Below are 1,128,048 nucleotides of genomic sequence, written 5' to 3' on the forward strand. Positions count from 1 at the left end.
TCCTTAAGGTGAAAAGAAAGGGCACTTAAATGTCAATGAAATTATTTGTAAATTCTAGCACTTTTGGCAAGTGTCAGACAGTAATCAGCTCCATTCATATATATAAATTCAGAGATTCATAAAGCCTAAGGCCAGCAGGGACCATTATGATAATTTCTTCAGATGTTCCCTATCAGGTAGGTCATGGAGTACCTTTTTTATATATAAATATAAATATGCATTATTGAGTGCTAGTTTATGGAGCTTGACTTTATTTTATCTGATTAAAAAATCAGACTAGTACAAATCAGGAGTAGGACCATGCAAACTGCTACAAAAACTCATCTTACAGGAAAAATCAGGTATGGGCACACATGGTTTTCAGATAACAGCACATCTGAGTCACCAGCAGCTACAAAAGTGCTTAAAACAAATCTGTGAAATGAAGGAAGCAAAGGGAGGCATTACTGTTCCGCAGGCTAATATATAAAATAGGTAAATATGTATTGTGTGTGTGCGTAAAAACCTCTGCTACAAGACATGTTAATCACCAGGGATACTTGTAACAGTGTGCAGCCTGGAGCAAAGTGTGTCAATGTATTGCAGCAGAGTATCTGCGAGGGGACCGACATCGTCCCCCTTCAGCAAGCACCCTGTGCGAGGGGCAGCACAGCCTTGGTACAGGCTGCAGTAAATGGCCAGCTTCTGAAATTTGAATTGCACCGACACAGTGCAATTTGTTTGCAATGTTATCCCGCCTGACTTTGGCTACGTGCCAAGTTTCCCTAAACTCCTAGGCAATTATTAAACCTTCTGAAGCCACAGCAGCAGTACTCAGTCATGATCACTGCTACCTACTACTTCTTTGTTTTTCATCCGTAAGGCCCATGTATTTTTAGCCTGGGTTCTGCAGTGTCCCCTCTTGTGGAATTCAGAGAGCCAGATCTGGCCATGCCCAGGACAGAGGTGACCGTGATGATGCCCATTTCCATGGCAACCCCGCACAGCCCTGTACATGTCTATGGAGAAGGTCGTTCCCATAGCAAAAGCTGACATGCACCTGTATGGGGAAGTGTAAACAGAAAACAGGGCTGGTTGGGAGGTGGCGGAGCGGGTTAGGCGCAGAAGGGATGTTAGGCAGGGGGCCGTTTTTCCAAATCTCATTGACACAGTGCCTGAGGGATTTTTCAAATTAACATCTCCGGAAGGTACAGGTGGTGAAGACTCTCACACCTAGCTTACTAGATGGTGGGGTTGCTCAGTGACACATCTCATTTGTCACCCGAGTAAACGACTGATCACAGTGGCTGAGAACTGCATTGCATCCATAAGATGTGCGCGGGAGTTTGATGAAGACGATGGGTGCGCAGGAGCCGGCACCTTTCCTTCAGCCCCTCCGGGGTGCCTATTCCGAGGTGACCTCCACGTGTGCGTTAGGGAGAGGAGAGGCCGGTACGGAAACTGCCCGGTGGAGGACGCGTTTGGTGCTGAAACGAGTAAACGTTCATCCCTTGGATTTTAACATTCCCCGAGCCGGTGTTTAATTGGCGTCCCCCGGGAAGGGCAGGTCCTGCAGCCGGAGGGGAACTCGGGGTTCGCGGGGCCGGGACAGGGCTCCAGCCGCGCCGGGCGGGGGCAGCCCCTGCTGAGCCCGGGGACGGCGGCGGGGTCACCCGGGGCGGCCGCCAGCGCCTCACGCCCGCCGGTTTGCCTCGGCGCCGGCCTTCTCCTCCCGGGCCCCGGGGCGGCGGCGCGGGCCCGGCGGGCCCAGCGGGCTCAGGGCCCGGCCTCCCCGCGCCCGGCGGCTCGCACAGCCGTGCGGGGGCAGCCGCGGCAGGGCCTGCTGGCAGCCAGGGACGGAGCGCGCCACGCTGCGCGGTGGAGAGCGGCCGGCCGCGGGGCTGCGGCTCCAGCGGGCGCGGCCCGGCCCCGGACTACAGCTCCCGGCAGCCGCGGCGCCGCCGGAAGCGCGGCCCGGTCGCGGCGCGCAGGCCGCAGCGCGGGGGATTTGGACTCGGTGCCGGCCGGGCGGCGAGGCCGTGGGGCGCGGGCCGGGCCGCCATGGCCCTGGTGCCCGAGCCGCCGTGGCCGGAGCGCCTGTCCCCGCTGAAGGTGCGTGAGGCGCGGCGGGCGGGCTGGCGGCGGGGCGGGCCGGCCCTCCGTGGCTGTCGCCGGCGGCGGGCTAGGGCCTGGGCGGCCCCCGGCACCGAGGGCCTGGTGCCGGCCTCTCGCCGCGCTCCGCGCCGTGCGGGGCCGTGGGGCACGGGGCCGGCTGGAGGCGCGCGGTGCGGTAACCTGGGCTTCCCGTTGCAGGCCGTGGATGACTTGCTGCGGTGCGGCATATGCTTCGACTACTTCAGCATTGCGATGATCATTCCACAGTGCTCGCACAACTGTAAGTACGGCCGGGGAGCGCCGGGCTGCTTCCGCCGAGCGCCCGCCGTGGGCCCCGGCTCCTGCGGCCCGGCCCGGCCTGCTGGCCCGGGTCAGACTCCGTGGGTGCCAGCTGCGTAGGAGTCAACGCAGAACTGTTACTTGCTTTTCATTGTAACTCTGTGCCTCCTGTCTTGGGGTTAACGTATTTTATGGAGGTTCAGCTAATACATCACTATTGATTTGGTGGTTGCAGTTTAAATTTACTTGAGCTGTAATAAAAATTGCACAGAAACAGCAGTTTTGATAAAAAATTGCTTGAGTAGGAGCCGAGGTAAACGTGGTGCATTTGTGACAGGTCACTAAAGAGGTGGTGGGATTGTTCTTCCCTCTATCCTGTGACCTTGTGGAATTTAGAATTGGTGTGTTTCATGTAAATGCATGCTGCTGTGCATTCCGGGGAGTACCGGGGTGGCTGTGGTGGGAGTGTGTCTTGGCCTGACTTGTCGTTCAGTTTATGGATTAAGGCAGACAGGTAGGAGTGAAAAAGCTGTACTCAAAGAAATTTTGAGTGAATGGTTTGGTCTTCATACGTCTTTCCTGGGAAACACAGGACTGGAGAATTACCTTGTGGACCCTGTGGGCTGGCAAAATCCTGTTGTACCTTAGCCGAATGACAGAAAACTATTGAAAAATGTCCTCAGAAAAGAGTTTAGTCCTTTAGCGTTTCAGAGAGAAGTTATCATTTGACTATTTATCATTTACCGGCACATAGAGCAGGGATTACTGGCCTTTTATTTCCTTTATAAACCATGCAGCTCTTCTGCTTGTGGCTTAGCCAGCAAGGACATTTGCCTCTGAGGAGCTCTTTTGGATGAAAGCTGTGAAGCAGCCAGCAACTTTTCCTCATGCGGTTACGGTTGTAGCCTTCTAGACAGCGCAAATACGTGTGGTCTGGATTAATGCATGTAAACACCACCTATTCCTACAATTCTTCATTTAAGTATCTTTTGTAACTTCTTGAGGGTGGAACAAAATGGAAAGCTGTATGGCAGAGAGCATTAAGTGTTACAAACTAAAATTTTCCATGCTGCTCTGTCTGCCTCAGGCTGATATCTTCTGGAACATGGTAGTGAAGCAGTTTAGTGAAAGTCAGATTAGGGGGAAGTATGTTGCCTTTTCTCACCTTAAAATAAATGCTTGGAACTGATTTCTTCAGAAACTATAGCACTTCCTCCTCCTTACGTGAAGGAGGATGTTGTAGTTTGGCAATGAAGTTCAGCTTGGCAAAACTGTCACCATTGAAAACAGTATATTATGGTAGGGAGCACTGGAAATTCTCTGCAGTAGCTCGTATAACAGCCTGCCTGTGACACAGCTGGGTTCAGAGGCCCTTTGAAAAGAATCCACCTACCTTCTGTTTCTTAACAGATCGTGCATTTTATTTCCCCTTGCAAACTGCAGAAGGCCTAAGTTTCCTACAGTAAATCAAGATTTCTTGAAGTATTTTCTATTTGGTTGTCTTTATGTAATCTCTTCAGGCAACAGAGATTGTACAATTGGAGTAAAAAGCTCTCTGCCATTAATGAATAATTATTTGTGAGTAGATGAAAATGAAATAAATTTACTTGCAAAATATTTTTCTGTTTCTTTTTTTCTTAATGATGTGTTACAGGGCTTCTAGATAACTCTCTAATCTGTTTGCAACTATAGCCACTTAAAATTCCTCCTCTACTCATTCTTGGGTGACTGGTAGCATTCAGTAGCTCTCTTAACAGCAGTTGTTTAACTTTCACAGTGCTTTGGATTGTACCATTCATATTTTTTTCACGTAATAAAAGCATCTGAAGATGTATGCCAAAATGAAGCTTATGGCATATTTCACCAAAGAGTCTATTGAAACATCCTGTGATGATCTATGACTTGGTTTTCCTGGGAAACATTTAAGCTGTCTCTCAGCGTTCCAGTGCTGTTTCCTATAATTTTTAGTTTTTTCCCTCAACAAGTTAGTATTGTTTTGGAAAGGGGAAGAAACACCTGGGAAAAAAGGGGATGGTTTGTCTGGGGCTATGCAGGAAGATGAAAGTGATCCAACATTAGTCATGTCAAAAAAAACCCCAACAACCCCCCCCCCAAAAAAAAAAACCAAACAAAAAAAAAGCAGTGGTAGAATGAGCAGTGCAAACACACTGCTTTTAGTGGTGGTAGCAGAGTAATGTGTTAAACTCTGCTTTTGACAGAGGGACTGAGATGAAATGTTGAAAGATGCTTGCATAAAATATGTTGGTGGCTTTTTTTTTGCTACAATAGTGATCTTAATTCTGTGGAAAAATGTATTTCCAGTATTGGTGTATTGTAGAATAGTTTGCATGTATTGTACGAAAATAAAATATACTAATAAGGATGTTGAACAGCATTTGGAATAATGCCTGTTAAAAAATCATGTATTTCCTTTTTCCAGATTGTTCCCTTTGTATACGCAAGTTTTTATCCTACAAAACTCAATGTCCAACATGCTGTGTGGTAAGTGTTTTTCTCGGCTTGCTTTTTGTGTATATTTTGGCAGATCTCAGGAGCTTTTCCCTTGGACTGTGCTAAGTAATTAATTCTGGTCGCATGTTACCACCTTTCCTTTTGGTGAGCAGCTCTTTGTGAGCAGCAATTTGGGCAACATGTGGTGGTCTTGTAACTGGAATTGTCCTGTTTCAGAGCTACTTTTTTTTTTAATGCGTAGGCAGAAGTAGATGGAGCATCAAACCTGGGTTTTGGCTCAGAGCTCTGTATGCAATCTGTTGCAAAACATTTAACATTGCCTCCTAATTTGTTAAAATACACCATCATTTAAAATATGAGTGCTGAAATTTAAGCTCTTAAATTTTCCATCATTGAGTGGCCTCACTTCATCTTTCAAGGCATCTTCAGAAGTGTCCACAGACCATCTAGTCCTAAAACTCTGTGAGTGTACAGTGTACCTTTTTGGGGATCAGAGGACTATGTTACGCACCAGGACAAGGAGGAGTTTGCCATGAGAGTTAGGTTAAATGTGAAAAGCACTAGAGGCAGGTTCAGTCTGCTCTGCAGGTGAGTGATTATTATGATCTGACTTGAAGGCCTTTTTTGATTAAAGAACACACAATGCAATTTATACTAGGCCTTAATATAAGTTTTCATTTTAAGTAAGCCAGCTGGGCTTTATTGAACTCCTAAAAATGGTAGGCTGCCTAGAAACAATGAATGACACTTCAGGAATATTGGCGAAATAGAAGTAATTTTCTTCTGTGTTTCTAAAGCACAGTTTCTAATGACCCAGACTAGACTTTTCAAGACTGGGAAACAGATCTATTTGTCGCTTTGCCAGTTTTTAAACTTTCAGACAAGTGCAGACTACTTGATGAAGTATATTTTACTACTCCCTTCTTAAAAATCACAGGTATTGATATGAGCAAGACAAATAAAAGCTTTGTAAAAGAAGAGCAGAGAGAGACAGCCAGGGTGATAAAAATCAGAAATTGCTTAAAAAGAATGAATTGAATACACAAAGCCATCTCATAATTCATATTCTGATTCTGTAATTAGCAGATTAACACTTCCCTTCATCAGTTTTCATGTCTTGTTGATTAAGGTTCTTATCATGTTCATGGGATCTTTGGTTTGGCTTTCAAAATAATTAGAACTGGGCTACAATAAAGCATTGTTGGAAGCTGAGTAGACTTGATTTTGCTGCTTTAGCTTTATGGTTCATTTTTATCTATTACCTATAATTTCCCAGACTTACAGTTCTCAGGCAGTTATTTTAGCCTGAGCTATTTTTCAGGAAAAAATGTTTACAATTTGTGCATTTTCATTCACATAACATTTTAGCAGGGTAGTTGAGGCATTTATCCAAGAAACAAATGATTGATCACTTGAACGTTTTCTGGGTACTTCTTGTTTTCACTGCATTTGAATGTTGTTTCTTTTTTCTCCCTTTTCTTTCTTTCTTTTTTTAATAGGCAGTCTCAGAATCGGACCTGAAAAATAACCGGACATTAGATGAACTAGTAAAGAGCTTTAATTCTGCAAGGTATACTGTAATTTTATGAATAATCTCTCTGGTTTGGCAGCTGGAAAGGCAGGTGTGACTCACTTTGTGTGACCAGGCTAGGAGTCCTTGTAGAGGAGCAGAGCAAGGAGCAGTGTGAGGACTGAGTGAAAATATTGCAGTGTCACAGAAATGTTGTCAAAGACTAATGTTTAAGCCTTTGGAAAAATCCTTCAGTTTTCTGGCTGAAGGTTACTGTCCACTCAGATAATGTGTGTAGGTTGTGTAAGCTTATTTTGTTTTTGCTTCTGGTTAGCTGCCCTGTAAGTTTACAGTCTCTTCCATTATGTGAAGTCAAGCAGATGTGTCAGGATTCTACAGGGAAAATAATGGTAATAAAGATTTTCTTCTAAGATCCTTCCTATGTGTGCAGCGGAAATTCTGAATAGAAAGATTTTATCTAGTGGGAATGGTCAGCTTGCAAGAGAATTATCCTGGTGAAGTCATTGGATGGGAAAAACATAGGTATTGAGGGACGACAAGTGTGAGTTTTCCTGGATAAGAGTAGTAAGGGAGTATTGTGCTTTTACCTGGATTTCTTACCTACTTTTCTGTTTTTTAATTCATTTTTGATCTCCTCATGCCTTTGAAAGACAGGAGCAAGAGAATAAGCATGACTTGGTAAACACTTACCACAGTAGATACATGAGATTTCTTGTGTTATCCCTGTTTTCTTGTGATAAGCAGCAGCTCAGGGATTTGCTAGGTATTTTGTAGGTATCCCTGTGTCTGTGGGAGAGAAACAGACTATCATCTTTTTCTCCAAAATGAACTTGGGAGCTTGAAGTCGATGATGTTCTTGGCTTCGTGAGTGATAGGCAGCATAGTTTGGTTTATGGCTTTGTTTCTTGAGAGGGTTTCTCTGTGGTGAAGTCTTCTTCTGTGTAGTCTTCTGTGTGACCACTATTAGGTTGAATTGGTTTTATTTGAAGAATTGGAATTCTACAGTTCCGTTATTTTAGCTTGAACTCTCTTTGGTGTTTCTTAGTGATAACTGGATTATTATTATTCTTATTTTTTTGGTAATGCCTAATTTTGTAGGGAACAAGTAGTGCTGACTTGGATCCATTATGATATTGAATCTTAAACGTTAATTTTTTTGACTGCTTTAATGGATCAGTATAAATCTTACCAGTCAGAGTAGTTTAATAATCTTGCCTTCTGTGATTCAAAGTTCAATCAATCTCTCAACGTAAAGATAGATCAATAAGACAAAACCTGTAGTTTCCTGTTCTGTACCGGGTGGAGGGTGAGGTGGGAGAGAGCCAGTGCAGGGTGTTTTCTGGATCTCAGTAAGAAAGACCCAACAACAAATGGCTTACTAGCACAACTAGTTTAGTAAGACAGACTCTTACAAGGAATATAGATAGTGAGTAAATCTCATGTCACTTCAGATGCTGGGCACCCCACGTTTGTGCCTCTCAGCCTGGGATTGCATTTACTCTACGGATGGTCCTGAGTTTGAGGGGAATGCTGCTTGCCTGGAAAGTGTTACGGAATATGAGTACCATTAAATCATGATGTTGGTACAGGACTAAACTTTTGTCTCCCCTCCTCCTTCCCCATCTGCTTTGTTTCCTTTTGGCCCCCTCCAAAACAAATCTAAGGTCCGGGGGTTGATTTTTTGAAATGTGCTAAGTTCTTCAAGTCTATCCTGACCTGACTTTGAGCCTCAGGTGGTTTAGCATTTATGAAAATTAGGCCTTAAATCTTTTCAGTATTTCACAAAATGCAAACACATTTCTTAAGTCAGGCCTGTAGGGAAAGAAAATGTTAATGTTGGTAGTACTTAGCAAAGTAAAAGCTGTGCACCAAGGTCAGTGTGTGCATGGAATGGAAATTGTTCTAAATAGACCTGAGTGCTGATCCCATTTATACTTCTGCTCAACATTTAGCTTATGCTCAAGCGTTTGCAAAATTAGAGCCTTGATGATCATTTGTGCTCAGTGAGTGTTGTCTTGGGAGTCCTGCTTCCTCTCTGTAGAAGTGGTGAACTCTAACGTTTCCTAGGGAAGGTGAAGATGCTGTGTTTTCACTATGGCCCATTAATGTTATATTCTGTGTGAAGGGTAGAGGAGCAGTTTTGAGCAAGCTTCAGTCGGTCTGAATTCACCTTGCCCTGCCCTTGTGTTCAGGTACACACAGATCCTGAGCAGCGAAGGAGTTAAGCATTACTCTCATCAATTACACCCATAGGCTATACTGCCAGGGTGAGAGCAACCTTTGCCCAGCTTTCTCTTTGCTGCTTGTGCTGTGCTTTGCAGGCAGAATTCATCACTCTGACCAGGTCAGGAGAGCAAGATGGCAAGTGCTCTTTGTGCCATCTTTCCTTGATGAACAATATAGTTATCAGTTGCAATGAGGCTCGTGTCTTCAAAAATAGTAAGGGTAAAGTTTTGGGGTTGTTTTGAAATTAATTTCATTGTCCTCTAAAGAGATGGTTTTGATAAAAATTGTCTGTTTATCGATCACCTAGTTAGAAAATTTAGCCACAGAAATTAGAGTTATGCTTGCATAAGTAGAAAAGTAGTCCTTGCTGAAAATGGTTTGTGGTTTTTTTCATACCTAGAGAAGGAAAATATGTTTTTATGTTCAAGTTTATATCTTAGTTTTCTAATTGGGTTTATCTGACAGCTAGTGAGTCAGAGGAATAAACATATCTACTCTGAGCATTTGAGGGGGCAGGTACTGTCATTTCTGATACTCCGATTAAACTTCCAGGAGCAGTGCAGAAGGAATTTCAAGGACAGAAATTATCCTTCAGTACCGTTAAGACTATCCTGTGTGAGCTGTTCCTAAGAATATTCACAACTCCATCTTTTCCCAAGAGTTTATTTGAAAGCACTAGATTCCCACCTTTTTTCTCTGCTTCATAGCTGCTTCAGCAAGGGAGAAGTAAACAGAGCATAAAAAAGGAACCAGGATCTCCATGGAGGAGGACACTGAAATTTTTTTTGTGGGTCTTGCAGATCTGAAGAAAAAAATTTTTTCAAGATGTTTATACTGTTACTAAAACATGCCTGGCAGAGAGCATGCTGTACACAGTGTATTAAGATGACTGTCCATTTTAAACTAAAAGAAGCATAACCTCCGTGTCCTAACCCAAGCCAGCAATTAAAGAAGATGAGTCTTCGAGGAGGATTTGCGTAGTGGTTATAACAGTACATGTTAGGACTTGCTAACATCTTGTTGATTCATCTTTCAGCCTTGCTGCTTGTGCTCTTAAACTGAGATTTGTCAGGAGTGATGCATTTCTTGTTTTTGTGCCAGGGTGGTAAAATTGTATGTGCTAAAACCTTTCAGAACTGATAGTAGCCTGTGTTAAATTGTTAGGAGTATAATAGATAACATTGAAAACTGCATGCAAAATGCAGAACTTGAAAATTGTGCTGTCCTGTGGTTTACTGAGAGAATCACTTTCTAGGTGAGCTGGACAGCCTGGTGATGGTAGAGGGTGGACTTCTCCATCAACTGCGTGCTTTCTCTCGACTCTGTGATCCGTCTCTGAATGAAGGATGAATCCCAGTCCGGTCATGCTTGTCTGAATCACTCCAGCAGCAGCTGTTGGAATTTCTGTGACTAATGAGAAATTAGAATAATTCACTCTGGTGGTGAGGGAGGGGAGTGGCAGTTGATAGAGGTACTGTTGGAGAGCCCAGGGCTGTTGGAATCCCTGAGGTGCCAGGGCCAGGGCTGGTACGTCAGGGCCACTAGATGCCATCACACAGCCAGTGAAGCTGCTTGGTGGGCCCAAAATACCAATTCTGGGAAAAGCCAGTCTAGGACTTTTCTCTCCTCTTTTGAGTTTAGTACTAGCATTTTCTGTATTTTCCCACCAGGAAAAAATAATAATAATAAAAAAGGCATACAGAGATTTCATGTGTGTTTTGGCAAACGAGTTTTCATATTCTTATCCAAGTGTTCTTTCCATTGATTCTGTGCTAAGATCAGATCCCTTCGGAAAGTCTGCTTTATGTCTTTATCCTTCAATAAGAGGAAAAACTCTGTATGATTATTTGTAGACTAATGGTGTAATTAAAGCAACCTATATTTTTAGGATATATTTTGGGTTTTGTATTGTTTTTTCCAGTTTCTTTCTCTCTTTGTTTATATTTTATTGAGACAATTACTACTATGGATTTCAGTTCAGAAGACTTCTCTATTCTGGGTGCCTTCACACAAATATTAACAACTTGCATTTGAAGTGAGATGGTCTTCTGTTTGGGTAGTCCGTCCTGTCGGCTCTGGGGCAAGTCTCCTGAGTTCAGAACTCTTACCCTTTCATACAGGACATGTTACAGAAATGTCAAGCTTTGCGCTTTGAGCCTTTTGCTATCTGCTGCCTGCATCTGCCGGCCACGGAGCTGCCTTCCTCCCTCCAGCCTTAATCGGAATTGCGCAGCTGCCCCGTGCTCGGGTTTGCAGTCTGTTGGAGTCCAGGCCCACCTCCAGTCATGTCTTGGCCTGGTAGCCTTCTGAGGGACAGAGCAGACTGCTAAGGTCTCTGTTTCAGAGAATTTGAGGTACTATAAGATGTATTATTGTGATACTTCCTGAGAAGGAGATGTTGAGAAAAAGATACCTGAGTCAGTCTTAAGTCTGGTGAAAAGATAAACTGGTGTGAAGTTGAATTTTAGGAGTGTTGTCAGCTAGTGTGAACACACTGGGAAATATGTTTTGGCTAGTGAATGCATGTTGTGGAAAAATAAACAGAAATAATTGGTGGTTACAGATAGTAGGATGTGTTACTTTGAGAAGAGGAGGAGCTCTCAAAAGCAATAGAAAATACACTGAAAAGATGAGGGGGATCAATTGTGTTCTCTAGATGAAGACAATGAATATAGGCAACTGGCTAATTGTTTAGATATTTTTGCCTTTTTTGGCTGTGTCATTCTTTATTTTATGGGCAAACTAAACTGATGTGATGCCAATTGATTGCATTTATGGATCTGTTTTATGTTATCTGAGCCATGCAGAATTTGGCTTGCTGTAGCATAGGATGCTGGGCTTTTGTGTGAAAATGGTTGCTTAACAGCCAAAAGAATAATATAAGACTATGTGTTGACTTTGATTAGCTACTTTAATGGTAGGCTGCCTGTGTGAAAACCTGGGGGAGTCTGACTAAATAGATCTTTTTTACATAACCAAAAGATTAATTCTTTGTTTAGAAAAGGGGAAAAAAGTTTTGTGTTTTGTTGTTTGTTTTTTTTTAAAAGAGTACATCATTGGTAAAACACCCAGCTGAATCCTTTTGAGGCTTAAACTTCGCCTAAGTGTATTAGGAATAAAAGGCAACTAATTTATTTGCTTTTGAACCTGACTGTAGAGTATAACCATCTGTGATATGAGAAATTTTCTGAGGTTATAGTTTGTTACCTTTATGTTGAAGAATGCTGTGCATTTATCTGCAGTAAAATGAGATACTTTGCCTGCCAATTATTGCCGGTCGTGGCCATGCTGAGCAGCGATATGCTGATAACTTTCTGATGCTTCTGGATGGAGTGTACCCTTTGTAAATGACAAGTGTGGGGCAGGAGTGGGACAGGGCTGTGTGAAGACCTCTGTGTTCCCATTAGCTAGCTCCTGAGTTGCCCATGAAGCTGATCCTATGCCAACAGTAGCTAGACAGCTCCGTGTCTGTGTCAGCCGAGGAATTAACCTCAAAAACTTCCAGTCCATATCTAGGCATGAGGAGACAGAAAAACATAGTTTTGCTGCCACACTTTATTGCACGTGTTTGTACTGCAGAAAGTCAGAGAACCTCGGAATGGATGTGAATTGCCACTGACAGATGTGGTCATTACATCCAGTAATCCAGGAAACTTAGACTCCAAATCAGGCTTCTGAATCTGGCTTGAATATCACTACTGCAGTGTGTTTGGCGTGCTGACCTTGTTGCTGTGGTTGTTCTCCAGGAAGTTAACTTAAACTTGTATAATTGTGGTGTTACCTGGTGACTTATATGAACTTGTTTTTAAAGGGTATATGTACAGACAGTTCTTAATTAGTTGTTCTTCTTAGACCTGAAAAAACTTTACCTTAAAAGACTGAACAATTTTTTAAGTAGTCACCCAATATTGAAATGTCTTTAACTGTAAAATCTGAGAGCGTAGTGCATTTTAAACTTCTAATAGGCCTTGTGTCTTCATGGAAGTATTGTAAGGAATAATTTCATGGCCGTGCATATTCTGCAGGTATATCACCCACAGACCCCTACCCCCTCTTTTTTTTTTTTTTTTTTTTTTTTTTTTTTACACAAAAGGAATAGTAATCCAAATTATTTCAACTGTTATTTAATCTTCCTGAGTTAAAAATTTTGCAAGGTGAGGACCCACAGCTGGCCTACTTTCACAGACTGTCACTTCAGGTGCAGTGAATTGTCACAATCAAAGCTGTAGAGCCATGACATTTAAATAAAGAGCATGTACTTGCTGAGCAATGGTAGTAATAAAGGTTCTAGTGCTTGAAAAAGTTAATGTGTTACAGATGGGAAGGAAGAGGACTGGTGTTACAGACTTGTTTGTGGTCTTTTGGGGCCATGTGCTCACCTCTGAGGGATCCCAGGTGTCTTGTGCAGTTGTAATTAGCAGTGCACAGGGCTTGTCTCTTGGACGAAGTCAACATCATCCTGAGTGCAGAGCTCTGGGCCTGCAGTTCCGCAGCAGCTGCAGCGAATAGTGCAGCTATTCGTGGGTCAGAAGGGAAGGCACGTGGACCTGTGAGGTACAGCTTGCCTTTCTCTGTAGAGGCTCTAAGGTAACTCGGCATCCTCAAAAGCTGTTTCTGTTGCTGTCCCTCCCTTTTGTGTTATCCTGCTATAAAGAGAGGTGAAGGGAAGGTCCTCCCTATTCCACTTAGCAGGCAGGGCCAGAGTATCTCTTAGTTGTTAACCCGTCTCCTCCATTTGTTGTTAGAGAGATGCTGCCTTTCCTTTAAGATTTTCAATTTTTTTTGTAAGCTGTTGGCAGTTTGTCAGAGCTTGTAGATGGTAAAGGTTTTTTTGCAATTGCCTTTTTTTGGTTTTTTTTTTTTGTTTTGTTTTTTTTTTTGGGTAGGACTTCTGAGGATGCAGCAGGCTTGGGCTTGGCCAGTGGTGGTTGTGAGAATGGCAGCAAGGTGGGGAGAAAGCTAATGAGCCCCTGGGCAGCTGTGCAGGCTTTGCACTCTGGGAGAGCTCCAGGGGTGAATGGTGTGCAGGTTGCCAGGGGATGTTGGAGCAGTGAATTAAAGGTGAATAGATTGATGACTGCATGCTGGCTGTTTTTGGCTGGATGATCCAAACTTCATTGTGACCCTTGGGATGTGGAAGACTCAAAGCAGTAGTGGGTAACAGTGAGACATGTGTTTGTCCATTGCTGATGTTAGCTGGGAAAGCCTTCTCTCTGCCTGTGATGAGGCAGAGAGATTGAATCGTGAGATTGAATCATGAGGTATGTGGGCAGGCTAGACAGCTGCATTGCTATGCTGTCTGCCTGCTAAGGATGCAGTCTCTGGCTTTATTTATCTTAGATTGAGCTGTGTAAAATAAACAGGATTCTGCAAAAAACCCTGGGGCAGGTGTAGGAATAAAACATGTCTTTAAGATCTTATGTGATTGCCTGAGTAGGACAACTGTGACTTTTTAATTCTTTGTTTTACCTCAAAGCTAAAAGTACTACTGAGACAGACAGGAGAGTGAGCCTTCTGCTGCTACCATGTTCCTACCGATAAAATAAAAGTTTATTTCTTTGAAAAGAGACTTCTGTGTTTAACTTGCATCTTGACATTTAACAGCCCTGAGGAGGACAGGTTGTACAAGTGGGAGGTAAAGCATGCGTAGGTGGGTGGTAAGAGGCTGAAATGGGCTGTTCTTGAGGGCAGTTATGTTTGTCCTCTTACTTTATATGAGGAAAGGATGGAGGGTTTGTGCTTTTTGGCTCATCATTGATGAAATTGTGACCAAAACAGTTTGGTTTACCTGACATTAAATCTCAAGACCTGACAAGCACGCAGTTGTCTCTTGGTGGGGTTCTGTTCAGCTGGGTGGGCAGTAAGCAGAGACTGGCAGTAAGGGGGGACAGAAGGAATATAGCAATGCTTCTGCTAAGCTCTTTGGTTTCAGGAGCCTCTGTCACAGCTGTGTGACACAGTGCTTGAAGTACTCTGACTTGAAAATGGTCATCTACCAACTTCAAGTCAGGGGGGAAAACTTTTTGTTCTTTACTGTGTTCTGTGTGATGTTTTGAGAGGCATTTTATTACACTTGCAAGATGTAGTTTATTGTCTTCAAACATTTGGAAGAGAATTCTTAGATTCTATAGAGCACGGTGAGGCTCATCTGGTGTGTTCCTGCTCCTGGTTTGTGTGGGCTAGCTGATTCCCGAGTGCTGCATGCAAGCAAGAGGGAGAGGAAGGAAGGAATGGAGGAAAAGCTCTGTTTGTTTGTGTTCTGGTTTCTTCTCAAAGAAAAAACTAATGCTTTCCAATGAAGCTAACTGCATGTTGTCTTCTGGATGCTTCTAGACAACAGCTGTTCCAGTTGGTCTTGGATACTCCACCGATTTCATCCCCATTGGCCCATAGCAGGCATTCAGCTGGCAAAAAACATGTCAGCAGTCCTGTTTCTTGGCCAGGTTTGAAAGAGGAGATGCCAGTGATTGACAGTTTCTTGAGAAAGGAAAAAGTCTGCACCTCAACAAAGGCAGACGGCCTGGCAGGAACAGATCGGAAGATTTTCAAAACTGAAGAGCATGATAACCTTTACAGCAGTTCTGCAGATGTTGATGGTAAAGACAATGAAGTGGGATCACGAGAGAGTCCTGAGAGCACCAAAAGTCATGAAGAGCCTTCTACATCTGAGGTAAAAGTAGCCAAGAAAGGTGAGATGCGCTTAATTTTTGGTTTTGTCTTGTTCTCTTCCCCAAGCTGGCGGCTGTGGCTGGTTGTATGCGTTGGAGTGCCTTCAGTACATGGCATTTTCCTCACTTCTCTGCATTGTTCTCATCTGCATTGGCATGTTCAGATGCTTCCCATTTAACTGGACTGTGCTTCATTCAGATTACTGCTTATGTGGGACAGCTACAAGCATATTCTTGAAGAGGAAGCCTGGGCTGATGCCAAGTAATTAAATGGAGTTCAATGCTTACAGATTCCTTTGCTTTGAGTAACAGCTCTAACAGACTTCCTCAGTAAAAAATTAAGTCATTTAATCCTTCCCCTTAATGACTAGACAGGCAACATCGACATTCATTCTGCTTTTGTATTCTTAAGTAACCAGAAGCAAGGTATTTTATAATGTGTTTGTTATTTGAGGGGTGCACCCAAAGTCAAAACGATCATGGCTTTAGTTTGTTGATGTTCCTATTCATACGCTCTCCAGAAGAAAGTAATCTGCTTTATTCTTCTGTAACTCTACAGTGTTAAGATTAATTTATTTTGAAGCATTAAAATACCCATTTATACTAATCAACTACAATAAAACGACAGAATCCTCTTAGTTTTGACATGATGGCAGCCATCCCATTGACCCAATTAAAAGCCTAAATTAAAGACAGTGTAGGAGTATAACACTCATTCTTACTAGTTTGTATTTATCCATTCTTTTGTCGAACAATTTATTCAACTGGAACTCTGAAGTTCATATTTATTTATTAGCCAGGAAAATACTGCTTAAAGATGTAATACAGCCAGAAAAGTAGCCATATGAAAATGACGTCCACTTAGCCAGAAGTTAAATTTTCTAGTTTTATGCATCAGACTTGCTTGTGTTCGTAATGTAAAACTCATATGAAATTTTGCTGCTCATTTATTTTCAAGCACTTAAAATTTTCTCTTACTTACCATTTCATGACCTTATTAAATGCTCATGACCTGAGCATGCATTACATTGAAATTATTTCCAACAATGCAAAGTAGTTGGTCAAACAATATAAGTGAAAGATTTGAAATGAGGCAATGCTGAAGTGGTTTTAGTAAGTATTATTTGTTCCTGTGTTAAGAATTCAGATGTAACTTCCAATACAGTAATAGACTGCTCAGAACTATTATGTTATGTTACTGTCCCAGCTTGTTTTTTAAAAAACTTTTAACTAGAACATGATGTCACAGCAGTTAGGAATTGCAAAGGAGTGTTACTGGGTAACACTCTGAATTCCCACAACTTTTCACAGTGTTTTTCATGGGTCGTTTTTGTTTTATCTTTTAAATCAAAATCTGCTTCCTTCATACTGAGGATGTCAGCTAAAGAATTCCTTCCTCATACTGTTCATTTGAAGTTAGTCCTTTGTTTTTGATATATTGTGACTGCAACAGGTGATTATTTTAAGTCTGTGGTTTTTTACTGTCTTTAAAGGTAATGTTTATAGTTGCTTCTTTAAAATATGATGCAAGAAGAATTCTGAGTTGGGTGGGACCATACTGTAGGGCATTTGTGAGCCTCTGAGCCCAACACATGGAATCAAGTTATCTGTACTAAGCAATGAGTATGAGGCATGGTTGGATCATAGGATTCCTGTGAGGCTGAGTAAACTCATGTATTGACAGTCCTGATGAGAGCCATAGATTGGGAACATTATGTTAATATGAATAAAGTTTGTGCTCTACTGTGTTATCAAAAGAAGCAGTTTCCTTTATTTAGGAGTAAAATACTGCAAAAGTGAAAAAGATTAGCATGGAAATATGTCTATGTTTATATTAGCTCCAAGGTTTCTGTGTAGTGTGTATGTTATTCTAGATTTTTATTAGAGTTGTTATTCCTTCTGACTGTTTGGAAGATGAGAGCCATTCTAATACTACATAGAAAGAGAAATAAGTGTTTTGGAATGAAAATTAGAGCTAAAAATGAAGGTTCTGGATAGACATGCCAGATCTTAAAAAAATTAAATCTGGAATTCTGGATTTTAGTTTTCTTCAGTCAATGACTAGTTTTTTAAATTAAAACATTTGCTTTTTGCTGTAATACACATGCTAGTAAATTCCTTCTCCCTTGCTTTCAGTGGATTGTCCTGTTTGTGAGGTTGCTATTCCAGAGCAATATATAAACCAACATCTGGATAGCTGCTTGATAAGAGAAGAGAAGAAGGACAGCCTCAGAAGGTAAGAAACAACTTTAAGAACTTTTACATGCATGTAGCTGTTCTTCTGCACTGCTGAATAAGGAATATTATTTGGTGGGTTGTAATACAGAGGACTGTGTTTGGTTCTTGGTTGCATGCTGTATAGATAGTTCTGAAATTTCTGTATAAATATGTTAGTGGTGATTTTCCTCTCTCAGGAAACCATGTGGATCACCAGCAGAATTACTTTTTGGCTTTTAGTGGCAAGAAACATGGGACAAAGTTTCCAAAAATTGAACACAGGGAGTAAAACATAGTCTGTATGTTATTCTCATCATGTTTCTGCTCACTAGCATTAAAATTCTATTCAGATAACACTTATTCCCATTTTCCACTCGGTAAATGAATTGCTTCCCTCAGTTCAGATGGGCTAAAAGACAGTTATTTCACTAGCTGTCAAGGTAAAAAATAAAAATGGCACCTTACTCCACTCACTGGTTCTTTTCAAGTTGCCCCAGTCAAGTTTGTTTCTTTAAGATGTGAATTTCCATAAGGTTAATGGATGCCTTGGATTTTATACCTCCACCCTAGAATTTGTCATGGTCACCACATTCACATCAGAAGTGTAGATTTCAGTTTGTTTTACTTACTAGCATAAATTTAGGCCATCATTATTTCTAACTGCTCAGACTAAAGAACTGTGAGGGACTTTGACTGCATGTGGTTTTACTGCACGCTTGTATTTCCAGTTCCTCTGAACCTTGAATTAGAAAGTAATTTTATGTTAAACCTCTTATTTTGTCCAGTCATGCTTAGAATGCAATCTATAAGCTAAAGGACTTTGAAGATGAGTAAATGGTAAATGAATATTGAAATCTGATGTTGTATTTTCACTTGGGATGTTTTTAGTGTTTTTTCTGTTCTTAATGAATGGAAATAAAAGCCAGATCTTTCTTTGGTGTCAAGCCCATGTCCCTAACAGAATTTTAAATTTTGCTTATTTTATCTGACTGCTTGGATCTTAAGAAAATATCATGCAAGACACTTCTCCCTAGGGACTGGCTGTTGTGTGTCAAATGCTGGCTTTTTGGCAATGTATTTATTTTATGGCAGTGTTGTTCGGGTTTCAGTAACAGCAGAACTCTAGTTCTTCTGTGAGGAATTTTAGCTCTGTTTATTCTCAAATCAGGAGCACATGGCATGCTATGTTAACAGTTGAGCAGTATTTCAGCGGAACTGATAATTTAGTCCCCAAAACCTGCACAGAAGTAATTACAACAGGTAAGTCTACGTTTACAAAGATCACTGCATTTCTCGAGGATGGGGAAAAATCCCACCAACATTAAGATTCAAAACTGTTGTGAGCTGTTTTCTCATAGCTGTCTGCTCACAAAGCTGTCATCACTCTTCTAAGACGTGATGCTGGTGCGTTATAATACATACAAAGCTTTTTCAGGACTTTCAAAAGATTTAATTATTCAATGATTTCTTTTTATATTTCCCCAAAGAATCTGAAAACAGTAATTTCCTGAAGAGTGTATTGTCATCTTTTTTTTTTTTTTTTTTTTTTCTGCCAGCTATGCTACAGGGGCTGTATGAAAGTAAATGAATTAATGATGATTTTTGCATGAGTATTTTTTTTTAAAAGCTTTGAAATTTATTTTCAATGTGATGAGTTGAAATTGCTGAATACAGTTTTCAAATAAGTTTCTTGCTTTCACAATGGAAAGCCGTTAATTTCTCCATAATTCAGAGCAGCGCAGCTGAACTTCATTTTGCTGCAGGAAGAAAGTATCTAAATAAATGCTGTTCTTCTGTAACTAATAAATAATTTAAGTTGAAGAAGGTGAGTGAGGCAGTAGATGGATTTCGGTACTTTTTTTGGCTAGTTTGAGTGTTACTTCACCAGGAGGTATAGGGAAGACTGAGCTAATTTGTGCAGAAAGAAACTGTTCTGCTCATCTTAGATGACAGAAGTTGTAGTAGGACTTGAATTTTCTATGACAGTTTCCTGTGTGTAAGATGTTTTCCCTAGCTATGCCAGGAACGTTGAGTTCTTCTGACATAAGGCAGTGTGAAGGAGTAAATTTTGGTTTCAGATATTATTCATCTGAGAGTGCTATTAATTCTCTTTAATGTCACTTCTCTGTATTACCAAACAACCCTTCTGTTAGATGGGAACTACAGATCGCTTGCAGGTACATGACTATCTTTCTTGAAGTTACATTCCCAGAAAGCTGAAAAATCTCCCAATTCAAGTTTTGGCTTGCAGTTTTAATGCTTTTAAAACTTTGCCAACTGATTCAGGTAAGACATGGACAGTACGTGGGTAGAAAACCTGTGTTTTGGCAATCTGAATTCAGTATGCTTCCTTTTGAATTCAGAGCGAATGTGAGGCTTGATCCTAATGAAGACAAACAATACTGTGTTTGCTGATGTGATTCTAAAGTCTTCGCTGTAGATATCAACAACTGAGCCACAGTACTTGTTACAGGAGTAGTGTTCGCATTGTTTCCTGAAGAAAATCAGACCAGACCTATTGCTTTCTGTATGTTTGAAATTTTCTTTGTGGTAGTTGGAAAAGTGTTCTGGCTTCCTAGAGCCACTGCTGTTGCATCTGCGATACACTGCATAATTCGTTGTATGTCTGCCATAGCTGAAACGATTCTTTTGGGTATTTCTTACCCAGAGTGGGTGAAATACTCTGTAAAAATGTAAATCAGTATTTGGATTTTCATAGGAGAATTAACTAAGAAATGTTTGTTTCCTTTTGCAGTTCTGCTCACAAAAGGAAGCCTATGTCAAAAGTTGTTTACAACTTGCTCTCTGATCGTGAACTGAAGAAGAAACTAAAGGAACATGGTCTGTCAACCAATGGGACCCGACAACAGCTCATTAAAAGACACCAGGAATTTGTGCACATGTATAATGCTCAATGTGATTCTCTAAATCCCAAATCTGGTAAGTTAGAAATTCTAGGAAAATTGTTACCGTTGCAAGCTGTTGGTATGCATTTCCTCTCTTAGTTCTCAGGGTAGGAATAAGTCTGAGTAATACTTGGCAAAACTGGAGCTGGAAGAATTTATCTCATATAAATCAAGATTAATGCAAAAAAAGGAAATTTAATGAAAACCAAAAATACGTTGCAATACTCTAGAAGTATCCAGCAAGGATGTAAATTTGTGTTGAAATTATTTTGTACTTCCTGGTTTACTAACTCTGTTCTGAAAACTGTTCTGTGTTTTCATTGATTTTGTATTTTAATTAGTGCTTCCAAATTAGACTCCAGGGTTTTTAGTCAAAAAAAGAAAGTGTACCCAAGGTTCTTAGTAAGTGAATGGATTACTAATTTATCTCTTGTTCTAATTTGTTCTCTTCCTCCTATACACTGAGACTTTTGTATTTTTTTAATTTGATATCATTTCAAAATCAGATATTTATTTTTTTTTAAGATGATAGGTATAGATAGATGGAGTTTATATCAATTTAGTTGTTTGGCAGCAACTTTCTATAATTAAACTCAGACTACGTACACATTAAACATCTGTATGGGATAAGGAGAATGTGTTTTAGTCTCGTGATGTGGGTGCAATATAAACTTCCTTTAAACAGCAGTTTGTTATTTCCATATGCTCAGGCTTAATGCTTGAAAAATGCCAGGGCTGGAACAGGGAGGATGAGATCTGAGCAGGGTATTTGTGCTGCCTGGTTTTGTAGGCAGTGTGGCCATTTTGAAAATTTTGACTACCTTGTATGAAGTAGAGGGAGAATTGTCCCAGCTCATCTTGTTATACTCTATTTTATACAAGATGTGAACATAAATCTTTTTGAAAGATGTGTCATTTGTCATCTCTCAGTTCAGTCCTGCAAGTGATAAAAGTAACAGTACAAACACACTGCCATGTGTGGGTGAGAGAGAGACATCAGATTTATAGCTACATTACTTTTTATTTGATTAGAAGCTTATGGCAAACTCTTTTTAAAGGAATTCCTTACAGGATCATGTTCAGATATTACTCTTCTGGGAGCTGCACAGCTGTTGAGTGTCCTGGAAATTCTCATATAGCTGGTATTGCCTGTTCTGCACTGGTTTCAGGAGGTAGGCTGCTGTTGGCTGCCTCTGTAGCGTAGGTCAGTCCTGCTGCTGGCAAGAGCTGGTCTCAGTTACTTCAGAGGTAGAGAGATGAGAAATACTGTTCCCCACCCTCAGTTTGATCTCTGATTCTCATATTTACAGAGACTTAAGTCCTGAAGCACAAGTTCACCATTTCTTCCAGAAGCCATAAACCATTCTGAATGTTTAGGTGTGTATTGAAGGGCTCGGAAACTATTTTGACCAGATAAATTTGTGGTCTTGCTGTCAGTGGAACTGTCAGGAACTGCATGAGCAAGCACTGCAAAGCAGACAGGGCAGGGAGCTGCTCGTGCACAGCTGGGTTCAGCACCTCCATGGGTCAGATTGCATACCACTGCAGGTGCACAGCTAAACTTTACATTTGCTATTTGTTGCTTACCTGTAACAGGAATGATTTGTGGCCAGCAGTGAGAAGTAGCCTTTGAGAAGGCTGCCAAATTTAAACACAGTAAAACCTACTTAATTCATCGGTTACCATATAACAAATTTGAAATAAATACTCCACTATACTATCCAGTAAATATTAAAAACTCTTAAGTTAACTCCATACACATTTGGTTTTATATATGATCAGATAGTTGGAAGTGCCAAATATCCACAACTTTTACTGTGGAATTTCAAAAATAAATCATGATTTTGGTGTTCAACTCCTTTATTAAACAGGCACAGCTGCCAGTTGTGGTGCTTTTTGAAATACAGTCAGTCACTGAGGATTATAAATGCAAGTTTAGCAGCCAAACTTTAGGCTCCTGCTTTTTGAAATCTTGATTTCACTTGCCAGCTCTTGACTTGGATTATGTGAGCAAGTAGATGAGAAAAGTGAGTTTGTAACCAACGCTATTTGTTTTTCCATTTTGCTCCTTATACCATTTTAAGAACTTGACGAGGAAGGTTGAGTGCCTAAGTGATTTAGGTGCCACGTGTCGCTGCTTAGTTTGTGCTTAAGACTTCCAAAAATGCGAGGGGTTTCACAGTGTGTGACAATGTACTTTAAGTAGTGTGCCCCAAATAATGCCAAACTTTTACTGAGTTCTGGCTCAATACCTGTTTAGAAAGGCTGTATTATTAAACTTGAACTTAAGGTGCAGACATGCATTTTCAGTGGTAGCAGCGAACCTAAGGTCGCTGTATAATACAAACAGCTAAGCCTCTGAGGAAGCACAGGTGCCACATTCCTGGATTTTGCTTAAAGCAGTTTTGAACAGGTTTTTATTCCTTCACAGCTTAATAAGCTTTTGTTCTCTGGCTACTTTACTGTCTAGTGAAAGTGTTTTGTTTTAATAAATGCCATAGCCACCTAGTACCTCTGAAAATGATGAAGTATAGAAACAGATTTGTAAAAGTAAATGTCAAAATAAATCATGCAGGTCCTGCATAGCTGTAGGTTTAGTTAAAACTTAAACACACTTATGTCTGTTCATATGCTTTTGAGGTGTCTGCCTTAATTGTTAGAGTAGGTTGTAATTAATTTTTGGACTACAGGTTTTGGACATACATCTGCAGACAGTTTTGCATTGCTTTGGAAGGTAGTCCTTGGAGGTAGAAGTAAGATACATGGTAGATGTCACTTTTTTTATCTTCTGTAGAAAGATACATTATAAAATGAAAACTCTTTTCATAGAAGCCATGCCTGTGCACCACAGAAACATTATAGTATTCTAAGGTAAGAGTCAAATATGATTTGAAAAGTCCTCATTTCCCTTGTATTAAATTAAGGGGAAAATACAAGCAGTGGCCCAGGAGGCGGCTGAGAGCCAGCTGCCGGCCAGCACCACGGCGCTTGCTGCAAGGCCCATGGCTCCAGACCTTGCCTCCTGGCCCCCAGTCTTGGGCACTGCTTCTGCTGCTCAGCTGCCGCAGGTGGGAGTGGTTCCTCTGTGTGAACAAATGCCTGCTGAGTGAGCACTGGTGTAAAACCATGCCATTTGGATTTGCCTGTTGAGTTTTCACTGTTGGAGAGAGAATGCCAGTTTGCCTCTTTATGGTTCAAATTCACGGTAGTTTCATTCAGTGCTGTTACATCTTTTTATTTAACAGCTTCTGTTTTATTGATTAATTTATTGTATTTTCAAACAGTTGCAGAGGTTGTTAAACAGCTGGAAAAGAATGAGAAGATTCGGATTCAGTTTGAATTTAACAAAACTGGTGAAAAAGTAAGCTAATCATCTTTGTTCTCAGAGTGGGGGATGGCTAGGAGAAGTTACAGACTGGGCACCGAACAAGTTTGCCTGTCGCTTTATTATGGGAATTCCCAGGTTGCATGTTGGAATTCGCATATACCATCTTATAATCAACATGATTTTCTCATACCACTCATTTGTCGTGGTCTGTGTACTGCTGATGTTTCTATGCCCAAACCATGTCAGTAGGAGCTTTTTTTTTTTTTATTACAATAAACATTCTTGAGAAATATTCCCCTTGGTCGTTTTCGATGATTTTGACCCTCCATGGCAGTGTGGGGAATATTTTGCTTCCTAGAATTCTCTAGGATTTAGCTAGCAAATTCCTTGCTTCCGTATCAGCAATAGCGCCTGTTCTTTTCCCATGACATATGATACTTCTGTGACTTTTGGAGCATGTTTATTGCACAGTATTAGGAAATATTTTATGGTCCACACATGCTGGGTTTTATATGGGGTGGCTTGGCTTAGTCCCGTTGACTTCATGACAGCAAAGCAAAACAGCATGTATACATGCCTTAAATATGTATTACTATCTGCGGATGATATGGTAAGAGCTGGGGGGAAGAACAAGAGCCAATCCTTTTTCCAGTTCTAATTCTCTAGTTTTAAAGTATGCAGCTTTATCGTGTTTTTGTTTCTGTAAATAAAGACTTGTGTGATTCTGTAGAGCTTGACCTTCACAAAGGACCAGACAGAGCAAGAAATAGATGAGATCCACACTGATTATCGTAAGTGATACACAATTTTCACTTCATTTTGCTTTTGAATTCACCTCCTTTTCCTTTGTACTAAAATACACACATGAAAGTGATGCTTTTCATGTGTGTGCGCTTCCCCCGCTCCCCATTTAATGGATCAAAGCTGGAAGTTCTCAGTTTGGGCTGAAAGTTTCTGTTCGAAGCTCAGTGTCTACTAAGTACTGATGTTTGACAAAATTCACTGCCAGGGCTGGATAAGAGTGAGATGGAAGGTGATTGCCTCCTTTAGTGCAATTTAGTGCATCTCCATTTATGCACTTTCTACTTACCTTCTTAATGGTCCTCCTATGTTTGTTGGACATAAAGAACAGCAGAGATTTTCTCTCTCCTGCATTGGATGTGTGATGCCTAGTTGTATGGTTTCACTAGGAACCCTCCAGCAGAAATAAGGAACAGAACTTCTCTGAAGGGACTCCCTAAGATGCCGGCAGTGCTGAGTGTACATGCTGACCATGTCCCCGTCAAGCTGCCCGGGCTGTCAGGTGAAGGGGGAGCTCTGTTTCAGTGTCCTGCTCTGTGTGAGACTCCCTGTGATTCTTGTGATTCCAGTTTTGAAGAACAGAACAGCAGTTGTGACTGTGGTGAAGGCCGATTGTGCTTGCTTTGTGAGATTTCACCCTTCCTTGCCCCAGATTTTTGGCACATTATCTGAGAATAATCTGAATTGCTCAGAGGTTCATGTGAATTGGTTGATTAATTTGCCAGTTCTATACTTCGTGAGAACTTGGGCTTGCAGCATATGGATGTGTGTGTATCAAGTCACTCACTGATTGGGGGGGGGGGGGGGAAAGCTTATTGCCTACAGTTGTGTCCCTGTGAACAATGGCATGTGCTTCTGAGTGTTTTTACATACAGAATTTTCTCAGTTTCAGGTTTGATATTATTTTTTCCCTTTTTTGAGGTTCTGGGCACTGTGTGAGTGCTGGTGTGCCAGCAGTTCTGCTGGCTGCGAACCCTCCAGGAGCAGCAGCCTGGCTCAGGCATAGCTGGGCTGCTGCGGTGGGAGGCATCTGTGCTGACAAGGAGGGTGCTGAGCTAGAAGATGGGGTGAATGCTGACTGTCTTGGCCCTGCACTCACCAGTGTACCCAGTAGCACAGATACCGCGTTTTCCCATTGCTCAGCATATTCCCTCCTCCCCTACACTCTAATAGTCAGACACTGACTTTATTTAAAATGTGCCTGTATTCTGGGTGGTTTTTGGTCTTCCTGAGTCTTCCAACTCATCCTGTAGCAGTTCAGTTTGTATAAATTTACTCTTTTTTTTATACCTCACTTTTCTAGGTTTGCTGTCCAGTGCAGAGTGGCATTAACAGACAAGCAATGTGGTCACAGTAGTTTATATTTAATATGACATTTCTGAAATACTCTATGGCTGCGTGTTTCCTCAACTGTGTGTTTTTTACACTTCTACGATTGTCAAGGTGGCCTTTACTGCTAAAAAGTATGTTTCAGCTGAGCCAAAAATACTTTTTCCATATTTTATTTGTATACTGTGATTCTCAAATCATTCAGGGTTTCACAGTGCTCCTCACATTCGCTCCATTCCTTTATACCCGTCTCCACAAGCACTCGTGCACTCTTCTGTGCTTCCTGCATCCTTTTCTGCTTTTCCCTCCCATCCAGCCCGGTGATTTTGAAGCAATCTCTTGGAAGGAATGTTCCACTGCTTTGGTTGTCCTCTTCCTCCCCATCCTGTGCAGGCAACTGGGATTCAGTGCAAACTGGGTGATTTCCCCCCCCACCCCCTTCTGGTTTTGTTGTTGCTTTCTGTTTCATTTTTCAGACTGTGTCCCCTCTGTGCAAGAGACCAATGCCTGTGTTATTTATTAAACCTGCTTTTGCCCTGTCAGAGTAATAGCATTTGTTTTGGGAAGTATAACTGGAATAAATAATACTTAAGGAAAAGAAGAGAAGAGACAAAAAAATTAGAAAAATATAATGGGGAGAGCTATGATTCAGTCATACAGTTTTGTTTGGTTTATTTTGGTGGGTTTTTTTTTCTGTGGGGATTTGCCTCCCCACCCCCACCCCCCGGACAGAGAACCAATTCCTGCTTAACTTGACCCTGAAAAAGTACAGTATTTTAGGCTGTCTTTCTTCTTACCATGTGCTTAAACTTGAGAATAGTGTTTTTTCTCTCCATGGAACCATCTAACCGTCTTTATTGTTGTTAGTTTAGAAGCAAATGTTCTTGTGAGAGTTAAAGGTTGCAGGACTTGACTTGTATCATGTTGTAGTAATTTAGTGCAGAAATAGCTAATGTAAACTGATTCTTACAGATGATTTTCTGACCCTTTGTGTGTTTTTACATCAGGTTTTAAATAGCGTTACTTTGTACTTACCTTCTTAGTGGTGTTTTGTTATTCATAATTTCGTTCCTGTTTCCCATTCATTTTGCTTCACCTGCACTCTGCTTCCATCCTCAAACATGGTAGTTGGCCATGTAATGTTAAAACAATTTTCACTGAACATTAAACTTCTCTGCTTTCAGCCACAGAGGAGCAAAACAATGAAGGGACAACTTGTTCTGATTATATTTAAGGGTGTATTTAAATCTGCAATATGGTCATATTTCCTGTGTTTCCTTGCATCGCTTCAGGCGTATAAATTATTCCATAATGCAGCTGGATTTAGCATTGTTGATTTTAGTTGGGTTTCTATGGTTCTATGAAGGCTAAATAAGGGCCTAAGTCTTTAGCAAATTTTTCCCTTGCTTTTTGTTGCTGTTCCTGAGAATATGTATTTTTTTTAAGTGTACATACAGCGTTTGTGGGTTTTAGTCTTAAGCATTCACCACTAATTCCAAGTAAGTGGTTAATAATTATTTTCTTGGCATGTAGAAATCTATAGCAATAACTTTTTTTTTAAAAAAAGTAATTTATAAAGTATTAATCCCAAATCGGATATTTTTCCCAGAAGGCTTTAGTAGCTGTAAAGAACAAATTTGAAGTTCAGTGACTGCAGGAGGCCCCCCAGGCAGAGCACATCCCCTGTAACTAGCTGTTTACTGCTCTGTGTGTTCACGTTCTGCTAAGTGTGGAAGCTGAGTCTGAACAAAAGCTGTCCAAGGAAGGTGCTGGAATTCAGTCAGCTGCGAGCAGGTTTGCCCTGATCCTTCTCACTGCAGGTGGGGAATGTTTGGGGGTGGAAGGGCTGGTGTGGAGCAACCCAGGAACAAAGGAGCTGCCGAGAAGACGTGCTGCCCTGGTGCGGTGCCCGTGCGGCTCTTTGTAGGGCGGTGCTGTCACCAGAGAACTGGTTCTATACAAGAAAACCACTTCACTCCTTTTTGTAAATTTCAGATATGCAGAAATTCCTTGTAAAGCTGCGTTGTTTACAGTTGGACTTGGTGACCTTAAAGGTATTTTCCAGCCTAAGTGATTATGTGATTCCTGGTTGCATTTGTGTTGCAGCCTTGCAAACAGTTGTATTGCATGACTGGGGTGGGGTGTGGAGACAGGAGCCCGTTGCCCAGTTCTGCACCAGGCTGGTGTGCGCTGCTGGCAGTGCCCACTGGGGACTCGAACTGCCCATCCTTCCTTTTATTTTCTTGACCTGTTGTACATTTTAGAACAAGAAGATGCTAAGTGTCATCTTTATTTTCCGAAATCAGGTATTTTATTGAGGTCATATTGTTAAAAGGATATGGCTTTGAAGTTATCAAGATTTCCAAGGGTATAAATTAGGCTCAGGTGGCTTAATTAAACATTTAAAAGTCTTAAAAAAAGAAAAAGGGGGGAAAAAGACAGAAAAATATTTTAATTGGAACATATAGTTTTAAAATTAGTAAGGAGTGATGACCAAAGAGGTGAATGTTAACTAGTGTCAGCAAATCATTTCTCATAAAAGCAACAGGCAAGAAATCATAAGCATGAAAAAAGATCTGTACATAAAAATTAGAGGACAGAGATAAAAAGAACTTTCATCAAATGCTATTTTTTCACTGTAGCATGGATGGACTTTAAAAAGCTTTATTATGCAATGAATGGGGTTTTTCTCTTAATTTACAACATTTGTGCCCTAGGTCCCTAATTCACAGCTGAATTAATGGATGAATTAACTCTGGCCTAAGTTCTGAATAAAAAAAACCCAAACCCAACCATATACTTTTTGTTCTGTATTTCCATATGCAGCATAGAAGACACTGGAGCTGTCTAACAATCTTGTTGAAAAGCAAGATAAAAGAGCTGTGATAAGACATTTTTTTTTTACCTTCTTTACAATTTCCCAGGCTCTTGGCGAATTGCAAATTACACTTTATCTTATGTGTGTGAAGTGTTTTTAAAATATCAGTTAATATTTTGGCTTGATGAACCTGAGAATGGTTTATATGCTAGCTGGAGGCTCTGCTTACAGGAATGCCAGAGTCCGTGCCTGGAAGGTACGATTAAATATGCTGTTGTCCCCTGCAGTAGCTTCCTTCTGCTCCTCAGGAACTCAGTGACACCATCATTCTGTTCATTTCATGGTCAAAAAACCTACAGGAAAAGAAATACATTTGTTAAAAAAAAAAAAAAAAAGGATTCTGTTGCCTTTTCTGCTTATAAATCTTTTAATTTGCAGTGTTATTCAGTGTCTTACTGGTTTATGTCTTAAATATTTGTAATTATATCTGCAATTGTTTTATTATTGAAATGCCTGTAGTTTTTAGGAAAAGTGCGTGGTATGTTGTTTCAGCACAGTGGTGATTTACAGTGTATCTGAATAGTGCCTTGTTTTGCCAGGACATTTCTTTTTTACTATAAAAGCTTTGTAGTTACACCATAAAACAAAACAACAAAAAATAGTAATACTGGAAAAACTGAAGCACCAAAGGAATTGCGTAATGAATATGCAGCGGTTCAAACACAAGCATCTGGGACAAGAACCTTTTTTTTTTTTTATTAAAGGAGTTGTTGACCTTATGTGGTGTTTTCAGCTGTGCAGGGAGAGGGAGTCAGTTTTAAATCTGTTTCCTTCTGTGGGGAAGGACTTGATAATGATTTTATCTTGGCTTTTCCCTACTCCTGTCACCACAGCAGGACACAGATCTAGGTTAGATGCAGCAATTACTTGTACGTGCCATGCTCCATCCAGTGCTCAGTGAGGGGTATCAGCTCCTTGAGGTGCTGGCCATGCTGAGCAGGATGCTGAGACCAAGCGGTGCCATCAGGAGGCTGGACGGGGCTTGGAGCAAACTAGGCTTGTGGAAAGTGTCCCTGCCCATGGCAGGGGGATTGGAACTAGATGGTCTTTAAGGTCCCTTCCAACCCAAACTGTTCTGTGATTCTATGAAACTTCCCTTGCAGATGGCACACGTGTGCTGCCAGCCCTCTGCTGCTGGTAGAGGAGCGAGTATGGTGGTCCCTTGCTGCTGTGCCGAGTCCTGCTCCCTGCAAGGACAGATTGGAAAATACTCGGGGGGGATAGACAGGGACACTGGGATTTTATTGAGTGTTGGACCCCTGGTGTGTGCACGAGCTGGCTGTCCTGACACCGTTGGGTGAGGCAGGACAGAGCCCAGAGGAAGGGCTGTGTCTGCTTCACCTTCTCATGCTGTTACAGACAGTTGCTTTGCCCCAAGGACGTTTCAGGTGCACATGGGGCCTTACTACCTCTGACACGGAGAACACTTTGAGTGCTTTTTCCGTAGGCTAAAAGTTAGGCTAAAGGTTTTAGATGAAATTCTTTGTCTCAAAAGGACAAATCTGTTTCTCTTGTGACTTCTTGTTGAAAGGTTTTCCAAATAAAGGAAATTCATGTTTGCTGCCTTCCCTGTAACATACCAGTATAAAGCCATGTGTGTGGACTGAGACTTTTATGCTGTATTAGCGGCGGGTAGCTACAGTCAAATACACCGTTGCACTAGAAGTTGGTGCGTTCTGTAGGGAAAACAAAGTGTTCCCTTCATGCCGTCTGTCTGAGGTTGCAGGGTATTTTCCCAGCCTCCAAGTGAAGAAATTGAAGCATCTAGATTAAAAACCAACATTGCTCTGACTGAATACCAGAGGATTGCTTAAAACATACTAAGTGATTGAAAGTGCAAAGAGTGTTAGCAATATTAACTGTGATTTAGAGGATCTGAATCAAAATAGTATCATATGCATGACACAAAAGCTTTCGACATTGCCTTACTGCAGGAACAGGGTAAAAACCCCAAGCAACTTTAAAGCAATTTGCACAATAGTCATGAGGTTTTACTCTTTCTCTCTCTAGCAAAGTGCTCCTTGCAGGACTGCCTGGAACTCAACGGTGTGACTAAGGGCATCATCCAGACACTCCTTGAGCTCTGACAGACTTGGTGCCGTGACAAAAGTGTTAAATGTTGTCACAGTGGGAACTGCAATACTTAACGAGTTTAGGGGAAAAAATAGATGGATAATATAAAGAAGAAACCACAGTTCCGTGTAAAAAATTAAGTTTTCATCTTTGCAAGTGTCCTGACTACTGAGTAACTGTAAGAACATAGGCACAGATTTGGATCATTTATAGAATATGGAACATATTGTAGTGATGAGTTCATTTTCATTTGCTGTAACAACATTGTTTTTAATTCAGTGTTTTGTGTTTATTTCTGTTCACATCCTTTTCACTTTTAACGGCATACCTGAAAAGTCCTGTGGCAGTGATCAGTAATACACTTACATTTCAGGAAAAAAGCACAGAAAAGAATTTAAATTTTTGGTGGATCAAGTAAATAGTCGGTGGAAGAAAAGTGGTAAGAGGAAAACAGGAAGTGCTCAAAACAAAGAAGTCGCTGTCAAAGAATCGCCAGCAGCCACAGGTTAGTAACATTGTTTAATGTAGTCCCCCTATTTGAGCCATGCTAAAAAGTGGGAAGTTTCTCAAAGGAATGTTCTTTCCTCCCACTGTTCTTCTGCTGTAGTCCTTAAGGGGAAAAAAGCACAAAAATCAAACGGAACCTAAAAAGATTGACAACCATTGATTTTAGCGTGGCATGTAAGCACAACCCATTAAAAAATATTTGTTTGATTTTTAGTGGGATTATGTATAGATGTGTTTCATTTAGGTGCATCTTTTAATCAGCTGGTTGAAATGGGATCTTAGGTTCTGATCCACATCTACTGAAGCTGCTGAGAGCGGGCATGTGATGCTCTGCGTCTTTGAAATGAAAGTGATCATGGGTATTGCTGGGTTTCAGCTTTTCCCTTTCATTAATATGATAGGGCGTCAGTAATTTGGAACTGCAAAGATATTTGTGTGGATTAGAACAAAAATTTACTTGTTCTGAGGTTGAAGCAATAAAATACTTTGGCTTCTTTTAGACTGTTTATACAGTATGCTGCCTCTGTTTTTTTAAGTCTCTTCATTTTGTGTTTATATACTTCAACACAATGAAAAGTTGGAATGCACAACTTCAGTTAGTCGGTCCTTTATGAGTTAGGAACAAAATTAGCATATGTTTGTTAACCTGAGTACCATATGATCAAAGAAATACCCATGTGTGCTTTTAACTTGTTCCCTATAAGCTTGTTCAGTCTCATTTGTTTTGTGTTACTGGTTGTTTTGGGGGTGTACATATATATTTGAATGTGTGATTTAAAAGAGCATTCCTCAACCTAATATAACTTGTGGAGTTATAATCTATTCGAAATACAGAATTTTGGAGAAAATTCCATTTTGGAGAATTGGATGGATGCACTCTTGTGTCTGTTCTTGGGAAAATCTGGCATTTTTGTTTGCATCAGCTCTCAGAAATCCCTGCTTTTTGAGTTGAGCTGAACTGATCTTTGTCTGTCCTCTGTGCTGTCTCCTCTAGCAGAGCTCTCAAAAATAAAGTACCAATATAATAGTATGAATTTTGTTGTTACAGTTTCATGCAGACCTTGGTGCAATACATAGTCCTTTCCATGTGAAGGGTAAAAATCAAGGAATCTCAAGGATAAACTTTACCTTGTTTGACCTAATTTATGGTGATGTTCTATAGCAGAAACAAAAGCAATGTGATATTAGATAACAGGATCACAGACTTTAAGATATTAATTTCTAGCTGTGCTCTGTGGAGAGATCAGCTACTATAAATTACTGGGTTTCTATCTTCTGTTTAAGCTTTTTCTTTGTGTGCTAAACTGCAGCCTTTGAGAAGCTGAAGTAAAGCCATATAGTTTTTCCAAAAGAGTGCTCTGGTAGAAAATAACTTGTATCAGGTGGATCATCCTGTATTGTGTTGACTTAAGTACATGATACCACCTGGTCTGACAAACCTGCAAAATTTTCATTATGCTTTTTGTGCACTGAGCTTTCAATAACCTTTGAAATTTCAGTTTCTAGTTTTATGCCAAACATCTGCACCTGGTTGACTGTAAACCACTTAAAAAACAAAACAAAAAGATGATTTATGGGTGAAGGAACAGATGCCTAAAGTCTGTTTCATCACTGTTCTTTAGTAACAGCAATCGCCTTTTTGTTAAACTGGAAATTGTAGTATGTGAAAGGAAGAAAGCCATCAGTGGTCTGATGATTTGCCATTTGAAAGCATAACTGCTGAGAAGAGCAAAGGCTTTGCATGCATTCCTTACCCACTTTATTCAGATTCATATGGAAGTAGTGGAATTGTAAAGACTTAAAACATTTTTTTTTTTGGTTGCATTTTTTTCTTTTAGTTTGTTTTTTTTTGTTTTGTGTGTGTGTGCGGGTTTTGGTTTTTTAAACCATATCTCCCATTGTCCTCTACTGTAGTATTGTGTGATGTAACTTAAACCTCTCTGAAAATCTCACTCTGATTTTGGTGATGTTGAGTTACCCGTTCCTGATTTACATCATCTTGTTTTGCATCTTTAAACTTAAAATGTTCTATTTCGAGCCTTTATATTTTATAGCTTTTAAGCATAGGGCCTTGTTTTGCTTAAGGGGAAGCACCATAGGAGTCTGATAAACATTTGTGATACACCTCTTCTGGGTTGCGTTATTGCACAGGACCTTTGCTATTTTTAACCTGTTAATTTCAGAGTTCAATTTCATTAGTTGGACAACTGACTCGCTGTAATCTGCTGGTTGTTTTCAACAGACAGAAAGATGCTCCTGGTATTTAATTACGCTTTTTAATGGAAAGGAAAGGGCAAGCTGTAGCTGAACTCAAAGATTGTATAGCTCCTCCACACTGTAATTACAGTTCTGTTTGGTCATTTCTGTCAAAATAATTTCTGGAGGGGTAGAAAAGTCAAAGTGGTTTGAGTGGGAGTATAGCTTGGTTCATGAGGGTGGACAGAACGCTTCTGTGAATGGCTGTAATAAGGGTTATTAATGAGATGAGTCTCTGTGTGGCTTTAATGTCCCCTGCAAATTTCTAGTTAAATAACTCATCTGAAAATATTTGTGAGTATGGCATAAGAGTAGTTTGTCTTTACATACCATACTTACTAGTCTACATTTGTTTTCTCTTTGGAGAGGTAGAAGGTATCTTTCCAGAGATACTTCATCTCTTCATAGATAAAAACACTTGACAAACGTAATGGAGTAGTTTTACAGTTTGTGACTAAGTGTTGTCTCGAAATGATTTTTCCTATTAAAAATGGAAACATCAGTTATCTAGATTGACATTGTTTTTCTTAGATGCATAGGGAAATAAATCATAGTGCTTCTCTTATTGAAAAGCAGCCTATTAAATAGATCTGTAAAACTTTAAAGCAGTCGTCTCATGCAGTGGATGAAGTGAATTGGTAGCAAGAAGCAGTGAACAGTGCTGTCTCCTTAAGCATTTATTGGTTTCTGAAATAAAGTTGTTTATGAAATGTGACAAATACCCTTACCCTTTATTTCTTTCCTTTGTTTGTGTTTGAAACTCAAAACAATTAAATGTTTTTGGTTTAGTCTCTGGTTCTTAGAGGGTGGGATGTGGTGGTTAGTTTTTTTTACTGGGCAGGAAAATAAATTAAACCTTTGAAACTGAGAGTTTTGGGAAGCAAGTAAGTGGGAATGAGGTGTTGGTACTTAAATATTTATAACTTTGTATCTCCAGGCTGCAAAAATTTAAACAATAATATTTTGATTTGTCATTCTTGCTTATCTCTGTCGTTCTTCTTGGTAGAACATAGGGAAGAGAATCACACGGCTGTTGTCCTCGGAAAAGCCCAGAAAATCAAACCAGAAACTCCTGATGGCAAAAGAAATGAATCTTCTTCCTTGGAGGAAAGCCAGAGATCAGTCTCTCCTGTGTTCTCACTGTCGTCTGGATCAACAAGCAGGTTAGTGAAGAAGAGTCACTTCTCCCTGGTTTATACCAAATCAGACCAAACATGGAAAAACTTCGTCAGTAACCTTGAGCAAAATATATATATATATATATATATATATATCTCCTGCTTCATAGGATGGGTTCCTAAGCTGTGGTTACTGATTCATTTTTCTCCGTATTTCTGGCTGTTCGGTTGCTTGAGGGCTGGAGCTGAAACACATTCAGAATTTACTTGATAGTTTTGTAATGACTTGTTAGAGGGGTGATAGTGTAAATGTCCCTCTTGATATGGAAACAGCGAGTGGAATGTCTGTGGAACCAGAACGTTTGGTGTTTCTGTTTCACTTCATCACCTTCCGTTATGTTTCAAGTTTTTTTTTTTTTGAGAGGTCCAAAAATTGATATAGCCTAAGTCTTTTAATAGCTCTTTAAGTTGAATGTTGCTTAAGGAAATAGAGTTTAAAAGACTGATTAGTTACAGTCCGTGGTAGAATGCCACTGAACCTTGAAATCCTGACAGCCACTCACTTTTCTTTCGTCATGCATTTAGATTTGCTTCCTGAAGTTGCCTTATTTGGCTTCAGAAAATGAAGGATCAGGGAAAGCTTTATAAATAATGTAAGATTTTATGCTTTTGATAGTTCAATTATAATTTTATTGGAAAAAGGCTCAGCTATTACTGCTGATAAGATCTCTCTAGTTTTTGAAAGTAGTGTTTGTATCTGTTTAAGATACTTCATGGATCATAATTTGCTGTCTACTACTGATCAGTAGTCAAAAGAAGACAATGATGAATACTTAGATAAACATCCTATTGCAGTACCGGTTACTGTGGCCCCAGTTTCTGGAGGAAAAGTGAAAAAGTTGTTGAAAACAAATACAGGAATAACTGGGTTTTGATACGTGTCTAAAAGCAAGAGAGCTAATCATGAAAATAATCTTGTTATCTTGTTGATAACAGGAATGAGAGGAGAAGACACTCTTTGCAGGGAAAACAACTCTTCAGTGCTTGCTTAGAAAGGGAAGTAACTGCCTGTGTGGCTTTGTTCCAGAGACCGATTTTATGTGCCCGAAACCTCAGCTTTCTGGTTTGCAGCTTGGGCTGTGGTGGCTCCGCTGCTGACGGGCAGCTCTGGGGACCTGGGCAGCAGGAGGGTCCTGTTGTTTGGTTTGTGTTGCGCCGGCAGACAGGAGCCTGGGCAGCAGCTTTCCCCCGGGACTAATGCAAGGCCAGCTCCTGCAGGTTTGTATGAGATGTCATATTTGACAGGTGTGCAGGTGACGGATGGAATTGCTTCATCCTCACTGTGCCTTCTGTTCTGGCTGCCCTACAGCTCGAATTGTTATTTTGCTTCCACAAAATAAATGCCTTCAGCTTGTTTATATTCTTCCTGAAGAGCTGAGGTGTTCCTATTCTTCTCTATTTTATGTAACTTTCTTTTTTGATTGCAGGTTAACCTTTTGGCATTAAGGACCTTGGAAAATTTATAAGATTAAAATTCTGGAGTGAGTTCTTGGGAGGTAGAAAGGGCTTGTATTAGCTCATCCAAAGTATCATTAAATCTCTGTTTCACTGCCAGTTTTGTGTGTGAATGATGTTACAAATGATTCTCCCATGGCCTTTGACATTGAAGTTAAACTTCTATTCTTTACCTTATTCTGTCTGCAGACTTGTGTGTATCAACTTAAAGTCTGGGTGAAAGTGTGTCTAAGAGACTGTAAGAAAGTTGCTAAAGGATGTTAGCGTGTGGCAGTTACTAATGATCGGAATGGGCTTTCATGAACCAAGTTGGCAGGTTTTGTTGGTCAGTGCGCATTAGTTTGTATTATGTCTGGCTCAAGACAAAATTGTTTATTCCTTCTTTTTACGCATTCACTCCCTCCAAATGTTTCCTTAGACTTCTTGAATCAAACAGAATCTCCCGAGTTGTACAGACCAGTGGGTATGCGTCACAGATATTTGGACTTTCTTCTAAAAAAAACATGCTTAATAGCTCGCTGTGGTTTACTCTTAAATTTGGCTCCTGTGGAAAGGAACAGAATTACTAGAGTCTGCACAGAATTACTTTTTTCAGCATCTCTCTGGGATTTTTCTCTTCATGTTCCTACTTTGTGCGTATCTCCTGGTTTGTATGTGTCCTGTGTTTTTTTATTTATTTTTCTTTAAATATAGGGCAGTTTGTTTAACCTTAAAAGCTAGCTACTGCACTGGTCAAGAAGTTCAACGAAGTAGTAGGTTTTGTTGTTCGATGGGGGTTTTTTTGTTCTTTTTGTCTGCCCTCCCCGCCGTTGTATCATGTATTAAACCCAACTGACTGGCAGTTGGGCTCTGAGTGTGCCTTGGGGCGTTACATGCTGTAGATTGTCGTCCTTTACATCCAACCCCCTGCTTTTATACTCCGCTCAAAAAGCAGTATAACCAGCAATAATAACACAGTGAAGGCTTAGCTGAAGTGACATATGATGCCTTGTGATGCATGGAAGGCCCCTCTCCTTTTGTTTGACCACAGTGTTCCTTGTGCCAAACTGTACTTTTCTGAAGAACACTCTGAAGCGTTTTCCTGTGTTTTCTGGGAAACAAAGGTTACAGGGATCACTCCCTCTCCAAATACTGATGTGGGGGAAGTGCTTATGAAAAAGAATTAAATGTGCTTTTTGTCTGTACTGTGTGTTTGTAATAGCTACTCTGGATGTCCCAGTGCAATACCCAGCTCTTTATTTGGCCCTTTGAGACATGCCAGGTTCTGCCAGGTCTGCAGATCAGCTTTGGACCGCAGAGTTCTGTTGTTGAACTGTGGCTCATACTCCCAGTATGCTCCTCACGCAATGCTGGTATAATCAAAACGGACTCAAATTATGGCAAGATTTTCAGGGATTGTAAAAAGTAGGTGTAGTCATCTAAACTGCATGAAAGAGATGTATTTTGTCAGTCTGTGGTTGTCGTGGGGTTAATGCTTTGTTAATTGTAGTGAAATAAATATAGCACAAATCAAAAAAGAATTATTTAGATTTTGAGGCTTTAAGTAGCGTTGTGCTATTGTACTAAGTAATGATTTTCTGAGGCTTGTATTTTATTTCTGATAATAAGAGGATATCCTTTGAGAAGGGTAAATATTTTTCACATTGAAATGTCAGAACTTGAAATGCATTTGGAAGTCCAAAGCTACATGCTGTCTTTTATGAAGAGAGCACTTCTAAATGGAGAGCTGGTGTTATGATAGATTAAAAGAAAATTAGGATTTTGCGCAGCATATGGAACATAACAAAGCAGTCTTGAAGTCGGAGAGTTGAAATGTTTGCTATGTAAAAGGATGCTGCAAGTAAGTTAATGATTTATGTTTTCTCCTTCATAAGATGTTCTGTCTTTCATCAATCTTATATCAATATTTGCTAAGGGAGCAGTTGGTCAATATTAGAAATTCAGACATTGTACAGTAATCACCGATGTACTGATATTAGTTGAGAGTTGATACTTTAATTGAGAAAATGAGATTTTTACACCTGCTGCAAAAAAGGTGCAGGCAGTGCATGAAGGTTATAGCATTGACCCAAACGTGTTTGGTCTCTCCATAAATTGATGATCCCACCAAGAGAACAAAATGTGCATAATGGGATAAATACCAAAACAAAACCATGACTTTTAAAGGATAATTTTTCAAAGCTGTGGAGTCATACGTAAAGCTTTCATAGACCTTTAGTCTCCATATAAGTAGTCCCAGTGTGTTTTTTTACTTTCTGGGGCTGAAGCCAAATTTTATGCAACTGCTTAAACAATAGGAAAATTAGAAAAGAAACTGGGAGGGACAGTGATAAGCCAGTTAATGAACTAGTAGAGGAAATATTCTATTAAAAGTATCTTATGTAATGGGGTAACTCATTGTTTTAAAAAATTACTTCTCTGTAAAACTTTTGTGTTAGAAGAAAATGTCAGTTCCTGTTGTCTAGAGTGAAAGACTTGCAAGAGTAAATGATGTATGTTGTTGGCCTTGTCTGAGATATTAAGGTGTGCACTGAAACACAGTGTCTTGATTTTGAACTCCTGGTAGAAAAGTGCTATAATATCTGCAGCCTGTATAAATCTCTCTGCCATTGGAATACACACAGCGACTGCAGCGTCTGCCAGGTGAGATTCATGCCGGAGTAAGGGGCCTCATTTGCAATAAGTGGGGCTTTTTGGCATTGAGTTCAGCAGCTATGGATCAGGATCTAAGATCTGGATTTAGTGGGTCACTTCTTGGATTTATATGCTTTGCAGAATTTGGGCTTTAGTTCGTCAGCGGAAAAAGACGTAGAAATAGGGAGCTGTGCTTCAGTTAGTCTGGAGTTCACTGGATAGCAGCAGTCCTCTGAAAAGCTCTCGGTAGACATCAGTTTGTCAGAGACTGCTGGCAGGGTGGAATGGTTGGAAAAGCTGTGTGAGCTCTTCCCTGGCAGTTGCTTCAGTCTGAGTTTAAAGAAAGCGTTGTCTTGATCTCTAGGCTGGCTATCACTGTCAAATGAGAGAAGTATATAAAAATGTGTTGATCAGGGGAATAACTGCCTTTTCCAGTTCTTTAATGCATTTTGGACTTAATAAATCTTGAACTACTTTGGCTCAGAGATGACGTGTATTACAGAGTTAGATAGGAGTGTTTTATATTTTATTTTTGGCCTCAAATATGGTCTTATTATGGAAGGATGATTATATTTCGCTGCTATGTTGTCAATTCATTCCTTTTTTCCAAAAACGGTGAGCTGTAACAAATGGCCAGGAGCTGTGAGGCATGGTGGAGAGAGTCCTGGAGAAGTCACTGTGAACAGTAACAGCTGATGACCTGCGGCAGGTATGGGGGGAAAGATACGTGACATGTATCCAGAAGGATGTCAGTCCCAGTCTGGAGCCATGGGGTTTAGACATCTCGGAGCCCTGAAAATGGAAGTGGTAGTATGCCAGTGCTCTCTAGTGCTTTAGCCTAGATGTCCCAACTGTTGGCTAGACTCCTAAGAAAAGCAGTTAAGATAGATCCAGTAGATCCTTTCCTTTTCTAAAGGCACAGCCTCAAAGGCATGCTCTTGGGCTGCAGAGGTGGCTGCTGAAAGTCAAGAAAGCCTGGAAAGAGTCAAGAAAAACAGTGAAACAGTGGAACCTCTGTAAAGCTTAGCATAGATGAGAGCCTTCCATGGGGAGTCCTGGGGAAGGTGCAAGGCTGGCAAACCTGCTGTCCCCCAAAGGCGGGAAGATGGAGCCATGCTCAGTGTCTGGTTTGATGAGGAGGTACTGGCAAGCCAGGGAAGACACTCGGGTAAGCAGTTAATCTTGGGTGCTGCACAGGACTTATAGCCACTCCAGCAGCAAGCTCATACTGTTTATCACAGGCAGGTCAAATCCTGGAAGCGGGATAGCAAGGTGCAGAAAGCCATTTTCCCTCACTCCTTGCAACTGCGTATTCACCTTCAAATGACATTGGTGAAATGAGACAGGCCATTTCTCACACCAGTGTTGAGGGGAAAAAGGCACAGTGCATGTGCCAGAGCTAAGTACGTAATGCACGGCATGAACTGATGAAAGGGACACGGGCTGTTCACCATGAAGCCAAGAAGGAACTTAATCCGCTTTAAAAGAAACAAAATCAAAGAGACATTCGCACCTTTCATTTTTAGAACGAGACATGTTATTCACACTTACATCAGCTTTTTACTCTATTTTAAGGTGGTGTGTTTATCTAAAAAAAAATAAATAAAGGTGGTGGTGGAAGTCATATCCAAATGGTGGTCAAGAAGGGAATAATTTACTCATGGTTTGTTGTCTGTAAGTGCTCAGAAGAAACTAATCCTGCACAGAAGTGAGGCAGAGTTGGGGAATTGCCTGAGTCACTGGAGCTGCCCTTTTGTGGGCACGCCTCGGTGTGGGGACGCGAGTAAGTCCAGGAGATGAAACCTTCGCAGGCTGTCACCTTGTCTGTCAGCCTGTTGCATCTTGAGCAGTTAAGTTTCAGAACGTTAATGATTTTGCTGTAAAAACTTACTCTTCTGGAACAGATATGTAAAATCTTAGGATAGATTAATGACCTATATTAAAAGGACAGAATTTCTTTTGTGAGAAATTGTCTTGGACTGGAGTGTGAATGAAGTCTGACAATGAGTTTGCTTTGTCTGGCCTCCGCATAGGTGGATATCTCTGAGGTATTGAGCAGGCAGAAAATATTGAAGGAATGTACAAAACTGTTATAAATTCTGTGATCTCTTTGGGCTCCCTAGGCTAAAATTTATAGAAACAACATACATAATGAGGTAGCTGTTTCTTTTTTATTTAGTTCATTTTCTTCAGTTTAAGGGCTAAGCATTCAGGGTGCATTCAGGGTAATAAGAGCTTAGGAGTTTTATTCAAGGGGAAAAAAAGAATTATTTTAAAATATTAATTCAGTTGGTGGTCAAAATTTCTTTTCCTGGGTTGAAATTGTTTTGGTTGTTTTTTGGTTTTTTTTATAGTTTGTCAGCTGTCTGGCGTATTTAAGGAGGGGTTTTATCCTTTGCAATTTTTTTTCCCCTGCATGTGGAAGAAAGGTGTATAATTACTTCAACTCATAATCAAGCAATTGCTCAGTCTTTGTAAAAGAAATTGATGTTTAAGAGAGACTAGATGAAGAGAACAATTTCATTGAGTGACTGGCTTGGGACAATGGGTTGTATGAAGAAATTCTGAAACAAAGGGCTTTTTAGCTACAGCTGGAAAGTTCATAACCCTGCAGCTTGGTTTTGTACAGTTACATACATATATCCCTGGTCTCTCAGTGCAGTTACAGTGTAAGAGTTAATTTGGTTCATTGGGAGACTGATTATTCTTGGTTTCGTAGCCCATTCACATCTACACATACGGGCTAAGGTGGTAGCTCACTCCAGGACTTTTTGTGGTCGGTTTTAAAATAATTTGGTAGGCATAGACTGTGAATTACACATGTAAATTATGAACTCTCATTATTGTTTTGGGTGTTAGCCAGGTTTTTTCACTTTTATTGTTTTGCTGGTGACAAACGGTGATAAATCATCATAATGCTACATTTGTCAAGGCAAGGAAGTACATTGTGTTCAGGCATCAAACCTGTTCTTTTTCTATTTTAGGGGACTAAAAGCACACAAATAAACCCTTGTCATCCCCCTCTTGGTTTTGGGGTTTTTTTTAATTTTTTTTAAAATGGAGTAGGATTTGGAGATATGGTAACGGCTCATTCCTTGGGCATCCAGTTTGTGTACTAAAAATGAGTTTTTGACAGATTTACAATTCTGAGAGTTAAAAAAAAAAAAGCTGGACTTTCCCTATCCACCTTTGTTTTTACAGCCTGTTTTACTATGGTTCTCATGTGAACATTTCATATTAGATTTGGTGCTGAATTAAGACATTAAGTGGTTGTCTCAGCCTGGGCTATGGGAGGAGGCAAGCTTGGTAACTGAGGAGTGCTTTTAATTTCAGGTGACTTTGTTTCCATATTAAAACTGCTTGGTCGGACAATGTTCGTAATTCAACAGATTTATTCTGCAGTTCATGAAAGTTCCTGGGGAATCATTGAAGAGTTTCTAAAATAGCATGCAAAACTTTGCAATCCATTCTGTTTCAAAATAATTTTCTCCATATGGCACCAATGCTTTGTGTGTATTTTTGGTATCTTTTTCCTTTTCATCCTTATGACTAAATGTGCATATGTTAAAGGTTTCTCTAAACTCATCTGGTGGTGATTTTCTCCCTTGAAATCCCGTTGGTGGTTCTATAGTTATTGCCACAGTAACTTCTCATGAATCTCACTTCAGAGGGGAGAAAGGCAACAGGAGGAGACAAAATGGCAGTGGATGAAAAAAATCCTGCCACCTTATAAAGGTTGCATGCCATTTATTAATTTATTTAAGAGAAGGGTTTTTTTTAAAAAAAAAAAAAAAAAAAGAAAAAATGTATGTTTGCATGTGACTCCCAGTGTGTCTTAGGAGCTGGTGTTTTCTAATGCATTACACTGATGGGGTGGAGGCCTCTGCAGCTGAATCCTAGCTCGATGTTCAGGTGGTGGAAGTGATGCTCTGTGTTCCCACTGTGAGGACATGCTGGCTGCTGTTAAGCGGGGGCAGGAGGACTGGCAGCCACTGAAAGCGTGTGTGTGGTCTGGAGAGCCCAGGGTGATGGTGACAAACTGGCTGAGCAGCAGCAGCCCCACAACGCGCTCATCTGCTGGCTGCCTGGAATAGGTGTTGTACCCCACGGGCTCCGAATGATCATGGTGTGTCCACATCGTTCTTAACATGCCCTGAGCTTTGTCAGCTGCCTGATGACATTATTTGGGTTTAAATTGCTTCTCCTGTTTGAATTGTTATCTTCTCTCTAATGGTGCAGTATGTTATGAATATTATGTGTTTTGGTGAACTGCTGACTTCTTAAAAAAAAATAATCTGTGAACCAGGTAATGAACCAAGACTTCTGTCCTGCACCTGGGGTATGAAGTTGTGTGCAAAACGGTTCTTGCTTTTTAATTTGTAACTCTCCAACAGAGAGAGTCCAGAGACAGTCATCTGCTCTTGGTAAGGAGTAAGGTAGTTCTTGGTAAGGAGTGCTGTTTGCCATATATTTGCACAGTGGTCTCCATGCAGTAAAAATGGTACTGAAGTGGTGGAGGTGGGCAGCGGAGTGTGGTACCTGCACTGGGGGGGGGTGCTGGGGCTGAAGCGGGCATCCCAGGACTGGAAATATGGATCCATCTGGGAAAAGTGCCCTGTAAAATCACGGTGTGGGTCTTCTATACAAAGACAGCCCCTCTAGTATGAGACATGTTGTTTGTTAAAACATATTTTTTTTTTTGCAGAAATACCATTTGTAAACTTCATTGTCTGTATTGTCAGGACCCTGCTTTGCCATGCTGGAATCTGTCCTGTGAGAACAAGTATTTTTGGGCTGTTTTCCTTAATATGTTTTGACCAAACATATAAATGCACTGATATCTGTGTATATAGTTATGACTTGGGGGTTGTATTTTTACAGTTTATGTCTGCTGTTTTCTACCAAACAGGGGATGAATTTTGTTGTAAAACCTTTAAAGTAAATCCAAGAGAACTGGTATCCAACTGCTGTCCTGTGGTTTACACTAAAATCTCCCGACTGTTTACATTACATAGTTTGTTATGTAATTTCTGCAATAACGTACAGACTGTTTGAGCTGACAGGCTTCTTTTTGAAAGAGAGTTTCCAGAAAACAACATTTTCCAACTTGTTAGTTGATTTCTGCAACCCTGCAATTTGGCATATGTTTGAGAACTTCACTGTAGTTTATATCACAGAGCCTGAACATGCAATAAAAGTTATTTATCAATAATTGACCAGAATATTGTGTTCAATTAATTCAGATTTTATTGAAATTTGACAAAATATTCTTATTTAAAATACAAGCTGAAATAGTCTGTGTAGCTGTTCGGGTTTTTTTAACTTTGAGCATGAGAGGTCTGAATGATGTGTCTGAGCTCATACTTGTAGTTAAATATGTGTGTGATGTACGTATGCATGAATATCTACACACACGTGAATTCTTCCAATGTTGGTGTAATAGTCATAGTTGAATTTAATAACACCCTGATTTTATGTTGCCTCTGTGGCTACTGTAAAACACATACAAATGTATGTATTTTGGCGTCTGTCTGGGTCTGCTGACAGTCTTGGCAGTTTGGATTTTTCTCACTGAATTTCAATGTTAAGGTTTTTTTCCTTTGATGTTGATTGTTTTTTTATTATGTTGTTATGTTCAAAATGTAAGTTTACACTTAAGTCTTGAGTTTTGAGGTTGAAAGCATCTTTACTCTTTGAAATGTTTTACTTTACCCACCGAAGTATCTTGCAAGTTCTCTCTGGAGAAATTGTCTGGTGCCTGTGAATTGGAAGCTATTGTAGTTACCAACAAGCAAACATGAACAGAGAGAATGGTCTTGTATGTTAAATAATGAATATGATACCTAGTAATAACTCTGAAAATTGTGTGATGTAGAGACAGAACTTTCTAGACTGTTGGTTGAAAGTACTTCTTGTTGCCAGTGCTGTGTGGAAGGGTCTGTCTCATCTACAGATTCTACTGCCTTTGTAAGTAGAGCCCTACTGCGCTGTAAGTATTGCTAAAATGACTTACATCCATTTTATTTTCCCCTTCAGCTCCAGTTCAGACATTCTGAGAGATCCGCAAGGGCCTGAGATGTGTTCAGCAGCCTCTGCCAAGTAAGTAGAGTATATGAGTGGTAAAGTCCTTGCGAGTGATTTAGATAAGTAGTTTCCAGTTTTTGGAATCCTACATGTTTTCTACAGGAGAAGGAAATGCCTCTGAAAAGTCAGGCTCTTGGAGGATCTCCACAGTTGCAAGACACACAATTTGGTCAGCATTTTTTGGATCCTTGGAAAATAATACCTGGGTGCTGCTAGGGTCCACAGATGACCAGCGGAAAATCATTGTTTTGAGGTATATTTGAATATGGATATATTTAAAAAAAAAAGAAAAAAGGGAACTGATTTTTATGGAAAATGAAGTAATTTGATCTTTTGTATTTAAAGTTACATTGTTGTCAGTCTCAGCTACATCTCTGTCAAGTTGACCATGCTGGAATTGCAACATCTGTTTCAATTTACTCCTGTTCAAAGAGAGAAGAGCACTTTCTTGTTTTTAAAATCTTATTTCTTAAAACAAAAAATCCCCTTCTGTTATATAGTGGCAATATTTTAAATTGGGGTCTGGTTGTGCAAGTTGTTGTTCAAAGAAATACTAAGGAACCATCCAAGTATTCTTGAAGTATCCAAATGAAATAGATGAAGATGGAGAGGAAATACAGGGATCTATGCAGGTGCTGAAGATGTGCAGTTATAGTGACATTTGGAATACCGTAGTGTTAGATCAACTGAAAAGCTGTGTTGTTATTCAAAGAAATACAAATGAAGACTGATGGAGTCTGCAAAAGTAGTACAGTTTACCCTTGCAGCTGAAACTGGCTTGATCTGGGGTCACTCTTCAAATATCACATCGGCTTTGGCAGCTGATCTTAGGGGTGTGATGAGAACCATATTGCATTTAATTCTGATAGTCTGCTTTTTAAAGTGTATTTATGACATAATTTTCTCTATTATCCATTACATACATATGTGGTCAATAGATTGGTACAGCTCCTAAAATTCCTGATTAATGGCAGAAGTAACATTTGAAACTCTGTTAAAATGTGTGTTTAGATAGCCTAATGGATTTTAAGGATCTTTAATGGAAGCACGGATAAGGTCTTGATTACAATGGTGTAACAGGTCAATGGTAGAGTGTACCACTGGAAAAACAAAGTAATCGTAGATCCTTTCTTGTAGTGGGAGGCATCACTTTGTGAAGGTGAGCGGTGTTTGCTGGAAGGACACTCACAAAGCACTAAAGTGTACTTTTGTAGTACCTGCAAGTGACTCCTTGAGATGGGCAGTAAAGTAAAATATTCTGGGTTGTGCGTATTGCAGATGCTAGTCTCTGTTCCCCTGGTGCTGCTCTTCTGGTGCTGCTGCCACATATCATAGAGCAAGCAGCCACAGCTATCTTTCGCAGATGTTTTTAGATCTGCTCCAAGACTTATGCGTGACCCTGACAAGCAAGGGTCAGGGATCACCTAAAGTCCTTGGTAACCACCTCATTGTGTTGTTATCCATTACCTGTGAAGCATTAAATCTCAGTGAGTTGTATTGCTGGGAACTGGGCTTCTGAGTAAAAGCCAATCCATAAGGAATTGTGATCAAAATGGGAAAAGTGGAACTGTGGTTGCTAAAGCTGGAGGACTCATGAGCAAGGGAGCCAGCAGCTTGCAGCTCCCTGTGTTGCCTTGACTAGGTGCTTGAGGCATGAAAAGGCCCAGCAAGACATGGCAAAAACAGGTGTCTGTCCCTCTGAGTGCATCTTCTGTTTGGACAGGGGTGGGAGGTGAGCGGAGAAGCCCAGCCAGCTGAGAGCTGCCCCTGCCAGCTGCAGGGGAGCAGTTCAGGGCATCTCTGTCCCGGGCAGTATGCATGTGGTGAAGCTGCTGCTGTGCCGCAGCTGTCTCTGACTTACTTGGGGGGAAACCAGGGTAGGGAGGGATAGCAGCTGGACAGCAGTGAGGCGAAGAGGATGGAGACATAAGAGGTTAGAAGTGTCTTGATTTCCTCTTGGCCGCAGTTGGGATCTTACTGCATTTATGAGCTTGGTAGTGTCCGTTGTTCTCAGTTGCTGCCAGTGCTTCCCCTGAACGCATTCTGAGCATTCTTACTTCTTGCAGCCTACTAACACTTTGAGGCTACATGTAGATTGCGAGACAGGTGCTTTTTGCCATGTTTCCTTTGGTCCTTGCTGGTGATGTCTGTGCTGACTCCTGCTGAGGAAGATTGTGCTGTGGCTCCTTGCTAGCCTGGCCAGGGCTGGCCGCAGCTGGATGTGCTGCAGGAGCAAGCAACGTGGCTCCTTCTGTGGGGCCAGCGGGTGTTTGCCTGGCAGGGAATGGATGGCATTGCTGTTCCTGGCTATCCAATGGAATATTTTTCATTTTTTAAATAAATGCTTTAGCTTCATTGTACTTTTGTACCGGCCGTGAGTTAGGATATTAAATGTGTATATTTTTCTAAAATTGTAATTCAATCTGTGTTGCTTGTCTGCTTGACTTTTTGTTTGAATGGGAAGAATCCACCTGGTTAGGTCTCAAGGCTTTTTGTTAAAATCAGTTTGGATCAAAAAAAAAATGGAAGAAACAGCACTGTAAAAGCTTGTGAGCTGTAAATTTTAGGGCCTCAAGCAAAGAAACAAGAACTGCAGCTGTGATGACATTCAGAACACTGGCCTAAGAAGCTATTGAGAAACACAGGCTTTTGTTAGATGATTTGTGAGGAAATATCACATGAGTATTGTAGAATTAATACACCTGCTTTATTTTTGGGGGGAGGTTAGATTTAGGAAGAACAATAATCAGCTGAAACTGTAATGGAAATTACAGGTGCTTCCTTTGTTAGGACTGGGCTGGAAGCCCTGGGGAGAGAGAAGACCTGCAGGTTAAAGTCTGTTGAAGGACTTGATTCCTGCGTGCGCTTGTGGGTGGACGTCAAAGACACGTTTTTCTGATTATGTGGAAGAATGGCCTGTGGCGCATACTGCCAGAAGCAGTTTTGTTGGCTGGCCTTTGGAAAAGGAACTTGGCAGGGAGAACTTGTCTGTCTGCAGTGGTACGCTGCGCGGAGAGGCAGTTCACGAGGCTGGTGGCGGAGCACCACATGAATGCCTGGTGTTCCCGTGGCTGCTGTAGCAGCATCCTGCTTTATCCTGACAAACCAGGACTTCATAGCAATCTAAAAATGTCTGGCTGGAGCCACTTCCAGTTTCTCAAACTGTACCGGTTAAAATTACTTCACCTGATGTGAATGAAGATGTGAGGGTGTCCAGTGCTGGCTGGTGTGATGAGCTTGTGTGCTTTTGCTTTTAAAGCTAGTGACCTTTACCAGGGTGCAGGCATTGGCATAAAAACAGACCCAATCAGTTCAGGTTCTGAGTATGTTAAGTGTCTGCTCTGGTGGCGGTGGGGCTGGAGGCCGTACCCAGTGAGTATGGTGGCTCTGTTTGTGTGAGGGCTCAGGAGCAGGCCAAGAGGTAACAGCCACGGGGTGAATCGTTCTGCAACAGCACCAGCATGAAGAATGGTAACAAGAGGTATATATTTTTTAGAACAAACTTGCACTTAATGGTAGAACTGTAACTACCACGGGGAACTGTGTACTTCTTCAGTATTTTCTGCAAGAATTCATTGCAACCTGTTTTCATTGAGGAAAAACGTAGGTTTTGAGGATACTGTGCTTTCTGTAGGGTATTTAACATACTTCTGATGAGATTTTAATTGGCCATGTAGTGCCTGGAGTATATGGCTTCTAATTTATAACTTTCAGCTTTAATTTTGTAGGTAGTAGCTAGTCTACCATACATGTTAAAAACATCCTGTTTAAAAGTATTTTTTTGGGAACTTTGTAAAAGTGAATGGCAAGGAGTCTTTACCTTCCCAGTTGCATTTTCTGTATCTTCGGAGACCGCCAGCTCCAAACTTGCAGATGGGGGACTTCAGTTTCTTTATCAGCAGATAGTGACTTGCAGTTCATACTGATGATGGTACAATCAAATTACTTGCTGTTCTTTTTTTGTGCTCCCTGAACTCCATTCCAGAGATGCCAGCTGGCAGAATTTTTTTCTGCAGTACAGGAGATAATAATGCTGTGAGTTACGGGTTTGGCATCTGTGGCTTCTTGCTCGAGTTGGAAAAACATGTTCCTTAGTGGAAGAAGGAATGGGAATGTCAATAATGAAAACGGTACTAGAACTTGTTACTGGAGCATTTCTACCTAGCAGTAATGGATGTTAACATCAGTTATAATATGTATCCATAGCAAAATCATTTGTGCCTTTGATAATTTCCTTCACCTAGGAAACTTCCCAGTCCTTTGGAGGGTTTGAGTGTTACTAGCGTGTGACCAGGTTGATAAGTGCAAAGGAATGTTAAGTAAAGCAGATCTACAACTGTGGTGAAAGTTACTCTTCCTGTTCATCACAGAACTGTATCCTGTGGGATGTCGAGTGGCATGGAAGGTCAGATGAGGCTTTGCTTTGGCAGGTTTGCATGGGAAGGCACAGGCCAGCATACCAAAGAGCAGGTGGATGGTGTGTTCCCATAACCAGCTGAGACTTCATAAAAGTTGAGTTATACCAGAAAGATATCATCTCTCTTACTGTATTGTTATAAGAGTTAATAATTGGATATTTGCAAAATAAGAGAACCAAGGGACAAAGAAGCTCCAGGTTTTGGCTTTGTGTTTTAATACACTTTTGAACATAAGGTAATTACCATTCTGCTGTGGAAAAATGTAGTTATCAAAGCTAGAAATGGGCAGAATATAAAACAGTAAAGCTAGCCTTAAACTAAATGAGATTTCTGCTTCATTCTGTGTCCTAAGTAATTTCTTCTTGCAAGGGTAGTCGTATTTTCCAAATTCTTGAAAACAAACAAAACGCCAAAAACAGAGGAAGGCGCAACTGCTACGGGTGCTCTTTGTAAAGTGAGACATTAGAAATATCGGTAGTTTGAATGTTGCTTGTCTTTGCTGTATGCTATGTTAATAGTTCAGCCTTCCAGATGCCTAAATAATTGGCTTTGTGTTGTCCTGCCTCTGAAGTATATTAAACGGTTATTCAGTGGGTGACTATTATCAGAAGTGAGGTTTTTCCATGTAGGACAAAACTCTGTAGCTAATGGCCAGGACTTCCTGTACTAGATATGCCTTTTTGCTAGCTGTTTGAAGTTTCTTGCTGAAACTTGAAAGATGTAGTGATGGTCTGTGTGTGGCTTAGGCTCAAATGCTCATTTTGTACTGGTGAGAATACTTTTAAGTAATACGTATTCAGGCTTTTACATCTTGTAATATCTGGAAATCCTAAATTACATTATTTGATATTAGAGCACGAGGACTGACCATTTCAAAACGTTACTGAATGCTGCCCTACAGAATCCTGCTTTTGAGGTATGTACCCACTCTGTTGGTGACAGGTCTAGTTATGAAACTCGCTGAGGCTCTCTGCAGGGCAAGACTAAAGGAAAAGGGTCATGGACATAATGGAGAATACATTTCTTTATGGTTTCTTAGTATTTTAGATGCAAATCCTTATTATTGCCCTTAGCTTTACATGCTAAAAGATAAGCCAGAATTGCTTCAGAGTATGATCCTTAAAAGCAGGATCATTTTGTTAGCTGAAATATTTTACTTTGTGTAAATGACTCATTTTTGTCAAATGTGATTTTCAGTCCTCCTAAAAAATATCCTCCATTTTATGCTTTTCCACAGTTTGGGTTTGGGGTTTCTTGTGTCTCTGGAAGGGTTAAATTCAAGCTAAAGCTTCAGTGGAAAAGAAATAGGAACAGGCTGCTCTTTGTTCGGTGGTGGAAATGCAGCTAAGTAATTTTTAATTTGTTTCATTCAGGGAGTACATTCCTAGGAGTGGGAAAGAGCTGTGCTTTTTAACTCCCCTCCTCACTCCCCAGCAGGAACAGTGACCTAGTGTCCTCTGCAGCGTGTCCAGACGATGCATGGATGCCAGGCACGTGGTAGGGGACTTGCAGTGGGAAAACTCGGTTCGGTATTCCTGCCTGTAACCCATGATGGTCTCTGTGGTGCTGTGTAAGGGCAGCACAAGCTGGGCTGGATCTATCCACTACCCATTTTGTGAGCTTTTTCTTTCTAGTATTTGCCAGTGTTCTTAGTAGGAGAGTTACAGGTTTTGTACAATTTCAGACTGAGGGCCTCTGAAAGAATTAGACGATGTAAAACAAGCTTAAAACTCATGCTGACCCTTTATTTTTCCTGCGTGGATGAAAAAATGGCAAAAGTGAGATGGCATGGCTGGGTCTCAACTGAAATCTATAGCTTTGGTTTCTGAAAGCCACTTCTTGTCTGTTCAGGTGTTAAGCTGAAGTTGGTCTGACTGTAACAGCTTCTCGAGGTGCAGTGAGGTGTTTGCAGACAGCGAGAAACTCGTGTGAACAGACAAAGTCTTGAACCAGGATATTGTACCTTTTTTGGTGGGAACAGAGATTTGTTGAGCTTTTACGTTTATGTGACTGATCTAATAAAGAAGCACTAAACATTCATATTCTGCATTTAGAATAAATAGTCTTTTTTTTTTTTTAAGCTTTTAATGAAATTGTATATGACATCCTTGCAATTTATTTGTAATAGTGCACAAATGGAGCAGTGTAGGGATATTTTAGTGGCAGTTTGGAGTGTATTTTTAGCGAGACCTCATTCCTTTCCTGAAAACTTACTTAAGCACAATTTCATGTTCTCTGAGCCTTCAAAAACATTTTTGTTTTCTTGCTTTTCTCAGCTGTTAAGTAACAAATGACTGTGGAGTCATATAATTGGGACAACTTCAGTTCATATTGCTTTGTGTCTGGTTAAATTGGGGCAGCATTTCAGGCTTTCTGTAACCTCTTGGTGAGCACTTACTGAAAGTCTCAGGGTTCTCTGATGTGGGTGTCAAACAGGCCATCGATGATGCCAACTTAACTGCAGGTTTTGGTCAGTTCTTTGGCCTGTATCAGATCCGAATGCCTGAAAGTTAATGTGGGGTTTGGTGAAAGGCTTTTATAGTGACTTTGCTGTTCAGTTGTAGCTCAGTTTCACTCCTAAATACAGCTGCAGCTTTTCCATAGAGCTTTTAATGAAATTTCAAAAATGATACCTGGTGGATATATTTCCTATATAACTTTGTGGTGTGGAGAAAATAATAATAAAAAAAGAACAAAAATAACAATCTGTCATTAATTGTGCACTGCTGTAATTCAAGATCCGTGCCTACCTCAGAGTGTACCTTGGTGCCGTGAGAAACAAGTTCACCTCATCCCTAAGGTAAGGTAGGGTGCTAGAAATGTCATTGCAACCTGTCTGTACCTGACTTGACCTGAGATGGAGATAAATGACTGTGTAGTAGGTAGTCTGGATCTTCTTGTCCCTGGACAAGCAAACCTCATTATTCCAAAATGCACCATAAGATACAGGAAGGGATCTGACTTACCAGAGTACTAACATTTGCACATTTCTGGAGAAGGTCAAGTACATTTACTTTGTGTTTTTAATATTGGTGGCACTGTGCCATGCAACCAGTGGATGAAAGTCTAGGAGTACAAAAATGTTCTTACCCTAATTAAAATGAATGTAACCCAAAGTTGAATCTATTTTAAAACCCCTGTAGTAATCAGTCTTATGTCCTTAATGCACACGGAGATGTGCATGGGAGGCCAGGGGGCTCCCAGAAGCTTCCTGACTTGCAGAGCACCTTGCTGCGGTGGCTTCTTGCCATGCAGCTCTGCAGCTGATGCCTTCCCCTTGCACATGAGCATCCTGGTCACTCACTGTGCAGTACCAGAGTCTCTGCAGCAGGTACCAAGTACCACCAAGTACCTTCCTCTGCTTGTAGATGCTCAGACCTTCCAAACTTCTGAGACCCTGGCACAGGTTGAGCGGAGCAGCTGTGGATGCCCCATCCCTGGCAGTGCTCAAGGCTGAGCTGGATGGGGTTGGAGCAACCTGGTCTAGTGGAAGGTGTCCCTGCCCAGGGGGTTGGAACTAGATGGTCTCTAAGGTACGCTAATTGTATCCGACAAGAGGATCTCAAATAAATAAAAATTGGCAAGAAAGCCCCCTTTTTCACAGCCTTGTCTGTGTATGTATTTCTGCTCTTTATAGCCAAATAATTTCTCTGGTCAAGTGCAGCAATTACTTTTAGGGAACAAAACATTAAATGTTTTATGTATTTTTAGCTTTATTTAATGCAGGTAGTTTTGGAGAAGAACCCTTAAGTTGTTTTGCCAGACTGGTCTCACCATTGGGAAGTGCTTTGCACACGATCAGGAGTTAATTTTATTCACCAGTTCATTCACCATCTGGGGCTCCTGGGAGTGGTACGGCCAGCCGCTGGGGCCGGGGAGGTAGTCTTCCTCGTAGGAAACTCCGTGTCGAGGCCATGTCTGTTCGGTACCAGATGGGTGCAGCTGAAAGGCTCCATCTGGAGAGCTGTAGGGCTGCTGTGTGCCCATGAGCCAGCAAAGTGCCCTGTGGTGGGACAGCCCGGGGTGATGAAGAGGCAGTGCGCTGCGTGGGGCAAGCTGTCCCTCCAGCTTGGCATCCCTTATCCATCAGCGACCAAAGCAGCGTGCTCAGGAGCAGTGTTAGTGTATTGCTTCCACATCTTACTCTAAAGAACATGTTTCTCCAGCGTCATCCCTCAGAGGCTTGTAGCCGCCTCCCCGCCGAGGTTAGTTACCTGCTCTGTCTCACAGCTGCGGAGCTGCGTGGGGACAGGCAGGTTCTCCTGGGCCTGGGATGGAGGGTATGGCCCGCGCACAAGGGCTGAGGTATGGTGGATATAAAGAACAACTGCTCCCTTGGATTGGGTTGAAAATAGCTGCTTCAGAGCTTAATTTAAAGGGGGGGAAAATTGTATCATGGCACTCTTAAAATATCTGTGTATCCCCTTGGGAATCCTTTGATCAGTTAGCCCGTGTGTGTTGGCTTGGCGCAGGACTGTCTTCGGCAATGTGTTACTGTACTCTGGTTTCACAAAACTCAGCCTTAGCGTTTGCATTGAATTTTGCATTAAATAATGCAAAATTGTGAACTGCAACAAGAGAAAAAGGTGACATATAGAAAGAGGCTTTGTTAACGTCTAATTTCACAGACTTTTAAAAATCTACTGCTTCTAGGTTAACATGAGTGATCCTCTCTACTGAACCAATGCAGTGGGTGGAAATAGGGTAGTGGAGGGTCCAGCTGGGAGGGAAGGGCCTTTGCCTTTTCGTCATCATACGTTGTAGAAATCACCCTGGTAAGGTTTGTAGTGTTGAGGATTGGGGGAGAGTTGGACTGGGTTACGCGTATGCATCGTCTGTGCTCTGCGCATATGTGCAGTTAATCACGCTGCATCTTCAGAGGTACAGACTAAACTGGTTGTGCTGGGATTCGTGCTGATCTTCCTCAACATGGTTAACACTCACACAGATGCAGGAGCTCCGTTTCTATCATGGTGCTGAACTGAGCTCTGAAATACAAGTTGTTCTTTTTAATCTCTTTTAGTATATATCTTGTGGCAGTCAACAGAGACATGGACTGGCTTTTGAGAGTTTTCCATTGTTATTTTCAGTTGTGAATTCCCAATTTAAGCCACAAGAATAGTCCGTGCAGGATGGATTCATCCTAAAAAATGGTATATTTTAAAAAAAAGTGTATTTATAAGGAGTGTTTAATTAGTAATGGCTATTGATGGATGAATGGTATCCTTCATGTCAACACCATGTGGAACTTTAAGTGCTGAGGCTGAATGATGGAAATTAGCTGGCTAATTTAACTATGGCTAGTTTAACTTTTTCTTTAAAATTAACTCTGTGACTAAAAAGAAAACACTTCTTTGAGTTTCCAGTGGAAAATTCTTTGTCCATAAACAAGAAGAGCGTCTGGCAAAGAGCCTGTTTAGGGATGGGAGTCCCATGTGCTTTCCTTCTTGGGTAACCGTGACCAAAGCCACTTGTACTTTTGCTTGGTGGCTGTGCCACCAAGGATGACTTCGTTTCAAGTCGACCTTTTATGATTTAATGTAATCATGGTTTCTTCAGCCTCAGGGGCTCTTCTCATTTATGGACAAGGAATTCAAAAGGTTGCTGCTGCTCCTGCCTCTTCCAAACTGGTGTCTGGTGACAGGAAGAGAGGCACCGTGACTCCCCTGTCCCTGCAGGCTCAGGGTGGATGGGGTGGTTTGTGGGTGCTGTCACCTGCTTCAAACACAGCAGAGCAGTATTTCTCTTCACCATCATCAGTAACACGTACCTGTGTGTGCGCCTGCGTGCTGCTTACAGCACTTTAGTACAGCCTTCGGTATTTGCTGTGTTTGGAGTATCTTCAGAACCCTGTTTTGTCTTGTCTTTTTTTTTTCAGCAGCAGTTTTCTGGGTCTGAGAGTTAACAAAAGTAAGTCACGTCAGCTCCAAATGCCAGGAAACGATCAGCTGCTTCCCAAGAGTAAGCGGAAGAAGAGGTAACCCTGCAGTGATGTGAAGCCTAAAACTGTGCGGAAGGCTTAAGACTGAGAAAATACTTGTTAGTTTTTTCATTTTCAGTGTATCTGGGTACTTAATAAAATGCTGAATTTTCACATAACTATCATTCAAACTGCCTTAAAATAGCCAGATCGGTGTGCTGATGTGTTTTGTTTACGGCACTGTGGGCCATTTAACTTTAGGGTTGGGCATAAAGTGCCAGAGCCCCAGCCTTGCCACGGAGGGATGAGGGTCTGCACATTGCTGCTGTTACTGCTCGCATCCCATAGAAGCTTGCTCTGCCCTCTTGGAAGCAATTGCAGGACAGTGTTTTGCCTGGGGTCTGGCAGGTGCTGATGCTCTGGTTATTGGCTTGGCTGGGGGGAGAGCTGTGGGGGGAGCTGAGGGACGGGGTGGACTTCTGTTGTACAGAAATATGCTGGCTTTTTTTCAATGTCCATGTAAACTGATTAGTGTGTGTCACTATTTCAGTTTAAAGTAATTAAATTTGAAAGAAATTGGAAGGTCGTCGCACATTAAGTATTCTAGCTTTAAAATAAATACTGATATTAAAAATTCTTGTCTGTCTTAGAAGGTGATGTAGTTTTGTAATGATATAATGCAAGAAAATTAAAGTAAACCTGAACAACAGGGTAAGTTTTTAAAAATACAGCTTGGAAGCAAAAGACATACCATACAAAATATTCAAAGGTGTTCTTACTGAGCCCTGAAGCTTTGGCCATAGCCTTTCACTGGGGACTTTGCAAAGAAAGTACAAAATCTAAGATGGAGTATTGTGTGTCTTTTGACTTTAGACTATAGCTGTAATTGGCACTGGACATTTTGCTTTCCAAAATATTCATCCTCAAACTGTGGTTCCCAGCAATATTTCTGTTTAGAACAAGCTAAATCTGTGGCAAATGTAAACTAACAGCTCCAATGAGGTAAGCAGATACAGAGGAAAAATGGGAAGCTGATTTTGTTTGTTTTTTTACTAAAAGCAAACCTTTTGAAAGAGTAATTATTGACTTCTGCTTTTAGGTCTGCCTTTTGATCATAGCAATTAATACAAGACAGATTTTAAGTTTTGTGCAGTTAGCCAAAGAAGAATTAAAATCTTTGTGTGCGTCATGGTTGATGAAATTCATGTAGAGTGGTTTGCATCAGCTGCTGAGCATCCCTTGGAGTCTTTTATTGTTATGTTTTAATTATACGTGTTAGCAGCACTTCATTTTCTGTAGTATGGTCATGATATCCACTGTCGTACACAGAAGATAGCCTCAAAAACCCTCTTGTCAGTACTGTTAGGACCTGAAACAGGAGATCTAGCTGTGGAGAGGAATGTGACTATACCTCTAACAAAGCTCGAGGAGGTGCCCATTCTGTTGCACTGCGGTTACCCCAGTTGTGACGGAGCAGCCTTGCTGCGCGATGGCTTGGGGCAAGTCGCAAACCATCCTCTGGGCAGCTGCAGGTGTCCGGAAGTGCAGGATACTGTCTTGGCTTTAAAGCATCATTACACGTTTAAGTATGGAGCTGTAAGGCTGGCAGCCCTTGGCAGCTGATTCACTGCATGATAGCCAGCTTGCTAAAGGTCAGCCTGAAAATTGTAGTCCAGGTGCCGTGTACTGCATGACATCCTTAACTATGCCAGATCATCAGGGAAAATTGGGATCCTGTGATATTTAGCTGTCTGGGAGCTTTCCTTTTTCATATAGTACGTGGGCTATAAATGTGTTGTATCAGTAGCAGATGCTTCCTGTGTAGCTTTGGAACCAGGGGCCCCTTGCAGAGTGAAATTTGTAGTTAATGACAGCTACTGATGCAAAATGAAAAGGTATTTCAACACACAATAAGGAGAAACAGTCCAATTTATTAAATATGGGCTAGAAAGTACTTTAAAAAAAATCAATACAGAAGATGAATAAAAACCTATGAAACATGAAGTATGCATTCTGTATTAGTGCAGAAAAGGCTGGCGCTGTGAGTGTTGTCCCAGGCATCTGGGGGCTGGCAAGGGATTTCCTAACCCTCTGGAGCAGAGCGAGCAGAGGAACTGCTCTTGGAGTCAAGGAGGTGCCGGGCAGCAGCGGTGCAGCCCTGACTGTCATGGTGAGTGCAGAATACGTCCCCTGACACTTGAAGAATGCAAGGAAAAGTGCTGCCCTTGAAGCTATACTCCTTAATGTATAAAAAGTCAACGGCTTTGAAAATTACTCTTTTCCTTCCATTCATTCAATCAAGTAATTATTTCTGCAAGCAGAAAGCCAGAACTTGGTCCCTCCTGGTGTGCATTTCGAAGGATTTCCTCCCTGTCAGCCTGGGCAGAATGCGAGGAGATACTAACTTTCCTAACATTTTAATCTTGCAAATATTTTGAATAGAAACCTTTCCGTGGACATTTGCAGGTCACTCGGTTCACTGCTATCTTGGATCTGTGTTGGGCTTTCAGTTAAAATAAACCCCAAAATGTTTATTTCTTATATGCATCTACTTTATTTTCTGCAAACATAAGCCTCGGGTGTTTATATTTTTATTGATTTTTGGCGTTTGGAGCTGCTGTTCAGCTGGTGCCTGCGGTGCACTGTACGACGTGGGGTGCCAAACCTGCAAACTGCACCTGCGGCCACACACCAGGCCATCGCCCGTGGCCTCGGGGCACGCACGGAGGTGGGATGGAGCAAATCCCCGCGCCTTCAGATGGGCTGCCATGGGTCGCGTGGGCTGAGGCAGCAGCTGAGCAGGGCAGCCCTGTTGGTAGCTGCTTCTCCGGGGTGGGAATGTGTTCCTGGCCGTGTTCAGTAGATACAGGGACTCTAAGGAAACCGTTTCCAAGGCTGTGTCGGCTTTACTGTTTTTATATTCTTCTTGTGTTTGTTTTCACGTAATTAAGTGTCTGGGTCAAGTGTAAAGCTTCTGCGCCTTCCTCCTGCGAGGGTGCAGTGGCAGCTGGGGGCTGCACGTTGGGAAGGACAGCTGGGAAGGAGGAATTCAGAGGGCACACGCTCTCCTTTACTCAAGGAGCAAAGCCTGGAGAGGACAAACAGCACCAAGCACGAATCACGGCCCTCACCCCCGCCAGCGCCTTAGAGCTTGGCTTGGGAAGGATGCTGAGGGAGCAAGGGCTCCGCAGGCACGGGCGGGATTCTGGAGAGATTTTCGCACTGGCTTTGCTGTTCCTTGGGAGCAGTGTGGGGACAGAGGTGTTAGTCCACAGCGCTCTGCCTTCTGAAGAAGCTACAGCAGGATCTCCATGGGCGCTGGAGACACGGTGAGTTTGGCTGGGAGGGGGCCGGGGAGGGTTGGAGCAGATCCCGACCCCTCTGCTGGACAGCAAGGGATGCCTGGCTGGGATTTCCATCCTGCCATTGAGAGCGGGACAGTGTAATAAACTGAATGAAACTAATGTGTGCAGTCTCCTGCTTGCAATAAGCAGAATTTAAGATTTCACTTTCTTTGACCATTTTATTTGTCAAAACTTACTATTCAGAGAAAACACTATAAGGCAGTGTTCCTTTCCTTAAGAAAAATTAACTTTCCAGTATAGATGGCTTTAAATAAATTATTTTAATGATCAGATAAAATACAATATCATACATAATTACAGGATATTGCCTTTGATGAGCAAAAGACTCCATTGTGAGATGATCCTGCAAGTCTGATTCCCCACCCCCACCCCGAATTCTGTTATTTTAGATGTGTGTTGGTGTCATAGAGGAATAAGAACCATCTCTGGGCTTCTGTTGACCTCTCCACCACAAACCCAAGCGGGTTTTTTGTCTCCATTTAACATGTGCTGCTTTGCACTCACAGTGCCATCCGCTAGCTGGTGTGGCAGACCCGGGTCTGCCTCTGCCCTGCGCAAAGCCCCCCCGGCACCGGCACCGGGACGGGGGCGCAGCGTGGCTGACGTGCCGGCTCGCCTGGAACAAGCAAGGCTGGAAGGTGCTGCCAGCGGCTCCTTCGGGAGTGGGGCTGCTGTGGCGCTGGGGGGTTCGGACCAGCCGCTGTGGGGCTGGTTTGTGGCAGGGCAGCCGTGGGGGCAGCTGCAGCCCGGTGCCACCTGTCCCGGCAGCTGTGCTGGGGGTCTCGCCATTGCAGCGAAGCCGTTGGCGTGGTTCCACGTCCGGATCGTGGCGGGTAATGGGGCACTGAGGCACGATGATGGGATTGTTGTCTGGGTTTAGCAAGCTCCCGAGTACTGCCTCCTTGGTGTGTTTGCCATTCTGTTTGCAGAAAGCTGTTACTGATTTCAGCCTATGGTTTGGCAAGTCACAGCCTGTGTCTGTGCCGTATATTTGGGCTCTGATGGACAACCAGATTTGGCCACATCCTGGTTTCTGGAAGGTGACCTTTCCATGCATCTATTAAAAAATGCTTGATTTTCATTGGAATATTTTGTGCCTGCTAGAATACAGCTCAGCAAAATGAAACCTTGAAACCCAGCCTCCTTCCAAACCAGCTCAAAAGGTGTGTGTAAAGGGAATTTTTTTTTAAAAAAAAGCCTGATTTATTTGTCAAAGTTGGACCTTTTTAATAACTCCCTGAAGCTTTTGGAGCCTATATGACAGCCACGAGGCAGAAACACGTGCAAATACACCTCCGGCTCAGGCACACTCCCCAGCCTTGCCTTTGGTTGCTGAGGGACGGGGACAGGAGGGCAGCTGCGCTCACTGCCGTGTCTCGCCCGTCCCTTTTGCTCTGCTGGGCATCACGCCCCTGCCCTGCAGTAAGCAAGGGAAGCAGCCCTGCTCCCTCTCCCCTGGAAACGCTGAATCCGCTTGGGCTCTGGAGGAATCTCCCCAGGATGCCCGCAGCTTCTCTGAAACCCTCTGGGAGCATCATTTATCATTTCCAGCCTCTGACGCAGCAGCCATGTCACCGCGCGCCGTCTCGGCTGCGTACTCATCAATGCTGAATAGGCCTCTTGTTGGGAAAGTGTTTGCAATGCTGCGCTTGAAACCCAGCGCACAGGCAGGAGCGCTCTGGTGGTTTTAGGGATGAGCAATCGCTTAGTGAGTCTGAGAGGGCAAGTGCTGCCTAAAAGATGATCTTGTGCCACAATTAGTTGCATGGGCATTATCAGGTTTTCTACCAACCTTGTAATTTCTCTTAAGAAAAGTACAGATTTGTGTGAGAATGGGGTGGCTGAGCTGAAAGCTGCCATCTTTTCAGGGGGAAGATTGAAGTGTGAAAGTTGTGGTTGATGCATCACAAAAGGAATGTGTTTATTTTCTGGTGTTATTTGTTCTGCCTGTTCCTCCGTGCATGCAGAGCCGGGATAGCATCACTGGGGTAGCGCTGGGAATGGTGCCGCGGCTGCTGAACCGATCCAGCTCTGGGGCAGTTCGTAATTCTTTAAATTATTGCAATGATACGTTTAGGTGAGTATTTGGATACCTTCTCATCTCTGCTGCCAACAAGTTCCAAATGTTTTGCTGTTTGTTTCCCTTTACCACCCCCACCCCCAAAACAGGCTTTACGTAAAGCCCAGTTTTGCCCAATGACGCTGTTTCCATAACTCAGCCCCGTTTTGGGTACAGCAAAATGCTTTGCTAATGAGCACATCGTGTTCTAAACGGGAGCTGCTGGGAACTTGATGGCAAGGGCTGCTGGCTTATGTGGAGCATGTGAGGTTTCCATCAATGGCTCCTCATGTTCAGGTATTAGTAACAATTATTAACAATTAACATACATTAACAATTATTAACAATTTGCCCAGCCTATTCAAATAGAAAATTACATCCTGAATTGATCCTGCAGCTCAAAGACCATATCAAGTCTTGCTGCTGCTCCCTTTCCAGGGTATTTGCACAGCTGTAAATCACTGCAGGCAGGGGAAATGCTTCAAATGAGTTTGAAATCTCTCTTTTTAGGGCATCTCTTGATACAAGATACAGATTTGAGTCCTCCTGGGGAAATCTCTGCGTCCTTCATTTGTGCCACAGTTTTTTATCACTGGCAGATTTAAAAGTTGACATTTCCAGTAAATAATAGTCTGTTAGTGGCAACACTGCTAACGGGAAAAGTTATTTGCACAGAATTGTGTGAAGGCAGATACGTGAGGAAAACTAAAACACAAAACAAAATGGAAAAAAAAAATCAGGAAGTTGTTAAGTGAAATTAAATTTTCAGGCAGTAGGAAGAAAGTGATGGTCAAGGTGAGCATTGGATAAATGCAAAGGTCTCCAGCTACAGCACAGTCTACTTGCTTTACTATAATAACAAATAAATAGAGCTACCATTTCAGTGAGCAATACTATTTATAGGCACATATGAGCACACACACCCAAGAAGGGCCCTGAGGAGTCTTTTCTTTCAAGTTGGAGTGTGAGATTAAACGAGCTCCTAATTGACAATTGGTTTCTTAATTTTACCTTGTGATTTCTCTTGCTGCCAACTGTGTTTGCACGTGTGTTGGCTTCAGATGAACAGCTGTGTAACGCTCTTGATTTACTCCATAATTATAAATCACTTGTACAGTTCTGCGCTAAGCCAGAGGCAGAATTCCAAGGCTCGGCCTGGGTTATGGGGCTGTAGCGGAGCTTTGCCTTAACGCATGTGGAACGCGGTTGCAGCAAGTGGGGTTCAGGATGGGGCCTCAGTCCCTGCCAGTGCTCGTGTCGCTGTTGCTCCTTGCAGGTGCATGCTGGCCACCCTTCAGTGGGCTTCTGAAGGAAAGCCTCTGTCAATAACTGAGCTATTGTAAATGATTTTTAAATCATTGTTTTGATACTCTGTGCAGCCAGATAGAGATCACTTCTGAAATGCTAATAGGCAAACAGTGCCTCTAAAACCAACCCGTTGCCATTTTCACCAGATCTTGAGTACTGCTCCCCGCCAGCATCCGCTCTGCCTTGCCTTTTGTTTGAAGGACGAGGTTTAGTAGCTGTCTGAAGATGGGTAAATGCAAGGCAAGTTGGGGTTTTTTTTATGTAAAGGGGTGCTTTATGCCACTGCTTTACACAGCTGAAGTGACTTGGAAGCAGGGCATCCATGGCAAAGCCTTTGGGAGTTTCTCCTGCCAGGGTAATCCCGTGTCTGTGTGCGAGCACAGACGGGTGCCCGGGGCCGGTCCCTTGCAGGCAGTTGCATTGTTGGCCACATTTCTAACTGCCTGCTGCTTTGGCACTGCTGGGGAGGTGTGGAAACAAATCACACTGGGATGGTTTGGGGGGCTGCAGGGGTGCCCGGAGTCCCCGCGGTGGTGGTGCTGTGCAGAGGGCTCCGGGACCACCAGCTGCCCCAGGCAAGGGCGAGTAGGGCTTCCCCACTGCTGCAGCCAGCCAGGTAACCTGCAGCATCTCTGCTGTGGTGACAGGTGTTTGGGCAGTCATTGCGCGGCCCGGGCACTTGAGAGGGAAAAGAAGATGTTTCCTTGTCCTGGGGGGTTTGGTCACCGGCACGGGCTGCGAGGGAAGCCCTTCCGTGTCAGCAATGGAGAGCGCTGCAGTCATAAAGCAGCTTCGTTAAAGATAGTGTTTCCCCCAAATGGCACAGAACCCTCCTCTGACCGCTGCAATCCCTGATTATGTGATAAATCTTCACAAAGCCTTTCAAAATCTTTTTCAAATAATTATGTCATTAAATACTTAATGCATCTCCAGATTACAGCTGAGCAAACAATTCGCAGAGTATTTAGGGACATTTAACTGTGTGATTTTTTTCTCACAGAACTTCAGTGTCTGCCCCATAAGTAATTAACGTTTATTGTTCAAGCTAGTTCACTGGGTTTTTAGATGTTGTATTAGCTTTTGCTGTGATGATCAGTCCTTTGATAGGTCCTTGAAACCAGTTCTCTGTGATACTGAAATGAGCTCTGCTTTTGTGCTCTGGCACTGCTGCCTGCTGATACTATTGACAGCGAATTTAAAATTTATCTGCTGGAAATATTTGCTCTCTATGACTGGAGCCCTCTGCTCTCCCTCCTGTGCTCTTCAGAAATAAAAGAAAGACCCCAATTGCAGCTGAAGCGGTTTCAGTGGATCCTGAAATGTGGCAGGAGTGCTGAAGAATGACCCGGGGGATTTCCCGTCTGCTCTCTGCTATGGGCGAGCGTGGCTGACAGCAGCAGGTATTGCTGGTGAGGCTTCCGCTGCCCTTGTGCAACAGCAACTGCTCGGGAGGAAGGAGAAAACACAGGGGAGAAAATGCATCCTATCACTCCCAAGGATCTGCATTTCAGGGGGCTGGCAGGGCCCCAGTGATGAGCAGTGATAATTATGGCTTTTACGTGTCAGACATCCTCTCAGGCATCAGAAGAGGTGCATTGTGCTTTCATTGCTGCAGACAGTGCGTATCGTAATACAAATTACTAAAAATTACAGAAAAAAGGCCAAATTAGAGTAGCTGGGCATGGGTCAGAGTTGAAACCAGAGCAGGTTGTTTCTGCCATGAGTAATTTAAACCCTTCAAAGCTGCCAGGGCCACGGGTGTCATTCCTGTGGGTGCTGCGAGAAGCAAATGAAGCTGCAGTGGCTCACTCCAACCTTCCTCGTGCTGCCTTCACCTAACAGGCATTTGGAGTGCGCCGCTCTGGGGACACTGTCTGCTCATGGAGGATGTTGTCTGCATTCCCGGACCTGTATCCACACCTCTGGCTCCTGCCAAAATCTGGTGCTTTGGTACCGGTGAGGAAGGTGGGGGGATGCTGTTGTGTGGCAGTAGTAAGACAAAGCTGAGCTGGGGCAAAGCCCCCAGCTTGGCATCACGTGAATCAGGTCTCTGACCTGCCCAAGTGGGATGATACTGTGATCCGAGCAGGAGGTATGCCATCACCTCTGGGGGCAGAGTCGCGCGTGCATGTGGATTTATTTCCTTGTCAATATGGCAAACATCAGTGCTATAAGGTTGCATAGATTTGATTTTTCCCCCAGCCACCTGGGTATGATCTGTTTTTCATAGTGCAGTCTGCTCCCTGCAAGCGAACAAACGCACCGAGAAGGTCCATCTGGTGCAGTGAGAAAGCTCTCTGGAGAGAGGCAGGAGGTGCCAGGGGCTGTGCCCTGGGCTGCGCTGGCCGGGGGGCTTTGCTTGACCAGGTGGGACTGGGAGAGGTGAGCCCAGCCCTGGCCCTGGCAGCTAGCTGTGCCCATGCATGGCATGAAGAGAGGACTTAAAAGATTGGGGTTTGCCCCCAACTTCTTGTGGAAGCTCCTTTGAGCCATCTGGAAGCTGGTCCAAGAAGTCAGTTTTCTCTTGGAGTATAGTAAGCAAGTTCTTTAGCAAATCTCTTTTGCACCAGCCTGAGCAGAAGCAACCCATCCGTGCTCAGGTATCCTGCATGCTGCTGAGAAAATAACTTCACAGGGTTATTGCTCTGAGAGTCCCTTCCGTGCTTGCCTCCCCTGCCTCCTCCCCTCCCTCACTACACTCATCTCCTCCATCAAATACCCGGTGTGATATGTGTTGCCACCTTTGCAATCCTCCGTGGCTTGGCTTCTCCTGGCCACCATCCACCAAGCGACAGCAGAACGGCTGTTCAAAGTACAAGCAGAAGAGCCAGCGGCCTGGTGAACAAGAGAATGCTCACCTGAGGTAATGGTTCAAGTAACAGAGCTGGCTGTCATCTCTTCCCTGGGTCAAGTGAGTGCCACTGAGGGAGCGGTGACCCACTGGATTCTCTGGTATGGAGAGCACAGCTGGAGCAGCTGTCCCAGCACAGAAACTGTCCCCGAGCATCCTTGTGGGGAGATCTCTGTCTCCACGAGGAGAGCGGTAACAGCAGAAGAGGGGCTGGCGGTGGCAGGAATGGACCAGAAAGCAAACACGAAACGAAGCCACGCTCCACCAGCACCCGAGGCCACTGTGAAGGGCTTCAATAACAGCAGCAGGATGGAGACCAGAGTATGGCAGCAGAAATGCCACGGGGGTGAACCGATGGGCTGTTCGTGGTGAGCTGTGTTTCCTACATCTGTTTCTTACAAAACTTTGTTAATCATCAGTATTTCAGCCACAGCACCACCATATCCAGTATGGATTTGTGGGGTTTTTTTGTGTGTGTGTGATTTTTATTTTTTTTAGTGCTGCTGGAAAAAATGCTTGACTGCTTTATTTGGTGCCATTCATAACGGCAGCTGAACGGAGGGTATGTATTTCAGTGAAGCTCTTAGTGACTGGAAAGCAAGTGACTCACAAGTAATAGTAAATAGCTGTAAAGCTGAAGATGTTTCATAGATTCATTTGCTGCTGAGAGATGATAGTTTTTCTCATGGAAATGTCATCCTGTTCCTCAGAAGGATTCCTTACAAGATGCCGCCGGTCAGGAGACCTGCGTGGTGCCGGGGCCTGCTCTGCCCTCGCTGCAGCCTGGCTCCGGTGGGAGCCCACGGCCAGGGTGTCATGGAGGCAGGAGGAGCTGGGTCCTGCTGGCTGTGGGGGACGGCTGCGAAGGAAACCGTTTGTCAGCAAATGTGCCCATCAGGTTGCCACGCTGACAGACCCGACAAGCCCCATTTCCAGGCGAGGGGCAGCCGCGTGGCAGCGGCTCACAGGTATGGGGTGGTAGGTGCGAGGCACCAGAGCTCATTGCATCACCTCCAAGCGGTTGGACGGCATGGCCGTGCTGCCTGCGCCGCACCTCCCAGTGCCACGGGGGCTGTGGGCAGAGCAGGGTGACAGCCTGTCCTGCTCCTGGCGCCAGTCCAGGGCCAGGGGACACCCCGCAGCGAGGAGCCTGTTCTCCGTCTCTCTTTGCAGTGCCCGCAGCTGCTCTGTGGGAAACTGGAGCTTTCAAGGCACGACTCCAGCCTTGCAGACAGAACAAAATCAAGATGTTTTTATTTTGTTTAGCACTTTGTTGTCTAGTAAGGCAGGGCAGGGAGCTTGTTCCTGAGCGAGAGGTGAGCGGAGCAGCGAGGGGTTCATGTTCTCTCTCAGCATCGGTGGCTTCTGCTACCAAATCCCAGCCCTTGGTGGGCTCCGTGTGGGCAGTCCTTCCTGGCACTCATCCTTCTCCAGAGCCTCCAGTTTGGTGTGTGTGATCACAAATAAATAGAGGATCTGCCTGAGAAAAGGTTTCCTAGAAATACTTTTTTACAAAATTTAGTTTATAGAAACTTAAACAAGGCTGTTTTGAATGGCTTTTGCAGGCTTAAATGAAGTTTTAGCATACCAGTGAAATTAGAAAAACATGTCAAACATATTTATAGATCCAGCATATCTTTGGGGTGATGTTTAAGTCTATGAAATAGTAATTGGCAGTGAGAAATATTACCCTATTCAAAAGAGAGGCTGCCACATTATGTTTAGCTTAAGATTTAAATTAACTAAAATTCTCAGACATTGAGATGCCTTGCTTTTAATCCATATGCTTGCAAAATAAATACTGGAGCAACAGGGTTTCTGGTTGAAAACCTCTGAATGTGGAAATTGTCTTTCCCTCAACCCATGTGCACAATCCGAGCACTCAGTGTGTGCGGGCAGAAAGTAAGTTTGATTATTAAAACTCCTTTGCATCCAGCAATCTGTCTTACCTGTGACAAACGTGTGTTACCTGGTGGCTGACGCTTTGGCAGGCAGCTGTTTTATCAATGCTGCTGTTTCTCTGTCATTGCTAAATACGTGTGGTGGTGTGGAAAGTTGTTTTGTTTCAGAAGTTACTAAGCTCCCATTTTATTAAATCAAGAACATGATTTAGTGACTGAGAAAACACACCCACAAACCAAGCTGAAAGTACCCACAAACCTGATTTCCAAATGAGGGAGACCAGCGTTATTCGGATGTCTGGACCTTGCTAAGCGATCTGAATGCCTCAAATCCCATAATCTTCAATATTTGGATAAAGTTTTTTACATCCACGTCTCAAAATTGATTTAGTGTTTACCCTTTCACCATACAACTTCTTCCTCTTACTATTGCCAGATATTGCCAACTGGTTTCTAAGGGTGAAGGTGATATCATACTTTTAAGATCAGGCCGCCTAGAGGGACAGAAGTGCCGAGCAGCTGCCCACCGCAGCCAGGTGATGAGGACGGCACCTGGCTCCTCCTGAGAGATCCGGAGCATCTCCCCATGCATTCCCAGGCTGGAAGCGGTGATGGTAACGGGAAACATTGTGATGAGCAAGGGAAGTGTGGATGGCAGCAATGACTGGTGTCATCGTTACCACAAGATGATCTGAACCATGCTGCTGCTGCATCCCTGCGTGAGTGCTGGGGGTCCAAGCACCGTGGTGGGCACTTGTGCTGTGTGCATTCAGCCTCGTCCCAAGTGCAGCCACGCGGTGCCGGCAGCACGTGGTGGCAGTTTGATGGTGAGGGGCCTGGGATCGGCATGGTGGATGTGGCATGTGAGGTCCAGCCTGGCAGAAGGCACCTGCCCAGGCTGGAATTTGGTGAGGACAGCTGGGGTCACATAGTGAGCAGAGCCGTGGGAACTGCAGCAGGTCAGGACCTTGTCCTTGTGTCCTCCCCAGAAGCAGGGGGTGTGATGGGCACTGCTACCTGCTTTCAAGAGCAGGTGTCTTATGAGACAAAAGAGGTGAGAGCAAACATACAAGTGAAGTGCAAAATGAAATCGGTGGAAACCCAAATAAATGGGTTTAAAAATTTTTTTTAAAAGAATGAAAATAGGGTTGAGATGGCTGGAAGGGGCACAAGGTGAGCACCAGGAGTGGTGGTGACCCGGCCAGGAGGCAGAAACCAGCTGCGGGATGGGGCTGTGGCTGCCTGTGTAGGCAGGTAGGGCTGTGATGGTTTTCAGGGGCTGACCGCCTAAATCCTTAAAATGATTTCAGCAGTTGTGTGCACCCACCTGATGTGGTGTCCGGGCCGTGTCAAAGGCGTGGGTTAGGCAGCACTTGGGCTGTTACACTGTGAGGGAGCATCTCCGTACAGATGTGTTGCCTGTGGGCCACACCCTAAATGTGGGGACATTTGTTTTGTGGAAGCATTCGGGAGAATGGCTCCTAATTAGCTACAGTTAATCATGCACACCCAGCGTGGAAATAAATTTCCAGAAAACACACTTGATGGCAATTACAAGGCGAGGATGGAGGTTTCCCTTGTGCGTGGCCAGACGTTTCCTTCTTCCTGCCTTTGGCCGACAGAGGAGGGGGAAGTGCCCAGAGCCACCTTTCCTTCTCGGTGCCCTGTGCCATGACTGTGCCCAGTGGAAGCTCCAGAAAATTTGTTTTTCGGCCGCACTCCTTGCCCTGCATTATGTCCTGGTTAGAATAACAAACAGCATTTAATCTGAGCACGCAGAGCGGAGGCTTGCTGGGCCTGTGGTTTGCTATTCTGGGCAGGGCTTGGTATTTTGGCTCTGAAGAGACAAAAGGGAGGATTACCGTGGGAAGCGGCTCATAAAACTGATGAAGCGTTTTCCATCTCAGGCCATAACGTTGCACCTTGAGGACCTGCTGCCGCTGGGCTGCAGGGCTCGGAGAGGGGGGGTGCACTGTGCAGCCATGGCTCTCCGGAGGTTCTTCAGCAGCAAGCCTGAGGCTGATGCTTTTCCTCCTGCCACAGTGACCAGAGATGCTGCTGGGGCAGCTGCCGGCACACGGCCCCAGCTGGGGATGCTGCTCCCACCATGCTCCCCAGGATGCCCTGTGCAGCAGGCACGGAGAGGGGTGCAGCACCACTGTACCCCTTCCTCAAGGTGACTGGGTTTTTAAAATGAAACATGAAGGCACGTTTTTAGGCATTTTGCAATGAACTGAGGACTAGTGAGAGGGCAGACCCACCAGTAGGGGAGAGGCTTGGATATGGACCTTCTTGGGTGCCTCTGTCCTCTTTGCATTTTTCTGGATTTCTGCTCATCCCTCCCAGGAGCAGAGTGCACTGAGCGCGGGCACAGATCCAGTGAGGGCGATGGGAGCCAGTGCAGGGACCCTGGCTGGGCTGACAGCAGCTCGGGGGATGCCCCGACTCAGGGGATGCCCCAGCGGGATGTGGCTGTGGAGTGCTGGGGGGTCCTGAGGGGCAGAGGACATAATGGGGTGGGGGTCTGTGGGATGGAACTATGTGGTGGTTCTGAATTGCAAAGGACTGATCTGATTAGTATTTTATTTCTTCTCTTCTGCTAAGGCCCCTCAGCTGGACCAATTTTCAATGTGCTGTTGATTTCCAGTGAGGAGATCACCCCTGCCTCTCCAGGTATAATCAAAATCAATTAACTACTGCTTTGTATTCTCTAGTGAAAGCCTTTCTTTTTAAATCCCTTGCTGGAGTAGCCCTGCAGACAAGAGTTTATTTGCAATTCGCATTGGATCTTGGCTCACAACTGCAGATGATTTAGCTACAGCACAGCTTCTGAATGGTGCTAGTCTAAATAAACAGAAATCTCACAGCAGTGTGTTTGATCTGAGCACACAGGTACCAAAAGTAAACCCATCTGCATTCTAGGAGCGTCCCCCAGGAGAGCAAATTATTTCTCTGTAGTAGAACTATGTTGTGTAGGTGACTCACAGATACCGGCTCTGCTTTGAACAAAATCTTGGAGGTTTATCCCAATTTATAAACTCTACAGTCTCTATTCTGGAAGATGCTGCATCCAAGTACCTGTGTGCCAGAAACGCAACATTCCTATCAGGTCAGGCTTTGCAGACTATGGCAGAACCCATGTAAGGTTTTTTCTCTGCAGGTGCTGTTTCCCTTCAGGGTTTGCTCTGTGCTCAGGGGGGCTGGACCGGGCAGGGGTGCCCCTGCAGCATGTGTGAGCTCACACGTGGTAGAGCTTGTGGCTTTGGCTGGGGTGGCTGCAGCTTTGTGCTCCCTGGTTCCAGCCCATGTCACCAGGCTTTGCCGACAGGGAAGGTGCAGTGGGTGCCCCGGGAGAAGGTGCGCCCTCGGTGGGGGGGATGCTCGCACCTGGCTTCGCCCACCGCAGCTCAGCCTCTGCCCGCTGGGCTCTCCTGGGGTGGTGGAGGGCAGCCTGGGGTGGCAGAGCCCAGTTCTGCCTGCCCCGGCACCGCAGCAGCTTCCGAAAGGCTGATTCCTCCCCTCCGCGCTCTTTTCCTTGGGTGAGGAACACGGCCTGGCAGTTCCTTTCTTCTGCAGGCTGGAGGAGTGGTGTCACAGCTGGTGGCCAGTGCCCTGAGCCCGCTGCCAGCCTCTGCTCACGGTGGCCACAGACAGGGACAGAAGCTGGCCAGGCCAGCTGCCAGTCCCTGCAACTCCTGCTGGTGTCCCGTGCCTTGTGCAGGGGCCAGGGTCTTGCGTGGGTCACCCCACCGCCGTCCCCGCAGGCAGGCTCAGCTTTGGCAGGCTTTGGAGCCGCGGAAAGGCGCAGAAGGAAGGAAGATTTTGCTGCTGTTGGAAAATGACTGTTCTCTCTTGTGTTACTAAAGCCTGTGCACGTGTTAAAACTGAGGTAATTCTCAAAATGTTTCATTTCCCCTAAAAGCATCGCATAACACATTTACCAGGCTGTGGAGAGCCCCCTGCAAGCCTGTTTGGCTCTGGTGACTCAGCTCCCCAGAAGCGTCTTGCCTGAGCTTGAACCGATTTTCCCATATAACTTGGGAAAGGATTTTGTAAAGGGTGAATTTCAGTTTTGCTGCTGCAAGTCAGAGTTAGGGGCACAAGGAGGAATTTTTCACCCCCGTGAGTCAGACTCCCTCTCAATGTCCACCCTGCCGGAGAGCTTGGTGACGAACAGCAGGATCACACTGTGGAAACGGCAGTTTTTAAGGCACCACGAGACATCCAGCAAGAGAAGGAATCTCCGTTGCTATCCCAAACTGTGCTGCTGTCAGTTTATAACTGTTCTGTAGCAGCAGGTGTCGGCTGGGACTCCCATTTTCAAATGTTTGTTTTGCCTTTTTATGTCAGAATTACCTCAGGTGTGGACACTGTTTGTTTTTTGTGTTTGTTTTTTTTTTAAAGAGCTTTTTCAGGGTTTTGCAAATCAGTGCCCAGCAAGCAGTTCTCGTGGGTGTTAAGGGGCTCTTGTGCCCTTTTTCCTCCCAGCCTGGTTCTTCCCTTGCACCAACGGCCGGGGCCCGGTGGACACCCAGGACTTGCACTGTCTGTGGGGCAGGGAAGGAGGGCTGCGGCGTGCAGGGAGCTGCCAGCCTTGCGGGGCTATGGGGGGCAGTGGCAGCCACCACCACGCCTGGATGCCCAGCACAGGGTCTGGTGGCTTTGCTTGCCTTGCTCACTCCCTGCTGCATTAAAGGTTGGTGTAGGTCAAACCGGCTCAGCCCCAGCAGGTCACTTACGTTATTCTGGAACACCCTGGGATGCCTTGGATGGCGATGGACCCGTTCCTGCCAAGGGACTCCCTCGCCACCAGCCTTAGGGCTGCAGTATTTACAGACCATGCAAACAGGAGATGAAGTGGAGAGCAACAGCAGAAGGTTTGGAAAGATTTGTAACACACAGGGATTATTTAATCAGTATTCTCAGAGTTAAAGGTACACTTAGGGACATGCCATAAGATCTTGTACTTGCTCTAATTATTTTCCATCTAAAAAGACTTGCTCTCATTATTTTCCTGCCGACAGTGGACACAGTTGGGCTGCTGCCTGCCCCTCTCCCTGCCCCTGCAGACCCCTCTCCACTTTGGCTGACCCTTGTCCGCAGAGGCTGGGGCATCGTGCCAGTCGTGCCAAACTAGGGCTGGCCAGCGGCAGCACAGGGAGTTGTGAAAGGGGGCAAAAGGAGGGAGAAAGGTCCCTTTTTTATTGCAAATAAATGCAGGTAACATGGGCGGGGGTTTTTTTCTAGATATGGAAAAAGATAGCGAAGGAGTAGTGAAGGACAGCTGATGGGAACTCAGAAAATAAGGAGTAATTTCTAATTCTGCAAAACCTTCAAATGCTTCTTTCCAAAGCAAGGCAGAAGCGCTGTGCTAGTGGCGGGGCTGCCCAGGGCACAGCCCCTCGCCTCCATCAGTTCTGCAGGCCAAGCGAATCCCAGGGGGAAGTGGTAGATGAACCCCCAGGGAGGGTACAGGTGAGTGCATGGGGGCACTGGAGAGCAGGAGGCGGTCCATAAAAACACGTGAGAACATGACTAAAGCACTGGGGCGTGAGGGCGGCTGGGGCTTTTTTTGCAAGTGAAGCAAGGTCAGGTTAATTCCATCAGGGGTGAACTGCATTACTCTGACTTTTACCAACCAGAGACCTGGTTTATTGTGTTCAGTGGTGAAATGAGGGAAAATGAAACTAATCTGACCATTAGGAGTAATTACTCAAAACCAAAAATTAATTGGGTGGTAATTGCTGCAAAGCTGAAGGGGGCTTGTGCACATACCTCCTGTACCTGCTGAGCTTCCAAGGCACCGTTCTCCCAATCCAGCAAAACCAGAGAGTGTTTTCGAAGGCTGGAATAACATCAGCCTGTTTTTCCCCTTTCTCTTTTAAAAGCCTAATGATGCAGGTTGGTGAAGCAGCCCAGGGTGGACGGCAGCACTGCTCCACGCCAGGGCTGTGCCTCCCACCATCCCTCTCCACGCTTGCTCTGTGCAGCCCTCCAATGTCAGCATGGCCAACAGCTCTGAAACAGGGCTTGGCACAGTTCTGTGTGTCCTGCAGCAGCTGCAGGTAATGATTATGATGATTACTATTATTATTACTATTACTACTACTACTATTATCCTCATTGCCCTCTTATGCTTAAGCAGGTGTTACCCAGCTTTAAACTCACCCTGCTAGAGAGTCTCTGCCCCATGTTAATCTTTATGCTGACACCCACAGCTTCTCTAGGGAGGACTTTGCACAGAGGAGATGCTCAGCCTGCTCTCTGCAGAAGCAGAAATCCCCACTCCTGAGGTTTTAGCTCTGACACCAGATGTCCCAGTACTGTGGGGTTAAGAAGTGAGTCAGAATCGGCTCTCGTGTGAGCTTTCGTTCCTGCCTTGCAACCAACCGACCCTGAACTGCTTTGGGCTTTAAAATAATTTGGTAGAGACTAACATGAATATTTTTTTCTGCTTCCTGAAGCAGTTTTAACTCAAAGCAGAGATCCCAGCAAACATGAGCTCACTCTGTGCCAGTGTCAGGCAATTAAACCTGCAAACAAAGGTGCAGATCAGATGTGTTTGTTTCAGGGAGTGACCATGGGCCTGGGTAATTCCTGCAGCTCATTTGAAGCCTGACGGTGTGTCAGGAGCCTGAGCATTAAGGTGACATCCCTGGGAGAGGTGCTCACCTGCTGTGAACCACCGGTGCTACCAGGTAGTGTGGGTCTCGGCACGCCAAGCTCTGAGCCAGCCCCACGGGCAGCGAGCATCTCTGCCTTGCTCTGCCAGCAGCTGCTGTCCTGGAAAGACAAGTTTCTTCTGCGGGGAGTTTTCCCATGCCACAGGAGCATCTCCAAACCGTGGGCCTGCAGGCTCCACGTGCTGGCATCGCATTAGCGATCCTTTCATGCAAATTCAGCTGTACTGACCCCTTGCCATGCGCCGCTGGGTAAACTGTTATGTCAGAGGAGCAATAATACTGTAAAGAGCTTTCTCTGAGCGATGGCAAACAGGCCGGGTTGCTGCTGTGTGGCCGCTTGGAAAGACATTTGTATGCAGAGATGAAGCAGGTCATCTGTTCTGCAGCATCTTTGATCAGTGAATTGGTGTGGCTGCAGATAATTACATTTCCATTGAAAATAACCTAAAGAGCCATGTTGCCACAATAATTGGAACATTAAGATAATGAAGCAATTACTTGGTGTAACAGAAGAGAGACAGAACAGCTATGACATGTTAAATACAGACATAAATCAAACTGGTTTGTTGTCATTCTGTTGAGATTCATTTTTGTATATCACTTATTGTTGAAGTCACCATTTTACCTTTTCAGACTTTATCTTTGATGAAGATAGAGATTTTGTATTCACTTCATGTACCTGTTGTGTCTTCACTGATGTACATACAAACTTGGAGTTTTAGAAACTGTTTAGGGATCTTTCACAGGCAGCTGGTGCATCACCTCCTCCCACAGCTGTGTGACTGTGTCACCTCCTCCCATGGCTGTGTCACCTCTTCCCATGGTTTTTCAGGGGGTGAAAAGCTTTCTGAAACCCTGAGGGGTCGTCCCACTGGAGGTGTGTGGCAGGTGGGGCAGGGCCAGCCCCAGTACAGAGCTGTGGTCCTGGCTCCTGTGCGATGATGAGCACGACGAGCAGAGGTAAGTGGAACACCAGCATTGGGCCTGAGACAGGGGTGGGTTTTTTTCTTCCCTTTGGTGACGAGTTGTGAGGTGATGTCAAAGGTGGGCAGTTTTTGTTTGTACATGTGACAAACCTGAGCGTGATGTTGGGATGCGTGAAGTGGCTGTGGAGGTGCGAGTGGAGGCTGCATGGAGCCGACACCCCTGACAATGTGAGGTTTAGGAAAAACACATGGATTTTATGGCCCAGTGCCTCTCATCCCCTTCCCGATGGCGCGGGATTCTGGGCAGGACCTGTGGCTGTGGGCAGAAGCTGTGGCAGCCCTGCCTGCATGCTGCTGGCCATGGGCAAGTGCTGCTGGCTGCGGCTGTTGCCACGGGTGTCCGCTGGTCCCTGGGTGCTATAAATGACTCCTCCGGGGCTGTTTGCTGCACATCTCTCATCAGCCCTAAATTCACATAAATTGGATAACGTAAGGGAAAAAACAACAACAGCGAAGGATACGCAGTGTCCTCACCATGCTGTCCTGTCCCCTCACTCCCTTGGGCAGCTCCGCTCCTCCGTCACCAAGGCAAGGGGCAACTGGGAGCAGTCAGGGACTTGTGAACAGCCAGGCTGGGGACAAAAGTCACAGCGAGGAGCAAAGGCAGCGCTTCAAAGTGGTGACGTGCAGCAAGATGTTGTTATGCTTCCTCCTGCCTGAGCTGCGCTTGCTGAGTATCACCCTCGCCTCAGCAGAGCCCAGCTGTGTCCCAGCCCTCGGCCCGAACGTGGGTGGTGAAGGCAGAAAAACACCCGTAATCGGGTTGTTGAAGGAAGTAATCATAAAGTGGGCTACTTCATTCTCTTCTCACCTTTTCACTGGGTTGATTTTAAATGAAGTTAGTCATATCTTGTAACCACCCACAGCTAATGCCTTGTGCTGGGCTTGTTAGTGCAGGGGGATGCGGGGTCCTGGGACCCCCTGCCCCGCTGCAGAGCCAGACCCTCTTCAGACATGCCCACGTCAGTGACTCTGGGCCAGAGCCCGGGTGCTGTGGCTTGCTGGGGCCATGGGCGAATTGCAAGTGGGACAGGAGCTGCCAGGGAGTCTATTGCTGCTGGCAGCCGGGCTGGGGGCGATGCTGGGCTATGTGGGGGGTCACGACCAGAACGTTTTGGGAACGGCTGCTTTGGGCAGAAAATGCAGCCAGGAGGAAATTAATTTAGTCACGGAGCAGTCCCTCAGGCCAGGGCAGGAGGGCAAAACTTGAAACAAAATAATCACAGACACTGTAAAAATGCATCCCTGCTCCGGCCCGTCCGTGGGAGCCGTGGGACAAGGCGGCAGCGCCCGGGATGTGGGGCAGCAGTGACGGAGGTCACCTCAGAGGGGCACGGGCTCCCCACTCGCTCCTGCTGCGTGTCCCTCCCAAACCCCAGTGTCTGCAGAAGGTCGGGAGGGTTTTGGAGGGCAGCAGTCATTGGGTTTTGCTGTGCATGGCAGGTGACAGGGAGCTGCTGTCAGATTGTTTTCCTTGGGCAGGAATGTCTGTGAGAACAAAAGGAGCCACCACAGGCTGTGACACCCATAGCTGTTACCTAAACCCCTTCCCAGGCACAATGAGCGGCCAGGGGCCAGACATCCCGGGAAAGCATCCCGGCTAAAATGCTCCGGCACCAGCTGACCTGGGGAAAATGCACGTGTTCCATTTGCATCTGCTGTACTTGCTGAAAAGAGTGATGAGGTTATTCCAATACTGCTCTCAGCCCCCGGGAACGCCAGTGTTTTGGAGGAAATCACAGGGAATCCGGCGCCCTGCCCGTGGCTCGCTGTTTCCCAGAGCAGCCGCTGCCCTGGAAGGTCGGGCTCCGAAAGGGCACCCGACCCCCGTCAGCCTCCTCGCAACTTTGATGTTCTGATGTTCTGCCTCAGGAATAATAGAACAGCAGCTGTGTTTTGTAGGTAATTTAGAGACTGAACAAGATGCAAAATGGTTTAATTTTCTGAAAATTGGTAAAGGATCAGGAGACTTGAAAGTTTTCTATCTCAACTTTTATCACAGAGGAAAGTTCATTTTCCCAGCTAATGAAAGCTCTTACAGAAAGTATTTGCTTTCTTTCACTAATGCTGATTTTTTTTTTTTCATTGACTTTCCAGCTCTAAGGTCTGGTTGAATATTTTTACTTTTTGGTGGTTCATATTTTTTAAGACAAAAAGGCAATATTTTCTGTAGCAAAAGCATATTTATTCACCAGTGCTAGGAGGGGCAGCCACATGCACTGAAGAGAAGAGGAACTGCAAAGAGGCAAATGTGTGTGTTGGCGTGCGGATACGGCTCCTTTCTCGCGCCTCAGATGAAATAGCTGAAAGCAATAGAATTACATTGAAATGCTAATGAAGAAATCAGCTAGATAAATTCTAACGTTAAATACAACATGGCTTGCGTTAAATCAAATTCAGCAAACAAACAAGCTCTTACAAAAAAAAAAGTATTTTGAATCAACACATGCCACTCTGCACTGGTTTCTGCAGGAAAGCTGGTGTGGGAGCACCAGTAATGGGGAGGGCATGAAGCAAAGGCAGCAAAGAAACACCCGGCCTGATCCCCAGAGCAGCAAGCTATGGCACCAGTAAGGCTGCCGTGGAGAAGGTGAGCAGAGGGCAGATGCAGTGGGAAAAGCCCCAGTTTGGGTGGGAGAGCCCAGTCCTGACTGGGTAGCTCTATGGCGTGGCTGTAGCCGTGTGGTCAGGCAGCGTGCCCGTCCTGTGTGAGAGGCTTCACCCTTAGAGCAACCTCTTGTGCAGGAAGCAGGTGAAGCCCAGCGGGACGTTTTTGGTGCAGAAGGGAACATCCTGGCAGGGCACTTGACAGCGATGCGATGGGTGAAGCTGTGCACAGGGGAAGGCTTCTGGGCAAAACCTTTGGTTCCCCCAGTGCTGTAACTGGGGAAAGGGCAGTAGCTGGGCAGCGCTGAGGACCTGCACTTGGGATTTCAACAGACATGGTCTCTTTGCCCCTGGTTCATCCCGTTCTGGGTGACTTCCCCTTTGGCCATATGTGGTGGGCAGTTACTTCTATGCATATGAAGTGGTGTGGTGAAACTTCAGTGAAGCATCTTTGTTAGTAAGTAATTTTCCATTATAAATGTAGCAACAAAAATCTTTTTTTTGATTCTCTGTCATCTGCGGGGCAGGTGGGTCACTGGTACATGCCTCAGGGGCAGTGGAGGCAGAGGCGCTTTGAGGAGGTGGGAGGCTTTAAGTGTGCCAGCCTCCCTAAACCAGATCATGATCCCGGTTGAGCCACCTGGGCACAGGTAGAAGTGGGCACACCAGGATCTGCAGGTGGAATGTGGATGTCCCAGGCCAGAGGCTGCAGTGTCCCCAGGGTGCAGAGAGCCCCGCTGGGTCTTGGCTGCTGATGGGACAGGGATCTGTGTCCGGCAGGTCAGGCTGGCACGCCAGCCCCATCCCATCCCATCACCGTGGGGATCTGGAAATACACTGGTAACGTGAGCTCAGTGAGCGAGTTGTGGCTGACTGTGGTTAGAAAGAACCTTTTTTTTAGGTTGACATCTGAATCATGTCTCTTTTTATAGCCAGGCAGTTGGGCTGCTGATTGCAGCTCCCAGCCCGAACCCAGCGCCTGCTTGGGTTAACGACCATCGTCATGCGGGGCACAAGAGAACATATTTTGTTCGTTTCCCAGAAAAGCGAGCCTCTCTCAGGGGATGGTCTCTGTGTGCTGGCTCTGCTCTCCCAACGGGATCCTACGAGCAGCCCTTGCTGCTGGCTGGAGATGGGCTCTGACTTGCAGGGCTGCACTAGCCAGCGCATGTGTGGTCTTGAGCCCATGCTGTGCTGTGCCGTGCCGTGCTGTGCCGTGCCATGCCGTGCCATGCTGCGCCCGTGCCAGGGGCTGCAGCTTCCCTGCCGATGCCCAAGAAAAGGCAGCAACATGACATACTGCACAGTTGTGTCTTCTAGGATGCTACATCCTCACCACTTGCAACAAAAATTGAAGTTTGACTGGGACTTCGATTGGGTCTTGAAGGCCCTGCTGTCCCCACCAGTGAGGACTTCTGTGGCTTGGGTCTGCATGGCAAACCCACGCGTGGCTCTCCCCCAGGGTCTGTCCATGCCTGTCAGGCTCCTGGTTTCCGCGTTTCATGGCAGATCGGCCATTCCACATCCCCTGTGCGCTGCAAAGCCTTTGGCAGGGGACTGCAACATGCTGTGCTCCTGTTCACACTTAGTGACAATTAATTAATGAGCTGGCTGATTTCTCTTTACCTTGATAATGGGTGACAAATCACAGCTTGGCTTTCTGATTTGCTCATTAATTGCTATGTTTGTTTGTTTAGTTTTCATTCGTGCCTATTAAGACATCTTTGGGGGCTAGCTCCTTGTACCAGCGATGAGCTGGATTCACCTGAGGACAACCCTATTGCTGACCCTGACAGAAAGGGTGCCATTTAAAAGACGGCTGAATATGTCTAGATGTGTGAGGAATCATCGATCTAAAAAAAAATATTTACTTCATTTGGCCATAGTTTGCATAAGTGGAAACTGCTGTGCATGTAACATTAGGGCTTTTTAGAAAAATTGCTCCTATCTTGTATTCCATTGTGTTGACTTTTAAAATGTTGGTCATATGTGAGAAAATTTAATTTGAGATTTTAACAAAAAACAACAAACGCATAAAACAGAGTGAAAAACTTATGATTACATAGCCTGATCTGCTTGAACGACCATTGCTACTGAACCTCTCTGTTTGTACTAGCTGGTGTAGCTCTGTGGGAATCCACAAGGAGAGTCCCACTGGCTGCAGAGCTGGAGCATGGTGTGTAACTTTTGCCTGGCACAACACATGGTTTAATTGAAATGTTTAATCAGCAGTAGTAGTATTTTTGATGTTAGGAATTTTCCCAGTTGATGCTTTTCTTTATAAAGCAGCTATTTAATGTCTAATGTTAAAAAAGCATCTGGGTGAAAGCTGTCCATGGTGGTAGGCGTTTCAGTGTCATCTTTCAATTTTGCCGTATTCAATGCAATTGTTTGAATGCAAAAGCATGTGCAGGTACTGATGTTTTAGTAGGAACAACACTGCATACAGGCTCACGAAGCAGGGATCAACCATGCTGATGGAGGCAAAGACCAGGAGCTAGTGAGGGAACCGAAGTGTGAGTTGGGAACATGGAGTGTAAAACTGTGCAAGCACACAGAGCATGAGGCCTGCAGTAACTGGGGGGGGGGGGCAAAGAAACACGTGTCATCTTGAAAATTAATGCAATAATCCTGAAAAATGCCTTTAAATCTGTCTGTTCAGTGCCTGCTGTGGTTTTGTGGGGTTTTTTTGTGTTTTTGCATAAGTGGTTTACACATTTCTTCATGCAAGGATTCAGCTGAAAGTTTCATAATAAATTATTTTGTCCTGGTTAGTTTAGACACAGCAGAAGTATTGAACAGTGCCTGCCTGGAGTAACACAGGCTGAGTAAAGGTAGCCCACAGTTCTGTGCTTATTCCCAGGAGGTTTGAGTTCTGATCAAGTCTTGCAGGCACCGTCCTGGCTTTGCAATGTTTCCCTGGAGCTGCCAAGCCCCGTCCCGCAGAGCTGGCACTGGGCGCAGGCGTGTGAAGCAGCTGCAGAGCCGCTTCCACCAGCCGGCCAAAAAGCATCCAGCGTCCTGCATCCCGCATCCTGCATCCAGCATCCTGCGTCCTGCATCCAGCAGCTGTATTTGGGGCACCCGGACCACCTGCACTGAGTGAGGCCATGAGTGTGCATGTTTACACAATGTTGACACGTAAGCAGCAGGCTGCCTGTCTCCACCTGGACCTCTGAATTTGAAAGGTCTTCACCACAGCCCTGACGGAGGGGTCGGAGCCCAGAATGTGGCTGGTGGGCTGCGCACCCCTGAAATGTACCTGCACAGGCTGGAGGTGGGCAGGGGACATGAAGGGTCTGTGGTACCTTGAGGCTGCTTCTCCAAGGCTGATGTCCTCCCTAGCAGGAATTTATAATAAATGATCCTTTGCTTTGAGGAGAGTCGGTTTTGATAGAAGAACAGATATTTTGGAATTTGAATGCCTTACCCAGCTGCAGGAATTTAAGCTAAATCATCACCGTTGCCTGTTGGGCAAGCCTAACACCAGTCACCTGCTCAGAACAAAGACTGAAACTGAACATGGTTTTTTTTCACACCCCAGCAGTGGAGGAGTCACTGCGAGTGCTCTGAAGAAGACTGAATTCAAAATGATTCTAACAAATCGGTGAGTTGGCTCAAAATCAACCACCTGAAATTAAAGAGAAGGACAAATCATTGACTTCAGGAAGGGGAAAGTGAACACATTACTGCAAATGGAAATGTTTGTATAAATGTAGCTGGTTTTCATTTTCAGAGTGAAAGCGCGCTCCCCTGGTTAATTATTTGGCCCCACAGGTGCATTCCTGGAGCCTGCACTGGTGGTTGCACGGCAGGTATTCGGTACAAGAGAAATGGTGTATGAGTCACAGTGGGGAGGGGGGATGTATATATAAATACCCACTCACACACACCTGTATGGACATTCCTAGACATATGCCTACTTATATGCTCGCACACATGCATATACACACACACATATATATACTTAATTAACCTGAGAAGGGTTGCAGTCCCTTTCATATCACTCAGCATAGATTTTGTTGAAGAAGTGATGAGCAGCAAAGCTGATTTACTTTCCTTTACATATGTGCATGTATTAATTGTATAATTTGCATATGAATATGTATTAAAATAGGCAGACGTATATATTTTGGTTTTGTTCTGGCTCCTCCATCTTTACCGTAACAAGGTAAGACGTTATGCTCAAATAGAGATGCGCCTCACTTTGGCGGCCAAAGACATTCTTCTGTGGCTGCTCGTGTGCATGAACTGAAGCCTGCAGTACAGGGCCAGTGCCTGCACATCGGGTACATGGCTTTAATAAAAGATTCGTACCTACGTGAATGGAAATATTTTGTTAATATCTGAGATGCCAGGAGGTGATGCTCAGGAATATGTGGCTTCCTACCTTTCTTTTGTGGGTGCCATAGAATCTGTATTGATGCACATGCATTTTTCTGATGGCTGTTCATCTGCGCGTGGCTGGGTCAGCGTCGCATCACCTGTGCGGTGCAGCTATGGGTAGCAGCCCTGTCCCACCGTGCGGCTGTGTTGCTGTGTTACGTTGGCTTTTTAGTTCTGCTTGTTGACTAGTGTGTGTTCAGGGCAACTGAAACAAATACCATGAAGTTACACAGAAGTACAGTAAAAGACAAACAAAAAAATTAGTAAAATTCTTAGATAATCTCCCAACAGCTTGAAATTGAAGTATCTTTGTTAAAAAGCATATGTGTGTGTATATATATATATTTCCACCATCCTGTATGAGGCCCAGCTTGCTATTCCCAGGGTCTTTGCAGGCTCCATTGATTTTTATGGACTTTGAGGCCATAATGAGATGAAGTGAGAAATATTTTAGCATGAACAACGTCATTATGGAGCCACGTACAAAACTCAGTCAGGCAGGTTCAGTTCCCACAGGGAAGTGCATGGGGAGGGTGTTTGTTACCCTTTGCAGAGGTTGTATATGTTGGGCATATACCATGTAACCCCCTGCCAGCCGCCTTCTCTCTGCGGGTGAAATGCCCTGTGGCCCCTCCAGCTGGGGAGGGACCCCGGGCGGCAGTGATGGAGGCTGTGATGCACGGTGGGCAGCCTTCTGCCCATACTGAGCTCCTCAGGGCTATGCAGCACAGCAGCCCCGAGCGATCCGGTGCAGCCATTGCTGCCCCAGTCCCCTGTCCCCCCTGCACCTGCAGCAGGTACCCCTGAGCCTGGACGTGATGGGCAGAAGATCGGAGCATGTGGGTTTCCCTATAGAAACCATGGACGTCTACCTTGCAAAGGTCTGCCAGAGCCTAAGCAGGACTTTTTGGATTATAGGATCAGCCTGGATTATAGGATCAGCATGATCCGTAGCCCGCTCTAGTTTAGATAGGTTTAAGCTCATTGATTTGAATGGAGCATTGCTGTTGTATCCCGGGGGGGAATGGGGCCCTGGAGCAGGAGATGGCATCCTTCTGTGTTCCCTGGCACCAAGCAAAAAACTAGTGCAGCTTCAGAGACTCTGGTGGGACTTCTTACTTGCAGTGTTAATGTTAATGATTATGGAAATGGGTGATGATTTAATGCCAAGAAACTCAGGCTCTCGTTCAAGACTTTATCTCCAAAAGTTGAATGAGCATGGCTTGGGCTTCTGCACCAGTATACGCAGAAGGCCACGGGAGCAGAGGCTGACAGTTTTCAGTAAGTAGAGGATTTCTTGGAAAGAAATAGTTTGAATCCCATCAACCTTACAGCATCATGATGTAGAAGGATCTCAACACTGAGTTCTTTGAGTTAAGTTCAGTGTTCCTAGATAAACAAAAAGAAGGGCAAAGATGAAACAGTCTTGATACATGGCATGAACTCATGGAAATTCTCTTATTCTGCTGCGAATGCTTTCTAAAGCTTGAGACTGCAGTATCCAAGTTGTTCCTCCTTTCTTCGTTTGCCTGTGTGCAAGCCGGCTTTTCTGGCTCTTTTTTCCCTCCTGGTAATGCTTTGATGATGTAGTTTCCAAAACAAAGCAAGAGCTCTCAGAGCGGCTCTGCAAAAGCCCCAGCAACAAGCCGTTTTGTGTGCTGGCGCAGGAATGCTTGAGATGACAGTGGGCTTCAGCTGTATTTTTCCATGAGTTTGTTTACTATAATCAATCTGAGGATTAGTTTTTGGCTGGTTTTGTGTTGGTTTTTTTTTTAGATAACTACTGAAGTGAAATACCATGGCCAGGAGCATGGTTTAAGCTGTCATGTGATGTAACTGGTGGTACAACGTTACTTAAGACTGTAACAGTATTTTACCTGCATCTTAAAATGATGTGTAGCCCTATGTTATTTTTTACCACTAATCAGCAAACTCATTAACACAATGAACTTTGAATAAGTGTTCAGGACAAAATAATTTTGTGTGTTGCTTTGATTTCCGTGTTTTATCTCCAAAGACTTGTTGACTTCAGTACAGTACATTTTACAATATTTACTGTCAGTGTGTATTCCTCTGAAAATCAGTATACCAGATGGATAGCTACATAGGAATTTTATATCATACTTAGGGATTTACTCATGTGCACACTTAAGAAACACTGGGAAACACTGATAATTTCCTCTACCCCTACTATATTCCCAAGCCTTATCTAAAGCCCACAACATACAGCAGCTTTTTATTGAAGCACTAATATACTTTTTTCAGGGATGTGCATGGGACTGTACATCTCTGTATTTTTAGTGAATTTACCAAAGTTGAGCCTCTTGCAGACTGAGTGCAGGGGCCGAGGACCAGGAAATAATTCTAGGATAAAGACAATTTCCCATGCAAAAGCAGCCAGATAAAATACCCTGGCTTTCTAGCTTGCAGTGCCTGCTGTTGGGCATATCCATACACGAGAGTTCATGAGCAGCTGCAACTCCATCTGTAGAACAGTGGCCTGCACTTGAAGTTTTGCCAGACCTCTTGTATCATGGGGACTGTAAAGTTGGGATTCAAGATAGCTATTGGAAAAACAGCTATTTCAGATGCAGCAGTAAACTGAAATGCAATTAAATTTAGCTTTATGTAGCATTTGTGCTTTTGATTATTCCAAAGCATGTATTTTTAAAATAAAAATGTTTCCAATTCTATGGCATCATTGCATTTTTGGAGCTGGGGTGACTCAGAAAACCCTTCCATTCTCACAGGACTCTTTGCTTTAAAATCACGTGTGTTTGGTTTTTAATTGCAGAGCAGCAGCAGCTTTGCCTGAATAAGGACCGAGAGGCTGTGAGGGGCTGTGAGCATCTCCTGCTGCTGCGGGGCTATGAGCATCTCCCGCTGCATCCATCCTGCTGGATGTTGTCCCAAGCCCCCAGTGTCCCCTTCGGCACAGGTGAGACATTTTGCTATGCTAGTTCCCTTCACTTTCTTCCCACCACAGACAAAGGCAGTGCCAATTAAAACCTTATGGCTGGATCTTCAATCTGACGGTGACTAGACCCCAGCGTTACCCCTGAAAGCCCACGGGGAAGGTCTGTGGGGCTCAGCTCCAGCCGTGGGGCACAGGGCTGTGCCAGTGCAGCAACAACTTGTTTTCAGCAAGTGCCTCTTTACTGAGGCCCTTGTGGGATTTCATACTTGGTAATTTATGTGAGAAAACTGACGTATGTGTAGAACGATGAAATCTTGTCTGACTCTCATGCCCCTGTGAAGGGAAACCCCCAGCAGCTGTCCCGGTAATACACTTTCCAGTTGCAGAACCAAGGCTGTTCCTCCACAGCACGGATATGGAGCAGGCAGCAACCCCACACAATTAAGAGTAAAGCATTTTAATTTCACACAGTGACAATGTTACTGTCTTCACAGGTTGGGAGGTTGAACTTGCTGCCCAGCTCCACAGGCCGCAGCCACCGTGGTGGGCCTGATCCAGGTATGTGTGGCAGGAGGGTCCTTCTCCCTCTGCACCAGCACCGGTACCACTGGCTGTGTCTGCAGGCACCACCTGTGTGGCTGTTTGGTGCTGTCATTATTTGCTCAAATTAACATTTATAGGTGCAATGATGTGAACTCCTATGGCAGCTAGCAGTGGCAGGGTGAGTTTATTTTGACTGGACTTACGAGTTTTGAAATTTTCCTTTAACAGAAACGGAGAAAACTAAAATAAGCAAGGGAAGGTTTAAAAGAAAAAAAAAAACAATACCTGAGTTTTCTGCTTATGGCACCTTTTGCTCCCTGTGCCCTGAGCACGATTTGAAGCTGACCCTCAGCAGCTGTGTGCATCACCTGTGCACCACACACAGGGCTGGGTGCTGCATGGGGCCAGCGGCATGGGGAGCTCCAGGAAGGTCAGAAAGGGGGAAGGTTTCCTTGGCAGCTCCTGGGGACACCCCAAGGGAGCCTGGACAAGTTCCCATGCCTCCTGTGCAGGCTTGGGCTCCAAGACAGGGCTCAAAATTGAGCAGTTTCCATGCAAGGTGTGACCATGAGTGCAGCAGCAGCCCTGGAGAGCAGTGCTGCAGGCTGGAGCACTGCTGGGCTGCCCTGGGAGCTTGAATCTGGTCTCCTGGAGCTGCTGAGAAGCTTGTTTGTTGGTCTAGTAAAACAGTAATTTCCTCTAAAAGCCTTGCTCTCACCCGGCACTTGCCAGTTGTCATTGGGATGCTGTCAAAGGCTGAGGGCCAAAACGAGAGCCATGTGGTGAACATGAGGGTGCCTGCACAGGCAGTGGCTGCCGTGGTGCAGGCACCTGTTTTGGGCTCGGTTTGGGCTTTTTGGCTTTCTATCAAAGTGTTAGTGGTGTGTCAGCCGCGATGTCCCCTGCCAGCCCAGGTGACAGGCATGCATGTGTCCCAGGGCTGGTTCAAGCCATTTAGCAGTTTTGGGATCTGGGATGAATTAAGCCAGGCAGTGCTCGCTGGGAGCTGGGCTGGGAATGGCGCAGGGGGGGATTTCTGGGACCACTCCATCTTGCAGCCAGCATTGTGTGGGGAGCAGCCCAGCAGTGGCATGCAGGGATGAAGCAGCCCAGGGCTGGCAGCCCAGGGCAGGGCAGGAACCTGCTACTGAATTTATTTTCAACCAAAGAGATTTCTTTTTATTTCTCCCCTTCGTGCAGAATCTTTTGGGCTTACTAAAACAAACAAAGTGTGTGTTTTAGTAACTGCCAAAGTGTGGCAGCCAAAAACCGGGGTCATAGATGAGAAAATACATGAAAGGGTCGGATGTTGTGTAACTGGTGAGGTCAGTGTCAAACCCCAGTGAACGATTTCTGTCTCCAAGCTGCCCAGGAGCGAAGCAGAACTTTGTGCAGACAGCGATGCTGTTGGTCCTGGTTTCCCTGGGTATGTCTTCATGACCAGGCAGCGGGAGCACTTGGACTGTCTTGGCCAAGTGGCAAATCAGTTGAAGCTGCGCACAAAGCTCTGACTGAAGCTGGTCTGGCCACAAATCTGAGGGAAATGGCTGCTGGGGAGGTCACAGGCAGGGTAGGAGACAGGAGAGGAAAGCGATGGCCGTGGGGAGTTGCCTGTGAGCTGAGAGCAGTGTGGGGCCTGGGGCTGGTGGGTGCATCTGCACCTCCTGAAATTCAGTCCCTTCTTTGCATGGGGAGGGGGTAACACTGCAGCCCCCTTTTATGAGAAAGCAGAGATGTTCCTTCTCACCGTTCTCACTGCGGGGCTTGGCCGCGCCTCGTGTAAGCAGCCCCTGGCTCCCTGCTGCAGCTGCAGTGTTCCTGTCCAGGCTCTGCTGCCTCTGCAAATGCGACGTGAGCAAAGAGCCTAGGCTGTAGCCAAGACACTTGAAGTAAAACTAATGAAAACCTTCCATGACTTAGCCTTTTAAATCCAAAGTTCAGTCCTCAAGGCATATGATCCTTCACCTCGACTGCGAGCAGCTCACTAAGCCACTGCTGCACTTCTGAATCAGAGCAGGCAGAGCGTTAGAAAACGCAGCCCTGGGACCAGTTTGGCATTGGCAAGGGGACAAACAGGCTGATTCCTAGGAGAGCTCTTTCACAGCTTAGCATTTATGATTCACTGTTGAAATAAAACGTATTCTGCAATTACACACCACTCTTTCAGGCGTTCGGCTGCTGCATGCCTAAGCAACGCAGTCAGCGTAAGGCTCTTTTCTGCATTAGAAGCGGTTCAGTTGTAGTCTGTGAAGGAATCGGTGTCTGTGCGGTGATGAATGACGCCTCCTCTGAGGGCAAGGAGGATCAGTGGCTGCTCTGTCTCACCTGAGGTGACTGTCTCACCAGCGCTGCCGTCCCACCTGGGCCCAGAAGCAGATTTAGCATTTCTTGGTGCACTGCAAGATGCTAAAGAAGCCACGCAGAAGCCGTGGGCAAACTTCTTGACTCTACTGGAGCCAGGATTTCACCCCCCGGTCACCTCCTCCTACAGAACTCTCCCGAAAAAGGCAGAACAATGAAAAAAAAAGAAAAGCATTGCACATGGTGAGTTGTTATCCTCAGCGATTCCCACAGCAGTTTTATTGCCTGAAGGAGGAAGAACGTGAACCCTGGAGGGAAGAACTTGCCAAAGTATTTAACATTTCTACATCTTGCATGGAGCTAAAGGTTCCCAAAAAATCTTTAAAAATAACTGCAGAGATGTTTATTCAAGGCTTATGTCTACGCTAAGTAGAATTTGAGATGTGGCTTTCCAGGGAAGGCAGCACAGGGAGTGAGCACCAGCGTGCTGGCTTTTGCCTGGAGTTGGGGGCTGCAGCGGCCAGGCCAGGCAGGCTCCCGCTGTGGCCCCCTTCTTGGTTAGAAGGCCTGGGAGTGATGCAGCGGCGGGTGCAGTGGGGCTCAGCTCAAGGTGCTGAGGTTGTTGGATGCTCTCCTGAATGCTCCCACTGGCACTTGGGTCCCTGCTTCCCTCTCGCAGGGGGCCTGAGTCCCGGGAAAACAGCGAGATGTGCTGCTGAGCTAGTGGCAGTGATGACAGACGATGTCAAACATGGCCACTTTTTCTTCTTTTGTAGAAATGCTTTAATAATACTCTAAAATAATCCTCCTGAAAGAAATAAAAAGAGCCCTTGGTGGTTGTTTTAACTGCCGATAACAGAACTGCCGATAACGATAACTGCGTGGGGCTGTGCCGGCCGGCATGGTGGGCACCTCAATGACTATGCTGGTGAAACCCAGCTCCCCCGAGGCCCTCAAAACCTGGGGGGCAGAGTGGGCACCTGATGCTAGGGGAGCAGAGCCCCTGGCTCCGCAGGCCCTGTCTCACTGCCGCCTGGCCCCTCTCTGAGCTGCTGCCAGCCAAGAAGTGTGGCCAGCCTGCAGCGCTGGGGTGTCTCCCGCATCTTGCTGCCGAACCCCACTGCACCCCAGCATCATCCCATTGTGGCTTGCCAGGCCGCGCCAGCCCCCCTGTCTATGCTCTTCCCAGCCCTGCGAGCCCGGCCGGGGGGCTGCGGGCACGGGGGGCTGCGAGCACCGGGGGCCGGGGCTGTGCTTGGGGGAGGTGAGGCCGGCGCGGGGGCTCTTCCACCCCTCCGCCTTTTACACGGGGTCTAGCCGACGGGCACCGGGGGGCTTCGGGCTGACGGAGGTCGGTGGCCATCGGGGGTTTGCAGCCCCGCCAGCCCCCGCCCATCACCGTGGGGCCGCCGGCAGCCTCCGGTCTGCCGCTCCCTCTCGCGGCGGCCGCCCCGAGCGCAGCCCAGCGCCGGCGGGCCCGATCCGGCCCCCGCCCCGCCGGGGCCGCTGCCGGCAGCGGGGCGCGGGAGAGCGGGGGCTGCCGGGGGGCCGGGGCCGGAGGTAGGAGCGGGGACCCGCCCGGGGACCCGGCCGCGCTGCTGTGCCCGGGCGCCGTCGCGGGTGGGAGCGCGGCGGCGGGGCTGCCCGCGGGTGCGTGGGCGGCCGCTCTGCGGAGGCGGGAGAAGGTGCTGAACCGGTGCGGGGGGGGGCAGTTCGGGAGGGCCCCCGAGGAGCTGGCGGCGCTGGGACGGGCACCGCGCGTCTCTGCCGGCCCCTGCCCTCGTCGTCCTCCCGCCCGCCGGTTTTGCCCGGGGGCAGGAGCCCGCGGGGACGCCGGTGCCCGGGAGGGGCCGGGGCGGAGCCGCCGCAGCCCCCGGGCCGGGAGGGCCGGGCTGCCGCGGGGGGCAGCGGGGGCCGGCCCCGCGGGCGGGTGGGCGCCGCAGCGGGGACGCCAACGGGGAGGCGGCCGCAGGATCTGCCCCAGCCTCTCCGCCGCCAGGCTCCATGCGGGACCGCGCCGGCCATGGAGAAGTTGTACTTCGCGGGGAGCGGCGTGTGGACCGTCAACGGCTCCCTGGGGAACGGCAGCCTGCGCCTGGAGAACCAGAGCGCCGGCAGGAACAGCACCGCCGACCCCCTGAAGAGGAACGAGGACATGGCCAAGGTGGAGGTGACCGTCCTCTGCCTCATCCTGTTCCTCGCCCTGACCGGCAACCTGTGTGTGCTGCTGGCCATCCACACCACCCGGCAGAAGCACTCCCGCATGTACTTCTTCATGAAGCACCTGAGCATCGCTGACCTGGTGGTGGCCATCTTCCAGGTGCTGCCCCAGCTCATCTGGGACATCACCTTCAGGTTTTACGGGCCAGATTTCCTTTGCCGGTTGATCAAGTACTTGCAGGTAGTGGGGATGTTTGCTTCAACCTACATGCTCTTGCTGATGTCCCTGGATCGGTGCTTGGCCATCTGTCAGCCACTGAGGTCTCTGCACAGGAGAGCGGACCGCGTCTCTGTCCTCCTCACCTGGCTGCTGTGCCTGCTGGTCAGCATTCCTCAGATCCACATATTTTCTCTGAGGGATGTGGGGAATGGGGTTTATGACTGTTGGGCAGATTTCATCCAGCCCTGGGGACCTAAAGCCTATGTCACTTGGATAACCCTCATGGTCTACATCATCCCTGTGTTGATGCTGAGCATCTGCTATGGCTTAATCAGCTTCAAAATCTGGCAGAATGTGAAGCTTAAGACGGCTCATGGGCCCAACGTGGCTCTGAGCTCCAGCTCCCGCAGCGGAACAGCGTTTACCAGGGTCAGCAGCATCAGGCTCATCTCCAAAGCCAAGATCCGGACAGTCAAAATGACTTTCATCATAGTGTTAGCTTTCATAGTGTGCTGGACTCCCTTTTTCTTTGTGCAGATGTGGTCTGTGTGGGATACGAATGCTCCGCAGGAAGGTATGTCCTCTCCCCTCCCGTAGCCCTGTGTCTGCGTGGACTGCTTAGCTCAGTGGCTGCAGGGGCACTGACACAGGCTCGTGGGCTGTGAGCAACAGCCAGAAATTGTGCTCTGAGCTGAGTCTCAGGGGGCTGGGAGGGAGGTGGAAAAAAGTCCTGAGCATGGGAAAACCACCCGATGCTGTGCCTGAGCTGCCCTGGTGCAGGCAAGGGCTAGCTTAGATCCCGGCAAATTCAGTGTTACCGCAGCTCCGGGCTGGGCTGTGTGGCTGGGGGTGGCTGGGGAGGTTTTCACTGTCCCCAGGTGTGTGAATTCATCCCTCCCGGGGCTGTTCTGGGTCTCTGGTGGGTCGATTGCCCACCCCGGGTGCTGGGGTATGCTAGGGCTGTGTGGGAGTTCAGCCCCACGCCAGCTGCAGGAGAAACTGCACAGTGTTAGTGCCCGACTTCTTTTCTTTTGCTCTGCTGTTTTTAACTCAGTGACTGCTTTGCTTTCTCCTCTTCTCCCCTCTTTTCCCTCTCCTCCCACTTCCATCCACCCTGTGCTGCTGTTATTTTATCTCTGACTGGGTCATGGTTCCTGCAGAGAGCCGCTGATTTATGAGCAAAGGCTCTTCCTAAAGGACACAATATCACTGATTTGCCACTTTTTATTCTTGGTGCTGGCTGCTCCTGTCATCACAGAAGTTGCAAACAGAGCAAAATATATTATCCTCCTTAGTCTCATACTCTTGTAGCTGTGCTCTGTGCTGTCCCCCGGCGGAGGCATCTGATGGTCCCTCTGCACCTGCAAGGAGAACCCGCTGGGAAAGCTTAAAAGAAAAAACTGCACAACTTTGTGAGGTGGGAGAAAGGGCAAAAAGATGCATCCAGGGATGACAGCTCCTTGGACAGACTGACCCAAGCTCAACAGGAATGCTGAGTCTGGGGATGCCGAAGACCGGTGAGGAGCTGCGACCCCCTCCCGGCACCCCTCGCAGCCTGCTGCAGCAAAGGGCTTCGCAGCAGAGGGCACAGCTTGCTTACACCGTGCATGCTTTTCCCTTCTTTAACCCTGCTCCAGCTATACATTGCTCTGGGGAAAACCTGAGGTCTCCGGCAGCCCGTGGATGACTGTTCTCATGTCAGTTGAAGCTGACAGAAGAGCTGGAGCCAGGCAGGCTCACCTTTGCCTTTCTTGCTTCTCTCCACTCCTTTTATTTCAGGTGGGGAAGTGAAACACAGGTCTTTAAACTTCCCGAGGTGCTCCAGGCAGCTGTCTCTTGGTTTTCCACCTGATCTAGGCTGCTCAAAACTTTTGGTTTTTAGATGCACCCTGGCATGAAGCAGTGTCTCTCCCTTTTGCTGTATTTTAAACCCACAGTCTCGAGGGCTTCCATCTGACTCATCAGCAAACAAACCTCTGCCGCTCTGCTGATTCCTGCGTTGTGGAGCGGGGGGATGGCCGGGCTGTTCGCAGGTCGCACCCTGCCTGCTGCTCCGGGAAACTCTGCCTTGCTCACCCTGTGCAACCAGCCCTGCGACAAACTTCCTGTTCTGCTTTGCTTTTAGGTAGCAAGGAAAGCTCCAGCCGCGCTGAGCTGTAACAAACTCCCCTTCCCCTCACATTTCTGTTGCTCGAGAGCCCATGTCTGCAGTAAAGGGTGGGAGTTTTGCCAGAGCATTTGCTGGAGGCTTTCATGGCATAGGGAGGAAAAGCCTCAGGCAGGTTATTGTGGATAGCAAATGCCCGGAGACCCCAGCCCTTCCTCCCAGGCCCACCCTCCTCCTCGCTGGGTGCCCAGAGGCACAAGAAGGGTGGCAGGGTCAGTCCTCTCTGCAGAAGGAATGGACTTTGCCTGCTGCGCTCCCAACAGTGTTGGCCTGCGTCATTCCCTTTGTACTGAGGCTTGGGCTGCCTTGGCCGGGCAGCGTTGCCGGGTGCCTGGCAGAGGCATACCCTACAGCAGAAAGGGAATTTGGCATAGGATATCATAAAGAGTGTCCCTGACAAGGGAAAGTCTGTTAATACCTAACTGAATCCTAATTCATGCTGAGCAGGGCCCCTACAGTTTTGTGCCCACACATTGCATCCCGCAGCGTGTGAGACGCAGGCCTTGGGCGTTAGCAGAGGGATGTGCAGCGCTTGGTCTGCCGTGGGTGAATCTCCGATACTGCTCAGGGTTGTGCTTTCACCTGTGCAGGATGCAGTCTGCTGCGGTTTGGCATGCATCAAGGTAAAAAGGCTGTAAAGAAAACAAATTGAAGCCCTTCTTTCTTAGTTAGCAAAGTAATAATCAGAGAGGTCGCGCCCTGTGATTACTGATCCATTTCAGTAGCTTTATACACCAGCCTTCCTCGCTTCATAAACCAACTTCAGTAACATAAGGAAAGCGAGGTGTGGAAGCTGCACCCCTGCCCTGAGCAGTGCCGGGTGGAGTGGCAGAGCAGGGCTGGGGTCCCATGCTGCTGCCCACCTGCCTGGCCCCGCTCCCCCAGCCCCACTATCGCCCTGCCCCGTGGAACCGCAGGGCCAGGCAGCCCCATTTGTGCCCCTTCCCCGTGGCTGCCATGTGGCAGATGGAGGTGCCCAAGTGTGAGGGCTGAACACCCCGGAGCCCTGCTGCTGTGCCTGCGGAGGGGCTGGGGTATCAGCCTGGTAACCCGCCCTGGGCCGGGCAGCGGTGATCCCCACCTTTGCTCGTATGCAAACCTACAGCCTCTGTAAGCGCGGGTTGGAGCTACAGGTTAGGACTCAGGTGCTGGCGTAAGCACCGGGGATCCTTCAGAGGCTGTAGGTTAGAATGAGGTTTCTGCTGCACACACCTTACAGGTAAGACACGTCATGTGTGGCATTTTGAGCTTTGAGTCAAAGTTGGCGTAAAGCTCCTCTGAAGAGAATAGTGAGGCTGTGAAACAGCATAACTGTTATATCGGTCCCTTAATCTTGGGAGCTGGTGCCCTGAAATGTGGGCTGTGACTGATAGCATCTCTCTGTGTGTGGGAATTAGTGAACAGTCCTCATTTCATTTCACTTCTGTAGCTGCATTTGCAGCAGAGATGCCTCAGCCCTTCCCCGGGCACAGCCTCCTGCCTCTGCTGATCCCTCCTGACAGCACAACATCCCTGGCCCTGCTGCAGTGGATGTTCGGAGCCTGGGGAGAGGGAACACCTGTGAGGGGCAGAGCTTGCTCTTTGCAGCACCTCTTGGGGATCTCTGGCAGTCCTGCCAGAGAGGGAAGAGATCCACGCTTAAGACCTGCCCTGCAGTAAGCTCCATGAAATTCAATTTATGTCCCACAGAGAGAGAAGAGCTGAGACAGCCATGGCTGGATTTTTTTAATGGATAGAAATACTATGATGTATTTCAGGTCTTGCACCTAGGCTTTGTAAGCCATTCCCCATGGATTTCTTTTAGCATATGCTTAAAATTAAAAGCGGTTGGGCCAGATATCACTGGAGCAGTAATTATGCATGAGTTGGCTAAGGGTGAATTCAGAAACTAGTATTCATTATTCACACTTCTTTTCTAGTTTAAAAACCTCGAGTGGATTTTTGCAGAGGCAGAAAGGGACCAGAAACAGCCAATCACACGTACGCATCCTTGCTGCTGGTGCATCCCCTGAGAGCACAAGGAGATGAGAAGATGGGCAGAAAACACGGGGAGCAGAATAAAAGCTCTGTCCCTGACCTGCAGCCGCTTCGCAGAGGTGCTGGCTTGGGGGGGGCAGGCTGCCCCTCCTTATGCTGGCTGCCATGGCGGGGCAAGTGCCACTGGCCCCTTCTCACCAAAAGGCACCGATCTGACCTCTCAGGTGGGACAGGCGGGTGCTTCGTGCTCTGGGTGTGGGGAGCAGCAGCCGGAGACCTGTCATCTTGGCAGTATGCCGTCACCATCACCTCCCGTCCCCAGCATCACGCTTGCAGCTGGGAGCCATTGCCAGGCTCCCAGACTTCATTACTGGAATGGGGATGGCTGTCATTTCCCCTGGCAAAGGGTGTGTCCTGTGTGAAAAAATAATTCAGGGGGAAAGAAAAATGCCATCGCTCCCCAGGGCTGGGAGAGCGCCGGGCGAGGAGGCATGGATGGGGCTGGGCTGGTGGGCACTGTCCAGTTGGCTGGATTTTGGTGACTGAAAGCAGATGAAAGCCACTAATCTGCCCCAAATCGGCTACTTGGTGGGGAAAAATGAGCCACCTGATTCTTTTTGTTGCCACTCTTGCTCTTTGCCATGGCAACTCCAAAAAGCCACACTCCCTCCTCCCTGCTTTGGGCACTATAAAGGCGAATTGTGCAGATGATGCTGTGGGCAGCTCTGCCTCTTGGTGAGGCATTTCTAGGGTAATGCTGAGCAGGCAACAGCGCAGGAGGCGAGCAGGGGAAATGCAGCTTTTCTGAGGGGAAAAACCTAAACCCAAGTTGCTTGAACCAAGACTCACTTTCCCCCTTTTTGTTTACCAGCTCTTCTCTACTGATGTACTGACCAGCAGGCAGGGCAGCCCATTCCTGGTGTGGGAGGAAGTGTTGCAGTGCTGGCAGAGCTCGGGGCTCTCAGCAGAGCCCACCGTGGTGTGTGCCCAGTGCCCACCTCCCCAGGGTGGTGGTTCTCGCCACCTGTGCCGTGCCCTGATGCTGCCGTGCTTTTTCTGCCTTGCAGCCTCCCCCTTCATCATCGCCATGCTCCTGGCCAGCCTCAACAGCTGCTGCAACCCCTGGATCTACATGCTGTACACGGGGCACCTCTTCCACGACCTGATGCAGCGCTTCCTCTGCTGCTCCACACGCTACCTGAAGTCGCGGCCGGCATGCGACCTGAGCGTCAGCAAGAAGAGCAACTCCTCCTCCTTTGTCCTCAGCTGCAAGAGCACGAGCCAGAGGAGCTTCATGCATCCGTCCATGACGTGAGAGAAGTGCCAGCTGGGACCTTGCACCACCGCCGTGCTGCCTCCAGCATTTCCCTGTGAAGAGCTAGGGTTCGGACAAGCAAGGAGGGGGTCTATATAAATAGGTGTATATATGTCTGTGCGTGTGCAAGCATGTCCAGCGGTTATTATTGAACTGAGGCGGGAGTGGGGGGAGGACTCCTTTGGTCCAAGTTTCAGTGCTGCCTGGGACTGGACAGCAGGAACCTGCTTCTGAGCCCCCAAACCACCGACATCAGTGGCTTTTAGATACCACTGGGAGGGACAGGTTTTGCCCCCAACAGTCCTGCACTGCAGGAGTGGATGCTCTACGTCTTTTAGCCCCGTCCCCGCATCCCTGCACAGTGCCAGCCCTGCTTCTCGCAGCCTGGGCCAGTGGCAGCGCTGGTGGCACAGAGTGGGGCAGTCCTGCTGCCAGAGGCTGGGAGGGCAGCAGGGACAGGGCTGGGGACAAACCTCCGAGGGGACAATGCTGAGGCCTGGGTGTGTGTCCCCGCAGCTGTGCTCTGTGTCTGTGTGAGGCTGTGTGCATGGGTCAGCCTGGGGAGCGGACACAACTGCAGGGCCAGGGGATCTGTGCAATGACAGGTTTGCTGAATGTGCTGAAAAGCTTCTCCAAAGGCAGGCATGTGGGATTACAGCTGGACTCCATGGGCTTTAACAGGGAAACTCCTTCTGAGTCCCCCGAGGCCGAGCTTTTGCTTTGGGTTTACCGCAGATCGTATTTAGTCTTTTACACCAATGCAATTTTTCTTGCTCTGTAACACACAAGGTCATGCTCATGGCATGGATTTTTTTATTGTTAAGAAATACCTGTAAATAAAGTTTTCTGACTGCGTCTTGATGGAAGGCGGGAGGGGAAGTGCAGGAGCACTAGACTAAGAAAATGAAGGAAACCAATGGGAAGCAGCGCTTTAAGCACAAGACCCAGGCGTAAGGATGCTTTTGTTGATAGAGTACTGCACCAAGCACTTCCGATGTGCACACTGCTTTATTCTGTAGCTTGCTGTGGAGTGTGGGACATCTGGGGTGATGTGCAGCTCTGGCTGAAGGCAGTGGGAGCTTTCCTGTGAATTCGGTGGCAGTGGGGTCTGATGACTGCAGAGGGATGCTCCTGCCTTTGCTCCCAACACCTCCTGTATCTGCAGCCAGGAGGGATGTGCAAAAGCAAGACCTGCATGCGAACGATTATATGGTTTGGCCTTACATGTTGGGAATGAATATGAAAAATGCATTTAAGTGTGTACTTTATTTTTTCACTGTTATCAACAGGCACATTTTCACCTTTCATAACCTGGCATTCCTTTGTTTTTTTGGTAGTAGCTTCAAGTGAGTGCTCAGCACATTTGCTGAATATGACACAGCATGTTCCATCTCAGCATGTTTTGCCAGGCTGGTTTAAATCCTGAGGAAAGCCTATAGCATTTTTCTCCCACGTTCACCTTCTTTCTCCTTGAGAGTAATTAGCTCCTGCACACAACAAGGAGTGTCCCCCCCATTTTATTGTGAACCTGGGGCCCTGGCGCACCCTCCATCTGCCAGGAAAGAAATGCTATGTGGCAATAGATTTTACTGGGACTGATGGAAGCTTTATGGAAGTTTCGGGAGAGGCAGGCATTGCCTTGCGAGCCCTGGTTGCAATGCTGGCTGTGGTTACAGGGTCAGGCAGGCAGGTCTGTGCCCCCAAGCATGGGGGTGCTGTGTTCTCCAGCTGAGTGATGCTGCAGCCCATGTCCAAGCTCCCGTGCCTTGCCCGGGCTGCAGTGAAATGGGGATGGGAGGAGGAGCTCCAGGTTTGTTGCAGTGGAAGGATGTTGAATGCACTGATAAAATATGTTTCATAAGGGTTAAAAGTGAAATAGGGATGCTGAGATGTGAGTGGTGTGTGCTCCGTGTGCGGGGACCCCATAGATCGCTGTGGTGGGGAGATTGGAATTTTGGAGGTCTTTTTGGGTTCAGGCCGTGAACTACTAGAACAGTACCAACAAAAAAATTAAAAAGAATGTAATCTCAATTATTGTTTTAAATTAATTTTATTCCCACAAAAAGCTTTAAAAAATTCTCATGATAAAGTGTTTTTGGAAAAGTTTTTCCCTACAAATATCTAAATACCTTTGGTTGTTTTTTGGGGTTTTTTTTTATCACTCCATCCATCTCAAGGCCTGGTGTTGCTAGAGCACGGGTGCTACATTGCTATGGATGATGGAAGTCCCCAATCCCAAGCCACTGGAAGAACACCAACAGAAAATCTGGCTCTTTCTTGTCCTTGGCATGGCACTAGAAGAGACTTTGGCTCCAAGTCTTTGTTGGAAGCCAAGGGAAAAAAGCACAAATTGAATACAATTGAGAGTAACCTCTGAACGAGACCTTCTGGGCCCTGATTCAGCAAAGCGCTTAAGGCCAGAGCCAAAAAGGGGTTGAAGTGCCTCAAAATTAAAGTACCACTTCGCAGAAGATGGACTAAACAAAGTAATTGACAATACAGGGGATGAAATAGCTCCAAATTGAACTTTTTCCCCTCGTCCTTGTGTTTTCACTGGAGCCGGAGTGGCTGGAAGCGGGCAGTGTCCCGGAGGAGGCTCCTTCCTCCGCTCTCCCCCGCACATCTGGGCGAGCCCCACGGGATGCTGTGGGAGGGGGCCTGGCTGGGGAAGGGTGCGAGGCAGCGCCTCGGATGCGGGTCTCCTCCCTGGGGGCAGAGCCCGAGGGGTCGGGGTGGTCCTGCCCCCCCACTGCCTCCGCCACTCTGTCTCAGCAGGGCAGGGCACTGAGCAGAGGGACAGCCCTCGCTGTGTAGGATAAAGGCATTGCTGCAGGCTAGAGCTTACCCAGCACCGAGGAGCAAGCACATAGTAAATATTCTCCCTGAGAAATAAACCAAAGCTTTACTTAAAGCCAAGCTTGTGATTGCTCACGCGAAGTTACCAAAAGCCGTTTGTTCTTGTTGCCCCCTATGGTGCTGCCCAGCTGCTGTCCCTGCAGCTGCAGTGCACCCACGGGCGATGCGCAGGGCAGCTGCCCACCCGTGCTGTACTGCCCCTCGAATCCTGAGCACAAAGCATAGCGATGCCCCTAATTAAGTAGTGAGTGTCAAACTGCCACAAAAGGTTTTGCAGTGGCTGATGGCCCAGAGTCAGTACATCCTCCCAGAAGGCAGACAATATTTCATGCAATAATTGATCTGGATTTCAAAGCTTTGCTGAAATGCAAACACACATGGAAAAAAATTGTTTTCACTATTCTATCCATAAAACTTTTGTGCAATGTGATTTAATACAGAAGCTTCCACAACAACAATTATTTGCAGCAAGTAATAATTCAAATGCAAGTATTTATCTCAGTGTCATGCTAGACCAGAGACATAGCGAAGCGGGTGGGGTTTGGTCTGTTGTCCAGCAGCATCTCCACACCCTTGCTTCTTGCTCTGCAGCTGCAGGCCATGGCCGAGGGCTGTGGTCCAGGAGATGCTGCTGTCCCTCCCATGGGAGCAGGGCACAATGCTGGGGGTCCTGGAGGGCAGAGGGCTCTCCCTGGGATGCTCGCCAAGCTTGATGGGCTTCTCCTAAAGCTGCTGGCTTTGAGATGGAGCAAGGGGCAGCCCAGCATGCCTTGGTCTGCAGGGAGCATCCCCCCAGCCAGCTTTGCCACAGGGTCCCACCACACTGCGCAGGTCCCTGTGCACGGTTGTCCCTGTGCCCCAGGGCAGGGCACGCTGCAGGAGCCAGGGGAACCTGCGCAGAGGGGTGGTTGCATGAGGGCTGCTTGGAGTGGCTGTAGGGACCTAGATCTCCCTTCGGAGAGCAACTCTGATGTTGCTGCAGATCTTGGAAAGTGCCTCAAAGAGTGGGTCACAGAAGGTGTGGATGCAGAGGGAGTAGATTCGGCTGACACACTGGATCTCTATCAGGTAGCTCTTGATGCAGGGCACCACTGCCCAGATGTGGCAGAAGGAGATGAGGGCAAAGAGGAAGCCCCAGACAACTGCCAGGGGGATGCCCAGGATGGCAGAGAGCAGCCGGTAGCACCAGTACTTGCTGACGGTGAAGGTGGTGTAGCTGGTTTTCCAGACGCCGTCAAAGCTGTATGTTCCCACAGGCTCAGCTATCACATCCTCAAAATCCACCTGGGAGGGGAGAAGGTGGAGGTGAGGGGGGTTTGGGGGCATTAACCAGGGCTCCAGTGCAAGGACAAGGATCTGCTGCAATGTGAGAGGAGAGCCCGAATGAGGGGGCTGGGGAGGGCAAGGGCTGTGCTGGGGGTCCGGACCCCCTGCCCCTGCTGAGCAAGCCCTGGTGCAGCAGGAGAGCCCCTGCCCTTGCAAAGGGCCAGATGAGGATGGCGCAGGGCTCGGGGCACTGCCTGGCCTCAGCCTGCAGGCAGCGCAGGCTTCACCCGTGGTGCCAGAGCCCAGGCTGGGCTGTCCTGGGGCACGTCCCCCACTCGCAGACCCCGAGCTGGGGATGGCACTTCTAGGGCTGCAGCCAGGCAGGAGCCCTCCGAACAGGAGTGCTGCCCAGCGCTGTGTACGCCAGAGGACACCAGAGCCCAGTCCTACCTTTTTTTAGCGTTCAGGGATGTGGGCTGCCTGCTCAGCAAGAAAGTGTTTTGTGCTAATAAAAATCCAACAACCCCCTTGATTTATGATTGATTTATTTATTTATATGTGCGGAGGCAAAGTGCTCAATTCTGTTTGTGTTTTCTTTCTGAAGAGGGAGAGAGGTTGGCTCAGCGATGCCCTTACAGGGACAGTGCTGTTATGTGCAGGTGTTGGGAACATCTCTGAATGACAAATACTCTCAAAGGCCGCTGAACTATGCATAGCGATCTCATTGTGGTGTAACTCATTTCTAGGGAATATGTGAGCCAAGCTATTTGTCTTGAAAAATAGCATGGTCTTTCCTTGGGAAGCTGTCTGTTTGTACATTTATGTTAAATTGCAATATCCATTCTGGTTTTGGAAGCACTTTGATCACTCTGCAAAGCACTTTGATCACTCTGAAAATCATTCTGCATCATCTTTAATTTCCTGGCGTGAGGAGGAGGTGCTGGGGGGAGTTCTGAGAGGACCAGGCAACAGCAGAGCTGGCTGCTCCTGGGGCACCTGCCAGCAGCTCCCAGGGAAGCCCTGCTGCCCAGGTGGGCTGGAAGCTGAGCAGCACCCACTGCACAGCTGCTTGATGAGCTAATCAGGGGATCAATTAGTGAAGGGAGCAGCAGGCTATAAGAGAAGAGTCTGCCTTACTGCTTCCTCTGCTAATGGCATGTCAGAAGTGGGTCTGGAAGAGTGGTGGAGGCAGGGGCTGAATCCTGAGCTGAGCCTGGGTGCTGCCCTGACGTGTTCAGGGACCAGTGAATGCAGGTACAGCTCAGTTCCTTGGTTGCTTTGCCTGGGAGGAGGCTTTTAAAGCTTTGTAAAGCCCCTGTGGCTGGTGCCACTGCTGTCATGTGTTCCCAAATTCTGGCTGCTGCATTGTAATGCTCAGGATGGGTTTATCTATGGCCACATGAGCCTTTCAGCCTGCAAAACACTCTGCTTCCCAGCTTCCCCTCTGCTGGATGCCTCTCTACCTGCTCTGCTTTAAGAGTATTGCATGCTTCGATGCCCAGGGCTTGATTGACTGTGTTGCTGCCCACCAGCGAGTAGGGAGGCTTTGGCTTTTCCTTTGGGATGCTGTGGAGCAGCAGTGAGGTGAGCTGTGCTCCCTGTCCCGGGCTGGCTCTGCTCCTCCTCCCCAGCCTTATCAGCTGGGCTATTTTTAAGGGGGGAGGAATGCTAGGTAGCTTCAGCAAACACTCTGAAAACTTCCACAGCTGATGAGGCAGCAGCATGGCCGTGTAAGTGGGTGAGCTTGAAAATCCTCTTACAGGCTTTTGGTGATCTCTGAGTGGGAGAAGGCAGGGATGGGGGAATGGGGCTGGTGTGAAGGCTTAGGGTGCCAAAGGCACTGGCATTACCCCCAGCAGTGGCTGGTGATGTCCGCAAGCTGAGGAGCGGGTAGGTGTGCCCCGCAGTGCTGCCTGGCACCAGGGGTGTGCAGGCTGAAGGCTGCCCTGGTCCTTGCTGTGCTGGCAGGGTGGCCAATAGCAGTGTGGCACTGCCCGTGGCCCAGCACCTTTCCGAGCCCTGGGCTGAGGGTGCTGAGCCGTGCTGGCATGGTGTGGCACAGATGTGGGATGTGCTGCTGGGAACATGCTCGAGATACCGAGGTGCCTGACAACTGTCATGGGCACGTCTCACTGTGCCGGAAGGGTGTCCATCTATGGCTGCTGCGGCTCATCTGGGGGGCTTTTAATATGACCATGCCACGGGTTTAGCTGTAATAGTGTTTTAACACAGAAACATAGGCTTGCATATCACCCATGTCACCCATGTCATGCCTGTTGCTAAAGCCTTTGTGAGCAGGCTCAGCGCGTGCCGTCCCTTCTGGCATGTCATCTTTGATCTCTCAAATACAGTTCTAACAAAACCATCCCATCGCCTCCTGTTCTCCTTTGAGCCAAAATTATCCTTGTCATATTGCTAACAAACCTTATGGTGACCGTATTTCAGTGGTCAGCATTCAGGAAAATGTTTCCCTGTTCAGCTAGACTGAGAGCTCCTCATGAGCAAAAATAGACAGAGGAGGTTTTGCTGCACCCTCCTGCTGCCATGTGGGAGAAACCACCTCCTTCCAGACAGGACAACACGTATCTAAACATTCTGGTGCTTGTATTGCCAGGTCTTGAGGATTAGCAGGCTTTTACCAAGGTTCCCTTTAAATCAGTGATGGGACTGACCCGGTTTTATTTTTGGCTCCCCGCTTACTGGTACGAAGAAGGGCGCCTCCATAAATTTTCAGGCTACAGCCCATGAAGTTGGGGAGTGCATTCAAGGAATGGGAAATGCTGCATTGACCGGAGCCATGCACACCACACAGCCAGCGTCCGGACACCCCTGGCCGCAGGGCTGTGGCTTGTAGCCGGTCACCTCCCACAGCCCGAGGGAATGCCACCTCTTGAGGCACCCGGGGCAGGGGCTTACAGCCCTGGCTGAGGCCAAGCCGAGCACAGAGTGGCAATGCCGATGCACCGATGGTGTGAGGGAGGTAGTGATGCTCCTGAAACACAGCACTGAGCCAGTCCTACCTTTACAACATCCTCGTTTATGTGCTTTGGGTCTCGGTTCACCAGGTCGATCTCCTTGATGTGCTGGTCCTTGATGATGATCCTCTCCTCCAGCTCGGTCTGTTCCTCTGCCATGGCTGCTCCGCTGCCAGCTTGGCTCCGGGTGGTGGGAGAGCCGGGAGCTGGGGCTTTGCTGGAGGAGGGCAGGGTGTGGAGGCACCGGCCCCCCCGCTGCCCGCAGCAGCTGCCCTGCGCCCCTGGCAGTGCTCCAGGCTAAAATTAATACCGTGCCTCCCGTGGCTGCCCTGAAGTGTCCCTTAAAGGGGCTTTGCTAGGAACAGCCCCCGCCGTATCACCTCTGCGGGGTGTGTGTGGGGCATGTGTGTGGTAGTGGTGGCCCTCGAGCTGGGGCGGGGGCGGCATGGGGTGTGGGAGGGGTGTGTGCAGCCCCCCAGCCCAGCTCTGCAGGTAGGATTTTTCCCCTCACAGCATGGGAGAAACAATGCCCAAACTGGGGTGAAAGTCCTCAAAAGCCTGAGACAAATAACTTTTTATGAGGGAAATTGTTGTTTATGGATCTGTAAAGGGAAGTGGCTCAGGGGAGACAGGAATTGTCTACAAATATTGTTCTGGGCTGGTCAGCAACCCTCAGGGTCCCTCTGGGAGCCTAGAAGGAGGCTCACGGTATCAGCTTGGATTCCTTTAATTCCAATTTTTCATACAGAGAAAGTAGAGGAAAACCAACATGCCAACCCACGGATGGGGATATCACCTTCATGAACACCAGGTGCAGTGACATTTAGCATATTAATGAAGTTTTATTTAACTTGTGCTGTATTTTGGTAATCTTCATCAATTTCTTTAGTGCTCTCTTGGTTTTTGTGAACTGAAGATTTCTTTAAAACTAATGGTTTTGTGAAAAAAAGAAAAACCCAACAAGCCACCCACCCAAAGCTTCTATTGAATCCTTGTTTATAGACACTTTGATTTGAGGTAGCGTGGGGATAACTGTTCTCCCATCATGTGTCCCTTTGGTAAAGGCTACCTTACAGCTGCACTGAGGTCTCTGAAGCACTGGGGATGCCCTTGATGACTGGCTGTGCTGTGAGGGTGACACAGCAGGTGTTGTGACAGCCCCAGCAAGCCCCGTGTGTTGGCACTGCACACTGCAGTGTTTGGAGGTGAGACCTCTCGAGGGAGTGGCTGCATGTTAAGCCCTGTTAATGCAAAGTGTTCACGAGATGCGTGTCTCTGAGCTGTTCTGGAGCCCTGTTTCCCCGTCTTCTGTGTCACGTATGCAATAGCAAAGGTGTGTGGTACCTCTGGGTAGGAATTGCTTTGGGTTTCACTGTTGAGGTGAAACATTGCCTCTGGCAAAGTCTGGCAGGGATGCTCCCATCTGCCTGGAGCGGAGCAGGCAGGGATGCTCCCCAACAGGCCCTGCTGCTGGCCCATGGGCAACACCCAAGTTTGGTGCCATGGGCAGTGCAGTCAGCCTTTTGTGCTGATATAACACAGCAAAAGTGGGAAGTGGTGGAGAGGGGAGGATGGTAGGACTGGTTAAGGAGGAAGGATCGGTGTCCTGGAGGTGTCTGCACAATGGCTGAGCGTGGAAGTGGCCACTTCAGAGTAATGTTCTTGGCTGGCATGGGGGGAGACTTATTTTAATGGCAGAAGGCTGCTGCCTTCCAAAAACATCAATGCCTGTGCAGTGCTTCTTTATCAAACCCACGTGGCTTGGTGCCTGGAGCTTTCAACGCTGCAATGTTTTTTTCCAGCCCTTTGAGCTGATATAATACAGTGCAAAAATGGGATTGTGCTCTTTTGCTTGGCTGAGGCATCACAAGTCTCTCAGGCATGTTAATTTTTTCCTGAGAACTTGTGCCAGCGAGAGCCTGGCTGAGCCTTACCACAGGCTGAGGGCTACCAGGCTTCTCTAACTCCTCCTGCTGCCCCTGGTGTGTGTTCAGTATCTTTTCTGGAGTCAGGGTGGTACTTCAGTCTGGAAACCAATTTTCTTGATTTGTGCTCTAGTGAAAGCAGATGTAGTGATGCCCTGGAGTGTGACATACCCACGGCTAGAGCTGCCATGACTGCTGCAGGGAGCGAAAGGGCAGAAGCAGAGGTGGGAAAGTAACCATGCAAACCCATGGGGTGTTGCAAAATTAAAGGAAGCACCTATGGAGAAGTGACAAGCTCTGTACAAGTTTACAAGTGTAGGTTAAATCTGGGCAGGTTGCTTCTGGAGAGTAGTGCCCATCCATGACCCTGTCCTGGCTGTGTGAAGGGATGCTGGAAAACCCTTCAGCGGCACCAGTTCCATGACCCCGGAGCTCTGGCTGGCAGGGGTCTGTCCTGGCTCCGTTCCTTTGCCTTCCTGCAGGATGAGCGGAGCAGCAGGCACAGCAGCAGCATTATAACGCACTGGGGAGGCAGTGAGCTGCTGGGGCTAACATGTGCCCAGATCTGGTCAGGGGTGGGAGTACACTGACCGTGGCTTGAGACAAGCGGCCTGCTGGTCTCTGCCCTTTGACAAGGCTTTTGGACCCGTGCTTGGTTGGCGGCCTGGCCCCCTGCCTGCCATACCAGCATCGGTGCCTCCACAGCAGCAGCTGGGAGAGCCCAAACCCAGCAGGGGCAGGCACTGCAGGCAAAAATCCCTCCACACTCCACAGCTTTGGGCACCCCCTTTAAGGCCAGACCTACTCCCTCACAGCTGAATTCTCTGACAAAGTTTTGTAGCACCACTGCTGAAATGGCTGAGTTCTTCAAAATGGATTGTGAAGGGTGTCTTTGCAAAGTGAGTCGTTTTGCCCTTACTCTGAGCTGAAGGAACCCGTTGCTGCTGAGGGGGCTGTGGGCGGAGGTGGTGTGCGTGAGTAACCTCCGTCTGATGGAAGAGCAATGCTCGCTTGGCCGGGAACCAGTGCCGAATTTAGGAGGCACAGCTGCTCCTGGCAGTGCCGTCCCTGACAGACGGAGCAGTGCGACGCAAGGTATTTGCTCTGCTGCATTTTCCTCGACCCATCCCATGTAGAAAACCTTACACCAGGAACTGGGGGGGTTTGCTGACTGGACCTCCCTGAGGTACAGGGGGGCTTGGCCGGCTGCCCCGAGCCCCGGGGGTGGGGGGGTGGCAGCGCGGTCCTGGGGCACAGCACAGGCTCACCCCTGCTTTGCTGGGCCCTGCCCCACCTTTCACACAGGATTTCTGACAGCGTGAGTCACTTGCTGTCTTTAGGCTTGGGGTGGTCCTTGCTGCCGGCGCTCGGGCACCCGGCTTTGGTGTCCCAGTCGTGGGAGTAGGAAAATGTGAACCTGTGTAGTGGGTAGTGTGCAGGCAGTGTCTCGAGTAGCAAGGAGAGAGAAGAGGAATATTCTGTTGCACTGTAGATGCTATAAATAAATCTATTTCCGAGTACTTTAAGACTGTGAATGGGATGCTGTGTAAAACCTTCTGGTGTGCAGAGGCTACAGTGGACCAACAGTAGTGTTAGTTTGTTAGTAACTAATGACAACCAGAAGTTTAATTGCTAAGTCTAGGTGATAAAACAATAGCAGTTGTAGCAAATATTAATGCTCCCCTGAGGATGGATATAGATGAGAGATGCATTGAAGGAACTCACTGGCTGTGATTTGTCTTGTGGGGACCCTCTCCCAGCCTGGCCATGCAAGAGTCTCAGCCTTTAATTTCTTGGCAGTGCCCTTCACCTGTACCAATTCACACTTCAACTGCACAGCAATAAAACCATCATGACTTTTGATATTTATTCAACTTTCATACAGCAAATGCATTCCTCTTTCCAAATCGGGGGCTTCTCTTTGCAGAAGCTTTCTTGCACCAGCCTACCCAGGCTCCAGACAAGTCCTAAGCTTCAGCAGGTCCTCAGCTGGCCCTTGCCTATGTGTCTGTCCAGCTCTGAGTGTAGAGGAAGGGGATTCGGGTTCATGCAAAAGGCTGTGCAGATGGTGTTCCTGCACGCCTTGAATGTTTTAAAACTCAGCTCCGCATCCTGATGCAGGATCTGTGTGCGCCCTGTTCAGCGCTCCACTGCTGTCATGCTTGCTTTCCCATTCTGTGAGCAGCTCCTCTGGCAACTTTGTGCCACAGCACCGACAGAGGAGAAGATGGAGCTCGGCTGCTGCTGGGCTGACCATCTGGGCCTGGAACTCACTAGAGAAGCAGGGCTTGGGCAAGCAGCCTGGTCCTCATGCTGAAACCTTCTCATACTGTCAGGCATTGCTTAGGACATGAAGGAGACTCCACTGCTTCTGTTTAGATTGCAGTGTTTTTCCTATGCTCCCTGTATGTCAAGTCTTTAAAGCCTTTTTTTTTTCTCCGAGGAAAATGGGAAGAGTTGCATACTTGGCACAGGTAGGAGAAGTGATCCAGCAGCAGCAGGGCAGGGCTCGCAGTGGAAGTGCAGGACACACCTGCTCAGGTCACTTGTTCCCTGCTGGACAAACCTTCTCCAAAAGGGATGCCATAAAATGCTTGCTTTGCCCATGCTGCTTGCAACAAGGTACTGCTCCCTGCATGAGCCGGTGTCTGGGCACCGCTGGGAGTTGAAGCCCAGCTGTGCTGAAATTCACATCTTTCATTTGGAGAACATTTGTTAGGAAACCTTGTGACAAATTTCCCTCTGCAGACACAAATAGTCACCGTTGCCGCCCTTCCCCTCCCAGCCTTACAGGTGATCTCAGTGGGGAGTATGGCTTCTGGTAAACAGATGACCAAAACCTGGGCTGGCTGTGGGCTAGAAGGACGGGGGCTGTGGATGTGGAAGCCTTCTAGAGGTGAGATAAATAACCTGCTGCCTGGCCCCAGCAAGTACAATGTATTTCACTCGAGCAGAGAAGAACAAAGCAGAAATAAAGCTTGCAGAAATCAAAGCTCCTATGAAAATAAATAGACCAGAACTGCAGTGAAGGAATAATAAAAGAAGAAGAAATTGGGAGAGTTGGCTATTGAGTGCTCTGCAAGCGTGCTATATGCTGTGGGAGAGAAGAGAGCCAGGTACAAAGTGATGCTGGTAAATTAAGTCTTAGGTTAAAGCAGGAGGAATGAGACTGTACATTAAGCCCTGACCTCAGGGGCTTTTAATCCTTCAGCTCAGTTTAGCGTGTGTAACAAGGAAAGCAAACGAATGAGTACTTAAGCAAGTGGAAGGTGCTGCTAGATGGGAATAAAAGTAAGGGATCAGTTCTGCCCTCAGTGCTTGGAGCAGAACTCCCCTTTCATCTTTTTCTAAAAAGTAAAACAAAACGTCCTTTCATGTCTCCTTCCCACGAACATTTTAGCTCCTCTGACTATCTGTTGCAGGTTAAAGCTCAATTTTAATGAACCATTCCCTAGTGTTATTTCTCCCTGAAAACAGGAGCCTCTAAGCCGCAGCGCTGTGTGATCCTGTCTTTGGTTTCTCTTGCGTGTTGCCACCGTGACATGTCAGATGGCAGAAGCTAGAGGCTGGGTTCCTCTGCTGGCAGGAGAAGGCGTGTGCAGGCTTGGGAGCAGTGGGGATGAGTTTCTTTTGGGTACAAATCTGCAAACCTGGCCAATGGATCTGCAGACACCCGAGTCTCTCCTTCTCTTCCTTTGCTGGCTTGAAAGAGCACCAGAATGAGCAGTGAGCAATGACTTCGTGCTGTGTGGGGTTTGCACCATGCAGCACCTTGTTTCATGTACAGAAATCACATGTTATTAAACAGGTTGGATTGAAATGCACAGGAGCAAAAGCCCAAGGTAAGGAAACTAATGCATACTTTTGCTGGTCAGCTTGAGAACACTTGAGGGAATTGTGTGCTTCCAAGTGAATGGGATCAGGTCTTCTCCATCTGCCTCAAATTCCCTCTCTCACAGGGACTGCAAGCCAGAACTCTCCTTGATCGCGACGGCACCTTGCCCTTTTCCTGCCTGGATCTCGTCTCTGTTGGTATGAGAAAAGAATCTAGTCTCGCTGGAGCTATTCGTGTCAGGGCCCTCAGATGAAAAGCTTTGCCCTCATAGGACGGGCCCGGAGACCAGTGCCCTGTCTCCCTGCAAGTGGCACAGGGTCCCTTGTGTTTAGCTAGTCCTCTCTTCGGCCAAGTGCTAATGAGTACAGGAGATGGAGAGGGAGATTTAATGGCATTACCAATTCAGAGGCAGCTGAAATAGGTGACTGGCAAATAAAAGTTTGAGTAGAAGCTCTGTCATGTTTAATATCGATTAAAATTAAATTTCACTGAGGAAGTAGAGAAAAACATTCATTTATCATCCAGGTCATCATCTTTGTTTCAATTCAAAGTGTTTTGCCCTTTGAGAGAGAAGGTCTATGAATACCAGGTTCATGTCCTTGTGGATACGCAACCACCTAATCTTTTTGCATTCTTGTCTCTGTTGTAAATGCTGGAATAGGAGCCTACGACCTTCTTCCCAGCAGGACACAGCAGGCTCTGGATGCTCTGGGGGCCGGGGAGTGAGTGCTTAGGGCAGGCAGGTGCTGCCACTCTTGCAGAGGTGAGCAGGAGGGGGCAGGTTTTGGGTCACAGAGCAGAAGTAGGGCTGTCCTGCTGGAAACCCTTTTCCTTACTTGTAGCAGAGCCCCTCAGTGTGGAGTAGGGAGGGAGCGCTCAGCTGTGGCGCAAAGCATGTAAAGCTGCATTTTGTCCTATGTCCACAATCAACAATCCTTCCTTTTGTCTAATTTGAGTTATGAGCTTCTCTTTGCCTTGGTCATGTTTGTCCTGAGTCTCGGAGATGCTCTTGACGCAGAAGGTGCGGCAGCTGTGCTCAGAGCTGGGTCTGGGCTGTTGGTGTGATGTGATGGTCCCTGATGGCTGGGGGAGGCGGGTCTGCCCACGAGCAGGCACCTAGCAGGTCGGTGGGAGTCTCAGGGAGATGGTATCACGTTAAGACACCCCAGGTACTGAAGAATTTTTGCTTTTAATGCTATGTTTAATGATACCAGTGCACTGGGTATTGCACAAACCATCTATGACTGCATTTCTTGTTACGCAGCTCATCAGGCACTAATTGAGCCTGTAAGTAACTGCTGTTTCCCAGTTCCCTCTTAATCACATTTTTATGGCTGTGGGCAAAGCTGCACTTAAAATGTTAACAAATGACTGTGTCCAGTATCACACTGGGGGGGGGGGGGGGGGGGGGGGGAAGCATGTGGGGTGCTGGGGTAGCTGGGACGTTTCAGCAGAGCAGCTGCCCTTCTGCAATGACTTTGCACGCTGCTGCGGGCTGCCTGCAGCCCTGGCCTGGCCAGTGTCTGAAGCGAGCCCTGGCTGGTGGCTTGGCCAGGCCAAGCAAGGCTGGGGGTCTCGCTAGCCCCCACTGAGCCAGACTCTTTGCAGTGGTGCTGCTGGAGGGTGCCAAGCCTGCTCCCAGAAAACCAACTTTGAGTAACTCGTGTGATGTTGTTCCTCCTCCGCTGAAGGCACAGGAGGACAGCTTTGGAGCAGGCCCTTTCAGCTTGTGTTTACATCTCCTCTTAATCTCACTCTTTTCTCTCACACCAGCACTCTACATTCCTTTGGATTTTAATTTTAAAATAGCCTCAACTTGGCTTTTCCTTATCAAGCGAGAGTTTCTTCTTGATTTATCACTTCTGACATAACCAATTGGGTAGTCTGATAATCAGATTTAACTAGTTGATGTGCTGCTGATTAGAACTAGGGTCCAAACTTGCCTCTGGCTACTATTTGTCCTGGTCTTATTAGGTGTTTTTGTTTAATCAAAAAAAACATGCAACAGTAGAACGATGCTTTCCCTTCCAGCAGAGACTGCTCCAAACTGCAAGACCAGGAGCCAGGTAATGAGGAGAGGCACTGCCAGCATGCAGAGGATTGCACTCATGGCTCAGAGGAGTGTTTTGCATCAAGCTACAGTGAATGCAATGGGAAATCAGGCAGTTAAAACCATTTTCTTGCCAGCAGGATGAGCCCAAATGGGGGCTTTGCAATACAGGTTTAAGGTAAGGAGAAACTGGCTGTTTGTGTGTGCCCTAGGAGAGGTGAGGCATGCCTTGGAGCAGGGGAGCAGACCCCCTGGCCCTGCTGTGCTGCCCCTCAGGCCCCCACTTGCCTTGAGCTGCCCTGACAGCGCTGCAGCAGCAGGACCACACTGATAGTTCTGGGCTCAGTGGAGGAGGCTGGGAGAGCAGAACTGCAGCATGTCTCCTTGCAGCCTGCCCCCGAGTGCAGCAAACTTCGTGCTGTTAAGAGGAAGGTCTTACTGTTTCAGTACTCCCCTTTCCTCCTCCAAACGGGCATTTGTTGACAACAGATTTGAGGAAGCAAAGCTCTTTCCTTTCTTCGAGGTGGAGGATATCACCCAAGGGAGATCAGGGAAAAAAAATCACCCTGGCACAATGATGCGAGCAGGGCACGTGGGTTGGGAATCACTAGATCTCTGACCTGGTCATCTAGGGGGGTTGCTCTAGCACCTGGAAAGCCCGTTGCTTCCCCACAAGGAGTGGCTGATGGTTTTTCCCCTTTCCCACTTGGGAGGTTTTACAGTGCGCTCTGGCTATGTACCCCAGCGTAGTGGAGAGTTAACACTGTTTAAAAAGCCAGGGTCAGAAGCCCACTCCTCCTTTGAAAGCAGCTAGGCTCCACTGGGCTTTGTCTGAGTAAAGCACTGAGTGAAGTCTTTGTGTGAGGCAGCCAGAGCTGAAGTGCAGAAAGCAATGCCTGTTGCCACTCACAAATAAGAAAAGATGCTGCTCTTTGGATGATGTCATGGCAAAGATGTGCAGGGGGATTTCTGCACGGTTGATCAATATTGCTTGGCTGTGGCACGTCCATGAGGCTCCTAGTGCCTGCATATAAAATCCTTTCAAGCCCTGGCAGGGGGTTTTGTTTCTTAATAACCCAGTGCAGAATATATATGCCTATTTCTAGCACTAGGAGCTTTACACATGAAAGGTTTCAGCTGCTCTTCCATGTCCTGTTCTTGCTCTGACCTATTGTGGTGTTCCTCTGTCTGGCAGTGGCTGCATAAAAGCTAAATATTGGGGTGGACTCAGGCTCCAATTTAACTGCTGACCCCATTTCCCCCTCAAAATAGCAATTTTAGAACTACAGTTGATGGCCAAGCAGTGTTCCTGTGGCACTGGTGGGCTGGCAGGGCTCGCTGTGGGGTCCCCACAGGTAGCATAAGCCCTTAAGTGGCAGTGGGGTTACTTTAAGCCAAAAGAAAAGACGACAAGCTTGTGAGCACCTAATATCCCAGCTTAGCATGCTGACAGCTGCTAAAAAGCAGTGTGAAAGAGACGGGCAAATATAGTAACATGAAAAGAGTTTCCCATCTCCCGCTCCTCCGGGTCAATGTTTCATCTATAGCACTGCACGTGGCAATGTGCAACTGGGAAAATACAGTCTGCTCAGGTAAATTATATATAAAAAACGTGGCCCAGTGTAAAGCCATAGTCATCTCTCAACCCTTGAAGTCTTTGTTAAACATGGAAAAGTCTTTCTATTCCATGAAAGACCAGAGTGTCAGGAGCGGGTTGCTGTTTGTGCTCTGGCTCAAGCCACTTTGCTGTTCCCTCCTGGGCTTTAGCAGGGTAATGTGTGGTGGGTTTTCTTCAGTATGGGTACCTCCCATGGTGTTCTGCTGCTCACCAGGGGCCCTGGCCACAGGCTGCAGCTACTGGGACAAATTCTAAACCTGAGCATCTTCTGCTGCACTGCAAAGGTAAGGACTCTGTGGCCAGAGACCCGGGCACAGACCTTATTCTGCTGAGAGACAGAGTTTTCAGAGCATCAATAGGTTTCATGACTTTCAGTGATGTACGGCTTGGGAAGGTGGGTTTGAGAGCAGAAATGGAAACTCCGTGGTTATTGATAGAACTTTGTGCCAATTTTGTTCTTATCTTTTTCCCTTGATAAATGACAGTGTTACAGGCATTTTCTTCTGAATTTGCCATTTTATGCATCAGTCTAAATGTGTTGTATGTCCTGCAGCCTGCCCATGGTCATGCCATTGAAGCAGTAACGGCCGATGTGCCCTGACTCCCCGCGTGTGGGGATGGCAGGTGCAGTGGAGCGGGGGCAGGTATGTGGGGGGCAGGCAGGGGCTGCGGTGTGCAGCAGGAGGGCAGGGGCCGTTACTGTGTGCTGGAGCCTCCGGCTCTCGCCATGGGAGCAGCAGGTCCGTGTCTGCAGCTGCTCTTGGCCATGCCAATGGATATTCCTTGTGTCTTGGTGATGGTTAGCATGGGAGTTGTGCAGGTGCTCTGAGAGGCTTTTGTGCTAGAAAAAATTATAACAGGGGAATTAACCCTTGCTGGTATTCCTGTGGCAGTGCACCCGGAGGCCGATTGCTGTGTGAGTGCAGGCGGAGCAGGGGACAGGTCAGGATGTGGCCCCAAGGCTGGAGATGCTCCACAGTTCTGTGAGAGCTGGGCTTTGCCGGGTGTTACTGGGGTGGTAAGGCAAGTGGGCAAAGCCTCCATGGGCAAGCACTCCATGGTGGGTTTTTTTCCAATGGGGAAAGCATGGATATTTCTAGTACTGGCCCCCCTCCAGCTTTGGAGACTGTCTAAAACCTGATGGCATTTTCTTTCCTCATGGCTGTTGCTGGCAGTGAGATGCTGCTTCCAAAGGCGCAGCCAGAGATGCATTTGCACAGTATGGAAGATGAGACTTGGGCTCCAGAACGTGTCCCAACAGGTAGTTCCCAAGGCTGCCCCTGAAGTGACCACTGGTTCTGGCTGATGCGAGCTGTGAGCTCCCTGGCTGGGTTGAGTGCAGAGTGCTGCTCCTGGGCTGCCTGCTCTGAGGCTTGGCTTTAATTTTGCAGCATCACCTGGCGAGCTGCGCCGAGCCCGGGTCTGCTGAGCAGACAATGGTGCCTTACAGGGCCAAGCTGGATCCTGCCCTAGGGAAGTGCCAGGTGCCTTCCTCCTCTGCAGCCCCCATCAACACAAAGTCTTCTTCCCCTAGCAGGTACCAAATAATGCTGAGAGGAGGCATTACCTCCATTCTGCTCCCCACCCCCACCCCCGACCTTATTTATTAAAAGCAAAATAAATAAAGTGTCTTGGACAAAAATTATAACGTTTCATTATTCACACTAAGCATGGTAAGTGAGCTGTTTTAGGGACTGTGGTACATGATTTATTTAGCTTGGATGTGGGTATAAATCCAGTCTTTGGAGGAAGCATTCTAACTCGGCAGGAATGTGGATGCTCTCATGTCCACTGGAGCATAGCCAGTACGTAATTTGTGTTGGTTTAATGTAGACAGGGCACCCAAGACAGTTTGTAACATGTTATAGAAACCAGGTGATTTCACCAGTGTCTAAGAAGAGCTAAAAAGTGGAAGGTGTGTTTCTGATCTTTAAATGGAGAAGGGAAATTCTGTTTAAGATAAACATTTTTTCAGTGCATAAAACTGTTTACTATGCTTAGGATAAAAGGAAGAAAAAAAAGAAATACACTTTATTTTGTTCCATTGCCTTTATCTTACAGGCAGCTTTTTGGGATTTCAGCTTGGACTGTCCACATCCATAGAACAAAACCCGCAGGGAAGCACGTGTCAGATTTGGAGGGGAGGCTGCCGCTGGAGCCTCGTCCCTCCCAGTATACTGATAGTGCAGATCGGGGCACTTTCCCCCAGTCCCACTGGTTTTACATAAGATGCTTGGCTGGGCAGGGGTCTCCCGCACAGCGTCCTGCCTTGGTGGGATCGGGGCATGGAGCGGGTGGTGTACCCAGGCTGATATGGTTGTTTCGTCTATGACATTTCTGTGTTAAGTTTTAATTTTGCTTCAGAGCCTGGCATGCTCTCCTAGGTCTCCGAGATGGATAGCTGTTCTATACAGCAAGCTGTGCTCTATGGAAAGAAACATTTTAGCTGCAAGACAAGATATTGAAGGCTGGAAAAACTAATAGGTTTTTCTTCACCTTTGAGTATGAAAGAGCCAAATCCTGTGAGGTGCTGGTGTAACTGCCATGGTTAAAGCCCCTTTCAGTCAGTAACCCCAGCTGGGGTTTGGCCCACGCTGGTGATCCATGAGCCTCTTCCAGTTTTATGCTGGAGTTTTCCAAGATGTAACACTGGGCTATTTTACTTTGATGGGTGTTGGCTGACTAAGGCTATCTATGGCGGAACTATATGAATTAATATTCATTGACTGCCCCTGACTATACCATATAAATCATGAAGGGTTGTGACAATGGGCCCTTGCTCAAGCCACAGCATGGCAGCTGCTTAGATGTAGCTGGACAGTCTTTGTGCACAAATTTAAGCTTTCTTGCAAGAGATCTGTTGTTGCCTTCAGGAGTGCAAGAGCAAGCGTGTGCTGGTCACAGTGATGCAGTCCTTGGAGCACACCTTGGTAATTAAGGTCACCCTTCATCCCTTGAGCTATGGTGGCAGCTGGGCTGTGGGAGTGTACCAATGGACAAGAGGCTTCTGGGCTATTGAATCCAGAGCTGGATCTGAGTGGCTTTCCAAGCATCACAGCATGGCTTTGCAGATTGATTTCAGATCTGAAGGACATTATGGGAAGTGGCATGAACATATGTATTGTAAAACTGTACAAGAGTATGCTGGCACAGCAGTGGCATGGCCCTACCTGAGCACAGTGGGGCAGGTAGGAATTGCCACCAAGACCCTGCCTGAGCTATAATAGGGCTGACCACCTCTGAGGTAACAAAGGATTCAAGGAGAAGGCTGGCAGCAACGAAAGCAAAGGATGGTGTTATTTGCCTTCACTGTAGTGCTCAGGGTGGGTGTGAGCAGGACAGGAGCATGCATGTGGCGGGTCCAAGTCCAAGGCAAAAGAGCCATTGCTTCATGGGGCTGTCCAAGAGGAGCTGTGACACCTGGATGTGGCTGGGTTGCAGGGACATGGAGATGTGTCTACCTTATCCTCGGGCTGCAGATCTGGGGTGAAGGCAATGTCCTGATGGCCCTGTCTGCACTGGGTGAGGAAGAAGTGACTGGGTGCTTGTTAGCATTGAAGGAGAAGCTGTGACTGAGCCACAGTGAAGGGAAAAGACTGTCAAAAATAGAGTACAAAAAAATGAATTAACAACATAATAGGTGGAAGGGAAAAGTAGAAGAGGGTCTAACAAGATCCCAGCTATGTCAGAATCAAAAGGGATTTTATTTGTGCATTTATTTGTCCCTCATTGGAACTGGTATCCATATGTGGAAGAAAACAATACTGCTTTTCTCCTTCCACACACTATTTCTGGTGCTCTCTAAAGTCATGCCCCAAGACTCGCTGGTATTTCATGAAGAAAATGCTCAGTCTTTAGGGCAAGCGGTTCCAGAGTCCAGAAAATAGATACTGTAATAGCCATGTGATTGAATAAATGTTATTCTTTCCCTTGTTTTTATAATAAGGAACAGAATTTGGTGAGAAAGCTTTATCACTTTGAAGACTGACATCTTCAATCATTCAAGCCTTACTATTAGATATGGAGAGGGGAAAGTGGAAAGTTACACATCCCTATAGAAAACAAGCAAAGCATGCCGGAGCCTCCAAAGTGCTGTGATGCAGCTGGTGGAGACCCTGCAAAGGCAGCTCGAGCCTCTGAGCCAGGGCTCCTGTGCCTCTGCTCGCCTGTGCTGCAGGGAGATGAGCTGGATTTGACAATTCATCTTGGCAGTGGAGGTGGAGAGCTGAGAAGTCCATGGGTGCACACAGTTGCATCCATAGCTGACCTGCCCTTCCTGAAGAAGTGTCGATAGGAGTAAGTGGCAAGATCAACCAACCCTATCCCTTGATGATAAGAAGTAGCCTGAAGCCCTGCTGTTATTGTTGACTTGGAGCCCTTTCTTGGAAAAAGCCAGAACTATTCATCCTCAGGACAGAGTGGTTATAAGCAGAAGGGCAACATTTTCCAACAGTTTTTTTTTCCCAGAAAAATATAAATACACATGATTATTTTGTGTGCTGATGTCTTTTGCCGTGTTTTTGGTTGCACATGTCCTTCCCCCACCTAATCAGAGCAACCAAAATTCCCATTTTGACATTTTCAGCTCAACTTTTTCCAATGATATCATGCAAACGCTTTGAGGACTCGTGCATGGAGAAAAGGATTGCTTTGTCCGTTTGCATGTCTTTTATGAACAGGGCAGAACATAATGGGCTTAAATGTGCTAGGGAAGAATTGGGTGTTAGGAGGAACGTGTCCGGCGGTGAAGTGGTGACATTTCTCCCTGTTATGGGTTTAACTCTTATGGCTGAGCAGAGATGGCAATGTACAGCACACTTGTAGAGCTGAGGGGGAGTAGCCTTCTCCTGATGCTAAGTGAGGTGAAACGCAGGTACAAAACACACATGTGAAACTGCATCTGAGGCTTTCTCACTGTACCCTGAAGTTACTTTCTTTGACAACAGCCACAGCTCCTGTTTTGGACAAGGGAACAATGTCTGCAGTGAGGGCGGCTGTGAGCTGCACCAACTTGCCAGTACAAAGGCAAGGCTAACAACAGCTGTTAAATCTCAGGTGAGTCTTACATGGGCAGAAAATCCCTCCTTTTCATGGCGAATATGTTGTCAGATACACTGGCAAGCAGCAGAGGAGCATGAAATGTTGGTGTCCCTTAGAGGACGGGGCATGGTTGTTAGAAGGGCAGCCATGGCAGAGCTGGGCTGCTGAGACCTGTGCTGGTGAGTGCCCCTGCGCAGGGTTTGCTGCAGCCTGGGGCTGCTGCGGAGAACCTTCATTCCAGAATCTTCACTCCGCATGATTCTACCCTGCCCTCACGTTTCTTTTATGATAGCAAGGATATTTGTTAGTCGTCCTGCCATTAGAGATGGTCTCAAACAACCTCTGCAGCTTTGGGCAGCTCCAGGTTTCTGGTTTGGGAATCCACATTAGAGCCAAACTACAAAATGTGTAGTCTGCAGTTTGTAAAGAAGCTGGAGTTGAGGCAAAGCTCCCAGATTGCTCTGTGCTGCTTTGGATTGAACTCTCGGCTATCCTTCTTTACTGTTACTGCTTTTGAGGCTGTATTTTTTTTTCCTGTTTTGTTTTGTTTGGTAGTTGCTGTAAAATGAAAATAATAACAGTAACCCTCTGAGGATTTGAGCCTAACACCTGCTGGAGTCTGCTGCAATAGGTCATGGTTTGCTTTCCAGCCCTGCCTGCCTCTAGGTTGTTATTAGGAAGCAGAAACTTACAGTGGGAAAGTGCCTACCCTGGGAAGTCCAGGAGAGGAGGAGGGGAGAGGTGCTAACCTGGGTCGCTGGGGTGGGTGGTGTGCTTGCAGCATGAGGCTGATAAGGGAAATCCTCAGCTGGATCCCACTGGGTTTCCTTTCCAAACCTAGGTGGCCAGAAGTGTGGCTGTCTTCCTAAAGGGAAGAATAATATTTTTAAATATGCGGAAGACCAAAGAGCTGAGTTTATTGACAAACTCTTCAAGGTGATCATTGGAGGGAGATGCTCCAAGCTGAGCAGCGCCTGGTAGTGGGACTGTGCTTATTAGCGCTTAAAATAGCATAGCGACAGGTCTGGAGACAGAGCAACTTGTGTAGCCTGAGGTGAAGCTTAAAAAGAATTTGAACTGTCAAAAGCAGAAAAGGGCATTTGAAAACAACACTCTGCTTTTCCAGTTACTTGTGTAACTAAAATCAGCTAACCCATGTGTCATCTACAGTCCAATTCTCCTTTTATAGTAAAAACAAATATTGGAGGGACTCGGGGCCAAATGCTGCTTTTTTTTCTGTGTCAATCTAGATAGTTGGCACAGCTGCCAGAGCTGCTGGGCTATCGCATCTTGACCAGAGAAGGGAGAAGTGATGACGGTTTGCACCTTACAGAGCTGGGCTGCATCACTGCTGCCTTCCAGGGAAGTCTTCGGGCATCCTCAGCACCATCAATCCCCGGTGTTCAGAGCATGTTTCACGTTCCCTGTGAACCGTTGCATGGACAAGGCTACAACTTTTCTTTCTTTAAAATGTCATTAATGAATTATGATGTATTACCAATGAACTGATGCTGGCCGCAGTGTTATATCCCTCCTGAAATTAATGTTTCGGCATTTTCTACTTGGTATAGAAAACAGAGGAGGGGGAGGGCAGACAACAGGTGTAAGCACTTCTGACTTTATTTTGAACAGTTTCGGTGCCGTGGTGGTCAGTGCAGGAGCTCTAGAAAATCTCTTTGAGTGTGTGCAGAGTAAGGACAGAGAGTTTAAACTTTCTCCTGTGTAGAACTCGTATGAAATAGTCTTTATTTTTAAAGACTTTATTTTAAAAGATTTTTAAATCTTTTAAAGTAGGTGACAGGAATATTTTATAAAGGTGACTGAAGAATAGATGTGCTCCTAGGAGCTTTAAATAAATACAGATGTGGTAATAGATGCGCCAGCCTTAATTTTTTTTTTATTAAACTGCAATCATTTAACTAGAATTTTGTTTTGGATCAATATAGTATGGGAGACCGTAGGAACTGGACATTGGGGATTTTGATGCTGTCAAAATATTTCAAACTTTGAAAATGATTTTCCACTTCAAAGTGTACAGTATTTTGTACTTTATGTAGCAAATAACACAAAGTGAAAAGCCTAAATATTTGAATGACATTTTCACTGGAATCTAGCCGGCTTGTTTTGGTTCAGAAGGAAGCAAAATTTTCAAGTCTTTCATCATGTTTTTCAAAATAGACACGGGGACTCTAGAGGTCGGGGGGGCCTCGCATCCTCTGTGCCTGCCACCTGGCTGTCCCTGCAGCCCTGAGCCGTGCCGCCAGCCTTACCCGAGCCCCGGCAGGGGCTGGCCCCGGGGCAGGCAGTGCGGCTGGCGGGCGGCACCGCAATGTTTTAAAATCAGGAGCGGTTCAGTGCCATGCTCTGAAGCACGGGGCAGGTTTAGGCTTATAGTTACTTTTTCCATGATAATTTCACGGCATCGAGATTGCACTGTAGGGAAACAAATGGCTCCGGAGAGCCACGAAGTGTGTGTGTGTGTGTGTGGTGTAGGGGGTTAGTCTATATGGTTTATGACAAGGAGCACCGGGGAGGAGGAGGAGGAGGATGCCCGGGACGGTGGCGCGCGGCGCTGCGCCGTGCCCGCTCCCGCAGCACCACCTAGCGATGCCCGCGCCCCGCGCCGCTTGTCCTGGGGAAAACTGGGTCCGGTGGATTTGCCTCCTAAAGGAAAGGGACAGGCGGTGCCGGGCCTTCCTCACGCTCGGCACGGACAGTTTTTCCTGCGAGCAGGCAGGGGGGCGTCCCTGCTCCTGCCCGCCTGGGCAGCGGGCGGCGGCGCGGGGCGGTGGGCTGGGGCGCGCGGGGCTTCCTCCCTTGGGTACGGGGCGGCGTGAAGGTCTGCGGGCCCTGGAAAGGGAGCGAGCAATTCTCTGAACGGCAATAATGTCAGTCTTTACATTACACCTCCTGCAGGTGTGTTTGCAGACTGGCACAGGGGGCCTGAGCGCTGGAGTTTGAAGCAGAGGAGAGTTTACGACTGACTTTGGTAAGGATGCTCCGTTCGGAGGCCTGATGCCCTGTTTGCACGTGTGCCTTTTTGTTCCCTCACTCTCCACAAACAGGGTGTGAGTAAATATGCTTCGTGGACCCGAAACCACAGCAGCGCAGCCGAGCCCGTGGGAGCCTGGAAACCTTCACGGACACAACCCTCCCTGCTGGCGTGGTGTTTCCAGCCCCAGGCATTGACATGAGATATTCATTCCCCAAGCCAGTGTCAGCTGTGTCCCTGAACAGTGATGGAGGACAGAAGAGTTGATCAGGTGAGGCTTTAAGATGTAAGAATTTATCTTTTGAGAAAAGTCCAGGGCTCAAAATACCAAGGGCAGACCGATGTGGGTTTCCGGAGCGTGGGCAGAGAGGCCGGCTGTGTTGGAGGGCAACCAGGAGGTTTATTTCAACAAAACACTTGGGGAATATTTATTAATATTTCATAGCTGGGGTTAAAAATGGAGAAAATACTGTTCCCTTCGTTTTTTAGAAGCCGAGAGGAGCAGCTACAGCAATTGGGAACGTTAATAATGTTCTTTATTGCATTTATTATGCATATTTATTATGGCATTTAAAGATGCTTTCTTTCCACATTGTGTGCTTATGAGTCACTTACAAGGTGTTTTCACCCACATGTTCTATTTTCATGGATTTTATTTCTTGGGAAAATAAAATCTATTTTGGGTTAAATATGACAGATTTATTTTCTGAGGTATGAGAAGAGAGTAGCTCTGTAAAGTGATGGCCATAACTTCAAATATGGTTGAAGGTGTTGCCTGTAAAATACTCACTTTTGGGGAAGGTTATGTTTTCACTTGAATGAAACTGTTGCCCCAGTTTTCAATTGCAAACCTACAAAATCATGTGTTTTTAAATAAGGAATTTTGTGACTTGTATAGCAAGCCACTTCATTCAAAAAATTTGTAAAACATAATTCATGTAAAAGCTGCAGCTAAGAACACTGTTCCTACAGCGCTCCCCACCCTTTTCATGGAATAATGCTGTGTTTTGCTTTGAGGGATGCTTGAACACAGTACAAACACATGTCTGCGTACTGGATAAAATCATTCAGCTTGACCTTTGAACATTTCAAATACTTCTGCTTAATCAAATAGTTTTTCCTCTATAGGCAGAATTGGTGTATTTAGAGATGTAGAATTGATATATTGTTTAATTAATTATAAAAGTATTTTTGAGTTTCTGAGGCTCAAGTGAATCAGTTTTCTGGGTGGGTGTTGCAGACATTGTGTAAACTAAATGTTTCTTCTAAAAGCAAGAGTTTTCAGAGCTGGTGTTTCCCACCAGTGCGGGGTGGGCCGCTGGCCCTGAGCTCTGCCCTGTCGCACTGGAGCAAAGGATGCTGTGATGTGAGGCAAGCTGGGAGGCAAAGCAGGACACAGGATAGTGGTGACTTTATTCCAGAAGATAAGGAGTGGGCTGATTCACAGCAGACTGTTTTCTGATTGAGCTTCATATCATATCAAAATTAGTTGCCAAACTAAGTTATTTTGGTGGTGAGCAATCTCAACTTAGTTTGGCAACTAATTCTGGTAAAAGAGTACTGAGCAAGTCTGCTTGAACAAATTCCCCTGGAAGGTGATTTTCAGATCCATTTCTTTTTCTTGTCTATCCAATATTTCAAAGCAGTGGGTAAGATGAAAAAGCTGAGTGAGAAGGCAGGGAGCCTGGGACGTGCCTTTGTTCTCTGCCGTGGCTGTGCGCTGCTTCCCAGCCGCCTTCCCCTTCATTTGATCCTGCCCGCCAGCCTGAAATGCTGCAGCCGCCCCGTGCTCCGTGCTGCCGGGGTCAGCCCAGCTGAGGATGGCCTGGTTAGTGTTTCTTGGCACAGAATGGAAGGGTTACTGTGCTGCTTTTTTTGTTTCTTTGTTTGTTTGTTTTTCTTTTTCTTTTTTTCTCTTTTTTTCCAATGTTGCTGAGCTCTGTTAACTCAAAGTTTGGGGATTTTGGCGCAGCGGCTTCCCCAGCTCTGCATTGCCCCACGGTTGTTGCTCTGTCTCTTTTCTTCTTTGATACATTTTCAAAGGTAAGACAAGGCATTTTCTGACTCCTATGGAAAGCAAAATGATGGCCGTAGAGCCGAGGTGGTCCCAGTGCTGGCAATGGGCAGTGCAGCAGTTTTCCGGAGATTTACAGGTTTTTATTCAGCATCCCTGCCAGCAGCGGAGGGCCCTGGTACTGAAGGGCACCCAGGCAGGTTTCCGGTGTCTCTATCACTTTGTATGTCCTCCTGCCTTGTTCCCCCACCGCAGGCAGTTTTGTGGACTCTCTGGAGATGGTGGTGCCCCCAGGATATGGCTGTGGACCCCTCCTCTGCTGACTGTGAGATGCACCTGCCAGTGCCTCACACCTACAGGGTCCAGGTGAGCTGCCCACCGCTGCTTTTTCACAGCATCGGGCTCTGCAGGATTGCAGTGGGCAATGACACCCATATGGTGTCCCTGATCTGCCTGGAAAGCTGCCCTGCGAGGGGCTGCACCTGAGTGTTGGGCTAGTGCCCACTCCAGCAGTGAGAACCTCCAAGCCTTTGTGGCCAGACCCTGCACCGGCTGCAGCCTGTGGGCCCTGCTGACCCTCCCGTGGGACCAAAGTCTGGCAGCATCCTGGTATTCCAGCTGCAAATGCCACAGCACACATTAATTTTAAACCCACTCGACGGTTCTATGCGGTTCTGTATTTTTGGATAAGTATCTGCTACGTGTACCTGTTTTGACAGAGTTATTTTTATTCATTAGAACAAACATTTTTCGGTGTACAGTTATATTTATTGCTTCTTCCTTTCATGATTTAACGATAAGAAAAGATAACTCTGGTTCTGGCAAGAAACATTGTTTTCCTGCTTGAACTAATGATAGTATTTTAAATAGCTTCAGATAAAGGATTAGCACTTGATTTTGGCAAGGAACTCCTTTTACTGCTTGAAATAGTCTGGAGTGTGCATTTTGAATGGGCAAGTTGCCGTTAAAAGTTATTCGTACCCACCCAAAAGAACAAGGCCCAACTATTTTTGCTCCTGGGATGAAACAAAACAAAAAAAACCCTTCAGGCAGAAAACCCAAGCCTGCCTGGGGTTTGGGTGAACACAGTCTGGCGAGAACGCCTGGCTAGCTCCTGCTGTTCACGTTCAGCGCGGGTTTGCCATGGGCCAGAGCATCCCTGGGCAGGCATCCCAGCACGCGCCTGTACCCGAGGGGCCTGCTGCCTTCACCCAACAAAGGCAGGATCTCTCCTCTGGGTCTTTTGGATTTGGCCTTTGCAGTTTTTCTCCGAGGCGGAGGGGATATACGAAACAGGGAGTTTAATATGGGATGATGAAACAAGTTTCTGCTTCTTGAGAGGAGAAAGCTGCTGTTTCTGAGGGGTTTCTCAGAAGGAAGAGGAAAGTGTGAGGGAAGAGACATAAATCACTGTACAGCAGTGTAAGAACTGAAGAATATGGGGCTGAATCAAAACCTATAAATCTCTGGAAAACTTTGACAGCTGGTGTTCAGTTGGGCCCCATCTTTTTTGAGAAAAACAAGACCCAGTTGATACTGAATTGGGTCAAAATGGCTAACACCTTAAAATGAAAACCTGGTCATGTAGTAAAAGCATTCCACATGGCTACTGAAGGAAACAGAACATCTGGAAACATTAAATAAAGGCATTTCTGACTGTATTGAGGTGCAGCAAGGCTTTCCTGGGGGTTTTGGACAGACTGATTGCTGTGCCAGTGTCCCTTCGTACAGGTTGCGTGGAGATGGAAAGATAAAGCTCCAGTGTCAATAGTGAGGTTTTAGTGCTTGTGGCTGGGGTAGTGTCAGGACGTGCCTGAGGGTCCATCATGTGAATGTGATGCTGAGGTGTTGATAAGGGCTTACATGAACCAGTTTCCCACTGAAAGTGCTTCTCTTGTATCTGTAAATATTATTTTAGCTAACTGTCCATCTGTGGTCAGCTCAGTTTTTAGTTTTTTAGTGCAAACAAAGCATCCAGAAAGGTCATCCCAAGTATTTTTAGTGCTGGGTTTGGATGAGGAGCTGTTTTTCAGCAGTTTGGAGGGGCAGGTGTTGGTGCAAGTGAGGAGGTGACATCTGTGATGGGGATGACTTATCTTTGGGGCAAATGGGCCAGGGAGATGGTTCCAGCACCTCATCCCAGCTGTGTGCGTGGTTCCTGGCCAGGTGTTGTCTTGGGAGATCTGTCCAAATAATCTGTCTGTGGGATCAGTAATGCTGAAATGCTCATTGGGCTAGTTGGTTTTGAACAAAGTGTGCCTGAACAGGCGCTGTGATATGATGGGTGATCCATCACCCTTGTGGCAGGGTGGGCTTGGTCTCGTTCCTCCTGGAGAGCTGTCCGAGCTTGCCCAAACACAGCCTCTGGGCAGCATGAGATTTGATTCTCTGGGTCAAATAATACACGAGAAATTGCCCTTGCTGGTGCTGAGGGCCAGCAGGGTGCTCGGTCCCAGGAGCCCTGCCAAGCACCAGCTGCCAGAGGAGGAGGTTTTGCCCAGTGCTGCAGTCCCTGCACTGCCAGACCCCAGCATCGGAGCAGCAGAACAGGCAGCTGGCCAAGCTGCGGCATGAGCAAATGGGGGATGGCAGGGAGCACACAGCACAGGGAAGCCGGCTGCAGAAGGCACCGCATTATAAACAGCCTCTTCCTGCTAATGGAGTTCCCAAAAGTCCTGCGGAGCGATGGTAGTGGCATTCGGACAAGCTGCGCACTGCTCTCCACTTCCAGCCATTAAGTACTTGACTGGGTGTAGGAGGCTTATTGTGAAGGTGAAACTGAGGCATGAAATCGATGTAGGGGCAGAAAGCCAGCGGGGGAAGCGCCTGAACTGCTGAATGTGAAGTCCTGAAGTGCAGCGTGTGTGCTCCCTGCACGGGGATAAACAGCCCCTGCTGAGTGCCGCTTCTGTGTGTGACCATGCGCGCAGCCGTGCTCCAGGACCCTTTGAACAGGGGGTGCTCAGGAAAGCAGCCTCAGCAATCATAAATGAAAGAACTATTTTTTATAAGTATCTTTTTATTCTTTGTTTTCTGCCTGTAGAGTACCTGTATTTTCTGTGGAGGAGAAAGTCGATACGCTCATGATGATGATATTTACAGTGGTTGCCCACATTATAAAGCTTCAGGACAGATGAGGTAAGAAATACTCAAATACCAGTCCAAGTGGCAGCTTGGTTGCTGGGATCTCATTCTTTCTCTGGAGGTGAACAAATAGATGCTACCTGCCAGCCCAGCTAGAGGAAGAACACGCACCAGCGTGCTGAATGGGGAGCATCCCTCCCGGCCAAGGGCTGCCCCCGCGCTCAGCTGCTGCTGTGCACAGTCCCGCGGACGAGCCACTGCAGCGCCGATGGGTGAAATGAGCAAAGCTTGTGCAGACAGTATATGCCAAAGAGGACACAGGATAGCGATAGTTCTTCTTGTGATGAACAGGAATTAATGCATATGTGTTGCACCTTTCCGAGGATTTCCCCTTACCTTTAGAAAGTCTCTCTGCCAGGATTTTTGAAACCATAGCTAATATTGTGTGGTTTTAACTTTTTGTAGGACCTGGGCACAAACTGCCAGATAGATCTACTGCTGTTGGCAGGCGCTGAGGCTGCTTGAGAATCACAGAATTTAGGTTGGAAAAAATCTTTAAGGTCATAAAGTCCAACCATTAACTCAGTAATGCCAAGTCCACTACTAACCCCTGTCCCTAAGCACTGCATCTCTGTGTTTTTTGAACACTTCCAGAGACTGTGATTCTACCACCTCCCTGGGCTGCCCTCTGGGCCAGGGGCACCTTCCCACCCACCCAGGAGGTTTTTGTCAGCTGTCAGTTTACAATGGGCCAGAACTGACTTAATCCAGCCTGTGGCTCAGGAAGCATCAGTTCTACTGCTATAATCTGAGACACAAACCCAAGCCACCCTGCAGTGCTGAGGAGTGATGGGTGGCCATGGTCCGCCCAGCCCACTGCTGGGATCCCCCCAGCCCCATGGTAAATAACCTGCACAATTCCCCCAGTGGTTCCCTGTGCCCCCTGTGCAGCCATAGGAATTGGAAATGTGTTCCATGGCAGGGCTGCAGGCAGACTGCAGCCTCCCTGGGTGGGCAGTGTACTGGCTGTGTGGCAGGGGGTCCCCCCCCTGAAGTGGGGAGGCTGGGCACTGTGCAAAGCAGTGAGGTAGCTGGGGCTGCCTGCTGGAAGGCAGGGAGCAGGGCTGCTCAGGTCAGTCAGCCCTTTTGGAAATCTAATAAAAGGGAATTTTAGCACATGGTGGGTGAAGCAGCTCTGTGTGTTTTGCTCCTGCTGAGGGTTTATATGTTTGGTCTTGTAAGCACAGAACAGCAGGTGCCCGCAGCTCTGTACTCCCCTTCTCAAGCAAAGGAGATGCTGTCAGCATCCCTGACCCAGCCTTGTCGTGACCCCTTTCCTTCCCACGTCCCTCATGTTTTCCACTAGGCAAAAGCACAGCTTAAGTCTTTTTTTTGAGGGAAGTTTGAGCTTTCATTAGTAGTTGGGGGTACACGTTCAAAAGACCACGCAGGTCTTTTGACCATCAAAAAGATGCTAGCTGCTGCTGCTGAATTTTATTGATCAAAGTCCTGTGTGCTGGCACCAGCGCTGACACACGTGTCTATGGGCTTGCTTGTAGGCTCAGTCCGGAGCTGCTGCTTGCCTGCTAGGCCACTGACTCCTCCAAGCTCTAACAACTCTTTTTAAATTCACTGAAATCTTCTGTAAGTTGCCTGCCTTTCAGAAACAGCATTGGCACGTACCCTCTGCTCTGATCCTTGGTTGTAAGTGCTGGGAGAGATGACAGCTTGTTCATGGATAGCTACAGCCAAGTCACATTTCTAATTGCATATGATAATCCCCAAATCCCATGTTTAATGCAGTTAAGCATAACCCATTATCCTATTCCACAGAATCAAGATTTTCCTTTGCTTTTTTGTTTGTTTGTTTTTTTGTTGTAGCTTTTTTTTTTTTCCAGTGAAAGCGGACAATTCAGGAACAATGTTATCATGATCCAACAGGCTGTTTGGTACCGCTTTGTCTTTCTTTGCATCATGTTAGTCACATGCATTTAAGGGTGTGAACACTCCTAAGAAGTTATGTTTTTGAGCTCTTTAGAATTATTCTGTGTAGTTTTTAACTGTTGACACATTTCAGAGCCTCTGATACAATATGCAAAAATAGAAAAGAAGCACTTTCCAAAAGTGTGTCTCCAGCCAAGCATGAGCACCAGCAGTAATCACCTAGCACATCTGTAAATAATGCTTTATAGCTACACAGCTGGTGCAGCCATCATAAAGGTGCTTGTCAGATGTTCTCCAGGCATTTGACGGAACAGGGACCAGGTTGTGTGTATGTAGCTGTGAGGTAGACAACGTGCAATGGTAAACACTGTATGATGGGGCTGTGTGGCTGGAGCTCGCGCTGGGATGTCAGGCTCTTGGAAGACAGCAAAGCTCAGTGATGCTGGATGGCTCAGGGAAGATGACAGCAACGTCCGTGCCAGGGTTAGCTCTGCACACTTCCTTGTAAATGGAATTAATTTTCCTTTCTGTCTCAGTGTTCACACTGTGACAGCTGTGCAGAGAAGCTCTGCTGATGGGTAACAGGACAGGTACTGACCTGGGGAATGGGAGCACCCGCATCTTGACTCGCCTACCCAGACCCCTGTTCAGCTGGATCATAAATTTCTGTTCTCCGGTGTCATTCCCACTGCTAAACATAGCTGTGTTGGTGACTGTCATTGCATAGGCTGTCTGAACATAATTAAAACCAGCTTGTGTTTGTGGTGTTGATGGTCTTAGGTACATTAATTATATCCCCAAATGAACCTGCCACTCTCTGCTGTCCAAGTTTTTAGCATGCCATGGTGAATGGCAAAGCAAATCTCACCTGGCTGTCATTACAAAAGGCTTCGACACTTGGAGCTTGGAGTTAATGTCACACCTCAGGTGCTCTTCAGAGGACTGAGGTGGTTAAGTCCCCTGGTGCTGTGGTAGGAAGGGAGTTTGTGCATGTCTCTGGAGCTGCTCTGGAGGGCAGCTCTCCCCTGCACTGCCCCTATCACTTTCCTTCATATTCTTAAGAAACTGGCCCACCTGCCAGCCCCTGGCTCTGGTGCTGGGCGGCAGCAACACCCTGTTAATGTGATTAACGCTGCCTGTGATAATGCACAGACACAGTAGCAAAGAGCAGAGCCCCTCCAGATGTATGTGACTAATGGGCTTTATTAATGTAAAATCCAATTAGGCACTTAGCAAGTCAGTTTTGGACTTAGATGAAGAAAGGATAATCTGATGTTAACAGCCGTGGCCAGGTCCTGCACATTCTGCTGTCTGGAGCAGCGTGGGGGCTGGGCGGGGGGGGGGGGGGGGGGCGGGGGAGCTGCAGTGAGTGAGCACGCTGTGAAACTCCACGTCTTGGCCCTGCTGGCTCCCCTAGCAGGCTCAAGCCCCAGCAGATGCAGCAAGGCTCTATGCTTGCAAGTAGCATGGTGTAGTTGGAACCTATGCGTGTATTTAGGATGCTTAAGCCATTGATTTAAGCTCTAAGACAAAATGAAATAAGAAATGTTATTATCAATAGCTGCACAATTTGATTTGGCAGGACCCAAAGGGACAGCAGCTCCTCCAGCTGATGTCTGTAATGGAGCAACAGCTGTCTCCAGAAATCTGTAGTCGTGGCAGTGCTTAGCTTGGCCTCGTTATCTTTGCCCTTGCCAAAACAAAGCACCCCTCTCCATGTCACAGGACCCCAGCATGCTGCTAATGGCACCTGTGCACTCCTGCAGCATTGACCGAGTTATTCAGGCAGCAACTAGGGTGGACAAAACTCTGCAGAGAAGCAAATCCTTCTCCCCCTCCCAGAGCCTATGCACACAAAACTGGAGTGAAAGGTCAGGCCTTTACAGACCTTTGGTGGGTCAAAAGTTGGTCCTTTTGGTGGAAAATGCAGCATACTCTAAGGAAATTGCCTACGTTTTCACAGGTTCTTGTGTGGCACCCCAATATGTTGGTGCAGCAAACCTCTTCTGATTATTCAGGTGGACAGCAGATTTTTGGCTACGAGAATGGCTATGGGAGACTCCTAGGGTCTGGTGAGTAGGGATAGCTCTGAAAAACAATAATTTATGATTGTCTTTTCATTGGACACCTCCTCTTGTTACCAGATTTCTGAGGCCATAGTCACTGTCTCATAAGCTTAACAGCACCACGCCGCTCCCTCTCTGTGTCCATGGGCTGGCAAGGGGCTTGAGGAGACCAAACAGAGAAAGCACAAGCATGAGAAGCCCAAGAGGCAAGTAGAAATGCTGAGGGTAACTAACTCTGCTGCCATGCAGTCACCAGCTCATTGCACAGCTACTGTGTTCCCCACCGGCTTGGCTTCAGTGATGGACAGGGCTGGCATGGGTACCCAGCCTGGCACTGAACGGCACTGAACAAAGCATCACTCATGTCTTCTCCAGCATCTGCGCTGAAGTTAGCAGGTATTCAATAATTATGCTGGCTGTAATGTGGCTCTATACGCAGTCTCTGTGACTTCTGAACAGCTTCCTCTCCAGTGGGGCTTACCTTTAGGAAGCCAGCACGGTATGCATGGGCTGTCTGGCACTTTCCTTCCCAGCAAGCTTCTTCTTAGTCCAGCTTTGACATCGGTTCATTAATTTCCAACATCTTCATTGTTTGGCACAGGGGAGTGGCTCGTGGGGGCTGGGTTTCATTGCTGTGAGCACAGAATTTGCAGAAAACAACATATTCCAGAGAAGGTTGCTGGAACAGGGTCATCTCTGCTCCTACCCTGTGCAAATGGAACAAGAAATGAACACAGACAGTAAGTAAACCCAAAAGAAATATGTTGCATGCTATGCTGATGAGTTTCTTTACTATTTTTATGCTGTTGTACTTCTTGATTAAGGTATTCATGAACTGCATTTTCAAGTAATACATTAAAAATAACTGTTTCCAGAAGGAAACTCTTTTCCACCAAACATCAGCATATGTGCTTCTCAGGTCGATGTTTGTGGAAGGAGTGGAAAGGGTCGGCAGGTTGGTTGTGCCATGTCTGTGACGTAAAGGTGTTGCACAATGCAAAGTCCACTGGTTCCAGTGGAGCCAGGACTTAACCCTTAAAGTGTGAGCTTAGTCCCTGAACTTCTGCTCCTGGGATGCTTCCTAGTTTTGTCTTTAAGGTGGGATTCCTGGAGTCCACTGTAAGCTGCCTGACATGGGTTAGAGATTAAACTGGGGGTTAGCTTTTAACAAAATGCTGCTTAATCAAAATATCTGTCACAACAGAGCTTTAATTTTAAGCCCTTGACTATGTCATTTTCATTAGATGTTAATATGGTACCTGAAGAAACTCTAATTATGTGGGGCTCCAGTGAGGTATTGCTGTTACTGATGTTACTGAAAAGTAATTGAGTTCTGAGTTTCCTTGATTTATAAATGGGAAAAGCTTTGATTAGCTTAAGAAGAAATAATGATGCTACAGGAAGTTTGTTTAATCAGATGAGGAGGGGAAAAAAAGGTTTGTGGTCCTGGAGGTGCTGCGCAGAGTGCTGACACCCAGCTCGAGCGGGCAGCAGTGAGGCAGCAGGGGAAGTGGTTGATGGGGACCAGAGCTGCAGGTTAACTGCCAGGGCTTGCCACAGACGGACACTCTCCCAAACTTTTGGCTATGAGTACAATCCTAAATGCACTGAAAGTGGGCGCCTTCCTGCTGGCATCGATGGGCTCTTGCTCAGTTACTGCTTGTGAGCTGCGGTGTTTGCTGTCCCCATGGGCTGCCTGGGGGTGTGTGTGGGGAGAGCAGTGTTTGGCCTTGGTTTATACCTGTCCCAGACTTGTCCCTCCCTGCAGAGGAATTTCCCCAAATGATAAAACACGGTTACTGCTCTGGCAGGCGGACTCCATTCCTGGTTCGCATACAGAGATGCGTTCATGCCACCTTCCCCTCCTTTATCTGGTCTTTATAGCTGACCAGTGCCCATGCTCTACGTGGTGTTGCACCTGGACATCACAAGTGCTTAGCAGACAGCACCCTTGGGTGAGAGGCAAGGGATCTTCCAGCTGAGACATGGGCTCTGAGTGCATAGAACTGTCACCCTGATTTTTTTCTGCACGTGCATAAAAGTCTAATTTTAGACACCCGAGGAATGTAAATGCTAAGTGCAGATGTGCAGTGTGGCTCTTGGGCACCTCAGGAAAGGCTTCCACCCCTGCAGGTCTTCACTCGGCTTTTGGCCTCTCGCCCTGGTTGCAGTGGATCATGCAACAGCATGCAACAGGCAGCAGCAGGGAGAGGTGATGGTGTCCCAGTGGTCCTTAGCAGGCAGGGAGCCCTTCTGTGGAAGATGCTCAAAGCTGTTGGTGTCCCCATGCAGGAAGGACAGGAACATGGCAGTGCACAGCATTGCCCGGAGAGGTTTGGTCATATTTTAACAACTATTTGTTACTAAAAGGCCAAACCTCTGATTTGGTTTGGTTTCAACCAAAGGTGAAACCAGGTTTTAGTGCCAGCTCGGATGAGCCCAGTGGGATGCTGGGCTGCCCTGCAGGAGCCGTGCAGGTTGTGTGCTCGGTGCCCAGGGTTTTAAGAGATGCTGTGATGTTGGGTTGTGCACAAGACTAATAAACAGAGCTTCGAGTCTGAGGCTGGAGCTTGCTCCTCCACTGCTGCGTGCTGTGGGAATTTTGCTGGCTGTTTTGGTTTGTTTAGAGCTGGATCCCGATGATACAGAATGAACCCTGAAATACCAGATAAGTAACAGCCTAAACTCTGAATTTCCTGGCTTTGGTCAAAGTTTGTCTCAGACTTATTGTTGTTTTAAAATGGAGCTATGTGTTCATGTTTATAGACTATTGTGATTTCCAACAATATCACTGTAGCAACAGCTGTGCAGCTGATCTATTTACTCCAAATCAGCAACATTTTTAACCTGGTCATTTAAACCATTTCCATGGGACGAATTTGGTACTTGTGTTCTTATCTCTATCTTTTGTTTTAAACAAGTTTTTGTGTAACGTTTGTACATTAAGCTGGAGAAAACTGGAGAGGAATGTCTCACAAGGGCATGTAGTGATAGACAAGGGGTAATGGCTTTAAACTGAAAGAAGGCAGATTAAGATTAGATACTGGGGAGAAATCCTTTACTGTAAGTGTGGTGAGACACTGGCACAGGCTGCCCAGAGCAGCTGTGGATGCCCCATCCCTGGCAGTGCTCAAGGCCAGGCTGGACGGGGCTTGGACCAACCTGGTCCGGTGGAAGGTGTCCCTGCCTGTGGCACGTTGGAACTAGATGGTCTTTAAGGTTCCTTCCAGCCCAAACCATCCTGTGATTAAAAGTAGGTGTTTGGATTTTCTTGGTAACTTGTACAGAAATCCATTATATTTTGTAATGAAAATAGATTTACTGTGATAGAATAGTTAGAATAAGAACCTGGGAGTTGGTGCTCCTGGAATATTTCTCTGCAGCACACTAAGGAAAGGCACGCATCCCATCCTCCCCCTGCCCTTCTCTCCTACCACGTGCCAAGCATGGCACCTGCCCCACCCGGTGGGGCTGCTCGAGGCTCAGTGAGCTGTGGAAAAGGGAGCCCTGGCCAAAGGTGTGCACCATCCTTTGTAACTGCATTTTCTGAACGAGGAAACTCACAAGGTTTTCAGGCATAGCTGTGTGTCCTGCTCCTTATGAGTATGCAGTGCATACGGACGGACAAAAACCAGCAGTGCAGCACCGAAATGGAGGGAAGGCAAAGCACCTCTCCCGCGGGTTCCCCACCCCGGGGCACAGAAGAAGCTGGAGCTTCATCATGACTGAAGCCCCAGGCAGCTCCATTGTCAGTGAGCTAAATGGCCAGTGAATCCAAAATTGTTTGAGATACACTTCACACACCACTTGAGGAAGGTATTTCTGTTTGGTCTAGACATGACCAAGATAATTGCGCTGGAGGCATCTTACCGATTCATTTTTTCATAAGGAAGTTCTCCAAAGTGTTTATCGCTCACCATTACTTGGAAACCTGTGCTCCTTCAACTCAAGGACAGTTTTGTCTTCTCCTGCACGAGGGATGCGACATTTCACATGAAGCATGTAGTTTCTTATTTTCATCAGCAGAAATGATGGAGAGATTAATTTAGCTTCCCAGAAGAAAGGCACGTGCTCTCAGAGGAAAAGCCTAGTAAATCAAGTGGATGGATGACTGCCCTCAGTGTCCCTCCGTGCCGGCCAGGCGGCATCCCGGTGCCAGGCTGGTGTTTCCTGGCTCCTCCGCAAGCTTGCTCCTCGCACAGGCTGAGTTTTCATAATCAGCTGCTGTGATGTGAAAGGTCACTGGATAAAAAGCTTAATAAAAATAATTGTTTCTGTGTTAGGCGTCAGGAGGACTAGTTGCTACCAGTGGTTATTTTTAGAGAGGTACCTAAGGAAAGAAACAGCTGATATCCCATGAGCAGAACTAAAATAAGTTGGGAACTTTTAGAAAAGGCAGTTGCTTGGAGAGCAGAGTCACTGCTGGCCAGACTAAGGGCTGTTTCAGAGGCGGCCAGGAGGTGCTGCCCTTAACCCCACGGTCATGTCCCGTCACATCCCGTCCAAGATGTAAATATGGCCAATTTAGAGAGCTCTTCAACTGCGGCTTTCTCACCTGCTTACCACAGAATGTCTCGGGGCCGTTGGGAAGTTCCCGGTGCCCTTCTCCTGCCCTGTGCGCTCCGGCCAGGCTGGGCTGGTGCCGGTGCCCCCGGCGGTGTCCCGGTGCCCCGGGCTGGGCCGCTCGGCAGGGCTCTAACGGGCACTGCCGGGCCACAGCGGGAGCCTGGGACCTGCAGGGCTTTGTCGCCTACACAGGGTGTCGGTGTTGCTCCACTTCAGCGCCGGCACTGAGCTCCTGGAAAGCAAGGCGCTGGGAAAGGACAGCAAATCCTCCGAGCGCTTGTCGTCCTGTGACATCTGTTTGGTCTCCAGATGCGCTGTCCAGCCTCGAGGCTTCCCCGTGTTTCCAAGGGCCACAGGTGACCTGGACCCCAAGCTGGAACGTCCCCTGGCCCCTTCTGCACGCCCGGGCGGGCTGGCTGGCTGCAAGCGGATCATCCAGGGCAGAGGTACGTGCGTGGCACTGGCTGCTTCTGTTTCTGACAGTTTGCACCCCCGTGACTTTTATCTTCTGACAGTAGGGAAACAACAGCAGCTGCCTAACCCGCGGTCCCGTGCAACCCTCCCCCTTGTACATCACAGCCACTGGAACGGGTGCATGCCTGTCCAGCTCCTGTTACCTCCTGGGCTGCTGTTTTTGGCCCGCTTCTTTTGCAAACAGATATATGTTGGAAAACGGTTGGCTTTGACCTCTGGCTGTGCTTCTCCCTACTTGGAAAGTCATCAAGACCTCTGCGGAGTGGGGAGCTGGGACGGCTGTGCTGCTCTGAGACAGCAGTGGCCAGAGCTGTGGGCACGACTGCCTGACTCACCTGGGAGCTGTCCCAGCGCCTTGCTGGAATGCCACTGGGATGAGCTGAACTGTCAGAAACTTCTGGCTGGCATGTGTGTAGTGATTGGTGTGAAGCAAACCACTCACCTGTGAGCACCTTTAGCTGCTACAGCTATGAATCTTCCTGCATTTGTGAGAAAAATCTGCCTTGGGTTTTAAATTGGGCTTGAACTCCTCAGTTGCCCTTTCCCACAGGAGCGAAGCCCCTGCCACCTGGTGGGCCAGCCCAGGGAACTGAGGAGCAGGTCCCTCGTCATGCAGCACAGGTAAACAGCTTTAGGGAGTGTGTGTGTGATGCATTTCCCTTGAAAGCAGCTCAGTGCAACCCCGAGGCAAGAGGTGAGCCCTTGCACCAGCCCCCTATGCCAACTGGGGTCCCAGCACACCAGAGATGGCAAAAAGGCTGCCCCTGCGACAGGCATCAACAACTTGCAGCATGCCCATGGCTGGACCTGGGGGCAGATGCAGACCCCTGTGGCACCCACAGCACTGGCATCATCCTTGTGCCATCTCCTGCTATCATCACCACTCATCATCCTTTAATACTGACCTTACTGATATTGCATGAGGATATTTTTTTAGAATGCAAATCTCTCTCTTTTTTTTTTTTTTTTTTTTTTTTTTGGTAACAAGGAAGATACCAGCTGCATTTCTGTGGAAGAGGTGAGTGCTCCCAAATGGGCTGTACTTCATTTTTTTTGTAGTAGGTTAAATACACAGAAAGTTTCCAGTGAATTCTTTAGAAGAGTATAAACCTGTTTTGCTCCTGTTGCCTCCCAGCGTGCCCCCGGTGTCAGAGGCGGTGGCTAGGCAAGCCCTCCTGAGCTTCATGGCCTCCCAGTGCTGCTACGGGAGCAGAGAAGCAGAAGAGCTGGCCGTCCAGTGGCTGTGGCAGCTGGGCACGTACCTGGTGAGTACCCTCCAACCTGGCGCCTTGGGCACCTCTTCTGAGAGGCTGGGATAATTTCCAATTACATAGTGACATTGGGCCATGAAGAACCACCCGTTCATTACATTAAATGGCTTTCATCCTACTTTATTGCAGACATACAAGTGTTTTCCAAGGAAAGCCCACCTAAGAGCTGACTACAGGCTTTTATAGCTGGAGCGTCCATCCTCCTCTACTGCAGAGCCCCTGGAAGCTGCCTCTGACAGCCTGACTTTGGCAAAAGAGCCCTTTCCTTACCCAAACCGCAGGAACCTGCCCTGCAACTTGGTATTTTGGGCTCAGGCAAGCACAGGGTGACCTGTAATGCCATTCATCTCCCCAGGCTGTGAATCTACTTTGGTAATGTTTAATTTCACAGAAAATTTGTGGGCTTTGATTCCCTATTGTCACTCCTCTTACTGAAAATAGGTGTTGCACATTTGCTGCTTGCTGTGGTTAGTAGCTGGCTCCTGAGCCAGTCCCGGTTCCGGGAATCACTGCCTGTTGGGGAGCACCCAAAAAACCAAACTGGAGGGTTCTGTGCTAGGCTTTGGGAGGGGTCCTGCCAGGGCAGCCATCTCGGGGTTTGCTGCTGTGCCCCTGCTCCCTCCCTGGGGCTTCTCGGAGGGGATAATGCAAGGATGCTGAGGAGCAGGATGCTGGGAGTGCTCTTTGATAGGCGCTGGGGGGCAGGTGCTCCTTTACAGTAGCATTTGTTCCACTTCTGCAATTATTCAGATTACTCACAAATGTTATCTGGGTCTTTCCTAAAAAATAAGCAACAGGATTCTCTAAATAATGGCAAAACTACCTTTTGCTGTGAAAGTGCCAGCCAGTTTTTCTTATGCAAACTGTACTTGGAGACAGAAGAGCCTGGGAATGCTCCCAAGGCCCATTATTAGCAAGTTGCAGTTCAAATTTAAATGGGGGCTTTGTGCAAGGTGTCTTTGTGGCAAGTGCATGATTTTTCTCTTCTAGTATCGACTGGAGCAAGGTTAAGTGAGTGGGTGTTTGAGCCCTTCACCAGTAAGTGATTCCCTGAATCCCACTGGAATAGCTCTCGTGGGGTGTGCCCCACACCTTGGAGCTGTGGCAGTGCTCACTGTCCAGGGCTGGTGTGGCTCCTGCCAATGTGCGTTTAATGTGCGTCAGGTTTATCTGATCCCTTGTGGCCATTGGGACTCTGCAGGGCCCGTGAAGCTGCAGCAAACTTCTTTCCTTGACAAACTTAGTTTGTTTTCCTCGTGTTGGGGGAGGTTTTGTGGCATGCCCTGGGAGCAGAGGCTGTTAGTTCCCTGCCTCTGCAGCAGCAGTTTCCTGCTGGGGGCCGTGGATACTTGATGCTGGCCAAGATTCGAGATGAGCACCTGTGTGCAGTGGGGCTCTTTATTGACCTGCTGAGGAGCGCGGGGGACCCCTGCTTCTGGTTTTTGGGTGACAGCTGACTCCCGGTGCCCATAGTGGGGGGAGACAGGGGCTGTGCCATGGTGGCAGGAGGGTTGTTGGGTACCTTCAAGGGTGGCATGGACCACGTCGTGTCAGTCCCTGGTGCGATGCCTGTGTGGTGATGGGGAGCAACATCAGCTGGTCCCCAGCAGCACGAGGAGCCGGCCAGCATCCAAACACCACTGCCAGCAAGGTGGGTAAGACACCATCTCCTCCTGTAGAGCATGGAGCTGCTGGACCCCCCAGAGATGCCCCCCTGGACCCCTGGGACATGGAGGTCGGCCCCTCCCAGCTCTTCCAGGGCCAGACACGGCACTGCCAGGTGTCCCGCTCAGCACTGGTCAGGGTGAGTCCTCCCTCGCCGCTGCCTGATCGTGCGACCCCTTTCCCTGGCCCATGGGCTTGTCATGGCTCAGGGGGCAGCCCCCAGGTGGGGCAGGGTCCCTTCCTCGGTACCCTCAGCTCCTTGGGATGGGGATGGGCACCTCACGGCAGTTCTCACTTTCTTGGGTTGTTCTTTATTAAATGCTAAGGGAAATATCAGAGACCCCTTCTTCCTGGTGTTTTCTTCCTCTAGAAGTTTAAGGACCAACCTTGCTGCAGCCGTTTCAAGAAAGAGCACTGGATAGTCTTTCCTCTTTTGTTAATTCTTTTTTTTTCAATGTTAGCAGAACATTTGTTTGCATGACAGTTCCCATTTAGCTTTTGTCTAGCTCTATAGCTGGTCAATTTATTTTACTTTTTAAGTGAAATGATGAATAAAGAAAAAAAATTACTTTCTTTTGCCAGCACTGCATAGACATTTGCCTTTGTTAAATAATTATTACTTATGACTCCTTTAATGGTTGTAGACCACAATTTTATGGTGTTGGATCCTGTCCTGTTAGCACCAGAACTGTATAACTGAATTTAGATGAAGGAAGAGTGCATGTGCATAATACAAGATATCAGAAATCCCTGGGCAGCTGTGTGCAGGAATAATCTTCTGATTTCAGGACTGTCACAGATGCCATGGTCACAGCCGGTCCAAGTGCGGGGTGTACCATGGGGCAGGTTGGGTAAGGAGCTGGGAAACTTCCCACCAGCAGCCTGCGGTTCCTGTTCCTCTAACCTGCGGTCCATTTGCAAAACTACAGCGCACACTATCATCTTATCACTGTACTTATCACGAGGGCTGGATGTCTGAGAGTGAGTTCTGTTTTATTGCCCCTTTGCCACCCTGTATCCCAAACGCACTCATGTTCAGTCCAGCTTCCAGCTGATGTTCCCAGGTCCTGCAGAGATGCTGGATGGGGTTGTCGAAATCCTGCCCAGGTTGAAAAGGTGTCTTACCCTGTCCTCAATCGATAGCCTATGTGTTATGGTGGTGAGAGGAAAAGGAAAAATTTCTGCGCTGTTGAAATGAGGTCAGATCTTAGGCATGAATTATGGCAAAATATTGCTGTCTTTCAGATATGCTCAGTTCTGTGTTTGGGGTCTCTGAGAGGGAGAGGAGGCTTAACCCAGGGATGTGAGTGCAGCTGTAAATCTGGCCTCCTGTCTTTATTTGTTCTTCTGCACAGATATTCCCAGACAGCCAAAAGATGTATTGTTATTGCACAAATTTGTTGCTTAATTGAAGTTAATCTGATTAAATATGAATGCTTAAATAAATGTATAGTACTAACTGCAAGAATAAATTACATTGGAAAAACACACACGCAAGAAAAAAGGCATTTCTACCTAGATCGTGTGTCTAGTTTGCATCACTGTTTGACCAGAACACCTAATTAATCCTGGGTCACAATTTATAAGCTATTTTGTACACTCTTCACTGGCAATGTACGTAATTGGCATATGCCTTTCTCTGCAAGCCTCAGTTAGCAATTATTTTGATAACATGCATCAAAGGTTTTGATTTATAAACCTGACATGCTTTTATTCTAGCAGTCACCATCTATTTTAATTCTTTGTGTATTTGTAGATGAGGTGTGTAACGTGCAAGGGATCCTGATGGAGGCTAAAGCAGCAAAAGAGATGCCAGCTTTGTTCAGGTACAGGTCGCAGAAGGTACGGTGGGCTCCTCTGCACATCACTTGGTGTGGCTCTGCTCGGAGCCTATTGCTTCCCTTAGCCCACATGCACCCACACAACAGAGTGGTTAGTAGAAACCAGTCATCCCAGTCCTGCTGGCCTGGTGGAGCTTGTCAGCTGATGGTCTGCTGGTAGGAGGAAAATACTGGAAGGTTGGTAGGGGAAGAAAAAGCCCTTCATCCAGTATGTCTAAGCCAAAATTACTTGACTTGCTTCTGGCAGAGGGTACGGTGCTGAGCTGGGGCATGCTTTTACATGCCTGTGTGCTTTTTTTATTTTGTACCATGAAGATCACCCAACAGATAAAGCAGTACAGCAGTAGCTTTATTGTCCAGGAAAAATGGTCAGAAATAGCCTTTTCCCCACTCTGATTTTTAAATGAACTTTCATTTGTAACATATATCGCTCATTCTGTGTGGCCCACCCTCAGCATTCAGAACCCAGGTTGGTATCCCAGACTTGTGAAAGAAGCTCTTAAGCATTTGGAAATGGAAAATAGAATAGAAATGGGAAAAAAAAAAACCCACAAATAAAATAATTTTTTGGCTTGGCTTTCTTCCATCTCTTTCACCTTTCTGTTACAAGACTGTTGCATTTCCCAGCTTCTCTGGGAAACTGGAGAAAGCTTTGGGTTTTCTGGTGAAAGCAGAGTTTCTTGGACCTTCAGCAGCTGCAGCAGGAAGGAGGCTTCGAGTCTCTCCAGGTCCATGCTCAACCGTCCATCCCAGGTCTCGGTGGGCTCTGCTGGGCTCAGAGCCTGGGGCAGGGTGGCGGGGCTGGAATGAGCCAGCCTGCGATGACAGCAGCAAGTTTCAGGATTGCTCTGAGGTCCAGTTCCGCAGTGCCCGGGTGGGGTTTGGCAGGTTTCGTGGCCAGCCCAGCCTGGACAATTATTACCACCTCGGTTTTTTCCAAACATCAAACATAACAGGCTTAAAAATAATCTTTAAGTGACAAAAAAAGAAGGTACTGTTCTAAAACTGTTCTGTTTATGTGGCTCCATTAAGTTTAAAATAACAGAGATGGTATTGTGCATAATCATGGCAGTCATTTTAAAGCATGAATCCACTGGGGCTAATGATGTCTTGAAGAGCCTTAATGAATCAGTTGTTAACTGCTGCTAATCTGTGTTGCATTGATGCAATCAAAATGCTCCATGCATAAGCATATGCCTCCTGCATCTGCTAGAAGCACAGGCAGCAGCATCTTCAAAGTGACACTCGCCTTCCTACCGTTGTGTGGGGAAATTGTGATTATCCTTAATTAGATGTACAAATACATTCTTTGACTAATTCCACATTTACAAATAGTTTTGAAGCTGGCATTAGTCATTTGTTTTCCCCGGCAAATATGTTATATCCCTTGAGTCACAGACCCGGGGGAAAATGTATGTGTGGTGCATTTGCTGTCATTGACTCCTGTAGCTGCTGACCCAGCCGATCTACACAAACAGTCTGAAACAAATCCCACCCTCAGGTCTGCAGGCCCCTGGAAGTGGGCAGTGTTTAAAATCTTGTTTTAGATCCCTTTTGTTGCATGCAAAGGTGCAATACCTGTTCTGGCTGGGGCAGCAAGACCTGTACAACCTGTCAGGGAGGGAAGAAGCTACAACATTTCAAGCAGCTGGTGATAACCTGGTAAGCAGCACGGGTAAAGTTCAGAGCTTCTGTTCCTGGTTTTACTGCAAGGCTCGGGAGCAAAGCTGGGAGAGTATTTGTTGCTTTTTCTCAGGCAGAAACAGGGGCTTGGAGGGGGCAGCTTCAGTCCTTAGTAAGGCACGCTTGTCCATGGGGTGTGGTGGGAGCTGAAGCTCATAGAGGTAGAGGATGGTCCAAGGTCACCCAAGTCAGGAGTGGAGATGGAGAGGCTGAGCCCCTGCCTGGTACATGCTGGCGCAGCCCCAGCCCGAAGCCCCTGGCCACCGGGGTGACATGGGGCAGTGGCTGGGCTCCTGGCTGGGGCTTCAGCGATGGTCTAAGGCTGCTGGCTGTGCTGATAAGGGGCTTCCCATTTGGGAGCTCTAGTGCCAGAGAGAACAGATGGGGATGAAAAAGGTCTTAACTTGTGAGGTTTAGGAAAAAGCCACTACCTGCCCTGCTGGGTGCTTCCTGAGCACTTTCCCATTTTTGTACAAAATGTCTTCGATTACCCTGTGTGAAATCTTTGAAAACACTGTCTCCTTCCACACTGAGAGGTTGGAAATGGCCCCAGCCATGCCAATCACACTGGTGGGACTGCTGGGGGGCCCCAGCCCCAGGGCTGTGCTGCCCCCGACAAGCACAGCTCTGCCAGACCGGCAGCTCCTTTGGAGACCATCATCAGGCACTAACAAGGTCCATGTCCCCCAGGTAATAGAGCAAAACGGGTCACTGAAATAGGAGCTGTGGCTTTGGAAAGGGAACGTGAGACTTCTCCTGCTGCAAGGACTTAATAGTTGTAGGGGGCTCTGAAAGCCATAAGGCAAGGTGATCACCATGGTGGTCTGGTTTCAGGATGCAAGAGTCATCCATGGTTGTTGCATATACAAAGTTATTAAGAAACTAATGTGGGAGTGCACAAAGGCTAGGCAGGCATGATTACTGTCCTCGGAAATCAGGGAGCACCCAAGCCTCAAGTTGCACCAAGGGAGGTGCAGACTGGATATTAGGAAGAATTTCTTCACTGAGAGGGTTGTCAAGCACTGGCACAGGCTGCCCAGGGAAGCAGTGGCATCACCGTCCCTGGGGGTATTTAAAAGACACATAGATGCAGTGCTTAAGGACATGAGTTAGTGGTGGCCTTGGCAGTGCTGGGTTAACAGCTGGAGTTGATCTTAAAGGTTTTTTTCCAGCATAAATGATTCTATGATTCTATTATTACTTGATCATTTAGAAAGAGCCTGGAAATAGCTCAGTGCCCTACAACCAGCCTCAGATCATTCAGTTGCTTTCCCTCTCTCTTGCAGGAAGAACAACATATTTGAATTTGTTTCTGAGCATCATCTGAACTTCCCAGGGGAGCTGCTCAGTAAAGTCAGTGGAGAGAATATATTTAAAGATGAAAATGTGGTGGTGAGTGTGGCTCTTGGGGCTGGAGGGGATCCCCCCTGCACAGCTGTAAAAAAGGGGGAATGTGAAGTTCCCAGTTCACATTTGTGGGACACAGCTTCTCCCATTTCTACAGTCAGGAGAAACTTAGGGAGCAATGGGATTATGGAATCCAGCAAAAGTGGGTCTTTTTTCATCTGCAGCCACTGGGAGATGGTGTCTGTGCTCCTCCCTGTGAGGGCACTGGGGTCAGGGAGCTCTCAGGCTGGAACAGAGATGCTTTGGCCAGAGCAGGGGTACCTGCAGGTGACCTGTGCAGTCTGATGGTGTGGCACCAGGACCTCTGGGTGCCTGCAAAAGTCTGGGCAAAACAGTCTGAAAATGGCTGAAGCACAGTGCTCTCCCACAACCAGTGTCATTTCAGTTCTGCCCAGTCTTCAGCTTGAGGTTGGTTGGGTTTTTTTCTTATTGCAACTGAGTGAGGATTCAACTGTACCTTTTTATTACTTATTAGTTGTTTTGAAGTAACCTGTAGAAACTTCAGCCATGTACCAGGACTGGGAGATGGCACCACGCAAGAACAGACCAGCTCTCCCCCAGAGAGCTATTACTCAGTGTCATGCACCTGTAGTGAAGATTCTGCATCTGGTGTTGCAGAATTCCGTTGGGATTTGAATGATGCTTTAGCATCTGAGTCACTCTCCAACAAATGCATTAAAATCAGTGGGCTTCTCACATAAACAGCTATCACTCCTGGCTATGTGAGAAGTAGCTGCATTCATGACCAGTTCTGCTTTGCCCACAAGCTCAGTATTTCTTCTGTAAATTGTCCACATGCTGGGGGAAACAGAGAGGTTTAAAAGACCTTTCAGATTTAACAGTGCTGTGCTGCTGAAGGATGGTGACAGTGAATCTTACTGGGGCACAGAGTCTCCTGGTGCCAGTTTTTAACCAGCCCAGGAACGGCAGCCTCCCCCCGCGCTGTGCCGGGCAGCACTAGCCTCCGCCTGGAGAGGCATGGTCCCCGTTTTGGACACTTCTACATTTTGCTGGGTGGGATGGACGTCTTTGGGACTTTGAGCTCAGCATTTGTTCTGCATATTTCCATTATATGCGCAGGTCTTTCCTTGTGTGTGCTGGTAACAGGTGGAATGAATATATTTGTGCCAGACAAATAGAGTCTCTTTTGAGCAGCTGGGTTTATTTCTTGCAGGTGTACCCCACCATCGACTTTCCTGAACCCAAGATCTCCCTGGCCTCGCAGTGAGCCATCGCAGAGCACAGTGCAGCCTTTTCCATGTCCTCTGGCATCCGCCGGCAGGTAAAGGGGAGCTCGGAGCGGGGCCACCCCCATGTCCCCGCTGCCTGCTGCGCACCCCTGCGCTGGGGGGGTCAGCTAACGATTGATTAGTTAGCTTGGTTAGACACAATCAGATGTCAAGAATAGCAACCAATCTAACTTTTTATTTAGAGGTGATCTTTAGCAAATGAAAAAGAAATTCTAATTATCACAGAAATCTTAATTATCAAGTGAAATACCAGGGAAATAATTTTTTAGAAATGTTTTGAAAGATGTAGGCAACTGTGGTTATTATTGCTCCTTTTACCTTTTCAAAGCCATGGCAAACATTATCTATTACCACTATTTTTATCTTAGAAGCTAATTTTGAATAAACATTAGGATTCCACTCCATCTGATTCTCACTAGAGTGTTGCAATCTCTGTTGCTATTATAAATGTGATTGCAAATGTGAACGTTTAGCTAGAACATACTGTCTTTTCACCCACAGGAAAGAGAAGGTTTCATGTTAAAAATGCAAGTAAACTCAAAGACCAAAATAAACTTAAAGGGAAATGGTTTGATTTTTCCATGCAGTCTGTCAAAACCAGCTCTTTGGCAAATACTGTCCTCCAACTTAATTCCAGCCTATAATTTCCACTTCTTGGCATCAGAGGCAGTTTGTTCACTAGATTGCTGCACAGCAGCCAAAGCATCCTCTAGCTGTATAGGAAAGCAGGTGCCGAAAACCTCCTGCCCTGCCAAATTGCCGGCACCACGTAGTATTTATGCCGATCCGGGCTGCCTTTTGCCGGCGCTTTCCCCACCATTGAATTTTTCATCCACTCTGCTTGTCGTTGGCTGAAGTTCTTCCACTTAATAATCAGCATCTTTTGGAGAAAGCCAGGGAGGGAAATCTCTTCTTTGTTGCTTGGCTGATGCTATTCTGGCTTCTTGCGATGCTGGCCATGTGTCAGAGGCAATGTCAGGACCATTGATAACCCCTGGGTTATGGGGGCTGGATCCCGGCAGGCTTTGCTGGGCTCATGGAGCTTTCTTTAAAACTGAGCCTCTGCCCCCGTAATGGCAGCAGGAGGTGAGAGCCAGGGTGGGCGCCCGCCCCTCGGCTCCGTGCAGGGCTGCCCTGGCGCGGTGCCCTCCCACTCTCATCCCACAGGGCTGGCGTGTGTCACTGGGTTGGAGCTGGTGGCAGTCCTGGCTGATCTCAGGTGGCAAACTCACCAAAGCTTGGGTTTCGCTGGTGTTGGGGAGAGGCAGGAATTGCTCAGCTTGTTCTGCAAAGATAAGCAAGGAGCAAAGCAGGGCCCTCCACAAGGAGGTCAGGTGCCACCCGTCACTGGTGCCAGCCTGCCTCCTGTAATTCAGCCACGAGTGATAATTACCAGGTAATTGGAGATGAAAGCAGTGTCCTTCCCCCTCAGTCAGCAAAGGCAGCAGAGCAGCAGGGGTTAAATCTGCAGCAATTCCTGCTGCAGTAACACAGCACAGTGCAGCCCATCACTGATGTCCCTTCCTGCTTCCAAGGGACAGAGGTGACGTGTGTCCACAGTTCAGCACCAACGCCTGTGTGTGCTGGTGTGCACCCAGACCCCTGCGGCGTTCACACCAGTGGGATGGGGGCAGATGCTAACACACCGAGGACTGGAAACAAGGGCTTACAGGGTTTAAGGAATTAGCTTAAATAAGTATAAATGCAGTAAAAATGGTCTAGTGTGCGAGGGCTGGAACATGCTAGCTGCAGCTGGGGGAATTTCTGATGGCTGTAGTGATGGGCTGGTGGATCCCCATCAGATTTCATTCTCCCCTTCACAAAGCAGGAACTCTTTCAGACCTGTGAGGCTTGTGGCTAAAGCTGGGGCTTTTTTCCTCTCTGCACATGTTGGTCTAAAGCAAGACACAGCACCTGCTCTGAGCTGCAGGTTTCATTTGAGCTTTTCCTTTCCTTTTCTGGCGTCAAACTATTGAGCTAACCCCCATCACAGAAGTCCACTACCAGTACTCAGGGAAGCCTTACCTCTGCTACATCTATGGGCTGGAAAACAAGGTGTACGTGCTGGACTACCCCGAGAGGTGCTGCTGTGGCTGCGCCATCGTCTGACAGTTGGTGCTGGCAGAAAAGCACGTTATGGCAGCGATCACCCAGTGACCCTGCACCCACAGGGATGCTCCAGGACCTTTCCCACTGCTCCAGGTATGCTTGCATCTGCAGCGGAGCACTGCAAACAAAATGGAGAAGGGGAAGCAAGCCATGACATCCCTCCCTCGAGACCACTTGTGTCTCTGAGCCAGGGCCAGCTCCAGGTATCCCGCTGAGTTCAGGATTTGGGTAAATTTTCCCCCCTGTAGATGTTTTCCTTTCTCGTTGCAGTGCTGCATCATTAGGGTGATGCATATTGACAGAGACATTTTCAGTCCAGCTATGCAGCTTATGACTGCTGCCTTCCTTTCCTCATTTTATTTGTCAGTTTTCCCAAATTACTACATAATCTATAATGATATATTTCAAAATCTATCCAATTAACAAACCTAACTTTAAAGGATTTAATATTAAAATACCCAGGAATGACGTCTGAGGAGTGGTTGTACCAATACACAGTTAGTGTCTCAGAATAAAAGGCTGCAGTGGTAGGCGCTGCGGGCGATGTCTTGGCAGCCACAGGGATGGGGAAAGCAGGAGGGTGTGAGGGGGAGGACAGGGAGTCACCCCTGTGTGCGTGGGCTGGGGGGGAATGAGCTGTACCCCTGGGGACAGCACCCACTCCTGGGCCTCATCCAGACAAGGGGCATTGGCTCCAGTACCTGCAGGAGGCAGTTCTGCCACATCTTCCTCTTTTTTCTTTTTTATCACCGATCTTGCAACATTTATCTCAGAAAAGAATGCATGAGAACCTTGGCTCACTTTGGGTTTAAGGCTAATTTGATTTAAGTGCAAACACTTGTGTTTGTAGTGTAGAGCTTGAGAAGCTGAAGCAAACAGACCCTCAAAAGTTCAGAAATGTGCAGGCAAACAGAAAGATGTCAACAGTCATATTTAAAAACAAACCTAACAACTCCCCTCTCCTGTGATTTTTTTTTTTTTTTTTACATAGTTCTTGTGCTCTTTGGGGGCTAATGACGGGGTTTTGCATGGGTGGTACTGGCTGCCCTCAGCAGACTGCTGCATCCATGGGGATGTGTTTGTCTGCAGCCTGATGCTCTTGTCTGTGGTGAGAGTGTGAGCTGAGTGAGCAGGCTGTCACAGCCAGATCATGGCAGAAACACCCCTCGAGGGGTTGGGGAATTTTTAAAAGGTAAAGACCCATATGCTGGCTTGAATGGGCATTATAAGGGGTGAGAGTAAGGAAAAAAATGGCTGGGGAAAGATGTTTAGCAGCCAATGGATTTTAAACAAGCGAGCTGAAAATTACTTTGTAAAGAAAGTGGTTTTAAATGTTATTTCTATAATGAAAAAACCATGCGATTTCTGCTAATGTGTAAGCAGAGAGGATGAGCATTCCTGATTTTGCTGTGGGGAGAGAGATACAGGCAGCAGCTGCTGTCCTGGAACAGAGGGATGTGCCCCTGCGTCAGTCATGGTGCAGAATGCCTGGAAGTGACAGATTGTTTTTGGCAGATGCATCTAATGCATTTTTAGTCTGGCCTTACTTGTGTTAAACTAGTCCCTGGCCTGTGTAAGGCTGGAAAATACCTGAGGAGCTGATCCTGCTGCTAATCGTACTGGGTGGCCCACGCAGTGCTGGGAAGTGGGTGCTGGCATTGGTGCTGGGGTCCTCTGGAAAGAGCTGCAGGACCCCAGGTACCATTGGCCATGGTCACGCAAAGCTCACGTGGCTTGTGTGCGGGAGCTTCATTGCAGTCTCTGCGGCCAAGCCAGGGCTTGGGTTTATCTTGTTGGAAGGGTTAAACCTGGGTGAGAGCTGAGCTGCAGCTCCCCCAGCACTGCTCCTGCACCCCCAGAGCCCCTTCACTTGTGGCTGAGCAGCAGAACCTGCAGGGAAACCAAAACTGCTGCGCATCGGCGTAGGAATGGGTATGACCTGGTGCACCTGCAGAAAGCAAATGATTGAGAAGAAGAACTACAGCACAGAGCACATGGAAATGGCCGGCAGGGGAGAAGGGAGGTGCAGGGGTGCTCAGCCCCGGGGTGCTGTGGGACCCAGGGCTGGGACTCCCCGGGGAGCTGCCCTGTCCTACAGCAACCTAGCCAGCAGGAAAATGCAGCCGGCAGCTATCCCACAGGCAGGCCCGTTCCCGCTGGACCTGAGGCTGTCAGAGGGTACTGTGCCAGTTGAAAAGACCACCTAACACCATCAGGGCAAAGAAGAAAGAAAGGTAGGTGGTTTTCTGCTGAGCCACCAACAGAAAGGGACCAGGCAGTTTGGATAAGCTTTAGAAGCAATCCAAACAGCCTAAATAGTCATTGGACCAGATTCCTTCTTGACTGAGCAGTTGCTAGTGGTTGTTCAAAAACAAATACAACCCCCACTTTGCTCTCATCGAGTCATTCTTGAAGCATGAGACAAACTTCATCCTCTCTGCTGCTGCCACCAGGGTGGAAAGGGCCAAACAGTGCCCGGACGCTGCCGTGGCAGCTGATGGGCAGAGGGACGACTGCTCAGACATCCTCTGTCTGCCATATTCCTGCTCCAGCCCTGTCCCAGTCCCAGCGGGACGAGGGACGAGGGTCACTTGCTGGAGGGGGTCACGGGAGGGGGGCACTGGGACCATTAGCCCCTCCTGCACCCACTTGCTGGGCTTCTGTCCCAGTGCTGAAGTGTTGCCCAGGCAACAGGGTGAGCATCCTGGATGAAGGCACATGTGGGCACAGGGGACCGACACCTAAAGCCAGGTGCCACCTCCCCCCTGTGACAGACTCGGGGTGGCAGTCCTGCCATTCCTGGCATTTTATTAATAGAATTTTAACTATTTTTAGATCAAAAATAAATACATTCTTGGCTCTCAAGCCACACTTTTCAATGCCTGATGAATGAGCAGGACCTCTTTCACAGGAAACTATAAAATTCCTGGGGTGATGGCTTGCGTCTGCTGGAGTGAAGGGAAGCAGAGTTCTACGCTCGTTCCGCCTGCCAGCCTGTGCTCAAATGTCTTCACCAGCAGGGAGGGCTGGTCATTACTGTTATTAATAACTGCACTACTGTGTTTATTATCAGCACTGCATGGGAACGAGGAAAGAAACTTGATAATGCTGAAACCCTTGTCCTGTGCTTTAAAAAAAGCAAAGCTTTGTAAGTCCCTGCTAGGTGGGAGCAGAGGCCCCCTGGACTGGCTGGACCATCAGAGATGCTGTTTAGGACCAGTGCCCAAGGGTGGCCATTTTCTGCCATCTCCTCCCCTCATGTTCCCCCGCACCATAACGAGGGATGCTCAGGGGCTTTGGCTAGTTCCTTAATTTGTCTTTATGGGCTTGCTGCCCAGGAATTCATCCAGCGTGCTCCTGAGCACACCTGCCCTGTGTGCCTGTGCAGCTGCCTGGGGTAACAAAGGCAGGCTGCAGCCTGAGCACAGCTCTAGGGTTGCTTGAACTCACTGTTACTTCAGTCACTGCAGCATGTGTCTGAGGAACCTGGCGGAGGGCTCATCTGCGACCAAAGCAGCAAAAATGCTGCAGGTGAGTCCAAGGTCTCCCACCGCCCCCCTGCCCCCTGCAGGTTTACAAAACAAGTTCAGTCAAGTTCAGTCTTTTGACACAACAGCCTCTAAATGCAATTTCATCTAATAAATATGATAAACTGGTTGCAGCGACCATGTTTTCAGCTCATCCTCTCCTGCTCTTGGTGGCAGGGCAGTGCAGCACTGCATAAAACAGGAGGGGGATGGATTCCCAGTGGGTTTGGCTGGGCACCATACGTGGACTCTCCCCTGCAGCCCCCCCCTGCAGCTCCATCCTGTCTCAGGGCCCTGAGCAGACTGGGATAATCTGAATTCCTCTATGCCAGGAGGGATGAAGTTCTTGCACCAAAGCCTACCAGGTACTCTCCATCCCTGGGAGCTGCAGGCAGCACCATGGGGTCTAGGGGAAGGAGCTGTGTGCTCCTCTTTCCCCCTTCCTCATCTCAGTTTAGCTTCCTCCTTGTGCTTTTGCTTCTAGCACCTTTAAAATAACATTTCTTCTATCTGCTAGAGCAGCTTCATTGCTTTACATCGAAAAGCCAAAAGCATACTCAAGAAACCCTTGAAAAAACAGTATCTTCCCAGGAAAAAAATTTTCCCCTGCATTGATCTGTCCATCTGTCTTAGCACCAAGATTCCTCACATACTGACCTCCTGACACAGCCTGCTTTTGTGGAGAAACCCACTCCGAATTAAGCTGCTTTTTCTCTCATCTCACTGGGTCCTGGACATTTTTTTCCAGTTTCTGAGGCTGTGAGGGCTGTCATGCTCTCAACATGGTAATAACATATCTGGCTGTTGTGCTTGCTAATCATCAGTCAAGCTCCCATTTTAGGCCACATTTTCACTAAAATGCTGCCTTATTTGGCCTTTTCCTCCCCACGATTCTGGTGCCATCACCCAGCAAGCAGCCGATTCAGCTATTGCCCCAGCCATCCCCTGTGCAGCGGAGAGGGGAGCTGCTGTGCCAGGGGGAGGTGGGGGGCGCGGGGCCGGTGTCCCCTCCCACCGGGGACCTGGGGATGGCATGGCTGTGAGCCCCGAAGGCAGCCCAAGCAGCTGCGGAGTCTGTGTTTGAATGAGGCTTTAAACCTTCCTCCACAGCTCAGAGCCTGGGATGCGCCGGGGCTCTGCTGCTGGCATCTGCCGGATTCTGCCCCGGCACCTGGGGGTGGCCAAGTGAAAATCTACCCCCAAGGCACCCGCTGAGCCCCCCCTTACAGATCTCCATCTCGCACGGTGTTACAGAGCACGGCAGCGACACGGGTGCCACTGAGTGCTGCTCCCCCTGGCAGAGCTGCAGCTCAGGTGACAGTTTCTGCCCTGACCCCTGCGCCCCCAAACGCCACTGCTTACCGAATAACCCGCATGAACGGCTCGGAGCATTTCCAGCCTCACCAGAACGTCACCCCCTGGGGTTTCTGTCGCTGTCCCACTCACAAAGCACTGCAGCCTGTGACCGCTCAGCAGCGGGTTGTTCTGGCCCAGCAGCTCCGGCTGGAAGGGGAATGCCACTCCTGCCAAACTGTGACGATGAGACCAGTATCTTAATTATTTACCCCAGGGAAAGAGGTGTTGTCCCATGGGACAAGCTAAGAAACTGCTACCAAAGTGCTGCTGTCACATGTTTGCAAACAGTGGGGCTGTTCTCCGTGCTGGTGCTCCCAGCTTTGCCACCTGGCAGACCCAGTGCCACATGGCACAACCTGGACGGCATGGGAGAACTGGCTTTATTTCCCTGGGACACCTTGGGACAACCGGCTTTATTTCCTTGCTCTGGAACTTTCCTCTTGCCATGTCAGAAATTCACAGCCCAACCCTATAAATCTTCTTTTGGCTGAAACCCCACTATAAAAAAAACTGTGCCAAGAGCTAATTAGAAACAAAAGAAGATTAATTTTGAAAAATCAGATGAAGTAGGATATTACAGGGTTAGGGATATTTCCTGATTGCATAAACCCAAACAAAACAAAACTCACATATTAATGACTCCTAAGAGATAAAGAGATTTATTTTGCTACATTTAAGAATTAATCTGAGTCATCTTATTACAAGAGGTGGTTTTGCCAGCTCATGCTGCTGGTATTTCTTGCAATAAAATGGCCGAGGGCTGTTCAGTTTGGGATGTCCTTTGCCACTGCCTGGGACCAGACAGCTGGGGCCATGGTCACACAGTACCCACCCCTCATGGATGGTCCTTCACTCCCACCTCAGAAAAACCCAGTTTTTCAGTGCCATGTACCTTGTGGATGATGAAACTGCTTGGGGAGGCATCCCAGGGCAAAGGAAGCAGGACAGCCTTGGGGTCAGGTTTCAGGTGGGGATGCAGGAGCTGATGCAGGAGGTGGTGGGGGATGTTCCTCTGAGCACCCATCCACATCCCCTGGCACCAGGGCATGAGGGAGATGAGAAAGATAAAGCACGTTTTCTAGTGTAAACTGCTTTGACAATATATTTATAATGAGAACCTAAAAAGTGGAAAAACAAAAATACCAAAAACCCCAAACATATTTGAGGCAATACTCATGAAGCAGCAGCAAAAATTGTGGCAGTCCCTTTGGTGACTCCATGGGTGTTGGAGTCCTGTTGACTTCTTGCATCTATTTTTGACGTGAAACAGCTCGGATGGTGAAGACATTAGCTAGCTGTGCTTGCCTTGTTTTATGAAAAAGAAGGAAGTACCTCTCCCATGTGGGAAGGGAAGGAAAAAAAACCTTACAAATGAATGCAAAGGTCAGCGCAGGAAAATCTACTGCCACCTCCGTTTCCCAGGAGGGCAAATGTGCGCTGGGGCTGGTGGCAGGGCTGGTGGGTGGCTGCTCAAAGCCAGGCAGAGCATGCAGCAGCACATGGCCAGGGCAGCTCCTCCACACGGGAACTTGCTCCAGAACTGCCGTGCTCTGCAGAGGGTTCCGCAGCTCGCCTGGGCTGGTGGCTCTCTGGGGCGATGCTGAGGACACTTGGCAGCCACCTGTGCAGTATGTGGGCGCAGGCAGGGGACAGCAGCACAGGTGCTCGAGCCGCTGCAGCAGGCTGCTCGGGCAAAGGGCTCTGTGCTGGGGGTTGCAGCAGGGTGCTGGACTCTGGTCTTTGCCTAGGAAACACACATACCAAGCCCCACTGCTGTGCAGTTCAAGACCTTGTAGCAAAACATGAGTTGTAGGCTTGCAGTTGCTGGGGAGTGCTGGCGGTCTGAGGCTTGTCCAGCCGGCTCCCTTAGGCTGGGAGGGCAGAGGCATCCCCTGCAGGCACCCAGGTGACCAGGCTTTCTGGCTTTCTCCACCGTGCCTGCTAAATCAGGGGTGAGCAACAGAAAGACCAAACCTTTAGTATTGTGCAAGGAAAACACTGATTAGACACATGCGGTAACTGACTGAAATGCAGCATTCTGAGGCCTATTTTTTCTTTTTTTTTCCCCCGCTGGCCGCGTTACTCCATTTCCCCAGACAGATGACATGTTTATTTGGCTGAGCTGTAGCTGGGAGCTTGCACAGTCTTATCATTGTCAAAGCACAGCCTAGCAGAGAAGCGATTTTATCTTTTGCTCTCTGCTGTTTTTGCTCCTTCAGGGCTGCCCTTGCAATAGAAAAGTAATTAGCAATTGGGCAGCAGCTCAAAAGAGGTTGTGTGATCGTCTGTAGAGCTCCTTGCTTTCCCAGACAAACAAATGTTTCTAACTCTTTATTTTGTGTAGTTACTGGGTTCAAAATTACTATGAATAAGTTACAGGGCTTGCTATCATAAAAGAGTATGTTTTTAAGGACAAGAAAATACATTAATTAGTTCAGGCACTAAGAACATATGAAATAAATCGAATTTCATTTTGGGATTAAGGAGGAAAATCTAGGGAGGCTCCAAGACAAATTTGAGAAAATATGATAGTTGCAGTTAATTGAAGTGTTTCAACCTCATTTTTTTCTTAACTGTTTGAAATATGTTTTCCCAGAATCGGGATTCCTCACAGAGAGCTATGAGTAGGGATCACACATCACTTTATATTTGATACTTCAAAACTAACTGGAATTTTGCATCCAGCTGCAGTTAATGCAGTGCCAGGATATGTAGATTACTGTCAGGGTGCTATTTTTACAGGGTTTTTCGGCTCGTTCTCTTCTTTTCCAGTTCTCTGCTGGCTTTTTCCCAGCTGAACAACCTGGCGGCAGTGCTGACTGGGATGCAGACCCCACTCCAGCGCCTGACCGTGGCTCCTGGGCGCAGGGGATGGATGCTGCAGGGGCTGCTGCAGGCACTGTGCGGGGCTGAAGCACCCAGGGTGCTGCTTCTGCCCATCTGGGGAGGCTCCGGGGGCACGCACCAGCATCTGAACTGCTGGGAGCACCATACCTTTGATCCAGCAGCTGTGGCTCCCATTTCTTTGCTTCCTTTTGTTTATGCTCACAGGAAAATAATAGCACCCAGGTGTCCGGTGTCCGGTGCGTGGGCAGCAGCACCCATTCTGCAGCAGGCGCTGGCAGTGGTTCTGCAGCCTCATGCAGCGTGGGGAGGATGGATTGGAGGCATGCAGCAGCAGCAGCAGCTGCGTCGGGCCCTTTGGTGGCTCCTCTGCTCCAGGCTGCTCCTTCCTCAGCTCCTTCCAGAGCGCCCTGCTGTCCCAGCTGTGGCTTGCACTTGCTGGCATTACCAGGGAAACATTTACGAGCTGTATGAAATAATAATGAAATTTTCTATTTTATTCTAAGTCACATTAAGGAAAAGAACTCCTTTCTGCATTAAAGCAAACAGAACAAAGGAGACGCTTGGCTGTGTTCACCCTCGGAGGCATGTGGTGTAGCAACACTCCTATAAAGTTAGTGCAAAATGAGGAACCTGCCTCTGGAGCAGGCCTTGGCAGGCTGCAAATTCTGGTTTATGCAGTAAATCAGAATAAAAATTCTTTCATCACTCTTACTGACATATTTGCTCAGCAGACATTAAATATTGCAGTTAAAAATGAGAAAGCTGAAATCCAGCTGGAAGTTACCTGGAGCTCTGGAACTGCTATTAACGGCTGGGCGGTCGCGGGGCTGTTCCTTGCAAAGCGTGCAGGAGCAGCAGCTGCACACCGTGCTGCCCGAGCGGTGCTCTGGGGATAAACTGCATCACATAATAACATCTGATGAAACGCAGGCTGGACCCCCTCGATGGTACCCATGAACTCCGCAGCAATCCCCAGCGCTGTGCAGCGGCGCTGGGTTTGCGGTGATCACCAACAGGGAGCTTGTACCGTGCCCGGGCAGCGCGGGCAGAGCCAGCGGCTCAGTGCACGGCAGAGCCCTGCCGGCTGCGCCAGGGCTGGGCACCGGGGCCTGGCGGGTGCTGCCCTTGGCAGCCCCAAGAACTCCACTGTGGCCAAACGCAGCCCCCCAGCTCAGGACAGAGGGGCTGGGGCTGGCTGTGCTCTCCTTTTCCACCACTGTCCCCCCGACTCTTCCTGGGCTTTTTGTGATCGCCACGCACAGCACCTCTCCTTTTCCCCGTTCCTGTCGTGCAGGTACCCAGCGCTTTTCATCTGCTGAGGGCACGCGTGGCCCCTGCAGGTATACTCAGAATTATCTTTGCATGCAAATATGGATGTGAGCTATGAGGCAGGGGAAAGGCTTAAATTAAGCAGTGTTTCAGCCGCGCAAGGGAAAGCAGAAGCATGGCTGTGCTGGCTTACAGGAAAAAGTGCTGATGTGCAAACAGCGAGCACAGCCCTAAACCTCCGGTTAGGGGCAGGGGGAGGTGAGAGGGCACTGGTGAGACCTCCCAGCATCACCCCTGTACCACGGACATCAAGGTGGATGGCAAACCAGTCTCTGGTGGCTTCCCATGCCCCTGCAGGACCCACCAGGGACCCCAGACCACAGGGGTGAGGCAAGGCCACCTGCAGCACCTGGGGCGGCCCTGGAGCGGGGCAGCTGGGGACACCAAAGGAGCCGGTAGAGCTGGAGGTCTCTGGGACTAGGGCAGAAGCCCCAGGAAAAGCTATGTGCAGCCACCTCACGTGAAGTTTTGCTAAAAGCAGCCAAAACAACAAAAGATGAGAAATCCCGTACCGCGAGCGAGGGGCTGGTTCCTCCACAGCTGCTGCAGACTCTGCCTTGTGCCAGGGGAGCGGCTGCGCGAGCAAGCGTGGGCTCTCCTAGGGCCTGCAATTAGCATTTAATACCAAGAGGCTTGTTGCCTGAGGCCATAGTCAGCCCTCTGAAAATATATTTTATTGGAGGCCCAAAGCGATGCAAGGGCTTCCTGTTACAACCAAACCCATCTGGTTTGGGTTTTCGGATTTATCCCTTGATCCCTGCCATGAGGGGCTGGTGCTTTGCCAACCCATTGTTTCTTAGCTGGAAACAGATGGTACGGGCTAAAAATCTGATGGTGTTCAAAACCAGTCCAAGGTATTTAATGTCAACCTGCTGGCCAGATGCAGTCAGAGATCTGCCCCTCTGCCTCCCGAGCTCCCTGTCCCCTGGGCAGTGGCTGCACTGTGGACCTGGGGACAAGGAGCATGACAGCCATCTCCACCCCTGGCCTGATCCCACATTTGAAATCCATGAACCCATCCATTTCTGTGCTATCTAATTTAAACTGATTTACCTCTGCCAGGATTTTTTTCTCAAGCTAAGTGAAATCAAGAACGAAAGGTGATCTGAGAACTTGGTTCTGATGGAGAGCTTACTCCTTGGAAGAGGCTGAATAGATCGATACTCACTTTCATCACCTTTCTGAGTCACACTTTTGGTGACTAAAAACCCATAAAGAGCAGCTACTTCAGGGAAGACACATTTATCCTGATACAACATTTTCATCAAAATTGGTTGAAACAGCCTCAGAGTTTTGCAAGAGCTACTGCAAAATTTGTCCTGATTAAAAAGAAAAAAAAAAAGAAAAAAGAGGACTTCCCCCAGGCAACAGCATTTGTAGGAAAACCCTTGTGCAGTCCTGGCTTTCTTTTGGTGAAAGACCCTGGGGCACATTTTCTGGTGCTGTAAATAGATATTCTTCCCTGAATCCTCTGTGCTTTGCCATGAAGATTGTGGACTACAATCCCTATCTCTCCAGGACTTGTGCTTCCAACAGCCCTGACTCTCTCCAGGCTGTTATCCAGCCTCCAAAACCTGATGCCAGAATTCTTCTCTCCTGGCACAGTGGGCCAGGTTTTCCCTGCTGCTACTCAGCTGGCTGCAGCAAGTTTCCACAGGGGAACGTGACCCAGTGAGTTTAATCAAAGGGTACTTTCATGCTGTTTCAAAGCATAGACGTCAGTCACACAGAGGAGTATTGACTGGGACACGACAACCAGAAATCTGATGCAAAATCTAAATGCCATGTCTTGCTGAGGTGTTTAAAGCCAGACCAAGAAAAAAAACAGCAATATAAAAGGAAAGAAAGGTTTCCTATTGAAGATTTAAGAGTAGGCTGCAGCCTCAGATAGATCAGTTACATTCAAACTGCCCACGGGGTATGAAAGATAAAAGGGCAGGATTTCTGGAAAAAGCAAAGCAAAACAACACAACATGGGGCCAGCGATGCTGCACCCTACTCCTTCTGATGGGAAAGAGTGTTGCCTGTGACACAGGCTTGATTTCCATACATACCAAAAGGAGGTTCCTCTTTAGGAGCAGCCTTACTTCCTACCCTAAACAAATGTCTTTGTCACAATATTATGGGCTGGGCATTTCAAACACCAAGCAGCAGGGCAGGGCAGCGTCAGTATCGCCGGCTGCCACACTGGAGGACAGGAGCGAGCGGGTGAGAGCCAGCAGGGCTTGCATGCCGCCGGCTGGTGTGCCGGTGCTGTGGCATTTGCTACAGCTAGTCGAAAGCACGTACCATTTGTTGAGCTTTAATCCTTTAAATATTGTGCCTGATGGTCAAGTAACTTCTGGTACATTTGGAACAAAGCGGAAGGTGCCGTTTCCCGGCTGGTTGCTTTCATCTGTGAACAGCAGGATCTGATTTCTCTAAACTTTTGTCCTGTTGGGGTTAAAAAAAAACACCATTAAAGATATTTGTAACTTCTTCAGTTTGTTTGTACTAAAAAATAAAAATCAAAGGGCGCTTCTTTGGAAGGACGATGACCATGTCCCTAGCATGCTGAGAAGAACAAACATGGGTGCCAGGCCCAGGCAGCGCGGTCACCCAGGCTGGAGCTTGGGCAGCTTCCAAAACCCTGGAACTCCTTGAGGCGGCCTCTCCTCAGGCACTGATTTCCTGGGCGTTGGAATATTCCCTCTTTATTTGTATTTAGTGGTGCCTTTGCCTTGGGGATTTGCCGAGTTGCTGATATAACCCAGCTTTATCAAGTGCGTTGGCATTTCCCCAGGCAGCTGCTCACTGCGCTGCAGCAGCAGGACGGCAAGGAGCAAGGGACAGGGAGAGGTCTCGGCATCCCTTTACTTCAACCAACGTGACATACTGAAACAAAGCCTCAGCCCAGGGCTGTGCACCACAGCCAGCCGGGGGCTGCGTCCGGGCTGGGTGGCACCGCTCGGGGGCTGCTCCCTGGAGCAGGGGGCTGGGATGCCAGGCTCGCCAGTGCAAGGGCACCTGGGCGGCTCGCTGGCACCCGGGCAGGCAGCAGGCGCCCCAGGAGACCAAAAGCAGGTCTGTGGGTAGGGGAACTCCCGTACCCGTGTGGGACCACAGTGATGCTGCTGCGGGGAGCCCCTGCCCGTGTGCTTTTTGGGGAGGCAGCAGATGGCCTCTGTGGCTTGGGAGGGGTGAGGAACAGCAGTGGCTGGAAACCTGGCAGGGGAGCAGGTGGGGAACAGCAGTGCTTCCAAAAACTGAATCCAAGCTTAGGATTCCCCCTACCAGCTTTTCTCCCAGCTGTATTTAATAATGCAGACATGTGTCAGGAGCAAGCAAGCCCAGCTGTCTGCAAGCCGTTCAGCTCTTCGGTTAGCATCCCACCCAGACCCAGGCAGCAGGGGCTTTAACCCCTGGGCTGCTGCTGCCGTGAGTGGGACAGATGAGGGCATGGCATTGGAGTGCTTGATCTCCCTTGAAAAGTCCCTGGAAAGTGAGTAAATGTCTCTAAGTGTCACAAATTCATATTTTTCAACCTAAAAACAGTAAGGATTTTTCTTACAAAAAATGCTAACGTCATCTAGAACAAACCAGGAACAACAGGAAATATTTCTAGTGTGGCTCTTAAAAATTATTATTGTGGGAGGCTGCTGCAAGGACAGATATGGGGCTCTGACCCGTGGTCGGCGCAGCTCTGCCGCAGCCCCGGGGATGAGCTCACCTGCTCCTGGAGCCGGAGGATGCTGGCGTGGCCGTGGTTTTAGATGAGTCGCAATGGAAGCCCTCAGAAAGACACAGTCTCATAAAGGCATCCAGGGCCAACAGGCTTTTCTTTCTGCTTGGTCCCAGCCTTTTGGATAGTTTGTGGCCAAGCTCTGCATTGGAAGAGGTGTCTTAGAGATCTCACATCTGGTGATGGAAGGTGGCATTCTGGATGCTGATACGTCACGAAAACACCTCCACATCCTTTGGGCAGTGTTAATATTTGGACAGTGTTAAAACATAACCAGCATTCCTTAGTTTAGATTAATGCACTGGCTGCATCCCAGTCCTTGCCAACCTGCGAGACACTGCCTGGGTTTCCTCCCACTCCTCAAGCAACACAGGGCTTAGGGCTTGACATTGGCACTTGGTATTTAAACAAAATACACATTAATATCTGTGGAAGTAACACCTGAGTAATAGCTGCAGGAACAGACGCGATTAAGGGCTGTGGAGAAAAACAATTAAGCTGATCAGCCAAAATATTAGGAAAGCAACTCTGCAAATAACTTTTTTTTCCTCTCTCTCAAAAATAAAGGACCCTGAAGCTGCTGGGAGCTGTGCTTTGAATATTCATGGGGTATCACTGGTCTTCAGGCAGCGCTCGTTTGCACTGAGGATAAGGGAGGCCACCAGTTGTTAACCTTTGCAATTTGGCCTGTCCTTGCCTGCATTAGCACGCTATGGAAAAAGCCGAACGTGGCGGTCACGGTGTATTAGTCCTGGTAACGGCTGTGTGGAATCAGGCTGCACTGCCTTGTTTGCCCACGGACAGGGAGCCTGGGCCTGAGTCTGGGGGCAGAAGAGGAGCTTTTTCTTACAGCCAGGGCAGGGGGAGCCACAGACCCGGGCTCGGGGGCTGTTGGACACAGGGGGTGCTCCCACGGGATGAACGCTGTGACCCTCCTGAGGGGGGGGCGACATGATGGGTCCACATGCCAACCAGCCTTGAGGGCATCAGGTCCTGCTCAGGCCATGTTTGTTTTGACTCCATCGTCTTGTCCAGATTAAACTCAGCCATTTAAAAATTAGATGCAAGGAGCTGCTGACTGAGCCTGCAGGCATTCGAGCGCATGTGCACCCCATTGCCTTCATACTGTGTCACTGGCAGGCAAATCCACTTCGGTACAAAACCTGGAGTCCTTTAGGTTCAGGTAGACCACTTGGGAAGGGTACTTTTTCTCACTAGGCTCTTGCCTTCCAGCACTTCAGGCTCTCCTGCCTGCCTGCCTCCCTCCCCCTTTACTGGGCACGTCTCCCTTTCCCCATCATTTGCAGGTTCTTCTTTGGGTCTGGTAACCAGCATGGTTGCAGGACGGATGCTGGTACTGTATGGATGGTGCTGCTGGAAGCAAGTGATTCCTCCCCAGAGCAAAACATCAAACTGCAAAGTGGCTGTTGCTTCAAAGATGGAAAACTGAGTCACCAAATGATGCAGATCTAGAATTACTCATGCGGTGCAAGTGGGAATACGGGAAGGTATTCATTTTCTGCGGGATCTGAAATATAAGCTGGCATGTAGAAACAGAATAGTCTCCTGTGGCTCACTACGAACCTAAGCTGGTGTGGAATGGGAATGACTGAATGCACAGACTGGTTTGCAGACCCAAAGAGCAGAGCCATGGCCCCCCCTTACTGGCACGCCTGGTCCCCCTGGTAGGTGCTGGCAGCCGGGATGGAGAGGCAGTGCCCACGCTGCATCCCACTGGGTTCCCCTACCCAGCAGGGCCAGGGGCACGCTGCCCTGCCGCTGCAGGTCCTGCCCCCCCTTGCTGGGCTGCCTCCACCCTCTGCTGATGCTCACTGTCTGCACTCGCCCGGGAGGTGCGGTTTGGCACCACAGGGTGTGGAAACACCCATGGAAAGAGCAACAGAGAACAGCTCGGCTCTGTCTCTCCCGCAGCCCAGCTTGCACAGCAGCCATCTGTTTGCTGGCCTCTGCGCTTGGAGGAAGCGCTGGTGAATTAAAGGCTGAGGAACAAAACAGCTGATTTTGGTTTGTGGCGTGTGCACGTGTGCAAGGGCAGCACGCAGCGTGCCGAGGGCCCGGTGTGGCTTCCCCTGCCCAGAAACAGAAGTAACCCCAGCATCGTGCCCATTTAGGGCCATGCAGACACCTTGCACCATATACGAGACAAACCAGCTCTTAGGAAGTTCCTGACCACAGCCCAGCTCAATGAGACCAACAACCCAAAAACGCGGTCCCTGTGCTACCGACTGCTGATGCTGCCCATCGCTGGGCTGGAAGGGACGGGGAGGGAAGCCCCCCTGCACTGCCAGGGGTCGCACAGCCGGGACGCACTAATACAGAGACCAGCCCGGACCCAATGGCGGGGTCTCCACCATGGGAAAGCACCTCACCCCCCTGCGCTGGGGAGCGAAGGCTCTGTGCCCACAGGGTGCAGGGGAGGTGACATCCCATGGGCGGAGAGCAGGGCGTGGGATGGCTGCCCTGCCTGCACCAGGCACGCGGCCAAGCACGACCGAACAAACCCAGTTTGTCATCACCGGGTTTGCAAGCCTGGTTGATAGGAACGCAACACCTTGGTTTTTCCAGCCTTACCTGCCACTTCTTGTCTTTCCTTTAGCTTCTCATCACATGGCTTAAAATGTCTTCTGTTGGCACAGGAACTGCGGTGTGGCATTTAGAGAGGGACGAGCACAACAGGCTCAGCAACTCTGTAATGCACCAACCAGGGAATAACTGTGCATTAGTCGTGGAGAAGCACAGGAACACGAGGGGACTACATTAAGCAGAACTCCAGTACAGACACAAGGAAACCACTGTACTTACACTGTTCATAAACTGGCTGGTGGTGTTTGCAGAGGGATCCCCTTGAATCACCACCCCTTTTCATTGTCTGGTCTCCTGCATCCCAGGTGGGCCAGCATCCCTCCTCTCCCCGGCTCGGTGGCACCCCCGAAACAGTTTGTCACAATTCCACTCTCTTCCAGCCACAGGAAGGTCCATCCCAAACCCCAGGGAATTTATGAAAACCCCTCAACATTAGGCACAGTCAGTGTATCAGGACTAGTTAATTAAGGGTGACTTGTTATTAATTTGGAGATTCCTAGAGTATGTGATTTTTTAGTCCCTATAAAGTCATCAGAAAAGAAAAATTGCTTTAACAAGTTTTCCTTGGATTTGAAAAACTACCTTTCTTTTCTGAGTAAATTCAGAGCTGCAAAACCAGAAGGCTGGTGCCTTCCAACTGAATGGCTTTTGAGTCCCGTTTCACTAAAAGGGTTGCTTTTCAAGCCGTGTCAATCTAAGGAAATTTATTTAGGCAGTCTCAAGGGAAGGTCTTGGCAAAGCATTAATAGTTTCTTTTATAAAAGAGACCTTTATTCACTGGTCTTTAAGTTGGCCTGTGTCTCGTTCGGCTTTTTGAGTTCATGTGCCGAGAAAATGCCTGTCTTTGACAGTTTCCATGCCTCAGCGCCATTGTGGGGCTCCAGAGGAATTTGCTAAACCCGTAATGAAACATCTGGCTCAACAATAACACAGCTGCACGCGACGCCTTCCCACCCTGGGCAGTGAGGTGCTGCAGCCCTCGGCACCACGGGCATCTCGACTAATGCTGCGGCTCGGTGCAGCCTGCTGCAGGGGGCACGCAGGGAGCGGGCAGCGTGGGCAGCGCAGGCAGCATGCTGGGCGACGCACCAGCGAGAGGGGCTGAGTCGTCACACAGGAAAAAACAACCAACCCTGTTGTGCATGCTTTCTTACCCTGGATCTGTTACAGCTTGTCTGCTGAAGTGGCATTGGGATAGAAACCACTTCATGGGAGAGCCCTTTTCCCACTCTGGATGGGAGTGAAGCATGGGCAGCTGGAACTCCAGAGGACCAAGTGTGCCTGTAGCGTTTGGGACCTGCAGACCTGGGCTGCCACTGTGGAGGTTCTGCCCTGTCTCACTCCGTAGCCACCTTCCCACAGCTCTCACCTGCACTAGCTATGTGCTTCGAGCCCAGTTGTGAGGGCTGGGCATGGGGTACCCAGGCAGCTCAGTGGGATAAGTCTCTAGCAAGGCTGTGGAAAGGCAACGGGAGAATGATGCTTGCCAGCGAGTGGAGCAGTGAAATATATCAGTACTTTGCACAACTAAAAAAAACCCACCCAAACCTGATTTAAAAAAAAGCATATTCAGCAGCTGCAGTGCCGGTCCTGCTGCCAGCGGAACGGTGAGGCACGGCCGCGGCTCACCCTCACATCAGAAGCTGGCGCTGGGCGTGCTGCAGAAGTCTTCATTTCTCTACGAAGGTACAGAAGCTATATCATATATATATCTCTTCTGTAACAGGGGTTACCTGTCTGCAAGATGGTTTGAGCTGACACCTGGAAGTTGCTTAAACAAGTACCAGTGGCTATTTGAACACTATCCATCAGGATTTATTCCTTAGTTGTTACTGCCTCTTCCTGTTTGATGAGAAGGGACTTCTACGTTCAAAATTGCAGCACAATGAGATGAGATCATCTCCTTATCGCTTGGCTTTCCAGGTAGACAAACCCTGTTTCCCCCCAGCTTTGCGAGCAATACAACGCGGCGCAGCCATCAGCGGGGCGCTCCCGCAGACGTGCGGGGCAGGGCAGGGGCAGCGCCGTGCCCAGGGCAGCTGGAGGCCCCCGCCTGCACCCAAAATAAGGCAACAATGCATAAAAACCTCATTGTGGAGAGGTTTACTTTTTTGGCTATTTGGCTGAAGAAGTTGAGTTAAAAAGTAAATAAAAGCTCAAATTAGATTTATATAGACATAATTAACCTCACTTTTTATAGAATAACACATAGCCATATGAACTTTATTTAGCTTGGTCCTAAAGCAGCAGCTGTTGCAAGTCTCTGGAAGAGTGTTTCCACTGAAACACACCAGCACTTCATGAATGCTTGTTTTTTCACCTCTAAATTTTTCTCTCTGGAGCTTTTAAGCAAGTTTTATTGTAGTGTTTATATAGCCACCTCGCTCTGCCTTTGGTTTATGTTTTTCTCACCTGAAGCCACTGAATTTTGAGTTTTATTTCTTATAGGTATCTGAAATCACATTCTTTTAAGAACTGACTGCACTAATAAAACTTCTTAAAAGTTTCTGTTTAAGGCAATTGTCTTCCACCCAGGTACCAGATCCTTACTGAGTTATACTCAAGGTCAACTACTTTTCTATGGCTGTTTGTTACTACAGAAGTAAACAACAAGAATCTCATCAACTCCAACAAGTCAGGACCGAGTCAATCCATTGGAGCAGTGTCCAAGCAAAATTTTTTTTTTTTCTTGAACTACACTGCAAAGGAGAACACTGCTTAGCTTTCCTTGCCCAGAATGACGTGAAATGCAGCCCATCACCGCCAGCCCAAACCTCTACCTCTGGGGCCAGAGCCGGGCAGCCTCTTCCAGGTTGAGAGGAAGAGTTCTGCAGAGCAGAGCTGCTCTCACACCCAAAAGCACTGCAGGAAAAAGTCACAACAGGGTATTTCTTCCCCTCTTTTAAGGATTTTCCTACCTTTTCTGCATGGCCCCAGGAGTGTAGAGCTGGCCCTGGGCCCACACATCATGGGTGCCCCACAGCACCCAGCTCTCACCCCATTACCGCTCATTCAATCCTCACCCTGACTCAGGCTCAGGGCCCATGAATACATCACAGTACCCAGGTGTTTCCCACAGAGCTCTGAGGGAAACCTGTTAAATATCTCCCAACCTGCCTTCCGTCTGGCTTTGCCTGCAGGAACCAGTGACGGGAGCAAGCCTTGCTGCCAGATGCCAGCCAGCTTCCTAGTGCCTCCTCAACACCGATGGGTGACAGACACCGAGCCTTGAAGGTATAGCCCATTAACAGTGCGGTACTGTCCTTCTGTCACCGGGACAGCAAATTTTCTGATTAATCTGAGATGAGAAATGTTATTACCCGTTTTATGTCTCAGGCTAGATATTGCAAATCTATACAAAGAATCAGCGCTCACTTAAGCAAAGGGCTTCAAGCCCGCTCCCTTGCTGAGGTGTATAAAGGCATTGCTCCAGCCACTGCTCACTTCTTTATTGTTTTGCTCCCCACCTCAGCAGTGAAGGCTCCCCAGGCTTACATGCAGGGCAGCACACAGGAGCCCCCCTGCAGCTGGGGCCAACTCCCCCTCTGGTCCAGGCGGTGTGTGGCTCTGGGCAGGGGATGACCCTGGTGGCAGGGGAGGGGGGGGGATGCTGTGAGAAACCTGGGAAGAGGACGGTGACCTGAACAGAGCTGCTGTCCTTAAACATCCTCTGCCTTCCCTCTGGTGAAATCCTCTCAAATCACAAACAGACGGTCCCTTTTTCTTCCTCAAATATTTTTTTTTAAAAAAAGGACCACAAATGAAACAGCACTGCAAATATTTGTAGATTCAGATCAGTTAAGCTTTGAAAAACTTCAGCTTGCAAAACTTCAGCTGAAATGTGGTTTCTGCCCCAGTCAATGGTTATTTTCTGTCTGCCGGTGGGCTCTGTGCTCCTTCCCACCCACCCCATGCTCCTGGCTGGGTCTGCAGTTGGGGGGAGCAGATGGACCCCCCTGTGCCCAGCACAGCCCCTTGCACCCCGGCTGGGGCTGGAGGCTCGCCCCTCAGCTGCCGGCGTGGCCAGACTGCGGGTTCCAGGGCTTGGGCACAGCCACCCATCCCTGCCACAGCCACCACACTCCAACAGTCATTCCTCCTCCATTAAAAGTTTAGTTTCAAAGTGCTTCCTCTCTTCCTCTCTTTGACCGTCTCAAGTAAATAACTGGGGGTAATTGCACTCACTAAGCCTGTTAAATAATTCACCTGAAATAAGTAACTGCACTGGGCAATGAGTCAATTTTATCCCGATAGAAATACTTAAGCCTCAGCAGATTTTGCAGTCAGCCAGGCTCCCCCGCAGCCGGCTCCTCGCTGGGAAAGGCTCAGTGGCTCCACATTCGTGGCATCTCTCCCTCGGCCCCTGCTCTGCTCTTCCAGTCTCTCTTACTTCGGCTCCACTGCAGCCCATTTTACCAATGCAAGCCAGCATCTGGGATGCAGGATGGCAGCGTGTCCTGCCCTGTGAAAAGCAGTAGCACTGTGGACCTTCCTCCTTCCCTCCTCCTGGCAGGAGCCCTCGCCCCACCGCAGCTCCCGTGCCCCTGCCCTTCCCTCGGGCAGCCCCAGCACTGGGGAGGGAGCTGAAGCCAGACCTGGGAGACTCATATCCAATAATTTAAAGTTTTAGGAACATTTGTGTTTATTGTCAGTCATACTTAAGATAATAACTATGCAGAGCATTTGAGTTTAAATTGGACCTGAATGTTTGCATAGGAGGCACAAAGCCCTCGTGCTCATCACCTCTGGCCATCGACAGGAGGAATTAAGTTTTGTCCTTTGCAGATTCACGAGTTAAAACACTGGTACCAACTACTGAAATACATGGTGCTAAACTGACCGTTAGACAATCTATCTTTATGCTTTCATGAAAGCACTAGATTAATGTTAAAAACTCACCAGGTGAGAAGTTCAGCCCATGGGTTCGGCTCTGACCAGCAGTGCCTCATGCTGCCGTGGTAGGAGCCTGCGCCACACAGCAGCGTTAAAGGGAGCAGCATCCACAGCAAGTTTCCACGGCAGCAGCACTGCGGGCAGCACAGAAAACATTACTAGCCCTGTGGCACTGTCACCCCCCAGAAGGTCCCTGGCACACTGTGGCACTTGACTGGTGCTGTTCCCATCCACAGCCCTCGCCCTGTCCCGGCTGTCTTGCCTGGCAGAAAGCAAACCTGGTGCAGCCAGGATGAGCAGCTTGAAGCATCCAAATGCCTGGATTTTCCAGTTCAAGAATCCCAGCGCAAAGCTGGGGAGAAACCAAACTCACAGCGCCAGCGTGCCCTGCACATGGGTCCAGCTGTGGAGCCTGGGCACAGCACGCCTCAGACTGAAGCCACTCTGAAAGTGTAACCTCAGTGCAGCATCCCGAGCAGGGAGACCCACCCGTGTTTTCAGGCCCCTATCACCCTGGCCACCCAGCCAGGGCCAGGCGAGAGTTTTTACATCCGAGCTGCACACGCCAACAGGAGCTGCTCGCTCAGAGCTTCACACAAACCTTCCCCAGCTGCCTGCCAGGCACACGGTGGGCAGCAGCACGGCCTGGAAGATGCCCGCTTGCCGCTGGCGGGGTGTGAGCATCCCATCGCCCCCCATCTGCTGCCTGCGTCTTCTTTGGTTTTTACTGCCTCTCTCCATCTGATGAGAAGGGACTTCTATGTTCAAAATCACAGCATAATGAGATGAGACCATCTCCTCATCTCACGATAGCCGTGATACAGGCAGCTCTTACCTGGGCTGCCAAGGCAGCCTGCACCAGCTCAAGGTCATGCACGCAGCCAGACAGCATACGGTGGTCTTTGCACAGGAGCTTTTATTTGAAACAATGGACTGGACACAGCTGTGGCACAAGATGCTTTTCAAATAGTCACACAACACAGTCTTTACCCTTAGCCTGTTCCCGTGATACACAGTCACCCTGGGAAATACTTCCATTTTTATCCATTTTCTGGGCAGCCCCTCCGTTCCTTGCTCACAGCTGGCTCTCTGCTAGGCCAGCACACCCCTGTGAATTTAACTTTCATGAAAACCAGAGCTCGTGACCTGCAGAAGGCAGCTGCAGCAGCCTCCTTCATTCTAGATGATAAACCATAACGAAACACAGTGTAACGTCTTCACTTGGGGTTGAGTCTCATGCTTACACTGAATTTCAGTATCAAAACTGAAGACTTGCATATCTTTTGAGCTGTTAGATGCATTAATTTCACGCTTTTGCTCCTGACACTTGAGAGGCACAGGATTTCGTTAAGCTGTTTAATTGCAGTAAATTTTTTAGCAGACAGTATTTTGCTAGCTGCAGAAATACCCAAAAGGTTTGAGTGGATGCCAGCAGTCCAAAAAGCCCGAAGCAAGCATGTGTATGCTGAAACAGGGACTTCAGACTTCAGAAGAGAATGACAACTTATAGATCACAAAATCAAAACCCAAACTAGAACACACTACAGTGGCATCTTTTTTTTTCCAAGTAGCCGAATCAAGGCATTAGCGATGGAGGACTGTGTTAACGGAGATGGACTGTGCAAGAAGTTGATGCTACTATGTGCAGGCTGCAGTCACAGTTCAGTAAAATAAGCCCAACAGAAGTATGTCACCAAGGACAGCCCTTGTACGTAAAGCAGACTCGCTCGCTCTCATTTGGAGGCTGCACCACCACAGGGGGGATGCTGCGGGTGACCCAGCTCTGGCCCTGAAGCCCCTGGGAGCAAGGACAAAGGGAGTGCCACCCACCATGGCAGGGGACAGTGACGCAGTGCTGGACGTGGAGGCAGGCTCCGGTCTCGGCGTTAGCTGTGGTGCCAGCGCTCCCTCCAAAACCCTGTCCGCTCCCCCTGCCTCCACTCTGACATTTCCTCAAGCTCCCACCACGCACATTCTTCTGCAGCAGAGAAAACAAAAGCCACCTCTTCTCCGCTGCCTCCCTTGGAGTCTCTGTTGGTTTTTAACCCTGGCTGTTTGTGAAGGGCGATCCCCTTTCCCCACACACCTCCCCTGCGCTCATTTTATCGCAAACCCCACAAGGACCACACAGCCAGCCAAGGCAAAGCAAACCAAAAACACCGAGGGAGAAGACTGCAGCTGCTGTTGAGTTCTCTGTGATGGCAGCAGTTTAGTTAATAGTGTTTCACTTTTAGAAACGTGGATATTCTGGGCTCCTTCCGCCCATTTAATTTTCTTCTAGACACCTGTGCAACGGCTGTGCACCTACCTCACAGGCAAATTACTCCAAGAGGTAACCAGCTGTGTGCACAAATGGACACTGACTTTCCATCAGGGAATGCTGTTCGGATGTTAATGCCTGTGCTGAAGTAGTGTTTCATAGGTGATTCACACTATTCTTATCACTGCTTACACAGAGCGTATGCACTTTTGGCTGCCTTAACACTGCAGGGTTTAGAACAACGAAGTGTCTTAAAAAAAATAATTACAAAGATGCAAAGACATTTCCCTTGTAATAAAATGAAGAGGCAATAAAGCTAAGCAGTGGTCTTGACTTTTCATTCCCATTCCCACTTTACTTATAACCAAAGTGCCAGTATCCAAGGCTGAACCAAGGAAACTATTATTCCTAGCACAGCTTCAGGTTTACACATCCTCTCTCCACTTGCAGCATCTGACCGAATTTACAGAAACAACACTCTGAGGCACTCAACACATCCGTTGACTAACTCCAGAGATGGACAAAGAGCCCCAGGAGCACGTCCACCACTATACCCTGCAACACACCTCTGTCACCCCTGCAGCTTTGGCTGTTGCTGCCACCTTGGGATCTTCCTGCTCTGCTCCAGTAGCAGCATTTCATTTAAATACCCCAGCATTTCCATGAATATCAACCACACAACAGCACAGGTCTGGACAAAGCGTAAGAGGCACTCACATCCCACATACAGGTATGTCTTTGCACCACATGGGTCTCACCTACTCAAAGACAGTGATGGCCCTGACCTGCTCCTCCCCAGCAGCAGAGCGGGGCGTCCCTCGATGCATATGGCAGAGTCCAGCCCACAGCTCACATGCTCTGACCCTGTCGCAGGTACAGTTTCTCCCCACTCTTACCTGCAAGTTATTTTACCATAAGCAAGCAAACATCCACAGCACGGAGCACGCTTTAAAGAGAAACCAGCGCCTTCTGTAGCAGAAAGAAAACGTAGCAATTGTGAGCTCCTTGCACACTCCCCTCTGCAAAAAATATTCCAGTTCTCTGGCAAATAATGTAGACATTTAATATAAGAAAAAAGACCAAGCACAGAGACATCTGCCAGCCTGGACTATCTGATATTTTCAGTGACTAACAGAAGCATCGCTTGATGTAGGGAACAAACACTGTCCGCAGAGACGCACCACCAGAACCTGGGATGGTGTCACCCCTACCAGACCCAAGAGGTGACAGGGACCTTCCCTAGGGCCAGGAGAGCTGCGGAACAAGAGGCAGGGCAGAGCCCAGGGCAAGGCTGCTGCCAGCTCCAAGGGGAAGGTACGGTTCCCCAGTACTCCGAGGGGGTCACTGACATATCGCAGGGAAAAACTGGCATCACAGCTTCACAGGCACAGCCTCCCCCCCACAAGAGAGCTTAGGCTGGAAAGCTGTTTTCCATAAAATTCCTCATCAAGCCCAGCCAAAATAAAGGCCCATACTTTAAATGCTTAACGACCTCCAGCGTGGTGGTCAGAACACAATGCTGCTCTGTGGAAATACACTCGCCTGCAGTAACAGGCAGTCAGAGGCAGGAGAGAGGCCAGGGAGCCTGGTCGCTGGGACCTACCAGGAATGCTTTTGCATTCCAGTTACAGGGCTAAAGCTCACATGGGCTGAGCCAGTTGGCTGCCCCAGGGCAGAGCTGCACACCCTTCCCATCTTGCCAGGATTAAACCAATCACCCTGTGTGCCAACTCATTATTTTTACATTATTGTACACTTGGGAGGAGAAAGCTACAGCTACGCGTTGCTGCAATTTTATATCATTTGCTGTCAGAAAGTAATGACCTACGTTAATCAAATTCTTCAAACCCATTGCTTTAGCACAGTTGTCAGCAGCCTGCAATGGACACTTCCAGTATAGATTTCAAGAAGTAGGAACAACCCCTGTTTTTGACTGTAGGTTTAGTATGCCAAAAGTTACTTTTGAGATGTGTTGTTTCCAAAAGACTATTGCAAGATCTTAGTCATAAAAAGCTTGGAGAGACTTTATAAAAATAAAAAAACAGCACAACACAAACCCTCCTTTTCAGTCCCTCCTAGTCAGATATGCCATGTACCTCCCACCTGCAGGCGTATGAGCTTCCTCTGCCTCCTTCCCAAGAAAATATTCTCCTGCAAGCTGTATTGGATGCAAAGGGGGCACTTAGTTGCTTGCAAGTGAATAGCCAGGCTCTAATTTTTTTTTTTAACCTTCTCATTCTCATGTACTTGTCAAATGACCCCCGTTCTGGTGGGACCTTGGGGAGCCTGCTTCGCCCCTGGGCTGCTCCCTGCTCAGAGGCGTTTGCTTTTGCTGCAGGTTGCACACAGGAGGCTGGTGTTGTCCAGAGTGAAGGGTTTGCCCGTCAGCAGCGTCTCACACTCCAGGCAGGCAAAGTGCTTCTTGTGCCAGGCCATCCCTTCTGCCTGCTGGTAGTCCTCCGAGAAGATGATCTACGGGACAGACAGACAACTGCTTATTGCCACCATCTCACCAAGCTGGAACAAGGCAGGAGCAAGGAGAGCCAGTCCCGTGCCTCCCACCAAGCCCATTAGCCATGGAGGCCAGACTTTGGGAATAGGTTAATAAAAGGTGCAGAATACACTTGAGCAACTGAGCCAGTCATGAGCTGCAGTTAAGCACTATAAAACCCTCACATTTGTAACGCAACTACAGCTGGATTGCTGCTCTGAGATAGATACAACATAGCTAGCTGAGACTGTAATTAACATCACGCTGCTTCACCCCATATTTATTTTTTTTTTTAGGCACCTCCAGCTCCCTGGGGCAGCCACAGCCCTGGTGACCAGCACCAGAAGGATGCTGCTCCCAAAGAGCATCCCTGGAAGCATGCAGGTGGGCGAGCAAGTTCAGACACACGCCAGGGAAGCCTTGAGTTAGCCTGCACCAGGACCCCGCATGGGCAGAGGAAAGCCGGCTGGTGCCTACCTCATCGCAGCCGGCGCAGCGTGGCCGGAGGCTCTCACAGTAGTGGCGCCCGCACCAGGCAGCCCCACTCTTCCAGAAGTAGATGAGGTCGACAAGTGGCTCGGAGCACTGGCAGCACACGAAACACGCCGGGTGCCACTGCCGCGAGTAGCCCGCCCTGTCAGCATAGACCACCGGGCAGTCCCCTGGCACCACCTGCTTGCAGGTCTCGCAGCGCTGCAACAGAAAGGCAGGCGAGTGAGCGTGGGGACAGGACAAATGATGTTCAGTACAAGGGACAGATATTTACTTCTCAGACATACTGATTCACAGCATCTTTTCAAGGCATCATTCCTAACCACGCAGCTGGTAAGGAGCACGGCTAGCCAAATGGAACAACACAATCCCCAAGCATGTCCTCAACGCTTCCCACTTCTATGCAGTCTGAAGGACCTACTGTGCTCCTGCTTGACATCCCATAGCACCAAGGTAGACAGTGGAAACAAAACATTTAATTCCAGGACTGCCAAGCTGTGTGGCTTAGGTTGGTTTTGTTTGAGCTCTTGTTCTGTGCAGGGAAACTTCAGAATAACAAAGCCAGCTCTATCAGCCCAGCAAACACAGCAGTCCGAAATGAAGCTACAGAAACAGCGCAGCGAGGTGGAAGAGCAAGGAAACACTAAATGGCAGAGAAAGCAATGGTTGCAACTTGAGAAAAGTGCAGGGAAAAACATCTCAGTGGTGTAGTACAGGGGTCCTCAAACTTTTTAACCAGGGGGCCAGCATGCGGATGAAGTGGCAGGGAGTCATCTGCGGCTGCTCGGTTCCCCCAACCCCTGGCGGGGGCAGGGCGGTCTGTAAATACCGGGGGCCTGATTGAGGACCCTGGGGGCCATATCCAGCCTGCGGGCCGTAGTTTGAGGACCCCTGGTGTAGTAGGACTCTGACAACACAGAGAGCATCACAGGGCACCCACTGCCAACAGAACCAACATCTCCCAGTCTACTGCTCCACATCCCATGCAAACATCTGGACAAGTGCTACCTATGGATGGTGTCAAGCTGAAGTTTAATTAAAAGTCACTATAAATATGTATTTACCAGTCTTCATCTGGAATACTGTTTACTCTCTTCCAGCCATGTCCTCGGGCAGGTAAGAACGGCACTACCCACCATCAGCTAAATGCCTGATCTTTGGGACACCCCCAAGCTAAAACCAACCTTCACAAAAATCCAGAGGTTCTCCGGGAAAGAGTTAAGACATCCCATACTGCAGAAGTGCAGCACGTCAAAGATGTTATTTTGCACAGAGATTAGGAACCTGGTTCTTTTCTCACTGTTTTTTGAATATCATGTCCATGCATAAGACAGATGTCAGTCTACAGATTGCAGCAGAGCGCTTTCAATTTATAACAGTCTGAAGAGACAGAATCAATTTGGCTAATCTGAAGATTAATTAGCATCTGTGCATATTACACACAAGACCAACTTGGTTTACTCCTTATCTGTGCCTGCAGAGTGATCCTACGATTACTTAAGAGCAAGCTTTAAAGCTCTCCTCTCCGAAGCTGACGGGCTGTTATTTAAGTTCCCATTTAGGTCTGGATAGTCCAAGTCAGGCTAATAGCTTCTGCGTCTGTGCTTTGTCACTCCTTAAAAGAAGTGCTCCTAAGTAGCAGCTGGAGTCTCTTCCAGCAGAGCCCTTGGCTGCAGGGGCAGATGTCTACGAGCAACCTCCACAGCAGTCTGGCTAAGGCTTTTATGAAACCAAGACGCGGCGTGAGGCAGCTTGCGTGTCACACGTGTTGGGGTTTAAGCTGCTGTGCCCAGCCAGAGTGTGCGCACAGTGGCATCCCCCTTCCAGGCAGCACAGGGTCTGGGGGCTGGGAATTTCCCTCTGCTTGGACAACCACTTTGCTTACAAACACCCCAATTCAAGTCAACAAGCTTCTAAGAGGCGGACAGAGGAGACACAAAAATATTTTTTTTCATTAGAAGGTAAACCAACAGTTCCTGAGCTCAGGAGGACATTAGGAATGGGGCAGGGACTGAGGAGCGGGCCCTCCCATGGGACAGCTGTAGTCCATGTCCTGAGGAACACCGCCCTGGAGGCACCACAGCCTGGGAACCCTGCACTGGGAGTACAGGACCCTGCCACAACCCCAATAAAGCAGCTGCAGAAATGGCCCCCCGGGGTGCAGAGGGAGTAGGGTTTCTCCATGAGCATTAAAGACAAGCTCCCCACTGTGTCCAGCCCCTTTTGCTAGTTCACGGCATGAGCACTAAGATGACTCTTCTTTGCATCCTGAGAGTTTTCTTAAACTCCTTTTTCCCTTTACACAGCAGAAGGCTACAGGTTTATCTACACTCATCAAGTGCCTTTTCTTTATTTTATTACTATTATTTCTAGCACACCATGCTGTGTGCTATTGCCTCCTCCTCCATTCAGTCTGGATTTTCAGTAACTGCCCCGCAGTCCCTGAAGTGGTTCCATCATGCTGATGGGCATCTCCTATTTTACCAGAAAATCTAGTATGACAGGCTAAGGAAGCACAAGAGGAGAGGCAAAACGTTTCCTGGCTTGGCTTTTCTGTGAGTCTGAAAGGGGATATGTCTGCTTACACTGCTCCCTCCGCTGCAATGGGCTTCAGGCACATTCTGAGCACTCCCAAAACCCACGCCAATGAAGGAGTAAACTCAGCGCAGTGCAGAAGCTGTTCGGTTTCTGGTCTGTATGAACACAAAAACAAGTACATGAAGCTGCTGTGCTCTGTGTGGAGCGGCTGCCAGAGCATTACTCCCGGCACCCTGGCCCTGCTGTCAGTGAGAGCAGAGAGGCACTGACAAATTCTGCACCCACCATAAAGGGCCCAAGGGCTGTATTTTTCCCTACACCCTGATACCTCCCCAAGATGATCTTTAAGGTCCCTTCCAACACAAACCATTCTATGATTTGGATGACTTGGGGCACCAGAGAGCCTGACCCTGCAGCTGCCTCCACACTGTCACCCCCAGATCCATCCATCCCAGCTTATCTTACAAGATCTAAACAGCAAGAACAAACACCGGCAGCTTTCCAACTCTGAGCTCAAGTTTCTTGCCAATAAGAACTGTTAAAAGAACAACTTATTTTGCTGTTTCTTTCTATGACAATTATTCACAGGGCTTTCCCTAAACATCATATAACTTCTATCCTCCTGTCATTTACACACTGAATCAGAAGTGGCTCTTCAGCTTAGTACTCATTTTGTATCTCCAGCATGTAGGGAGAGGAGCGAAGACTTTATTAGCAGAGTTACCAGAGGTGGTGGCCAAGAAAGTGTCCCTTTCTCCTAAGCAGTTTCAAACTTCCTTTCTCCGTGGGCTGCTATCTTCCAATGACAGCTCTCACAGAGGGTGCTCCCCAGACACCACAAGGCTTCTCCTGAGCGCTCACTACATTGCTGGCCTCAAGCTTTTTGGGACAATGGCTAATTTTGATCACTGCTTTGGGATTCCAACACCAGAGGACTTTCCAGTTCTGAGGGGGTTAAATACGATTTTATGTTCAGTAGAGAACATTCAGCTTGTAGGACAGAATTATTACAGTGATAGGGCCCCCCTCTGCAGCCAAGATGAGTTCAAAAAGCTGTTTGAGCTCAGATGCCTCGCTCATGGTGATTTAGATAGGCCCTGTATGTTTTCCGTTACACACCAATTTCAACATAGCTAGTCTAGGTGTGCAGTAAGGTTTAACAGCCTTGGCACAGAGACCACAAACATCCAAGGCAATCATTCAGCTTTGGTGCCTTCTGGGTTCATTCTCTTCTAGAACAAGGGTAGTGGTCTTTTGTTAGCTGTGTCCCCACCTCCAGCCCAACGCCATCAGACCTTCAGTAGGACTTGATGATCTTAAGGGTCTTTTCCCACCTAAATGATTCTGTGATTCATAAAGCTATAGTTCAGACTCACACCTTGATCTGAAATAGCCTGAAACCAAGCTGCTGGTGCCAATTAAGAGGCTTGGTATTCAGCAGATTCAAGTCTGTGTCCTACTTCTGATTGACTCAAAGAAACGCTGCACAAGCTGCTCAAGAATCAGGATCTCTATGTAACTAAGCTATTCAGCACCCTATGTTCCCCCCTACGCCCTTGAACCAAAGCCTTCCTCATTACAGCAGTCATGCAGGTCTGAGGGTTGGGACAGACATGCTCCCAGCCAAGGACAGCATGCCCTGGAGTGGCTCTGGGCAGGCTGGTGGCACTCATGGGGATCACCTGCAGCACCCCAGAGAGCAGCAGTGCAGGGAGGCTCAGGGGAGCTTCCTCAGGCTTGGGATCAGGGATCATATTTAAAACCCAAGTTTTAGTAGACATGTAGGAGATGGTCACACCAATACAGAAGTACCTAAACCTCCACATCTGGAGAATGCTGAACTACATTTCAACCCTGAATACATCAGCAATATACATTAAAGCTTCCAGTGTTGTTGGCTTCATGCATGTCATCATTTGTCAGTCTCTCTACATCTACTCTCAGTCTTCATATAGCTCATTTTGCTCACATCTACTTCCAGCCTCACACATATCGCAAAGTGCTATATCTCATTTTTCTATGGCAGAATTTTTCTTCCAGGGCAGTCTTGTGAAAGCCAGCAGACATTCTGGAAGCACATTCCAGACCTTAGGACACAGTCCATTCATATCAACTCAGCTGCACTAATTCCTGCATATGAGATCAAATTAAAACAGGCAGTGCTTCATTAGAGGGGGAAACAGGAGGTCTGTGTTCAGTACTTCAAGAAACCACAGTACTTCATAAGCTTGCTGCGAGCTGAGCTGGCCAGTGCGTCAAAGTGGATCTTCTGCAACTGCTTTTGAAGCAGTTCCATTTTTCAGCTAGCGCCATGAGAAAAATGATGCTTTAAACTAAGGATAATAACATCGCAGTTATGTATTTATTTGGAAGGACAAACACAGTCTAAGTAAACCTTCATTACTACAATTACTTTTATTAATATGTTTAATGGAAATCTTCCTTTTTTGGCCATTTTTTTAGCTTAAAATTCTTTGTCCAATTCAGTCTTTTTATTGCAATAGTGAAAAACCTTTACTGTAGTGCTGCACTCAAAGTCAGATGCATGTTAATAGAGAAGGCGGCCATAGCAGAGGGGAGACATTACCCAATATGGAATGAAAATGAAAACTGCTCTTAACATGTTACAATCTCAGTGCAGTAATGGCAAGAAAAATCTTGCTGTAAAAACACTCAGACACCATTTTTTTTGCAGCTTTACATCCTCTGCTGCAACTCACTCACAAGTGCCAGTAAGAAATATATTCATTCACTGTATTTTATGATAAGCATTTATTCTGCAACCACAATGGCCACTCCAGAATGTGCTGGAAGAATATAAATCTAAAAGGGTGTTAGGGAGTCTCAATCATTTCCTTGTGGAAATGTATTTTTATGCCCCAAGACACATGTGGTCTGTTCAAAGTTCCCCAAAGTGATCACAGCCCTGGGAGCACTACCTCCATATTCACAGCTTTGCACTAACTAGACTGAGCCACCACCTCCTGTCACTTGTGGTCTTTCCACTCGCACTGGTCTGGAAGCCTAGCTAGACATACTCACTAACTCGCAGTAAAAAAAGTTTCTGATCCCGAGTATTGATTCACAATCATCCAGGGGTATGTCACACTCAATCCTTCAGAGCTGCCAACAATCTAAAGCTGAGGTCACCAGCTCCAACAGCTAGCAGAGAATTTACTTACCTTGGTGGTTCAGCACAGCTTTTGCGGTGGAGGGAGGGAGGTGGTGAAGAGGAGATAAGCCACCCCTCTTCAACACTTGTGCTCAGCAGGGCTGGCAGGAGCTCATGAGGGTCCCACTGGAACATTTCACAGTGCTGTAGCAAAGCATGCTATGATGCAACTAAGCATTGCAGCACTGCTCTGGTAGTTCAAAAAAGCGCTGCAGCAGACTTGCAGAAGCCCATAGGAGCAATATTGTAAACAAGGAACAGATAACCCTGACTGGTGCAACTTCCCCCCAGCCCCAGCTGGGACAATCTGTTCTCTGAAAGCTGCCCAAACTCAGAGCAGCACCAGAATGCCCCTGCCAGCCCACCCCATCACCGCAGAGCCCCACACTTACATAGTGCCCTCCTGCTGGCACACTCTCGAGGGCCCCATTGGTGGACTCGGGGAGTTTGCTGGCAGTGATGCTCTTGTCCTGCTGCTTCCCCTCCTCTTTCCCACTGCCACCCTGGCCTGGCAGTGCCACCTCCCCAACGCCCAGTGCTTCAGCTTTGTACTTCTTCACAAAGTCTTCCATCAGCTTCAGCTCGCCCTCAGCGAGGCCACGGCACTGGGACGGGTCCTGGTCATACAGTGGGAGCTGTCTCATTAGCTGCCGCCGGCGATAGTACGCCCCATCTGTCCCTGCCACTGGCTGCATCTCCTTTGGGATCAGCTCCATGTACTGCATGGCCTGGGACAGAGAGAGCACTGACTGTTACTCTGAGCCAGCATTAGCATGCCATATTCCAAGTAATTTGGCAACAAGGCTGCTGAAACAACCAGAAACCCATAAACACCAAAACCCAAGACCAACCAGCTTCCTACTGCCTCATGACATGATGGGGAGAGCTCTGGGGAATGGGTTGGAGGCTGAACCAAGAGCACCCCTCATAGCCCTCATGGGCTGCATGCAGCATAGTTTACAGTATTGTTTAACTGATAAAAGGGGATCTTTTAGTTTTAATACAGGAAAAAGTAGTCAAATAGCAGTTGAGTCTATAGGTAAGTCAGCCACCAACTCCACCCAACTATTGATTTTGCACTAAAGGGAAGGTGTCTGGTCACAGATGCCCTGCAACATGGAAAGTAAATGCCAAGAATCTCCAAAATAAGATCTCCTACTCAACTGGTCACTACCCAACATCTTAAAAGCAGAGGAAACTGATTTTGCAAGAAGTCTGTCCCATGATGAACCAGCATTTGCAGGATGGTGGGGTCTGCACAGTTAACTTTTGGCCTGCTGCTAAGGGGAAGGGAGTTTCCCACTCAAGGCAGTGTGTTTCCCTATTGTAGTGTGAAGAGCTAAGGGGCAGCCAGTTGGCTCTCTGCCATTCCATTTTAAAGACCTGCATCCAGCTGCACTAGATTTGTTTCTTACTTGGTCAGCAGTCAAAAACTGAATTTTTGAAAAAGACAGAGAAGCAATTAACTGTTTGCTGTACATAGTCTGGTTCAGTATAGCCTTATACATACAGAAAGGTTTGCACAACACTGAACAACTCATGTCTGTAAAAACTTCAAAGCCACTTTCTACCTCAGCTACTTTCAGCCAGATAGCAGCGTTGCAGGGCAAGATTCCTGCCTGAAGATTCACAACAGCAAGAGATAAATGACTTGATGGAGGCAGGGCTTCTTCCCCATTTCTTGGATGTTAACATCGCCACACATTATGATATTACACATCAACACTCAGTATATTGTGCCTCTGTGCAATGGCAGGATTCATACCCAGGAGTTTACTGGGGAGGGCTGTTGCCCTGTGGGAGAAGGTGCTGCTCAGAAATAGCTCGTTAGAGAGCTGCAGGATGCTGTAGAAGTGATCTGGTGCACAGATGGCTTTTGCAGAAGTGAGAAATCCTAATAGGAACTACAGAAGCAAAAGACAAGAATTGGCCCAGGCCTCACACAGGCACTGTCTCACAAAATAAGGATACTGCCGGTGGTACCTGACAACTGGAAAGAAAAGCAACCAAAGCCTCAACACTGTACAACCATAAACATTAGGACCACGCAGATTATGCTACACAGACTGTGCTGGCTTGGTTCAGTCACAGCAAGAGCTCTAGCAGAGTAGTAACATGGTAGGATCTTAATGGAAGAAATTCTTAATCCATTACAAACGTGCCAACACTAATGAACACTCATACCAGAGCTACAGAATAGCATCGCACCAGCACATGCATCTGAAGCGTCTTGTTCCACTCCAGCACCAGACTCTCCATTGCCAATACTAAATTTCTCTCCCGCTTTCAGCACCGACAAGCAGAGTCTCAAGCCTTTCTTAAAAGTACAGTTGGACCGCTCAGCAGCAGGTTTCAATATCAAGGGATCAAGGAAATGCTTAAAGTTATAATTGCAGATGTCATAAAATGTGTCCAGATAATAGGTCAGGGGAAAAAAAATTCAACCCAACACCAAAAACTGACATGAAGGGTAATAGAAAGTTGTTTCTTCTGCTGCTACCATGTATTATTATGGTCAAACACTTTACTATGTTGCTTTAGCACAGATAATTGAGGAAGAACATTTTAGGGTTTCAATGTTAACTACTGGATTTTGGAGATATTTTATGATCTGTTTTTTTCCCTTTCCCCAAGGATCCTGAATATCTACTTCATGACTTCTCCAGGCACAGCTTAATGAAAACATGCTCTGAACTTCCTCCTATTATTGGACCATCCACTTCAGGACAACAATATTAAAAACAATCCCAAGTTTCCAGTCTGCCTTCAGAAGGAAATTGCTGGAGTGAGCCAGTTACGCACTAAAAGCTTTTTGGCCCAAATCCTTTTGAAACTATCCTGAGAATGGCTGACATCCAGCATTTCTCCTATAAGTTTTGTCAAGCTGATCTTCAAGCCAAATTTTATCAAGGTTGTCTTCAAATCTCCTGCATGTTGCTTACTGCAACCAAGATACCTTCCAGTCTGTTCAGGTGCTATAAAGGGCTCAAAAGATTTCACGAGGCACATAACCCCTGGGCATCCCCTTGCCAGCACTGCAGGAACAAAGGTTGCTGCTGCGGGTGGGAGAGCCGCTGGGCCCCCCAGTGCAAGGGGCTGCATGCAGCATCACCCCAAACACGCACTCACAAGGGTACACTGTCAGGGTTCAGGAAAGCAGCCCAGGAGCCTCAGAATTCAGGCATCCTTCACAGCAAGGAGCCAACTGTGCCCTGAGGTGCCGGCAGCGTCATGCTGCAGCCAGCTTGCAGAGCTGTGAAACCTGGGTTTCTGATAAATCCCAGGCTGGGCAGCACGCTTAATGAGCTGGGCTGGGTGGGAAGACTGCCATCATTGTTCTCCCCATCCCTCACAAGCTCCCCGATTCCCCCGGGGACCTGTGGAAGGCAAACACTGGTTAAACAAACATTCCTGCTGGGCCAGCTCCTACCAACGAAAAGAGAAAGGAAGAGGAGGCTGCGAGCAGTTGTGCTATGATGGAATGGCTGGGCAGTTGGGGTGTGTGGGGGTCTCGGTCCCTCATTAAAGCTTAGTGGTCTGCTTCATTTAGCACCACAGGCCCCAGCTGCATTCCCAGCACAAACTCCATGCCACCCCCAGTCAGCCCTTCCAGGGGGGTGAGGGCAACTGAGCTTTAAGAAGAAACAATCAGTCTGCCTCATGGGTCTGCAGCTGCAATTTCACATTTGTTCCAATTGTTTTTAAAAAAAATCTGGTTGCAATTTTCAGCAACTTTAAGCTATTTATTTAATTTGAAGAGCAAAAGCTGTCCACTAATGACAGTGTAATATATAATGTTTTAATACCACAACACAGTTAAAAGCCAGTTAAATGCTTTCCCTCAAAAAGTGCTCTGCTGGCTAACACTTCCACATGCCAAAACCACTTCCATGCATTCCCACACAGCAGCATTGCTTGCCCAGATGGAAACCAGCCACAGGAGGGAAGGTGGGGCTGGGGGCTTGCTTTGGGATCCATCCCTCAGCATGGGACAATGCTCCCCACCTCCCCTTTATACCTTGAGTTCTCTTAAAAATATTACTGTTTAGGTTTTGTGATTTGGACCAGACTATGTTTAGCTGTAAGGGAAAAAAAAACCCAGCTCCAGTGCTGAATCTGGGAGGGGTTCCTCAGGCAGCAGCAAGGGGCAGAGTTCATGCCCACACAGGCAGGATGCTCTCAGCCACAGAGCGGGGCTTAGCTTTCCTCCAGGCTAGCACACCTTGGCACACGCAGCTTTCCCATGACTGCTCCCTGCGGAAGGAAGCTCTGCAAGCCTGCTGGGGACATGCATAGGTGGCTGCTGCACTTCAGCAGAGGTGGTGGGAGGGACCCTGGGCACAGGGGCTCCGAGCCCACTGCTTCACTCTGTTGCCCTGGGTCACTGCTGGAGGATGTTCTCCATTGCAGCAATGCTCTTCTGCAAGCAGGAGATAGGAGCCCTGAGGCACAGCCACTCAGCTGCCCACCAACACCAAGAGAATTTAAACCCCTTTCCTCTGCTTGCCCGGCAAATCTGAGCTGAAATTAAAGAAAACAGCATTACAAAGAAGTTAAGCCACAAAGTAAGCACTGTCAGCACACTGTTATGGCATTCCTAGGGACACTCATGCCTGGGGCAGAGGTGATGCAGCACTCAACAGGAAACCAGGCTGTGTTCTAGAGAGGCTCAGGGACATTCTGTGACCGAGAGGTACAAGTGAGCACTAGCTGCACTCCTGGTTAATAAACCTGAGATGCCAGGCCTATTTTAAGACCAAGTTTTTAATTGCTATCTTAGCAAGCAAAGAAAATAATTACTATATTAAAGATGACAGTTATTTTGCCATTATCATTAAAGCCCATTTCTGTAACAGAATAATTTACAAACACATCACTGAATTTAGGTACTGCATTACTTCTTTCCACGTTGATTTAATTTCTCTGCTTTTGAGACAGACTGAAGCATAATTTCTGAAGTGTTTGCTGAAAACCCCCCTCCAGGTTAGTTGAAGTCTCCCAGCTAGCTACCTCCACCTGTGCTGGCTCTTCTTGGGGCAAGCTCACACCCAGATTTGCAAGAGATCAGACTCAACAAGCAAGGCAGGACCTCCCCCTCCAACAGGGAGGTCAAAGCCCAGGGACAACTCCTCCTACCCAAATAGCTTGTCTCCCACAAACCCAGTCAAGACCTGGCATGGATTTAAAAGCATGGCGATGGGTGTCTAGAGTTAATTTGTTGTCCTTATGCAGGCCCCACAGCTTGCACAGCTTTCTGCCTCCTGGGGGTGTTTAGGAAAACAGACCAAATCCCAGCCCAGACACCCTGAGAAGGCCTGGACAAATGACTCCCATACCCAGCCTGGGTTTTTGGAGCATGCAAACACCTGCGTGGGCTGCACAGGCATTGTACAACTGGCGGGACAGCAGAGATGGGATCTCTTCTCAGCAACGTTTTTATTGGACATGAACTTTGGTAAAGCAGCAATCTTTCCAGTTGTAAACCTGTTAAGACTTTTCCTAGAAAGGCAAGCAAACCTATAAAAACGCAAAGGCAATCCATTCCCCTCTCCTACCTACTATGGTTATTTACGAGGTTTTCCAAAATACTAAGTGTTATGTGCATTTTTGCTCTGAGGCAAACCAAGTGTTTTGCTATTTATCCAAAAAACTTCGCTCCAGACCCAAGTTAAGTTCTCCATTAAGTGACACAACTACCCACCAAACACACCATGGATTGTCTTACCAGCTTCTGGGTGAGCCCTGGTGGAGCCCACTCATACGTGATGGTGTCGAAGGTGGGGTCTTTCCGAGAGACAATGGGGTTGGTGATGATCATGCGGTTTCTTTTGTAAATGCGAATGCCATCACCTCCTTTCACCCGGGCAGTGAGCGTGGCATACTTGGAGTCTGACAGCAGGCGCCCAATTTTCTGATCATCCTCCATGTCTGAGCTCAGGCTGTGATCCTCCTGGCTGCATTTGCATGATTTACAGATTTTCCTGTGGGCGAGAAGCACGATCATCCTTTCACTGCAAACTGGGGAGGGGGAGGCACATGATCATGCAATGGCTCAGCCATGGAGCATCAGCCTCTTCCAAAGGTTAAACGCAGACCAGAGTTACGGCATAAGATAAAAGGCTCATGTGGCCTGCGCCACACACAGGAATTCAGCACAATTCATAGAATCATAGAACAGTTTGGGTTGGAAGGGACCTTAAAGACCATCTAGTTCCAACCCCCTGCCATGGGCAGGGACACTTTCCACAAGCCTAGTTTGCTCCAAGCCCCATCCAGCCTGGCCTGAGCACTGCCAGGGATGGGGCACCCACAGCTGCTCTGGGCAACCTGTGCCAGTACCCCACCACCCTCACTGTAAAAAATTTCTTCCTTGTATCTAGTTTAAATCTATCCTCTTTTAGTTCAAAACCATTACCCCCTGTCCTGTCACTACAGGCCCTACTAAAAACCTGTCCCCATCTTTCTCATAAGCCCCTTTAAGTACTGAAAGGCCACAAAAAGGTCTCCCCCGAGCCCTCTCTCTTCTCCAGGCTGAACCACCCCAACACTCCCAGCCTGTCTTCACAGGAGAGGTGCTCCAGCCCCCACCAATCACCTTTGTGGCCTCCTCTGGACTTTCTCCAACATGTCTATGTCCTCCTTATATAGGGGGCCCCAGAGCTGGATACAGTGCTGCAGGTGGGATCTCACCAGAACGGACCAGAGGGGCAGAATCACCTCCCTTGACCTGCTGGCCACACTTCTTTTGGTGCAGCCCTGGATACAGTTGGCTTTCTGGGCTGCGAGCATGCACTGCTGGCTCATGTCCAGCTTTTCATCCCAGAGGGAACAGCAGTGACATAGAGCAGAATGTTACAAGCCTGTAAGTGCTGTCCTCAGGCAAAAGCAGCTGCAGCAGCACCAGCAGACTGCTGCCTTCCACCCGTGGCAGGGAGCTGCCACTTCCTTTGAACAACCCGTACAGCATCATCACTACATCACCGATCCTGACCAGCCAAGCACTAGCCTCACCTCTTACGAGGCTTTACATGCCACTGAAAAAATTACCTCTAAAAGAAGAATTGATACTTGTGTCTATCATTTCAATTACAATAGCTATAAATCATAAAGATAAGTCTATAATGCCACTCTCTGCTGGCCAGCTTTTCCATCAAATCCTAATAGCAAAAAGGACAAACTAGCTCTGATGTAACCCCAAGTCCTTCAGCAGGATTCTGGAACAAGTATCACTCAAACCAGCCTTTAAGTGAGTCAAAAAACAAAAGCAATTCAACCCAGTGAGTGTTATAAAGTTTGGATTTCCACACAGCCAAGGTACTGAAATTGGGAACCGAAGGCTGCAGGCACAATTGCATGGCACCACCGTGAAGCCCACTGAAGCATTTCAGCAGCACAGACAGCACACCTGCAGACCGCCAGCTCCTGGGCACCACTGGGACAGGACCCAGCTGCAGTCCCCAGGAAGCAGGAGTTCTCCAGGCTCACAGAAAAGAGTCTAGTGTTTTGCAAGACAACATCGAGGGCACCAATTCTTTAATTAATAACATCTGGATAGCTCCCATTCCAAAGCCCCCTTTGCTTCTCCTGTTTTGGATCTGCATGCAGGCAGGGCAAGGCAGCAGCCCACTGTCCCTGCCCAGAGGTCAGCTCCCACCAGCTACTGATACCGGTGGCTATTTACCTAAATTTGTGTTTAAGATGAAAAACTGAACATAAAGTATCAAATAACATGACGCTTCTGGCACCAAGCATAGCATTTCAGCCATCAGGATACTCTGGACAGCCAGCAGCCACAGCCACTGTGGTGCTGCTGAGCCAGAGGCAACACTAAGCCCTCAGCAACAGCTTTGTTTCACTCCATTAGCTCTGCACCCACGCTCACCTCAGGGACAAGGGTGACAGACAGGCACTTGGCACTACTCCTACTAACTGCATGAAATCATCCTTTTGGTCAGCATTTCCCTGCCTCCAAAGCAAGCAAGGGCATTTGTTTTCAGCAACTAATTTCCAAACAATCTGAAAGACTAGGAGGCCAGCATGCAGAGGATCCGTGCTCCAGCATGCACACTGTGCAGGACATCAGGGGGCTTGTGCAAAGCACAGCATGCAGCAGCTTCAGCACCATGCCCCACTCCTGACATCCCACTGAACAGCACCAACCACAAGATTGTGCCAGGGACAGTCCTGTGGCAGGTGAAACTCTTCTGCAAGATGCACCATCTCCCACCCCAGCTTTCTGCTCTTCTCAAGCCACACCTTGCTGTCAAGACCTGCACCCAACCTAGCAGAGATAGTCTCAACTCCCAGGGAGCAGGCAACATTGGCAAAAGTGGAAAAAACAACCTACCACTGAAGCTTGGTTTAAACACTTGTGGAGTAGACCAACTCAAAAAAAAGAAGAGCAGGACCAGTGAGGGAAGGGAGATGGAGAGCACGAGCACCTTCTCAACTCAGTACTTGTCCTAGCCAGACATCATGTCCTCTCCACACCTCCCAACACCACTCAAATGCTCTGCAGTTCTTTACACTCAAAGTCACTGAAGTTTGAATACCAGCAGAACCAAAGGGACAGTGTCAAGGCAGGGCCCATCAAGGCCAAGATGTTACTTACCTCCAAGAATGTGGCTCAAAGCCCATGCACGTCCCTCTGCAACGTAAACAAGGCACACCTCTTCCCGACTGTGGCTGGCTCACTGACATCTGGAAAAGAATAGGACACTGGAGTTGGAAAGGCTTTATTCTCAAAGATTATCTGAAACTTGAGGACTAATATTCCTTCAGACATTTGTTTCTTCAGCCACACCTTATGTGCTGTAAAGCCTCTAATCTCCCAACTGCCACTTGACCACTGTCCACACAGACCTGCTACAAGTTTATTTAGGGATGTTTGGGACGAAGGCTTTCACCTTAAGGTGAGGTAAGATGGCATATCTGGAACAGCAAGAGGGGGTGGCACATCAAACACTGATCACACACACACCATCACATGCACAGAGGCTTCAGGACTCATTGAATGGTTGGTTTTATTCAGCTTACATATTGCGTATAAATCTGTGCAAGTCATAAGGTTCATGCAGTGAGACATGGACATGTGTTGCCATACCCTGATGCTAAACTTTCTTTACTGCAGCTTGGACCTCCTTGGACTTTCTACAGGGGCTCAAGTGTATTTCAGGAATGTGGCATGTTTCCACGCCTCTGGCACTGAGATTTATGGGTAGTCTCCACTATGAACAGGAAACTCTGTGGGGAAAGGCCATAGGGAGGAAAGGGGGGGGGGGGGGAAGAGGGCTGCACTTTCTGCTGCTCACCGAAAACACAAGAAAGTCACTTACACACATGGGTGCTCACTGCTGCACAGGGTCCTAAAACCTCCCAGCAGGTGATTGAAGTGCAAAAATCCACAACAGGAGACAGTAACACTGGAAAACCCCCACCTATTTTAGTGTCTGTGCCATGGATTTATCAAGCATGGCTTTTTGACTGTGAAGAATGCAGGAGGGTACAATGGGAGACAAAACCAAAGTACTGCAGGAAGCATCAGGGAGAAGTGACATCACAGGATGCTGAATTTCTCTCAGCCTGGTTGTTTTTACAGAAACTCTCAAGACTCGTGTCTGAGACGCACATTTGTTCCGTGTAAAAATGGACCTCAGGAAAACAAGGACAGTCCCCTCCCCCCAAGACACAAACACACTGCAGAAGCAATGGCAGCATCACTGGTGCTTTGCCCCATCTCAATGGATCTGACCCTGTGCAGTCAGAGACTAAGCTACAGGGTGGTCATCCACCTCCACAAAAACCTAGTAAGTCCTTAAGAAGCATTATGGAGTGTCAATCTCTTGCAATTTTCTGATCACTTTGGACCCTGCAGTCTGCATTTTCCATTAAGGCTTAACACAGAGGTCTCACACCACCTACCTTTTTTGTGCTCTCTCTCATCTGTCAAGTTTTTGTGTAAGACCTTTAATCCCTCTCAAGCTCATTCATTTGCACACACACATTTAGAGCCCATCAGAACAGTTAAGGCTGCAGAGGTTTTTAATGCTGGAGACGGGTGTTGCCTGCCTATGCAATATTGATCTAGGCCATGTGCTGCGATAGTCTTTCATTACAAGACCATACACTATTTAAAGTCAGCACTTTTCATGCCTCCTGCTGCCCTCATCCCTCGCCCATGCAGGCTGCCAGCCCTGTGTCCCCTAGACTGCAGCGAGGGGACAGCCTTCCCCAGCTTTACATGGGGATCGGCAGAGGCCATCCTTGCCAAAACCTATTTGCAAACAGAGGGATCAATAGCAGTAAAAGAACAGAGGTAATTTTTAAAGCATGCATTTAGGGGAAAGTGCTCAGCTCCATCACTCTGCAGTGCTGTGGGTGGCTAGAAAATACAAATTCCTGTTTGAGAATGCTCTGCAGGAACCCTGCATGGGTGGCCGGGCACTGCAGGCAGCAGCTTAGCTGGTGACCAGCCCTAAGCTCTGCCCAGCAGTGCAGGGCTCCACAGCTCAGCTCCAGTGCCAAGCCAGTGATGGTGCTGGCAGCTGCTCCTTCCTCCCACCCCCACCTGGAATCACCCATCCTGCTTCCAGCACCAGCTCCTGGGCTCCTCAAAGCTCCTGCATGGACCTGGGGCACCTCAAGGTCTCCTTGGACATTCAAAGTCATATTCTATAGCCTTCAAAAAGAAAAGGTTATCTGATGGCACTCAGTTAGGAAAGACATTTAATTTACTTGAGAAACCTAGTGTTGCTAATAAGGAAAAAAGCTTTTATGAGCAGATAGTTCTAGAAACAGCTGAAAGCTGACTTGCCAATTTTAAGGTAGATGACAAGCCTTTACATGCTTTTTTGCACAAAACTGTTAAGTCTCCATACAAAGCTGCTCATCCTTGAGAAACACAGCCCAAAGGTTACGGAACGGCCCATTTCAGCCTAATTTGCCCAAGGGACTGCTATTTCATTCGTGCGTCTGCTTTCACACGTAGCTTTCACCTCATTTTTCACCCACAGTTTTTTCAGATATTTTGAAGCCAGTGAAAAGACCTCTCACCCTGGGAACCCATAAAAATACATCTTAAAAACGGTCTTAAAATGCACACATACTCCACCCTGCTTCTAACATCCAGAAAAATAGGATATTTTTGATTCTTCAGCTGCGTGCCAGCTCTCCAGAACAGATAAAGACATTTAAGCCCACTTAAACTTGCCAGTTTTGGAACCACATGCTAGATGCCTACTAACTGATGGGATTTTTTTAACTGACTCTGATCTTAATGAGTCAGACAGAAGCTGAGTATAGGCAAGGGACTACACATGGTTGTTTATTTAAAATACAAACATCTGGATTAAATAAACTCATTTGGGAAAGTTTTGTTGCATACAAAGGGAAAAGCATTGCTAGTAACAAGAAGCAGTATATGAACCCCCCCAAAACAACCCAGCACTTCAGAAACTAGTGAAACGTTGGCGCAGGAACTCACAGGCATTTGAGAGTGATCACCAGCCTGTGACCTCCAGTGACACACAAACCCACTGTTTTGCTGGGCTACCTCAGTGTTCGCAAGCCCCTTTCTTAGTAATTTATTCAACTTGGTAATTTATTCTACTTGTCCAAACATGACTCCTGCTTCATGTCAAGGTCCAAGCAGTAACCAAGAGGTTAACTGCTCTTTACTTAATCTAAACCCCATGGAAGTACCACCTGACTCAGCACTCTCCAGAACACCCTTGTACCAGCTCCAGAGCAGGCTGGCACAACCCATCACCCCAGTTAGCCAGAGGACTTCTGTGTCCAGGCTGCTGGATCTGTTCCAGACACCTATCCAACTCCAAATGCTGCCACACAAAGGGTTGGGCATGACTGTCCATTGCCAAGGGCAGGGTGAGCACCCTGAATCCTACCAGCTGGCAGAGCTGGAATCAAACAGTTCATGCCCCACACAGCCACGGACGGAGCAGCCAGCTCATGGATGGACACACAAGCCAGGCAAGTGCTTCAGACCCAAGGGGCACCCTGTGGCACAGGCCACCACTGTAAGGTTTACCAGACCAGCCAAAGTGAGGCAGGGGGCACCTTCTCACCCACTGACCAGGCACAGCACCTCTGCCAGCACCCCAGGGACTGCTTTTGAACTTCCACTGTTGTCTTGTTGCAGTTACACATTTACTAAGCCCAAACAAATACAGTAAAATGGATTACATTTAATACAGCAAAGCCTCAGCTCTCATCTACCAGTATTGTTCTACTTGAAGAATCAACCCATTGGCATCGACAGGCAATCCTTGCCTTTGGGTTATACAACAAAAGCTGATAATCCACTTCCTCAAGACACAACTAAGTCCTAGCCATTATTTTTGGCCACATACAGCTTCAGACATCAGCAGAAGACCTTGTTACCAGCCCTCCTGTTTGTACACTGCTCTAGCCAAGATGGAATCACATGTCTTCGCAACCAGAAGCTCCAGATCTCATTGGGAACTCTTGTTTGCAGATGTCAGTAGCATAAGGCTCCTTACTGTGCAAGCTACCTGCAAGTCTGGAGCTATAGGAAAATATATGGGGAAACCACGTGAGACTTGAGTGGCTCTTCAAGGCAACATGTGGCTCCTGAGACAGTTCGAGTTTCTCTGCCTTTGGAGGTACTGGTCTTCAGCAGCAGGGGAAGGTGCTGAGATGGCAGCTCAAGGTGACACCAAGTCTCAGGGACATCCCTGTGGCATAGGCAGACCTTGCCAGGGCAGCAGGAACAGCCTGGGTGAATACTCATGGGGGCAGGGCAGTTACCCACCAGCTGCTGCACTGCCTTGTCCCACAGGCTCAGACCCCTCTGGGCAGCGTTTCCTCATGGCTACTCAGAAGCACAGCCACATCTATCTGGAGGACAGCATTATTCCTCACTCCGTCATAAGCAGAGGGAGGCTTGAGCCACTCAATTCCATCTCCGTGCAGGGGCCAAACACAACAGGCAGTGCTGCCTGTTCTTTGGGCTGCCTGGTCAGCAGGACTCTCTGCCCAGATATGGAGCTTCTCCTCACAGCTCCACTCTGGCTTCTCAACTATGCATAAAAGGAGATTTCTTAAAATAAATAAAAAAAGATGCAACACTACAAAACCCAAACCCAGTAAGATAATGTGAAGCAAATGCTCCCCCACTATCAGACTCCACCTATGTCCAAGGCCATTTGGGAACAGCAGTATTAAATGAGGTGATACTAAAGTTTAAGATAAGAGTTTGAAGATATTTGTAATGTCTTTAAAACAAATTTGTCAACAAACTGCTTGGAAGAAAAGCAAGTTCTGCTTACCATGACTAGATATACAATGCACTGCAAGATTTCTGGTTTGGCTTTTTGTGTCTTATAGCATTCTTGCTATTAAAAGAGAAAGCAAGTCAGTGCAGAGGAAATTCTTAGGTAGTGAAGTGATAGGAAATTGAGGCCATTCTACCCACAAAAACATCTCTGAACAATCTCAGCAATAAGCCAGTAATACCATGGTTCACTATTATACTGGCCAAAGGCAGGGCCATCCTAGACACTGGTAAGTTCACTCAGTGGCTGGAAAATAAGAGAACCTATAATGACAAATGACAAGGAAAAAACCCAAACATGGCTCCATCTTGGTTTCAGGTTTGACGACTCCTTTGGAAAGGAGCACTCAGCTTTCAAGGCAGGTCTGGTGAGATTGACTCCTTGTTAGATATTATGAGCAAGTCAGAGTCCAGCTCCACCAGCCTTCTCCATTTGCAGCTCTGTTGAGACTCCAGAAGTTTGGGTTTTTATGTACCATCATTCTCTGACCAGCCCAGCACACCTTGGCCAATGCCCCTTCGCCAAAGGGCATACTGGAACCTAGTTTGACAACTGAATTTGGTGCAAGGGGACTGTCCTCAGTGGCACATGGAGGAAACTGATTCCACATCCACATGACTTGAAAATCCTTCTGATTAGAAGTAGCTTCTTTCCACCCTCCTCACAACCTGTTCAGTGCCAGAGATTTAGTACATCCAAGAGAGGAGACTTCAGACTAAACTTAGGTGTTTCCCAGTGAGGGCTCCTCTAGAAACAACCAGGCTAATGCTACAGGAAAATGGCCCAAGCTTCTAGACTGCAGATGGGCTGGACTTAGATCTGCCAGTGCTCAACAGGCACACCAACTATCATAAGGCCCTCAAATGCCTCCTCCCTTCTAGAGCTGCACTTACACAAATACCTTCCTCTTGGGTATAACTGGCTATATACGGACACAGAGCCCCATGAGACATCATTGTTTTGTGGTCCCCCCACATGCAGCCTGAAGCTGTAGCAGTAAAGAGGCCACTGTCAAAAGCATCAGTAGCAGTATGGCTGCCGAGATCCTCCCACAGATGGTGATGAGCGGGCTGATGTACCATACAGTACTGGAGAAAAAAAAAAAAAGTGCCTTGGGATGTATTTAACATCTCTGCTTTGTAGAGCCACAGAAGTACAGGGTGGCTCCAGCACACTGCTCCTGGGATTCTCAGTTCATGAGACCCAACCGTTTTATGAAGTAGTGAGAAGAAATTTAATGTTAATACAAAATTTTCACAGAGCTTAGAAAAAGGTTAGTTGGGGAAAGCTAACATCCTAACATCCTCCACTAATAGCTGCTTTTGCAGAGAGGTTGTTTTATCTCTGGTCACTGCAAATTAGGAAGTCCCGCTGAACATCTGTAGCACACAGATTAACCCAGAGTGCCACAAGAACCCATAGCAATTTTCTGCTTTCCTTTAAGGACTTCAATGAGTTTGATATGAGAGGAAATTAAGGAAGTAACAGCAGACCAGTATCTAATGCAGCTGAGCATGTGCCTCTGGGGCGGTTTCACCACCTGGCCCGCCCCAGACAGAGGCACCCACCTTTGCTGGAGAAGTTACTACTGACACTGCATAAAAGAAATGCAGACACAAGCCTGACACTTGATTTTTGGTTATGCTTAGTTTTCTTCCTTTTCTTTTCCTATTAGGCTGCTCCTTATACCATCTTTCCTTAACTACCACAAGGTACAGAGTAAAGACAGATGATAAATTAGTTTTGACCTCCAGCAGAAGCATGCTACATGTCATGAGACCACAGCACAGACCAGGGACTTTAAGTGACAAACAAGGTGGACACAGGGAAGTGGAGCCAGCTCCAGCTGCTAAATCAGTCCCTGTAACAAAAGGATGATAACTGAATAAGGAGATCCTTATCTTATCAGGGATACTGAGACCTACTCCCTTGGAAGACCTTTAGTTCTCTTTTCTCCTGCATTTCAACAGGGACCTTGGTCTAATCACAGAAAGCTTCTAATAGTCCTGCTGATGGGAAACAGACACCCTGAAGAGCCAAGGCATCTCCTAGCAGGACAGTTTCACCACTGGCAGTATATACACCGTGTACCACAAGAAAACACAGGGCAGCTTCAGCCAGAAGACATGCCTTTGGTCTGCCACAGCACTGGCCACCATGCCAGGGAATGGATCTGTAGGGCACGAGCCCGGCTGGCAGATTACTCTAGAGCTGCATCCTCAGAAGACCTTGTGCCTGAAATAAGGTTGCATTTTGGTAAGTTTGGCCGATGTGGCTGTTAATCAAGGAGTGTTGAAGACTTGAAGCTTCCAGGAACATATATGCTCCTGCAAGAGTCCGCTTCGCAGACTGATGGGACATGAGGCAGGGCTTGGCCTGCTCCAGCTCACTGTGCTCGATGCCAGAGATCACACGTACCACCAGAGCAGGCTGAAGAGTAACCCCATGGGAGCGTTATTCCTCCCTGACATGGCTGCACAAGTCACCTGCTGCTCTCCAGCCTCTGAAAGGGCTTTTGGGACCAGCTGCCCCAGCCACAGCTCCAGAAAGGCCTGGCAAAGCAAGGCCCTCCTGCTTCTGCAGAGGTTTCTGGATCCTGAAAGCACTTATTGCACAACACCTTATTTGGAGACTAAAAACAGCGATGGAGACACGTAACTACCTCAAGTATGTTTTCTCCTCCTTTTTAGGGAGGAAAGAAGAAAAGCTGGTTTACAAAAAGTTACAAGTTCACAACAGCCCTTCAGAGCTGAGGTCCTCATTTCACCTCTCCTCAGTGAGAGTGCTCCCCAGCACCCACAGCAGGTTCAATACAAGCCCTTCTGTGCAGCCTCTGGAAGACCCCCACGGAGTCTCGGCATTTGATACTCTACCCCAATAAAACATAGCCAGGGCAGAAGAGAGCTTAAGTGAAGCTAAGGGACCACATGAACACTCTGGGTGGTGTTCATCCAGCTGCAACAATTTTTGGAGATTAACAACTCTAACTTTAAGAAAGTCCCTGAAAAATAAAGAGGGGAAAGTCATACAATATTCACATGGGTGGGACCAGTTTGCTCAGCACAAATGTTGAGGAGTTTAGGGATATGGATGGATAGCAATTAATTTGTTGTCATTATTTGACTATAACAGAGCTAAGCTTGCATAATAATAGGGAGTCAACTCAAACTTCCTTCAGGATTTCCAGTAACTGGAGGGTGTAAGCATTTACATCTAACAGAAGAGGTATCTGTATCACAGCATGGGGAATGCTGCAAGCTCTGGAAAGAGAACACCACCATCAGTTAAAGCTAAGCAATATTCACATGGGCTGCAGGAGAAAAGTCAGCCAAGCCCAACAGCAAAATATTAATACAGCCATGGGGTTCTGTTTTAGATAAAAGCAGAATAAAGCCTGACTCCGTCCACATGAAAAGCCTCTTTGGTTGTATTTTCTTTCCTATTCTGGCTCCGGCTGGGCAGATTTACCATAATTGTCTTACTATACACAACCATTTTTTGCACCCAACTGTCCCTTCTCAGCATATGTGGAGCTGCCTCTCCTCCAGAAAGGGCGAGCTACCTAGCAGCCTTTTGACCAAAGCTAGGGGCTTCTGAACTCCCTCCACAAAGTACCAGTGGCATGTAACATCAGCTGCTGGCCAGAAAAAACTTCTCTGGCATGTGCAGGGACATGGTGGCACAACTGTCCCCAGCAAAAAGAGCCAGCAAGCCTGCCTGCTGCTAGATGATGTGGGGCTGGTCATCCAAAGCAGCACCCAGTCCCATGGAAACCCTGGGCTGAACTGGGGCACTGCCCTGGCCGTGCCCAAAGCCTCCTTCAGAGCACCTCACTTGGGCAGCGAGGCCAAATACTTGGCTCGGTGACCTCTACAAATCCATGGGGCACCAGCAGCAGGGACACAGCCTGGGGCACGCACATCATTAAACTGCCCTCAGTTTAAGGCAAGGCAGGACACTTGTGCTAGTAATGAACAGAGCCCCTGCTGCTGTCCCCAAATCTTCTATACCTAGAACTAAGCTAGTTCTGAGCCCATACTGCTCTGCATGCTATTGGGAGTCTTAAATAAGGTATCAATGTATATATAGTAAAGGCAGCACCCAGACAACGCTCACTTTGAACTAACCAGAAACCTATGCCAAACAGTCCCACTCCTACTTTAATTTCCTAATTCAAGATGAAAAGCAGATGCACCAAACAAATTTCTCAGTTATCTGGTCAAGTTACCAAGATGTTTTTCTTTTCAGTGGCTCCTATGCTGCCAAAAGGTTCACATCAGTCCAACAAATCTGAACTCACAAGTGCTTGGTTCAATGAGGCCCTTTTATTTTAATCATTTGGCTAGCTCTTTATACACATTTGAGTGCAAGAGCAGTTAGCACTAACACTCCTTGGGGTATCAGTGTATCACTACCTGCATTTGCACATGCCAATGCTGAAGGCTAAGCTACCCACTAAAGCTCTCTATTCACAATGTGCAGTTGAAGTGCACGTAAAAAAAAAATATCCAACCACTTTTGCTGTAACCTAAATGCTTGTCCAGAATTTCAGATAAACACAAAAGGCACCAAAAACTTTGCCTAAACTTCCCAGTAGTAAAAGCTGTATATATCTGAAAAAATACACAGCTTTGTTTAGCTATTTAAACAATTACTCTGGATCCTGAAATACTGACTTAAGGTCCCTTTACCATGTAGAAGAATCCAAATGAATCCTCTCCTGGGTGGCAGTGATGCCATCCCACTTAATTCATCTTAAATTAACATTAAAACAACAACTGAGATGCTAAAGGAACCCAACAATCAGCCCTGGGTGGGATGAAATGCCTATGTCCCAGCTGGAGGGCACAAGGGTCAGCCTGAGTCACCTCAGGGTTTGTTTTGGCTCATCCTCTCTTTTGGAAGAGATGCTCCACAAGTCTCACATGCAAGAGCCCTGTCTAGTTTCACCCTTCTGCCATTCATTAGGGAAGATGCTTGCTGCTTCTGCTTATCAAGTTGTATCACAAGATATACCATCTCTTATGATGACATCAGTTTGACACATCAGCTCTGCTCTGCGCCCAGCCTGTGCAAGTGTCCCTCACCCCAAACATACATGGCCTGGGAGTTTGCATGCAAAGCCAGAGCATTCAGACCAGCTAAAGTATGCTAAATATTAGCTCCAGAGGTGCTCCTGGAGATGTGGATTCTTCTTTTCACTTGGTCTGTGTAAGCACTAAGGACACAGACACACCAGAGCAGAAGAGCCACAGCAGCATAACTGGCACTTCCGAAACACATCAACCCTCCCTCCTGCTGATGACCAAACATCCTCCTTAGCTATACCTGATGTCCAGTGAGGTCCAGTTTCAGGTATGCTCAGGAGTCAACTCCCAGTACTTGCACAGAAGAAAACTGTTCAAAACATACCTTGGACCAGCTGAATGCCAGAGAGGAGGGCTTACCTCTAGAGGGAAACTCAGGGCTGTGCTGGACAAACTCTCCTGGATTTTAGAAGGGGGCTCCTTGACAGTGTCTGCAAGTGGAATAAATTTGTGTAAGGGCAAACAACTACCCTTAGAAATGCATTTATCAATATACACACTTGCTACTATAATTTTGACTGAGAACAGCAAAGGTTTGTTTTGATTTATTTTCTTCTCATTTTCATAGACAGAAAACATCTATTGTAATAGTGACCTGAAAGCAATTTGTTCCCTGCCAAATTCTGAGCAAGCACAGTTACCCAAATTACCACACACAGAGGAAAAAAAAAAATAATCACTTACAGTAGACTGACTTTCTAATTCTCTCTACAGGATTTAAGTCACCAGTGAATGAGTTGCTATCATCTGGAATATTGGAAGCACTTATTGATATTAAACTTTGCAGAGTAAGAAGTTTGTTGCCTTTTATTTTACCAACATAAAGACCAGGAAAAGGCACCGGTATCTGAGAAAACTATTTCAATGGAGCTGCCAGATCTCAGCCTACAGGATGACAGAGATACAACAAACCAGAGCCTCTGCAAATATCTTGCTCTTCCAAGAGCACATAGTCGGCAGCATTCCTTTCTCCACTAACAGTGTGTGAATTAATGATAAGAGAAGGGCAAACTTTGAAAAATAAGATTAATAGATTTTTCCACAAGCAAGACAGTGCTTTAGACACTGGGTCTTAATTATAAAACCAAAGCAAGCTGTGAGTAGGTGTATGGAATAGGAAGCACCCACCCAATTTTAATTAAACAGCAGCGGTGCTGAGTTCCAGACTGCTCAGGTAAGTGTCTCACTAATCACCAGTTACCTTTGCTGAGCCAGCTTTGTCATTCCCACCTCTGGCACAAGGAGAAGGTGCTGAGTGACCATCAGGAATGGGGGTCCCTTGGTACACTGACACATAGCACTTCAGAAGCTGCTTCCAAATTTCTATACAACACAACTGATTTAGTCCTCCTAAATATCTTCTCAGCTCTACTATTCATGATTTACAGCTGAGGAGATCAAGACACAAGAAAGCTGAAGATGTGCCCAAGAGCACAAAGGCATTTAACAGCAGAGCAGACAAGGGCTGAGGCATGCCAGGGACACCATCCCTTTCCTTCAACACATCCTTCCCACACTGCAGCTTCACTGTATTAGCTCCAAGGTTTCCATAGGATCTGTCCACCATCACAAACCCCTCCAAAACCCAGAAGGCCCATCCATGCTTGGGCATGGAGCGTTTAAGAGAAAATATACAGTGAATCAGCAGCCCTGACAGCTTCGGACAAGTTGTCACACCAGCCTCTGGGGCTGTAGGCCTGTGTTCCCATCCTAAATGTCCACGACAAGTACGTTAAACTAGGAGAAATACTGCTCAGTTGTTATATCCTGATGCTCTGGATTAAGACATGTGGCTGGCAGGAGCTGGCTGGCTGTCCTCCTGTAGACTCCCTGTTGTAGCTGGCACCCGCAGATGCTCTTTGGAAGTCCAAGCAGACTTGGCAGCACATGTGATGGGAACACTGGGGATTTTTTTTTTTTTTGCCTGAAGCTTCATAATCTTCACACAAGCTACCCTCTTACATAGAGGGGAAAATGGCTTGAAGTGGTTTTGAGTGACACGTTCCCAGGTGTTCAGAAAGAGCAAATGAAGTTCAAGTTAATTTTGTGGCTAGTGATGCCCTGAACCTTAACACAGAAGCTGAAGGGCTGTGCCACCTCAAATACTGGTAGTGCACGGGTAACCGGCCACAATGCTTTTGGGTAAATTTGCTTTCCTCTGTTCCTTGGGTAAGATAACAGTAGATTTTTCATCCTATGATAAGCTCCTTCCTAATGAAACCATCTGGCATAATTTACAAAAGACTATGTAAAAGCTAATTCTGACAGAATTTAGCCCATTTTCTTAGCAGGTAAGGCAATGAACCCCCAGCATTTAAAGCTTCTAGACACATACAGCTGCGCTAGAAATTAATGAGATTTGCACAGCAGTTTGTATACAACAGCCACCCAGCTGCTTTAGTGCCTCTCTTAACCAAGGCTTTAACATTGCAGGCACAAGCAAAAGTTATTTTCCTAGAAGCATGTATTTTTGCATGTCAAAGCTACAGCAAACAGCATCCACAATTAAGTAGTAGCACAAAAAACCTTTCTATTTTCTGTATTTTCTACTACTCACCCACCCTCCTCCATTTCCCTATTATTTTTATTTACACCATTTGACCTTCAAGTGAGCCAGCCAGCTCACACTCCTGCTCACTAGTGCCTGGTTTAATTCACTGGGATCACCCACCCGCCAGGGACAAGGAAGAGCAGGCCCTCCTTGCCCTTGCCTCTGAGCAACTGAGAACGGTTGTTCCTGAGCAGGTTTGAGATACTGCACCTAGCAAGCTAAACATTAACAATTTATGATGCCGTATCTGTCAGCAGTTAAGTCAAAGCTGCTATTCACTGCAGTTGCTATCAACTGCTTTTAACACATTTTGCATTTGACTCGTGAAAGCACGGACACAGACAAAACCAGCATACCCAGCAAGAGGAAAGAGCTCCCCATTGCAGAGGGAAAGAACTGCTCTGGAGCAGTTCAGAGGTTGTCAGTAACTGGATGAAGAGTTTGGAGTAGGTGAGGTGGTAAGAGCATGAGGAATCCGGCTGGTAACCAGCATTAGGAAGCGTTTACTCCTCCAAAAATTGCAAGTAGCCTCCCTGAAATCTTCCCCTTTCTCTGAGCCCCATCTTTAAATGGAGCAATAGTTGCAAGCTAGGACATCTGAATACCTCTTTTCCTGAATGGCTGAAATACAATATTTCCTTTTTGAGAAAAAAAAAGAAAAAGAAAAAAAGAAAAATCCTCAGCCTAAACAAATACTCCAGACACTGCCTCCCTGCAGGAGGAGAGGGATTTTGTAACTTGTAAATTGTATTTTATGGGACTCTACTTAGCTCCGAGTCCAAGTCCCAAAATCAGCTCTTTAACCCATGTGCTGCTTTATGATTTCATATCTATAAATACTTGTTCAGAGCTAAGTAGGTTTCTCCATCAAGATCAACATCTGTTTCCCCATGACAGCTGCAGCAATGCTTCCTCCCTTGGGCTCCAACACAAGGATGCTCTTCTTGGAGCAGGGGTTTCAGACCCACAAGTATAAACCAGCTTTCTAAGAAGGGCACACGGGGTGATCCAGCCACCTCCCCAGACCACCAGCCACATATAACCTGTCACCGACACAAGGACCAAACCCCTTGTCCATCAAAAGGAGGCTTTACAGAGAAGGCACCAACTTTTCATAGCAAAACTCTGAGCTTCTGCTAGTGGAGACCATAACCAGAAATGGTGAATGTGGAAGAAGTCTGCAAGGGATAAATAACTTTCAGTGGTCTAATTGTTAAAAATGCTGAGATTTTAAAATATTAAAATATTAAAAACAGCAGAGATGCCACTGCTTGTAGGCTAACCAACAGTGTTTACAAACATGAGCACTAGCACCTTTTAAATTACCAATGCAATGGCTTTGCAGGCATGTTGACTGCCATTACAGCCCTTGCCGTCTTCATCACTGCATGGCCAAATTGTTTAGAAGCATTTTTGGACAGAATAGAGATTTCACAGATGTGTCCTGCAGGAGACTACTTCTGGGCATAACCCCATTATTTAGGAGCTGAGTGTCTTTCCACACAAAGCCAGCCATCTGCCCAAGCACTTGCCATGCTGAGGGGAACACAGCTAGGGGCTCAGCTAAGTATCCTGGTCACCTCAGTCAGGGGATACAGTTTACAAGAAAGCTGAGCCTCCAATGTACTCCTCAAGTTTTTAAAAAAAGCTCTAGATTTTTGGGCTTTACAATAAGTTCCCAATCCTTAATAGCATTCCCATGCATGTCCACAGATAAATATGGGGGAATCTTCAAAAGTGTCCAGACACTTTCCTGATGGAAAAGGGAGGCTTCTGCCTCTGAGCCACCCAGACCCCTGCATACACTGATTTATCACAGCAGCAATACTTTTTTTCCTGTCCTACAGTCTACTTTGGCTGTTTGTAAAAACACATCTTAAGGAACTGAAAAAAGAAGAAGTTAAAGAACCGAAATTTGTATTAACTCAGTAAGCTTTACCTTGGCTTTGAACGGTGCTTTTAGCTTAGTGGGTTATTTTCTTCTCCTGACAAAAATGGACTGAATTTAGTGAGAACAGTACACAAATCCTGCTGCCTGCACAGTCCAGCTGAACCAGCTCCAGTAACACACAAAATGCCAGCCATCACGCTTTATCTTTGTTTCGAGTTTTAACTCTCCATTTAGAATTTAATCTAAACAACTCATTTGCCAAAGAGAATGCTGTCCCACTCATGCTGTTTTAATTTCCTCAGAAAGAATCCCATAATACGCTAGGCAAGACATCAAGAATAATTAAAACCAACAGTGATTGAAAATCAAATTTTCAGGGCCTTGCAACAAGCCCTAATGAGTTCCAGACTTGCCTTCCCCAACTTGCTCAAACTGGTTGTGTGACACTGCCAAGCCAAATTAAAATTTGACAGTATTCCACCCCATGCCCAGAAAAAGTGGCCTTCTTATGATTCAGGAAATTAAACAGCCGTCTACTGCAAAGATGCCCATTTGTCTTTGGACATATATTATTCAGACAGTGATCCAGGGTCTGTATTTTTTTTTTATTTCTTGTTTTTATTATGTCATTCCATATCCCTTTTGAAGTGCAAGCTAGCTGGAACTTTTTTATACTACCAAGCCCAGTTCAGGTGACAGGCAGCTTGCCAGAATCATGGGGACAAAAGGCATCACCCCTCCCTCGCCCCACACAGGGGTGCTATGCTCTGCACTGCCTGCCCATGAGATCTCACAGCAGAACTACACCCTGCCACTGCAGACTCTCTGTGCCATTCCCTTCACAGATTTAAATGAAATGAAAAATGACATCTTGCCTTTTGCCTTTCCAAGGGGAGCTACACATTTAGCTACACATTTAACTACACATTTTGGAAAGGCTTGGATGGTTTCTGCATTTGCAAGTCTTTCAGGGTGCACTGTAAGCCCTCTGATGTACCACTATGCAGCCTCGCTGCTCCATCCCCTGTGCATGATGTTTGAGAAGCTCCTGAGAGATGGGTCTAGAGCAGAGACTGCTTTGCCAGGGCATATTTCTGCTCCACAGCACAGACTTGCTCAGCCCTCCTCTGTGTCCATGTCTAGCCCTGCTTCTCTGCTTCCTCCCACAGGGACCCCCAGGCTGGGGCTGCTGGCTGGGGCCCTGCTCCACTCAGGCCCCACACACCCTGCCAGCAGTGCTCTGGACATGGCAGGAATTGAGCTGCTGTCTGATAAAAACAGATTGACCACAGCCTGCAGCTGCAGTTGGCCATGAAAAAGGATCACTTTTCACTCTTGTGGGATCAATCTCCATTCAGTGCCTGGCAAGAGCTTCCCAAGGGCCTCCAGCTGGCACCCAAAGGTGCTCCCCCCACAGAGCCTATGGCAACCAGGACACTAAGGACAAGCCCAAGGGTTACCAGCAACAGGGACACACCGGCAGAGGACACATCATTCCAAGTCTCCAGGGATGACACACCAGAGGAGACCTTCCTGGCAGGTCCTTGCCAAGCCATTGCCACCCCCCACAGGACCCTGCTCTTGCCAGCAAGCACTGACAGGGTCAGCAGGGACAGGAAAGATGGAGGGAGGAAAGGAAGAAGAAATCCCGCCATCCCACCTCAAAGCATCAGGTATTTCAGGCAGGGCACACTGACAGCAGGAGCATCATGACACAGGGAGTGCATGGCACAGCCCCTACCACCCACGCCACAACACAGCAAGCCCTGCTGCGAAGCACCAAAATGTCCCTGGGACAGCCTGCAAGGAGCACCCAGTCTTCAACAAAACCCAGCAGTTTTCTTTGGGATCCAGCACTGGCACAGTCCAAACCTAATGAGACAGAGGGAGCTACCGCCTCAACAGCAGATGGGCTGAACTCCTCATCCTGACATTCAGGGAGGAATCCCCAAGCACAGCATGGGCAAGAAACTTCTCACTCAACAAGAGTGCCTGCCATTCCCCACCAGGAAGGTCTGGGAGTGCCCCTGTGCAATGGTAGACCCATGGAGGCCAGTCGTGGGGCACAGCACTCGGCACTGGCTGGTCAGGGCCATCTGGCATGGAGAGATGGGATTACAACAATGTTGAAACCCAGTAGTGCTGATGTTAGGTGTTTAACTCATCTCCTAATTATGCAGCGACAAAGGTAGAACACATAAGGTCGTAAGAGCAGCTGCTCCCTGACAACCCATTCCACATGTTTTATTTAGCAGTTAAAATCCCTCCTATTCAGCTTAACGCCATGCCAAGAGGGCCTTTCAGTTATTCTGGTTCTTTCGCTCATGAGAAGACACTGTGGCAGAGCCCCAGGACCTCCTGGGGAAAGCAAGCCTCCAACAGCCTGAGCACGAGGCGCAAACACCTTCCAGAGGGTCTAAATGGAGACAAGCAACTCCCTCCAAGGCCACAAGCTCAGGGCAGTGATGGCCCGAGTCTCACAGAAGTGACCTTAGACAACAACCATTGGTTTTCCAGCAAAAGCTTTGCTGAAGTGGATTTCTGGTCTAGAAATATGAACAAACCCAGATGCATCACAGGACACTGCGATGCTGTGGCTGGGCAGACCCCGACTGCGGCCACACGGCCACAACACACAGCTAGGCTTGCTCCGCTAAGGGGTAGGAAAAATGCAAGTACTTCGGAGATCACTTTTGCCTGCTCTTAACCCCGAGCACTTAACAATTCGCTTAACAGTCACGTTCTGTGACATCGCTTCCCTGTGACTTGCCTTTGCTCCACATCTGCTGCCACAGCTGCTCGCCCCCCGCCGGCAGAGGGCCGGTGGCGGGGCGCCCTGCGCCGGGGACTCCGCGGGTCCGGTGGGGCCGCGCAGGAGGCAGGAGCGGAGCGGGGCGCTGCCGCGGAGCGGGGCTGCAGGGGCGCGCACCGCCCGGAGCCGCGGGGCCGGCAGCCCCCCGGGTGTATCTGAACAAGCAGAATTTTGGAGGTGAGCAGCTGCACTGACGCCGGTCCCCACCAGCCTGCGGGACAGCACGGGACACGGCGAAAAAACATTAAAAAATACAGTTTTCGAGCCCTGCCTGTGCCCGCGGTTCCCAGGTGGCGCCTACCGCCCCGCCGCGCACAGCCCAGCGCGGTCTCCCGAGCACGCAGCCGCGCCCCGGGCTCCTCCGAGCCCTGCCCGGGCGGGGAGCACACAGGAGGCGCGGAAGGGGGTGTCTCGGCCGGTCGAGACACAGCCGCACACCCACCTCGCACGCCGCCGTCTTTCACGCTGCTTACGCTCCGCTGTAGCTCCACTCTGTGCTGCGCTCCCCTCTACGCTGCGCGCCCACCGCTCGCCCGGGCGCGCTGCCCGACCGCTGCCTTTCATTGGCGGCGGCTGCTGCCCCCAGGCGCCCTCAGCCAATCCGCCACCGGAGACAAACTTTTCTGCCCAATGGCGTGCGGCGGGGCGGGGCTCGCTGGGTAAGGCGCGCAGCGCGCGCGAGTGGTTTCCCCTGCTCTCTCTCACCGCAACCCCGCCACGGCGCCCGGGGCTCTGGGAGGAAAAAAAAAAGGGGGGGGGGGGCGGGGAGGGCAAAGAAAAAAATTAGTGATTTTAAAGCGTTTTCGTCCCAAAGCGGCGGTGCTGGGGAGGAGTGTGGAGGGGATGGAGCCTCAGGCGTGGCGCCTGGGGGGTAGGGAACGGTATGCAGGCCTGGCCTGGCCTGGCCGGGCTGGAAGGGAGCTGGCAGCTCTCAAGCCAAGTCGCCTCTCCTGGCTGAGCAGGGGCTGTCCCTCTGTCCCAAGCTTAGACACTAAGCGCAGGGAAAACGGATTTCCCGTATCAGACAGGAATGTCCTGGGTAGTTTATCACAGCAGACAGATGTGAAATGTTTTTAGCAGAAGAAACTCTGAAACTGTGTTTCTCTTGTTATTTCAATGCATATCAAGCATTGAATGACCATCTATCACCTTTTGGGCTCTTTTTTTCCCATGAAGTGGCAAAATCTACAGCTTTCAACAGTCATTGCTGCCAGCTCCTGCTGGGCCTGAGGCCTAGTACAAAGTCCGTTTGTGCAGGTGAGGCCCGAAGGGCTCCTCCTGCTCCTGGTTTCCCCCTCTCTGCTGTCCCCCACCTTTCTCCCTTCCGCATCGTGCCTGAGTCCAGCAAAAAGAAACCAGGATCCAACTGCCTCCTGATATTCTGTGATCAAAAGAGAGTTGCCAGAAGCAGGGAACACAACCACAGCTCAGGACTCAACTGTCTCTTTACAGCTGTAATTTGAAAAAAAAAAAAAAATATCATAAACTCTCGTGTTGATTTATTATCTCACATATACATTTTTCTGAGGTTTCTTGCATATATTCCTGCAGAGAAGGGAAGCATACCCCAGGCTCATTTTGACCTGTATTCAGTTTCTGAGAGTGTGTCAGAAGCCATCTGCTCCTGCATTGGCCCTGACAGGATTTATTAGAGCTCACATTGCATTTTGTCCCCAGCACCTGGATATGTTTTTCCAAAATTAAGGAATACAATTTAAAGTGGCTGTGTGGGGAGGAAAATGAGTGAACAGTGGCAAGGGCTGGTACCTCACTGGGAGGAAACTGGGAACTCAACACAGGTGCCTGTATTTCCCAGCTCATGGTCCAGCCATGCTCTGCTTTGATTCCTCTGTGGTTCCTCAGTTTTCAGAAGAAGATAAGGACTTTCTGCTGCTTCCAGCTGTGGGATGAGTTGCCTGAGTCCTTGCGAAGAGAGGTAAATCTGCCCAGTGCCTCAGGGGGAACTGGGTTGCTAAATTCTCCAATTGTGCTTCAAAATGATCCAGAGATAGTGATGACTTCGTGCTACAGCTGGTGAATACTGAGCTCTCCTTTGCAGCTCTCCCTCTACAGTACAGGACAGAGTGGCCGATGCCTCCCAGGATCCAGCCCAGGGAGAAGGGATTCACTCTTTTCAAGAGAAATAATTGGGCTGGAGGGGCATAGGTGATACTGGCCTTATAGAGCAAACAGGCCAGAGGCATCAGGAGCTGGCAGCCCTCACCTCCAGAGAGCAGGAATGTGCCCTGACATGGCAGAGCCAATGTCTGCATTTTTCTATGAAAGGTATTTTAACATCTGCAAAAAAATCTGGGTTAAAAAGCAATAGCAGGAGAGAAATTCTGGAAAGATAAAGTCCCTCTAGGGAGGGTGTTTGAACTTGACCTTCCAGAGGCATTTTGGGAGCAAGCAGGGGGAACAGCACAAGGATATTGTTTTTCAAACCCATGCCACGAAGGGCTTGGCAACCCCAGGAAACATTTGACGTGGCAATGGGGTGACATTATCTCACTTTCCCAATGCACACACACAGCAACCTGGGGAATAGGAAAAAACTTACGAAGGGATTTCTGGGAGCCACGAGACACGGGGTGATGGGCCAGCACCCAGCAGGAAGCAGTGACTGTCCCACTGCCAACTGGCCCCAGGGAGAACGGCGCCTGGCCCCAGTCAGCTCTCATGGTCGGCCAGAGCCATGCTTCGGGCAAGCATAGAGAGAAAGCAATCTGTTTATGGGTGGCGGGGAGATGGTACATGTAAAAGTGCTGGGTTTGAAGTATTTTTGTTTCTGGATTTTAGTTTTAAATTTAAATATATTTAGTTACTTTTAAATTTAAATAAAGCAGTTGTAAAGCTGTGCACTAGCAGGCTCCACATGCCAGGGCAGTGACTAGGGTCTCTCCATGTAGCGAAGGCTTTTCATCAGCATGGAAACAATGTCTGACACAGTGTGTAATTAGGCTGTGTGATTTCTTAATATTGGAAGATAATAAAACCAAGGCTAGAATAAGACTTAAAAACATCCTAGATGCTTATATTTGCAATAAAATACATCTGGAATTGTTGTAATTAATGATAACACAAATAAATCATGGCAAGCAATAGCTAACTGTAGCCAGAGCAAGAAGCCAAGTGAAGCGGAGATTATTTCTGATGTTCAGAAATCCCTTGAGAAGCACCTGATAGTGGGTGGCTCTCAGGGATGGGGAACTCAGCCAAGCTGGGTGGTGGCTATTTTAGTTTCTAGGTTTTAGCCTGCTACCAGGAATAAACAACCATAAATATTGTCTCTGAGGATGAGGTCTGCTCCGGCCTCACATCAGGTTGGGAAGCAGAGCAAAGCGCAGTCAGGGAGAGGCAAAGGCAAGTTAAAGTCAGCTCTGAGGTGGACCCGGCTGCTCAAACTGTGCCTCGGGAATGATGCCAACACCAGTTATCACTGACGGCCTCTGAATAATGAGTCTGTGCTATACTTAGCTCTTTGCTAGGAAGAGACAAAATCATCCTATGACTAAACACAGCTAAATCTCTGCAGTAGTCATTCCCCATAAATTGCCAACAAATGAATAAAGGAGAAAGATGCTCAATTAAGAGAAACAGAGATTTCAGCTTCCTGTTGATTCACTGGCAGCTTTTATCAGGACAAAACCATCCTTGCAGAGGTGTCATCAGACTATTGCTTCCTTGGTGGTCAGCTGAGTTCTGAAGGCAGAAGCTTGTACCATGGACCAAAAAATAGTTGCTAGCTGATATAATGGCAGTAAGAGTTTGGCATTGGTAATCATTCCTGAACCAAGCAGAGCTGCTTGCTTCTTCTGACAAGATGCTGAAGGTGAAGCCAGACTTCCTGTCTCCTTGGAGTTCCTCTTTATTGGTCTGCAAGGTCAGGAGTTTATTGGAGTCACTGAGGACAGGGGAGGAAAAGACGTATTAGGTCATCTGTGGAGAGCTGACTCTCCTAGTGCATCACTCTCTGTGATTTAAAGCATCTTTAGCAATACCCATTTCTCAGGTCAGAATCCGTACTTTCTAAGATGGATTTTGCAAGGTCTAACTCAGTTGAGTTTGCAGCTTTATTCCTCATTTATTTTCCTGCCACTCGTATTGTTTCAGCTGTGGCTTTGAAGAATGGAGCAAGCTGCTTTCCAGCCCTTCTGACTTTTGAATGTGGAGAATGAAGGCCACGTCCTCCCTGCCCCTTCCCCAACCCTGCACACTCTCACCAGACTCTGCTCAGCAGAGAGGGAGAAGCTTGCCAAGCCCAGCTCTCTCATGTGTGCATCAGGCAAGCCTAGCTCAAAGGCTTTATCCTCACATAGCAGAGACCCACTAAAATGTGGGAAGCAGAGAATGAAAAAGGAGGAGCTCATCAGGTGCTGAGTTGCAGACAGGACTGTCTGAATTAAGACAAACTCCCAGGGTTGTTGCAGCTGGTGGATAATTTACTAGACCAGCTCGCTGGGCTTCCCTGTCCCCTCCTTCACCACCACCCACGTACCATCCCTGCCTGTGGCAAGCACTCCCTGCCGCATGCTGAGAGGCACACGGCACAGACCTTGACAGGATCCGACCTTGGCACGAGCTGAGCTACAATGTGCTTGGTGCGGTCCTTAGTGCCAGAGTGTGGATCTGGATTGCCGTCATGGCAGGCACAAGCCCATGTGCTCCTGCCTGTGCATCTCCTGGAGGTCTTGCCCATGGGGAGTGAGAGCCCTGCCTGGACACCTGCTGCAGATGCTGTCACACTCACACAGAACTTTATGGATGCACGATATACATCAGCTATAAGGACTGATGGGAGACTGGTACCTGAGTCACAACTTCCATTTCACTGCCTTCGCATGTGTGCAGGGATGAGTGCTGGTGCCCTGCTCTGATCCCAGCCACTCTCCCTGCTCGGCCTTCTCAGGGGAAAGGGACATGTCCCAAGGGAGGTGGAGAGGTGATATGGAGCAAGGTCAGCTGGAAGCTGCCTGGCTGTGGCATCGAGGTTTAAGGGACCAGGTGTGTACGGAGCAGACGAACAAGGCTGGAGCCCAGCCACAGGATAGAGGCAGCGCTGTGGGAGCAGAAAGATTTCCTTAAGAATTTCTTTATTTCTTCAGGAATCCCACACAGAGGAAAGGGCCAAATTTCTGCCTGGAGCTGATGCTAATCTGCTTTGTTTTGAAGAAAGGGGAATGAAACCTTGGAGCTGAAAATGAATTTTGCTGTTAAGCAGAAGGCTGATGCAGTTGGCTGAGAGCTAACCTGAGCCTCACTGAGCAGTTGATGCTGCTTTGCCCCCCAGGGCAGATCCATGCTGATACTGTTGATTTAAAAGAGCTGCTTGAGTTGCTCCTTGACTGATGCAAGTGAAAATTTGGCCCAGAGACAACAGAAATGGCCAACAACTATGAATATGTATGATGCCATGAACTAGCTGAAGTCACAGGCAGCACACTGCAATGTGCTGGTGTGGACCACTGCAGCCTTGGTGGTACAGGGGTCTGCATGGGCTGGTGAAGTCTTTCGCCTCTTTGAGAGCAGTTTGTGCACTGTGGATCAAGAAGCTAATGCTGTGGTGAAAGGGATTACTGCAAACTATGCTGTGTTTTCTAGTGAGAGAATTTGTGGTATTACAGTCCTGGCTAATTTTCAATTTTTCTCTTTTGTACAAACATAAAGGGATAAATGAAGTAGAAAATATGGCTCCGCAGCTGCTTTTGGTTAAGTTTTCCCCCCTCTTCCATGTGCATAGTAGTAAAACTAAAGGTTTGGTTGAAATATTTTTGAAGAAATTATCATGTCCTGGACTCTCAATCTGAGCAGAACAATCAAAGAAAAATGACAGGAAAATAAATGGAAGATACTAATAAAAAAGGCAGGCAAATGACAATTAAATTCATGCAGCTCCTTTTCTATTGATTATTGAATAAAACAAGCCAAATTCCTGTATGTGCTGATTTTGCCCATGGTTGTTTGTAAGGAGATATATGGTTGCAGTGGGAAGAAAAAAAAATACTGCATAAAGTCTGAGACATATTTTGTGACAACATACTATGGTTTTTTCACTAGTCGTGATCAAATGAGTCATCTAGTTTGTAGTCAAAAATAGATCCAGTAATGTAGATTAAAAAATAAAACAGCAATACATGTGGTTGTGAACACAGCTGTTATCATATGGGTTTCCTAATTTGGCTATATTCATGCAAGGTCTTTAATCCAAAGCTTTACGTAGTTAGCTTCATCATCAAAAGATTATTTGTAGTGAGTAAGGCTCTTAAAATCATGTACCAGTCTGAGTCTCTGAATTCTGTAAGCCTATCTATAAAGTAAGAAATGACATACAGCATTTATGAAGAAAATGAATCATTCTTTTTGCCCTTTTATTTTGAATCAAGGACTTTTTTTACTCATGCCTTGGCCATGCTGCTCAGGGGAAGTTGTTCCAGTGCAGGCAGACCTGTTGAGAAGCGGCTGTCCAGCACAACCAGCTTCTGTGCTGATCCAAAGCAGACACTAAGAAGGCATCGTGTGAGTGCAGCTGGGTCCTGCTGGCCCTGCGCTGTCCCAGGACCCAGCTGGAGGCGAGGGTCACAGCAGGCTGCCGGCCATCTGCTGCTCAGGGGCTGCAGGACCCGCTGCTGGGCTCTTGAGGGACTAGCGCCATGATGGGCAGAGCTGCGTGAGTGGCATTAGCTTTGCCCAGTGCTGAGAGCAGAGGGTGTTACGGGGCTGCCGTGTCATACCTCTATCACCCGGTTAGCATCCTTTGCCCAGTGGCCACGCTGCTGCTGAAGGAGTGGCTCTGTCCCACCTCATAGAAAGACAAATCTGGGAAGGGAGAAAATTGAATCTAGATGAGGCAAAGCCCCTTGAGAAAGCCGTGGGCGTACACAAAGTATCTAAGAAATGTCCGAGAAAGGATGTCTCAGAGTCAAGGGCTGCATTTAGCTGACGTATGTGGCTGTAGAAGGTCAGCAGACGGATCCAGAGGGCACTGGCCAGACATGCGGTTGGACAGGCAGTAGAGATGGTGAGGGCAGACAAAGACCAGCCATTAGAGACCATGCCCATGGGAGCCAGTTGTGGTACCTGAGCCACGGCAAAGCCATCCTGGAGCCAGAGCAGTTTAGTTCAGGGCTGTAAATCTTTTAGCCTACAAATGGCAGAGACCGATCCAGCAACCCTCGTTCCTTATTGTACATGATAAGCACATGTAAATAAAGTAGTGACCTTCTGTTTTGGTCCTGCATCACGTATCTTTGTCACTCTATCTGTATGTGGCTGTATCAGGCTGTTTGAGTTGTCTTTGAGGACTGACTTGTGATGGCATTATGACCTTTACCACTGGTGTGAGAAGTGCAAGAATACAAAAGTAACAAAGTAATTTTACAGATCATTGTAGTTAAAAAATAGAACCATTGACAAAGCAGAACTGATCTTATCTGATGCTACTCTTTAGATTCTGGTACGTAGTTTTATGGATTAAATACCTTTTCATTTTGACACTATGAGTCCTCGTTTAACTTTTTAAAAGGCATATCTGAAAACAACTCGGGAATCTCAAAAAGAGAAATACTGTTAAACAAAGGTTCCTTCTCTGCAAGTTATCTTCTTACTTGAAACACAGCCCCAAAAGTCTCTTGCCTAGCTCCAGCTTCAACCCCTCTTTTGGAAGAATTTAAGAGTAGCCTTTTAGAAACTTCAGTAATGCCCACCAGCCCTGCCAGATGCATCCCTACACCCCTAGGGTGGAGAAAGGATGAAGGACTTCTCTCAGTATTCTTCAAAAGGAGAACACTGATTTTCATGTTCAGGTTATGACTCTTTTCCCATGTTCTTATTTTTTCATTGCGGCTCACAGTGCATAACCTAAGATGCCTCACTTATTGATTTCCCATGTAATTATATGTACCAGTTGGAATGATCTGCTTCTGCATGGTAACATGTTGCCATTTAAATCGGTATCACAATGCTTCAGTAATTCCTTTTAAAAGATTGCCATATCACCACCATTATTCACTGTAGAAGGACCCATTGTAGTTTGATAGTATGTGTCCTGTTTTCTTAAATTAATGACATACTGCAGAACTGCTAGCATATATTTAAGTTGCCATTTACTATAGTAATAAATATTAATCAGCCTCTAAAAGAAGAAATGTGCCATTGTTGGAAGGAAGTAAAAGAAAATTTTATGTTACCCTGGGCAGTCTTGTTTTTGCAGGGACACAAGAGAAATGGTGTATATCATTTGGTATTTCAACAGAAAAACACTGTAGGGCCTTTCTAAATCTGTCTAGCTTAACTCATTGCTCACAAGTTCAAAAAACAACTATGAATTGAAAAGAAAGTATTTATTTCCCTATAGTTTAGCTACATTATCAAATGTTCTTGCAAGTTGAAACCATGCAGCACTTAAAAATGAAAGGCATCTCTGTACCATACAGGCTGTTTCTGAGCAGCGGCAGACAAAATCACAAATGTAATAGTTTCCATTATTTGCTCAAACGGTTGTAAGGACACCAAGCGACACCAAAGGATTTCAGTCCAAGTATGAGCTTACATGCCTAAAACGTCAGCCCAGCTCCAAATGACAAACTCTGCCTTGCAACAAGACCTTGGCAAGCCCATTCACTAGCATGGCTCCTGTGTAATCAGCTCTGTGTCCATTTCTGCTCTCACATTGCTAATTACTGCATTTGTGCCAGTGACACAAGCTCTGGTAGCTCTCCAGGTCTCAGGCAGAGCTCTGAACAGTGCACTACAGGCTTTTTGCCACTTCGCAGCCCTTCGAGACCCTGTTAACATCTCCTCTCTTGCTGTTCTTCAGGAGTGGATGCTAATAAAAAAGTAATTGACAAGTGCTGGACTGTAACCACATGTTTGCACAGTCACACTCAATAGCTGCAGAGGAGCGGGGAAATAACCCTCTGGTTATGCCCTGATGGTCTGGGGACCGAAGGCAGGAGGGTTTGTGAAGAGAAGGTAAACCTCTCCAGACCCATCAGTATATCCGGAACCTGTGGAGCAGATAGAGCTGGGATCTGATGAAGTCTGTTAGTTCAAAAGCTTGGCTCCTTTTTCCTAATGTATCAGGTCACATAATAAAAGATACTGTCTTTTACCTTATCCAGATTTTGTCCAAATGAGTTTGAAGGACAAGGAACTCCACAAGACCTGCTTACACTAACAAGGAAAGTCTGCATCAGAGCTGCAAGGGTTTGGTCTTGTGCTGTAGCCAAGAAATCATCTTTTCCTTTGGAGAGGTTTTGTACTCTCTTAGTAATAAGTCCACTATTAACCAGTAAACTCTTTTGTTTAATTAATGTTTAACCAAAAATTATAAAGACTTCAGACCATGTGAAATATTTATGGACCCACAATGCAGGTTCATGGGTTGGTGTAGGTTATCATAGCTTTAGAAAGGCATCCACTCTGACTGACAGGGAAGGAATGGGACATTTTCCATCTCCTTATGGTCTTCGTAGGTAATTCAGAACCAACTCATCAGTGTAAATATCCCCCTTTTTTTTTTTCAAAACAACAGCTTTGGGAGCTATTTTTGTGGCACCCTGAGCCCACTGACTTCTTCAGGGGCATCTTTATAAAGCTGGGGGACTGAATGCCATGTGCACACCTACCTGCATCATCAGGCAGCTGAAGCCCTTTTCCAAACCTGGCTCGAACAAAAAGGAGCAGCTTAGGTTAGCAGCTCTTTTTGTCACGAACAGTGAATTTCCTTTCTTTTTCCCATTCATTGCAGAGCAGATCATTCATGTTCTGTTAACACAGCATAAGATTTATGGCTGTGATTTAGTAGGTATGAGTTACCTACTCCTGTCTCAAACACATTGCCAGAAGTCTGGCATGCAACCCTCCCTGACATTACATGGACATTCCCTGTATTTATCTCTATTCTGCCATTAGTTTTGTGTTAATCTTGTTTATTACCTCGTTGTTACTCTTTAAAAACTGCCAGCTCGTTCATCTCGCAGAGGCTCCCACTCAGATGCTGTCTACTAATTTGATTTAAGGGGCTGTAACTCTTTCGACCTGTCACTGGAAAACATGCCCTCCTTTGGCTTACAGCTGCTTTAAGAAACTCGTGGTCTGAATCGGCATCGAGATGGAGGGGTTATTAAAACACATCTCTGTCCAAAGAATCAGGATGGGAGGGAAGCATATCTGAAAATAACACTTCCCAACAAGAGCCTTTGTGGCTTTAGTCAAGTTTGGTCAACTACTGTGGGGATGTACAAACACCAGGGTCAGACACTCCTCTCCTGCTCTCATGGGAAGGGTCACAAAAATTCAGAATGTTGTGGGAGGGGGAAAGCAGACCTTTTCCAGTCCCCAGTCGAGATGTGGGGATACTGTAAAACCATTATTTCCCATCAATGCATTCGTTTCCCTCCATCTAGGTTGTCTCAGAGACTTCTTGGGTGATTATCTCTCTGTGGTCAAAGTGTATGCACATACCTGAGTGCTGCTGGAAGCCAGCAAATGCATCTCACCGAGACAGCATAACAGTTTTGTGTATTCTGGGAAGTGTAAACTACTTCTTGAGATCTCTGTGAATCACCTTTGAGGTTCTCCCAGCAGACCATTTCCTAACAAACCCACCTGAACAAGTCTGCACCCTAACGCCCAAGTGCCGTCTCTCCTTTACCCCCAGAGCACTGGGAAGGTGATGGAAAAACAGCCCAGAAACAGGGAAAGGTGGGAGTGCTGAACTGGGAAACTATAAATGGATCAGAGAGAGATGGCCAGAGGTCCTGAACAGAGGACACGGGATGACTGATGTGTGCTGAGCACGTTGTTGCTGATTTCTGAGGGATATGAAACCTATAATCAGGGGTAAAGGAGAGGATACTTCATGATTTTAAACGATAAAGTTATTTCTGTTTTCTGATTGGGTCTTTGAAACATCTCCCTCCTGGGAAATTCATATAAATGAGAGACATACTCAAATCACCATCTAAATAATAGAATCCTGGAATGGTTTGGGTTGGAAGGGACCTTAAAGACCACCTAGTTCCATCCCCCTGCTGTGGGCAGTGACACCTTCCACTGGACCTGGTTACTCCAAGCCCCATCCAGCCTGGCCTTGAGCACTGCCAGGGATGGGGCACCCACAGCTGCTCTGGGCAGCCTGTGCCAGTGTCTCATCACCCTCACAGTAAAGCATTTCTTCCTAATATCTAATTTAAATCTACCCTTCTTCAGTTTAAAGCCATTACTCGTTGTCCTCTCGCTACATACCTTTGTAAAAAATAATGCCTGTATATTAATATTTTAATTCAGTAATGTAGGCTCAGTAAAATAAACAATGCCAAAATGTGGAACTCAGTGATGTGCAAAATAGAAAGTCTCTTCTCATTTGCTTGAAGCAGAAGCGATTGTGTTTCATTTGAGCTAGACAGCTTACTCTCAGAATGGTGGTGCAGAACATTTTTCTGTGTGTGCATCATGAACGGAGCGGAAATACTCTTGAATAATAGAAGCTGATCATAACATACTAGGAAAAATGAGAGAATGATGTTACAGCTTGCAGCATATCTGGATCCTACACAAACAGACTTAATCTGCTTTGCAGGCAGGGGCTCCGCAACCATCACTACAAAGTCTGTGTCCTTTAGTCAGACAAAACGTATAGATTTGATGTACAGCACAGATGAATCACCCAGTTAAACTCCTAGTACTCTAGCCAGCACGCTAAGTTGATACTAATGTTGACGTTTTTCTACTGGATGTGAGATAACAGGCGATACCTGATCTATTATAAAGCTGACGTAGCGTGGACACAATGCACGATCTGGCAGAGAGCGAGGGGGGACAGCCTTCACAACAAATTCGAATCTGCTGAATGTATTTGTAGTCGATGAGGGTATTGTGTGCCCATGGTGCTTATGTTAGGACAAGGAACTCTAAAGCTTGCTTTACAGAAGCATCACATGATGGTCTGAGTTATAATCTGGAGAAGGTGCTGTGGGATATTAAAATTATGTATGAAGTACTGGGAAAATTTGGGAAGGAAGGAAGGAAGGAAGGAAGGAAGGAAGGAAGGAAGGAGAGAAATAAATAAATAAATAAATAAATAAATAAGGAAAGGAAAAAAGAAAGAAAGAAAGAAAGAAAGAGAGAAAGAAAGAGAGTGAATTGCTGGCAATGGTCAGTTGTGACCTTTGTGTGTGTATCCATCCATCACAGCCTGACACACACACACATTCACAACAGGATGTTGGAATGTGGCTATCGCCTGCTGATAAAGCCAGATTTATAGCTCCTAGTTGCATAGCAGCATGTGGAAGTAAATCTAGGCAAAGGAATTTCCTTGTACCTGTCATTATAAAGATTTTATACAGCATGGTTCCAGTGGAACTCTTTATCTGTATAATCATATCAACAGCAGAGGAAATGTAGTGCTACGTAAGCATTATGAAAAGAGATTGTTTTGCAGCTGATACTCATTTGACTAAGAATATGATAATGCAGCTCCAAACCTGCATAACTGGACATTGGCATAAAAGAGCACCAAGACAGACGCAATTACCATAGTTCCCAACAGGCGACCAAAACTTCAGCTCAGCAGACATATGTGAGTAGGAGGGCAAGAGTGAAAGCCTGAAGGGACAATGTTGGGTAGACCAGTACATGGGTAAATGGAGTTTGCCATTCCTAAGAGGACAAGTTTATTTTTTATAAGTGATAAAGTAATAAAATAAATGACGTTGCTAATCTTAGTGTTACAGCTTGAGCTACTGTTTGATCATTATTCTAATGCTTTTAGAGAATAGATCTTCTGCCTTTTGGTGAATTCCGGTCTTTTGGGTTGAGTTAGGTAATCAGTAACTGGGATTAAATTAGGGATATTTTTCTGTTGCTAAATAAAATAAAATGGGATAGGGGAACACATTAATGCAGCACATACATGCTCTGTAAGTAATATTCTTATTTGCAAGGGAAGTGGCAATGTAGCCTTATGCAGAAATACTGGGGAAGGAAAGTGAGGAGTGACACAGCTGAAGAGAAATCTTGAACCAGAGTTCATGTCTCAGTGCTTACAAAAGAGGCCACACGCGAGAGAAACCCCAGTGTATATTCCTAGTGCCTTAAACGATACAAACTCTGGCTCTGTTCTCTTGGTCAGAGTTATAGTCATAACAGAGGTCTTCCCCTCTCTGCCACTCACCCGGGGGCACTCTCATGCCTGAGCAGAAAGCCTGGGACATCAGGTTTAGGGACTGAGGGCCCTTCCAGCCTGTGAGAAGGCAGAGCTTTGCCCAAGCCTTTGAGGGCTGCTGTAATGGGTCACTGACCTCTGTCATATTTGCAATTGCTATTTTATGAGGAGCAGAGAACTGTGCAGTCTAAGGAAAAAAAAAAAAAAAAAAAGGCAAGTAAGCATGAGTATGTTAGAGCTACCCAGGGATTTTTCTAATTCATTTTCAGGCCTCAGTTATGGTTTTATGTGTCTCTTTCCTTTAAGCAGTCAATAAAACCAGTCCTTGCTATGGCAACTACCTCTTTCATCATTTAGACAGACACAACGCACCGTTCTAGGGATGCTTATGCCAATTAGCACTGAAACTTTTATAGACAAAGTCTTTTAAAGGAGCTACTCAGTTACATTAGCATTTTCCATTAACATTTTTATTTTTAATCATTCAACACATGCATTACTGGTCTGATTCCAGCCCTCTATGGGGATAATGAACAATGGAAATTTTGCAGGGATGGTGCTTCCTTGAGATATATGCAGTGGGAAGGAGCGTCCCGGCCGTTGATACACACACTGAGCATGTCCATAGGCACTCGCACTCGGAAGTCCCAGCAGAGACAATCCTGAATCAAAAGACAAACCTGCTTTTTTTAACTTTCAGCTGCAGCATGGTACATACCATTTGCAAAACAGAGCTTGGCGTGCCTGCATAACTCATTGCTGTGGAAAGAGTCATCAGGATGATGTATTGAAACACAGCCATCTCCATTATGGTATGCCATGTATGTTTTTAAAAGCTATTTTTAAAATTAATAGTACTCTGTAATGCTGATAAAGTAGAAAGCATTTATAATTTGTTGCACTCCCAACCTCTTTCTAAATCCACATTAGTCTGCTTTCCACTTGACTGAAGTACATTTTTTTTAAAGAGACGATGGCTCAAAATTTATTAATAGTGTATTTCGTGAACAAAACCTTTGTTATTTAATGGGTACCTCATTTAAAGTGTTATATAAAGGCTGTTGTGCTTACTTTCCAACACTAATTTACATCTCAATATTTTATGTTAATGCTTCTAGTGCTCACTGCCACATGGACGTTCATGCTTATCTCACAGGCTTCTGTTGCACAAGGGGTTGCACAAGGTATGCCTACACTGTGCAAGAACACACCTCCAAAAGCTCTAGGTGGTTCATGTGCCAGAAAGAAACCACAAACATTAATGTGAATTTCAAGGCCAGATATTTACTTCCACTGTGAAGGCTCCAGGAAAGAGCACTTTGCAGTACATTGAACTTTACGGATATACCTTTGACTTTTTTTAACCATCAGGTCTGAAAGACCTGGATTTCCAAGAAACTGAGATCCAAATGGTGTGAATTGTTCTTAAGGTTTCTCCTTTAAGTGGGCATATCTCTCCCTGAGCCTGCAACTAACAGAAAGAATGGGACCTTCTGGCAATTTACTACTTTTCTAGCTTATGAGGCCAGGACTTGCAGGAACTGATCTGACCTTAGCAGAGCTACTTGCTTCCTGCACGTCCCTCTGTGTTTCTTCTTCATGCTTTTGCCATGCACCTTGCAGCTCACAACACCCTGTTCTCTGTCTCCATCCCCAAAGGCTTTGCAACTAAAGAGCACTGAGAATTAGCAATTATTTTTCTACCAGTTGCTACTAAGGAGCTGGACCAAGCAGAAACCATTCTGCTCAGGAAACACCTTGAGTGAGAGTATTGCTCCCAGGAGGGAGCTGCACATCTTTGGTTTCAGGAGATTCTCCAGACATGTCCCTAAATCTGGGGCAGTTGCCCCAGATCCTCTGTGCTAGCCCCACGGGGCTGGTGCAGGCTGGGCGCTGCTGGCAGCTCACCTCCTGGCAGGGGGAAGAGTGGGGCTGACAGGGGCAAAGCACTTCCCCAGGGATGCGGCACATGAGACTGGCTGCCACCGGGGCACAGTTAAACTGACTGGTCTTGTCTGCTGCCAGAATCGCGCCTTGTAGGAGGACACTTGATGCTGTTGGACAAAGACTAGGGCATAAATATGCCTGAAAGAAACTTTCAATATTATGAATGGTGTTTTTCTAACCTTTTTAATGAGGAGATACTCACTTCCAACAGCACTGCCAGTGTTGGTATTCTTGATTTTTTTTTTCCCCGAAGAGGTTTAATTGAGCTAGGTATAAATAGCATATCAGTAAACAGGACCTTTTGGCTCTGTGAATCATGTCTAAAATATTTGCAAGCCCTCCACAGCCTCTCTGATGGTGAAGAATGTGCTCATTAGGCTGGTCCAGATGCATTCTGCAATCCAGCGAGACCCTCATTCTCCAGTAGATAAATCACTGCAATATTAATGTACTTGTTTGCAGACAACAAGCACTACAAGGGTAAGGCAGCCACTTGAAGGACCTTGGTGTGTGTGTCTGTTTGGACTCCCCAGATTTTCAGAGTTCCACCCAAAAATGGTTTTGACACAAGAATCACAGGAACCTGTGTTTATTTAATTCCATTTACTTTACTCCTTGCCTCTGACTATTCCAGAATGACTCTAAAATATCCCATAAACAAACCTGTGCCGAAAGCAAAATGGGCATTGGAAAAAATAGCAATTTTTATTCTGAGTTTACTTACTTGGGGATTTCTCAGCTGACCATTTATATGACAAACATCTCTATTTAATCTTGCTTTGGTAATGTAAGTGAATGGTCCCCATCGTCTTCAGGAATGCATTTTGTTTTCCTTCAGTAATCCCCATGGAATTAATTATGTATGTTTGCAGCATTGGAAACACCACTGTCTTTATTTCTAAAGTCAAACTAGGCATGAAAACATGTATACAGGTGGATACATACCTACATACTACCCAATGAATTACCTAAATTATAAAACAAACTTGTAAAGCTCAAGTAAAAAAGTAGAGACAGAATACCTCAAAGGTGAAGGGTACACAGAGTGTTGCTTTGACCTGAATAATAAAAGTGAAATGGCTAGATCTAAAAACATTCTGGAATATACTTAGGTCCCAGATTCTTCAGATTTTCTTAAAATGCAAATACAGGGATTGGAACTTTCCTTATCTTGCCTCACTCCTCTTGGAAATTTAATTTGTTGCATTTATAGACTGCCTTTTATCTGAGGATTTCAAAGTGCACTGCTGGTCTTAATGAAAATGATTGCGTGTAGGGTTGCATAAGGTTTAAAACACTTGATTAATGTAAGGAAAACAAGTTGGTTAAAAAAAAATAAAGGCAAGAAATGCGAAAAGGTGGTAGTATACAGTAGAACTGAGTCCAAGTCACCTGCCCAAGAAACCTGCTGATAATGCCTGTCATACACTGACGGCATCCTTACTGTCCAGTTCCACTTTTAACTGAACACTAGCCTATAAAAAGACAAAACCAAGTGCTATGCTAGCTGTGATCTCTGATGATAATCCCCAAGCTGACATGTATTTTACTGGCTGCGACTTTTAAGTCTTCTGTCCCCTGAAAATAACACACATAATAACAGCAGTATATATATTTTATAAAGCTTCCCAGCTCTGTTTCAGAGCAATTGCAATTGCATCAGTACATCTGATATTTTACCACTTCTGGTGGGGATTTAATAGGTTAAAACTGGAACCATGCATGGCATGAAACACGGCCCAGATGCCTTTCAGGGACAGGTGTTTGGAGGTTATTTTGTTGTGGGCATTTTCTTTACCTGCGCATCTCCCCATTGTGTGGAGCATGGCCGTAGCTGTGTTGTCTCACAGTGTGAAGGGGCATTTTGCTCCATGTGGAAGTAACTCATGAGCGTTAGTGAGAGTCTTCAGACCTATCTGTTTTATTCTGAAATCTAAAAGAGCAGAGTACTTGCTGCATTCAGGAAACGCACCTATGAGTTCTCACTGATGTAAAATATACCGAGCGTCACACCAGTTCTGCTCAGCACACTTCCAGATCCCACAGCCTGAAGTAATCTCCCTTTTCTTTTGTCAGTTCTTAGATTAGGAGCTAATGAAAATCTCAAGTGCAGTGGATGATTTTATTTTGGTAGTCTTAATGCAAAGTAAACTCAGAGATAAGAAATATGAAGACAGGCCATGATCTTAAACTAGAAATTAAATTATTCTTTTTTGAGTATTTTATAGGCTAAGAGAAGAACAGCAGCTACTCCTAGATTTTGATTCCTCAGAGAAAGCCAAAGCACCGGTTTTACTCAGAGGATGAAATGGTCACACATGAACTAAGGGTTGTTTGAGATTTGCTCATTCATAAATCTCGGTTTGTATTTGCAGTCAGAAAAACACAGACTGAGACTCTTTTTTGGAAAAAGTGGAGAGGTTGAAACAAATGTTCTTGACCATTTCACATTTCCCTGCTGTCTAATTGCTGGTAACAAAAGGTCAAGTACTGGCACGGGCTGCCCAGGGAGGTGGTGGGTTCACCATCCCTGCAGGTATTTAAAAGACGTGTAGCTGTGGCGCTTAGGGACATGGATTAATGGTGGTCTTGGCAGTGCTGGTTAACGGCTGGAGTCAATGATATTAAAGGTCTTTTCCAGCATAAATGATTCTATGATTCTGTGATTTCCCCTGCTCTTTGACATACCCAAGCACACAGTCTCCTTAGCCAGCAATCTCACAACCTGCTGCACTGATGCTGGCTGGAGGGGGCTGGCTGGTCAACCTGGGCAGGGGCAGCTCCCCCCCTCCCCCGAATGGGGCCCAGACCCTCGTGCCATGCACGTTCACGTTCAGTCCACTCGTGCCACGGGAAGACCTGGTCCTGCAGCTGAGCTGCAAGGATTAGTGCATCCGCAAAGCCATGGGCAGGGCTTAATTTCAGATTTCAAGCCAAGCCCCACAGGAGGGCCGGCTGCCCTTGATTAAGGCACAGAAAGGTAAATTGTTATATATTATGAAATTTCAGATGGCATAGAACAAAGTAGGTATTCGTTTATTACTGTTGTGATCTTTGAGTGCATTTAATTGTGTAGTCTCAGAATGCACATCATCATGTACCACTTTTAAAAAAATAAAAAATGTATTTTAATTCTATTGCCCATTTCCAGGCACTGCATTTTCATGTGCTGGGAAAGCTCATCTATTCCAATGATTCACAAGCTTTTTCTTGTATAATCACCAGATTCCTGAACTGGCACGGTAGTAACAATTCACTTAAACTATTTGTAATCATAGGACAAGTTCCTTGGTGTCTGTAAATCAGCACCTCTCTGCTGACTCTACTGAAACTACACTGATTTACTCCAGATCTGAAACTACTACATTCATTTTTTTTTAACTGAACCTTATTCTTTGTTGATGTGACATCTGTGAAGGTCACAGATAAGTCTGCGTGATGCTGTATGAAAGCAGGCAGTACAAGGAGATAGTCTTCAGTAAAAAACCCAGACAGTTGATTCCAATTGATTCAGAAAAAGTCCCTGTACTGCTACACATGTCCCCGTGTCCCTCCATCACTTTCAGAAAGCATTGACCATAAATCTGTGAGTCCAGCCATGGATGTACAGTTCATTCATCTCCGAATAATTCTGCTGAGACTGTCAAAAAAGTGGGCTTTTAGTACAAACCGTGGTAGTGCCTTCTGTGATTTGGTCACAAGTCTGCTAAGAGCCATTTTCAGGTTTGTTTTAGTATCTCAGAATTACTGGCTTTGTATAAATCTTGAGAAAACAGGAATCTGATTAATACTCTTAATACGCAAATTGCATTTTACTGATATCCATCAAACTGCTTGTAGACTGGAGAACTCTGAGTAAAGCAGGGAGGGTCCCTGCTGACTCTAAATAGATCTGTTATTCACCATTTTCCTTATTGAACAAGAGCTTCTCTTCTGTATTAATAAAAGGACAACATCTGGTTACTTATTCATAGTGCAAAGAGTTCCCCAGACACAGAAGGGTAAACTTGGCACTGATGTGAAATAATCCTGTGGTCAGGAGCTGAAGATGGACACACAGACTCACCCAGCCTCAGCAGCATCCCAGGGAGCCCGCGGGCTCGGCCTCCATCCGCAGCCCTGGCTGTGCTGGCTGTACTCCGGCTCGGAGTGTGCCTCTTGTCCAAGGGGTCCTGCCAAAGGGAGAAGAAAGACTGGATGGGGATGTACTCCTCTATGGATTAAATGACAAAATCTAGCCATATGCTCATACTCAACCTTCAGGTGTAAATTAGGATCAAGAAGCACACACCCAAATATTAAGAAAATAACGATTGAATAATAACTCCATTCAGTAAGGTACCATCCGCCACCTAGGGCGTCACGCGAGAAATGCAGAGAAACACTTCAGCGATTAAAAATGTAAATACAATTTTCCTCTTAAGTGCAGACAGCTCATACCCATTTGACCTTCCCTGTACTCCTGCACTTGCCATGATCTCTGTGCTGATGGCCCATCACTGGGGAGGGGAAGCCACCCTTCCTCCCACAGAAAACTCACCAAAACTCATCACCTCAATTTTCTTTTTGTGGTGAATATGGTGGTTTTAACATTGAAAGAGAACAGAATGTGTGTCTGAACAGGATGTGTGTCTACATGTTGCCAGTGATGTCCAGGCAGCAGTACCAGCTGCATGGAGAGCAGTATACTGGAAGCCACCAGAGATCACTGCTTTGGTACTTGAGTCCCTTCTCTAGGAGCAATGCATACATGCTGTTTTAGTTTTCAAATGTTTCAATAAAAGATCCTCACCTACTCATATAGCAAAGCAACGAAGATGGAGACTATCATGTGAAGTCTCTGAATGAGGAATGGGCATCAGCTCAAACCCATGGGCACCGCATGGGCTGGGGCAGCTGGGAGAACCGCATAGCAGGCAGGGCAGGGACTGTCCCACCACACCTGAGCAAGATACACCTCCAAGGTTATACACTGCTGGATCTCGTTTTTTGGTTAATAGTCTTTACTTCTGCTAGATGTTTTTAAGCTGATGTTACTCTTCCCCCCCCCCCCCCCCCCCCATCTATCTCTGTCCATTTCTGACCATCTTGAAAAATAAACCAATCATCACTGAAAATGCCAGGTCAAGAAATAAGAACAAGCAGTTTATTCCTACAGTAAGAGCACAAGTCCTACTGGTAGACTCAGCCCAAGAATCTCTTGACCGCCACTACAGCAAAACCACAAGTAATTTATTCAATACATTCTGCCTCATTTTCTTGTCACAAATTGCCAGTACACACTATTCAGTTCATCACAAAGTAATTTCTGCAGACAATTCTTGATCTGAAGTTCATTTGTAGTTCATCTTCAGAATTAATTTCTTTTTGTTGGACACATTAATGGCATATTACTTGTAATTCTTCTAATAAGGCTTCCAGCATGAAAACTTGCATTTGCAAGTTCAAAATAGGTTTTATGAAAATATTCTCCACTTGGTTAAAATTGATTTACAAAAATGTCCAGGTAAATTGCTAAATATTCATGAGAAGGGGATATAAACCACCCCTGAGCAAATATGAAATCAGCTAGCCAAGTATTCTGGAGAGCCATTTCTGGCTGGGAGAAAAGGCAAACTGGCTCTAGGGCCCCCCATTAGTCATCCTGTCCAGGGGAACCCCGCGGGGATGGACTGCTCTGTCAGCATCACAGCTACCTCCAGCCTGGTAACTTCCAGGTTTTAGGTCTTCCCTCAATTGTCTTTATAATTCCTCCATCCTAATTATAACACGGTCACAGTTCACTGGATCAGACATGTAAGAGCTCAAGGCTGTGCACTGGTTCCCCCTCGCAGTCTTGCTCTGTGACTGGTTTAAGTTCAGTGGCATACCACGGAGAAAGCAGGCTGACTAGAAGCCTTGTGAATGAGGGGGAAGACAAATTCTTTTGTCTTCTGGATAAGAGAGGTGTGTGTAGGCTGCAGGAGATGCCAGCTGGGTCCGAGTCTTTCTTCTCACTGCTTTCTCACTGCCTAGCCCCAGGAATGGGACTCTGGAGGCAAGGTTGGCAGCTGAGAGGTCTCTGTGCATCTGTAGCAGCTGCTCGCTGCTCCTGCCGTCAGCAGGCTCCCCCGTCCCTGGCTTTCCATGGAACAATTCCAGGGCTTTGCATAAACCTAAGATTTTGTGGTTTCTGGCATATTGTTTCTTTTTGTGGGTTTCCTTTGCTTCATCTTTGACTCATGTCATGCCATCGCTGTGTTCAGCCCAAGGAATCTGCTTCAGCCTGCAGCAGCTGAAGCTCTGGCGCTGGTGAGCACTCTTCCCTACCTTTGTTTTCCCAATAACATTCTAGGTTACATATTGTCTCTTAGCAGACTCATTTTTACATGCTTTTAATTTTATCTACAGTTTCTCATAAAAATCTACACTGACTTTTTAAGCCACTCTGTCAGAGATGTTGACTACTCTGTGTTAAATGAACAGTGAGTTAATGAGTGGCTCTGTATTGAATCTTCTTGACTTTTTTTAGTTCAAAACTAGAATCAATAATCTCTTGATCAAGAACATGGAGGTGTTTGACAATAATATTTTTCATGGCTCTATTGAGAACAAATGTGTTTGATGTTTCTGTAGGGATGCCAGAAGCAAAAGCAGGGTTATTTTTATTGGAGCCTTTGCCAGATTTCTCTGAGCTCTGTGTTTGTCGGAAAATAAAAGGCCTTATTTAAAAGATACAGCCTTCACTGCTGTCTCCTGCAGGTGAAGCTTTTGTCCCCTGAAGACAAAGGCAGAGCTCTCATTAAGATCTGAGTCAATACACTGGCTCTGGGGGATGAGGGGTTGCTGGCTGTATCTGCATCTCTTTGAAAGCAACCCAGAAGCTACCCTCAGGTTGAAACACCAGTGCCCTTGCCTAGGTTTGTGTAGGAATGCTTCTACGATGGCTTGGGCACCTGACATCTCCTCCTGTAAAGGCTGGTGGGGCTGGTGGTGGGAGCCCAGCCCAGGTGCAAGCTACTGGCGGGGGCTGCGGGGGCTGCGGGCTCACCCCGCATCCTGAGCAGAGCTGGAGAATCCTCCCGGGCTGAGAGGAGCGAACCTCAGTGCGACCGCCGAGCTGAGCAGGGCTGTGCTGGCCAGTCGGGCTGTGCTGTACCTGCATTGCTGCTCCCAAAGTTTCTCTCCTCAGCCCTGACATGCTGATGTTATCCTTAACTGGCAGCATAGCCTGTGCAGCCAGGAATAAATACCATCTGGCTCATTAAGATTTCGTGCTGCAATATCAGAGATTTGTCCCCGTGGAAGACTGTATATGTAAATGCGATGTGCGCTTCCCCGGCTGCCAGCAGCCGGTGGGGAACTTTGCTCCAGTAAAAATAAAATCAGCTGAGCAAGTCTCTCCCTAATCCTCTCTTATTCTTTGAAACAGCCAGGGCTCAAAGGGATTTGCAGCATGTTTCTGAGGATGAAATACTGGCGATTAACATTCATGCCAGGGCTACTCCTCGCACGTCTTTAATTTCAGTTACACAAAACAGCGGCCAGATTAAGGGGAAGTGCCAGGATCAGTGGGGAACAGGTAATGTGTCTGGAAGACCTGGGTCCTGCAGCCTGGAAACTCTTCCATCAAGTTCTGCTTGAGGCAGAATAGCTTACAGGAGATCTGTTATCATTTGGGGTACATATATTAAAATAAACTGCATAGAAATAATCCCAGATCGAAGAGAACCAACAGCTCTGTGAGGAGGTTAAGGCCTTACACTGCCCTGTCGTGCCACAGGTGTCAAAAGAAATTACATTTTCTGGAGGAGAACTCGTGTGAGCTTGTATTGCCCTAATTTCTGAAAGAATCAAGCAATATGGTGAAGGCTAGAAAACTGCCAAGGCTTGTTCCAGAGCGACTTGGGAATTCAGGGAAGCGGTGACATTACTGCAAGGCAGCGGACACAGCCCTGATGTTTGGAGCACCGGTGCTGTGCCATCCCACGTGGGAACAGGCAGCCCATCAGCCTGAGGCTGGGGGGCCATAAATCTCCTCTTCCCCCTCGGTAAAGCACTTGGTGGGGGGCATGTTCGGCAAATTGGGCACCCCAGAGAAATGCTGTGTTTGTCGTGTGATTACACCAGTGATATTCAGAAAGCAGATTTGCCAAGCAGCAACAACATTTCTCCAGTCAAACCTGGCCAGTATTTCACATAATAGCTCATCCTCTGAAGAGCTTTCATTAATATTTTAAACTTGGCCTTAATCCTATTGTATCTACTTAGTTAAAATGAGTAATGACAGATCAATTGCAATGTTGATTGAGAAAGTACTGAAAGGTTTGGCTCTGAAAATGGAAAATCTGACCATCTGACAACATAATACAGAGACTTCTCCTTAGATAGTAATGAAAAAACATCCTGTAAGCGAGCCTGGGTGATTCTTCACATATTTCTTGTTCACTCCTTAGAGAATAATCTCTGTCCCTTAAAAACAGAAGACAGAGGAGAAATGGGAGAAATGTTCCCAGAGCAGAGCTCCAGCTGGAAGCAGACCCTCACCCGCTCCTGACCTGTGCCTTGCACATCAGGATTGAGAATGGCTTCAGTGCAACTGCTCTGATTTCACACCAGCCTGTGATGTTCCTGATGTGCAGGAGTCATTGCATATTCCATAACTAGGTTTTCACTTGGTCCAGCGAAGGCTGCAGTAATTCTATTGATTTCAGTGGGTAAAGAAAGTGTCCACTGACTTCAGCAGAAATTAGCTCAAGCTGTAAATTGGCAATGTCAAAACATGAGCCCATATATTATTAACTTTACAGATTTATATAGTTTATTCACATATTTTATAGCATAAGCCTTTTCTATAATTAGATATAAAGAGTTTTGCCTTTAAGAAAGTGACAAAATAAATCAAATGTCTTGATAAAATTCAGCAACTCATGCTTATCCATGATTAAGTACATGCTACTTTTAAAGAAAAAGAAAACCACAAAATGAAACCAAAAGAAGCTGTTTGTGTTATGGGGAAGAAAAATGTAACTATTTTCTTTTAACAGAGTGCATTTTTAACATTGATTCAGAGAAATTTCTATAGTTTTTTACAAAGACTCATCTCTGGAATTAAAGGAATTTTTAATTTTGTAGTGAAAAATAAATTGGTTAGAAAGGAATGTTATAACCACACAAGAAACTTCTTGCCCTCATACAAGACTGTTGCCTATGTAGGTTCTCCAATAATATTTTTCATGTCTGTGTTCTTCTCCATTCAGAGATCATTTTGATACTCCCAGTAATTAGCACGTGTATATACCTGTCTTTTCACCAGAAATACCCACTGACTGGCATCAACAGTTTAGAAATTGGGAAAAAGGGGCCAAAATACAAATCATCCCCAGATCATGGGAATCACTCTTCAGAAACAGATAACAGTATTCCACAGCACCTATGCTGTAAGATTGATTGCTTCTCTCTAGGAGAGATGGCAGTGTAACCTTCTGTAATTACAGCAGTCCCTGAAAGGTGAAGCTCTTCAAGCTGGGGCATCTTCCAATTACCGCGAGGAAGCAGGGGCTGTCAGGCAGGACCTGTGAGCAAAGAGCCCTTGCGTCTTTTGGGGCTGAGGGCTAGGGGACTGATATATGAGGGACTGATTAGGCAGAGAGCTGGCTGTTGAAGGAAGTAGAGCTGAAATGTTTTGTTCTCTCCACTGAAAAATGACCCACGGGGGCCATCAGGATGGCTTGCGCCAACTGCAAGCTCAGCTTTGCAGTGATGCAGCGTCACCGTCCTGATGTGAAGACATGAGAGGGCAATATAAGTAATACACAGCGACTCTGGGACCTGTCAGAGCAACCGTAAAAAATGAAGTAGTGCCAGCCATAAGAATAAAAACCCACTAGCAATCTACAATTATAGTGCTGCAGAAACAACCAGGAGTTTCTCAGTTCAGACATCCCCGAGGCAAAGGGTTAAAGGAAGGTATGGTAGCCATGATGCAACAAAACTCCGGTGGGTTCACATCTGGGATTTTTACTTATTACCTACCTCCTGTATGTGTTGGATGTCAGGCAGCTCTTTACACAAACAGCAAAACACAACATTAAGCGCAATAAATTATAGAACTGACATTCATTTCTGTGGCTTTATACTGCTGACACTTGCTGTGAGCTGATATTTCCAGCTGCTGCTGCTGTGCCATACCTTTGGGATCAAACCTTGTCCTCATTTCTATTCAGCAGGTCCTCTGATATTATCTCCTAAAACTATCTTTTGATCCCAAAAGTCAATATCTAAATCCACAGTACCATGGGTGAGAAGCTTAATATTTCCTTACACTGCAGAGCACAGCGCATCAAAGTCTGGGCTACCAGAGGAGAAGCGACGGTGGGACCGCAGGCAGCTGGAAGGGCAACGATGGCCTTAGGGGCTGCAGAGCCGGAGGGATATCAAACATTCTCTCTCCTGCTAAAACGCATTTTAGACAGGAGCCTAGTATTTCTGAAGAGAACAGGAAAGAAAGAAAGCTTATGGGTCTGAATATGATTGAAGCTTTATTGATGGAAGGTAGTGCTGAAAAAGTTTCTGTGATATATCTGGAGAGACAGAGGGATTGCTTTGGTGAAGGCTGCGACCTAGTGCTGAAGAGTTACGCATGGAAACTACTACTTCTGTCACAGGTGGTAGTGGGCATGTTATTTACTTCTTGCACCATGACTCCACAGTGTCCATTGCAGCACTGCTTCCCCTCCCGCCAGTGCTGACCTGGTTCATGTGGATTTGTGCCTCTCTGGAGCAGGAGGTTCAGGGCAGACATGCAGCAGACTGTCACATGTGGGGGGAAACGCATTTTCTTCTCACACCAGATGTTAAACACCGAGTAGGAGTTCAGCAGGAGCTGCTTGGTGAAGCATCAGCATCCTCTAGGTGAGAAGGTGGCTGTTGGCTGTCCCTGGGGTCAGTGCCAGCAGAGCTGGGCCCCTGTGCGGGTGCCAGGGCTGGTGCCAGTCCTGCCATGTGCCACATGCCACACACTGCCTACCTTGTGCCAGTGCTCTTCCGTGGTGCCCTCCAGCATCCCTGCATGGGCTGTGCTGGGCAGGCATAGCAGGAGGTGCTCACCTGGGTGGGACGTGTGACCACTGCTGCAGTAACAGTGATGGGGAAGGCAGGGGGGGTGAGGATGCAATTCCTGGATATCTGTCCCTTGCTGGTCCTTTTCCTCAGCACAATGGCCCATCAGACGTACATCTGAAACCTTATCTGTTCATCATAGGGAAACCTTCTGCTTCTTTATCAGTTTACTCTGATGCAATTGGAAAAGCTGACCAAGAGGAGATACAGGAGCTTCACAAGTGATTCATCTTTATTTCAGCTTCCCAGAGTGACGTAACTCACTGTGACAGGCTCAGGGAAATATGAAGCATGAGGCATCCACTGGGAAATGTAAAAAGAAGTTGCTATTCCTGTCACTAAACATCTGTAAATATAAAATGGGCTTTCAAGTATTTTCCTAGTTGCTGAACAAATTTAAAGCTTGAAACTTTTAAAGGAAGGAAGGGCAGAAGGGGGCATAATACTGACACTGGAAACTTTTTTTCTGTGTTCCTTTGAAAAGCAAACACATTTGCTTAGGCTTTTTATATGCCACCTGCAAAAGTGAAGTGGCATCAGCCATTCTAGGATTTGTGGCTTATTTGGCCTTTCACTGCAAATTAATTATATGGTTGTTAACATCTTTGTGTCACGTTATTTTTATTAGTAATATTAATTCATGTATTCTTAACATGTGATTTTGTAGGTCAAGAAGAGAAGTGGCCAATAACACTCAGCGAACAAAATTAGCTTCTCTGTACAGTAATGGAAAAGCTAACGTTACTCTCCAGCATAAAAAGAGGAACTACAGAAAAAAAGGGGGAAAAAGCAGTGACTATAAAATCTTTCTGATCTGTTTATAATAGTTTGCTTCCACTACTGGAGTCTACTGATTTGGTTTTGAAAAGTTATTAATAGGTACAAGCGATGGTTAAAGGATTCAAACTGAAAGCTTTCTGTAATCACACATAGATAAACTGGACCAAAAACTAGCTAGTTCTTACAAAGAAGAAAAAAAAAAAAAGTTTTGTGGGTTTGGACCTGCGCAGTCAGCCAGCGGGCTCTTTAGGACAGGCACTGTCTTTTTTCTGTCTTCAGCATCCCCTCTTGCCAGCATCGGTGATAATACCAGATCTTGGTTGAAGCTGGTCCCTGGTCCGCCCAGCTCCCCTTCACAGGGGATCAGATGTTAACTCCCCTGAACTGGTGGTGGAAGTTTTCCTGGTGTAAAATCCTTTCCTTACAGGATGAATCCCATCCTGACACTGCAACTTGGAATATCCTTGTTCCTCAGAGAAGCATACAAGTGTAAAAGCAGGGATATAGCAAAGCATTAGTGTCCCCAAAGCTATGACTTTCTAAAAAAGCTGATATCCAGATAATAGGAGGAAGAATGCAGGAGCAAAGATATGCAGGATTATTAAGATATATAGCAACAGGCATTAAAGAGATGAGAGCCAGACAGACTAATGTAGGGATGATATCTATGTTTGGAATACCTGAACTGAGTTAATCTTATCTTTTATTAGAACTCTCTATTGAATTTATCTATCAATAATTGAATCTTGACAAGACCCATCTGTCTCCACAAATAGGTTCTAACTAATTTGAGACACATGAAAGGGGTGAATGAGGAGATCAGAGCCTGTTCCTGCCAGGCAGCCAGTGGGGACTGCTCAGAGCTTGGCTCCTACATCTGTTCTTATGCACAATGGCCAGGCCTAAATTTGGGGAATTAGCTGTCATGGGGAAAGCACATCCATGTCCTGCTGCATGCCCAGGGGTATGGTGAGTCTGTAAAATGAGGGGCTAGGATATTTAAACAAGTATTTCAGCTCTTTATCCCATACCCTGCTACAAAAAAAGGCTGGCAATGGCCGTCCCCATTTGAGCAGCACGGGCCAGATGGAGGGCTGGCATGTGTCAGGAGAGGCACAGGAGTTTTTCGGTGGCACTAAAAGCTTGCTGCTCTGCATTAAGACCTTGGGGTACAGGCTTGAGTAGCAGGAGACACTGGGAGGGTTCAAACGGTGCATTGATCCTGTGCTGAGCCAGGGATCAAGCACTGCGTATTCCAAAAGGAGAGTGTGAATGCCCAGGATGAGCATTCAGACCTAGCTCTTGGTCACTGCTTGGTCACGCCTTACCCTCAGGGCACCATTAAATTAAGGTTTTACCTCCAGGACAGCTCTGAGATGAGCTGCCACTTTAGCGAGCTCCCACCTTCCATCCTTGACATGCCTTCCATTTCAGTCATAATTTTCAAAGGAGGGGGCAGGGGCAGGGGCAGAGCCCTGCCGCACTGTGCCGGGCAGGCTGGCATCCCCCCGAGCAGGTACCACAGGGCTGCTCCTGCTGCCAGTAGGCAACAAGCTGGCATCACTGGGATCCCACCGGCCCTGCCATACAGCTTCTGTTCATTGCTGCTCTCTTAATTAGGCTGTAGCCCCTTACAGGCAGGACTTATTTATAATGTTATATTTTGTGTTTATTTATTCTCACTACATGTTAAATGATAATAACAGGTAGCTTAAGGACAGATTCTGTTGTTTCCTATTCCTTACTCCCATTCCAATGCCCTCTCTTAGGCATTATCTAAATTAATTCTTTATTCTTTACCCAGCAATGATCAAACACAGATGTTTCATAGAGGAAACCCTGGAGCAGGCAGCTAGAGCTTGACACGAGTCCTTTTTAAATCAATAGGCAAACTCCCAGAGAATTGAGCCTAAAGTAATCTCTACATAAACCCTCTCCTTAGTCTTCAACAGTTAAGAGGTTGATTTACAGCCTGAAGGCTGAGATGTTTCACCTATTATAGTGGCTACTTAGACTGTCTCCTTGGCTCCTTAGAAAAGGTTGCCTGATAGAGATACAATGTATGATTTTTTTTTTTTTTAAATCAATCTCTGTACAGTTAGGTTCTTTTCTTTCATACTGATCAGTTGCCTCCTCTTATAGTTCACAGATAACACACAGATACTCAGTTTTTTTAACTAATTTGCATGAGTGTGAATATTTTTATTGCCTCACTGGAACATGTAGATTTCCTGAAGCCAAATTCAATTTAATATGCCTTTATTGCCCTTTGTGAGCAAGCACAGCCATATTCAGATGAGTAGCCAATAGTGGGACGATATTAAATTGCATCAACTTAATGTCCAGAACGACTTTGCTGTCTAGACCACAAATGCTAACACTGTCGCAGGAAACAGGGCGGTTTATGGTCCCGGTCTGTGTTCAAAGGGAGTGGCTCCCACATTCCACAGACTGCCCACAGATCTTCTAGCCCTGGAGCACAATTTTGTAGGCAGCTCCTGGGATGGGTATGTGAGAATACAGCTGGGTGTCTGAGTCTGTATTCAAGACGAGAATTTCCCTTTTATTTTGTGTGGCAGAGGAAACCAAGGAAAACAGTCAACTAGTGCTTGGGTGCACCTCCTGACAAGTCCGAGTTCTGCTGAGAAGAAACAGAAATTATATCGATCTATAAATTCAGGAAGGTGCTCCAGCTGAATGCATGAACTTGGCTTTTTCCTTTTATCTGAAAGGCCTTTGGGAGGACCAAAGCGATCTCCCAAGTCAGCTACAGATGTATTTCCAACACCTCAGTCGCAAGTAGATTCATTCTGGAGAGGTATGAAAGTAGTACTTCTACTTTACACGTACAGATTTGAGGCAAATGCTGACATATTTGGGCAAAGTTGCACAAAACATCTATAACAGGATTGTAAAGTGAAGCACAACATCCTCAATATTAGACTAATGTTTTCATTCTTAGGTAATCCTTCTCAGTATAATTTCTACAGAAAAGAGTAATAGTAAATGGGAGAAAACCTTCTACAAACTGACTTTTCTTGTTGCTGTATGAGCCAGCATCACACAAAAAAGACTCGAAAGTATCTGTTTGATGGATGATTTTTCATAGCAAAGATGAGAGGAACAATAATTTCGTGTGAGGTGGGACAGATATACAGAGTTTCCATTATTGAATATGTGACAAAATCATTCTTTTTGCCTCAAAAGCATAGCTGAGAAAATGTAGGCAGTGGGCACTGGCATGCTGCAAATGTAGGTGTAATGAACTAAGTGTCTTTTGTGATTTGTAAGAACAAGCAACGCTGTTTGTTCATCATAATGCAATGCTGGAGCCTGGAAATACAAAAAGAAGCATTGTTATTTAGATTATTTCTACACTATGAAGTACCACAGTGCAATAGGTGTCAAACAGTGGGTTCTGAGGCTGTGACATCCATTTGAAACATATTTGGTTTTTTTTGCTGGACTCATCTAGTAGATGCTCTATGGACTAACACATTGGCAGCTGGGGCACATACAGGAAGCTCCTGGAACACATCTTCTGGTTTAGTTTTATTGGAAAGTAATTGACATTGACTTCCAGAAACTGGTCTGTGATGCAAACCAAAAGGGATTAAGTGAGAATGACTGGGAGACTCAGTTCAGAGGTGGTCTAATTTGAATGAAAATGCAAACATGGGTGCACTTATTCCATGGTCAGAAAGGAGAAACATCCAAGGGCTGAGACCCCAAATCATCAACACCATTGCAGGTTTTGCATCCAAACCTCAATATGAATGAAAGTGAGATTTCACTCACCTATTGCTGTTCAGACTTCAGTTGTGCTCTTGGGTTCCAGCTCTGAACAACCAGGAATAATCCAAGCTATTCTCCGGGCAGTTTCCAGCCCCATGGGCACTGTATCTATGCCAGCCTCCTCACACCAGAACCTGAGGGGGAGTACAGAACATTACAAGTAACGATTTAAACTTGCATGCTTGACTTGTATGTCTGTTAGCACAGTATAAATGTTATGTTTTAAGGACATCTTAACTGAATAGAGGTACCCTGTTAAAGCTGTAACACTTGTTAATGTATATACCTTGTGTATCTCTTCTTCCTCTTTACTTTCCTGTAATTGCTGTGCAGTATTTTTCCAGTATTCCCTCTGCTACTGCTGTACCGCTTTCTTTGTGACACTGTGTTTATTTTGTCCATATGCTAAGACTGTAGGCAGTACTGAAGAACCCAAATCCCTTGCACGTCTGCATTTCTTCCTTGCGGGGAAGGTAGGGCTTGTGCTCCTGTTTCTTCCAAAACGTCTGTTAAAGCCCAGCCAGCCTCCCAGTGAAGGAGCTCTCATTTCTAGACCCCCACCGGGTGGCACTGTGGTAAAACACTTAATTTCAGAAAACTGTGAAAATATTGACCAAGTGGCTGCATAAGCATAAATGCCAAATTTTAAGGGATCTTTAGAGTTAGGAAAGTAGGTTGGATTTATGGGAAGAGTATTGATCGCTAATGGAACTGAGTCTGCTGTAAATAATATTTTAGAGGATTTGCCTGTTACTACAACTCTGAAAAGTGCATTTAGTGCTGATATACATTTTAAAACTATCTGAAGCTTTACAGCTAATGAAGAAACCCCAAGGTGACTACAGTGTTTATGAATAAAACCTCATTACTCAATGATTTAGAATTCTTGGGACACAACTTGATTTAGAAACTCACAGCACTGCATGCAATTATGTACCGGCAGAGTTATGTAAACCTGCCATGTTCACAGGCGTGGAAGGGGAAATGTGTGGAAGGGGTAAATGTGTGAGGATTAGTTCAAAGATTACCCCAAGCTGCTTTGTTTCCTTGGACAGACACTTCAGTAGGTCCCCTTTTTAGTTGAGTTATTGTTCTGTACTTCTTGTGACTAAAAGCAGAACCACTTGTTTTTAAATGTCAGTTTTAAAAGCCATAATGTTAACATGAGACATCTGAAATTTTAAAACACCAATATGCATTCACAATAGCAGGATAATTAATATTAGTCTTTATGTAGTATCTCTCATTGCACAAGATCTCAAAAGGAGTTTGCAGATAATATGCTGCAGAAGCTATTGTAGCTGTAATACAAAACATCTGGTTCACATCAGTTTAACATTTCCATTTTAATTCCAGCTCTGCTCACCCCCTAAAGTCAATGAACTGTTTTGCCTTCCAGAGTGGAATTAAGCCCTTTGTTTACTTTTGGCCCTTGAAAATAAAAGATAAATGAGTTACAATAGTTTTGCTCAGCACCTCTTACAGAGACCAAGTTTTAATTGCACGTGCCCTGCCCAGACAGCTGACTGGCCCATGCAGGGAATGTGGCTGGGGTTTCCAGATGACATACAACCTAATTAGAAATACCCTTTCAGGGTACTGTGGGACATCTGGAAATTCCAGATAAGTGTTACAAGACTTCACAGCCTTGACAAAGACCTGAGCATCTGAGTAAACCTTGCTGCATTTGGTAACCTTATGAGTGGCAGTAGGAAACAGCTCCCAAAACTGTTCACTCTATATTCACAGAATCATGCAAGTCACGAGAAGTTGATTAGGCTGATGAACTCAAAAAGCAGAATTCTCCAATACCACTTCTTGACCACACAGGACCCACCAGTGAAGAACAAGTGCTGGGAACAAGCTAGGTGTCTATAGAAGGAATGTGATTTCTCAGGCTGGTTTTAACCGGCCAGGGATGCACTTTGAACACTGCATCTTGTATATTTCCAGCTTGTGTTATGTGCTGGTTTGTGCCATAGCTGGAGCCTGAGTGGAGCTGGTGCCATCGCTGTGGGCTGGGAGCTCTTGGGGATGCTGGGACCTGCCCCCCCTGGGCTCCCCAGAGCTCTTCAGCAGTGCTCCTGTGGTGGGTAACCGCACTGCTCTGTTTTGTGTTTCCACCACTTTTCACTCTGTTTGAGGTTGAGAAGACTTCCAGGACGCTTTGGTCCTGACTTGCAGCCTCTGTATGGCAGGGCTGGGGAGGGGACTCCATCAAGATAAAAACCGCACACATGGGAGCATGGAAAATTGAAATAGAAAGGTTGCTCTGGCAGCTTCAGTGCAGTTGTTCTAAACCAGAAATACCAGCTGGATGGAGCCCTGCTGATAAAGGGTTTCTTTCTTACATGGTCTGTGTCATCTCCTCAGACATCCAGCCAGGAGCACTTTTCAGCAGGACAATGACAGATGATATTTGTATGCTGCTCCTGCCTTTGTCCTCGTGTTCAGCATGGTGGGGTGAGGAGCTCTGCTTTCAAGCTGCCTGCCCCCCAAAATGCAGAGTATGGAACTGCAACCCTTGGAAGTCCCCAGGATGAAGAAACAGTAATGTTGATATAAATTGTTTTCTCACCATCACTAAGAGATGCTCAAAGCCTAGGCATTTTATTTGACAACACTGAGGCGTTTTCTTGAAAGGTGCAAGTTAAATCTTCCTACTTTACAGTTAAAGGATGTAAACAGCTTTTTAGGGTAACACAAGGGCAGAAGAGCACAGAGTTGTGTCAGAAGCACAAAAATCTCTGAAGTCTTTGAGGAAAACTTCTTTATTACTCTGTGCTGTAAGCCACTATGTATATGAAAGAAGATGGAGGATAAGGGGGAGAGAGTTGTCAAGGAAGGGATGGGAGCGGGAAGAAAGGAAGCTGGATTGTGAGGAGCAAGATAGTATATGATTTATGTAAGGAAAAAAGGCAGAAAATGAAAATAGTAAACCAAAGAACAGGCTGGCAAACTTTGTTAGAGCTGCAAAGCGTTTCTGTTTGAATGTATTTTTGAAGCGAAAGATGAAACGCATGCTAAAGCCCTCCATCCTTCCGCATGGTTCACGACCATGAGCTACAATGAACAGCTCCAGTGGCACCTGACTGCTTCAACTGAGAATCTGTCCCACGGAACCGAGTGTAACCCCCTCTGCCTTCCACAGGCGATTTCAGTCATGCAGACAGACAGGACAGCTAGCTGGAACAGACAGTGTATGACTTTCAATGATACCATCTGTATCACCCCCTAGAATTTTTCAGATTGCTCTTAATACCTCAAGCAGTAATGCTATATCCCTACAGACAGTAAACCAAATTAATTTTGCTTTTCTGGACATTTTCCTTTACCGTCTTGTTTTGAAAATGCTAGAGGCCATTCACAGAGTTTGCTGAGGGCAAGCGCTGCTTCAGTCGCATTGCCTTTGCTACCAGTGATTTTGAGGCAATATAGAAGTCATCTTCCTTGTGTCCTTTTACATCTTGTAGATTGTGAGTCTCCACAGCACTGATTTAGAGACAGCATATTCTTTGCCTTTGTGTTGTCAATGATGAAATGCCTCATTCTGCTTCAGGGGATTTTGCTAGAGGACTCTCGAGGGAGGTATTTCGACTCTCATTCCTGCAAACCACTCCAGCAGTGCCCAGAGAATGTAAGTCTTAAGTCAGAGGCAGGACCACCTCAGCAGCAAAGTATTAACTCATCCAAATTCCTAGCAATATCACTTAAAGGATTAAACTTCCCCTAACTCTGCTAGAATCTTACTGGTTATTAAAGGACTATCATGAAATTATCCTCAAAATTACTTCTAATTTTATATAAAGCATATACAACACTTTTCTTGGCAGTGCCATTCAAATCATGTTCCGTATCAGAGGTTGAGTTTAATTGTGAATTTCTGTGGTATTCATGAAGGGGAGAAAATCCTAGCATGACACTCTTTCTGGGAATAAATTAGTCAGCCCCAATATCTTCAAATGGTTTAAAATGCCTTCCTGTGAATTTCTATCAAATATGTGTCCACATTTAGATGAAAAACCTTCCAGGAAGCTTTGACATGAAGATCAGGGATTACAATAGATGCTTGTATTGCAGCAATAATATACAGGAACATACATAGCTACAAAGAGATACTAAAGGCTTGGGAGAAATCCCGCTGCTGTTGCAGTCAATAGCAGAACTAATTTCTCCACTTATTTTACTGGTAGCAGCATTTCACCTTGAAGCTGCGGTTTGTATGTTAAAAATGCTTGTGTCCCCTTCACCACAGTTAGCGCTGGCAGTGCCGGGGGCGGTGGGAAGCCCTGCGGCAGGGCAGCCTGTGGGTGGGCAGGGGCTTGCTGTGGAGCGCAGGTAGGGCACAGCTCTGCTAGAGCGCAGGACCAGAGACCTTCCCAAAGATCCTGTTAGATCAAAAATATTAACCATGCTTTCAGACCCAAGGGTTAGAGACTCATGAGATATGTTTGGGTTTGTTCTGCAATTTTTCATCTTTTTTTTTTTTTTTTTCTTACACTTGTCAATTCCCTATCCACCTGACATGAATATGAACAAGCACTTAAAATAAGCAGCTATACCCTGAGCTGGTATACCTGCAAGGAATGTGCAAGAGAAACATCTTGGAAAGGTTTAAAGAAAGCATTCATGTGATAGCATTGTACTACTTCTAATTAAAACACTTCTGTAGCTGCACACTTAGTTGTGTTCTGAAGTTTTCTGTCGCTGGACAAGTGCCTGCTGAGCAGAGCTGAATAGACCTGATTTAAAGACATTTACTTAAGCAAGTTACTTGTGTGTGAGCATACTTTTGGGGGATGGTTATTTATAAGACTTTCAAAGGAGTCTAAGGGCTGCAGTCATATAAATCCTGTTGAAATTCAGTAGCTGTTGAGTCCTTCTGTGTTTGAATTCAAATAGAGTTTGAACTTGTCTTTACATTTTATCTCCTTTTCTATTTAAAAGTACCTACTGCATTTGACCTTGTGGATCATAAACCCCCTTGGGCTGATGTGAATTTGTGGTACATCCAATACTGCCCCCTGAATCTGGTGGTGTTTGCTAGACTCTGGTAGGTTTGTACCCAGGAATATTTTAATCTCTTCCTCCAAAGCAACTTTTTCATACCCCAGGGGCACCTTTTATTTGGGGCTTTTACATTATCTGGACAACGTGATGCTACTAGGAGATCTGGAGTGTCAGCACATTGTGAATTTTCTCATGAACATGCCACTGATACATAGCTATAACTTTGCTTTAAAACCGTCTGTCCCCGAGGTGCTGTCTGTCTGCCTGTCACATACTGGCAGCTGGATGAGCTGCAATTTTCTATAGCTGAGTATGGCAAAGATGCAGGGAATTCTCTTTGGCTCCATGGAAGCAATTAGCTGCCACAGCTCTCAGTGATGGGGGAGGATTTTAGCAACTTGTCCATTTGATGTTCGGACCCAGAAATTATTCAGGTTTATTTTGTTATCTAGATGAAATTTAGCTTATCGGGTGCTTTCATCTAGAAGTAGCGCTTGCCGCAGAGGAGGGGCAGAAGCCACACTGATCCCGCACCCTTATAATTCACTACTGGCTGAATGTCCTGACATCATGAGGAACTGGCTGCTGTGGAAAAACAACTCAATCCAGACAGACATGGGCTCGGCCAGCCTCCTCCTGCTTGCTTACAGGAGATACAAACCTCTCAGTTTCTGCATCAGAAGTGGTACCGAAAATGCCCTTTTAATCTTCATTCCAGTAAAGAGCAGAGCTCCATTCTGGGATCGGGTGGCCTAGTGCCAACAAAGTAAGAAATTAATAGTAAGATATATAGTTGTGCTTTAAATTCTTGATATATCATTGCCAAAGTAAAGCGGCTGTATTGATGAGCGTATTTCAAGGCCTGGCCCTGAGCCTTTCAGCATCAGTAAGAAGATTTCCATTTATTTCCTTTGGCTTTGGAAAAGGTACCTACAGAAATAAGCCAGGAATTAAAGTGGATGCAATTTGATTTATACCTGAATGACTCAAATCTACAATGGAGAAATCCATTGAAATATTAGCAGCATGTAGTCCATAAAAGCATACAACAGCTCTTTAAAGTCGCAGCAGGCATACACAGGAGTGGACACCTCGAGCTGCACGGAGGACACTGAAGGTCTGGGTCCTTTCCTGACTCTTTTACCTAAGACAAAGTTAGGTTCAGAGTTAAGATACAGCCTCACACCTTTTCCCTGAAGTGAACAGTGCTGGGCTTATGAATTTTGGTTCATTAAGACATTTGCACATTATTATTTTATATAATATGGGTATACACACACTGGAGATGAGCTGGATTGTTAAAAAATGTTTCATACTCAATACCTCAGGACCGGTTGAAATTGTAATATTCAGGTGTCTGCACTTTGAGAAATGTTTCAGGGACAGCCTGCATCATTCCTATCCCTGCAAACTATGTTGAGCACCACTTCATTGATGGGAAAATTCAGGAGTTAATGAATGACTTAGGCTCTCTGCTTTAGAGATTCCCCTCCCTCTGCTGCCATAGCAGAGAAGTTGTGATATGCAGTTACTAGAATGAACACTGATGTCACAGCATAAAGGGGAAGAAGTGAATTCTAGAGCCACCCACATCAAACCTGCTCTAGAATTCACTTCCCAAAGTGGCCTAATAAAGTGCAGATCTCATCACCCGCAGGTCATTCCGCCGCACCCAGCTGTCCTCCCAGTCATCTTCTGTGACAGGGAGACACCATGGGAAGAGAAGGAATGTAAGATCAGGAGTCTGATGGTTTGGGGATTTTTTGACCTTGATGCAGTGCATTTTGTACATGTTCCTGCAACTTTCCATAGATACTTTTAATGTAAAAATTGACTACAGTTAGCCATTCTTTATTTGCACACACTGCATTTCTTCAGCTTTTGGAAGAAGAAAAGCTAATCAGTAAAAAATATAACAAACAGGCCTGTCTGGTGAGATTATATTAGATGTTATTTGACTCATAACACCTTTCTCCTTGCAAATGCTATTACAGCAGGTACATCTGAAGTGGAACATCCCGTATGCTTCTATCCTGCCTCACTAACCTCTTTCCAAATACTGTCGTTGTTCTGCCCCCTTCTAGCACACTGGTTCATCCCTTGCCTCTTCCAAGTTTAGCATTAGGATCATAAAGATACCTCAAAATCAAAGAGATCCAACTGCCAGGATTCCCAGGTATGAACATGATTCCTTTACCATTACAGGACCCACCTGTTTAGACGGCAACTCTGCAAAGTGCAGAGCATGTGCATGTTGAACAGGGGTCTGGTGATCACAGGGATGAGCTGTAGCTCTGTTTGGAGACTGTCCATAGTCTGAAGCATTTGTTCACGGAACAAGCATGAAAATGGTCCGCATATTGAGTTTCAATCTCAATACACCTAAGCTGTGATTGTACAAGTAATTCTGCAGGTGAGAGAGGCAGCCTTTGTAACCTTTCTGCTTAAACTGCCAGCAAATGAGGTAATTGGTACAGGATAAATTGAGCTGCATGTGAGTCTGACTACCAGTAGTTTCTTCCGAAGACACATCAAGTAAATGGAAAAGCTCTTACTGACCACAATGAGATTTGGACAAAGTATTTATGTCCAAAGATCCATCGAATGAATAACCCTAAGATAAAAATAACCTTTAGCTATTTCTGACTTGAGCCATGTTTCAACCAGAGATGCAGGGAGAAGTTCTAGATTCCACCCTGTCGCCTGAACTATGCTCTTTGTGCTAAGTTTGTAGTTTCTGCTTGTGTTTTGTGCAGTATGATTATTGGTGTCACAGCTCAGTTTAATTATAGATACTCAGTTATGTAACTCCCCTCTCTTGAAGGACTTACTTCTTTTCTGTTAAGGACTTCATAAGCAGAGACTGTGACCCTGATGGCTGGGAAGTACACATATGTCCAGGGGAAAGAATGTCTGAAAGCTTGTTTCGGAGAAATGAGTCTCCAAGAGACTTGAGTAGAGTAATGGCATTTACGCATCATGCATGCAGACATTTCACACAGAAGCATGAAGCTGTTATCCCTTTCCCATAAGATTTACTGTTTGCTTCAACTACAACATTGAATTGTAAATTTAATTTTAAAAATCTAAGGTTCTTTTATCTTCATATTAAAAATCAAGCCCCCAAACCCCCACTCCATCGCAGCTACAGAAGCAATACTGTAGGGCATCCTGCTAGAAAGAGCAGATTTGTTTGATAGCCAGGAATCTGTTTTTGCTAACGACGTCCATGCAGCAAACCTGGTGGATTTCATTATGGGAATTTTCTTTCTCCCTTCTGAAAGATGAAGAACATGACCGGTTCCTTTATCTACTGGATGTTTCCTGCCTCAAGAAGTTTTTACTGTTTTTAACTGTGTAAAGGCATAAGTATTTGACAAAAGATGCATTCGTAACTAGCGGGAGGAACTTAGCACAGGGTAGTCTTCGTTATTCTACTAGACCCTTTGTCCTACAGCAGCGCGGGGTTGATCTCACCAGCAGCAGGACCCTGCTCTGGCAGCCCTGGGCTCTGCCCACCTGCCCCTGCTCTGACAGCACCTGAAAAATTACACAACATCCCTTCACGCTGCTGCCATTACCTGCAGTCACTTAGCCTGCCTCTCCTGATTCTCAGCCCAATGAATCATCAGACCATGCTGTCTGTGCTGCTTGTGTCATTTTCTGTTTCATTAGTGGCCAGTGCCTTTCATAGGTATATTCCACACATAAATAACCAGAATGCAAGAACCAAACTAACATAAGATGTCACAATTCCTTATGCACCGAGTGAGTATCTCAAACCAATGGAAAACCTGCCTTCTTGCTGAAGGCAGCTGATCTGGAATTTTGTCCAAAAGCTAATACAACCCAGAACAGTTTCTGCAGCACTGACCACTATGTCCTATCAAATACTGAGTGCTATTGTGTGTTCTGTAATGGGAAGACAACATAAATCTGGACTGAACAGTTCTGATTCTTTCTCCATCCTTGCACAAAGGTTCTCTCCTGATAAAAACTCCAAATATATCTGGTTTCTAGATTTGCAAAATGCCTTCTGTTATCCCATATGGCTACACACTGCCAGCAGTATGAATTTCTCTAATGACAGACAGTATCTCAAAAGGTATACGTGAGCAAAGCCATCCTACCTTTTTCAATGCTTTGAATTACAGAAAACAAAAAAAAAACCAAACCAATTAGGAAGTCCTAGAACACAAACCCTTATTCCTCTACCACAGAAGCAACCCCCCCCCCCACATTTGATTTTAGGAAGTACTGCTGGAGATTCTAAACAAATCACCTATTTTTAATACCTAAGCATTTTACATTACCTCCTGGTAGGAACAGTGAACTGTGGTGTCCAAGTTCTCCTGTCATTTGTATTGCTCAGCGCTGCTCGTGTTGCTCTGTGGAATGCCTGGATGGTCTGTAGTTCTCTCAGTAACAATGGCTTATTTGTTTCATTCTTACGTGGCAAAGACACGAACAAATACATCTTGTACTTCATCATAAGCATCCAGAAACCCCTTGTACTAAGGGCATTTTAATTCTCATGATGGGCAGGTTGTGTGTTTAGAAAACAATAGGAGTGTTCTCCTCTTAGTAGTGCAGATGGTGTGTTTTTCTGCTGAGGCCTGAGTGTGAAAGAAAAGTAAACTTTAATTATTAAATTAATTTTAATTTTAATTATCTCAATAAATTATCCAGTTATTTAATTCACAATTTCTACTCTTTTTAATTCAGAACCAGATGGGAAATAACCAGTTTACATTCAATTCAATGCTTATTACAGCTGGTGGCAGATACTTTGCAAGGGTAAAATCAGTTTTTGATGAAAACAGGCTTTTTGCATGCAAATACTGTTACTTCCACAAAGCTCTGGAGTCTAGTAACCAGGCACAAATGGAGCATGTTGGCAGCACATTCTAACAAGTTCACAGGTATAAGGATGTAAAATATGATTAAATTACTTCATTTGCTGCAGACAACTCAGAATTCATACATTTATTGCTTTGCAACCATACTGCTTGTGATAATCGCCCATTCTTTCTGAAAGGGAGGTAGATAGGTATTTGAAATAAGCATTGGAACCAATAACAGTAATATCCTTTCTCCAGAACACATTCTTTATTTGAGTCAATCGGTGATAAAAGATTTAACGTTGCACCTGCAGGTCACTGTTTTCAATCTGATCTGCGTCAGTAGTGACCAAGCACACTCATCCATCTTCTCCTAGGCAGCCTATGGAAAGTAATGAATGGATGGCGTTTGTGGAGTCCCCGGAAGACATTTTCTATCCTAGAGCAGCTACTACCAGAGTTGCCACCGATTAACTCTTACTGGCAGTCTCAGAATGGAAGGGAAAAACTGGACTGGCATAGAAAATGAAGTGTCTCTTTGTTATCGTGACTCAGTTCCTTTGTGTAAGACCTGAGTCACACTTATGGTACTGCCTTCGGGGATTATATTATGCATGAACTAAAAAGCAGATGCTTCTTCCCCAGCAAAACACAATCTTTCTACTCTTCTACAAATATTTTCATGACTCCTACTAATTAAGAGTTCCTAGTCTTTAGATTTGTCCTTGCAATAGCAACATTTGGCTTCACAAAAGTAAGGAGAAGAAAGACCCAGTATCTAGATGAGTTGCTAAGTTATGGAATCTTTTTTGGTTTTGTTAGACCGATGATCGCTAGTGTGCCAAGGTGTTTATACTATGTTCAAAGTACGCTGCAGTTCGATTACCATTCTACACACACATAACATAGCGCATGCTGGCATATTCAATATGAAGCAGAAGAAATCCTTAAGAAAAGATAATCTTCCTGGAGAACTTCTTATGAGTTGTTCAGGGCCCGAGAAATCCACTTTTATCACTTGTTGTGTGCCGTACTGCTGCTGTTCTCATGCCTGTTTCACATTTTTATTCTTTTGCAGATTTCTGTGCTAGGTGGGTGCCTAATGATTTCCCTAATAACAGAAATGATGATACTGAAACGCCTCTCAGTATCTCTTCTGAACGGAGAGCTCGTTGTCTGGCATTATTGTTTGTATCAGAAAGCTGCCTGTGCAGTTGTCACTCAGTGGAAAATGTTACATCTGTCAGATTCTTCTTTTTAACATTCCTCTCCTCCTCTGAATCCCCTACGTATTGAGTGCAACATATTTCAGAGACATTTCACTCCTTTACTTACATACTGAATATGAAACTCGATCAATTCAAGAGTCAGTCTTTGGATTCAGCCAAAATTCAGTCGCTGTCTTGATCAATTCAAATTTTATTTTCATTAGCATGAAGTGTGACACACGTGAGCCCTACAGGGAACGGGGAAAGGAAAGTTGTCTTTAAAAATAAGTTTCTTGAACTCTGCATTCTCTGTACTCTTTCTGTCATGTGTGGAAACCTCAAGTTCACATCCCAAAGAACAATTTGAGAACGTTTACTCATTTCTTTCTAGTTCTCTAACATTCAAACATATATGCATGAAATATAACATAGATATATGAATCAAGGAAAACCTGGGTTTGTCTCTGCAATGTGTGCTGACACTGAAGGGCATATGAACTTTTCAATGTTATTCTGTTCTTTTCATAAACCCATCGATTCTTCTTAAATACTGTACCACGACCCACCAGCTTCTTTCTCAACATTAAGGTCACTAGATGCAATGATCTCATTCTGGAGACTTCCCTGTTATCAACACAGTAGCTCACTCGCACCCCGACATTTAATTTTTTGATGGATTGGTGGTACGGCTTATGAGACCATTTTATAATACATATTTATATATTAAGATTTGTGTTCACCTGAGGCTTAACGACCCTGCTTGAGTTCACAATGTCAAACCATCCCATGCAGAGAAAGAAGCCTCCCACCCTGCTAGGGAAGTGTTGTCTGCAGCAGAACATCAGAGATTTCAAGATCTGTCTCCCCAGATTACTACCCTGTTCTTTTATTTTCTCTTGCTTGTCTTTGACATTTCACTTATCATGGTAATGTCTGAGGTACTGGCCTTCTGCTGGGACAGGCACCGAGGAAGAACCCATGATCTAAACCCCAGAATAGGGTAATAAATTACTGTGCTTCACAGCGTGAGCAAAAAGCTTCATGCCATGGCTACCGTCACATAAGAAGATTATATATTAAAATTTGTATTAAAAAATAATTAAACATTGTCTTCATAGAATCATTTTCATGAGAAGAGACCCTTAGGATCATCTAGTCCAACTGTATTTCTGGATAATCTAGCTTCAAATTGTTCTGTGATGTGGAGAAATAGTGTGAAATGGGGACAATGGACATCGATCGTGATTGTATATGTCTACTCAAGGAATGTGGGTATGGTGACTGGTCATGGGTGCAGTGTCTGGTCACGTAGGCACACAGCCTTGGGGAGACGACTACAGTTTTGAGGAGACGCCTGCCCCTCTTCCTCTAACAAAGGGGCTATTTAAAAAAAAGAATGAGAAAAGGATGAGAGATATTTCAATGCTATCTAGAGGGAGGGAGTGCTAAGTCTCCTTGCTGGAGAAGATCAGATGGTCACAAGGACATGAATCACCTACAAACCTGCAAGACCACCACATTCCAGGCAAAGGACTGATAAGCTAATTAACATACGAAGCGGGATTTAGGTAACGAATATGTATAGGCGTTAATTGAATATTCATTTGTTTTATTGTATAAATGTGAGATGGTTTGTCACTTCGGGCATGCACGCTTGTGGAGGAGCGATCCCCCGTGCATCTGCGCGCAATAAACATACCTACTTTATAACTTTCGAGTTATAGAGTCTAATTCTGCACATCACTGTGCAGAGCAAGAGCAAAGGAACTAAGGGTTATCCATTAGCAAATCTGAGTCCTTGCAGCTTTTTTTTTAAACATTTTAAGCATTTAAAAAAAAATATCCAGGATTTGCAATGATGGCTTGTTTAGTTTGGGGTTATCTTGTGGTTTTTGTTTTTATTTTTTTTTTAACTTACGGCTCACAGCAGTGGCTTCAGTTGCCTCTGGCGGGTTCTCCCCACCTGCGCCCCGCGCAGCCCTGGGGCACGGGGATGGTGGGTGCCCGCCTCCGCTCGCGCCAGTGCCGGGCCTGCCAGGGTGACCGCCAGGGTTACGTCCCAGGGTGACCGCCAGCTGTGACTCCGCAGAGCCCACCCGGTCAAGCAGGAGGGTTTCGGCTCGTTTCCGCCAGGGCCCGGTGCTCCCGCAGCACCGACAGCAGCCGTGCGACGCTGCAGCGGTGCCCGGGAAGCCGCGGCCGTGCGCGCTCTGGCCGTGCAGCGCCACGTGCCGGCCCGGGGCGGGAAACGGGCCCGCCGCGTGCCCCGTGCCCACCGCGCCCCGCCGCCCGGCCCCGGCGCAGGCGGGTGAGGGGCTGCGGCAGCGCCGGGCGGGCGGGACCCCCGGGACCCCCGCCAGAGGCTCCCCCCCGCCGGCACCGACAGCCGCCCCCGGGGGAAGCTCGCCCGGTGCCGCCCGGCGCTGCTGCCCCGCGGTGCTGCCCGGTGCTGCCGGGTGCTTCTGCCCCGCGGTGCCGCCCGGCGGTGCTGCCCGGGCCGCTGGTAGCGGAGGAGCCGAGCGGGCGGACGGACGGGGCAGCCGGTACGTGTCGCAGCGGCCTCGGTGCGCCTGGGCTGCGGGGGGCGGTGGGCGCCTGCCCTGGCCCGGGGGGCGCGGCGAGGCAGCCGCAGGCTTTGAGTGTAAAACTTTAAAAACCGAGTTGTTTTTTCTTTTCCTAGTGGGGTGCCCCTCCAGCCAGCCAGGTGGTCCCAGTGGTCCCACCCAGTGGTGGGTGTCCCCGGGCACGCAGCCCCCCGGTGCTGAGGTGGGCGGCCCCCAGGCCCTGGAGCAGGATCAGCGCTGTGCAGTGCCAGTTCCCCCCCCCCGTTGCGGTACAGGTGGTGGGTTTGTGCCCACGGGAGAACAAAGCAAATGTGAGGCGTGTGGCGTGTGCTCGTTTGTAAAGCACTGTATGCAAAACCCTGGAGTTCATCTGCTATAAAAATATGACAAGGCTTCGCCTGGGAAGAGCTCTGGGTGGAAGCCGGGGGTGGAAGCCAGGGGTGACGGCCGGCGTGACGGGGGGCGCGCTGCTGCGGGCGCGGGGCGGCAGTGCGGGTGCCCCTGTGTGCGGGTGGCCGGGCAGCCCTCCAGCCACCATGGGGGCCCGGACATTGCGCGCGGTGGCAAAGTCCTGCGTGGGGTTGTTGGCGTTTTTCCTTTCTTTCGGAGGTGGAACTGTCTGGGCAGAGCTCTAAAAGGCAGCTGGCCTGTCGGAGGGACAGGCTGTGCAATCACGAGGCCCGCTTTACCGTTTTCCTGGTGCTGAGTCCCGCCGCTCCACAGGGCGTTTGCTTTTGCTGTCAGATCTATGTGCCTGACTTACACTTTTGTGGGGTGAAACTGCTCTGCTCCAAGGACACCTGTTAAACAGACACAGCTCACAGAGAAAATGTGTTTCAAAGAGGTCAGTGAGTGATGGTTCCTGGTACTTCCATAGCCTCTCTGCTCTCTCCTGGCCTTCAGGTATCTGTGCAAGTATTTCTGGGATGCTCTTTAAAACGTTTTTTTTTTCTTTTTTTCTCACCAGGAAAGTAGCAATGTGGCAAGAGAGCGATGTGTGCGTGGATATTGATAGCTCTAGGTCACTGTAGTTCTCTGGCATTCAAAAGATATCCCTGCTGTAGAAGGCCTAAATTAGAAGCAAAATGTAGATTGCCAGGGCTGATGATTAAGTGGTGGCAAAAGTCTGGTTCATCTCTCCGTATCGTATTTGGTCTTGTATGTCCTGACAAGCTTAATTTGGCCAGTATTTATAATCTAAGCTACAGTGAAGTGAGAGGTGGAAAAGCTGCAGGTTAGATCTAAAAGATGTGTCTTTTGTGCATCTCACAGTAGCCGCTGTTGCTTTTCACAGCAATACCCAGCGGAGTTCCATAGTTCCATAGGAAGCATCTCGGGATTTTTTGTCAGCTCCAGCGGTTTTCGATTTGGCTTGAATGATTTAATTTCAACAGTAGTTTCTGCCGTATTAGTGAAACTGACAGGGCTAGGTGTGTAACTCAGCAGATGCGTGGCATGAGAGGGAATGTCACCATGTTTTGTCAGATTTCTGGGTGACACTTTGAAGCCACAACAGATTCTGACTTCTTGTAATGGCAGTATGTGGCACTTCCACTTTTCTCATCCCCGCTCAAGGTTATAAGATTAAGTTTGAAAAGTGGGTCTTTGTTATCCATTAAGGAAAGAAATAGAGCCAAAATCTGCTTATGCTCATCCGGAGAGTTTGGCCTAAGAGATGTGTGCTCAATGAAGGTTACATCTGTGGTTTTTGAGTTGGTACCTGGTCAGTGCTTTGCCAACCATCTCTGCAAAATTCCTGTGACTGCCAAGCTTTAGCACTGGCAGACTATTGAATAGTCTTTTTCATAGGCATGAATTTCATACTAGATACACACGTTTTCCAAACTACTATGTCACGCAGTTGTATATCTGCAAAAGCAAGAGCCAAAACAGTGCTCTGTATTTTTTGCTCCTACTTAAACTGCATGCCCTGCTTCTGCAGGACTTGACTGTAGGGCTTCCCTTGAGGTTTACTTTGGCTGCATTTGAAACTAGGAGCAGCTTGGGATTTCTTGTAACATGCATTTTGGAGGAAGAGGGAAGGTGAATTTCTCAAAACTTTAAATTCTGTAAGAGGTAGTCAATGACTTGGAAGTATAATTTATACTTCCACCTACAAAATTAGAGGACAAAGGGAAACTGCTGTGTGATTTGAATAAAGACCTTGGCAAGCAGCAGAATTTTTCCTGATACTGTCCTGGCCTGTTGATGAGCCTCAAAAAAACAATCAAGAAGTAGGAAAAAGTCATAAATATTGGAGCTCTCATTCCCAGTGCTTGAAAAAGCCCCAGGCAGAAGTAATTGGAAAATACTTAAGATCTTATTGTTATAAGATGGCCACATTTTCTTTTAAAATTATAGTGCAATAATCTTTACTGGTGTGGAGAAGCTTGGTGAACGTAAAAAAATACTAATAAAGAATAGTTAGGAATGGTTCTGTTTTCAGTGGAAATAATCACGTTATTCTTGCATGTAATGTTGTGTCTAATATTATAGCAAGCTGCTGCAGTATTCCTGCCTCTTGGAGAAACAGCATGGAACAGTCTCCATCAAGGGTGCAGAGCTTCCATGTTAATAGTCAAGGTGCTGTTATCAGTGAGGAGTCTGAAAGAATTGTAACAAGTCCTAGTATTTGGTGCAGGGAAAAAAAAGGTGTGTAACAGTGTGGCTGGGTATGGGAGGAAGGGTTTTATGTAGAGGAGTGAAGGCAGAGGGTTGATTAGTATTGATAACATGCAGCTGTGGCCTTGCCTCGAAGGCAGTGGGTTGATGACATGGATGATGTGCAGCTGTAGCTCATTCCTGCTAAGTAGTTAAATAGCCCTGAGGAGTGAGGTGGTTGGGTGGGGTTTGGTTGAAGGAGAAGCAGCATGGATGGGTGAATTTGACTGATGGTAAGGTTTTGTTGTGGTTGGCTAGTTTTGATAGTGCTGTGATAACGGATGCCCTGTGTGAGGCTGACTGAGTTGGGTTCTGAGTACAACAACTGGTGTCCAATGTAGCTGAGACAAGCAGGAGAATCTGTACTCAGTAACACTGTGAGAGGTGAGCTGTTGCAATTAATTGATATGGGTGTGTTGTGATGTTTGTTGTCCATCTTAACTTAATTACAACTGTTTTATATGCTATATTGAGCTGATGTGGGCAAACTGAAAATCTGTAAGGCTGAATTTGCTTGCAGAGCAAAAGAAAGTAGGTACTGTTCTGACTTCTGCTGTGACTGAAGAATGATGGTATGTTGCAGGTGGTAAATGCTATTTAACTTCTCTCTCTTCTTTTGTATTGGGGTCTTCTAAATTGGTCCCCAGGATGAGTTACTTTAGATGTGTTATTCTGAACAGGCTTGCAGTTCCCAGCAGTGTTGTTATGTAGGGGAGGAGCACTTGGTTTGATGTGCTCCTGTGGGCCCTCCTGCCTTGTTTCAGCGTGCTATCTGTAGTTACTTTGGTAGTGGGGTGCTTTCCTAACAGCATTTAGGATAGGCTCCCTGTGCCTGCAGGGCCCTCAGCACCTGCCAGAGCCAAATGCTGCACAGGGATGCTGCAGGGCTGAGCTGTAATTCCCTGTGGTGCTCTCAGGGGCATCTGAAGCAGTGTTGCCCATCTGTTTTCCTGAGGTCCTTTTCAGCTTTATGTTTCTGTGTTTCCATGATGCTACTTGTTTTACTGCGTTTCCTTACAAGGGTCTTAAATAATTCCTTACACTTACATTTCTATGACATTTTTGCTAACCAGGTGGGAGTTCATGGAAGGAGACTGAGAAAAAATTTATGTACTTTCTGGCAGGTAAATTCACCTCAAACCCCCAAGAGATTCAGAGGAAGGAAGGGGGCTAATTATCTTATTGGGAATATGTAGGCTGAGAGCACAGAAACTTTCATTTGCATGCTGTTTCATGTGAAAGGGAGGATAAAATCTGCATCTTCCTGCATCAGAGACAATGATATAACTGTAAAACTTCAGAGACTTTGTGGTGTTCCTCACAGGTATCTTGTGTTCCGATGCTTCAAGTACTGTAAGAATTTGCGAATTGGTTCATCATCTAATTGGATAAATGATTAGAATATTTACACTTAGTTTCTAAACACCTGTATTTTATGGCTTGGCAAATAACATGTTTCTGAATATTTCTGTGAGTAGCATGTTAATGTCACAGCATATATTGCTTCATTTTTTAAAGTTCTGTCTTTAATCTGTTCATTGCATTTTGTTAGTACCTCTAGGTCATTAGTGAAGTGACACCCAGGGGGGAAGAGAGAAATCAAATGACAATGCAGGTGATGTCTGACATTAGCCAAATGTCAGGTTTTCTGATGGAAGCATCAAAATTAATCTGAAAATGTTATACCAGTTTTAGTCATTTTCCTAAGAGATTGAAAATACAAGAGGCAGGCTGATGACATTTTGATTATAGTCTCAAATTGCAAAGACCTTACAGAACATACCTTCTCCTCTCACATAATTAAAACCTGCTGTCACCTTGATCTTTATTATATTTTTTTATGTCCTGGAAGGTCTCTTGAGTTTTGCGTGCTATCGATCCTTGTTGTTTGAGTAAATTTGACATGTCAATATTGCTCAGATGAGCAAATGGCTCTTTTACTTTGTATTTAAGGGTAAAGATGGAGGTGGGGGAATACATAGTAGAAGCAGCACTGTAAGATTATCAAGCAACTGGTACCCAAATCAGTGCAAGAAAGAGGATTGAAGCGCGTGTCTAGCTTTAAGCCCTTGGGTTAATCCCACTAAGTGTGATTTCTGGGGGTACCCTGAGGTTGTCCTTAGGATCAGTTATGCTGTTTGTAAATACAGCGAACCTACAGCAGCAGCCCCGGGTCACCTGCTGGTGCATGCCAGGCTCTGCAGGGCTATATGGGCTCAGCTGCTCGCTGTGTCACCAGGTGGGTCCAAGAGCCTGCCTCTGGCGGCTTGAGAGCCAGCTGGGCTGGGGAGGGAGGCAGGGTCATTGGTGCTTTCAAACTCACTTTGAGTGTTACGGATATAGTCATGGGCTACTGTGACTCCTTGAGGGCGTCAGCAGACTGCTGAATCCAGACCCAAGATCCATCTGAGCCAGAGAAGTTATTCTTGTTCTCCATACTGGAAATAAGGATCACCACCCCCCCTGCAACTCTTCCCACTCCCCCCCCCCCCCCCCAACTACCCTATATAGTTACTGTTTAAGCTACTCTAAATGCATCCCCAGCATCTAGTTAAGTCTTATCAGGTTGCCCAGAGCAGCTGTGGGTGCCCTATCCCTGGCAGGGCTCAGGGCCAGGCTGGATGGGGCTGGGAGCCACCTCGTCTGGTGGGGGGTGTCCCTGCCCATGGCACGGGGTTGGAACTAGAGGATCTTCAAGGTCTCTTCTGACCCAAACTGTTCTATGATTCTATGAAATATATAAGCCAGTTGATCTTTGGATTGGCAGTGTCTCAGAACAAAAAAGTGAAATTAATCATTGCCTTGGTGATCCTTGTGTGCTGCTGACTCATCCAGTTTATGGTTGAGTAGCCAGGGAGGGCAGAAGGAAAGCTGGCAGGTGCAGGCGGTTGGGCACTCACAGCAGCTTGTTGCTTGAGCCCTGCTTCAGGCAGACTGGCTGGTCCTCCTGCTGCAGACCTCCCTGTTCGGGTGCTTTCTCTGCAGTGATGTTCAGTCTACTGCTGCCTCATGAGGACAGCTGTGCTGAGCAGCAGCAACATGTTAAGTTTTGTGAACTGAGGTGCAGCACTTTCAAGAAAAGCTTGCCCTTCAACAGATGCCTCATCTTAGAGGAGCTGCTGCTGCTTTAGCTGCACGCTAACCCAGAAAATGAATGGTGCAGTAGCCAGAGAGAGGAAGATCTTTCCCAATTTAAACCATTTTAAAGCATATTTAGTTCTGCCATCTGTCGTAAACAGTAAAGCATCCTGCCTGAGTGTATTGTAAAGTGGCATTTTTATGGTGACAGAGTATAACCGGCTCTAATGTAGTTGAAGGGTACTGTATGCAGCTCTAGTGGTAATTCTAAGTGTGATGCAGTGGAAGGGCTTGGGAGCCCCTGGTTCAGCTGCTGAACAGGTGAGGTGCTTTGCAGAACAACTCTCTGCAGATCTTTGAGAGAGGTTCAAAGTATTCATTTCCAAAGCAGGCTTTCTGGCCCCTGCTAGGGAATGTTTGCCAAACCTTTGGCTCTAGCAAGGTCTAAAGTTAGTCTAGTGGTCCTAAAAATGAGCAGCTTCAGAGGGAAGGTGTTCCCTGTGTCACAGAATACCTGAGTGTATCTGCTTTTCCTGTACACACTGCTCTTTGCAATCTCTGAGTTTTTAGCTTTTTTCTGTCACTAACATACGCACGTGAGGACTAAAAGGATTAACTTTTAAAGTTTTGATTTAAATCTCAGAATCTGGAAGCTGCTGCTTACGTTCTTGAGGATGTTTATACCATTTGTGTGGAAACAGAAGATTCTGTTGTGTCTAGCTCCTGACACTGAAAATGCTGTTTAGGTAGATGCTGTACAGCTGCAGGTGCCAGTAGATTGTTTTAGTTCAACTGCCTTCAAGTAAGATCTTTTGTTGTTTCAGATGTGCTTTCCTACTTTATTTGCTGCACAAATACTTCCTCTGGAGTTTTTGACACCGAATAAAGGTGATGGAAGCCTGGCAAGGTTCAGTCCTGCCACTGCATTGCGTTTGTGAAGTCTGACATCACCAGCTCTGGCAAGGGGCGTTCTTGAAAAAGGTTTTATTACTGGATCCTCAGCTGAAACCCCAATTAGCGCAACTGGTGCAGAGCTGAAGTATTGCAAAACACAGTGAGCCTGTGGATGAAAACTTATATAGGAATATTGTGAAAGTTTAGGCTTTTGTTTGAAATCAGCAGTTAATACTGCGTGCCCCCCGCCCCTTCTTCCCTTCCTTTGTAGCTACAATCATCTTAGTGCAAACGGATTCCTTTGCAGGCAGTAATGATCCTGTTTCCTGCGGTTTTCTCTGCAGTCGCACAGCTGAAGCTGTGTGGGGTTTTACCACAGGGATCATTCTTGGGAAAGAAGAGGTGCCTCTTCCCTCCCACCTCATTGGAACTGCCATGTGTGGGTGCCGAGTAGCTCATCTGATGTTCCTGGAAAGCACTGGATGTATTGAGAGCGCCAGGATCTGCTGCACTGTCTTACACATGGGTGTTCCATATGAAGAGTGGGTATGGGCAGTGTTATTTGTAGCCGTGGTGTGCTGGGGTTCAGAGCACTTCAACCTGTTGTGGGGAACAGAAGTGAATTGTGGCTGGTAGGGTTTGGTCATTGCCAGCACTGAAGTGACCACTCTGTGTTACAGATGCAGTGCATGTCTACTTCAGGACCAGGAAAGCACCTCTGTGCCCAGGAAACCTGTCAAATCTCCGAGTCATTAGGATTCCTACCCAAGTTCTGGGCAAGCGTGCCCAGGAAAGGTGAATGGAAATTGAGATAGCTGCAGTGGAGGACTGTTAGGGTGATTGTGGAACGTAGAGCCTTTTGTCTGTGAAAGAACTAGACTTTCCATGGAGAATGTCCTCATCCTGGTTTTTGTGGGGGAACACATCCTAATTAGGGGCACGGGATTTCTGGCACCACTGATAAGTGGTTTTCTGCATAGCTCCAGTTAGAAGGATGAGTAGCCTCATAAAAATCAAGTAAGATCAAGGCTAGTTGAAGTGACTGTAATGGGAGGGCGGCTTAACGCTGCCCAGCCCAAGAACTGGAGTACATGCTGAGTCTGGTGAAAGGAACAGGTTATGGCATCTGCAAGTCCTTACTACTTGTCTCTTGAAGTGAACAAAAGCTCTTATGTCAATTGACATAACAAAGAATTCTGTGGCAGATTTTTTCTGGCTTTAAATGAATGGCAGGGCATGTAAAACAAATGTGTGTAACATAAGATTATTTTAAAAATAGCAGATGTTTTGACTGTTGACTGCAAACATGATTTTCAGTAGTAAATTCCACTGCAAGGGGGAGCAAGGGAGACTGTCCCAAGAGGTTTTTCTGGACTGTCTTATCCTAAAGATTTGCACAGGGTTTCCTGTCAGTGGCTTTTATTTGCTCGTGTTTCTCCTGATGGATGCTTTTTGAAAAGTGGTCTTTAATTCATATGTACTAAAATTTGCATTCCCTTAATGTAAAACAGATGCACTGATATCACCAGTAACAATGAGTTAAGCTCAGTTCAGAGTTTTCTCAAGGATATTAAAATGTTATGGAAGACTAATGCCCAGACAAGAAAAATCCCACAACAGTCCTAAAGCAATCGTGGAAAAAATGATGTGGATATTTGGACTTTACATTTTAATGAGACTCTTTGGAAACCTTAAATCCATTTTAGTTTCCTCTTCTAGGCTTACAGAAGGGAGAAGACAATGGCTGTAAAGAGAAAATTTGGCATTAATGTCGGTGAAGAAAAGGGTTATGCTAGAGTATTAAATTCCTTTGCAGATACCCTCTGCATATAGTGAATAAGTAGAAATAGGTTTAAGAAACACTGTAAAATTAAACTTTATAAGATTACTTTTTTATGGAATATGCAGTGGCTGCCACATAGAATAAATGTATGTTTTTCATTATATTTTTATTATGCATTTAAAGCACATTAAGGAGCAAACAACCATCAAAGAAAAAGAAACTTATTAGATTTAGCAAGTAATCATATCAGTTTTATGTATGGTTATATTTCTTGAAAACAGGGAAAGATGCATGTCAGATGTCCTTTCAGGCTATTTAGTAAGACATTTTTCTTTGGCAGAACAATATTAATGGCTCTTTTGCTATGTTCATGCTGTATTGCATGAGCATTTTGTCTTTTTTATTATAGTTTCTTATAAGTGTGCCATTACAGCTTGAGCAATCCAGTAGAGCATGTGGAAAAAATATATTACTTTGATTTTTGTCTCTAAATGGGCATTAGTTTGTATGTGAGCTTCTAAATTGTTTAAACATTTAGGCAAACATTTGCGGTTTTGTGGATGGTCTTGAAGAGTCATTTCACATTGTCCTCCAGAAATGAAATTTGTGCAGTTATGATAGTTTAACATAGGTTTGGAATATTTAGTGATCCAAGGTTGGTTTTGTCTTTTGGTTTATCTTTTGTGGATAACGTTATTTGTCATCTGTTCTTCATCAATGTTAAATACGCCTCAGGTTTTGGTCTCTGCCAGGCAAACCTCCACTGACTGCTTTCCCCGCCATCCCCCAGCCCTGACTGGGGCTGCCTCCTGCCCATGCTCAACGTTTTAGCTTCAGGACACCAGCTTGCCTCAGCTGGTTACTGGTGCTTTGGGAGCTCTATGTGTCCTGGCTATGTGATTTATGCTGTTGGAGGGCTGGTCCTTGGCTATCACTTCTCAGTGTTGGGGGTGTGTCTGTATTTCAGTTCAGGAGGTGCTTTGAGGCATCTGTGCTGTATGCCATGTGTTGAGTACATCGGGCTGCCCACGCTTCAGGAAATGTATTGGCGATGGGTATTTTTTTAGTGCTTGCATATATCTGAGTTCCCCTGATCAGTGTATTTTTTGAAAGGATGACATTTGCAATTGCTGGTCCAAGATGTTTGGAAATGTCGCAAACAAATTGCCCTTCAGTGATCTTCATTTCAGTCCTGCAGCTTCTTAGCAGGGCTGCTGGGCGCATGGGTTTTCTTCTAGAGCCTGTGGTCCCCTCAAGCCTCCAGCCCCCTGGTTCAGACACCATGACTAGATGGGCAGGGGTGACGTTGGCCAGTTCTTGGATGGGTAAGTGGCCTCCCAAGAGGTACGCCTGAGTCTGGGCTTAATTACTGCTTGTCTGAGGCTTTGTGGGCTGGTTACAAGGCAGATGTTATGATGAATTTGTATCAGTGCTAGAAGGAATTTAACATTGTCTAGACTTGGATAAAATACTGGTTTTGTTGGCCTAAGTAATACCATTGTAGTAAAGTTAATGTGAGTATTGAATGGGCACTTTAATGGAAGTGCTGAAAGCCAAAAGGGCAATGCTTGTTTTCATGGTGAATCGCTACAGTAAATTTAGCAATGAGACTTGACATTCTCTGCCTAATAAGAGCAATTTTTATGCTCAAGTTGTGACTCTCTTTATACAAAGGAAAAATAATGTTAAGCAGTAGTGTATAGCTTTAGCAGCTTCACAGTTTCTACAAATGTCAAAGTACTTAGTCATTTAGTTGACAAATGTCACTTCAGAAAAAAATAATTTCTTAGTGGCAACCTGATTTATATTTGTGTAACACAATCCTTTTTTTTGTAAAAAGTAGATTTCTTTTAAACAATTGTTAATCTAAGATTCATTTCACTGAGTTTTGGGATACCATATTTTTATGCCATCTATTACTAGAGCAACATCCTTGAATTTCTTTTTATACAGAAGGTCCTTCAGCAACTTTTTCATCATGTATTAAACATTATAGGTATGTTAACTCTTGAATTATTATAGGAAAATTAGTTAAGGGTATGTATGCAGTAGTGATCTGGGGCATCCTAGACAAAGTGGAGCTCTGTTGCTCTGGGCAATGGGCATAGGTGAGAAGAGGCCACAGGCTTTGCACAGTAACAGTGACGAGGAGTTTCACTGATACGCAGAGGTGAAGGATGTGGCATGGTGAGTGACTGCTGTTAATCTGACTTAGAGCCCTGTGTTGGGTACCTCTGTGACAGCCAACTCAAGTTTTTATTAGTTTGGTGCGAAAAGTCTGTGCATCTGTGAATTAAACTAACTCAAAGCTAGATTACGCAGTTGGACAGCTTTTTGTGACCCACTGCGTACTTCATGCTGCATTTAATGTGGTATAAGCCAAAATTTGTTAACGTCAAAGCATCTTCAGCACTTAAGTTTGGGAACATACTCAAAACATGAAAGATAGCCTTAAAAGCTACAAAGAAAAACAGTAAAAAAAATTTGTAATTAATAGATCACTTCTTCCTCAAGCACCGTTTAGGGTTTTTAGGTTTTGTATTTGCTTGTAATTTGCACCACACACACACACACCCCCCATGCTGCTAGGAAAGCATTGTTCCTTTCTTGCTCCTTCTTTCTGCATGAATTCTGTGCTTTTTTTTGAAACATTTAATCAAAATCTGTGTCTAGTTGCATTAAGCTGTTTCTGAAAGTGTTCAGAAAAATGACTACTGCTTTTGCAGCAGGATGTCTTTTTGTTGGGCTCAGTCAGCTGTGGGATTGTATGGTTTAAGTGTTTAAATAAAGATATCACATTTCTTCATGTCTTCAGGAACATATGCTGTAAGACCAAGAAATGCCAGAGAAGGATTTAGGAAAATTACAGAAACTGATATGCCATTGTTTATAGTACTGAGTTGTTACCTTGTTTTACAGTTACATTGTTCCAAAATTTAAAGGGTTTCCTTGTTTATTTGAATGAAATGACCAAGAAAGAATAGTAATCACGGGGAGGAAATTAATTTACAAGATTAGAGATAAGTGTGCTTTGCTTGAGTGATAGGATACACCAGAGTGAGCGCAGTAATGTACAGCTGGCTTGTAAAAACAACCATCCAAATGCTGCCTCTCCAGCAGAGTAAGTAATGTTCATTTGCTGCAGCTGCTTTCAAAGTTATTTGGCTGAAGATTCAGCTGAATTATCTGAGACAGGTTAGCCTTGCTTGGGGGAGTGTTATTTTGTAGAATTCTGGACTGATGAACAACTGGAAAAGTTTCTTCTAGATTCTGCGTGGTTCACATAGAACAGTAAAGACTTGTGGTTTATTTCCAAATGGGTATGATCCTCAGATAGATGCTGTTTATTTGAGCATAACTTCAGTTTAAGGAGCTTCCACTCTTTGGGGGGTCTTGGCCATCAAATAAAGGGAGAAAGGGTGATAAGCACTTATAGAGATAATACTAGTGCTTATTTTCTGTCCCAGATGGATGGGATAGTACAGGGATGTGCCTTTGTAGAAATGCTAGAGGATTTATTAATGGCTTTAAATTTTAATCTGTGCAGTCTGTTTCATGAAAAACTTCCCTCATACTGTGCAACAGATCCTGTTTTTGAGTCTCTGATCATGTGTGATTTTTTTGCTGTATGTACAGTAGGGCTGGCCCTGGAGATGTGTGACGAATGTGACTTCTGGTCACATTTGTGCTGTGTGTTAGCTGGCTGCATACAGCTGCTTCCCCAAAACTGACTGAAGTTGTCATCAGTGAGCTTGGAGTGGTACTTAGTCAATATCTAAATATTGTTTCCTTTATGCTTTTGTTTGGGGTGTCTATTATTATTTTCCCATCATAAGCACCTGTATTTTTATATATAATTTTCTGACAATTGTGCTTTTCATGTTAGGGTACACGTGTAATTCTGTCATTAGGACAGTCAATTGCACTGTTTAATGACGTTACCTCAATTTCCTTACAAAGCATAATTAATAAAGTGTGACAGACGTGCACACCGGCAGTTTTGAAGGACTGGTTCCTTACATGATAGCTTCATTCCATTAAGGAAAATGACAGAAAAGCATTTGAACTGTATTGCAAGGTGATTCTAAACTGGCTCTGATCAAAAATGTAAACTGAGTTTTGAAAAAGGGAAGTAAAAGAAAGTAAAAACTTGGCATTTAATTCAATAATTAATTTAAATTTAAACATTTAACCCTGAGAGAAGACTGACTAGATCGACTGTATAAACAAGCAGATGGCAATTGAAGGAGCTGCACTGCTGCCACCTGAGTTCCCCACGCCGGGTGCTGCTGCAGAGGGTAATTGGCTTTTTTGGTTGGTGACCCAGGGTAATGATAACTTTCATGAGCGAGGATGCCCCTTCAGAGCTGGAGGAGTGTGACATTCAGTTGATTGAAGATGTGGCTGCCAGAGATTGAAAGTTCAACCTAGTGTCTGATTTCGATCTCTGCTAATGTTGGTGTGTGCTGTTGCCTGAAACTTGGGCAAAACTTGAGGCTGTCTTCAGATGAGTGGGTAAGAGGTCTTTTCCGTAAGCTGATAATGGAGCATGATTAGTGTGTTTGAAGACCCCTGGTGGGTGTGAGCAAGGAGGAGAAACTCTGGTGTCCTGACTGAACAGGATTGTGAGTTAAGAGACCACCCAGAAGCCCAAGGAAGATGAGATGTCAGTGAGGGGGGAGTGATCAGTAGTGTCAAAAGCAATGGGAAGGCAGGAGGGAGAGGCTGGAGGAGTCGGGTGCAGAAATGTCAAGAAAAGGAATGTTTTCCTGTTATTCCCTTAAGGTTATTAGCTGTAATGTTTCCAAAAGGTTAAGTTGAATCTATAGGAACAAAGATTAAGGGTGTTTGTGGGAGGCCTGAAAAGTGAACTGCTCTGATGAAGAATTCCTGTATGATTTTTCTTGGTTCAGTGTGTTTATGCAGATGATGCATTGTGTAACACTTACTAATGCTGAAATACTTCAGAATTCTGTCATACCCAGTGAGATAACATCTTTTTTTTTGAGGGATGCTAAAATTTCATTGTTTTCCAAAATCCTCCACAGAACAGAATGAATTTGTGCTGAATTATAGCAGTTTATGGATGCACATAAAGTAGCCTGGTGTGACACCAGCAGGGCCACATCAGTCACGGCGAGGAGAGTGCCTCTGAGCAAGGCAAGCCACAGAAGTAGCTTGTGTTGTTTCTGATCCGTGTAATCTAGTTTGCTGTTTCTTCAGAGCTGATGCTAACGGAGGGAAGGCAGGCTGTTGTGGGGAATGTTTGGCCTCAGTCCCTTTGGGGGTAGTAACTCCTTCCCCACCACGTGGGATGGGATACTTGCCCCTTGTTTGGAGAGGGTGGCGTGGCCTTGCTCCTGTGTCCCCATCCAGCTCTGCAGGGTCCAGCGAATAAATCTACAAGCCTGTCTCTCAGCTGGTGAAGGGGCTTGGTCTGCTTTGGGCTGCGAGGGGGAAATAGCCCCTTGTATTCCTTCTGCCTGGGAAGCGGCTGTTGGCTCCCAGCCCTTGAGTGGTGGCTCCTGGTTAGAGCAGTGTGCTCTGCTGTTTAATCCAATGTGTAAATTCACCTGGGGTGAAATTCTGCCATGCACCTTCCTAAAACCTTCAATATGAGCAGTGTGCTGTGCTGGTGCTCCAGTAAATTGTGGGGAAGGGGGGGTTTATTGAACTTCGTGGGCCATGGGCTATTTTTTTCTTAGCAACTGAGAACAGCTCTGGCCCACGTGGATTGGAAAATACTGGTCAAACTAATTATCATTTGAATGCTGATTTCTACCTCACTTTTCTAAAGCAGAGTCAAAGATTTCCTTTTATTCCTTTTGTCACATAAAATTGGTGTTATTTTAGTGCCTAACAGCCTCTAATCGTGGGACCTTGGTGTGCCTGGCTGCATGCAGACATAGTAGGAGTAGTCCTTTGCTCTGGAGCAAACCTACAATTTAATGGCAGAGATGGATGTGGGTTGGTGGGAGGAATATAGCATGTAAGCAAGATGAATAATGTGGAATCAAAATTAGCTCACTGTCTTCAAGTACTTTAAGAATTACAGAATTAAACATATGTGCTTTAAACTACACATGTGGGTAAGTGCTGTTCTAAACTGGGCTAAATAACGCACCTGCTTGCTGTCTTGCATTGACACCTCCAGGCATGGACGCACTAAGTGTGTTTTGAGGTTTTATATTTTTTTGACTTCAGTTTGACAGAATGTGTTTGAGAAAGTTAACATTGCGTACATGCTGGGTGGGCTTTCTCCCCTTGAAAAGCTGCTTTGAATTAATATCTCCAATGTGTTAAGACTTATAAAATGTGTCGTATGACTAAGATGATGTAGCTGATCCTGTCACCTATGGTAAGCTTCTGTTCCAGACATCAGAAAGGGTATTGTGTGCTCTAAACTGGCCTGTTCTCTAGATTTTTGGGGTGGAAAAGTTTGACATTACCTAAAGGCAGAGTCTACAGATGTCACCCACCCACATGGTTCCTTAAGCATGTAGGCTACTGTAAGCATTCGGTACCGTTTGAGTGATCTCTAATGAGGATAACAAAGCAGAAAGAAAAGGACTTATTTTGTGTTACTCTTAGAAGCCAAAATATGATTGAATTTTCTTCTGCCTTAGGATCTGCAAAGTAGTTACTAGAGACTTCAGTGCGGTATTAAAGACACAAACAGATTTGACAAAGTCTTCTTTTCCCCATGGAATTTGTAGTAAATAGAGATAAATTGTTTCATCTGTTTTCTGTTTATTAACCAGGACTGTATCAAATTAAGTTCCTCTAGTATTGGTGTAAGATGGAGATATAATCACTACAGCTCTATTTAATCATTTCTCTGCCAAAATGAGCTCATAGGCAGTGAGACTTGAAGAATTTACAGGCTCCATGTTAGGCCACGTGTGTGTGCATGTGCAGAGATGATATTTAAAGGTATAGCTTGGGAATATCTGCTAGAATGCTCTTTTATTCTCTCTTGCTTCATTTATTCCTCCTTTTGGTGGTACTTGTCTCACCTACAACTTTGATACAACATGATCATTTATTACCATTTTTTGTGCAGAGAACTGTTTTTGGAAACAAAAATGGATGTTTGTCTAAACAAAGCTTTTTAGAGCTGTGGTATCAGGTTGGAACGTGGCTCTGGAGGCGGTCTGGATCCATTCTCCCACTTGGAGGGGGCCAGCCAGGTTGCTAAGGTTGCATCTAGTTGAGCTTTGAGGTTCTCCAATGCTGGAGATCACACAGCTCGGGGTAACCTGATGTGAAAGCTGCAGTTGTTGTTGAGAGTCATCTAGAGAATGGAAGAACCCCCTAAGACAGGTTAGAAATGCACTGCAGTTTCATGTATGAATTTTAAGTTTAAGTAGCATCCTCCTCGCTGTTTTTGCTGAGTCTAAAAACTGAATAGTTTTGAACAACCAGTTTCAGAAAACAGTACGTACTTGGAGAGGTCTATGTCCCAAAACTGGTTGGTCCTTTTTGGCTTGTCTGTAATCACTAACTTATTTCAGAGTAGCACACAGGATTCAAAGAGTACTTTAGTTGTATTAATGTGGTAGATTCATTTGATCAAGTTACCTTTAATCTTTTGTTCACACACACACCCCTCGCAAACAAACTACCTTTGTCCTTTGTCACTTTTCCCATATCACCTTTTTGAAGCCTACATTAGCATTTAAAATATAGCTTTTCATTATTGTAGGCTTTCCATTCATTACCAGCCTTTGCTTGGGAGGGTACTAGGGCAACGTGTGTGTTACTGCTCAAGGGCAATCTGTTTTGTTAAACTTTAATGATATTTCAACAGCTCTCAGTAGGCTTGTCAAAACAGTGTAGCAATGCTTAGGTGCTCAGGAATATCCAACTTGTGACAATAGTCCTTTAACGATGGAAGTGCTTGTCTCCTATAAAGGAGATGGATAGCAAAGATCTTTTATTTCATCACCTCATGGTAGTGGAGAACAAAGCATTTCTTAGAGCTGCACTTAAGAGGTAAGTAGTGGCTGTACTGCTAGATGCAGAGTTTTGTGTAGTTTAGCACAGCCATATGGTTGTGACCTGGGTGATGCTTTCTCTTTGACATGGCTTGTAGGCTGCTGTTCTACTGACAATCTTGCAGAGATTTAGCCAGCTTTCTTCCCTCTTACGTGCAGGAGCGTGCAAATCCTGCCTGTGATAAATGTTTTGTGATGCCTTTGAATATTTAGGCTGTTGCAACTGCCTAACTAAGTAGAAACTGACTTTAGTTCTGTTTTGTTTTAGTTCCCTTTTAAGTGCAGGTGAGTATTCCACAATTGGTGGGTTCTCAAATAAGACTTCCCATAAGGTTTGTGTATTTTTTGTTTTGTTTTTTTGTTGGTTATTTTGTTTTTTCCCCCTAATCACTTTGTTTTCTTTCTGTAAAACAGCTTTGTAACATTGTAATTTTTTTGTAACATTACATGTAACATTTTTTGTAACAAAAGTTTGTAACATTAAATGTAACATACTGGAAGCTTGATGATCCTCATTGTGCTAATTATATTTCCTTTGCTGGAACGTCTTTCTCTACCTTCCACAAGTCATAGGTTTAGTAACTAAACTAGGCAACAGTTTCTGAATCAAGTAGTGTAGTTTTCTGCAGTATGGAACTCTGACAGTGATCATCATGGGTAGCACTGTGATGATAATGATAGTCCATTGCTAAGTGCCTTCTAGAAATGATTGAAACCAATTCTTCATGGAGAGCTTGCAGTCTAAATTAAAGCTGATGTTTAGAGGGAGGTCCTGTTCAAGAAGATGCCATTGCTGCAGAGGTGATGGCTATATTATACTAATATCTGTGTTTTTTCTGTAATTCACTTTAAGGCAATCTGCAGAACTACAGAAATAAGTGTGTTTAAATGAGACAGGCTGTGGTTTGACAGCAGTGTAGGGAATACATGCATATTAATCCTCAGGGTTCCTATTGACTTGAATCTTTCAAGTCGTTTATATTGCAAGTAAACATTACACAGCTTGGTCTTTTATAGTTTACAACTTGCATTAAATGTTGCACATGCAGAATTTAAATCAGCTGTTCATTGTTTCTCATGTTTGTGTGCCCACTTGTGTGGCAATGGGGGTGGTAATTAAGTATTTGTTATGTACCCTAGGAATAGAACAGAACATAAGCATATGTTGCAAGGAGGTTTATATCCGCTTATAACCAAAACGTTGTAAGCAGGAGGCACATATTGTCACTGAATTTTGTAGAATCCCTGGATCTCCCTGTCTCTGGATTTTTTTTGGGTGATGGTGTGTTTTTTTCTTTTTAAGAACAGGTTGTGCTAGCATACCTTAAGTATAGCTGATTTTGCTTTGTGTCAGTACGGTGGACTGGTGAAATATTTTACACCTATTTTTTTTAATCATGATATGACAATTCTATGCATATGAGACCCTTAGGAAATCTTTGTGGGAAGTGACTTAAAATGTTTCAGTTTAATACCTATCACATGATTAATAAGTATCCAGAGTGATCCTTTTACATGTGCTATATTTAAATAAAATGTTGCTGGAGTGTTGACCTATTTTAAATTGTTCCATTCAGTGTTTGTATTGTTACTGATAATGTTTTTTTTTGCATATGTGTGTTGTCAGCTACTAAAATGTGGTTTAGAAATCCAATACTACTAATGTGCTGAAGAAATACGGCTATATTCACTGAACAGGAATAACCCTGTAAAAGTATCGCTTTAATTTTAAAGCTGACCTTTTCTGTTTAGTAGAAAAATCCACAATTCCAAAAGGAGACAGACTTTTTTTTTTCTGGAGAGGATATATAGCCTACAGGAATAAAAGATTGAGGGGCTGTAATACTTCCACTGTGCTAATCCAATAATAATAAGGATGTTTTTGATTAACTGACATGTTAGTACTGAGGCATAAGTAAAAGCTGCCTCTGCAATTGACACCTGATATAGTGTTCTCTGGGCAGAAGTGCCAGTGGCCTTTGGCACAGCACCTGGAAAGACCCCTTGTCTGGAGGTCTTGTTCTATTTTATAAATTGAAGTTGGAGCCTTTGGGGATAAACCTTATGTTCACGTTTCTGTGGCAGAGCTGAAGTGACGCAGCACTTCTGTAGCTGCTGTTGGCCTTATTTCAGATGACAGCACGGGTGGTGCTGTACCTGTTGTGGACACAAAAGCGTTCTCTGAAGATAAGACCCACCTCGCAGTGATCCATGCAGAATGGAGCTACCTCAAGCTGTGGGTGCAGTGAAGGCTCTTTTGTGAATAGAGTGTGGTGTTCAACATGTGGTGGGTTTAGGCTGCATGAAATTAGTAATCAGCATCGCTGCAGTGGATGCAGTAAGGCCAAAGAGCAGTGTGAGTACTGCCCAGGCGAGTGGGGAAGCAGGGAGCTCTGGAGGCTGCGGCACCTACAGCGTGTGCTGGCTCCGCTGTGTTGTGCTTCATCCAGCAGTGTTGAGATGTTAAACCTGGATATTGAGACCACAGACTTTTCTTGCCGGTACTTCCTTTTTGAGCAGGTTATCAGGGATTCAGTGAACAGTTTTAAACTGTTGTATAAAATTGTAAATGTTTCTGATGAAACCTTATTTATGAGAAAATAAAATGAATCTTTTTCTAATAGGTTTATATGAGATGTGCCCCTATTGTCTGTTGTGAAAAAGCTCCATCAAATTTAGTATGATTTTATAACCATTGGGAAGCCTTTTGAAATCATCCTATAAAATTTAATAAGAAACCTAACATGTCAATGAAATTATGCAAAAGGATGCAAAGTACTCAAAAGCAAAGGTTCACTTTTTCTGTTAAACCTAGTATTGAGAATTTCCAAGCTGTCTATAAAAATATGCTTGTATTCTTCTATAAATATCATGTACCACTTTATAAATATTTTATGAAAAATATTAACACTTTACTTCAAAGCAAAGCTTTTGAAGCTTTTCTTAACAGGCACATAAGAATTGCATTTTTTCAGTCCTCCTACACATTATAAATTTTCCCTACTAGGTTTGTCACATAGAGTGTATTCACAGTTCCTGCTGAAACAGGAGTACCTTAAAGTTCTCAATGAAATGAAGCTAAAACTGAGGATGTTCTTTAGTGTATTGTGCTATCAAAGCCTGAAGGACTATTCTGGCATAATGGAAGGTATTATTTGGGAATAGTATGGCTGGTTAGTGAACTACGTTCCAAAAAAAAAGTCTTGTTGTGAGGGCTGGCCATAGTTTCCCAGTGTGGAGCAGTAAGTACTTTCTTATTCAACTGATCTGTTTTAGTTTCAGATCAATCCTCTGCCCCCAACAGCAAAAACAAATAAATAATAATGTCTTTTAATGATTTCCAGCCTTAGAGGTGAATTGGGGAGAGGGCTGTTAGTGGTACCTGATACGAGCAGGGAGCTGAGCAGCTTCTGCAGCGTGACAAGGAGATGGATGAGGAGCTGAGTGCAGGTCTGCTGGTGCTCTGCCCAGCCCTGGACCGTGCTTTTGCTCCCTGCCTTGAGCTGCAGGGAAAGAAAAGAAGAAAACAAGACTTCTTGATTATTGTTTTTAAACTTCTTAGAAGAAGAGGAAAAAAGCAAGCCAGTGTTATTGAATGTCTTCTTACTTACCTTCTGGAAGGAACATACCTGCCAATGAGACTTTCTTAGCGGTTCAGTTACAGATGCCCTGTTCTATTTTCAATCAGGTGGCTTTAAGGACACTGTATTATGTCTCTGTCACTGATTCTGGAAATGTTTGATGAACTCTAGCTTAAATCAAGACAGGGCAAACACTAGTATGTACCCTTTACAGGAAATTGAATTACTCTTGTCTCAAGCACAGCTGTCGATGTAACTTGACTCTTGGTATCTTGAGAACACACTTTTATGATCATATTCTTCCAGATAGACTGTTTTGCTGTGTCTTACTCACAGGTCTGGAGACAGTATCCTGTTTGGTTTAGGGGTTTTAAATTATTCATTGGTTATGCAGTAGTGATGCTTTAGAAGAAGGATGTAGCTAAGAATTGAGTGTGTAGAAAGACATGAACAAACCCATAGGGCTTTTTTGTCGCTAAGGCTACTGGAAGTTATTAAGCAAAGCATTCATTTCCAGACTTTTTTCTTAATAAGAACACTTTCTGTTTTGTAACTGAAGAGTTTTAAATCCCTAACCCAAAACCCCCACAAAAATGAAATGCTGTAAATTGGCCAAGGCCAGAAAATGTGCTGTTGCCTGTGGATCATCAAAGTGTTCCTCCGGTGCACCCATTGGTTCATAAATAAGCTGTTCATCCACTTTCACTTACTTATTCTGTAGCTGTGAAGTAGGTGGTTTAAATGCAAAAATCTATAGAAACCAAACCCTTAGTTGCCTGGTCTCTGTGGCTGTTTTTTCTTTGTTTTGGGTAAGGATAGCCTGTGAGGGTATGAATCTGTAGAAATGTGTTAATTCAATATAAACACAAATATGTCACTCAAATGTTTATTTCCTAATCTTTCCCATTACTCATGCCATTAGGTTGGGGCCCATTATCAGTAACTAGTTAGTAATTAACCACATGTAGCTTGCATGAAATACCATAGGCTGTTTTACTGTGACTGCTCCTCTCAATCACTCTTGCCAGGTACGACATAGCAATGAACTAGTTGGGTTAGATATTTTTTTAAGTTACACTTAAGATTAAGACAAAAAGGCCTGATTCATCCTCTGGTGGTACCAGCACTGACGAGTACTTCTGCTTGGCCCATGAATGCGGTAGATACATATGGTGGATATGAAGAGTGAAGCATGCAGGTATATGTGGGTGGTGGTAATATGGAGCATCAAGCCTGGAGGGGAGACTTTCTCTTCTGGCTCTATGCTGAAAAAAACCTTCTGACGTGAAGGCTTGGAGCTATTTCTTCATGTTTGTTGAAGATCACACAGTTGGTATAAATTTCTAGTATCTGGTAGAAATAACAATGCAGTTGTTTCACATACATAGTTGAAGGAAGTCCATTAGCTGTGGTAGTTTACACCAGCTGGAGATCTGCCCCACAGAATGTCCCTTTGTCCTATGCTTCCGTGCCTTTACATACTTCTCAAATATTCATTAATATGTATTTGCTTGAAAAGAAGCCATTATTTGGAATTTGTCTTTTGAAAACTTAAAGATTTATGCTCTAAGCTTAAATGTCAAGTTTATCTTAGTGGTAAATACTTCCCCTTTTGTGTATATTCTGGGGGGAATGTACATGCACATTCAAACCACTGCTCCTTTTGGAAGTTGTGCCACTGAGACTTTACATCTCAAAGGGGCATAATAACCAACAGTCCATCAACAGTGAGATAATTAATTTCATATGGAATATAGTACCTATTCTAAATAAAAGGATGTCTGATGAATTTAGGGCTGTGTAGTTGGCAGTTAAAATATAAAATAGGCACTTACATGCATATGACTTCTATTTTTTTTTTTCCAGCTAATGTAGCTCAGTAATTAGATTTGCCAGTAGGTCTTTTTCTAGACAAATGCAAAACAAGTTGCAACCACAAAGAACAACTTGGTGACCTGCTTTTTTTCATCCGGAAAGCTTGAAAGCACTACTAGTCTGTGAAATTATTAATGTCCGCAGTTAATTGCTGTTATAGTGTTGACCTCTGAGGAGATTAGCTGGTCTAGCAGGTTCTTCATGATCTGTATTTACTGCTGTATTTCTAGCACACTTACTGGGACGCATTTTATTACCTGCTGTTGATGGGGAGGTAAAAGGTATTTGGTTATCAAAAGTGGTATTGGTTGCCTTCAGGTACTAAACTGGCAGGCACTGAAGAGAATAAAGGCTGAAAACCTTTACGTCACTGTGAAAACCCCTGTTGTATTGAACGACAGTGAGACCTTTTGATAGCAGAGTATTTTTTTATGATGATGAGCATCCTGAGGTAGAAGTTCACTGATACTTTGGATCCTGGCCCTCGCTGTAATTCCAATTAGTTTCTCTGACTCTGAATTCGCATCTACTGCGAGGTGCCTTTTGGCAGATTTAAAGGTACAATGGCAGTGATGTAGACCAGGTTGGTTTCATAGAGCGAGACCAGAGGAAGCTTTTAAGATTGTAACAGGTTTCTCCTATGCAATGTAAGTTATGTGAATTCACCTAGTGAATTCTGTACCTGGACCAGCAAATTGTGGGTGGTCAAATATTTTTAAAAGTATAGTGTCTAACTTTAAGTATTAAAATGGTTGAGAATCTTCCCCTGATAGTTTCTTTGACCTCAAAGATAAGAAACCTCTAAAATCTTGCATTGTATTTGAGGTTATATTTTTACTGAGGTTATCAACTACTGGTGTGGAAATTAGGATATGACCCATCATGTTGTTCTTCCACACATATAGCTTCCATACTTGTACCTTCATGGTATGTGTCTCAGTTTCATGGATCACAGGATAACTCGGGTTGAAAAGGACCTTGGGATGTCTCTAGTCTAATGTCCTGCTGTGAGATCGGGCCAGGTTGCTCAGGGTATTATCCAGTCTGGTTTTGAAAATCTGCAAGGATGGAGATAATCCTATTTTAATACCTCTGTATATGTATATGTTAGAGAGGGTATTTGTTTGGTAGTCAGTAATGCATTTTATTTCACCACACATGAATGTGTTTATGGTTTGATGATGTTTCTACCCATGCATACTAGCAGCAAGTTAAATAGCACACGTTTTGCTCTCTGTCCCTCTCCCCTCCCTCCATCAGTATGCTAAATTGTTCGACCGTCTGATCCATCATGAAAGGAGTTGCTGTACAGAATCGCCTGCGTTGAAGTGTTGAGGAATCAATACAGACGGTGACCTTTACTGAAGCTGACATTTACTGGGGTGGATCAGCTGCACACACAGTGCATGACTGCTCGCTTGCTTGCTTGATATCTCTCCCGAGTTCTGCTACATGATTTTTCTCCTTTTGATGTCTTGCTCTGCCTAATTTTTATCTAGAGTTTTTTTTTGCTTTTTTTAATGTATGATTGAAGGGATGGCAACTGAGTGTCTTTGACCTAACAGACCCTTTAAAGGAGACCATGCAGGCACAATAAAATGAGCTGGGGTTAGACTTCTAAAACTGAGGAACGAGAAAGAATCAGGTCTCCTGTGTAGGATTTGTCCTGTGCTGTTGTTTCTCCCTCCTTGCGTGTACCTACTCCTGCTTGTTTTCAATTATTCCATTGTCTGTTCCCCCCACACCCATTATGTTTTTGCCTGGTGTGAAGTCTGTAAGCAGTAAACATCCCCCGGTGTCTGATATTTCTCTTCTCAGCTGGATGCTGGATATTCTCCTTCTCATCTAGCTCAGTTTACCACCTGATACTTATGTGAAATTTTGACATGGGTTTGACCTGTGGAGGTTGGAGGATAAGCCACACTGCAGTAAAAGGAAGCATAGTTGTATTTTCTTACAGATATTAAGGCATAATGGAAGAGTGCAGCACCAGTGAGAAACCTGAGCATGGCTGTTACCTTGGCTTCAGCCTTGGAGTTAAGAGCTTGGACTGCAGTGCTGGTCATCTAAACTGCTGCCTCCTGTGAGAAGTTCTGAGACACCCTGGAATCCAGGAACTGCTTCTGGCCTCTGCCCTGGGAGCATCTCCCTCAGCAAATGTTTCTCTTGGTGTCCTGTTAGTCTTGGTGATGGGTGAGACTTTGCTGCTGTCTCTCCCAGTGACCGTGCAGTATTTTGTTTGGGGCATCTTGTGAAAGGAGTGTTGATTATGCTTCCTCCCATAAAATTCAGAGACAGGCAAGTAGCCATCTTTGTCCTGGGGTACAAAGGTAGTCTGAGCAAAGAGGATAATAGAAGTGCCAAACAGCCTGGCATGACTGCCAGCTTGTGCTCTGGGGAGGCTGGAAGAGATGCACCAGGTCATGGTAGATGTGCTTCAGCAGCTAGTACGGAGTAACTGTCTTGAGTAAAAAGACCTGTCTTGAGGCAAGGCAGCACTATTCAAACAGAGCAATATGTTTCTGCATTATGCACTGATTGCAAGTGCAACAATAAGGGTTTGTTTGACTGTTCTTGTGTTCTTAGGTATTCTCTTTGAGTTTCTGAGTGGCAGAAGGAATACTCTAAATAGTATACTACTTAAAGTGTGTGTATCTTAGTATTACATCTTAGTATTATCTTAATGTGCATATATATAAGTACACAGAGAAACAGTATTATGAGTTTTGTTCTCTTCTTGTAAAGTTTGACAAGGTAACCTTGCTAATTTGAAAACAAATGTTCTGTTACTTTTCAGTTAAGTAAACTTAGTTTACTTAATTGGGAGTTCCTGATGTGCAGCCTACGTAGACCTGAAGTGTTGTCTGCTCCTCCTTTCTTGCCTTGCCCTTTTTTTCCTTCCCTCTGCCAAAAGCAAAAGCACAACCATCCTTTCTTTGGTTAGGAGTTTCTTCATCTCGCTTGCTGCTGCTCTGTAGGAGAACTTGTACCTGACACGTTCCTTCTGCTCATAATGAGCTTTCACTCAAGTCACTGATCAATAGCAGAAACCAGCAGGTCTGTCTCTACTGCTTGTTTTCTCTATCTTAAATCTGCCAAGATAGATTAGACTATTGCCAAGGTCACTCAGTATGTTGCAAGTGAATGAAAAGATATCTAGTTGACTTTTTTAGGACAGGACTGCAAAAAGGCGAGATTGGAGCTAAACTGAGTGTACAATGACAGATTAAATCTGCATCAAGGTCACAGAGTGTATTTTTAAGTGAACCTTCGACACAGCTGAGCAAGATACCCATCTCCTGTCAGTGCAGAGGTTATTACACTGCTTGCTAAGGTAAAGTATCTTGGCAGTACATGTTTGGGAAGGAACAAACAAGAAATTCAGGAATTGCAATGAGAGAAACTGTGGTGTAGCACTCTGAAAATCAATAGGGATTTTGCATGTTTTCCTGGTGGCAAAGACTGAGCTGTGGGGAGTCACAGGGACGGGAGCAGCCTTATGCTTTCTGCCCCAGAGGCAGTGGCATCCTCCTGCTGATGCAGCTGGAGGCAGCAGTGACTGTGAACAGCGAATGCAGCACTGGTGCCAGGTTTAAGTGTCTGATGTGCTCCAGCAGTCTCCTGTGTACTGGAGTTCTTGTGTGGCTGATGTGTAACTTTTCAGAAAAGGAGAAAATTAAAAAAAAGTATGAGTCACTTAAAAAGTTTTTGCATTAGCAATGATGAAAATTACAGAGAAGGAAGGTTTATAGTAAGAAGTAATATATTTTATTAGACTGACTGTTGTAATGGGGACAACTGTCTGCATGGCTCATGTGTCTAAGAGCTTGTCTTTTTTTTTTTTTCTCCCCGGTTTCAGTACTTGATCTAATAAAATATACTGTCTGTATAAATCTTCTAGGCTCAGATCATCATGTCTGCCTCAGAACAGCTAATAAAACAGCAGACATATTTTCCTAATATAGTTGCTTCATTTAATGGATTGTCATGGCCACTCAACACAGAATAGTGCTTTTCCTTAGACTACAGTATCTACATATGTTACAAAGTCTTCCAGTAGAAAAGTCTGACTCATGAGTTTAGCCAGTTTTACAAATAAAACTGAAAGAATTGCTTCCATAGAAACTAAAAAGAAATCTCCACTTTCTGTTCATTCCTAGATCTGGACTTCAGACTTTTCCAGATTTGAAAGCTATTTGATCTTTAGGAAATGAAATTCAGTTTCTTTGCACTGAGATGAAATGTAGCTGTGTCAAAGATATAAACTATGCTTTTATACTTACTAGATTAGTTGTTTTGTTTAATTTCAGTGTGTTTATCCCTGCGCTTTTAAATAGCAGCGTGCACTTAATTGCTTTCTCTGCCTGGAACCAATATGACTAGGAAAACAGTGATGAAAGTACCGGGAGTCTTGGATTTTTCAAGGTTTTTAAAGATAACAGGACTCTTATGGTTTCTTCTGTTTCTCCATCTCCACGAGGGCACCCTTGCAGGGCTGAGGCCAGAGTATCAGTGACATTAATGGACAAAGGAAGTTGTGTAATTAGTTGAACTGTAAAAGAGAATCTCTTATAATTATCTGTAAGAGAAACCCCAACAGATAACTATAAACTGCCAAAACTTTCAGTCTGCTACAGTTGTTCTCTGTGTGACGGGAAGTCTTCAAAGGTCTGCAAGATTTAAAACCTATTTAAGTAGTCTGACTCTATAGTGACAAACTGTTAGCTGAAAAAAAGCAAATAGAAAAGTCTGCAGCTTTGAGTATGTCTGTACTTATGGCTTTATCTTTGTTTCTAGTTGAATTTTAAAGATGCTGATCATGAGTCATTGGATGAGGCCAGACTAAAGCTCCAGTCCAGATGAAAATGGAGTGGTGGGACTGAACTTGCCTTAGAGCTGCCTTTTGGCTTTGAAATACATGGTGTTCTCCTTACTGAAGCTTATCAAATCAATGCTGCAATTGCCCCATCTTCAAGTGTGCCAAGCTTTGGTGCATCAGTTGCTCAGGCAGCAGAGCCACCCAACAGCAGCCACCAAGCACAGCCTTGAGCTGGAGAAACCATCTTGCTCGGAGTTTAAGGCAGACCGATGGTTTCCCAGTAGTGCAAGTCCTTGCCCAGCTGGCCCTTCCCTCTCTTTTCCTGCTTTTGCTTCCAAGCTGCTGGAAGTTGGATTTTGAATTCCAGGCCTGGTTTGGCATGGGGTGAAGTAAGCGTTAAAAGCTGTTGGGGTCAAGAGTGCTGGTCTTGTTCCTTTCTCATCTGGGAGGCTAGATTTGCTGTGGAGTGCAGAATCTTCTCATGGGTCTGGCAGAAGGATCTCACCTGAAATCGGTTTAATAATTTGAGGAGTCTTTTCTGTTCTCAAACCAATGTTTGAGATAATGTCCACCCATGGATTTGAAATGCAGCTTTGAGCACTTGTTTTGGCCTTCTGCAGCATGGTGTTCTTTGAGTTTGGGGAGATTTGCTTTTCTTTAGAATCTATTTTTTTCCCTCATTGTTAGGCTGTAAGTCTCCCTACCTGGCTTCTAGTGGGAATTACGGTGATTGGCCTTTGTCTCCTTACCCTGTATACTGATTGAACTCCTCTGACTTTCTCTACAGAAAATGGAGATGGAAGAAGACTGGCAGCTACAAACGAAGGGCTAAAAGAAAGGCAGAACGGGATCGATTCCCACACTCAGCGGGACTGTGCTTGTGCTGGCTTATGATGATCTTGTCCACAAGCAGTGGATCAGGCTGTCAGAATACTGCTACGCTACCGCTCAGCCCTGCACTGTAGGAGTCGGAGGTGAGTCTATGCCACACAGAAGCCTGCATGTTATTTTCCACCCATAATCAGATTAAGATAAAGCAGTCTTCTGCTCAATTGTAGCAGTGTCTGCCTGCTCAGTCCTCTGCTGCGCCATGGAGACCTGCCGGGTCTGTTTAGTGTGGGGTTAGGGTCAGGAGAATGTTCAAATAGGGTGTGAAAACCTCTTTCCAGGAGGGAGCGTATCCCACTCTGGGTTTTCTGCTGGGTTTTCGGAGATGTGCTTCTTAGAATGCCAGGGAAGGAGCATTTGGCAGTTATCTCTTTCCTTGTTCATTACCCCTCTGGAAACACCCATGTGCTGGACCATCTCAGGAGGATCACTGTCAGCTGGGATTGAGTTTAGGGTCTTGTGGATCTTGAACCCCAGCCTTCTGCTATGGTTGTGCTGCCTGTGCCAGGTGAGAGTGGTCCCTGAGACCCCGCTGGCACCAGAGGACCAGGCAGTGAGCGCTGGTGGCTTATTACCAAGCTTTTAGTATCTGCTTTTCTACAGTGAATTCGTTGTCACTGTGACACACTGTTTTACCAGGTATGCTGTTGGCCTCACTTCAAAGCATAAGTTATTCTCTCTCATTAGACTTAATGTTTGGCTTCTGAAGCTCTTTCTCTGCGTTGTAGGGGTAGCAGTGTTGGTTCAAGCCGAAGGTCTGTCTGTTAGTCTGCAGTCTCTTCTGTTTTATCTTTTTATGTGCGGTGTCTAGTACCATATACCTGAGGAAGGGTATAGATATGGAAGTAGTATATAGTGATACCTTCCCCAAACAGTCTTTAGCATGTGGTGGTCTTTGCTCATGTTGCTCGATATCTTGTCTGCTGTGTGACTGCAGCAGCCTGGCTCAGATGGGAAGAGTGAGGTTGACTGCTCATGAGGCCAAGGATGTGTGTGCATGGCTGGGTGGCATGTGCAAAAAAGCAACTATTGCATACTTGATACTTTAATTCTTTCAAGTATAATTCTTTCCTAATCCAACTTGTGATTTTGCAATCCTAAGACTTAATACAGAATTGTCCTGTGGTTAAAGAGGCTTGGCTAGCAGCTGGGGAAACAGTGCTCGCAAAGGCTTTTTGTTTGACTTTGGATATATCCTTTAGGCTTCCTCTGTTGCTTAACCTCTTGTCTGTGAAATGGGAAATGGTTCTACTTGCCTTACAGGGCTGCTATAGGAATGTTTTACTTAGAAAGTCAAGAGAAATGCAAATACTAGGGCAATACCTTGGCCAGGTATATAGAAAAAAAACCTTTCAAACAGTCAGCAGAGGGGGATGGGTTTTCCTTCTATATAAAATGTTCTGAACTTGCTAACTAACTTGATATCAAGTAGACAGGCTTGTTATCCTTTGTTTACTAATTTGTCATGTTGTATTACACAGTATTAAATCGGTTTAAGATGTAGTGTAATGGAATGACACGTACAACTTCAGATCTGTTAACGTAATATGGCAGCATGTTTTAATGCGTTTGTTTCACTTCAAGTAACCACAATTAAGTTTGACAATGATATAGCTAGCATAGAGGCTGAGACAGGCCAATAACATATACCATGCTGTCATTGATCTTTGGATAAACTTCCTTTAGTTGTAAGCATCATCTATAACTGATTGTTTAAAAAAAAAAAAAATTATTTTTTGGTGTGCTTGAGGTGAAAAATTGAAGTCCAACTGAAGTATCATCTTTTTTCCATTTTCTCACCTGTAGCAACAAAATCTGTTGGGGTTTAATTTAATATCCTTTTCTCTCACTACTGTCAAAACTTTGGTGCAGGAAGCAGATTGAGATGATTTTGATACTTGGATAATGGCAATTTGTGTTTTGTTTTCTATTGTCTGTGCTTTGTTTGATGTTCTAAATGCATTTCAAATGGCTATCTCTGTTACAAGGAGAATAAATATTGTGTTAAATAAACCTTTATCAGTATTTAGACAGGTGTTGCAACAGTGTTGTAAACTTGTTTGGATAACTGCACCCATACGTAAATATTGGGGAATCTGGAGAAAATCTAGCTCTGTTAAGTTTTGGAAGAGAAGATTAGGAAGTGTGTTAAAGCCTGTTGTTCTGCAGAGTTTCTTCAAATGTCTGATTCGAGATACTGCTTGTTTCATAACCCGTGTGAGATTACCGGAGCACGTCCACTGGGTAGTGTTTATGCAAGACTCGGGGTTCTGTGGATGGGTGGTGGATATGGACTGACATCAACTATTTTTTGCTGTAACCCAGCCAGCCAAACACTCTTGATGCACAGTTTCTCGTTCCTTTGTCCAGTCTAGACAGTCTATATAGGCCTGGTTTCAAAAGGTCAGCAATTAAAAGCTTGATTTATGGAATACTTTGCTGATTTTTTTGAGCATTAATTTAAACATACAATTTTCAGTTTTAGATGATTGCTCACTGTGACTGCTATTTTAATCATCAAGCCCAGTAACATCACTGACTTTTACTTTCAATTGGCTGGAGATGTCAATTCTTAAGTTACTCGTGACATTTCTGTGATGATGACACACTCTGAAGTGCAGGGAGAGGATGGCTGCGGGTGAGCCGTGCTGCTGTTCCAGCTGTCTGGGCTTATTTCTTCTTACTCAATGTGACTAAATGGCCATCAAAGTAAGAAGCTGCTCTGGAACCACTTCCCAGTCTTGGCAGCAAAGGATGATGACACAGGCAACTGTGGCTGGTCTTAATCTTTTTTTTCCATTTACCCAACCGAGATGTTATTAGCTCTGTCACCTGTCTGGAGATTAATTGAATACTGTAAACATTGATTTTACCTCTGAATCACAAAAGTGAGATTATTTAGACCTTGAGAAGGAGTTGGGAGCTGTCTGAATACTTTTATTAGGTTGGAATAAAAAAATCTTTGCGTCTTTGCAGATGGAAAAATAATTTGAGCAAATGGAAAATGTTTACCTTTTCTCTTTGGAATGTGTCATCAAGTTGTTGGATTTGGTTTTATTTCAAGGGAAGATAGCAATTCCTTCCTTTTTATGACCTTGTATTATGATTTTTTTTTAAAAAAAATTATCTTGTGTATCTCATACAACTGAATTTCTCGTATCTTTTCTGGAGCAATTTAATACTAATAATTTAAGGCTTTAAGAGTAACTAATAATTTGTTACCTTCTTATTAATGTCAGGAGTCTTTCTTGCACAAATAGATCTGCAGAGCTGAAGGTTTCCAAACTACCTCAAGCAATTCTGAGTTTGAATTTCTATTTTGTGAAGTACAGCTCGTGAAAGGCTACTTAAAAGAAACAATAAAATCTCTGGAAGCCTGATAGGTGGGGGATAATGTGTTTTTATTCATGCTGTACTTAATTATTTAGTGTGGAAGATGGACTGGGTTTGCACATTTTGCCTAACGTGGAGAGGCAGAGCAGAGGGAAGCCCTAGGGAGGCTGCGCTCCGAGGGCAGGCTGGCTTCCCCGACAGAGCCCTGCTCGGAGCAGGTGTGGGCTGGGAGCTGCTCCTAGGAGCAGAGTCTGAGGAGCGAAGAGCAGGACAGGCTCAGAGGAGAAGAAAACCGTTCCTGAACTTCAGGATCCAAGTTATTTGGTTTTGCTATTTGTTTCTGCCTCTGATTTTTCTGTGTTAATTCTGTTTCTCCTGGTTTTCTTGTCTGTCATCAAGTTTTCTCAGGGTTTTGTAGTACGTTGCTGTCTTTTGGGGCCCCAGGCTGTCTAATATAGCTTCTATATTTTTAGCCTCTGATCCTAATTCCAATACCTTTTATCACACTTGCTGTGCAAGAATTTATTAATTATATGAGTAAATATTAATTATACTAATTAAGCATAAATATTACTAAAAGGGGAAGTAACATCAAGCTCCAGAAAAGATTTTTGTCGGCTTAAAATGGTTGACAATGGGTCGGAGTCTGAGAATCTGCTCTCCTGAGTTCAACAGACAGCACTCCTTACATTCAGTTAATAATTGAGGAGAAAATAGGTTTTGTCATTTCTAATCTAAATGTTGGAAGTTTAAAAGTACAACTGTGAGGTTATGTAAACTTTAAAATTCTGATGGAAGGAGGATTCTTGGCTCCAACATGAAGATAATGTACTAATTATGCAAACTACTTCAATATTTTCAGTTTTATCACTGATCTTATGATATTTAGTGTTTCTTTTTGTAACCAGACAGTATGAAAACCTTTATGACCTAAAGGGACTTTAGAAGCTTGCAAAGCAATTAAAATGCAATTCAAACACTGTGATCCTTACAGAGAATGACTGGTGATTTTTCAGGGTTCAGGGCTGTCAATATTGCTATCCATCTGTTGGGGTGTTTTTTTTTTTTTTGTTTGTTTGGTTTTGGCCCTTAGTCTTCTATTTTCGTGATTACCAAAAACAAAGCTCTGAAAAAAGCTTTGCTCCATGTCACGATGGAGTAGGGGTAATTAAATCCAAATACCAGAGCTTAAATACCCTTTCACTTTATGCTTAGTACACAGCTTTGCTAAAGCGTAGGATAAAGCAAGGATAATAGCTTTAAATTTGAAGAGACTAAAGTAAAACTCTACTAAGCAGTCTCAAAATTTGTGATATGGCAGAATTTGGGTCCTGTTTCTCAGAGGGAAGCAGTGCTTCACAGAGTGACATGCTGCCCTGGTTTTGGCTGGGATAGAGAAGGGAAAGGTGGAGGAAGATCTCACCCACAGATTGGCTCTGAGGAGAAAAGGTAAAAGGTGGTGTTATTAGTTTCTGAGGGTTTGTTCCTGAAATACAGAGATGATGGCAATGCTTGAGTACAAATACCAGATTAGTCTTACAAACAGCAATTTTATTATGTCATAAGCCACTGTTACAAACTACAACAAAATGATAATGGTAGCCCAGCCTCTGGAGGTGATGAACATCTCAACAGAGAACATAAACAGTGAGTAAGGTGTTACATAACGCAACTTGTAACAAGCTTGTTTTAACATGCTGTGGTCAGATCTGGTCTCACCACTACAGGCCCTGTGTTGGGTGCCAAAAAGACTGTCCCGGCAGACAGCTCATGGCTGCTCGCTCACTTCCCTCACTCTGTAGGATGGGGGAGAGAATTGAGGGGGAAAAAAGTGAAATTTGTGGGTTGAAATAAAGGCTATTTAATAGGATAGAATATGAAGGTAATGATAAAAGAATTAAATATACAAAACAAGCGATGCATGGTGCAGTTGCTCACCACCTGCAGACTGATGCCCAGACGGTTCCTGAGCAGTGGCCTCTGGCCAGCTTTCCCCTGGTTTATATATAAGCATGATGTCAAATAGTATGGGGCATCCCTTTGGCCCTTGGGTCAGCTGTCCTGGCTGTGTCCCCTCCCAGCTCATTGTGCCCCCCCCAGCCTGCTTGCTGGCAGGGCAGTATGAGAGGCTGCAGTCTTTGACCACTGCTCAGCAGCAACTAAAACATCAGTGTGTTACTGACGTAAATCTCATCCTAAATCCCAAACACAGCACTATCAGCTACTAGGAGGAAAATAAACTCTATCCCAGCCAAAATCAGGATGCATGCCTTGACACACTTCACAGATCGAGGAGGAGCACTAAATGCATGTACACAGCTGATACTTGTTCCCTCTTCAATGCGATGAGCTGCTTCTGTCTTCTCTCCCGTATTGCAGAGGCTGTGACCTCAGCCTGGCAGGATTTCACATCAGAAATGCAGAAGGAAAGCAGAGATGCTTCCTCTGGTCCAACAAGTTCAATGTTTTCTCTTGCAGTGGGGCATTCTCTCCCTCCTCACCACTGCCTGTGTGCAATGGCAGATGCCTTCTCCTTGGAAATCTCTTTTTTCCTTTGGCTTTTTAACTGTTGAATTTCCAAGGTGTGCGGTGTCTTCTTTCAAGCTGTTCCTTTACTGGTAAAGGTCGTTTTTATTCTCTCTCAAGGCTTTCCATTAACCTTTCCTGCACCAGTACTGAAACAGCTGGTGTCTTGAGATCAGTGCCTCTCATGATAACCACTTTTTTGCCTTTGTATAGATCTGTCCCTGTCTGTTTACCCATATGCTGTTTTACCCGTCAGCCCCAAAGGTACAGAACTCTGTGAACTGGCTGAGGAAGCCACTAACTTTTGTTTTCAGTTTGTGTGGAGCTTTCTTACCTCCATCCCAAGGACTCATCAGTACAGTAGTAACAATAGGAATTTTGAGTAATATATGAAAGAAGAATTTCACCAGACATCATTTTCAAGAGTTGCTATTAATTGATTTAAGTAAAAGGGTTCATATAATGGAAATTTGGGGAAAACTAAAGCACAACATTTTTACTTTTTAACATAGCAGTTGAAGAGTAATTACAATGAAGAAATGGCTAATATGCAATAATTATCTAAATTGTGAAGAAAAGCATAACTGAACACATATTTCACTTTCCAAAAAAATGGGAAACGGAGGCTGTGCTTGTAGAAAAGAACTTATCAAAGAGATTGCGAGAGCTCAGCATGAGCTCTCGGTGTGGTGATGTGGCTGAAATTGCCTTTAAAAGTGAAATAAGTATATACTGCGTAGAGGCCCCATACACATGAGAACTGTGTATGCATGAGTCTGGAACAGGAATGATACCTCTGCTTCTGTTTGCTTGAGAAACAATGATGAAGTGTACTTAGAGAATAATTACAGAAGTGATTTAAAAATGGAAAATGTGGAATACAGAGAGGCTCAAGAAGTCTAATCCATACAGTTTATCAGAGAAGGTATGGTATAATGTTATCAGAAGTCAAGCTGAATTCTGATTCAGAATCTCTCACAATTGAAATGTTGGTAATTGTCAATAACCAGAGGGGCAGTTGAGGTTTTTTTCTTTTAGCGTTATCATTGGCAACTTTAAAATCACGTTTACTTGGAATTCTTGTCTTTCCTCTCTTCCTTCTGTTTTGCCCCATCTCTAAAGTGCTTGACCTAATTCAATCAGAATTACTGTGTTTACAGCACAAACTGAATTTGCGGTGCCTGTGTTATGCATAAGACCTGACCAAGTTCTTACTGCTTAGTGTTGTTCCTATGGCACTTCAGACAAAATGCTGTTTTGTAATGCCTTACCACCACCCTCACCAACCCAGGATCAGTAACTGTTCTGGATCAAAGATGTTACAAATTGCTGAAAACTATCTTTTTAAACAATAGGTATTTTCTGAGAAACTTTTCAGTATTTAATTTCTTTGCCAAAGCACAGAGAAATGGACAAAATCTTAGAAATAAGAAAATGATTCAGGGAAAGAATTTTTCAAGAAAATATCAAGGAAAAAAATGATTCAAGGAATAAATGTTCTTAAAAAGTGGATTGTCTCATTCTAAGGATGCCTCTCCTGTGACCTGCTTTATTTATCTCTTTAAAGGAACGTGTTGAGCATCTCCATAGCAAGTAGTGGGCTGAGCACTAGCTCTGTCACTTGAACAGCCCATAATTTGAGAACCACCGCATTAGTTGGGGAGTTTCCTATGCTGCAAGGAAGACCAGCCAGTTCTGAACTTTGACGTGAAGCATCAAAAACCCAAATAAAAATAATCCCAATGAATAAGCTTTGATTTCAACAGGGGGAGCTGCATAGCTTCAGCAGAGCCTGTGGGCCAGAAAATGCTCTTGTGCTGCAGCCTCTGCTTGGGCTGGATACGGGCTGGCTCCGCGCGGGGTGCCATGCTGCTTCGCATCCCTCCCCCATGGAGGGCAGTGTGACCCACCTGCCCCTCCAAGCATCCTCTGGCCTTTTGGGAGGAATGGGCCGAGCTGCTGCTCATCTGGAGCGTCGGCACTGCGGTTCCCACCAGCTCCTTCCTGGGTGGCAGGATGGGGATGGAGAGCTGGCTGCCCCAGGGCAGCTCCCCATGTAGCTCTGCTTCGCGATGGCATAGCGGTGCGAGGCGTGGGTGCCTTTGCCCAGAGATGTGCCACCCGCGAGCAATGATGTATAGCGTGGAGGTTTTTAGTGCTGTTGCCTGCTATTCCCAAACGATAACTCCTGAGCCTTGGAGCCTCAAGCCTCATACAGAATTACAGAGACAAATTAATTCTTGGTGCAACTTGATCAAAAGGAAACATTTGGGATGAAATTGGCCCTTAAAGTCACAAAGTATGGAAAGATTTACTTGATTGATCAGTGTCTCTCTTTCTTAGCCAACTATTTAATTACTGTACACTTGCTGCTGTTTTGCCTAGTTGTGTGTTAAATTCCGGGTCTTGTCATGATGTCAGCAAACATTTTCTAACTCTTAATCTCACTAGTCCCTTCTCTTCCTCTGTACTATCTCTTAATTTGTTTGTAACCTTCTACAGGTTTTTCCTCTATTGAATTCTCATGTGTTGCTGTAGTTCTTTCTCTTTCAGGTCTATAATTTGTGTTTCTGGTGTCTGACATTACTGCCATCCTTTGGTCACATGTACCAAAGAGCTTTTCCAGTTTATGTGAGGACATGGGGATACGTTGTAGAGACTTGATAACTGTTCAGTTCAAAGACCAGATTTCTGTTATACCTCTAGGTTTCCTTAGCCTTTTCACGTCAGTGTTATTTCTAAAGTAATGCCAGGCTTGTAATCCTCTAACAGGCATCTTGTATTTTCTCCTGGTTTTATATTAACTGTATTTCAGACTGGTTATTCCGTAGTGTGCTCGCCTTTATTTTTGCAGCGCAGTGAATATGTGCTGGTCGTCCTGCCCCAGGGCCCCTGAGCATGGCTGCTGGTGAGCGGCTGGAGCTCAGTGGCATCCTCAGCTTTGATTTTGTTTCCAGGTCTTTGACTTAGCCAGGACCATGCAGATAACTTGGTAAATGAAAGCAAGTTTCCTATTGTTTCCTTAACCATTCCTCTCATTTCTTAAAATGTAAGACTTCTCACTTTGCTTTCAGTTTGACACCTGCAAAGCAGGAATAATTCTTCCTTTCCCTGTGCCTGTTTAAACCGTAGGGGGTGTGGAGAGGGGCAGCTCTGTGCAGGGGGTCCTTACTGCTGCATTATGATTTCAGGTGCTGCTGAGTAGAGCTATGAGGGAATAGGTTGGAATGGAAAACTTAAACCTTCTGAGATGCATGTGTAACACAGTGAGATAGGCAGCTTTTCAACAGTGAAGGTGCAAGATTAAATACAGAAAAGAAACAAAAAGGGTCATGTTGTAGTCATAAAGATCCTTGAGTTTATTTTGAATTACACTGAGCATGTGAAGTGCTGAATGGTTGTAAGATTCTCTATAAAGTGTGATAATTAACTGATTTGGAGATGGCTTTTACAGGGGTGTGGTTTTTCTATGCCAGATCCTGGGGATGCAGTGAGGCAGTCTCCCAGGCAGTGCTAGTGTGTCAGCAGCGGTGTAGGATTATAACCTTTACCAAGTGCCCAGGAAATCTTCACTGATGGGATATCGATCTTGGTCTTGTTGTTGCAACGGATTCTGGAATGAATTGCTATAAAACAAGCATGTGCTTAGTTTTATAGGACAGTTTTCTACCCCTAAATTTCTTTTTACATGTAACTTACTTCAGCATGTCTTTGAAAACATAGTGTTTCTCTTCTAAAGAGCTTTGCATGTTTATGGAACTATGGAAAGACTTAAATATAACTGATGGTAGGAGTGATCAGATGGTAATACAAATGGGAGCTGAAGCTAGAGGCAAACTGTGAGAACTGGGACCTGTTGCAGACTTTTAATAGCTAATTATTGAACTATAATTTCATTAGAACAAAACAAATGGTGTTTGAATAATTAAGAATTTGCTTTGTTCTTGGCATGCTTTCTGTCTCTTGTTGATCAATTTACTTTAAATTGAAGCATTCAAAACTCCAGAAGGATTTGGGTGCCTTCAGTTCTCTTGGGAAAAGGTAGGAAAATCTTCAGCCTGTAGAAGATACTACAACCCAGCTGGCTTTATTAGTGTGAAGAAACGTGGTGCAAACATATTATTCACATTTCCTAGGGTTTGTTAAAGATGACTCTCAGCCTGGGCTTTATTTTCTTTCCTTTTCAACTTCTGCATGTGCATTTGCAGTATGGGATTTAAGGTGTCATTAGTGGGATACAGAGGTTTTATTCCTTTCTTTTTCTTCCTGTGACCATGCTTACGTCCACTGGCACATTTGGCTGAGGCTGTTACTTTCAGCCTCCTTAAACCACATTGAAAGGCTTTTCCAGCTTGTAGTGGTGTGGAGATCCTCCATCAGAGCAGGGCTGCAGAGATGGCTGTCAGAGATTCTCAACCGTTCTCTGACTTCTCATATCACAATTTGGTGCTTCCCTGTCTGGCCTTATTTTGGGTTCTTTCTAGACTCTGCCTCTCTTCATAGGGATTGTTAATGCTGTGGGGACAAGAAATACGCACCTCCTGGGTAGAGGCTGGAAATCTAGACTGGCAGGAGGAAGAGGGAGAAGAATCAATGCTTCTGACACAAAAGTCGGTGGGCACTTAGGTGTGTTTGCAGCCTCCGTTCTCTAGCAGTTTGCTTTGCTAATTGGCAGTGAAACACTTTTCCTTGGCTAAACTGGTGTAAGCAGATACTCTGCAACAGGAGAGACTGTTTCTCCGTTCTTGAGGAAGGTGTGAGAGAGAGTGTGTGGTTAGGTGTTAATAGCTGGCTCGTAATATTTACACTTGTGTTCCCTTACACGTGTTTAATTACAGAAATCAGAGGCAGAACATATGACCAAGAGGTACAGTGTGATCTAGTGGATTCCATGCTAGGAATGAAAGAAAACGTGCTCAATTTCACTTTACATATTTGTTTTCTTTCAGGCAGGTCAAGCCTGCCTTTTCCTTCTATGCCCATATGTAACAGATGAGATGAGCAAAATAGTGCAGGGCCCGTGTTGCCTGCCCAGGCTTTAATATACCTAAGAACTGAAGAATCTTCCCCTTCATGCCTTAATATAAAATAATGTCAAATAAAAATGGGGAGAATATTTTTATAAGAATGTAAAAGTTTCCAATAATACTAGATACATGCATTTTCATTGGGTTTCACAGTGTTATGATAATAATTTTCTTTGGTGCGTTTTCTTTTAGTGAGGAGAAGAAATTGTAATGCTGGATCCTCTAATTTCAGACAGTTTATGTACAGCAGGCTCTGAATTAATGGCTGGTGCATCAGGAAGATGTATGCATTTGTAAATGCTGTGGGAATGTTCCTGAAGTCTGCTCATTTCCTTCTTCTAAAAGATGGGTCTTTTTCTTGCCCACTGCTGGTGCCTGGGGCTGTATTCCGTCATGAGCACTGTATTCTTGTTGATGAGCTTACATTTTCTTGGAATGGAAAGTGGAAAAGTGGTTTGGTTTAGAGCAAAATAAAGATGATGGGAGGATGAAATTATGTAAAGTTGAACAAGCACACATATATACATGTATACTAAATTTGGAAGTGTCTATTGTCTTGTTTTCATGGCAAATGAAAAAGGTGAAGTGAGAAAAAAGAATCACAAAAGCTACATGAAAACACCATGGAATTATATTGTGAAGCTGATATTTTTTTTGGGGGGGGGGTGGTGGTGTGCAGAAAGGAAAAAGTTGAGGATACCTGTCTTTCAAAACCAGTTACTTGGGAGAACAGAGAAGTACAGACCTGAAACAATTACAAATTGTAACCTTTAAAGATAGTTAAATATTTCCTAACAAACCTGCCATCTCTTCATTATCACAGACACTCATTAACTGAGATATTTATTTGGGATTATGGGAAGTTTAAAAATGCAACAGCTGCTTCATTTGGTTTTTCCTTTCTGAAGATGTGATTTATGTAATGTTAATTTCTGATGCCTGCTGCAGTTGATAAATGCTCAATGCAAAGATAAGGTAACGTTCCATTTGCTGGGTAAGGACATGAGCTGTCGGAAATGAAGTTGGTTTCTGGAGTAGAAATAAAAGATGTGAGTTGTGCATCAGGAGCGCAGCCTGTGTGTACTGTACTGCTGCTTCACATCCCTGTTTTTCAGCAGCAGTCTGCAGACACTTTTGAGGATAACTGCAGAAAATAGTTGAGGAACACACCTGTGGGATCTCGTATCCAACTGGAAAATTTTTAGGAACTATTAACTTGTGAGACTAAAACTGTTACGGTATTATGGTAATTTGTGTGTATGTACCTGAGAAACATGAGTTCTGCCAGTTATAGTAGTGTGAAAGTATCTTTTTCTCTAAAGTTGAATGCAGCTTGTGTGAACACCTGATGTTGGGCAGAGTAGATGGGAACAGGACAGATCCTGAAGTCCTGCTGTTCATACTAAGGCAACTTTCCTAAGGATCAGGGCACTGCAAAAAGCCTCCTAACAATTTCTTCCCCCCTTTTTCCAGCAGCAGCTTTTTTGAGAGCTGGATTTGTTTTGCAGTGCTGCTCCTTTTGCAGCTAACAAAAGATTACTGGTATAAGCTCATGATCAAATGCAGTGCAATAAACAGTTCAGTGTGTTACTGTTTGTCAGCTCATTTGGGGTAACTAGCCAAGTGTGCCCACTTGGCACAGCTGAAATGCAAAGCAAAGCGCACTTGCTAAGCAGAGAGGGGGGAAAGCAATTGAGCTGTTGCCACTGCCAGCTTTGTGCATTGTGCGAGCAGCTGTGTTGAAATGACCAGCCAGTGTGCTGCAGCTACACACCTGGTCTGCTGCCCCTCCTGCAAGAACAGCAGCGAGGTCTCCTTAAATCACAACCTTGTGGCTGGCATGTAAAAGGAGGACCTATTTACTTTAACAGCGTGGGTGTCATAGGGGAAGTCAGGCCTCATCCCTTGCTGGAAAGCCCAGGGTGGCTCTTGGTGATGTAGGTTCTTTCCTGGGGGTGGGAACTGGGTGGATGCGGGGGTGCTGTGGAACATTTCTGTTCAACCAAACCATAAGAATCAGTTTTCAGCTCTCTGGGTTTGTCTTTTGGTGAGTTGGGCTTCTTGAAAATGCTGCGAGCTGGGAGATTGGGCATTAAATCCTGTTTCCATAAGGTGAAGGGCAAGATGGCTTGTTAGTTCAGCGCGGTTGCAGTTTCAGGATTTATTAAGGTACTCCTCCCTGAGGCCTGCCATGGGGATGTGCATAGGGTCTACACCTCAATGAGGCTGCCACACGTGGAAGTCTGTTCTTTCCAAGTTCATCCATGTCCTGTTCTTTCATCTATGTACTGAGTTTGATACATCTGGAATGCTCAATAGTTGCCAGAGATTTGGGATTTCTGCCATAGAAATCTGACAGAATGTATAGAAATTAAATTTAAGTGAAGTTATGATGGGTCTGTGTTCTCAGGCGGTGTAGCTGCATTTCCATCAGTGAGTCAGAGCTTAGCAGAAATTCCACTCCCTGCATTTTATTTTATGTTTTTAAATAGAAGTGAGCACCTGATTTTTTTTTTTCCCAAATGATGAGATGCCTTTTGATCAGAGAGGTAAAGGTTCACGTAAAAGTACTGCAATTTTTTGGCATCTTGATAAAAGAAACACCCTCTCTGAGGTTTTAGAAAGATCCCCTTCAATAAACAATAAAAAAAGGTAACATGCAATTAATTTCAGAATGCTCTAAGCAGTTTATGAAATCCAGCTGGTTATATCTTCCTCTTATACAGACTGAGACGACTATAACTTAAAACTACAGGTCTTGGAAAGTCCTATTGAAGAGATGTACTTAACTAGGAAAAAGAAAAATTAACAGGATATCTCTTTAGATGAAGCAGAAGCAAAAGGCACCTAGCAAAGTGAATGGTAAAGTTCCTGTAGAATTGCCAGTAAAAGCCTCTACTTGTTTCACATGCTCCACTTGAAGAGTAACAGGCTTTTTTAGCTCAATACATAATTTTCCTGTTGGCATGTTTTTGATGTTGTACAAGCTTGCAGACTGTAGCTGGCAAGCATCAATATTGTCATCATCATCGTCATTACCTCCTGCAGTGGCTGAGGCCTGGCCATCTCAGGGGTGTCATTTGGTTGGAATCTTATTTGTCTTGTCTGCAGTAAGCCTCCCACCGGGCCCTGTCCGGAATATTCAAAGACATGAGAATAGTCTCTTGCTGTCTTATGGACCTTGTCATGTCTCTGGCATACAGAACACACATACACTGTTTGGAAGAGGGTGGCATAGGAAAATGATAATTTATTGACACTACAAAAAAAACTTATAGCGTGGTTCATGTGTGGCAATACCAAGGAGTGAAAGCAACAAGCTGACCTAAGGTATCGGAGCTGGAGGAGCTAGTAGTATTTTTTATGTTTAATAGTTTTGGAGCTTTGATCTGAAACTAATGTACATTTGTTCTGACAGACGCAGGCATGGTAGGCCAAGTGTTACACCAAAGGGACATCTGTTTATCTTACAGAATGCTACTTTCTTTTCTGTCTAGGCAGTTTCCTCTGTTTATATTGCTGCTGGAAATTGCTACTTCAAAACTTACTTGTGATGAATGGGTTAATTAAAGGTAATACCATTATACCTAAAAGCCGTGAATCTGTCTATTTTTGAAGTGTTCTTTCTGCAGTGCTTGGTCTCCGAGCTGGTCCTGGATGATGCGGGATTTGTGGCCGGTGGGTGAGCTGCCTGCGGGATAGCTGCGGCGCTGCGGGTGTGGGAGCAGGAGCGTGTGGGTGCAAGACAGTGCCCTGTGCTGCCTCTGCCCTTGGGGCTGCACTCGGTGTGTGGCCCTGCTGTGTGCGGTGGGTTTGCTGACAAGCAAGAATTTATCAACTGAAGAGACGGAGCTATCAGGCAGGTTGTGGAAGGTGGTGGGGGAGGAAGCTTAGCTGTGCACCAGGGGAATCTATTGCCTCTTACTGCCTGATTAAAGTAAGGTTTTTACAGCAGAAATGCTCCCTGGAGGCTGAGCTGTCAGAAAGGATTTCAGTGTGCTCCACAAACATTCTGTGGTCGTATCCTGTAGGTAATGGTAAAACTTACACTGTCTCTAACATCAGTGTTGTCTTTGCTGGAAAACCTTTTTTTTTTTTTTTTTTTGATAGCAGCTAGCATTCCTAAAGGAAGAAAAAAAAAAAAGGCATAACTTATTTAGGTGGTAATTTTTGAGTAGGTTTGATATAGGTAGCTATACAAATCTGGGAGAATGCTGGTGAGAGTTTGATTATCAACTGTCAATTTAATTGTAACAATAGTGTGCAAGACAGTGTCATTGCTGTGTACAGGATGAAGTATGATGTTAAAAAGCATAGCAGGGGATAACTTGCTTTGTACCTGTTGTATGTAATATTAGATAGCATTCAGCAAATACTTTATAAAATTTAATTATGTCTCTATTAGGATAGAAGAGAGGAAGGGATATCTGGAGAAAGGGGAAAAGGTACAGTTTTAAAAACCAACCAACCAAAAACCAGAAGTCAAACCCTGAAAAAGCAAGCTGACTTCCCAGTTTGCATTGACAAAACTTCAGAGAATCTACAAACAGGAGTCTGTAAGCTGTAATATGTCTGTAGGGGCTATTGTACCAAACCAACTGTAAGCATATGTTAGTCATAATTGTTGACAATGGCAGGTTTGTGTACTTGTCTGTCTTTTACTGCCCGGAAATAAAGAAAATGTAAATGACTTTTTGAGGCTGTTGGAAGAGCTAGAAAAGGTGAAAGGTGAACTGCTGTAAGCAAACTTGTATCTCAAGCTGAGGAAGCAAACTAGAAATGCTGACGTGACCTTGGTGTTGGCTACGGAGGGATGCATCTAGAAGTAAAATAAAATACCTGATGGGTGCACAGAGGGGGGAGGAATCGGTTCTTTTCACTAGTGTGTCAGAGCTGCAGGGCAGTTTTGCTGCTGGGCACGGGCGTGAGTAAGAGTTGGTGCGTCTGGCTGGGATCCCTCACTGTGCCAGGCCAGAAAGTTGCCTTTGACACAACCTGGGGTATTGCTCCTGTCAGCACCCCGGCTGTAGCTGCCCAGGCAGGGGGTGGGTTCTCTGCTCACCTCCCCATGTTCAGTGTGTTGGTGCAGGGGCCAGGGCTCGGCTGCCCACGAGAGGAAGGTGCCTTCCCTGGCGGTTCAGTGTAGTGCGTGAGAAACCTGAAAAATCTGGGCTGTTGACAAGCTATACATCCATAGCTTTCACATAAGCTGAGCGTAAATATTAGCCTGTCAAAACCACATAAGAAAGAAATTGACCTCATTTGCAGATAGCTGAAAAGAAATTTCTTCTCAGATTCACAATATTATGGACATTTGTTGTTCACAGATGTCATCAGGTGTGACACAAACTTTATATACATAGGAAAAAACACTTCTCTTTCATTTTCCTCAAACAGTTCTTCCATTTTCACTATATCAAAATGTGAGTGGAACAGACAAATCCTGCCTGCCTGCCTTCATGGTTGGGTTTGGGCTGTTTTGTAAGTTGAGTCATCCAAAAAGGACTTTGCGTTTGGGGTATTGCCTAGGTGGATCCTCAGATACTGAACAGAATTTAATTCAGTGGGAGCACTAATGCAGGCTCCTACTCCCAACTGGCTGATTCTTATATCAGACCTGTCCAGACCTAATAACAGACTGTAATAACGCAACCTCTGCTGTGTTTCACAGAAATTGGCCTGCGAATAGGCAGGAAAGCTGAGGATGCTTGTGGGCATAAACACGTGCAGAGAGATGGTATTGCCTGCATTTCTGTGGGAAACAGGCAGAATAGTTCTCTGGTGTCTGGAGCATCAGGGGATCAAGGAAGGTGACAGGCAAGGTTTGAGTGGGTTGCTGAGGGTAAGCGGTTTGCTCAATTACAAGAGATTCTTCCCCCAGACCAGGAGTGTTTGGGCTCCAGGGGATGCTGCTGGTTCCAGAGTGCCTTAAATAAGCCCAAGGGGGCTGGTGCCTGTGGGACCTGTTGCTGATGTGGTGTAAACAGTCTTTTGCTTCAGCTGCTGAAGAGGACAGTTCAGCAGATGATGTTCAAATGGAGCTGAATTCAAACCTTTGGATGTTCTTTCACCCTGAAACAGAAGACAAACAATTTTGTGTCACGTTGAATAAAATATTTCATAAGCACTGATGTGTAAGAAAGCAGTAGGTGTGAAAGTTCATTTTCCTGTTGTTGCACTTTTTGTCCATTAGGCTTGCGGATAGGGAACCTGACAGAAGAACCTGGAGGAGCAATTCTGAAAATAGTTGCATCTTCTCAGGTTTTTTTTGAGGATGGATCACCCTTGGGATCCTTCAGTTTAAGTATTTACTGGGAGTTGGGCTTGATCCTTATGGGTCCCTTCCAACTTGAGATATAATGTGTTTTATTTCTTGAAATACTGATGCATAACCTAAACTTTCATGTTTCTCTCTGTTATTGCTGATTAACATGAAGCAAATGCTGAGGCAGGAGGGCTACCTTTGGATAGAGAGCTCTGGCCATGTGGAATTACAGAAGGGGAGAAGATGGTGAAGTTGAGATCTGTAGGGTAAATCCCCTCTATACTTCCCATATGTCTGTAATTTACATCACTGCTAAATTTTTTTCCCAGATAACTTGTGGGTTATGGTCATTGAAAATATTATAAATAGCAGTTGGGACATCTGAAAATGAAGACTGTAACTCTGTAGCCAGTTGGCTGGCACTTTGAAGCGATATGTGAAATACAAAGATTAGCAGAATTAAATACCAAATTTGTCATTAAAATATTGCCTCTGAAAAGCTTAAGATACAAACAGACGATTAATTGCAGAGAAAAAAGCATTTTTAAAGTCTTGAATGGAAGTGGCCAGACTGAGTCTGTTTGACTTAGAGGGAGCCAAGTAGTTTAAAACAGAAACATGAAACTTAGCTGCTATGGGTTGAGTATAAATGGATCTACTTTCTGTAAATAAGTCAGTATTGGAAGAGCTTAAAAAAAAAAAAAATCCCTTGCTATTAAGTGTTTCAGAAGCCAACAAAAAATCATTTAAAATATTTAAAATCTTTTGTGATCAGCCCTATAACCTACAGTCACTGAGCATGTTCAGGATTTGTAAGATTGATCCCAAAATGGCATAGAAGAACAACAAAAAATTAGACATCATAAGATGCCAGAGAAAAGTGTTGCAGACTTGTATCTTGGTCTTATGAAAAATGTGTCTAGATGTGTACAACCCTAGCAAGATTTAAGATAATGAAGTAGAATTAGTCAATTCTGAATCATCCATGTAGCAAATAATACTTTGAAACATAGAAATAGCAGCTGAAGGCACCCCCTGAGATGGGTTCCCTTCTAGTTCAAACAAAAGAATGATTCTGTCAATCTACAAAAATGTCTTTTAAAGTAAGATGGTGCTTGAGAGAGGAAAATAAGTCTTACACAGTGTATTTCCTTTGTTATCTGTTTTTTTGTGCTTAATGTGCAGTTGCACACGAAAATGAAGAGGTGGAAGACTTTTAATGGTTAAGTTTATCATATAGCAGAAGAGTAAATCTTTGATTCCTTTGTGTTGTGTTACTACTTGGCTCAGTCATGTTTGCCCATTTGAGCTACCCTGATGGAAATGATTGTTCTTTCAGTACTTGAACAAATAAAAACTACAAAGGTTTGCCAGTAGACTGACTTTGTTTGAGCCATTGCACTTGAGTAGCTAAGAAGTCAGCATCCTCTATGCAAGTGTTTTAGTTTTGCTTATTTTAATGCTAGACAGAACTGCAGGAAAATGTATTATCTTTAATTAGGTGGAACCAACATAGTTCAAAAAACAGATGCACTTTCAGGCTTAGGTCTGATGGGACTATCGGTCTGAAAGCTTGTCCTTTTTTTCCAACTGTCTCAGCAGTTTGAATATCACCTCTCGTCTTTCCTTCCCAAGCCTTGCTTCTCTTGGAGGTTGTTTCAGAGCAGTAGTCTAGTTAGTACTTCTTTTATGAATGTCTAAGTAGGAACCCAGATTTTTTTAAGGCGTTGCAAGGTTGTGATACGTACTACTAGTTCTGCAGTGCTTGTGCTGTGAGATGCATCTTGTGTTGAGCCTTCTGCATCCTGGCTGAAAAGCCCCTGGGTGCAGATTATTTTTAGGTTTGAGGGTTCAAGACTTGATCTTGTATGAATACGTGCTGTTGTCATTCTGACTAATTCTCCAGATAGGATCCTAAACTGGTGTAAATTAGCGCAGCTGCAATGATGCTACCTCAGTTGAAACTATGAATAGGGTTTTTTTAGAGAAATATTGTTATTACTTATCTTGAGATGCCACAAGCCTTAGAAATATAAGGTACCTCCACATAGTGCAGTCAGATGCAAACTCTTTTCCTAAACTCCCAAGTGAGCTAATGTGACCCATGCTCCCATGAAAAAGTAATGCTGCCTTCCTTTTTTGCAGTTGATAATCTCAATTTCTTAGCAGAACCTATGAGGTCAAGCACAGAGCTGGGGTAAATGGGGCTGTACTGTTTCAGAGTCTGCGTTGGCTTGTCCAGGGAGTTTGGAGTATGACCAAAATGAACCCCTTACAGACCTACCTGTTTTCACTGACATATTATCTTCATTTTCTGCAGAAAACAGGCTCACGTACTGGCTCCGTTGTCATGAGATAAAATTTGCTTTTATTTATGTCTTAGCTGCATGACCCAGCGAGTCTGCTAGCTAGTGCCTGTCACACATAATTCAAAGTAAATAAATCCCATGATAATTAATCATATATTGGACACAAATCGTATACAAATTCAAACAGAATGTTCCCTTTTCTGAAGGTTTAGCAATGGGGAAACTGAAAACCAGAGTATTTGAGCTGAGTGTCAGGTTTAATTTTCACTCACTAAGAATATTAGTTAAGACGATATTTAAGAGTTTTGACATTAAGAGTTTATTCATAGCAAATGCAAGTACCTTTGAAACCTTTATTCTCTGTTGAAACAAAATGCCTTGTGGAGTTATTAAATGCTACTCTGAGCTTTGAATTTCAAATAAGATTTGGGTTCAAAAGCATCCCAGTGGATTGAAGAGTGGATGTAAGAGAGCAACTATGGATCTGCTGTCTGACCTTGAACAAGTGACTTCAGTGCCTAACACTTCAGGTTGCACCTTGATCTGTGCAGTAGGGATAATTACGCTTAGCTGGCTTTGTGAAGATGGAACCAGGATTAATTTTTATTCTCTGCAGCATAACTTCAGAATACCTTTGTTTGTGTCAGAAGTATACAAGACCACTTTTGCAGTTAGTCTTGTATGTTGAAAGCAGCGAGTCTGGATTTGATCCTTGATTCTGCCACAATTTTCCTGGGTTAATTATGACAAGATCAGGCGTCTTTCAATCTTGATGCCCATTGGTGGTTTTTTTTCCCCTCTTAACCTTTCCCTTTCTTGTATCTGGAAATTGTGGAAGGAAGAGATGGTTGGACACAATTTGGTTGGACACAATTTGTGAGAGCAAAGTTGAAGCTACGGTATTTTTGATATCCCAGGCATATTGTTAGTGTTGAATCCACTTCACCTCTCAGTTTTGCACTTCAGTGACCTCCTTTATGTTATTACAGTTCAATTAAAAATAAATAGAGTTCTCCTCCCTCTTCAGTATTAGTTAAATTCTCCATATGCTGGTAGGTTAAATGGGTATTGAACTGTTTAACTTTAATTAAACAGCAAGGTCTGGGGGGAAGCCAGGAGCACACTGTCAAATTAAGGCAGTTGCCTGTGTAAACAGCTGTCCATAAATCAGATTCTCTTGTATACATAACAATTGTTAATTGAATAATTACCTAAATTTCATCTCTTAATTTTTTCCTCAGGAAATGCATTATGTTTACTTGGAGGTATTGGATTTTTTTAGCATGTTTTGATTTAACAGAGCTGAAGGCACAATATACATGCTAGCAGGTATGCAAAACTTTCAGGAGCTCATGGTTGAGTCTTAGAAGTCCTCAACAGGAGGGTGATAATGTGCGTACAGCAGTGCCAAAACCTCTGTCAGAGCCATTTTGTGTGGCAGTGGTTAAGGCAGTATTCTGGTTGTGGCTTGTGTTGGTCAGAGCCTGGATATGGTTTGCAAGTCAAGAAATAGGACCCACTGGAATCTCTGCAAGTCTCCCACAGATTTCAGTAGCAGTTTTCCTGCCTATTGTCCTGAATGGCCTCCCCAGGGCAGCCCACATTGTACTTGGGTCCTTCGGCAATCCTGGCAGGACACCAGGAATAAATCTGTGGGATGCCTTCTCTATTAGAACAGGTCACTTGGAGAGGTCTGTGTGGTGTAAGACCTGATGGAACAGGGAGCCAGATGGAGTCTGCTCTTACGTGAAGTGAGGTAAATAACGAAGAAATAAGTTAGAAGTGCTGTTGTCTGTCTGGAGATGCGAAAAGGGCTCGGTGCTGCTTTTCGTATGGAATGAGGGAATGTGGGCTAGTTTGCAGTTCAGAGCAGGTTTCACTTGCGTGGCAGTGCCCTTCCCTTATGGCAGGCTTATGGATGTTTTCTGTAGTCAAACCTACCTTGACTGCAAAGGTGTTTCTTCCTAAAAATAGAAACTATTTAACAATTTTATTTGAAGAGTGGAGTTCATAAACCAGTGCTAGTACAGGAAGCATTTGCTTTGTATCTTCTGCACTAAAAAAAAAAAAAAAGTACTGGAAATACTTGCCTTTCTCTATTGATAAGCTTTCATGACTCTTCCTGGGTTGAGTAAGAGCTGTCTTCTGCAGAGCTGTTGCTCACAGGCTGCTGTTGCCAACCTGGAAATAATCTCTCATCCATGTATACATCTTTAGACGTATACACGGAATGCAGTGGGCATTTTTGCAGCACAGTTTGGCTCTATCCCAGCCAAAACCAACACAGCAATGAACTCCCATAAAGGGAGTCCAGCTCATCATTAGCATGACTGCTGGAGAAATGTCTGTCTGGTCAGATGAATCCCATACATAATTTTTTTTTTCTTGGGGAAGTGGTTCAGAGCAATCCATCATGCTGCAGACCATGGCAGCCCAACATGGGCATCAGGCCTGATGTCTTCCAAACACTAGCAGGTAGTTCTCCACATGCACAAAAAATATAAAACCTGATCTTCATTGAGCTGTTCGTGTTTGCTGTTTTCCCCTAGACAGAGGGGAAAAGCTGTCTTTATGTTCAAGAGGAGAAAATACATGTCTTTTCAAAGCTTCTTGCCTTCTCCAAGGCTCTGTCTCTGTCCTGAGGCTTTATAAATATAAATATAAAGTTGCTGTGAAATCTCTCCCTCTCTGGGGAGATACTTTTATTTGCTTGTATCTGCTGCGTGTCAGTCCTTTGCAGAGATGTGGTTTGGATGTGAAAGCCACAGCCTTGGGGACCAGACTTAGTATATAGCTTTGCCAGTGGTTTTTCCCAGGCCCGCTGGCTCACAAGGTGCCATCTGCCCCTCCTGCCTTAGGGGATAGACCAGAGGATTACTGCTGGCTTCCTTCCCCACCAGTTCCACAGGTACATTTCAGGCTACACCATCTACAAAGCATCGAGGCGAAATCTGAAGTTAGGAGGGTGTAGCCCCGCTGGCTGTGTTTGTGGGAGGTCCCCAGTGTGTGGCTGAGGAGCTGCAGCCTGGATGCAGCTGGCTGTGGAAGCATGCCTTATGGCTGTGAAGGGGTATGAGTAAATGAGAGGCAACGATCTGAGCCGCTGTGGGAGAAATCAGTAGGGAGGCACTACTCAAAGCATCAGGCACACAGGCAAAGTATACAACAGGGTAGCATGGCCTTGGGAAACTAGCTGAGGAGAGACACTTGAATCTGCAAGCCCTGCAACATGTCTTTCCATAGTTTTGGGCACCAAAAGAAAAGCAACAGGGAGGAATATAAGCTTAGGAAAAATGACTTATGAAGAAGATTAAACTAGCATCAGTTCTTTATAAAAAGTGAAGGCGAGTTTCAGCAAAGTGAATGTGATCAGATGCCTAAATACTTCAAGGACAACACCACCCTACCCACACCCTGGGTGAGTAGGGCAAGGGGTTGTAAGCTTCATAGGAGACAACAAAAGGGCTAGGCATTTCTTAGTCTCCAGCACTGGAGCTCCTTGAGCACAGGTTAGGCAGGCACCCATCAGGATTGGCAAAGGTGTGCTCAGAGTGGCCTGCGGTGGAGGAGAGTTTGCCAGCCCCTCTTTGCTGCAGCTGTGGAAGTCTCTTCTGTTCAGGTTGACAGAAATTCCTTCTAGCTCTCACTTCTGTCTGTTCAGCATGCAGAGGAAGTCAGAAACCTAAAATGGCACACCTTTTGTGGGTACACCACAGAAATCTCACAAGCTTGCCTGAAAGAAGCTCTCTGAAGCACAAATACCAGAATGCTTTTGATGTATGACGGAAATAAATGTCTTATGGAGCATAAGTGTGCTCCTAGGATGAGCCTTTTTTCAGGGGCAATGTGGCATTTTTGTAGCATGAAACTGCAGCAATCGATCTGACTTGTATTCCTGGTTGCCTCTTAACATAGCCAGCACCTTCTCCTGTTGCACTGGATTTGTGGTTCAGTACTTACACTTAAGAATCTTGCATAGCAACAGAGATTAATAACTCTTATTTCAATATATTGACATGCCCACCAATATTAACGTTCCCTTAGCCAGCCCAGGCAAGATTTGACATTAGAGAAGTATCTCAGCTCCTGCTATTTGAACATGTGTGTGGTTTTTTTTCTGTCACTGTTCAAAAATTCTGAGTTTCTTTAAGCTCAAATTCAAAACAATGACTTACTGCAACCAGATTCTTTTATGTAATTTGGGAGAAAAGTGTCAGCTTCTGTTTGTTCTTGGTGTGCTGGATGCGGCTCCTTTGTGTACCTCAGTGAGCTTCTGGCACTGTGTGGAAGAGCACCCCAAGGTTAGTAAAGCTTTTATCTGTCCTATTTGTTTCATAATATAAAAGAAAAATCAGAGTCTGTGTCTTTAGCTGCTGTAAGTTTGTGGCATTCCTTTGCAGTTTGCTTTCTAGTACGCATATATAAAAAGTAATGATAATTTTAGTGAAAATCTACTAATACTGGTGCTTTCTTCTTTATAAAAAAAGATGAATTTTGATCACTCCTAAACAAGATCAAAAGATGTCAGCCTCTCCTCTTTGTTTTATCAGAATAATGAAAACAAATACACTTAAAACACTTCAAATGGTTGAGCACGTCGTAGCTGAAAGAAACCTCAGATGTCTGAATTATACATTAGTATTGGGCTGTGATAACCTGGATTATCTGTGGTGTGTGTATTTTGCTGAAAGGGAAAGTACTAACGGATGAGTACAGTAAATCCAGCAACATTTTCTGCAGCGCTTGCAATAACAAACGTGCATCGGTGTATACAGCAAGCAAAGGTCTCTTTCTTGAAATCTCCCAGCAATGGTAAATAAGAGGGATTTCTCACTTCTGATGTGGGTAGCAGAAATATGCGCTACTGGTGATGGTGGGCTTTGTACTGGGCTGGCGTGGCCATGGAGTGGATACCATTCATGCTGATGGTCCCGAGCAGCGGTGGTGGTGAGCTGGGAGGGAGCCCCTTTGGAGCCACAGGTTGACTTCTAAGCATGGCGTCTTCCCCGGTGGCAAGTGCTGCTCCAAGTAAGCCTCAGCGGCGGCTGGCTTGGCACAGCCCATGTCCGCATTGTGAGCAGGGAGGGGCAGCACCCTCTGTGTACTTGCTGTTGGGCGCCTGGGGTGCCTTTGGGGGTGGGAGAGCATTCTGGGTGGTGAGGTTTGGATCGGGTTCTGGAACATCCTGGAAGTTATGGAGTAGAGGATTGATTGCTGGTAAACTATGTGAACACCATGCTTACAGGCCTTTTAACACTGATCTTGCCACTCCAGAGGAAAGTGGGTGTTTACAGACATTGCCCAGTAACATGCAGTAAATTTTACTCCCATGCTCAAGTTAAATTTGAAAAGATAAGGTGTATTCCTCCTGTCAAAGTTCAGAGCAATACTGTACACTTTCACTCTTGAACGTCAGATTTCCCTTGTTATTTTTTAATAATTACACAGTCAAGAGCAACTGTGGAAAACAATATGCATATTTTTTGTGTTAAATTTTTGTGAACAGCTGAGAGCAGTGAAAGGTAAGCCATACTTAAGCTCATAAACCAAGATTTTAACAATTCTGTACAATTTATAGGGTTTATTTAATGAGATTGCATGATATGGAATGGAAATTGTTCCCAATGGGCCCCAATCAACTAGAATATTGAACTGGAAAGCAGGCTGTAAATTGTGTTTTAACAAATGCTATATGGCTATACGCTTTTTATGGAATACAGTTTCCATTGTGGAGAAGGAGCATTGCAAAGTGTCATTATGCATGTACCTTGAGGCGTCTGACCGAACAACATGTTTTGGTTTGGCCGAGTCCATTCGTGACAGTGTGAGGCTGTGACTGTGAGCGCGGTAGGTGGTGGGCTTAAGGAAGAATGTGTCTTCCAAGCTCTTGTAACTTTCCCCTTGCTGCTGTGGGTTCAGCCACGTGTTTGGATCTGTGCACTGTGGAGCAGGGAGGCTTTGCAGAGGAGTAGTTAGAATGGCTGCTGCTCGCTCTCCCTGTCTGCAGCCAAAAGGCATTTCAGTTACCCAGCTGACAGCTCTTACAGAGCAAGCTTCACCTGAAAATTGGACAGGGAGGAAAGAGGAACAGTGAATACGAATCACAAGACATTTTTCTCTGCAAACATGGAGCGCAGTTGACATTGGCGGGCTTTTTGAAGTGTGAATTTTTTGCTAATGCGGGGAAGACACACACAGTAGCTGCACCGATGACATTTTACACCTGAGACCATGACTAGGACAGTATATGAACAAGGGTAGCTCTCTGGGCTTTTTCCTGTGATAAATATGAGTATTTTTCAGAGAAAGGCATTTTTTTCAGCCTCTGTTTATTTCAGTCTTCTCCCAAGTCTTACTTCTCAGACTTGGATCGAGAACAGTATAGGAACATTTCAGATTAAAGAGTAAAAAGTGCAGGAACAATATCAATATTACATGTGCTCATGTGTGTTTAAGTGTAAAGCCAAATAATAATGAGAGCACAGTTGGAGGAGTTTGAGATCAGTTTTCCTTAGAGATGTTTTTGATTTTTATTTCTAATTTTTAAAAATATTTTTTTAGTCTGAGTTCAGCCATGAGATGCAAATGTGAATCTTTGGGAGATACAAAGTGTAATTCTAGTGGTGTTGCATTGGGCTTCACTTTTTCTGGCAACTTACTCTTTGTATTTGTTCCCTTAACTGATGGCAGATATTGAGTAACAAACTGAGTAAAATGAACTTGTATGAGAAATTAAATGAAAGAAGATTATGTATTATTTAGGTCTGCTGATATTTGGGGACTCATCGTTACACATCTAACATCTCGAAATGAGTAAATGTAATCTAAATAATCAAGTATGCGATTCAGGTCTAATCGAAATCAAATGAAACTGAAGTCCCATTGGCCTCAGTGAATAGAAACAACAGGGCACTTCCATGCAAGTGAAAAGAGAAAGATTTCTTAAGGGTAGGGTGAGCAACAGGAGTACTTGTGATACTGTCCAAATAGCGTTAATACAGTGGAGGCATGGCTCTGTCATATTTTCCCTTGAGAAACTGAGTCTTCCGAGTCTTGTTTTCTCCCCCATTCCAGGGTCTCCTGTTCCCAGCAGATCTGCAGCAGGGGAACTGAGCAATGTCTAGGACTGGAGTGTTTTTCACTTTCCTAGCCAGGTCCAGGTACCTTTGCAGAACGGGAAGGGCACAATGGTCCAAGGTCTGTGCATTTTGCTATCTGGAGGCTGTCCAGCCCCAAGGGAAGGTGCTGGCAATGAAGCAAACCACCGGCACTGTTTTGTTTTGCCACAGGCCACCTGTTTTGGATGAATCTGTCTAATGTGGTCTCAGACAAACCTTCACTGGCTAAATGACGCTCTGGTTGGTGGCTAGGTGAGATGGCAGTGTGATGGGCTCTGAACTATTTTCTCTGAAATTCCATTAGGAGGGATGTTGTGGCATTTATATTTAATACAGACATGCTGGACTATGCTGGCAATAGTGAACTGAATGTGGTGGAGAAAATTAGCACGGTGACAGCTGCATGCCAAGTGCCCGCTGCAAATGCATCTCTGTCAAAGACACAAGGCAACTCTTGTCACCCTCTCATCAGATGTAATTGAATGCCTGCAGAGGTGGTAATTACAAATACTATCCCGGCTGCACAGGCTCATTTGTCTTTGTTTATCATCAGAGCAAGTATATTGATCATTACTAAAGCATTAAATATCTTTGGAGAGGAACAGGAAAATCAGATTAATAAAGCCTGACGTGCATTGTGAAATGTGCTTCTCCATGAAAGTCAGGTTTGGTAAGTACAGAAATGACAAATGAAATTACTCTTTTAGCGCTCCGTTGACCTAGTGGTGTTATCTTAGGAGAAACGGCATCACAGAGTAAGCCACTTTGGATTTTTATTGCTCAGGTCTTTCTTTATATTTTGAAGCCAAGTCACTTTGTGTTTAACTATGTATGTACAGCTCTGAAATTTAATATACTCTCTGGATTATGAGCCTGACTGCAGTGGAGTTAGTGGTATGAAACCAGTGTGATGGAATTGTAATTAAAATTTGGTGAATAAAACTACAGTGGAGATTCTGGTTCAAAGCATCCTTAAGGAAAAGGGAGGGTACTACATGCTTGAAGTATGCCAGGGCCAGTCAGGAATTCAGTGGGTGGAATTACTGGAATGATTGCTGATTTACATTGGTGTCAAGAAACACCATTTGATCTTTTACACATTGTTCTAATGTAAGATGTATTCTTATCTCAGGCAGCAGAACATGGGCATTTTTAGTCCAAACTGGTATTTCCCTCACTGTACTCTTAGAAACATTTAATTTTACCAGTAGTTTCACTAGTAGCTCTTAACTAACAGCTAGTGGTTACCAATTTGACATATAACCTGTTGTCTAATAATAGGTTGGGTTTGTTTGTTTTTTTTTTTTTTTTTTTTGAGAAATGGCCAGGAATGTACCATGCAGGCTCAGTTTCTCATGCCAAATTTTGTGAATTATTGATGTGCTATAGCAGGGAACAAAGTTTCCAATATTCAGTTCCAGCGAGCCTTCATCAGTGCTACATATACAGAAGAATTAATTTACAGTATGTCAAATTACTTTGAAATCTGGCTTAGCACAAATATGGTTTAAAAAAAATTTGGCTGGTTATCAGATGCTTAGCAAGTCCTTCCTCGCCCCAAATTAAGACTTATTGTCACTAATACCTACTGCATCTGAATAAACTTACTCATGCAGATATTCCCATTTGATAGATCAATCTGTTAGATTATTTGCTTAGCATTCGGATGAATCCAGCAGGAAAAAAATGAAGATTTCCAATTGCTATTAAATTGGCATTTTCTTAAGCTTCTCCTTACATTACAAAGTAGGAAATCTTAAGACTCATGCTCGGGTGGTAGGTAGGTAGCATCATCTCTAAATTGTCCTCAGTAGTTCTGTGTTACTTTACACTTGGCTGAAGATTTGGTACATTTAGTTTTTCCCTGTGGGCTGTTTTTTTAAGCACAATATGTCCAGTTTGTCTTCCTTCTCAGCTATTTTTAAAGAATTTGGATATTGATTTAGAAAAGGACCCAAGTTCATGCTTTTTCTTCAAATGAATAGTGAGATTGCCTGACAGGCTTGTATCTCACTTCCAGAAACACCTATTATTACAGGAGCTAAGTCCAGATATTAACTGTCATATTTAGCGTATTCCAAGCTGATTTATGAATTACTTCTCAGAACTAGTGATAGAAAAATGTTAGAGGTGTTCAGGTTGCACTTGGTATCTTTTGAAGTTCAGTTGTGCGGTGATGGTGGTTTGTCTGGGTGACTGTGCGGTGATGAGATGGGTTCCTGCAGGTCTGTAACACGTGCCTACTTGCCATCATTGTCAGAGCTGGAGACACAGCTGACCTGTGCACCCTTCCTTTAGGATGGCTAGCTTCTTTTAAAACTCTGCTAAAATCTCCATTACTTTGATGGGATCTTTCTGGGCAAGGGGCACCACCAAAAAGCTGATGGGAACTTGGGCAGCCACCAAAGCCATCTTTTTTGGGTTTGATTTCAAGCGTGCTCTTTGTTGTCTTGAAAATATGTGGAGCATCTCTCTTGGGCTCAAGTATTCCCTAACAGATTGTTAATTAGAAGATACTGGCATCATTCAGTTGGGTAAAAAAAGACCCAAAGCCCCAACTCTCCTAGGTGCCTAGGTGCAAATCTTCAGGTATGGCTGCTATAAGTGCCCATGTAGTCGGTGGAATAGTCAGAATTGACTGTCTTCCAGAGCGGGAGACCCAGCTTTGCAGATGGAGTCGCTTTCAAATATCCGTAATCAGAAAGCCTTTAATCACTGAGTTATAGCCTCAATTTAGATTGTCATGCATGCCAATTAGTAGAACCTTGTTTTCTAAAGATACAATCTTTCCTATTTTGAAAGCTTGACAGTTCTAATGCTTTAAAATTATTGAAGCTGACATGTCTTCTCAAGAACTGTTTAATCTGTCAGATTCTTCGTTCTTTTATCATCTCAATCATTTAATGACTGGCGAAAAAAAAAGAAAAACCTCCCAGTGAGGTTTTTTACCTTTCTTTAACTCACCAATAATTATAAAGATTTTCACTTGTAGAAATTTCTCTTTAGAGACAGAAGAGCTAATTAAAAATGTCCAGTATCCTAAATTATGAATTATGATGGAGTGCAGAGTAGTTTACAGGTGGCAATGTCAGCCTGGGTTGGAGATATGATTTGCTTGTCATACTGGATGCTGGATAGATACCAACAATTTATTATTTTTGTTTTCAATTGAGGTCCCAATCAGTTTGCTGGAATGAATTGGCAGGTTTGGCACTAACTGGCAGTCTCTTCTCTGGGGAGGGCAGGAGGTGAATGAGCAGAAGTGTCTTAGGTGGGCACCCCTTGGGAACATCACTGGACACCTCACAGCACAGGATGAGAGCAGCACCTCACCTGCCTTCTCCCTTTGCCAGTGCGATGTTGTCTCTGAGCTCGGCACCTGCTTTGCTAAGGGATGAGTCACATCTTCCTCACAAACTGTCCCAAGAGCAGCGGGATCTCAGCTGTGCGTGAGCCTGTGCTGGGGCAGGGCAAACTTCTTTCCTACCCAGATCTCCAAGGAGATGTTGCTCCCTGGGCTGTGGACTGGTGGTGGTGGACCCAGCAATAGCTGGGCGTGCAGCAGCTTAGTTACTTGACATCAGCTCTGCCAAGTTTTATTAAATTCTATGCAGGTAATTACCTTATAACTTCATAATTGTTTGCACCAATTCGAAGCAAGGCTAGAAGAGTGGCCTTTGGATTTAATTGTGCTTTGTAGTCAACTTTGCAGTCCTTGCTGACTGGTATAAGTTGTAACAGGAGCATCACCACAGTAGTGGGAAGATTTTAAAGTGTCGTAGGATCTGCTGAGATGAAAGAAAATACATGAATGGATATCAGTACTATTAGTTTTCTTTTGCTCCTTAAGTGAAACCAATTATTGATTGCAGTGGGAGTTTGACTGAATAATGGATGAGGTAAAATGGGTGAGAGTAAGAACATCCAGATTTGGTTTTAGCCTGCTCAGATAACCAGTTGTAGTCCACGTGGTGTTTTGCTTGCTTAGTCATAGCAAGGAGACTGTATTTATTATTCTGTGAAGGGATAGCAACAGGATATTATGCATTAACGATCTAGATTCCTAATTAAAACCAAACAAGTGATGCAAACTCTCACAATCAGAAGTGTTTAATCTGTGGAGGTTTAAGTTTTTGAAGCTCTTAATCCTCCACATCTGCATATATAATGGCAGGTAGATACCGCTTTGTAGATGACTGATGTGAAAATATAAACAAAAGCAACTTTGATGTATGTCTTAAAATGACTTGAGTGATTTAAAAAATATACCCTCCTGTCATTGCAAAGGCACCAGTATGGACTGCAAGATTTCACTGTTGCTTCTCACTGCTGTTTCAAAAATAAATTGGCACAGTTTGCCCATATTACATTCATGTAATTTTAGTGTTTTCCATGAAAACAGAGGGTCTTGCAGATGGGGCTATGAGAGGATGGGCAGTTGTGCCTGCTTTCTTTTTAGTCCTCTGAGAAGATGCCAAGGTAATCATAGCCACCTAAAATGCATGCTTTTCCAGTGGGAAGAATCTAGAGAAATGTAAAATTTTGCTGTTTGCTCCCTCGGAAATGCAGTGCCTGTCTGAGCTGTGTTTGTGTGTCTCGGTCCTGTTCAGAGAAGACAATAAAAGGTGGGCATCAGAGGAAAGCATGGTTACCTGGGTCTTCTCTCCTGTAGAGTGGCCGGAGTAAGGCACACCGCTGCATGCTTTTTGTCGCTGGTGCTGGTCTCACGAGGCTGCTCCGTGAGGGACCATGTTTGTACAGTTGGGCAGCTCTTGCTCCTTTGAGCTGTTTATCCAGCACCATGTTTCAGAGCAGAGGCTGGGGGAAGTTGGCAGATGCCCCTGTGGATCAGATACCCGTAACGTGCCAGTAGAAACTCCCTGGTGTGCCCCTCCAGCCCCTTCCCTCCCTGCAGCTGCCTGCCCCGCTGCTTCTGGCCTTTCCCCCGTGGGCGAGGAGCTGGCTGCCAGCACTGTTCACCGCCCTTCCACATCGGTGCGCCTGGCCTCGCACACCTGTCATGGTGTCACTGTGCACAACTAAAAATTAACTTCTTATTTTGACTCCCAGTTCCAAATCTGAATGGAGCTTTGCTGTACAGGGTTACCAGAACTCCTGTCTTTCCTTAGTAGACCCCAATGCTTTGTTGGGAATGGGGCTGAGGATGGAGGGGTGCTGGAGATGTGACATTTGCACACTCATAGTAGTCCCCCAGCCCAGCCACACTGTGGGTTACCTGCTGATTTTTATTTTCAAATTGTCCTCTGGGGCTTGCGCTGTCTAATCCGAGACCTGTTGTCAAGCTTTATGCTGTCCCAGGCAGCTCCCCAATTCCTGTTCTGCTCTCCTGAGCCTTCTACTGAAACTGTTAGTACTAGATACACATCCTTTAAATACTCAAGAGACTCACCATCAACTCTGGTCTCTGAATCAGACCCAAGATGAACAAGGCATTGCAGCGTTATCTGCTAGATTGTCAGTGGATATAAATGGGTGTAGTCAGTGAATTTAGCCTCACATCACCTGAGGATCAGCCCTTGTTTGTTCTACAAGAAGCTGTATTCCATGTTTACTCATTAGAAATAACAAGAAATGTGTATTGTGGGACAAAATATAATGGTACAAAAGTTCAGAGCAGAATAAACAATGCAGAGCTGTGTGCATGTACTCAGTTGGGAAATGCGGGATGATAAAGACATTTATGCTGGGGAAGAATCCTAATTGCTAAGAGGAGCTGCGCAGACAGTATAAATAACCAGGCCTTGCCATCTCAGAGCTAATAAAATCGTAATCCGCACCCAGGGAAGCCAGTGTACAGTGTGCTCACCGCTGCTCAGCAGCTTCTAAATTTTCACCTTTGAGAACAAGGTCCAAAACCTGTGTTTTTTGAAGCAAACAGGAAAGTTACAGCCACTTAATGATTGAAGGTGGCCGAGGGAAGGTAAGCTTGGTGTTTTTAATCGGTAGTAATGGCATGTGGGCATGGAGATCTCCCTTGTGTGCACACCTTTTGTTTTCCTGCAGCACCAGCACAGTGGAAGTGACTTTTAAATATTTTATTAACATGGACATTAGACAATGGAAGTCTATTAAAACAGAAATTCACATCAGTTTGTACATCACTTTATTGTGTAACAGGAGTAATTTTAGGTAGTAGTATGCCGTCGCTGAGCAAAGTGTAATACTCAGTTTGCATACTGGGGCCCAGGGGTAAGAGGACTGATTCTACTAAAAACACATAAAAGGGATTTAGGACAGGATCCAGGAGAAGCGCCCTAGAAATAACCTGCAGGACAGAAGCAGTCACAACCCAGCAACCTAACTGATAGTAAGAATCAAAGATCTCTGTTTTCTTCTTAAGTAGATTACCAGTTGCTTATTCTTTACAGTCATTAATCATGCTTATGATAATATAACAAGGCAAACACAGCACTCTGCAACTGTAAGCAAATAGTTGAGCCTTGCTACTCCTGAGGCTGAGTAGCTCATCGCAGGGTATAATCTCAAAGTGTCATGGAGCTGTTTCTCAGTGGCTACCTCTTTGGTGTTTCACTGACATGCCAGGTGAAGCTAAGATCACAGTATCTTCTCCTCCCACTGACCTTTTCACCTTGTGGGCAGCTGTGTCTGACCATGCATGCTTGATTTGGGAATGAGCCTGGTCCTGTCTTTATATATGGAAGATCTCTGTGGGGTGTAAAGAGGCTGGTGTGTGGAGAAATGTTGTACAGTGGTGCACAGGAAATCAGTCATTAAGTAGCTTGGAAAGCGTCTTCATTTTCTGAAGGAAGATTCTGTCTAAGGATCAACTGTAGTATGGAGATGGTCTTCCAACAGCCCTCTTCACTATTCGACCAAGAGAAACAAAAGCGGAGCACAAGAGAGAGCATGAAAAGAACCTGGTGTTTCCTAGAAGCATGGCAGTGATAGACCAAGTCCTGTTGCACCCACGCGGGCCAGATCGTGCCACCAGCTCATGCTTCAGCTATCACACAGGGCAGGTCTTGGCAAGCAGTGACCAGTCTTCGGATCTGATTCTTATCTTTACTGCTTTCTTTCCCTAATTTCCTCAGCACCTCCCTCCCCAAACTGCAGTGCTGCATGGGGTACAGGGCCTGCTTGGTAAAGCAGGTGAAGAGGGGAAACGGTCTCTGAGTTCCATTGCATAACTGGGAGAAGAGGGAAGCCCCCCCCACTGAATACAATTGCTGACAAACTGTACAGATACGATGTGACTCGTATGATAAAACCAAAAAATGATGTGGGATCCAGGTAGCACCAGAGGGGGAGCATCCAGACAGCAGGACTTGGTGCTAGATTCTAGTTTGTAGTGGGGGGGATCCCTGCAGCATCTTAGTCTAATATTCTGACCCCTATCAGTTATCTTGTTTTATCTCATCCTGAGTGTGAATCATTATGGTGGTGTGTGATAGCCAGCTGCTGAAAATACGCCACTTTTGAGGAATTCAGTACAAGTTCAAGAGTAAAAACAATGTAAAGATTTGGAATAATGCAGCTGTAAATCATTTAAGGGAAAGAACAGAAAAGAAAATGATGTCTTGTTTTCTGTAACAGTCTGTGACAGGAGGTACTTTTTACTGTTCTTGCATTATGAGGAGAATGTGGTTCAAGGGCTGCTAATGGAGTTTTGTTTGTGCTGTCTTCTCCACAGAGGTGCTTTTTGCAACAATTTGCTAGATTCTGCTCCTGTTACTTGCACGTGTAGAAAAATGAGATTCTGAGACTTAGCTTGGAGTCTTACGCTGCAGGGAAAAGGAACACTAATAGCATATGAATAATTACTGTGTTTTTCTAAGTTCATATTCTTGGTTAATGCAGTTAGTGCATATCTGTGTTATCATGGAGATTAGATGGCAGCTCTGGTAGTATTACCTCTTGCTAAGGTTGCCTGACACTGCTCATTAGAAGAATACCTTTTCAGAAATAAAACTTAGTGATATGAGTTGCATGCCAAATGTAGGCATATGAGATGTTTTCAAAGTGCCACAATTCTCCCAGCAAAAATGCATTTCCCCCACAGTACATCTTTCAGCTTGCACTTCAGTTGTAAGCTGCTTTTGCAGAGTGGTTTGGTCAGATGCAGAAGGGGTCATTTGCATAAGTGGATCTCACAAATACTCCTGTCAGGTGACAGCACCAAAGCAGACAGTGTAAAAATGTGTTTTAACCAATTTTTCCAACCTGTTGTTATGGATTGCATTAAACTGTACTAGGGCTGACAGCTTCTCTGGAGGAAAAATGTGAAGATCAGGTAAACCTTCACCAAAGTACAGCCCACTCAAGAAAGGAGATGGTGCCCTTGGGGCAAAGGGGCTTTGCTGGTCAGTGCATCTGTGAAAGTGAGTGGGACAGAAAAGCTGCAGGAGAAAACCAGCAGAAATAATGTGAGGAAAGATCCAAAAACGGCTACGTGGCCTGAGCGAGTGGCAGGAGCGTGGTCCTGCCAGCAGCCTGGTGACAAGGGTCTGCAGAGTGACCAGGGCTGTTTGCAGGGAAAGGGCTTTGTACGTGTCCTGTGTTCAGGCGTACCAGCCACACCGCCTGTGGGTGCTGTGTCCTGGGCTTCTGCAGAGGCAGAGTTTCTCTTCTAGGCCTTTCTCTAGTAAATGGGTAGTTTAGTTAGACACACAACTCCAAGCCCAGTGAAGGCTGAAAAGGGGGGTCACAGAGTCGCAGCATGGTGGGGGCTGGGCGGGAGCCCCGCCGATGGCGCAGCCCAGCCCGTGCCGGAGCAGGCTCTCCCAGGCAGGCTGCGCAGCGCTGGCTTCGGGATGTCTCCAGAGACTCCAGCACCTCTGGGCAGCCTGTGCCGGCGCTCTGCCCGCCTCGAGGGAAAGCAGTTCTTCCTCTTATTCAGAAGCAACTTCTTGTGCTGCAGTTTGTGCCATTGCCCCGTGCCCTGTCGCTGGGCACCGCTGAAAAGAGCCTGGCCCTGTCCTCTTGGTGCTCGCCCTTAAGTGTTTGCGTGTACCGACAAGGTCCCCCCTCAGCCTTCCCTTCTCCAGCTGAACAGACCCGGCTCTCTAAGCCTTTTCTCAGCAGGGACATGCCTCAGTCCCATCATCATCTTTCTAGCTTTCCGCTGGACCCCCTTCAGAAGGTTTCATTGTTTTATTTGATTACATTTCCTTAATTACCATGGGCCAGACTGCATCCTGAATCTGTACTTGGGCGCATCTCTACTTGTTCCTTTCCAGCCGCAGCTACCACCCCTTTCCCTTCAGGCTACTGGTCCTTTGGTCAGGCCTTTTGACTGCATTGCCTTAGTCCTAATGTGGAGCATGTGTGGCCAGGCTACTCGTATCCTCCTGTCATCTTCAGGTACTGTCAACAGCTGGTGTGAAATTACTCTTTCACCTTTCTTAATTCACCCTTCCCCCCAGGGTAATTAAGATCATCTCAAGGTCAGGTTGGTGCAAAAGATGGCTCCATGCAGCTTTGCACCACCTCCTCTGAACAGCGTACCGCTTCACAGCGTGAGCAAGAAGACTGGCTGATGCGATTTGGCGTTTTTGCAATGAATGCAGGGTGACATATGGAAGTGAATATACTGAAAGAAGCTTGTGTGCTGGGCTGTAACGGTCAAGCTGACTGCTGTTTGGATTCTGTAACCCTACTGAAAATTATTTGTGCAGCAGCTATCATCTTTTAAAGGCAGAAGTTACTTGTCAGGGTCATCATCTTTTCAGTGATACAGCTTGCTGGGCTTGGGTAATGTCTGCTAAGCCCTCTGAGTCACAGTCTAATGATTGTGTCTGTGACACTTTACAACACATCTGGTATGAAGGGCTAGTAGTCACATTAGACCAAATCAGTCCAATCTATCTTAATCATACTTGAACAAGCAATTATGAATGCAGATGCCTGGCCCTCCTGGTTATGAGACACAGCTGTAAGCTCTGTAGTGACTAAAGTGGTTCATGTTTGATGAAGGCGATGCCTCAGAAAAGCCGTAGCAGATAGAATAAAATAGCTGTACGAGGGACTTAAAAGCTGCTTGATAGTTTTTGACTTTTTAAAAAAATTCTAACCTGAAATGTGATGTGTTGCTTAAAATTGGTTCTAGAATCACTGAATTTCAAGCTCTAAGTTATGATCAAATGTACCATCAGTGTAGTGCCTGCAACCCATGTACACCACACTTCTTAGAAGAATGGCAGGGTTGGAAGCAGAGCTGGGTGGGGGTGTCTCTGCAGTACCCACTGAGACCTTTGGTGTGCTGTATACAACATACCATAGTTTTTGATTTCCAGGCTTCTCTGGGCCATTTGTCCTTATGGTCATCTTCATCTTCTGCAGCTCGACCTCATGTTCTATTTTCATCTCAGATGCTTATGGCTGCACAATTCAGGAAAGGGGAAAGCAGAATAAGGTGAGCATCGAATGAACAAACAAGTCTGGTTCTCTGTCGAGAGGGTGTCCTTGGCCACCTTTAGAAGGCAGACAGGCCTTCCTTTCCTTTGAATCACTATCAAGTGATGAAGGTAACTCCTGACGATCTTTGGTGTAATGCTTGATACTTTGACATTCAGCAGCTGTACTAATACTTTAATTCCTGTTTGTCCTTCAGCTTCCCAAGACCCCTTACTCATCATAGCTCCTAACTTTTTTTTTCAATTGGCCCTTCTTCCACCCTCATTTCATGCTTTCATGCTGATGGAAGGCAGGTGATTCTTTGATGGCCTGCAACTATTTAACTTTGACATCCAGACTGAGAGCAGTTCATCCTGCCATTCATACCTCCTTGCCCTCTAGCCCCAAGCTTCTGATTTTGCTCTTGATCCTTATTTCAAAAGGATGTAATTGATGCAAAGGCCATCTGTTAGTCACTTGTGTAAGGAAGAAGTTGAATTTGCATTGAGTTACTTAATTGTAACTTAATTGTAAGAATTTGCTTACCCTGATTGCTCTCATTGAATGTATTTGTTTATATTGAACAGTGTAGTCAAAAGAAAAAGAAACTGTTATAATAATTATGTTGTTATTCTACTTAAATGGAAGCTGTTACACAGTGTAGGAGTAGCTAGGGGAAGTCCATGTGCTATAGTCATTACTTTGCCATAGGCTGGTTCACTGCCCCAGTCCCATTGTATTGTGCACACACAGTAGCTACATGGCTGTGCAAGCCATGTTTGTGTGACACATTTTGTTCTGCACATGGAAAGAAACTCTACAGGGGGGAGAAGACATCAGATACAGAGATCAGACGTTGGCTCCTGCCTACCCTACAGACAACCAGCTATGACTTTCGTCAGTTCAATAAGAAAAACATCAGCAGTGATTAAAGTACTTGTAAAGTCAGAGAAGGTTGTGTGTCTAGGTAAAAGAAGCAGAGTGAGCAAGCCTCATCAGAAGTGAGAGAGACAAGGAGGTAATGCAATGTGTAAAGGCTGATTTACATTATCTTGCTAGATAAAAAACCAGATCATCTGCAATTTGTTATTTACAGTTCAGTGCTGTGAAATCAATTACTGAGATGCAATTTAATTAAGACAGGTTAACGCTTAATCTAAGGCACTAAACCTATAAGATGTAATTTCAGTTTACTAATCATTGTAATGCTAATGGCTATTTGACATCTGTTCGGTTAAATTGGGCAATATGTTTTGGTGCCAGTTTACTCGGTAATCTCCCCCCCTCCCCCCTAGTTCACCAGGAGCAGTGCTCTTGATCACAGTGAAGGATTGGGCACTAGTAATGGAGAGTCGTTTCCTTGTTTAATTCTTGCAGCTGCTAATGTTTCCGATAAATCTCATCTGGGTTACAGTTAACCTTTCTGTACATTTACAGTAAGTAATTTTTCTTGCAGAGTTGAGTGCTTCTCCTTGGTTGTGTCATTGACCTGTTAGGTGACTTTTGGCAAGTTCTTGGCTTGTGAGTTATTCAGTAAAGACTTTTGGCTTTGAAGCCAGTTGTGTCTTTGTTCTTTACATAATAACAACTGCATGACGGACCTCCCAGATCTAGCAGGATTCTGAGAAACTGCTCTCCACTTCATTATTATTCTGCTTTTGTTTCTCATCGTCCTGAGATGGCTGTGCTGTAATAGAGACAGGAGTGAGGAAGAAGGTGGGGAGTCCTCAGTATAGCAGTGCTACGGTTAGGAGAGAGCAAGCTGTCACTGGAAGGGCACTTTGGTGGAAGGATGTTAGGATTGTCTCTGCGCTGTTGCATTGGTTCTGTCCCAAGGGCTCCTCCGAGAACGTTCATCTGCAGGAAACACCCAACAGGCTGCTGGAGCATGGCTGGGGCTCACCCTGGCTGCATGGAGCGCTTGGGCATGGCATCAGCCCACAAGCCCACCTAGCTCCAGCTCCACCAGTCCCACCAGCACAGCACACCCACGGCACTGACCACGCAGCCCCTGTCAGTGCCGTGCCTCGGTCTCAGTGTTCCTCACTGCTGCCTTGTAGCAAAAAGGAGGGAGGTATCAGCCTCAGGCGGGCGAAGGACTCTGTGTGTTTCAGAAATATTTGTCAGCCAGGGTGAGCGCTCTGAAGTGGAGGTTTTCAGTCTCTAATCACTTAAAAAGGTGTAGGCTTCTTAAAGCTTATGTAAGCTCTGGTGATTCCTGCTGGGGCAGTTTCAGCTCTCTTCCATGGCCCTCTGTCAGCCAGGTATTGTTGTGCAAGACCAAAACAACTTGACTTGTGCCCACTCCTCCCATTTTGCCACCCCACAGGTGATTTTGAATGGGGACAGGCATCTGGGGACTGTGCTCTTGCAGACCACCAAGGCTTGGCTCACTGGAGCTCATGGGTCAGAGCCTTTGGGCTGTGAATGATCACACCTGCTCTGGCACGGGTTCAAATACACAACCTGAGTGTTCTCACCTGTAAAAAGAAATGATCTGCAGGTTTTTTCTGCCTGAGCACTTGGTTCTGTGGATTTCAAAGGCACTTACTTGCTGTGTAAACAGAAGACTTCACAGTGTCAAGTTGTTCTCTTCTAAGGGCAAGGAATATTTATTGAATTTCTTTCTAAGTCTTCTCAAACATTTTGCTGCGAAGAGCAAATTGAGCTTGAGCACTTCCCTAGACTCTTTTTTTCTTCCACTTGGGCACTACTGAAGAGAAACTCAAGCATAGTCCTCAAGAGAAGTATTTTTTTGTGTGTGCAGGACAGTTATTTCTTAATCCAGCAGTGTGTGAACCTTATGTGTAAAGAAACCCATAAACTCAACTTTGGTCCATTTTTATCAAAATGAGAAGCAAAGTATTAAAGGAGATTTGAATGTTGGGAGCTGAATTGCAGGTGATGGTTTAAGGAAACTATAGAACTGCTGGGTTTGTTCTCTAACATATCCGTTTGAAGGCGAGGGTCTGAGCACTGTGGCTGGCGGCAAGGCCTGGGTGAAGGTTGGCAGTGCCCCCCGTGCCAGGCAGCGGGGCTCAGGTGCCAGCCTGCTGCTGCCAGGAGGGTGAGCCCTGCTGCAGTTCGGGGGGTGCTTGCACCAAGTGCTCTTCCCTCTTGTGGGATGGATGGAGCATTTTAACCTTTTACTTGGATTGTACCAGAACTGTGGAGTTTATGAAGACTATATGTGACTTAAAAATGTCTCACATCCAATGGCATTTCAATGAAAAGTTAAATATTTAACACCTGGTAGCAGAATGTTCACTGGAATATACTTGCAATTTGTGGGCTCTAGCGGCGATGTGGCACAGTTAGCAGTATTGTTAACATCAATGCACAAGTATCTTATTTTTCCAGATTTTTAGGGTGCATCTCTCAACAGGGCTGACTAACAAAATCTTAACCTCTGTGAGAAAGTGGACAAGATCATCATCATCATCATCCAAAGGTGTTTTTGTTTTTGTCTTGCCTGTTCAGATAACTTCTTCAAAGCTAGAAAGATTTCACTTTTTTCCCATTACTATGACTTAATATAAGTAAGAGAAATTAAATGTAAGAATAATTCAGTGTCTTTAAGGTAGGAAGATAAGAGAGCTTAAATTTGTGAAGCATTTACCTGCTGCTGTGCGTAAGGCTTTTGCATAAGCCTGATAATGTTTCCTTTGTTCAGTGAAATCACACTTCGTTGGCAGCACAGTCTTCCAAGGATGTGCTTGTCGGGTTTTCTGCAGAGCTGCCTCTCTCTGTGAACCACATACAAAACTGGTGTTAGCTAGTTTGTACTCCCATGGCAATCTGATGGGTAGGCAGTCCTTGAAGTATCTTGTGCTGAACAATGATCCAAGTTATTGCAGTTATTTTAGGGTCTCTGATTACAGAAATGAATTCTTCATTTATAACCCTAACAATTATATGTATGCTGAATTCTGTGTGACTTATACAGTTAAAAACCTAGCTCTGCTGCCCTGCAAAGCCCTAGGAGTCAGGCTGACCAGCCTTACTGAGGGCAACCATATGAATATCTCCCTTTACTAATCCCAAGGTAACTTGTTTGTCTGCTCAGATCCAATATAATTATCTTTTATTCACGTTAAAGGAACAGTCATTGTCGACTGTGGTGTTTGTGTGAGTGGGGACTGAGAATTGGATCTCTTCCTAGCTTCAGAAAGTTTTTATACTATAATTTCAGAACTGGCATTTGTAATTACACCATGAAAGAAGGTAATATGTGAAAAGAGTTCAACTGCTTTTACCAGAATAGAAAATATATATTGTAATGCATTCAGAAAACATTCCAAGGGTAGAGGATCAAGTTGTATTTGATTTTTCTCATTCTCTATAATAATAATTTTTGTTGTCTTGCAAAGCTCCAGCTCTGAAGCGCAATGCATAAAAATTCTGCAATACCAGCAACTGTTTCTCTTTTAGTTATTTTCCAAGTGATTTGATTTCCTCAATAGCATTAACTATATGGAAGTCTAACAAGTTGTAATTAATGTATTCAGACATTTTCTTTTGTGACAGGCTAGAATGTGAGTGGCGGCACAGAGGGGGAAAAAGCAGAATAAAATTGGATGCTTGAGAAGATTATCATAACATAAAAACTGACAACTCTTTGGCTTTTGAATAACATATTGTATTACATTGAAAAGGAAGGAAAAAGCTATTTCACAAACACCACCCCACCCCCTGTGGCTTAGAAAATTTTTTGAGGGGAAGGATTTTCAAAAGCCTTTTTAATATTAGACAGATTTGAGTGCTAAAGTACACAAATAGTTTATCATATGCCACAGTGTGTGTGAAGTGTGTACATGTGTACGTGATAGAATAAAATCTCCTAGAGCCAGTTGTGGTTTTGCCGTGTGCCCTTCGTGGGGTGTGGGAGTGTTTCCCATGCTGGCTGCAATAGATGGTGGCAACCAGCACCTGAAGAAGGTGGGAGGCATGAGAGCAGGAGTGGAGCATCAGTGTGTTGCTGGAAAACAGCACTCCCCAGTTCGTACCTTGGCACAGAGCTTTGACTACAACTTTGCACCATTGGAACTGGCCTTAGGGGAAGCAGGAGCAGGGGAGAGAGGAAAGGGGCTTGTATGTAATTATGTCTGCATATCTCGGTGATCCTTATGGGTCCCTTCCAACTTGAGATGTTCTGTATTCTGCTCGGTCACAGAAGCATTGTAATGAGAGAGTCTGTCTTTGTACAAGTGTGTTCACAAAAGCAGTTGGAGTGCTTTGCCCTGGTGCAGTCGTACAGCACCAGTATCCCTCCTTCTGAGCCTGTGGATCTGAGTGGGAAAACCAGCACAGGTGATGATGGCTGGCCTGCGTGGGTGGTGGACAGCCCCAAGCTGCTTGGAGAGGGGTGTCTCACAAAGCAACCATGAGAGAGGTGCCTGGGGTGTTGTGTGTTGGTGGCACATCAGTCTTGGGGACATTAGTCCTACTTCTGTCATACACCTGCATGGTGCTCCTCACAGGAGGATCTTTCATGTGGTCATTCTTGTGTGAATGTTTGCAGTGCAGTAAGAATCAATTGTATGCTGTGGGAAAGATGCTCTGAGTGTGGAAACTCAAAACATTTCATTGCACACCTTGTCACTTCATCCTTCTCATGATAAAAAGGCATGAGAATGCTTTGAGGAGACAATCTATTTTCTAAGAGACACTTAGTTTTGCTTTATCTTCTGTTTTGAAATATGTGTCAAGGAGTATGCACAGAGAGACAGCATAGTGTGTAGGTGACAAAGGTGGGAGTTCAGCACCATTTGTTGAAGGGCAGCAGCAACATCAGAACCACACTGAATACATACTGGGTGCCCACTTCCCTATTCTGATCTTTTTTCAGGCTGCGTTTCACAATGTCTGTTTTGAACTGGGCATGGCTTTTGTATGTGAGATGTTCTCTGAAGCTTTATGAGGAAGGTCAAATACTTTGGTGATGAACCTGGCCAAAATATCTACATGGAACAGGCGGGAAAGGAGGAAGAAAAACCAAAACAAACCCCACGCAAAAATAAAACCAAAAAAACCACCCAACAACAAAATCCCCAAAAAACCCCAAACCCCTGATTTGCCTAGGTTTGTAAGTAGCTTTTGGGAGAGGGAGACGAGTTGAGTAGTGTGAATCTGAGTCTGGTCTGAAGGCTGTGATGGAGCATTACTCCTGTATCGCTTACTGGAAAACACCATGTCAGCAAGCCTTCCTGCACAGGTGGAGGGCCACTGCTGTCCTTCCTGCTGTGCCCTTCCAGGTGGTACATAGCTGTCTCCTGGCAGTGGCCACCAGCCTCTCTTTTCTTGGCAACCTCAGCCCATCCCCTTGGGTTCAGCACCAGAGGTGGCTGGGTGGCGTTTTGGAAGCTGGTATGTCTCCTTGGGAAGGTGCGTTGGATAATCAAAGAACGGTGCCAGCAGCCTTTCCTGCCTCGCTGCCATCCATCCACCCACCACAAGGTCATCTGTACTCTTGCCCCTTCATGTGTATTTCTGAACCAATACAACTCCTGTTTGCTCTGGTACATTTTGTAATCCACAGCTTTCAGACCAGAGATTGATTATCTGTATTCTTAGATAAAATCAAAGTGCAGTACTTAAAACAGATTTCCTCTCAATTATTTCCCCCAGACAGCTTAAATGGTGCTTTAAACCCAAGATTAACTCAGTAGTGACTGAGAGATACATATCGGCATTTTCCTTCTGGTCTTGCTAAATTTTGTTTTTTAAAGCAATTTTAATGCTAGCTCTTTAATATCTGTAAAACAGTGGGCTGGTGTTTGAGATTCAGAATGGAGTCCGTGTGCGGTATCCGAACCAGGTGAACTTAGGTCAATCAAAAGCAGCTTGATTTCAGAGCCTGGCCCGCTCCTTGCAGAAGTCAGTGCAAAACTACTAGAGCGGAGTCTTGGCTGGTGCAAATCAATAGCTTCGTTTTCTGGGGAGGTCAGCCAGTTCCCAAGGAATTCATAAGCTGTTTCATAACAATTTGCATTTGCTGCAGCAGCAAGGATGAATGTGTGTTTTCTGGCATGCTAGAGCTGCCTTCTCTCAGTTTCACTTAAGCAAGAACTGAATCAAATACATGTTATTTGAGCTTCTATCCAGTTTGTATTTCCTGCAGTTGTTGGGCATGTTTGGGTTTCTTTTCTTCCTGCGTAACCACTTCCCTGATTTTTTTTTTTATTTTATTTTATATATTTTTTTAAAACTGAGCAGATACTGATTTCTTTGGAAACAGGTCACCAGGAACAAAAGGCGGGTAGAAGCTGGGAAGCGTGGTGCCCATGTTCTTGCTCCTGGCTACAGCCTTCTCATGGATTTCCCTGGTGTGAAGCCAAACAGTGATAAACACAATGAACATTATTTTATTGCAGCTTGTCTCTGTGGGATGTCCCCACGTAGCCTGGCTAATAACTGCATTCTTGGGTTTTATCTTCCTCATTTTCTAAAATTTCCTATGCCCTTTAAATAGGCTGCTGTAAACCTCAAGCACCATGCTATCACGGCTTACCTGGCTTTTGTCTTGGTGAGATGCTGCCAAACTGTTCCTCTCCCACCGGAGATATGCTGGCTAGTGAACCAAGCCCTTGATGAAAGAGTGCAAGTATGAAATATGTTGGCTGAAAAGTAAAATATGGTTTTGAAACAGAACCAGAGTTCCTGGTGGGAGCTGTTTCCTCTGCATGCCTTCCAGTTTGGATCAAGATCATATTCAAGGAGCCTCAACTTAGCCATTTAAATACGTGGAAGTGAAATTCCTAAGGATATCAGGAAGGAAAAGATGTCATTAAAGGAGTATGTTAGAAGTTAGGATTGGAGAACTTCTTGTTAGTATTTGTTCTAATATTTCATTTTGGAACTGGAGAACATTTTTGCACAAAAGTTTTTCAACAAAATTATGAATTTAATCCCAGCACTATTTGAAAAGTACATTCATTTTGAGTTATACAGCATGGATGCTTTAAAACTATATTATTTTCCTTAGATTTTTTTGATGTCATCTTTAGAATTTTTAATTGCCATCTTCTCCTGAAAAGAATATATGGTGTTACATTGATAGGCGTAAGACTGAACGTTGCCAAGAGAAAAAAATAATTTAGCCCAAACGAGGTATTTGATCTCTTTGATTCATCAGTATGTTAACATTTCTTTTAGTTAGGCTTTTTTCTTTTTTGTTTTAACACTTCTCAGAATGATCAATGATTCCAAAGTATCTTTTCCTTGCCCAGTTCTACTTGAAACCAGGGCAACGTGAGTTCTTCAGTTTTGTAATCTGGAAAATTGAGATGCTGGTCAAGGAAGAAGACATCCTTGATCTCTTTCTTGCTGATAACAAAGTGTAAATGGAAACTGTGACAGCAAAGTCCAGTATCAGTTATAAAAAATTGCAGCTGTGTGTAGCATGAGATGGGTTCATAGCTCACAAGCAGATCACAGGTAGGAGATAAGACAAACAATCGGGAAGGAAACCTACAGCCAGATCCTTCAGCTGCAGCCAGTTACCTGCAGTTACCCTGTAATTTCAGTGAAGTTATGCTGGCTATTCTGATTTACAAGGATAACTGAGATTAGAAGGCTTTGCAAATGAATATGATGGAATCAAAAGAGCTGCTGCAGTGTGTGAGTCATCAAGGAGATGCTCTAAAAGGCATTACAATACAGGGTGGTGACATTTCTCCTTTTGGGATTTTTTTTCATTTTTAGTTTTGGTCCATTTTCTTTTTTTTCTTGGAGTGCCATAGTACAGGTTAGAGTGCGCTCTACAAAGCAGCATGTGGAGCAGCTGTGTGATTTTTGCAGTTTTGTGTTAAAGCCACTGCACATGTAACTCATTTAATGGAAGTTCTACCACTTTTTTTCCCCTTTTACCGTATCATATTTGAAACTCAATAAACGTCAAATAATTCTGTATATCATGGAAGATTCAAATCCCTGCAACTGAACCCATATTCTCTAAAGTGCTGTTTATGAGCAATGTTATTTTAATCTAGTGGTAGAAGTAAAAACAAACATTTTGACAGTGTTTATGTTTGCACCCCTGGGACAAGTGATGGAGGAGTTATTTGCCCCAGTCTTTCATCAGTTTTAGGTAAATGGCCCTAGTCTACCTTGAACGTCCATATTTTCTAATTGGCTCCTTTAAAAGTGAAGTCTCCCGTAATTCACTGAAGAGATTTACAATGGAGGGAGAGCGGGGAGCAACCAGCACGTACCAGTTGTTCCTCTGATGAATCTGATTCAGCAGTGAGAATGGCAGTGTGGAGTCATGAGCTACAGCTTGTTTGCAGATCAAAATGCAAAACATGGGTGATTTCCCAGCTGCATTTGATTCACTGCCCTGCAAATCTGTATCCACACTAACAGTGGAGACGCACAAGCAATACTAATACTTGATTTAGCACAACCAAATCCATTTTCTCTTGTGCATGGTAGATTCTTTAGGCAGAGTCAGTTTATGTTACTCATACAAGGAGTTGCGGTAGGATTCAGAGGTTGATGACTCTGGGTTTTGTGCTTCCTGCAGTTGAAGGGGGGTGTTTGCAGCAGCAGCTACAGGAGGTCACTTACAGTGAGTTGTGAGATGAGGCAAAGGTGGAGATGAATCTTGTTGTAGGACTGCATCCAAAATTGCACAGGACATGGCAGGCAGTACTGAGTAGAGGAAAAGCATGAGAAGAAAAGAGTGATGGTAAAAAATGGCTTGTGCTTTTTTAAGGTGTTGGATCCTGCTTGGCTTCACTCGGAGTCTTCCACAAAGCTCTGTAGACCTCAGGCTGGATCAAAGTCCCGTGTCCATGCGCGTAAGTAAATCTGAAGGAGGGTGTAATGACAGAGTGTTAACAACAATGGGCAAGTAACTGATGGCGGTTTGGAGAGTGATGTTAGGTATGTAGGATTTGAGGTTGCGATGATATGCTAGGATTTAATTAGACCTTGCCCTGTGAGTTTGACCCTTGTAAAATTGGTTCAGTCAAACAAAAGCATTTTAAACCATTGTGCCCTGAAAGCATACAGGTATTGATGCCAGAGCATCAAACGGGGTCACGTGGCTGGAAGGGAACCTGGCAAGGTTCCTGTGGATCCACTGCTGAGGTCGTTTAGAGAAAAATTAAACCCAAGTGTACTGCAATTGTATCTTGCCTTTATTTGCAGTGAGTCAGGGGTTTTACTGTGATATCAAATTAACCAGCTGGCTAACTGTCAGGGAAGGTACAACACCTTGTGAAAGGCATTGTAATATCAAAGAGAACTTGAACATCACCTTTTTGTTTAGATGATGTCCTTATGTCACACTTCTGAGTAGTTTGTTATTATTATATTAATCCATTTGACGAGAAAGATCTAAAAGAAAAAATCATTTTCTGATTTATGGCTAGACTAGATTATGTTCACCTCCTAGTAGGAAACTTTATAATGATTTAACAGCAAAGGCCCTGAACATTAATCAAAATAATGTATTTGTGCTTATCAATATTGATTAAAAGTCTGGCATTGTCTTGTTTATTATTATCCAGTGAGGAGGGGGGCTGCCTTTGTCTTTTTTAACTTATGGTTTACTCCAAACTAGTGTATGTGCATGCTGTGATTCTGGGAGTTGGACACTGCTTCCTTACATGTGTGCTTGTGTATTTTCCTGTATTTGAAATGTGAAGACAACATTCTGTTCGTGAAGCGCACAGTTCAGTGACATACCTTTTCATTTGGACTCCAAATGTGCTAACATTAATTTCCTAATAGTAATTCAGTTTTAAAAAAATAATTGTGTGTTTTTACTTCATCAGATACAGTTAAATTCTGTAATAAATAAATAAATGTATACTTGGCCATAAAAAAAGTAAGCAAGGTGTAAAATCTGACACAACTACGATGTGGTTGACTTTAATTTCTTCCATGGTGGTAAAATGAGGAGTAACTCAACAGTATCATGAGGTCATGGCTGACTTCTTCTGGAGTAACTACACTATCCCTTGGTTACTGCAACCAGTGTCTTTGTCTTCTCCCTGCTGAAAAGTACCAAAACAATCTGGGAGACAAAAAGGTAAAAACTTAATTTTTTTCTCTTTTAATTTCCATGTTACCTAAATACCGTAGGGTCTGGAGTGGCCAACATCTGGAGCTCTAATTCCAGTTGTGATTCCATGCTCTGCTCTCCCAGCTTTGACGTCACCTCTAGTCTTGATGTCAAACAGTGACCACCATGGTTCCTGTTGGCACCAGCTATCAATTCCGATGCTTCAAATACTCTTCTGGTTTTCCTCATTTTAAACTTTGTCTATTGAGATGAGTCACGGGAGCCTGGCAAAGCCTAATAACTTAGAGATGAGGTTTTGTTAAGGGTCACATTTCTGAAGTGCAAGTCAGTCTTGCAGCTTTTTCACCTGTGACAGCATACACCGATAGCCCTCTTGGAGGCAACCTCTTTAGCACATCTTTCTTCACAATATTGTGCATTTTCAGCAAGATAGGACACCCTTTCTTTAAGATTCAGAATTCATGCACTGATTACTTCTCTGCTATGGCTTAACTTCTCTGGCATGGCTTAACTTTGAAACCAAGTGAAAGAAAATCCAATAAAGATAAATGAGATGTCTTTAAAGGATCCAAAAGGAAATACGGTGTAGTCAGCAAAGATTTTGAAAATACAATGTGTTGAGGAACTTGAGAGTAATGGTTTCTTTATGAGGTTAGATCTGTTCACAAAGGCTTGGAGTCATTGGAGATAATGAATTGCTTTAGGAGCAGCACTTTTTCAGACTATCATGGCTGTGATATTCTCTACATGCTCCTGCCTAGCCACAGAAGTATTCTGAACTGGATGCATAAAATAGTAGTTTGGAATTTATGTCAAGCAGTGAACAGTAAGCAGCAACCGATTCGGCTTCCTGTAGAATTCCTTATGGAAAATGCATTTAATATGCTTTCTCAACAATTGAATTTGTTAACCTCTTTTAGGTCTCCTGCTGCCAGTGATGACCAGAAGTTTCTACAGTTTGTGAGAGGCAGGTAAGTTGGTTGAACTGTTTTTCAAAATACTTCACCAGTGGTGGATCAGCACTTGTACGTTACCCAGGAATGGTCATCTTCAGGCATATTCCCTGTATTTTAAAGAAATTAATTCCTTCCAGACTTTGAGTTGTCAGTGTTGGCTTCTGTTTGACTGCGCAGGGTCCCTGACAGTAAGAGTGTGATACAGGTGAGGAACCAGAGAGCTGTTTTTTTTTTTTCTTCCTTACTGCGTAGTTGAAGCTCAAATATCTGATGAATCACAAGTGCAGAAAACAATGTGCACAAACAGAGATTTGAACGACTATATGTAGTTGAGTGCTGGTGTACCGGTAAGATAAGGCAAACAAGTTTTATGTACTGAGATCATTGATATTCCCATTTGTTGCATTATTCCTGTCACCTTGCTGGGGTGGGGAGGATGTTGAGCTGCACAGTGGGGTCTGCTGGGGCCCGATGCTGAGCTGCCGATGGTGTGGGACTGTTAGAGCAGCCAGCCCACCTGCGTGCCCTGCGCTGGTGCCACCCTGCTGGGTTAACGGCACTCAGCTCATTAGCAGCTTCATTGCCCTCAGAGCAGCTCATGTGGGAAAGGATGGTGCTTTCTATTGTTTGCTTGGGAATTGGAGCTGGGATTTTGAGGGAGCTGAAACAGTCTTAAGTGTGGCTGGTCTGTAAACTGTCAGAGGAGTTCAGTTGGTGTTAAAGGCGAGTCAGCCTGGGCGATCCGTTCCCTGAAGCTGGGCCGTTGAAAGCAGAGCATCCCTGGTATGGTCAGCATAAAAGGCTGAACACTGTCCATCCTTTCTAAGCACAAAACATCTGTATTCACATCTGAACAAGTTTGGAGGAAGGGGCTGTTTTACAGTTGTGGCAGGGCAATGGGGACGTGTGAATTTGTGCAGAATTTTTTAAAATATACATGTACAGCATTGCTGAGTATGCAATCAATTCTGTGTTCGGTTCTGCTGAAGTAATGTGGGTGCTGTAGTTTTTGGTGTGAAGTGTCAGACTTTCAGCTTGAGATGGGTGAGACCTTGAGGATCTGTTTCATCCCAGCTTCACTGAATACCGAGCTCTTTGAAGCTATGTATGCAAGGTCAGAATATTTTGTTGGGCATTCCATGACTGTTAAGGAAAAGTACTCTGAACTTGTGTAAGGCTTATTCAAAGAGGAAATACTTCAGATTTCAAGGTCAGCTGCTCTTGATGCAGACTGTGTGACATTTCAGGAATGAGTCATAATACTTAGGATTTTGCTATGTTTACTCTTATGTGGCATGTGGCTCGAACAGCTTGCTCCCTGCATGCTATTTTATAAAACTCTGCCTAAACTTTGTATAAATATCCCAAATTCTAGGACTTCTTAGTTTCCTTATAAGCCTGTGCTACAGTATCTGTTTAATAATATTTGTGCTTGAGCTGTCATTTCTGATGACACGTCACCCTTAGTTTATATTGCTTCCTTCCCAGTGGTCAACAGTACTAATGTCTGTGTGAATCTTAATGCATTTCCTTTTTCTTCTAATGTATAATTGTCTGAAAATTGATCAAAACAACCATCCTACTTTGGTTGTGTATTTTATTTCTGCTGAAAGGTTCAAGTGTAATGAAAATAAAATGTTCAATGAGCATTACACAGATCTTCCAGAAGGAACAGGCACATTCAACTTGTTTTGAAAGATGAATGAATACTGTTAATTTTGATATATTCTATATATATCTTCTCACTTGACAATTTTTATTTAAAGATTTTGTGCTAGGTTATTGTTGCACTTATGTTGTAGCGTCATTTCACACCAATGCATGGATCAGTAACTTAATTATAAATAGGTGGGTTTACACCAATTGTAATAGAAAGAATGTCTGCTTAGTCTCAGATACAGCGATGGTCTGGTGGCACGGTGTGTGTTCCACTTCCATTTGCCACACTGGGGCAGATTTTCCTGGGGTATTGAACTGGTGAGAGTTTTGCTTTAGGTCACATTGCAGAAGCCATGCAGCTTGGTGCAACATGGTTTGAAAGTCATGGCGGCCAGTACCAGTGCCAGCCGTGACGTTTTCAGATGTTATGCCTCTGCCGCAGAAGTTGTAATGAACACTTGCCTAAATTTGAGCAAAGATATAGATGAAAATCAGAGGGAAGTTATAAACAAAGCTGTATACTGAACTGGGCATTTATACTGATGAAAATTTCATTACTTGTATCTATCTAACCAATATCAAGAGTAACTGTATTTAATACTTATTTTTGATCAGTGACGAGACTGTTTGTAACTTCTTAGCCACTCATGCCTGTTGAAATTCACCTTTGAATTTGAACCAGTGAAGGGCTGTCTGTGTTAATTAACACTGAAAAAGGGGGCCAAATAGGAGCTGAAGAGACTTGAGGTGGTTGTGCTGATGACATCCACAGACCTCAGCGGCACTGGCCGAGTAGATCTGCATCCAGGAAAAACATTCACTGCCTCACTGGGACTGCTTCAGGAGTAATGCGCAATTCTGTGCAAGTAAGGAGTCGTAACTTAGGGTTTACAGTCATAAAGCAGGGCCTCGGGCTCCTTGCTGAGACTCTTCTCCATTGAAACCTGATGAAAAGCAACAGTATAAATCCAGCCTTCCCTGTGATCACATGCTAGAGGCAGCACACAAGGTGCTGAGTGATGTGTAGCGCTAGGATTGCCTTCGATCCTTGTGCTCTACCTCCATTTATCTTTGGTTCCCTGTCTAATTGTCAGCTTATTAAATCAAAAATGAGTTGGGAGTGCCACGCTGGGAGGAGGCAAATGCCTGATGTCCCTTCGTACCTGAAAGAAGGCGGTGCGGAGCTGGCGTCAGGCATGTTCCCAGGAGATGACCGTCTGCAGATAGATGCACAGCATCAGGAAGGTTCACCAAAGCTGTTGGGAACTGTTTGCTTGATAGGATTATGAGGGGGGAGGATTTAGAGATGCTGTGCACAGCTATTCAGAGGTGTCTGCCTAGCCTAGAAGAGTAAAAAGGGGTGCTGGTATAAAACATTACAGGGTATTAATTTTATGCTTTATTCTTAAGCAGAAAAAGTGATAGGCATTGTTCAGCCTGAGCCCTTCGATGCATACTATTGTTAACATTAATTTTAAATCCTTTCAAAGCAGTCTTCAAAATGTCTATTAAAATATTTAATTGCAAGGTGCTTTTTCTTCTTTTCTTGCTTCATCACTCTCAAGTATATTGTTCTTTATCTCAGACTTTGACTTTGACAGCCCATGCAGGGAAGGGAGATGATCAAAGGATGCAGGAGAGTAACAGCAGCAAATCATTCAGAGCCCTGAGTCTGGGAGGTTAACTTTTGTTTGTTAGAGGATTTGTAGGGCTTGGAAAAGAAACTGGCTGCTTGTAATTCAGAATTACTACCTGAAAGCTTCAAGTTATCTTTATTGATTGTCGTTGTTATTCTCAGCATACCAGCGGAGGGGGAAGGAGCAGAAATATTTACTGGCATCCAACCTGAAGGAGATTCCTCCAGGCTATGAAGGGTGTTTAGGTACTTGCCTGCCATTGACTTTTAATGGAAAATAAATACTGTGCTACTCTTTGGGACTTTCAGAAGTTCTCTCTTACATTTATCCTAGTTTTCTCCTTTCCACACTCATTGGATTGACTCTTAAGAGCTGTGGATGCCCTTGCCTGGAGGGTTTAATCATAGGGCTTCTTCAACCAAAGAGCCCCAGGTGGGTGGCAGAGGGGGACTAGAGCAGCTCAGGAGCCCGTGCAGGGGGTGCATGCCACGGCCCGCGTAAGCCACCCGGTGACGCCTGGTGCATTGCTTACAGCTGGTGCTGAGGCCAGCAGATCTGTGCAGCAGATCTGCCTTCTGCTACACAGAGACGATCCTAGGACCAAAAAACCCCACCCTGTCATCATTCGTGGGGTATGAATATCTCTGAATCTGAATACCACCTTCTGTCCATGCCGCCTGAGGCCACTGAGGGCTGGCACATGTGGGGAGTGACACTGTGACTGCTCCTTCCCTGTGGCTGCCCGAAGGGTTTCTCACCACAGAGAGGAGAGGAGTTGAGGAAAGGCTCTGTGCGCGGTGTCCTTCTGATTGCTGGGGAAGAATTGGTGGAGAATTGAAGGTAGATGGGAAATTTTGGGGGGGACTGACTATGAAATGACAGAGGTTGCTGCTGCAGGGAAGGAAGAAGCCTGGGCAGGAATTTAAATTAGATAAGCTCTGGAGAAGGTGGCCTCAGCAGACACAAGTTGCTGGGAGGTGGGATCCCTTGGGATGGTGGTCTGAGGGATGGGAAAGGGCAGGTTCTGAGAGAGAGAACCAATAAACACACAGCAGCTGAGCATCCTCCTGCACAGGGGTGGTAGGAACACAATTAAAACCATTAGAGCAGAATGAGGAGCTCCTTTAGGAATTCAAAATCTAAAGAAGTGGTACAAGAGCAGAGACACTTGAAAAGAAATGAAGGTGAAGGCATAGCACAGGCATATAATGGTAAAATGAAAAGCCTAAGGCAAAAGATGTGTTTCATTTAGCAAGTGAGTTAAAAAGCAGGAGGAAGTAGTGTTATAAATACACTGGAAATAAGGAGATAGAAGAGGAAATACAGACCTAGTGCTTGACAGAGAAGTAGCTGCTTACAAAAGTATCTAAAAGGCCTGATAACACGGTTAATTTTGACCAGAGTGTAGCATAAGGGGCCAGAACAGAAAAGAAATGGGCAAGAGTTTACTTGGATCTGCTGGATAGGTCAGGACACAGTATATGAGGAAATTCTCCTTAGAATTAGAAAGAATTAATCAAAACTATTTTTGAACAAGGAGCAATTATTTTTAACAGCTTGTGGGGCTCAGAGGAGGTCTCCAAACTATCAAAATGCAAATACAAATCCTAACTATAAAAGGAAAAAATACAGTCTAGTGTATTATTGACTAAAAAGCCTAACGAGGTTTTGGAAAGGCTCTGAAATTAATTAGTGAAAAGAATCAATCCATAACACTTGGAAGAGGTGACCAAAATCGAAACAAAACAATTGTCATGGATTTGTGGAAAGCCTATCAGATTAGTCTAATAAACTGACCTGGTGGGTGGCAGGGGAACAAATAGTTATGATGTACTTTGACTCTGGTATTTCCAGGCAAGCTGGAGAGACATGTCTAAGTGTAAGATGCACATATAGCTGTTTGAGAGACTTGTTTTAGGTAGTAGCTACCGTTATTTGCCTGCAAATCTGGGAGAGCTTTTCAAGGGAGAGTCCCCAAGGGACCTGTCCTGCTCTCGAGTCTGTTTTAATTGGTGATTTGTGTGGTGGAAAACTGATAACATTTGCAGATAACATGGAACAGAGGGGGATCACAGGAGCTCTGGGGGACAGAACTGAAATAAAAAAATATTTGAAAAACTGAGGACACGCTTCTGAAAACCCCAGGGTGAAATGCAGTGAAGTAAAGTATGAAGCAGTGTAGAGACGGGGGGAGTGAGTGGGGAATTCAGGAAAGGACTTGGGGGTGTTGGAGTGGCCAACAAATTAAGCATGAGTATGAAGTGCAGAGCTCTTGTCAGGGAGGGAAAGTGTTGGTATCTGCAGCGCGTTTAAACAACAGGGTCATGGGAGAAGAGAACCCGGGAAGTCATCCTGCCCGGCCCCCCCCCCAGCCCCCCCCTCCGGTGACTCCAGCCTGGCTCCGGGGAGGGGGGAGGCAGCTGAGATGGGCAGACGTTGTCTTCTCTTTAGTCATTTGATCGGTTTAACTTACTAGAAATCTGGGCAAGGTGAGATTTATTTACCATCCTTGAAAAGTTTGCAACAAAGTTTCATTGTATAAACTAAATCAGCCTTGGGAAGATCTGCCGCTGTGTACCATGTGCAGCATCAAAACACCGGTAAGTGCCCGCAATGAAAAGCAACGGACCGCAAGCAAAAACAAGGGATCAAAATAAGGCTAGTTAGTGAAATCTCTTAATTTTTAACCTGCTATAAATAATAATTCATTACAACTTTAACCTGTCTGTGACTGCAGTTTTGCTCAATTTCAAAGCAGAGCCAGTCTTCATCACCAGTAACACAATGTACAATGACTGGCAACAAAAATTAGCATCTTGGCAAGGCGATATGAATTCATCCAGAAAATAAAAGGGGTGTCATTTGCACCATCTGCTGCACATGAATCAAAAGAGAAGAGAACAGCTGAAACCTGGAGATGTCAATATTGAAGTGCTACTGGGAGGCAAAACAGTGGCCAAGTAAACAGAGGGGCTGCCCGGCCAGTGGGCTGGGATGGCAAGGAGATGTGATCAGGCACCACCAGAAATGTTTTCCAAACATTTTCCTTCACTTGCCTTTCTTCCTTTCCATATTTTAGAACCATTAACTTGCAGGCGTGTTGTGGAAGGCAGAGTTGTAAGTGTGATCTATCCTGCAGTGCGGACTCCTCGAGGCTTGAAGGGACAAGTGCTGCCATGTGGCAGGTTTGTGCCCTCCAGAGCTGGGAGTAAAGGCAGTGTCAGGGGTTTAATTTCTGCCCTCTGGGGCAAGATGAAACTGTTGCAGAGGAAAACCAATCAGACCAGCGTGGCTATTGGGATTCAGTTTTCTGGGTTGCATGTATGTGTGTTTGTATATAAAGGCAATACAAAATAGGTGCCTGCATGCAGCTGAAGGGGGGTGGGGGTACGTGTGCACCGCAGGGCAGCCCCACGTGTGTGTGCAGAACAGGAGTGTTGCTGTACGTACAGCCAGTGGAGCATGTCCCTGCTGTGCGGGGAGCCTCGGCCATCATGTTGCTGAGCTGTATTTCCTTAATGATTGCAAAAAATGTGATGGCAGATGTGGGCTGAGAAGTGGTACCATGTGTTCCCGGGCTGGGAAGGGGGCAGAGCGTGACATGCTGCCTGCAGCCAGTCTGCCTGATCACCTTAATAAACTGATCAAGCACACATTTCCATCTTGGCTCCCAAAAGCGTTCCCTAGCCAAATCTGTTAGAAATCTCTGTGCTTCCAGCCCAAACGTACTTAGGGCCAATTTATATTTACCCGTTCTTAGCCAATATTGTCACAGGATTCTTCCACTGTCCCAGGGCTCATCCCTGGTATGTTTGCAAAGAACAAACATTTCCCCCTGGAGCCATCTTTTCTCTGGCTAAACAAGCCATGTTACGCTTCGGTGTTGTCTTTAAGGCACTGGGCTAGAGTCTCTCAATCTTATTTACATGAAATAAAACTATACTGCACAGTTGGCTCTTTTAATGTCAACTGGACATTCACAGGGAGAAGTAACTAATCAATAGGTCTGCTCCAAAGCCCCCAGAGTCAATAGAAATTTTATTTTTACATCATTGCATGCTGAACTGAACCCAGCCAGGGGGGTGATGGAAGGAGCTGGGTTTGAGAATTTATAAATGCACACTGAATTCACGCTTGTGAAATTGAGCTTGGAGGAAAACAGATGAAGCTCTGGCATTTTAAAAGGCAGTGCCACTTTCTAATAGTAACTGGCTACCTGGGCGTTGGGCAGAATCTGGAAAAAGGCATTCTTTAAAAATCACATCAGAAGGGGTGAATACCCAGCTACAGATCCTCGTGGTCCCCAGAGCAGCTCTTCTCACAAAAAAAATAAAATAAAATAGTTTTTAGGTGTAGCTGACACCCAAAAGTTCTTGCTGGATCTTTTGGCAAGGCGAGTGGTGGTGAGAGGCAGTGGGCGGGTGACCTCTCCTCTTCCTCTGCAAGCATGTGGAGCCATAGAAAACTTGTTGGAAACTGGGGAGATGTTTCTCCAGCTCTGAGACAGAAAGCTCAGCTGCAGAGGGGAGACTTCCAAAGTGAGAAACCCCCTGCGCCGGCCGGCAGCAGCTGGGGTGTCGGGAGCAGCCCTTGCCTCCCGTCCCACAGGGACTGGCTCCCGTGCCACAGCCGACTCGTCCTTCCGAGCCTGTTTGACCCTCTGAGGAGCTGTCTGTCCTCCACCAACCGTGACATCTGGCAAATCATGAAATCTATGAAAAATGGAACTTCAGTCAGAAGACTGATGGAAACAACTTTTAAAAAATGTTACACCCTTGGTGCTGACATTTGCAGCAAGGAACTGCTTGCCTGGATGCTTTGAAGTGGCGCTTTTCTTCCTAAATACTGCCTTATATTTTTATAATGAGAGCATGGTGACAGTTAACTGACCCGAAAACAAAGGAGAAAAAGAAGTGATCTCATGTGGAATGAAATGTTTTATTTGATTGAAACACTGAAGCCACAAGATTTCATTTTGTGTCTAGAGCCAAGTGCAGCTCCAGGTGTTGAACCCAGCAGGATGAGCCCTTCTCAGCCCGCGCCTGCCCAGATGCTGACACCCAGTCCACAGGTGCACGGGGACCTTGTCTTCCTCCACTCTGGTAACATTCTCGCTACATCTTGAACTGCACCACAATAAATTAATAGCAGCACTGGGGTTTACTCAAAGAATGCATGTGTTGTCTTAGCGGGTGCTACCTGGCCCCTTGAGGCCGCCCTTGTGTGGTGCGTCGCGCTGTGCTCCTGCTGGCCAAGCATCCCTGAGTCTGATGGACGGGACATTACAGGTGGGGAGGGACGGGTGGACTTTATACCTCTGGAATAAAATATGAATTACTTAAACACCCTTGTATTTAATTTACAAGTAATTACCTCTTGCACAGACAAAATCGCCTCTGATTGAAAGCCAGCAAGATAAATGGTAACTGGAAGTTGGTGTAGTTTTTTTACCAGTTCACTGAACCATTTTAAACAGGTATTGATGTCTACATTATCATAAATTGTTATATACAGTGAAGGAGCCAGGCTGTGGGGTTGGGTGATTAACGGTGAAAGCTGGGACTGCTGCAGACTGAAACTTCATATCCCGTGGAATATTTATTTGTAGTCAGTGCTGTTGGTTTTGGTACTGTTCATAGCTTCTTCCGAAGGAAGCCTGTAGCATGAAGAGTTGCACACCCCGAGGGCTGGCTCTATTTGGTGCTGAGGCTGGGAGCGGGGCCGGAGGCGCTGGGGTTAGCTGCCTTCTCCCACATGAGTGTTCCTGAGAGCACTTTAGGACAGCATGCAGGATTAAAAACATGGTAGATTAGGAAGCTGGGATTCATCTCCCTCAGTTTTTGAATGTAGAACTTCAGTGTTTTGTCTTCGGTAAGGACTTTGCTCTCCCTGTGATCACAGTAGCAGACGGGTGATGCTCGCAGTGCCCATCCCCAGCGGCGCATGGAGCACAGAGGGGTGCCCCGTCCCTGTGCCCACCCTGCTGGCAGTGATACCCTCTGGGGCTTAACTGAGGTGAAGTGCAAGGGTCACCGGGTGCTCCCCAGCACAGGTTATGAGCTGTGTCATGTGTGAGCAGCCAGGGCTGTAATAGAGTAAGGGATTCTGCAGGCAGGTGGCAAGGCGATGATGGCGAACTGTAAAACAGCATCATAAAAGCAACCTCATAAAAAACTAAAGATGCTTGAGAAACTGCTGGTGTGTTGTGGTTTCCTGCAGGAGAACCAGCCCTGCTCCACTTGGTTCGGGCATTGCTGCGGTGCGGGGCCGTGCTCTGCATGCCTGGCTCAGTGCCGGCGGGCATCCCACCATCCCACCGCTCTCCTGCACATGCGGGCAGGTTTGCTGGCGTCACAATGCCTTTGTTTTGTGTTTTAGAACAGAATCACCAGTGAAATGTAAAATACAGCAAGGACTATACATTTGAAAACTTAGAGCTGCAGCTGATATAAGCAATCAGGTACCGTGGTTTCAGTCACTTTTTATTCTAGAGGAACAGACCTGGCTTTAAATCTTTTTGTGTAAGTTAGAGAAGCTGGGGGGCACAGGGAGGGAAGGTTACTTGTTTTCCAGACCTCTCAGTGAGAGCATTTCCTATTGTACGGAAGAAGGAGGTCCTGACACCAGCTAACTGGGAATTACAGCCTAGGTTTTGCTGCTGTTTTTTTCTGCTGATATTCCCACGGCTGGTGCGTATCTGTTGTGTTCATTCTGGAAGTATTCTGAAGTGGATCTGGAATCCTACTTTATTAAGAAATGTCAGTTTTTGCACACATACGACATTTCTGGTGTACGTCCCTTTCCTAGCAATCAGGGCATTTACTGTAGAAATCAAAGGTACGGTTACTGAAAGCAGGTAAGAGCTGAGTACGGTACGAACGGTGGGCGAAAGAAGCAGGAGTGCTCATGTTTGCAATGGTTTTTCTGTTCTTATGCAGAGCAGCGAAATGTCAGTGCTCCCGTGGGACTTCAGGCATCGTGGAGCTAAGCCGTGTCTGTAACAGGGAGTTGGTCTGGCTCGCTGGATCCAGGGCATGGGGAATAATCCTGTCTCCCAAACTTTGCAGCGCTGCTGGTTCTCGTGGCTGGTGCTGTCCTCAGGGATGTCAGACCCTCAGCCTCCTGTGCTGCTCATTTCCTTGGGTCTTCTAGCTGTTTGTATGCCTTTAGTCCTTAATTGTCTTACAGTAATAAAGTAATGGGTTCATGCAGTTGCTAATAGGGGCACCATTATATTTGCCCTTTTTAGCAATTGACACATTGCAGAGTCCTCAACTGTGCCAATTTTTCACAGGGAGAACGTTCCATTGTCCAGGTTCTGGAATCTGCAATGAATACATTTAAATTCATTACTTGTGCACAATCCCCATCAGCCCATCGACTTGATTATTGCTCTTATTGTGACACTAATGTTTCTTGTCCCGTTTGAGTTTACTCAGTTTTGGACTCGTTACAGGATTAGCATGGATGTTTCCTTGCCTTTGATTGAAAGCAACAACTCGTATGAAAATTGCTTTCAAAATTCTGGTTTTGTGAATGTTATCTTGCAGCACTTTAAAAAAGATACCACTGGAGGCTTATAGAGATTACACATTAGAAAAAGAGTCAATGGTTTGATTTTTAAAACAGGAAACAGTTAATCTGCAGTTTTACTTGCCTGTCAGGTTAGCCTGAGTACTTCACCCAGTTGCAATGTGCTGGCAGTCACACCGTAATATTAAATATTGATGTTATTACAGAAGACTTGGTTTGATGTTACTACAGAGTATTTGACTTTTTCTTTTATTATTCATTGTGCCTCCATGTTTAGTAGTTTCTCCAGTGGTTACAGCTTTGTTATGTGGGCAGGTGGGATGTGACTTGCAGGGGCTGGCTTTGCTGGTCTGAGAGAAGGCGATGAAGAACGTGGAAGTTACTCCAAAGGGAGGGCTTTCTAGGATGTTGGTGCTGAGGAGATGAGGATGGCGGGATGTCTCAGGGCCATTTCTCCAGCTCTATTTTCCACAACCTTCACAGTTTGGATCAAGCAGCCTGCGGCAGCCGAGGGCACCGGCAGTCCAGCGGTGACTGCCTGGCAGGACCACGGTGCTGGGCATGGCCATGGCATCACCACAGCCCGGGGCCCCAGGGCACGGCATGGGGTCCTCCCCTGGGTGCTCCCAGCATGGCTCCTCCGCCACCCCTGGCCGGGCACTGTCTTCTGCCATCGGAGCTTTTAGCAGCGTGCTCCCTTCTTAGTTCGAGTTGGCTACTCTAAATGCCAAGAAGAGGAAGCAGCTTCTGCTAAATTATTTTCATTATTAGAATTCTGAATACATTAATATCTGCAAAACAATGTATCTTAGGTAATGAATTGGACATTGAGAAATTAGGACTATGCAGAGTTACAAATTTTAACTGTCATAAGCACAGCCCCCCAAATACTTTCGATCAGTTCATGCTGTGATTTATGCAGAAGACATTTAATGCTGATGAAAATGTCATCATAATAGGTTATATTGCTGCTTATCATCCTGTCTTCTCATGTGAAGAGCACATCCTATTATAATGTAGATGGTGTGAACACTTGAGTGGACACAGAGAGTACCCCTCAAAAGGCCGTGTCTTATCCCAAAGAGGAGGCTGTATGCAGAAAACCCACCGACGCTTGGCACCTGAAGATCCAGGTGAAGCAAGTTGTGGTCAGTGCAGGGTTGTACGGATTTAACAAGGCTTTGAGAACCTGGTCGCTGCCCGAGGTGCAGGACTTCTGCAGACACCACAGAGGTGCGGGGGGTGGGAGGCAGAGGACCCTCATCCTCCTTGGCACTAGTTTGTCTCGGTGCCCAGGTTCTGCCTGCCTGAGGGCAGTTCTCACAGCTTCGAGGTGCCTGGTGTGGACCTCAGCTCCTGCAGTAACTTCCTCTGTAGTTATAAAGTGCCGTATGGTGATGGTGAGGCTGGAGAGCTTTCTGACCAGCCTCGAATCTGCCCTTTTGCAAATTAAGTTACAAAATTCCTCTGAATTTCTGAATCAAGACTGTAATTCTCTTTGGCCAGAAATTTAAAGGGAATTGATAAAAGGATAGAAAGAAATCCAAACCGACAATGTTCCTTTCAAGCAGTTCCCATGGTACATACCCCTGCCTGGTAAAAGCGAATGCCTGTTTCTAGTCTGGTTTTGTTTAGTTTCTGGTCCCCTGTGCCTTGTTATGCTTTTTACTTTACATTTAAAAGCTACCTATCCTCAGAAACGCCTCTTCTGTGTAGATTTTGGACTCAGCCATCTCTTGGAAAAAGCGAGTAGACTGAGATTCTCGAGTCATCGGTCTCAAATGATTTTTTGTGACTGATTTCCTGAGTCTTTTTCTGTGTTATTCCTTCAGGCTGCACAGGAGAAGAGCCCCCTGCCCCCCCTCTGCCACCCAGGCTCTGCAGCTGGCGAGGTGCCGCGTGGGTTTGCGGTGGGTGCCATGCCAGCGGACACGCTGCCCTCGGCTGCAGTGGGCTGTGCCGGGCGGGCCGAGCATCACCCACCAGCACCCAGCCGGATGCAGGCACACGCTGCTGTCTGGCCATCCAGTGTGGGGCACATGGGGTCTGGGGGGTGCAGCATCCCCTGTACCACGCTCCCGACCCACCAGGCCGTATGCTGGGTGCACATGGCGAGCTGTGGAGGCAACAGAAGTTGTTCCAAGCGCATCTCTCCTTTTAGCTAATCGGGTATCCAGAGAGGCTGTTCCAAGTTTAACAGATAATGTAATGTAGCAGACAGGAAAACACAGACACGGGCAAAAGCATTTTTGCCTTTTTAGAAAACCTTTGAAATGGCAGAAGTCCAATGAGATAAAGGATGGCCAGCATTAATTTTACATTTTACAGTTTGGAGAAAAAAGGAGTAGGAAAGCAGAGAGCCAACTCACGAGGCTACAACAGCATTATTTTCCTCCTCCATCTGTTTTTTTTTAAAGGAGGAACTCACTGTCTCCGTGTAATTGTGCAGCCCTTCCTGCTTATGTGCTGAGACTTTCAATGCCCTCGGAACGAATGCTGTCGCTCCTGCAGCATGGGCTCGGGAGCTGGTCTGCTGCTTCCCTCTCTCCCTGAGGGTCTTCGGTATATTGTTTATCCACACTTCGTGACTTGGTCAGCTCTGCGCCAGTCCTCTTGGTAGAGGGTTCACTGAGCTGTCCTCGTTGTGTGCCGGCTGGTGGGGAGCCCCCGAGACCCTCTGCCAGGGTCTGTGTCTCAGTGCAGCACAATGCAGTGGTAGAAAACACGCAGCGTCCAGCGCGCCTCTTCCCCTTGCAGTTTAGTGCACTCTGTTGCAGCGCCAGGAAAACAATAATAATGATTAATTATATATATTAAAAAAATCCTGTCATTTAAATAATTCATAGACTGCTTTCTCATAACTAGCTCAAACCTGTGGCAGGACTGGGTCTGCCAGACTCACAGCAGTTATGGGCTTTGGGGCTCGGAGCAACCAGGTCCAGTGGAAGGTGTCCCTGACCATGGCAGGGGGGTGGAACTAGATGATCTTTAAGGTCCCTTCTGACCCAAACAGTTCTGTGATTTTATGATTCTGTGATTTTATGTTACATACACCAGTGTCTGGAGGAGTCTCTGTCTTACGTGGGGCAGGCTACTCTAACTCCTGTGCACATATTACCAGGTGGTGCCTATATTTCTACTTAGAACTAGTAGAGAAGGATGTTTGTAGCAACACCTTTTAGGATGACAGCTCAACAGCTTTACAGTTGGTCAAAATATTTTCAGTGCTTGTAATTAAAAAAAAACAACAAACAACAGTTCTTTCAAAAGACTTGCACGCTTCCCAGCCAGCAGCTGTGAATACTCTCACCAGGTTCAAAGGAACATGTCTGAGTGCCTGGCTGAGTGAAATCTTCATCTAAAAGTACACAAGATGCCAAAGGAGAGGTCTGCAGAGATGTGAATAATTACACTCATAATTAGTTCAAAGTGTTTCCACGTGCTTTCTGGCAAGGTCATTTCCAGTGTAATCTGTGGAGGTCTCATCTCCTCTCTGACCACACAACACAAAGCCTTTAGTTGGTCTGTGAGCTGCTGGGGAAACCAGCCGTGCTCTGGGCTGCGCGTAGTGTAGGTGCAGCTAAAGGTGCTCCTGGGCTTACAGCAGTGTCCATGTTTGCAACAGCAAGTTTTGTCCGATCTCTGTTGTGTTCACCACACTGTTTTCCTGCTAATTTTTCCCCAGTTTCTTTGTTTCTTCCTTTCAGGTTTGGATTTATTTTCCTTTCAGTTGTAGATTGCTGAAACTTTCTCTGGCTGAATTTTAGCAACCTTGGAAATCTGGCTGAACCTTTGTTTTACTTTGGCTTCCCTTTCTGGATCCTGTTTGTAAGGTCATTTCTTCCCAGCACTGCAAAAATCGCTTTCCTTAATAGATTTAGTTGGCCACATTTATTTTTTGTTCCACCACTTTTTACTCAGGCTGGACTAACATGAAGTGTTGTAACAGTGTCTCTGCACACGTGGATTTGACATTCAGAGTGACAAAACCCATTAGGAAATTATATCCCCTCTGAAACTGATACACGCGCAGTTCTACCAGTCATTCTGTGTCATGGAAGAGTGTGTTCTCTTGCAGCAGACACAGAGCAGATGGTCAAATCTATAAAATAGGCAACGTCCAGCCAAGTCTAGATCCCAGATATCCTTGATTAATTGTCTCATCCATCTCTGGCTGAGCAGAGGTCAAAGGAACCCTTTCTTAGGCAGCAGCTTCCTTCTCAGTTAGCCTGCACTGGTGTGGCATCAAAGCAGAACTCCAAAGGAGAGGTGGGGGTGGGGGAGAAGAGCAAAGGGTGAATGAGCTGGAAAAGGCAGGAAATTCTGGTGCAGGTACAGCCTGAAGTTTGCCTGGAAGACCTGAATTCCTAACCTGCCCCCGCCCCCCTGCCTTTACTGTCCTCCTGCTCCTCTACTCCCCCCCCCCCCCAAAAAAAAAAAAAAAAAACCACCAAAAAACCCACCAAAAAACAAAACAAATCAAAAAGAGGTAATTTTGCACAGTGGAGCTTTTTATGAGAATTTTTTTTTATGATTCTCCTGAGCCAGAAAACAACGTAAGCCCAACTTTATTGTGATAAATTGCATTGCTATCCCCAGCCACTAATCAAATGGGATATATAATTAGGGATTTGTAGAGTTAACTGTTAGAGGTGAAGCTGAATCCTCTGAAATGACTGGCAGAGTTTGTCACTAGCCATCTCTCCAGCTGCTGAGGTGGCACAGGCGGGATGCACACATGTGAATGTTGCTCCTAGAAGCATGACTGACTGCAGCGATGTAGCAAGCGGTGCACTAGGCTGGGCCTTCAGGAGTACAACAAGGATGCTTCTCTTATTCTCCATCCTAAGCTGCCCTATGTTCTTACAGTCTTTAACGTGCCTGTAATGTGCTTTGATTTTATTGGCACAAACTTAATGAATGGTGCATGATTTGTGTAGAAGAGAAGAGTAATACCTGTCCCTTTCTCTTTTCTCTGATTCAGCATTACAATGCTTTAGTGACAGATCATTAACCCAATTCTGCAGATGCTGCAGGAGCAGAGAACCAAAACACGTCACCTAGCCCTGTGCCCCACTGTTGAACAACAAGCAACAAATAGGTGTAGATGGGATGGGGGAAGAAATCCACGGGCTCTGGACGGTGCAGGCCAGTGTCGGAAACCCTAGCGTCAGCAATGATCTCATGATGGAGGTGTTTTTATATGTACTGTACAAATGCAAATAGTTGACATTGGTTTCTTTGCCTGTTTTTCAGTGGTTTGCATGAAATCATTGGTATTTACACAGTAGGAGAGACAGGGAGAGAAGTTTCATGGTTATATGTGGACAAAGGAAAAACCACCAAGATACCTGAATGCAGAGGTGGAAAGCAGGGCATTAAAACAAAAGTTGCATCAGTTTCCCAAGGTTTGAGTTGACATTTTCAGCCACTCAGAATCATACGGCAAGCTCAGCAGGCCCCCATTGTGGGCTGCATATGACACGAGTCACATTTTGTGACATGCCCAAGCCATATTCCTTCAGGCTTTGTGCCTGCCAGTCCATTTGGCTTGTCAGAATTGACAATAAAAAATTCAGGCTGGTGTGAGCAAAGTTAAAATGTTTGTGTTGTCCAAACTGACACATCCTGACTCTTCACCAAACTGATGTTCAGAAGAATAGCAAGTCTTTCAGGTATCTGGAAACAGTGATGCTGGAGGGCCCAGACTGTACAGCTTGCTGCTATCTTGAGGGTGATACTGATAAGTAATATTTTTTTAAAAAGGGTTAAAAAAGTGTTTTTCATTGGGACGATCTATGAGCATTTGTACCGGCAGAGCTTTTTCCAGGCAGTTTTCGAGAACCATATGTTCTCAGCATTTCTGCTCTTGACATCACCCGGGGCTGGTGCTTCATTTCCAGCTTCCCTGGCAGGCTGTGCGAAGTTACCACGTCAACAAATGTGCAGGCATGTTAAACGTTACTTTTCAAGCCATCTCTCAGAGCACTCTGTGATTGTTACTGATAATCTCATATTATCTTGTGATGGAGTGTCGCAGAGGATGTGCAAGAAGTACTGGACAGCAAAATCACTAATTCAGCTTTTTAAAATAAGTCAGGCCAAGAGTCCCAGGCTTGGAGCAGGGACTGATGTAATTGCAGTTAGCGCTTTATCAGGCCTATTGATTCAACCAAAATTCTGGCATCGGTGTTTGGACACTCTTTAATTTGCAAACAGATGCCCCCACCAGCTGCTTTCCCTGTGCAGATGTCTCCGCCTCGGAACGTGACGGCAAGGTCGTACGAGCCGTGGGAGCGTGGGGCTGCTCAGGCTGACTGGGGGCACCGCCGGCTGCAGGGTACTCAGAGCACACCTGGGGGTACGTTTGTATTGATTCTCCCCCTGCAAGGGCTTATTCCCACCGACGGAGCCCAGCGCAGCCCGCCGTGCGCTCACAGGCATGCAAGGGACGGGTGCTCAGTGGTGAGCGGCAGCGGATCCTGCAGCTCGCACAGCCCCGCCGCTGGGTGCCCAGCCCAGACACTGCTCTCGTTTTCTCGGCCCATGAAATAATTTCTGTTGCCCGGGGAGAACAGCAGTAAACCCAGAAATCTGTTTGGCGACGGCTCTCCATGACGGGATCGATGCTGCCAGCTGTGCAGGCTGCAGTGCCCAGAGGAGTGGCTGTAGCATGGGCGGGAGCTGGAGCAAGTGCCAGGGCTCTGGGCACATCAGTGGCATGAGAGTCAGGCTGGGCGTGAAGCTCCTTGCGGGGCTGGGACAGTGACGGAGAGACTCCTAAAATCTGGGAAGCGTCATTATTGACAGCTGGAATCAGGATGGAAAACAGGCCCATGCGGCCAATAAAACCTGCTTCCATTACTGATGTTCAATTCAAACACTCTGTTTGCTGGTGCACTAGTCGAATGCATTTGTAAGAATTTTCGAACTCTTCAGTCCTGGTTTTAAGTGAATATAAGTGAAATGAAGACTTAAATCAGTTATTCTTTTCTACCTTACTGATTGTTTCCTTTTTAAAATTTACTTGCACATAAGACATCATATTTGCATCTGATGAATTTTCTAATTGTTTTTTCCTTTTTCTCCCTTAAATCAATCAGTTGTATTTTCATGGTGCAAATAACAGCCATAAGCAGGTCTTCACAACCTGAAGTATCGCTAGTTAGTGACATTTCTATTTACAGATTAAAATGTCATTTCAGGTATAAACATGTCTGCCTTGTAAAACCATCCCAATGATTATTGCTCAGCACTGTTTACAAGTTTTGCAACTACAAATGCGTTGCATTTAATTTCTTCCAGATCTTTCCAAGCAGGCAGCTGTACAGTAAGAGCACTGATGCAGTTTTGCATGCTGTGAAATTATTGCTATTCTTGCCCGTCTCTCTGCAAGGTTTCCTTTTGCAGTCACTATGAATAATCTCTGAAGTCTGTACTTTAAATAAAAGAGGTCATTCTGCTTTCCTGCCAACATAAACAAGAGTATGATTTGCATGTCTAAATAAACAAATCTGTTATGCACAACAACTCCTGTCAAACAATGCATCGCCTGCTCCGATTTTCAGCTAGCAATTGCAGGATAAATTGATAAATTGAGAGCTCAATCCTGAAAGGGTGTTGGGATTTGAAGTCTCTGACGAGTTTTGCTGGAGGTCTGAAGATCTGAAAGCTGATGAAGAAAAGTGAATTTCTGTACTGAGCGTGACAGCCAACCTCTGGGAATGCCTGACAGCAGCCTCCTCCCCGGCCGTGGGGAGCTGATCAGCCAGCTGCGGGGAGGTGGGCGCCCCGGGGCCGCACGCAGCCGGCAGGAGCGAGCCCCTGCTCTCAGCACCAGCGATGGGGAGGAGGAGGAAGGAGGCGTGGGCGCAGCGGGGTGTGAGGGCTCAGCACAGAGAGAACAAGAGATGCTCACCCTGCCAGAGGCTCCACCTGCAGCAGTGCAGGAGGCGAGGCTGTGCGAGCTCTGCTGGCTTCTCCCAGCACCACCATGGTGGTGGCTCCATCAAAGTGATCGTGGAACCATGGAGCTCCACGGCACACAGGCAGAGGACATGAGTGGAAACAGCAGCACACTTCAGCATGGCAGGCGATGCCTTTGGCTGTAGAGTCTTTGTCCATTGTAACATTTCTTTATTGAAACTGATATATGTAAAAATAAAAATCCCGTCTACGTCAAGGGCACATTCAACCATCGCTTCCACCAGCTGAATGTTACCTCAGGCCAGGGTCCGTCTGGTGCAGACAGCTGGGTAACTTCTCTGGAAATAACACTGGAGTAGGAAGAAACTAATTTGCCTGCCTATTCCCTTGTGCCTTTCCAGATATTCAGGAATGTTCACAAGGTTTTGTTGTTTATCAGCCTAGAAACTGTGTGCTCCTTTGAAATAAACTAGGAAACCTCTGCTGCAGCGTTCTCATGTTGAGATGGGACTTTTGTAGGATTCTTTGTCACGCAGCATGTGCTACTGCAAAGGAAAAAAGGAGTATGAAGAAATTACGCATGAAACAGAAGAAATCCTTTTATTCCCATCAGTTTTGATTGAAGGTGGGAGGTAGTGGAAGCAACACAAGTAAAAGCTAATTCAAAATATTGCTGCAAATAACTCCCGGCTTCTTTTTTCTGCAGAGGTAAAATATCCCCCTTACAATAAATAAATAAATATTTAAAATACTTAGCCCGGTTCAGGGGCAGACAGCAAGTGGATTGGAGTGGAGGTCTGGCTGAGCTGAACAGTTTGGAGAAAACTACAGCAGACAGGAGCATGCCTTTGCAAATGATCTCCGGTTGGTTTATGTTTTCACATTTGAAAAATATTGAACTGTTGGGCAAAAATTCTTCAGAAGGTAAAACCTCGGGTTTGTTTTGCAAATGTTGACTGAGGAGAATATTACCGAAATGGCAGGCTTGGCAGCAGGGACCGTGGGTTGGCGCATGCTGGGTGCCGTGCCTTGACTGACTTCCTTGGGCAGAACTTCCATTTCCAGGGAGAAAATCTGATATTCCTTCCTAAAGGGACAGTTGGTAACGAGTGAGGGCACAATGCTTCTTCCATGTTTCCTCTGTTGATGTACGGCATTTGGTTGCAATTCCTGTCTAACAGAAACAGTCCATTTCTGGAGAAGGGAGCAACAAGTGGACAGAAAACATGCCTGTGCTGCCGCGTCCTTCCTGCAGTCTCCTCTTGAGTCAGCGGCAGCCTGGCTGCGTTGCCTGGTGTAACACACCGCGCTTGTCATCTCATGCTACCAGAAGGTGACTGACAATCCCTGTGAAGATGCAGGAAGGATGTAGGAGGAGAGCACACGAAGTCCTTACCTAGAAAAAGGGGTGAAAGCATCCTGGGGGTGGTGAAGGCGGGGGCTGAGGTGGCTCGCTGCCAGGAGTCTGCCTTCACCAGGGCTGTGGCCAGCTCCTGGGAATGAGCGTCACAGCCTCTGCGCCCTGGAGCTTAAACTAATTAGCCAAGAAAAGGTACAGTTTTGGGGACAATTCTGCAAGAAGGTGGAGGGGAGAGGGAAAAATGGCTCTCAGAGAATATACTGACATGAACTGAAAAAATCCATCACTATACGCATGATGATATTATTAATAAAGGAATATAAACAACATGCTAGCCCATCATGATTGGTAAGACAATAAAAGTCCTTCTTACAGCTTCTGAGCTGTTAATTATAGCCAAGCAATTCACTGTAAACTGCTCTCGGGGGGGGGTGCCGAGCTTGCCCTCTGCTGAAGTGCAATGCTGCTGCGCGTGCTTATTTCTGTACATACTTCGGGGGCAGCAAACAAGCAGGCGGCTGAACCGTTCTAATTTAGGGGAGGGGGCAAGTACACGGGAAGTGTGTCGGTTTGGGGTTATTTTCTGCGCAGTTACCGACGGGAACAGGCTTTGTTTTGAAAACATGTGTGTCTCCCAGCCTTGAGGTAGGCAAAACTCTCATTCAGGGTGTTGGTTTATTCGGAATCGCTTCCCTGCATGGCTGCTGGCGGGTCCGCAGCCCCCCCAGCCCGGGGAACACGGGGGGCTGCTCCCCAGTACTCCTGCTCAGCACGCACAGCGCTGGTCTTGCTCCCGGTCTGAATAACTTAAGGGCTAGCTGTAACAGCAATAATGTAAAGTTCAGTAGTAACAGTGATACTTAATGTGTGCTGTTACTATTTCAATTGTATCTGCTTAAAACTTCTTTTTTTTTCCCCCCACAAAACCCACAAGCATTTGGTTTTGTCATGTTGTTTTTTTAATGAGAGTTAAATGCATACATAGGGAAACTCTTCTACATAAAAAAGACTATATTGCTCTGTGAGCTATTTCTGGGAATGAATACGTTTTCCTTAAAACTTATTTTTCTGTAAGTGCTTTGAGACCTCCAGGAACATTAAAGCAAGAAGAGGTTTCTCCGACCGTTCCATGATGTGTGACAGGTGGTGGTCACCTGCTACCACGCAAGCCCAAAGGCAACATCCCAGCTCGGTGACCTGCAAAAAGCATAGTGTGATTTAAAAAAACGATGCAATGTATGGGACTACTAAAAAGTGGTACCACTGGGTATTATTTTAGTTAAAAGTCTGAGTTGGAATGAGTAAAGCATTTCTTCATTTAAGTGGGGAATTGGTAAGGGGTACATTTAGGAAAGAAAATAAGCCCCATTTGTCCGAGTGTGCTGTTGGGCCAGCTCTGTCTTGCTCTCACTGATGGAGCTGAAATCCCTCTGAAATCTCCGCCACTGCTAGCAGAGAATGCAGAATCTGGTAAAAAGTGTTTGCTTTATCTGGCTAAAGACCTGAACTGTTATTTTCCCAACGGTGTTTAGGCCTCCTGTGTCCTCAGGAATGTGTTATTCTAGCTAAGCATATGGTTGCTATAACTACCAGTTTGCCTCTGACATACTCTTCAGTATGGCATATATGCCTGATCTAGCAATGAGCTTTGCACATAAATTCGTACCTCCTCCATTATATTTTATCTTTCTGCTTGCTGTTCAAAATTAGAATGGCTTATTTATTTATTTAGTTATTTAGTTATTTATTTTACATTCCAGATTGGATGATATAGGACTAAATCAGGGAATAGATTAAAAAATTAAAGAATAAATCAGACATTATAACGTAGAAGCAGATGAATAATAAATTAGAGAATAAATCAGGCATTAAGACATCAGCAGTGCTCTATCATCTTCATATGAAAAAACATCGAATGAATGTTGTTGGATTCTTTTGTTTGCATAATAGTCAAAAGAATAAAGGCACACTTGCAAATAGCAAATCCTGTTGCGCTTTGCACATAATTTAAAGACCTGAAAGTGAAAGAATCTTTTGATTTTCAGAAAAGAGAGGGAAAATTACTAACAATAGTGAGCCTAATTTGAGTCACAGGCTGGGCTCCGATGAAGCTTTCCTTGGGCTCACTGTTTTGTCAAATCCAGTTTCTACCTGACAGTAAAGACACTAGCTACATTTTCAAAAGAAAAAACCCCAAAACAAATAGCAGTTACTCATCTAATTAGTCACCAAGGACACCATGCTAGTAATATTTACATGAATTCTCAACATGTGAATAGTTCTGAGGTTCTTCCAGACTGTCGTAGAGTTAATTCACTGTCATCCACATTGTTTATTCCAGAACTTTGTTTATCACTGGCTCAGATTTCTCTGGATTGAATTTGTACCCATCACTAGGCATTTGTAAAAATATTGACAAATCACAGACAACTTTCAGGTTTGAGTGACTGCACAGCCAAATGCTGATGCTGTGGCATTCACTCTTCTACTATTTAAAAGATCTTCTTCTCTGATCTGTATTGTGTAACTCATGCAACTGATAGTGCACAGTGAGTGCTGAGCGGCAAGCAGAGATGGAGAAGGGCTGAGGGCTCTGCTGGGTGCTGCCCTCTGTGGGCAGGGATGTGGGCATGGACGTTTCAGCAGGTACTGGTGAGGAGTGAGGGCATGGGTAGAATTCAGGAGACATTCATTTGTACGTGCGGTGTGAATGAAAAAATCTAGCTGCTTTCTAGATGACATGAAACATTGGCCACTGTTCAACCTGTAACGGCTGGACCTTGCCGAGGGTTGGAGGTCTGAAGTCTCAGCCAAACTTTGAGAAGTCTTTAGTAGCATCTAAGAAAATGTTTAGAAAAATATGCTCTCTCCCCAGATGCCAGAAAGCATTCCTTGGGGACAGGAGTTCTTTTGCCCTATAAAAATGAATTTGTGCTGATGAAAAGCCATACTCTAATATGGTGATGACAATCACCATAGCCCCTGCCCTAGCACAGCTTTGAGCTTTTGCTAAGTTAGTGGTTGCCCTAAGTTAGCTGCCTGTACCTTGTGGCTCCATCACTTCCTACGCATTTATTGGTACAGTTACTGGCATTGTATTTCTACTCATCTCAAAATAGAAATACATGATACAATCTAAGAATTTAACTTTAAAATCACGGAGGAGTGAATTGTTAAAAGCAAATCCTGTCCTTCAGAGGCTTCAGCTATGTTAATAGCACTAGCTTTCGCAATACTAGGTGAATAAATAACATGACATTAACAGTCTTAAGAGGAGATAATATTGGACCAATATGTGGGTTGCTTTCCTCCTTCTTCTGTTTTCATCTTAATCAGACACATTTAAATACTGTGTTTTTCTAAACAGATTAATTATTTTTTTTCTCCATCACTCTGTATTGCTAATGGTCTTGTCCACACTCTTTCTTGGACGGACATGGAAATGCAGACCTCTCTCCTTGAAAAGACTGAAGTATCAGGTCAGAGCTGAGCTCAGACGTAGCGCCGGGTGTTCCTTCAGCTGCTGTTGGAGTTCCTGGCGGACTGAAGTTGGGTCAGGCTGGTTTTGTGGGTTTTTTTCCTTCGTGTGTTCAATGATCAGCTTTGCCCCCACCTTCAGCAAGGTGCAGGGCAGGAGGGCTACCCTGGGGGGGGAGGCTGCCCCAATTCTGAGCCCCTGCATGGTTTGAACACACCCCGCTGTTAACCACCAGCTGGGTACCATCTCATGGTGCTTCAGCATGGGTCACTTGAAGAAACAAGCTTCAGCCAGCCTGGAAAAAAGAACGCTATTTAAACAGCAGTGTCACAGGCCACCTTGGGGTGACATGTTGAGAAATGGGAGGCTGTACCTGCAGGTAGATCGGTACAGCAGAGCAGCTTGTTAATATGTGACACTCTCAGAAATAAAGATGTCGGTGTGGGATGATACCTACGAGAAATCGTTTTTGTGGCAGCAGCGTTGTTTGAAAGCGTTGCACGCTGTTGGGCCCACCCCACATCTCTACGACTCTGCTTGTTTGTTCACACACACTTTCAGAGTGAAGCTGTCAAAGCTGTCAAACTGGGGCGGCTGTGCCGTGGTAAACCTCTTTAATGCTTGGCAAAGCATGCAATCGGAATTATACAACATGAATACAGTCTTTCTTGGGATATGTAAATAAATGCACGAATAATGCCTTTATTCGTAATTCACTTGTTCCTCATATTTGTTTGTGTGGAGGATAATAAAAGTGTAATCATTGTTAAATTCATAAATGAAGTTAATCCAATCCCTGGTATCTGTCATAAATATGGAAATAATTTGAAAGCTGCTGAGTCCGAGTCTTGATTGTAAGTGTGTCCTACTTGAAACTGGAAGGAGATCTTCCACAAGGCTTGGTCTGACACTGAGGAGCCAGCCCTGCATTAGGGGCAGAGGGTTGTGATGGGGGTGCCCGTGTGCTGGCTGAACGGGGCTCGGGGACCTTCTGGGATGGACAGTGAAACCTTTTCCTCTCTAAAGGCCAGTCCTAGGGCAAGTATTTTGAAAGCAGTGCTTTTAGGGCAGAAGAGATCCATAAATCATTTCTTGTGCTCTCTCGGTATTACAGAGAAGAAAGTCTCATCGCCTGCCCTGTCCCTCACCCACCTCGCCCTTTGGTGGCTGGTCCCCTTGCGGGAGGGCACCTGGCTTGGTCTGCAGAGAGCTGGACATTGGGACGCTGCTTCCCCGGGCGCTCCTTCCCACCCTGGGCTGCCTTCACCGTACTTCCAATCTGTGTTTGCCAGCTTTCAGGTTCCAGCATTTGCTTCTCCTCAGGCCTTTTTTCATGAGACTAACACCCCCATTTGTGCCCCGTGCTGGTCTGATGGGTTTCCATCGTCAGCAGCCTCAGGGTCGGGGTTGTACCCAGGTGAGGCCGGGGCAGCAGCAGGTGGGGAGGGGGGAGCTGCCTGTCCGCTTTGAAATCCAGGTGCTTATGAGCCCCATCATGTTACATACGCTGTTACTTCTGTAACGAGCCTGTTGATTGCCTGCATCAATCCGTGGCAGCCTGGGCACTGTCACAGGGAAGGAGGCATAAAGCAAACCCATTTTGTGCAGGCAGTGTACAGAGTTTGAGAGAGGTTTTGCTCCAGAAGGTGGGAAGACAGGTATATTCATCAGTAGGATCCACTGAAAAAGGTGCCATGCGTTTGTAACGGGCTCTTTCTGGCTCACTGGCGTAGGCTATCGCCAAGCTGCTCAAACCCGAGCTCTGGCAGGACCGTGGCGTGTGTGGAGCATCCTCCCGAGCTTCTCCAAGCACCAGGCTTCAGCCCTCCTGGAGTGACTAAATGAGAAGTGAATATCAGCACGAGTCATGAGGCTGCAAGACACCCCTGAAATAAGAAAATAAACAAGTCTTCCTCTTTGAGTGATGTTGCTGGGGGTTCTCTGGAAGGTGAATGTCTTTCCTTGCTGAAGAGCAATTGGAATGGTGCATGCTGGGAGGACAGAAGGGTTGGGGCCTGGGAAGGAGTTTTAATGAGAAAAAATGCCATTCAGAATAAATAATACACGTACCCTGTATAAACCCTGCTGGGGTAGGAGCCCCCCATCTCTGCTCTCCCGTTTGGTAGGGGCAGGGCCCTTCCCAGCACTCCCACCTTGTTCCTGAGCATCCAAATCAGCTGCCGTGCGACTGAGGTGCCGTGTGGGCATTGTCCATTGGTTCGATTGCTCCTGCTGCCTTCACCAAGGGAAAACACAATTGCCAAAATTAAACTTTAAAAACAAGCATGTAAATACAGCCACCTCACAGATACTTCAAAATTGCTTGTCACCAACACAATATCTGTTCTTATGTGTCTTCATGCTTTGCTTGCCCATCCATAGTGTCTTACCTGCGGGTGCAGGAGACTCACATCTCAAGCTGCGGAGGTGCCTTTAGACAAAGCCTGCATTGGTATTCCTGTGATCAGCAAGGACGCCTGGCCCTTTACAGCACTGCTGGATTTGCACTGAAGATTTGTCATATGCCTATTCTTAGCCCTTAATTAAAAAAACTTTAGTAAGCTAAACAGTAATATTTTCAAATGTTTGGCTTACCGTTTTTAATTGCTAACCCACAGATATCCAGATGGCCACAGATACAAACTGAACCAACTGGAGCAATTAGAACCCCCTGGTACCTGTAGACTCCTGTTCAGAATAAATGCCAGCCTTCTGAGGTTGAAAGCAGGTGGCTCACTTTCTTCTCATCATTTTTCTTGTTTGTTTACCTCCGTATTCTCAGATACAGGCCAAGAGTGAAAATGGAAAAGCTAGAAATACCAGGGAATAGGGTCTAGCGAAAAAGGATTATTGAGACTTGTCCTCTCCTTGCGTAAACCTCACCGATGTTTTGCCTCTGCAAATAATAATGAACACCATAACATTTTGGAAGCTTACTCTGATGACTGAGTTACTGATGGTAACACTTGTGTAAATGCTAGTTGGTGCCTGCTCAGAGGTGATGCTGCCTTTGGGGTCTAGGTCGCGCACCCAACATTCGTCCTGTTGCCTTCAGAAAACTCCTGTGCTTCCTCCCTGCATGTGCCCTCACGTCTTTCCGCAGCACAGGGGGCCTGGAGCCGGCCTGGGGCAGGGGGGGCGTTTGGCAGCTGCCGCCACTGCGTGTGCGCCTGCCCCTCGGGACACATGTCAGACCGTGGGCTCGGTGTTGGAACTCTCGATCTCGGAATGGAAGGCTGTGAATATTAACAAAACTTCTCACGGTTGTTAAATCTGAACAAACAGCACTTTAGGCAGATGCTTAATGGTTCAGGGAAGTCTGTAAAGGCAAAAATCTGCTGGTAGTTTACAGAAATTCACTACCTGTCAGTTATTTTCTTTTAAATTTACATTTACAGATACCATATTCTACAACCACGATGCAAATGCTGAAGGAATTAAATGAGCTGGAATTCTGTACTCTAGCCAGAGGAGTAGTCCCATATTGTGCAAATTTAGCATAGCATGGGCCATCTTTTTTTTGATGTTAATTAGGTTATCATCAGTTAAATGCAGATGACAATATATATAGTAGCATTCAAATCTCACTAAAAACTTTTCCTTCCTCTCCCAGATGCGGAGGGAGATAATCTCCATATTGCTGTTCAAACACATCTTACTGTAATGAATACGGGTGTCATTAAACCCCAGCATATACATGTATGTGCACATACATTTTATATGTGAACACGTGTTTGTACCGGGGGCCTACACCTTGATATTCTCTGTGTGAGTAGGTGCCCATATGTTCATGCAGATTAACAAAGAGAAACACCATGAATGTACAATTAAGTGAAAGTACAAGTCTCTCACTGGCTTTTATGTATATTTGATCATTTCGCAGTACTGGAATAGCGGACTGCCACACTAGGAACAGAAGCAGCAAGTTGCTGGACATGGAGCAGTTCCTTGTCGGAGAAGGTTGCAGGTGGGTCACGACGCCACCAGCTGCAGCTGAGACTGAGCAAAGGCAGGAGTGTGGTCGGGGTCTGCCTCGGGTGCCGCTGGGCGCTGGCCGGTGCCAGGTCGTGGCCATGGCTCTGGGCTGCCGGCATGGTCCGTGGCACAGGAAATTGGTGTCCAGCTGCCTGGAACTCTGGTGCTTTGTACGCGTATAACCATGGAGACGCGGGAAAACCCAAGTGGCAGGTGTTGACGGAAAGGCAGTGTTTGCTGGGGAGATGCAGCCCTCAGCTCAGGAGCCGTGCTTTGGCCGTGCTATGCTCTGCCAGCGGGGTTATTCACAAGGCAGAAAAGCCTCTGGCCCTCCAGCCTGGCACTCAGATCGCTCACCTGAGCGGGGAGCAGGCATGGATCCCACTCTTTTCTCCAAAGGTTGTTTAGCATTTCATCTCCATGGCTCTTTAATATAAAATGCTGGAATAGCCAGAAAATCATATTAATTTTCACTTTTTTTTTTTTTTTTTTCCTGGCCCAGTGACTATCTAATTAATCATGTCAGCAGTACTCCAGAGCAACAACTGGTACTTAATGCGACCAGCTTGTTTTGGTTTACTATGTAGACACTGGAGCAGTTTTAGGATGAAAAAAGAATCAGATTTTGCATTGTTTTGATGGAAAAGCTGTATTTTTTTCATCCCCCTCCTGCATACATGAAAAATGTCTTTTTCTTCCTCTCTGTAATTTAGATTCATAACAGGCTGTTGATTTCATGGTTACAGTAATGAAGAATGAATATTACATGATTACAAAAGTTTCATTGAACTCTAGTCGAAACTCCTGACTGGCGTAAGAAAAAAAAAAATGTAATCTTCTTACTTTTGTTTGTCTTTAAATGGTGCTAAACAGGTATTTAGAGAATCTGGGCTTGCCCTTTGACTAGTTCTCCCCAACAGAAACTGCAAAAATGACACCTGTAATTGAGGAAGCCATCCAGCTCCTGGAGCCTGGCAGGTGTGTGGGGAGGATGTGCTGGCAGGTGCCCAGGCAGCCACGGGCTGGGGGGAATTGTCTGGCACCGAGTGGACGTTCCTTTGTAGGTCTTGCTGTAGGACTAAAATTTTAAGAGAGCTTGACCTGTTAAACTTGGGTTTCCAATTTCTCAGTTCCCTCATTTTTTATTAGCTTGAAATTTTGCATTTCAGAATCTAAAAATGCCCAAACACCAAGTAACCAGGCATATGTAAACAGAAGGAAATCTGTCATTGATGGGGAAAGATACTCTGAGCTCTGCCATTAGACCACCACTCCAAACAGGTTGCAATGTGAAATATTATTACCCTTTCCTGATACTAACCTGTATTGCCTTTCTTTTCAAGTTGATATTTCACATGGAACACTTTTTAGATGTTGTGCGTGTTTGTACACGTAATACACCAAATGAAAAGACAAGCATTTGTTATAAAGCAAGGTTACTAGGAGGCACTTGACATTAATAATCTTTTCTGTTCAAAAGAAGCAAATTTCTATAAACATTTGCAGTTTGGTAAAGGGTTAAGAAAGAACATATTAACAAAAGAAAAAAAAATAATCAGATTACTTGGTATTGTGAAAACCATGAACAGTGTTTGCTCTGCTCTTTCTGTATGGCCACAATAGACAAATAAAAAACTAGTCTGTGTGGGAACCTCTAGTATAACCTCAGAAGGCCTAGGAGAATACTTGAAGTTGGAATTTCAACCCAGTTGAAATTTCTGCAGCCTGTAAAAGCTTATATTGTAGCAATAACAAGAACTGTAATAAAACTATATACCTGTTCACCTGAGCTCATTGTAGAATCCCTATGAATTTTATAAACATCAAAGGACATATTTGCTGCTGGGACACCATTATTTTCATCATTATCGTTATTCAGTTCAGAAGTATCTGCCATTGCCTTGCTTTCCTTGCTGTCCCCTGTGCAGCTTTATACCTGACCCTAGGCAGGCGCTTGCTTTACAGTATCTGGACATCTCTTCTTTTTCCAGCATGACCTTAAGATCTAGCAGAGCACTTTAGACACACACTTCTCACTGAAATTATATGATCCATGGAAGATTAAATGCGATGCCTAAATACAGTTATAATGCTTTAGCAATTACTGTTCTTACAGCACTGCACTGTGCAAGTCCAGAGGGCAACACAAAATTATACTCTAGAGTAGGACAATGAAAAGGAATGGATGCAACAGAAGTAGACAAGCTATTAATGTCCATATTAATATTTTCATTCCCACTTAATTCTGTAAGTACTCTTAGTTGCTTGGTTATACTACTCAAGGAGTATATTAATAGTTAGTGTAAAAAAGTAACTTCATCCTTAAGTAGATAATTTTAAAGTAATTTGGTTGGGACCCTGAGATTAACAGCCCTGCTCCAGTGAAACAGCATGAGGAGCGAAGAGCTGGAGGTACCAATACTTTTCCTTAATGTCAACAAACAACACTTCTGGTAGTATTATTATTTTCTGTGGGAAACTTTTCATGTGAATATACCTATTTTGGGCATTTGGAAGAGAGATGATGTACAGTGGGCAGAGTTGCAAATAGAATAATCTGGCACATGTCATGTACCACTGCGTTGGCGTAACACTGGTTTCTGTGGTCGGTCAGCACAAAGCATTTGCAAGAGGAAGAAGCCGGGGTTTTTCCTGCCATGGGCAGTGGGCTGCAGGCTGGCTGAGCCCTGTGGCACAGCGACCTGGAGCTACTTCAGTGTTTCTGGGCTCCCGGTGTGGCTGGAAAGGAAATCTTCTGAGGATTGCTAAGTACAGAGGAAGCACATTTGGCCCTGGAGATGCAGGTGGTGGCTGGGAGGCCAGGGGACGAAGCGCTGGCCTCGCATCACACCGATGTGCCCCCCTGGCTTGGCAGCCAGCAGCCTGCCGTGGCTGCGGTGCCGGGAGGGATGCTTTGCTCATGCTCCGCGCACCCACTCCTGCTCATTGCGTGTTGGTTAACCAGGGGTGACCTGTAAACGGGAGTAAAATGTGTTGTTTCATACTCTTGTGTTACAGCCTCCAAATAAAACGTCAGGTGTAAATCCCCCTGGGGAAACCAGTGGGACAACCCGGGAAAGGTGCCGGCTGTCCCACGGGGGTGGCAGCCCCCCCTGCCTCCCTCCTGGCCTGGGGGTCCTCACTTGGAGGAGGCTGGTTCCTGGTTCACCTCACGTTTGTTCGCGAGGGAAGGCCTTGGGTCTGCTTGCTGCAAGTGCAGCTGCTTTGGAAGCTGCTGTGGCCGGCGTGCCGCCCTCGGGCTTTCACCCCTGGGTCTGCAGTGACAGTATCGTCCAGTCAGTCTGTGTGTCTGAAAGGGACCTCCTCTTGCTGCTGTTCCTGTGCACACTGTGGGCTTGTGAAACGGGAGTGTGTAAAATGGGCACCATACAATTTATTTCATGTCAGGTGACAAATAACATCTCAGGAAGGGAGATGGAAACGGAGGTCATTTTCTAGGCACAAGAGGCAGGCTTACCTGGCTAAACAACACTCCTAGCTGCTATGTAACCTTTGGAAATATGTTTTACAAGTCACAGCTAAGAAGCAGCACAAAGAGGTTGTCCCTTGTTTCCTTGTCCCCTGTTGCTCTGTGCTTCTGGCGAAGGAATTAGCCTCGTCTAAGCAAAACCAATATGAACTTTTCAGAGACAGCACATTAATCTTCTGACATTTACATAGGCATCTCGCAGTCCTTGGAAAATTGAAGTCCATGTAGAGAAAAAAAAAGCTGTATTCAATTTGTCTGACTTTGAGTTTTAGTGCCAGCTGAACTGTGAAACCATTGCAGCTGCATCTCCATGCCCCCGAGAGGCAGCCCTGCTGCTCCGCCGGCTGGCAGGGGTGGCCAGAGCACCCGCCGGGTGTGGCTGCGGGGACAGCAGCACCAGCCTCTCCTCCCCCCTCCTCTCACCCGGGGCATCCCTGGTCTGAACCCACCTGTGCCATGCCTTCATCCGCGCTGCTGCCCCTCGGTTATACGAACAGACTGTGTTGAGTTCAAGTATGTCTAGCAAGTCACCAAAAGGAAATTGCAGAGCTTTTTGTTTCTCCCCGCCACACCCGCCCCTGCATTGCACTTTTTGGAAGTGTCTTAACGTGAGTTTGCTACTTGTGCTGCCACGTGGGCAGCATCCTTCTGAGCAGGCACCTCTGCTTCAGCACACAGTCCTGCAGCAGCAGGCTGCTCTGCACCCTCAATAAAGGCAGCATTAAGCAGCTTTTTTGTTGCCACCAATTATTTTATACATGTATATGTGCATGTGTACATCCATATATATATATATATGCACACATGCATGAAGAGATGTGTGTGTGTATATTTATAAAAAGATACATACAAGATATGGATCAGTATATATATGTGTTTCATTTCCTGGCAACAAGCACAAGTATAGCCTTGGTGGGGTGCAAGCTGAAGGTGCTGGTCCCCAAGCACGGTCCCAGTGGGTGCCGTGGGCTGCGTGGTGGGAGGCACGCAGGGGCAGGGGCTGTGGCAGTCCCACCGGCTGCAGCTCTGGGCATCTTCTGCGTATGCTGGTGGGGCAAAGCTGAGCTGCACGGTGTGTCGGTGGGGCTGCGGGCTCTTAGCTGTTGTGGTGGGCTTTGTACCACGCCGCAGCTTGCAGCAGCAACCCCACATGTCCGCAGCACAGCTGCAGCCCCAGCGCTGTGACACTGAGCACTCTCCTGATAACCGGGCAGTGCCTTGCTGCAGATTTCCCTTTCCAACCAGCAATGCTCTTGAGTTGTAACTTCCCTGCAGGGTGAGAATTAATGCACCGAGAGAAAGCCCAGTGTGCATATCTGGAGTAGGGCTTACGAATCTGCAGCTGTCTGAGGTGCGATACAGAATGACGTAGAGAAGAAAGAAGAGTTCCTGTTGGTAGGGACCTACAACACCATCTAGTCCATGGATTTACACCAGCAGCAGGGAAAAAGTTAACTCTTCTCTGCAGAGCGGTGCTGGGATGGGTACCCCAAGCTGCCCACCCTGCAAGGGGGGTGGGCGAACACTGCTGCCAGCCCCGGGGGCCGTGGTGTGTGGCACAACCCAAATGGCTCTTCAAGAGAAGAGGGGAGCATGGAGAAACACAGCCTCAAGCTTCAGGGTGGCGTGCAGGAATTACAGGGGAAATTATCTAGCTGTTATATGTACAGGATTAGATTGTCTTTTAGCAGTGAACCCTCTGGGCCTAAGTAATTTTTAAATTAGCTTTGTTTTACCAAATTTGTAGTTACTATTCAATAAACTCGACAGCAGTTGCTAACATGACTTATGCACCTCTGGTTTCCATAGGAAAGGGAAGGACTGCAGGCGTTCTGCATGGGGTCCTCCCCTGTAGTTTGCATATCCAAATACCAGGGAGCAGTCAATAAAAAGCACTGGGGGTACCCCACACCCGTCACGAGACACTCTTTCACTCTTTCTAGCCTAAATGAAACCATTAGAACCTGTCAAGTTGGTGGGAAGTGAAGCCGTGGGGGGATTTGCATGTCACCACTGTGAAAGCCTCCTTGAAACTCATCTGTGGATATTTTTACCTGCAAAATCTTTTTGCATTGCTTCTGATCCTGGCTAGTTCCATGTAATGTTACATCTCACTGTGTTCAGCGACAGCCTAATGTGATAAGGCGTGATACAATATGATGCTTTCGAAGATGTTAAATGCACACAAGGTCATAAATTCAAAACAACGCTTTGGAATTAGAGTTTGTTGTATTCTTTTAAAACACAGACCTGATCGTGAGCATCACTTCAGCCAAGTTGCTGCTGTGCTTGCTGTTGGCTGTACGTTCCCAGGGCTCTGCTGATCCTCCAGACTTTGGTAGTGCTTGTCCGTGTGGCAGGATAGAGCATCCCGTTAGAATAAGCCTAAGGCAGAGATACCAGTGCCCTTTGTGTGGCTGAAGCAGCGTCCCCACCACACCTTCTGTCCAGTACAGTGCTCCAGCTTTTGTAAATGCACACTGCTGGCTAAATACTCCCTTTCATCCAGATACTCGGTAGCTTTGACAGTGCATGACAGAGGTCATTAGTAAAATTGAAACAAAGTGATTTCTTGGTTTAGCTGCATTTCAAAGAAAAGAGGATGAGAGGTTGGAAAGCCTTCCTTGAAGCTGAGGGTTGTGACTCTTCTCCATAATAATGTCAGCCTTTCCTCCCATGCAGTGGAGTTGTGTTGCTTTCCCTCTGGCTGGTGCCCCTTGCCAAAAAGTGTGTGACTTTCACCCACCCCGTTAACCCAGACCACCGTCCCTGGGCACGGGCTGCTCTGTGCTGCTGCATTGTGCGGGGCCAGGGCAACTGCGGCGTTTGCAGTGCCGTGACTGATGTACCCAGGCAATGCATCTTGCCCACGTGAGGGTTGTGGAAGGTCTGAAAGCAAACAGAGGGTTAATGCGGGATGTTCTCCCCGGGGAGCACACGCCCCGGGATGTGCCCAGCGCACCTCCCTGGCAAAGACTGCAGGTGTGGGCGAAGGACTGTGGCTGCTGCGCTGCGGTGGGCACAGGGGTGCCAGGCAATCACAGCTGTGTGCAATTAAATTCGAGCTCGGTAGCTATAGGAATTGGAGGGAGGGTGATGGGGGAGGGATGTGCCCTGGAGACCCAATACACTGGGTTGGCTCAAGCGACTTTTCTTCTCAATCCCAGCCCACCTGTAAAGCCGGGTGTTTCTGTTCGGCTGCTAGTTGCCTGTCAGGTCTCTCCAGATTATCTCGTATCTGGTGCGTAACCTGCCTCTCACTAGTTCTCTTCTAGACCTCCACGGGGAAAGGGCTTTTATTGTAATGTGTAGATTCAGTGTAAGAAAAGGAACCTGGTTATATAACTGTATGGTGACAAATTCAACTCCTACTTAAAGATCATTAACAAAGGTGGTAATTAGCCATGAGAACAACCTGACAGCAGAGTGATGGATTCTCTGCCTCACCCTGTTTGAAACCAAGATGGGATGTTCCTGGAGGTGAGGAAGGGGGCCTGTCCTGGCGAGCAGAAGCCAGCCGTCGCAGGAGGACCAGCCTTGCTGTGCACATGAGGTACGCAGCAGTACTTTTGCTCTTGCCACTTTGCATGTGGAAACTGCACTGCATGCTCACACCTTGCCACCGTGTCCCGCAACATTTCAACAAGAATAAGCCTCAGGGGCACAGCTTTGTTCACGTTCAAATATAAGTCCCAAAGGACATTATGGGACGGTAGAGAGCCATGGAGGGCTACATCTTCCACTGGTGCGCCATGTAATATCCCCATTGACTTCAATCAGAGCAATGGTTACTGGAGAAACCTCGCAGAAAGACCTACCAGTAACTAATGATGAACATGGTGAACTGCAATGCAGGCTGGCTCTTAGTAGAAAAGTAACTGTATCAAATTAGCATTCTCGTTTTAGATTAGCTTAAACAGTGGAAATGGCTAGTGTTTTATTTCAGATAGCCTGTCTCCCAAATAAAAGGCATTTGACATACATACACCATACACATTTACATTGAAAATGCTGTCTGCAGATTGGATGTATACTGTAACGGCGTTGCTGTTTTCCTTGGAAGAAAACTTTCTTATTTAGTTCTTACTTTGCCTGAACCACCCCCAGAAGAATAAATGTCAGCCCTTATTTTCTAGTAACTCTTCTGCTCTTCTCACTTGGATGGGCCTGCAGAAAAGATGTGTTACAGTGGGATGGCCACCATCGTGCAAGCCCATGGAAAGAATCTATTTGGAAGTAAGGTTGTGGAGATTAGAGAAGGCAAAAGAGGCAAGGGAATCTCAGAATGAAGCCTGTTTCTTTGTTGTTTATTGTGCCTCTTGTACCTCAACACCACGGGGAATCCTAAAGCAGTAGCTGATCTGTATGTGATCTGATACGGTCTGTGTGATTTCAGGTACCTGAGCCAAGTGGAAATGGCTCATTGTGGATTGCCGGTCTATTAAAGATATATTTTGCTGCCTTTTAAGGACAACTTAGCAAGAACAATAATTTAAATCCAAATGGCATTGGATCAGTTAAAACTGGATAGGCTATAACTAGACAGAGCCATTATGATCCTTGAGATAATATTGTATATCCACCTGGCTATTAAATGATATGATTTTGCACTGTGCTATGGCAGCTCGGTTCCCAGGGGGGCAGCGGAAGGCAGAGCTCGTAGCCTGGTTTCCAGCCAGGCTCTGTTGTTGGCAGTGTGATCTGATAATCATAATTTATACAGCTAATTCTGGCTGGGAATCTGATTGTTTGTTGTGCATCGTTTAGACTTGGTATCACAGAGCCTCTGCGAAGCAAGCAATGGGTGTCATCCCCTCTGTTGTACATGGGAAGCACCTTGTTGCAGCTCCTGCTCTCACACAGCCTGTGGAAGGGCAGCAGCATGTCTAAAATCTCTGCAGCACATTTACTCCAGCATTTCTTAGTGGTATCGTGCCTGGGAGAAGGGTAGGGGTGAAGGATACCTCTGTCCAGCCCTGTGCTTCTCTTTCATCTATTTTAGGCAACAAAGAGTTTACCTGGGTAAAGCTTTTTCACATCAAAATCTCAAATGCTTTCTGTATTCCTGTATGTTACTGTATACGTAGCTATTTTTTTCTGCACAGTGCTACAGCCAGGGTTGATGTGTACATGCTGTCAGTGAGTGCTCATGAGGAGCAGATGCTGGGTGCAAGGTCCTGCACCTCCTCGCTCTGTCTGCGCCTATCCATCGGTCTGCTGATACGCTGTGTATCACCAGCATCCCACTGCAGCTGATCCTTGCCCGCAATCGGTTTTAGAAGACAGGAGCATGTCTCTCTTCTCCAGCAGCAGCGTAAATGCAGCCATGATGCAGGGCTTGCAGTCCCCAGCATGTCTCTGGGGAGGGCCGTGAGGATGCCCCTCAGCCCTGCAAGGGCAGACCCTGCCCGTGGGTACCTGGGTCCAGCTCTGTGGCCTTCTCAGGCCTTTTCCTGTCCTTTTTCCCCACGGGCAGTGGTTCTTCCATGTACTCCAGTGGCATGAAGGCACGCTCAGAGCTGTTAAAATCCTTGCATCCAGCCTTACATACAATATTTTTACTGTTTGGAAAGGAAAAGGTGGTATTTCAATCCTGCAGCATTCAGCAGCCACAGCTTTGGCATTGCTGATCAGCCCGCTCCTTTCACCTTTCAGGAGGCCAGTACCTAAACAGATGCCCGGGCTGGGGAGCCGTGCCCTGGGCTGGTGGCTGGGCAGTGGGGTGGTGGGATGGGAGGGCAGCGTGGCCCCAGGAACCGGCTGGCCGCTCCTTCAGCAAGAGTTGGTGGGATTTGTAGTGGCACCTTAATCTTATTTAGAACATAGATTACTCCACTTCATGTTAAGGAAGGGGAGGAGTGGAGCAATTTACACATTTGTATATTTAGCGTGAATTACGTACAAAAGAGAGCATCCCTCCCAATGTTTGGTGCACACAACCTGCACTTTGTGCAGGAATTCACTGCCGTGCTCGCAGGGGGAGGCCCTCCATAATGTACAAGATCATTCAAAATACTCCTCCTGCTCCCAGACCTATCAGTTTGCCTTTCCAAATACATTTTAGCTCATAATTGGGCGAAACTGCCCATTTGATTATCGTCGGGCTTCTGCTGGGCTCTTTCATCCCTGAAATCTGTTTTTTAAGTGTGGAGCAGCCCTTGCACCAGCCATGCCAAGCTTTTCACACAACGTCTTGGCAGAAGCTCTTTGCCTAAAAATATTTCTATTAGTTTGCATTTATTAAAACAAACACGTACGGTGAAATCTTTGTTTAGTTAGGTTATGAATTATTTGCTTACTTTGTTCCATATTTGTGCAGCTGCCAGTACTACATATTCGTAGTTGTGGCTGAGCCCAGCTTGTGTCATTCAAATAAGTAAAGCTGGCAAATTTAATTAAATAAGATAATACTGTTTTTTGTCGTGATCTGACATGGTTATTCCACCTAAACTGCAAGAAGGGAGGGACCAGGCTCCGAGGGGAGTGTGGTACGCCACACGCGGGATGTGGCGCTGCCTTGCCGTATGACACGTGGGTAACTGTTACCCCAGTGTGCATTTACATAATGATTTCTTTGAGCAGTGCGCTGACAAGTTGTGAGAAATAGGCTGTAGGAGTAAGAGAAATTGCAGAGCTGTGTGATCTCTAATCCCGGTTTGAGAGCTGTTTATAAACGGCAGCTACCTTTAGCATATCAGATGTATTTCATTTCTGAGGGTTGTAATAATGGTAAATAATTTGTCGGATTTATGCAGACATCCCAGGTAAACCTCTGTTTGGAGCGTTCAGGGGGAAAAAGGGAGAAGGCAGGAAATCCAGCCTTTCCTCCTTGGTTTTGTCTTGGGGTTTTTTTCCTTGGATTGGGAACTCGCTGACGGGGGGCTGGACTGTCTCTCATTCAGCCTTTTAATGGCACGCATCAGATGGGTGGTCAGATGTGCTGCACAGTAGAGGCTAAAGCCTAGGTACAAGGATTTGTATTGCCTTGGAAGTGTTAAGTCGGTCCAGGGAGCAGAATCTGGAAATCTGTTTACAAAATAATATTTAGCATCCTTTATTTCTTCTGTATCTTCTTTGGGCACAGAATGCAGAGTTGCATCTTCCCCAGCAATACAGTTTGAGGAATGAGATGCTTTTTTACCAAGGTCACTTCTTTGGCCTGATAAAAATCATTACGTTCTTTCTAAACGAGGCTGGTGTGCTGGCTTTGATATGGGCTGAGGAAACACTGGCAGTGCCACCCCCTTGCCTAGGGTACCCAAAGGAGGTGCGAGTCCCTGGTAAAGGCTGGTGTCACTGGGTATAAGGAAATGTCAAGGGTATTGATGCCACAGTGAGGGACATTATGTGCTTGATAAATAACCCGTGGATGTGCATACAGAAAATTCCTCTGCTGTGTAAACAAAGTCACATTCAGATTGGGGAAAAAATGGGCATGTCACAGGTGAATTGGTTGTGTGGTTGTCTCCAGCATTTCCCTTGGATACAGTTTCCTTTTCAAAATTGGATAGAGTGGTTTAGCAGGCATAAAAGTAACCCAAAGCAAAGTTGAATCAAATTCACAAGCAAAAAAAACCCAACCCAACCCAAACCACCTCAAAGGCTTAAAATATAACTACAAAAGACCTTCTGGCTTTATAGCGGTGTAATTGAGAGCATGTAATAATCCAGTGACAGCATGACCAAAATAATACACATTTAAAACAAAGGAGAGAGAATAGGCAAAAAGAAAGAAAAAGATATGAGATAAGAGTCTTTACAATCATTGCCTGTTGTTTTTGTGGCCCTGGTTGTTTTCCTCCTAGTACCATTAAATTATGTTTATACTGGATTATCATAAGGAAAAAGGTATCATAAAGTTTTATTATGAGAGTCTTTGAGAGGATGAGTATTTGCAGAAGGCTGCTGTTGACTGTCGGAGCAATTCATTTCGTGGCGGTTGTCTAAGAGGACCTGCTGATAGAATTGCTGCTTGTACGAAGATGTCGGGGAAGTCATTTCAGAGAGGACAGGCAAGGTGATACCACCAGAAGTGACAGCCTCTCATTCTGGGTGAGAATGTAATTCATGTGCACCTTAGGACTTGACCTCATCAAAGCGATGTAGCTATAAATGATTAGGAAGATTGATCTATCTGTGAACTTTACTGATCACTTGCCCAGGAGATGTAGGCACTATCACAGGGAGGCCCCAAAATGCTTCTGTGAGCTGTTGTAAAAAAATAACTGCCAGCTCTCCATCAGTCATCCATGGCCAGTAACAAGTTTCTTATCACAAGGCTGTATTTACTGGTCAGCTCAGGCTTCCTTGTGAATGATCAAAGGTCCCTGCAAGGTTGCAGTGGGGTAATTGAGAATTTCTGCTCAACAAAGACCTACCCTCTGCTGCGCCTCTAAGGGGAATATTGTTCCCTAAACCATGCAGTGTCCTGATCAATCATATGATAAAATGCACGACACTCATTTTCCTAATGCCCTTGAGATTATCAACAGTTGAAGATTGCTTTGGCTGCCCGTGTCCAAATGGCTATTCTCCTCTAGTCTTGCAGCAGAGGGCAGAGGTGGACCTTCAGGCAGACTTCCAGTGGTGCAGCTCGCTGGGGATGCGAGACGCTGATTTTAGGGGCCAGTTCTCTGCACCACTTGGAAGAGATGAGAGTTAAAGATGAGAAACCGTGGAGGCTGAAGGCAGTAGTTCTGCCAGGGGCAGCCTGGCAGGGAGCAGCACGGGGTGCGGGTGGGGGAGCCCTGTCCCACAGTGAGCTGCGCACTGACACGGGGGCTGTTCAAACCCCAGGACCCCACCATGGTCCCCGCGGTTTTTACGGGAGAGCAAGAGCATCCAAGGGGCCAGTCTGTTTCTTCGGATGGCGAGGGTGCAGCAGGAGAGTTTGACTGGCAGATACATCAGCGTCCCCGGTTTTCTAGTCACTCTTTATTCTCTGAGAATCAGTGAGAACTAACCAGATTTTTGAAACAAAGCTAGATCCCCAGGGTAGGAGCAGCCACTTTTGAGGAGAGAGGAAGGAGCGGCTTCTTCAATAATCAGTACCATCTGAAGGCAATAGTAAGGGCTGAAAGGATGAACAAGTTTTGGGAGTATTTTTGTAGGCAGCATCTATCTTCCAAAGATGTAATCAGGCCAAATTATGTAAATCAACATGTTTAATGGTAGTTTTCTGTGCAGGCAGCCTCCTGAGCACCACTCTGCACAGTGGTTCCCCATCTCCATTCATTAATCCAGCAGTGCCCATTTGTTACGTGCACAAGGCATCTTCAACAATTCCCAAACTGATGAAGAAGATGGTTCAGCTTCCTCTAAAGTAGGTCTTTGGGCCTGATCCTTATCGCATAGGAGCTGTGCTGAAAATGGTGCATCTTTATCAGTGTCACTGGCAAAAGTATAGGGCCTCTGGACGGGAAAGACATGGGAACAAACTGGGTCTCTTTAAATCTGAGATAAATCGGAGTTTAAAAGATCAGAAAGGAAAAAGAATTTTCTAATAACCTGATAGTTAAATTTCATTTTCTGGGGTCAGAGGACAGATAATGGGGGTTGAGGGCATCACACGACTCACAGAAAAAGACATCATTTAGAATCGTCCCGTCATTTCCACATTCTCCCCATGAGAACCATTTCCACAGGCACAGAACATTCTGCTGAGTACTTTACAGTGATGAGCTCCCTGAAATACCATGCAGTCGTCTTTCCAAAAAAAAAAGAAAGAAAAAAAAATTAAAAATTGCCCTGCAACTGCAAAGACTGTGAACTTAATTTACCAATGCAAACAGGAGCCTGCCAAGTTGCCAACATAGTTATCTAATTTGTTGACACAGAGATCACAGGCGACGCTTTATTTAGTTCTATACATCTGTGTTTGTTTGCCATCTGATCAGGTCTATAATCCAGCCACTTCTGCATCAGGGAGAATCGCTTGGTGTCCTTCCCGGCTCTCTCACAGCAAAGTGCAGCTGGGTTATTTTAAGCTGTGTTCCTGACTCTTTCCGATGCCTGAATCTGTTGACCGCAAGGGCACGTTGTGAATGCTTTTTGCTTTTGGGAACATCTGCGGAAGGCGGCCAGGGGCGGCAGTGAGATGTGGAGAGATGACGGCCGCATGGACGTGCCTGTGCTGTTAGTGTGAATAATGGGGTCCTCTGTGCTTTGAACTGGGGGTGACTTTGTAAGCGATCCTTCCAAAGAAATCCCTGTGTCTGTGAAAGTTTAACTGGAGCCAAAGCAGCCGGCTCTAGTAATGGGGCTCTTGGCTTCGGGTCCGACATCAGAAGCCTGCTCGCACCCAGTGCGACCCAGGATCCAGGGAATTGCCCCAGCCCCTTAACAGTTTGCCCAGACCCAGTCAGGGGGTGCATTCCCTGCCCAGGAGAACCTCCCTCTCACTTTCAAAGTTAATTGACCTTTTCCTTCTGCTCTTGCCCTTCCATCTGCTGGTGCCCGTCCTTGTGTTGCTGCTGTCGATTCCTGTATCTCACCAGGTCCGACACGGCACCATGCAAACCCTTAGACTGAAAATCCCCCAAACTCTTCAGACCAACTGCTAATAGATGTCTGTGAGTATCTGCACTTTTCTGGCATGGAAATGAGAGATGGAGAAGAGCAGAGAGGTCACTCAGTCTCTTACCTATTGCCAATGCAAGTTTACCTTCAAGAATCAATTTATCATACTCAGGAAATCGTTTCACGTGAGTCTGGGTGGCTTGAGGGACTGGAAGTGGTCGTTCTGTCTCAGGAAGAATCTCATTTGGCATTAAAACATTGTGATCCTAAATTTTGTCTCCTGACCTCTGAATAATTCTAGTCTCACAGTGATATTTTACTCTTTTCCTGATCTTCTCTCATACATATCCTTCTGGTGACCTCTTTAAAATCATGGCTCACCTATGCCATACCAAATTTACTCCTTTTTAATCTTCCTTCACGAGACAGTATCCCCAGTCACTTAATCATTTTGTTGCTTGTGTCTGAATTCTCTCCAATTTGTCCAAATGAATGGCTCCTAGCAGTTGGGGATGATGAGAGGGCAGAGGGTGTATTTAATGTGACAGGTTTTTATTCTGCTGAGAAAACATCTTTGTTTTCCTTTTCAGAGAAATAGGGCTTTACATTTTCATTGCATTAGAGGCACAGCTTTCTCGCGTACTTACAAGGCGTTACACAGAAATGCTTTCTTTTGCAATAGTTTATTCTTTCTTCTTCTTGCTCTGTGCCTGGTGGCAGGAGATATTTGAAGTATGGGTATAGGTTTTAATGGCTTAGAAGGTTTGTTTTTCCACAGCTGAGGTTTGGGATCACTGTTTGCTATTTTCCTAAAAATAATTGATGTATCATCACATTTCCCTGCTATGTAAGTCTACATTGAAAGTGTTTGCCAAATTAGATCTCAAATTTAAAAAAAAAGCAGAGAGGTGAAGAAAAACATTTTTCACTCAGAAACACAGCTGGAAGTCGTTCCAGTGTATGGTTGCTTTGAGTGGTGCAAAGTTTTTACATGTACCTTGTAAGAAAGGCTGAGGGAATACATCTGGGAGAGTCATTCCTTCTAGCCTGCACCCCCAGGTCGGTGGGCTCCTCAGACCCCCGGCCAGGAACGGGGTGCAGCTTCTTGTGCTTTCAGGGACTGTTTCGCTGTCTTAAGCCCTTGGGCTGCTCAGGGTGGCTTTAACCACGCTTCACCCTGCTTGCTTTGAGCAGGGAGGGGAACCGTCTCCCACCACCAGCACACAAACGTCCCTTGGTGTCTGCATCCATGCACCCATGGTGATCCAGAGGGAAAGAACTTTGAAAAATTACTGGTTTCATTAAGACGGTAAGATGATTTTTGAAGCAGTGAATTTACTATGGGACAGGTTTAATTAAAGCTACGTGTGTCTTTCAAAACATTTCTAAGGTTTTTGATCTCTAACTAAGGACGTTCCCGTTTTTTTACCTCAATTTATCATTTAACCTGTCAGGGCAGAATAAATAATCCGACCGCCAAAAAGAGCTTTCTCTTGTTATATGAATAAATGTGAATAACTTTTTAAAATATAGAATAATATTATTTAGAACTCCCTAAATATTTGTAAATAATGCTTTCACCCTAATGACAGTTGGTAAAACTAATCCTTTCAAAAACTACAATATTTTTTTAAAAAGCCTGTCTCCCAGCAGGTCTACAAATACTTATGCAATGAATTGAAGCCCAGAATAACCTTTCTCCTTTATAGGTATCCTAACGTAATCCATTCAGTTTGGGAGAGAAGCGCCTTGGGATGAACCATCCCTTATTTCTGGACGGATGGCTTTATACCCTCACCCGACTGCTAGGCTGGACCAGCGCTTCCCAGATGTCTCATTTGTGTCACCCAGCATCTCTGCGAGGTCATGCACATGCACACAAGAGTGTCCCCGGTTTTCTGGGCACCCCGAGGGCTGGAAGGGCAAAGTGGGGGGATGCTGCAAACATGCTCTGCTCTCAGTGCTGCCTCACATCAGCTGCTGCAGTCATTATCATGGCTCTGTCTCTCAGCCTTTATAGACCTGTGACTGTCATGAAGAATTGCAAAAATAAAACAAGACCAAGTAGTATTTGCTCAAGATCACTGCCAGGTGTCCTGTGTCTGTGGGGACAGACTTTTTATTAGATCTGTAGTGACAGGACAAGGGAGAATGGCTTTAAACTGAAGAAGGGCAGATTTAGGTTAGATATTAGGAAAAAATTCTTTACAGTGAGGGTGGTGGGGTACTGGCACAGGCTGCCCAGAGCAGCTGTAGGTGCCCCATCCCTGGCAACGCTCAGGCCAGGCTGGACGGGGCTGGGAGCCACCTGGTCCAGGGGAAGGTGTCCCTGCCTGTGGCACGTTGGAACTAGATGGTCTTTATGGTCCCTTCCAACCCAAACCATTCTCCAGTGGTATGATTTCATGGAGCCTGCTGCGATGAACACAGCATTGCCAGCTGTGGAAAGCCCCTTCTCTGCCCACGGGGAGCCCTTTGCTGCACCTGGGAACCAGACTTTTTGATACATCTTTGGGCTGTTTTAGGTAAAATGTTGTCTGGTGTTCTCCAGGACTAGCAAAATGGACCCTGAAATCTATTGTTGGTTGAGGCAGCTTGCCCAGCATGAATTGCACAGCCTCCAGCAGCCAGCAAGGAACATGAGTATGGAAGTCTCTGATCTGAAATCTCATGGCAAGTAAGATTGCCTAAATACTCATTTTCCTGGGAGCAGTAGGTGGGAAGGGTGTAATTCAGAGCCGCTTGGTGTGAGCGGTGCAGGTGGCACACAGGCGAGGGGCTGTAGCTCGCCTGCCAGCCGTGGCGCGGCTCTGACCCTGTAACCGGTTCCATGGAGTTTCGACTTCCAGTGGGATACGGCATAGGCAGTAACTCTTCCCCTTACGGTGTGAACCCCAGCAGGGTGCTCTGAAGAGCCTGAGGGTTTCTTGATGGTCCTTACTCATAGATATTTTCTCCTGATAGCAGAGCAGTGTAGAAGTCCCCAGGTGACCTCTGCCTAGAACATCTCTTCCCTGCCTGGGGTCGCCAGAAGCATCCCAGCACTGGGCAGCTGCACGTTGTTAGTAAATATTAGTTCAGGTTGTGGAGTGATTGTTCTTATGAAAAGCTGCAGTAATATATCAGGTTTTTACTTAATGATAACAGATTTTAACTCTATTTTCCCACTAAATGTTTGATAAATGGAGTCTTATGTCTGCACAATATTTTGTGTTTGAAAGGCAACATTTGTTTGGACTTCCTAAAGCAGGGAATGTATTTTAACATCTTACTTCATACCACTGAAACATTACTACTACTACTACTACTACTACTACTACTGAAAATAATAGTATCACTTAATTGTTAAAGTGCCTTTCATCTTCAGGAATATCAAACTGTTTTACAAACTCCTCCACCCTGGAAAGCTTCCAGAGTCCCCCACTACTTCGACGCTACATTGTGGGGCAGAAAATGAGAACTGTGCTTTCCAAAGAAAACAGCATGGGAGTTTTACATAACAATAGTGAAAATCCATCTTCACAGTGCCTTTTCGATGATGATTGAAGAGATGCAGTTTCAGAGTTTTGCTAACATTTGCCTTGTCTCCCTTTGAGCCGTTTATCTGGTATCTGTAAGGTTTACTATCATCTACCCTCTCCTTGCTGTACTACAGCGATACGTCTGAGTTACTCGCCATGTACCTGTGAGGGCTGTGATATGCCCCCCCTTGCATCCTGCTGCTCACAGGACCAGTTGAAGCAATTGGGCAGGTCTTTGGCACGAATATATCGCAGCTCTGCTCATTATTTGGCTGAGAAATTTACCCTGGCTCGAGCCTTTCTTCTGGGCTTTCTTTTCATAGCTCAGTGAAGCAAAACCCATTTGTTTCATTGATGCTTCAGTTGAACCATGGTGATTTTCCAAACATCCATTAAAATATAGCCAATGCCTTTCTTTTCCGGAAAACTTCCATTTGGCTCTGTGATTGGAACAATGACGTCAGACTGGAGTATTTAGAATTTCCAAATTCCCTGCCACAAAACAGGAGTGAGCTAATCAGAGGGACAGACAGGCTAATTATAGCAGAGCGAGCACTTCTATTTATTCCCAAGTATCTTGTTAATCAGCAATAATGGAAAAGGAAATAGCAAAAAATTACATGGCAGTTAAGTCAGTTTTTGGTAAAATATATATTCTTAAATTAACCTAAGCATCTCTGAATCAGGAGAATGTAATTTAATTTAATCCATTAATATTATATGCAACTTGGATCCTACTTCCCATCACATTTTCAAGAGTGGAAGTAATGAAATGTTTAGTGGCGAGTAGGTAATGGTATTATTAGAGACCTAATTGCTTGAAGGTGGCGTAATATCCACCCAAATATTTAATTTTGAGAGGTTAGACTTACTTTTAATGTCACCATTGGAAAAGAATGAGGAAGAAGTGCTGGGCAGTTTCTAGTGAAGCCTAATGAAACAGCTCGCCATCTGATGCATGAGCTGCAGTGAGGTGTGGTGGGGTAGGAGCAGGAGCAGAACCTGTCCAGCAAAAATACATGTACCTGGCTGTACCACAAGAACATTTATACAGACGTCAACATTAAAAAAAGCAATTACATCTTAGCCAATTTCTGAGCCTTTTAAGAAAGGGATCTAAGGGCAGTAAGAACATTCCTATCCAGGATGGGTGGCCCCTTGCTGCTGGAGTGCCTTTAGCAGGAGCGATGCTGGTCCAGGGGATGCCCTGCAGGCACCTGGGCTCTCCTCTGCATTGCTCCAGCAGCTCAGACCTCAGAACCGTGCTCTCTGGATCTTCTCCTCCACTGCAGTATTTAAATCCAAGAAATGTTATCTACCCATCTCTGGGCAGGATTTAATAACCAAATACAAATACTCATTGCTGCCTTGCTGGTGCCCATGGCATCTCGTACTGACCGTGTCCAGGAGCTGGTGGCGAGGGCAGCAACGGCTGCTTTGTGGGGGCTTCCTCGGTATCGCATGCTTGGACACGAGGAGCTGCAGATGCGGTTTGTCCTGGCCGTGTTGTCACCAAGAAGTGACCTGACCCCCTGTGACAGTCCTGTTGCTCTGCCCAGGTCTGTGTGTCAAAGGGAACAGCAGCTGCATGATTGCTGGTATTTTCTGGAGCAGCCACTGTTGCAATCCTCGGTCCTGTTCCTCCGAATCAGCCCCATCCCTTTGCCTTGCCCTGCTGCTCACGGGTCTGTCCTCCTCAGGGATCAGGAAGCAAATAGCACAGTTTATTAACTGCAAACTGCAAACATCTCCTTTTCTTGGATGGGTTTTTTAAACAGCAAGTTCTGTGATGATCTCCTTTTTGGGCAAACTCCCTTTTGGGATCAAGACTTCAGTCTTCAGTACAGGGTGGAAAGCAATGGGATTTGATCCCCATTCTGAGTCTGTTTGAGGAGGTTTATGTTTATGACCATACACAGTTTCCTGATTGGGGGTGGGGTAAGCACTGTTAAAAATCAAACTTTGATCCCCTGGAGTCACATAGGGACAGGCACTAAAAGCATTTTATGAGCTGAAAATTGAATCTTAGAGCTCTTCAATCAAGCAGTCCTAGAAAATTAGGATTAGGACTGGAAATAGGAGAAATCAGCATTAAAGGTTATGTATATATGTATTTACATATATAATTTATATATGCTTTGTGTAGTAGCCATGGTGACCAAAACCCCCTGAATTCCTCGACCCTGCAGATAAACAAACTTTGGTTGCAGGACAGATGTAGGAGGAGAGTGGAGGGGAGGTCCCGGCGTGGCCTCGCGCAGGGGCTGGCAGCCATCCCTCCTGGAGAAGGCAGGCACCAAGGCCGGGAACGCGGGGAGCCCTGGGCTTGGGGACAGCATCAGGGCGGCGGGGCTGGCACCTCCTGCCTCTGGGATTCACCGACTCAGAGCCGAGGGGTCTGGGTTCACATCACTCCTGTGCTTTCCTTGTCGGTGGGGAGTGGGCTGTGTGATAATGTTGTGGCAAATGGTTATTTTTCTGCAATTGTCTTGGATTTTTGCTGTCATCCCTCACTCCCTTCGGTGAGTAAAATTTATTTTGCTTAGTTGCGTTTTATTTTTAAAAATTCTGCAGTTTCCACTTGAGCTACTGTGATTTCAGAAGAGCAGTGCGGAACATTAATCATCTGGTTAATGATTGTCTAATATTTACGTGAAGCATCTTTCACAGCCTGTGTATGACTTTACAAGGAGAAGGTCCTGTTGATTTTCCCGCTGCAGCCAGAGCCATGGTGTGCATTTGCCTTGAATCATCGATAGGATGGAAAAGAGTCCAGGTGGCTGTCGCTACCTTTTGCAGCCTCCTCTCCCCAGCCACACAGTCATCTTCAGAAAATAGTTCTTCAAATATTCATGATTTCATCTTTTCCCTGTCATTTCTGATGGTACAATGCTATTTGAAATAACATCTTTTATGAAGATAACCTTTAAAATTCAGTAGAGAAAGAAGAAGAAAGAATGATGCTTATAGAAGTCCTGAAAGAAAAACTAGCACCGGCTCTTTTTCATTTGTATCAGGTTGGACTTTTAGTTAACCTGCACATGTTCTCTAAATATGCATGCCTGAATGTCGTGATGATGAAAAAGCTGCTTGTTTACCCAGGACGCAGACTGACATGTAACTCTCCGGCACTGGAATCCTTTTATCTGCAATCCTTTGTTTTGGAAAGGGCAGAAAGTTAAGCTCCCACCAACAGACATCCGAAGCAGGTCTCTTGGGGGTCGGTGGGGCCATGCCGCTCAGCGTGCTCCAGAGCGACTCACTGACCTGATGGGTAATTGATTATTAATAAGACAAGCATTCCGATGGCAGTGACTGGAATTGCTCATGCACAGAGGAGGAAGCAGGGAATTGGCCGGGAACCGCAGGGCTGGTAGCACTGGTGGGAGGAGAGGCCAGGTCTCTGCCTGGAGGAGGAACAGGCACGTGTTCTGCTGGTGGCAGATCACTACGAGGGGTGTCTCATGGAGAGGATGTGCATCAGGGCATCAGTGCCATAGACCTCAGCACTGTGTGCTTCTCCCAGTTCGTGGCACAAAGTCAGGCTTCGCTTTTTCTTATCTGAACCCTACAATTAACAAAATTTGAGCAGTGTAAAACTCCTAGAGTTTCAGTGGGCTTAGATAGCTAGGTCTCATTCTCACTCCCTGCCCTCTTACATATCTGCTTATTATTTAAGAAACTAGACAAACTGTGGTCCCCATGGGGCTCTCTCATTCAACCTTCTCATTTTGGGTTTGGCGTTTTTTTCGATTTCTGTTGTAACGAAGCAATCCAAACCAGTCTCAACTTGATGATACAAAACCTGAACTGTTACACTGAAGCTGTTACTCTTTAAAAAGGCTGACAACTTTTTAAGGGTTGTTGACATTTTCTGTGTCAAGAATAATAGAAAGCAACAAGGTTCAGAGATCCCTCAAAGATGATTCCTCTTACTTTCCTGATCGGCTCTGGTGTATTCATACATACTTACAAGAATAAGTATATTCCTCTATACTGGTCCCACCTGGGGACCGGGGAGAGGGCAGAGCTGGGTGAAGGAAACACTTGTTGTGTGCTGCAGGGACTGGGACATTGCTGGCGATGCTCTGCTGTGCTGGGACACCAGTACCATTGTGGTGCTAAAAATAAAGCAATCAGACTTGCTTTGCTACCATTCTTATTAAGATAGACTCTGTAATCATTCTGGTAGATTTGGGTTGTAACATTTTATTTCAGTCAGAAGCGTTTTTTCATAAGATATAATGAAACTTACAAAGCTTAATGTCCATGTCAAATACAAAATTTTCTTTTTGACATATTTTATCTCAGTGTCGCCATAGAAAGTATTGGATGATCCACTTCTAGCTGAATATTAATGAAGTAAATTATCTTAGAAAATTTCCTACTGTGTTCAGACTACAGGAACTAACATGCCTCATTAGATGCCTGTTGATTAGAAATGTTAAAGTGGCTTTTCTTTCTTTAAATTGTAATTAAAATTAATTTGATAGACTTAACCCCTGCCCTTGTAACTGGATGTCCACTGAATCTTTTAAGCTGGAAGAAAAGTGTAGCTCTGCTGTCTGTAGTTTGTCGGGGGCTCAGCTCTGCCCCTGTGCTGAGGCTCAGTGCCCACCCGAGTGCCGGCGGACGGTGGGATGGGTGTCCTGGCATGTCCTGGTGATGGGAGCTCTGTCGGGATGGGGCCAGGCTGGCCATAGGTGGTTGGTGGGCTCGGTGCCCCCGGGCAGGCATGCCTGCAGGGAGCAGAGTTCCCATTGTTAATCCAGGCCAAACACGGGCAGAGAACTCAGAAAAGTGCTCATTTTATTCATGTCTCAATTAGGGCAGTTTTCTCATGCCAGAGCTGCATCTCAGAATGCTTGTGTCTCCATGTCCTCGCTTGGTTCTGCAATTCGTATCCTTATTTTGCCTTTGCAAGTTATGTCTTGGATTGTGCTTTCCTTGTAACCCTTCTCCAAGTGGTGAAATATTGTTTATATCGTTAATTGAGGTAGAGAGCCAAGAACTGTGCTGAATGCAGTGTTGCCTTCGCAGCCCAGTAAGCAGCAGTGAAAGCACATTGTAATAACGGAGCATTGCCCGTTATCATCACCAGATGTACAACACAGAGTGATTGTAACTCTCTGAATCACAGGCACAGCGGGGACTGGAGGGTTAGAAAAAGTATTTAATCACTAGTCCCTTTAGGATTAATGGGCAAGGCAAGGGATAACATTTGTAATAGATTATATCTTTCTGAGAGCAGAATCAAGGCAGATTAAATACTGTATTCTTTACAGTTTTTTTTGTTCTCAGGATGTATATTTGGGTCAGAAAGGTCCTTAATGCTGTAATGGAAGTGCATTATGTGGTAGAGAAGGCTTTAGTCGTCACTGCTAAAATGAGAAAGCAAGTCACCTCACTCTGCTCCCTGCTAAGTACATGAAGTTTAATTCCACCACTGCTCAAAACAAGTCAGAGCAGGTGGGTAATTAAACTGGAGGAACACAGGTCAGGAATTCCATGCTTTCTAGGCATTCAGACCTGTCCAGCTCTGTCTGTGTCTGGACAGCCTTTCCCCATTGCTGGGACCCCCACCCCAGGAGCCGGCCCCCGCTGCATGCTGGGGTGCTGCGTGGGTGCCTGGGCACAGACACAGCCCTGGGCACTCGCTTTGCACGGTGGAAGGGACAATCTGAAGTGCTTCCCCTTTGGCACCTGCTGAAAGTGTCTCGGACCTTATTTTAGTATGAGTCTTCAGCTGTGCCATGGTTGCTGGATAATTCACTGCGTCGGGGGGAGGGAGGGGAAGCCCCCCCCCAGCAGAAGTGTTGCAGCAGCAATCTTGAAAACGTTGTCTTAAGTAAGGTCACAGAGAGGAGCTGCATGGCTTGAGGCTGTGTTTTAATTACTGAGCTCTAATTTCTTTCCTACCACGTGTATTTCTTTCACGTTATGTATAACGTAGCACAATTCTCGTACTGAAGGGCTCCGGGAGAATCACTGGAAGCGCGGGAAGGCTGGCTGTGCCCGGGCAGCAGAGCTGTGCTCGAGCCCTGGCCGCCGCAGTGCCCTGCCCGTGCAGCCTGGCAGTGCCCCGGCTCTGGGCTTGGCTGGGCATGGCCGCGCTCCTGGCAAGGGCTCCTGGCAAGGGCTCGCCTCCGGGGGCCTGGAGCCGCCAGCCTGCGTCACACCCAGGGATGCTCTAATGCAAAGCAGCCGTTATAGTAAGGAGAAAAGCTAAACCATGGAACTCCAGGATACACTGGGGATAACCCATGGCCAGCTGCAACGGACCTGGAGATGCCGTGTTCATCTGTTCCCTGGGTGCTGGTGACGTTTAGAAACCCTGCAGGTTCTGCACTACAGAAACTTACGCTTCCCACAGGAGCAGTTGTTCGCACAGCCCTGATTTCGTTCCCTCTGTGGATGGAGCCAGGCAGATGTTTCTGCTCCAGGCTTTCCCTGGAGTTGAGGACTCTGAAACAGAAGACTTGTCTTAGCACACACACACCCACCCCAGTTGTCACTTACATTAAGGTACGGTGGTGTTTTCCCTGCACCTCTCCAGCATGCCCCAGCTCTGGAGGGGACTCAGGAGGCAGGCAGAGAATGTAGGCAGCTGGATCTTAAGGGTGCTTGAAGCAGCAAAACAAACTGATCCAGGTGTGAGCCTGAGGGGCAAATTGAGTTTTTCCTCCAGGGCTCCTGCAGGGATGGGCTTGCAGGGGTTGGAAACTTTGCAAAGGGCTTGTTACAGCCCTAGGAGACATCCACTTCTGTCAGTGTTTGCCCACCACCTTGCCTTCCTTCCCACACCTGCTGCTCCTTCTGTTTTGGTGCTGCAGGACGGAGCTGCCAGGGCTTGAGCAGTGCTGGGGAGCCCTTCCCGGCAGCAGGGTCAGCCTTGGGGCACACCTGGGGCTGGTTTCTCCAGCCTGCTTAAACAAAGCAGCATTTCTTACCCAGTAAGTAACTACACACATGCACCTGGCTGAGACTCAAATGCTTAACAGCGATGCCTTAAAGGAATGCCTTGTGGCACGTGGAATGGGAATGCCAGACTGGCTGTATTTGCAAGCCAAAATGCTTACGCAGGCAGCGCAGCCTTGGCCAGCAGCCACAGGCGGCAGATGTCTAGCTGGGTCCTGTGTGCTCCTGGAGGAATAGTGCACAGAGGAAAAAGAACAGATTTTCTTTAAGTAAAATGAAACAGTAGGATTTGTCTCTCCTAAATGAGCTGTTTATAAAGGGCTTATATGGTTAACTCGCGTAAGTGATTTATTCCTCTTTCCCCTCCCTTACATCTCTTCCTTGTACTCCCAGCATCTACTGAATGTCTAAATTAATAATTGTCCTGATTTAGACATAAAGAAGTTCTCAGCTGTCTGACGCCCCAGTTGGGCATCAGGATTCCTGTGAAGGGATGAAAACTGCAGCCACAGCATACAAAGCACTGATTTGGGAATAAGCTCTCCCTGAGTTTCAGTATGCTGATTAACTTTGTGCCAGCCATCTTTGTTCCAGGTCAAGCCTGTCTGCCCCGCTCTCATTTGGTGCTGTAATTCTGTGACCAAGTAATTTCCTGGTTTGGCATTTAAATAGATCACTTGTGGCTCCAACAGCGGAGGTGCACGTGTGCAGGGCTCCGGCCCTTCCTGCCGGCGCAGTCCCCGCAGGGACATGGACCCTCACCTTGTCTTGAGATTTATCAGGACCGTCTTCCTCAGTGCCACCCGTGGTGTGCTGTCAGTGTAGGTCAGGATTAGTCCCGCAGGCATAAGCTGGCACTGGGAGAAAGCACTGCGGTTTTTTGTGCTGGCTGTGGGCTTTCACAGTGGCGAGGGACGGAGGGGAAGCAGGGGTGCTGCAGCTGGGAGCTGGGACGGTGGGCAGGGGAGCTGGGGGTAAGGACAAAGCACAATGGAGTCATTAGCAGGCGAAAAGGGAGAGGGATCAGGCCCTGCTGAGAGCTGAGCTCTGCCCTGGGGAGCTGGGAGGGGCTGTCGGCAAGTGGTGCGGCGGTGGCCGGAGGGCACCGCTCACAGGCAGCCACCACGCCGGCTCTGCGGTGTCCAGGCAAACCGGCCTCCGGCAGGAGCTGCAGGACTGAGTATGAGAGGAGGCTGAAATGCCTGAGATTTTGGAAATCTCCAATGGACGCTTCAACTTTCTGTTACTCATGGATGAGGATCTGTGGCACAAAGTACTGCTTCAGTCTGAAAACAGGTAGTTCCCATGAGCCTTGATGTGGGATAGGGTATATTCCTTCAGGTCCTCATGGAGAATGCCTGGGGTGACGGAGTCAAGAGAGGGCAATACCTGCTTTAGTATTTGCTGTCTCTACATGTGAAATCCTTAGAGGAACATCAGGCGCTTCACCCATCCCACAGCAGCGTTGGGAGTCCTGTGGCCAGGAGAAACTGCAAGGAGTTGGGCTGGAGCACATACCCTGAGGAGAAGACACTGATGTATTTCCCAGATCAGAGCTGACCCTATTTGTTATTACTGAAGCCAAAAGAGCTCGGGTTTGCAGTGGTTGCATTAGGAAGGGGTTGTTGGTGAGGGAATCTCACCATTATCCTGGTGCAAAATGCCACTACAACATCTTTTGATCCTTTTGTAGTCACAGCTGACGTGTTACACACCCAGAGTACTTATGTCTCTTCCATGGAAAGATGTTCAGCCAGTTCTCACCATTAGCAACTTCATGTCATTAACAGTAATATTTGCTCTTAAAGTCAAGGGGTAGGAGGGTTCTGCAGGGGTCCCTTGGGAACGTCTGCAGAGACATTTGTGCCCCTGCCGGGCTGGGCAGGGCTGCACCAGCTGGGGGGTGGTTTGGTGTTGCTGGGGGGAGAGCCCAGGCGGTGGTCAGTGCCCGGCTGCTCTCTGGACAGATTCAAGTTGCTGGACGGTGCAGGGGCAGTGGGTGCTGAGCGAGCAGGTGTGAACTCCAGGGCTTCAGCCCTGCAGTGGCACCCCCAGCTTTTCCAGCTTTCAGCTTTCTCAGCTGCCCGTGTTAAATCTGGTTCTAACCCAGCCCGCACTGCAGAGGCTATCATGAAAAATAATTCTCAAAATAAAAACAAAAAGGAAATTTCTGTCTCTCCATCGCTGTAACTTGCAGGCAAAAGTAAAAATAATGCAGGAATTGTGGATGGATGTGATTTAGGCCAAATTCATTCACCCAACTTTCATACTCCTTTCCGCACCATATTTGCAATCAAAAGTCCATACTTAATTAATCAAACGCACATGAAAATCTGCAGGACAGTGAAGACTTGTGCAAAATGCCTCCCCTGGTGCTGGCAGAGCGGTTACTCCAGAGCCAGGTTTCTAAGCTGGCTCCAACAAGGCATCGCCAGACGCCCGGGCTCCTCTGGCCGGCAGGAGCCGTGTGGGCACAGCCGGGGCGATGCAGGGTGCGCTGCCCGCACAGCCCGCTGCCAGCACCCTGCCCCTGCCCCCTGCTCACTGCCAGCCTCCCCCAGCAGCCTCCCACTGGGCCGCTGAGGAACGGCCATGGGAAGGACCGGGAGAAACATGTCTTTCCTGAAATAATTCCACATAAGACAACCAAAGCGTATTTTTAGAGCAACAAGTTAATATGGGCTTAATAATGCGCTTGGGCTGGATGTGTGGTTCCCCTCGGGAGGGGGAAGAAGCCCATGCTCATCTTTCAGGTTTGTTCTTTTCATGTCCCCTGTGCACAAGGAAGGATTTCTTAAGTCTGGGTTTCAGGACAATATCCCTTCTCCCAAAAACACAAATGGTTGAGCACTGCGGTGTAATGGAAACAGCAAATTGTTTCTACAGCCTGTGCAGATGCAGTGACAATAGGTATTATTCACTATCAGCCGGGTCCCCAAGAGCACTTTATTAAATTGCCGCTAAGACTCAGAAGTGGGGTTAATTATTTAGGTACCTTAATTTTCAATACATCTCTGTCTTTTGCCTGCAGTACCAGAAATCTAAAACTCTTGGTTCCAGAGACAGAAATACAAGAAACTGTGAGCAGTATTTATTTAAGTGCAATCACTGCCATGTGAAGGAGGTGTGATTTACAATGATTTTCGATGCCTAGAATGCATAAATGAATATTTAAACAAGACTGATAATTTCTCCTGGATGTACAAGACCCCAAATTCTCACCAGCTGCTTTTGCCTCTGTTAGTTAAATATTAATACATGTCCCAGTTGATGCAATTCATTCTGTTCCGTGCCATCACCACTGTGCAGCCGCGGCACGTGCAGGGTGAAAGCCCATCTGCTCAGCCTGGCCCGTGCCAAGGCTAAATGTGGCTCTGGTGGTGGCCGGGGCAGAGGAGCTGAGGGGCTGCGGTGCACCAGCAGCTGCGGTGGGTGGGCAGTAGCTGATAAATGGGGATCATTATGATGAGCGCAGGTCGTGAATGTGGGCTGTGGAACGGATGGTGGCGGGGGTGCTGCTCGTTAATCCAGCAGCTACTTGGGTTAACGGGGAGCGATTGCCTTCTGCATGCGGTCACCAGGGGCAGAGGTGCTGTGCTACATGTTAAGAAACTCCCCGGGGAGGCTGCGGGTGCCCAGGGAAGGGAAGGGCTGTGCTGCCGGTAGGTGCGGCGGGAGGGATGTGACAGCTGGCAGACAGGGGAGGCACGGTGGGTCTGACCCGTGGCACCCAGCCTGCCCAGGGCAGCACCCAGGGGCTCAGCCTCCTGCCCGCCTCCGAGCATCATCAGCCACTGGGACCTCTGCCCCTGCCACCAGGACCTGCGCCCCTCCTTGGGGGCTCCGCTTCTGCCTCCCGCCTCCCTGTGCATGCCCCTGTCAGACTGTGCTTGGCTGCGAAGCAAACCAGCCGTTACTGGGATGGCGGCTGTTTTCCCAAGGACCTTCAGACACTTGGCAGGTGTCATGGTGCATGTGGCAGAGGTGGGTGGCCCCACTGAGCACCCGGTGCAGCGCAGCATCCCTCCCACCTGCCGCCCACCCAGCCGCTTGCCCGCCACAGCCAGGGCTCTCGGGCAGTCCCGGGCAGCCCCTGCGCTGCCTCTGCGGCATGTCGCCTGGGTGCTTAGCTAAAAACCCAATAAAACAGCCTTACTCTCACCTGGTCCTTTGCTAAGCAGTTGGAATCTGGGGTTCATCAATTTAAGGAGCAGCATTTTAGTATAAACATACACTCAGGCAAAGTGACAAGAATGATTTTCTATTCTCATTTATTTAATAAATAATCACAGAAATGGAAGAATTTGCCTGACTCGGTCTACCAGCATGAATTAAAACATTCAATTACACCACTGGGGGGAAGTTTAAATATTTACTTATTCTTTAGGGGATTATAAATTAACCCTAAGGACCTCCATAAACCTTAGTCACGACATTGACAAAAAACTTGAATTCAGACCTTAATTAATCTCGGGGAAACAGCGCGCAAGCCCCAAGAGATGTTGGATGGGGGAGAGCCCCAAGGGCCGTGCTTGCCTGTCAGCCGTGTAGAAACAGGCACACCCAGCTGTAAATAATTCAGATTTAGTGAAACACTGTTGTGGGGATAATTAAAACCCACTGTACCTGACACGTTTCATAATGGTCCCTGAAGTGGGAGCCTTGGCTGTTGCCATATAAATCAGGCGCTTTGTGGGCTCATTAACATTTCACGATTCAGATATAAAGTCCTTCCCCTTGGTGGGACGTGTGCTGTGAGCACGTTCACGCTGCTGCCGTGGGCAGGGGGATGCTTGAACACCAACCATTCCTTCATTAACTTTCAGCCAGGGAAGTGCTTGCTTGTAAACAGATTCATGATCTCCATGAGGTTGCCTTTTCTCTTCCCAAAGGAAAAATAGGAATTGAAACTTGCTTACCCAATATATTCACTACCATTCTCGAAGGAATTAAATTAGTGCTGTCAGAGTGTAATATATTATCCAGAAAGAGTTTTGATAAGGAAACAGCAGTATGGGGAGGTACAGTTCCCAGTGAGAAGAAGGTGGAAGGGCGGTCTGTATTTTGGCTAGACCTCTGAAAGGGCTCATTTTTCATGGTCTGCAAGAGTGTTATTACCAAAATGTTCTGCTTGCTATGATTTCCCTTTGCAGTAATTCCTTCCAAGCAGGCGCATTTCTCCAAGGCAGAAAAATGGGCCATTTGCTGAGATCCCGCTGGAGCACCTCGGGCGGCATGCGGCACCCTTCTGCCCCGAGTGTGCTCTGCATCGCAGGTGGCAGCTGATGGGTTATTTTGGGAGAAAAGCAAAATTCTGTGTAAGAAAAGGTTGGCCCCACTTGGCTCTCATTTTGCTTTGGACTGGTGCAGAAGTCCCTCTCTGATTTGGATTTATTTTCTTGGATTATATTAATATATAGGAAGGCTGTTTTGAAAATCACCTGCCCTCCAAAGATTATCTTGTGCTCCAGACACCACTGAGCTCCTGAAATGAAGGCACCACATCTCCGCAGGGCAGGTGAACCTCTCAATAGAAAGGACTGTAAATTGGGCCAGTCCTGGAGGGAAAGCAATTCTAGGGATAAAAGCAGATATAGTAACTATACTTCAATGACCTACTTTTTCCCAGCCTTTACTCGCTATGCAACAGCTCGCGTGCGCAAGAAAACCCATCCATGTGTCACGTACACATGAAAGCACTATTTAGCCTGAGCCAAAACTGCAAGCAGAACAAAGTGACAAAATTAGTGGAGTTGTGGCTGAGGAGAAGGATATATGTCATTCCATGGATTCTGTAGGCTTTGTAGAGAACCTGCTCAAAACGCCTGGGCTGAGCTGCACCTTCTCCTGGCACCCTGCTGCCACTGGGTCAAGGCATGACTGCAGAATCAATTTGAGGGGAAATTTATATTTTGCAAGCTGTTTTTGTCTTTTTCGTTTGTTTGCTACAGGTTTAGGCACCAGCAGGCAGAGCCCTTTCATTTTCCCCATGGGCCACTCTGGCAGAAAAGCTCCCCACCCAGCTCTGCCAGATTCATAGTGTGAAGCCCAAGTGAACACAGTTAATTTTATTTGGGATATGTTGTTTCAGTGGTGACAAAATCTCAATTAAAGTGGCACAGGGCAATGGCAGTCTTGGCAGGTAAACAGCAGCTTAAGTGGCCTGAGCTTCAGAAGGGCTTCTTGTCCCTTACAGGTGGGGGGAAATTTTGGGTTTTTCCCGGCTGAGTACCGAGAAGGGTTTATTTCCACACGGGACGCATCTTGACCAATGTCGCACCTCCATGGCCAGCTGTCCCTGCTGGGAGCCCCTGGGCAGCACCTCTGCACCCAGGAGCATCTCTGCCGCACGGCCACCCCCTGCCAAGGGCTGAGCTGCTGTGGGGCAAGGCAGGCAGCAGGCTGGGGCAGCAAGCAGGGCGGAGGTGTTGCTTTTCCCTTACTGCACAGACCAGGTTTCAGCTGAAGAAGAGTGTCTGTTCTGTGCGATCTGAGCACAGCCAGCCTTCAGACTGAATAAAAATGGTGCCAAATATTTTCCTTTAAACTTGCACCCATTCCTCCTGCTCGCTGTAGCTCAAGCCAAGATCAGGAGACCTTCGCAACGCGGGGTGACAGCTGCAGCTTCACCCAGGTTCACGCCTTGTCTTCAGAAGGTGCCGGATACTCACCAGTCTTGGCATCTGGCTCAGCAGCATGTTTGCTTTGCTTCCAACTCCCGTGAATCAAATATTTGCAGGGTTTGCACAGCTCTTCTCTGTTTAAAGTCAAAGGAAATAATTTTCCTTTTCCTCTACTCTTTAACAACCTCCATAGATTGAGCTAAAAGGAGCTAATTACATAGGACTTTAGCAAGTGGTGTGGTCATGTGTGGTCAGAGTCTTTGCTGTGCTGCTGTCTTGGCTTTTCTGAACTCAGTTAATGACTTGGCCGGCTGGTTCACTCGTCCGCCCCGTGTTTGGTAAGAGGGTGGAAACGGGCATCATGGAAACCTTTGCTCCAGGTACCGCTGACCGATACTCCACACTTCGAAGTAGCACTGAAGAGTCATCCATAAGGAAACCCAGCAGCAACTGAACATTGGAAGAGGAAAGAAAGCAACAGCTGGAGGCAAGTTGGAGACAAGAAAACAAAGAGCTTTCCCTCTCTATTTTAAAAGATGGAACAAATATTTATTTGCACTGTGACTGCTCTGCTTTCCTTTAGACTGGCTGTTCCAGGCCATTGCTCTGCTTTCAGTTATCAAGGGGGTATCACTTACTGACAATCAGCTTGTGCTAGATTTGGTTTATGCCTCATCTCACTGCAGAGCAAGTTACGTGGCACATTGCCACAGCTTGTGTGTCATTGGTTGTTTCCAGCCCGCAAGGCCCGACCGATGCCAGAGCCGTGCAGTGCGCTGCCCAGAGCGGCCAGAGTGCTGGTGCGGGGCTCAGGCACTGCATCACCCGGCTGCTGGCGCTGCTGGCGTGGTGCTGATGGCCTCTCCCGGCAAGCATCTGCGCTGGGTGAGCTGTCGCCTGGGACAGTGACAAGGAGAAAGGAGTTGGTGCAGAAAACGACAGCGGACACAAATTACTGAATCAGTCTAGACTAATATTTACCCTTCCATCTCTCCTGATTCACCCTGCTCCTTATTGACACCTCTCCTGCCCAAGCCGCAGCAGGAGGAAGAGGCCAGCCTTAACTAACAGCTGAAGAGTGTTTGCATACATGACACTGGGGTCCTGATTTCCAAGAAGCAGCTCGCATCCACAGTCAGGGTCCCCAGGGCAGCTGGCAGCTTTCAAGCTGCAAGTAATGTGCTTATTGTTCAATCTTGCAAAAAAACCCAAAGCAGCACAACCTACCCACACCTCACTGGCTGTGTCTGAGGTCACAGGCTTTTAGCTCATTGCACTCTAGGGAGAGTTTTATTGTTGTCAGGTGCAAGCAGACATTTATTAATTGAGCAATTTCTCCTGACCTTGATGGAAACCATAACTAACAGTCAAATAAATAGATTAGTATCATAATTTTTCAAGGCTAGGCTTAGAAATTAATTGTATTTATCTGATTTTGGCTGTTTTGCCACGGCAGTGGTTTACATTTTTTTCACGTTTTCTTTCCAATTTGCACAGATGCATATATCATACTGAGGACAATGCTACACCTAATTTACTTCAGCAAATGAGACCAATTAAAAATAACTCAGTAAAAATGATACTGAATCTTCAATTACTTGTGGAAGATGAGGAGCGGGGCATTCTGTAATTGACTTGTTCATCTTCTCGTCCTCTGAAACTCCAGTATGAACATTAGCCAGGGTACTTCACTAGCTGGTTGCCATTAGTACTGACTACTATTTCTACTCTATGGCCAACATAAATCACATATTACTGTTTCAGTTTTCTGGTTGGATGAAGGCTATTATCTATATCTATAGGAGATACAGGGAAGATGGGGCATTTTTTTTCATCAGAACTGCTGTTTTCTTTGAACTCTGCTGTACGTGGTGTGTTCTGACACCTCCTGCTGACACCGGCATACACAGCTCCGGATGGGTTATGATGATGAAAAAAAAACCCTAGTCAATATAAATGAAGCATTGTGCTTCCACTTAAGGATTCGGAATTGCAGATGCACTGCACATTACACCGGTTTTGCATGATTTTTAGGTAATACTAGATTTCAATAAGTAGCAAAAATAAAATGCCATGAAAGTGATCAAAACTCCTGCCCTTTGTGGATACCTGCCTCTACAATAAGATGCTACCAAACTTGCTGTGGTAAATTCATTTCTACCAGAGAAATTAGCAGCTCTCGTGTCACTAATTACAAGGATTTTACAGAGAATGCACATCTCTAATTAAGGCTGTATTACACATGCTACTCATTCACAGCTAAACTCACTTTGATGAATAGTGAACAGCTGTTGCTGATAATGGCAAGATATGGATCTTCTGCCTTTTAATTTTGAGAGGCGGCCTCAGCTGGCTTTTTGAAGGGTGTCAACAGGAAGGTGGAAAATTCACATCAGTGCTGTGGATGTTTCCAGACAGGTAAGTGATGCCCAGCCCTCGTGTCTGCACAGCTGTGGAGGGGAGGGCTGGGGTCCTGCTGTGTGGTGGGTGCTGGGGGCTCTCAGAGCAGTGGGTCTCCTCAGCCCTGGTGTGTTTGGTGTTTTATCAGTCAAAGCTGGCTGCTGGCTGGGCAGGAACCTGGGTTTTCCCAGGGCTGGTGGAACAGCTAGCTCTTTTTGGGTACCTCTTGCAGGAGGGTGTAGCTGAATCTGTGTCCTGGTGAGGGGAAGGGTTTCTCTCTGGCCAAGGCTGTGTTCAAGGGTGATCTGCTGGAAAGCTGCTGGCCAGGCTGGGTGCTGAGAGCTGCCTTTCCCGGAGCGGTGTATGGCCAGCTGGTTGGTGTCTCTGCTTTTTTATTCCACCATTTTTCTTTTATGCTTTGCCGGCCCTGTGAGAGATATAAAAAAGTTTAATTGATGAGTGAGTCTAAAATGCTTTGAAGTCCTTGGATGAAAGGCATTATACGTGCGTGATGTTCTGCAGTTGCTTGTTTGGAAGAGCATATTTACATTTCCTTTTTCTGTTACTGAATTCATGTCCCTTTGTTCGCTTCGAAGGCAATATTTCAAACTGCATAAAAATGGAAAAACTTGCTTTCGTATTTAATGCATAATAAGATCATGTAATTAGAAATGAGCCTTCATCATGATACATGAACACTGTCAGTACAATCACCAAGGAGGACTCTTTTCTCTCTTTTCTCATAGCAGCCAATGTAATCTTAAGGCCACTGTATGTATTTACTCCCTTTGATCAATAATTTAGGGTAATCATTTTGTTCTGTAAAATTTCCAGAGTCCATATATATTGCATAAAATGCAGAATAGCAAATCCCGGACTGGATTTTAAAAAGCTTTTCATGAAAGGTTTGGGTTTTTTTTCAACTCGGAGGAGGGGAAAGAAGTGGGTCTAGAGATGTGAATAAATCTGTTTGTTTGGCGACTTTGATTCCTGAAGATTTATTTTCTTAATACTGTTGAGTAGCATTTAGACTGTCTCCAGCTCCTGTGAGCTTACAGAAAAGCTATTTTTCTGTTTTATTTTAGCCTCTAGCCTTCCAGTGTCAGTCAGGAGAAGAGAAGGGGGACTTGCACATCACACTGCCTTGCACAGTGCTGGGTAGGGAACGTGATGCTGTGAGAAACTGTGGTGTGAGCTCTGCGTCATGTGCTGACGTTACTGGGTAGAGACGCTGGTTGTTGCTGTGTTGTAAATAGCTGCCAACACGTGTTCTCCACCTCATGCGGCATTAGGGTCAGAGGAGAATATTTAATTTCAATTATTGTTTGGTGGCTGAGGATACGTGTATCTGAGAAATAGCTGAGGTGGCTACAATCAGAGTTTTCGTCTGTTTGGAGCAGTGGAGATCTGCTAAAAGACAAAGCTGGGTGGAAGGAGGGAAAAAAAGTATGTTAAAGGTTGGAATTTCTGTGGTGAGCATTGGGCAGAGATGAACAAGAGGAGGAAGAGAAAAATTTTCCAGGCTTTTTCGGGGCCAGGGCCTGATTTATTTGCAGCATCGACTAAGGTCAGAGAAGATTGATGGGGAGCTGTGTTCATGCTGTGAGAAGCTTCTACTGCAGAGGCAGTCTTGAGACCCTGCTGTATTTATGTATTTACGTATTTGTTTAGTGGTATCTTTTTCTTCCTTTTCAAAAATAAACAGCTGTGGGGAACAGTGTCACATGTTGTATCCATGACTCCATAAATAATGAGGCGTAGGATTATAACACATAGGGAGTGAAACCTTACTTGAGTCTAATATTTTTGGGACTTTCAGGTTTTACTTCCAAGAGGAAACATTTAAAAATGGCTCAGGCAGTGTGAGCTGTTGTGTTATTCCCTGTGGAAATTGAATGCAAAATCATATTTATTGCTGCTTGTAGGAAAACTGAGACTTTCTCTATGCAAACATTTCCATCTCCAGAGGTAAAGCGAATACCAGGGCACGTTTTAAAACATCTGGCTCTGGGTCATTGTTGAGAAGCAGCAGGACAGGGATTAATTGAATCACTTTGAACTGCCAAGCAGAAGTTAGATGTTCGGGGATGCGGTTGTCTTGGAGGCTCAGTGGAGTTCGGCACTTGATGGATGACGTGCGGAGGAAGGACTCTGCTGCTGGCTGCCCGACGGAGGTCGTCAGCCCCTGCATGCCCACCCTTGGGCGAAGGGGGGGCTGAACAGCGGCTGCTGGTCCCTGGCGGGGTGTTTAAGGGATACTCGAGGACCCAGCCAGGCTCAACCCACCATGCCATCTTAATTGTAAAGGCTGTTGTAATTGTTTCATGAGCAAAGGGCAGCAAACGGCTGAAAGGGTTTTGCTGCAGATGACAGGCACTGCACCAGCCTTCTGCTGCACTGGGATTGTGCAACTGGTGTTTTTTGCTGGAAGTAATTCTCTTTATGAGGAATTACTCATTTCCAGGGCTTTCCCTTCTGCACTTTACATTGCCCACCAGTTCACTGTAACTCACGGTTCTGTCAGTGACAAGAACACCATAGGAGGCTAATTTGTCACCTGGATGTGTCACTTTCTTGTTACCAGGCTGGGTTTCTTCATGTAACCTGTGGGTGAGCGTGCATGTCAGCGCGGATTTTGCCACCTGTATAACGCTGTTATTAAAGTTGAATATCTCAAACAAAGCAAGCTGAACAAAACAATGAAAAATTGTTTCCTGAAATATTTTCCAGCATTAAATTATCTATGAGGTGTTATAATTAAAACCAAAATATGTATAGGACAGAAAACTTTATATTGTTCTGCTCTTTTAATTAAATTATGTTCAGATGGCCACATGTCATCTCTAGGATAAAATTGGTTGCTAACAGCATGTTTTCAACTCTCTGAGGAATAGAGCTATTTCACAACTGAAACATTAGGAAACCTCTTTGGGAATTTATCAGGTAACAAGTGCTTATTAGGCAGCAGTCAGGTCTGCTGAAGCTGGTGCTCTTATGCAATAGTTTGTGTCCCGCTGGCACTCTCCATTTAGTGGTAGGTTATTCTGGAGTCTTCTGTGCTCCTGAAATAGGGCAAATTAAACCTCTGAAAGGACATGATGAAAGGAACCTTGAGAAACTGGGAGGAGGGGGCAGAGGAAAGCAAAGGCAGGGCAGGTGTTTTCTGTTACTAATGTTAAAGCTTCGCATGTATTGGCCAAAAAGAAATTGGTAAAACTGTGATTGTATATACTATAACATTAGTCATTAGGGATACCACAGCCTACACATGTTAAAATTCCTTCCATGTTCAGCAGTAGAGAAAAAATTAGATGTGAAGCTAAGATCACATATAGGGGCAGCTGAGGTTGTGCCTGGTGATAATTGTATTCAGTGTAATTCGTGTTCACTGGGGGCTGGCAAGTTTTGACAGCACTTCTGACACAAACAAAAAACCCCCTCAATTTCTTGACATCTAAGTAGGTGTTTTCCCTCACCTGTATTTTTTTATTCTGGAACCTAGAAGGAAAAATAATTGGATATATGGAGAAAATAAGTCTTCAAATGCAATGTTACCATAATGTATTCTGGCAGTTCAGGCAATGTGTTCATTTTTTTAATCCTGACGTGTATGAATAAAGCATAACAGTACATGGCACAGTTCATGCGTACTGGAAATAGGGGCAGTCTCTGGGTGCTGTGGGTGCCCCATCCCCGGCAGTGCTCAGGCCAGGCTGGATGGGGCTGGGAGCCACCTGGGCTGGTGGAAGGTCTCCCTGCCTGTGACCTTTATGGTCCATTCCAACCCCAACCATTCTGTGGCTCTATGAAAGAGCAAGCCAAAGGTGCTGGCGCTAAAGGCTGTCCAAAGTTTTATCTTCTGCGGCATTAGACTATAACCTTCAATCTCCTCTAAAACTTCTGGTAGCTTCTGGTGAATGCAATGTTGTCTTTCTGATGTTTGTTCTTTTTAAAGATTTAGTGCAGTACTAGAATTGATAAAGATATTTTATCGCCTGTTTGCAGGGACCTGTATACAAAAGAGCTTTGCAGTAGAGGAGAGCCTGGGGGACCATTACAGGGAGGTGGCACCTCTCCTCTGAGTGTGCCCTCCAGGAGGGGGAGGAATGCCCATGTCACACAGTGCGGCTCCCGTGCCTAGCCTGGTTGGTAGCACTTTCTGCTGCAGCAAAACTGTACACACTGTTTTCAAATTATACTTACATATGTGTGTGTTTCTGTGTGTATATATAAAAGCGAGTGTACTATTTGGTCTCTATTGCACAGTGGACTTAAGGGATTTACATTAGTTAAATTTGGATGATCATAATTAATTTTGAGTCCTCTTGTCTGCCACTTCTCTGGTTGCTCCATGGAAGTACAGAGATGACAAAAAATGACTTTGCTAATAAGTTGCAATAAGTAAATGATGTTGTATTGATCTAAGCATTTGGAGCAGACTAAACAATATATTCATTACATTTCTTCCAGGCTACTTCCAAATAACACTTACTATTAAAATATGAAATGTGCATCTCCAGTACTGGATCAGCTATTAAATTATGCTCACAGATATTAATAATACAGGACCTAAGGCTTGTCTTTATGCAGGGAGAAAAAGAGCAGCATTTCAGTGGCAAATGGGATGAAGAATGTATTTTTATGGTACACTTAAAGTTTATTCCATTTTAAGACATGTAGCTGTTTAAGGGAGATTTTTAAAATTCTGACCTTCCCATGCACAGGTAGGTGTCTTTGGTTTGTTTTTTTCTTTGTTTTGTTTTGGGTTTTTTGTTTGGGGTTTTTTCCCCCCCTTTATCTTAAGAGTGATGATTTTTGCAACTTGTTTTCTTTCAAGTTTCCAGCAGATTAATGGCTTGAACTCTTGAAACAGGTATGATGAGATTTTGGGGCGTTGAGGGACCAGCCTGATGGGCTCATCTGTTTTAGCCCAGAGCAGGCAGAGACATCGCTGCTGAGCTTGGGCCGTGCCGCTTGTCTGGCGGCACATCCCCTCCACTTCCCTAGCAGGTGATGGATGGGGGAGAGGAGGCCGGTAGCTCTCCTGTTCCACTCTAGATAGATGGCAGAAGAACATATTCATAGCTTTAATTATTCAAAACAGAGTAAGAACATGAGCCCTTGCAGCCTCCATCTAAGAGGCTGTGACACAAGAGATGTGTCACAGGCACAGAGTGCTCTGGGTTGAAGGGGCCGTGCTGCTTTGCCCTGTCTGTCGGAGAGGACAGGTGATGCAGGCAAAAAGATTCATTTTTACTCGGCACAAAGTAAGAAGTTTCATTGGGTTGTCTATGTGAGAATGGCAGACTTTCACCTGAAGCTGTAAAATAACTACTGCAGCAGAAACACTGTGTGCCCAACCTGAATGTCCATTCTGGTCTTCAATCCTTGATGAGAGAAACTGCCCAAGTCCCTGGTTCACCATTCCCATCACAGTTTTACCACGCTACCTGGATTTTTCATCATTGCTGTGCACTGAGCAGGGGTCCTTGTTCTCCCCTGCTCTCCTCCCACTGCTGCTCTTCAAAAGTTACTTGGTCTCTCTGCAGATTTAGCCCAAGGCTGAGGATTATGTGGGATAATTACAGGATGATGCATTTTAAATACTGTTTAAGTACTGAGCAGTATTTAGTAGGTACGAAAACTGATCAAATGCAGCAGGAACCCGAAAGAACTGAAGGTCACCTTTAAAATGTTTCCCAGCTTTTAGTTCCAGTGGGGAGGAAATGAGGATTTGGCTCTCTGTTCTGGAGGCACATCTGAACATTTTTACTCAAAATGTGGTCAACTTCAGGGACATTATTTTAGCAGCCAGTGGGATAGCTGTGCATTTGAAAGTTCAGCTTAATTATAGCAAATTTTCACTGTTTTTAAGGTTCCTAGGAATCTTGCAATAGACTCTAATGCCATCTACAATCGAGAAAATCATATTTACATGTAGAAACAAAGCTCCTGTTGTTTTTCAGTCTGCAGAAGAACTAATCTTTCTCAAGCAGTTTCCCTGAAATTGCTGTAGAAACCCGCCCAACATAGAAATGAAGCTGTAATTGCAATAATAGGCTTTAGGACATAACTTACTGCGCTGTAACTCATGCTCAGGTGTTTTGCAGACAGTAAGTATTTCAGCTTTTAGTACATCAGCCGTGGTCATTTTGCATGATGACAGTTTGCTTGGAAGAGTGCTGTGAGGCAGCGTCAGGAGCCTTCCTAAAGCCAGTGCGTTGCTCCAGGTCTTGGCTGAGGTTTGCTTCAGGAGGGATGGCCAGGTACGTAAACTGTGGCTGACCTGATGTGGTGGGGGTGGCCGTGAAAAATGAAACTGTTGTAAAAACAGCACAGGAAAAACAATAATCTGTGATACTTCCCACACTTACTTTATATCCCTTGGTGTCCTTTGAGGGATGCAAGCACGGGTCGCTTCTGGTGGAAGTATCTTATACTGATGCTAACCGGTTTGTGGGAGAGTACAGCTTGGTGAGGCTGTCTGACAGGGGGATAGCTGTCTGGCAGAGATACAAATCTGCCTGGAAATAAGCAGAAAAATGGCACTGAGGGAACATCAATATTGAAGCAAGAAACTTTCAGAACTCTTATCCAAGTATTAAGATTTGTGAGGAGACAGCAAAGAGAGGGTTAGTGATAGAGCATGATTGCACCTGATAGGGCTCTCAGAGGGATGAGAAAGCTTTCATCCCAATAAAGGCTGCCCGAAGAGACATGGGGGGAGGACAGAAGCAGATCTGACTGATGGATGATGCATGCAGGGCTGCGCTGGCCACACTGGTGCAGGAGCTGGTGAGTTCCGTTGTCCAACCATTCAGAGGGGTCGCAGCCATGGCACGCTGCAGCCAGCGCTGGCTGTGCATCCCTGCCGTGGGTGCAGGGCAGCACTGAGCCACTGCTCCCCACAAAATCAGAAAGCTACAGATACTTTGGCTTTACATTTTATTTGTGGCTCTGCATTGTGAAACTGAGCCAACCCGGTGAATCCAGCTTGAAAAACTGGACATAGGGCTGGGTGATCATCCTGAATTTTGGTAAACCAGGAGCCAGTAAAGATGTAGGTGTGAATTCGAAGTGAGAACAGAGTCAGAGCATCTTGAATTTCAGGAAGTGATAAGGATCAAGCTTTCTCTGTTTCACTTAGCTTTCCATTTATGATTATGTCTACTTTTAATAGTGCATTGAAACATTGTGTTGAAAATGCACTATTCAGAGTTACTGCCAGGCATTTTGGTATCTCATAGACAATCTCAAGTTGGGAGGGACCCACAGGGATCATAGAGTCCAACTCCGTGCTCCTTGCAGGACTGCCTAACACTAAACAGTATGATTAAGAGTGTTGTCCAGAGCTGAACTCTGACCAGCTTGGTGCTGTGACACCTCCTTGGGGGGTCTGTTGTGGGAACTGGCCACCCACTTGGTGAAGAACCTTTTCCTGATGTCCAACCTGAACTTCCCCTGATGCATCTTCATTCCATTTCCTCATGTTGTGTCGCTGGTCACCAGAGAGCAGAGATCAGGACATCCCCCTCAGCTGCCTGCCTTGAGGAAGGCACAGACTGCGATGAGGACCCATCAGCCTTCTCTTCTCCAAGCTGAACAAGCCAAGTGACCTCAGCTGCCCCTCTACATCTTGCCCTTCAGGCCTTTCACCATCTTGGTCGCCTTTCTCTGGATGCACTCTAATAGTTTGATGTCCTTCATACACTGAGGCGCCCAGACTGCACACAGAACTTGAGGTGGAGCCGCACCAGTGCAGTGTAGAGCGGGGCAGTCGCCTCTCTGGACCGACTGGCTATGCTGTGCTTGAGCACCCTAGGGCACACTGCTGACACACCCAACTTGCCACCGACCCAGACCCCAGATCTCTTTCCACTGGGTTGCTCACCCACCTCTTGTCCCCCAGTTTGTTCCTACAACCAGGATTACCCTGTCCCAGGTGCAGGATCCAGCACTTGTTCTTGTTAAATTTCACACAGCTGGTGGCTGCCCAGATCTCTCTGTAAGGCACTCTATGCTCAAGGGAGTCCACAGCTCCTCCTAGTTTAGTATCATCAGCAAACTTAGTTAACATACACTTGATTCCTGTGCCCAGATCACTTATAAAAAACATTAAAAAGCATTGGCCCTAAAATTGAGCCCTGGGGAATCCCACTGGTGACTGGCCACCAGCCTGATTCAATGCCATGTGCTGTAACTGAGCCCAGCCTGCCAGCCAGGTGTTCACCCATCGCATCGTGGACTTGGCTAGCTGTCAGCTGGGCATTCTGTTCAGAAGGATACTGTGATTTCTTGTTTTGGATACAATACATACCAAATCAGATAGAAATAGGGAAGGGGTGAGCACTAGCTTTTATAGCATTACATGATAGCTTCTGTCTTGTATGAAAAATGCATTTCCATTTCCACTAATGCTGAAGGAATGTTCTGGGTTTTGTTTTAACCCCTCACTACCAAAGACCTGTGCATCAAGCAGGTGGAGCTCTACTGCCTGGAGCTGTAACCCCCGTATTCTGGGGGTGCAGTGCCCTACCAATGCTGCTTCATCACGGCAATGTTTGATACTTCTTGGGCTGCAGTTTTTTAGCACATGAACATTTTCACTGTGGTACCACCTGTATAGCGTACAGTGAAATTTAAATGTGCATGTAAAATCTGTTGCTGAGCAGTGCTGCTGATTTAACTGCAGTATTTCTGTGTAACCACCTAGCACCCCTTAAAGTGGAGAGTTTTTTTTAGAACTTCTTATTTCTTTAATTTCTATTAAAGAAATATGACTGGTGGCCGTTTTTCACCCAGGCTTTGTTTTGCTGGGCAGGAACATGGCAGGAACATGACAGAAAGACTTCTTACCCGTAGACTTTACACTGGCGTTCGCTTCAGGGGTCACTCTGCTTTCACTGTACTGCATTACACCTAGATCTGCGGGCTCGGCAGCCTCACAGAGTCAGTGGGTTTTGTTAATGTTGAGATACGGCTTCTACATCAGCCTGAAAAAGGAAAGCCCAAGCTGAAACATCAATACAATCTGAGGACTGTCAATACCTGTCGGGGTAGAGGGATCAAAATGCTTTGGAGCTGTCTTTGGGCGTTACGGTTATCCATTGCTGAAGCTTTTGAGTGACCTTCATTGTTCCCAGCCTTCATTAAAGATTAAAAGGTTAGAAGAAAGTTAGTAGCCGGTTTGAAGTGGTGAATATCTGCTTCCACTGAAATAAATAGGGGTGTCTCTGCTTGTGTAGCACATTTTGTGTTGCACAACAAAAGACAAACACGTAGCTTGGGTGCACAACAGCAGGGGCACTATTACCTGTGTGATTGCAAGCTGCGTGATGCCTGTGATGGCTGTGCCTGTGCCTCCCTTTTCCATTCCTATGCCCCTGGCGCATGAATAAATATTCCCTGATGGGGAGAGGTGCTTTGTGCTGTGCATGTCCCACCCTGCTCCTGGGGGGTTGCATTGCTTCAGGCTGCCACAGCAAGTGTGGGGACCCAGAGAGATGATGATCTGCCATAAACATCGGGGAGCGGCAATCAGCAGCCCTTCTCTCCGAAGTGCAGTAGAGAAACTAGGCTGTTACTAAATAATGTTCTGTGGCTCATTATAATGACAGAAACTATACTTGCAATCTCTAGGTGGATCCGATCATCAGTCATCTCCAGTTATTAAGTTGCTAAGAGAGATGAGAGTAAGAGTGCATTTAGTTCTTTCCATTTATAAGCCCAATTACCAGACCCATTTCTGCCCAAGCACGATGCTTGTCAAACTTCAGGGAGAATAAATATTGCAGGAAGAAATAGAAGATGGCCGGTGACAAAAATATCAGCCCGCTACCAAGGCTGAGTTAAAGCCCTGGTGCGTGGAAATCCTGCATGTGTGTTGTTAATGGCAGGGGAGGTTTTACCGGGCTGACTGATGATCGGCACCTGACAGCATCCTTCCAGTTAATGGTCCATGGTGCTCCCCCAGCAGCGTGCAGGGCGCGGGTCTTTCCTCCCTTCTGCGTGCTCGCCCTACCTAGGGTGTTTAGTGGGTTAAGCTCAAAGCTTATCACCACAGGTGTGGAGGTTTTTAGGTGTCTCTTTGTCCCCCTTCAAGAGGTAAAATAGTCCAGGTCCAAGACATCATCTGTGTCTAGAGGAACATGGCAGTTGTCAGTCCTCTCTCTTTTTCTTTTTTCCCCCAGGGTCTGCAATTTATTTAAATTTTGATGAAGTATGTTGTGTTTTGATAGTAATGCTTTGAGATTGTTTGGGTAGTGCAGACAAGAAAAGAAAGGAAGGAGAGAATGAAACGGGTAACACTTTAGTTCATCTTGATTTCTGAGCGTGATCAAGTCTGTTGCAGAGCAGATGGGCAGTGCAGACCTGGTCTGTAAGGAAGGCGGGATGCAGCAGCCCCAGCAGTGATGTAGGTTTATACACAATGCTAACTGTGGTGCTAATGAGGGGTGTGCACTTCGAGGTCCCCTGGTACGTCTGTGCTTAGCACAGCAGAGTGCTTTTGGGAGAGGCAGGTTTTCATCATTCCAGCTCTGCTGTGCTCATCTGGAAGACAATCTAAATTGGCTGAGATACAGATGTATGACTGCGGAACAGGACCCAGGACCTGGCATGAGTGGCCATGGTGTTCCCACTTGGCATTTCGGTGTGGAACCGCAGAGGGGTGGGCAGCAGCTCTCGCCCGTTCCTCAGCCACAGCACGCTGCCGGGCTCTGCCCCGTGTTCACAGAGGGGGAGACCAGTAAGTGCAGAGGAATGGTTCCTTTGGACGCTTGCTAAAGGCAAACATTCAGCTGCTTGAATGCATTAGGAAAATCGGCCATTGAAAGTAGGACTAATTATTCAGGAAAATATGCTGTGTAATTAGACGCAGATTGTTCTACTCTCCTTTTCCAGGCAGGGCTTGGGAAGAGGTGAGGCCATTATAATTACGGATATTTATGTCCACTCTTACTTACCTCTAGAGGTAAGACTGTGACCAGATGGACTAGAAAATAATTCTCAGTGTTCTCCCTTCTTCTTCCAAAAAAATTCCTGTGGAAAAATATTCTGAGTTTAAGGTAATTTGTACTTCTCAGCTGTACCCTTTAAAATCAGAATGTTGATGGTTAAAATCTTTTTAAACAGGTTTTATCTTTACATATAACTTTTTCCTGGTGGTGGTTCAGAATTTGAAAGAGCTTTAAGTAGCAGGACACTGATTGATGATGGGGAGCATCACTGTCAAAGGCGGTGCCGCTGCCCTGGCCCCAGGGAAGCCGCGGTGGCTCACGCCCGCCTGCTGCCAGCCTGGGGCTCTGCTCTGGCCTTCCTCTTCATCAGTCGCGTTTCAAGTCAGTTGTGTCAGTGTATTTTTCACATTCACTCTCTCTGGTGGCTCTGTGTAGGCAAGTAACAAATTTCCAGTTAAAGTTTTTAGTTTTCTTTCCTGTTGGACAAGGGGCTGGGATGATTTAAAACTTTAATTAAATTTCCCAATTCTATATATAGTTAAGGGCACCTTTCCCTTGCTCTTTACTCATGTCTAAAGCAACAGATGAGCTCCTTACAGGGCCTATAACGGAGAGATTTCCATGGTGTATTTCTCACTGTATGCACGGAGGGGAATACTGGATCTTTTCTTTAGGATCGTCCTTTGAACTTTTCCTGTGGGTCACAGAGCTGCCATCGGCGCTGCAGGAACAATGCGAAGAACCAGTGCTGGGCACAGCTTCGTGGACTGCAGGGGGCAGAGAGGGGAGGGGGGGCACCTGGAAGGGAGAGTGAATGCTTCCACAAAAACCGCTGCAGAGCCGTGCCCCCTCCCCCCAGACCCGGGCCCGTCTGGGGAGCAGCGCCCTGCGTGCCGTGCCGTGCCGTCCGCAGCAGCTGATGGCGTGAGCAGCATTCGCTGAGCCAGACCCACGTTAGGTCCTTCTGTCCTCAGCTGGCATGTTCAGGCACAGGCTTAATTACTGGTGTTACTTTTAGTAGATTAATTGCATCTGTGGTGGGAGATGCTGCCTTCATTGTGAGAGATGAATCTGAATGCTGCACACACCAGCGTGGGAAGGCAAGGTAATTCTCGGGCACAAGACCTGAAACAGTTAATGTACACGGTGTTTGGATTTAAGCCCCTTACATTTACTGTCTTACACTAATAAATGTAACTACAGCCATCCTATGCCTCATTCACGCAGGGTAAGTTCTACCTAGAACTAGGATCAGCTTCTGTTTGTGCAACACCCCAATCAGCGTAGTAACTCAGTAGAGCCAAGATTAATGGGATGGCAGCAGAGGTTCACTGCGAAAGAGGCGTTCGTTCGTGCGCAGAGGGGTGCTGGGCTCGCGCTCAGACGGCGTTGTCCCTGCGCCGTGGGTTTCCCTCTGCAGTGCTGCCTGCCCTCGCCCGGGCTGGGGTGGCTGCGGGGTTGGGGAAGCTCGCGGCTCCTCTCGATGCCGGTGCTGCAGGGCTGCTCGGGGGTCTCCGCAGTGTGTCAGGCTGCGTTGTAGTTAGGGGGTGAGAACGCAGCAAGCAGGGATTCAGCACGAGCATGCTGCTTGGCGGATGGAGGCATGGTATCGGGGGATTTTACAGTTTTTGGTAAACATTTAAACCATGGTGCGGTTTACGTAAGCGGGCTAGGGCAGTGGTGGCAGTCTGAAGGAAGAGTGGTAGGAGACGAGCCACTGCAGGGCTGGGTGGGAAGAGGGGAGGCTGGCTGAGCCCCTTCCTACTCTCCCCCGTGAGCTGGGAGCGGTGCCGTGCCCCAGCTCCTGCAGCTCTGCTTGGGCATGGGTGGGCTCAGCGCTAACAGAAGCGCTGCAACTGGTACCCGGAGGATGCGGCTCGACCGTGCTTTCCCATGTCGCGGCTGAGAGGAAGGTTCTCGGCAGCTGCAGTCCCACACAACCAAGTGGGTGAAGCTCTGCTTTTAGCTTCAGATTGTCAGGGTTTCACTCACATCCTCTCACAGGCCCGTGTCTGAGATGTGTTATAGGAGAGGTGACTTTCTCCTTCATTCAGCTTGGCTTGTAAGCATCAAAAGTACTCTATTACCTTTATTTCTTTTAAAACATGTTTAATTCATCATTCAAATAGTGCTTTGACTTCAATATCTTAAAAAAAATTGAGACTTCATCTCACTTTCAACGTATGATTTAAATATTCATGTTTGTATCAAATATCAAAACTTGCTCTTTGAGTAAAGAAATAAAATAAAATGGTTAAAAAAATTATCAAGTTAGAATTTAAAGCCACTTCTTAATTTCTTGTCATGATATGTCGACGCATCCAGGCGCAGACTTATTTATCAGTGTTACTTTTAGTAGATTAATTGTTTCTGCAGCAGAGAATGCTGCCTGTTCACGTATTTGCTTAGATTGAAAATGGATAAAAGTATCTGTAGATGGTGGTGTTGATGCTGTCTTGGACAAAACACGTGCTTGTTCTTTGCTGGCTGGGATATGGTTGGGGATGAGACGTTGGCTGCGGTCTGCTGAGCCCGTGGCGAGGGACAGCAGTGCCGACCGCGGGAGGCAGCGGTGGAACTGCGGCGCCTGGGCTTCTCCGGGTGCGTAGGGGCAGGAGGGGCTTCTTACTGGGTAAATATAAATGAAGACAAGTTTGTGGAAATGGCTCTGAGTCAGGATTCACAGATGGAGGAAGATAATTACCTGCTTTCTGTGTACCACAGATTTCTTACTTCTCCTTCTTCTCCGAAGTTGCTAGAAAGTAAACTTTTTGTTCTCCTGTATTTATACAAGAAATACAGTAAAAATAGTAAAAGAGGTAGAATAGAAAAAAACCCAGGATTATTTGTGTCCTTATAAGAAGCCTAGCAAAGCAAAGTAATAGGCAGGAAAACATCATGAGTGGGAGAGATGGAGGCACAGTAAATATCCAGAACTTCTCCGTGGTTCAGCAGCTGTTCCAGTGTTATTAGTCCCAGCCCATCTGTATTTTCCTCTCTTTCTTTCTCCCTCTGTCCCCCCGGTGCAGTATGAACAAAAGCAACTGTTATTGCCTTTTTATGAAGGAGTCAAAGTCTCTGCAAAGAGTAAACAATTTTTCCATCAGTGGTGCTCATGGTTTATGACACACAATGTCAGTAAATAGTTGTTTTGGCAATCTGACGGGCTGTTTCCCGGGGTTAGTGCTTTCCTGCACCGTTGTTCTCCCTTGCTCTGCTGGGGAGCAGTGCCGTGTCCTGCAGCACTGCCTGCTGCTGCCACTGCTGTGCTTCTGTGACGCTTGATGGATGCTTGATTCCATGGTGCAGCGGGAGTGTGGGTAGATCTCGCTCTGCTTGGTGGCAGTAGCTCCGATAACTCTGATCACCATCTCCTGTGAAAGTGACGGACCTGAAGCGATGAGCAACTGTCAACAGCGATTGTATTGCTGCTTGCCGGGCAGCGGGTGCTGCACAGACTGGTCGCTCAGCAAGGCTGCTGTGTTGTAGGAGCTGGCAATCAAAATCTAATGCTTCTCTAGTATTTCATGACTTTGTAAATATTGATGATTATAAAAAATACATGCAGGAAGGGAAGGAGGGGAAACCACCGGTGTATTGCAGTAGTGACAACAGGAAAACATCACCGCCTTTGCAGGCTCGTTTCTGGAGGTGCTTGCCTTCTGCTCCCTTCCTGGCATTGTAAGGGGATGACCCTCGAGTCCCTGGGTTGTGAACAGGCATGTGGTGCTGGGTGGGTCAAGATGAAAGCGTTTCCTTTGTGCCATGAATTATAAAATGTCCTTCTCTATTCACTTTAATTAGCGTGTGTCAGACTGACTGCCACATTGCTTGGTATCGGAGAAAGCCGCATTCAGGCTACTAGAGATAGCTCTGGGTAAGTCATGGGTAATACTGTAATTGAGCGACATTCATTGTGTTCCCTTTTACCTGACACCAAGCAGGACTCTCCACCGCTGCTGGAGGTGGTGTCCTTTGGAGGGACAGTGTGAAAACAAGGTCTCATCTGCATCCTCTCATTAAAAAACATCCAGCACTTTTCACACCATGTTACAGATGTTAATTGGGGTGTTCTGGCCAAAGTCCAGCTGACCGGTGGAAGCCCTGTCTGTTTCAGCATTCCCTGGGAAGGGTTGCTCTGCTTCTTTTTTTTTCCCGAAGAGCACCATGGAGTTTTGAGAGTGGCTTTGTCATGTAAAACACCTGCTCATGTCCCCTCCACACGGCAGAGCTCTGGTGTGGGGTAAGCAAACACCACGTCCTACGCTACTGCTTTTCATGGAAAGTATAGTTAATTCTTCCTCTCAGTATGGTGTTACAAAGCTGAGTTAATATTAATTGCACAAGATCCTCAGGCAGAAAGAATGTGTGATACTGCAAAGCATCTCTTGCAGGGCTCGGTCTAAGGAGGCAGCACTGAATGCGGGGTCACAGACCAGGTACCTCCATGGATCCACATCTTAAAATCAGTGGATGACATGGTTCTTTCCTTTGCTGCACTGAGAACATTTAGGGGGACTTCTTAACAACCACCTTTGCTGTCTGAACTGTTAGAGTGCACCACAGTGAGCTTCCTCGGCTTTTCTCTAAACTCTGGAGGAATAGAAACACTCATTTCCATCAGCAATGTTGATGTTCCTAAATATACCCCACACCTCTACAAGGTGGAGATTAATGAAAACACCAGGTACCGCTGTGTTTGCCATCCGTCTGCTCTCCTTCCCATGGCGAGTCTCCTGCACTACAGCTCTTCTCTCAGTCAGCAACTCGGGTAGCCGCTTACTCCGAGACCAACCTGAGATGTGTACCAAACATGGTCAGGCTCCTCGGGATCCAGTGGGCAAGTCTGCTTGCATTTAGCACAGATAGAACTAAGTGTATTGTGCCTCATTAAGGCAGCTGTAATTAATTTACAATGGAATGAAATTAAATTGATGGGCATAAACCAGCAGCAAATGTAAGTAATGTAACAGTGACTCAAATTCAATAAAAATAAATATTTAGATAGGCTTCTTCTTACGAGTTACAAACAAAACTCATGTGGTGCCCTCCACTGAAATCTGTAATTGGTTTTGATAGTAATATATTCAGCTCATAATTGCTTTATCTTTCTTAGTGACGTGTTTGTCTTTGCTGCATCTTTGTCTTTATGTAAATCTGTCCCTTTTCGATGGCGTTACTCCTCCTGCCTGCGCGGTAGCACCAAGGCACCCTGCACAGCATTGTCGTCGCATTTGCACGCGCCCAAAGCCAGCTACAACTTCTGTAACACTATTTTTTTTTTCTTTGCACAACTGATTATCCAGTAGAGGCACGTGGGCATCTCTCTGCTCCCATCTCAGAGCCGGTGGTGAAGGTTGCAAGCCCCTAGCAAGCTGCAGAGCCACCGTGGGTGCTCATAGGGACCCGATGTGCCCAGGCGCTCCCTCTCGCCCCAAACTTCCCTGATATTCTGCAAGGAAACAGGGAATATCTGACAAAGAGCAAAGATTGCACCTCACCAGGGGGCCTGTTCTGTGCTCTGTCACTCCACTGATTACAAATGCATACAAATTAGACAAAGAGAAGAAATTATTTTCTTTTATGCTAATTTTGGCCCGGCCACCTGCACGTATACTAGCGTTGCATTTAATTGCAGAGAGATGATTTGTGGCAGGTTAGGTGAAGTGGATTTGTTTTGCTTTTGCACTCTTCTTTGTTTTAAAGCCTTATTTCTGTTTTGCTGGTGTGTGCTTCAAATGTTAATCAAGTGTTTAACAAAAGGCCTAAATGAAAGTTAAATTAGGTTTCATTCACTTCCTAATCTGGCTCTAAGGAAACCCAAAAGCCATTGGGTGGAAAGTGGAATATAATGGCAAAGTTGTGTCTTTTTTTTTTTTTTTTTTTTAAGTTATTTTGCTGTACATCTCTCTTCGTACTTGCTTTTGTTATGTTCAGTTGTAGGTTACTTATCCCTAACTTCTAGATACCAAAAATCTCTGAAACCAGTACGACTTTGTTAGAGTTGATGATTATATTTTTAAATACACATTTTGGTATTGTAGTGTTTCCATCCATGTGACTAGCTCTTCCTTCTCCTCCTGGTGTTTGCACAGGCATTTTCCCGTACCCGTCTCACAGCCCAGTGTGCAGGGAGCACGTGCTTGCCCGCGTGGCCCTGGCAGTGGGGTGGCTAGGACCCCTCTGTGCGGAAGTGCCCAGGGACGTCCCCTCCCCTCCAGCGGTCCTGGCACCCGCTCCTTGCGCAGGGCTCTGTAAGCAGGACCCGGTGCGTCTTCTCGCTCCTCTTAGCCTTAATGTTTGCAAATGTAGACAAAGGTAATACGTAATGTACAGTCTATACTTTACTTTTCGTTTAGATTTTATTCCCAAAGCAATTCCATTCTTCTGTGATTTCAAGTTACTGTGTTGCTTTGAAGATCTTTCAGCCAGTTTTGGTTTAATAAATTTTAATTAATTCTGCCTTCTCTTTTAGGTCTACCCTCAGGAGCTAATCTTTCTATGCTTAATGCATTCTAAAATGAGGTGTTTACAATAATATGCAGAGTGTGTAATAACCAAAGGTTGTATCATGCTTACTAAAAGATCTTGCTATACTGAGAATGAAAGAGCTGTTTTTTCCATGGATTTATACTGATAATTCTTTTGTACAGAAAAACAAACGTACAAGCAAACCAAACAGTCTTGCTGTTTTTTTGGGATGCACTGAGATGCAGTGCCTAGCTGGTGTGGAGGAGCAGCAGGGGGGTGGTCCGTGGTGGTGGACTGCAGCACCATTGCACCCACCTCTCTCTATTCCATGGTTTTCATATGGAAAACAACTGCACAGCAACTGGTCAGCCTCCACGTGATGTCTTGGCCTGATCCTGTCCCTGCGGTTGGGTTGATGCATTAGTGGGGTTCGGTTAAACAACAGAAAATCTCTCACATTTGCAGGTGGGGTCTCTCTCCCTGATCCCCTTTGCAGCAGAACAGGGTGGTTGTTGCCAGACGTGGGTGCTGCTCTTTGAAGGGTGCTTTCTGCACTTACTTCAGAATGTGTTCCCCTCCCTGGGGGATAATGTACTTTTATCATCCTTGGTAAAAGAGTAAATATTTCCCTTGCTGGACAAAAAGTAAAACAGCAGCAAAATCCTTCCTAATTTTCCATGCAGGGGTGTGTTTCAGGTACAGCTGCAGCCATGGCACTGATCTGACAGAGCCAGGCACTTCTTGTGCTGGAAAATGTTTTAGTAGGAATCAGTCTGGTTTGTCAGTATTACAGCTTACTGTGTATGTGTGCCTTTAGCTTGTGTACCGCTTCCCTCGGCTGTCATGCTTGCTAGTGAGGGCCCTTCCATTTGGGCTGAAGTCTTAACCAGTTTTTAAGCTGGGGGGGGAATGGGAAAAGTGGGGAGGATGGAGATGTGATTTAAAAAAAAATTAAAAAAAAGAAAAAAATTGCACTTAAATCCTTTTGCGAGCAGGTCCCTAAAAGTACTGGCAATATCAAGAAGCATGGTTGCAAATAACTTTCATATGTTTTGTTTGTACAGGAGATACACTGATCCTTAAGGATGGTCGTGATCTGGTAAAAAGCTGATAGTTCGTTTGCAGTTGGCAGTGAATACTAATGACTTTGAATATGGCTGATATTCATGGAGATATGAAAGGAGGAAGAGTAACAGACGTTACAGTGCTTTTATCCATACCTCGGAGGAAGTCTCACCATTCAGTGTAATGTCTTGGATCAGTCTGTAAGCGGCACAAGAGCACGTGAAGGAAGTGATGGTGCCTTGCACAGCAGCTGAAGCGCTTTGTGTGATGCCCATCGAGGTGACCAATGGAGGAGCGCTGCCCTGAGCATCCCAAGGGACCACGGCTGTGGGAGGCATGAGGGACCCGGGGTGCCAGGCTGTAACCTCGCCTGAGCAGGTTGCCCCCGTAGCTGCGGCGTGGGAGTGGGGCGAGCTCAGCCCTGCCGTGGGTCTGGCAGCATTTCACCTGGTCCGTGCGGGAAGGAGGAAAATCGAGCAGGAGTAAGGGTTGGCAATGTCCAGGCCAGGTCCTTTCTTCTCATAAATGGCTTTTCCCAGGGGGGAGGGGGCATGAGCTCAGTGGCACTGAACTTGCAGTGATGACTGCGATCTAGCCACACATGTCAGAGATACCAAATGATAGATCTTAAAAATCAATTACCAGAGAAAATGTAATATTTTTTATTTTTTTAGTGGATTAAAGAAAAGTTTCAGCTATTTCAACAGATTTTCAGGAGTCTTGGAGAAAAAGAGACTAATTTTCAGGGCACTGCTCAAAAGGCAGTGTCTCTTTTCTTTCTCAGCCTGCTGGTAGAAGGAAACATTAAATGGATTACTTGTATAATTACTTATTTATTATTTATTGGTCTTACAGAATGAAAAATCTGCTGGTGACTCAGTTCTGACTGCAGATTTCTCTCTGGCAAAAATGCAACTTGCAATCACCTAATTGAAACAATCCTCTCGGTTCTCGGGGGCCGCTCGGTCCTTACCAAAGCTTTTTCTGTACATTTTATTTGTGCAGGGTGAGCCTGCACAAGGAACGGAGGGTTCCTGTTGTGCACTTCAGCCCTTTCCCGTGTGGACATCCAGTGCCACTTCTGAAAGTGCTTGGGGAAATTGGTGTGTGAAATCCCGTGTGTTTCTGGAGATGGTGCATCCCTTCAACCCATTGCAGGGGCATCAGGTGGACGTTCAGGTTCCAGGCAGATGTGAACAGAAAACAGACCTTTAACTGTTGCTCTGGCATGTTTGAAGAACTTTTTTTCTAATTTAAGACTGAAAAATTCAACTGTCCTTACTAGTTTTGCAGCCCAGATTCACGCTGTTACAATCTTGCTGCTTTTGATGGGGCTTTTCCCGCTGGCGGCGGTGCTGGGCAGAAGACAGGCACCATTCGCACGGCTGCATGAGCTGTCACTGCGATTTCAGGAAGAAGGGGTGAAAAACAGCGCATGCCTTGTGTCATGGAGTAATTAATTATAGAGTCTAGATAAGGAGATCATTAGCCCTTACCTTTCCTTTTCCTTGGAGGATCATTTGCTTCCTTCCTGGCGTCCGAGGGTGGCATTCCTTTTCTCCCTCCATTGCCATCACCTGTCAGTGGTGCCACCCTGGCTCCTGCTGGTGAGCCTGCAAAGCAAGGGGCGCTCGAGGTCCTGGAGCAGCTTCTGTGTTGTCCCAGAACTGACCTGTGTGTGAGTTCCTGTCACCACCGAGGCCAGCTCTGGACATTTTTGCAAGGGGGAAAGTATTTCTTTCATTTTAGGGAATGCATGCACTAATGCTGCAGCTTTGCAATACTCAGTCCCTTTGGGTTTCAGTCAAACTCTCAGGATCAAGGCAGTCAGTGTTTTAAAGCAGGCTGTTTGTCCAGCAGCACGGTATTGATTGCTGCCCCACAGTTACGTGGGAGGAATTTATTTGGGTTTTTGAATTGACTGGATGTAACTGGACTGCATTTATGAATCCCCCTTCTGCCAGAGAATGTGTGTCTGAACTGCCCCTTGTTTATTTATTTTTTATTTTTAATTCCCTTTCTGGCAGTTCATAAGTGATGGTGACCATTATCTTAAGAGCTCTTGGTGTTTCGAGCAGAAGGCCCAGATACTGGGTCAGGCTGGACCCATTGCTTGGTGACCCATTACTGGGGGATCGTGTGGGGTGTAACAGTTTGTTGAGTCATGGCATTTACATTGTGCTTATTCCTAGAGAATGCTTGCTGACTTTACTAGGCTGTGCTGGTGCCTGGCTGTGTTAACAGCAGAATTAACTTCTCAGTATATAATCTTTCATCTGAATGATGATGCATGAACCCACAAAAAGGAGACAGCTTGTCCCTCAGCATTCCCTGCCGTGTTTGTGTGTACCACAGGGTGCAGTGTCCCATATTCAATCTCAATGAGAAGCAAGGAGTCCAAAGCAGAGTCAAATGTTTAGATCGGATTATCTTGCTCTTTTTATGATTTTTTTAATAGCAGTGGATCCATACCTGTTGTCGTACCTGGTAACTTCTGGAGGAATGGCTGTTATTCTCTGGGTTTCCTCAGATTCGATTGGAAGTGAAAGGTGGAGACAATATGAGAGACTTCATTTTCACTTTATTATTTACTTTTGAGGTCATGCAATTATGTTACTGTGTCAGCAGGACTCCCTGCCACAAGGCATACAACAGAATGTGCTTGATCTGATAGATCTACTACGTCGTGTATGGGCATCACTCAGTATGCCAGCAAAATCCCAGGTACAAATTAATCCATAAACAGCCTCAAAAATGAGCCTTGTTAAAACAATGATTCTCCTGTAATTTGTGTAACAATATTGATAATAGAAAACTGCTGTGAGTAAATAACTCATTACGTTTTTTCCGTGAAACCTGGAATTATGCTTAGCTACATTGTAATGCGTGGGACAAAGACTTGCTTCTAAAACATAGCTGGGGGTGTGAAGAGGAGACTAGAATCAGAAGAGGAGTGGAACACGTTTGCACTGGTGTGGGTGCCTTCCTCGCCCCGGGCAGAGCCTTCCCTTCCCCACGTGCTGGGGCGGGTGCATGCGGCCCTGGCTAGAACCGGGATGCGCGGCCTGGAATTCACAGTCCACATGGACTTGGGCTGGGGGTTGTATTTTGGTGGGTGGCTTTATTTGATTTTGTTGTTGTTGTTGTTGTTGGTTTTTTTCCCTTTGGTCGTTTTATATGTTTTCAGAAACACAAGTGCTGGGAAAGGCCCGAGGCGTGCTGATCCAGCTCGGTTCTTGGGTGACTCATCCTTGCAAAGCAGCCGGCAGGGAGGAGCGGCTCATCTCCCCACAGGGATGGCAGGGTCAGGCCTGGGAGCGCCTGGCTATGAAATGAGCATCTCTTGGCAGCAGCAGCTGTAGCCTTGTGGTGCGCTGGTAACAGCAACCGTGCGTGCCTTTCACGTGGGGTTAGAAGCACGTGGCCGGTGTCTTACACTCTGCAGGCTAGGCAGCTGCCTGTTGAGCCCAGCACTTGCTTTCACTTGAAGTTGGACTTGATGATCTTGAGGGTCTTTTCCAACATAAATGATTCTATGATTCATTTGAGCCCCAAACAGTGTCCACAGGTTACCAGTGTAAGGGACAAGAAGATGGCAAGGCACATTCAAGGTGACCTGGGTAACTGTGCACCCTGAATCTGCTTTCCCATCATCTCCTCCTTCACCATAAACACCTAACAGTTAGCAGCTTCAATTTTTATTTCATTTGCTAAAGTACACTTTCCAGATCTTATTGGAAAATAACAAATTTCCCCCTTTAATTACTGTATAAGTGGTCTAAGCAACTCACTTGTGCCTCTTTGGCACTGATGAAACCTCCCATTTTTCTTGTGAGACTCTTCTTTCTAGTTCAATATTGTCATCTTTGGTTTTTCAGGCAATAAGTTTTATGGGAAAACAAACAGAACCACAACAACACATTAAAATGGGAGCAGGGGAACACTATTATCTGGGAAGCAGAAGCTGAAACAGGTGGTTTTTTATCTTGTAGTATGCAAACCTATGTTTCAGCCAAGTGGTCCGCAACCTAACTTACTCTTGTTTTAACCTTTGAGAGAAGATGTAGAATTCAGTCACGTAATCATCATGGTTATTGGTATGACTCGTTAGGACCGTTACAGTAGGGTTGGCTGGATTCAGACAGAAGAGCAAGGGAAGGTTTTCAATGAAGATGTGTACATGGAGGTGAAATCTCAGTATTTCAAACCAGTAAATAATGGCAAAGAAATTGATGACAGCAGAAAAAACAACAAGTGGTGTCTATCGCTAGTAAAGCCAAACACCAATTCTGTTTGGTTCCAAAATAAGTGATGTCCCATCGTCTCTAATCAGCGTTCCTATCGAATTTCACGCTACGACAATCTGTTTGAACTGTTTGTGATCCAGGTCCATGAGTGTCTCATGGCTCTGCCTTGCCATCCAGTGTCATTTTCACTGCAGACTGGCCCCATGCAAAGCACAGCCCCCGCTGCAGCCCACTGAGGGGTGTCAGTGTCCTCAGTGCCTGGCGGGGCAGGCGCAGGCATGTGCACAAACTCATAGACAGCCTGGGCAGGATCTGTCCGAGGGGCGTGCAGAGCCTGCACGGGCACGCCTGAGCCTGTGAGGAGTGCTGAGCGTGCACCAGAGGTGTTAGATAGGTTTATCCAAAAGCGGTGAAGATCCTTCCTCGCTTTAATTGCAAAGTCATCGAGGCACGAGCAATGGAAATGTGCTTCGAAGGTGTTTCATGGAAGGAACAGATGCTGCAGGAAGAGCTCTTGCATGCAGCGTGTGCAGGCACGGCAAGAATCCAAAGGGGGGGCTGAACCAGGGGAGTGTGAGGGCTGAGCAGGGCGGAGGCTTGTGATTGGAACAGAATACCAAGCAAAAAGTGTGAATGTCTGTGTTTCTTAATGAAGGTTGTGTGCTCTTCTGGAACATCTGTTTTGCCCAGCTTCAAGTTAGTGGCTGAAACAGAGAGAACAGGGTCAAGTTCTGTAGCTCATGTAACACAAATGGCCAGCAAGCAGATTTATTAGAAAATTAGATGATCTGCCCTTGAAAATTTTTTCATGTATCACCTTTTATTTTTTTTTTTTTGGGTGGCTAGATTGATCTGTCTCTATGCATTGGCTCCAGCCTGAATGGAAAGAGCTGCTGGTTTAGGGTGGCTTCTGTAATATAATAATTGCTTTGAAGTGTGGCAAATTAGTGTGAAGAAAATTGTCTCTTGGTTTGTCTCTGCCTTTGAGAAAAACTAGCCAGAGTACATGTACCCAGCTGGGGGGCGATGCAAGGAGAAAGCGAGAGGTGGCTCAGTTCTCCTTTTATTTAGGCAGCTTTTATTAACGCCTTGACATACTAATTCCGTGTGTTTCAGGAAACAGTAATTTTGCATAAACACGTTACCCTTCTTACCAGGACTCAAAGCTGCTTTTTCTTCCTTGTCCGTGTTTTATATTGATATGCCATCACCTGCGTGACTCGTGTCCTCTTGGTGACAGGTGGAAGCTGTCCGAGGGCCGGCTCTGCCTGGGGAGGGGCTGCAGATCGCGTCCTCCCTCCCTCCAGCATCCTCACCCACCAAGCGCAGAGATTGTCTCCGAGAGACTGAACGTGTACTTAGTAGCTAAGGGAGAAAACTTAAAAACACTATCTGGTGAATATTGCCATAACAATAGCGTTACAACTATTTTGACAGTGATTTGCAAGGAGGGGGGGATGTTTGAGAATGAGTCAGATTTCCCAACACCCTGAATATACTTTTCCACAAGATGCTTTCTGGTTTGATAACAGGTGATTATTTTCTTACTGGGTATCTTTACTCCAGGAATAAATTTTAGTTTTGTTTTGGTTTAGATTTTTTTTTTTTTTTTATAAAATGTATCTACGGAAAATAACTCTTTCCTACAGTACAGCAATGAGAGTACTTTGAAGCAAGGACAGAAAATAAATGCATGAGCAGATCTGGACATACACTTAAAAGACGTGTGTTAAACAAAGAGGCAAGCCCAGATTTATTATTGGATGACTCCATTTTTATCTCATGTAATTCTCCTTAATAAAGTTACACCAAAATAAAATTGGAGTAATATACTGCTGACGCTGTAAACAGCAGCAAGTAAGAAGGGCATCTGTACCAGTGTGTAACTTTGTGCTTGGATGTGCAAAGAATTTGTTAAGAAGGCGAACAGCTCAGCTCCCTGTGAGTTGCTAATGCACTCCTCTTCCTTTTTTTTTTTTTGTTTGTTTGTTTGTTTGTTTTTGTTTGTTTTCCAGTGAAGAATAAGCCAAGCGATGTGCCTGCCTGGCAGATTAGATTGGGTCTGCCCATCTCAGTTCTGTAGTTGCCCATGGGTGTACCATGCTGGATCACTGTGCTCCCGTTACCTGGAATGGGGCAAGAGATGGGGAGCGCAGCAGCCCCCACCCGCAGGTGAGTGCTTGCGGGGGGCTAGTGCTTTCAGTGCAGCGATGCAGTTCTGCAGCCGAAGTGCTTCGCCTGCCTCTCCGTGCCCGCCCGCTAACAGCCTGGGTTACTGATGCTCCATGCATGACTCCTTCCCGGGGTCAGCCACCATCGCATTTGCAGCCAATACAACATGCTGGGGTCATGCGGTGCCTCAGCGGGCCAGCATGTGCCGTATCGTGTTCTTCTCTCATTAGTTCTGAAGAAAACCTTTAGTGTCTTAATATCACATTAAATTCTTAAACCCCAGCAAAAACGGTGCCCGTGAATGTCTGAAGAAATGAAACTGCCACAGGAATTGTGAAGTTATTAAAAACAGCAGCAGTAGTGAATAAATTTAGTGTCCTTCCATAAAATGCAACATAAGGCATAATAAATACAGGAGCTAGTGAAGCTGCTGGCATGAGGTGCCTGGTCCTTCCCCTTCCTTCGCATGGCTGGTGGCCGGGTAGCTGTGTGCATCTGCAGCCAATGTGTGCTGGGGCAGAGGGACGGGTGTCCCCGTGTGCCCCAGCACCTGCAGCTGCACGCACTGGGGTTGTCTGGTGGCAGAGCTCCTTGCTCACTGTGAAGGTGGGAGGGATGCCTGGCCCCTATAAACAGGTTACTTTGTTGGCATCTCAGCCCTCAATAGTGAGGAAAAAAAAGTATTAACAGCATGGAAACAGTTTAAGTACTTCAGGTAATTAGAAAATATGTTAGCGCTTTCAAATAAGTTAAATTAAATGTGTATTAAATAAGTACCAAAAGAAAAGCAAGTGCCAGGCATTAAACAAGTTATGAATAAAACATTCTTGCAACGCTACCCAGTAATTTAGATAACTTCACTCAGTGCATAGGTGGGAAATGGATTCAACTGAACAAGCCTTTAATGTCTTCCCAAAGCATGAAGCAGGGGATGGGTGGCCCTGAGCTGGTCCAGGGGGGCTGTTACCTGTCCCTGGGGGTGCCCAGCACCTGATGGAGCAGGTGGCCTTCCCTGAGGAAAACACTTGCATTGGCCATGGCCATGATGGAGGGGACAGGCAGGGTTGCCCGTCCCAGGGGAGGCTCCTGCTCCTGCACCCAAACAGCTTCTTGAGAGCCCAGGGGTGTGATGGCCGAGCCCACGGCTGTGCCTCTCCGGCCCTGTGCAATGCAGCGCTCAGCAAAGGGCGCCTGCGGGATGGGTACCGGCCCCAGGATGGAGACCGGGATGTGGGGTGAGAAAAACCTGGGGGGTTGGAGCCACTGGGTTTCAAACAAGCTCCTGCAAAGGAATTCAAGTATTTTAATATTATGATAAATAGTTAAATGTGCTAAATGAAAGTGTGCATGGGTGTTGGTTCATTGAGCATCTTTGAAAAGAAAATAGTGAAACAAATAACCCCTGCTAAATAAAATAGTGGCCTCAAAAGCTTTGCTGTGTGTGGTTCAGCTATGGAGTCTTTTGACAGAAAACACTAACTGTAGGAGCGAGTGCCGGGGTCGGGGCTAATCCTCGGGAACACAGAGCCCTCTGAGTTTGAAAGTGCATTTGATTGCTTCAAAGGCAGCTCTTCAAATAAAAAGAGCAGCCCTCTTCCACGTTCTTCCCTGTCTTTAAATGCATTTTTCAGAATCAGTGCTGGTGTTGCTGCCCCCAGCAACTCTGCTGCAGCCTGGGGGGAGACACAGGGATGATGCTCTGAGTCCCTGGGGATGCTGAGAGGGATGGAGGGATGCTGGGAGGGATGCCCTGCTGTCCCACAGCCCCTCCCAACCCAGAGCGGTTGAACAAATCCTGAGGTTTTCATAGCTTTTAGTCATTTCTTGGGCAAAATCACTCACACCCCCTGCTCCTATAACATGCAGTGTGATGTGCTGTCTTCCCCTAATCCAATTACATTCGATATGTAACTTGTACCGTTTGAAAATTACCTCTATGTGCTCCCCAGACTTAACTAACCAGTAATGAATCATAATTTTATTGTACTTTGGGCCATAAAAGTGTATTGTATCTTGCCGTGAAATATCTTTATACGCCTCAGCAGCTGTTTCATATCCCCTTTTTGCTTTATTTTATTTCATTTCAGCAGCAATTCATACAGAGCATGCACACCGAGGTGGCAGCACAAAGCTGTATTATCTTTCACCGGTAAATATTTCTTAACTAATAATTTGATACCTCCTAGAATGGTAAAGCATTAACAGAAATTAGAGCAAAAGCCTGGTTAATTGGAGGATGAGGGGCAGCGTGCCCCCGTGCAGAGCTGCGAGCAGTGGCAGCAGAGCAGGAGGGGAGGCGAGGTGAGGGCTGCTGCAGCCTGCACGGAGCAGGGCAGTGCGAGCGCTGTAGCCTGGTCGTTTTTCTCTAAGTTGTACCTTAAAAGTAATTTTACGACTTCCCTCTTTCCTAACTTGCTGCAGAGTGTATATATCTCCTCCGTTGCTCATTGAAAGCAATCTTCCCAAACTCAAATTTCTAGATTTATATGTAAATGCACTGTAGATCAATTAAAAGATAAACCCAACTTTTATGTGGGAATATGGAAGGAATAAGCTCAATGAAATGCAATTCTCATACTCCAATCTTTGTATACAGTGATCAGAAAGCAATTAATCAGATTATTTTTATCCCCAATAATAATTTTCCACTTTGTGGTCAATTTTTTGTCTATAATTTATAGCTATAAAATATTTTTATATCAGAAAAGATAAGCTCTGTGTAGTGAGTCTGTTTTGATCAAAGAGGCAGACTAATGAATCAAGCCTCAGAAATACAACCCAGGGTGACCCTTGTATGAATAATACTGTCATCAACACAATGATTTCTATCTGTGTTTCATAGAAAAACCCTGCTGTGGGAAGGCACCAGGTTTGCTGGGCTGAAGAGGTGGGTGAAGGGCTGGCAGAGAAGGGGAGGGGGCAGGATGCTGCCCGGAGCAGGCACCAGCATCTGCAGGAGCCCCCCTGGCTCCAGGGCTGAACCCCACCGAGCTCTGGAGAGTGGGAAGGGGTTGCTGATGCGGAGCTGTGGGTTATTCATAGCTGCGGGTGGCGTTTGTCCCAGCAGTGCTGGGTTTATAACAAAGCGGGTTGCAGCTGGTGCGGGTGTCAGGAGCTACGGGCGCTTGCATCCAGCCGTGCCGGTTGGCTGCATGGAGCTGGGTGCCGTCTGCCCGTCCTGCCGGGCTGGGGACCCTCCACTGCCCCCCAGGACCCTGCCACCAGCGTCGCTGTCTGCAGAGCCACCTGGGAGCCCTGGGTGTGGGTAAGTCAGACGGGGCTGAGCTGATGCCTGTCCCGTTTGAGTGGGTGTGATGTGTTTAAGGTAGACTGGCAAGCGAGCTGAGGGCGCTTAGCAGAAGGTAACAGTGGTCAATGTTAATACATAACTAAACTGCAGACTGCTGGATGCGACCCACCGTGTCTCTTAGCATAAACCAACTTTTGATTCTGTATCTTATCGTAATTCTCACACATGACAGGCTCTGAGCATGGGGACAGGGCATTTGATGTTATTAGGGCACTTGGCCTGTAGCCAGCAAATCGCTTTGCAGGGGTGTCGTTGTTTTGTGCCATACTGAAATAACATTGGGAATCATAATAAAAAAAAAAATCCATATCTCATCACAGTATAATCACACAAGCTACCTTTTCTTCTGATGAACAGTCCTACAGGCAAGATAAACTTTCCGTTATCCTTGAACTTTACATGTGCTACACATTGCAGAATTGAACTTTGGCTGGGAGATGCATATGCAGCCTGAGCCGGGCTTTCTGTAAGTGCCAGGCAGATCTAATACTGCGCACAGCGGGTCGCTTGGTCTGTGCATAGCAGCAGCATTTGAATAAAGGTCTCCCAGGTTGACTTCCATTAGAGAAGCCAACATATTTTAAAAATAATATAGGCATAAGCATCTGCCATACTTGAAAATAAGATGTTGGCTTTCCAGGTAATTAGCAGACCTTACCAAAAAAAAGAAAAAGAGTACCTAAGTCAACTTCCAGGGGCTGTGTACCCAGCTGCGGGGAGCAGGTAAGCAGGTTGATGGGTGTAGCATGTACTTCCCTTGTCATGTAGGAAATCAACGGAGAAGAGAAAGGCACAGTGTATAATTAAAACTAAGCAGCAGCAGCAGCAAAGAAAAGGCTGGTAAGGCAGCATTTCCCAGGAGGAGAAAAGAGGAACTCATTTGATTGCTACTTAATTTAGACATGCTTAGGGACTTCTCTCACATACGTTTAGATTTTTGTGACTGTTTTCTGGAGAATTTTTAAGAGGGTCTTGGCAAGTTGCCATGGCAACGCCTTTATTGCAAGCGCTGCATCCACTGCCTGGACGGTGTAGCTGCTTTCCTGGAGAAACAGGAATACACTTGGTGTTTTTTTTTTTATTCTATTTTGCAGCTTTACAGGTAGAAAGTATTAGTTCAAACTCTCGGCCTCAGCCCCATGTGGTTTCTAGACTCCTCTGGAGCAGTTCTCTTCTGTGCAGGGTGCAACAGGCTGGAGGGGGGGCAAGACTTGCTCCGTACCCCCGGTGTCTCAGCCTGGCAAATGGAGAATAATAATAGTGACCTGTTAAAGGAAATTTTCAGAGTGAAAGCTGAAATAACACTCACTTTATAAACCCTAATGACAGGCTTTTGGGGGAAAATCAAAGGATTATATAGACTTTTTTGCTTCTTTAAAGCGGGAGGCACAGCAATGCTGTGCAATTTTTCCCGTGCTCCGCAGAGGAGCGGACATGGCCAGCTGGGTGCTTGCGCTCTGCATCCATTTCTCAACTGCTTTGCTGTGCCAAGCAGGGATGTTCCTGGGCCTGAGCAGAAGGCAGTATGGACACAGAACGTGAGACTGAAAACTGTGACATCTCGAGAACCTGCATTTGCAGGGGTGTCCCCGAAAGGAGCAAGGCACGGGATTCCGGCAGCCGGTACCTGCCGGCGCAGAGCCTGAAGGTGCTCAGCAAAGGCTGCCCTCTGTGCACCCTGGCTACCAGGTCTGCAGCTCCGCTCTGCTGGCTGGGGGGAGGTGGGGGGAAATGTGGCAGGGCTGGTCTCTGCCCCCCAGCTCGGAGGGAACAGCCAAGGAGAGCCGGTAGCTTAACACCGAGGATGCTGGAAGGGCTCTGAGCAATGCCATGAGAGCTTGGGGAAGGCTCTGAATTACCAAATCGTCAAGGTTTTCCTTCCCTTCCTCTGTAAAATAGAAAAATACACTAGGAGGGAGGTGTCTACCGGTTTTCCTTCCCTTCCTCTGTAAAATAGAAAAATACACTAGGAGGGAGGTGTCTACCGTGTCTGGATTCTCATTTAATAGTAGCTGCAGAAACAACCCCACAAATTCCCACAACCTGCTGCTGTTGAGGTGTTAGACTGTGGGACCTGCATCTGCTGGAGCCACGGCCATGGCTGAAATGATCCTCTAGGCTGCAAAGGTGTGAATGGAGCTTTTTGATCCCTGATCTTGATTTTTATTTCAATTTTCAAAAAAGTGTACCTCAGCTCTTAATGTTAATGCAGAAAAAAACAAGTATTCATTTTTAATTACTTTTTACCTGCTTCAAAAGAATTTTTTTAGTACTTCGTTTTTGAAACGTGAGGTTTGTGGAAGTTGTAAATAATTTTTTGTGGTGGTCATTAAGAACAGGGTTTTGCTTCAAATTCACATCATCACATATATACCTTGTATTGCTGTGCAAAGAAACCCCCGAACTATTTTTAGGGAGTTGATTTGGAACTTAAAACCACATACATCAAACAAATGCATACAGATGGTGCTTCATTTGCTTTACTTTTATTCCATATCAATCAAACCCACCAACGTATCTTGGGTATTAGGAACACAGCCTGTTCAACTGCGGAAACACATTTTCAGTTATATCGTGGCTATTGATCAAAACTCAGTAATCTGTATCTTAGAAGATATTAAGAGTTCTATCTGAAGATCAATCAGTTTTCTTAATCTTAATTGCTCACTGTAGCAAAGGGGTTTGCTTTGAGCAAACTGCAGACGCTGGGCTAAACCTGGCTGAAGTACTGCAGGCGGGCTGCATAGGCCAGACAAGCTCAGGAAGCGTGTGTGCCAAAAAGTGATGGGTTTGTCCACTTTTGCAGGTGGGACACCTTACAGAACCCACCCTGGGTGTGAGAGCGGTGCTGCATGAGGCTCAGGGCAGGCAGCCAAGCTGCCCCAGCGCAGCACCCTGTCCTTGCCGGTCTGCGGGCGGGTTCGTCTTCCCTGGGGACTGCAGCGACGAATTTGTCGCTGGCATTTTGGCGAGGAGCGCATCTCTCTGAAAATGTTGACAAAAGCAAGGGTAACTCTGGAGATGCTCCGATTGCTTAAGGGTTGTGCTGATGCATATCAACATTTTGAGCTTAATCATTACTCGGGCATTAGCCAGTAATTTACAAACTTCAGTCACAACTTGCAGGGCATTTTTTTATCCATGAAGCACCTAGAAAGGCGCTTGAATCCTTGTTTCCTCTAGAACTGTCTCCAGAGGGCACTGCGTATTCAAAGCGTGGAATGTACGAATGTGCTGTGGGATGGGGTTGCTGGCAGTGTCCGTCATGTGTCTTCACAGGGCTCTCATGGTTCTGCTGCCTGTGTTGCGGTGAGTAACGCCATTGAAGTTGAATGTCTGAGGCGTCTCTTTGTAGAAGAGGAATTTGCAGTGTTCAGGGAAAGCGTACGTTGTTGGTCCTTTAGGATCAGATGGATTTCAGAAAGGGCCTCTTTGATCATTGAATAGTTTCTTGGGCAGCCATAGCAGACAGACATAAACTTCTCCAAAATCCCGTTGGTTTTGCTCTGTCTGTAAGACCGTTCCAGTCCCACCCAGTAACTTCTGCTCTGAGTTGGTGCTTGGGAGTCGTCTCTGTGCCTGTGCCTCTTGCCGCGTTGCTCGCAGCGATGGAAGCTGCCAACCAGGGCCAGCTAAAGTCATGCTACGGCAGCTTTTGAGTCCTGGCTTGTCCGCAGGGTGCCCTGGGGACAGCCGCAGTCAGCCTGGTGGCCTCTGTAGGGGGACGCGCGCACAGGCTGCACAGAGCCGAGCTGCCCGCTGCAGCCTCTGGCCGTCCCCACGCCAGCGCCCTGCCGCCCTTCTCAGGCAGTTTGATTTAGAGCTCATCGGTATTCCCGATGACGGTGGTAGGAAAACTTTCATTTATCATGAGTTGTGCCTCTAATGAAATATCCATTTCCCAAATCAACTGCTCAAATTTCCTGTCACTTGAATGACTTGATATAGCATTGGAAGTATTACTTTCGAGTGCTAACAACCACTGAGCACTAATGCACAGAGGAAAGGCTCTGAGCCTCTAAAAGCCGAGTTTCCTTGCCAAAACTAAGTATATGACTGGCAGGGAGAGTTTTTCTAATATTTATGCACTCTTAATGGTGTTACCTCTATGACTGTGCTTCTACATTAGTGCTGTCCTGCCATAATTTTTACTCAAATAAGCTCTAGGTATGGAGACTGCAACTTTGATTCAAGCCATTGATGAAAGGAGTCCTTTCCACCTTCTCTCCTGGCTTTTTCCACCCCTGGGCTGCCTATCCCTGCCCTTTCCCCTGTGCTCACATTAATCTTCTTTTGCTCTGCCAGTCTGTACTCTGTTTCCCCTCTTCCTGCTGTCTTCTGGGCTACCAAAGCCAGAGCCTTCTAATGAGCGGTGAGTAGCGTTCACGACTCTTAACGGTCAGGGGCTCATTTCATGGACTTCGCAGCGCTTTTGTATTGGCAGTGGTCTCGTAAAACCACGTCAAATGATGTATCATCCTTCTGACTTAATGGTAAAATGCGATGTTTTCAGCATTTCATCTAAAATGTGAGGTTTCAAGCCAACACTCGTTCGGTTTGGCAGTTTGTTTAATTACATTGGAGCTCATGTTAGATGGCGTTTGCAGATGCTGCCATCACGGGTAGGACTGAGCTGGCCATGCCGCCGGTGGGCTGGGAACAGCATTAGGGTGTTGGCGGTGGTCCAGGAAACCCTCTGGCAATAGATATTGAAAAAGATGGTTTAGAGGAGCAATATCAGTTCACAATGAGGGTGCAAAGCCTAACAAAGAATGCCAAGCAAGCTATGGAAAACAAAAATCGTGTAAGATGCATTTGCTTTGGAGGCACTGGAAGAAATAGAAGAGATGATTGTAAAGGTTGATTGTGAAATGATGGGTAAGGAGAGGGATAGAAAGCTTTGCCTCTAAGAAATATGCAAGAGAAACAGGAGGGGAACCACCATGCAACATGTTTCCTTGTGTTTTCTAGCAGTGATAATATTACTAAGAATATGAAAAAATAATTAATAGTTATGGTGTTAAGAAGGGCAAAAATTAAAGACATTTTTTCTATGAGGTTACGTTCTGTCTTCTATCTACTCTAAACATAAATAATTTACTATTTGTGATTTATGTTGTTAATCTAAATTACATTTTTCTTGGGTATGAGACTGCAGTAGATTATGATGTTTGCAGTGCCAAAGGCTGTGTTATGTCTTTTATAGAAGATAAAGTCCTGGCTCATGTGTTTTGTGATTCCAACTTCAAATTACATTATTCACCTCTGCCTCTGTGGTTTTATACCATATTCAAGATGCGTGCTAGCAGTGCCTTCTTGTATGCCAGGAAGATGTTTCTGTTTTTTATCTTTATGAAGGACCACATTATTTATTTGGAACACACCAAATGCCAACAAGTACTCATGCAAGCAGCAAGCAAAACCTCACAGCAAACAATGTGACACTAATCTGTTGTTTGTGCTAAAATACAGAAAGGAAATTACTGTTTGGCTGTCATGAAGCTCATAAAGGAAAAAAAAAAAGAAAAATGCCACTGAAAAAGAATAAGCTTCAAAAGAAAGTTCCATTATCAGTTTGTTTCATGCCTTGTAGCTCCAGCTGCAAACAATCCCTTTCATAAGTACACCCTCAAGATAAATGGCAGCACAATTCTGGTGGTATCATTGAGATAAAACCACAACTCTTCTCCATCTGGGGGAGGGAAGATCTGCTGAGACTACTGCTTTATTTTGTTACATCTCATCACCATCTTGGGGGAGAAAATGAATATGTATCGTCTGTTATCTTGTCATTTTTGAGCCAAACATCTTAAAATACATTTTCTGTGAAATAACCCTAGGGATTTCAAGACCAGAATAAATTATTAGAGCAGTTTGAGCTTGGAGTCCCTGTACTTGCTTTAAATGTGGCAAAAGCTCTTCCTAGTGTACAGATGAGACTTGCTTTTGCTTAGTAACCAAAGAAAAGAGAAAAAGGAGGAAAAAAAGAAAACCCAACCCAAAGTTTACTTAGCCTAGGTGCCAAACCAGGCAGCTGCTTAAAACTTAAAGCAGAAGAGGAAACAGCCTCAAGTTGCGCCAGGGGAGCTGCAGATTGAATATTAGGAAAAATGTCTTCACTGAAAGCATTGCCCAGCATGGCACAGGCTGCCCAGGGAAAGTGGTGGGGTCACCATCCATGGGGGTATTTAAAAGACATGTAGATGCAGCACTCGGGGACAGGGGTTAGTGATGGCCTTGGCAGTGCTGGGTTAACAGTTGCATGTGATGATCTTAAAGCTCTTTTCCAACATAAATGATTCTGTGATAATGCACAAGCTGATGAGAGCATTTAGTGAAGCTCTCCAAGGGCTTGAACTGCAGATTGAGTAGGTGTGGTGTGGACAGATCGGATGTCGAATGCACTTTGAGATCCCAGCACTAATCCTCTATTTATTGCATTGGAATTTGTTAATGCTGTCTGGTGGCTGTTTTCCTTAGGCTCAGTAGTAACTTTACAAGAAAATGCCTCCGAGGCCCTTGCCTGGCTGAAGGATCCCCTGGCCATCTCCAGCAAGTAGTGCTGGGCACAGCACCCGTACAGTACCACGCAGCAGAGCAGCAGCGCCCATGCAGCACCATGCAGCAGCACCCATGCAGCACCACGCAGCAGAGCAGCAGCACCACGCAGCAGAGCAGCAGCACCACGCAGCAGAGCAGCACGGGCTGTGCAGCCGCCCGTCCCCAGCCTGCCCTGCCCGGGGACGTCCAAGCTCCACTTAATTTGGCCAAGTGCTCTTCCTGGACGGGGGTTCCCAGCAGGCAGCCAGGTCTCTTTTCTGATAGCTCTTGTGAATATATAATAACTGTCTGACTATAACAAGATCATCACACTGCCCCTGGAGTCAGTTCACTATGAAACTGCTTTATGGTATTCAAACTGAAAGAAAATTGATAGCTTGTCCCAGTGGAGATGCTGCTATAAATTCTATATAGCAGTGTAAATCAACCCCAGGAGAGCAAGGTCAGCAGCCTGCTGCCTGCTCCCCTGCCCTCTGTCTGGAGCAGCCCGAAGGCTCTTGCAGGGAGCTGGTGGCCCAACCAGGGTGGCCCTGGACTCCTGCCACCCCAGGGATGCTGCCAGCAGCTCCGCAGGGTTTGCTGGCACGCAGGCAGGCGGCAGCGCATCCCGGGAGCCTGTCCCTGTGAGGGCCTGACATGGTCTGAGGGCTTAAACGTGATGTGTGTCAGCAGAGCAAGGGGTTACGCTGGGTATTGTGTAACCCTGATAATTATAAAAACCCATTTTGGAGAGATCTGTTCCTCGCCACCGCATTGTGTCTCATTGCTGAGAGATGGTTTCCAATCTGAAAGCACTTAATGAGATAATTTGTGATGAGCTTTAATGAGTTTCAGTCATTACTTGGCTTGCTTCCACCACCACAGTGCTGATGCCCTGCAGCCACTTTCACACCACTTTCACAGGTAGAATTTAGTCCTAAAAATTGGGGGGGTGGTTTGTTGGGTTTTTTTTTTTTAAAGCACTGCAGTCTAAATCATGTCATATTCTCAGTGAAACATTCAAAGAGTAAATGTGGTGTCCTGGAGAGAAAAGTGTTATTCCCAATTTTCACATAATGGAGCTACAACATAAAAATGCCCTGTGCTGCGTAATTCTGAAAGTGGAGCCAGAAATAAAAACCCAGATTTTTTCCCAAAGTGAATTTCAGTCTCCCATATCCACAGCAAGAATAAAAGTTTGATTTCCTTCAATATAAAAGAATTACAGCTTAGATTTGCATAGATTGTCATACTGCTGGGTTATGCCAGCTGAAGTTTCTGGATCCCGCCTTGGTGCAGGAGGTGAGCCTATGCAGTCAACGGTAAGAGCAATGGTAAAATCTAAAAAGCTACTTTTACTTTCCTTCGTTTTGTCCTCACTGATGTACATGTTTACTATTGTTTTAGGTAGAAATTACAGATGTATTAAAGGATTTATTTCTTTTTCTTCTAGTGGCAATGAAAGAGCTAAATCTGTGACCAGAGCCACAACCGGGGGTCTCTGTGGCCAGCGCAGGGCTCAGCCACGACCCTGCTGCTGCTCGGATCTGTGCTTGCCATTTCCGGGTACGTTACTGGCCCTAGGTTTGGGGCAACTCACTCTGTTTGTGCCGACTCTTTAAGACATATAAATTATATACGATGAGAGATACTAATGATACAAGGTCCTTGGTGTAGGCATGTGCATGGTGTTTGAGCACAGATAAAGGCTACTTTTGAGGTGCATTGCCAAGACAAGTGATGCCCTGCAACCTTGGATAGACTTGAAGAAAGTCTAAATTGCAAACACAGGTCACCATAATTTTCCCAGTTGCAATGCAGGAAATTCCATTTAAATACAAGAAGAAATCCTTCCTCTCTGAGGGTGGCTGGACATCGGTGTAGGCTGTGCAGGGGGGCTGTGTGATCCCCTGCCCAGGCGATGAGGGTGCTGTGTCCTTGCCCGGGCTAGGATACAGCCTGACACCCGCCAAGACCGCTGCAACCTGCCTCCAAGAGATTCTAAATGTTTTTTAAACATACGCAGGTGATTGATGTTTATGTGTCTCCCCTGTAGCAAACGAAACCTTCTCTTCACAACTATTAACTGTTAGTCGTAAACTACCCTTAGCTGAGCTGTGCATTTCAGAGGTCTTACAGTAATGGGTGACATTCAGATGTATTTGGAAAAAAAGTAATAATCCTTGTTTCTAGGAAAGCTCTTAAATTTAGAGGTGTTTGTGATTGCTGGGAAGTAAAGTATAATTTTTTTGTGTATGTAGGTTATTGTATTTTAGGAATGGATGAGCAATATCAGGTCTCAAAGCTAATGGTATTTATTCTGGAGGGCGTTCGGGGATGTTTGCTGTGAACGGCTGGGGTCAGGACAGGGTTGGGGCTGGAGAAGAACTAAAATTAATTTATTCTGAAATTTCCCAGTGCGGCTCAGTCTGTGACTCTCCACTGCCGCCCTCTCCACAGCATCCCCCTTCTCCCTCTGGGCAGTCAGCCCTGAGGCACCATGACCTCGCTCCTCCCCGGAGACATTTCTCACCCCTCTATTTAGAAATGACTGTTCTGAATAATTTAGTACATTGGAAATCTTTGTTCTGTACCTCCAGGCTGATGTGGAAATTTGTCTCGAACTTGAAGGCTATCTGAAATCAATAATATCATCAACTTCACCTGCATTTACAAAGATAATATTTCCATAATATTGCCAGATTTCAAAGGGAAGAAGAAAGGCTGTGCAGTAGGAAAAAAAATCATAAGTATTGCAGTGAAGCAGCATTAAATTTTAGAAAACTTTTCCAAGACCATTAATTGAACTTTCTTACAAGATTTAAATGAGATATTGAAAATCAAACACTGTGGCCTAGTTTTAATTGCCTGTTCTCCGATACAGCCTAATCTTAGAGGTGTAGTTTCTATTTTGTATCTGTAAAGAAAGATTCAGCAACCCCCAGAGAACTGGTGTCATCTCTTTACTGCTTCAGAGATCGACATAGCATTTAAAATTATTTATCTTGCGTGTATGCCAGTTTCTCAGCTGAACTCCTGTGTGCCAGCACGCTTCGGAGAGCATTTGTTGTGGGTACTTAAATCCAGTTCCATGGTGCTGCTAAAAGCAAGTCTTAATGTAAATATTGTTAGGAGTGACTTAAAACTATTGCTTATCACTGCTCTGGTTCAGCACTGCCATGTCCCTCCCAGTAGCTTCCAGCCTCCCGTGTGGGGTTACCCCCCTGCCCATTACGGAGGGGCTGCTCAGGTCGCTCTGGGTCTCGGGAGCTGTACCTGCGCGAGGGGCAAGGCTGGGGTTCTGAAACTTCACTTTTTTGGGTATGTAAATGGAGTTTCACCTTTCAGCCTGGTCCCTTCCCAGGCTTCACTATTTCTCATTGTGAACTCAGTGCTTAATGTTATTGCCTTTTTTAAATTGTTTTTGCGGTATGTGAAAGGCAGATACCAACAGTACATGTACTCTAAACCCACATGTGTTTCTTGACGTTACTCCCGTGTACTCTTGGACGAGGCAGCTGCCGACTTGGCCCCCAGGGTGGGTTGCTGTGTGCTGTACAGCCCTGCATCCTGCCTGGACACTGACACCCAGGACCCTGGGCTGAGCCGGGGTACAGGGATGCCCAGGCAGAAAGCCAGGTTTTACCCTCTGCCTGCATGAGAATGAATTGTCTTTCAGAAAGGAGGTGTGTCATTTGCTATTATTCACTGTCTTTAAAGAAATCTTTAAGGCAGGAGGATAGGAATATTCCAAATGCTTGGGCTGAGCTGGCAGTAACTGGAGCTGCAGTGATTTGTTGGGTTCCCAGCCCAGTGAAGACCCTCGATTATGCAGACAGGGCTTGTCGAAGGTGGGCAGATGCTGGACCAAGTCAGCACAAAATTGCAATAGGGAAACATTTAACCTGGTAGGTTCTGCGTCTAAAAACTCTGCTGCTTGGCACCCTTGCCTTATATGCACACTCTACTGCATTTCCAGTGTCTGTTTATTCGGACAGTAACCTGTGAATACTTGATCATCAGAGTTGACTAAACTTGATATTTTGTTTTTTGGGGGGTATCACACATGCTAAAAAGGGAGACAAAATGTGCAATGAATGAAAAGCAGTTTTCCAGTTCATGCAGACCAAAGGGTGCTGCTCTAAACCCAGGTACCACATGTGTGCCCCTTGCCAAGCCCTTGGTGCTGCAGACTTGCAAACCATTTCTCTGGCTGTAGCTGATAAATACGGGCTCCTTGTGGCTGCCTGCTGTACCGACTGAGTTACACGTGAAGTCATTTAAAGATGGACGGAGCAGACCTGCGTGGAAAGGGTAGGAGGATTTATTTCAACCCCTCTGCACAGGTCTGCAACACATGGTTGCAGCAGTCCCCCCTGCACCCCCCGACGCTGATGCAGTGCAATTTGTTTGCTGAGTGGTGCTGAGCGAGCTGATGCAGCCAGCCTGTTGGCATGAGTCCCGGAGGCTGGGTGCTGTGTTTATTTCTAATGAGGAGAAAAATGCTGGAGAACACACGTGGCATGACTGTACATACTGAGCCCCCGATGTTCAGAGCACAGTGGGACATTCGTTATTCCATCCGCCAGAGTGCCTTGGTGAGTGGAGCATGACTGCCCGTCAGACACGGAGATAAGGATGCGTCCCCGGCAGCTTCAAGTGTCTGTCTGGTCCACCAGCAGATATAATGACACTGGGCATTAACACTAGGAATTTTTTCTTTGTTATTTTCATGTTTTAAACCGATAGCTTGTAGCAAGGAAAGAAAATATGAACTTTGTAATGTTTGTATTGGCGAAGTAAATAATGGTAGGAGCCACCCTGGCCCAAAGCACAGTTGGTGCTTTGCACCGCAGGCAGCGATCCCACCCCACGGGGAGCTTGGGAATGCAGTACAGTGGGAAGGGGGCAGACCCTTTTGCTAAGTTTGGTAGTTCTGTGCTGTACTGACATTTGTTCCCTGCCCTCACACAATTGTGGCCATGTAGACAGATACTTTGAGGCAAGGACAATTGAAGGGATAAAAATACACACTGTATTTTAAACTTTCACCGTTTCCACATGTATTCAGCAGTTGGTTTGTCAACTCACTAGCTGACACTGAAGAGCAATTCTGTGATATATGTTTGAAGTTGTTTCACCAAAGCAAAAATCGCCGCAATTTCCTGCCATGGCATCTGCTGGGAGGACGGCTGCTCCCCAGCAAGAGCCCGCGTCCTGCCCTTGGCCAGCGCGGAGCATGCTGCTGGGGGGGCGAGGGGGGGCATGGGGGTGAGGGGGGGGGCGGGGGGAAGGCCGCCACACACCCACCTCAGACACCAGGGCTGGCAGCAGAGGGTGGAAGACGTTGGCGCCTGTTGCAGCCGTAAGCTGGCCGTGTGGGGCTGACCCTAACCTCTGCCTCGAGGGGAGGTGGGTTGGCTGGTGGGTCAGTGCAGCACGGGAATACCGTGTCCCCAGAACGTTGTAATGAGAAATGACCAGAGATAAGGATTTAATTATGCAGCTGGAGGATTTCTGAGGTAGCCTGCCCGAATGCTGTTCAGGCTGCTCTCATGGAGAGCAAAGCCTTGAATGTAGCAGAAAGCTGGCTGATGGTTCCATGGGCTTTGGATCAGGAGAGCCCAGAGCAAGGTACAAAACGTAAAGCTGAATCCCAGTTGCATGTGAATCTTACCTATCGCCAAGTTAAGAATAGCCAAGTTTTACTCTATTATAGACCTTAGAGCAGTAAAACAATCTTCTGCTTATGTTGTCTCCCACTGGTAACAGAAGATAGAGCTTTCTGGATATATTGTAGATAACATGTTTGAAGCAACTGAAACTGTACTTTTATGTTGTGAAATAGTAGCAGGAAAGTGGTAAACACAGCTTTAACTTCTTTCTTAGGAGACTTAGTGGCTAGTAAGAGGAGGGGGAAAGCCACTTCTGGTGTTCGTGTAAGCAGCCACGCAGTGTTCCCCTGGGCTGCGGCTCCTCCAGGCTGACCCACGGGAGCTGCCCGTCCCAGCAGCCCGGTACATTCTGTGCATGGGTGCCATGCACAGCGCGGATTCAAGGCTTGCCTTTTCATACTGCACTTAGGAAAAGAGTTCCCTCGGTCATTTTGCCATTTGAAATTTTCATAAACTGCTGAATATTTGATGAAAACAACAGCAATCCTTACTGTGCTTCCTGTGTGTGTCAGTGGATGGCTTGCTCTGGGGTCTCGGGGTTTCCTTATAGGTCTGCAGTTGGTGTTTATTTGAGAGTAAACGCACCTGCAGGATGCAGTTAATGATATTCTTTTTGAAGTATCATAGAAGAAACTCCCAATATTGGAAACATGTGGTTCATGGTAGAGAAGGTTTAATGCAACTTGATAGCAGTGAATTTTTGATGCACCAGGGGTCCAATAATAGCCATAAAGTCTCTCTTAATGGGCAAATAAGCAACTCTGGAGAAATTAAAATAATTCACTGTATTAATACTACAGGTTGAGCAGTAAACAGGACATTGTTTATGGAAAAAGAGACCAATTTAAATCCAAAGGAATCCAAACTCTCTCCTTTCAAGAAAGTGTACAGCTATTTATCTTTTGCAGCTCCCAGCAGCTGTCCGGTGGAAGGGGTCCTCCATGCCAGCATGGCAGAGCAGGCGCAATTTCCATCTGCTTTCTGTTCCCAGCAGAAGCAGGAGCTGCTCATTCTTCTTCCCCATGCCAGTTACACGCCATGGCAGTATTCATTGCCTTCGTTGCGACTCAGTGTTAGCCATCACTGGAGAACAGGCTGATACGTATCCCAGTTACTACTGAGTAACTGAAACGCACCCTGGGGAGACTTAGCTCTCAATTTATGGGGCATATGCACTGGGTTTGGTATTGACTTTTCTAAATCTGTTATCTCTGCATGAATCACATCCATACAGAAGTGGGAACTTCTGACCCAAACTTAAACATGTACTTAAAAGCCTCAACCAGATGAGAACAATAAATTGGATAGCTAAGTGTTGTGTATGTTGGAAATGGCAGATGCACAGATGGCAGGAGAGGCAAAACGTGTATAAATCTGACAGTTTGGAGAACTATGATATTTACACCTGGTGAATGCTTAAAGAGAGTGGCTGTAATAATACATCTATGTTTCTAACTGCTGATCCCTTTTCTTCTTTTTCTTTTTTTTTCCTGGAGAAAGCATTTACAGAAAAATTATAAAGATAAACCCGTATTGCTTCCCATTCATACCAGAGAGTGGCAGCTTCATTTCCCAGGGTATTGGTTAGCCTGCCTCACTACTTTTTAATGCAATTCCCAGTAATTTGTAATTTCTGGCCATTTTTAATGGCGACATTTTAACCTACCAACAGTCATTAAATACTCCAGTTTCTTTCATCTCCTCCGTGATAGACTGGCCAATCTTTCCATGCAGCTCTGTTGATTGCGTGGTATTAGTTTTCCCCTTACTGAGCCAGCTGGGCTAATGCTGGTGACCAGCAGCGAGTATGGGCAGGGGGCAGAGCCGCAGGAGGAGGGGGAGGAGGGCTGGCCATCCTGGGGGGCTGGAGGAGAGCAGTCCTCACTGCGGTGGGCCAGGTCCCCGTCCCGCTGGCTGCTCCCGTGGGCTCCCGCAGGGCCCTTAGTAATGCTTTCAAGGAGATGCTGGCCATGTCCTAGTGCTTTCTTTTTCTGTTTAAAAAGTGTGTCAAAGCTTTTAAATTCAAAATAATGCCAGTTTTGAGCGAAGCTGGAGGACCGAGGAGGCAGCAGCGTGTGGCAGGCGGTGCAAGAGGGCAGTCGCCCCGCTGCTGGCGAGTATCACCAGTGTGAAGCGGCGCTTCTTGAAAACTGAAGAACTGAACTCATAGCGTTAGTGCCCGTTGTGTTAACATCTGTTATTATAAAAGGCACAAGGAAGTCTCAGGTACGTTCTGCCAGAGGTAAAAGCGTTGTCCAAGGTTCATTGTTACTAGCGTCACGTTTTGATGGAAAGCGCATGCCTGAAGCAGATGACATTTTACCAAATGCATCACTAGTAGTACTACTACGCCAAGTAGAACTGGGAGTCACGTGGGCGACAAGGACGGTGAGTACCACATGGGAACCCGGGTGAAGGTGTGCATGTGCCTGGCCTGTGAACAGTCTGTTGATCGTGTGTTTTCACCTTAATTCTGACACGGCTGAGCACAAGTGCGCGGTGTGCTGGCGCTGAGCGTGCCGAGGAGCACGTGGCCGGCTGCGGGGGCGTTGTGCTGGCAGGGCGAGAGGCACTGGAGGTGCTACCGTTGGCAGCCTCTGGAGAGAGGGTGTCTGGAAAACGCACTGATAATTGAGTCAAGCCTGTGTAAACCTTTGGCTATTCATGTGTGAGAGGTGGGGACAATCCTGGGTTTGTTTATAAATTACAACTGTCTTCATACATTGTATGAGACTTTTTGATGAAGTGTCTATAGGTGTGCTTACCCTCACATCTCAGGCCTTGCATGCAAACCAGCTCTGATGAGGTCGAGGGCAGTTTTGTCACCGGCTGTAAAGAAAACAGAATTGCACCAGCATGCTTCTATTTCCGTAGGGCAGCACAGAAGACAGCAAAGAAATCTCGGTCCCAGGTCCATTCTGTGTGCTTTCCCGGGCAGATTTCCCAAAGCAAATCAGACACTGTCCTTTCAGTGACCGGCGCTGTGTTTCGGAGGTCGGAAGGCAAGGGGGTGAGGAGGCACCGCATGCTGCCCGATGCAGCCCCCTGCCTGCTTGCCCGCAGGCGCAGCAGCCAGCCCTTTGGGGGGTGAACGTGTGGTGCGGGGGCGCAGCAGCAGGTAACTGCAGCCTCAGCATCACCAGGAATATAATTTTTTGTTGGGGATGTTTTGGCATGCAGAATTTTGTTTTGATTGGCATCGCTGTGACGTCACACTATATTTATATCTGGTTCCTGCAGGTCTGAGGTGGTTAATGCTGCCGGGATCAGGGTGCTGGGGGAGGGCCAGTTTCTTCTGCCAGGGAGAGGGCTTTGGCAGGTGCTGTTGGAGCACCAGGGTGCTGCCCAGCTCTGCGAGGTGGCTGCACAGGGGTGCTGGGTGTGCTGTGGAACAGCAGCAACAGAGTTCCTTCCCAACTCATGTTCTCTGCCTCCAGGTCGTCGTTCTTGTTCAACAAAGAGGGAGCGTGTGAGCAGCGTACTCAAAGTTTCGAAATTATAAAATGATGATGAGGTTTTTAATGGTATACAGGTGTGAGCAGGGTAGGGCTGATGTGGCAGAGGCTGGGAATGTCGCTGGAAAGGCAAAGTCCCAGCATGGCCAGCTGGAATGCAGAGACAGGCCGGCAGTGGCTCACCAGGTGGCACGAGGTGGCCTTCACGAACCGCAGCGGTGGGGGTTTTCGTGACTGGTGTCACTGGCAGCAGGGATGGATATGGGAAAAGTTTCAGAGGTTGCATTGCCTGCAATAAAATACTGGTTTACATTATGCAGGCGAGAGTTGTGACTCCATAGTTAAAACTGAGTTGAATGTCACTTTTTAACATGTTTTTCTTCTGAGTTTTACCTTGATGCAATTTATTACGTTTGGTCTGAGGATGGATGAGTATGACATGTCTCTGCATAGTGTTTCACACCAGACAGTGTTTTCTCTGTGTCGTAACTTCATCATATTGTATTTTTTGTCTCCTTATGTGGACATATTTATTGATATACTGGAACGTACAGCATTGATTGATGTACATGTATTGATGTGCCTATGTTTGAAATGTCCTCGCTTCTTAGAGAGTGGAAAATAGACTGCATAGTCATAAAAGCTGGTGAAAATTCAAAACACGATGGTAACTTGTGCCTGAAAGTATGAGCAGGGAAGGGTTTTCTATGCAGAAGTGCCCAGGCCTGTGCCCGCGCCTGTCAGGTGGTGTGCTTGCGGGTGCTCCGTGTGGGAGTGGGAGCCCTCGCCCCCGCGCCAGCCCTGCTGTCACCAGGAGCACCAGCATCTCACGCTGGGCTGCTCACAGGGCAGGTACTGAATCACCGTTGCTGCATCCTGCAGGCTGCAGTTCGGGGAATTATATGAAGTTACAGGCAAATAATTATATTGCTATCATACACTGCAGGTAACTCTATGAATAATTACAGTTCTCCTGCCCATTGCTGTACATCAAAGGCTGTCAGATAAGGGTCCATTTCCAGTGTCTGTTCTTTTAAAAGCTGTATGTGATGTATCTGTCCCTATGCTGAAAGCTGTAGCTCATGCTCAGGATAACTACTTTAGCATAGCCACAAGCTCCTCATTTGATCCGTGTCCAGTGAAATTACTGCTTAATGTGAATCAGCCTAAAACTTAGCTCCTCAGTAGAAATCTTGCGGTACTCTGGTCTTGGAGAATGATTTCACCAATGGCAAAATGTTTTACTGTGAAATTGCATTAGCTGCATGCAGGATCAGGGTCTTTATCAGTGGATGTATGTTATCTCTTCCACTGTACACCAAAACCTGAGAAGCCACAAACAGTTCTTTTATGGACTTATAACCACCTCTACAGGTTTTTTACTATATTGAAAACATTGGGAAAAAAACAAAGGGAGTTTTGATGTCTGCTTTCTGACCGGCAGCCCTGTATTCGTAGTCCAGCAGCTATAGTCACAAACAGGAGGCCAGCGCTGCTCACAGAGCGGGAGCACCCTGAACAGTGTTAATGTTTAGTTAACCTTTTCTTCTGATTAATTAAGTGGCTGGTTGAATACTAATCCCTATCCATTACTTACCAATATTGCCATAATTTTGTCTCCCAGGTATAGTAGATTGAAATGCCTGGGAAGCAGCCTGAACCACTGAAGGTACTAGTGGGAACTGCCTTACTTTGTAGGCATAACATGACTGAAAGCGTTTTTCTTCCCCCATGATTAATAAAAAATCAGGCCTCTTATTCCTACCTTAGGTTTTAGTTTTAAACAAGCTGTTGAAATACAGACTGTATGCACACACACACACACACACACACACACAAAAAAGGTTCGTAACAGGCTTTGTTTGGATTGAAAACAGAATATTTTTACTGTCTTGAAAATAAAGAGAAATACAGCTATATAAAAGTCTAGCCTCATGTAATAACATAAGGTTGCTTTCTGATTTGTTGGACAAGGAAAATTTATGTCTGCAATCACACTATAAATCTTGACAATTGCACAGAGATTAAAAACATACTGTATGTATATGAGAAGTGCCCCAGTCAACAATGCCTGCTAGAGCCAGCGCTGGGTTTTCTTCTGGGACAGTCTGGTGCCATCAGACGCGGGTAGGAAGGGTCTGGCCAAGCATCTGCTGAGATGAAGGATGCAAAGACCCAGTCAGCATGTGTCTGCAATGGAATGTTACTGCCGCAAACCGAGGAACCGTGCGACGGTCTGCTTTAAAGAGGTGAAGGAGGTATCTCGGTACAGCTGTTCAACTTTCTGCAAAAATCCAGGTTCTGCTCTTCCCTCCTGCGGAGGTGGTGGTGCTGCAGAGACCCCTTGGAAGGACATGGGGCTCGGCCGCCCTGTCCCTTGGAGCCCGCAGCATTTCATCCTGTGGGCTTCTTCGCAGACTGCAGCTGAGAGTAAGTATTTCACTTCTACTGCCAGAGTTAGTTCTGCTGCTTTATATGATTTCTTCAGTATAAAATGTGAGTAGGTTGCCAATATTAAATCATTTCTGTATAAAAATGGAGAGCCCTACACAGATGTATAGTGCGTGGTTTCAACCAAGGGGCATTCATTGCCTTTTCTCTCTGTACAACTCGGAGTTACTCAGCAGTTTATGCATGAGGGGGGAAAAAAAAGTGCAACAGGAGACATAACCAGTACTAACAGTGCACTAAATTGAAAATAAAAAATTTTGCCTTTTGCCAGGTGAATGAGTGAGCAGAACATCAACTTATCGAAAACCAGCACCGATGGAAGTGCAGATTTTTGCTTGAATGAAACAATATTTCACTTTCTATTAAAAAAAAATAATGCTCAGGCTATTGGTCAGGATGTTTCTATGGTAACCAATATAATTTCATTTTAGTGATAGATTACAGAGGAAGACTCCAGGGAGGTTTGAGATGATGGAGTTTCGTCTGACAGAGACAGCCTGCCAGGCTGTGTCTCTGGAGTTATTAGGTGGTTCTGGTTCTGGTTTATATTTACTGAACACAGCTTGGGATGGCTGTGCGCTACAGCGTCTTGGAAAAAATACTAGTTGGGCTATTCAGCTCTGACAAGGAGTAGCACTGAAGTTTGCTCACTACCAGGGTGTTGGTGTAGTGGTAGTCAGCAACCGAATCCAGTCGATCTGACCCAGATGCCCTCATACCTTTTTGTTCCTCAAAGCCCCCGGGGTGTGTGTTGCAGCTCCGTTATTCACATTCCTGTCTTAAACCAGCCGGGGGGAGCCTTGTGAAAACATGTTCATGCACGTGTTTTGCAGCAGTGAGGGAAGGGCAGAGCAAACCCACCGTGGCCCCGGGGATGCTCGGGGATGTCTGTTGCCACCCTGGCACCAGTCTGCGCCGGGGGAGTTAGACCTGCGGTACCCCTGCTCTGGCGACTGGGAGAAGCACCACTTGCTTGGCTCCAAGCTGGTGTTGCTAAACACCTAATGAAAGATCATAAATTGAAAAATGTCTTATCCATAGGTGTTGCATCAGTCCCAGCAAGCCTGAGTAACGGAGCGGAGGAGTGGGGCTGGCCAGTGGGTGCACAGCCGAGGCTGCAGTGCGCTGCAGCCATGGGGCAGGTGATGTCCCGAGCATCCCTGAAGGCCTGCGCTGATGGACCCGGTGCTGCGGGCCCTCCCTCGGGTGGCAGCATCTTCGCTTTCTAACGGGTTTGTGGCCCAGACATCATGGAATTTATATTAATTTAAATATAATTTTTATACATTATATATTAATTTAGAGGGAGAGAGAGAGAGAAAGACCAAGGGAGAGTTAAAGGTGTTCAAGTAGGGGAAATATTCTTATCTCATGGAGAGTTAAAGGTGTTCAAGTAGGGGAAATATTCTCATCTCATGTCTTTTTCCTTTCCTTCTAGTTTTCAACGAGGGAGATAAGAACCCTGATGTGCTCTTTTCTTCTGATCTGTCAGACCTTGTTTTTACTTGGTGCCAGGGTCCATGGAGTTACTCCAGGCTAGTGTACTTGGAGCAGAATTTCCCTATAAAATGTGTATCAGGTAATTTTTGGATTTTGAGCCCTTTTACCACAGCCGTGCAGTGCAGGATTGATTGCAGTGGTTTAGTAAAGAATCAGCAAGCAACACAATTTGAGATCTTTGCTTTTAAAAGTTAGCTGCTTATACTGCAGGTATAGAATAGAGGTAAAGATACAGCATGTGGAAGAAAGCTAATTTTCTATTTTTTGGGGGGGATCAATATTCCATGGAAGGGAAAGAGATCTATTCCCAGCTATAGTTTTATAAACAACTTCATTATGCCTATTGTCATAACAGCCCTTTTTATCTCCTCTGTCAATATTTGTCTCTATCAGGCCATGTCTTATTTTTAAAGTGAAAAAATCCATCATTGTGGCAAAAGGGAAAAAATATATATTAACAGCCCTTGTGCTAATTTATATTTGAGGCTCGAGGCCCAGAAGTTTCAAAGAACTCCTGTCTAAAACCAGCACGTTCTGTATTAATTGCATATTAGAGCTGCTGCGGTGAGTTCCCACACCTTTTCAGCCCAAGGTTTAGCAGGAGGTGCACAGGGGAGTGCAGCGGTGCTTGCCACGTGTCTTTGCAGGCAACAAAATGTTGTGAGAGATTGCAGCTGCCCATGGCTGACACCAGTTCCTGGGACCCTCTCTTAGGAAAGTGGGAAAGCGGCGAGTCAGCAGGAGTTAGAGACGGCGGTGGGGAGAGGCAACCTGCAGCGCTCCAGCTGAGCTGGCAGTTCATCCAAATCCCTCTGTAATCTCACCTCGCGTGAAGACTGCGGGTGACCTTGCCTTCGGTGGGGTTTGAAATCCCGTTTGTTACTTTCGAGGCTAATTCTGGTGTAGACTGCCCTTGCCTTGCCTCCAGAGGTGATGTGCTGCCCGTGGCTGGGTGTCCTGGCTGTGCCCTTGGGGGTCCCATGGGCTTGGGCAGCCCCACTGAAGTGAAAAAACCAAAGTGTACACTTGAGAGTCTCCTAACAATTGAACCAGCAATGAAATTGCATAACATTTCTGGCTGGAAAGCTGCTCCTGAAGCCACACTGGTGCCAGACTGAACAAGAGTAGGCTTCACGTGGGGCTGGTGTCCCACTTTTTAATTCCCAGAGGTTTTGCTGCAGCAGGTGATGTAGGGGATGTATATGCATTACTAAACCCCTCATTCTTATGTTTCCTTAGCACTGTTGAGACTAATCCGTACTTCATCCTGACATTTCACTGGTTTTAGTTTTGTGAAATCAGTATCCTTATAAAAATATCGTGTATCTACTTAGAGGGGAGAAAGATTTATTGTTCATTGTAACCATTGCTGTTGAGAAAAACACATGAGGTATTTCAGATACATACCATTTCCATGCTCATTCATCTTGAGCGCTATGGAAGAAATTTGTGATATATTTTTATTCCATTTTGACGTTGTGCACAGACATATACAGAAGACTGCAGTGGTAACTGAGCCTCCAATATTGCATTTAATGTGTGTAACACCTGGTGTTAGTAGAGAAATAATTATAGTGCTTAAACTCTATGGCAGGTGTCAGGAATAAAAATGTTCCTTCTTCCTCATTTAAATATACAGGGGATACTCTGCACAGAACAGAGTGAGTTCCAGCCTGTCTGCCGGAACTCTCTGCCGCCTTTATTTGAGACAAAATAAGTCTTAAGTCTCAGAACCAGATTTCTGACTTTACGCTGCTGGGGTGTGCACCAATAAGCATTTCATCATTTAATAGAATTATAAAGAAAAGGTAGAATAAGTTATGTGTATGTAATTTTTATTTGCTTGAGGGCAAGGAAGGTGCCTTTGCAGACTTAAGATGATAAACGTACATCCCTGTGGGGCCTCTTTCCTTGGGCTGGTGGGATTTCCCAGGCAGGAATGTTGGTACGCCCTTCCCTGTAGGCAGCGGGGACCTGCCGGTGCCCCATGCTCCTCTCCCTCATCCTCTGCGGAACAGCACCTGCTTTGAACCATGGGGGTTGGGGAAGGTGTTCCATAGCTTCGCGGGCAGAGCCGGCTAAACAGTGCATGGCGTGCCAGGTGGCAGTGGCCACGCTCTGTGGCTGCTGGCCGGGGATCTGGCTGGGCGCTGGTGCAGCAGGGCTCGGCAGGACAGGGCTGTAAGCACAAGGCACCGGCAGGGGTTGCTCCTTGGGCTTGCAGGGAAGCTGCTAATCTTGCTTTTCATTTTGTCCGGCAGCTCTTCGTGTGCTTGCTCTCTCAGCCTGCGGTAGCTTCTTCGTGGTGTAGCGGGGTGGTGGAAATGCCTGTCCTCATCACAGCAGTGAGGAGTGGAAAGGCTTAATGTGGAATCTGAAGCAGAATGAGGAAAGGGATGGGAAAAAGATGAAATTGAGAAAATCTCTTTAGAACAATTAGTACGTGTCAGTACATAGCTCATCAAATGCAGTGCATAGGCAAATAGCATCATTTTAAAAAGGTTAACACCTTGGCAGAGTTAATTGCTGTTCTTCCTCTAAAATTCCAGTGTAATTTCTGATTTCTTACTCTGTTGTTTATCTTTCAGCTAAGTAGATTTTAAAGAAAAAAAATATTTATGCCAGTTAAGCATTATGGCTTAAATATTTAAGTAAAGCTAAGCAAATGAAACGTAATAGCATAAATATTTAAGGAAAGCAAAGCAAACAAAACCAGAAACTTACACAGCTGAAGGAAACTGCCTCAAATCTGAGGAAGAAAACATTATAGCCAAAAATTTGTACATTAATCATTTAATCACTGAGTTGAGTCATTTTGTGCATTGAACTTTTTTTCCTTCAGATGTTGGGGTTCTTTTTCCTCGTTCTCTGCAGTGCCCTCAGCCTGTATTTTGCTTCTTTGCATGCACAGAGTGGATTCTGAAACTTGTGCTTTTCCTTAGGGAGTGTACATCTTTGCCAAGTATTATGCACCACAAATATTTGTGATACAAGATCCGTTCAATAGATGGCCCATAACCAAGTATGTGGTATTTATTACAGCAGTAGTTACGTTGTCCTCCTCTGTCCAGTGCAAAAACATGTATCTGTGACAAGACTGTGCGGGTCAGCAAAGCCGGTTTATATACCCAGCACAGCAACGCTGTAGTCTAAACAGGCTGAAGCAGCCTGGGTGCTATGGATTTAGCAGTTAACGTACAAAAGTGCAAAACAGTTTTAATGTCATCGGTGCTCCTGTGGGACAGTACCTAATTCAAAGAGACATACAGTGATTTATGGATTTCAGTGCTTTTTCCTCCTGGTTGTGCAGAGGAGGCTGGAAATGTGAAGGGCTCTGGTTCTTGGCCATGAATACATGCATCTTCCCATAGCAATTCTTTATTTTTATTCCATTTACATTTTCTTTTGCTGAACAGACTCATGAAGGCAAGCTCAAACACTTTAAAGGGAGCATACTTGGGGAAAAATGATTTGCCTCCTCATCTTGCCTCATTTCTCCATGAGCCTTGACATGCTCAAAAGCCCTGGACTTCAGGTGATTTCCTTGTGGACATCTTCCTCCCGGCACATGTTTCCTGTGTGAACGAAACCTGAGGTTTTTCCTTGTAAATAAAAACAACCTCTGTAGAACTCGAAGTGCACTGGCTTTGAAGTTATGATTGTGTTAAGGAGGGTAGTGTGGTGGAAACACTCCATCAGATTACCTTCGTGGTGCTGAGAACAAATGCCTGATTAGCTGTTCCTGTGGCTGGAGTGATTCCGACAGAAACGTGGCAATAATCAGCTTGGGAAGCAGGACGCAGTGTTAGAGATGCCACCCTGCCTGAGCTGCTGGTGAGGGGTGGTGCCCCCCGCATCCCTCATCCCCACAGCCTTGCCTTCCCAGCAGCAGGATGCGCCGCTGCCACCGCATCCCGCTGGTTCCCCCGTCGTTCCTGCTCGCCTGGGAGAACTGGGGTCTGTGGGCTGCCCCGGGAGCTCCAGGTGGCCACCTGCACCCCCACGGCAGGTCTGGGCTAGATACAGAGCTGCAGCTCACCCCTGCGCTGCGCAGCTCCTGGGCTGGGGGCTTCCCACAGCCCCCATCCCATCCGATCCCACCCCATCCCATCCCACCCCACCCCCCTGGTCAGGTTGGTGCGGCCGGGACAGGCGGTCACCCCCGGCAGAGGGAACGCTCCAAGCCCAGCTAGGAGCTGCTTTCCGTATTGGCTGTAGATGTATGTTACAGCCTGATGCACTTAATATTTAGCTCTTTTCTTAACAAAGCAAATCCTTGTTTTCTCAGAGTTGTTGGGTTTAGTATTTATAATGTTTATTTATAATGCTTGTAAGTGATAACAATAATTGGTCCTTTTCCACACTGGAAGTCTCTTAATTTATTAAACGAAGGTGATATTTCCTTGCTTGAAGACTGATGCTGATTTCTGCTGTTCAGATAAGTACACTGTACCCTCGGTTATGATCTTAGATAGCAAACAGAGCAGCATTCACATTCATATTATTCACTTCTTATTGCACTAGAAAATGAAGAGGGAGATTTCTTATTTATTGGATTAATTAACTTTTTTACTTGTGATATCTGTCAGCTTTTGGATGGGAAGGAAAATTCGTTTAAAAAAGATCAGCAGCATCTTAAAACCCCTTTGCTACTTAAGTAAAACTACTTCAAATATGTTGAATGCATTCAGAAAAGTTCATGACAAAATATGTTTTTAATTTTAAAATTTTCTCTGTACTGAATAATAGAAATGAACGCTAAAGTTCATGAATAGAATTTCTGGTTATTGACTCATTTTAATACTTTACAGCTAATTGCTCTGATTATAATGTCTGTTTTGAATAGTTTTATTCTGTCTGGAACTGGGAAACAAGTTTTCCTGTTATTTCAACTCCCGTTTGGTTTCTGCGCTTTGAATGAGGCGGCCGTGGAGGAGAAGCCGACTGAACAAATGGAAATTAATAAAATATTCTCCCTGCACCTGCGGAAGAAACTACAGCTGATTCATAGTTTCAGCACTGCTTGTAGGTATGTAATTGGGAATTTCTCCCAGTTCTGCAGTCTGACTACCCCTGAAACTCCTGGTACAGTTACTGCGTGGTTATGTAGTGGTTTGGTTGAAGTAACGAGGAATCTCTGTAAAGTTGGACCTGATGTGCCCTGTCACATTGAAGTTTAGTTTTTAGAAAGAAGATGTGGTTCTAGCTAAGTACAAGATGTTTTATGGTTTTGCTTTCTTAAGTTACCTGTTGGGGAGACCTGAATGTAGGTGTGCGTGTACTCGTATAGCTGTGAACCGCAACATAACCCCCCCGTTCAAGGGGGTAGCCTTCTTAGCATCCCGAATGCATCATGAAATATGATACAAAATAAGCATTATGTGGCTGCTGTGCTGAATCTTATTTAGGCAAATAGGAATTTAGCTGTTTTCCTCCTACCTTCCTTTCCACCTAGAAAAACAGAATACAGTTATACAGTGTCAGCAGTTTCTCCTGCCGTGGTGGAGCAAACTGTGGGATTTCTGACCTTAGATTCTGTGTTTCAGTTCCAAGATTACTTTTTTTAGAAATTCTCCTTAGTTGCTTTTTTTCCTCCTTATGTATGTAGTATTTGTCTTTTGTTTGGTTGGTTGGTTTTGTTTGGTTTTTTGGGTTTTTTTGGTCAGATAGAAGCAATTCATCAGCTTCAGTTACGTTATCTTTGTGAGAGGAAGTTTGAGGGTTTTTTTTTTTTTTTTTATTTAAGTGGATTTGCTTTACAGTTCTCATCTGGTCACCTTTTGAGCACCATGGCATCTTTGGTCTCTCCTGATTTCTTCTCTTGGGCAGATTTGAAAAGTACCAGCTGTGAAAATAGTTACCTTCAAATTTGCAGACAACAGATCTCTGCATGCTGTTCCTGTGTGTCTGCCTTTCTCACAGGGATTTTTGTGGGGGCAGCGAGGAAGAGGAGGACTCCTCAGCAGCCAGCCCTCACCCATGCCAGCTGCTCAGCTCACATCCTTGAAATTCTTGTCAATCCAACTCAGGCTTCCCAGGAGGTGGTAGGAAAAAGACAGGCATTGGGATGCTGTGATACTGAGAGTGTATCAGAAGAGGCTTTATGTTTTGAAGATAAAGCTGTTGCAGGATGAAGGACCCAGGGCTCAGCACAGCCCCCGATCGTGGCTGCACGGGCTCACTGGGAAGGAGCGACCTTGCAACTAGAGAAATGTCTCAGTCATAGAATCACAGAATGGTTTGGGTTGGAAGGGACCTTAAAGACCATCTAGTGCCACCCCCCTGCCGTGGGCAGGGACACGTTCACTAGAGCATTGCTCAGGGAGCAGTGTGGAGCGCAGTTCTGCTGTCTTCTCCTCCACCAGCTCTCACAGCAGTGCACATGGGAAAAAGGAGCCTAAACTGTCTGCTCCGGTATTACAACAGGCTTAGTTGTCCTGTCGGGGCAATGGATAGCTATTGCAAGGCAAACAAGTCTTCCAGTTGCCCCCTGTGGCAACCAGGACCCAGCACTTGAAGAAAGCCACAGGACAGAAGTGTTTACATGGGTATGGAGCTCTCTCCTTCCCTCCTAACCCTCATTTGCAGCTTTGGCTAGCTTCCAGGCATCGATCCCTGGGCTTTTAGCTACACATCGGCTTTCAGAAATATGAACTCTTTATTCTTCCTCCTGTGTTCACAGTAACGTGGGTGGAAAGCTGTCCCTCCTCCGGGTGTAGTTGCTGGTATCCCCAGGGACAGTGGAAGCCCCTCCATGTGTCACAGGGCACCTCACTGGGCTGAGCTTTAGGTGGGCTTCCGTCAAGTACTCCTGAAACTCCTAAAATAAACCACGCTTGGTTATCTGCTCATTGATGGGTGAGCTCTAATGAAACAACAGAGCGCTATCATGCAGATATGTTTGCTTTGGTCTGCTTTTCCCAAGTTCCATGGAACACCTTCCTTCCATCTGAGGAAACCTCTGGAAAAAGCCTACTGATGTGTGTAAAACACTCAAAGTAGAGCAAAGAACATGGAAACACTTGAAAAGGAAGTTGTTAGCTTTCTATGAGTGAGCTAGTAGTATTAGGTAGTATATTATATGAATGGTTATATTCAGAGAAGGTTTTGTGTAGGTCACAGCAAATAAGGCCTGGGGCTCATGTTGAATGATGTGACTAAAATGTGGGAAGGTTGCTAATTAAGTTATACTGCCCTGCTAGAGCCTTTTGGGGAAAACAAAATAGTTTATGCTAACACCTAATTGAAATTAAAGGACGTCTAATACTGTATTAAGGGGACCAGCTAAGGTTGTACAACCAACCTTTGGTTACTTCCAAAGCTCAGTGATTTCTCCACTATGTCAGCATCCTTCAGGGCAGCTTTCTCTGTGACACGTAATGTTTAGTGTGTTAGTAAGTATACAGCATTCTGTGGGCCAGCGGTTGCACACACTCACAGCCACAGAGCTGTGTGTAGGTACAGATCAAAGTTGAGGAAACTTACCAAGAGAGCGAATTATCAAAGCAGCGGTGAAGTGGGACTTCAGCAAATGATGGGTGTTGTTGAGTGAGTGTGTTTGTGTCACTCACGGGGGCAAGGACTGATGGATCAGCGTGTAAGGCTGGTGTTTCGCTTTATCCAGGTGCTGTGCCCAATATCTTGTGCCCTCCTCAATAAATTTGTATACATCCTTGCCCTCTAGTGTCTGCATTTTGTACGTCACCCTCGCTTAGTCTGAGTAAACATGCCAGTCTATGTATGCCTGTGTGTGTAAGGACACACGAGGTCTGGTTTACTTCATTGCTCGGTGTGCTGCTTATTTCCAGATACGAAGGTAAGGACCAGACAATGGTACCGTGATCAAAAATGATTGAGAAATTTCTGGAAAATTCTCCTTTCTAAATGTATTCCTAAATTGCACTTTCTTTTTCTTTCTCATAGTCTACCTTTTGGTTTCTATGTGTCTACAGGTAGATATTATTGGATAGGTGTCTCCATGCACAGCTTTGCCAAGAAAGTGTGCTTGGTGGGGTCCTCTTTAGAGGCAGACAGCTCTGTTGATGAGCTGTGAACCCTGAAAAATGTCATGACTTAAAGCTTGAAGGCTGCAGTCTTTTCCTTACCAGGTGTGCTTTAGTCATTGGTCATCACGTATGTGGAAAACCTTGCCCTTTGAGAGTTGCCTGTAAGTGTGACCCGCTGTGTGGTATGGATCCCTGCCCTGGGGACAGCTGACTGCTCAGTGCTGTCCGGTTGGCACTGGCGACTATTTGAGAAGCAAAAAGTTACCTTTCAGGTTGTTATTAACCCTTTGAAAAGGCTGCAGAATACTTCCAACGCCAGAATGTGCTGCAGAGAAGAAAAGCAGGTCTCCCTGAAAGCAGCCCTCTGTAAGAAGGAGCCGCACTGCTATCCCCGTTAGGCTGAGTGCAGGGGTGGGCTGCGGTGTATCGCTGTACTCCAGGTTTGTTAAAAAACGATGCATCTGAAGTTTTCATTACAAAAGTACTCTTGATTTTCATGTTTTCCTCCCCTTTCCTACAGATTGCTAGGTTTTCCTGGAGTTCATTTGCTCCAGTTTCCTACCAGAATGGCACAAAGCGTGAAGCTGAAGGCTCTGTAAATCCCCCAGTTGTTACGGTACCTGTTGAGGATGATCGCAGCCTTGAAAGCTGGGGCTGAACAGCATGTGGCAGCCAGGGAGCTGTAATATTTCTGTGATTTACTGCGTTGTTTCCGAATAAACTACAGCTATATACAGATGCAGATAATACATGCACACATAAAGTCATCATACACCTACGGCTACTATATATATAAAAGACAGAACAGTGTGCCTTATAAAATACAGTGTCTTGCTGAAAAGGGAAAGGGAAAGGGAAACTCAAGTGAAGGAAAACAAAATAAAAATAAGTCTTGGAGAGTTGTAATATCACCTTTGGAAGAGTCAATATTTCTCTCCCAGTTGGCTTGTCAGCTGTATCTACTTAATTTCATCTTCTGATCTAAAAAGGTAGATATGTTTGTGGGAGAGAAGGGTGTGAAAATGACAAGAGAGGGATGAATCAGTCTAGGTGGAGAAACTGAAAAGCTGTGTGTGTAGAAAGTGGGTTTTGTTCCAACTTAGATCTGTCTTTCCCTAAGCTAGTGCTTTCATTGTTAAGAAATCTGGAGTGTTCATGAATAATAAGAAGAACAAGGTACAAAAGGTAAAAAGTCCCTTGCAGCTGCCTAGTGTGATTTATTCTGTAAACAGATGACATAAACCACATATATTTGTTTATCATTACAGGGCTTCCCGTTGGTTTTGGTTCCTTATCTATGAAAGATCCCAAGACAAGTGGAAGCATTTTCCAGAGACTTCTAGCATGAGAGGGTACCAGCCCAAGCAAGCCCCTCCTTGGACCTCTCGTCGGCACTGGGCTGGCTGCGCTGTACTCCACGGCAGCGTGCCAGCCCGCACTCAGCGAGGGGTGAAGGCAGGCATTGGCTGCAAGGTCTGTGTGGCTTCTCAGCATCTGCATCCTCTGTGAGTGTAACAGCCTGCAGGCACTGACTGGTGCACATCATACTTCTTTTGGTTTTCCTCTGTAAAACCCTGCGGGCTTTGAAAATGTAGTGCATGTCATTCATCCTCTGACATTTGGTACATTTGGTATATGAATTTAGCGAGCATGGCTCTCTATGAGCCATATACCCCATACACATACGCTTCCCTGTCATTCAGTTTTTCCTCCTTTACCATGTGAATATTGTAGATCTTAATTTTTTTTTTGCTGCAGTTTCAAATCGTATTTACTTGACAGCACATCATTTGCTTACTTAATCAGCAGACACCATCTTCCAGCCTTCACACAAGAGATGAAACTAAGAAGTATTTTTAGGACAAGGAATGCTTCTGAAGTAGCAATTAGAGTGTTGGGATCAACTTCACAAAATAAACGGGTAAGCAGATGTACACGGAGGCAAATATGCTTGTGAGGAAATGTATTTTGTGCTTTGCATGCTTCTGTATCTCACAATCATTCATCCTCTACAACAAGACTGAACACTCGAGACAAATCTCCATCATAAAAAGTGATACGTGAAAAGGCTGTATCAGGGGTGCCGATGGCCCAGGTAGTCCTCTTCTACCAAGATGCAGCTCTGGCCTCTATGAAATCCAAGTTAATTCACTGTACTGTTTATAGCATTTTTGGTTGTCTTTTCCTTACTTGTGTATCGTTCCAGTTTCCCCACGTAAATAACACCTTAAGCTTATGTGTGGCTAAGAAGGATCCTTGCACTGATGGGAATCCTGAAAAGAGTATGGAAGCACCAACCAGAAGACATGAAGAGGCCAGAAATATTCCTCCTCTTCCTTAGCAATGCTCTGCTGCCTGGCTTTTAATGCCCTGGCTTTTTAATCTCTACCAATTTACTAACCCTCTTTTCTAGGCACTGGAGAAGGCACATGCAGGATAAATTATCTGCTCCAAAGCCACATGTGAAAGAGCAGATACAGGATTATACCAACTGAAAAGTTAGAGCAAGCCTCTCTTATCTTATGATTTAATATAGTAGGAGACAGTCATTTCTATAAGTTAAAAAGCAATAGATTGAGATACATTCATCACAGATTAACTGAATTTCTTCCTTGAAGGGGCTCATTGGAATGTATGTGATGTTCATTGTTGTGTGAGATGCTGTTTAAAACTTTTAACAACAAGATAAAAGCTTGTGACTAGGAGAAAGAACTGCTGTCATTGCTGGATTTAATAAATCTTTGGCTGGGACAATAAGCCTGTGATAAAGCCAGACAAAGCCTATTGCTTAGAAGTTATTTTGGCAGGTGGAAAGGAAAGACATTCTGTCATTGTGGTTTGGAGCCGTGCATATCCCTGAGCATGCTAAACCCTTGCTGGGGTCCCCGGGGAGGAGGCAGAAGCTTTGTCTGTCCCTCACGGTGATCATGGACTCGCAGAGTGGCTGGGTTGGAAAGGACTGCTGGAGTCTACCCAGTCCCATGCTTAAAGCTGGGCTGGCTAGAGATGGCCGGATGCTCAGGACCGGGTCCAGTTGGGGTCTGAGTATCTCCAAGGATGGAGTCTCCAGTCAGCCCAGCCAGCTGATCTCCATCCTCCTGCAGCTCCCTTGTGTGGTGGCACAGGTCCCCAACAAGGGTACATGTCTGGCAGTCATGGAGCCCATCAGAAAGCCAAAAACATGGAACAAAATAAGGCTTGGAGCTGTGAACCATAAAGTAGTCCCCTGTTTTTTTTATTCTTCCCATGCCCAGAAAAATTACGCATTCTTTGAAAGAGAAATTGTATATTTCTTCTGAATAGACTGGGTTTCTTTAGACACCATCTTGCCAGTTTATCCTCTAGTGCTGACAATCTAGCCACATACACCAAAAAGTTATAAGAATATTTATCCACCTAATAAACTAGAAGCTCACAGATGGTGTAATTAAAAGGTGAAAGAACCTAAAGTCTTTGGAATTGAAGCATTTAGGTAGAATGTTCTATCATTGGGTACAATTGTTAAAAAACTAAGTCCCATCAAAAATCTCCAGTTTGCATTGAGTTTGTTAGATACAAAGAACTATGAGCTAAGAGCTGATATGAAATTGACATCATTAATTCTTCAGGAACATTTCAGATTTGTCTTCAGTGCTAATGCAGGTCTGAGATGGACCTGTGCAAGAGGATGCCTCAATTTCCATCAGAGACATCGCTGCTGCTGTCACATCCATGAGGAATGAATTAACCGCTGCTTAAAACAGAAATCCGCAGTAGACAAAATAGAAGAGGTATGTATATATACCGTATGTATAGAGATATGTACAAAATGTATATATGTGTTTATGTTCACTTTCATTTCTGTATGTTAAGACTCAGAGTGAAATCAGGCAGCATAAGATAGCTCTGTGGCTTTGGGACACTGGAAAACAGTTTCTTCTGGCTATGTGGCTTGATCCCCTGGTGTCTAAGGAGGAATTTGGACATTTTTCCCTGTAGTTGAGACATCTTTAGAGCAGCATCTTCCCACACCCCCCGCTGCCCTGCTGCCCTCACTTCCTTGCCTCAGCAGAGGCGGTTGCAGCCTCTCCATCAGCCACCTGTATCTGTGAGCCCCCTGCCTGCATTCAGACTTTTGCAGATGTGGCTGTGACGTTGCTGTAAGCTTGCAGACCCCGTTGCTCGGTGAGAAGCCGCAGGGCAGCGTGACAGGGGCAGCATCTCCCCGGCACAGAGCGCCAAGGGGCCGCTAACCTGTAGCGTCGCATCCCCATGGCTGCAATTACACAGGGAGCTGTGGCAGCAAACACAATTATCGCCTAACAAACCTTAAACAAAGAGCTGATTCATGCTCTGTTGCCCAGTTATAACACTGTAGCGCTAATTGAGAATTGCAGCTAACCAGCCACCAGCACTGCGCTTTCCTTCCTGCGCCACCCTGAGCGCCAGGCGCTTGGTGGAGTCGGGGACACGTGGCTGGGCTCCCATGCTGAGTAATCCTTCACAAATCATTTGTTACCGATGGTACAGGACTTCCTATTGGTCAGGTAAAATGTCGAGCTTTACCCCTTCCAACAGTTAAGAATTAGAGAAGAAAATTGCTGTTTGGCAGCACGTCCGTACCTGCATGTGGGTAGTAGAGAGGCCGCTGAGGGACAGCCTGGATCAAGTGCAAAGGGAATTACAAAAAGTTTTTTCTCTAAAAAAAACAGTGTTGTTTTCCTTAGGTGAGGGTTAGAAGTAAGAACTAGGACCTGCTGAACTCCATGGGACACAGTAAGTGACACTTTATGATGGATGGAGTCATAAGATTAGGTTAACTAAAGATTTTTATAGCAGCTAATGGGTTCAGAGAAATAGCTAAAGCTACTCAAATACATTTTGCACAGACCATTAGGCTGCCAAGAAAACCCATTTGCTGGCTGAATAGCATCAACAGTCCACGTGTTATTCACATTGTATAAGTACTATGAGATGAATTACATGTAAAATTAATTTCACTGTTGAAGAAGGAACTGGGACAAGAAGTCACATTTTGGTAAGTTAATGAAATTAAGTAATTTCTTTTTCGTGTATTTGTAAATGAAAAACAATAGACAAATACATTTCCTACTGTAAATTAAATAGTCCTTAAAAGGAGCTCACCTCTTTAATAAAAGCAGCTTGGCTAGATGAAAATGGCTGGTTGGAAAGGGAGTAGGCAGGACACCGATGAAGTGGTGTTTGCAGGAGTGCTGTATTTTGCGTTCAAGGGTTAGAGTGGCAAGTTCCTGCTAAAGCAGGGAAGGTTATTTCATTTGCCTTCTGTACTTTCTACTGTTCTGTTTTATTATCATAGAATCATAGAATCATTTAGGTTGGAAAAGACCTTGAAGATCAAGTCCAACCATTAGCGAGCACTGCCAAGGCCACCACTAACCCGTGTCCCTAAAGTCCAGCCTGCCCAGATCGTGCTATTAATAGGAATTAGTTGGTACACTTCCTCAAGATCCTCCTGTCTTAAAATTTCATAAACAGACTAAAAGTTAACATTGAGTCACTTATCTATGAGCTAAATGAGTGTTTATGCTTTTCCATATGTTATTGCAGTGCATAAATTCGTACTTCACTAAACACTACCCACATGTACCCCAAAGGATTCATTTTTTTTGTCCTTAACTAACACTTGTTCAACAGCTTGAGTCAACGTGTGAAAAAATTATAAAAGAAGCTGTGGTCTAAAAAAAACCCCGGTTTTTAATGATAGACCTTTAATTTATTGTTGATTAATCTGGGGACGATGTAACCAGTTCTGTCTCTGCCCGCCAGAGGAGGTGTGCCTCTGAGGCAGGGTTTGGGAAAGTGACCATCTCTCTGGGATGCTCGGGCTGCAGTGAGGTGCCAGCTGCCCCCCTGTGCAATGAGGGTTTATAGTCAATATGTAGGTTCATGGGTTTGAATTCTTACACATCTGAGCATCTTAAGTAAAACACAACCACAATCCTGTTTTTTTAATGGCCAAAAAACCCGTAAATACACCTTTTTTTTCTGCTTAAGGAAGATTTTTACAGTCTTTGAAGGACAACAGCAGCATCAGGAAAGAGAAAAGAAAAGCAAACTCTTTGCTTAACAACACCCTTGATGCATCTTTGTCAGCAGGGACTGAACCTGGCACTTTGGAGCTGAAACTGTCAGCACCTGCCCAAGCTGAAAAATAAAACCTGACAGCACGGTCACAGTAATGTGATCCACCCCTGCAGCCCGCGGCGGAGGGCCAGTGTCACCCAGTGGGAGCAGGATGTGTGCGTGTGTCCTTGCAGACTCTGGACCGTCCTGAAGACAGCAGTGCTGCTAAGGTCAGCTTTCCAAGCGAGTGGCGAGTGGTCTCCTCTTCCCGTTCTCTCTCAATTACTTTAGCACGGTGAACCGGGGACCTGATGCAAGCACTTAGCTCGACATACTGCTGTGGCATCACTAGATCAGGGCACGGTGAGCAGCGTTTTTTGTCTCCCATCATCACCATGTCAGAGAGAAGCAAGGCTTTGGTGTGCAGGGAGCTGGCAGGCATCGCCTTGCTTGCCTCATTCCCTTGCCCCAAATCCATACGTGACAGAGTCCCACAGTGGCCTGAAATAAATGATCCGTACTTAGAAGTAATTCCTGCTGGCTGTAAGTAAACATTCACCATCTTGGCTTTAAATAATGCTAGAGAAAAATCACCATCATTAATATTCACTATATGATTTAGCTGTCTACAGAATGAATAAAACAAGAGTAATAATCCAGGAAAAAAGGGGATATGCATCAATTTTTATGAATTATTCTGAAAAGGCAGTCTTTTATATCGGCATACTGTTAAACTAAGAGGGATTGTGCATGGAAGCATGTAATCCTGTATGGTATACACTTAATGGTGAAGGTATAGGAAAGAGGGTGGCAGAATGTAAGACACATCCTGGCATACAGAGATGAACAGACCAAGCTGTTTTAAGTCTTAAAGCTGATGACCATGGCTCCCAAGATAGAAAAATGATTCTCAGACCAACGTTGCACCCTTTTGTAGGCCTATGCTTCCATGCCACCCCATCTATGCCTTGAAGAAGCCTGTTGAGGCCAGAGGCAGCACCGTCTGATGTGGGCTGGCTGCACTGACTGCATCCTTACCTGTGGTTCCTACTGTGGAGGCCCTGAGGAAGGACGGTGTTCATACAGGAATTCGGCAGGTTTGCAGACCAGATTTTTGTCTCCATGGGCAGGAGGGAGTAGCACCCACTGTCTTCCTTGGCCACGGGGCTTTGATGTTCTCCTACAGCTACCAAGGTAGGATTTTGGATCCCCCTGTGAACGCCTTCCAGGAGGGTGTTGTCTGACCTGTAGTTGCCAAAGCAGATGAGATACTTTCCTCTGTCTTCTTTTTGCAGTTGTAATGATTCTTAACTACGTAACCAGGGCTCAGATGCACCTTGTAAGTCACAGGCTTTCTTTCCCCCTATTTTTTCGGAGCATGCCTGGGGCAGTGCCCGCAGCTCCCACACTAGGGAGCCCCGGGGTCAGAACCAGCACTGTAAAGCTGCTGTTTGATGATGTAGCGGCAGTGGAGCAGGGACTTGGGACTTTGGAAGGGCTGGTACTACTGTGTTCTTACATGACGTGAGCAGAACAGCCCCACCATGCTCCACCTGCACACTGTTGGCAGGTTTCTGGAATCCAACAAGATTTTACAGGGAACAGTTGCTTCATCTCAAAATGGCTTAAAGTGGTTACCTGGTACCCATGGAAAAAAGCTAAGATCTACTCAAGATCTGATCAAAATGTAAAATAAATTAATAAACAGAAACAGACAAGAGACCACAGAAAACCTGGGGGTTTGTGCCGCAGTGTTTTAACACTTTTACGCCACCGTATTGCAGAGCCTGTGCTGACTTGGCACTGATAGATCTGAGGGCTGGGAAGTTGCTGGCGTGGGAGGATGGAAGCTGGTTTTCCCAAAGTCCAACTTACGCAGCCAGTTTACCCACTGAAGCCACCCCCTGCCCACGTAAAAGCTAGTCTTTACCAGTGCCGTTGGTACAGGCGTCTTTTCTGTGTGTGTGTGTGAAGGAACTGTTGGCATTTCAGTCAGGAGTTCAGAGCCAGCCCTGCCGCAGCATGCCCGGCCCGCAGGGAGCGCGGCCGGGGAGCCCAGCCTGCTGCCCCGGTGTCTGACTGACCGCACAGCTGAGCCATTCCTGCCTGAGGGATTGCAAGCAATTTTCTTTTATCCTTGCTGAAAATGGCTCATTTTTAATCTCATTATAATATTCATAATATAATCATAATATTCATAATATTTAGAGTCTTCATAATAGAGTCTAACAAATGTTATACACCGGCAGTATTGTATGTGGATTATTGTCCTTTTCAGCCATCTGCCCACAGATGTCCGGATCTCCAGCCTTTTCTACCACTTACCTCATGACATCACTAGTGTGTCTGTTTAATTACCTGCTGCCATTGGTCAGGTTCTTTTACACCCACATTGCACGGTGCTGGGAACATGCACCTACTTCCTCTCCTGATCCTAAGAAGCAGAATTGGGCTTTTTGTTCCATGGATTGCAGGGACTGCGTATGGTGCTAATAACGTGATGGAGATGGTGACAGGTGAGGCAAAGAGAGATGTAATAGACTGATGACTAAGTGTTCCATCGACAAAAACGTATTAATAATTGAAAATAAATGACCACACATGCCTCTGCTTCCAGGGAGAGGCATGATGCCAGCAACGTGTCCCCTGTCTCCCTTTCCCCTGCAGCCCGACTGCCCCCTCCTCACCGTGGTATCTCTTGGCCTGGCAGCCATCAGCACTGCTCCTCTGGCTGCTGTTTACATAGCTCACCTTACATCTCAAATTGGGACTTTTTTTCCTTGGTCCTGATGACCAAGAGGGACTTAAAGGCATTGGCATGTGCTGCTCATCGGTGTAAAATGCAGCCTAGCTCTTCTGAGTGAGCTCCAGCAGGAGTTAGAAGGGAAAGCTGGTACTGTTCCCTGTAGGTCCATTTTCTGTAGAGGGTCTATTTTTGGGTTTGTACATTATATGCAGCCAAGTATACTACAGGCATAAAAAAACTGGAGGAAAAAAAAAAAGTTGAGATCATTCTTAAGGAGAAAAAAAGAAAAAAAAAAAAAAAGAGTACTCCTCTTGGGCTGCAAAAAATAATAGTTACTGAAAATAAAACAGCTACTGAAAATAAATGTTTGGTACAAATAAAAAACTTGGTGGCTGTATGGAGAAAGCAATCAGCAAACCGACATCTTTGAAAATAAATGCACTGCTATGCACAAGCGGTTAGCAATGGTAGTTAAGGCAGTTTGACCCCTGCCCTGTCTGGAGTTCTTGGATTTACTGACCATGATTCAGGGTAAAATAACTTGGCTAAGTGTGATGCTGCACTGCTGCTGCTGCCCCCCTTATGCACGGCTCTCCACAAGGACCCATGCAGGCACAGGGCTCGTGGCCCCGCAGGCTGTGCACCGCAGCGGATGGGCAGCCTGCCCTGGAGCCCACCATTTTTGCCATATAATTCTTAACAATTTGATGACTTAGTGCCTAGGAAGCCATCACACAGAAAGGCTTTGCCAAACTGCTGGCAGGAGTGAAGATACTCCTCTTAGCAGGTATTGCCGGAGAGATGCCAGAGACCCAACACGTGTCCCTCCCAGGAAGCTGAGTGCGTCCCACGGTGAGTACTTGAGAGACCACAAATAACAGGTTCAAATGCAGCAACTTGCCTCCCATAACCCTTCTTCCGTCTTTCCCTCAGTTAATATTAAATAAAGCCGTGACGACTGGCAAGCTGACAGTAAAACAGGGAATTGTAGCTGGCAGCCCCAGATGTGGGAGGTGTAAGTTCACATCTATTTCCTCCAGTGTGGGCTGAAGGTGAATAGCTGATAGAATCCAGCTCGTGGGTCACAGCACAAATCTTATGGGACTCTGGCTTTTGTAACTTTGTGCGTGCAGCCACCCTCAATGTACTCAAAACTTGTGTTTTTGAATTAGTTTTGGAAAAGGCCAGGGACGGTGAGGGCTGGTGGTGTAATTCTGCCTGCATGGGAGAGAAAGGCAAAGCATCTGAGCTGAGTGGAAGCAGCGTCTCACCCCCTCAGCTTTTCTTAGTTTATTATTAATAATATTAATTATGCCTGTAGCACAAAAAGTAATTATCAAAATATTTTCCTAAACATCCTATCAAAAAGACTGTTTACCAAAAAACACTCAACTGTATTAAAGCCTTTTAAAAAAGCTCTTAGAAATTAATAAATACATTTGATTTGTGCTTTTATGGATGCACAGATTCTGTACATGGAAGCATTAAAGTGCATTTAATTATATATAAAGGCAATTAATGTCACAAATGAAGACTAAGCTCTGACTCAGCCTAAATAATTGTCATTATCTATCATATAGCATGCCCAGAAAGCTTATGTCTGTGATGATATTTATGAACAATAAACTTGGTGTTAACATACCAAAACCATTTGCGTATAATTCTGACTAAATAGTAAATGACAACAACCCCCCCCCCAAAAATCACTCCCATTCTTCATTTTTTCCTAGCATAATCACATAGGCATTTTTTACAGTATGTTCATCAGTTACAAAATGCTTCTTGAGCACATGCTATAGGTGACATGCCAGAGCCTGACCGAGTGTGAGTACGTGTGCGAGTAGCTGCTCTGCCGCCCTGTGTTGGCAGCACCGCCAGGCAGTCGGGTGGTTTTTCCTGTGACCAGGGTGGCTGAAGCTCTGCCAGGTGAAGGACAGCTTCCCATGGAGGTGCAGAGCCTACCGTCACCTCTCACTCGACATACACCTACCCAGGTAATCCTCTCTCTGCTCTGTACAGCCTGAGATCTCCATGCTAGAGACAGCTTTACTTTTACATGTTGGGGTTTTTTTTGCAGCACTTTGACTAACACAAGCTTGTGGTTTTGTTGTGTGTGTGTGGGGGGGGTTGTTTGTTTGTTGGGTTTTTTTCAGTTTTTTCAGGTGGGAAATTCCATCAGCTTTCCTTGTCCAACCTTGGTCCTTCTTACTCATGAAGCGCCCCATCACTGACAGCTGCCACCGACATGACATGAAGCACTCTAACGCCAAGGGCCAGTGACACTCGCATCTGCTCAGTTCCCAGGTACACCACCACCTCCCCAGGGACCAAACCCAGTGCCGTCATACCAGTGTGTAGTCAGTGGGTAATAAGATGTATGAAAACAACAGTAACGCTGCACTGATGCTAAGTGCAGCCAATTGTAAACTAAAGGACTCTAAATGGAGCTAAGGACTCTTGTTTTTGTTGTTTAAAAATGTGCTGTGTGGGTGTAATAGCATGGTGTAGCTTGTGGAATAAAAAGAATGATCAACAGTCTACAATGCAACATCTTCACCTTGTAGAAGCTGTTCAAACAGTGCCTTGCTGGTGTCCTCAGTGACTCACTTCAGGTTTAATACACGTTTAGAGCAACAGAGCCAATTCACAAATTTACTAATGCGTTTATATTATTAAATACCAAAATTAATGCATAACTATTTTAGTACAACCAGCATGACTGCATATTAATTAGAAATTACATATGTTTTTATATATATGCATTTCTGTAAGTTTATATATGTGTGTAACATGGTTATCTATATGTGGGGATATATACATCTGTATAGAGTTATCAACGTACTTTATCATAGTTGGGTATAATCCAGATGTATGGGTATAGGGCTGCTGCCTTTAATGCCACACTGTGTGTGGCGAAGCCGTCGGACGCTGGTGGCACACTCAGCTGTCCCAGCGGAGGAGCTGTGACGGCTCACACTGCGCGGGCTGCGGCACACACCAGTGGATGACACAGATCAAAGCGAGCAGATTCTATGTAGTACTTTGATACATGAAAATATTTCTCGGGTTTTCATGCCTTCTCAATTTACCTACTTTTTCAGGCAGTGATCAAACTAGAAAGCCGTTCAGGATGGATGAATCATTTAGGACTGACCTGAACTAACGGAGTAGAGAGCTTTGATGCTGGTTCTGTGCACTTTCAGAGGAAATTTGGCCCCAACTGCAGTCAGATGTTAACCCACCAGCCAGCCAACCTTTAACAAACAACACAGCTCATGAACCAGAGGCTGGTGGTTGCTACACGCAATCAGTGTGAGAGTGGGTACGTGCATGCCCACACATGCCTCAAAAAATAAAATAAGTAGGAAAATTAAAGGCTCAGCTTTTATTCTCTGTTGGATCTGATACAACATGAGCTGGGAGAAGACATTAAAAAAAAACCCCACCACACACACCCCAAAACTGACACCACTCCCTCCCAACAGCAGCATTTCCTCCTGCCACCTCCTTCCCCACTTCTCCAAAGAAAGTGAAAACAAGCCAACAAATCATTTTTTTGCCTTTTCAGAAAAAAAATTGGTGTCTTTGAGCAAGAATCAGTTTGATGGGCACATACTTGCTTAGCCCAATGCTGGCTCTGTCCTTGTGTTTATGGGCAGTATAGAGAAAAAAGGAAAATGTTGCAGAGCCTCTGCCTTCATTATTTGTTGGGCTGATCATTTGTTTCTCGCTAACAAAGCATTTACTTGGGCAGAATTACATCGTTTGTCTGCTGTAATTCATTATTAGATCGATGACTATTAAAACAACAACAGGAAGGCCTTGCAAACATCTCCCCAGCCCCCATGCTTGCACGCCTCAAGAGTCACTCAAGGTCTGACATGGAAGTCTTCATCACTATGCACTGTGGCCCATGTTGCAGCTGTCAAATTTTCTTTTGATGCTGATTAACTTCATCAGTATAATTGATCAAGTTGTCTAGAGAAAATGGGAGGCTAAATACTTTCCAAAGTAATCTTCACATTGCACCCAAACCGCTGTTACTATGCCAAAGGCAGCGTGCAGGTGCTGTGCTGCAATTGGAAAGAGTCTCCTCTCACCTATTCCCTAAACTTTTCCCTTTCCCCACCCCCCACAGCTCACTCAACACTTGCCTGGCAGATTGACTTTGATTAGTTCATTTAATTGCATTCTGGTGTGCTACTGAACATAATAACCTTCAAAGTCATAAGAAGACACAACAGCTGAAGGCAGCTTTGGAGACCATCAAACGCAGACAGAAGGGCTTTGTGCAACTGCACTTTGGCTTTTGGCGGTTGGTGTAGTTCCCAGTGCTTACAAAGACACTTTCTCCCCTTGCAGTTAGTTTCCAGCTTCCTCAAAACCTTTTCCAGTCCTGCTCTTTGTGCACAAAGGCTGAAGTAGCTCTGCATTGGGGTTTTGGATGTCCACCTCTGAGAAGATCATCGAAACAAACTTTAGTCACAAGGGGGAAGGGGGAGGGAACAACTGAAAAAATATATTTATTGGAGTAAATAAAAAAAAGTTAAACAAATCCTTTATTGATACATTCTTGGATAATATCACAGGATCGAGAGAATGGAAAGGAAGGGAGGAGTTTGCGGCAAAGATTGGTTTCACTAAATTGGCACATAAGCAGCAATATTAACGAAATTACTTATTACAAACAGTATAAAACATACATGCTTTTTTTAAGTCCTTATCACACTGGTCAATCATGATGGGGCATCAACAAAGAAAAAAATCTCAAGACATGTAAAAGCCATATTCTTTCCTCCAAATATCATAAGAATTATTGAAATTATTGCAAAATAGTCATATACCTTAAATAAAATAACAAAATAGAACACAAATACAAATATCAAACATAAATTATTAACATGTACCATAAAATACATTACTGGCATGCATTCCAAATATCAAGACCTCTACTAAAACTCAGCAAAAATCCTTCCTGCTTCCTCTGCAGCCCATCAGTGGTGAACGGGGGGACGGGGGGGACGAGGGACGGGACTAACTTCGCCAGCACAGTTTTTGGTCTTTAAATTCTTTTTTTCTTTGTTTAGTTAAAAAAAATACTGTATATGGATTGCAGTGATACAATAGTACTCATACAAGTCATGTTCATAGGTCTTTTAAATCCTTAGTTGATGTGCTAAGTCTGAGAGAATCGGGCCTCAATGAAACTGTGCATTCAAAAAACAAACAGTGACCTCGAAACAACATGGATGGCAATATGCAAAAATCCTCACAAACTGTACAGAAAGTTCAAAAACTTGCAGTCTGGAAGTACATAGAAAGACAGAATTAGCCCCTTAAAGTCCTTGTAGCTGGATGCAGCCTGCCCCGGGGAGCTGTTTCTCCCGTGCCGCGCCTGGCCCGGCGGGCACGGCGGTTCCTGCAGCCGGAGCGGGTCCAAGGCCACGGCCAACGGCAGCGACGTACTAAGCCCAGAGCGATGAAGGATATTTCAGGGAGCAGCCGTTGGGAGCGCGGGGCTCCTCTCACGCTTTCCCGCAGCATCGCCGTGCCCTCGCTCCCCCCGGGGCGGACACCCCGCGGCTCGGGAGGAGTTCTGCGCTAGCGGTGGATGAAAATCCTCACCCGTCCTCTGCCCCACGTGGCAAAACACACTAGATAACCAGGTTGTTATAACTGACGTACTTCTTTTTTGCAGCAGGGCCTGAAAGAAAACCAGAGAATGGTCAGAAACACCGACAGCCAGGGCCCCTCGGGAAGGGCTGGCTGCTGGTCCGGGAGCTGCGGCTGCAGGCAGGGATGCGCGGGGGCTCCCGCATCCCGGTGAGCATCCTCCCTCCGCACAGCCTGTGCTCGCGGACCCGGCTCCAGGCAGCTGGCCATGACATCAGCCAGAGCCGTGTTGCCAGTTCCAGCTATTGCTATAAACAGAACTACTATTGATTGATTTTGTTATACTCTTGCACTCTGTATGACTTCACTGCTGAGGAACCGTAACCACATCCCATTAAAATTTCTTTTTTTTAAAAAAACCCACAACAGTGACATTCTCTCCAATGCTTAAATCTCCTTGGCTGAACCTGGCTTTTCTCATGGGTAAAGTTATTCTTATGCAAGTTTTATGACTTCTGAGAATTTTTCAATGCGGAGATGAAGCTTTCCTAATTATGACCTTCAAATGAAATCTGTTTGCAAACAGAAATAATTAAAACCAGTCAGTAATGACTTTGTGAGCAACACTACACATTTCTGTCAGTAAAAATTGCAAATATTTGCAGCTGAATAGAAAGCAAAATATCCTGCAATACTTTGAAGCGCTGGCAGATTAGGGACTTATCAACTGATGACATGGTCTCCCATCAAGCACATCAACAAAAACATCACTATTTATATGCAAATTCTGTAACTAGAATGTAACTGCATGTACTGGACTTAGGAGATTTTATATTGAACTGTGTTCCAATGAATACAGAAAAGGCCTTTTCCCACTTACTTCCAAAAAAAAAAAAAAAAAAAGAAAGAAAGAAAAGTGTGAAAAGTACGTATGCTTTTGGAGTAAAGATTAAAATCTAATATTCTAACTCACTGAGTTACCATGAGACCAGTTTAAGCTAATGGATATTCTCAAAAGGTTACAATTACCAGACATTGCTGTTATTATCAAGTATTCTTAAAAAGCATCTGTGGGTTTTTTGAGTAACTTGGATTCAGCAAAATACATTAATGTGAATCATAATCAGTCATACACAGAAAACCTGAATATATAAACAAACCTGATCCTCAGTGCATGCCCCAGGCAAATATACATTTGGAAGAGAAGAGAAAGGAATACGCTGATTTCTGGGGGCTGCTGAGCTCCACCACTGCCCCGCCCTGGGGGAGCAGAGGTCCGCCAGCCCTCCGGAGCATCCCCCGCCTTGGGGCTGGCCATGAAGCAGTATTAACCAGAGACCACTACCAACTTCTCATGTGGCCTGCTTTTCCGAAACATTTGCTTAAATAAGGACAGGCTCCTCACCAACAATTCAGAATATTTTGAAAGTATAATGCAGGGGAGCACAGTCTAATGTAAGTGGGTTTTTTTTTTTCATGGTGGTCACTATCTTTTTTTACTGGCAAAGACAATTTTACTGCTAGGTATTTTCAAGGCTGCAATTTAAGAACCTCCTGTGTAACTCCAGCACTTTGCAGTGTTATTCTGAAACCCTAATTCAGCTCTTTCACCGTGTTCCCGACCAGAGTCTGATCAATCAAAGCCTGATCCCACGAAACGCTGATCACCTTCAGTTCCTATTAACTTCTCTTGGACGTGAAGGTGTTCAACACATGGCAAGATAAAACTCATTATCCTTCAAGGCTAGACTGCAAATATTCAATAAACTGAGGTATGCTATTAAATGCTGAAGAGAGGTAAAATGCAGCTGGAAAAAAAATGTATCATCAGGAAACAGGTTGCAAAGTAATTACATGTATTATTTTGTGATATACTTCAGCTTTATCCATTACATGCTCCAATTCCAAATAGCAGCAGAATTCCTATGACAGAGAAGGAGATTTTGATACTCTCCACTGCTGGTTCATATCATGTCAACCCCTCTAATGCTCGCAGGGCTTTTACTCTACCTTTCAGCAAACCTGATAATTTTACTTGATGAGTTTTCTCACAAATTCAACCACAGCAGCTCATTTCTCATTTTCAATGTGACAACGAAACACCAGTGCCAAATGAATTTGGCCAAGAAATATTGTTGATAGCATGGACTTCTGTAACCTCTCTGTGAAAAGATGGGCTCCGTGCATCTGAACCTTAGACACTAGTTATCTTTGGCACAGCTCTGCTTTACAAGAATAATGTAGTTGACAAAAGCATCATCCATAATTTAGATAAAATGATCAATAAAAGCTTCATGGTAATTTTAGGAGAGGACAGACAAGCTTCTTTGGTTTTAAAGGCTGTTAGGCCAGAGGAGATCATGTCTCTTGTTATGTAGCTGGTGCATTTTGCAGCTCTGTCCCTGCACTAACTCCGGGAACTGGATGCTCAGCTGATGCATAACTTCCAGAAGCATCCAGTCTTGATTTCAAGACTTCAGGAGACAGCCAGCCTACCTCGATAATGAATCTCTACTGAGTCTCAGCTCATCATTATCATTGGCAATTAGGGCCAGGTATGGATTTGATTTTCTTCAAAGAAATTAATTTACATGAAAATGGGGAATGCTAATGAAACATCAGCATTACCAGAATCCACTATTCTTTAATCCACGATACATGATAGTTCCCTGTTCTTCAAATGGAAAATAGATACCGATCTCATACGCTCTGTTGCTGTTAGTGTTAATGGATGATGGCTTTCCAACAGTGGAAACAGATTGTCCTCTTGCAAATAACATATAAATGTTAATTAATATACATATAATTATGTCAACCTCAGGTGGCCATTGACTTAGATGCACTGGAGGCGGGCCAACAGCTGTGGCATGCAGAATCTGAAATACTGGACTACACCTTCTGTACAGGGACCAGCTGCATCCCCTGTTCCTGAGGTCACCATGCAGGAACAAGCCAGCCACTGGGCAGATGTGGGCTGCTGGCTATTCTTAAGTGCAAACTGCCATGTAGAAAGGAAACATCCTAGATATTGACTGCCTGCATATTTCATATTTGCAAACAGTTGTGCTCTGGAGGCATTTGCACCATATAATTTGCTGGAATAAAGGGGACCTTTCTATTTAGAAAGAGCTTACGTGTGGCTATCAGTGACAAGCGCCCTTTTCCGATAATTAGTGGTGAAGAGCAACAACTCTTCTGGTTAAGAAATTAGTAAGAGGAATACCAAAGAATACAATCTCACATATACAGACAGGACCCCTGTACTGGAAACAGTCTCCAAGGTTCAGTCCAGCCATAGGTAACCACACCACACTCACTTGGCAAGCGGAGTGCAGCACAGGGTTCTGCAGCTCCCATTATTTTGCCTTAACTTTTTTTGCTTGAAAAGAAAGTTGTTTTCTTCACGTTATGGTGGAACCCAGCCTAGGCTGTCACACTTCAGAAAGGTTAGGTAGATCTGCTGCAGGGATGCACGGAGTGATGAAGTGCAGTATTGCGTCACTGCTAACACACGGTACTGGATAGAAGGAAAGTGCAATTATCACATCTCCCTTGTGCTGCTGACATTGCTGTTAGTCTTCTGGTTTTATGAGTATTCCATGTACTCTCAATTTGAAAGTAATCAGGAGCTTTGAAAAACCAAGAAGCAAGAGCAATGGCTTCCAAGATGGGCTGAGACAGGACAGGCGCTTAATTTCTTGGCACCTGGACCAATGGAAGCATAAAGAAGGCACCTTGGCCATCACGAGCTTGACACTTCATAGCATGGCATTAATTTTAAGGATGTGACTGTGTACAAGATACTGACAACCATATCAGCTATGTCCTCTCAGTTATGTGCCATGTCTTCTCCCATTCTCCATAAATGCATCCCACCTTCCTCCCTTGCAAGCATCCATTTCAAGACACCCGCAGGCAGCCTGCAGCACCACAACCCAGACGAAGACAACCTGCCTATCTGCACGTGGAAAATAACCAATGTTTTGTTAAAGTGCAACAATTAATTGAACCCCTTTCCTTTTCAGCTCACCAACAGGCAGTGGGGGGCAGTGATAGCCTACACCCATCCCCTTTCAGAAGTGAGTAACAAGATTTGAAGTAACTGCATCTCTGTGCCAACAACATATTAAAAACAAACATGCCAATGCAAAAATCCTCTTGGATATATAAGTTTCATCACTTGACTGGTTTTCATTATCTTGAGAATGGGCCACGAAGAAAGAAGCTCCCACAGCATCCAAAAGCAAGGCAGATCTGTCAATACTTGCTCAGAGTGAGATTTAATCACTTTCACTTCAATTTTATGCACATTTGTAACCTCTTCCATGCTTAAAGAGAAAAGATTTACAGTGCAAGAAATAAATTTTATTACAGCCCACAGGCATCTTGAGCTATCAAATGTATGAAACATGATCTGAGTAATTCCAGCACTGAGCAAGGACCAATATCGTGATGGTTATGAGTCTCGAACTTGAGCTCCGATTTCCTTTCTAGTCACTGTGGCAGATTACGCTTACCCCCTCTTTTTCATTTTCTTAATTCTTGCTTAGAAACCTGTATCATTCATGCCAAGCGAAACAGCGGCTGATTATTAAATCCTACTTCTAGTCCATCTAAAAGGGAAATGGATGCATGTGGCTCCTCCTCCATCTCTGTGCCTGAAAAACAGAGCTATCCATATGCTCTGCTGCCTTTAAATCGGGGAATATATATGAGAAATAGATGAAAGTAACAGTCCTAAATGATTCTACAGGTTCACTCAGGACCCAACACATGGAACGAAGCTTGGAGAAAATAATATAATTTTAAATTTAGTATCTAAATGTAAATAGATTGTTATATCACATTTTCACATCTCTCCTGCTGTGCTCTGTACCATGGTGTATTGGCAACTTGTCTGGTATATAAATGCCTACAGGTGTACAAAACCCATTTCATGTTACTGCATGTGTTGGTGGGTAGCTGTTTGTCTCCGAGCTGCAGCCGGAACTGCATGACTTCTATGTAGATTAGCACACAGAACCTCATGTTTTAATAATGGAGTATGAATATATTGATTACAAATGTAACATTAGCAAAAAGCGTGTTCCTCCGTAATTGCTTTACAGCTTTCTCTTCTCATAAATCGTATCATCTTTAGCTGTTGCATCCCCTTGTCACTCTCAGTAAAGCAGCGACAGTTAGTGCTGAGGACGACGTACATAGCGGTGGTGCTCGGCCACCCCAGAGGTTTGTCAGCAGAGCACAATGACAACAGGGAGGGAGACGCCACCACAGACATCATTTCTATTTCCTGACTAATTTATCCAGTAGCTAAGCAGCCTGGTGGCAACCTGGCAACAAGTTCAGAGGGGACGGTTTGTTCTCCCCTTCTGCCGCAGACGCTGGGGCAGGGCCCCTAGCAGGGGCAATCCCTCATCACCACCTGGCATTGCATCTGCCTGCCTTGGCACACATCACCCAGCCGCACGCTCGGGCTCTGTCGTGTTTGGTGTGCCAGCCAGGGGACACCGTCCTGCTCGGATGATCAGCGCTGCAGGAATGATTTCTTCCTATTTGTGCAGTCTTATCAAACCTGAGCCAACAAAAATACAGCAGTGACTATGATGTAACCTCCAAGATGAACAATACTCATGTTGAAGCACTGACTGAGGCATGAGCAACCCCAATAAACTTCTCTGACCATCCCTACATCACTTCTGATGGCCATGGCCCTCTGGCTTCTCCCGGCAGGACAGCTGGATTGCCTGCTCTTAGCGACTGCTGAAGTACCCAGCCGAGAGAATGGGCCAGAGGCAGGACTGAAAGAAAACGTTACACAGAACACCATAACAAGAAGCCAGGAATACTTAGAAAGACACTTCAAAAAATAATAGCAAAAACAATTATGTAATAGAATTGTATAGATTTACAGTCACCGCTCATACTCCTTTTGCTACTCTTGCGACACACTGTGTACTATGGCACGCATTACTAACACGCTGCTTGTAATCTCCCTGAAATGCTAGAAAATCAAAACCAGAATGTAAGTGGGTGGTGTCAGTTATATTTCAAGTTTGTCTTTTCCTTACCTTTTTTTACATATATATGCTTCAAATTCCTTAATAAGACTTCATCCCTCTCCTTTGCTCTGGTAAATTCCTTTTCCTTCTTATTTTTGCCCAGTATTGAGAATGATGTCAGCATAGAATCTCGATAGGCATCAGGTCAATAACTGCATTTCCAGACAAACACTAGACCATGCAAGGATATTCTCTGATGGGGGGCTATCCGGGAGAAAGTCAAGACACCTGGAACCCCCACCTTGCCACAACCTCTTTGTAAGAGATGCAAATATTTGCCTCTATAAAAAAATAACTTTTCTTTAGTTCAGCTGGATATCACACATTGTTAATGCTACTGATTTCACATCCCCATTTTTGCAATTGCCCTACCCCTCCCATCTAGCCCACTCTGCCCCATCAGTAGTTTCACCAAACCAACACCTGGGAAATGCGGGTTCAGATTTTGGAGAAGGATGCTCTGCATGTTACAACAGCGGCAAACACACACGGAGTGAGTGAGAGAGGCCTGAGGCAGGTTAATTCTCTAGAAGAGACAGAATCTGTGAACAGTGTAATGAATTCATTACATGCCATCAACGAGTGGTCCGGGAGGATGGAGGGCAGGTGGGGGGAGATAACGGTGTGAGGTTGGTACCACACGGCCTCGGGAACGCCCCTCTGGCAGAAAATAAACCCCGGGTTCCACTCTGGTTTCACCAGCTCCAAAAACAAATGTGATTTTCAAGTGTGATGATTGGTACATTCTGTGTGAATTGGTATCCAAGGCACAAGACCCTAAATTGTCACTGCAAATAGGATCAAATTAAGCAGCCCTAGACATGGAACATAAAGCTGAGAAGGAACTAAAATGGCATAAAAAGAGAACAGGGCCGTGTCGCTTAGCAACCACTACCTTTTCGGGTGGATTATGCGAGTCCGGACACATTTGCACCACAAATTTGCTTGTAATGTAAAGGAGCTTTTCCGTGTCTCTGTGTGACAAGTTCAGTTAGGTGCTGCGGTGGCGAGGACCATGAGACCGTGTCGGGTCAGCGCCAGCCCAAGCGTGACTAGCATCCCGGTTACGGCAGGGATGACCTGCTCCGGTGCAGACCTGCTCCAGCGCTGGGTTTGCACAAGGCCTGTTGCTGCTTCACTGAGATTTCTGATTAATTTCCTACAAGTAGTGCAGCTCACGTGATTCGGTTATTCCCCTCTGGAGAAAAGTCACAAGAAAAGCTGAACACTGTGGAAGGCTTAGTCATCCTCTTCATCCATCACTGATTCTTTCTCCAGCAGATTTATGTTAACACCAGACCAAAACCCCCACACTCATAGTACTGGTTCTTCCAGAACTGCAGTCTGGGCTTGCAGGGTCATTCCTGAAGGAACCAAATAAGGTTTGTGCATCTCTTCTCCTCTATAGGTGCAGGAGTTCAATGTAAAAGGCCATCAGCTCTTCACAGAAACTTTATTTTCTTAATTTAGCTTGCTAATAAGCAGATGCTTTCCTGGATGGAAGCGGCACCACTGTCTGCAGAGCTGCCACAGCCATCTTTCAGCCTGCTGGGAGTACCACCAGTTCTCCCAGTTACCACACCACTACTTTCTGACTGCATTCCCATCACAGATTACCCATCAGAAGAAAGTCTGAGATATCAGCAACTGTGATCAGGGCCAGCTTGATCAGCTTTGCAGAGGCACTAAAGCCACAATCTTCTATAGGATTTTGGCCTTCAGCTCAATCAAAGTAGCTGCTGGAGTTTAATTATGGCCATGTGTGTCTAAATTGCAGCTTTGATCCGACAGCCCCATGTCTGCTGCGCACCGACCCATCCTTGCTCTGTCCCTGTGCACACGATGATGGCACGTCTTACTCTGTATGTTGCAGCTCATACAGCAGAAACCTTCTCCTGGGGAAGAGGGGAGCATTCACAGCTGTGTTGCTTCATGGGAAAAATAAAAAGAAAATCTGCTGCAAGAAGAAAAAAAATAAAAATTTAAAAGCTGCAGATTGCCTGGCGTACCAAAAAGCCAGACCTCACTTCCAGCAGCATTGCCCCACCACATCCTCACCTTTCCTGCTGCTGATGGCCTGCTTCTTTAAGTTCATCCATGATTCTTCTGTGGAGATAACTTTAAAACCTACTTACGTGCTAAACTGACGTTTGCCTTTGTACCTGGATTCAACAGCAATGGACCCCAGGCCTGGGGAGAGGATGCCATTCTCCCCGCACTCGGCGCCGGTGGGCAGTCCCTGCAGGAGCTCCTCCTCTTTGGCTTTTTGCCTTTTTTAAGAACCTAGACATTTTTTTAGTGCTAATCTCCTCTTGAGTTTTATTCATTTTAACTGAAATGCTGTAGGTTTCCAGGTGATTACCACCAAAATAAGAAAAAGTGCCAGGTTTTAGGAATGGCTGTAAAAATTTTCCAAAGGTAATCTGAAAATTTCCTTCAGATGTTCCTTGAAAGACAAGTTTGCCGTCAAAGAATTCCCTGTGCCATCGTGATAATTTGTTTTGGCTTTGCTGAGATTCATCAGATCAGCTGCAGTATTCAAAGGACAGCACTGCAAGACATGTGCAAACTGCAGCCTAAGAAATGTCACCCCTCAGCCATGCCTGTGCCCCCCCAGGGTCACCCTGCCGCAGCAGGCAGCCTGTGCTGTGGGTGCTCCTGCTGTTTCCTACGGGATGCGTTATCTGGGAGACTCCCGCTAGCAGGGTGGAAGAAAAACATCTGTGTAGTAATGAAGATGAAAATCTTGTTAAAAAAAAAAAAAAAAAGTCATAGAGTAAGGTTCCTGAAGCCAAACTCTTCAAACGAATGAAGGACAGCTGATAGGTGCATATGAGTAATAAAAAGTCCTGCAGATTTTAACTGGAAAAAAATCCCAACAACTAAGTTCATTGGATAAATGCAGAACAAATAACTTGGCTGGCTTTAAAAAGTATAAATACATACTCAGATATTTTCTTCAGTTTTCACAATATGACTGTCTCATTTTCTGCTTCCATACATTTGCAAGAAAACGCAATTACATTTGCAGAACCTGGCTGGCTGCAGAGGCCGCCCTGCTCTGTGCAGGCCCATTGTCCCCCTGCGACCTGGTGCCACCACGTGAACGGGCAGGACCAGCACTGCCAGACCTGTGGCAGCCCCGTCTCAGCCCAGCGGCTGGGAAGACAACTGCCCAGCTGCCTCTGGGGCTCAGTCTGTGTTGGCAACGCGACATTCTGGTCAACACCTCGATCCAGAGAAACTGCTGTGCCTGACACCGCTTGCCAGAGACGTGTGCCGCCAACCCCACCAGCTAGGCTGAGCCTGCAGAACGTTCTGGGAGCTCCTGGGCAGCCCCCACCGAGCAGTGCTCCCGCTGCAAGCCCAGCAGACCTTGTCTGACTGCATTTGGCTATGGAGAGGGATGGAGAACATGCACAGTGATCCCACCTTTCTTGGAAAACAAAAGCAACCTAGTGGCAGTGGCTTTTTAAAGTATCCCACAGTTGTAATTCACCTGTTGCTGCTAGGAAGACCCACGTGCATGGGATTTAACACTGCAGAGGTCATCTGGTGGGATGGGAAGCAGGGAAGCAAATCCCAAGGCTGGCTGAAATCATTGCAAGTCAGGTTGGGCCATATGGACAAGTTTTTACCTAGCACAGACATGCAACATAGTGCTTAAGGTTCGAAGTCTAACGAGCTGTCACAAAAATGTCAAATGCTGGAAAAAAAAACCCCAAACCAACCACCCCTCAGCCTCCCCCACACGTGCACACACACTAATTTAGGAAGACAGGGCCAGATCCTCTACTGGCTCCACTCCACTGATGTGACCAAGGTGGCTGGAAGCCAGACATCCAGCCCATCTATCTGGTTCCATCACCAAATGCCACTCAGATGTCATTGCTTCCAATCTGGAAAACACTGATAATGTTTATAAGCTCCTTCCTCAGAGGGAGACCATAAGGTGAACACCGGCGCCCAGAAATCTTGACTAAGTGATTAACGCCAGGAGAGCACAATCAGAAATAACAGCCTGAGCGATCCTGCACTGCTGCTTTATGCACACTTGATAACCTGGGTTCACCTCTGCAGTGTTGACAATGCAACTAATAACAATACAGTTACTTCATATTATTAGAATAATTATGTTTATGCATATGCATGCAAATGTGTTGTTCAGAGCAGGACTGGGCAAACGCTGCAGGTATATTTCTATCCAACAAGCATTCACACAGCTGTCACTTTACACAGCTGTCACTTCTAAATTCCTCATATTCTAACCAGGGCTACATCTTACCTTTAGGGTTTTCTTATTATTATCCCTTTTAGAAATGGATATTTACCCTGTCTATCATGCAGCCCCTAAGCAAACTCAGACTGCATAGCTAGTCAAGTGAATGATATAACACTTGAAGTGAGCCTTGAACCCAGGGGACTGGCAAAATATTGTGCAGAGTAGCGCCAGGGCCATAAGTAACAATTACAAATATCCAATATAATGGGTTCTTTTAACGAGGATTGCTTTGAAGTTCCCAGAAGGATTTAATAGGAAGCAAGAGTACGACCTTGCCAGTTCCCCAGGGCACACTTGGATTTGAAGTAGGTTTTTCTTTAAACAAAAGTCCATTTTAGCTTATAAGGCTTTCAAGTAGTAGCTGCTATCAGAGGTGTATGTTGTTAATTCACCAGGTTATTTTATGATGTACTTTTTGTGTGAACAGAGAATGTATCCGATGGGAAGAATAATAGAAGCAGTTCTTGGGTGAGATAACAGCATAATGATAGAAATCAGTTCAGGTCAAAGTGGCAATGACATGACATTCTTATAGCCTAAGACAGCTCGTTAGGGTTTGAGCACATAAAGTATGAGTTTGCCTTGTCATTCTGCAAATGTATTACACTGCTCTTGAACTTCTACCTCGATAGGGATGAAGAAACTTTAAGCTCAGACAACGTAGGAAAAGCGATTGTATTAGAAAGATGCTTGCACTACAGCACAAAGCTAGAAAATTCTGACTTCGTTTTGAGTATAATAATATCCATTAATTTCAGTGAAGCAGGCTTTCCTACAATGAGTCCCAGAAAGGATGGGAAGCTTATCATACTGATCACCTTAAAATCCACAAAATGATGTAAAGATTACTCTGCAAAGTCAGTACACAGCATTGCACATGGCACTTACCTCTTTAGAAAAGGGAAAGAATGAATTGCTTATTTGAAAGTTGAGCACATTCCACCCAGTATAGTGGATAAACAATGAACTCTGGCTCATGCATTGGCTGCAAAGCCGTGCTTCTCCTGAGTCAGAGGAAAGCAATACAGCCCTGTGTGCTGGGAAGTTTTGCCTAATGGCACAGGGTAACCATTACACTTCGAAACACTGCTCTCTGGACATTAAACTGAAGCTGTCTTATAAAGACAAGTAAGGAAAAATCCTGTAGGATGTAGCACAAAACATACACTTCCATTTTTAAGCCAGTGTGATGGGGAGCTCCCAGCTAAGCTCGAACTCCACAGGCAGGAGTGGCATCGCACTGCGTGGCTGAGATCCTGCTCCCATAAAAATGGCGGGCAAAGCACCCGCTGGTGTCACCAGAGCCAGTATTGCTGGCCCTAAAAATTTACAGTACAGTATAAAATAATGTGTGAAGTTACTGGTTTCTTACGATGCTTCTAGAGCACTTTTCCACTTGGACACGGGGAGCGCATTTATGTTTCTGGTGGTTTTCAAGCCACGTCTTCAGCCGTGCACCCCACAGCCCTTCTGCCCCACCGCCAGCCTGCCGGCACCTAAAGGACCTAAAGGGCTGGGTCCTGCTCCTGGGCAAAGCACGTCACTGAGGAGCATCACCAGAATCAAATGGCCTCTGATGGGAGACATGCCCACAGTAAGGGCAAAACTGATCATCCAAGGGAATGCACTCCTCTGAAAAATGGTACCAAGATATGTACCTGTACTAATTCTTACGAGCTCTAAAACCAGGCCACAAACAGGGTGTGTGACACACATTCCCCCTCTGCAGTGGTGAGATATGGCATTCGTCACGTATGAATATTTACCAGTGAAAGTGGTAGTCCTCTGAAAAAAACCAAAAAGCACGTCATTTATTTCCCTGCCTCTGCACTGCTTACACTGATAACTCAGCATCGATAAACTCCTTGCATTAAGCTGGAAGGATAATTGAAACTACCCGCAGTGACAAACCCACTATCAGCCCTCTCAGCCACACCTTTGACTGCTTCACAAGGTATTACCAAGGTGGGTGCCTTCAGAGATAAATTTAGAGATTGTTGTCAATATTGCCATCTAAGCTGTTAACATAAAACATGACTTTGAGTCAATGAACAGACCCAATGAGCCACAGCCATTCTGTTTATGGCCTGAAAAATCATCATGTTTTTGCTGGAAAGATAACCACAATTGAAGTTTTGAGTCAGGTAGTAAGACTGTAATAGGAAAGGATTAGTTTTACTCTTCTAAATAAAAGCTAAAATCAACAAAGCCTTGTACCACTGAAGAGCACCCATCTTTGGTGCGTCTGGCTGCACCTTTCTCCTGTCTCCTGCTTGCCTGCTTGGCAGATAAAAACTCTGGATCAGGTGAAGTCTGAAAGTATCTGCAACACTGGGATCACAGCACAAAAAGCAGAAAATCTTATCAATGCTTCCAGCAAATGAACAATTGTGGAGAGGCTTAAAGAAGACCTGGCATGAGGAACAACCATGTTTACGTCTGCGCTTTGGGGTGCAATGCACAGGGGCTGAGCCGGGGGCACACCCCCACAGCCGGGAGCTGATGCCCGTCGGGCAGCCGGTGCTGCCCCAGCCTTCGCATCAACTGAATGCACAGCACTTCACTGCGGGTGGGAGCGTGCAACAGCCCCACCACGTACCTGCGAAGGCACACAGGGTCTTAGGAAACGTGTTTCCAAATCTTTATGAGATTATGGCAGGGGGAAAAAAAAAAAAAAGCCAATTCATATTATTCCTTAATTGGAGCTGACAATACAGAAAACATACTAATTTAAACTACATTTAAAATGTTTCCATTTGAATGCTGTGGACCAGAAAGATAACAAATAGTAGCAAATTATTTTCACCTGCTTAAAACAAAGTAATTAATAGTACTTTGGTTATCTTACCTGGAAAGCCAGGCTCTATTGAGAGCTGTTAAAGCCAAGTGTGAAAACAGTTTGCATGAAACATAATTAAAATTATGACCTGAGTGATCTTCTAAAATATCCCAAAGGAGTCCTGAAGTCAGAGCTATAGGAAAACGATTCCTCTTTACCTCTTGACTTTGTTCCTGAACTGGTTCCTAAACGTTCTCCACTGCCTCGTGCTGCTGCCCCATCCTCTCTGCTGCCCCTTCCCTGCCCCTCGGCACGGCCCCGGGGCTCTGTGGCTGCCCTCTGCACCAGGGAGCCCTCCCAGCTGCCTGCACGGGCCCATCACCGCCCGGGAACCCTGCGAAGCATTGCTCCATTGCTCCCTTCTCGCCACGTAGGGGGCAATAACCAAAAAACCCCAAACCCAGCAACCACTCAAGCCCCTGTCTGCCCCCCTGCCCTAACAGCACTTCTCAGCCAGCCCCTGCCCACACCACACGCCAGCACTTCGCCGCACAGGGCCCTGGGTTTTGACACAAGGAGATACACAAGCAAATAAACGGTTATAAAGTAATCACATAATGATTTTCTTACTTCCACAAGTATTCAGTAAATACAGCTCTACTTACCTAGCTAGTTTATCTACTCAAGGATCAAAGAATCAAAAATGTTTTTATAATTAATAATTGTACTTACTTAATAAAAAAAAATAAAATTAAAGAAACCAAAATTCTGTGCAGTTGCCAAACAGCAGGAACATAGGATCGAACAATGTTTTTTTCAATTTTTTTTTCTCCAACTGCATTCAGTGATGGGTTTCATACCAAGTTAAATTACAAAGGTATTTTCTGTTTACTCATTTAACGAATTACAAGCAATTCCATTACTTTGTTATTTCCATATTTTTTTTCCCTACAGACCAGCACATGTCCCTACTCTGAATGCAGAGGCTGTGTCTCTCTGCAGTGCCAAACCAAAAGCCTTGCTAGGACCTGAGTCCAACTGACCAACCCATTTCAATTACACAACTCAGTCAGACGCAGACCTGTACCTCTCACAATCTGGTAAGACGTGCTATTTTTCAATAGAAAACTGAAACCAAGATGACATCCGGAGAGAAAACTTTTGCAGTATTTGGGTTCTGTCTAAGTCAATTTCTCAGTCAATAAACTGCCCGTTCAGGCCATCACTCATGTCTCTGAGCAAAGCACAGCCCTGCTGCTGCTGTGCACGATGAGGGAACCAGGCAAGGGGAGAAAAACAACATCTCGCCAAAGGACTGTTAATCTTGAACTATCCTTGGACATGAATGACAAGGTTGCACTGAGTACAACCTCCCTGTGTTAGAGAAACAGGTCATAGTTTTATTTTAAATAACAGTAAGTGTCATATTTATTGTTCTATTTGTTATTTCCAGAAAAAACATGACAGAGAAGACTGAACAAACACTTCAGCATCCCGTGGGTAACTGGTTCTTACTTGGTGCATCCTCTCCTCTGAAGAGATGAATTTCCCTTGATAAACACTGTGCAATCACAGCCTTCACCCCTCGCACCTGGGAAGTCTGAATTACTGCAGCATGGAGCCCATGCAATGCCACACCACTGACAAGGTGTGCTTCCTCAGCTAAAAGAACTCCCCTCCTTTTCTTCAAGCTGGTCTGCTCAAGCTAGTTGGCAGAGTTGCAAGTAACAAACATCTTAACAGAAATATCAAGAATGTTCATGAAGTGCAAAGTGGCTAAATTCACTGGAAAATTTATTCATGGTATATAATTCTGTAATAAAGTGTCTAACAAAATTACACTTGAGCTGCATGGTTAAACAGTACCATTTTGCTGCAATCAACATTTAATTTTTTTGCAGAAAGTCTTGATTTCAAATATCCTGGAAATGTTTAGCAGCTGATATTAATAAGAGTACAGATTTAATATAAGGCTCGTTATTCCACAGACATGATAAGCATCATGACAAGTGGTGTAACTATGGCAACTATTTTTTTTTTTCTTTTTTCCACTGAACAGCAAGAGCAGACATCTCACTAGATGCTGTGCCAGACTCCTCTCTCAGATAAGACCCAGAGCTCTGAGAGGAGTAACTAAGCCAAACATCAGATCCTGGAATCGGAATGCCTTTCCTTCTTATTATGTGTGTCCATTGGGTTTCATGGGCATTTACGTGTATTTAGCCATTAACCTAATTCCCTTCTTTTTTTTTTCCTTTTTCCACTATGGCTAGAAAACAAATAAAACCATGTCTTTGTTTCTTGCTGTCAGGCAGAGTTCAAAACCAACAGTCTCACCCCAAGGTCAAAAGGTCTATTTTCATGAACAAAAGGATGCTCTGCTCTTTAATGTATTGCTACACGTCACTGAAAGATGCCCACCTTTCCTTTCTTGAAGCCAATAAAGAGAAAAAAACAGTCTTTCCAGATGCTGGAAATAGTCTGAAAATGATGCCTATTTGCAGTAAGAGAGAAACACCGGGAAAGACCAATTTCTTATGTGCCGTTTTTTTTATTTGCTGCTGCTTACTGCCCCCCCCAAAAAACAAAGAAACCCTGGCCCCTGCTGAACAAATATATTCTCTGCTTGCTATCTGTGTCAATTTAAATAATATCTATTTCATTTTACAGTATTATTTTATGTCAGTGACAAATGAATGCTCAGCTGTGTCTCATGCTCATTTTACCCACATGCTCCTTCAGTTCATCAGCACTGTCATTTCCGAGTGCTACACTGAAATATTCTATGGGCTTGTTTTCCACAAGGTGACAAAATGTATCAAGGCCTGGGTAAAATCACCAAAGATACACAACGGCACGCAGGAACAGGCTTGTATAACGTTATGACACCCGTGCCTGCGTCCTGCAGACACAGACAGAATACCTGGACCAGAAGCATGACAGCTATCAGGTAAATGTGCCTATAACCAACGGGCAGTTGCTGGGGTATGTCTGATTTTGTGACAGCCATCATTGCTTTTCTGCTCCTGTTGACTGTAGCACACTTCAGAAGGGATTTTCTACCATTGAGGTTTTGTTCTACTCTTAACTATACAACCTTTGAACAGTTTTCTTCATGCTTGTAACCCTGCACACAGAAAACTGCATGGATTCATATCTCTGAGAACGTAATTTACCTGTACTATTGCTTATTTTCAGTTTTCCTGGCCTTTTTACTCCATTATGACTATGATTAGCTTTTAGAACTTGCTTACCAAGTTTTCCATAGGTTTGTGAATACACAGTCTTTCAGCCAACCCACTGCCACCGGTTCTGCCCACGGGTGGAAACACTTTGTACCTGCCTGCCTGTGAGCTGTTCCGCTAAGGACTGGGCTCCAGTGATTTCAAGTACCACAGATCTCAGAAAAACACACAAAGGAAAAAAGAAGAAAAAAAAAAAAAGTCTTTTGTTCTGAGTCAAAACGTGGCAGCAAAGTCAGGAGGTCTAACACAGAACCAAAATCCCAGGAGCCAAATCCAAGAGGAACGGGCTCTGCTTGTTCCCAGTGAGCCACGGACCTTCTTTCTGCAGGGAAAAAGAGAAAGGGAGCGTTCTCCCATCACATCTGCTGGGAGGGTTTTTTTGTTCATTGAGCTTCACTACCACATATGTTCAATCCCGTTACTTCAGTGGCAGCTATGAATAGACCTCCTTTACACCTGAGAAGAAAAAAATTTAAGTCGCTCATTTAATACAGGGTTTGCACCTAACCTTATCATCTATATAGATTTCATCATAAATGTAAGCTGCTCACTTCTAAACCAGATGTTGGATGTCCTTAAAATAATTCATTTTGCTGTCCTTTACTCCCTGCAGTATGTGACAGCTGTTCTGGTGCTAATGGCTGTAAAACCATCGCATGAGAAGTGAAGCAGAGCTTCTTCATAGAGGTTTTAATTCAGCATAGAATTTTTAAAGGTGTTTTTTTGGCTTTTTTTTTTAAATGAAAACCAGGCAAAATTATACCTTGCTTTGATGAACAGGAGAATAAAATGTGGCTCTCATGGCTGCCGCTGGGCAGAGCTGGGCAGGACGATGTGTGTAAGTGAAGAAATCCCTCACTGCTAGCACTGAGCCGAAGGGATCTGGATTACACCAGGGAATGGCTGCTAAGCATCAAATTTAAGCACAACCATTGCACTTCACAGCCCATTAGAAATATTTTCTCTCCCAGAATATTGCATCTCAAGCATGCACTGAAGGCAGAAGACTGTCCTGTCTGCGTACCAAGCTTCGGCAGTTAAGTGCGCTGGGGCTTTTCCGTGGAGGCAGCACCCGGAGATGGGGAGTGCTTGGGCTTACACCTCCTGCACTGCCTCAGAAGCAGATCTGCAGCCGTGGTTGGTGATGGCTGCTTGTCTAACTGTTAATAATATTAATTTAATAAATTAAATTAACTTATCGTAATAACCACAGGCAAACTAAAATGGCTGCAAAACAATTTTCTAGCAGTCAAGAATCACCAGCTGCAAGCACGATCAAGAAAATCTGCAAAGACTTTAAACTGTAAAACCTTAAACCCAGCTTCTATACTGCCTCAGAGGCCAAACACACTACAAAGTTCAGCATAGGATCCCTTCGGTCTTTGACTTAAAGGCCATTAGTTGGTCTCTCCTAAAATCTCTTCTCTAGCTACTCCCAGTCAAACTACCCACGCTTTCATCCTCGGTGGCCAGACCGCACTGTGCATTTCAGCCTGTACGTCCGGGCTGTGAGGATCCCGACGATATTGAGCCAGGTTTTGTGCCTGGTGTTATGGATCACGGCTGCTCTTGGGGACGCTTTTGTTATAATTATAGTAGCAGTAACAATTAAAAGAGTACACACCCCAAAAGCTGCAGGGTGCAGTTGTAATGCTTCTGGTTGCTTGGGGAAGGGAGAAAAGAAACAGGGCTCCAAATGTTGCAGTGTCCTAGCCTGGGGCAATTCCAGTGATTTTAGTGAAATTAAGCTGAGAGTGTCAAGTCTGATTTCACAATCTCGCAACTCTTCATCTGGGTCACCTTACTAACACAGATGAGGGTGTGAGCACACAAGAGACTATGGCAAGCCACCACGTGAGAACAGCATCAAGTGAGTGCTGTCAAGGTGACACTTACCCTGCTCGAGAGACGGGGATTCATTATAAATATATGGAAGACCAAAGAACCAAAGTCTTTGTCTTTTCCCTGGTATTACAATTTATGAATTTGACAAATTCTCCCTGAGAGGATGTAAGGACTGGTAAATTAGTCAAAGGGAGAACTTAGCACTAGTAAGAGTTTATTAGGCAAAAAAGTGAGAAAGGGACTGGTCCATGAAGTATAACAACATATGCTCAGTCTTCCAAATTTCCTAGGGAAAAAGATCTACATAAAAAGGCAAGCGATGGAACAATACTAATACACTCATTAATACTCATTTAATACTACTTTGCGTCTCAAAGACATCTATTTAGCTGCCTAGCCTTTAATATCCAAAATACTTACAGCCACAAATAATGTGTTTTAACTTGCACTGTTCAAACAGCTAACTACAAGGGAATCATTCAAGTGCATAAAGAAATTCAGTTTTTAAAACAGGAAAGGGCCTGACACTTCCCTGCATATTTACAAGTCTTGTAACATGTAAGTCATTAAAAGTGTGATATGGTCTGCAAAATAATTAATGTGGGAGTTAGGAGAGAAGGCTCTGGGCAGACCTTATAGCAGCCTCCCAGTACCCAAAGGGGCTAACAAGAAAGCTGGAGAGGTGCTTTTTACAAGGGCTTGTAGTGACAGGACAAGGGGGGAATGGCTTTAAACTGAAAGAGGGGAGATTTAGAAGGATAAAAGGAAGAAATTCTTCACTGTGAGGGGGGTGAGGCGCTGGTCCCAGGCTGCCCAGAGCAGCTGTGGATGCCCCATCCCTGGCAGGGCTCAAGGCCAGGCTGGACGGGGCTGGGAGCAGCCTGGGCTGGTGGGGGGTGTCCCTGCCCATGGCAGGGGCCTGGAACGAGATGATCTTTCAATCCCTTCCAATCCAAACCATTCTATAATTCTATGATTTTTCCTTTCTTTAAAACAGAAACCTGGAGAAAGCAGCCAGCTGCCAGGGCCCCATGCTGTTAGCTGCAGGGATGGGGTGCTGCTCCACTGCCCTGAGGGACAGCTCCACTCTGCCCCAGAGCTCCTGGCCACGCTGGTGGAAAAAGGGTCTGAGGACACCATGGGAAAGGGAACTCACAAAATCCAGTGGATGTGTCAGTAACATCAAGCAGCACATTTAAGTTTCACTCGTGACCCTTCAGAGTGTATCAAACTATTTTCTTTGCAGCATATTGATCTTAAGGCACTGTAGAAGATCTCAAGTTGGAAGGAACCCATAAGGATCATCAAGTCCAACTCCCTGCTCCTTGCAGGACTGCTTAACGCTAAACCCAACGTCAGCACACTCCCTGCCATCCTCAGTTTCAGGGGTTTTGGGCTACAGATGCCAATTGGTACTGGGACAGGGCCCAGTCCTTCATGTCTTCAACTCTTCAGAGGCGGTATCTGTATAAATATTTTAGTTTAAGAAGTAAATAAGACAATATTAAACCAGTAAAATTGTACCCATGGAAAACAAGCCTCATTATGGATACCCCTCAGTGTGTACAAAATTAAGGGTTGTTCAACTGTTCAACCTCATGAAATGTAGCTGGACTATGGCTTGAAAAATCTGTGCCAATGAACAAGTAATTTTTGGAATAAATACTTACATGCTGGTTTCTGGCTTCAATTTTCAAAAGTACTGGAGAGCAAGGAGCCTAACAGCATGCAGAAGGGACCTGTGTGCATCTCTCAGCCAGTGTGCGTGCATTGGAGACACGGCCCTACCAGGGAGTGACCACTGGGAAAGCAGCTCAGGAGAAAAAGTATGCAGTAAGTACAAGAAGAGGGAGGGGAAAAAAAAAAATCACCTCTGAACAGTAGAAAATGGAAGATAAAAAAAATGCACCTATGGTTCATAGTGTGGCACAACAGCAAATGGTGTTTTATCTGCTTTATCAAACTATGCTATGCAAAGTTACACATAAAAGTAAGTTAATGTTCCTGAGGGGGAGCAATTACAACACAGTCTGTTGCAACCACATTTTTGCTAAAGCTTTAGTAAGTGCTGCCCGCTCGATGCTGAGTGGTGTTTCTGTGAGTCTGCTACCAGGAGCACAGCACATCCTGCCCTGGTCCTGCCCTTAGGCGCAGGGAGAGGGGCTCACAGGCTGCAGCATCTGGGGCTGCACCACGGGCAGGAGACACAGTGTGTGACTCAGGGAAAGGCAGCACCCCGACGCTGCAGCGACCTCACTGCAATAAACCAGATGTTCCCTTGATTTCCCACTTATTCCCTCGGCAGAGAGGGGTTTGGGTGGAAAGGGACATTTTAAAGGTCATTTGGCCAACTGCTGCAGGGCATGGTCCTCCACGCCATGTCCAAAACAGCTATAAAGAGCATATTAAGTATCAGTTGGGAACAGGGAAAATTATTTGGTTCTACAATAAAAGTAGCTGAAAACAAAATGCAAAGTCCGTGCTCTTCAAAAACTGAGGCTTCCAGCAGGAGGCTGAGAGAAAACCAATTTGAACTGAAAAACTTGCTAAAAGGGAAGTGAATTTGTTTGTCCATTTTATCCTTGAGTGCCTCCACTATCACTTGAAATCTGTTCCGCAGATAATGGTTTACAGACCACGGCACAGAGATGCCACTGCAGCTGCCGTGGCTGGCGATGCCATGGTGGGGGCAAATGCCACCGCTCCCACGCTGCCCCCTTTTCAACCCACGGCACCCAGGCGGTGTGGGGGTCACCCTCAGTAAACCTCATCCCATGATCAGTCAAATAAAGTGGAGTCTACCACGTCAATAAAATAATTTACAACTTGGGAAACAGGAAAATATATATCAGGGACTAATAGGGGGTGTTGCACAGGCCTTACCTGGATGTCACTCTGTGCAATACTTTTAAAATTAGATATCACCATTACAAGAAATCCATGATAAATGTTTAGTTTTTCAGCAAGCCATTCTAGAATAAAAACAGATGCAGTGAAGCTTTTTTTGCTTATCAACTTTGACTGCAAATTCTCATTTCTTAGCAGTTTCCACTGAATAGAAAAATCCTTCAAGTGAGGTTAAAAACTGAGCACTTTCTGAGGATGAAACTAGCCAGATTTAAAATGAAAATGATGCTTCACTCCAGAAAATAATTATTCTATACCACATACTCTGAGGTGTGATAAGCTACAGCATATCACACAGTTCAGAGCCAAAACCTTCAAAGAGCTGCCCCCTCCCCAGAGATGCCACAGCTGGATGGTGCAAGTGGCCCCAAGGGTGCAAGAAGGGGACAGGCACGGAAAATCCTTGGCACTAGAGGGTACCTTGAAGTATTTACCTCTTGAAAGGTAACTTTACATCAGTTTGAAACCATGTCATGACTCATACTGCAACAGCTTCATTACAGCATAATCTAAGTAATTGCATATATATTCTAGGAGAGGAGATGACCAAGAAACATCATGACTTCACACAACATGGTGCTGCACATGCCTGGCAAATGATCTTGACGCTTCGCTATCACCATGGAAATTCCTCTGCATACTGATCAAGCAAAAGATGACTTGTAAAGCAACTGAAAACCTTTTGGAAGCAGCCCACTGTGCCCAAGCCCTGGGAGGAGAGCCCCTGCCTCCCTCTGTGGCTGAGCTACCCTCCCTCCTAACACAACTATAATTGTTTAACAGCCTAAGTGGTGTTAATGGCCTGCTCTGTATAGAAGCCAACCTCCCCAGCTCTGCCCTCGCCAAGAGGTACACTGATTGTCATTTTTCAAATTAATTCAGTTAGTGCTGGAGAGCTGCTCATAGCCCAAAGCCGTGTGCAGGACCAGCTTTGGGGAAACCCAACGTGAATTCAAGCGGAATGCAAAGTTCAAGGATCTGCCAGCTGCAGTGCAAAGTTCAGAAAACATTTCTGCTGAGCAGGTAGCTGCTCCTCTTTGTGTCCTTAACCCTGCGCAGCTGAGCACTGCGGCACACAGCTGGGGTGGAAAGGTTAGCTGCTGTTTGGAAATCTGAGGCCAGAGCTTCGGCTAATATCAACTGACATTTCTTCTTCAAAGCAAAGGGACCACTGTGGTTTAGCATGCTCAGCATCTGGCCCAGATCAAGTCAAAGTTCAGCAGAAAAGACAGACAAATGATAAAAGGTTGCTAATGACTTGCAGCGTTTCACCATTATCCCTGCTAAAACAACTTTAAGTGCTGAAGAACCACCGGTACCATCCTGTTGCAAAAAGCAACCAAAATAGCAATGCCCCGTAATGATTACCCAGCCAAAAAAGTAGGGAGACAGTCTCCATTCATCTCTCCTTGACTGCTTTTATAAATGTTATGACAGACTTCGGAGTGCAGCAAGCTCATGGGCATCACTCAGGTCCTTCCTGGAGCAAAAAAAAAGAAACCCATGCCATGATTTTCTTTGTCCTTCTTACAATGAAGCAAATCCCTGTTTAACAGTACATACTGTATACACGACAAAGCGCCCAGTAACTCCAGCGTGCTGAAGGGATACGCCAAAGAAAGCCACAGTCTTTGCACCAGCTTGGAAGAAGTCACTGACCTTGGCACGAAGCGTCATCCTGCCACCCCCATAACATCATGGTCCTTGCTCGCCTAGGCCAGAGGGCAGTGGAAGGGATGAGCTGTCTTCCTGGGATGTACATGATCCCACCTGCAACGCACGAGCATCTCATAGCCATCACCCACGGAAGGCAGCACGAGGGTAGGGCAGCATGGCACTGCTTGCCGGCCTCGAAAGCCCGCGGGATGGATCCAGGCCTTTCAGGTATCACAAGCACTTTCATCACTGGACTGTCTTTTCCTCCTGACCCGTGAGCATATCACTTGGTGATAGATGAGGAGAAAAGTGCTGCAGATATTTCTACAGCACCAAATGTGACTCTGCAGCTCTACAAACAGTATTTGATGTTCCTTCGCCTTGTTCAGGTGATGGACAATTTCTTTTCTTGACCCAGATACCATATAGAGTTTTTTCCAGCCTTGTATTTTCATCAGTCTCAGCAGTAAAGGAATCCTATTTGTCACTCACAGGATACAATTTAACAGCATTACAAATGCATCTCTGTGTGCATCACATAGCAGAATTTGATATAGTCAAGTAATGGCTTAAGCACTGTGTTCATTCCTACATACAAATATGTTACTAGCAAAACAAGTGTCAATTTACAACCAAGTTGATATTTTCCTGATATCACTGCTTTGCTTTTAATACAGTATATTGTTTCTTGCTGGTTTCTGTTTTGTATTCCTGGAAGAACAAATCAAAACACAGCAGCCAGAGCTACAGCAATCAGCCCAGCTGGAACAGAAACACTCAGGGGGGAGAAATGGAAAACAATACCTGATGCAGAAGAGCACTGGTGTGGGCAAGACCATCACAAGCCCACGCCATCCTTGACGGTGGCATTTTTCATAGCATTGTGTGGCCCAATTTTTAAAATCTGCTTAAAGAATCTGAATGGCCAATCGCTTTTTATAGGACTTGGATGACAAAATTATTTGTGTGCCTTTGCAGATGGCAATTCCTTATATTATACAATAATGTTACCTGGAAAAAAAAATAATTTTTAGAAATCTGTGTGAGCTCATAATTCTTTTAATTTTAAATGGTTCTTAAATTTTATTTTTTAAAAACTGATTTTTCCTGAGATTTGGTGCATCTTCTACTTCTCTCCTATTCTTCTCATCTCCTTCCTTTAGCAATTTCATCTTCCCTTAGTTGCCCTTTCCTCTTTCACATTTGATCTGCAATAACGCTTTGAGTGGCCCCTTCTCCTCTGCGACTGCTTTGTTGTATTTCCCTCAACACCAGCCACCATCAACCTTTCTGACTGGGGCTCTCTGGCGAGGCAGGTTGTCCTGATGTTCATAAAGAGCTTCACACCTTAAATAAGGCTTTCTGCCTGAGCTGTGCCAGTTAGAATAATGGGCGTGATTCAAATACAATAAAAAGCAATTTGAACACTTCACAAGAACTTGAGTTGAATTGAAAGTAGAGCTGTGGCACTTTGCACCAGCTAAAGATATTAGTATTTTTTTTCCTGTGACTCAGAGACTCAATTCAAGCAACACCCCTACCTTTGCTGATGTAAGTCCTCACCTATTAGGGACCAGCTAAACATTCTGAAGGTGGTATAGAGCAATTTCTTCTGGCACCAACTGCACAGTACGGCAGTAATGGGCCAGCACCCTTCACACCTGGGCAAAGCCCCAAAGGAGCCTGCAAAGCCACCTGAGTGGGATTGCAGATATGAGAAATACTGATTAATGGTTATTAGTTATTAGTCTCCAATATCAAATGCTTTCTCATTCCTCTAATGTCACTAGCAAAGCAGTAATTCCTGGCTGATCAAGTCACAAATACAAAATCAGCTCACAAGATCACAGCGTAGGCAGTCACAACACTCAGAAAAAGCCAGCCCTCAAAAATTGTTCACTCGTGGCTATACAGGAGCGGTCACTGTGAACACCCATGGTGAAAAAAAATATTTTGCCAACTTTTTTTGAGCCATTTATAATTTTAGAATGAAGAAGATTGCTCACACGTTAGCAAATGTTATTTTTATGCTGCCAGGCAACACTGCTGGTAAAGCTGCTAGAGATGACTCAGAAAACGTTTTGTTAGTGGTTAGATCTGATTGCCATAATTAACTATAGATCTTTTGTTTGTTCCTTTTTTGAATTGTTATCAAATATCTACATCTTCAAAGGCTTTACTGGGATCCACCTCCACTGGTGGGAAGTCGATCACCCGCTTTGTTTGGCTGGGGCACAGCACAGGGATGAGGATCACCCAAGTCCCAGGTCCCCCCTTTTCAAAGCAAGTCCTCCACGTGGGAGCTGTCGGTAATGGATCTGTGAACAATTTTTAAGTTAGATACTGGTTTTAACATAACTGCACTAATGCACATTGTTCATTTATTCACGTATATAATCATCATCATCATTTGAGAATAAAGTAATAAGAAGCTAGATGTTTCCTTACCTTTTTGGAAAGCAGGCAAAAGCTATACAGTAGGTGGAAGAGTGTACCAAGTAACAGATTTTTGAACACTCTTTCTTACAGGTGGTATGCAGTCTACAGGAAAAGTAAATACAATACGTCTGTTCACAATAAACTCTTCAACTTTTGCCCTGTCACGGAGGCCATGACATTAATCCAACTGAAGAGCTCAGATTAGAGCAGCAATAGTGGAAGGCTGAGAGGCGCCACTGTATGCAATTAACTCCGGGTTAGAAATAAATTAACCAGTTCACAGAAGTTCAGGTACCTCTGAACATGGGAGCAGCTGCTCAGAAAACAGCCGGTCAGGTTGATTTTGTTTTCTTTTTTCTTTTTCACCTCTCCTCTGAACAAACCCTAGAACATTTTGGCTTTAGTGTAAGACTTCCCTAGTCCTTGCCCACCCATGCCGTCACCCTCAGGTTCCTGGGCATCATTGACATCCATTTCAGTTTTTCCCTCAGAAAGATGGGAGTAGGCAATGTCATGCCAGTGATGTTAAGGACAAGCAGGTGTGAATACACAAACACACCAGGACACAGCATGGGCACGTTTGCACAGTGCATCTGCACGTCTGTCTGAGATGGGAGATGCTTGTGCTCCACACACTCTCCAGCTGGGAACCCACAAAGCCAGTGTCCATTCTCACGGCAGGGAACAAAGCGAGGATGGACACACACTGCTCTCGCTGCCGCTGCGGCAGAGGACCTGAGAGCACACAGGGAGGTGCAGTTTTAAAATGGAAACATGCAAATGGTGCCTGGTCTGTTAGGGGACAAAGGGCAGCGACTGCACTTCACTACTGAAAACTGAATCCACTGCCATGTAAAGTTGTTTTAGTGCTAAATAAAGGAGAAAGTGAAAAAGTCATCCTGAATATGTCTGTACAGGTACTGAGCCCTCAAAGCACCTGATAATTTAAAAGTCCAACAAACATAAAACAGCTAAAAAATTATACCAAAAATTCTAAGGTGACACCTTTCCTTTGCCACATGTCAACAATTCTCAGATGAACTCCTCAGGGAAAGTGGACCTCCTCCCATGAACTGCTCCACCTTTCCAACCCTTGCTGGTCACTTTGATGCACTTCGTGTCTTTGCCACGGGGATGCTGCACGCCTCCTGCCCACAACCACCTACTACTGGGCTACTCTGCACTACTCATCTTGGTCTCAGAGCCATTTTCATAGATGGTGAGATCTTTCCCATGAGATTGAAAACGGGAACACTGGAAGATCAACACTCCCTGTGCTGCCAAGTCCTGAAAGACCCTGACCCTACTCCTGCAAGAAATCATCTGCCCAGAAGAGTCACTGGCAGGAAGCACTAGGCAGCTCAGCATCCTTCTCACGGCTGCTTCTAGGGGGAAATGCATGAAAGCAAATGCCCTTCCAGTAAGGTCCGCCCATCCAACATGTGGGAAGCATAACCTCCATAACCTCCTCACTACCAAACAACCAGGATGTCTATTTCCCCGTTGCTTTGTTCAGTAAAGCCATGATTTACAACAAGTTGCTAGGGAAAAGGAGTAATTACGTGTAAATCTCAATATAAGTTAAGGGTTGGAGGTTCAAATGTTTTTCCCATAGTTTGACACTACTCTTGCAGCAGAAACACAAGCAGCCAACCAAGAAGCAGCACTCACTACCTGTTCAACTTCAGACTCAATGAGAAGCAACTTCTCAAGTAGTTTGAAATTCAGCCAAGAACACATGAGAGCAGAATGAACTCGCAACACGGATGGAAGCTGCTGTGCACCCATGTCTGCTCACCTGAATCTGCCGCAAACACGTATTAGCAGGAAAACGCTGTTGAACGAGTCAAAGCATGCACGTGACAGACAGCAAATTGGAATGATTAAGAGAGATTTCATGAGCAATGCACTTTTACATAAAAAAGCTTGGCCTTAATATATCCCACTTGGTATGAAAGTTCTCCCAGGTCATGGCTGGGGAGCTCAGCCTGTGAAATTTCTTGCTTCCCTTATAACCTAACATAAAGCTGCAACAGTGAGTCCCTATTCCTCCTGATGGGTGGGATACAAGGCCACTGCATTTCCAGTGATTTTCCTCCCATGTTAATGTCATTTCTTCTTTTACACTTACACTAAACCCCAGTGCTTGAGCCCAGCTCTCCCTAGTGCTTAGCACATTTTTTCCAAGCTCAGTTTCCTGCAGATCACCGGAGAGCTGTGTGCAGCATTTCCACACAATGCTCAGCACCGTGCTGACGACCACCTGCTCTTGGAAAGCCGCTCAGGTAATTTATAGGCATTCCAGTTCCACATGTGCATCTTCAGTTCATTAGGCATTCTTTTAAAGGCCTACTAAATCACGGAGATTTTTTTCAAGGCTGTTTTTCTGCAAAACCATCCACCTTGTGCTTTTGGTTCTGGCTTTGGTATATAAGTAGGCCAGGCCATAAACTTGGGCTTAGTCACTGAATTCCCCAATGTTTGGAGGTACATGAATCCTGTGCTGGTGGCTCAGTTTTAATTGGTTCTTAGGTGATATGAAATATTTGTTTGTTTTCAATAGAAATGGCAACTCCAGTCTCCAGTACCTGAGCAAGCCATGAACAGCAGCATCACCAGGAAATATAATAGAAAATCAAACTGGAAAACCCAACTGTACTTTTCCACTTAGGAGAAAACACTTGGTAGCTAAGCCAGATCAGCATCTAAGTTAGCTTTGCACTGTGCTGATGAGTCTCCGACTCATCCTTAAATCCCTTCAACTACTTTGCTTGCAGCCTGACCCAGCGGGTGCCGGCGGAGCCCAGGACAGAGCCAACAGCCAGAACGTCCCATCCCGGTTCGTCCCACAGCAGCCGTCACAACCAGGGAGGTGCCTGCCGCAGCCCACCAGCTGCCCTCCACAGCTGCAGGGAGATGTTAGCTAGCCTTAGTGGATCAAATCCAATTGTAAAGAGACAGATACTGAAAACATATTATTTTTGTTTTCTTTTGAAAGACAGTATTAGAGTTTTTTGGGGTTTTTTGTTTGTTTGTTTTAATGCTCCTAGCGCTGATGCAAGCATTTGGGACAAATTTTTATTCACATTTCCTATTTTCCAATTGGTAAAATTCCAAAAATTTCCCCACCTACTGTATAAAGGTGAGGTTTTTAAAAGTTAAATTGCTATGAAAACATCAAAACCTTATTTATTTATGGATATCATATGCAAAATTTCACTGAAAATGAAGTTTGGGGAGTTTTGCTTGGATGACATTGCTTTTTTCGAGCTTATTAACATAGTTTTTCTTTTTTCCAACTAAAAATGGAACTGTAAACAGATTTTTTTCAACAAAATACTCAAATTAAAAAACCCAAACTCCTCAACTCAGGTATTCCATGAATCACTTGCACAGACACATGCTAAATGTTCCCCAATTAGGGGGTTGACTGACAACCTGTTGAATGCTATAGGAAAGCTCCCATTAACTGCAGCAGTAGCCTATGCTGGCACTAAATGTACCCAAATACTTGAAGTACAGCAGTAGTTTCTTTCATTTGATTTTCTAATGATTTTTATTAATACACATATCCAGGGAATGAAATAGTAGCAGTAGGTGCAGCTGATGATATGAACAGATGGTACCATATATATAAATAATCAAAAGATTTAAGAGAAAATTTATTTTCTGAACCATAAAAATTTTAAAAGCCCAGTACTTGGGAGAAAGACATATAAATTAATACTATTGCACATTTCCTGACTGGCTAGGTTGAATAAACAAATTTATATGCTTTGGAATCCTACAGGTAAGCAAACAAGTTCACAGAAAGCAGCTTCCCTTCACACACACCAATTTCGAAGTTATGAGGGCTTCACTCCCAGTTTACCCAGTTTTGCTCCTGACTTTACCCCAGCTTTAAATCAGTGTTAAGGAAACCAGGCTGAAGACTGGATGCTTAGGGCAGAAAGTGGTACGTCTTGACAAGCAAGGGTTCTGTTCCTTACTGCTGCTCCTGCCTCTTAAAAACATCTTCTAGTCTGTAGTCTTGGATGAAAAAATGTTGGATTTTACCAGAAGCTTGGGGGTTTAAGACAGCAATATTTCTTTTTAATAAACATATCCTAGGGGAAAATTTTACTGTTCTTTGAGGGGGAAATATTCTCAGAAGTCTGAAAACAGCGACAAGATGCAGCACAGGAGAATGAGACCAGCAGGGGAAACCCAGCGCAGGCAACCCCCCAGCTGCAGTTCCCACCGGGCTCTACCGCTGCTTCTGCGCTGAACATTTCATCATCAGAACTTCTCTGTTTTCTTGTTGTTCAGGTCTTTGAGTGGGAATTTGTGTATTATGATTTTTCTGGAGGAGAAACTAATTCCAACTCATTAGACCAGAACAGCAATTAGCAACACACACTCACCCGCCCTTTCCCAGCTGCCTTTCAAAATCCCCCTCCCTCCTCCTCCTCCTTCCTCTCCCTCCATCCTCAAAGGTCTTTTCCAAGCTGGCCATGGCAGCAGCCCTCCCCAAACACCTGGGGAGCAGTGGGAGCCGCGCGCTGGAGGCTCAGACCTCAGCAGCCACCTTGCGGGGCAGGCGTAGAGCCCCGAGCCCGTGGGAGGGCTCCCCTCGCCCTGCGCTGTGTCCCCCAGCAGAGATGTGACTGGGCAGAGGGCTCTCTGCCCCCGCTCCTGCTGGGCAATACCCCAGCGCAGGGAACGCGTTTCTTCTCTCTCGCAGTGAGGGCTCTGTTCAGTGTGACTGGAGGAGGCATGATGTGGTCCTTACTTGATGAGAAGCATTTCCTTCCTACCTCACGTCTGAATCAGAGTTCAGATGGTTCAGCTTCCAAAAACAAATTTTGCTTTTCCAGTTAGAATATATTTTGTATACCTGCACGATAAGGCAACGGGGAAAAATACTCAAGGGATGAATAAAGGGAGGAAAAGTGCTGTGTCAATAATTTGCTGGCTGTTTCCACTTCACTTTGACAGCAGAGTTTCTGCTTTGAGGCAGATATTCAGATGGCAGTTAATAGACAAGAAGTGGCAGGGATTTCAGCAGCAAATGGATGAACAGATCACGGGCAAGGAAAGGGCATTTCTCCACATTCAGATCTGTTTTTCATAAAAACTGCAGACATGTCTAAACCTTTCCAATATGCTACAAAGTTGTGCAGCTGTCTCCTTCCTCAACTCCTTCCAGATTCAAATGCAAATCAAATTTGATGGCCTCAGTATGTAATTTTGTGCTACAATATACCATGTGATATGCATTAAGGAAACTGGAAGCATCTTTTCGATCTATCTTCCTTTTAAATCAGTGGCAAGATTTGCATTCGGACTGGATAAAATCCTTAAATGGGAACTTCAAAGATTGTGAGATTTTTGCAAAGAAACTTCGCAAGACATGGAATTATAACTGAGGTGAGCAGAGTTATCAGTGAGCTTGGTACTCATCCCTCCCTCCACCCTGGAAACTGCAGCCTGCCAGGGTTGGGCAGGTTTGAGATGACGCAGGCTGAACGGTCTGGTACTCAGGGATTCTGCTGATCTCTTACTCACAGAGGAGGGAAAGGAGGAGTTACTCACAGCTACCAAGTATTTTGCTAGGAGTTGCTTCCAACCAGCGCAACTCAAAAAAGGGAGGAGGAGATAGAGAATTAAAAAAATAATACGCATATATATATGTCTTACACACAGATACATATATGTGTGTGAGACATCAAAAATCTTTAACTGAGAAGGCCAAATAATATGAAGACCCTCAACCTCAGATATTGGTCCGTGCCTCCAAACGCGCAGCAGGCAGCGAGCAGAGCGGCGGTACTTACTGTTGGGGTCTACGTTCTCACACAGCTCCGTCTTGGCTTCACCGTTGGGCCTGTCACTGGGTTTGTGTGAGAGCCGTGATGACATGGTCGCCGCTGTGACCACAGCCTTGAAGCTGCGTTTCCGCTTCTGGACGTTTAGCTCAGGGTGGAAGATGATGATGTACACCTTCGGCATGTAAAGCATCCCCAGGGCCACTGAAGCACTTAAGTTCATGGATATTGTAAGTGTGGTAGTTTGTATGTAGAGCTAGGAGACACAACACATGAGACACTATTACAAATAAGATGACTGGGAAGAAGGCTGTAGTACTTCAAACATTAACTAATGGTTTAGAAGTAATTTTTAATGAGTTTGCAACCAAAGACGCATGAGCTGAGACCTTTGCACTGCAAGCCACCGAGAGGTCCGTCACACATCGCCTTCCTGATATATCAACAGCCTCTTTGGAGGCTCAACGCCTGAAACATTCAGCATCCTTAACAATACAGTTTCTACTGTATGCTTAGGGTATAGCTTCTGTTTGTTTATTTAAAGAGTGAAGATCAGGTTTGGATTGAAATAACGCTGATATAAATTTAGATTTAGGTCTACTGTAAGTTAAAGAAGAGGAACTATAATAGTACAGGTTAGTAAAAAAATCTGACTTTTTAAAAATAATTGAGAAAGATTGTTTTTTTTTTTTACTAAACTTTAATTCTCTACAATTCATTGGAAGACCTTTGAGAGATATACAATGATCTATGTGGTCATGTCATTCAGCTATGCTTATTGTGAAAAAATGGTATATATGCAAGTCAGAGAACAGGTACTGCCATAAGATGAGTATTCAAGACACCACAAGGATTCAAAAATGTATTCTGCAAATACACAGAGGTAGAAAAAACTTTTTTTTTTAAAAAAAAATCTTTTCAGAGAACACAATAGACAAACTAGAACAATTCTATTTAGCACAGCTAAAAGGCAGAGAGATGGCACAGAACAGGTGTGAGGGAGCTGGAGAGGGAGCAAAGTCTCTGCAGGGCCTCTTCAAAAACAAATATACAGTAAATCTATATAGATGGGAAAATCATTACACATTGAGGGTGATTTCTTCAGAACACTGCTTCCTCTCTCCTCCTATCCAGTGCTAATCAGTCTGAATTTCTAATGGAAAAACTCCATGAACAAATATAATGGCAGAGTAAAATGCTGACTCTGCCCAGGTATTTCCCAATTCCCGTATTTAGAAAAATATGAATGTCTCCAGACTCGTGAGTTATATCTACAGAGCAGTTGCTATTACAGTGATTAAGACCACCACTGGAAGCAATAAAATGCCTTATAGAAAACATAAAAAATGTGCTGTGGGCAGATGTGTCTCCATACAAATGCAGACAAGCAAAAACCCATGTGCTGTCTGTTTCTATTTACTCATTATCCGAAGGAAATGACACCGCTGTTGTCACAAATTCTGCCGAAGTCAGGACACTGGGACACAGCCCAATTCATCCAGCGAAAGGCCAAGGTATAACCATTTGAGGCTGGGAGGGAGCCCAAGGGGTCACCTCATCTAAACCGCTGCCCAAGCAGCAGCCATTCCCACCAGAACCACCTCTGACAGGTCACCCTGCCTGCCCGTGTCCTAACCCCCCTCCGATGGGGTGTCACAGCCTCCTAATCCACCTGCAGAGCACTCAGGGCTCCAAAACTTCTGGTCTGTGCCTGAACGAAGCTGCTAACTGTCCTCTCCGGGTGGCACGGTGAGCAGGTGGCCACCACCTCCTCTGGCACCTTCTTTTATATATTTAAGTATCTACTGTCTTTCGGAGAACTTTTAAAGACCAGCACGGTGCCATGCAGCCCCTTGGTCTCTGGCAGGTGATGGGGTAATTCCTCCCAGCTGGAGCCACGGGGAAGACCCCAGGCCCTTCTGCCTGCCCCCACCCGGACTCTGCTGTTGACCCGCTGCCTCCCAGAGATGCCCAGAGTGAGCCGGGGCTCTGCTGAAGGCCTCCTCGCCCAGCGAGTATTTTCTGAGTTTGTCTGACACCACTGCTGTGACACACGGTGTTTATTTCTCACAGTCAGGTAGCGTCATTGCTTGCTGGTCTTCGCTCCAGAGTCACTACCTGGCTGGTTATTCCTCACCTTATACCTGACAGTTGAACGTTGTTAATGCTACAGATATATACTCTATACCTGTATATCTATGTATATAAGCACTATGTCTATTTGTCCCGTAAGAACATTTAAAAAAGAAGACAGTTCTCAATGCATTTGCTTCCCTGGAGCTGATCCTCCTTTCAGTTATGTTCACATAAATCAGCTGTAACGCAATTGGGGTCAAGTGCGTTGCATTGATATAAATAACATGGACCTAAATATTTATTAACTAAATGTAATAGCTAGAAGTGTAATACACAAAACATAACATTTAAGGGCTGAAGGATAAACAGGAAGATACCCTCCTTATTTTAGTAAGCTTTGCAACTTACTACCAGCTTTTATCCTCGCAAAGTTAGGTAATTATAATTTCTGTTTTATGAAAAGCTCCTGCAATTGTTCCAGGAGCTGTAGGTATCTCTGAAGGCCAGGGAGGCGCCACGGACTGCATACCTGACAAATTACATTACACCAAGGGACCGCCTGCTTCCCAGCTCGGTATTCAGAGCACACAACTCTCTGCTAATACTGGGGAAGAAAGCTCGCCTAAATAATGTCTGCAGTCCTTCTGGTTCAGTCTGAAAAGGATGCGGCTCTGCAACACGCATTTAATAAGAATTAATTCTGTTTCTATATACAAGATATGTAACTAAACCTGGCAGGCACTGAATACCTACTGAGCAGTGTTACTGAACACGATCTCCATTTCTACAAGGTTAGAAGAGATCTATGTCAGTGAAGAGCTCTGTCAGACACACAGAAGATGCATGGATACTTCAAAGTGGTGTTTTGTTCCGCAGTTATCTCAAATGACTTGAACTCACAGAAAGTCTGTTCAAGTAGCCGTATGGTGAAAAATGCACGGTAACGTTTTGCAGCTAACTCTTGATTCACTTTCCTAGAGCACATAAAAACCTTTATGCAGAAAGCAGAAATTTGAACCACAGGTAAAAATAAAAATTTAAAAAAAAGAAAAGAAAAAAAATGTGGATGGCACAGCACTGCCAGTATGACACACGTAATTAGTTGTTTATGTTCCACAGACAGAATTAGCATATTTATGTTTGATTACAAATTTTCTCTGCCCAAATCCCCCTTCTCCTTCAGCATGGAAAACAACCACTCCCCATAGGGATTTTGATGAACTGGTCAGTTAAGCAAAAGAACTGTATATAGCCACACTCATAGACACGTACCTCTTAGACACACTGTGTGTGACAGCAACTAAAAACCCTAGTGAGGCAGGAGACGCCCTGTGCGTAAGAGCTACTTTTACAAGCCCCAGCCAGCCAGGAGCTCTCAAATGGCTCCTCAGCAGCAGCATCTGGTACCTGCATGTGGCGTTTCTGAACTTCAGAACAGCTGGCGGGTTTGTGTGGGGATGTGCAGTACTAACAGTTTGCTCAGAAAGGAAAGGTAAGAGCAAGCGCAGTTCGCACACAGCAAGGGACGGCGGGGACCCCGCTTGCACAGCTCCTGTGGAACAGGACACAGCCCGCTCCGAGGCCACCTCCCCACGCGTGGCAGCCAGCTCCCGCGTCGGACGAGCCTGTACTCTGAGGTATGATCAGCCACCGGCACAAACCTGTCACGGGCGGCAGCGCTGTCCTGACGTGGGTCTTTTGGGTGGGTGAGCAGAGTTTTCCGGAGACGTCACAGGATACTGGGCTGCTGCGATTGCAAAAGCTGCAACCAGCTGAGTGCCAGTAATATTTTGGTATTGATTTTTATGTCCTTCTGCTGTTAAGGGGTTGAAGGTTAAATGATTATTTAGTCAACAGGGTCTTTTCAGTGTCATGCCAGCGAGGTTTCCTACCTTGCCTATGCCGATAGGAGATAAAAGGAAAAGGAGAAAAGAGCTTTTGTAGAACAAGGCAAAATGAGTGACACACAATGCTTCTCATGACAAATGGGAGCTTTATAAAGATAAGGGAAACTGATAGATATGCTTATTATGCAGAGCCTTAGTTTTATGTATTTTATCTCTGCTTTGTGGTTTTACCAGTCAAACATAAAAATGCAGTTTACATGAAACTATTTCATTTCTTATTCCACTTCTTCTGATAAACTCTCTGAAAGTATTTTAGATGAATGCAAATGGATGACTTAAAATACAAAGGATGAAGTTTAACCGACAATGTGAGTCTAGTAATTCATGCATGCCTTTTACAGCTGGCTGATGAACCTGGTAGTTTCCAAACCTGAGATCAACTGAAGAAATTAAGATGCAGGTTTAGTGAGAGATGCTCAAACTTGACATGAATGAGAACTGGGATTGAGCTAAGCATTGCCAGTGGAAATCAAAGCTTTCTAAAAACAATTTACTTCAGTCTCTGTGAGCCCCCTCCCGTGGAGGGTGTGAAGCCACATTTGCCACGGCATAAGGACACAGCAATTCTGGAGGGTCACCCTCCCTCACATCTCTCACCTTCTCTCTCTCAAGCAGCTTCTGAATTTTGACAAATTTTAACTTAAACTGAACACACTGCCGTTACAAATGCATCAGACTTTGAAGCAGTGCTTTGGAGAAAACTCAACCCCAAGGATATCATTCACATGCAAAGGCACCTAGATTTTATCATTTATTTTACATAAATGATTTCCATTTGAATTTTAGATTTCTACATTTTCCAGATTCTTGCTTTATTCATGCAAATGGTGAAAATTACCTTCACAACCTTGAGAGAAAATTAGACTGGTCTTGAATACACACGTCTAATAAGCAGCAATTTTTATAGAACAAATCATATCAATGGACCATTTTGCATGAGCTAGGCTTACTCCCAGGCGTAAAGCACTGCAGGATCAGGCCGTTCAGTCTTTGCTAACCCAGTGGAGAGATTTCCAACTGCTGAGCCATAATAACTGAACTTAGAGCTGCAAATCTTAAAAAGTCTCTTTAGGAGTCAGAAATACTTTTTTGTAGGCTAATGTTTTGTATTCACAGTCTAATCAGGAGCAACTGCTCCTTTTATCTAATTCAGCTTTCTAATTATGCAGAGAATTGTGTTATTTTGTAATGTGGAAATAAAGTGGTAATGAGATATTTTTGGACTTGTGTTATTACAAACCAATTTATCTCACTTTTATATGGGAATTAAAACAAATGTTCTTACATATGAAGTAGACAGTTTATAAATCTCCCAGAAGGCTCTTCCAGGTCATCTGAAGATTTCATTCTCTACAGTATGTTGTGCAAATGTAAGAATGAGAAACATTTTTTAATAAAAATTAAAATTAGCTTCCACTGCATTATACGTTTGAAAAAATATGGAAAGCAGAAAGACTTGAATGCAAATGCGCTCTCAGATATTTCTAGTGTCTAATGCCCCTGCCCACCCAAGCTACATCATTTTAAAGGCAAACAAAACACCAGAAAATATCTATTTTCCCGTGAAAGCTGTGCTGCTTGATGTTACAACGGCTTTGCTTAGGGAGGCCCACGGCCCTTGCACCTCCAGCAAAGGCGCTGGCCCCTTGGTACCCGCGCTGCTGCAAGGGGCTACAGCACATTTCTCGTGGAGCTGTTATCATGGTGGCCCACGGCCACGACCCGGGGCTGATGTCCCTGTATGAAAATCTCCAGTCACAAAGCACCCCTAAACCTGCAGTAATTTGAGAGCGCCCCGGGAGCCAGCTGCTGCTGGCCGCCTTTTGGGACCCTCCCTGCCCCACCAGCTCAGGCTCTGCGTGGCAGGGAGGACAGGCTGCGGCCGCAGCTCTGCACGGGCTGCCCGGGGGTGAAGGTCCTCCGGTGTGACCCCTCCTTTGGCAGCACCGTACCCTCAACTGGAAAACACCCAACCCAGCTGTAAAAGCAAACGCCATTCTCATTTCCTTAGACAGCTTGATTTATGTAAGTTTCAGGCAACAGCAACTTTACCCAGGCAACCATGTCTTTCCACAAGGATTGTACACTTGTGTTGTCTGAGAAATATAAAATATTATGTGTGAAGCAGTCCTGTCAGCTCTCTTTACCGACCTGGCTCAGTAATCCTCTTTTCATGCCCCACTGAGGCTTTCCAGCAACCCATGCACATCCCAGGTTCCTGTGGATACAGACATACACTCGCTTTCTTCACTTGGATGGTACCAGTTCAGCTGCAGATAATACCACGCCGCCCTGAAGCTTATCTACTGACGACTTCCAGGACCCCTGCCTCCATCCCCATCCTTTTAAGCATCATAATCTGCTCAAGCTGTCATTTAGCAGTGCCCTTTGGAGAATAGAGCAGTTTGAAAAAAAACCCCAAAAACTCTTTTCCTAGATTAGAAGGTTTTAGCAGCGCTTAGGGAAATTGGTTTCCCTTTCTTTTAAGCCAACATTATTTTGGAAGAAAACTACCAAACACCACAGGCCCCCTTCCCTGTGAACACCAGGCTCCAGCATTTTGGACAAAAGGGACAAACATCTGGCAAATGATCCAAAAGACAGATTACCAGTTGCAGGAGGTCAGTTAATAGATGAGAGGCAGTGACTGCACCACTTATCTGCTGTTCTAACCTACTGCTCCTAATGGTATTAATATAATCCACACTGTAGCAGTAGTTCATCATACTTCTATAGCATTTGAGGATTTTACAGGCAGATAATGCACGCGGGTGCCAACACACATGATCTATACCTATGACAAACACCAAAGGTTGCAATGTCAGGCAGCCACATGTCACAATGTCAAATCAGGGCTCCCTGTGCTACGTTAACCTGGTCTCCTGCTACAGCCCACAGCTACGTGTCTGTTCCTCCAGACTCTCTTCATTTGTGGATGATTATTTAATACGCTTTTCTCCCCGCTTTTCAATCTGTTAATTCCACTGCTCAATAAGTATACCCTTTGATCCCTGTTATGAAGATATAATGCCTACTTTCTTCATAAGATTTTTACAGGTTTTTGCCTGTCTGTGCTGCTGTACGGTTCCATGTGCACTTTTCACAGCATGCAGAAGACAACCATGTTCTTCTGCAGAGGTGAGCATCAGCACTGCTTCAGAACCACAACTCAACAGCAACATGAGACAGGCAACAGTATGTAAATCATGATGTTCACAAAGTTTTACAAATGACAACGGATGCTACCCAAGGGACGTTTGATAAACAAATCATAGTAGTTATACTGATTGCAGTTATTACTGTACAAAATAGCAAGGCACGCAAATAGCCTTTGTGAAATGTCTATGGGAATGTCACAGAATCAGTCATACCATTTAATTATAAATTCTGTGCTTAGTAATTATATGAAAGGTGACACCGAAGGAAATGATGGGATTTTAGTTTCAGAAAATTTCCCTCTAATGGTTGGTTGTTTTGCAAGCTGACAGCACTAGGGTGGCTTATCAAACACACACGGCTCATGAACATCCCTGTCTGAGCTGCTGCTGGTGCAGAGGCCAGGCTCAGCGAACGGGCTACGCACCCCTGGAACACGAGGTGCATGTGGCATGGGGGACACGGAGGGTCTGGGGCACATGTGCAGCCCCATGACATTTATTTTATTTTATTTTTCCCCCCCCAAGCTGAAACCCGTGATTTTTCTACAGCTCAACAAGGAGCTTTGTGTGCCTCACAGGAATCATTTTACTGGCTGGTTGCAGCAGACCTGAGGTTGGATGCCTTTCATCAGTGGAAATAGTTGGTCTGTTAAGTTAGTGTCCTTTGGAAATTCTCACAATATTACATCTGGTAGATCAGAAAAAAAACACAGGTTAACTTTGTGGATATTTTTCAGTGTAATGGAAAAATAAAAATAGTTCCACAGAAACAGCAAGTACCCACAGAGTAACATCGCCATTCCCTTGGAGATATGAAAGTAAAGAAGATTAAAGTTTGGATAGTAGCCCCCCAAATTACTTTCCTTTTACACCCAGTAATAACAGTTGCATCTCACTCTTTTGAAAGGTCATCATCTATCTGTGGGCCCTCACTAAGCAAGGTCTTGTATCAGCGCAGCGCTGAAATCCAGCAACAGGAGCAAAAATACTTGTCTTACGGTGGCAGCTCTGCAGTGACGAGGGGGGATGCGGAGTCTGAACCCCCAGCCAGGCACCTGACCGCTGGCACAGCCCCATGAAGGGGAACAGCACAGAATTCGGTAAGCCCAGCAAAAAAACTTCTCACACAGGCAGGGAGAAATGTGTTGCCTTTGAATTATTTTTTTGCCAGGGCAGTTGAAGACAAGTCTTTCTCCCAGCAGGTTCATATGCCTTTGAAGGCTTTTTTTTTTTTTTTTTTCTTTGCTAATAATAAAATGACTAAATATTACAGACTGTTCTGTGCTTTTTTTCCAGATGTGATCTCTGCATTTACCCTCACAAAATAGAAATGTAGACTTCCAAATAAACTACAGAAGTAATAACTAATAGATCATCGCAAAAACATTGTGTGCCCAGTTGAGTTTCTTTCATGCACTTAACCAGAGACAATTATTATTGCTACTAAGAGAACAAGGGGGGAGCTGATAAAAGATTCAGATGTGAAGAATTGCCACTGTTGAAGCAGAAAACAAAACAGCATTAATCTCTTCCAGAAACTAGCCAAGCCTTGCATATTACATACACTGCAACAGCGACGCATCAGCCGGGTTTCCACAACTGCATCTCCAAAGGTGACCAAAAGCAAAGTGCCCGTTAGCGGGAAGTGTTACATTTAATGACAATATTCAGCTGTCCTGGACAAGCAAACACACAGGGGACTCAGTCTAAGAATTACTCCTGTAAATGGTGGCTTCAAGGACTATAAATAACCATTCACTATTGCCCAGTTCTGTCCTGGTTCAGGGAGGGATTAAAATTCAGTGTTTGCCTGCTGCTGTGGGAGCAGTAAATGCAACACATGGTGTGGAGTCTGGGCTGGGCAATGGCAGAAGCTTGAAGGCATCACAGGCCAGCTTTCCCTGGGGTACAACGGGTACGTGAACACAGACGTGAGTGTGCGCTCACCCTCATCAGTCTTTGCACAACGTGTGACCTCATACACCCTTTCACCCTATGGCAAAACACGCATCTCCTTTAACCTCAACGATGCAACACAGCCTACTTCACCGATGTGGTCTTCTCCCTGACATGCATCAGCTTCAAAACACACCTGCAGAGAGGCAAAGATCTTTCTAATCTTTCTACTTTACCCGGACAGCCCTTAGAAACTATTGCGACAGAGCAGGACGCCCCCCCCCCCCCCCCGAAGTGCACACTGCTGAAATGGGTCACATGGGGACTTCCACAGGTGCTTTCCTGAAGCATCACCGTAGACGTGATGCCCCGTGATGCCCCACAACAGCGGCCGGCTGGTGGCACGGTCGGCTGCATACCGAGTGAGTGAGAATTCCTCGGACAGAAGAATCTAAAAGACTGACTCGCTGAGGGCAAAGTCGGTGTCAAATCAAGGAGCTGGATGCTCCTGGAGATGTCACCATTGTAGCTGCAAGCCCAGGACCCACACCAGGTTCCTGCGAACAGCATTTCTAACCAGAGGGTAACCCCCTCACGCTTACCTTAGCCAGCCAGTTGTGAAACACCCACGTTCACAATCTGCACTCTGCACGCCTGTGCCCTCAGGGCCCTCTGCCCACCTCTGCCCCTGCTCCAGCACATGTTGCTGCAGAGGGATGCTCTCACCCCCACTCATGGTGGCGATGATGGCCGCTTCTGAGGGGCACACAAGAAGCATCACTGTCACTCGCAGGATGCCACACAGGCTGTGAGCCACGACGGCCACCTGCAGAGTAACCACAGCTGCTTCAGAAATGGAGCTGCCCCTGCCCAAAGAAACCACTGATGATAAAGCGAGCTTTGATGTTGGATCTGATATTTCTGGCCACCTGAGGACAGCCTGTGATGTTCTGAAAAGCTGCTCTAAGTCACATCATGAAGTAGAGAGGTCTGGGAGAAGAACATGCCCAGGGCCATGAAATTCCCCTCGTCGCAGACAAGCCAGATGGGATCTTGTTTCCCTCCTTATGATACAGTAAAATATGACAGACATCGATGAACAGGTATCAAGCTGGGAGAAAGAGCAAGAGTGTGATAATGCTGATAAACCTTCAGATGTGCTTACAAACACCGTCACGTTTGCTGCTCCTGGTGGTTACTAGCTTGGCAACAACAACATTATACACCGGAGTTATGCAGGTAATGGGTGTGATGCATTATGTTTCAATATGTTCCTAGCAGCAGGAGGCTTAGCATACAAAAGGGAAAACTGGGGTCACGTTCTGAAAGATTACCACCTGCGGAGGCCAAATGCAAAGGCAGACAGTATGGTAAACAGGTCTAAAAGGACTAATTTCCTATTCCCTCTGCCTGCACCATAAAACTGTTGCTTCTAATGTCACACTGCCAAAGTCAACTTAAATTTTCATGTCCTAAGAGCACCTGACACATCTAGTTCTTCAGCTTGCATTTCACAGGCAAACATGTAGCGTAAAGATGAAGTCAATGTATGTATTTGAAATATATCTCAGCTAGTCGAGCTAAATATTTTATACAGCTTGTTCCCTTACAATAGGAACTTCTTATGCAAGAAATCTGCATACCTCAGAAAAAAATAAATATTTATGAACTATATCCATAACTTGTATGATAATTCAAAATATCAAATGTTAAAAGCACTTGCTCTGAGGGTTATGATGCAGAGGCAGGAGGAGGAGGAATTTTGCCTTTCCAGCCTGTGAGAGAAACTCTAGCAGCTTATCTAGAAGGAAATTAAATTAGTTAGATAATTGGTCAGAGCAATGATGGAAAAGCATGTTGCTGCTTTCAAAGGGCATAAAAAAAAATAAAATTGAAGCAGTATCGAAGACAATCCCACAGGTGGAATGATTTATACTGACTATATCCAGCAGAGATTCCACATGCACTGGCAAAAAGAGCTGTCTTTACCTGCCCTATAAGTTAGAGACAATAAAGATGCCTGTGAACTACTTCAGACCATTTGGGAGTTGCTCAGCCAAGAAACGAGCTGCAGTGGCCCTGGCTTAAGTCAACAAAGGATTAAAGTTGCGAATTGGTGACTCCCTGGAACTGACTTTATGAGGATTTCTGAATTCTGTTGTCTCTTTGAAGTAGAAATCTGTCAGAGAAGGATGTGCCAGCAAAGTAGCCTTCTTGCAAGGACAATAATATTTGAAGTGAGGTCCGTGTTATCTCCACCACTGCAATCGGACGAAGTTCTGTCTCCTTTGGGACTCATCTGCTTCTGGCCACACAGCAGTGCTCTGCAACGCTGCTGTCCTGGGCACGGTGACGAGAAACGTGTGTCCTACTGTGGACACGAGGGCGGTGGGTAGGCAGCTGGAGGTGCTGGCTGGGCTGTGAACCACGTCCAGGTTACAGCAAGGATGAGCCCTCCCAGTCCTTACTGTTAACACAGGTAATGGCGATGGAGAGCCGCGAAACAGCTGCACGTACCTCTCCTTGCATTCTTCTTCTGTGCTAATTACGTGTCCGCAAGCTGACGGACATTGGAATGTGAAATGGATGAGGTTTTCCCAGAGGGATCTCAGCTATGTGCTGTCATCCAGTGCCCATGTCTGTCCACAACAGCAACATCCCACCGAATCATTTCACTTGGGTCACCGAAGGGTCTTCAGGTGATAAGAAATTGCAGTCACAGCTGAGTATAGCTGTACTTCAAGCAGAGACAGAAGCAAATAGCTCAAGAAATCCCATTATCAATCCTCAGAACTGGCTAATATCTCTTGCTTGACATTCGTGTTTGTTATAATAGCTATAAAATAAGTTACACATCACTAAAAGAGACAAACAGAAAGTGCAACAGAAGTAATGTACATCCCCAACTTCTATTATTAAAATAATGGCTTTTCCCTCTCTCACTGGCTGAGCACTTAGCTTTTTTGAGCTAGGAATAATTCTTCATCTGTCACTTTAAAAAAAAAAAAAAAAAAAAAGAGAAAGCCTTCATTTCATTCTTCACCTTCACTGCTGCACTGCTAAATTGACTGACATACAATCTTGGCATTTCAGGGTATTCAGTGCCAGACTTCAGCTGCTGTTATAAATCATATTTCTCCACACTTATTGCATTTTATTCATTTTATACATGACCAGAGATTAGAGTTCAAATGAAATAGATTTTGCTATCCTTCTTATATTCCAAACGTCACTAGTCTAGAAATCTTTAATTTTACTCACTTCAACTACTGAATAATTCAATGTAGAAGGAGAATTCCCCCCAGCACGGTCAGTTGGAGATTTTGAGCAGAACCATGCGAGGATGCTCTGGCGGCGCTGCCCTGCATCCTCATGCGGGCCGAGCCCTGGCAGCAGCCGGGGTGTCTCCCGCGGGTCCCGCACGGCAGCGCCGGGCCAGCAGCTATCCAGCCACGCTCCCGCCAGGGGAAGGTCAGGACCATGCCAAGAGCTGGGCACGCTCCAGCCTGCACCCTGCATGCTGGGGTTTGAGAAGGTATGATCATCAACTGGCGCTTTTCAAGCAATATAACCTCTGCAGTTACCAGAATCACTAACTTCTAGCCTCAGCTTTCCAGGGAATATTTTTGGAGGTGTTAAAAAGCCCCGGCTCTGAGGAACGCTGGCCGGCTGGCAGGGAGGCAGCGCCACGAGATCCTGAACCTCCCCAAAACATCGTGGGGATCAGACATTGCTCCTGACGGTGGAGACCCCGCAGCCTCACCATGCTTACAATTCTTCCTTACCAAATAGTTGCTGAGTGAACATGAGGCAAAGCTGTCTCACAATTGTTTCTAAATTATTAAGCTATTCTAGAAAAGCAACTAAACTCAGGCCATACAATTTCAAGGCAATTCCATTTACGTTAGATGGAGGAATAACCAAGAGTGAATATTCAGTGAAAGGTATTGATTATAAAAAGACAAACAAACCGCAAGCTAATGTGTGTGCATAAGTAAACATATAGATGAGCAAGTAGACGAGGAACTAAAATATTATGGCCCTCATAGTCATGCATAATAAAACAATTTTACAGAAACTTTCACTCAGAGAAGATGCCTAGCTCTCTAGAATTTTACTTTGCAGTCATTCAGGATACAAGGTGCCAATAAATAGTTCAAGAAAAAGAAAAAAAATAGCTTTAAATGCTTAATTTCATGCCAATAGCACATTAAGGTCAACCTCTCTGATCAGCACACTACAAAATTAAGCATTCTTAGAAGAGGTCTCTACGCGACCAAAAGAGGTGCTGGCATTTATTAGTCATGACAGGAAAACCTGAACCCATGTTTCGGTGTATCTGTCTTCCCACACTGGCGATATCTTTCCTGGAATAAAAATCCCAGCATTCAGAGGAAATGAAGAGGAAGCATCTAAGCACAGCCACGGCTGCAGCCTGCCCTACGCTGCCAGCAAAGATGTGTCCAACGTTTATCACTCCAGCTCAAACCCTTACACGTGCAGAGAAAACCTCTGAAGAAAATTGTACCACAAATTGGCACTTGCGTATCACCAAGTGCAAAGACTTTTGACAAACAGAAATACAGATGTGCAAAGCATCAGTGGCCTGAGGCTACGTGATGTTCTGCTGAAAGAGTGCATCACACTGGGGTCTAAAGCCCAGAGCATCATTTTGTAGTGACGGCATGGCTCATGTGCTACAGCTTTCACATATGGCTGGATTCACAAGGGAACACAAAATAACTGAAATGAGAAATTACCTGAAATAACCACTGAAGCATACTGGTAACACATCCTAATTTCTCAAATCCTAAAAATTTAAGCTGCAGAATAATAATTGGCAAGTAAATCTCATTTTCATTTCTTCTTAAATGTCACTTTCATCTGCTGAAGCAAGAATGTTTATGTCCTTACAACACTGGCTTGGGATAAGGTTACACAGATGCCATATCAGCACAGCAATGCCTGTATATAAAAAAATTTTCCTATTTTAGCATTGGCGTAATAGTACAGCCCTTAGGAACAACACACAAGCTGTTGGTTATGTGTGATTGGAACAGGGATCCAAGGTGCTGCAGGTCTCACCCACCTATGGTCAGGGAAAACAGCAACCAGAGCACCAGCATGCCTAGTTCCTCCCCTATAGCTGACTTGACTTGCCTTCACAGAAGATCTACCATTTCATTCTTTATGCGGAAGACACAAATAAATATGGAAAAGTAACGGAATGACTTTTCTATTTATCTAGAAGCAGATCTCAGCTGGGAGTGAACTTTCTACCAGCACTGAAGTACGCATTTATTCAGCAGCACTCCCACTGACCTTCTCTTCAGCCAATTCAAATGCAGACCTGCCAAGATAAAGGTACTCTGACCTCACTGCAGTAACTTCTCAGGATACACACACCCCAGAAGGACCAAGCTTTTCTTTTCTGTCCTTTGCAGGGAGCTACACGGAGCCTTTTGGAAGCTGCATGAGAAAGGCAAGGCACGAAGCATCTCAACACACGAAGAATCACCCTCTAAGGAAAAGCAAGATGGAAACTCAGAGTCAGCTGGAGCTTCTAAAACTCCCCTTAGTTCACAGGTGGCTCCTTACACTCGCTATACTTTTACCGGTGTGGGCAAATGAGCTAGCACGGTATGTATTATGCAGGTAGGCTCCTTTGTCAAGCTGCAGGTCACAACGACTACAGGCTTGACAATCAACAGTAGCTCATGCATCTGCCCGAGGTTGTCATGGCAATGAAATGTCTGCGAATGCAGCTGATACGAACTGCTGCTTTGCCTTGACAGCGCTGAAAAATATTGCCAAAATTATTCATAGCCTGGAAATGAGAGGCACAAATACCCTAATGGTTTTCTCCCCACTACATGCTGTTAACTGTTTTGGGGGTTGCAATTTTCTTTATTTTTATTGCACAGTAAATCAGTCAGCCTTACATTACAATGGCAAACAGACCTTTTAAGGTTTTCAGATCTTGCAAAATTAAATTTATAAGTCAAACTAAATGTAAGCATTTTATAGTTTTATAATCACACACAGTAGCATTGTAAGCTAATACTGCAAAACAAAAGAAAAAAAAAAGATAAAAAAAATCAAAAGAAAAAAGTCAAGCCCTAAACCACCCTTAGAAGAGGGACCAGCCTCTGCCAGCACTGCAGGGCAGCTCTCCTTGAGGGGGTTTCTCTGGGGGTTCTGATGGAGAACGTCCATGCATGGTGCCCATGCCTATCCTGCCCTGTGGAGGCTAGGTTCTCCAGAGCTGTCAATTCAGAGCCTTAACAAGTGAAAAAAAGAAAAAAAAAAAAGAAGGTGGTATTTCAGGCCATGCTATGCTTCTAATGAAAAGCAGGGCTCCACGAAGACTCATTTTACAGAGCAAGCTTCAAAATTTTTTTCTGTCCTTTCACCTTCAATTTTGTCTCACCTAGTCCAGCCATATGAATGTTTTATTTATATCCAGTCACTTTCACCCAGTTGGAAGACATTCTCTGAAACAAAATTGCTCTTTTTCTGAGACAGTCCAGTTAACAGATTCCCTTCACATCCACTCTCTTCACCAACCAAACCTCCTTGATCTACTGACACACCAGGCTTATAAATAAAATCCCACCCCAAATCACCCCCCCTCCAAATAAAAATCCTCTGGCCTTCCCAGAAGAGTAAGACTTGCTCTCCTCCACAGGTGGGTGTAATATCCTCAATGACTGCATAACCCTGAACATCCACCTTGGTGATACTCTGATTTGCCCAAGAGATTTCTGTGAGGCTGCCGCCAAGTAAGACCAAGTAGCACGCTGCTGTGCTCCACGGCCACGGGGCAGTTATTCCACCTGCACCACCAGGTCTGGAACATTTCCTGGAGAATTTATGTGATTTCCTCATAATTCTACCAGTTCCAGGGAGTTCAATTCTGGGAGCATCTTTCACATACACACTCATTCTGTCCCTACTTTACCTTTAATCTTGGAGCAGACTCCCCCTGGCTGGCAGGAACGGAGGTCTCCATCTAACCCTCTCACACGGGTTGTTGAGGCAACCGCGTATTCCTCTGCACAAGAGCAACTGGTGTGCAAAACCTCAAACCAATCCCAGAAAACATCTCTTGCTCATCTAATCCACCTAAGAACTGAACTATGGCAACAGCCCTGCCCATTCCCATGCTAATTATGATCATCTCATCACCTCCATCACCATGGCCCTGCTATAAACCCCAGAAAAGTCAGTGGGAATCTTTCAATGTCAGTGAAGTTTGACCCAGGCTTATATTGAGAATATACTCCATATATTTGCATACAAAGTAAGATCTAATTCTGGTTGGAGACCTTCAGGGGAATTCAAAGGGCAAGCTGGTGTCAGTGGAGGAGCAAGGAAGAAAAAGCTAATCCTACACATATTATTTCTCTTTAAAGACCTTGAGAGTAGAACACTGGTTACTAAAAAGCACTGACATTATAGAAAAAAAAAAAATATATATATAAAGCACACCAGCTTTTCACTGACTTCTTGTATTATAATCTAATTATTAATTAAAACAGAGCATTTACATATTACTTTTGATACTTAGAAACAAACTGGTTATGGGGGGAAGTGCCCTTTCGAGGCAACCCCACCATCAGTCTGCACAGGGAGCGTACGTGACCACGCAGTTGGGATGTGTTTTGGGATCTAAAGGTTGCATTTAAGCACAGAGATAAGCCTGCAATTCTAGTCAACCAGTTACCTGAACTGGGTTCTGATTTACTTATTAGGATGAAAATTATTTTATTTTCTAAGTGTGAAAGTAAACAGAGAATATGTCAGTGCTGCTTAAAAGAATGGCTGGATTCATGTGAGAATAAGGCAGCAAAGCCTTTAATTCCTGACCAGCCATTAGGGATTATGAGTAAATTAGGAATTCAAACCCTAGCAAAATAAAAATAATTCCTTAATTTAAAGAAAAATAAGCTAAAAATTTTCCTTTTCTGTGAGTTACCTAAGGATACATCACTATTCTAACCTGTCAGAAGCATCTACCGGCAAGGAAATCACCGCGGGATAAGCCCACGCTCCGGAGCAGCCAGGGCAGCGGTGCCCGGCGTGGGGCACATGGAGCAGCCCCGTGCTGGTGGGCTCCTTCATGGACCCTCGGCTTCCACAGCCCACACAGAGAAGAGCTCCTGCTGTTCCCCAGGATGTAAGTCCCTATCCTGCTGTGCAGCCCTGCCAGAGCTACTCAGGGGCAGAAAATTACAGAGAAGGACCGAAATATTTTTGCTTTCTGTTTCAATATATTGGTTCTCAAAGCTTTATATTCCTCCGTAACTGCAGAACAGTCAAAGTTCAAAGCGTTTTAACAGTGGCAGCAGTGTACTGAAACCTCGTCTGCAAAAAGAAAGCCCCAAAACCAAACCCACAAGGACCTCCTGAAAAAAACAAACCCAAACCCAACCTAAATCAAACCAACAAAAAACCACAAACCTAAAACCAAACAAAGCTCCCCAAACCACCCCAAAACCAGCAAAAAGAAAGGGATTTCAGGTGTGGGCAGCAGCCAAAGCCCCAGCCAGGTTTCAGCCGTGCGTGGCTGCTGACAACAGCTCAAGCCAACTGTGCTGCAGGAACGATGAACCCACAGAAGTTCACTCCCAGCTCCAGCCCTTAAATTGTGCAGGCAGACCCCAGCACCCTCCCTTCCGAAAGCGAGCCCAGGCTTTGGTGCCGGAGCGCACCGGTGTGAACACAGGAGGGTCTGTGCCAGCCCTTCCTGGCATGAAGCCCCGTCCCCTCGCTCCCAGTCGCACTCCCCAGCCTGTGTCCAGCTGCCCCCTCACTACACCTGGGTGAGCACGCCTGGGTCCACCGTGCCGCATCCCTCAGGAAAACAACCAGCGCCAGGAAAGATGTCAAGAATACAGAAACACTTTGGGGATTATTTTTTTTTTCAGCCAAATTGTTCATGTTTTGTAGGTGAGTACTAGTAGGTGTTAATTTTCTCTATTATTCCTTCAGAGCTGTCCAAGTTTGCATTTAATTAACTAAATGACTTAAGCTATCCAATTCTTGTTGCTACTAATGTATCACAATTAGAACAAACTGTTGCTACGGCAACTGCTCAATCCATCATAATTCATAAACTGGAGCTTGCTTGCTTTGTGGTTTATGCAATCCTCGGGTTTCTGTGACACACAGATGGGTGTTTATTGTTATGCTAAATTGGGAATGGGTAATCCCAGAATACAAAATGATTTAGGTGCTCATTTAAATGAGATTTAATTAGAAAAAGTCTATCATTTTAGGACCTGTCAAATTCCAGTCATTCCACGATCCCCCATACTGTCAGGAGGTATCCATGCGTACCAACGCTAATCCAGAGCATCAGGAAAGAGCTTCCTCTCTTAATTATCAAACATTGCATTTATTTTATTGTAAGAATAAACTGCATCTCCATCTCAAGTTCAACGCTGCAATGACAACTTACAGCAATATCCAAACCATTTTCCACCGCAGTCTAACAAGGCGGCACCGTGTCCCGTATCACCGTACGACAGCTCACAATTCCTCCTTACCAGCTCCAAGTGAACTCTCAAATTAACTCCTACACGTCATACCCCAGGAGATAACAGTATAAATCACCATGAATTATTTAGAGCTCCTTATCAGCAGCTTCATTTGGGGTATTTATACAGAAAGCGATCTGGAATATTACAGGATGAGAAAAACCTGAGTTCTAAGCCAAAGCAGCTCACACATTTAACTAATCCACGGGCTGACAAAAGTTAACGGCCTACAGCCCCAGTTCTGCACCCGTGCCTTATTACGTTCAGCTTTGACAGGATACAAAAAACCCCAAACACTCTTTATGGCTGGCTTCATAGCCAGCCAGCATACCTGCTTTTATACTTAACTGAGATTTACTTACTGTCTTCTATCCCTTATTACGTCTCAAGAAATGAAAGTTGAGTACCTCTAGTTCCCTTATCTCTGCATGAGGAAGCCACAAGGAAGCTTGTAAATACAAAGCTGAATTTGTGAAAAACTATACCTTCTGCCAGTGCCTGCAAGCCCTGGGCCTCAGGGGAGAAAAAAGCATCCAAAAGAGGGATTTTTCTGTGTGTATGATTGCAATCAAATCAAGCCAGTTCTGCTCCCACAGGGAAGTTTACTTTAATAAAGGTTGTCTTACGCATTGCCTTCCCGAGCCCGGTGACAGAGCGCCGGGCACCGCGCAGCCCCCGTGCCCCGCAGGCACCACCTGGGCACACAGCCAGAAGACGTGTTTATTTTTTCCCAAGCAAATCCCTGCTCAGGTCCAACTTGGACTAAACCTGCTGCTGGCACTGGGCTAAGGCTGATGCTCGCAAGGCGGCCGGCAGTGCACAGCACATGGAGCAATTACCAGCCGGGCTGTTTAGGGGCCCTGACCTTTCTTATCTTCGGTCATTAACAAATTTCATCTTCCAGTCAATAAAATCCCCTACATTGATTTTGAAATTCTGGAGAATCAAATCACTTGATCTTTCTGCTTAAACTTCCAATTACAGTACCAGAATAAATCTTAAGTACTACAAATATCAGTTTTCACAAGACTTACTCTCCAGCTGTAATCATGCTTTAAGCACCTTGGCTAAACTAATTGATTTTCAGTCCTTTCTTTTAGCATCGCCTAACACAATCTAGTGCTAAGCTTTTAAGTGCATTTTACTCTTCCAACTTCCTGGTGAATTATTGTTGCTAGTTAAGTTTGTTAGCAGGATCTGTTCCACTACTAAAAAGAGCTATGTTGTCTTCAAATTATATTTAATTATCTCCATTAAACATTACAAGCTGCTCTGATGTTGAAAATGTAAATCACGGGGAACAAGAGGAAGATGATAGCATATTGTTCATCACATTTTGTCCTCCTACTCCCTCTGCATTCTTTTAAATAAATGTCTCTTAACAGCAAGTCCGGTGAAGATCTTTGGGAATGCTCAAGACACTCAGTTTACAATACATAAATCATCTTTCAGCTGTTATAAACACAGCACGGATGTTACTTATGAAACATTATCTATGAAACCATACAACTGAGGGGCACTGGTAGAGTTAAACCTCAGGTTCCCCTGCTGTGGCAGAGGCAGTTAGTAGCTGGCTGGCATTTAATGGGCAATTAGCAGTGTAAGAAAAGTGGTTATTGCTGAGGGAGTAATCTGTTCTTTGTAAATATGAGTGTCACCTGAACCTCTCTCCCTGGGTTTTGTCACCACAGATACTTCAGTCATATTAAGGCCAAATGCCAACACAGGTTCAATAATCTCTTGGTGAAGTACCTGACATAATTTGCTGAAAAGCACTAAACCTGAAAAACCCTTCATAAAGCCTTGACAATTAAAGGGGCCAACAAGTCTCTCCCGCCCACTGCAGCTGACCCTACAACAGAGACCTGGCTTGGAAGCACCTGCCGGATAAGGCAACTGATCTTCCAAAACACTCTTTCGTACCAGTAGCCCTCACTGGGTGCGATTCCATTGCTCCCTACCCCTTTCCCACTCTCACTACTCAGCTTGGGAAAGAAAACATCTGGACTTTCACTTTCTGCAGCTGACAGCCTCCAGAGACGGGCACGTTAGCAATAGCAAGGACAAAGTTTAACATGGAAATAATGCCAAACCACCAAACTGCAGAAGGAAAAAGCTTTCCTTGCTTTGCTTTCCCCTCTCTGACAGGGCATCACACTCACCTGGGGGGGTGGCTGTGCCACAGCTATGGGCAGAAGGTGGGCCCTCGCTCCCACACCCCCAGACCCTCCGCCACGCGGCAGGGATGCAGGCTTCAGGCTGGCTCCGGCTCCCGCTCTGCCCTGTTACTGCACTCCCAACGCTTCGCTCTGACCTGTCGCGTGGGGCACCTCCCCAGCAAGACCCCATCTTTAACAGGAGGGAAAAAGAGTAAAAAACCCCACCTCTGATCTCTGCCCCTAGGTTCCCTCTTCTCTTCCAACTGATCTCCTCTCCCATGCACCAGAGCAGCACCTCTCACATATGCATGCAGGCACCTTTGTTTTGGCAGTCACAGACTAACCTCTTTCTCTTCGAGAAGATTTCCATTTGTCATAAGGTATTGATCCTGTGACAACAGGTCTCAGCTGCCTTCTGCCATGTAAACATCACAGGTTTCTAACGCTGCCTCGGAAATGAGGGCAGAGCAGGAACCGGTGACATCTTCACACCAGGCACCTGAGGCGGCTCCATTTGTGCTTGTGTTGAACGGGGACTCCTTCATCCCTCTGCACCAGGTTAAACGGCATCTGAGCAGCCCAGCCACTGCAGGGCAAGCTGGCCAGAGACCATGGGATGTGTGATGCTAGTGGCCGTGACCTGCTGGTGGCTTTGGTCCTTCCCCAGTCCCTCACCCCACGGAGCGACAGCCGCATTCTGCACTGGCACAGCACAACCGGGTCTGCGGGACCCTGCGGCTCTGCTGCACGGTAAGGAAGGGTCCTCACTGGCTTTTTTTGCTGTACTGTTTCTGATGAATACAAACATGATTTTTGAAAAGCCATTATTTCAAAATGCAGAAGTCTAAACATGCTCAAATCACTCCTGATGGGGTACGCTTGGGACATGAAATTTTTGCTTCACTGTATGAGAATTTATTGTCATTTTGTCTTAACCTTCTGCCAAGCTTATGCCTCAAAGACAAAATACTAGGCAATTTCTTTGACTGAGTATGAGGGTTTCTACTTTTATTATTATTACATGCCTGCTTAAAGCATTTAAAACAACAAGTAAATCCTTCAGGTCAATATTTTTGTGTTCATCTCTTATGTATAATGAAAACTATTTTTTGCTTTGCATTAAATTGGCCTTGCTAGACTGAAAATGCACTTTCAAGAATAGCTGTTCTCCTCCTCTGCAAATCCAGCTATATTTAGCTCACTGGTATGCGCACAGGACCTGACATTTTTGTGTTAGAGGACCTTATTCAAGCAAACTGCAACCATCTCCCCGATTAATGGTGCTTTTGCTTTGCCACAGGGGGGATTTCCTTACCGGTCGCTGCAACTTCAGACTTTTTTTACTGATTTTGTAGAAATGCCATTTTGGCCTTACTTTCTCAGGTAAAACAAAAGCTGAATTGCTAGCTCCAAAGTTGCAGATTCTTTCTTCTTTCCCCACCAGTTTGGTGCAGGGTAATACAATTGTACTACACGTAGGAAGTCACTGCGCTGTGACACCAGTCCCACAAGCTCACTCCAACCAAATCAATGGCAAAAATTCACTTGGCTGACTCTCTCCTAGCAGGTTTGTTTTCTCCTTCCATTTTGTTTCTGTTCATTCTAAAACGAACAGAAGAAAAATTTAGCTCTGAATGTGTGACCCCAGTACAGGCAACAAAGGATGCTCCTCCTGCATCAGGCCGACAAGGGTACTTGATTCCGTGCCCTTCCACAAACTGCTTTCACAAGCCATTCATACACAATGACAAAAGTGCTTGAGGACCCATTCTTTCTGTGAAATGATCTGATCAAATGAAACCCTCATTCCAGCATACAAGTTCAGCAAGAAAACTGAGAAACATCTGCATAACTTACATTGTATTGAATAAGCCCTTCATGGTTTTCTTTTTGTTCCTGGATGAGCTTAGAATCAGCAGCCATTATTTCTTACTCAAAATAACATTATTATGTTTCTACAATACCCGTGGGGTTCAGAAACTGGTTATGATCTGCTCTCACAAAATGCTTCTTCAGTTCCTAGCGGCTGGCTTACAATGTTAGCCACGATCTACAGGATTTTTCTGAAAAGATGATTAACTCTTGTTCAAACAAAAGAGCATTAATGGGAACTGAGGTTTTCTGCAGCAAAAATCAAACTGCACTCTACATGGCACAGACCTCGCAGAGCACACCATCCTCCGGCCACCTGTTTTGTGGATGTTAGCACAGGGAATGGCCCAATATAGCCCCAAACATCCCACCTGAATCCCTGAAAGAGGGCTCTCCCCCAAAACCCACGCATGACAGAAGAGAATCAGGGTTGCTGGAATATATATATACCACCGGGAAACCACATCACCTTTGTAATGTACTCAAGCCTCACATACGCAGGAAATTCAGAGTAACTTAAAATAGATTAGCACAAAACCAAAACTATCTGCAAAGACATTCAAACAAGCTTACCCTCCCCTGTTCTAAGCAAATGAGATAATTTTATGGTTACTTCCTTGAAAACTAACTTTGGAGAGCTATTTTACACTTATACAGTTAGCCCTTGTTCATACACGTAGCTACCTCGAGGTATGTGTCAGTATTTGCACTATTCAGAAACGCTACTTACGAAACAGGTTTTCTGCAAGACTGAGTTTTCCCTGTTGCTACCACAGAAACACAGCAATTTTGGAAAAAATTCCCCACTAACGCCCAGCAGCAGTTGTATGGTCGATGCAACAGCTCTGCTGGAGAAATTATGTTGTCAGCTCAAGTGAGTTTGACATTGCACAGATATCAAAACGCAAGAAAAGAGAAAAGTTTCATCAACAAAGTAATTACTTTTCTGGACTCAATGGAACCACAATTATTTCACGTTGAGGTGTTGTCAGTTTATGCTGCAGATAAAAACTGTTAGGTAACACCGACAGGGGCCTATGCAGAGATTGCTTTTCAGATGTAAAACCCTCCTGGCAGTTCTAAATTTTCTAAAAAAAATAAGGAACCAAAAACGTACATGTCAACACTGTGCATTAAACGCCTACACGTTTTTCCCTTTAAAAATTACATTGCTTTTTAGCCAGAGGCAGTTAAGTCTGCACTAGAATCACAGGGAAAAAAGATACCCTTCTTCCATGCTTCGTCCTGACATCTTTCTGAAACACGCTGCACACTGGTGGGTGCTCCCAGGACAGCCACAGCTCTGCACCCAGCAAAGCTGCGCTGGGGCGCTGTGCCAGGGGCCTACGGGCAACCGCCTCTGCCCCCTCTGTGGCTCACAACAGGCCATGTGAAAAGGCACCAAAAATATTCCTGTGGCTGCTCTCCCAGGTGATGCGAGATTGCCCATAGCTCATGGCTCTTGGTTAATGTACAGAACTGAAATCCAGAAGGCTGAGGAGGAGCCGGTGTTGCCACAGCGCAGCAGCTCGGCTGCTCTAGGCACAGAAGGACGGCTCTCCCCAAATGCCAGTGAATAATGACTGATTTATGGGTTTGCTCCAGAACATCCCCTTCCTCCCCCCAAGATGGTACCTGCAGCAGCACGACCTGCCGCGACAGGCTCGCAGAGAGCTGCGGTTTCTCTTCAAGGGGAGGGCATCTCCAGTTACTGGTCTGCGTAAGCGCTCCCGAGAGGGAGATCGCAGCAGGGCGTCCGGAGTCCCCCGGCACTGTCACTGAGGCAGGAGGGGATGGGGTGACACACTCCGGATTTGGGTGGGGGTATTTTCCTCTCTATAACGCATGCTCCTTTCTGGGTTCCATTTATTTTTTCCATCTTCTGAGTCGAATTTTTTTCTCCCTCCTCAACACTGAAGGGAATGGAAAAGGCTAGAATTATCACAGTGAAGAGATTCCCCACTTTCTACATCAGACATCAAAGCAGCATGCTCACAGGCTTCAAAGAGTCCCTCAGTGACTGCAGAACTACCGCGGGGTTGCTAACTTGAAGTAATTTCTGCCTAAATGAATACATCTCTGTTATGAGACAACCACATACAAATTTAAATGTAGTATTATTACTTCGTTATGAAGATACCTGCTTCAATAATTGAAAATTTCACAAAATGAATTGATAGTTAATTATCTTTTAGTTTTCCTATACATTCCTGTAAGGCTATTACCGTATAAGCATGAACACAATGACTGCACCGCTTATACCTGACTAACGGTTGGTGGCATCCCTTCGTTGGAAACGTACACCCTCCTCCTTAGGTAATCATGTGGAACATGATTGTGGCCTTGGGCTCTGCCTGCTCAGTGTTTTCAATTAGATTTTACTACAAAAGTACAAATTAACATTAAAGGAGCATTACAATGCAGGAAATGTGATAAAACAGATCAATGTTAGATGTACCTTATGCTTCTGTTGTTTCAAGAATCATAATCACCACTAATTTATGGTCTTCTGAGGAGCATCTAATTACTCTAATCATCTCTTACTTCACCCAGAGTATGCACTTTTGCTGTTACCTTGCTTTAAATACCTGCCTTGACAATACAGACAACAGCGACCTGCACTTTTAATGGTCCTACAGCCTTTTGTTGGCTTGGCTGAACTTAGAAAGTTCTGAACACAGTCAGAAACTTGGGTGGGACATCTCCCAGGCAGGACCAAGAGCAGGTAGAAATCCCTCTTCCAGATGAGTCCTGACTTGGGAATAGGATGCAGCACTGTGGGACAACGTATTTATGACCAACGTGCCTTCATTTGTCCAGTCAGTAAAGATGCCGCTTCGAAGAGCCCAGGTGTCAACCCCCACATCCTGGCCAAGTGCTGGGTGACTGTTTCCTGCCCAGTCTGCATTTCCCAGTCTTCCCCACTTGATGATGCTGTTAATAATGCAGCTAATGCACTCCTGAAGGGCACTCAGCATTCCTCAGTGACGCGCACAGTCTGAGAACACATACGGAATTACACACACCTGCCTGCCTTAAACTACATGTCTGAGCACTGCAAAAATTGCTAAATACCAGCTGACACAAAGCTTCTAACACGTAGTTTCTAAATCCATCTGTAAAATGCTTTAGTTTTCTTCTGCATGCAAGGAACTGTTATTACTGTTATTATGGTATTCATTTCTGAAACACTCCAATCTTTGCCTGGCTGAACGTTATACAAATTAGTGGTGGATAAAAATCCAGAATCATTATATAGTTCCAGAAATAAGTGAAAATCAAAGCTTTTAAAACACATTTAAATATACAGAGATATCTTCCCACCAGTCATTGTTTTCTACCCAGTGTAGAAATGCAATTACAAGAAATTTCATGGCAACGCATATTAATATAACATTTTAGTCTCACTTCAGAGAGTAACAAAACTTCAGGAAATATTTAATGCTTTACAAAAGTGACTCAAAGTGCTTTTGAAACACTGAGTGTCAAATCGGGGGTACAGAAATGCAGCTCCACCAGTGCAAATGAGATCGCATTTGGATGTCCCGGAGCCACGTTCCCTTTCTTACCCAGTTGCTCCTTTTTGTGTTGCTGTTGTTGCTTCCTCCAAAGACCCCAGCTACCCCGCCTCACCCATGCAGCGCCTCATGGCATCGCTGGTGCAGTCTCAGCAGAAAGAGCAATTGTTTTCCAGGCTGAGCTCGGCAGCAGAGCGGCTCTCCATGCTCCATCTCTAATGGATGCCAGCGCTCCGGGACCACAGTGAGCCCACTGCTTGCAGCAAGTCCCGTGTGCGGCAGCTCCAGCCCACCGCCCAGGAGGGACCCCTCCCCAGTGCACTGCTTTTCCACCCATCTCTAACTGCAGGAGAATGCTGAAGGAAAGACAGCTTCCAGTCGCAGCAGAAGGGTTGTACTCGGTGCAATGCACAGCTGCTGGCTATTCTGCAGGAACATATCTGGCATTTGCACAGCTGAGGCGTTACGGTGTCCCCCATCTGCCCCCTGACCCAGGCAGACCCTGGCCCCGGGCCGTGTGGGGCCCACCACGTTCTGCAGCACGGATGCAGGCTGACACATCGGGGCACAGGCAGCTCTGCCGAAGGACAAACCCGCGCTCTTCACTCTCCATGCACAACTCTCCCATGGCAAGCAGGAAGGTACACTTAAAGCTTGAGACAAGGCAATGAAATTATAAAACAGCCTGTCTGCTCTAGACATGCTGCCTCAGGCACATCCTGCAGAGCCACAAAGTAAAACAGCTTCAAGTTTTCTTAAAAATACAACCGCCACACAGAAGTCAATCTATCTTCCAACACGCATCTGCTCTCATGAAACTTGGTGCTGAACAGCCTTCACCTGACCCGTCTCCTGCTAATGAGAGTCATGCTCGTCCTCCATGGGAGCAGGCACAACATCATGTCACAGCAGCCTCCGGATCACCAGCCCAAGCAGTGAACACTCAATCATCCCCCACCTTGGCCGCAGAGGGAGAGCAGGGCACCAGCAGCATCAATCTCCCATCCTTCTTGGCATCAACTAGTCTAACAACTTTTTCTATCTAAGCTTTAATTTGGCTTTCTCCTCCTAAGCCCTAAGCCATTTCCCATCATGTCAAATAGAAGGGACAAGGAACCACACTTCTCTCCACCATACTGAGCGTTAGGGTATGGTATATTCAGAAATCCTGGGTACACAAATTTAGGCCACTGTAATTCTGCTTCACTTCTGCTTTTTTTTTCTCTTTTCTTTCTTTCCTCCTCCCCCTGTTTGTTTGTTTGTTTGTTTGTTTATTTATTTATTTATTTTTACAGCAGCCTACTAAACAGAGGGAGATGGGGCAGGTATTCCCCATCTGCTTCCTGCGGCAGTTAGCAAACACTGTGCAGTGACCCGGTCAGCAACACTATGGTTTTCCTGAGCTGTGCTCTCCTGTACAAGTTCCTAGAAGCAGCTGCCAAGGGCTGTCATCCAGCTCTATTCATAAGGGGTAGGGCTGTGAGTGTCTGTCTGTTTAGGGAAGAAACCTCCCACCAAAGCACCACGGAGAGAGAAACTAGCGTGTGGCAAAAGATCCACAAATCCAGAACACAACACGCCTGTAGCACTTGCTGCTTCAACAACACGTATGTAAATAGTGGGGGTTTATTTTAGGGTTAAATCATTAGTAGCAGTGACACATTACATGCTTTTTGTGCTATTTTTTGACTGGTTTTGACTATCCATTTCCATTTGGAAGACAAAATGAATGCAGAAGGTAATAAAATAGATCTTACTGAGAAATTTACCAAGAAGTTATGTTTAAGATTTTCTATTAGTTCCACAGAAATTAACTTGGAAACTCTATAGACACTCAAAGGTATTCACAAGGTTTTTTATTGCTCTTCTACCCTGATAAAAATACAGGCCACCAGGATTTTTGCAATAAAGACTATCACAAAAAAAAAAAAAAATATCCACTGATTATTTCATGTCTCCATTTCAAAGAACACTTAATTTTCCCCTCAGTTAAAATGAAACACTATGTACCCACTGTGAATAGCTCAGTGCAAAGTCCACAGAAGTGGACTTCATTGCATACTGTTCTTGGAAGACCTCCAGCCCTCACAGCTTCAGTCTGGAGGGACTAAACTGGAATTTTAGGAAGCTGCTTTTCAGTTTTTTCAGTTCAGGCTTCTCTCAGGACAACTCTAATGTCAGATCCTTATATTCCATGGTTTTCTCAGGGATACAGCCTTGAGGCTGGATAAAATCAAGAAACCTCAGCATCTGAGCATCCCTAAGATAATGAAGTGATAGGCAAACTGAAAGTGTATCAATGACAGAAAATAGTATTTGTGGTTAATGAGTTTTATGCAGGTACTATTACCAGAATACTTCTTTAAACGAAAGTCACAATTCACAGCCATCCTTGTATGAGCCCAAACTATGGTAGTCACATGCCCTGCGAGCCTCAAAGCCTGATTTGCTCCACCATCCAACAGTATAAAACTCCAACGAATGTTGTATTAAAATCCTTATAACTCCAAAATCCACATATGTAGAGTTGCTATAGCAACTGTCATCTCAAGCCTTCCCAGGGGAGAAAATAAATGTGTGTCCTACCTGGTTAATCGGTATTTGTGTTACAGAGAATTGAAAGGTAAATTAGTTTCACCAAAAAATAGAACATATACTGAAGTGCTACCGTGTTAATGTGACATTATTTAATCTGAATAAGAATCCACTTTGCATGTGCCTTCAAATTATAGTATTTATGTATCATTCGACACAATAAGTAAAAATGTTGCTGCCAAATACACCTGACTTACCCTGCTTATTGATGTGAATAAAATGAGCATTAAAAATACAGAGAAACAAGAAGGAAAGTGGAAGAGTAGATGGGATTAAGGCCTTCAAAATTTCATAGTGGTTGTATTCAGTAAAAAATAAAACCAAACTAACCTACAACCAGGGGTTCATGCAATCTGGATGCAAAAATAAGCTGATGGAAGATGATGACTGTATGGGCAAGTTTTCCCTGTTTCTCTTAATTCCAGTGTGAATAAAGTGCCCAACCAGGAAGACAACACTGGCTGAGAAACCATCATCATTCCCTTAGAGTCGTGATCATAACTTCTTTAACTTGAAAAAACTCCTGAAAATAATAATAATAAAAAAAATCCTATTTTGAGAATATATTCAGGAGCATGTTGACAGTTATTACTAGCTTGTAAACACATCCAGAAATGTATTATTTTAATCTTAGCAATTACTTAATAAAAGTAATCACAGCTACAAGGCAATAAAATCTCTGTGAAACATAAAAATATAATGATGACATATCCCTCTATATTAGTTCAGTGACATAATTTGAGAAAATAAGATCTAAGGGGAATATTCAACATACACAACTGTATCTGTACATAGTTAAAGAGTACAGATACGGACTTCAAACCTGCAGAGACAATGATTTCTTTTAATCTACTGGTTATAGCTCTGGCAAGTTTCCAGATTGCACTCCTCCTTCGAAATCTGAAAAGCAAGCTCCCAGGAAGCCATACATCTGCACATACTAATAAGTCTGAGTAAAACCTGCTTGTACAGTAACACAAAGCAGCACTAGGTTTTGGGCAAGCCGAGTACCCAAGTGGATTCTGGTGTGTGCCTGCTACATAGGGCACATTGATGTTCAGGTTTGCCAATAAAAGGATCTAATTTTTCAGTATTACTTTCTAGGGATTCAGGAAATCTAATTTCAGCAACAGTGTGTGCATATATATATATATGTGTGGTAGTACTGAATAACCTTAGGAGTAGAAAATAGCTTGTGGTCTCATAGCCCTTCATAATTGGAGCTAAACATTGTTAGAAGAAATGGAGAACACAGTGGCAAGAACAACCCCCACCCTAACCAAGGCTATTTAACACAAACCTGCAGGCAACTCCTCCGGCTCTGTTAATCTCCATACACCTCCATCAATACGTCCAAAGCCAACATTTTCATAGACTCCTGTCGCATCTTTCCTGTACACATTTTTTAGATTACATCCAAAATTCAAACTTCAAATTTGGTATGTGCTTTTTACCTCAGCTACCTTCCTAGGAGATTCTCCTGCTAACCAGCAGGAGAGGGATGAAGCACGTCTGGGAAGGCTACTGCATCTTCAGGCTTTGCTGCCAGGCTGGGAAGTGGCTCTGCTGCTGCTTTGCCACTTGCCACCATGTGCCAGGGAGCAGGGACGCCGGGGCTGCGCTGCCGGACAGCCAGCCTCGCCGCCAGGTGCTTCAAGGTGGCTCCGGAGGAGGGGGGCGAGTCTCTGTCCATATTTCTGCTGAAGGCACTGACTGCAGGTGCCAGGCACAGGGCTGGGAGGCGTGCTGCTACCCACCTGTCTCAGCCATCGTTAAATATTCACTTAAGCATAAATAAAACTACCTTACATGACAAAGGTTTAAAAAATGGTAATAAGAAGTGTTGAAAAGCATTGTTTTTCCTAAGAATAAATTGACTTCTATCTCCAGAAGAAGCAAACCAGTATTTTAAAAACTCTACATATCACATTGATTTAACTGCAGATGCTTTTCTCTGCCTTTGCTTTGCTTTTACCATGGAAGTATTGCCTCCAGAAATCTGCAACGGGGTAAGTTTTAAATAATTTACATTACAAGAGAGACTAATAATAAAAAAGCAAACTATTACTGCCACCTATGTAGTATTGTTTCCGAGATGTGTTAGAGCATATCATGTGCTCTGCCATGCTGTCTGTCTTCACAGTATCTGTAAAACAATAAAAATAATAAAAAAGGACAAGAAATGAAAACACCTGACTTCGTGAAACCAGGTTAATCTCAAATGCATCTCCCGAAACATGGCTCAAGCAGGAGTGCGCTGCCAGGGAACAGCCTTCCCGTGGAAGGAGCGAACAGGGCATCCCCACAGCCGCAGTAGCAGCATCCCCTGGCTGCAGCACGAGCCTGGGGTCCCCAGGCACCTTGTGAGGTGCAGCACGGCAGAGAACTCCATGCCACACGTAGGGATGGGGCACGGGGACTTGGCCCCAAACCCCTGGCCTTGAGCAGCCTCGGCAATCCTACTGCAGTGCCCTGCCTCAAAACAAAATATAAATCAGAAACCGATAATCAAAGTGGATGAACAATCAACCAAGAGGCTGCAAGGACTAATGTGTCCCTGGTGCAGAGCTCCGTGGTGCAGCTTCCCACAGGATGCATTCCCACACCACCTGCATCCCTTTCCATCCACTCCCTTTTGTACTTTTAAATTTTGACTCAATTTGGCTTATTGATTTAGCCGTGCTTTGCCTGACCTTACAGAGCAATCCGTGCTCTTTTCAAGTGCCACTTTGTATTGACTCTGCCGTGGAGCTATGACTCCTATAATTGGTTTAACAGCTCTTTGAGGCCACTTTGGTTCTGATAAGATACCCACTCATCTGCTGAGAATATAAAATAGTTTTGTTGTCAAAAACAATTACACCAGGAGCGAAAAAATAGCATTGCATCCCTACACTCCCTCTTCAAACGTTCAGGTTAACAAGCTGAGCCACACCAGGGCAGGAGCTGGGCAGCAGGCAGTGATGGACACCGTCCCCGGTCCTCAACCCCCAAAACCCATTGACCCTGCAGCTGACGATGGTTTTGATCATTAGGAGCTGCTCAGAGTTGAACAGTAAGTGACCCCCTCACCTCTGTAGGGACTCCTCTCTATATTTAGTGGCTTTCTACAAAATACATACTAAAGGAAGGTTCAAAGACATGGCATGAATCCAGGCCCCAGTACCGTGTCCTGGTCCTCAAAGGTTGCACCAGCATTTTAGAAAATATGCTAATAGTTATGGGAAAACACAAAAAATACCCCACCCTGAACCACAACCCCCGAAACCTTGACAATAGCAGTGATTCCCAGGCACGAAGCAACAGCTATGTGACCATTGCGTCAAAGGTGAAGAAACTCAGAGAACAGTGAAACATGGTAAGGACAGCCATGTCACGCATCCGCTAGGACATGACACGCTGTGTTACAAGACTGAGCCTTTATAGCGTAACTGACCATGTGCTTTCTGGATTTTTAGGTAGCAGACAAACCAGCTGAGTAAATGCAAACTGTAAAAAGGTCCAAAATCTGCTTTTCCCACGTGCCAGCTCCCCTACACCTGATGTTTTATCTCCATCCTGCAGCACAAACTCTGATATCTGGCTTTTCTCAAACCATACAGCCTCCTTTCCACCTGCTGCAAATGCTACTGCCTGAATTATTCGCCTTCTATGAATTACTTGCAGCATACTTCTAGTACTTTTTTGTTGTTGTTATTTTGTACTTTGAACAAGGTAGGTATTTTCAATATGCTTTCTACCAAACAACATTATGCTTGTATTTATTGATAAAATAAATCCATACAATGAAAATCACAACATTATATATAACACCATTTCTCAGTTTAAAAGATTGTGTTGCATAAGATTTTCAGCAGGTGCAATTTCCATTTCAGCAAAGATCTGTGTGGCTAAGCTTAAGCACAATATTTTCCAGAGAAAATATCTGACAGGAAATCACTAGCAATCACAAAAAAAGTACAATCCCCTCACCCCTACTCAAGAAAACAGAAATAAATAAATAAATAAATAAAGAGAAAAGAAAGCAAAGCAGCAAAGCTACTGCAGCTTGGTCTCTGTGCAGAGCAGAGAGGGGTTGAAGCCCCAGCAGCAGCCGCAGGGCCAGCATGCAGGCTAGTCACTGCATGGACGTGCTGCAGCCGGCGCCGCAGGCTGGGCGAGCTGAGGGGGCTCTGTCGGGGCCGCACCTACGGGCATTCATGTACGCATGCCACTGCACAGGTACGATCACACTGGGTGGTTTGCTGGACAAAACATAGCAGCTTTCAGTCCACGGAACTGCAATAAGCCCCAGCAGCAAGCCAGGAGCTTGGGCTGTGGCACGCAGCGGCTACTGAAGTCCCTTGTCCCCAGCGCCCCCCCCGCGGCTGCCCCAAGCCAAGTGCCACCGGCTCTGCACAGCAGCGCAGGGCTGGAGCAGAGCACGGCGAAGGGCTGCTTCCTTTGCCCAGTGCCCTCTTCCGAGCTCTGTGTGAAATCGAGTTAATCATCGGCTCTCTTGCTGTCCGACACGAACTTGTACACGGATGGTGTGCTTTCTAACAAGGGCAGGGTAATTCAGCTCTGCGACTGCAAGGAAACCTAAAGCTTTTGCCACTAAATGGTTCTGAATGCTGGCAGCAGCCTTTGAAATTCTTTGGGTCTTTCTATCAGCTGGTTAAATCTTTGCAGACAGCAATTTAAAGCACTTCATCTCGGTCACCTGCAGGCCTGAAGCGTTCCCAGGCAGGGAGCACAAAAGCCACGCTGTACTCCCTGCATCAGACCAGAGTTAAAAACGGGCCCAACTGTGTTTAAAGCCGCTTACGCTGTTTCTTATCTCTCCCTCGACAGGGAGAGCAGAGGCGTTTGAAGCATTTGTATGACTTGGCAGACCTCCTTTCCAGTCAAAATTAATTCCCTTTAGGGATGCAATGGCTGCCTGTGAAGCCCGTTGCAGAAGTGAGGTGATATGTGAAAACCCCTGTAACCTCTGCTTCCTCCTGGGCGAGCTACTCTTCCACTGGCCAGCTGAGGCCAAAACAATCGCAAATCTCTGTAAACCACCGTCCTGAATTGCAAAGACCGAAGCTCTGGTGCAGGCACCGTCCTATGGAAGAGACTCGTAGCCAAAGCACAGACCCGCATGAATGACACCACCGTCTTCCTGCAGTTGTACCTCAGTAACCCAAAAGTCTGACAACTGCAAATTGGGAAATTATACCCCTGGCACAAAATGAGATGTGTTAGCTGGGATCTGAAATCTGCTCGCTCATTTAAAAGATACAATAATTTTATCCACAGCAGTGAGCCTGCCCAAGAACAAACTTTAAATGAAGACCGAGGTGAAAAAACAGGAGCAAGAAGCCAATGTTCTTTCCTGCACAGGAAAGCTTGGGTTCAGTAAGTGGGGATAACTGGCAGTACACAACTAAATCCATGCAAAATCTGCAGGAGAGCATCTGAGGTGAGGTCAGTGATGCTGGGATTTAGCCAGGGAATACCACGTGTAAGGGGACATGGCAGCAGTTTCCTCCAGGCTGGGGAAGGGGATGGGGTCAGGGCTGGGGATGGTGAAACAATCTGACAGTAGCTCAGGACAGCCTGATATTTTAATTTCTCCCTAAAGACTAGGCTTGCAGGTATTTGCCAAATCACTCCGAAATTACAGCTATCTCCAAATAAGATTCAGAGCGAGGTAAAAGCCGTTCTCCATCACCAAGCATTAGCTGGAGCTACCTGGGCAGCAACAGGAACGTGCAGAAGGGACCCCAGACCCAGGAGGTGACTGAAGTTGCAATGCTCAGTCACTCACAGTTTGATTCAGCCCTATGCATTGTAATAATATTGTAATAAAACCTCTTGAATACCGTTTACTCAAAACACACACCAAGGTTCTCCCTTTTTTAAAAAGTGCAAATCTGAAAAGGACTTTTCTTGCCAACAGATGTTCTGACGTTTCGGAAAATTAACCTTATTGTCCTCTGGCTGTTAGCCTGCTTTCTCCATGGCCACTATCCCCACTAATAAATGTAATGAGAAGAAGGGAATGAATTTCTCCTTGTTCCTTTGTGTGAGCTGAGAGAGGCTGTTAACATCTGTACCTAAACCACCACAGCATCCGCTGCGACAGGCGGGGCTGGGATCCCAGCTAACTGCTGGTCCCAGCAGAGCTGATTCGATCTATTTACAAAGAACATTTTAAACCTGATTTCTGTTGGCAGCAAAGCTCAAAGTTGACTGAGTTTTGCATCTCTTCCCAGGCAGGCCAGCTCTGATTGCCAGGGAGTATTTCCCTAAGCTGCCAGTGCCTGAGCAGCTGCAAACGCAGGAGCGGAGCGCTGGGTGCTTGAGCCCTGCGACAGACACATCACAAGCTCCTCTGCGGCATCTGAAGCCTCTGAAAGTCAACGGGAACCTTTTAACTGAGTCTGACAGCACTTTGCAATAATTCATACCTGTAACAAACCAACCAATGGGTTAAGTCCTAATGTTTGGATGCTTTTTCTTAGGTTGCCTAAGTGTAACATTTTGGGCTGGCTTTTGGAGAATGAACTCTGTGGGCTTAAGTAGATCTTGCCTGTGAAGAAAAGCAACCTGGCATTCACTCCAGGACTCCGGCAAAACCCTTGCCATGAGCTGTAGGGTCAGTTTACCTGGGCTAGTTCAAAAATAACCCATGCAGAATGCAGTGCTAGTCTAGTCCCAGGACAGGCCGTTTACCCTGTGGTGCGAATGTGCCCTGAGGCTGCTGTCTGTGAAGCAGACAACTCAACAGACTTAACACACTGCCCTCAGTGCTGAACTCCAGAAGCACAGGAGTCTATTCAACTATTTTTTTGACAGCTTTTTGCTTACATCTTGTATTCAAAATGATTTAGTTAAGAGATGCCTCTTTCTGGACAATATGACAGCTAATTCCCACTTATCCTACTGAAAAGACACAAATGAAATGGATGCAACAATAAAACTAATGGCTAATGTGATTGCTATTGATCATTTGCCAGTTTATCAAATGAATAGCCCACCAGCTAAATGGAGAAGGAAAATAGTGCTGTATATTGCTCATGTCTCGGTAACGAGCTAACTGGATAGCTCATTTTAAAATCTATGTAAAGCTGAACATCAGTACGTAGTTTATAACTGCAATGAATCCTGATACAACAGATGCACATTTTGTTCATTTTCACCTACCTTTTCGGCTGACTGGGCAGTGCCAAAAAATATTGGAATGAAGGCAAGCCATACTATACAGGTAGTGTACATAGTGAATCCAATGGGTTTAGCTTCATTAAAATTCTCTGGGACACCCCGAGTCTTGATGGCATACACAGTACATGTAACCATTAGAAGAATGCTATAACCCAAGGAACAAATGATTTGTAGATCTGTAATGTCACATTTGAGAACTCCTCTGGCTTGATCAGGGTTCATAGTTTTCTGCTCATCATAATCTATGATGATGTTGGGTGGGTCAACTGCAAACCAAATAAAGACACCTAGAAGCTGAACAGATATCAAACTCGACGTGATCGCCAGCTGCGACGTGGGGCTTATCAGCCTCGGTGCAGTCACTGACTTTTTGCCCTGTTCAAATATGCGATAGATGCGGTTTGTTTTAGTTAGCAGGGCTGCATAGCTGATGCACATCCCCAAGCCCAAGAAGATACGCCGGAAGGAGCACACGGCAACGTTTGGTTTGGCGATCATCAGAAACGTGATGATGTAGCACAGAAATATCCCTGTTAACAGGACGTAGCTGAGTTCCCTCCCAGAAGCCCGGACAATGGGAGTGTCATTATATCTGATGAACGTCGCCATGACAAAAATGGTGGCAATAATTCCCAGCATAGCCAAGAAGACGGGTATCACAGCCCAGGGTGAGTGCCACTCCAGCTTGACAATGGGTATTGAACGGCACCCCGTTCGGTTCTCGTTGGGCCGCTCGTTGTACGAGCAGAGCAGACAAGTCACCTCGTCGGCCTGGTACTGATAGCCATCACAGAGCTCGCAGTGCCAGCAGCACGGCATCCCCTTCACCATCTTCTTCCTCTCTCCTGGCTTGCAGGGCAGGCTGCAGACCGAGGGGGGGACTTCACGCACTCCTCTGCCCCACTGCATTCCATCGATCTGCAAGACAAGTGGAATAGAAAGAGGCTGATGATTTACATGTTGCTGTCAGACAGCTGGGGTGGGAATGGAAGAGGGGAGGACCAAGGGGGAACCTGCAGCAGGCAAAACTCAAATGGATAAGCTTTAGACGTGGTAGACTCCTGGAAAAGCACCATGAACCACACACGCTAGTGTCTTCGCATGGGACTCTAATGCACGACTGTATTCACTGCCGTAACTTTTCGGTTTTATTAGTAGCTAATGCTGGTGGAATGACACACAACATCACATAACACGGCAGAGTTTAAACCTCTTCCTTGTTTCATGAAGGTTAGTAAGAACACTGCGATGGCCTGAGGGAGGGCAGGAGCTACAGTCACACAACTGCTTCCCCTGCGCCTAGAGCCAAGGCTTCTTACCAAGACCAGAACAGGAGATACTACAAGATTCCAAGATACTTTTTGGAACTCTTACTGAGCAGGTTAATATTTTTAATGAGGTGGAAGTGTGTCTTCCATAGGGTGTGGGATCAGTGAGAACATGGCAAGAGCTGCAATGTGAGCCATGTAAGAAATATGAAGGACAAAGGAAATAGTTATCAATGAAAAATGCAATAATTAGATAATAATTCATTTCAAAGTCACATTCCGCTTTCGAAATACCATGCATGCTTCTGGGAATACAAATTATGAATGGTCATACTAAATAAACGGAAAGCCTCACTTGTTCTGCAGTCTCAAGAACGTTGAAGTCCAAAGTATGTTACAAGGGCTCCCAAGTACTGCAGAAAATTAAGACTCACAAATAATTTGAAAATATTCCAGACTAAAGCCACTAACCAGTTTCCAAGAATGAGGGAGGTTTAGCGTTGGAGCCCCCCTGAACTAATCCGGCCTGGAACCACTGGAAAGGTCTTGACATTCCCAGCGCCAATTCATTGCACCAATTACCAACTCAGCTGCCCAGCGACACTTCAGTGGCTCCAATAACTGTTCTGTGTGGGTACATAGCTTTTCCAAATATAAAGCCTGATCTCCTGGGATAGATGCGAGCAAGTTTTATTTAAAACAAAATTTTTGTGTTTTTCTTTTAGGTAACCTAAATGCTTACAAGTTCCACTATTTTCCCTACATGTAAAAAATTGTAAGATTAATTTTTTTTATCAGCTGCCTTGATTATTATTGTATACAGGAAGACTGGGGTTTGCAAGTCTTAAATTGAAGGATTAAGTGTCACTTTCCTAATGCAATTCGAAAGAGATCTTGTATCATCTTCATTTCATGTATTTGCAAAAAAGCCCACAACCCTTCAGTCACACACTGCTCAAATATTATACTACCAAGAGCCTCTGCTGTGATTGTTATAAAAATAATCCCTGAGAGGTCTGCCACCGCTTGAGAAACTTCATTAACCTTCAATATTCACAACTTATTCTGAAGAAAAGAAAAAAAGATCCATGAACTTTTCTTTCATACTGCGCTGAGCTGAAGGCATGTAGCTTACAGAAGCTGAAGGAATACTGATGGTACAGGAGAATAAGAAGACTCGTTTAATTGCAGCAGTAAATGGTAGTTTGGTCTTACTGGAAAAGTGTGCACCAGGAGCTAGGAAATCCATTCCTATACCCAGCTCCATCACTGCTCCAGCTGAAGGCTAGCAAGCCCTTTAGAAACCTGGAATTGAACTCCCAACTTGTGTGCATGCCTCACAAGAGAGCTGGAGTAAGCTGGCACGTGTCCACGTAACTTACTGCAGAGGCATGCCAAATAACATTAGCCAAAAAGGGAACCAAAGAGGTAGTGAGCAACGAGAACCAGGGCTTGGATTTTCTGACGCGTAAGAGAGATGTGAAAATTTCATGACAATTCCTTAAGAAACCAACTGACTGCAACTTGCCTCTTCTCCATCACCGATTTGTATCTCGTCCTTTTTAAAGGCAGACTGAGACAGGGTAACTATAACTTACCTGGGTTTGTACAGCTAGAAAGTAAGACCCATCAATCCAGTCAGGAGCCTTCATTTTCCATCGTAACTATTAAACACAGATGTTACTTGATGCCCTTTTTACAGCATGCATTGATAGGAAGTGAGAAAGGCATCCTACACTTCATGGATTTTGATCCAGTCTGCAGTGACAAAAGGATTTTCACCAATCTTCTGCATGCTAATATCTCACAGAACCACAGCATTATTAATGTGTTATCATATTCCACCCCTTATGCCTACATGAATTTCCATATTCTCGAACGTATTCTGTGGCATTGCTGGGTAGCTGGGGCAGCCTAAAGGTACTTTATTCTGTGCAGATACTGTGTGTAAAAAGATAAACAGAAGATCAGGTAAAATTATGGAAAGTCCTTTTTCTGGTCTCCTGAGACAACACCAGGATAACTCTGTATCACTGGCCTCATAAAGATTTGCAGCGTTCTGCTGCTTCTGGTGAGAAAATGAATGATGAAAACTGCCCGTCAGATAAGGCACCAGCACCAAAGCCTGGCGCTGGCAGGTTAGAACATGAGTCAAACTAGAGACGCTTTCCCCACTCAGAAAAGAGTATTTTTGAAAAAATAAATTGTCTTTGAAATAAATTATTGTTTCATAACTCCTTGCAGAAATGCAAACAAAAGCAATAAACTGTTTATCTGTGTATTTGGCTGCTTTATGACCGAGTAATTGTGCCTGATATATTTTTTTTCCTGTCCCCCTTTCCTCCTCCCATCTTTTACTGCAGTTTAGCTTTTGAAAACACGGATCTAAAAAAAAGATTCTATTGTGGCAAGCAATTGTTACGTTCAGCCATTTCTTGCATTTACTTAAACCTAAACCTGCTTATATTCAATGACTTTCCCCCAATATTTTTAGTCGCTATGAACTAGAAACTGCTTACTTAAAAAGATTTTTCTCAGTTCAGAGTTTCAGGATCAGGACCATAAAATCCTGATAAAACAGCAAGGATAACTTTTGCCCACAACTACTGTAAGAGGAACTTCAACAAAAACAACAGCAGAGCATGTCATGCAGGGGCAGGAATCACCACCCTGCTCTGGTGGCTTCTTGCTTGATGTGCCCATGGGCCACAGCCGCGGCGCAGCCCACTGTGCGTCCTGCCCAAGCTCTCACTTGTGACAGCGACCCAGCGATTTCACATCTTAAAATTAACGCTTGACCAAGTCAGTACGAGGGACACAACAAACTCTTCCATTGCAATTCTGCCAGGTTTGGGAAGCATGCCAAACCTAGACTGCACTAGATACTGTAGATACATGTCTGATGTCTTGAAAAATCACATATCTACCCATCATCCACTTACCATATTAAGTGGCACACCTTCAATAGTATTATGTTATAGTTCATGCACTGACAAATCGATCTGATAAATGGGGAAAAAAATCCCAAACCACAACAGGTTCATTGCAGGATTTTCAAAACAACTGATCAGTAAAGAACTTTAAAGTTGGCCCTGCTCCACAGCACTTGGATCTGCTAGAGCCACTACGTTACAGTGGTACACTTTGTTTTGCCCTGCCACCACAGTACAGAGGACAAACACCAAAAACTGAACAAACAAACACACCCCAAAAGAAAAGAGCGGAGAAAGCTCTCTCCCAGCTCCAGTGCCTTCCCCACAACCACAGGGCAGTGCAGCATCCCTCCTGGTGTAGGGCTCATTCTAATTCCTCCTATCCCCAAGCTCTCCTAACTCCCACGTATCTATCGCCCAGTTCACAAATGCCTCAAGCTAAAGGGATGGGATCCATTTCCAACATAAATTCTCATTATGTTCACTACAGAACAAACATTAACAAGAAATGCTTAGTCTGTCTCATACGGCCTAACATAATTGTTCATTTTAATGAATAAAGTAACTCAATATATGTGTATAATTTAAACATTGCTGCCTTTTTTCTCACCACCACAAACATGCCTGTAATAAGCTATTTGTTCTGAACAAAATTGTTTCACGTAAAGTTTGATTAAAATAGAAATCAGTACAAAAATAATTACATTAGTGATAATTAACCTACTCAGGGAAAAAATAGCCACATTCCCCGATACGACTTTCATAACAACTGTGCCATTAATTTCATGGACACATTAGAAAACAATTGCGGAGGATTGTGCTCAGATTTATTGCCACCTTACAGATTGCTTTTAGACTCCAGTTACTAAGTCAGCAGTTCAAACATTTTTTGTATATTCAACTTTACAGATAGCAATATTTGCATGACTTAGCTCTTAGGGCTTAGCTATTAATGTCTTGTAATTAGTTTCTAAATCCAGGGCTTTAACATGATAATGGTTTTAAGCTAAGAATATGTCAATAACAGATAGTCAACAGAGCTTCTGCAAAATATCAGCTAAAATCCCTTCAAAAGATAACGGCAACGATAAGCCAGACTATCAGAGAAGGATGCAAAGCTACTCCAATGATTTGCCCAGACACTGCAAATAAGGTGTTTCACCTCATACTGTAACTTATTTTAATTTCACTGCCTATAGGGGGTTGATGAAAAGCCTTAAGACAAGCGTGGAGCCTGCAAGGTGATGCAGGCAAAAAAACTCCGATAGTTTTTGCTTGTGATGAACAAATCACTGCATTCCATGCAGGCTCAATGCCTTTTCAGGATAGTGCAAAAAAATCCCCAGAAACTTCAAAAACTCTGTTTAAGCAGCATGATTGTTTTTGCCGCAGCAGCGTACCAGCTCTGCAAAGCCACTGCATCCTTCCCCCTTCCCGCGGGGACCGATGCTGATCCCAGCTCTGCTTGCCCTCGCTCCCCTGCCTTGGGAGCCGTCCTCTAAACCCGGGTGCCCTCCTCACAGGTTTGAGTCCAGTTACACCCCAGCACCCCAAAATGTGGTAAAGCCTGAGCTCACTCCTGCCTCTTCATTTTCCTACTGTTCCCTTGTTTCAAATCAAAGTAGAAATCCAGCTACTTCAAAGCAGCTTTTGAAACCTGTGCAGGGCAGAAGTAGGACATGTTAACCAGCAGCCCCCGAACCCGAGGGGTAATGGTGTCCAAACCCAACCCCCCACTGCAGTAAGAGCATCTCTACTGGGCCGGGGCTGCTGTGCACCCCTGCTCCCCCTGCATAGATCTGAAACCTGGTCCTGAGCTCTGCAGCTCGTCCCTGCCTCGTGACAGCTCTTTTTCCTCCCTACTTCCAGCGCTGTTCCACAGGAACACTTCACCAGCCAGATGGAGCATCAGCCCAGCGCTGCCCTCCTCCCAACGCCAGGGATGACATGGTTTGTGCTAGCGAGGGGGTTTAGGTGTCTTGGGACACTTCAAAAGAAACCTACTTCAGAGGAAAAGCAAAATCTTCTAGGTTTCCCTGCTCTGCTGCATTAATTATCTTAAATCCCTCCAAACTATCTTCTTCATAAACAGAAGTTACAAGTCCTTATACATTTTTTTGTGTAGTTTCTCCTGCTGCTGCCCTTCTTGTTTCTGCCGTAATGTAACTGCTGTGGGGACGGACAGCGTCCTGCCCATCAACGCGGACAGGACAAGCAAACCATAACTTTGTAATTGAAGGTGATGGAAACTCATCACTTCTCAAAGTCTTCCAGTCAAAAAACTTACAATTTTTTATTGTCAGCACAAATCAGAAACGTTGTCAAGCAATCATGACAACACTCCCATAATGCCAGGCCCTCAGCTTCACACCTGCTGATTCAGATACCTATTAATGAGCAAAATGCCCCCAGGATCACTTTTACCCAGGAACCACACAGCTCCAAATTTCTTCCTCTCATTAATGTTGTGACAGCTCCTGGAAAGCCCCAGTGTGGGCAGGGATCCCACGGTGCAAAGCGCTTTATGAATATGTGTGGAAAATAATTTTCCTGAAAGCTTTTGGAAGACGTGGGACCAGCTCCCACGTTTGCTCCCGCGTGAGGAAGGGGCTGCTGCACAGGGGAGATGCCTGGCACCCTGCACCGTGCCGGGAGATGGGGTCTGCACCCCCAGTGCCTGATGGGCTGGCGCACCAGTGTTTCACTGGGTGGAGGCTTACACTGCTATACCGGAGGCCAGTCACCTGTTTGCACCTTTCTCTGTTAACTTCACTTTAACACCTTTAATACCTGTGGGTGCCTTGGGGAAAGGGTCCCCCCTGCTCTGCTCTGCTCACACCGAACGCGGGGCTGTATCAGGAAAGAATCCCCCTGCTACTGGTTCTTGTCACCTAGAGTAAAGGAAAGCTGGTATTTGGGTACAGGTATAATAATCTGCATAGCATCTACATCACGTTTCACTCAACAGATTAAATGAATTGTGATTTAAACCTCAACTAAACTCATCGCTTCTGTTCCTGCACTGTAACTCCTTCTTGGTGATCTCATAATAAGCAGTTCTTAACCTACATAAAAACCTCATTTATTTTTCTCTTTCCTTTCCTAATCTAACTGTTTCTTTCATTTAATATTTGTCATCATTTTCTACCAATCTTACCTGCTTTAAGGACACCAGAAGCAAGTTGCACTGAGCACTTATAATAACATCTTTAATGAGATCCAAAGGCTATTTGTTCTACATTAAAGCAAGGGCATTTTTAGCACAACACTGATGTAGAGAAAAATGCTTAATCTACAATTTTTGAAAAAATGCTTATTATCATATATTTCTGTTGACACACAATAAAACTAAAATTTAATTATTTTAATACTTTTATATCCGACTACGGCTTCCTGTTGTCTTCTCACTAATGGAAGGGGATGGGCCATGCGTCTTTAGTATTCATCCTGCATCCTCTGTGTAATCTTTTTTAATTAATGAAGAGCATATACTTCCAAACGTGCATTTATAATACACATTTCTTATCTAAACTGATAAATTTGCTCTCACCTATCTTCTGAAAGCAGAGGTAATCTAAGACAATTCTTCATTCTGAAGTAAGTGGCTTAGAATGACAGTATCTATCATCAGTCCTGAGCCAAGGATGAGTGACAGGGTGTTTGGGGCTTTTTGCTGCTGCCCTTCGTCTTGCACCCAGTGGTTCATTGCCAGCACACCTCATTGTCAAACTGGTCAAAAGAGAATCCAGTCTACTGGTTGTCTTTTGTATTTCACAAAATAGGCTAAGCTTATGGTGCTCTTAATGTTTTACATGCAGAAAATAACATCTCCCACATAAGAAACAACATTGCCATTCTTGCACGCTAGGCTTAATTTCAGAGTATCATGTAATCATTTGAAAATTAATAAAACCAGCCCTTGTCTATCGCTGCTTATTCTGTTGCAGTTATTTCCCTCTCCCCCAACCAAACCCAGGTATTTTTAGAGGAACGTTTGGTTTCCAAGTGCTTTCCTTGAGTTCCTGCTACAACTAAGCACAGTACAAACCCGTGTAGCATAAGTTATCTGATTTTTTTTCTTTTTTTGAAAGGAGCTCTAAAGGCATCCATTGTTGAGGGGGCAGGGCTTAATCTGTTGCAAGGCGTTAACGGGATATTTACACATCAGGTTTCAGCTTCATACAGGGAAAACGACAGCTCACTGTGGTACCAGCCCAGGATGCCTTAATCAAGTGACATTCCCACTGATTTCAGCTGGAGCTTCCTTCAACACGGAAGGATGGACCAGTGTTTAATTAGAGTATAGATCACCTTGAAATCACCAGCAGGTTACTCAAGAGACACAGTTATGAAGGAGAAATTACCCTAAAAAGTGCTAAACTGTTAAAACTTTTTTTTTCTGGGGGAAGGTCTAACTCATGCAGTACAGAGATTAAGAAGAATAATAGCCTCTTTTTAGTTCAGCTAGTGATTCACACTGTATGGACAAGTAGTCTGCTAATGCCTAAGCCTGCCTGTGCCAGACGTCCTGCAAATCCATCTATCAGGTGCTTTACCCCTCTCCCAGGAAGCTTCAGCTCTTTCCTGTCTGAACTCCTGCATTTCTGGCACCGCCCGAACCAGGACCATGCTCACTAGTGACACTGGCCAAAGGAACTCCCTACTGAGCAGACGGAAGGTGTGATTCCTCAACGTCCTCTAGCTGGGCCTGAAGGCGATGGGTGGTAATGGCCATAACCAACGGCAGCTCCTTGCCATGAAGGCCTGTGCCCATCCCTGATTCAAACCAGCGCTGTTGCACGTGTAGAAAAACTGTAATTTTTTTTTTTTCCTAAATTGAATCTCAGGAACAGGTAGGTCTTTTTGACGTTTTATGCAAATGTTTCAAAAATATTCTTCCCAGACATCTGTAGAGAGGAAAGATCAATGATTTAAGATTGGCAGTGACAGACAGAACAGAAAGCACCTGAATTTTTACTAATAAGCAACACAATAGCCTTCACTCACAGCCATGTCTGAAAGCTGATTATACAAGTGAGATGATAAGCACTGTGCCTCAGCAGCAATAAAGCATAAAAGACATGCAGCGCTCAAAATAAGAGCTATGTAGAAACACCTTTTGCACGTACTGTTTGGGCTCACCTTTAGAGACAAATCTGCTAAGTCAAGACTTTCTTTGGTTCGATCTGCAGAGCTAAATATTCTAGGAGAGCATCACCTTCCGTCATCATTTGATATTTATATTAATTTAAATATATATATCACTTAACTAATGGGCCAAACAAGAATCCCTGAACAAAACCCAAAATGAGGTTAACCATTTTGTGCAGAAAACAAAGTATGTATGTTCTTTACTCAGGAGGACGCAGCAAACCGCAGCAAACCTCAGCAAAATCTCAAGGCTGAGAAAACTCCTGCCACTCTCCTCTTACGTGACATTTTATCCCAGGAATGTCCCTCAGTGCTAGATGCGCTGTCAGCCTCGGTACAGAGCCCCATCGAACTCCACACGCATCAGCCTCATTAGGCTGCTCATTTCATACAGCACTTACAGTACGAAGGAGACGCGAGCTATACCCACTGCACACTAATGGCCAGAGTTCGTTTTGCTTCTTTAACAGTCTCAAAAAATTTCTTAGATTTCTTAGAAAAATTAATTGTAGGATGTAGGTCAGAAATAATGAAGTCTTGACACAGATTCTGTTCCTGAAGAGACATGGGTATGTTTCCTCCTGATTAGTGACTGCACAAACTCCAAGCAGGAATTAGGATTTCAACTCGGAGGTATGCAGAGCAGATGTGCCTACATATATTCATAGGAATTTATGTAAAGCTGTCTGTTAAACAGTATTAAGCCCTTTTTACAAAGCTGTACGGTTTAGCAAATGGGACCAGGACGGTTGTGCCACTTGACAGAGCTCAGAGATGTCGTCACTGGCAGAACCCATAAGCTGCGATTTCGGTCTGAAAAAAAATCCACTCATCTCACTGCTCATAACCTCCTGCCAACTCCCAATGTTTCTCTTGTCATATATAAGGAGATAAAACTCTGCTTAATTAAAGGAGCAATTTACCACTTGCTGGCTACTAACCGGGGCAATGAAAGCAGACCTATGGAAAGAGTAGCCTTGACACCCCTCTCTTAAGCATTTAATGCTTTTTGGCATAAGCTAGCTTGTCCTTCAGTGTCACGACTTTCAGTGAAACACATCTGAAAATGCAGCCTGGCACTTCTGACGAACGAGAACAGCCCGCAGTGAGGAACCTGCTCCTTCTCACCAACAACAGGTCACCAAACGACCATGGCCCTTAACCTGCCTCTGGGTCTGCCTGACCCTCAGCATCTGCTATGAGATGAAGCACCAGACTCGCTGTGTCCCCAACCATCCCACACACACCCAACACCAGCATGTCAACAGGAGTGGGCTGATCGCAACATACAGACTGCAATGCAAAACAAAAAGGGAAAAGATGAAAGACCTCAAAGTGAGGTGGCGCAGTTACATACTTACAGAAAAAAAACTGTGTGATATTTTGCTATTCTGGTGGAAAGAGCATTAGCAAAGTTCCCTTCAATCAAAGGTATTTTAGGTCTTTACTTCCTTCTGCTTTTTACGTTGGTTGGATATGTTTGCATGAATCTCATTTCAAATATACCCACAGAATCATAGAATCGTTCAGGCTGGAAAAGACCTTTAAGATCATTGAGTCCGCAGCTAGAATTTAAATAAGAAACTGAAATGTCATGAGGTATACAGTAAATAATAGACACGGATACCTTTTATATGACTCCTAACAGAGAAGGCTAAAATGGTCTAGCTGACTCCCACGCTGTTCTCCATTTGAGGACTTCCGAGCAGGATGCGAACGCAGCAGTACACGATACACGGGGCGAAGGACATGGTCAGGTGTATCAAAGCCAGGGCACAGTGAGATGAGAGGCCATAGCCATCAGCACACACATTTTAGCATGTGCCCACTGACTCTGCCAGAATGTCCCACGTACCCGTAGCTCAGTACTTGCGCAGTGCCCACCCCACAGCGTCGGGACTGAAGGGTTTCGTGGTGCAGGATGGCAAGAAACCCACAATCCGAAGTACCAAAGAACATGAAAGAGAGCTCAACATTAGGGCAAAGCAATTGCTTACTATTTAAGCAGGCAAAATCAAATGTTCAAATGCTTTTTTCAAACATCCGCATAATGCTCAACAATGGGCGCGTTTAAGTCCTGAACAACAAGGCTGGATGACAATGGCATATCCCGAAGCAAATCCAGGAATTCTGATTTTTCTCCTGAAAACTCCTTTTCTGAGTTGAGTTATTTTTCATGGCATAGCCATGAGTTGACCTTAACCAAGTTTTGAGAAAAGGATTAGCCCTTTATGTTTGTTTATCTCTGCTTACGAGCTAATAACTTCTTTTTTTTTGCTGTTATTTCTGACTGTGAAAAAGGAACACTTCTGCCAAATCTGATATACTACTTTGAAAACGGAAAGGGTAATAACTAGAGATGTACCAAATGGTATGTGTGTAATTTGGACAGCATTTATCCTGAGGTGCCTGCCAACTCAAAATTCTTTAGTTTATTTATCCTACTAATTCCCAAGCTGATTCAAAGACCAGTATTTTCTAGTCAAATTATTTGCTCCCAGTTTTCCCTTTTTAAAGAATCTGCATCAATGGTACAGTAATTTTCTCATCATGTCTAGCGTGCATGGCAAATGACACACAGGCTGGGGAAGCAAGATGAAAGAAATACAAAATTCTGAGTGAAACTTAGTACCTAACTCATTTAGGCCCTAATTGGATTGCTGCAGCGTTGTTAATACTATTAGATTACCTTGCTCAGGTTATACTCAATCAGTTGGTCCCTAAAAGAACTGTAGATGGTACACAGAAAATTAGAGTTGGCTGATGGGACTTTAATTATACTGCACTTGGGGCCAGTCTTTCATTGGTGCTACAGTCACATCTTGCTGAAACTGAGCAGGGAGAGGAAGAGGAAAGTGACATGGCTGCGTGACGATGTGGCTGCGTGACGATGTGGCTGCGTGACGATGTGGCTGCGTGACGATGTGGCTGCGTGACGATGTGGCTGCGTGACGATGTGGCTGCGTGACGATGTGGCTGCGTGACGATGTGGCTGCGACGGGCAGCTGCTGCACAGGAAAGTGACCAAGGACCGACGCTGGCAGCTGCTTCTGCTCTGAAAGCTGCGTGGGACACTGGTGTTGTCTGTACAGAACCAGCACATCACAGCAGGCAGACAGACAAAATGGAAAAACCCAGCAGCATAGGCTGAAACTGAAGATCATTCCATGGATTTCGTATTTAAATTAATACTGGCCCTCCAATCACACCCTGCCTAAAACAATGATGGTATTGGTCTGGTTGAAATCCCACTAAAATTTTGCAAAGAAGAAAAAGCAACCCACCCAAACCCTGAGGTTTTTTGTTTGGTTTTTTTTGGTTTGGTTTTTTTTTTTTTTAATTAACCTTAGAAAGCTAAGGAATTTTGTGTCTCATCCCATTTTTGCATACTAAAGCAATAACAACCTAACACTTTGCCCCCACCTCCCCCCCCACCCCCTTCCATCTCTTTGAAAAGTAAAAGGACCAGAACTGGTATCTTATTCCCTCTAGCTGAGCTCCCTAAATATTTAGCTGTCTGACATACTCCCAGTTGTGCACCTTCCTTCCAGTGCAGTGAACCTTCCTCCCCACTCCTTCCCTCGCCTTGCTTCCCTGAGCAGCCTGGTCCAGTGGAAGGTGTCCCTGCCCACGGCAGGGGGTGGCACTGGGTGGTTGTTAAGATCCCTTCTGACCCAAAACGTTCTGTGATTCTATGAGATGGCATTCACCTCCTGCCCCATGACTGGGGGACCATATGTAAACTCCCTACATCCTGAGTGAACTGAAACCTCTTGCAAGAGTATCAAGGAGAAAAGCCTGCACTGCCTTTTCCAGCTGTATTTTTGAGAGGAAAAGGGACCCAAGATTTGCTTTTGCAACGAAAGGTTTAAGTTTGCACTACCCTTCACCAGCCAGTCTAAAGGACAGGCGTTGCAAGAATGGAATAAAACATCAATTCACAGTTACCACTGGGAGCCAGATGCTCGGATGCTACTTTTAATGGTCAAATACATATCCTCCACGCCATTAAAAGGTGCAATTAACAAGTAAACAAGATTGTTTCACGGGAATCATTTAACGCATCATTTTCATATAAAATGTACATTTTCAGATTAGTGGGAGAAGAAACAAATAAAAAAGGAAGACAAAGCAAATAAAGGCTTCCCCTCAAGTTTTAAGAGCTAGCTAAAGACCCTTTGCAGCTGTTTATTTGTGGCCATTATTGCCTATCATATGAACGATTAGCTTGAGACACATTAAAATGGATGCTATATATCCAGCATTATAGTTCTGCTGCAAACCACGTCAATTTTCTACAGAAATCAGTATTCAGGGACATTTAAAAAGTGATTATTTTTGACCCACTCAATACATGTTCTCTGTCAGGAACCTCTGTGCTTTGCTTAAATGCTAGAAACTGTAAGGGCTGTTCACATGGCCCTGATGTGTGCAGAGGTTTCTCAATACCCTTTAAGGGATTTCTTTCTCCCCTCTAAAGCAAACAGGCTCAATATTACACAATCATCACAATTTCTACTCTACTATCCTTGGCACTTTCATCTGTACGGTAGCAAAAATTAATTTTGCAAAACACAGCTGGGTTATGTTTTGGACCTACAAAAACAGCTTTAGGCCAATAGTTCCCATGTCTGTTAATACAATACATTAAAAAAATTACATGCAAATTGGATAAATGAAAAGAGACAAATGAGCAAGGCTTTGGCTGCTGTTGACAATCAAAGGATGACTGGCGTGACTGGAGGATGCTGGCCCACACCTGCTGAGGATACGCTGAACTAGAATCTCAGGCAGCTGAAGTGGAAAAGCCTATAGTCCTGCTCGCTACTCGGACTTTTAGGTTTTGCATACGGAAAGCACACCTCAATCCTCTAAACATAAGCATCTCAACAGAAACCACTGCATGCTTCATTCATCCCCTGCATACAAACATGAAAACATGCTGCATCCTGACCTCTGGAAAGGGAACGCCAGGCACTCATGACTCACAGATACGGGGATATTAAACAAACACCTTCTACCACACCAGAGAAACTGCAAGAGAAAATCTGAAGTGGATAAGGAGATGTCAAAGAAAGAAACGTGAGAAGTGTCTTGGTGGCTGCCCTGCTGGGCTCACTAGACACAAACCCCCATGCTGCTGCCCACTACCTCCAGGACAAAAGATTATACTTCCTCTGCAAAGGAAAAGACAAAAGTTAATGCATTCGATCTAGAAGCAGAAATGCAATTGCTATCCTGCTGATACTTCCTAAATTCTCCCTTTTCCTATGCACAGCCTTGGTTTGCCATTGCCTACCATGCTAAACACATGTCCCCATGTGCCTTTGTAGACTTTAACCAAGAAAGTCTTTTCCATCAAAATCTCTTCGCCAGGGCAAGGATGAGATGCAAACATAAAAGCTGGTACAATATCTCAATGCCACTGGAGATTACCCACAACAGAAAGCAGCCTTCCTTCGCCTGAGGGGGATGAAAGCAGCTGCAACACACAGAGCTGACCAAAGCTGCAGCTTTACAGCAGGAGTTACGGGGGGTCCCGCTGGATGGAAACAAAGGGGGAGAAGGATGGAAACGTTTGGCAAAACCGCAGCTAAAGACCACAGAGGATCTAACTAGAAACCTGAGTTTTCTACTGACAGGTATCTGCAAAATGCCAAGTGCTCATGTGCTGTTGGACAAGTTGTACCCTGCTTTCTACTCTCAGAGCAGTGGAAAAGTAGCTGCGTGGGGAGCAGAACAGCTTTGCTGCACACACCTAGTCTTTTTCTCTGCATAGTTGGGTGAACTTCTCCAAACACAACAAAGCATATCTGTCATTGAAAAGCATCTTTCCATTTTGAGGTATTAAAAAAAGAACTATTACACCCTCAGTAACACAAAAACTGACATTATTACTCCTGTGAAAAGCAACCAAACCTGTTAATTATCCATAAAATATCCCAGCAAAGTATTTGCTCTTGAATATATTTGCTGACAAAAACACATTGGCCTTGCAAAAGAGGATTTAAGAAGATGTGTGAAGAGCAATAACATCACCTATTTTAAAAACATAGCGATTTATGTTTTGACCTTCTATTTCTTATGTTACTCATTCTCAGAGAGTAAGTCTGCCTGCAGGCTCACGAACATTTAAGAGAACACCACAAGATGAAGCAAATTCTGAACTCACTAACTTTTCTGCTACGTAATTTTTTTCCATTATACCTTTCATGAGCTCCTTATGTTTCTGGTTTTGAAAAGATATCTTTGAAAAGATTTCTATCTTTGAAAAGATATATAATACGTCTCAGATATTTGCTCAGCCTGGTTTCTCTTAGCATTTATATCCTTACAAATGTTTTACCTTGTGACATTCTCAGACCTCGAGGAAAATTACACCGATGCTCAGAGTTGCCAAAAGCTGATAAAGCTTAATTCACTTTGCTTTGCCTACGGTAGTGCAGCTCACGCGGTACACATTTCCGCCAAGGCAAAATGGGTCAATAACAAATAGGAAATGACATTTCACATCTTTAATTCCAAATCTGAGCTAGTTTTCAGTGAGAGGTGTAAGATTTAACTATTGCCTTCCTATTTTTATATAGCAAAAATCTATACAGAAAGCTCAACTCACTGAATTATTTTTCTTTTTTAAAAAAAAACCCACAGTCTCCATGATTTTCAAGCATGGCAAAGAACAGAGAGGAAAGGGGTCCGCAACAGTCTGGCTCTTTGCGGATTGTTTTCTAATTCTGCAGATGGTGGTGACCAAGAGCTGCGGGTACTTGTTGTCAGGGATGGTTCTATTCACACCCAACCTTATCAAAGCCTCCTAATGCTTCCATTCTCTGCATTACTTTCCCCATACCAAAAAATGCCACCCTGGCAGGATTTCTGATTCACGTCATAGAAGACCTTGCTGCAGAATGATTGCACAGGACTCCCACCCAGGTACCAGCTGTCGCAGCACACATTCCAACTATTTGCCAATGTTACATACCCCTCAGCTTTCTCGTGCATAAATGTGGATGTTAATGCAGTCAACATCATGCTGCTCCCAAGATTTTCGGGTTTAATTTGGCATTACATGCTAAATGTTTGGCATGAGAGTATTGAAGGACACTTGGAGACATGCTCTGAGACTCTCTGGATGACAACATGCACTACCTAAGGCTCTTTTCAAGGAAAGCCCAAATACAGGCAGGATTATCTGCATTTATTGATGATTTGCAATGAGTTGTTTAGCTCTCTTCTGTGGTACAGAAGAAGTGCTGCTTGATTCACATGGTTACTATCATGTATTTTGAGGTTGTGCCCTTATCTGAATAAAAATTATTTACAGCAGCCGTTTCTAAACCTAATGCGTCAAAACCATCTGTGGTACTACAAACCTCATCGGTTTTATTCCAAGAGCACTTACCAAGTCAGGCTGTAATCACAGCTTGTGAGCAGGACCTACGTGATTTCAGTCCTGCTGCCTGTTAGCGCACAGTTTGGAGACCTGATGGAGGACTAAGGAATTAGCATATGGTCATTCAGCGGGCCAGTGGTTTGAAAAATTCCCTTCCAGTTGGCTGAAAGTTAATTCTGCAAGATAATTAAAGGTGTTCATACCGGTCATGGTTGACATGAGCAATGAAAGATTACAGAATCTAATGACAGAACAAAGTAAACAACATCTATTATTATAGTATACATTATACTATTGACATGTTGGGCATGGTAACTTGTTAGCTAAAACATGTAGTTGGGACGTATTTTAGTAACATGTTGATGTAATTATTCACCTTTAAATTTCTGACTGGGCTGCACACAATTTGGCTGACGGTGTAATGAAGACTGAGCTCAGCTATGGCAAATAGCTTTGCAAACAGGCTGCAGACCTTTCTGGAAGGACTGTGCATTCAACAGCTTTTATGCTGTGAAATAATTCCCGTAAAGCTGGGCACCCGTGGCCCCTCGGGCACAACTGTCGCTGCATGTCGCCCGGTGACTGATGCAACACTGCAAAGCGGGTGGAGGGATGGGACCAGGGTCAGGGGAGCAGAAGATGTGGGGTGCCAGTAACAGTGCCACAGGGGAGAGGGTCATTTAGGTAAGTTTAATTCATCTCAGTGGGTTGTAAATGCCTAAAGCAGCAGCACAGAACTTTTTTATGTACCATAAAACTAGTTATTTTGGGGCAGAATAACATTTCCAAAGACTGCCATGAGAAGATAAGGAATAGCACTGCATTTGGATGTGGCCCCCGTTGAGGACCAGGGTCGGCAGCAGTTCACCAGGAGCAGCACCAGCTGACCAGTATTTCCATTGAAAAGGACAGCCCAGATTATATTGCTTTCCAAAAATGTTGATGAGGCAATAGCAGCTAAAATAAATCATATTTTTTCAGCTATCAGAAACCCAGTTACTTCTGGACACAACCACATCTCCATGTATGTCAATATGCTGTGACGTACTACTAATTAAATCTAAGGGTTTAGCCAATTTCATTAAAAATGTAAATGCTGGTGATTTTCAACAAGTGGCTGCATCAGCTGAAACCTCAGGGTTTCTCACTGACACATGGAAACAAAAGATACTAATCATGCTTAATACTTAAAATCTTAATTTTAAATCACATCCTGAACTCATTTGCTGAATTTGTTTAATGAGACTGTCTAAAACCTGAACAATGCATACCTCCTGTCAACCCACCAGCTCACAAGATTTCAGGCTCCAAGTTGTAACAGAGATGTATTATCTTTGTACCAGCTACTCATTACATTCTGTAACAGGAATAAGAAATGACACTAGAAAGGCCAATTTATGTGACAATAACTGAAATGAGAAAGCAAACTGATACCCACTTTTATTTATCTTGACATAATCTTTGAACCATGACTTTGAGCTTACTCAGATGTTGCAAACAAACAGAAATCTTAAGGATTATATATTGCAAAGGTCTGTGCATGTATATACATCCATCCATTCATCCACATATAAAGGCACGTAAACACACATTTTATATATATATGTGCAAATAGGGGTTTTGTGATTATACATTCTACAGATACAGGAGCTAGAACTGATCTGTCAGTAATTGTGCTTTCAGTAACACAACCTAAGGCAAAATTGTTCGAGCTGAGATTTTCTGAGTTGGGAGATGGCAAATTTCTGTTTTTAAATTTCAGATAAATACTTCAAAATACATTCTTTTAAAAGCATCTTAAAATCCTCACAACAACCCTATGGTCACTGTGGTGAAGTTCTCTCATCCCTGCTATTTGAAGCAAAACCTTCGGACTGGCCATACAGGTGCCCTTTTGCTCTCTTTCCACCAGAAACTGGGGAAATCCCAGGCTTTCCATAAACTGAGATTTGCATATGGCTCCAGAAAGATTTACCTTTTGCTGCAAAATATTCGGGGAAGGGGGGGGGGGGGGGGCGGGGGGGGGGCAGGGATAATAAAAAAATACATCTGCTCTGAATATGTTCTACTCTAAAGAAAAAAAAAAACACAAAACCCAACCACAGAATCAAAAACCAACAAACAGAAATAGATTTGAACACATTATTTTAGAAAAATACCATCTGTTGGCAGAATATTCCTGAGCATCAAACTCCACTGAATAGTTGCTTGGATCTAATTGCCATTCTGAATATTTTACCAAAAAAAGTCAGGTAGATATAGGTCCCTTGCCAGAAGGTTAGACATCTAATTACTCTTTTCATTAGCTTGCTGTTCATAACATGTATTTCCAAATTCTGTAACAGAGATGTTTATGGCATGTAAACAGATGAGTCTGAGCCCAAACAGATTCAGTAGGTGTTGAAGTGGATCAGGATCTGCATAAATTGCACAGGCGATTACAGAGTTACTAACATATTCCTGTTTGTGGGAGAAGAACCACCGCAGCATGGGAGCTGCACAGTTCCCTTCTCCCTGCCTTGCTGGGAACCGTCCCTGGGTACCGTCAGGGCCAGCGGTGGCTCCCCAGCCCCTGGGGGCGAGGGCTGACCACTAGCGATAGGGACGCCCCGGGCGCTGCAAGAGCAGTGACTCTGAGGTATGGGGATGTCGCTTTCTTTAAAGAGAGACTTCCTCCCTGCCACCCATCCCCCCCCACCATTTTTCATGCTCCTCTAAAATACTGGCTTGAACCTACAGTGAAGAAAGCAACATCATACAGCTATTTCCCCAAGGAGGAGGGAGTTATTAATAACTACACAGCGATTTGCTTCGCACCATATAACATGAGCCAGTATTTATAAGGGGAGTTAGATCTATGTAACGTACGTGTTTATGGAACCACATTGATAATTATCAATACTATTAATCTTCTGAGCACTTGTTTAGAAAGATTGCGGCAATATATCACTTATTGCTGGAGGAAATTAATAAAAGCGTAAGGAACAGCTAAGCAGCCAGTCTTCCTGACACTGCATGCAAAAGGCTCCATTTAACCAGCAATCATGTTTCAAGCTGTACGCTGCTTCATGTGACCAAACAATTTACAATCCAAGGGCACATCTATAAAACAATACAGGCTTCTTTGTTTATCTCGTCACTTGGTTTGTTTAGGCATCTTTAATATGCATTTGTTTGTTTGCAAACAAATTAACAAGAGAAATGTTTTAATTTTATCTGGAGCTTACAGTTAACCCCGTCTGATGCTTTGGAAGTGAGACATGTTTCATGCAAGAGCTGCTTGAAATCTCTACAGTGTGATAATGGATAGGACATCATGTTTTCCATCCATAGTCAAGGATACACCTTCCTCAGCCATCCTGAAAATGTGCTGCAGCATCTGAGCAGAGCCCGAGTGCCCAGTGGCACCTTTATGAGCCATAACAGCGAGCTGGAAGAGCACACTTGACAAGCTGGAGATGCTGATGCAATTAAAACAACATGATGCACCTTATGCAGACACTAATAGGCTAGAAGTACAGCGTTAATTAGACAAACTAAAAAACAAAAATAATTTAAAAAATGTATTAGCTTGCTCTAAGAAGATATCTCTCTCTAATGGCAAATAAATATGTCTCTAACCATTTCACTACTCACCAAGATGAGGGTGAAGGTGAAACAGGGCATCACAACCACCACCGTGCTGCAAGCTGTGGAGGGACAGTATGGGATGAACACCAGATCTCAGCTGGGTGCACCACCACACCACGAAGGCGAGAGCTTCCTTCCCAGTACTGAGCCAAGACCTCTGGTCCATCATGCAGGACCTCAGTACCGCAAGAGCCCCTTAGTGGCCAGGCCACTGAGAGCAGCAGGTCCCCAGCCTGCTCACGGCTCAGCCCCGGCAGCGCCCGCACATCCCAGCCAGGACTGAGCTGCGCAAACTGACACTTGAACGAGCTTAACCTTCTAATGACCCCTAAAAGATTGTCAGCGTGAAATAGGAAAACAGGGCAGAGGTGGAAGAAAAGGCCAAAACTGTCTGTTCGGTCAAATGCAAGTCTGCCACTCACTTCAGCGATACAAGAGATCAAACGTGTGTGCCTGCCGGTTCCAATCCAGTAGCAGCTGGCTTACTGGGCAACACTTTGTGTAAATCACATTTCAAAATTAACAGCAAGACTAGCTTTACTATTTGTTCTGCACAGCTATTGGGAATTTCTAAATTTTGCTAACATTTCAGAAGAAAATACGAAAGAATCTGAACACATGCACGCTCTGTCTGCCCCTTCATCTGTCTGTACCAACTTTCTTCCTAATAACTTTTGAAAGTGCTGGCCAATTTGAAGCGTGTTCACTACAAGCAGAGATTTCTGAAGGATGTGTCTGCAGGATCAGTAAAACTCAGTGGCTAGCTAGAGGAAAGATCCCCCCAGCACTGACCATCTCTTTCACCCCTTTGTTGGGCCAGCCAGCCCGCATCCATGCCATTCACAGACAGCCACGATACGGGGGTGTGGGGGGGCATTCAGGCACTGCAGGGAAATTTGGAGACAACTATGGCAAGGAGTCACAGGGAACATGATGGAGAGCACTGCTGTGACAGGATATACAGAAGACAAATCCTTGGAAAAATAAGATTCAACAGTTTCACAGGGATTGTTTTATTTTTTTTATTATTATTTTTTTTTATTTTGACAGTTTGGGGATATTTGTAGAGGTTTGGATGCGGAAACATAAACCTGGGACCTGCTGAGTTAACTCTATATAGAGAAAGGGAAGCAATATCACCAAATTTCCCATGAGAACCTGCAGTTCCTCTAGGAGTGATCCATTTCTTTTTCCTTCGGGCACATCAGCTCCTCCAGGAGAGACGCATTTCTGTTTTTGCCAGGCACCTCAAAGCATTAGAAGCTGCATTCAGAGAAGCCAGCCAGGAGCTGGGCAGCCAGCTCATTCCTACAGGGCCTCCTACGGTGCAACCTCCAAGGGTTTCTCAGACACTAACAAATAAAGGTGCACGTGTCAAGAGGACATCTATTGTTACTGGATTTGTGGTGTACATGGGGCCAGACAGAACATGCAGAGTTAATTACCTTTCTCAAATTCAAAGTGAAAAATAAGGCACAAAAGCAGAACCTGTGTCTCCTGGCCACTCTGCCTTCATGCTTAAGCCACAGAGTCATCCTCACTACTTACTGCTTGAACACCACAAGCATTAGAGATTTAATTATTCCTAAAGTAAAAAACAAACAAACAAACAAAAAGTTGCACATTTCAAAAGCGCAGACCAGCTGGTACATGACACACCTCCTTTTACCCATGGAGATTTCCTCCTTTTCACCACTAGCACTATTGGCTTTTGAAACACATTAAAGCTTAATAAAGTCAAATCATTTCTCCTCATATTGATGCAACTGCCTTGGAATACACAAGTGCATTTTCAACACTAGCATAGTAAAATACAAGCCTGGTTTCAGATGGTAATACTACTGTGGTCAAGAGTTTTATTGTCTAATTGCATTAGCTGCATCTTTGCTATTAAAAAGGCTCTGGGGGTCACGGTACAGGATTTCAATAGGGATGCAGCTGGCCGAATTTCCGATCCTAAAATTCAGGGCAAAGCATTTCAAATTGCAAATGGATGCAAACTATGAATATTGCATACTAAATCTGCATGCAGGGGGCTGAAAAGGGGCTGACAGAGCTTGACATAAGCTTCATAAAGGAGACAGAGGCAGGAGGTGGTCTTCCATGACCTCTTTTGGGAGGTGGGTGGGCATCTTGTAATCACAACTTCACTGCAGGGAGAACGAAGCACTGCAACAGTTTTTCATGGAATACTGGCCAAGCCATTTAAAATTAGACATCTGCTCATTTTATCCTTGCGTAGATTTCTGTGAAATACAGCCAATTGTTACTAAATCATGCATTGGGTACCAGGCAAAGCTGTGCTTGACATCAGGCAAGCAAAAAAAAAAATGGTGATTATATTGTCCTTACGTAAATACTATACTATATCCCAAGTTTGCTGCAGCAAAATGCCATAAGATATTTAATTGGTTATCAACCAAATTCTGATCTCAGATACAGAAATGTAAATCCAGGTGAGTCAACTGCACTCAGAGGAGACACTTCATGTACAAACCTGCTACAGGGGGGCAGAGCTGGCTCCTGCGTGTGCAGGGAGCAGACACCTGCCTTTACTGAACACTTCTGCCAGACGTGAAAAAGCAAAGGTGGCACAAAGATGTGAAGCAGTCAGGATTGAGAGAACTCAAGACATTTTGTAAAACCAGGTTTATAAACTTATGACAACAAAAAGTAAACAAATTGATATAGCATATTTGAAGACTAACAAATACGTTGTTAAAGACCTCTTCAGTCTATCTACTGACTTTTGCAATAGAAAGTGTAAAAAAGTTATTCTGTAATTTTACATGAAAAACATCTCCTATCAAGATTAATCAGCCCTATTCTCTCCATTACTGCTGCCTCTCACTCCAAAACACTATGAGTAGGAAGGGGACATATACCATTGTGGATTAGATCGACAACAGACTGAGCAGTAGCACTACTTCTAAGGAAAGCAAATGGCAAAATATTTCTGCTCCTTCTCTGAAGGAGGACAATGATGAAGAAGAAACACCTATGATGGTCTTTAGCACTTATTTACCTGCTGCCCTTGAATCTGGAGTGTCCTTACCATTAAGACCTGCACAATAGAGCACAACAACTTTTCTCTTTTGCAGCTGAGGAAATTCAGACTCACAGAACTGAACAAGACTGCCCAAGATGACAAGTCTCTTGGAAAACAAAGCGTCACTTCAGCGCTTTCTAAACCCAAATTAGCACTCATCCTTTTGTTGCCCTTCCTGTATTAGTATTAAAGAAACAAGAACTGGGGAAACATTTCCTGAATTATTATCTCCACAATAACTACCGAAGACAAATTGTAGCCTTTGGTAGTTTTCCCTCAGATGTTTAATAGCAGCTATTATTTTGGTTAGTTATTTTAGGGAATCCCTGACTTCTCTAAACTCCACAATTTTCTTTATTATTGTAAGAAAATACAAACAAGGACTATCACAGCGATGCCAATCCTGTGTGAGAAACTAGGACCCGTAAGCAAATGGAAGGGAAGTTAGTGAGAGTCTGAACTACTGATACAAGCCTGTAGCTGTGAGGACATGAGGGTGAGGAAAGTGTGCTTTTTATGGAAACATTTAACACAACAACAGGAATACAAATCAAGCTCCACTAATTTAGCTTTAAATTTTAATGAATCAGGATGTGTCGTCTACATAAAGAAGGATTTACTTAATAAAATATTAATATTTTTGCTAAAAGAACCATAAATTGCAAGTTAATATAGTTTTCCTTAAATAGAACATCAAAAGTAAAAAAAAAAAAAAAACACTGAAAGAACACACAGCAAATCAAAACGAGCCAAAATTCAAGAAGGGCAAAATACTGCGGTCAGTCTCAAAGGCTGGACCCTTGGTAATCCACATTAAATACTTCATTTAACAAAAGACATGAAAACCTTACAAATAGAATGTGTCCTGCATTCAGTTACACTCCAAATGATGGTGTTTTGGTCTCCCTAGGAAGCCCATGACTTGCATCCCAGCTGGAGAGCTGCATAGCTGGCATGGCAGCCCAGAGCTGGACCATGCTCACACAGCCTTCCCCGTCACCCCGCACCTTGTCTTCAAGGGGATCCAGCAGCAGAGGCCGGGAAGGAGCCACAGCACACCACGGGTGGACGATGTTAGGAGGGGGAGCTGCGGTGACCTTGGGTGGGAACTTTGACTGACAAAGGAAACCCTTCTGTAGCAACTGGCATTTCGCTTCAGGAATACCTTTATTTTATTCAGGCTCTGTCGCTGAAGAGCAGTCAAACCGCAGTGAAAGCACTGCCTTTGGGCTTTAACCACAATCTACCCGGCGATGAACTACTGCAAGGTTAAACTGGCACCACTGAATCTGAGGCTCAAGCAACTCGCACAAAGTCAAGCAGGAAGCCTGAACCCACATCTCTAGGGACCTATCACAGAGCATCCTTGAGTGGATACACAAGAGTCTCCAGCTTCCTCAGCCACCACTCATGTTTTTTTCCATGTGGGAAACATCAAAGTATCTTTGATCACCTGCTCTTACGTGCTTGTTTTTCTTCAGGCATCATTACAAGATGGCCATCTCATTCATGTGGATATCTTTGCTACATGCTGCAAACTAACACCGGAAGAGTGAGTCACTCAAAACCCATTAAGTTTCAGCTTTCCTAAAACTGGAAGAACTGAAGAGTATAACCAGAAAAAAACACAAAGCATCTGCAAATGAAAGCCCATTGATTCCAAACTACAATGCATTATTGCTTCATTTTCCAGGCTGGCAACTAGGGACTTCAGACACACAAAAGTAATAAAATTTGCATGATCACCTGACACCTCCATCAGTCTGAGGAGCTTCGGTACTCAGGGTACAGAGAAAAGGCTGCAGGACAGTACAAGAAGGTAACACACAAAAATAAAACCAAAACCAAAACCCAAACATGGTGTAGCTGCAAAGAAATAGTAAAGATCCCTATTAATTTTTGGAGGATGAAAAAAACCATTTAGTGAGTATACCGGACAAAAAGGAGAAAGCAAAGAACAAGATAGACTCACGTTGAGCTGGAGATCATCTGTCCACTGGCCAACGAGGCGGTAGCCCGGGGTGCTGGTGTTTGTGGTGTGGTACTGGAAGATGTCGTAGCGCCCCGGGGCATCACCGTTTTTGTTGAACATCACTGGAGTGCCTGCACTGCCTGAGGGAAGGAAAGAAGACAAAATCCAACCAACCAATGCCAAATCTTTACAATATCTATTTTATTTAGTCATGGTTGAGAGCTTTCAGACTGGCAATGTGTTTCGGGTAAAGGTCATCTATCACCCCAGCCATCTAAAAGGCATACTTCAGGACACAGTGGCATCATCCCAGCCCTCTTACAGAGATTATCACTGCTCAAACCTACTGACTAAAAATAAAACAAAGCAAAACTAGATCAGCCTTACTTCACTCTAGCTTTGCACAAAGCAAGAAATATCAGAAGGCTTTTCTTCCTCCCCTTCAGTCTCCCTCCCCTCTCTCTTTCCTCGGGGAGTTCTTTAGTGAAAATCACTCCTGTGAATGGAGCCTCTAAATGATTTTTTCCCCCCCCAGAAAATGTTCCATCTGCTTCTGAGAGATACTGCTGTCAGAAGTCAGTCCAGGTCTAGTGAATCTTGACTAGCATCCAGAAATAGCTTCCTCCTCCACAATATGTTCTTATTCCCAGAATCAGCATGCAGTTGGGGTGGAAAAGAACAGACTAAGCTATAAGAAGACTCTTCCTTGTGTACTCGCTTATTTAGGCTCTATGATACTGACACAGGCTGAAAAGTATCTCAGTTCAGGATCAGACTCCTGAATTAACTTTATTTGTCATGTACTAAGGTGGCTACCACGGGTAAGGGAGTGCAGGGCAAGCAGCAAGGCCAGGATACCCTCAACAACCCCTCCTTTGAGCCTGTGCTGGGCAAAGCCAGCTGGCAGCCTCGAGGGGCACTGACAGCCGAGCGATGGGACAGGCCATTCCTGGTCCTCAGGTAGGTCCTCACCAGAACTTCTGCATTCTAATTCCCATGGCACTAGATGGGAACCCTTTCTTCCACGAGGATTCACAGCAGCATTGCATTTCCTCGATCTCTAGGTGAAAACTTCAAGGGTGACATTTATTTCAAGACATATTAAAACAGGTTTCAGTAGGGTAGAGTGATATTGTGTCAAGATTGAAGATTATGACAATACTCCAGCATATCTATATTCAAAGCTTCCTCCTCTTGCGTAACTTTTTTTTCCCTAAAGCAATGAAAAATCTCTCCTATTGTAGCATTGAACTTTAAGATTATGATTTTCTTCACGATTCCCATTCTTCATTGAATTCCAGTGAGTGAAAAAAGATTTGAAGGAGAGAATTAGCATAGTTTCCATTCTAGCCCTGGTAAATTGTTTCTTGGCTATCCTACAATCCTCCGAGATCAGATACAAATTCAGTTCAAAGGCTGGTACAGAAAATCTTCCACTAAGATCTCCCCTCACTGGTTCCTTACAAGCACCAGGCAGATATTTAATTGTCATTACAGATTAATGTAAGCAGAATACATTTACAGTGAAAACACTTAAAGTGAATAAGAAGAAATGGCTGTAATTCCTAGGCTCCTTCAGAACATCAGCACAAACGGTAAATGGGATTTAGCTAATCACGACTCTTAAAAGGGTGTATATTATTAGTTAAGCTTGGTTTTGTCAGAGCTGACAAAAACGTACAATTCAAAGGGTAGGAGCTGACGTGAGGCTCCCAAAATGCAACACAGACATTTGTGGATTCCCCGTATCCTGAAGGAACAGCAGCCTGGGCATGAAGAAGGGTCCATGTCTGCACATCAGGAGGCAGAGCAAGAGCGCACACCGCCGCTGTGGCCAGGCCAAAGTCACCAGTACCAAGACAAACTCTGCTGCCCCAAAGTCTTCTGTAGGCTGAGGGTAAGCAGTCAAGAACATCTCTACGGTCACCCTCATGGGCCATGGGGAGCATCACCCATAACCCTCCTGACTAAGCCGTAGCCACCATGCCACGGTGTGGGGGGTAGAGCCAAGCCTCTCCATCCCTGGGTGGCACCCAGGGCAGGTCACCTGCCTGCCTGCAGACAGTGCTGGCAGGGCCCCCCTTCCCTGGGGGCAACAGGTTGAGAAGCAGAAGGCCATTGTGAAGGACAGACGCTGTTACGGACCTAAGAGATCCTAAAGTGAGAATGTACCAGGAACCATCACTCCAAAATGCTATTTCTGTGTTTTGCAGGAAGAAGAAAACTTTTTGTAGGTTGCTGATAATTGTTGCTTTGTGTAGCTGCATGCAGACAGCTTTTAAACACTGACATTTAAAATGATCCTTAAGATCAGCAGACGCACTTGGATGCTACAGGGCTGCAGACTCCACAGCAATACGGCACGATACAGCACTGCCTGCCGGGTCGTCTCCAGAGGCCCCTAAGGCACAGTCCCTCGGGACACTGACCTCATATGTATGGATACTTGATAGTCAGTAGTAAACAGCTGTTGCTTTTTTCAGGTACATCACCATTTATGTGTTTAATATATACAGGAAAAAAAAAAGCTGTGAAGACTCTGGGATCTGTAGGGAAGATAAATATCTATAGAAATGCAAAAAAATGATAAATCTTGGGTCATAAGCCAAGCAGAAGCGTCCTGTTTCTGGACTTTGAAGTTGGAGTAACTGGAATCCCAGCCAAGGATCTGCTTAGTGAGTGCAAGGCTTCTTTAACCTCTGTGTGGGCTCGGGTGCATGCTTCGGTGCTCTCTTTGTACCACCTGTCAGTCCTATTTTAAATTGCTGCAGTATTTCAGTTTTCACTTGCAACTCAAGTTCTTTTGTGCACTTATGAAAATAATAAAAAGTAATGTATGAAAACCTCATTACAGAGAAGGAACGTTATTTTCAAAAATGATCCTTTTTGTAATTTGACTTTTTGATCTTCTAATTATTAATGCATAAATTTGTTTAGTTTTTTGATAATTCAGGATGTATTTTCCTTCTATTAAGGTTTACAATAATTTTGCTCAGCCCCAGCAAACGCTGCAGAAACTGAGTATTAGCCTCTGGACTGCAGCATCTCGGTCACTCCGAGGCTACAACAATTTACTTCAGTTCCTACCAAATAAGCTGCCTTCTCACTACACAGACAGAGAGAAGACAGGACACCCCTTCACCTGCAAAATGCATTCAAGACAGACGTGATCCAACTGAATTTGTAGGATTTCCATTTCCTAATCACCACAAGATGAGAAATGAATTAATGGGAGAAGGACAGGGTGCCATACGGGCACAACTAGCTAAGGTATTGCTGTGTTATTCGGCTCATGTTTACTGCAGTTCAAAGACCTGAAGGGCTCATACAAACAGAACCTTTAGCTTTTTCACTGGCAAAAGTACAACCACTTTGCACTTTGAGATTTTCAGGTTCTCACTGCATGAGCACTCAAGGTTTTCAGTTTTCCATATTTTAGGCCTTTTTGTTCTCAGGGTAGTGTGACGATATCAAAATTCATACTGAGCTCCTAGCACAAATCCAGTCTCTCTTCATTAAAGTGTTGCTTAAGCTCTTTCTGCATGAACGTAATTACCTTTGCAAGGAAGAAAAGACTCCAAAAGCAGCCACAGACAAGATGATTTCAATTGCACCGTGACAAGGAGACATATTACATGCAAAAAGGATCTCAAGCTCATGGGCTCAGGATGCTTTATTTTTTTTTTTTTTTTTTTTCTCTTTAGCATATGGCTTGGACAAAGCATTTCCACTGCTCCATTTTGTGGTTTAACTACAAATTTAGGTAGAAGACTGGGAGAACAGGATTTTAAGCATAGACTAAATATTGCTTTCCAAGTGCTAACCTTCACGAGATGGAGTTGCAGGGCTGCCCGGGGAAGGGCAGGTTAAGATCAAGGCTAACACCAAGACAGCTGACACGAGCCCAGCAGCGCACTCCTCCATCCCTGCCCTCCCAGCCACCACATGATGGCCAAGGAACATGGAGACACCAGACTTGTGTTGCAGGAGCTCCCAGGCTTTATCAACAGGAATACACCACCCAGACCACCTAAAGCATCTCTCATTGTTTCTTCCATCCCCCCATCCCTCTGCATTTTTCAGGCTGGCCTCGTCTGTTCCGTGAGTTACACGATGATTGTTTATCCTGTACCACTGGGAAGACTGAACCTATCCACATCAGTTCTGGGAATTTACTTTTATAGCACACCGAGAAGAAACTGGCTTTGGAGCATCTTCCACAGCCTGGTGAATGAGCCCCAGGAGGGCTGCAGCTGAACATGGAGCCTGGGTGTACAAACACATGTGAAGCTGTACACTATGAATACACAGAAGCAGCTAATCTCTGCCCCTGAACAATGAACCTTAAAGAAATTTGTTGTTTTGCCACAGAATACACTTACACCCACACAGCCATGAGAAATTGAAAAGGTTTACAGCTACTTCAGTTTTGCCACCATTCTCATGCCCATGTTAAAAAGCAAACCACTACTTCAGCCCCTGTGCTGGACATGAGTTACATGTACACAAGCAAAGAAAAAAACCCTATGGCCGTGTAAATCAATCACAAATGGAAGAAAAAAAGTTATCTTTTAAAACGCTGACCAAGAAAACACAAATAAGGAAACCAAAGTTGGTGCAAACCAGTTTTTGGAGCTGGACAGTATGCAACATTAGCTGAACATCCATTTTCTCATAAATTATTTCTCAGCTCTATTAAAATGATTAGATGACCATTCAGCATCTTTATATGCAAAAACTGCCTGGAGATGACCATGTATGACCTGCTTTTCAGTACTAAAATGGCCCAAGTGCAATACTGTTCACGAATGCCGTCCTTCTACGGGAGGTTTGTCCTTTGTAATTAACCTTCCAAAATGAGGAAAGTAGAACTCTCCAGACCTCCTCAGATCATTCATCTCAAAATTTGCTCCTGGCTGTAGTTAACACCACTTAATTCAAGGGAAGAAATTAAAATCTCCTCATATTCACCTTGCTCTTTATGAGATGATTTATATAGGAAGGAAAAATATCCTTGGGACAAATGACCAAACTTGACCACGAAATACCTGTGTTCCTATCTTTACATCTCTCAGGTCTTACTGGCTATGTGTAGGTCTTGTTAAGATTATTATTGAAAATGTTTATTAGTAGATCGCAGCAGGGAACACCTCACTGTGCTGTCCCAGGAGGATGTGAAGGTCATGCAAACACCTCTTCCAGGCAGTGATGGCCCCGGCCGCCTCGCGCATTTCAAAAGGATATTTTTTCAGTACTTTCCTAAATCTGTTTTAAATACGGATTTGGAGGTCTAGCTTCTGGCTCCAGGTTAAATCTCAGATTTCCATCTTACACAGAGCTAGGGCAAGAGCAGTAAGACCTCCTGGTAAGTACATTAGCAAGGTTTATGGAGGAGAAATAACATTTGGTTGCTGTAATGTTACTTGCTGTAAGCGATCTGCTCTGGTGCCTCTGGTTAGGTTGCAGGTTAATGTTTGTTAGTGAAACTAATAAAATTACAGTAAAACATATACAGGCAAGGAAATTGTGCTAATATTTAGGCCTGATTTATATACTGCAATGGAGGGAAAATACATGAAACCCCGTTGTACTGTCAAAACAGAGGGCTGGTATCGTATCCATCACTGCCATACCTGGTGGACAACTGGTAAGCAAAAAGATAAAGTTCCCCCATCCTTATTCCTACCATGTTTCATCTCCTCTGCAGTCTTGCTAGAGGAATGAAGGTTGGAGCAACTACTCTGTCTACATCACATAGTTCTGGTTCTGCCAGTGGACCTGGCCCATTAGCTGTCCTCTCCCTTCTCTTGAGCATGCAGCTAAGTTGGGTTCAGGGTACCAGAATTTCACCCAGTTAGTTTTCTCCAAGTGAAATAATATGAATAAACAGGAAGAAATGATGTGCGATGATAACAGAGTCCTAGGGTTTCAGCAGGCATATTTAGTCAGAGACAAGCTCAGGCTTTTACCCAGTTATTTCTCCCATAGGAAATCAGTCTTCTGGAAGGCATCCTAAAATAGCAGCATGTCTTTGGGCAGTAGTAGCCTATTTGCCTTGGCTAAAACATGATGTTTTCAAATAGATACTAAATAAACATGGTCTTCTGCCACAAACTCTAATGTAACAATAAAAGAAGTCTTGAACTGTAATGAATGAAAAAAATACATGAAGTGAAATTATATGGAAAAGAGCCACATAGGTCAATATGCTACCGAAGAAGCAGTCTCAGCTCACCATTGAAGTTTACACTGCGTATGTACTTGAGCAGCTTTTTGCCTCCTGCGTGCTCCATCTCAGGGCAGACCCCCGGGTAGTCGGCACAGAGGTCCTTGTTCATGTGGTGCAGCGCATGTGCCATGGCGTACACAGCGTCGATCACAAACTGGACCTTCCCCTCCTGCTCATAGTGGGAGTCTTTGCCAATTCTCTCCTGCCCTGCATGTTAAAAACACACACACACAGACACACACAGAAGGTCAGTAAGGAACAGTATTTTCTTGATACCGAATACAAATTACTCCTCTTGGAGCACATTTAAAGAACTTCATGCTCCTGGTGATGCAATAAAACATTCTGAGTTATAGTTTTGTAATTAAAACAAAACCAAAACATCCTTCTTGATAACAGAATCATCAACACTTTTTGCAACTTTTTCTACCATGATCCAGCGAAACAAATCCTACCATAATCACAAACTTGCAACTCTAACCTACAGAGACCATCTTCGAGAGAGAAAACACCAGACCCCGTATACTCCCCAAGTATGTCTTTGAAAGAAGAAAGCATTTAAAATAAAGCACAGCTGGTATTTTAAAGTCTGGTGTTTCATTCTGCTGCAAATCCCTCTAACTGAAAGACAGAGCCAGATTGAGGGAAGAAAGAACCACTTCAGAGATGCAACCAAAGGGGTGCTCCAGAGAGCTGAGCGAACATGCCTGCTATTAATGCCACCTGGGGAAGCTCAGTCTGTTTGCATTAACTCGCACCCCCTTTCTCCCCAACTGCAGAGAATGAAATGTCCTTCAGAATCCACTGATTGCTTTTAAAATATTTTAGCAGGCAAGAACTGAAGGCATCCGAACGCTTAATGTCATGCCAACTGCAACGGGGGGAAAGCAGTGCTTTGAAAGCCATTCCTTGATCACCACAGCACCCAGCACATTAGAAACAACAAACCTTCTGCCTCAGAGATCTTCCCGTCTGACTGGCCAAGGCATAAAAAAAGTCTGAGAGAAGGGAGGCATTTGGAGATAGAAAGTCAGAACACAGAATTTAAACGACAAAGAGCCAAAGGAGCTCAAGTGCAGCAACAAAAAACCAGGTGAATCTAAATATTTTGAATGGTAGTCTTCTGCCTTAACTCAGACTTGAGATGGATACATAACCTGGGAACGTGACCATAAAACCAGGCAATAACGTGGCCTTCCTGCTCTTCTGGCTGCGTGAGCAGATAACTGGTCCCTCCACAATTAAGTAGCAAACTGAACAGTATTTTGAGAGCTTGAAGCTCTCTCAAAAAAAAGAACAGGTCGAGAATCGTGAATCTTTGATTTTTTTACTTTTTCCCCTGAAATTGTCCACTACTCATTTTACTTTGTCCAAGTAACACCTGCACGATTCAATCTGTCCAGCTGCAAAATGTGTGATTATACCTGCCTACCTCACCAGGGTTTTGAGAAATGTAATTACTGCTTGTGAAGTGTTCTGAGCTGCATCGACAGAAGCAACAGAAGTGCAATCTATTCTTTTCCAAGGGTGGCAAAAGCACATCCCACTTGTTCGACCTGCAGCACTGTGCTTCTTTCTAACCTCCATTGGTCCTGCTCACCTCCCTGCGTTACCTGCAGCCTGGGTACTGCCACAAGCCCCAAGGAGCCAGCCCTCAGGGTCATCTTTTGCAAATATTTTAGAGACATTCAATCAAAGCAAATGCTGGGTTGGAGGATACGAGTGGGGGAAATTCCTTTGTTAACATCCTTAATTAGAAATAGGGATGAGTGAATTTAAATTAACTGATTGACACTAATGAGGAAAGGAAATCTAGTTGTTAATGACTGTGAGAACTGATGATTTTAACAGAGGCAAGAAGTCCATTTTCCCATGGCTGCTCAGCTGACATGTTTCTACCTTCCTTTTGCGCCAATGAACAGCGGCTTTAGGGGCACCAGACCCTGTCGCCCAGAGCCAGCCCAAGCCACCTCCCCCGCAGCAGCTCTGGTTTGTGGGAAGCCATCGTCAGGGAGCAGCCTTGGTCTTCTCCAACGTGATTTCCCTTGGGGCACCATCTTGATTCAACTATCAGGTTGAATCATTTTGCAGGCAGGCTATGAGCAACATGCTTTGATCAGTTTTTTTCTCAGCTCATGAGAAAAAGGCAGTCCCAAACAATCCTTTTTTTTTTCCTCTTTGAGTGGAGAGGTGGTAGACAAGACTTACAAATAAGCACAGAAAGATCACCACCTTTAAACATAAATTCTACAAGCACAAAGAATGTCTACATACGTCCACAAAAGTGATTTGCTTGAAAGTAAGCAAAGATATAGTAATCCCCCTAGATGAACATCTTTAATTACCTACACTTTTCCTCCTCCTGTTTCCCTCTGTAATTGCCAAATTGCACCATTGACATTGATCCATTCAAGCTGCCTCAACTTTAAATCTGAACTACACTAGAAACATTGAAATCCTGCAAATAATTCAGCAGGGTGAGAGATTCCAGACTGTGAAGATCCACGTACTGTCCTCTTCATTATGTCACTCCCCTCCCATTGCTTACAGAACTCATCCCAGTTCCAGGCCCTGGCAAAGAAAAGGCTTTTAAGTGGTTTCAGCTCAGCTACTTAACCAGATTAGCAATGCAACAGAAACGCATGCCAGGGGAAGTGAACCTGGGGTTGAAAAGGCTGTACACAAACAATATTGATCCAGCGTGTATTAGGTTCCAGAGGCCCAGTTAGCCAAATGCACAGCAGAAAGAAAACCTTTAGCAGTGAACACATCTGTGAAAGAATCTCAACGAAATCCACTTGAAAAAAACCAAGAGCAATGTTAACAGTGTCCAAGTGTGAAAATATTAAAGATGTTAAAAACTTAATAGAATTTCCAGTAACAAGAATGCTTTTCTATACAGCTTTTTAGTTTTCAACAGCCATTTAGTTGAGTATTAAACATCAAGAATTTGTGCAAAATAAATTCAGATATGGAGTCAAATGGAACTGTCTGCCCAGAATCCATGCATTAACTTATACAACTAGAACAAGAGTGTGCTATCCTCCATATAAACATCAGTTGAGTTGCCTTTTAAAGAGGATTTATTGCGATTAGAAGTTTAGCCCAAATTTGAACCAGCGAAGGACCTGCAAAGCAATTGCCATATTTTACATACATCAAATAGACTTCATACTTCAAGACAAAAAAAAAATAAATACATATTTAAAGTATCCAAATCAATGGGTCTGGCTGAACAGAGACTTCCCTCTAGTTTATACCAAACTGCCATCACAGTAACCCAGCAAGCAGCAGATAGTCCCATTTTCAGACAGGGATAAACCCAGGCAATGGGCACAATTTTAATTCCAACTTCAACACTAGTGTGTCAAGTTTTTCCCCTTCCTAGGTTTAGCTGAAAAAGCCAAGCAGAAAGTTTAATCACATGCTTCAGGAATAGCTCCTGTACATACAGGTGTATAGTAATTCAAGTAGGAATTACTCCTGGAAGAGCAGCAAACTCACAGCAGTCATTAGCTTCTTACCGACAGAAGCCGGTGCTGTGTATGCCTCTTGGCAAAGGGCAGGCTTGAACCCCCAGCCCAGTCACGTCCGGATCGGGGGCGTCTCAGGGGAGCGATCCCTGGTGTAAGAGAAAGAACCAGCACAGGAACTCAGGTGCAGCACCCACGCAACCCTCCGTGCTGTCAGAAGACACCAGAAGCACAGGTGAACACAAACCCCATTTGCACTGATGTGCGAATCTTCTGTCCTTCTTATGTGCCCTGTTCTTTAAAGGCTCCTTTTCTTTTTTTTTCTTTCCTTTTTAACTTGCCGATCTTCAGGAGCCATGCAATAACATTATTTTCTTCAGGAATGAAGTAGCTGACACCCGAGACACATGCACAGAAAGTGATTTCAAGAGAATGCACTTTTGTTCCATGGATTTTAAATGGAGTACCTTGGGATGTCAGGAGAGGGATGAAACACAAAAGAAATTTATTGACATGAGCATTTTTTGCTTCCAAAAGATCTATTTGAAGGTGATGACAAATAATTTAACCTCGCTTCCTACTAGAGTCTCAAGTGCTCATCATCATGATTCCTAAGAGAGTGAGCAGTTAGGTCTCTTGCTTCAGGCAAATCTTCACAAGAGAAAAATACTGCAACAAAGAGAGGAAAAAAAAGCCCCAAACCCAGAGTAGTGAAAACGCAGAGAGTAAGAAGTCCTCTTATACCATCTCCTTCAGCTGACAGAAATGAAATGCAAATTTAAGAATTCCTGGTCACACTTTCTGCATCTCCACACCGGCAACGCTCAACACCTTGTACGGAAAAGGAGCTGACAACATCATTTTTCACGTTACACTTTCTCAATATCTCTCCTTCAGCCGATTTTTTCTGGACTCATCTTTGATCGACACATAATATAGGGGGTATGTTATGATGTATAAATAGTATTGCAAGGACAATTTTTGTGGCATATAATTCAGACAGACAGACATCAAAATCCCACTTCATTGGTGCTTATGTTACATGAATTCAGACAGTGGTTCAGTTTCTGAAGGATTAAACGCATTTTCAAAGGAACTTACATAATAGTACTGCTGAGAACCTGGTGATACAGATTTAATTTAAAGATTGCAGAATGCTCACAGTATCAAACAAGCAGCTATTATTTGTACCAGCTAGAATTCAGTAGCTGGTTAAGTGCTGACAGAAAAATATATGCTCTTAACCCACCTCCATCATATTTAGCATCATTAGAAACCTGATGCCTGTGAGCTGAGACATCCATGATGCACCAGCTACAATTACGAGTCTGTAAGCGTGCTAGTCCCCATATATGCTATTTCATATGACACTGAAGCTTCCTCCAGCTACACACAGAGCAGAGAGCTCAGCCTGTGCAGCTGCAACAGCTGTGCTCATGGCACTCCAGAAACATCCACAATAACACAAAACTAAATGGATCCTTCCCTAATAGACAAGTACCTACGTCCAGGGCTCTCCAAAACAAGATCAGAGCTATTACCCGTCAGATATTCACTCATGCTATAGACACTGCCATGCACACAGGAGGTGTAACATCTGAAGGCTTCTCCAAATAAGCTCTTTATTTGAAAGTAGCTGAGTACTAGAGCTTGAGAAAAACCAACAATATGCTAGAGTAAATATTGTAATTTAAACAAGCAGAGTAAGACAATCAGCCTCTTTGCCATATAATCCATGTATTGTCATTTTGCAAGACATACAAGATCGAATAATACAGCTACATAGTTACAGTCATCTATCTGGCCCATCCTAATTCAGAAGATCTCATTATAGACAAAAGCCTTTATCTCAAGACCATCAATCCAATCCCCATGGATTTTCATGGGGAAAACAGATGAACCTTCACGGTTCTACTGCTAACCACAGAAGAACATCTTTTCTTAGTGGTGAGCTGGCAGTACTGGGTTGGACTCTGTGACCTTAAAGGTCTTTTCCAACCTCAGTGATTTGATGATTTTGTGCTAGGACAAAATTTCAGCCTGAATATCATCTCCTTCAGGCTACGGTGAGCTGGCAGAGTCAGGGCAGCAGCACAGCCCAGGAAGGCCAGAGCACCCACCTCCCTAACGCTGACGTGTGCCGTCTCTGTCTTATTTCTAGTGGCTAAAGAAAGCTCGCCCAAATCTGCTCTGCAGCCTTCAGCATCGGCACAGCTCCACAGCCCCCTGCAGCCTGATGAAGAGAAATAACTACATATCGCACAATAAATTTGAAAGTCAGACCAACTGTTCTATTCCAATAACCAGCAGGAAAGCCTTTTTTAACTAGAAAGGTGTTTTTTCTTAAATTGGTACACCTTGACCCACAGCCAGAGATTTGCAATAGTAGATAGAGATGTACAAGCAGAGATACAGACTCCAGTAACACCACCAAAACCCACAGACAGCAGATGTAGCCATCTTTAACTATGCCTAATCAACTAACGCCCTCCAACCAAACTTTGGAAACCAGGCTCTCACAATGCCTTACAACGTATTCCTCACCCAGGAGGATCAAAAAAAAAAAAAAATTTCTGTACTGTAACTGGTCTTCACTCACAAGTATTAAAGTAAAAACCAAAAGTACCATAGTGCAGCAGAAAGTCCTATGGAACATTTGTTATTTCAATCCTAGAAATAACAATATTACATAATAAGGATCATAATAGTAGTAATAATCCAGCAGTTTACAGAAAGCTTTGATGCAATGAGTTTTGTGAAGCTACATCCACTTCCATTTGTCAGACAATGATTATTTTCCTCAATTACACTGATTCAACCCACCGTAAGAGTTTCTTTTCTCATGTGTGTCTGTGCATCTAAAAGAATAGATTTTAGATTAAAAAACTGACCTCATTTTCTTACCTGAGATGTTTTCTGTGCATGCAACACTCCTACTAAAACACACGCAATAGGTCTCATTCATATTCCAATGCTGAAGTGCTACAGTCATAAAAAAATCAGCACCAGGCTGGTTGATACCGATGTAAATCAGGTACTTTACAGCTTCACACTGCTAAGGCACAAATGAAGAATGTTTCCTGTAGCAATAATTGCCAGTGAGGCCAGTGATCAAGCAAATGTATAGAAGCAGCACTTTTCAAAGATCAGAAGGCCTAAACTGGAGCTGTCTTTGTATTTGAGCACCTGGGTAAAAATGCAGTTTGCAAATAGAGGAATATGTATGGAAATAGCAAGACAACAGTCATTTGAATCATGGGGCTTTGTTGGCAAATCACCTTGGCAGTCTAGAAACATAAGCAATTCTAAGAAATGTATTTCTGAAAGATAATTGAGTTTAGACATCCACAAAACTGGTTTACCTTAAAGATTAAACTCTTCAAGGCTGTTTTAATGTTGGTTGCACCAACCACTGCAGGGTCCTTTCAGGAATTTTAGATATCTATATTTTGAAGTACTACAATGCTAAATAAGATTAGCTTTCTGAAATGAAAGCACAGAGATCATTAAGCTATAATGCATACTGGGAAAATTTAATATTACATGGAAAATATTCTGTTTATCAAGAGTTGCATGTAGCTAGTCAACTTGCAAGCTAGTGCATAACATGGGTCATTTGCTCCTAATTTGTGCACATTCCATTTTTCAGAAAAAATATATTGACTTTTCTTTCTCATGGGTGTTAGCATTGGTATGTTTAGGCAGTCTGAAGACCATTGAAGTATTTACAAAACAAGATGCAATGCAATCTTGTAAAAGAACAGAGAACTGCAATCCTGGGTTTCAAACTGAAGTCAAACATCGGCTCAGTACGCATCCTCACACACGTCCTCATGTCTCTGAGCTATGGCTATAGCTGTACTGGCCCAGAGAAGTTAGAGGCATCACCTAAAGATGACCTGCACTTGGTAAAAAGCAGTTTACTGGAGAGCACATTGCTTCATTTGTGAGATGCATCTTGCTTTTGTCCACCCCCTTTGAACACTGCAATTTGAGAGGGAGCTTATTAGCAACATCACAGGCATCTTAGAAGACAGTCACCATCAGAAAGGAAAGAAAAAGCAGAAGCTGTCAATGGAAACACATTAGAAAAATACAGATCAGCCAAACACTTGCAAGGAAACATGGTATCGGTGTCCTGAGGCATGGGGGAAAGAGGCAGGCCCTACGAGCAAAGCAGGAAAACAACTACTTACATTGGTTATTTACCTGCATCAGAGCACGGGATACAGTTGAGAAGATAAATTTCCTATGCCTGTCTGCCCTTTAACCTTATCTGTATCTTGCAGGGCAAGCAGGAGAAGATATATTTTAAGTCTTCACCCTTTCTGCGCTGAAATATTATATACCTTCACACACATGCATTAACACACACCATACCTCGAAGCCCGGAGGAGAAAATGCACACAGCAATCCCGGTAACAAGAGCTAACCAAAAGCTTTTTTGCTCATGCCTGTGCCATCAATCACACACCACAAAACCCTGGGCAAAAATCCATCCAGGCATGTAAATCCTGCCACGTTCAGGGGCAGCTGGGGAAGGGTATGCAAGTATTTGTCCTAAAGCAAATTATTTTACAGTTTGTATAGAGGATTCACGACAACCAGCCTTACTTTAAGTATTTTTGTATTTCAGCACATTGACTGCGTAGGACTAGACTACAGTTTAGGACTACTGTCTAGGCAGGACTACTTACAGATGATGACAGTGGGCGTTAAATAAAGACTTGGTCAGGTAGAAAGATCAAGTATCATTGGCCAAGATTTGGAAATAAAACCCAACCGAATAAAACAAAAAGCACAAACCCAAAAAAGACCCCTGAAGATTTGCTTTTAACCTTGTTCTGAAAAAAAAAAATAAAAAAATAAAATTAAGAGGGATAGCAACAAAGCCTGGACCTCCACAGTCTTAGCTGCTCAACCACAGAGCTTACAATTTGTCCTTGCGTTACACACAGAGATGACAAGGTTCCCCCACCTTTACAAAGCACAGCTACAGAAAAAATTCATCTTGATGTACAGAAAATTGACTGCTAACTAAATGGAGCTAACTGAACTGCTGAGCTCCAGTGTAGCCTTGGAAAGGCATTTTGAGGTACGCTCACATTAAGCACACTCACAACCAGAGACAGAACGTTTTTCAAGCTGCAGATTCTTGGACAAGAGGAAAACATACTGTGGGTGGTTTGGATCCTCCTAAACCTGCTTTCTTTCTGAAATTCTGAGGAATGCTTGATATTCATTGTAGGACCCAGACCCAGTGATATCAACAAGCCTTATCACAAATAGAAAGAGGGTGCTAAGAGGAGCCGGGAGCAGCCTGCAGAGACGGGGCAGCTTTCTGGCGCAGCTTTGCTTTCGACCCTGCATCCCAGCGGCAGCCAACGCTCGTTTGTATAAACCTGCCATCCCGAACCTGGAGCGGCACTGGAGATGGAGCCCTTTCTACGGTCACAGCCCTCAACACTGTCAAGTAGGAATCAGTCTAAATTTAGCCCCTCTTCCTGACATGATTTCTACGGTACTGTGAACAGTTAAGGTCTTCATACACCCTCAAGTCCAACAGATATTCATCCCAATGAATACCATAAAGCTGTTCTCATAAGAAGTGAATCATGCACACCATGACTGCTGGCATCCATTTAAAAAAAAATGCTTTAGATATTGGCCATCTGCCATTAAGTTGCTTGAGATGTCTCAGAATATTTTTTCCCGAGATATGGATTTTGATAGCATTCTGAAAACTATTTTTCTTACCATAGTAAATTGCACTTTGTTAATTCATTAATGCACTAGATCACTTTTTGTAGTCAAATTATAAGTAATATTCTGATATCCTCAGGCTCTGCTATTTGCTACATCTTCTGTTTCTCATTATTTTTCTTTCCCTAACATATGGCTTCATAGTACAAGCCATCTTGACTGCTGGTGAAAATAATACCGGATATTGCTATTAGTTTCCTTACCCTCCAAAAAAAAAATCCCAGTTATTGGTACCATTTTAATCCAAACCAGTGATAATCAAGTGGTTTGCCAAGATTATCTGGGCTTTTTCCGCAACCCCTCGTTTTCCATGGTCAGGAAACACAGTGCGGTGCCACATCTGGGGTGATATGCCCAATTCTGACTTGAGCTTCCAGCATTTTGGATACATGACGTATTTCTCAGACACAGAAAACCCAGACCAAGTGTAGCTCTCAGCCCTCTGTATTGCTTCCTCCCCTTCAAAGGGTAAATCCTCTCATACAAAAAAGCAGTTAGAGGAAATTCTGACAGGTGCATGACACATGCTGCACAACTTTATTGTAGAGTATAAACATACAGGATAGCAATTCCTTTGCTACTTTAACCTTTTCCTTTACTAAATGGAAATCTGACCTTTTCTCCCCTCCCTAAACAACCGCGGTACCCAAAGCACACTGAGAAGCCAGGCAGAGCATCCACTGAGCTTATACCAAGCCCCTGATGCACACCAGAGCATTAGGTATTCTCGCCCCAGCTTTAGAAGCGAGTGTGTGTGCGTACACATACGCACACTCAAATTACTGCCTTTTTAATTATTTTTACCTCAGACACCTCTGTCCTTTGCCAACTTTTAATCCTACCTTGTAACATTTTCAGATGAGAGAAACTCAGTCCTTAGAACAGCCTTTCCCGACTGATGCTTCTTCCATTTTAAAAGGGATTTGGCCTCTCTAAGCCACTGAACCTTTGCCCAGTAAAATGCTGCTGATGGGGCAGCCTCCTCACAGCATCATCCCTCCACGTGCCCCCTCCTCTTCCTCCAGCCTTCCACAGTGACCCAATGAAGGCCAGGGCTCAGAGATGCCCCAGGACAGGTGGGTTTAGGAATTCACTCCTGGCATAGCATGGCACGTGAATTTGCTCCCACAAGGAGCCGGAGATGCTCCTCATTGCACCATGCACCGGCAAGATTCAGAGTCCTGAGACTGCTCCTGCCTGCCCACTGCCTGGGAGGGTGAATCTGGGTCCCTTTGAAGCATTTTCTCTTGCTCCAATTTAAATTCTAAACACATCCATCCCTCTTTTATGAGCCCTTCTGCTGAATTTCTGTCACTTCATCTTGCAGAGACCTTTCTCCCAGCATTTTCTTTAGAGCAAGTCATTGTCTGAGCCATCATGTGGGCTGTATATTCAGACTGATTACACTTGCAGATAATTAGAAAAGCTCTCCGAGTAATCTACATTCTGATAAATGACATCCAAGGTGACATCACCCTTATATCACTTCATTAAGTCTCCTTGAGTGTAAAGCTCTCTGAATTAAAAGCTATGTTTAATAAGTGAAAACAGTCAAGTGTTGCAATTTCCTTCCCAAGTAAGGCCAAGGGGCTGGGGGGTAAGAATGCAGGTGCTCTCCATGCAGCGAATGCCTCGGTATTCCCAGTGCTTGCATCTCTCTTTGGCATGCACCTCTTGCTGCCACAGGTGAGTGCAGGTGCTTCTGACGGAGCAGAGAATATTCCATACCCGCACGTGGAGATGCTACTGTTGGAAACAGGAGCAGCCACAGGGCGAACACCCCGATGGGTGCTGTTAGCAAAGCAACCTGCAGCACACTGCGTCTCTCCGCACCGGTGGGGCAGGGCAATACCACTGAATGCTCAGCGCTGTGGATTTGATTCAATAACCGCTTTAAAAACCATGAGCAACTTGGTTCACGACAATATGTACACAAAAAACTTGTTTTATCATCTGTTATTGCTAACTCCCTGTATCTCAGGGCACTGGCAGTGTTAGTCCGATGGGGTTTTATAAGGAAAATACCTTCAGCCGGGACAACCAGACCCGGAGCCCACCTGCACACGGCGTGGGCAGCTCACTCAGCATGGCTCCTTTGCAGAGTCACGGCTGTCAACCACAGCACTAGTCTCTTCTGCAAAGACAATTGTTGTCCTCCCTTAATCCTTCCCTATAAAAGGACATTTTTACCATAATGCATGGTACGGCAAACTACTTTTTTCCCCAAATGTTCCTGCATTAACCTGACACGGCCTGTTATGACTGAAGTGAATCTCTCTAATGTTCTCGAATGCAAGTAGCAAGGAGCAGAACAACAAACTGCCTAAAACCAATGCTTGTTACCGCCAAGCTGTTTCAGTGATTACATTAGATTCCCCAAGCAGCCTGATGAAGTGTCCTTAAAAGCAAACTGCAGCATCCCTCAAGAGCAGAGGCAGCAACTCCAGGGCCTGGCGGAGCACAGAAGGCAGCACCCGCTGCTTGCAGAAGGCACCAGCCCCTCCGCCCTGGGGACAAGCAAGGGGCTCGGCTGCTCCTGCCAGATGGGCACTGCCGCTCCAACACGGCCCGCATCCCAGCACAAGTTATCTGCACCACAATATAGGTGTCCTTGGCAGCGGCAAAACTTAGCGGCACGGGATGATGGCCTGAACCACGCCAAAATAAATCAGTCGCTAGAAACAGCAGAATTAATTCCAGCAACGTGTGTATTTAATCTTATCTAGAAGGTGGGCTAAACAGATTTTCATTTTCTCATACTACATCTTACTCATCCCAACTGGGGGAAAATTTTCATGCTTAAATAAATATAAATGGCATTAATGCAGAAGTTCTGCATACAGAAATATTGCAGAAAGTTGCGATATGAAAAGGTAATTTGCCATGGGGTGTCTTCCTGGAGAAGCTTTTCTTCTTGGTCACAGGCTGTGACCACGAGCACTGAGCTTCTCCCTGCTACGTGCAAGTATTTCCATTTGGAGCACGAGACCTCACGCCAGTGCTCAGGAGCCCTATTGCTCTCAGAAACCGATGGCCTGTGGCCTAGTACCTTGCTGCATTACAAATTACCAATCAAATTTTAAAATAATGATGATGATCATTCATAATATTATTACATCAGTGGGACATTACAACTCTCATACTAGCAATATAATTCAAAGGTAATGCTTTTCCTGATGCACAATTTACTTCAGTTTGGAGAAGAGGGAAGGAAGATGTCAGGGCATGTCATTTGGTACAGTATCAAGCTATAACGTGGCTTTTCAGTTCGATAGGGTAAGTTAGCCATCAAAAACAAATGTTTCTGCTGAATCTATGCCGAGGGAAGGCAGAGCACCATTTTTATGTTCACATTGGAAAGCACAGGCTGCCAGCAATTGTAATAAAATAATGGCATAAACAATAAGGGTGATAAGACACTCTTTGAAATTATCCTAAAGATCTTTTAGCGATTTTTAGTCAAATTCCTCCCTCTGGGGGAGATTCCAAATTCCAAATTTAACAGCAGTGTATTCCCAGCGGTAACTGCACTGTTTCTAAGCACAACACTCCTACTCCCATCCGTGAATTGAAACCCAAAACAGATGATATGAAATATGGAAAGTTTTCATCAATTTTCAATCAAAGTAAAGCATATCCTCCTATGAAATAAATTTCCTTTGATCGAAATTCAAGGCATTTATTCAACATAACACATTTAAACTGCTGCTGTGAAAAATTAAAAGGAGAGGGAAGGAAAGGCAAAGGGAGGTGAGGGCAGGGTGGACATCAGATGGCATTATTGGCTTTACCATCTTTACCGCAGGTTCTGGCCAAAGCCCACCCACCGCATTTTAAGCCCTGAGCAAATGCCCCAACCCCACAGTACCAACATTCATGCCACACTTACAGGCTCAATGGGACGTTCAGTTTGAGGGCAGACACCCTACATCTGTGAATTTTAGAAATACATTTCTAGACGATCTAACACCTTAATTCACACAAGATTATTGAATTGGCAGTGCTGTTATTGTCCCTGTGGATCATTTGGCAGCACTTGGGTCAGCTCTGAATAACCCCAAGAACATGCACGACTCCTGTTGTTCCCTTTCAAAACAAACACTTCCAAGTTCAAAGAACCATATCACCCCATGTCGTTAAGATGGATGTGCTGAGAACTGCACAACTCATTTAAAAATGAAATGGCCCCAACTGTTAGTTGGGCACCTCTGTAATTAAAAATAATTCCTTAAATCTCCATGTGATCAGGAACAGAAATCCCTGGAAAATATGATACTTCAAATGGTGAGCAGTACCTCACAAAAAGAAAAGAGGAGTGAATCTGTAAGCCACCAGAAAATAACACAGGTCAAACAAGACGCTACCAAAAGTCACAAACCTCAGTCACAAACACAGAAAGTGCATTTGCTGTGTTACTGAGCTAAGGCTGCAAAAAATTATTTAACCCAAATTTCCTAAATAACATTAGTGAAACCAAAAATTGATCAACTTTATGCTACCTAAAATGAAAATATCTCACTCCGTGCTAATACCTTCCTACAGGTGCATCACCTCCAAAAGTTAAATCGAAACGCACGTGGTCAGTATACGGGCACGAGCAGACGGGGCTTTGAACACAGTAGGTGGACGGTTTGTGATTTGCAGATGGGTGACAAAGCATAAGCTGTGGAAATACTCCCCATCTAAAACAAACTTACACAAACAAACCCTCAAGCCACCCTGCACTCAGACATAATTCTGGGACCCATGGGAAATAATGATTTTCTTGCTGGATGAACAGCCAGAAAAAGGAAGAAATAGAAGAATTTACTCTTTCCATCTACTTCTCTTGTCCTGCAAGACTGATGCTGCTGTTCCTTTTTCTCTACAACCTACAAAAAGTCAATTTATTTTTTCAATCTGTCTCCAGCCAAGCTTCCTTACATCAGCTGTGCAGCTACTCCACTGCAGCCGCACGAAGAGGGGGAAGCCAATCAAGTTACCTGTGCATTTACGGTCCGTGTCTTCCTTCTTCGACCCGCTGATGGTTAACTTGCAATTGAAGTTCTCCTCCCAGTACTCTGCAAACCACACATTCCTTCTGTTGTTCTCCAGGGTCCGGGAGGTGAAATAGGCATCGAACCCTGGAGAAGGAGACAGACAGAAAGCTGAAGCCTAGGTCGGACTGCACGGGAAACACTGCAGCCTGAAAAAAAAATACTCTGCTTATATCCTCAATATCCAGCATGCGTTTGCATCTCCAGCCACACGAGATGCCTGCGGGAAGGAAGGAAGTCTGTTGCACACTTTGCCTCATCAGCTGCATCTTGCAAGTAAATTACTCTCCTACTAAACTGTGAGGTATAAGGCTAGGTAGGATAAATGTAAAACAGAGATAAATACAAAAAAAAAGTTAAGTGAAAAGCATGGATTAGACATATACTAATAATGAATGAAAATAAATGATACAGTGCAGCTGATAATAGATTGAGCTCAATACAACTAATTTTGTAATTAACCTCTCCAGACCTCCAGAGAAGGCAGTTTCATCCGAACTGGCCATAACCAGGACGCTTACTGTTTTTCTGGCATGTCTTTCCCCCTTAATTTCCTTTCACAAAGGTACAGATAAAGAGCAAAACTCCAAAGTGGTAACTGTGAATCACTGCTATTTCCCAGGCGCTGGGACTAGACATCCTGAAGTTTGTGTGTGTGTAAATAAAAAAGGTTTCCTTCCTTAAACCTGTGAGACTTTTTGTTACTGAAGCCAAATAGCCAGAAACAGCTTGCAAGAGTAAAAATGACATATAACTCCAGTATCAAAATAATGGGGAAAAAACTTGCAATTTTTAACAGCCGAGTAGAAGGGCAGTAAAAATATCTGAAGCCCCCCGCCGCCGAGTCTTCTTTTTCTGAAAATACATAGCCCTCTATTCACTGAAAGAAACCACGTAACAGCTATTGAATAGCTGTGTAGCAGCCGCTAGTTCAGAGGGTTTTTTCATGTGGCTCCCAACCAATATTCCATCTCTCTGTAACCTCACCAACTCGCCAGAAAAACAGCTTTTTTGGGATTTTTCTGCCCCCCCCCCCCCCCCCCCCCCCAACTTGTATCACTGTATATACATACACATATATGTACAAACACATACTTGTGTATAGCAATTACAGAAAAGGTATATCTAAAGGCTTACGAACCAGGAGGGCAAACAAGAATAATTAAAACTCTACTACAAAAGTATAGTTTGTTAAATTCCGATCACAAACTAGACCTGCCATACTGTAAGAATTTTCTCTATCAAGTGTTCAAAATCTGTAGTTTAAAACCAAACCAAATATCCTTTACTGGTTCAGACAATACTCATTCAAAGACCGTGGTCATTTTAATGGATTTTTCTCACAATACAATACAGAACTCTGAAAAAAACCCTTACTTTTCCAGTAAGCAACGGCAACTTTAGACCAAAGGGAACATCACGTTTCTAAGTACTGTGGGTACTACTGCTTCACTTCGCCGTGCTTAAGCACCTTCCTATCCATTAGTCTCTTTCAAAGCTGAGCCTAAAGAAACCTCTGTGCATACAAATAATTGCAAATCAATAGACAGATATCCTCAGTACTGGCACGATGGCAGAAATCCCACTACTGCAGTGACCAAGGCTCCAAGACACCATGGTGTGCCAGCAGGCTCCAGCAGAGCACCCTGCTGGGGTGACGCTGCTCCTGACAGGCACCGGAGGGTTCTCAGGGCAGTGACCAGCGGAGATCCCCACCCTCCCACCACAACATTTTTGCTGTTTTGCCATTCCAGCATACTTTCAGTTTTGCTTGGCAAACGAAAGATTTGCACGAGGGCAAGTTGCAGCACGGTGGGGGCTGGGCGGGAGCCCCGCCGATGGCGCAGCCCAGCCCGTGCCGGAGCAGGCTCTCCCAGGCAGGCTGCGCAGCGCTGGCTTCGGGATGTCTCCAGAGACTCCAGCACCTCTGGGCAGCCCGTGCCGGCGCTCTGCCCCCCTCAAGGGAAAGCAGTTCTTCCTCTTATTCAGAAGCAACTTCTTGTGCTGCAGTTTGTGCCATTGCCCCGTGCCCTGTCGCTGGGCACCGCTGAAAAGAGCCTGGCCCTGTCCTCTTGGCGCTCGCCCTTAAGTGTTTGCGTGTACCGACAAGGTCTGCCCTCAGCCTTCCCTTCTCCAGCTGAAAGACCCAAACATACTAGTGCATGTCTATGTGCTCATACAAGAAGGCTTTTGTCTCTTTTTCTTGTCTTTTTTTCTTTTTGTAGCCAACAGAAGCTGTATTCTCTCATCCGTTCAGAAGGAAGAGTATATGGAGTGACACAGCCAAGTATTCTTGGCATAGAACACGGAAAAAGGTTTATCACCTCTGCACCAGAGGTGCCAGGGAAACATGCAATCGTCGTTCCATCCCTTTAGCCAGGTCACAGGCTCCAGACAAGCTGAAATCCCTGGTTAATTTTACAGGCATTCCCAAACCTGACACCTTCAGAAGTAAGGATGCTGTGCCTGTTCTTTTCAGAGACTTGTATCGGTCTTATAATAAGCGTATTCAAATAGCAGCATATTCACCACTATTAGCAGTGCCAAGTAGTTCTAAATCCTTCTCAGCAATCTGTCTTTAGCCTGCAATGAGCAACATCCCAGCTTTTGCTCATGGAGACAGTTAAATTCAGTATTCTTCACGTAACCTTCCAGAGTTGCAATCTTAGTTCAAGTTCAGTTAGAAGAAAAAGAGTTTTTTTCCTTTTACTAAGAGGGTTGTTGAGGTATTTAAACTATGCAAATCTGAAACGTGGATAAAGCAGATCAAATCGCAAAGAGGACTTGAAAGTGCTGGTTGCACCCTGAGAAGCTCAGAGGTAAATTATCTATCATCCTGAATGTGCAAATCCATTGAAGACATGAGTCTCAGAATATCTATTTTGTCCATGTACTCGCCTTCACGGGCTGTACTAGCACTGCAGAAGAGGGCAGGAACACAGGAGCAGCAGGCTCTTACAGAGGTACTAAACTCTCTCTATAGATTGCATGATCACATGTTTCCTTTGGATTTGTGGTTAAAAAATGACAGTAAACACATGTTCCATTGAAAGAGAGAAAAAATTTCCTTGCACCATAGCCAACAATTTCTTTCCCTGAAATAGGTGGGTAAATTGACTCAATCTGGCACTCCACACAATGAAATTGAGTCAAAGGAAAAACATATGGCATCATTAAATTAGCATAGCAATCCATCCACTATGGGATAAAAATAGACAGCATGTAAACAGATGTTTTCAAATAAGAAAGAAGATTAGGAGAGGGGTCAATCTGTCTCCTTGTATCAGCTTTGCGTACTGTTGACCCAACTATAATACACATTTTCCTAATTGAGTCTACTGTTCATGACACATACACAAACCCCACTGCTCATGAGCCAGAATGCATGTCATCTCCAAAAATCAAACCAGAAAAATATTGGGGTCTTCCAGAAACAGGCTGAAACCAAAATTTTACCTGCAGCCTCACTAGAAAATATGCGTAGGTCTCTCTTGCAACGACAGCATCAGGGTGCTTCAGAATGATGGCAAACCCTAAGCAACGAGCCATACCAACTTACTGCCACACTGCCTAGTCAGTAGCCAGCGCCTGAAGGACTGCAATCAAATCAGGGAAACCTGCAAGCAAAACACCAACATGGGACAGGAGGAAACCCCGGGGGTGAGTTTAAGTACTTCTGAGTATTTGAGTCAGATCCATATACTCAGTATGGCTCGCCCAGCCCTTAACGTGTGTTTTGCAGCTTGAAATGAAAATGTTAGAGAATAAAACCGCAAGAAATTGCAGGAAGAGAGCCAACCTGTGACAGCAGAGACCCCCCCGATTGCCACCTCCTTATGCTGAGGCAGGGACTTCACCTGGGTTTCCCACGTTTTAGGGATATTGTTCAGTAAGACTCTCCTGCCACAGCCGTTCTACTTAATAACAAATCAGCAACTCAAACATTTCTGTGCATGGTCTCCAGAAGGGACAGCACTTTTTCTGCACTTCCAGGATGAAACTTCCTAAGGAAAATATCCATATGGATGGGTCAGAAGAAAATTCAGAAAATACTCTTAGATTTTTTTGTACATACAAGCCAAACCTGTTTTCTTGTAAACCTATGTGCGTTAGTTTTACTCATAATTAAAAGAGCATTTCAAAGGGATATTCAGTCATAAGATCTGCAATATATATATATATAGCCAGAAACAGTAAACTTTACCCACATGCCAAACTAACTGACCTCTGGGAAAAGCGCTCTATAACTTAATAAGATAAAATCAATAAGTCTTGATAAAACTGTAATAGAATTCCGTAAGAATTTCTCTAAACCTTTACAGATTTAATAACAAATAATAACATTCTCATTGATTTCTTTAATGATCCCTCTGCATTCTCAAGAAGGAATAAAGGTCCCTATTAAAGAGTGTACATTTTTTATCATTATTTTCTATTGATCAAGACAAGCAGGCCAGTGACTGACAGAGGGATGGAGCTAAGCAGCCGGCTAAATACCTATTAATCCCTTACTGAGTGGAAGTATTGGGCACCCGCTCGCTGCCTCTGGCCGCATTGCAGACCAGGGCACTCCTGCTCCCACAGAGCCAAAAGGCAGGAGAACACCTCCAAAAGGCATCACCGTGGGGAGCTGCCCTCCTCCCCAACATCCCTAGGACCAAGGAAGGTCCCCCTGGCCACGGCCAAGTGGAAGGAGTCCTGCACGGCTCCGCAGGGCCGAGGCCAGCAACATGCTCACAGGCACCAACTGTTATTTGAGAAATATTTACAATTTTTACTCAAAGTGCTAGCACACACACACGACCAGTGTGTGATACACCACAGAATAAGACCTAGAATGTTTCATACCATCTGGTGCAAACCCATGCACCTCCACTGAATGAACTGTGCCGGTTCACAGGGGATGAGATTTTCATCCAGTGTAAAAGTTAGTATGAATGCTCTGTGGAATCTCACCACTCCTAGGATGGTTTTTTTTTTTCCTTATATCATTCTCAAGAATACTGTCAGGGAAGTTATTACGACTTCTGAAATACACCGGTTGAACTGAATACACACCATGCTTGGTGCTCTGATTTAAACCAACTAATCAATACCATTTCATTTTTTACCCTCACCATTATTTGCAGAAGGGTAAATGTTATTGATGCACTTTACAGCAAATTAAAAAAAAAAAGAAAAAAAAAGAAACCTAGAGGAAAAATATTTGAATATTCAAATTAGAGAAACAGATGCATGGATAATAAGCAAAGCAACCCCCAAACATTCAATTCTCAGCAAATGCTGACCTTTTGCAAGTGTTGCTGCTATCACGCAACCAACTTTGACAGTGAACTTTAATCAAACATTAGGAGTCCCATGATGAGTTTCAGGATTTAAATTCCTATCAAAGAACAGTTTGTAAAGTAATTACTTATCTATATTACCGTATTTTGAACACTAATCATAAGGCTATGATGGAGCCATGCAAAGATTAGAGCCGTGCAAATACTGTGAGTTAATGCGTAAGGATTTATGTCACATGAATTTATTTAATAGCCATGACTACAGGAGTTCTCTGACTCTCCTGAGCAAAACTGAGACAAGCACAAGCACCTGCTAGGAGGAAGGTGGTGCAAAATGCCACAAAGTACCGAGCCAGGGAAGAGGGGTAAAAGCCCCTGGGCAGCGGTGGCAGGTAGCTGCTTTTCTGAAGGGGCAAAAGAAAAATGGTCCATGAATAGGAGCCGCTGCAGCACTTGTTCTGCTGCTGATCACACGTGACAATATGACACCGTTGCGTGCTGCAAAATGCTGTGGCAGCACCTTTGCAGGTTGGTGCAGAGGGAAGGAACTCCTGAAGTCACGGGAGGAATAACATCAGCAGTGTTAGGTGACTCTTCATCAGATTCAGTCTGTAATTTGTTAATTCGTAAAAAGCTAATGCTTGCCACTGTCTCATAAATGTACATTCTTAAACCTCTTCTCAGTCAGGATTATTTCTGCTCTTCCCCCGTACCACAAAGCTGTCCTGCAAACACAAGCAGTCCTATCCATGTCAGTGGGTTGGCGTCACAGCGACATCTTAAATGCACATCTAATTTTAGGTACCTTTTTGTATTAATACGATTCACAAACATTAAAGCTGAAATACAGGCAAACGTGCTCCTTATAATAATGACAGACTTAAGCCTGTGCTTAACCTTAATCTTTTTGAACTGAAGACATTAAGACAACTTACACGCGTACTGCTAAACATAAGAGTTTGGTGTTCAGGGGCTCAGGGAATTAGATGACCCAACCCAAAAAGCTGGATGCTTAAACGTAGGAGTAGGAATAATCGCTTCTTACCCTTGTATGTGGCCAAGTACTACACTTGTGTGACAAGATTTAGCGATTTCCCAGTGTTCCCCATATATCATACTTAAGAAAATTACTTTTTTCAGCAAATAGCTCTAAGAGATATAGATAGTTATTTTATGAGATTTTAAAAATTAAAATAAATCTTTTATCACTTTAAAACACTGTGATTTGATTAAATCATTATTCTTACACATGGAGAGATGATACTACCTAATAGGTCAATTTATTTTTCACCCCAGGATTAATATATAAATTCACTACGTAGTGATTAAACAGACTTAGGAAAAAAAAATAATCTAAAAGGGAGGGGTGGGGGGTGTAGGAGAAAAGGGACCCAATCCCAAGCTCTGCAGAGGGCTGAAGTCCAAGTGATTGACAAATGTCACTTGGCTGCAATGCAACCAGAACATGAGCACTTTTGGTTGTTTCCCTGCTTCCCTCAGTGGGATACTCACAGTGCCATCCACAGCACCCCTTTGATCAGGGAAGGAGTTACCAGCAGTGCTTCTGTGTCTGAGATTAGAAATCACCAAGGGAAAATGGGAGTGCCTCAGCCCCAGCTGGCTGGAGTCAGGCTCTGCATGTCAATTTTTATCTGGGTGTTTTATTGTGCGCCGATTACAGTCGGTCATCTGGGGGGAGAGTGCCAGCACAGCACCCAGCCCTTCCCCAGGAAACCCTGCCAGCCCTCCAGCCCCCCGTCCACTCTCAGAAACCCCTCCTGGCTGCTCCTGGACCAGGGCATCACTAAACAAGGATGCCACAGCACTGTGGAGACAGGAACCCTTCGAGAAATGGCTCGATTCTCAATTGGAGAACCAGGCTGGCTGACCTGTCGTTGCTTTTTACACCCAACCCCCCCCAAATAAAATAATAATAATAAAAAAACCAAACAGCGAAATGATTTATTTCTATCATTAATATTGCATCTCTCTTTCCATTTGATGTTACATGTTGCCCATTTTCTGCCTGAAAGCATAATGCTCAGCCTCCCTGCCAGAGATGGCTGAGGGAATTATACGTGCTTTGGAGAATAAACCAGACTCCCAGACTAACGATGTGGTTTGCCATGGTCAGCTGCGTTACGGGGGGGCAGGGGGACGGCAGGTTCACAGAGGAGGCATTTATCATGGGGAAGGTGTCAGGCACGCATTGACAGGGAAAAGAAGGCTGCAGCCAAGGCAGACAGCTGTGCAGGAGGGCAGGGAGGTGCCCGAAGAGGAGCAATCCCCTAGGAAAAGAAAGAGATTAAACCAGGGGATCCAGCACCAGCTAAGCCAGGTTCCCTATCCCTGGAGGCGATCTGCGGGCGGGGTGGGGGGAATCCTGAGGACCCGGGATGATAACTGCTATTGGCATGAGCAAACCAGAGATTATCATCTTTTTTTAAAGAGACTTCTGTCACTTTGTGTTTACCAAATCACTAGTACGCGCTAGGAAGCATCTACTTTGTGTGTCAGCAGTGACTTCGAGGGCTCTGAGGTTATTTAAAAATGAAAATAATTATGCCTAATTACAACACAAAGTTGTTGACCTCCTGTGTTTCTCATGTGCCTAAAGTGTTTTCATTCTCAGCCTGTGTGGCTTGTCAGCAAATAGAACATATTGACCCAGTTTCACTACAGTAGTGATTTTATCATCTAAGATATTTTATATTTTTCTCTTCTTTGTCCAAAGTATGTCCACATATAATTAGTTATACAAATTTTGTTTACCCAAGTAGTAAAACATCACTTACTATTATTACTAATGTCAAGTGAATGCAAAGCAGCTACTAATTTTTCTGATTTTCCTAGCATGCAAGCCAAAATAGTTTAATTTGCTGACATTAAATTTGGGGTAAAAGCATTAGGTGTGGAATGATAAGATCAATTTTAAGACAGCTAGTCTTTTTTCAGATTTTATTATGTTGCCCAAGCCACACACTACACAACATTATGGAGCTATTAAGATAGTCTACAGATACTTCCTTGACCTTCTTACTCCATAAAAAGGCCATAATATTAAATGATTTTATTAACTCCCTTCACATCATAAAAATGCTTCGCAGTTGTTTTGTTTTTTAATAGTTGCCGGTAATAACAGTAAAAAAAGGTATTTTAGTTGATGTCACATTTGACTTTTTATATATGATGACATAAATCCTGCACAAAGGAAATTCGACTTGCCATACTCAGGGCAAACCTGGGATTTTATGCTACAAAGCATGTATTACGGAAATAGATATATATTGGCCAAGTATAATTTTATAGAAGTGATAGTGATGACACAGCTGCCACAGCAATGAGATCATGACCTAGGTGGTGTCTAGCCAGTGCTGTAACAGAAAGGTTAATATAGAAGTACGTTATTACTCATTATCTACATTTTACTGCCCTCAGGCACTTGTTGCTTTCACAGAGCTCCCATCTATATCCATATGAACAGGGGAAACCCTATATTTATTTCTGCTATTCGTTATTTTCATCACCATACCAGCCAGAGGCCCCATCCGAGGATGAGATTTCCCTGTTGCAGCAGGCACTGGACACACAGCCAGGAGCTCATCCCCATCCCTGGCTCCTCTTGCTGCCACGGTCTTCTGGACGGCACCAGGATCATTCTCTTTCCCAGGCAGGAGGCTGACGTTTGAACCTAGAAGGACCTACTGTTTATGAGTGGCAAAAAGACCAAATCCATGCTACAGGCATAAGATGAAGAAGGCTTGTGTTCCTCTTCCCCCAAACTGCAGACTTCATAATGCATAAGGGTTTTGCATTTTCAGCCGCAGAGGGACTTTCTCGGCTGACACCAGCATAAGTCACCCCGGTTGCCTAACGTGCACGGTGCTCTCAGCTGAATACTTCACTTCTTATTCAAACGACTCCTGCTGCGGGAATGAATAATTTTTTTATGAATTGCAATACGCAGAGTGCCAGACAAGGGAGAAGCACTGCTCAGATAAGCCTACTCTTGCGAGTGAGGATCTGTATCTGCTGTAAAGATTATCACCAGAATCAGGTCAAACAGAACAGATCTAAAAATACATCCAGAAGTAGAATATCTCTCCCAGCAATCAATGCTTTCCTGCTGCCCAGTTACTGAAAATGGGCTATTTGTCTTGCCAGGACCTTAGCCATGAAGTACTTTTCCATTCTTCCCCCCCCGCCCCCCAACCTGAAGATGAGTAAACCCCCCCCTCGCTGCTTTTTTTTTTTTAATGCTTATCACCAGGCAACTCAGTTAATAGCTTGCTTTCCCTCTCACCTGCCTACCCAGTCTTCTTGAAATTATATTTTCCAGTAAAGCAGAAAGCAACAGATACCAGCTTTTGCATTAATCTCATCTGGCAGCAGTAGAACTCGAGCGGAGTTACACAGCGTCACCCAGGGACACGGAGCCAAGCAGTGGCAAGTCAGGCCCGCGGGTCAGGATGCTGATCACTCCTTCCTATCAATAATGCTTACCCCCAGATTCTGAGCTGTTATTTCAGTTTTTCCTTTGCAATTAACTATTTAACTGAATCCCTTCGTATGCACTGAAGTCTTCCTCCCATCGGTTTCCCAAGTTCATCCTTCCCACCCTTTTTGACTAAACAGGAGAAGCTGCTCCACAGATAGCCTGTTTCATTTTAATAACATAGAGCAGTAAAACCAGAGAGGTACAGAAGGTCTAAATGAAGAACATGAGAGTGGTTTTCTCCCCTTTGATAGCAGCAGCAGCCGACAAAATGCAGACTGCATATCCTTAAAAGCATTTAAGCTCAAGTCATCTGCTTGCATAATTTAAAATGAGGATAAAAATACAGAAATCCCTCTATGTGGTAATGCAGCAGCTGGAGTAATCCCTAAAAGATGTTCAACAGGTTGAAATTAGTAATAAAAAATAACAAAAATCAATCAGTATGCATAACAAACATGCCAAAATGAAGTAAATGGGACATCAGAGCCGGAGCGGCTGCAGTCACTGCCCGGCGCCGCGGCAGGGACGGTGGGGGTTCGGCAGCGCAGCACCCAGAGCACCCTGGCTGCTGGGTGGGTCGCCCCCCATGCCCCCGCTGCACACATCCTCTACTTCAGCAGACAAGCCAAGAACAGGACCAACAGTGATGCCACAAAAAAGGTAATTTTCCATCATTCTGTGACACACGACCTAAATTCTGAGCTGTAAAGCCATAAATAACCCTGACGGTGGTCAATGCCCACCCCCAGCTGTGCCGTTCTGGCACACGTCCTTAAAGCCAACTTGCAAACCCCAAATCAATGCTCAGTTGCATTGTTATACCTTCGCAGCAAACAAAACATGAAAGGAAATCAAAGCCTGTCCTCCTCCTGCCTGCAGTGGGAGAATAAGGCGAGACACACACTGACGGTGGCTGCGACGTACCTGGCTAGTGCCGCGGGGAGGGCAGCGCCGGGGGCAGCTCCGCCGCGCACGAGGCAGCCCCAGGCTGTGGAATTTGCTGGGTTTCAAATATTATTTCCTTATGCTGCATTCAATTCTTTCAATATGCAGAGTTAATTTGCTTTCTTTCTCTGTATATATTTGCATGTGCCTCGCTGAAGTGTTACCATGTCAACAAGAATAATTACGGTATGTGTAAATATATTTGTGTATCCTAAAATTTATATGCACACTCACAGACCCATACTTATACACACACAGCACCCCCCAAATCAGACATCGAAAGTTGCCTTTTTTTTTTTTTTTTTTGCTGTTGACATGGTAACACCGGCTAGATGAAAGTAACAGCGCTCTTTCAAAATGCTATTTAACATGATGCCTCTTCTCTGCAGAGCCATCATTTCAACAGTACACATGGCAGACACTTGCAAGCCTGAGCTGTGAGCTGCAGTCAGGTGGAGCCAATACATAAACTGGCACAACAGAGACCATCCATGCATTGCGCCGGGAGAGTTGATATAATTGGCTGTGCACAGCAAAGTCACGTCTCAGTAGTTTAAACTACCATAACATCCCTAAGAAATTACCCAAAAACTCTATTGCATTCTTCCCTCCAAGCTTAGTCTGTAAAAAAAAAAATAAATAAAAAAAAAATCACTTCCTCGAGTCTTGACAACTGACTTCTTCATTATAAGGCAGTTTTAATAATGCCATCCAGCCAGAGTGTGCTAGGGCATGAGATGGAGTGATATAATGACTGCTCTCTCCTTCCCTCTCTACAGCCGTCTTGCCTGAGGCTGCTAACCCAAAGTTTCAGCTTCTATGCCAACCGTGTGCATTAATCACACCAAACCACACGGCACAATCCAGAAGAGTACTCAGACTTGCATGCGAACAGATAACAAGGGTGATTTCTGAGGCTGGGGGACACGGTAACGTCACTGGGGCTGGCCTCAAGGCCATGGAGTCCCGCACAGGAATGCCCACATCGCCCCAAGGACTTGCTGTTGGGATACCCTGCACCTTTTAGGGAAAGCAAAAGCGTTTTCCAATTTGGTTTAAACTTTTTGGGAGCAGAATACCCTCCAAGCACTCATTCCTCATCACCTCCATTTGGCAGGGCTACCCCACCATTAGCTAAGCATCCCTTGGGATCCTGGCCAGCCTTAAGGACCATCGGGCAAGCACCCTTGGCCAGTTCCTGCCTTGGATCCTCTCATTTTTCTTACAGGCTGCAAGCACAGTACTCAGCACAGAAACTCAAGCCTCATCCCCAAGGAGTGGCACGCAGATCTTCTGAGAAGGTAACTACCCAGCAGCATCTCCCCCGGGTGCTGCGGTGAAAGTGAGTCCCTGGTGTCGCGCTGCCCGAGCACCGGGCACCAGCCAGGGCTGGGCTGCTAGCACAGGGCAGCAGGAGCTCAGCCAGAGCTGGCACCTCGCAGGGCACTTCCAGACCTGGAGGGTTCAGGAGACCTCCCTCGTCAGAGATGCGTTAGCAGAGATGAATAAGGCAGTCTAAGCATAAGGAAACTTTTAAATGGCTCTCAAGTTGCAAGATAATTTGTATTCCCCTCTCTTCATACCAACACATTAACCAAATACATTATTTCCATAATGAGGAGATGAACATCTGTGTGGCTTCCCAAAATTTCAAGTGGCAATACTCGAGACAAGTATTCTCTCTTTGGGGACTGACACATCAGCATTTTAAATAACTGCCAAAGCTAAAAACATAAGTTAAATTCTAAGGAGACGTTAAAAGAGAAAGTTCAGGTACATATATTTTTTGTTTTTTAAATAAAGCACACCAATTTAACTCCACAAAAGTTGCTGCAGTACTGTATTAAACTTCTTTCTTGGCCCTGTTTAAGTGAACTGCTTAATGCAAATTTTAATAGAGTACAAGACAAACATCTGAAGCAGCGTTACATAATTGAAAATTACTGTAAGACAGAGCCGGGTCTCCGAAGCAGTGCTCGGGCTCCCAAACCCCGTGGTGTGGTGGAGCGGCCCATAGCCCCTGCGGGCGAGATGCCATCTCCCTAGGCTGAAAGCCCACGCCACCAGCCAGGCGCAGGGACGTGCTCCCAGCTAACCTGCGTCCTTCTAGCCTTTGTCCAATAAATCCAGCAGATCCCCAGGAAAAAAAAGAAATCCAGAACCCCAACTTTGCGAAGAGGCTGTCCCACTGCTTAGTTTCTGATTTAAGCCATTGCTTACGGCAGCTGGAAAGCCTCAGAAGCCATTTCCAGCCCCAAACAGGGCACACTGACAAGTGCCCATCACCAGCCACCCCTGCGTGGGACGGGGCCAGCAGCCACTCAAACCTCCCACTCAGAAGCGGCCACCCCGCAGATTTTGTTTCATCCCAACCCAATGCCTCAGCTGGGCATGACTACCAACACACAAGAAATCCATCTTCAGCATCTTTTCTTCCACACGACTCTGATACTTTTCCTGTTGTCCTTGACTCCTGCACGCAGCAGTAGGCTGTAGCCGTCGTAAACCCACAAAATCCACAAGCCAAGGGATAAAGGCAGAGAACAACAGGCTCTTTCCATGCAAGTGCCTTTAGCAGCAAAGCCTATGTGGCAGCTCAGCACACCTCTGCTGAGGAACAGAAGGGATGTCAATAACATCCAGATGTCATTAGCAACTCCTTCCATTAGATCCTAAAATATTTTTCTTTGGAAATTCACGCTATGTGAAGTGGTAATCAAACTGAGAAACACAAAGAATAAACTTGAAAACAAAGATTCAAAGTATGTCCTCATTACAAGGCTACTTTCAACCAGTTAACCACCATGAGTATCCCAGAACAGAAATTGGAGAGAGAAATAGAAATAAAAGGTTAGTTTCACTTCAGAAATACCTGTGGGAGCTTACTGCGCCACAGGTGCTCAGGAACACGCCACACTGCAGAAAGCCAAGAACTGCACCTACTGTCCTCAGCACAGGGAAGTAAAAACGTGGGCACCATACCTGCTCGTGGAGAATATATGGAAGCCTAGGCACTACAGGTGGCTGTTATCAGTGTAATAGCAAAACAGTGACTCTAATTAGGCTTAATCATCATTCACAAGCAATTAGACCATTCTCTTTTCAGTAGTAATAATCAAATTGATGCCACTCACGTGCTTCATACTTACTTCCACAAATTGTAACACAATTACTTTTTGGAAGGTGAGATACACCAGGACCATGAGCCATTGCTGAACCACCAGCAGAGCTGAGAGAGCAGTACGAGAGGTTTTTTCTTCCCCCACTGCCTGTGTTTTTCTATAAGTGGAAACCTTCCATTTGCCTGGCCCTTTATTAAATAGCTTCCATGATTAATCACATTTTTAATTGTGTCATAACTTAGTTAAGAGGGAGGAAAGACTCCAAGTGCAATAAGCTTTGGTTGACTGCAGCTCAATGCCAGGTGTGTATGGGAGCTCTTGGTGCACTCCCCCATGCACACGCATGCGCCGTACACCCAGAGCTGTGGCTCCTGCCTGTTTTGCAGGGGAGGAGCAGCACAGGGGCAGCTCAGCCAGCAGCAGGACAGACACACAGCACCTGGGCTCGGGCTGCACCAATAGCCTCTGCTCCCCAAAACCCCCGTCACCCAAAGCCAATGGAATTTTTCTAGCAGAGAAATCGCCAATTAATTTGCCCCATCTCCCAGCAGACGTGGTGCTCAGCATTCCTGGCAAGCCCTCCTCCCCGCGGGCAGCAATGCTGCGCCATGCTTCTGGGGACGGATGCTCCCAAATGTGCTGCAAGCCGCTCAGCAACGGTACCCGAGGGGCTGGCCGAGCTGCTCCTTTCTGGAGGCAACATCAGACAGCAGGCTGGCAGGGAGCAGCAGACACAGAGGGCAAAGAGAAATCAGCTGAAGGCTCCTTCAAGGGGATTAGTAATCACTGGATTCTCAGACACAGAGCCTGTGCTTTCTCTCTAGCTCTTTTTCTTTCTTTCCCCTAATTTTAACAGTAGTTTGAGAGTGGGCAGAGGCAGTGTGACAACTTAACCAGAGGCTCTCCATCTTACAGCACCCCAAAGTAAGCGGGCGTTGCCCATGACCACATCCTTCACCCCCTTCCAGCCCCAGGCTCCGAGGTGGAGCAGCAGGCTGAGGCACACCACCGCATGCTGGTCGCATTACAGCTCTGCTAACGTGAACAAGTGAATCAATTTCCAGATGGACCATATCACATAATTGAAACAAAGACTGAACTACACTTTGAAGACGTATTACCATAAACTGCACAGAGGGGTATCTTGACTTGCAAACACATAGTTCTTCACCATCCTACAATTATATTTTAACTATGAGGCAAAAGGTTTGTGTTTATCTATTGTTACCAGGAGATCAAGATCATTGGTCTATTGACTCCTGCTTCATTTCTCTAAAGAGCTAGCATATGTGATTACATGGAGGATTTTTTTTTTCCTATATTATTTTCCATTTCCTTTGCTGTCACGTAGTCAGTCAACAAAATGAAAACACATTCCCCAAGCAGATCTGCAAACCCAGCATGAGCAAAGTGGGCACTTTAGCATTCATTGTATCATCTTTAAGGAAATTATGTGTATTATTATGTGTATTATTTCCTAAACTATTACTTTCAAAAGTCTATAACCATTCAAGCATTAACAATGCAAACTAAAAGGAAAAAAAAACCAAACCACTCCAATCAAATAAACAAGTAAACTCCTTCAGATCTCTGCCCACTTACTAAAATTAGCACATTTATTTTTGTGTCTGAACCTGTCTTACCCAGTGGGGCTCAGCCTGTTTCAGAAACACACAATTCATGTGTGTGCACGCACGTGGAGCCCCAGCAATGGAGAAGCTGGAGCCCACAGAGATCCCCCCTGGGATGTTCCAGATCCCCGTGGTGAGAACTAGGACAGTAATCAATAGCTACTCATGCAGGAAAACACCAACACTAATAAACACATAATGCTCACAGTGAATTCATTCTAAATGTGTATTGCAGCCATATTAATTTGTGGCTTGCAAGCAGGGATGCCATGCTTGCATTTTACTTTAATAAAAGCCTCAACCTTTTTTATTTTCACTTTGCTTGAGAGATTATGAACTAGTATTTCTTTTCTGGCTTTCCAATAAAGAGAAAGAATAGGTAAGTCACAGAGGATTTCAGAGACTAATTTTAAGTGGCCTGGAGAGAGAATCTTTTTAGGTTGTGGTTACCGAGTCAGAAATACCATATGAAAAAAAAAATAATTCTTCTGAGAATTTAGGAACTCCTGCTTTCAATTTCTTTCAAAGACAGACAAAAAATAACCCCAAAGAGGAAGAGTAATATTAAACAAGTTAATACTTACCAGCATTTGTAAAGAGTAATGCAAGAGCTGATAAGATAAAGAAATGTATGAGATGTATGAATTCAAGCAGAGTGGAAATAAAGTTACTGTAAATATATTAGACTGAAAGTTATCTTGGTAGAGGATTTAATATACATGAATGAATTACATATGTGATTTAATAGACATTTCTGATAAAATACATGCAGTCTCTTGGAGAAGCAGAAGCGCTGAGCACTGAATGCACATACCTGCCCCCTCATCCTCCCGACAGCTGGGTGGGGAAGGGCAGGAACAGCACAGAAAGGGAAGGAGACCCCACAGATACCACAGCAAGCCCCCCAGGTGCCGTGAGCTCCAGCTGCCAGCGCAGGTTCAATGCAGCTCAGCTCTGCTTCGCTACCACACAGGAACCTGCCTCACCCCATGCCCCACACAAACCCCGTTGGAAGGTGTCAGCAGGGCAGTTGCTGATGGCATGGTGCTACAGGAGATGCTCCCAGCAGTGGGATCCATCTCGGCTTCTGCCTCTCCCTGAAAAAGCCACTTCTCCAGTGGGCTACACTGGTATTTAGTTAGCAGATGGCAGGTATATTAATGTTATTTTATTTTCTTGTTGAAAAAAAAACACCAAAACCCAAACTTGTAGAAAAGACAGAGGACCAAACCTTTTATTTCTTCCATCACCTTATGGCACAAGCAGATTGTATTTGTATTCTGTGTTTCACTGCCCCCAATTTCAGTGTCTGAAGCTTCCCAAAATAAAACACTGTAATAATTATAAAGGAAAACGGTCACTTAGTATCCATGGACCTAATCCCAAAGTCCTTACTCAGAGCTCTTTCTTGAGCCCAAATTCACCACAGACATGAACAAACATTGAGACCATTGGTTCTGCTCAAAGAAGCATCATTCCTCATTGCCTGTTTTGCAGCATCTATGGGCAGTCCACCAGGCACTGGACTGGAAATGCTACGTACTATATTAAACTCTTTCTGCTTTGCCAAAGCCGTATACCAGAGAGGAAAAATTATCTGTTTCATTAGGAACAATCTGTGGCTCTCAGCCCTCCTGCAGAACGGCATTTTTAAAAGGAGGTATTTGGGACCATTCATGACTATTTTTACCTAACCCAGGAACAGTTTACATCAGAAAGCTCCTGCAATTTCTGTTTGACATGAAAAAATACATGAAATATACATGGTAAAACAAACACTTCCAAGATACTTCCTGTGCATTAGACAAATGTCTTAACCTCTTAAACTATAATGTCAGAAATATCTGTAAAGATGCAACCTCATGCCAAGAGGAGAGGGGAGCTCCTCCCTCTCCCTCCCCATTCCCACAGAAGCAGCTCCAGCCACGCTGGCAGATGTAGGGTATGATGCTTCAGATGGGCTGCAGGAACACCTCACCACCACCCCTCCCTAATGCCCTTCTCCTGCACCTTTGTTTCATCAACAAAACCACCCGCACTCCCAGCTCAGTACTGGAACACCCTCCCAGCTCTCTGCATCGGCCGGGGTGAGTTAAGGAGGCAAACGTAATGCCAGTGCTGTGCTTGGCACAGTATCAGTGCCAGCACTGCTCTAAGGGAGTGGGAGAAGGTGGTAAAATCTTTTCTTGACTTCTGTTTCTACGTTGAAACAGAATTCCAAACTAAAACATTTATACATATATATATAATTCTGCATGAGCCAGCTCTGGTTCAGTGGCTCAGAGGGGCTCACTCACACTGGGTCTGGTGAGGTCCCCTGAGCTCCAGCCCTTCCCAGATTCTGTTTTACTAACAAATGGAAAATTAATTCCTATGAACAAATGAGGCTTAAAAGTCTGCACAGAAGCAAAGACTAACAGCACTAGAAAACACTAGGATTTCCTAGTGTGTGTGTCTGTGTGTGCGTGGGAAACCATCACTTGCCTTCTTCATGTGCTTGCTGTGTGCTAGCCATGTGCTGCTGAGCTCCGCTCGCAAGGATGGGAAGTTTGGTTGCTGCCCTTGGCTCTGCTGCCTCGCAAAAACGCTGGAAAGCAGCATATGGCTGTCTGCTGTGTGGAGGAAGAAATGCTCCCCTGTGAAGCCTCTCTAATCACGGGTACCCGTCACCGCCTTCTGCGCAGAGCAAACCTGCAGAGGAAGGCTTGGAGGTTCCTACCAGATCACATGCAGATCAGGAGCTGGCACACCAAGATAGCAGGCTTTCTAAAAATAAAATTCTTCCTTTCTGGAGGGAAATACTGTGCCCAAATGTGTCCAACAGACAGCTCAGACAACTTCAGCATTAGATCACTGAGAGGAAAATTGTTCTTCAGAAGATTTAATTCAGGTTATCCCAAAACAAAGACCACTGATGATATATCCAGTGATCAATAGCTAAATATTACTCTGTGAATTCTTAGAGCACCAACCAATTTGTGTGTATATATGTGCGTATGCATCTCCTTCTCTCAAAACAACCACCCACACAGTCTCCAGTGTCCTGAAATAACAGTTGAATATGAACATCAAAGAGAAGATGCCAACATAAGCCCTGGGAGCAATATGCAAAGCACAGAAATACAGAGACACAGACATGTACTCACCGAATGAGTAACAGCTGGCTCGCGTCAGAGAAGCACCTCCAACCTGAGGAAGCTGAGTCTGTTGTGGGTTGGGCAAGCAGTTCATTTAATGTCAAGGGGGCAAAGAGAAAGCTCCCTGTATCTTTATTTTACAATGGTTCTTTATGGTCCAATTAGAGCTTTCTACCTAATTTCTTTGCTACGAAGCAGCAATGCCATTTGAAAAGGTACTGGTTCAAACCCCATCTGAAATAAAATTTCTTGCTAATGCCATTGTGGTTATGAGCTGTGTCTTGTACTGAGCAGTGGCAGATAACTCTCTTTAATACTCCAAAAAGATCACATCTTCAAAGTGTCTAAGAAACCCCAAAAGAACTCCCATAACTGAACACCACAAAACAGCCAGAAGTGTAACTTCAGCAAAATACTATGCTGCAGAGAAGGAGAAGTTTACATTTTGACTTGCAGTGGTATGTGTTTTTTCAAAACGTGCTGCCTCATGGGAGCTCAGGTCTGGAGTGCTATGGGGCACTGCCTTTGAGTCGGTGGCAGCACAGAGATTGCAGCCGAGCCTGTACTTCTCAGTGACTAACACTTACAGGCAATCTTGAACAAAAGGAACAAACCCAGAGGCCTCAATGCCTTCATTTAAAAGGAAAGTACAAAAACAACATTAATCTGAAACTTTACAAACATTGTGTTTCTTAGCTTCTCTATATCTGCATATTAAAAAATAATGCTACCCTTAAGCCACTCTCTCTTTGAACTTACTAAACCTCTCCCCAAAGCTTTCGCTTCAACCCTGGAATGCGAAGCACTGTGCTCCTACTGCAGTGCCACAGTGAACGTACAGTGTCTGCCTGCAGCCCGGCACAGCCCCGCCTGCCTGGACCCCCAGCACCACCATGTCCCCCTGAGCCCGGGTGTCACCGCGCGGCGGTATCTGAGCCAGCATTTCATTGCTCCGTGCTCTTCGTCGTGAAGCTTCAAACTGGCAGCCCACAGGAGAGCGCGGGGCAAGCAAGGCACGGAGCCCGGCTCGCCACGCAGCCCAGCTGACGCACGCTGGCTTTGGCAGCGCTCAGCCCAGCGCACCTGCTGCCCTCCTCGCACTGCCCTCCCGCAGCATGAGTCCCAACGGACACAGGCAAGAAGCGATGAGACTCAGCACTAACCCAGGAGGACTCAAAGCTAATCTTAACTCCCGGAGTGACTTTTTCAACGGGCTGGAATTGATATGCAACAAACTTTTCAAGGTTGCTAGTGTGCCTTGGATTCCCAGTAATCACGATATTAATTTAAATTCAATTCACAGCTTCGTTAGCCTTGGGAAAGAAACATTCCCAACAAGTTTGTGGGTAGAATGACTTGAAACACTGTGTGATTGGTACAGAAAAACAAAAAGGCAAGCTCTTCCTTCACGGCGCCTGGCCAGCCAACGGGTTCTCTATAAGGAATGTGCACTTTTTGACAAAACATACCAAAATAACAAACCTATCTTAACAGATGATACATTCCTGTATTTACTTAATAATATGAGCACACAACACCCTAGTATTTTAATTCCAAAGCTGGTAAAGACAATTTACTCATGGGGGGGAAAAACTGCAAACAAACCTTTACATATATTGCCCTTCGTGCAAACTTTACTTGTAAGAGCGTCCAAACCAGAGTTGCTCTGCCAAGTTACTGACCCAAACGTGTATTTCCTGATTGGCGTCGCTTGCAATTACACTATTTAAAACCCCAGAAACCAGGGCATGCCCCCCAGCTGCTGGGGCTGCTGGCAGTGCGGGGAAAGGAGGGCGACGGAGCTGGCCCCACTGCTCTCAGCCAGCCAGCCCGGAGGTGCCAAGCACCCACAGCCCCACCGATACCGGAGCCTTCCAGCAGTGCCGAAAGCAAAACAGGTCAGATGGGTGGTGGCAAGGAGAGGAGAGGAACAGTCAGGGGAGGTGATGGGAGGAATGAGTAAATCCGGGAGTGGCAGCCCATGATACTTCTGTCTTTTCCCTTAATGATGGGCATCCCCTCTGGCTTTTGATGTCTGTGGGCTCTGCTACAGTGAGGCTGCAGCGACCCCCCGGTCCTGACAGCCCCACAGCCCAGGATGAACCAACCCAACCCCCCAGCCACATCTTTCCATCTCACTCACTCTACCTAAAGGCACTCGCACTCCAAGGTCAGAGAAAAAGCTTGAGAACAACAGAGCGCAGTTAAAGTCTCTGAAAACGGCTGTGAACAAACAAACAAACAAATCCAAACTCGACTATTTTACAAATCATCTTATGACAGGTAAGACACCCTTCCGTTCTGTTCAGGGAGGAGGTGGGTAAGTTCCACACAAAGCACATCTCTCCCAGTGAAACATCCTGGGGTAAATGCAGCCACAGCTGGATGCAGAACAGCTTGCCCATATTTATTAATGTTGGATAAAACTCAATACTGTCTCTAACAGAGGAAAATGAACTCCAAGCTCCTTTGCTTTGCTAGACTGGGGATGTGAAGGTAAAATATTTGAGAGTCACTAAACAGTGAGAGAGAATTGAATTTTATTATTTTCTTAAATAACCACTCTCACTGTTTTTTTCCTGGGTTTAACACTGCCCAAACAAATAAGAAGCAAATCAGCTGTTGTTGGATTTAAAACCAAAACATTAAAAACATGATTTACCATCTCTCTGGAAGACAAACAACTGAAAAATTTAAGGACAGTTATGTTGGTTTAGAGCACTTGCGATGCTTCTGGTGGTATTTTTTTGGAATTTTGTATTTTTTTTTAATAGCTAAGCACTTCCTTGTGCTGAATTTGAGCCATCCTTCAACCTCTTAGCTGAGAGCTTCATGAGATTACAAACCTCAGCCACATCCACAGCTTGCTGGAATTAAATCATTAATCTTAAATCCAGTTGAAACCCTGTTGGTTAGTCATCAAATTCTGAACTCAGACCATAAAGAATATATTCTTTTTTTCATTATCAGCAAAGCATTTTGCAACACCTTCAAAAATAATCAACATCATATATATGTATATATTAGCCTCTGTATTTCTCTTACAGCTGTTCCTCTCCTTGGTTTCATTTCACTGTGAGCTGGTGTCCGTGAAAACAGATCACATACAAGTAAGAAAGATAAGGAAGACTATTTTAGAAGGAAAAAAGTTGGAGGAAAAACTGGATATCTGAAATTGTTAAGTCAGTAGCATGGAAGCAAACAACGTGAACCACAGTGTAACAGCCCAATTCCAATATTTTTGTGCAGAAAAGAGACACAGAACAACAGAAAGCAAGATGTAAGTAGAGAATTGTTTATCTTTACAGCTGAGGTTAAGAGGAAAACAATTTCTAACACATCCCTGAATAGAGAGACATTTTCAATCCATGGAAATGATATATATTTAATTCTGAAACTTTGTAAGAGCTACTGGAGGCATTTGGACTCCTTAAAGATACGGCTGTGATTTTCAGTAATTACCAATCTCTGTTCTAGTTCTATCTCTAGGACTTTATGATCCATATTCCCCAAAAAGAAAGTGTTCAATATCTTCCACAGATCTCGTGAACCTCAGTGGTTAGGCTGACTGGGCAGATTACAAATTTACTACTACCTCTTGAAAATACTAGTTTTCACTACTTCATATGGGGGACTTAACAGACACTAACAGGTATTAGCAAGGGCTTACCAGGTATTAGTTCTTCCTGTGCCAAGCCTTGAGCGAGAGGTTGGAGCTTGGAGAGGATGCCCAGGGATGCCGCCCCAACTGTGATGCCTGGACACACTCTGGGCACCTCACCCAGCTCTGCATGGCACCAATGGCAAAAGCCTAAATCTTGGAGTGGCATAATAGGAATGTTTTTGCAGGAATAAAGCTGCTTATTTCCTCATTTCAGCTGTAACACTGCATTGGATAAAAATACATTGCTGGCCTGCCATGCAGCGAGCTGTAGCCACCTTGCAAAGGTCTAACCAACATCCTGACTGCTGCTGTTCTACCTGCCACGCCTGCTCTCTACTGCCACACTCCTGAAGGAGTTTAATGAGCCATTTTTAAATCAGAATAGACACTAGACACTGCTATAAGCAATTTTTAAATGTGCAGTGTGGATGTGGCTTAGACTAGAAGAAAAAAATTGGGGAAAAAAAAATGTGTGTGTGTGGGGAAGACTATCATTCTGAAACCCAAGACCATCTACCTGGCTCCATTCCCCAGACCTGAGTATCTTCTGGACATGGATTGTCTAACAGCTTTCCATATTGGATTCAGCAAGTACTGCACAAACCTGCTCCTAAAGGATCAGGCTTTTCCATCCCTCATGCCACAGATATTTTGTTATCACTAGCAGAAAGATCTGCTCTTCCTCCAGGGAAAGAATTTAGGAACTCCTGACTTTGAATCTGCCTGCTAGGGAGAACTTCAATTGATATTTGGACTAGTCATAATATCATCTTTAATCAGAGGGTCATCCAGCTAACATATATACATCTATATGGTGTAATAAAGACAGCTACCGCAGGCAGTTAAAACATGTAATTAGATTTGGGTAGAGTAGTGATAACAAGAGGAGGAAATACTCTCAAGTTTATTCAATCTACTGAAACATGAAGAAGTAAAGTGGCAGTGGAATATTTAAAAGTCAGTTTGTGATTAAAAAGATTGGTGCAGAAGAAGTTCAGTTCCATCTACAAAGAAATAGGGTTGTGGCCCACCACCTGGGCTCCCCGGCCATCACCTGGGGAAGTCCGCAGCTGGAATGATAGACCAACCCACAAGAACCCAGGGAGTGTTTCCATATTTTGCTTCTTGCTGGTTTGGATGGTCTACAAAGCTTCTGGGACTTCAAATGAAAAACACGACAAATGAACAACTTCCTCTTAGACTGTCACTGCCTAAGGAAAAGACAACCACGTATGGTAATTCGCTAGTCTGAAGGCAAGTAGCTCAGTTGAACTGCAAGAAAAAAAACCCCACTGCTTTTATGAAGTCTCAACCTTTCTTTTCCTTTTTCCACTGCGCTTCCATTTTCCCTCTGGCACTTGAAATTTTGAGGACTTGTTAGGCTTGTCTCCACATCTCCCGTTTTTACCATGATCCTGCTAGCATCATTACTCTACAGCAGCCTGCTTTTGCTTGCCTGAAACCCTCCTGTAGCTCACACTTGCATCTCTTTGCAGCATTTCACCCTGCCCATGATCAGTGGGTCACTCCTGTTCTTCAACACCAAACTGATGTGGGAATCTCCCCCATATGCAACATTTATCTTTCTATTCAGGCGAATAAAGAACAACAAGGGTGTCTGGGGAATGAAAGCAGCAGTAGGTAAAATCCCACCAAGTGCATTTTGGAGAAGAAAGGGTTTTTTTGCAGGTTTTTTTCTACTGTGGTGTTGTTTTAACGAATGTCAAATCCATGCAGTCACAGATGTTCATCATTGCTATAGTATTATTGTAAAATGAATAAATAGTAATATAGCAATAATACATCCCATTCAAACTTTAATTAGAAAACACAGGTTCTGCCTGTTGTCTACACTGTCTAGTTTTTCCCATCCTCCAGCACTAACACTTGCTCGATGGTTACATTACACCTCTTCACAAAAACGTTACAAGGATGTACTGCGAGTAAAAGGCTATTCAAACTAAGGCATACGACCACAAACTCTTACACACATAAGCACAGGTCCTTGCAGTTCTGCAATGCAACACAGTGTGCTTGTTCCTCTGAGCATACGCTGAGTCTCAGGACTGGGCTCATGTTTTAATAATCCTCTCTAAGCATGTGGACACGCCATCACCTGTTTTTGGAAGAGTTGCAAGCAACAATAACCAGAATACAATATTCTGCTGCCCTAGTTACTCTAAACCCACCCATCCCTCCCCCCCCCCAAAAAAAAACCCAAAACCCACAACAAAACATACATTCTGCCTTTTTTTTTTTTTTTTTTTCCACTGAAAAGCTCACAAAGCCTTTCAACTTAGGTGATACTTGGTTAAGTTGGCTATGGAGCATGTTCCAAACACAACTTTTCATGAAGCGATTACTATTTAAGCGTGCACTTCCTCTGGCTCACAGTCTATTGCAATTATGCAAATAAGATGCAACTTTATCCTTTCAGCATAATTACATCAAACACAATTGGGCTATATTAAGACTGACTTAAGATGAATTAATTCAGTTCATGTAATGATTTCCTAAATCACCCCATGGGACTATGGCAAAGAAAATTCTGTCCCAAGAGTGACATCAAGTATTGAGACAAATAACTGCGTATCTGGGGGCTGATTCTCCAAGAAACCGAGCGCTTAGGACTCTCTCTGGAGTAGGAGGCTGCTGGGATATTCCCCCTGTTACCAAAAATAGGAACTTCGAATGGTACGTATGTAGACAGGCATAAACACACCAGCACATCTGCACTTCACATCTGTATGTTGAATTGAGGAGTCGTGGCTGGGGGAGAAAAGCTCTCTGAAAAATGCCGTTTTCTACATAATGACCCTTCCAGTTTATGATCTACGTGACCAACAGCTTTACAGACATAAAAAAAATCTGATAATCCAGAGTGTACCATATACACTTGAACATGCAGGCACATTCATTTTCAATGTAATATAACATTTTGTGGCTTATTAGCCTAACATTTTTCCCCGAAGCATGAGAAGAGGCTAGCAGTACCACGTACTTCAGGTTAAGGTATAGGGCTGCAGTGCTCTCTTTCCTCTGAAGTTTTTTAGGAATCTTCTAATGGATTATAAATGCTATTTAACACAGTGATCAAAGGAAAAGGAATAATAATTTAAAAAAAGCCCAAACCCAACCAAGATGCTCTTGAGGAGTAAAAATAAGGGTAACCCCCTCATTCATGACTAATTAAGAAGCTTGCAGCAGTCCAGCAGGAATTAAGCTGGTGCGTAACTGCTGCCTTGACCTGGCCCCCGTAAGCCGCAGGGCAGGGGCTGCAGGGCTGCAGCCCACCACACAGAAAGGAGACTGCTAGGCTGGGGTGCTGCTCAAGACATGGTCCTTCAGGGCAAACTGCGCTCCATTCTGTTAATTTAGTTTGTTTCCATCAATTTACAGGGGGAAATCAAGGCTTCTCATGTCATTTATTTTATGTCTTCATCTAAAGAAATGCATTACTAAATTTTAGGAAGCAGATGTTCCTTGCTGGATGATGAAAGAATGACATTAAAATGCTTATTTCCAGTTCTCTTGGATTCATAGCCAAATGAAATTACTACAACAACAGAAAGAAAAACAAAACAACATACAGCAGTCCAAATGCAAGACAGGCAGACGATCCATATGGATAACAGCCTCGCTAAGGAAAGAAATGCTAATACCTAAGGATTACTTAGCTCTGTAAGTAACAGATTTCAGTGGATGTTTCTTAGTGGATGAAACAGAAATGGAATCAGTCTGAAAGGGGAAATGTTGAGTTCTGGAAAACTGCTTCAGGAGAATGGGAATTGGCTCTGCACTCTTAACCATCCCTTTACTCTTCTTCCTAACAGGACTAAGCAGATGGCAGATACAGATGGCAATTAGGGATGGATGAACAGGATCAAAAAAGGTAAGAACCAGCGTGAACCTTTCTGAGCGGTCACAGAGCAGCCAGGAAACATTTGCTATTGACAGTGCAACTGCTATTCTGGGACGCTTTGCTCTGCCTCCCCTTTTCACACCAAGTACAGTACCCACTTCTGGCTGAGTGTTTTTCCCTTTCTGGAAAGCAACCTGGAACTCATGGACCTCAAAATATCTGTCTGCTGTATGGCAGCCATTCCTGAAGGAGGAACACAATTATATATACAGGCAAAATGAAATTTAAGCATCACGAACAAGTAGTCATGCAATCTGCATGACTACAAGTGCAAAATGCAACCAGCCAACTTTTAGACATTAGTCTAATGTGTTCACTGAACGAGGAGGTATTTGTGGGCTCAGCGGACAGGGTTTTTTTCAGATACACTAAATACACTGATATTTGTAACCGTTATTTAACTGACTGTCTGTACCTGAACCCTTCCACTCTGTTATCATCACTTATTCTGTCCAAAAGCAAACCTCATGTTTCCCATTATGTGCAATGTGCCTAATGTGTAATATAGAAGGAAAATATATTTAAACAAACAAATTCGGAAAGTTTTTGTTTCTGGATACTGTTGGCAGACTTTTTGTTTCTGCGTCAGAAACCCTCAGGGATCAAAACAGACAGTATGGAAAGATGACTAAAATACCCTGGTTTTCAGAAACAAAACACTCCACTGTCTATCAACTTCACGTATTTATGGAGAAATAACATGTGAAAATGCCTCCAGGGTTTAAAAAATGTAAAAGGATGAGGCATATCATATACCTGAGAAGAATAACTAATGCAGCGGTAGTGCAGACAGTTGCAATGAACACAAATGTTGGTTTTGCAGTGAGTGAAGCTAGCAGGACTTATTTTAATGTGGGCAACACGTTCAGGGACTCTTTGGAGACCCTGCCTGACACAATGCCATGAGCCAGCCAAGGAGTTTGTGTTCTTTACTCAGTGCCTTCCTTATAAAGAACTTTTTGTATTAAAGAGAACATGGACTCTAACTGACAAATTTGGTTTGCCCAGAGGAAGCCACATAGATAGTTAGAATCTATAGAGACAAAGGGGATAACAAATTGAGGAGAGATCAGACAACAAACACTTCAGAACACAAAGACATGTTGAGAAACAAAGAAATTATGTAAAAAAAGTTTCCCATAATCTTTATATACACATTCGTATGTACAAGCACGTATATTTGCGAAGCACACAAGCAATACATATAAACAAATATCATGCTTGATCCGAATGAAACAAAAGTTAAGCTAAGTTTAAATGGAAAGTGCTGATCTAAAAAATATTTTTTCCTTCTTCAGTAGAAAAGTTATCCACTGCTTCAGGGAGGATACATAAAATGCAAAAGATTTTCTCTTCCTATGTATATACATAATATGTTAAAATCATTTTGGTTTACTTTCTTTTAAGTGATAAAGGCCCTGTCATACCACTACAGCTTAATATAAGCTCTGAAATCATGCTTTAAATAAATAACTGCTGGTAGTTTCTCAGCTGTGGAAATAATGTATAGTTTTCAGATGAGGAACACAGACATTTAGGAAAATTTCCAGAGATGAAGACTTAATGTACTTTATAGTCTTTTAATCATACCACGTCTGTACGCATTTATCCACAAAACACACAGGAGGAAAGTTTTTTTGGTACCACCAGTGTTCCAGGAAGCAGGAGGGAGACCTTACCCTCTATGGTGGCTCGCTTGGGCAGGATGGTGATGGCTCCCTCTGCGACGTCCTCCTGCTGCAGGAGCGGGCTCACCTTGGAGCCCCATGTGTCCGAGCCCACCCATAGGAAATGGCCAACCTGGTCTGCCCTCTTAGCGGCTGCAAGGATTTGCCTGCAGAAAAGATAGTTTTGTTCACAAATTAATATCACTTGAACATATAACTGCTTGGGGAAAATGGCGTACTGCAACTGCAGAATGAGCAGAAATTACTGTAACCAGCATGGCTCAGGAATTTCACAACACACTGTGTCACAATCCATGCAGCACAGGGGACTCTCTCTTAGTTCACCGCATGTCCTAAGACTGACATACTGATTCCACTCAAATGTGTATCTTTGCCATTGACTTTACTGCAACTTTATCCTAACTTCCTTGTGTCTTGTTTTGTAGAACTGAGCCTCTCAGCCACTGACAGTGCCATCACAATGTTAAGCTAATTTAAAATTCTGGAAAAAGAATATAGAAGACAGGCAACTGAGAAATGAAGGTCACACTTCTAAAATATTCTTTATATTATTTTATGAGCGAGGTGTATGTGGTTAAACCTTGAGCACCTTATGTGGTTTAACCTTGAGCATCCGAGTGATTTGATGACCAGCAACCATCATTTGCCATAAAACAGACTCTGACTTAGTGAATAATACATAGTAGTACAAGCTTGGAGAGAGGGGCACCTTCTGAATGCCTCTTTCAGTGGTAAGATCAGACTTGTCATCCATTGCGTGAGTGACACTATGCCAGGAAAAGCTTCCAGACCTTCATCAACAACATTCCTGTCTGTCCATCCCCCCCCCCTTCCCCCCGCGATGTATGGTCTGGGGCACCATGTCAGCCAGGGCAGCAACAGCAGCACCTCCCTGCCTGGTGCCACCCTCCACAGTGCTCTTACCAACAGACATTTCCACTTCATTATTCATATTCTTATTTGCTTTCTCTTTTCTGCACAGCTATCAAGCACAAATGAATCAATTCCCTCAGTCATCCTTACTTTATGTCCTCATCATTGGCAAAAATAACGATGGCCCTGGCATTGGGAGTTTCTAGGAGCTGCTTGATAATTTTATCAAAGTCGATGGTCTTGTCTTTGCGATCCTGGGGGATTTTCAGGGACTGAGCAATGCAGAGCCCACCTGTTTAAGAAAGAAGAAAGAAGAAAAGGACTATGTCAGAGGAGAGCACAAAAAAGTCACTGGGAAATACACGTGGCTGGAAGGGGAGCCTGGCAGGAAGAGAAACTCTCCAACCGCATCACTGCCCTTATGGAGCATTTAATCTTCACGTCATCCTTCCTGAGGGATTCGTACCATTTTGGGTTCTGCAGAGAGCACTCGCTGCGCTACACACAGCCTGCATGACTGGGTAGGTTCACAGATTAAACAGATGGGCAAAACCAATATCATAGAAAAGTGAAATAAACAATTAAACCAGTCAGTAGAGGGATTAAAAAAACCCCACAAACCCAACAAACAGACAACAACCTGAACAAGCTTAAACTAATTGTGAAAAAACAGCAGGCTAAAAGGCATGTGACGTTGACAATGTATTAAGCAAACTTTATCTTGGTGAAGAGCTGAGATACTTTTTAATTTTACAAGTTGAAGGATATTGATGGAAAAGGCTTTCTCTGAAACAACCTATCTGGAACAGGAACAGCAAAGAAGTTGAGATACTGGCAAAGCAAAGATTGTTCAAGAAAATCCATACTTGTTCAAATGCCCATCACCAAATGGGATGGAGTGGCCCAAGCAACTGAAACCTCAAGATAAAGTACATGTCTGTGAACGGGACTTCTCATAAATACACAGGTAACACTGCAAAAATAGTATCAACACCATAACAGTGATAAATACATCCATACCGAAGAAATACTCACTTTTAGCACAGTTCACAGAATAGTTACATAGCTTCTTCTAGGCAAAAACCCCAACCAACCCAAAACCCCAAACCAAACCAAACAAAAAAAAAAATCAATCACATTTGCAGTAAAAAAAAAACCACAAACATTTCCAGTGACCTTCTGCTTGTTATTGGCAGATGAAAACACAACTTTTGCCTTCGTTATTTTATTTCTTTGTGATAAACAGCATCTTTTATGGCATCTTAGATACCAACTTCCTCAATATACTGCACAGTGTGTTAATTAAGAAAGTATCAGAGATGCACAATAAGAAACAGCAGTGGGGATGAGTTGATTGAAAGACAGCAGGACAAAGGAGATAGTCACAGATATGCTTTAAAACACAGATCTAAAAGTACCATTATATGAAGTAACAGAGGAGGTGTTCTCAGGAAACGAACCCAGAGGCAGCAGCTTATCCACCACCCGAACAGGCTGCCTGCCCTCTGCCAGCGGACAAGGTAACCATCCCAAACCGCGTACATCCCAACGCAGGCGTACAAGCACCTGGAGGGAAACCACCCAGCATCCTCAAAGACCTGGTGTATTGTTTTAGAATTGCAAAATGCAGCTCTTCTGCAGATCTCAGAGCACTTTGCAAAGTAGGTCAGGATCATTTTTCCCTGATGGGATGTTTGGATGTTGAGAAGCTGAGACACGAAGGTTGCTTGAAGTCAAGCCAGGTTTGTTGGCACTAGCTGATCCAAAAACTCCGGGGAAAAAAAAGATTGGTTCCGGTGGGAAGAAATAAAATGGTGAAAAGGAAGGCTGAGAAAGAATAACACAGAATAACAATCCCCAAGTCTTTCTCTGATTCACACAGAATGCTTCATTTTGTTTTAGAGTTATTACAACCTCAAATTATTGCAACCTGATTTTCTTCTTTAAAGTAAAGCAATATTGATTTTTAAAAGTAAATTTAATTTTTAAATGGGGAAAGAAAGTCTCGTTGCACTAAGTTCAAGAAGTTTAAACATTTTCAAATGCTCTTTTTATTTATTCCGGTCAAAATTTGACAGAATCAACTCCAATCCATGAGCGGAGTTATTCGGCTTTCCTGAAATGCCCCACATGGCATGGATTACATGCTGGTTAAAAGCACAACCCCCCCCAGCCAGCGCTGGGTTTGAGCCTGAGACTCCTGCTCCATGAGGAGTCTCCCAAGGCATCTCCCAAGCACAGGCAGCTGGAAATCGAGGGGAAGCCATCCATGTTCCTCTGTTGAGGAAAAATGTCTCTGTCCTGGCATCACGCCTAAGGAGAATTTAAAGTTATTAGCTGCTCCTGGAAAGTACCCGTGCCTTCCCTGGCACTCCATCATGCCAAGCCAAGCTACTTCCAGTCTCCCATGACTGATTTCTCTTGTTAAACATGGGCATGGCACCTTTGGAGAATTCATTGAAAGAAAAGAAACAGAACAAATTAAAAAAAAAAAAAAATCCAAACCAAACCAGCCCACAGACTGTTACAAAGCTCCAAGATCTGTCACTTGAAAATTTATGCATTCCCTCCACAGTGCCCTTCAAGAGGCTCCCACTTAGACACAGCAGAACGGAGAGGATATATTTTATAGAGTCAAGACCAAAGGGCTTTCGCATGCTGGATAGAGCCATTATTTAGACACATCTGAAGCTGCTGCAAAGATTCTTCTCAATCCTTCACAGCCCTCCACTGCTTCCATTCAGTAAAAGCGAGCTTTTTCACAAGAGGATTGGAAATACCACCCCAGAGAACAGACACCAGCAGACAGGCTCACGCAGCAATATTCCCCAACAACTGAGTTCTAATTACTGCACCCGTAAGTAACTTTCAGGGCCTTTTGAGAAGAATGCCTGCAGGTGCTCGTCCCCAGGTACCACGGCTCCATCACAGAGAAACGACCACCCCACCAGGCGTGCAGAGAAGCAAGACCAGCAGCAAAAGGGTTTCAGACCCCGCACCCATGACAGTAATATTTCTGTAGTTAAAAGTCTATTGATGTTAAAGGATCCTTGTTTCCAGGGGAAAAAAAAAGAACCCACGCCCTGCCCTCAGATGTGATACATTGTTGTTGTAAAACTATTATTAAAAAAATCAGTATTTAATATTAAGTAATTGCAACCCACATGACTTAAGTGCTTGAAAAACAAGCAAAAAATTGTTGAGAGGGCTGCTAGCTCAGCAACCCACCCTGACAATAATTACACCTATTGTGTGGGTCATGCAATCTCTATTGCCTGGATGGAGAAGCCAAAAATCTTATTATAGTCGATAATGATTACAGCTGAACTGAGCATCTTTGGACAGAGAGACAGCTGTGGCCAGGCTCTCAATAGCAGGGGAAAGAAGCCTCTAATGCAATGTACAGCTTCAAAGTATATAATTTCCATGTTTTTTTTAAAGAAAGGAGGACCCAGCGTGGACAAAGAAAACAGCTTGGAATTTGGGGGTAGATTTCAGGTCCTTTTTTTGATACAGAGATTTCTACTACCTTTGGGAGGTCAGCTCTTGGTTTCTCTGCTGTCCACTGGTGAAGGGAAATAACAGCACTCCTTTTCTACCTGCCGGTTACGGTAAGTGTGCCGCAGTCAGCACCGAGCATTGAGCCCGAGCTGGGCAGAGAGCTGCTCTGGCAGCCAGGACAGTGGAAGAGCTTTCCCAAATGGAGCAGGTGATGTGGTGGCCTGCTAACCTTTCTGTCACCTCCGGCACAAAGGAAGTATGGATAAATGGCAAAATATAAATTAATAAACCCAAAATACTTTATCAACAGTATGGTAGCTACAATACTTTCAATGTAACAGCTGCAGGAGACACCAGCATTAGAAAGCACTCGCTGAAGCAACGTTAGGAACAGAAATGGCTGCAGCCAAGCAAGGCAGATCAAGGGAAAATAAAAAAAGGCAAAGAAGTAAGATGCAAGAGGACCAAGACCCAGATAATACTACTTAGACATGTTGATAGATATTTGGATTTTAAACTGTTAGTGCCTCTTCCAGGAAAGCAACACTATGACAAATTGACTAATAAGTGCTCCCAGTCACAAAATGGGTCACCGTGTATTATTTTCTTATTTACTTTGTTTTGCTCAAGTCCACATTGGGTAGCATTTGACATCAGAGTACAAACTTGAACTGTAGCAGCAGGGTGATCCATCCCAGCTGCCCGACAGTCACGTCAGCTTCTGTATACATCCAAGATTATGAGCTTGAATAAGACTGTTTTGATCACTGCGGAGGACCTCACAGCAGGCAGAGGCACACAACCTTTTCCATTCCTTTAGCAATAACAGATGCCCAAGGAATCAGGTGTATATTGTTCAAATGTCACTTTAAAGTAAGTTTAACTTTCATATTCTCATCCTGCATTCTTATTACAATAGGAAACGTGCACAGTTATTTACACTGTCAGGTTAATTCACAATGCTCCTGAGGTATAAACCTCCAAGGGAATTACGTGGCAAAAATGTGAAAGTTGCAAATTAAGGATTTTGTCATAGGATTTCTGCAATAATACATTAACCTTGATGGACAGGAGAAGTGCCACATGCTCTAATTAGCTACAAAGTGCTACGGCAATCACTGGCAGCCTGGGAGTTGAACCCACTCCGCACCCAGCACCCGAGATGGGGCTGCTCTGTGCAGCTCCAGCATCCGCAGCCTGCGGCACCAGGAGCTTCCAGCCCCCTGCAGCTGGTCCCACCAGCACTGCCACGCTTTAACCAGTCGGCTACAGAGGGTCCCCCCTCTGTATATATTTATATATACATATCAATATATACTTATATATATTTATAATGCAAAGGCCATTATAAAAAGAATGGATATTAGAGATGAAAAAAAGAGATGTGAACTGTGGTATATGTAAGTTACATCATTCAGACAATTCTGCAAGCAAATGTTTAACTCCTTTCATGGTGGAATCCTAGAAATCCACAGGAATCAGAATATGAATGGTCCTCAAAGCAACAACGATGAAGCAGTCGGTACCATAGCACTCTACCATTGAAACAATCTCCTTTCTCTTCCAGGCTATGTATGGAAGGCTAACATTGGCATCTTTCTTCCTTCCCTGCTGCCAGCAAATGTTTCTGTAATACCATCAAATTTGGCACGGGAGCATCAGGAGCAGACTTGGTAGGTTCAGCCTTTGCAGATGCGCCTTTGTCCAACCAGTAAGCCGGGGAAACGCACAATAATCTATGAAAAGGATAAGACAACAAGGCAAACCATTTCCTCAAACAATAACTTGGAAATTATTTGGTTTTACAGCTTCTAGTTTTCCCAGTGGTTTGTGCCACTTTGGCAAACTGACCCGATTGTTTGGAATTGTTCCTGGAATTAAAATTCCCTGCACTACAACCCCTGGCAGCGCTCAGAAAACACAGAAACACTAACATTTCAACCAAAACTACCAGCACCTCCAGATTTTTTTTTTTTTTTTTGGGGGGGGGAGGGGCAAACAAACAAAATGCAAAGTGAACTTGGGTCCTTTCTCCCTGGCTGATGAAAATCAGTTTTTCCCTCAAATTTTATTTCCAGTAGAAGGGTATTCTGAACTTCATTAAGTCCCTGACAAGACTCATTTTAGCAGAGTTTCTGTCTCAAGAAACACCATTCCTAGTTAATCTTTGCACAACAGAACCTACTTCAGTTTCACTTTGATCCTTATAATGGCCCCTACTTTCTCACATGCTTCTGGAGAACTTTTAATTAAGTGGTGCTGGAGACAGAGAAAATTTATCTTAAGGTATTGCACAGGATGTTGGCAATTACAGATGTACAAAACCCTGATTTTTTTTGGCCTGGCTGCCAGACTGAAAAAGAAAATTTAGAGATCAACATTTTTTTTTGTTGCTAGATCTTCATTTTTTCTCATTAAAATAAAAAGCCATACAATTACTTTTACCTAAACCAAAAAATTTCCGTTTAATCTGAATTGGGAACAGTCATTACTAGGGACCTGTAGGAAGAAACAAATGAGGTGCTATGCAGGAGATTCTGCTGTCTCCCTCCTACCCCACGATTAAAACAGTCATCCAAAAAGGTGAGTTTCCTCCTTCCTAGAGAGCTGTTGAACTCCTACCTCAGACTTCCCAGTGTTCTGACCGTGCCATCGCCTACTGATACCTGGGGCATGGTCCCTTGCACTCACCCGCAGAGCTGCACCATCCCCAACGGGAACAGAAGAAGATGCTGATGTTCATTCAAAGAGCAGTATCAAAAAGGAGATAAAAGCCACCATGCACAGAAGGCAAATTACTCTCTGGTAGGACAGGGGACCCCAGCTCTCCCACCCGAGCACGTCCCCAAGCTCTGAGAGCAGCGGGACGAACGTGATGTACAGCCCTCCTCATGTTCCTCCCGCATGCTCTCCAACCAAAGCTGCAGACTGCATTTACTCTCAAGTTTACAAACGGATTTAGAGATCATGAAATCACATTTCTCCCCAAAATTAGTATTCACCACAGGTTGCTTTTGTCCTTTTTTTCAGACAATTACTACTCAGGAATAGAAACAAACCAAACCCCAGCACCAAAGCTCAGTGAAGGAAGGAGCTGTAAGGGTGATCAGAAAAAAAGAGGAGCAGGTTAGCAAAGGTAGGCTGAAAAGGACCAGCTGTGCAACAAGTGGGATGACATGACACCTGTTTCTTGGCTTCCTGCTTTTACTTTTAGCAAAATAGCTTATAGGAAGGATTCAGTTTGTTCAGTTACTGTCAGGAACAATGGATTAAGCCCATGCTTTCCCTGCCTACATAGGATGCCAGCTTTCTCCTTCTTTCCCTTTCAAACAGAATACATATGTAAGATTCTGCCTTACAAGTATCCTCAAAAAAAGTGTTTTGCTATGAAAACTTGTATTGAGACATTCCAGGAAGTCGGTTTTGAACTCTGATAATATAAAAGTCATTTTGTGAGTACAAAAAAGCAGAAAAAAAAGAAAATGAAATAACAAATCCAGCTATCTTTACAAAAGATGAATAAATGAGAAGTTTCTGCTCACATTTTCCCTATCTTCAACATCTTGATTCATATGCATTTGCACATCACAGAAGCACCCAGTGTCACATGGATGGCCAAGTGCAGGCACCAAGCCTGGCCCTACCACACTGCAGCAGCAGCAGATGACAATGAAATACCCACTCTGTGCTGCCTGCTCAGATGCCCCCTGAGAAGGTGCTGGAGCCACTGCTATAAAATCGTGTTTAAATACATGCTTCCAAGCCTCTTTAGCATTGCGATTTTTAAATGCCCATTTTACTTTTTCCATTTTGCATTTTATTTTCTCACTGTCAACGCTAGGACAGAGGACTGGATCCTTTCACCCAATGGAAAGGAAGGAGCCAGGCTGGTGGCAGGGGACCCTGCTCAGACCACACAGGTAAGAGCTCCCCGTGTCCTGGGCTGCTCTCAGGACCCACAACAGCTTCTGTGCAGAGGCGGCTTCTTTCCAGGGTTCCCATTCCTGCTCTGCAAAACAATTGAAGAAGTCAAAGCTCTGGTGGAGGAATTGTGGCTTCAGCCTCACGCTGGAATCTACACCATGAAATAACCACCGTGCTCATTGTGCCGTGATAAAAGGTCTGATGCTGTAGAGACACAACACCCATCCATTTGCTGCAAAGCGAGTCCCAACAGCACAAGCGCTGTAAAAGATTATCATACGATTTTTTTTCACAGGAATCCCACTCATATGTCACAGACGTGGGATAGAGATCGGGACACATCACATAATGCTCCAGTTCACAGGCAGCTCAAGGACAGGCAGGCGAATTGAGCCATCTGGGTTGCAGCAGTTGCAAAGCACACAGGAACTTGGAAGAAGAGAGAGCCTTCCCCTTTGCCTGCTGACAGATTCTGTGCTGTGCCTCTGACAGGCAAAACCTCAGGAGAATTCTCTGTGCAAGTTCAAGCAGTCATGCATTAAATTGTTCAGGGCATTAAACACCTAACTCTGGTATTTAAGGGTAATGGATGTATCTAGTAATCAAAGTGTTGCTTCAGTATCCATGGATACCCATGATTATGTGGTATTTTGATTCTGGTACAACACTAAGTACATTATTCTGCTTCCCTGAAACTCTCCAAGAGCTATTTTTCTTATCACCACTTAATTGGATTATCAGGTAGAGAAAGAGACAATTTAACACTTTTGCAGATGATTTATCTACAGAGATACTCTTTTGGGGGGCATCACTTTTAGCAACACTGAAAACATCACTTCAGAAAGTTATGTTTGCTGTTGCTAATTACTAAAAGCAACTCTCAATTAATTTGATTAATACATTACTTTAAAATTAGCAGCTGCCGAAAGCTGCCTCCTGGATGTTTATTACAATTATGGGAACAAGACACAAAGCATTAGGCTTGCATGGCTTCCTTCAGAAAGCAAGCAGATGATGGCTTTTAAAGGCTTTTCTCTTCCCCCTCCCCATGGATTTTTCACACCCCCAAGTCTGCTTTTAGGGTAACTGCAAGGTCTGACATTTGCTTGGGTTTGTATCGAAGCAAAGCGGAGCCTGCAGCTACTGTGACCCCCCCCTTTCCTTGGTTTGGCTGGGGGAGGCTCAGGGATTCTCTTCCCAGCCCACTGCAGGATAATCTGTCCCTGATGCCCTACAGCAGAGAGGCAGCACAGCACGGCTGGGCACGGCTGCTCATAGAATCATTTATGCTGGAAAAGACCTTTAGGATCATCAAGTCCAATGGTTAACGCAGCACTGCCAAGGCCACCACTAACCCGTGTCCCTAAGCGCCACATCTCCATGTCTTCTAAATACCTCCAGGGATGGCAATGTCAAGGATGCTCCTCCACTGGCAGGGATCTGAAGACCTTTTCTCACTGCACACCAGCACAGAAAACACCATAAAACTGGGATTTTAAGGAAGGTTTATTGGGGAGGGTAAGAAAAGTCAGGTTAAGAACAGATGATACCTAGATTTTTTTTAATCTAAACAACAAATGTAACAGCTCCTCAAGTGCCGATAAGTCCTGATTGTCCCTGAAAGAAGCCCACCGGGGAGCCGATGCAGTCCCATGGTGCCCCTGCTAAGGGACATGGGATGCTCAGCACAGCCCTGCACTGAAAGCTCTGTGAAATGAATCCAGCGACCAGGAACCCCCACTTTTCACAGGGAGAAATAAATCAAACAGTTTGACCTAAGTCTGGAATAGCCCAAAGGAGAGGAATTAATTGGGGAAGAAACTAAATAAATATCAAAGGCACATAGTATTTTTTTCATTTTGTTGTACATTTTATGTGTCACTGCAGGGTTTTGGCATATACTTATATATCCTGCATATAGAATTTATTAGCTGCAATGAATTTTACTTCTAAACCTCATATATTCTGCAGAAGAAAGAGAAAGCAGTGGCTGTAACACTGAAGACTGAGTTTAAAGAAGTCAATATTCTCCCCATGTGAAAACTTGACAGCACAATTGAGGATATTTCCCTGATAAAGCAGAATTACATCCTAAAGGAACCGGAATGATAAAGATTATTTCATATTCTTGAAATTCAGCCAGGCCTGCCAGCTTGCTTGTCGTCAAACTACTCACCAGCAGAAGAGAGTTATTCAAACAACTGACACAAAAGCCACAAAATCTTCAAAGAACAATCACTGGAAAGTCAATACAAGACTCACATGTTTGCTTTAGAGAAGACTGAACATTAGGCAGCAGGAGCCTGTGTGTCAGGTATGGGTTTTAAGGTGACTCTTTGCTATATGTGGGAATTCACATTTATTGTTTTAAATAAAAAACAGACTAAACCCCACAATGTCCAATTTACAGAACTCATCATCAGCCTCATGCAAGAAATAATGAGGTTGTCAGCAAGTTATTCTAGTGTAGGAAAATTTACAGTCTCATACCCGAACCTGTAAATCCACAGTAAAAATAAAAGCTAGCAAAATAAATCCTGCCCATATTACTGAGCCTCTAATATTCCTCATCCCATCAAGGGACAAGGTGCCGCAAGCGTGAAAGTTTGCCAGGAGCTGGTCTGAGGCCATCAGTGCACTGCACACAGCAGTTCTCCAGCAGCCATCCCACAGCACGGGCTGGACCCCTGTGCCCACCCGCCTCCTCTTTAAAGCCGTGACCAGCAGCCCAAAGGAGATGCCCTGGGCAGTTTGTTCCAGCACCAGCTCTGGCAGATGACATACAAAGAAACTATAATCTATGGAAATCAGCTCACCATCAGAAAAGTTCCTGTCAGTCCATCCAGCCAGAAATGGAAAGAAATTAATTTATTCTAACTCCAAAAATTAAAATAGACCCAGGCACATTCAAACTGTTTGGACTTCATTCTGCCTGCATTTGCTGGGCTAACGCAGTCACAGCTCCACGCAGAACAAATACAGGTCTAGAAAATGGGAAACTCATGCCTGTGGAGTTATCACATTTCATGGGGAAAAAAAAAAGGGGCTCTGTGTGTGTGTGTGTGTGTAGACAACAGAGGCTAAAACAGTATAGACTATGCAGAATGCTCCAGAAAAAAAGAACTTTGGGTAAAAAAAATTACTTACAGAGAGATCCAGAAATGACAGTTAGGTCCTTATGTCCAAAATCAAAGTTCTAATGAGGCTTTGGATCGCACTAGATCTTTACTAGAAATAGTTAATATCCTACTTACCACAAGTTATGAAGATCTTGCGTATGCCAGTAAGTTTATAACTGTGCTGGTGTGCAGATGGGCTAGAATTTAAATTATGTCTCCATAGTATCATAATTCAATTGTAAAAATAAAATGTGTACCAATAATAAAATTACATTAAAACATGAAACTGCAAGAATTTATCCAAGAGAAAGCATCCTTGTGGATATGCAACAGCTTTAACTCAGAAACATCCTATACATTAAGATTCTACTGAGTCATTTTAAAATTTGATTTTTGCTAAGCTTGTTTATGGTCTCATTTTTTCATGTTAGACTTCATCATAACCAAAACCAGAAGACTAATATTTCTAGTATGTTATTCATTAATGCTTAATTCCATTGTGTCATAGCTTTGCTGCATATTTAATGACATTCCTAGTGCATTTTATCACATCAAAAATTGTCCTTTATTATGGCAGTTAAACTCCAGCAATACACAAAAAAATTAAGACTCTCTCCAGAACCCTAAATTAAATTAGAAGAATGGTATAAGATCATCTTTTTCAAAGATTTAGAAAAGCTCTGTTTGCTAGACAGAAAATAAAGAAAATGAGGATACCCAGTTAGACCAATGGCCACGCACGCTCAAGAACTCACGTTAGCTCACACTGCAACGCTCCAAAGTGTTTCAGAACAGAGTCAGACAAGTTATTTGCAGTAGAAGGCGCTTCAGATTTATTGGCTTCCTAAAATCTGTACTACAAAAAGCCCATTTGAGCCATACAGTGTAACCATGTAGAGAAAAAAAAGCAATATGAAATACAACTTCCACTTCTGCTTCAAACATTTAAAGAATTTTTGTTGTTATAACTTCATGCCAGGAGTGCTTAAATGACCTGGTCCTGATGAGGACTGCCCTGTAAAGGCTCTCACAGGCGATAACTGCCCTGAAGATCTCCCAGGTGAAGGCAGCCCAGGGCTGGAGCCTGAACAAGCAGATTCTCAGGTACATAATGTTATTTATGTTTTGAATTTTGCCATATGCCTATTTCTAACAAGAAGTGCCTGCTATCAGATAGAAATGAGAGACTCCGAATGCAGACACCAGAATGAAGCTGAAAGGAATACAAGGTGAGGTCTGCGAGACAGCCTGGCACATCTGCTGGTCTGGGGGATGAACCGCCACAGGGGTGCAAAACGCTCTGGATGATCTCGTGCGGTGCAAACCCAAAAGTAACGCAATCCTCCCTCTGTCTTTTAAGAGTCTGATTTAGCCAGACTAAGACCGGCTCTTCTGCGCTGTGCATAAAAACAGTAAAGGCAAGGTTCTTGGAAATAGTGTCAGCACACTTTATAAAACACAGTTTCTTTAGGAACAACTGTAGGCGGTAAAATCTCTGGCTGTGGGTACAGATGGAAACAAAGCACCAAAAATACCATGTTTAAAGCATAACGTACAGCCAAGCAACGATACAATTTAGAACTATGCTCAACACAAAACATCAGCTAAGTATCTTAGTCTTGCAGCTGGTTCATAAATCCTCAAACCTCGCAAATTCAAAGTCCTAAACTGACATTTGGAAGGAGAACCAAACGAAGCAGCCCTGCCGACAGCCTTTCTAACACTGCAGAGCAGTCCCTGGCTCCGCGGAGCACCACAGTGGTGCAAAGATTTCCTTGAGCATCGCCAGTGGTACGTGTTGCTGTAGCCCCAAGAGAGGGTAAGCTAGCAAGGCTACCTCCTGAAAACAAAGAGAGACCCATTTGACAGGAGATTGGATTCCAGGGAATCAGGAAAGAAACAAACTGATAAAACATCCCGTCTTCCTATAAATAAGGGCTAGATTAAGATACATATAGTCAAACCTGAATTTCTCCAGCTGAGGCTCTGAGCCATTAAGGTGATCGACAAACAGACCTGTTACCTGCCATGGAAACTTCCCGGCTGGCTGCGTCTCACCTCCCAGCACAGTCAGTGTGGGCAGTGGGCAGCTAGGCTCACCCCCTTCTAATCTCCAGCTATTTGTTTGCTTCCCAAGATGCCTGAATGCAAGACTGCTCACAAACAATACCTTCTGAGGCTGGCTTGGCTCCCTTGCAAAAAGCAATTTCCTGCAACCTTCGCGCGCACTAAAGAATCCTGTGCTCTATGACGTGGTTTTATTTGTCTGAACTGCCTCTTGGAGCTCCACACTGTAATTTAGGAGACTGCTTAGTGCTGCGCTGTTCTTGCAGGGATATTTCCCCCCTAGTAATAATGATGCCACCTCTGGATAGTGAATCATTATACACTGCAAGCACAAAATGATCTCTAACGATGAAGCTTTTCTAGCTACAATTTGGAGTGTTCCCATGTTCCTAATTCCTTTTTTTTCTTGGAGAGGTAACGTAGTATTTTAGCCTTCTCTCAGTTAATGGTATTTTCTTGGTTGTTATATATCTAGATAGGGCAAGGAAAGACTTGTCAGTTCTTCAAAGAATGAGAAATACAGAGAACAGCAATGACACAATGACAAATCTCAGTGGGAAGGGAGGGAGGATTAGAAATCTTTTAAGTTCACTTCTGGAAGGAAACCTCTTCCCTAGTTTTTCCACCTAAGAAGAGACCAGCATTTACAACATGAAAAAATTCTCCCATGAACCCTGTGTCAGGCTTGCAAAGGCTCCGCAATAGATAAGGTACATGAAAAGAGACTGATGGGAGCTCCTGGGGTTTGCGTTGGTGAGAACAAGAAGCGAGACATGGGGCCAGTGCGCAGCCCTACTAAGGTAAGCACCCAACAGCAAACAGGACTGCACATTCACTTATTGTAGCTATTAACTAATGTTTCCATGGGAAAACAAGAGAAAACAGGGTATCAGGCTGGAGGACACAGAGGGTTAGAGGAAAAGAAGGTGACTTCTTTAACATTTTGTTTCATCTCTAGTTCCTTGTGTCTCACCTAAAGGAAAGCAGGAGAGATCTGCTTATTGCTCCTGTATCCCTCTAGCAGGATGGAGGTCTTCCCTCTGCATGCTTCAGCAACCATCCCCAGCCCTCTTCTGGGGAACCGCTCTCTAATTTGCACACACAATTCCGCTTGCTGCTTCCCAAGTTTAATTGAAGCTCTAAGTGATGCTTCTCACAGAGTACCAACCCTCAGCTCTGCAGAATCCCAGGTCCCTTTTGTATGGAGATCATAACAGAGGCGAACTACAGGTGGTCTAATTTTACCGAGAGAAAACTTCATTAAGTGTCATTAGCAAGCTGGCATTATCTTATGTATGTTCATATCTCATAGCATTTTGGTGAACGCTGCATAAAGCTCTGGTTCACATACACGTTTGTTAGAAGCATATATAAGCGCAGCTTTCTGCAGGGTCTCAAAAGCAAATCATCTCTAGGTCACATCTGCAGATGACAGCCAGGATGACCGAAATATCAAAAGACTGTTTTTCTGTTAGGTCCTACTAGCTGGGTTTCTGATTAGTCCTCAGTCTTGCTGCAGCATATTTTCTCTCAAAAGTTTTACACACAAGGTCATTACTGCAAGCTTGTACACTGACCGCTGCCTTCTGGGACTGAAAATGTGTAAACTCAGCAAAGCTAAGAATTATATAAATAGGTTATGTTTCCAGCCCCTGGATGGGGAAATAAAAAATAGAAACAGAGCACTTTAAACTCTTCAGACCTTTCTTGTCTTTCTCATAATCCTCGTCTCCTTCACACTGGAGTAATGTTCTTAATGTACAATACTGTGCTTTAATAACCCTTTCTCAAATGAGTACTAAAAATGCAATATAGTTCAATAAAATCACTATTGCAGCATTGCAAAAACCACCCCCCATACACTGCCTGTGGATAATCGGTTCAATTTAATGGAGTTCTGCAACAAGATGTTGTAAAAGGCACAGAAGTTAGGAGCAAGCTCTTGGAAGGCAGTCCTGGTTTCATTCCAGTGGCACCTTCTCCTGTGTAAAACAACCACTGGTGTATCACAGCTCCAGACCCAAACTCAGGCAGGTGCTGCGGGGACTCGGGCCGAGGGGACCTCACCCAGGGAAGGGGGGTGGAAGGCAGCCCTACCGTCAGGAATGCTCCGGGCGATGCACGCTGCCTGCAGCCTGGAACAGGTACCTAGCAGCAAAACATCCAGGACAGGAGGTACCCAGGGAAGGAGGCTGTTGGCAGCAGGGTGGTCCTGGTCCCCAGGAGCAGCCCCGCCTGGAAATGAGATGGCTGAAGAGACAAGGAGGTGACAGCTGGTTGTAGGTCATGGCTGGCATGCCCCGGTGAGTGGGGAAGGCTCATGCACTTTCTTTCTAAAACAGAAAATTGAGTAACTTAGACTCCAAAAGCAGCTACACTGAGTAATTCAGGGTAAGGGCTGGGATGCTGCACAAGTACGTCCTTGCACCTTGACACTCCGTTTGGGCTGTCTTTACTGGCCCTGCCCGGTGGGGTGTTGGGCACTGGGCTCTGACCTGCTGCAGCAGCTCCTATGGACACCGTAAAATGAAGGGGTGGGGGTGCTGTTGAGAAATAAACATAAAGGACATGGGGCAAAGCTCACCCCTCTCAGAAAGCAAAGCTTTGCTCCGCAGGCTTTGACAGTCACAGCCTAGTTCCTGAAATGTCTTAACACACTCACGCTCAGATGAGTCTGCCCTATCTCAAATAGCGACCTTAATGCAGTTTGTGGCAGACTCAAGACCTGGTCTCCACCCAACAAGTGCATTTCAACTCTGCAGTCCGCCTGTAATCCCATCTAGGCAAGCCACAAATACCAGTGTGCAAGTTTAAGAGCATGAAAAACTTAACAAGCAAAAAACGTGCTTGACCCAGCAACTGGGAACCACCACCACTCTGCAGCCATCTGCATTCGCTGCACATGGGGGCCTCGGAAGAGGGATTGAATATGGTTATACCTGAGCTATTTCAGCACAAAGCTCTTCATTGACTGTTTTCTAAAGAGACTTTTCAATGAACAGCCCATTAAAGACAATGTGATTCTCTTAATTTGATGCTGAATTCAAGAGTTGTATGAAATATTTGTCAATATTTGGATTACCTAATGTGTTTAACTGAAAGAAAAGTGATTGCTGCAGAAATCGTTCCTCCAGCAAAGCCCATACTGCCCTACAAGGCATCCAAAAACTTTATGAATCTGTAAACTCTTCCTTTTCCTGTCAACAAATGGAGTTATGGCAATAGCATCTCTGTACCTTGGCAAGCCAATCTTTAAGAAAATATCCTTTTCCTTCACAGAAGGAAGAATAAAGGAAAAACAGACTTTTGTTTTCCCTTTTGCTGCATACAATAAAAAGCCCAAACCCAAGTGTTAGGACTTATGGGAACCAAACACAGAAAACAAAATCTTTCAGGCGGTGGTGGAGGGATGCAGAGAGATGCTGAAACTACGTAGCTGAAAGGGTCACCGGGGAGAAGGGCAGAGAGAACTTTACAGTGCATGTTCTTATAACTTGTTACTTGCTGACTCAAAAATGTGACTTATTGAGATAAGTGGAACCGAATGAAAATGTAAACACAAAAAAGCAGCAAACAACTAAGACAAAATTCTCAGTGTTTTGGGGTAACGCTTCATTTCCAGTGAACACTGAAGCACCAGTAGCAAGCAGCAGCAAAAAACCTTTGTATTTTCCTAAACCGAATGTGTAGGGGAGAATATCCACCGCCACTGGTTTGTCAAGATCCACTCCTCATCCTCTACATTTTAAAGACCCCATAAAGCTTGCACTAATACAGCAAATATCCAACAGGAGGAGGGCAGAGGCAGTCCATCAAGCACTTAATGTCATTAACATTAAAAACTCACATGCTCTCACAGACACTGTCTTTGCACAGATGCCAACCTACAAACTCCAACAGACATGTTTTCACTGTGCCAGCAGAAGCATTGCGTGTCAAGTTTGTCTGAGTCCTGCCCCCCACAGCCCGATTCAATAACTGTGCATCCTGGCCTGTTATGGTGTGGGACGTGCTGCACCAGCTCACTGTGCTACCCTGAGACAGAATCAAAGCAAGGAAATTCAACTTACAGCAAGAACTTTGGACAGTCCAAACTGTTTTTATCTCCTGATCTTTGGTACTTAATGTAGCAAGAAATGATGTTACACCCTCAAATCAATATCTAAACAACCACCGTGCCACAAAAAAGTTTTATCCCTAGACCTTTTGTGGAAAACTTGATATGCCAAGGAAAAATGAGCAAATCTGGAATGCATAAGACGAAAGACACACACAAAAAAGGCTACAAAAAAATTAATATGCTGCATATGCCCTTTTCCCTTACTGTTAGGGCACTCACCACATTAGTCTAAATTTAATTAAATTTTCTTATATTATTTGCAGATCAAATTTCACACTCTTCCACCTACACCTCATGACACGCACCTACAGCTACACTGCTGAGCAGCCCATTATTTCAATTGTCATTTATTAAATCTCATAGGAATTTAAGAGATAAAAAGCTCAACTTGATAGCTGAAAACGCACATGTGTAACTAATTAGTATGAAGAGAGAAATTTTCAATTGTATTATAAATCCCTGTGCTTCAGGATGTGACTACACCGTTGACTTTTTCCATGCAAAACCACAGCAATTCTACTACCCCGTGCCGTCTCATCTGGCTGGAGGACTAGCTGGGACCGGCTGAAAGTTTCAACACTTTCGGTCTAAAATGAGCGATAAGGGGCACTATATTTCCTCTTGAAATTGTCAGGCCTGCTACTTGTACGAAGGAATTCAAGTGATGTTCTGAGTGCTACGTAAATTAAAAATCAGTAAATCAATGCAACTTCTACAAAAAGAGGTGTTAACTTTTACTTCATATAAAACATCCACTTTCTTCATTTTCAATTCATTTGGTGACCAGAAAGGTGACCAAAGTTATCTTCATTTGGCATAAACTACTGCCACATGGGTAAGAGAAATTAACACTGAACATAAATTTCAAATATTCCTCTCAGTTTCACAGGTTCCAAATTAATATTTTTTCTCAGTATTTTGGCATATCGGAAGAACTTGATTCGATTGATTCCAAAAAGACGACTGAAGAGACAGCTCACCAGTTCCATCACGCTTTCCTCACATTTCATGCCTACCTACTCACATGAGGCTGGTGCTAATGCTGCAGAAAAGCTGCTTTACTATCAAATCTGTCTGAACAGAGAGCCCTGAATCCTCTGTTTAAAGTTCTGGTTCTCGAAGCTGACACACACATCAGTTCATTTCACGGCTCATATCTCTGTGTTATAACATTTACAGATCTTTTTCAAACTTTTTACATCGAAATCAAGGCAAAGCCACATCAGCCATTTGCTAACCATACCAGACCTCCCCATCACTCACACAGCAGCGCACAACCCTACGTACACATCAGTAAGGGCTCTTGTTTTAAGAGGGAGGCAGCTCCCCAGCACACCCCTACTCACCTGTTGGGGGGACCTGTCTGGAGCAGGGGTCACCCGGGGGGGCCACTGTGCCCAGCACTGCGGAGCATCACCCAGCACCATGCTGCCCCCACGCAGGGCTCGGCTCTTCCAAGGCGAACCTGGCACCACCGAAAGGGATAAATCGCAGATAACAGGTGCTAGCTCAGTGAAGCACAGGTCACTGCTGAATAAATTGCATCAGATTGCTTTATAGATAATTTTACCCGTTTCTCGGATAAAATGTAAAATAAGGCACTAGCACTTGCAATTATGAGAGATACTGTGGCCTCAGTGGCCTCAGGGCTGGGAACTCACTCAACTGTTCATCAGCAGCACTCCACTGCCCTTCATTCCCATTTATTTTCTATTTCTTTTAAGAACTTCCAGAAGAAGTTATTGAGATAGTCTGACCTCAGCAAGGCCATGACGTGCACCAGCAGCGGGGCCATAGTGGCTCCTCTGCCTGTGCAAAACCATCCACAGACAGGCGCAGGCACCCCGCGCCAGAACAGTCCTTTTCCTGCAAGTCTCACCCAGAAGCCTTCAACTGCTGACAGGGTTCCAACGTACTTGCCCCAGAGCATCAGGCTCTGGCGTACGCAGTGCAGCAGCCACCAGGACCACCAGGTGCTGCCCTTGAAGCCGCCTTGCTACCTGCCGGGACATGCGCAAAGGGGCTGCAACAGCCCGAGTCTTTTTTTGTTCCTTCTGCTGCTCGCCATACCAGAAGCAGACTCTGCCCGAAGCAGGGCTTTCCTGAAAAAGTAGCTCCTTTTAAAAGTCAACATGCTTACTTCTGTGTGCCTTCCCCAGAACAAGTCAATGTTCTCTGCACAGAAAAAAAGATAAAAGAAGGATACACACATAATTTCAGTGAGTGTTCTTTAATGTGCTTGGCTTCATTTGTTCTACAAGCTTCTTATTTTGGGGAAATAAATGTTTTTAATTAAGTTGACTGCATAGTTATTAGCTAATACCCGACTGTCAAATATTTTGAACGGTTCCACTTTACTCAAGCTGCATATCCGCACCAATAGCTTTAGTTTATTGTGATAAAGCAATTTGATGAGTCATGCTCTTTCTCCCTCTATATCCAATCTTGATTCCCCAGACAGTGTCAGTTCTCCATTTGTTAATCCATATTTAATTTTTAAATCACAAAACATCATGGTTTTAAAGATAAGCTTTTAAAATGCCCTCCTACACAGTCTTTCTTGCTGTCTCCCGGGATATTGCTGATAACAAGCAAAAATCATATGCTTCAAATATTAATGGAGAAGCTGCTACTGAAAACTGGGAACTTAGAGGCCAGGTGATTACCGCGTGGAGATGTGATGTACAAATCAAACCTGGAGAGAAATAGGGCTAAGGAAAAAAAAAAAAAAAAAAAAAAAAAAAAAAAAAGAGTACTAAATGCAAGACGGCGGTTTGCAAGTGTCAGGTATAAGGAACTACAAAAATTCCACTTGTCTTCAAAGCCAGGGAGCAGGGGAAGGAGCTCTGCTCTCACAGGTGGGGATGAGAACCCCATGGGGACCAAAAGCTCCCAGAATTCCTACTTTTTTTGAGAACAAAGAAAATGCAAAAATAACCACCAAGATGTTGGTTTCTCTTGCTTCAAGAGTCCTCAGGACACACAAGCAATTTACAACACGAGACACAACCTTTCATCAGCAAGCTGCCTCACCAAAATCCAGGCACTTATTAAAAACCCTTGAAAAATATTTACCACAGAGCTATTTGTCTGCTTTTTGTTTTCAGTGAAATATCATTTGTATGGTAATTTCCTGAGCACCTCACACCAGGCCTGAGAGCTGCTGTCAGCGGGAAGGACACCTGCCCCAGGTCCAGGCCAGCAGCCCCCAGTCCCAGCCTCTGGCCGGGGGACACTGGCATGGGCCATGTACTGGGAACTGGTGACACTGGAGCTGCCCAGCACCCGCCACAGCACTGTATCACTGTTTCCCACACCCCTTAAATTCCCAGGGAGCGATACAGTCCTTTAGGTATGGAAGACAACTCTTAGTTTACACCTTTCCCAAGAGTGTGGGAGGGCACAAGCCCCACCGAAGGTCTTGCCACTGTGTAACGTGATGGGAAGCGATCGCCTGGGCATTGCTGGAAACCTGCCCTCTGCTCCTGTGACAGCTTAACCCCTCTTCCTGCAGTCTGGAACCTTTCCCAGAGCTCTGTGTTCCCTGCAAACACCTGGCTGGGGGGTCTGAAGGCACAGGCACACCCCCCTGCCCCGTTCCTCAGAGCCGTGCCATGGACTGCAGTAAACAGCAACATCTCTGGACTTGCCCGGAGCGCTGCGGGCACAGGGCAGCACTGCTCTCACCCCATCTCGCAGCAAAGCTTTTCAATGCAAACTTCCATTTCTGTTACGCTGGAAAAAGATTTCTGTTAAAACTAAAATTACTTAGACTATAAATTTTAATTAGCAGTACTATTCACAAAATACTAAAATAATCTGATGGATAAGGAGAATTCCAGCTGAAACAGCAGAACACATAAATCCCTCTGTGTGATTTACACATCTTGGAAGCAAATCTGGAGTAGTTCCTTCAGCCTTTCATGCAATAATTTTTAGCTTTCTTAAAAAGTTACACTGCCTAGGAGGCTTTTCTTTTTCTTTTTTTTTTTTTTTTTTTTTTTGTGTGTGTGTATAGATTCTTTTAAAGTACTAGCACTGGCTGATCTGCATACACTTTCTATTAGGGTTAGGGCACTGTCACCAGACACCTTTGTCTTTCAGATATCATGATTGTACTAACTCTAAGCTCCTTTATTAAAAATTCTATATTCACTTTCTACAAGAAGAGAAGTATTCCAGGTTTTTTTCAGCTATTTACATGTATGCTAAGACATTTCCATTTGTCCATGTCAGGTACTCATCCTTCAGTCATCTCTGGAAAATGGGGACGCATTTGTATCCCTCTACTTACAATCCTAAGGCAGCAGCCAACTCGTAAGGCAGTTTGGCACGGTCACACTTGGCTGGAACCACCTCTACACAAATACACCCCCCTCCCCCGGCCAGCCAGGCTGGGCATCTCCGTTGTACGAGTGTGTGCCCGCAGCACCGGCCGGGCCAGGGAGATGGTCTGGAAGGAACTGCAGCGTTCTTAGAGGTAAGGGATAAAAAATCTGGTTACTGAAGCCTGATGGGTCAGCTGAGGATCTCCAGCTACTGCCGCTTTGTCACCTGAAAACTGACGACTGATCTCACTCCAACAACCATGTTCATGGTCACAAATGAGGTCCAGGAGCCAAAGTTTTAACTCAGACCTTGAGCCCAAGGTGACTCATTAATTACCGTATACATCACATACATTAACTGCTTTATCTGACTTCCCCATATATTGGTCAGACAAACCCCAAAGCCACAGGCTGTTCAGGTAAGGATCCCTTCTGCCTGCCACCCTTCAGGTATGTGTCCCTGAAGACCTTCTCCATAAGGATTCCAGGACAGCAGGAAAACTGAGTGATAAAACAATGGCCAAATGAAAAGTGGATCTTCCCACCCCATCCTGCTGCAGAGCTTGGTGGTAGTGTCAGATGACGGCCACCACCCACTCCCAATGCAAGATCATCTCCTTGACAAAGTCAAGGAAATAATTCCCGAATAAACCATTTTTAAAAAATGCCTTATGATCTCTCAAGATCATTGACATTCTAGCCTTTCCCTCCCCACAGACTCTTAGAAAAAAGCCCGTTTCCTTCTATTATCCTTATTTTAACTTTATTCAGTAGTTTTGAAACACGATACACTGTTTGCTTTATCAGCAAACACAGAGCTCAAAGACGTTCATGTACTCTGACTGGGCTTACAGAATATTAATGCAATCTCTGCTTCAGGGCACTGAGCTTGCGTAGTGGAGGACTCACTATATAATGAATGTTCCCACAGTGTTGGTTTGTTTTTTTTAATAAGGCCTTCTTTTTAGAGACAACTCTTGTGAGCTGGGGGTAGAGTATGAAATAATCTTAAAATACCCTTTCATTCCTAAGAAAATGCATGGGTGCTGCTGACAATAGGAGATGAAAAACTAACATTCAGACTCTCATTTCTGAACCCACAGGCCATTATCTCCCCATCACACTGTAAAGTGTAAGATATTCTGGTTAATTTGATAAAGTGATGTGTCAGGACATGGAAAGGACATGAGAGGTTTAATCCTCTACACTGGTTTGTGTCCCATTCTGCTTTGTCATCAGAGAGATAACTTCTACTAAAGTACAAGTTCCCATCCACCCTGTGGTAGGAACATGCTTCAGATGTCTACTTCTTTTCAAATAAATAAATGGCATTCTTAAAATGATGGTTCAAATGACTCCCTATAAGTCAGTCAAATGGAGCATCAGAGAAAGGATATTATGTTGCAACACTCAATCTCATATTTCTTAATATCCCCTGATAAAAACATGTTTGAAAGCTTCATCAAATCTCACTTATCAGATGTCTCCAATAATTTCATTCAAGTTCATTAAAAAAATACTGCAGTTCACGATAGCATTTGAATTCAAAACACAAGCTACTTAAACCCTCTTACATGCACACTGACAGAATTGGAAATGCACTTTGAGGAGATAAACAAGTGTATACTCATACACTATTTATAACGCTATTGCTATTGGCACCACTATGGCTATGGCGTGTCAGCATTTAAACCATGAAAACCTTTAAATCTCAGCTACTAACATTCTACCTCAGATAAACGTTTAGATGGCAGGAGGCTTCTTTTTTCTTTCTTATAACCGAAGGACAAAAAAGCAGAGTAGTGGGAGGACTTTTTGGTTTCAATAGAAGGCACAGTGGTGTGTGAACACACAACTCTTGCGTACAGCTTAAATGGAAGGGATTCAAAACAAATCATTTGTACACACACATTCTTTAGGCCAGTAAAATGATTTTTACACAAAAAGTCATGGCCATGTGTGTCAAGCAATGTATCAGATAAGAATACTGCATTTAATGAAGTCATATTTAATAAGTTTTTGTTTAAAAATTCAGATGAAAATAAAAATTAGACACACTGTGTTATTATAACTTCATGAAAACCGCCTATAAAATCCTGTGATGAGACATGCAAAACACAGCATGGTGCAGGGCTTCACGACAGTGTCTACACAGAATTACCAGAAGGGGAAAGGATTTAATGTCAGATGTTGTGAGACTAGCTGAGAACACATTTTTGCAGTGCTTCCCTTCTGCCCCTCTCCAGAATCAAAACCCCACAGTGGAGAATAAGAACACAACAGGGAAAAGTAGGAAGGCACATGCAGCTCAGAGAATACCAACATTTTGCAGTACAAACTCATTGCTCAAGATTTCATATCAGCTGTGATCCCCTCGTCTATCTGATAGACTACAAATAATATACGAAGGAGGATAAGCGTGACATACCATCTGATCTTGCCCCCAAATCTCTAATCTAAGTTTTACTTAACACATGGTTTCATCAGGGTGAAAAGATGATTTTTAAAAATTAATTTTTCAAAGAAATCTTTTCAAATATAATCCATTTAAATGGATAATTTTCCCTTTGTCCTCCAGGAATATTATTTACTAGGATTATCTTTATCAGGGAAATTGTCACCAGCAGCTGAACATTTCTATCTGGTGCTGCCTCACCAGGGAGCCACTCCGGCTGGGCTGCCTGGCTTCGCCCCTGCAGCATCGCCTCCCCACTATCAGCCTGGCATCTCCAACCCAGTCTCCTCAAGTCTGCTTTCCCTTAAAAATCATCTATTAGAATAAAGTATCAGGATAATATGGGGCTAAAACCACGAGGCAATGCTTTTGTCCAGAAGAATATATTAAAAGGTGAATACAAAAGTGAGGGAGGGGTGAATTAAAGGAAGAGTTCCAGGAAAATGTTTTCAATTACGGAGCAAAATTGTTTGACCCTAATTTTCCTTCTTTGCACACCTGGGTTTTTTTTCTGCATTTTTTCCTCCTCTTATTTACTTGTAAGGGAGCTCAAATGGCTTGAAAAGAGGTAAATTAAAAAGAATAATTGGAAACTGAAGGGGAGGGTGAGATGGGTACAGGAATGTAACCGTGAAAGAGCGATGTAATTAAAAAGCCCACACCACTTCAGTGCCATGCCAGGAAAGGTGCAATTCCATCACTGTGTTACACAGTCTGCAGCTTTGTGGGATGGAAAGACCTCTGTGGTCTGATGGCTTTGGGAATAAAAACCTTTTCTAATATATGGCACCAGGAAGAGGGTCCTTCCCCTGAGCATCACCTCCCGTCAGCGTAGTCACTGCTTTGTTCTTGGGTGGGTTATTTTGTTTGGGGGTTTTGTTGGTATTGGTTTTGTTTGGTTTGTTTTTTTTTTTCCCACTGAAGACGACATATTGCCTTCTGCAGAGTCTTTAAAAAAAAAAGATATTAAATATGCAATAATAACTTCCTGGTAATAGTCCTCTGAATAAAACCAGCCCTCTTTCAGAGGAAACCTTCACATAAAACAGACCGGGAAAGCCAATAAAATACCTTCATCGGGACCTCTGTGACACAACTAGAAGACAGGTTTTGAAGTAATGCTGTGTTTTCCTTTTTTGTTACCTTTATTAATACCCCACTTTACTTCTGATGTGTGACAGCTCATCTCCTTCAGGAAAATTACATTTTTACACTGACTAGGCTGAAATGCAGAAGGACTGTAAATCTTTGTGCTTTGCGGTCTAAGAGGAGCCTTGGTGCGGGACAGACATCTCACCATGGGTGCTCTGAACAGCCAAGATGATTCTGTGGGATCAGGGCTATTTCTCCTTCCCTTAAAACGTCTGGTACCCAGTGCTGGGGCAAATTTCTTCCCAGTTATTCTAGAATAAGTCAACACATTTCATTCTAATATCCAGCTATGCAATTTAGAATTTATAACTGTCCATTGCATTAAGAGAGTAGAATTAGACCTTGCAATTAGACCTTGTGTGGCACGCTTTCCTCTGCTCATGCAGAAAACTCACAGGCTGCACTTCAGCAGCTTCAGGAGAGCCTCTGGGCCATGCCAGAGGGCACCCAGAGCCGCAGGACCTGGCCAGGCTCTCCTGCCCCATCCCTAGTTCTCTTTCTGTGTTTAGAGATGTGAGGTGCCCATTTGCATCACAAGCTGGCCTGCTCTATCAGTCTTTCTGCCTTAATGCAACACTCCTGATTTATTTTTATTGCTAAAAGTCCTGGGGAGATACTTGCACCCCTGGCGCCAAGGCATACATCACATGCATCTTCACAATCACTGACACGAAAGCTCCTCCCCTGCAGATGAGCTGCGTGCACAGCTGACATTAGATAAAATCAATCAATAGCAAACAGCGACAAGAAAATTGCCGTAACAGTGCATGTCAGACAGACTGGCACTGGAAGCATTAGCAAGTCCAGAACCTTTAAATTAATTCATCAAGTAGTCAATTCATCCACTCAGAAATAGAATAAAATAAAATAAAATTCATAGTTTCTGATTGAGAGGGAAGGGAAAATGTTATTTTACCTATTGAAGATCTTTTTCTTTTTTTCTTTCAATTCACAATGGCCACACAGACCTGATCTACACGCTATACACAGACAAACTTTGGTTATATGACTTTGGCATCTCTTATCCAAAACCCAAGCAGCTTTAGGGTAGAAACCAAATCCTATACCCAGTCCAGAGCCAAGTCCAAGACAGCTGTGCAAATACTTGCCATTTCTGCCTGTGTCCTGCCCAGCTGTGGTAACACTGCTAAACTCTGCCAAACCCTGGGGAGAGGCTGAGATTACTGAAATGGTTTAGGAGCATGTCTGCACGCCCTAGATCAGTTTTCCCACTTGTCCTCTTAGCACACACTCCAGGTCTCTGCAAACTGCTACAGAGCAACCAGTCAACATACAAATTTACAGACAGAAATGCACAGTATGGTGCTATCTTAACTGAGTTACTTCATTTGAATATTCATCATATGAATATGATGGGATTTTTTTAAAAAAAAAAGTCGTAATAACAGCATTTTACCATTGGTTGAAAGAGAAATGGAAACACTTTTTACCTACCAAAATATGGAATTCACTGTTCTGTGTTTCCCCTGTCACAGCTCAAGACATCACTAACACCTAAAACACTGCAAAAAGCTGCACTTGCCTATCAAATGTCTAATGACAAGATGCAGAAATAAGTGCAATTATAACATCTCTCTTATGCTGTGTACTCTAAAGCAAGTACAAAACTTAAGCCCAAGGAAAATATCTCATTTCCATACCCACTAAATAAGCGTGGGGCAAGGATGGTTTTCCAACATGTGTTTACTGGGGAGAAGTGGAACAAAACCCTGCCAGGGCAGCGGGGTGCTCGGTGCTGCACGGGCAGGGGGTGCATGGCCAGGGCTTTGCTTGCTCAGCCTCAGCAGAAGGGTTTTGGCTCAGCTAGCATCCTCCTGGGAATGCGCCCTTCTGGCGCTCCAGCTCAAGCACTTGAACAGGCAGGCGACAGTCCATCAAAACCTCTGGTGACCATGCCACAGAAGATGCTCAGATCCTGCCAGCACTCTCTACTGTGCCAGGAACTCCCACTTCCCCAGCATTTTTACCCAAAGACCAGACAAAATAAAAGCTCTCCAGCATTAGACGCAAGTGACTATATCTAAAATCACTAGGCGAGCCTGTGACTTCTGAGGTGAGCTCCTCTCCGGACCCAGCTGGAGAAAGGGGCTGCATCACAACCTCACCTACTCCATCCCCAGCTCCTGAGTGATGCTTGGTGACACAGGTGAGTCGTCTGCTTCAGAAGCCGCCAAGCCACCAAAACTGCTGCCACTGCCCACCCGTGCTGTGGCAGGGCTGCGGCACTGCGGAGGGCTCCGGCGGGGCAGGGGACACGGGCACTTCACAGCCTCCATCATGCGAGGCATACGGTTAAGTCTACAGGAGGTTCTTCATGTATTTCAGTGAGTATGTTGGCACAAGCCAGAAGAAAAGATACAGGAATAAAAACAAACAAGGAGAAATGCATAAGTGGAAGGAACAAAACAACTAAACATTTCTTTTAGTGGAATTAGCTGCAAACGCTGGTGGCTGCTGGTAACCAGTAAACAGCAGTTGTTGCTGTTGAAATGTATGCTGTTTGAAACTTCACCGCAAAAACGGATCACAGCTTTTATGCATGCTTAATAATTTTTCCTTATCAGTCGTACTTCTGAGTGGGTTTGATATTTGTTCATATAATCAGATTTTAAAAGCAGATGATACACTATCTGCTTTAAAACAACAGACTGTTTGGTGCGCTTTTTTTTTCCAACTAGACACTCTGACTACCTTGAAATTTTATTAAAACTAGATAGGAAAACAAATTAAAGAGAGAGAGCAATTTTCAGGTGATAAAAAGTACAAACAATACTTGTTCGTGGCTCCAGCTTTGCTCTGAAGTTAGCCAGGGAAAACCATGCACCAGTCGATAGTTTTTGAGACGGGTGGGAATCTCATTAGCATCTCCTGGTTCATTTACTGCTTTTCATGCCATTCCTCCCAACAACTCACAATCCTTTGCAAAATGAAAGCTACCTTTGGTAAAAATTACGCCCAGAGAATTTTCCGAGTGCTGAGGTAGAAGCCAGATGCAACGCTGCTGGCAGACTGCAGCAAAACACAGCTTCTCCATCACCTTCATGGCTTAAGGAGCCCCGCGCAGCCCCGGGGACTGCCCCAATGCTGCCACACCTCACCTGGAAAGCAGCGATACGCGAAACGCAACACTAAAGAAATTCGGAAATAATAATAAACAGAGCCATTCCCTTTCAGGGTTGATTTTCATTTAGCTGTACCTGCACGTAAAAGAGCTATCAAAGAAAGCGATCTGTTACTTGCCAATTCAAAATGACTTCAGTAAGCAGTCCCCAAGCTTCCAGTGATAAATGTCCAACAAAACAACCTCCTAATCTCTGCAAATTGTTGGTAAGAGCTACATTAAACCAGCCTGCCATCAATCTCTGTTCTCTTTGCTGTAACTCAACTGGATGTACTACCTATAAGCACTTAGAAGAAACAACTGCAGTAAGCTGCTAAGTTAAAAGCAAAGCTAGCAACACAAATGAGAGCTTTATGTTCAGAAATTCAGCACCTGCGTTTACTGCTACTACGCCAAGGGGAAATGTGAGATGTGAGGAAAGACAGACAATACCGACAGTGGTTTCTTCTTGTTATCATTGCAAAATTCACTGCTACACAGTGTTTTCCCCATTCTTACATACAGCAAAAACAACTTCCTTGCATGAAATTGTAAAAGCTTTTTTTTTTTTTTTAAGGATAAATTCATTTAAATAAATAAAAAAATGAAGTCCCACCTTCTGTAGCTCTCGAACTCCAGGCTAACTGGGTGCCTGAAGGATTACTTATGGAATCAGATTCAACTTATCATGAGTTCCTCAAAGGTGAAAAGGTTAAAGAAGTCAGTGGCATAGACCATAGCTTCCAAATCCTAGTGAATATACCTGGACTTTTGCCTGCCAGCTGAAATATGAGCTAAAGTGAAATTACAGCCCTCCTGCTAAAATGACTAAAAAAAAAAAAAGCTAAAAATGATTCCCAGGAGTCAGTCCGGTGATACTGTAATGGTTTGACAGGTTAACTTCACTCAGTTTTTACAGTGAATGGCCACTTACGCCTATACATTTCATGGGAGGATTTCAGCTTTGCTGCACTGTATTTTCTACAGACACATTTTCTGTCTGGTCTTTTCTTCCTTTATTTGGCACAAATTGAATTGAAAATTAAATAGCAAAATACTCCCGTGATTTTGCATTGAGGTTCTCCATCTTAAAAGTGGTAGTTGATACAGCCAGTTCAAACTCCACCAGCCAGCTTGGCCAGAAGATGTACTAGAGATACAATTCAGGGATCTCCTGTTTCCATGGGAAACCAGAAAGAACAACATTGAAGTCAAGAGAGCTAATGGGAAAAAAACATTATAGAGAAAGGAACAGGAACTGCACAGAATTAGGCTCATTAGGCTGTGAATGCCTATAAAACTGATCACATCTATTTGGCTGTGGCTGAACACCCAGCAGGGCGTGGGGAGAGGTGGGCTGGCCAGCCTCAGCCCTGCAGCGTTACCTGGGAGAGCTGCGGACTCTGAGCAGAGGTGTGTGTGAGCAGGCACATGCACATGAATAATGCTCCTCATTATCTTCTTATAAATTGCTGAGGAGTTGCAAATCTAAACGTCCTGCTCCCTCAAACTCATCCTCAAAACCAGCATCCTGGCAAGATAACTCACCCAGGAGCTGAAATTAACGGAGACCACAGTGAGGTACAGTGTGTAATGGTTTTGCTGATCATACAGGTCCATGCTTAATTTCCAAGCAGAAGACACCGCCTTCACCTCAGACAACTCACGGAGAAGTCTGTCAGGCATGGAGAGCAAGACAAGAAAACTTTCATGATCAAGGCCATGATTAATTCCTTCACACAAGTTTATTCTGCAATTTTAGACAGAGTTATTCAGCTGCCTTGGCAGCAACTGTCTTCACTTCAAGATAATTTTGTGAAGATTTATGAGAGTACAGTAATCTGGCTCTTGTCGGTACAACTGCTTCACAAATAAGTATTTAGAGATGTGGTCAGTGGAGCCAAACCCACATGCGCACGGGTGAAGGCTACGGGCTGTTCGCTGAGGGACCGGTGCCGAGAGCATCTTTCAGCCCACGAAGGCTCTTTAACACACATTAGCCTGTTAAAACTTAAGAGGGGACATTTTCAGTAGGATACTGCAAACATTTAGGCTGTCATTACATTTGTTATAAATTTTGTAGTTACCAGTCATCCTAAAAAGTTTGTTAGTTGGGCTTTCCAGCCAGGCAAGTGCAGCTTCATGAGTCACAGTGCGCGGGAGCTAACAGCACCTGGAGGACGCGCGCTGCGCAGCGCTGAGGCCAGCTGCAGCTGATGTACGAGCGGCGTAATCACTTCAGCTTTACAACACTGGCACCAGCAGACCCCACAAAAGACAAATAAAAGGTTTACACTACTCCACAGGAACTTGGTGCTCATTAGGAAGCTCTCCCTGAAGTTTTACCGCATATTGATGACACATGGTAAAACTTTCTAAAGTTAAAAATTAGAAGCCATTTAAAGGAATGTTCTAGTCCTTGAAAGGGAGTTTAAAAGCTCTTTAGATAGGACTGATTGTCATGAACAAGCAGTTAATACAAACCTACATTTACAAGAAGTAGAATGGGTCATACCACAAACTGACATCTGATGGAAGTTTTCATCTACTCTAAGAACTGGGTTTTTTCCAAATCTGAAGAGAACATGAGAAATAACATTCAGGACAAAGGGCTATGAGGCCACAGGCAGCTTTCAGACTTGGTTAAATCCAAACACAAGTGGATTTGTTCATTAGACAAAAGCTGGTTATTGAGAATTTACTGCAGTTATCCCAACAGTATGCTGCCCAAAGGGAAAAGAATAACAGGATCACACACAACACAAGCATAAAAACAGTTGCTTCATTAACGATCTGTATGCCTGCCTTCTTGAAGTGGTGGCTGATTGCATCTGGAACAATTGGCATGTTGAAAAAATACCCTAGAAGATCATTCAGAAACAGCCTGAAATGAAAAATGCCAAGGAGGCTCTGCCTGTGTCTTTCAAGAAGCCAAGACCTGGCGCTAGTGGGGAATGGGAACCAACAGAAACAGTTTGTTTCCCAGCAAGGTTAAAACTTACCTCTGATGGTATTAAATACTCTTGGTATTTGCGTTTGAAATCCAACTCTAGAAACACGTTATTCCTGCCTCTAAATCTGAGGCCAGAGGCACCACCAGCTGAGCAGCTCCCCAAGCTCCCAAATCCCAACATACAAAGGGCAGAACAAGACAATTTTTTCCCCATCTCAGGAACAGGTTTTGCAGACAAAGCACGGTGGCTGTACAGCATGCAAGCACGCACTAGATTCAAAACACGATATGCTGAAACATCTAAGAATTTTTGACAATTCTTTTAATGCTTCCATCATTTTCTTAGTTAAGTTTTCTTTAACTCATGTTACTAGATATTAGCATAGCTTATATGGCAAACTAGTGGCTCCATCTTTTTCGGGAGAAACCCTATGTACGCTCCTATTATCCTCACAGCATCTCCCCTAAGATTGCATATCATTAGCTCTGCCCCCTGATTCAAAGGGGAGTGGGTACCAGGTCCCTTCAGAGCTCAATCACGTCTCCAATTTCTTCATTGGTTTCAGAAAGAGCAGATCATTTTCCAAAGGCTTCAAAGGACTTCCAAGCCCAACCACTCAGGCAAAATGAGAGATAATCTAGAAAAATCACACTGATTTTTCTGTAAATTATTGGCATTATAGCAGTTATCTATTTTTATACTACTTTAACAATTCTGTTTGTTTCAGGTGAATGACATTCGGTATTTTTACCACCGTTATTTGGTAGAGTGTCTGGAGGTGAGGAAAATACAGTGCTGAACAGTGCCTAAAGAACCGTTTCTGGATTAAACACAGAGTCGGTACCTGTAATGTTCTTATTCAAAGCTTCTTGTATTTTCTGTTGACTTTTCTTTGGCAATGTCACTTGCACTAACAGATCCAGACCCTGGGTGACCTACATAATAATACTGCTAGTACAGAAAGCACACACTGCCCTTCGCTATTTTTGTAGAACATAAACGTAGATGTAGATAGTTTGCTTGGTTATTGTGCCACTCAAGCTATAAAAAAAAAATCAAATTTGAACAAGTGTTCCAGACTTGTCCAATCTGTAAGCCAAATTCACAGATCTATTCTTTTTTCAATAGAAGGACACAACAATGAAAAATACCCTTATTAATTCATATCAAGGCATAAATCTTACTGCTTTTACACTCACATGACACAAGAACTTTAGTCTACACAGCCAGCCATCGCTGACCTGTGGGAAGGAGCAGACGAACTGCTCCTTCTGTCCCTGTCAGTGTTTATCAATTTAGCTGAAGCAGCAAACATGGTAAAATAGGAAGACAGATGCATCAAAATAATTTCAAGCCTTTTTCCTCTTATTCTCTTACCCTCTAATTGTCATAAATTCATCCTGCAAGATGACAGACTTCTTGTTTTCCCTTCTGACTGTCTCTTTCCCTAAAACTTCACAGCAGCCTGACCTGCCTGCCATCTCCCAAACAGCATACAGCCCATGCTTCTTGGTCTGTGCTTTAAATCTATGTGTTGTAAGTGGAAGGAAAACTTTGGTTATTTGGTTGAATCATATCTGATTTTAAAAAGGTACAAAAGATGTAGATACAACTCAGCTGGCAATCCTAGAACATGCTACGTGCAAAACAGTAATTTTCACAGCTTTATTTTGCAACATCCTTCCCACAGACCCCCATTTCCATAGCGATCCATAATGCACATTGCATCATGTTGAGGAGGACACAAACAAGGTGAAGCCTCCTCTTTGGCTGGAGAGGGCTGGAGAAAAGGAGCACGTCCCTGCAGCGCTGGATGCACAGGCAGAGGCGCTGGCTGAGCAAAGCCAGGGCAAATGGGATTCTGCAGCCCCAGCAGGAGAGCAATGTACTACGGAGAAATTATTCCAAATTGCAGGTGTAAGACTAGTGACAGCCTGGCAATGAGCCTACCCTGCAGCTCACTGCCCACACTCATTGTTCCTAGCCATTTTAAGCCTTGCAACTGTGACCCCAACTATATTATTTCTCAAGCACCAGGCATCATTTCCTCACATTAGCTCAGTGCGGCTTTGTCTGAACAAGGCATGCTCCAGCAACCTGCAGACCTGAAGGTGAGCCGTGCTCACGCACATGCCTCAGAATGGGCTCTCTTTTTTAAGAGTGGAAAAAAGTGGAGAGCTGCAGCAGGACCATAGCAGAGGAACAGTTCAGGGCTACAAGACCCTCCCAGGAGAGCTGGAGCTGTTTGAAACAAGAAGACAAATGACAAAGAAGGTCATCTCCCCATGGACGAGCCATGGGGGTGCTGTCTGCATCCCTTTTGCTGCCCACAGTCCACAAGCAGAAGAGAGATTATAATGTCCCAGGAGACAATCCAGACTTGCCAGCATGAGAACCAAATGACGAAGCTGGAGCTCATCCCTGGCTCCCAGCACTCTGTCTCTGTCCAAGTTATTGATGATCAGCTCCCGAGTCAATGGGCATTTCAAAAGTTCAGAAGTTTGCATGTTTACAGGCATTAAGGAAGAAGGAAAAGGCTTTTCTCAAGCAAACGCAGACCTAAAAACTGGCCGTGTAACTAACCAGCGGAGAGGTAAGACACCACAGCAAAACCGATCTTGGAAAATAAACTACTGAAGAGCTTAAACCCCAGTATTCTGCATCTATTCTGATTTGTTATGAATCTTGAGGCTGCAGCCGACAAATATATTCCATCACTGGGGGAGCAAGCAATGGCACCAGACACCAAACTATGGTTAAGCAGAGGCAAAGAATTAAGAAAACTGCAGCAAACTCTTACCTGCCATTACCCAGCGGCTCTGCTGTTTGGGCAGAGAAAAGCCAAAGGGGATAAACCAATTTAGAAACAAACATCACAAAAGGATACATCTGCCAAAATAACACGTATACCTATTACAAGGGAGTAACTTTCATGTCTGTTTCCTCACCCTGGCATTCCCCAAGCTTCCTTTTAATACTTACAGACAAAACATTTCTCCCTGACAGTAATCTTGTTTATTTTAATAAAGAAGCCACTAAGTAAAACGAAATCCTGTGAATCAACTGTTGACTCAAAACTGAGGAGTAATTCCCACAGGCAAATCTTTTTAGTATTCTGTAAATTTCACTAATTCAATTAACACCGGCTAGAAGAAGATTATGTAAAGCTACAAAGTTACACATCTATATATGTGTATACAATAAATAAAAATTACATGTTAAGGAACAATCAACACACTCTGCCAGTTGCATGTTTTGTACTTTGTATTTCAGTTACTGGTATAAAAAAACCCAACTATGCCCAAAGATCTCTTCCAAATACATCAAAGTTTCCTGAACCCCAAGGTATGCACACTCCTCAGGTACTTCTTTACCTCAAAAAAGTCAATGATTTTACCCAAATCCCAGCTGCTGACAGAAACGTGTCTGTTCCCACCAGCAACGTCGCCGCCACCACCGCACTGGCTGACAGCGGCTCTGCAGAAGGAGTGGCGCAGCAGGAAAGAGAAGACTTTTGCTCCTGTTTCGGAAGAAAAATAAGCACTTGTGATGTGAAACATTATGAGAGCTAAAGTTAATGTTGAAGGTAATTAACTTATTTTTTGCATTTTATCTGCAGACCTGATTGGGTCAAAAATTTCATAGCCAGTAAGTATATAGCTACTGCACGGAGCACAGCTATGGAAAATGAAGCGCGTCAGAGTGGCAAACTCTGACTTCTCTCAGTGGTATAGGCGGCACTTTACAGAGAAAGGTGTCGATATTAAGGCCCAAGACAGCAAAACCCCAAATCCTGCACATTACACTAAACAGGCTAGCAGGCCCACCAAAGTTAATAGCGCTGTTTGGTGCTTAAATGCTTTTTGAGTTCGGGTTAATGAGTTCAGTGTCTCACAGGACCGCTCCTTTGGTTTCCCTGCGCTGTCATTTTTATTGCCAGTTTGACTCCAGAACAACTTGACAAATTTTCAGACATAACATGAAAACAAATTTTTAGAATTGTATGCTTTTAATTATCTTTTCTTTATTTAAATCATTATTAGCTGTTGTTCTGGCAGAGTTATCTTTGTTCATTAGTAACCACACAGCCAAAACCACCTCACTCTTCTTTTTCCTCTGTACTAATTCTTACTCTACATAGCGCTCATAAAAAGGTAAAGAAACTAGAAAACCAAGGAAGTAGAAAGAAGCTTGTCTCGTGGATCAGCCATGCAAGGAGACAATTTAGGATTGCCCTTCAAAGACTTTTCTGAAGACTTCACAAACGCAGAGCACAGCTAAGCCTGCTGTGGCATCTGAGAGCTCGTGCCAGAAAACACCTTCTTGGATTTATCCTTGGCTTAAAAAAACGGAGGTTAAAAAAACCCAACCAACCAACCAAAGAAAAACCTTGGACATTTGGACATAGTTTAAAAGTTGGAAAAGTGAATTGAAATGAAATTAATGTCAATTCTTGGGTTAGCCAGTCCAGCAAAACGGGCTGGTTTCATTTCACAGCCCAAACACATCATGAAAATGTGGGCACCAGAGGTGGCATCACTCTGCCTAACTGGCCAGACCTAAGAATAGGGGAAGTTTTCAGAACAAGGTTCAAAGTTTCTTTCCTGTAAAAAGCATAAAATTTTCCTGCCTTGAGTTTTCCTTCAGGCTAATTTAAAATTCCAGACCAGCCACAGCAAAGCTGAACTTTTTCATCAACATGCACTGAGATAAGATGAAGTTCTACATTCACGTCATTTTTGCCTGAAAAATGAACTTACAGTAAAAATTATATACTTTTTATAAATGTGTGAATTGGGGCTAACTAAAACTTAAAACTCAAAATAAAACGCTAGCTAAAGAGCCATATGGATAGATCCTGAAATACAAGGCAAGGACCAGCACATCTTACAGTGCAGCGATTTTGCACAGACACGCTATATTTGACCACATCTTGTGTCCAACAGTCCCATCTAACAGCAAGACCTTTACTGCTCTGCATTCTCTTCCAGGAGGATCTCACGGCCATTAACCATAAACATTTAGAAGCCTAAACCTGAAGTAAACTGACATCACTCTGATGTTGCCTTAAGGGAAGCTGAAACAGCATGGTGAAAAATGTCATTGACTTCTTTTGACCTCAACCAGTCTCAGACTTTTGCACCAAAACCTTGGTCAAAGCTGTGGACCCAGCCTACGGCAGAGCTGCAAATTCACCCTCTGACTCTCCGCAGTGCTGCGGGTTAGACCGCACCAGCGGACTGGAGCAAGCCCAGGGATGTTCTGAATGACATGCAACATAATTTTAAAAATAATGAAGTAGAGGTTGGGGAAGTTGCCTTTTTTTTTTTTTTTTAAATTATTATTTTAAACATAAGGGTAACATCTCTTCCAGGCAGCTTGCCAGGCAGCGGACTGAACCAACTGGGTGTCCTGCACACAAGCCAGGCCAGTGGGTATGTAATTTTGATAGAGCAACAGCATATTCTTACTGCTCACATACATCCTTACTCAGCAGCTCATTTCCAAAGATTTCATATACCAAACAAATTGGTTACAGCAGCAGAGTAACAAGCATCTACTCAACTTGCTCTCTTTCACGTCCACTGGCACTCAGTTGCTTGGTGTCTCTTGTCCCATCCCACCACGTGTGTTTCCAAGCCCAGCAGGTGATGCCTCCCCAAGCCTTGGGGCCGCCTCGGCCACACTGACCTGTGCCCAGTGAGGGGATGGACCAGCTGAGCTTGGCACCACTTCTGCTTCATGTGTCATTCACACTGAAAAATAGCAGCTTTGCGGCGTTTGTATGTGCCATCTAGGCTCCCTCAGGAGTCATCAAAGGGATAAGGGTTTCTGCGGCAGCAGTTCAGCCCTCCCGTCTGATGTGCAGAAGTCAGGTGGTGGGACTCTATGATCTTAAAGGTCTTTTCCAACCTCAGTGATTCTATGAACGTGACAGTGGCTACCCCATACCTCTGCCATTTTCCTTCCAAAAGAGAAATGTAGCAAGGGCCAAAGCATAGCACTGAGTTTCACAGCATAGTGCAACTAACATGCCCCCCCGGTCCTGGCTGGCTCTCCCACCCTGCTGCCCCACCACCCGACATGCAGGAACAACCACCCTCGTCCTTGCCAGGGCTGGGAAGAGGTATGGTGCAATAACGCCGCTGATCAATGACGTTCAAGAAAAATGGATGAGCAGTGACCAAGCTGAAGATGCTGATCTTGAAGATATATCACTATAAACACACATATATATATATAAAATAAATATATACATAGAGAGAAGATACACTCCTACATAAACACACACATGGCAAAGCAGAGGACAGGAAGCCACCGTGTATCACTGTGCAGACTGTCTCTGCAGTGTTTTTACCTCAGTCTGCTGAGGAACACCTCCGCCCCGATGATGTCTATGTCTGGTTTCAGATAGAGCAAAGGTGAATTTCTAGAGGATTTTTTTTTTAAAAATCACATTCTTGAAGGAATAATGAATACATAAATCTGCAGAAAGGAATAGCAATCTGTACAGCATAACACAAGTGTTAGAGTCTCTTATGTAACAGCCAGTAATAAAAGAGCTTACAGAAAAATAGCATTTTCAGTTCCTTGAGATAAACGTGTGCTACCATGCGACTTACTTGCACAATATTCAAGGCAACACAAGGATTTATTGTCATAGACCTACTGTGCAAAGCTGCAAGCTGTTGCAGAGAAAGATGGAGACCTTATGGCAGGTCTGGGTTTTATCTGGTCCTTTTTCCATCACTGCTTCCTTCTATTGAGATGCAATCTGTATGGCCACTCTGCCCTTTGTCTTTCCAACACCTATTTGACTTTTTTTTTTTTTTTTTTTTTTAGAGTAAATCACTCATGGTAGATTCAATTTCTTTGAACTGATAATGAGTGTAGCTAGATATGGATCCTTTCATTTAAGTCTGCTTTGTAATTTAATCAGCTTTCCCAGCCTCACCACCAGCTCAAAACTAATGTGGGATGGTTGTAACAGTGAATGAAGAATAAAATAGTATTAGACAAAAATTAGATTAATGATTTTATCAGAAATACTGAGCTGCTCTCTATAATCAAGTTTAACTGTAATGTGCTATCTAACACACTGGTATTTCTCGGGGGAGGATTACGCCTCTGTAAACAACCTCGGGGTTTGTCCAGTGCTGAATAATTCCATCCCTTCCCTCCCCTGACCAGGCTCGCTTCCATCCCACAGCACAGGGGCTCCTTTCCATATGCAGGAAATCAGGAGTGAAACACCGCTATTTGCATCGATTTTCCCATTCCCAAGCTTCACAAGAAACATTTTAATGAACAACGTGACACGACATTCCCAGCTACTCTGACCACCGTTAGGCAGCCTGGCAGGCTCCATCCTCCCTGCCACCTTGCATCTGCCTCCATGCTGGCAGCTGGGCTGGGCGCGCTGGGAGCTGACCCATGGCCCAGGACCCATGGATGGATGGAGCCCCTGTCCTCTCCCCATCCCTGCTGCTTTGCAGTTCCCCCCACACAGAAGCTGCCTGATGACCAACGGGCACAAAGCGCACATCCCTGCTCTGCTGCTACACCTGCTCCACGAAGGGACCTGAGCGGCGGGGACATCGCCTCCAGAGCCAGGCAGACCCTGGGAATGGGATCTCCTTCTCCTCCCACCAGTGTTTCAGTTCAACTGGCCACCTCCTGCTTCCCCTTCCCCAGCGCTGATGTGCAGGCCCCCACCACATGCAGCCCAGCTTTTGGGGCAGCGCTGCAGCCCGAGCTGCAGCACCACCATCCTGTTTAGGCAGTCTGGGTTTGTACCTAGTGTCCCTGCAACAGCCAAACACAAATGTTTGCATATAGAACAAATTAAAAAAACTCATTATGCATCAAGAGCAATATACCTTTTCATCATCAACTTTTCCTGTTAATAGAGTTCCTCGTTTGACCAAATTCCATTTTGCTGCCAGTGTATTTCCCTGTTTTGTCTTTGTAGAAAACATGGCTCCTTGAATGTTTACATAAAAATTTTTGAAAAGAATGTATTAGTGCAAAGAGGGATGGTATAATAGTATTGCATTTAAATAATATGGACATGAATAATGTATAGTATTCTTAACCGATGACCAAACAGCTTGCTTTTAAACATACTTGATTTGGGGCTGGAAGCTCAGAAAACGAACTGACAGAATCAAATGGCTTATCTCACCAAAAGTATGTCATTTTTATAAGAGAGTTAATTTTCCAAGAAAAACATCAGCTGCCAAAGCAATGAGACATTTACACTTGATAAGGATTGCTTAAAGACTCACAAAGAAAACTTTCACCATTCCACTGTAATAGGATTAGAAATCTCTCAAACAGCTCCAAGAGCTGGAATTTTGCCCTGAACAACAAAAAAAAAAAGATATGCCCCCAGACCAGTGGCAGAGAAACTGGGTTGAGTTTCCACAGCTAAGTTCCTTAGGTGCATAAAAGCCATTTAAAATCTGTCTGGCTGTAAGTCACCAGGACTTGCAGCCCCCCCTGCCCTCCCCGCACCCGGGGATGCGGGGCATCCTCTGCCCCAGCACTGCAGGCGTGCTGGGCTGCCAGGTACCCCGCTGCCATGGCATCACCCGAGGCTTGGAACTGCCACGCACACACTCTGGTTTTGCCACGTGGTGCTGTGCAGAAGCCGCCACACTCCTACCCCAGTGCCTTCAGGTACCACCCAGCAGCGAGGGCACCGGCCATGGCCCAGCCCGAGCTGTGACAAGCACTCTGCCATCGCCCCGCTCCAAAACCAGCATGACACCCACCCCTGCCACTGCAACTCAAAACCAGCTTCCTCTGCTCTTTAACATTGCCCAAAGATTTTTGCTTTCTTTTTTTTTTTATTTTCTCCCCAATAAATTTAATCAGTAAAAGATTTCTTGTCTTAAACTTGCAAGCCATAAACTTCTCCACCTCAAGCTATTGCAGCTTAGAAAAAATCCAGGGATAGCTATTTCCAAATTCTGTGTCAACCAAATGCTCTTAGTGACATTCTGAGGAAATCATTTAGGTCCTCTATGTCTTATTTCTCCATTGCTGATACAGGTATACCAGTACCCATTCACATCACAGAGGAGGTGAGGCATTAAGTCATGGATGAGGTCACACACATATACACATACATATACATATGTATACAGGCACCCATGCAGTTTTAGACTGTGATGCCAGAGCCTGAGAAGCAGGACAAGAAACCCTGAGCCTGACACTGCCAACTGGAGACACTGCAAATGGCACACTGACGAGTTAAACACTGGGGGAAGAACCACCACTTTGAATTCAATGGTATTAATTCTTTCAGCCGTACACTAAAAAGGATATTAAAAAAACACACGTGTGACTGGAAGGGAAGAAACCGCTCTTTCTTTCACATGTGTGTTTTATACCACAAATAGCAAGATCTTTCCAAAACAGAGATCTGAGTTCAGATGTTGTTTTTTATCTGTCACAATTCCTCAAACATTCAAATAAAACTACTATTCCTGAATGTCACTAATGAGGCCTTAAGAATTGTTATCTGTAACCTCAGTGGAACTCTTTATTTGAATCAATTCTGAGAAGCATTTGGTCTTCCTTAAGGACACTCTGCATATAAATATAAGAACATATGTTTCCATTGACTGAAGAAGAGCTAATGCTATAACGGAATGAATTATACTCACATCAAACAATCCAAATTAAAATGATCGCAAGATCAATGGCTGTGCTCTAGGTTGTAGTTCAAGCAGAAATAAGAAGAGAAAGAAAACCACCGAGTGGGAAATGCCTGTTAATGATGATCTGGAAATGATGCAGAAGAGGGCCCATTACCACTGGCATCAGCACTACTCCTGCTTGGCCCCCTCCAGTTAAATTGAAAGGCTGTCATTAAATAACCTGCCTCGCTGGCTAAATCAATCTGTTCAGTTGCTTCGTTTCCAATTTGCTTTAACTTCAAGCTCTCCTTCTCTTTTAAGGATCTGGCCCCATCACTTCCCTGGTGAGGGGAAGCCCCAGATCACACCTGCCTTTCCTCCTCAAGCATCTCTGTGTTATCCCTGGTTTTGGCAAGAAGGACCCTTTCTGACAATGTTTACTCTCCTCCTAAAACTCTCAACTATTTTAAGAAACCGTCTGGCAAGAGCAATGGGAGGTGATACCATGTGCTGCTCTGTGCAAAATCCAATTGGACTCAGATCTTTGTACGTCACCATCCATCTCCTCCATCACCCCCCCTGACAAGCGTATCTCGTTTTGTCTCCTTTGCCCTAGCCAGTTGCTGCTCTGGCGTGCTGGCGGTATGCCAAACTGCACGCCACAGGGCACAGGCTTATGCACAAGGCAGGATGGATCTACCCTTGGCCTTGCGCTGCTGCACACCCCTGCACAGCACCCTGCGCACAACCAGGACAGCGGTCCCAGGAACACGCAGCTTGTAGCATCAACAGCTCCAAGCTGGCCTGGAACACAACCAGCCTCCCCCCTTCTTGCTCCTGCTCCCCACAAAATACCCTTAACCCCAACAAATAGGGTGACAAAATCTTTGGCTCTTCCTTCCCTTCAAGTGCACATCAGGAAGGGCAGGCTACAGCCCGCAGGCACGCTCAGCGCATCAAGAGTCCTGCGGCAGGAATGCTTGGAGCTGTGCTGCACGCAGGCGCGTCAGGAGCATGCCTGTACAGAGCACAGGACACCTGCCACTAGCTCTCCCTTGGACATTTCGCATGCTGCCTGGTGAAGTGCTGGGGCTGCAGGTGTAGCTGGGCAGCATCACACCCACCCTCTTCCATCGAAGATGCTCCTTTTTACAATCTAATTTATTTGCCTCTTAAAGGAACAGACAAACTACAAACCTGCACGTTTCTAAGAGAGGTGCAAGTTACTTCTATGTTTTCTGTTAATCTTTGAGACACCATAACATCTTACGTTTATTGACTTGGTGTCAGCTGCTCCAATTTGCTAATGGAAGCATATTATTTCAAAGACCCGTGGTACCCTTTATTCAGAAAGCTCCCTCTAATGAAGTTCAAAGGTTACGGAAGTTCAGTTCACGGAACTGAAAGATGTTTTTCCCAAGTATCATATACGCTTTGACAATCGCAGACTTCCTTATGTGCTAGAATGCCAGCAACCACATCTATGCGCACTTACTGTCAATTACTCTTCATGCTTTTCTTCTAATTAATTTAGCCTGGCAACCTTTCTGTCTCCAGCCACAGTGCCCAACACTCTACAGTAAGTCATACTGATGTAATGACAGCGCTGATCTTTGTTCTAAAACCATTTTCCCAAGTCCATACATTGGATCATGAAAAGCAGAAGTTGTGAGGGCAATTCATTTTTCTCACTTAGGCAGACTTAGCTACCCAGAAAATGCTCTCCCAGGCTATTCTAAATATGACTTTTAGTTAGAATACTGTGACTCTTTGTCTGATCGTGTCATTGTCACATACTTCACCTCTGAATATTTAAGATTTTGCACTTTTCTGATCCTGTCTCCAAATCTTTGGTTTCCTCTATATGACTTTATTTGCGTGTTTTGAGCTGCCAACCACTTTTGCTAGATTAATTCCTTACTAATCCTCCTACCTGTAATTCAGCACACAATGAAATTCTGTACCACAGTAAACAAACCTACAGACAAAGCATACCTGTTAACCTTGAAAAAGAATTGCTAACCACTGCACTTCAGCAATAAACATACCTAGGAAAAAGTGTGATTTTTTTTTTTGCACCCTTTTTCCATCTATTCCATGTTGCTCATTTTACAGACAAGGCTGAATATGCATCATTTGTGAATGATGGCTGTCCTCTCTGTCCCACACAAGCAGCACATTTAGGGGTCTCCTGCAGGAACAACAAGCCATATCTAACACATATGACATTGCAGAGATGCTCCTGAAGTACAGGATAATATAATTCATCTCAGAAGACGTCTTTCTTCTGGAGCGGAGAGGAGGGGAAGCTTTAAATGTATACAACTGTACACTTTCTGCTTAAAATTTAAAGCTAAATTGGAGATAAATCCTTTAAAGAGACTCTGAAGTCCATGGCCAGTATCACTAAGCCAGTCCCTGACCTACTGGAGCAGTAGAAGTGGAGACCAGAGATTTATACCTACTGGTGCCATGGCAGTCCCACATCCACATCGAGGTTCCCAGACAGCCCCTAAGCCCTCGCCCGGCTCGGTCACCACCGTGCAGGTGACAGCCCATGGATGGAGCCCTCTGTGCTGTTGATAGCGGGACCAAGACCTTAGCTAGGAAAGGATTTTCTTATATCGATTTGCCATTGCAAGTAACATTATATATATAGATCGGTTGGTTAAAAAAAGAGAAAGAGAATGCTCCTCTTGGATGGGGATCAATTCATGACACAACTGCTTAGATAAGCAAAGGACATATCTGCAAATAAGCTCTTAATACCAGACATTTTCAACCATTTTTGATACAGGATGGGGGACAACAAAAAATTCCTGTCTTCAAACCCAGCTGCAAATACACCTGTGCACATTCACATACTGAAGAGAAAAGCAGCTTAAGTACTAATCACATCTCAATTACATCTTTCCCATCTTTAATGTTTATGATTCTTCAGTCCTTTTTAAGAAAAGGGTGTCATTAGAGCTTCGCATTCCGCTTTAAGAAAGGCTTTCTGAAGCTGAAAAGACTACATAGGTTTTGCTTTGAAACCTGCATGAATTTGAAAAACAATAAAAAAAAACGTGCTTTACTTTCTGTGCTAGGGAGGTCACTGAAATTCCTCAGGAAAATCAAACAGCAACTTCAAACCACAGCGTTCGTGCAATACATGGCTGCAGCCAGGGAGCAGAGCTGCACACACCGGGCACGGAGGTGGCTGGCCACTCGCTGCAGGGCGTGCTGCTGAGCAGCAGCGCCTGCCGAGCCTGGAAATGGTCAGAAGCCAGAGGCTGATGAAATATCATAAAATACATCCCACCAAAAAAGAAGAATATTAGTATATTTGGATTCAGTCATTACTTTACTCAACTGCATTCCGCTCCCACTCACCAACATGGAGCTGACATCCCTTAGCACCAAACACCGCCCTGCTCAGCCTTAATAAAGTGGCAAAATCCAGGTGGGAAGCATCAGCGGCTGCCTGGGGCTGCCAAGGCCACATCAGCTGCTGCCTCTGTGCACACGGCGGCCAACAAGTTGCTTGTGCAAGCCATAAATATTAATAAAGCGATTTGTAACCCAACTGAGCACTGCACCTGCACATCAAAGGGTTCGTTTTGCTCCTGGTCAGCTCACATGACCCTCAGCTCTGGGCATTTCAACTCAGCATCACCAAGGGCCTTGCAAAAATAATAAGGTCCTTTAAAGAATGATTAGCTGGAGGGGGAAAAAAAAAAAAATTAAAAAAAGTGTTGCACTTCTCCAAAGAAGAATTCCTATAAAAGAGGGTTTGGGCACAGCCCCAATTACAGCAATGGCACAGTCTCTCCTACTGCAAACAACTGGGTTTTGTTTGGCTTTTTGTTCTGGTTTTGTTGGGTTTTTTAAATGTTGGAGTACCATTGATTTTTTTCCCTGTTTCCCATAGAAATCTGAGGAAATGGCTAAGGTGGCCTAGAAGATGTGTTTGTTCTCAAGTTAAATGAATGACTTTCTTGGACACCAAAGTGTCCGTTACGTGGACATTAAGACACTGTTAAATACTCTCAACCCAGAATCTCAGAGGCAGTAACACAACTGAAGAAAAGGAAGAAAAGGGCAGCAGAGAAGGAACACGGTGTGGCTTTAGAAAGAGGTGGTGCTTTTGATGAGTTCTGAAGTTCTCAAGCAGTAGGAGCTGATGAGTTCTGAAGTTCTCAAGCAGTAAACTGCTGGATTGATGGCACTGTAACTCCAGCTCTTGTATTTGTTCTTGGAAAAGACTGAGGGGAAACAAACGCATCAAAGAAACCTCCAGTGAAACGGCATTATTTGCCTGAGCCTCAAGAGGCGGAAGACTAATAAAATTTTGCAAAGTACTCCAAAGTGCTAATTGCCTTTTTAGTGCATCTTACAGAGCAGTGGCATTGCAGGGCATCTAAGTGTGAAGAACCGAGAGAGGGGCTACACATTCTCAGAACTTCTGTAGAGATTTTTCAAAAGATGTTTATTTCAAGGAACAGCTTGTGTACTATAGACTTTGGCTGCAATTTTGTGATGCTGCTTCTCCGTCTTCCCTCCTGATGTTAATAAATAAGTTATTTGATTACAGCAACTGGAGGTTTGAGATCAGTTCTGGCTGTAATGAATACGCTGTGCTTTCTGAAGAATGAAAACCACAAGGAAGAGCTGGTTCAGGGAATTACTAAGAGAGAAAAACTTGAACCCGGGACTCTCCAAGCTCAAATTCACCCCAGCTCAGACTAAGGACACTGCTCTTATCATGCAGTTTGAGCTGGCAAAATGAGACCGCTTTTGGTACAGAAATGTCCAAAGGAACCATGCTTCACCCCAGCTTCCAAATAAAGCCTCTTCTGTGATAAACCAGCCAGCTCAGAGCAGAGGTGAGTTATTTATCAAAGCAAACAGTATCACCTCTGGGAGCACGATGCCTTCTGGGATTTTTGTCTCTGATAAGCCACGTCACCAGGCTAGTGCACGACGGCACCAGGGCTGCATTTTTCCAGGTTGGCAGTCTCCGACCTTACATAAATGTTGAGGCCACCATGCCGTGACACAGCTATTTAAGGTGGGATCGATTTCTGTATGTAGAGAGCAACTGCATATCCAATCAATTTGAATGGAAACCACAAATGCTCAGTACTTTGGGGAAAAAAATCAAGGCTCACTCAGGTTCCTTTATATAGATTCAGATGTCCAAACATAAGACTTCAAGTGGCATTTGGTTTTGACATTGAAATAGTCAGATATAAAAAAGCCCTCCCATGGAGCAACAGAAGAAAGCATATGCTGCAAAAAAGGCCATTCTTTAACCACAGTCCACATGTTATCCAGCAGTGATACACCAGCAGTATAATCTTAATTAGCCGGTAAGAGTTTTTAGACAATCTGTGTAGACTTCATTTTGCCTGAATATAAAATTGCCTTTAAAAGATATATATAAACAGCAATGAAAAGTCAATGAAAAGCTGTCAAAAAGCTTCCTGCTGCTTCACATCTGCACCCTGCACTCTTCTTAAAACATCATCATTTAAGTGAAATCCTTCATTTTTTAAGCAGAAAAGCTGCTGTATTTGGGATTACAGCTCACAGTCAGCTTCCCAACTTGCCAGCACAGAAGTTTAGCAGAGGACACCTCTCCTAGAAAGCTCTGATCAACACAGCTCCATATGGGCTTCATCTTGCGGAAGCAGAGTCACTAGAAATATCCATAACCCAGTACGGCCATGAGTGCGCACTGGGCTCACCCCGCTGGCGTGGGGACCATCATTCCACTGACGGGGTACCACCACCCGTGCCACAATGCAGGGGGTAGGTAAGACACCATGCTGCAGCAGAGCCTGAGTTTCACCAGCTGAAGGAAGCTCCTGGCCGCGGCTGGCAGGGACAGCCAGGGGGGAGCCCTGCGCGGGGGTTGCCACGGCACGGCTGCCCCCTCTGCTCTGCTGAAATGTCGGGCTGGCCAGGGGGGCCTCCGGAACAAGCGTGGAACCAAGGGACAGCCCTGGGACACTTGTGAAGAAAGAGAACAAAGTGATTTGAGAGGGGGGAAAAAAAATAGGCTGGAAAAGGAACAAAATATAGATATAAGATAGTCTGAAAGTTAATTAAAGGGTTGATTAGACATGTGGATTAGTGAAATTAAAGGGAGAGACAAAATACATTCAGGGAATTAAATTATAATTTATCTTTAACCAATGCTTAAAAGAGCATTTTCTTGATCATAGCCTGAGATATGGTGAGATAGCCAACGCCACTTCCAGACTTTTTCTATCTGGATAAAGTCTTCCATTGTAAAGCAGCTACTTGAAACGCCTCTACTTTTTATTTTTCATAGGAAGCCACTTTTCCCTGTTCCCAGAGCCAGGCCATCGGCAGGAACGTGCTGGTACCACAGAACCAGCTCACCTAGCACTATCCATCACCACCACAGCACAGCAGTCACCCTTGCCAAGCAGCACCAGGACGTCCCGACACACCAGAGCTCTAGCACAGAAACAGGGGAACAGTCAATCAGAGCGGCTCCCAGCCTTGGGCGGGTGAGCAGAGCAGCTCGACAAGCTCTGAGCTGCTCTTCATCAGCCCTCTCCAGCCCTACATCAGGCTGCATCAGCCTAAAGGAAGGCAGCAAGAGCAAGGTGGCTGGGGAGAAGAGCTGGAGCCCCAGAAGGGCCCACACCACAACCATGCTCCCTGCAAGCAGCACACATTTCACAGGAGGCAAAGACAACGTCTGTGCCTAACCTTAAGCAGAACGTCTTATTTTCAAACCAGATCTAGACTGTGGATGCCTGCTTTGTCATACATGGGCTCTCCCAGACAACAGCAAACAACTAGAAGAGTGTTGCACGTTCATCATGAGTAAGGAGACAGCTTCAGGGCGTACTGCGGCATCAGTGTCAGCATCAACCCCAGCTCAGGTTTAAAATTAACATCTCCATGTTTGAACTGCCTATTACCCAAAGTTTAACCTGTTTCAACCCCGTGTTTACACAATGAAACAGGTATTTAGTCTTTTCCTGATAATAAAATAACAGAACAATTTGCTTATTTACCAGCTTTTTATTATTAACGGGCCAAAGATGAAGTGACCAGGGACTACTGAGAGCACAGTGATTCGCAGAGGGCTATTTGCTGCTGGCATGTCAGGTCACGTGCTGATGTAAACGCCTGCAGCATCGCATCATACATGACCAGCCAAAGCACCTGCCTGGAAAGAGAAAGGGGTATTGCCAGCCTGACATTTTCATTTAAATAATGAACATTGGTAAAGTATTAAAAGAATGCCAATAGTCTCTGTTATAAGAGCAAGCTAGATGGCCGCCTGATTCCTTACAGATTGAAAATATATGAATCTTGAAACACCAAAGGGAAAGGAAACAGAACAGCCTGCAATATAAACAGCTTATATATATCTTCCCAACGTCCTGGCTCTATGTGTAAACCACTTAAAATGCCATACTGCAGTTCGTATTTTCAGCTCAGATATCGTTGAATATACTAGAGCAAATAGTGCAGGTATTTCAAACACTGCCTTGATAAATAACTTTCCTAAGAACATGTAAGAAGAGTAAAAACTCCATTGATTATAATTTACTACCTGCTTTGATTTTGCAAAGTGGGGTGCATATACCCGGTTAGAGTGACTTTCTTCTCTCGTTGATCTTCTTTTCTTGCAGGAAAGGTGGTCTGAGGAAGGCTTCGATAGCTTCGGAGGCAGACCAGGGAATATTTTTGGCATGCCTGGAAGATCACTAGCAATGCATGAAAGCCATCTTCCAAGAGTGTGAAGGGTTCAAGACGTTTGTCATCCTCTGTTGTCTGAGGAAGGATAAGGAATGAAGAAGGCAGGGAAGGGCGCGTGATGGAAGAGGCCTCTTAGAATTATTTATGTGCTGCTACTCCCCCATGGCTATGAAAGCTGTTCTTTGCATTAGCACAAAGTGAAAAGGGACTGTGAAGTATGGAGGGTACAAGATGAGGCAATATTTTGTATTTCCTCCTGGGATGTAGGATTTCAGTGACAGAAACTGGAATAACTTACTGCATTCGATTATATATTACCCTTCAGATGCAGAAATGCATTTAGAGCTGGCCCCAAATGAAGTTCCAACAAATTCATCCTACTTTGCAAAACAGACATATCCCATGGGAAAATCTCAGTGTAATCACAGTATTTCTATTTTCCATGGGGAAAGTCAAAATGACAGCAGGGGCTTCCTCTGCAGAAGGTTTTTATGAAATTCATTTTAATTCCTTCAGGAAAACTGACAAGACGCTTTGCACCACACACTGGAATAGGCGCTGTAGGCGGAGGTGAAATGGGAGGCAAGATTCACAGGCTCCACTTCTCCCCCTGGGTAGTCTGGGAGGCAGGAGAAAAGCGTAGTGAAGAGCAAAGGCACTCAGATGCAATCATCTAGGAAGCCTGGTTTCACTGCCCCCCAGCAGAAAAACGGGACTTAGAAAGAATTTCCATCTTATTGTCCAGAAGGTTTGTTTACATTTTCACAATCAAAGTTGATTCTGTTTCTGAAATCATCAATTTCTTTGGTGAAACAAACATGATTTTCTAGCCCACTCTCTATGGCAAATCTTCCTTAGTCATAGATTATTTTTTCCCCTCTGCCATGGCTCAGTCTTTGCACCCTGGCCACTTCTATCAACCTTCATTTTATGGCTTTTCATCTCTCCTTCTCCCAGTCCTCACACCTGTCTTGCTGTTTCCACGGACTTGTTCCTCCCCTTTACTGTCCAGTGAACCTGGACTTTTCTCCTTTCCCCCTACTCCTCCCCAAAACATCAGCTTTTGCTCTTCAATAGGACCTTCTCCTCAAGCTTCCTAATGCACATTGACATACTTTTTCTCCATTCCCTTAACACTTCCACCACTGGGTGTTTGTTTTTTTGTTTTTTTTTTTTTTTGCAAAGTCTATTCTTCCCAGCAGAAGATGGATGCGGAACAAACATGAATGCTCTTGCTTCTCTATTTCTGCTCCATACTGCTATCTTTACCAGGAGGAATACACTACCCTTGAGATTCAGAAAACCTGCCAAAGAATAAATGCAAAAACTGGATTGGGATGAATAACTTACTGAGTCTGCATCAAACCAGCTTCTTCACTTCTGCATCATGGGGCATGCAGATTGCAGAATGTGGGAGCATCCCCCAGGGGTGTCCAAATTTACTGGTAAAAGTAAAGGCTCAACAATACACTTCCCTGCTTTGAAATAACAAGGACTTAACCAATCATTTGTTTTCATCTAATCCGCATATTACATTTCACATAAACATGAAAGCAATGTTTTATTAAATTTGGGGTAACATTTTTAAAAGATGCTGGCAGTTATTTGTTTAGTAACAAGAATTGCCTATTTCAATTTTGTTCTGTCCTTGAAATGCAAGCTCCAAATGTTCAATAAATGCCATAAAAAGGCAGATATTTATCTTTAAAGTGACTTGTGCTATAACTGTGACAGCAGCCTGTTCCAAGCTATCCAATAATATTTCGCCAAGAAACTGGTTGTGAGATCATTCAGGAGGATAGAGTGCAAGTTTCTGCATGTATCAGCATGGAACTGGTCTCAGATTTCACATAAGCAGACACAAAGGTAATCATAATGTTGTTATTGTTACCTCTTTCCTTCTCCCCAAACTCTGCTTTATTGATTTTTCATGAGTCTATTTGAGCAGGAGGATTTATTCAGGCCCCTGCTAGTTCCATCACAGAGTTATAACACTGTTTGGGCAGACAGGCTTCTGGTGCTGCCCGGCGATCGGGTACGTATCCGAACCACGTGTTCCTAATGCCCGTCAGCTCTGCTGCGTTGCTAAATGACATCATAAGAACCCTATAAATCTACACCAGTTATTCATCTTCCAGTGATGACAAAAGATCAGAAAATGCATGTATCACATACATACCAATTCTGGGATTTTATTTTTTTCCTTAAATTCATATTCTTTAATGACATGCTTATGCTCCCTGTGTAGTCCAGAGGGAGAAATAGATGTTTCAAAAAGGCAACTCAGATCTCATCAGTCTTTGTTACTGCACAGGGAACAGAGCCAACTAACTTAGGACATCTGTTATGTCTTAGGTAGGAACATGCCTTGCTAAAGAGAGAGAGATTGCACTCAGTGTTTGGATAACCTAAAAATAAAGGCAGGTGCCTAGGGGGTTTCTCAACATCTAAGCCAGGCACCTAAGGAGTTTTACCCAGTAGCACAGGGGTGTCAGAAGTCCAGACACCACCTTCAGGACATCAGCCATTCACTCCTCTAAATGACATCCTTTCTCACCAGTTATTTTAAAAAAGCCACAGCAGCATAGACCATGCATACAGAGTAACAGATTGTCTTTGCAAAGACATGCTTTGCTTTTTCTTTTCCACCATCAGAAGTATACTGTTAAGCCCTAAATGTAATCCAAAACACCCCGAGGATCAAGTCCAGTGCATCTTCTACTAACTAGACCAGCTACAATTAAAAGAAAATCCTATTAAACCTGACAGACTGCAGAACACAAATTAGTACAACTTTAGAAAGCATTTTTCTTTGACTTTTCTGAAATGGGGAAACATTTGTTATTTGACAGAACAGCAAGGTAAAGAACACATTTCATAATATTGTGATTTAACATAACATCACTGGACACTACAAGGACAGATGCATGAATATTTGAGGAAAATAGAAATAAAAATGGAAACCACTTGAAGTGCTCAGATATTAAATTATTTTATTTCATTAGGGGTTTATATATTTATTTCTGCTATATTTGATCCAGAGAACAGGCTCTCAAGTAACTGAATAAAGGCCATCCCACTAGCAAGTATAATTATTTAACACAACCAAAGACAAAGCAACAGCCCTGCACTGCTGCCTCTCCATCCCCCCAGAGACCTCCATCCCTTCCGGCAGACGCTGAGCCACCCACCATGCAGAAAAGCACCAAAGCAGTGGTCTGCAGGACCAGCAATTCACCAGGAAAACTCCACGAGCCTCAAACCATGCTCTATACCCTCAAACTCCATCAAGGCACTGGGGGCGGCGACCCTCCCAAGAGCAGAGATACATGCTAAACACTGTTCCGACAACGTCTGCTTTTCTTAGGTTGGCTTTTGGTCTGCACTTCAAAAACATATTTATAGACCTATTTGTCAACACGTAAGCTCAGCTGCTTGCTCTCACTGAAATGCTGCAGAAGCTTTCTGCCCCTTGGCAGAGGGAGAGCCAAGGAACACGGTTTGTGAAACACAATTCCTTCAGCTAAATAAAGTTATCACTGTGGACAGCACGACACCTTTGCCCATCTTCTTCCAAAACAATGACTCATTGAAATGAATATTTGAACAGTGACTCTGTTAGAAGGGGGGTTCTGTTAGCTGCCACAAAGAACAGAAATCATAGATCATAAGGTTTGGGCGTCATTGGATGCTGTGTGGTAACACCCATTGCCAGCGTGCTGTGAAAAGCTCCACTAATAAATCATAAGTATTTGTTACTTATTAACCAGCCAATGCAACCTGTACCCACCACAGTGCATCACAGCGATGTCACCAACTTTTTTCACCTTCCTTTCCCGTTCTTGGCCTTCTTTTAACCTTGAGTTATGTTGTAAAGTGACTGCTCCTTATAATGAGTATTCTAAACCCACTCAGTAGGGCTTTAATGGATCAAGGGGAAGAAAAAAAAAAAAAAAAAAAAAAAAGAAGAGATGTTTCATTAACATCAGAATGTAAGACAAAAAAAATAATCAGGATTTTGTACTTGGCAATAGGAATCAGTACTCTATTTGAGATACACAGACAGAATAGCCTCCTCTCCCTTCTTAAAACACAGTTGTACAACTCCCTCGCAGCAATGATTTAACTCTCTCATGTTATCCAGCCCTAATTTGTGTTAATGGAATTCCCAACAGACAGCATAAAAATTAAGTTCTGTTACAAAAATGCAGATTCAGGATCATAGCAGGCAGTTGAACAAACCTACAGGAGCCTACCAGAGTGCTGCGTGAATCACTGAGGGATGATATAGCAGCTCTTGGCTTTTAACAGTGTCAGCCTCCACAGAAGACAAGTGCTGAATTAGAGCATCATATTATCATACACCACGCTGAGGATTTCACAGGAAGTATCACGAGATGATTCAGATCACCAGAAACCCAAAGCAAAAGATTCAGATCTTTTTAGAAACACAACTCAGTGCAGAAAACAAATATCGAGACTTTAGGAAAAGCTGTCATGTCCTCACATTCAGATGGTTAAAGGGGTTCAAAATGGTCTTTGCTACAGATAACAAACCCACAGAAAATTATTTCTGTAGAAGGTACTTAATTGTACGTACCTAATTTGGAAAGAAAGCAATGCATTAAGAGACAATACCATTTCATGCAGGTAAAGCGGTTCATCCAATTTCAGTGGAGTGACACTTGTTAGACACAAGGGCAACATGTCTCCTACAAGTACATACGTGTGTGTACACATATGGGTTTTGCTAGCAAATATAAGCTGGGAAAAGCAAACTTAAAGAGAATCAAGTTTATATTGAGGGATAGTAAGTTCAGTATTCCTGCTGGGAAAAAGACATGCTTATGAGGGTAAGGAGAAGGATGCAAAATTTCAAGGGTCTGTTGTTTGCTCCGACAAAGAAGGGGGTTTGATGTTTCTTCTGTTTCTGAGCAAATTCAGCTCCTGCAGCATGCGCATCCAGGCCATCCCTGCTGCATGCAGATGTTCCCAACCTTACGTAACAGATGTCTGCACAGCACTCGAGGATCACGGAGACAGAAGAATTAAAAAACGGAATATTTCAAAAAAGTCTTCAGCAAGAAAGGAGAAAAGAAGATAAAGAGACTGTCGCAAGTGTTGTGCTTCCTATGTTAAAGTGGATTAAAGTTTATTCTGCTTTTTTGTTCTGTCAAGGTGACGACAGCCTTTTAACAAATATGACACTGCAATGTGAAGTCTTCAGAAGAAACTTCAGTGTATATAATCGTATGAGCACCCTGGTACAAGAGCTTTAATCCATTTTGATCATGACTTTAGTACACAGAGAAAGGCGGCATGCTTTTCCAGAATTTTTTCTTCTCCAGTCCTTCCAAGGGTTGTGAACATCACCATCTAAACTAATTCTTACTTTGTAGATTAAGATCCTGTTACTGCCACGCTGCTCTGTGCAATACAACAGGTCTTGTTTGTGCAAGCAAGCAGAGCTGTGCTCAAAATCAGCCTTGCTGAGACAAAATACTTATCTCTAAGATTAAGTTGGACAAGGGAGCTATGGAAAAGTAGAAGAAAGAGGCAGAGGCAGCAGATGTATGGGTCTGCAGATCCAGGCATCCCCTTCCCTACAGCATTTCTGCTGCAGCCTGTGGAGTGAGCATCAAAGTCTCCACAAGCAAAGCAGCCGGTGTACTCATCTGTGAAAATGGGTAATTTTTTCGGAGAGAAAAAGATGAATAAATGCATACTAGAGCTTTCATTTATCTGTTAGGAGACATTCAAGTGGTCTTTTGCTAACGACTTCAATATATGTATTTCCTACAGATAGCAATTAACCTTCTGGTACAGATTAATCTTTAAAAAAAATCAAAGATGAATTAATCTTTGAAATTCAAGTATTCAGTAGTTTCATTAATAATCTGAAATTGTCCTTTAGATTTTCCATAATTAGACCATTCCCCTAATTTATTAATCCCACAGACTGCAGAGCATGTTTCAAATCTTCATCTCCTGCCACAATGACATATTCAAACCCGCTTGAAGTGCTCATAATAAAAGTCACTTTGTGAAGAATTATTAACTCAAAGGATCAAGCAAAGTCTTTATATACTAAAGCATATTTGAAAACTAAGCAGAGACAGCACTTTCTACTCATCCTCACAATTCCTAAGATCTTGGCTCAATCAGAAACAAGTTTGGATAAAACACTGAGTTTAGCATAATTCGTGTGCTACAGATCGAGGCCAAAGAGAGCAGGCGCGCTGGTACCTATAGACTAAATATTCCGTTCTGCCAAAATACACTGATTATGAGATACAAGGCAATTGTCTGAGTCCTAATAATGACTTATTGCCAGCGTGCCTCAAACTTTGACTAATTACGTCTGCTCTGGGGCTGTTCCTGCTCCTGGCAGATGCGCACAGTCCTAAGGGACCACGTAGCAGAGAACCAACACGAAGACCTCTGCTCTGCCACCTCTCCCGACTGTCCTTCTGTTCATTAAAAGGGGGTTGAGGGGGCAGGATTCATGTCAGCTCAGCAATCCCTACAGCCAGGAAAGCCCTCAAACAGCAAACTGCAGCCAGCGCTGCATCATCTTGTCACAGCCTGGGCAGCACGAAGAAGCCAGGGCTAAAAATACCTGGGAGCTTTATATGCACCTATTGCATTCCCTCACCTGCCCCAGGCTACAGAGCTTCCCAGGCCACCACCTTGTTTCTGTATTTACTTGCACGCTGGGCTCCTGGGCTTGGGAGCAGGGCTGTAGCAAGCCTGCCCGCACAGCCCTGCTGCTCCCCAAAGGCTGGCTGCAGCCTTGCTGGGTTCTGATGCCTGCTTTGAGCAGGCAGCCATGGCAATGCGCACAGCACCCAAACCCTGGGCCAGACCAAAGCCTCGACACCAAAATTAAATGGACAACGTTTTAAGCACCGCACTGCTCCTCCAGATGACCATCACATGCTTTAGCTCACTGGAAAATGAGGTAAAACGCACCTTACCCCTCTCCTGTCCTCCATCCCCAACGTCCCTGCAGGGTATGCCGAGCATGCGCTCCAAGTTGGGAAGAAGAGGTAAACCCACGGTCCCACTAAGGAAAAACTTCCTCTCTCTGCTGTTCCATTTCTGTTGCTTCTGGCATAAGTTTTCTAGTTAGCATGAGTTTTGACTGGCACCCCAAGCACCACATTAATTTACTCGCGTGGTAGCAACAGGATCATCACGAGTGTACCCGTCATCCCCTCCTCCCCATCCCTGTGGGGTCGCACCAGCATGGCACAGCGTGGCACGGCTGTCCCAGAGACACTGCGCAATCACACACCTCCGTCAGGACACCTGTATTTGGACCTATTTAAATATATTTAATACTCAAAGTGCAACTGATCTCAGTAATACTTCTCTGTCTTGTGAAACCTCCTGTCCTTTTAGTTTCTCATTAGAGGACTGCTCACTTCATGCGCTCAGACACATGGCTCTTGCCCACTGAAATGTTTTTAGATAGATCAAGGAGCTATTAACTACACCACAGCCATGAGTCAGTAAAATTATTGCTGCTTATTGCTTCTTCAGGAGGCTCTTTCCAAACCCTGGCATTACAGCAATCACCTGACAGCCTGGTTAATACTTTGCTATGCATAAAACGTCCCCAAGGAGACACAGCCATATCACGTACCAGGAAAGTAACACCCAAACCGCTTCACCCTCAGCACCATCTCCCCCGGAGCATGGGCAAACCCCATTGCACTGACCCCACAAATCCACACTGGGCAGGTTCTCACGGCCAATCCCCGAGGTGGGGGGACAAGGTGGCATTTCCCCAGAGGGGATCAAGGGCAGGACCTGCATCTCCCGGCAGCACTGCTCCATTAAGTAGCTAGACAACGGGATCTTCTTACACTTCCCAGGGTTTTAAAAACCAAGGAACTTGTTGACAGGTCTTAAATCCCCTCAGAACTTCACCTAAGCTTTATCTGTGTAACACAAAAAACCTCGGCGCAGCCCTTGGAAGAAAAGGCAGCTGTACTGAATCGGCAGCAGCACCGGGGATTGGATTATTCCAGTTTCCAGGCAAGGCAGGCTGCGGATGTGAAAGAAGTTTACGTGCTATCCCTGTTAGTGTCTTAATCTTGTAGGCATGACCTATATCACCATGCTTTTAAGCGGGGTATTCTTTTGGCTTCATGCTTTATTTTTATGAAGGACGTTGAATTACATGTTGACTACATGAACAGCTCCCATCATTAATTTAATTCTACAGAAGGTCTGTAAAATTATACAGTATTATTCAGCTAGAGTTTGTCCTTGACATATAGAACATTTTTCTGGTATGATTTTGCAACACTGGGTATTTGCAAATAAAGTCAATTTTAAATTATAATGAACACTGGCATTTGTCACTTCCAGCAGTATTAAATCCAAAACCATTATCTTTAATACCACATAAATATGCATTCAAACGAACAGACAAATTTATGCAAATATAGGTTCCTTCTGTGATATCAACATAATGAAACAATTCCGGATTCCCCTCTCTAAAGCCCCTTTCTTCTAAGTGCAGTCATCTTCTCCACTGGCTCCATGGATGACGCTGCCAAGAGCGATCCATCAGCTGTGCCACAGCAGTTTGGGAGCGACCCGACGCTCCACCTCACAGGCAGCACAGGCCATTTGTGAAAGCAGAGCATATGCTGTGGAACCAGCTTTCCAACAGCCGAGGAGATGGAAGCCTCCGATGGCTGCTTCAGAGCAACACCTGTCCCCTCCTAGTCCTGTCACGCACTCACTAATCTGGCTGGTGATTTACTTAATTCAATAAGTGAACTGTGGATGGTGTCACGCTGGTGTTATTTAATGCAACGCCAGGGCAGCTACAGGGTGAGGGACCTGCAAATTCACTTGGGGAACAACAACAGAACTTCCTGTTGTGCAGTGATGGTGGATGCCCCATCAGGATGTGTATCATCGAAGCCTGCCAGAGATGGGCCCTGCATATATCGCCAATAACTAATGACATCATCTGCTTGTTTTTCCTTACCAGCACAGGAATCAACTTCAAATATTTCAAATTCCAAACCTTTAGGATTCTAGATCGCAAATCAGCTTGCCATAGATTTATACTTCTATTCCCTGAGGTGCCATCTGACATGCTCCTGTGTTCTGGTGCCTCTGGGGAAATGTAGAGCTATTACCCTGAGGAATAAGTTGCAGGGATAAGGGTATGAGCACACTGACACAGCAGTCACACTTTCCAGATGGGTCTCCTCTATATTTTGTACAGGACAGGAAAGCAAGCTATAAAATTGGAGATTTGCATCAACAAAATCATGAAGATTCAACTCAATCTCATAAGCCTGACCCAGTGCAAGAGACAGTATTTCCCTGTTCTTTCGGTACATCTCTTGCTGGCAAGTGACATTGTCCAACACAGTTTGGCCTTCTTGGGACACCACTAAATGAAACCAGTAACAAGGAAAATGGGATGCATCACACCAAAGGTCTGATGTGCCTCACACCACACCGTTGCGTTTGTTGCCTCCATACCCCAGGCCAGTAATCTCTGAGCCTTCAAGTAAAAGGTTATTAATTTTCTCGAGTGAATTGGTCAAGAGAAATGCTAAAGAAAAGCAATACACATCAGGCAGCGATCTGAAAGGTGAACAGCAACAGTATGACACAAGTCAATATCTGGTAACAAGCAGTCTTCACAGAGTTTCTAGCTGTGGAGAGATAAAAGCTCAGCATTTTAAAATCTGTCTTCTACCCACGTCAACGTAATATAATGTCATCCAGTGGAATAGTAGGAGCCTGATAAGACTCAGGGTTTTCTATTTTCTACAGAAATGATTGAAAACCACTAAGGTTTCAAACTCTTTGAAACTTCATAAGCAATTTAGGAATGAGTACACCTAGGAGCCATGACAGAGGCATTGCAAAGAACTGGAGCAACTTTAGAATCAAGTATTTCTTCTAGAAAAATACAACAACATTTGGCACAGAATAACATTCATTACTTCTATAGCATTTTCTGGGGGAGGACAGACATTGCCTACCTGCCTCTCTGGAAATTTGCATGAAGGACTCGACTCCTTTTTCTCCATAATTCCCTTCAGATGCCAAAGTGGACACATAATTCCATCCCAAAGCTTTCACAATGTCCACCATTGCTTGTGCTTGGAAGGAATCTGGAGGAACCACACGTGAGAAGAAATCATAGCGCCTGTCATCACTCAACTCTGGTGCAGTTGAGGCATAACTGATTTGTGGGATCTGTAGAAAAAAATAATTTCTGATAAATATACACATTCACATACTCATTGCACTTCTTGCAGCAGTTAGCTAAAGCAGCTAGTTTCAGCTGAGCCTCGGTTCATCTTCATTGTATCCATCTATATTTCTCCAGCATGCTCCTTAACAATGTACAAGTCAAAGAAAAAAATCCTGTCATTACCCACAAGTTACACAAAATAAATCATTAATCAATTGAAAACAACTGTGTACATGTACATGCATAATTTCTTTCAAGCAATCTTAATCAAATACAGCACACACAAACTAAATTTTCTCTCTATGTTCCTTTTTATTGGTCTGGTTGTACTAGCATCAGGTTATTTGGGATCCTGAATGCAACCCAGTTTAAATCCATACCTGTCGTTGCTGGCAGAAGGGCAGAAGAACCCTTCATCAGCTTTCGGAGGATGAAGAAGCTCTTAAACATCAAACTGCAACTCCAGATTTAAACAAAAGGATGTTTATTTTTTTGTTCTTTGTTATGAGGAACAGTCAAAGATTGCCGAGCGTGGACATCTCTGTCCCACATAGACAATGTGGTCACGATTCAGCTCTGTCCTAAAACTCTGCCTGCCCACGACAAACCAGCCATCACTTTTCCTTCTCATGGCAGAGTGCAGAGGAGACCGACAGTTGCTTTTAATAACAGAGACACCAGAATGTTGTTCAAGGCTATTTTCTCCTTGATAACAAAGGTCCCTAAGCAGTTATCAAGCTGACAGTATGTTAATCCCCAAAGCCATTATGCAATTGTTTGAGTAACAGTCTGGGACTGCTCCTTAAATTAAAGGACCTGCCATAATTCTCACTTGAGATGCCAAGGAAGGAAAAAAAGGATTTGCAATATACACAAACATGATCATATATAATGATTTGAGACTTCTAGACTGCAGAAAGGTCAGTATTTCATGCCTCGGTACAAGCTTCTTCTGCATTCTCATATTCTGTCACTGCACAGCATTCCTACAAGTATTTATGAGCTCTCCTGCCTTCTCAGAAGAATGCACGCTGTATTTCCCCAGGCTCAACACTGCAAAGGGCTCAGCACCTTTGGTTGCCACAGAACTCAGTAGCAGGTAAGAGCAAACGCAGCGTTCCCACAGAACACACACTGTATCTGTACATCTGTATATACTTTTACAATGACCACAGCAGGAAAGCAGACCCATAAAGCAAAATTGCTGCCAAAGACACAGCAGATAAACGAACTTACTCAAACCATCCAAAATTATTAAATACCCCAACATTTGCTGGGACACGTTCTTGTTTGTAAAGGTAATATCTACCATTTCTTTATAAACTGTAACAAACCATAGCACATGACTAAAGATCTGTTTAGCATCATTCAGCATCAGCCTGGAGCGAAGCACAGCTCGGGGCCCTTGCTGGAAGCCCCGCACCGGCGGGACCCCTGCGCACAGGGAGCTTGCTGCAGGAGGTCCCAGCTGTGGTACCACCCTTGCTTGCTATGAATTATTAAACCTAAACAAACAAACTTTCAGCAGGCTGTCACTGTGGATGTTGGAGAGCTGAACTCCCCGTCACTTGGCACGGCCTTTGGATGTGTTGTGTCACTCCTTTGCATGTCTGCTGGTTTTACAAACGTTGAGGTGGCTAATCAAGCTGAAAGCTGGGATGCTTTAGGTTTTTAATGCAAGGCAGCATTCGTCTGCAAAGCCTTGCACATTTATTTTAGATCTGTGGCTTGTGGACAGCATGTTGCCAGCAAGATCTTCCAATGCTCCAGTCACAGAAAATTAAAAAAGTTAAAATTGCAGCTGCCGGGAAGAACACAGCATGGTGTTGACTGCTGGTACATGATTTACTTGCTCAGTATTTCGCCTAGGGGCCAACAAAGCTTGGGGACCACTCTCAAAGACAAATAGATTGATTACACCAATTTATCTGGGTTCTTTATTTTTAATCTACCTTAGGGATGACTTTCAGCTAACACCAACTACTTCAGTTGCACAGAAAGTGCTGGACACCCTGGCCATCAAAAATAACTTAAATTCCTCATTTGTGTGTGCCTACAATTGCTGTGGTAATAAATGATGGGTGACATTTTAGGATTGCTCTCTTCTCATTTGTACAAAGCAGTTAACAGAGCTTACTCAGCTGCTTATCAGCTTAATTCATCTATTCATTGGATGGTATTATATTAAGTGGAACAGTTTACCAGGCTGACTTTGTAAGTGCTGTTTACCCGTAATTAATTAGACAAGCATCCAGTACACAACATACAGTCCCACACACAGAGACCCGTACTGATAGCTGAGTGCTGGGGTTTTAAATTATAAATAAAAGAAAGGATGAAATATGAATTACCATCTGTGGCAAGTGTTTGTATTCCAACTTGCCAACAACTGCTTTTTAAACTAAAAACCAGGAGCATATTCTGCACTTTTACAAAAAGCAAAGCTTCTACAGAATTTGTTCCATGGCTTATATAACTCAGCAGACTTTTTGGTTTTTCAGTCTTTTTCCTCTGTCCAGAAAATATTAACCACTTTGGGCTGTTTCAACCATTTGGCGCATAAAAGGCATACATTGGGGGTTTTTAACAACAGTTCTTATGATATGTAAAAGCAACATAAAGTTGTATGTATGAAGAATAGAATTTTTGTAAGTTTTTTGTCTGAATACAGGGAGAAAAGTCCTGAAATGGATACAATATAGACTGCAGCCATCAGAGTTCAGCTTTGTCCAGTATGTCAGAGCATATTGCAGACACCTACAAAAGACGTTTTCCCTTCCCGCACGTCTCCCCGTGCAGGCAGGCGGCATCCCAGATGTCCAGACTGAACATCTGTTTGCATCAGCTAAAATCTAACAATTCAGCATTTCTTCTCTTCCTTTTTTAACATTCACATCCAATTGGATGTGGACAAACCTCCCACAGACTCAGCTGGAAACCTTGCTCCCGTACTTCACACCATATGTTCCTCTGCATTACTGTCTTGTTTTTACTAAGAGTGACTTTAGTTTGGCAAGCATAACACCACGTTAACTCCAGTCGAACCTCAATGGCCAGGCACCTTCTCCTCACCGAGATCTCGTCACAGGGCTCGTGCTCATCAGACCAACATCCAAAAGATGCTGCTCTGTGCTGATGGCTGCTCACCAGGTAAGATCACAGACATGCACCTTCAGTGTGTGAATGTTGAAGTACACTTGAAAATAAAAATGGATTGGCCCAGTTCATCAAGACCCAACCCCAAACTGGCCCAACGTCACCGTTGCCAGGGACGGTGCAGATGGTCTCCCCACGTAAGGAGGATGAGCAGGGGTCCAGGGAGAACAAGAAGAGCTAATTCATCCCCTTAGCTTCTCTCAAGCATGTGCTGGTGCTTCTCAAGAGCAGCCCAGGCCTCCCCTGCCTCCCGGCTCACATCGCACAAACCAGCCTCCTGCCCCCAGGGGCCAGGCGAGCGGCGGCTGGATGTGCACAGGCTGAATTTCACATTCAAAGTTGCAGAAAAAGCTTTTAATAAGGCTATCCCTATAAAACCACAGTTAAATAACTGGATGTTTAATAACCAACTTTTCTCCACCCTGATCGGTTTGTAAAACCATCATTTAGCACCCCAAAAGGTGCTGATGATCAGCTCTATAATGGGAAGTCTTCCCTTGGCACACAGACACAAGATGGATAAGCAAAAGGCAGAACAGGCTGCAGTACAATACCAGGGATGCCTGAGCAGTAGATGACCTTAAATTTAGTCCTACTGCTATGTAGTGAGCCCCCTACATTTCCTCTCAGATGTACCAGTTGCTGCCAGTTTTCCTTCTGTTTTGGGTTTGAAAGCTGCTGATACGGTTCAGGCTTGTAACCAATCTGACAGGGCTGGCTGTGGCATGCTCTAACCACGCAAAAACCTGGGTGCTTATCCACTTCACCCAACTTACACACGAAATAGACAGCACCTAAACAAAACGAATTGCATCCCCCCTTCCCTATAGCTCTCCACATTTTTACAAGTTTTTAAACACATCACTCCTCTTCTTAAGCCATGCTCATTGTCCCTTTGGTCCTGCAAGGGTCCAGTCTGAGACATCACATCCTGCTGCCTTGGAAAGAACTGGGATGTCAACAAACCCAGCAAGCATTGCAATGACTTTATGTCACAATCACAGCACAGAATATTTTACATGAGGAGGTTGGTTGGTGTTTTGTTGCTTTTTTAAAATTAATCAGATAAATATTTTTTGTCTCTTAACTGATCTGTTTTTCTTTCATTTTGGTAAAATCTCCTATTTGTCATTGATACCCCACATTCAAAACTTTAGTTTAAAGAAGCAAGCTTTCTCTCCCATCACATTTTTCCTATTTTCTGTTCTGAAACATGTCTGAAAGAAACATCAAAAAGCTCTAGGGAATTAGAGTCTGCTTTCCAAATGGCTAAAACATCTTGGCAGAAGAGTTGTGATCCATAAAGCACAGAGAAGAACACCCGCCCCGGCCCGTTACACAGCAAGGCTGTGGGTGAGAAAAGCCTGTGGTCCTTCTTCACGTGCTGCATAGCAGCCAGCATTTGCAGAAGAGGCATCCTGCCTGAGCCCTCACCACCCCGATGAGTCTCGGCTGGAGCTGGAGCTTTCTGAAGGACACTCAGCTGCCGGCAGATGAGTAAACAGGTCACTGACGTGGGAGGCAGATTTTCCTGAAAGCAGCCTTTGTGTTTACAGAACTATGGCAAACATCACACTCAGAGGTTTCTGTGCCGTTTGCCTGGCTGATGTTCTGCTTACAGTGAGAGTGAGTGATTTAACACTGGGAACATTGCATTAGTCAGTGATTAATTAATGTTAATTTATTTTTAACATTGTGCATTGTTCTTAATTTATTTCATTTTCTTCTGTTAATGAAAAGCGCTCTCTGGATCACTGTTGGTTGTCTCTTGCTTGAAAAGCAGGGCCCGTTTGTGAGCAGCTGCACCAGAAGCAACAGCAGAAAACACACCAAGGATCAACACATCTCACTGATGGTCTCCCCAGTCACTCTTCGTAACATCAAACATCTTCCAACTTCAGGTTTGGGCATACGTATCTCAGAGTACAAAGGAATTGAAACCACAAACTTGTTCCAGTTCTTCAATTTGAAACTTTTTGTGTATTATCGCTTCATCCCGTACCCTCCTCCCCACTGATCAACTGACCGTTCTTTTCAAGCAAAATGACAGAAAACAGCAAGCTCCTTGCTAACAGGCAAGTGTCTCAACTGGAAACACACAAGAGACCCAGTGCCAGAAGACAAACCAACCCTCCCTGAAGCTGCAATAACTGCCAGAAGCACTGGGCTTGCTGCCCACACCCTCATCACCTCTGCCTAATTCTGCCTGCAAATTCCCTGGCATGGCCAAGAACCTCACAAATCAGTGCAATCGTAAAAATAATTATTCCTGCTATGCTACTTGCAATGCGATTGCGAATGTGATTGAGTTAGGCTACATCTCCTCAGTAACTTATTAAAAGATTAATAAAATGGTGCACCTGAACCCAGCTCACCAAATGACAGTAGACAAAAAACTTCAGAAAAGGCAATTTCCCAAAGGACCATGTGCAATTAAGATAATGCATGAGCATACCTATTGAGATATTAATGAGCTCCCACCAGGGTAATATTAAGTTCACAGTTTGCTGCATTTTTACTTTCAACTTCCTATTAAGTTTTATTGATATGATTTCCTGATAATAGAAAAAAATCCAACTCAACACCCTACTCCAATAAAGCCTCTTGAACCCATCTCATTTGGCAGCGCAGTGTCAGTCTACACAAAGTGCAAAATCCTGCCAATAGCCCAACTTCACAAAAATAAGATGCCTGAAGACTTTTCACTTGGCTGCAAAACTCTTTGGTGTGAACTGGTGGATGACTAACAATCTCGAATCTGTTTAGATCTCAGATTTTATTCATGTAGAAATTTATCATGTCAGGATTTAATCATCAGTTAGTACAACTGCTCTTTGTTCACCATTTATATCTCAAATTGCATAACAAACAGCTTCAGCATCCTGTGAACTGCATGTAATTGTTTTCATTGCCTTGAATTAAAATTATTTGAAGTTTCTAACGAGCTGTTTTCTCTGGGCAAAACTCCTCTACAGTTTCTTCATTTTCACTTTGTTCCACACAAGAGAATTTTACCCAGGATACAAAATAAAATCTGATTAGGACTAAAAGCTTGCAAAGGTAATAGGAAAGAGTCTCCTGCTGATTTCTGCTGGGCTGGAGGGGGCATTGGGGTTCCCTCTGTTTCGCCAGGAGCTGATGCCAGCGGGGTGGCACGCTGACCGGGGGGGTGGGGGGCAGGGTGCATGCTCGCACGGCAAATTTTTCCCAGGGTGTCAGTCCGGCAGCATGTGCCCTAGTTCTGTCCTGAAAGGTGCATATGAAACACAGCTCTTGCTCTAGGGCTCTTAAAAGACTAGGGAATAATATTTCCAACAGTCTTGGGTAACGATGAGAACAAATCCTTCTGAAGTGCTTTGATAATCCCCCCTTATTATGTTTTATGATGAAATTTCAGAAGTAGTGCGTTTCAAGCTGGTTTTTATACTCAAAAATCAAATGTTGACAATGAGAAAATGAAGCAAAGCAATTAAAAAAAGTTTTCATGTAAATCAATTTTAAGAGCAATAGAAAGTATTTCTGAGCAGCTCTGCCATAGTCTATAAGGTGTTTGCACATGGCAAACCTGTTGCTGCTGGGAAAAAGTCACACCACAAGAGCAACTTCTGAGCAGTGAACAAAAGCAGCACATCTAAAGAAGGGCATTTGTATAACAGAAAATTTTCAAACCCATTAATCTATTTACAGTTCACCTCAGTTTCTCTCACTCTGTTTACCAATCACTAAAGCTACCGGTGTTCAAACAAGGTCCTGTTTGCTCACATTACCACCTCTCTTATGTTGTCCCACAGTGAATTCTTAATGATGTATTGGAGACCAACACAATCACCTACAAGGGAATCAGATAGATATTTCATAAGGTACAGAAATACAAATATAAACAACATCAAATACAATGAGGAGCTGAGCCTGGAGGAAGAAAAGTGCATCTCATTAAACAGAAATGTCTTCAAGAGCAACAAAAGAAACACTAAGAAAATAAACCAAATACATGATTTATGTACACAAATTTTGCCTGTATCCACGCTGGCCCATTCCACCGAACCTCACCATGCTGTGTGAGCTCCATCCCACACTACTTGTCCTTCATTCCAGCTTGAACTAATAGATGAATGACACTTCTCCCAACTTGACCTCATAGACCACAAGGACTATAAACGTGCCCATCAAACAGAGTAAATCTCACTTTCCAAAGCATTTTAAAGGAGAGATTTTCAAAGCCTTCAGCATCTGCAGTTGAGGACCTATGTCAGAGCTCCCAAGCCTCACAAAAGCTCCCAAAAAAGAAAGAACTTACAAGTGGGATGGCAAAATTCCACGTTTATGGAGAACTACAGGTGTTCTTGACAAATCATCAGTGAAAAACTGGACAAGGTCACTGCTTTGTGGACCTCTCAGTATCAGATTATTCAAGAGTGACAGTGATAGGAGAATAAAGTAATGTCAGGAAGGGTAATGGACCGACAAAACATGGGGAACTACAGGGAGAAGTTATCTGTAATTTCATTTCACTGAATTGTCTAGCTGTGTGGCATAGACTTCAGTTTCAACACATAATGAATAAACATTAGAAGCTCCATGCAGATTGTTGGGTGGAAATTAAGAGGGAAGGCCAGTCCTATTAAAGGACTTACTGTAATTGAACAGTGCAGTAATAGACCTTAACAGAGCTGTTTGAGAGCAATACACCACTGGTCTGACGGCCCGACAATATGGAGCAATGCAGCACACTGTTGTGCTTCCAGAGTGATGGTTCTGGTTAATAAGACCTTTTAAAATTCACAACTCCTTGATTACCAATATTACAATGGATGCAATCTATTACTGAAACAAACACCTCCAATGCTACTTTGGTTTTTGTTTTTTTTTTTTTCAAATAACTGGCCTTCTAATTGAATGCATTTTTTGTTTTAATTCATTTCCAACCTGAAAAGCCCATATGAAAGAGCCCATTTCCAGACACATAAATCAGCCTTTATCCCTAGCATAACTGTGACAGCACTAAAGTGGAAAGATGCTGTGAATAATGTTGGCAAGCTGGGAGCATTTTCTGTGTCTACAAGGTCTCTCCTGCTTCCTTTTCTGGAATAAGAGAGTAATCCAGAAAAAATAATTGTAGCAATTAAGAGAACAATAATTAGTACTGTCCACATGGCTCGTGGGAGCACTTTATCAGCTCAGACAGAAAGAAAAAAAAATATAAACACGTAGTAAAATAAGAGGTGTCCATAAATATGAAATATTTCATTCCCTATATTTCATCTTGATGACCTGTACCTAGAGCTAGGTCTACTTCTGACAATGAAGCATAGCTGGGGCTTTCATAGCTGCAAAATAGGAGGTGGTCTCTTAGCTTTTAAATGATAAAAAATCCTTGGATAGATGACTTGAAACCAGGATCTAATGAAAATTAGTCTTAGTGCGAAACTATGCACCTTTTCTCCTTATAAGGCTGTACAAAATACTATCCTTCTAATAAATAAAGACATAATACCTGTCTAAACAAGTTTACATATTGTGGGTTAAGAATTGTCCATTTATACTTTCATCATTAATACTTTCATTTATTTAATCTATGCATTAGGATGCTCACGCACACAAAGACAAATACCTGTGTCTCACTAAATGCATTCCGAGTGGCTAAAATCCACAAATTCTTGTATCGAGTCAACTAATAATGAGCCTACAGGCTTACTTTTCTTCCTACACAGGCATAAATTAATTTTTTATAAAGTCTTTCCCATGACGCTGCCTCCCTTTCACAGCAATGTTCTCCCATTCCTTGTGCCTACAGGCACTTTAAGCTGCTCCCACTCAACCGGAGAGCTAGTCCTGGCCCTTCCATACTGCCAAAAGACAGTAAAAACACTTGAAACAATAAACTAGAGAAACAAAAAGTCTCATCAGTCCTGCTTATCAATTATCCAGCAGGGGACAGTACAAAAGTGAAGTGGGTAGCATAAAGCCTGGGTTGCAATTCCAGGGTTTTGTCCCTAAGGCAAGGCCACCTGCATCACCTTCACCTAAAATACATGGCCACTGAAGACCTGCTCAAAGACCTACTGCAAATGGAGAGGCAAAGTCATGGCGCAGCGATATGGACAGAACCTGCTTTGCTGAATGTTTTGCAATTTACAGCTCCGATAAGTGCCTTTTTTGCAGTTAACAGTCTAATAAGCTTTTCCACAGGCAAAGAGTATTCTTTATAATCAAGCTCCTTTGAGCAGAGTCTATGAACCAATTCAAAACGTTTCTGATACTTAAAAATAATTCATTCAAACCTTTGGTCCAAGCTGTGCCAGAAAGCACAGTTCCCGCTGTACTGCTACTATGAAAATAGAACACCTTTGAGGAAAGCAGAACAGGATTTCAGCACCGCTGTCAATATGCACATTGTTTTAGAAATAGGTGAGGCCCAAGTGGAATTCAACTGTTCTTTCACTTTGCGTCCTTTAGAGAATTACTTAAATAAAAACCTCAGCCTGTGCTGTAGCTTGGACACAAAAGCTCCATACGTACTGAACACTGCTCCTTTAAGGGCCAAAAATGTGTTCCTCAGTGTATCGAAAGACATCGTGTTCTTCAACATTTCTTAGCTGTTGTGCTACACACACCCACAACAACATAAAAAAAGCTTCTTTGTGTTTGCAGGTATGATTTATGTTTGCAAGACCAACTGTCATCATTTGAATTGTTAATTTTTCCAGTAGACTGTCATACCTTGGGACTTTTTTTGTTTAAAAAAAAAAAAATATGCAGAAAATGACCAGAAGTCAGCATTTGAACTTACACTAAAATGGAAAAAGATCTCTAGATACAGACTTGCCCCATGTGTCTGTACAAATTCCAATTTGGGCATAAAGTCCTGTTTATGTAATCACAAAGATCACTTCTAAGTGATCATTTCTCAGAAGAAAGATTCATTTATATTACTTACATTTTAATTTCTCTTGCTTCCTCTACATTTTGATTTAGCAATAGTAAATTCAAAATTTAATTTATACTTTTTTCTTATTATTTCTAGCCCTAGACCTACCAAGATCCTGCTGTGTTTTGAGGGAAGGCTGCCTGGAGGCCAACCGTCCCTCTGGCAGTGGATGCGCTGTGCAGCCAGTCCCCGCAGTATCATGGGCGAGGCCGGGAGCCGCCGGGGTCCCCCAGCCCTTTGGGTACCGCAGGGGGCATTTGCACACACCCCGAGGCTGGTAGGGCACGAGCTCCCACCCCCATGCAGGCTGGCCTGTCCCCCCGGCACACAGACGGACAGAAGGCAAAATTTCTGTGTCAGCCGACACAACACACTCATCCAGGTACAGGGAACCTCTTTAGAGCTCCCATCTGCAAACGGACTATTTATGTACTGCACCAGAGAGATTATTGATAATAAAGACAAAGGCACGCGTACTGTTATCAAACTTCAGCACTTAATGTTTTTAAGTGAAATATTTAACTTGTCGAGAATTTTACTATTATGAAACTTCAGCACTTAATGTTTTTAAATGAAATATTTAACGTGTCGAGAATTTTAGCTGGCTTGCTCATAAACTAGCAAGGTGATAAAGCTTTACTGGCTTGCAGACCTTGTGCATGAGATATGACCAGCACAGCACATTTGATTTTACAATACTAACTAGAATATTCCTCCTAGGATGCATCAGTTAAAACATCAGTGGTGATTGCCCATCTATTGCAATGCAAGAAAGCATAGCTCTTCATATTTTAACTCCAGCCCTGATAGAATGAAAGCTTGAGAGCAGCATTAAAATAATAGATGGTACTTTGCTAGAGGTAATTTGAAATCTTAACAAAGCATCAAAGGATCTTGACTATTATGAGCTAATACTTGAAGCCAATTTTTAGCTGAACTCACGTAAGGTGATGGGAGTACAGGGACCCCATAACCTTTCTACTGTCCACATTTTTGTAATCATATGGTACAACAAAGCTGCTTATACAGCAATAGTCTTTTCAAGCTCATGCTGCGATTCAAATTCAACCTACAAATAACACATGGATATTCTGTCACACTTCTATCCCATGATGCACCGCAATGTCTAAAACAATTACAAAGATATGGTATGAAAGACAGAGAATGAACAAGTTTAAAAGAGGCATATTCTGTGTTCTTTGAGTTTGTGCTAAGACTGAATCTATGTTTGGGGTTGTTAACTTCAATCACGGGCTACAAAAGCATCAGTGCACGTCCAGCAGATGGAACGGGCAATGGTATTTCAAAGGGAAGAAATGAAGGTCTGTCCATTGAACGCTACAGATAACAAATAACTTGTGTCAGAAATGCAACTGTATTTGCACCACGTTGCTAAGATGAAGATTAACCCTTCAGGCACTCGGGAACGGGAAAGGCACACATTTTGGAGAGGCTGATGTCAAGACCTTCCAAGGCTTGCCCAATGAAGCAGAGGGCAAAGGAGGGTATGACTGATCTTACACAGTTTGAACACATGCTTCAAGACATTCTCAATGCCAAAACCTAATCCCTTGAGGACTGGAGCCTGCTTCCTACATCAAGCAAGGCATTCTCCAGAGGGTCACTTCAACCATTCAAGGAAGAAATGAGCAGAGAACCAGAGCCGATATGTGCCCCACAGGCAGTTATGGGAGGTGATAGCAGTAGGTAACTTGTTTTCTTCTCCTTTTACGTATACCGCTCCCATACACTGTGTCAGAACACTGTGAGAGGTCAGTCACTGTGAACAGATAGAGAAGCAACACGCATACACCAAGTATATCTATATAAAGCATAAATATGCTTGTGGTGATTGGAGCTCTCACATCTAAATATGGATTCAAAAATTCCAATTATTTTGAAAATAAATCAGAACCAGAAGATAAACACAGCAAAGCAGCTTTTATGTTTTATTTATGTGTACACATTGCTCCATTCATCGCAAACATATAATTGAACCTTATATTGTCTATGCATATTTTAAGAGGTTTTTAATCTGCAAGTATAAATCTCATTGATTTTGAAAGTAGATAAAGTAGAAACTATATAAAGGCAACCACAGTAAAGGCTTACTCGGCAGACAGGCTGAAATATAGAAAAGCACAATAGCATAACATAGTTTTTGGAAAGTAATATGCAAACACAGACATACATAAACCCACTACATAGTGGAAACAAATTGTAATGTGGTACAATGTGAAACAATCATCCTTCAAAGCTTAGTTATTAGACTAAATGAAAGCTGTTGAGTTACTATTTGAGCATATCTCATAATTGCATTTCTAGACAAGCATCCGTTTATGCGGTGGGAAATAAGGCTGTGATTTGAATATTTATTCCTAAATTTTCAATATAGCAGTGTCTTACAGTCAAGGAGAATAAAATCAATAGCCTTCTTGCCTTTACAGAATAAGACAGCTAAAATCTGTCAATACAAATTATCTATATTAAGTGTTTATTTACAATTTCATTGTAAAGTAAAACTTGCGGCAAGCAGCTGAATATCACCATGAGCAAAACTGAGTTCCTGTGAGTGGCTTTCACTTATCAGATGTTGCAAAATTAAGAAACTATAGCCATAAAAATGTTTCCAAACCATCTTCATTTAACCAAGCCTTGGAGAGTGAGACTCCCTCCAGCTCCCCTCCCCTAGACCCTCTCCAAAACACCCACAAGGGCATCAGCTGCATTTCAGGCAGTAAAACGGTGTTTTAAACAGGCTTTCTAGAGCTCACTTCTTTCTTTTTTTCCTTCCATATAACACTGGAACCATTTTTGCATTTTAAAATGTTCTCAAATAATACAGAAAACCACATTTTTAACATGCTCACATACTGTGGTTGTCCGAATGGATTTGTTTAAGCTGAAACTATTTTGCTTTGGATAGGCACATATATAAAGGTTGAGGCAAGAGCAAAACCGTGGGTTAAAGAGAATATGTGTAAGCTCCTATTTGAATCTCTCGCTTCAGTTCTGGTCATTCATGCCTACATGCTTCAACAGAGTTTTTCCAATTTTTCCTCCTGTCCTGAAAATGGCTCGCTCTGTGATGACTACAGATGATGCCCAGGGTGAAACCATGGTTAAGTAACTACAACTGGAAATGATGAATCCACAGCTATAAAACTAATCCTAATTTACAAAACGCTACCTCCCCATACCAAAACACGAGCCTGCACTTTGGGGAATAGCATCGCTTCTGTAAGCATTTCCAGTGCCATCAAGCAGTATCCATTCCCTTCAACCCAAAGGGTCTCCAACCGAGCCTGCGATGCTCCAGCATGCTGCTGGGGCTGCACAAGAGCATGAGCACCCATCATGGCACTGTGTGTGGGTGTGAGAATAAGAAAATGTGTCACGGCTACCGATTAAACGTTCTGAATGTTATTCAGATGTCTAATACTCTGTAGTAGCAATCAGGATGAGATTGAATACAGAGCAGATTATCCCGTTTCCCTTCCTGTGCTAGACTGATTCCTACAACTGCTAGAGGCAAGTTATGGCCTTAAAAAACTGAAGGATAACACTAACTTGTCTATTTTTTTCTCTTTTTTTTTTATTTTAATGATTTTAAAATTGCCTTCTTTTACATTACGAAATATAGAATAGCATTTCAGAGCATCTAAGATGCACTGAGTTTCAGTGGCAGCCAGTACATACAGCAAAGAACTGTTTCCTACAGTAATTGAAAAATACTCTGTGTGGAAGAATGCAACTAAATGTATTTTTATCTCATATCCCTTACAATCAGCATGAAGAACAGGAAATTCTTATATACAATTTTAGTAAAGATATGATACAAATGTGTTCTCAATTTCAGATATCCGGAGCCAACTCTCCATTTCAGAATCGCACTTAGAAGCCTTTTGTTCAGATGTGTTCATTAGTGCTGAAGCAGTAGTCTAGGACATTAGAGTTTGCCTCTGTAACAAAATCCTTGATAAATTATTTGTACCTCTCTATTAAAAGTTATCACCTGCTGCAGCAATGACAACTCTACCAGAAGAAAAATCTTGCTTGTTAGCCCATAGCAAGAGAAATTTAATGTAAAAGGTTTTACTGTTAACAGATGAACTACATAAACCACAGCCAGGACTAACCTTGAACTACAAACTACAAATTGCATGAGAAAGATACAAGTACGACGCCGGTCCCCAGGCGCCTCACTACAGCAGTATGTATTTCAAAGCTCTGAGATGGAATCAGGTGAAAGATGCCAGTTTCAAGTAAGCTTTTGCTAGTTTTCAGTTTCCAGCTTTCACAGTTTTAGTGTTTTTTCAAACAAAATAGTTGGAGTGGGGTGGCTGGTGACCGGTGGGGCGGGAAGAGGCAGACGGATGGGAAGCAGAGAGCGGGTCCTGGTGCCGGCAGCCCGGGAAGCCTTGGTGCGGGCTGCCTGGCTTCCATCCCCACCTCCCTCCCAGTTCATAGCACAACTGCATCCCTGCTGCTCTGTACCCTGAACAGCGCAGGCAGGAAAGCTCCAGCCACTGAAAAACTCCAGCCTTTGACAAGAAGCTTCCCATCACCTGAAATGACTGCAGCAAGGCTGAGTGTCTTACTAAGGGATGTTCTCCTGGTGAACTACAGCTTCCCAGCACCAGCTGACACAGGCTGCATCAGTAGGAAATGAGATCTGAGCAGGAGGGCCATAATCCTTTCCTTGGGAATCTGTCATCTCTCAGCACCTATGATCATATCTCACTGCTGGTTTGCCTCCTCCCTGGCCCTGAGGGCTTCACCCTTAGCTTCCTTGGAAATGCTCATGGGACTGCTCTCTGGATTGTTCTTCCTTAAACTTGTTATCTTCAAACTCATCCCCAAACACTCCGGGGTCCCATTCCCCAGCCGAGCCGCCTGCCCCGCGGTCACTGAGCCCACCAGCCTCTTCTCCCACACACCCTCCCCAGCAAGGTGCATCTGACACGGTGACCTTAGCAGTCACTGCCCTCCTCTGAGAACCTCTCCTTGCTGCGAGACCCTCACGTCCCCGAACTTCCCACTTCCACCGCCTGACCGGCATCCACAACCCTTTTCCTTGGCTTTACACCCAAGGCATTGCCTGCTTATCCCCCAAGGACAAGCACTGTGCCGGAGGCAGGGGCAGGGACCACCGAGATGAGCACTCAGAACAAAATGCTCTGTCTCCCCTTTGTCACCCACAAGGTCAAAAAATTAATGCTTTCAAATAAGACAGTCACGGGCAGCATTTAATATTCCTTTGGAAAGTTTAAGAGGCGCTTCTGTCGGGCCACTGTGCTGACCCTGGGCGTGGGGGTGGGTTTCACCAGGGAGACTGCCTGATTATATTGAGACTGCCTTTGATTTCCATTTTCTTTCATCCAAAATAAACATTATCATGAGTAAAAAGGCCCGTTGTATCCTCTGAGCATAAGAATCCAAACAAGGTCCTTCAGGACACGGACTTTAGGCATAAAGAAGAGCAAGGAAATGCGGCAAGATGAGATGTAAGTGAGAATGGATTATAATTATGGGAGAAATCTGCATTTGACATTTCTTCAACTACATATACAAGAATTATAGGGCATAGTGAAGTTTCAATGAATATCTATACCTTTTATTTCCTTATATTTCATCTCTGGCCTTTTACAAAGTGCATCATCACCATGTAATTCTACATATATATAAATATTTATGTATTATTACAGGAAAAACACAAGGCAATCACACTTTTACCTTCACTGGTTTTCTTCACCTCAACATTAAGCTTGCCAGCTAAATAATTACATTTCTTCTTATCTAACTTGTGGGAAAACAAATTTAATAACAGAAATACAACTAGAAAGGCAAATACTTAGGGGAGAATAATTTTCAGACTTAAACTTCACAAGCTCGATAGATTATTCTGGACGCTGGATAATTACTCAGCATGTCTTTATCGCAAAAGTGCCCAGACATTCTAATTAATCCAAATTACTTTCTAAGGGCCATGCTATTAGACACATGCAGAAGCAACCAGATATAGAAATATATATATATTTTTTTTAAAAAAGGTCTTGAACTGCTCTGTCTTCCCGACCCTGATGAAAACCACACCACAGAGGCCACCAGCCCCTTCCCTCGCATTGCAGCAAGCTGGAGCAGCGCGGAGGAAAGGAGCCGACAGAGAACTCTGCACAACAAGAAATGTTCAGAAAAAGCTGCACAGCTCCTGATCCTAGAGCCTTTTTAAAAAAAAAAAAAAAAAAAAAAAAAGACAAACAGAATTACTAGAGCAGAGACAGGGGAGGACAGTTTTGTCCAGCTCCCTGAACTCAGCTCCCCAACGTGTTGAAGCTGCTGGCAGCGAAGCCAGGCAGCCGCCAGCCCCAGCACAAGGTACCATCCCAGTAACAGCAAGAACTTATTTGCCTTGAGGGTGCCAGAGCACTGGCACGGGCTCTGGCACTGGGAGGTGCCGAGATGTTCAGAACCCGCCTGGATGCAACCCTGTGCAGCCTGCCCTAGGAGACCCTGCTGTAGCAGGGATGAGACTGGGTGAGTCCAGAGGTCCCTTCCAGCCCCAACCATTCTGTGATTCCATACCAGTTCCCATGATGCCACAGACCCCAGTCCACAGAGACACCAAAACTTCCGCCAGGGCAGCGGGGCTGCAGGAAAAGCCTCTTGCCATTAGGGCAGCTCCTGCAGCAGCTGTGCTGCTATTCACCACCAGAATACTTTTCTTCTTCAATGACCTCATGTTTGTTTCTCTTTTTATCTATCTATTTGTTTTGCACTCCTCCTCATAGAAAATGTTGAATTTTTAGCTCTGGTTTCATCTCCAAGCAAAAAATAATTTGGCAATAGTCTCATATGTGATGCAGCTCCACACAGGGCTCCTTTCTGAACTTGTGCTGGTGCTGCAGCCTGCACCCCAGCAGGATGCCCTAGCTCTAACTGCCATGAACCACAACTGGCATGGCTGGTGAAGTACTGAGAGATGGAACAGAAGTAACTCTCCTCCTCATCTCTCCTATGGCAGCACATCACAGACAGGAAATAATCCCTCGAGGGAAAGGAGTGCTGGTAAACTGAGTCGCTTAAAGGATTACAGAAAACTGTAGAAATCTATGCTCTCCATGCAATTATTTTTTATTATCATTCACCCTCCTTAATAGCTCTGATGAGTATGGTTTTCCTTCAACCAAATGCAAACTTTCAATTACTTAAAGCTTCTCTTTAAAAAAAGGCAATACATACAATTTGAAGCAGCAATCTGCCAGAACAGAAACATTTTTCTCCCCAAGCAATTTTAGGCATTCCCATGAAAATCACACAGGTGAGAAACATTTATAGGTCCATAGACCAACAAAAAGATACAGAAAATTTGTCATCATTCAAGGAAATGCTTATCCACATCTATGATAAAACTAATCCTAAATGTACCAACAGCTTCTTTTAATGAATAAAACAACCTTTCCTAGCCCTCGTCTACCTTTCTCTTACTTTTCCTGTACTGGCCAACATTAGTCCATCATTAACATAATTTTTAGTCATTAAAAAAGGATCACAATTTGCTACCAAGTGTCCTTTTGAAGTTTCATGTGTGCAAATTTGGATACTGACAGCAATTTACACCAATATGCAGGATATGACATGCAATTGTTAATCAAAGAAAATGTCTACACAAAGGGCACTCCCAAAGAAAATTAGATCCAGTTTGTTTTCTCTCCCGATAGTAGAATTGTTACAATAGACTTGACCTGTTATATGCTGTCATAGCTGCATATAGCTTGGCTTGCTGATAATTTGAAATGAAAAGAAGAAAAAAAAGTGCAAATAAAGCCACTTTTGCCAAGATACTAAAAGAGTTTCAAAACCAACTTGATAGTTTTAGCCTTGTGATTTCTTAAGCAGGAATTGGGCAGCTCAAGCACTGCCTGGCACTGGATGGGCTGCTTCCCCGGTTCATCGCTGCACCTACAAGCTGGCTTTAAGCTCTCAGAGATCAAACTAATGGGTTCCCCTGGCAGTCTTGTATTTTTATAACCTTTCTTTCCATGTCTGACTCACTCTCAGTTGTGGGGATTTTTCTGGCAGTTACGTCTTGAAGTTTTGCATAAGATTTTTTAGCTGATCCATGCACAGGGCAAGTGAGCTTCCTCAAGATGAAAGAGATTGCTCTGACCCTGAAAAGCTCCAAAGATAAAAAGTACAGAACCCAGTTCTGGAAAGCACTAAATATTTCAAGATCCCTGCTCTATGTAACAGGCTGCTGATGCTAGGAAGTCCTTGTGCTCATCATTATTTAGGGTTCGATCCTGCAAGGTGCTAATGCACCCAGCCGACAGAGCAGAGCAACCTGTTTACTTTCAGGAGCCACACGAAAGTCAGTGAACTATGGAGGCAGAGCAGAGGAAAAGCTGCAGGCAAGTATGGTATCATATCATTCTTCCATTTTCCCTTTTATGAAATAAAAATTGTACGTAGAGCATCACATCCTCAGCTGGTGAAAATTGCCATTGGCTTCAATGGAGCTCTACCACATTACGCAGCTTGAAGATCTGATACATAAAATTAACACTGCAATGAATGGCACTCTGCAAATAATCGTGCATCTGTATTTATCACATTAAAATGAGCATCATGACTTTAGAGATCACCTCATGTTTATGCATATGCAGTTTATACCCTAAATCACTGTGGTTTTTTACTTCTTGTTGAATAGATATTTCTGAAAGAAAGTTTATGCAAAATGTTGGGTGCCAGAGCAGTTTGAACAACAGAACATAACAGGTCTTCATCAGCTATCACCAGAACAAATTAAGCGGTGCCAGAAAGTCCATAGGAAGAAGAGCTCATTTTGATGGTGTTTATGGGATGTGATTTTCCCTATTAGTCCCAGACCAGCATGACAACAGCTCAGCACATCATCCTCACTGACAGAAATTAGACAAGCTCCATGACCCATGTTTACAGAAGCCTAAAGCCATCACAGTGGTTGAGCACACTGCAACAACGGACTGGCCCTTTCAGCCCCAATGGGGAGAGGATGGCAGGGGAAAGGGAAAGGAGTCTTTACTCTCCACTTGAAAATATTTTAAGAGTTTTGATTGAAAAAAGTATCCACATGAATGCTAAACATCAGCACTCGCAACGTGAGCTTCCCCAGACAGGCAGCAAACGGGGACTGCCTTTTTTCTGTGTGATAAGCCATAATAAAACACAAGTGCCGAATAAAAATCCAGGTATTTTTTCAAACACTCAGCACATGACTCCTGTCCCTTTGTTGCACCTCCTGATCTGACTCCATGGCACAACAGCATTTTTATCAGGATGCTGGTAGATTTTTAAGTGCTGCCACTTTACACTAAGATCTTGTGCGCGTCTGTCAGATTCCTAGGTGTCAGCTTTTGAAAAGAGCACTGGGGTTTTATTTCCTTCTTCATTACTTTTTTCCTTTTTTCAATTCCCTTCCCTCCAGTTATTTATTCCTCTGGAGGGTAAAAGAACAGCGCACAGGAACAAGCCCCTTGTGCATACTTCATCAAGATCTGTAGGCTTGCTACTAATTACTGCAGTCACAGTTATCAACCTTACAAGTGGTTCAAAAGGATCAAGCCAGCATTTCGTCGCCGAAGCTCAGCAGGTTATGCTAACCCTGCAGTTTACTGAGGCACTGCATCACACCACATTTTTGGAGCCGAAAAGCACGGGAATTTTTGAAATGCTGTGTTCTGGTATCACAAGCAACCAACAGGAAAATTAGCATTGTAAAATGGCAACCTAATTTAGATAAGCACTGTGTGAATCCATCTAATTTGTATACAGAGTCATTATACGGTCACAACTGAGTGACTCAAGCCTCTTTCTTTTCTTCTCTACCCCCCTCCCCGCCCCCCCCAAGAATAACAGTGCTCTGGGAGTATCTTTTGTTATTTATGCATTGCTTCTAGTTGACAGATCACTGGCAGGCATTAAATGGCAGGAACGTTATTGTTAATAGCTGAGGAATGACAGCTGCCAGTCAGGGAGGCAGCAGCAGCTCTGCCCTGTGCCCAGGAGCCCCCCAGCAGCCAGCCCTCCCCAGGACCCAGCCCTGCTCCCCTCACCGAGGATGCTGGCCACTTCTCCGGGCTTGGAAACTTCAGCGATCCCCCAAAACTTCCCTCTGCACTGCTTACCGAGCCGCTTACCAGGTTTTTCTGTGATTTTCTGGAGGTGCTGCAGAGCTACTCAAAATGGTTGTCAGCCACTCTCCACTACTACAACACCTACTACCTAGATGCTCTGGTTATTACGCATTAGGGCACGGGGCAGGACCCCGCTGTAGCTGCCCAGCTAGCAACTGGTGGGCTCCCCAGTGCCCCCCACGCACTGGGGCTGCTGGGCCAGCACTCGGTGCTCCCTGCACCTGAAATGGGCAGAGGGAGCTGCTCTACTTGCAGGCTTTGTTTTCCTGCGGACTTCTTCATAGCCAGAAGTTCCAGAAGATTTTAAGATCCATGCTGACAGCTTGGAAATCACCATGTTTAGTAACAGAAAGCTGAAAGTAAACTAGATAAACATAAATATTTTCCAATTGCATACTGTCCTGGTCCATTTACATTATTCCAGACATGCAGGAGATTTGTATCTATCTAGGTGCTTACACCAATTCCATCACCATGGTATCCCAGCAGCTCTCAAGTCTTTAAAAATAGAACTAATAGCATTTTCTCATTTCTTCTTTTCAAGCTTTCAAGAGAAATGCTCAAATCATTTATGGCTTTACTTTATTTATTCATTTGTTTGTGAAAAAGATTGAATGAAGCACATAGCTTCCCCTCCATGTCAAGAAAAAAATAAGAAAAAATAAAAAATATGGAAGAAAAAAAATAAATTAAAAGAATTATCTATGTAGTTGTAGGAGTCTCAGTACCTGTGGGAACTCATACATCCTTGGGGTTCTGTTTCCCCAGCCTGATTCTGGCTCTAGTGGAAGCCCTGATTGCTGCACCTTGTCCCAGGTGGGATGGCAAAGTGGGGAGATATAGGAAGGAGCACTGCAGAATTGAGAGCAACCCCATAAAGAGCTTAGATTAATTAGGGCAAAGATCCGTACTCAAGTAAACAGTGACTGCAACTGTAGCACTGCACTTTTTTTTTTTAATCACCTGCAAACTCAGGACTGTGTCTGACACAGCCTGCATCAGGTACAGGCGAGAGGGCTTTCTGCTACTCCCAAGTATCCAAACCACAGGGAAACGGCAAATCAGTTTAACACCCTAATGAGAGGTGCCTGGTGCAGCACTGTGTATCACAGAAGAGAAAAATGCTCTCCGGGTCACTTCCCCCCACCTTCACTGCCGCCTTCTGTTTTTTCCCAGGTTGGAGAAAAAGACTAGGGTATTACCTGTATTTGCTCATTTACCATCCCTCTCGATTTTATTTCTTAATAAGATCCTTGCAGATCTCTCAATGAGTTTCTCTTCATCCCTACAACCTCCTGAAGGAACCCCTGCTGCAAGCCCCACCACCAGGAACACGGGGGTGACCAGGGAGTGCATCCAGACCTGTGCTGCGGGGACGGCGGGGCTCCCTGCGCTCGCCCGAGCAGTACACTGCTGCCTGCCTCTGGCACGGCTGCTCTGGGGCTCTGTGTTAGGTAAGATACTATTGCACAGGTTCCTCAAGAGCAGGGGACTATTTGAACCTCCCCTGGGGACTTACAGGTTTTGTCTACAGCATGCCACCTAGCCCCAGCAATGCATCCCCAAACCTTCTGCTTCAGAACCCCACACCTACAGACAATTACAAAACACAGCTGAACAGACTACTCAGTGATGCAGCAAGGGATGACTCCATCCCCTTCCTGCTCTCCCCTGAGAGGAGGAAGCAATTTCACTATATTCACGTTATAGCTCTCAATGAGAAGAAGGAGGAAAAAAAAATATAGCAAAACTCATTAAATCAGGCAGAAAAATTTCAGTTCTTCCTGTGGTATCTTCTACAACTATGGAAATCAGAGATGAAAAATAAAAAATATCTTTCAGACCACCTATTCCATATCTAGGCCAATGCAGAGGAGTATTCCCCGCAGACTCCTGGCTGCTCTCTTCTGCTTACTGTGGAATAATTACAGCGAACAACGTGACTTCATGTTCCCCCAGAAGCAAACTTCAACATCCTTCTCACACCCACAAACCTGTAGGGCTCCCACGGACAGCCTTGCTTGGGCTCAGATGCATCAGCAATTCTCATTTCCAGTAATGATGTGGCTGCAGCACGTGCTGCCGGAAACATTTTCCGTCTCAGACTTCTGACCACATTCAGCACAGAAGTTAACCTCTGAGATTTATTCTGTCCCGTTTTGCCACCATAATAGAGAAGGAAGAGACACCAATTAGCTCAGCGCTGTTGCAGGAATGCATGAATATTAATGCAACCATCCAAACTAATTTTACCAATTACTACTGTTACAGCAGCTCTATTACAGTTCATAAACTGGGGATTGATACGAAGATCATTCTTATTAAGAGAGTGAGAGCAACTGTTAGCAGAGTTCTATCATGCCTCAGATGACACTAACAAGGTTAGAAACTTTTTCCCCCTATATAAAATAATAATAAGCATCTGTTAATATTTTAAGAATTTTAAAAGTCTTTATCATTCACTAAGAAAAAGTTCCCATCCAGTTTTCACAGCCATTAATCAGAGCGGTACGATCTATGACCAGGGATTTTATTCTGGCTTGAACAAGCAAGGGTCATTGCCTTTCCGCTTGTGTTGATCAGTTACGCTGGCTCTTTACCTGAAACATTAATGTAGGCTGCCTTTCTGTTATAAAATATACATGGAGCTTTGTTCATCACAGATTGAGCACAAGGAAGTTTGTCATCTCCTGTTCCTAAATTCTCAAGCATGGAGGATTTAATACTGAGAAAGACCCATTAAACCAATGAACTGACTCCTAACTTGGGATCCTTATTCTCTTTCTAGATTTCACATTGATACTCCCCTTCAAAGTGTTTGAGCTCAGGAAAGCATCAGTATATGAAATGGCTGATTGATTATATGACATGTTAAAGCTTAAACGCACTTTTATTATGCATATAGCATTACATTTTTTGTATTTATTTCCTTTCGTAATGTTTTTTTTTCACCCTCTCTGCAAACACTGCCAATACTTGGAAATTATAAAGCTAAAATCTACTGCAATTACAAAGAAATTAAACCATTTCCTGGGGAAAAAGTATCGTGATATACATTTAGATTACATTGTCAAGTCATACTGATTCAGAACAATGGTAAAGTATGACTTCTATTTCTGAACTGAAGACAACTATTGCTTTACAACCATCCACCAGGATTTAAATAACTAGTGCCTATACACATGCATAATTTATGAGATTCATAGCACTGTGAGACATCCCCAAGTACCTGACATACAAATCAAAGCGTTAAAACTAACTCTCAACAAAGAAAACAAGCTTATGTGATGGCAATGTGGGCCACAGAGATGGGTTTCCAGTTCTGACTGACCCCACACCATGACCACTGAAGCCCACCTCAGCCCCAGTGACCACAGGGCAGTACCCCCAGCCCCCCGTGTAGCCTTGCCGTGAGCCGGGCTCCCCGTGCAAAGCGCTGTGCACGGCCCCGCGAGCCCAAGCAGCCACCTGCGATGCCTGCAGCCCTGCCCGAAGGGACACCTGAGCCTACCGCCCTGGTAGGCACTGGCTGCAAGCCCTCACACGACACCATACCCCGGGCCACGCACCAATGCAAGCATTCACCTTTTTTATTTATTTACAGGAGCCGACAGGGAGCAGTGGACAGGACAAGGCAACAGTGCTTTCTAGTCTAGTAGCCAAGTATCCATTTACTCAAAGATTGCTTTAAGAGAGATACCGCATGGTCCTAAACAACTAAAGCTGATCTTGGTGCTGCCAACCTTTTTTACCACAGTAGGCTTGACTAAACATTGAACCTACGTACCTAACATTGTGCCAGATGCTTAACAAAGGTCTTTTATATTTCAGGGAACCGGCAACTCATTTTAGTAAATAGCAACAAAAAACATAGGGTCTGAACATAAATTTGCTTTCCTGTCGCTTCTGATGCAAAGAAGTAGGGAAAAATTAGACAAAAGGGAAAAAAAAAAAAACCCACTGGTAATGATCAGTCACGGAGGAAGCAGTGTTAAAAATCACGTGGATCGGGCTGGTATGGTTCAGACGTAGGGCCCACCCAAATTATACCATATTCTGTATCCCCTAATGCTTTGCAATTTTATAAGAAAACAGCTTCTCTGTGAACAGCATGGAAACATGCAAGAGCCTTGGAGAGGTTTTTTTTCTCTGCTTCCACCTGCTGGTCAGACCATAATAATTTTTGATCAAGATAAGCACTGCAGGTGGAGTTAAAAACACTTGGGAACTGCTTGGGGACAGGTCTTGCCCCTGGCCAAGGCCAGCCACCGCACCTGCGCTTTGCTGACATGCCCAGAGCAGCACCATGGGGCACAGAGTTGCTCTCTACTTTCTGTAAATGCAACCGCAATAGCAAGTTTTACAGTTATGGTTGGAACCACAATACATTTACTCTTTCGGTGGTATTGACAAATTCATGTACAAATACTGGACACAGTACTACATACAATATAAAAATGAAAGTAAAAAAAAAATATATAGTCTTGATGACAGTGCCATGATTTCTACAGCAATACCAACAAAGAGGAATTTAGCAAATAATAATTATTTGCATGAAAAACAGTCTCAATATATTTCAGAGGGAGGGTTTTTTTTCCAGAAGGGACACTCACTGAAAATTGGAATAGACTCATGAAAATTGTTCTTAGAGATAATTGCTATTAATGACTTTCATTCAGGATGAATACCAAATTAGAGCCAAATTCTGTTGTGATGTGCGCTCAACATAATTCAGAATTTTAACGTAAATCTACTGCAGTTGCTAAAAAATCAGATTTATCTATTGCAGTAACCATCATCGTAAACACCTCTGTGCGGTATTCTACTTTTGGATAACAACCCCTGGGGATGCTGCCCAAAACGTACGTGTGGGAGCAATGCTGATGAGATGAGACCATCTTGTTAATCTCCAATAAACACAAACCTTATTTTTTGAGTGCACAGTATTATTTCAAATGACATTTGCTCTATCATATTGAATGAACATAAAGAATATCCTAAAATACATTTGAATTTCAGTATTCAAAAAGGACAAGGAAACCTCTATAACCCTGGAAACACAAGAACCAAGCATGTGGTACACAGCAGCTCTCTGCTGGGGCTTCTGTCCAGTGGCCACACAGTCACTTTTTGACCCCCGCCTCTGCCCAGCAGAAAAACGTACAAAATGAAAATTGCTGGAAATCTGAACATCCTTTCATTTTCTGAAATACGTGCTGTGGGTGGTCACCAAGCCATGCCGAGGTCCATTAGAAGACTGAACACCTAAGGCTTCCATGTAGATCGCAGCCCTCCCCACTCCTCAAGCTCTCATGTCCAGCACAGACTCAGACCCGACAAGGTTCAGCACCATCACCTGAACGTCCCACCATGGGAGAGCCGCTCGTGGCCAGGCGGTGCCCAGGCCAGAAGACCCTCCTGCACATGGAGGAAGGTCCCAGCTGGACTCAGCAAGCAGTACTGAGGGCATTCATACAGCTCTGCCCCGGCACAGCTGTCGGAGAAACCCTCGCAATGCCTGGACGTCAAGTGACGGACTGCACCCAGAGTTAGGAACCATCGATACAGGTCCTTTGCCAAATCTGTTTCTGTACAAGACTGGAAAGCATCAAAACCAAGTCAGTCATGTAGCTCAGCTATTCACATGGGTCTTCCTCATACTCTACATTAATAACGTAATGAAATTGTGGCATGCCACACACATGTACACTCAAAAAGGAGCAAAAAACCACTGCGAAGGGTTATTTAAAAAAAAATTGTGGCAACATGGTAAGACCCCTTCAGAACAAGCCCTGCCATACCCTTCAAGCAGGAGCTTTCATTTGCTTCCTGCTTTTTATTTTTCATTTTTTAAATAAAGTGCCTCTCTCAGAAATATTGTTTACGTCACCCCAATAGAAAGGACATCACTTCCAGCAGAAATGGCATTATGCCGAAGCATCGTAGGAGGCGGCATCAGTGGTAGCCAAGGATAAAGAAGACATGGAGCTTGAGTTTCTCTCATTTTGGTGAACCTGACCAAACAAGCAGATCTTCAAGAAGCAACTATTTATAAATACAGTATCATCAACTATGCTCATCTCAGGGTGGCAACGTGTGTACCCCCAGCTATGACGTGCATTCACAGGTCCAATTTATAACAGCTAACAAAGAACAACGATGGTCTTTCACAGAAATTGCAATTTTCTTGTCATCCAACAAGACAAAATCATTTGCATCTTCTCTTAAGGAATTATATGCAAATACCAGTTTTCAAACAGAAATTGCAAGCCCAGCTGCTGGAGCAGTAGGTGACATACTGGAGAGAAGCTCAAGTCCCTGAGCTGTCTCATGTGGAACAAGCAGGGAGGAGCAGCTCGCAGAGCACGAAGGGGAGAGGATGAGGAGCAGAGCTTCCGAGGCCAGGGCCACGGCTCAGGCAGGAAAATGAATTTGTTTCTCGCTCTTCTTACTCATCAAAGCTGCAGCAGTACTAATGGGAATAAATAGAGCAAAAGTGCTCAACAACAGTAAACCAGGTACATTTAGACCAAAAGACGGTACTGAAAATGTTTCAACCTGCTTAATAGCTAACTGTATCCTTTGTCATGGCTCCTTTCATGCCCCTCTTTCCCCCCGAGACCAGGTCTTTGGTTTTTTCCCTTCAAGGCCTGATAAGCTTTTCTTTTTCTGTGTTTTTCTTTAAAGATATTGCCTATATTTCCAAGCCTTTCATATTTCTCTGCTACATATCCCTGTTCCATCTGGCACTTGCAACACCTTCCAATTTAGATTCAGCTGGAACGAATCCAGCAACAGCTTCAGAAATACTGAAACAGATGCTTTAAACAATGTCTCTTCCACCTTTTGCGTTGATGGAGAAGAGAGCTGTCAGACCTTCCTGCCCTCTCCTCCGCAAAGGAGTGCTTTGGACTCCTGAGCCCGTAGCGTTCACCAAGACTGCTGGAGGAAAGAGCACTTGACTTTCAGGCTGTCAGGGCTCTTTGGGTGGCTCTGGGCACAGGCACCAAGTGAGTCCCATCGATCCTGGGCAGCTTCTGGTTTCCTCCACACAGCCTCACTCCAAATACACATCACAGCCCCCCCTACAAACGACATGCCATCCACTCTTCAATTACCCGCTGCCACCATCTCCCTCTCCGCCAGCTGCCTGGAGCTATATTGTCTTCTCCTTTACCACATCCATTACCAAATGGCCCAGCTTGCGGCCAGGCAGGTGGGTCCCTCATCCTCAAGCTACCTCCTGGTGCTCAGCTGCCTTGGCACTGCATCTGGGGACAGCAGCGAGGTGTCACAGGACCCTTCGTGACTTTCGAGTAACCCTGGAGTGCAGGGGCTGAGGCAGTGGCTTCCACCCAGAGCCACAGGGAGGATCAGCAGCCCAGGGCAGTCCCAGGGTGCGGTGCTGCCCCTGCAGATGCTCAGCCCAGACTGAGCAAGCCCCACAGCGTGCTGGTACTCGTGGTTTGCTTCTACATCCTCAGTGGTACTCGTCTGCCTCCGGCCCTATCCTGACTCTTCCCAGTCAAGCTGCTTTACTCCTGAGAAGCTCTTGGATTTACACCTCTGAAGCTGCTGGCACGGCGTACACCCATGAATATTTAACTATCAGAGGCATCGGTCACACAGACTTCAGCTCCATGTTCACAACTACCTGCTCAGTTTATATGCCACACATTTATTTAACCAACTCCATTTTCATCTTTGTTTTCTTTTCATCTTAACGATCACTGCCTAACATTCAGTTGGAAGTTACATCTGTAATTTGAAACAGAGCTTCAAAACTGTCTCCTCTTTATACCGAGGGTGCACTTTAGCACTGATCTAGCTTCTGGTGTGCTGTAATAAATATAACTCAAACTCATAATCCTTCCCATTTTTAAATGCAAACCTATCATCAAATAGCCAGCCTTATTTTAAGATTTTTCATGTGTTGCTAATTTTTCAAGTATGTATATAAACTAAATCTTTATCCCCCCTACAGCTGAAACACAAGCTGAACTTAATCTATAACTGGTTTCAGACCACACCTCACCTGCTGAAGAGGATGAAATTATCCACCTTCACACCGAGCATCCTCAGGAGCAGGACTGCTTCGCATCGGAGTGGTTTGGTGCCAGCTGGGACATACAGCCTGCACAAGAGCCTGGCTGGATGAGATTTCACAGACGATTAGGAACCCCTGCAAGTTTCTCCATAAATATGCCACTCTGTGAGGACTTCTATAGCAACCAGCCCTCGCAGGGAGCTCTTCGAGCAGACACCTGAGAATATGAAATGTCTGTGACCACTTTCTCTGCAGGTAATAGTGTGATTTTAATTGCTGAAACTATTACAAAGCATTCGCTCTTTTTTTAAAGGATCACAAAGAAAGCTAGAGCATAAAACAACAGGAACATTAACAGTAGTCGAAAAGCAGAGAAAGATTCTCCTTCCCTGCAGGCGCTGCAGACAGACCTGGCCCAGTCGCCTTGCTGCCTGCACAGATGCAGGAGCTGGATCCCCTGCATGGGGATGCTCTGGAGCACCAGGTGGTCAAACCCTCCTTCCCATCAGCATCCACCCAGACCTGAAAAAAATCACCCTCACAGCCAACTGCAAGCTCACCACAGCCACTGGAGTAATTCTCATTATGGAAATAATTCTTTATCATTAGTTTTTAGTGGCCACAGCCAGCCTGGGGGGCTGATGCTGGCAAGTCGTACCGGACAGATCCCAGCCCCATGCCGGCACATGTGGCAAGGAGGCCGGGGACTGACACCCCCCCTTGCTGAGCAGAGTCAAACCTCCTGTCCAAGAATGCTTTGGAAATTCATTCCATCTCTTGGACCTCTTACCAGAGCCATCCATTTGCCATCTTTCCTAGCCGCTAACACGAGTTTGTTCAGCAAACAGCAAGACGTGGCATCTCTAGCAAAACCTTGTTGTTTCAGCACATCAGGAGGGAGGCAAGGGTGGGTGATCTGTCTCGCGGGCGCCTGCACCCAGTGTTGCGAGGAGAGCGCCAGCCAGGGAAAACAACGGCCCTTACCCGAGCAGCACCAACATGCCTAAAGGTACACAGGTGCCTACCTTATAAAATCAGAGCTTGTATGCAGGAGCTAATTGCATGAGTTGTGTGAATGAGGCATTGTGCATTCTAAATGCTGAATTAAGCTTCAAGATGAGAGAAATCGTATTTCATTTGCAGTGCAAGACAAAACAGATGTAAAAACCCTCCTTCACAAAAGTTCTATTAGAAAATGCCCTACATCTAATTAAATGATACAGTTAATAAAAACCAAGTATCAAAGGGAAGGGAAGATAAAGGTTTGAAGGTAAGGAAAAAGATGTTTTCAGATCTGATTTCAAAATGATGTTGCATAATCGAGAAAGCAAATTTAAGAATATTATTGCGCTCTATCATTAGGAGAAAATGAGAACACAATCTACTTATCACTAAACTGCATTTTTAAAACAAAAAACCCACTTAAAATGAAATACATGTTTGATATAAAGACCATAAAAGCTGGGTTATTCACAGCAAACCAAACTGAAAAAAGATTTTAGCCAAGATGTCCCATTTTACATGCTGCGTTCAAAACCGCCTGTGTCCCGGGTGGAGGCAGGTGCCCTGGCTGGTGCAGGCAGCATGGGGGATGCCCACCATGGGAAAGGGAAGGCAGCACCTGCACTTCTGAACCAAGCAAAAGGGCACCCACAGAGGCCACTTCAGGCAGAGGTTTTATTCACAGCAAATCCCTTGATCAAAGGTGTAAGATCCCGGCAGGAGCTTCCTGAGCAGCGGCATCGCTGCTGTGCTGTTGCAGCCCCAGGTTAAACCCCATCACAGGTCCTAGGACATCCCAAGGCAGGCTCAGATCTCACCTGGTATCATACATACTTCAGGAAAGAGCAATGGAAGTGAGCTGCTGCCCATCGTGAAATTTTATGGTTTTAATAGAAAGAATGTGCGAGTCAGCTTTCGCTGTCCACAAGCTTGTGTCATGGCTGTGATCTGCACCACGTTCTGCCTTAATATAATGTACCGTCTCATGGGAAATAAGCAAACTGCCTATTTTTTTTAAATATACAGTGTTTTTCTCCTCAGGCTCTGAATGCAGGGTTCCTTCATCAGACCTGTGGACTGAGGTCAGTCTGTCCCCTAAATGCTCACTGCCCGACAAGAAATTAGATGCATCTGCAAACACATAATTTGCTCTTGTACAAACAAAGGACTAAAAAAAATTAGCAAGGTGAGTTCCCAAAAATGTCCATTTAGTACCGATTTTCTCTGCTCAATAAATTTAATAAGCAAATAAACGTCTTTTATTACTATCTCATGCTACAATTGCCCTTAAAACTCAGTAAGGTATGAGGTTCCATTCATCCCCCTGAGCACCACTAGACATCTGTTTCAGATTCACTCATTTCCAGCCCAGATTTAGATTCAGAAAAAATTTTAGAATAATTCCAATATATAAAAATTATCAAGTTATCAAAATGATTGTTTGTATAGTGGTTGAATTATTCTTTAAAAAATTACCGTTACCATCAAAGTACCAGAACAACAATAAATACCCATAGTACTTAGACACACTTGAAGCACCTTAAGAAATCGGGGTTTAAACACATTAAGAATCACACTGAAGTTCACTGCAACAAATCACACAGAACTAAACGTGCGCTCAGCTACCTGACTGAACCAAACCCATAGCTACAATTATATCGAGCACTCTTTTACTCTGCCCTATGCGATTTGATGAAAACCAGGGGCTGTCCCTGACTGACATCCTGTTGTAGGTAGGGGAAAGCTTAGCAAAACCAGAAATTCAATTTGAAAAAAACAACAGCACACACAGACCAGGACCCACTATCCCTTTATTCTTGGGGTGAATGGGACACCCACGAACAGTCAGTTGGTCTGAGAATGGATACGGAGCTCCCTGGGCTGGCAGCAGCTGGGACCAGCAGCCAGTCTCTCTGCTCTGTCCGTCCATCAGTTGCTTTCCCCTGCTTCATTCCAGGGACAGGGACAGATCCCACACATCCCACCAGAGCAGGGCTGCGGTCATGTTTGCGTCACCCTCCTCATCCTTTGTGCTTGTGTGCAGAGCTGGGTAGTGATGCTGAAAAATGCAGAAGACACTCTCCCTGCTGCAGAACATTCATAATATAACACATGCAAAGCCAGCTGCTGAATTGGTTTACAAAACCAGTGGCTTAACTCTGCCAGCTACGCCAGGGAAAGCAGGAATGCTTGAACGCACAAGCTTTAAGATACGTCAGAATAAGAAGAGGCTTTTGATATATATTTAATTGAAAAACTCAAAAGAAAATCCAAAAGCAACCTGAGGTGAATAACTGAGATGAGAGATTCAGCTAGGAGAGCTCAGAGAAATGCAAAGAATCGCAGATTTTTCCCCCAACTGAATCCTTTAGACAACACTTCACAACACTTCAAACAAGGAACAGAGATCTAGAAGTGGAAGTGGCTGCCTAGCACTCTGACTATCCTGGGCAAGGTGCGCAGCCTGAAAAATCCAATGCCTTAACAACTGAGAGAAGGACATTATGTATTATCATGTATGTTTTCAAAGCAGAACAAGATTTAAAAAAAAAAAAAAAAAAAAAGTGCAGCAACGCCTTAAGAAGGTAATGCTTTTCCCAGGTCTAATTGTGCAAAAGCTGAAAATTTATGCTACCTCCCTTTTAGCATCCAACAGACAGGTAGCAGTCTCCAGTAGCCATAGCCAGTGGTAGATTAAGCAGTAAAACTGGTAAGAAAGAGTATGCACTACTAATTTCTGGCACCAGTGAATGGACTGGATGGATTCACAGATCTGGAAGGCTGTTTTTATTTACTTTTCCCTGAAAATTGTGGCAATTCTTTTTTCTTTTCAAGCATTTTCTTTTTTTTTTTTTTTAATCTATCACTCAGGAAAGGAGGAGTATTTTTTTTCCTTCAACAGGCAAACTTGAATCAGGTCACATTTATCAGCATTAAAAGTATCGTAATGGGTGAGACACCCTGAGATGGCCAGCTGAAAACTGGAACGCCACCTCCATGGTGCATCTGATCACCACAGAGCTGTAAAACATTCCATAATTATTTTTTTCTCCTTTGAAGCAACAGCCCATCGTGACCTCTTGTTTTTCAACAAGGATGCCATGCAATGCAAAAACAAAGGCACCGGTTACAGAAGCGCTTCTGCAACTTCACACTCGTGTGATGTGTTTTGCACTGACACTTACTGGGCCAGGCTCTTTCTTTCTTAGTTGTGCTCAAGAGATCACCCCACAGAGCAGCTCACTCCAGTCCTGCTAAAGTTCCTAATAAATAATGCCTTATCCCTCTACCGCATACAGGAGGAAATGTGAAAGATGATGAAGCTGAATAGCTGGTGTGGTAAATGGAAAACTGAGAATAGTTGTGTCTGATCTGTCTTAAAATACGGCAGCTGTGCCAGATGTGTTTCTGCACTGGAGTCAATCCACAGCCCCTTCACATGAGATACCCCTCCACAGAGGGTGCCAAAATAGGAAATTGGTATTAAAAGATGGGGACAACCATATATCTTGCCCTTTAGCACATTATACTCAAGTTACATTTTTTAAAATCCCCTTGAAAGTTAATCTGTGCACAATATGATTACCTACACACAGACTTGCCCTTGGGGGCTGCTACTTACAAGGTTCCCATCCCCACAGCTTCACTGTGTGCACAGTTCTTTCCACACATTCATCCCACTTTCTACCAACTGGATGGGAAATGGAGAACCAAAGCAAAAGGCATGATGAGCCACTTGCCATGAGAACAGGGCACTGCAGCTGAACAGCACCACTTGCCCACGCTCCATTTTCCACTTCACCTCCAGATCCCAGAAGCAGCCAGACTCTGTCCCGAGTCCAAACCCAGGCTCCCTTTTTTCTTCCTCCTGTGTTAAGCAGAGGTTTGTGCCGTCCCTCCCAGCCCCGGCCCTCCAAAGGCACCAGCCAGTGGAAACAGAGCCCAAGAGGCGCGCACTGCTGAGCACAGGTACCCAGCACTGGGACCTCCTCACTAAGGAAACTGATCCAACTCTTTTCAAAACCAAAGCAACGCTCTGAGCTCGGGGGCTACCCTGCGGTGCCAAGCTGAAACAGGGAGTTTCTACAGCACAGGCACATGGCTCACCTTGCTGCGGAGCAAGGTGCATTTAGGAAAAGAAAACAGAAATAAAGTGCAAGAAACCATTTAGAAAGAGGCTCCCACACTGTGTTTTCAAGACATGAAACGCCATTTCATTTGTAAAGGCAGCAAGACAGGACTGCAGCCGGTGTCAGGCAAATACCACAAATAACAGACCAGCGCGCCCGAGAGCAGAGCTGCTGTGCTGGCTCCATCGCAGGCTGCCATGCTCCCCAGAGGTGAAGTGCAGAGCGTACATCGGCACGTACTGCAACTGAGATCATGGCTAACTGCTCACTGGTTCAGAACAAACCCACCCAAATCTCCGTCAAAAGATACATCATGTCACAGTTGAGAACAGATGCTTGACTGTACAGTGACAACAACTATAAATACATTATGCCTGCACGTTATATAAACATACATACTTGCGAGCATTACAGACTGCAGGACACAGCTCAGCCTGAAGCCACAGAGAAAATAAGGGACTAACAACTCCAGGGGCCCAGAAGAGGTGCCCAGCTCAGAACGCACTGCAGCATCACGCCTAGCCCGTCCCTTTGGACACCTTCATGTCCATGCACCTTCATGGTGCTTCATACTCCATCCTTGCATCTGCCCTGCTGTAGTCAGGGATTAGCCATCAGCTGCGATCCTGAAAGCTCTCAGGCCTTAGGAAGGAGGGACTGCGCAACTCAATGCTCTGTAAGAGAGGAAAACCTATGGCTTTTCCCAGAGAGATCTGACCTGTTGATGCTTCCCAACACACTCCGTGGTGGCTCTCCTTAGCATCGCTGCTCCACTGCTTGTGAGGCCGAAGCGGAGAGGGGCCAGGTGAGCCGTGCCCCATCCCTACTGAGCCACAGCACGTGAGCCCAAAGGAAAAGTTCGTTCCAAAGCACTGGGATCTTTGCTTGCAAGCCTTGTATTTTACAGTAAAAATTTAACTACATCAATTTGTGTAGTCTTTCTTTTTGGTTTGTTTTTGTGGTTTTCTTCTGCTAATGAAGCTTTTCCTCTGAAACTTAAGACGATAAAATAATTCTGGTGTTGAGCACTGTTGCTCATTTACAGAGCTCAAAGCACTGAAGGAATTCATTAGAGTATTTTCCAACAATGAAAAAGTGTTTTGAATAAACTCCCACCAAAAAAAAACAAACAGAAGTTGAACAGGAACAGGAATTCATCCATAAGAGCAAACAACAAAAAGGAAAAATAAACAGATTTGAGGAGATCGTTATCTTTGTCTAGTCTGGACCCACACAGGTGGCAGTGTGCCCTCCCTCGTTGCAAGGAGGGTCTAACCACGACAGCCCTGGCTGAGCTTTAATGCTGGGGAAAGCTGGCATCAGAGAAAGTCCCCTAATGAAAGCTGTCTCTGCTCTGTTCTTCCTCCCCCCAAAAAGTATTTTTGAGCTGGGGAGCAAACAAACAGGAGGTGCAATCTTTGTTTAAGAGAGAACAACTTTATCTGGCCTTCAGGAAACACATATTAAAATTTAATTCTCATAAATATCTTTTACAGCTTACAGAGTTAATTAGATTGAATTCATTTGGTTTTCAAACCATTAAATAAAGTTTTTCATTGATTTACAGATTATAGTTTGATATATCACAGCAAAGCTCCTTCCTGTTTCATTATCCCCCTAGAATCCTTTTTTAAAATATTATTCAGTCTGAAATCAATAGCTAACCTTGCAAAGGGAAAAAAAAAAAAAGACAAAAAAAAAAAAAAAAGACATGAAAAGGTTCCTGAATGCAAGCTTTAAACCAGTGGGAGAATCTTACCCGAAGCACTAAGAAAACATTTTGCTACCGTCCAAGTGCAAGGGCAGGCTGTGCGGCCTGTGCCAAGCCCTGGGGGCTGCCAGCACAAGAGACCTCATGGGGGGGCGCAGGAGCTGGAGGAGCAGAGCCCTTTGACTTGTGGGCAGCATCTCAGCTGAATGAACACCCACAGCTATATCCATGGAAGTGGGACATCTGGATTTCAAAATGCTTGACGAAAACATCTCTTTAATTTGCACTCTCTCCTAATTTCATTTCCCACAATTACTTTTTTCTAATATGAAAAACATGACAAATAGCTACGAGCCTTTTTAAATTACAACTCAGAACACACTCAAGACTTTTGGTCACTGGCTTTTATATCCATTTTGATGATATTTTTATATGGTTTTCAAATAAGAGTGGATTAGTTTAGCAAGGCTTGACATTTTCCACTGAACGTAGAAAATATATCAAAGATGATAATTATGTTGTAAATAATGCATTTTAAAAATCACTCCTCAACAAACACATCTTTTTCCAAATGCTTTAAGCAGTGCAACAGCTGATGAGTCATCATTCTACTTGAAGATGTTCAAGAATTACTAATTTTAAAAGTAGAAGTATGAAGGTTACATACTTTGAGATGCAGGCCACATTCATCTCTAACGAGATTTCTTAGATGAGAGTGAAGAGAACAATTTCTACTACAGATTAGACAGAAGGCATTTTTCCTCGCCTCTGGGAAGGTCCCCAGGCTGTACATCCCTGCCCTCCTGTGCTCAGTCCCTCTCTTCCACACTCACCCATGAGCGCTTTAATCCTGTTGCGATCAATAAGCAGATTGCTGAGAAAATTACAGCATTTTGCATTGGTGCTTTTATGGATTAATCCATGAAGACAGGCAGTACCTGCCAGCATTTGCAGCTGAACAGCAGCTGAACAGCAGCTTAGCAGAGAGGACCAGCCCTCTTCAACAAGTGGTAAGTGCATCCCGCAGTCCCTATGTGATGCCAGGAGTCTGGGGGCACAAGGAGGCAGCAAAAACATGATCATGGGGTTAAGCACATAAAACTGTCAGTTAAGAATCATGCCTTTTTTTTTTTTTTTCCCTCCATTCATCAAGGAAAAAGTTAGTTACTAAAATCAGTGGATCTGTTATTAGATTCAGTTCCAGTCACTTTGGCTGTGTTCAGGCAGTGATACTCCTACTAGGAGTATGCAGGGTGGAGGGAATAAATAGCTAATTTTTTACCCACAGAAAAGTTACACAGTATAAAACCTCACTAATTCTGATCTACCCTTTCTTAATCACATTTTTCATAGCTGTGAGGAAAGAACATTTGTGTTATTATTTTAAATCTGAAAGACTGAAACAATCCATTGGCATAACTGAAGATCTGCATTAGAGGAGGACAGCTTTGCCAGAGCTTCGCGAGCACCTCCCTCCCTCCCAAGCAGGGTCGTCTGCCCTCACCCATCTCCTAAGAAATCATTTCCCTCCAGCTGCTTTACACTATATTTTATAACAACTCTCTGAAGCCTTTGTTATAGTAACGTAAGACTGTCTGGAATTGCCTAACAGCATAGGAACATCATTGATGAGGGACCCGATTCATGAAAAAACCTACATATAAATACACATTTTAAGATTAAATTGAACAAACTCTCCCCCTTGCTGAGCTCGCTGTGCACTGCCAGTTAGCAGAAATATTTATTTGTGGTGTCAGCATGTTGTTCCTTGTAACTTGTCACAATATGGCATTTCATCACCTTATGCAACAGTACCAGGATTAAGACCATTATTACCAGTTTATCCAGGTTTTACACCTCTTGCCCACGTGCAGAACTGTGATTCCACTTGCCTTTGCCAGCCTGACCTGTGTAAATGGGTTATTATAATGCAGTATATGCTGCACTGAGACATTCTCCCAAACCAGAATAACTCCACCCATTTCGGAGCTGTCTCTCACTGACCTGGAAGGTCCCATTTATTCACTAATTCCTGTCCCTTAAGAGATGCACTCAGCTCCGTGCTTTTTGTCTGTCTCCTCCATGTTTTACACTTGTCTAGTGATGCTGACGCTCAGCGGCGCACAGCTGCTCCTACCACGTCATGAACTTGATTATTTACTGTTTGCAGTTAATCTTTTTTTTTGCCATATTCTGCATGAATATTTGCAGGTTACGTGCCTGCTTTTATTTAAACAAATTTAACAACATCTGTCCTGCTTCTCCCCAAAATGTATGCCAGCGAGCCCCCTTTTTTTCCCCGCCACGGTAGCTGCCTGTTTCATCTTTTCATTTACCTTAGTGCCTTTCCTTTGCCGGTTTCATCCAACACTTCAGAGCCCTTCATTGCTCCTTTTTGCATGGTGCCCAACACATTTAATTTCCCATTTTACTTTTGTTGTCTTCTTAGACACACACTTCGATCATAAGTTTCTTCTGGCTGGTTCTGTTTTGGCAAACGGACGCACTTCAGAGAAAGCATCTCCAAAAGACCTTTTCCCTCCTACATTTATCTTCCAGGATGGTTTTCTGTCCTGGTTTGCCTTATCAGTATCAGCACTTAAAATGCTGCCTCCCAAGCAGCTGTCTCTCTAACAGCAGCTGCCGTTGCCTCAAGTAAACAAATCACTTGTGCATCACTCTGGATTTCTGATCATGAGCGTAAAAGTCCCATCATTACAATTAAAGGGAAAGACAATTCTCTGGTAAGAAAAAAACAACTTTAATTTCCCCCACTGGATGCTCAGCATCGCTGTGGTCAGGACAAGAAACGCACAACCAGTGACAGCCTCTGAGGAAAGGTACAGTATGGGGTGAAGGATGGAGGGAAGGTAGTGGTTACTACCTCTCTAGCAGATTATGAAGATGATTATTATTACTACTAGGATTTTAACCTCAGAGCTTTACTGCATGTAGCAGCTGGAGGTAAAGCCAAGACTTCAGTTCTCCCCTTTCACCTGCCCACGAGACCCCAGGTAGCACTGGTGGAAGCAGCCGGGATGCAGCGGGGTCAGCTGGTACCCGTTCCCAGCCTAGAGCAGCGAAGACTGTGGCCTGCCTGCCTTACTCCTTGCACAGCACATAAAACATACTCAGTAACGAGTTCATTTGGAATTACTGACCCCCTACTGCACTTTGCAGCTTGCACATAACAAAATAATATTATAAATAGGAAAATATCTTTCTCTACCTAGGGAAAATGATTCCCATGTAGCAGTATTATTGCACACTAAAGCTGAGCCCAACTTAAAGAGGAAAAGCTGTTACTAACTCACATGGTAATGAAGGTTTTTCTTTACCTGCATGGTAATGAACGTTTTTCTTTACCTGAGCCAATTTCAGAAAGAACAGAATCAGAAATGGCACTTTTCATTTAAACAGTGTTTTGTCAGAAAATGTGTACCTGAAAACCCTTTAAAAATCAGCTCGCTTAAAAGTAAATCAATTTCCTTGCTACTGTACTCTTTGCCCGAGGCATTAACTTTTTTAAAAAATGACAGAGAACATGATATCCCTGCCATGGGTACCACGGGACACACCAGCTCACAGGTCTGTGTTCTCATGACACTCCTAGTTGGTTCCCTTTAAAATTTCTATTGCAGAGGCCCCCATCGACACCCCCACACACACACACCCCCCGTAATTACCCATGGCAGTTTTCAGATACGCCATGTATGCATCTAAATACCCGATACAATCTTGTCAAGCCCCTCAAAACAAGCTTTTGAGCTATAAACTCTGCTCCAAGGTTTCATGGAATGAAGATAAAGCACTGACAGCTCCACTGCTCCTGTGCAGGTATCGGGTGGGGGCGTGCAGCCAAAATACTGGCCGCCAACCAGCAGCTCCTCAGCTGGCACCCCATGGCCCCTGCTCAGCCCCCGGGTGTCCCAGGGAAGGGCCAGCTTCTGCACAAGGGACTAGCCACAGTCCACCCAACTGCTATAGGGGCCGTGTCAGGGGTTATTTGCAAAGCTCTAAGAACAACTATACCTGAGTTACTTCCATTTCCTTTTGTAGATTCTTTAATTCTATGAAAAGAAGCAGTTACATGGCAGGGCGTTGAAGAGGAGCTGGCTTCATTTCATGGTAGCTGGTTGAATCCTGCCTCTCTGGTTATTCTTTCTACCACTGAGAAACATATTTTAAGAGCCTAATAAATCCTGGTTCCTTGTCTGCATGCACTGCTGGTGGAAGAGATAACCTGGGATGAAAGGTGGTGCAGAAATGTGTGGGTTTTGAAATGGTCTTCAACATTCTTAAATATGCAATATGAATATACAACACAAAGATTAGGAGATACATCCAAAATAAGTTGCATTGCCCACACTTACTATAGAAAATACTCATGTGGGTGCAAAGACCTAAAAATATTAGCGTGGGTGCAGACTTGCATGCAACTATACACAGTTAAAGCACACAACAGAGAAATAATAAGGGATGATATAATACACAGCTACCTCAACAGCATCCTCAAGGGAAAAAAAGTTTATAACTTTACCATCTAAAGAGTCTTTGAAACTTCCTACTGAATTATTTCCCTCTGAAGTTTCTACAGCTACTCTTCCTTTTACTGTGGTGAATATTTCAAAGCAGACGTTATACTTTTATTTCAATTATTCTTTTTTTCCTCCCTGTTTTTCAAGGAATGTCAGTTTTCTGCTCAGAATGGTTTATTTTACGTTTCCAGATAAGCATTTAAAGAGATATTATACAGATGCTAGTCTGTAGCAAGCTCATCACACTCTCTCCAGTGTTTGATGCTGTCCTACTTTAAAGATCCTCCACACGATGCGGTGTTACACATAGACTATATTAAGCACACACATGCATAAATGCTTTCTACAATGTCTGTGTGCCTTTGAATTAAACAGGTGGTAAAACCATACAAAACAGGACACAAATTTCCAACTGACAGAATTATCCACATCAGTTGGGGCAAGATACTTCAAATTATCCCACTGATTAAAATAATATCCTTCTTCATGCTAATTAAACAGATAACACACCTTATTTAAAAAGAACTAACTATGCTAAGTAGTACCTGCTGAAATTGAGGTTTCACAATTAAATTATTGCCGTTTGCTGTTTGAAATGGGAGGAAGGTGAGTGAGAAATATCTGTCTAGGGATCCAGAAGAAACATTTAAGTTGGAATTCATAAATAATTCCCTGATATCAGTAAGCTCAATAGCAAGTTCTTGTTAAACTCCAGGCTAAGCCCTTTAGAAAACAAACCAAAACAAACTTCAGTGGTATTTAGGTACCAATGTGTAAGACCGCATCCCTGAAAATCCTCTTTCAGCTACTGCCTAATCCTGGAGACACATTTGTGGGTCTCAGTTGTGAAGCTTCCCAAGCTGCTTGAGCCAAGGAAAGCCAGAGCTCCCCTGAGCCGTGGAGCAGGGGTTGGGGTACTCAGTTTGGAGGCCAGAACCCTCCACCTGCTTCCAGGCTGCAGGGGCATTTAAGATGCCAGAGTCTTCCACACCGGCATTGAACTTGAGCCACTCACATGAAATAACTGTGGATGTGCCGATAACAGTGAACGCAAAAGGAAACGAGACATTGAGACTGGACAACAGGATGCTCCCCTCACTGGACAAATGTGAGGTCCTATTCTCTACCCACAAGCCACTTTTGTATAAGCAACCACTGGATACAAAGAGCAGCCCTGGGTGGGTGCACATCAGTGGCAGGAGACCCCTGTTCAGCTTGCAAGCATGCCCCAGTCCTGCCCCACACTCCAGAACCCCCACAGGAGTGCCACGGGGACACCAGCCACCAAGGATTTCACCCCTGAGTCTAAGCATTGGCTGTCTGACACTGATTTTGTAAACACTCAAGTCTCCTTCCTCGGATCCAGCACTCAGAGCAAAGCAGCTCTCATGTTGAGCATCCTGATGGATTGCAGCCAAAGCAACCTCCCTTTTGAGCCCCAGCCCACTAGAAAGAGCGATGATACTTTTATACAGTGCAGTCAGTTGTGAACCAGATTTTTTTTTCCTCATGGAGTTAGAATTCACTAAGTAAAACTGTAATCATTATTAGCTTTTTTTCATCATTTATAAATTTTAATACCTGCTACCACCATTGGTAAACACAGGCAATCCAGGAACAGATCCCTATCTCCTGACAGGCCAAGATCGATATTTCTCCCCTTGAGCAGAGCAGCCTAAGTGACGTAAACCAACTCCCTCTTTAAAAGAACAAAGAGTTCTCTAGACTCGGCTGCTGAAGTAGACCTACACGCAATATTTTAAGTCTCCCTCTCAAGCTCAAGTGTAAAAGCAGATAGATTTTGCTCTATAGCCATTCTAAAAGTCAGGAATACTGGAAATTTCTGAGAGAGAAACAACTCAGTGTATCAGTTTAATGGAGAAAATAGGGGAAAAAATAGAAACAAACAATGACTGGTAGCCATAAAATTATGTAGATCAAATGTCAAAGAGTAATTAAAAAGAAAGGAGGATTTCTATGGACCTGAATGTATAATTAGGAAGAAAGCTACTGCTGAAGTGACACTGCTTAATAATCTCATTGTAAAAACTGACAAAAGTTGTATTCAGGGGAATTATTTTTTAATTATTTAGAATTGGTAGTTCAAAAATGAAATGGAAAATGGGTGCTTGTACTGTTAAATGCTGCTAATGTACAAGTCTCCTGAACGAAAAAGCTGCTCAATTAAAATACTTGAAATATAGTGCCATTACTTATCAGCTGAAATGCATTTTGTACTGCCATTCTCTTCGGGAACACAATTGTTCACTGAATTGGGAAATTAACAGCCAAATCCAGTGAAGTGCTGTGCTCTCTCCTCCTACAAAGCAAACTCCCAGGCCTTCACTGAGCTTGGCCTAATTCCCCAAACAGAGCAAGATTTTTAATCTGGACCCTGATATACATCCCCTGCCCCACTCATACTATCTGAAAAGAAGAAACAGGTGGTGGGAAATTGAAGGGTTTTGTTATTTTTCTAATATCCAGTTTTCAGAATAGGAATCAAGTGCAACAGTGGATCTCAGCACGCAGCCAGAAAGGCTTTTTCCCCCAGTAAGTTTACAAGGCAATCATACTGCAAGTAAAAGTTGTCCTTTTAGCAAGTCCACGTGGACTGCAGAGGCGGCAAAGACCGCATTGCCATCCTGTCTCGTCACGGGCAGGAAGGTTTGCAGCGTGTGTTGCCACTTCCATACGTCTAGAGAAAGCACATGGCTTTAAACACTTAAACAGCTGCTAGGAGATGCAGACATACAGACAGGGAACAGCACAGGCTTTATCTTGACTAGTGGTAGACTTGACCTGTGTAGACACCCGTGGGTGAGCAAGATTCCCTCAAGCGTCAATGAAAAAACATGAGGTGGGTCAGGGGCACATTTCTTGTACATGTCTAGTTGAGGATGAAATGCCCGCACTCTGCAAGGGCCTGGAGAAATCCACTCACTATAGATGATACACATCATCCTTTTAAACTTAGAAAAATGAAACAGCAAAAGTTTAAGTCCTCGTTCCTTCCTAATCCGTGGCTCTAGAGAACTGGGAATATGAGGGTGTCAGGACCTTGGCTCACCTCTTCACCCCCACCGTTAGCCTGGGTCCTCAATCCACCTGAGAAAAGTTAAATGGAAAAGGATTGAGCTGGACACAAGATGCAGCAAGTCTGCCTGATGCTAATGCTGGGATTTTTGCAGACTAAGGGGACGAAGGGGTACCTTAACCTGCACTTCATTTTCAATCCACATTTAATTCAGTTCACACAATCAGTGCTCAAATTCTGCCGGCATTAAGCGCTGAGGTATGGCAGCTCTGAGGGGTTTTCTCTTGATCCGATACCTAAATGCACATCGCATGCAAATGTACTCTATACTCAACATTGTAGGGAGAAGGTCAGATGCAACTAGGAAGCATCTCAAAGAGTGGGTGACTACGCCGTGGAGCCCAAGCACGTCCATTCACATCCAGGGAGCTGCTCGCTCCCAGCCCTGGGAAGAGCAGCTCAGCTCCGTATTTTCTCAGCAGACTGTACACCTGAAATCCAGAGCTGAGCCTCACCTCACTGTCAGATGTACTTCTTCCCCTTGCACTAAATTATAGATGTTAGACGATTCTAAGATAGGAGTGTTAATTATTAATAGGAATTATCTGAATTGATTTTCAATTACAGAATATTATTTTCTATTATATTGCAATAAGACTGCGGGAATTCCATTAAATTCAAAATGAGGATCATCAATTTCCATTAAGACACATGCAAACTAAATACATTGTATCTCTGTTGAAGCCACTGATTTCCATTATCCCTTTCCATTAATTTCCATTCATTTGAAGTGACTCCATTTGAAATGGGCTTTAACGACTTGATGGCTTATCAGTATGCTGGGCTCTCTGATTTGGCAGGCTGGATCGATGGGCCGCGGCCAGTTGTACCAGGTTCAACCAGGCCCAGTGCCATCCCTGCCCATGGGGCACACCAGCGCCAGGCTGGGGCAGAGTGGCTGGGAGCTGCACAGCGGGAGAAGGCTGGCGGGCAGCCACTGAACATGAGCCCCCAGCTTGCCCAGGAGGCCAACAGCACCCTGGCTGTGTCCGAAGCAGCGTGGCCAGCAGGAGAGGGCAGCGCCCGTCCCCCTGCGCTGGGCGCTGGTGCGGCCGCCCCTCGGAGCCGGGGCTCAGGTTTGGGCCCCTCAGCCCCAGCCAGACCCTGAGGGGCTGGAGCGTGTCCAGAGCCGGGCAGGGGCTGGGGCACAAGGCTGAGGGGGGGTGGGGGGAGCTGGGGGGGTTCAGCCTGGAGAGGAGGGGCTGGGGGGGCTGATCACTCTCTGCAGCTACCCGACAGGCTGCAGGCAGGAGGGTTGGTCCCTTCTCCCACCTAGCAAGCGACAGAACAAGAGGAAACAGCCTCAAGTTGTGTCAGGAGAGGTTTAGATTGGGTATTAGGAATAATTTCTTCACCAAAAGGGTGGCCAAGCACTGGCACGGGCTGCCCAGGGAGGTGGAGGGGTCACCATCCCTGAGGTATTTAAAAGACGTCTAGATGTGGTGCTTAGGAACACAGATTAGTGGTGGCCTTGGCAGTGCTGAGTTAACGGTTAAACTCAACAATCTCAAAGGTCTTTTCCAACCTAACTGATCCTATGATTCCATGACAGGGACATAACCTCGCTGCCATCACCTGCTCCTGCACCTTCACGAGTTGAAAACCTCTACTGAGCTTCATGACCGACTGCAGCCGGCAGCCAGCTCCTGCCGATAGTTCTCCAAAGAGCTGTGGCTTCTGCCCCGGCATCAAAACTGCGTCTGAAACCTGACACACTGGAATTGCCAAGTCGGGTTTCTTTCTCCTGATTAAAAAGGAAGGGGGAAAATGTCCTTTTTTTTTTCCAAAGCTGACTTGTCTTTTGACCATTTCTATGGTTGAGCTGAACCCACCGATACCAGCATCACATGCTTGAGACAATTCAAGCAGGGAGAGGACTTTCCCTGAAATCTGCATAACATAATGCATGTTCGCAATACTGCTGAAAGGGAGGTACAACACAGGGAAGCAGTTTGCTGACCAAATGCCAGCCAAATGGTTCTTTACCTTCTAGATAATATGATGTGGAAAGTTAAAACCAGAGTTTGCCTTTAAAGACGAGGAAATATCTTCTCTGCATATAATTTTGTAAATGCGGTTATTTCTCCACAAATCTGCCCTTGCTTGTTTCCCTAGAAGAGCATGGGTACAGGTGTAACACTGCTTTAACACAGTACCATTTTAATTTCCAGGTATTTCTCATAAGTACTCACCGGTAAACACATAAGACATCTATCTCCCTTGTGAAGAATTCCTGCAATGACAAGGTTTCTGGTAAACCTGAATCACACTTCATTAATACTAGAGAAAATCACCAGCTGGACTCCTTATTGGTGCCGAATCCTATCACAGCGCATATATGTTCTTGCCAGTTTAATTGGAAATATTTTTGGATACGTCAGATAGAGAAGGATATCAAAGTCTGAGAACATAAAAATGTGTGTGGGGGTTCTTTTTTCTAACTTTCACTTCAATTATATCCTCTTAAGTGTAGTGTATATGGGCTGACTCCTGGCCCATCCCCAGATTAAAGTACAAATACCGAAACCTGACATGGGATGCTTTAAATCCCAGCTTCCCCCTTCCTTCCCAGCTCACAAAGTAATAAAAAATAAAAACCATGCTTTTCTATTATAAAGCTACAAGAGTGAGGACAAGTCATTTGGCTATATTTTTCTCAAAAAGCACAAGAGATCTGCTGAGCTCCCAGCTCCCGCCACAGCAAGCCTGGGGCCGTGCTCCCGGCAGGCAGGGCTTGCCCAGTATCGGTCCCAGCATCAGGAACTTCTGATGTACTGTGACTCACGCACCCAAACACATCCCGTTATGTCAGCTTGCATCACGTAGTGCACCATGCCAGGATGACCTATTTACTCCTTTCTATTCAGGGGTGAGATGGGTTATGAAATAAGGAAAGCTGGGAGCGCAATACAGAGATTTGGAGGTGCCGACTGCTCTGGGTGCTCGCAAGAGCCCTGAGACAGAGACCAACAGCCAGAGACACCGATGAGAAGAAAATCACACGAAGGAGGAAGAGACAAGTTATCTCCACACATCATTACTGTGTAGCAATCGGGTAACAACCCCACGGGGCTGAACACTTTGGGATGTGCTTTCATACCCAGCCCAGAGGATGAAGAAACACCTTCTAAAGACCTAAAGCTGCCAGGTACTACAGTGGTCAAAACACTAGGAAGTCACCTTCTTAGTATCAAACCACAGAAAGAACAGGAGGACAAACAACCCACAGGCAGTCCCCTCGGTGGGGTGACATCACTCCCTGAGCCCGCAGCATCAGCCCTTCCCTCCATACCACTGCTCTTCCCAAACTGCTCTGGGTGCTGCACTGCTCCAACCTCAGCTCTCCTCTTTCCCGGTTTGCTGGGCTCACCTCCCCTCTCACAGCAGGTCACTCTGCTTCTTCATCCTTCCCAATTTCTGCCGCTCCAGTATCCCTCCCTCACTACCTCAGACCCAGCCTCGCATTGCCTTTTCAGCCCTTCTCCCATATTGCTTTCTCCTGGTTTTCACCACGCAATCACAGAGAGCAAAAATATGCATTGAGATATTTTTTTTAATGGCAAACATGACCTATCTGGTGCATTTCCATATGCTTCTCACATCAGGGATGCTCTAGCAGATGCTCAGTACAACTCAGTCATTCCCCTACATGGAGAATTCCTTCTCTGAGATTATAAGACACAGAGCATTTTACGTATGAACACTAAAATAGTAATTTATTTCTAAACTTCGTGCAGTAAAACAAGCATTGTATTTAAACAGTTTTTTACCATCATCTTGAAGAGGGGAATGACAGGAGCAAGGTCTTTCTCTAATGAATAGCCCATACAAACTGTACACACAGGTGGTAGAGCAGAAACATCCAGATGGCTACTGTTTTTCAGTAACATCCATTCTTTTTTTTACTGCTTCTGATACTCCTTTTTTAAATGTTATTTTAATTTTTAAAGGGCTCTTTCAACATAAAGTGAATAGAATACACATGCCAGCATTCTAAAGACAGAGTCAATAGATTAAAGCCCAAATAAAGTAAAAATTCTGCCCAAAAAAATGTGGCAGAAGTAATCTCCATTTTGGCCACAGAAGGCAGCTTTTCAATAAACAAACATCATTATTATTGCTGATAAAAATATGATGGTATCTACAGTTCAGCAGGTCCCCACTATATTAGATACTCTGAAAACATCAATAAACGTCACAACTCATATATCAGAGGATTTACTAGCTAAAAAAAAAAAAATTCCAAACCAATGAGGTAGAGCAATCACTAGCATTAATTATGTGTGCATCCGAGGAAAAAAAAGGAAGTCTGAGAGATGTTTGCTTACACGCCACGCTAGGTACAGTGCTTGGACGCCTAGGATACTGGCGTGCAGAGCACAAAGCCTAAGTGGCCAGCCTCAGCCATCGCTAACTTACTAATTGCAGTACCAGTTTGGTGGCCTTTAAGCATCCTTTTGACAGTGATTTTGAAAACCGGGTGAATGAAAGCCTAGCACCAGCACTGCTCTGGCAGGTTATATGTTTTGCGTCCCTGTTTTCATCTGCTGCAAGGAAGGGACAAAGGTGTTACTTTGCCTCACAGCAAGCTGTGGAGGAACCATGTCATAAATTTGCTGCCAGTTTTTAAAGTGCTTGATTAGTCCTTCTCACAGGGGCTCAACTTATGAGCAACATGAGAACTTCTCCTCTGGTGCTGTGTCTGAAGGTGAGACAAGCACCCAAGTCACTGACCTGTATGCAAACCACTCACACTCAGGGTTGGTTTTTTTTTACTTCATGAGTCCCTTATAATTTTTTTTCTTCTTCCTGTGTAGGAGGAAGAGGTTTATACTGACTTGGAGCAGATGGATAGGATCTGCGTGTCCTATTCAGAGCTCCACTCCCTGGTATGTCTGTGCAGATGGGTAGAAAACAGGCAGATATTATAAGAAACAGAAAGCTTTATGCTGACCTGCATGTTATCCCCATGCTCTCATTACTGCTTCTTTTTCTCTTATCACCCTGTTGTGTCACAGGACAGAGCTGTTCCCTGTAAATGCACGTAAACTGTGATTTGTATACTTTTGAGGATTTCTGATAATTACTAATCATTTTGGATAGTAGTTTGCTGAACCTGAAAATCTTGACTTGCATATCCTTCAGTGTGACTTTGCTTGGCACAATCACAGCAAGGGTGGGAGGAAGAGAAAACAGGAGGGATGAGATAGACATGCTTAAATGCGGTGCTGGAGGGAAGAGAAGAGGGAAATGGAAAACTGAAAGGAGCCAAGAATAGGACACAGTTAAATTGAGAAGTACCTTGAAGGGAGAAACAAATGTAAAGATAATATAGGAAATAAAGGTCATGGAATGGCTTTGAGCAGGGGACAGGTGGTCAGACTTGTTGGAGCAACTGTTTTTGGATGCTTACTTCTTGTTCTGTTAAATCTGGCAGATTACTCACAAACAAAAGCTGACAGGGCAGATGAAGATGGAAGATTGAATACACACGGAGAGGTCGAGGCTGAACATGCAGAGTCAAGATTCTTCCCCAAGGAGAAGTTACTAAAACTTAATTAAATTGGCCAATGATATCAAGAAATAATAAAGCAGAAGTGGCCCAAGGACAAAGCTTTAGTAACAGATGAGGAAACTGGAAGAGAAGAAGGAAGACACCAGGAGAGCTGACCCTAGAGAAGGAATATCATGTTAAGTGCAAAACCTGAAAAATTCAAAGGGATGTAGTTGATTAAAAAAAAATAAATTGTTGTATGCACTATTATAAAAGCCTACAGATTTGGAATTCTTAGAGAGAGTGGGTACTATGCACAAATTAGAAGATTCACTTACAGATTTGAGGTCTCTATTCAGTTTTACAGAAATTCATCATATTTCCCCACAATGCATTAAATACAGTAACTTTTAAAATCCCTTGGGAGAAAAAAAATCATTTTCTGCTACAAGAGTTTAAGTCAAGTCAGGCCTTAATGATCACTTAACCTTGAGAAATTGCATCTTTTTCTTTTTTTTGGGGGGGGGGATGGAGTATAATAAGTTCTGAATGACATATTTGATCCACTCAGAAACATCTGGGAATTAAGCAGGCATCAGTAGGCAGAGTCCAATTGATTTTGGAGAAAGACAGGAAAAGGGAGAGCGAATGAGCCACATATTAGTCTCTTTATTGGGTTAGCGGATTAATTTCCTCCAGCATCTATATAATCATTTATAAGTAGTTGATGGCAGCTTTACAAAAAAAGAAAAGCAAGAAAAAAATTCAAATTGACATCACGAATGCCTTACTTCCCATGCAGAAGAAAAATACAATGGGATCAGAAAAAGGGCTAAGAGGATGAGGGGAGGCAGGCTGGAGGTGCCAGGTTGGGGGCAAGGGGGGACACGATGGTGGCACGCAGGCTGTTTTGGGGAAACTGGGCTGACTGGGTGTACAGGGGCACCTTCTGGGGAAACAGAGCTAGTGTTGTGACCCAGAGACCCTGAGCCAACCATACTGTTTTTAAATTGCTATTTGGAAGAACTGCAAGTACAATCTTAAAGAAATATATAGTGACTACTATCTATTTTACTCATACAATCAGCATTGCCCAGTGTATTTTTACAGTTTGCCTGGCTTTGCTTTGGCATAGTTGGGTTTTGGGCAGTTTTATTCCCTGCCCAAAAGGAATAATTATCAAAACCACTTCTCTGGTTGTTTGATGTCATTTAATCCTTGTGATAAGGCATCTGTTTATGTAAAGTTGAGGTTAGGTTGAACATAAAATGCTTCTTTCATTTGAGCGAACAAGTATAAAGAGACTTCACATTCCGCATTGTCTAAAAACATTAAATATGCAGTGGTTCTATCATTTACATTGACTCAAAGACATTCTTCTGCCACAGAGTTATATTATTCTGAAGGGGCAAGAACTTGCATGAAAATTTACTATCTTACAGAGATATCGCAATGGATGCCACAGAATCACATAAGTATGCTGTATTCCATTTTTTGAGATTTCTGGCCATGACTACACCTTTCAAGAGTATCCTTCCTACCTAATGCTGATCATTAACACGTTACTTAGTCTGTTCTTTACTATTTGGTCATATGAAGCCACCTTCTCTGAGCAACCTGAAGCTAATCTTGCTGGATTCTACTGGCAAAAGTATCTCTCCCAGAACCAGATGTCTCTTAAATACTAAGAATGATCTACTAATGGTTTTATGGGGTTAATTAACTGTTTCTTTTTAGAGATAATAGAATTTGCAATGAGGAACATCGGCATTATCCTTAGTGCTACCTCTGCAAATGGAGAACACAGGATAATTGGTACTGCCATGTATTGCCCATTATGCACAAACTTAAAGCAGGGAATTTACACAGTGATTACCATTGGTATTTTATTACCTTCAATTCTTACAATAGATTGCAATTCACACAAAAGAAGTGCAAAAACCTCGCTTCAGTCTTTTACTAAAACTTATATATTCTGCTAGAATGCCTCTGTCTTTATTCCTCTAGTGCTGGATTTTGGTGCCGGTTTTTTGGTTTGGGTTTTTTTTTTTTTCCCTACAAAGAGCCCCCATCTGTCCCAAACCTGGTGAAAGCATTTGAATGCATTTTGCTTCACATCCTAAATACTATATCCTAATGAATGTTCCTGTAAAGTGACCCTCTATCATTTTAGGAGAGACAAAAGGTTATGAAATGTCTTACAGTTCAGTTGCGGTAAAACCCTTTTAAGGGACTATAATGCTCCAGTCCTAAGATGTTGACAACCAAGACTGATCACAGCGAAGAAAACCCAACTGACAGGAGACTAGGAACGGAGTAGTTTCTTGCTAAGTGCAGGCAGTAAGTGCACGAGCACCTGTATTTTACCAGTGGGAACTTGGCACTGGGTGTGCAGGTTCAGGTGTCCCTCTGAAGGCCCTGTGCCTGCTGCCCTGTGCTTCTGTACAAATATGAGTTTCCTTATAAAAAACATGAGCTTAGCTTTTGCTCAGCAAGTCCAAACTAATCCTAAAAAGAAAAAAATAATAATCATGGCACTACTCTAACAAAAGACAGTTTCCAATTTTACGAAGGGCAGAGAGGGGTTGTGAAAGAACAAGTAACACAGGCAGAAACTGTCCAGGAAAGAAACCTCAGTGACATGCATGCTCTGTTATAAAATCTCCCTATGCAAAAATCTCCCTCCCTCATGCTTAGCCTTCCCCCCTGCATGAACCCCAGGGGTCTCCCCAGGATGCTCCCTGCACAGGCATCCCTGGCTCCCCTGCCAAAGGGCCCCCAGCACAGGGCAGGGGGAAGGTGCAGGGTTGCGATGTCCCCCGAGGTTGTGCTCCTGGGCTACTTTTGCCTGTGGCCCCATGGAGCGGAGCCTCAGCTGGTGACGGCAGGAAAGCCGCTTTGCTTCCACAAGGTTTGACTCTTCTGCCAAATATATCACTTCGCCTGCATCGAACCAAACACAAAGTAGCCTAAAGATGCTGCTTGCTCCAGGAATACACCCAAGTTTATGGACTTCTTTTTCCACAAAAAGCAATAACATGAAACTTGATGTGATTATTTTTCCTCCAAAAAGCTGATTCTTCACACTCTGGTCTAATACAAGAGTGTTTTATATCAATATCCATTACTGCAGTGGAAGCCCTGCCGTGGGTATGGCAATCTGCAGCCGTAATCCATAGAGTAATGACACGGACCACACAGTTAATGCTGCCCCCAAGTTTACATTGCCAGCCTGATTGCGACACTAGACCATCTTAATTTCAAATATTGTCCTGGTCCCAGAATTTGCCTTTGTATCTGGGACTTAGAAAGGCTACCTGCATAGGGAGCAAAACAAACTGGGTATGAGACTCCTCCATTCAGACACTACGCTGGAGTTGCCAGGCACTGGCACAGGCTGCCCAGGGAAGCGGTGAAGTCACCATCCCTGCGGGTATTTACAAGATGCTTAGGTGTGGTGCTTAGGGACATCGGTCAGCAGTGGCTTTGGCAATGCTAATGATCGGACGCTATCTCAAAGGCCTTTTCCAACCTCAGTGACTCTTTAAGACAGACAAACACTGTCCACACCGCTGGAGCGGGCAGCAGGCCCACACCCAGGCACGGGCAGGGAAGATGGCAGGGATGCACTATGCTCCCTGCCGGCCTCCTGCTCTGCTGCAGCTGAATGCATTTCTTCCCTCTACTAATAAAGCATTTTCTTCTGTGGGTGCAAGGCTATTCTTGTTCTAGTGTTGTCAATCTTAGCTGTAGTTTGGAAAAGGTTTTCTTTTTAACCAAAGTGGCTGCAGCTTTCCAAACCGCACAGATGATGCGGATATCTCCCCTCCTATTCCCTCCCTTCAGTTAAATGTGAACACACTTAATAGATGATGCTGACAAACACTGGATTCACCAGAAAAATCCATGAAAGACATCCTCCTCCTATTTTCTGTCTTACCTGTTAACTGGAATTTAAGGAAAAACGTTTTCCAGTGTGATGGTACAAACCAATCTAAAACACAACTGCCCGATTCCAGTGGTTATTGCGGACCCTACAGAAGGAGCTGTACCTCCCAGGTGACTTTTGGCCTCAGCTCTCCATTCTTTTAATCAACAGAAGCAATTTCAGAAGCATGTCCCATGTCAACACAGACTTTTTAGCTGACTGCTTTCACCACACATGTGCGGTATCAAAGAGCGTGGGTTCACACAGCCATTTATCACTGCCTTAGAAAATGAAGTAACACAATAAAACATATAGCTGCTCTGCCTCACAGCCACCATTCCCTTGCAACAGGACAAGGTTCTTCATGACACAGGGAAAATACATTTATTTCACGTGCAGCAGCAGTTACCATGCAGATTTTTAAAATGACCTGGAAGTTTTCAGCTTCCAGACAGCCAGAACAGAGCCAGAATGATTGTTCCTCATTGAGCCAAACGTTCATAAAAAAGGGCATTAATAAACCAGAGCAGACAAATGCCTTCCTCTCTGTATCTAAAACCCCTGAGCAGGTGCCGCCACCTCCTCCCGTTACCGTCACAAAGAGAGTAAATGAGAGAAAGCAAGCGCACGTGTGCGAGACAGACCTAAGGTTTCTTTGAGGCAAATTCTGTCCACAATTGCAACATTTTTGAATATTATTATAAACAGTTTCTAAGCAAAACCAACTCAAATATATGTGATTTGTTGTACTCCTCCGTTCATTTAAAGCTAAATATTCTTCTCATCTTTGTCCCCCGACAACAAAGATGGCAATGAAGCTACAAAATAACATTGAGTGCATTGTAACTAAAACTAAAGGGTCCCAAATTAAATATTAGTGGTGTACAATTTAATCTGCTTGGGGTTTTTTCCCTACAACTCATAAGAACTCTTAAATTGTGCTTCTGCAGTTTAGGACACCAGCAAAATCTCTAATTGCTTTACAGCACCGTTACTTTATGACAGACTCTCCATCCTACATGTTCTACAGCTGGCTAATTAAATTACTGGTTTGTGGGGTTTTTTTGTTGTTGTTGTTGTTTTTTTACTTTTCTTTTCTTTCTCCCCCCTCCCCAAGCAAGGAACATGGGAACCACAGCCACATTTCCAGGACAACCAGCCACAACTGCTGAAACAGGAAGAGAACCTAGAAGAAACGGAAGATGAAAGGATCAACCTCCACCTCCAGTCACATCAAATCCCCTCTGGGCCACCTGGGCCACTGCAGCAGGACAAAGGGATCTCATGGTGTGTGTGGACGGAGAGATCCCACCCCTGTGCAGTGGTGGCACACAGGACCCGTGCCATCACTGATCCCAGCTTCCAGCACAGGTTGTGTCTGCGTCAGGGCAGGGACAAGGCTGCCCTCCAGTCCTTAGGGCTCATCCTTGGTCCTTAGAATATCCCCAAACTCAAAACACAGGTCTCCAGACATAAGCAGAAACCTTGTTTCTGACCACAGTGCAGGAACGAGAACAATTTGAGTGCTTCAGATAAATTTAAGCTTCTGGAAATCTACATTATAAATTCATCAAACGATACCTCATGCATATCTCTGGATAGTGGCAGTGTCTGTGGATGCTTTCGCCGATCCGATTCTGACAGCAGATCACTTCAAGACGAGAAGCCATTTCAATCCATTTTAAAGGTTTTTAGATCATCCACTTCTTGCCTTGCTCCAGACAAATCCAATTAACAAGACTGCTGGGAAATGGTTGGGACTATTAGGAGTCTATTTCCTCGCTGGCAAATACAGGTCATTTGCACATAGATAAATTCATCCAACTTCTTGCTTTATTAAACTAATAATTTAACACCATTTTCTCTGCTCTCTCAGTATAAATTGTTAATTTTAGAAGACTGTCCCATGCTTTTCACACTCTGCCCCTCTTGTTTGCCCTGCTAAGGCCGTTACTGCACAGCCTCCATCCAGCCATCACTCGCCTCTCTCAAGATCTTTTTTCCACCTCTTAGCTGGTTTTGCCCATTGTGGGGGCAGGCAATACATCACGTCTGTAGATTTTCCTAGAGATCTCTGGTTTTGCTAGTCCCTGCTTTTTGATCGTTGATTATTTCCCTTCTTAGGCACCTGCTAATTTTCTCAAACTCTTTTATGCTTTTAATCACATATCAAAGTCTCCCTTGATGGTCTCTTATTCTTGAAACACGCACTCCTTCTGCCATTATGCATAATTAAGTCACTGGTGACAACCGCCTATTGGACAATTTCCCATATCCCCTCTGAGTTTGTCTAACAAATAACCACAGCTACAGCTGGCCTTAATTAATACACTTGGCCTTATTAATTTGCTAGAAGGTGCTATACCATTCTTGAGTTTGAATGCTGTATTAGTATTACTAAAGCCTTCACATGATTATGATGTAATAACTGTCAATTAATTTATATAATCTTCATTTTTAAACAGAGGCTTAGGGAAATATACACAAACTTCAGTGTGTCACTGCAAATCTTTCCAGAATATTCCTTGATCAGATCCTTATAAATCCTCATCTATGCTGCCACTTGCAGTAGATTCATTTGGGGTTTGTGCTAATTCACTGGAGAGCCCTGTAATCCCTTGTCATAAATATGACGGATTTCACCCAGCCTATTAACAAGTAGAATTATAGATTGTCAGGGAGTAAATCATCCACCCTTTTCTAGTCACATCAACAATGGATTGAGAGAAATTACTCATTCATTTTTATAATCCTTTAATTCTTGCAGATGTTCCTTTGAAAATTGATTTAAATCGATGAATCATAGGGCAAGATTGGTGTAAATTTTTCAAGCTGAAGACATTGCCTTTGATAGAGCAGTCACAGTATACACCCCTGTACCTACCATAACTCATCACTTGTGAATGTTTAATACACTTAAAACTCTGGCCTCAGCTCCTGAGGCTGTTAAGAGGAAATGGGTTTTAATTAAATGAAGCCCAGCCTGCTCTGATACTTTTTTCCTATTTCTCAGATGGAAGAGAAGGACAAGATAGACAGTCAGAAAATCACCTTCTTCAGACATCAGTGACTGACTCATTCGTGACCTGCTCTCAGACGACACTAACAAGACCTGAGCCCCCGCCTCGTGGCCTGTGCTACGTCAATGCCTCAGTTATGGACACAGATAAAATGTGACCCACGGTCATGTCTCGGAGCTCGGCAGATGGAGTTCGCCTCTGTCCTGGCCTCAGCAGACGCCCCCCGCACCTACTAAACATCTCAGGAACAACATGCAGCTGTAAGCACCTACAGCAGAATCCTCCCATGGGGCAGGGGCAGGAAAGCAGGTAGGTAACCGTACCCAATGCGGCATGGCATAGCCACGCACAACGTAACCTCAGCAGAAAGATCCAGTGTGCGGATCCAGGCTCACGTCAGAATCAACCATCTGAAAGGATATGGCATTAGCCACAGAAGGAAAGCACTTTCCAACCCTTTACATAGTCTGTTCTGTAAAAATAATCACAAGATGATTTAACCTACTTTGGGTCATCACTGGTCAGCTGCTTCAGAAGAGATATTTGCCTGATATAACTCGCACAAGGATGAACTAAACTAAACCCCTGACTTGATCATAATTACACTTTTCCTTGTTTTGTGACTACAGAGGATCTAAATTTCAGAAAAGATGATGCAAAGCTACCAGCTAAGCCTGGAAAATTTTTCTCTTACAAAACCAGAAGAATGGTAAAAGTAATTTCATTGTCAGTACAACATTAAGTTACTACCCTCTACAGATGAGAACGCACTTACGGTCCATGCAATAGTGAAAGTCACCAGGAAAGAACACAAACATTTACATCTGTCTATAAAAACGGTTTAAAATCACCTCAGATCTCATTTGGCCAAGTTTTAAAATTTAGCTTGGTTACATACATGCGGCATGACTAGCGTATATGATTTCCATGTGGTGGCAAGGATGCCCCTTGCACCCCTGAGGGGAGATGGACCAGCAGCAAAAGAAGATAAATACAGACGCCTACAAACATCTAAGCCAAATAAAGTTTCGATGCCATTGGATGCAGAACCTTATCTCACGCAAGTTTTATCATTACTTTTGATCACTGCACATGAAGGATTCAGAGCGAGATGAGACTCGTGCCTCCGAGGAAGCCTGACATTGCAACCCTGCACCATGCAAGCACAGAATGCCTTTGGGTTGAATGTCCAGCCAGTCCTGGACCTGCAGTCAAGGTAATTAAATAAAATCAACAGAAATGGTGCCCTCTTCTGAGCTGACCAGAGGATGCTGTTGCTCTTGATGTGTGTGTGGCACCTGCAAGGGAGATGGCTCCTTCCATTACTGGCAACAGCCTGATACCAAGTAATTATTTTGTAATGCAATTTGAACAGAGAAAATAGGAGCTTGTATCTGGGTAAACAGCAGCCACTGGTTATAAACAATTATTTAGGAATGGAATTTGAGGATCCTTTCAGAGTAACAATTTAAATTGGTCGGAACAGTGCAGGAGAGATTGTGTTGCTCCACTGGAAGTATTGTGGTTGCATTCAGAAAACTTTTCCTGCATAATCCCTTAAGTGCATTAGATTTCCACCCGAGTGCTACAGCTGAGAAAGCAGATCAGGAGGAAGTGATTGGGGCTTTGTCTGTATGATATAATTACCACTGAATTATATTCCAAAATAAGGCAGCTTTCATATACTTAATTTAATTTAATTCAGAGCTGGAAATCATTCCTGTTGTTGTTTCAAATATGTTCACCTTGCATTCATTAATAATACACAGAAAATTTTGGGGTGGGGAGGAAGGGGAGAGTTTTTCATATTAATTGCAGAGAAAGAGGGCATGTGTTCCCATCTCCACCTTCCTGCAGCTTTAGTTTTCCTCAGATCCAGGGACCTTGACAGAAACAACTGAATATGAGAGGGAAAAATCCATGACCTTGTCTATGTTTATGTTTTTAAGTAATTTGTGTAAAAAGTAAAATCTCTGCTAAAACCCAAGGCAACGGATTGGGGGTGAGAGGGGTGTCCAAGTGTTTTGACTTTCCTGATGGGAGCATGGAATGGTCAACTGCCTGCACAGCAATCAGTGTTAAGTGTTAAGACCTATGTCACTTTAGGTTATGGACTAAAGCCATTTCGAAGTGTCAGAGATTTCTTTCTTGGAGAAGTTTAGGCTACAGCTGCAGTGGCACTGGGCCTTTGGTAGCAATGCTCATTTAGCTAGTGCCTGCCCTGCGCAGCCGTTGCAACTCATCCGACAGAGTGTTTTAAGAAATAATCTATGAACCTCATCACCACGCTGACCTAGGCTGAAAAACAAGCTTCAGGCTCCTGGAAACTGAGGGGAAACAAAGAGGCTGGAAAAGATTTTAAGCCCAGGGAGAAAGCCAGAGGGGCTCTTCGGAAGCAGGTGGCACCAGTTTTGGGGTGGCCCCACCTATCCCATCACCACTGACCCCCTTTGCCTTGTGTATAGATGCCCCCCGCCAGTCCTTGCTGCCCCTGAGCAGGCTGCAAGCCCAGCAGGGTCCATTCCAAGCCCAGAGGTTGCCACGAGGGGAAGACTTCAGTCTTTCTGCTTCTGTAGAAACAACATTGCTGCTGAATTTTAGGCTGTGCTTACTTTGCCAAGGAAGGCTTTCTGGGCTGCTTCAGTGTGTGTATAATATCTATTCTGCAGTAATTGTTTCTTTTCTGGGGGCTAGAAAAAACATTATTCTTGCAGATGACAATGCCTTTAGTGTAAGGATGTACTGCAGTTCCCGAACAAGGGGAGCGCTGTCAAAGCAATGAATGATTACTGTTTTCAGTGGCTCTCTTTCCCTGCAATTGTTTTTTTAATAAGTAAAAAGTTCCTAGGGGACATTTTTTTTTTTTTTCCTTCTCCCTGCAGAGTACAGGCTATTGTGTTGGAGTATCAGTAACAGAAAAGCTTCTCATCCATCTGAGAAGGGCAACATGACATCAAGGGCTCATTCAACAATGTGATTTTAACAAACAGATACAGGGAGACCTGGACCAACACCAAACCCCAGTGAAAGACGGTCAGTCTTCCTGACAGAGAAGAGATGACAGGGATTTGAACTGTGATTTGTGCTGCGAGAACCAGCACCAGAATCCCCTGGCTTTCCTCAGGCTCCCCACTTGCCCCTTCCCCATTCGTGCAAGAGACAGCAAGAACACACTGCACACCTTTGTCTTCCCAAAGAACAGATGAAATGCACGATTGATTAGATCGCAGGCACTCCCTATACTTTCATGTCTCCACATCCTTTCTGTCAACAAGGTGCCCGCTGCTGAGTTGGTAAACAAACAGGGATCATCCAGACTCTGCTAGGAAAATCTGGTCTCTCCAAACACACTGGGTTAAATTTTTGTATGTATGAAAAGCAAATGAAAAGTATGGGAAAATCAGGTCATTTCAAACAATAAGACAGGTTGAAACTGGCATACAAGGGGATTTATAATTCACATCAATATTCTCAAAATTTTTCTTCCAGATGTTGCTTAAATATTCAAATCACTGGCATCAAGGTTTTTTGTAAACAACAGCTGATGGTGCTTAAAGTTCATCCTGTGTCAGTTGTCTTCAGCAGATTCCTGTGGCTGCATCTGCTACAAAACCCACAGAACCAAGAGCCACACAAAGACCTTTTCCACAACCTGCCCAGCTGCGAATGGGGCTGCCGTTCCTTCCAAACCCCAGAACATCCCCCCACCCCCCTACACTGTCCGTGGGGGACAGTGACATGCTTTCCCAACATCTCCAGGTGCTGACCACAACATTTTTCTAGTCAAAACCCTGCGAGCCCTTGAGGTCCAGAAATTAACCGAGGGCTCTTTCCCTGAACATACAAAACACCTTGATCAAACTATGCTCTTGGAAACACAGTTCAAACTCTTATTAGCTGGACAGACAGCCTACAATTACCATCAGCAATAACTGGGTCCTGCAAGAGAATCTTTTCTATTCTCATTTTATTTTTTTTTTCTCGTGCTGAAGACCAATTCATTATCAGATGGACAAGAACAGTGAAATTCCAATTAAATATGCAATAAATTTCATTTTATTCTTTCAGCATGATTTTAGTAAAGGGAGCTGCCACAAGTCTTGACAGCCAGAGCAAGCTGTGTTTCAAGGTGGATGGTCTCTACCAGACTTGGGAAATGACATTACTAAATCAAACGTATGTGAAAGCCTGGTCTATTCTCACTTAAGTCAATAAACAAGGAAGAATCCCACAGCCTTCCAGGGTGAGCACTGAAGTCCTGAAGGCTGGGAACTAGCTAGGCAAGTCCTCCTCCATCCCTGTCTGTTCCTGTTTCTCTGCTCACAGAGCAAGCCCTACAGTAAGGTTTTTTTACATCACAGCCTCAGACACATCCAAAGATGTGCTTGCTGAAGAAGGCTTGCACTAACCACATCTTCTGACACGCAGTTAGACCTGCCTAGCCCTCTGTCTGGCTGTGGGCTTCTTATCCCAAGCTGAGTGCAAAGACTAGGAATGAAGGAATGATGAGGAAAAAGAAATTAAGGAGCACATGAATAGCTTGCAAAACCAAGTATGCACCTGAACAAATACGAACACTTTGATGTTCTGATCATTCATACCCTGTCACAGCCTGACACCCCAGTTAGCCAGCACCAGCTCCCTGTTAGTCTGCAACAGCAGAGTTTGGACACCTTGAGCAGTAAGCTCATTATAGTCTGAAAGAGAGCAGAGTTCACGGTAATGGTGAGTTTCCTGTGAAACAAAACACATACATGAAAAAAACAGGACACCAACCCATGTGGAACATTAGAGCACTTGATGTGAAAGCCACTGACAGCCTCAACAGAAGTAGGCTGTAACGCACACCCCAGAATAAATTTTCCCCTCCTCCCTCTCCCCTTAATGTGGTCTGGAGAGCAATTCTTCCAGTTTCACATTAGGTTTTCTAACTCAGTTGGAGACCCAGCAGACCTGCCTCTCTGCTGCTCGTCAGTGTGTGTGGTCACCACACCAGGTCACGAGGCTGGCCTCCATCACCTCTCCGCACCAGCACATGGGCTGTGGGGAACCAGGTCTGCCTCCAAAACAAACTGCAGCAGCCTCACCACACATTTAGCTGAAGCTGTTTGGTGAAAGCAGGCTTTCGGAGGAGGGAACACCAGCCGTACGTTAGCAAGATGGCAGCAGACTTGCTCCCAGCAGAGCACTGCAGGGCAGCCCACCCTGGGCGGCAGCAGGAGGGGCTGACAGCGCACCTAGAGCAGCTTTGCAGCCCTTCAACATGTTGACATAGGTAAAAGCTGCCGAGAACATGTCCATTTGTCAGTAATCCTTTACAAAATGCAGCCACTGATCCAGATTATCTTTCTTCCCCGAATGCCTTGCTCACAAGCCTGCACGTATCGCAAGGCGCACTCCGATGTTTTGAAGGAAACAAACACGAAAGGTTTCAAACCCCAAGTACAACGTATAGAGCTGACTTAGCAAACACTTTCATTAACGAGTTCCAAGGAGTGGGGAGCAATATTTCATAAAACCTAAAGCACTCTGCATATTAAATCACTGTGAAGACAAGCACTGAAAATAAATGGAAGTGACACATGGACCTGTGACATGCATGAGATCAGGACTTATTACACAACAGCTACTGTCAGCTTTCCTGGAGAATCAATGCTCGTGTCCTGCAATCTTCATTCTCCCATGCAGTCTCTGGCTGCAGCGATCACATAATTGCCTGACAGCAAGGGGAAGAATTAACCCAACAGTTATAAGAAATCAGCCAGCCCTTCTAAATTTTGTAATTGACAATAACTAAATTAGTAACGTGCCCTAATATTTTAACAGCTCCTAGTCAGCTTCTAGGGGGAGAAGCCAGCCAACACTCTCTGACGGTCTTTATTTTCTGAAGTCTTTGATTTCATGTAGAAATAAAGAGATATTCCAGAGTATACAACATTGGAGTCAATTAAGAGTACAGTGTAAATAAGTCATTCTGGAAAGAGAGAAGTCTCTTTTCTGTAAGACTACTCTAAATCAATAGAGTTCTTCTCAAAAATCATTTTTCAAAACAGGATGATCCAAGTAACATCTAATCTGAAACCCTATCAACACAATATAGAAGTATTTTGTGGGTTTGATATCATGACTCAGATGTAACCCCAGCACATTATGGAAATAATTATTAAGTTCCTGAATAAAATTAAAATTGCTTGCCTAAAATCCTTCTTACAAAGACCACCTGAGAGCGTCACAGCTGAAAGATGATTTTGAAATTCTTCTATGTGGTAAAGATGTTCCCAGAATCCAAGCCACTAGTCATTGGCTGCCCACTATGAACAGGGACAATAATTCTTCTTTTGAAGAATAAGATTCATTTAATGAGACTGATATGAAACAGAGTAAGTAGGCAAAAGACAGAAAAGGGAGGAGGAAGAAAAAGAGAGACCCTGGAGACTCGCCCATCCTGCAGCAGCTTCATCAACACGCTAAACTTCCAGTGTTTGCAAAGCGAACAGAGCTTACAGAGAGCAGAGGGGCACATTACAAATGCCCGTGTTTGGGTAAATCTGATTTGTATCCTCATCAGCAACAAAACCTTTCTTAAGAGAGCTGTTCACAACAGCAGAGGACCCCAATCAGCCTCTGGGAGATCACTTTAACAGGCAAGGCAGATCTGTGTAGCCCTCAGCCTGCAGCAATAATAATGCAAACAGATATTTGGCCTATGGACTTCATTGCTAGAACTGACTTAACTAGTAGGACACACAATTTTCAATAAACCTAGTGTTTCAAAATGTTCTTTCTGCCTAAGTAGCACTTCATGTTTCTGTCATTTACAAAAGCGAGCAATAATGCATTTTAGATCTAGTAAGTCTCTTCAGAAGAGGGATCTCAAGGTACTTTGCCAACATTAAATAACTAGAATGCAAGATGTAAGGAAATTCACTTGTAAAAATTGTTTCCCCCAAAATTAAAATAATGTAGCTACCTCCATACTGCATTCCAAGAGAAAAATTTACAACATCCCACCTTACACACAGAGAGAAAAATATATGACTCAGAGGGAAAGTTCTGCAGAAGATAACTAACTCCTTTGAGCTGAGATTTAGCAGGAGACACTCCAGTAAATACATCTGTTCTCCAGAGAGCAGCCAAGGAGCCTTGAATGACTGCTGTGATCATATGAAAGATAACAGCAAAAACTTGGAGTCTAAAATACTTTCTTGCTATATTGGTTTGCTATTCATTGAAATGTGAAGTCACTAAAACTACAACTGTTAGCATTTAAATACTCCATCCAAAGCTGAAGCGGCTTGGCTTAAAAGATGACAAAAATAACAAAAGCGGCATCATTTCAGAGCCACCCTCCTCTTCCACAGAGCAGGTAAATGTTACTGGGTTTGAACTACCTAAACATGCACCATTAGCTGTTGACAGAGACAGGCGTATACCCCTAGCATACTAAAATAACATAATTATTTGGTTTGTATGTTGTTAATTTAAAGTATGCAGGATTACTTTTCTTAAATCAAGGAGGAGTTTTAGAGCAAGGCAGCTTGCTGAGCTACCAGCCAGGCTTGCAAAATGCACAAACCCTACATGTGCACAGAGGGTACTTGACAACTGATGGAATGAAAATCTGTTCCATAAAGTGTGAGTGGTGGGAAGCAACCATTCAACCTCTTACATGCTGGCTATCTGTCTATGCAACTTTCTGGACTTCCAGATTACAAAGAATGATGTATTGGATGAATCTGTGACCGTTGCTGAAGTACTTGACACCTCAGAAAAAAAATATGTGACAGTTTATCATCAGTATGGATGCCTACTGTGCAAGAAATTCAGAATGGCCAAGAAATAATCTCCAATTCGTCAGCAGCTGTTTCAAGAACCAGAGCAGCCAGGAACAATACAATGATTTCTGATGTTCGTTGAGTCTCATGCACCTTTCTGTTAGAAAGAAGAATGGATTCTTATGACATTTCTGAATTTAAAACATCATAACTTACAAACTTTTCCTTTAAGAGCAGCATCTTTTGCTTTGTCTTCTGCTCCACCTGACTTTCCCCTGATTTTGAAGTGTAAAAGACTTTTTCTCGATCTGTAAAAAATATTGGCAAAAACAGGTGACCAGAGGGCTCATTTGCTTCTCCTCATAGAAGCTGCTGTGAGCATCTACCTGACTTATGGGACCTTGTGCTGACCCAGCTGGTGCTACTGCTGCCTCCTGCCAGGGGAGAGTCCCACAAGCTCTTTGGCTGCAGGACCAACGCTGCAAACACCGACATGGAAGACTGTCACAACTTTATTTTTGGCACATCAGATGGCACATTTCTATTGCTGCCTGCAAAATTTTAAGGAGGTGTATACCCAACACAGTACCGTGAACCTAAATGAACAATGTGATCCACAGCAATAACTTTCGGACAATGTTAGCTAACGGTTCCCACCCAGAAATTCCCAAAGTGACTTCCTCTCTGGCACAGAGCACACAAAGTGATCAAGTAAAATACGACATAAAAGAGTCCCAAAGTTAGCAATGACTTGGCTAATCAACAATCACATGTAACTGAAACCCAACTGAGAAGGACCAGAAACAAGGGACAAACTGGTAACATGCACGTACTGTATGTCAGAACCACACAAGCTGTTCAAGCCCTTGCTTCATGTACTAAGATCTAACGAACATGATAGTGTAAATGTAAAAAACATGAGTCACAAACTTGCAGCCTGCCAGCTCAAAGACCAGTGATGACAGAACCTCCTCAGCATGGCCGTCTCCTTGCCTGTGCAGGTGGCACCGTTTGTTTAACAGCCATGGGTTAAGACATGGGTTTACCTCTGCTCATTTGCAACTCCTGACCTAAAATATGTCTCAGTTTAGAACTTTTAAATGTCCTTGAACTTAGTCAATAGGCTTTAAAACCTATGTTAAGTACATTTTGAAAATTGTAAACCATACATTGCTAATTCACCTTTATCCGACTTCTCTTGGGGGGGGGGGGGGGGGGGGAGCGGAAGTATCTGAGATTTTATACAACACTGAAAACATGGAATAGAAATTAGCTTGGTTAGGAAGAGAAATCTTCAAAGAGAGAAGCCCAATAAAATGGCTTTTGATGAATTTCTGTCAAAAAAAGATAATTTAACCACTCCTCCCCCCCCACTGATTTCACATAGATAATTTACATTAGACTTCACAGTTTTCTTGATACAACAGTAAAACATTTTTTCCACAGTGTGCCTTTTTTGCTAATCACTGCAGAATAATGGTATCTTTGCGAGCAGTTAGGATATACATCATTACATGATGCATGACAGACTGTTCTAGCACTATTTGTTTGGTGTTTATGTCTTAGACTAGCAGGTTACAGATCTGCAACATATGTGATTGTGCAAAGTTTCACAACACTGGTACTGACAAACAGCAGCGACCAGATAAGTCATCTTCCCCTTTTCACACAGGCTCCCCTGTCTCCAGACCACTGAAAGAGCTCAACAGAAATGCCAAGGCCGTGGAAAGCCTCCATAAAATGTGTGAAGTCCTGCTACAGAAGTATTTGGCCACACTGACGCCAAGATGCAATTCAGCAAGAAAAGAATGAGACCACTGATGGATCTTGTTGTCCAGAAACATTCAAACTGGACAACATTTGAAACGTTTTAAGCAAAATTCAACGATCTATGTACATGAGTGAAGTTTTCTTGATGAAAGACATTACAAGCTTTATTTATAAAAGATGCAAAAACAAACAACTGTGCTGACACCACAAGGGTTTTCATAATAATTTCTTTTCCCCTACAATTAACCTTGGAAATTTACTACCCCAACAGACTGATGACTGCCAAAGAGAAGGAAACAGTTTAATTCTGATTGACTATACTTGACAATAATTATTTTCTAAGGTATTGAGATTCCCAGTTGCTTAAAGGATAAGTGACAATCTTCATTAGTACTGAACACAGAAAGGCTGGAGTTACTGGAGGGGGCCTCAATTACCAGAACAGCCTCATGCCGACCTCCAAAAAGGGCAAGGAGAAGGATCTGGGGATCTACAGGCTGGGCAGTCTCACGCAAACCCTGGTAGCATTATAAAGCAAACTCTCCTGAAGAACCTTTCCTGAAGCCTGAAGGACAAGAAGCAGAGTGGGAACACAGGGATTTACCAAAGGGAAACTGGGTTCCCTCCACATCCTCTTCTCATTAACTGAAAGGGTTCCTGAAGGACTGCAGTCAGTTATGGAGCCCTGCAACACAAGTTTAAAGAAATGTCACTAGAAATGCAGGACGGAGCTCCACATCAAGCCCAAAAGAAGGTATCTGAGCTGGGTGCATATTTTCAGTCCCTCAGTGCATTTCTGGGTTTTTTGGTTTACATTTCCTACCATTTGGGGAAACCACCTGGTTTCCACCAATTAAACTTTCCTATACCGCCTCAAGAAACTGATTTAGGAAGTTCCCAGGAATTGCTGGGTTGTGAGCACTGGCTGCGAGGCAGCCGGGCGCTGGGAGCGCTCCTTCTCACTGCGTCAGTGCGCTGCAGCCACCCCCAGCCAGCCCGCCTACCCCTGCTAAATGTTGGGGAAACCTCTTCTTCCTGGAGCATTCGCTTTTCAGGACAATAAAAACCACCTTTACAAAATGTCAAGTTCAATTGATTGAACCGAGGGCATTAAAACTTCATATTTAAAATGTGTATCCTACTTTTTGTAATTCCGCAGAAGTATAATAGACAAGGGAAACTGTGACTGGGTGAGCGGAGACTGGTAAATGCAGCCCTGAAAGACCGGTAGCAGCTTTGATCACCGGTTACTATTATCATCCTTCCATCTAGCATGAAAGGCTGAGCTACTCAGGGGGAGCTTTTCCACTGCCCTGCATCCTCGAACAGCTGCCTCGGGTCTTAAAGAAAGGTTTAATCTTCACACCCACGAGAAAGGCAGCACCACTTCCCCTCTTCCTTGCTTCAGAAGGTGGAAGCCTGGAGAACAGAACGCCTGCGCTCTTTTGAGTGACACAGGTATCAACCCGGGCTCATCGGGGAAAGCATCCTGCTTTGGGAGCGGCGCAAGTAATTTATTTCCAGTGCTACTGTCATAACGGATGATCTTCCTGTTATTAATTTAAACCAACTAGAGTAATCAGTTGCGGAAATCTGCAAACCCTTTCCCCTCAAAAATTAAAAAATTGCATAAAAGCATTTTCCAAACTTTAAATCTGATAGCACAGCTGACAAAGCACAGTTAAAAGCAAGAAATGCAGAGATTATGCCCCACATCCCGAATGGATGTGAGGGCGAGCCACACGGACAGAGCGCCCCAAGCCTCCCGCTGAGCTCCGCACTGACCGGGGCACCTTTCAGACAAGGGTTGCAGCAAGTTACACTAATTAGACAATATGTTACAATGGGGTTAATATTTCATTCCTGACACTATTTTCAGCTATCAATAGCCACACTTCCCCCACTACTGAAGCTCACTCACCATTGTGAAGGGCAATTTGATGCCAAGGAAATCAGAAACAAGAGAGACATATAAAGCATGAAGAGGTGCATTAGGAGAAGGAAGACATGATTTCTTGAAATCCCCTCCCTCCTTACCTTGCTAATGACATTAGATTGGACAGAGAGGTCCATAAAACATTTAATAAACAATTAGGAGCACCAAAGCTTGTCTTAGTCATATGTTCAGTCTTGCCCTAGATGGCTACAGCAACGTATACCGAGAACTGGTGATGGCTCTGTTCAGCTACAGCTGGGCTGCCCTGGCTGCCCCGTGGAAGAGCACACCCATTCTGCCATGTGATGGGTGTTTGCCCATTTCCCCAGGCACCCAAGGCTCACCAGCCTCTGCTGCTGTTAGCTGAAACTGATGGTTCCTTCCCCAGCATTTCTGAGTGTCCAGCAGGTGCCTACCCATGCAAATGGAGTGGGATGCACTTAAGTGTCCTACCAATGTAGGTTCCATAACACATTCTGGAGAACTCCTGATGACTCAGAAACCCTACATTAGATGCTGAACAGTGATCTCTTCCCTCACCCTCCCCACCCCAAACTGGAGTCTTCAGGGTCCATGTATAGAGGACTCATTAGAATGAACAATTACCTAATGAAAGTAAATCCATCCATAAACTGCCCACACATGGTAAAAACACTCATGAAATTACAGGGGAAGAGCCTTAACTGCATTAGCACTTGAAAAATGCTTTTAAAGACTCAATTTATATATAATAATGGTATTTTTCTTCACTACCAGTGTCCCACTGGTGTTTTGCAACAGGTAAGAATAACACCTCGACCTGCTCAAAGGATGAGCCCTACAGCGAGGTTCGCTGAGCAGCCCCAAGGATGTGCACACCCTCAGCACCTGGAGACCAGCACAGCCTGGCTCAGGCCATCTCCATAACCAGTAAACATTTAAAGGTATCACGATGGCAAAGCCACGTGACAAAGCAACAAAGCTTTTGAACAAGGATGCTGACATGAACTTGAAGAAAGGGCAAAACAATTGCACCCTAGCAATTTAATTATACTGCGAGATAATTTAGCATATTCAGAAGGCACAGAAATAGCTGGTAGTTTCATTAAGTTTATGTTATGTGTAGAAATGTTGAGTGCTAGGTCAGACTTTTCTCATTATCTTAATGGGGATACCACTCAAAGAGATATGATGCCTGTCTAACTGTCACAGTGGCTCTAACGAATTGTGCTAGAAATACAGAGATGAGGGGGAGGAGATGCATACTTAAACTGCCTAAGCTGAAAGTTGTTGCAACAAGATGATGATAGGAAATCAAATGTCCCTGGCAAAGCAAGATTTTATATCAATACACCAGGGTAAATTCCATCAAACTTCAGTTTGTTCCCCTGATGAGCTGCTTGAAGCGGTAGCCCTACACACACCCCGTACCGACAGGTTCGTGTCACGAGCTGCTAGCTTTATCTTAAGCCAGCTGAGCTCGGTGTGACTTTCTGCAGGGTATCTGAATGACTAAGTACACAAAAGCAGCTGAAATCAAATTATTATACACTTGGATCCCTGCCAACCTCCAGATTAAGTTGCCAAATTACTTTCCATTAACTTTTATTTTTTCCCACAGCCATTCGGTTTTCCTCTATGCTTTAGCCCTTTGCCAGTAAGTATTGTAATTGCCAACTCTTTTTCTTCCAGCTATCTCGGGGTGGTCTAGTGGCCCTGCAATCCTGTTTGTCCTCTACATGTTGGCATACAGTCATGTATAGGAAAGAAACTGCCTAATGCCTGTAGGCTTGATGCAAAACCCACCTGAGGCTAAAAATATCTCTTCCATCGGTTCCCACAGTCTTGAAGGGAAAAGCTACATATCAGACTATAACACAGGAATGCTACATGTATGTATGTATATACATGTATAGCATGACATACAGCCTATCTATAGCCATTAAGGAAAATCTTTTCTCCAGGAGAAGAGCTAAGCCATGGAGCAGGCTCCTCAGAGCTGCTGTGCATTCTCCATCCTTGGAGGTTTTCAGAACCAGGCTGGATAAATCCTTGAGAAACCTGGCGTGGCCCAGAGCCCCGCTGGGAGCAGGGGCTGGACCAGAGACCTCCTGACCTTCCCAGCTGCGTTACGCTGGCATTGCAGCTACTTCTGTTTGCAACTCCACCCTCTTTTCTTGCTTCCCCAAATCCACATCGTATTTACCAAGCATTCGTACACATTCTGTCTCATGCCATGTCCAGTTTGGTATACTTTTATACACTACAGTGAGATTAAATACTAGTCTAACTGAGAAAAAGAGTGAGGAAGATGGAGGGAGAGTAGTGAAAGATGCTAGAGGTTTCCAACCCAGCCACTAAGGAAATTTAAGTGGTTTGATGTCAAAATATCACCATTTCCATAAGCAAGAAGCTGTCAGCTGATGGGTGAAGACATACAAGCATCTATATTTTGCAGGCAGAACTGGGACTAAGGGTAGAAATATTCCTGTGTTTGGTGTGACATTCTCACTTAAAGTCACTGGGGTTTTAAGTATTTTGCTTTAGGAGGCATGTCCCACAGAAACCATTTCAGTTATTCAGCCTGGAAAACTGCCTTTCAGTCATTCTGCTGGGACTGATTAATTATGCTTCTTCTAGTGAAAACATCTGAGGAACAAAGATCTAACATGTGATTTACCCACTCTGGGTAGAGTGACCTACCCCCTTGTTGGCACTTGTGCTTTGGCTAAGAGCTCTCCACATGGGAGAGAGGGCGGCAGTGCAAGGAACACCAAAATAAGTGAAATCCTGCTGCTGGGCACCGCAGAATGTGACAAGAAATGAAGGTTTCACCATATAATTTTGGTGCCATTAAAGTCAGCTTTTTTTTTTCCCAGGGGACATTTCAATCACAGCATCAGTAGCACATTTCCAACATACAAAAAGGCCTATTGGGAAAAAAAAAGTCACAATTCTGTTAATGAATCTTCATTTACCTGCGAATTTTCTGCTTGGTGCTTTTTCTGCCTTGTGTTTATCGCTGCAGCAGCAAAGGCTTGTGGTGCGAGTGGGATGCAGACCGACGCGTTTCTTCAGCTAATACTTGTGAATCTATAAATACGACTTTGAAATATCCTCTTTGATAACATCAGGCCAGATTTCATAACTTATTTACACTGAACAGCAGCTAACTCCACAAATAATCCTGCCAACTGCAGAAGGATTACTTCCACAATAAACCCAAGCGTATGATGGGCAGCAGAGTCAGGCCTGGGAGATGCTTTAAGGTTCAGTACCACAGTACAATTTATCTGGTTCACTGGAGGTTTTTCACAGCATCTTGGGTGAATTTCGTACATTTAGTGCAGGCACTTTGCGAATGACTAACCTGCCAAAGGCTTTTGGGACCAAGCAGAAGAGCCTGCCTGCTCATGCCCAAACCAAGCCACGACCTGCCTCTCCACCAGCAGGTACCAAAGTGCTTATGCCATTATCAGTCTATTAAGAAACGATGCACTAGCATCAAACCCAGAGGTTGCTCTCATACAGTAGATGCCAAATCCCCTTCCTCCTGTTAGTCCATACTAAGGGAGGGTTAGGGCACACAGAGGAGGCAGATGCTGCTCCTGTGTTCATCTTCAGCTGAAGGTGAGGCACCCTCCTGGTTACACTAGGACTGAAGACACGCCCACAGAAAGCAATTCAGAAAAGGCACATCACCTATTCCGGTTTCGTAATATGGGTGATCTGCTACCAAATACCCCAGACTCCATCCTCAAACAGCATGCTAATAACTGAGAAGAGGTCCCCTGCTGTAGCACCACAGCAATCAAAAAATTTCCAAGCCAATAAAAAAAAAAAAAAAACAAACTAACTTCGAAACATACAGTAACCCAGATTTCAATACTCAGGAGCTCTGTAATTTGCAACGTTCCCTTTGATTTCATTTACAGCCTGCTGCTCTCCTGCCCAAAATAACAGCTCATCTCCATTTGTTGGTCACGGAGGACACCCACCCGGCAACACTTTCAGGTCAGGTACAGTGGGGCCCGTCAAGTAACGAACAGACTGATGCTGGCTGTGAGTACCACCACTTCTCTTACACTCCTCTCATGGACTCGGCAGTAAAAAGTACGTAAACAACTGGAGGGAGCGGCGAGAGCCGCTGGTGCACATGCAGAGACACGCAAACCTCCACAGGGACCATGCTCAAAAATGCAAAATGCATAAAACTCCTCTAGGAGAAGAATGTCACTGCTTTTTGTAATGTCACTGCTTTCTGTAATTACGTTGACAATTTCCTCTCTTCTTTGATGTTGCTGTTATTGTAAAAAGAGGAGAGGGTGGAGTTTTATTTTTGTTGTTTGTGCTTGAGAAAGACTCATTAAAATGTGCTTTGGGATGTAGATGTTTTGGTGTTTTTTCAAATATTTTTCATTATTTTTCAGATTAATTTACTTGAAGGATCATCAGGGGACCAACCCACATGTACATTTTATGCTAGATCATTGTTTTTGAACCATAAGCAAGATTTTAAACAAAACCGAGTGATTTATACTATGCTGAGACATGTTAATAGATGCAGCAGGCAAGGGCTGGGTCCCAAGTCAACTACAGATCTTCTTCAAGCCAAAGCCTGCACCAATTACTCTTGCAGACACATAGGCATGATTAAATTCTTTTATCAGGAAAACAGCTAGAGACTCGGGTGTATTCTCTGAAACACCAAGTCGCAGGGAAGATCAGAGTTACACTGCAAAGCCAGATGTATTTCTCTGAGCACAAATGCAGGGGGGCACGGCTGCTTGCTGCAATCTGCATGCGCTGGAGATAACTACTGCAATTAAAAGTGAAATTAATTCTCAGACAAAAACCTGAAAGCTGTCTGCACCATAAACTACTTGATTGTTCATCACTTTTGTTGGGAGAGATGGGTTTTATTTTTGTCCTCACAAATTACTTTACATCCCTAACCTACCTGGGCTCTTGCTACTGTAACTTTTCTTCTTTGGGGTTAGAAATACATATTTTTAAGAGAGCTGCACAGCCCATGCTGCCATAAAATAGGTGGCTTCATTTTGTAACCGTTGGGCTCTGTCATCTTAAAGGTCTTTTCCAACCTAAGTGATTCTATGATTCTATAAGAGAAGACCACTCGCAATTTGCAAGCATCAAGGTGGCAGGAAGAGGGACAGTTTAGCAACTGACACACCAGAGCAGCAGCTGCACAAAGAAATTGCTTCCTTTAGACTGTGTTTCTACTAGCTGAGAAGGCCTTTCAGGACATTTTGTATAAATAAGCATTACATTAAGGACATAACTGACCTATATACCATCTTAATGGAGCTGTCTCTGGAAGCTCCTGAGTCTTTGCTCAAGGAAAGGAAAAACCAGCACCATGCTCAGCCCCTCCGTAAGCCCCAACTGTCTCTGGGACTGAGCAGGCTGCTCACCCATGGTGGAACGCAAGAGGTGGCTGCTTGCAGGCTTGGGTAGCTGATTTGCAAGTATTCACATGAAGGTTTAACGGCTCTTTTTATCTTTTGCTCCCTTCTGGTGTTATTTCAATGTTGATTTGCATAGTCAATATAAAACTCTTTACATATAAACTGCCTGCAAGGATGACACCATCAATCCTCAGCTCTATTCACAAAATTTATTATTTGTTTCAATTTAAGAGAGATCATTGCTGGATTACACAGTTGCTGATGAGGATTTATATTTACATTTACAGCAAGCAAAATACATGTCCTATTTTTTTTTTTTAAGTCATCCACACAAACATGAAAGAGGGAACAAAAAATAAAATCAGTGCGTATACACTCATGAATGCTTGCAGATCATGTTCTGCAACTTATCCTTTCCTCAGACAATATTGCAAATTAGTCAGCATCTGTATAACATCAGTAGCATGAGACTGATCATAAGAAAGAATTAAAGGATAGTATTGAGACAGTTCTTAATCTTATGTGGCTGTGAAACCAAACACTCATATATGTTAGTTTAAATGAGATGCAAAAGGCATCCAGTTGTGTTTCCGTGACATCGCATCAGACGTCCGCACCCCTATGTATTAAACAAGTGTATTAACTTCCAGAAATGGATTCGCCCATATAGAAATGTCAGGTTTCATGAAAAACAGGACTGTAAAGATTAAGGGAAGAAGAAACAGAATTTCAGGAGATATTACACTTATCTAGTCTGACCTGTTGAGCAGCATAAAGCCTGTAATGCAGCAGATTTCACCAAATAAGTCTTTTGACATAAATCTCACAGGAGGCGGTGGGGTGGGGGGAACAGGGATGCATCACAAAACAGCTGAACTCTGATGTTCTGTGTCTCAGGAAAGAAAATAACTGAGCTGTGATATTCTTCATCACCCACAGAAGTTCATAAAAGTTACAGCTTCTCTGAAAGAAAGGATGCTCGAGTGTGAAATGATCTAAACAGAAGCTGAGTGGTAAGTCCTGCCTTGGAAAAACTAAAGCAAAAATGTTTTCCAGGTCAACAGCAGGAGAAACGCTATGTCTATATTGCCCTCCGTCAGCAGATGGATGCTCCGTGGAGGGCTGGTGTGATCGCACCGGGAGTTCTCCACCTGCCTGAACCTGCCAACGCCAGCATGGCCACCTTCCACAGCCAGTACCAGCAATTTCCATCGATCTCCATGAACACCACAGTGAGAGCTGATAAGGTTATTTAAATTCATGTGCAAAGCACAAGTGCTAACACACATCAAAGATCATTAAAGCAGAACAGCGATCTGTTCACAAACCTCCCAGCTCTAGCTTGGATCTACCTCAGCCTGAAACACTGCCATCTTGGGATGAAGGATTCATTTTGTTTTCATGAATTATCACCTCCAGAAGATAACAGATACAAGAATGATTGATCAATAAATTAAACAATCACTACATGATTGGCAGAGATGAAAGAAGCTTTCTCACTTCAAACCTGCTCAAGCCAGTATGAACACCAGCCTCTCATTAAAGGTCTTAGATAAGTGAAACACATTCTGATGCATCCTCCTTTCATTCAGCCGCTTTGTCTGTAGTATTTCCCACCATATTTTCTTTCCCAGTTGCCTGTAGTTATCAAAAGGGTGTTATAATTTGCACACAGAACCACACGCCAGCCAGCTGAATGGTCACCCAAGAGAATGGCTGCTTATCACAAGGAATGCAACTCTGCGATTTGAGCAGCGCCGGCTCCCGCTGTCCATATTTCCTTATCGGAGCAGACGAGCAGAGCACGAACCAAAGCCCAGCAGAGAAGTCTGACATTTACTGGTTTCACTAGCATCTGCATCAAACCCTTCAGCTTGATGTAAACTCAACGACTTCAGTCAAGTATAAACACAACCCTGGACTTAATGCAGCAAGCATTTACCCCTTCCTACCTGTTTTAAAGATTGCTTAAATCAGAGGCAGCGATATAGATCCAAACTGAGGAACATCTGACCTCATACTTAATCTGTAAGACAGACTTGCCCTAGGCAGCTTTGGTGCAGAGTATCAGTAAGCTACTAATGCAAAATAAAGACCATAATACTCAGTCAGGCAGAGCAAAATTCACGCCAAGGAGGCCAAATCCCCTTCTTTTTGTAGCTCAGTTTGAAGTGTGAATCTGCATCCCGCTTAGTAGCAAGACGATGCTACTGTCTGTCACTGAAGTCTGTTGAACATTACAGCCATGTCCTCCAAATAACATGGTACTGCACTATCAATGCATTAATAATGAAAAAGAACATTGGGTTTCTTTTTATGTATATTTGTTGTTGCTTTTTAATCACAGAATAATATTTGTATTAGAAATTATTTTTAATTGGATGTACATCTGTAATCAAGGAACTGCAAAAATCTCAGTTGCAGGGCATGAACAGCATGCATATTTGTTAGGTCAATGCCCTGTGTCGCTACAAGCACAGTTTATTTATATGGACTGTACAAGGGTTTACAATCAATTCAGACTGGCACAAAAGATGAGTCAGAAAGAAAAATAGTGCCCACTGGATTAAATGAACCATTGTGAAACCCAATCTGTTCAGAAACCATTGACACAACTGTCTGAGAAGGCTGCCAAAGTGGCAGATGTTGCTGAAGCTTCCACAACACAGCATCTGGATCGGGCACTTGTTATTTACACAAAAAGCAAAACAAGGAAGCGGAGTGCTTGGAGTGACCACGGAAGCTCGCTGCAGGTCATGCCAGAAGCCTGGCAGGCCCGTGGCACGGGTGTGTGTTTGGCAGCACAGTCAGGGGAACAAGAGACCAGCTAGCTCTGTGTTCTCCAAGTAGATACTGATACAACTTGGGTGCAAGCTCTGTAATGTGCCACTAAGCGCCATCATCATCTTAGTTATTAAAATGCATTACATTTTACACCACTTCCTATTGAAAAATAGCTGTGCTTGAATTGCTGACTTTGAACTTGCTCTACAAGCAGCAGCATCTACACTACAGGTGTATGCAAATTATATTTTAAAAAATAGTCTCCCTGATCCAAAGTACATCTTTTCATCACTAGATTTCCAAACACCTGGGATGGGGTGGGGAAGCTAGTCACCATGTTTCCCATTTCACAGTAAAAGCAGCTAAAAAAAATAACTAAAGGAGCAACTGTCTGACATATCCCACCTCCCTAATGACCACATCTGATGGGAAAGGGATGGACTGTGGCAATAAAGTTTGTCAAGATTATGAACAAGACCTCCACTAGTTCCACCCAACAGCACATTACCGGTGTGGGTACTGGGGCTGCTGCGGTTAGCACAAGTTGAAAAGTCCAGCAACCTGGGATCTGTGCTCAGCCTTGCTTCAGGGAAAGCATAATTTCTGATAGGGGTGTCTGTAAAAACTGATTAAATACTGCTTAGTCATTTTCAAAAGCAATTGGAGAAATGACCCAGAAAATAGTTGGAAAACTTTGCATGTATTCGTCACTGCTTCTGCTGCTAGATGTGGGTGAAAGTCACCAGTAAAGATTAACATTTCCCTCCTTTGTTCTCCTTCACCGTTTAAAGTGAATTTCTTCCACATTTTAAGATGTTAGCACTGTTTTGCAAAGCTTAAAAACACACAGAAATATCAGCAGTTCTGCTGCTGCAATCTGGAAGCCAGTGAACTGATCTAGGACTTGCCCACATGGCAACAACTCAGATCCTGATTCCGTCAGCGCAGAAGTGGAATCACCTCGGTTCGGCCTTTCATATAAACGCTTACTCAGAATAAAGCTGAAGTAGGCTTAATCCACTTCCAGTGTGAATTAAACAAAACTACAGTCAGTTCTGCAGGAGACAGCCACACAAAGAGCTAATGCAGCTTTAATAATCTGAGCCAGAATTAATTGATACCCCTTAGCCTGCCTGTGCCTTTAGTCAGAGCCCATCCCCGCTGGAACAGGCCACCTCTGTGCCCAAGGGGAGACACGCCTGAGAACATACAACAGGGTGACTTTAGATGAGAACGTTTCATCCAATTAAGTTTACAAGATTTAAAAATAATAAAACAAAAACCCACAAAAAAAGCCAACAAACTTTTAAAAGTCACAAGAAACTCAGCCAAGACAACAAGTTAACACTAAAAAACCCCCATGGAATATCCAGCTCACTTCATTTTAACATTTTTTTGCTTGGTTATATTTCCAGACAGAAAGACCCAGTAGGAGCATATTTAATCTGAACAGCATCTTGTGATGATTTACGATAATTGATTTTTAATGGGGTAATTTTAGCCTGGTGCAGTTGGCTTTGAAACCTGAGAGATTTGAGAAATCTTGCAGTGGAGTTCTCTGTATATGAAGAGAACTGCCTTCCTGTGAAGTCAGAAGAGCCTAAAGTCTCTGGAAAACATTTAACTACAGTATTCTTCAAAGTGGATAAACAGATATTCTTAAGAGACATTTTAGTAATCTCTCCTTATTGCAATGGACTGATGGGGAGAAAGGGTGGGGAAAAAAGAAAAAAAAACAACCACCAATTGGCAGAAGTATTGCTGTGAGATCTGGACAGCAAGTGTGGCCACCAGGGTTGGAAAGGGGTGAGCATATCTGAGCACAGAAATGGGGATGGCATAAGAAATCTAAGTTGTATAAGGAGGTGAGCTCATATGCGCATCCTAGCATGGGAATCGACATGATGAGTGTCACCATCCCAGAAACCTCAGAAGTAAATGAAGCTGGGAACACAGATAGTGTATTTTTTAACTTTTTTCTCCTTTAGAGAAATCAGTCAATCAGATGCTACAGGTCCTACAAACCTGGGAGGCCACTCCCCTTAGGGTAACACCTCCTGAGCAGGGGCTCCCTGTGCAATATGGCACTGGGTGAGACTCTCACTGCTGTCTTGCTTCTCAGGGGTCCACCCTGGATTCATTAGCTTAATTGTGTTTAAGATTTTGCCCTACTGTTACCTGTAAGTCATTACATTTCTGATCCATTTATTTTACTTAATATATCCCTTTCATTAAAACTCTTCACTCCTGTGTTCAGCTACTTGTTTCTCAAACCCCAGCATCCCAGGCAGATAACATTCAAAAAGCATCATTAATCCCTCCTCCCTCTGGCTCTCCAAAACTCAGTTACATAGTAACTGTGCTTTTTTAGCAATCCTTTCCCTGCTCTCTCCAAGATTACAGTTTAAACAATTAAAAAAATGCAAAAAAAAAAAATCCCACCAAACCCCAAAACCAATCCAGCCTAGCAGCTGAGTCCTCATAGGCTTCACGGTTCCAGTTGAGACAGCCCAAGCTGCGTCATTCAGCTTGTTCTCCCTCTCTCCACTCCCATTGAGGCAAGCAAGGCTTGCCTCTCACGTATCCACGAGCAGAGCCTGGTACACCTGGTACACATGCTGGCGTGCGGCTGGGGACATCCCAGATGACCATGCAGCATCCAAGGTTGGCTTTGCCCCCAAATACGTTCCTCCTTTCCCACTTCAACTGATGAGACTGTGTTCCACCCTAAGCACATGCGCAGGCAGGCGTGCATGCATGATGTACGCAAGACAGTACACAGCTGATTTAATTTGCCTTTCTTTCCCTGAATTTTCCAAATTTGTATCTAAATCCAGCAAAGCGATGCCTAGCATCCCGTCAGCATCTGTCTCCTGCCCCAGCTGCCCACGGACAGCCCCGGCGGGACAACCTGCCAAACTTCCCCTCGAGGAACATCCGCTCCCCACCAGGTATGGAAAGAAATACCAAACACTACAGTTCCAAATACGTTCCCAACTGCACTTCAAATTATCTTGGGTTTTCAAGAATCCCATTACCTTGATAATTATTTCTCTTTCATACTGTTTTAAAATATAGCTTAGAGTTCAGTAACCACATCTTGCAGTGCCAACTCAAAACCAGCTTGAGGCACATTTTTCTGCTGTGCAGATCTGTAACTGCTCTGGGTCTGGAACAGCTGCCAGAAGGGTTTGCTTCTTTCTTCAGGAAAAAGGAGTTTACTGTAGCCTTTTGCTCCTTATTTTCCCCTACTGCATGTAAAGATCACCTCGATCTTTTGTATGGCATAATGACAAGCCTTTCCCTTCTCACCCGCCTCTAACAAGGATGGTTATTTAAAACACTTTTAAGTATATTCCTTTGATTTGAACATTAGTATTCACCAGGCAGAAAAAAAATAGGACAAAAATAGGATTTGCTCTAATGCGGTCTCATCTTCTTGTTTATTTCTTATTATTTCCAGCCTGTGTAACTATGTAGGTCAAACAGATCAAATTAATTTCAGTGCATCTGTCCTAACACCAGTAACATGTAGGTTAAATGGCATTGATGCCGGGCACTCTGAATGGGAATACGGCTGCATGAGCTCCCTGAACCAGAATAAGTTTGACCCATTTATTAAACTTCAGTGTTATAGCCAACGTTTCATAATCTACTTAGAACTGCATACCTGATCTGGTCAAAATTCTCTTGATGCTCCTAATTCCAGGCCTCCGGCACCCTCAGACAATGCAGGAGCCAGACTACAACAGCAGGGTGCGAAAAACAGCAGCCAGAGACAAGGAGGTGGCAACACAGCCTGCTTTGGCACCACCACGGCTGCAGCTATTACAGTTCCGCCTGCAAATCTGTCCTTTCCGCATGAAAGGGATTTGCAACAATATTTAGATAATTTACTGCTAAAGGCAATGTATCTGTAAGTGATTTCTTAGGGCAGTCTAGCCAGAAATTTGGCTGGCGGAAACACACAGGAGCCAGGGCACGCTGCGGTCGCCTGCTGCCGATGGGAGTTGCCAATTCAACAGAAACCCAACCCATGCTGGCTGACACAGGCAATCCCAAGCCCATTCCCTACCCATCCTGCTAAGGAGAGAGAAAGAAAAAAACCAGAATATTCTGGGAAAAAATAACCCGACACCATTTCTTGCGCAAACATAAGTGATTTTCAACAAAATTTGAACCCCACTCACTTAGAAGACAGTACCGTAGGGATGCGAGTCCCCACCCCTGCTGCCACATGGATGTGCTTGAGCAAGAAACCAGCCGTCTTATTTCGCCCCCATACAAGCAGCCCCAGAAGCTCGAGGAGGGGAGCTGAGGACCCAGCGCAGCACCCCTGCCCTGGGGAGGCGGGGAGCAGCTCAGCCCCAGCAGCACGCACTTGGAGAGATTTCTCATCTGCCGGGCACAGCACCCACCAGACAGACCCTCATTCATCAGGGGAACCACGAGCCTGCTGCCAGACCTGTTTACCTCTTCCCTCTGAACAGGCTGGAAATTCATCATGTGTCACACACAATTCATTTCTATTTTTCCTCAATGAGAGCAGATTTATCTGAATTATTGCATCATTCGCAGAAAACAAAGATATTATTATGAAATGCAGTTTTGAAAGAGAAAGCCTTTCTGTGGATGAGTGAGAAATTCATGACCTGACAGAACTCCGAATTCAATGGCCTCCTTGTAGGGAAAAACTCAGTGCATCATTTTTGATCAATTGTACTTTCAAGTCATTTTCTTATTTATGGGTGACTGAGAAGACACTTGAGCTAGCAAAATAATTCATGTTTGTTTGCACAGACAAAACCAAATTTAATCATGCAGGGGTTTTTTTAAACAAAGTCATGCATTACAAAAAGTGCGTTTAAAGTCATTCTTTGTAGAAAATTCACAGCGTGAACTCCAAAGTGCTCCTTTTCCTCCTCTGAAATAAAAACCTTCTCTAAGGTGTATGTGGTACAATTCAGATCCCACTAAAAAAACAGCCAGTACCTGAATTTGTGTTGCTCCTACTGACTCAGATTTATCAAGACCAGCATTTTCATTCAGCTCCCCAGCCCCAGAACAAGGTCCTAGCAAAGCTGCACATCAGTGCACAAGGAGGTGACTAGTGCATCAAATAAATATTTCCCTGCCCAGCCAAGGGGCTGTTTAACATACAGATTTATGGGGATTTAGGAGCCCAAAGATGCCAGATAGGAGTTGCTAGGGAGAAATTCAGGTCTTGGATACTTCATGGCAAGAGAGGAACTTTCTTTGGGAACTTTTGACCTCTTCTTTTAAGAGCACTGGCAATATCTCTGGAGAGGAAAGCTACAGGGCCTCTTGCACTGAGATGACCTTCTGAGACTCCTTTCACAGAGCATACCCTGCAAGTGCAGTGCATCACAGCATCTGGATACCCATCCTGCAACAACAGCGGCTACCACAACCCAGCCTGGATTATTTTATTGCTCACCTGGTAAGAGCATGCTCCTTCCCCCCACACTGCTCTTCATTTCCCTTCTGCCGATCTTCTGCCACTCTCCCTTCCCCAGCCAGCCAGCTCCTCTCTCGCTTATCACCTTCCTCATTTGCCTCCTAATTGATCCCACCTGTGCCACTGCCTCTAATTCCTCCCCACCTGTGTTAGCCTCCCTCTCTCCTCTGGCACCCTGAATTGCTGCTCTGGGGCATTAGGTTGGGGGGTTTTCCCCTTCCCTTTTTTCTTTTCTAAAGGGAAAGGCATTAATTTCCTCCTACATTGATGTTTTGATCCTTTCAGTTTTATACTCTATTTTATCAGTAAACAGCAACAGGTGCTTAAGAACGATCCTTTTCACCCACTGTTGATCTTTATTACCAGGTTTACTGTCAACATGTTCACCGGACAGTCAGAAACATCAACAGGCTGGGGAGAGAAACCAGAGTTATCACAGTCACCGCACCTCCGAAGGGAGCCTTCTGCCTTAGGGATGCTAGGAGCAGTGTGGAGGACACCAAGGAAAACAGGGCATGAATACCAAGCCCTAGAAGCAAGGACGGAGGAAAAGAAATCATGTCCCATCAGAGAAGGCTCCCTTCTCCCACACCATCCGGATGGGGAAGGATGATTTTGTGACTGTGGCTCTCACTGCAACGTACATTATCAAAGTTCACTGCACAGCTCTCACAGATTGTCTTCAACGATCAGAGGCAATTCACTTAATCTGTTATGCCTCTCAGTGTTCCATCTGCAAGAGGGAGATAACGCATCTTTCCTCCAATCCCTTTGTTTTTTTTCTGCTTAGATGGTAAATTCTTTAGAGAAGGGCCTGTCTCATTGTATCTTTACACAAAGCCTTGAAGAATGGTTTTGGTTAGGGTCTTTCAAGTCAATGATGAACCCCCCCAAACAACCGCACCCACAGAAAAATAGACCAACTGGCACCAAACCAGAATCCTGCCTGCTCTTCTCCAGAGTAAACAGCATTCGGATGCTTTTGTTTACCTTCCCTATGGTCTTAGAAATTGCTTTCAAAATTATTCAATTATTTTTGTGCTGTCTTATGACTTCAAATAAAAAAAAAATAACGACAATGTTGAAATCATATATAATTATTCATAAATATATATATGTTTTTATATTGTATATGTGTCCTGAATTTAATTTTTCCCCAAAATGCTCTTAGGGGATTTGCATAGTATTTTAATAGTCTTAATTTTAATTCTATTTAAATGCATTTATGCACCTTTAGACCAAACTCATTCAGGCATTTATATGATGGTAATGAATCGTATGACAGCAATGTACACACAGAAAGAAATCCATTCCTTTTGTAGGGCATATATTAGCACCAATTTATATATTCAATAGTTAAGTTCATTGGCATGCATAGAGTCAAGGGACCTTTGTTAAACTATAACATTTGACGATAACTATTTCAGAAGATGCACATTCATAAAGTCTTTTCTATTTTAATGTCAGGAAATTAGAAATATTATAACGAATTCCAATCTTTCACATGTTTTATCAAAGCCTTTGAAAAAGGTCAGTATCTAAACTTGTTTTTTCAAAATGCCTACTGCAATTTGCCTTACGGTGGTAAGTACAAGGAGAGTTCCCATCGTGTAACACCAAAACAATCCGGGGGGACCCTTCTTATTCCTGATTGTCAACAAATTTCAGCATCCGAAGGAAAAAATTATGCATTTCATAGGCATAAGGAGTATGATGGTCACAGTAAACATTATATAAAGTATTTACATTTCATACTTTCTCTGAACTGGAAGCTCCCTAAAGTCTGGGGTAGCCTGAATATGCTGAAATGAATATATTTTTTAATGTTTTCAAACTATTCCTCTAATTATTTTTTTTTTTTTTTATTACAGGCAAAACTATTTGAAAACTATTTGCTGAATTTGACCCATATTTCTGAAAGGTTATGCTCCCCTGCCTCTGCTTTTCACGCTGCGGTGACTCCTAGCTGCAAGAGCTCACTCAGACCCAAGCTTTTCATCTCTTTATCGCTTATTCAGATTCTGCCCCAGCTGCAAGAAATAGGGATCTGTTGCCATCCTAGGGATGTTTGATGGCTACGAATAATACAGAGTTAATGCAAAATATTAATTAGCATCCCATCTCCAGTACAGTGATTTTTCCAGCTTTGTGATACTCCAGCTGAGCTGCTGGTGCAGAGAAAGCTCCCACAGAGGTGATGCTAACTAGTGACAGCATCCGCGAGCCGCGGGTGAGGATGCTCCAGCACCGGCCACGCTGCCTGTACTGAGCAGGTGAAGGCAAAGCAATGCGGTCCACAGTTACACGGGTGTAACAAACCACCCAGCCACTGCAGCTCAGGAGCATGAGCAAGGCCAGTAACATCTGCTCAGCCTGCCCTTGTTAAGGACCACAAACACGGTGATGTGTCTGACCTGCTCTGCCTGAGGAGCAACTCGCTCCCCACCCAAAAGGAAGGATTTTGTACTTCCTACAAGGAAAACCCACCTCCACGTCTTTTTGAAGCATCTCTTTAGATGCCACTAGTGAAAGGCTTCACCCCTGCTAGGGTCCTGTAGCAGCCCTGAGAGGTTAAGGGAGGGTTTCTTCTGATTACCAAGAAGCAACAGTCCCTGAGAAAGAACTACCAGATATTCAATCTGCATTTAAAAGTCGGGTGCAATCCTCCCTTATTACAGTTGCAACCCCCCCCAACCCTTGCTATCTAATTCAGATAAAGTAACAAAGCTGCACTTCCAATAATTGTAACTAAATGCAGGTAACCTTAAAAAGTCACTTTTATAAACAGAGCAGATTTATCTAGATTTAAATTTTATTTCTTGTACAAAGACTTTAGAACAGGTTCCTCCCCTGAATTGTTAAATTATTCAATTTAACAATAATAATAAAAACCTCCATGACAACTATAACAAAGACTCTGATAAAGCCTGAAACCTTTTTGATAATGAAACATACAATTTCCCTGTTTGAAGCGTAATACCCCAGAGAACATTTTTAAAAAGATACAGAAGAACTGTCATTTTCAAACTGTTAATGTAAAGAACTGCATACCAGAACAGCCCATGTGAAAAATAGACTTTCAGAAAAGCTAGAGAAAAAATAGTGGGCGGGAGAGAATAGACAACTTAAATGCAGTGTCTCATTAGGACAATTACAGGAGTCAATAAAAACTGGCAAAACTGAGGAAGATTCACGAGGCTGCTCGGTTCAATTTCCATTTCATTCAGAGAGGTCAGCTACAGCCCACGGTCATCTCATTTGATTCCTGGGCTGCAGAAGACCCAGCCACCTTTTCCCCCTGCCATCTAAGAATACCTTTTGTTGGATCGTGACAGCTACCCACCATCTCATCACTTTTTTAAGTCTATAATCACGTATCTATAATGTACTTTTAACAACATTAATTAAGAGCAGATAAACTGTCATATAAGAAACAGTAACATGCGTTAATTAAGGTTAGTCCTACTCTTGCTCAATTCAGGTCTTAATCCTCCAAGTTTTCTCATCAATACCTTATCATCATAATGCCAGAGAGGAATTAATGCACTGAGAGGATGTCAACTATTTGAAGAGGATCAAGCACTTGGGATGCCAAAATAACCACTTGAAGCACTGGATTAGTGAACTAAATACGAGAGAGAAAGTCAAAAAGTGCAAAGCCATCAACGCAACAGGTCCGCGTGGCTCCATAGCTGGGGGCACAGCTGGGTCTGCAGCGCACGGCAATTAACCGTCTGCTTCACACACCAGCCAGCACAGTATTGTACCGTGTCAGACTTCAATCAAATTTCAACAGCTTTTTGTACTAGGGAGTATTTTTAAACTGGAGAGCATGAGACCTTTTTATTTTTAACATGTCTACCCTCGCTTGTCAAAGCACTGAAATCTACTGAATGAAAACTTTTCATTTGCCTATAAACAGACTTTTTTTTAAAGTTTGTGTTCTTCCCTGTACTGCAAAGAGTCTTGAGAAACGTCCTGAGCATCTTACAGCATATTTAGAGCTTTGTAATTTTACTGCTGCTGCAACTGTATTTGCACAACTGTTAATGACCCTAGCTCCTGTAGCATGAGTTACTGTGAGAATCTACACGGTCATTGAAATAATTGTGTTAAAACTGCACAATGTTTTTGAGTTTTGAGCCTTTTGGGCAGGCTTATGTCCCCAAGTTTTTTAAAAATAAGAAGATTTAAGTGCTTTTTATGACTGAGTAGGGGGCGTTTTCTACAAAAAAAATCACAGTCCCCAAAGTCCGAAGAGTGTGATCACATCTTACATAAAACATGCAATCACAATTCTCCTTTTATCTAGACAGCTTCATTTGTTTCTTTTTCCAGTGCAGCGCTCCTGTCTCACCAGGACCTCATAGCTTCTGCTGGTTAGACATGTTACCAGGAAAGCTGTGTGTGATCACTACTCCCCAGAATTATGTTCTTGTCAACAAGGTGTGAATTTAACAACTCATTTGGAGATAAAGTGCAAAGGGGGGCGGGGGGGGGGAATGTAACTAATTAACTTGAGAAGCTCATTTTAACACAAAGAAGAAAAAAATAATACTGGCATATATTTGCTTCCTTTTGAGCTCCATCCCAGCAGTCCCCAAAATGTCGATGGGCTGGAATTTCCAGTGCTCAGTGCTCGGCTGGCCACACTGCCATCAGCGAGCTGGTCCTAACAGAGCCCCAGTAACAACCACCTGCAGTTTTGAAGCTGAAAAAGCAAGGTTTTACTTCTGACACTTGGGGATAAGTTTCTTGCACAGAAGTTAAAGTTATCATTGATTCCCTTTGTACTGCCAAGAAAAAGGTGCTCGTCCTCAAGCATGCTGGGAGAGAGCTGAGGCTCCCATAATGCTGCATTCATCCACAGCACCTTTGGGTCATGCCAGAGGTAACTTCAGCGCAATTACTGGCCAACACACAACCCAGATTTTACCACAACTCTTTCCATCTACCACTACATCAAAGCCATTGACAATAGCAGCACATCCACCTAACCACAACCAATAACGATCACAATACTTAATTGTCAAAATAACGTGCATTGTTCTGATCCACTGGGATTCTCAAGCCAATATACAGTACGTTGAAAAGTCAGCAATCCTGGCAGTCAGAAATTAATCTGAGTTAAAAGCCAACAGGATTATTTTTATTTATTCAAATTTTTTTGCATGAGAAGACGTTTCACTTTATTGGTCTGTTAGACTATTGTCAGGGCTTCTCTCTTTTCAAAGCTGTGGAAGAAAAAGTTGAGTTGGTTATTTATGGGTAGATTTTATGTTCATCTCTGAAAGACAATGAGCAAAAATCCTAAGGTGAGGGCGATCTCTGCAATTCTACTGACGAATTCCCTCTAGCTAAGACAACAGCTCTTTATGCACTGTCATTACAATAATTTGTACATTTTTAGTATTATACTGGCAGTTAGAAGCCCCAGTTGAGGCCAAAACCCCGTTGGACAGCTTTCCAGACACACGTACTTAGGATAGTCCTCACGGTGAAGGATTTATGTACTACACACAAATTCTGCTAAGTTACACCCTGAATTCTATGACAGGGTATATTTTATAGCTCAAAAAACCCAAACAATCTCTTACAAATATTTTTCTTCTATCTCTGATGCCTGAAATTAAAATGAGCAGTATGGGTTTGGGGTTTTTTTGCAAGAAAAAAATAAAATGCTTTGTAGGTTTTGCATCTGCCAAAGGATTCAGCTTTAACAGTACATACTATGTTTTGCCAACTGTTGTGGAAAACAGATTCCAGTTGTGCCACGTTTTGTTTAATTTATGTGAGCATTGGGGGAGAGGTGAGTGGGGGAAAAATGACCTGGAGAACAAAAATTGTTTTCCTTCCTTTTTATTGCTGTTCTGACAATAAACTTGCCAAGTTTGCGAGGCTCCAGAGAGCTCCTCCACGCGCCAGCACAAGGAACACAGAGACCCTGCCCACCCCAGCGCTCTGTGCTGAGGGTCCTCTGCACATCCCTGGGCTGCAGAAAGCAGCAGCAAGAACGGCCAGAGCGCCCGGGGGGATTCCCGGGCAACTGGGGAGTGACTTGGTGGTCCCTGGGTACGAGTCGAGCCCCCCCAGCAGCCCCAGGGACCCACTTGAGAAGCTGCAGGACTGAGCAAGGAGAGTGCAGGAGTGGATAAAAATCACATCTGTCTTCCCTGGCTTATACTCATCTGCTAGACTCAGAAGTCAGGTCATGTATTATTTTTTGAAATCAGGTATTATCTAACCTAGGCCCAACAGATTTCATATAAGGGAAGTTTTTTGCAAAATCAAGTCCTACAGAGCAGCCACATTCTTGCAGATGATTTCCCTATCACCCCTCAGAGAGAAGCGACACCCAGCCCAGCTACCAGCAGCCCCTTGCAGCAGCCAAACAAAAAGAAGGTCAAGTCTGAGGGAGTTCTTTGTCCAAATTAGGAATAAAAATAAACTTGAAAAGGGGAGACATATGAAAGCAGTAGCGTTGCCCCCACCTGCAGCTAGCTGCCCTGGCTGAGCTCACAGCCCTCCATCGCTAGCACAGCTCAAGGCCCATTAGGACCAATTCCCCTCTGCCTGAGTGCTATGTACCTTCAAGTCCATTTTCTCCCTGGTTTTATTTTTATAATTGCTGTAGCTTATAAGAGTGTTTTGTTCTGTGCAGCGACAGGCTGTCATTCAGCCTGAATATGCCCCTTGCCCGCAATAAGCATCCCAGGTAATTCACTAAGCACATGGATGCTTTCCTTAAGGGCTTGCTATAAGGCATGCTGTAGGATTTCAATGGAGACACTAGGTCCTGCATCATCTGCTGTCCCAGTATCCCCAGGGGAACACCATGGACCATGAGCAAATGCTCCCAGTACAGCAGGGACAAAGCATCCCCATTATGTCCATTGGTCAACCAAAGTAAGCATGGATTTAGCCATCCCAAAGCAAACTAAGGAATTGACCCTGCAAGCACAGACCATGGGAAGAGTATCACCCAGAGAGCACCGGTGCAGTAAGAAGGATGACTGCAAACACAGGGTCTGAGTAATTCATTGTAACTTTAATTTTCACCATTGAAACACTCTCCAAAAGTCCATCACCAGTTAAAAACCCAAATGTCTTATTAAGTTTTACAGTAACAATCAATATAATGACTTGGTTTTCAGACATAGGCTGGGATAAAATGAAAATGGGAGGAACTGGAAATGCACTTTATTTCCACTTACTGGCTTTGACAATCCCCAACCTCTTCAAACCCCAGGGCGCGTTTCCACCCTTCCCCAGATAATGCTGAAGTAAATCAGCACTACAGCCCAGGCTCAGCTCGCCTCTTAGCAAACCACAGCACCACCAAGAACCTGTCAGGGCAGCAGGTGTAATGCCAAGCACAAATCTGAGAGGTAAAGCAGCACAAACCTCAGTGCAATTTTATTTCATTAAATAACTGGCATTTTTAATTTATCTTCACGGAGCACATTAAAAAAATACAATCTAAGTCAACAAATATGACAAAAAGATTCATGAACAGTACAAACACAATGCAATTGAGAAAGATCGTGTTTTCTCCTAGCTGTGTGTTTAAACTACACCTCATTATTTTTGTTATTTTTAATGTGTGCTGTATTTATTTTAATTTAAGGAATAAGACTTAACATGCTCTACAAACACAGTAGGAAAGACAGAACAGTTTGATAGTTTTGCTAGCTCAAAGATACCTTTATAATGCCACAAGTAAAAAACCTTCATTTTATGAACCCAATAGCATCTTATCTAAAATCCACCCTGGAGATTAGGATCAACTGTCAGACCAATTTTCCAGACTGTTTAGGAGCTGAGTGAGGAACAGCTGAGGGAGGGAAGAGGGAGAAGCACACACATCCATTGCTAAAATATTCAATTAGAAAAAGTAGCACAAGGCAAAACAAAGCGTTATGTATAAATAAACCATTGCGTAAGAATGTACATAATTGATTTGCCGCACAGAGGTACCACAAATCAGCTAGTTCGCTCTGTGAAATAGTTAATGTTTTTGATAAACTGTTGCAACTTTTTTCAGAGTTTAGAGCATGAATGATACAGCTCAGCTGCCTGGCTGCTGCGGCATGTACTTGCCTCTAAGGTGCAAATGCGCCCTGCTCCCCGCAAGAGGAGTCCAGATCCGCTCCAAAGCCAGGCTGAGGGCATCGGCGAATGGCCCTGCTGAAAACCTGCACGTGGCATTTTCACCCCTTTTCACCAGGTTGTGACAGTCATTAAAGGGTTGTTACATATTTAAATATGAAGTGCAGGGTTACAGCGCAGCATAGTTGCGCGCTCAGAAACAAACATGGGCTTATTTCACATATGTGCATTTATCACAAACATAGCCATATCATGCACAGGTGAATAAGCAATTATTATTTCATCAACGGATAGATTTCTTAGAGAGAGCAGCACCAGCCTAGCTTGTCTCAAGCAGGACATTTTACAGAAGAGTTATCAGCAGCCTCACTCCTCAGTGCTTTTGTGCTTAGAGGTATTTATTTTCCTCTGAAATGTAAGAAGATCCTTCCTGAGAAAATAAGCACGGGGTTTGGAGGCTTTTTCCATAACAATTTGATTCTCTAGCCAAATACATTTATCACAGATGGGAAAAACTGTATTTGTTATTTCTTTCATTTCTTCATGGATTCAATACCCTTCACAGTTTATCATTTCACAAAAGCATTCCTAAAGATGCAAAGCCGCCTTTCAACGGGCTTCCGTACCTCTGCTCTGCAGCCCTGCACACCACCCACCCTGTCTCCCCTCGGGATGCGTTATGGATCTCCGTCTGTTACAGACTTGCTCCTGCGGCTGTCCTGGACATCCTCCACACAGCTCGAGGAAGTCAAGCCACCACTCCATTTCCACACATCCAGTTTAGCTCACAAAGTGAAAACAAGCTGTAGCTCCCCAAGGGCTGATGCCATCATGGTTGCTGCAGGCAGACGGAAAATTAATTTTTGGTGTCAACTTCCAGAATCCTGTACAGTACACAAATCACTTTACTTAGGACACGAACATTCTACTACAGGAAATGTTTCCAAGCACTGGAACAGGCAGGGAGCTCCCATTGGCCATAGACTTGCTGGGGAAATCAAGACATCAAAACAGCCTTTCCTAATTTTGAAAGTCCTTCAAGACAGTAGTTAAAATCTTAAAAAGCTTAAAAAAAAACCTTAAAAAGGTGATTTCCTTTACATCACTGATTTCTGTACTGCTGTCAGACAGAAAAACTACAGAACCACAGAAAGTAATTTTTATTAATTTTTATTGTCAATATCATTTCTGTGCATTCAAGTATTACTGCAAAATAACCTTCTTTTAAAATCACTAACACACCTCTATTAGGGCTGGGGTTTATTTCTATAAAAATAACAGCTTCCAGCCAAATTTGAGTCGACAGCTTCCCTTTAACTTTTTATTTATTCCTGCCATTTTTTTAATAAATGGGATTTGGCCTTGATCCTACCTGTTAAGACTCCATCTTGATAGGATCAGCACGGGAAACAACTCCAGGCACTTAGTCCTGCGTCTACAGCGGCAAGGCACTAGCACAATTAAAACTGGTGGTGATTCTGTCTAGGCTTTTACGAGCTGTCATTAACTTCAAGACAACAGGAGAATTTATTAGCTTTCAGCCATCCATTAGACTAACTGGTACCTTACTGCTTCGTATTTGTCTCTGTTATGCATCGCCCTGAGCAATGCCAACACATTGAGGGCATCTCAACATATCTGATGTCCCAAAGATTACAGAAGAGGGGAATGTACCTGTTTCCAAAGGGAATAAATAAATAGAAAAGAAAGCCACAGCCTCAGCTGGTGTAAGCTGTCAGAGCTCCACACACATCCATCAGTGGGGCACTTGACCCCAGCCATGCAGAATCACTGTTTTAAACTGAATAAGCCCAGCTATGCCATCAGCCCTCCTTAACCAGGAGGAGGTGGCATGGCCATCTGGGAAACCATGGTCCCAACATACCCTCATGTGAGGGCAGGAAGGGTTTATCCTGTGGGTCAGGGTGGAAAACACAAGAGAAAGCAAGTGGAAAAGATACCACAAGGAAGGTAACAGTAACAATGCTCCAGAGAGGCCTTCATCAACTCCATTTTATACGCAATAGGAAGGACAAGAAGGTGAGGAGGCAACACAGCTTGTTCTGGCTCTGTCAGCTCTGTCAGAGGTGCAAGTCCTGAACTTCGAAGTGTTACAGGGAGAGCAGCAGCAGACGCTGGACACAGGCAGAATACGTGTTACAGCACACGAGAGGTGGTTATGGACCTACGCGTCAAAGGACATTCAAATGCTGAAGGCTGGGGACTGGGGAATCAATGGAGAATGTAACACGGTGAATACTAAACTCGGCATTGTCCTTGAGATACACAAGATACAGGCTGATATGTGACATTCCATCAAGTTGCATTTGACTTTTTATTTTTTTTAACATGGAAATGAAGTACTGAGATCCATGGGATACACTGTCACAACTCAAGATGAGCATTAGAGATCTATCAAATCTTTAGGGCCAGTTGAGCTCATCCTGGAAAATATATTATGTTTGTTTCACTTTTCAATTAGAAAGTATATGCTTCTACCTATCCTCAGGTCTTGTATTACTGGGATTCAACATCAGCAGTCTCTGATACCACAACTGAAAACAAAAATGTTGATAAGCTTATCAAGTTGTGTTTATCGAGCAGAGGTCTTAGAAACCAGCAAATGCATGGCTCCCCCAGGATAAAGGGCTATATTCACAAAGAAAAGAATTTGCCATCAGAGTTGTACTCAATCTAGTCAAGCTTTCCTTGGCAATGGAACTTCTAATACTAACTTATCTATGTTTATCTTCAGATATCTGGAAAAAAAATTGTGTTAAAAAAGGTAGAGATTTATCACAAAAATAATTTATAGATGTATTTCAAAAGCAAACTGGTATCAATCTCAGCAGCATTTTGATAGCCCAGTAAGCAGTGGTGGCTGTTGCAGTATGTGCAAATTTGCATTTTATCTGTGATCTTGTATTAAGGAGCTCATCGGTTGTTGTTGCTGGAAATAGAAGCCTGCTGCACTTCTTAAGGCCCAAATCCTCCATTCTCATGGAGGAAAATTTCCTGCTGTCCCGCTCTTCTTGGTATACCGAACATGCCAATAGCTGGAGACAACAGTCCTGCAAAGATGTAAATTCCTCCTGTGTTGCCAAGTGCTGCAATACATTTACAAAGCAACTGCACTGAGTTTGTACTGTGTGCAAAAATACCATGCATATAATTATGAGGCTGAATTTAATGACACTGAAACAAATCTCCATTCTGATGAATGCATAATTACTGTTATTAAAATATTTATGAAATAATAAATTTATTAGAAAATCTTCTACATATGAGCTTGCAGAAGGCTTTACTCTACACAAATTCTAAAACGTCAGCAGAGAAAAACTTGTGAGGCACCAAACCTGAGCACTTCCATCTGAGACAACGTAGGTACGAAGGTCTCCTGAGATCCTGAACACTCTGCCCTCTCCATCAAAGATAATAAAATCCTAATTCTGTGTTTAGTATTTCCTTCATATGGAAAATTTTCAGTTCTTTAAACAAGGGCTACTATGGAAACAAATGTCTTGTGGGATTTTTGTTTGGTTGCCTTTTAACACAGATAGTCTAGACTGGAAATGTGCTGCTGGGACGAAACAGAATTTAAAACAACCACTAGTACCCACCCAGACCACCGGAAATTTAAGCTAACATCTCGAGCCTGAATCGGGCAGAGATGGAGTTTCACAAGTCCCAGCTGAGTGGATGTTAATCTTGCAGATAAATCTCTCCCACTACAGCATTCAGCACCTCTCCTTCTTGTACCCAGCTTCCAGCAAAAAAAGGGAGAGCAGAAGTCTCGCTTTAGGAAGATGCCTATTGCGTTCTGTGCTGCACTTAAGCCTTGTAGCCCGCTGTGAAACTACAGTCCAAACAAACAGAAAATTTCCAGCAAAGAGGATACAAGCTGACTATTAAGAGGAAAAAAAACCCAGTCTTTCAAGGAGGTTCTAGAATATTCAGAAAAGTTTACAGAAGAGCTGAGGCAAGCATCTGCGAGGACCAGCCTGGCAGTACGTGTCCCATCCCAGGGCAGTGACTCAGCACAGATAGGGAGCACCACGGCAGGAGGCAGGCTGACACCTCTACCCCCAGAAAACGGGAAGGGAGCACCTGGGGGGGGCAGAGCGGGAGATTGAGGGGATGCTACCAGGACAAAGGGATGCCTCCAAGCACACCAGCCAGAGCCCCGACCAGCCTGCTGCCCTCCCGCTGACATCAGCCGGTGCTGAAGCACTCAAAGAAAATGCTGGAAGACTGTGCTAAGAAAAGCATGTGTTTCCATCCTCTACAGTCTTTGGATTTATAGTCCTATTTATGTATGGGCACTCTTCTAAGAAAAGTTAGGATTAGAGCCTTTGTGTAGGATAGTAATAAATGGCTGCTATAAAAATGACATGCAGGGATCTATATTCACTTTTACACCATCGTTTCTGTAACTGAAATTTGGTTTATGAACAAAAAGGATGACTTTTCCAGTTAACCCTTGAAAACCCTAAAACCCACTCTACAAGCAGCTTTTTCACGTTTCTAGCGAGAAGAGTTGTTCGGAGGTGGCACGGTGTTTTGGAGCTCGCCCTCCAGCTCCGAGCAGGCTGCGGCGCTGGCAGCCGCGATGCACGCTCCTTCTGTGGGGCTCGCATCCCTGAACCCCACCGGCTGTGTGCACCCTGAGCACGCTGGGCTGTGTGCTACATCCTGCTATCAGCCACAGAAATTTAACATTTCTAATGAAGGAAGTGGAGATACAGGTTTGTACCAACCCACCTGAGGAGAACCTGGATCAGAGTCATTTTTCAGGACAACTACAGCTTAAGGTTTTGGCTTTGTCAGCAGTTGTTATACCCGCAAGTGAAAAGCCAAAAACAGCTGTAAAACTGTAAGAGCAAGATCTAAGGACGTATCTACAGCAGGCAGGGGAGCACAGGGACCACACCGAAACCAGGTCCAAATTATCTGGCTTTTGAACTGGAGGCACTACAGTAGCTCCAGCAAGGCACTGCCCTTGGGCTAAGGTGAGCAGCCCCGTGGCAGTCACCCAGCCTGTGACACACTGATGGGTTTCTGTCCTTCCTGGGACTTGCGCATCACCACCTGGCACTGACCTGGGCTGTGCAGACACCAAACCTGACCTTGGCTGCTTCCCCTCCCAGGGCAATGTGCTGCACAGTGACCCCTCTCAGCTCCTCCACCCCAACCTCAGCTCTCCCTCAGCTCTGTCAGGGCAGGCTCCAGGCAGAGACCCAGGTGGCAGGCACAGGGCCAGCAGCCTGCCACAAAGGGAAGCACCACCACAGCCCTGCTGTCCAGCCCCTCTGCCTGTGCCTGGGTCCAGAAAGCCACCCCAGCTGCTGTTGGGGGAAGACCCGAGGCTCCTGCTGCTGGGTGGAAAGGGAGAGCTGGTCCCGCAGGGCATCCTCCCTCCAGCACCCTCTCACCCCGTACCAGCCACAAGCCGACCTCTCCACCCTCTTCCCCGCTTCCCACAGGTGTTACGACTGTCCTCTCTTTGCTCCCTTCCCAGACAGGAACAGCCAAGCCTGAACACAACCCGCTGACTGTACCGCTGAACGCCTTTGAGGTGGCTCTGTATTACTAAAACACATCCTTTCTCTATTAATCACACATCATTGATTCTTCAGAGTCCTAACATCATCATAACACGAGACAGACAGAACCGAAAAGCCAGACGAGCAGGTGACACGGCTGTCGGCACACTGACGGCGGCAGAGGCACACTCTGCCCCGTCCTCACCCACCATGGCCCGGCACTGGTGCCTGCTCCCCCCTTCCCAGCCCTACCCCCCAGCAAAAAGTTAAAAGACAGGTCACTTGTGCTTACAGCATGAACGTCTACAAAAAGAAATACTAAGTTTTTAATGCAAATATGTATATATCTATATAAACACCTACATACATGAACACATTCATAGACATTAAGCAGAACCATCATCAGAAGGAAACCTTGCAACCTAGGACTGCTGCTAACTGTCCCCTCCACCCACAGAGGCCAGGCAATCCTCTTCACAAAACCAGAGGTATTTGATGTGCCCTGCGAGTGAAAAGGTCTTATCTGTGCCACTCCAGGCAGCGCAGGGTGTTTGGAAGGGAAGGTCTCCCCAGCCTGCCTTCTCTTGCCATTCAAATCAGAGGCCAGGTAGCCCAAGTGCTTCACATGATCTCAACGCAAGGAGAAAGGTGATCTCTAATCAGGAGCACTTCACAGGGGTTTGGGCATGCTTGCCAAGTTCATTTCAAAGCACTTGGAAGTGAGGCACTGGCCCGCATTACCCCATGAGCCAAGGAATAAGAGGATATATACTTTGCAACACGCTCGCATTCATACAGCATGCTAATGCCTCTCCTGAACATCCTAAATGACACAGCAAAAGCATCACTCACTTACCACAGTACAGACTAAAGTAGAGGGAAGATGGGCAATACTGCTGGAGTTATTGTTTCTCTGGAAACGTAACACCACTTGTCAAATTTTGTGAAATGGAGATACTGGTCCCCAGAGGAGCAGTGTGACCCCGATGTGAAGGTCTCGGCAGCTGCCCCACTGGAGGTGTGCTCAGGCTGCACCATCCTGCACCCTGCCACCAGCTCTGCACAGGCATGGTGCTGGCAAAGGGCTTTTTTAGCCCGGGCACCCCACCTTAGTACCAGCTCCATCATGTTCAACAGCCCTGAGCTACAAAAAAAAAAAAAAAAAGAAAGATGGCAACCTCCTGGCAACCTCCACTGCACTGTCTGTGCAGGGGTGGCACAATGGCCCCACGATGAGGGGACACAGGGAGATTAAAGAGCTTTTAGACCATTCCTACATAATCACTGCTGTCATTTGAAGTCTTTCTTCCTGATGCAGTACAACTGCATGGAAGAACTATGCTAGCTCTGCAGCTACAAGCTACCCCAGCAAGGTAAAACATGTGGTGCCTGTGCACAAGTGATCGGTGGCCTGGTGAGGCAGGGCTGCCATATTTTAGCAGCCCATAACAGGACCATGCCTTATTCCAGGGTAAATTGTTGATGATTCAGAATACCTCTACTGTATTCAGCAGAAGGGCTTTATAGGACCTTGTGAATCATCAGTAATGAGGAAGGCTTTAGAAATACTTGTTTTTCTTCAGATTTCTCTCTGCCTGGATACCCACTTTACCACACTAATGACCTGACTGTATTGGATTCCATGCTCTCCAAACAGCCTTAATTACATGCTTCGTATCTTCCAGTATTATGATAAAATTCATCATAGTCCTATGTCTGGGACAGTCAGCATTGTCACTCATTGAGATTAATTTGAATATCACTATAAATAGAAATAACAACATCTGATATCACAATGCGGAGTATTGTCAGATGGTTTTAATGCCTCCAAGCAAAACTCATTTAATAGACTAAAATACAGAATATAGTACATGTAGTTTTACAATATTAGTATTATGAGATTCAAAAAAAGATCAATATTTCTTTCATAAAAATTAATGCTTTGAAATGATCCTTCCATTCGTCATCCCAAAGAGGTCACCTTATTTCACTGCAAAGAGTAGATTGGGAACCACACAAGTGTCCTTGCTGAATATATACTTCCACCGTACAAGCTGACATGTTCCAGCATCCCCCTTCGCTGCCCCCATGCCAGTCCCAATTGTCAGCTAATCCTTTGCTCACAGAAGCACCATCATCCCTCCCGGTCTCTCTCCATGGGTGAGCATCATTTCCCTGGCAGAGCCAGTCTTCTCCCAAATAGCTACCTAACATCTACACTGAGACAGTCAAAACAGATTAAGAGCCAAAACTATTGCTAATATTGAATTATGCCTTATCAAGAAAGTAAATTTTACCTTCAAAACACTGTGTTCCAGAAAAACATAACGATAGCACCTCCAGCCTCCCATTAGTAACTCCACACAAAACCTGTGAATTCTTGAAGCAAGGATTTTCCTTTACTTTCAGTTTATACAGGTGAAATAAGATTCCACATCTATTAAATGTAGCTTGGTGTTTCAACATTACGGAAGAACTGCATGGCTCAGCCTGTTGACATGTATTTGGTGCATCAGTAACAAGGATAAATACTTAGAGGCTGATGAAAATGAAAGCTTGCTGAGAAACACAAAAGACATTCTTTGAAAAGAGGCAAAGAATTAAAGTTTACCATTTCCTATTTTCAGCTTTTTCCTAAATCTTCTATATGAGTCTCACTGAAAAATGTATGGTTCTCCTGAAATATCTTTTATCAAATGAATCATTAATCCACTTCCTAAGACCAATATTGTCTTATTAAAAGTTAGAAGAGGAAAATGCAATAAACTGGTAATGAGTTGGAAATGTATTAGCATCTAGAGGAAAACATTGCTAAAGACTGTTAAGATTTCTTCCCAAATACCAGCGATAACCCAAGAATCCCCCCATGGCAGGTACATTGCAGTCAATTAAATTGGCCATTTACTACCATCTCATTAAGTCAAGTTCAGCAGGAGGAGGCTCGACAGGAGTCTCTGCCTTTACACCCAGAACCTACATAAATGGAAACCATCAGGCCTATATCCCATATTCCTGCAGGAAACTGAAACAAGGGGGAAGAGAGGGAGGAACGATCCGTTTGCAAATGCTTTGCTGCAGAGGGAAGGAGTTCCTAGAAACCGACCAGATGAACAGCATAAAATTAATTATAAAAACAAACACTTGAGAAGAATCTCTTGAAATCATGGGACCGCACATTCTGCAAAGCCATTCTCATAGAGCCCCTCACCCTCCTGCCCCGTGACTGCGCTGCAGAGCTGGCAGGAACAGGCACAATGTGCCAAGAGCCACACTCCATCCCCTCCAGCCAGAAGCTGGGAGAGAACCACAGCCTCCCTGGACACCAGTTGCAGCACCTCGAACATCGCAGCTCAGTCAGCCACAGCTTGTTGATGCAGACAGCGACCACTGCGGCAGCATAGAAGATGTCCTCACTCGGAGTGCCTTGGAAAATGCATGCCCTTTTCTAAGGGAAAAAGCAGCATCCAACTAGGAGCTGCACTTTTAGGCTGTATTCCTTTCCCAATAATCACATTTCTACTGGCTTCATTGTGTCTAGAGCAGAAGGCAGGGCTGCAGCTTTCATCCTTCTCATTTAGTACAAAGGCACCCGCAGATGGAAATATAGCCAAAAGCCCCCAAGGGATGCAAGGGAAGTTTCAAAATTTATACCCCAGCCTCATCGTGCTCCTTTATCCCACGCTGGTTTCTAAAAACTTCCCTGAAGGGGCTTGGTAACACACCCCTACATGCCACAAGAACCATCACTGATAAAAGCAAAAGGTGTTTAGACAAGAAAGAACGATTGTGGATTGACTACTTAAAATTGCATCCACCAAGGACAGACACCTGAAGCAGTAATTAGTTCATTATTAAAGCTTGTAATGGGAAGTCTGTAGTTCTAAGGGAGTTTGAAAATTAGTTCTGCAGTATAAAAAAATCACTGTGCTGATATTTCCCATATTGCACGGTTCTACTCCCAGAAAATATGAAACAGATGAAACGTTTGGCAATTTTTTTCAGCCTAGTTATTGCATTTCATGGAGTTGAATTTGTAAGGAAAGCTATGACACTGAAGTAACAGTATTTTTTACAATGCAAAGCTAGCAGCCTAGAAACATATTGCCTTGAACTCCCTGATGCATTTGGAAACAGCTTTCCAAATTGTTTGTTTTATTTTTAGAATAGGTATTTAATTTACAGTCAGCATACTATTTATTGGCATGCCCTAATAGAATTTTATTTTGAAAAAATCACTGTATTTCACATACTTGAATACTCATGCATTTATATCTCCACAGTCCACCACACATGGCAATATCCCTTCTGTTGCATTAATCCACCGCCCTGCAGCAAAGACACAGGCGCTGGGTGCCGGGCAGCACACCCGCCCCATGCAGCACAGCTCCCAGAGCCCACAGCCCACCGGTCCCTCCCGGCCAGGGCACAAGCCCTAGGAGAAGGACATAGTCAGTAGGAGCTCTCTCACATGAGCTCCAGTCAGGGCACTTGCATCCCTGCTTCTGGAGAGGATGAAGTTAAAGAACGGAGATGCAGAAATAAAGCATCCAGCCAGATGCATCCCCCCAGCTCGACCCCTTCCAAGGTAAGAATTGCCAAACTGGAGAGAGCTCGTCTGCATCATCTTCAAAAGCAAGTCACACGTGCAACTGCGCTTCGACAAGTCTCAGCTATGAGGGTCTAACTTGCTCCCAAGGGTGGGCCCTTGCCGCGTGGCTGGGATGCTCTTGAACATTGTAACTGAAGGAACTCCAGGAAGGTCCCACACAAAGTTAGCTGCTGGCAATGACAGATCCTGAACAGGGGCGTAAAGGCTCCCCTTCCTATAAACCTGCACTTCTGCAGGGCAGATGCATCTCTCATTAGCTGTAATTCTGGCAGAGAAATCCTCAGGTACTTGGCCTTAGGAGACACACTGCCCTCACCAGCAATTCCTGCGCCCACCTGCGACGCACCAACACATCCTGCGTGAGTCGGAGCGAGTGGCGACCCCAGCCTCAGCAGCACGACAGCTCTGCTCCACCAGCACCCACACATCACTCAAAGGCAGTCGGGGTTATAGCTTCCCTTTGCTCGGCAGCAGCTGGGGCTTGGGGCCTTACTCACAGCACCTGGGCGGGGGGACACCCCACCCCACACACACTCCCATCCCAACCATTCCCATCATCTTTTCTCAAAGGTGCAATTCAGGGATAAGCAGAGAGAGACAGAGAGGCAGGGGGAGGGATTTTTGCTTTCATCACACAGGAAAAAGCTCAAGTCTAATGTAGATCCTTCACATCATTTTTTACAAAAGGAAAGCTTCTACAAAACTTCACACAGTAATTACACAGATGGATTCCAACCAGAGGACCTCGGTGTCCTTTTCCCCTGCTGATCCACCTGTTGGCATCAGCTGAAGATGCTCTCAAAGCTCTGTGCTAGATTGGGGACAGGTGAGCTGCATGGAGAGAGATCGTAACTTCACCTGCCGAGAGGAAGATGAATAGCCTAAATCTCACCCATCCTGGGGAGGAAGCCCTTTAAGCATCAGTAGCCAGCTGAGGAAATCCCACTGCGCTCCATATGAGTTTATGTATGTATTTTCTCCCTGCATGAAAGTAGAGGACAAATAGTTCTCTTCCAAGATACTGTCACAGAAATGTAAACACTGGTAAGATTTCTTTGCAGAGCCCTCCACAGATGGAAAGAGTTTTCATCTACAAGATGTCAGGGAAAAGCCAGTTTGGACATGAAAATAACTGTCCATGAGCCATTTACCCACCCCTCACCCCACCGCCAGGGTCAGTAAAACCTACAGTGACCCAGGAGAAGCAAGCTGGCTGCAACAGCTCACCCATTTGCAAAAGTATTTAGGTTAACGAGTTTTTTGTGGTTGGGTAGTTGGTTGTTTTTTTTTTTTTTTCTTTCCAATCACTTAACAGCTTCTCACCCACCCCCACCAAACGGTGCTTAATAGGTCTAGTTCTCCTCCTGTCTCTTAAAACAGGTCTGTGTCTTATTTCTCCCTGGCTGGGACACATTCTGAACTGTGGTTTAAAGGAGAGGACAACGGGGAACAGGTTTTTTGCATGAAAAATCTGCCTGAAGAAGGCAGAGCCAAGCTGCAAAATACATATTCAGTAAAATCTCTTTCAGTATGTACCAGTTCCTGCTTTCCGGATGATTTGGTTAAAAAGCAATTGCGAACAGATGCTTAGTCACAATACATTAAAATATTTAGATTTGTATAAATGTCTCCACATGCAGAAACTGCCCAAATGTCTTATTTTCTACAAATCCCATTACGTAATATATCACCAAAGATTTTGCAGGTATCATGGCATGACACAAAAGGCTCCCGGTGCCCAGGGTTTCCTACTGAAGGAGATCTCGGTGGAGAGTGCCCAGGATTTGCTCTTGAACAAGATGCAGTATAAAACAGTTGGCTAATTTCAATCTACTGGCTGGTGCAAGTCCACGGCAGATCAGCATCTGCTGAACCAGTACTTCAGCAGAACTTCAGCACCGCTCGCATCCCTCCAAGCTTCTCGGCTCCAGCTCGAGCAGAACATGAGATCATCTGTTTTGCAGCCCAGGAAGGGGTGTTTGTAATGCAAGAAGCCTCGAACAGATACAAGGACAGCGAACTGAGCCATGCCAAGCTGGCTCGCATCGCACATGCGAGCCGGGCCGCTTCCTCAGAGGTAGCATTTCAACAGGGAGACCCACACGTTATCGCTGCACAAATTGTGAGAGATTTGGCACATCGCTGAATCCAGGAGCAATACGAGGTACATTTTAATTTGCCAAGAGGGGGGAGGCGAGGGAGGAAAACAAAACCAGCCTCTTAGCATCCTTTCAGGAAAACAGACAGGACCCAGTCTGGCTGGGCAGTGCAAAGGGCAGTGATGGGAGAAGGAGCATCGCTCCGTTTGCCTGGCATGCGATGGCTGTACCTGGCACCAGCAGCCAGATGGGAATGAGGAGTAACAAGGGCTGCTGACAGCAGAGAGCGGATTTGCCGTGAAAACCTCACAAGTTTCCAGCTGGGAAAAGCGGAGGATCTCTCCGCCCGCTGCACAAAAATAAAAATAAACCCCACCACCACCTTCCGCATGCGAAGGCGTAGGATAGGAAGCGAGAAACTCCGCTGCTCACGATGCATCTGGTGGCGGTTTGGTCACCGCACCCGCGATCGCTGCCAAGGAGCAGCCGGAGCCGCCGGGCCCCGCCGCTGCCCCCCCCGCCCCGGGGGGGACCCCCGCCCCTGCGCAGGTGCCTTTTCCCGCACCTGGGGCGCCCCCCGGGGCGGGATGGGGACGGTCACACACGCAGGTTCCCGTGCCCCAAGAGGCAGTGAGGCTGAGCCCCGGCGGTGCCGGGTGGGGGGCGATCGCAGCGCGCCCGGCCGGGGGCGGGGGGGGGGGGGGCGGGCAGCGGAGCGGGCAGATGCTGCAGCGCGTCTCCCCCGCACTGCACACACACACGGTTCTTTAATCCGCCGGCCCCACTCATCCCTCGGCGCCTGTGAGAGCCGCCCGAGCCTCGGCCCGGCGCCGGCCAGCCGCCCCCCGCCACGGGCCCGCCACGCTGCCCCTTCCCCGCCGCCGCCCCCGGCCAGTCGGGGGTCTGCGCGACCCCTGCGGGCGGGCGGCCTCGGGAAGCCGCTGGGCGCCCGGAGTTGCCCGGCCAAGTGCCGCCGGGAAAAGCCGCCCCCCCCCCCCGCCCCGCTCTCGCACAGAGCGGACATCTCATGCGTGAAGCCCGTCCCGGCCGTGCCCCCGCTGCCTTCGTCCGCATCCCTGCCGAGCGATGTTTCTCTCTAACGCAAACCCACCGAAGCCATCACCTTTGCTTTTTTCTTAAGCCCACCCCCCCTCCACCCCCCCCACCCCACCCCCCCCCCCGTCTTTCCCTTCACGGATTGCTTCTTGTAAATGGGGTGATAAATCCTGAAAGTGCCACGCACCGTGAAGAAGGGAGACGGGGGAGGATGCTGAGGCGAAGCGGGTGGCTGCGAGGGAGGCGCGGGCTCCGGCGGGCAGGCAGCCGGGGGACACGGCCGGAGTGGGCGGCGGGCAGCGCGGGAGCCCCCGGCCCCGGCAGGCACAGCCCCGCGGCGCGGCTCCGCGACCCGGCGCAGCCCTACCTGGAAAAGCCGGAGGATGTTGGCCACCATAATGGACACAGAACTTCCCGACGCCCCGATCACTCCAACTACTTTTTCCGGCTTGACGAAGACGGGCGGCTCCCCGTTGGTGCACCTCACGTCGGAGGTGTCCTTCTGGATGAGAGCCTGGACGAAGGTGAGGGACTGCTCCAGCGCGTAGGTGTCTCGGGAGCAGGTGTCCAGGATGCGCGCGCCCAGCGTGACATTGGGCAGCAGGTCCGGGTCGCTGTTGATCTGGTCCAGGGCGTACAGCATCGCCTCCAGCCTGTGGATGCCGTTCTCCTTCTTGATGTCCCCGCAGGGCACGCCCGGGGGGCCCTTGGCGTGGACGGGGAAGAGGCCGCCCAGGGTGATGTCCCCCTCCAGGCGGATGGAGTGGGGCGCGTACATCTCCTGCCCCTGGGCTGCCGCCGAGAGCAGGAACTCCAGCAAGCAGCAGGGCAACTTGAGCAGAGTGAGGAGCCGCAGCAGCCTGCCCAGCCGGACCATGGTGCCGCCGCCCGGGCGCTGCCCCGCGCTGCCCTGCACCTTCATGCGGCCGGCGGGGCCGGGCGGGCCGGGCGCGGAGCGGGGGCTCGGGCGCTCCGCCGCTCGCTCCCTCCCTCCCGCCCTGGCCGCGGCTGCTCCGCCGCGCTCCGCGGCAGCACGGCACTGAGGAGCCGCGCCGCGCCGCTACCGCTTTAAATGGTGGCCGGTCCTCTCCGCCTCCCGCCCCCTCCGCCGCCCCGCCCGCCGCTGCGCAGGATGCGGCCGCGCCGACCGAGCCCGGCCCGGGGATGGGGATGGGGATGGGGATGAGGATGGGGATGGAGCCGGGCGGCGGCCCCCGTCCCCTCCGCTAGCCCTGCCCCGGAGGGGGAGGATGTGTGTGTTGGGGAGGAGGGGGAGGGGATGGGGAGTTACAGGTGGCTCGGGGGCTGGCCGGACCCCCACGGCACCGGGGAAGGGGAGAGCCGGGGTACCCCTGCTCCCCGGGGCGCCGCCGGGAGCTGAAGCTGTGCGCGGGGATGCGTGGCTGGCCGCGGCTCGGAAACACCCGCGGAAGACGCTTGCGAGGGGGCTGCCGGCTCAGCCCCCCTGGCGGAGCATCCTCATCCTCATCATCCTCCTCCTCCTCCGGCCGGTAGGGAGCGGCGGTGCCGCCGCGGGCAGCGGGGCGGGGGGGCAGCGCGCCCAAGCCTGCCGCCCGAGCGCGGGAGCATCTCAGCCAGCCTGATGCATCAAACACGGTAATCCAGATTTTTGAGAGAGAAAAAAAGATCCTCCTCCCCACTGAGGTGGATACCAACGGAGCCTGGTGAGGAGGAGGAGGAGTCTGGATGTAACCCCATACTCCCAAAACCGAAGTAATGCAGCTGATCTCGTTCTATGTTAAGATCCCCAGACCCATTTTTCTTCATTTTTGTGTGCATTTTCTTCAGCACACCCAGATCTCGAGGGTGCTCGAACATCCTGGTCCTGTTTCCTTCATCCCAAAACTATCATATCCAAAGATACACCACCTGTTGCTGTTCCCTGCTGACCAGCAAATCCATGCCCTGTCACATTCCCATGCAAGAGTAATGCAATACACATCTCTGACACCTGGTTCCCACCAACCCAAGCACATTTTTTTGAGACAACCTCTAATTCCTTCATCAATACCAGATCGAGTATAGCTGCTGCTCATCTTTTGGCCCCTAACATGCACCGGACCAGCAGCACTCAATGTGAGGTAGTTCAGTCTGCCCAGTCCAGCTACCACACTGAAGTGTTACCCACTCAGAGACAGCTACAGTGATTGCTTAATTTCCAACACGTTATATTTCAGTGAAGTCAGAGTAACACAACAGTTACTGTTATAACAGTAAAAAACATTGGTAGAAACTGATGGGTTTTATCTGTTTTGGCCTGGACAGATTTAATCTCACAACACTGAAATGCTGCAGCGCAACTGGTCTGGCAGACACAAGCAAGTAGCTTTGCTCATCACCTCAAAAACACTTTTTAACAATTAAAAATCTATTTTTAACACCTTGAAATCTTGGTATTTTTTAAATTCTGTCTTCACCATATTTTTCAGCTTTTTTTTTTTTTTTCTCTTTTCCTTGTACATTGGTTCTCTGTGTCCACTTGTATTTGGCAGAAGTTACTACAACCAAGGTTTCCAAACTGGTGATATTGAAATGCCACCATGACCAGAAAAGGCATGTGAATGTTCCTTGGTTAAAGGGAATGCTTGGAGAGCGGCAGCAGAACTGGACAGATATGGCAGACTGGAGGTTTTTTCAGTAGGGGCAGGATGTAATAACCATAAACAACAATAAAAGCAGCTGAGTTCTCCACTAGACATTATAATTTTTGAGCTTGTGACCAAGATTTAGTTTTTCCACTGTCTGAAAACATCATAAAATATTATTTCATTGTAATTTGGGTATTGTCATCCAGCTTGTGCCATCACCCAGGCCTTGTTGTTTATCATTTTTGGTCACTGGATGAAAGCACAGCCGTGCTTTCCTGAGAAACCTGCGCTTATCCCCCATCATCATCCTGAGAGCGGAAAGCTCACGTGCACGATGGGGCACACATGTGCTGGGGGGTGGGTGGGGGCTGTTCACGGGTGCTGGTGACTTGGCTGCTGCCTCCCTGCAGCCCCAGGGTCAGGCACCTGCTCCCCCACCAGTCTCTGCTAGTTGAGCTGCAGCTTCCTCTGTGCCCGCATACCATCCCTCGATGCACACACACCTTGTACCACCCCTCGAAGCAGGCACACCTTGTACCACCACTCGATGCACGCACACCTTAACCCCGTACACCAGCTCGCCTGCTGCACCAGGTGAGCGAGTTCCTTCTCAGCTGTTCCACAGCAGCACCAGCTCCATCCCCTTTTACATCTGAACCTGCACTGTTACATGTAAGCTTTTCAGTGCCTAATCACCTCTTGCCCACTTCAAGCTCCCCTTGGAGAATCTCAGCTGTATTTATTATTATTAAAAAACTGACTCTAGTGGCTGTAGAGAAGAGTTTGCAAGCATGACTCAAGTCTGCCTTAAGTGCTTGAGATTCAGAAAGGAAGTAAAGTCATCTTTTCCAACAAATCTCACTGTTTTGCAGGAAGCCACCCCATGATTTTGAAAGCTTCCTGTTTTGTTGTTGTTGGTTTGGGTTTTTTTCCTCTGGGCAAATCTGCAGTTACGTTCAACATGTTTATCCTCTCAAAATTACAGAAAACCCATCTGCTGTTTCCTTCCTCCTCCTTTCCCTCACACCCTGGTTTACCTAAGAAATTACTTCACCTATTCCATACCAGATTCCCTGAGGGAACATAGAAAATGACACAGCTGATCAAGGTGGGCCCAGGGTCCAACCCAGCCCAGTATCTTGTCACAGAATAGCATCAGATGTGTCAGAAGAAAAGGCAGGAGCTCTGCAGTACGCAGATGTCTTTAATCTGTTCCTACCATAAGTCTCATCCTGGTCTCTCATAGAAAGAAATTGGTTTAAGCCCTGAAGCATGAAAAATTATTCTAATTACATTACAAAAATTGATATAGTTAATCATTACTCTGGATATTCTTGATATCCATAAAAGTGCCCAGGCCCACTTTCACCCTTGCTAAGTACTTGGCTCCAGTGGCCCCCATGGTAATGAGTACCACCATCTAATTGGACATCACCTGGAAAAAAACCTGTTTATCAGTTTTCATGCCTTTTAAGTTTAACTCTTAAAATAGCCAGTAATCTCCCTTTCATCGTACCTGATCTCCATCCACTATGTGCAGCCAGCTACCTACATCCAATCTGGCCCTCTCAGACAAGGAACTAAATATAATAGCCTGTGCATCTGTCACTGCCATATTTTACTTTGAAGAAGCGTTTGGTTTTGGTTTGGATTACTGAATACCTAGAGGTGAGACAACGCTGACTAAATACCACCACGAGCGTATCACACCTGCGCTGCGTAACAGCCTGTATCCCACTGAATCTAAAGAAAAAAATCCTCTCCTCCCTTACGGCCCACCAGAACGGCTACACTAAGTGGATTCAACAAGCAGTTCCTAAGCAAAAATTAGATTATGTCCACTCAAAACTGAATTCACCCACTCTTAAAGCCATCAGCGAGAATTTTGAGTTATGACACACTAAATCATGTTAAAGTTGTAGCCCTAATCTGAAATGACTCTCAGAAAGCAATGCTATTACAGTAAAACAGCATTTTATGTATTTAAGGGGAATCTGACAGAAGCATATGGGAATGGTAGGAAAGTAATTTCAATGTGACGTTTTGTATTTCACTTGACAATTAGTCATTCTTGTACCAAATCAAATTCCCAGCACAAGTCACTTGCTAAGCTCCCAAGGATGGCGGCGGCTTTCCTTGGGTGCCCGGCTCAGCCACGGGCACGCTGCGCTCCACAGCACCGGCCGTAGACCTCCTCTTATAAGAATGAAGCTGTCCTGGTTTTCCCACCCAAAGAACGACACGCAGGGGAGGTTGGCCTCAGGTTTTGGCACATGAGAGCACCATTGCAGGTAGGACCAGGCACCCAAAAGCCAGATCCCCACCCACACCCCTACTGCCCACGGGCATGCTTCCACCGCCTCCACGCTTCGCAGTGCTCGGGACATGCTTTGTCTCCCCCCGGGCAGGTTTGCTTTACAAAAAAACCCACAAAACAAAACAAAATGACACCCCTAAAAAAACACCTAACAAACCACCCAAACCCCCCAGAACCCCAAACCAAAACCCTAGGCTGATCTTTTTAGCAAGAGAATTTGTTTAGAAGTAAACAGTGGTTAAACACATCCAAAAAACATATTCAAAAATATTTCTTAACTTGTCTGTCAAATAAGAGCATGGATTCAGCCAAATTGCTACTGGATAAGCAAAGACTTTGCCAGAAAAAAATCAGCATCATAGCTGGCATCCTTCAGGGGAGCTACGCGATTTCCAACACAGGAGGATCTTACCCGCATGTACTTTCAAAGATGCTGTGTAATTAAACATTGCTTTTATGTGGGCAACTGGCAGAGTGAACACAAAATCATGTTATAACCAACCAGTGGATGCAAAACAAAGAGCAATGGACTAGCAGAAAGGAGAAATAAAACAATATTTCAGATTTTGGTAATGTAGCATGACGCTGCCATGCACAGTTGGAGGTCATTTTGAACAACTGCAATGGACAAGGTACAAGCAATTAATTTGTTGGGTGAAGTCAGTGTTGGGATAGCAGCCAGAGCTCCTGCTTATCTGCCATTCAGAAAATAATGAATTTTTGGAGCAGAGGCCAGTGAAAAAGTCTGATCCTCAACTCTGTGCTTTGCTGTTGCTATTTTCAAAGAGAAGGTGTCAGTGTGGCTCTGGTTTCCAGGGAGGACCGGGGACAGCAAATTCTCTTCAAGGATAATAGTAGCTTGGATCTCTTTCTAGATCATGATTTATATAAGATTTAAATTATTTTGTATGTGTATCTTATTATAAATTATTGATTTATAAATTATTAAACTAAATCATAAATTATAAATAAATTTTAATGTCTAATACATATTGAATTATTAAATCTAAAACACATCTTGTGGGTTGTTCCCAAGTCTATGAAGAAAAAAATCGTGACGAATACTTTGTGCTAAACCACAAAGTGTCTGGGCCGAATTCTTTGTTGCAACACGCTGGTGTGATCCCACCTAAAACCAAAGCTGCGCAGCACTGGGTAACCTCAGCTGCTCTACAGAGAGAAACTTTTATCTTTCCTTGATGATCACAAAGATCCACAAATGTACTCGTAATGGCAGTTATTTTTCATTTTCAGTCACCTCCTGGGTCCTGCCGCCTGTGCACAGGCTGCTACTGCTCTAAGAAAGGGAAAGGCTCCAGGAGGATGTGCAAACCCTTGGCCGCAGGCTGAAGCCAACCTGCTGGATGTGGTGACTGGTCTGAGTCTTGACAGAGAGGTTCCTTTCCGCGCCCGCCTCGGAGGCAGGTCACTGCAATGCCAGCGGGTGCCACGGATGGGAGGGACCCCGTGGCTGATGTGGTACAAGGGTCCGCGTGGCGCTGCCTTACCTGATGCAGGGTGGCAGATGATCTGTGACCCACCAGAGCGGGCAGTGCAGGGCTGGAGCCATCACCCTCTGCTCTGCGCATAGGATGGTGTCACATCCCTGGGTCACTTCCCAGCCACTAAATCCTCCCGTGGGGAGGGACATTCCTTGGCACGGGGACAGGGCAGCGCTCACCAAGCCTGCGAGGGAGCTCCAAGCTTTTACTACCAAGGTATAAACCTTTCAGAAGTTATCTGCGTTCTGAAAGCAGGCTCGTTGCTAAAAGAGCAGCTACAACAGAAGGTGCCAGTGTGCAGTAACAGTGACTGCTCTTATTCAGATCATAGCTTACACTCTGATATATCATATCCAGCATGTTAGGAGCTCAACATATGTGGAAAGATAATTTTTAATAATACTATTAAAGAGAAATAATCACACTACAAGTTTTTACAAGTGCTGAGATGGTGAATTTTGTAACTTTCATCAATATAGGTTATATATGAAAAATACCAGCAGACTAATACATAGAACCTGCAGGATAACCAGGGGAAAATATTGTCAGCAAGTCGTGGGATCTTTATTTGAATTTGTTTGCGTTTTCAGACCACAATTGCCTCCATCAAGAAGACATTCAGAAATGACTAAAACGGAAATATTTTTTTTTCTAAATACCAGCATGCACTCAGTTTTAAAGCCAAACTTGCTATTATTTCAGAAAATAAGATGTGAAACCATCTCGTCTATGTAGCATGTGTTTAGAAAATGGTGTCCTAGCGCCAGGGTCGGGTACCACCATTCCCACTGCCAGGAAAAGATTAAGTCAGTGGGGGAGGAAAGCCCTTGCTCCTCCCAAGAATGTGTTTTGTGTCAGTTCTGAGCAATTCCCACTTTCTGCCCAGGAACTCCCACTACTTTAGTCAGCTCTGACTTCGGTACAGGAGGAGACTTGAGGCATTTTTTCCCACCAGACCATGTAAAACACACAGCCCCCTCGAAGTCCCATCAATACCTGTCCCCTGGCTTTGAAAGCCATCCAAGCATTTGAAAGGAATGGATCAATCAATTACATGGGAGACACTTTAAAGCCGTTCCTTTGAGATCACAGATATTTCAAATAGGCAGCTCGATTAGATGGGCACTTCAGCCAAATCATTAAAATCACTGCAATCCACAGAGAACAATAACTTTTTCTTTTCAAACACTTACTATTCTCTTGGTTTCTTGTTTGTTACAAATATTTTCATTCACTTAATGCTTGGAACATCTCCTCCAATACTGAATTAAAAATGAAGGAATTGCACATTCACAATAATTAAATAAGACAGCTTTCTCAAAATAATAATAGTTTTGTAATGTCAGACAATACACTGATCCAGCCAGCGCGGGCAGGTCCCCTCCTTCCCAGCTGTCTGCAGTGCCTGGAGTTTTCTAAGGGATAAAGTGGCATTAAAGCTGTGGGCTAGGCTGATGGAATTGCTCGGGATGTTCTTGGGAGGCTTTTTCCTCCCAGTCATGAGCACTTCTTTTCCATTCTTTACAGCTTTGCCAAATTTTAAGCAAAGATAGTTTAAAACTAATTTTTTTTTTCTTTTCCCCCAAAAGAATTCAGGCAGAAAATGGTTCATCTATTTATGAAAAATACCTCTAACTGGTAGCATGTGCCAGCCCCCTGGTCAGGGCATTTGGTCCCCTTTAGAGATCAACACATAACAACACATCCACACACAGCAAACATGCTCCTAGCACTGAGCAGAGCTGGGTGTGCAGCTCCCAGCTGTGAATAAATCCAGCCTTGCCATTCCCTGGACACCTGGACAGAGCCAGGGAAAACGCTGTGAGCCAGCTTTGGGGGGACCATGCCCTCGATGCCTCCGGTAGCCCGAGAACAGGCTGCTGAGATATAATGAGAGGAGAGGAGAGGGGATTTTTCTTGCACTGAAGTTGCAGGCATCCTCCTCCTTTCAGCCTTCTGTGTGAGTATTTCCCTGAAAAAGCTGCGACGCCTACTTAAAAAGCGACATTAAGCATGCAGAATCCACCACCGACAATGCCAGAACCATGATTGCTTCCTCAGCCCGTTCTGCACATGTTATGACGTGGCCTTTAATTAAACGATCAAACATTACTGTATTTTCTGCCGAGCCCCTACCTCATTCAGCTCACAGAATAGGCAGTACCCACTTAATCAACAGTTATTCAATATGTTGCTTTATCCTCAGCCTTTAGCGTGTGTCCCCAAGACTCCTACCGCAGAGGAGCACTCACCGCATACTGAGTCAGAATTAAAAAACTTTCTTTCCTGGGTTTTTCTATCTTGATCATCACTACAGTGCCTGAGTACTTCAAAACCGGTGATTTATTTTCATGAGATAAGTGATACAATTACCTCTGTTTACGAAAGGGCTACTGGTCACCAGGCTTAGAGCAAGTAAGACAAAAATACCATTGATTTCAGGTGCCAAGATTGAGGCTGGGTTGGGTTGGGTTTTTTTAAGACTTACTTTCTATAATCTCATGTTTAATGGGGCCAAGTCAGGCACGTTGGGATGGGCAGAGCCAGAGCTGCCAAACCCAACCCTGCTCACATCCCTCTAAATAAGTCGTTGATATTTTGCCATGGCTACCCAGAAATTAATTACTTTTTAATCAACTTTTTTTGGTAGTAGGGTATACAGAACTGTGCGTAGATTCTATGATGGATGACCTTGCCTATATAAAATATGGGTCAGAAAGGTTTTGTTTGTACAGAGCTTCCAGAGGTTTATGAGCCCACCAGACCATTCACATCAGAATGGAAAACTCAGTCACAAAGTCATAACCACAAGCATCATTTTCACACTCATACCTTCCTGATTTTAAAATTGTCTCCTTTTTTGAATTTAATTGTTTTTATTTATACAGAGTTGGCTTACCACATTAAAGAAAATTGTACATGTAATTTAATAATTTTGGGGCTTTGTTTTAATAGAGTTACAGAAAACTCAATTTCAGGTTAAGAAGCAACTGCAGGGGCTGCTAAATACCTTCATCTTTGTAACAGCTCAGACCACGGTTTGCAGCGAGCCGCTAAATCACTAGTCGCTATCAGCTAATTCTATGCAACGAGCTATCTCTGCTGAGTCCCCACTGAGCAAGGTGCTATGATATCAAACACTATCACAGCTGGCACTCTTCTTAATTAGTCATGACAAATCTTGATAATGAATCATTGAGAATATGAGTTAAGCATAAAATAAAACAAATGGCAAGACTCTTATGCAATTCTTCCTACTTCAGTGGCTGCAGAAATGAAGTCATGAGATTGTTTTGGAACATTTTACAACAGAAATCAGGGGTATTCTTTGTAACTTAAGTTTTAATATCTTATTTGTAAGGCCTTTTTATGGCTATTCACTTTTTATGAGTGCAGATCTTTTCCTTGTCTATCTTATTTATTCCCCTGACGTCTCTCCCCATTCATTTTGTGGAAGATCCCGTCTATGCAAGATTTTATCCCTGTGTACAACAACAAGCAAACACAGGCAAAATACATTGACAATCTGGTCTCCCCAGCTAATGATATCAGATTCTTTCTGCCCCATGTGGTTTTATGTTACAGAGTTTTACCTTTATTCATTTGCTTTGATGGACTGAGTATCAGATAATCATGAGTTTCCCCTCTTTTTGGTACTTAATCATGACTTTCTTTTATGCCCTATTATACTCACTTCTAAGGTGAATCTTCTCCTTAGCTTCACCTCTCAATATTCATCCTATGGGCCACTAGATCCTGGTGTAAATCGCCAGGGAAGCCAGCAGCTGGGTCATGCTCTGCCATGCTGCATCACCCACTGGCCCCAGCCCACCCAGCTGCAGTTTGCTGGGGCACAGAGGGGGCTGAGTCCTTGCTGTGGGTCTTGTTCAGTCTAACCTCACCATACGGGGCCATGGAAGAGCTGTAGAATCACAGTTTGGGTTGGAAGGGACCTTCAAGATCACCTAGGTCCAGCCCCCTGCCATAGGCAGGGGCACTTTCCACCGGACCAGGTTGCCCCAAGCCCACCCATCCTGGCCCTGGGCACTACCATGAGGCTGGTGGGGGGGCTGCCCTGCACCAGGGGAAGCCAGTGCAGGGCGAAGCCTCCCCAGAGTGCTTCCATGGGTGGGAGAGTGGTCTGGGGCCACGGGGTTTAGATCAGGGTCTACCTGCTGTGCAGAAGCCTTTTTCCCAGTTCTTGCCTCTTCTTCCTCTCCTGCGTCCTCTCATTTGTCCGTGAAAGCCATTTGGAAGCACTTTTCAGCAAAATCAAGATGTACTCCAGGCTGTGCTCATAACAGATCCTCAGATACTGAGATTTCTGCATCCCGGGTTACAGCCTCGCAGTTTCATAGTGCTCCCTCTTCAAGACTCACTGTGTTTTCCACAGAAAAAAAAGTATTTTGCAGTGACTGGAAACATCTTGATCACCTATGAGCTTCTCCAGTAATATATTTTTGTTTAGGATGCTTTGTTATTGTCATTATGGAAATACGATTTTTCAAACCTCATTTAGGGATTTGGAAAATGCAGTGTTAAATTTCCTCTCTCAAGAAATCCTGGGCTAATAAGAGCTTTGTAGACCAGTTGCTTGATCTGAATGGCCATAGGAAGGAACCCAAAATAACTTGGAGTTACTGCAGAATAAAACCTAAGATTTCTTTATTAAAACCCTCTCTGTCCAGAGCAGCAGGAGCACATGGCTGCTTTAATGAGATCCGAGTGACACAGCTTCAAACAATGCGCTCCAAGGTGCCGGGCTGGTGCGTGAAAGTAGGTGAACTACTTTTAGATGAAGTACTGATGAGGACAGCTGGGTGGGCTGACAGTCTCGAAGCTGATCGACTTCCACTGAGGTTGATGAAAACCCATTAGTTTAAAAGATTGGACCATTTATTGACAGAGCAGTGAAAGCAGGTCTGAAGAATTAAATAATGCAAGGACAGAGGACATCCTTGCAGTTTCATAATACGAATCCTACAGCTGTACAAGCAGAACCAGGTTAAATTCCTTAAAAAGGAGATTAACTGGGCCACAACTGTTACGAAAAGACTGTGTGTACACATCAATATTTTTATGGCTAAGAGAAAATGGATTTTATCCTCAATTAGTTCAGATCAATGGCTTTACTGCTATCAGCAATGCAATGGCTGAAGATTTGACTCGGTACCAATTGCAACGCCCTGGAGTTAAACGTGGGCACTGGCTCAATACCCTCACTGAAGTCCTGGCCAAACTTCAGATGACTCTGACCAGAAACCCAATGGGACATGTACAAACAATTCAAAAAAGGCTCTTATTTAATACGGCATGGACTGAGCCAGTTTTGTCTGCATGGAGCTCTCATTTTCCAACTTGCTGGCAATTCAGTTTTGTTAGATGCTTCAGGTTAACCAAAAGACTTTGTTCTGACCCAAACCAAATGTTTTTGAAGGAACATCTAAAATATTTTCATTATATTTTTAACATTTAAATGGAAGCAAATATTGTTATTTCCTGAAATTATTAGGGCATTTTGTTGAAAAAATGATGTCAAAATGTAGCTGTTTTATGTGCAAGCTGCAATCCAGATGCTGGGCAGCCCCTGGCTTCACCGAGGCTGTCTGTAAGGACTGCGGCCACGCTGGCAAGCAGGACCGGATCTGCAGAGTGAAGGTCCTGGTGAGGACCCAGCACCCAGCTGCACCTGGTGCAGGGGTTTTGCTTTGGGCTGGCTTTGCTCTGGACTGGATGCCAGTAGGTGGTGGCAGGGATGCTGCTGGAGCTCATCTCCCATGTCATTTAATGAAAATAAATATATTCTTTCCCTCACTTCAAAACCACACCCCAGTGAAAAGCAGAGTATGGCAAACAGAGACAGTTGGGAAATTTTGGTATGAAATACACCCCCAGGCTCCAGGAAGCTGCTGCTGCATGCACTGCCCATAAGTCCATCACTGTCCTCTATCAAATACGTACATGATCCCACTCTGAGGCAAAGAAACACAAGTGCTAACTCTTGCATCAATTTCTTATTTATAACTACCATTAAATATTGAGGTAATAATGTAAAATACCTAATTTTGTCACCCCACTTTTCCCAGCTTTTACACAGATGAAAAGTATTGCATGCTTTTAGGACTGCTTCATGTCGAAGAACTTCAGCAAGTATTATTTTATTGTGATATGCACAGCTGAAAACCAAATCTGATATAGATATTGGATCAAACCTTGTACTATGTGGCAATCTAATTTTATCCTGACATGTTGATTGCTTGCTCTTCATCTGCGGTTGCTGTCCCAAAGGGTGCTAAGTGAGAGAAGCTGCATTTTTTTCTTTTTTCTGTAAGATGACATTAAATAAATTCAGAAGAACACACAAGAACAATGTGGGCTTTGTTATTCACAAGACAGCTTTGAGAAGGGAAAAAAATTGGAGCTGAGGTTTTTGAGGGCTTCCACACAAACATGGATGGTACAAAATATGATGGAATTTCTGATTAAGAAAGCGTATAGAACCATTCCAGAAGAAGGGAATTGGGGCACACAGGGGCTTTGGAATATCCCTCCACATTGCCCTCACTGCTTACCATCGGATGAGAAATACTGAATTTCTTTGAAAAGCTGCAACATTGACACATGCCATCTATGGATGAATGATACTTGGGAAGCTACAGCTCATATACCAACGAAATCCAAACCCCAAATTTAGATGCAGATTATACTCTGGGATTTTGAAGTCTTCAAGTAAGGAATTTTTATGAAATGCACACACAACATGTTTAGGAAGGGATGCTGAGCTTTGCTGCAGTATATAGTCAATTATCTGTTATTTAAATGAGGGCTTGCAAAAATTTTTCACAACAAAAAAGAGATTTTTCACAAACTTCCATGGATATGAAATCACAACTATAAAGCTAAGCAATCCCAGCCGGGGACACAGCATGTACAATACAGTAACAAGATCCCTCGATAGCACATTATCACCAAAGCCAAGGCAGATACAAGGCGAATCAAGACCCACATCAGCCCGAAAGGAACTATCAGGAGATACGTTGGGACACTTCACCTGAGTTGAAAAGAACGACTCTTGCTCAGACTTCTGAAGTGTTCCAGCAGAAAAAGTCTCTTTTCCCCTCATTTAGTTCTGTTAGAAACACACAATGTGGAGCTTCTGCTCGCTGCAGTTTGAGTACCAGCGCTGCTTTTCAGTGACAACAACCCTGTCCAGTCCCTCTGTATATCTGGCCTGAGGGTGATGGATTCAATTCAGCAAATATTTATGCACATTAATCCTTCTAATGAAAGATGAAAAACTGTTGTTGATATTGACAGGACCAAAACACAGGAGTTAATTTTCTTGTAAATATTTAAGAAAAAAATGAAACACAAACTCACCATCCCATTAAGAAAATGTCATTTGCACCATATACCATTCAGTATTTCTTACTGAACCTCACTCACATGTAATAAATCCAAACTTTGAAGTGTTGCTTAATTTTAGCAACTTTTTTTTTTTTTCTCTTGACCCAGATATAAATAAGCTTTTACTACTGGGAAATGAAATGTTCATGCAGCAGTACTATTTTCCCCACAATTTATTTTTGTATTAAAATAGGAGAGTTTTTCTTCTTTAATTACCTACCTTGATAGTGTTCTGCATTATCTATAAGTTCAGAGGTTTTCTTATATTCCTGCTCTGCTTTCTCCAAACTGAGGGTATAACCCTGGCTAAATCAAATTGCAAATTTTTAAACATATAAATGTTGGCTCAGGATTGGCATTAGTAGACAAAAATAAATCTTCTTTTTATAAGGTTTCTATTAGAGGCAATTCAGTTTAGAGGAACAGAAAATTAAATTAAAAGAGCAATGTAACGTATGTTAATTTCAGAAGGTTAATTTAATTGCAGGGACAGCTGATGATGGTGAACCAGTGCTGGCTGGACACTCAGTGTAGACTCCAATTCTAGCTCTGCCACAAACGTGAAGAAAAATCAGTATTCTGGACAAAACCCATTAATTTTTCTGGTTGTTTACATCATTAGCAACTGTCCTTTTCATGCTTTTTGAGGAACAAAAAGAAAAAATGGGATTTTGAAGAAAAGAGGAAGAAGTGAAAGACGGGCAAATCCACTGAAGCACTTAAGGAGGCAAAAAACCCTCTTGTCTTTCTTCTTGTATTTTCTTCTTAACTTTTACATTTACACTTCGGTATTTCAGTGGTAAGTATATTACATAAGGAAGTCCCACAGCAACAGAGGCAGCTCCCAGCTGCCTGGATTTCCAAAGGGCAAAGCTTTCACCACGGCTGTGACCAGGCAGGCGAGGTGCCGACTGGCCTCTCTAGCTGGTAGGAAACCACGTGAGTTTGCATGATTTTTTTTTTCTTCTTTTTAACCAAGGCATTAATTCTAAACATGAACTCTGATTCAACCCCATAGATCATCAACTTGCCATCAAAGGAATGTTTTATAGTTGGCAAGATTAAGATGTGTCGAACATTAGAGCTACATAATTTGGAATCACAGTAACTACTTACAATCCTTTTGAAATGGAGCAAATTATCTTTACTTTTTATTGCCAGAAAGGAGGATGTCCATTTTAAAAATACGAAATTTTACTATCATTTTATATCATGCCCTGTTTTTATGAAGCAAAAGTTATGAAGGTACCTCAAAAATAAATTACTTGAAATTTCTCCTGCTTAATTCCCACTAGACCTAAGCTTGAATTCTCCAGATCAAAGTATTTTGGAGCTCATTTTCCATTCTTATACCAATATAATTATGGTATTTTTCACATCTAAGGAACACAGTCTAAAAATCAGGAGAAGGCAAAAACGGCCATGAGTACAATCTTTGCGGGAAACAAACCTGTTCCGCCTCTACCTTTGCCTTTGGTGTCTGGGTCCTCCACGTTGGGTTCATCAGCAGGACCTCAAGTCTCATGTCAGTGCCTTTACCTGGGCATTTTGGTGGGCACAGCTGCCCCTGCCGTGCGCTGGGAGTGCTCCAGGCCTTGAATGCACATGGGAGTGCGGGGCTGGTGTTTGGAGGAGATTAAAGTCCCCCGTGGGCCAGATTCTGTGTATTTACAGACAGAAGAAGCCACTGCACCCTCTCACACCTGCAGTGGGGAAGCCTCCAGATGGCATGGCTGAGGTGGAGAAACAGGACCACGAGGTAGATACTGTCCAGCGAAAGGCTGGGTGCTGGAGAGCCAAGAGCCAAACCAGGCAACTTTAGCAGCTGCATTATTTAAATTATTTAATTGACAATGACTGGCCATATAATTTAAGTCTTCAATATAAGCAAAAAGATACTTGAATCAAATTGCTCTGACAAAATAATTTGATGATTAATCCCCAAAGTATACTTTTGATGTCAGATCTAAAGACTTCAGGACAACAGTCCTATTTTTACTGTGCCACATCATATTTTTTGTTTTACAAGTGCAGTTCTTATTCAAGATCCCTAATTTCCTATTTGTTTTACTCTGCAAGAAGTCTTTGCCTTCTCCTGAAAAACGTCCTTAGAAAAGCATTCACAGAAAGGTTACAACCAGCAACACAAACCACCACCCTAAAACCACCATCAATTTAGGGCATTTCCATCAATCCAGCTCCTGCTGACGCTTCCGCTGGAGCTCTGGGTGTTAAATGATTTCTCACTTTCATTCGCAATCTGAAACTGCATAAAATTCTCACATTCTGACACCCCTGGAAGCAATAGAGAGAAAGCTGCAAAGCTCCTGGGTCTCCGGGAGAGGCAGGGAGCATTTTGCCTAAAACGTACCTATTTCCATCAGCGTACTTCATGCTAATTGAGTTTTAAAACTTGAGGCAAGTTTCCTGTTGGTGGTTCCTGGCCCATAACATTGTATGTTTTGGGGCTGTTCTAATGTGTCTCCTGTGACCTGGGTTCAGTTCCAGGTTTTCCATAGCTTTCCTGTGTAGGACTCTGGGGAACGATCTCATTCCTTGCTAACACAGCTCATCTGCTGTTCAATAATAACATATCCACTAATTCACATAGCTCCAAGACACTTAGAACCATAGCAATAAAACTTGCAAACATAAAAGAAATAGAAAAGCTTGTAAATATGATTCAAAACCAATCTGAAGTTACTAAAATCCAATTGAATTCAAATTTCTCTTCTTTCTCTTCCCCTAGCTGACGTTTCCCCAAAGCTACTCTTTTGAATTACATGCACAAAGTTGCCCTTAATCTAGATTGCTCGTGTTTCCATGTCAAAACCCCCCACCATCTTCTACTGCTTAAGGAGAAAATAGATTAAACCATGAAAATGCAGTCCATACATGTTTCATATTCATGAAATGACTGAATAATTAAGAACACGTTTCTTATACTGAGACAGGTTTGCAGGAATGAAAGAAAGAAAATGTCTCACCACCACTTCCAAAGGCTAAGAGGGCGTTTACCAAAGCAGACCAAAGAGTCTGAACAGCTCTGCAAGAGCGACCAGTGAACAAATGAGTATAAATCGGCTTTGAACAAACATAGGAGAGAGAGGGGGAAGTCTCTCACCATCAGAAGACCCTGCCTTCCCGCTGGAGCAACGAAGGCACAGGCAGCTGGGCAAAGGGACGATACCTGGTCCGCTGGCCACGCCACGACGGCACCTGTGGGACTGGGTTTGCTGAAAAGCAGGTTGGTTCCAGTTTCTCAGCCCTAGGGAACAGTGAGGCTGTTGATTCGACTTGGTTGGCATCCCCACTGTCTGCATCTTAATGCCAGGGCAATGTGGATTTACGGAAAACATAGCTTCTCAAATTAATGAGTTTCTTTCCATGGGATTAGGAAATTGGCTGATAAAGGCAGCGGTGTGAGCACAGACTTTCCCATAACCGACGGTAAAACAGTCTCATGACTAAGAAACGGCTATGACACATGAAGGTACCTTCTGCAGAGCACACACAATAAGCGACTAATTTTTTAAACCACCTGCCCCTTCCAGGTGTCATCGACAGGACCCGCTAGCCGGGGGCAGCACGCTCGGTGGCTGTGCCTGCAGACATGGGGGGTGGCACCGTGCAGCCACCCGTGCTGTGGCTTCAGCGCTGGGAGCCGGTGCCTTAGTGCAACCAGGAGTGGCAGCACAATTAGCTCTTAACTATAGCTTAAATGCAAAATCTCATCTGCAATACATCAGACTGTGTGGAGGACTCTTTCAAAACCAGCCCTAATATTCAAAATTTAGAAACACCATCTGTTAGAGACTTTGTTAAATAAAAATATCCAATTGCTGAACATAAATCTTGGAGAGGAATCACTTTCTTTCATATATGTCTGATTTTCTTTAGCTGGACAATCACAAATAGTTGTTGCCCAGTATTTCTGAACAATTTCCAAAGGTTTCTGAGAAGAGACACGTTCCTAACCTGTAGCAAAAGAAATAACTGTACTATTAATCTGGAAATGGTAATAACTCATGACATTTGAATTATGTTGCTGAAAGGTGTATTTTACTAGCTTTATCTCTGCTGGTAAATAACAATCCTCCTGATTACAGATATAAATCTGTTGAGGTATGAATGTACAGTTGAAAGTGATGAAAATGTTTAATAAAGTATGTCCCAGAAATGGAGAATATGATTAGATTCAGCATGTTGACCACAGGGTTTTCTGGACCTGCTGGCAGAACCGCAGACCCTCAGGATGGCAACACACTCTGCATTCAAGTGATAAATGTGAAGGGGGAAACACTTAGCCCAGTGATTGTAATTGTTCCAAGAGATCTGAGTAACCGATGAGGCATAAAAAGCCTTTTTAGCTGTACAATTTCTTATGGCTTCTTACAACAGGGAAGAACATATATTACATGCTCTGCTTATAAACAGCAGGCATTTAATTATTTTGTTTTTCAAGTGAAGTTTTATGGAGACATGGTTATCTTTTGTGGTCTGAATTTGTCACCTCTATGATTCAGACTCATATCACAAATCTCTAAAAAACAGCAGTTGGAAACAGCTCAAAACTGTAGTTCAGTATTTAAATAATTATTTTTTTAAAGAAAACCACTCTTTTTACAATTCCATCCTAAGTCAACTATTTTACAAAAGCCATGGCATCTTTGTCTGGAATAGCCTTTGTCTTGGTGCTTTGTTTTCCGTCTTACACAATATCACATTTATTTATTATAATTTTTTGTTATTTTTTGACAGTGGATAAAGTCAAATTATTTTAATTAAGATCTATTATTCTAATTGTAGCTTCAACAAAAGTCACCAGCACAACTTCTCAAGTGCCCCAGACCTCCACAACTCCCTGACACCAATACAAAGGCTGAGCAAAGACAAAGATAGTACAAATCCCTGGATGGCAGAAGTCTGGCCTTAGTGAATATAGGTTGTGGAGTGGATAATGACCTTTCCGACCTGTTAGATAAAATACACGATAGCTCAATACAGCATACAGGTCAGGTATCATAAATCATAAATCGTAATCATTAGAGACAACTGCAATTTCATCCCAAAATTTGTATCCCACTTCTAGATACCTCCTTTCAGCTGAGCCTGGGAGGAAAGCTGGTGAGCTCAGCCTCTCTGAGCTTCTTTGGGGAATGAACAGAGAAGTTCAGTATCAAATCGCAAGTCTAGTTCCCTCCACCAGCACAATGTTCATTTAACAATGGAGCATAACACTGAAATTAGTCTTTTTTAGTATCTGCAAAGATTTTTATGTCACTGTAGGGGTGCTTACATCTCATTACTGCTGCTTCTTTATTTTCGCATTATTGATGTACTTTCACTTTCCATGTAAGTATTAATTATTAAACTGCATTCTTAATCCATGTGTTCCCTTAAAAGGAAGGAATCTTTGCCATAATATCGGCCTGTTTGTGTTCAAATTACAAAAATGATACTCTGGTTCTGATATTAAGCTTTCTGTCATTGAAAGGGTTTCCCTCATTTTATTTTTTCCCGACTACACATACAGACAAACCTCTCTATTTTCTAATTCTCTTCAACAACAGGCTAGAGGAGAATTTGCAGTTGATGGCCAGTGTAAGTGCTCAGGGCTGCTCGTGCCATGCTGCCCGGCAGGCCATAGCATCCCACATCCCGCATCCCATATCACAGGGCTGCGCACGAGATTTCTAAATTTTTTGGGGGTTGCGATAGCAGCTAAGGGAGGACAGCACACTTCTGCACTAGTTAAAGAGAGCTCCTACAAGTTAGATTTTCTTAATAACCAATCTTCCAATTTGCACTCCATGAGGAAATCAAGAATCTTCTTCAGATCTTAATATGAGCCAGTATATTATGCAGTGTTGAAGAATACACTGGTAGATAGCAGTATATATTTATGGTGGCTAACACCAACCCTTCCTCACAGACCTCTGCTTCATTACACATCAAAAATAAAGTCCACCAGCAAGCATTAAAAACCAAACAAGAGCCAAAAAGCAAGTACAGGAACTGCCATTTTAAAATCAATTCTCTGGACTGGGTACCACTGAAGATTAAACCAATAAAAGGGTATTTTATGAGGAAACTTGTATGCGAGAGGAACAAATCAGCTGCAGAACCCGGAGCTGGCGTGCAATCCTGAATTAATAGCTTAATGTAATTCAGTTCTTACTGGTTGCCTGGAAACTAACTTAGAAAAAAAAGTAAAAGCACAAACCATAATGGGTGTAGAGGGCTTAATAGGGAATTATTGATGCCACCAGACTGTTAGACAGTCTGATGTATTTCTAACAAAATCACTCAAAATGCTCCTTTATTATTATATGTTATTCTGAACAACAAGGTCCAAGGCCAAAGAAGATAAAATATTACATAATGCTGGTGGTTAATTGAGACAGAAGAGCCTGGCATGCTGGTATTTGCCGTCACACCAGTGACAGTCCATCCATTCTCCTCACTGCTGTTGCTTTTCTCTCTTTTTTCTCCCCTTACAACATAACGTAACTGATGTTCTCTAACAGTAAAAGCAAAGAAGCTCTTCTGCATTCCTCACAAAGTCAGCTGACTTGAATTAACCCTATAGATCTGCTCAAATAAGGAGATGAGTTTATTAATTTCAGCTTAAAACAAAACTGTTTTCTGAAGCAGACACAGATGCTGTTTGCTATACATTCTTTCAGGGAAAGTTTTAGTGAATACTCATAGTTATGGAAAAAAAACCAGCCACCACTACCTGATCAGTTCACTGCCGTTCCAAAGGCTGTGAAGTCCTTTCCTTGGGTAGATGAATCCGGCCAGTGGTTACAGGAGATGTGTTCGTGATTACCAGCAAGTCCAGCAGGACAAGGGGACTCGCAGTGGCGCCGGCTTGCAGCGACGCATTACAGCAAACGCATGTTGTGATGGAAAGGTTCCCATTAATCCCGGTGAGGACCTGGTTAATTTGGGAATGCATGAAGTTAGCTGATTGGACTAAAAAGGCAAGTTTTAGTTAATGGAGAAAGCAGGTTAGTGATTCTACCATCACAGAGCAAATACTGTTTTGGCACCAGCCTGCGGCGTGGGTCACAGCTACCCAGCTGTGCGGCGCGGCTCGCCCACAGCAGCTCCAGCACCCACACTCCTGCGCCCCATTTTCCATCTTGAAAGACTTTCTTAGGGAGTGCAGGTTTTATCCTAATTATTTTTGACAGGAATTAGGTCAGTTTACTCAGTTTAAAATTCAGATGAACAACCACCTCTCTCCTAATTACTTTTGGATATATAAATAATGCATTTACAGCACCAAAAGAAAAACGCCATAAAAACTATCACCCTCAGCCTATCAGAGACCATTTGCAAACAACAAATAAACCAACTTTGTACTTCAAAGACAAATCCTGGCAGATTTTCAGGGGGTAAGAATGATCATATGTTAGGAACAGCTTTGAAAACAGACTCTGTCGCTTCCTCCATATCGAACGTGCAAGTGTACAAGGGATGTATAACATGCACCATAACATAGAACATATTGTAATATATAACAGTGCAGAACTAATTTTGAGTCTGCTACTGATTTATCTATTATATCGAGATATTCAATAGATACCTCAAGAACATTTTAAATAGTCTCTAGATAGAGTCATTATTTCTTCTAAAAATGGAGCTTTTAAATGATCCAGTTACTGAAAAACCAACAAACTATAATTTGTTTTTAAATTCTAAGTGATCTACAGTAACAAAGTATCAATATAGGAATCAAATGTCACAACAAAAATGTGTAATGACCTATAGATGGTACAGTAAATCCCTCCAACCTAAGATAAGACAGACATAATCAAAATCCCTTTTTATTTCGGTTCCTTAGAAACTGTGGAAATAAATAGAATTTAGGATGCCTGTTCACTGATTTTACACTATTATCCCATTATCTACAATTTCTGTTTTCCATGTCTCTCATTTTATGGGTTCTTGAACCAGAAAAACCAAAAGGTGAAGCCATTTCGGAGCCTTCGGTCATTAGAAGTAGTTACATATTTTCCAGACAGAATGGAACTGAGGACATAGGTTTCAGGCTAAGAAGTCGAAAAGCATTTTAGGAACAGAGTGCACTCTAAAGCAGCCTAGGTGCCTAGTAATATCTCTGTATGAGAGCTCCGTGCCTACTCTGTACCCATGCCTGCTCCTTCTAGCTGGGACTCCAAGCACCCAGGCCATGAGGAGCCAACGCACTGAGTAGCTACCACGGCGAGTAAGGGACCTTCCTTGCACCTTGTTAATGACGATGCTGTAGGTTGCCTAAGGAAACAGCAAGTATGTTTTCTTCCATAGGTATTTCCATGAAAACAAACTGTAGATTAAGACTCCTGAGAAAACGTTCGGTGAGAAGACCCCTTGCCCCTCCCGCTCCCCTGAGCACAGCATGCACTGATAAGGATGCCCACGCTGTGGTAAAGATGCCCACGGAGCGGTAAGGATGCCCACGCCGTGGTAAGGACGCCCACACCACACAGCGTGTGGGCACCTAACGACAAGCACACAGCTCATGGGACTGCGTCCCAGTGATAGGCTGCAAAAGTTGAAGCTTTCAAAAAAATTGGTACCTAAACCAACCACATTTAGCGATACTAACATGCACCTTATTTGAAGAGGATTGCACTAGGAAAAGCGAGAACAGAGAACCCGGACATCAGTCATAACTATTTGAAACATGTTTATGTATTGTCCCACTGACAACCTAGGCTTCTTATGGACGGCACGGTGAAGTCAGACGGCTAGGGAATGTCAGGGGTTTTATTCTGCTTCATAGCACTTTTTTAAATCTGAAGAAAGTGATGTGAGAAGCAGAAATAATTCGACCTGACGTTATTATCTGCAGCCCAGTTGAAAGACTTGCAGTCACCGGACTCCAATGTGACCTCTGCGCTGACCAAAATGGACTGGGGAGTCCTTGAGATGGGGCTGTTGAGAGCAAACATGGAAGCTCAAATGCTATTTTTGTACATTCATTTCCCTGCCTATAACCACACTATAGCTACTGGAAGTATGTGTGATTAGCCTGAAGCTATTATGCCAGCAAACTACAGCTGAAGACAACTCTCATCAGAACCTTTTAATGTAAATTGCTGTCTCCTTCTTGCCATCTGTGGAATTAAACTGATTTATTTTAGTTCAGGAACTGTCTCTTAGTTTGTAAACTTTTTACGGTGGACATAACGAAAAGTATCCATAAGACCTTTTTTTTCTGGAAGGAGGAAGATGTCCTCCTGGAGTTCAAAAACATCAAAGTCTTATTTTTTTTTATAGTTGCTTGAATAAGTAATTCATAGATTGCTATACTGCATAACAATCAGAGATTACAAACACTGATATTTATAGCCAAAGCAGAAACTCCTAAAATCTTGTGGTTTTAATGGGAATGTTGGCAGGCCCTTTATTATGCCAAAGCAAGCAGTGATGTTAAAAATTCGGGTATCAAACTATCAACACATGAGAAATGGATGGTGAACTGCTCATGTCACGCCACTTATTAAGTTGGTACTATAAATTATTACACTGTAAAGATCAATGTTTACTTCTGTCTTTCTCTATTTCCATATTGTTACAGCTATTTTTTAGAATTCATTTAGAAACTTCAAGAAGAAACAAAAAAGCAAAACTGAAAACATGTGAAATAGGAAAACTAATTTTCTTCATGCTGAATTGTCCTCTGTTAGCTAAACCAGACAACAGCTGAAGGGGTTGCAATTAATAAAACCTGCTAGACAAGAAAGTATGAATTGGAGATGGATCAGACCATGCAGTTCATATATGAAATGAAGTCTATAAGTTAAATTAAGTAAAAGGGTGTATGCACTCTTTTGAGAATGAAATTGTTATCATTCAATTTATACTTTCTATTGCCAAATGAGAACTGAAGAAATACAGCTAGTGCAGGCTGAGTCCCTTTAACATCAGGTGCAGCACTCTAAAGCCAGATCTCTTTGTGCACAAGAAGACAATATCACATATTTTAAAACAATAAAATCCGACGCTCAGACTTGCTCCACTGCTGCTGTGGGACACCCCCTCGGCTTACCCCCACACTGGGAGGATGCTCACAGTTGTCAACAACTGGCTGTTTGGTGACAAGTGAAGAAAATACATTTCTGACTTGTTCTGAGCTGTCTTGGTCAGGTGGGATGCGTGACCCTACTATCCCTCCCTACAAGGCTGTAACCATATTTAGTCTCTCAAACCACCCTCTGTAGCTTCAAGTATGCTGCACCGTTGTAAAATTCTGCTAGGAAAAAAATGAACAGCAAAGGCAAAAGCAGATTTCTGCAGGAAAACGGTGCTGCACCCCTGTTGGTATCACATAATTATGCATGTGATCCAGATCATATTGCACCCATCATTTGGAAAAGATATCACATGAACGTTTAGAAGCAGCACAACAGATATCATTAACAGTTAAAGACAACAAGAAAAACAGGTTCTCTATGTTTTTACACTCATCAGAGAGTGGGCTTTTGTAAAAAAACAAACCAACAACTTTCTACATGATGTTTCTGCCAGTTTTATTTCAGCTTTGATTCAGATTGGCAGGAGATGTGCATCAGCAGTGATTTCCCTGCTTTGCTTTGGATAGACTGCATCTCCTATAACACAAGGTATTTTGGTTATTCATCCCCTTGAGCACAGCACCTGGCCACTTGCAGTGCTTTGCAGCATTTCCCGGCACAGAAGATAGTGTTTCTCAAATGCCACATACAATATGCAGGCTAGTAAAACCCTGCTTTATTCCAGGATGACCACACCACCTGAATTTACTGCTGGTATGTCAGAGATTTCACAAAAAAACACATCAGCGTTACCCCTGAGATTGCAGTACATCCTGTCTCCTATGATATTTTATGGCAGATAGATTAAAAGGGGAAAAATCAGGAGACCTCAAAAGCTTTTGTGGGTTTTCTTACCTCATCTGTATTTGCAAAACATCTTAAGCTGGGTCACGCACCACCTTTGTTTTTATGTTTGGTTTTACAGTAGAATATGCTGTTTGCCATAAATAATAGAACTGAAGAAGAGAAAGTTATCAGCAAGCCCTCTATGGCTGAAAGTGATAAGACATCTTTCCAGTGCTCATGCAGTCAGAGGGAGATGTCCTAATACAGATGGGGCAGGCAGCAAAGTCTGGTTGTTGGGCAGGAGCTGTAAATTGACTTCAGGTTTTAATCATGATACAGCCATTGATTTTCTTGATGGCCTTCTGCAAAACTCACCTGCTTTTAGCCTTTTGGGTGTTTGGGGTTTTTTTTCTCTGCATAAAGCATACATAAAATCCATGCTTGCCCAAGAAGGGCGCTGAACCGATGGATCACCCAGGGCTTTGTGCAGTTACTGTGCTCTATGGTGATAATGGGATGTCACCTTTTGCTTGAACAATTTCTTCAAGAAATAAATCTTTGCTATGTGAAATTCCTTCATTCTCTAACGTAGTCATAAAAATACATTTTAACCTCAAAGCAAAACATTAAAAAGAACCCACCTGCCCAAAGGAGAGCAGCAGAACTCCTCACAGAGTGCCCATGTGCAGGCAGGGTGCATGCCTCTGCCCAAAGGCAGCTTTGGAGGCAATGCCCCGGTGCTTTCCCAAATACTCATGCGAAGCAGCAGCATTCTAAAACCCTTTGCACTTTTGAAACCCCAGAGGATAATTTACTTACTGATTAACTGCTGGTGTTTAATACACCTGAGTGCTGTGTGCTCTGATGGGGCTGAAGGAAGGAGCATGACACCAACTAACCACAGCCCTACCCCCAGCCACTTCTGCACGCCCCTGGCTCCCTGCATGCCCCTCCAGTCTCACTACATGTCCACCCAATCTCAGTACCTCACCCTCTCCCTGCTCCCTGCACGAGACTAACAAAGATGTTTCAGAACAGTACCTCCATCTCAGCTTGTCCTGTGTTATCATTTTGGGGGGAATTGTTATTATCATGCACACATTTCTATTTCGCTGCAAGAATCCAATGAAATGATGCTAAAAGAACATTTTTCCTCCCTTCTCTCTGACAACACTTGATGAACAACTTATCTTCCTAGGAATTACCTTTATGAGGCTCATGTGGAGAATACTGCACACACTTTGACATCATATAAATTAGAAGAGCTTTACCAGCTTATTGTTCGTTAAACTGAAAGGAGAGGCAATGTCTCTCGCTTTCTTGCCAGTTCCCAAGGATTTTGTTCAAATTAATCCTGCATTGCAATTCCAAATGACTGGTTTGGGCCTGTTTTCTATAAGGGAATCTGTGATAGATTGCTTCTGGAGGAATTTCAGGCTGTGAGCACAGGATCAGGAAACCAGACAACCAAAACCACAAGTGTAGGAAGAAACATATTGGATTGCTTTCTGCAGGATGATGGTGGCCAGCATCATGGGCTTCAGAGGGAACTGTACAAACTTGCCAGGATCTGAGACTAAATGCTGAGGTACTGGCTCCTAAGAAGCCTTATGCTGCTGTGGGTTATCTGCTATCGTCACCCTGAAGAGAATGTCCAAAGCAGCGCTGCAGGAAGAAGTGTGACCCTAGCAGAAACCCTCAGTTTCAGGAAAAAATAGTGTCCCTGTGTTGGGGTGAAGGGAAGAAAAAGAAGGGGGCAGAACTACTAATGCCTTTTCTTATTTTATGGGCAAATAAGATGCCAAATAGACCCCGTTCCAAGCATTATTGCTGGAGCTAGCATATTTATTTCACCTCATTATGCACAGTGCCATGCAGGGATTCCAGCACAGAACTATGCATGGGGAGGGGTCTGCTGGTGTGCGCCAGGGCTGGAGCGGGGAGGCAGTGGGTGGGAGCAAAGAGGAGGTTGTGTTTGCTGGGGCTGAGCGTTCAGGGCATTTATAGTGTTTAACTCATGGAAAGATAGGTTTTTCCAGAGATGTCATCACAAATTTACTTAAAGTCTAAATTTTGCAGGATACCTGAAAGTTCAGACATTAAACTTTGTCTACGTTTGAAAAAAAACAACAAAAACCAAACCAAAAACTGAAGAATGTATACCTGCCTATAATTTAACAGCTTCATCTTGGATTCTATTTATATAGTGGAAAAAGAAAAGGCTATGGTAGGCCTCCCATGCAAGTCTCTCAGGTCTTAGGACAAATTCTCCCAGCCTACAAAGGAGCACATTTTAGCCCTCTTTTTAGCCACACTAAAATGTATTACAGGGTCCTAAAGGTCAAGCACCTCTGTGCTTTTTATTGCACAAGTGTCGTAACAGCTCTCCCAGTCAAAAGTCAGATGAGAATTTTGCAGAAGATGCACAAACAAACTCATTAGTCTTGCAGGTTCAGGGTGCTAAATAACATCCATAATCTTTCATTCCGCATTCTATCCTATTACCTCCAATTTATATCATCTTCCTTGTTTTACAGAAGCAGCAGTCTGCAGTGTAAATCAGAGCCAACACAACTACTTGCTATGGAGACTTACTCTTCAGTGCAGAGTTTGTTGACATGAAAAAACATTTTTGCATTGAAGTCAAAAAAACAGTCTCTGAGGAGCCTCTTCTCAGCACTCAAACTTGTAACAACATGGCACGGTATGAAATGAAACATCGTGCAATTTCCTTCTCTATACAGTTGGAAAGGTTTAACTAGTTAAACCAATTATTTTGCTATAATAATATGAAATTAAGTTTTCTTTGCTTAAAAATAACAGAAAACTGCAATCTAATCTTGTGTTTAAGTCTTTATGAAGGATATACAGCAGTGCTGCTCTAGGGCAGATATTTAATGAATTACTGAATAAGGCACTGCACGCTTTGGCTGTGTCATTGCTGCATATTCCATCACTCTTTACATATCTTGTTACAAATTACTGCCTGTCCCTTGGTGTTTACATACGTTACACGTGTACGAGGGTATTTCCTAATGGCCTGAGAGGGCAGGGAAGTTTTACCACTTTTGGTAGTTTCCAGAACCCACAGCCAAGTGGCAGGATCAATGCTGCAGGACTCCTTAGCTGCAGCTATCGCTCCGACCGCAGGCTCCTCTCGGAGAATCAGCTTCTGTGCTGCTGGAGCGATGGAAGCAGCGCAGAAACCTCCAGCTGGAGAAGGGCAGCTTCCCTCCCCACCGCAGGGAAAAGACGTGCTGGTCCTCACCAGCATCTCAGGGCTTCTGCCCTTGTCATCAAAAAACTGAAGTGAATTTTGCTTTGTCTTGTGAGAAGAGATGGATGGGCTAATATGAAAACAAGATCAGACTCCAAGCCTTTTTCCATCCAATTTTTGTTCAGTTAGGTGTGGAAGTCTAAAGGGACATGTTCACTTGGCCTGGATAACGCACCCTTCAAAACCAGGCAACACCACAGGGCAAACATGTTAAACACCAGAGTTTCCATTGATATTTTAGATGAGCTCAGGTTTTGTTCACATGCTCTTCCTTCTACCAATCTTCGTCATAGTTTTTAAGGGTCTGTACAGATAATGACTACAAAACTATACCTATACAGCTGTCCCCTTTTCTTAAACAAATGCTGGGTTTTGTACTCTTAAGCAGTTGCTGATGCCTATACTGCAATTAAAGTTAAAAGAAAGCTGAAAAATTACATATATTTTTTTTTTAATGATTCTATCTGACAGGGTAACAATAGCATGGCTTCTGCTGTCATAGGATGGCTCAGGGTAACACTTTACCTTAGGACAAGTTCTCCATGTGATCAAGGCTCAGTCTCAAATTGCTGTGTACACACACACACACCCACGCACCCACCCCTAAAAGAGCTTCTCTGTCTGCACATTCTTCCTATAATTCATTATTGAAAACTCTTCTTTTCAAAGCGTGCTTGCTAAAACTCAGAGCTTACATGCAGGAAGGCAAGTCTTGTGTCCCAGGAATATCATTTCCACAAAATATACCATTTAAATTAGGTTGTCAGATTTCACTGGCAATTTGAATCTTGCTTCCCGCATTTTCCAACAAAATGTCTTCTGGAGTACTCACATGGTTGTCCTACAGATGCTACTGACTCCCATGCTGCTTGCACCAAAGCGACCATCTCTCACAAGTTCTGTGCCTGTGCATAGTGTGGGCTTTCCCCTCCTGCACATGGCTTCCCCTGACACCTGTTGTGACACAGCTGTGACGGTCCCGAGCCTGGAGATGAAGAACTCTCCTGGAGGTTTGCTCTGTGGTTCCTGAGATACCCCGTGGCAGGGGCTGGGAAATAATCTCAACCGCAGCAGCAGTGAGGTGGCACAGCCTTGCTGGAGAGCCACCACGCAGAGCATGTTGCACCTCCTCATTCCCCACCAGCCACCGATTCGCAGCTCTGAAGATGCAGCTCCAGGTCTGAAAGGTTGGGAAACCACCCCAGCCAGGCTGTACCTGCTTCTCCTGCTGAGGTGCACAAACGCCCTCCTCCTCACCTGCAGTTTTACGTCTTAACCTTCACTGAGGTCCTCTCCAGCTTACAAATTGAGCCGGATTAGCACAGCAGTGCATTTATGTGATTACCTGCTCCAACACCTCCCAGGGCTTGCTGCTTCTTTTTCCCTGGTCTTTAGTCACAGCCAAGCATGCACCGAGTCCCTTGAGAAGATAAATACACGGTCATCCATATAGACTTCTGATCACCGCCTTTATGTTGGGAATTAATGTTTTGTTTCTACTGTCGTCTGACTAAAATACTTTTTATAATGTATGTATTAAATGGTATGTGTTAAATGACTGTTTATATTCTGTTCCATCCTGCTCTTACTGCATTTGGACCGAGGACATTCTGCTCTGTGAACTCCTTCTGTCAGGGATAACAAGGGGATGGGAAACCTGGAAAAATTCTGTTGTCATCGCTTCTGTGCTGCAGTCTGGGAAAGGACACGCTTTTACCTCTCTAATTTGTGAGTCCAGGTAATAATTGGAGAACAACGGTCAAATCTTCCGTCCAACCCTCCCACGGCAGGCCGGGAAGTGAGGGAAGGGTGCCAGGACAGCACCAGGCAAGGCGACGAGCCGCAGCCACAGGAGCAGCTGAGCACGCCCAGGGCACACAGCAGAGACCTCTCGGAAAGCAGCGTGGTGCAGAAGCAAGCAATCTCACCCACAATCTTTTCCATAATCCTGGAGGACGTGTTTATGGACTCCAAATATAACTTTCTTACAAAACAGACTTATCAGTGCACCTGTAAAAATTTGTATAAGTCTCACGGTTACTAATTTACTCATTGCATATTACATTTATTATGTTCTATTTTAAAAACCACTGTTTATATTTATATTCTTTTAAATGAAGTGCAAAATTTCTGACTTTTTTCTGTTGTTCTGACCTTTACAGCACAGCAAGGTTTGCTAGCAAACCAATAATTTGCCCATGCTGCACAACAGCAAATCTAACTACAAAATAATATTTGTGATGTTTATTTATTGCAGATGTACAAACCCCTCCGGAAGCTGGTAAATCCCCTTCTCTGTGTTCAGATATTAGGGGCCACAGCACTGCTTTTCCAGTGCAGGAATAAGGCTTCATTATCTGATACTGGTGATTCATGCTATTCCCAAGTAATCTTTCAGATAAATGATCCCTCCCCATCTCATTTACATAACTATTTTATCACAGTGTGAATTAGTTCTTCACACTTCTGCATAGTTACATCTCAAATACGATTATTTCTTTTTTACTAATAGAAACATCAATCAAATAAAAAAGATCTCTGAACCTCATAGGAGATAACTAGTGCTAAATATCTGCTAATAAGCCTCATATTGATCCTCTGTAAGACAATCAAAATATACAGGTTTTTCCATCAGTTCCTTCATAATGTGAAAATACTGACAGGAAAATCCAAGCCTTGAAACAAGGGCCAAGTGGAGCATAGCACGTGTTTTTTAGGACTCCACAGGGAAAAGCAGCGAGTGGTTAAACCAATAAAACACAACGCAGATGTAAAATCTGAACATGTGAAAAGCTTCCTTGTTGAGTGTCTACAGGGGATTCCTAAAACATCTCTTCTTTCTAACAAATGGTTTCAAACTAAATTTAAAAAAACTTTAAAAATAGATTGTGGAGAATTTGGAGACAAGAAAAGCCATGACTTTCAATCTGGTTTTGCTTAGATTGCTTCCTTCAGCTCTAATCTGAAGAAGGTGTGAAAATAGGGGAAAACAAGGCCAAGATTCCACTGGCCTTGCTGGCGTGCCAGAGCAGAGGGCTGCATCGCTGGAGCACGGATCCCAGATGACTTTCTGGATGTGCTAAGACTCACCATAAAACCATTTTTTCAAGGGTCTAACATAAAATCTAAACATACTCTGACACTGAATGAAGAATATAACTAAAACCATGGCAGAGTTTTTGTGGATGTGAGTGGTTACATTGGCCACAAAGATCTCATGGTTCACCAATGGTACATGTTTCTGGCCACAAAACGTTCTTGTTTCAGCAAAATACTTAAATTTCTTCGAATATAAAAATAGAAAAAAGAAAAAATAATATATGTACAACCTTTTCTGCAAAAAGGACAGAATATGAAGTCAGAGAAAAAAACTAGGTGTACAAAATAATGACAATTATTCAACTGTTCAAATATTTCAATATTATTTTCAATTTAAGTCATTGTTGCTAAAAAGTTTTCATGTCCACAAATTGTCCAAATGCATGCCACATGAAAAGAATTTAAATTCAGAATGATCTTAACCACAAAGAAAGTTTATTGATCAGGTTTTAAATGAGTATCTAATGCTGTTATTTGGCTAGCAATTGTCAGCAGCAGAGTATGGAGAAAAGAGCTTCAAGGTTCAAAACCCAGCACTTAGAGGGAATTTAATTTTCACTTAATTTTTTGTTTTCAGACACTTCCGCCCAGCCCCGTTCCTATCAGATCAGGGTGGGCCCTGGCTGGCAGCACAGTCGTGGCTGTCAGGGCTGCAATGATTCACATTTTCTCCTGTGACAGCCAGGATTGGTCCCCGAAGACATGTCAGTGACACCCCCTCACACCCCGCAGTGCTCTGCCTTGGCTCAGCAACCCTTTACATTCCCCATTTCTAAACGTGATGCTGGCCAGGGATGGCGAGTGGCCCGGGGGCTGGGACACAGCTGGGCACAGCTGCAGAAGGACCCAGGGAGAAGCCTGGGCAGGGATCCCATGAAATGCAATTACCCACCATTAACAATATCTGATTTAAGGTGTTTTTAAATATTTGATGGTAGCGATGAAAGGTAGTAGAAGATCGTGGATAATCATAAATTAGAAGCAATCTTCTGCATGCATTTTTTACCTCTCCTCTTTAATGAACAAAGCTCTCCCATTAACTCACTTTACAAATGCTAGCTGCCAGAAGAATGTCCTTTTTGTGATGAGAAATGCTGGCATTCAGCCTAGTGTTTGACTGAGGTCATTACAAAGTTGTAAGCAGCACATCCCAGAAGAAAGTGAGGACTATGATGTTCAGTTATTTATATACCGCGTGCCTTGCCTTGTTACCATGACACTGAGGCACCCAGTCCTACCTCCTCTCTCTATATACATGCAAGCTGGAATTTCATTTTTTCTGCACAAGCACACACACAGTTCCTTCATTATCCAACAGAGAATATTGGCATCGCTTCATAGAAACGATACACTGACTTATTTCAAAGTGTTTATGCTCTTAACATGTACACTGACATCTCTGGGGTGTTTGGCACCATTGTTTTTCTCCTAACATTACGTGTAGTCTTGCATGAAGGCATAGCATTCACTGAGATGTGAAAAACAGAAAACATAGCCACAGAATCATTAGATCCCCAACTAGACAACTTTGTTTCTGCAATACCATAAAATTGTAAAACTTTGTTCCAGCACTGCTGTCACTCTAGGAGTTCAGTGGGAGATACAGCTCTCCTGGACTTGTCTCTGCCAGAAAACAAGGCTGTGCATTAAGGATATGTTCATTTACATTCCTTTCAAGATAATGCCAAAGTGTCTTTTTTGTAACTTTTTAAAAAACTGGGTGAAATTTGCATAAACTAAATGAAATTACCACCTCTTACCAATCCTCATTTTTGCTGAAATCAGGCATGTTTCCCTCTGTATCCTGGGGCCTTGCTCCTCATGTCCCACACTCCTTCCTCACCCTTGGGACAAGGGTTCAGAGCTGAGTTTCTGTTGAGATATCTTCCAAGCCTTGGTGCCCCCACATAATCTCTGATTTCTCTTTAAACCTAGAAAATATTTACATTTAAATAAAAGCGTGGCAGTTAACCTGTCATGTGACTGGCATCCAGGTGGAGCTCAGCCTTTCCGACTCTTCGGGGTTTGTCTCCTGCAGATCTCTGGGCCAGGACACCTTTGTCCATGGCATGTGGGAAGAAGGAGCTTTCACCACCTTCCTCTTCCCCTTGAAGGATTTTCATTCCTTTGGAATGGCCTCTGTGAAACTATGTCAAAACAAACAGCATTCCATAAATTCAATTTATATTTTTTGAACAACAGAAGAAAACATATGCAAAATATACTTGGGTTTATTATTTGAAAAACTCACACTAGGCAGCTTCACTTTTGGAGATTAGGAAGATAAAAAGTAACAATCTCTCTCCAGAAATAAAGCTAATTTTATGAGCAATATGCAGAAATGCTTCCAAGGTGTATTATTATTTCTGTCTGTGGCTGAAAATCGCACGCCCCTCCATCAGCTGTGTTAAGTCACAGATGCTAAAAAGCAGAGCAGAGCCCATGGGAAGGTGCCCAAACGGCCCCTCTCTCCTGGAGACTCATTTCCTTCTTCACCATCCCCAGCGCTGTGCCTGCACAGCTGGGTACCTGAGTCTCAGCCCAGCCCACGACCCTCCATGGTCACACCTGTGAGCTCTTTCCTGAAGTCTGGATTTACCTAACCTTTAAAAAAAAAAAAAAAAATTACACACACACACCCCCCCCCTATTTTGGAAATAAGACTGTCTGGAGATGGGAGAGGTTTGGATTCATGGGATTTCTCCTCTTCTGACTGTTTTTGCTGCAGCATTTTACATCCAGACCTCCCACTTCCACAGGTGCAAAGCATCCAGGGGACAACTGCAAAGTGCCCAGGGGACAGCTGCAAAGGGTGCAGGGGACAGCCACAAAGGGCACAGGGCACAGTCATCCCCATGTCTTCCCCAAGGTCTCTGCACTGCGCATTAGCAGCCAGCCAGCCTCATACACAGCCTTGGACAGTGGCCGTCAAGCCAGATCCCCTTAACTGCCAGGCCCTACAGAAACTGCCCTTCTCACTCTTTGACCCCAAAACTACTTAATTACTTCTAAAAAGTAAAACATTTTCAGAAAAAAGCAGTTGGGAGGGATGGACACCCACCAGCAGGCTGAAGATCAAGGCCTCTGAGCAGGAGCAGGTTCAGCAACCATGTCGAAGCTGTCTGAACATGTCGAGCATGTCCCAGGCATGCAGGGCAGCCATCAGACGGGGGAGAAATGTTCCATCCTGCTCTGGGGCTGAGCCAGGCTCGTGGCAACTCTAGGTCTCTGCAGGCATGCAGAAGTATCAACGTGAGTTGCGTTGCTTTAATACCCAGCGCACCCCATGCACCCAGCGCACCCAGGTCCCCTTTGCATATGATACTTTTTTTGCACCTCATACACAGGAATGGAGGGAGCTCCCAGGCTGCCTTACCAGCTCAAACTGGGCCAGTACCACAGGGAAACCTGCTTCTGGTCCTTGCACGAAAAAAACAATAAACACAGCCATGAATTTAGGCCAAGCCTTCTTCTTAAAACCATTAATACAATGATGAAATAAATAAAGCAGCTCCACTCCACACTGCAAGCTGGACTCTTCTCTCAGCCTTCACACTCAGCCAAGAACTCCCACAGAAACATTTTTATATCTCAAGACTACTTGAGACTAACCTAAGTACTGCACTTGCACTGCCAAATTTAATTTCTTCGTGGAGCTTCTTAGCTCAGTTATAAGCTTGCCAGCCTTTCTGAGAACCAAGTGCTTTTCAGGCCACTGCCTGGCCTCTCCCGCGGAGGCACAATTAGCCATGGAAAGGCATCTGCCTGCTTGCTGGTAACGAGCCTGCACTTGATGCCCCATCGGGTTTTCCCATTCTTCTTCTGCATGCACAGAGAGCAATTCAATAACTGAAGTACGTCTCCTGTAGCAGCTGCGAGACAGCACCCTCCTGCAAGAAGAGCCCTCGGGGATCCTCTCCAGTGCAGGAGCGGAGGGCGAGGAGGCTTTCGGCAGCTGGGTGCCGGCACACGGAGCGGGCAGAGCCGGCGGTGCCAAACCAGTGAGGCCAAGAACGGCGCGATTTGGGGGGTGCAGCCTCGGCACAGACCTGCATAGCAACAAGCCAGCAAAAAAAATATCAGCCAAGCACGCTTTGCATATGTGAAGGTGAGAGGGCAGATCCTACTAATGCGTGTATATAGATGTAATAAAAATCTCAGAAAAGCGTGCGGGGCAGGGGGAGGGTGGGGCGGGGTGCGGGGAGAGATTACGGTATCCAGAGTAAATTAGAGAAACAGAATTAGAAACAATCTGTGTTTCAAAATGTGGTCAACAGAATGCATCACCATGACAATTCTTGCTAGAAGCAACAAGGGATGCTTCCTGGCAGTGCTGAAGGAGTGCTCTTCCAATAGTGGAGAATCATCAAAATGCAATTTACAGCACCAAAAAAAGATCTGTAGTGGCATTTTGTTGACTTTTATTCTTAAAATGTGAGAACTAGACTGGAGAAGCATTATCTCATGCTGAATTCTATAAGAAACCTGATCCCAGTTCTAATGACAGAAAATCAGAGACATCTTTAGCATTTTCCTTAGTGGTTACATTACCGACAAAGCTAAAATAAAGATCAAAGATTTATATCACAGATATAAAATAAAATCAAATCAGTCTCATATTAAGGCACACAGAGGCAGGCTTTAAATAATAGAAATGGTTCTAAAAGGAAATGTAAAGAAAGGATTAAAATAGCTAAGCACTGAGAAATAAGAAAACTCATTCCTTTGAAAAGGTCATCAGCTAGCCTAAAACACGTAGAAAAAAAGTACAGCATAACAATGCTTCTACAGGAGCTACTCATCTCGCTCAACCAGGGCAGCCGTGTATTCTCTGTTTTGCCTTGCGTCAGGCGTGCTTACGGGTGGCAGGCAGGGGCTAAGGGGCTGTGCAGGGGATGTTGCCCCTTGGGGTGCCTGCCTGCGGGGGGATGAATCGTTCGTCTTCCAGCCTGGAGCTCCCCAAGCGAAACATGCTTGGAGGCTAGTGCCGCCCGGCACGGTCAGAGCCTCCATCCTCCTCTTCTTCCAGCTCCCACCATGTTCCAGCTCCCAACGAGTAGATAAGAGCAGAAGCTGATGCAATTTTAATGATGGCTCTTTCAAAACATCACATTCACTAGGTTGGATGCCCCATCCCCTCAGCAGTCTCCTCGCTGGCACGTTGTATGAAGATCCACAGCCAACAAAAATGGATTGGTTTAATTTTGGGCAGCTGAGAGACAACAACAGAGCTCTTGTGATAGATGAAGTTGTACAAATATGTTCATTTACATCACAATGGGGAGAAGGCTCAGCTGAAAAGGGAGAAAATAAGGTTCAAATCTACCTGGAGAGAAAGCCAGGGAGCCTACCATAAATAAATAAACCCAAAAAAAAAAAGGGGGGGGGGGGGGAAGGTAAGAATGTTTTGATGACAAATTAAAAATGAGAAAAACTGTGGCTATACAGGAGGGGAAAACAGTGATAATGCTTGGTTGTCACCATACGTCAGCACTATACGTATACTTCTGGTGGTTATCATAGCAGTTACCATACAGACAGCACAGGTAATATAGCTGATTGTTAATTATCTCCAAGCCCTCCTTGGATACGGCAACAGCAGAGCATACCCACTGCGCTGCCACCCAGGGAAATCCTGTCCGGCACCTCCAGGGGCTGCACCCGGTGGCTCTGCTTTCGGGGGTTACGACATTTTAGGGAGTTCAGACAGCGAGGATCAATTTCTTCTCTTAAAATCATAAATCTGTACAAGTCTGACTGAATATAAAATGTTCACATGTGGCAGAGGTTGACCTTGAGCTGGAGAAAAGTTTGTTAAAAAAATTTCCTTTTGAAAAAACATAGATTTGGGCTGATCTAAACGTTTCACAACTATCCATCAATTTCAGCAAGTTGTCTTAATTTTTTAGTGCTTTAGTAACAGTTCTTTCTCATCAAAATACTTTGTGTTAAATATTTCATTTTGAATGTTATTCTATGTTAGAAAACCAGTAAATTACTTAGCAACTGAAATGAAATATCTAATGTGAAGTGAATTGAGTATGTTGCTGATTCTGGGATGAAAATTTTTAATCACTTTTGTTTTAAACAAAGCTTTATTTTTTTCCTCAGGCAATTTAGAATTGCCAGGAAATAAAAGAAATATATTACCTACAGCTAGGTACTATATAAGTAATATATAATAGAGTTAGAAGAGAGAACACTAAAAAACTCTATTACGTTCCCATTCCTTTGTCAGAGGCAGAACCGCCTGGTTAGAGTAGTGCTTGTATATCTAAGTAATATCTAATTCTCTCAGAAAACTTATCTGCAGTGAAATCAAAGCCAGCCATAGACCAAGACAATCAAATATTGTCAGGAAACAAACTACTCATGTAACTGGGGGGGGGGGGGGGGGGGGGGCGGGGGAAGAAATGGAAAAAGAGGCAACGTGTATAATATTAATAATTCACAACAAAAAATAATTTAATGAGAGAGTATTTCTTCTTATGCAATTTGAAGTATGGCATGAAAACGGGGGTTCAGGCCTCTTTTGCACGGCACCTCTGATCATTTCGGTAGGACCAAGCTATCTCACCCCCCATTGGGATTTTTTAGGGAAATACCCCAATGACAGTACCTTTACCAGGGACCCAGCGTTCTGAGCTCTTTCCTATGCAGTGGCTTGATATTGCACCTCTCAATGGAATGGCAAACTTTTCAAACAAATTAAGGATAAAAAATGATTGCAAGATATATCAAAGCATAAACCAGATGTTAAGTGCATGGAATGAATAGCTGTAGAGAAAAACTTTCAAACATTGTAAGAGGTTGGAGGAAGAGCTTGTATTTCAAACATATTTTTATCTCTTATTCTTCTCCCACCCTTTTTTGGTGTGGAAACAGTCTTAAAACTCAAAGATAAAGATCAAAAAAATTTTTTTCATTTCCAAATATGAAATGGGGACCTCAGTCTCTAAGCTGTAAATACTAGGTCTGCTTCCTTCAGAGCTCATCCTACCAGAAATCTGCTTTGTAGATAAAAAACAAAAGAAATACTATCAATGTCTAAGCAGTTGATCATTACCTTTTATTTCCCCATGAGATATTTCATATGGTTTGCTCCTCCTTTATGTAAGTGGCCCATCAGACACAAACTGACTGTCAGTATGGCTGGATACAGCTTCGGAAACGATGCTCAAGCATCCGGACTACCAATGCATAACCAGAAAATCAAACCTCCTTCATCCCGGTATGCCTTGCCACCAGTGGGCTGCCCTCGCCCTGGTGTTAGCAAGGGATGAGCCAGGTTGTGACCTGACTGCTATCTGCTGTATCCGAACCAACAGTGCTTTGACACTAACTGCCCAATAACAACATACTGTACAGTTCTACAACATCTTTCCTACCAAATTACCCCAACCGCTCCCTGTCCTCAGTTCATGAAGGCAGCAAAGAGAATTGAGGTTTTCAGAGCCCCACAAGGTGCAAGTTTTCTGACTGTATTATGAAAAACTTCTCTAGAGCTCAAATACAAAGCCAGTCGTTCCCAGGAGTAGCACAAAGACAGTAACAGCATGAGGCTCTGAGGGGAAGGGAAAAGGAGCCCAGGATGGGCACCCACCTCCGCAGCCCAGCACCATGGCTGGTGGCCCGTATGGCCTGGGGCCGAACCCAGCTCCGCTCTGCTGAGCTATAATGCAAATGCATAGCTTGGGCGACCATTTGTAACCACATCTTTATGCTGTGTGAGTCATTTTCATCCAACTGACTGGTAAAGACACAGCCACATTCAAAAAACTGAAGACGCTGTTTAGTGATGCACAGCATACAGCTACACCACGCCAGCGATTCCCCCACCAGTACTTCTGGTCGCCGCCACAGGTTGGGATGCCTGACTAACACCCTGCGCTTGCGGAGGGGAGCCTGGATCTGCGTCGTCGACGCGAGCAGTTGGGACCTCTGTGTGGTGACTCACTTTGTCAACAGCTGAAGTGACAAAGTGTTGAATTTCCTCTACACCCCATGTCATGGTGCATCAGTCAGCGAGGGGGCACAACTCTCCTCTACGCATCCTTCCAGCTATATTTGTTGGTGAAAAGGCAGAAAAACATGCTCCTGTCACATTTTAAAATAAAATATATGTGAATTTTATGAAAAGCACCAGATGATTGCACACAAGTATGGAGAGATATTAATGCAGACAGTGACACCTCCAGTTTTTTTGTGCTGCCTGGAGAACGCACCAGCACGCTCGCCTTCGGATTCCTGGTTTCCTTCTTGCTCAGATCTGGGTGGTTTAAGCAGAGGGAGGGAAGGGCAGGTGACGTATTAGAAACATGATGAAAAAGCAAAAAAAAAAAGAAAAAAAAAATCACAGACAGGCCAAACTCTGGTCTAACTTTTAACACAAGCTGGCAAAGGGTACTGGGCGAAAGCAGAAACACAGGGATATTTTGAAACAATTTCATTTTAGAGAAATTTAAATTCTATGAAAGCCACATTGATGCATTTTTAACAATTTTTCCTTCCCAGTATTTATTTCACATAGTCATTCTTCAAAGTACTTTACAGTCTTTTGACTGAAACCATACATCAGCAACTATAAAATGCAAAGGGCAACACTACTGAAATAAAAGAGACTTTAGATGCAGAAAGGTTTTAGCTTCTCTAAACCTCATTTGTAAGCCAGGGTAAAATGGAAGAGCAAATGGAAGAACTTGATAGCTTCGTGTCAGAAAAGACATGAACCGTGACACAGCAATGTCAGCAAGACTAAAATGAGCTGTTAAAATACCTGGAGTAAAACAACACATGGTTTCTAAAGTGGCAGATTAAATAAAAAAACTGATAATGGGTCAAGAATGATGAAATCTACGCCTTGTTTCTGCTGTGCACTGGGACTTCCACTTTAAAATTTTCAGTCAGAACATATTAGATTGCCTCCAAATTAAAGTGTCAAGGTAAAACTCAGCAAGTGTAGTTCAACAGCTCTGTAAAAACATTGGCAGTAAGGGAAACAAGAAAACAAACCTCCTTCTGATGTTACTTGTAGCACCTGCACCTGAAGAACATGCCTTTAAATAGAGGCACTCCAACAGCATCAGTGTGACAGAGCCCGGCCCCGTAGCAGCCGTATGTAAGGAAGCATTAAGTGCGTGCCAAAAGATTTTAAACAAGATCTTCAGAACTAAAACATGATTTGGCTTTTCCAATAACATATAAAACTAAAACCCAAAAAAGGTGAGGGTCTTTTATTGACCTTCAGGAGAAAAAAACCTTCCTGATAGCTGGTGGCTGCTGAGAGTGGCAGGAAACAAGCAGTTCCAGCTCGTGTGATTATTGAGCAAACTACTTTTTCAACCATTTTTTCCACTACTTCAAGCAACGGCTCAGCACAATTTAACAGTTTCCAATTCAGTAACTAAAAAAGCTCAAGGGTCTTTATTTTTCTAGGGTGAGAAGGGCAAATGACAGACTAGAAGCATTGCTGCTGTCAGGGTACCATAACATTTGTCTGGCACAAAACGTAACGTGTCTCATCACAGACTGTGCGACTGGGTGCCCACCTCTGCGTTTTCAAGGGCTTCTGGGATGGAGACAGAAAGTTCCACATTGCCTTTAAATATCTCAGTAAAAGACTATGGGGAGGAGGAAAACTAACTTTTCCTCCTGACCCTGAATGAGTTCCCTAAAAAAAAAGTAATGACTTAATTATTTTTCAGGAGGTGCAAACAAGCAGTGAATCGATCATACCACACGTACTCCCTGGAATGGCTTCCTCTTCTCTGAAAGTTTAATGCAGCTTTTTGGAAATCTTATTCATTGAAACAAGAGATCTTCCTCGGATCATAAACTCTCAACAGAATCAGTAGATTCTGCTATTTTACTATACTGACCTTTAGACTGTCCTCTGTCTTTTTACCCTTCAGTTTAGATATCAGAAAATATCACGACGTATTAAAGCATGCATGCTTGCATTGCAGGGCCGGTCCTTCCCAGCACCACAGACAGACCTTAAACTCTTTACTCACTGAACTGGAAGTTACATTTTTTTTGAGTGACTGCTTGAAGCAATGGATAAGGAAGAAAAAAGCCCTTATTTATAAACCACTTTTAGTTGGTGTCAGCTATCAAGAGTTTGTTATTTGCTTATATCATTTACTTTTAAAGGCATATTTTCTTTGCTAAGACTAGGTTTTGAACATTCCTTGGTGTTTTAATTGGCTTGATATTTCCATTATTGTCAAAAAGACAACTTGCTCAAAAAGCACAACCCAGTTTCTCTGTGGATCTCTCCTTCTTAGGCTAAAGGCTGCTCACTTTCTGCAGAAGTTTGCAGTCCACTGGCTGCAGTTATTACAAAAACTACATTTGAAACAAGTAAGTCTGGAAAATCCAGCAATCGATCAGTAACAGCCTGCTGGTGGGCAACTGACTCAGAATTAGAGATTCCAGACCAAGCTTTTCATTTCTTCTTTTCAACCAAAGGACCTACAAAGAAAGAGCCAGAAAATAAGCTACAATTTGCTGGAGATCTGTATAGCTCTAAGTAAAGACTTCTTGTGGAAGTTTAAAATTGTTTAAATTTGTTTAAAACAGTTTAAAATTTGTTTAAACAGTTTAAAATTGTACCTTCAGTCTCCAGTTCCTCCTTTCCAGCCATCCTTCTTCGCACAGCTTGGATTGCAAGGACTGCCAGCCAGGAGCATCCAGATGAGTACAGCCCACCCTGGACTGGGACCGCCTGCAGATGACATGTGCATTTATCAACACACAACACGAGTTACTAGGAATTGCTTAGTACAAGGGAACTGCTAGCAAGTAGCAGTTACTTCCATGTAATTTATCTGAAGTACTAAAAACTTTACTCTCTTCTGCACACTCTGCATGTGCCTTGCAATGCACTCATACACCAGTTCAGACTGGGAAAACTAGAGGGGATGTTTGCTGGTTAGATCACTCTGCTAAGTGTTCTCCAGCTTGGTTTTCTGCAAGAAATAGGTTCCTGGCTTGGAGAGCAAATTATGATGCTTCCCACAGCACCACACTTGCTCAGTGCTACCCAGAGCTGCTTCCAGGCATCAGTTACCTAAGGGCTGGTCTCAGGCTGTCCTGCTAGGCACCCCCACACCCCCACCTCAACAGACAGCATTCTGCAGCAAAGGTTCCTGCCTTTCAGTTTTCAAGAATTTAGATAGATTTAAAATTTCTGCTAAATGTCAGTCATTTTGCAGTATATAACCAACACTGTGCATTTTGATTTTCTTCCAGTATCTTACGCAGGTTGGAAATATTAGGATCTGACAAAGCTTATCCATTTTGAGATGCTTCAGGAGAAAATAAGGAAGGCTGGGATTTTTTTTAATACCAGCAAAGAACAGTTTATTTCCTTCAGTAAATTATAGGTTAATGGCTCTGCATGAGAAACAAGGATAATGGGCAGTTCTAAGCAAGATTCAGTATTGAGGTTGCTTAAAAACTGAAAAGAAGGTCATCACCCAGGCAGGTTCCTCTGCAGTTTTGTTTTATGTAGCTTTGCAAATCAGAGTTCTCTTCATCCCCCAAGTCTCTAGTGTGAGACTAAAAGACATGAAGTCACAACGCTGAAATTTTACATTATTATGTTCCCCATCTTATTATCTAAATTGCTATGCCGTGAGTGAATTTAAACCAGAAGACTATTGACCTACATATCTGACTAGAACCACTTTTTTTTTCCAAAGCCTAGTATGTTTATATATGGCTGAAATAATTTGGAAATCTGTTTACAAGCTGTCCAATGTAATTGAGAGGAATTTTTCTTCTGCCTTTAAGGTCACATACTTACAAAGGTGAAATTTGCTGCAGTAGCTATTTTAAAAGGATCAAGGACGGAGAACAATTACTTGTAGACTGGGGACCAATAAAGGGAAATCCACAGAGGACTCTAAAGACTTGAGAAATAATGTAGGTGATGTACTTAAGAACAGAGCGAGTCAGGAGAGGAGAACCTGGAAAAAAAATGCAATTTCAACAGATTGTATATTATTAGATTAAAAAAAAAATTAATCGCTACAATTTCACTTTTTTTTTTCCTTTTTTTTTTTTTCCCCTTCTGCCTATCAATTTTAACTGGTTGTGGGCTCAGGTCAGCATTAGCTGAGGGGCTGCCACTGCCTTGCCTTTCATATGAGAGGCATGACCCACAGTTATTACTGGAAGGTGAAAGCTGATTATATATTCTCTGTGGATTTAGTGTGTAGGAATTTCAGTGCACAGTCTGAGCTCTAACATTTTAAAAAAGTTTGGCAAACATTTCATCAGGCAGAGAAGTACAGTGACGAAGTTGGAGAGGTCAAAGTGTGGGACAATTAGCAGGATATCATTCTGTAAATACATTAGTAATAAAGGAAGACCAAAAAAGGAGTGGGAAAGTCATTAACCAAGTAATCCGAGTGTTTAACAAGCTTTCTTTTCTTCACTCTTCATGAAAAAGGCCAACTGAGAGCAGATGGTTGGTGCAATAATACTGTAACAGAGAGAGGGAAGATTGTAATCTCATAAAGAGGGAATGGTGAGAGTGCCTGGCTAATTTAGATGTTTTCAAATTGGTTATGCTGATGAGCTTTATCTTTGCATACTTAAGAAACTGTCTGAAATAATATCAGAATCTGGACTATTATCATGGAAGACTGAAGAGGGAAAGATGAGGAAAGAGTAACCACGTCTTTAAGGAGGAAAAGATAGTGCTTTACATACCAGCTCCCAGACCATCCATTCACAGAAAAATATTAAATCTTTCTATAACAGCAACAAGATACAAGGTGTGAGCAGCAGCAAACAGCATTTTTTTGATTGCCCCATACCAATTGCATTCCGTTCTATGGGACATTAAAAAGGCATAGCTTGACTTGAGCCTTAGCTATTAACATGGCATTTGGTGATACGTATACGGGCTACAAAGCTTGCTAGAAGACCATTCATTTCCTGAAAACAGTTCTATTCAAAATGAAAGGATGAATCAAGCACAGTTTCAAAGAGACCTGTCTTGAACTCAGTATTATTAATTTTTTCATTAGTGACTTGGATGATGGAAGAAGGAATGTGCTTGTTACATTTCCTTGATAACACTGTGCAGGGAAGGACTGCAAGCACACAAGAGGACAGGATTAAAATTTGAAAAGGTCTTGACAAATTGCTGAAATAATCTTTCAAGAAAGCATGTTATTCAGGAGAGACAATACAAGATACTATAGTTGGGCAGAAATAATCAACTGCGTAATTACAGGCTGGGGAACAACCATGCAGATTGGGGAAAGGGAGCTGGGGATGGCTGCTCTGAAAGAGGCAATCGTTCTGAGATGGTAAAGTCAAGTGTGGCTAAAAGAAGATATGAGAAACAATCCTTCCACTAGGTTCAGTCCTAAGAAGTCCACATTGGGGAAGTACATTCTGTTTTATATACTATATGTTAGCAAATGTAGAGGAATGTAGGAAATCAAAAAATCCTACTAAACGTAGGAAATCAAAAAAAGGACAAGGAAGGAGATCAGAGGTCTAGAAAACATCACCGAGGGGTGAAACAGTGTTGGGGAACTGAGCCTTAAACCAAAAAAGAGAACGAGGAGAGAACTTAGTCGCTTAAAATATGCTCAAAATAACAGCTAAGACAAAGGAGTGACCTGTTCTTCAGGGTTTTGCCCTATCAGCCATGAACTGGATGAAGAAAATAAAGTGCACAAGCCTGGGAAGCCCCGCAAGGAGCGCACCCCGTGGGGCAGAGCTCCGGGTGCAGGGACTGGGTCCCCACCGCCACCAGCCACCCTACTGCCACCGCTCCGCCCTGCGAGACAGGAACCACGCAGCGGCCCTGTAAACTTTTTACCAAAAAAATCTTTGAATATTAAATGAAAAATTCAGGAAGGTCAATTAAACTGTTCATGGATATTTAATAATATGGAAGATGAGAAAAATAATCAAATAAGTTACTTGTTCCAAATTATCACTCAGTTTTACCTGTAGTTCATTACTGACTCAGATTAATGAATGCTGCAAAGATATTACTCTCGTATGAATATTCAGACTTTGCTACTTGATTGCAACTTTTCAAATGAAACATGCAGTATATCAATTCTTGATGAATTTTTTAAGAAAGTCAAACGCCAAATGCCCTCTGTAGCAGACCTATCATTTAAGGACATCACATTGGTATACCAGGCGATGGAGAAGCTCCCTGCTGAAAATACAGGACACCAGACAATTGTTAACATGAGGAAACTAACTCAGGAACTGAGCTCAGGATGCATTTCTCCATAGAGCTCACCACACTTCAGCTGCTTTATGTTATAAATAGTGGTAACTGTGAAAAGACCTAACCCTCCCCCCAGTGTTTTGTGGGCTTATTTTATTCATTTTCACCTTCAGGAAAGGAGCATTTGCCAGGGAAAATGCTTTTGTACTTAGCAAAAAATAAAACCTGTGAATCACCAGGGAGGCTGAGTGGGAAAGGTCACCAACTGGCTTCTCTATAGCAGCAGACGTTTATTTTATCGTTGTAGGACCTGAACTCGTTCATGTGATCATCCAGCTTTAGATTTTAATAGACAGGATTTTGTGAAGGTGAGAATCTTGTGTTTCTTCAGGGAGAAGTAGAAAGGAGGTGACAAACAGCACGCTGTTCAGTGCCAGTGCTGATTTACCTACCCAGATATTGCTGTATGAGTTTATTCCGTTTGCTTGGCTGGGGAAGTGGACCAAACCAGAAACCTTGGGATGAGTAACTGCAGTATAGCACACCCTGGGGAAACTCCTCATTAGCCCAGTAAAGGTTAGTTTCTACCTGTCAGCAGTTGTGTTTAAGCCTCTCCAGGAGAGATGAGCTCCCTGCCCAGAGGGATTCCGACCTGTTCTGCTGACCCGTCTCTGCTCCCCCGAGGAGAAGCCCCTGTCTCAGGCAGCGCCTTCCTGACCAAATGCCTTAAGCAGAGCACGAAGAGCCCTCAGAAGGTCCTGTGAGGTTTGCACTTCAAAGCAGACCGGGAAACCCTGACACACAGCTCTTGCAGAGCAAAAGCGCGGTAAGCTTTCTGCAGAACTTTCACCCTCTTGTGCAGGGTCGTGGCATGTGATGGCTATACCTCCCCCTTGACTGAGATTTATTTAGCTATGGGAAAATGGGAAAATTATCTTTGCTAGGCATGCTGTTCATTTATTTACGTGGAAAGACGGGTGACTAATTTCCTCGGTTCCTTTGGAAACCCCAGCCTGCTCAATAAAGACAGCCGGCGTGTTTACAGCTCTGCAACAGCTACACCTTGTAAAGCATGTCCTTCAGTGCTGCGTTCGCAGGTGAGGCTGCTGGAAATAACAGCTCTCAAGAGTTACATAAGAAGCAAAATTTCCTCCTTCAAAGCATTATAAAGAAAGATAAAATGACTTACTTAAAGCCAACCTTGTCTTCACCATGATTTAAACTAACGCACTTCCCAGCTGGAACAGGCTGCAAATACGACACAGCCACGTAACTGCAACATGAGGGATGCAAATTCATTCATAAAGTGTCAGTAACTCAATGGCCTCGGGCCGCACGGCCACAGATTTCTGTGATGGACTGGTTTTGGAAGAAAAAGATTTAAAGGAAAAAAAATGCATTCACCCATCCTGTTTTTCCCTCCAACACCTGAATTGTCTTCAAATTCTACAAAGCCAGATTGTTCTGCCCTCTAAGCTTTTTAATAACTTCCATTTGTTAGTGAAATGCTGAGTTAAATGGCAAAGCTATTTAGTTCAAATGCATTATAAACTCATGACAGTCTTCTTAGACCCTTATCAGCCATTTCAGAGATATATAGCATATTCATAGATAATTACACGCAGAAACATCCATAACTTGCATGCATGTATATACATACAGACATTATCTACTGAGCAATTAAGTAACTAAACCTCTGCAATAAGTATGTTACAAATGTCTTATCTAATTACTCTGCTGTATAATTCCTTTGTTCACACAGGGCTTTTTCTTACTTTCCTACTTTTTACATTAACCCTTCCCCTAATGAAGAGGAGCTCCCTAGCGCTTATCTCGTACAAGTTTGGATCAAATCCACAAAAGTACCTTCATTTGCTACTTCACATTCTTCTCTGTGCAGGTTAATAACAAGAGCCAGGCTCTTTTCCCTTGCTATTCTTTGTTCTTATTTTATTCTCCTTTATTCTTTACCTACTAATATTTCTACCACCTAGGGTCCCTGCCTTTCTTGTACCAATCCAGATACTCAGCAGATCCTGTCAGGTACTGCAACCCATCCAGATTTTCCCATTTTCTGTGCAGAAGGGGACACAGGCAAGCAGGTAAAAGAGCCCGTGGGGTGGCAAGGCAGAACTGGGAGGGACTGGCCGTGCTGCCTGCAGCGTGCAAAGGGCCACAGGGAAATGGGGTTTGGAAATGAAGTGGGGCCTTGAAGAAAAATCCCAGCTGGCAGAAGCAGGGCACGAGCGCAGCTCTTGTGCCAAGTTTATTCCTCATCGCCATGCTCAGCCCAGGACTCAGCTGAAATTGCTTGAGTGGTTTTAATCACAGATATTTATTTTTTTTAATGGCTCAGCGCAGACTGTTCTTTCCTCAGTCAAAACCTCTCACCCCCAGACCTGGCTTTTCCAATTACTTGTTTAGTACTTTTCCTACAGGTGAAGGGGCAGCTTGCAGAAGCACTTGAAACTCTCCTTTACTATACATGTGTCACAGCAGCTTCTTGTTCTATTGATAAGATTTTTTTGCATGTAACTGTCCAAGGTTGCCTATTTCTCCCTCTCCCAGGCCACGCCATGGTGTAATGTGCCAGGTGTCACTGTGCCTGCATCCCCTCTTCCACAGCCATCTCGCTTTGGCCAGTATTTCACTGTTTTCCTCCCTAGAGAAACCAGTACAACCTTGCAGCATTTGGCTCTTACTCCTCTTTTTCAGACACACCAAGTTCACTTCATTTTTGGTCAGAATAACCTCATTCAGCAGGAAATTGCCTCCTATCACCCAGCAATCAGGCAGTACCTCTCACTCGCTGCTTTCCCATGTGCTGAGATGTTTCTATGCATCTCTTTAGTTCATTCCTCCATCGCTTGCTGTTTCTATAGAATTGAGTCTGTAACAAGCTTTTCTGTAAGTTTTTCTGTAAGCCCCACAATTAACAACATCCCACTGCACAGGAACTGTGTTTTATGATGCTGCCTGATGCCCAGATTTCTCCACCTGCTGGTTTCCTGGCCAGATGCTGCTGCCAAACAGTTTTTGATGTCCAACTTCTGTCTGTTTGGCTTTAGGAGAGCCCTTTCCTTTAACTAATGTCTTTTTAGTAAGTGTTTTGGTATTTAATTATCTCTGAGTTTCCTCTCTGACTGTAAATTTAGTTGATTTTACAGAGACCAAAATAGATGCAAAAAACTCAGCATGTCTGTGGGTATCACATGAACCTCACTTTCTTTAAAAAAAAAAAGAAAACTAGGTCAAAATCAGAGCTGGGGTGGGTGATTTGTGGTTGCACAGGAACCTCAGGAACACAGAGAGCAACGGGGTCAGATCCCTCATTAGGAAAAGTAGGTGGGCGCAGCAAAGCTTGCACTTCAGAGCGCCTCAAAAAGGAAACAAGGACATATAGCAAGTCATATTTGTCCACATCCAGATTTGGCCCAAGCAAGTACAAATTGCCAAAATGGGAAAATTATATGCTAGTACCTTAATAGATGGGATGAGGTAGAGATCAGTCTGCCTGTTTCTCCCCCACTCTGTTCCACAAACCCAGCAGTTCCAAGAAATTATACTTGATAAATGACTTGTTTTCTTCATGCTGGTGTTCAGGTGTTGCTTAAGTAGGAGAGTGGGGAATTACAGCCCGTGCTGCTGCTGCTATTATTATTATTTAGCAGTAATTCCTCTAACTTTCTTCCCTGGAGGAAGGCACAACTAGCTGGTCTCCTGCTCCCAAGGTCATCCCATCAGAAAATATTAGCTATTTGTTTCTATTAGTTTCAATTATTGAGGTACAGAAAACCAAACAACAGTCAATTTACAGTATTTCATGGCTTGTCTTAAATGTGGGACTGGAACATTTACCCCAAAGCACAAGTAACAACAAGACAGAGTCTTCACGAAACCTGCTGGCACCAGGAGGAGGATGGGCCCCCCCCCGCCGCTGCGCCCGCTCCCCAGACAGGCTGGAGCCCTTTCATTTTCCTGTCCTTTCTGTAGAAACAGGCAACTCAACATACTGAGGGGCTGAGCGGATTAATTCCTAATACAATTACCACTCTGTTGGCCTTTTTTATAGTCCTCACAAGGTGTGAAATAAGTAATTTTCCACAGTTTTACAGGTACAATATACGCACCCCTGATAGCTGTTGATGCATTCCCATGCTACTGCTTCCCTTGCGACCGCATTATTTAAATCCTTTCTGACTTGCGTTGTAATACAACATCTGTCCCCTCTGCCTAGCCATGTAGCAGTGGGCGGTGCGTTATTGGTTTAAAAGACGAGGGATATTTCATTTCAAAGTGCAAGCAGTGATGATTAGATGCGCTCAGATAAGTTCCCCCACGATGTCTGTAACTTCTCAGCCAGTCAGCCAGCTCTGTGTCAGCCACATAAATGGCAAGGTTAGAGTGAAGGACCTGCCCCGAAGAAAGCAGACACGGTCTGCAGCTAGGAGCTCCTCCATGGGAGATGGGAGCCCTGGAGAGCCTGGAGGTGAGCATTACTGACAGCTGAGCTGTGAAAGATGGAGAGAGCATATCAGCAATGAACACCAAGTCCTCCAGGTCTCTCGTCATTTGAGTCTGCAGCCCATTATGTCAGTGCCTGAACACTGACTCAAGAGTATTTGGTCTCAGTCCAGAACTCAGAAAACATAAGAAACACTTGAACATCTCAAGATTTTAACATTAAATGGCTTGAAAGTTTATTTTCATTTTGGCTTTATCTTCCACTGTGTTTAACCTCACTGTTCCCATCTCCCATCACTTGTCTGTGATCCCAAAGACTAGAAAAGATCCTGAAAAGAAAGGGTGATGGGGGGGAGAAGCCCCCTTTGCACCACCTTTCCCCAGGAGCCAGAACTTGGTGAAGGAGGAGCACATTAATGGTCTCAATAATTGCAATCAAATGATGCAAACCAGCAGTGTTGGCAAGTGAGGATTTACATTTCACATGGCAAAGCAGCAAATTAGCTGCTTGATACTACCCTTTTACTGCAAGAAGGATTATATTCACTTCAAATTATCTCCTGAGAAGAGCTATGTGAACACAGTCATCCAAAAAGGCACAAGATCTTCTTTGGGAAGAGTTGCTTCCTTTTACACACTATTGCTATGAGAAGACACAATTGTGAAAAGAATAAGGTGTCTGGGTACATCCCTGAATATATGTTAGTACAAGTATTAAATCAACTGCAAACTCATCTGAAAAATGCTGCTGCTCTGCCCCACTCCTCCAAGTAGTGAAATCCTCGCAAAAAAAAAACCAAAACCCAACAAGTATTTTTTCTCAAATGGAAAGGTCTTGTGCTGTTCCTTTCAAAACATTTTCCCTCTTTTTCCTTGCAATGATACGGAGGGTACCTCTAGAGTATCCAGCTGACTCTATCACAGACAACTAGAACAAAGACTTTTTGAACCTAGTTCAGAGATATTAGACGAGAGCCTAAACACCCTCTGAATGCCACGACCTGTGCCTCCATCCCTTTCCCTAAGCCTGCATATACATACCCTGTCCCGCTGCTGCCTCACGCACCAGCTGCATCCCTGCAATACCACCCTGCTTCCTTTCAGCATTCATGTTGCCCTCCCTGTAAGGTGACATTTTTATTTCCAAGGAAAAAGGGCACTGGTAATAAAGTCTCTCCCTCTGTCCCTCTCAATTTCCCTTTTGGACTTTTAGTGAAGGCCATTTTGTTTTCAACTAATGTATATTTAAAAAAAACCAACAACGAAAACAAAACTCCAACCAAAAAATTCCCCCCCAAAAAAAATCAGCCAGAGAGAATCACCCCGTCTTCAACAACTCATACATGTGAAAGAAGGGTTAACGAGCACACTGTGAGGAATACTGCAAAAGTCATGCATGCCTCTCCATTTTGATGTTGATTATTTTTTAAAGAGATTTAAAAAATCAATCTTTTTGAATGGATTAAATTACATTAAAATCTCACAATGGGCAAAATCTGCTTGATCTTCATGAAAAAAACTTGAACAACAAGCCATCCAGATTCCAGGGTTATCCCACCTTTAGATGAAGCTCAGCACTGAACCGGTTCCTCCATGGTCTGGAAGGTCGTGGTTCTTTGTAGAGGAAGGGCTGGGTTAGGCTTCTTTCTCCTGGCAAAGAGGAACGACTGTCTTGGCACATCTGGGCTCTGCTCTCAGGTCCCTGGCAGTAGCCCGGCGTGGGGGAAAGCCTGCACAACCTGCTCCCTCCATGGAGGGGACAGAGTAAGGTATGGCAGAAACCCTGGAAGGAAAGAGTGGGAAAAAAAAAAAGAAAACACGGCAACAGAGACAGCAGAAGATGCTAGATGCTGATTTGTGTTACAGCCATGGTTAGTGCCCCTGAGGCACGGTGCGTACAATAAGTTGGCAAAGGTTAGGGATTGCCGCGTGCAGGGGCGCGGTGCCAATATTTACATACTTACTTCTGAGGGTTTTCACTGTTGATCTCTGGTGTGTTTGTGGACTGTGCTGGGTTCCTGGTGGGAACAAAGAATCCCTTGAAACTGCACCATCAGCTGAACAGCAAGGCTTTCCAATCTGTGACTCAGGAGAAAAAGAAAAGGAAAATCATTTAAGGTGCAGATTCCACAGAAAACACTAAGATAGTACAGGTGGGAGGGAGATGATGGTGAGGCACTCCCTGTGCTTTGTAGGGCTTTTAAAATTTGACTCCTGAAAAACTAACCAGCATGCTAACACTCACCAGAGCGCTTTGCTTCTGTGAGGTGAAGAGGAGCAGGGAAAGTGTCACAGAGAAGTCTGAAGATCTCATATCTTGAACACTTTGGCAAATATTTTTTTCAGATGTATTCTGGACCATTCTGCCAAAGTGGCTTTGAAACTTGGAATGAATTTTATATAAATAACCATTAATAAAGATAGGTTTGTGCATGTAGAGAGAGGGCAGCTGCAGTGGGGAGAAGGAAATCATTCTGAGCTTGTCTGGTTGAATATAAATATTAGGATGGGGTCTCAAATGTACTTAAGATCAGGTAGCTGATAAACTTTGACATACAATGAGATTTTCCATTTTAGCACTGAAGGTATTTTTACTGGCAAAACAATAAAAATAGGCTTTTAGCCTCATTTATCTTCTCTATGTTTAGACATTTGCAATTTTTTCACCTTTTTTTTCCCCTTCATTTTATTGTTTCTCTATTTTCTTTTATACAGAACACTTAGAAATCCCTGCAGGTTCTGGTGATCTTTCATGGCCATTTGCACATCTTATGTTTAGAAAGAGGAATTTTGATTTGCTACAAAACTATAGGGATTATACTGGTTTTTCAGTAAAGCCTGCCCTCAAAATAGTTTTCAATTGGCTTTATAACTATTCAATATTGCTATAGTATTCCCACCATTACCACAAATACTGCTGCCATCATTATCCAGTTTGCAAGAGCAAAACTGAGTTTCAACTGTTCACACAACATGTGATGTATTGGAAAAGGTAAAGCTTTGTAATACACCATGAATATCAGTGAGAGTTTGAGGTAAATTTAAGAAAGGAAACATTCATATTATATTTCTAGGCAAAGAGAGTATGCAAATAGCAAGATTGATTTGCCTACCCAAGAATTTACCACAGGAAATGGAGAAAAGCCCAAACACTCAGCAAACTGAAAATACACTGTGGCTAAGGGAAAGGGAAACATCAGAGGGAAACAGTCCTGAGCTGAATCTAAGGAGATTTAATTAAATTTTATATATATTTATTTATTTATTTCTAGGCTTCTCCATTCTTGGCTTATTTGTGCAATGGAAAAGTGCAATACTGGAGGTATTCCTAAAGTAATTTTTCTCTAAATGTTATTCAAATTATCTGTAGTCTAAGGAACGTGATAGGTATGAATTATAGCTCCTAGTATTAAAATACCAAAACAAATTATTAGCATATAAAATTGATACGATTTATTCAGATGCGTTACTTTGAAATATGGTACATAGCACAGTGCACCTATCTTGAATCATAAAACTTGTCAAAGGTACCAAAAGTTTATTGCCTTGGAAGATTCATGCAGCAACACTGAACACTTGATTTAGGTCTGAACAGCCTTTTATAATTCTTGCAGGCATGCAAGCATTTCAGAAGATTTATTTAAATAAAAAAAATAAAAATATTTAGGAAGATAAAGCAGCCTTTTCCCCTAATCAGATGAGACAGAAATTCTTTCAAGCCACTCTAAGGATGGAATTTTTTCATTTTTCTTCCTATAATTTTATACTACAATAAATCTTTCCACGTGAATTAATTTCTTAAACATAACAGTTATTTATTAACACAACAAAGCAAGCATGTTTTCACAGCAGCCATGTACAAGCAAGAAGTGCATTATATCCAAACAATGTAGCGACACATCTTTGTTCAACTGTCTCTGCGACAGAAAGTTGTCCAAGAGCGTGATGCCTCCCACAGCCCCGTGCACCTGCCCAGCTGCGGCTGCACCGTGCTCCCGCCGCACCTCCTTGCTGCCAGAAGTGGCATCACTTTCCCCAAACCTACCAACACCTGCTCTCCCAGAGCAGTGAATGCCTGCGATAATTTGAAAAAAAAAAAAGCCCAATTTCTTTCACTAACATACTTCTGATTGAGTTTTTGTTGCATGAACAAGGAGAAAAAAATTATAACAGGAACATTTCTTAATACAATGGAAATGTGAAACAGAGAGAAACAGCAGCAAAGAGAATAGGCCTTAATAACAAAGTCTCTGGCAACGCAATTTCTGTGTGGCTTGCAACATAATCATGGCTTCTCCTGTAACAGCCTCAGCCTGGGAATTACCCTTGCATTTGCATAACTTTCAATCAAGTCACAGAGAAACCAAAATTCAAACTGCTATTCTTAAAATGCATATTCTCTAAATACACTACTCCAGCTTTGCCTAGATGTAGCAAGCTTCCAAATACAGAAAGCCAGCCTGTTTTGAGCGGGATCTGTTGTAGAGTCCATGCCTTTTTTCTGCAATGATTAAAAAGATTAACTTCAGTTGTCAGTAACTGCAGTGAAAGGCACTGAAGGCTCAACTCTTAATTACAAAGGGAAACATAGAAATGTGGCAATTAACCTTTATTCATGCTAACAGCAAAAAGGCATGGCTGGAGGCTTCTGTGTTTGTTACCGAGGAAGAAAATCTTTGGTATCTGCAGTGAACTTTTCCCTTGATGCTGGCTGTGCCTGAGAAAGGGATTGGTTTGTTGTTGATTATATTGCCAGATAAAAATGCCATTCACAAAACCAGCAAGTTCGAGGCTACAGAGAAATTCCATTCTAACATCTTAATAATAGCTTAATTTTATCTGTTTGAAGTATGCAGACACAAAATGCAAAAGAGACAAAGCGTCAGTACCCTTCCAACTTACAATACACTATAATTCTCTGCTTCTACTGCTCCCAGCTGCTGCTCTTGGCCACTGGACGCTGTGCCCGTGGGTTGGTGAAGCCCTGGGGATACACATGGAAGCCAAGTACGAGCCAGTCTCCAGGTTTCAAAGTGCAAGTGTCTCATGGGAATTAGTGTTTGACACCTACAGATTTATTTAGGTACCCAATAGAGGAAAGCATCTTTTTCCCCATTTTGCTGGGGGCAGAAAGCAGACAGGGTGACTTCAAATGACCAGTTGAAGCTCATTTAACAGGTGCTGGATTCATTGCACTCACATCTATCTGTTTGGATCAAACGTGTAGGACTATGTCTCTAGCAATGCGCTCTGAGCTCCAGCTCCAGAACATCCCTCATTGCTGGTAACACCAGCAGCCATAAACAATTTATTTTCTAGGACCTGAACTGCAAATAAAAATGTAAGGGACCTCCAACATATCCAAGCATTGCTTGTGAGAATGTTACAAGGAAACCACCTTCCAGGAAGAAATTAAAACTGCCAATATTTATTTCAAGCTATTGAAGCCCACTGGCTGGAGGAAGGCTCGCAGGGGACAGAAGCCCTGGGCAGCCAGCTGTCAAAAGTTACTAAATCCAGTCCGTGGAGAAGTACCAGACAATGATCTGAAGCTAATTCAAAGGCTTTCATGTCTGTAAAGTGTGTAAGGTAACAAAAATATCTTTTTTCTATAGACTGCGTAGCTGCAAAGGTCTTTAAGATTGCCAGAACCCCATGTTACAGTGCAAAATCACATTGCTCTCTTTATGTTAGACCTGTAAAATGGGATACACCATCACAAAAGGTATAAATTTAAATACTACAAGAACTAAGATAATCTCTCAACAGTTATGGTTTGGGCATTCTCTGATAAAAACAAAAAATCCCAGGATATACCTCCCCGAGAAGATGCTCACCAGAGATAACTGCGAGGGATCCCAAGTTTTATGACAGGCCACTGGGATTGCTGGAGGTGATGGCAACTGATGCCCAGTGCTGTGTCTATTCTCTTCTGTTTTAAGCTGAAAGAAGCTACCAAAGGAAGCTGAGAATTTCCTCAAAGATCAAGGCAGGTTTAACCACAGAGCTTTGGTCTGGGGCCAACTCTTGGTTCTTTCAAGCAAAAAACTTTAGCACCAAACATATGGCAAGTGCTCTCTCCCTCCAGATCAATATGTTATCCTATCATTTACGTGAGTGAAATGTATCCAGCCTGTCTCCTCAATTGGTCACAGAACTTCTCTTTTCATGGTTGCAGCACACTGCTAGACATCCATGTCTCCATGCTAAAACAAACTTTTGCAGTAATGCAATAAAGTTGTGGAAGCACAGGTCTTGCCAGATTTCAAAGGCTAGTGTAAATTCATGAATATATGATTACTTCAAAAGCTACTAGAAAACTGCTTGATGTTTGGCACCAATCTACCTTTCTTTTGGCAGTCTACCAAAAAAGCTATGTTTTAGAAATTTTTAACACCAATTATGTTTCTGGGAACTGCATCACAAGGAAACACTTCACCATTTTTCCCTCTCTGTTGGGGCTGAGCACGTGAATGTACCACACTTTTTAGCAACAAGCACAGTGCATGTTTGCTCCATCAAGTCTTGTACAAGACAGGAAAACCTTCTCAATGAGCCTGCAAACGTTGAACCTTGAAAGAAACAACAGCACCTGTGAAACGATAAAACATTCCCAAGGTCTTCTGGGAATTCCCACAGAGCTCAAAGTTAAAAAAAACCAAACCAAACCAACCAAACAAAAAACCCCCCACCAACCCCACCAAAAAACAGTGGGCACTTTCCTAGAATACATTTCATTTCAATTATACTATTAGGCTTGCCAACTGAGAAGACTACAGTGATGTTCTGATCCTACAGTATATTGATATGATGCTATTGCTGACTTCAGGGAACACGTGATCCCCTAAGCCACGCTGTGGTACAAATCTTTGTGGTAGTATTTTATACATGGAGTCATCTCTCTTCTGCTTAATATCTTGGTTCTTATGTGGATCTAAGGACATGAGCATTTAACACAAAGAGATAACTTATTTATGTAGCAGAGCTTTAATTTCTTTGAGGTCACGAGTGTGCTATACGCAGTAAATGTGCAGTATTGCAGTTAATAAGAAGTAGGTTTGGCATAATTTTGTCCAACCTTTCCCCCTCCCCCTTTTTCTATTCATCTTTGTGGCAATTCCTTAAAAAATGTAAATGTTCCTCCCTTTTTGCAACTTAATCTCCATGTGTTTATCAGCTGTAATTGCAGCTTGGTCACAGTGATTAAGATACACAACACCTACTTGTTAATGTAGGCAAGAAAAGTAATTTTCTCTGTCATAATTTCAAAACATTTGTTCAAATTGTAGCCACAAAGAATACACACATGTTAATGTATTAGGTGCCAAAAAAACCCTCCATATGACTCAGGAGAAACAAGCGCCAGCTTGATCCAGCAATGAATTTAGTGGATAACACGAAAATCTGTCACAGTGAAAGCCAACATTTATTCTTTCCTAACGTATAATAAATTGTAGTTTGATAAATATTACATTTTCCTTGATATCAAGAGAATATCCTTTCTGACCTTTAGGGACACAAAGAGCAGGGTCCCCAAAGCCACTTGGGTGCAGCAGGCAGCAGGGTCAGGGCAGGAGTGTGCTTATGGAAACCCATGGTTGCCTAGGAGACTCCAACAGCCTCCTCAAAAAAGCATTTTTCTTACCCTTAAAACCACAAAGCTACCCAATTGACAGGTGTTTCATGAAACGTGAGTCCAAATGAAGATGACAGAAGCTTTAGAGTAAATGAATGAACCAATTAATATAAACTTTTGTATGAAGGAGGCAATTAGACCTAAATAAACTATAGCTTAAATATACTCCCCAATTTGTTCATGTAGTGCCAGACCATATTTACCACTGAGAATAAGGTCAACTTCAAAGCAAAGGTTTAAGGAATGCAAAATAAAAAGCTCTTTATCATTTGGTTGCGCTCAGGAGGCTTTACTTGTTGATACAAGCCATAACCCAGTCGTTTTGCCACACACAAAAATCATTACTCGTCTCCTGGGTCACACCACATTTTCCAACCTTTTAGGTAGAGCCCTGGGATTATTGATTACATGAATCAAAGTGCTGGGGCATCGCTGCTGCCTCCAAGCCAGTGCCACATACCAGGCTGCTGGATGGGATGGAGACCAATGGATCTGTTCTCAGTCTGCTCCTGGGGGACAGGAGGAACCAAGGAAATTGGTGAATGTTAAGTATTTTTCTAAATGGCTGTCAAGTCACTTCCAGAGCACAAGTAATGAAGTCAGTTCTCTATTTTTTTTTTGCATTCAACCTGAAAGGTGGTGAACTTGAGCCTGGAAATATGTAAAAGCCCAGCAAACTTTGTGTGTTTGTGGGTGAGTCATTGTTTAAAATCCCATCAGAACAGAACAAAAGCTTAACAATTTTCCTGTAGTGCATCTTATCCTCCATTAGCCTCTGAGCTCAAACTCTGCTTATTTCAAAACAAAAAAATGCCAGAAGTTGAGGCTTAGAAATTAAACCTATTTGAAATCATGTGTTTTGTATCATCTGTTAATTTGGTTCTTGTAAATCTGGAGTATTTAATCTTATGTAAAAGATTTTTTTTCTCTTTTTTCCCCCAAATCCTCAAGGAAATTTAAGTAGCAGGAACATAAGAAAAATTCCCAAACAAATCACATGCCTTTTCTCTTTGTCAAGGAACAGGATACACGAAGAAAAATTAACATGAACTACAAACTAATGATCCAAGACCTATGCAGCCCCATAGATTTATCTAACAAGTCTAATTAGATGTTATGTAGCACTTTCAAATGCGGCGTGGCAGCTACATACATCCCAGTAAGACATGGCTCTGTGCTGGGTCTGGCTGAGCCCCATAGCACCCTCACAGTGCCGTGCTTGCACTGGCAGCTAGAAAGGTGGTGACAGCACACCAGTGGGTTGGCTAGGGCTGAGCACAGCATCAGGGCCAACCTTCCCCCCGCTTTCTCAGTGGTAGGCTGGGGGTGGGCAAGATCTTGGGAGGGGACACAGCCAGGATAGCTGACCCAAAGTGACCAAAGGGATATTCTGTACCATATGATGCCTGCTCAGATATAAAAGCTAAGAGAAAGGAGGAAGAAATGGGGGCATTCCTTATTTACGACATTCATCTTCTAGAGCAATTACTATGTGCACTGAAGCCCTGCTTCCCGGGAAGTGACCGAGTGTCACCTGCTGATGGGAAGTAGAGAATAACATCTTCTAGTTTCCTGTGCTTCCGCACACGCAACTTCTGCTATTGCTTCATTAAACTACCTTTATCTAGAACCACGAGTGCTTTTGTTATACCTTCTTTCTTCCTCCCCCTCCACCCCTTTCTGTTGAGGAGGGGAGTGGTGGAGTGGCTTGTTGGGCACCTGGTGCCCAGCCATGGTCAACCCACTACAGGCAGATACCAACAAGAGAAGTCATCAAAATCCCAGATGCATTTGAGACTCTCCATACTGCAATGCAATAACAAATGCTCCTTTCCCATGCACACCTTTGGCACCATCTCCCCCAGCAGCTCCTGGGGACACCGGCTGCTCACGGCTGGGGCACGCACTAGCTTCGCTGGGTGAAGCCCCGGCCGGCCAGGCTGGGGGAGGTGGGGAATGGAGTCACATTCTGCTGGGACTGGGCACATGGGGTGTCCAGGGCTTAGCGCTGGGGCTGGTCCTGCCTGATGTCTTTATCGATGATCTGAATGAGGGGATCAAGTGGACCCTCAGTAAGATGTGGCACTTAGGGACATGAGTTAGTGGTGGACTTGGCAGTGCTGGGTTAACGGTTAGACTTGATCTTAAAGGTCTTTTCCAACCTAAACTATTTACAACACTAATACCAGTTATGTTTACAAGGAAGGGTGAAAGACCACAAATTTACTGAGAAAAGCAGAGGCTATCACATGCCATCTCTCTGATAAAAAGAGCAATCCTTAACAAGAGGGAGAAGCTGCTCTCTGCTGTGTCTCTGATCCATGAGGAGTCATGTATAATGTAACAGTGCTGTGGCTAATAGCAGCAAGAAATAATGTACTCCTCTTGTAATGCATACATACTCCTCCCTCTTTTCTCAGCGTAACAGAAGAGCTCCCAGCAATTGATGACTCTTGCTTGGAGCACACATGACCCGTTCCCTGGCACCACTGGCCTGGGGAAGTTTGCTCTGAAGGCCTGGGCAGAGGGAATTACACACGGCATTTATTGCATGGGAATACCGAGTGCTGCTGGCAACCGCCTGCATTGGTCCCCCCATACACCCTCCCTAGGGCTCCTGCAAGAATTGCACCTCTACTAAAATAGCCTAAAGAAATAATAAACAGAGCTCTTCATCCTTCCCACCCTCAGCAAGAGATGCATATTCTTTCTGCTCCCCAAACACTGCGGTAAGCAATATGACTCTTGGGAAGATTTACTCGGGTTATTTTTGTCAACATTGGATAACTTCTCTACTTTGATGTAGAAACCGCTGCCGGAAGCACAGAGGAGGCAGGGAGGTACCTGGATGTACAAAGCCGTAGCGGTGCCGTGGTGCCTGCTGGCAGTGAGCCTCGGCAGCCAACGCATTCCGACAGCTCTCAAACTTATACCTGGAGGAGCTTGTGAGGAAACGGCTGGCTGTTTCTTTACAGCACAAAACATGTTACCTGAGAAGATAAATTCCATTAGGCAATGAAACGTGCTTCATTGCAACAGTAAAATCAGATTTCCAGCATTATTTTTTTTCCTTTCACTCTTTTCTTTTTATAGTGTCTCTTTTTGGTGGCAAGATGGCCTTCCTTGGTCTTTGAATACTCCCAAGAAGGAAATTAAGTCTGCAGTTGTCCAAACATTAAAGTTAAGCGGGTAAAGACACAGACCTAAGTAGGAAGGCTGTGCAGCCTTGTGGCTAAAATCATGTTAACACGATGCAGAAACACACAGCAACTAGAGCAAGTGGTAACAGAGGGAAGAGAAAAACACTGTGAGTGCTCCAGCTGTCTATGGGTGAGGCTAAAATCACCACCTACAATTAATGGAAAGATTCCTAGAAGGGTTTGGGTTGGAAGGGACGTTAAAGCCCACCCAGTTCCACCCCACCCCCCACCATGGGCAGGGACACCCCCATCCAGCCCAGGCTGCTCCCAGCCCCATCCAGCCTGGGCTAGGGAGCTGCCAGGGATGGGGCATCCACAGCTGCTCTGGGCAAAAATGTGGGCATGTGCCTGCTGCTGCTAACGGATCTGCGTGGAGCTTGGGCGAAAGGAAAGAAAAAGTTAATTGGAAAAAAAAAAAAAGGTCTGTTACATTCCCCGGCCCGCTGCCGCGCTGTCCCGCAGGCGCCGGCAGGTGGCGCCGTTGAGCAGGGCACGGCGCGGGGCGGGCGGGCGGGCGCGCCGGGGCAGGCCGGGCCCTGCGGCGGGAGGGGAGGCTGGGCGGGTTACATGGCCGCCTGCCCCGCCGCGGCCCGGGCCGCTTCTGCCCGCCTGCCCCGCCGCGGCCCGGGCTTCCCCGCCCGCGGTCTCATCCCTTGCTGCCCCTCAGCCCGGCCCTCCCCAGGCGCCTTCTGCTCGAGCTGCCTTTACTCAGTGACCAAACTCCTGAGCTGTGCGCCGGTGGCTGAAATACCAGCTCCTTTCAAAAAGCTTGTGAAAGTAAAATGGCCCATCTGAGGCGGCAAACAGCCTGCAAAATGGCTCTCGGTACCCTGCTGCCCTGTCATCCAGGCTCCCCCTGAGGGAACAGGCGCTAGGCCTGAGTATGAAAACGCTGGGCAAACTAGAAAGGTGCCAGCAGATGAAATTAATTGAGGTTTAGTCCTGTATTATCTTTGTAAATTACTATTTTAACATTAAGTACTCATTGCTAATACACATAAGCATTACTCTTCACAGACATGAAGTGTTTAAAGGTATTAGCCACTTAAAAAAAACAGTCTCTCTGGGTTGTTTGGGGTTCGTACCACTGCCGACAGAGAGATATCCTCTACACAGACAATCAGGGATTTCTGGCTGAGCCATACAAAGGTCAACATCTCTTTTGCCTTAGAAACAGACTTTAAGCAGCAAATGCCTACATAAACAGCAATATTATTATGCCATGCTACAGTGGTTTTTTCCACTGAGGATATAGGAGTTTTGTTTTCAATTCCAGTTGTAATGAGATACAGTCAAGACTGCTACCAAGTACAAAAATCTATTTAAAGTATATTCTGAGGCTTATCAATGAAGTTACATTATCTCAAGTTAACGTCCTGTTAAAAGCACATAATTCACTCTTAAACCCTTATGGTCTTCAATGCTATAGGAAAGCCACAGTCTATTTCTTGCTATTTGAGAGTAGATTCAAGCCCTAGAACTCACTATGCAACCTATTTTTCAATAAATAGGGTTTTCACGCTACACTAACACACAGCAGGGTCAGAAAAAATAACCCTCATTTATTTTACCAGGGGGAAAAAGCCACAGACTGAAACTCACCCTAGCTCTATCATCATTATATGCATTTTAGCAAATGTACTTGAAATGCTATGCAAGTTCTTTACTCAGGGAGCAGCATGATAGTCTCTCTTACTGATGGCTATTCAGCATCTCACCGCAGGCGCTGAGCTCCCAATACGAGTTCTCCGACTCCATGAGACTGTCTCCTTAATTACTTTGCTAATATCTCAATTCAGATTGAAACTCTTGTACATTTATTGCTTCTCTAAAAGGAAAAGAGCTATATGCTTCTGCTCACATCTTAGACATAAAATGTATGTGCCCGTGCTCAAAGAATAGCAACACCCCCATCAGCCTGCGGACTAGCAAAGAACAGTCAAAACTAACTCAGAGAATCCGATGCTTTCAGTCTTGGGGAGTTAATCAGTATAATCACCACAAATGGCTCCAAAAGCATTTTAGTTATATATATTTCTTTTCAATTCCCTCGTTGATAAGAAGGGATGTGTAAATATTGCTATCATTTGTCTTTTAAGTGAAATGTGTTGAATTTCTCAAATGCAGAAAGTTAATCCTGCATTGACTCTTGATATGCTCAGCCAACTGTACCGCTGTGATGTTCAGTAGGGCATCAGTTCGTGCGCCAGTGGAATTCACCCACTGATCCCAGTGAAAGATCCCAGCCAGGCCTTAGCAGGATAACCAAGAGCTGAAGACATTCTCCTGACTAGTGAAACAGAAAAAAAATTGTTTCTTTTTTAAAGAAAATGAACAAAACCTGTCTCCATGTTCCACAAAATATACAGATATACATATACAAAACAAACGGTTCCTAGCAGGTTTGTGGATCTTTTCCTGTTTTTTTCCTTTCATATCCAGCATATTCAACCAGTATTAATTGACCCCAAATCTGAAAATACTGTCAGAATAACTAGCAAAGTATTTACTATTCATCAGAAATAATTCACTCAGTTGAAGCTATTACACAGGTCCCACAGTTATTTGCCTCACCAGCAGCGGATACAATCACAAGTAAGGGTTGATCATACAGACAGGAAGCACGTAATTTTCTTCTCATCTGATCCCCAAACTCAGTAATTTTCTCTTTTATAACATTTTTACAAAGGGGAAGGAAGATGATGAGTTGGGGAAAGAATAGGTAACAGGAAAGATAATAGTAAAAATAGTCAGAAAAGATGTGATATATAATTTAATACAAGCGGCAGCACAAGGGCTTCAGGTAGTAGATGATGAACAAAATCTACATTCTCAATATCGACATTTTTGTGCATTTCGCGTCCTTTCTTTTCACTTATTTCGGAATACATTTTTTAAGGATCCAATTCCTGTGAAGGAAGATATTTTTCTTTTACTGGATCCAATTCCTGTGAAGGAAGATATTTTTCTTTTACTGAAGTATAGCATGTTCCTCTGGGTAAAGTGATACTGTCTGGCCATTTGAGGCAACAGCTGAACAGTTTTTGGCAATGCAGAAAGGCATAACATAGAGAAATGAGAGAGAGAGAGAAATAAGAAGTGCTTAACAGAAGTTAGTTTGTCTTAATTAAAAGTTCTATATAATGTGCTTTACTTTGACATGTATTTGAAACCATAGCAACAAAAACCTAATTATTGTTGGTTCCTCTGGTATCACCTACAGAGTCTGACATAAAATGATGTGAATTTATTGAAATTGATATAGCACTATTTTGTAGCCATAGGGTACCAGGAATAGGACTGCTAGTTGGTCTGTTCCCTTTTAGAGGAAATTTTTACTCAGTGCTGTAATTTTCACCAAGCTTCAGCCAGTTCTGACTGTCCACATGTGTTGGAGTGAGCCACATATTTCTCCAGAGACTCTTTCCTTCACCAAGTTATTCACAGACAAGCTGGGATTTGGGAGAGTCTGTCTATATATCATTTTGGTAAGAAAATAAATGCAGTGAAAGATATTTCATCTTTCTAAACACAGTGCAGAACCTAAATACAACTAAAGACGCATAAAGTTTATCTTATTCCCTAAACCCTCTTTCCTTACAGTTGTTATGAGTGCATGGGTGAAACAAATTTCTCTTACCTAATATAACTTCGTTTACTGCTGGTTTTTTACAACTGAAGACTGCTCAAAGCTGAATCACACCCTTTCTTTATTTTTGGTCAACCACAGCCACCTCTCATCTTCCTTCTTATGGATACTGCAAACAAGAGGCAAAGTTATTTCTAACTTATTGAAAAGACTATACTTTAAGAACTAACTTAATTGCATATTTGTCACGTGAATATCCCCCCTAAGCAGCTTGTGTGGCACAAACACAAACTGTTAAGCAGGCAGGCGCAGAGCCCTCCTGCTCCCCTCTGCCCTTCCTCTGGTGCTCGGGGGGGCTTGTCTCAGCAGGAGAAGATACATCTCCCCTCTCCAGCTGACTCCAGGCAAGCATTCATGCAACAGCAGGGACCAGGAGGGTTGTAGGCTGTGTTGTAAAATGATTTTCTGTGAAACGAGGAATGACAGCGTGTGATGGGATGCTGGTAAGATCTCATTACCTGTGAGACCTGAGACAAATCTCCTTCAACCTGTCAAGCTCTAATAAAATGTTTACTGTTGACAGTCTTCTACTGTCACTCCCGTGGCACCAAGACTTTTGTTATCTGATCACAATATTCACAGCATGAAGGAAGAGGAGAGAACTTCCCATCAACTTCATGGTGCCTAAAGGAGGTTTTGTCCTTGTTGATGCCTTCCCTGACAGAAAACTATGCAGGGTTGTGCAGTTAGGGATCTTACAAAAAACCATCTTTGACAGTCTGAAAGTTCTAAAAGCTGGATGCCCATCAGAAACCCCTTTCTTTAAATCAGATTTAATAAATAAATAAATAAATAAATAAATTACACCATCGGAAAGGCAATAGCAGAACAGGCATCTAAATTAGCTTCTGTGAATGACTTTCCAGCAGATCTTTCCACTCCAATCTGTAACAGGGAGCTGAGCTTCCTGGTTTCCGTAGATCAAGATCAGCAACAAAACTAAACCTGGACCTCTTTAAATGGCCCAAGGTGCAGGGAGTGACAAAGTCTGAAGCTAAAGAAACCTCCAGCAATGTTATGCACACAACAGCTTGCTAATACGTGTGAATAAATACAAATATCCTGATTACTATTGCTGCACTCATTTCCAGTCTCCAAAGACACCTAGCATGGCCATCCTTTTCTCTCTGAATAGCTGATCAACAGATTAAAACACTTCCATTAGACTCCTTTTGTTTGAATGTGAACAATTGTGGCGATCTCCCAAGGACTGCAGCTGAGCAACAATATCACAGAACAACCACGTAGATAATTTCTCATTCTTTTGCAATAGGAGCATTTCCAACATATCTGAATATTTCTTCAATTTCCCTGTTATTAATACAAAATAAATAAGAACATTTGGTTGGTAAATTCATGTTTACTGACTAGGAAAGGAGAGGTAAGAGGAGTGGGGAGAAGGGAGCATCTGTGTTGCCTGGAGCAACAGGATGTTCTTCAGGGGTTTCTGAGAGGACCGTTTTGCTGACCCCCCACCCTGACATCCCAAAGGGTCAAGGAAATTTCTGCAATGGGATAACCAGTAAGAGCCAAGATGTCTGTCAGTAGTTTTTGTCATTAAAACAACACAGCAAAATATGTTATTTCAGGGGGCAGTCAAAAGAGTGAGTCTTACTTTGAAAAGAGAGGTGGAACCAATCCAGGACATGCTTTGGCCAACCATGAAAAGAAACCTGTAACGGATCACAAAAGAAACTGCACATGAACCCTGGTGAGAGCATTTATGCAGCTCTGATTTCCACATGGCAAGCCCATGCAGATGGGTGTGGGAGCATGCTGGACTTGCTTCGAAAACCTGACATCTACAGTCCCCCCTTTCTATCCAGGGACACAATGCCCTGTGAGGCATGGAGGTGGAGGACCATGAGGGATGGAGAACACCACACCATGGAGTAAGCGGAAGTGCCAGCAGCCCACGGCAGCTGTGCTGCCCCAAGACCCTGAAACCCTGACAGCCTCAGGGGAGCATCATCCCTCAAAGGCAAACCTATTGTCCAGCTTTCAGGCCCCAATGAAACCAGCCCACGTTTTGCTGGACAAACCTGCATGTACAAGCTGGTGGCATGGCAGGAATGGCACTTGCAGCCTGAAAGAGATATGATCTCTGGTGGCCGGACACCTGACTTCTGGATGTGAAAGTCTTCTTGACTAAAGCTCCCCAGAGGAGTATCCAGACCCATTGCAGTAGCCGGATCCCACTCACTTTGTTTGAAGTATATCTGGTGTTTCCCTTTTTTTGCTTCTCCCCCTAGGTATTTACGCCAAACTTGCAGGGAGGTGTACTTTCAAATTTCAGATTCACACAACTTAAAGTTTTTGTTTCATTTAGCTGCACAACTTCAGGCCTCATTAAATTATAATATATAGTTTTTCAGTGAACTTGGCTAGTAAATGCTGGGATGTTTCTATGTTCCAATGATAAAAAAAAAAAAAAAAAAGAGAGATCTTCCACATGACTAAAAGTTATGGATGTATGAAATCCCAACACTACATAAACCCAAACATTTCCCAGGGAAAGCCAGTATGCTCTTTTTTTAACACATGAAAAATTATCACAATCAAATTCCATTGTAAAATGCACTTCAGAATTTGTTTCACCAGCTTTATTACCTAGACAACTGGGATTTTTTTTTTCCCGAAGTAGAAGCAAGTGCCTAAATGAGAAGAAAATGGATGATATACAGCTAGCAAGTGGTTATGAAAAATAAGGGGCCAAAATTTATCTCTATCGTTACTGTACAAGGAAGCTCATGTGCTATAAATGGATACTATAATGGAATAAATCAGAATGATACCAATTATCATAATGCTTATTCTTCATGGTATAGCCTAGAAATCAGGATTCAGGATCCCATTTTTCTTGGCATTCTAATAAATAGAGCAGAGGAGACAGCTGGCAAGATAATAACCTGTGTGACGGACAGGATGCTACACAGGAGGGAAAAACAGAGAGTGGCAAAGGTTGGGAGACAGGGACAGCGAAATAACAGGGAGCAGAAGTTACAACTTGTCATTTACCTAACCAGTGCCAGAGGGGCGAGCTGCAGCCATCAGAGCACAGCAATATTTCAAAAGGGATTTAAAGGTTAACATAACAGCTTACAAAAATGATTGACCTTTTTTTCCTATGCACAAGGGTGGTGTAACACATAAAGGGAGTTGAGGGAGGCATGCACAGAGGTGACAGCAAGCACTGGCAGAGTAAGATGCGGGATGGAGAGAGTGTTTTTCAGCTTCTGGGGAGAAAGGGGATTGACAGGGACGTCCACTTCCAGCAACACATTTACTGCATTTGAAAGGGAAGGAAGGAAATACATATGGTCTGGATGAGGATCAAAATATCCTGGAAAAAAATTCCTCTCGGGTAGAGCTCAGGGACAGTTAGACTGTGCAGGCGAGGTGAGAAGCAAGGTGAAATGCCAGGAAGAGCATCTGGTGCGTAGTTGTATGGAGTTACCTGGGGCAGTACAGCTGGATGAAAGTCAAAGAACAGATTAGAGCTCCTAAGGAATGAACAAGCTGGAGCAAGGCAGACCCTGGACTGTCATGCAAAGGAACAAGATTTATATTGGCATTTCTAGGAAGAAAAAGGCTGCGATATAAATCCAGACCTCATTATGTGGTAGAGTATCCACACAGGAAAACATGCCTCTCATTGCTGCCCTATTACGGGAACTACTAATCAACAGTCATTTGAAGGTGAGGAAGCCAGTCTTTCAAGTGTTATTCGTACATTGTTATTCACTTATATACTTAAACTGAGATAGAAAATAAGAAAAAATTCAGGTTAAGAAGTCTCATTGAAAGGCAATATACAATAATTCTTAAATACAGGTCATCTTTAAATGAATTACAGGGGGTTATAGTATGAGAGAGAGAGAGATGCCTCTCAGAAGGGTTGTAGCTCTCAGTGGTGAATAAGTAGTATCAAGTGTATTATCCACAAAACACCTGGGGTCAACCCTCACCTCAGAGCTCCCGGCCAGCAGTATGCACCGGCTTCACATCTGAGGTGGTCCTCACCCCTTCTGCCTTATGCAGATGTTTGCTCGAGGTACAGCTTTATGACCAGAGGATGTAGATATGTTGCTCACCGAGATTCCTGTGCGACAATATGTTCGACCTCAAGGAACAGGTTACTATGAAAACCAGACCTAGTAAGAGAGAGCATTTCATTACTTGCAGAAATAAAATCATAATGATACAGTAGAAGCTGGCTCATAAGCCAAAGGTGGCATGTGCTTTGGCTACAGCATCCGTCTCACTGACCTGATGGTCAAGGCTGCGGTGAGAGCATCCCGGCACAGCAGTGCTGGCCCAGTCTCACTGCCGGCCCCTCGTGCAGCAGTGGGGGCCACCCGGACCAAGAGAACTGAGCTGTGTGGCCAGCCAAGGTCAAGGGCCCAGTTGCATCAACAGGATGGTGTTCAGTGTGGAACCTGCCAGCAGCTCCAATCCAGGCAGGCTGTGCTGGAGTACTGAAAACCACAGGCTTCAGCCCTGGTGATAATTTAGCCTAGCTCAGCCTCAGCTGAAGTACTATTTAATTTTTAACTATTTCACATTATGTATTTCATATATTTAAATTCATGGAAATGTTTACTTATATACTTCTATTTCATGGACTATAAAACAATAATAACAAACTCCAAATTAGTCATTTCCCTTCCAATAATAAAGTCACAATGAGAAAAATTTGTAGCTTTCAATTGTTCCAACCAGTGTTTGAAACGACATGAAAATCTCTTCAGCAGTCATTACCACCTAATTGTTTTGGAAAGCTGCAAGAGAATTGCCACAGCTTTTTTGTTGTTGTTCGCTTTGATAAAGAAAAGTTAATTTTATTCAAAATTATTAACTATTTCAATCTCTTTATTTTTAAGAACAAAACTTATAAGTGAATTGGGAAATTCTGTTGAATATCTATCTAAATATTTTTCTACAAAATAAATCATACAGCTCATTCCTCTTGAGCCTTCCAGAGAGCCACTCAGATATGCCAAAATATGTTGTCTTAAGTTCATTGCCAATGTATATTTTGTGGTCAACTGAACATCCATATGCAGTTTTGTCATCCCAGTTTCGTGCTGGGAGTTGTTAAACTCGTGAATTATGCATTTCATTCTGTAAACACAAAAGAAAGCACAATATAATTATCTTATTTGGTATTTGTAAAGATCTTATATTTTACCTAATAATTAATAAAGAGACTGTATCTCATGTATATTATTTGGGGGACAGTCTTATGTTCCTGTCTATGGCTGATGTCATGTAGCATTTGGGATGCCAGGGGAAGGTGCAGAATTTCACTGGCAGCTTTCAGAAGCGCAGGTACAACAGAAAACCAAATGTGAAGTGCTCGAGGTAGAAGACAGAGAAACCTGATGTTCAAGTGTGAGTCTGAGACTCAGAACATCTTGTTCCTAACTGTTACAAATTCCCTGTAACAACCTGAAGCATGAGCAAGGCAGGTAGCATCTGTGCTTCCCCTGCCTTGTCTAGGTTTCGGTTTCTTCCAAACAAGGAGGTTGTTGTTTCTGTCCTCAGCCAGCACTAGTGCTGTGTGGTTGCAATCTCTGCTGGTCCTGCAGGCACTGAAACAATGAAAATAAAGACAATACTTTGTTCTACAAATATGATCCTTCAGCCTTTCTCTTTACACTTTGTTTAATAAATAGAGTCTTATTTTCAGGACTGCCCTGGGCAAATTCCTAGACAGGGTCCTCGTTTTTCCCCTAAATACATACAGATCCAATCTGAGATCAGTGTATCAGAGCTGAGTTTCTCAGGATCAAACTATTCACCCTTATGTCTCATCTCAGACTTAGCAGATGTTTGGGAATCTTAGCCTTAACTAGTTTATCATTATTGTATTGTCATGTCCATTACAGAAGCTGATCAAGGTTTATGAACAACTCTGTAATTAAGGTACCTATCTTGGGAACAGGATAACTCTTTACATCTCCAACTGCTGTTGATTTCATCAGCTCTTCTAAAAGGCCTTATTTCAATTTTTAATGCTCAGGTTCAATAACCATCAACAGAGCCTTAGAGAGAATCACATCTGGCTGCATGCTTATTCTAGATTTTAAGTTATACTAATAAATTGTGTGGTGGATAAACTCTAGGCCCATTCTTTAAGTACCATAATCCTGATTACAAGATGAAAATCCAAAGCTCCTACTGCAATGCACACATGTGCCCTCTGGCAGCTAAGGCAGGATTTTTCTGTAGCTTGGTCGAAATAATTTGTTCATACAAATAGCTTAGTCTTTTGACATTCCAAAAACATGGCAAAAAGGGATAACCAATGCCTGTCTGCTTCTGTCATATCTATGGTAGCACTGTAGATATTATAGACATATAATCAACAGCCATTGTGTTAGTACAACTGGGCAATTCTTATAAACCCTCTTTTGCTGGAGGTTACAACCCCAAGAAGTCAGTCAAACCTGTTCATACTCCTCCCATTGTATGTCAGATGAACTCAGTTAGCAAATAAAATGCCAAAATAATGTCAACTGGCCTCAGGTATTAAGCACAATGCCTCTATGGTACAGAGATCTCATTATTTTCAGTAAGAAAGAAGAAAATATATCTGTTTGAATTTGTTGGGTTTTGGGTTTTTTTTTGGTTTGGTGGTTGTGCATCGTTTTCATTAGATGCCTTAAACATTATGAAGTACTGTAGAAACCGCATAGAGGTGATTCCACCATGCCACTGCTTCTTCCATGTGGAAAAATACTCCCTTTCTTAAAGAATATTCAGGGGAAAAAAAACCACGTTTGATATTTAGCCAACATCCTGGTTTCTACAGAAGTGTTTCAGCAGCAGCCAGCACCTAAGTCAATATGATTCATTGGATCAATAATTCTAAGGTCTGTACCTAAAAGGTTGAAAAATGTGATATAACCTGGCAGAAGAGTAATGATTGTAATGTTCAGCAAAATGGTTAATGAGGCTTGGAAAAAGCAGGCTTTGGGGGGAGAGAAATATGTACAAGTTTAACCTTGCACACTAGCTTCAGTAGAACGTTCCGGTTTTTAGGTTAACTCTAAAGTCCCCATAGGCATCTTTATTTTCACTCTTTTACTGATTGGCCTTTTCCTTTCCACATTTTCACACACTGGTTATGCAAGGGGGACATGGCCTCTTCTCCAGCTCACAAAATCCATAATCATTAGCTGTGGAATGGTTGATTTTGGTAGCACAGTTACATAAAGGCAGAGAAAGTAAGTTCCTTTTTTTTTTTTTTTCCTTAACTGCATGTTTTGGTTTTAATTTCTTTTTTTTACCTCCATCAGTTATCATCTGACTCCAAATTAATAAACTCTTTTCCCAGATCCCTACTTTGTCATACTTTCACTTCTCTCCGATGATGTAATACCATCCTATACACAAGTATTTGTGCTCAAGGCAAGCCAAATAATAGTAATACTAAGACAGCTGAGACTAGTGATATTATTTTAACATTTCATTAATCTAAGGGGAAAAAAAAAAAAGCACTGGCAACTATGATTTCCTATCTTTCTCACTCCTTAAGAAGGACCACCTGGTCTATAAAAGCATTTTACCATAAGCTGGCCCCATTTTTGCATGTGTATGATGGCATCGGCCTCTGTGCTTTGCCTGGGATAGGGGTAAGGTACCCATCTTTAGAACAATAGTATTAGCAGATCAACCTGAAGAGGAAATCTTAGATAAATGATTTAAAACTATCTATCCACATAGTCAAGACTCCACCTTCCTCCTCAACAAAGCACCCACTCTCCATTATCACCAATACATTTTTTCTTTAAAAATACAATTTGCCATGAATTCATTCATCTTCCAGAAGCCAAACAAAGAAAATGTGCTTTGTAACCGCAGTGAAATATTCTGCAATTTGTCCTGTATTCGCCAGCCTGCATTAGCAAGAGATCTATCGGCAAACTCAGTGCCACCAATGATACTGCAAGCTGCACGTTCTTTCCATCTGTAAAGCATCACATCCGTGGTGAAGACAATTAGATGCTTTGGATCTCTTTTCTATAATTCACTTTCCTGTCTAATCAACAATTATCCATAATGAACTTTCCATCGCTAGTTCAAACTCAGCAGTTTCTCTTGCCTTGTGCAAGACAAAGGAAAAACCGGTGGCAAATGGCATATAATGTTTTATGAAGTGATTTCTGAATAATCACACTTTACTTTTAAAGCTGTTTAACAGCCATAGCAAATGGCAGACAAAAGAACTGAAGTGAGGAGTACAACCTATGACAGTGTTGCAAATTCATTTGGAAAACCCCTTTATTAGACAAGGGTCTCCTTGTCACAGGTCTATAAATCATGCAGTAAAAATGCCGCTCGATTGCAGAAGCAAGTAATTTTATAATTCTGTATCTTTGTAGTTATCTGGGTGGTAATAATGGTGTAAAGTAAAAAGAAATATTTTTGTCCTGGCTGAAGCTGCATGAAATGTTGGAAGAGGTTATGAATTGACTCTGTTATTCATAATCTCTCAGACAGAGAAATAACTCTGAGATTAGTTTGCATGGACACCTGAATTAATCAGTAGCCCAATCTCTAAGGCCAAGCTAATCCACCTGCTCTCTCGTACCAGAAATCCCACTGATTTCAGATGCTTCAGAAGTCTTTGAAGAAGCTCTGGGGACAGTCTCTGCTGAGCAGGGCAGGTGGCCAGCTGGCCAGGAGCAAACACTTCTGAGCTTTGTTGAATTTTCATGCAAATATACCTTATCTCACCTCCAAAACTTTGTGGGCTTCAGTTCTGATGAAAGCCTGAACAGCTGCTGTGTTGGCCCTTTCCTCTTGCCAGGTAGGCAGCCTGGAAGCTGCACACCAACCTCCAGAGCTGACGGAGGAAGAGATGCAGCCTAAGCTCACTAGATAACCTGAATCCAACCTGTTATAAAATACTGAGCGCTGTGTACAATATCCAAAAGCTTTGCCGTTGTATCTTAAGGAAAAAACATTTGTCTTAAAATAAAATAATAATAAATAACAATAAAAAAAACCCCCAACAACACAGCCAAAACCCACAGAGACACTGTTATTTAATTCTCTTCACAAGCTCTAGGCAATGTTCTGGGGATGTGTATGTCTCTCGTGGCAGTGCCACATCCCACTGCTGGATTCCAGGGATAAACAACAGCAGGAGGCTTCCCTACACTTAAAAGAGCAACTTGATCTTTCTAGTATGATGCCATCTTCAAAAGCATTTAATGCCCTCATTCTTTTTTGGAGTAAGATAGAGCTGAAGGTAACTCCACTCACCACCTCTAATGACCAAACTCTGCAATATACTTACTTTCAACATACTTATGCTTATTGCAGACATACTGTATCCTTTTGAGGATATTATGTTGTGCCCTTCTCGCAAGTTTTGAACCAGGAATAATTGTGTTCAAAGACAGTGACCCGTGCACTGGTCGTTGTCTGTCATTTTGCTATTGGGAACTGATACTTCCACATCAGTCTCCCCCCAGAACACCCAGATGTTAAAGAGAAGACAGTGCAGTCCCTTGCAGTTAGCTGGCTGTTAAATTCCCAAAGTTTCACCCACATTGCCAGTTAACAGCTGCAGCACTCAGTGAGGGGAATTTTGACTGGAAAATATCTGAACGCTGATCTAATGGCTGCTAATTTAGTCAGCGTCAGATTTTCCTATTGTGCTGAAGAAAAAAACCCAAAACACCCATGCAATGTGAGCACCCTAAGGGGAGAACCGCAGTGTGCCTGCGGAGGGGCTTCTCAAGCCGCAGCATCCCTTCGCCTGCAGTTCTCTGAAATTTCTCTACCAAGCCAGTCAATAAAGGCAAGAGCTAAAGAAACCCTTCATGGGAAGAATACCTTTATCTTCACTAAAACTGAAAAATGACTGCTTCCCTTCTTGAGAAGAATTTAAATAGTGAAAATGTGTTTAAGTTTCTTGAAGGTGTTCAGACACTAGTTGCAAGCCAATTATTTTCTCCCCAACAGAGGGGGTTTTTGAAGCGGAAAAGAGCAGAGCTGAGTATTTTCAAAAGAATTATTAGTTTTGCTTTCTCAGATACCCCTCCTGGAAATGTACACTATATGCATTGTAGTGTAATTACTGTCAATTGTAATGCATCAAAAATGTATTGCAAATATTAAAGCATTGTGTAAGTACAGGGAAAAAAATCGTAAACTACTCCTTAAGTGTATGTGTTTTCCAATACATCAACCTGCAGTCCCAGATATGTCAGACCAGCTCAGACCTGTGGATTATCTGATCAATAACAAACAAGAATGAAAGTATTTTCGATTCACTGGAAAAAGTCAAGGAACAGAGAAATAATAACAGGAGCAGTAATTCGATCAGAGGGAGCTGTAGTAGGTGGCACAAAAACGTAGGACAAATGTCAAACACACAAACAAATAGCACCACTGAAGTGAAAAAATATGAGTTATCAGAGTGTCTTTTAGAAGGGCTCCATGGGTCAAGCCACCTCCTCCTCCTCAAGAAGTGTTCTTGTTGGAAGAAAAAAAAAATATTCATGGAAGTAAAATCATGTGAGGCTACAGCATTTGTTAAATACATGGTCCCAGTACTTAAGCCATGATCACATTGACCTTCCTGTCATTTTTAGACTTGAAAACAAAAAGAGGAAAAAACATGGGGCTTAAGAGCATGAAAAAGTAACTCTTCTATATCCTGATGTTTGCAAATGCCTCTTTACTTAACAAATAGATTTTTCTTCCTGTAACTTCAAGCTAATGAAAAGTCAGATGTGTTTGAACTGGTAGGAGTGAGCTGACAGTCCTACAAGACGTTACAGAAAGAGTTCATTCTTTCTATTCTCAGGCAAAGGACAAGTAAGAACAGGCTTTCACACACACACACACACACACACCCTCCCCCGACTTACTCAAACATATTCATTTTACCATTCCTAACTGGAGATTAAATTTAGGCTACACTTGCACTGACATCTACCACAAACAGCGTTGCTGCCCCTCTGGCAGTAGAGCTGAACCCCAGCACGATGGTACCCCACCTGGCAACCGGACCCTCCTTGCTGTAGCAGAGAAGCTGTTTCAATGATGTGCTTGTTCCCCCTGGCCTCTGCCCAGCTGAGATCGCCTTTATTCTGGGGGAAAACCCCAGGACCGGGCAGCTTAGAAATTCCCCGGCCAGGGAGAAGCCCTCTGTCAAGCAGAGTGAGGAGATGGAGGGGAAAGAGAAGAATATTTGACTGCAAGAGTAATGAAAAATAGATTGTGGAGAAATGCCTGGAGGGGTGAGGGATGGTAATAAAGTGCAGCAACAAAGAAAAGCATTACAGTCCAAGGACAGAAAACAGCGGAATTAATCCGGCAACGGGAGCTGCACAGACCTACCCACAGATGGCACTGACCAGCATAGGGACACAGATCCAGAGATAGGCGGGTGTTGCTCCAAAAGCCCCAAACATCTGTCTCAGCCAGTGGCATCAGCTTTGCAAACACAGATGTTTCTGTCTCCAGCTTTCATGGCAGCTGACAGGTTATCAAAACATCAGGAATAAATCAATGTGTGACTTACCTCCCCAGAATTTCCCCCCAATTCTCTATCACCAATGCCAGCAGTTCACAGGAACGGTCACAGCCATCTAAATTACGCCTGCCCTGCTGATTTTAAAAGATGGTCTGACAGATAATGATAGGGATAAGCTACCCATCTCAGGAGCTCATCTAGGACCTTGTTCAACCTGATTGCTCTGAGAAGTGGGATAGGAACAGTTACGAAGGTCCTCACCACTTCCTTGTGCCTCTGCCAGGGCGGGCACTTGGCACAGGCGAAATAAGCGCCTGCCAAAGCTGCATATTGCTGGGGCAGCAGAAAAGGTGCGGGCGCTCCTGCCTGCTTCACCGGCTGGGTGCTGGGCTGCGGGAGGTGGGCTGGGGCTGGGGCAGCTGCCTGCTGGTGCCCCCGTGGCAGGAGCTGCCTTGGCTGATCCCAGCCCCTTGGCACAGGTACAGCAAAATCCACATGTGCCCCCCGCTCGCCTTGGCAGCTCTGCAGCAGAAAGGCAGCCTGCTGCTTCCCAAGGGTAAGGCTAAAATAGAGGTCACTGCTTAAAAATGGAGATTGCTTCAGTTCCCTGGGGTACAACCTTACAGACAGTTCAGAGACTGAATGAGTGACCTACCCTGGACACGTAGGGGCCCTCTCCAAGCCCTCCCAGCCACCCCCAATATGTAGGACTCCAGATCTTTTAAAAAAATTATTATTAGATACCTGCACAGGATCATCTGTTTGTTTCTTGCAGAGTTCAAGTATCTCCCTGCTTCACAAGTTATCAGCAAAAGGGCTTATCTAATCTACAGAAATCCTCTGTGGGCAAGAAATCCAGAATGCATCAGACATCAGGATCTGGGAAGCTGTCACTCATAAAGACTTACTGGATGAGCATTTCCTAAGTGCTTTACAGCTAGGTTCCCTCAGAATATTTCGGTCTTACTCTAACAGACATGAGGCCCATCATTTTATCCAGGTATATTTATTTATTCCTTCACATTATAATTTTCTTGGTTGGATTAAGAAGTAGTGCTGCTTGATTAAGTGCTTGCTTTGCATCACACTTTGAAAAGTACTACACACACAAAAAAAAAAATCTCACAGTGCTGTAATAGTTAAAATCTTCAATGAAATTATCTTCCTAATCACTTTTAGGGCATTGCTCTTGTATCTGCCTCTCCAGATCATTGCTTTAACCGAATGTATTCACAGGTGTGATACACATTTATAAAAATACAAAATACTATATTCTCTATAAATATTTCTAAGTGCATCCTAAAACAAGAATCAAAAAGATCTTTTCTTCCAGCACTGTGTTGGGATCCCATAGGGGTTCTGTTCAGCACTTTCCCAAATGATAAATGGGGGAAAAGCCTGAATCCAGTCCTGGGAAGTGCTCCCAATGAAGACAGTGGGGTTCTGCTTGAGTGAAGACTGCGGAGGTCAGCTAATTGTTAGTAATTTTCTCCTTTCTTGTACAGCATGATGAAAATGCTGTGAAAGAGCAATCAGACTGCTGTGAAATTACCCGCTGAAGAGGAAATGGAAGATTTAGTTGTGGGCATGGGCCACTTTGAGGGGTGGCTCAAGTCTTGCACAGCTTCAAAAGGGAACTTTTTAAAATTTATGCTCACTTGCCAAGCTACTATCAGTTTCGATTTCTTCTCACAGCCCTGGAGACATGATAGCTCTCACCACAACCTCAAAATACGCTCACCTGCCTGATGTTCTCCTTGCGGACTTGGCCACACTGGTAATGCAAATGTGTCACACGGGAAAAAAAAACAACAACCCCCCCCCCAAAACAAAAACCCCAACCAAAAAAAAAAATTGTTAACGCTTTGCCCTCCCCTTCCAGTGCCGCAGTCCCTGAAGACACTAAGATTTTCTCTTATGTTTTGTCCTATCTGCTCTTTCTTCCATGTGGATAGAACAAATCACACCTCTCCTAATTAGCAAACCATCTATGCAGAGGAATACAGACAGATGGACTGCCTGCAGTATTGTTAACCACCAAAATTGCATGGCGGGCCTTTCAAAAGCATAGACTAGCTTAAAAATCAGCGTGGAGCATAAAGACTCCAGCCTGGCCCATGGAGTCCTTCACTAGCACAGGCAACCACGATGCACCGTTTCATTTTCAGCTGGTATCTCCACACTGCAGCTCGCTGCATAGTCTGTTCCCACAGAACAAGGGTTCCAGGTCCTCATCCTTTAGTGAATTTTGGTCTTAATTCACTCAGGAGAAATTTATGCCGCTCTGACTACATGTTACCATTCCTTTGCTTTTGCAGTCACCTCTTGGTATTTCATCCCACTGCGTCTACTGAGAACAAGTTGATATCTTCTCCACCTTTGAACTGCTGCGCTGTTTTAACTGAGTCCTTTTGGGATCCTGTTGAAAGACAGGCTGTGATGCTGATGGGGAAGATGGAAAGCCCTTTTCCACACATGTTCCAATTAACATTCATTTTGAGCAATTGTGACCAGAATTGTAAACAACACGCGACATGCAGTGGCTTGCATGTCTATATCATGTTCTGGTTTATAAGGAAAGATCTACAAGAATATCAAAGTCCTTCTCTTCCTCCATCATCTAAAACTGTAATATTCCAGTTATGGCAGAAATTTTTCATTTCTAAGTTCCAAAGCGTATAATCTTGTAAATTTTATTATTACTCATATTATTTTCATTACTGCAGCCCTCCCAGTCATCTATTCCTCCTATATACCAAACCTCCTCTTGTACTGGAAATACCTTGCTAGCTTTTGTATCAGTGGCAAATTTCTTTAGCACATTGCCTAGTTAACTGCCAGTCTCAAAACTGTTCCTAACGAACTCTAACTCCAGTCTAACAGAGTAGTTTTTCTTGTAGCACAAATACCTAATTATCTAGTGCCACTTTCCCACCCGTCCTACAAGTAGGTACTAAATATGAATGAATGAATAGAAAAACTTACAAATTCTTTTTATGTTGACCCTGTTTGCATTTTGCAGCTCTTACTGTAACCGGAACAGGGAGCTAGCACAAGTTACACAGGCTCTGGGTGCTAGGACACCACAGAGGTGGCCCCAGCAGCACTTGCTGCTCCATCACTGTGTGGTTTCAAGTACAAGCAATAACTTGGTCAATTAGTTTTGTTGCAAACCAGGACATACAAACTGTTAAGGACCGATTCCTTAATGTTACTATGATGCTTCTCCTTTGTAAGCAAGCACATTCAGAATTAATTTGGGTGCCTTGTTAAGTAGACATACTCGTGAAAGCTTTTGGGATGACCTGGCACGTTAATGGCACTGTAAAGTACCTGTTACAGTTTTTTTTTAAAAAATAAATCCAGAGAGGATCAAAGATCTAGATGATCCTTTAGTGGCACATAGTAAAGAGACATCAATTTACTCATTCTCCTGGGAAGCAAAAGGCTGAATTGAACTGCAATTACATGGAATTAGATGTGGTCAGGTTGCCTCGTTCTGTGTCAGGCATTAAATGCGAGTTCAGTTCTTTGTGCCTGCTGAACTCGCCACGGAGGAGAACATCGTTCTGGCTACGCGTCATGGCATGAGAGGAACGGGCTGCAGGGACCAGTACCAAATCAAATGAACTAAATACAGCTTCCAGTGTGCTTTCCACATGACCAGCACTTGCCCTTCCTTACCTATATCTGTGCCATAAACCATTTCTTAATTATTAAATTGCATAATGTTGGGCCAGAATGTGACTATTTTTGCTGTGGAGCAGAATGAAGTACATGCACCCTCTCTACATCCTGGACACAAAGGAGGAGGTGAGGAGGAATGGCTTTGCAGAGCAATTCAAGAAGTGCAGATTTGCCCTGTCCCCAGCACCAACCATGGAACACAGCCCAGCTTTAGTTTGGAAGCTGTGTAGCTGCCTTATGCACATACACTGCTATACTTAAGCTTTTAAAGTGCATATATATAGGTATGTATGTGTGTGTGTGTGTATATACATATATAAAAGCAGGACTTAATACTGCTTCCTTCCCACATCAGTGAGGCTCTTGCAGTGCTCCCTGTGGAGCAATCTGCTTAACCCACCGCAAACATAAAGTGGGCAAAACAAAAAAACTCACCCAAACACTTCTCTGTGCAGAGCCTAATCTGCCACCTTTACTGCAGCTCAGCACTGTTCCCCCCCGCCCTGCGGGCACTGATTTCCCCAGGACAACTGTCATCTCTGGGCACCCTTTGCAATACAACAAGGCACATCAAATGTGCACACCTACATGCATGAGACAGCAGCCTGTGTCTGCAGTTCACAGTATAAAAACAAAACAAAACAAAAAAATGCCAGAAAGCCATAACTGCCAGCTCTGATGCATTACATTTTCCTACAATAGCCTTCAGCAAATTCTAAAGCTTAATATTAAATCAACTGTTAGTTGTAATTCTATATCTAGTAGTTAGTAATTCACTGAGTAAATTTCAGTATTACCCTTTGGAAAAAAATTACTATACTGCAACACCCCCAGCCTCAAACCCCCTCACCCACCCCGCCAGGAGCACAGCTACCCACAGGAGCGGCGGGCGGACTGGGGAGCCAATGCATTTCCTTTCATGTTCGGAAATGGTTTAGGGAGCACATTATTTTTCTCTTTGAAGAATTTCCTCTCCTTTGACAAGAAAATAAGTTTCTAACTTTCTGGCTCCTTTTAGAGCCAGAAAGAAAAAGAAGAGAGAAAAGGGGGAAAAGAATCTGCAACAGGTCTACTGAATATTATTTACTCATTTTAGGAAACACAACAAGGATACTTTATAAACCAATCCAGCTTTACAATGACTGCAATGTTGTCTTCAGTTTTTTTGTTATTGGATAATTTGTCAGTTCTGGCACTTTGGCAAGCAATAAAGTAAGGAACAACTACTAGAAGTATAAGAAAATTATTGAATCTAGTCCTTCCTCTTTACTGTATTCTAAACATAAGTTGATTTTAAACAAAATAGTGTTGGCAGAAACAAAATAACCTTTAGGATTTATGAAAGACACCGCACTAAAATAAGATACTTGTGTTTAAGGGTTTATTATTATTATTATTTTGTTTTTTCCCTCTCCCTCCCTCCCAGATAGATCACTTTCCGTTAAATGGTTTGAGCTAAACATGAAAATCCTAATCCCCGCTTAGGTAAAGCTTCAGTTTGCATAACTGGTAGCTCTGAGAAAAAAGAACATTACAGTGCTTCAGTTCAGATGTGGAACACTGAGCACCGCCACGTAGATACAGCTGCATCTATTTACAATGAATTTTCTGGAACCTAAAATTAAAGCCACACTTAAAAACCCACATACCTGCCTCGACTTGCTCCATTTCAGTCTGGCGACAGAAAACAGGCAGACATTTCCAGTGCAGAGTGTACAGTAGAAAACTGATGCTATTGCTGCCCATCTGCTCCAGAGAATCCAGTCCTCCATGAAAGCCGGAGGCTGGGACACTTCCAGAACATCCCCCAAGACACAGAAAACCTCTGCTGCCCCTGAGTGAAAGGGATTGACATATACCAATCAGTATTTCCACACGTGCAACTTGTACAACACACCAGAAGAAAAAGAAGAATTAAAAAAAAAAAGATTGTATGTAGCATTAGTGCCCTAATTAGGTACAGATTTATTGATGGCTCACGCAACCAAACCATAGTGGTTGGAGCCAGAGTTTATTTTCTCTTACAGGTTGTCCTAGAAATGAAGTAGACTCATGAGGTTTTTAACCTATTAAATGATCACAAAAGGCTGGGAACTCGTTCCACAAGAACAAGAAAACTATCAAAGAATAAAAGCTTCTGCATAGGTTTTGACTGCAGTCCACATGGCTGGTCCGCACCTCCCTGTGTTGCCTCTAACAACAAAGAAAACACACAAATCTAGAACACAGGTTTTGAACGTATAATTATATTACTACAGGTCCTTGATGAAGGAAACAAATCACTAGCTATCAAAAATATATGGAATTGACAAAGAAACAGATGTTTAAGTGTTCTAGGTTTAATTTGCTGCTGAATTATTGGATACATTCACTAGTCCTCATCAATATTTCAACCTGTAAGACTGTCATTGGCAGTGAGAAGCAGATAGAATGTTTTCCAGTAACATCTTTGAAAGGATAACTTAAAAAAAAATAAATGCAACCATGTCTGTTATTCAGATACAGCAGCTCATGTTTAGGACAAGAATGTGAGAAAGTAACTGCCAAAACAAGAGAGAAGAGTCTCCAGCTCTGATCAATAAGCCGGCTGGATTTGTTTCAGTTTGGTTTTTTATAGATTCCAATGCAAATGATACTGAACGTGGATTTACTATCAAAAATACACGGTAGTGGATGAAAATACTACTTTAAGGTAGAAAAAAAATCTTTCAGGGCATTCAGCCTTTCTTGTTACGTCCAAAACTGCCCTTATGATCAGCACTTTGCTGACTTGAGGGAGATGAAATGTTAACTGTGACATAAAAAGCACTGCAGAGTGGTACGTTCTGCTTGAACAGGAAAGCAAGCAAATCTGGCACATCTGTCCTCATCATATTACTGATCATCTCCATGAAGAGACAGTGTCAATATATGATCATCTTGTCTCAGCTTGTCCCACATACGAATTACACGAGTTTAAGATGACTTTTGGAAACCCTGCACAATTAATAAGACATAAAGCAAAGGCGATGTTCATGCACTGGCAGACATACATTTCATTTGACATTGTGTTGTCTGTTTCTCTAGCTTGTGCATTTCTGATGGCACTAAATTGGAAGAGTAAAAAAACCGCACATCTCAACATGCACCCCAGATTTCCCCCTTGAGTGCCCGGCACGTGGGGAGCGACAAGTTTATGCGCAAGTAATTGAACAGAAAAAAACAACTTTAAAAGCCTGACTCTGCAGATTGTGTTGCCCTAAACCTTTTTCAGTTATATTAATTTTTTTTCTTTGGTAGGTACATCCTGAATTATCTTTTAATGATGAGGGCTTTTTTCCCCTCTGGACAGGCAGTGTGCTCCCAAGCAAGCTGTGATTTCAGTGGAAATAGGCGTTAGAGAAGTAACTCCTGGGTCCCGGCAGCCACTGGAGGGGCAGTGCCTGTCACAGCAGCGAGGTCTGCTCTCAGGCTGCTCTCTTACTCCCTGCCTCCTTGCAAATAACCGCCACTCACCTGCTTCTGACAGAGGCAACAAGCCGCGATGACAAAATTGTGGGGTTTAACATGCTTCGAGACAGACACATGTAGCTGTGCTGCCTGCGCAGCCCTCGTACCCTGATGAGGGCACTCTGTGTGTGCCGGGACATGTCCCGGGTGTCCCGCTGCATCCGTGCCCAGCTGTTCTGGGTGGTGGGCATGGAAACAGAGCCAGGGTCCTACCTGCGCCTCATGCTTCCCTGCACACCTACATGGGAAAGGCATCAATGGCCAAACGGGCAGCTGCCCAGGCATTAATGGACAAAGGAGCAGGAGCGACAGAGAGGGGAGGGGAACTTCAACATCCATTACTTCACTGCACCATTTCGTCCCCAGGGACACGATTTAGCTTGAAACGCTGGTTGTGGCTGGAGATTTTACTTTTGGACTCTGCTTATGCAGTTTTGCCTTTTAGTGTTCTCTTGCATGATAATGATTCCACCTTTGCCACCAATTAAAAAACTTACTCTTTGTCTGGTAGTCGATTTTAAAAATTAGATAATAGATCTTGCTTAAATTTTTTTCCTTTTGAGAGGAGCATACAAAACATAAAACCAGCAACAGTTGTGTAGTTCCAAAGTTCTGTACAAACAGATGGTTCATGGTTTCCTGATCATTAAAAGCTACTAGGCAAGAGGCTCAGAAAAGGACCCTATAGCTGTGCAGGGACAGCCCAGAAGCCAATTACACACCCAGATAACATACATTGTCAGGAAATTATATTCCACAGCTTGGCACCTGCGCCTGCCAAGCAGTTTCTACATGAGCATTGACCAAGAATGTCAAGGTCACTGCTGATCCATGTGGAGGTGGAAATGGAGTTGAATCATTGCTGCCAGAATCATGACTATGTTCTGACAATTTAGTAATAGAATTGTGTGGAGATGATGACACTATTTCTTGCTTTCCATTCAAACCCAATGTAGAGGGGAAAGTATAGTGTAGAAAGCGTAGTTGGTGCAGCAAGGCAAAAATTACCATTTTTGTATACCTTATCTAAAACTTCCAAAGATCATGTTATAATCCCCTATTTTGTTACAATTTCTATTTATTATTTCTTATTTTAGTTTGACAGCAGTTGTAAAAACCCCAAATATCCTGTCCAGATAATTTTCCTAGCCAGACAAGAGAGAAGAAGAAAGATTAACTGACTCTCTCCGACAAGTCTGAGGACCCACAATAAACAAACAAGCAAGTACAGCATTTTGGAAGGAACCGGGTTCTTTGCAATCCCTCAGGGTCAGATTTCCCACAGAAAATCTGCACAAGTCCCACATCCTCTCTGCCCCCAGCAGCTCTCCGTCAGGTCAGTGGTCACCTCCAACCCCTCCTGGGAGCAGCTGAGAACAAACCCAGGGCCACTGTACTCTGCTTTTTCCATTAGCCCTGAGGGCCACCACTGCCCATGAGATGACAGCCCCTGTCCCCAGCCTCCAGCGATTGCCCATCCCGCCTCAGGTCCGGAGAGGTGGCTGGGCACGCTGTGCCTACCTCCACCTTCCGCTCCCTTTCAGGAGCCAACAGCTGCACAGGGCTTGTGTTTTACTAAATAAGATAAATTCTAATGTAGCAAAATGATCCGATCCCAGAGCAAAGGTATGTATCTCAGTTTGCCTCTGAGTATCTGTGGCCAGACTGTGGTAATCTAATGGCGCCTGGTGCAATTAAGTTACAAATCAGTCATGGTAATTACAAGAAAACATTTTTAATTTTTAATTGTCGGAAGGGAAAAATAAAAGACAGTCTCCAGCACCTCAGTGAAAACAAACCCATATTCTAATTAAATGAATTTGAACATGAAATGTCAGAATGACAAAAACGATTCGTGGTTCTTTCCTGCTGAGGCTGGGTGAAATGCTGCAGTCGATGAAGAGCAACATGATCTTGCAGGTTTGAAAGACAGGAGAAACTCAGCAGTTACCCAGACCCAAGCAGTCTTCTAAGTCTTCATACGATGCCAGTGCAATCAGCATCATGTTTCAACAGGTGTCCCAGTAGAGAATTGAAAACAAATATTGTCCCTCATGAACTTTTAATATAGCAGAATAAGAAAGTGGACTTTGCTATTGTAAAGATGATCCTTGTATCATCACCTTTACTAAGCACTGATAAGTGCCTGAGGAAAAGATATGGGCTGCTGTGTTCTTCCCTCTTTTATCCTTTCTTTTTCTTCCTTTTTTTTTTTTTTTTTTTTCATTTCTGTACTCCGTCTTCTCTGCAGGCAAAAGCTCCTTCTGTTGATTCAGGTGAAACCTTCAGCAGTGCCCTGACCACCCAAAGAGGGGAGTGAGACAGGAGGGAGGCAGAGCTTGTTCCTCCAGGAGATGGGCACCCCCAGGGGACTGAGCCTGGACGCTGTAAGCAGGAGCACCAGAGAGAAACGCTCCCAAGTTACTCTTTTTTTTGCACCTTTTCTCCATGCTTGTTTAGCAACAAGATCAACCACCCCAATTCAAATAATTTCCTTTCTTCACAAAGAAAATGAGAGCTTTGATTATTTTTGGTATTACACAGAGGCCATTGTTCTTGTTACAGGTTTTGCAGACAGGGAGAGACGAGGAACAGGAACGGTATTAAAACACAATCCCTTCTTAATAGTCTACAAGTATTTACCTATTTTCTATTCCTTTTCCACATCTGAAAGAATATTTTCAAGCACATCTGTCAGAGCCACATCCACTCCCAAACCCTAAACCCAAGTACAACCATTGGCTGTTAACATAAGCACTGTTCAACTGTTATTGCAGTGCCCCCCTGTTAATCACGGTTACTACAGTACTGCTCTGGGAGGACATACGGAAAGAAGAGACCATAGCTTTGAAAAGCCATTTCCTGGCAGACTGGCAGTCTGGGAGACTAGAACCCACAAGTACTTCAAATTCACCCCATTTTGCTTCACCTTGTTCTGTTACAACAGACAAATCTGCTTTTAGGAGAGGCAGTGACAGACAGTAGCTTCCTCAAGGTCTTGCAAGACCTGTTCACTCAGTAATTACTGTAACTCAAACAGGCCCAGAGCAGGATATTTGGCTTACCTGGGTACAGTTTCTAGCTGTGCTGCCTGGCTCCTGGATAACGTAAAGCAAACCGCCTTGTTCTGAACCGCCAGCAGAACAGGGGTGGTGGTACTGCGATGCTCTCTGAAAGCTGTTGATTTGAAAAGGAAACAAACATCCTTCCCTCAAATGCATAAACACAACCCTCAAACCCCTAATGTAAGAGTTTGGTAGGATGATAAATAAATATACTTCTTTTATCCCTGTTTATTGTATGGGGCTTACCTTCAACAAAAAACACCCATGAAGTAACAGTATATTACCACTGCTTGCAGGACCCCCATGTGACTTGCATGGAACAGCCAAAACCTTCACTGTGTTTGGTGCCAAAGCAATGAAACATGCAAATAACTCTAAAATAATAATGTTGTGTCACAGCTTGAGCGCTCTTCTGTAGGCCGCCACTAAAAAAAAAAAAAAAAAAAAAAAATTTAGTGTATGAAAAACTGGCCATTTGAATCAAGTTTTTAATAAAAGTAAATGTAACCTGGAACTTCAAACTTTAACTCTAGTTGCAGCTCCAGCACGGTAACCATGTAAATAATCTAATCCCTTCCTACTAAAATGCTGTTTGTCCTTGATCATTATTTTTCTTAATTGAAATACTTTAGATACTTGGAACAAAATTGCTGTGCAGCACAATATATTGCATAAAAGTTGTTTCATTTTGTAACCTGCCAGTACACTATGTCCTACATTTCAACAGTTTTCTGGGAAGCTCCTTAAAGGCATCTTTAATCTTTAATAACTCCCTGGAAATCTGAAACGGAAGGAAAGGTAGGTCATATTTTTGGGCATTCCATTTTTGATAGAACTCTTTGAACTATGTAGTTGTGATTGCGTATATATATTCTCTGTGACTTAGATTCTGATCTAATGAAACTTTAAAAGCAGTGAGTCTAATTCCAGGAGGAGTAACTGGTTATTTTAACATTTTCTGAATTATAGCAACCTGTGACATCTGTGTCTTCATTTCATATAAGGGTGATCAGCACAGCACACTATGTTCCGACACCAGAGCTGCCCTTCCTGCAGCCCTGGGTTTGGGTCCATCCCATCCTGGACAGGTCAGTTTGCCCTTGAACGCACATTAGAGAAACCCCTGCAAATCCTTCTGCTTGCATCTTGGGTGCAAGACTTCTGTGCGAGGCTGCTGCTGCAGAATAGCCATAAAGCCCACAAGCCCATGACTAATTCCCCAGGTTCATCTCGGGCGTGTGGTGGGGATGCTCACAAAAGGCTTTTCATTTGTAGATTGAACTGCCGGAGCAGACCTGCAGTCTGTGGATGAAGTTCATTTCTGGCCCAACACCCGATTAATGCTAATGGGATGTGTGACAACTGGATTGAATCCACGGCAGCTCGACAAGGGGCGATTAAGAGAAGAAACTGCTGAAGAGGAACGGACAGTATGAAAGCCAGGTCTGTGTAAGGGCTGTGCGGGATCCTCAAATGCACACTACGTTAACAGACTTACCGCCCATTTATTTTAATAGGCTCTGTTTACTTACAGACTGCGTTCGGGAGGTGGCACATTTACTGCCAAATATCTATCCCAAAGTCTTACTAATTTGCTAGCATGGATCAAGCCTGTTTCCAAGATGATCCTTTCATCCTTCCCCAGCGTGTGATAAATTCCCCCCAAGACAGTGTGTGCATCATCAATAGACACAGATAAGCTCAGCAGACAACAGGGCATAAAGTGCTAATTTACCCACTCCTGTGATGAGCAGGCTGGTCCAACGCTCCCGCAGCAGCTAAAACCGATCAATCCCTTCCCCTGCAAACTGGCAGGGGGCAGAGAGAGCCACCGCTGCTTTCCCAGCGCTTCTGGTACAGCAAATTTTCTCTACCTGTTTGATCTTACTGCACAGGAAGGCATTTGCTAGAGTCAGCAGGCATTTTCCCAAGCCCCATTAGCACCAAGCAGGGGATGTCTGAGTCCCAGTCCATCACTCACACTAATTGCTGCCGTCTCGCGAGCAGACTCGCAGTCCATTTTGAGGACACCAGCGTGCCGTGGCATCTCCCTTCGAGCAGTGACACAATATATCAGAGCTTCTTGATATTGTCCTGAAAGCCTGCCTTCCTAAACGGCCATCATGGTCTTTTTTGACAACTTCCTAGCTCATTTATTTGGCATTTGATCACAGGTTTTGAGAAATTATAAAAGTCCTCTGAAAGCTATGATCCCCAGAGTAGCTAAAGAGGATTTGCAGACTTTAATCCCCTAACATGCCCTGTAAAAAACACAACTACTTGAAAAATAATCGTACATGCCATGTGCATTGATGCTATGTGTTCCATCAGCGATGGAACTACACAAAATGCTGGGGGGCCTTGGACAAGACTGCTCCACCCTGCTTTCCACGTCTCCAGCTCTGCTCTGAATTCCTTGCTTGCACCACTCTCTGTGACACCCATCGCTCCCACAATTCTCCCAATCTTTGGTACCATTCAATCCAGATTTAGGATACAACACAAGCCAAATCCAATTTCACAGTGCAAAAACATTTCTGAGGAATACATTTCCTACCAGAGGGTGTTTTTCGTGGACTGCCATTATGCCGTATAGAAGTGCAATTCTTCTCCCTGAATTTAGAAGATGGGTATTGACGTCGTGGAAAGGAGAGCAAGTTTACATCACAGAGCAAGAGTAAGCTCTTACACACATTGGTGATGGGCGCATAGGGTAACCCGGGCTGACAAACAGTTGAAAATTGTTATCCGGTTACTAACGTAGACACAAACTGAGCATCTGATGAATGATTGGCCTGAAGAAACCTGTGCCCTGGCAGGTCAGAAATGGAACTTGCAAGGGAAAAAAAAAAAAAAAAAAAGTTAGAGCTCTTCCCTCTTTGGTTGCTTTCAACATAAAATGTACCTTCAAACCCTTCAAAAGCAATTCAACTTCTTTGTCTGCCATGGTTTTCATGGTTTTCATGTCTGAAACTGAGATACTGGATTTCTTTTTTTTAACATGTTGACATTCCACCAGCATAGGATGGGTTTAATGCTTCCCGTTCATCATGAGGAATTCACATGTGACACCATCCATGGCAAGCACACATGTTTCAGTAGCGAACGTTATATAGAAATTCGTAACATAGATTACATTTTCTGTTTTCTTTCTGTACGACACGCGGGGGTCTGCTAGCCATACATGAAACAGAGCTTGACATCCTGTTTGTGTTAGCCTTTCCCTGGCCTTCCTGAAATAATCAAAATCAATTTATTACCTTCTCTTCTTCCTCTGATATGTGCAGAAAAGCAACACTCAACTGCTGAACCCGCCAACAAAATGCAAATAGTTGATGAGTTACAAAGTTTTGAGTTGTGCATTTCACCAGCTTCTCTGAGATGAAGGGGAGAGGGGCCAAGAACTGCAGTCATGGGTGTGTACAAATTTAATAAAATAGAGATAAATTGAGTTGTATTTTATCCCAAGTTATAGAGAACTCAAGACTGCAGCATGAAAAAAAAAAAAAGCTATCACTCAACTTTAATATATTTTAATTGCTTTTAAGGGGCATGCTTGTTAGCGTCACTCCTCAAGAGCCTTGCTCAGCCTTGCTTTCTCTGACAAAAATTTTCTCAGAACCACTTAGCAGTTTTCAATCACAATCTGTCGCATAAAACACAAACAGTTTTGAGCAGGCCTTCTGCAAATGGACTGAGCTGCCAGCTTGGTCCCTCCTGCGTGAACAAGCCCATGCTGAAATACTAGGGTGTGGGTAAGCCAGAACACATAGAAAGCGTTGCTTTCAGAAGATTAAACGCTTCAATCCAATTCTTTCTTTCAATAAGAATGTATTAGTACTACAATGCCAGGAAAATAGACAGATAGCAAGATGCAAATAAAACTTTTCAGGCTTAAATTAAAGCATAGTGTGAAAGGGCAAAGCTGGAAGCCCACATTTTCACCTAGAAAGCCACTTGCCAAAAATAGAAGCTGTGCTGACCGTAAAGCAATAGGGGTTTGACCCCAAAAGAGCAGCTACTCACCAGCCAGCATCCCTGTCCAAGCAGGGGAAAAGGTCTGGTTCTAGAGATGTCGCATTGGGAAGGACCAGCAGGGCGCCTGCAGTCCTTGGGCACAGCCAAGGCAGGCTCTGAAATAGTGGTTGCCCAGCCACAGAAGAGGTTGTAGGGTTGATCGCTGCAAAAGAACCCAGACACGAACCCATTCCTGACCAAAACTGGCAAGGTCACCCACTGATTTTGGCAGAGAGCAGCCCGTGTTTGCAAGGGAATGGATGAGGCTCTCCCATCTGCGTGACCTGGCTGGGGGGTAAGCCAGGCAAGCCTCACCGTGTACCGGCATACCCAGAGCCGTACCGCCTGCCAGCTGAGCTAAGGGCAACGCACTCCTGCTTTTGGGCTCCTTATCACCTCATTAGGGATCCCAAATAATAGTTAGGAATGAAAGTTTTGGAAGCAACCACAGAAGGAACAAAGTGGAGATACTAACTACATAAGAAATTGCCATTAAAAATTGGATTTGCCAGGGACAAGACAGGTTGTTGCTTGAAAGATCTAAAACGTGCTGCAAATCAGGTGAAGGGAGAAAGGTGGGCTTTTCTGTGAGTGTGCTGCCCCCCTGCCCTCGCGGCAACCCCCCAGCGCAGGCTGCATGCTGTGCCCAGTAGAGCTGTGTCCCACCAAAGACTTCTACGTGCAGTATCTTCACTGTGCCACTTCTTAACATGTGCCACTAAATTCATGAATAGGAGTAACAAATAGTGACAATTTTTTTATACACACTGAAATCCCAGTATTTACAATATTTTTAATACAGTAAGGTTAAAGCCCAGCATTTAACAGCTTTTTTGTGTATTTTACAAGCAACAAGGGGAGTTTTATATTAAAGTAACCACTTCCACTAGAGCACTCTTCAGCTGTTGAATGAGAAGTGTATCGGCAAGGCCTGTTTAAATATTCAAAGTGATCTGCAGAAGATCCCAGTATCACTAGAGATGATACATGAGTAACAGTGGATAATATGATGTAATTACAGGGATTATCCAGGCCCTGGGACAAAAAAAAAAAAAAAAAAAAAAAAAAAGTGAAATATGAGCACTTTTTAATCTTACTGGGATGGAATGAACTCAATGATAACCATACTTTGTTCAAAAGAATTACTGTACTAATTAAGAGATGAAGGTGGCAGTTCAGAATCTACTCCTGACTGTCATCATTTCAGATGTCACATCAATCTATTCCACTGAGAAAATAACAATCAAAATGCTCTCTCAGTCCCAGCAAGCCAATTTGTACTATAAAAATCACTTTTACACAGCTGATTATTATGGTTTTCTATTAGGCACTCTAGTGAACCAAGATTGCCAACTATATTGAACAAAAGCAGATGCATTTATAAGCTAAAAATACATCTTTACATGGGCTGTGTGCATCACTTAGAGTTAGACCACATGTTTTAATTTTTTTTTTTTATTGCAATGCAATGATCAAGAGCCAGGCTGTGAGACAGTAGTATGCATTTCATCACATGTAAAATATGCAAAGGTCAAAGGCAGGGCCACACACCTGAGTCCCAACGCATATGCATCTGTACTCTTGGGCACCTAAACATTTTTGTGTATCCCCAAGATACTCAAAGCAAGAAACACATACAACTGTGTGAAAGGACCATACTTCTTCTGCTGACCTTTGGCTGCACTGCTTCCCCTAATGAAAAATAAAGATGTATTCTAAAAAACAGTTTGTTGAAATGGCCTGATGCTTAATCGTGGCTTTACCCCCATAATTCACAAGGCAGGACCTGCATCCTGCATGCTCAGGCTTAACTGGGTATGTGCTGCAAGAACACAATGCTGAGGCAGTTAGACTGAATGTGATTCAACATTCGGCAGCTGTTTTCATCTTGAGTCATGCATGTGATGCCCATTAACAATAATGGTATTGATCCTTCAAGTGCTATGAGCAGGGAATTACAATAAGTTCCTGGACAAGCTCAGAGATCTGCTGCAGTCATGTCCTATTTAAATCCCTTCTGAAGACAACATACAAAAAGGTGCTTATTCAGTCATAACAATTCCCAAATACAACTAAAAATGAAACTATTGACAAATATTTATCTACATATCTAAAGAATAAAAATAATACCGCAGTAAAAATGTATCAATATAAGCACAGTGCAAGCCCATGAGAGCATGTAGGCAGTGTTGCTACCCAACTTCTCCAGTCCCCCCACTCCCTTTCTTTAAATCCTCTCAAATTCTCACAAAAGTCAACCCAGACTGCATGTGCATCGTTGTTAGTGCAAGAGAATTTACACATCACTTTTTGGCCTTCTGGCTTTTCTGTAGAATAAACAATTATAAGTTATACCCGTTTAGGGAGTTATGACATGTATTAATCATGGCTGAAGTCCCTGTGTATTTTAACTAGGGGATTGCATGAGAAAAATAGAATAAAATCCTCTTAGCAGGTAAAGCATCCTGGGGGAAGGCAATATCATGCCTAAGAGGCAGATGTCTTTAAGCGCCTGGCAGCTCCCACAAAGCCAGGCACATACAATTGAATGAATGTTTCTGAATTACAGAGTTCATAAATTCTGCAAAAGGTTGTCTTTCAAAGTCATAATGCCTGTAAGAAGTGAAAAGACTGAGAATGTGCGCATGTTAATTGCGTTCATGGGGTTCAAAAACTGGGTTTCAGGAGGTGCCATCTCTACAATAACATTAGCATACAGCCAGGACATTCTGAGAGGGAGAGGTTTGTGAGCTGGTAGGCATTTGCAGTGAAGATACTCAAGAACAAGCAGGCTGCCCACAGGGGTTGCGGGGTCCTGGAGATGCTCAACACCTGAATGCACAAGGCTCTAAGAAACCACAATTCTAAATAAAAGCCATCCTGATGGAACAGATGAAATGAGGTCTGAGTAATACATTGGGGGGGGAAAAAATCCCCCAACACTGAACTATAATAGTCATAGTACTAATAATCAAGATTCTATGCCTTCTAGTAGACAACAGAAAGAAAAAGCTAAATTAAAATGGCATTCTCCTCACTTCTATAGAGGTCAAAAAATTACAAGGGACACTATTCACCAAGAGCTAATGAAAATATCAGGTAATTTATGACAAGCTTTTGAATTCTAGCCATCCCCGTGAAGTAGAAGACAGATGCAGATATTTTTTGCTAAGGGAAAAAATGTTGTCAAAAGTTTTGGTTGCTTATCTATAAAAATAATTCATCCACCTTGATAGATGCGATAGAAGTCCCATGAGAAGGCTATAAGACATAAGCAAGTCTGGTGGAACACTGATACTGACTTTGTCAAAAATCAGACAGATAAAATCCTCAAAGCTGTCAAGAAAAAAAAAAATCTCTTCCTGTTTGCTAAATTGTTTGTCAGTGGCAGGGGGCCAGGGTGAACGGAAAAAAAATTTAGAATTTTTCTGACCAAGTGCATCCATTTTATCACCCCTAAAATGTCAAACAATCCAACTCCCAACGGTACCTTTTCTGGCAGCTGTTAAAACAAAACAAATAAAAACAAACACAAAGAAAGTAGCAGCTGCTTGGGTTGGTACCAATCCATTTTCCCTTTCTTTGCACAAATCTAAAACACTGTCATTTTTCCACACATCAGCTTTCCTCTCCAAGGCCACCATTTGAAGGACCAACAAGAGATTTTGCTCCTTTTTTGGTCTAATTGCACCTATCACATAACATGTCATTTCTTTGTACAGTTTAAAAGAAGATACCAAATGAGCACAAAACCTATTTAAATTGGGTCAAAATAATTATTTTAATTAGCACAGACAGTGGGATAAATATGGACATCCATGGAAGCTGTGTGTGAAATAATAACAAACTAGTTATAATAATGAATTTGGTTACCATCAGTAGTATATGAGCAATCCTTTTCCCTCCTCAAGTTCCCTGGGTCATGTAAAAGTTATTAAATGTATTATTTACTAGACCGTATCTCTGTATAATTACCATTACCAAATGGCATCCATGGTTTATGAGCAATTAAAGTGCTAATATTTGTTCTTCCATTTCACAGTGGGGTTCAGTATTGCTGCACATACAGATGTTTAAGTTGCACAGCAATGTTTGTGATATCTTCGCTGGTAAAAAAAAAACCAAACAAAAACAAGAAACCCCCAAACAACCAGGATCCACTCATATATTCAATTTGCCAGCATTAATATTCATGTTCGAGTTTAAAATTCACTTTCCCTAAATACTCTCCATCGCCTGCTATGTCTACAAATATTGTGCCTGATAAATTAATTGGCTTTGAAGATGACAAATTCAAATAAAGTGATAAAGCAAGTTCTACTTTGTTGCTCCCCCCCCCCCCCCATTTCCACTTGAGGATACTCACCTCTCACAGTGATATTTGATAATTTATAATCTGCCTGGGGATGCGCCAATTTTGTGATGTGGAAAGGGAAAATATCCTGAGGTGCTGAACATATAGAATAGGGTAATTACATGATTTTGTTCCAATTCTGACACAATAACACAATAGTTATCAGATAACACGATCTTTAAAGCTGCTTGATCCTTAAAGCTACTTGTAAAGCTTTTATTAAGTAGAATAAATCACCCCAAATTAAAGCACCTTTTTACACAGGCATTAGTTTGGAGCATCCCTATATGATTTAGAAAGACACAATCTTATTGATAAGTGTGGGTAGACTTTCCTAATTTTTGGCTCATAGGAGAGACTTAAACCATTTCTTGAAAATTAGTGTAACCCACTCTGTTAAAATTACTAGTCTAGAGGATGCCTTTCATTCCCATAGGAACCATGAGACTTTGGGATGGGTTTGTGTGAAGTCCTCTCAGGGAAAAAGAAACAAAGAAAAAACCCATCAAAACCCAACCAACCAAATAAAAAACAGCAGCAAACTTGTATTTCTTCTTTCTACACATACTGTAACCATGCTATGGCCTCAGCAATGCTTTGAAGAGAGCAAGGTCGATCCATGTTTGTGCAAAGTCCCTGCACGCCAGGGAGCGAGCACCGCTGGCATCCCAGGCACCATGCGCCCCGCTGCTTGCTCCTGCCCACCCAGACTCCACACCCACTTCTCCTGGGCTGTTTCCATGGCACTAGAGGCAGGCATGAAGCCAGATTTGTATCCAATTGTTCCCTTCTTGCACCGTTATTCCACATGGTATCTTCAATCTTCTATTTCACTGCTTCACCCTCCGTTAACATTACGTTGTCTAATTATATTGTCCTCATTAGCACTTTTCTAGATTGTACAGCAAAACCAATCATTTTCAATTAGCATTTTTGTACATTATCATGATTTTTCTTCTCCAACAGAAAGTCACGACTGCTTTTCTAAGTTCAAACAAGTGCGTCTGTCCATCTAAAGTCCAAGCGAGTCACCTTTTCTGGCAATCTGTGGTGAACAGGCGGACCTTAGGTAAGTGGATGGTCATGCCCGTGCACGCTGGCAGCACTCGGGAAGGGTCCCCTACAAATGCATGATGTTAGATACATGGCTATGTCAATAAATTATATCTTCACCTAAATTACTAGTTTGAAAGAAAAAGAATAAACGGGGGAGAAGAAAGCATTCATCCTTACTCATGCATAAGGGGTTTAGTCTAAAGGGCAAGTGAAGCTCAAAAAAACCTCAAAGAAATGCTGGAAAGCAAAGCAGCGAAGAAAAGGAGCACTCACCCGCCTTCCCATCTGCACAAGGGATCCCGCCGGGATGCAGAACCACATCACACAAAGCCTCGCTATAATTACAGATCAAGGGATTTCAGCAACAAACTCCTTGCTGGCTCAGAGGTCTCGCTGGATGGGGTAGTTGAGATGCATTGGATTTCTGTGGAGCCTTTGAACTGGAAAATTCTCTTTAAGAGGGGCCCGTGGGGAAGACTTACCTGGCAGAGGAGCTCGATTACTGTCAGTGCAGAGGCATACAGATGGCAACAGTTCCACAGATCTCTCCCTGCCCCCAAAAAGAAAGGGTTTAAAGGGAAATTGCTTGTGATAGGCAAGGGTCTTCAACAGAGCTACCTGCCCTAAGTCCTCTCCTGAGTCTACCTCCATGGGAGGGAACATTCTCCTCTGCTGCTGCTGAGTACAACACACTAAATACATGTGTACACGGATCCCAATTAAGACTAAAACTTAAAAGGAAAATACCAGGGAAGTGAATGGTGCACAGATGTTCAAAACTATTTTCGAAGGACTGCGGGAAGAACACCTGTCAGTGCTTGACAGAAATGAACAAAAAAACCCTCTCCAGTCTAAAAGGCAAGGAAAACCAAATCAATAAGACTTACCCTCTTCTCTTCCTTTTGAGACCTGATGCTGGCATAGGACAGAGACAACACAGTAAAGCATTTTAGAGACTACAGCTGGCAGCACGTTTGTAGCCTGTTAAATTGTCTGGACTAAACATTAGCTCTGTCTCCACATTGTTAAATATGAATAATGCTTCTCTGTGCTTGTGAAGGATCTTTTGGGCTCATACTTCATAAGCAACTCAACTCAGAATGTTTGGTGATGCCCAGAGGGCTGATCAACCTATACTGACAAACGGAAAGAGACTACTTAAAAGTGGGTTGTAATACTCCTCTACATACAGCATATTAGCGAGACTGTGTCTGGTATTTCTGTTGAGAGAGTAAAAATTACTTAGAAAACAGCCATTAGAACAACCAGAATTTTAACCTACAGATCTAACCTGAACGTGAGTGTGCACCAAGCGGGTGTGCTAACAAAGCCTGCCGGCAGCACACGTGGCAGTGGGTTAACACCACAATGTTTTTTAAAGACTTCATCTGCAGAAAACTTCTATCATTGTAAAGTACAATGGATATTTTAAGGTGAAAGTATTTGTGCAAAACCATCATGTTTTTGACACTTTTCCCTTGGTGAGTTAAGGTAAATACCAAATTCTAAAAGAGAGATAATTACACAATTAAAAGCAGGCACAATTATTTATTTATTATTTCTTTGCCTGTGACAGAACCTCTTCCAGTTATTAATTAATTCCACTTAAAATTTAAGCATCCTATATCTCTATAAACATGAATTTAATTCAAAGTTGGTGTTTATTAGCAAGATAAATATGCTTATTACTCTAAGCGTAGTGCCTAGCTGGCATACAGCCCAGATCGGACTTTTATCTCTATTGTATCTGCAGGAAGATTAGGACAAATTTCCACAAAACAGATGTTTTACTAACTAGGAAGAACTGCACCCAAACCTACCCTACAGCCTATTACCAGTATTTTCAGATTAAATGACCGAACACAAAAATCAGGAGATGTGCATCACAGCCAGAAATTTAGTGCATGGATGTGGAAGAGGACAGACATGGGTTTGACCAAAAGCCAGCAGCAATGCAAAGATTCAGTTCCCACAGCAAAGGGGCACTGCAGGTATAGAAAACAAGGAACTCATTTTGAGGCTATTAACAGCGGCTTTTTGTTTTCATAGGTAAATACAAAAAATTTCCAAAAATTTCATCATAAGCTGCAGGTCAAAGAAATTGCACAGCCAACCTTGGCTATAGACATGTTTTGGCAGATTAAAATCAAAACAAAGAGAAACAAAATGTTTCCTATTAGTAAAATTGTAAGACAGAATTTCAGGTAAACCACTGCATTGGGATTTTGATGAGATTCATTCATTTTGAACTTGTTTTAACATTGTTAAAAATCCAGCTTAACATGCCAGGTGACATCAGCACACTTTCCATGTTGCATATACTGCAAGTGTTCACGATAAAGTAAAGCATGCCATGATGCCAGACTGTGCTGCTGTTATTGTTCAAAATAACTTAAATATCCACTTAAGCACAATACTGCCTTAGACAAGAAACCAAGCTTTCAAAGGGTGTGTGGCAGATTATTCTCAAATCAATTTATTAGCAGTAGTGTAACGTCTTTGTTATCAGGACATTTTCAAAAGAAAGGCCTGTCATCTTACACAGCTATAAAAACCCCCAAATTTTCTACTTCCTAAGATCTTCCAAGGATCTGTCTGTAAATACTTCTGAAGCCTTGCATTAGGAACTGGGTGCTTACTTCCTTAGCCTCCTGTCACAGGAAAAGTGGTTTTGAATCAACAGTTCAAAATGCATCAGTATTTTTTAGAATTAACTCTCTGGTATTTTTATGCATAAGGTGGGGTGGGAGGAGGAGGGAAGGAAAAGTTCACACATACCAAGAGTGGTGGATTTGCAAACATGTGAAAGCCCTTAATTCCTGCTTCTGAAAGGGTCGGGAGCCAACATGCCAGCTGGTTGGACCTCTGCCTAGAATGGTTATTTCTTAATGAATTTTTAAGTGAAAGCTCTGAAAGACTCAAAACTCACACGGACTGCAGCGAATTTGGGGTTTTATCCAATGCCTATCAAAGTGTATCAGCACACGCACACCACACAGTGAGTAGCATACTTATGAAACGCCTGGCTATTTCCCCCCTACGCACACTGAATGTGGTTTCCGTAACCAAAGAACTGTTAGATCGCTATATTCCTTAAAGGCGTATTTCACATATATTTTTCCAATTTAAATATTGTTGCCTTGCACAAAAACTATCGCTGCTGATATTTTTTTTCCCTTTAGCATACTAGCTTGCATTATTCTCTGTAGAAATGGCTGCAGTTTGATGAACAGATGCAACATGGCATGTAAATCAGTGAACCACGCAGATCCAGAAATGAATCCCAAAACTTTACCTTCTTTGCCTTCTTTCCTTTGTTGGTAAGAAAAGGCCACATTATTTCCTCTGGAAAAAACAAAACAAAACAAAACACCACCACCAAAATCAACCACCAAACCCCCCAAAACCCCAAACAACCCAAAAATTCACGGTTAAGGTAAATCTCTTTCCATTATATACTTTCATTTGCTACTCAGCTTCATATTTATGAAGTCCACAGAGTGAGGAAAACTGACTTGCTGCTGGTTTGCTGTGAATGTTAAGAACCATCTACTTTTGAAAGGATTCTTCCTTTTCCTCTTCAATAATTAACTTCTGGTCATCGAATACATTCCTCAGTCTGGTCTGTAGAGAGGGGGGAGAAAAAAAAGCACTCATCCGTAAAAGAAGAGCTAACATTGACAATTTTTCTTTGCAATTCAGTGCTGTGATCAGACTAATACGGGGCTTGTCAGATCAGGAAACTCCTTGCACGTGCGGTGTTTTGTGGCATAGATTGATGTGAATTCCAGCTGCAGAGTCCCTTTCACTAAAAGACTGGTTTGAATTTCTTTCTGAGATAATCCATAATCAAGGCTGAGGAAAACCACAGCACAGATGAAATCTTCAGATGCATTTCGCAAGGGCCCGGCCCCTGTTGAAGGGAGATCTCAGCTGCAGAAACAGCTCCGTAAATCTTTATCAGCTCCTCATTCACCTACACCCTTTTGATCCTGGGACATCTCCGACAAGATAGATGTCTGCATTATACAGGCATCTGATTTGCTCTATCTGCCATGAGGATGTCAAAGATTAACCAGTCTGTGGAATTTTAAATAATTGTCTTTCTGGGTCAAGATCAATGTGCATAAGGAGGGGAAATAAAACCTGGCTGTCGTGTAGCAAAGTGGAGCATTAAAAGAAAGGCTAAAGGACTTGAAAACCCCAGAAGTCCAAATTGTTGGAGACTGGGAGTACCCATGACTCTGCAGTGACAGGCGCTTTTTTTAATTATTATTTTTATTAATATCCTGAAGCCCTTACCTGTATCTTCTTGCAAATAGACATCTCCTTTTGCCTGTTCAAATAGATAGATATTAAGTCTTTCCATAAAAGCCAAGCAAAAGTATATAAAAAAAAAATTAGTTGAAGAGCCAACATACATCACACATTTTCTGTTGCAAAGCTTGTCAGTAAGGAATTGGGATGACTCTGTAGTCACCAGTGTTGCTAGCCAGCCAACCACAAGCGTTACTTGATTGCATTAAACTGTTCCTGCATAAAGCAGCTGCCTGGGGCATCATATAGGTTTTTTACCTTTCTCTTCGTAATTAGAGATGGTAACATATTTTACCAATGCCATACAAAATATACTCAAGGTTGTTTTATCTTTTTCAAAGAGACAAACATAACTATAGACATGCATGTATCCATACACACAACATGCACAAAGTGGTCAATCTAACGTTTTCAATAGAAAACTTCGATTTCTAATTAAAAACAAACAAAGCAAGATTTGAAATCATAATGTCTCAGGATCAAGCACAGGAATAAGTTTCAGCTGAGAGCTTTTATCTGCTTGTTTCCAACTGGTGAAAAATATGCATTCCAGTTTCCAACGAACATCACAGGAGCAATCACTGGAATTCTGCTTTCCATTAAAACCAGTTTTCCTTGCAGAATCCCGGCTTCCTGTGCCTGGCAGTTGTGCAGAGCATGCACAGAGCCCGCACAGACCTCTGGTTTTGCTGAGCATCTCTGTGCACTGCAGGGTTCACCAAGGGGTCCATTGGGGCAGCACCTTCCCACACCCAGACAGAGCCATTCACAGCTAAACTGCCCAGCTAGGAATGATAACAGAGAATGTGACATGGAGAAATTACTCAGGCAGGGAACAGCTCGAAGCCCCTCCATGCTTTATCTAATGTCGTGTTTAGAATATATTGCTCAGAAATGCAAACTAATTATACAGTGAGCAATGTGCCCATATAAAGTATTTAAATGCCAATATTTATTTTTGAAGAATAGACAAATTATGAGGTGAAAAATATACAAGAGATTGCATTTAAATGTTTTACGGTACAAGTGAAGTGTGAAGATGTTAGTGTTTCTCAGTGTTTATAACAATTCATAATTGGTAAGGTTAACAGCAATGCCAAGGAAAAAAAAGTAGTAGTAAAGACAAAAAGGAAAAAGAGCGTTTTGTTAAAGTCAAGGCTCATGTTAAGTGTTCATGTTTCAAGTCATTCCTGTGGATCCTCCCAGGTTCAGACCCTCACCAGCATTTTCCACCCTCCAGTGGTAGAAATACACTGAATGCCAGAGGTTAAAGAGCGTTGCTCGCATGATAATGAAGATAGGCTATTTCTGAAATACTTATCCTATGTTCTTTTAAACTAATATTACTTTTTTGAATGAGTAAGATATTAATTATTGTTTTCAGAAAGTAGCGTAATAGCTAGAACTAAAGATAATCCTCCCCAAAACACCCATGGAAAACAGTAGAAAACTGTTGCTGTGAACTTTTTCGATCAATAACCCTTCCTTACTGTAATCGCAGACATCAGCAATCAGATTGAACAGATAAATTGACATGTCCTTAGTTAAATAAATGCACATCAACTTTCACTTGCCAAGTTAATTAGTTTACACCAGTCTCCTTTTCCCACAAAAGAACAGATTTGCATATTAATCTGTGGTATTGCAGGTATGTACATACCATTGATCAATAAATCATTTAACGAGAACCAACTTAAGTGCCACCCGACCTGGAGATAACCGAAGCCTGCTGCCTGCTGCAACGGGCAGGTGTCTGCGAGCACTGCGCACCAGTGGAGGCTTGATTTCTGAAATATTTACAGGTCACGAACTGGAAGAGACCTATGAACAAGCTCAAATGAGGATTCATTTACAACTGGTGATAACTAATATCTGAAATCTACACCTACAAAATACTGTAGCCTCTACATGCTATTCTTTAATGCTTCCACCTTTGTTTATCACTTCTATTGAACACTGTCTGTCCTCAATTCAAAGACCTGGTACCAACATACATTTGTTTGTCACTCAGTAAAACCTTTACCTGCATTTGCAAAACAGCCAGAATAACCCATCAAGCTTTAGGTACAGCTGAGCAGCGACTCGGCTCCATCCAGTTTTCCACTGATGAACAGCTTTATACAGCGTTTTCCCTTGCCCGGTAGCTGACCCACTTGAAGCGCATCGTACCAAGAATTTACAGGTAAATTACTTATGCAGCTTGGTACAATATACCTTTGTTCCACATAATATAATTCACAAAAGTTATTTCCCACAATGATTTACAGAGTTATATCATGCGTTTATAGAGTTAAAATAATGGCAGAGTAAAAAAGGAAATTAGAACCTATAACCACTGAAGAAGAAATATGTTTTCAAATGCGATTTGCAAATAGACAGTGAATCAACGAGGCAGAGAGACTAGAGAACCCTTCTGCAGGAAAAGTAGCCGGGGAATGAAAAGTGGAGGTTTTGACCAAGCATTGCGTTCCTTTACTGCCACTTGCATGGTCTGGCTTCACCCATCAATCTCCAAATTATTCACTCTTGGATCCTCAGTAAAGTTGTTAATATCAGAATTTTTTATTATTTTTTTTTTCCTACTCACTATAGACATCCAGCTTGATGTACTTACACTGGTCAGCAGAATTAGCAGCCTGGGTACCTCAGGGATGTGTTACAATACAAGCGAGTCCAGCCAACAGCAGCTCGCAGCCCTGCCAGCTCGGCTCAAAGCACGCCGCCCCTGCCCGCCTGCGCCCTGCATGCGTGAGCACCTGGGTTTTCACGTGGGTAATTACTAGAGCCTTTCTTCATGCACAGGAATGCAATTTGAATTACGCTTAGACTTTTACCTGTACTTTCAAATTCACACCAAGAAATGTGAAATACCGTATAGTAACTGTATATTAAAAGAGAAAGACTGGCAATGACAAACTCAAATGTTATAGGTATCAGAGCCTTAACAACGGCGATAAAAGGAATAACACAGATAGTAAAATTAATTTCAGCAAATCACACGTGATTTACAGAATCACTTCACTGGAGAGGCAGCGAAGGCCAATCTGACAGAATACATTTAAATTTCAGGGGAAGTGTACTGAATATTCTTGGACAGTAACAGACTAAGTGCACATCTTCATATTCCTAGCTACATTTAGCAATAAATATTCATTCAATCACAAAGACTAGGAAGCATTGGGAATAATGCCATTTCCAGACTGCAAAATACTTCCTAGTTGCATTCATCAAGGCTACTTAAAAGTTACTTTTATAAGCAGTGGAAAAATCAGTTCCAGCATCATGGCTCTGCGCACTTGAAACCTGTGAGGCCACACCGTGACAGGCGCAACCCCCACCCTACAAAACCAATGGCAAAGCCATCATTGCTTTAACCTCTGCTTATTGTGTTACAGGGCACAGGTATAACAGAGACGGGCCTGAATTGATCTGATAGACTGGAACAACTTAATCGCAATAAAACTCCTACAGGATAAAAATGTTTTAAAAAGCTGTGTAGCTTCAAGTCACTGTAGGTTTTTTCCAGCCAGAGCTGTAGTCTGACAAGGAAAGCTTATGCAAGAACATTTTCTTTTGGTTTTCATTCCGGAACAGTACAGAAATGCCTTTTAATTACACAGAAAATTTTGAAGGTATTAAACAACAGTGAGCCTCTCACCCCATCTGGGACACATTTGCTGGGACTGTAAGAAACACGTCTATCAGAAATCACACATAGATTATTCAGTTAACATGTGCATTAAAGCTCTGTACATCTTAACCAGATGTACCATTCACTTCAGAGTCAACTTTGTCTCACATTCAAGAGAAATAAACGCACGGAAGAGAAAATGTTAACCAGGGTAATCCCTCTCAGAAGGGTGTAAAAACTTTCCCCTATCTGTGAGAGACACTGAACTGTCAGTAGTCTAAAAATAATACAGATCTCAGTTTCTGTCAAATCAGACTGACACAAAAAACTTGGATATCAATGTAAAAGAAAAAAAATAAATCAATGTCAATCCATTTCTTCACTCAAAAGTGACAATCTAACAAGACAATTTGAGCCTTAGCACTGGAAGCAATTTCTATGCATTCTTTAAATGTGTTCTGGAAGAAACCGAAGCAAAGGGATTCTGTTCAAAACTACCGTTTTCCTAACTGAAATTTCCATAAGTCCTCTATTATTTCCAGAGACAGCAAGCACAAAACAGCAATGGATCCTCCAGCTAAAGTTACTTTTTTGTTAAAGAAGAAAGCAACAATGACTGCAATAGGTGCAAATTAGAAAGACTTCTTCACAGGGCAGCGCAACTTTTAGGGCCACCTACAAATGCCACCGTTATTTTTTTTACAGCTCTGTCCTTTTAGACCGGGAGGATATTTTTTACCTCAATCATAGCTGCTGAGGTGTTGTCTGGCTGATATTCAATAACTGATGGAGAAAGACAGGCATCAGCAGAGGATGTTTCCTTCATTTATCAGCCAAGAAAGCCAAGGCAAAGTTTGGCTTAAAAGGATGAGTCCCATTTTTAAACACTCAATAAGATCTCAGTGATACCCTCGTAAGACGTGACCTTGCAGCTTCATCAATCTTAAAAATAACAAATATAGTAAGAAAAGCAGCAAGAGAAGAATAGCAATTTAATAACATAGTGAGAGTTAAGGACACCAGGAGACACTTACTGATTCCCTAAGTTTTAGAGCAGGTCTTGCTTCACCATACCACGGGAGGCATTCAGCAGTTACAGCTCCGATGCCCTGGTACTTTTGGAGGGATTCAGGCTGCCCTTATGCATTATAGCGACTGGACACGGGGCACACGAGCTGCCCGTTCCACCGAGTACCCTCAACTTCTTAACAAAAGCATCAGTCTCAGCTGCTGCTTTCTCCTGAGCATAGAAGCTTGGGCTCTGGAGGTCTGACCTCTGCGCTGCCCATTGCGCCAGCCAGCCGCTGCGGGCCGGGCTCGTGAGCGCTCTGGGTCACAGGACTTTTTAGACTGGAAAAGACCTGTAAGATCAAGTCCAACCCTTAACCCAGCACTTGTCTCTAAATACCCCATGGCACTTTTCCCAAAGGTTGCAGTGGATGGCTAGGTATGTGTTATAACCTTCTAACTTATTTGAGTAGAGGGAAAACTCCCAAGTTTCACTAACTTTGAGTAGTACAACACAGTGAAGTGCCACCATGTGCAACCGGAGTAGCAGGTTACAGCTTCAGTGGTCCCTTGGTCCCTGTGGCTTCAAAAACAAGTTCAGACTGAATAAAGCTTAAGAATGAAAAAGAAAAAAAAAAAGGGGGGGGGGGGGGGGGGGGGGGAGGAGGTGGTGTTATTGATTGGGCAAGCCAAGACCTTTAAAACCAGCACACTTTTTTGCACTTCTTGGTTAAAATTACTGTTGGCTGCTCAGACCACACGCGTCCTTCAGCCCGCCTCTCCAGCCATCCTGCGGCGGTTCCACGCAGATTGCAGAATAGCTCACAGGCTGGGGTGGCCAATAATTCAATTAGCCTGACTGAACTGAAAATTGTATTTTATCTCAATAATGCAGCATTTTGGACAGTAATCATTTCCTTTGGCTGCTGAAGAGGAACTTGTACGTAATAACAGGAGGAGTGGTCAAAATAGAAAAGAGATTTTTAACTGAATTGTGGAGAAGGTTGTAAAAATATTATAAAATTATAAAAAACCCCAGTGAATTACATAACTTTGAAAAGCCTTGCTCAGGCAGGACTGCGGTTTTAGCTTGAGCCTTGTAAAAGACATAATTCAATTTACCTTGGTCCCCTCAAAGAGGCCGCAGTGTTAAGCAATGACACGGAACCTAGTCTTGAGTCTAAGCCTTTCAAGTTGAACACAAAAGCTATTCTATTGCTTGATTCACAGCCAATAAAGTAGCAAACAAATTAAAGAGCACATAGTATCATTTATGTAGCTACACTCCAGTGGAAGAAATGGAAAATTCTGAATAAAACTGCTCACAACCACACACAGCATTGCTCCAGCCATTATAAATGGTTCTGTATTCTGGCAACAGGTAAGAGTTAAAAGGAAAATTACACCAATGGTGCTCTCTAGTTGATCAAATAAAGGATACTTTTAATTGTTTATCACTAAAAACAGAGATCAGTGCGGCAGAGCAGAAAGCTTCAATGTGCTTCAGGTTGAAAACCAGCTCCACTAAAAGGTCAGCTCCTGTACACACATCATGTCAGCTCAAATACAGTTCAAGAAAAAAGCAACGAAAAAACATCCCGTCACTGTCTGCCTCTGTCAAAGATTTTCTTTTGATGAAAAGTAATCTGAATGCTCCATATATATATATTTGTATCAATATGTATCGTGAGAAACTTATTTATTTAATTTTCAAATCTATTTTTTCACCTTGTACTATTTTGAGATCTAAAACATTTTGCATTGCCAAGCTGCACTGAAACACTTTTAATCGTTGGCCATGAAGGAATGGATTGCTTGTTCCCAGATGCACTATCCAAAACATTAGGGAGGTGTATCCAAGAAGTTTGAGCCATGAAATTCAGAGTCCATTGAAAACTAGTTCAAACTATTTTTTTCATCTAAGATAAAAATACTACATCACCTAAAAAAAAGTGCTCTCAATATATATACACACACGTATACACAAAAAAAAAAAAAAAAGTTGTTTTGATCTCTGCTTTAGAATCCAATGTGAATCAAATACCAAATACATCAGAAATCAAAACCACTTTTTTGCACCCCAGACCCAGGTCCAACAAGGTGTATAAGTCTACGCAAAAATAACCACTAGTCCAACAGTTATTGGACTTTACTTCTTGAGGTACATTGGACATTTCTACTTCAGGTAAAATGTTTGTAGCTGGAAGGCTTGAAATAAGTTTCATGCTAAGAATACGTATAAACATTATGCTGAACTAAGACCTCGTTGACAGTTCACATTCAAAATATGGTGAGGTCTAAATAGAAATAAAAACTATTATTGAATTGCTATTGCAAGCTACACTCAGTCCCATTGTTTAAACCATCAGAATCTGCAACAAAGCTGCTCGGAGGGCTTTTCACACAGCTTTGTTACAAAACAACGCTGGAATCATGAATAAGCAAAACCTGTGGCACTGTGGTGAGCAAACAGCAAAGATAGGATATTGCAGACATATCACTCTTGACAGGGCTAAGCAATAGGTGATACAGATAAGTGGGGTTGGAATAAAATATGATAAACCAGTCTTTCCCATTCTATTCTGATTTAAGAGTACAAAGTGCAAACTATTCATCTTCTGTCTAGAGGCAGTAAATCAACTGATAAAGAAAAGTGAAAAGTAAGTGGGGTGCAAGGAAATGAAATGATCACGTGCTGGCAAATTGATTATGGGAAGGAGGAAAATAGATTAAATAACAATGCAGAAGTATTGACCCTAGGCACCATCAGAATTTATGCAAGGTTAATACAGGCACAAAAATTAACGTTAACAACCAAGCACAAAAGCAGGGAAGAAAAGAGTAAATATCAAGAGTCAAGGTATTATGGTGCAGAAGAATTCGTGTCGGCTCTGGGCCCAAGGCAGGTTCCCTGCCTGTTTTTCTTTTGACTGCACCAGCGTATCACAGAAGTGATGTGTTTTAAAGGAATAGTGGGAAGAGAGCTGCAGTGCTGCTGAAGTGCCGCCACTACGAGAGATGGTCATAGTGCTTCTGGGCAACAGGGAAGAAAATGCACCAGCAACTTCTCTGTCCAGTTCTGTGAAGATGGTTACAAACTAACGCTCATTTCCATTAGCTTCTAGATTGAGGGTCAGTAATTGTCACTCTCTAAGGTGGAATCCACCACTGTAAAAGAGGGTAAAGCCCAGGCAGGCATCACCCAGCAAGAGCAGAGAACCCACGTGAGCCCAGCATGCTTCCTAGTTCTCACTGTGTGAAAACAACAGAGAAAGGGAAAAAAAAAAACCCCACCAAAAATCCCACCAAAAACCCCAATACACAACAAAAAAAACAAAACAACCCCCACTTGTTCGGTTCAGCTGCAATTCCAAAAAAAATGCATAAATAAGACAACTTACTTTGGGACTGGAAATGTTTTATAATCCAAATCCTAAAACATACTGCCAGAGATTCTACTTATTCTACTTTCTCGTGTTCAGTTGCACATGATTTTGTTTTTATTCCTTTTATGGTAGACAATCTATTTGCAAAGTATTTGCCAAATCTGCAGATAGGTAGATTTTTTACCAAAATAAATAGTAACTAGGAGTGTTCCCATCTTTATAGGAAGACATGGCTGAGGAGCCTTTCATGAAAAGCTTTCCCAGCACATTAGGAACTGTACAAATGTCAACACCCACACAGTAGACCTTTCTTGCAACTACTAGTGGAACCCAAAACAAAAAACTCCCAACACTTTCTTATAATCACTTTTTCTCTCTTCCCAAGCTTCTGGGAATATGGGATTTGTACTTTGAACCCCCGACTACATGCCAGTGGCCCTTACCGTGTCCTCACTTGGCTGCTGTGCCTAAGCACGTGTGCTGAGGAGTGATTCGGGAGATGTGTGTCACCACCCGCAGCGGTATCATGGCACAAACAGCTGGGCCTAGGTCAGGGATTAGCAAACATTCCTTCCACACTCCCTACAGCACAATTCCTAGCAGCACGTACCTAACCCAGAATACAAAACCTCCTGGATTTGACATTCACCCCTACCCAGTAGCCCTTCCACCTCTGTGCTCGCAGAAAGCTGCTGTCCTCTTCCTCTGAGGGTGTTCAAGAAAGAGAATTCAATTGAAAAGTCCTGATGCTGCAAGATACGCCACTATTGTGTTCCCTCCCAAAAATAATGATTCCATTAAAACGTGTTGCTTCGTCCTGCAAATGTTCCTGATACACTTCTGCTCGCGCTGGGCTGCCGAGTGCAGACAGCACCACAGCTAAATGCAGCATATTTTAAACTTGTAGGATGAGAAAGTCTTAGTGTTTTAAATGAAATCATTATACTGAGGTTAGATATAATATTGAACTACTGAGGAACACAGTACAGAGCCTCCTGAGGAAGGATCAATGTGTCAGCCAGGAAGGGATGGAGTCATGAAGCAGAATTGGCGTTCTGTAGAGAAATAGCAAAGCAAAAATGAGCTAGAAACAAGCTGAATGGGTGAAATGAAGGGGATAATCTGCATTTTTCACAAAGCCTACAAGGAGATTAGTTGCCAGCACTAGCTATATTCCTGCCGCATGATGGTTAAAAGGAACGCTCAATGAATAGCTGGTAATTATTTTTTCTTCACCAATATTGTAAATCAGTAACAATAATAAAAATCCCTGTGCTGCCATCACCACTGCTACACAATTAACGTTACCTTTTGCCCTTAGATTTTAACTACATTACAAAAGAATTATTTGCGACTCGGGCGATGGGATGAAGCAAGGGGAACATACAGGCAGGGTCACCCATCAGAAGTGGGCAGATGACACCCTGCCTTCCCACACCACACCCCAGTGGCTGCCGACTAGGACATGCCGTGTCCCCAGTGCCAAAGACACAGCAGAAGAGGTTCATGATGAGGCAGCTACGGTTTCATGAAGCAGCATTGGAGCAACGGTCTGTGGCCACCAAGGAAGAAGAGATGAGCCCACAACGGCTGCTTCCCCGACCTGGCAGGGAAGGGGCTGTGATGGCAAGGGCAGGCGATATACTTTGGGTAATCCCTCAACACTGGAATTTCTCGACCTGCAAGGCCACCTTATCACTGGAAATAAATAGAGCCTAAAAAGCGATTCCCAGTGCAGGACAATTTCCTAAGACAAGATACAAGAAGATCCTGAATTGACTGAATTGGATCATAAACTGTAAAGCTTGAGAGACATTGCCTTGGGGGCTGCTGCTGCCTGGCATGTGATCTAATCTGCTCCTAACGCCAAGCAGATGACCCAGACACCACCAAGGGCCATCTGATCACTTCGCTGTCCTCTGTGCTGGCTGCAGAACATAACACATTTCTCTTAGAGTTGCATTTTGCAGCTGAGGTGAAATTTTTCTGAGGTTGCAAGTCTGGGAAGCCAAGCAAGCCCCCTTCAGGTTTATAAATCCAATGTCATTTGCACACTAGGTCTGTGAAAAAAAGTATTACTTCTTGCTGTTTCAACCGATGTCAGCAGTTACAGCAGATGGGAAGAGAGAGAAAAGGGAAGAAATGGAAAGTAACAGCATATATGAGCCTTCCTGATTTAACTTAAATCTCCACTTCTACTAGAGGAAACGGTATTAGGGTGGATACAAAGGTAACTGTGCTAGATCTTTGTTTGGAGGGGTTCTCCGCTCCTTGCAAAGCCAATTACACAGAGCAAATTATTCAGTTCCAATGAACTGCAGTCTGTGTGAGGAGGCGGGTCCTACTTCATGGCTGGAGCATTTAGCAAGGACTGCTCATGTGTGGCGTTAAGTGCACAGAGTAGGGGTGGTAACTGAACAGTAATAACTACCATAGAGGCTTTAAAACCCCAACTCGCATTGTACACATTTATTCCAAAGAACTTCTATGTATTAGTTTACTTTTCAGCAGTACTTAGACTGTAATCTGTGTCATTTCCAGATTTGTTATGTCACCATATGGTTTCCTTACACAAACGGGTCAAAACTGAAGCTCTGCATTACGGAAGAGCTGTGAAGCTCCTCTTCCTCAAAGGATCGTTCCTAAAAATTAGTAGGCAGCAATAAGGAGAGTGACAGTCCTATTGCTCCGCTTTCCCAGCTGATGTCTGCTCAGAAACACCCCTGAAAACCCTTCTAGAAGTATCCTCATCACCCTAACAGGACTGCAGCATCTCCCAGGCAAGCTAGTTATGGCATATATCATAGTTAATCCTAACCCATCAACCAAACACTAGACTAGATGTACAAGCATGGAGAGCAAACTAAGGATGTAACATGGTTAGAAAGGGAGGTGCAGTCATGGGCACTTTGCAGCTATCGGCAAAGATTTATCACAGAAGCTCAGCTGAGAGTTAATCTCAGCTTTGAAAGGGAAAGGAGGAACAGCTGCCGCTAAATGAAGCTCCCCACACTGTGACCTGCACCCTGCATGGCAAAGGCAGCACCCGTACCGATGCAAATCTAAGTCCAAGCACAAGTGAGCCTGCACAGATAGGTGCTTACGTTTGCACTGTGCATTATCAAACAAGCATGAAGTAGCAGAGCATTATTTTCAGTGGTAAAACTAGGTTTTTGGACAGTGAACAGAGCTTTAAGCATTTTTTTCCCCCTTTGCATATCGAGAAACTTCTGGTTGAATAATCCTATCCTAAAGCACCATTTGTGGAATACTTGGCATTAATTCTGCAGGCGTGTTGCCATGAGTATTCAATCAGGCTGCTCAATTACACAGTAACTGAATGCTGACACCTACTGACACACAAAACCCTCAGACTGTAACAACACTGCAGAAACCTGACTGATGCACATCATGCACACAATTCAGCTTTTCCCTCGGCAGCATTACTGGTAGGGATGGGACCATGAATCGTTCCAAAACAATTAAAACATCTGCAGTGTTCTAACCACTTAAAAAACAGAATTCTTTCTAAATTTGTAAAGAAACACAAAACGTCACATCGATAAGCATTTGCAAGTGGGTTCCATATCAGGCTGGGTAACCTAAGGAAACACGGTGATTCAGCTGCACAGTCATTCAAGGTGCAGAACCTTGAAGTAACAATGTCATTTAGGCCACTCAGACCATGTCACACCACTGCTTCCAAGCATGCTGATCTCCAGCCTTCAGGCTGCATTTGAAACGAGAGCCCATTGCAAGCAGAATTGACCCAGAGGTGATTAGCATCATAAGGCAATGCGTTTCAGTGAAATCTTTACCTTGAAATGAAACCATATAAAATACTGCATTATTATGTTCTTTCAGGAAAAGCATATTCTTCCACTACACACTTCCTCAAAGGCGAAGCCAAGACTTTGAAAATAAATAGTGAAGTGCATTAACCTTATTATCATCAGCCTGTACTCAAGCAAAACATCTGTTGATTTCAGTCCATACTCCAGCAACTACGGAAGAGTTTTGCTGAACTAAGTCTTATTAAAAGCATGAAACAATTTCAAATCTTACTGATTTTACTGAGCTGGAACTGAGTTTTGCTGTATTGCACCATCTAAAGAAATGTTCATTTACACAAAAGCATACATAGCAGCAAAACAAAAATGTTTTAGAATGATGTTTTGACTAGACCCAGTGACCTGATTTCCAAAAATTGCTTAGGGACAGAAAACCACAGGGTATATTATTTATTTGTTAATAGAATATAATGTTGGCCATTTGGTGAGCTAACAGGCTCTGTAAGCCATGGAAGGAAATACCAATCTTCTGCAAGTCTATTCAGAAATACAGGTATAAATTTCACACCCATGCTTTAAAAGAGGAATTGCTTCTCAGCCCACCATCACTTTTCTGTTGGGATTTGTGCACAGGGTTTCAGCGTAGGAGGGTGACCAGAGGCACAATGCTGTGATATACCACAGTGGTGCCCGTGACCCCCAGCGTCATAAGGAAATGATAACCTCTTTGTTATAAAACTTCAAGTTTGCAAAACTGTTTCCACAATGAGCACTATTAAAAATGGTTGTAATTCCTTTATTTCAACAGTCATCAGAAGCAGGAGAATCAGAGAAATGCAAATAAATCTAAATACATGAACATAGTCGCCCTGACTTAAATTATCTTTTGTTGTCAATAAGGTGGTGGAGGCTTTGTGTCAGCTGCATGTGAACAGCAGGCACACTCGTCACTGGCTGATTGCTGCTGATCTCCGTTATGCAGTGGCTGAGCCATGCCAATTCAAAGTAATACTAATAATAAATTATTGGTATAGGAGCATAGAATTGACTGTTAACTCTTTATGCATTTTGGCTGTAATGGAATATTGCTCTGGGAGAAAAATATGCTGTGAAATACCATTGAAAAGAATTGACTGTAATTATTATTCCACATTACATAAAAACTTCTTCAGCTGTTATATGAGGTTTGCTATTATTGCTGTAAGCTGCAAACTCTGACACAGAAACACACACAAATTCGTTTTTTTCCTTTCTTGAAATAGAATGGGGAAAAAGCCCTTTCTGTTCTCTAACACCTCCTTAGCAGATGGTGATGGAGCTGAACACCTCCCACACCCAGCTGGAAGGTATGTTACAGAAAATTCCTCCCCCGTGTCCAGTTCAAAAAGAAACGTGCAGAGCAAAGTGAGGAGGTGGTGCGAGCCCCCAGCGGGGATGCCCGGGCACCCCCACCCCCACGCCGCTTCCGTATGGGCCTGCCTGAACTGGAACGGCTCTGTGCCCACCCGCTTCTTTCCGAGCTCACTTCTCAACTACAGCGACTGTAAGATCCACTCTGTTTTCCCTCCTCTCCCTACACTGATCAGCCTGTTCCAGTTCCCACCTTGCCCTCGGTGCAGGCAGCGGGCATCACCCCTTTCCCCCTTGCCCCCAGCTTGTTCCTCCTTCATGGAAAAGGACTAAACATTTCTGCAACTTCTCAGGATCACTATTTTGTCTACAGCAAGACAATATTTTTTCCCAGATAGTGAGCGGGAAATAGGGGAAAGAAACAGCTTCAGGATGATTGATCTGCTCTGTCAGGTCCCTCTGACAACAGGGGGAGGGAAGGGGAACGGAGCTGGCTCCTGGCCACGCCACCAGCTGGCCTGAAGTTGTTCCCCAGAAGGACAAGGCAGCCTAGGGTCGGGCGCCACGAGGAAGCCTGCACCATTGTGGGTTGACGTCCTGTGCTAAGTGAGTCTTAAAAAAACAAACCCAAAATACCCCTATTGGCAGTTAAATTTTCATCCATCAGGTCAGGGGAATACACAACACGTACCCCTAAAAGTTCCTCCAAAATGAAAAGCAGTATAATTGGAGGATTATGGGTCAGCCGTACTAAAGCATCAGGAGGTGCTGCGCGTACAGCAACACGCAGAACTGACGGCTGCTCCAGCCCGCCAGCCTGGACCTGTCGAAGCCCTGCTAAAGCTCACTTGTCTCCTCCTGCATCCTTCTGAAATGCTGTTAAAGCAATAGCTGCTGCTTCCGACCTCTGCATGATCAAGGGAAGAACACATTCAAGCACTTCAAGAACACTACATTGCGTAAAGCACAAAGGCTTTTAAACAGATCATATTTTGAAACAGATTGTATCACCTGCTTTTGGTAATAATTATCCATAAATATCCTCTAAATATAAATTATCCTCCAACACTTGTTGCTACTGCATAAAGGGGATTCTGCTATGATCAATAATTAGAAATCAATTATAGAGCTTTTTGTGCAACAGAAGATTCCTCTCATAATTTGGGCGCCTCTATTACAAGCATTTGTAAGGGTGGTAATCCATCTTAATAATTCTTAAATCATGTATGAATGTGAAAACGCCTATGGCATTATTCAATTCCTATTTAGCTCCAAGGAAAGCTGCCTCTTTAAATTATACAGAAGTCCTATTTCTCCTGAAATGTACTTTGATGTGATTCTGTGCAAACACACGTTCGCTATAAAACTATCTCTGTTTCGAAACAGGTAGCCTAGTAGTGCTGCTCATTGGCTCAGGCTATGAAACTAATTCTGGTTTTATTTTTCCCAAGAAATGATTTATAATTTTTCCTTTCCTTATTAATAAATTCCAAGGAACGGGGAGTGTATTGGCAGGTCCTTTTCTCAAGGACGACCACAGGTCTCAATGATGGATGCCAACATGATTGTTTCATATTTCAACCTTGCATTCAGCCTGGGACTATTGACCTACTCCTCCTGAAGCATAAATCAAATTTTGCTCACTTCCATGCTCTGCTTCATTCTTAATTTCTCATTAGAGAAGTTTTAGTGGACCAGGAATATTGGAGTATTGAGCAATGTACATTTGTTTGTAGAGGTTTTGGGTTTTTTCCCCCCTTTTTAGTTGAAAACTGGGTCTGAACATAGATTTCTGGTGAAGCCTGTGGCTCAAGTCTTAACAGCTACCACCATTAAGTCCCGGATGGTGATGTCTTTTTGCCTCATTTTCCGACATGCATATGGGAATTTCTGTGGTCTATTAAAGAGATTTCAGGGCTTCTTTTCCCAATGAACTCATATCATTCCAAAAGTTGTAGTTTATTCCTATGTCTCTAAGACGACAGCCTTACCACACTGTAATTCCAAAATATTGTAGTTGGAGCTAACTAGTCCTCAGATGTTGCAGCTCATGATGTGTCCAAACCTCAGCGCAGCACCCGAGGGACCATCAGCACTCAGACTCGCATGGAGAGGAAGGCAAAATGGCAGTTTACTGAAAGACACAGGCACTTATATACTAGTAACAGAGCCATCCCCTTCGTGGGCAGTTTTCTACTTAGTTCCTACGTTTCCGTCACAACACATGATCTTCCACATCACCACATCCCTATGCTACTACAGTTCCCCCCTTCCATGCTAACAAAGATACAACATTAAGTGCATTGGTGATGATGGTCGGTCATGTGAGCCAACAAAACATTCTATCCCTCTACTGTGTCTAAGCGAGACTTAATAAATGCTACTAATCTATTAAAATGCAAGGTCCAAAAGTTAAAAGCAACATCAGAATAAGAAGAGGACCAGCAAGACTAGATAATAAAGTGGTTAGCAAGGGTGATTGGTTAAACCAGGATTCATACCATGCTCGCTGTGCCTCACGTTCTTGTTTACGCTGTAACAAACCCTTGTGCAATTTCGCTAGTGAATCTCTACCTATGCCCGTGTGGTCCTCATACAACAGCACTCTTCCTGCAGGGCTGCACGGAGGCCTCCTTGCTGTAAGAAAAGAAGGTCTAGGCCCCGCCTATTCTGTAGGACCACCTCCGATAACGAGGATAGGGATTTCTCTAGGGCCGAGATAGATTGTTCAAGTCTTTCTAAATCCTCATCAACTGCTGCACGCAAGGAGGTCCAGCCGTTCCGTTGTTGAACTAGGGAGGTGATGGCAGTCGCCATTCCGGTGATTCCAAGTGCCATGAGGGTTGCGACCATTATGGCTGTTATCAGCTCCCTCTTGACCCAGACAGGTGGGGGTTGTTTTTCCCAGTGTGCATAGATGTCCTCCAAGGGATAATACAGAAACCTTGGCATAACTAAGACTTGGATACAAAAATCAGTGATGTTATTAAAACGTTCAAAGTGATACACACGGTACGAGGCCCTTCTTGGAAAAAATCCACCACCCTCCTTCTCTGGGAATAACCCATTTGGTGTTTCCACTAAAGGACTATTGAGATGTTATAAGCACACAACGAGACCCAGCTCCTTTTCACCCAGCCCAGACAGGTTCCCCCCCACCCTGCCCCCAATTGCTAACATCATAAGGCCGATATTAGACGTCTCCCGCTTACATGAACCGGGGTTATCTGCCATAGAGAAATTATAGGTGCCATCCCAAGCAATACCTTCGTAAAACGGGGGTTTGCTGCCATAGCAGAACCAACAGGGGTTAGTGAGGTTCGGATTAGATTCATTCAAGGTCAAATACATCGTCTGCATCATGGACTAAAGGGCATAAGGGTCAGGGCTTTCGGTAAGAGTCTTTTGAGGGACGCGAATTGTACCTTTAAGCACTTCAGGAGTTGTGTCGGGGGCACGGGTCTGTGGGGGTAGAAGCACTGAGATTACTACTTTGGGGCCTAGGGGTTGAGGTTGAGGGGTGTACCATGGGATTTCTTTTATGATTTTAATAAGGGTGCCCCTATCAGTACCTGATGTCCAAAGCATTACTCCACAAGTTTTGCCAATAAACCAAGCTGGATCGGACAGGTTAGTGACATTTATCCAGAGGTACCTACAAGTCCCACAGTGCCATACCGTCCCACCATCAGTTTTAGAAGGGGTCTTACAGCCAGAGAGACCCCACGTTACCGTAAGAAATCTATCAGGTTGACTCGGGGTCCACGCTGTGGCAATAATTTCGCAGCCCCAGTAGGCACAATAAAATAACCAGGGGAATTATAACAACTCCTACCAGGACTTGAACTTGGGCACCAATATGTATTCCTACCCCCAGTGTCCCATCTGCTACTGTTACTAGCACAATTTGGGGCTCGCCAACCATTCAGTAGATCTGGGCCCATCAGCTGACAGACCGTGACATTGAAGGAGGGAGCACCCGGAGTCACTATAGATTGTAGTATTCGCGATTCTTGAAGTTGTATCAGTGTCCAGTTGTACGGGCAATCACCATTGACCAAGGACACCAAAACCAGTAGCAGTGCTAAAAACTTTGGATCCCTCCTTTTCCATTTAATGTGACCAGGTTGTCCACAGTGATGACACATCTGTGCAGTTATGACTTGCGCCAGCAGGGCTGGTGTTCCTGATGGACCTGCTTTCTCCTGAAGTGCAACTGTTCGCAATAGACGAGGTAACAGTGTCGACGATGACAGAGTCTGCAAAATAGTTCGTGCAATCGGGTTAGTATTACTACACAAAGCCTCTGTCAATACCGCATCATGAGTAGCTGGTGGCAGGTTAGAATTAGCTATCGCCCTCTGAAGCCTGTCTGCAAAGTCTAAAAATGGCTCATTTAACTTGTGTTTAATGGTCATCCATGGTTCTTTTGCGCACTCATATTGACTCACCTCAACAAATGCGGATTTCTGAGCCTGTGTCGTTGCTCGCAGTATTCTGCCACGCAAGCGTGTTTGTGCCTGCTGTGTTGCAAAGACCCCTGTGCCCATCAATTGGTCAAACGTTGCTCCTCTGGCATTTCTGCTGGCATTCATGGCCACCGGTCATTTGACAAGATATTGCACATCATTAATTTAAATTCTGAAGCTACCAGCCAGAAAATGAATGCGTGGGGGGTGGTGGGGGCACGTGTGCACGAAGTGCAAAACGTGAAGGAGGCCGTAAATGGCCAGGAGGCAACACCAGCAATATAGAACTTGAATGCAGGGCAAAGGTTAACATAAACAAGTCCCGCGGGGATGTGAACTTTTTTTTTCTTTCAGCCAAAATGGCCTTTATTGTGTATACAAACTATATATCTTAGACAGTACAGGTGTTAGACCCTGATAGGTTTTTGTGTCCTCCTTCTTGCTTGCTATTTGCTGTTGCTGTAGGTGCCCATATGCTGCGGTTCTAAGTTCTGATTCTTCACATCCTGTTTACATACCCCAACAATTCCCCCTTTTTGTTTTTTGAACAGCTAGTACCAGGTTTGTCATGTTCTGCAGGGCCCTTGCAAACATGACAGCAACCAAGGTAATAGCAAACAAACAATACTGCCAATTGAGTGAATTGATGCCAAAATGGCTGACATTTTCTCAGATTTTGGTAACATGTTGCTGCAATGGGGCCTGAAATCCATGCAGCACATACCATCAAAATCCTCACAGTCATGTACTTGAGCCAACAACAAAAAGCCAATAGTTGCTGTGTTTTGTATATAATGGTGGCAAATTTGACTCGCACTCTTAACTGCCTAACAAACAAGGTGATTTAATTCTTTAATGCTTTCCCTGATGTTACTCCGGATAAGAGAAGAACCGCTGCAATACGTTCCCATCAGTTCCATAAACCAACTACATCATTACATGCTTCATCCAAAGCTACATTGCATTTAAATGCATTATGCTTATCGGCATGTTCATGTGTTGACTTATGTGGGTGTCATGGTCCCATCATAGCTTTCCATTACATTAGCATCTACATAAAGACAACTATCAACATTCAAAGTGCAAATTATATCAACTTCTTTTGGGTTAACATTATGCAGAGGTAATCAATTATGCCAAATACCAAGACTTTCAGTAAGATTCTTCATTCCCCACATGCAGACATTGTTGCAAAAAAGTGAATGTAAGTCAGTTTCAAGGAAGGGCACACCAGACAAGGACTGGTTCAGTAAAGGAGACCACACATTAGTTGTTGGGTTGACTGGCAGCAGCAGCGCTCCCATGATCTGGCACGCTAAGCTCAGGCCGCACACAGCGAGCAGGTATCCATTGCGGGCCTTCATCTGTAGAAACACAAGCATAACCTCTCCCCCAAGTTAACAATTCATGCGGTGGTCCCAACCAGTGCCCGGTACGAGGGTCTTTCATGCATACTAAGACACCTTCATGCTTTTGCTGCTTGTCACCAATTGACATAAATCGTCACACAATGAGAGGCACCGCATGGTCGGCACAGATTTTCAGAAAGTTCAAAACATAACATGCTTTCTTTAATCGTGCCTCTGGGGTCATTCCCTTCATTCCCTTCTTTTTTTTTTTTTTTTTTTTTTTTTTTTTAAAGTTAGTGCCACTTTATTGGTAGACTCACACCAGTTTATACTTCCAGCTAAAAATACACACGCTACACAGGCTTTGTTATGTAAAAGGTGATAGGTTAAAACTACTTGTTCACAGGCTTCCATCTCCCCTATGATTGGTCCCGGTGTGGTGCCCACACGCTGCTCCCCCCTTGTGCAGGCATCCTGTTTTTTCTCTTCTTTCTGTCCATCTGTCTTATCTCTCTGTGAATACAGTTTCTTTGTCTCCCTTGACCTTGCATATATCTTTCATAACAGCTGCAGCTCGTTACACCTTTGGCCTGCTCAGCCTGCTATTACAACAAAGTTACTTGGTCTGGATTGCTCATAATACGTCCGTTGTCTTCCAGCCATTCCACAAATCCCCCTTTTTGTTTTTGAGCAATCCAGATTCCTTTTATTATTCTGTTCATAATTCTCATAAAGCAATTCCACACACAGCCCAATATCATTAAAAAGATTACAATGGCAATTAATACCGTTATCCTGTGCAGAAACAAATCTTTTAACCATCCAGTAATTCCAAAACTCTGTAGCCAGTCCGTTAACCCATTCTCAATCTTTATGGCCAGTACATTTTTTCTCAATTCAGCAAGCTGCTTATGAATACGGTTTGAGTGAACAGTCAAATTCATATGCTTTCCTTAGCGCTGTTCATTATAGGCTACTCTCTACTGTTCATGCTGTTTCCTTATCTTCTAGGGGTGAGATCACATTCCTCCTTTATTTCTGTCTCATCCTAGTTTCTTCTCATGCTCCCTCAAAGTTATTTAACATTTTGCTGCAGGACCGCAGCTGCACATCGTCAAAGCAAAGCCAAAACTGCACATCAATGTCAAAACAACCTACTGTCTCTGCTCCGTACAATTCTACAATTTCCTCCTCCCTTTGGGCTGATGTATTTAGGCAACCAATCTGCGTCAGGTAGTTCATTGCTGGCTGCGTTATCACAGTTTTTTGAATCCTTCTCTTCATCCGAACTAGAGGAAGGAGGGGTTGCCACGTCTGAATAACTCTGTGGCTGTTCTTGCCGGCGCCATGTTTGGGTGTTGTCCCCTGCTTTGTCTATTCTGCGCAATCTGTTTTCACCTTGCCTAATAGCCTCCCGCACACTACTTTCTTTTGCCTTATCCCTTTCCTGTGGTTCTTGTTCCTCAGCTTTTAAATCTCCGCAGTAAATTTGCCAGATCATCTGTTGGGTATAAGCTCTTTTGATCCCACTTTGCATTCTTATCTTCTACCGGATAGCATTCCGCCTATCTTTCTGCCAGTGGGCTGTCCGGTAAATTACCCGGTGGACTAGGAGGAGGACTAGGAGGTTTAGAGTCCCCTGCTAAAGAAGTGCCCACCTGTGTTTCCTGATTGATTCCCGGGAGTCGAGGACCTCCGTACCAAATATAGATACTCCCACCGCAGTCCATATTTGAGCCCCTTCATGTTTTTTGTTCATAGCACAACATATCTTACCCCAGGTTGAACCCCACGCCATCGTGCCTGCTTTCTCAGACTCCCAAATTTCTTGTTCAAATTTTTCCCACAGTTCACAATGCATAATATCTTGCGGGTTAACAATCAACCCTCTGCCCTTCATCCATAGGATGATTTCCGTTATATCTTTCCACGGGCATTTTCCCCCCACCTCCTTCACCCATTTTTTCAATACCTGTACCACGAAATCAACATCAACATCTTTTTCCGGCTTCATCGCCCCTCCGGAGGTCCAGCATCATCCAGTGCCCTGCCTCCCAGGATCACGTCAGGGTCACCACTTGTTGCAGCTCATGACGTGTCCAAACCTCAGCGCAGCACCTGAGGGACCATCAGCACTCAGACTCGCATGGAGAGGAAGGCAAAATGGCAGTTTACTGAAAGACACAGGCACTTATATACTAGTAACAGAGCCATCCCCTTCGTGGGCAGTTTTCTACTTAGTTCCTATGTTTCCATCACAACACACAATCTTCCGCATCGCCACATCCCTATGCTACTACAATTCCCCCTTCCATGCTACTACACTCAGACTCTAATAAACAAATGAAAAATAGTGTTTGAGTTCACTATATAGTAATATAGACTATTTTCTGAGTGGCTGTTTTGAATCCAAGTACAACACAATTTCTGAAAAAAAGCGTCTCACAAGACCAAATTTAAATATAGCATGAACTGGTACAAGCCCAATAAAGTTTCTTGCTGCAAAGTGATCAATCACATAATAAAAGCTGATGTATGTAAGCAATGCTGTCTACCCTGGAAAAGACCAGACTGCATCGCTGAATAACCACAACTGGAAGGCAGAGAAAGGCCTCTGATCAGGGGCTGACAAAAAACTTCACAAACACCAGTGAGTTTGCTTAGATGATAGAATATTTTGGGGGTACCATTTTTTCCCTCGCAGAAGAGGGGAAACAAGGACAGCCGTCCCTGCTGCATCCCAGGTGAGACAGCAGCCTGACTCTGAGCACCTCAGCAGCATCACCTCCTGAACTAATTAATATTAAGAAAATGTAATCAGCTATCTTTCCTTGTGCTGTGCAAAATGCAGCAAGCATGCTGAATTCATTCAGACTTGTGTAACATTCTTCTCAAATAGCATCATTTCACAAATATGTATCTTGAAAACATTACTAGTTCCCAATAACCAGACAAAATTGAAAGCAACCAAAGAATTAAAACAATAATAATAACAACAACAACAACAACCACCACCAAAACAAAATGGAGGAGCACCAGAGGTCATGAGCAGAACCACAGGACATAGCTTCAGCTTATCTGAAATGCACGTGACAAGAAATGGAATTCATGGAGAAAACAGACGGTTCAATCTACCAACAGGATTAATGCATCATCAGCCCCAAACGACCCCATCAACGGCACAAGACCGAGTGCAAGGCAGGTGGAGGCTTCCGAGAAAGAGATGTGAAACAGTTTCTTTGACTATTTAAATAAAAGATCTAATTTGGTTCAAGGTTGCTTTTCTAACAGAACAAAAATAAGGAAGAAAGGATTTCCGTGTCCCATTTGCAAACTTCAGCACCCACAAACTTCTGTAGGTGAAGGGAAAATGAAAAGCCCAAACCAGTAACTTTCCCAGTTCAGCAGCTGTGACCGGGAGGGTCGGTCCAGGTTAGTGATCGGCGAGTACAGCCCATGTGATTACAAGGATCAGTCCAGCTTCATCAAATCCTTCTTTGTTTTCCTTCGGGACCCACGTTTCAGTGCAGACAAGCAAGCATCCCTTTCTCCTTAATGGAAAGTGAAGGGAACTTTCTCTTCCCCCACATCAGCTTTCCTCGACATTTGCAGCAGTTTTTGATACGAGGTCCTACGTGACTGACCGACAAAGCATTAATCCCTTTATTTCTATGCTGGAGCAGACAAGTAAGGGATAGAAAATCATCTTATTGAATTATTCAAAGTAATTTTTTAAATATAAAGGGGGTATGTACTTTTTCTTACAAAGGATACTGAAAACAAAAGCATCTACCAGGCTGCTTACCTCTCTAAATTACTCTTTGCAACTTCTCAGCCACCTTTGCTTATCTGTATTGTTTCTGAGAAAAACCTGTTTGTTTACCGACATCCATAACTGTGATAAAGTGTGATTGGAAAGCTTGGTATGTCAGATAGAGAGTGGTTATCACAGCTTGATTTTCAGCTTGGAATTATACTATATAATATCCTCTCCAAGCAACATAAATACCTTTAAAATGAATTTATAAATGGCTTCCACTAAATCTGAAGATAAACTTCTGGTAACAGGAAAGACTATGTGAGCTGATGGATAGCCTTATCATTGATGAGGGTTAGATACATTTATGCTGCACTAGGAATTTCATGGATCAGGAGAAGTCCCTTTAATTGAATGTCATAGATAAATGTCTTCAATTTTCAAATAATTTATCCTTCTTTCCATTCAATTTCAAACCAGAGGAATTAAACTGGCTGAGACTAGAAGCACGTTAATATTTAGTATATGATTGCCTATGGGAGTGGGAGAAACCACCAGACATCATTCCTGAGCAGCTACACCCTCTTTGACCTCAGATCTGTATCCAGGGCCATGTTCCTACCCAAAGTCAAGCGGGGGCTGTGCACTGGAAAGAGCCATCAGCGATCTGCACACTGCGATAACAATTTTGCATTACGCTAGCTGTAAATTCACAGTCCATCGTTACTTACCTCAAATAATTACTGTAAATAGAATGAATTTGAAATTTGTTCAATAAGCTAACCAACTGCAGGGCAGGCTCAAAATCTGCATGGTATTTAAGCTAATCCTTGTGGTCATGCAAAGGGTTTTTTTTATTTGGTTTTTGCTGCCCACTCCATGCACACCTCCAAGCACATCATAATTTTTACAAGAAACTCAGTTTATTTTGGTGGGCTTTTTTTGTTTCACTTTCAATTACAGCCAGTTCTCCTAATGTGACCTTATACAGAAGGAGGTGGCCAGGATCTGAACACCACAGCTGTAAGCATTTTGGTCCATTTAATTTCAACTTTTGTTTTTCCTTGAAAACAAGGATTTATTTTTCAATAACTGTCCAAACCAGCAAAGATTTGGTCTATTAGTTTTGGTCATCTTTTCAATAATCCACACAAGACAGTTTGACACCGGATCTTAATCAACTTCTGCAGTGTTTTCCATTATACTTCACCAATTCCAACTTTTGTGTACTATAATAAATACCTTTAGGTGCTTTTCAAAGCAAATTAACACATAATCAAATATAGTATTTCTAAACTTCAGAATGAAGTCTACATTACAAATGGTTTCCTGACTGGTTGATGTTTGAAGAGCTACATTCCCATCTACCTTCTCAGAAACACGGTATGTGAGCAAGCACTGTAGGGCCTGGCAGCAACGATGGACCGGCCATGGGCGAGTGGGCATCCACGCTACCAGCATGGGCTGCCGGCTCATGAAATTAGGATGCGCTACAGGAACTGAAAACACAGGCAGGGAAGGAGCTTAAACATTCATAGCTCTCAGCATCTAAAAACAGAAACAGCAGTTTGGTGGCCCACCTTGCCTCAGAAGACTCAGGAGAAAACATCACTAAAGCAGCTATCTCAAAATGCCAAGTATAAGAGGAATTGAGCAATTATGCGTATGTAGAATGCAGGAAAAAATAAACATTTTTATCTTCTGCAAGTAATGGAAAACTACAGTTCTTCTCTCTGTGCTCTTTCCACTGATGACTCAGCCATCAGACTGGATATGCTGATCCCATAATTTGATACAACGTCTTTTTTTGGAAGTAAAGAGAAAGCAGGAGGACATTTTTTACAAGGGAAAAATAGAAGTTCTTAATAACATCAGGGTTTTTTATGACCTTATTAATAAATACAAGAATGCAAAAATATATGGAGCATTCATACTTTTATAGCTGCAATGGTCAAAGGTATAGCGAGGGGAAGACTGCAGGAAAAGGCAGTACGTTTTGTTAGACCAGCTGATGCAGCTGAATGGAGAGGCAACTCTTCAAGCACTCAAGTCTTCTGTGAGTTCTGTTGGTTTTTTTTCTGATCAACTAAAACAGGCTACCCCTCATTTTGCTTTGCTTAAGGATATATATGTGAAGAAGTGAAATCCAAGCCTTTGGCAGATCACTTGTGCATGACATCTAAAGGCTGTACAAAACTCTGGAGTGATGGAAATTACAGTCCGATTCTAAATGATGCCTTCCTCTACACTGAATAAAAAAGCTGGTGTTTAGATTAGCAAACAAAGAGTTAATTCAAGTAGGGAATGTCGTACTAGAATATAGCACAGCAAATACACCAAACTTATCAAACTATAGAAGTCTCAGAATTGAGCTATTGAGGAATCATCCAGCTGGTATCCAAATTCTGTACAAATCGATATGAAGAGTAGAGGTAACTGTCTAAGTTTTGGGTTTGGGTTTTTTTTTTTTTCATTTTCAAATTATATGTGTGCTTCCTATAATACTTTAAATTCAAGAGATTTCCAAATTACATGATCACCTGCAATATATTCAGACAACTTTTATGCTGTTTTAACCATAAGAACAAAGGTATCCAAAAGCGATTGAGACATCTATATCAAAGGCTTAGGCATTACTTATTTTTAACTGATAGAGAAAATAGTTTCACTATATAAATCATCCTTATCCATTTGGGGCAATTTCACGAAGTTTTCATTCTCTGATAAAAGGGGATTCAGACTACTCAGCTGCTCCATTAGAGGCAGTACTAAGCCTACTATTTATTTCTTGTCAGTATTTTGAAACTCAAGCACAACCATTTAACTGCAGGTGGCTCCAATAGCTGAAGTTTTATGCACCTAGCATAGTCACAAAAATGCCATGGTAATGGTAGAAGTGCAAACTCTAAACTTCACATCCAGAGGCCAGACTCACCACTTCAAACTTCTAGTTTAAAACTCTGTGATGGTCACTGATGACACAGACAGGAGATGCCTGAAGGCTCCCCTCATGGGTTTTGTCCTCCCCAGTGGGCAGCCTGTCTGCAAGGACGGAAGCGCACGTTCTCCACACGCCCCTGATTCTCCACCTCGGCAACTCTTTGTGGTTAACAGAAGAGGATCGCAGATGGTGCATAGTAAAAGGCTGCCAAAACCCCAGCCAAGGGAATAAACAGATCTCCATGTCCACAGAGGTAAGAATACAAAACCCACAGGACTATGCACTGTGCAAATTGCTCCAGCTGTCAGGCTCTGGAGCAGCAAGGGTTACAGCCCATCAACTGGAGGGTTTCTTTTGGTTGGTTGAAGCAGCAGCTATGCATTTATTGGTTAGGAGCAGTTTTAGAGTCATTAGAGCAAAAGGGTAAATTAGAACAAGCTTCTAACAAAGTGACTACCCAACTTTTTTGAAGAAAAAGAAACTCCACAAATCATAATGATACAGTGGGCATAAGTACATCTCTGAAATAAGATGTTACTTACCTAACTGTGGTTTTCCTGCTACAGCTAAACATTTTAATTAGGCTGCAGTAACTGCCTAATGCCATCTTCTACCTGCAGCTCCCCCAAAGCTAACATACCAAATTAACAAATGTACATGCGGGTCTTTTCCTCATCTTTTTCAAAACTTTGATGTCTGGGAACTACCAGAAGTCCATAAAATATGAGGTTAAACAAACTAGATTTTTTTTAAGGGACCCTGACATTCCTATTTTCTTTGATGCTCTGATTATGAAATAATTTAATACATTGGTTATTTTTACATATATATATTTACTGTTTTTCCACATTGTCATGCTATGTAAATGCAATATTATTCCTGTCTATGGAACCCCATTTTTCTTGAAGCGAGGGGGGAAACAAAGAACACCCAGCACAAGCAGGGACAACAGACTTCTTACATTGAAGTCTTTAAATACCCAAACCAGGAGCCAGACTTGTGCTGGACAGCAAGACACTCATGGAATGAACAGAAACTGTCCTGCGTTCCCAAATGGCACCGAAGACCCTGCAGGCCTTCAAGTCTGGTCCTCTCCAGGGAGGTGGGCAATGCAGGCAAGAGAAAGGACTTGGCTCAACATCATCACCAAGAACACGCTCAGGTACACGTGACAGCTGGCTGCGCTGGCTTGGGAAAAGAGAGTCCCCATTGCTTTGTGCCTAAAGCCCAGCCTTCACCCAGCACTGGAATATCTCTGTCCCACTGCCCAAGTCCCACTGTCCGGATCCAGACGAACCAATGTCTTTCTGAGGGTGTGGAGAAGCAGAGCAAGACACACAAGGACCTCGGAGCCTGGAGGAGAAGCTACTTCAAGAATTCAGGCAGCAGCTGAGTGGGATTTTCATAACCACAACTTTGGGCACAGAAGCATAAATGGCACCAAAAATCCTTCCCTCATCTGTCTTTCATATTCCATCATTCAGTTTTCCCAGCTGCAAAACGAGGTTAACTTTTCCAGTGCTTTGCAAGGGTACTGTGAGGATAGCCATGATACCACAGGTACATTAGGAAATTACTTTCTTAATAAGATGCTCAGATATGACATTAATAAGATCTGACAAGCCATAGAGAAAAACAACAATGCTCCAGAATTTTAAAAAGGAAGCCATGAAGCCTTGAGCAAACTCAAGACTCCCATGAAAGCCTGACTACCCTGGTCTTAAAGACTCTAAGAGTTGTGATCTCCTGGGATGAATTTACATCCTGCTCCCATAAAAGAACTGAAACATCTACAGGAGGTCATCCAGACCATCTCCTCTGTACTCCAACAAGAAACAAACCATCTTGAAATTCAACCGTGAAAGGTATTTCACAGCTTCTCTACTCAACTACAAATATACTCAACACATTGAAAGCCACAAACTCAAAGTTTCCATGTAGTTTTCCTTGGGCCCTAAAAAACAAATTATCATCATAAATATTATTTTAGGACTATTTGACAACAGGAGAGTGTTTACATTTATACACAAGAGAATGAGTTCAGACAAGTGTTCGTAGTTGACTGAACAAAATAACCTCCAGTTAAGTATGTAATTAATATTCTTTTTACTCTGATGAATCCGCTTCTTTTATCCAAATCACAGCCTTCACCATCATTTTAATTCTGCAGAGCAGGCCAAACGGGATGGCATGTTCAAATGAAAGTCTGTTTTACTCATGACTTTGAAATTACATCCAAACAACACAAACACTTCTTTTTCCCTCTCACCTAGAGTAGAGTTTCATCAAGAGCTGTGAAACATCCATGCTGAGTACTTTCCATTTGCTTGCAGAGGCTAGGCTGTCATCTAATACGGGAATTTCCAATATGTGAACTATTTTTCAAATTTTTCATTGCCAAGGAGAAGTCAAGATGCTTGTAGGTGCAGCTTGAAAATCAGAGGAACCTGCACAAACACTTCTACCAATGACTAAAGTGACCCAGCAAAAGAAGTAAAAATGTTTCTCAGATCAGAGGTGAAACGAAGAAAATACTCCAGCTGATGTCCTAGGAGGAAGGAAGGAGCATACTGGAGACAAGAGGTAGGAGGAACCCATGCAGCAGAGGCTCAGGAATTAGGAGTCAAAAGCCACAGCACAATGAAGCACACTCAGCACAAGCAATGGAGGAAAAGGAGATGGATGGTTGCAAGTAATAAGAGTAAGACAAAATCACAGCATCCTTTCTCCTGTTCTCCCACTAAGAGTAGCTAAAAAATGCTGTGAAAATACCTACATAAATTTGGCAATGAAATGTTTGCTGTAGTTACGCCAGCCACCAGACATTACTAGGTCAGGGAAGAGAAAAAAATGTCCATTTGCTGTGATGTTGTCCAGATCAAAAAATTATTTTAGAAAAACTACACTACAGTGAAAATTTACAAACACCATAGCTTTTGTAGGAGTAGCCACAGTAAACATCATTTTGCTGTCTAAAACTCTCCTGATAATTTAGATTTATACAGCAAATCTCAAGTCGACACTAGCAACCCAGTGTTTTTCTCTTCTTTCCTTCTCCCAGTCCTGATTTAGGAACCTTTTTCATGGAGAACAGACACTTGCATTTATAGTAAGGTCATAAAAAAAAGAAATACATGCTTTAAAGTTACTCCCTCTCTGGCTTAGGTAAGTCTCTTCACAAATATGTTGCGCCACTGAGCATTTTCTCTGAAGGTGCCTACAAAACCTCATTGCCAACACAGCAGGCAGCTGTACACAGGCGCAGTGGCTGAAGTACCAAGTGTTGACATGTTTTATGAGTTAATTCGGTGTTATTTAGTGCACTGCACAGCAGCACTAAATCTTCACATCCTTTTTACTGCTTTAAGTAATGCTTTAACCTCTTGGTAACCGCACAAGCTGGTGTTAATCCTTTTGCATTTGTTTGTTTAATACCCAGGGGAGCTGCAGAGTACATTCTTTCTAGAGGACAAGTGATCCAATCTCAGTTATGAAGCTCTATTTTTTCAAGACACTTTTCCCAATCAAGTATAGATAAGGCAACAGGAAATAAGGGGGGAGGAGGGGAAGATCAAACCCCCACAATCCATTAAGCGTTCTCTCTTTTGAAATGGCTGTTTTATTTGACAACCAAATTAATAGCCTTTCCATGGAACATACAGTATCCCTAGTCACCCAACATCAGTACAGAGTTGGGGAGAGGCCAGGTAACTCCAGGAGCTTCCCCCGCCTTTGCTTTTTCTGAAAATACCAAGATTATTTCTCAAAAAATTCTATAGTGTCACGAAGCAAAATCTATACTTTAAGATGTACATGAATTGGTATATGATAATCAGTCAGTAAGGAAATAAATCACAGTAAGTGTTATTTCAGATGGTCTTATCAGAGCACTGAATACCGAATGGTATAGCTACGTAACATATGTCAGTCATTAAGATAAACTCCTAAGACATGATACAAATCAAGATAACACTTGACGAACCACAGAAAATGTTCTAAAGTGTGAACTATTAAAATCTATAAATACTACAAAACATCTCTGGCATTTAACTACGCTGTTTAAAGTGTTTCCTTAGCCAGGGAATATTGGATAGATCGACTAACGGATGGACGCAAAGGTCCATCAAGTATGTATATATCCATCCTATGAATGGCAGGCAGCTAATACAGCACTCGAGGGAGTTTTCCACCCATCTGTTCTCAATAAAATTACATGATGATGTTCCAAAACTAGTCTTTTTAATTTTTAGCTCCACTGTTCAACAGTATATCTAAAACATTTGCTCTGGAAAAACCCACAGTTTACAGACTGTAAGAAACTCATGGCATCACTGGTGTTTGTTCCATTAGACATACTATATCAGAGTCTTATTTTTCCTTTTCTAATTTATTAGCAGGAGTTATTACGCTTGAATAAACTTAATAGAACAATTTCATTGTTCTATTGCTAGCAGTGAAACTAGATTATTGTTGTGCAGTAACATTGGTCTTATGTTAGGGAAAAAGCATGTTGATGAAATTCTGCTTTTATCCAAGAAATCATAGGCTCCTGCACCACATACAGCACATCCTGCATTTAACGTAAGTGGATTTTATACTCTGCAGGAGGTTATTGTTAAACAGGAGACAAGTGAGTGAGTATCTCCTACTATACAGAGACAGAAATGAAGAAGGGTAATGTGGATACACGTTGCTCCTTCTGCCCACTCCGAGGACAGGTGGCATTCCTGTACCCCCAGTTCCCCCAGGGGAGGGGAGGTGTCTTTTACTCAACATTCTGCCTCATATCCCCGTTCTCTGAAGCCGTACAATCAACAGAAACAGAGGGTACAATAAAACCAGCAGTAACTTCAACTCCTCTTTCAAAAGCTTTTGCAAAGACCATTGTCTCTAGAAATTAACTGAAGGTACCAGTGCGGGGTGAGAGGAAAGTTCAGCCTGAACCTGTACAGCAACAGTGATTTCCCTGGGAACTTCCTACCCTTTCAGTTTTACAATAGATCGAATAAAGTCCTAAAAATCCAACCCAAGAATAACAGAACAATCATCTTTTTTAATGAGACAATTATAAAAATTATCTTCTAAAGGCAAGCCTGTCCTTTTACACTTCTGACTGCTTGTTGAAATGGAAGAAAATACTCATATCTAAACAATATAATAAAATTCATACTAATATATAATATGTTTATATATTAATATAATCAGAAAATAATGACCCAACCCCTCATAATTACAGTACAGGTGGCAGAATCCTGGCAAAATTCAGTCCTATAGCCCCATGCTATACAACTGGGGCTTCTATTTTGAGCTCTTCTGTGTTTGGTTTTCTTAACTTTTGGAAGTAAAAAAACCCAACAAAACAAACAAAAAAACCCCCAACAAACAAGTGAAAGAACAAACCAACAACAAGCTTTTGCAAGTGATGAAATTTACATGTCACATCAGATATTAATAATGTATTTTAACAGTTAAAATAAACAAAATCAGAAAAAAAATGAGCAGGTATAGATTGTGACCCTGTATGTAAAACTTCCTGGAAAAGTCTTCCAAGCAGCTTCCTTTGCAACAATTTAAGGCTGCTGCAGAAAACATTTGCTAATTAAAGTAACAAGCAGCAGCACTGAGGTATTTTCAGTTTTGTTTTCAAGCCCACCCTACAGTTAGCTGGAGCCTGGGCAGGTTTGCCTATGGATGCTGGTGGCCGTGGGAGCACCTCTCCCTGCTTGGCCAGGTTCAGGAGGAGTATTTATCGTTTGCTCTTTGATTTGAGATGCAACTCCCATCCAATGGGATACCTTTTTTTTTTTTAAACTGTGTGAACATATTTTTTTATAAGCATAAAAATAACCCAACTAATTTGCTGGAGCTCATCCTATGCTACTAAGAAGACTAAGCCATAAATAAATGCACCACCATTTCTCGGCAGCCCTGGCTAACCAGGGGGTCCCAGCTGCCTGGGGGGAGCCAACGTGACTCCCACCTGCAAGAAGGGCTGGAAGGAGGATCCGGGGAGCCACAGGCTGTCAGCCTGACCTCAGTGACGAGGGTCGTTATGGAGCAGATCACCCCGAGTGCCATCAGGTGGCACGTACAGGACAGCTGGGGGATCAGACCCAGCCAGCGCGGGGTTATGACAGGCAGGTCCTGCCTGATGGACCTGATCTCCTTCTGTGACAAGGTGACCTGCTCCACGGGCGAGGGAAAGGCTGCGGGCGGTGCCTGCCCAGGCCTCAGCAAAGCCTTTGGCACCATCTCCCCCAGCAGCTCCTGGGGACACCGGCTGCTCACGGCTGGGGCAGGCGCTCGCTTCGCTGGGTGAAGCCCCGGCCGGCCGGGCCGGGGGAGGTGCGGAATGGAGTCACATCCTGCTGGGACTGGGCACACGGGGTGTCCAGGGCTCAGCGCTGGGGCTGGTCCTGCTCAGCGTCTTCATCAGTGACCTGGACGAGGGGATCGCGGGCACCTCAGTATGTTTACAGATGACACCGGGTGTGGGGGGTGTTGATGTGCGGGGGGGCAGGAGGCTGCGGGGGGCTCTGGGCAGGCTGGGCCAATGGGCCCAGGCCAGTTGTGTGAGATTCAACCAGGCTGACTCCTAGAAAGCATCTAGCGATAAAAACCACAACACCAAAACCAAGACTGTCTTCTCCAAAAACGTAGGCATTGACTGGTGCCTTGGAGTAGTCCAGCTGCAGACATTAGTGCCCTGGGAGCTAATTGCCTGCTCCTTGCTCTGGCAGCTTGGCTGCCCTCACCTGCACCAAATTTCACCCCTGCTCCGAGGAGCTGCTGGTGGCTCAGGACCACCCCTCTGGCAGGGGACACCTCCACTGCTCACTAAGCATCCTTTTCCTTGTATGCGATGCTGTCTTAAGCAGCTGCCCTCCTGATGTGGCATCAAAGCACATGCTCGAAAGATAATTTCTGGAATAACTCACCATACCACTGAATTGTTCAGTAGCATAATTGTGTTTAAATATTTATTTAAATCAGGGTCATGCATGCTATAAAGAAATACACATCTATTGAGTGCAATTTAAGGGATGTGATAGCCTCATACCTTTGTTAAAGAAAAAAAAAAGCCATTAAAGCATCTTAAATACATAGCTACGTATTGTTACTGCTTAACAGAAAGCACGAGATTTGGATTTCCTAGTCAAAGTGCTGTATATCTAGAAGAAACTTTTACCCATTTCTTTATAGTATTTCATTGTTATTTCTGTAGCACTTTTAGGAGACTGGATGGAAGAACACTATGTCAATACCAAACTTGTAAGTAATTATTGAAAATATATACAATTATGAACAAGTTACTTGGGGAGATTCATAATGCTTATGAAATGTTTACAAAGAAAATATTAATGAATAGCAAGTTCCAGGAACAGAGAAAACAAGCTGCATCTTTAAAAAAATAAATAAAATAAATCTAGTCTCTGCTAAGACTGCAGTTATGTTACAGAAAAGCTGTATACTCACACCCATGCTTTGCACTGAAGAATTAATCTATTTTGCAGACTTTCAGATCTCACACAGAGAGCAGTTTCCATCTCCCACAGCCCCTGAAATGCCATCAAATCCCAACTGAGCCGCCACTACATCAGCATGACCAGCCACACTGCACCGTAACACGGGGAGAACAGAATCAATAGTTTCTCCAGGTAACCACAGGGAAAAGTCTGGGAAAGGAAGATCTAAGTGGGTCAGAGCAGGTGTTAAACTCTGCAGGGAGTGTAGTTGCACCTAACTGCATCTCTAGTATTCTTTGAGGCAGAAGAAATACATTTTTTCATTTCCATCCTGTTTCTTCCCTGTTCTCCTGATTCTCATTTCATTTACAAACATTTTCCAGGCTGGCACCTGGGCTGGGGACAGTTGCAGCAGCAGAGAGCATCCCTACCTTTCTCTGGCTGGCTGTTCTCCCAACAGCCCATGGCCGTGCAGTACTGAGCAGTGTCACCCTGCAGGTACAGAGCACGTGCTGGAGATGCTGACCCAAGGTGACTGCTCCTGGGGCTGTGTACATCCCTCCCCAGCAGCACTGACCTGAGGAGGGACCAGTTTGTGGTGCCAACCACCACCCCTGGAGAGGCAATGACTCTCTGACATGGTGTTCCCACACAGAGGACCCAACCATGGGACCCGAGCCTGCAGCCCCACATCTCAGCATCTTCCTCTCCCTGCAGAGCTTTGAGCAAGGACTGGAGACACGAGGCAGTGGCCGCCCTGCCTGCCGTACAGCTGTGCTGCTGCCAGGTGCTTCGGCGGGTCCCACCGCTGCCTCCACACCACAGTTACATATTCCAAGAGATGCGGAAAATTACTTAGTCGTGGAAGTGACAACCAAGCACGCCTGCTGGTATTTGAAATAGGACAAAAATATGCAAACAAACAAACCTGAAGTGTTGCTTTTACTAATAAAAACGTGTCAAGATGTACTGCTCAGCAAATTAGCTTGCTTTAGGGAGGTTATTAACTTGACCCAGTTTTAGCAAAATGTCGCAAGAGGCAAATACAGAAATACATACTTTGAGGACTACAGATGGATCCCAGTGATTCATGTGAACAGCTTTAAAGACACTAACCTTTAACCAAGTTGGATGCTGTTTTTGATTCAAAGCCAAAATCAGTGTGAAAAGAGACTACCAATATTTTTTTAAGCTTCCTGGAGAAAGCTAAATATTTTTTAAAAATCTACTTTAATTACAGGCCAAAAATATGCATATAAAAATGTCTTATAAAGAATCTGAAACTGTTCAGAGGTAAATCACATGTGATAAAAGAGTGCTTCTAATCAGTTTTAATTAGAAATCTCCAGTAAATTTCCATGAATTATTTAAATTTATCTTGAAAGATACCCAATTCTTTGGGAAAAAAAAGAAGTATTTTACTCTGCGTTTACTCTGCTCTCTTCTCAGCAACAAAGATATCCGATCAAAGGATATTTTCCCTAAATTGCCTATTACACAATGCTGAGGCATTTCTCAGATGAGAGCACAGAGCATGCACCACAGTGTGCACACTGCTGAGATTCATGAGATGCAATGCTGAATAATTTAGTTTAGGAAGATATCTATCTAATTCTAGTCTAAAATTAAAAGAGAAATATGAAGTGATGCTACATGGGCAAATTCAGTCCTACAACAGTATTTAATTCTGGCAATTAGCAAGGCCCAGTGTAGATAGGCTCAAATCAGTCTTAAGGTTCAAAGCATCAATCATTACATTAGCAGACCCTAAGAGACAAAAGGTGTTAAGTCATTGTTCTCATCAAGATATGCAAATATGAAGACTTAAAAAGAGCATGGGCTTGGATGTTACAACTAATAAGCACAGTAGAGCTAATCACTGTGCGAATCGCCCTACCTGTGCCCTCCCAGCCATCGCACCTCCAAACCTCGCACACGATGGGCAACAGCACACATGGTAGCAAGTCTCCATCAGACTTACGCTTGCAGGTTGCAAGGAGAAAGAACAAAGAGGAGAGACCCTCCACGCAGGACAGCAACACACATGCTGGCAAAGCACTAACTGAAGACTAGGTTCCCTTTTATATTCTTGTTTATGAGCCCATATTTACACATGCCTGAAAATGCCACGTGAGAACAGCCTACAGAAATTCTTCACGTGCCTGTTGATGGGCAGGTTCACAAAGGCCAACAACAACGTGTTAATTGGCCTCATCATCTAAGCCACATGTGGAAAAATGCTTTTTGGTATCACTATTAATATAACTGCACAGGTGCAATTCCCTTGCTTAATCTTTTAATATTGTGAGATGTCATATCAAAAACTAGCATTTTAATTTGCCCATAGGAAATCCCAACCTATTATTAACAACCATTTCAGTATTTTGCCTCATCTTTCAACAGCAGCATCTCAGTGTCAGCTGTAGAGGCTGAATATACCTTAGTGCTGTAATTAGAAAGGCAGAGCAGATTAGAAACAAATCCTCTAATCAATCCCAATTACCAGGTATTAATGCCATTCACAGAGCAGTTTTGGTGAACTCCAACTAAACTTCTTTAAGAGGAAATTAAATTAGTAGTTTAATTCCAGAAGTGCTAAAAAAATACATTAGTTTGGACCATATTAAAGCATAGAGATACACTCCAAGTACATATGATCCCAGCAATTCTTGGTCCTTCTGACAGCTTTGAATTACTTCTGTAGCTTGGTCCTGGGACCAAACAGTGTGGCATCTGCAGAAAAGCCCTGTTCTGTATGCAGAATTTAATCTACTGATCCTCTCTTGTGCGAGTGAGCCAGTCATGGTGATTTAGATAAAATTTGCCAGCCTTGCCCCCCCCCCAAAAAAAAATTAAAAAAAATAAAATTTCAAAGCTTCCCAGTGCAACAGAAATCTCCAGTGAGATGCTGATATGTCTGGGTCTCCTTGAGTCCTGGCTTCTCAGTGTGTTTGCGATGGGACTTCAGCCCTGCCCTCAGGTGCATCAGCTTCAAGGCAGAGGGGCACACCAGGAGGGCAGGGGGCTGCAGCACGCCAGCCGAGGGGCACTGGGCTCTGAGCAGACAAGCTAGCTGCATGAACAACTTCATTGAGAGCAAGTGCCAAAAGCATCCCAAGCCCTTTACACGAGGGTATGCACATACTGGTGGTTTATTGCCCTGACGCACAGGAGGGCTCAGCCTTGCCGGAGCACGGTACCCAGCGCAGGCTGCTGCAGGGAGATCCACGTGCACTTACACTCGAGTGTCATTTCGAAACAGCAGCTGACATAAAACAATGCTCCAGCTTTGATGATATTGATGCAAACACCCATGTTCTGCTGATTTGTGATGAATGCTTATCATCTCTGCCTTCGGAGGACCTAAGCAGCTTGCAATTGCCCTGTAGCTTTCAAAAGCATCTTCCCACCACCACCATCCCTTTCTGTCAAGTGTCTTGAACCCTGATGAGAAAAACACCTTGTTTCCCCTCCTGCAGTATGGGGGTGAGGGAGGGACAGTGTTCTGGTGCTTCAGTTACATTTCAGAGCTCTTGGCTGGTTTTGCTTTTTCTTTTAAGTGCCCAGAGGTGCTATCCACAAGCAGAGAAATTGTTTAGGAAGTATATATATACAAACCTACATAAGCAAGCAAAATACATACAGAATCTGATTTGGAAAAAAAAAAAAAAAAGCGCGCTATTTAGGCCAAAATTGAAGGTTACTTACCTGCTCACCACACCACCCAGCAAGAGGGAATTAAACTGTTAGGGCAGAAAATTGTACATAATTTCCCCAAATTCAAACACAGTTTCATGGAAGGGTTTTGGAGCATCTGCAGACTGAAACCTCCACGTGAGCCCTGGTTCGGTGCCAGAAGAACATTAACTCTGTGCCAGGCTCTTCATTGCAATCAGTAGCTTAAAATTATCTCCATCTTACAGAAGGTAATTGAACATGAAAACACAATCTTAAAATCTAAATAGGGCAAAAGGTATGTCTGTTGGGCAGGCTGCAGTCAAGGCAGTTCTCTGGCATTTTCTCAAAGTGCCAGCTCATCTCTCACCTTGGAAGTTTAGCTCACAGGCTATATTAAACATGAGTAAAATGTATTGTCCAGCTTCCATGAGCTATCTTTAAAAGTAAGAATTCTTAAAAGGAGAATCCTAAGGGTCGACTGCCAGTCAATTATTCTCTATTACAGTGGATTCTGACCTTTACTGTCATTTTACAGTGTCTATACTTAAATAAATCTAAGTATTTTCCTAATTACCATTTGCAACAGGAATTTAATGATCAGTTGGATAATTACTTTAAAATATGCAATTACATTTTCATAATGTATTCATTATCTTAATATAGTATTCTTGAAACAGAAGAATTTTCCATTGAGAACATATTTCTATATTAATTTCCATGAGACAGTTTTTAAAACTAGATTAATATACTTTCTACTTACTATATATATATATAAAATAATTTTCCACTAAATCTGAATGAATAATTTGCTAGTAATAACTTATTTGACGGGTTTAGGTTTTACCTCCTCCCCCCCGCCCTTGAAATTATCTTTACATGGTAGAAATTAAGTGATGAACAAGGATAATTCAAATTTCATCTGCAAGTCTTGAAAACTAAATGATGAATCTTTCAAAATATTCAAGCTGTAATCTAGCTACTTTATAAAATTATTTCTAACAAAGTAATGGAAGAGCCACAATCTTGTATCCAAAACAGCTGTGGAATTAAAGCTTTGTCCATGAACACCACTAAGCAATTAGCAACTCTTAGAATTAACCTAATTTGCTAGCCTTGTTGAAAAAAGAGCTCCAGAGTTCACTCAAAAGGTAGCTTGGAAACATCTTGCCCTCTCCCATTTTTTCCGGTGTACAGGATACAGCAGAAGAAAACCCAGATATATTAAAGCTAAAAGATGGAACTGCAGGAAGGGTACCCATCCAAGCCAAAACAGCCACTATATTCTGGGGTTTGTTTTGTTTCTGACATAGGAAACTGAGTGAAATTCAATTATTGTTCACAATTTTCAGTTTCCCAACAAGCAACAAAACAGCCACACACCTGGGATTCACAAATCTCATTTGTGAAGGATTTTCACTGGAAAGCAGAACTTCATGGAATTAGTACTTTGTATAAGAAAAACTGACAAAAATGCCATATGTTCCATTCAAAAATGTATTGGAAAGAGTATTTTAATCTACTTCAGGTGTTGTCATTCTCCTGACAATAGGTGGCAGCCCCCGTAGCGGTGGGGATCACTTCACTCCCTGCGCTGGCCAACACAGGGCGCAGGGAAATTGTCAGTGTTGCCTGTGGCGGGATCAAGGCTTAATATACCATCCGGAAGATAATTTTTTAAATTTGCATAATGCTTGAAACTTTAAAACTCTGCACACAGCCCAAACAAGCCTGGAGGCAGAGAACGCGTTCTACAGCACAAACACCAGACTATACATGCTTTTATAACTTACTATGTCATTTCAAAACACATCTAACTTCAACAGTGTCAACGACCCATAAAAAGAAGCCACATAAAAAGGATTCAAGCTAAACAGCCAACATATTACTAGGTCATAAAAATCAATATTAATTTGGGAATCTCCAAGACAAATAATACTGGAAATAGTGTCAGGAAAATTATGTATAAATATATAGGCTTTTGCTCATTAGTCCTAACTATTGCTGAACAAGTTAGTCAGCTGGCTTAATATGACTGCAATAGCATTGCTGGTGTGATGGTGATGCTATAAGCCATTGCCAGAATTTTCTGTGCATCAAAACTACATTTTTGTTGTTAAAACCAATACAAATGGCATGCATCTATCGCTGCTTCTTTTGAAGTTCCTGTATTAGATCTGGAATAACATTTTTTATTAAAGCTTAATGTCATGTTTTGATGTTTGAGTCTCCTGCCATATGAGAGTCTGCTGGACTGGAACTTGAACTTGGTAGAAAAAGAAACCAACAGGTGCTAGAAACTATAGCAGGAAGCTATGCGCTTATGATCAGGCTACATACCTCTGTCCTTGGGGTGGCTCAAGCACTTTGTGATTTCCAGTGTCATTTTGTGCATTTGGAGGTTCAAATCTGAAAAATCACAACTGTTCCCGTGCTTTTCAGCTCCCCTTACAGAACCGCTTTATGAAGCCTGGAAGAGCTGTTGTTACAGATGCTTCCAACCAGCCCACGGCTTTGACTTCTCCAGTCTGGCCTTCTGGGGTCAGCTGAGCAATTAATTACCCTTCGTCCCTCAGCTCAGCTACCACTACACATCCGACACTCTCAGAAAACTACACAGAAAAACAGCAGCTGTAAAGACATGGGAGAGGAAATACAAAGACAGGAGAAAGCAATTTTCCATACCCCATAAATACCACAAACACTCATAACTGCACATCAAGTTCCTTTATGGGACCACTTGCCAAAGTATTCTACCTTTAGGCAGAATGCACAGTGCTGTGCTCATTCAGCCAGCACCGAAGGGTGAAGTGACATGGAAAGAGGGTAGGAGAGCCAGGAGGACCCAACTGCTCGATCTTAAGCCGCCAGAACATCTCAGGAACAAAGCCAACAGAGCCACACTGAATTATTGAGGGTCTACAGGGGGGCTGTACCTCTTGGGCATGGGGTGTTGGAGACCTGCAACACGGAGGCTGCTCTGCGTACACGAGCCGCAGGCACCGTCCCCTGTGCCACTCGCTTCTCCCTCTTGTAACCACAGAACCGGGTGCCTCTCACCACGTTGTATTCTATCACAGTTAATATCGAAGAGTTGCAAATGACATTTTCTACAGGCTACAGAACTTGCCACAGAGTTGTCACCACGTAATACATGGCATACTGAGATAGCAGCGATATTTTTTTTTTTCCTTTTGTCAGAGTGATTATTTTATTCAAGTATCACATAACTTGTCAAGAATTTATGGATCTCACCACTAGGGAAATGTCTCTCCATTGCCTCTTTTTCTTAAAATACAAGATGTCTGATCCAAAGCAGGGAGCCGGGGGGGGTGGGTGAGGTGGGTGGTGGTGGAAATACTATCCTTTGCCACCTTCAGTTTTCTATATTCATGCTTTTAGATAATTTAAGAAAATCTATTTACAAGCAACAGCTCTATTTTTCAAAGTACAGTACTTGGAAGCGTCAACATTGTGCAATACAGAAAATATATTAAGGAATTCTCCTAATACATAATAAATCAATTTAGATTTTTCAAACTGGTCAGATTTACGCTTTTTTGATGACACGATGACTAAAGGAAATCTATACTATTTCCTTTTTTAGCAACCCTATTACATCATTCCCCCTCAGAAACGACAGAGTATCTGAACCAGGACATGTTGGATCCCATGATTTATTAGCAATAAGCATGCAGAGGAACAGAACAGCAAGTTGTTAGCTTTTGTGTAATGTATAATTGAAAACACTTTAACAGAGCTCTGTAATTCAGAAGATTTATTTTGCAGAGAGTCAGAAAAATTATTGATGAAGCATTAATAAAGCAGAATCACAAGATGAATAAGCTTACAAAGTCTCGGGGACCCAAACATCACGACTGACTACAGAGCAGATTTCCAGCATGCTCAGCATCTATCCAGTTCTGCTCCCAGTGGAGCCAACAGAGGAATATTCACTGCCTGTAACCCTGAAGTACTTGCTCAAATATATCTGTAGTTGATTTTAAGACTAATAGACATTAAATATAATCCCCAGTGATTTACCACCATCTTCAATAAGAACTTAAGATAGCTCCAAAGATAAAAGTACATCTTTCTTTGCTAATGTCTCCTGACTTCACTTCTCTTATACAGCACATTTGCTGTAGGCTTAACTCGTTTTTCTTAGTTTTAGAAACAAACAAAGGCTTGTCTTAGCTGCACTTCAATAGATTTCCTTTTTTCTTTTCCAGTTGACATATGTTGTGCTCCAGCAAGTCAAATCAGGTTATATTAGCGATCAAACTAAATGAAATGACACAGGAAGGCTGGCTGATGAGACATGTTGTGAAGTGGTTTCATGGGTTGGGCTTGATAATGTTAATTTGATGAGTGACTGCAAGCGTTGCAAGAACCGCACAGGGAGGAAGGAGGGAACAAGGAGGCAGCCTTTACTGGCATCTTAAACATAGAAACTGTTCAACTTGCCTCTGTAAACTCACCCTTATTTTTCAAACTCTTCCTCCACCAAATCATCAGCCTAAGCAGACATTTCCTCATAATTCTTCTACACAGCTCATATCCCTAACTCGCCAGCTAAGTCACTGTATAGGTGAGGAGCAAATGTTCTATCTCTGTGTTTAGGTATACCAAAGTAGAGAACGTATGGACCTATATACTATGTGAAAGTCGACACTGAAGGACAGAATGAACTTGCTAACCTGCATAACTAGTGTGCTCCTTGTGTTTTTTTGAGAGCAGTTACCTAAGTAGAAATGACATCCAGCTAAGCAGGCAACACGGCCAAACATGCTCCGAAGGTAGTGCACGTAGAATAAGTCAAAGACTCTTAATGGTACAAAGCCAGAAGTCTTAATTTGCTCATTAATGGAGAAATTCTCCAAGGAGGTAAGAAAGAAATAACTACCACTGGCAGCAAATTAAATAGGCTGATGCAGACATGAAATCTCTATCTGGTACAGACAAGGAAATTATGTCCCAGAGTTAGTTAACCCATTTTAACACAGCCCTTTACCTGGAAAGCACAAACACCTCACAGTAAGCTGACAGTGACTGTGGATCTGGAGATTGTGGTCATCCGATCACAACAGAGAGTATGATTTGTGTCGTGTGAGTAATAAAATCTGAGTAATCATGACTGATTCAGTTTGGTTTAAGAGTATAAAAGCTGGTTAGACACACACCCCTACCCCAATAAAACTCAACTTTGATCCATAATTTATTCCATTTGGGAGATTTAAAAGATACAATATTAAAAATAGATGAATTATTGTACCGTAGTTAAAGCACATTGTTATTTCTGGCTGTAATCACAACTCGGTCAAATCAGAACTTGGTTTTGTAAATCTCAAATGCTTATGCTGATCTGGAGATGACATGCAGCCTACTTTCAGCCTTTTCCAACTGGATTTAGTCAACCCAAGCACCCAATGGATATTCAAGTATGGGAGACTATTTTCTAGAGAGCTGGTATCTAAATATTCTCAATTTGGTACATAACTACTCTGCTAATGGTGTTAAAGTCACAGCAACCTGACTGCCTCCAAGTAACGGGGGCTTTGCCATGGACCAGAATGTTAACGAACACACCTTGGATTTTATTTTAATTTATTCATTATTTCAAAAGATCATACTATACTGAATGATAAACTAGATAATTTGGGGAAATATTTATGTTTTTAGAAATTGAATACTTTTAACTCTTCCCAGGAAGAGAAAAAAGCCGCTCCCAGAGTCTGAAGTAAAATTTAAGATTAAATTCTTCAGATTCTTCCCACAAGGAAAATAATCAATAGGAAATCACATTTATTAAAGTGACAATTAAAATTAGGAAATCTATATCTTAAGTTACTTTGTCTTAGCATGTGTAAGTCCTGTAAAATAGATGCAAAGAACAAAAATTTGTCATGCTTTCATCTGAGATGCCTGTTCTTGTTGCTTAGATCACACACATAAAAGTATTGCACAATTATTTGTTGTTTGATTTTCAAGTATTAATGAAAACCTGGGTTTCACAATTCCTGAACTACACAATCATTATATCTGATATTTTTAATTTATCCTTTCTTTTTTCATTTAAGTGCTTTACTGTACTAACTGAACTCTAAGACCACCTTTCAAAGGAGTGTTGTGTCTCTTCTCATTGCAATTATGGTTTCAGTCTGCACTCCCTGTCATCCACGTTTGGGAATCTTCCAGCTTGTCTTATAAAATGGTCGATACCCAAATAAATTTTATCACTTGTACTTTATTTCTAGGAAGAGACAGTTAAAGCTCTTTAAGGATTTAAATACGATAGGACTGGACGTCCCTTTCCTTCAAAAGCTCTCAAAATTGATATCTGACCTTATAAAGCACAATTCAGCTACAGTATTTAAAATATGTAGGTATTTTCTTCAACAATACATATTTCAGAGTTCTGTATATAGCTGAAAAGAGATAAAAATTACTGTTCTGAAAATTCCTCAAGACTTTTCATTTTGATTTTCAAGGATTGACAATTTTTAGCATCTTTCCAGTTAGACGATAAAGTAATGAACGCAGAGACAACTCACCTCAAAATATATCTTATCTTACCCATATTTAAAGGTATTGAAAAAGTAAATAAAATAAGAGGAAGAAAGCTGAAAATTTAGGAAGAAGTTAAATACAAAAAGTGAAGGTATTGAGCTGAAGAAAGCCTACATTAAAGGTTTATATATCTTTCAAACTTACCCTTCTGGTGTTGAGGTGACAAAAAACGGGTAAGAACAGTGACTGGAGACAGCCCCTCTAACAGTACACCCGCACAGTGCTGTGGGGCTTAAAAGTCATTATTTGGGTTTTAGTAACAGCTGCTGGAGTCCATGGCAATGTTTCTAAAAATGCAGTGGCAGGACTAGAGGGAAGCAAGAGAAGACAAGAACTCCAGATTCCAGGAGAGATAGAGAAAGCAAGGTCTTTGAGACCCATCCACTAATCTCCTAAAGAGGGGTACCCTCCACAACTCAGATCATGTCTTCTTGCCTAAATATTTTGAGAACTCTTGCTTTTGATGATCCAGCCCTTTCATCCCACCTTTCAAATGCTGGGGAATTCAGAGTTCCCCAAATCATCTTCCTCAATAGTTTGAGTAAGTCAAAGTTGGAGGGAAAGGACTGTCAGCTGCCAGGCAGCAACTTTCCCATATCAACATCTCCCTCTCCCAACCTCTTCAAGAGTCAAAAAAAGAGTCACATTTAACACAGGTTGAGCTCATAATGACCAAAGCTCCTGAAGACAAATGGACCAAAATGTCAGTGCCCCTGTCAATCTTTGTCACCTCCCCTTGGCAAGGCAATCACATCTCCAGCACAGGAATCAAAGTTAAGTTTCCATATCTCTGGTTATTCAGTAAACAAGAATATTTGCCCAAAGCAAACCAGGATAAAGAACGTATTTGGGTGCACAGACAGAGGCATGCAGGAAGAAGCAAATCCAAAAGGAAACAAAAAAAAAAAAAAAAAAAAAAAAAAAAGAGCAAAATAAATTCACTCACTGGAAAGCAAAGGTTCAGGTTGGATGTGCCTCTTTTTGAAGGAACTGAAGTCACTGTAGTACAGGAGGGAAAACAGTAGCTCTTAAAATAAAACTTAACCTGTTTCCATTTCTTAAATATGAAGACAACTGTGTTTTTTTCCATATAATTTTCATGTAAATTTCAGAAATATCTGTTGGATTTAATTGGATTTTTGATTGATCAAACTAACATTCAAGCTCAAAGTGTCCTGTTCTCCCTTTTGTTCAGTTAAAGCACCACGTAAGTGAATGAGTTTGCTGAAGACTCTGGAAATTTGCATTCCATTCCTTGGAGGGGTCAGACTGCAAGGTGTACAGATTGCCTTGGAGGTGATGTGGGAACCAGATGCTTTCTGTAGTATTTCTTTGTTGCTTTTACAGTTACTGTCAAGAACTATGACTCTAAGAACATGTTAGACCGGCACCCACTGTGCCAACATGTAGACCACTCTGGGCTCAGCTGCTCAGTGAGTACCAGTCCACCATGGGGGCTCTGCAGAACTACAGGAGGGGTATAAAATATTAAACAGTGAGGTAGATCATGCCATACCGCCTTTATGGTGAGCCTAAAGTCCTCCAGGTAGGGACTTCTCTAGAAAAATCTACATGTAGCCTTAGGGATCCTACAATGGCTTTAAAATCTGGTGGGGCATCTCTTGGGTCTCCTTAAGATAGATAAATAAGGCGTTCCCATGGGGTTTGCAACAGTGATCTGTGAACAAGGCTGGGCAGGTAAGGAGTTTTCTGTTGCTGTTTGAGTCTGCAGTGTCCCGTAGGGAAAGCCCCAGCGGCCAGCCAATAACCAGGGTGCTGCAGGACAGAGATAGTGCTGGAGGACTTGCACGGGGAATGCCGCTAAGCACAGCAACTGTGCTGCCAAGGATCACACTGTGTCTTATAAGCGATACCATTATGAACTTTTGAATGATGCTGCACACTTAAAAAGCAACCTGCGAACTGTGCCACTACGTATCCTTCACAGGTCTGCTAAGTAATTAATAACAGAACTATATATGCAAATAGCATTGCAGAAGACTGAAAATCAGATGTTAATTCATTATTAAAAATTTCCTTCTAAAATGACACATCAGATGGAGAGCCTAATATAGTTTTCCCTTGATTACTTGGTTGGCTTCAACATACAGTTGTTATTTAACAAGTAGGAGAGGAGCAGAGGGGAGCAAAAGCAGGTTGTAATTAGCAGCTATTTATGGACTCCAGGAGGCGAGCACAGGGACAGAGTGGAATAAAACCACATCACCAAGAGCCAGCAGTGCCTGACCTGAGATTTCTCATCTGATAATCTGGAATATTAGTGATATGAATTACAACTCCAGCATTTTATGAACCCTTTTTTAATAATCAAAAATATATTGTAACCATCTTCTTACAAGTCCCATTACTTGTTAACTTTTATGACCAGAGCCTCAAAGAGTCTATTGTTGGTGACTTTTCAATTCTTCCTAAGGCTAAACTGTAAATCTGCATTCTGCAGAGTGTGCCAGTTAAATATTTCCTCTAAACACAAACGTCTTCTACTTCATGGGAGTTATCTGAAACCTCAAAGCCAGTTCTCTCACCAACACTTACATGCAAGCATAAAAACATTCATACAGATCATGTTCAAATTCTAGGTCTTGTAAGAAATCTGTAGTGGATCAAAACAGATTAATCTGGAGGCCCTTACACAGACCTACCTTTAACATAAAATTTTGGACCTAATTTGACCAGATTTATAAACATTAAAGGAATATGGTGATCTGACCAACTGTTTAGCCATGAAATCAAAAGCATTCAGTATGAAAAGTCTTACAAGATTCGACTCCTAAGGGAGGACCACAGAGATGCCAGTACAATGTGCTTGAAATGCTAATTGCTCAGAGGTAACGTTTCACCTGTCAAACAGGTGCCAGCAACTTTACAGGCTTCTAATGGTTTTAATTAAAGGTCTTAGATTTACCTACCTTAGTTTAGACATAAAACTAAGATCATACTGACTGCCATTCACATCAGTAAAGTGTTTTACAGGCTCTGACTTGTCTGTTCCTGGTGTGTTGCTTTTTTTTAAACCCAGTATGTTGCTTTCACATACAGCCACACAACCCTCTATAGCCTTTGCCAATAAATCTTCATTATTGAGACACTTACATTAAACCACATGCACCTTCCAAGGAGAAGAAAAAAAAGCCTTATTGTGCCATTGAAAGAAAGGATGGCCGGCAGCGCATGGTTTACTTTAATTAGCAAGACTAAGAATCACAATTAACTGCAATTAGACAACAGAATATTAAAGAAGAACAATTGCCATGCAGTGTGTCAGTAAATAAATACACAGAGAATGCAGCTTCTTGCAGATGAAGCAGAGGCAGAGCTGGTCAGCCCAAGTCGTAGGCCAAGGTACTTCTTCATACCAAGAAAAGTATATGTTATGCAGGAGCATAATCTGAGTTAAATAATTTTCAGGGTTGATGTAACATAGCCACGACCATGCACCTTTGCAAGCACAACGTCCACAGATCTCCCCTTCTCCGAGGGGTGAGTTTACAGCATTGAAAGCTCTTGGAATGACAGGGTACCAAGTTTTCAAATAAAGAGAGAAATGCAAGATATTTACAAAACATTAGAGCTTTTCCAGTATTCCAAACAGCTTTAACTTCTTTGCTTCTGGAAAATGAGTAAGTTGGCACTGTTGTTAAAAGCATTAAAGAAAAGCTTATTTCTTCAAGCACAATCTCTGTTCCCTCCTGTGCCATACCCTGCCCTCTCATCTCCCTCCCTTCACTGCTCCAGCCCAGGGACCAGCTAGACCCAACTTAAGCTCCAGGACTGTTTTCCAGTGTTGTTACACACAGCAGTCAAGTACCTGTCTTCTCCCTCCTCCTCCCCAGCTGACAGAGTTTCTACCCATCGGTAGCTTTGAGACAGAGGGAACCAAGGTGCTCTGCACCCAGGCACAAGCATAGGAAGAGGTGATGGTTTTCTAGCATCCATCTGCATTTTTAAATAGCTCCTCATCAGGATATTCTCTGAGGTCCAAAATAGCACCTGGAGAAGGAGCAGGTGAGCAGCAGAACACCCTGTGACAGCAGAGTTGGCTGTGTCACTTGGCAGGGGCTTGTTGCCTTCTTTCAAGTGGCACTTGTCATCAAAACAGTCCTTGAATACCTGGCTGGGTACCCAGAAGTTTTTACATTGCTTTCACAAGTGGACTGTGTCCAACCTGCATCAGTTCCACTTAGGACAGACAATAAATGCTCCACCTGTTAAAAAAAAAAAAAAAGCAAACCCAAAACACGTGAGGACCATGGAGGCAACTGGCAGTGTGGATGAAAGCCACATCCACCACGCAGCTCATTTTATTCCCCCAGCGCGGCTGCCCGTGCCCTGGCACAGCTGGAGCAGCCCTGGGCACTGCCTCGGGCGCTGCGCTGCCAGCCAGGGCGCTTAGCCCCCCAGCACACAGCAAGCGAGCCCACCAAGGGGCAAGGAACTTCTGAGCTTTGCATGGCTTGTCAGCTTGATTCTGCCCACAGAACAAAGTTTGTGGGAGCGTTTGTTTTGTTTCACACCCACACAGTCTGACAAATATGAGAAGGTGTTTTCTGGAACACATCCTCACAGTCAGCAGGTCTAACAAAGTCAGTGAGCCACATCAGCGGCATCGGTCTGCACTCCAGATACAGCCAGCAGCGAAGCTGCGCTGCTCACATTTAAGAGTTACTCAAAGACTTTGTGCACAAGAGCCTGGCCAAATCGAACACATCTGCCTTCTGATGAATTAGGAAAGGAGAAAAAAAAAAAAAAAAGACACTACTTTTTCTTGTAATTCTCTATAATCTAAACCATAACTACTCACCATCAGTCTCACGTGACAATATCTACCAAACCCCCTCCCATAAGCAGCTGTGCTGCTGCAGGCTTCCCTGCTTGTATGGCTGAAGAGGGCCACACTAAACGCAGCAGGTCTCCCCCCCCAGCACAAGGACTACAATCAACAGGCTAGTAGCAGCTATCAGCAGAACTTTTATTTACCTCAAAGCCAATTAGGACATTAGTCTCCAAACCAAAATAATCCCATCCAGACTTCTTTATCTGAGAATTTGAACTTGCCCTTGGTTACATTCAGGTAGGTACCTAGTTCCCTGGGAGCTTTCTTGTGATCAAGACTGAAACAAGCAGTTGCCTGAAGAGCAGTGACAGATATGTTTATTGTATAGTATGAAACAAAAAATGAAGTTTTCCACATTTAACCTCTCCAATGTTATGCTTATGATTAGTGCTAAGTACTCTGTTACATCTGGATTTCAGTAGAATATTCAATACGGAAACTATCAATTCAAACGGAATTGTCAACTGAATTCTTGAACTGTCAGCCTTACAACAGATTGTTATTAACTTCTTGATTTTTATTTGGTACCAGCCTGGATATGCTAATTAAACTGGCTTATAGAAGTCAAGATGGTTCATTCACTGGGGAGTACCAGACATCACTGGAAGGAACTATGTGATGCTCAGTCAGAATGACTGAATTTTACCGCTACATGTGGAGACATAGAAACATGGTTGTAGTTAAGTGAAAGATTATGCTCTTCAGAAGCAACAACAAAAGTTTCTGTTAAATATGAGAAACTCATCAGTTAGAAATAAATTTAAGAAAAAAAAAGGAAACCAAGCATGCTTTATGTAGAATGGGAATTTGCAATTAAGAGAGTTCATTTTTCCAATAGACAGAAACACAAAGAACTCAATTTTCAGTATCAGGTATAACTTTGTACATCCTTGCTCAAGGAAGATGAATTACAATGTATACATGCATCGCAAAGAACTGTGAGGATGATCAAGAAGTGGGACCAGAGGATGAGATTCAAACAAGATTGCTTATTTAGCCTAGAAAATTAGCTAGATTTTGTGCCAGTAAATAAATGAGGAAGAGAAGAAACAGTTACGCTAGATAACAAAGTTTGAAAGAAAAAAAAATGCTGGCTGAAAACCAAGGTTGAAAAATATCAAGTTTTCTAATGATCAGAAAAATTAAGCTCTGGAATAACCTTCCAGCTCTCCAGAGGTCAAAGGAACTGAACCAGGGATGTGATTAGGCTCTAGCATGTTATGAAAGAAGGTGTGATGCTGCTGTCTATAGAAAACACTGGATTACCCAAGAGAGCACACATAGCCCCTTAGTCACCACCAGTAATGGTTGCTTCATTCTTGCATTTTTGCTGTCGTCATATACAGGTATCTACAAATGGGTTGCTGCATCACCAGAATAGCAGGTTTTTCATGTGTCCCCTTAAATTACTTGTTTCTCGTGGAGCGTGATGCAGGCACATCACAACCCAGACAAGCAAAATGCCAAAAATCAGCAAATGACCTACTAATTAAGCAGACTGATAAAATACAGTATCTGATAGAAGCCATAGCTCTTAAAAAGGCAAGAACACTTTGCTGCCAAGTATCAGATAAACACGATCCAAAGAGGTACATAACCAAGTATTACACAGTGGCCATGCTGGGAACACCAGCTTCTGCATATTACCCAGCAGTGGCTTCTAGTTTTCAGGTATTTGGAGTGTTCAGTGTTAGTAGTTACATTGCAAAATACCTGCTGAAAAGCAGCTTTGCTTCTGGCTCAGCCGATCTAATTGTATTTCAAAGTGAATTTTGAGGAACCATGGAACATGATTTCTCGTGTTCAATTCAGCGCACCCAAGCAGCCCCACGGTGTTGCATGCACTGGGCTGACATTGAGCTCCCCAGCACCTGTCTGCAAGCAGCAGCTGGTCTCATGAGGACATTGAGTAAATGGGACTGAAACATTCAGGGGGAGGAACCCCAGGACTGAATGTTGAGGAACTTTAAGTAGAGATGAGAGCAAGCCCGGTATGGAGACAAACTTTTTGCTGCAAAATGCATAGTCCCTTTCAGACTTTAGTAAAGCCAAACTTCAGGAAAGAGAGACCTGAGACCAGCCATCTGCCAATATATTGATATAATTAACTGTGCCTCCACTACCTTCAGGAGAAACCTTCTGTGTCTGAAGAGAGGTAAGAATCCCACACTGATCATACAGTTAATTACTGAACCCACTGGTGAATAACTAGTGGTAGTTCAGGACTCTCATTTCCTCCCTAAATTATTCAGATTCAAGTCATTATTGTACATGAAATACAAATTCACAAAAACATTTTTTAAAACCCAACAAGTTAATTTCTTATTTAAAAGAGAATACTAAAAAATATTCATACCATAACCATATATCAAAGGGAAAAAAACCCAAAAATAATTCTAGTTATGCACCAAGCACAACACCAGAGTCTTTTGCCATTAAACCAGTAAATATTACCTATATTCTTCCTGTAGAGAAAATGTGTTGTCCCAGGAGCCATTTCAAGTCTGATAGATAAGGGTTCTCTCCAACCATTTCCCTTACTGAATATAGCATTGAAAACAGACACATAATCATCTAGAAAAGGCTGTTTTCTCCAAGCAAACAGGCCATGCTCCGATACCCGGAGGCTTCTGTCGCACTGCAAAGCGCCACGTGCTCATCCAGAGGCACCTGCAGCTTTTCTGGCTAAAAACACCGAGCCTGGCAGCGAGTGTGAGGGGTTCAGCTGCGTACAAGGGGGCTGCCCCACCAGGCTGGATGAAGTCAGGATGAGAAGTTTGCAGCTCACTAGCCAAGGTCAGAAAGCGAAACAGGTAAAGGCACACACAGAAGACAATGAACAGTCCTACCCAGCTGGCTGCAGGTTAGCAATCTGATTTCCTTCCTGCTGTACCAGCCCTGCAACAGTGAGGGCTATACTCCTCAGGATACAGAAGCCAGTCTTTCTACACTGGGTCAATTAAAAAAAAAAATAATCACTGCCAAGGGATTCTGAGCCAGCTGAAACATTAGGCTAAAACTTTCTATAAAGACATCAAAGAACTTCCCATCTCTTGTATTAGGACAGAAAACCAGAACAGCACAACCCTCTAAAGGCAGAAATTGCAAATCTACTGGGGGAAAATACTTTAAAAATATAGACATAAGTCTACCTTTTTCAGATCTTCATTGCACTTTCATTTCCAGCTTCTTCCAGCAGCCTCTGGAGTCCTAGCAAGGTCTTTTCATGCCCTTGGGGTGTTGGTCAGAGCCCTCCTTACAGCACAGAGATCCCAGGCTCCAGGCAAGCATTGCAGGGCTACCCCACACCCTCCTCCCAGGTGAGGGAGCTCCCTAGCCCCACCGCACTCTCGTTTGCTGCCCAAACAGGCACACAGCTGCAGAATAAATAGTAATAAACCAATAAAACCAGTAAGCATTCTGTTATAGAAATGTAGTCTTACAGAGACAGGGCATGGCTTATAGCATAAAAAGAACTGGGGTCACATCAGGGGGGTTGCATGCGCTCCTGGTGTTCAAAAATGTAAATAAATATTCAAAAAGGTAAATAAATATTCAAAATTTTAAATAAATATTTTAAAATATTGAAAATATTGAAAAATGAACACCTGTATAGAATAATTTCATAAAGGGAGCCCTGCTGAAGCTTGCAGATTATAGATACGCAAATATGACTCCAGGGTGAGGTATTACCGGATCTTTCCAGTCCTTAGTACCAGAAAGCTGGAGAAGTTTCCCAAAGCACAGTGCTGCAAACATGCATGAGGTGGACGTGTCCCTCAGGAGCCTGCACTCCCCACCCCCGCTGGCACACCAAGGTGTGAATGCTCAGCATAAGCCGCAAGTGAAAAGCTTTTCAGTCCGGTAACCATGAGTACTGAGATAGCTTGTAAAAGCAAGGAAACATATTGACTGGTGTCATGATGGTCTGGTTTCAGGCTAGAGAAAGAGATGCAAACTAGAAATTTGTATGGCATCATGTTGAATCAAGCTGGGCATAAACTCAGTTTTCTTAGCTGGACACGTAAGGAACAAACACAGAAATCATGTTTATTGTTCTGTGCCTCATATGCCGTATCTGCTTTACTGGCTGCCCCTCCTTGACCGCTCCCACGGCCGCAGACCATGCTTTAGTTACCGTTAAAACTTCTAGTTTCCTTTGGCTGACTTTATCCAAGCCCACCAACAAAAACTCTCTCTGCGCAACATCAGAACATTTCTTGGGCTCACTGGGTTATTTCTATATTACAGAGATGGAAACTAACAGCTTTTCAGGACACTCCTACAAACATGCTTTATAGCTATTGCAGATTTAACATTTAGCTCTGACAAGTATGATTTCCAAGCGCTCTGAAATGCTGTGATGGTAAATGAGACTGAATTCCCAGGTGGTCCTGGCTAATCTGCATCCCTCCCAGAGATCTCCTCAATTGACACCTTGAAAAATGATGATGATCTGCTACAACCTGGCTTAATTAATTGAACTGTTCATCCCCTCTCCTCCTCTGTATTAACACACCTGATTTGCAGAATCAGTAATCTGATTAATTACAGCAGTGAAAGCAGGGACAGTAGAGGGAGAATGTAGGAAAATGCAAGAGAACAAATTTTATTAAAAATAAATAAGTTACCCATAGGCAAGAACTCTGGATAAAATTAACATGTAAACCGCATTTTTGCTGTTTCTAATAAACAAGCATTTAAATATAAATTCTCTATAAAATAGAGCAGGCATTTCTGTCGTTTTTCAGAAGACATCTCCCCAAGTCCTCGTTCAGGACTCAAACTTTGTTAGGGACACGTCTATGTGCAGACAGGGATGTTGCTGTAACTTGTGCTAGGGCAGCCTCGAGCGCGGAGGCTGTGGCACCACTGCAGGTCTCATGCAGCGAGCTGTGCCTCTGCTCCTTCCATGGAAAGCGTGTGTTGGTAAGCAAGAGGAAAGATATGTTTTTCAAAACAATTTTTATAAATTTTAGCCCATCTAAATATTACTACAGAGATTAAGCTTTTAATCTTTTCTTCTTTTATTTGATATAAGCAAGATTTATTTCAAAGGAAATTAGAAGACACAATGTCATTATCACCAGGACTTCTCATAAATTCTCACAGACAAATTCATAGATAGCTTTGTGTTTTAAATACTGTAATAGTTTTGATATTAAGTCCCCTAGAAGGCTTATTTCAGATAAATAAGCAAATTATGTTAATAAACCTCCTATCTTTTCCAGCACTGTGGGATGTGCAGAGCCCCATCCTTGGCTGGCAGAGCCACCCCATGTGTGCAGCTGCGACAAGCTCTCCCCAGCAGCACGGCCCGAGCATGCTGCAACAAAGGCAATTCCACCTTCTACTTGCCCTCAGTGACCAGCAAAATAACGGAAAACCAGAGAGAGACCAACACATCCGTAGTTCATGGTGGAGGCTTTCTTTGTCCCCAGTCAGCCCTTGCCATGAGCCAGTTTTAGAGCTGAGGATTAAGAAGTAAAGGGGTAGATTTTGTATGCAACAGAGAATTCAATCCCGTTCAGGTAATCGGAGCTGTTACCTGTAAGAATCTGAACATGCACACTCTTCCCTCTGACAGAAAACTTGCATTAATCAGCTGACTTAGCCTTGCCATTATCTCTAAGTCATTATTTCCCGCTTGCTGGTAATAGCATTATTTGATTGGGTCAGCAATACAGCTCACATTTTTAAATTAATATATTTCCTAATACAGTATGTATATATATATATATTTGCATAATGAAATGAATGGAAAGATAGTGATTTTATGCCAATAATATGCTTTAGAATTTACAGAAGTAAAGTTGTGATGTTGGGGGAGAGTGGAATTTGGACCAGCATTTTTTATTTGCGAGGTTAACCTGTGCAAAATGAGGTACCTGGTTATGGGTTCAAGAGTACAGCACAGTCATTCTCCCATGAATTCTGGAAAGACAATCTCCCTGTCTTCAGGCTAAAAGAGAGCACCACAAGAGTGGGGCCTCGCAGAAATTATGGGTTGTAGTGGGTTGGCAACAGTGAAACCCTTCTGTTAGAAGATTTCTGAGGCTGGGAGAAAGTGCCTTGTTTTCTTGTGTCTTTAAGATTGCATTTCACAATCTACTACAAAGGCAACACAATAGTATGTTTTTCTTATTAGTCTGAGTTTTCCAGATGCCTGGAATAAATTACGTCTCTTCCAAAGAAATATCCTACATTTTGTAAATTAAAGCCATGTAACAGTCACAATTTGCCTTTTAATTTTTTATCTACAAGTGTGAGAGCTGCTGACTGAAGACTACAATTTCCTATGGTAACAAGCAGTTTGACTTGTCTTAATACAAACCTTTAATAACAATTAAAGACAAGCAAAACCTATCCTTCCCATTTGCTGTTCAGAACCTTCAAAGGAATTGATTTTTTTAAATTTAGTTTTACTAAAATGGTTAGGCTGCAGCCCTTAATTGGGGCTGTTCTCAATAACAAGGAGAAAAGGCTTCATCAGTGATCAGGGCTGAGCAGCTTGGCTGCTGCAGGCTGCACAGCAGCTGCCTGCCATTGCTGCAGCACGGGCATCCTGCATCCACACGGGCATCCTGCATCCGCACGGGCATCCTGCATCCGCACGGGCAAACTGCATCCACACGGGCAAACTGCATCCACACGGGCATCCTGCAGCTGCACAGGCATCCTGCATCCGCACGGGCAAACTGCATCCGCACGGGCATCCTGCATCCACACAGGCATCCTGCAGCCGCACAGGCATCCTGCAGCCGCACGGGCCGATGCTAAAGTGCAAACCACTTGGTGCTCCTGTCTGCTCTCAGATTTTAAATGTTTGAACTGAAGCACTATATTTTTTTTCAGATGAGACAGACATTTACCCCATGATTTAAAGAAAAATGCTACTATCAAGATGAAATTCATAAACGTGGGTGTGTGGGCACCTTCCAAGAAGTTTCAAAATTTCAGTACTTTTTCAGGGTTCTTTTCTTTGCAATAATCTCATTGATAAAATTTGTTGATAGCAATCAGTCAAAAAAACCCCACAATATTTTACTGTATCTAATTAATTAATTTATACCCAGTTAAAGGAAGGACTATTTCTTTTTTTCTCTTACACCGGTGCAAAATAGAAGTAGTTTTATTGCTATAAACAGAGCAAATCAGTGCAAATGAGAACGGGCTGACCCCAGGCGCTCCAGGGTGCTCAGCAGTTCCCAGGGGGTTACCCAGGGGAGGCATTTCTGCAGCCAAAGGAATGAACCTGCACATGTTCTAGTAACAAACGTGTGTATCTATCTCACTATATTAGGATTATAGGAATCATTAATCTTTAAAATATATTTATATTCATTTCCCTTTCTGTTACACCCGTGTACTGCAGAGAATTAAAAAAAAAAAAAATTAATCTAAATTAGGTTAAAAGCTGAAAAAACTGTAGTTGCCAGATGAGCTGAGGTAGCTGAACACGTGCACATTCACAATGTGTTGCACTACAGCACAGAGTGCTGCTCCGGAGGGAGCATCAAAAATGCTTCAAAGAGAGTTTTACTTGCCCACTGTGACCTGATGCACACTCTGCATCATACAAGGAGGATCAAAGACTCAAGTCCTTGAAAGCTGCTTGGGAACTTACTTTTTAAATCTGCAATTAATAGGAATCAAAACACTCTCAAAGGTCTGGGTCCAAGTGACCCGGCCAAGTTCAGTGCAGAGAATATGTAAGATGACATCTCCTAAACTCATTTGGCCTTCTTCGTCCTCATCACAAATATAAGCACAGATTTTTCTCATGGAATTTTATGCAAGTGAAGCACAGCTCTGGGACATAATGCACAGATTTACCCTGTGTAAGCAAAGACTGACCTAAATGACATCAAGACCTCGATACAGAGCTCCATCGGCAGTTTCTGCAGAGGTACATTTCTCCCCAGACAGGCTGAATCTGGATTTGACATTATGCTAAGAAATGTGGCATTCAGGAAAAGTTCAAGCAGATATCTCATTACTGCCTCAAGATAAAGGGCTTTATGATCATCACGATGGTTTTCAGTTTATAAAGTCCAAATTAACATACCAGTACATAAAAGCTTGAAACTGTAACCTGAATGAGGTCTGAGTCACTGCAAGCATCCCGCTTTTAATTAAACACCTTTCTCTGCAGCTGGCCATGCTGTAGTCACAGTTTAGCTTGTTAATTATGTTGCGCAAGGACCACTACGCTGTACTCCTAGAGAATGATTTATTAACTCCAGCAATATAAAATCTTCCCCCTAGTACTGGCACACCAAAGACAACAGAGGTAATTACAGTGCCCAAAGCACTTTAACTTCATTTATACTCAGTTCACTGTGAGCACCATCACTGTGCCCTAAATCACAGTGTTGTTATTTAGTCCTCAGCAACCTTTTCATTGTGAGGTGTTTGGCACCATCCTTTGCTTACAGGTACTTTGGGGCAAAATCTGACGTAACAGATTATGTCTGCAAAGGGGATATGCTGTACATTAACACACTTGCTGTTTTACAGAAGAACTTGTTGCCATTGCAGGCTCAAACAGCAGTTCTCATGACTCCTGTACTTGTAGGAAATGAGCTACACTATAAGGTCTGCTTAAGAACTTTGTTCAATTCTGTACACAAGTAATTTAGCAATGCTCCCAACACTCACGTCATATTACTCTTTTCAGCTCTGGAACATCTTGATATGCCTGAAGTGGATATGAAATACTATCTTCTAGATAACCTGCACTTATTTAAATTTCTGTGTCTCAGTTTCCAGAGATGTTTAATTTTACTGTCTGGCACCTTTCCCAAATGAATAGATAAAACACTAACATGCTGGGGAACAAAAGACCCAACAGCAGGATGTGTGCAGAAAAATATTTGATGTATGATTGCCCATGAAAGTCACTTTTGCTCATGCTGGGGTGTGAGTACTCCACGTGTCTTCAAAATTTAGTTGAAAAAACTAAAAGATGTAAAAGGAAAAAGAAAGTTGTAATTTTAATGTGAAGCGTAAACATTGTCGAAAGCATTAGAGCTAGTGTAATTTGTCTGCCTCTTTCCAGGGCTGCTTCTGTGGCAGACGTAACTCAGAGTAAATCACAGTGGGAGCTTTTGGCACGACAAGGGGATCCTTTCCCCACTTCAGAAGCTTAAAAACTGAGTCTAAAAGTCTCGCTTGAATAAGCACGATAGTTGGCACAGCAGCTTCCCTAGTTATTTATTATTTATATTACTTTACACAGGTTAACCCCCTTGTGTTAGGCATGTACCAACAGAAAGCTGAAGAAACAGCCCTTGTGCTTACAATTACAGCACGTAAGGCAGAGGGAAATGATTGAAAGCAAATCGCATCGTGGCTGACAAGGCTGAGCTTACCACAAACAGCCCCCTTGACTTCTGCCTTCAGGAGACAGAGAGTTTCTCAGACACAATTTCTCAGTGTCTTGAGCCTGTCCCCTAAAATTAAATATTGATTCAATATCATCTGAGTTTCTCCAGGGGAAAAAAAATGAATATGCATTTTCCTAAGCATATGTAGTTTTAAATACCAGGGTAGTTTTAATGGTCTGCAGATAAGCCGAATGAGCATCCAACAGCTAATACATTGTTTAAACGAGCAGTGCATACATTAAGATATACTGTTTACCATCACCTTGGCCGACCCTCTTTGTTTATTCATCAAAAGCAGTCACTTAGGAGAGTTTCAATCTGGCACAGTTCTGCCCTGGACTCAGCAGGTTACCTTCCCATAATGCCGAACATGCTGTAGTAAAGTTAATTAGACATAAATAGCATTTATTTTTTTTTATAGAGAACGTAATTTGTTGCTTGGCGAGCTGTGTACATCATTCTAGATGCAATAAACAACCAAAAAGGTGCTGAAACCTGGTAGAACGAAAGAACTAAGTGTAAAATAGAGCGAAAATGAGAGCAAGTTTCATGAGATTAAAAGATAGGCGGACTCTAAGAAGATAGGGAGTGCCTTTTTTTGCCAAATGGGGCTATATTAACACCTAAAGTAGGGGTCCTCAAACTTTTAACCAGGGGGCCAGTGCGCAGATGAAGTGGCAGGGAGTCATCTGTGGCTGCTCCGTTCCACCCCCCCAAGTTCCCGGCAGGGGTGGGGCGGGGGGGTCTGTAAATACCTGGGGCTGGATTGAGGACCCTGGGGGCCATATCCAGCCCACGGGCCATAGTTTGAAGACCCCTGACCTAAAGCATGAGAGTACTGTAAGGTACATATTTTACTCAGATTAACTAGAATGAAAATCTATCCTGTTATGTTTATCTATCACATGCTGTAAATACATCACAACATAGCGCTAGCCTCCCATTTTGTCTTTCTTCTCTCCAAAAATTAAGAAGTTAACTTTATATCTGGTGTTTTTAAGTATGCTTAGGTGACCCGTTCAAGCTAACCACTGTGCAGTGGTTGGCCAAAGGCAAACTGAACCACAAATGCAGAAAATAGAAGTAAAAGAGTGCTTGGAACACACTGAACTTTGGGGAGAAAAAAGTCTGTGACAGCTCTTTAAATATTGCAGAACCATGTCACTTCATATCAGCTGATAATCTGGTTCATAGGCTTCACATCAATAAAGGACTTAACACTGGATACGGCTCTGGAAATTCATATCTGTACTTCCATTGCGTTTTACTGGCTATTAATTTATTTTCCAATGTGAACCCAGTCATATGAAGCTATATTACAATGTTACTTGGAAGCAACAAATTGGTTCTATTAATCTTATTTACTATAGCTATTTTGAATTTGAGATGGTAAGAACTGTATTGTATTAGAATAGGTCACCTTGACCTAATCAATACTAATCAGCTAGCAGGCTTTTTGAGAACAGAATGGCTTCCTGTACTCTTACTGAAGTGTTGCTCTTTTTTCTTGTGTGTGTCTTTGTTCTCTTCTGCTTTTCAGATAGGAGTCTGAAAAAAGCGGGCAATCTGTACATATATTTGTATGTTAAATTCAAACACAACTAGTGCAAAACAAAACAATGGGGTACACTGGCAAAGGCAGCTCAGTATTTAGCTCACAGCTAACAGATGACACTAAACTTTGCATTAATGAGGAGCAGAAATTTTTCTGCCTTGATGTTGCCTTTATCAATCAAAGCTGCCCAGATAATTACATTTTTCCTCCTCATCAAACTCCAATCTGTTTGTTTCCTCTTTTATTATTTCTAGTTGTCATTAAATTGGGACTGAATAAAACCTTTACGGCGATGGGTTACCAATATTATTCAGTGGATGCAATAGAAAGCAAAAGTACTTAAGAAGTAAGTACGTTCTGTCCTAAGAGATCTTGTAGCCAATATTTAATGTTCAAGGCCTTTGTCCTTTTATCCACTCAGAGAATAAAATTCCCCAGTGCCTTTCCAAAATTTTGCTTTATAGCTTTCTTTCATTTATGCATTTTTAATGTCTGTACACCTCTGTAGATACTGCCCACTTAATTATGCTGCATTTGGAATGACAGATCCCTGGCAACCTGACAAAGGATTATTAATAATTCTCTCCAGGAAAGCAGAACCAATAGAAAATTATTTTAAAAATACCTGGCAGATTCCCTCCCTGTCCTCTTCCTCTCTTCCCAGCAAGGGAATTGGTAAGCCTATTTTACAAAACACGGTTGCATGATAATTCATTCAGGGGTAGAGATCTCAGAGCAGGACATGCTAACCAGAGGCTGCTGCAGACCCGCTCAGCACCATCTCTGCTGCAGCATTTCCACTTCCAGGGAGCACGAGGTTTGAAATCCAGGCAGGGACCCCACTTCCAAGGGGCACTGGGGCGAGGAAGGCAGCACGGGTGACCACAAGGATCACAGAGGCATTTGCAGCACTTGATGTGCCTTCAAACCCCTGATAGTGCATCACCAGCTGTTCATTGTGCTGTTCCAAGGGTATCTCGATAGTCCACGAACAGTGAATGTCATACAATACTGTGTAAACACTCAGAGAACAGAATTCTCATCCCTTCCCTAACAGCACCCCAGTCCCGATGCAGTGGAGGATTTTGCTGCGCACACCTCCCTGCTAATCCAGTGTGGGGTCGAGCCAATACAGGGGGAATAAGACACCACTTTCTTTGGCTTTTATTATTATTTTTGCTCACATCAGCAAGAATTAATAGTACAAATCAAGGAACCATCACAGGCAAGTGTTCCCAATATGCTTAGGACAACCAAACCACTCACCGTTCACCCAACAAACCCACAAGGCAAGCTGGCAGTTTTCTTACTGTAGGGATTTCCTAATTATTTGGGGGGTTTAGGCAAGAATTTGTCTAATTTGAGGAATATTCATTGTGAAAACTGGTTCTATCTGTTTAAAGCTTAGGTTCTGTTTTATTTTTATGGACGCAGAGATTGCATAGGATTAGCTGAATAATGTATACAGTTTAGAATAGGGAGGAACTTCAAATTGAGTTTTAATTATCTGCAGATGTGGAACTGCTTCCTTGTTCCTTACATGCTGTAAAGCATCCACCAAATCTTTGACCTCCACTAAGGCTGTGAAAACCAGAGGCTGGCCAAATGGCTGTACCCTGCAACACCACGATCACACCCTTCTTCCAGCCCTGGTGGAGAAACGGCCCCGATACTGCAGGTCCCAGGTACTTACCCCAGGCACAGCACGTAGGGCTCAGCACCCCCAGACATGGGTATCCAGCCAGATACCTGCGGCTGAGCCAGTCGAATCCTACATGGGAGTGAGGCAAGTCGTGCAACGAGCCTTCAAGAGCAATGCTTCTGTACTGGCAATGAACGTTCATTGCCTGAGTTACCAATTCCAGCTTTGGGTTTGGGGGTTGCTATCTCCCCCACCACAATGTAAGATTGTCATATAAAAAAGAAATCATACTTCGTCTCTGCTGCTTGCTGGCAGACTTGTCTGGAAGTGTTTTACTTGGAAGTACGCAGAGAACATATTGGAAAACCAGAAAACATGAGGAAAAGCCAGCTCTTGCCAACAGATTTCCCTTTTCCATCCCACTGGAGACTGACAGCTATAAATGGCTGCAGACACCCCCTGCCTTCATCATCGATGCGATAGATGAATGAACGACTTTTGGATTTTGTACAGAAAAACAGAGTGCTAAAGTAGTACTTTAGTGTGATATTCATAAAGAAACAGGTTCTCTGCTCTAAATTTTTAACATCCATATTAAAAATAAAAATCAAATATTATTTTTTTATGGGCATCTTAAAAATAAAACAAAAACAACCAGAAACTCTTTCAGGTACATAAAGCTGAAACCAACTCCAAAATTCAGCTCCCTCCCTGCCCCCTTGGACTACAGTAATTTAACAAAAATATTGTAAAATAAAAATTGCTATTACCCTTCATCACTCAGCTTCCTCAAGTTTTATTCCAAATTGCAATATACCTTGTCACTGTTCTTCCCACGCTAATGCTGTGGTACCTCGATGCCTCCTGCTCCCTGATAAAGTGGCTCCTCAGCTGATGCACTGGCCTAGTGGGGAGGCAGCAACACATTTGATAAGGACATCTGAGGCAGGGATTTACTTTTTCCCCAGTTTCTGTAATACAGCTCGAGTCGCTGCTATTTGCTAATTCTAAAATGAGCATTTGAACTACTCCCCACACTCCTTTTTTACCGTGTTATGCAGCTCAAGCCTTGAAGAGATTTTTGACTCACATTATGTTATAGCCAGCTGAAGTCCTACACAACAAAACCAGGCTATGATTATTAAAAAAAATACAGAACCTAATTTAGAAACCCTCTTGGTACATAATAACAGAAAGCTGGTCCAGGAAGGTGAAAATGAGCAGGCTGATAGAAGGGAGATGATGCTGGGGCCATGAGACGGCGCAGCCGCAAAAGTTGTGACTAATCTCCTTTCTTCTACAGTGGCAGCTTTCCCGGGCACAATCCTCCAGCAAAAATGCAAACGAGGCACAACCATGGCAACTGGCCGCAAAATCTAAAACAGTGGATGTTTGCTTTGCATTTATAAACCTGCAAGAAGTGTAAAAATCCTGAACAACACAGCAGACTCACTCCCCTCAATAGGCCGTTATATTTTCAACACCATGTTACATTCACCTGTTTGTAGAAGTTAGGGTACATATCAACCATATTTAAACCTTCAGGAAATGAGACTTCAGTTCTGAAATACCCAAACCACTCGAAGCAGTATCCTCCCGTCAGACATAAAACAGCTTTTAGCCAATAGACATATTTTTTAGCAAACAGGTTGGCATGCTTCGACTGCCACCGGCATTACCCTTTCTCAAAGCACACTCATCCTGTTATGAAAAGAAGCTGATTGTCCTGTACACACATGGTATTTAAGCATAAGGAATGTTGTATTACCTACCTCCAGATTAGCCTTTTTAACGTTTTGTTTTGTGTCTGAGGGGAAGAAAATAATAATAATAATAAAAAAAAGCAGCCTTGTGATAATTTGTAGAGAAACTCAGTTAGATGCTGACTGAAATCTAGTTCTGCAATGCAAATGTCTTCACCAAATCCTGCAAGAAATTTTGTGTGAGTGATGGCAGAAAGACTTCCCTCCTAATGTAGGTGTACCCTTTCGGTTTAGAATTTGAATGTCAAGCTTGCTTCGTTACTGACTTACGGCAGGTTTCTAACCGTGTCAGAGACACGTCTGTGCACATGAAGACACCAGTTATGGTGTTCCCTAAAGCTCCTGGTCCTTGCTGACTGCACGGCAGCGGGGAGGTCTGCAACAGTGAAACTACAAAGCCAGCTGTGCCCCACACGCTCCCACACCGCGCCAGGAGGCAGGAGCGCCTTCCTCCTCCTCCTCCCTCCTTCCCCAGGCCCTGCAGGCACAGGGCAGAGGCAGGCGAGCTGCCCTCTCCGGGGAGAGCAGCGGGGGTGGGCACCGTCCCCAGCTCTGGGCACCAGGCTGGTGCCACCTTCCCCTGTGCGCAGCCCAAGGGGAACGGAGCAGGGTCTCACTCCCAGAGAGATGTGGAATTGGCAAGTTTAAATCCATTCCCAGAAGATTATACACCAGTTTTCAAGCCCAACTGCAGCTGATGTTCCTGCTGTCACATGAAAAACAATCTGAACTTTTTTGCCTTTGTAGCGGAATAATCAGTTTCTTCAAATCTGCAAAGGAAATGGTGTCATGGAGATTGGGAAAGAATAGATGCGGGAGCTAGGAGATCAGGAAGACAGCATTAATTACACAGAGCCTGACAGGTAGAGGAGAAAATTTTACACTTTTCAAAAGGAAAAGAATTAACAGATGATTGAGAGCAGGGAAAACTGGTAATTTCTTTGAGCTGTTTAAATAGCTTGCCTATGTCTTAATGGAGCTCCACGTGTTAGAAAGGCATGGAAAACAATCAAAGCAGCAGCCTGCAAATATCTAGGTTAGCGTCCTTCTGAATATTTACAAAGTTTTGGGTATGGGAGATGCTTGTGCTTTGTGGCTTTGAGTTCTTGAGTTAAAATATATTAAACTGCCAAAATCCATAGGCAGCTGAGCTGGCCTCCCTGCCTCACCATCCCCGTACATGCCGCTCTCTCACCGGGAGGAAGGCAAGGGTTATCTCTGTGGTGGTGTCTGTGGCAATTTGAAGCATTAAAACTAGATCTCGTAGTGCAGTTTAGCAGTCTCATGTATGACATGCTACATACCTGCCATATGGTGGGGCAAATGACACGCAGCCCGGCAGTCGCCGACCAGTGCATGAGTTTCCACCTCCCGCAGCAGAAGCCGGCAGCTGCAGGACAGGTCCAGGCAAGCCCGGATGGAACCAGGCATTCGGGTCCAATGTGCGGCCTCGCTGGAAGAAGAAATGAGGAAGATTTTTGAAATTCTAATGGTTTAAGATTACCTTTAACACCAGATGTTTCTTCTTTCATGTAGACTCAAAGTCTAAAAAAAAAAAACTGTTTTCTTAAATTACAAGAATTACTTGGCAGAGGCTGTGTTCCAAGTTTTGAACAATTTCTTCTTTTTCTTTTGTTTTTCTGAAGAAAGGGGGAAATGCTATTTATTCTTTACTTTCTGAAAATTTAATGTGTATTTCCCAGAAAGAACAGCACTGAAATATTGTGCCGCTAAAGACCCACACAAGCTGTATCATGTATGATTCTCTTCATAACAGGCCAATTTTATGGAAAAAAGTACTGACACAGAGAGAAAGTACAGTTCCTCCAGGTCAGGAAAAGAACTCCTCTGACAGCTATTAAAGTGCAGTACATAGGCAGTTGGGAGTGATTAACTTTTCTTCTTTAAGGGTGTTGCTTCAAAAAATCATTAAAGAGGCTTCTGAAACTTGACAGTTTTCTTCTGGTATATAGAGAGGAAAAATCAAAAGGACTCAAGTGCCAAAGGAGGTAGGGCAAGCAAAGGCGCTGCCAGCCCCTTGTACAGGGAAGACAGAGGAATTGTTAGATCCTCGACAAGAAAGGAGAGCAAATGACCCGAAGAAAGCACAAAGACTGAGAAAGCCGTGAGTGCCCAGCCTGCCTCCATCCCCGTACCTCGTGCTGCCTGTGGCCAGGTACCCACTGCGCCAGCACTGGCAGCGAGAGTTAGGGGGGGAAATACAGGTCAGAGCACACTTAGGGCAATGAAAAGCATTCAGCTCATCAGGACATGGTAAAATACGTCCTGGAGAACTTACAAGCCAATAGTGATTGTCTTTGAAATCTTGTGGAATGGGTGAGAACCCAGAAGACTGGGGAAAAGTGGTAAGAAGACCAGGGAAAGAAGTAGACAAGTTTTTGATACTTTGATACACAGAAAAATGCTAGGAGGGATGATTTGAAACATCACATTACATGTTCCAGAAGACAAAAATACAGAAGACAGACAAAGAAAAGCCAAAACAGACTTTTGGTCATGATTAAACCAAATAAACCCAGTCCATTATTCAGTACAGCTGTAAAATCCAGTGTGGCCTCACGCTGAAAAAGCACAAGCAGAATCCAATTGTCTGAAGTCGAAAGAATGAAATGGGATTAAAAAAGGACATTCAGTAAAATGCCAAATAGCTTACTGGGAAGTGGAACTGAAAGGCAAAACAAGGACCCCCGAGCTAAGCTAGGCTAGAGAAAACGAGGCAGATTCCCACTGGGAACACAAAGTATTTCCAGAAAATACAAACCACAGCATCATCACATGCAACACTCCAGCCCCACAGCGACAGGGGGCTGTTCCCTTGCAGCCATCATACCAGTGTCCCCAGCACCCCTGCACGGGGCACTGGGAGTGCTGCCCTCTCTGCAGGGGACTGGGCAAGGAGCTGGGGGCAACTGATACAGGCAACTCTTCCATCGGCATTCTCTGCGGCAATTTATTATGCAGCTGTTAAAGACTAACCTCCTTCACTGGCTGCATCAAAAGATACTCCTGTTAAGAGCTACACAGCTTCTAATTAAACACAAGTAAAAGCTCCAAAGAAATAATTTCCAGTTATAAAGCACCAAAATGAGAACTATTGACTACTGTGCCTTACGTTATTTGCCTCAAAGATTTCATGGTTGTTATTGAAAGTATTGGATTTACTCATAGTGGAGAGTACGCCACAACTGCCCTTACAAATAGGTTGAAGTTACTAAGACGTTACTAAGAGAGCCAGCAAGGCATGCTGCACCAGCTGGTTGCAGTTGTATGTTGAAGAACCCAGAAGCAGGAAAGGTGCTTGGATGCGCTTCCAGATTGCACAGGCCCAGAGGCAAACCCAGAAAACGCACAGAAATGAAAGACAGAAGAAAGTGGAACAGGCAAAAGGGAAAAACAAGGGTGCAAACAGAATGTAAAACTAATTTCAGATGTCACAATTAGCTGGAAAGGTTTGAGATTCAAAGGAAAGAACCTCACTGCTGAAGACATTATGGCCCTCACATATCAGGGAAAAGTTAAGTACAAGAAATAGCTGCGATACTTTCAACCAAATATTTTCATTTAGAAATAAGATATGTCCAAACTAATATCGTTTATCTGAAAAGGCAGTTATAAAAAAAACTTTCTGAACTGACAGAATGCCAAGTTGAAAAATTTTTCTCATTTTGAAACGTAAAGAAAAAAGTTAAATTCAAACCTGATACAAAACAAAGTGCTTTGAAACGACCAGAAAATGGAACATATTACTTTCAAAAAAAGCAACAATAAAGGAAGGAAAACACTCACCTCAATTCTGGAATGGAAAGTTTCTGAAGTATTTTGCAGGACAGGAAAACAATTTCACTCACAGGTTCCTGAGGGAACCTGGAAGAAAACTGGATATTCAATTTATAAAGGCAAGAAACGAACCCATTGCAACGTTACCTTTGGCTATGAAAGATATAAATGAAAATAAGTCCAGATTCAGAACAGCAGCAGTCAAACATGCTTCCACACTTTATGACTGACATGTAAAGTGCTTCATTAAGTTTCCTCTGCCATTTGAAGCCTTATGCTGCCAGGGGTCAATAACAGTTAAACGTCAAGATACGAAAGAGAAAGTAAGAAATATGAAATATAGAGTAAATTAAAAACCTGTCAGGTTGCAAAACGCACAGCAAGTGATGCAGGCGCTGGGAGATGGACGAGTGTCTGCAGCTATGGCTAACAGCTAAAGTTCTGTCTAAAAAGCACAATTTAGACTATTTCTACGAAAATAGTGAGAAAGTGATGAAGGGTTTTACTGTAGTTATTTTGAGGCATGAGAAGGTATCACGGCAAATATCCATACAGGCAAAACTGGGGAAAGAGTCACCATTGGTAATTTGGGAAATGGGACTGCTAAATGACTGAGGGTGGAGAAGGACTATAAAAAACAAGAGGTGATCGTGAAAAAGCCCGACACCTATTCACTGGACAGTTTAAAACAAAAAATTTAATTCCATTCTGTTTTGAATGTATCTCAAAATAATTTGAGACAGAATATTTATATGGTGAAAGCAATTTCACATCTTGCTAATCCAATTTATTTCTATTTGTATTTCACATTCCTAGACATAATGCTGATCTTTCATATTATGAATTTGGGAAGGTCCTTTTAGCTCTGTTTTATTTATTTCTCTGCTTCCTAAATAAGGTCCAGGAGATGTCCACTGTGGTTTAGTCCCAACCTTACTCAGACCTTTCAACTTTGTGTTCCAGACAGACAGTGGCAGAAAAACTCTGCCACGTACCAGCTGTTCGTTAGCCTATGTGCTATTTAGTGTCTGGCAAAGCAGAGTCTTATCCTTGAAGAAATCCACATCTATAAGGAGCCACTTTGCAAAGCTCTAAACATTGACCAAACACAAAGCAGTAAAACTCTGAAAGAATGAAACCTGGGCAAATTCCAGAGCAAATCAATTACCTACCACCTGCCAAAGGGTTGGAGGAGAGGCATGCATGGCGACAGCAGTAAATTAAAACACCTTTAATCAAAGGGGTAGCATTTCCAGCATACCAGCTTTCCTGCTTTCTTGTTGCTTTGGGAGAATCTGGTGGTAACTTCTCTGCACTCTAACCTGGATGGATGGATCCTTTCCACCCAATCTCAGTGTTTCAGCCAAACATCTCATGGCAGATTTTATTGCTACTCTATGTACTTTTCTGACTATTTGAATATTGTTTCATATAAATTATCTTCTTGAATCTGGGTAAATTTGCTTGGCTTGCTGACTCATTTCCTTTTGTCCTTGCTTTGTGGTCAGTCAGTATGCAATCAAATCAGTATGCAAGTAACATCTGCCATACTAAAAGTTTAACTGTAAACAGAAAAGAAACAGAAAATTTCTTTGCTGCTGTACAGATTTATCATGTACTAGTAGCATGCTTGGCATTACATGAGATCATATAAACTGTGAAAAATGGTTATTAAATACAGCTTGGAAATGTTATAAAGAATCCTACATTCTTTGTGGGTAAAATAGAAGCAGAAATGTAAAGTGGAGGTGGGGGGGAGTTAACTGAATGACCATTGCAATTTCTGAAGCATTATGTGTAGAAAAGCAGGGTGTGATTGGAACAAATATTGCATACCAGGAGGGGAACAGAAGACTTAAACTATGCATATAAATACTCAGTTGCTAATATTTTAAAATAGGTGACTTTAAAAACATACAGTGCTGATGAAGATTAAAAGCAGAACCTGTTGAGTAAGAGCTCCGCTGGCCTGAGGAGCACGAGGTCCCTGCTCCGTGCACCCCAGGCTGCAGCAGCTCTGCAGGGCTGTGGCCCAGGGGCAGCCCCTTGCCATGGGCCATGCTGCAACCTTCCCCTCTGCCTAAAGCCAGAGACGCTTGTAGCTGCCTCTTTGAAACCAAGACCATGTAGTACCTTAACCTTAACACCACTACTCCTGCTCACAGGCTTGCTTTTGGCAGGTTCAACGAGACTCGTGATGCTGGAAATGCATTGGGACCTGGATCCCCAAGCAACTGCAGGGACAGCAGCAGCGATGCTCACGTAGGACATGCCTGGAGCCATGAAGTCAGCAGTCCCCACATAAGCCCTGGGTGCTGGTGTGCTCCTCAGAGGATGCTGTGAAGTTCTTCTTAGGTGTTTGAGTAGGAGGGGATGCTGACAGGTAGAGAGTTACTGTGCTTGTTGTCTGAGAGGCATTTTGGTATTTGCAGGATAAGCATATTGCACACAGCAGAAAAACTCCCTTTGTGCAAGAGACACTAGAACGGCAATATTTTGCTTGTGCTCTTTGATGTTCAGCTTGGAGTGGAATTCAAGGACAAGCTCTTTAAATATTTCTATCATTTTTTAGTTTGTTTGCCAGAAACTCCATCCTTCAAACTGGAAAGAGGAAGAGACTTGAGCAGAGGGAAAGTCCCATCCTGGAAGCCCTTGCAGGACAGCTGGCCCCAAATATCAGCACGTATCTGAACGCAGAGGAAGCTGGTGTAAATGTGATTTTTGGAGAAGAATTCAGGAAGGAGCTAGGCATACAGAAAGGGCTGTAACTAACAGTTACACTTATGGTAAGTAGCATCTTAAGAATCAGCAGTTCTGTCCCTCAGTCAACAAGTTTCAGGTATTTGGGTTGTCTTCTTGGTTAGTGTTTTATGGTGAAACTAAACACCTTTTCAAGTTTTTTCTTCATAATAAAGAAATATACTTTTTTTAATTGGATGGTAACAAAATTGCCTAAATTGCAGGAACTGTGACAAGAAGAAAAAACACTTGTAGTTTTTACTTTTTTTCCCCTCCTGTTTAATATGATGAGATTACCACCATTTACAGGAAAAAACATCCAAATCAGTTCAGGAGGAAGCAAATTCAATCAAGTGAAGTTGATCTTTGTATTTGAAGGAAGGTTCGGAGAGACCTACACTTTAGTAATCTAACAAGCATCCTTGTATTTTATGAGCACAATATATTCAGCACTAGTATTAGAATAATGAATAAAACATTCTTAAAATGCAAAAGCTTTGTGAAAAACATTCCAGTGTGCACACCTCTCAGGTAACAGTGGAGGTGAATGATGGTGCTATATTTGTCTATTCCAGTCTTAAACAATCAAAACAAATAGTTATTTAAAAGAAATTTAAGGAAAAATGTCAAATTTACCCACACGAGACTTGAATTCCATGAATGAATGTCTCTTACAGCATGCACAAAGTGATAAGGCTTACATAAATGCCCTACATCATCCAAGTAGTCACTTTCTGATCTTCAAAATCCAACAGAATTATTTATAGCTTTGTATGAAATATTCATGGAGAAGTGTCCATTGCCTGAAATTTCTGCTAAAGAGAAATTTAACTTCATTTTTTGCATTTCTTACTATCATCATAATTTAGGTCAGGCAAGAGCCAACAATATCATTTGTCTAAAAAAAGCTGTGATGGGTATTACAAAGTCTTTAGATTTGTAGTAGGTATTTTGTAAAAAGCACAACATACCTCGGGCCCAATCCAAGCCAACTAAAGTCAATAATAGTATTTCCCTTTATTTTAGCCTGGCTGGAGCCTTACAAGCTATCTTTTTAATTGCAGCAGCTAACTCAGTAACGTGTCCCACATCCAATGCCACTGCTACATGACAACATACGGTGCAGCAACAAGTCTGCATTTCCTAGAGCCAGTAATAAAACAAATAAATCCTGCCATATCCCCCCCTCCCAGTGCCTGCAGCATACATTGAAGATCCCTTTTGGTTTAAAACTCTTACAATAATCAATACAAAGGCACAGGAGCAGTATGAATGGTGCTGTTGGGCTGGATGCAGTGAGTGCTGGAAGTGAAAATCTGTGGTGTAATCTCAGTGTTGTTGAATGTGGGCCAAATTGTGTAATCACTATGCCAACATATTATACAGTAGCTTCAATTAAATTTCCTGGCTAAATAAAGATTCCTTTTTTCCCCACCTTTAATATTTTATCTCTTTTTTTAATAATATGATCATCTTACTATAATATGACCGACTCAATATAATAAATATGCAAAAGATCTAAAGCAACAGATGGTAGGGAACATAAAAGTCCAATACAATAAATATATATATATGTGTGTGTATATATGTATACATGTAAGATGCAAATACATATATATGTATGTATGTATGTATGTCTCCGAGAGGTTTTGAACTGCCATTTGCACTTAAAGCAGTTGTGATTTTATGACCACCAGATGTCATAAAAACATCTACATTCCCAACGAGCAAGCAGGAGATGCTTCTGTCCCCTCTCTTCGTGCAAGCTCTGCTTTGCAACTGCTTTCTTCTGGACAAGGAAAACTCTGGAGTTAATAGAATGTCATTCAGTCTGGTGAGGTGTCCGGTAAAGAAACAAGTAAATGGAAATGTCTTAAAAGATCTGAAGCTCACCACTGTCCAGCTGTACCCGCAACCCCCCAGCCTGACACCACCGAGCTGAGGAGGACAGCAGGAGCCAGCAGCCTCATCCTGCCCTGACACTCTTGCCCGGCAGAGCTCGGTGCCAGATTTCCTCCCACTGACCTGCCCAATTCAGGACTGGCTGGTTGTGTGGTCCCAGCCACCAGAAACACACTGGGCATCTCTGCTTGCCAACCCCGACACCTCCCCTTGTCCTCTCGGTGCGACGGATGGCTCCTCCTCTGCCTGACAGAATCGAGCTTGGTCCTGAGCATCTTCACCCTGCTCCCACCGTTCACAGCCACTAACGATTATTGCTTTGGCAGACGCACTCTGTCTGACATGCCCAAACACAGACAACAGAAAAAAGCCTCATAGCTAACTCATGCTCCTGCCCTCCTTGGATTATATTTGCAAAGATGTGTAAGAAGAGCAATAGAGAGCCCCTATCCATGTATTTCTGTTTGCACACATCGTAATATTGTAAAGGAGAACAGTATTTTCATCTCAAAAAATCTGTTAGCCAACAATTACTACTGAAACCTACAAGATTTTAAAAATGCCTTGCATATCTAAAGAAGTCACACATCCAGACAGATATATATGACAAATACAAATATTACACACTATTAAGACAGCCACGCAGAAAAGTACCTCTTAAGACTAGTGCTGACTAACAATCTAGCATCCCAAAGTTTTCAAGCTATTTAAAATATACCTCTGAATATTATCACACTAATTCATTTTCAAAAATTACTACCGCACTTAAAAGCACAGTGGTTTCAAGACACATATCTCATGTTCCTGCTCTCTCTTCGCTCATGTCGACTTTATCTTTTTGCATATTTTATACATATTTATAATTTAAAAGTAACATTTACTGCACAGTAAGTCCTAAAAGGTTTTGCATATTATATACTACATAGATATAATGGGTAAAGACTAGGATATATTTATTTCACCTTGTGAAGCCTTTTGCACATGGCAAAATGGGAATCAGAACAATGTACCCTAGTCAAGTAGTGGAAGAAGAATCAAAAATTACCAATTTTTTTTACATCAGGTTGTCATTACCATTTTAAATAATATATCTCCAACAAAATTTTTGTGCATAAATGAAAGGAAAAAATGTTCTCAGGAAGCAGGTGTTTTTCCCATTGCTACCAAATAATTTAGGACGACACATAACATTTTGACAGCGTGCGTGTGTATGCGTGTGTGTGTGGCTGGCTGTCAGGCAGAAATTCTCCTCCAAGACAAAGGCTCTGTGAAATGTACAATATGTAACAACATCAAAGGCTCCAAACCCTGAGGAGGTTGCGTTGAGGCCAAAAATATGATGCTAAGAATTATACCTAACAGATTGTCTTAGTTATTTAACAAAATGGGGGAAATTAGAAGTAATTTCCAATTCTGACCTGTCAGCCTCAACAAAACAAACTCAGTGGAAATACTTGGGAGCTGAAATTTTGTTATTAATAAGGCATTGGGACGCTGCTTTTGATTTGGATTGCCCAAAGTTGTAAGCTTCACACGTTTTGAACAAGACAGTCTGTATAACGCCACTGAAATCTTCATCACCTTTTCGCATTGCTCTGCACTGAAGCCAGGTGTGAACTTTGCATTTAGGTATCAAGTGCAAATGAAGGACAACTGTATGCAGGTAATATTTTTGCAAAGATGAGTCAAAAGTTAATAGGAAAAACTTCAGATCAGCTTGGGCTTACAAGGTGCAGACCTTAATTGTGAATATATTTACTAGCTTCAGATTACGTTGCTAGCATAAGTGGCATTTAGATTAAAGTCTCCAGGCCATGCATTTTGCTTTGCATTATGCCGGAGGCAGCCAAACATTGTGCACACACAGAGGCAGAGGCAGAGCCCACACTTGTTCTAAACTCAGCAGGAAATTTTCTTCAAATACTCTTCCCTCCTACAAGCAGAATAAAGCTTCACTAACATTAATATGCAGGTAATGTTAATTACGTTTGCCCTGTTGATTGCTTGACTAAAGCAAATATTTTGCTTTCTGGTTTCAGAAAGAAAGGTTGTGGCTCAGACCAGCTCATCTGCTCTCCACCCGCTTCCCTGCACCAGCGTGGCCCCCACCACTCGATCATCACCTCCCGTCTCATCCTGTTGCGATTAAAATGGGATTGTGTGCTCTGCAGGCTGGTTGTCCTTCCCCTGCAAGCTGCTGCTTAAGAAAACTTGTCCTGATATGACCTCTAATAATTCCTTCAGTGCTGGCAAGAGATAGTGTGGAATTGCTGGAGAACGTGTTCCCGCGAGGAGAGGAAGGGCACAGGGAAGAGGAGGGTTTCTGTAGGGGCTCAGGCAGAGCTGCCTTAGCCTCTCTTTCTTTCCAGAGAATGTGGCTACAGACTTAAATAGATACTAAAACAGCAGTCCCACATCCTTCTGGTTCTCTTTTTTCCTCCTGTCTCTTTCCATCCCCTTTCATAATCATATGTAAACCCTGAAACTCAAAGGAGCTCTCTCCAGCCACATGTAAACTCACATTCCTGTGAATGTTTATACCAACTGGTGATAGTGTGACCTGATGCACAACAGCTATAGCTCCACCATGGCACTTCACCTCTTTCTGTTTCATTAAAACCAGAAATCTGAAGTGTGATTTGGTGGGTTATAAAAGGACAGATCAAAACTAAAAGGCAGTATTTCTCTACCCATCAGAGTAGAAAGGAAGGAAAACAGTTCAGTTTTGACAAAATGTGTTATAAATTAGCAATTATTCATTAGAAGAAACTTCATTGTAATAGATGATTATGCTAAAACTCCTTATAGATATGAAACAGTTAAAGTTTCTGCCTATTCTTCATATACCATTTTTACTATGAGAATTGATTGCCTCTACATTCTACAGTTCCATCTGTTCAAACAAAAAAAATACCATTAAATAAAAAAATAGCATTCAGAAATTCAAAAATAAAGTTAATAGCAGTATTATGAATGCAAGAAAACTATGCATGCATTTTAAAGCTACCCATTTTGCTCTCAGAGGAGTTATATTTACTATGCATCCTCATTTTGCTTTAAAAAAATAAAAACTATATTTATCTATTCGACAAACAGAAGTGAAGGAGTCGTATATTCCACTAGTTCAAATTATAACAATCAAGTCAAAGAATTATAATCTCAAGAGACATAGTTAAGAGAAACAAGAAAATCATTTTGCATAACACAACAGCTTTTCCTTTTCCTTTTAAAGTTCCTCCCCTCCCAGACACTTTATTTTGCTGGATTCTTTGCATCCAGTGGGTGGGAAGCATCATTTTTAAAATTTTCTTGCAACAACATAGATTGCAGCCTTAAAAACTGACCCAATAAAGCAAAACAAGCAAAAGAAAATATTTTGATTTTGGGGAGTTTGCTCAAAACAAAATCTGAAAGAAATCTGAAGCTGGGGTTGCTGTATAGCAACAGTGGCGCACAGATCAGCGCTGCTAGAACAAATGCCATTTTCTAGAAAAACAAAACAAAACAATTTACCTGGCCTGAGCATTAATTAACACAGGAGACTGGATCTCCACAGAAAAATATCATCCTCCAAAACTTCTCCAGCCCACCTTGCCAAAGTGCAGCACTGGGTATAAAAACTATCATTTCAGTAATTCATAAAAATAGAAGAGCAGAGACAAGGCTTAAGGGAATACAGGAAAAGACATAAACCAAGTGTCATGGAAGTATAGGCACAATAACTATTGAGAGGAGCAGTAAAGCAAACTGTACATGGGATAAAAAACAAATTACAGACCAGCAACTAAAGATGGATTTCTAGTTACTGGGATTTAAACATACCAGTTTGGCTGGGAAGATCAGAACCCAAACAAGTTTATAATTTTCTGGCATTCTCTCTGGCACAAGAAAGGGCAAAAACTAGAATTCCAGCCCCAGCTCTGAACCCGCGGTGCAATTCTGCACCCACCTGCAATGGACCTCCCTGTGTTCCTGCGCAATGCGACAGATACAGGGAGGCCACGTTGTGATAACCCCCTGGGTTGTCCTTGTCTTCTCTGCCAGTCAACCATGGTTCTGCAACCCCCAGACAAGCAGCTAAGAACATCCCCCACCCCTCCCCAACCCACCTCCTTTCCTGCATTTCACTTGGAGGAGCGTGGGCTGCGTGCCCTCCGGAGGTGCATGGAACCAGCAGCGTGCGGGTCCCCCCGCCACATCCCCCGTCCCCTCACAGCAGCAAGGGGCTCACTGCGCTGCCAGCTGCCCCAGGCCAGGCACACGGTGCTCAGCGAAAGCAACAGGCTAACACAGCGCTGGGCATCACTGCCAAGGGCACTCAACGGTCCTCTGCGGCGCAAGAGGGACATGCCAACGCGCCCCGGAGCAAGCGTGCCTCCTCTCCACAGCAAGCTGTGGCTGCAGGTCCCAGGTAAGGCTCAATTTTCCTCATTCACAAAGAGGTGCTGGACCAAAGCAGCACACAAAATACTTTGTGCTCCTCCGTAGAAAGCTTTTCCCAAACGTCTGTAATGACCACAAGGAAAAAGGCCAATGAGACCCCAAGGAAATAACAGCCAGTAAGCTGATGCTGAAAGTAAGAAGAGAATATGTTGTTTACAACCCTATAAAAAGGAGCCTATTTGATAAGGCTTGTTGCAAAAACAATCCCTGCAGAAATTCAGCTTTCAATTCCTTTGCAATCCACGCTGACCTTTGCTGCCATATCCTGTATACAACTCTGGCATTTGGATTAAGTAAGTGGCCCTGCTTGTTAAAGCAGCACTTCCTACAGGTTAACATCTCAATTTAAACTCCACTTCGTTCTGCCCCAGTGTGACTTAATGGCCTTTAGAAATTTATCATTGAACTCAACTGAATTAAGAGGCAAATTATTAAAGCACAGTTATGAGCGCTGTTATTATGCCAGAACAAAAGTGACACATATAGCAACTCATGTAAAGGGGTCTAGCATTACATGGGACAGAAAAATCAACACAGGTCACAAGATAATTCCCTTGAGAGAGCAACTACTGCACCGGTACGTCATGCCTGGCACACACTGGAGGAAGCAGTACACTTTATGACATTCTCCTTTTCAAGTACTCTTTCTAAAATTTCCCAGAGTCATCAGCTTAGCTTTTCCCCTCCATTTTAGTCTCCATTTAGAGAAGATAAAATCAAAAGAATCTGGATCAAAAAAAGCCTCAGCAGCATGTGGGTGAAAACAACAACAAAGCCCCTTGTTCCCTGTTAGCAACCCAGCCATCCGCTGCACGATGCTGATCCCGGCTCCTCCAGGGCACATGTGCCGGTACAGTGCCTAAAGATTCAAGAAAAGGTGATGAGTCAGTTCCTCTATCTTGATCAAATTCGTCTGGAACTGCAACAGCAGCAAAACGCAGTTTCATCTCCAAGAGGGGGAGAGAAATAGAGGGCACAGATTAGACACAAAGGACAGAAACAGCACATTCCAAAACCTGAGATTCTCATTAAGCCAGAAGGAAAGAAACCCAGTGACAAATGCGCTATGCTGTGGAGTAGATAATGAAAAAGGTAAAGAAAACGTATATTATGCACAGGACGTTATAATTCTTTACAGTTAAATGTTTGCACTGTTTCAGTAAAAAAAAAAAAAAAAAGAAAAACCCCTAATGAATGCCTGAACGCTGCTTTGTTCGCAGGGCGCAGGGAGAAGGCTGCCTTGTGAGCACATACTGCAAGACTTCAAACTATATAAAATACAATGGGGATAGAAAAGAAAAGTGGATCAGACCATGAAATATAAGTATGACACTATTAAACAATATTATGATACTTCATAGTGTAAAAAGAATAAAAAGTGGAATCACTGGGTTGTGAAAGTTCTTCTTTCCTCAGATAAATATGTAATATAGCATTACCTGATCGAGGGGAGAGAAAAGCTCTTGCTTCAATAGCTTTTCTAATTTACTCAATTCCTTAGAATACACTGGAAAGCTGAACACCTCTAACTGAAATTTATAGAGGCAGAGGAGAGTCTCAGTGAGATAAAATATGCTTTCGGCGGTCCCCCAGCCAGCTGGGCACCAGCACACTGCACTCAGCCCCAGCTGCACCCGCGGGCAGGCACGGCAACTGTGGAATGCGTGTTTCCTCCAGAATTTTGGTTTAAAAGAGAGATGGGAGATGATCTGGTATCCAGTGAAAAAACAACAACACTGAGCAAGAATCAAAACATGAATTGCAATATACCACCTAAGGCATAAATTGGCTATGCGAATCCCACAAAACATTCGCAAAATACCCTTGTCCAAAAAAAAAAAAAAATCATAATCATAGCAATCTTTTAAGATGTTCAGGACGCCAGGAGTCACCTTGAATTAGCCAGTCAGAAAATAAAAGCTTTGGTTTGGCCTGAAGCATTTTAAAATGGTTCTATTTTATCTTGAAATATTTTTCCCCCCTTGGTGTTCATCCCTCCTTTTTAAAGGCACCTCAAAAAATGTTTCCAAGAAGTTGAAAATAATTTTCATACCCACATGAGTGCTTTGCTGTAGTGAAAGGAACCTACAGCTGCCACCCAAGGCAGAGATGCCATAGCCCACTGCTCGGCTGCTGTGCAGAGCCTCAGTGGTGCTGCGGGACCCTTCACCGCATGGCACCTGCTGCAGAATGGGGTGTAAAGATCTGCCCCTGCCACGTGTAAATCGCTTCTGCAATCAACAAGAAAAGTTATGTAGGACCTGAGCTGAAACTGAAAATTGTACTGATATACCAACATGAAGCTACAGAAACAAAAAAAAAAAAAGATGTAATGCCTTTATAAGACTACAGACAACTATTTGTGCATAACAGTTCCTTCAATAGCTATTCCATTTTCTGAGTGGCAACAGTTACCCAGGAACGCACATGAATGCCAACATAGTCGCGTACCGAGCACGGAGGCTGTAGTGCTTTGGCTATGTCAGTATAAGCAAAGAAACGGGTTTTTAACATAAGCAGGACTTTATTTTTACTGTGGCCAGATTAAATAGGAAATAAAAAATGATATATCATCAACATAATAAAACTGATCAGGAAAATTATTACCTTAGGTCATCACTGCACTGACAGAAGCCCTAGTGCATGGCATGCTCAAACCCAAGGAGACTCTGACGAAGCAGGTCACTTGGCCCGGGGCAGAGCACTGCTCTGCAGCTGTGGAGTCCAATGTCCCACCTTCCAGCCAGACCCCCAAGTGGTCCTAGAGCCACCAGCCTCCAAACACCCTGCGGGCTTGCAGCACATCCTCAGGGGCAAAGAAGAAAAGACTTTGGGGAGCCAACAAAGGACATATATCAAAAGTAAAACTTGGATTATAAACCTTACAGAAATAGGTAAAAGTAGTTACAATAATTTGTATATCCACTCACCCAAATAAAGGCCAATCTGAATAAAGAAATAAAATGTTTTGACTTCTCACTGCTTTTAAAATTTATTTGAAGCATGTAGTTAGAATAAAACAAACTTAACAGGCAGCAGAAGACCAGAATACTTTAAACTAATCTGAACAAGAGAGATAGAAAGCAAATACTTTCCCCCTCTTTAAACTGAAGCTTAAGCTGGAACATTTCATTTTCTTTTATAAATATGGGGGTTTGCAGTAGTGATGGGAAAGACTCCAAAGGTTTTGTGACTTGGGTTTTCATTTAGATAAGCTGCCATGGCCAGGGAGGTTATATAAGCTTATCCCGCCATCGTGGACCAGGGCGCTGCAGGCCAGGCTGGAGCTCCGCACAGGGGCAGCTTTTCTTGCAGAGTCTCAGCAAGTCTAAATCTGGTGTCTGCCGGGGCATGGGAAATAGGGGGAAATTATCTGCCATGTCAGAACCTTCAGACATGCAGTAATCCCATAACCATTAACAGGTTCCTCCAGACCATTAATCTTAACAGATATTGAGGCATCTTGTGTGCCACTATCCCACAAAACATTTGAGGAAACCAAAGCAGGCTTCACAAAGTCCTAAGGACAAGCAAATTCAAAACTAAACATGATAACTAACAAACCTAAAGTACACAAATACATAGATTTAAATCTACAGCTAAAAATAATTTTCTTAAAAGTAGAACAAGATTTTCATTTGGTTTTATTTTCAGGGAAAGGGAACAACCACAGAGCAACTGGGTTAATCTCATTGTTTTACACCAGAGCTGTAAAAACCGGAACAGAACCTGTAGAAGTGGGTTTGCATTGGTGATTTGTTTACTATTGAGTTTAAAGTTGTTCCACATGGTGTCTGATCTTGCCTCTAAATATATAAATAATTAAAATAAAAATGGAAGGGCTGAGAACATTCAAGGTCCATTGACTCCACGGGTGGTGGACACCACTCACCTGCCCAGAAAAGCCCTTTTTTTCAGCTGGGAGCCTGTCTGCCTCAAACCAGGTGTCTTCTCCTGCACCCCTGCCAGGCAGCTCTCATGGGACAGGGAGCATCTCCATCTCCTCTGTGCTGTATTTATGGTCCTGTCATTTTAGGAGAGGCGAGCATGGACACTGCTGCTCTTCAATGCATGTTGAGACCTCATTATTGGAACACTGTTTTCCATTTATTAATTCACTAGGTAACTGCTGGTTTCAGAACTGCCAAAAGCTGTCCGATTCCTGCAAAAATAATCTGAGGGTTTCAGCTAAACCCCACGGGACAGGCGCACCTGCCTCAAACACAGGTCCTCTTTGGCACCATGGTGGAGGTGGTGGTGGAGGGACCTGTCAGACACTACGCTGTCACCGCTGTGCGCTGGTGATGGCACTGATGAGTAAAAGGCAAAGTCTTTACTGTAAGACTGTCCAGGTCCCTGTGAGACTATTGCAAGTATCCAACCAATAATACTAAAATGGGAAAGCTTTCTGTTCCTAGCTACTGAGGAAGATACTGGTAAATAACTTCTACATACTCGGTGTTCTTGTTGACTGGATGTGCTCGCAGGGGAGTCCAGCAGACTATTTCATGAAATTCAGCAGGAATTCAGAATTCAGAAATTCAGGAATTTAGATTCACTGAATCTAAAACCTGCCGTAAATTAGGTATGTACCCCTGTAAGGGGCCCTGTTGCACTTGATGGTGCACCGCTGTGTGCTGGATCTGAAGTCGGACCAAAGGACTGAATGACCCAGGATTAGCTCCCAGTTAAGCCATCTGGGCTGAATCTCTAGTAGCAACCCTGACACTCATTGACAGTCATTCAAGGCATGTATTAGCCCTGCTAATAGTGCTAATTAGTACTGTAAGGGAACTTCACTGCCTGGACAGACAACTGCAGCAGCCTGGCGTTACAAGTTCTAAAAATGACTGAGCACTGTTTTCAGATGCTCTGGTAAATTTTAAAAATTGCTTCCAGTTCTCTGGTGTGTTTTAATACAGCAGAGGATCTAGCAGAATTACAAGCTGTGATTCAGAATCATTAAAAGATTCAAAAAGAAGAATCAACTTATTTAAAGCCTTCAATCTGTCTTTATTTAGATACGTCCAATAAATTAACACTGCCTCATGGAATGTGGCACAATGAGATTGGCATTTTGACACTGAGAGCACAAAGGCACGCTATATTCTTTTCTTGCAATAGTTATTAATCCCATTTTAACCCAAAATTGCTTTAACAATGTGATTTCCCCAACCTCTCTCCTTAAGCAAAAGCTGCTACAATTAAGACATACCAGAATTTGGACCAGAATTAATTAAAGAAAAAGTAATAGGAAAGAGTATAATTCAGTCACTGCACTTTATGAGAACCCAGAAAGGAGCCAAAATCTGTGGCTGTATCTGTATTGGCATTAAAAAGAAGAGTGATACACTTATTACACTGGTTTTCTATTTAACACTTACCTCACACCCAGCTCTTCAATACAGGTCATGTGCCTGCCTTCACAGTAACTGATGCAAGGGTAACTGGGAAAATAGCATTTGATTCTCTGATGATACTAGTAAATTTTGTTACAGACAGTATTCCACCCTGGTTTGCAGAAGTGGTAATAAAGGGATAAAAGTTAAGAACATTTAAACCCCCGAAGATCTCCGGTTTCTTCTTTCTCTATAGCTGGCTAATGGTTGTGCAGTTGTTGGCAACCTGCGTTTCCCAGGGTATGAAATGTGGCAGGGCTCTGTCCCAGGAAAGCATGGATGGCAGTGGGCTCAAATTATTGAGAAGAAAGGTGTGACAACTTTCTATGCAGGGTTGCCATTAAGAGATGATAAAACTCTTTAAAGAAATAACATTACTCATTGCCTCGCTCCCACCCTCAGCTGCACTCAGTAGTGGATACAGTTTCAGGACCTTTTTTTCCATTGCGAGACAAATTTGTTGTTGCTGCATGTGTTGATAACTGAGAAATTAAAATGGTGTCTAACCTCATCAGAACTAAATAATTTTGACAGCAACTGTATCTGTTTCTTAATTATTGGGTCTTCAGGTATGATCTGCTTCTTTCTGGATCTGTGTGACCTGATGCTCGAATTTTCCAGAAGAAATGCATTTGAGTGACATTGCAGATAAATGTTACGGGAGCACAGCACAGTACCCAGCACATCCCACCTTTCCTATTTGCAATTAGAACAGCTCAAATCTGTTTAAAAGTGCTCGAGGTAAGACAAGTACAGCAGGGTTTGGCCAGCTGGGGAGGACTACCTGCCTAACAAAAAGTTATTTCGCAATATTAATTTCCTATGTCATGCGTGCCATAGGCCTATGCAGTCCCATCCCTATTCCAGGTATCACTGTATTTCCAATTTCTTTGGAAATGGCTGGTTCAAAAACAACTGAAATAGACATGGTAAAATTTTGTTCCAGTCGCAAAAGTAGCCACAAATCATATGAGTTTGTTTGACTGGATATTCAACTGGAGGCACCCAATTAAACTGTAATGAATCCCTGAGAGCACTAGTGCCTTTTCAGGGCTTTTTTGCCCACCCCATCATAACACTAATCAAAACACAGCTCTGAGCGTCAAGGAGAATGCCCACAATTAGTTCACAGTATAACCTTTGGGGCAGTCACAAGTTCTCTACGTATAGTTTTATCTATCAAAAAAAAAAATAATGCATAGGATTCTTCTTAGCCACAGCTCACTATAGAGTTTGCACTTGCAAAGCACAACAGGTATGCGTTTATGTAGTGCATCTCTAATCACAGGATTAGCAGTGTGCCCTTAATCAACTGCAGAAGAGGAGTATCAATGCAGTGAGGGAGAAACCAGCTGTATCTATTCAGGAATCATTTTAAATTGTACAGATTTTACTTTAAGAGCCATTAACAGCACTACAGAGCTGAGATGGAAGCTGGCTCCATTTCATTTCCAGGCATATCCTGTTCAATGAACAGCGTTAACTGGGAAAATAGCAAGTATTAAGGAACAATCCAAGCACCTGCTCCATGCACAGTTCATCAAAAATCGATTACGCTGTAACCGCTGATTAATATAATCTAGTTTAACTTTTTGGTACTTTTGGCCACTCTAATAACTTAGCAAGCTATTGAGAAGAAACATGAGAAAACGATATAGAGCCAAAAATTGTCTAAAGATTTGAAACTGAGAACTCTGGTAACTAAGCAGCCTCCCAGACACCTGGAACTCTTATCTTACGGCAGTGACGCACGGTATGCTGTGAAAATGTATTAATCCTGCTAGAGTGGAAAACTTTCTCTTCCCATGAGTGGCGGTTTTTCGTTATTTTGCAATTCCACCCTTGGTTCCCCCATGTCCCTTCATTCCAAATAATGCACAAAATCTGCAGTATTTTAGTGCTAAAATCCATTACCAAATACACTTCGCTAAGCCAAATTCAATGCTCAAAGCTGGAAGGTAAACACAAATATGCAGTCCCGTAGTTCGAAAGAAACTGGTGAGGCATACAGTAAACACATCATAAATCCCAAAACTGTTTGACAATCTAGAAGAAAGTAAGTTAATGTTGTGTAAAAGTTACACATTTATTCCTGGATTATCATCAGTCTTCTGGATCACGGCACAAAGATTATGGAGAATAAACAGACATAATTTGTGTAGGCATTTTGTATTTCACTGCCGTTCTGACACCACGGGTAATCCTGCTCCTTGCTCTTTGGCTAGTTACCAGCGGGCAGCTAGTGAGCCTAGGTGCAGCGTGCAAGCAGCACGCAAGTGATGGAGGTGAAGCAACATGATTCGTGACTGATGATAGAGTATTATCTTTCCTTTAAAAAACATGGAAATTCTGAAGAACTGGAGAAAATCACATTTCTTAAATGTCATTCAATTTCTCCATTTACACGTAAAAATATCTATTGGTGAGGCCCTCCTTAAAAGAAAAAATAAATTTAGAAATGTTTGACACATCCTGCTGATTTCTGTGGCCATTTTGGTAGAAATCCTTTATTATTATTATTTTAATATGAAAGAAGGACCTTTTTTTTTTTATTTATGTGGGTTTGTTGCTAATTTCTCACTTTAGTCAATCATAGGTTTTCTGGAAGTTAAATTTCTAGTGCCTACAGCTGAAGGCTTCTTCTGTTTTGCAGTGTAGTTTGGAGAGATCTTTGGCTTCAAACCAAACTGTACACATCAACATTTACATAACTGTTATGTGCTACCCACTAAATCAATGAAAATCCTTCTTCAATAGGTTAGAGATAAGCTCTTTTGAGAAAAAAAGCTTTCAAAATACTGCACATTTATATTTTATCCAGTGCATTTACAAAAAGGTCTTTCATTATTCATATAGCACCCGTTATCAAGGGTGTTTCAGCCAGGACTAGCTCTCACACAGTAGCTGTCAGACAAATACAAGCAAAAATACAGTTATATCCCCCAAAAGTCTGTGCTGTATGAACTGACAAAGGCAATCGAAGGAAGCAAGGTCAACATGGGTGCAAAGTCTCTAGAGGAGACCTGTCCTTGCAGCCCTGGAAAACAGGTACGTTCCTCAGTAGACCTTTCAGCTCATAAAGATGGAAGAGGAGATGGAGGCACAATGAATAAATACTCACTGATGCTTTCATTGTACATCTAGTTGCATCTCCAAACAGACCGTGGATAAGAGTCCTGCACTTCCAGTGAAGTGGGAGAAAAATGCTTCGTTTTGCCAAGTTGATTTCATTCTGCAAATGCAGTGGGCTGAGGAGACAGGAAGATTTCTGGGAAAATGGAGTGACCACCAAAAAAGTAATAATTAAAAAAAATCTCCCCTAAAAATATTTTTGCATGAGTACAGGACCTAGTGGACCAGATGTGAATACATTATCTTAATTTGTTATTGCTGACCTTTTTAAAAGTCTCTAGTGATGCTGGTTTGCTCTGATACTTTTTGAGCTATATAAGGTCATCGATCGTTTAAGGAAATAGCTCCTGTAGCCACATCGAATAAATACTTAAGAATTCCTGCTAAAAAAATGGCCTTCACATGAGAGTCAGTTTGCAAGAAAAGGCTATTTTTCCCAGAAAGATACAAGGGAAATCCACCTTCCTTCACATGCAGTGGGGGCTGAATTCTTACTGTTCAGTACAGCTGCTCTTATGGACTATGAGCTCATCACGCTGGCCTCATCAACAAGAGCATTAGCTTAAAGGGTACAACCCTAGCCAGGAGATGTGGTAGGATAAGAAGTGACACTGACACTGAACACAGAAAAATGGAATAGAACATGTAAAGCATCCTCAGGGTATTTACAACCTACAAGAAGCTGCAATACTGGAGCCCTGTAAAATCTGTCTCCAACATCATCACTACTGGAGTCAAAGCCAGTAAAAGATTTCCCTTTGTAAAGTCAAAAACAAGTCGTAAAGTATAGGAAGGGCTTCATTTTGATTCACAACTATTTTATTATAGACAACTGCAAAAAATGTGAGATAACTAAAAATAGCCTTTAATTAAGATGAAGACAATGGTGACTTTATAGCATGATGAATGATGATGTGAACACAGCTCCACACTCAAGTGCAGAGGTGACGAGACATGAGAACACTCCCAGTGTCTCTGTACCTTGGGTGGTTTCTTAAGGTTGTGCCTTTTCCACAGTAACCTGCCGTCATTCTGAAGCTGGTAAAATTGAATTTGTCTCCAAGAAATATAGAGGCAAATTTTCAATAGTACAGACATTCATTTCTCCTTTCTCTTCCCAACTTACCCATGTTTTTTCACTTTAGTATTGTTATTGTCGCATATTAAAACTGGAGAACTTTTCAGGCCAGACTCCCATTTTAATTAAAATGAGGCAGCAACAGCTGTTTGTCATTGAGCTGGAGTTCATTTGTTAAAAGAGAATCAGTGTTCTACATAGCAAGAACAAACTACATTTAAATATGACTCACTCCTAGTATATTGACTTTCCTGCAGTGTAAATACCAAGGCAGTCGGGTTCTGACTGACAACATAAAACACCGAGGCCACATGACACCTGGGTACGGTAGGCATGACTCACATCTTTGAGCGCCTGTCCTGGACAAGGCATGCAGCACAAGGAACAGTTTACGAAGGCCGGATAGTAACGTGCTATGATGAGGTCTTCACAGTCTGGGAGAAGGCATCATGGTGGTTTTTGGTAGCACAAGGTAAGAGAGCATTGCACAGGGAGCTTCCACAGCATGCAGGTCCTCTGTGCAAGCGCTGAATTGCTCTCAGCTTGGTCGTCCGTCCCCAAAGGAACCTCTTTGGCAAAACCCAAAGGCTGCAGCTGGAGGCAGAGTGGTATGCGGTATCTGCATGACCCAGAAGGAATGCTACAGTGGATCACTGACTTTCCACCATAATCCCAACCATATTAAAGGATTTTGACCCTAAGCCAGAGATTCCTCTTACAGTAACACGTGCAGGAATAGACTCAGTGACTCCATATTCAGATAGAAGGAGGAAGCACACTGTTTGTGGTGTTCATGAAGAGGTTTCTCTGAGCACCTAGAGAACCTCAAGACTCTCACCCATGCCAATGCTCATACCTCAGCACTCCAAAGAAACAGAGCTAGTACCAGAGATCAGCATAAGGGTCTGCTCTTCCAGTAATTTAGGATCTCACAGAAGAATTAATTGCTTTGGCAACAGTGTCAAAGTCAGAGGCTGGTTCCTTTGGTGGTATGGAGTAGCTCAGTGGCTCATAAGAAATGCTGAACTTACATTCCCTCTGTAGTCATGCAGATCTTGAAGATCTTTTCATCCAGCATTCCCAGAGAAATTTTTCACAGCCTGGTAATTACAGGGCAGAAACATGGAAGGGTGACCTTCCATGTCACTTGCAATGTTTACTTTCTACTGAAAATTGGCATTGTGGGTACACACCTAGGAGAGAAATTGTAGCTCCAAAACATCACAGGTCAGCCTACACTGGATCCTTTCTTTTAAACATGTTTAGGACCTCTGAACAACTTCCCACCATGAAGTTCCTCTTGCAGCTGAAAGGTGACCAGCCCTACTCCCGCCTTCCTTCAGGAAGGGTGGGCTTAATGGGACAAGGCAGGTGAAGTGACTTACCAAGGGTTGCATGGCAAGATCAGGAAAGGTACCATCAGGAAAGGTTCCCAGCTAAATGAGTGAACAAATAGTAAGCTAATACTATGCAGCATGTGCACTTTTAATCTTCAATTCTGTTTGAAGTAATTACATTCTGACAATATGCGGGTGTATTAACCTAGTTTTTGCAGGAAGCTAGGGAGAAAATACGTCCACAAAAGGATTAAAACTTCCCTGAGACTAATTCCTGGCTTTTCCTCCATGTTCAAACAACATTTCTCTTTCAGAAGGTCTCTCTGCTCAGCTAAATCACAGCAATTACATTTCATTCTTTGATCCATTTTTCTGTTTTTATTTTCTGGTGCAAGTCATTATTTTTAAACCACTCATTTTAAAAGTTTCAGGTCCAGTTCATGCCATTAGTAGATAATGGAAGGTTACCTTTTAATACCATCATTTACCATTTATTCTTCTGACATGTCTCCTTGTCTATTTTTTTGCATGATGGCCAGTTACTGGAAAAAAAAAAAGCTGCAAATGCAAGACAGACTGACTTAAGAGGGCAAAAAAATTCCCCTCTTCATTTCTTTAATTAAACATTACACAAATCAGAGGCAGAGCTCTAGCTACTACACCTCATGGGCCAAGTTAGGGAGTAAAACCATTGCTGACAATACCAAAGTTCCAAAAAAATGTATACATTTAAACAAAATATGGCAATGTTCCAGCCAACAGGAGTCAGTAGGCTTTATAGGGTGAGACAATTGCTTTTATTTCTACAGCCTTCCCCCCTGGCCTCTGAAGCCAGCATTCCCACATATCACTCCTCTGGAGAATGACTGAACTATGAAAACAGCTTTGGGGTTTTTTCCCCCCAGCCTCCTCCTGCCCCCTCTTTTTGAAAATAGCTTCTCTTAAAATAAAGCCTTTCAGCAAAAACTCAAAGGAAGAGGTAGGTAGAAGTTTGACAGAGATTTTTAAGTATTGATTTTTGATGGTTTTGTCCTTCTTCCCAGGCTTTTTGTCACAAACATCCAACAGAATGGCTGTCCATTTTGCTCCTCTTAGCTGTAGTCTGGCCAAATTTCTGTAATCTTCTAAAAGTGGAAGAGTGAGAAGGAAAAAGCATAATAAAAATCTACCTGAGATCCTTCTTCCTGAATTTGCAAATAATGTTATACATAGCTAACTCTTACTGAGAGTTCCAAGAGTTAACTTAGGAGTATTCATAACATATTATGGTATGGATAATTACTTCAATTTGTTTAATACTTGTTAAACTCATTAGGGGCAAACTATTTCTTGTAGTTCCCTGCAAGTGGTACGGAGAGCAGTGCTCGTGGCAGTTGAGTGCATGGAGCTGTGGGTCTCTAAATTCATTCTATGTCCCACAGGCTTTTCATCTGTCAGGTTTGGGTTTCATCGCATAAACGTTTTCCCAAATAATTCAAAATCTGCACAACTACCTGCAAGTTATAACCTCCCTGAAGCCAACCAAGCACCCACCCACCTTTTCCAAAGCCAGCCCCTCAGAAAGGAACGGCTGCAAATCTCTGCTCCATTCCCTTTACATTTGCAGAAAAATAGGAAAGGTAAAGGCAAAACAGAGATGGCAAAAAAATCAACAACCTGCAACTTTTGATTTTATGTGCTGCAAACTTCCACCATTTGCTTTCTACTTCAGCAATTTAATTTAGCTTGTAAAGGCTCTCTGCTGCTTCCAAGCCCAAATACAGAATGAACAAACCCACATCAGAACATCGGGGTAGAAACTGATAGAAACTGCAGTGTGTCCATGTGGCTGCCAGCGCCACAAGCTGCCTTGCATCAGTTTGTCAAAGGGATGCGCTGTACGGTCAGCAATTACTTGAAAAGCTGGCAGGATACACATAAATACCTTGAATCTATCTCAGTTGGCACAAACCAGGGTAGCTGGTATAAAACACTGGATCAATGAAAATAATGCAGGACTGGACTTCAGTCAGAGTGGAATCATGATTTCGGCATGGAAATAGCCTAGAGCTGAGCTGGTGATGTTCTTCAAAGTGCAGCACCCAGAGGATGCATTACTCACCCGAGTGAAGCACCAAATTGGAACTCATACAGCCTGAAGAAGAGCAAAGCAATTCTAGAAACTCAGTTTAAACCAGCTAAAATCTGTCCCATGTACAGTGCCAGTTTCTGCTTATACCTTCCTGTTTTGTACAAAGTCAAATAAGAGCCAAATCTGGCTCCAAAATTGCCATCAGTTCTTTGAATACTAATTGAGACTTTTAAAATATTCAAGTATATATAAAAGCACAGCTCAGATTTGAAAAACAAACAGAATTGGCTTTAAAACATCTGCACTCTCTTGTCTAGTCCTCCACCAGGCAGACCACATGTCCTCCATATGGCCAATGCTCCATCACTAGAGAAATAACTCAATTCCACCATGGCTGGTGCCGGAGTCACTGAGAGCCCTTGCGCTGCTTGTGGCATGGAGCAAGATGCCCTTCACCCAGAAGCTGCTTGGATGCTAGCAGAGTCCCCCTGGAATGCCGTACCTGGCTTCAGGAGAAGTTTGGCAGCAACATGGAGCAGGCTTTTTTGAGTTTTTACAGGATGACTAACAGCCAAAATATTCAATGACATGTTTTCAGAGTCAGGGTTACCAAAAGGAAAAGCCAACGACCGGCAAGCTAAAACAATGCAGATAGTGTGACCAGCACATGCCTCTGCCAGCATCAGCTGATGGGGCTGTGTGGGTTTGGCACAGCGCTCTGCTGCAGTCGCAGTAAGTCACGGCAGCTGTAGTTAGATGTCAGACCAGAACACCACCAAAATTCCTACAGCGTGGCATAAACCGTTTAGTACTGACTATTATACATTAATTTGCCTTAGGGGTAGAATAGGAATATATACCTTGAGCATCATTAAACGTGCCATCTGGGCACCTGCTAGTAATTATGCTATATGGAAATTTAGGCAGGGTGTAAATAGTCCAAAAGCTACAAGTGGTGTGACCCTTTCGACTGGTGTAGCTGACGGCATCTCAAACAGGCTGAGTTTTTGATCACTCATTCACTGAAAGCAGTCTCACTCCCAGAGACCTAGTCAATCCCATAATTTCTTTTACAGCAGGTATATAATATTTCTGCATTCCTGTGTGGCACACAGAAGCCAACAGAGAACTTAAGATAACAGTAAAATATTGTCCCTAGCCAAAATATATACAGTGCCGTTCATGGCAAAATGGTTTAAAATTCTAACAGAAATTTGGTGGGCAAGCCTCATTTTTCAGAGGCAACTGCTTCAAAAGAAAATTGATTTTCTTTTTTTCTAATTTTTTTGTTGTGTACAGGTCTTATCCCTTAGCACTTCGTATCAGCAGTTATTCTAATTAAGTTTCCCAAAAACTCATTTCAGGATTTTCATTTGATTCAATTCTTTCACTGAAACAGTGCCAGCTCATGCTTTTAAAACATTTATGAGCACCTCTGTGAGATCCTTACACTAGCTGTAAGCTGTGCAGCTACCTTAGGATTGCTCAGTCTAAACACAAATTCTTACAAAAATTCATTAGCTTATTACAGCAATTAAAATGTCCAGGCATTTTATTATACAGGATAGTAACCTGCATGGCAATTAAGCAGCAATTAATTAATTTAAAATATATTCACTTGATCACTTGAGAACAGGATGAGTACCTATTTTGAATTTTAAACACAAAGCAATGCTTTGAAGCAGCGCAAGGTGGCTTCAGCAAACCCTTTCCAATAGCTCCTGTGACACCAGGCCCAGCTCCCCAGTTCCGGGGTTGATGAGCACGTGGCCATTCCCTTTCCTCATGGAAAATAATCAGTCTTGCCAAGCTTATTGCAGCGATGCTCAGGGGCATCAGGGTTGGATAGCAGTTGTCATGTGCAGTGCTGTACAAATAAAATATAACCCCTGCATCACTGATTTTGCAATCTAAATTACAGGATTTATGTTTGTAGACAAACTTTCATAGATGGAATTAACATTTTATATCTTATTTTTTATCAGTGGTTTTGCACATTATTATTGTTTATGAATGAAAAAGCTCTAACTTAAACATTAAGATAAATTTTAGCAGACCGTTTGAAAGCTCTGAAAAGTGTGCCTGATGTACACAAGGCAAGTATGTCATCTATCTTACTATTACAGCTCTCCTCTCCCTACTTATTTTGCATTTAATTTTCTTCAGTAAATCAAATGGGGCCATAATAGTCAATCTCTGGGAGTAAGCAAATGTCCTTTCTATCAAGTAAAATACATGCTTTTAGATGAACTTGTTCTCTCTAGATTAGTTCCTCCATAAGCAAAACCACAAGGAAAGTCATGCTATCAAATAATTCCCATGGATAAGAGAGAAAAAATGAAAGGCAGGCTATCTCAAACTATTTCAAGATAACTTTACAAAAAAACTGTGGCTTTTTAAAATGATGAGTTAGATACTGGTATTTCTATTTAGATTCTGACTTTTAAGCGTTTAAACTTCCCAGCCCTCACTTTGTATCCCTTCATTAAATAATGTTAAAAAGGATTTTCCAAAGGCTTTAAAAAATATTTGAGGGAAACAAGAAAACGGGAAAAACAGTCTACCACGTGCACATAGTGCTTTTTTACACCATTTTCTCTCCATAGCTTACTATGATCAAAATAACAGCCACTATTGCATCTTTCAGACTGCAAAGAGAACTCATTACACTAACACATTTGCAGTATCACATTACAAAGACTTATAAAAAGACTTATATCTGCATTTATATTGGAAATTAGAAAAAATGCTGTTGACAGCTAGGGAGGAAAAATGGGAAGTAATTTTACCTGCACAAAATTCAGGTTAAATTATAAAACAGGTATGTTTACTCCAGTATTTGTAAATGCAGACGTACATCTCAGGGGAGTTTTGTGCATGATATAAGGCATGCTTAAAACCTGGCCATCAAATTACTATGTTTTGTTGTCTTTCTGTGGGGCAGTGAAGGAATAAAGAGGCATTTTGTCTCCATATGAGCTGTGAAATGGCTCTATGCTTTAGTGGCTCTTTGCTGTCTGGTCTGAGCAAAGGGGTTAAAGCAGCTCTGCTCTTTTAGGTCTAAGTGCATTTTCACTACAGCATGTTTGTGATACCCTTTGCTCCCTCTTAGATTCCCCGGTAAAAGCTCTCCCTTCCCTCATTACTCCAGAACAGGGACTCTCTATTCCTGTTTCCCAGCCAGGTGTTCTTTCGGCAGGGGCTGCCCAGCAGCTTGCACGACATCCTTGGGCTGCCCTCCTGCCCCAGGTCACGGGCAGCGCTCAGCCAGGAGGACCAGGCTCGCAGAGTTTTTAGCAGCCAGCATAAATCCAGTGAAGATGACATTTTCAGACTTACCTGAAAGTGAATTTGAATTTTCCAAGTCTGTCTTTTTTTGATTGGTTTGGTTTGGGTTGGGTTTTTTTTATGGTATCCGGATATTCAAGGGTACCACAGTCAACTGCAGCTCTACACTTTGGATGCTTTAAACTAAACTCAGTTGATGACTGATATCTGAATTTCTGGTGCTTGCTTACGGTCAGTTCTCCCCCTTCTCTCCCTTCACATCCCACCACCCAGTCCCCAGGGCATCCCACAGGTGCTTTGAGGAATCAGTCAACACTGCTTGTGTACTTTTCATATCTTTTTGAAGGCCCACCGATGTGAATACTAGCACATGCACTGCTGTACAACAGCACCATTCCTGTGCTGATGCTACAAAATTTAAGTTACTATTATGCCTTTGAATTCAATTATATGACTTTGCAGCGACAACTGCCCAGCAGAGTGAAGGGCATACCTTGTGACAGAAATCAGAAGCACGCTTCTTGCAAATGTAATACACAGATGGAAAAAAAAAAACAAAAAACCAAGCATCTCTCAATCCCCTCCCTCCCCTCCAATACAGTAGATTTCATTTTGGCTGTGATGTAAAGCCTTGCAAAAGGAGCAGAAGGATTTTCACTGACCTCTGGAACCTGTGCATCCTCCGGCTCTGCCGGGCGAGCGGAGGGGAGCCGTAAATTCTCTTTTCAGGCCACTTGGCAGAACTAATCTCTTTTAATCTGCTCTCTTTATGGCATCTCTTGGGTCTGACAAAACTCCAATTTATTGACTGTCAGGAAAGACCACGAGGCCTATATCTTTCTTCAGTAGTTCACTTTCTTCAGCGGTGTTGAGTTGGGGGTGGGGGAGAGAATTTAAAGGAAGCATTTCACTTGCTTAAGCCTGATACAGTTGATTGGTGTTACATCAATAGCCTGTATTATTCTGAAGTGATAAAAACTTTACATGTTTTGTTTGACAAAATTAATGAAAAACTAGAATCAAGTGATACTCATCTTCCTATAAGGAAGCACAGGCACAGCGTGGAAGAGAACAGCATCTGCACAGTGAGGTCGCCAGGTGTTTGTGCACCAGCAGCAGCGAGCCCCAAGGCAGATCGCGGGGCAGCACTGCCCTGCCTGCATCGCTGCCTTTTCTGTAAAGCTTATTAGAATTATTCCCATGAGACCCAGGTTTAGTACCTTCACCTACTGTCAGGGTGAAAAAAAAGAGACATCATCTCAGGGCTTTGTGACAGTTTAACTGATTAGTCCCATGGCTCTGACTTTATTGATTCCCTCCCCAGCGTGATCTCTTGGGAAGAAGTGTATACATTTTGTGAAGCAGTTAGATTTAGAGATTGAAAAGAAAAGAGGGACTTGAGGAGTCATAGGATAAAAATAATTACCTTTGATCCCAAAAATCTATTTCTTTTTTCACCCAAAATGGCAAGACTACATCAAACTAATTAGTTAAGGCAAATATTATTTATATAAGGTTAGTACTTAAATGTCTTCAATAAGATATTCATTGGCATAGTATTGTGAGGGGAAATAGCTAAATATTAACTGTTTTGGCACAAACAGATCAGAAAAATAACAACAGCTATCCTGACTTCACCAGTCAAACCAAATCAGAGCTAGACCAAGTGATTCACCCAAGGTCACCCGGGTAGCCTGCAGCAGGAGCACCAGCTGAGCACCAATTCTTTGCGTACCGATTCAGGGCTTTAACCACCAGCTCATCCTTCCTCTCCTAATTCCCTGAACCTGTTCGATCAGAGACACCACAAGACAGAAGTTGGAATTTAAATGCAGTTACCATTTGCATACCCCGTTTACCATCTCACCCCAAAGCATTTAATCAAATTAATCTGGAAAAAGCTATTCACATGCATACAAGTATTTACAGAACTGGTCCCTGAATGAGAAATATTTTAAAACATGTACCCTGCAAGGGGAAAAACATCTGGACCACTCTTTTCTGCTGTGTGTATATGTTGCATCTGTAAATCGTAAACATAAGGTAAAACTACTGCAAAGCCTCGATGGAGCTCAGAGTTGAAAACGATCTGTTTTGGTCTGCTGGTTTGAAAATGGTTTTCTTGATGAAACTCATGAGTCCACTGGAGACTGAGACACAGATGGATGAGCTGAACATATGATAAACCTGCTGCATGAGTTTGCAGTTAATTGCCCATCATCTTTTTTGTCTCACCATAAAAAATTTCACGCCCACCTTGCACAGTAAAGGTAACCTGAGTGTCATAAACCATTTGTCTCCTGTGCTTTCTTTGCTGCATTATCCGATCGGTCTTGTTGTTAGAGTGCTGTTGAGACAAGACAAATTTGCTAAGCCTTTTTATAGATGAAGCACGCTGCATCTTTTATCAAATGATCTCCATTCTCTAATGAGAAGAAACACCTTCTAGAATCATTTGCATACTAATATCTTTATTTCTAAAACAATAAGCAGGCTGTAACTCACAGAGCCCTTAGTCAGAACAGAGAAATTTCATTTGCATGAGCAAAGTGCGGAGAGCTCGCAAAGAAAGCTCCTCGGGTACTTAGTGCTCAGCAGAAAGAGGGGCTGAGGGGGCTGGTACAGGCAATATTAAATGGGTGGGGAGCCCCTGAAAGCAGCACCACTGTCCTCCCCCTGCCTTCACAGCTCCTGTTGGGAAAACAGCCCCTGCAGAAACAGAGTGCAAGGCTGGTAGTTAAGCTGCAGGACAAGAGGGCTTGAAAAACAGGAGCTGATACCGCAGATACCATCGGTGCTTCTCAAATGTGTTTATCACTGGTACTTTTCTCTCTCTCTTCTTTTTTTATTAGTACTTGGGGACAAAATATTGCAGAAACAGGTCATTTCAGGGCAGTACAGTAGTCTTACTCTGGGCAGTAAGAAAGACAAAGGGCTGTCTAACCATTGCACTTCTAAATCTGCTTTCAAACAAAAAATCTACTTTTTTGCTTGGATGTCACAATACAGAAAGGCTGTTCTTCCCTGCAACAGCTCGAAGGCAAACAGTGTCATTCTGCTGGGTGTGGGGTCTCCTGCCTTCCAATGCCTCTGCTTATCTGGGCTGAGTCTGATGGGCATTATCCAGTAAACAAAGGGAAAAGGGGGGTGGGGGGTGGGGAATAGAGAAAGTCTTCCTTGCACTGAGTCACTTCAAAGAATATCGAAACCTTTTCTCAATCCTAGTGGTGTTGCCTAACTGGCCCTCTAGAAAGAGTCAAGATATTTAGTGATGTCAGAGCCGCCCCAGAACACAGCTTTTCTTCAGCAACCAGATATTTTAAGTAGGAATGAGCAAAGTCTAATGGGCAGTTAAAGGAATTAGCCCCGATTTCCCTATTGTGCTTTACAGTTCACAGCCCTGATTTAGAGAACTTAAATCTTTGGCAAATAGATTTTCCCTCTTCCTCTCTCTGCCCTTTCCAGTACGAGCAGAAAGAAGAGGAGTTGCCAAGACAATGTTCATTGCTTTTGAAAAGCTTCTGGAAACAAGGAGGACTCTGCTGAACACCTAATTTTAGAGTGCTGCATATAAGCAGAAATGTCTCATAGAAGAGGAACAAATTCTTCCAACAGCCACCATGTAGTCTACGCTGAGGCATTAACAACAACGCTGGTAATTGAAGTGGGACCTATCAGTCTAGGATGGTGACTATTTTAAGCACTTCAGAAGTAATGAAATGACTAAAAATAGTTCTCTATAGAAATAAAGTCTAGAACTGAAATAATCTTGTTAGCATCAGGAAACATCGCTCTCGTGCAGGTTCCTGTGACCGTGCGTTACAGATGACCGTTTTTCCCCATCAGAGTGAGAGAAGCCATTCCGCATTATCTATGTTTCCTTCTGACTGTATTAAAACAAACATTAAATGAAAGGTGTATTTTCCCATATCTTTCAAAAGGCTGCCACCATATGGGGGATTTATTTTAATACAAGGCTTAGTTTTGGTTTTTGCAAGTAGATCTCCCTGCAGCACCAGCGCAGCTGGGCGCTCCGGGTCCCGTGGGGAGCTGGGCACCGCGCAGACACAGCTCCGCAGCAGGAGGGTTTAGGCTGTGATCACCTTCCTCTTTAACAATCTGTACTTATACGAAAGGTGCATTTATCCATTTGTGTTATATAGAGTTCTGTGTGTTTTGAACTGTGTAATTTAAATTCTGCTGCACTGTGGCTAAAACTACCAACTTTCCCTCTATGTACTTTATAGGATAGCTGCCTCTGACACATTTTCCCATCTTGCCACTTCAACATCCAGAACGTTTGTCTATACCTTTTCATGGCAAAGGTCTTTTTTTTTCCTCACACATCTTTTTAGCAATGATGTTGCAATTAGCATGAATTATTTTATGGACATCCTTATGGAACCCGGAAATGTTCCTGGCATCAGTAAGAGCTGCCCAGCCCCAGGCTCAATACGTTGCTAGAAGAGAACACGTGGCTCAACAGCCCACGAGGCTGGATGGGCCCTGCCCCATGGACCCTGGTCAGGATGGTGCCCGGCACACAGACCAGGCATCTTCTGCCACACTCCTCCAGCAAGCACAAAACCTCACCATGCTGTTCACATCCCAAAAGTGAGGAGAGACACTGTTACTTCAGTTAAAACACTCATCTTAAAGCTGCACGTAGCAATATGTGTTTTGCTGACAGTGGTAGATCACATACATCCAAATGGCAGAAGGAGTCTGACTAAGGTAAGCCCAGAGCAAAGCAGAAATGCAAAATGGATCTTTCAGAAATGTGAAAGCATTAAAAAAAAAATTGTTTTATGTTTTCACTTTTAGCAGTGACCAGAATAATGAAAATACAAAGAGAAACATTGAGCAGTTACCACACCGTAGTGTTTTCTACTTGCCTCATATTTGAAGGCATGTTTTGAACGGAGTATTTTATAAGAAAAACTCCCCTACAGAAGTTTCATTCCACTGAACAACACAAGAACATTCTAAGTGAGGTTTGCATAAGCTCCTGGGCTAAGCTGCAAACACTAAAGATATTTGTAACAAATTGAGGTTTTTTAGGAAAAAAAAAGTACAAAAACCTTTCCCACTTTTCTTCTTTTCTTACAAAGATGTGTATACAAAGGTTTGGCTTCTGGGTGTTAGGAATTTCAGCATGGTGGTATCTGGAAGAGGATACCCCATGGAGAGTCAGCCAAGTCATGACAATCACACCAATATGGCTACATACTGTGCTCACTTTATTAAACAAACAGGTCATATTTATAACTTAAACCGACCGCTCACCCGACTTTACACACAGGTGATTGGATAAAGGTCTCTGGCCATGTGGGGTCCGTGTCGCTGACTGGTGGGCATGCTGCAGGCGCCTGATCAGAGTGTCCCAATGAGAGTGTGTTTATTCTGTGGTTCCCAGGACTTGCTCTGCACCTGGCTTCTTGTTTGTGCATAGCTTATTTTCTTTCTCACCCTGCTTGTTCCCTGCACAATTTAAAGTTGCTCTGCAGCTTCAACTAACAGGCCTGGGTTGTCCAACCTGGACAATGGTAACATATGTCATCGGTCCTTTAAAAATCCCTCTACAGTATCTTACTATCTTTATGCCATAGGAGGGATTAAACATACATTACAGAAAGAAAACAAGTGTTGATCTATACAAGGAAACAGGAAAGACGACAGTAAATCATCATCGCTACACCGACAAAGTTGCAAGAAATATCTAGAGTGACAGCACTGCCTAAACAAAACTGCAGGCTAAAGCCATCAACAGGCTACAAAAAGCAAGCTGTTTCATGGCTGCATAAATATCTCTTCACTGTGGCGAAGCAGGGGGCAGTTTGTCAGCACAGCCACTGGCACCTGTGCTGCAGGGGCTGCCAGCACTGCTGCGTGCCACCCAGCCCCCCGCTGGTGGCTGCCACCTTCCCTACCGGTGTTTTACCAGGCAGCTGCACAGAGAAAACCAGCTGAAAACTCAGTGGAACATGCTGTAAGGTAACGTAACAGCAAGGTTATGTTGCATGAGTGGCCATCCACCTGCTATGTGATAAACTGTAGAATCCTGGAATGGTTTGGGTGGGAAGGGACCTTAAAGCCTACCCAGTTCCAACCCCCTGTGTGGGCAGGGACACCTTCCACTGGACCAGGTGGCTCCCAGCCCCGTCCAGCCTGGCCTGAGCTCTGCCAGGGATGGGGCACCTACAGCTGCACTGGGCAGCCTGGGCCAGGGTCTCACCACCCTCACAGTAAAGAATTTCTTCCTAATGTCTAACCTAAATCTGCCCTCTCTCAGTTTAAAACCATTAACCCTTGTCCTAGTGCTAAAGGCGCTACTAAAAAGCCTGTCCCCATCTTTCTCATAAGCCCCTTTAAGTACTGAAACATCCCATGCACAATCAGCTCACCTGTGCAGCTCTTATCAAGCATCGTCGGAATTTTTTCCAGAAGCCAGGAAGATGAAAGTAGTAGTAATGAAGAAAGGAACATGGCTGAAAATACAAATGTCATATCGCACCTTCTCGAGTCACGTAGCTGTGGACATGAAAGTACACGCTCACCTGTCCGACGGGGTGTGTGAGCGTGACCTGAAGTTAGATCAGCAGCACTGCATTTCAGTCCGTAGGCAACCAATGGGCGAGATGTGAAAGCTCTTACTCTGCAGCCCTGCGGGAGTAAACATAAACCGCAGACGGACACAATTTTTTTCTGGATTTCTGTTGGAATTGAGAATTAAACTAAAGAAAATGAGAAGGTGGAATAAAAGAAACATAAAGCCTTCCCTTTCATCAGAATTTCTCCACAAGATCTGACACTGTTGCACACCAGAGCAGCTCTGTTGAGAATCCTGCAGTCACATCTGATTACATCAGCTGAAGAAGTAAACCCTGAAATTGTACATGAATTTGATAAATAAATATAATTCTTCATCTCTCAGAGGAAGCAATCAATCCAGAGATTCTTCCTTCCAGGTCACAAATATTATCTACAGATCAAGTTCCAACCTAACACGTGTGCATATTCAACAAAATACTGTCGCACCTGCATGCAAAGGTTAAACAAAGTAAGAACTTTCAAATAATAGTATTCTTAAACTTCATTCTTCTTGCCGAAACACTTCAAAAGGACAAATAGAGACAGATTACGTGCTTTGTGTGGACTATCAAAGCAATGTCCTGACCACTCTCCCATGCTACTAACCCACATGTTCCCTTTGCCTGACAGAGGAGCAAACAGTCCAGCACTGACTCGCTGAAGAACGTGCAGCTCTGTAGATAGATGCCACCTCCAATACAATTTTCTGATTTACCCAAGCATTTATTTTACAGTTGGCTTGAAGATCCCAGCTGTGGCATTCGCATGGATCTGAAACGCAGGAAGGGGAGGAGGCCTGCGCGGCGGCTGGCTGTGCCAGGTGGATCCTCAGCTGGACGCACTGTGGTGGAGGGCAGCAGGCAGCGCGGCACCGGGCTCGCTCAGCACCGGCAGCGATGCTCTCCAGCTGGAGTGGTGGCCTCCGGACCAACTGCTGGCCCACCCCCACTGGCTGAAGTCACGAAGAGTCAATGAGGCTGCAATGATTTTGGGGCTGGATGCTGCGGCTGCTGTTATCTAGTATGACTCTAAAGAGCTCATGTACACAAAGTAATATTGGAATTACACTGCGTTTAGAGCAAGGCTGGGCACCCGGGTCCAGCACCCTCCCTGATCTCCAGCAGAAACCAACTTGCCACTTCTAAATGGGATGTGGAAGTGCCACAACCTTTCCTTTGTCTGGATCTGTACAGAGCATTGCTGAAAGCCAAAACTGGAGTTGTCCGCCTGAAACGGGTCGTTGCCAGGGTTATTTGCCCTTCAGAGCATGCATCTCTCTCTGTGCAGAGCAAATGTCGGTGCCTGGGGCTCTGTGCATCTCTGCTGTTTGCAGAGCATTGCTTTGTAACAAGAATTGCCAGATTGCATCAAGCCAACAGCCTAAATAATCCAGTCTCAGGTAGTGTCTATATATTTTCAAAGCAAGACGCCATGAGGCTTTTCAATAAAGACACCACCCTATATAGAGAGTAATTTAGGAGGAAGCACAGCCTTTATGAATCAAATTTCCTCTTCTTTATTGTTGTCCCAGAAGAGTCACTGCAATTTTCAGATAAAGATGAGGAAGATGGAGTTGGAAGGAGGAACATGTAGAGCTATAGGAATTGCCTTCACAGGTGAGGAAAAAAAAGTAGGGTCACATCTTCCCTAGGTCAGTCACAGAGCTGCTCAGGATACAGAGTGAGCACAGCATCACCAGAATAAAAATGATGGCTTACTCTAAAAGGTTAATTTCTTGTGCCATGAATATATGAAAGGGAAAGTATTTATTCCTGGCTCTCTTGTTTGCCCAGAATGCTCTTGAAATACGGTATTTTTAATCTTACTAGGGATCCCTCTAGCTTAAATACTTTAAATACATACAAGAACAGACGTTCATCTGATTATTTAAATAAGCATATCCTGTACACTTCAATGCATCTATATTGATCCATACTGCCAAGAATCTGGCCTATAGATCTTAAGTTAGTCTTCCTCCAGCCCTGGGGGTGCTTTAAATTATTTTATCCTAATAAGCCTTTTACACAGGCTTGGGTTCTATACCCATCAGCCCCTTCTCCATATATAAGTAAACTGGAATTTCCACATTTCACTGTTTATGGTCAAAGGAAAGCACCACTGTTGCAGAGTGCTGTGGTTATCTTTTTAAACGTTATTGTATTTTAAACACTTAACACATTAATAGTGGAAAACTTGAACAGAAGCTCCTAGGATCAATAGCCAGATTTATTCCCCAGGGCGGAAAGTGACCCCCGCTGCTGGACTTACGGCTAAGATGACAAGATAGTGTTTGAAGGATGGAATAAATCTTGGTGCATCTTTGCAGAGAAAATAGGTGAACTGGTATAGCCGAAGATGAAAAAAACCTCACAAATTTCAGAACACAATAATCACCATTAAACCCAGAAATGTTAATTCCCTGTTACAGGTGTGTTGCCATTAAATTATAAACCAAGATTTCACAAAAATTTGAACGAGTAGTCTATATTCAGAAGACTTCCTTCCCTCTGGTTCTTGCTATGAAATGCTGTAAGCGTGTAATATCAGTGCATCACATGACACATACTGGTTTTAAGGAGATTAAACTCTGCAGCCCTTTTCTTCTGAGCATTAGGAACAGCTAAGGAGAAAGATAAAACAAGTTTCAGACAGAAAGTTCCTCTACCTCAGCCACCCAGCGCTCCACCACTGCCATCCCATGCCCTCAGCCAAATTCTGCCACCCATTGTCAGTGCCTGATTTGTTAAAACTTTGTATGCTTTTAATAAAAAGGGGGGGCGGGGGGTGGAAAAAGCAATCAAAACAAATTTCTACTAAAACATGCCCAAACAGCTCTGAAAGCATGAATTTAACAACTCGCCAGCTGACTCTGAAGGCCATGAACAACCGCCACAGGATGGACGGGCTCCCAGTCATTTCCAGGGAGCTTTTTTGGCAGTCAAGAGTACTAAGAAAAGAAAGATGAAAACTGTCTTCAGCAAAAGTTTTAATTCTGACATTGATTTATTGATTTATCCATAAGCATCTTATGTAACAGAATAGAAAAAAACAACCACCCAAACCACAAACCAACCCACGCATTTATCCAATTAATCCATTAATGATAATGAAAATTGAGACAAGCACATGGCCCCCCTCTGCCTTGGGCACTTTCTGCCCCCCTGGAATCGTGTCACGTAAACCCATCCCTTTCTGTTCGTGCCCGGGGAGTCCCACTCAGCCCACAAACAGGCTGCCCGCTTGGCCCTTCCAGGTGCTGGGGGGTGCGCTGCCCCACGCAGAGGCTAGCAGTTTTATTTTATTTCTGTAGTGCCACTGGATTTTACTAACAATGATATTCCGACCTGAGATTTTATTTGCCTCATAAATTCAAAGAGTCTTCTTTATTAGCTGTTACGGAGCTCGTGAGGACTCCTACTCTAGAACAGCAGAAGTCAATGAAAGCAATAAATCAAACATACTGGGTCAGTATTCCCTTGGTCTGGCTCTACCGGTTCCCTTGAAATCCTGACACCATTGAAACACACTGCTAACGCCCTCCACTACCGGGTAAAAAAAGACAGAGAAATCAAATAAGAGAGGTATTACTCAACCACAAGAAATTACCCGAGTGTGCACAGCTCCATCTTGAATTCCAGCAGCTTGAAAAGAGAACTGCAAAATATTTTGGCTGCAAAACAGTGTGGCGTATGTTGCCTTGTACATATGGACGAGGATTTTACCTGGCCATAGACCAGATCTCTTGATGCCAGGGAAGCTGAAAAGACAGATAATGAAAGAAAAAGTCTTTACACTTAAAATTTTATCATTAGCAATAACAGGTTTTAAAAAAATGTCATAAACGATTGCTTGTCATGTTCCCCTTACATGGCCTCAGGAACTGGCAACACATTCTGTACGTTGTCGATTGCTGCAAAGTGACTGGAGCTTAAAAGAGGTTTTATCTTTAGTGTTTATTTCACTCCCCATAAAGTAAAATGCATCACAGTTTAGAAATGGTGTATTCAGAGCCCTGAATATTATGGTGAACCCATTATTTTTATTGCCTGCTGTGTAAAAAAATATTTCATATTTAGGTAACAGTGGTGTTACAAAATAAATAAGTAGGTAGGATGCTGCATAAAAAACCTAGGTACAGAATACACATACAATTATGTGCCTAAGCAACATAGAAATACATTGTAACTGCTCACATAAGTTTTATAACTGTGAGAATAATCACTTATTTGCATGTGCAAGTACTCCAATTGCATATGCAATTACATTAGCTGTCCAATTACATCAACTGTTTCTCCAATGAGCTAAAAGGAAAAAAAAAATAATTACACATTTCTCTTTGCTGTAATAAAAATGCAATTTGCATACACAGAAAAAAAAAAGATTTGTGTTTTCTGGGATATGAAATTAGACTACCTTGGGGTATTGTGCTTTTCTGTTCTTGAATAAAGGTAAGGACGTATGTGGTATTAAAAAAGGCTGGAGCTGTTTTATGGCTTGGGACTTCACAGTAATATGTTCTCTTGGGCCAGTATAATTACTGTACAGTATTCCATTGTCATCAGTGAAATTATTTTATATTTACAATTAAGAAGATACAGCCTTGAGGTGCCAGAATTTTTAAAGGATTCTTTTTTTCTATAATGATCATTAGGAATCACATTTATTTAATTTCTCATAAATGTGCAAATAAATGAAGAACTACAAACTCCAACCTAGAATTTTTTTTTTCCAGAATTAGCTAACATCTGCTGTTTCTAATAACAGGTGGCAGAAAATCCCTTAATCTACTCATCATCAATTTAGACTTCTGAAATGATAGCATCTTAAAGTGCAGAAATAATCAGAAAAATATAAAAGTGGTACCCTGGATTCTTTGAATGTGGGTAGCATCTCCATGATTTTCAGATCTTATTTCCTCAGTTTAGAAATAAAGTTTTACTTATTTGCTTCACTACTACCACAAAAATCTGTGTACCTTCCCTGTGCAGCATACCCAGAAATGGAAAAGTGGCCATCACTGGAGCTGCGCGGCAGTGAAATATTTACAAGCCCCTCGCCAGATTTGCCCTCTCCATCCTGCTGCGTGGGTTGTGCTGCAGCCCAGCCCCAGCCCGGCTCAGCCCCTGCAGTGGCACAGGGCAGTGGGCACAGGCATGCTGTGGTCCCACCATGGCCTGTAGAAATCCCAATATTTGGGGTAAAACCACAAACAATTTAAGCAGAGCCGGCAGCGTGCCACCCATGCAGATGGAAGCCGGCGTGTTGAGGTGTAGCTAAGGCACCATACAAAGGGGCTCCACCAGGGGATGCTGATATTTCTGCCCAGGCTATGCTCCCATGTCTGCAGTGCTAGAAAGATGATATTCTATCTCTAACCCTATATTAAATGCTAAATTTAAAAAAATAAAACTATTTTTTTCTGCTTAGATAGAGGAATATTTAACCCAGAGGAACCAGAGTCTGCTCTCTCTTGAGCTTAACAGCAACAAAACCAAACCAGCACCCGCTCTGCCCTTCCCTTCCTCAGAAATGGATGGAGAAAAAATACTGTGTAAGGTATGAGCTGGGTGTAGGTGGCAGCTATGTCAGTTAAATTCAGATTCCTGTGGGGTTACATTGTCCTAACAAGGAAAGACAGGTCCTCCCTCATTCTCTAGTTAAGAAAACAAGAAAAGTAGTTTAGCATTGATGACAGACACTTCATAGGCTTTTGCACTTTTTAGACAAATAACATGAATTAAAATGGCATAAAAGTACTGGATCTATTTTTGCTTCAAAAGCTGACTGCTGTAAAAATTAGAATAGCTTATACCACTTTTACGTAAAGTCCAAAATCAAACACACACAAATACATCTGTCATTGAAGAATAACAACTGAAAACATTTGCCTCATGTTAGCTGTTCATTTTCAACCTCTTTAAAAGTGACCCAGTCCCTGGGTCAGGGATCTTCTTCTCCTGGCCAGCCTGCCTTGGGCACGTACTGCACCGTGTCTTTGTTTGCTATTAAAGATAAAATAGATAAAGTGCAATATTACCTTTAATATTTCTTCATTTCAGATGTATTTTCTACTACCAGTGATCTTCCAAACCTGGCTATTATATCACAGCATGAACTGGAATTAAAAGGAAAGCAGAAGAGTCTATCAAGTGGATATCAAGGCTCAGCCAATTTCCAGTTCAAAGCCATTCCTCTCTTCCCTCACCCAGCAGGTGAGTACTCATGAGCTCTGGTCTAGAGGCACTATTTATTCAAATCATGAGTTAGACCTTAGGAGAAAGTTTTCAATGAGGGAAGATTTTTTTTTTAAAAAAAAAAAAAACTTTCCTTTTATAATGAAGCAATTAAAAGTGGTGTGATCAAGCAACTACTGCTTACTGTCAAGAAGATGGGAGCTCCTGGTCGCCACGTGTTTCAGATGAGTTATGGCTATGGAGTTTATGGGTACTTCAAGGTCATTTTTGCACTGCATCTCTGATAGAAAGGTTTCAAAGGAGCAGTTCATTAACGGTGAGAGTCTTCTTGTGCCCTCCTCAGACAGGGAGGATGGCGCTTACACGCCAGCCGCTGTCTGCCGCCTACGGGCTCGCTGGGACAAGGCTGGGTGCTGCAGGTCTCGCTTCACCTTAGGGACAAGAGCAAACTCAGTGCAAGAGAGTTCTTGTCAGTGCATCTTGGTCTGCCAAAGATCCCAAGAATTAAAAATCAGCATATATGCAACAAAGTGGAGTTTGGGGGGTGGGGGGGTCCCCCCACTTTCCTTCCTTCTCCATAAAAAGGTATGGTTGGATAAATTTCTTAAAACAATTATTTTCCTTTGCAATAATATTTATTCTTGCCCTCCCTCACCTTTTTTTTCCATGTGTGAATATGTGTGTAATTGCATATAGGACTGAGATTTCAAACATAAACAGAAAACATTATAAATAAATGCCTTAACAAAATAAACAAATGCAAAGCAAAATGCTTTAATTTGTATTTGCCGATTCTTGAAACAATTGCTGTGGGATGGATGCCTGGCTCTCCTGTCAGTGAAAGTCTATGCTTAATTTCTCAGCCCAGGAACAATTCTCCACTCGGCAAAACAGCTTTGGGGTATTGAATGTGCAACTGCACATCAGTTTTACAGTCAAACATTTACACAGACAAGACTAGCAGGATTATTGGATCTTTGCTTGGAAGCAGCTTGCAATACAGGGCAGCTGAACACACAGGGGAAACCTGCCCAAGTGCCAGCAACCAATAATTATAAACATTGAAGCACCTGAAATGAAATAAGACCTTAATGCACCATTTTATTTTCATTTACCTTCACCGGTCTAACGCTCCTCTTCCCTTGTTCTTTAAAATCACCAGCTGCTCTCCTCCAAGCTTATTTGAGTTCCACACCAAGTCTGTGTTTGAACCATTCAAACAGATCGGTTAATTGTGTTTTAATTGGTTCCCCAGTGTCACAATACTTCAAAGACAGACTGGAAACCATTTAGAGCTCTGGGACAAGAATAAGGTTCTTCTTAATTTAATTTTAAATTCACTTTATGGGCAGAAATATAGAAGGGAGGTATTTAATAACAGGGCTTCTCTAGACTTTAAACCTTTTGCTCTGAGCACATTAACAGGTAAAGTTTTGATTGAAACCTCTTCAAACAGAGCATTGGGCTTTCCACTGTCCACAGAGCAGTTGCGAGTATGTAACTTTGTCGTTTCAAACAGCACAGCTCTTTGATATCCAACCTGCACTCATATTTTTAATGCCTCTCTCCTAAAACAAGTATCAGTGTTTCCCCCTCTTTAAAAATACTAATCTTCAAGGCCCTGATTCAAAGGATACACTTCAAGGTGCACTTAGATTCTTAACCAAAAATAAATTTCCAATTAAATTTGCATTATTTACCAAAATTTCAAAATAATTCCTGCACAGGTCATCCAACTCATTGACCATATATTCAAAGAATATATATATCTAATATATATAATTTTTATATATATATAAATATTTATCTAATATATCTAATATTTCAGTATTATAGCTGACCAAAAAAACCCCCAACCAACAACTAAGACACACCTTCCTGATTAGAAAGCCAGAAGGAAAGGATTATAGTCTCAGAAACGGCTGCACCTGAAAAATGCAACTTGTTCAATGGGTGTATTACAGACTGGGGCACCTTCACACCAACCACTTTCTGCATGAGGCTGAAGACATCTTCAGTCTTGTGAAATTTCCTGCTGCAAAAAGTAGGGATGAAAAATTACTGTTCCATGCAAAACTGAAACGGGTATTAACGTCCATCTCCAACACTTCTGAAGAAAGGAGGTGACACTGGGCTCACCAACAGGCTTGTCCCATGCTGCCAGGCACCCACAGCAGCCACTCTGAGATGTGCTGATGGGGTCCAGTGGAGGCAACAGGACATGGATTTACTGACTGGAAAGCCCAGAGTCTTTCCAGCTGCCTGGGTGCCAGATTTAAGTAGCATGTACTGTCTTGACGAGGGGACAGGAATGAAGGAGCACGTTCAGAATGGGGCAAATAGTCCTACCTGGTATCTGGTTTTATAACAGAAAAAAATTAACAAGTAAATATTATTTTTTCACCTAGAAATAACATGAAAGAGCTACTTTACGTATAGTACAGCCAGCCTGGATAAAGGCAGCTGAGCTATCTAGACAAAGCAGCTGGTGCTGCAGCTCCTGAACACAAACTGAGCTGTCTCTGCCTCCAGCTCAAAGCAGCAGACACTTGTCCTCTGCCCTTTTGATTTGCACATCAGGTGACCAGCGCATAAGAAAGTTCAGTGCTAAAAATGATTGATAAAGGTGACAGAAAGCTGTGCATTTAATGCTGTGGAGTACTGGTGCAGTAAAGACTACAAAATACCAACGCATTCCTACAAAATACCATGATTCACATGTATATACAAGGCCTCTTAGAAGAGCAGCTAAAGTCCCTTTAAACTTCAAAAGCAACTCATGTTAGGTGGGGGAGGCACTCACTACCACTTTAGCTTTCAAAATTTCTTATTAGGGCTCTGCTGATTTCTTTTCTGAAACTTTGGGAACTGGTGGGAAAGTTCTAGAGGAGGCAGAAGGTCAGAACAGACTGCAGAGCTGGCGGTGAAAGCTGGCAATGCAGAGCAGGTTGCAGCAGCAAAGTCCCTGGAGAAATGAGCTGGCACTGGGAAGGATAACAGGTGCTGTTAAACACAGACCTGCCCAGCAGATGCACATTTTGCCTCCAGGGCTGTTCCCAAAGAAAGAACCCAGCAAAGCGCAGGCTTTGGTACCACCTGTCTTTTCCAGAGGGAACATGTGCTGGTGATTAGCCGAACCCTTGGCCACATGCATCACCTGGGACACCTGCCCTGCACCCTGTGCATGATGTTCCTGGCAAAGGCAGGCGGCCTGATGCTAATCATCAACACTAATCTTTGCATGCTCCCCATCGCATCAGCACCTCAGTTTCTGTTGAAAGCAAATCCAAAGTCTATGGTAAACTTTGACCCGGTATGGTAGAACTGGACTGATATGTAAATACCAGCATTTCTACTGATGGACTCTTGCTCTGGTACCTTCTCACAGCAGCAGTTGACAGTGAGATGAAACAGAGGTTTAAAATCAGCATTATTGTATTACTTCATTTCATGTTTGAGATTCTAACAGGAATATTGTTCTAAAACACATCCTGGAGATACCGACAGCAGTATTGTCATCCCAGAGCATAATACAAGGGAATTCATGTAACACAATTTGTGCAAAAAAGTCTTGCAGTGAAAAATTATATTCATATTTGTCTTATCAGAGCTAAAACAAAGCACTCAGAAAGTTACCTACCATCATACTGACACTGCAGCAAACACCAGTGATGATTATTTCAGACACTACTGCAAACCCTACTGTGAAGCAATAGATTCGGTTTTTTAGCAGCAGTTTGGCACCCTTGGTGGGATCGGACTTACACTGCCATCCACCCAGAGGACTCCAGATGCTGCTCTCCTCGCGCCAGGGCTGAGCCATCCCTGCCTGCTGCTTCTGCAGGTAAAAGGAGGAATTATCAGATATTTGTACGGAACTACTGCCCACAGAGTTGAAGTTAATTCAAAGAGGGAACAATGGCAAGAGGAAACATGCCACTGGAGAATGTCCATGATGTACTGGGAGGGAAAGGATTTGGGCTGGGAATGCCAAGTTGCTGCAGGAGGGGAATTTTCTAGGAGAACAGCCCCAGACTCCAGGGATCTCTGCATATCCCTGGACCAGGAGTTCCACCAGCTTTTTATCGATTCATTTCAACATGGGACACCAGTAATCCCTAATATTGGAAAGGGACTTCCCCAAGGGTTACTCCTCCTCTTGTAGTTCTCAGACTGTGGAGATGGGTGGGGACAGTCTCAGCTAAAAATAGAATATATTTTTTAGGTGGAAAGCACAGGTGAATTCAGTTCAGCTATGCTGTATTTGACAAATCTCTCTGATCCACTGTTGTAGTGGGGCTGCACTTTGTGCCATCTAAACCTGATTCTACAAGCTTCCTATATCAGCAGCTAGATTGCCAATTAGGGTGGATTTCTGTATTACCATTTTTTTTTAACTTGCATGTAAAATATCCCAGTTATGGTTACTCTGGAATATCTAGGTCAAATCCATCTTCCAGGTCCTGCCAGTCTTAGTTTTCATCTATATTCTCTCTTCTTGGCACAGAAAGGGGAAAGGGGGAAAGAAGATTTAAAAAAAAAAAAAATATCAAAGCAGCCCTGTTGCACCTGACCCAGTTCCTGGCCCATTTGTTTCCTTTCTTACAGAGTAAGTGCTAGAGGAGATGAGCACTCTATTGTACTTATCCACAAAACAAACAAAAAAATAGTAAACAGAAAAGTTGTGGTGTGCACAGCACAGCTACTTTGAGATGTAAGGAAGCAGAGCAAGGACAGCTATTGCCCATTCCTGCTCCTTAATCCCTTAAAGGCCTGATAGATACCATCATCAGGCCAGTGCCTCGGGAGCAATGGAGTCTAAGGAGATTCTGCTCATAGCTGCAGTTTCTCATAAACCTCTGTGTCCCCATGACAACTCTCATGCCTTCTCGCAATCCAATATATTTTTAATGGCAATCCTCTACCCTTCTGCTCCTAAGCAGGCTGCAGCTGAGCTGCTGATGGAGTTAGAGGAAATCACTATTAGAAACTAAAAAGAAGCCTGAAAACCTTGGTCCACACCAATTCAGAACCAAATGGCTACAGGCTGGGAGATGATGCCTGAAAGCACTGCTGGATGCCTCCCCGCCTCCCAGGACAACTGCTGCTGGCCACCGGACCGAGGAGCTGCATGGCTTCGATCTGACCCCTTAAATCTGTTCCTGCCTTCATAATACCAGCACCTCCAGCAACTCTCTTCTGTTCCTTAAAATGTTTCTTCCCAGGATGAGGGGGCCTTTCCTACCCCTGCACAATTTATCTGCACTTTGATACTTCTGAAAAAGAATACGAAGAATAGAACTGGACTGACATGTAAATACCAACATTTCTACTGATGGACTCTTGCTCTGGTACCTTCATCACAGCAGCAGCTGACAGTGAGATGAAATAGAGGTTTAAAATCAGCATTATTGTATTACTTCATTTCACATTCAAGATTCTAACAGGAATATTGTTCTAAAACACATTCTGGAGATACTGACAACTGAAAGTGGAAACTTTCTTGCATCATCTCTACACCTGTTTTTGTATTTCACTGCTCCTCACACAGCAAAACAAACTAGAAGTCAGTTGTGTTTTGAAGTTTAACTGAACTCTGTTGTGGCTTTAGCTTTCATATATCTGTAGTCCCTATGAGAGGGAGTGAAAAAGCTATCCAGGCCTTTCAGATATTTTCATTGTAAAATGAAATCAAAAGGGAAAATTCCAGAACTCTCATCCTCAGACAGATGGTACCTGTACACATATACGTTCAGGTGACACTTGACATATGTAAATTCATCCATCTTCCAAGCTTTATAGTAAACTGCTCATGAGATGTCCTTTCTAACTTTTTGTCTGTAGAGCTACAGAGCATCATTCTGAAATATCTCAGTATAAAAGTCTACTAAGCCAAGTTCTTTGTTTTCCTTCTTTTTTTATTTCTTGATGAAAGATTACATCAATGCCCACATTATTAATAATTGCTCTGCATTCCTTACTCTAGCCCAAGGACGATCTGATATACAGCACTTTACAGAAAGTGCCAATATGACGAGGGTGTACTGGGATTTTTTTCCTTCCTTTACACCCTTTGCATTAAAGATGAAATGGCGTTCTTGCCTCACTTGCAACGTCATTTTTTCCAAGGGAGAGAGAAAGACACACCATGTGTAAGTTAAATGTTTCCAGTAACTTAAGGAAAGCTAACTACAGGAACTGAAAAAAGCAGGTAGGTCTTGCTCAGCAACCAGCTGGAAAAATCAAGAGTTCAATATTGGACATTGGAAGTTGTGCAGCACCGAAGAGGAGCTGGGATTCAAACACAGAACAGGCAGGTCATTTACAGCTACATGAACCAAGCTCTTTGAAGATGAAACTTATTTCTGACTTAGCTTCACCAGTACTACTAAATGTTACTTAATTTTGTTATTTGTAAAAAGAAAATGAGTTTTAAATGCTATGAATTAAGAAATTACTTTGACCATTCCTTTTGCTTGTCCTCTGCCTTCTGAGATCACTTACTGAAAAAAAAAAACCAGATTTCCATTAATAAAACACATTTATTTCACTCTGCCTGTTAAGCAAGAAAAAAAGCTCTGTGAACTGCCAGCTGTGGCTCTGAGATACTGCTGCTTCCGAGTTCTCCTCCCTATTTCTTGGCAACCTCTCCCTCATTAACATGCCAATTTTCAGTTTTCTAAGGTCAGAGTGTCTCAGTGTCACAGTGCTACATGGGCACTGTGCAGGGGTTTTGTGAGCGGTGTGGCAATAGCGAACCGCAGCTATTCTCAGCAGACACAATTTTTTATTTTTTTTATCCTCAGAACTACTCCAGGTAGTCACTGAGCTCAACAAACTGAGCTACGTGCTGAAGCTGTTGTCAAAAAAAAAAAAAAAAAAAGAAAGATCATCAGGAAAAACTAAAGAGGCATTCAATATGAGCCCCAGGGGTCCATCAAAAGGGAGGAAAAAGCCTTTCCAGTTTTCATGCTTCTGAGGCCGTTACCTTCTTGCCTCTGGCAGGAATCCCTGCACGCCCGCAGCCAGCGCCCAGCACGGTGCTGCCAGCAAAGCTGCTGGTGCACGTGTGTGTGCGAACAGGACCGGACACAGCGGGAGGGAGGGAGGGCGAGCCTGAGAAGTTGCTCATTATTTCTGATCATTTTTTCTGTGCAGAGCAGTGGGAATGGAACAATACCCGATGATCCGCTGTACGGCTCACCTCATGCTGCTGCTCAGCGCAGGTGAACAGATACTACTCAACCCACCTCCGACTTGAACTGCTCCTTCGTCAACTGCCCCATAGCAATTCTCCAGGCAAATCCCAACAGAAATTATGAAAATTGCTTCTCCTACCACAAAACAAGGAAAGTCAAAGCCTGTCCTCTCCCATCCAACAGCCTGTAAACATGCAACTGGTAGTGACAATTTAACATCCAAAACTAAATCATGAGAAAAGAGGGAAAGGAAGAACCATCAGGTTTACTTACATCAGTGCTTTAAATTTTGGCTTACAATGATAACTTTTGCCCACAAAAAGACACGCTGCATCAGCCAAGCCCATAACAATAATTTGCAATTCAAAGCAGAGAGACACAGAATTAAGTTTTCTAAAAAACTGTGATGGAAGCCTGTGTCCCATCCCATGGCCCGCAGGAAAATTCTGCTCCTGCCCATCGTCCAGCAGTCATTGTTTTATATCAGTGCTGAATACCGAGCACACAGAATGTGAGGCAAAGTCCTATAAAACTTATTTTCCATCTACAAATGAAAAGCAAATGAAAAATAAAACCAGCACACCTAAATTCATGTACAGCCCAAGGCATGTCTAACAAATATTATGATGAATTAATTTTATTTTATTTTATGATCAAAACCCACCAGGATTGAATTGGTATCGTAAATTCCAGCTCTGAACCTTTCAAAGTACGCAATCTGAAGAACAGTAATTGAAAGTCTGTTAAATTCTCCAATGCTTTAAAAATAAATCTCTCAGGGGAAAAAAACCTGAAAAGTCAGGTCAGTACTTTGATAAACCGAAAAATTATATCTTCACAGAAAAAAAATACATTAGTAATTTCCATTAAAATTGGAAAACCCTTTCTTCAGCCACTTCCTCTTCTAATGAAACTCTGTGAACTGAAAATTAAATTATCCTGTTTGGAGTTCTGGTTTTAAGTGAGCCCTGACACTGCCCTGTATATGTGTAACTTTACTCCATGTCTTTTCCTAGTGAAATCACAAGGGCCACTTAAGTATCCAAAAGCAGTTTCAATGAGTTTCCAACAGTGGTACCTATGAGATAAATTTAGAAATAAATACATTACCTGGCTTTGACATAAACTGACAGGATTATCTATCTGGTGCAGAAATGAACCCAGTTTCACAGTCTTATTCAACACCTGGCCTTCACCTAAAACAAGAAATGCCACCAAATTATTATGTAATTATTACTTTAAATATTATTATAATTATTCCAATGCTGAAAACTAACCAGGAATATTTTCCTGACATACTGCACTCAAGCTTCTTCCACTTTTCCTTCACGGGAAGGTACTTGAGCAGAAGTTAGCAAATACATAGGACAGCCGGTGCAACGTGGCTCAGCCACACAGGCGTGCCTGCTCCTCACTCATAACTCTGACAGATGCTGGATCCGAAGCTTGCAAAAGGACAGATCATGCTTCAGGGAAGCCATTAACAATTTTGGCTATTACTTATATTCACTATATATATATTATATGATAATAATAATGCAATTATATAAATATATGGTAATTATATACTACTATATGTATGTTAGATTTACTATTATATTATAATACAAAACAGATTGGGAGAGAAGTGGGTTCGTCACAGCCTTTTGAAGCCTATGTAGAAGGCACGTACAGTAACTCCCTGATGAGCAATGCTAACGAGCCACTTCTGGGAAGCATTTTTGCCAGGGTGGCTTAAGAGCGAGCTTTGAATCCCGACTCCCGATGGCAGCAAACGAACCCCTGTTAGCTTGTTGAACCACAGGCTTCTGCCGAACAAGAGCACAGCAAATGAACAAAACTGAACCATCTTGTTTACTCTGCAGATTTTCAAATTCACGATCTCCAGTTGATTCCAGCTACTCACATTTGTAAAATAAGTGGAGTTATTAATGAGCTTTTTATGCAATAAGAATCACCAAATCTGTGTTCATGCAGACTAATGTTAATTTAACTACCAGGTCTTCTGGTAGTCTTCTGGTAGCAAATCATATATTTTTTTCATTGGTATTGCTAAAGTTTATTTAGTAGGGAGGAGGAAAAAAAAAATACATAAAAAATGTGATTGTTTTTCCTGGTTTCAAACACATATACTGAGCTGTGTTCATTCAGCCAGGACACCTTGTGATCTTTACTATCAAAATCAGTAATTTCTTGTAAACAACGGAGGGATCAGAAAACACTCAACTTCGTTAATTTGTCTTTTTATGTAAGCGCATTGCCGGTTCCCCGCCCCCCTGCTTTAAATTAGCAGTTTAGCTACCACAGTCAATGTGCTTTAGCAGCACTGATTAATTCAGCTGAACATACAGACTCTTCTTGGTTCACTGTGATTTGCAATTTAACAATACATATGCAAATGAAATTAGTGCTGGCAAAAATAATTATAGTTGCTCATGGGAGGATTAATAACTAAAGTCTGCCCTGCTTATGTTCAGGTTTAATTTAATTCTGTTGCATGTATTAAACGAAGAAACTAATTCTGCGTTCAGTATTGTGTTTGGCAATTAATATGTGCTCACATGAATGCACGCTTGTTTAGATGGAGTGAAAGGGACCATGTGTGGAGGTACACCCGCATGTCTTGCAAGGATACAAACAGTGATAATTAGTTGGTGGTTGAATAGCATAATGTTTTTTTTTCCAGATATGCCAAAAAAACCCTGCCATTCATCACTTGAAAGTGATGAGGATTGACTTATTACTGTAAGGTGTAATAATGTTGTATAAACTGTCCCCTAAGGCGATGAGTATTTAATATAAGAACAACCACCTTTCTATACAGTATTCATGCAAACAAATCAAGTTTAGAGCACCTCTATAAATACCTCCCTCCATCACCGGCTGGCTCACTCAGCCTCGGCTGGGCTGAGCAGTGCAGAGAAGCCATCCCATCCCATCCCATCCCATCCCATCCCATCTCTCTCCTCCCACGGCTACTGCCTGCCTTCATCACCAACACCAAACTGGGCAGGACCCGCGTCCCCCCTCGCTGCCACAGCATCCACAGTGGTGCAACTCCACACTGGGGCTGGTACAAAAGTGTTGATGAACCCCCCCAGACGAATGAAACAAACATGAGTATTTCAGGGTTATAAGCCCCTTACAAGATGAAATCCCTTCTAAATCGTAACATCATTATCTGGCTGTTTACAAGACTTTTATGAGTTGGATTAGCTTTATTGAAGCCGGTGGATACAACAGCTGTCTTTCATTTAGGATTAGCATAAAAATCAATCAAGCCCCCTTATGGAACTAGCAGGCTAAAACCGTAAGAGTTCCAATAAAAACAAAATACAAATGAAAAATATGAAAACTTTATGAAGCCAGAGAACACGTACTTGGGGTTGGACATTACCTGTCAGAGATGTGTGCTCACACTTGTTTGAAATGTACAGTTTTGCTATTTAGCCCTTACTCTGGAACTTAAGTAATGCAAAGGCAATGTTATCTAATTAACTTTTAACTATTGTTTTTAAATTTATGTAAACTTTTAAAAACCTAAAGCTTTCCAGCACTTCACCAGAGATGATGTATTGCCACACCAAGCTAGTTTTCTGCTGCTGGTATTTATGTGAATTCTTCTGGCAAAACACTTATTAGAGTTAAGGACATCTAATTAAAGCCCATGAAAAGGGGGCTCAGAAACATTCTGAACATATGTGCCAAATACACACCAAGCATTTCAGAGCAGTTCCAAATCATTGATTTGGGCTTTTCATTATGGTCAACATCATGGTTGAAAAAAAGGGGGGAAAAAATCATCAATAATTTAGTAATAACTAAATTTACTAGTAAGTAAAGCAGCTAACTGGATGCTAATTGACAAAAGACGTTTATACAGCCAGATTCCAGTGTAACAGTATTATATTAAAATCTCTGAAAAAATTATGCAGATGTCTAAATGACTGTGATATTAACCTGATTGGATTTGTGCTAACGTACTATAAAGCTAGAGAAATTGGAACATTTCACTTGAAATGGAGGGAAAACTCTTAGGCGAAGTTCACAAAATCATAGCAAACATGACACTGTTCTAAAATCGTATTAAACTTGCACAGAGATTGCTACAATTTACCCAAGGTTCCCACACTCACAGCTGCCCAAAATTACACAGGCATTTGCTAAGATGTTTTATGTAATCTGTGAAGTTTCAGATTCCAATTGACTGCTACTGCACAGGAAAAGCAAGAGAAAAAAATCACTTCCAGTAATGTTAAAACTTCTAATTTTCCCCCCATAGGTAGATTTAAAGTAATTGACAACTCACAGGACTGTAGTTTTATTATTCTAACACCAGTAGTGCCTTGAATCCCCACAGAAAGATCCATCTTAAAGAACACCAAAACACAGAGAACCACAGAAATCTGTTTGCTGCCGTGGACACTGTGGTTATTTATTGTGTGTGTGCCTAAGTCACGCAGAGACGCTCATACATTTCCACACGAAACAAAACTTTGCAAAATTTACTGAATTTATCGGCATGGAAGTGTGTTCTTACTTAGTTCTTGTACAGCTGCTATAGTTTGTACTAAGATAGCTATGACTAGTTTCATGCCCCACATTCAGAGAATCAGCTGTTTATCCTAAGATGTATTCTGTTTAGACCAACCAATATTTCATACTAACTCCCTTTCCTGCCTTTAACTATTTTTAAACCAGTTTAAATTCAATATTTCCTCTTCTACCTTTCTCATATAAATACTTCTTGAACTGGCCCTTCTTTTCCATAATGGCCAGCATTATGAACTCACCTGTTACGCACACTTGTAACCATAAGTGACACACTTGTAACCATAAGTGAAGTTGTGCACTTGTTTACAATAAGCACACTCTTACATTACTTCAGGATCATTTCATACAAAAAACTCCAGTATAAACTGCGATATCACTACATACAATGTAATGGCCTAAAGAGAAGAAAAGATTCACTATGCAATCCTAAAGGATCAGTATCAAACAGTACCTTCGGAAGCATGGGTAAGGCTCCCTCAGATCATCAGTTAAACAAAGTTTGCTTAAAACTCAGCTTGTGCAGAATCACCGCTTCCTCGTGGTGATGCGCTATCTGATCAGACTTGGAAGACAAAAATAATTTGTGTAAGGGGCAAGTGCTTAAGCACATGGGTGGCACAGATGCAAGTTCATCAAATTTTAAAAGTTCTTTGAATCAGACACTAAAACCCCCGTCTGCAGTTAATTTGACTTGCTTATTATATACAGGCATAGATATTGTGAGATGGTCTTTGATTTTTATTTTTTCTAGGCAGGCAGAGTAATTGCACTCAGGAAAGTAAATCCAGTATGATGGTAATTATCCATGCACAAAATTAGTTTTTGTAGGAACTAGACTTGTGCTCTTTGCTTTCTAATTGGTGCATGGCACCAATCAACATTTAATGTAACACATCTCGGCAAAAGAAAGCACGCAAAAAGTTACGGTTCAGTACTACAGAAGAGGAGTCTGGTTGTTATTCTTACTCCTGCTCCTGGTCCAGGGCTGCAGGCAGGGACGAGCATCCTCACACCACGCAGCACGCCAGCTCAGACCAACGCAAGGCTGCCTGCCTCAGAGATTAAACTGTCATTAAGATTGGTGGGGAGCCCCTTTCAGACACGTGGGTAATTTGTGCTGCTATCCTATTTCCAAGAGACATTATTAACCCACATGCAGATCATAAGAGAAGCAAAGGAACCTGTTTCCACCTCCCGTATTTCATTTGTCGGTCCCATTGTCAGATTTCCTGGGAGCAGCACCAACTGTGCTCATGTGGGAGAAGCGTTTCTCACCGGAGTCATGGCCCGGCTGGACCCACGCCAGCTCGCCGCTCTGTGCGGGTGTCCAGGGGAGGAGAACTGAGTGACGGTCCATCCCCAGCACCACCTCTGCGGCACAGGTTGGGATTCTCTTCCCCTTACTCCCGTGGATAATTAGCCCTTCCCATTCCCGGCCAGGGAGTCGCTCGCGACACCAGCCTCGTGGCAGGACCATCACTCCTGGTCTTGGAGGTGGCACGTCCCCTCCAGCTGCCCTGCTGTGGGCAGGCAGACAGCCATAGTTCTTGCTTACTTCTTCCCTTTTCCCTCGCTTTACATCCATGTCCCTCCTGACCGTACCAGAAGCCCTGCTCACCAGCAGGTCAGCGCCAAAGGCAGGAGGGCAAGGCCAGCCAGCAACTGCCATTACCTTGTTCATAGGCAGTTCATTCCGACAATGCAACAGGAGACACCTTTCATCGCTCATTTAGCTGTAGGTGTTTAATTTACTTTGCCTTTATCAGTAATATGAAACTGCTTCAGTTTTCACCGATATTTCTTAAAGAGAATAACACCATAGCTTGTATCTTTTGTCTTAGACTTACAGTTTGATTACTGAAAATTAACCTGGCATCTATTTAATTTGACAGCACTACTTAATAGCAATTTCTTTTTTTCCCTCCACAAAAAAAAAAAAAGTTTTCCTCACTTTACTGTTTAAAACTGGAACTTAAAGGAATCCTATTCAGAACATTTCAAAATCATTTCATTGTCACCGATCAGTACCTACTGCATGTCAGGAAGGATTATACTGGTTTTATTCCATTTATTCATTTGCTAACTGTCAAACAAATGCACCTCCACAACAAACTAGCTTTCTGCATTTATAAGGCCAAGCTTAAAAGTATTCCCACAGTTTAACACGCAGCTTTTCTCATGACAAATGCAGTCAGACTTTCAAACAAAACATCTGCATTTGTCTCCTCTGGACAGAGAGACTGTGCTTCTCCAGCCATGAATAAAATAAACAAAAATGCCCATTTCTATCTGGAGAAGATGTCCATCACAACACAACTTCCGTGCTGTTGGAAATGTTTGAAGAAAGGCTATTTTATAAATCAAGTGAACTTTTTGTACTGTAATGTGAGCAGTAGGCCAGGCTGGTGAAAAGGCTGCCTTTGATATTATCTGAGGCTGCCTCTAGATAAAATGCTCTGAACACATGCCCAAAACGGGCCCGATCCTGGATTTACTCATTTCATTGCATAAATAGGCTTCTCAGGAGCATTAGCATATGGAGTAACATCTACAGCATGTCCCTGTCGTTTGCTGTTATGTCACTACAGTTCTCATTGTGAGAGTGTTAAAGCCTTAAAAAAACCAGATCTAATGAAGACGTTAAAGTAAGCTGTCGTATGGATATAATTGAGGACTATTACCAAGAAAAGCATTAGCGTCAGAAGATTATAGTATTTTTTAGTACCTTATTAAAATTGAGGACTGTTACCAAGAAAAGCATTAGTGTCAGAGGATTATAGTATTTTTTAGTACCTTATTAAAATAGTCAGCATGGATGTGAAAATTTTCAGTGATGTCTTGCCACATAAATAATTGTACCATTACTTTCATGCATTGTATACTATGTAAAATGTTAATAAGCCTTCTAAAATAGCTCTACATTATCGAAACATATTTTTATATTTCATAAAATATTAGGAACTAACTTAATCACAACATTTTTGATATTTTTTTCCTGAAAGCTCACATAACGCAAAACGGACACAGAACCACCAAAATGAAAACCAAAATGTTTTAGGTGAAGCTTCAGATATAGAAGGCAAAAGAGCCGTGCTCATATGCAGCATCGGAAAGGTCACCAAGGACTGGGAAAGGGTCACGTGCCTTCTCTGGAGAGGGTAAATCCCATCTTGCTGATTTTAGAGCACGTTGCGGGGTCAGCTGGGTGGAGAAAAGTGTTTTCTTCTTTCCAGTCCAAGCTCACTTCAGATTATACCAAGAGCAGGATCAGAGACCTAGACTATTCTTTATTACTGTTTGCAAGCTGAGGGATTTCATCTTAAAATTAAGGATTTTGTCTACATATAAAATAGTATAACAAGAGGCACAGATGTTATTTCTCATCAGATTTCAATAAAAAGAATAAAAACTTCAGCAGAAGGTTTATTTCTTGCAACGTGTTGCAAAATTCATCAGACAGGCAGTATTTTCTATTAGACTACAAAATAATAAAGGACAGATCATCACACAAAAGTTAAGCAAGCCCTTTATTGCCCTTTCTTTTTGCAAACAGGTAAGCCAAGCCCTGCTAGTGACAGACTAATCATTGCAGCTGATGTGCCCACGCAGAACAGCCCCCGACAGCCCATCAGGGACATCAGCCGATGCTGTTTAAAAGCACCAGAGCAGCTTGCAAAGGAAATCAGAAGTGTGACCGTAGCTGTGCTACATGGAGCAGCGGCTCGCAAGTGGACCCAGCCCGAAATTTTCAATAGTGTGAAACCTGTTCCAGATGATTGTTTCACAAAAGATAACGTTTCTCAGATAAGAGGTATGAGCCCTAGACAGGTTCAAAATATGTGCTGTGATTATCAGAAGCAGTCAAAGAGCAAACCAATTCAAAGTTTGGGATATTTCTTGTTTGACTCAGCATATGAAAGTCGTTCTACTTATCTGATTCTTCTGAGAAGGTAAATAAATCAAATATAAAAGCCCACAGTAAGAGTGTTTCCTCCCTATGATGCTATAATTTACAGAAACCATTCAAGGTTGCGTACGTCATTGCAATTTGATTTAAGAGGATCCATAATCCGTCGAAACCAACTAAAAACTCTGTATGAGCTCAGCAACATTTGGAATAGCCCCTACTAAACTGTTCAAAATCAAATTTTTGAATTCCAACGCCATGTGAAACAAAACCCAAAGAACATTTTATTCTTCAGGGACTTTCTTATGGGATAAAAGAATATGTATTTTATCTCAGACAGCTGACCAAAATCCGCCACATTGCTACAACCATGGAGTGATTGTGCATTCATTTGTTACCAGTGACACCTCACGAATGCCATCGTTGATATGCCTGACAACCGCACAGGTTCAGGGCAGAAAAATATGACCACTCTAGAACTACAAACGATTATTGGAATTCACTGTATTATATATTGATCTCCCTTCATAAGGCAAGGTGGGAACAGCAAACAGGAAAGGTATATGCTGTTAGTAGGAAAGCAGCCCCAGGTAACTTCTAGGTATCACTTACTCCCCAAGACAGCAATGCTGTTTTCCCAAGGAGGTTGTGGAAAGACCTGTTACAGACCAGTAAAGGGCTATTTATCACTGGTACTTACTCAAATTTACTGTAGATCAGCAAGTCCTCCTTTCTGCTACAACACCTTCGGAGAAGGAGGGTCCACTCGGGTGTGAAATCATCATATGAAGTAATGCTTTAGAAAGGCATGAAATCCATGCTTCCCCCACCACCACCACCCACCTTGAAAAAAAAGACTAATACAGCCAACTCAAAGCCAATAAAGAGAGCAGATTTCTCCATTCAAATTGTCCTATTCTGTACCTGTAAAGGAATGAATATGTATGTTCATTAATGGATGTAGTAAATACAGGAGGAGCACAGGGAGCCTAGGATCTGCATACTGGTTTGTGAAGAACAGTCTCAGCCGACTGCAATGTTTATGTACAATTGCCTCCTGCTCTTAGGGGCTGAAACAAAGCTCAGGCTTTGATGGGGAAAAAACATCAGGGCAAAGCCCAAATTTTGCTCCAAAGAAGGTAATATCTTTTAATTACTTTTGAGAACATCGTCTGTTTATTTTCCAACGAACATTTGATGGAGACATAATCATTCATGTTCCATGTCAGTGGACCTAAGCAGTAAGTAGTTACAGCCCTGGTATTGTCTAGCTGGGTGCAGAAGGCATTTAACACCTGCTTCCACCAGCCAGGGAATGCTAAGTGAAGCTGGTGGTGGTTTTGTTCTGTAAAGAGACAGCAAACTCTTCAGCTCTCACTTCCAAAAGACATGGAAGAAGTTATGTATCTTCCTTTTTTAAAAAATAAAAAAATGCCTTTTCTGACATCTCCTTTTAAGGTCCTTAAAAACTCTCCATCAGCTCAATTAAAGTGTCTTGCATGGATCTGGAAGCACACCCAGGAGACAGGCAATGATATAATTTATACCGCTATTATATACTCTCTGAGTCATTGGTAGAAGTTGCTTGTTAGAGAAGGTAATAAAAGCCAAACAGCTAACAACTATACTGTAGTGAAAATGTTTAGCAATTAAATTAAAATGAAAGATCTTTTGTATGTGTCACATTTGCATTCTCCTACCAGGCAACTCAAATACAGAAAACTAAAGAAAATATTTAAAGTTTCTTTACAAAGTCACAGTGCTGGGAAAAATGGAGTCTTGGATACATGGTTTTATTTATGGGACATGAGAAACTAAAGGAGAATCTAAAACATTGAGGAAAGTATTACCTAAGCCGTACACCATGACAAGCTTGTCCACTTACTGAGGTTCAAAAAACAAATTGAAATTAAAATTTTAAAGTTAAGGTAAAATGCATTAAACACTTCTAACTTAATAACGTGTAAGGTAAACAGCGAATGTAACGCATGGAAGACATCACCTAAAACGGACAAAATTTGAAAGCACCTTGAACGCCCATCACACCTCCCGTTCACACCGCATGATTGCAGAAGAGCTCTTCTTCTGCAGCATTCTCTCATGGCAGGCATTGAAATTAATGTGTAACTATCACAGAGAGGAAACATTAAGAAAATGTAGGCAATCTGTATTAGTATTCATAAAAACTGTGTTAACTAATTAATCTTGACAACAAACTATTTCAATCTTAACTCATAAGAAATTAAGACTGGCAGGAAGATATTTTGGAACTAACGGCTTTTTTGGATAAATGATGATAACTTCCTTGACACTACCTGCCTAAAGCCCGCTCAGAGGTACGCGCTGTGTGTGCTGGAGGTGTACGTGTTTCCACGTGTGCAGTCCCACAGTCAGAGGTCTCGTTCGCAGCTGCCTTGAACTGTGCAGCTGAAAAGAAGCAAAGGAGGTGAAATGTTATTAAAGCAGAGGTCAGTTACAGATGAATCGGAGCCAGAAAAGTGATTTATTTTGCCACACTGTTAGAGGCTCAGATCACAGGCTTTAATTATTTAATTTTACAGACAAGCATGAAAGCCAACTTAAAATAGCATCACATCGTACGACTCTCATAGCCTCAAAGGAGAATGTCACAAAATCTTTTTCATTGGGGTCCTTCACATGAAGAATGAGAAAGCCTAAAGGCAGAGTTATAGTCTCTCAGCCCCCCAGCTCCCCGCGCTGCCCACCTCCCTCCAGCCACACGCACTTTCCTTCAGCTCCTGCCTTTCCCACAAAAATGCTCCTCCTGACAAGAAACAACAGAGCTCATGCAAAAATCAGCAGGCACAGACATAACTCTACTGGCACAAACAAGGCTTTGACATTAGTAATTATTGCACTTTACTGGTGTTTAGGAGCAGCGAGCGCTGGGAGCCGCAGAGCGTCAGTGGGCGCAGCCAGCCATGCACTCTGCCCTGCCTTGCCAGATTGTGCCTGATACCCCTGGGCTGTGACTCGGGCACGTGGAGGAGATGCAGCCCTACAAAAGTGGGGGCTTCTGTGTCACCTGATGAATGGCAGCCAAAGAAGAATCAGCTATTTGCTTGACTACCTGAGAACGTGCTACGCAACTGCAGGCTCTGTCACAAGAAGGATGCTTGCAGAAGAATGAACAAAATTCATAATTTGAATAATTGGATTTTTTTGGGGGGGTGAGTGGGGCTTTTTTATTGTTTTCTTTTAGAAAAGTGACAGCTCCTGTGTGAACACCTCATCATTTGAATCACTTCACAAGTTCAAGCACATGCAACTCACAGCGGAAGGCCAGACTCGCACCTTTAAATCATACAGATACGCGACAGACAGTGAAGAACTGCAGATTTATGTAATGTCCTGCAGAAGTTAAATAAACGAGGAAGCGTCTTGCAGACACGCTGCTTGCCCTTGCGGAGTTGAACCTGAGCAGGCACACGGCGCCGCGTGGCTGCCGGAGATGAGGGGCAGCAGCAGCCGGTGGCACAGAGGGTGAGGGCAGGGGGCTTACAGCCCTTACAGGCCCCAGGAGGGGGAAAATCGTACAGCGAGAGGGGCTGTATCTAAATATTGCCTTTGAAAACAGATGCTCGCTCACATTCAGATCATTAGGTGTGCCACCTTCAGATTATCAAGCAGTGCTCCTGGGAACTCCGGCTCTCGACTGAAGGGAACAGGCACTCGGAGTGGGTTGGATGCACTTGCAGAATGGGTACGGCATGCACTTGCAAAGCTGTATAAACACTGTGACATATGAAGGTTCACCAGCATTAAAAAAATTTGAGGTCTAACTGTCCTGGGTTGTTCTTGGGAAACCTTAAGGTTTGTACAAGCTCCAGGAGCAACTTTTTTCCCCTGTAACTAGCCAAGATCTGAATGCTCTGAAGCCTCACATTGCCTAAAGGCAAAACTGCAGCCTTAAAAACTATGCAAGGTCCTCCAAATGGACCTTGAAATTCTACCAGCATCAAAAATAACATGCAGCATCTGTTAGACACAGGTTGGCAAACTACTACATACTAATGAGTCCCTAATTCCACCCCATGGATAACTGAGCAATTTTACTTAACAGTACTGAACTACCATACAACAATAATAAATAGATTATTTTTTTTACATTATTTTTCTGCCATTATAGGAGGACTGTATTATATCAGTAATATGCAATATTTATTAATGGTTGCTGATTGCAGTGTTTTTGTCAGGGATAATGAGACTTTCAAAAGATAATGTCTTCCCTAGAAGAGACACATACTGCTAGCTCAGAAATATTCCTGGTTTTTACTGGAGCTAATACTGAATTTAGTACAGTCCACCCCTCTTTCACGCTTAATCCAGGAGAAGTCATCAACTTTAACAGCCTTTCTGGTGTCGTAGACTATTTATTGAAATCCTTCCAATGTTTTTCCTAGCATAGAAAAATACCATCCTGATTGTTTTCTCAGGATAAGCTGAGCTGCAACAGGTTTGGGTACCGTGTGCTATGTCTAAAGTCCATGACAAAGAGAGCAAAGCTCTTCCCACAGCATTCCCTGCTTAGCCTGTATTTCAGTAAAACTCCCGCTAAAACCAATAAGCATTTTGCAAAAGCTATGAGGAAAGGCTTATCACCAGTAAAAGAAAAACCCTTATCTTACAAGCACATCATTTTAACTTTACCAAAAAATTACATTAGGATTCCTAGAGCAACACCTGTCAGTCGATACCTGCCAGTGACTGTATGGAGTGCTTACTGATGGAAAGCAACACCCATCATTTGCTGTACATACTGCTGGTGCCTACCAGGGACCCTGTCCAGTGGCAGCAGCGGTTGTGCACAATGGAAACCACAAGAATCTCAATTTTTTTTTCTGAGACAGAAATAACAATAGCAAATTGGAGCTTCATCAGAACGAGCTCCTTGCAAAGTCGTTCTTGCTTTCTAGTCCCAAAACACACGGCAAGAGCACGTGCAGGGGTAGGAATACTCCACCACTCAGCACGTGTATGTCGAGTACATACAGTCCCTTCCCTCCCCACTGCGCAGGGCAGAAGGGCAGTCACGCAGTGACATAATCTGTACATAAATCTACATATACATACACGTATGCAGCTTTATCACAACAGTGTCTTGCTCATAATACAGAAACTCCCAAGTGACTAGCTGGAAGCCAGCTAGTAAAACAGGGAAGTTATTCATCAGCAGCATCTTAGAATATAACTTCATGAAAATGTTCCTCCTCTTCACTGTGGAAATTGCTCAAAATGTACCTGTGTATGAGACACCTCACATGTGAATCCTTTTCTCTACTCAGGAACTGCTGGAGACATTTTATTGATTACCCTTTTGCAATTATAGAGCACCATAAACCAGAACAGTGACAAGCCTTCTGGAGGAGTATTTACTCATGGAAATGCATTGAGACAGGATTATAGAACATCACGGTATAAGGCTTTAGCCCTTCAAATTACTATTTCATGCAATGCACTGCTGAGGATTTTTTGATTTGTTCCTTGAAAATGTGCTTTGACACAGCATCAGAGCAGAAGCTTCCTAGTGATCTGTGAAAATCAGTCAGCATATTTTAAATAGAGAGGTCAACAGTTCTGAAACTCATACACAAGGTCAAGCTGAATTTATAGCTACATATACAAGCATTATACTGGTAAGTGAAAACGGAGTTTGCCTTTTGACTTCTAAGTGAAATGTGCCTAATGTGAAAGCTATACATTAAATTGTAAAAGCTGCTGCAATAGTTACATCCCCTTTTCAAAATGATCTGGGCATTGGTGAGAGAAGGTTCCATCCAATTTTGCAGGCATTTGGGCACTTCTGAAATTATGTTACTGTGTCATTGCTATTCTACAGGCTTCCACTATATCACAAAACCTGATCTCAGACATCAATAGCTCTGAGAAATAATTTTCTAAAATATATAACCCAAGCAAACAAATAAACAAAACCCAAATATTTTTGTTTGGGAGAAATAGCCCAAGTCAATCCCTTGTCGCAGCAATAGACTGATCCAGCTGGCAGGAGCAAAGCTAGCAGCTTCCAGCCAGGCGTGGGGGCAACAGAGCTGCAAATCCCCACTCAGGGAATGGCTAATGGAAATTGCAGTAGTAGTACCTGTGGACTAACCTTAAAAACCTCCTAACAGTTTTGACCACAGTTCATTGCATACACGATGCCCTATGGACGTGAACTCTCTTTCTAGCTCATGACGTCAAGACATCACACCACACAAGAAGTTCCTTCCCTTCCCTGCACAGAGAGCAAGGCTACATCAAAGCCCTCTGCAGATGGAAATAAAATCATGCTGGGATTTCAATAACAAGATGAAAAGGTAAATGAGATGCAGTTCCTTCATGGAGAAAAACAAGAGTATGTTGTACTGTGCTCTACAGCTTTCGAAGTCAAGACAATCTGGCCTAAAAATCATGTAGCTGTCACTAACCTCAGCAAAAAACTGTCTACATGCTCTGAGCCACACCTGTAACTATAGCTAGGGATCTCACAAAAAGTAGGCAGGACCTCAGTTTTGCACATCACCTCTAATAGATGTTCCGTGTGAACAAGTGCTCTCTGACTACACAGGAGCATTTCAGGGCTCTGAGCTGCTCTGCATATCCCACTAAGAAGAGAGGGCAAGGGGGGGAGGGGGGCGAGGGGAGCATCACATTGCTTTCTGTCCTTTTAATTTAGAGTTTGCAACTCCAACTGAGGAAGTTCAAGCAGCAATCACCTGCCCAGCATCAGCAGCTGGCAACACTAGGGCCAGCGAATGGAGAAGAGGGCAGGGCAACATGAGCACCAGTGATGCTCCCCGCTGTGACGGGGGAACGGGGCATGGAGGGTGCATGAGCTGCATCCATGGCCAAGCTGAGGATTACAGACAGAAGAACCCAAGGCTGAAGGCACTGCCTCTGAGCTCATGGCTCAGGAAACTCTTCTGGTCTGGAGCTTGCAGATCCCTGTGAGATGGTGCAGAGCTGCACAGCACAGATGTGCTGGCGAGACAGATCCCTGCGAGGGATGGACGTTACCTAAACCGTGCATGTCACAAAATACCTGCTTTCAGTCATGAGTTCCTCAGGGGAAAGGCATCAAGTTTTATAACTAGTGGAGTAACACACCAAACAGTTAATTGAACAAACATATAAAATATTATCTAAAAGGAGCTGTTATTATATAATCAGGGCTTGGAAACTAACACATTTCTTTGCCACGATGGGTTCCAACTGACAGTACTTTTCTTGAGGCTCATTCTAATGTGACTCCAAAGAAAATTATTCTTTCCAGAAGTAAAGAGTGCAAGAAGAAAGCTTTTAACTATTTGGATTTCTATGCCCAAGGGTAGTTAATTTATATGCCAAGCAACAATAATTTTAAAATCATCATTACTGTGGCCTTATCATTAACAGTCATGCAAATACTGAAAGGAAAACTGTGAATATGTAGCTTCCTGCAAGCCAGCTCACAGCATGGCTTGCGTTGGACCTTCTCCATGGCCAAAACAAAGTGGGATCAGCCTCCCCAAACCCAGCAAAGCCCTGTAGGGGATGCAGAGGGAGAACAAGTGGAGACCCAGAAATTCCACCCGGCTGCCCTTCTGTGATCTGTAAGCAGTGCCTCGTTTTGGCAGCTTCGGCTGGAGCTGACTCATTCTCCCTGCCCTGCCACAGACTGATTCCCATATGCACTAAATCTTCTGTACATGGTTTGACTCCGAGAAATCAGGTAACAAGCGGGAAAAAATTCTGAAAACACTGACTGACCTGCCTACAAGATACTCAAGAATAGGATAAGCTTCTTGTTTCCAAAGAAAATCAAGTTACAAAAGCATATGGTACAGATGTACACCTCTTACTGCACTGCTTCCCCTGTACCAGCAGCAACGTGCACTTCTGTTTTTTCTAGTTATTTCCTTGCAAAGCAATTACAATTGATTAATAAACAAGAAGTTATAAATACAGAAATGCCTCTTTGTTTGACCATAGGCTATACTTCATAGCAGTACACAGTATATCTACTTCCCTTTTCCTTCAGCCTTTTCTTCCAGAGCATTAGCCATTACAAGCGTTTATGGATGATAAGGATGGAAATTTCTTACACATTCATATTCAGGGCTGCTCAGCATCCACTGTATCTTTTGCTGCCTGCATCAAACCATAATCCTTGCTCTTGGTCATTTCTTTTAGTGCATAATATAGGATCTACCTTGCAACACCGGCCCTTAGCAGAACAATTTAAGTAGTCACTTGAAGTACACGCTTCATTTTGGCATCCAAGCAAATGGTTTAATCTAAGCACAGGCTTAATCTTCCCTGCTTGAGATCATAAATTATTTGATATCACTGACAGTTTGATAGGATTGCAGGAGCTAATTGTCTAGCACTGTCCTGAGAGGCACTGGGACTGGAAAAGGTACAAAAAAGGCAAAGACTTCATGTCTTTAATGGGAACAACTCCTGAAACAGACAACTTACATCAGGACTGCACAAACCCAGCTGGTCTTTTTTTACAGACACTGACCACTGCTAAAAACCTGAAGTTTTGAATTATGGATTTCCACAGCTTCAGGCTGGCCAAACCGCAGCTGACCCAGGCAGCAGCTCAGGGGTGCTGGATGCACGGTGACCCACCTCCTCGCACCAGCATTTGCCTCTGCCATGCCGGTGGCTTTGATGGCATCCCCTTCCACAGTCTGGGCGCACATCCCTGCCAGGTTGCATTGCTATCATCATGCATGAAATCTTTCCCCTATCCCTTTCTTTACCTCCTGTTGCTTTTTGTTTCAAAACTTCTGACATCTTTCTGGTCAGTGGAGCGGATCCTTGCTCTACCTCCATCACCTCCTTGATGGCTTCTTTGCAGCTGGCAACAGCTCTGTAGCCTCTTCCTACCACCTTGCTGTATTAGAAATCTGGCCCCAAAGCACTGCCCCACAAGTTCACTAGGCTCAGGCTGTGCCTCACCCAAATCCACACCAGATAGCAGATTTGAGAGTGTGCATATAATACTTAGTATTAAATAAAATTCAACATTTCCCTTTTTCATCCCCTCCTACTTTATAGAGCCAAAAATGATTATCTACATTCCAGATGTCGTGTGAAGAGTAATTGATGTCTGCAAGGCATTTTCAAATGAAAAGCCTTACATAAATGTAAGGTAAACTATTATTCTTACAGTTCCTTTAAGCTGATAATACCATTACTTTCTCAGGGATGCTGGACATCCTCTTATAATGAAGCATTCAGCACAATGAACAGCAGAGTTATGTCAAAGCAACAGTTCCCTCTTCCCCTTGGACTAACTGCTCTTTAAATGGTGTGCTGAGCACAGCCCTGCAACGCTGAACAGCTGGTCCTGCACATCCCACCCCTTCACAGGACACGGCTGAGGCTTGCTCTGGTTGTCTCCACGACAGACACACGTGCTATTTCTGGCGGGACATCAGGTTCCAGGAAAGCAAGGACTTTCACAAATATTCAAAATCAAATGAAATGCATTATTACCTTTTCTGCTTTAGATTATCCTCTGAACCATGTTATCAGAAAATAATTGTTTTGTTTATGGTGAACTGTACCTAGAAAATGGTGTAGGGGTGATATAGTCAGTTTGTATAAACTAGAGGTACAAAAGGGCGTTAGCTACAAATTTTAAAACATAAATTAATAACAGGAAAGAATGAAGAATACAAGAGACAGCAAAAGCACTGGACTGCAACAAAAGTACAGGAGCCTGATCTGAATACCCACAAAGCCAAGCCTTCCACCACCTGTTTTTGGGAACCATCAGGTGCTTACAAAACAGAGGCCACTGAGCGCCCATCAGCCACCCCAAAGTTTAATGAGCTCTTTGAGGCATTCCTGGCATCATCTTCCAGGCGTAAGAACTGGAAACTTCTGCCTCCATATTACTGATGTACAAATAGCTTGTCCCCAAGATCTGTCTAAAGTAGGGAGTATTTAACAGAAGTTGATGAAAACCAAAGTGATGCAGATGCTGGCACCTGACCTGCGGGCCAGAAAGGCTTATGGAAAGCCAAGCCATTGTGCACTCCCAGGATCACCAGCTGGAGCGTGTCCCTCCTGGCTGCCGCACGTTGCAACCACCCAATTGATTTCCTGTAGTATATTTAAAATGGATGGCAGGCTGGGGCAGCTTGCTGGAAGAGGTGCATGCACATCGCTCAGTGACTACCACAGGTCACACCTGTGTTGAGAAAGAGGATCAGATGAAGATGCGGATCAAGATTCAGCCACACACCAGGCTCCTGGCTCTGCTCAGGGAGACGGTGCTGAAGGCAGAAACTCATGCTGATGCTGTCAGATTTATGGCAGGCAAAACCACTGACTTCAGTTTTCTGCTAATTGACAGAAGAGACTGAAAAGCAGAAAGGAGCTGTGTTTTTTCCCCCAGGGGGATGTCATTAGTGGCATTCTGGGTGATGTGTAAATAGATTAGAGTATTTCATCCTCAGTCTTCACTCATTAAATAAGCTGGTAAGTGGGTGCCACCCACCTGGAGCCAGCGGGAGATGCCCTCACTTGCACGGGAGCTGAATGGGTGAGGAGTTTCAGCTAAAAGTTCCTGCAGCACAAATCCCACGCTGTGTTAAGCCTGTACCACTTTTAGACACAGCACACATTTGATCCTAAGCAGTATTTCCATACAAAGGCCAAACCTGCTAATCATGAGAAATTAAAGTAGACCCCACAGTCAGCCCATGATGAATATCAAGCCATGAGAGGTCAGACACTCTGCTTTCCTGCTGTCGTTTGCAGTGACGTCTTGCATTTGATCCTACATAATTACGTTGTGCTTTTTCCCAGCTGGAGGTAAGTGACTTTTAAATTTAGTATGCCTCCGCAGAGATTTATGGAGTGCTTACCTCTTGCAGGATTCAGCAAGACTTAACACCACCTCATAGGACCTCCACACAGACACCAGGACTGTCAACAGACAAGTGATGATGACAAGGTTTTTACAGTGGGAGGCTAATCGCAGGCTCCTCCAGGAGACAGAAATTAGAGAACTATGAGACTATTTGGTCTGTCTTTCTGCCATGCCATCCCTCAGCCCTGCCTTCTGAGGCACAAGGGCACAATTTAGCACCTCTGGCTCCAGTGCTGTGTGCAGTCGAGAGAGAGGAGCACCATGGCTGAGACTCACTCCTTTTCTGATAGGCCTTACAGCGAGAAGAGTCCAAAGCTGACATGTTCTTCCATTCCATTGCTTCTAACTGCACCCTCTGTGCTTACATATTGCTCATTTAACATTGCCCCGATCAAATACTGTAAGGAACAAAAGCTTTCCTTCAGTGACCAGAGGGGGAAGAAAGAAAAGGGAAGCAAATCAAGCATGACTAAAAATATTTTGTGACAAATGTACTGGACAAGTTTTCTAGCTACATGAAATTTTGGACTTTGTAATATTGCTAAGGTCAGAGGGATAAGGTTACATTGGATTAAAGATACCAATAAATTCTTCTTCTACCTCGCAGTCATTAAAATTTGTGCATTTAGATATACCGCACAAAGATCTCTGTAAGTAAATACATTATTGCCTTTGTCTCCAATTTCTTTTTCCATTGCCCTTTTGGATGCATGAAATAATTTTCAGATCATTAGATACAATAAATCCTTCTAGGTGTTTATGTCATCGTCTAGAGGGAGAAAGCTTACGCATCCTTACATTAAAAGAAAGAAATACCTTCCCCCACAATTTTCCTTTATTCAATCTGAAATCTAAATCATAAAAATAACAACCATGAATGGCATTAAAATCTCATCGTCTTCTCTGCAAAATCCACAGCATTTAACTTATTTCTCTGTGACTACCTGCTGTTGTACATTTTCCCCATGGAGAACTGACTAAAAGGTACATTGCAAGGATTTTTGGTTTCGTAATAGTAGAAATGCAGAGTAAAAGAGCTATAGAAAGAATTGTGCCCCTGAGACCAGTCCGGTCCCCGAGGCAGCTCAGCTGCCAGTTGTATCATCCCGGTACCTCCCTGTTCAAACGAGATGTACCTCCAACCTCCCAGAAACATGGGATGGAAATTGTCCCCAAGTGGACAGTATGCATATGGTGCCACGCCAGCTTTCAGCATGACAAATCTCAGAGAAAAATGGCCAAGAGATTAATAGCTCCCTTTTATTAAAATGCACTTTTAAAATCCTATGAAATTACTTCAAGGAAGTAAAAGTTAAACTGGATCTTCAGCCATCGCAAGCTGAGTTTTGATCCATTAACTTCATGTAATAAAACATGATACAAGGGATGTCAGAAAGAAAAACACAAAGGAATTATTTCACAGTTCACAAAGCCAATTTGAGACCCGGCTAATGACCAGCCAGCCAGTGAGTGTGGGGTCACTGGCAACTGCTTCTGCAGAGTCCCTTTGATGGGATCACACAGCCCTTAGTCACGGCAGCGAGCACAGAGTGATTTCTACTCGGCATTTTGCCTTCGCAGCACTCTGTGTTTCTTTATGCGATTGGAGAGCCATATAAAAGAAGAGCTGCCTGACATTAATAGCTTTATGATGCAGCTTTCTGGTGGGGCAAGAATTTGAAGTCAACAAGCATAAAACACAGAAGCAGAATTCCAAACTATCCAGGCACAGCAACTGCTGCTACCTCCTTTGCATATCTCAAGCCCCCAAAGGAGTACATGTATAAAGACGATGTAAGGAGCCATCAAAAAAAGTAGGAGATATTTCAGAATATGTGCAAAACCCCAAATATGACACCCATTGACAGCCATTATAATTTTGATAAGGCGTGACAACTATCATTTAAATCAGAAGAGAAGCGCTGACACCAGATGTCACAAACCCTAGCCCTCTACTGATTACGGTATTTAGTGACTACAATGCACACATGATTGCCAGCAAACAAAACAAGAATTTGGTGTGTAAAGGAAGGGGGATTGTATTTTTCAACACAAGTCTCTCATTTCATGCAAATTCCATTCTCTTCATGGAATTATTGTCACAGGCACAAAGACGTACCGTCTCTAAAAAAATAAATGTCAGTAGGATATTAAATTAATTTTGAATATGGATGAAATCAGAGACTCTGCACTGCAGATTTCAGAGCCCAAGCTGGTTCTGAGGCACATAAGCTTAGCAGCATTACTGTACTAACACAGATGAAACACAGACTGTCAGTGTACCGTAGGCCACTAAAATACCTTACTGTACAAGCTTCGCTTGCACCTGCACTCCCTCTGCCTGACTCCAGCACCTTCCCATTTTGCTGCTGTTGGAGCAAAGCGCTCCAGTTGTTTTAAATGTGTTTATCCTACCTTGCTGCAGGCCAGCACTCCTCGGTATTTCCTTTTTCCTTGTGGTACCCTGACAGAGTTTTAGGATGATATCTCAAAATTCACCTCCTCTGGCTGCTGTCCAGTGGCTCAGCACAGCCCTTCTGTGCCAGTCTTCATCTGCCAGTGCTACAGATGTCATCTGCCATTACCACACGCTATGCCAGCCCCTCTCGTTGTCTGCAGCTGTTTCATAGGTACTTGCTAGCGATGAGAACCTGGACAAAACCAGAAGCAACAATTTGCAATAACTGGTGGACTGCAATTTGCAAAATGCCAACAAAGGTAGCTAATGAAGTTGGCAAAGCGTGAGTTAGCAGGCAGCAAAGCCTTCATAACATGAGGTGCTCAGTATTTGAAAGAAATTTGGAAGTGAAATTGTAGCCTCTTTAACTGTCCAAAAAGGTTGGTATCAGCATCTAACGTACTCTCCTGCCAGATAGCCTCAGGAAAGCATCCAATGGGCACCTTTAAGTAGAAGTTCTTAAAGAAAAACTTTTGCTGATCTCACTTTAACCTTTTACAACAGATCACAAGCTAAGCTTAGCACAGACCTCAAATGAAAACACAACAGTAAGTCCCACAAGGGGAAGCACACCATGAAACAGCTGCGTACAGCTTTGTACTGCACTCAGTGGCTGCTGTAGAGGTCAGCACCATGCTCAGCACCACGGATGGTCAAACTCAAACTGCATTTCACCAAGTTACATCTTCCATCGCAGCCTATCCCACGAAAAGCACAGAATTCTGATAATCACAGGAGAAAATATACATCACCTCTGCTACTCTGCTTTAGCTGCAGGTGCTTCCATTCCTCAAAGTCTTATGTGTCTCTTCATAAGAAACTTTATACTCAAATATCTCCTCTCCATTCTGTCTCACTGGCCTGTGTCAAAGAGCCATTAAAGATACTTTGTGCATCCTTGAAACAGCCATTCCTTTACTTTGCTCTGTCCTCTCATGGACAGCAATTTTTTTACCTGAATTATGTAGCAGTTATAGCATCAGATGTTGTTTTCCAAGACAGAAGAGGAAGAGAAAAAGTGAAAAAGGGGGAAAAGGGGAAATGAGAATTCCTAGTCTTGGTCATTACATGCCAAATTTCTACTCAGAATAAATTTTCACAATGGATCATATTGAAAATGCTGACAGACTCTTAACTGGTGTTCCACAGAGCGCCATACACAGCTACATCACAATAATTTGGAAATGTCTTGTTTAAAATACATTTAGGCTATTCAAAGCAGATATTGATATTCACTTGTAGTATGAGCGTGCCAACAACGCCTTGAAGGCATCTCTCAGCAACAGATCTTTTTCAGCAGCAGGTGGGATGAAATGGTGACAAATGGGATGGAAGGCAGCACATATGAATAAACTATATAATATCATATTTGTTTCCCCAACTTGGCTGCTTGCTTTGCTATTTTTCATAAGCCGGCAGTGTGAAAGCAGCCAAAGCACAAACCCATTCGCGCGCCTCAGTCCTGCGGAAGATTGGAAGCAATTTCTGCTCAATATGCTATCCCCAGGAAAGCACAAAGCGTCTGTGGGGAGACTAAGAGAAAGCAGCACTGCCTTAAGCGGTAAGCACTGATGAATGAAACTCTGGTCTTCTTGCAGAGTAGATTTGCAAGGAGGGTTTATTAACAATAACACAATTGCAATCTCGGAGAGGAAAAACCTGCAGCCCGAGAGCTCCCTCCAAGCCATCTCGCAGCGGCTCCCCTGGGGGTGCATCATGTTTGTTTGCACATAAAATACAAACGCCCTCTTGTTGGTGCCCAGACCTACACCGCTCTTACCAGGGGTGAAAATTACTCCTCAAAGGACTGCTTGAAACTATATCGTGTGTCATCACATCTGGTGAAGATCCAAGATTTAAACCTATTTCTAAAGCAGAAAAAGTGTCAAAGTAGAAACCTGGTTTTCCAAAGCCTGTAATCGACAGATATAATGGTTATTTTGTTATACAAATCTTGTTTGGGACACATGCAGAAAGGACTTAAAACATCTAAACAATTTCTATCCAGGAGAATATGCTCTTTACAGAGATCTGATCCTGCACGTTCAGACTCGGTGGGAGCTCTGCCAGTTTCTTTGTTCTGCCTTACTTTCGGCCAGGCAGTGGGTTCTGTTCATCATTTATCATTATGTTGTCTTATCTCATGTTGCTTTACCTATGAAATGAGACAATAAATATTTACTTCCCTCCCACAGATGAGGGAAGGTTTGGTGAGCGCCTGCTCGCTGTCTGTCGCACTAAGTACCGGTACTGCCTTTGCCTGCGGAAGCAGCGCAGCAGCAAATGTAAAGCCCTGCCTAACACTCAGCTCAGTTAAACTGTTCTCTTCAAGCAATCATTGAAAGGTAGATTAATCTGTGCATGTTAAATCATGCAAAAGGAGTTCAGCATCCCCATCACTCAAAGAAAACAAAGATGAGTTTACTACAATATATACACATAAAGAAGTCAAGTATACATTACCTTCAGTGTGGTATGTTCCTGAATGTAAGGTAATCTCTGTATTTCAGTGAGTTGGTTGTTTTGGGTTTTGTTTGTTTGTTTGTTTGTTTTTAACAGAAATACATTAAGACATTAAACACTACATGCTTCCCTGTAACCCATCTCCCTGCAATGCAGGGCACGGTTGCCCTGGCACATTTGGGGTCCTTGGAGGCCAGCCACAGTTCACAGCATGCCCATGTCCAGTCCCTCTCAATCCTGTTGGCAGAAATGCTACTCTCTGCCAAAAAAAGAGAGGTAAAGTTACACCAGGATCCTTACAAATAGATTCTACCTTTTTGTTACATTTTTCTCTTCCATTTTTCCCTCTAAGTCCTCTTGGTGCACTGTATCTCCACTACCTGAATGCAGAGAAGATCTACACACTTCCTCATAAAGGCTGGCATTCTGTGGATTTGCTCAACATGAGTTACCAAACAGCATTTGTTACAGTTCCTGGAGGAAATATTTCCATTCTCAGGTTTGGGGGAGGGGGGGGATGGGGGACAGGACATGATGGACATTAGGCATCTTAACTGTTCCTGTAGGTACACTGAAAAAATTAAGCTAAGAAAAAACTTAAGTATTTTTGGTGAATTTCCAAAAGGGAGTTATAAATAATGCTCTTTGAATTCCAAGATGAAAAGTGACTGAGCACAAGCAGCAGGATTCTTCAGTCAAGCAGGAAAGGAAACAGGGAGCATTCATCTTCTCTGCACTGGATACACAGAACACCTCATCTTTAAGGAAAACATGGATATATTTTCACCTTACTAGAAAAATATTACAGTGAAAATACTTTCAATGTCCTCCACAGTCCTCATAAAAAACACATGAGCTGACACAGAAAAGAAAATCCCACAGGTGCTGCACACCACCAGGTACCCACAGACTCCAGCCCTCCCGTAACAACTTAACACTAAAGAGCATCACTATTGCTTTCACTTCCAGAGTAATTAAGCCAGAATTTATGACTCAAATATCCAAAGAAGCTATTTCACAGGTGATTTGAAACCATGTTTAAGCACAAACATTCATAACATTCACAGATCCTTTATATTTAGCATGCCACAGTATAACAGACAAAATCCAGAGTTATACATTAATATATATTTAATGTACCTATTACTGACAACCTCAGTTTTTAAATTGAAGGGTTAAAATGTCTTCAACCATTACTTCACTTGTACACAGAATATTAACGCTGCCTAGGAACAGATAACACTTATACTGTCGCTATTGCAGTTTTTAAGTATCACTATAAGCATTTGATTACACTACTATACATGCATATAATGTTCAAAATAACCTACAGTTTTCTGAAATAAAACTACATTTAAGTTCAGTTGTTACATATATAAAGTGTTTTTTTGTTGTTGCTGTGGTAGAAACGCTACTCACTCAAAGGAACTTTGCCTTTGATGGGAGCAAGGACAGATTATTCCCAGACGCCAGCATGCCTTCATACAGAATCCAGCTAACCTGGTGCCCATGCATTTATAGTCAACCTCAGAGAAGCATGCTGTACTTTGCAGGATAATACAGTTCTTTGCAGCAAAAAACACGGGTCTAAGTGACAAACACAACTTAATCAAGTGAAAATCTATTTCAAACAGAAAAGAAATTGCCTCAAACCTTGGTAATTATCTCCCTGGGATTAATAATCAACTCTAATTTAGTAATTGGTTTAATATTTCCTTTTTGAAATTTTCAATAATTAACCTACAGTCTCTTAAAAATAACATTCCTAGGCACTTCACAGAATTGTATTATTTAATGAAAACAAAGCTAGAAAAACTGTCATTGGGGGGAAAAGAAACCCTAACACAAAAGAAATCAAAGCACAAATTATGATCCTTAGAAGGCTTTCACAACACAAAACGATCTTTGACAAGATGGGTATCATGAGTGCTGTCATTTCATGTGCGCTGCCCATCGTGAGGAGCTCTGAAGAGGCCAAAGCATCTCCCAGGTGAGTAGCTCACCCAGCATCACCCCCTGCCACTGCCTGAGCAGAGTTTTAGACACGCAGGTCCAGTTACAACAGATGTGGCTAACATTGAGAATTAGACTTGCAAATCACAGAAACAAGAAGTTCCAAAAGGAAACATTCCAGTCCTTCCTGCTCAAATTCTCTCTCATTGCCAAGCCTACAACTTTTCAAGGCAAGTCTGGAAGATTCTGCTTTTCGCACAAACCTAAGACACTTGATCTGGGTATCTGAAAGCTAAACCAAAGCACATATACTTCAATACAAAGACAGATTCACTCCTAGAAGGTCCAAGGGTCAGCAAAGAAAAGTGCAGTTCCTCACTGCCAGGAACCCGAGAGCTGTTATTTAAGCTGTTATAAAAGCTCCCAAAGCCACCCCCACCCCCCCAAGTGTAATTAGGTTCCTTTGCACACATTCAGTAGTTGGTCTTCCATGAGAGCCTACTCAGTGTTTTCTCTTGGTCAACTAATGTGGTACATTATGAAAAGGTTTCTAAATATTTGTCTGTAAAAACGTTCCCATGCCACAGGAATGCAGGCTATGCCAAAGGTTAGAAAATAACCAGGTCATGTCAGAAAAGCGATGGTGCTTCTGCACTAATGTCTGGACATTTTAAAATAAATTTGCGGCTGAGCTACTTAAGGCCGTTAATGTACGCTTCAGTCTTTTTACCTTCTTATAAATGGGTTTAAAGACATACAGTACCTTACATATAGAACCAAATTTGATAAAGCTTTTAAAGATCCCTAGCTCAAGGCAAGACCTGAGCAGAGGCATCAGGGACAACCACCTCCAGCGTTTGGGGGCTGACCTGTTGCAGAGACTGGGGGGCTTCTCCGAGATTTTCTAGATCTGCCTGATGTTGATTTTTCTTACATCTGTGGAGACTCCCATATGAAAGGCTTTTGTTCTACAGCTTTTTCATCTACTCATTTTTTACTAGAAAACCACTTTGCCTGGAAGCAAAATACAAGGGAGAAGTTCACTGTGTCTTTTCTGGTGTCATAGATTAATTTTAATTCTGCTGAGAAATGGGTCCTCCCTTCATAAAATAACAATCCTCTCAACCAGCATGACATGAAGTGTTTTGACTTCACATAGCCCTGAACATGCTTTTCATTCCTATTGCACAGAGAGCTTCCATGCTGTTCCTAGGAGATTGCGAGCTCAAGTTCAGCATTCTTTGTTGTGCCAAAGTGATGCAAAAGGTATATGGGGGTGAGGGGGTGTTAAGTTGCAATAACAGTGTCTTCCTCATACTATCAAAAAGTAATTGCAAATCTCAAAACCTGAGGTGGAAATAAGATGCTGAAATACCACTGAAATCTCTGACCAAACTCACCTGTAGGGCTGAATTACCCTCTCTGTCAGTTTTGCAAAATCAGACCAAACCAATGTAATTCCTATCGGCTTGGCTGTATCATGTTAACTTTTTTCCCTGGCTCATTTCAAAGAAGTTGTGCCTCTAAAGTCAGACTAACTTTGGAAGTTTAGCATTACTTGCAAAGTTAAAAATGTACTGGGTAGGGCAAGTCTGTTCATCTGTTTTCTAACACCATTATGAAATCTGTTAGCAATCCAGAAATCAGTTACCAGTAATATTATAAATAGACAACATTTTTAAAAAAATCTCCATGTCTTTTAGGATCTGTAGGTATCTTCTAAACCTATCTTCTTGTCCATAACCTTCATTCAACAAAATACAACAGCTCTCCTTTGGACGAAGCCGAGGAAGCTGTTGTACTTTCTCACACCTCTGCAAAGTCTGGACCCTTGCTCCTTCAATTTGCCTGTTGGCTGCTTTATTACTCTTCTCACTTAAAGTTTCCCACTTTATTATTAAAGTTTCCTTTCCCTTCTGTTGAAGGACAGCATAGAAAGCATGACTTACAGCTTCACTCAGCTGCTCCTTTTAACTTTCCAGCCCAAAATGTTAATTCTGTTCTCATCTTCCTTGCTGTGACTCACAAACATCTTCATGTGTTTCACGGGTCATCTCCTACTCTAACTCACAAGAGAAAAGAGCAAAAACCAATCCATTGCCCAAGTTAAAAGAAGAGTCCTTCGGCACAGAACACGCTCAGGTTTTCTGGGGAAGGGCAGCAGACAAGCAGGATGCCTGATTGTTGCTGGGGCAGGCGCAAAGGAAACTCCACTGGTGCAATGGTACATTGGCACTTCTCCAGCATCACGGAGTCCAGCCCCTGCAGGGGCACCAGCAGGAAAGATCTTGCTTTGGTCTCTAGTGAAACCACATTTTCTCTGTAGCTGTAGGGCTGAAATTCTCAGTTACATGCATCCTTATAGCCTCTGGTGTCACCCCACAGAAACCAGCCCAGTTTCTCCCAGCACACAGGAACCAGGCAAACGAGGACTTCAAATCCAACCTGTTACAAATGCAAATAATTCCTCTGAGAATGCCCATCAGTTATTACTGTCCCTATATCTGCTTTAAACTCTCCTGTTTAGTTCTTTATATTATACAGCACTCACTTTGAGCAAACCCATTTAATATTTCAGGATTCCTCATGGAACTACAGTTGCTTTTTCATGTTTTTTCCTCTTTATGTTAATTTTCCTCTTCACATGCATTTGCAGTCTCTGAAGGGAAAAGGAGTGGAGAAGAAAGGTGAAAATGTTTTTCTAGACCTATAGCAATCAATAAAAGCAATGCTACAAAAGCCAGAGTGTTCCCTATTGCATTGCCTGCCCTTGAAATATTGATACTGTTGTGGTAAATCTTTTTTCCTTCCTCCTGCTTTTTGAAAATACAGGTAATATAAATGTTCCCATTAGCAAGAAATATGTCATATCAAAATCAATGGTATTCAGCCAATAACAATGCTACTCGCTGGCTGTCAAGTTAACTCAGTTTCAGGTTAGCAGAGCAATTCTGCCATCCAAATCTTATTCAGAGACAGAGATGAATTAAGGCAATTCTCACAGGCTATACAGCCATGAAAAGTGTGCCCTAGATCTGAGTGATTAACTGGGAGCCTTTCACTCACAAAATACCCTTTTATTCCAGTGCTGGGCAAGATTCTGATCCCAGTAGGAGATCTGCAGTGGCTCACGCCCCCAGGGCAAACCTGGCGAAACAGGAATGAAGTTACTTTGCACTATTTAGAAAGGATCAGAATCTGTTCCATGTAATGTTTGATCATGACTCCTTGCTTCACTTAAGTTTTAGGTCTTAAAAGCAGACCAGTGTCTTCAAAATAGTCATTGACCCCAGTACAAAAACCTTTTTATTGAAATATTCAACAGCAAGTAAAATACTTGTTAACACAACTCAGATAAGAGATTTATTTTTTTTTTGCTTGCCTTTTTTAAAAAAGTGCTATCAAAAGATAAAAACATGTTAGCAGTTTCACTGAACTGAAGCAAGACTAAAACTCAGGTATCTGTTACAACCTCCAAGAGTGACATTAAATCTTTATTATAAAATAAGGTTATAGAGAGATCAATGCTCAAGGGTGATTAAGTGACTAAATCATTCAATTATGAGAACCATATGTTTCACAGACTAGCAGTGGACAAAGGGAATATGAAATCAGGTTGGAAGCTGAAATGCCCACAGTGACACTGGCATAAATCTATATTTATAAATCTTAAATACTCTGGGTACAACAACAAGAATAGCACCCTGTTTGTCTGTGGTTATGCTCAAATTTGTAACGCCAAAAGCGCCTGCAATGCAAAGATCCAACATTAACGATCATAAAACATAGCTATCCATGCTACGACCGCTTTAGCTCTTTCATAAAGCTCCCAGTGGGATTCTGAAAAGTGCCTAGGCACTTCTGTTGATATGATTAAATAAACACTTCTGGAAATTATGCAGGTGCCTACATGCCCTTAAAAAATAAGTTTGCTGGAGCTGACTATGTGGAGAACTTGATCAATGCTATAACTTGTAGTTCAATCTAAATCTCCCCTCAGAATAAGCTCCTCCTCACAAGGGCTATCCTGGCTTAAATGTTACAGTTTAAATTCAGTCCAGAATTTATACCAGAAAACACCTTTCTGCGCTTAGGAAACAGGTTTGTTCTTTCCTCTAGCTTCAACTTTTTTGGCACTCTAACTTTACTGTGGTCAGAGTTTCCTCCGGGTCTGTCGTTGAGCTGGGAGCTCTTGATGATTTCTCTTAAGTTTCAGTTGGCAGCTCTACCTGTGCATCTTTGAGTCATGCCAAGAAAAGGTATTTTCTCAGTTTCGCTCATGTTCATCAGTACCAGTTTCCATTATCATACCAAGCAGAATTCCTAGGTCAAGTACACCTATTAAAACCTCAGAAAGGTGGAGCCTGACAGAAAAAATATGTTTAATAATCACATTTACTTTCTCTTGTGTACATTTGTCTGAAGATTATTGGAGTTTTGGCTGGGTTTAAATCAGTACCTTGAATCCTTTCTGCAAGAAATTCTGTATGGTGGGTATTTGTTATTTCCCTCTGGGGGAAAGGACTTTGTTACCTTTTCACTTTCACTGGAACTTCAGAACAACTCCCGTTCTGTGTCACAGAGCTGCAACTCTGCAGTAACCCCTGAATTACCCCCGATTCAGAGAGCGTAGCCAAAGCCAGCACCCGAGGGCATGGTGATTAGCTGCAGTCGCAGCGAAACCTGGAAAGCCGTGACACTTCTCCACTCGGCTTGCTGTAAACCTGGTCTTTTTTACTGATGTTCAGCACTGTAAAGACAAAGAATTATTCTTACAAGAAGGTTATTATGAGAAGTTTAGCATGATGCATTTGAAACTGTATAGAAAATAGGACTAAACGTATAGTGAAGATAATGTTTCACAGGTATGCATATAAAGAGGGCATGGTTTATTAACCACTGTATATCACAGTTTAATGGCAAAAAAAGCAATATTCCATCGGCATTGTACTGTGACAAACCAAATTTTCCTACCATACTCATTTTGGAGCAGGTAGTGTTCATCGCATTCAGACCTGAAGTCAGTACATGGCTTATTTAGGAGTCTCACGGCCTACACGCATGGATGGGAATTACAAGTCTACTAAAGAGCAAGCAAAGGAGAATGTGGTGAAACCTCCTTGTTATTTGCTAAGGTATTGAGCAGTGAACAAAATTAGACAAAATCTGACTTTTCTTTCTCAAGTATCTCCTATTAGGCCAGCCATGAATAAAACAACAGGACATAGTCTTTGGGAAAGAGATCCATGCACAAGCAGAAGAGCAAAATCACAGAAACTGATATGATTTGTGTCAGACCACAGGGCAAACTACATGCACAGAGAACTCATCCTTTTTTTTACATCAACTAAGTGATGGCATGTGAGCAGAAATTAGGGAAAGAACAAAGAAAAATAAGGTGGGTCCTTGGACTGCTGGCCTCTCACCACTGCCAGGTCCCAGGACACCTATGGTCTATGGCTACATACCCAATACTCTCCTCCTCTACTAGACCACTCACCTTGCTCATTTCGCACATTAAAAACCAAAACAAATCAACCAACCAAACAAAAAAAGCCAGGGAACACAGAGAGTTTGCAGACTTCCCACTCCTGCTTAACTTACCATTTTTTTCCTCTAGATGGACAAGACCAAGTGTGGAGAGAAAACAAAAAAAAAAAAAACCAACCAAACAAACAAAAATATAATTAATATAATTCCCAAAGCAGAGAAAAGCCCAGTGTCTTCATATGAGCAGAAAAGCCACGTCAGGTAAGTAGACATTGATACACGATACTGTGCACAGTATTGGAAGTGGAGCAGGAGGAGGAAAGGATGCTTTCAGCAGTAAATTGCTTTTTTTATATATTTTCCTAGGGAGGTACAAGACAGAATTCACACTGCCACCAGACATCTGTAGGAATTCCTCACTGTCAGTAATCTAGCAGACCCTCAGTCTTCTACTATGGAAAGTAAAACCCTATAGGCTGTAGCTACACAGGTATGGTATGCCCATGCATCTGGTCACAACCCCATCATTTTCTTATGTTCTTTTTCATGAAAGGAAAGGAAAGCAAAGAAGTCCCCAGCTTTTCAGCAGTTTATCGCATCCGTCATTTTATACAGAGATGGCAGTTCCAGTCCTGGAAATCACCTGTTGAAGCCCAGTAAGAAGTCTGAGAGATGGTTAAGCAGTAACTATAAAACAACCCAAGACACATTGTATCAACCTTTTTACAGGCACTGGTTGAAGTGTCCTCTCCTAGCTATATATATATGAATTGAAATCAAACAAAAACTATTGCCAGGAGAAACTAGTAAACTGCTCTTGTTTCTAAATTTGAAATTTGTCTACATCACTATTTTTTTCTTTAGGATATATTTTACAACTGCCTTCATCACTGTAGGTAGATGCATCTGTTCATACACATGTATAAGAGCGGTGGAACTAGACCTTTGTTTATGTGATGATACAGCATTCCATGAGTCACCAAGAAATGTTGGCAGATGATACCAGCTGCACAGCAGCAGCCTCACAGCTGTTCCAGTACCTGCAGAACTCCTAGAAAGGTCCAGCTTCCCTCCCTTTCCCTATCACTATTCTTAAGTAAGTAACATAGGGCAAGGAATTCAAAGACTAGCCTCAGGGTTTCTTTCTCTGATACAGGGGAAGAGGATATATTTGTTCAAGCCTTATTTGCACTCGTGAGCACCAGCTCAGCTGTGCTTGGCTCTGACAGCCACCACCATGCTGAGACCCCACGCAGTTTAGCCCACTGGCTACCGAGCATCAGAGTCTTGCTCTTGGAGGGGTGGCATTCATACAGCTTTCTCTCTCCAGCTACTAAAACCTTGTCAATCACTCTCCAAAAATTATGCAAAAGAAATGTTGTGGCTTGGCAAGATTTTGGAGGGCATAACAAGACCAGACAATGAGGATAAAGACTGCAATCTGCCTCCACAAAAATGTTCACCTTAGCGAAGCATGAAGCGTTCTGGATACTCCTCACTGACATCTCATTTCTGTGTCGTCATTGCTTTGGAGCTGACGAAGTACTACTCCCAAGATTTTGCGCCAAATGCAACAGGTTACCAGAAGAGCCAGTTCTGCAAGAAGACTCATGATCAACAACCACATAATAAGCATCTTCCATCCATCTTCCAGTGGAAGATCATGTTATTAAAAATTAATTCAATGAATTAATAAAACAAAATCTGAAAGCAATGGGTTTAAAGCAAAGGCTCAAAGCATCTCTTCTTGATGTTCTCAGATTCTGCTCATCTTCAGAAAATTCACTACCTGAAGGCTCTCAGAGTACATTACAGCCACATCTCCTCTACACAAGAGATACATGCCAGGAGGTAATCCCAGTGAGCGAAGCCGTCTCTTGTGATCAAAACTCTCCCTATAGCTTTCATTTTCCTTTGACATACACCACAGCATAGACAATTCCACTCCTGTTTATGAGAAAATTGCTCCACCAAGCCTTGCAAGCAAGAGTAAAAATATGGGGGGAAATAAATAGTACATTGTGATGAAGAAAAAACAAAATTATATGTAGAATTGCTGTGGGCTCAATAAGAATTTGACAACTACCACTAGAGAGTGATCTTCTAAGACAAGGGAATATCAGAACATGCAGACTTTCTGTTTTGCTGTATTTCTACAAAAAGAAAATTACTTTTGATTATATGCTCTGTAGGAATCTATTTTTTTCTTTCTCCCTTTCTCCCCTTCTTTTTTTTTTTTTTTTTTTTTTTTTGAGGGGTTTTTGTTTGGTTTGGTTTGGTTTAAGTTCACATACACTCTATTCAAAGAATGACAGTTACATCAGGAACTGATTTGCAGCATCTCTAAATAACACACTCTGGTAAAATAATCCTAGAAGCCAAGAGCCAATGTGAGAGGTATACGTGTAAACTATGTAGCTCCTAGTTTTACATCTGTAGTACAGCATATACAAAGTCTAAGAGAAATTGAATGATAATTTCATTCTTGTCAGCCATTGAAGAACATTTATTTTCATACAAAGAGGAAAAATACAATGGGCATTTGTTTTATGAGCCACAAAACAGAGACCTGCTTTCTATCTTAGACTAAGATGACTAGTTATGTGCAGATATTTTTTTTTCTGCTGTGATTTTATTATTTAACCATGACTGTTTCTTGAGTAATTGTTCACCATTTATGACCTGTTTGATTGCCTGTCTATGGCGCTACACACTTAAGGATAAACTGAACTTCATACATAGATGACAGTGGGGCTGGGCTTGGAACCGAGCTAAGCAATCAGGTCAACGCTTTGGAAGATCAGTGCCCTTTGTGTCAAAACACCAGTAGATATCAGACAGCTGAGCAGTCCTCCCAGCTGAATGTGGGGCAGAAGTAGCCTTCATAACACATCACGAGCAAAAATTCAAATACATAAGGCATACTCGCCGATCTGAGTCACGTACTACAGCACCAAAAAAACCCCAAGTTGATCAAATCTAGTGGCACCCTCTGTCATGCACAAGGTCCGACAACGTTATCACAATAGCTCCTTCTGATTTTAAAAATGTATGACAAGATGATAAAGTGGTTCTCAGAGAAGACATACTGACATTTCAAGAAGGGCCATAAAACTTGTTCAACGTGGTATGGTGTCATATATACCCACTTCTAAAATGATACAGTAAGTATTAAAACAGTATCAAAGCTGCAATATACAAGAACTACTTCCTGATCCTGCAGCTTTAATATTTTATATTAAGATCATAATCAGCAAGGTACAGAGCACCTCTACATAAGACCAGCTTTTCTTAGATGCCAAGAAGATCAAAATTAGTTAAAATCAGCATGAAAATCATTAAGACTGAAATACCAGCCCCATAAAGAAAGTAGAAGTTTCACAAATTATTTCTTTTCAGTCAGAATTATACTGAACTATTAAAATATAATATACGCATATCCTGTATGTTGTACATTACATTTCTACCCATGAAAACTTTGTTGGCGTAAAAATGTGGACTTCTGATTTTTGTTAGCAATACAAGGGGAGTTAAGACACTGCAATAGTGTGTTACATAATTTAAAATATTTTTTCATTGTTGTATTAAAACTTTGAATGAACTGATAAAGCAGCTCTACTTACTCATAAGCCCAGTAGCCAAAATCCTCACAGTGGCCAGCGAGCAGGAACTCTTCCCAGTAGCTTTTAGTGCACCACTTGCCATGCTACCACTTAAAAATTAACTCCATGTATTTTCATACGAAATATTCACAAACAGACAATTAATACTTCCTCTGCTTAAAATTGCATGGCCTTGTGAATGTCCTCTAATTTCAAAGCAAAAACCAGAGTTAGATTTACAGGAAAAAATGTTATCTTTAATACAATTTTTTGAAGCTTTTGGATCCTTTAGCTTTGAAAGAGATGCAGAAGGTTGTCAGATGGATCTGAGTCCCACACTTTCCTGAAGGAATCCATTTCTCTAGTTAAATATTAGTACAAGAGACTGATAAATTTCCCCGAGTTTAACACATCTTTTATTTCAATTAAAGCCTGAGTACATTCTATTACTATGGTGACTATTTCAACCCTTTCTCCACTTAACACAGCTCTAGGGTTTTATTGGATAACACTCTTTATGTCCGGACACAGCCTCTGGCTGATGGCAGGCGTGCTGGGCTTCATTTCCAGGCCCAGTACTAACATTAACAACTTACTGCTCTCACACAAACCTTAAAAGCATTAGAAATCTCTGTTTCATTCTGTCTTTTTGGAAGGCAGTAGCTGATGTCAGTCCAGAAAGCTGCAAAATGCTTTAAACTCCACTGCACACAACAATTGAATAATCAGATATGGTGTTTCTTTATCCCTAATTTTACCTATTTACTACCAAAACCACTCACCTTCTCTCTACCATCTGTTGTATCAGTTAGAATTGTTTTCTTGCACATCTGACCAGGGATACAAGGAAGATGAAGCAGCCTTTAGTTTGCCTTCCTGGAGAATCACTAAGAAACAAATGACTTCAGGCTTATATATGCTCATTAAAAAAACTTGTTACATGGGCACACCTGTGTGTTTTAACTTCACCAGTTTTCAGTCAGAACACTTCATCATACACTGCAGTTTTTAGATCAACAAGGTCTAAAAAAGATTCACTTGAAAAGAAATTATATGAAACACTAATGATTGTATTTGTCTGGATTTCTAGTTTTAACCTCAATAATTGTATTAATATTACTCTGACAGACTTAGAGGCGACAACACATTATAGACAAGATAACTGTTCGTCAGTGCCAAAATCAAGCAAGTCAGAAATAGGCTGACCCAGGTTTCTTACAGGGAGGACAAACAACCACATCAGCCAGTTTATTTCTCTACAAGTCTCTATGGCTTATGTATCCAAAGTTAATGTGTTTAAAAATATCCTGAGTACCACTGAAGATTGTACTGCATGTTTTAGTGGACAAACTGCTCTTGACACTCATAAGCAGGACACGTTGCTCCCCATTCACCTTTTCTTGGATATTTGTTTTACATAGGGACACCGTATTTAAAATACTCTCATAAAACCACGTTGAAATATTTCATTTTCTGCAGGCACTCCCTTCCTTGCAAGATAACTCTCAGCCAACATATAAGTGTAAACTGGCTTGACAGTACATGCCCAGCTATGCATTTTGATCCTTTTTGTACAGTTGGGGTAACAGCAGAGCTCCACAGCAGCTAATGAACAAAAGATAATGACTGGTACTATTAAGATTTACTATGTACAAAAAGTACCCCGAAAACACCACACCCAACCAAAAAAAAAAATCCTCCACCGTGGTTAGTAGAGCATATAAGGAACTGCAGGTTTGCCTAAATGTGAAGCAGCACCAACAATTCTGCAGCCAGAGAAAATCCTATACCCTTTCAGATGTACAGCAGTACATCTGCTCCATGTACAAGTGCTCCATGGAAGTCAAAGGGCTTCCCGTAGCACAAAGCTGTGCACTCTGAACTGAGCCTACAGTCTTTAAATAGCTTCCCTGGGAATTGGTTCAAGGTTCTGTAACAGCCAGTTTATCGTCACTGCATTTTATGAAGGAGCCAAACACAAACTGATCCAAATGACTGGCTAGCAATGGCTCCAGCCTATTTGGCAAGCTCATTAGGAACAACGCTGGAATGAACCAGAAGTTTGTCACTTTTTCACTTAGCGAAACACTCCAAATGGGATAAAAGATGCAGTCTCTCTTGCTGAGCTCTGTGAGTGTGAGTTTTAATGCCTTTACGTACTACTCTGTTTCATCTTAAGCACATCTTTTATCCAGAGGTATTCAGCAGTAGGCAGGAGAGCCTAAAGAAGACAGAAGGCTGACAGTGATCTCATTCCTATCATGAAGGAATCCTTTTTTAAGGATAAGCAGCTTACACCGACTTTTCTGTGGCGAACCCTCTCCCGCGCATCTCTCCCAAGAACACAATAAGCCACGTGCACGGGACAGTTTGCCAGCCGCAGGCACCCAGCTAGCAGCTCACTTCAACACCCAGCACCTACCAGCCTTGATTTACTCACTGCACCAGCACCTGGTCTCGTTAGAAAGAACTTAATGCATACAGTAGAAATGTCCTTGCTGTACTGCCACGGGTTTTTTTACGTGCCACAATTCTACCCATTTCCATTGGGATTACCCTTTCTTATGCTTTATTCTGTTTGTTCTTTCGTTGAATTGTAAGGTAGAAAAAACAAAGGCCATTCGTAATTCAGAGCTGCAGAGAAGACATCATCCTAAGGGCTGCAAAGTCTAGACAGATAACAAACAACATTTGGGCAGCCCATTCTCTCCTAGCTGTGTTTATGGATCCATTTTCAACTCCTTTTTCACCAAAATCCCTTTGACTTTTGTACATCTTTAGCTCTACTTTCAGAAGGTTTTCTGTAACTATTCCCATCTCAGGAGAGATTCGAGTCTCAGAGTTCTGTTCGGATGGTACTGGAAAAATTTGGAATGCAAACCCTCAAGGAAAGAAACGTGGCCAGCCTAATGGGCACCATGGCTGAACCTCCCCAGTGGCCTTGGGTGCTTTGCTCTGCCATGGACCCATCAGTATCAGACCCTGCCTAGTGAGGAAATTCAGCCAATTATACCTATACCTCAGTAGTACACTAGGTATAGCTAAAAAGCAATATAACCCTCACTTGTGGACATTCAGAACTTGATATAACTAGAGTTTGCTTTCCTGAATTATCTGAAGATGCTTTTCAAAAAACCTAAGCTAAACTGAAAAGACACTTTTATGCCAGACAGAGAAAGTTTACAGAGAAGGTTGTGTTTCTATATCAGCTGCAATTTACGTTTTAAGGCTACACCAAAAATATTTTTCTGAACAAAAAAGGTTTTAGTGCAGCACATAAATAGTTGAAATACAGTAGCTATTACAGAAATGGAAGGAGGGCTACAAATGCCTACATAAATTGATAGGTCCATTTCTCCATGAGATACACAAGCTGGTGAAATAAACCGTGTATTACAGTAATGGGAGAGCGTGGGAGCACCTGAATAGATCCCTCTGTAAGTAAGAAATGTATATGAACTTGTCTCTCCCATTTCCCAGAGCAGAAATAATGATTTACTGTTGAGTTTCAAAAGACACATCCTCACAAAAACGAGCCACCGGGGAAGGCTCTAACATTAATTCATCAGCAGCATTTTTATTTATACGAAACAGCAAGGTAGCGCTTCAGAAGGGCTGAGCTACTCCTTCCAAACAACAGAGCTGGACAGCACATGGGAGGCGTGCGGGGGTAAAGGAGCAGGTTCTGTCCGATTCTTCCAACCCACGTAACAAGCACCGTTATGCTGAGCTACCAAATCAGAATGTTCACCTCTGATGTGCTGTAACATACATCACGTTTCTATGGTTAGCGTACTGTTCCTCAGGCTTTTTTCCCGTTATAGGATAATATTTTTCTGAACGACATTAACTGCACTAAGATAAAAATGCAGTAATTAACATGTTACCCAGGACTGCGATGACTGTAGAAGCAATACAGTTGCATTGACGTGCCTCCAGCATACATGCTGTTAATATCTGCCTTATTGACTACAAATTCACTTGTGGACCACCGTGTTTGGGAACTGCCAACATTCCTCACTCACCGGCTTGATAGGCAAACGTTACCAGCTAATCTAATAATAAAGACAAAGAACTATCTGCTCTTGCACTGCTACTTATTTTTATTATAGTACTGCTTAGAAACTTGAACTGAGACCAGGGGCTGATTTATGCTTCCATTTTTAAATGGAAAGCAACTGGTTTTCTGGGTAGTAGACCTTAGTTACATATAATTTATGGTCCATGGTACAAGTGTAAAGGGATGGCGCGCCATGGCTGGGGCTAGCCTCCCGCCAGTAGCCAAGGGCCAGACCCACACTCTGCCTGGGCTGGAATGGGCAGCCAGGGCTGGAAAGAGCCAGGCAAGGGGAAGGGCTCGAAGGCACAATTACTCCAGCCTTTTATTTAACGCAGGATGGGGTGCCTCAACTTCAGCAGCCCCAGAGGCTGGATCTGGGTTTTGGCACTGCAGCGGAGGTCTCTCCATGAAGAGCAACCCACCCCCGTCCCTGCAGCACAGCTTCACCTCTGCCAGCAGCTCCTCCGCTCCCAAAGCCCTGCAGAAGCCGCAGCTGTTACCAGCATCTCACAGCAGTGCCCACAGGAAGGGAGCACAGGAAAGAGGGCAAGTGCTGGTTTGCTTGAGAACAGGAGGATCTCTTAAGACAGGACCTGAATCACACGAGCATGAAAATTTGACTTACCTTGGTCTGGGCTATAGAGTAGGACCAAACAAAGTTATACCTCTAAATTCTTCTGCATACTGCAGCATCAAGTTCAGTTGAATTGCTGTCACGTCCTCTAGGTGCTGGCAAGAATGAGGTGAGTTCTTGTTTCATCTGAGCTGATTTACCGTGCAAAATTGTGGCGAGTATTGCAAATAAACAAGACTCAATGCATTCCGATTTGCTGAAATACCCAGAAAAGTGAATGCCCTTTGGGGTTTTCTTGGTCTGTTAAAAAAAAAAGTGAAAAATATAAACTGTTCTATTTGAATACTTTTTATTATTATTATTTTAAATGCTACTTTCTTGCTACCCCCAAATGTCTGCTGTTCTACATACAGAATATTGTGATGTCTAAATACTATGTATCTACAAATTGTCTGCATTTCTGGGCAGTAAGAACCAGCGTTACATGTAATAGAAAGGCAGCTGAAAAGAGACTGTGGCTTGTTCTGGCAGATTCTATCAGCAGAGCTGCTAACTTGCATCCCCAGATGAGCTTGCCACAGCGCCCAGGGCAGGCGCATCCCACGCGCGGGCTCCACTCCATGCCAGCCTGCTCAGTTTGCTCTCACCACCCCCAGCACGCGGGCCAAGGGAAAGGGGCTGATGGGCTGAAGGAAAGCAAGAAAAGTTTAAGTTCTTCAGTGCCACAGAAACAGACTGCTTCTATCAGGGAGGAAAGAACTACACGGTCCTTCTTTCTTTCTCTCTCTCTCTTTTTTTTTTTTTTTTAATCAGTTTTGTTGCTGTTTAGGGTGTCCCAGTGACTCAGAAGTGGCTGAAAGCACAGGACAATTAAGCTGGAAAGCTGGAGCCTGCCAGGGAGAGCAGCCTGCCAAGTCTGTCCCTGTCAGCAGGCAGTGGAGGGCTGGAAGTCAGCCCTGCTGCAGGCTTGGGCAGCCCCAGCACACATGGATGCACCATCAGAGAAAGCATCACACCAGGGATAAGACCCTGCCCTTCTCCCCCACTCCTCCCCAGGGGGGATGGAAAGAGGATGCATCAGTCTCTGGAGCAATGTAACTCCCCATCCTGAGCCTATCTTTCTCTCATTTGAGCCCATTTCTTTCTGGTGGGCTCAATATAACTCATTTTAGTAAATCTGGAATATCTACATTTTGTTTTATCTATCTATATCTAAAGTTATTGCATCTATTTTTGTAGCATTTTTTGTTATTAATCCAAATCTACAAAACAAAAAGTTGTTTCAAAACAAAACCCCCAATTCACCTAACACTAGTGAAACTTAAAAAAAAACTGAGAAAAAAAAAGTCATGAAAGTGATTGGAGCCATTTCGATTTTAGCAAAGTGACATTTTCATGCCCAGGAATGTTTTCTTACAGATGTCTGTCCTTCTAAACATTTAATGTGAGAGTCACTATTAGAAGTTTACATAAGTTCTTGAGGGTGACCAATTTCTACATTTCCAACTGTATATTATTCATCCCAGTTCAGAACCTAACCATAAAAGATGCAAAAATATCTCAGAAATTCAAGCCCTTTTATTTCTAAACCCTGGGAAATGCAACGACAGTTATTTCAAATGTATCCAGAGAATACAGCGATAATCCATCCTGGGCACCACCCAAGGAAACAATTACAGCAGGGAAGATATTTTACCAGAGTGCCGGCTAGTAACAACTTGCAGAGCACAGGGGCACAGTATTTCTCCTTTGCTCTATTTTCGGTCGGTCTTGTATTGATCTTTTTTCCCCCCATAATATCTTTTATTTATCATTTTTAATCATATTCTAGTGACCTCCAGTTTGTAATTGAAGGAGCAGGACAAACATGACTCAAGAACGAAAAAAAAAAAAGCAATAAATAAAAGCAGGAGAAAAATCTATATTCAGAAGTATGAGTGTGTGGAAGTATTCAGAATATTTTGAAGCTTGTGTTCTCATCTTCTAGTCTGCTCTTCATCTTCTAGATGAGATGCTTCTAAATGCTGTCACCAGCCCCGCTGAAGGCTCCCATTCCTTTGACACCTGCAGAACCAGGTTGCCTGCTAAAACTCAGGATGAGGTAGCGTTCAGGTCTTAACTCCTGCCTAAAGCTTCTAACAAAGATGGAATTGCAATCACCTTCTTACAGCTCCAGTGCAAGCTATCACCACTGCCCATTAGGTATTAAGAAGTAGCAAATATCTGCCAGTATATCCCAGGTATAACTCACCATCAATTTTTATTTTGCCCGTTAAATGACTGGCACCCATTTCCTCCTACACCAAAAGAGAACTGGCCCCCTGTTCCCAGTGGTACCGTTAGACCTCTCACACCTGACCTCGAGAAATTATTTACGAAGTGGTGCTAACAAAAGATGACCAGTGCTCTGCTGTGGGACATAAAATGGACAGGAAAAGAGAGGAGAGAAGAGAGAAGGAAAAAAAAAGAAAAGAGTGACCTGAGGGGGCAGCTCAGACAGATGCAAGAAAGCCCAAGTTCTATAATCATTTGTTTCCAAGACAAAACCTGAAGTAGGAGAAGAAGAAAGCAGCAAATGGGCTTCTTAAAATACATACTTAAAATAAAATATAATGCTGTCAACCGTTGTCTCACTGTGAGCTCAACCACTATGCTAAAGCTGCAAGGTATATTAAGAGTTGCAGAAACCATAAACTCTAACATAACTCTCTTTAATTTATAGTTGCCTGACAGTTTTGTTCTACTAAGCTATTTACTTGATGTATGTCTGACGTCACTTCGAATGAACTGTTCAAAATAGAAATACAATGTAGATGGGATAAACGATTTGTTTAGAAGACTTTCCAAAGTTGGCCTGTAAAATACACCAGCTGCAAAGGTTGCTTACGCCCCATGTGCACGCTGCCATTCCCAGCCATCGCCTCCTGCACCATCCGCAAGCATCCTTACACAGAGAGGCTTTGCTCTGTCAAAATGTAAAATCACATCTTTAGGGGAGATGCATCACCTTTGCATTGCACATAGACACCTGTGCTGGGTAGTCAATCGAGTACCTGTGTGAGCACAGGTCAGGAACTGCACTGTGCCCCCGGCTGCTCCCGAGCTGGCACTCAGCAGTGGTGGGTGCACCTGGAAACCAAACACTGCGTACGGCACAGGACCACGCGGGACACTGGCCAGGAAAGGCCGGGGTGTGAGCATAGGCTGTGCTCCAAAGGGAGCTCAGCAACCAGCTCTAGTCTGTCACCCTCTCCCAGTGCCACTGAGGACTCAGGCTGGATGGTCAGAGCCTCACGTGTGCTGGCACTGCCAAAGCTGCTCTTACGCAGACTCAGTTTTTGCACACAAGCCCAGCAAGTGCAGGAGGACAGCAAAGCATGCTCAGGGGGAGCTCGTTCCAGGAGCCGCACCGGCAGCACACACATGTGATTACACGTGTAAAAATATGTAGGTAAGCACCACACAGAAACGGGATCTGGAAAACAAATCTGAAAGTTACATTAAAAATATACTCCTTGGGAATTCATTACCTGTTTGGAATGAAGAAAAGCCCCCCAAATGAGGCTTTTACACAAAAAGCCCAGGAATATTCTCTGAAACTCCAGATAAATATACATTTGAGCTATCCAGGGAACACTGAAGAGATTTTCACCAAGATTCACTTTGGAAGCTGATAAAAACAACATAAAAGGTGTTAGAAAAATGGAGCCTTATCCCTGTCAAGGTCATGCTGGCCTCACACTAGCAGACCACTTAAGCGCACACATAATTTTCAGCACAGAAATAATTTCCCTGTAAACAGTATTAAAGCAGCTTCTCAGATCAAGGCTAACACCTACACCTTTTCTTACAAAGCCTTAAAAGTACAACAAAACCTATAAAAGCAGTTTATTAACATAACATCTCCCTGAAGAGCTGACCTTGACCTTTTTCATTCTGAAGAGTAAATATGTTTATAAGAATATACAGCAATTAAGTTTTCGTTCTTGCTGTGACCAAGTCACATCATATTACAAAGAAAAATGTCCTTGTGCTAATCAGCTGTTACTCAACACTTCTGCAATGTTATTGCTTGCAATTACCCTGTTCAAGGCTCCACATCTTCAAACTTCAGTCTAAGCATGGAAGTTCAATTTATTTAAGAAGCATGCCTGCTCCTCCTGCTCCGCAGCACCACCTGTGAAGGATCAGGATATAAAGCCAGTCCACATCCAGCCGGGAGCAGTGACAAAGGCAATACCTAACCGCCGCCACCGCAAAATGGTTGTCACCAAGAGCACAGTAGCCCATTATTAGACTGTCAGGATTCTTTGATTTAAAGGCCATAAAAGCTATATTTTATCCTGGATTTTGCTATACCAAGGGTTTTCTAGCCTGTAGGATCCAATTGCTTAAGAACTGAGAACTCTCCAGTCTTAATTGCATTTTTTATTTGTTTACGCTGTCGGCATATGACTCAAAATTCTGTGCACAGCTATTGAATAAGAGAAACAAAGTGCACAGCGCCCACTTAATTGGAACAATTCAGAACGAGCATTGCTTCATACCCTGGTCTCATTGATAAAGCAAAGGTACCAGAGCAAGATACGTTCACGCACACAAGACCAAGGCAAGCTTTGCTGCCTTACCAGGTACAGCGTTCACACCATGTCTGGTTCCAGGTCTGCAGAGATGTAGGTGGGGCGACGCTTTCCTCAAGTCAGGGTGACACTCTTTCTTACAGAGAATTGCTGATGGAGAGAGAACTGGGAAAGATTTCCACCTCAGGAAACCTTTCTTGGAAGATAATCACCTACGAAGAGCCCAGCAGCAGAGACCCAAACAGAAGCTGGACTGCTTCATTTCCAAACGCCTCCCAGCAGGCTTGGCCCTCCCCTCCTGCCTTCACCCTCTGTGACTGCTGCACAAGCTGACGTATTCCCAGAGCCAATTAAGGCAGACCACTGATCTTCTATAAATTGTAAAAGCAAGATTAAAATAGCTTTTTTTTTTCCCCTGAACATGCCTTTTGTAACTGATTTTGCAATACTGTTTTCTCATGTCATGTAGGCATATGGTAAGTATTCCAGCTTTGCAGCAGAAGCTATGACCACAGAACAGTCATAAAAGATCCTTCTGGGTAGAAATATTTTTTGTTTGGGTTTTGGGTTGGACTTTTTTTAAAATCCATAAGGCCTTGAGCACTACAAAGATACAGAGAGTGTTATGAGTACAGCTAATTAAAAAATAACATAGAAGACTCCAAAAAGGTATTTTTTCTCCCTCCATAAAAAACCATACTACAGTCAAACTAAAAAAAAAAACAGGGAGATGTGTTGCCTTGCAGAAGCTTCCCACAGAGCGTGAACCACCTATGCTCTTGCCTCTGCAGGCTGGGTTCTTGCAGCGCTGATGGACCTTGACCTGCCTGTGGGGCTGCATGCTTGGAGACACAGCTTGGCCAAGGCAGCAGGCACACAGACTAGAATGAGACACTGAGATAAACAGATTTAAAATCCCATTAAGCTGTGAGTCAGTATAGATGAATCAATCTATTTAAACAAATATTTCTGGCTGGAAAGAAAAAGGGTGATGGTATCTGAGGTTGGGGGAGGAGGGGGATATCCACCCCTGGATGTCTGCTTACACGGAAGCTGAAGTTTCACCCAATACTGTTAGTTACCAAGCAAATTTCTAGTGGAAGCCAGAATAGCAGCAACTTTTTTCTAAGTCTAAATAGAAGCTAGGCACATTTGGAATACCATTTGTTTGCAAACTGGCCATCATGATGTAGCCAGTGGAAGCAGAGCAGTGCCCAGAAGCAGCCCCCCAGTGCCTGCTGGCCCCCTTTTCCACCCAGCAGCAGGCTGCCCTGGGCAGCCCGTCCCTGCCCCATGCCTCAGACCCAGCTTTGCACAGCCCAGTAACGCACTGCCAGAAATGTATCCCACAGGTAAAATAAAAAAGCCTTTTTTTGTCTGAGACAGCAGAAGGTTTTGCTAATCACAACTCAGCTGGAGATTATGCTTTGCACATCTTATAGCAAGGACAGTTGGCCTGTTTTTTATATGTTTGATAATAATTTCCCTGAAAGCAATCCATTAAGAGGAAAAAAACCCCAAACCCAAACATCAACAACTATGCACAGAACAAAACAAGAAAGCAGGGTTAGCTCAAGAAAATCAAACAGCACTACTGTGATGCACCCTGCTGGGAGGAAAGAAGAAATCCTGGCAAGTGGTGAGAAACGCAGGAAGGACCATGGCAGATGATGCCAGTATACAACAGGAGCAAGTCTGCGATCTGAGCAACACGCAACATCTGATGAGCCCTCCTGTGGCTGGAGCAAATTTGTTTCACTCTTTCAACTTGAAGTGACAAATTCATAAAGCACTCAAAAAAATTCCTGTAAGCGTGTACATACCTTAAACAATACACAGTAAAATGCAGAATCTGATCAAACATATCATTAATGATGAAAAACAGGAGAGAGATGCAAATGTACAAAGTAGCTTCATACCTGGTGCGTAGATCTCAATGCCAGCGCTAATATAGCAAGGTTTATTTTGGTGTTGGCTTCCAGTCTTGCCAGGATGAAAGAAAATGCAGATAAAATAAAAAATAACACATATTTTAGAGTCAGAGTCTCAAGAACAAAAGGTTAATCAATATTTTCAGAGAATGTAAAAGAAAACCTAAGCTTAGTGTAGAGGAAAAATCTGAGTTACCCTCTGATTCATAGAAAAGAAAACCACGCACACATATTGATTGCAAGCATCAGGCGGCATGTTGCTGTTTTCAATTTACAACCACACGTTAGTCTTCACAGGGTTTGAACACGGGGTGGGGTGGGGGACAAATAAAATTATAACAGTCAAATAGAACAAAGGACCAACCTGCAAAGAACAAAGAAGAAACGAACCTTCAAACCCATAGAGCAATCCCCAACAGTGAGGGAGGGACACTCGAAGTTGCATCTAAAAGGCAGCCTGGCATTAATGCTCTAAAACAGCAGCTCTCACGGCGTGGAGAGGGGCAGGGTAGGAGCAGGAGCAGAGCCAGGAGAGGCTGGAGGAGCTCGGGATGGAGTGCATGCAACTAGAGCCCGATGCCATGGGATGCAGCAAGGGAAAGGCTTCTCAGATACTTCTCTGAAAGAACATGGAGTGTCCAAGAAGCTTCAGCAATGAATCAGGAGAAAGGATATAGGAAACTGTTTCACACACTAAAGAAGCTTTTGGCTAAATTTGGTTAAATTAAGGAGTGTATAAAGACCATTTGGTTAGAACATGTGTTAATTATACCAGTCAGTGTTCAGCTCACACTCATCTCCATCAGAAAAGAGAGTTCTTCTGTTGACTAGAACTGCACCATTGATATTCTTATGGCATAAAGAGGTCTTAAACTATGCTGATCATCTGATAACTGCTTTAATCGGTGCAATTTTAAGACATGATATTTCTATGAGAAGATAAATATGAACATTTTCTAGATCTTTGTCACTGAGAGCGAGGTGCTGTAATACACCATGAACTGAGGGCTCAAAGCCAAATGTTCTGATGACCACACACTGCACATGCAGCAGGCTGTTCACAAAAGAGTTTACCATGACATGCCCAGCATTCAGAGAATATTCAGGTTATATTCAGATTATCATTATGTGAACTAGCTGATTAAGCTGGCAGCCTGCAAGTCTACCTGCCACATGTATGGTCCTCCACATTATTTTTCCTTAGTTACTGGGTTTTCTGCAGGTTCAAAAATTAAAAAAAAAAAAAGTCTGCTTTCTGAACTGAAAACATAGTGTTCATCTTGCCCACCTAAAGGGTGGGGGGGGTCTGAATTTCCATGTCTGTCAGCAAAGCATCACCTCTTCCTTCAAGCAGTCTCCTGCAAAAGACAACTACTCCGTAGGAAAGGCAGGAGCTGCTTAGTGCCTGCGCTCAGGTGTATGTTGGGACTCAGGATAGACGAGGGACTGTTAATCACAAGCTCTGTATCAATGGCTTCAAGTTGTCAAGTGCTGACATTCCAGGGGACTTGGGGTATCTTATTCCCGAAAGCCTTGAAAAAGCCTTGCCATCACTGGTTTCCCAGAGAACCAGGTAAAACTCTGGCAGATCAAAAGGTGGTTCCGTGGGATTCTGAGGATCCCACAGCTTTCTAGGTTTTTAAAAGCAACTGCAACTTTCCAGCAGTAGACCAAATCACACCTCCCATGAAATAACACTAGCCAGAAGTTATTAGCATCAAAGTAAGTATTTTGTGCTCACCTGCAGCAAAGTAACCTCTAGATGACTTTGCCCTGGAAGGCTGCACTCCAGCTAGTCGTGCTGACAGCGAGGGAACGCAGGATGCTGCAAACATACTGACACTGCTGGTATGGAACTGGATGATGAGCGTGACTGAAGCAATGGAACAGCCATTAATAAATAATAGTGATGATAATAGGGGAATAATAAGTTATTAACAACAAGAATTAAAGAAGATTTCCATGGTCTAAGGTGCTACCCAATATTAGAAGCCATTCCAGCCATCTTCTCACTAACAGTTTGTCCCAGTTGCTCCCTGAAATAATTTGAAGGACACATTTTGATTTTGAAAAGACCGTGCTGTATATTATGGCTAACACAAATTTTAGTTATATCTCCAGAAGAAATTAGCAGGTTTAAAACAAAAAAGAAACAACCACTTAATTGTCACATCAAGAACTTCATTCAATACAGGTCACTGCTTGAGGGATTCACTACTGCGCATCTCAATCATAACACCCAGTCCTTCCACGGAATGAACAGTTTTGAAGGGACAACTGAATAAATCATAAATGAACGAGTTGTAACATATGAATAAATGCAAGAAATATCTAGGAACTCCACAAATAATAATGAACTATATTTCTTTAATATCTTGGTTAGTGATCATTATAGCTAATAGTAATTTTGCCAGATTTCAGAGCCTCCAACCAGTCCACAAAAAAAATATTTTTTTACCTGAAATATCCATGATAGTTGCATCAGATTTGTGCTGTTTTCACATACTATAAACAGCAAGTCCTTTGGTGAGTGGACACGCTTATTTGCTATTTAATAAATACAATTCATATTTGTCATTATTTTTCTTCTAATTACTACATCAGAGACTGTTTTCGCTAAATATATTGCTTGATGAAAAGTTATATGCAATACTTAATCAGACCTAAATAAATTCAAGTTAGCACTGACATCTACATGAGATATAAGTGTTCCTTTATTATATTTCCAGTTAGTTTTAGCTCTATTTATGTCTGTGTAGTAAATACTAGTAAAATTACGCACTATTTAAAATTCCAAATTATAGCTGTGCATAGAGTATAAGAATATTTGTTTGCAACAGCTGGTGGGAATGAGTGAAATTCTTTTGAGGATAATGTCTGCTTTGCTCTTATTTCCAAGCATAACAATTCTGCAACCCCCAATACTAAGGCGTATGACACTCCAGAGGAAGAGAAAACAAAATACTATAAAATCTCAAAGTATCCAGACTCCCATACAGTAACCTTTTCTCCCAACAATGCATCAAGTTGCCATAAAACCCGTCTCTGGAGTTATTTCAAACTAGAAATAAGCTTTAGGAAGCCTTTTTAAGCAAGTATTTCCCAAAGTAACCCTCTATTGGCACTAGAAAAGATTGAAAGAACTCATATGGTTCTACCACTCTGTAACCCAAAATGTGTGGCTATTAAGAGGACATAATAAATCACAAAGGTCTGTCACAACTAGAGACAAAGTAATGAGGTGGAAAGCAAGGATTAAATAAAGTTTAATTAAAAAAATATGAAAAAGTGATAAATAAATACTTATTCTGTAATTCCACCATATTTCTTTGACATGAAATATCCCAAAATGTCCAAGTTACTTCCAGTATTATATGTTTTTCAGCTCAGAAAGAATTTCAGAGACACCACTTCAAATTAGAAACTCTTCCTGGGGATACCAGCCAGCATTACTTAGCAAATAAAAACGGAAGTGACACGTCATCACTCATCTTGCTTAGAAATGCCAAGAAAAGCCTCTAGAGAAATTATATTTATAGTAATCTAGAAAGCCCATGAAACAAACAGTGGACGGGGTCCCTGGGAATAAAGCAGCCAAGAAGGGGCATGCTCATCCTAAGGTGAAGGTACCTGCTGGGAGAAATCAGGCGACCTTCACTCACAGGAGTTGTCGCAGGTCAGCATCACTTCGATGGGTGCTTCCAGGGCTTGTCCTCAGCATCCTTCACTTGCCTCTTGCCTAAGGCTGTGTTTATATGGAAAGTAGAAAGATACAAATCTTAAATCAGGAACTAGACGTAGATCTTAATTGTCCATAATTTCCCAATCTGCATTAGCAAGTGAAAACACAAATACATTAAAATTTGAATGCAAATTATTATTTTAGGCAACATGTGTTCAAGCACTGCCATGAGTCCCATATACTAATTTCACACCAGTAAACCAGCACCTCTTCATTTAGATAATATAAATAAATTAGAATCTGTGTGTGTGTGTGTGTGTGTGTAAGTCTCAAGACACCCAGCACCATCTTATTTTTTTACAGGTCCATTATGTTGGAAAAGCAATTGGAATTGTCAGGGCTTATTCCCTGCATATGGTCATGGCAGTTTTCCAATAGCAAAGGGTAAGAGTGGTACTGAGAAACACTGTCTTTTGGGGAGTGTTTTACTGGAATGGATGGCTTGCGTTTAAAGCTCAATAGAGCTCAGGCAATTTCACCTTACTGCCCATCCAGATGAGGAAGATATCACAAACAGATGAACTTCAAGACGAAATGAGACTTTCTCCGACATTCACTGGAGATTGCCATACTTCAGGTGTGGGTGATGGGGATATTTCCTGTTTGTAAGGAGCTATTCCAAATGATCACCAATACATTCAGTAGAAAAATGTCTTCAATTTTCACATACAGGATGTACCAAGTCATTTTGCCAACTCATATTCTTCTTTGTGAAGCATTTCATTTATCTTGCAGTTGGCAGAAGGCACAAGAGCCATGTCTGCTGCCAACACCAGTGTTGACCCCTTTGTTTTCAGACGCAGTTGAGATTTTTCTTCTCAGGAAAGACATGGACACGATAGCTGATTGCACAGCCTCGCCATGCATCCCCGCTGTGTCTGTTCAGTGTTGCTATCTCAAGCACAAAAGAGAGAGCGAAACCAATCTGCCAAGCAGACAGCGATCAGCGGGGCTGCAGAGCAGCCACCACCCCGTGGCCCAGCGACCCCGTGGCATCGCACTCGCCAGCTTCAGCACTGCTGTAAGACTTTCCTTCAGCAAAGCAATTAAAGCTTCCAGAAAGTGACTAATGTTGGTTTAAGGGTTGGTTAGTCAGCCTGAGTATATATTTAGTGTAATTCAGGATTTCTCTGTTCCTGACAGATTAGATAACGTGGTCAGTGAATTTGAAAAGAATAAATGCAAAACTCATTTGCATCAGTGCTTTCAATTTGCTCAAAATATTTTCTCATTTAATTATTAGCCCACGGTAAACTAGTTATCAATTAATTGCTAGAAAATAGAAGTGAGTGTGTGTTATTGCTTAGATCTCTAATTGGCTATACTGTTGCTTTCTTGTTAGATGATAATTAAAGTTTTGAAACAGGCAAACATTAGTTAACTTTAAATGGTTTAACAAGATACACTAAGGTATAAACACATATATGTTACACATTATTTTGATACCAGATTATGGGAAACTCAAAGCAAAGATGACAGATTTTTTTTTTCACTAATATATGCCACTATTTATATGGTTCTATTTAAATGAGCAAGGTCTTTTTCTTAATTTCCTTTGTTTGTCAAGTATCTATTCAATATTGCAAATAACACATATAACTTGAGACAAAACTGACTGCAAAGTCTTTTCTGAAACTAGCAATTCTAGTCTGTAGCTCAGCCAAGGTCTCATTCTGGGGAAAAAAAGCCCTGATTATCAAGGGTTATAACCCGGGGACTCTGCCTGCTAATGCAACACAGCCTTGTCTTCCTCTTCTGCAATTCTGACTCATCTCCAAGAAATAAAGCTCCATGTCCCAGCCACAGTCTTTACTCACACTCAGCTATTCTAGGCTCTGCATTCCAGGTGAGTAGCCAAAGAGTTTTTTTCCATCAGTGTTTTCACGTATATTTTTTGATTCTTCTTCAACGTCTCCTTGAAATACCACAAGGACACATGGCTGAGCAGTGCCTCCCTACCTGACTGACCTGCGCAGGCATTTGTTTTCCAGCTAAAAGTCGTTATTACCTGTACACCCTTCTCAGTAACATACCCTTGTATTTCTCAACTGCCCTGATATTGTTTCCCTTCTCATCAGCCTTCTTTCTTTAAAACACAGGAGAATTTGCTCATTGGATGACCAAGCAATCTCATTGCCATGAAGATAAGTAGTGATTTATGCACAAGTTTAGCATTTCACCATATTCATCCCAGCAACTTTTTGGAGGGAAGGACCTCATTTATGGCTTCCACACACTTTCTAAACCCAAGGAGGAATAGAAAAACAGTCCCAAAAGGAAAGACATCGAACTAGAAACTAATGTTAAAACAAGTTTATGGAATTCATCCAAAATTAAAGCTATAGGCAAGAGAACAGCTGTAGCAACCCCAAATGTTATTTTTAGTATAGCATTTCAAGCCTCAGATTGAGTTCAGTTACTGGAACTAGAAATGTGATAGATTAAAGCTCAGCTTCTCCCTTAGGCATTGCACTCCATTAAAAAGGTATAGTGAAAGGAGGGGGCAGGGAAAAAAAATAATCTCAGAAGGGCAACATAATCATCTCAGAGGAGTTTTCTACAAAAGAGGAAAGGTGTTTGTATAAAAAACATGAGATGCAAATGTTAAGCAGTTTGTAGCAATCACCAGTACAAACACTGTAACTTTTTCTAACGCTTCTAATTTGGAAGTAATAAATAATTTCATTATAAATCCAGTTCTCAATGAAAATATATCAAGCATTCATTTTTCAGTTCCAGTACATCTGTAATTTTCCTATTTAATTAGACATTGGGTAAGGCAGGCAAACACACCAATTTATTTAGATCCAGTGGATCAAACAGGGAATTGAAAACTTGACAAAGAGGGATGCAGGAATAATTCAAGCCTTCATCTCTATGCTATAGTTTTTCAGCAAGTGTTTTAAAAACTTAATTCAAAAATCCACAAATGTGTGCCCTAGTTCCAGGTGTCCTAAGCAGTGCTCCCACAACTCTCATCATCATTAAGGGAGGACATTTAGCAAGGCCCAAGTGGTAGTTAGCAGCAGTAAAACCCAGTCAAAGCTGCTGGGTACTTCTGAAAATGAGACAGTAATTTAGAGTCCTAAGGATGGGATTTCTGAAGACATTTCAGTCATTAGAAGTGTAAAAGTCCCATTGATTTTCAGTGGAACATTGATTTTCAGTGTCTCCCTGGAAAGCTGAAAATCCCATTCCAAACGTCAATTAAAGAAACCAAAAAGTTAGAACTTTTGGCTGAGATTTGATCACCACTGAATTACACCTGAATACGGGCCCTTTAGCTCCTGAACTAATTTAAATATATTCTTTGAAATAGAAATATATGCCAGTAGATTTATTAATCTGCCTGCAAGAGACTAAACAGATGCTTCCGATCATGCAGCTGCTGCTCCAGATTTCCGTTCTCCAGGTCTGAGCAGCATGAGCCCAGAGACAGAGCAAATACCAAAGGAAGCAGGGAGCGAAGGCTGGAATTCAAAACAGATCCCGCTGCCGGAGAGCTGCATCCCGCGGATGCAGCATCTTCCCCAGCCACAGAGCAGGGATGGCAGGCAGGAGCTGTAAGGTGGATTGAGCCCAGCCTGGGCTCTGTGTGTTCAGAAACAGCATCCAGACACTTAATAAAGCAAACATTGCCTACTTGCAGTCAATTATTATCATTACTGAGTATAGTCTTTATTATTTTTGGCTCTCATGAGATGCCACCCTGCAGCACTGCATCCAGCTCTGGGCCCACCAGCGTAAGGAGGACATGGACCTGTTGTAGCAAGCCCAGAGAAAGGCCACAATGATAATCTGAGGGCTGGAGCACCTCTCCTGTGAGGACAGGCTGGGAAGGCTGGGGTGGTTCAGCCTGGAGAAGAGAAGGCTCCAGGGACACTTTATAGCAGCCTGCCAGTACTGGAACAGGGCTTGAGAAAGATGGGGACAGGCTTTTTAGTAGTGCCTGTAGCACTACAACAAGGGTTAATGGTTTTAAACTGAAAGAGGGCAGATTAAGGGTAGATATTAGGAAGAAATTCTTTACTGTGAGGGTGGTGAGACCCTGGCCCAGGCTGCCCAGAGCAGCTGTGGGTGCCCCATCCCTGGCAGAGCTCAGGCCAGGCTGGGAGCCACCTGGGCTGGTGGAAGGTGTCTCTGCCCATGGCAGGTTGGAACTAGATGGTCCTTAAGATCCCTTCCCACCCAAACCATTCCAGGATTTTAAACCAGCAGAAATGCAAAATTCCTTCTTTACCCAATATCGTTCTCCAGACTGGCCAGCTGTGCCATTAGCAGAGCACTGGTGCCCAGTTTCCCTGCCAGACAACGAGCTTTCTCCAGGTTCATTTGAAAAGTCAGCCCTCAAGGCTAAATTTTCCAAGAGTTCAGACATGCAAGTAGATTATTTTGCAAGAGCAACTTCTCATAAGGCAGCTGGATTTTTATGTTCATGCATACACTCAGTTTGTAGCTAATGTTAAGGTAATTCAATTAATTTAGAACTCCTTTCATTAAGCTGATACATGGTACCAAATTAAAACTTAAACTATCTGCATGTCTAAGATGGAAGAAGCTACAGAGAATGAAAAGACATGGAGAAGCATTTAGTTAGTGTCCTAAAGTGGTAGCACTTTTTTCAGTTTTAACCGATTTCCCAATTTCAATCCATTTCCATAGCAGCTAGGCACTTAGCTTGCCATCTACCCATCTGCTTGTCCCTCTACTCGCACAAGGACCTTTGAACACCTGGTTCAGAAGAAATAGTTTGATCAAACAACGGCAGGCTATGAGCAGAATGACTCTTGAATAAAAATAAAATGTGCAGAATCACAGCCTCCTAGTGAGACTGTGCACTTAAACTGAATATGATATGGCAGCGTAAGCAGGGTTTTGAAGAAAACTCGGGTAGGGGGAAGAGGGAGGCAGAAAGACATCGCATCTCCAAAACAGCTAGTCAGGGCACTTATGTCTTCCACCTTACCAAGAGGCAGCAGGGATGGAGCTGCTGCAGGCTGAGCTCCAGGATGGACCAAATGGCCTCGTCTGGCACTGCTGCTTCCCCAACTCCGTATTTAAAAGCATAACTGCATCAGAACTGCTCTGTGTCTGAGCTCCTGTAGGGAGAAAGAGATTGATGAGAAAACTGCCTGATAAAATAAGAGGAGGGAAAAAAAGAAAAAAAAAGTAAAGAAAAAGCTGCCATCTAGGGATATTAGACTGAGTTTGAGAAAAGATTGTATCTGATCAAAAGCTTGTAACACCAAGGCCTGCACTGGAAATTTAATAAGTCGGAGGGTTCTCTGACTATTTGGCACGCACACTTGCATACCTTTCACCAGAACAGATGAATTGATGGTCTGAATAAATATCTTCCAAGAGATAAAGGGAAATCTCTTGGTATACAGGTTAATTGGAAACAAAGCTTTGCTGATGCTATTTAACAGTAAACAACTAGCACATGAAAAAATTCACTTCATTGTACAGCTTAAGTGGAATAAAGGACCTTTTAAAGGCTCTTTTCATGTACACTTTCTCAATATCAGATAGTGATCAAAATACCTCTGAGGACATGTCCTGCGGAAGGCCACGGTGGCCACACCGGTATTTAAATGCAAGGGGTCACCCAGCTCTTGTGTTCACCCTCCAGGTGACGCTCATTGATCACCTCCATCCAGCTACACAGAGGTGAAGACCTGGAAGAACTCTCTGGAGATGTTTCAGAGGAGGACAGCTCTAAGGCAGGAGAATTATCACAAGAATAAAACAAGTGGGTTTATCTGCCACAGCTGGGAATCAAGCCCTTGTCACTACAACTGGTACCCATGGGGCTGGAGTCCAGATGAACAAGAATTCCTCAGAGTTCAGCTGGTTAAAAGACAATTCAAGGACAATATTTATTTCAAGTTACATATTTTAGAAGGCTAAAGCATAAAAATAAGGTGTTTTTAATGAAAAAAAATAAGCTCCCCAGTGCATTTTGAGACAACTACCAAATCTTCCCTAACATCCCCCCTGGACATGATTGCCAAAGGCACCAGTAAGAGCCAGTTGTGAAACTGACAATGGATGGTTTTTTGTATTGTCACGTTACCATAAAAACTTCCCAGGAAATAAGCTCTTGACAGCAAAAATTATTCATTTTCTTCTTAAAGTGGAATGAAAAAAAGAAACTCTACATGTCTACCATGCAGCTGTTTATATATAAACACAATACAAATAGGTCTGATCCCACCTTAAAAGCTTGCAGGAGCACCTTCTAGGAAAACAGTGCTTCACGTGCAAGTGCTATGGGTCACTATTCTGTTACTGAGGCTGAGGAAAATTGTTTGAATGTCAAAAATTGTTTAAATGTCACTTGAAGTTATCATTTTTAAATTATCTGGAACATTTTTTAAAACATTTTGGCTGACTTAAGTTTAGAAAAGGCAACAAAGAAACACTTGTAGTTCCTGCAACGGGTTCCTGCAGAAAGGCTCAAACTGAGGGAATGACCCTCTCCACTGCAAACATGCTGTATATGAAAACAAAAATTGCCATATGCCTTGACCTGGTAGCCCAATGTTCTGCTGAGGGTACTGGTCTCCAGGACATCATCCAGGAAAGCAGTCTCCTCTGGGCACACAAGCCCTCTCATTTAACTGCATGACTGGACAGATCTAACTGCCGAGCAGTTGTCGATTAATAAGTTATTTGCATCTCAAGTCAGGCACCATGGGTTCATTATGCTATAAACTTCACAACGATAGAACGAAAATATACTTCCTGTCCTAAAAAGCATCAAATAAGAAACCCCAGATGACAGCTGAGAGAGGAAAGCATCAGAAAATATTGGGTCATATTGCACAGCACCTCTGGGAGGGGTCCAGCATACAACACCTGAACCAGTCTCGGGCTGACTGGGTATACACGCTTGAATATTGATTTATATACATGACATGGGAAGATTATATATACCTTCTAAAAACCAGGAACCCATATGACAGTGCTTATTCCAGCAAAATATATTTTAAGCAAATTAAATTTTACTGAGATGCTGATTGTTAGCAGAAGAATGCTTTCATCCTGCATCTCCTCTTACAAGAAAAGATAAATTGAGTTGGCCTGTTTTTCTCTCTCAACTTCCAATTCTTCTAAGTGTGCTGATTTCAGAAGAAATATTGCTGATATGTGCCAGTGCGAGAGCCCAAGTACACATGTTGACATGTAAAATACGTGTCTGATTCCTGGGTATATTCTGTAGTGCATTCACAGCCCCACAGCGATTGTACTATAATTGTCTTCATTCCCTACATATATTTTAGTAATGGGAATATAATTGTTAGTGGTTACAAGACAAATAATCTCATTACAGCTAACCCTGTTAGCACGCTCTAGCTTCAGCCTATATGTACGTATTCTATTTCACCTCTCATCGAAATACATAAACATTTCTGTTCTTCTGTATCCAGACAAGCCTAATTCCTGCCTCTCTGACAGCTATCATGGCTCACCAGGAAGACACAATGGCCTGAATTGCTTTTAATACATTTAATTTACCACTTTTGAAACACAGCCAGAAAGTGAGACGTTCAATGACACACTGCCATTACCCCATTGTATTTCTGACGCTCAAGGCATAAGATGCAAGAGGAGAAGGTACCTGATGGTCCATCACTGTCCAGAGACAAGGGATGGTACCCGCAGCAGAGGCTGACTCTGAGCCAAGCCTGCAAATAGGGTTGCGCTCCTGCACCCAGAGCCGAAAGCCGGTGTTGGCCATCACCGCCCAGCTTGCCTGCGGACTGTCCTGTCTGACACCGCTAGCCATCATCTCTAGAAGCCTTCGTGGCTGGAGCCATCAGGCATATGCCAGGTAAAGGTTACAAATGCTGATAGGCTAAGCCAATGCTTCCCTAACTCTATGTAAGAACATCAACATAAACGCAATACACAGTAGTGCCATAATCATAGACATACACACACACAAACACATAAATACCCGACTTGAGATAGAGGTGTCACCATCCAAACGGGCGAGCGCAGCACTGAAGCCAAAGAGAAACTCAGGACACCTAAGCCTACAACTTTAGAATTTTAAAATTAAGTTAAAATGTTAATACCAAGGCAAAAGAAGTGCTGCCCCGTAGAGGGACCTTCTCAAACTCCTGTGAAATTAGAGATGTTCTAATACTCAGGAATATGAGACAAGGTTTTAACTTCAGTCATGAGACGAGATTAAGTCCTCAAACCTCAGTACAGCTTTGAAACACCCAAACGACCTTGCCAATAAGTCAATCTGGTCCATAATTTAGTTTACACTCAAAATACTCACAGGTAAATGATAACAACCAGAAAGCAGCTGCTGAGTTTACCTGATCTACCCCTTAGGTATCAACATTCAGATGAAAATATTTGATGATATTTTGTGGGGAACGGGGACTGTGCAGCAAGCCCCCACTCCACCTCCTTACCTCTAGAGGTGAGGAGCCCACACCCAGGAGGAACACACAGGTTCAGATTGAAGAAATTAATTACTCCAGCCCAAGTTGCATACATAAAGTATAAATACAAGCGTGCTGTCCGTCACGGGTGCAAAGGCAGCAGTACGGGCAGCTGCCTGCTGAGAAACAGCCTAGAGGTGACAGCGCGGAGCCCACAGCACTCTCTGGACTGGCTATCACGTGAGGGTAATTGCACATGAACCACAAGCTCCGAAGTCTAGAAGGACTGTGGTTTGTTGCAACAAAAATGTGCCTACATGCAAGAAGCCTGCTGATTCTTCTTGACCCTTTGATACATGCAATTGCTTTTAGCATTAATATACTGGCACTTTTAAAAAGGAACAATTTTATTAATTTGATAAATTGGAAAGGCTTTTGGAAGAAGCTGTTAAGGTTCAATGAATAAATCCATGTTTAATGCAAAGATCATTCATGTGATAGCCCAGAATGATTCATTCCACTGTCTATCATTTCAATCCCACTGCCCCACTTGAATCTTCAACTTTTTTATTTAAAAAAAAATAAATCGACAAAAGAATGCTTCAGGAAATGTTTGTGGAAAAGTGCCGGTGCACATTTAAATACTGTTAACAGCTCAGTGACTAACCAATCATCATACCTCCTCCACAGAGAATTCATAGACTGAAATAATTTGGTTTAAGTTATTATACTTCACTGTTATAAATAATAAACATTTGAAAATATTGCCTGAAGCGAAGATAAGCCATAAACAAAATAGCATTTTTGTTATTTTAGCAATTCGTTAAAATGAATTCATTTTAAACAAAATTTAAAATTCTTCTAAAATTAAACATTGTCCATAACACGTTGACCTAAGAAAATTATTTTTCCATTGAAGTTAACAAAACTGAGAAAATACTAGAATCAAAACTGTTTCCGACTCACATGACTTAACTCCCCACCGTCCTGAACAGGTGAACGGTGTACCTGTGTTGGGTATCATTGTTCATATGATTGGACACCACTGCACTGTCAAAAGCCACCCCACTGATAGAAATTTAAAAATAATTACATATCTATTTTGGTATTTAGATTAAATGTGTGTGCTGTAATAGGATTCACCTTACAACTGTACATATGATCTTTTTATGTAACGTGTTCTGGCTGAAAGAATTATAGTTATGATATTTCTAATCAAGAAGCTCATTTTCATGTGCATTTTTGTACATCGTGAACAGATTTAACCTTAGGCGATCGGATTTAATTCATTAGCTACATTATGCATTGATATCACAGAAAAACCTTCTCATCAGGCCAGCTGCTCTCTTGCAGCACCCCTAAAGGTACTTTGAAAACAGATTTTCATGTTGAATATAAATCAATCATTCTGATTTGGCCAAAGATGCACAAAATAGAGTATTTAGAACTTTACCTCTGCCGTCAGGCCAGGCAGCAGTGAGGGCTGCGAGGGGATGAGCCCTGTGTTTCTACATCTAATACAAGCTGGAGCAGCTACTTCTCTGCTTTCCCTGGGTTGTTCCGTCTTGTCCTCGAAAGAACAAATGTCTTTATAAAAAGGTGCCATGAGACTTTCCGCACAGGCACATCCCGAAGGCACCAGGCTGAAGCGACTTGCTCAGAGTCAGGAGGAACCTACGGCACAGGCAGTGCCAGGGCCAGTGTCTCCAGGGCCAGAGCACCTCACCTTTTCCTCTGCTCACTCCCCAACGCAAGGGCCACAGAACATCAAGGAGCTCCAAGCTACAAGTATTTGCAGTGAGCATGTAGACAGGCTATTAGCCAGAATGCCTACCCTCCTCTTCCTCCTGTGGAGGAACAGCTCACCACACCATCTGTGTGATCCGTCACTTCATTTCACTTAAATATTTTAGATGGAAAAAACACCAAACTTTCAGAAGTGTATCCTCAGTACAAAACATATTTCATAAGCTTCAGAAGATTAACTTTCCTACAAGTTATTTCAATGCATATTGCTACAATCAAAAGGCAATTTTGTTTTATGACAGTTATGATATTTCTAAGTCAAGACCAAAAATAATTTGGTATGGTATATCACTTTAATTTCCTCTTATTCATAAATCAGATTGTTGTGTTTTGCAATACTACTTCCAAAATGTTTTCTACCCTGATTAACCCTTCCAGAAGGGTCTTGTCCATGGTCCTGCCAGCATCAGGTTGCATAAAATGATTTGGTAGGAATTCTTTACCACGTTGTGTTCAAAGGTATATAATTTTAAGAATGTTTGGCACTTCAGTCTATATTTTCCACCACTGTACTAGGAATGCTCTTTGATATTTATTTTTTTTTAATATATCTTATCAGTAGCAAGGTTATTACATAGCACATAGGAATTAAAATCCCCTAGATAAACCTCATGAGAAAAGGTGTGCCCTAAATTCTGGGGCAGACGAGTCTGGGCGGGGCTTTCAGCACAAGGTGCTCAGAACAAGAGGAGGCACCGAGTCAGAACAGACAAAAGATTCTGACAAACTAAGGACAGGACTGAAGCAAGCAGCCACTGTACTGCCGAGCTGCACTATCGCTATATACTGGATGCCTTAAAGTCCCTACAACTACTTTTACACCCCCGCGGAAGTCCATTCGTCACTACAGCACAGCCAATAAAACATTTCTCATCTGCTCTTGCTGCAGCTTGCAAGTGAGGACTGAGGCAAAGAGAGAACTACAGCATTTCAGAAAAAGAAGAAAAAAATCCCAGTTTCTAAATCAGTTCAGAAAGCAGCACATTTCCACGTTTCCAAACTACTTCTGAAAACAGATCTGGAGTCAGGTATCCAGCTGATGAGCTGCCGCAGGGCCAGGGAGCCCGGATCTGACAGGAGGGCTTCTAGGAATCAGGTCCAGGCAGCGCTGGAAGTCCCAGGCTTTGGGACACCAAGGGCTGGAGATGGGGCTCCACGCCAGCCTCCTGCATGCGCTGCCAATCACCCAGACAGAAATTCATCAAAGGCAACATATAGCAGTGCCTTCATTTTGATAAGGGCAGGTCCTGCCAGATCAAATGTTTGCCCAACACTTTCAATCACTCCGGTTCTGGTTGTCTTGAACTTCAGCAGTTACGGTGCAGGCTCAGCACCTACACAGCCACACAGCACAGAGCTGAACTCTGTGGGGGGGGGGGGGGTGGGGGGGTAGCTTCCTGCTCTCTAACGTGGCCGCTGCCATGGCCAAGCCACGGGGCAGAGCAGCCCTTGGTCTGACCCAGTACGAACGAGCCCCTCCATGATTTTAGCAAGCCACACAAGGCATTTGTCCATTTATTAACTATCGCTACAGCCTTGCCTCATTTACCATCAGACCATTGTGGCTACCGCAAAACACCAATATTAAGTGGTAAGAGTAATTGCAGCCCCTATCTTAGGAGACACTGCCAAGTACAATCCAGCTTTATTAAGGGTACTGATCGTGATTTATTTGTGCCTGGGAGAGATTACAGTTCCATCTCCACACAGTATTATATGTCCACTGTATATACTGATTTTTCAGAAATGATTGATTATATGTTCAGAAGTGATTTATTAAGAGATACTTTCACACAAAAATCTTCAGAAAGCATGCTTTGAATCCTTTAATAAAATACAAAGAAAATGCTTTAGCAGCTTATATCAATATTACAGCAATAAGTGTAAATCCACCCCCACCTTTTCATTGTTCAGATGAACATGAACCAGAACAAGAAATAAGGTGCTTTGTTCTGTCACTGCACAATTTGACAGGACCCATGAACTGGCTCTATTAGAGCAATGGACTCCTTTGCAATTTGTATTCATTTTACCTTACTGTACGGCAGTCATGATAACTGGCCCCAGTGCCTTTATCCAAGATCAGTGCTTCTCACACATTACTGCAGCCCATGCTGTTGAACCTTTCAAGTAGTTCAGTAAACGCACTATACTTCTCCAAAGTTAATAATTTCCACACCAGTGCAGAATGCGTTTACAAAACTAATCTGCTAAGGATGAGGAGCCACTGAATTGAATACCAGAAAGAGATTTATTCATGTAGCCACGTTATGTATTATTGATGCTGAAGTTTCTATATCCTTGTGCAGTACTGTCAACTTCATTCTGCCTCTCACTTCACCCAAAATGCAATTATTTGGTCCTTTTTACTCTTTCAATTGATCTCAAAAACTAATCAAGTGTTAAGTAGCTTTGCATGTGTGTTCTGTGGCTTAAATGACGATATACCCTCCAAATTATATTATGTACAAGGTAATATAAATCCAGTTGACAACAATTATACTGGATTTCATATTTGCTTCTTCAGTAGACTGTTGCTGTTATTGCTATCTACATCTAGAACTAGAACTGCAATTTAAAATAAAGCTGCTGGTTCAAAGCAGTGTACGGGGTTTAGTCTTTCTCAGTAACTCTGAAGAAAAAGACTTGATAAAAGGGTTTGAATTGGCTTCATCCAAGCATTTAAAATTATGGAAAAGATGAAGATAGAGTAGAAAATTTTCTGTCAGTTAACTGATCACTTAACAATATGACAGAAATAGTAACACCCTGAAATAATCAGAAACTGGCTTCCCATGTCAGAACAAAAGCGCTTGTCTAGATATATCGAGAGCTGTGTCTACCTCCCTCCAAATATTTAAATCCTGTGTTTGAAATAGCACTCCTTAGGAAAGCTGGATGATTCTGCTTGTGGTTTTACTGCTGTCTTCTATTTTAGGTATAATTTTTAATTTATTTTTTTTTATGTTGAATAGAACATCTGAATTATAAAGCGATCTGTCAACACTGGATCTGCCAATATCAGTTATGTATATACTCTCCTCTCTACAGACTCTGCTAGTAAGGTTTGGGGCTTTTCCGGCGTGTGGGGATTGAGGAGCATCACATCAACCTGCTAATAGAGACTCACATAAAAAAGGCCCTTAGATTTACCCAGAAACAGGCTACAGTGGCAGAGCTCCAAGTCGGAGTTGCCACAGGCATGGGGGAATCCAAAACGTCCCTTTGGTGAGTACATGAACAATGGAGATATGGTGCTGTTTTAAAACAGCAGAACTGGTGGAGAGAAACAAGAGCACTGGATTATTTCATACAATAATAGGAAGGCACGAACATCACTCATGCCATGAGAGCTGAGTATGGAAACTGATATCCACAACATAAACTTAAGAGGTTTTCATGAGGGTCAACTAATTATGGTCTTACTCAAGTGTTCCCCAAGTGGAATAGCATTCAGACTGCTTTGCTGGTCTGGACCTAGAAATTCCTCCAGGCTGGAAATCTATTACTTACTAAATATAAAAAATCAAGGTGATACCCTGTTGTTTACTTGTGACCTGGAACCAGAGTCTAAACTGCGTGCCAATCATGTAAACTGAGTCTAATTGAGTTTAAGAGACCTTAAACTGTTAAACAGAAGATTTTAGGACTTCAGATAAGGATATCAAATTGTTATAGCAAGAAATAAAAATCCTCTTTTGTGCCAGCCAGCTTACCTACCTCTAAAGTTAGCTGAGGGAGGCATGTCTTTGCCTGATTCAATGTCTGGATAACTCCTTCCTAAGGCACAAGAGAGATCCTCAGCATCGACACTTCCAATAAATGCATGAAGTCCAGTGGGTTTTAAATAAGTTATAAAATATCTGAAGCAATGTTAGTTTTCTTCCTTTTGAATATAGTTCCTTGGTCCTTTTGTTCCAAATGCCCCACTATTATCTCATGATAATTTTCTCCAATGATTACTGCATGAACACATTTCTACCACCTCTTGAAGAAATTACAGCAAAACTAGTACCCTCCTTTTTGTGCTTGTTCAATAGCATATATATACGAGAGAACTTCTCCCATTTCATCTCAGAAAAGATAACAACTGCTAGAATAATTCCTTCTTTCAACAATAACTTCTTATCAGAGCCTATTCAAGCAGCAATTGCCTAGAAACAGCTGAACCCCAGCATTAAGTACTTGCTACTTCAGACTGTCTAGGACTGGGTCCTTTGGTCACCTAAAAAAAAAATTAAAAAAAATCTTGGGTTTTTTTGTTGTTTGTTTGTGGGGTTTTTGTTTGGTTTTGGTTTTGTGGGGGTTTTTTTGTTTGCCACCCTTTGATTATATCCTTTTTAAAAATAAAGCCTGCAAAATATTGTGAAGACAGGCAGCATGATGAAAAGCCAGCAGGCTTTATAGACTGTAAAGATGAGTTGTATGAAGACAATTTCCACTGACTTCCAGAGATCAGGTCAAGGGAACAAGCTTCTTTATAAAGTCAACTCTGCAGAGGTTTTTCCCAATAGTTTAATTAGGAGGTTTTTTCCCCTGAAGCAAATAACTTTTCAGTTATGCACTCCATACAGTTGATTGTTAGAATTATGACACCAATTTGGAACTGCTGTTTGCATGTATATATGAGGAAATGTGTTTTGTTTGAGTTTGTAACAGAGAAAATTAAAATGATTGAGATATTTCCAAAAATATAAAATCTTCCTATCTAGCCAACTCATTACTATGAATAACAAATTGGACAACATTCAGAAAAGTACTCAGAGAAATTAGCAGAAAAGAACTTAATGAATGCTATTAAACACAAAGTTGCCATTTCTGGCTCAGGAAGTTGCAAAGCAATGAATTGCTGGAAAAATGGGGGAATACACCAAGGAATTATCAACGTGCGATTGCACCTCCCTTACACTTCGCCATCCACTATCACCACCTGATTTCAAAAACCTTTGCTCTGACCCAGTTCTCGCAGTCTCCCATTCTCTCAGGTCCCAGTCCCAGAACTCCCCCAGCCAGCCCTCCACAGCAGACGTGTGCTGTAGGTACTGCCGCAGCTGCTCACCAAAGAGCTGTGCAGCCCAACACAACCACGCCAGTCACTCCCAAACTCCTAACAGCTTATGATCTCTGTTAAAAAAATGCTTGCAGTTCAAACAGAACATTGATACAACGTTAAGAATGTACTGTGACTGTTCCCTCCTGTGCTGAAAAGCAATAGTGGAATATAATAGGTAAGAATAGAGTGTTTCTCATTACCTTACAATCCCACTAGCACAAGGAGTGAACAGTGAGTACCAAAAATACCTCTCAGACACTGCTGTGTGTCATTACCCAACTGCAACCAAAGCTGGAACTGGCATCCCCTATTTTAGAGGATTCTGTACTGACAGCCTTGCTTCTTAAAAGGATTTCACTGAAGGCAATGGGTTTGTCCTAAGGCTCTCTACCTCTATTGTACTTGTCCACTGAATCCCTTGAGAGATTAAATAATGTGGTAACATTTTATTCTGCCATCTACCCTGCCACTAAGAACTCTAAGGTAGTTCCTAACCTTTGAATGTGGCCCTAAAAAGAAGAAAGATCTTCAGATTTGCAAAGTGCATGAAAATTAACGTCCATCCACAGACTTTTTCATTTCTCAGCTGCAGCATTCATTGGCACATAGTCTGATGAAGTGAACATCACCAACTGGAGACAGAGGCAATCAAAACTCCGACTGCGATTGCTAGGGTTTCACCCCCAAACACAGCCCACTGCACCCCTCTCTGCACACCCTCACGCCAAAGTGTGAGCAGTGGTGCAGAAGGCACCAAAATCTTGATATGATCATGTGACATTTAAAATCATCATGAGAAATACCACAGGTATGTCTTAGAGAGCTAGGGGGTTCATATGTAAAAATTAACTTTTCACCTCCAACTTGCACATGAAATCATTATTCACATAGTGGATCACATATAGAACTTCAGATACTGAGATGCCCTTTGCAGATGCTACAGGAGTTTAAAATAATCTTTTCTAACAGGAAAAATGTGTACCTTGCTATCTAGAGCGCCAGGGCTTGCCGGCAGCCTATGCAGACATGTTGTAGAAGTGTTCACATAAACTTAACAGCAACGAGCTCCCAGCCCATGGGGCAGATGACAGGCTCTCACACCATGCTGACAGCCTGCAAAGCCAGCACAACCAGGTCACATCCCACGGACTCATTATGGTGATTGTATAGGATCTGGGTTTGCGTTTGGTTTTTTTGAAGTTTTATATCAGGAAATATAATACACACAGTAAAAATATAGATATCAACATGTTAGACCTCTCCAGGGAAGATGAGCGGAGTTTGGGAAGGAGTCAGTTTTCCAGCAGTTTGTCATAAAAGCCAGAACACAATAATTGCATTCAAAACCTAAGATTAAATCTCATCCAACTACCTGCATCAATCTTACCAGGAAAACATCAATCTGTTTAATGACAAGTCACAATATGAAGAAAAAAAGAACAAAAAAAGAACAACAAAAAAAGCAGAATAATTCAGTAAGCCCTGGTGTTACATCATAACTTCCAAAGCACCATGAGCACCCACACACCTTGCAGTTCTGCCCAGGTATTTTCAGTCAGGCACCTTGGGATAAGCCGTGCGCCACATGAATCAGCCCAAAACAAAGCACTACCCGTGCCTCACACAATAAAAGAATAACTTGTACTGTGCCAAAGAATTTAATGAGCTATGACTCCAAATCCCCGACAGGGAATAAATACTTCATTGTTTATCCACAGCACTGCCTAAGCCTCGCTCGGAACATGCTATACAAACACCATCGCTCAGGTGGAAGAGCTGCACGCGGCTGAGCCACTGACTGCGCCTCCTTCACAAAAATCACAGGCTTCCGGCCAAATGCAATTATTCAAATATTTGCCCTGCCTGAGGCCTTGTGTAAGCAAATTATCAGCTTATATATACACTTGACTTTATGCAATTAAGCTTCCTTTGAATACCTAATTTTTGTGAAAGCTAATTACCATACTTATTGCTACTTGAGATTAGAAAGGGAATATATAGACAAATTTAATGCTGCTGTATCTCTAGAACTAAAATATCTTCCCGAGATAAATTAGCAGAACACAGTTTCTAGCTCAGACATAATCATCTGATTTTGTGCCCGCAAGTAAGTCTATTATTCAGCTTGAAGCATCTCACGGTTGGTTTTGTTATTTACACCACAACAGTGAGTCAGTCATGGACCAGGACCACACTAAGCCATGTGCTGAGAGAACACAAAACAAAAGTGATATAAGCTTTACAGTGTGATTGTTTGTCTACACTTAAAAGATGTATTACTGGGCATTCTGTTGAATCCCCTTTTGTTCGCATACACAATCATTTTGCTGGCATAAGTTACATTCATTCAGAAGAACAGTACCAGCACCATTTTTCCACACGCTGCTGCTTGCCACCATAAATAGGCAGCTGTTTCTTAACGCCCAGCACATTATACTGGGAGAAATTGGAAGCCTAGACCAAATTTAAGTATTTTTCTGTTTGTCAGTCATTATGTCCATGACAGAACACCTAACCATTTCAGAAACACGATTTCATGCTCACAGGTTGCTTCTGAGGAACAGGCTATAACTATCCCTACTTTTCACCTAGGAAATAGACCCAAAGGGAAAGACAGATTTTCCCCTCTGTGACAGAGGAGTAAATATAAAAAGCAGTAAATATAAATGTCAAAAGTAGCAAAGTCCAGTGCTTTAATTGCATGATCAATGGTTGCCCACAAATGCAATCATGATCTGCACCACAGTAGCAACAGCACCACAGGGGCTGACATGCCAAGTGAAGTCAGACAGTATCTGATGGGAAGTGAGATGGGATATCTTATCCAAATTTACCTATTTTTTATAAAGACACCCATGATACAGTTAAAAATCATGCAAAATAGCCAAGTTAAAAAAAAATAAATCATGTCTAACTAAATTTTCTAACAAAAAAGGTCTTAAGGAAATAGAGATGGACTTTTGCTTTTCTTGATTACTCTGTTTAGTTTTTATATTGTTACAGAGCTTCTCTGCACTTAAAGAACAGCAGCTTTGATTGCAGAAGCATTTGCCCTACCTGACTAAATATGACGCTCCCTCCTTGCCAGCTGGAAGGAACACCAGCTGGGGTAAGGTGTTGCTATCACTGGCTGTAAGACATATGGGAGACCTCTAGCTTCTGCAAACAGAAGCGGGGCGTACCTGAGGAGGCACCCACAGGAAAGGTGCTACAGGGCTGGCAGAGTCTGATCAGGGAGGTTTTGCTCTCAGAGGAGGAGGATTACAAATTTCCAGCAGCAGTGCTGTGAGCCACAGCTAGGATGACTTCAGGAGCAGAGACCAGCTGGAGAGGATGACCTTACAGTGAGAGGTAAATAAAAAAAGATCAGCTCAGATACTTTTCACAGGGAAGTGAGGGTGTCTGAGAGCAGAATGTCTACAGCAATTTGCAGCTCCTCAAAACTTTGAAACATGGATTCTAATAGGAATGAATATGTGAATGCAAATAACAAAATGAAGCATATTTAGCTGTAAATGAGCTTTCAGTATTTGCGTTGTACTATCCAGCTAGAGATTTTATTACTGAACATATAACAGATTTAATACTGCTCTTTTTTGGCAAGGAATACACCCCAACTCACACCAGAAATGTGCTGGGGTACCCCACAGCCTGCAGTGCTGCTCAAAAGTTTCCAGGCTCACTGCGGCTCCAAGGAGACATGCCCACCTGCCCATAGACAGAAATTAGTTTTGAAGTGGGACAAGCATGGTTTCCTATCTGAAATAAGCAAGCAGTATTCATCCAGTCCATCAGAAGCAACCAGAAAAGACAGTGATGATGCAAATACCAAAGCACCAGAAGTGCCTATATTCTCCCAAAAGCTGATTTCAAGAGTGTTTGCATCCTATTGAATCCTGTTCTTGGCCAGGTGTATAGAAACTTGGCTTTCAGGCAATAAGCCCTTGCAGGATAAGTACTTCATGTGTTTTCTTTTCAGATTCTGAACTGTAGGAAGGGGAGGGAAGCTGTCACCAGAAATGGAGCATGAAACATTTGGGGGGGAAATTCCTCTCCTGTGTGCTTTGGTGCACGATTAAATTGAAAACTATCTGTTCCGTGCTCTGCCATGTTTTCTCATGCCAATAGTTACTTAAAACGAATTAGCAGCCAGGTCCCTTTGATTTCTTCCCTAGTAGCAATCCAAGGCAGGGATAATTAATGAAAACAGGGAGTCATTTTAATTATACACTTTTAACTACAAGGAAGTTATGCTTAGAGAAAAATGAGAAAAATGTACCAAGTTACACTCTCTTTGGACAAACACAGACTGAAACATTATAGACTACCTGCTCAGATACTTAGCTAGGTTTCAGAAAAAGCATCCCTTTTTGTTTAAGATACAAGCTTTGTTTTTTGCAAGCTCTAGAAAGACTTCAGAGAATCCACACCCATCCCTTCTTATTACATTTTAATACTTAAGGAGCCCTGATGCAAGAAAGATCAAAGCTCAGCGCAATTCCAGGATTAAGAATCCTGTTTGTTCCCATACAGCTAGCCCAAGGCTTTGGGCTGCATTGTCTTCAATGACAATTGACAAAAAAGCATCAAGTATTATAGGGTAAGCTAAGGATATAGGGGAACTGAAGAAAAAATATTAGTCTTCAAGCAATTTAATACTAATTTGAAAATTAAATCCTAAAACAATTACCTAGCAATGGAATGTTTCTAATGAATTATCATATATGTCCATAAAGATTTTTGTGAACCTCCTAGGTGTAATTCACTTTACCAGTGTTATTTTTACAGTAACTCATTTATATCAGTAAATGCATCTCAAACCATTTGAAAACTCTGCTTACCCTTAACTCTCAACCATATGGGCAGGCAAGCCTGTTTCAGAGGAAACTGAGGCACAGGAGGGATCCAAGAGTTTTATGACCCAAAATTTGAATTGTCCATACAGACAGTAGCTTGTGGACTTTGATGTTTGCTACTAACTACTTTACACCGCAAAACAGTGCATGTTTCTGCAGAACTGGAATTAAAACCTGCTGCTTATGAAAGAAAACCCCATAAAAGCAACAGAACAGCACAACTTTAAACATCTCAAATTGTCTCCAATGTATAGACCAGGAACTGTCTGAAGAATATCATCTCTAACAAAGTGACCGTGTGCAGTCATAAACAGAAGAGAAATGAAGTATCTAAGCAAGATTTTGTACAAATGATTCCTCTATTGTACCTCTGCAGAAACATTGCTGTTTGTAGACACCAGATTGTGTACACAGTGAAATGAAAAGAATCGCTGAGATGCAGCCACTTGAGCTGCTGGCCACCTGCAGTACGTTAGGAGAAATCTGTGGTTACTTCCACACATCCCTTCTTCCCCCCTCACTCAGTCTCATGCTGACACCTTTGCAAAGCCTGTCCTGTTCTTTTGCAGGAATGTAACAAAGTCTGAAGATCAGGCAAAACTTCTAATAAAAGTAACACAAGCAACTAGGAGTACTCAAACAGATTTCAGCGGGGCTGTTTATGAGGGTGCTGTCCTCCCACCAGAGAGGTGAAAAGGACTGTTGGCAATTCTAGCATTTTGTTTGTTTGTTTGGTGGTTGTTTTTTTTTTAAAAAAAAAAGACACAAGAGCAACTAACTTGGCACCATCTGACCAGGCACACAGAGAGGTACATGGTCCAAACACAAACCTCATGCTTCTTTCCTGGGTTATGTTTCAATACAAGTAAGATCACTAGTGATAAAGGCTACTTTAGTCTATGTTTTGTTGGGGAAAAAGCTTGCACAAAGGGAAATTATGCTCTGTATGATGGTGAACACCAGACACATATATAGCCCCAAACCTCCTTCTGTACAAGGAAAACAGCCCTGAACTTGGCCACTTACTCCTTTCCAAGGTGAGAGCAGGGGGCTGGAGCCTCTATGTTCCAAGAAAAAAAAACCCCAAACCTAAACCCAAACCACTACTGCCTTCATGGGCAGCTCTTGCTGTAGCCCAACATAAGGATACCAAAGCTAAGACCTTGTCCCATAGCTCCAGGGGACCGGTCATCCCGACTTACATGCTTTTTAATTGGTTTTCTAAATGTCAGTTTGGTCCAGGATGAGAAATTCAGCATCTCAGCAGCTGTCTGTGTCATGTTTATCATAAAAGTGCTTGCAGCACTTAAGCAGGGCAAGATTTAACATTGGCACAAAGGACCCAGTGAAGGGACACAGCTGAAATTCCTGGATAGATTCCCCTCTCATACCGCATCAATCCTACGTGCACATCCCACTCATCTGTGGGATCATCACCAGCCCTCCTATCACATCCCCTGCCAGTGGACAGCAACTCATCTCCACCTGGAAGGATCTGTTCCCATTCTGGCACTGGCTTAGAATCCCTAGAATTCTTCTGCAGGCACCGATGGCCCAGCACACCCACCTCTCCACTACCCTCTGCTCAGTCAGACTTTCTGGGAGCTGGTTAAGCCCCTTGTGCCATCCAAGTAGTTTGTTTAACTTACTAGTAACTTCCTTGAGAATAATTTCCTGATAAAAAAAAGAAGATCTAGAAATTTATTTATGAGGCATCTCTTAACTAGTTGTAGCAGGGGTCTTTTCTTTTTCTCTTAATGTGCAGATTTTTCAGGAAAACTTATTTCATATCAAATCACAAGAGATACAATTTCTGTGATTTCCCTGAATAAAGAGCAGGTGCTAATCTAACAATGGATATCACACTAAGCCAGGAGAATTCATATCCATTTGTGAATTTGCATAGAATAACTGCAAGTATTGGTGAATAACAATGAGAAAATTTGTTTCCAAAAAGTACAATTAAAAGGGCTCAAATGTTGTCTCAGTAGGCAAGAGCCTCATATAACCTGCAGCACAGCTAATTTGAAGCAACGTGAGTAGCATTGAACCGTATTTTGTAATTATGGACAAACAGAATCATAATTGCATTTAGTTGCCAGCAGTATGCCCAACTCCCTGCATATCAGTTCAAGACTAAATAACACAAAATTATTCTCGATATTACTTTTATGCAATGAAGCTGCTCATACTTCTAGACATCAAGTATCACCTATTTCAACTACATCTTTGGTTCAGTTCCATCCTTGGAAGAGCTTGACTCCACATTTGCATCTCCATCAAAAATCACACGCATGCATACAAACCAGACAGCACAGGCAACACTGGTTTATAGCAAAGACACTAGAGAATAAAAAAGTTCCAGAATGGCATGAGTTACGTTCTTTAGACGGATTTTATAGACATGCATCTCAAACAAGCAGATGTAGGATATCCATAAAGATGGCAAGTTTAGTTTCACTGGTACATCACACCAGGTACAGAGGAGTATTAAAAAGTCAGATACTTATAGAATCATCTCTTTCTTTTCAATTATTCTTCAAATAAAACCTCATATAAGGGATATAACTAGTTGATTATTTTTTTTGCTTTTGCAGGATTTTGCATACTTTAACTTATAATTAAAAGGTATGTGAAATGCCAAGAAATAATTTGTTCTTTCACAAGGGATTTAAAGAACTATCTCAATAAATCAATGAAAGGGCCAGTATAAACACAGGGAGAGAGTGGGATGCTGCCTATATGAAACAGCAGGGAAATGTAAAAATCAGAACTAGGGCGTGAGCTGTTTGTCCAGCATGTGAAAGCAATGGCAGGTCAAGTAAGAAACTGTATATATGCAGAGCAATTCGAAGCACCCTTGTTGCACACTTCATCTTGCAATATAAGTTACAGACAATACATGTCCTACCACTTTAAAACCAGATAAAAGCCAGAATTCCTGGATTACACCAGCAATAGTTCCCAAGCACAGAATATGGGCAGCAGCTGACAGCCGTGTTTTTCCTCCAAGTTCCCAGTTCAAACTTACAAAGTGGGTTCACATGCAAGTAAGAAATCCACTGTGTGCTACAAACACAGCTTTTTACACTGTGGCAGAAAGACTAAAGCCATGCTTATTAAGCTGACTGTGTATGTTAGAAGACCTTTGGGGAAATTTATCCATTGCTTTTACCACAACCTGTGCAGGAATTCATTTCTCATCAAATTTCCCAACATCACAAGAATTACAGAGTGGCAGACACTGCGCAAGTCGGAGCCTCCCAGCGTGTGGGGCTGTGCAGCCTCTGTAATCAGCTTCCAACAAGTGACAGGGGGTATATCTGCACCTAGCGGTATTATCATCTGTATTGCAGTAGCACTAAAAGACCACAATTGGAATCAAAGATCCATTGTTGGAGACTTAATAGGTATCTGTGTGTCCATATTACAAGGAAAAAAAAAAACCTATTTCAAAGAGTTTACAACCTAGAAGTACAAATAAAGAAAACAGCAGCATCCATTTCACAAAGAGTCAAAAGAGAAAAAAAAAGTACAGGGGAATGAAGATCTAAATATGCAGTTTGCTGGATTTCACCTTAAATGCTCTGAGCAGTTCACAGGGAAAGACTGACACACAGCTGGGAACAGAACATCGCTCTTCCCAAGCTGGTACTGCAGATGCAGAGCAACAGATGATGGAGGATATGGAGATCCCAAAAGAATTACGAACGAGAGAAGTTTAAATTCCTTTCCTAACATGCAACCCGCAGTATTCACATAGCAGGTATTAGGCAAAACACCTTCACCCACCCCTCTTTCAATGTACTTTCCACTATAGCCATGAAAAACAATTTATTCTGATCTCCAGAGAGCTGCACAAGCCGCACCTTTTCCATAGTACACAACCACTTTATTTCCTTCTCCATTTTTATTTTTAAAAAGTAAATCGTTTAAAACCTGAATAAGCAAATAAATAAAAGTGGACAGTCCAAAGCAGCAGGCGGTTGGCTTGTGGAGTCCTGATACACCCTTACTTCAAAACAATTCCCCACGATGGCCACTCAAAAGGGCCACCAAAACGGGAGAGCCAGTTGCTGCCAGGCTGGCACAGGGCGAAGGGAGTCAATGCCTACAGAGCCACGCAGCTGCACTGAATGCACAGGTAATGCACCTGCTCCTTTAGGCTCTTTGCAAGATCTTGCTTAATATACTCTGTATTTAGAGAGAGTTATTCAGCCAAGAACCTGGACGTGCTGCTATAGCTCTCAACATCCCCATAAGACTGCTCTATGCTATTACTCTCTTCTCACAGATGAAATCATGGAGAACCAATTAAGTTATTTGCCCAGGCTCTTCCTGAGGCAGAGGTGTGTTCAGGTCTCGAGTCAGGAGTTTGCCACACATGGCTTAATGCAGGAGCGGGCTGGAAACTAGGACCATGCGTGGTAATCAGTTAGCTGAGGGGAATATGCTCGAGTGTGTATTGATACAATTAACATGACTCATCATGCTGAGAGAGCATAGGGGAGTGGGGACGGATGGCACCAAGGAAAGGTAACACCTTGCTGTTGATTGATGGTAGTTAACCACCAATCAGGGATTGCCTATATGCAATGCTTAGCTCAAAAGAACCAATCTGTTTAAAATGTGTGACTTCTGAAAGTATATGTACCCATGTTTCTATACAATAAATTGACATTTGCTTGCATCAAGCTGCATCCTGTCTCTCCATCGCAGCAGCTTAACCTCACTCCTTTTCACCAGCATTGTCATGCAGACACAGCAAGGTCTCAGCATCCGGCCGGTGGATGCTGGAAAACACCGTGGCCTCACTTGAGCGGGGGGAAATCAAGCAGCCAGGCTGGATATAATGAGCACTGAACCCAGATAAACTGCGCCTAGTTCATATCTATCCACAGAGTTTGATCACAGGCAGGTGACTCCTGTAAAATGACTCACTCCAGCCACTGGGCACTTCTGAGCAGAAGGAGAGGAGCGCTGGAGCAGCCAGGCACACAGGTCCCTCCCTGCCTCCAGGGCTTCACACACCAGCTTGTCTGGCTCACTTCTCCATGCACGGGCTGGCAGGACCGGCAATGCCAACATTAGACACCCAAGAGAAGAACAGGCTGTAGGAAATCACAGTAGCAATCCAGGAAAAGAGTTTTCTCCATTACAATCGTATGTAGAGGGACGTGTAACTGCGTACCAAGTGGTTTCTAGCAGTCGTTACCAAAGGAGAACAGGTCCACTGGCCAAGATTTAGACCACGTTCACAGGTCACATTGGAATAGCAGAATTTAATGAATACATGATCTAAAGAGGTGAAGAAAATTCATTCAATGCACATCAGAGGCATTCACCATTTGCCAAAGTTGCTTCACACCACATAGGATGGAACCACAATTAACTACTTTGTTAGGCCCTCCTAAATGAGTCTCTCACCATTTCAGTAAAAGCCATCATTTCCTCCTCTGAGTCAGTCCAGAGGCTAGTATATTCATTTATTTTGATCTGCTTGCAAATATTGAAAGCCAGTGAAACTAGAAGTGCTGTAAGAATGTATTACTTTAGAAAACTATGTAAATGAGCACACTCATATGCATACATACAGTATTTAAATTATTCTCCCTGCCATCTGTGGCAATGACTTTACGATGGCGCATTTTGAGCAGGTATAGATTTATATGGACTTTCTGCTTAACATTTCAGATTTATTCCCTAAACAGAGTTTTCCTTCTCCTGTGACAGCAGTACCCCCTTGCTCTCACATGGGGCTTTGCTCTCAGCATTCATCACTTCTCAAGTCCCTTGATGCAAATGAGAAAGAAGTGGCAGGAATGATGGAGGGTTCACAGGCATTTTTGCTACTGTCAAAAAAAGCTTATTTTATTGCCACAGAACCCTCCACCCCCAAATCCTAGAGATCACAGGGGATTTCAGATTGCTTTACGCTGTACCACATACAATGCTGAACCACCCTGCACTCTGAATAAAAGATTGTGCCAGGCAGGGGGACCGGGAAGCCTCCCAGAAAGGACTGCTCTGGAGAAATATGAGGAGATCCACAGGCACAGACAAAGCACATGGACATTTCAGGAAAGTCACAGTTCATCACAGGCGATAACAAAGAGATGCCTTTGCATGGGAAGAAAACTTTCATTTGTTTTTAAGCAACTGAAAAAGATTTAATTGGCTCCGAACACAAGAAATTTGCAGTGAGACAGTTTATTCAAATTTCTTTGTGCATATACAGGCAAAAGCATTTTGTCTTTTCCAAGAATCATGAGACAAATGTAAGTCACTCCACAAAAATTCATTCCATCCTCCCCAGTTTACAGGTTATCACATATTTTTTCTTTCCAAAATTCTTGAAAGTACCACATACTATTTAAACATGCATAATTCAGCGATAGCTCTAGATGTTTAACAGAGCCTTTCAATTCATTCTTTACTCAATTAGACTTTACACTTATTACTGTAGCCCTCAATTATGAACATACTTTGACTACATACCTGAAAGAATTTCAGAGACATTTTATCTCCCGATAAAAAAATTCCATAATTGTCCGTCATTCAAAGAAAATTAAAAATCATTTTGGAAGAGATATGACTTGAATTGCAACCTATCTCAATAATTATAACATATACATACACAGGGCTCCTCCTTGCAATGTCAGGGGCCTTCGCCAGACAGATGATGGACAGCACCCATCCCACGTGTCATTAGTCCCCCAGGCTAATTAACTATCTAACAGCAGCAGCAGGACTCACCTTGCTCATTGAGGAGAGGAGAAGGACCTGAAGTCTGTCCACAGGGCACTTGACTTCACTGCAACCCAGAGCGTGGCACGCATCTACCACATCATGGGCTGGTTACATGGCTTTAGAAGTGAAATTTTACCCTCATATGGCCCCCATATGACTTGTAACTAACCATGCTGCAATTCCCCACACCCATCTTTTTTTTTTTTTTTTTAGTTGTTCTCACACAGCAGTAGCAGCAGCTCCAAGCCCTGGCAGCTCGGCCAGCTCAGCATTCCATCAATGCCAGGACAAAGCTGTTCTTAGCACACAGCTCCTGCAAAAACCTGGGAGGCATCAGGAAGTCACAAACAGGAATGATTTGGGACCAAAAAAATGGCACCGTGTTGGAGAACACTGACAAGGCACCAGAAACCTACATGCTCTATATAATAAAGCTGTTAGCGCTTTATGTAAAAAAGGAAAAAAATACCTGGGTAACACTTTAATCCACCCCATGTGTTTAAGATCTCCACAGCAAAGGGCAGCCTATCCTGCTGCGATCCACAGCACAGGGCTTGGAGGGGGCCAGGCACCCCGCTAGCAGAAGGTCAGCAAAGCACGAGTACGGGCTTTTTGAACTCTAAGAGAAAAAATCTTCCTCACAGAGGGTATGGCAGGATGAAGGGCACCAATATGTCTCAGTAAGGAAACGCAAATGCAGATGAAGACCTTTCTGGCAGAAAAGGGGGTGGGAAAAAGATATTTGAAATGGCTTTGTAGAAACAGAACAGGCATATCCAAGCAATGATGTTAACTTCATGCTTAGCCTTGGAGCTGCCAAAGGAAACCCACCAAACACCACAGCTGCTCTCCAAAGGACAGAGTTATAGACTGAGCCCTGTGTACTTCTGTTCAAAAGCCTTCCATAACACACAGCTAAATTCTGTAGTCGCTCGAAAGGTTGCAGATATCACTAGACTGACATTTTAGCTGCCTTTGGACTATCTATCAACATAACTATTATCTCAGCTACAAGTCAGGAGCTGTGTAATCCAATTCACTCCAGGTTATTGCTTAGGGAGTCCCCCCCTCATGAACTCCCCGCTCTCATGAAGCGTGCAGCTGGTTTGTGTTAATGCAGCCAAACAGGTAAACAGATCACCAGAGGCTTTCTGTGCCGAGAGCATCACTGCAGCCTGGCCCAAAAGAGTGTGCTGGTGCAGGGCGGTAACACATATTTAAGGTTTTTTTTTAGTATTGCCTCTAAAACACAAAAGAACTCAAACACACACTAGTTACATTTTCTTAAATAAGCTTCACTTCAAGCTTCCTCTCAGCCTCAGCAAACCAATATATGAGATTTCTTACAATAAAATCTAAATGAAGTTGTTACCTGCTCGTAGATGCCCTAGCAGCCAATAAAAATAATAAATTAATATATGTGGTAGCCACTCATCCCATCACCTCCTGGCTGCCAAAATCCTTCTGGAAGCCTCAGAGCACTGAATATCATTTCCCTGATGTCACTACCAACACAAAATTGTATGCACGGCAAAACTAATTCATCCTGAAGCACGTGGCTTTTCAGGCATGTCAGGGGAACTTTCTCACATTAATAAAACAAACCCACAAATTTAATGCCTGTATAAACTTCTTTTTTTCTTTAAAGGTTAAACCCAGAAGAAACTGTGTAGGTTTTCTTTATAGGCTATCTGGCCATGTAATCCATAACATATTTTCCTATCAGAAGCTACTCAGAAGTAATAAGAAAAATATATTGATTCTAACAGGGAAATATTTTTCTAATTGAAGTGGTCAATGCTTTTAATGGCAGTGTTTATGTTTTACAGTCATTTTAATATACATACAGAAAAACACAGAACATCTAGTTTAAGGCACCCACAGAAATGCATTGCGTAACATTGGCCCTGCAATCTCAGCCCCACCATCGCATGCATCTTCTTTATTTATGTGTCTTATAATTATATCATCAGCATTTTCCCATGTGCTTCTGCCTCCCTGCACACATAGAATGAATCCTTTTTACTTAATGAGCATGTATTTAATATTTTGGGTTTGCCTCATTTTTCAGTGTGTGTCTGGGGCCTTATCTCCTGCCTACTGTCCAAACACTGCTCTGAATAAAGAATTTTTCATTTCCTTTGGGCTTTTCTCTGCTGTTTGTCACTATCTGAATGCTTCACAACATTAATTAAACTGACAAGGTAACGCAGCAGTATTATCTCCATTTTACACATGGGGTACTGAGGCACAGAGAAGTTAAAGTCCAAAGTAAAGCTAGCCATAAACTTCACAAGAAATACTGTAGTTGAAATGCAAACTACAAAAGAAAGCATCGCCTTTAAATGAAAGATATTCATGAAGACCTGAACAAGAACCACAGGTTTCAGGCGAAGGAAGCAGGGAGAGTAAAAAGCCAGTCATTCCAGTCTGGAAACAGAAAATGGCATTTCCATTTAGCAAACATCTTTGAAAGTTTGAATTTAAAGTTCCAGCCTGGAAACAGAGAGTTAGGAACTTGTTCAGGTTTTGTGGTCCAGTTGCAGTTTAAAATAACCGCTTTTGTTGGGTGTCCCAAGTAGGGCTCAGCTACACTATGTATTAGAGGAATGTGAAGGGAACCAGCCCAAAGGCAAGCCTAAGGGATCTAAACTAAGGGTTCCTGAACCCCAGCGTGGATCAAGAAGCAAACTTCACGCTGTAAATTCAGCTAAGGGATTAATTCAGCATACGTGTCTCTGCAGGTGCCTCTGGAGCAGTGCAGACAGCTCCATCCTGGAGCACCGATGCTGTGATGGGACCTCCACCCTTTGCTCCGCTGTTCAGCTCCTCAATATTTTTCATTACCAGAATAAGAAGTCTGATGTAACCTTTGTAGCCCTGGAGCAATTGAGAGAATGGCAGATGTATTGTCTGACAGGTCTGTGACAGACCCCAACATCACTGGCAAAGTAAAAGCAATTTTATGAGCAAATGACAAATGTTCAGAAGCTTGCATCTTCACTTGATGTTGGCAAGAACTCAGAAATTAACCTGTAGGACCTAGAAAAATCAAGCCAAGCATGACTACTGAGGAGGGGTTGCATTTTTTTCAGCTACAATCAGCCACTGAGTATTATTGCAAATCACTGGGTCCGTTGCCAAATATGACCGTTCCTTCTTGATGCAGCGAGTGTCTACTCACATAAAAATTAATTGAAACAAATGAATCTAGTCGAAGTCACCCAAAGGAGGGGTAAGCGGAGGTGTCTGATTGTGCTTATGCAAGTAACAGTGATATTTCCAGACGCTCGGTAACTGCGGTCTCCCCCTGACAAGGCAGAGCTACACCACCTTGGCCCAGTATGTGACATGGTCTGGTCTTCTGAAAATACAGTTTCTTAAGGTAATTTCAGACTTCAAAAGCCAACGTTTTCAAAAATAAATTACAAAATATAAAGGCAAAATCCTTCAAATGCTTGCTGACAGTGATGGCTTAACGACTCAAATTGCCAAAGAAATGTTATCAAAATTTCTCTGAATATATTTTTCACCTTACTACCCATAACCTTCTAATCTGTTCCAGAATCCTCTACTACTTTGCCTCTCTACAAAGTGCTATTAAAAAGTAGCAAGTTACTCATTACAAGAGTACACCTCAACCAAATCCCTTAGCAGCATGCCAAGTGCACAAATATTTTAACAGCTAATGGCAAATTCCAAATCAATACGTATATATTTATTAATTTCAATCATTCAGGCCAGGAAGGTATGAATAAGGACACTATCATTTAGGTGTGTAATTAATCATCCTGGACACTTCATTGTCAGTGAACATAAATCAAGAAGCAAGTGTTTCTCCTACCCGAGTGATGTGTAACCAGCATTAACACAGTGACAAAATCTAATGCTTGTCAGTAACTAATACATATTTTATCTACTTTTGACACCAATGATGCAGGGCTGTTTCACACAAGTGCCCTCCACCTCTGAATTTATTTTCTGGATGTGGAGCACATATTTTTAAAATATTAACAGAGTGTAACAAGGCTGAAGAAAGAAGTTGTCAAACACCAAGATATAAAGTAAAAGAAAAAATCTTACATGTCAATATAAGCCATAACAAACACATGCTAAAATAAGAAGGGACAAATGACCACCTGCAGGACAGTGTAAGGCAATTACTAAATTGTAAAACAGTTGTAAACCAGCCACCGGTTTAGCTCCATGTATGCCTTTGCTAGACATCCAGTGGGTCATTAAGAGTTTGCAAGTACAAACTAGGCTTAAAGCACTGCTAGCAAAAGGAGGAAAACATGAAGAACTAAAACTTTCAAAAACATTTCTATGAACCTGCAGAACATCCCCATGGCCAGGACATTCCGGGTGCCAGTATAACTGGGCACATGAATCTGGAAGCAGAGGCGCAAAGATTTTCAACTCAGTGTGGTCAAGTTTTCCCAGTTCCTGAGATTCTTTAAACTGCAGTAATTCCCCCTTTTCAAAATTGTATTTCACAGAGACAATTAACCCAAAGAACGCCACGAGGCTACGTTCAGGTTGGCACTATTTTTCACCTGAGTTCACAGCATTCACTACAGGTGGACCTGGACCAGAAGGTGACCACCACAGAGATGAGCGAGCTCCTCCAGCACAGCAAACTGCTATAATATCTGTGCAGCTCACAACCCACTGCAGTAAGCTGCCACCCCACCTCTCACTCCCTCTTTAGCCAAGGCAGCTGTATCCACCTGGCAGTGGGAGGCAAAAGCCCCAAACCTCCCCAGGACAGGTAGGAGGATGAAGCATCATAACACTGCCCCGGAGCCATCCTACATACATCTTGGAACTGCTGAACTGAATTCAATTTACTGGCTGAAGAAAGACTTAAAATTGTTGAAATACAATGAAGTATTTAATTAAATAAAGCAGAGAAGAATACAATTAGCATACAATGTTTTCTTTCAAAAAAACTCTCAAGCCTGACAACTCCTACTCTGAGCTGCAGTACTGGTACTCTAGTTCATGGCAGAGGTCACCACCATTCCCCTGGTACGGCATTGCCTATGTCCCACTCTCAGTCACATGAGAAACGTGAAATATGAACTACTAAAACTTCAAATTTTTATTTCTTTAAAATATTATTTGAAAATCTAGATATACAGGAGCATTTATCATCTTTAATACTTGCTTGGAGCTACCACAAGCATTGTAGAAGACACCTCCCCAAAACATCCACATACAACCGGGCTCATGAGAGATCAGCGTTTGAAGAGATGCAAGTCTTGCACAAACAGCTTATCTGAAACTCATTCAAAAGCTTGAACTACTGAACAAAATCTTGTTAGATTCTGGAAATAACTGTCTATGTCATTTTATTTGAAAAGGCCTTCCACCTCCAGCTAACACAACACGCTTCAGGCAACATTCAGAGCATCTCCTACCAGCGATACCAACATTCATCAAAACACAAATTACTGGGGCAATACTCTTATCTACAGTTAGGAGCTGGACTAGGTTTAGGACTGTTGCTAGTGTCTAAAGCACCTGAGAGATAACTGTAGTCGCAGGCAACTCAAGTAAAACTCAGATACTTTTAAGGTGTTTTTTTTTTTGAAGGGCCAAGCTGAACACAGCCCAGTCTATCTGCTTTGAAACGATGAAACATAGTCATGAACACAGCTCATCACTCAAGATTAAAAATGGTTCAAGACTCCCAAAGACAGCATTAATCCTTTGGATTTTAAATATTTGAGATCTCTGCACTTAAATTTCGCCAGTAATGATTCAACCTGTAACCTATTTCTCAGCCTACAAATTTTATATCCAAAATCAAACACAAATCTACTGATTGCAATCTGCTACAGGAAAAACATAGTAAAATTTCTTATTTAATTACACAGTTCTATCAACAATACGTAGAACGGGAAAATATACGTACAACTGTATTACTGTCTGTACTCTAAGTGCTAAGGTGGAATTTTGCCCATTGGCAATAGCTATAAACCCAGGTCTGAGATAATCTGTTTTCAAAATACTAAGCGTAAAACACTTGCTTTCAGCTTTGATGGAAGCATTCTTCTCCAAAGCACAATTTACATTTAAATTCATATTGTAGGGAATCAAATACTAAAAATAAGTGTCAAGGTTTTCTTCTTCATTGAATTGTTTCTTAATTAGCTTCAAGTGTTTTGTCTAACCATTTCACACTCTTGTTGCCTTCCAAAAATTACAAAAATTTCTTTAATTATTCATGATATCTAAGTACTGGGAAGTGCCTCAGATTGCTTTTGTTAAGAAAATAAGAACAGGTTGTTTACACCCTGCTGCTGGGGTGCAGAACATAAAAGGAAAGCAATTCCTACCAATGCAATAAGCACCAGATAGCTCTGGTGAACCCAGCAAAACACACGTACATCCACATCATCTGCTCCCCAGGACTTCTCCCCGCTCCAGCGGAAACAGAGCACTGGGAACCCTCCTCCACAGGAATGCGGTGCTGTAGGCAGCGACCCACCTGCCTTTGGCCGCTCACATTTCCCTTAACATCAACCCTAAGAGTTACCCTGGCTTACAAACCCAGGCACTCTGGACTCCTTGCAGAGGATAACCACAACATTTAAGAAGTTTCTGGCCACCCAAATGAAAAAAGCTTCTTAGCAACGAAGTAGCATTTCCCAAAAGGGAATACCTTCCAAATAAACTATACAACGGAAGAGCCTGAAGGATGCAAATAACCCGGATAAACCTGGCAGCTGGAAAGCGCAGCACGCGAGGTGTGCATCGCTGCCAGGAGGAGCCTGGCCACCGCCTGCCCCAGGAGGAGCAGCAGAGGTGCTGCTCAGCATGCATCTCCAAGCCCTGACAGGGAACACATGCACCCAGAGCACTCGTGACCTTGAAGAACCACCACATGGTCCAAGCTGTCAGGTTTCAAACCATTTTTGCCAGGGTAGGTAGGGAACAGGCATCTATGTTATCCTTTCCTTCAAGGGCTGCTAGGACAAAGAATAGGTATTGCCACGGGCTGACATATACACACCCTGAACAAATAAATATTTTAAGTGGTACAGAAAACTGTTCACTGGTTCCCTAGCAATGTTTTGTTCTGTTCTTGCAAAAGACATGGCAAGAACAAAGTCGAGTGACTAACTTCACAGTTAACGTAGAACAACAATTAAGTAATATGATTTCACACACAGGAGCCACACAAAGTCCCTGATGATTGCACTTGAAAATTGCTTAAGTTAACAAAGCACTTTATACCACAACCCAAACTCCTTTCATTACTGTCCCAAGTACCGCAGATGAAAAGGAATCAAAGACTGTTTGTGCTCACCAAGCTCAGCTGCAGCTCCAAGCTATTTCAAAACCAGATGTGTTAAGAGCTCCCAGACTGATCAGGTTCATTTTTAATTCAGAAAAATCTATTTCTGCACCTGGGTTTTACACCCTATTATGCTTCTGAAATAACTTAAAACTGTATAGTTTTAGCCAGCTCACTCTGCCAAGTGCATGCTGCTGTAATTCCATTCCAGTTGATAGCATTACTCAGAGAAATTTGACTTATATCTCGTTAGAGTTAAATGTGCTGCTAGTTTGTGAAGTATTTTGCCTGATCTATCATATCAACTGAATATTTTCATGCCCTTTCTTCTTTTTAGCATGATAGCTAATTCAAAGACAGTTAATCTACTCCATTAAAACCAAAAGTCTATGTGAAAAACAATAGCTGTTAGAGCTTACATTGGACCAAGGATCGCCTCCCCAATGAAGCAGCCAAATGACAACAGAAGACAGAATGCCATTTATTTCTAAATTATCACCTCCTTCCTATTGATTTATTTTTCTGATATTTTACATGTGTCTTTTCCTGTGTTTACATTTGATCTAAAATGCCCCTCTCAGCATCCCAGTGCAATGGCAAGGAGCCTCCAACAGACACCTCCACCAAATGCAGGAGGATGCTTAGCAGGAAGGAGACATCCAACCTCTCCCTGCAGAGCAGATTAAGAAACCTTATCTGCAGGACCATCAGCTGCAAACATACAACTCTGTTCAAACATAGCATACCTTAAAAGCATCCAGAGGTCGTCACAACCATGCTTCCTCAATCAGCCACTGGTCAAGAGTCACTCATTCTAATCCAAAAGCACAAAGTTATTTTCCCAAAACTTCTGACTCTCAAGCAAGAAAAGAAAAAGAACAATAACATAATGCTGACAGATTTCAAGAAAACTCAACCAACTCAGCAAATCACTAAAAACAATTCCTAAATTAAGCAGTGCAAAGGTGAAAGGAAATAAAGACACTGACTTTACTTGGCATAAGCAAAAACTTTCCTTTTAACCAAAAAGGCAACAACTAAGTGAGGGATTTTAGGGTTTTTCCTTATATTCACTAGTAAAGCTTTAATTTGGGAGACACCTGTATTTTCAGCCTAAATTCCTACCTAACAAATGTTTATCAAATTATTAAAACCCTGTTATGTAGATAACATTAGCAAGAAAGAAGAAAAATCCAGGACCTCTTTTGCTTTCTCTTCACTAAAGGGCAAAGTACAACCAGACAGCATTAAGCAGGGTGACAAAAGCAGCTAAACCTCAGGCTGTAATAGAGACAGGAGAATTTAAAGGGCAGCTAAGTTAAATGTTGTCATTCAGTTTGGGTCAGATAAAATTCATCTCTAGCACTTGGGTCACTGGTTGATGCAATATGAGCCCTTAGCAATTACCTTTGGAATCTCATGAAGACTGGTCAAGGGCCTTGGATACAAGGCAAAAGCAGCTGATATCCCAGTTCAGGAAGGTGGCAGCAAGAAGTAGGAAGCTATATATTAGCCAGCTCCACCTCCATCCTTGGAAACAGCTGGGAAGAATTAGCTAATAAGAAAAACAAGATGTGCAACAGCTGACATAGTTTTGTCAAGGACAATTCACATCAAGCCCATCTAGGTTCCTTCTGCAGCCAGGTAATGGAATCGGTGGGTAGAGAAGCCTTCGGTACCATCAGGATCTTGATCCCGTCCCACACGATGTGGCCACGGGCCGGTGGTAGAAACCCCTGTCCTCAGGACACTGCGTGCGTGTGTGACCCACCAGGAAACACGAGGGGCCATTACAGGCGGCTCGCTGTCAAACCACGCACGCACACCAAGGGAAGCCCACGGGGGATTGCCCAGCATCCACTACTACTCCGAATCATCACTAATGATTTGGGTGATGGACCAGAGAGTATGCTGATTAAATCCCCCAATGCCAGCAAGCTCAGAATGACAGCAAGAACACAGGAAGACAGGAGCAGAATTTGAAATGACCTTGCCAAGCTTGAAAAACAACCTGGAGAGGAAAAAAAAACCCAAAATGACAGCACCCAAAAATTGGAGGTAACTCAATCAAAACAAGTGCAAAACTGCAAAATCTGGGGCTTGTGCAGCCAGTACCCCCATGCTTGCCGGAGCAACCCCGAGAGCTGACCACGTACCCACTGGCTCCAACAGCCCTGAGGCTGTCCCTAGCAGTGCTCTTCCCAGGGGGACTTGTTTCCCACGGGATCTACCAGAGGCCATGCAGCAGCCTGAAACAGCAGAAATTTTCCCAGCTTCCACCTCGGTCACAAAAGCTGTTGGTTAAAATAACTTTACCTCACAGGAAATAAGCTGTGGAGCCACTGTCATTAGCATTAATGCAATCTTGATTACCAAGCCCTGCCCTGGGGGATGCCTGCTGTTTCTCAATATTTCTGTCTCGTAATGCCATCCCAGGAAAAGTTTGCCTTAATAAACACTTACTATGACAGTTAAGAATAAGAAATCATACATCTCTTCTCCCTCAGCCTCACGCATGCATTGATTAGAACCTAATGAAGTTTATAAAAATCAAGCGATGTGGTTAGAAACACCAACTAGGAAAGCTCTCTGGAGTAATGATAAATCATGCTGCTAATGTCCTCATTTGTTTGCAAAAAAGAAATTATGCCATTAGCTGGGTAGTTCAATCCTGAGCAGTCACGGCTACAGTAACAAAATCTGAAACTTGCAAAGGCAATGAAATTCTCTACTTTTTAACAGTTATGCTGGTAAAAGTGAGCTCAACCTTAGGAGATAAACGATTCATTAAAAAGTGATGTTCTGTATTTTTTCCATAGATATTTGCCAAATCATTTCTCCAAACTTTAATCCCTATGTCACAAAGCTAATAAATAGAATTGCTATTTAAATAAAGCTATATTAGGAAGGGAAGACCTGTTTCCAAATTTAATTTGTTTATTTTGTAATACACATGTTTAACTTCCAAATTAAAACATGTGTAAGCACCAGTAACTAAAATCAGTATCCTGAAGCAGAGGTACAGCCGGATCTCGGTTTGCTTGAACAGGCTCATAAACTTATGCTGGCAATATGATGCTTTTAAATTTCAGATGGCATCACAATAAAAAGAGCTAAGCATGAAGGAAAACCATCACTGCATCAGGTCTTGTTGGAGCACAGGGAATGCTGATGTTGTCTCAACTGCTGTCCCCCGGCTTGTTTTGGCTGTGAAGCTTGTGCACACTTCGCGTGTCGCTCGGATAGCTGCAGCCGTATGGCTCATACGTGGATCACCTGGAGCCTCCGCCAGAAGGTGCTGCTCCATGGCAAAGCTGCAAAACCAGAAATCTGTGAAACCCTGCAAGGTGTTGCTGAGAATGAGTGGAAATGAAGGAAGGCTGGCAAAGGACAAACAGCAATTTCTAAAGTGCTGGAAAAGGAGATGTTGGAAGACATGTACTAATTGAGTATTTTCCCTGGAAAAAATATGAGAATAAATAATAAATTAGTGATAAAGGCATGTTCAGAGTCAGGGAGGAGATAATAACCTCCTCATTTAAAATGTTTAAATGTTTAAAATTAAACTAGAAAGCATAATAGCAAACTTATTTTACATTAAGAATGGGAAAACCACAGATTATTGAGGACTGTGTAACTAATGATGCATTTGTACAATATGAGATTTTCTAATACTAGTTTCATCAAATATTTCAGTCAGAATTATTTGTATTTCATCAGATGATGGTCTGCTTATTTCTAGCACCCATGATAGCTGCCAACAGAGGATGTTCAGAGGAGGAAAAACATCCTTTTTGTAAAAAAAGCAAATATATTTGGGGTGGTACCAGTTTAATCTTCTGTATCAAGCCAAAAAGGAATGACGGGGTAAGCAGTGTTTCGGGGAGACAGCTGACTCCCTTCTCTCTGTCATTTCTCAGCTGAGTGGTGTCATGCAGGAGCCAGGACCCGCACCCAGCACCCTTCCCTGTGGCTGAGGGTGCCTGATACGCACGGAGCGACACAGCCTTCACAAGTCCCCCCTTCCTCCAGTGGTTCCCATGTGGTCAGACAACCCATATACACACACCTTTGGCGTTTGGCTGGGAAGGGAAAAGGGGAATAACCCCCCCATCCCCCTGCTAGACCACTGGAGAGAAAATGACACCAACCCCATGCTTCACGTGAGAGCCAGACCCACCTTCTGCTGAAGACACCTGCCTGTGCAAACCGCAGTGTGGGGGGCATGAGCAGGTGGGGAGGGCTGCTGCCCCCAGTGGCGAGTCATTCAGGTGACATCAGGAATAGTCCTGAACAATAAAATCTTTGTTATAAAAGACCACTGGAATACAGCCTACATGTTTCCCCCTCCAGGTAAGACACAGATGTCCCATGGCTACGGTCAGATTTTCCATCCCACTTTGGAGTTACATCAGTGCAGGGAATTTTCATTGACATTTACTTGGACAACTTCACAGTGGAAAAATCTTGGGAGCTTCCTCCAGTGCTTTTTCTGAAATCATCTCCCGCTGTACTCATCACAACCAATTGTGTATCACTTCCCCATGAGTAATAAAAGCAATTCACTTCAGCCAGGCTTCCAAATTATATGGGAATCATGTTTATAACAAGTTTCTATTATTTGCATGCTTTTATTAGAACAAGAATATCACCGATGAAGAACACGGTGTTCCTTTAAAATCCTGCTTTCAGAGCAGCAAACTTTGAAGGCAATGTCTGAAATATGTAATTTACAAAATTACTGTAATTGATGTAACTGTTATATTGAGAGGTGTATGAGTTCAGAAGCTTCCTATATAATGCATTTCTGCTTTAAAAATGCTATCTTCTCTTCAATAATGGAGCCTAGCTAATAACTTGTCTTTCACCAACAACCCAAGTCAAGCAAGTGGCAGGACCAAGCTGCAGAGCTTGTTGAACATGTCATTTTCCCATTTGTCAAGTAGATAGATAAAATAATTCAAATTAAATAAAAATTAGACCAAACCCTTATGCAGTCATCAACCTTTTCTGAGGTGTGAAATTTCACTTGCCTTTGGAGTAAAATGTTATGTTTCAGCTACCTGAAACACCAAATTAGTGCTACAAATGGAGAGAGGATGCAGATGTAAGGAGGAAGCTCAGTGAGTTTTTCCATTATGCCTCTGGGAAGTACGAAGACCAAAGAGCCCTCAGCTGCTACTACATTACTCTTTAATGGTTAAGGTTTTACAAATGTTAGTATGTGCCAGTAAAAAAATGGCCAGTTATAGTAAAAATTGTACCAGGCATGTGGCATACACACATAACAAACATTCTTATTCCATTTTATTAGAAACTACAGTCATACCTTCAAAACATTTAGTGAACTGGCATATTTCTGCTGTCAGCGCTGTCTTCAAGATTGTTCAGAAACCTCTGCTGTTTGAAATGGCTGCTGTTCATCGACTTGCATAAAATAATTGGCACTATAATTTTATACCTGTCAAAAATCCAATATACAGCATTGACTAATTGTTATTTTGTGTGCTCAGAAAGGTATAAAATCAATTTAACCACAATGGAAATCAACAGATTATTTTGTGAAGCTGCACAACAGTAAACATAATTATGTTTACTACTGCCAGTCTTCGTTTGTAGTCTTTGGGGTGAGGCAGATTTGCTTATATCATATATAATCTTACAACAATTCAGAGACCAGTCTTGTAAAGTGCTTAAAAAACTCTTACGTTGGTGAGAGGCGTCGAAACCTACTAGCTTCTACACAAGTTTATAGTTTGCATTGACTTCTGAAATGATGCAATCTGCCTGAATCCCCAGTGATTTGCAATTTCCTCTCCTGGTCTTCTTATCTGTGTCTAAATCAAAGCTTAAAAAAACACTGTAAGATTTATAGGCTTTGTATGTATGAGAAAGTGGCAGGACACATACAAAGCGTGCGATTTGACAGGCTATTGAAAATGGTGCAAAAAACACAGGAAAACACTCCCTGTTCCTTGTGCCTCACGTTAAACTGCCTTATTCAGTCTCATCGGCTGGCACGTACAGAGCATGAAACAATATTTACTTTTTCCTGTGCCTCCTGTTACCATGCTCTAATACTGCTCCCACTGAAACAAGTCACAAAACTTCCCCTCTGAAAACACTTTCCATTAACGCTACTTTTATCAGACCCTGGAAAGAAATGAACGAAGCCTGAAGTGCTACCATCAAATTTCATGTCTGTGTATTTCAAAAAACAATGCGTGTCCTAATTTTACCACATGTTTGGGCAGAATGTTTTCTTCTGTGACAGTAACACTCCCCGCACTGCTGGCTGTGGGCTTTACTGGCAATTGCAGTGCATTCTTGTAGATGCAAGAAATAAAGGCAAAGAAAAAATAGTTACAAACAGAAATAAAGATGTTGTTATCAACAGGTAAGAAGAGAAAGGATGCCATTCACTGCAGAAAATGGTTGCACTGAGCAACTGGGCAAGCACATATTTCCACAGCTTGCAATAATAGTTTTGCCACAAAACAAGCAAGCAAGGGCACCAACAATCTGATAGCTGAGGAAAATAAACATTAGGTACATTCTTTAATAACTTTCTGTTTCTGATATATCAGTAAGCTATCATACATCCAGCAGAAGTTTAAGTCAGCGTAGATCATAAAAGGACTGGCACCTGGAGCATCCTGGAGGCAGAGGCTGCGGGCGGAGGGATGCAGCGCTCGGCCATCACAAGGCTCTGTGCGCGGCACAGATGCTGAGCTATGGCAGTACTAGCAGCGTGCAGCTGCAATTGTGCAAACAAATTTTACCTTTAGCAGGGTTGTCAGATTTCGTATGATAAAAAGCCCTTGCCACTTCACTACCCAGTGCCATACCTTTTTTAATATAAAGCATTTTACTGAAATGAACTTCAACTGCAAGGGCATTAACATACCTTGGAGGCCAAATGACACAACACAGAATTGCGCTTGCCTAACATAACATCCACCTTCCTCAGCGGTCCCACTTGCTAAGAGACCTTACCTGTTCCGGAGGGATTGGTCTTCAAGCAGAAAGCCACATCCTTTTCTACTCTTTGATATAACGCAACGTAATCTCTTCTTTTTGTATTTGCTGTCTTAATACATTTAAGCAATTAATGCATAACATGATAAAGGCAGCATGAAAACAGACTTACAGCTTAGTTTTAATAAGCATTAATACGTCTATGCTGGGTTTGGCAGACCAGACTCCTACTAATACTTGGCTTCCCAGATTACATCCATGAGAATTAGCTACCTGTCACCAGACTTGCCTATGTACTAATGAAGTAGTCAAGTACGAGTAAAGTCAGGTGTAAGAAGCTGGCTCTTCCCATCTGCAATAAAACTTTTCTCACTATTTTGCTAACAAATTAAATTATTTGGGAGCAAAAATGTAATTACTGTCATGCACCATCTTCGTATTTGTGATCAAATAAGCACATCTCTGTGAGCTTTGTAGTCCCTTGCTATACTGAAATGGGACAGAAAATAAACCTCACTGAATATCAGAATAGATTTATTATTGTTTTCTCTAAACAAAAATATTCTTGGGAAAAAAAGTTTTATTCCTTTCATTTAAATAAAAAAGATTATTTTAGCAGTGTGATAGCAGCGTTGCCATTTTGCATCTAAATCAGAGGAACACAACTATATCTGCCTAATATACTGTCCCGGAGCCAGAGGGACAGCGATTTAATTAGACATCCCCTTTCCCCAGAGGTCCACCCTTGAAGGACTGCGCTGTAGGAGACTGTGGAGGATCGCAAGGGCAGTAACCTACTGCTTAACAGGGCATCAGGCAGCACCGAGAGCAAGGGGACAGCAAGGGGACAGGGTATAACACAGCAATCTTCAAAACACACCTTCTCCGTGTCTTACCCACTGCTAATCCATTCCAGTCCAAATCTGACCTGGCCTGAGGATTTATCCTAAGACAGCTTTTCACTCACCAGCTATTTCTGCCCTTCAGGATGCTCGCACCCTTTATCCCCCACCGGGCCGGGGCTGGTTTTGTACCCCCCACCCAGTGGCCAGGCTAGAGCTCCTGCCCCTGCAACCACGGTAGCTCACGTGAAGTTGGCACTGGGAGAAGGGCTTGCATTTTCCAAGCGCAAAACATAAACCGGAGATATTTGAGTTATGCAGGAAGAGACTGAGTCTTGTTTGTGTGGGTATGACTGAGGGAAGTATGTTGGAATTAAATCTAACCACGAGCTAATATACATGTTTAAGAGTAAGAGATCTTCACAGCTCGTGCCCCAGGAGGTTTTCTGGGACATATTGAAGTGCAAGAGAAGAAGGCTTTTGGAGCACATCTGCTCAGAGCTAACACACTTAGTAACTGTCTGAGGCAGAAACCATGCAGTGAGCCTCCCGCCTGCACCGCCCCGTCCCGCCGCTGAGGACCCTTGCTGCCTGCAAGCTGACAGTGCCCTAGCTGGTTGTTGTTTGGATGTCAAAGCCAAAAAAAGCTCCCTGAGGATCAAGAGTAGCATCATGAAGGAGAAAATAATGTTCAGTCCTCTGCTTGGAAAACAAGATGGAAAAGTAAGTCTGAAAAGCACCTGAAGAGGCCATCCTGCCCATGATGGTCTCACTTGGTTCATGTCAGCTGGCAAGAAGCTCCAGCCCTAAGAGCTGGGCTTCCCCGGGACGCACGGTCGGCACTTCTCCTGCAGAAGGACATTAGCTGCGTTGCACGCTCTCACTGTTCAATTCATCCCACTTACTGCCAAGGTAATGCAACTGAAAGGGCTGGAAACTAAAACAGAAATGAAGTATTTACTGCCTAAACACAGTACTCAAGAGAAAGCTTCTAAAAATGTGTGCTTATTTGATCACAAAAATATAAATGCTTTAAACTTCTCAACAGTTCTAATACAAATCATGTACAACATTAAAATGCCAGGTGACTGGCACTCCAGCACAGCACATGGTGTATCCAAAATTCAGAATAACCTCAATACACTCTACTTATTGTACTTTAAAATACATTACACTTTTCTTTGTAATGAAGGGAGCATTTGGCACTCATTTGTGCCATTTTCTTAGCAATCTCAATTAAAAAAAATGTCCAAGCAATTCTAAAACCTTTAATTTCTTGCTCTATAATCCTGTGAAAATGTTTTCCTCAAATCTGGTTTTCAGCCATACTTCTTCAACAGTCCCTGAAATCTCAGTCAAGACTTGTTTCCTGCACTATGAGGATATATACATACCATAAACATATCCCTGCCTTGAAGACCTCATCGTTTAAACAGATGTGACAACGTATTATTAACTTCCCCGCAAGTGAAACCAGAACTGTGTAAAACTGTGCTAGAGCTAACACCAGCACCTTGCTGACAGACAGCAGCCACAAATCAGCTCATCATGTAAACACTTCGCTGCTGAATTGTTCCTGGGTGACAACGCTTCTGCATGCACATAAAAACTGCCGCGTATTAACCCTGATTCAAGAAGTGTTCTTACAAATTGTAGGAATAAATCTAAGGGCAATTCTGAGCTAAACAAACTTGTTGACCAACACAGAGTTGTAGTGACGGGCTCCACCTCTCCCCCGCAGAAAGGTGGCGGTGGGGTTTGCATCCCCTCCTGCTGCTGCTGGCAGGAACGGAGCTGTGCTGGGACCTTCCCCCCAGCTGGGTGCCACCTCCATGTAACAGCATGGCACCCCTCAAGTCCTTGTGGCTGTGCTAATACCAGCCCAAGTATGGTGATAAACTCTACCCGCTCAGCTTGTTTTATTTTGATAATCAATTTTTCAGCCTGTAATACGGCAGCAAGTCTTCACCCACAGCTTTCAGGAAAAGTAGGGAAAATAAAAGGGATATCACATTACAGTTCTGATAATTGCCATCGAAGCTGCCAAGCTACCACACATGAATTAACGCAGAGTTTCTGCCTTCTCCTTGCTGTTGGCAGGAGCTCACCGACCCCGTCCCTGCAGCACGGGCACAGCCGCAGGCAGCATTCACGCCGTGTCACCGTGGGTTGACCTTGAAATGCTGGCCAGCAATGGTGACCACGCTTGGGGAGAAGGTGCCAGCAAGCCAAGATGCACAGGGAAGGCAAGGAGGGTGTCCTGCAGACCACTGACCTCTTCTAGTAACCGAGGGAGCGATGGCCTGATGGGCAGCACGGGTACGCTCCATGCTTTGAAAGCAAAACCTGCAGGACTCACAGAGATGCCACCACATCCTGCTCCGGCAACTTCCCAGCTCTCATTACGGTTAAACTTCTCATGAATTATTGGGCTATGGTCCACTGCGCTCAAAATCTAAAGCTTTTCTCTCTACCTGACTACTCCCAGTCAGATCATACATCAAATAAATCCCCAGGGACAATCCCAACCCCATAAGCCTCCAAGAAGCTCTTTTTTTTTCATCTGTAATAGCAAGACATTTCTAAAAGCTGGAAAAAATTATGCAGTTCTCTGCACTTTTCCTCGCTCTGGTGTGATGGCTATCATTATGTTAATGATTTTTTTTTTCTTTTTGTTTCTTTTTTCCCCCAGTGCTGACATGTTTAGCATTTCTCAAATCCTCTGTGCAGTAGGAGGTGCCATTTGGGATGGCAGAACTCAGCTAATGTACAACAGAGGAGACGCTTGGCACGATCTATTCTGAAGCCTGGAGTTTTACTTACTTCATTGTTTGTACTGGAAAGGAAAAGGGCAGACTAGATTTGTGGGTTCTTCATATCAGTAGTAACCCAGACATCACCATCCATGTGTCTCAATAATTAAACAGCAAACAAGCTTTCCCCCTGTAAGCCCATTGGGAGTTAGGTGCAAAAGAGTTTCTTTTTCCTTAAACACTGGGTATTTTCAATACTTTACTAAAAAATGTGTTAAGAAAGTTCCTTTTTATTCCCCATCTCACATGTCTACTTACCCCTTCCTAACTCCAAGAAGCACCTAATGACTTTAGTGGGCAGCTGGCTGCACGTCAGCAACACAGCTCCGAAGTTTCTCCTCCAAGCTCTACAGTGAGTCAAACACTAAGCTTTGCAGAACTAAAATTCAAAACATGCTCTTTACTCATTGACTGAAGCTTGGACAATCCTGTTACCACTTATGTCTGCGATAATCAGCTACCTAGAGACTGAAAATCAAAGACAATTGAGTGCAGAAGAATAAGCAGATAGGGAAAGTCCTGCTCCATCCCTACGGCTCAGCACCTGCTCTGGAGCTTTCTTTAAGGTACATCTTGTTCCAGCCATGCTCCAAATTAATAATTTCCCTATGGACCTTTTTCTGTGGCACCAATCACAATGTTATCTGAGTGTTTCATATGCCTTTACTACATTTATTTCCACAACCACTCAGTGTGGTAAGGTCTAAGGTCTTAACATATGATTTTTCAGAGCATTTATCATTTTATAGTACACCACAAACAGAGTGCAGCATGCAAGCATTTTAACTGAGGCTGCCATGTGGTGGAAGGACCGAGATAAATGAGCACCTTTTGCACAGACTCTCCACATCAGGGTATTTTTCATTAGGGCCAATAGTAAAAATTACAGAGAACAATTCTAAATCAGCTTCCATTTCACCAGTTCCTGGGGGAAACAAACAGTTCAAACCCATCTATTTTCTAAAAACATCTCTCCCACCTTGAACAAACATCAGTTAATCCCGACAGGACAGCAAACACTCGGTGTTTAGACAACAGCAGAAGTGAAGCAGTAGGAAAAAATGGGATTTTTTAATATTCTCCTCTACCTCCAGCAGCAAAACCACAGCAGTATATTTTTCAAAACTTCTTTGTGAATATGCATGAAACACATGTAGCAGTGTGGAACGAGCTCTTCTTTCAACGGGTAGCTCATTTTTCACACACAAAAGGAAAAAACCAGCTTTTTTTTTTTTTCAAATAGCCACAGTACATGCCATTCTCTTTTAAATTCAGGCACAGTATATAACCAAATACTAATCTTTGAAATCCTTAAATTCAGATAACCCTATCAAAGATCATACTTCCCACAAAGCCAAACAGCAATGCAGTAAACCAAAAAAAGTCATTCAGATCTAAAAATCAGGGCTTGATAATAATATAAAATACAGAACTTCAGAAGTGGAAATTTTTTCTCCCAGAATCTTCATCGTCAGGTCTTGCATGCCTGCATCCCTCTCTCAGTCCGTCTGGACCAGGCACTGGCCCTGGGTCTCTCACCCACTCAGGAGGAATGGTAGCCCAAACCAGAGAAATGGGAGAGAGAGGAACCATCTCAGATCACTGTACTGCAAATCTCAGTGTGCTATTCAGAAATTCACAGGTTAGATGACATAATTTTTTCGTAAAATGTTATACAGTTCCTTCAGGTTTTTTTGCTGTTTATAGCCACAAGACTAGAGCTGCTCGAAGAAGGTGTCCTAAATGATGCCCTGCATAAGCTGCAATCATGTCACCAGGGTGAGTGACATAATGATAGGTAACCTGTTGTTGCTTCAAGAAATATGCTTTAGTAGCTGGAGAGCAGCAGCAGCTCTGTTTCAGGCATGCGCTGGGGCTAGAAACTTTGTTCTGTGATTTATAGCAGTCATTATATCTAAAGCAAATAGTTGCCTGGATACATAAGAAAAAAAAGAAAAATCACACATCCGTCACAGTTCAATTATCTACTTTGCCTAAAGGACTCTTACTTTTTGGCATTTTTCTTGCCCCTCCTCCAGCCTTCTCCATTTAGGATTCCACAAATGGCTTATTCCTTATACATTGTCATCCTGGACCGCAGCTGGCTACATGACTTGTGGTTTTCCTTTCTCTTATTGTCCCTGCTGCTGTAAAATGGTAGGGTTTTTAAAATTATTTTAAAATAAAAGTTCATAAAAAATTGCAGGTCACCAAAAGCCAGAAACTCAGATCTGAAATCTTTCACCTATCACAGCGCTGGACTCCCTGAGGCTTTCTCCATCCCCTGCATTTGGGATTCCACGCCAATCCTTACACCCAAGGCTCCTAAATCCTACACCACTGTCGTCTCAGAGAATGGCAGCCCAGTGTTCTAATGTCTTCAACTCTTGCCTTTGCTGCTTCAGCCCCAAAGCAAGGTCTGTCCTTCAGCTGTGCCACAGGCCAGTTCCAACCCAAACATAACTAACAGGGCACCTTCAAGGGTCCTCTGCCCTTCTCGCCATGCTCCTCCTCACCATCACCACCCTCTAACAGAAGCAGATGGTGTCCTTCAGCTCCCTGGAAGATAAAGGTGGTGGTTTCCCCCTTATCACAAGAGTTTCTGGTAAGGAAGGATTGCTCAGGAGAATAAACTCTACCAGTTTTATGAGTGTATGAGCTGTTTTCCTGAAACCTCTTTCTTTTTGTCACATACCTAAAAGAACATGCACAAATCAAGTGAAGAGGACATGAGTTTCAAGTAACATATTTTTAATGCCCTCTAATTTCAATCCCAGGTACCACATCAGGTGATTTAGCAGTAACTTACACAGTATAAAGTGCCCTTAAATATTTCACTTCACTTTCATATAGTTGAGTATATGGCCTTCATTTTCATCTGGAATTGGCATAATGAGGGCAATGAATGGTGTCTTTTCAGAAATCATCTCAGAAACTCTGGGAAATTACTTACTGGAAACACTTTAACCATTGTACTTTATCATATAAAGAGGTGTTCATGTGATTTTTAAAGTCCATTTCATTTAACTGGTCATCTCTGGGAGGTGCTCTGAGCCTCTGCTGTCTGCTGGGGGGTGTAGTGTGAATGTTGGCTATTCAATTTGCAGGAGCACAATCCTGGCTCCCTGCAGCACCCAGAGAGGTGCAGCAGCAGGTGCCATTCACATGATCTCAGTATTTTGGGGGGAGAGAGGGGTGCTGAGGAGGATGCTCTGAAACTGCTGTTATGCTGGAAAGTTAAGGTGAAGCACAGAACAAGCAGCATGGAAGAGAGGGGGAAGCAGAGACTTCACCCGCATCGTGCATCACGCACGAAACCCAGCCATGATGCTCTGTCATGCCTCCCTGCACATGACCGTGGACTTTTTCAGTCACAGAGACTATTCATAACATGTCACATACCTGGCATTTTGCAACCATGATGCAAAACCAAAACTTTGCCCTGATGTGGTTAAAAAATCAGGCTTGTCCGTAACCCTGCCACAGAGCTGGGGAGGATCCCCGCTGACCATCAGTGCTGGAGAAGAATCCTCCCACTCGGAACATAACTCAATCATGTTTACCATCAAAGTGATATATTTATAATCAAGACAGAACTGGTTATTCTGTAATACACACTAACCAGCATGAACACCAGTGGGGAGCAGAGTTTATTGAGATAAGAAGCTTCAGGATGAGCTCTCAGCTGGTGACAAAAACCTCCTAGATCTCCTCCGTTGTAAGAAAACTTCCACATCTGCAGAAATGAAGTTGTACTTTTGGGATCTTGTATGGCCTCCCAAATAATACAGTTTCTCAGAAGGAAACTACACTAAATTACAATGATTAGGCAACCAAATCAGAAATTTTTCAGAGGGATACTTTGACATGGTTATTTAAACTCTGTTATTCATTTGTTAAGAAAGATGTTCAGTTGCTTTATATTTTGTAGAGAACAAATATTCCACCATGGTTTCTGTTACTCAAATGGTGAAATGATGTGGCCATTGTAAAGGTTAATTTGCACTTACACGTCACTGCTGTCAGCTGCTCCTTGGGGAGGAAGGAGGGGGAGAGGCATGCAATGTGGGAAAACATCCTGAAACATTTCAGTAAATTAATTAACACAGAATGCTAAAATATAATTAAGAAGCCATCAGCCTCAAATCTCATTTATAGTATTACTTAATTCTAGTATATTAAAAGATCTTAAATGAGCGGTGCCATCCAGGATCATGCCCATAGTGTGTCCCCTCATTTAGTGACACATTTTTAGGTCCAGCCTATTATCAGGTCCTGTTGCTCTAAACTCTGACCTGCCCCTCGCAAGGCTCATCTCTCACAACAGGGATTAGTTATGGGGAAAATAAAATTAATTATTGCTAAGCAAGGCACTTTTCAGAGCATGGACCCATGTGCCGTCAAAGCTGCTGGGAGCTGGGCATCACAGCTGAACGGTACCCAAGGTGTGGTCACCGCATCCCTGCTCGGTGGCTGTGCGGCAGCCTGGCCCCTGCACCTCCTGGCCCTGCAGCCCCCAGCCACAGGGAGAAGGAAAAGGCTTTCTTTTATATTTGCAGGCACATACCACAGGGTTTGGATATCTACAGGCAATCCAAACCCAGCACCACCCTGGACCCCACTCGCACCTTTCTGATATGTCCAGTGTGCCTCCTGATTTACACCAGAATGCAGGAACAAGAATCAAGTTCAGTGACACAAATTCAAGCCAGGCAATGGTGGGATGCATGGGGTTATGGGCACACGCATTACACTGGGTTCAGCAAATCCAGAAATCCCTGTGCAAAGCTACAGACCAGCTTTTCACTGCTTCCTCTGCTCCCCGTTGCTGCATTGCATTGCTCCCTCAGGTACCGATGCTTTGTATCACGTATTCCTGTCTCGCATTCACTGGATTAACCCACTCCCTTTGTTAAACACTAGACAGATTGTTGACAATCTGTATTAAATTTCTGAAAGTACCTCTTCTGTATCAAAAATCTTTGGCTTACTAACACAGAAAACATTTTTTAAAAAATCCTCTTCAGTAAATCTTAAATCTCATCAAAGAGACCAGAAGTATTTACTACTGCTGGTTTCAGCACTCAGTTCCACCAGTGGTGGCCTCAAATCTCCCAAGACTTTTCAGTCTCATTCTCCTCCTTTCCAAGCAATGAGCATCGTAATTCCTTGTGTTCACTCTCCTCTCTTTCCCTGTTCCCAATGACAGGGAGGGGAATGCAAAGTAATGCAGCAGCTGTTTTTGCAAGGAATATTAGAACATCTTAGGCCAAATGCTTCTGAGGTTTCTCAACAACATTAGTGCGCGTGGCTCATTTGGAAGAGCCTTATTCATCGCTGGGAAGTGACACCTCACCCCAGCTGGGGAGCCCTGGCAGGAGAATCACTGTTGCTCTGCAGGTGATGCCTCTGTCATGCAGCTTGCAGGGGAAGTTGTCATCCTGTTTGCATAAGGTATCTGCAAAATCAGGGTCTGAGGTTCTTGGTAATACTTATATGTAAGGGAGCATAGCTGCAGATGTGGGTATTAATAGAAGCTGACACTTGGGGGGTTTTTTGGATAACAAATAATAGATGAGAAGCACATACACAGCCCTGCTCCGGCATCAGCAGCCCCCAGGACAGGGGAGCAGAGGACATCTAGAAATGGTGAAAGCTTTATGCCAGCATTGTATGGGAAGCAGATTCATGATTAAACTCTTTTGGGGCATAGAGCGTCACTGAGCAACCAGTGTGAAATCCCTCCCTCCTCACAGCAGATTATCTACACGCTCACCTGGCACCCACCCACCCCCAACACACGGACACAGGGACACACTGCCACGTCCCCAGCTGGGACCCTGCAGCACGCCTGGCTTCGTGGCCCAAGCAACACTGTAGAGGTCAATAATGTATACGATTAAACCACTGATACAAAAAATTACGGGTAGAACTTTTTGATACAAGGCACTGCAAAGCTGATTTATGCCTTTTAATAAAAATAAATGTGAAACCTAAGGCAGCCTACCTTAAGCACAGACTCTAGTTACTAGCTTTTTTCCCAGTAAATAAACTGACAAAATGCTGCTGAAATTGAAGTGTTTGAATTGGTCACAAGTTCCATGGAAATACAGAAAATAAGCATCAAATTTAAAAGTATATTAAAACTGGACATGACCTTTAGCCATGCCTGTACTAGCAGCACTTGGGCAAGACACCCACAGTGCCACCCTGTAGTCAAGAAGTATCAAAACATGGGTGGAAACACAGAGTAAAAAACGCTGCCCCTACATCCACACTCCTGACGGGAATTAATTAAGGTACTTGAAGCATTTCTTGACACCTCACTTCAAATCCATGACCTATATAAGATACAGTAGACAGGTTGCAGACATGTCTGAATGCACACATGAATCACAGCAATTAAGTAAATGAAATAAAATGTTGCTTTTTTATGATCAGAAGGCATGGTTAGTTAGGAACTGTTGATTTCACTTCAATAAGTATTACATGTTTTTTAATTGAAATATTCATGTCTAAGTGGTCAAATGTTAATATTTCAGTAATCTTCACATCTATTCCTACTTCCTCTGTGCTTTTTCAAGTCCACATTACTATCCCTTTGGCTTCTTATTTTTCTATTACTTATCCTAAACAGAAGTTGTTCTGAAAGATCACCAGTAATTCCCATAAAATATAGAGCTGTTACTTGTCTTTTCTTAAAAGAAGCATAACTGCAAACTGCAACTACTGGAGCTGAAAATAACTCTCCAGACAGTTGCACACGCAGAATTAGATTAAAATGAGCTCATTTTTAAAAATGACCTGATAATTTGTAGGAAAAAACCAGTAAATACCTAACTATTTTCATCAGTAGAGAACGCTACAGCCCTTAAAGCATCAGAGGAGTGCCTTATCACATGCAGATCAGGCAAATACAACCCAGAGAGGCCAGATTAACTCAACCCAGCTACAGGTTTGTAGACCATGTTGAAACAACCATAACTATCCTCCTGTGAAAAACAAGAGAGGGCCAGAGGGTGAGACATCTTGTACCACTGAGAGGAGAAAAAATTCTAGACAACCTGACACAAAATGTGAGGAGAAAAGAACCAGCGCTTGAGGGTGCAAGCTGAGATCAGTCTTTTGTTTGCTCTCATCTTGCAAAAGCCTTGCAAACACCACAGCAGCTTGTACATGGCAGGAGCAGAAGACGGAAATGTTTTCATGCCAATGGTTTTCTCCAGCCGGGAGAGCAAATATCACCAAGATTTGAATTTGTTGGCCAACTCAATCCAATTTCCCTTCATTAGCCTTCTCAGAGCTCCCGCAGGTGCTGTGAGAAATAGTTGGCCAGCTGAAGGATGGAGCCCTCACTTGTCCAGCCAATGTAAAGCACAAACAAGATTATGCAGTATCGCCATTATGTATATGAAAGTCCTGAGTACATGCAAAGTACCAAGTCACTCAGACCTGCAAAGACCTAGCTGGGACATAGCAGTCCCTAGGAAGCTAGTTTTGTGAGTCATTAACAGCTTCACTCTTCTGGAGTGCCTGGTAAACCACAACACTGTTTTGACTAAACCCCCTAAAAGTACTTTGAACGAGAACCCAGAATGAGAAAGACAGACTGTTGAAACCTCAGTTTCCAGGGATTACTATAATGAATTGCCATTGCAGCCAGGTACAACTCCTTGCAATAATTAATTCTGACTAGTTTTACGGTTGACCTGTAGTATTGACAATATTACTAAAATCCCCTTGAGTAGGCTTTGCAGGTTTATAAATATATCCAATTATCATGTATTTGATGAGATTTAATTTAAATCTAGCAAAAAAACATTCCCAAGTGAGTCATCTATTATTCATAACTTAAGATGAATTCAGCCTCCATATCACAACTTTTCCTCCTCCTCCTTTTTCAGACCCATTGCTTCTACATAAATTAAATCATTCACTACATACATCCAAGTCAGATTTCCTTTTAGAACGCCAAACTTTAGAGAAACCAATTACATTTGGTCACTGATATATCACCCAAGCTTTCAAAGCCCCCCAGAATGGAAGAGGTCTTCAGATGTTAATTTGAAAAAATTTAACACTCTGATAATAGCTTGCTGTAGAAAAGAGTCTGCAATATCAGATGAGAAAATGGAGATCGTCACTTGATGTAGCGTGATCCTTTCAAGACACAGTGATGGGAGGTTTGGGGCTGTATATTGAACAGGGCTGAGCTACAGATGGTAGCAGCTGCCACTGCTCCCCATGACTGTAATGAATCATGATAATTTATGTCAACAAAAGTTCCCATCCGAATCATGAGCGCTTGTTGCTTCACCTCCAAAGCGCCCAGGTACGTCAGGGTGAACAGGCATAGCTCCGAGGTCTTCTGCTGACATTCAGGATCCTCCATGCACCTTTCTCAGAGGTCCTATTAGAAGTACAGCTCAAGAAGCCTTTATTCCTCCGTATAAAATAATATTTCACTTTACAGCAGTAGCTCTTTGAGACAGAACTGCAACATGTACAAATAACTTACAAGAAGCATCATTACGGTACATTCGCTGCAATGCTGTGAATTAAACTGTAGCACTACAGGAAAACACAACCACATTTAATTGAGTTAGGGAAGAACGATTTATCAACTGGCTTAGAGGACATGTACATTCAAACGAAGAGAGAAACATGACTCATTTGAGAAGTTGCACAAAGCAGAAAGTGCTGTTGATCTATAGCCTAGAGGCTGATTACAGTAAATACACACTTTGCTGCACATATTTTGGGATCAAGAGGCCTGTCATAGACACAGGCTGCTTACCTACAGTCAGGCCAAAGGCAGGAGAGGGTGGTGTGTGCTCAGCAGCCTCACAAATCTGAAGGTCTGGCCTCACTCATAGAGGGGAGGGCAACAAGGAGCAAAAAAGCATTAGTTTTCAGTTAAATCCTGCAACATACCCCTGTTTTCCTCCCCAGACCTTCCCTTCTTCTCTTGCCCCTTTATTTGTTTGTGCTTTGTACATGCATTTCTCATTTTGCTGTTTCTGTGCCTTCTGTGACCTTGCTGTGGCTGCCTACATAAGCCCCCGTGGAGGCTGCAACACATCTAATTTCCTTACATTTGACTGTGGGGTTTTCTTGACTGAAGATCCCATCTGGCTTGAACACCAGCCCGGAGCAAGTTAATTAACCCCAGTGCCCCCAGTTTTGTCTCTGTGATAATGCTCACCTAAGTGGTGGGAGACGGATGGGGTGAGAGGATTTATTATTATTATTAATTAAACACTGCTGCAAATGCCTGGCCCTCAAGAAAAAAAAAAATCACTGTTGCGTTCCTGCAACCAGTGGTCACTCTGAATTTCGTGGTGATACAAGGGGGAGGAAAGGAGCAGGGGGGTGGGGGGGCAGAGAAAGACAGAGGACAGCCCCTCATGCCCCCAAGACAGCAGCGGGCTGAGCAGGACAAGCCCTGCAGTGGGGCTGAGGGGGACGATTCACCCACAGGAGATGGGGCAAACACCTTGCTTTTAAGTTGCATTCCATTGTCTGCTTACTAATTCATTTTTCTGAGCTAGGAATCATTCTCTCCCTTTCAGATTTCCAAGTTCTTTGCTACAAAGGTCCGTGCCAAATTCTCCACCACCCCTCCGCAACCTGAGGTTCCCTGTGGCTCCCAGTTTGGCCGCCCCACCACCACAAGGGTCCCACACAGCCCCTGGGTGGACATGCAGAGCACGGTACCTTTCGGCAGGTTTATAGCCTGCACATACACACACACAGAAGCCAGCAAGGAATGACTGTAAGCAGGAGTCCCTATGGGTGCAGAACGCAGGTTCCTCCCACAGCACCCTCCAGCCCTGCTGCTGGGAGAAGGGACAAGAGGAAAACCCATCAGCAGCGGTTGCATCAAATCTCACCATTGAGCCGCTGTAGTGCTGCTTTCCCGCCCGGCTTGGTGCGGGATCCCCACGGCTCCATCCACCGGAGCTCCAGCAGACACGTATCCAGGCACATATGTGCAGCGGAGGGTTGTTCAACACAGGGAAACCACATTTCTCACAACCCAACACAGTGACTCATCCTTTAGTTGGCTATCTAAACCCAATACATGTGTTAAACATGAGCAGCTGAAGTGATGCAGGGTAATTTCAGATGAACATCTGCACAGGGACAGATCTTACCCTGCAGCCCGGAGTGTTCAGACCACAAGGTGCTGCTCTCAGCAGACTCCAGCACTCTGGGATTTGCATGGGACATCACCGTCGGCAGAGAAACATGACCACAGTGCCCCACAGCCGAGTTCCCCTGGCTTGGATACAGCCCGACAAGCTCCATTTTTAAAACATAAGAGCAGAGGTACACATATTTCATTAACATTAAATCACAAGCTAATTAAATAAAGGCAAAAACGACATGCTTTTTGATGATCCTAAATCAGAAGTAATAATTCATTCTCAGGACCCTTAAGTGAGAATCTTTAATAACATGGTGGAAAATGAAGCCTTTTTGTACCGAGAGTGGAAACATTGCATTCTTTAGCAGTAGTTACTGAATAATTAACCTGCACCCTTGTTATTACCTAAGAGTATTTGCCATTAACTCCAATAAAAGAGAACATATGAGGCATGGATGTGAAGAAGAATAATAAAAATAATGTACTTCTTAAAGACCACAGTACTGGTATAATATTCAAATTTCTGTCTGAGCCTAATATAGGATACATAGTTTAAACCATTCAACGCAGACAACATTTTTTTATTGCTTATTTCAGCTTTGATTCTAAAGCCAAGACGTTTGACGCACTACTGCTGCCATTAAAAAACATTGAAAACAGGTGGCACTCTACTTTTTGACCATTAAGTTCAACTCATTTGCGCCACACTTGACCAGACACATATTTTTTTTTTTTTGTATGCTGCCAAGTTTACAACCTTTCCATGGAAAGGGAAGCAAGAGCTAAGTGGAGGATGTCAAAGCAGCCAGTGATCATCACTGACGTACTGCAGCAAGAGCCCTTTGGAAGCAATCGCCTGCGGTCTGCAGCTCACAGCATCCACTTCAGCAGCTCGATGGAACAACGGTGTCCGCTTCGCTTTTTCACAAACAAAGGAGTATTTTAAAACTATGCATGAGAGGACTTTGACTCCTCCGGCCTTTTACCCACCAGAGCCTACAAGCCAACACAAAGAGATGTCCTTTTGTCATTGGACTCATTAATCTTTACTTTCCTGATTAAAGATAACTGAAAATCTTCATGTCCTATTTACACATTGCCTCAGTTTCTAACAGTTTCAGGCTAAGACTTGGAGCTCAATACTACAGAACCATCTAAGAGTCAAACATTCTTAGATGTTTGCACGCTAAAGTCAGTTATTATATAGAAACATAGAAGTGATTATTCAAAATATAAATTAACACATCCCATCAGTAATTATACCTCTATTTAAAAATTTATGCCACGTATATCTTATTCTATTGTCTCATTCTGTGCAGTTAAGTGACCTTCAATACTGCTGTTTAAGGTGGCCTGATAATTATTTGATTATTATTTCACGCAAATTAAGAGCTACCTTCCCTAAAATAGCTGATTTTCAATTTCATCCTTATTTGCACACTGCATGAAACCATGACATTTCGGAGCTCTCCAGAGTCTTTTACACTGCCTGGCACTATTATATGTTGTTATCCAACTCTTTTTTTCTTCTTAATTTACTTCCTAAATCATTCTTTGTTATTACCACAGCTGAATAGGTCCATCACCTAAACGCACACTATTTCATGCAACACAACTTCAGGAAGTGAACAGCGAATGGCCCAGATGCAGCAGACTCCTGGCCATCACCTCCTCCCAACAGCAGCTGGAGGATCAAGGAACAGAAATATTCTTGTAGAAATAGCAAACCACCTTGCAATAATCACAGCTAGGAACCAGCCAGCACAGACACACTCAGTTCACACCCTTTCCTCTCTGAGAACTGCCCACAACCTGGAGCATTACAATTTACAAATCAGTTGGCAAACTTGAAGCTTATTTTTAGAAACCTTTGATAAGCTGTCTGTCCAGACCTCTCCTGTTTGCTGCAGAGCCTTCAAACATGCTTCTCACTGAACAAGATGAATACACTACCAAAGAAATATATCTGAGTTTTAATTATTTGAACATCTCCACAAGATCCTCTAGTAAAAATCACGTTTAAGTGTGTTTGGCTGCTGCACCTGACAGCAATTCAATAAGCATACAAATTCTCAAATTCTTATATCTGTATCTTTTAAGACTTCTGTCAGTTCTTATCATCTGTAATGTAAATAAAAGCTTTTCTCTGGTAATCCAGCCATGTCTCCTGATGGGTTTATTCACCATTGCCTCTCAGCAGCATTCATGGCATCACCATTTTCCATGTAGGAAAGCAGCACACCTCTGCACAAGACTCCAGAGCTGCTTGGTGGGGAAGATGCACAGTGTTTATACCAAGCTCCTTGGAGTTGTTCTTACAGAAATCACCAGTCTGGAAGTTCAGGATCCACAAAGTTTTAATTAAGTAAAACAGAAAAAGTAAACTAAACTATTCTCCTCCCATAGCAGTCAGACCCACATGCAACCCTTCCCTGCAGAAGCACTGCTTCTGCCTCTGACCGTCAGCAGGGCCAGGCGCTGAGCGGGTTCTGTGCAGCGTCAGGAGCAGCTGAAGCTGAAGCAGGACTCAGAGATGTGCAGTATCTCAGTGAGACTCCAATGAGCAAGGCACTTAAACACACAATTACCACAAATACAGTACCCTTGGCTTTGCCAGCAAACCTGGAATTGTTTCGCCGGGAAGACTGGCACTATAACCTCCGTGCAGACGGGGAAACAAATGCTCAGGGAGATAGACGTGACCTGCCAAAAGTTACCCAGCAAGGCCGTGGGAGAGCAGGGACATCCCCGCCTCTGCTTTGATGCTCTAGCTTATCACCAACTTGTCCCAAAAGCCCTGTTATCTCATTTTTGAGAGAGCTAGTTGGGTGAAACGAAGGCTCACATTTGCTTTTGATAATTCTGAGAATACTACTTTTGCAGAAGCACCAAAAGCCCACACTTGTTCTTCACCAAATAAAGGGAAGGGAAAAAGCTTACCCTAAGGACTACACAGGCAGCTCCGGTATTAAAAGAGCTGGAAAGCTGCAGAAAGAAAAAGTGATGCAGGAGGTACACAGTGCTGCCCTTCGTAATACCCTTTCCCAGACACAATAATCCAAACAAAACAACACAAATGCCAAAAGGTCCATCAAGCAACACAGCACAGATCTTCAGCAGTCAAAGAACTTAAATACCATCAACATTTGTTTATGAAAATGAAAACCTTACCTTCCTACTCTTAAAAAACAAAACAAAACAAAAAAAACCCCAAACCACCAATTAAGTGAGAGGCTGGGGGTCTCTGACAATGCAAGAAAAATCTTATTTTTCTGCACAAGGTCCCCAGAACTCAAAAGTAACATCTACTTAGGAAGTTACGTCCTCTTCCCCAGGTTATTAGTATTCGCATTTGAATAAGAATTCAAAATCAAGTAAAAGCTTCAAGGTCAACAATCTTTTTATAGAAGCAAAAGCCCATGAGAGAAATTTAAGCAATTATTCTTTGCCAAAGGAGCAGTCAGTTCAAATAAATGTATCAAAGCCTCCAAATTATCAGCAATAAAATCTTATGTCTTTTAATAACAACAGTGATGACAATAATTACTAGGACAAAGACTTAAAGCTCAGCATTTCTACAGCGCCTGATTTAAAAAGTACAGGTTACTTATTTGTGCCTTTCCAGACTAAAAATGCATTTGTCTGGGTTTGTTTATTTTCTAAGACTAGACTTCTGGAAGACAAGGAATGGCTTCTAGAAATTATCACACAAAGTTCCTGAAGGAAGAGATGCTGACGAAGGCACAATTCTAATAGGCAGAAATTTTACGGATGTCAATCTGTATTTACAAAGAAAATGGAAAAAGGAAGAGCAGAGGAGCAGCAAACTTGTGGGAAACCAAGTCAGAATTTAGAAACCAGCTTTGTTTTCAAATCAACAACCATCCAAGTGGATTTCTCATGTGGAAATTGTTCAAATCCTCTCTTAGAGGCAAAGGCAGGGAAGCCTATTTACATGTGAGTAATACCAATAAATATCTCTTGCATCAAAGGAAATTCAGCACTACAGCCCTTTTGTGGCTCTGCATGCACAAGCAGAATTCCTTCGGGGTAACAGAGGAGGAACCGTGGCTTCAAACGCAGCTCGGTTCTCCCGGCTGTGAGCGTTCCTGGAGAACAGGACGTCTCCCGCGGTAATTTCAGCATCTGAGAGATCAGCGCAGAGGAGAAAAGCACAATCCCGCCTGCCCGTGGCACCCGCACGCCCCACGGTGCCTGGTGGGCTGGGGTACCTCGGCATAGCTGGTTTAGAGCCACGCAGCCCGTTAAGGCAGCACCGATCCAATGCAGCATCTCCCACACAGCTGGACCCGACCGCAGCCTGGGGGAACAAGCAGAGCCCTGACTCGCTATCCCAGCTGTGCGGTGCAGGAGCTGCGAGCAGCAGGCACGAGGCTGCGGGGGCCCAGCGCTCTGTCCTTGCACAGAGCATCCGCCAACACCCGAACCCCACTGTGCACTTTTATTCCCCGTAAGGACAAGAAGCCTTTGAGACATGGTCTGAGGTAGCCAGTCCATGCTTTGATGGCAGCAGGCACTGCACAAGCCTGCAACAGTCCCAGAATCGTGCCCAGGAAGCTTTTTTTCTCTGTTTTAATCTCAGCCACTGTTTAAATGAACCTCACTCCACAAACGTGGAGTTGGAAAGGCTGTCCATTTTTTGGTTTGTAAGCGTGAGAAATAAAACACATTACAAGCTGCAGAAATTACCTCTTACAAGTACAGATCAAAGGCAGAACATTACGTTAGACCAATCCTGAAAAGTCAGCTTTTTGAAAAATCTGGACAACACTATGCCCTCCGCATTAACCTGTAACCCGCCAAAGCATCTGGCACAAACCAGTGTCGTGTGACCCATTACTGTTGCTCAAGCAGATAATGCCATCGACCTTTTGCAGCCAAATGATGAATTACCCAACTGTTATCTTCACTTGCCTTACCCACAGAAGAGGCACACTGGGGAAGCGTGTGTTCAGCTTTCCTCCAGCTGTACGGGGAAAGGGAAGACGTAGGCAGCTCTTACATAAGGTCCTAAAATATAGAACAAAATCGCCTTGAATCAATGAAGTCATCCCATTCACTTCAGTAGGTTCTAAATGAGATCCCCACCCCCCCCCGCCACCCCTTGTAATTTAACATAGCAAAAGCAATGAATGATACTGCATTTGTCTGTGCACAGGGAGTCATGCTGAAGCTCCTAGCAGCCAGCTCTAACACCATTTAATTATTATGAATTCCAAATTGTCAGCTTCACCCATTTTTAAGCGCACCAAATAAAGCAAAATGCAACTGCACGTGCACCCAGTCCTCCCTACCCCTCCTCAGTTTCACAACACATGATGTATATTGACACAGAAAACAAAAATATGAGGGTCTATAAGAAAAGCAGGAGAAAGTCCCTGTGATTAGCAGGAAACCTTACAGGAGTTTCGCCCTGCAGGCTAGTGTCGCTAACGTGTCACATCGCTGGGAGAAAAAGTCACTTCTCCACGTACACAAGGGCACTGCAATTTGCTGGCGAGGACCAGACCCTGCATACTGCCATTTCCCTACTCCATAAAGTACAGCAATTACTTGCTTATACGATCATTTGTTTTCCACAGAACAAAAAGTTCAAGATGTGCTCTCTGGCATTTCAGCTGAACTTGCAGACTCCTGTCCTCCTAAGGAATTCATAGCAACACAGACACCTCACTCACGCCAACAGAGATATTCATTTCTATGAATAATATTCACATCATAACAATTTGCAGGACAAGACCTAACCCAGCCAATTTTTCAAAATATGAAGACTGGAAAATGGAGCATGGCTCTACCGGAGATGTCAGTTCTCTTGTCTAAAGCAGGACTGCATTCAAATGGTACTGATGTGGGGTGCAATCCTATTTTATGATTTACCAAAGTAAAGGTTTACTTTTGCCCAGCAAAGCTGTAATCACTGTATAACCTGCAATGCCCATAGAGACAAACTTCTCCAACAAATTCTGTATAAATATTTGATACAATTTTTATATAAATCCACAACATGTATCTGATTGCAGGAATGAACAAATCAGCACACTGTAGCACAGCTTGAGCATTTTCAAAGCCTCAGGCTGACACCTGTATGTATATATTCAGTATGATGGCTGGACAAGGGCAGTTATTTTTCCAGCTAAGGAACTTAATAATATTAAAATTCTGTATAGGTACCCAAACAAGGTGCTGGACAAAAAGAAGCTCCTAACATGCCATTCACCTTTCCTATTTCAAGGGGGGGGGGGGGGGGGGGGGGGGGGGGAAGGGGGCGGGAATATAATAATAAATTCAGTTCTGTGTTTATATTTTTGAAATACTTGTGAGATGTTTGCAGGCAATGGAGCCTGCAGGTCGCTCAGCATTTTTGCAGATGAGGCCGTGGTGTCATATGTGAAAGACTGAATGAGTCATACAACAACAGTACACATGCATAATTATTGTAAAGGGAGGAAATTAATCTGTCATTGGGGAATTAATGCAGCCAACAGACTTTCTTTCATGAGACCTATAAGCAATGTCCCTGTATTAAAACCTGTAGTTGCATTTGGCATTACCAAAATGCTTGCTATACCTAGTAGTTAGTCTAAACAGTAATTTACCTTTCACTCATGGCCGGTAAAATGCTGTTAGTTTTCTTTCGTCTCATGGCAGGGTTATTTCAGCAAAGAAACAGAAGCAGAGCAGGGATGCTCTCTTAACAGCTCGGTGACACAACGGTCCTTCTGGTGCGGGAGTTTTACTGAATTTCACAGCAGAGGCACGCAGCAACATGCATTCATGAAGGATAACATATACACAGGAAATTTAAAATAAAAAGTTAAATATTGTTATTACTAAAATGTAAAAAAAACCCAAACAAACAAAAATAAAACAGCAGAAACTGAGAAGAATGGCTATGAATTTCTGTAACAGTAAAAAAAGGATTTTATAGCCAGTTTTCCTCAAGCTCAAAACGTTTTACATAGGGCTATTACCCACAGAGCCGCACCAGACTTCTCCGTAGGAAAACAAAATCCAGTACAATTTCTTTCAGCGCACAATGTTAATGCAGTAAGTCTATGCGACTATCGACCAGAGATTTCTCAGAGCAGTTACTGGTAGTGGTGAAAAATGGTTTTCTAAGTTATGTCAAAACAAAACCACAGTTTTAGGCAGTTTGTGTAAGAGCCGGTGCTGATGACACCAACGAATCTGGCTGCGGCCAACGTGCTGTTTTCAAACACTGAATTGAATTGAGACTGTTACTGACACCAGATCGGTATGTTCGCCTCGACTGTGAACAAGCGCTTGGCATGTCCTGTAAACAAGCTGGCTGCAGCTTGGCAAAGCCACGCTGTTTCTGTACGGAGTCTTCCTGCTTCTTTCAGAAGGGGGCTTCTCAGCGAACGTGTTTGCGAGTTGTTTGACTGCGCAGCCCAGCCCAGCTGGCAGGATCGCACTGCTCGTTTGCACGACATTATTCTTGGAGCAAAGGCTCCTACCAATGGATGCATGTCTGCATAGCTGAGGAACCACAGAAGAAGTTCTCGCCATCAGCTGCTAAACTACAACTCTGCTGAAGATGCCCTTCGAAGCAGCACAGGTGGCTGCCGGGAGAGCAGGCGGCTCCCAGCCGGCGAGCAGTGACTGCCGTACCTCTAGCAGGGAACACCGTTTAAAGCCGTTCCTTGCTGATAAGGCAGGTGGCAGAGGCCCACTTTTCCTTAATAATAAGCTATAAATTGTTCTATGATTTAGTGGCAATGCATGGATGAAATGTTTGCAATTGCTAATGAAGCCGAGCAGCTGCACTGAGCATGTCGGCCGTGCTACATTCAAAATCTCGCAGCAAAGTTTTCTCAGTTTTGTTGTATATTCAATATTCGGTCACTGACACGCACACAGAAACTCAGTCTTCCTGGGCCATTTCCACACACACTCATTACTTCAAAGCTCGCTGTTTCTAAACACTGGCCACCAGGGGACAGAAATTACACTCAAACCTCTGCTTCCCAGTCCTCAGGAAACAACCAGCCCAACCTGGCACTGCATCCCTGCTTCAGCAAGGGTCTGCAGCAGTTCTCCTCCCACCTGACACCAAAGGCAATCCCTCAGCCCCCATTTCAGCTCATTTACATGAATTTCAGAATGCTTTGTTGAAAGCATTTTCCTCATTTGATCCGAACAGGATAAGACACTGATGTTTTTCAAAAAGATTTCAAAAAGCCTTCTGCAGCTGGGCTGTCTGGGATGTGAAGAGGAGCACTCGTAGTGCCCGAAGTCCTCCAGGTCAGCTCTGCTGTTCGCCACAGCCTTCTCTCTTCTGGCTTCACAGAGAATCACTCACATGTGTTTTATATAATGGATTTTGTTCTGCCTAAAGTTTCCACTGACAGAAAGCACACTCAAGTTTTTTCCTCCACCTCGCTCTTCAGTGGACACCCATCTTGTACCCACCCCACCGAGAACACCACACCACCACCTCCCTCACGACCACTTGCCCTGATTCATCTGCACCTCCTATTGCTGCCTTGAGGCCTCATTTTCATCTCAAGGGCGTTTCTGCATCCCCTTGCCCCATTTCTGGTCTGAGCCAGCCACATGGGCAGCCACACGCCAAGCCACAGCCCAGCTGGCTCCATCTGGCACCAAGCACCCTCCCACCCTGCGTCCTGATGGAAATTCATGATTCCAACAAGTCCTCTGGCAAACTGTGGCTTTAGTCGTGAATCATATGATGTGTTTCAAATTTTTATTTAAAATATAACCATAGCAGGTACAGCTCAGCAGAGCAGTAGCCCCAGCAGCAGAAACCAATCTCGAAGCATTCGCAGTCCAGGGGACATCTGCAAGGAAGACTAAGGATGCAGCAGCCCTGATTCCTCCTAGGAAGAAAACTAACCATTTTAACAATGGCCACTGTGCTCTGTAGTTAATAATTTATCTGAGGCTTAGCCAGCATTATTTGGGAAGGAGAAAACCTGCATAAAGGAGCATCAGAGCCAGTCTTGCAAAGGGGGATGGACACCAGAACAAAGCCCCCATGGTCAGGAGGAAAAGGGTGGCTCACATGGTGCATATCTGCACCAATGCACATACCGCTCTCTGAAGCCACTTGCCAAGCACGGACTGACTGCAGGCTAATAAATTATTAACTTCTTACATTTAGGAGATACCATTGACATTAATCCCGGAGTGCATTTTCAATGCCTTTGGCACAACACGTCCAGGAGAGTCAGTAAAAGCGGTCAGTCACTTTCACAGCCCAGCTAGCACCCGGCAGCCACTCTTCCCCAGGCTCCAAGGCACACGCAGGGCTGCAGGCACAGCCGCAGAGCACACTCGCATGCTGGGAGGGCTGGGAGCACCCTGCCCTGTATCCCTGTGTCCCGGAGGCATGACGCCCTTCACTGGATAACCTGTCACCCACGGCACGAGGGCTCCTTCATTTGGAGCATACTTTTCTTTCTTAATATTTTTCTGCTTCTCCTTAGGTTAGGATTTTTCCGATTGCTCACATTACTACTCATTAACATGAAAATATTAATTTCCGTTTGGCAGCATTGCAATGAATAAAACATCACTGGGATAATAATCTGCTTGGGGCTATAGGTGCAGACCTTCAGAAATGAGGACAGAAGAGCCTGAGTGCGATTCAGAACTGAAAAAAAGACAGTGCCTTCCAATGTTCCTCAGTCTGGAGGAGACCAGGGAAAAATTTCCATTGCTGAATATTCACATTACAGGCGTTTTTGAACTAATCATTTGCTTTCAGAGTTTTTGCACACTGACTGCCAAAAATAAATTACTATGACAATGGAATGCTGTATATAATGTATATGAGCTGGTGTAACATGCACATTTTGGAGGTCAGCGCAAGAAAAGGAAAACACAAGCAGCCAGCCCAGACGAGGCATTGGCCCAACGTCAGCCTCTGCTTTTGGGAGGCATCCAGCGCATGCAAAGGAGGTGCAAGAAGCAAGAAGCTCACAGCAGATGAGGAGGGCAGGGGCTTATGCAATCATTTAAGAGGTCTCACCTTGACTTTTTGCAGACTGGTTGAACTATGCAGCTCAATATCCTTTCTGAAATAATTATTACTGTAGGTTTTCATACCACATAATTGCAATCCTTTTTTTGAGTCCTGCCTAATAAGATCCCAACATGGGTAGGAAACGCAGCTATTTGATTACAGGCTGTTTCTTATTAACGTGGCATTCTGATATTCTCCATGTGATCAGGGTCTCAGGTCCATATTGGAAAAAGCTCAATCTCTTCACATTAAATATAGCTTTGGTGGTAACTTCCCTATTGTCAGTTCAAATAGGCACATGCAATTGCTTTTGCAACTCAAGACAATGTATACAGAAGTTCACACTCTGCTCCTGGCTGTTTGCCATATTTCCCTACAGCTAATAACGTTCCGTCTAGAAACAACCAAGCTGATAATTTGCACCCATCAACCTCATGTAACATGATGTGCCAGCTATTTAGTACTGCAAAATTTATCACTCAACAAGAGTCAAGGATCTTGTACTTGTACAATACTCCCACTTCCCAGTTCCTGTCATTTCACTTGCTCTACACAATTTGCCAAAACATCTCACTCCCTAGTCCCTCTGCAGATTTAAGACCAGCATTTATATGTATTAGAGTGGTCACAGAAAGCCAACTATAAATTTATCTATAAAAGCTAGGCACGCAATGTGCAACAGAATACTGGGTCGTGAGTAATATGTACAAATGAATATAAATATTGAACTTGGATGGCAAAGCAATTAGACTTTGTCACACTAACAACGCCATCTCCTCCATGCATGGGAGGGGAGGAAAGGGGAGGGGTTTCTTTCTGCATGGGACTCTGCCATTTGTCATACGAGTGGTGCAGATGACCGGTAATAAAATGTGGGAAATTCATCATCATAATGAATGGCTGTGAACGCAATTCCTTTTCATAAAATGTTATAATTGCAGTAATTAACTACCTGGTTGTTCAGTTGCGTACCATTGCTGTTGCACATAATCCATCACAGCTTCTAGTGCTAACAGCACATTAAACACATCCTCAGCTACAAAATTCAACAGCCTTACAATGGCAGCCAGTTGCCAACCTAACTGGTCAAACCATAATCTCTCCAGGAAAATCTGAGGTGGAGACGATGGTTGTGACCCAAGTGCCCCAGTGTTTAAAAGAAACAAAAGTAACTGGAAAAAGACTTCAAAGAATTTGCAAGGAGTCAAGGCCACTCATTGCCATGTGCCGCGTGCCTGCCGAGGGCTGGTGACTTCCAGGTGAGAGAGACTCACCTCTGTGGCTCTTCTGGCACCCTGCCAGAGCTGCAGTGGCACGCTGACCTCGGGCATGGTGCTAGGAAGTCCCAGTTCACATTGCGTTTCACAGCCACGCATGACAAGGGTGCCAGCCCTCTGGCATGTCAGGCTTACATCCAGGGGGACCAGGTCCTCCCAGGGACAGCAGCCGAGACGGGGCACGGAGAGGGGCCAGCCTGGGAGGCTGCAGCAGGCACAGGCTTCTTCAGCACAGCCCCAGCGGCACCAGGGTACCAGTGTGCTTCCATACCTCCAGCATCTCTGGACAGAAGGACAGCCCATGTTTATGTCCTTCACATAGGCTACATATGTACGCCGGCTGGACACTGCCTGTGGCATGCAGGGAGCTGCCACAGGAGCTGGAGGATGCCCTGCCCTGCGTGATTGCAAATACAGTCTAAATATCAAATAATAAGCCTTACCATTATAATAGAGGACTAATAAGTTTGCGTGAATGGATAGCACATTTCTGTGCCACTCCGTATCAATACAAATGTATTGCTCCAGGCAATACAAGCAATTAATCTGTAATGAGCTGCATACATCCTGATCCTGAATTTCCTAAATTAAACTGTAATGAATCATGCAAACTGAGATGGGTTAACAGGGGACAGCACAGGGGACCTGTAGACAGTTAATCCACTTGTGCTTTTTCCTTTATTTCTGGGAGATGCTGGGATGGGCAGAGGGGCTCTGGGGCTGGTGAGGAGGAGGGACGTGTGTTATTGATATGACCAAACCCTACGTCTGTCCCCACACACAGCACCACAGAGCGTGCCACCGAGGGCAGGGTGTTGCCACCACACAGGGTAGGCTGGGGACCGCTGCTCACAGATCCAGCCCCTCCTTTCCTGCATCCCCATCTGTGCAGCTGTAGGCGCAGCAGTCTGCGGCATGGGAAAGCACAGGCGACTTCAGGAACTGTTTTTTTTCTTTAAATAATGGAAAGAAGGTCAATGGCTTTTCTGTCTTACAAAGCTGCTTTTTTATACTTCTACAAATATATTAATTCTTTGTTTTCCATCCTTCTCAAACAGGGGAATCTGGTCATGCAACCAGCTGCTGCTACAGCTCCCACCTCCTTTGCAGCCATGAAGCGGAGCTTCGCAGCTCATCCTTTGCCCTGATCTTATATACTACTTTGATCTCTGAGAGTATTCTCGCATTTATTCTGAGCAAAAGATTAACTTGGCAGAGTGGTTTTAAATATCCCAAGCTCATCCCCATCTGGTTCATTTTCCCTAACACATCATTCCACCTCAACAGGACGAGTTCAACCCAAAGAACTCTCCAAGTGGTAGACAACAAAAAGGTAAGGATGAGAAGAAGGTTGTATAAAAGCACACACAATACAGTTACATGATCGCCAGGAATATGAAAAGAGTTGGTCATTGCAGACAAATAAGATTAACACAGCAAGACACTGGATGATTAAAACAGTTGTCCTTATGCAAAATTCAGCAGATATTCCCAAATGTCAATGCCAGACAAATTGCACCATCTGGTCAGCGAGATAAAGTCTTTTAACAAGAACTTTGTAGACTGAAGGTTCTCATCCATAAAAACAGGTCATGCTGGTACACTATGATTTTTCAAATTGAGGGCAATCTACTCTTCCCCTTCTCTCCTACTTCGTTCCAACTTTAAAAAGCACATATGGTGTATCCTTAAAGCAATAATGTCCAAAAAAAAGGACCTAATCTTAACTCTCTCCTTTCTTACAATGATATTTCCCTATTTCACCTGATTCCAGATACCAACATCATTGTTGAACAGCTATTAGTCCTATTAGGAAGCCATCTAAATAATAAATATAAAACAAATATATTACAAATGTAGATGGTATATCTTCATCTACACACTTTAATAATATATTCTTATATGCTATTATAAAATAATTGTATATTGTTTGAATAAATGTAACATAATAGAATAAATAATTAAAATATATGTTGCTTTTCAAGATGCAAGAATGTCTTAATTACCCATGTGATTTTGACCAGAACAATTTTATGATCTATTTGGATTACCTGATACCTTGAAGGCCTTATTTGTTATGCCCATCCCACAGCTCCCCTGATGCCCCACAGTGGTGCCCTGCATGGGGCTGCGCTTGCTGCGGCTCCTGCTGTGGCTCCTGCTGCGGCACGGCTCCAGCCTGGCTCTCTGAGGTTGCTGCAGGGTTTTGTCCTGCTGCTTCGCACACAGTGTCTGACATTTGCACATGTCCTCAGTAGTATCACAATATACAAAACAGACTTCAGGGTGTCTCCAGCACTTCTGGATAAGAGCTGGTGAGTGCTGCTTAGGAAACATGTCACCCCACTGTATTTTTGTCAAGCAAGAGGCAAGCAGAACTGCCAGAGCCACTGAATGCAGACCTGTGGCTTTCCATCGGACATTACCCCTTGGGCACGGTGGGGCTGCACCAAACCCTCCGCAAAACCACCGCACTTGTGTGAAAGGCAAACAAAGCTGCCCTCCGTGAGCCAAAAACACCATGAGAAAACTTTGCTCAGCCCTCGGGACACAGAGTATCTGTGAGGCACATCACAGGCATGTGAGGGATGATTTCCAAGCCCACCCTAGCATTTCTTACATTGAACAGCATTATTCATCGGGGAGCTCTGAACACCCAGAGGTGCTGGGCACTCCCAGACCGCCAGCAGCAGGCTCTGAAGCCCTTGCAGCACTGCCTATATAACTACACATGAATTTCTCATGCCACATCTGCAAAACGAGCCCAGGAATCAGGGCATCCCCTCGCGTAAACCCAACACATGAGCCACTTCAGCACGAGGCAGAGGTAATCCTTCCATTTACCTACACAGCCAGATCAGCTGCTGATGCAAAAACCTGCTAGCCTTCCCACATCAGACACAGGTACGTTGGCCATTATTTTGGCATGCCCAGACATGGTTCATAAGTCAGCCGATTAGTGAAAAGCACAAAGCCTTTACCTGAGGGGCGACTAAAGCCAGGGTATCTTGAGGCAGTTGTTTGTAAGGGGTTAAATCTTCAACATTCGTTTTGAAGTGGTGATGAACTAACACTACATAATAATCACAAAGGCTGAACGTCAGGAGCACTGCAAGAAAAAGAAACAGCTTTATATGGTGGGGGGAAGTTCTATGTCATTTTGGGTTCAGAAATCTAACAGCTTTAATTACTGTTTTATACGTAGTACTAATTCCCTTGATTGTGCTGTGAAATCAAAACACCTACTGAAGACCTTTTTCCCCTCTATAAAAAGACCTCAAAGTAAATAAATATTCATACACATCTGCCCATTTGAAATGAAAGGAGAATGAATCAATAATTTTCATAGCTTAGTAACCTCCCACCAAGTGCCTTGTTATTTGAGATTTTTATGTGGAGCTCGCCTTTATGAAATTCTGTTTAATACAAGTTTAAAAGTCAGACAAGCATGGTACACTAAATCAAAGCTGTTTTCTAGGCGACATCACATGGCAAAATACCCATCTGTTCTCTTAGCACCACATTGCTGGTATTTCAACATTCATAGCAGAGAGTTATTTTCAGATACCCAGAGTACGGCTATAGCAGCGCTGTACCCATTAAGACGTGTATATATCCTCATTTCTATATGCTGAGTAATTTACTACGCGTTGGAGGCCACCCCTGTACATGACACTAGATTTGTCACCCCATCCGAGGTACAATGGAAGAGACAATCGGATGAGGAACTCAGAGATCTGCTGCAGATGATGCAGGTGGCCTCATTTCTACTGACACGCCTCAAGATTTAGGGTGCAAAGAAGTGGTATTTAAAGAGGCATTTGAAAAGAGAAGAGAGACTACAGGTGGTGCTTGTATTTCCAGGCGCTGGAGGGATGACAGACCACAGTACATCAGGAGCGTAACTACTCCTGGAGAGGCTCCGAGAGGACGTAAGTATATTTAAAGATTAATTTGCAGTGCAAATCTAACTACTCTTTGTCACACATGTAATGGAAACTTACACACAGTACTGGGGATGAGAAGGAATAATCAGAGCGCTAAATGCCACTTGTGGCTTATTTTTTTCTTCTCGTGACATTTGCAGTAGCTCATGTTCTTCCTTCTGCTCAAACATCCTGTTGGGGCAGGAGAAGCAGCTGGATATTCTGCATCTCCGTACTGCCAGAGCCTCCAAGGAATTCAGGGGGAATGGAGGCGGTGGGGGGCACTGCAGATGAGCAAAACATTAACGAAGCAAAAGGCAAAGCCCACAGAATAAGTAGGACCTGCAGATTCCAACGGGAAGCCACCTCCACGGCACCATGTGTGTCAGATGTCCTGGCACCACATCCCCGCAAAGCCTGTCTGTAAAACCGTGACTCTGCCAGCGCCTCCGGTTCCAGGAAAGGGCAACAACTCCAGGCAGCCATCAGTGAGCATGCCAATACTTGTAAAACCCAGGAGCAGAAACTCCATCTCGAGCCCAAGTTTGCAACTGGATACACTGGGAAAAGTCAGTAGTTTCATGGTCAGGTTTATGAAAGCAATGGTATGGGCGATATATACACATATTATTTTATATATATATCTTCACACATATATATCTCAAGAAAAGGAAAATCAATCTCACTCAGAACTAGGTGCTGGACATAAATTTATTAAGATGAATGAGCCTACTTCATTTACCTTTGGCACCTGGAGGTTAAAAACTCAGGCAATCTTACTTTTCCCTTTCACCAAAGCGCTCTCTTTCACCCCTCCTAAGTTCTCAACAGTAATTCATGTCTCTGTGTCACATTGATCAAGCCAGTCTCTGAGATCTTAATTCTTTTGTCTGCATCTTCTCTTGTAATCAGCTCCTAAGACCATGGGGAGATAAGGTTTCTCATAGCAAAGGTAAAAACTATTTATTGTGCTGACCCTTTTGATTAATAGGTGGAGTTAGGTATAAAATCATTTTTATCATGTGAACATAATGACTTGCAAGACAATAAAAGGGCATTTCAATTTTTAATCAAAACCTGTAGGGAGAGCGTAATCCCCCAAGGTGAACTTCTTCTGGGACAATCCAAGTAGCCAGGAGTGAATAAACATCTTATAACTTTGGTATTAACCGAGAATTGATTCACGAAACAGCAGGGATCATTTGAAGGAGCCAGGCATTTTTTATCCTTGACTACGGAGAGCAGTGGCTGGCATCAACCTGTGCTGCAAGCAAATTAAACCAGGAGAGAGCCCTGTTTTAAGTGGAATCCAGATCAAGGGGTGCACAGGGAGCTGCCCCCCTGCCACTAGCCCTCTCCCGCATCTCCACCCTCCCTGCCAAAACCAGCTACCTGAAGAAGTACTACGTGGATTTACAGCACATCCCAAAACCAAACAAGCAGGCGTAAGCTCGGAGCAGCAGGAGAGGCGCGAAGCATCCCTCGGGGAGGCGAGTCGGGTGCTGAGCCCAGCAGGGATGGGGTGCTGCCGGGGCGGCAGAGCCCAGCCCCTGCTCCTGGGGTGCAGGAGCCCCCTGAGCCAGGCTGGACGTGCAGCTGCTCCGTGCCAAGCTGCGAAGCCAGCGGCAGCCCCGGCAAGGCGCACCGGGAGCTGGGTCAAGGCGGGCGCCATCCGAGGGGCGCTAACCAGGCAAGGTTTCGGCTTGTTGCAAAAACTTTGGGGCAAACTCAGAAACGCCCTGGATTTTCTAAATAACAAAGTTATCAACCATACCTCCGCTGGGCTTCACATTCTGAAGTCTTTCACTTGAGCCTAATTAAGCAGACATTAATCAGATCACAATAGTGACTGACTGTGTATTAGACTCTAAAAACACGACAGTGACCTTCCATTTTTCCTACAGTACTGCACGAAACCCACTTCCCAACTTGTACCAAGTACACAGATTACCATGAAATCACGGAATTGCTTCTATCCACTTCTATAGAAACCAAATTAAATACGTACAGATGCAATTATAGTGGACATTTAATAATCTGCTACACATAAAAGTTTGTATAAGTAAAAAAATACTTTTAAAATCACTTATTGAATTCATGAGTATTCAGTATCTATTGACAGTTCCCTAGCTGTACTGACCAGAGGGAGGGAAAGAAGGTCGCGGAGGGGAAGGCATAGCATAGAGGAGACCCAGGGAGGGCAGCCACGGGCCACAAGTGCCCTACCTTATGATACATCCACACCATTAAGCTCTGTGCTGGCACAGTCTGTATTTTGAACTGTAAAACACAGGTACAGAAGTGGTTTGCATTGCATCAGCAAGTTACAATTCTTTTGCTGACCTAAGTACATCTTTCACAGCATTTCCCTTCCACAGTGAGATCACACAGGCTGGGGCTGGACCAGAACCCCAGGCAAGGACTGGTCTGTGATGGTTTTTTACTCTGAGAGGTATTGGGCAATTATTCAGAGGTGGGTACAGCGTCATGGTCCCCAAACACAGTGCTGTTCTGCACAGCAATGATGATTCTTTTAAAAAATGGGGCAACCTTGAAAGTATCCAAAACCGCACATTTTCTATCATGTTGGCTGCTATTACAGCAAATTGAAGAGGACAAAAGAAAGCATCCGAAGCACTTCTGCTGCCAATGTCCCCTGATGCCCCCATCCCTGTGTGAAGGAGCTAAAGATAAATAATTCTCCAACAACAAAACCTGGAGCCGTTTTTTCTGCAGAGCCTCCCAAGCCATGGAGAGGATCCAGGTAATGGGGGAGAGGAATCGACTTGCACATTTTAACCAAATGTTAATCTCTAAGCTCCCACCAAGCCACATGAAGTCTCTCATATCCAATGAACCAACATGCTTCACCAACTAAACTCACAAGTTGTGAGCATCACCTCATCAGACACACCCCAATTAGCACATTGAGACCCAGCTTCTGACAGCTGATGCTCTGCACCAGCCCGGAGAGCGATGCTCCCCTTTGCTGCCCTGTAGCACACAACAGGCGTTTCGTCACAATTTAAAAGTTGTCCAAAATGAACATTTCTGTCCAGAGACCTACCTGAAGGAGAGATTTCTAGCTGGAGAGGGGCTGCATGTACTGAGGCACTGAATTCTCCCAGACACTGGAAAACTCTCTGCCTGGGACTTAATTACCTTCCATTTCGATGCATCATGATTATGTGAACAGAAATGCACAAATCTAACTATGCGAGGCTTTAAAAAGTGACAGTATTTTAAGGCAGAAGGGGCCTTTTAACGACATTTTTAAGCAGAGCACGGCTGAGATTCAGGCTGTCGTAAGAAAGCAAGCATTCTCTGTAAAGGGCACTGTGTCAGACAGCATTTTGTCGTCTTTGTACCCACCAGTCTTCTAAAATCAGTGAGAGCAGATGATATGGCAAGCAGATGTAAAAGGAGGGCTTGCTAGATGGTCTGTAGGTGGAGGGGGTGGAAAGAGGCCGCAGAGGATTTGGACCATGCGTGGGGGGCTCTGGCCCCCGAGGGGTTTGCTGGTTCGGGGGTGCCGGCTGTGCGGGAGCTCAGAGTGGCTCGTGGCGCTGGGAGGGAGCACATGGCCTCTCGTCCCCACCGCCTCCTGCACCCCGAGAGGTTTCCAAGTCTCGCCCACTCAGGGGCATAATTATGACAACTTTAGAAATCATTCCTCTCTGCCCGTCTCCATGCATAATTTCAAATAAGCCTCCCAGGCAACCAGCAAGAAGAGCTCCACGGAAAAGAGTGGCAAGCTTTGAAGTTTGAGTCTCTGTTCTGTTTCCAGAAAGATTGTGATTTAATGATAGATGCATACCCTGCCAGGAAAGAATTTTCTTAATGGAAAGGAAGTTATCTGGGTATAAATATAACCCAAGTGCCAGCTGCAGCGTAAAGCATCCCCGGAGAACAGGCAGGACTTTGGGTCGAGCCCAGGTGAGCTCCAGCCTGGGCTCAGCCTTCCTCAGGCTGCACCCTGGGGCTAGAAAATGTACTTCTGTCTGGTTTTCCAGCTATAAGGGTAGTAGAGATAGCAGTAACCTGAGCGCAGTGGTGAACCGAGATGCCTGTCGGAGCTGGGTGAAGCATGGGCCGGTGCCAGCAGCCATGCCGCAGCCAGCCTGCCCTGGGCACGTTACCTTGCACCGCGTTTATTCCCTGCCAGGGCTGCCTATGTACCTTGCCGGTATTCAGAACATGGAGTGCCTATAAGATGTCAGCAAATTCTTTAATGTTTATTATAAGTTACTTTTTATTACTGCTTCAATAGCTATAAATTCTGTTTGGTAACATCAGTTATATTAATATAAGCACCCTCAGTTTACTCATTATAATTAAAGCAACTCCTAAACAACTAACTTAAGAAGAAAATGCCTTTCTTATCCCAAGTAAAGCAGAGCTTGGGTTTTGCCTCTCCCTAGGCATTCAGTCTCTTTAATAAAGCCATAGAAAAGTACACAACGCTAATTACAAAAGCAGTAGTTCTGAGAGGCACAGCTTTCCACCAATTTAAAACAGGCCAAGCAATTAGAGTCAATAGAGCCTTTGCCTCTTGTAAAGGTTTTGCAGCCTCCACCAGGCATCACAATGAAAGGTGTGAAGCTGGCCATTTGGGTAGCCATTGGCCACTGATGGCTTCAACCCAGGGCAGTGGTTTACCCCATAATTGTTTAGATCACCTTTATGTTAAGGGAGCCTTTCCGTTCCCTTTATAGGGGCAATTTGGGATGATTATCTTTTTTAAAGAACTGTTATGAAGGCAATGAAAAGTGCTGGTGGAAGCTGCAAGGTCCAAACCAAGCAAAGGTTTAGCCAGGCTTCGAGTACATTTTCCACATCTGTCCTTAATTCTTCAGCTCATCTCAGTCTTGCATCACTCTGCCCCGGGGCTGGAACCAGGCTTATCGATCTTTTTAAAACTGCTTTTGCAAAGGTGAGACCACCAGTCCGTGGCCAGATTTGAATTGCAGAAGCCAGAGGCAAAAGGCTGGTGCTCCACACTCGGTGCAGGGTATGTCCCAAACACTTACCCTCTCTTTCCCACACACACGGAGAAACATTTGCCACACTCTATGACTTTCTGGTCGGGCTATTCTTGTGTCTTACCTGGGTTTCCAAACCCTCCACCCTACCCGAAGTCCCAGGGACCACAAACTCACTGAGAAACTGCTCACAGATTACAGGGCAACTGAACATGAACAAAGCCAAGAAAATAAGCCAGTTTTTTCCTTCTGCTTGCATGGATTTTGACATTATTAAAGCAAATTCCCAAATGACGCAGAGGGAGGAAAAAAAAAAATATCCATATTCTTCACCTGAGCATCAGTACCTCTTATTTTTAATAGCAATTGAAGGTGAAACAGTCTGTGAGATCACTCCTTTATAAAGGAATTTTTTAATACGTACTGCTATAGCACTTGTGCAGAGCCCAACAGCTGGGACAGCCAGGGACAAAGCGACGCAGGGACAAACCCCTCTGCACGAGGGCTCGTGCACCAAGGCACACAGCTGGCCAGCACCGCTGGGCACAGCACCATCCTCAGAGCCCTGCCAACCCCTCATTACCACCTCTCCCTCCACAAGCTCCCCAGCCTTTTCCTGAAGACTTCGAGAAACAGTGTTCTCACCAGGTTTGCCGTGCAAGGATCCAGCGTGGCTGTGGGCTGTGTGCGCTCCCCTGCCTGCACTGCTCTGGTGGGCACCACAGCATCCATCTCCTCAGAGGGGTGGGCCAGTCACATCTGCCACATTGAGCTTTAATCACCTTCAACTGGCCGGGACTGAAAAGCTCCTTTAACCCATCTGGGGGAGAAATAGCCTAAGAAACTGAGAAACTGCTGCAAATAGGCATCACCCAGCTGGTTCACGTGAGCTGCCAGAAGCTGGCTGGGGAGGAAACTCCTCTCCCAATTCCCCACTTTTTTTCCCCATGCACAATCACATGCAGCTGTAATTCCATTTGAGATGTGCCAGTGAAAAAACCACATCCCATATCTTTAAAGATGTATCTTCCAGTTCAGGCTTGTGGTGCTGATACTTATCTTAAATAACGTCAGCAAAATGAACACACCGTGACTTTTGTTTTTCAGACAAAATATTCTTGTCAGCAGTAGAGAGCTTAAGTATTCTTTCCTTTCACACCTACTAGGTTGGAACAAGTTTTAAAAGCATAAATAACCTTCCCCATAGCATAATGAAAGACCTTATTACAGCCCAGGATTAATTTTTCTAATCTATTTACAAGCAAAAAAGGTCAAACTTGAATTTGACACTGAGGGAGGGAGGCAGGACTCATTATCTCCAGAAAGTCTCAAGAAAATGGATGAGCATAAACATACGATAGTTCTGGAACCTGAATCCATGTCCTAGCTTCTAATTAAAAATTATCCATCAAAGCACTGCATTGCAAACGTCATTAGCTACAGGAAAAATGAAATTCCTAATTACTAAGCAAAAATGTTTTGATCTCAACAATTTGTTTGTTTTAAAAAGTCATCTTAACTGCTCAGAAATGCCTTCCATTACTTTCCCTTCGCCATGTCAAAACTCTGCATTACCCTCTCATTACCAAAGGATCAACAGGACATAACCACGCACAGCTTTTCCCAGGTGCTGCATCATGAAGGGGTCCTGACAAACCTCAGCTCCCTGCGCATGAATCCCATCCCACCGCCCCCTTGCTGAAGTGCAGGTGTGGGCACCACAGGCACGAAGGCAAAGCCCTGCCAAGGCGTACGAGCCTGCGTGCCGGGCGAGGCTCCAGACAGTCCCGCGCAGGGGCAGAGGGATGGGATGCTGCTACATGCCTGCTGCACACCAGCTGCCTTAGGTGAGTCCCCAGAAAGGGCATTTTTGCAAAACAAATCTCACCCCAGAGATTTAGGAAAGGGTTTGCTTTCTGCATGCCACACACGACTCTGCTGTTCCTGGGGCTGTGCCTCCCTCTCCAGGCAGCCCAGGAGCTGTAATTGCTGCTGGTTGTCGTTTCATCAAACCTTGCTCCAAGCAACAGTTAATTGACATGGGCTTAAGGTAGCCAGCAGTATCTGCTGGACAGCCCACACGATGGCTGCGAGCGCTGCTTGTTTCTGTCATGGGTAACGATGCGGACAGCCTGCCAAGCGCCTCTGATGGAAATCATCTCATGGAGCATGAGAGGTGCCATGCTGAGCTCCAGCTCAGGCTGCGAAGCCGCAGAATACAAAATACAAGACCGCTACCGGTGTTTTTGTAACTGGGTATTTGTGTTCTGTGCTCATGACAGCTTTGCTCAAGTCTTCAGGATTTCACCGTGTGATGTCTCAATCCACTGCATTCCCACATTGTATTCCCCAGCCCGTGCTCTCTGGAGGGTGCAGAGCAGAGGCACAGCACCTTCCCTCGCCCTCCAGCAGCCCTCCCAAGGCCAGGGCATGAATCCAACACACACACACACCTGAATATCAGAATCCCTTCCATGTCGGCCATCCCAAAGAATTCAGTGCCCCTGTGATAGGGATCTCAGTGCTCCCTTTCCCCTCCCGTGCGACAGGGACCTCACTCAGGGACATGCACAGGGCTTTTCCCACTCATTTCTCCAAACTTTGCTTGTAGGACTTTACACCTAATTGTATTTTTGTGAGGAAGCCCAGCAGGAACTACCATTCCTAGCTGCACAGCCTTGGGGAAAACTCAGACCCAGCCAGCTCTCTGCACCCAGACAACGTGAGCAGAGCTGCCACTGCCAAGGTGTCCATGGAAAAGCAACTCTCACTGCTGGTCATGTCTGGAGAGAAGTGCTCTGCAAATGCACCAGTGAATAACACTGTTATAAACTATAACAATTAAAACAATTTTATTTGGGGTTCAATCAATTTAGGTTGAGAAACAATAAGCAAAAACAGCGCTGGGTGCGCGGAGAACTCAATTGGTTCCACCACACGCACACCTGAGTCCTAAAAGCAGCATCTTTTATGCCCGGATCTTGACCAATCCCTTCTCGCCGATGTTCGTCCTGCCCTCTCCCCACCGGGCCGTTAGGGTACGCCTTCTCCTCCTACTGGCTCTCCTTTGGCGCGCTTTTCCAAATCTCAAGGTCTTGGCCTCCTTCGGCGGGCCTTCCCTGCCATGGTTTCGGGCCTTCCCTGCCATGGTTTCGCTTTCCTTATCTCCCTCGGCGGGCTTTTCCAGCAGCGATTGCCTCAGGGGAAGGGGGAGCCATCACATTGTCTTAAAGGAGAACCACACGCGCCCACTCACCACGACTGCGATACAGGTCCCAGATTTACACAGGGTACAACAATTACACTTACCACAGTACATTCTATTTTTGACATGAATCATGACTTGCGTTTATCACAACACTGAACAGGTATTAAAATATTCTATGAAAAAGAAAAATATAGTTTCGCAAATATTACTCATTTTCCTCAGCTGCTGGTTAATATACTGAATTTTGTCCTGCATGCAGTCTTCACTGCTACTTAAGGATAATGCACGTTCATAAATACATGAAAGAGTGCTTGCCCACTATTAGCCAACGACTGTAATAACTCTGAGATAATCCAGCAACTGAGTAAACCAAAACCCCCTCGTCATAACCCCCTCCCAAAGAGCGCGCAGGGGTATGGTCACAGCCAGAGTGGGGCTGCACCACTTGATAGAAGTATTTGCATTAATATTCCTTGAGTAGCTGACTACACTCCTGGGACATCAGAGGGAGTCAATGTACAGAGACTGTAGGTGTTTATGCAGTGTGCTAACTGTATTTGTATGTGTTCATTGCATTTAAGTGTATACGTAATAGATTTATTTAATTCTATGAAAAATGTGCCAGGAGATTTTTCAGTTTGTATCCATCTTCACCAAATGTAAATAAAACCAACCTCATTATGAACCCTGCATAGAGCATTGCTTCAATTCATACTGAAAACCGCTGCTGCCAAAATCGGTGTTATCTTATTTCTGCCACAATAATCGTATGAAATTATGTTGCTTAACAAAGCAAGAAATAAACATAGAAGAAAAACAGCGTCCAGGACTCCTGGAGTTAGCAGTACAGCCTGTGCAGATCCCAATACACCACTGCATACAATTCCTACCATAAGCAATATGCAGTATACCACTTATTTTTATGAGAAATTTCTTACCAGTGTCAGGCAGCAGGATGCTGCTACTGGGAGCACGGAGGATGCAAGTGCATCTCATAGTGAGCTGCATTCTGCAAGCAAGCTAGGGAATCTTATATTAATATAAACCAGGTACTTTTTATATTCTCCTTTCTAATACAAAGAATCACTTTTTATGCATTTGAACAGCTGAGCTCTGGAAAGGATGGGAGCGGGTGGCTGGGTCTCAACTGCCTTTTGCCTGAGAAGTTGAAATAAGGACCACAAAGCAAGAAATCCTACAGCTCCAGTCACAAGAGCTTCTTTGCTCTGTCACTCAGGGGAAATCAATACCACTCTCAGCTGCAAAACGCAGCCCGTTGGCAGCAAATTGCTCATCTCCCCAGCTCCTTCCGAAACCCACACTGCTGCAGACCCTGAGCACTGGGCGGGAGCTGAACCACACAGAACAGACTCAAATGCACTAATAATCTACTAAGACAAGCAAAACCATAAAATATCAATCTTTCAGGCTATGGATATATGCTTACATGGGATGTCTCCCTCCTTCTGCACTTCTCAGGCTCTTATTCCCAGAGAATTCAAATACATGGAAAAAGAGATGAGGAGTTCAGTACTACTTCTCTGGCAGTCATCTTGGGTTTTATTCTAAATAGCTCTTGCCATTCCTTAATGTGGAAGAAAGGAGAAGGGGAAAAAATAACAAAAAAACAGGTATAGTGAGGAGGTTTATGTCCCAGACTAAATAAACACGCAGGATTATAGACACTGCCTGAACAGAACAGGTTTCCTGCCTGGGGCAAGGAAGGAAAGGAAGGTGAAAAACCCCTTTGCTACAGCACATCCAGTGACAGACATGGAGCAGCTTTTAGGTGCAATCTGTTTTTTTCAGGCACCAGCACCTCTGGAGCACTGAGTCTGGCCCCACTGCTAATTTGCTGGGCACACAGATGGGACTAGCAAACTGCTGAGCCAGTTTTCCAGATTTACTGCAGAAATCCTACTTTTGAAAACTTCATCCCTGCTGTGGGCATAATCAAGGGATAATTAGGACTTAGGGAAGCCTACAACCTTTCTGCTCTTTCTCTGCTTTTCATGAAAGGAGACAATAAGCGCTTGCACAGCATGCCGAAATCCTTTCCTTTAGTTTTGTTATCACCTTGCTAACTACTTTGCGGTTTTCAAATCGGGCTACAGAAAAAGGCTCCCTTTCTACCTCCTCCCCACACCCTTCCCCTAGCACAGTAAAAGTCGGCAGCAGATTTCTAATGATGATCACTTTTTCAGTTTCTAACATGATTATCAGTAAATGGCTCTCAGTGACTATTTGAAAGCATTTTCAAAATTTACTTTCAAATAACATTTATAAAGCCAATAAAATTCCTTTCAAAAAATCCAGGCATCCCTTTATGAAAACAAGTCGCTTCTGAAACAGCCTATTAACATCTTCACTTTTTGCCTTCACAGCTTCACAGCTCATTTTTTGACCTCTCCCCCACCGCAGCCAAGAGGACCAAGCCCAGAAAGCGGAGCCAACTGCTGTGGGAAGCAAGAGGACCTAAAACTTCAGCCCTGAACAGATTCATCGGATCAGCAGGGCATCACTGCTTCCCAGGCAATACACCTTTCCTCTCTGTTGGGCTTACTAGCTCCGCTGGGTGAGTGAACACACATGTTGGTGATTAAAGAAGTGGTGTTGGGGTGCAGGGAGCGGCCAGGACCTGGGAGCCCCCGGACACCAAGCACCCAGCCCCGGGTGAGCGCAGAGGCATCCCGGAGCAAAGGCAGAGCTCTCACCCAAGCAGATTGCACCGCCTTACACTGGTCCTTTCCAGCAATCCTCTCAGCTATTCCAGGCCATTAGGATGGCTCACAAGGTGTTTAAACAGTTTGGCTGTGTCCTCTGGATAATTATAATGAGCTACAGCTACTACCCCCCCCCCCCCCGCCCCCTCCAAAAAAACAAAAAAGTGATTCTACTCATGCTGACTTCTCTGACTGCAGCACTCATCCTGTATCCTGGGAATACTTAGAAGAAGTAGGGGACCTCTTACCATAATGGGGAGGGGGGGAAGATAAAAGCAGCCCATTGTCACTGTTCGCTCCCCTTTCCATGTGCCTGCCTCCCCGAGATCTCCTGCAGCCTGGGAAAAACCACTCCAAGTCACAGCCGGGCGCCCCGCAGCAACACAGATGCCATTTATTACCAATTAATTCACTGTAAAGATCCTTTTGGGCTTGCAAATATGGAATGTAAAGTGACTGTAAGTGTGAATTATTAGCCTTTTATAACCTGTCTGTGTCACAAGTCGCTTCTCCAATGGCCGCTGCCACTGGCAGGTCAGCACACAGGGAGGGGAGGGTGAGCGTTCATTTTGCCCCCCGTGCTTTTCACTGCTCCTTGGTGGCAGGGCTGGATTTCAGCTCGGGTTTGCCCGAGACGGCTGCTCCATCTGCCAGCTCTGGGGACAGGATCGCCTCCTTCCCCTCGGCAGGGAGGCTCAGAGCCGGCCGGTGCCGACAGCCGCGGGGCTCAGCCCACCGCAGGCACCAGCTGCAGCATCTCCCCAGCCCGGAAGAAAGGCGCATCTTCCTCCCACCACAGCAATAAAACAAACTTTAAAAATCCTCCTGGGTGGGTGGTTATGCTGCGGGAATGGGGCTCCGGAGACACTAGAAACAGTGTGATCCCCCACGGGGATGCGATTTCGTGAGAGCTTTGCTCCCACTCAGGCACTGCTGCTTTGGGAGGAAATTGTTTTTATGAAACAATCACTCAACTTACATTAAGAAACATATCAGCAGGCTCTGCTGTTCCCAAGATGAATTGGACTTGAGCTTTTCCATGGCATGCCACCTGCTTTTAGCCAGGGGCCCAGAAAGGACAAGGAAACGTGGAAAACACCTCATAGAGCAGAACAGAAATAGGGAGCGACTCAGCTGGCCAGGACCAAGCAATGGCAGAAAGATCTTTCTGCACCGGCAGGAAACACCAAAGGACACGCAATGTCACAGGGCTGGTAAGCAGCACATCCTGTGCAGTGGTGTAATTCATTAGTTGTTGTTGTTATTATTAATATTAATCTTTGTCTACAGCTGTAGTCATGTCTACATTTGCTTCTAGAAAAATAAAATAATATAACATTGTTGTTTGTATAATATAACATTATTATTTGTATTTTTCTGGAAGCAAATGCAGACATGACATACAGCAGTGGATAAAGATGGCATTGTACCCAGTACAGCACCATCCTTAATGGATTTGGCTGGCAGGGCACTGCAAAACAATTTATTAGCAATCCCTATCACCATCATCCTTGGCCAGCTATAATGACTATATTACTCTAGCATAAAGAACAATACCATAGATGCTTGATATATGAAGTACAAAATGTGTTTTCCTAAACATCTGCGAAGCAGGCAAGCAACAAATTAACTTGTTGTAATTAAGTCTGATAATGCGATGATTTGAGCATGACCTTCGTAAAAAGGGCAAAAAAAAAATCTACCATCACTCATTAATGTTAATAAAGCAGTTGAACCCTTTACTAACTAGATGTCCATCAACGGTACATTGCCAAATTGCTACACAGGTAGTCTTAATTAGCAACTAGCAGGGCAGGTCACACTACACATGGGCTATATAGCAAAGAGTTCAGTTTTAGGCATTAAGAACTGCATCAGAAGCAAGGCAAGAGCTTCACTGGTTTGTCACCCAAATCCAGATGGAAACAGCCAGGGTAACCCTCCGCAAACACCCCAGGACAAATCCGGAGGAGATGAGGGAAGAGCTGCAGCTCGGAGAAATGGGGAGGAACTGTGGGAGGGGAACAGTGCAGGGTTTATGGAGGTGGCACCATCTGCCAAGTGACCAAGCACAGCCAACACCCACCCTGGGCAAGCAGCTGCTGAGGTCCAACAGAAACAGCCTGTGCGGGAATTCGTTACATTTGCCTTTTTTAAAAAACAGATGGGACATTGTCTGAGCATGACACAGCATTTTAACGTGTCCAGAAATTATCTGGACCTCTCCTATCTGCTACCCACTGCGAAAGGTGCTGTGGATTCAGCACAGACCCTCCAAGCTGGCAGGGGACTGGGACCCACGAGGGGCAAGCAGACAACCTAGCAGCCTGTCACACCTGTGGGAGCCACAAGACCACCCAAAAATGGTCCAAAACACCTGAAATTAGCCAGTGAGGCACCACCTCATCACAAAGCTGGGTCTTGATACTCCTCCCTGCCCTCCTCTGCCAAGCCCTAGAACACTCCTTGTCAGCATAGCAAGAAAAACAGATGGTATTAAAAAAGCCATATCTGAAGTGCTGGATCACAGCTCAGCTTCCCAGCTTTGGTGCACCCAGGGCTGCTGGAGGATTCAGCACCAGAAGACTGAACTTTCCATTTGGCATGCAGAGCCCAGCCAGAAACCATGGACTGCAAAACATCAGGCACCAACAAGAGACAACACAGACAGGTTTAATTAGTGGCAATGTCCTCTCTACATTACTCAATTTTGCAGGACAAAGATGTGGCTTAAATCATGTTTTAATGGGTGAATAACTAAGGAGAACTACAGAGCTATTAAAAAACAATCTTAGCTGTGCCCGCTGCACCCCAGTGCCACAGAATTAGGATCTGCAGTGAGCACACCATGCTGGGGAAGCAAAAGTTGTATTGAGAAATAACAAAAAAAAGAGCACATTAAATCACGCCTGTGCTGTGGAGGGTTGCAGGGGGTTTGTAAAGCCCAGTTTCTTAAAAAGTAACTTTGGCTGATAGCGCGGATAGGTGGCTGATGCCCCCTTGATAGGAAAGTTCTCCCCTGTCAGGGTGATCTAATATTTGTCGCTTGCTATTCCTCTCATTTTCCCATGGCATTTCAGTGCAGGGCCATAGCTATAAACAATAACAGGGGGTTTATGGCCAAACTTCAGATTGCTCTCGCCTTCTCTACCGCTAACTTCCTTATTTTCTTACTGGAGAGAGAAGGAAATGAAGGTGGTGGCATTTACAACACAAACCCAGCACTAAATTCACCTGAGAACGGCACCAGTTAAGACACCAGGCTGGAGTCACAAGTGCTTTAAAGTAAGAATGAGGCAAGAAGTCAGTTTAAAAAGTAGGAAAAAAAAAATTTTCTCAAAATAAAAAGAAAGGTTCTCTGGAAATCAAATAGGTTCACATCCTCACGTGCAAAACAAAAAACACCTTTAAAAGGGTGCTTTGTAGTATAAACCACAAATACATCTAAATTATCTTTAGTTAGTAAATTTATGAATATATTTTACTGCCCTAATGCAAACAATACCTTACCCTAGACGGCCCCTTCGAGGTCTAAGCAAGCTAAATCTTACCATCCTCTGTTTTAGAACGATAACAAGCATCTGCTTTCTAATTTCCACAGCAGAAACATGACCAAGGCCATGAAACTCGCTGCCACCCGCGAAGCACCGGAGCAGCTCGAGCCCCCAGCTGCCTCCCTGAGGCCGAGCGCTGGCCCCTTCAGCACAAGGTCCCCACTCCCCCAGGGCAGGGGTGCACACAGGGTACAGACCCTTCTTTCTAATTTAAAAGCAAACCAGGCTTTGGCTGCTTTTCTGAACGCACTTTCCACCACCACGGGTATGCCCAGCTCCTGTGCCATACCCTGATGGGAGGTAAGAAGCCTGCTTGCTTTTTTGCCTTGGAAAAAATAAAGAGAATACTGCAGACTTAAATATTTTTTTTCAAGGCTGGGCTGTGCAGATTTACCCACCCCAGTGCCTGGGGAGCTACTGGCAAGGGGGTCTGGGCACAGGCGGGCTCAGCAGCTGCACCTTGGTGGGAGGATGCTCGACTGCATCACTCGACATTTAACGATGCTACGTACGGCACTGCTGCCCGCAACCAGAACAGCCCTGCTGGAGCATGCGGCAGACTCCTCACTTCGCTGGCTTTCATTACAGCAAATTCCCAGTGACAGCCCAGACCCCCAAACCACCTCATCTCTGAAACAGCCAGAGGCTAAGAGGTAAAATACAAACATTGTCAGGACAGTTCAGTATTAGCAGTCTAACATCATTATAGAGCTAAGTGCTAGGGAAGAAATCCAATGAGCCATCTGCAGAAAGAATAGGTATTACACACCCCTAACAGGCACAGCCGATAAATATATTTATCAGTTTAGAAATGTTAAATGAGTCTATGAGTCTGTTCCATTTCATTTCTCTCTCAGAATATTTCTCTAGATAAATATAAGGAGGTTGAAAGCTTTTCATCTCTGCAGCTTGTTAAGAATCTAGATTAAAAAAAAAAAAAAAAAAAAAAAAAAAACTGAAAAATAAAAATCCAAGGGTCTCTGCAGGGTCTTTTTCTAAGGCGTGCTCACTATAGGAAAATGCACACCCAGCCCTTTGCAATCCCCTGCTTTCAAGTTCATGGAACACCTGAATAAGCTTGCTTATTATTAAGAGTCAAAATAATCCATGAGCAGAGGGCTGTGGACGGACACCCTAGTACAGACAAACTATCTCCCCGTTCTTACCGAGACCTACCCTCAGGCACAGTCCCTATCCTGGCGAAGAAGTGCTCTTACTGTAACTCTGTGTTTATCTCCCCCAGATTCCCACCCGCCCTTGCTCTGCTGGGCTGGCCAGGGTTACCGCAGTGTCCCCAAGGCCAAGGCCACCAGCAGCACCAGCCGTTCCGGGTGCCAGGTATCCAACCACACCGCCACTTTGTGCCCCAGCGGCACTACCTCCTGCTTTGCTGCGGGGTGCTCAGGAAGGAAAGCAGCCGGTGTCTTACAGTGTGTGGGGGTTAGACGCTGCAGACATGGGACCCCAGCTCCTCCGGCCCCATGAGGGAGCTGGGGAAGGGGAGGGATTGCTGGGACAGGGCTGGAAGGCACGCAACCAAAACCCCTCGGCTGTGTCTATGGCATGCATGAGCTACACGCTCCTATAGAAAAGACGGGAAAACACCCCACATCCAGCACCACATGGACACCATCACATTGAAGCCTTTGCCTCACCTCAGCTTTAAACCTCCTTTTGCAGAGCCTCAGCGGAAAGGCAAATGATGGGTTTAATGCTGGCAGAGGTGATACTTTATTAAGGCTCAGGAGCAGGTTTGAACCATAACGGCTGTCATTCACAAAGCGATCTGCCTTCCAGACCTGGCAGGAGACAGCCACCCGGGGGAAGGACAAGAGCTGACTCCTCAACCCCAAGCTTCTGCCAAATACATCAGCTATTTATTGCAAAAGACGGTGAAAAAGGAATGCTTAAAAAAATAAATTGTAGTTCATTTTTTAACTACTTTAAAGCAGCCTGTCCCCAGAAAGAATTGTTTAAACATGGAGCGTGTAAAAGTAATCATATTCATATCCACTTTGTCTTCAGGAAATGATTCCCAGGACGTTAGCCTTGTGTCGGGGATAGGAAACTCCCAGGACTCACAGCAAGCAGGTTCCCTCACCCCTTTACTTTAATTACACTTGCCTTCCTAAAACTGCAGTGTGAATGCTAGACATGGACTTGGTCCCACGTTGAACCGGTTTTGTAATCCCCAGCACCCCAGAGGTCATGCAGATTGTCTGGGGTGTCTTTTTATTCTCAGCCTTATAAATGATTGATTTAGTTCATCCCTAATACAGCAGGGGAAACTCAAGTTTTGCTTGTATGATACTCATAAATGATGCATCAATGCAATTCATGATTCATTTCTACATGCTTTTTACATACCTATCCATCACTTCAAGCATCGCCAGGCGCGGAAACCGCACAGCCTCCCCAGGGGAGCCCCCAGGCACCTCCAAAGGTCGGGCAGCTGTAAATCAGGAGGACGCTTTGCCCTGGGAACTCTCTAGCTCGTGCAGAGCTGCACCGCAGTGCTCTGAGTGCAGGAGTGAAGCGAAGGTATGGTTTGCAAAGGAATCTGAGCGAGTCATACACCCCAGCAGCATTCCCAGGCTCACCCTCCCAAAGTTCACAGCCCAGGTGCTTAGACCCAGCTGCTCCGAAGCCATCATCCACCGCTGCCAGCAGCCCATGGCATGCAAACCTCGCCAGGCCAGATGTTTGGAGCCACCGTGCAACAGCTGGGATAGCTATCCAGTACATTATTTCACTTTTCACATTGGTAATGGATGAGGACTGTGTGTGTCTAATGATTTCGATCTGCACCAAGCTTTCTCCTCTCTTGTTACCTTCCTAGGGAATCAAAGGACAAGATTCACACGGTACAAGTCTGCGTTCCCACCTTGAACTCATTTGCTTCTGCAACCAGCTGCCATTTTATATGCAAAGCTAGACAAAACACCGCACTAAAGGAAAAAATTTGTAAATGCTAAATTGCAGTCACAAGTCAAAGGCTGTGAGAGAAAAGGGTCCTATGGTGAGGTATACATCCAAACCTCTTTCAGAAATGCATTTGTTTAAGCAAGTTAAACCACCTACAATTGTTGTTAGTAAATCAGACATGTTCTTGAAGTTACTTTGGTGCCAGGGTTTTGAAAATTATCCCAGCTTAACCAAGATACTTTGGCAAAAATGTATAATAGAGAGGAGCAGAGCTTTTTGCTGGGGAGAGGGGAAGCCTGTGTCCCACCAGCATGCCCCAGCTATGGCTGGTGATGGATGTCACAGGCCAGACTGTGAACACATTACCCACCTCACTGGGAACCACTCACCAGAGTCTGCTTAGGCTGGTACCAAAGCCTGCAGCTTGGCACCACCATTAGTGAGCTCTGCTCTGAACCGCTGCCATGGAGCGCCGGGGCCAGCCAGACCCCGCCGGTGCTGGACCACGAGCCGCTCCGGGAGGGGATGGATGCTTCCAGCTCTTCGCACCACAACCAGGACCCTGTATGCTCAGTGCTTTTTGAAACAGGGACCCAAATAATCCATTTTTGCAGAAGAGATAGCCCTACATAATTATCTGTCCTTTGCACTGCCAGGCAATGTATATTAAAATGTTTGCATAAAGAATACTGCAATAAGTCTAGTTTTGATTTATTTTTTGCCTTCTGGAAAGCATAAAAACCAGAAGTGAATAGAATAACCAACAGAAGATAAAAATTCTCATCATCTTTCTTTTAAATTGAAGTTTACCTAAGTTACACAAATGCAGCATTTTAGCAGCACCTTTTACACTTCAAAGGGTTTCTATGTTTATATTAAAACCCTGATCAGTGGGATTTATTTTTTAACTAATTCCATTTGCAGGAACAAATCAGAGATATAGCATTTTAGTGAGGTTTTTCTTTATGTTTTCTGTTTGACAGGCAAAGGGAAAACATCGGTCACCAAGTCCTACAGTTCATTCTATCAAACTCAGAGCTCTGACTAAGCGTGGATTTGTAGCACGCTGTGCCCCACATCCAACCCCGAGAAACACAACTGCCAAAATTACTGAACATGCAACGTCCACCGTGCTTTGAATCGCAGCCAGCTGGTGCGGCAGTTCGGGCTTTAAAATTCACACGGAGTAACCAGAGTTCACATGTGATGCACTGACAGCGGCCGCACCGTCACAGCCCACAGCTGCGCAGGAACAGCGTTCAAAACCACCTGTGTCTTTCTCACAGAAGATCAACAGGAACATCCTAATCCTTAGAAAAATAAAGTAGCATTTCAAAAGGGATATTTGAAAAAACTGCACTCAACCATACTATAGCGTTGAGAGTTTATCCACCTGTGTCAGCGCAGAGGTGCCAGTTGGAAGATGGGGCAAACCCCTCCGGGTCTGCCAGTCCTCACCAGAAGCGTGTTAGCGAAGCAGTGGAGATAAATTGGGACAGACTGTGCTCATGCTCACGTCCTGCGGCATGGGGAAGCAAGTGTGCCTCGCCTGGCTTGTGCACAGTGCTCCTGCTGCCGGGCCAGCGTCAAAAACGGCAGCGACACAGCAGTCAGCGTTCGTGCCGGCGTAGTCTGCACTGTACAGTTCTGCTGTAATTAAACATTTAAGAAAAAAAATGAAAGTTATATAGTTGCTTCTTGCTGATACTAAGCTTTCTTTGAATGGACGCTTTTATTTTGACATAATGGTATAAACATGTCATAATTCTTATTTAAAAAAAAAAAAAAAGAGCAAAACCTACATAAACCATAAACCAGAACTTCACAGCAGTAAGTCAACATAGCTCAGCTTAGTGCAATTAATCTTACTCCACTTGCCAAGGCTATAGTTAACGTTAAAATGACCTGCTAACTGCAAAAGGACCTGTTAACCCATTTTCTCAAGCAGGTTGCCAAAAATCTCTGAGGGAACGAAGTGCTGAAGTTCCCCCAGTATCAAGTCACCCCCATGCTCCTGTGGCACAACTGGGCTTTCCCCGTTGCTGGATCACCCAAGAATAACTTGTGATGAAACACCAACATTTAATCGCTACCTTGGTCAGAATTTACCTCTTGGGAAAGCATGTTTGGGCAGGATTTGCCCGCGGAAAGGTTGCATATGTGCAGAAGCCCTGCACAACGCTCCCCGGGCAGTGGGTCAGCACTCATTCCCTCAGCCATTGACAAACGTTTCCCTTGTCCTTGAGATTTTTCCATTAAATACACCCCTGTCTCTTGTAGAGAGCAAGCTTGACCTTTTCTATAGAATTAAGAGCCAATTTATTGCATATTTTAAATTCATAATGAGATCAAAAAGGATAATGCTAAGATGACCTGGAGATCAGCCCAAGACATGAGAGATAATTGTTTCCTTAATTGCGGTGCCTGAATTAAATTACTTTTGCACTCTGTGTACTCAGATGATATGTAAAATGGAGGTGTCGGCAGCCCATGGTCATTAATACCCGGCTGGCAGCTCCTGCAGGATTTGGGGAGTTAACCTCTTGGCTGTGCTCAGGCGATCGCATCCCTGCGCCTCCGCCCCTCGCCCGCTCGCCAGCACGGACCAGACCGCAGCCCCCACTCCCCACTCCCCACAGCGGCTCACCCGCGCCGTCACTTGTGCCAGAGCCACCAAATCCCAGCCAGGGACAGCTGCATTTCACACTCCATTCCCAGTAATTAAATTTAACCCAGACTTTGCTCAGGTGAGGGAAAAACACCCAAGCATACATATAGTGAGAGGTGTTCAGAGAAGGACCAGAGGCTGCACACATCACCCACCTTTGCTTCTGAAAGAAATTTTTTTCTCTCATTTGAGAGCGATACCTGAAGTTGTTCATTTTCGCTTAGAAAATAAACACTTTCTTAAAAACAGCCAACTGTTCTGTATCAGGAAAAATAAGCCACATTGCCTGTAGGGGAAGTTTTGTTCAATGATACAGATAGCTCCCAGAGAAACGGGTGCATTAGGGCTTATCTGGCACCCACAGGCACAGGGACAGGTGCTGACTTGCTGTAAAGCCAAAGACATCAGGCTTTACAAAAGTGGTTTACTTTACGAAGGCTTGATAAATTATTGTCTAAGGTTTTAATGAGTGGAAAATCAATAGTTATAGGCTGGCTGGGTGCTTATAAATGATGCTAATAGGTAAGCAGGCATCCTGCTGGTGCCCTCACGTCCCTCCGTAGCACGTAGCACACTTGGTAATGTTTTTACAACACCTATGAACTATTTATTAAGCACTTGCACTTACATTTTGCAAGTCTACTGTTTTCCCAGTGAGAGTTTAATATACAACCAGGGAGTTATTCGCTAATCGAGCATAGACACGTCATGCCAGCTGAAACATCCTTTCCTGGAAAAGGGGGCTCCAGCCCCAGGGATTATAGTCACTGCTCTTCACTCCATCATTCAAAAGCTGCATCTTGATCTTTTGCAGATACCCTTTTTCCAAAATGCAATGGAAAAAATAGAATTATGACACAGAATTGCAAGCATAAGCCCACAGCTGACCATGATCATTTGTTTTGGAAATGCAGGTTAAAATTTCAAAAGGTACCAGGAGATTTTGACTTGAGACCCCTGCAGAGTCCCTGATTGCCAAGAGCAGACACAAAACCAACATGTTGCTGTTCATTAGACATGTTTGGAAAACGCTGAACAGTGTTAACAGCACACAAGGACAGACAGGTCTCACCACGGTGCTCCAAAACTGCAGTGAGTTGGAGTCACAGGTATTTTATGGTATTGTCACAGAAGCCTCCGGTTTCCTTTCCAGCTCCAAGAGCGAGCACTGGAAGCATCACGATGCTCCCAAAAGCATTGCTGGGTTCATCCCACCATCCCAACTGCACCAAGTGATGCTTGAAGACACCATCACCAGTGAGAGCTTCAGTGATGGAGAGGGGCTTGTCGCAGGAGGAGAGTCAGAGATCACTCAGATCTGATTTAGTAGTTAGTTTATTGAGTCCTAATCAGTAAATTTAGGTATGTAAAATATTTAATAAGTATAGGTGGATTGGTGGTCAATACTCCACTATTTACTACACTTAATCTTTGTATCCCATACTAACTTTATCACTTAAGGTTACTATACATATCTTAAATGTTGCATGCATGCAAAAAATGTCACTTACTGACCTGGGTACCAGGTGCCAGGTACAGGATCTCTCAGTCTTGAGGGGTAACGTCCAGAGGTGTCCCTAGCCAAGGGGAGATCGCTGCCGCGCAGCCAGCTGCTGTGGATGGAGAGCTCCACCGACCCTGGCGGCTGCAGACACTGAGAGCATGAAGTGGCTGATCCGTAAGTCAGATACTCTGCTGTGTTCGTGCAGTTCCAGGTGCTTATCAGCCCACTCTCCAGCCACAGTGGGGTTTGGGTTTTTCATGGAAAGCCTCAGACAACAGGATTAACTTTGCTGAGCATTCGCCTGGACCACAGCTCAGGTGGTTCAAACAGGAGAAGTGCATCCATCACAGGGTTCCGGCTCCCAGCTTGCAGGGAAGACAAGACAGATCAAAAATGCAACCAGGCAAATAGACACGGCTGCATGAAGTTGCATGTCCCGCAGAGCTTCCCATGCTCCATCCTGAGACAAAGCCACGTGGTGCTTCTCCCTTGCTTTGCTTGAAGGAAAAACTTCTGTTTTCCCAAACTGCACATTTTCAAAGACAACACCACATAATTTGTCCTGTTTCTTCCATAACATCACTATACTTGAAATAAAAAAAATAATTCATGAACCAACAAATTCCTACCAGAACTCCACCAGGTTCAGGCCCACACAGCAGGCAGATCAAGTACCCTGCTGCTTCTGCAGCGAGAGGCAGAGTCCCACCATGAACCCAGCACCGGAATTCTCCCCCAGCCTCACCTGAAGAGTTGGATGTCCCACTGCCGTTATCCCAGGGGTCTCTACGTATGCTGACTAATTTAGACATAATATACTCTACTGCACCTCCAGTACAGCAAGTCATTATTTACAGGGGGGAAAATTAATTTACATTGAAGGTCCCCAAAAAACAGATTTTATCATGTCCTGGTTTCATGGTTAAACAATGACACGCTATAACTGTTTCTTATAAGGAATGCAAGCATCCCACCGAAAGCTGCCTGCGTTGGCATGTCATCGTTTGAGTACAGGCTCTAAAACAGAAATCCACCCCACTGGTGACACCAAATCCTCTGTCTTTTGCCCTTTCCTTGTTTAATCACTCTGCTTCCTCATCTGTCCTTCTGCACATCCCCAGTCATTTGCAGGACGAGCATCTCGTGCACTTGTACAGCACCAGCACAGCGAGGTCCCCATCCTGCTTGGGGCTGTAAGTGTCACTGCAGTGTACACAAAAGCCTCGTGGCTTTTTGCCCATAAATAATCTATCACTGGCCATTTGCCAGCTGACTGTAGCAAAGTGGTATTTTAAAACCATTCATACTAGATGATTAGCTAATACTTGTTGAGCCAGCAGTGTGAAAATTAGATGATTTAGCTTCATATGGAAGTCAACCCTCTAATCAATGTGCTTCAGTTCATGCAATTCATATTGAATTCATAAGTACAACAATAACTGGTGAAGATTACAGTTCTGTACCTGACAGCTCACAACAGCTTTACAGTAATAGAGCTGGGGCTTAAATAACCTTTTAAAAATAGCCCACTGCTATCCTCCTTAAAGAGTGAAATAGCTGCAAGAAGATCATAATTTTTAATCTGTTATTCCTATTGATTATTTGCACAAGAGCAGCAAGGAATGGATCATCCTGGAAGAAATATCCTCCCCCTGCCGGGGCGGGGGGGGGAACAGGATCACAGTCACTGCAGCAGCACTTCCCTCCCGCCACACGTTCTCTGGAGACTTGTCATAAATGACTAGTGATAGGAAATATTTGGCTTCTTCCAAAATCTTGGTTTTCATTGACCAAACATCCCAAGAGTTACACACCCACCCCAGTGACCTGTGGTTTCTGCTCTGGCTGCAGAGAGCCACAGCTGGACGGGCCCTTGAGATCCTGCAGGGCTTTGAGCAACGTGAGAACCTTTCAGGTCTTGTCCCAGGTGAGTCCACTAAGAGTTTCCTCTAGTTACAGAGTACAAAAGAGCATCCTTACCAGATACCTGGAGGTGACTTCTCTGAGACCCAAAGGGGGTGTCAGTCCTGAAAAAATTTCTTTGCAGAGGGAGTAGAAGCATCCTTTGTTCTTCTGGGCCAGAAACACTTCAGGCAGCCCTAGTTTCCCTGTATGGCGAGAAAGCAACACGCCAGCTGGCTTTAATGGTCACATTGCCAGGAGGGTGCTTCTGCTCAGAATTTCCTTCAGTGGGGTTAGGGGTTCAGCACAAGGCTCCTTTAAGAGTCCCAACTGCAGGGAAACACTTGGCATTGCCGCCAAGTCCTACCGGTCTCCGGCATTAAAGCGAAACCAAGATGCGTGTGCCACGCCAACCCTGAGGCTGCTCAGGAGTGTCCGCAGCCACCGCCACGTTCCACGCCGGTCACGGGGCACCAGCCACCACCGTCCTGCAAGGGGCAGGAGAGAACTTCTCAGTCTGCTTCACCTTGTCCGCAGCCCTCAGCACAGGCTGCCGTGAAAGGTGGATAAAGACATTAATATGCTTATTACGCTGCTTTTTATACATCATTTATAAGTGCTCAAGAATTTAGAACTGTTATAAACATTGGCAAATGTGAACAGCATTAATTTTAAATAGTTTGTAATAGCTATCAGGTGGTTACAGATTTTATTAAAAATAGCTTACGGATTTGCTGAGTTCTCTAACCTGCAAAAACAATGGATCACTTAATAAAAACATTAGTGTGAAGTGCAACTGCAAGTTATTAACCTGAATATGGAAATGTATTTAAGTCTTATTAAAAGGCCCAATTAAAGATAGAGAAGACATAACAGCATATCACCGTATTTTCAGTACAGGCGATACAAAGAATAAAGAATTAAAAGATAACACTAAAATGAATAATATATTAGCAACCTCTTGCATATGCCAGGTTCCAAGCTCACACCGGTAGGCAGCCAAATTACATCTACTGAGTTGCATTGATTTACACCTTTGCAAGGGATTTGGCCCTAGACAGATGCAAATAACTCCACATGCCTGGTCTCACGGCAGTGGGAGCGCTGGGGTGGATGAATGAGCCCTCTGGGAAGTTTTAAGGTCAGGCAGAACCTCAGGTGGGAGCTGGAATGAATCTTCCAGGTGGGGAGAGCTGCAGGGGGGCTGCAGCCGGGGCGGGCTGGTTGCGTGAGCAGCTACAGGTACAGTTGTGAGGTAAAAGGACGAGTTCCTCTTCCCTTACACAACAGCACCTAGGTAGGGAAAAGAACAGGTTTTTATTGAAAATACAGCCATCAAAGCTTCATTCAAGGTAGCACGGCATCGCACAGCCCCGCGGGGGATGCAGCTGTGGCACCAAGAGACACGTGGACACTGGGAGGCAGCTACAGCCTCAGATCCTCTTTGTTTCCACAGCATTGCCACCCAACAGACCTGGAGACAAAGTGAATCCAGTAACGCTAGTGCAACACTAGCACCCAGTGTAATGCTAGCAACCGGCTGGGAGCACAGGTTTAGAGAAGAAGCAAGACTAGAGGCTGGCATCATTCAGCAACACTTCGTGGAAGCCAGCAGAGCTGATCCCGGTCACCTGCTGGATTTCCAGCCCTCTGAACGTGCCCTTGTAACGGCTCCGCACGCACTGTGCACACTCACACCTGACGTTTTACAAATGAATTGGACATATATGCAAACCACAAGCAAAAATTACCTAATTTGTCTCTTTTCAACTTAGAATCACATTTTTATTCATTTTCTCTATCCTAAAGATACATTTTTATACACACAGTGTGGGAGCACACACAGACGTGGGTGTTACACATTCCCACCCACACAAACCAATGAGAAACCATTCAGATAGAAACTATGAGATCATATCTTATAGCTAACTAGGTAAATGGCATGGTGTACTGAAATTTGGAATAAAAAACCTGGAAGCAAGGTACAAAGAAGGATGAATATCAAGTAAATTAAAGTGTATGTGGGAGGCTGATCAGAAAAAAAGCACTCAGACAACCATCACCAAAAATCCCCAAAGCCTCTAGCTAGAAGTCCAGCTTCGGTAGAGGAAGACAAAATCAAAGCATAAAACAAGACCGATGGTTCTAAGGAGCACAGAAATCGGCTATAGATCAGATAAAGATGCTGAGTTCCCCAAGAGGACTCTCTCTGGTAGCTTTTACCTACGGCAAGGAGAAAATAATTGCTTTGGAGGAGAGCACTCGAAAGCCCACTAAACAATATATACAGCATTAAAATGCGAAGCACCATCAGCCCAGGTGAGGCTGGAGGTATACAGGAGATGCAGCAGATGAAACGCAAGGGCAGCGGAGCGAGCAGCACCCATCCCAGTGACATCAAACGATGAAGGGAATAATTAATAAAATTAAATGTATTGTTTGAGGTTTGACTTTAAGACAATTAGAACAAATGAGTTGTTAATGGTTAGTTCAAGATGCAAGCATTTTTGTATGTCCTGCTAAGCGCTTCGTTAAACACCAGCAAGTTCTTTGTTGAAACAAGGAGAGTACCGCCAGGAGATGAACGAGTTGACTGGCAGGTTACCACAAGAGGCACTAATTAAGGGAAAGGTAATTCCTAGAACCAAGCCCAAGTTGAGACTGAGCATGTGAACTAATTAACATGTAAAAAATGCACAAAAAAACGTGTAAAAGATGCACAAAAATAAAAAATAATCCCTAAATTTGAAAGCAAATGTGCAACTTCAGGTTAATTCAGGGAGCAGTTAGGCTCACACATCTGTGGTAACAACCATCTGGTTCTGGTCCTGCATTTGCATTATCAGCAGAAAAAGTATCTGTTTCAACAGATTTCAGTATTTTTTCCCAGCATATTACCTTGACCACAAGCTCCTGTCCCCACGCATTCCCTTTAAACACATGTTTTGACTCCAATGAGGAGCAACTCCAGCCAAGTCTTCTAAGACATGAGCTTCTTCATTGATCTCACTGCATTATAAATAATTTCCATAGAAACTGGAAATATTCCCTAAACCAACAGAGGCTTCCTTATTTCCAGCAATTATCTTAAGGTCTGATTTGCATTTTAAATGTCACCTGTATAAATTAAAACTGTTTACTGCTAACACTGTCATTATTCTGAGTCATCTGGCAATAGCCAGCTACAGGCTTTTTTTTGTTCCCTCCTGAAAGCTCTACTACAAGTACATCCCCGAAACGCTCACTGGGGCTGTCTGTGCCAGCCACTGCCTGCAGAAGGGGCCAGGCACTGGTTAAACTCGACAAGATGCCACCTTCCCCCGCTCCCCTGCTAATTCTGGCAACGCAACTATTTCAGAGTATCATCTGGGATACATTTTGAGGCTGTCGCTGCAGATTACGCAGCTGATCTTCACCACTGAAGGGGGATACAGGTATCAACAGCCTCACGTGTTTTCAGGTGCTGGCTTGGGTTCTCCTACATTCATATTTATTTAAAACTTTAAGTAATTTTTTAGGTTATAAATTTTTTTTTTTCTGATACTAAACCTCTAAGACAAACAGAAGGTCTTCTCCACATCTGAAAAGTTTGAAAACCACTTAAGTCTGGTAATCAACAGGCTGTGCTCCTAAGAGACATCTGTCAGACGGGCTGGCTTGCAGTTCGGACTGGAAGTCCTCTACTAATGCACAGGGTCAGGTAAATCCTGAATTATGCTCCTTTTTCTTTGCCAGCGAGGGTTCTGCACCCTGGTTCACCGCCACCGATTTGGCTCACGGACATCACTGCTTCCGATCTCAAACGCTAAAGCCAGCGAGAGGCGAACCCTGCCCTGAACCCCGCCGTGCTCAGGCCAGTACGCTGTAGCGTCGGGTGGGGGAAAACAAAGCCCAGCCCCGTCCACCTGTAGCTCGTGGACAAGAAGCCGCAGTGACAATTTGCAGTGACACAACATCGTTTCAGCGTCTGACTCAAAAAGGCTTTACAACACCGAGAACACAGTTTCTAATTGTCTTTCTACGTGGTCTCATCCAGCCCGACGGCAGCCACGGGGCCAAGACCTTTCCTCTAAACTCATGCAACGCCTTGAGACCCCTGGGCATAAAGCAGAGCACGTTTCACCGGCAGCCTCAGACCCTTACTGCCAAGGGCACCTCCCAGCCTTTTACCAACAGCCACGTCACAAAGTCCCTTGAAGATAAAAGAAGCTGGAAGTGTAGGTCCTGACCACCTGTGGAGACCTCCTGGTGACTAGTCAGCAAACACATTCCCCCTGATTGTTATGATATGCTAGTAACAACTTGCTACATTTCTTTTCAATTATTATTCTGGCTTTTCCCATCCTTCAGACAAATTCTGACAGTTACACCTGTCTGCAGCCAGGACCAAAAACCAAAGAGCAGCTGCTAAAATCACAGTTCCTTCCTGGAAATTAAAATCTGGGAGGAGAAAAGACACTTGCCTTAAATATTCATAAACCAAGCCTTTCTGTTAAAAAATGAAAAAAACAGAAAAGCAGAAACAATGAAGGTCTTTGAGACCTTCCCATGAGGTCTGAGATCCACTTCAGCATCCACAGAGTTGTGCACATGTGCATCGGAGACACAAACTTCCCACTCTTGTTTCTAAAAAGTAACAGCTACACATTTTTTATCATTCTTTTCAGATGCAGAATAAGCAGGTATCAGACCCCCACAAGGTTACTAGCGGATGTCCTTCAGCATAATTGTTCAGGAAAATTATTATTCTAAGGAAGTCTATGAAATGATTATTTTGTCCAACTTTCCACTTCAGCTTAGAGATCAATCTAGGTGAACTAATTTCATCTCCCTAATGATTAAATGCTTCATATTAATATAACCCCGAGAAAGCAAGTTCAAGAAGCCTGTTTTTTCATTCCATGGAATAATTAGATCTTGAGAAAAATTTTGTACCTCCTTGGCTTTCTCCAAATTTGTTATTTTTTAAAAAAGCTTTCCCACACCTTCTGTTGCCACCTGTCCTAATAGGCAAAATGTTTTCACTCTGCCTAGCAAAAACATGTATGGGTTTGCAGGCTAAATAAACTAGAAAAGCAATGAAGAGCCAGGCTTAGAAAGCTGAAGTGACTTACACCAGCATCACCCAGCAGGGCCAGGACACAGGCAGAAATGCTCCCTCTTCTTTAAAAGCAAGTTGAAAATATCGGTCAGGGTTGCTTTCTTTGCCATGGAAATCATCAAAAGAAACAGATTTTGCCAGGCAGAAGGCAACTTCTGACCGGTGTGACCTGCCAGCACGGCACTTGATTCCCCAGCGATGCTGGAGGAGCAGGGCAGCACACGGCGGCTCTCCGGGGATGGCCTCCAGCCTCCTGCATCCCTTGTCCCACCTCAGGACCAAGCGGTGAGAGAGGCTGTTAAACCTATTGATGCTTTCAGAAGTTAGAGAAATTAAATAATACATGAGATTACTGAAAATAAGATCCTGTAAGGAGCTTGAGGATCTAGGGCCCCGTGCCGAGCAGACAGCTCTCCACCGACGAATGCCCTGCACACCAGTGCCACGGAGGGGGCCGTGGGGACCCAGCACCTACCACAAGCACAGGGACTGCTGCTGGCAATGTCGGAGGACTTCGTGCAAAGCCCTAACTTACAAACATATATCTGATCTCAGGCTTTTATTCCATTTTTCCTAAAGCTTATGCTTTAATTTTGCACCACAAAGTCTCCGTATTTCCTCTCGCGGAGGAAGTTTTTCCCTGCTGGTGACAGGGCACCTCTGCGGCCTGAGGACAGTAGTTAAGGTCTGACCGGGCTCCATTCTTCAATATCTGTAAGACGAAAACGTCACTTGAAAAGGAATACTCCACTTGCCACTAACGAGTCCCTGCAAAGAGACCTCCACCCCACCAGCAACCCCTGAAAATCCTGCGCAGCACAAGCCTGGGAATCACAGCCTGACCCTGGTGTAAACCCAAAGCACTTTCCTCCTAACGCGGCAGCAGCGCCCAGCACCCAGCCCGGCTGCGCCCAGCACCAGTAGGGCAAGGACGGCACAGGAACTCTGCAGAGTGATGCTGTCAGCCTCCATATCACGTCGTAGTTTTCTTCTTAAGCTATTAGAACTGATACAGAAGTTGTTAATTACGTCTTTGTTTCCTTTGAGGGCTCTCAGCTCAATTAATTTGTATAATGCACTGAGGTTCCAGTTCACTCTTAATGACAAGGTCTCCCTTCACATACCACCGATTCCAGCCAGCACTTAATTTTAATGATAGTTAAATGGGGAAATGACAGTTATATACTGCACACGCTCTGCTTAGGAAGCACAGTGTGAAATTTCCACTGTGATTTACAGCACTGTAGATCTTATCTTTCAGACATGAAGCTGTGGCAGTGTATAAGTTAATTGCACTGATTTCTGTCGGGAAATCTTGGCGAGGCCCTGGTGGGAGCCACTTTGTTCCACTGCCATTCACATGGAGACATCCCGCATTGCCAGCCCAGCTTTGTGCTGATCTATAATCCCAGGATTTCTTAATACCTTCAACCTGTGGGAAACACGACTGGCAGTGCAGGAGTTTTTCTTTCAGTAGTCTGGGATTAAATCTATGCAAGAGACAGGAGAAGAGCTGGGCAGAAATCCCATCTTTCATGTGAATTGCCACATTTCTTCATGGTCTTTAATGGAAGAGAACATTAGGGTATATTGGTCATTCTGGTCTCAACACTGTTTCAGGTTTTCACACACAACCAGGACAAAACCAGAAGAATAAAACAAAAAAAATAATGTCAGATACTTACTTATACTCAATTAAAAAAAAATCAACAACAATTTTTAAAAACCTTAAAGTTCACTGTTCCTTTAGGCAAAAGGAAGGTATCCTTTCAGTACCTTTTGAGTTAAATATATCAGCCCACCTGCATTCTCCCACAGCACCAGCTGTGCTGGGGTTTGCAGCACGCACCTCCCCACTGCCCAGAGCCCTGCAGCCCTCCTGCAACAGCCACGAGAAATCAAGCTCACACCTTCGAGCGGGACGCAGCGCTGCATTGTGTCGTGTACACAGCACACAGCAGCAAGGCCAACGCCTTTCATCTTTATTTCTAAAGCAAAAGTTACTTTTTGCTTTGAAATTGCACCTAGGAGCACCATCACCCCCAGGGATCTGGCTGCACGGGGTGATGCTCTGGCTGTAGCAGGGAAAGCCACCCCCTTTTGAGCAATTTTTGGTTTTCAAAGCTTTTGTAAATCTGGGTTCAGAGGCTGTCTACAGACCCCACTCAGGGCTTGCAGCACAACTAATTAGGATTGAGTTCACTGAGCTCAACTGTATGATTCTTACAAGCCAGGATTTGCACTAACGGCAAGAATCCAGGGTTAGAATAGCCTTATCGATTGCTGCCTTACTGATAAAACATCATTTTATATCAATATACCCCCCACACATCACCCATACCAAGTCTGACCCCAGGATTACCTCTCCTTCCCCAGGTCCCAACAGCTATCCCCATTTCCCAGCCAGTACCTGAGCCCCGCTGGAGCCAGGGCTTTCCAAGGGGATTCCCTCCACTGACCTGGCTGCTCCAGCAAACCAGGGCACGTGTGTTTCCCCAGCAGGAGCGCATCCCCAACTGCAGCCAAAACAGAGGTGAAACCTGCTCCGTTTCAGTATAGCCTGCCCTAATATGTTTTTGTTTAATTTACCTTTCATTTTTGCTATTATTACAAGGCAATGCAACTTTCATAACCATGCATTCATTATCATTTGAGCTATCCCTCCAGGAAATTACGCCGGAGAATCTGAGAACCAAAGATAAATTACACATTGTAATTATAGTGGCAAGCACACTGCTACAATAGCCTGGGAGCTGCAACAGGGAAGCTATAAAGCAGACACAGGTTAGCACTGCTCATAGCCAAAGAAAATAAGATCAGACCCCAAAGGCTCACTACTAGGAAAACAGAAATAGCAACGCGACTATGGTTCAGCAGGAGTCAGAGCATCGTACTGCAGAGGATTACAGTTCATCTCTCCGTTCAAAAAGGATTTCACATAAACAGATTCAAAATTAAATTGCTGTCGAGTATTTACTCCAAAAGCCATTCTCATCTGTTTGTACATAATGCTATTCGGTGCAATGGAAACAAATTCCTACTGATCAGGTTTTATGTTCTTTTGTCAAGGTTTGAGTGAAATCTAACGGGTCACACTGACATTTTCTTAACATTCTCTTGGTTGCAGTATGCCCACTAGTACCCAGGCTAGCAGACCTCTGAAACCAGCATTTCCCCATCAGCACCAGGAGCATGAAAGCTACAGAAGTGCTTTTGTGTGTAAAGAAGCATAAGCTTATCCCTAAAGTCTCTTCACCTACCTCCCAAGAAAATAAACCACTCCTGCTTTAAGCTGTAGTTGATATTTAGAACGCAAATGAGAAAAGGCCCGAGAGTCAAAAGTAAGTGGGTAATAACCGGTGCAATTCAGGAAGGAAAAGCGGCTGCGGAGCTGGGAAATAAACCTCCTTCCAGGGACCACGAGCTTCCAAAGCAGCCAGAGGAGCAGAAGAGCACCCACGCTCCTGGAGGGACCCAGGTTCCTGCAGGGGCTCTCGGTTCTTCCTTCTGCTCAATGACTACAGCTGGAAGAACAAAAAAAACTTTTCTTTTTCACCGAGAGAAGTATCAGTAATAAGACCTCACAGCACAGACCTCAAAGAAGTCCTTAATCTAATAGTAAGGTTCAGAACAGTATTTAAAAATCATAACCTCTAAATTAAGAGGGTAAGTACAAACAACCTCCAGTATCGATTAAAACCCCACAGCTTTACCACCAGGTAAATGCTTCATGATCGGGTTTTCAGCAACATAAGCCTCAAACTATCCTGAATTTTCATTTCAGGGTACCATTAATTTATTGTGCCTGTTATTGCTACATTGCACAAGCTAACACAGTATCTGTACAGGTGTGACATCTGTCCTCTGGGCTTCAGCTCTATTCATTCCCCCATTTCCAAGTGACAAAACCCATGTTTGCCTGTCCCTGCGGTGCAATTCTGCACTTGCGTTGCTTTGCATTCCCACCACCTTCCCAACACAGCTGACAAAGTTGCTAATATAGAGGGTTATGGGGAGCACCACGCTCCTGCTCTTCGCACCAAAGTCCCTCCAAACCCGTGCTCTGCCTTTGGGAACACCACAGGCCTGAGGACTCGGGAGCGTTTCCACGGGCCGTAAGTGAAGGTCGACAGTTGACAGCGTTGCAGCAGCATCCCTAAGAGTAGAAACAAAATTCCCTAGGTGTCATTGTATCAGAAAGTCTTTACATTTAAAGACACCCGTGCAGTGAAGGCACTTCATTCTCCCAAGCAGTGATGACCGGCAGCAACTATCCAGCCTGGAATCACAGAAGCATGGTGGTATTATAGAACAGAACAGAATCAGTGGTATTGGAGATCAACTGGTGTAAGGACTTTTCCCCCAGCACAACCACTGGGCAAACTGCAGTTTTCGGAAGCCTTAAACATGCATTTGTTATTTAAATGCCTCTTTCCCCATTTCTTAATGAATCTCGGCTTCTAAACCAAAATTTTCATTCTGTGCTAATAACAAGAGATCCTCTGGATTCCTTCAGTTATTAAAGCCCCAGAACCGCTCCAGCAAAAATCTCACTGAACTTGTATCGCCGCAAATCCCAGCGCAGTCCCTGGTGCCAGGCAAGAGGAAGGAAAGGCTAAGGCAACACCCTGGAAACAAAACAGAGACTCATTTTATCGCATCCCTCCCATAACACAGGAGGCAGCGCCACTTCATCCGACACTAACTTGTTCAAAACCTGTCAGGAATTAAATAATTATGCACCAAAACATACAGGGCAAGGATGGGATGGATGCATTCAAACTGTGTAAATTCTTCAAAACTATGTCTTTTCATACAGCGCCTTTGGGATGGAGGCAGGTGTGTTCCCCACCGGAGCCTCCAGCCACCCCAGGGATAGGACTGGTTCTTCACCTACAGAGATGATTTGTTTTTTTCTCTTCTATGAAAAGCAGTATACAGTGTATCAGACTGGATTTTTTTAGTAGTAATACCAAATGCCTGGAACAAATTGATTTTGCTGCTCCTGTACTTATTATGCAGGAAGAGTTGTCCCTAATTAGATAATATTAGATTTCTTGGCTCACACAAAGCAATTCAGAAATAAGGCTCTCATTATTGATGGGACAAACCATACAAAGAAACTGAGCAGGGTTTAATAATGCAGAAAAATATTAAAGGGAGAAAGGTTTTAATTCTTAATAAGTAGATCCATGGGTTTCATTAACCAGCCTTCAAGATTTTTTTTTAGGGTCGCTTTTATTACCTAATTAATTAAAGCCTGACCAATAAGATAGATTAATCTAATGGAATCACATCTTGTATTAATAGCAATACTAATTAATCACCCAACTGAAACATTCCTCACCCGCTGAAGAGAAATCTTTCTGGTGTTAAGCTAGAGAGAACCCTGAAAAAGAAAGGGAAAAGATGGGCTGAGCCCACTTCTCTTCCCCAAAACATGGTTTGGAGGAAACTAGGCACTGAAGGCAAAGCTACAGCTCTGCCAGTGAGCAGGACAAGTGTGCCGTGCCCGTGGCACCGCACCCCTGCCATTGCCACAGGTCTAGCATCACCCATGGCAGGGGAACACCGCCAGCCCATGTGACAAAAGCCAGCCCTCAGAGTTTTACTGTTTTAGAGCCTCCAGGGCTTTTGTTATCCACAAGGAAACACGAACCTGCGGGCAAGCAGGCAGGAAAAGGGGGCAATGGCTCCTGCGGAGTACTGTCACACGTCATCCAGTTCGCCTTTGCATCCCAACACATCAGCCCTACAAAAGCCATTTGCTCGTTTTGCTAACAAGCAGGCAACCAAAATACAAATATGCATTCAGCTCGGGATCATCAGCATCACATTACAGCACAGGTCACCCATGAAATTACTACTGTGTATTTTTAGGGCTAGCGCATGCTAACAGACAAGGTCTATTTGTTTTTCTTTACCATCGTACTGATTGCTAAATCGCTTCCCCGGTTCAAAAAGTTCTGGTGCTCATTTGTGTTCTGTCAGTAGCAAAACAAATTCAGAAGCAGTAATCCTCCAAACCTAGTAATTGTGTGTCAACAGAAGTGAAAGCCTACATTTTTCACATTATAATACATTTTTAATAGTGTTTTCATTTCTGAAGTTTTAAATGTATCATCTTAAACCCCCTTCCACGGTCCCATCCTTGCTTTGCCTCTGTGTGTCACATCTCAGTGCAAATGCATTCCCAGGATGAAGGCAGCCATGAGTAAACCAAGGCTGTACTGAAACACAGGAGACCCTGTATTTTATTTTTTATGTCACTGATCTCCGTTCATACATGAACTGCCTGAACATCAATGAGTCTCAAAATTAACATCAGACCTCCTTTCTTTCTCCTTATTGCACATTTTCAGCCAGTGCCAAATGCTGAGTTTTCAGGATGTTTTAAGGAGAGTCATCTCAGGAGCTGAGGAGTCATTAACCTTATCAAAGCATCCCCCATTAGGAGGTGCTTTACAGCAGCCGCAGAGCCACAAACCCATTACCCCGATGTTTGCAATTAAAGCAAATTTTGATGGATTCAGATGGCTGCAGTCCTGCTGCAGTGCCTGGAGCTGCCCCGATGCCAGAGGAGAACATCAGGTTCAGATCCAACCCCTCCTGTACCACCAGCACCACTCGCTGCAGCCTCTGTGGTCACCATGAAGATCCCAGGCTGGCAGAGGCTGGAGGCACCTCTGGGGTCTCCTGGTCCCACCCCCTGCTCGAGCAGAGCCACCCATCTGAGCATCCCCACAGCTGCTCCGGGCAACCTGTGCCAGTGCTCAAAGAGGAGGAGGAAGGTGCAAAGCATCCGTGCAAAGAACCGACCTAACTCATACACTGATTTCCACCGGGAAGCACAGCTCCACGGGACCTCCTGGCTGGACAAACCAGATGTCAGATCTTCATGTGCAATGTCCTCTGGGGAGCATGAAATAAGGAAGAGGGCCAGGACCTCACCTGCATTTCCTAACAAGCAGGAACTTCCCACATCGATGGATTGAGCACTAACAGAGCACTTCCGGCCCTGGGTCTGCTGGTGTTTGAGCCAGGTGCCCCGTGTCCTGCTCCCACCGACTGCTACGGGTGATCACAGGTATGAAGGGTGGCACTGAACAGGTGTTTGTAGAATCCTAGAATGGTTTGGGTTGGAAGGGACCTCAAAGATGATCTAGTTTCTGTCCCCCGCTGTGGGCAGGGACACCTCCCACTGGACCTCGTTGCTCCCAGCCCCATCCAGCCTGGCCCTGAGCACTGCCAGGGATGGGGCACCCACAGCTGCTCTGGGCAACCTGGGCCAGTGTCTCATCACCCTCACAGCAAAGAATTTCTTCTTAATATCTAACCTAAATCTGCCCTCTTTGAGCTCAAAACCATTACCACTTTTCCTATCGCTACAGGCACTACTAAAAAGTCTTATTTCAGGTTTCTTCTAGTCGCAGACTGGGATGCTGCTATTGTTTGAACTTCACCTGTGTTTAGCAGCTGCTGGGATCTGAGGAGAGGTTTTGGGAAGGCTGCCCTTCCAGCTCCCCTCCCTGCCCCCCCCCCCCCAAGATGATGAAGCAGAAAGCCAAGCTGTAATAGAAGCAGCGGAGAGAAGCTTCTACCTACTCCAAGGCACAACTGTGTGTCTGTGCCATAATTCAACTATTTTTAGGAATTTCACCTATTTTAAATGAAAAGCATCAATTCCAGTATCCTTTCCAGTATCCTTACGGAGCTTTTCTCAGGCTTTTTTGCAGGTCAGTGTCTACCAGCTGGGGGTGGTGGCTGCAGCAATCAGCACATCACTCCTGCACAGCCCGAAAAATGTCTGGGGCATCCCTGGCTGAGCCGTGGGGTACAGGACAGAGCCACACACCCCACTCTGCAGCTGGCAAAACCAAAGCCTCTCGTTTCTAGCATGCCCCAGCCAGCATCTCCATCACTCACTATCTCAGAAAGCAGCCACCCAACCTCAGTGACCCAGCGAGCATAAAACTGCCATCACAGTGTCACCGGCTATTATTGCAGCTTTGCGTAACATCCTGCAACCTGCCCTGCCCCAGCAGGCAGCAAAGGACGCCAGCCAGCCAGCCTCCCATCACTGTGCAATCGCGTGCAAAATGCATGGGCGGGGCTTATAGAGTGGGGAAAAAGAAATGAAAGAAAGCCAGAAATTTTAAAAACAGTAGTGGGGGAAAAGGGTTAGGAAAAGAAACAGCCCAAACTCTATTGAATCTGATTTTTCTTTCACTGAATAATGAATTAATTATTCTTACTACACGACGCAGAGTACCATACTGCCTAATGACAGCACATTAAAATGGCAAAAAGCCTGTTGATGTGCATAAAATGCAGATCCAGGCTCTGCTGTGGTGTATCAGTGCTGCACTCAGCTGCAGGTATGGAAGCAAGAGGAAAGGAGGAGTAATCATTTGCAAAAAAAAAAAACCAAACACAAAACTAATCTGTAGCTACCGCATAATTTGTTTTTTCATTAAGCAACATCCAAGAGCAGGGGATATTTGTTCTATTAAAAATGCTTATTTAAAAACTCCTTTTAGAGTTAATTTTTCCTCCTGAAGGCTGCTTTAAAAATCAATCTCCTCTGTAAAAGAGGAGGAAAAAGCAGTATTTTTTCAAAAACAGAGTTTTGTATTTCATCTGAAGTTAACAAAACGCAGCTCCTTGGCAAAACCATATAATGCCAGATTGCCAGCACTACTGGTACATGATGAAGATAATTGATTCATGGTACTTTCCAAGAGCTACTAATGTTAAGAATTACTTATTTCACCAAATTAACATTATAAAAAATTAATAGTATGCAGATTGCCATTATTGCAAAAGCCTCTGGGCTTTACAGGGCAAGTAATTGCGATTATTCAAAAATATTAACAAGTAAAATATTTTTTCTTTTTCTGATTTTTTTTTCACCTTTTTAGAGCACCTGCCTCAAGTGTGCAAATACCACTGCATTTTGTGATCTGCCTCCAACAACGTGCAGCAATGTCCTCTGAGGAGAGGGAGCAAGTCCACACGGCCTCCGCTCTCCCCAAGAGCAGGGGGCATCACTGGGATGCTCCCAGCCACACTAACTGCTCCTCATGGAGACTGGAATACGGTGCTCCTTCCCCAGCCTGGTAAATCTACACCCGATCAAAAAGCATGGGCCACGGCAGGTCCCAGCAACCCCAGTTCACCCAGCCACCACAGCAGCTCCTACCTGGGTCCGTCACCCAGCGCTGTCAGCAGCGTTCCTGCCCGTGCCTCCTGCAGCTTGCAGGTCGGGGCATCTTCACCCGTTACGGGCTGGGACACACAGGTACCTTTTTCACCCTTATTAACATTGCCCGAATAATTAAAAAAAAACAAACAAAAAACCCCCAAAACAAAACAAAAAACACTTTACAGAACTTCATAGTTACTATTTTAAGAATGAAATCTGCAGTTTCTTCCTGGAAAATGGGAGCAACCAACTTTGTGACCGGAACACCAAGTTGTGCTAATGAGCCTCAAGCTCTAACGAGGCTAGACAGCTCTCCCAAGCTGTCATGTTCTATAGCCATGCAAAATTTAAGGCAACAGGAATTGCATCATCTTTGGAGGGGAAAAAAAAAGAGAAGATACTTTTCAATATAATCTTTCCAGTCAAATGGCTTCTCATCAGTGTGAGTTAAGTGGAGGGCAAATAAGGCAGAAGTAGTGCAAAGGATCTTTCAGCAAACACTTGCTAATCTCTTTTAGGTGAATAAACAATACAAGTGGTGACCAGCAAAACAAAATTCCTCTCTAAAAGAAGTTTCAAGCAAGATCAAAGGTAAGTGTCTCTAGGAGCTAGCAGAGCCGGAGCAGCGCTGGGAGCTGGGCTGCTGGCAGCACCACGCAGCCCTGCCTTGCGCACTCATCTCCCCTTAACGCTTTGCAGCTCCTCCACAAAGCTCTAAAACTACATTTTCCAACACTCCACCTTCAAGATACTGCTGTTGCCTTGCCGCTATAGACAAACAAACCTTCAAACAGTAGCACAAGAGTGGTCTCTGGTGGAAGCAGATCAGATCTACAGCGTCACCACCACGCGCAGCAGCCCCAGCCAAGGCCCTCTGCCCACAGCCACCAGAAGTCACTTGTCACAGCCACAATACTAGGTTTGCCCGATATGTTATACCCTACCAGAACATGCTCTCACTCACACTTTTGGACTTCGGGTCTTTTATCACCTATCATCTTACTGTCCTCAAATCTGCCAGAACACCGAAAACAGGAAGAGCGGCTTTTCCGAAGTATTTTCTTAAATGCGGACTTCCAAGAGGAACTGCAATCAACACACTCAGTCCCACTTCAGAGCTGTAACACTCAGACCAACCAACATTCTGACAGCAAGACAGGACAAGCAAAGACAGCAAACAGTAGTTGAGGGCAGTGACACCACTAGTAAATGTGCAACCACAGTGAAAACATCAGAGCTCCAGTTCTTTCCCCAAAAATCAGTATTTCAGCCCACTTCCACTTACTTCAGAAATGACACTTTGAAGTCTGAACCCAGCAAAAGCAGCACAAGATGGGCAAAAGTCTCATCGCCCAGAAATTCAGAGGAACTTTAAAAATACTGCAAAAACCCAATCACTAAGGCGCAATACACATTTCCTGGTAACTCGGAGTTTGATCAAGACAGACAACAGAAAACATCCTGTCAGCCTCAACAGCCTGTGATTCAGGACTACAAACTAGAAAACAGAAGAGAGAACGTCAATCAAAAATAAAACAAATCCAGGAGGGGGAGGGGAACAGAAAAAATACATTAAAGTGATAGATATCTTTTTTTCACATTCAAGTTTTAAAACACAGCGTGAGCATAGACCGCAAAGAGGCCCAGCAAGGTTCTTGCTGCAGAATTCCCACCTGCACCAGGTTCTTCACGGACCCCCTTGGAGCCAGTGGCATTAGGAAACCCAGCAGGCAGGTCAGTACTTACGCAGACTCAGCTACCCGCTCACGAGGCCAGCAGCTTGATACTGCCACACTTCATTTCTTCATTCCGCATCAAATCACTGCCTTGAGCGCAGGCTGCCCCTCAAAACATTATGCAAGGAAAACAAAAGGGGGATGGGGGAAGAAAGAGGCTTTTTGCTTTGGGAGGTGTGGGGTTTTATTTTATTTTCCTGCAGTAAGGAGCCATCCCTTGTTCTAACCAGATAAAATCCAGTGCATGTAAAAAGACATCTACCTCATGTCTAGTAACCAAGGCAAATGGAGCTGGTAAGAAAGCCCTCACCGGAGACTAATCCCTTCTCCAAACCACTAATTTATTTTGTGTGTTATTGCAAGGATATGGTTGAGAAGTCTCATTTCCCCCCGGGAAAAAAAAAATGAAGGCTATTTCTTGCACACCTCAATTATGTGTTCCCAAGCTAGCCAGGTCTAAGGCAGAGACAGAGCCAAGTTACCCCTGGAGACAAAGAACTGTCAAATTCTGGTGGAGGCAGTCTTTTCCTTCCTCCCCAAAATACCCAGCGGTACGCCTAACCTCTGTGCAAGTGGAGTAACATGGTATTTGCTGTAACAGACAGCAATGCTCTTAGCAGCGACAGTTCATAACTAAGGCTGGCTCGTTAAAAAAAAAAAGTGAATTCCTAGCCCACCCTCTTCTGTGGCACACAGCTGGGGACGATTTCACACACAAGACTGCCACAGACATTGATGAGAGAGCTAGAGGGCTGATCAGGGACTTCTGTTATCTTGTTGAAGTCAGAGGTCTTGAGATCTTTGGATTGCCC

At 44.0% G+C, this 1,128,048-nt stretch overlaps 6 protein-coding genes and 5 long non-coding RNA genes across 50 annotated transcripts; 4 read left to right on the plus strand and 7 right to left on the minus strand.

The window, feature by feature from the left end:
• The first annotated feature begins 1,272 nt into the window (after positions 1-1,272).
• Positions 1,273-55,462, plus strand: RAD18 (RAD18 E3 ubiquitin protein ligase). Of its 7 annotated transcripts, none has more exons than XR_008821429.1 (14): positions 1,824-2,091; positions 2,293-2,374; positions 4,814-4,875; positions 6,345-6,415; positions 14,936-15,291; positions 17,407-17,506; positions 20,243-20,427; positions 23,678-23,754; positions 24,452-24,512; positions 31,176-31,307; positions 34,572-34,728; positions 44,869-44,931; positions 45,019-45,169; positions 55,213-55,462. XR_008821429.1 is itself a non-coding variant. In XM_056335856.1 (13 exons), the coding sequence occupies exons 2-13, from the start codon at positions 2,347-2,349 to the stop codon at positions 55,313-55,315; spliced, it is 1,395 nt and encodes a 464-aa protein (XP_056191831.1). In that variant the 5' UTR covers positions 1,273-1,431; positions 2,293-2,346; the 3' UTR covers positions 55,316-55,462. The 7 variants fall into 7 exon arrangements, 5 of the variants coding, with proteins under 5 accessions (XP_056191831.1, XP_056191832.1, XP_056191833.1 ...); XR_008821428.1 differs by having other exon boundaries at positions 55,216-55,462; XM_056335856.1 differs by lacking the exons at positions 1,824-2,091; positions 45,019-45,169 and adding an exon at positions 1,273-1,431.
• Positions 55,463-88,700: 33,238 nt separating this feature from the next.
• OXTR (oxytocin receptor) lies at positions 88,701-97,027 on the plus strand. Its single transcript, XM_056338321.1, has 2 exons — positions 88,701-90,115; positions 94,753-97,027. Exons 1-2 carry the CDS (start codon positions 89,185-89,187, stop codon positions 94,998-95,000), a joined length of 1,179 nt encoding a protein of 392 aa, XP_056194296.1. The 5' UTR covers positions 88,701-89,184; the 3' UTR covers positions 95,001-97,027.
• A 1,269-nt stretch (positions 97,028-98,296) lies between these two features.
• CAV3 (caveolin 3) lies at positions 98,297-102,274 on the minus strand. Its single transcript, XM_056337196.1, has 2 exons — positions 102,143-102,274; positions 98,297-99,140 (listed from the first exon to the last, which is right to left on the minus strand). The coding sequence occupies exons 1-2, from the start codon at positions 102,254-102,256 to the stop codon at positions 98,799-98,801; spliced, it is 456 nt and encodes a 151-aa protein (XP_056193171.1). The 5' UTR covers positions 102,257-102,274; the 3' UTR covers positions 98,297-98,798.
• A 34,941-nt stretch (positions 102,275-137,215) lies between these two features.
• Positions 137,216-143,226, plus strand: SSUH2 (ssu-2 homolog). Its single transcript, XM_056338422.1, has 4 exons — positions 137,216-137,622; positions 138,398-138,467; positions 141,452-141,557; positions 142,747-143,226. The coding sequence occupies exons 1-4, from the start codon at positions 137,613-137,615 to the stop codon at positions 142,798-142,800; spliced, it is 240 nt and encodes a 79-aa protein (XP_056194397.1). The 5' UTR covers positions 137,216-137,612; the 3' UTR covers positions 142,801-143,226.
• Positions 143,227-147,567: 4,341 nt separating this feature from the next.
• Positions 147,568-158,174, minus strand: LOC130148404 (uncharacterized). The gene is made up of 3 exons (XR_008821553.1): positions 157,700-158,174; positions 156,280-156,423; positions 147,568-153,124 (listed from the first exon to the last, which is right to left on the minus strand). It is a non-coding gene; the product is annotated as an uncharacterized LOC130148404 (long non-coding RNA).
• A 7,925-nt stretch (positions 158,175-166,099) lies between these two features.
• Positions 166,100-202,392, minus strand: LMCD1 (LIM and cysteine rich domains 1). Of its 2 annotated transcripts, XM_056336905.1 has the most exons (7): positions 202,258-202,322; positions 194,922-194,992; positions 184,773-184,861; positions 181,887-182,142; positions 176,554-176,889; positions 170,437-170,652; positions 166,100-169,940 (listed from the first exon to the last, which is right to left on the minus strand). In XM_056336905.1, exons 3-7 carry the CDS (start codon positions 184,859-184,861, stop codon positions 169,782-169,784), a joined length of 1,056 nt encoding a protein of 351 aa, XP_056192880.1. In that variant the 5' UTR covers positions 194,922-194,992; positions 202,258-202,322; the 3' UTR covers positions 166,100-169,781. The 2 variants fall into 2 exon arrangements, with proteins under 2 accessions (XP_056192880.1, XP_056192879.1); XM_056336904.1 differs by lacking the exon at positions 194,922-194,992 and having other exon boundaries at positions 202,258-202,392.
• Positions 202,393-246,055: 43,663 nt separating this feature from the next.
• Positions 246,056-453,017, plus strand: LOC130147838 (uncharacterized). 30 transcript variants are annotated; one of them, XR_008821384.1, is made up of 13 exons: positions 246,056-246,207; positions 273,704-273,890; positions 320,472-320,556; positions 321,663-321,794; positions 322,709-322,759; positions 350,221-350,304; positions 419,999-420,111; positions 429,974-430,105; positions 431,565-431,705; positions 435,043-435,161; positions 436,473-436,655; positions 440,901-450,766; positions 451,564-453,017. It is a non-coding gene; the product is annotated as an uncharacterized LOC130147838 (long non-coding RNA). The 30 variants fall into 30 exon arrangements; XR_008821383.1 differs by having other exon boundaries at positions 321,666-321,794; XR_008821387.1 differs by lacking the exon at positions 321,663-321,794 and having other exon boundaries at positions 451,564-451,784; positions 452,825-453,017.
• GRM7 (glutamate metabotropic receptor 7) lies at positions 452,995-756,822 on the minus strand. Of its 3 annotated transcripts, XM_056335568.1 has the most exons (11): positions 756,194-756,822; positions 653,818-654,034; positions 595,824-595,965; positions 594,792-594,946; positions 566,855-566,995; positions 552,643-552,843; positions 546,408-546,547; positions 520,994-521,929; positions 485,107-485,353; positions 479,300-479,392; positions 452,995-454,166 (listed from the first exon to the last, which is right to left on the minus strand). In XM_056335568.1, the coding sequence occupies exons 1-10, from the start codon at positions 756,746-756,748 to the stop codon at positions 479,322-479,324; spliced, it is 2,805 nt and encodes a 934-aa protein (XP_056191543.1). In that variant the 5' UTR covers positions 756,749-756,822; the 3' UTR covers positions 452,995-454,166; positions 479,300-479,321. The 3 variants fall into 3 exon arrangements, with proteins under 3 accessions (XP_056191543.1, XP_056191544.1, XP_056191545.1); XM_056335569.1 differs by lacking the exon at positions 479,300-479,392; XM_056335570.1 differs by lacking the exons at positions 452,995-454,166; positions 479,300-479,392 and having other exon boundaries at positions 485,277-485,377.
• Positions 756,823-807,168: 50,346 nt separating this feature from the next.
• Positions 807,169-821,750, minus strand: LOC130147515 (uncharacterized). The gene is made up of 4 exons (XR_008821259.1): positions 821,691-821,750; positions 820,067-820,184; positions 807,555-807,669; positions 807,169-807,373 (listed from the first exon to the last, which is right to left on the minus strand). It is a non-coding gene; the product is annotated as an uncharacterized LOC130147515 (long non-coding RNA).
• Positions 821,751-1,075,989: 254,239 nt separating this feature from the next.
• On the minus strand, positions 1,075,990-1,079,247 carry LOC130148487 (uncharacterized). Its single transcript, XR_008821565.1, has 3 exons — positions 1,079,113-1,079,247; positions 1,077,436-1,077,526; positions 1,075,990-1,076,816 (listed from the first exon to the last, which is right to left on the minus strand). It is a non-coding gene; the product is annotated as an uncharacterized LOC130148487 (long non-coding RNA).
• A 23,888-nt stretch (positions 1,079,248-1,103,135) lies between these two features.
• LOC130149019 (uncharacterized) lies at positions 1,103,136-1,125,647 on the minus strand. Of its 2 annotated transcripts, XR_008821755.1 has the most exons (6): positions 1,125,498-1,125,647; positions 1,111,562-1,120,923; positions 1,111,273-1,111,400; positions 1,109,304-1,109,879; positions 1,104,563-1,106,770; positions 1,103,136-1,103,994 (listed from the first exon to the last, which is right to left on the minus strand). It is a non-coding gene; the product is annotated as an uncharacterized LOC130149019 (long non-coding RNA). The 2 variants fall into 2 exon arrangements; XR_008821754.1 differs by lacking the exon at positions 1,125,498-1,125,647 and having other exon boundaries at positions 1,111,562-1,125,491.
• Positions 1,125,648-1,128,048: the final 2,401 nt, after the last annotated feature.

The sequence above is a fragment of the Falco biarmicus genome, chromosome 4 (assembly GCF_023638135.1).
Source record: "Falco biarmicus isolate bFalBia1 chromosome 4, bFalBia1.pri, whole genome shotgun sequence".
Taxonomy (NCBI): Eukaryota; Metazoa; Chordata; class Aves; order Falconiformes; family Falconidae; genus Falco; species Falco biarmicus.

Excerpts from the sequence above, each read along its gene's own strand:
- RAD18 (XM_056335854.1), top strand. The coding sequence starts at position 2,041 with ATGGCCCTGGTGCCCGAGCCGCCGTGGCCGGAGCGCCTGTCCCCGCTG. Across the intron at positions 23,755-24,451 it reads TTAACAAAACTGGTGAAAAA|AGCTTGACCTTCACAAAGGA; the intron begins GTAAGCTAATCA and ends GTGATTCTGTAG. Across the intron at positions 44,932-55,212 it reads TGTTCAGCAGCCTCTGCCAA|CAGCAGTTTTCTGGGTCTGA; the intron begins GTAAGTAGAGTA and ends TTTTTTTTTCAG.
- OXTR (XM_056338321.1), top strand. The coding sequence starts at position 89,185 with ATGGAGAAGTTGTACTTCGCGGGGAGCGGCGTGTGGACCGTCAACGGC. Across the intron at positions 90,116-94,752 it reads TACGAATGCTCCGCAGGAAG|CCTCCCCCTTCATCATCGCC; the intron begins GTATGTCCTCTC and ends TCTGCCTTGCAG.
- CAV3 (XM_056337196.1), bottom strand. The coding sequence starts at position 102,256 with ATGGCAGAGGAACAGACCGAGCTGGAGGAGAGGATCATCATCAAGGAC. Across the intron at positions 99,141-102,142 it reads TAAACGAGGATGTTGTAAAG|GTGGATTTTGAGGATGTGAT; the intron begins GTAGGACTGGCT and ends CTCCCCTCCCAG.
- SSUH2 (XM_056338422.1), top strand. Across the intron at positions 138,468-141,451 it reads GAGATGCCAGCTTTGTTCAG|GAAGAACAACATATTTGAAT; the intron begins GTACAGGTCGCA and ends TCTCTCTTGCAG. Across the intron at positions 141,558-142,746 it reads TTAAAGATGAAAATGTGGTG|GTGTACCCCACCATCGACTT; the intron begins GTGAGTGTGGCT and ends TATTTCTTGCAG.
- LMCD1 (XM_056336904.1), bottom strand. The coding sequence starts at position 184,861 with ATGTCAGTGAGCCAGCCACAGTCGGGAAGAGGTGTGCCTTGTTTACGT. Across the intron at positions 176,890-181,886 it reads CAGGGCTCACCCAGAAGCTG|GCCATGCAGTACATGGAGCT; the intron begins GTAAGACAATCC and ends TCTCTGTCCCAG. Across the intron at positions 169,941-170,436 it reads GCTGCGCCGGCTGCGATGAG|ATCATCTTCTCGGAGGACTA; the intron begins GTAGGCACCAGC and ends TCTGTCCCGTAG.
- GRM7 (XM_056335568.1), bottom strand. The coding sequence starts at position 756,748 with ATGAAGGTGCAGGGCAGCGCGGGGCAGCGCCCGGGCGGCGGCACCATG. Across the intron at positions 595,966-653,817 it reads GCAAATTTCCAGAGAGGCAG|GTGGGCTCTGCATTGCTCAG; the intron begins GTAGGCAATGTC and ends TTTCTTAAACAG. Across the intron at positions 546,548-552,642 it reads ACGCAGTGTAAACTTCAATG|GCAGTGCAGGCACTCCAGTG; the intron begins GTGAGCTGAGAC and ends TCCTTCCCTCAG.